The sequence below is a fragment of the Mobula birostris genome, chromosome 12 (assembly GCF_030028105.1).
Source record: "Mobula birostris isolate sMobBir1 chromosome 12, sMobBir1.hap1, whole genome shotgun sequence".
NCBI lineage: Eukaryota > Metazoa > Chordata > Chondrichthyes > Myliobatiformes > Myliobatidae > Mobula > Mobula birostris.
In genome coordinates this window covers 39,797,172-40,857,345 of record NC_092381.1, presented here as the reverse complement: position 1 = coordinate 40,857,345, position 1,060,174 = coordinate 39,797,172, and the positions used below count along the sequence as shown (strand labels likewise).

General features: G+C 39.4%; 4 protein-coding genes across 10 annotated transcripts; 2 read left to right on the top strand and 2 right to left on the bottom strand.

Annotated features, from left to right (window-relative positions):
- Positions 1-10,544: 10,544 nt before the first annotated feature.
- Positions 10,545-41,302, bottom strand: zte38 (zebrafish testis-expressed 38). The gene is made up of 13 exons (XM_072274646.1): positions 41,195-41,302; positions 35,060-35,123; positions 32,903-32,939; positions 32,648-32,668; positions 28,373-28,399; positions 28,207-28,274; positions 23,181-23,332; positions 21,945-22,180; positions 21,629-21,677; positions 20,750-20,811; positions 16,541-16,612; positions 15,776-15,892; positions 10,545-10,949 (listed from the first exon to the last, which is right to left on the bottom strand). Exons 1-13 carry the CDS (start codon positions 41,274-41,276, stop codon positions 10,890-10,892), a joined length of 1,047 nt encoding a protein of 348 aa, XP_072130747.1. The 5' UTR covers positions 41,277-41,302; the 3' UTR covers positions 10,545-10,889.
- A 13,903-nt stretch (positions 41,303-55,205) lies between these two features.
- On the top strand, positions 55,206-167,429 carry dmap1 (DNA methyltransferase 1 associated protein 1). Its single transcript, XM_072273656.1, has 12 exons — positions 55,206-55,308; positions 96,847-96,950; positions 98,768-98,876; positions 106,836-106,927; positions 118,860-119,055; positions 119,430-119,588; positions 133,661-133,828; positions 138,866-139,051; positions 145,681-145,752; positions 152,943-153,015; positions 155,129-155,421; positions 166,877-167,429. The coding sequence occupies exons 3-12, from the start codon at positions 98,778-98,780 to the stop codon at positions 166,934-166,936; spliced, it is 1,398 nt and encodes a 465-aa protein (XP_072129757.1). The 5' UTR covers positions 55,206-55,308; positions 96,847-96,950; positions 98,768-98,777; the 3' UTR covers positions 166,937-167,429.
- Positions 167,430-192,461: 25,032 nt separating this feature from the next.
- Positions 192,462-551,871, bottom strand: LOC140206310 (ERI1 exoribonuclease 3-like). 2 transcript variants are annotated; one of them, XM_072274643.1, is made up of 8 exons: positions 551,805-551,871; positions 513,488-513,770; positions 493,800-493,916; positions 482,506-482,565; positions 478,535-478,626; positions 435,942-436,014; positions 362,980-363,079; positions 192,462-193,675 (listed from the first exon to the last, which is right to left on the bottom strand). In XM_072274643.1, the coding sequence occupies exons 2-8, from the start codon at positions 513,761-513,763 to the stop codon at positions 193,593-193,595; spliced, it is 801 nt and encodes a 266-aa protein (XP_072130744.1). In that variant the 5' UTR covers positions 513,764-513,770; positions 551,805-551,871; the 3' UTR covers positions 192,462-193,592. The 2 variants fall into 2 exon arrangements, with proteins under 2 accessions (XP_072130744.1, XP_072130745.1); XM_072274644.1 differs by having other exon boundaries at positions 551,810-551,870.
- A 2,644-nt stretch (positions 551,872-554,515) lies between these two features.
- On the top strand, positions 554,516-1,032,697 carry rnf220a (ring finger protein 220a). 6 transcript variants are annotated; one of them, XM_072273652.1, is made up of 16 exons: positions 554,516-554,878; positions 555,942-556,681; positions 820,105-820,234; positions 859,027-859,072; positions 870,383-870,457; positions 882,375-882,470; positions 891,510-891,552; positions 929,191-929,237; positions 946,441-946,579; positions 957,410-957,506; positions 959,020-959,106; positions 959,968-960,023; positions 960,802-960,883; positions 988,628-988,736; positions 1,011,383-1,011,457; positions 1,027,508-1,032,697. In XM_072273652.1, the coding sequence occupies exons 2-16, from the start codon at positions 556,054-556,056 to the stop codon at positions 1,027,577-1,027,579; spliced, it is 1,782 nt and encodes a 593-aa protein (XP_072129753.1). In that variant the 5' UTR covers positions 554,516-554,878; positions 555,942-556,053; the 3' UTR covers positions 1,027,580-1,032,697. The 6 variants fall into 6 exon arrangements, with proteins under 6 accessions (XP_072129753.1, XP_072129751.1, XP_072129754.1 ...); XM_072273650.1 differs by having other exon boundaries at positions 554,518-554,878; positions 929,191-929,315; XM_072273653.1 differs by lacking the exon at positions 870,383-870,457 and having other exon boundaries at positions 554,518-554,878.
- Positions 1,032,698-1,060,174: the final 27,477 nt, after the last annotated feature.

Below are 1,060,174 nucleotides of genomic sequence, written 5' to 3'. Positions count from 1 at the left end.
GTAGTAAGGTAGTTACTCATTGCTTGCTGTCTGTAAATAAATAATAGCAGTACTCATGACTTGAAATGATTGAACTTAGTTTTGAATCTACAAGATAGTAAAGTGCTCAAACTAAAGATGAGGCTTTGTTTCTTGATCTGAAATGGAACCTTTTAATTCATATTATACCAAGTCATTTATCAGTTGTACTTTAATTTGAGGAGTTTATTTTTAATGTGGCTATTCTCCACAATTTACACCAAGAAGGAAAAGATGGGGTGTATTGTCATCAGCACTTTATATCTAAACTGCTGGGGTAAACATTTGCTCAGAGCATTACTCTAAGCAATGGCTTTTTTTGCAACCTAATCAAGAACCCATTGCTGAAAGTTACATATAAACATTTTAAAACTTTCAAACCCTAACTTCAGTTTGCACTCTTGATTTTCAATAAAGATTGATGTTATAAACATACATGGGAACAGAAAGAATTACAATTTTGCCAGAAGTGCTGGAGAAATAGGTGAGTGGTCCTTGCCCATGTAATCACTGTTACAGACATCAGCTTGCCGTATGGTAGCAGTAAATAGGCTATAGCCAAGTGCCATTCAAATACTACTCACTCTTTTAAGGGCATTGTAAGTTGATCCTTTTTTCTCTCTAAAAACTGAAAGGTTCGGCACTGATGTGATTTCAGTTCTCCAAAAATAAAAGCACACCACAATGTTAGAATCTCAGTATTAGTTTGATGCCATAACTTTTTTATGATATTACTCTTATTGAAATGTATGTTAAGTACAGCAGCAAAGGGGTGCAGTTCAAAACCAAAGTGGGTTTTCATGGCAGAGGGACAATTTTTTTTGTATATTTGTACGTATATGTGTGTGTGTTTATATTTATTTATTATTTACTACAATTGGTTGTAGTTAAAAATACACCTGTGTCTGGAAGGTCCAACTGCTTGTGAATCAGTACCCTGGTAAAAACTACACAATGAAGACAAAAGAACACTCCAAGTAACTCTGTGAAAAGGTTATTGAAAGGCACAAGTTAGGATACAAGAAGATTTATCAGGTCACTGAATATCCCTTGGAGTACAGTTAAGTCAATCATCAAGAAATGGAAAGAATATGGCACATCTGTAGAGCCTAGAGCAGGCGGTCCTCAGAAACTGAGTGACCGTGCATGAAGGGGACTAGTGAGAGAGGCCACCAAGACACCTATGACAACTTTGGAGGAGTTGCAAACTTCAGTGGCTGAGATGGGAGAGAGTGCACATACAACTGTTGCCCGGGTGCTTCACCAGATGCGACTTTATGGGAAGGTGGCAAAGAAAAAGCCACTGTTGGCGGAGGGGGGGGGAACTTGCATGAAATTTCAGCTAGTGTTTGTCAGAAGGCGTGTGAAAGACTCTGAAGTCAGCTGGAAGAAGGCTGTGTCGAATGATGAGACCAAAATTTGAGCTTTTTGGCCATAAGACTAAACGCTATGTTTGGTGTTTGGCCAAACACCACATATCATCAAAAACACATCATCCCTACCATGAAGCAGGGTGGTGACTGCATCATGCAGTGGGGATGTTTTACTGCAGCAGACCCTGGAAGGCTTGTGAAGGTAGAGGGTAAAATGAGTGCAGCAAAATACAGAGAAATCCTGGAGGAAAATCTGATGCCGTCTGTAAGAGAACTGTAACTTGGGAGATTTGTTTTCCAGCAAGACAATGGCCCTAACATAAAGCCAAAACTACACAGAAATGACTTAAAAACAACAATGTTAATGTTCTGGAGTGGCCAAATCAGAGTCCAGAACTCAATCCGATTGAGAATTTGTGGCTGGACGAGAAAAGAGCTGTTCACTCACAATCCCCGTGCAATCTGACAGAGCTTGAAGAGTTTTGTAAAGAAGCATGGGGAAAAATTGCAGTGTCCAGATGTGCAAAGCTGATAGAGACCTATTCACACTGACTCAAGGGTGTAATTGCTGCCAAAATTGCATTTACTAAATACTTACTTAATGGGGGTCAGTCATAATGCTATAATTATTTTGTGTTTAATAAATGTAATAAATTTTGACTAATCTGTAGAAATTTGTTTTCACTTTGACACAAAAGAGTGTTTACTGTTGATCATTATCAAAAATAGCCAATTTAAATCTGCTGTAATTAAATATTGTAAAACAGGAAAACTTCAAAGGGGGGTTATAATGTTGAATCAGGTTTATAGGTTCAACAAGTAAGACAGGAAATGCACTGACTTTGTAATTAAATGATTATTATACCTATTCAAACAGTAAAAGTTGGACAAAACATTGATGTTTCCCAAGTTACAGACACTGCAAAGGATAAAATTGGTCCCTTAGAGAATCAGAGTAGACAGCTATGCGTGGAGCCAAAAGAGATGGGGGAGATTTTGAACAATTTCTTTTCTTCGGTATTCACTAAGGAGAAGGATATTGAATTGTGTAAGGTAAGGGAAACAAGTAGGGAAGTTATGGAAACTATGATGATTAAAGAAGAGGAAGTACTGGCGCTTTTAAGGAATACAGAAGTGGATAAGACTCCGAGTCCTGACAGGATATTACCTAGGACCTTGAGGAAAGTTAGTGTAGAAATAGCAGGGGCTCTGACAGAAATATTTCAAATGTTATTAGAAACGGGGATGGTGCTGGAGGATTGTGTATTGCTCATGTTGTTCCATTGTTTAAAAAGGGTTCTAAGAGTAAACCTAGCAATTATCGGCCTGTAAGTTTGACGTCAGTGGCGGATAAATTAATGGAAAGTATTCTTAGAGATGGTATATATAATTATCTGGATAGACAGGGTCTGATTAGGAACAGTCAACATGAATTTGTGCGTGGAAGGTCATGTTTGACAAATCTTACTGAATTTTTTGAAGATGTTACTAGGAAAATTGACGAGGGTAAAGCAGTGGATGTTGTCGATATGGACTTCAGTAAGGCCTTTGACAAGGTTCCACATGGAAGGTTAGTTAGGAAGATTCAATCGTGAGGTATTAATATTGAAGTAGTAAAATGGATTCAGCAGTAGCTGGATGGGAGACGCCAGGGAGTGGTGCTGGATAACTGTTTGTCAGGTTGGAGGCCGGTGTCTAGTGGAGTGCCTCAGGGATCTGTACTGGGTCCAATCTTGTTTGTCGTATACATTAATGATCTGGATGATGGGGTGGTAAATTGAATTAGTAAGTATGCAGATGATACTAAGATAGGTGGTGGTGTGGATAATGAAGCAGGTTTTCAAAGCTTGCAGAGAGATTTCGGCCAGTTAGAAGAGTGGGCTGAAAGACAGCAGATGGAGTTTAATGCTGATAAGTGTGAGGTGCTACATTTTGGTAGGACTAATCAAAATAGGACGTACATGGTAAATGGTAGGACATTGAAGAATGCAGTAGAACAGAGTGATCTAGGAATAATGGTGCATAGTTCCCTGAAGGTGGAATCTCATGTGGATAGGGTGGTGAAAGCTTTTGGTATGCTTGCCTTTATAAATCAGAGCATTGAGTATAGGAGTTGGGACGTAATGTTAAAACTGTACAAGGCATTGGTAAGGCCAAATTTGGAGTATTGTGTACAGTTCTGGTCACCGAATTATAGGAAAGATGTCAACAAAATAGAGAGAGTACAGGGAAGGTTTACTAGAATGTTACCTGGGTTTCAGCGCCTGAGTTACAGAGAAAGGTTGAACAAGTTAGGTCTTTATTCTTTGGAGCGTAGAAGGTTGAGGGGGAACTTGATAGAGGTATTTAAAATTATGAGGGGGATAGATAGAGTTGACGTGGATAGGCTTTTTCCATTGAGAATGGGGGAGATTCAAACGAGAACATGAGTTGAGAGTTAAAGGGTAACACAAGGGGGAACTTTACTCAGAGAGTGGTGGTTGTGTGGAACGAACTTCCAGAAGAAGTGGTAGAGACAGGTTGGATATTGTCATTTAAAGAAAAATTGGATAGGTATATGGACAGGAAAGGAATGGAGGGTTATGAGCTGAGTGCAGGTCGGTGGGACTAGGTGAGAGTAAGCGTTCGGCACGGACTAGAAGAGCTGAGATGGCCTATTTCGGTGCTGTAATTGTTATATGGTTATAAAGCTGAATATTCAACAAACATATGTACATACAAGAAACGTACTTAGTTAAAAGTGCATGCAGAGTGTACCTTCCCAATTGTGACATGCATCCTTGCCTTAAACAAAGGAAGAGGAGATCAAGCCCCTTCCACATGTTATCTTATATACCCAGGATATTTGAAACTGGACACCAGATAGCTATCCAGTGGGAAAACTATCTGCAGTCTCTAAACTAACCAATTACAACAGAAATGAATTTTGACATTCAGAATAAGGCACACCCCAGAGGACAGGGGTGAATATATGTAATGCACACATCCACGCGCTTAAATCATATATATGCTAGAAATCCAGAGCAATGGACCCAAAATGCTTTGGAATTCAATCCTAATGAAGGGTATTGGCCTGAAACGTTGACTGTTCATTCCCTTCAGGGATGTGCCAGATCTGCTGAGCTCTTCCAGAATTTTGTGCATGTTACATTTGAGTACTTCCAAAGTTTCTCACTCTGGGAAACTGTACGTCACAGCTTTCTTCCTCAGCCCATCGTTTAACACAAAAATGGAAAAGGTATGTAAATTTTAAAAAATGAGTGTGCAATAAAAACATATTAGTCAAGGCAGGAGAGATGGCTACCCAACACGTAAATATTAGACAGCTTCCATTGTTAACATTTCTAGCCCCATCTAAATTTTTGGTCAGACTAGTTACATACTGCAGCAAAACTTTTCCAATATTTAGGTTACTATCCAGTTTCATGTATATTAAGTATTAACATTGAATTTATGAAAAGAGTTGAACCAAAAATTGCAATGTGCTGGAAATTCACTTGTGAAACCAATCACAATTTCATTATTCTCAAATCTTTGTTCAAGTTAATATCAAGTAAAAAAGGAATTGAATGGTCAGTGATAGCAATAAATTAATAGAACAATGATTGTCATATCAGATATCTGTTCCAGTTAATTTCATTATATCTGCCAAACAACCATTTTCTTTGCAGATATGCCTGTTAACCTTTGGCACTTTGCATATTTTCTTTTTCTAGGTTACTGTAGGAATTTGGATGGAATTCAATGCCAATAGCTGTCTTTTTTTTTAGAATTTTCAAGATGTTTGAGCAGTTCCATCAAACTGTTTCAATACACTGCACATTTATTAAAGCAAAGTAACAAGTAAATGTGACATTATACGCAGGGATAAAATCTGAAACTGAACAAAAATAATGTCATTACAACCATGTGCAAGGCTGAAAATTGGTCTCTATTAGCACAATTCGATTCTGTCTATTCTCATAGACTACATGTAATATTTGAAATAAATTTGATTTCAGGCTCTTCAATTTCATCCATTGCAATCTGTCATGATTGATCTGGAACAATTTAAATTGCAATAAGAAACGTAGGCTTGATAAAATGCCTTTTTATAGATTTTGCATTACAAGAAGCTATATCCATTTTTTAAATCCTAACACATCTCATGTATCACAATAAAACACAGAAACTGTTGCTATAGTTCCTTTTTTATTAACAACACTAGTAAATTTCCATTGGTATTATTCATGGCAAGCTCAAGATTTTGCTCTTTCAGAGCGGCTGATAGAAACCAGGGTGGGAGGGCGCTAGCTGTCTCCTGAGCAGATGTGGACAGAGTGAGCAATATACCAGCAAAGTAAATAATTTTAATGATTTCCTGGAAAATTAATGGTTCTTTTCCTTACACAGAGAGCAAAGTAAAGTGAGAAATTTACACACACCACTGTCAAATAAATTATAAATATATTTTGAAACATGCTGTTACAAAAACACAAATCAGATTTGAGCTGGACACTTCATGAAATACTTTATTATGAGAAGTATAGAATTTTTAAGTACTTTTATATAATCTTTTAAAAGATGGAGAAATGTGAAATAATGAGGATTTTATGATAATTCAGTCTGGTTTAAATACATCAATTCTTATATAGCCAAGGAGTTACTCTGGATAAATTCCAAACCACCCATTTCAAACTTGGAAGATATCCATGGACTACACTTAGACTTCACATGTATTTTAATCTAAATTTAGATTGAAATAAGATTATATTGAACTACCTTAACTTAGAAATCAGAATTTATAGCTTATAAAATGAAATTTCATTCTATAAGGAACTACTTTTGCGCTTTCTTTCGGTCACTATTTTTTTGTCGCCTTACATGGGAATAAAGTTACCTGCTCCTTGTGTATGTCAGTCATGGCTTTCTATAGAACTAGCACACAATGAGTTAAAACACCTTGTGAATAATTGTGAGCTGTGTCTTAGGTTCGAGTGTGGGAGAGGGTACCAACTGGGTAAAGCAAATATATTTTCATGTAAGAAGAGACAAACAACAGATGGAATAGTTCAGCGGGCAATATAACCAAAACGGTAAAATAATTTAATTGGATTCATGTGTAGTATTCTGGTGAAACATCAAGTGTCTTTTGTGACTGGTGAATGCTAATCAAATTCTATGATGCAATCCTGTATGGCAGTACAGAAAGCAGTAACTATAGAGTGCAGTGTCTCAAGTAACCTGATTCTGTGTTGTTAAACATTATTTATCGTTTGATGTTTAAGGTAAAAAGGCAGGCTGTATCACAAGTTACATTACCATGGTTGCTAGCATCTTAAATACATCTTGCAATTGTACATTCTTCACGTGCATGCCTGAATTACTCAGCGTGTTTCAGCTACAAGGGCATTTATTCTTTAAAATGAGAGGTGTACTGTATTTTCAGTCAGGAAAGACCCAGAAGATACTTTTCTCCCTTAGCCTGCCTTTGCAGAGATCCATTAACTAGGATAGATTGATCCTGGGACATTCCATCAGAATCATCTTGGTCCTATTGTCCCCCCCCCCACCCCACCATAATTACCAGAAATGAATGCAGAGGTTTGACCTTTGTTGGATAAACATCGTAGACTGCAAAGGCATGAGGGGCAGCTGAACCTTTTGGCACTGCACTGTAATATCGTTGATGCCTTTAAAAACTGAGGTAGTCTGAGATATTTAAAATTGTTAAAGTTGTAGTAACTAAAATAAACAATCTTGTAGAGTCAGAGTCATACAGCATGGAATCAGACACGTCAGCCCAACTTGTCCATGGTAACCATGTTGCCCAGAGAACTAGTCCCATCTACCTTTGTCTAGCCTATAGCCATCTAAACCTCTCCTACTCAATTTCAAATTAAGAAAAGCTCATATAATTTAAAAACTTTAAACAAGCCAAAATAGCTTGAAAAACTTACCATCCATCTTGCTGCCTTTGGGCTTCTACCATAGAGAAATCACTGCCTTTTTGTACAGCCAAGCAAATTGGTGAAAAAAAAGCTTCCATGACTTCCAAAAGAGATTAGGATCCAGGCAATCTATCAGTGCATGAAGTAGGTGTTGCCAGTTCTGAACATTGGTGTGCACTTGCCATATTGGCAAGTCTGCAGGCTGCATCTATGGTTCATCCAATATCAGACCTCATAGGCAGCCCGCACTATGGGAGTGTTACATTGTTATGAGGGTTCCAACAGAGTGCAAGGATTCTAGCACCGAGGTTCCCAATGCAACAATCTTGTGGGTAATGCAGCAGCAGGCTATAATGATTTTGCAGTAAATCCATTTGGGCTGTTCTTATTGGGAACACATTTAAAGCATTAAATGAAGAACCATCATAGATAAATGTTTACTGTTGATAAATTAGTAAGGAATACAAGATACAGCTGCCCTACTTGTTTTGAAGGTAACATGTGGAAATATTTTCATAAATGTGATACATAAACAATGTGTCTCATATTTACTGCTGTGTTATAAGCGGTACAAAGGGCTATCAGGCCCTTGCAAGATTTGTTTGACATTCACTTTTTGCATTTCTTTCTACCTTTGTTTTGTTTTTCTGTTGCACTTCCCTGGATGATAACCATTAGTATTCTGTATCCTGTAATTTTATGTCGACCTCATCAATTGAAGGAGCTCAGGCTTGAAAATATGAATACTATTTCTATTCCCACAGGTATTACATAGCCTGTGTGCTTCCAGAATTATCTACCTTTTAGTATTTGAAGACATTTTGGCACTGTTTATAATTTTCACCAAGACCTTGATCCCAATCTAGTTTGGGTGTAACTGTTCTGACTCTACTTGCTGATCTAACTCTCTAAGCCTTCCATGAATTTCACACTATTTAAGTGCTCAGTTCATTGAAAGTGCCAGCACACATAGAAAGGGAGATGAAAGAGTTACCTATCATGCTGGCCTTCATAAGTCAGGGCATCAAGATTAGGACTAGGTACATTATGTTACAGTTATACAGGTTGCTGGTGAGGCCACGCATGGAGTATTGTGTGCAGTTTTGGTCACCATGTTATAGGAAATATATTGCCAAGCTAGAGCAGATGCAGAAGAGATTTACAAGGATGCTATCTGGACTAGAAAGCTTGAGTTGTAAGGAAAGGTAGGCTACATTGAATCTTTATTCCTTGGAGTGTAGGAGAACACGGGGCAACCTCAAAGACACTTATAAAATCACGAGGGTTATGGATAAGATGTACAGTCAGAATCTTTTCCCCAGGGTTGGAGTCCAAAACCAGAGGGCACAGATACTGGATAAAAGGGGAAAGTTTTAAGAGACCTGAAATGTAACTCTTCTTTACGCAGAGGGTAGTGAATACCTGCAATGAGCTGTTGGAGGAAATGGTCAAGGCAGGTGCAATTGCAACATGCAAGAGCCACGCATTTGGCTCCCTGATCTAAATAACCTTGGCCAATTTGCACATGGCTCAGCTAACAGTCCAGAGATTATTACCTTTTAGGTTCTGTATTTTAATTTAGTCCCTAGTTGTTCAAATTCCTTCAGCAGAGCCTTTTTCCTTGTTCTGCTTACGTTGCTGGACCTACATGGATCACAACAACCGGATCTTTTTCCTCCCACTCCAAATTCCTCTGCAGGTTGAGTTAGATTCCTGAACCTAGGCATGTGACAGGCAACACAGCCTTCTGGTTTCTTGATCCTTGCAACAGGCAATGTGTCTATTCCCCTGACGATACTAACCCCAATTACAACTACATTTTTCTCTTCCCTCTCTGGAATGGTTCCCTGAACAACGTTGCCATGGTTAGGTTGGTCATCCTTCCTACAGCCACATAGGGAGCAAGAATGTTAGACCAGTTGGACAAACTTCATTACTGAGCCTCATTCAGCAATACCTTTTGGATTCCCCAACCTCCTTCACTCTCAGTCACACCCTCGTCCCTGGCCATAGGACAGATTTAAAGCAGTCAATCTACTCTGACTACATCTAGGTAACTCTACCCCTCCCTGATGTGTCACAGTGTCTGAAACTCAGATTCCAGCTTAATCCTGAATTCCTTAAGCAACCAACACTTGCCACAGATGTGGTCACTGGGAACCACAGTGGGATTCATCAACTTCCACATCATGCAGCTGCAACACATCACCTGATCTGCATCTCTCCTTTATTCACTTAGCTGTATTGTACCTCACTAAGGAGGATACAAAAATTTCTGCCAGGTGCCCCTACAATTTCTTCCTTTGCTTCCCACAAATTAATTGGATACAGTTAGGGATTTATCCCCCTTTAATGCCTCAACACCACCAGTACCTCCACTTTCATAAGGTTGATGTGTTTCAGGACATCACTGTGCTCTTCCTTGAACTTTCTCCAATTCAATACTTTCTGGACAGTAAATACAGATGAGAAGTGTTAATTTAAGGCCTCAGCTATGTCCTGTGGCTCATAGATGACCATGCTGATTCTTAAGGGAATCTATTCTCTCTACTCTTATTACTTCTAATATAGAATCTCTTAAGATACTCTCTTACGTATCTGCCAAGGATATCTCATATCACCCTTTTGCCCTCCTGATTTCTTCATCAGGTTTACTGCAACATCTCTTATACTACTCAAAAAAAAAATTGCTTGATCCCAAAACATATAACTGACAAGTCTCTTTTTTGCTGTCTACCACCTCAATATCTTCTTCAGCCAGGGTTCAAGGAACATTTATTATCGAAGTATGTATACTGTGTACAATCTTGAAATTTGTACAAGCAGCCACTAAAACAAAGAAACCCAATAGAACCCATTAAAAAGACTGTCAAACACCTAATGTGCGAAAGAGGACAGATCATGCAAACCATAAAAAGTAAACAAACAACATTCAGAACTAAAGTTCATGAAAGTGAGTACACAGCCACAAAGCCAGTTCATTGCCTCAGCCAGTCCAGAAGATTGTTAATTGCAGGCCACAGCATCAGCTCAGTGCCATTTCTGATTTGAAACTTGGTGCAGCCATGGTAAAGGTTATATGGTTTCATACCATATTAAGAAACTGTAGCCCATATTTTTAAAAAAAACCCTCAGTGTTTGCTTAAGAAACATACGCAAAGACAAATTGATGCAAATTTTATTCACAAAATTATATTTTTGAAAAAAAAACCTTATCCTTACACATCTTGCTGGACTGAAATAAAATGTGAAATAAAGTAGCTAACTGAGTCCATTTTGAAACCTTGCTTCTTAAGCTAGATAAATTTTCATAAGAGTGTTTATCACAGAGAAAAAATTCTGTAGAAAGCTGGTTTCATGTTATAAGGCACATATAACCAGAAAGTTCTATTTAATTGCAGGTACATCCAAAATATGTATATTTTATACTTTTTCAGACATGTACTAACAATATTTACTGATATTATTTTAAATAATGGTAATGTTGTGTAATCAATTCAAAATATTAATTAAATTAATTAGCTTAATAGTCATAAGATTATCAAATATTATCAAATTTATTTAATCCTCAATTTTTTCTCCTTCTCTTTGTAATCTTCTCTTGAAGCATTGCGGAATTACTTGCTGCCTGTTGGGAAACAGAGAGGAATCACAGAATCAATTGGCTCACAAATGAGCCCCCTGTCCCAAGTTGTCCATGCAAACAAGATGTACAGTAAAGCCAGTCAAATTTGCTTGTTTTTGGCTCATCTTTCTAAAGTTGTCCTACACATGTACCTGTCCAATTGCCTTTCAAAAGTTATTATACCTGCCTCAACCACTTCCTTGAGTAGATCATACCACCTATTTAGACCACACCCTGTTTAAAAATAGCTGCCCCACAAGTTCTTGTTAAGGTTTTCCCTTTTCATCTTAAACTCCTGCCCACTCTAATTCTTGATTTGCAACCATGGGAAAATGACAGTTCATGGACCCTATGCTTTATGCCCCTTATGCTATCCTATGTGTCTAAAAGATTGCCTCTCAGTCTCCTACACTCCCAACAGAAAAAAATCCTAGCCTGTCTAACCTCTCCCTATAACTCAGTCCTTCCAGTCATGGAAACATACTTGTAAATCTTTTCTACACTCATTCTAGTTTAATAATATTTTTCCTAAAGCAGGGTGACCAAAAACTGAACACTGTACTTCAAATATTGGAGTATTAAATTATCACCCCACCAGCATCTTGTACAACTGCACAACAGGAAGTGAAGAGCTCAAGGCCTGGTGCCAGGCAAAAAAAACATTTCCTGAATTTCAACAAGACAAAGAAAATTGTTATCGACTACAGGAGACCTCTCACCACTCATGCCCCTCTTTTAATTGCGAACAGTTTCAAACTCCTGGCAGTGCACAAACAACCTCTCGTGGTTGCAGAACACATTGTACACAAACAGAAAAGCTCACCAATGCCTGTACTTTCTGAAAAGGCTGGAGAGCTAGACTATGCACATCTCTACTCATATCCTTCTACAGATGTGAAGCAGAGAGCATCCCAACATGCTGCATCACTGTGTGTTACGGAAACTGCACTGCGGTGGACAGGAAGGTTCTATGACGGGTAGCCAAAACTGCCAATGCATCACTGACACCAGCCTACCTGCTATAAAAGATGTATGTATAGTATATACAGAAAGGTGCCAAAAAAAAACAGCCTGTAACACCATGAAGGATCCTACCCTCCCTGCTCATGGACTGTTTGTCCCACTTTCATCAGGGAGAAGGATACGTAGCATCCTTACCAGGATCACTAGACTCAAAAACAGTTACTTTCTAAGCAGTATGGTTGATCAACACCTTCATCCACTAATCCACTTCTCCATACCTCACTACTTTATCATTTCCTTTCAGAATCACCTTAAATGCTCCTGTGCCTCATATCATTATATAGATATACAGGTACAATCAATCTTTGTATATAAACTATCTTAAGTATTTATATTTATTGTGTTTTTTTTAAATTGGTGTGTTCTTTATCTTATTGTATTTTTATTTGTGCTGCAACCAATCTGGAGTAATTATCTCATTCTTGTTCATATTTGTGTACTGAAAATGACGTTAAATAACCTTGAATAACCACCCAACTTCAAAACTCAGCATGCCAGTGTGCAAAAAACATTCTTCATCACCAAGACCACCTGCGATTTCACATTCAGGATCTCATGTACCTGATCTCCAAGATGCCCCTCTTCTACAACTCTCCCCCGGGCCCTACCATTTACTGTGAAATCTGACTTTGATACGACTTTCCTAAATCCAACACCATGCTTATTGGAATTAAACTCCATTTGGCATACCTTGGTTCACTAACACAGCTGATCAAGATCCTCCTGTAGTTTTTGATAACCTTCACTGCCAGCGATACTGCCTGCAGTATTTCAAGTCAAGTCAAGTCGCTTTTTAATTGTCATTTCCACCATAAACTGCTGGTACAGTACGCAGTAAGAACGAAACAACATTCCTCCAGGACCATGGTGCTACATGAAACAACACAAAACCACCCTAGACTACAGACCCACACAGGACTGCATAAAGTGCACAAAACAGTGCAGGGCAGTACAATAAATAATAAACAAGACAATAGGCACAGTAGAGGACAAATAACAATATAATAATAAATGATGTCGATGTCAATCTAGACTCTGGGTATTAAGGAGTCTGATGGCTTGGGGGAAGAAACTATTACATAGTCTGGTCATGAGAGCCCAAATGCTTCGGTACCTTTTGCCAGATGGCAGGAGGGAAAAGAGTTTGTATGAGGGGTGCGTGGGGTCCTTCACAATGCTGTTGGCTTTATGGGTGCAGCGTGAAGTGTAAATGTCTGTAAAGGCGGGAAGAGAGACCCCAATGATCTTCTCAGATGACCTCACTATCCGCTGCAGGTTCTTGCAATCTGAGACGGTGCAATTCCCGAACCAGGTAGTGATACAGCTGCTCAGGATGCTCTCGATACATCCTCTGTAGAATGTGGTGAGGATGGGGGGTGGGAGGTGGACTTTTCTCAGCCTTCGCAGAAAGTAGAAACGCTGCTGGGCTTTCTTGGCTATGAAGCTGGTGTTGAGGGACCAGGTGAGATTCTCTGCCAGGTGATCACCAAAAAATTTCGTGCTCTTAGCGATCTCAACGGAGGAGCCGTCAATGTTCAGCGGAGAGCGGTCGCTCCGCATCCTCCTGAAGTCAACAACCATCTCTTTTGTTTTGTTCACATTCAGAGACAGGTTGTTGGCTCTGCACCAGTCCGTTAGCCGCTACACCTCCTCTCTGTATGCTGACTCGTCGTTCTTGCTGATGAGACCCACCACGGTTGTGTCATCGGCGAATTTGATGATGTGATTCGAGCTGTGTATTGCTGCACAGTCGTGGGTCAGCAGAATGAACAGCAGTGGACTGAGCACACAGCCCTGGTGGGCTCCCGTGCTCAGTGTGATGGTGTTGGAGATGCAGCTCCCAATCCGGACTGACTGAGGTCTCCCAGTCAGGAAGCCTAGGATCCAGTTGCAGAGGGAGGTGTTCAGGCCCAGCAGTTTCAGCTTTCGAATCAGGTGCTGAGGAATGATTGTGTTGAATGCTGAAGTCTATGAACAGCATTCGAACATACGTGTTCTTTTTTGTTCAGGTGGGTGAGGGCGTCGTCTGTTGAGTGGTTGGGACAATACACAAACTGCAGGGAGTCCAGTGAGGGGGGCAGCAGGGTCTTGATGTGCCTCATTTAGTGTCATCTACAAACTTACTTAACCATGCCTTGTCCATTCTCGTCCAAATTATTGATATAGGCGACAAACAAAAGTGCATCCAGTACCAACCTCCAAAAAACACAAGTTTCTACCATCATTCTGTGCTTCTCATCATCAAACTAACTGTGTATCAAATTAGTCAGCTCTCCCTGGATTCCATGCAATCTAACTTTACAAAGCAGAGCACAATACTGATTTTGTAATTTCACAATATGTTACATAGAAACATAGAAATTTACAGTACATTAAAGGCTCTTCAGCCCACAATGTTGTGCTAACCATGTAACCTACTCTAGAAACTACCTAGAATTTCCCAGCTGCATAGCCCTCTATTTTTTTAAGCTCCATGTACCTTTCTAAGAATCTCTTAAAAGACCCTATTGTAACCGCCTCTACCACCTTCACTGGCAGTGCATTCCATGCACACACCACTCTGTGTGGAACAACTTACCTCTGACATCACCCTTCTACCTGCTTCCAAGCAGCTTATAACTATACCACCTCGTGTTAGCCGTTTCAGCCCTGGGAAAAAGCCTCAGGCTATTCACACAATCATCTTATACACCTCTGTCAGGTCACTTCTCATCCTCTGTCTCTCCAAGGAGAAAAGGCTAAGTTCACGCAACCTATTCTCATAAGGCATGCTCTTCAATCCAGGCAACATCCTTGCAAATCTCCTCTGCACTCTTTCTATAGTATCCACATCCTTCCTGTAGTGAGGTGACCAGAATTAAACACAGTTCTCCAAGTGGGATCTAACTAAGGTCTTATATAGCTAAAACATTACCTCAGGGCTCTTGAACTCAATCCCACAGTTGATGAAGGCCAACACACCATAAGCCTTCTTAACAACACCGTCAACCTGCGCAGCAGCTTTAAGTGTCCTATGGACACAGACCCCAAGATCTCGCTGATCCTCCACACTGTCAAGAGTCTTACCATTAATATTATATTCTGTCTTCAAATTTGACCTACCAAAATGAACCACTTCACACTTGTCAAGTCTTAGATTTTCAGCAAAATCTTCCCTCCCACTGCCAAATAAGTATAATTCACACTTTTTCTTGTTACAATATTAAAAGATAGCTACATAAAAGATGATAGTGGCAAATTTGGCTGTAGTATAACAAAGTAGGTTTGAAGTGATGGGCAATTAATGTGTGCCCATTCAGTGGAAAAACACAGCAAACCAAACTGGTAAATCTGCAGATGCTGGAATTTTAAGCAACGCACACAAAAAATGCTGGTGAACGCAGCAGGCCAGGCAGCATCTATAGGAAGAGGTACAGTTGACGTTTCGGGCCGAGACCCTTCATCATGACTAACTGAACATTCAGTCATCACATTTTATTGTGGTGATTGCATGCCATTATCTGGAATTGGCAAGAAACTGAATCTCATGCACAACTTCAGTCAGAATTTCCTTTGACTGTCATGTGAAAAGGCAATAAAACAACCACTGCCTATGAAATGGCAGAAAGAGAAGCTGACAGTTAATCTCACCAGGCCTCTTCAGAGTCAACTGGCCAAAGACCATAAAAATTTGTTATGCTCTTGATATTCAGAAGTATTCAAAAACTATCAAAATACATTTGAAAAATGTTAACAATATTCTGACAGCAGAACTGAGGGTGTATATTCTGACCTATTTCATTCAATCATAAAAATAATTCACTTACACAGTTTACTTCAGAGATTGTCTTTTTTGCTCGAACCGCTTTTATTGACTGTGTGGTACTCAACTTCTGTGGTTCCACATGCATTTCTCCATTTTGTCGTAAACCATTCCCTTGTACCTAATAGCAAAAGCCAAATAATTTACACTATAAATATTGCTATTATATACAGAAATTAAAATTTTGTAGGGTTAAATTTTCAGGAGAATGTCCTCTTTCAAGTACAGGTTCAAAGAACCAGGTTAGACTGATGTTCTAAAACAAAATCAGCAAGTTTTACTTCCAATTCTAGAAGTTAAAATTGGCCTTTATATCACCAAGATATATTTGAGATCAAGTATTTACTTCCCTGAATTTGAGTAACTTTCATTGCATTTCTCCAAAATAATATGAACAGATATAACTACTCTCTTAAACAAACTGTTAAAATGTAACAGATGTGAAAATGATTTCACATCTTTATTGCAAAGGAGAGGCACTGTAAACTGTTAAGGTTCTGTCTTGTCAGGCATATAAATCCTCTCAATTTCTGTCTTGGAGAATAGAAGAGATGGCATCCAATGGATTCAAGTGTGAAAGACCAGACAAACATTGTGTAACAATAAAAGTTTTTCATTTGATGAACCAACAGAACATCTCCCTATGAATGAATTCATGATGCTATAATTTTAAGGCTCTAAACTGGACCACAATGCCGAGAAGTAACATAAAACTTAATATGGAAGAGGGGAAATAGATTTTAAAAAATTAGAAATATAACACACTGACCGGCTCTTTTCCAACTTTTGTCCTTTTGTCTGAAACATCCAGCTCTGCTGCCTTTGCTACCAATTGCTTTATCTAAAAGATAAAGAGATCTTTAAGGCAAATGCAAAATTGATATCATTGAATTGAATTGACTTTATTACTTATATCCTTCATATACATGAGCAGTAAAAATCTTTATGTTATGCCTCCGTCTAAATGTGCAATTTATAGTAATTTATAATAAATATGTACAACAGGATAGTCAATATAACATAGAAATACAGTTGCGTCAGCATGAATTAAGCAGTCTGATGGCCTGGTGGAAGAAGCTGTCCCGGAGCCTGTTGGTCCTGGCTTTTGTGCTGCAGTACCGTTTCCTGGATGGTAGCAGCTGGAACAGTTTGTGGTTGGGGTGACTGGGGTCCCCAATGATCCTTCGGGCCCTTTTTACACACCTGTCTTTGTAAATGTCCTGAATAGTGGGAAGTTCACATCTACAGATGCACTGGGGTGTCTGCACCACTCTCTGCAGAGTCCTGCAATTGAGTGAAGTGCAGTTCCCATATCAGGCAGTGATGCAGCCAGTCAGGATGTTCTGAATTGTGCCCCTATTGAAAGTTCTTAGTATTTGGGGGCCCATAGCAAGCTTCTTCAACCGTCTGAGGTGAAAGAGGTATGTAATGGTCTGGTTTTGTTGTAAGGTATGAAGGAATGGATTTCACTGAACATCTAGAATTACCCTAACTTTTCTGGAGGGATCTGTAAGTAAAGACAACACCATGGTTCTTCAACCAATCAAACAAATACGGTGAGAGGAACACAAATGATAAAACAGACTTTAAAAAAAATATTAGATATATTTAAGCCATTCTATAGGAAACTGAATAAAGATCAGAATAAATATGGAAATAAAGAAGAGTTAAAGAACTAAGGACAGTATAGTAATGCAGCTGGCAGAGCTACTGCTTCACAGCTTCAGTGACCAAGGTTCAGTTCTGCTCTACTTGTGACTGCATAGGTTTCCCCTTAATGCTCCAGTTTCCTTCCACACCCCAGAGGAGTATGGCTTGATGAATTAACTGACCATAGTTAATTGTTCCTAATGTGTAAACAAGTGGTAGAATCTATGATGCAGTTGATGGCAATGTAGGGTGATTAGTATAAAAATGCCTCTTTGATCGAGCAGGTTCATTGAGCTGAAGGGCCTGTTTCTGTGCAATTTTCTATGATTCTAGGATACTTTGATAATACACAGCATTGATTTTCTTCAGAGGGAATGAGACTATACAAATGTACAATTATATTTTCAGGACTAGTGAGGTTGTTCGGGGAATAATAATTTATTAGTACTCATCTGCTTCTGAATGAATTACCCTTAACTTTTTTCAGCTGCTTACTTGCGGAAGTACTGCACAAGTACTACACCTTTGTGTTATTACAGTGATACCACTGCATAACATATTGCTCATCATATTTACCCTACAATTAGTATTATCACAGCAAAATCTGGAACACTAACAAAGACTTAACTATTTACTAATCAAATGAAATGTAACAATGTGACAAGAATGAAATTTCACTCCAAATGAAGTTGTCCTATAACAAATTTGCAGTTTTTATTTTGGAGCATCACCAGGTCACAGATAAAATCTACTAATGGCTGTAGATAACTGCCAATTTAAGTACAAAATTATTTAGAGGCTCTCAAAGCATACTCCAATAAATTATATTAAAATGTGTCTGTCATTCTTCAAATTAATACAGTAAGTTATCCTACGATAACTATGTGTCAGTGTTTCAGTGGAGTAAAGGAAATTACAGTGGCACGAGAGAGGAACTGGCCAAAGTTGACTGGAAAGAGACACTGGCAGGAAAGACGGCAGAGCAGCAGTGGCTGGAGTTTATGCGAAAAATGAGGAATGTGCAAGACAGGTATATTCCAAAAAAGAAGAAATTTTCGAGTGGAAAAAGGATGCAACCGTGGTTGACAAGAGAAGTCAAAGCCAAGGTTAAAGCAAAGGAGAGGGCATACAAGGAAGCAAAAATTAGTGGGAAGACAGAGGATTGGGAAGTTTTTAAAACCTTACAAAAGGAAACCAAGAAGGTCATTAAGAGAGAAAAGATTAACTATGAAAGGAAACTAGCAAATAATATCAAAGAGGATACTAAAAGCTTTTTCAAGTATATAAAGGTAAAAGACAGGTGAGAGTAGATATAGGACCGATAGAAAATGATACTGGAGAAATTGTAATGGGAGATGAGGAGATGGCAGAGGAACTGAACAAGTATTTTGCATCAGTCTTCACTGAGGAAGACAGCAGGATACTGGACACTCAAGGGTGGCAGGGAAGAGAAGTGTGCGCAGTCACAATTACGACAGAGAAAGTACTCAGGAAGCTGAATAGGCTAAAGGTTGATAAATCTCCTGGACCAGATGGAATGCACCCTTGTGTTCTGAAGGAAGTAGCTGTGGAGATTGCGGAGGCATTAGCGATGATCTTTCAAAAGTCGATAGATTCTGGCATGGTTCCGGAAGACTGGAAGATTGCAAATGTCACTCCGCTATTTAAGAAGGGGGCAAGGAAGCAAAAAGGAAATTATAGACCTGTTAGCTTGATGTCGGTGGTTGGGAAGTTGTTGGAGTCGATTGTCAAGGATGAGGTTACAGAGTACCTGGAGGCATATGACAAGATAGGCAGAACTCAGCATGGATTCCTTAAAGGAAAATCCTGCCTGACAAACCTATTACAATTTTTTGAGGAAATTACCAGTAGGCTAGACAAGGGAGATGCAGTGGATGTTGTATATTTGGATTTTCAGAAGGCCTTTGACAAGATGCCACACATGAGGCTGCTTAACAAGATAAGAGCCCATGGAATTACAGGAAAGTTACATACGTGGATAGAGCGTTGGCTGATTGGCAGGAAACAGAGAGTGGGAATAAAGGGATCCTATTCTGGTTGGCTGCCGGTTACCAGTGGTGTTCCACAGGGATCAGTGTTGGGGCCGCTTCTTTTTACATTGTACATCAACGATTTGGATTATGGAATAGATGGCTTTGTGGCTAAGTTTGCTGACGATATGAAGATAGGTGGAGGGGACGGTAGTGCTGAGGAAACGGAGAGTCTGCAGAGAGACTTGGATAGATTGGAAGAATGGGCAGAGAAGTGGCAAATGAAGTACAATGTTGGAAAGTGTATGGTTATGCACTTTGGCAGAAAAAATAAACGGGCAGACTATTATTTAAATGGGGAAAGAATTCAAAGTTCTGAGATGCTACGGGACTTGGGAGTCCTCGTACAGGATTCCCTTAAAGTTAACCTCCAGGTTGAGTCAGTAGTGAAGAAGGCGAATGCAATGTTGGCATTCATTTCTAGAGGAATAGAGTATAGGAGCAGGGATGTGATGTTGAAGCTCTATAAGGCGCTGGTGAGACCTCACTTGGAGTACTGTGGGCAGTTTTGGTCTCCTTATTTAAGAAAGGATGTGCTGACGTTGGAGAGGGTACAGAGAAGATTCACTAGAATGATTCCGGGAATGAGAGGGTTAACATATGAGGAATGTTTTTCCGCTCTTGGACTGTATTCCTTGGAGTTTAGAAGAATGAGGGGAGACCTCATAGAAACATTTCGAATATTAAAAGGCATGGACAGAGTGGATGTGGCAAAGTTGTTTCCCATGATGATGGAGTCTAGTACGAGAGGGCATGACTTCAGGATTGAAGGGCACCCTTTCAGAACAGAAATGCGAAAAAATTTTTTTAGTCAGAGGGTGGTGAATCTATGGAATTTGTTGCCACGGACAGCAGTGGAGGCGAAGTCATTGGGTGTATTTAAGGCAGAGATTGATAGGTATCTGAGTAGCCAGGGCATCAAAGGTTATGGTGAGAAGGCGGGGCAGTGGGACTAAATAGGATAAAATGGATCAGCTCATGATAAAATGGCGGAGCAGACTCGATGGGCCGAAGGTCCTACTTCTGCTCCTTTGTCTTATGGTCTTATGATTGTAATGCTTTACAAAGGAACATTAACCATGAGCCTGAAAAATCTCTTCTTTACCTTGGTGTAACTAATCCAGACACAAGTGATAAAACATTTGAAGGCACTCTGATACCTAGTACAGATATCCCCTTAATGGCCACAAAATATGGTCACCATGCACATTATATATTTTACAAATAAGCATAAATATGAAACATTCTTCTTGTTGATTTGTCAAAAGAATTAATACCTCTTTCTCTGAAGGACCAAATGATTGCTCACTAGGCGTGTATTTCTGGAGTATCGGCTGAGCTGTCAGTAATGAAATACACCAAACAGGTTGCTTATTTTCCAACTAAATATGTGTCAATATATAAAATATTTCATGTAACCTTTTAATGTTTATGACACTTAACTCAAAATTAGAAATGAAAGCTTTTTGACCCATATTCCAATTCCCAGTTTTATCACAAAATCTAGATTGTCCTTTTGCTCTGGCAAATTAAGTTTTATAATCATTCCTTTTTGCTGACAAATACATAAATCCACTAATTTGACTTTGCCATAAATTCCTCCATATATTTGCAACATTTCAACATATAGAACACAAAAATTAAGATTTCTTCTGTATGTAAAATTAGAATTATTTCTTAAAAGGTACATTTCTTGCATAGGATGAATATTTTTAATCAAGATCCTGAAGTTCACCATTGATCAAAAAAATAAGTAGACCAGCCACATAAATTAAGTCAGTCAAAGTCTGAGCATTCTCTGGGAAATAGTTTATCTCCCAATTCTGGAAAGTTTTCCAACCATCTGCAAAGCACACTAAAGATAGGAAAAGTCCGTTTGCCTGCATGAATGAAGTTCCAACATGTCCAATAATGGAAGCACTATTGTGGAGAAAGCAATAGACTTAAACGGCATCCCATCGACCACCAAAATAATTATTTACTTGTATGTGTGGCTATAGTGTACAATACATGCAATAAGTGCATTACAGGTATTTGGAATATGGAAATTCACCTTTATGCAATTAAAAATCACTACAAAAATCTAAGATATGGAATAAATATTCTTTCCTATAGACTTTATATGAAAATTTGAAACTTATCAGAAATGTTCATACCAGTAGTATTTTGGTGGTTTGGAATGCCAGCCATTACAGAGTTTCTGCCCTGTACCAAATGAAATTACAGATGATTAACACACTAATTGCAAAAAGAAAATGACAGCATGTACACATGCTTGTGAAATCTTAAACATCCCTGTAAGCCACTAGAAAGTTGCTTCCAATCTCTTATAAGTACTCTTGACAAGCTCTAAATCAACAGCATTTAATGACATTTCTATTCTCATATTTGTTTCTCGTAGAGCTTTTTGGTTTACAGATATCAAACATTCCAAAATAAATTACAAGTAGTTAGTAAGCAAAAAGAACTCACACTTTTGATGGACCTGACTTCTTCAAATTCCTGTTGTGAAGTTTCATTTTCCTCATTTAGCACGTTCTCTTTCTTCAGCTGTTCCATTGTCTCTTTCTCCGTGGTGACCCGCACTTTTATCATATGGAATGGAGTGAGCACATCGCCAACTTTAAAATGGACTGGCGTTCCCTCAAACCACATAGCATCACACTCGCCTTTTTTAAACCCCGGAGGCTGATAGTCAGGAGGAGTCACTGTTATTTAAAAATACATGAATCAGGAAAACTAATCTGAAATAGATTTATTATTAAACTGCTTGGATGATATTTGGTGAGAACGTAAAGAGAATTAGGGTTAATGAGTGTTCCCTGCTAATCTTTATAAACGAGCTGACAATTAGAGGAATACAGGTATTATTAATAAAGAAATCTGAGATAAAACGAACTGCTGAAAATGCACAAGATAAACAATAAAGTGAGGAAACATTATGATGTCTTACTGTAGGCATGTTCATTAAGGAGAACTGAACCACTAATTTGTATCAACTAAACAAGTTAAACAGAAATATTATTATATTATGCTCTGGGGTGTTTTTAGGGATTGAAGTCTCCACTGAGGTGAGCAAAACAACATAATACCTGGCATCAAAATACTTTTACTGCTACTCATTCACTATCATTTACCTCCCTATCCTCTTTTTTCTCTCAGTGCTCGAGCTCTGAAAGCAACTAAAAGTCCATGCACACATTCTTTATTCAAAACCACTATTTCCTTGTCAACTACTAGTTTTCAGGTGCACCCCTTTTAGAAAGAACAATGCATCTTCACCTCTCCTCATCATGATGCGTTTTTGTTTTTTTTAAAATGGTTTCCATGATGGCTTGAAGTCTGATGCCATACACAGCTCCTCAGAAATGAAGTTACCCTTGCCTAATGCAGCAACGTTCAGGCATAAGCTAATAAGTTCTGCTGTAGGTTATCTATTTGTAATATTAACAATTTTTTTTCTGTACACTATCATTATCTTATCTGCTAGGCATATCCTACAGATATGATTTGCATTTCACAGCTTTTATATGTTCCTTTGTTTGCAACTGGGTCAAGTTGCCATGCGATGTGTGCAAAAAAACACCCACAAAGTATTGTAAATCTCCTTACAGAAACACAGTTACATACTGTATGAATATGAAGCTGTCAATATATAGAAAATAAATAGGAATAAAACAACTCTGAAACCAGTAAATTTGAACTTACCTTCATCATAATAGAAGAGTTTCATTGTCAAAGACACATCATTAGGAAGTATCTCCAGGCTCTGCATCAAGACAAATAGCTTACGGATGAGCAGTATGGAGGCTTTCTTTGTATCTTGAAAGCTTACTTCTGTTCCAATATGTTTGTTTTGGCTGTATAAATTCAAGAAAATGTGAAGAATTTTCTTGCTACCTATGGCATATTTCTTGTACTAATCCCAGCAATTAACATTTTGTGGCAGAAAAAAAACATTCAGAAACCATTACCTAATATTTCTTGCTATTAATGCAACTATTAAAGATCACTTCCCAAAAAATTACATTACACTTTTGGACTTTAATGAAAAATCATGAATCAGGGGGCCGGCTGGTGGCACAATGACATCGGCGCCGGACCTGGGAGAAGAGGTTCCCGGGTTTGAAACCAGTCCGGTCCACTCCCAAGTACGCTTTCCATCGATGCCGGGTTGAGTGTTGAGATCGCAACTCGACCTCGTAAAATAAAGGGAAAAATACTGTGAAAATGTCTGTGTGGGGAGTGGAGCGCCACGCAGTCTCTCTCTTGCTCCGTGCCTTGTAAAAGCCACGAAAAAGACATCATCACAAACGCACACGTATACACACGCAGATGCACAGAGTTGCACGCACACGCCAAAAAAAAAAATCATGTATCACATCATTTAACCACACAGATCTAGAGTTTAGATCATATTTTTACATAAAGACAGCAAGGTCAGAGAACCTTGGATATCAGGATCAGAATCAGGTTTATTTATCACGGGCATGAGACGTGAAATTTGTTAACTGAGCAGCAGCAGTTCAATGCAATACATAATCTAGCAGAGAGAGAAAAGAATAATAATAATAAATGAAAGAAAACATAATAAACAAGTAAATCAATCATGTTTATTGAATAAAAACAATGTTTAAAAACAGAAATACTGTATATTTTAAAAAGTGAGGTAGTGTCCAAAGCTTCAATGTCCATTTAGGAATCGGATGGCAGAGGGGAAGAAGCTGTTCCTGAATCACTGAGTGTGTGCCTTCAGGCTTCTTTATACTCTATACATTATTGTCGCCAAACAATTGATACTAGAACATACAATCATCACAGCGATATTTCATTCTGCGCTTCCTGCTCCCTGGATTACAAATATCAAGTATTAAAAATATTTAAAATAGTAAAAATTAGTAAATATTAAAAAGTTAAATTATAAATCATAAATAGAAAATAGAAAAATGGAAAGTAAGGTAGTGCAAAAAAACCGAGAGGCAGGTCTGGATATTTGGAGGGTACGGCCCAGATCCAGGTCCGGATCCGTTCAGCAGTCTTATCACAGTTGGAAAGAAGCTGTTCCCATATCTGGCCATACAAGTCTTCAAGCTCCTGAGCCTTCTCCCGGAGGGAAGAGGGACGAAAAGTGTGTTGGCTGGGTGGGTCGTGTCCTTGATTATCCTGGCAGCACTGCTCCGATAGCGTGCGGTGTAAAGTGAGTCCAAGGATGGAAGAGTGGTTTGTGTGATGTGCTGTGCCATGTTCACGATCTTCTGCAGCTTCTTTCGGTCTTGGACAGGACAACTTCCATACCAGGTTGTGATGCACCCTAGAAGAATGCTTTCTACAGTGCATCTATAAAAATTAGTGAGGGTTTTAGGGGACAGGCCAAGTTTCTTTAGTTTTCTCAGGAAGTAAAGGCGCTGGTGGGCCTTCTTGGCAGTGAACCTTCTGTACCTCCTACCTGATGGTAACAATGAGAAAAGGGCATGCCCTGGGTGCTGGAGGTCCTTAATAATGGACGCTGCCTTTCTGAGACACCGCTCCCTAAAGATGTCCTGGGTACGTTGTAGGCTAGTGCCCAAGATGGAGCTGACTAGACTTGCAACCTTCTGTAGTTCCTTTCGGTCCTGTGCAGTAGCCCCTCCATACCACACAGTGATGCAGCCTATCAGAATGCTCTCCTCGGTACAACTATAGAAGTTTTTGAGTGTATTTGTTGACATGCCAAATCTCTTCAAACTCCTAATAAAGTATAGCCATGGTCTTGCCTTCTTTATGACTACATCAATATGTTGGGACCAGGTTAGATCCTCAGAGATCTTGATGCCCAGGAACTTACGTTGAGTGCCAGGTTGCTGCTGCGGCACCATTCCACTAGTTGGCATATCTCACTCCTGTACGCCCTTTCGTCACCACCTGAGATTCTACCAACAATGGTTGTATCGTCAGCAAATTTGTAGATGGTACTTGAGCCATGCCTAGCCACATAGTCATGTGCATACAGAGAGTAGAGCGGTGGGCTAAGCACACACACCTGAAGTGCGTCAGTGTTGATTGTCAGCGAGGAGGATATGTTATCACCAATCCGCACAGACTATGGTCTTCCGGTTAGGAAGCTGAGGATCCAATTGCAGAGGGAGGTACAGAGGCCCAGGTTCTGCAACTTCTCAATCAGGATTGTGGGAATGATGTCAAAAGAGTTGGTGAATTTAGCCAAGAAGGTAAAAGAAATGTATTTAAGATTTAGGAAGTTAACATTAGAATTCTTGAGCATTATAAAGAAGCCAGAAAAGAACTCAAGGGAATCAGGAAAGCTAGGGCAGTGGACCCCAGCCTCCGGGCTGCGGACCGATACATTGCCGCGAAGAATGCAGTGGTGCGGCGGTAGTTGGAACGCACCCAGCACATCTTTAAGAAAAAAGCCGAAATAAACAAGCTAACTAATTAGGTGCTGCCTGGTACGTAATTAGTTAGCTTGTTTATTTCAGCTTTTTTCTTAAAGATGTGCTGGGTGCGTTCCGACTACCGCCGCACCACTGCATTCTTCGCGGCAATGTATCGGTCCGTGGCCCAGAGGTTGGGGACCACTAAGCTAGGGGGTGGGTGTGTGGCACCTAAAAGCCCTTGGCAAGCAGGATTAAAGAGAATCCCAAGGCAATCAACACATACATCAACAACAAGAACTAGGGAACAAGTAGGACCATTCAAGGATAAAAGGTGGGAACGTGTGTTTCAAGGTGGAACATGTGGGTGAGGTCTTGAATGAGTATTTTGCATTCGTATTTCCCAAGGAAAAAGACATGGAGGATAGGGAGATCAGTGTGGAGCATACTAATTTTCTTGAGAATTTTAAAATAACGTGAAATAGTGTGAGGTATCCTAAAGAGCAAGATCTGATGGGATATAGACCCCAGGTTATTAAGAGAGGCAAGAGATGAAATTGCTGGGGACTTGTCGTCTCTTCCCATACGAGAGGTCCCGGAAGAATAGCAAGTAGATAATGTTGTTCCATTATTCAAGAAGGGAAGCAGGAATAGTCCTGGAAACTATAGACCAATAAGTTTCACCTCAGTGGTAGGGTAGTTAGAAGAGAGGGTTTCTAGGAGTAGGACATGAGAAATTGGAAAAAACATGGCCTAATTAGAGCCAGACAGCATACAGTTCTGCAGGGCAAGCCATGTCTTACTAACTTGATTAAGTTTTTTGAGGAGTTGACAAAAGTGGATGTTGTCTACATGAATTTTAGTAAGACGTTTGATAAGATCCCGCATGGGAAGTTCAATAGAAGATTAAAATGCATGGGATACACAGTAAACTGGCCACTTCAATTTAGAATTGGTTTGCATGTAGAAGACAGAGAATAGTGCTCAATAGGATTTATTCTGACAGGATGTTTGTAACTGGTGGTGTTCCACAGGAACTGTACTCAAACCAATGCTGTTTTTGATATACTGTATATAAATGACCTGGATGAAAATGTGGTTGGATGTATGAGTAAGTTTGTAGATGAAAGCTGGTGGAGTTGTGGATAGCATAAAAGACAAGCAAAAGATTAAGCAGGATAAAGATTAGTTGGAAATATAGGCAGTAAATTGGCAGATGAAGTTTAACCTCGCCAAATGTGAAAGGCTGCATCTTGGGAGATGAAATGTACAGAGACATACACTATTAATGGCAAGACCCTTAACAGAGTGATGACCAGAGGGATATTGGGGTCCAAGGTCATAGCTCCCTGAAAGGGGCTACATGAGTTGATAAAGTGGTAAACAAGGCATACTACATGCATTCCTTTTTAAGTAGATGAAATGAGTTCAAGAGTTGGGAAGTTGCAGCTTTATAAAACTATAGGCAGACAGCATCTGGAGTATTGCATTCAGTTCTGGCAGCCTCATTATAGGAAGGATGTCGAGGTTTTGGAAATGGGGTAGAAGTAATTTACCTGGTTGCTATCTGGGTTAGAGAACGTGTTATAAGGAGAGGTTGGACAAACCTGGGTTATTTTCTCCGTAGCAGTGGAGGATGAAGGGAGATCTGATAGAAGTTTATAAGATTATGAGAGGCATAGATAGACAGCCAGGATTGAAATGCCTATTCCTAGAGGACTTGCATTTAAGATGGGGGGGGGGGGTTAAGTTCAAAAGGAGAAGTGTGGGCAGTTTTTTAAAAAACATAGAGTGGAAACATAGAGTGGCTTGGAATGAACTGCCTTGGGTGGTGGTAAGAGCAAATACAATAGGGCTTTTAGATAGGTACATGAATGTACAGGGAATAAAAGGATATGGGCATTGTGAGGGCAAAAGGGATTAGTTTTGTTGGACCTTTGATTACTAATTTAATTAGTTTAGTATAGCATTGTGGCTGAAGGGCCTATTCCTATGTTATACTATTCTTCCTCTTTATTCTATATTCAAATCTATGCTACAAAATTAGTTCTATTTCAGATTCTCAAATGTGAATGCTGAATTGGGTGGACACAGTGAGAGGGAGAAAAAGGTGTGATTACCACTATTCAACTGGGTAGAAAGTTGTGTTTACCTTGAGCAAGGCATTTTGAAGAATATATATTGGCTATGATGTGGGAATGGTGCATATTCGCCAGAATATCAGAGTTAAGGTTGTAATTTACACAGAAGAGGCTCATGCTCCATCAAGTATTGATGAAGGATTGATCTCATAGAAAGATCATAACAATTAAACAAAGAGCAGGTTACAGGGAGACCATCTCCTCTGATAATGCATAGTTTATTACCTTAAGATATCCAGCTTTGGTCCATCTGCAGTGTACTTGAATTTAAACTGGTAAGACTCTATTATACTCTGTAAGTACATATATGATTAAGTTGAGGTATAGGCAAATTTCATTCATATTTATAAAATTGTATTACATAAATATTTTACTGGGTATAAATCCTTACATTTGGATCCTCCGGATCTCTATGAACCTATAAAAATATCAAATTTACAATATTTATAACATACTCATTTTCATTCAGCATGCAAGCATTTTTTCCCTACTGAACTAGCACAGACTCTCCTATTTTATAATTCACCTCCCTCTCTCCAGAACGTAGTGACATAAGCCAAAGTGTAAATCTCTCTACTCCTTACGCAAATGATCATTCTCCCTGAAAGAGCTCAAGTGCTGGTCAACCATTATTGGTAACTCCTGACAATCACACTTATCCACCAGAAATAAGCAAGGATGGAAGTTCCAAGTTTGTTAACTGATTCCAGTTTCATTACTTCCAATGTTCATAGTTTTGTCTTTGACTGCAATGATATTGATCAGCCAATCAATTGGGAAGACAATGGCAAATATAATTTGACTCCAATAAGAATGAGGTGACACATTTTGTGGAATCAAGTATGGTAGATTATATACTATGAAACCATGGTAGGGCACCAGGATATACTGAGGAACAAAGCAACCTTGGTGTACAAGTCCAAAGGATTCCTAAAAGTGACAGCAGAGATAGATAGGGTGATGGATAGGATGCTTGCCTTCATTAGCTTGGGTTTAGAGAATAAAACAGGAATGTCTTGATACAACTTCATAACACAATGGTTAGGCCACAGCTGGAATATTGTGTGTACTTAAGTTGCCGCACTATGTGATGCACTGGAGAGCATGCTGAAAAGATTTGCCAGGAAGTTGTTTGGGATGGTTCAGTTAAAAAGAAAAAGTGGCTGGGTTTATTTCCTTTGGAGCAAAGGCTGTTTGTGGAGAACCTGATAGAGATATACAGAATTATGGCAGGCATGGATAGGGTAGGTAGTAAGAAACTTTTTTTTCCTTATTCCTCAAAACATTTAAAAAATACCTGGATGAGTATTTGAATTGTGAAAGCATAGTACGATGTGGGCCAAATACTGCCAAGTGAGAGTGCTATAAATTAGCACTAGATATTCAACATATGCATGAGCTACAGGACCTGTTTGTGTTCTGTATGATTCATAACTATTGGAAACTTAATGTGGTGTAATTTCTCATGCTATGGAATCTGCTCATAATTCTTGTGTGCAATTAAGACAAACATTATGTTGATCTTTATTGCAAGAGGATTTGAGTACAGGGGTAGAGACATCTCGCTCCTGAAATTCTGGTGAAATAGATCAAGAATATTTTGTACAGGACTAGTCCCCCTATCCAAGGAAAAATATACTTGCAATAGAGGAAGTACAAGGATTCACCAGATTGATTTCTGGGGAAGGGATTTATCACACGAGGACAGGTTAAGTGGACCTGGCCTGCACTGTATTGTCACAAATTAAGGAGAACATCTGATATTCTTGTAGAATCTGAAGGATGGCTGCAAAATTGACATTGCATCAGGATGGAGTGTCAAGAGCCAGGAGTTAATGTTTCAGGACAGAGATAAGTAGCAGTTTCTTCTCCTAGAGTGTAATGAACCTTTGGAAATCACAGAGTATTTTCAGTACTGAGATCAATTGATTTCTAGATATAAAGGAATCAAGAGATATGGAGTTGGTGCAAGAAAGGGCATTGAAGTAAAAGTCACAATTTTATTGAATAGTGGAGCAAGGATGAGGGAATTAAATGTCCTACTTCTGCTTCCATTTCTTACATTCTTAAGGTTATATCTGGTGCATGATCAATGAGCCCATTCACTTCATAGTATCTTTACAAATGTTAATAGGAAATATTAAAAAGTCATATGATTTAAATTTAATATTTTTGCAATTATATTTTAATTAAGTTTTTTTTGGTAATTTCATTTTTTCTTCTTCAAAGGAACTAACTTTGATTTTCAAAAGTTTCTGAATGTTCCTGAAGTTCAGGGAAATACATATATATTTCATATTTATCACTTTTATAGATAACAAAGCTAGAAGCATGTTTGGTTTTTGCAAAAGGCTTTTTTCAGTGGATTCACATTAAAGCCTTTACTCAATTGCTCAAATGATTTGGTCATAATATCCGTGGTCCTGGTTCCATGCAGGATCTTGCCGATTTGGTCTAGAATATTCTCAGCCAGCCAACTCTGTTTTCTAGATCCATACGAGGTAGATTCTAAACTGTGGAGATTCTGAAAAGAGTGTGGGTGATGGAGCCTACTCAATAAAATCAAATCTGCTAACTCTGACAATACACTCAAAAGAAAGGTGATTTTGGATTTTTCCTGTTGGTGATTTTAATATATTTTCTGCATACTTTCAGTTTTGCCCCACCTAGTACGCAGCAGATGTAAGAACATATACATGGTTGGGATGTGTATAGTGGGAACAGGATGCGATATGGATGGGAGCACAAGATAATTAAGAGGTACAGTATGGTCTAGAATGTTCCAAGAGTGAGAACTTTGGTCAAGGTATATGGGTGTTGGAAAAGTATGGGAGGGGGAATACAGTAGAGCAATTGGTGGTGACAAGAGTTTGGGGGCAGCAAGAAGAACTGAGGAGATTTACAGGATAGCTTCCTGGGCTGAAGAAACATATTTGTTTTTGTGGTCTACAAGTAGTATAAGTTTTTGCTCAAAATGTCCAGAGAAGCCCAACTCTGCAGATTAAGGTTCAAGGAAAGCCTATTTAAAGGGAGGTATGCAGCCACTTGACAAGTTTTCAATTATTATACTATCTCCTCACAACAAACTGAATGGCTGTGAATTTGAAGTATGTTAAGCTTAGTTTTGAAATGTTAACATCCCACATAACCGAAACCCTTTTTTTTTCTGGTGGTGGTGGGGTGGTAGTTGAGTGAGGAGGTTAAAGTTACATTCAGTACTTCATGGATAATCTCTAGTTTAGCTTTGTTTTTGAACAAACAGCTTTCTTATGCAGACCACCATGGTCACAGCCCCACTTGGAAGTTAAAGATCTCATTTGGTGTGAAGTATGATCTTCATGTTGTTCTTGTGTATGCTGCTTATATGATGCTACATGCCCATGATGCTGCTGCAAGTAGGTTTTTCATTCCACCCATATATACAAGTACTTGTACATATGACAATAAACTTGACCTTGAATTGGTACTGAGAAAGGCCTCCATGGTCTTGGTTTACATGTTGTGGGAGATAGGTGTGGTGGGATTATTACCCATGGCTGTCAGTAGGGATTAGTCTCCACTGGAAGTGCTTTCAATAGAAGTGAGAGAGAGAAATTAGCATGCTCAATTTCATTTCACACATTAAGAATGACTACGTAGGTAACAAAACAAGAAATCAATATCTTCAAGGGGAAGGTGTATATAGAGAAAGTAAAAAAAAAGACTTTATACAAAACCTGAAAAACTAATCTAAATTGCAATGGATCACCCTTTCTCAAAAGATGGGAACATGAATATGAAGTTACAATCAGATCGGCCTGATCTTATTAAAAGGTTAAACATGCCAAGTGGCCGAGTCCTAATTCATGTATTAGTGGGTTTATGCAGAGCAGTTTTGAGAGGAAAACATTGGTCATACACAATGCCACAATGGAATAAATATTCTGAAAGTGGACTATTTGTTCTTACATATGGACTATTTGTCTGAAGCAAGTACTTTTTTTGTTTAAAAACCTTCACTCCATTTAAAATTTTGCACTATTGTGAATAAAAGCCTAACATTTCTGGTTAAAAAATGATAGCTTATCACATTCATAAAGAAATTAAAAGCTTGCATGCATATAAAATTTCTCATTGGTTTCAAAGCACATTATAGCTAATGTTTTTTATTTTTAATTAGCATATTTTTCTTTTGTAGGGAAATGCAGCAGCAAGTTTGAGCATGGGATAATCAGGCACGATCTTACATAAATATACTGTATATGAGGGAACCAGAATGTACTCAACACCCAATGATTTATCTAAGCTGTAGGTGTTGGCTAAAATAACAGAACTGCACTTTTGAAAAAATATCATTGGAATTTTAAGTCCATTTGAGAGGAGAGATGAGGGTTTTGGTCACCAACTCGGATGAAAGATTTATTAATGTTTTGAAAGTTTAAGCTATCTTTAGTTTTTACAATAATTAGCAATCCTCCTATACATTTTCAACCATTTCGATTCATACTTCATTTACAAAATGTTCATTTTCATGATTGTGGCCTTTTGAAGAATTACAAGAGTATAATATCTTTATTGTAAGCTCAATAATCTGTCATGAAATCACACATCTATGAAATCATAAATTCCTGACTTCAAAAATCTTGCATCCAAAAATAAATATGTAAATTTTTAAAAATGTACTTACTCCAAGAATAATTGTTCGTAGCTATTGATATAAAAAGGACACAGTTTGTAAATAATACAAGACAGCATACTTAATGTGCAAGGAAATACAAGGATTTAAAATTATCTTTTACGATCTGAAGTACATATAAAAATGTATATATCTTTATCATAGCTTTATTCTCCAAAACCAAAACATTAATTGGAATACACAAGCTTGTAAAGTATAATTAAGAACATTAGAAGATAATCTTTTATTTGACACAAATGGACTTACAAATCTTTTCTCCAAAGCATCAAAACAGCCCAGCATCCTGGAAAATAGAACATTGAAAGATCTGTATACAGCATAGTGGGTGAGGAAATTAATAAGATAAGAATATATCAGGTCAATGTTCCACAAATACAGAAAGTTTGCTTGCCAGTTGTTTCAATAAATACATTTAAATCTTTTTTAAAATTAAAATTACTGAATCTGTTTAAGTGCCTTAAAGTACTCATAATTAATTAAAAACAAAGAAAAATAATCAAACCACTTACTTGCAGTTAACTTTTTAATTAAAAGTTCACTAAACATCTAGCACAAAACTAATTGCCAGATCCAAAGTACATCCACACCTTCAGATCAGGGTGTTTATAGAAACCATACAAAAACTACAGCACAGAAACAGGCCTTTTGGCCCTTCTTGGCTGTGCCAAACCATTTTCTGCCTAGTCCCACTGACCTGCACACGGACCATATCCCTCCATACACCTCCCATCCATGTATCTGTCCAATTTATTCTTAAATGTTAAAAAAGAACCCACATTTACCACCTCATCTGGCAGCTTATTCCATACTCCCACCACTCTCTGAGTGAAGAAGACCCCCCCTAATGTTCCCTTTAAACTTTTCCCCCCTCACCCTTAACCCATGTCCTCTGGTTTTTTTTCTCCCCTTGCCTCAGTGGAAAAAGCCTGCTTGCATTCACTCTGTCTATACCCATCATAATTTTATATACCTCTATCAAATCTCCCCTCATTCTTCTACGCTCCAGGGAATAAAGTCCTAACCTATTCAACCTTCCTCTGTAACTGAGCTTCTCAAGTCCCGGCAACATCCTTGTAAACCTTCTCCGTACTCTTTCAACCTTATTTATATCCTTCCTGTAATTTGGTGACCAAAACTGAACTCCAGATTCGGCCTCACCAATGCCTTATACAACCTCATCATAACATTCCAGCTCTTATACTCAATACTTTGATTAATAAAGACCAATGTACCAAAAGCTCTCTTTACGACCCTATCTACCTGTGACACCACTTTTAGGGAATTTTGTATCTGTATTCCCAGATCCCTCTGTTCTACTGCACTCCTCAGTGCCTTACCATTAACCCTGTATGTTCTACCTTGGTTTGTCCTTCCAAAGTGCAACACCTCACACTTGTCTGTATTAAATGCCATCTGCCATTTTTCAGCCCATTTTTCCAGCTGGTCCAAGTCCCTCTGCAGGCTCTGAAAACCTTCCTCACTGTCTACTACACCTCCAATCTTTGTATCATCAGCACATTTACTGATCCAATTTACCACATTATCATCCAGATCATTGATATAGATGACAAATAACAATGGACCCAGCACTGATCCCTGTGGCACACCACTAGTCACAGGCCTCCACTCGGAGAAGCAATTCTCTACTACCACTCTTTGGCTTCTACCATCGAGCCAATGTCTAATCCAATTTACCACTTCTCCATGTATACCAAGCAACTGAATTTTCCTAACTAACTTCCCATGCGGGACCTTGTCAAAGGCCTTACTGAAGTCCATGTAGACAATATCCACTGCCTTCCCTTCATCCACTTTCCTGGTAACCTTGTCGAAAAACTCCAATAGATTGGTCAAACATGACCTACCACGCACAAAGCCATGTTGACTCTCCCTAATAAGTCCCTGTCTATCCAAATGCTTGTAGATTCTGTCTCTTAGTACTCCCTCCAATAACTTACCTACTACCGACGTTAAACTTACCAGCCTATAATTTCCTGGGTTACTTTTCGATCCTTTTTTATGTTACAGTCCTGAACAATGCTGAGACTAATGGTAAAATGGGAAGTTAGGTACTTCCCCTTATTAGGTAGGTACTCAGGCTTATTTCCAACTTCCATATTACAACATGCAGATACGAAAGTAAGAGATGAGCCAAACCATTAGGAGGATGTCATCAGTGTAGCTACTTTGCACTTGAACCACCAACACAAGATAACTACATTTACACCCAGAAACATGATATACATGAGATACTCCACAATGCATTTCCTGTAGATACTATGCTGGTTTAATTTGAAAAACTTGCAGTGAAAGGTTCTGTCCCCTTAACATTTTATATAGACTTTGTTTTATGAACATCATCACTCTGCTTGCAGTACAATTACTCAAAAATGTCATACTTACCATTTTATTACTTTGCTTGCTCCAGGAAACCTACTGTCCTCACGCAATATTTTTACACACATGCCTGAAAAATTATGGTTACATTTATCATCACTTTAAAGTTTTAAGAAAATGCTAACAACATTATGAAACAGAAAAATTATGACTTTTTTTAACATGCTGGCATTGGAATAATTTCAAAAATAAATCTCTGTAATTCACATTCACAATAGCCAATTGTTCACAATGTCAAAATAAATTAATTGCAAATCCTAGAAATGTTAAACCTACTAATTCAAAGATTCAAAGTATATTTATTAACAAAGTATGTATGCAGTATACAACCCTGAGATTAATCTTCCCCACCAACATTAAAATTGCATGCTGGTCACATAAGGATCAAACACTTGAGCTGTGAGGTTCACAGAACAGCTTGGTAGTTTCAATAGTTTGGCTTTTGTTTCATGCTCTCAGTGACCCACGTTTAGCTCAGCAGCTACAATCCTCACTCGAAGGTTTTAAAAGGCACACTACGTAAGCAGACCTTTCCCAGTCCATAAATATTGCTACTTACTGAATGGATATAACAATGATGGGTGAAGAGAGAGAAAAGTGTTTAGTGGACCTGGAGAAATTGGTGATCAACAGTCCCTGTAGAGGATTTGTCCTTGTGCACAGAAACCAAGGACTGCAGCCCAACATTTTTGGAAAGAAGCAGCTGTGAAAAATAATACTGCATTTGTTCTGTCAATATCTGCCTGTATTTTGGGGATTCAGCAATGTAGATGAATTCTGTGCCTACTTTGGCTAGTCTGGGAACTGGAGTCTAGATGAGGTATCCTTTGTTGAGCAACACACATCAAAGTTGCTGGTGAACGCAGCAGGCCAGGCAGCATCTGTAGGAAGAGGTGCAGTCGACGTTTCAGGCCGAGACCCTTCGTCAGGACTAACTGAAGGAAGAGTGAGTAAGGGATTTGAAAGTTGGAGGGGGAAGGGGAGACCCAAATTGATAGGAGAAGACAGGAGGGGGAGGGATGGAGCCAAGAGCTGGATAGGTGATTGGCAAAAGGGGATACGAGAGGATCATGGGACAGGAGGTCCAGGAAGAAAGACAAGGGGGCGGGACCCAGAGGATGGGCAAGAGGTATATTCAGAGGGACAGAGGGAGAAAAAGGAGAGTGAGAGAAAGAATGTGTGCATAAAAATAAGTAACAGATGGGGTACGAGGGGGAGGTGGGGCCTAGTGGAAGTTAGAGAAGTCGATGTTCATGCCATCAGGTTGGAGGCTACCCAGACGGAATATAAGGTGTTGTTCCTCCAACCTGAGTATGGCTTCATCTTTACAGTAGAGGAGGCCGTGGATAGACATGTCAGAATGGGAATAGGATGTGGAATTAAAATGTGTGGCCACTGGGAGATCCTGCTTTCTCTGGCGGACAGAGCGTAGACGTTCAGCAAAGCGGTCTCCCAGTCTGCGTCGGGTCTCGCCAATATATAAAAGGCCACATCGGGAGCACTGGATGCAGTATATCACCCCAGTCGACTCACAGGTGAAGTGTTGCCTCACCTGGAAGGACTGTTTGGGGCCCTGAATGGTGGAAAGGGAGGAAGTGTAAGGGCATGTGTAGCACTTGTTCCGCTTACACGGATAAGTGCCAGGAGGGAGATCAGTGGGGAGGGATGGGGGGGACGAATGGACAAGGGAGTTGTGTAGGGAGCGATCCCTGTGGAATGCAGGGGGGGGGGGGAGGGAAAGATGTGCTTAGTGGTGGGATCCCGTTGGAGGTGGCGGAAGTTACGGAGAATAATATGTTGGACCCGGAAGCTGGTGGGGTGGTGAGGACCAGGGGAACCCTATTCCTAGTGGGGTGGCGGGAGGATGGAGTGAGAGCAGATGTACGTGAAATGGGGGAGATGCGTTTAAGAGCAGAGTTGATAGTGAAGGAAGGAATGGACCCTGTGGAACACCACTGGTAATCGGCAGCCAGCCAGAATAGGATCCCTTTATTCCCACACTCCGTTTCCTGCCAATTAGCCAATGCCCTATCCACGTATGTAACTTTCCCATAATTTAATGGGCTCTTATCTTGTTAAGCAGCCTCATGTGTGGCACCTTGTCAAAGGCCTTCTGAAAATCCAAATATACAACATCCACTGCATCTCCCTTGTCTTTCCTCAAAAAATTGTAATAGGTTTGTCAGGCAGGATTTTCCTTTAAGGAAACCATGCTGAGTTCTGCCCATCTTGTCATATGCCTCCAAGTATTCCGTAATCTCATCCTTGACAATCGACTCCAACAACTTCCCAACCACTGATGTCAAGCTAACAGGTCTATAATTTCCTTTTTGCTTCCTTGCCCCCTTCTTAAATAGTGGAGTGACATTTGCAATCTTCCAATCCTCCGGAACCATGCCAGAACCTATCGACTTTTGAAAGTAGTCATAGTCATAGTCATACTTTATTGATCCCGGGGGAAATTGGTTTTTATTACAGTTGCACCATAAATAACTAAATAGTAATATAAGCATAAATAATTAAATAGTAATATGTAAATTATGCCCGGAAATAAGTCCAGGACCAGCCTATTGGCTCAGTGTGTCTGACCCTCCAAGGGAGGAGTTATAAAGTTTGATGGCCACAGGCAGGAATGACTTCCTATGACGCACTGTGTTGCATCTCGGTGGAATGAGTCTCTGGCTGAATGTATTCCTGTGCCCAACCAGTATATTATGTAGTGGATGGGAGACATTGTCCAAGATGGCATGCAACTTGGACAACATCCTCTTTTCACACACCACCGTTAGAGAGTCCAGTTCCATCCCCACAACATCACTGGCCTTACGATTGAGTTTGTTGATTCTGTTGGTGTCTACTACCCTCAGCTTGCTGCCCCAGCACACAACAGCAAACATGATAGCACTGGCCACCACAGACTCGTAGAACATCCTCAGCATCGTCCGGCAGATGTTAAAGGACCTCAGTCTTCTCAGGAAATAGAGACGGCTCTGACCCTTCTTGCAGACAGCCTCAGTGTTCTTTGACCAGTCCAGTTTATTGTCAATTCGTATCCCAGGTATTTGTAATCCTCCACCATGTCCACACTGACCCCCTGGATGGAAACAGGGGTCACCGGTGCCTTAGCTCTCCCCAGGTCTACCACCAGCTCCTTATTCTTTTTCACATTAAGCTGCAGATAATTCTGCTCACACCATGTGACAAAGTTTCCTACCGTAGCCCTGTACTCAGCCTCATCGCCCTTGCTGATGCATCCAACTATGGCAGAGTCATCCAAAAACTTCTGAAGATGACAAGACTCCGTGCAGTAGTTGAAGTCCGAGGTGTAAATGGTGAAGAGAAAGGGAGACAAGGCAGTCCCCTGTGGAGCCCCAGTGCTGCTGATCACTCTGTCGGACACACAGTGTTGCAAGCACACGTACTGTGGTCTGCCAGTCAGGTAATCAAGAATCCATGACACCAGGAAAGCATCCACCTGCATCGCTGTCAGCTTCTCCCCCAGCAGAGCAGGGTGGATGGTGTTGAACGCACTGGAGAAGTCAAAGAACATGACCCTCACAGTGCTCGCTCATTTCTAACGCCTCCGTAATCTCCACAGCTAGTTCCTTCAAAACACGAGGGTGCATTCCATCTGGTCCGGGAGATTTATCTACCCTTAGACTATTCAGTTTCTTGAGTACTTTCTCTGTCATGATTGTGACTGCACACACTTCTCTTCCCTGACACCCTTGAGTGTCCACTATACTGCTGATGTCTTCCTCAGTGAAGACTGATGCAAAATACTCGTTTAGTTCCTCCGCCATCCCCTTATCTCCCATTACAATTTCTCCAGCATCATTTTTTATCGGTCTTCTATCTACTCTCACCTGTCTTTTACTCTTTATATACTTGAAAAAGCTTTTAGTATCCTCTTTGATATTATTTGCTAGCTTCCTTTCATAGTTCATCTTTTCCCTCTTAATGACCTTCTTAGTTTCCTTTTGTAAGCTTTTAAAAACTTCCCAATCCTCTGTCTTCCCACTAATTTTTGCTTCCTTGTTTGCTTTAACTTTGGCTTTGACTTCTCGTCAGCCACGGTTGCATCCTTTTTCCATTCGAAAATCTCTTCTTTTTTGGAATATATCTGTCTTGCACCTTCCTCACTTCTCGCATAAACTCCAGCCACTGCTGCTCTGCTGTCCTTCTCGCTAGTGTCCCTTTCCAGTTGGCTTTGGCCAGTTCCTCTCTCATGGCACTGTAATTTCCTTTACTCCACTGAAATACTGACACATCGGATTTTGGCTTCTGTTTCTCAAATTTCACAGTGAACTCAGTCATGTTATGATCACTGCCTCCTAAGGGTTTCTTCACCTCAATCTCTCTAATCACCTCTGGTTCATTACACAGTACCCAATCCAGCACAGCCGATCCCCTAGTGGGCTCAACAACAAGCTGTTCTAAAAAGCCATCTTGCAGACATTCTACAAATTCTTTCTTGAGATCCAGTGCCGACCTGATTTTCCCAATCCACTCGCATGTTAAAATCCCCCACAATTATCATAACACTGCCCTTCTGACAAGCCTTTTCTATTTCCTGTTGTAATTTGTAGTCCACATCACTGCAGCTGTTTGGAGGCCTGTATGTAACTGCCATCAGGGTCCTTTTACCCCTGCAATTTCTTAGCTCAACCCATAAAGATTCTGCACCTCCAGATCCAATGTCACTTCTTTCTAATGATTTGATATCATTTCTTACCAATAAAGCCACGCCACCCCCTCTGCCTAACTGCCTATTCTTCCGATACACTGTGTATCCTTGGACATTCAGCTCCCAGAGATATGCATCCTTTAGCCACGTCTCAGTGATGGCTACAATATCATACCTGCCAATCTGTAGCTGTACAACAAGATCATCCACCTTATTCCTTATGCTGCGTGCATTTAAGTTTAGCACCTTAAGACCAGTATTTGGTACTGTTTGCTTTGATTGCACTGCAACTCATCCCAATGGCTGCAAACTTGCCCCATCACCTGCCTGTCTTTCCTGACATCTTTACAGCTCACTATCTTAAATTTATTTCTGTTTTCCCCTTCCTCCGTTCTATCATTTCGGTTCCCATCCCCCCTGCCAAATTAGTTTAAAACCTCCCTAACAACTCTATTAAACCTTCCTGCCAGGATATTGGTCCCCTTCAGGTTCAAGTGTAACCCGTCCATTTTGAACAGGTCATACTTCCCCCAGAAGAGATCCCAATGATCCAAGAATCTGAAGCCCTGCCCCCTGCACCAGTCTCTAAGCCACACATTCATCTGCCTGATCCTGCTATTCTTGCCCTCGCTAGCACGTGGCACAGGTAGCAATCCCGAGATTACTACCCTGGAGGTCCTGCTTCTCAGCTTCCTTCCTAACTCCCGGAAATCTCTCTTCAGGAAATCCCTTTTCCTATCTACGTCATTGGTACCAGCATGTACCAAGACAACTGGCTGCTCGCCCTCTCCCTTCAGAATATTCTGGACCCAATCTGAGACATCCCGTACCCTGGCACCTGGGAGGCAACACACCATGAGGGTATCTCTATCAGGCTCATAGAATCTCCTGTCTGTTCCCCTGACTATGCTGCAAATAAAGTAGGATCCTGATCCAATAACAAACAAGAGAAAATCTGCAGATGCTGGAAATCTGAGCAACACACACAAAGTGCTGGAGGAACTCAGCAAGCCAGGCAGTATCTATGGGAAAAAGTATAATCGACATTTAGGTCCGAAACACTGACTGTACTTTTTCTCCCCCCATAGATGCTGCCTGGCCTGCTGAGTTCATCCAGCATTTTGTTTGTGTTGCAACTGATCCACTAAGGAGAGGAGGGTCTATGGGCAACTTGTGGAATTTGAACAATATATCTTTTCTAAAAAAAAATAAAGCTGCTGATAAGTTAAACTAATTCAGTGCTATAGAATTAGTTAGAAAATAAACCTCTGGTTTGCCAGCAAGAAACTATCTAATTTCTTTTTAATGTATAGGTCAGCATGTCCAATATATGTAAATATACTGTAAGTTTAGTTATTTAAAGTAAAATAAAGCAGTGACTGTATAATCATGACTAGGTTTTGGTGTGACCTCTCCAAGAAAGCTGTACTACATGTCAAAATAGATTGGTTTACCTTCCAAGTATCGAGTTCTATAGGCATCTTCCGGAAATATCCCACGTAGATATGTGATACATGATACTCCCAAAGCCATCATTCTTTTTGTGAATACAAGGGATTGGTGTTCTGTTGCTACATCATTGGGAAATATTGCAGTCCACTAGCAAGCAGTGCAGGAAAGACAATGAGAAAGTAAAGTGAACATTTTGGAATCGTAGCACATGAGAAAGTCCTCACGAACATAAGCTTCACAAATGAAATAAATCAGGCATTCATTTTCAGCTTTATATTTACTGTAATCCAGAATACATTCTCCTCATGGATATGAGAGTGGAACACCCCAAAATTAAAAGAAAACAGATTAATATCATTTTTTCTTCAAAGTAATACTTCTAAATTCCAAAGGATTGGTTGGGGAAAATGGAATACTTCATCATAATTCCAGACTGTTTATCAATATTTTGAAGATTGCCACAAAAATCCTACTAAGTACATTACCAAAAGAGATTGTAACACTCTCCACTTGCAGAAAACAAGTGTTTATGCTTTACTGAGCTCAAAAATGCTTGGTTGTCATTTGATATTGAATCAATTGTGAAATAATTTTAACAGACCAAAGCATATTTTGACCTATTGGTCTGCAGCTTTCCTAGTTTACTATTGGGGTGTACCAACTATTGTTGTAGTAGATAATTCTGTTATGTTGTTAGTTGCAAGGAATTTGCACTTAACTACACAGGGTCATTCTAAAATATCTGCCAACACAAAAAATCTATGCTCCTCTGCTGTTCACCTACATAATAAATGAATGGCAGAACTGACTGAGTTGAGGTATTCATTGAAAATTACTAAATTTTTTTTTGCTTTAATCTCCACTGTTGGTTCTGTGAGAATGTTACAGGAGAGAATCTGAGAATATATTAGTAAACTCAAGGCACTATGTCTGTGCATGAGAAACTGAACAAGCTTTAAGCTGCAGTTACAGAAAGGATATTAGGAATATGGCATAAGCCTAATCTTAATAATGATTTACTGAGGGACAGCAGTAGACCATCAGCCTCTCAATTCCATTTGCTCATTCAATGAGCTCCTATCTAAGATTATTACCTTTCTTGGTTCCATATCTTTTCATTCTTTGCCTTGCCAAAATTTACTGGTCTCCTCATTAAAATTATTCAACAGCATTCACTTTTTTTGAGTACACCTTCCACACGTCCACCATATTTTGTGTGAAGGTGTATTTCAAAACTTCTTCAATGAAAGGCTATACAAGTAAGTTTGAGGTATTCTTACAGCCAAAGCACCTACAAGGCATTGGCCAGAAAGTGACTCGTGTAGGCACATTCTGGAGGTATGTTATTGCAATTTCTTTTCAATAGAATTGTGCATTTTCTCATCAAGAACACTGTATATAGTAACATACCCAATATCTTTGCAATAATGATAAAGAAAAAGGTAACCATGTAGCAACTCAGTAGCAAGAATATACAATTAATTGCAAGTAAGAACAAAATCACAATTTACACACGTGACAAGGATAGCCAAATTGAAATGCAGTTGCTGTAAGTTTAATCATTTAGTGCATGTAAGTATCATCCAAATTAACTTTGTTGTTGATATTTTAGTCATAAGGATTTTTCACAGCACTATTTGAGTTACAGACGTCAAAATCAGTTAAATTTATTGTCATCAACAGAAGCACATGCATGCACAGATGCAATCACGAAAATTTACCCGCCGCAGCATCAAAGGCACACATCCATAAAAAAAACAAATTAAATATAAGGGTGGGTAGTTCGATCTTGAATCAGTGTGTTCCACTCTTCACACTGGGTTTCTGTGCACTTCTGGTGCATGTAAATCAAGTTTTTAATATCACCCAAATGTTCCCCCACTTTCAGCAGTCATGGTCTAGCAATTTTTAGAATTATGACAGTATGCTGCATTTTTGCAATGCTGTTTCGAGCATATCCTTCAATCATTTCCATGTTCCTTAGTAACCCCTTCCTGTGACAGTTGGGAAAATAGTGTCTGCTTCTGGAATCTACTGTTGAGTATGCAAGTAACAATGGAGCAAATTAAGTGTTGCTGGATCTTTAATGCTGGAGAAGGATCTTCTCTTGACAGAGAACATTGACATTAGTTTGCTTACACTTCCAGAGGTTTTATGGAGATGACAGTGGTGCCCTAAGGTGCTTGCTGTCATCAGATGTTCGAAGCATATTGGATAGCAGGGATTACTGCTACCTGTCATGGCATTCTTAAATGGGATAGGAGGCTTGAAGAGCCAAATGGTTAATTCCTGCTTTTATTTCTTGTGTTCTTAGGTAATTCAGTCACAAAGGTAAAAATACATCATGGAAATTCTGTCCTGAGTTCCATCATTTGACCTTGTGTGTGTAATCACTGGATATACCATAAGAAACACAACACTTCTAGAAGGTGACTCTCTATCTTCTCCAAAGCAATTAAGTTGGGCATTATATGCAGGCCTAATCAGCAATGCTTATATCTTGTAAATGAATAAAAGGTTGACAGGGAAGTTGCAGAGGAGAACCAGGATGTGGCAGCAATACTTACAAGTTTGAACATGTATCACTGGGGTCACAAGAGATTTTGCAGATACTGGACAAAATGCTGGATGAACTCAGGAAGTCAGGCAGCACCTACTGAGGGAAATAAACAGTTGATGTTTTGGGCTGAGATTCTTCAACAAGACTGGAAAGGAGAGGAGCAGAAGCTAGAATGAGAAGGTGGGGGAGGAATACAAGTTGGCATGTCACAGATAGATAAGTCCAGATGAGAGTGAAGGTGTGTAGGTGAGTAGGATGGACAGGAATCATGCGAGAAGCTGGGAGGTGATAGATAGAAGAGGTAAAAGGATGAAGAACAAGGAATCTGATAGGAGAGGACTATGGAATAAAGGGAAGGAGGTGATGGGGAGGTCATGAGGGCAGGTGAGGAGGATAGAAGGGGTGAGAGAGCCACTAGAATGGGGAAAAAGGTGGTGGGGGTGTGGGAAACAGAAGGGAGTTGTTACCAGAAATTAGAGAAATCAATGTTCATGTGTGGGTCGGATGTGTGGCCAGAGCTAGAGCTGAGATTTGAAAAAAACCCTTACAAGCTTAAACATACAAGATCCTAAGGATACTTGATGCAGGTAGATGCTGAAATGTTTCCTGTAAGGGAGGGGGGAAGTCACAGACAATGGGATATATACACACAAGGGGCTAGTTATTTAAATTGAGGTGCAAATTTTTATCTACTACATTGACAATGACATTGGTGCTGCTTCCTATTCCCATGCAGAGTTCATCAATGTCATCAACTTTGCCATCAGCTTCCACCCAATGCTTAAATTCACTTGGTTCAATACCAACACCTCACTCCCTTTTCTTGATTCCTTTGACTCCATCTTTGGAATCAGGTCATTGGTCAACATCTTTTACAAACCTAATGACTCCAACAGTTAACTTGACCACACCTTTCCCACCCTGTTATTGTAAGGATATGCTAATCCCTATTCTCAGTTCTTCTGTCTCCGCCATATCTGTTCTCATGATGAAGCTTTCCAGATGTCCTCTTTTATTCAAAAACTGTGGCTTCACCTCCATTGCTATCATTGCAGCCCCCACTGGCACGTCTCCCCTCACACCATCCTCCCTCTGATACAAGGTTCTATTTGAATCCATCCCATGACCCGTTGCAATTTGCCCCATCTCCAATAGGATCCCACCACTAGGCACATATTCCCCTTCCTTCCCCTGTCCACTTTACGGGCATCACTTTCTCCATGATTCCCTTGTATGCTCATTCTCCCAACCAATACCCCTCGAGTCAGTTAATCATGCCAAGTGTTACACCTGCCTTACGTCTCCTTCCTCACCACCATTCAAACCCTAAACAGTCTTTCCAAGTGAGATAACACTTTACATGTGAATTCATTGGTGTCATTTATTGCAACCAGAGTGGCCGCCTCTACATTGGAGACACAAGACAGGTTGGAGGAATCACTTTGTCAAAGGTGTTTGCTTTATGCATTGTAACAGCGAAAATATCTCATGGTCAGCTATTTTAGTTCCACTTCCAAATCCAACACTGTCTGTTCATAGCTTCCTCTACTGCCTCTACAGAGTGGAGGAACAATAACTCATATATTGCCTTAGTATCAACATCTACATTATTTCTCTAACTTCCAGTAACCACTCCCATGTATCTCATCCCCCCCCCGTTTTGTTCTCCTGGCCCCTTTACCTCTTCTCTTTACCCTCACCCCCCCCATAACCTGTCTATCACCTACAATTTCCTCCCTTGTTCCCCACTTCCTTTCCTTTATTCCATAATATCCCCCCATCAGATTCCACCTTGTTCAACGCTTTGCCCCTTCCACTTATCAACTCCCAGCTTCTCATATAATTCTCCACCTATCTAGTCCCCCCCCCCACCTGGATTCACCCATCACCCATTAGTTTGTGTTCTCCCACCACCACTCTTTTATTCTGGCTTCTGGCCTTTCTTTTTTTCTAGCCCTCATGAAAGGTTTCAGCCCTAAATACTGATTGTTCATTTTCCTCCATAGATGCTGCCTGACCTGCTGAGTTCCACTAGCATTTTGTGTGTGTTGCTTCAGATTTCCAGCATCTCGTGTGTCTCCTACGTGCATTGAAATTTCTTTTCTCAGAGGGTAGTGAGTCTCTAGAATTCTCTGACCCTGCATGTAGTGAAAAATTGAGGAACAGAGTTATGAACAGAAGAGGGACAAAGTCTGTGGATTAGCCATAATCATACTGAATGGCAAGGTAGGCTTGAGGGGACAAGTGGCCTACCCCTGCTCCTATTTTCTTGTGTTATTGAAATTCATTGTGTTCATTCATTCATTTTGAATCCCACAATCCCTTTATATTCATTGCTGCTTGGTTTCCTGTTTCCTTTAAATTTATTGGAAAAGTTATTGTACTGTACATAACATGTAAAAGAAAGCAAAATAATTGCATGTTGGAGTAACATTTATTACTCTGGAAAATCTGCTCATTCTCAATAGTAACTGTGTGCAGTTTCTTAGTTTTATAGGGAACATGATCTTTAATATTCACAATTGTTTGGTAGCGATATTAAATTAACTTGCATTGATATCTAAGAAATTATAGAGGTATTCAGGAAAAAAAACACTGTGGCGGCTTGCCCACGCAACAAGCGAACTGGCTCCAACAGTCACAGGCGAGTCCGTAGCCAGTGGCAACTGAGAGGGCTCTGAGTGTGGGGCAGACCTCGGCCCAGAAGCTGACGTCACTTCCGCTCTGCAAAGAGCGGGGGATGCTGGGAGCGGGCATTTAAGCGCGCGCGGATTGAAAGCGCAACTACAACACCTTATTAGATTCAACTCAGGAAAAACATGAAAAAAATCAATTTCTTCTATATGGTCTGGGCTCCAAATGCACTATTTTAAGATAACTATATAATACTGTAATTATATTATCTTAAATATAACTATTTTATATATTATGTTGTAATATATACTGTATAAACCCAAATAAGATTCTATGTCTTCAGAATATACGATTATTTTTCCCCATCTGTAAAACATGAGGTCAAACAGGATCAGATAGTAATGTGGAGTCACATACCAGAGACAAACAAACAGTTATGCTTAACAGAGCTACCAAAAGATGTACCACTAATCTTCAAAATAAAAACATGAAAGCTCATTGGCAGGCCCCAGAACAATCAAAATTATTTATGACCAGTTCTGAAGGACATTGTGACAAATCAAAGCACAAAAGGATTGGACAAGCAAACTTTTTTCTTTTTGTTTCTTTTTATTTTGTTTTTGTTTCTCCACCGATTTTAGAGGGACATGATTACAAGTGAGTTATGTAATATAAGGTGTATATTTCTTTAAGAATTGTAGCTTATGACCAATTATTCTGTTTTCTATAATATTGTACATGCTTTTCTAAAAGTTAGGAATAGCCAGAAAGTTTTGCATCCGCGAAACTAAACACAGCAGTAATGCTCTTGTTTCTCTCAAGTTATTTGGTTTAATGAATTTACACTTCATTATCCTAAAAAATATGGAGACCAAAACAAAACATCAACCACAGTAGCAGTGTTGTTAATATATATTCATGTGATTTACTTTCAATGTCTAATACCCTGCAATTGATGTAGAAAAACTTCATTGCAAAATCTATTCATGCACTGAAAGAAAATATTACCCCAGATATTTGATTTTCAGACACTCGCATTTGTTGTGCCGTTGCCATGGAAACTGGTTGGTTTTGATGGTGTTTCTAATGAATTGTAACCCTATAGCAGATGGATATATAAGATTCAAAGTCAGAATTCAAAATAAGCAACATTTTCCTTATGGCTATAAAGAAAATCTAGCATGAACAAATAGATACAGTACGTCTGCACTAATTATACTCTTATACTTCCACATTTTACTAGCTGCATTCAAAAATGGCAAAAAATAAAATTACTACATAGAAATTTGGGTGAATTAATGCTTATTGTTCAGATTAGTTGGCATCTGCTGAAGAAACAAAAAATGTTTTCCAATGCTTCATTCCATACATGCTGATGTTTAGTTTCAGATCTGTTTCCACATGTGTAATATTTTTGCATCGCTTTTTCATAATTTAATTTTTTAAAAATCATTCTTAAGTGCTGGTATAGTCTCTAATTCAGCAGCTCATTCAGCAAATGCAAGGCACATCTTCATAACATTGTAATGAAGGATTTATTGCCATCTTAAATACTTCAGAATTAAATTTTATCTAATATTCGGATGAAATATTGCTTACTTTCAAAATTTTGTATTTGTACTTTGTATGCATATATAAAATAGCTGAAATTAATGAGAAATGTTTGATAGTGCAATATTTTAAATTATAGAGATTAACTTAGTTGGTATTTCTTTCTTCTTACTTGCTGACCTTTTTCCCTTCTTCTTATTTTCTTATGCTATCCTATTTACATCTATTTTAGTATTGGTATTGGTTTATTATCGACATATGTACCAAGATACAGTGTAAAACTTGTCTTGCATAATATTTATACAAATCAAATCATTACACTATGCATTGAACTAGGACACGGTAAAATAATAACAATACAGAATAAAGTGTAAAAGCTTCCAAAAGGATGCAGTGCAAGTCAACGATAAAGTGCAAGATCATAACAAGGTAAATTGTGAGGCCAAAAGTCTATTTTATCATATAAGAGGTCCGTTCAAGAATCTGAAAAGGAAGGGATAGAAGCTGTCCTTGAGCCTGATGGTACATGCTTTCAGGCTTTTGTATCTTCTGCCTGATGGGAGAGGGGAGAGCAAAGAATGTCTGGGGTAGGTGGGGACTTTGATTATGCTGGCTGCTTTACTGAGGAAGCGAGATGTATAGACAGAATCCACAGAGGGGAGACTGGTTACTGTGATGTATTGAGCTGTGTCCAGAACTCTGCAGTTTCTTGCAGTCATGTGAAGGGCCATTTCAAGCCGAATGCATCCAGCCATAATGCTTTATATGGTGCATCAATAAAATTTGTTCAGTCAACAAGAACATACTAAATTTCTTTAGCCTCTTGAGGATGTCAGGTTTTCCCAGCTTTACAATTTGTACTTTTCAGTCAATTCAAGTTTAATTGTCATTTAACCATATATGAATACAGCCAAACGAAACGGCATTACTATGGGGTCAAGCTGCAAGGACACATTACCAACAGTCATACACAAGATCACAATCAGGTAATAAGAGTCCTGAGGCCCACCTCCCCCCCCCCCCACACACCACAGCCTGATGCAAACAAGTCAACAAACCAAATAGAATATCAGTGAAAATACAACAACGCAGAATAGATAGAGAGATAGAGAGTCAGTCAGTCCAGGCCACCCTCAGCCCACCGATATCATCTGTCAACTGACCCCCAACACCCACTAGGCGACACCGTGGCTTTCAGGCCCTGTCCTTGCATATACAAGCACATATAGAATATTAGTAAAAACACAACCAGACATATAAATATATATAGTCCAGACCCCCTCCGTCTATTTCAAATCTTCATTCGCCATAACTGCTCTATGCCTCCTTCATGGAGCGCAACAGCTCGGATGCCTCTGTGGTGGCAAGCAACCCTGCACTCACGTTTATGGTTTACATCATTCTTTCAATCCTACTGTGGTAAACCATATATATGTTGTAACTGGGTTAACTGTCTGGACACGTCCCTCTGCTGACTGCCCCTGTGGCTCCTCCCACATATTCCTGTGTAAAGGTGTTTCGCCTTGCCCCTCCCCCTCAGTCCGGGGGCAGACACTCACCAGGGAGGTCGTATTGTACAGCAAATAAAAGCCTTTCAGTATTTTACCAAACCTCAGTCTTTTGGAGTTATTGAAGGTGCTTCACCTACACCTTATCTTTTCACTTTTGTAACACTGCAAAGTTCTTTACTTTGCAGGATTTGCATTGTCGAATAGTCTTTCTTAACCTAATCATGAGACAATTTACAATGACCAATTAAACTACCCGACACAACTTTGAACTGTGGGAGGAAATTGGAGCACTCAGGAAAACCTGTGCATTTCACAGGGAGGAAATACACACTCCTTACAGACCAAAATGAGTTATTGTGTTTAATAGGAAGTGGCAGCATTTGATACAGCATGGCATCAAAGAGCTCTAGTAAAACTGACCAGTGCAGAAATTCCCATCAACATCAGTCGTACATTGCAGGATTCCTCTTAACAGTGTCCTGTGTTGAATCATTTTCAACGACTTCACCAAAGGCATCCTTTCCATCATTGTTTTTCTTGCGAGCATACTATTAACTCATTCACAGCAATATTATCTGGCACTCACATTACATTAACTGTTCACTGACTCAAATGATTGTCATACAATGATACTCATATAAAGCCAGGTGTTTTGTTTTAAATAAATGAAGACAATACTATAAACATTCACCACATTACTCTGTAAAGGTAACAGCAATATTGGGTTTCAGCGTATCTGCTCGTGAACATGAAAATGTTGATGTTGCTTTCATCAATTTGTGGTGCACTCCAATACTGGAGCTCATGGAGCTCAAAGGGAGATTGAAACTGGGGCTAAATACCTAGCAATTAAACTACAAATATATCAGATAATTCTCAATCAGGTTGTGAAAGGATAATTGATGGAAGGACGTGGCTGTATAAGGCCCATCTGTTTGTTAATTTTACAATATTTTAGATATCTATTAATTTTAAATACTCTTAATTGTATTTTCAATTTTCTAATGGCTTGTTAATTCAGATTTTTTGAAGTTTTATGAATGTAAGAGTTTGAGGATTTTTAAGTTATTTTAATTGTTTTATTTTTTAAAAGAAGTTTTTGAAACTTCTTTAATGTCTTAAACAATCAGACGGCTTTAAAATATTAAGCTTTTGAAAGTTCTTGGTGCATTTGGGGATGTAGCTCAGATGAAGCTGTATCTTTTTGTAGGATTTGATTTGGCTGCCCCATCTGATGATCCTTTTATTGCCTTAGGCTCATGATCAGCAAGAGCTTGCCATAGTGAATCATCTTAGCACTTTGTAAAAATTTGAATTGGGTCGATGATAACGTATAATTTTGTTTTGAACCAAGCCACTATTTCAAAATAGATTACGTGAGTGAATGCTAGGTGTAGCTAGAAATGAAGTGCTACGCCAGTGGAGTGGCAACTGAAGAATATACTGTATGTGTTTAAATGGTAAAAATATCATGCAAGAGACCGAACTAAACAATACCATAATCAACCAATCAGATTAGAGCTCTGCCATCCTGCAAAGAGTGAAAAATGAAGGTAAAGATTTCAATAGCTAAACAGATGATGAGACTCCAAGAACACCCGAATTCTCAGGGATAGCATGTGAGTACTAAAGGAAAATTTGACACATCCACAACCATGTTCAGCCAGAAGTGCAGAGTGGATTATTCTTCTGTGTTGTCCGAAGATTCCCTTTAGAAGAATATAAGAAATAGAAACAGGAGTAAACTGTTTAGCCCCTTATGCCTCCTCCACTCAATATGATCAGCACCAATCTATTAATCTCTACCTGGCATCACAACCACCTTGGGCAGAAAATTCCGAAGACAGACAAACCTCTGAGTCAAAAAAATTCTCATCCCTGTCCTGAATATCCTTTTCCTTGTTTAGAGACTATAATTACTGGTTCCAGATACCCCAGCTAGGATAAACAATAACTTTGCAACTATCCTGTCAAGCCCCATTAGGATTCTGCATGTTTCAATGAGAGCAGAAACACAGATGACATGTGAAGATAACTTACTTCAATACTGATTTTGTTGGTTCTACAGTGTCCAAGAGGACCAAAATAGGACCCCTTCCACTGATGTGGTACAAGGCGCTTCAGCAATTTGTGAAGGTGTACTCCTTCTGAAGGATTAATACAGGGTTTCAGTATGTATTTGGTGCATGAATTTGAGGTTCATAAAACCATCCTGAATTTTTATTTTCTACTGGGAGGCCATCTCGGGGAATCTCAAATCAGTGATGGTTTTCAATATTATCTCTTCCTAGAGATGCTGCATGGCCTGCTGCATTCACCAGAAACTTTGATGTGTTGTTTCAAAATTGATGTTTGCTTTCGCTAAAAGATGGCCCTCAAGTAATCCATGTTTTCTAGAGTCTTGCAGGGCCTTATTGTCATAGACTGGTGTAGAGGAACACAATGCTTGCACAGATGAGTGCAACTACAATAAGATTCACATCATCTAGGACAAAGCAACTCTCTTGATTAGCACCTCATCCACTACTTGCACTCAAAAGATTGCCTCTGAAATTTTGTCATGTGGCCAACTTCTCTTTGGATTGCAATAAGGTTCCAAAGAGGAAATGAGTAAGACTATCTGAATATAGGATTAATTTGAGCTCTGTATGTTTCTCTTAGATTTGTCTGCAGAATAAGCAAATGGACTTCATTGCATCTTAGGAATGTATCCTACAAAACCTGTAATAATTTTACAGAAGAATTGTGTATAGATTAACAAGATGAACAATTAGACTTGTAATGATTTAACAAAAATTTAAGTAAAAATTTGAAAATGCATACCTTATAGTAGCCCAGGAACACATTACAAAATTGAAGTCATGGAGATAAATAGTAGGTGAGAATTTAAGCAATAGACAAATTTAGAAGGGGCCAGAGACAGGTAATATAACAAAAATGGAAAAAAGACCGTTTTAGTGATGAGAATCAACTCAGGTAAAATTTCTGACAGCTTCAAACAGATGGCGATGAGGAAGCATACTTGAGGTTGATTGGGTGCTTGAGTGGTATCGCTCCAACAACCTCGACTCAACATCAGCAAGACCAAAGATTTGATTGTGGACTTCAGGAATGGGTGGTCAGGAGAACATGCAGCAGTCCTCATTGAGAGGTCAGTAGTTCTTAGATGCCAACATCTCCAAGGATATATCCTAAGCCTGAGATGTGGATGCAATCATGAAGGGATGCCAGCACATTGTTAGAACTTGCATATTTCTTAAGATATACTGTGGTGAGCATTCTGACTGGTTGTATCATAGCCTGGTATGGAGGCTGCAATCCTGTCAGCCCAAAAGGCTGTAGACTCACGAGCACTATCCTCCCTGCCATTGAGGACATCTTCTGAAGGCAGTGCCTCAAGATGGCAGCATCCATTATTAAGACCTTTACATCTGGGACATTCCCTGAAGGCAGTGGTATAAGAGCCTGAAGATCCACACTAAATGATTCAGAAACTGCTTCTTCTCTTCCACCATCAGATTTCTAAATGATCCATGAATATTACCTTATTTCCTTTTTGCACAATGTATTTATATTGTAACTTATAGTAATTTTATGTCTTTGCACTGTACTGCTACTACAAAACAAATTTCATATAGAACAGCAATAATAAACCTGATTCTGAAGTCCTTGACCACAGTGGCAGGTTCGCTATAGCTGTAAAATTTCTGCCTTAAAATGTTGGATTACCTATTACATATACCCAGAATGCTCACAGCACTGCTTTTTCTCTGAATGATTAGCTGCCTTAGTTTATGTTTATTACTTTGTTTTAAATCATGTCTTGGGAACCTGGTCATCTAACCTCATTCCAACCCCTCTCATGGACTCAGTTACCTTTTTCCACATTGCAACCCATTCCCCAACGTACTATTATTTCCTTCACACCAATCTGTTCACCTACACCATTGCCACTTCTTACATCACCAGCTCCCTTCAGTCTGTTATAACTACTGCACCCAGTATAGTCAGTTCAGTCCATTACCTCTATTCTAGTCTGTCCTTTACTTCTTAAAACTGCTCACTCCTTGTGCATTAGTGCCTATTCACTAATTTCACTAGACAAAGATTTTACTTCCTGGATACTTTTGGGTGCATCTTATGGATTTTGGTCTGCTGCTGATAAAAATCACCATGAAATTTCCCTATCACACACCATTTTTTAAAAAATTACCTATATTTGTTATTTCAATTCAAAATTCAACTCAGTAAAACTGATGCCAAGATTAAGGAAAACATTTTTGCTGGCCCAGAGATTAAACGGGTCATCAATGACAGGCATTTCGAAGAAATTCCAGTGGAACCGGAGAAAATCCGATGGAAGGCATTCAAGGATGTTGTGGAAAAATTTCTTGGCAACTACAGAGCACCAAACTATGTGAAGCTGGTTGACAACATGCTTCAAGCATACAAAATCGTGAAATGCAAAATGTCACTCAAGGTTTATTTTCTGCTTCCCAGTTAGATTTATTCCCTACAAATCTTGGCGCTGTCAGTGACAAGCGGGTCATTGCAGTCATGGAGAAACGGTTATCAGGACAATTGGAATCCATTAATGCTGGCTGATTATTGTTGGACACTTAAGCGAGAAACCTCAGACAATGAGTACAAACGAAAACAATTTTAGCTTAGTTAAACTATTGCAAAGTGTCAGCACTATTATGCAATTCAACGCATTATATTCAATAAAAGTCAACTTCTTGTTTTTCCAAATTCTTACGTGATACAAGTAGCCTGAAATTATGTGTTCAGCTTCAAGCGGTCTATTATAAACAAACAAAAAAAATCTGAGGAAACAACACTTTCTAAAAAAAAAATTGCTGTCCTGTGTAATTTGCTCAGGGCTCTCTCGCACGATTGCCCTTATAAGCCCACTCCGCGTTCTCTTCCATAGTTATTCCACAGGAGAGACTCCCTCTCACAGGGTTAGTTCTTTCCCCCATTACCTGGGCTCTATCATACAGTCACTCCACGTTACAGACTTTCCTCTCTCCCCCCTCTCATTACCTGTCCTCTTTACTACACGTCTTCTCACGCCCTCACTTTCCCGCGCTCCCTCCACGAACGCGAGAACTCCCTCCTTCACCTGCTCATGTCTCGCGCCCTTTTAAACGGAACGTCCCTTGCGCGCGCCTTCGTTTGCACTCGAGGCTCGAGCTCCCTCATGCCTTCACCCACTCGGCAGCTTAGACACAACACACCGCGGATGCTGGAATCTGAAGCAGATGAGGGGTCTCGAACCAAAGACGTGGACTGTCCATTTCCCTCCCTCCATAAATGTTGCTCGACCCGCTGAGTTGCTCCAGCGTTTGGTGTGATGCTCTTCATCGAAACATCTCGGTGTAAGTTTGGTCGCTGCTTTCAAAAGCAGTTTACACAGACACCATGCGGCATTTTTTTTTAGCATTTAATGACAAATAATCACTCTATTCGTACCTTCCTGCCTTGAAGCTGAAAATTAATCTTAAAAATATTGCGGATACTGGAAACTTGAAATAAAAACAAATCGCTGTAAACACCCAAAGGAACAGGCGGCATCCAGTGGAAAAGAAACAGAGTAGAGGTTTCAGGATCATTCATTTGATGAATGGTCTTAAACTGGAAATATTAACTCTTTTCTGTTTCCACTGACAGGGCCTGAACTGTTAGTTTCCCGGAAAAATTAATTCACACTCCAAACTACAAGTCCCGTAGGGCCATGCAATTTGTACATGCGCAGAATGACGAACTGGATCTCCCACAATGCAGCTCGGCCGATACCAGTGTTATGCGGAAAGCGCTGTCGGAAGATTAAAAGAGAAAAACTGTGCTAGTTTTGGGGGTGAGTAGTAGAATCGTGTGTTTTTGTGCTTATAATAGGAGAGCATCGTCTTTGTAATTATGCATTGATCATGTTTATTACCATTGCAGATGTTAGAATGAAGTGATTGGGCCTAGGAGTGAAGCCTTGTGTAATGACAGATTCGCGCTAGCTGCCCTGCCTCTGGTATTGATATGTCCAGCAGGTGGAAGCAGATTTCAATTCCAAACTATTGGCTTATGTTGAGAAATTTATCTTTTTTTCGTTGTAATGTGTACATAATAAGAAAAACTGCCAACGTAATCAGTGAAAATGTATAGGGCGAAGTGCATGACATTTGAAAACTTACGTGTAATTGAGTTCCACGTGGTTGCTGTTTTGACTATCGCTTTTTGAAACTTTCCCCTATTACAGCCGAATAATTAGAACGTGTGAATTGGAAATGGGCCACTCCGTTCCTCACACCTTATTTCGCCATTCAGTATGTCGCACTTAATAGGATAAACAATAGATGTTGTTTATCCCCTGTGGAAAGATGGTTGCAAATATCTGTTTAATTCAAATTTTATTCCTAGCTTTACAATTTTAAATACTCAAACTCAATTTGTATAGCACTAACACTCCGTTAACTTCTTAAAGCATGTCTTGCAACTGTTTTGTGCCAAACCCCTATTTTAAAAAGCCAAACCTTGATAGTGAAGTACTAGCTAATGCCAGCGTATATCAAATCTCTCCCTTCTTGGGCAAGATTCTTGAAAAAGTCATTTTCAACCAACTCAACTTTCTGAATGAGAACAAAATTCTGGAAAAGTTTCTGTCAGGTTTTAGAGCAAACTTCAGCATGGAGTTAGGTCCTTACCAAAATTGTCAGTGACAATTTTAGCTTAGCACTGATGCCAACAGGATCTCAGTTCCAATTTTCCTAGATCTAAGTGCTGCCTTTGACACAATTGACTAGAACATTCTCCTTGATTGCCTTGAGAACTGGGTTGGCATTTCTGGTAGTTACCTTGGTTGGGTTCGCTCGTATCTCAGAGATAACTTTTGTCTGTTTCGGAGACCATTTTTCTAAGAGGTATAATGTTACGTTTGGTGTCGTTCACGGAAACTGTCTTGGTTCCCTACTCTTCTTTTGGAGACATCATTAAAGAGCATAAACTTGATATCCACAGACATGCAGATAGCATACAATTGTATATCTCAGCTGAGCCTGATGATGATAACACCCTATTTACTCTGACTTCTGATAGAGCGGTAAGAAACAAATAGATGAGCAGTAATTTTCTCAAACTAAATTAAGATGAAACTGTGAAATGCTCTTAGTTGGTCCCAAAGAGGAAAAAGAGATAAACTATTTGATAAACTTGGAAATGGCTTCCCTTGTAAAATCAGAAGTAACAACCCTGGGTGTTGTCCTTGATTCAGAAATGAGTTTTAAATACCACATAAAGAAGGTAACCAGAGAGGCATTTCTGTTCTTAAGAAATATTGTGAAAGTATATCCTCCATTACTGTCACGTGATGATGCTGAAAAACCAATTCACGCCTTGAGTCAGATAGACTAATTATTGCAATGCACTTGTTACTGTCCTTCCAAAGTAATCTATTCACAAATTTCAACTCAAGTCAAGTCAATTCATGTCACTTTTTAATTGTCATTTCAACCATAACTGCTAGTAGAGTACACAGTAAAAACAAGACAACGCTTTTCAGGACCATGGTGCTACATGAACAATACAAAAACTACACTGAACTACGTAAAACAACACAAAACTACACTAGACTGCAGACCTATCCAGGACTGCATAAAGTGCACAAAACAGTGCAGGCGCTACAATAAATAATAGACAAGACAATATGCACAGTAGAGGGCAGTAGGTTGGTTTCAGTCCAGGCTCTGGGTATTGAGGAGTCTGATGGCTTGGGGGAAGAAACTGTTACATAGTCTGGTCGTGAGAGCCCAAATACTTCAGTGCCTTTTGCCAGATGGCAGGAGGGAGAAGAGTTTGTATGAGGGGTGCATGGGGTCCTTCATAATGCTGTTTGCTTTACGGATGCAGCATGTGGTGTAAATGTCTGTAATGGTGGGAAGAGAGGCCCTGATGATCTTCTCAGCTGTCCTCACTATCCGCTGCAGGGTCTTGCGATCCGAGATGGTGCAATTTCCGAACCAGGCAGTGATGCAGCTTCTCAGGATGCTCTCAATACAACCTCTGTAGAATGTGGTGAGGATGGGGGTTGGGAGATGGACTTTTCTCAGTCTTCGCAGAAAGTAGAGATGCTGCTGGGCTTTCTTTGCTATGGAGCTGGTGTTGAGGGACCAGGTGAGATTCTCTGCCAGGTGAACACCAAGAAATTTGGTGCTCTTAACGATCTCTACAGAGGGGTCATTGATGTTCAGCGGAGAGTGGTTGTTCCGTATCCTCCTGAAGTCAACAACCATCTCTTTTGTTTTGTTCACATTCAGAGACAGGTTGTTGGCTCTGCACCAGTCCGTCAGCCGCTGCACCTCCTCTCTGTATGCTGACTCATCGTTCTTGCTGATGAGACCCACCACACTCATGTCATCGGCGAACTTGATGCTGTGTTTCGAGCTGTGTTTTGCAGCACAGTCATGGGTCAGTAGAGTGAACAGCAGGGGACTGACCACACAGCCCTTAGGGGCCCCCGTGCTCAGTGTGATGGTATTGGAGATACTGCCTCCAATCTGGACTGACTGAGGTCTCCCAGTCAGGAAGTCTAGGATCCAGTTGCAGAGGGAGATGTTCAGGCCCAGTAGGCTCAGCTTTCCAATCAGTTTCTGAGGAATGATTGTGTTGAATGCTGAACTGAAGTCTATGAACAGCATTCGAACGTATGTGTCTTTTTTGTCCAGGTGGGTTAGGGCCACGTAGAGGGTGAGGGCAATGGCGTCATCTGTTGAACGATTGGGATGGTATGCGAACTGCAGGGGGTCCAGTGAGAGGGGCAGCAGGGTCTTGATGTGCCTCATGACGAGCGTCTCGAAATGCTTCATGATGATGGATGTGAGTGCGACAGGACGGTAGTTGTTGAGGCAGGACACTGAAGCCTTCTTTGGCACGGGGACGATGGTGGCGGCCTTGAAGCACGTAGGAACGACGGCGCTGCTGAGGGAGATGTTGAAGATATCAATGAGAATCTCAGCTAGCTGGTCTGCACATCCTCTAAGCACTCTGCCAGGAATATTGTCTGGTCCAGCAGCCTTCCGTGGGTTGACCCTTCACAGGGTTCTCCTCACATTGGCCATGGTAAGACACAGCACCTGGTCGCTTGGAGAAAGGGTGGTCTTCCTTGCCGCCATGTCATTTTCCGCCTCAAAATGAGCGTAGAAGTTAGTCAACGCATCTGGGAAGGAAGCATCACCAGCACAGGCAGGTGGTGTTGTCTTGTAGTTGGTGATGTCCTGAATGCCCTTCTGCGTGTTGCCACTGTTCTAGAAGTAGCTGTGGATTCGCTGGGCATGTGCACACTTTGCCTCTCTGATGGCCCGGGACAGTTTGGCCCTTGCTGTTGTTAGGACTACCTTGTCGCCTGCTCTGAAGGCGGTCTCATGGGTCCTCAGCAGTGCACGCACCTCTGCGGTCATCCATGTCTTCTGGTTTTTTTATTTCAATATATAATTTATTCAAAAATAAAATTATGTACAATAAACCATTAAATGACTCTCAATCCTTTACAGATGTTTCCATTACGGGCTTTACATTTCTACACTTTTAGCCACCCACGTGGCACTCTGTTGTTTCATCTTTCCACACCATTGTTGAGGGGTATACTCCCCACCACCCAACCCCTCCCACTCCCGCGGGAGAAGAACCCTAAACAGTGGTCCTTCCCCACCGGGCCCTTGCGGTGGCTGCACCAAGTTTCAGTGCGTCTCTCAGCATGTGTTCCTGCAGCCGAGAATGTGCCAGTCTGCAGCATTCTCCCACGGACATCTCCATGTGCTGGTAGATCATCAAATTTCGGGCCGACCGAAGAGTGTTTTTCACCAAGTTGATGATCTGCCAGCAGCACCGGATCTGTTTTTTTTTATTTCAAAATATACTTTATTCAAAAATAAATATATACAATAAACCATTCAATAACTTTTCCTCCTTTACATACGTTTCCATTATACTCAGTAAAATATCCGTATTAATAGCCACCCACGTGGCACTCCAGTAGTTCAGCTTAGCATATCATTGTTGAGGGGTATACTCCCCGCCCACCGACCCCTCCCACTCCCACGGGTGGAGAAACCTATACTGTGGTCCTTCCCCACCGGGCCCTTGCGGTGGCTGCACCAAGTTTCAGTGCGTCCCTCAGCACGTACTCCTGCAGCCGAGAGTGTGCCAGTCGGCAGCATTCTCCCACGGACATCTCCATGTGCTGGCAGATCATCAAGTTTCGGGCTGACCAAAGGGCGCCTTTCACCGAGTTGATGATCTGCCAGCAGCACCGGATGTTGGTCTCTGTGTGCGTCCCCGGGAACAGCCCGTAGATCAGAGAGTCCTCTGTTACGCAGCTGCTGGGGATAAAACGTGACACTAGCCCGACCATCCTCCTCCACACCCTCTTTGCGAACTGGCAGTGTGCAAAGAGGTGGGTCACAGACTCCTCCTCACTGCAGTCCTCCCGTGGGCAGTGGGGTGCGGGGACGACATTCTGGGCGTACAGGAGGGCTCTGACTGGGAGGGCCCCTCTCACCGCCAGCCAGGCGAGGTCTTGGTGCCTGTTGGTGAGATCTGGCGATGAGGCATTTTGCCAGATGAACTGGACAGTCTGCTCAGGGAACCACCCACTGTGTCCATCACGTCCTTCTCCTGCAGTGCCTGCAGGACACTTCGTGCCGACCACTGCTTGATGGCCCTGTGGTCAAAGGCGTTCTCCTGGAAGAACTTTGCTACGTAGGACAGGTATGCCGGCAACGACCAGCTGACTGGGGCGTTGCGCGGGAGTGGGGCCAGACTCATCCTTCTTAGCCAGGGCGACAAGTAGAACCTGGGCACATAGTGGTACTTGGTGCTCACATACCTGGGCTCTACACACAACCTGATGCAGCCACATACGAAGCTGGCCATCAGGGTGAGGGCGACATTGGGGACGTTCTGGTTAGCACCGGATCTGGTTAGCACGTGTAGTGATGGTCTTGGCCACAGTGACGTCATCAATGCACTTGCTCATGTGGCTAGTCACTGATGCCGTGTACTCCTCTAGGTTGGTAGAGTCGCTATTGGTTGCAGCCTCCCTGAACATGTGCCAGTCAGTGTGCTCAAAGCAGTCTTGAAGAGCAGAGATGGCTCCTGCTGGCCAGGTTTTCACCTGCTTTTGAACTGGTCTGGAGCGTCTGACGAGCAGTCTGTATGCTGGGATTAGCATAACAGAGATGTGGTCTGAGTAGCCGAGGTGGGGGCGGCGCTCTGCCCGGTATGCGCCAGGAATTGCCACTGTAGGCTTTTAACTAAAACTAAGGTGCTCTCCATGCTTAAAGCTCTCAATGGTCTAGAACCAAATTATATCGCAGAATCACTTTTGTTTTATAATCCTGCTCGAGCTCTCAGGTTTTCTTCTGCTGGTTTCTTAAACATTATTATTATCCATTTTTGTTTGTTGGATCTCCCCCCCCCTCCCCCCCCTTCCGTGCGCGCGCTCTCACTCTCTCCCATCCCCCCCCCTTTCTTGATCTCCCTGTCTCCATCTCTGGAGACAGACTGTCTGCTGATGGCTTTTATAAACCTGCTGACTTTTTACAGCTGTCGTGACTCTACCTCTTCCCACCCTGTCACTTGTAAAAATATTCTCTTCTTTTGGTTCCTCCATCTCAAGTTCAAGATCATTGTCATTCAACCGTACACATGCATATTGCCAAATGTGACTATGTTCCACCAGACCAAGGTGCACAACACAGTACGTACAACTCACGCACATAACACAAAGTAATATTACGACAAATAATTTAAAACATAATGAGGTGCATATATGATATAAGTTAAAACATGAATGGTATAATGTTACTGATGCTTCATACTGGATGCTGGCAGGGTGTTCAGTAATCTGAATCTGTCCACAACTTTTCTCAGGATGAGGCTTTCCATTCCAGAACATCTGAGACGTCCTCCTTCCAGGAATGGGGTTTTCTGTCCTCTGCCATCCATGCTGCCCTCACTTGCATCACTTCCATTTCCTGGACACCTTTCTTCATCCCATCACCCTACTGCCATAACAAGGTTAGAATTCCGCTTGTCCTTGCCTGCCATCCCACAAGCCTTCATATCTGGCATAACACTCTGTAACTTCCACCATCTTCAATGGGATCTTACCACTAAATGCATCTGTCCTTCCTTCTCCCACTCTGCTCTCTGCAGAGATTGTGCTCGATGCAACTCCCTTGTCCACTTGTCCCTCTCCATTTATTACCCTCCTGGCATTTATCCATGCAAGTAGGACAACTGCTACGCCTGCCCTTACTCCTTCTCCCTCACCACCATTCAGGGCTCCAAGCAGTCCTTCCAGCTGAAGCAACACTTCACCTGCGGAGTCTGTGAGGATCCCAGTGTGGCCTCCACCTTTGAGACCTGATATTGATTAGGGGACTGCTTCATTGAACCCCTTTGCTCCATCTTCCACAAAAGGACTTGTCTAGTGACTTACCTTTTTAATTTTACTTCACATTCCGACATGTCAGTCCATCGTCACCTCTCAAGTCAAGTCAAGTCAAGTTTATTGTCATTTAACTATAAACATGTATACCATCAAACGATACAGTCCTTTAGACCAGGATGTAAAACACAGTAGTACACAAAAAACACAATAACTTAGGAAAGTAAGTATAAAATCTAGGCATAAAGGAAGTGCATAAATTATATATTGTAAGGTACAGAACAGATTGCAATGCAATCCTTTGAATGGAATCCAGCAGGAAGTTCAGAAGTCTAATAGCCTGAGGGAAGAAATGGTTTTGCATCCTGACCATTCTTGTTTTTATGCATTGGAATCTCCTGTCTGATGGTAGAAAGTCAAAGAAGATGCTGGATGGATGGGTGGCATCCGATACTAAGGGCCCTGCGTATGCAGTGCTTCTGAGAAATTTCGCTGAAGGATGGGAGAGAGACCCCTATGATGCACTTGGCCGGTCTCACAGTGCTTTGTAGGGACATCCAGTCCAATGCTTGGCTGCTCCCTAACCAGATGGAGGTGCAGCTTGTCAACTACTGAAATGGTGAGGCCACTCTCAGGTTGGAGGAGTGATACCTCATATTCCATTTCCGGCAACACTTTTGGCAAGATGGCAGCTCTTATGGGGTCAACAAAAGGTGCTACTGTTCTATCTTCTCAAGACCCTGCTATACATTAAGAACTTAAAGGTACTGTAGGTCTACACCATCAACAAGTTGCTAGCTGGCTGAGATAATGAAGGAGCTGCACAATGTGTTGTTGCCTGAGTTGATGGAAACTTACAGTCAAATAGCAAGTGGCCATCATAATTGTTTTTCTTGTGATTGCAAGACCTCTTTGGACATTGTTAATCTAGTGTGCTGCAAGTTCGATTTGCTTATTTATTGGATGAGAGTAGGAGCAAATGGAGGGGGGAGCTCCTCGGTCATAGCAAGGACTAGGCCTGAAGCCTTGGTGCCAGCTGTTTGCAGCAGCCTGGAGTGAGGGGATGAAACCATTGGCGCTTCACTGGGGGTGGTGTGGTGCGGCATCGCTGCCCTTCCAAAATTTTGCTGGGCAGAAGACAAGCTCTGTTGTGGCCAACTGCAGATTTTTTTTATTTGGATGCATTCAATGAACTCGGGACCTCAAGCTGCGGAGGGCGCATAACACAGTTGTGGCAACTGAAGATCTCAAATGGACTAAGGCAAGGGTCCCCAACCTTTTTTGCACTGTGGACCGGTTTAATATTGACAATATTCTTGCGGACTGGCAGTCAAATACGTTGTGTTTACCCAGATATAGACTACAATGACCATGAAGCCTTGCGCACGCACCAGTGCGCATGCGCGTCGTAACCTGCCGATTTTTTTTTTCCCCTGCAAATCCTTTTTGGCGATTCTGTACTGGTGTGGGGGGGGGGTGGAGGAGGTGTTAATCACAACCGGAATATAGGTGATAAGTGGCTAATACACTCAATTTCATTTCTAAAAGGGTTTAACTAATGAATTTAATATTAAACACAGTGCATATTTTCCTCGCATGAATATAGTGATGTTAATTATCAGGGGAACTTGAAGTAAGTGTTGAACAAACTTCCAGTAGAAGTGGCAGAAGCAGGTTCGATATTATCATTTAAAGTAAAATTGGATAGCTATATGGACAGGAAAGGAATGGACGGTTATGGGCTGAGTGCAGGTCAGTAGGACTCAGTGCGAGTAAGAGTTCGGCACAGACTAGAAGGGCCGAGATGGCCTGTTTCCGTGCTGTAATTGTTATATGGTTATATAAGTAAGTCAATAGTATCATAACATTTTAAGTAACGTTTGGATATTAAACACACAGCACATATTTTCCCCGTATGAACATATAAAATCATTGCAACACACCAATATCGCTGATTCAGTGGGAGCCCTGGGCTTGTTTCCCTGCAACAAGACGGTCCCATCGAGGGGTGATGGGAGACAGCGATACTCGAAGGGGGTTCCTTATGTCCAGTCTATTCTGCAATTTAGTTTTCGTTGCATTCATTGCAGAGATACATTGGAAATGGAAGCAACGTTTTCAGTGCTTTCGTGGCTATCTCAGGATATTTAGCCTTGACTTTGATCCAGAATGCCGGCAGAAATGTTATATCAAACATACTTTTCAGCCCGTCGTCATTTGCAAACTCGAGGAGTTGATCTCCTTCCTGTGCTGACACGGATGACGCGAGGGTAATGACCTCGCGTGTGTTCGAGCTCAACAGTGGGTGGGCGTGACAGGGAATGAGGAAAGGTGCAGCTGGCTCATATCGCCAAATCATATTGTTTCCTCGCGGCCCGGTAGCAAATGCTTTGTGGCCCGGTGGTTGGGGACCGCTGGACTAAGGGGTCTGTACTATATACATATATATTTGTGTAGTTTCTGTTTTTGCTAATATTCTATTTTATATGACCATAAGGCATAAGAGCAGAATTAGGCCATTTGGCCCATCGAGTCTGCTCTGCCATTTAATCATGGCTGATTTAATCATCCTTTTTTCTCCCTCCTCAGCCCCACTCCCCAACCTTCTCGCTGTAACCTTAGATGCAGTGTCCAGTCAAGAACCTGTCAAGCTCTGCCTTAAATACCCTTGATGACCTGGCCTCCACAGCTGCCTGTGGTAATAAATTCCGCAAATTCACCACTCTCTGGCTAAAGAAATTTCTCCACATCTCTGCTTTAAACGTTGCCCCTCTATCCTGAAACTGTACCCTCTTGTCCTTGACTCCCCTATGGAAACATTCCTTCCATATCTACTCTGCCTAGGCCTTTCAGCATTCGAAAAGTTTCCGTGAAATGTCCCTTCATTCTTCTAAATTCCAGTAAGTTCAGATCCAGAGCTATCAAACACTCCCCATATGTTAACCCTTTCATTTCTAGAATCATCCCTGTGAACATCCTCTTGACCCTCTCCAATGCTAGCACATCTTTTCTAAGATGAGGGGCCTAAAACTGTTCACAATACTCAAAGTGAGGCCTCACTATTACCTTATAAGGCGTCAGCATCACCTCCTTGCTCTTGTGTTCTAGACCTCTTGAAATAAATGGCATTTGCCTTCCTCACCATCGACTCAACCTGCAAGTTAACCTTCAGGGTGTTCTGCACAAGGACTCCCAAGTCCCTCTGCATCTCAGATTCTTGGATTTTCTCCCCGTTTAGAAAATACTCCACACATTTATTTCTACTACCAAAGTGCTTGACCATGTATTTTTCTACTTTATATTTCATTTTCCTTTCTCTTGCCCATTCTCCTAATCTAAGTCCTTCTGCATCCTACCTGTTTCCTCAAGACAACCTGCCCCTCCACCAATCTTCATATCATCTGCAAACTTTGCAACAAAGCCATCTATTCCATCACCTAAGTCATTTATATACAGCATAAAAAGAAGTAGTCCCAACAGTGACCCCTGCAGAACACCACGTCACTGGCAGCCAAACAGAAAAGGATCCTTTTATTCCCACTTGCTGCCTCCTGCCAATCAGCCAATGCTCTTAACCATGTTAGTAACTTTCCTGTAATACCATGGGCTCTTAACTTGGTTAGCAGCCTCATATGTGCACCTTGTCAAAGGCCTTCTGAAAGTCCAAATATACCACATCCACTGCATCCCCTTTATCTATCCTACTTGTAATCTCAAAGAATTCCAACAGGTTCGTCTGGCAAGATTTTCCCTTAAGGAAACCATGCTGACTTTTCCTATCTTGTCCTGTGTCACCAAGTACTCCATAAACTCATCCATAACGATTGACTCCAGTGTCTTCCTAACCACTGAGGTCAGGCTAATTGGTCTATAATTTCCTTTCTGCTGCCTTCCTCCTTAAGGAATGGAGTGACGTTTGCAATTTTCCGGTCCTCTGGCATCATGAGTCTAATGATTTTTGAAAAATAATTTCTAATGGCACCACAATCTCTATTGCTACATTTTTCAGAATCCTAGGGTGCAGTTCATCTGGTTTGGGTGACTTGTGTACCCTTAGGTCTTTCAGCTTTTTGAGCATCTTCTCCCTTGTAATAGTAACTGCACTCACTTCTCTTCCCTCACACCCTTCAATAACTGGCACACTCCTAGTGTCTTCTACAGTGCAGACTGATGCAAAACACTCCTTTGGTTCATCTGCATCTTCTCGTCCCCTGCTATTATTTCTCTAGCCTCATTTTCTAGTGGTCATATATCCACTATCATCTCTCTTTTTATTTTTTACATACTTGGAAAAAGCTTTTACATACCATCCACTTTGATATTGTTTGCTAGCTTGCTTTCATATTTCATCTTTTCCCTCCTAATGATTCTTTTAGTTGCTCTCTGTTGGGTTTTAAAAGCTTCCCAATTCTCTGCCTTCCCACTCATTTTTGCTTTGTTGTATGCCCTCCCTTTTGCTTTTACATTAGCTTTGACATCCCTTGTCAGTCATGGTTGAACTATTTTGCCATTTTGGGTATTTCTGTGTTTTTGAAACACATCTCTCCTGCACTTTCCTCATTTTTCCCAGAAACTCATGCCATTGCTGCTCTGCTGTCATCCCTGCCAGCATAGAACCATAGAAACTACAGCACAGAAACAGGCCCTTTGGCCCTTCTTGGCTGTGCCGAACCATTTTCTGCCTAGTCCTACTGACCTGCACACGGACCATATCCCTCCATACACCTCCCATCCATGTATCTGTCCAATTTATTCTTAAATGTTAAAAAAGAACCCGCATTTACCACCTCGTCTGGCAGCTCATTCCATACTCCCACCACTCTCTGTGTGAAGAAGCCCCCCCAATGTTCCCTTTAAACTTTTCCCCCCTCACCCTTAACCCATGTCCTCTAGTTTTTTTCTCCCCTTGCCTCAGTGGAAAAAGCCTGCTTGCATTCACTCTATCTATACCCATCATAATTTTATATACCTCTATCAAATCTTCCAATTTACTTTGGCCAACTCCTGTCTCATACCACTGTAATTTCTTTTACATCACTGAAATACTGCTATGTCAGAGTTCACTTTCTCCCTATCAGATTTCAAGTTGAACTGAATCATATTGTGATCACTGCCTCCTAAGGGTTCTTTTACTTTCAGCTGCCTAATCACCTCTGGTTCATTACATAACACCCTATCCAGTATAGCTGAACCCCAAGTAGGCTCAATGACAAACTGCCCAAAAATACCATCTCATAGGCATTCAACAAACTCACTCACTTGGAATCCATTTCCAACCTGATTTTCCCAATTGACCTGCATTTGAAATCTCCCATGACTATCATAACATTGCCCTTTTAACACATCTTTTTTATTTCCTGTTGCAATCTGTGGTCCACATCCCAGCTACTATTTGGAGGACTGTATATAACTGCCATCTGGGTCCTTTTACCCTAGCAGTTTCTTAACTCAACCCACAAGAATTCAGCATCTTCCAATCCTGTGTCACATCTTTCTACTGATTTGATGCCATTCTTTACCAGCAGAGGCACGCTACTCCCTCTGCTGACCTTATGCCTCCGATACAACATGTAACCTTGGACATTCACCTCTCAACTACAACCATTCTTCAGCCATGATTCAGTGATGGCCACTACATCATACCTGATAATCTGTAAAAGTGCAACAAGATCATCCACCTTATTTTTTGTACTCTATGCATTGAGATATAACACTTTGCTGCATTTGCTACCTTGTTTTGATTCTGCATCCCTAATGCACTGATAGCCATCCTGCTGGCTGCAATTATGTCCTATCATCTGCCTACTCTTCCTGATGGTCTGATTGCACACTATCTTTGCTTTTTTACCATCCATTCTATCCTGTGTCCCTTCACTCTGGTTCCCACACCCCTGCCAAATTAATTTAAACCCTCCCCAACAGCTCTAACAAACCTGCCTGCGAGAATATTGGTTCCTCTCAGGTTCAGGTGCAACCCGTCACTTTTGAACAGGTCATACCTTCCCCAAGAAGAGATCCCAATGATCTAAGAGTCTGAAGACCTGCCCCCTACAGCAGCTTCTCGGCCACGCATTAGTTTGCCAGATCAACCTGTTTCTAACTTCACTGGCGTGTGCCACAGGCAGCAATACAGAAGTTACTACCTGGGAGGTCCTGCTTCTCAGGTTTATATCTAGCTCTCTAAATTCTCTTTTTGGGACCTCTTTGCTTTTCTTTCCTCTGTCATTAGTACCAATATGTACCATGACATCTGGCTGCTCCCCTTCCCTCTCCAAAATGTTGTTGATGCGATCCGAGGCATCCCTGACCTTGGCACCTGGGAGGTAACATACCATCTGGGTGTCCCATTCACATCCACAGAATCTCCTGTCTGTTCTCCTGACTATTTGAGTCCCCTAAAACTACTGCTCCCTTCCTCTCCCTCTTTCCCTTCTGCACCACGGACCTATGCTTAGTGCCAGTAAACCAGTCTCCGTGGCATTCCCTTGGAAGGTTATCCCCCACAACAGTATCCAAAGTGGTATACTTAATTTTTGAGGGGAATGACCATGAGGGCACTCTGTGCTAACTGCTTGTTCACACTTTCATTTCTCCTGACAGTCACCTACCTGTTTGCATCTTCCAGCTTCATGGTGACTACTTCCCCGTAACTCTGATCGATTATCTCTTCACTCTCCCATATAAGCCGAAAGTCATCTAGTTGCTGTTTCAGATCCCTAACACGGTATTCGAGGAGGTGCAGCGAGGTTTAGGTGTCAAAACCGTGACACCTAGCAGGAGTCAGGTGTTAGGACAAGGACTGGCCCTCAAAGCCTTGGTGTCACCTAGCGAGCATGGGCTCCAGTCAACAGATGATGTTGGTGGGCTGGGAAGTCTGAATTATATACATGCATATTGTGTGTCATTGTATTTTACTGATATTCTAATCACAAACAAGGGAAAATCTGTAGATGCTGGAAATCCAGGCAATACACCCAAAATGCTAGAGGAATCAGCAGGCCAGGTAACATCTATGGAAAAGAGTACAGTTGACGTTTCAGGCCAAGGCACTTCAGCAGACCCTTCCTGAGTTCTTCAGCATTTTGTATGTATGTTACTGATATGACTTGTATGTGCGAGGACTGGGCATCAAGCCCCAGTGTCGCAGGGGCAGGGGGACTCTTATTAGGTGATTCTCAATATATCTATGGTTCAAGAGCATAATGGTTGAGGGGTAATAACTGTTCTTGAATCTGTGGATGTGAGTTCAGAGGCTCCTATACCGCGCACCCAAATTGCTTCTCAGGCAGGAGTTATGTTTCATCACCCTCTCAACGCACTTCATTACTCTGGATGTAAGTACTCCTGGATGATAGTCAACGAGGAAGGTTTCCATGTTCTTATACACTGGTGTAAGTGAAGTCTGCTTGAAGACCATAAGGCTATAAGACACAGGAGAAGAATTAGGCCATTCGGCTCATTGAGTCTTCTCCGCCATTCCATCATGGCTGATTTATTAACCCTCTTACCCCTTTCTCCTGCCTTCACTCTGTAAGCTTTGACATCCTGATTAATCACGAACTTAACAACCTCTGCCTTAAATATGCCCAGTGATTTGGCTGGCTCAGCAATCTGTGGCAATGAATTCCACAGACTCGCTACTCTCTGGCTAAAGAAATTTTTCCTCATCTCTTTTCTAAATGGATGTCCCTCTGTTCTGAGGCTGTGCCCTCTGGTCCTAGACTTCCCCACTATAGGGAACATCCTTTCCACATACACTATCTAGGTCTTTCAGTATAGTCATAGTCATATTCATACTTTATTGATCCCGAGGGAAATTGGTTTTCGTTACAGTTGCACCATAAATAAATAGTAATAAAACCATAAATAATTAAATAGTAATATGTAAATTATGCCCGGAAATAAGTCCAGGACCAGCCTATTGGCTCAGGGTGTCTGACTCTCCAAGGGAGGAGTTGTAAAGTTTGATGGCCACAGACAGGAATGACTTCCTGTGGCGCTCAGTGTTGCATCTCGGTGGAATGAGTCTCTGGCTGAATGTACTCCTGTGCCCGACCAGTACATTATGTAGTGGATGGGAGACATTGTCCAAGATGGCATGCAACTTGGACAGCATCCTCTTTTCAGACACCACCGTCTGAGAGTCCAGTTCCATCCCCACAACATCACTGGCCTTACGAATGAGTTTGTTGATTCTGTTGGTGTCTGCTACCCTCAGCCTGCTGCCCCAGCACACAACAGCAAACATGATAGCACTGACCACCACAGACTCGTAGAGCATCCTCAGCATCGTCCGACAGATGCTAAAGGACCTCAGTCTCCTCAGGAAATAGAGACGGCTCTGACCCTTCTTGTAGACAGCCTCGGTGTTCTTTGACCAGTCCAGTTTATTGTCAATTCGTATCCCCAGGTATTTGTAATCCTCCACCATGTCCACACTGACCCCCTGGATGGAAACAGGGGTCACCGGTACCTTAGCTCTCCTCAGGTCTACCACCAGCTCTTTAGTCTTTTTCACATTAAGCTGCAGATAATTCTGCTCACACCATGTGACAAAGTTTCCTACCGTAGCCCTGTACTCAGCTTCATTTGATAGGTTTCAATGAGATCCCCCCTCATTTTTCTAAACTTCTGCATGTAGAGGCCCAGAACCATCAAACGCTTCTCATATGTTAACCTTTCATTCCTGGAATCATTCTTGTGAACCTCCTCTGGACCATCTCTAATGCTAGTACATCTTTTCTTAGATAAGGGGCCCAGTACCGCTCACAATATTCCAAGTGTGGTCTTACCAATGTCTTATAAAGCCTCAGCATTATGTCCTTGTTTTGTATTTATAGTCCTCTTGAAATAAATGCTAATGTTGCATTTGCCTTCCTCACCACAACTCAACCTGAAAGTTAACTGTTAGGGTATCCTGCACACCTCAGATTTTTGAATTTTCTCCCTATTTAGAAAATAGTTCATGCCTTTATTCTTCCTACTGAAGTGCAAGACCATGCACTTCCCTGAACTATATTCCATCTGCCACTTTACCCATTTTCCCAATCTGCCCTTCTGCAGATCCCCTGCTTCCTCAACACTACCTCCCCCTCTACTTATCTTTGTATTTTCTACACACTTGGCCACAAAGCCACAAATTCCTTCATCCAAATCATTGACATATAACATAAAAAGAAGCTGTCCCAACACTGACCCCTTTGGCACACCACTATTCACCAGTATCCAACCACCAAAGGCTCCCTTCATTCCGATTCTTTGCCTCCTGTCTTAAATAATTTTCTATCCATGCTAGTATCTTTCCTGTAATACCATGGGCCCAGGTCCTTGCTGAGATAAGCGTTAATTCTAGCCATAACCAACCTCTTCATCACCGTAGACGTGAGTGCTACTGGATGATAATCATTAACGTACCTCACCCTGTTCTTCTTGGGCATTGGTATAATTGTTCCTCTGCCACTTCTTTGTCCCCCATTACTACCTCTTTATTTTCCAGTGGTCTAATATTCACTCTTGTCTCCCTTTTATTTTTTACATAATCTAAAAAAAAACTTTTTATGTCCTCTTTTATATTATTGGTTAACTTGCCTTCATGTTTCTTCTTTTCTCTCTTTATGGCTTTTTTAGTTGCCTTTTGTTGGTTTTTAAAAGCTTCCCAATCCTCTACAGTACATCCCCACTAATTTTTGCTATATTATATGCTGTCTCTTTTTACTTTAGTGCTGTCTTTGACTTCCCTTGTCAGCCTCAGTTGGTTCATGCTCTATTTAGAATACTTCTTCATCTTTGGGATGTACCTTTCCTGCTTCTTCTGAATTGCTCCCAGAAACTCCAGCCATTGCTGCTCTGCCATCATCCATGCTGTTCTCCTCTTCCAATGAATTTTGGTCAGCTTCTCTAACATACCTCTGTAATTCCCTTTACTCCACTGTAATACTGATACATTTGATTTCAGCTTTTCCTTCTCAAAATGCAGGGTGAATTTTATCATATTATGATCATTGCCTCTTAAGGCAACCTTTACCTTAAGCTCTCTAATTAAATCTGGGTCATTACATAACACTCAAACCAGAATTGCTGGTTCTCAACCACAAGCTGCTATAAAAAGTCATCTCATATGCATTCTACAAATTTTCTCTCTTGGGATCCTGATTTTCCCAATCCACCTACATATTGAAATCCCCCATGATTATTGCAACATTGCCCTTTTTGACATGCCTTTTATATTTCCCATTGTAATTTGTAGCCCACATCCTGGTTACTGTTCTGAGGCCTGTATATAACTCCCATCAGGATCTTTTTACACTTGAATTTTCTTAACTCTACTGCAGGGATTCTACCTCTATGTCATCCGTTTCTAAGGGTTTGATTTTTTTTTTACCAACAGAGCCATCCCATGCTCTCTGCCTACCCGTCTATCCTTTTGATACAATGTGTATTCTTGAATATTAATCTCCCAACTATGATCTTCTTTCAGCCATGACTCAGCGATGCCCACAACATCATACCTGCTAATCTCTAACTGTGCTAAAAGATAATTTACTTTATTCCATATACTGTGTGCATTGAAATATAACACCTTCAGTCCTGTGTTCAACACCCTTTTCAATTTTGGCCCCATTACGCTTAACTCCTTCCACTGACAGCAATTTTGCCCTATCACCTGCCTGTCCTTCCTCATAATGTTACTACACAATGCGTCTAGTTGTGTACCAAATGACCCATCCTCAATTGTATCACTCTTGTTCCCATACCCCTGACAAATTATTTTAACCTTCCCTGACACCTCTAGCAAACCTACCCACAAGGATCTTGGACCCTCTCGGGATCAGGTATAACCTGTTCTTTTTGTACAGGGCATACCTTCCCCAGAAGAGATCCCAATCATCCAGAAATCTGAAATCTGCCCTCTGTACCAATTCTTCAGCCACAGATGCATCTGCCAAATATTCCTTCAAGGCTGATGCTATTCATAACTTTATTTATCCAACTAGTGGATTCTGTACTTGGAGTTTTTAAGCAACACACATAAAAGTTGCTGGTGAACGCAGCAGGCCAGGCAGCATCTCTACGAAGAGGTGCAGTCGACGTTTCAGGCCGAGACCCTTCGTCAGGACTAACTGAAGGAAAAGTGAGTAAGGGATTTGAAAGTTGGAGGGGGAGGGGGAGATCCAAAATGATAGGAGAAGACAGGAGGGGGAGGGATGGAGCCAAGAGCTGGACAGGTGATAGGCAAAAGGGGATACGAGAGGATCATGGGACAGGAGGTCCGGGAAGAAAGACAAGGAAGGGGGGGGAACCCAGAGGATGGGCAAGGGGTATATTCAGAGGGACAGAGGGAGAAAAAGGAGAGTGAGAGAAAGAATGTGTGTGTAAAAAATAAATAACAGATGGGGTACGAGGGGGAGGTGGGACATCAGCAGAAGTTAGAGAAGTTGATGTTCATGCCATCAGGTTGGAGGCTACCCAGACGGAATATAAGGTGTTGTTCCTCCAACCTGAGTGTGGTTTCATCTTTACAGTAGAGGAGGCCGTGGATAGACATGTCAGAATGGGAATGGGATGTGGAATTAAAATGTGTGGCCACTGGGAGATCCTGCTTTCTCTGGCGGACAGAGTGTAGATGTTCAGCAAAGCAGTCTCCCAGTCTGCGTTGGGTCTCGCCAATATATAAAAGGCCACACAGGGAGCACCGGACGCAGTATACCACCCCAGCCGACTCACAGGTGAAGTGTTGCCTCACCTGGAAGGACTGTTTGGGGCCCTGAATGGTGGTAAGGGAGGAAGTGTAAGGGCATGTGTAGCACTTGTTCCGCTTACACGGATAAGTGCCAGGAGGGAGATCAGTGGGGAGGGATGGGGGGGGACGAATGGACAAGGGAGTTGTGTAGGGAGCGATCCCTGCGGAATGCAGGGGGGGGGGAGAGGGAAAGATGTGCTTAGTGGTGGGATCCCGTTGGAGGTGGCGGAAGTTACGGAGAATAATATGTTGGACCTGGAAGCTGGTGGGGTGGTAGGTGAGGACCAGGGGAACCCTATTCCTAGTGGGGTGGCGGGAGGATGGAGTGAGAGCAGATGTACGTGAAATGGGGGAGATGCGTTTAAGAGCAGAGTTGATAGTGGAGGAAGGGAAGCCCCTTTCTTTAAAAAAGGAAGACATCTCCCTCGTCCTAGAATGAAAAGCTTCATCCTGAGAGCAGATGCGGTGGAGACGGAGGAATTGCGAGAAGGGGATGGCGTTTTTGCAAGAGACAGGGTGAGAAGAGGAATAGTCGAGATAGCTGTGAAAGTCAGTAGGCTTATAGTAGACATCAGTGGATAAGCTGTCTCCAGAGACAGAGACAGAAAGATCTAGAAAGGGGAGGGAGGTGTCGGAAATGGACCAGGTAAACTTGAGGGCAGGGTGAAAGTTGGAGGCAAAGTTAATAAAGTCAACGAGTTCTGCATGCGTGCAGGAAGCAGCGCAATGCAGTCGTCGATGTAGCGAAGGAAAAGTGGGGGACAGATACCAGAATAGGCACGGAACATAGATTGTTCCACAAAGCCAACAAAAAGGCAGGCATATCTAGGACCCATACGGGTGCCCATAGCTACACCTTTAGTTTGAAGGAAGTGGGAGGAGCCAAAGGAGAAATTATTAAGAGTAAGGACTAATTCCACTAGACGGAGCAGAGTGGTGGTAGAGGGGAACTGATTAGGTCTGGAATCCAAAAAGAAGCGTAGAGCTTTGAGACCTTCCTGATGGGGGATGGAAGTATATAGGGACTGGACATCCATGGTGAAAATCAAGCGGTGGGGGCCAGGGAATCATCGGAAAGTTTAAGAGCATGAGAAGTGTCACGAACATAGGTCGGAAGGGATTGAACAAGGGGGGATAAAACCGTGTCGAGGTATGCAGAAACGAGTTTGGTGGGGCAGGAGCAAGCTGAGATAATAGGTCGGCCAGGACAGGCAGGTTTGTGGATCTTGGGTAGGAGGTAGAAACGGGAAGTGCGAGGTGCGGGAACTATAAGGTTGGTAGCAGTGGATGGGAGATCCCCTGAGCGGATAAAGTCGGTGATGGTGTGGGAGACAATGGCCTGGTGCTTCTTAGTGGGGTCACGATCGAGGGGTAAATAAGAGGAAGTATCCGCGAGTTGTCGCTGTGCCTCGGCAAGGTAGAGGTCAGTACACCAGACTACAACAGCACCCCCCTTATCGGCGGGTTTAATAATAAGGTTAGGATTAGTGCGGAGGGAGTGGAGAGCAGAGCGTTCCGAAGGAGTGTGGTTGGAATGGGGACAAGGTGCGGTGAAGTCGAGACGATTGATATCCCGTCGGCAGTTAGCGATAAAGAGATCCAGAGCAGGCAGAAGACCAGAGCGGGGTGTCCGTGAAGAGGAGGGTTGAAGACGGGAGAAGGGGTCATCGGTGGGGGTGGAAGAGTCCTTGCCAAAGAAGTAGGCTCGGAGACGGCGGAAGAAAAGTTCCGCATCATGGCGAACACGGAACTCGCTGAGGTGTGGGCGAAGGGGGACAAAGGTGAGGCCCTTACTGAGGACAGAGAGTTCTGCCTCCGACAGTTGAAGGTCGGAGGGGATGGTAAAGACCCGGCACGGATGAGAGCTGGGATCAGAGGGGGGAGGGGGGAGGCTGGGGGTGTCAATGGAGAGGAAATGGTTGGGGTGAGGAAGATGGAGCCTCTGAGGGCCCAGGAGCTGACGGTGGGATCTGAGGGAGACCGGATTGCAGAGTATTGGTGGGGGAAGGGGAGACGGGAGTCACAATAGCAGCACATAAAGACCCGGCCTGGAGTTCAAGGCTGGAGTCTTGAGAGTTGGGATCAGAGGCGGGAGGGGGGAGGCTGGGGGTGTCAGTGGAGAGGGTATGGTTGGGGTGAGAAGAAGATGGAGCCTCTGAGGGCCCAGGAGCTGACAGTGGGATCTGAGGGAGACGGGGTTGCAGAGTGGTGGTGGGGGAAGGGGAGACAGGAGTCACAACAGCAGCACGTGAAGACCTCGCCTGGAGTTCAAGGCTGGAGTCACAGTTGGTGGTTGCGCAATCACTTTGAATGTCTCCATGGTCGTTGCTGGAGTTTTTAACTCCTGTTGGAATGTAGGCATTTTGTGATTTTTGACATAAATGTTGATTTATTGTTGTTACATTTACTGAGGTACAGTGAAAAGTTTGTCTTGCAAACTATTCAAATAGAATAAATCATTACACAGTGCATTGAGGTAATACAAGGTGGAAAAAAAACCACTAGATCATTGGGTATATTTACAGAAGCAGTTGATGTTCTTGATAAGGGTATCAAAAGTTATGGGGAGAAGACAGGAGAATGGGGTTGAGGGGTGGTTACAAGTCAGCCAGGTGGATTTGACTTGATGGGCCGAATGCCCTAATTCCGTTCCCATGTCTTATGGTCCAAAATGTTTGCCAATGTATCTTAATTGACCAATTCCTTAACCTAACTTGCCAGCTTGATTTATCTTACTCGGCTTTCAAGTCCTCAAAATTGTTGTGATTGAAGCTTAAAGACCTGGTTTTAAACCCATTCTTCTCTCCCTCAAACTTAATGCATCCTAAGGGTGTCTAGGAGTTTGTTAGTCCGACTTTATTATAGAATACCAGGTATAGTGTGGCCGGCAGCCTGGCTGGCTCCAGAATTTGTTAATCTAAGAAACTATCCTGAAAACACTGGAAATCCTTATATAGACTTAGAGTCATAGAGCATAGAAACAAATCCTTTGGCCCATCGAGTTTGTGCTGAACTGTTATTCTGCCTAGTGCCAATGACATGGAATTGGACCAAAGCTCTCTGTACCTCTCCCATCTATGTACTTATCCAAACTTCTCTTAAATGTTGAAATCGAACTCGCATCCACTACTTCCTCTGGCAGCTCATTCTACACTTAAACCACCCTCTAAGTGAAGAAGTTCCACTTCAGGTGCACTGTTCTCCATAGCAAAAATCTCACGCCAGCGCCGTCGGCAGAAAACCTCACGGAAGCACTGTTGGCAAAAACTCGGCGCAAGCGCTCTCCAGTAACCTTTAAGCTATGAAGCTGCCAAATCATACCAAATAACACGTAAAAATACACAGCCTATATAAAGTAGAAATAATGTATGTATAGTGTAGTATCACTTACCGGAATTGGTTCAGCGCCGAGCACACTGATGATGGTGTGTTAGGCTGAGTCGTTGCAGGTTTGGGTGGTGCAGTGGCCCCCACCCTCCAGGCCACCAATTGATACATTGCCGCGAAGCATGCAGGGGTGCAGTGGTAGCCGGGAGGCACACAGCACATCTTTAAGAAAAAAGCCGAAATAAACATGCTAATTAATTAGGTGCCACCCAGCACGTAATTGTCGGCCAGATCAGTGCCGATTTCCGATTGCGTCGTCTCTGATCTGGGCCGACATTTATGTGTCGGGCAGCACCTAATTAATTAGCTTGTTTATTTCAGCTTTTTTCTTAAAGATGTGCTGTGTGCCTCCCGGCTACTACTGCATTCTCCGCGAATCGCGGGGTGGTGGGACACTGGGCTGTCATCTCATTGTCTGTTTCCATTAGAGCAGGCAGCTCATGTTCTGTTATGACTGCCTGCCTCGATGTCGAAGGTCGAGGTTCGTTGTCTGCTGTGGCTGATGTGGAAGGCTTGCTTGACTGCTGAGCCTCGCACATTTTTCTATCATACAGTTCTTTGTAAGGACTCAAACCATCCTGCAAATATCCCCTAAACCTAAGTACCCTTTCAAAATTGAAATCGTACTTTATCACTGCAGCAAAAATCTCATGCAGTTGCTTCACGTTCAGTTCCTGGACGACTTCACTTTCGGTCCGTTCGCTACTGCATTCAGTTTCAATTGTTATTCTTTCCTCTTCCAATTGCATCAGCTCTTCATCTATCAGTTCTTGGTCATGGGATGCCAAAACCTCTTCAACATCATGTTCGTCAGCTTCCACAACCCAAACTCACTTAGTCCTTACTTTGTTCACCACGATCGAAATGCTTAATTATTTCTAGTTTTACGCTAAGTGTAACACCCTAACGAGCTCTTTTAGGCTTTTCCAATACCTTAGAATTCATCTTGCAAATGGCTGCTCACAGGCACGTGGTTTAAGCAATGCCAGCGAAAATGCCGTTCGGAATTCGGGGGAGAGCGGCTGCTCGGGTCGCGCGCTGCTTTTTCTTTGTAACAGTGAAAACACCTTCTGAAAGCAAAAACGGTACTACTGTAGGTCTTTTGTAACCGTGAGGTTTCGTAAAGCGAACATTCGAAAAGCGGGGGACACCTATATTTAAAAACGTAAACACAAGGAATTCTGCAGATGCTGAAAATTCAAGCAACACACATCAAAGTTGCTGGTGAACGCAGCAGGCCAGGCAGCATCTCTAGGAAGAGGTACAAGAGGTCCTGATGAAGGGTCTCAGCCCGAAACGTCGACTCTACCTCTTCCTAGAGATGCTGCCTGGCTTGCTGCGTTCACCAGCAACTTTGATGTGTGTTGCTGGACACCTGTATTTGTAACTTCGAGGAATAAAGTTCCAACCTATTCAACCTTTCTCTGCAACTCAGGTCCTCAAGCCCCGGTACCATCCCTGCAAATTTTCCTTGTAGCCTTTCAACCTTACTGATGTCTATTCTGCAGGTAGGTGACCAGAACTGCACACATTACTCCAAATTTGACATTACCTTTACATTATAAAACTGTAACATAACATCCCAACTCCTGTATTCAAATATGAAGGCCAGTGTGCCAAAAGCTCTTTTTAATAACCTTGTCTACCTGTTACACCACTTTTAAGGGATTATGGATTTGTATCCCTAGATCCCTGTTCTACCACTCTCCACAGCACTGTCTATGCCTATCTGATTTTTCCAGTCTCTAAATAGATTAAAATTGTCCATGATAATCACAGCACTCTTTTAGCGAGCTACAATTGTTTACTCTTTTATACTCTGTTCAAATGTATGGTCACAGATAAGAGGCCTGTATGCTGTTCCCACAAGTGACTTCTTACCTCTATTTTGTCTTAACTCCATCCGAATTGCTTCTGCATCCTAATTTCCAAATTTAGAACATCCCATGTTAGTTACCATTAACTATGATGCTTTCAGTAGCCTTCAATATTTGGATTCCATTGGATGACATCTTGCAGCCATATGTTTATAATGGTTTCAAGTCATAATTAGTTATTAAATCATACAGTTATTCACAATTAATCCACTTTACTTTATTTCAGATTCTTTGTCCATTCAATGCGGTGCAGAGCTTTTAATCTTATTCTTTTTTTCTGTATCCTTTAGCCTTATCTTCTGCTGTGATGTTAGATTCGTATTCCACATCCCTTTCACAGTCTGTCATTATCAAAATTTATCTCCATATCTCCATATGAAGAAATGCAGGGAGCTATCCCTGATATCCAAAATATATTCAAATATATTTATCCCTCAATCAACACAGGACAAAATTACTGGATTACATTTTGTGAGGAAATGTCAGCATTTGATAAATAAATTAGTTAATTAAAGTTCGGAATGTTGAATGTTTCTGAATATTTCTGAAATGCTGGATATTTGAAAAATGTCATTGTTACTAACTGAAGATATCTGGCTTTTGCGGATGTCTGAGTCTTTTCAGCAGCTTGGTCATAGAGGCTTTTTCTTGGCTTCCCTATGTGATGGGATTCATGTGGTGGAATTTGTGTGTCTCTGTGGAATTTGGGGCTGAGATTATCCTACTACTTTACAGTTGTGGGGAGGGGAATACCAAAAAGAAGCAAAATTAGCCCAGCTCATTGTCTTGTTTGGGAATTTATTTATGTGCTGATTGATTAGCATTTTTCACATTGTTGTGGGGGGTGGGGGGAGAGTGCAGTGTAAGAAGTTGTCAAGTGCTTTCACACATTCTGAAGTGGTGAATGCAGATATACAATTGCAAATCTGCAATTCAGATTGTATGGTCAATTAAGATAATTAAGTGATAGAATTTTTGCTCCCAACATGAAACTGAGGCTACATCCACACTACGCCGGATAATTTTGAAAATGCCGGTTTCGAGTAAAAACGACAGGCGTCCACACTAGCGTTTTTCAAAATATCTCCGTCCACATTAGGCGGATATTTGGGCATGCGTAGGACACACACAGAAAACAAGCGAAGAGGAAACGATATACTTCGTGCGAGTTTGTCCAGTTACAGAGTAGAAAAACTTTAAAGGAATTGCTCTTGGCTCTCACACAGGAGGACTTAAAACTTAAAAAAAACAAATACTGGAGCGTATGGAGGCAACTGACAGGGAGTTCACGGACGGTATGACCCAGCTGATGACGAACATTGGAAAACTAACTCTGTTACATTAATAAAGCACCTTGTTAAATGTATAAAATGCCTGCATCAGCGTTATCTTGTATTTCCATACAATGTTACATTAGGCTGTTACACATCTATTGTCAGAGAAGTACTTGCATAAGTAGGTAAACCACCTTCATACAAGCAAGGACAGAAAACAGGGCGAAGTGAGTATACTTATTTATTCAGTAAGCTATGGGTCAACTGGCTTCAGTCTCGTCCGTCTGTTCTGAAATTGTTAGGTGGTGGCGTTCAAGAAAACAACGAACATCTGTTCCAGCACGTCATGACAGCGTTTTTAAATAGTCAAAAAAACTCACTTTATAATTTAACTCTCACGCCGTTCACACCGACTGTGCGTTATAACAGCTTGCGCAGTACCAAGCAGAAGCAGAAAAAAGCATTGGTGTTGTGGTGCTGTCATGACAGCGTTTTAAAATCTCTCCGGTTACCCTGTACACACTACGCCTGATATTAAGCGTTTTCAGATTTATTCACTCTGGAGAGTGTTTTCGAAAATCTCCGTTTTCGGGGGCTGAAAACGCCGGCTCAGTGTGGACGGGAGGGCAAAACGAAGAGGAAAAAAGCTTCGTTTTCAAAATTATCCGGCGTAGTGTGGACGTACTCTGATTGAAACGTTGTATTTTTGGTGTGTTCTTAGTGAAGAGTTTATTCCTCAATTATTAGTGATTTGAGGTCCAATGTACTATATTTATCAAATTTAGTTCCACTTGGAAAGTGGGTACTCAACTTGTTTTTGGATATGTGAATGATTTATTGTATAAATGGAAACTAAGAATTGAATTGAGATGCTGTAAAATGGGAAAATTATATACCTTACTAAGGTTTCATAAAAAGCAAAAATCGCATAGGTCACTAGATTCTAAAAGGACAATGAGTGTAAGGGCACTTTAAATGCCTGTAGTATTAGAAACAAGGTTAGTGAACTTGTGGCACAGATCAGTACCAAGGCATATGATTTAGTAGCCATTACGGAAACCTGATTGTAAGGTGGAGATGACTGGGAATTAAATATCCAAGAGTATCAGGTAATACGGAAAGATAGGCAGGAAGGTAGAGGAGGTGGGATGGCGCTCTTGATTAGAGATGAGATCAGGGCGATTGTGAGTGACGATATTAGATCTACGGAGCAGAATGTTGAGTCCATCTGGGTAGAGATTAAGAATAGTAAAGGAAAGAAAATCACTGGTGGATGTTGTCTATAGGCTACCGAATAAAAATATTGCAGTGGCAGAGGAGGTTAACCAAGAAATAACTGAGGCTTGTAAGAACAGTTGTCATGGGGGATTTTAACTTCCACATTGGGTGAATCAGGTTGGCCAAGGAAGTCTTGAGGAGGACTTCTTAGAATGCATCCGTGATGGCTTTCTTGAGTAGCATGTTAGTGAACCTACAAAGGGAAAATACTATCTTAGATCTAGTCCTGTGCAATGAGCAGGTAAGATTAACAATCTTATAGTCAGGGATCTTCTTGGAAAGAGTGTTCATAGTATGATTGAATTTCGCTACAGATGGAGGATGAAATAGTTAGATCTAGAACTAGTGTATTATGCTTGAACAAGGGAGACTACAACAGGATGAGGGAGGAGTTGGCTAATGTGGATTGGGAGCACAGGCTATTTGGTAGGACAGTTGAGGGAACAGTGGAATACTTTCAAAGATTTTTCACAGTACTCAACAAAAGTATATTCCTGTCAAAAGTAAGGACAGTAAGAGTGGGGAGAGCCAGCCTTGGATAATTAAGGAAATAAAAGATAGTATCAAATTAAAAACTCGTGTACAAAGTTGCAAAGAGTAGTAGGAGACTGGAGGTTTGGGAAAACTTTAAAAAGCAACAGAGAACAACTAAACAAGAAATAAGGAAAGGGAAGATAGAGTATGAAAGTAAATTAGCACAAAATATAAAAACAGATGGCAAAAGTTTCTATAAATACATAAAGCGGAAGAGGATGGCTAAAGTCAACGTAGGTCCCTTGGAAGACGAGAAGAGGAAATCAATATTAGGTGATAAGGAAATGGCTGAGGGGTTGAATGACTATTTTGTGTCGGTCTTCACGGTGGAGGGCATGTCTAATATGCCAAAGGATGTTATGGATGAAATGGGAGGTGAGGACCTCTGTAAAATCACTGTCACTAAAGAGATAGTGATGAGCAAACTAGAGGACCTGAAGGTAGATAAGTCCCCTGGTCCTGATGGGATGCATCCCAGGGTACTAAGGGAATTGGTGGAGGTTATAGTAGATGCGTTGGTAATCATTTATCAAAACTCTCTAGGACTTTGGGCAGGTCCCAGTACATTGGAAGACAGCAAATGTCACGACACTTTTTAAAAAAGGATGTAGGCAAAAGACGGACAACTATAGGCCAGTTAGCTTAACATCTGTAGTTGGGGAAAATGCTTGAAGCTGTCATTAAGAAATAGCGAAATATTTAGAAAGGAGTGGTTCCATTAGATAGAAGCAGCATGGATTCAGAAAGGGCAGGTCCTGTTTGACAAACTTACTGGAGTTCTTTGAGGACATAATAATTGCAGTAGATAGAGGGGAACAGGTGGATGTCGTATACTTGGATTTCTAGAAGGCGTTCTATAAGGTGCCACTCAAGAGACTTATAAATTAGATATGGATGCATTGCGTCAGAGGAAGTGTATTGGCATGGATCGTGGATTGGTTAACCAATAGAATGCAGAGAGTTGGTATAAATGGGTGTCTCTCCAGTTGGCAATCAGTGGTGAGTGGGGTGCCGCAGGGTTCGGTGCTGGGCCCGCAGCTGTTTACCATTTACATTGATGATTTGGTAGAGGGGGCTGAGTGTAGCATAGCAAAATTTGCTGATGAGACTAAACTGAGTGGACAAGCAAATTGTATAGAGAGTGTGGAGAGTCTGCAGAGAGATATAGATAGATTAAGTGAATGGGCCAAGGTCTGGCAGATGGAATACAACGTTGGTAAATGCGAGATCGTTCATTTGGAAAGAATAATAGAAAGGCAGATTATTATTTAAATGGTGAAAGATTGCAGCATGCTATTGTGCAGAGGGACTTGTTCATGAATCGCAAAAAAGTTGGCTTGCGGGTACAACAGGTTATTAAGAAGGCAAACGAAATGTTGACCTTGATTGCTAGAGGGATTGAATTCAAGAGCAGGGAGGTCATGCTGCAACTATACAGGGTACTGGTGAGGCCACACCTGGAGTACTGTGTGCAGTTCTGGTCTCCATACTTGAGGAAAGATATACTGGCTTTGGAGGCAGTGCAGAGGAGGTTCACCAGATGAGTCCAGGGATGAAGGGGTTAGCCTGTGAGGAGAGATTGAGTCTCCTGGGACTATACTGTCTGGAATTCAGAAGAATGAGAGGAGATCTTATAGAAAAGTACAAAATTTTGAAAGGGATAGATAAGATAGAAGTAGGAAAGTTGTTTCCATTGGTAGGTGAGACTAGAACTGGGGGACATTGCCTCAAGATTCAGGGGAGTAGATATAGGAGGGAGATTAGGAGAAACTGTTTTTCCCAGAGAGTGGTGAATCTGTGGAATTCTCTGCCCAGGAAAGCAGTTGAGGCTTCTTCATTAAATATATTTAAGATATGGTTAGATAGGTTTTTACATAGTAGTAGGGGAATTAAGGGTTATGGGGGTAAACTCAGATGGAGCTGAGTTTACGGATAGATAAGCCATGATTTTATTGAATGGCGGGGCAGGCTCGATGGGCCAGATGGCCTACCCCTGCTCCTATTTTTTTTTTTTGGCATGTGCATGCGTGCATGTGCGTCTGTGCGTGTGCGTACGTCGGTGATGTTGTCTTTTTCTTTGCTTTTACAAGGCACAGAGCGAGAGAGACTATGTGGCGCGCCACTCCTCACACAGACATTTTTGCAGTATTTTTCCCTCTTTATTTTACGCTTTGAGGTTGAGTTGGGATCTCGACACTCAACCCGGCACGGTTGGAAAGCGTACTCTGCTCCCGGGTCCGGTGCCGATGTTGTTGTGCCACCAGCTGGCCCCTGCTCCTATTTCTTATGTTCTTATGTTCATAAGTAATGTTACATCAAATAGTGGTATGCACCTTCCAAAGTTTTGTATAATGTTCCACCAAAACTGAATTATTTCTGAACGTCTATATAACATTAATAAGAACTACACAATGCCTCTGAAAGGGAGAGATCCTTTTTAACAATAAAAGCACCTTGACTTCTTTTAAAGACAATATAGATTAAAAACTAGCACTTGAAAGCTTAGTTCCACATGAAAGACTTCTAATTAAACTAAGCTTTACACAAATCTGGTTTTGAAAAGAGGAAATGGAATACCTTTGTAGCTTACTTACAATAACCACCTCTAATGGTTCTGCAATCCCAAAATCCACGAACTGTGAAAACTAAGTCCAAGTACTTAGAAACATGTCAATTCTTCAAAATACCCTGTAAGCGTGTCTCCTTAATCTCTTGGCTGTCCTATCCTCTTATTACAAATGTATTTATAATATCCTGAATGTTTGTACCAAACAATATTGAAAGAAAATTAAATATCAGAAGGATTGCAACAGTTCAAGGAGACGGCCCAACACCATATCCTCAGGGAAAATGGGTCTTAAATAAAGAGATAAAACATACATTTAAAAATTTCCTCAGTTTTGCTAATTGTATCACTTACTACTTAATATTTTTAATCTTTTTTGAATCTTTTTTTTAAATCTAATGTGATTCTTTTTAATGAGAAGATTGTAGTAGGTTTGAAATAAGTAGTCACGAGGCAAGACAAACTAAATAAAGAGGCAAAACATTAAAGGGGTGCAGGAACAAGATCCCCCAAGCTGTTTGTACATAAGTAATTGAAAATGAGAGTTCAGTTGATAAAGCTATTAAAAGATCAGACAAAATTATAAGCTTCACACATAAGCATAGATTACGAAAACAAGAAGGTAATACAAAACCTTCATTTAACAAAACAGGTGTTTGGATCTTAATTAATGAATTGTGCCCAATTATGAGCACAAGACTTTACTACTACTGAAAGCACCAAAAAGATATGTTGGAACTAAGTCAGAGATCTATGACTTCAACTTGGAAAGAGGTCATTAGATGTGAGACATATCCTCATTACATGAATCTACAGTGCCTGTAAAAAGTATTCACCACACCCCCCCCCCAAGAAGTTTTCATATTTTATTATTTTACAACATTGAATCACGGTGTATTTAATTTGGCTTTTTTTTAACACTGATCAGTAGAAAAAGGCTCTTGTGTCAAAGTGAAAACAGATCTCTGTAAGGTGACCCAAATAATTACAAATATAAATCACAAAATAATTGGTTGCATAAGGATTTACCTTTGTATTTGGAGTCTGACTCCTGATCCTTTTTTTCTCCAGTCCTGCTGAAGGAACTCAGTCCGAAATGGGGACTGTACTCTTTTCCATGGATGCTGCTTGGCCTACTGTGTTCTTCCAGCATTTTGTGTGTGTTGCTCTTCTCCAAAGTTGCAGTTATCTTGCAGACTGCATCAGGTTTTCCTTCAGGATTTCCCTGCATTTTGCTGTGTTCATTTTATCCTCTATCTCAGCATTTCTCAACCTTTGGGAACCCTTGAAATAATTTTCAGGTCTCGGGGAACCGGTGTAGAATTTATTATATTTATAGCTCACAGTACTTTAGCGTATCAGTAACTAGTAGATATAATAATCCAAAAATAATTGTTAATGCTCTTTTGAGTAGGGAATGATTTTTTAGCCAACCTTTCTTGAAAGCTCATAAGGCAATTATAGCAAATTTCTGTTAAATAACAGAATTATGGCTTAAGCCAAAATGGGATTTAATTTTTTTAAAGGTAGGCTTGGTAGATTTAATTTGAATAAAGGTTGTTAACTGATTTTAATTAATATTAATTACAACACGAAAATTTATTTGCAATGTTGAAGCAGTGTGTTGTGACTTCAGATTTCCTTTTTTTTTTACAAGAGAAATGAAACCTCTCATGGAGCCAGTCGTTGATGGCGCACCATCAGTACAGATGTCGAAACAGTTCCTCCAAGACAGACCTTTTGTTTCCAGATATGAAGCTCAAACATTAAATATATCTTGGCCTTTGCTTGTTTTGGGTAGCTCTTTGCAACAGAAAACACTTTCTTGAATTTCACCATCATTAACAAATCGTACAAATGCTACAACATGATGACATTTTCTGGTGAAATCTGTTGACTCATCAACCCAGATAGAGAAGCTGTTGTTTTTCAGTTTATCACATAAAACCTCTTCAGCATCATGTGACATGTCATCAATATGTCAACTGATCATACTGTTTGAGCGTGAAACCTTTTCAATTTCTCATACTACATCTTCTCCATAGGACCATATGATGAAGGAGCAGAATTTAAAAATTTAGCCCACCGTGTCTGCTTCACCATTCCATCATGATCCCAGATCTCACTCAACCCCATACGCCTGCCTTCTCGCCATATCCTTTGATGTCCTGACTGATCAGGAAACTATCAGCTTCCATCTTAAATATACACATGGACTTGCCCTCCTCCACATCCTGTGGCAGAGCATTCCACAGATTACCTACTCTCTGGATAAAAAAAATTACTCCTTACCTCTATTCTGAAAGGTTGCCCCTCAATTTTGAGGCTGTGCCTGCTAGTTCCAGAAATATCCTCTCCACATCCACCCTATCTAATCCTTTCAACATTAGGTAGGTTTCAATGAGATCCCCATGCATTCTTCCAACGAATTATTGACCTTCCCCAGAATTATCACAAAGGCAGGGTCCAAAAAGGTGTACTAGTTTGCAGTAAGAACATTAGATTTGAGGAACTTCAGAGAACTAGAACTGTGGTGTAACTATTCAGGTGGAATCTGTGTTGTCAGAGGTGCCCCTGTGTTCCGCCGAGAGTTCAGAGCACAGGAATCCTCAGCAGGACTGATCAAGAGCGGTGTTAGTCTTGAAGCAGCGAGCACTTCCACAGATTTCATCAACAAGATTTACAGGAAGATGTTTTCTGCTTAGCATTGCTGCTTGCTGCACCTCCAACAATGTCTTTGGGTCAGCTGCAGGGTCATCAGCCAGGGACCATAACCCATTGATGTTTCACTCCCTTAGCCCTGGTACACCTCCAGGTGGCGCGGCAGGCCTACTCCCTGCCACCTGCAGCTTCCATTGGGGTTAGTTGGTCCCCCAGTTTCTTCCTTAACCACAGCCATGAGACCATAGGACATAAGAGCACAATTAGACCATTCTGCCCATCGTGTCTGCTCTGCCATTCCATCATGGCTGATCCCAGCTCCCACTCAAACCCATATACCTACCTTCTCACCATATCCTTTGATGTCCTGACTGATCAGGAAATGATCAACTTCCGTCTTAAATATACCCATGGATTTGGCCTCCACTGCAGTCTGTGGCAGAGCATTCCGCAGATTTACTACTCTCTGGCTAAAAAAAATTACTCCTTACCTCTGTTCTAAAGGTTGGCCTCTCAATTTTGAGGCTAGTTCTAGATACCCCCACCATAAGAAACGTCCTCTCCACATCCACCCTATTTAGTCCTTTCAACATTCAGTAGGTTTAAATGAGTTCCCCCTGCATCCTTCTGAATTCCAGTGAGTACAGCCCCAAAGCTGCCAAATGCTGCTCATATGATATCTGCTTCATTCCCGGAATCTTCCCCATGAACATTCTCTGGACTCTCTCCAATGACAACACATCTTTTCCGAGATGTGAGGCCCAAAAATCAGAATCAGGTTTATTATCACCGGCATGTGTCATGAAAATTTGTTAACTTAGCAGCAGCAGTTCAATGTAATACATAATATAGAAGGAGGAAAATAAAGTAAAATAAAATATAATAATAATAAGTAAATTACAATATGCATATATTGAATAGATTAAAAATCGTGCAAAAACAAATAATATATATTAAAAAGTGAGCTAGTGTTCAGGGGTTCAGCGTCCATTTAGGCAGAGGGGAAGAAGCTGTCTTGAATCACTGAGTGTGTGCCTTCAGGCTTCTGTACCTCCTACCTGATGGTAATAGTGAGAAAAGGGCATGCTATGGGTGCTGGAGCTCCCTAATAATGGATGCTGCCTTGAAGATGTCCTGGGTACTTTGTAGGCTAGTACCCAAGATAGAGCCGACTAAATTTACGACCCTCTGTGGCGTCTTTCAGTCCTGTGCAGAAGTTCCCCCCCCCCGCCATGCCAGACAGTGATGCAGCCTGCCAGAATGCTCTCCACAGTACAACTATAGAAGTGTTTGAGTGTATTTGTTGACATACCAAATCTCTTCAAACTCCGAATGAAGTATTGATAGGTCCTGTGACAGTACTCCAAGTGCTACCTGACGAATGTCTTATAAAGGTTCCGCATTATCTCCTTACTTTTGCAATCTATTCCCCTTGAAATAAATGCCAACATTGCATTTGCCACCTTTGCCACAGATTCAATCTGTAAATTAACCTTCTAGGAGTCTTGCATGAGGACTCCTAATCCCTCTGCACCTCTGATGTTTGAACCTTCTCGCCATGTGGATAATAGTCTGCACTATTGTTCCTTTCCCCCGCTATCCGAAGGTAGAGCGTTCCTATGAAACGGTTCGTAAGCCGGAATGTCGTAAAGTGAATAAGCAATTACCATTTATTAATATGGGAAAAAATTTTGAGCGTTCCCAGACCTAAAAAAAAAGCCCCCAAGATCATGCCAAATAACGCATAAAACCTAAAGTAACAGTAACATATAGTAAAAGCAAGAATGATATGATAAATACACAGCCTATATAAAGTAGAAATACTTTATTGCAGCACTGTCTAGTGCAGCGAAAATCTCGCGGAAGTGCTCTCGGCAGAAACACTCTGTCCAGTAACCTTGAAGCTATGAAGCTGCCAAATCATACCAAATAACACATAAAAATACACAGCCCATATAAAGTAGAAATAATGTATGTACAGTGTAGTTCCACTTACCAGAATCGGGAAGACTCCAATAAATTGCAGTTTCGTCACAGTTAAACACTTATACGAATAAGCACCTGATGCAATTGGCAATCACCTCTGATCTGGGCCGACATTTACGTGCCAGGCGGCACCTAATTAATTAGCTTGTTTATTTAGGCTTTTTTCGTAAAGGTGTGCTGGGTGCGTTCCGACTACCGCTGCACCACTGCATTCTTCACAGCAATGTATCAGTCCACGGCCCAGAGGTTGGGGACCACTGATTAAACTATGAAGCTGCCCTCGCCTCAGAAACCGATCAAACCACCCATGACTACCTTTAAATTCCACTTTCGCAACACTTTCATCACCATCGTCCAGTGCTTTCTGTTTCAGCTTATTAAAAAGACTGACTGATTTCTCCTTAAGTATAAGAAAACTTAACGGAACACCATGCTTTGTACACCCATCAATGCACTCAAGCAATAGACTTTCCATTTTATCCATTATAGGATGCTGACTAAGAGAGACCAGTTTGTTACGAGCAGAACCAACAGTAACATTGGCAGCTTTCAAAATCCTTTCTCTCTGCGGATAAATAGTGTGAATGGTGGATACAGGCAAGATCAACACACGGACAGTGTCCTTACTTCGTTCACTACAATGGAAACGCTTAATTATGTCTAGTTTTACGCTTAGTGCAACACCGTTACAAGCTCTTTTAGGCTTTTCCGATACTTTACAACTCATCTTGCTAACAGATGCACAAAATAAATTGAGATAAAGCATATGTTTAAGCAATGCTGGCTAGAATGCAGTTCTGGGGAAGGAGCTTGGCTGTTCAGGCGCGCGCTGCCTTTTTTCGTAACAGCAAGGTGTCGTAAAGCGAACGTTCGGAAAACGGGCCACCTGCATTATACATTTCCCAACACTGCATTCCGTCTGCCACTTTTTTGCCCACTCTTCCAATTTGTCTTAAGGCATTGCTTCCTCAGCACTATCTACTCCTCCACTTATCTTCGTATCATCCGCAAACATTGCTACAAAGCCATCAATTCCATTATCTAAATTATTGACAAACAATGTGAGAAGTAGTGGTCCTAATACTGCCCCTTGAAGAACACCACTAGTCACCTGCAGCCAACCAGAAAAGACCCCTTTTATTCTCACCCTTTGCTTCCTGCCTGTCAGCCATTCCGCTATCCGTGCCAGTATCTTTCTTGTAACGCCATAGGATTTTATCTTGTTAAGCAGCCTCATGTGTGACACCTTATCAAACGCTTTCTGAAAATCCAAGTAAATGTCATCGACTGCCTCTCATTTGTCCACCCTCCTTGTTACTTCCTCAAAGAACTGTAGCAGATTTGTCAGGCAAGATTTCCCTTTAAGAAACTTTGCTGACATTGTGTTACTTTATCATTAGTCTCCAAGTACCTTGACACCTCATCCTTAATAATAGACTCCAATACTTTCCCAACCACTGTGGTTAGGCTGACTGGCCTGTAATTTCCTTTCTTTCGCCTTCCTCCCTTCTTACAGAGTGGAGTGACATTTGTAATCTTCCAGTCCTCGGGGACCATGCCAAAATCAAGTGATTCTTGAAAGATCATGAGCAATTCATCTGTAATCTCTTCAGCAACCTCTCCGGGACTCTGAGATGTAATCCATCTGGTCCAGGTGACTTATCCATCTTAAGACCTTTGAGTTTGCATCAATCTTCATCGTGGAAGACCCTAGCAGTGTGCCAGAGGTCCAACTCAGGGAGCAGGAGTGAGTGCCATTGTGATTACGTAGGAAAAAGTGCTAGGCAAAGTACCCATTAAGTTCATCTGTTATTTCTTTGTCCCCCATTACTACCACACCAGCATAATTTTCTAGTGGTACAGTATGAACTATCACCTCCATTTTACTCTTTATATAACTGAAAAAACTTTTAATATCCTGCTTTATATTATTAGCTAATCTGCCCTCACATTTCATCTTTACCCTTGTAGCTTTTTTAGTTGAGTTTTGTTGGATTTCAAAAACTTCTCAATCATCCAAATTTCCACTCACTTCTACTACCTTGTATGCCCTTTCCTTGGCTTTCATCCAGTCCTTAACTTCCTTTGTCAGCTGCAGTTGCCTATCCCTGTCATTCGAGAACTTCTTCCTCTGTGGGACGTATTTCTGCTGCACCATGTGAACTATTCCCAGAAACTTCAGCCATCTCTGTTCTGTTGTCATCCCCGCTAGTATCTTCCTCTGATCTGCCTGGACAATCTCCTCTCTCGTGAATCTGTAATTCCCTTTATTCCATTGTGATAGAGATACATGTGAGTTATGCTTCTCCCTCAAATTGCAGTATGAATTCAATCATTTTATGATCACTGTCTCCTAAGGGATCCTTTACTTTTAAGCTCTCTAATAAGATCTGGGTTATTACACAACACCCAATCTAAGATAGCCTTTCCCCAACTATGCTCAACACAAAGTGCTCTAAAAAGCCATCTCGTAGGTATTCAACAAATTCCCTCTCGTGATCCGACACCAACCTGATTTTCCCAATCCTCTTGCATATTGAAGTCCCCCATTACAATTATGTCATTACCCTTATTACATGTCTTTTCCAACTCCCTTTGCAATCTCAACCCCACATCTTGGCTACTATTTGGAAGTCTATAATAGATTCCCATAATGACTATTTTACCCTTGCAGTTTCTTAGCTCCACCCACAAAGATTAAACATTCTCTGACCCTATGTCACCTCTTTCTACAGATGTAATTCCATCTACTACCAACAGAGCCACACCACCACCTATACCTTCCTGCCTGTCCTTTCGATACAAAGTATGTACTTTGATGTTAAGCTCCCAGCTATGGTATTCTTTCAGCCACAACTCAGTGATGCCCACAACATCATACTGACCAATCTAATTGTGCCATGAGTTCATCCACCTTATACCAGATACTGTGCACATTTAAATACATCACCTTCAGTCTGTCCTGCATTCTTTGCCCTTTTGAATTTTGCTTGTGTGGTACAATTTTAATTCTTTAGCCTGATTGCATTTGTACTCTAACTCACAGTTGGAGACTCATTCCACCCAGATGCCAAACGGAGCGCCATAGGAAGTCATTCCTGCCTGTGGCCATCAAACTTTACAACTCCTCCCATGGAGGGTCAGACACCCTGAGCCAATAGGCTGGTCCTGGTCTTATTTCCTGGCATAATTTACATATTACTATTTAAATATTTATGATTTTATTACTATGTAATTATTTATGGTGCAACTGTAGCGAAAACCAATTTCTCCCGGGATCAATCAAGTTTGACTATGACTATGACTATTTGTACTCTAACCTTGTCCTTCCTTACATTCATGTTACACCTATCATTTACTTGTAAGCCTGCTGGCTTATCCTCAGCTCTATCGTACTGTTTCCCATCCCCCTGCCATATTAGTTTAAGCACTTCCAACAGGTCTAGTAAATCTGCCCGCAAGAATATTGGTCCCCTTCAGATTCAAGTACAACCCGTCCCTTTTGTACAGGTCCCATTTGCCCCAGAAGAGGTTCCAATTATCCAGAAATCTGAATCCCTCTCTCCTGCTCCAATTCTTCAACTACACGTTTATCTTGCACCTTATTCTATTCCTATCCTCACTGTCGCATGGCACAGGCAGCAATCCTGAGATTACTACTCGAAGTCCTGCTTCTCAGCTTTCTTCCTAACTACCTGTATTTTTTTCAGGACCTCCTCCCTTTTCCTTCCTATGTCATTGGTACCAATATGTACCACGACTTCTGACGGCTCACCATCCCTTTTCAGGATATTGTGGTCGCTTGGCACCTATGAGATAAACATCTTGGACCCTTGCACCAAGGAGGCAAACTACCATCTGTGTTTCCTTTTTGTCTGCACAGAATCGCTTATCTGACCTCCTGACTGTAGAGTCCCCTATTGCTGCTGCCATCCACTTCAGTTCCTTCCCCTTCTGAGTGGCCAGAGGCACAGCCACTGTTGCTTCCTCCAGGTGGGTTTTCACACCCCCCCCCCCAAAATGGAGTACTTATTGTTGAGGGGGATGGCCACAGAGGTGCTCTCCACTATCTGATGTTCTCCCTTGCCTCTCCTGTCTCCTGTAGCCTTGGGGTTACTGCCTCCCTGTAGCTCCTGGCTATCACTGCTTCACTTTCCCTAACAGGCCAAAGGTCATCAACACAGTCTGTTAAGGAGCTGTATCTCAATGCACCTGGCTCAGATGTGGCCATCGGGGTGGCTGGAAGTCTCCTGGAAATCCCTCATCTCACGTGGACCAGATTACTGGCTCTGTAGACATACCCCCATTCTCTCCAGAGTTGAATAAGAAATAAGGAATGAACTTGCCTACCCCTCCGCCTGATATCATTGAAGCCTTGTTGAGCTAATGCCTTACTACTCTGTCTCAAGACTTCTCCCACGATGACCGCAGTACACCTCTTTTATAGAGACTGGGTTTTTAAAAGCTCTTTGTCGGACCTACATGGGAACGCTCCTGCTGCATCTAGGCGGTACTCCAATCAATGACTCCCATTGAAATACTTGCTGCTAGCACTTTACCTGCTATAATTTTACATGTTGCCGTTATTAGGTTCTCACCAACTGTGTGACTTTTCCTTTTTTGGGTAACAACTTCTACCAAACAACTTGCTTCCTTTTAACCTTTTTACTGTCTTTATTAACAATAGCTTTACTCTGTTTTGAGATTCCAATAACTGTTGAAAATAATCATCACTTTTGCATGTCATATGGGTGTGATTTGTAGTCTTTTCAATTTTATTCGAACCATTACTGCATTTGTAAGTTGTTTGCCACAGACTAGGTGCAATGGAATAGGACAACTTGGATCACCAGTCCATGTAAAACCCAATGATAAGTAGTTTTCATTTGTAAAGACAGACTTTGCTTTTGTGTCCCTTGTTACATAATATGAACGGCATAATAAATAACTAAATGAGAAAACCACAAAAAACACGAAAACTTCACAATGTAATTCGCTTCTAATCTACGCAATCTGCCTTTTGCAATGTTACACAACATCAGCAAAGTGGCAGGCCAGCAACTAAGTTGCAGCGCGTAAAAATTCCTTTACAATGAAAACTTCTCTCCAAATTTCTGCTACACCAGTAAAGTTTGTTCGCTCCCGTAAATCAGCGGTCCCCAACCACCGGGCTGTGGACGGGTACCGGGCCGCAAAGTATGTGCTACTGGGCCGTGAGGAAACGATATGATTTGGCGATATGAGTGAGCTGCACCTTTCTTCATCCCCTGTCACGCACTGTTGAGCTTGAACGCATGCGAGGTCATTACGTACACGTCATCCATGTCAGGGCGGGAAGATCTACTCCTCGAGCTTGCAAATGATGGCGGGCTGAAAAGTATGTTTGACATAACATCTCTGCCGGCATTCTGGATCAAAGTCAAGGCTGAATATCCTGAGATAGCCACAAAAGCACTGAAAACGTTGCTTCCATTTCCAACATATCTCTGCAATGAATGCAGCGAAAACTAAATTGTGGAATAGTCTGGACATAAGGAACCCTCTTCGAGTATTGCTGTCTCCCATCACCCCTCGATGGGACCATCTTGTTGCAGGGAAACAAGCCCAGGGCTCCCACTGATTCAGCGATATTGGTGTGTTGCAATGATTTTGTATGTCCATACGGGGAAAATATGTGCTGTGTGTTTAATATCCAAACGTTATTTAAAATGTTAAGATGCTATTGACTATATAACCATATAACAATTACAGCACGGAAACAGGCGATCTCAGCCCTTCTAGTCCGTGCCGAACGCTACTCTCACCTAGTCCCACTGACCTGCATTCAGCCCATAACCCTCCATTCCTTTCCTGTCCATATACCTATCCAATTTTTCTTCAAATGATAATATTGAACCTGCCTCTACCACTTCTACTGGAAGTTCGTTCAACACTTACTTCAGGCTCCCCTGTCTTCCCCTGATAATTGACTTATCACTATATTCATGCAAGGAAAATATGCGCTGTGTGTTTAATATTAAATTCGTTAGATAAGCCCTTTTAGAAATGAAATTGAGTGTATTAGCCACTTATCACCTATATTCTGGTTGTGATTAACACCCCTCCTCCAAACAAAATCGCCAGAAGCGATTTGTAGAAAAAAATCGACACATACACGCATGCGCACTGGTGCCCGTACAAGGCTTCATGGTCATTATAGTCTTTTCGGGGTAAACACAACGTATTTGACTGCTACTCTTGTCCGTTGGCAAACCTGCACCCCCCCACCCCCCCTCCCCCCCCCCGGGCCGGATCGGCCAGTCCGCAAGAATATTGTCAATAATAAACCAGTCCTCAGTGCAAAAAAGGCTGGGGACCCCTGCCGTAAATTAGTCAGTGGTGCATAAGGAGAAGTTTGGGAAGGTAATTCAGGAGGGAGAGGCTGACATCACAGTTGGACGAGTCCGTTCAATGATCAGAAAACATACCATGCTCCTCATCAGCCTACTGTACTCCCCTCCATGCAATACAGCACTTCTCATTAGCCTGCTGGCCTCCCGTCTGCAATCCAGTGCTCACCAATTATCAGCCGCCACTCCTATCTCGCATCAAAAACTGAGAATGGACTCAAGCAAATAACCACGGTCCTAGTGAGGGGGACTAGTGAGAGAGGCCACCAAGAGACTTGTGACAACTCTGGAGGAGTTGCAAGCTTCAGTGGCTGAGATGGGAAAGATTGCTCATACAGCAAAATACAGGGAAATCCTGGAGGAAAGCCAGGTCATGGCATAAAGACAAAGCTTAAAAACAGGAATGGCTTAAAAACAACAGAATTAATATCTTGGAGTGGCCAAGTCAGGGTCCAGGCCTCAATCCAATTGAGAATTTGTGGCTGGACTTGAAAAGGGCTGTTCACTCTCGATTCCCATGCAATCTGACAAAGCTTGAGCAGTTTTGTAAAGAAGAATGGGGAAAAATTGCAGTGTCTAGGTATGCAAAGCTGATAGAGACCTATCCTCACAGTCTCAAGGCTGTAATTGCTGCCAAGGGTGCACCTACTAAATACTGACTTGAAGGGGGTGAATACTTGTGCAGTCAATTATTATGTGATTTATATTTGTGATTGATTTATATCACTTTGTAGTGATCTGTTTCACTTTGACATGAAAGTGTCTTTTACTGTTGATCAGTGTCAAAAAAGCCAAATTAAATCTATTGTGATTCAATGTTGTAAAACAATAAAACATGAAAGCTTCCAAGGGGGTGAATACCTTTTATGGGCACTGTATATTCAGGCAATAGAGTGATTTGGATTCAGTACAGGCAGAAGAGATTTAGCTCAGTTTGCCATCATGTTCAACTGAACATGGGCCGAAGGCCTGTTACTGCACTGTACTGGTCTAAGCTTAAGTAAAGTTAGCATTTTAGATACAAACTTAAATTAGTAGGGGAATGTTAGTTAGGATTCTCCCTAGTGCATCCCCAGATTTTAGTACAGACTATTTGAATATACTTGATTTTACATTGTATCGTAAAACTATTCTCCTTTTTGAGTGTTTCTCCTTGTGACTTTTAGTCAATTTTTCTTTTCATCGAAATTTGGCTTGGATTTTGAGTATGCAAAAATAAGCTATTTTATTTCCAGTTAAGTACTCTTGTCCTCATTTTCTTTTTCAGTTTCTTCCTTGCATTCAATATTTTGGTGGTGAAAGGTGAAGAATACTTTAAAAATCTAGGGAGTCAAGCCCCATTTGTGGAGAACGAAACAGTTTGCATTTCAGGTCAGTATTCTTTCATCAGTTGGAGAGCATTTTAGATGCATCAGCAGCGTTCTGTTGTGGAGGAGAGTGAACAGAACCTTGGACTAAAAGTTAGCTTTTAGGCTGGAGTATAAACTTGGAAGGACATTAATTGATGGTTAGGAAGGGCATCTGGAGATCAGAGAAGGTAGATTAATATTAACATGGTGTAACAATAATTCTGTTTCTGTTCCCATGGATGTGGCCTGATCAGCTGAGTATTTCCAGCATTTTCTGTTTTTAAATTACTTTGGCATTATTTAGGTGTTGGCGAGGTGCTAGAGCTAGGAACTTGGATGAGTAACTTAGTTACAGAAGAGTTCTCCCAGATTGAAGGTAAACAGACTATCCAAGTAATGCCCAAAAATTAGCATTCTGAGACCAGCAGTGTTGTATGAGGGATACTATCTCTTATGTACCTTTGACTGCCACTAAAATTGATCTGAAGTTGAAAGGAATAAATGAAGAAAGACAGGAGGTGTAGGTGGATCCTGTATTGATTGCAGGTGAAAAGGCTGAGGATTTGAAAAGGAATTTCCTGAGCATTGAGTGGGTGATGTGCAGACCAGAGTCATGGAACAAATAGTTGTGGGAAAATTTAGTTGGAAGAGACTATGATCAGATGGAGTGACAGCAGAAGGTATTCAAATACCAGAGTGAGAATTTTAAACTTGAGACAATGCATGATTGGCTGTCAGTGTGGATGAGCAAAGAAAGATGTATTAAGTAATTAATTTAATTTTGTGGTAGGCTGTAGAATTCTGAAACAGCTGATTATAAAATGTGGAGCATGAGAGAGATTTGTGAGAATTAAATCTTCAGTGTAAATGGATTAACATATTGAAGGAGACAGATGTTAGAAATGTCATCTGGATTTATTTTGAATGCTAAGAATATATCTTAAAACAGATAGTTCAACCTTGCAAAAGAATAAAATTTGTGACAACAAATGTGTGCTTCTGCCAGTGTCCAGTGAAATAGGGTAAGGTTTAGAATAGTGAAATTCAGTGCTTGAATTTCGATCTAGTGTCCTGGTGACAAAATAGTAATTTTTAATGGTTGTTGATTAGTTTTGTTATTTTTCAAACGTAAGGGGAAAGTATACAGTTAATGCAGGACCTTTGACAGCATTGCTGTACAGAAAGATCTTGGAGTCTTAAGTCCCTAGCTCCCTGGAAGTGGCCACACAAGTAGATGGGACACACAAGGCGTATGTCAGGCTTTCCTTCATCGGTTGGGGCGCCGAGTATAAGAGGAAGGAAATCATGCTTACTTATTTTGTTGTTGAGATACAGCACGGAATGGGCTCTTCCAGCTCTTTGAGCTGCGCAACTCAGCAGGTCCCAGTTTAACCCTAGCTTAATCACTGGGCAGTTGCAGCTATATAAAACTTTGTTTAGGCTGCACTTTGAGCATTGTGTGCAATTCTGCTTGCCCCATTACAGGGAGGATGTGGAAGGTTTAGAAAGAGAGTAAGAAAGATTTACCAGGATGCTTCCTGGATTAGCTGACACACAGTAATGTTAATTACTCGGACGTGTACTTAAAGTGACATGAGGAAGGTTAAAAGAGATGCATGAGATAAGTTTTTTATACTGAGAGTGGTGGGTGCTTGGAATGAGCTGCCAAGGGTAATGTCTATGCAGTGAATAGTGAATGTGGATCATGTACAAGCAGAATAGATGTAGTTTAAATTGACATCATGTTCAGTGCAGACATTGTGTTCTGAAAGGCCTGTTCCTGTTCTCTACTGTTTTTTTCGTTCTATCTTCTCAAATTTCTTCTCGCTATTTCTACAGGTACACAAAAATGACTACAGGAGCAGATGTTCGTGATATCCTGGAGCTGGGTGGTGGTGATTCGGAAAACACACCAATCAGTAAAAAAGATATTATCAACTCAGATAAGGTACAACTGGCTTAGTTTAGCATTTAATACTTGTACTATTGATGTTAGTTATCCATATTATCGGTTGCTGATTGCCCAATGACTGACATTCATTTTGATTACATCTTCACTAAGTGTAGATAGCAAGGAGCCAAAATACAAAATGTAAAAATGAGAGGAAGCTGCCAAGAAAATTTGCACTTTTAGCTCCTTTACGATTGAAACAGCCATGTAAGGTTCTGTAATTTAATTGCTGTAGATTGAAGAGTTTCTCAATATTTTTCAAGATCACTGCACTCCCAAGGGAAGCTTGTTAGAGATAAAGGCACAATATTGCAGTGAGGAGCATCAAGAAAAGTTGAGAAGCAATGTTGCAGCCTTATTGATACTGGTCTTTTCTGAGATTGGCTCTTTTGAAGATCCTTTGATTAGGATCATGGTATACATTCTATCGAAATGCAAATATAAAATGGGAAAGAATTACTGCTGACAGTCACTTTGGAGGAGGTTATATTACAGTCCCGAGTAGATGGAGTCAGATGCTCCAAAGAGAAAGTGAACTGGCTGGTACTGCTCTTTGAATCTTTATTTGGAATTATAGTGGTGAAGCTCATGTACACTATTTAAAAGGATAGAATCCATTCTATCATCAGCTACTGGGATGAGACAGCTGGGAGATGAAGAGTTTCTATGTGGCAGATAATTCTTTTGTTACTACAGTTATCTTGCCTCCATTCTTGAGGTTGACTGCGATTATGCCGTTTTTCAGGTGTGCGTGATGAGATAGGATTTGTGACTGAAGTTTTTTGCCTTCAATCTTTAGAACTTCAGTGATGTTACAGATTGCCTCATGGTCCTTGAGGAATCCTTGATCGTTTTTGAATCTCAGTGCAGTAAATTTCATCACCACTGTTTACTTTTGCCAAGACTCCTAAGATAAGGTTTGGGCAAACTTGAATTGTTGTGGAGGTGAGGGGAGATCTGAGAGGTTTACAAGATTGAGAGGTGTAGATAGAATAGACAGCCAGAGTCTTTTATCCCAAGTTTGAAATGTCAAATACGAGGGCATGTGTTTAAGGTAAGAGATATGCGGGGCAAGTTTTTGATACAGAGTGGTGGGCTCCTGAAATGAGCTGCCTGGGGTGGTAGTAGAAGCAAATATGACAGATTCAAAAAGGCTCTTAGATCGGCATATCAGTATGTAGAAAATGGAAGGATGTGGGCAGAAGGGTTTAGTTGGACATTTGCTTAATTAAATTAGGTTTCTGTGAAGGACTTCTGTTCATATAGAACATAGAGTAGTTCTATATGCCCATATAGAGCTGTTCTGCATTCTTTATGAAAAATGGTCCTTGTTTCCCATGATCTTGCCTGTTTGGCCAGAGATGGTTTTGATAGCATGGAAGAACCAGTGCATGTCATGGCTGTCAGTGAGTCACTGAGCCTCCTGCGTTTTCCCCATCTAGGTTAACAATTTTAACTCCTGTGTTTTCAGCTGGACCTCTGTGTTTAGGTGCAAAAGTTCTTTCTTTTCTCTTGAAGACAAGTGAAGCTTTCCTTATGTTTGTGGTTAATTAGCTCTTTGATTTACTATTTACATCAAAGCTTAGTAGGAGAGCCAAATATATTGACTTCAAGGAAACACATAATCAGTGGGCATTCTGGTGTCTGGGCTGGGTCTGAAAAACAATTACCATTGTGGTTTTTACAGCTTTGACATAGATCTTCTGGAATAATACTTGTAATTGAAGCTGCTGTTTTGGGCCATATTGATGGTCACAGTAGGGCAGATTAGACAGCATTCAGTTCAACAGTCACCAATATTTGTTAAGACCAGGATAATGCAAACATTTTTATGATCCTTCACTTGAACAGTGACAAAGGCTAGCAGGCGCCAGAGTTTGAACTGGGGTTGGTACCCTGAGGTTTTGTGCTGGCCCATTGCTAAATCAGGGTTTGCTATGGTTAATTTATCATAAGGATTCCACTGGAGAAAGCCTTCCCTATTTCTTTTTGTCAGAGGGTTGCCTTTGAGGCATTACAGCCTCTCAGGAGGATCAGTTTGTGTGCCTTTTGGAGGAGGATTTAAATTTTCCCCCCAAGTTCAAAGTCCTCCTGAGACTTATCCGAGGCTTCCTGAGTTGGCTCATTGAACTGATGATTGTAGCTGTTGTTTCTGTTTTAGACCAAGCTGAAGGCATCTGGTATTTCTAAAGAAGAATCCTCTGAGATGCTGGAGTAGCTAATTATTGATAGCAAAGCTCACTTTGTGAAGACAGATTTTCATTTCCAGAATGTGTATCTGACTCCTTTGACTCTAGTTTCTCAGTCAGTGTGATGATATCAATAGTGAAGCAGCTTACAGAGAAGAAGTCATCACCCTGACACAGTGGTATCAAGAAAACAACCTCCCTCAATGTTGCAAAAACAAAGGAGCTGGTTGTGGATTACAGGAGGAATGGAGATGATCTAACCCCTGTTGACATCAATGGATCTGGGGTCGAGAGGGTGAACAGCTTTAAATTCCTTGGCATACACATCACTGAGGATCTCACGTGGTCTATACATACTGGCTGTGTGGTGAAAAAGACAGAACATCGCCTCTTTCACCTCAGACAGTTGAAGTTTGGTATTAGCCCCCATATCCTACGAACTTTCTACGGAGCACAATTGAGAGCATCCTGACTTGTTGCATCACTGCTTGGTATGGGAACTGTACTTCCCTTAATTGCAGGACTCTGCAGAGAGTGGTGCAGATAGCCCAGCGCATCTGTGGATGTGAACTTCCCACTACTCAGGTCATTTACAAAGACAGGTGTGTAAACAGGGCCCGAAGGATCACTGGGGACCTGAGTCACCCCAACCACAAATTGTTTCAGCTGCTACCATCCGGGAAATGATACTGTAGCATAAAAGCGAGGACCAACAAGCTCTGGGACAGCTTCTTCCACTGGGCCATCAGACTGATTAATTCATGCTGACACAACTGTATTTCTGAAATATTGTTGTACATACTATTTATTATAAATTGCACATTGCATATTTAGACAGACGTAATGTAAAGTATTTACTCATGTATATGAAGGATGTAAGTAATAAAGTCAGTTCAATTCAATTCAATCAAAAGACCATAGGTTATGATTGCAGGGCATTGTTCGGTTATGCTTGGATTGTTTATAATATTCCTGGAATTCCAGGTCCTAAACATATTGGAAGTATAAGATATTCTTGGATTACTTTTAATGTTGGGGTGTTGTTGCATAGTAGCTATCACTAGGACTTGATAGAGCCAAGGTAATTGGTCCTGTGGCAAAGGAGACCAGGACAGTTAGAGGTCAGACAGTGTTGCATGGGTATTGACACTTAGACATTGTGCTTATTTGCTCAATAATGCAGGGCTTCTCAACCTTGGGTCCATGGTTCTGTCGGTTAATGGTTGGGGTCCATGGCATAAAAAAGGTTGGGAACCCCTGCTCTAATGGAATATCAAAGTCATGTAAAATCTTGTTTTTTGCAAAATTCTTGTGCATGTTTGGGAAACATCAGTGAATAATTATTCACTCCCAGTTCTTAGATTATTAGTGCCATTTATCAATCTCTGATAATTAGTCTGACTCAGGTCAGTTCATTCGACATGGATTTACAATTAAAAGTATGTTGTAGCTAACCAATGTTAAATCCACACAGCCATCAAAAAAGTAATGAAATATTTCTTTAATTGAAACTAAGTAACTCTCAATGTAATTGGAAGAATATTTTTAAATATTTTAGGGTGAAAATAAAGTAAAATCAAAAGTACCTTTTTTCTTTCTTAATCTTTTTATTAGTTTTCAATTTCATAAACATAATAACAATAGTGATACAAAGAGATTGGAATTACATTATTGGTAATAAACATATACAAGAGAAACTACAAATTGTACAAGTGTAATAGACTTTGAAATTCATAATATAATTAATCATGAAGAGAAAAGAAATAAAAAAAAGGATATCACAAAGAAAAACCCCAAAAAACAAAAACAAAACTTTAAAAAAAGCTAAATTACTAAACCCCCCCAAAAAAACCCAAACAGAACAAAACAGGGCTGAACCAATATATTAGATGGAATACGTTCATTAATGTCGTCAACTCCGCTCCTCTATTCATATATTCTAATTTAATAAAAAGGATTCAGAAAAGGTCAAATTACATCATGTGAAAATGTTGAATAAATGGCTTCCAAGTCTCCTCAAATTTAACCGAAGGATCAAAAATGACACTTCTGACTTTTTTCTAAATTTAAACATGATATAGTTTGGGAAAACCATTGAAATGTAGTAGGGGGATTGGTCTCTTTCCAATTCAATAAAATGGATCTTTTGGCCATTAATGTAACAAATGCGATTATCCGACAAGCTGAAGAGGATAAAGCGCTATGTTCCATCATTGGCAAACCAAAAATAGGATGGGGTTGTAAATCAAAGCGCTAAACTGTTGAAATGATATCAAAGATATCTTTCTAAAATTTTTCCAAAAGAGTGCAGGACCAGAACATATGAATCAAAGAAGCCACCTCAGAGTGACATGTATCACAAATAGGATTTGGAAAGGAGTAAAAACGAGCTAGTTTATCTTTAGGTATGTGGGCCCTATGTACTACCTTAAATTGTATCAGCATATGTTTAGCACATATTAGATTATGAGAACACTCACTCCTCGTTTATTGTCATTTAGAAATGCATGCATGCATTAAGAAATGATACAATGTTCCTTCAGCGTGATATCACAGAAAAACAGGACAAACCAAAGACTAACACTGACAGAACCACATAATTATAACATATAGTTACAGCAGTGCAAAACAATACCATAATTTGATGAAGAGCAGACCATGGGCACGGTAAAAAAAAAAATCTCTAAGTCCCGGTCGACTCCCGAGTCCCTGATAGCAGGCGGCAAAAGGGAGAAACTCCCTGCCATAAACCTCGAGGCACCGACAACTGCCGATGCGTTGGAAGCACCCGACAACAGCTGACACTGAGTCCATCCATCCAAAAACTTCGAGCCTCCAACCAGCCCCTCCGATACAGCCTCCCGAGTGCCATCCTCTGCCGAGCGCCTTCTACCTCGCCCTGGCCGCCGAAACAAGCAAAGCCAAGGATTCAGGGCCTTCTCCAGAGATTCCGGACCACACAGTAGCAGCAGCAGTGAAGTGGACATTTCAGAAGTTTCTCCAGTTGTTCCTCCGTACTCTCATGTCTGTCTCCATCAAATCAGAATTGTGCACGGTACCCTAGTTGACAGATTACAGATATCATTCACCGGAGTGGCCGTGGACGCTGCATCGCACCACCATCTTCTCCTCCTCCAACATATAGAGGAAGAGCTAACTAATTGAAAAATTTTCTCCCATTTCTGTATAGGTAAGTGAAGTTGAAGTTCCCTTTCCCATTCATTTTTTATTTTATCAGATATATCTGGCTGTATTTTCATAATTATATCATAAATAGTTGCTATTAATCCCTTCTGATAAGGATTTAAACCTAAAATTTTTTCCATGATATCAGTTGAGTATGAAATCGGAAATGTTGGCAGCATGGTATTTAAAAAGTTTCTTATTTGTAAATATCTTAAAAAAAAAGGGGGATCTGGGCAAGTTATATTTATTAGACAACTGTTCAAAAGACATGAAACAGTTATTCAAAAATAAATCACGAAAACATGTTATACCTTTCATTTTCCATATCAAAAAGGCTTGATCCATAACAGAGGGTTGGAAAAAAAATTAGATATAATAGGGATAATATAAATTTGTTCTAACCAAAAAGTTTACAAAATTGGAACCATATTCGTAACATGTGTTTAATTATTGGTTTAACCATTTGTTTATTCAATTTAGAAAACACAAAGGGGAGTGAAGATCCTAAAATAGAAACTAATGAAAAACCTTGTACAGAATAACTTTCGAGGTTTACCCATTGTGGTCTTGGAATTATATCCCAATCTTGTGTCCAAAATACTAAATATCGGATATTAATTGCCCAGTAATAGAATCTTAAATTCGGTAATGCTAAACCCTCATCTTTCTTGGACTTCTTTAAGTATTATTTACTTAACCTGGGATTTTTATTCTGCCATATGTAAGAGGAAATTTTAAAATCAATAGTATCAAACAAAGGAATAAAAATTGGTACCGATTGAAATAAATATAAAAATTTAGGTAGAATAATCATTTTAATAGCATTGATTCGGCCAATCAGTGATAGAGACAATGGGGACCATTTAGTAAGCAATTGTTTAACCTGACTAATTAACGGTAAAAAATTGAGCTTGAATAAGTCCTTATGCCTCTTAGCAATTTTATCCCCTAAATAAGTAAAATGGTCAGTAATCAATCTAAGTAGTAAACATCTATAAATGGGAGCCTGCATATTTAATGGAAAAAGTTCACTCTTGCTAAGATTCAATTTGTAATCAGAAAAACTACTAAACTGAACAAGCAAAGATAATACTTCCGGAATGAATTTCTCAGGGTTAGAAATATATAATAGTAAATCATCTGCATATGGTGATAATTTATGCATCTCATTCCCACAGGTAATACTAAATATATTAGAGAGTCAGGAATGGCAATAGCTAATGGTTCCAGGGCAATATTGAACAATAATGGACTAAGAGGGCAACCCTGCCTAGTACCACAGAATAACTGAAAAAAGGGAGATCTTTGATTATTAGTAAATACCAAAGCCAAAGGAGTAAGGTATATCAATTTAATCCAAGATATAAATATCAGACTAAAATTGAATTTCTCAAGTGTAGTAAACAAATATGTCCATTCGACTCTATCAAAAGCTTTCTCAGTGTCCAATGAAATTATGTACTCTGGAGTTCTAGGTGAAAAAGTATAAACAATATTCATTAATCTCCTAATATTAAAGAAGGAGTAATGATTTTTAATAAATCCAGTCTGATCAACAGAAATAATTTGAGGCAATACATTCTCCAGTCTCATTGCCAATATTTTAGAAAAAATCTTAGAATCCACATTCAGCAAAGATATAGGCCTGTAAGATGTACACTCGGTAGGATCCTTATCTTTTTTAAGAATTAGGGAAATAGAAACTCGATAAAAAGATTGTGGTAATTTACCTATAGATACTGCATCCTTAAAAATTCTACAAACGTTTTTTACATAACCAAGGAGAAAGTATAGTAGAGAAGGATTTAAAAAATTCTACTGTATAACTGCCTGGACCAGGTGCTTTACCTGAATTTATCGAGGAAATAGCATTCTTTACTACTTCTACCGTAATAGGTACGTCTAGTTTTAAATGTTCATTGGGTGGTAATTTTGGAATATTCAATTTCTTTAAAAATTCATGCATTATAGTGGAATCATCAGGAAATTCTGCTTGGTATATACTTTTTTTATTTGAGGTGGTGAAGGAAGAGATAAACTTCTGCATGCATAAATGTGTGGAAAATGAAAACCAACAAACTGCAGAGGCAGAAGTGTCTGCAGATGTTGGAAACTGAATTTAAAAAAAATACAAAGCAAAATGCTGCAGAAAATAAAACAACTTGTAGAAATGCAGATACTCAGCAGGTGAGGCAGCATCTGTGGAATAGAAGTAAGTATTTGCATTTCAGGTGTTCTGCTGAGTACTTCCAGCATTTTTTGGGGGTTTTTTTTGTGTTGAAAAGTCAGGAGAAGAGTAAGTTAGTAGAATGGACCTTGCCTTTGCACAAAATTGTTGAAAATGATCATTTTAAAGTCCATTATAGATACTAACATACTGAATAAAATGGGCAGCTGGAACTTTACTGCACTTGCACATGAAATAATGTGAATAATTGGTGGTTGTAATTAATATTTATTTATTTCCTACTTTGTGATTAACTTATTTTCTGTACAGTTTTTTTTCCTTTAGCAATCCCCCAGCTGTCACTGCATCCTGTAGTGCTGAAGGTAATTTAGAACAATTTTTTTTTCTGTTTAGAAAAAGTCAAAGAAATCAACAGAAACGCTCACTTTTAAGAGACCAGAGGGAATGCACAGAGAAGTTTATGCTCTCCTATATTCTGACAAAAAGTAAGTAAAAGCAAATGATCTGTAATGGTTTTATCATTGCTCACTTTTTATGGTTATTTAAAGAATGTTGAACTTTAGATTTACAGCAGCCTCCTGTGGCTGAAAAGCAATATTACAGTGCAATCTTATTCCACTGTGCTGGATTCTACTAACAGTTTACGGATCTTTTTGGCTTGGAACATTGGGAAAATCATTCCTTGAAAATTTTTATCAATGCAGATTAGCAGAAGATCACCATCTCATCTTAATGTAGTGGAGTAAATTTTAGATTAGAAATAATGCATAACTGCAATTTGACAGTCAGAAAATGAAAGGTAAAAAATCCTAATTATAGAATTGTATATGTGTTGTAGACTCTTCTTAAACATGCTTAAGAAGATCTATGTAATCAGTCCCATTTACTTTCAACGAAGCTTTATATTTATTCTTTTCAAAAATCATGAAATTATTGGATTCTTTAAAAGCACTATATGTTGCACCACAGCATGCATGTCTGGAGTCTGCTTTGGTGAGTAAGGGAGTTGATAATGCTTCAATTATTTATTTGTTTAATTTAATTTTATATTTAAATTTTCTTAACCCTGCAGTTTGCATTTGCAACTGTAAGCAAGTAATAAAAAGTGGTATATATAGCCTGTCGGTCTTTTGGGTGATTAAATAGTGGCAGCTGATTAACTGCAGTTATTGCGAGCTTACTTGTAACTGGATATACAAATTAATGGGCTTTGCTAAAACACAGAGGGCAATGTCTAAAGAGTGTTGAATTTGGTGAATAAAGGACTATAGTAAAGTAAGTGGAACAGTAGTGTAGGGTGGTACAGCAGCGTTGCGGTTGGTTAGTGCATCACTTTACAGCACCAGTGATTACTTATTGGGGTTCTATTCCCATTGTTTTATACACTTTCCCTGAGATGCGTAGGTTTCCTCTAGGTGCTCTGGTTTCCTCCCACATTCCAAAGATGTACTTGTAGAGTTATTGAGTTGTTGCCATTCTGTGTTCGAGCCGAAAGTGTGCAACACTTGCCTAGCACAATCTTTGCTGATGTCAAATCAAATTGAATTAAGTTTAATTATCCTTCAACCATACAAAAATATAGCCGAATGTAACAGAATTCCAAGACCCTGAGTGATATGTCCCACAGTTAGTGGTATAGTCTCTTGATAATGTACAGACACATGCAATCCAGCCTGTCATCCACCGATTGAACACAAAAGGGCAGCATCAATGGGAGAGACCAGCTCCAAGCCAAGTATGGCTGCCACACTGCACTGTCTCCAGCGTCTCCTCTCCTGGTCAGCAGCATGCAAGCCCGCAACTTGAGGCCTAGTCCTCACTACAACCAGGCTGCACGGCTTCTATGTCATCAGTCGCACCACCAGACAGGGGTAACAGACCTGCGGCAATTTACAGTGTCAATGTCCAAAGAGTCTTGCAATCCCAGGTGAAATGTCAGAGACAAAATCACCCACTGTTATACTGCATGCTGCTTTTGCAGATCAACTTCATTGCCTTAGAGTAGCAAGAAGCAACACTGTCTGCAGCCAGGTCAACTCCTTCCCCGACATCCTGGTCAGCCCCTTCGACAATAGTCCAGCTACTCCGATCAACAAACAGCTCACTGATGGCGTAGCCCTGCATTACCCAAAGTTCTTGCAGTAGAATTGTCTTGTGATCATAAAAAAAGCACCTTTGGTTGGCCCCCAAGAGGCTGCTGTATGCAAGCACCACCATCTTAACAAATAAGACCTGATTTGATTTGACACAAAACAGTACATTTCATTGGATGTTGCACCGTACATGTGACAAAGTTCATCTTTAAAAAAAACATCACTGCAGTTTTATAATTAAAAGATGAAATAAATTATTCTGAATTCTGCTTAGTGAGCTACCTTAAACAGGAACAGAAATGGTTAGTTATCTCAGACTTGTAGAGTGCACAATCTGTGCAAGGCAGAAACTCCAGGCAGTTTCCCATGCCTTAGATAATCTTATTTGCTGGGCATGTCGTCAGTTGGAAAAGCTCAGGTTTGGGTTTTGTTCTTTGAGCAATAGATGGTCCATAGATGGTGCTTTGTAGATAGCAAAATTCAAGAGCTGGTCACCTCACAGCTCAAGAAAGTTGTTAAATGAGTGAATTATGTCTATTCAAAATGTTTTCTCACTTATCTCCTAGTACCAGATAATAGATTGACATTGCAGAAGAGTTGGGGCAGGGTGTAACACCATGCTATGCAATGGCAAGGGGCAATAAATATTCTGCCCTGAAGAAGGGTCTCGGCTCAAAACGTCGACTGTTTATTCATTTCCATAGGTGCTGTCTGATCTGCTGAGTTCCTCCAGCATTTTGTGTGTGTTGCAATAAATATTTGCTCTTTAGTATCAGTGTTCTGTGGAGGATTATACCGTTGCTATTATGTTCAGAAAAAGAAGAAAACCAGATAAATCATCAATCAAGGCATTGAATTTGGAGATGGCAGAGTAATTTGTAGGCCAGATGACCTTGTGACGTTCTTGTCTCAAACATGTGGAGATTGGTATCTAAATTGGCAGAGCTGTCCCACAGATGAATTAAGCAAAAGCCTGTCATTGTCTGTAAGGTACGATAATGCAACACAACTAGGTGTCAGACTCCTCCTTTACAATCCCTCAAAACTGCAATATAGGACCACATTAAGAACACAATGAACAGGAGAAGTAGCCAATCAACTCTTTGTGCCCGCTCAGCCATTCAGGATTGTGCCTGAGGCAAACTGATCTCAATACCATTCTCTTTCCTCATAGCACTTGACTCCTTTGTTGCTGAAGTGTCTGCCACTCGCAACCTTGAATGTAAAATCAAAGTTTATTGCCAAATGCACAAGTACAGATGCAATGAAAATCTTGTAGCTTTATCATTAGCACATGACATCATCGTACAACCAGCATTCGCAAGTAAAACATAAATTACACATTTTCTTTTACAAGATAGAACATAGAACAACAAAAAAGTCAATTTTTGTGCAAAGTAATCCAAGTAATTATAGTTTTGTTAAACTGTACTGATTAGATTTGTGCCGATTGTTTAAGGATAGTAGCTGTTCTTGAATCAACCAGCACAAACCTAGTCACTACAGTTTAACAACCAGTAGTGAGGGACTTCATGCTTCCTACTCAATGGTAGCTGTGAGAAGATAGCATGACTTGGATGGTGGAGATCTTTGAATGGTGCTTTCTTGAGTATAGTGATTCTACCAACATTCCTCTTTGTCTTGGTGCAACTTAATGCCCTCCAGTGCTACGTATCACCAGAAGTAAAAACTTCCAATGTGCCAATCCCCCCTCAGAATTATGTTTCCATAATTAACTGTCATTTTTCTAAACATGGCTCAACCTGCTCAATTTCTCTTTATACTATAACCATTTCATCCTAGAAATCCAGAGAAGCCTCCTCTGCACTTATACCAATAGAGTACTGTACTGTCCTTAAATTTGGAAACAAAACTGTAATCTGTACTCAAACACAAAGAAATCTGCAGATGCTGGAATTTCAAGCAACACACATAAAAGTTGCTGGTGAAAGCAGCAGGCCAGGCAGCATCTCTAGGAAGAGGTATAGTGGGCTTCCTAGATTTTACTAAATCTTGCTAGAGATGCTGCCTGGCCTGCTGCGTTCACCAGCAACTTTTATGCGTGTTGCTTGTAATCAGTACTCCAGGGCTTTCATTAGTTCCCTTTTTAAAAAAAAAATAAATCGCTACTTTTTTATTTCATTATGTTTGCAAAAAAAAAAGGGAAATAGAGGTTTCCCCGCTATCCGAAGCGTTCCTGTGAAACCGTTTGTAAGCGAAAATGGCGTAACACAAAGAAGCAATTACCATGAATTTATATGGAAAAAATTTTTGAGTGTTCCCAGACCCAAAAAATAACCTACCAAATAACACATAAAACCTAAAATAACACTAACATATAGTAAAAGCAGGAATGATATGATAAATACACAGCCTTATATAAAGTAGAAATAATGTATGTACAGTGTAGTTTCACTTAACAGAATCAGGAAGATTTAGCCAAAACTGACTTGTAGAAAAAAATCGGCATGTACACGCATGCACGCACACCTGCCCGCACAAGGCTTCACGGTCATGGTAGTCTTTCTCGGGGTAAACACAAATTTAAAGTGGGCGTCTTTTCTCATAAAAGCGAAAATCCGCTTTCGGTTAGCGAAAACAGGTACTAATGTAGGTCTTCCGTAAAAGCAAAGTGCCTTAAAGCGAACGTTTGTCGGGGGGGGGGGGGGGGCACCTGTATTTATTTAGCCTTCCTGATTACTGGCTGTAGCTGCATGCCAGCACAATGCATTGTGATCCCCTGATACTTTATACAGCAGGATTTTGTTATCTTCATTTAAATATTTTCTGTTCTTTCTAAAGTGGATCACCTCGTCCTTTCCCACAATATGTTTTGCCTGTCAATCTTTTGTTATGCTATCTCTTTACTGTTGCAGCTCCTTGTTTTATTAACAATTTGGTAACTCATCTAATTGTGCAATTTCAGCAAATTTGGCTACAGTACACGCAGTTCCTTCATTTAAGTTAATAAGATGACAAATTGTTGAGATCTGGCATTGATCCCTGCACCCCACTTTTGATCTGAAAATTACCCATTCATCCTGACTTTCTTTCGCTGTTAAGCTTCTCCCCCTCTAACCTTGTGATTGAAGCAATGTCATTATGATTCAGGGGTGCAAAGGGACTTGAGAACACTTGTGCAGGATTCCCTAAAATTGAATGTGCAGTTTGAGTTGGTGATAAAGAAGGCAAATTGAATGTTAACATTAATTTCAGGAGGACTAGAATTTGAAAACAAGGATGTAATGTTGATGCTTTATAAGGCATTGTTCAGACCTTACTTGGAATAGTTTCGGCAGTTTTGGGTCCCTATCTGTGGGAAAAGAATATATTGGCAATGGAGAAGATCCAGAGGAGGTTCTCAAGAATTATTCTGGAAATGAAAGGGTTAAGGTATGAGGAATATTTGATGGCTCTGGGCCTGTACTTGCTAGAGTTTAGTAGGCGGGGGGGGGCGATGGTGGAGGGAATCTCATAGAGTGGATGTGGAGAGGATGTTTCCTATAGTTGGGTTATCGAGGGCACAGCCTCAGATTGAAGGGATGGCAGCTCACATTTGTTAGCAAAGTGATGGAAGGTTCTACCAACCATGTTACTAAGTTTACCCAGCAGTAACTTGATGCCTAATTTGAGTTTTGCTAAGAGGCCTGTGCTTCAGACTTCTTGCCTCCTTGCTCTGAACCTGGAACAAAAGAACTGAACTCTGGGGTGAATAAGAATTACTACAGTTGACATCAAGTTGGTAGTTAACTGATTGTGGGTAGCATTCAGGTTCATTTACTTATCACATGTACATCAAACCATACAGTGAAATGCGTAATTTGTGTTAACAATCAACACATCCTAAAGGTTTTGCTTGGGGCGGCTTGCAAGTGTCACCACACACTCTGGCACCAACATAGCACGCCCACAATGTTCAGTCACAACAACAACACAACAACAGCGAAGCAAGCCTCCTTTCTCCCTCCCACCCACTTGCCTATCCATTCACACACACAGACAGGTCTCCAACCCAAGGACAGGATGCCATTGTATCTCCAACATCCAGTCCCTGGCCTGGACTCTCAGACTCGCAGTCATTGGGCCTCTCGCTTCCAAACCCACTGACGCAGGGGCTTTGATTATTGTGCCGCAACTTCTGGATTTGCTGAATTCATTCTTCTACCTTCGGGTTTCAGCCTTCGATATTGATCCCAGGATTTGCTGTCACAGAATTTTGAACTCCTGGCCTTAAACTCTGGACCTTCACGAGCTTCTGACTTTGGAATTTGCTGATCTGGGGGTCATCCCTGGCCCAAACTCATAAACTTGCAGATCTCAGGCCTCTAACTTCTGGACATGCCAATATTGGGCCTCAACTCTGTCTTTGACCTTTAGGCTTCAACCCTCTGTTAACTCCAGGACTTGCTGATCACGGGACTCCGAACTCTGGACTCATGTAGACCTCCAACCCAGGAATGTGCCTACCAGGTGGTGTCACCGGCCCTCATGCCTCTAATGGTTAGAATCACTCCACTTACAAAGGTAGATGATGTTGTTGCAAGACATCAATCATCCTTGTCCCACTGAACTACTGCAGGAGTTCCTGAAGACTTGAGACCTAACGTCCTCCCCCACCCCCACCAGCTCATTTATCAATAACCGTCCTTCCGTGAGTCCGGAAGTAAGGTTGCTTAGTTGGGAATGTTTACTGATATATGTACATTATTTATTTTCTTGCAGCACTTCAGCAAATGAACCAGTTCATTCCTGAATGCAGCAAGGTTTAGTCATCATATGGATATGGACTGATAGGTGTCAAGTAACGTTTGCACTGTATTTGATACTATTACCATTGTGAAGCTCCCCCCCACCCCCAACCCACTATGATCACATCACAGGCAACTGGAAATTCAAATGGATCAACATCGTAAATACATGTCCCCCGCTTTTCGAACGTTCGTTTTACGAAACCTTGCTGTTACGAAAGACCTACATTAGTTACCTGTTTTCGCTAACGAAGTGTTTTCACTGTTTTGAAAAAAGGCAGCGCACGCCCCGAGCAGCCAAGCTCCTCCCCTGGATTGCTTAAACATGTGCCTGTGAGTAGCCATTAGCAAGATGAGTTCTAAGGTATCAGAAAAGCCTAAAAGAGCTTGTAAGGGTGTTACACTTAGTGTAAAACTACTCATAATTAAGTGTTTCGATCGTGGTGAACGAAGTAAGGACAAAGTGAGTTTGGCTTGTGGAAGTTGACGAAGATGATGTTGAAGAGGTTTTGGCATCCCATGACCAAGGACTGATAGATGAAGAGCTGATGCAATTGGAAGAGGAAAGGATAACAATCGAAAACTGATGCAGTAGTGAACGGACCAAAAGTGAAGTCGTCCAGGAACTGAACATGAAGCAACTGTGTGAGATTTTCGCTGCAATTGACAACAATGATTGCAGAAAAGTACGACTTTAATTTTGAAAGGGTACGTAGGTTTAGGGTATATTTGCAGGATGGTTTGAGTGCTTACAAAGAACTGTGTGATAGAAAAATGTGCGAGGCTAAGCAGTCAAGCATACTGTCGTTTTTCAAGCCTTCCACAGCAGAAGACAAACCTCAACCTTCGACATCGAGGCAGGCAGACATAGAAGAAGATGACTTGCCTGCCCTGATGGAAACAGACAACGATGAGATGACACCCCTGTGTCCCACCACCCCAACCCCCGGGCCGCGGACCGATACATTGCCGCGGAGAATGCAGCGGTAGCCGGGATGCACCCAGCACATCTTTAAGAAAAAAGCCGAAATAAACAAGCTAATTAATTAGGTGTCGCCTGGCACGTAAATGTTGGCCCAGATCAGAGGCGATTGCCGATTGTGTAACACACCATCATCAGTGTGCTCGACGCTGTCTTCCCAATTCCAGTAAGCGATACTACACTGTACATACATTATTTCTATTTTATATATGCTGTGTATTTTTATGCGTTATTTGGTATGACTTGGTAGCTTCATAGCTTAAAGGTTACTGGAGAGAGTGTTTCTGCCGAGAGCGCTTGCGCGAGATTTTCACTACAGAGAACAGAGCGGCAATGATTGTAGAAAAGTATTTCTACTTTATATAGGCTGTGTACTTATCATATCATTCCTGCTTTTACTATATGTTACTGTTATTTTGGTTTTATGTGTTATTTGGCTTGATTTGGTAGGTTATTTTCGGGTCTGCGAACGCTCACAAATTTTTCCCATATAAATAAATGGCAATTGCCTCTTTGCTTTACAACATTCCGGCTTATGAACCATTTCATATGAACGCTGTACCTTTGGATGGTGGGGGAAACCTGTATAAGAGCAAGTCAGAAGCCAGATAATCCTGCAGTGAGAGACTCTCAATGAAGCATTTCTGCTCTCTCTAAGTCACAAATCAGAAAAGTGATGAATAATAATTCTTGCCTGGATGAGTTAGATTTCAAGAAGTTTAACATCGTCCAAGACAAAGTAATCTGATCTCATTATCCTAAATGTTTATTCCCTCAATCACTATCAGAAAATGTCTGCTGTATATTGCCTACAGAATGTTACATGGTCTAACAATGCCTTACAAACCTATGACCACTACCAAGAAGGATCAGGGTGGAAGGTACAACATGCAGGTTTCTTTCTAAGTTGAATGGTTTGGAAATGCATCTTAATTTCTTCATTATTACCTTCATTATTACCATTATTTTTAAACTCTCACCTTAGCGGTACCATGGTGATACTTTCACCAGAAAGTTTGTAGCAGTTCAAGAAGGTGGCTCACGGAGAGTTTGGCATGAGCAATAAATGCTAGCTTTGCCATTGATGTCCGGATTGTGAAAAATGAATTAAATAAAAATAAGTTGCAAATGTAACTTGTATAGTGGCCACAAGATGGTGATACATATTCAGCTGTTCCCCTCATGAAGCATTTGAAAGAATTTCATCCACTTAGTTTGGTTTGTTGTGCATTTATGATTTTCAGTCTGGCAGTTTTTGCAATAATTTATTACGGACTCTCTGTGGTGAGATTATGAGATGTTGGTCCAGAACTTGTGGCAAGTGGTAAATCATTTGTGCTCATTGCTGACCACCAGACAGAATTAAAATTTGTTGTATGTAATTTCTCCAGTAGAAATTTCAGTTCAGAAATTCTTTAAGTTTCCATTCTCTTGGGGAAATCAATGATGCCGCCTTTGAAAGGTAAATTACATGGCTGCAACAAAATCTGCCATCATTAAGGCTGGCAGCTTTAAGCATTTAGTCAGGACTGTTGTCAGTCAGTGATAACTAGAATTTCATTCCTGAATAGCAGTGCTAATACGGTTATTGTATCGGGGGCACATTGGACCCCCATTGTGTTTCCAGAACTCCATTTCATTGATATCCATTCCTGTCTAAGGAGTATTCTCTGTAGCAGGATGCTAGTGAGAATTCATGGAAATACAGAGTTAAAGCTTAGTTGAAAACATCAAATTACTTGCAGGAACTGCTAATATTTGGGTTCTTGTGGAAACCCATGTTACTCATAAGTCCCTACAAAATTCAGGACACTTTTTCAGATGCTTGTACTTTTTTTTGCGCTTTATAATAAAACTATGATAAAATGATGATAAAACTATTAAATTGGTTAAACACGTTTCACTTAATAAATCTCTGTTTGTCTTGATCCAATTTCCTTCTGTTAACCGCTGCTGCTATCACTCACATATCAGTGTTTCTAAAGCTTCCATGCCACTGAGGTTAATCCAACTGACCTGTAGCAGCTAGGCTTATTCTTCCTTCCTTTTTGGAACAAGGGAATAATATTTACTACTTTTCAGTCCTTCAACACCTTGATCCCTACCCTTTGCATTCATAAAACATTGGACGATTATGGTCTGTACCCCTGTAAATCCTCCAATACTTAGCTCAAAATCCTAGGATCTTACTTGAAATTCAACTAACTTTCCTAATACTTCCAGGCTATAAATTTTTATTGTATCCAATCTGTCAGTTATCACCTCCTTGGAAAGGTACATATTCAGTACCTTAACAATAATTGCAGCAATGGTCCCATTTTTTTTGCTCTTAACAGGCATCACTCCTCCAAGTGCCACCATTTGCTTTGTACATGCTAATTGAACACCTGATTCCTAATCTCCTCTCATTCACCCTCTTTGTTCCTTAATTTTGGCTTCTTGTCATTTGTAATCAGCAAGTACTTACAGCCCTGCATTTACCAAATGTGGCCTTTTTTTTTGCTTTACCATTCTCTGTATCTTCAGTCATCCAGGGAGCTCTGGGTTTGTTTGTTCTCCACATGCCAACAATGCTTTAGTCTTTCTTTCTCTCCGTACCCCCTTCCCATATTGTAAAATTCTTTGAACAATGGTTCCACTACCCCTTTATATATTTTTTCAACACATTGGATCCATGGGTACTTTATAATCAGCCTTGTCCTATTTTGAAACAAATTTCTGTTGTTGCAGCTTTCTATATATGGCTATCTGTTTGCAGAATTCATTAGTCTTATTCGCTACACTGCTCATATTCACATACATGCAGAGTAAGGCTACGTCCACACTACGCCGGATAATTTTGAAAAGGCCGGTTTCGAGTAAAAACGACAGGCGTCCACACTAAGCATTTTTCAAAATATCTCTGTCCACATTAGACAGATATTTGGGCGAATCTCCTCCTACTGGGCATGCGCAGGACACACAGAAAACAAGCGAAGAGGAAACGGTATACTTGGTGCGCGTTTGTCCAGTTACAGAGTAGAAAAACTTAAAAGGAATTGCTGTTGGCTCTCGCACAGGAGGACTTAAAACTAAGAAAAAAACAAATACTGAAGCGTATGGAGGCAACCGACAGGGAATTCACGGACAGTGTGACCCGGCTGACAACGAACATTGAAAAACTGACTAACTCTGTTGCATTAATAAAACACCTTGTTAAATGTATGAAACATGACTGCATCAGTGTTATCTTGTATTTCCATACAATGTTACATTAGGCTGTTACACATCTATTGTCAGAGAATTACTTGCATAAATAGGTAAACCACCTTGGTTCTTGGTTCTTGATCCTCCAAAATATGCCGCATGGAATTTTAACTGGAGGTGGCGGAGGGTGTTTTCTGTGCTTACCTTCATACAAGCAAGGACAGAAAATAGGGCAAAGTGCATATACTTATTTATTCAGTAAGCTATGGGCCGAAGTATTTGGTGAGTACATTTCTAACTCTTCTGGCTTCAGTCTCGTTGCCGTCTGTTCTGAAATTGTTAGGTTCTGCGAAACGCAGAATCAAATATCGCTGTGATGATTGTACGCTCTAAACAATAAATTAGTAATAATAATAAGGATAAGAATAATAAGAAGAAAACAATGAAATGCTGCGCTGTCGCCATTTGTTCCAGCACGTCATGACAGCAGTTTTAAGAAGCTTTAGTTACCCCATATACACCGCAACGGATATTAGGTGTTTTCAGATTTATTCACTCTGGAGACCGTTCCTGAAAATCTCCATTTTCGGGGGCTAAAAACGCCGGTTCAGTGTGGATGAAGGGTCAAAACGAAGAGAAAAAGCTTCGTTTTCAAAATTATCTGACATAGTGTGGACATAGCCTGAAAGTAGTTTAGTTGTTATCTCATTTCCATTTTCACTGACACTGGTAAGAATCCTTCAGTAGACCTAATGTAGTGTGAACTGTTTTCTGACCACAAGACAATCTGCAGATGAATAAATAGTTGGCCTTTCAGGCCAAGACCCTTTATCAGGACTAGTGCCTCCTGATGAAGGAACTTGATCCGAAACGTTGACTGTTTATTAATTTCCATAGATACTGCATGACCTTCTGAGTTTCTCCAGCATTTTGTGTGTGTGAACTGTCTTCTGCATATTTCTTCTGTTTTGCTTCTTGGTTTATTTTATTTTTGCTTTACTGTGACTTTACTTGCCAGTGAACAAATGGCGTGTATGTATTTCCCCCTACCAATGCACCCTGGTTATCATTACCTTTATTGATGTTTTATATGGTTGCTTGTTATTTTCCTTCTTTTCGTAAGTACTCCTCGTATAAACCTCGACATTCCATTTCCATATATGTTGATGATGCTATAGCCAGCCTTGACACCTCAAAATTCTGTATTACCATGTTTGATTAAGTTTGTTTGTTCATGAATAAACTATTAAAAACAGATGTGTCAAAATTAAAATTAAAATGTTGATATATTGTTTTGTAGTTGGAAAGTTGATACAAAGGCCTTATTTGTATTGTAAAAAGTAGAAATGATTTTTGTTAACAGGGTGTTGGCATCTTACATGTATCTTTCTGCATTTGTTGTGTACAGGGATGCCCCTCCATTGCTTCCGAGTGACACAACTCAAGGTTACAGAACTGTTAAAGCAAAGCTTGGCTGTAAGAAAGTACGACCATGGAAATGGATGCCTTTTACCAACCCTGCCAGGAAGGATGGTGCAATATTTTATCATTGGAGACGCTTGGCAGATGAAGGCAAAGATTACCCTTTTGCTCGGTTTAATAAGGTAAAGTACAGTCATGTATAAAAAGATCGAAAGAACTTGTTGGATTAACTAGATCTGATGAATGTTAGGAATTTCTGCCTGTTGTGTTCTAGCTTTAGTGTATGCTTAGTCAGATTGTAGTTTTAAACTAAATGAAAATACTTACAAACTTACTCATGCAAGCACGTTTTGTTGTCACATGTTTTATATTTTCTTTCATGACTAAGTGATTACAGGGAAGATCCTCCTATGTTTTTGCTGACAATTGAAAATGGCATGTAAATGAGGCTTCTTTTTATCACGCCATTGGAATGACAATTTAATATAAATTCTACCAATTTATACCCATCTTTTGCTGAAGAAAAGTTCAAAATAAATTTCTTTGCGAACTGTAGACTGTTCAGGTGCCTGTATACTCAGAGCAAGAATATCAGATGTATCTACATGATGATGGATGGACGAAAGCAGAAACAGACCATCTATTTGACCTCTGCAAACGTTTTGATCTCCGTTTCATTGTCATCCACGACCGCTATGACCACCAGCAGTTCAGGGTGAGTAAAGCCAAAATGAATGGAAAGAACCAATGTGAACACTGGAAAATCTAAAGAGCTCTGAGCAATGGAATACATATATTCTTTTTTGTGTGGACGCATTTCTATTTTGTAGACCTTTTATGTTATAATATGTCTAAAGGGTAAATGGTGTCTATTGACCTAAACACGGTGGTGTGGTGGTTAATGCTTTACAGTGCTGGCTGTAAGATTGGGTTTGATTCTCGCCACTGTCTGTAAGGAGTTTGCACGTTCTTCCTGTGACTGCGTTTATTTCCTCCCAGTGTTGTAGTTTCTTCACACATTTCAAAAAATTACGATTAGGTTTAGTGAGTTGTGGGTGTGCTATATGGTGCTGGAGTGTGGATACACTTGTGGGCTGCCCAGTACAATCTTCGCTGACTTGATTGGATGCCAGTGATGCATTTTACTGTGTTTTGATGTACATGTGAAAAATACAGTTAACCTTTATAAAAATCACCATAAACTGACCAATGGTTACCTAGACAATAGTCATGGAATAAACATACGAGGAGTGATTGATAAGTTCATGGCCAAAGATAGAAGGAGTCAATGTTAGAAAACCTCGCACATTTATTTTTCAACATAGTCCCCTCCTACATGTACACACTTAGTCCAGCGGTCGTGGAGTATACGGATGTCTTCTTTGTAGAAGTGGTCCACAGCAGGGGTGATTGATAAGTTTGTGGCCTAAGGTAGAAGGCAGTGAGTTATTAACTTCAAACTTTATGCATTATCACTCGAAGAGTTGAACTGCATGTGCATGTAACAAGAGCGTCTTGGACCTCCAGATGGTCCACAGCAGGGGTGATTGATAAGTTCGTGGCCTAAGGTGGAAGGAGATGAGTTATACAGCTCTCGTTACGTGCATGTGCAGTTCAATTCTTTGAGTGATAATGCAGAAAGTTTGAAGTTAATAACTCATCTCCTTCTACCTTGGGTCACAAACATCAATCACCCCTGCTGTGGACCACTTTCTGGAGGTCCAAGACACCGACTTCTACAAAGAAGGGATCTGTATGCTCCATGACCGCTGGGCTAAGTGTGTAAATGTAGGAAAAATAAATGTGCTGGGTTTTTTAAAATTGACTCCTGCCTTAGAACATAGAACATAGAATAGTACAGCACAGTACAGGCCCTTTGGCCCACAATGTTGTGCCAACCCTCAAACCCTGCCTCCCATATAAGCCCCCACCTTAAATTCCTCCATATACCTGTCTAGTAGTCTCTTAAACTTCACTAGTGTATCTGCCTCCACCACTGACTCAGGCAGTGCATTCCACGCACCAATCACTCTCTGAGTAAAAAACCTTCCTCTAATATCCCCCTTGAAGTTCCCACCCCTTACCTTAAAGCTATGTCCTCTTGTATTGAGCCATGGTGCCCTGGGGAAGAGGTGCTGGCTATCCACTCTATCTATTCCTCTTATTATCTTGTACACCTCTATCATGTCTCCTCTCATCCTCCTCCTCTCCAAAGAGTAAAGCCCTAGCTCCCTTAATCTCTGGACATAATGCATACCCTCTAAACCAGGCAGCATCCTGGTAGTTCTCCTCTGTACCCTTTCCAATGCTTCCACATCCTTCCTATAGTGAGGCAACCAGAACTGGACACAGTACTCCAAGTGTGGCCTAACCAGAGTTTTATAGAGCTGCATCATTACATTGCGACTCTTAAACTCTATCCCTCGACTTATGAAAGCTAACACCCCATAAGCTTTCTTAACTACCCTATCCACCTGTGAGGCAACTTTCAGGGATCTGTGGACATGTACCCCCCAGATCCCTCTGCTCCTCCACACTACCAAGTATCCTGCCATTTACTTTGTACTCTGCCTTGGAGTTTGTCCTTCCAAAGTGTACCATCTCTCACTTCTCTGGGTTGAGCTCCATCTGCCACTTCTCAGCCCACTTCTGCATCCTATCAATGTCTCTCTGCAATCTTTGACAATCCTCTACAGTATCTACAACACCACCAACCTTTGTGTCATCTGCAAACTTGCCAACCCACCCTTCTACCCCAACATCCAGGTCGTTAATAAAAATCACGAAAAGTAGAGGTCCCAGAACAGATCCTTGTGGGACACCACTAGTCACAAACCTCCAATCTGAATGTACTCTCTCCACCATGACCCCCTGCCTTCTGCAGGCAAGCCAATTCTGAATCCACCTGGCCAAACTTCCCTGGATACCATGCCTTCTGACTTTCTGAATAAGCCTACTGTGTGGAACCTTGTCAAATGCCTTACTAAAATCCATGTTGCTCACATCCACTGCACTACCCTCATCTATATGCCTGGTCACCTCCTCAAGGAACTTTATCAGGCTTGTTAGACACGATCTGCCCTTCACAAAGCCATGCTGACTGTCCCTGATCAGACCATGATTCTCTAAATGCTCCTAGATCCTATCTCTAAGAATCTTTTCCAACAGCTTTCCCAACACAGACGTAAGGCTCACTGGTCCATAATTACCCGGACTATCCCTACTACCTTTTTTAAACAAGGGGACAACATTTGCCTCCCTCCGATCCTCCGGTACCATTCCCGTGGACAACGAGGACATAAAGATCCTAGCCAGAGGCTCAGCAATCTCCTCCCTCGCCTCGTGGAGCAACCTGGGGAATATTCCGTCAGGCCCTGGGGACTTATCCGTCCTAATGTATTTTAACAACTCCAACACCTCCTCTCCCTTAATATCAACATGCTCCAGAACATCAACCTCACTCGCATTGTCCTCACCATCATCAAGTTCCCTCTGATTGGTGAATATCGAAGAGAAGTATTCATTGAGGACCTCGCTCACTTCCACAGCCTCCAGGCGCATCTTCCCACCTTTATCTCTAATCAGTCCTACCTTCTCTCCTGTCATCCTTTTTTTCTTCACATAATTGAAGAATGCCTTGGGGTTTTCCTGTACCCTACTCGCCAAGGCCTTCTCATGCCCCATTCTCGCTCTTCTCAGCCCCTTCTGAAGCTCCTTTCTTGCTTCCCTATAATCCTCAATAGACCCATCTGATCCTTGCTTCCTAAACTTCATGTATGCTGCCTTTTTCCACCTGAGTAGATTTTCCACCTCACTTATCACCCACCCATGGTTCCTTCACCCTACCATTCCTTATCTTCCTCACCGGGACAAATTTATCCCTAACATCCCGCAAGAGATCTCTAAACATCGACCACATGTCCATAGTACATTTCCCTGCAAAAACATCATCCCAATTCACACCTGCAATTTCTAGCCTTATAGCCTCATAATTTGCCCTTCCCCAATTAAAAATTTTCCTGTCCTCTCTGATTCTATCCTTTTCCATGATAATGCTAAAGGCCAGGGAGCGGTGGTCACTGTCCCCCAGATGCTCACCCACTGAGAAATCTGTGACCTGACCCGGTTCATTACCTAGTACTAGATCTAGTATGGCATTCCCCCTAGTCAGCCTGTCCACATACTGTGACAGGAATCCGTCACACTTAACAAACTCTGCCCCATTTAAACCCTTGGAACTAATCAGGTGCCAATCAATATTAGGGAAGTTAAAGTCACCCATGATAACAACCCTGTTATTTTTGCACCTTTCCAAAATCTGCCTTCCGATCTGCTCCTCTGTATCTCTGCTGCTACCAGGGGGCCTATAGAATACCCCCAGCAGAGTAACTGCTCCCTTCCTGTTCCTGACTTCCACCCTTACTGACTCAAAAGAGGATCCTGCTACATTACCCACCCTTTCTGTAGCTGTGGTAGTATCCCTGACCAGTAATGCCACCCCTCCTCCCCTTTTCCCGCCCTCTCTATCCCTTTTAAAGCACTGAAATCCAGGAATATTGAGAATCCATTCCTGCCCTGGTGCCAGCCAAGTCTCTGTAATGGCCACTACATCATAATTCGATGTATGTATCCAAGCTCTCAGTTCATCACCTTTGTTCCTGATGCTTCTTGCATTGAGGTACACACATTTTAGCCCTTCTACCTTACTGTCTTTACACTGTTTATTCTGCTTCTCTTTCCTCAAAGCCTCTCTGTATGTTAGATCTGGCTTTACTCCATGCACTTCTTTCACTGCTCTATCGCTCTGGGTCCCAGCCCCCTTGCAAATTAGTTTAAACCCTCCCGAACCATGCTAGCAAACCTACTTGCAAGGATATTGCTCCCCCTCGAGTTCAGGTGCAACCCATCCAATCTGTACAGGTCCCACCTTCCCCAGAAGAGATCCCAATGATCCAAAAATCTAAAACCCTGCTGCCTGCACTAACTCCTCAGCCATGCATTCAACTGCCATCTCCAGTTCTTACCATCACTGTCACGTAGCACTGGCGGCAATCCTGAGAACGCCACCCTTGAGGTCCTGTTCGTCAGCCTTCTGCCTAGTTCCCGAAACTCACTCTTTAGGACCTCATCCCTTTTCCTGCCTATGTCGTTGGTCCCAATATGTATCACGACTTCTGGTTGCTTTCCCTCTCGTACCAGGATGTTGTGCACCTGGTCAGAGACATCCTGGACCCTGGCACCCGGGAGGCAACAAACCATGCGGGTGCCCTTCTCACATCCACAAAATCTCCTGTCTGCTCCCCTGACTATAGAGTCTCCAATGACAACAGCTCTCCTCTTCTCCATCCCACCCTTCTGCACCACCGGGTCAGACTCAGTGCCGGAGGCCCTGCCACCGTGGCTCACACCTGGTCGGTCGTCCCCGCCAACAGTATCCAGGACGGTAAACTTATTATTCAGGGGAATGGCTACAGGGGTGCTCTGTACTACCTGTCTGCTCATCTTCACTTTCCACCCTCTGACTGTCACCCAACGACCTGCTTCCGACAGCCTAGGTGTGACTTACCTCCCTGTAGCTCTCATCTATGACTGCCTCATTCTCCCTTATGAGTCGAAGGTCATCCAGCTGCTGCTCCAGATTCCTTACATAGTCTTCCAGATCACGTAGCTGTATGCGTTTCTGGCAGATGTGACTCTGCGGGAGATGGGTGTTCCCCCACGACTGCCACATCTCACATGAGAGGCACATCACCGTCTCAGGAGGCATTGTAAAGACTAACTGTGAGCAAGCTTGTCCTCTGCCTCTTCTCGTCGAAGCCTCTTGAGTCAAAGCCTCAAAGCTCCACTCCTTCACTGGCTGCTTTCCACAGGCCACAAACTTATCAATCACCCCTCGTACTATTTCCACACAGACAGTGCATGAGATCTAATTGAATCAGGGTCCCTGGAGCTGTGCGAACTGCTGCACTGCCTTCACTTGACCATTTATCTTGTTTAGCACCAATTCCAACAATGGCAAAATACTTCTACATTTCCTTTTTTTTAGATTAGATTATGAGGATACTCAGTCCTCTTTTATTGTCATTTAGTAATGCATGCATTAAGATGCAGACGAGAGAAGGAAGAACTCTCCCTGCCATGCCGACCACAGTCCGACTCTGAGTCATCTGGAAACTTTGAGCTCTGATCAGCTCTCCGACACCGAGTACTGAGCGCCATCTCTGTCTGAACGATTCGACCTCAACCTCGGTCGCCAACAGCAGGCAAAGCCGGGGATTTTGAGGCCTACCCTCTGAAAGATTCCCGACCAGCAGTAACGACAGCAGCAAACGAGCATTTCAGAAATTTCTCCAGACGTTCTTCTGTGCTTTCACATCCCTCTCCATCAAATCAGAATTGTCCACAGCCCCTATTTAACAGATATGATATCATTTTTCACTAGAGGGCTGCGCACGCGCGGTGCGCCGCTGTCTCTCCTCCCGCCATTTACAACAATTTTTAAAAAGTATTGTTGGACATAATGGAAGATCATGAAAGACACTATAGAAATGTAAGTTCTCTTTCTATAACTTAAAGCACTTATTTTTAGATGATTCTTCAAGTTCTGGTTTACTGTTTTTACGATCCTGAATTGACATTAGAGAAACCAGCAGAATATGCAAGATTTTTTAATTTAGCCACAACACTTTTTTTAAGCTACAAATTCAATTCTTTTTTACAATTCCTCCACTGAAACAAATGACAGGATAATATTCAAAGCCACCAGTGTATTTCTGCCAAAACACATTGTTGTAGGTGGAGTAACACATACAAAATGCTTGGAAGAACTCAGCAGGTCAGGCAGCATCTATGAAAAGGAATAAACAGTTAATGTTTCAGGCCGAGACACTTCCAGGACCAGAAAGGCAGGGTGAAGAAACCAAAGAAAGAAGGTGGGGAAGGGGAAGTGTTTTGTGGAAAAGGTAAAGGGTTGATGAAGAAGGAATCAGATTCCATCATGTCCCTTGTTGGCCTGCTCTACTACCATGATGAGGCCACGCTCAAGTTGGAGGAGCAACACCTGATATTCCGTCTGGGTAGCCTCCAAGTTGATGGCATGAACATCAATTTCTTGAATTTTTGGTAATTTTCCCCCTCCCCCTTCCTTTTTTCATTCCTCACTCTGGTTCCTTTCTTACCTCTTCTCTTCACCTGGTTATCACCTCACCTCCTCCTTCCATTTTTCCTATGGACCTCTCTCCTCTCCTATCAGATTCCTTATTCTTTAGCTCTTTACCTTTTCCATCTATCATTTTCCCTTCCCTTCCCCTTCATTCCTTTCCATAGATGCTGCCTAACTTGCAGTGTTACTCTTGATTTCAGCATCTGCAGAATCTCTTCTGTTTGTTGTTGTAGGTGGACCTAGGAATGAACCTGTTTTATCAACTTAGTGTTGTAAGCAATTTATATGGATTAAATTGTTTCTGAGTTCTGGTATAATGATTAGGGACTGCAGCATGGCAAAAGAATTTCATGCTGGATCACCTGAGTAGCAGGATTTATTGTAGAAGAAATTGCTTACATTTATCATAAATTTCGCGTTGGTCCAGTTCATTGGAGCTTGTTTGTAGTAAAGTGGAAATTTAAGATTGAATGCTTGATATATCTGAAGTATAATGTTATCAGTTGTAGCTACATGTGCCTCAAAATGCATCCTGGGCATCAACATTTAGGTTTTTTGAAAATTAATGTTGGAAAAATAATATTAATGTATAAGACTATTGTCAAATTAGAGGAAGTTCCTGAGCTGCCATATTGGATATTCTTTGTTTTACTTAGTAATTATTAGCTACACAGTATGACTCAATAACAATCTTGTTTAGGATCTTTGCATAATATCAACCATAGTAAGGCAGATTGTTTACTATAGCTAGTAACGAGAGCAACTAACTAACAGGATATCAAATATCTCCTTTCTTAACCTAGCAACCGAACATGCATCGATCCAGGATATTGACATAGAGATATGAGAAGCTTGCAAGAAAGCCCAATTTTTTTTCCTTCCTTCCTTGCACAATAAGTGAAACTGTTCATGCATTTCTTAGCAAAAGAGTCTCAAGTAATGGCAAAATCAGGTCCTGCATATTATTCCAATTGGCCTTTTTCAATACATCGTAAAGACTCTTAACAAATTTCAGGTTAGTGATAGATATTCTGAATGAGTAGGTCATCTCAACTGTCATCATCATTTGTCGAACAGCTTCCTGCAGACTTGTATTTCTAATAATCAAGTAACTACTTTCTCAATCAGTAGCTGAACTTGTAGTAATCTGGAAACCAGCAGGTACAGTAATAGGACTGCACCATCACTGGCCTCTGATGCACACCTTGTTATACAAACTGTATGTTGTGATTTTTGTACATTCCCCCACAAACACTACTTCATTGAATTGGTTAACACTGAAATGAGCTGAGACTGTATATATTTATTAATTGTTTATAGGGTAATGAACATAATTTATTTCAACTTAACATTGGTTTCAGTGCAAGTATTATTTGCTTCAACTTAACATAATGTTCTCTTGAAAATGTAGAAAATAACACCATTGTGGTTGATTTAGCATGCTAAGTATGCATATTCATTGGTCAAAGTATGAAATCATAGAATTATTTGAGGCTTGTTTTGTTATTTTTCTAAGATAAACTGCTACTGCCATACTTGTTTATTTCTTGAATGGACTTTGCTAACCGAATTTATACATAAGGGTCCTGTTGTGGGGTGGATGAAATCACGGGAGAGGCAGAGTTACTGGGAGATACAAAGCAGCTTCTTTATTCGACACAACAAGGTACAGCAGGCATCATACGGAAGGAGACGCTTTCGGTAGAAAGGTCTGCTAGCCCAATGTGGGCTCAATATTTATATGCTGAACACAAAGGGCAATCACTATTTACAAAGTTGTAGACAATGCATAGACAGTGCTTCCTTTTGAAGCTACATACAAAACATCACACCTTCTGACTTCATCCTTTCCTCCCGACACCAACATATCTGGGTTGGTACTCACAGCCTTTAGGAGTGCAAGTCAAATCCACAATACATTTATTTGGTATTTTACGTGCTTACATAGAGGACAATTAATATTATAAAGTATAGATAAGGCTGTCTTCGAAACTACCTGTAAACTTACCACTTCCATCTGCAGCACCTGGCTAGTATTCTGATATTCACAGCTTTTAGGAAATGCATTGTTGTGAACTCAATCCACAGTACTTTGTCAAACGGAAGACTGGTGGCCAGAGTCATTTAGTTGTAAATGAATCATCTACCCAAAAACTCAATCTAACAAGTCCCAACCTTGTTGGCAATGCACACCACTGGCAATTACTCATCTAAGTGGAAACAGGGAAAAAGCATGGGAGACCCAAATTCAACTGAAAGATTTAGATGAGTGCCAACAGATTCATTTATCTTCATTGTTAACCTTCCCTGGCATCCAGCTCCTTAAAGGCTCTCTCTTGCTGAGACTTCCACTCTAATACTGCATCAGATTTGATACAAAATCCCACTTTGCATTGGTGATTGTCTGACTGCATATTATCTATTTCAGTCTAAGGGTCTTAATTATTTGTGACTTTTATAATTTTTTAAGTTAACTTTTATATTTTATTTAATTTTTAACTATCACATTAAAAACATTTAAATCCTTCATAGCTTTAACTACTGTCTAAGTTGGGGATGGTGTTTTGCCATCTCTCAAATCTTTTGTGGATATTTTTGTGGACAGTGTTTCCTGTTCCTGAGTAATGTTCCTGTGCTCCTCTGCTTTCAGACTAACTGAATGCAGGAACATCAAGAATCTTCATTTCCCTGTACTTTGGGAGTTAGTGCTAAGAAGATTTGAACCTTTGCTTCCTGGTGGGTGAGAGGGGAAAATGAAGGTTCCAATCTTCCCTGCCTTAGGGATTGAGAACTGTCAATCATGGTAGTTATCAGTTTCCAAGAGTAGATTTTTTTATTGATACGAGTTAACAGTCCACGATGGATAATGTTATCAAAAACATTTCCCCTCCCCTCCCCAAGTAGGCCCTCCCTTTGAGCCATGCAACTCCCCGACAAACACAATTAACCCTAACCTAATCAAGGGTCAATTTGCAATGACCAGTTAACCTACCCAATGCATCATTTGGACTGTGGGAGGAAACTGGAGAAAATGCATGCATTCCACGGGAAGGACATGTATAGACTCCTTACAGAACGGCACCAGAATTGAACTTTAAACACCTTGAGCTATTGCACTAACCACTACTCTTCAGTTTCTTTTGTATTTCTAAGTAATAATAATTATTCTTTACAAGTTAACTATGGTAAACTAATAATATTATTTTAAAATTTTATACTCCTGTTATGTAGCTTCTGGATGATTTGTCATTAATCATGCTTATAGTTTGTTTATCCCAAAAAGGTGAACACTTCCTCCTCCACCCTTCTTCGTTCTCCACAAACTACTCCCTTTCCCACAACAGTTTGCCATTCAACCATGGAGATGAAATTCATGCTTTTTTACCTTGTTCCTTTGACCCATCATTTTAAATGGTTCCTTTTGGTAAAGTAAAATTTGCTTGTGCTTCTTCCAGTCTAGTGCATTACGTTTGGTTTTCACTGTGTTCACTTTTACGTGGAATAAATCAAATGCTAGTTAGGTGACCACTTTACAGAATACTTTTGATCTATCTGTAAGCATGAACTTTAAGCTTCCCATCACGTGCCACTTTAACTCTCCATTAACTCTCACTGTGACTTCTCTACGTTTGGCTGCTTATACTGGTTGAGGAATTGCACTTTATCGTGCTTGTTGCAGCCCTTAGGACTTGCTGTTTAACTAAACTCTTGAGAAAGCAGTTCTTTTTCTTCCTTTCCGTACCACAGATGTTATTGTATATTATAGATCAATTTATTCCTTTAATTCTTTTATGTAATAGAGCATTACAGCAGGGATACAGGCCCTTTGGCCTAACAAAGGGTCTGCAACTACTTGTATATAAAGTAACAGTTATCTTGATAACTTTGATCTGTACCTTTTCTCAAACATTCCTTGTATTTTTGACATCAGTTTCCCTTTCTGCAGCATAACTATCCTTGTTTTTTCACATTTCCGGTTCTGATAAATGTTCCTTAATCTGAAATATTAGCTTTATTTTTCACTATAACAGCTGCCTAAACTGTTGAGTACTTATGGCTTCTTGTACATTTGTTCCACTTATTTTATTGTCTCACCACAGCATTCAAAATATCTGATTCATGAGAAGGAAACCCACAGGAAATCTACAAGTATATACAGTTGAAGTCGGAAGTTTACATACACTTAGGTTGAAGTCAATAAAACTCATTGTTTAACCACGCCACAGATTTCATATTAGCAAACTATAGTTTTGGCAAGACGTTGAGGACATCTACTTTGTGCATGACATGAGTGATTTTTCCAACAGTTGTTTACAGACAGATTATTTCACCTTTAATTGACTATATCACAATTCCAGTGGGCCAGAAGATTACAAACAAAATCAAAAGAAATCAGCCAAGACCTCAGGGGAAAAAAAATTGTGGATCTTACTTTTTGGAGAAATGTTCTCTGGTCTGATGAAACAAAAATTGAACTGTTTGGCCATAATGACCATCGTTATGTTAGGAGGAAAAAGGGTGAAGCTTGCAAGCTGAAGAACGCCATCCCAACTGTAAAGCATGGGGGTGGCAGCATCATGTTGTGGGGGTGCTTTGCTGCAGGAGGGACTGGTGCACTTCACAAAATAGATGGCATCATGAGGAAGGAAAATTATGTGGATATATTGAAGCAACATGTCAAGACATCAGCCAGGAAGTTAAAGCTTGGTCACAAATGGGTCTTCCAGATGGACAGTGACCCCAAGCATACCTCCAAAGTTGTGGCAAAATTGCTTAAGGACAACAAAGTCAAGGTATTGGAGTGGCCATCACAAAGCCCTGACTTCAATCCGATAGAAAATTTGTTGGCAGAACTGAAAAAGCGTGTGCGAGCAAGGAGGCCTACAGACCTGACTCAGTTCCACCAGTTCTGTCTGGAGGAATGGAACAAAATTCCAGCAACTTATTGTGAGAGGCTTGTGGAAGACTACCCAAAATGTTTGACCCAAGTTAAACAATTTAAAGGCAATGCTACCAAATACTAACAAAGTATATGTAAACTTCTAACCCAGTAGGAATGTGATGAAAGAAAGAAAAGCTGAAATAAATCATTCTCTCTACTATTATTCTGACATTTCACATTCTTAAAATAAAGTAGTGATCTTAACTGACCTAAGACGGGGAATGTTTTCTAGGATTAAATGTCAGGAATTGTGAAAAACTGAGTTTAAATGTAAACACGAGGAATTCTGCAGATGCTAGAAATTCAAGCAACACGCATCAAAGTTGCTGGTGAACGCAGCAGTCAAACTTGCTGGCTGCATTTACCAGCAACTTTGATGTGTGAGTTTAAATATATTTGGCTAAGGTGTAAACTTATGACTTCAACTGTAATTCCTGCTTTTGCATTGCTCACTTGCCAATGCAATGTGAATATTTCCCGGGAAAGTTTCTCCTGGAAGTAAGAATGTTGCTACTTCAGACAAGGACCTTCACGCTCTCCAAGCCCTCACTCTGTTAGCAAGAAGTCCTGAATAGAAGGACCCTTTCCACATTCTTCCTGGTATTTTTTATACCTAAAGTAGTGGCCACCAAATTCCAAATCTAACAGCTCCAGGTTTTGTCTAAAAGATACTTGTAATGTTACCATTGCTGTAAGCTCAAATTCCAATATTATCCTCACTCCATACAGCAGCACATATTGTGTACCTAATTTTCCTTCTAGACCGTCATTCAGTAATTGGTCTTCTCATTAAATTGTGTATTTCAGATGCCAGATAACCTCCCATCATCCAACCAATTTGGCAGCATTGATTTCAAGTGAATGTCACATGAATGCAATAATTTGAATAAAAAAGATTGCTGTAAGAACTCAGTAAGTCAAGAAGGCAAAGGGCGTAGATCAGAGTTTCATAGCAAGACCTTGCATAGTCCTGAATCATCAATTTGCACCTTTTGCATCCATGGGTTCTGCTTGACCCACTGAGTTCTTCCTGCATTGTTCCTGTTTTGTAGATTCCAGCATCTACCATCTCTTTCGTCTTCAACACAACTTGGATGACTGTTTTGGAAGTGTATTGTGTGATCCTCTTTTTCTAAATACAGTGGATAACATATGCCCAAATACATATGTATATATTGTACATGAAACTTTAAAACAAATTGGCACCTTTAATACTCAACTAACAGTTACTGCAATGCTTCTTTTTTTGGCCATTCAATCCTGTGGTATGGAAGGAGGCTATTTGGCCCATTGTTTCTGTGTCTAATTTTTGGAAACGTTGTTCAATTAGCCCCACTCTCCAGCTGTTTCCCCACAACCTTGCAAATTTATTGTTTTCAAGTTTTTTTTTAACATTGCTTTTGGGAATTTAAAAAAATATTCTGCTCAACCAAATTTTGGGCAATGTACATGGATGGGTTCTTTTGCAGGTACTTATTTGTGTCCATTGGCTATTGATCCTACTTGTGGAAACTTTCCCTGGAGGCATTCCATGATAACCATTCATAAGTTTTGAACATCTCCACTAAATCTTTCCATAACTTTTGCTTTAATAGGACTAAAGCTAGCATTTTTTGACCTTCAGCATAATTGATATTACTCACCCTGGTGTATTTCAGTAAGTTTGATCTGCTTCCATCATACCTTTGCTCCAATGTTGTGCCTGGTATTAGGCACAAGGTAGAGGCTTAACCAGTGACATAAAGATGTAGGTTAACTTATTTGCTTTTGCACTCATAGCCAAGATGAAGTCAGAATCAGGTTAATATCGCTGGCATATATTGTAAAAATTTCTTGTTATGTGGCATTGGTACATTGCAATACATAATAAAAACTGTAAATTACAGTTAAATAAGTAGTGGAAAAACAGAATAAAATAATGAGGTAGTGTTTATGGGTTCAGTGTCCATTCAGAAATTTGATTGCAGAAGGGCAGAAGCTATTCTTAAATCATTGAGTGTGTGCTTTCAGGCTCATGTACCTTCTCCCTGATGGTAGCATTGAGAAGAGGGCATGTCCTGGATGCTGGGGAGGCTTGTGCCCATGATGGGGCTGACTGAGTTCACAACTTTCTGCAGCCTTTTTTGATCCCGTGCAGACACACATTTCTTAGAGGCCCCGTTATTATTATGTGGTTAGTAAACACTAATGACAGTTGGTTAGATAGACAGACAACAGATTAAATTTTAGAGCCACATTGTTCTCACTGAGCCACAGTACTTGATATAGGGCCAAACTTATGACCAGTTTTGACTGTGTGTTGTAGAAAATTATTTCACCTAGTGGGTCATATTGACAATGGCACAGATCCCTATTAATCTAGGGTTGAGTCACCAGATCAGAAAATATGTGATCACTGAGAGTTGCCATTTATACTTCATAAAAGCACCACACAGATCTGAGAGGATATGTTTAAATATATATTCAATCCTAAAGAAAACAGTCAGTCCCATATGTTAATGACCAGGGTTCCAGGTCCATGTATGATCCATGAAATAGATTCATCTTGTTTTCTGCTCTGTCAATTGCTGGTAACATTAATTTCTGGGCTACTGAAGCACAGCCTGTAAAAAGTATTTCATACATTTTGGCACACGCTTGATTGTCAGGTTATTTATTAAATCCCTAACCTCTTTTTTTACAGAAACGTTCAGTGGAAGATCTGAAAGAGCGATATTATAGCATCTGTGCAAAGTTAACAAAGATCCGAGCCCCACCTGGTTCTGATCCTAAGCTTTCTGTTTTTGATGCTGGACATGAGAGACGGAGAAAAGAGCAGCTTGAGAGATTGTACAACAGAACACCAGAGCAGGTAAAGATTTCTGCTCTGCATATATATAATAAAAGGTGAAACTTTGTTTTGTAGTTGAGATGAAAAAGAAATAAAATACTTAAAATGTGTGGAGACATGAGAGACTGAAGATGTTGGACAAATGGACAGTGACATTTTGGGTCAAGTCCCTTCATCTGGACTGTGAATCTGGTTCCTACAACAATTTTTTTTTAAACTTAAACTATGTATCGGGTCTCCTACCATGTGAACGAAAAGATCAGTTGATTTTTCTGACATCAAATGTAAGGGTAAAGAAAAGTTCTTTATTTCCTTTATGAGAATCATATAAACCTGCTGTCATGTGTACCTAAATGATTTCTATATTTAAAAAAAAATCACATTTCAGTATCATACCAATGGTATGCTGTTTCTTATCGGAGTAACAATTGAGAGGTTGCAGTAATTTTATCATACTTCTTAGAACAAGGGATTATGGATCCAACCAGAGAAATACATATTTTAAATCTATGGGTTGAGGAGAAGGGATTAATTAGTAATCTCATAGTTTAGGACACTGCAGAAGAAAGTGATCATGGTGTAAGATTTTCACATTCAGTACGAGAAGGAGAAATCTGTGTCTGAAACTAGACTTAAAGTCGTTTATCTTGAAATGAGGTGTGAGTTGGCTAGTATAGTTTAGGAAATTAGATTAAAAGGTTCTATGGTAGAAAAGTGATAGACATTTGTGAAATGTGATTTTCTTTTCACAAATTCATGTTTATTCACCCCTGTTAATAATTTTCAAGTATTAATATTGGATTCAAATATTTTCTCTGCCTACTGATTGAGAGGTCTTTGTTTTTAATTTTCTGCTTTCCTAAGTAGTGGGATTATATTTATGATTTTTCAAAATTCCAAGTATTATAGAATCTGGAATTTTGCAATATGACCGCTTGTTCATCCAATATCCGTATCCCCATCTCTTCAAAAACATTGGGAATGCATGTCATCATATCTTGAAGATTTATGAGTCCTATTACTTTTTCCGGTGTTTTATTTTCAGCGAATGCTTATTTCTTTAAGCACCATAGTTCATTATTTTCTAGAGGTTTTCTGTCTTCTGTTAAACTGGCACAGTCTAGATGTGGATTAAAGTCCACCAGGATTTTTGACATTGTCCCGTACATACACTTGTATATTTTTTTAATTCACTCTTGAGATTTGTGTGACTTGAACTACTGAATCAGAGGGCACTACATATTTTCTGGCCCTTGTTGATTCAACTACTTGGTTTCCTGAGATAGGATTCTTCTCTGCTGCTTTTCATCTATCCTATAATATCAGAATAACCTTGCCTGTTTTTATTTCCATTTTGCTTGTTTCTTGTAAATGAGAAGTATCTTGGAATATTAAATTTACAGCTTTGGAGGTCACTTTTTAAGCATGTGTGTCTAAGCTTGCAGATAATAAAGAGAGAAGTGAGAAAATAGTCTGAGACAAACACAAAGTGGGGTAGGTAGTTTAAATGTGTGGACAAAGAGTTAATTGATGGAGTACAGAAAGGAAATTTGAAGTAATTTGTTTTGAATTGGTTATAAAGGAATATGGAGAAACAACTAAAATGTAGTGAAGGTTGGATCAATTATCATATTATTGAATGATGTCAGTTGTTATTGTTGTAATCGCATGGGGCTTGGAGTAGAAGTGTATGGAAGTCTTGCTATCACTATTTCTTGCAAAACAGAAGTATCTTGAAAAAATTAACTTCCAGCCTTGGAGGTCGCTTTTTAAGCAAGTGTATCTAAGTTTGCAGATAATAAAAAGATTGGTGAGAAAATAAAGTCTGATTGCATGAACCATGGGAGGTGCATTCACCACACCAGCATTACTAAGGATTCGTTGCCAGAGCTGAGAAAGAACAGCCAGCATCTTGGTTAGGTTAAGATGGTGGACAAATCGGCCGCTGCTCCCTAGCATACTCCTGGCCAACGTACAGTCTCTGGACCACAAGCTGTGTGAGCTGAGAGCCCGAATCTCCTACCAATGGGAAATAGAGCACTGTAACATATTGTGCTTTACCGAAACCTGGTTGTCGGAGGAGATACCAGACCAAGCCATTGAACCCATCGAGTTCTCTTTGTTCAGAACGGACAGGTCTAAAGACCTCTCTGGGAAAAGTAACGGTGGAGGAGTACGTTTCATAGTGAAGAAAGGTTGGTGCAACCTAGGTAGTGTGCATACCCTCAAATCCTTTTGCTCCCCAGATCTGGAGTACCTTATGCTGCTATGTCGACCTTTCTGGCTGCCGAGCGAATTCACATCTGTTATTATTACAGCTCCCACTACAGGCTGGTATTAACCTGGCTCTCAATGAACTATGCAAAACCATTAATATCCATGAAACCACACATCCAGAGGCTGCTTTCATCATTGCTGGAGACTTTAACCTAGTGTCGCTGACTAGAGCTTACCCGAAGTTCTGCCAATACGTCGAAGTGAGCGCATAGGGAGGAAGCAATGCTACTCTTCCTTCTGCAATGCCTACAGTGCACTTCTCCACTCTCCGTTTGGAAAGCCTGATCATTCCTCCATCTTGCTTCTGCCCGCCTACAGGCAGAAACTGAAACAGGAAGCAGCCATAGTGAAAACCATCCACTGCTAGTCCAACCAATTAAACCCAATGTTAGAAGACTGCTTTGAAAACGTCACCTGGGAGGTATTTCGAGCTGAGATCATCCCTGAATACGTGGAGGCGGTCACAAGCTTCATTCAGAAGTGCATTGAAGTCATTGTTCCCCAAAAATCAGTCCGGCTCTACCCAAACCAGAAGCCTTGGATAAATAGTTCAGTGCGCGTTGTTCTCAGCACAAGGGATAAAGCCTTTGCCTCCGGAGGCCCAACAGGAGCTCAAGAGATGCCACTGTGATTTGCATAGAACCATCAGGTTGGCAAAATGGCAACACAGGGACAAAATCTGTTACAACTACAACAATGACACATGCAGCATATGGCAAGGACTGCACACCATCTTGGACTTCAAGAGGAAACACAGCACTACAACCAATATTGCTGCCTCACTCTGGATGAGCCAACTTTTTTCATGTTCGATTTTAGGTTGATAAGACTGAACCCCTGAGGAGAGCTGCTGACGAAACCTGCTTCTTTGTCATCTTCAAGGCTGAGGTACGTAGAACATTCCTACGTGTCAATAGCTGCAAGGATGGCATCCCAAAACGGGACCTTAAAGTGTGTGCGAAACAGCTGGCTGGTGTGCTTACAGACATTTTTAATCTCTCCCTTTCCCAGTGTGTAGTGCCCTCTTGTTTCAAATCGTCCATCGTTGTCCCTGTACCTCAGGTAGCATCGCTAAATGATAGGCACTCTGTTGAACTCAGCTCAGTTGTAAGCGAATGCTCTCAGAGGCTGGTTAAAGACTTACACCTGCAGCATGCTACCACCCATACTGGACCCCTACAATTTGACTACTGAAGGAGCTAGTCTACCAATGACGCCATAGCCACAGCACTACACACTGTCCTCGCTCACCTGGAGAAAAGGGATGCATACATTAGAATGATGTTCCTGGACTATAGTTCGGTATGAATACCATAATTCCCTCCAGACTTGATAGGACATTGATGGGCCTTATTTCTAGCAATGACAAGACAGCCTACAGAGGAGAGGTTAACACCCTCTCCCTCAATGTCCAAAAAACGAAAAAGCTGATCGTGGATTACAGGAGGAACGGAGACATGCTCACCCCAATCAGCATCAGTGGGACTGCAGTTGATGCTGAGTAGTTTCAAGTTCCTTGGTATACATATCACCGAAGATCTCACCTGGACTGCTGGGCCGTACACACTGGCTGTGTGGCAAAAAAATGCACAACAGCGTCTCTTCCATCTCAGGTGACTGAAGAAGTTCAGCATGAGCCCCCAAATCCTTAAGACCTTCTACAGGGTCACCATTGAGAGCATTCTGACTAGCTGTATCACTTCCTGGTACGGGAACTCCACCAACCTTGATCCTTGATCGCTGGACACCGCAGAGAGTGATATGGACAGCCCAGCGCATCTATGGATGTGAACTTCCCTCCATTCAGGACACTTACAGCAACAGGTGTGTAAAGGAGGCCTGGAAGGTCATCGGGGATACCAGTCATCCCAACCATAAAGTGTTTCAGCTGTTTCCATCTGGCAAATGGTACCGCAGCATTAAAGCCAGGACCAACAGGCTATGGGACAGCTTCTTTCTACAAGCCATTAGACGTATAAATTCACATGTTTGTACATTGTGATAGTGACATAACGCAAAGATTTTTACTCGTCACATAGTGGGACGGATGTAAAATTTAAATAAATTCAAATTCAATTCATTTCTGGGACCATTGGTGAGATCATATTTGTAGTACTGCATACAGTTGTGATCTCCTTACTTAAATAAGGATATACTTGTGTTAAATAGAGCGCAACAAAAGTTCATGTTGTTTAGTGGTCTGAAGTGGTTGCTATGTCTTTTGAATTGTTTATCCATAGAAGTACAGTTTAAAGGTTATTAAGTTTATTCAAGGCTCAGATCATTTGTACTACATAGGAATTAAAGGTTATGGGGATCAGGCAAGAATAAAGCAGAGTTAGGTAAGAGATTAGGTTAATCATGATGTTGAAAGGAAGGCTTGACGAGCTAGATGGTCGACAATTTTTTTTACATTTTATGTTATATGGAGACACAGTTAAAGGTAACCAAGGAAATTAAATTCATTTAATTAAATAAATCAGGAATAAAATCCTCATATCAATAATGGTGTTTGTAAAAATAGCAGATTGTTATGAAACATGTGGTTCCTCAGTTTTTAGGGACAGAATTTAGAATTTTGTCTGAGTGTGACTCCTGATCCACAACAATGTAGTTACTCACATTTAAATGGGAAATTTAAAGAGAGAAACAAATTCCCTGTTGGTTCATCTCCAAAGACTGTGCATTAGCTAAGAAATTGACTTTAGTAAAATTGTTCATCTATTCTACCAGACATCAGAAATATTTTCAATAATGTTTAATTATTTCCTTTAATTGTAGGTGGCTGAAGAAGAGTACTTAATACAGGAATTAAGGAAAATTGAAATGAGGAAAAAAGAGCGAGAGAAGAAAACGCAGGATTTGCAGAAACTCATCACAGCTGCAGACAATACCACAGAAATGCGCAGGGCAGAGCGAAAGGCAGCAAAAAAGAAACTTCCACAGAAAAAGGAAACAGAAAAACCAGTGAGAGTCCATAAGTGCTCCATAAATTCTTTTTTTAAGAAAAAGAATAGAATTTTTAAGATAGTCATTATCTTTCTCCCAGTTGCCCAAAACAGATGTTGATCTATTTCTTCCAGTATCTATTTCATAAAAGTATTCCACTGGCTTTGGTTATAGGTAATTTATTTAATGACTAGATGGAATAGATGCACATGCATTTGTGGTTCATGTCTTTAAAATGACAGATTAACTTTTGATATTATTATTTCATTTTGAAGCAAAAGATTACAAATCCATATCCTAGGATTTTAGGAATGAGAAACAGATTAGCTTCCTCAGCCGAGAATTTTGCTGAATGTCCATCCTAACAGGAACAGGCGTAAACCATTTAACCTCTTGACTCTATCACAAATAAGAGAAAACTTGCAGATGCTGGAAATCCAAGCAACACACACAAGATGCTGGAGGAACTCTGCAGGCCAGGCAGCATCTATGGAAAAGAGTACAGTCGACGTTTTGGGCCAAAATGTTGACTGTACTCCTTATGATAGATGCTGCCTGGCCTGCTGAGTTCCTCCAGCATTTTGTGTGTTAACTTGATTCTGCTTTGTCATTCAATAAAATCAAGCTGACCTATGAGAGCAGAAATGCCCCTTGTATTGAATTGTATTTAAATAAGATATGGTTATACTCTGCTTTAAAGTTAACAATTTACTTAGTTTCAATTAAAGTTTGCAGAACAGTTCCAAGTTTTTACCATTCTTGAAGAGCGATATATTTTCTAAGTTTACTCTTGAAAGAGACTCGGCTGGTGGTGTAGTGGCATCAGTTCCAGACCTTGGAACGAAAGGTCCCGAGTTCGAATCCAGCCGTCTCCCCTGCACGCTGCTCCATCCGTGCTGGATTATGAGCTGGTGATCTCTTTGGAAACTCACCCAGCAGAAGGCAATGGTAAATCACTGCTCGCTGTAACTTGCCTCGTACGCGGTTCCCCACTACGTCAGGTGTAGAGGGAAATCGTCCGCTAACCGGAGAAACTCTGGATGTGACGTACCTTTCCTTCCCTTTACTCTTGAAAGGGCTAGATCTCAGGTAAAAAATAGTAATTGATTATCCTGGATAATAAAAAGTAATTTCTATCTGGTCTTTTGCTTCCCTTAACCTTGAAATTGCATTGAAATTTTCTGCAGTGTTCTTAATTCCAGGAATAAAAATCCTGTATACATCAAGAGTCCAGATATCATTATAACTCTATGCCATATTGTTGTTTAAGCCAGTGTAATCTCTTCAGCAATGGTGCCCAGAACTGCTCAGGTTACTTCAAACTGTGTACTGTAATGACATAATTTTAATTCTCTTGGTAGACCATTATTATACTTTAAGCATGCATATGTGGCAAGTAACATTCACACCACAGACGTGCTAGGCAGTGAAATTTCCAGCAATACCATGTTTAACCACGCAAACACGAGGAATTCTGCAGATGCTGGAAATTCAAGCAACACACATCAAAGTTGCTGGTGAATGCAGCAGGTCAGGCAGCATCTCTAGGAAGATGTACAAGAGGTCCTGACGAAGGGGCTCGGCCCGAAATGTAGACTGTACCTCTTCCTAGAGATGCTGCCTGGCCTGCTGCGTTCACCAGCAACTTTGATGTGTGTTCCATGTTTAACCACCTATTTTTGATTCCTAATACTCTTGGCATTGATGCGACTCCCTCCATAAATGTCCTGGCAATCACTATCGACCTGCCCCATAAAGATTGTGACTGGAAGTGTGAGTTAGAGGTTTGATTTCCTAACTAAGTGACTTGTCTCCTGACATCCATCTATAAGGCACAAGTGATGGAACACACCTCACCTGCCTGAATAAGTGTGGATAAGAAGCTCAGCACCAGAACAAAACAGGCTGCACTTGGAGTATTGTCAAGAGTTTTGGGCCCCATATTTGAGAAAGGATGTGTTGACATTGGAGAAAGTCCAGAGGATTTTAACGAGAATGATTCCTGGAATGAAAGGGTTAACATATGAGGAGCATTTGGCGGCTTTGGGCCTGCACTCATTGGAGTTCTACAGATTGTTGAAAGGACTAGATAGGGTGGATGCGGAGAGGATGTTTCCTATGGTTGGGGTATCCAGAACTAAAGAGCACAGTCTCAAAATTAAGGGTCGACCCTTTAGAACAGAGGTAATGAGGAATTTTTTTAGCCAGTGAGTAGTAAATCTGTGGAATGCTCTGCTACAAACTGCAATGGAGGCCAACTCTGTGGATATTTAAGGCGGAAGTTGATAGTTTCCTGATCGGTCACAGCATCAATGGATATAGCGAGAAGGTAGATGTACGGGGTTGAGTGGGATCTGGGATCAGCCATGATGGAATGTTGGTGCAAACTCGATGGGCTGAATGGCCTAATTCTGCTCCTATGTTTTTTGGTCTTATAGTCCACAAAATCCTGAAAAGGGAGGGTGTGCAACCAGAAGTCTTGGTACATATTGGTACCAATGACTTAAGTAGAGGATGTTCTGAAAACAGAATACATGGAGTTACAAAGAAAGCTGAGAAGCAGGACCCCAAGGGTAATAATCTCAGGATTGCAGCCTGTGCCACGTGACAGTGAGAATAGGAATATAATAAGGTGGCAGCTAAATGCATAGCTGAAGAATTGGAGCAGGGGGCAGGGATTCAGATTTCTGGATAATTGGGACCTCTTCTGGGGTAGATGTGACCTGTACAAAAGGGAAGGGTTGCACTTGAATCCGAGGGGGACCAGTATTCTTTTGGGCAGTTTTATTTGACCTGTTGGGAGTGGTTTAAACTATTATGGCTGGAGGATGGGAACTGGTATGGTAGAGTTGAGGATGAACCAGCAGGTTTACAAGTAGATGATGGGTGTTACATGAATGTAAGGAAGGGAAGCCAATTATTGGGTACAAATGCAGACCGAGCAAAGAGTTAAATTGTACCACAGAGGCAAACTTCAAAACAGCGAAGAATACAGAACTGAAGGTGCTGTATTTAAATGCGTGTAGCATTCGGAATAAGAGGGACAAACTCATGGCGCAATTGGAGATTGGTCAGTATGACATGAAGAAGGCCATAGTTGGGAGCTTAACATCAAAAGATATACTTTGTATTGAAAGGACAGGCAGGAAGGCATTGGCGGTGGTGTGGTTCTGTTGGTAGGAGATGGAATTACATCATTAGAAAGAGGTGCCATAGGGTTATTGAATGTCAAATCTTTATGGGTGGAGCTAAGAAGCTGCCAGAGTTAAAAAAACGTAATGGGAATCATATATAGGCCTCCAAATAGTAACCAAGATGTGGGGTTAAGATTGCAAAGGGAGCTGGCAAAAGCATGTAATAAAGGTAATGTTACAATTGTAATGGGGGACTTCAATATGCAAGGGGATTGGGAAAATTAGGTTGGTGTCAGATCACAAGAGAGGGAATTTGTTGAATGCTTACAAGATGGCTTTTTAGAGCAGCTTGTGCTCGAGCCTAATTGGGGAAAGGCTATCCTAGGTTGGGTGTTGTGTAACAACACAGATCTTATTAGGGAGCTTAATGTAAAGGAACCCTTCGGAATCAGTGTTCATAATATGATTGAATTCATACTGCAATTCAAGATGCAGGATAGATATGACCCACAGAAGAAGTTGTTCTCAAATGGCGGAGGTAGGTAACCGTGGCTGACAAGGGAAGTTAAGGACTGTGTAAAAGCCAAGAAAAGTGCATATAAGGTAGCAAAAGTGAGTGGGAAGTTGGATGATTGGGAAGCTTTTAAAATCCAACAAAAGGCAACCAAAACAAAAGCTATAAGAAGGGTAAAGATGAAATATGAGGCCAGAGTAGCCAATAATATAAAGCAGGAGACTAAAGGTTTTTTTAAATTATATGAAGAGTAAAATGGAGGTGATAGTTCATACTGGACCACTAGAAAATTATGCTGGTGTGGTAGTAATGAGGGACAAAGAAATGCCAGATGAACTTAATGGGTACTTTGCATCAGTCTTCAGTGTGGAAGGCTCTAGCAGTTCCAGAGGTCCATGAGTGTCAGGGAGCAGGAGTGAGTGCTATTACTATTACGAAGGAAAAAGTGCTAGGCAAACTCAAAGGTCTTAAGGTGGATAAGTCACCTGGACCAGATGGACTACATCCCAGTCATGAGAGAGATTGCTGAAGAGATAGCAGATGCATTGCTTATGATCTTATAAGAATCACTTGATTTTGGCATGGTCCTGGAGGACTGGAAGATTGCAAATGTCATTCCACTCTGTGAGAAGGGAGGAAGGCAAAGGAAGGAAATTATACACTGTTAGCTTAACCTCAGTGGTTGGGAACTGTTGGAATCTATTTTTAAGGATGAGATTTTGGAGTACTTGGAGACTAATGATAAAATAAGCTAAAGTCAGCATGATTTCTGTAAAGGGAAGTCTTGCCTGAGAAAGCTGTTAAGAGTTCTTCAAGGAAATAACAAGCAGGGTGGTCAAAGGAAAGGCAGTAGATGTCATTTACTTGGATTTTCAGGAGGCATTTGATAAGGTACCACACATGAGGCTGCTTAAGAAGATAAAATCATATGACGTTACAGGAAAGATACTGTCATGGATTGAGGACTGGCTGACAAGCAGGAGGCAGCGATTGGGAATAAATGGGACCTTTTCTGGTTGGCTGCAAATGACTACTGGTGTTCCTCAGGGGCAGTATTGGGACCGCTACTTTTCACATAGTTGTCAGTGGTTTGGATAATGGAATTGATTGCTTTGTGGCAGATTTTGCGGATGATACAAAGATAAGTGGAGGAGTAGATAGTGTTGAGGAAGCTATGTGATTGCAGCAGGACTTAGACAAATTGGAAGAATGGGCAATAAAAGTGCAAGTGGAATACATTTTGGTAAAAGCAACAAATAGTGCAGAGTATTATTTACATAGGGTGAAGGTTCAAACATCAGAGGTGCAGAGGGACTTGGGAGTCCTTGTGCAAGACTCACAGAACGTTAATTTACGGGTTGGGTTTGTTGTAAAGAAGGCAAATGCAATGTTGGCATTTATTTTAAGGGGAGTAGAATTTAAAGCAAGGAGATGATGCTGAACCTTTATAAGAGACTAGGCCACACTTGGAGTATTGTCAACAGTTTTGGGCTCCATATTTCAAAGGATGTGTTGTCATTGGAGAGAGTCTAGAGTAGGTTCACGAGGATGATTCCGAGAATGAAGGGGTTGACATATGAGAAGCATATGGAAGCTTTGAACCGGTACTCTCTGTAATTTAGACGAACGTGGTGGGGCGGGATCTCAATGAAACCTACCGAATGTTGAAAGGACTAAATTGGGTCGATGTGGAGAGGATGTTTTCTGTGGTGGGGGTATTCAGAACTAGAAGGGTGACCTTTTAGAATGGAGATAAGGAGAAAATTTTTTAGCCAGCGAATGATGAATCCGTGGAATGCTGTGCCACAGACTGCAGTGGAGGCCAAGTCCGTGGGTATATTTAAGGCGGAAGTTAATAGTTTCTTGATTGGTCAGGCCATCAAAGATGTGGCAAAAAGCAGGTGTATGGGGTTGAGTGGGCTCTGAGATCAGCCATGATGGAATGGTGGAGCATAGTCGTGGGCTGAATGGCCTAACTCTGCTCCTGTGTCTTATGGTGTTATGGACTTACAAAAGAAAAACTGAAAATACTGGAATTTGTGGGAGAAGAAAGAGTCAACTAGTTTTGAAGAAATGCTCGACTTGAAGTGTTTTTCTTTCCACAGGTGTTGCCTGACTGTTTGAGTATTTCTATTACAATAATTTCTTGATGTTCAGGGAGTTGCAGTTATATTGCTATTTATTAACTATGAGTGGCTGTAAGTCCTGGAATTCCTTACCCAACAACATTATAATAGAGTATTGAAATAGCTCAAGGAGGTGGCTCATCTTCACCACCTGAAATAATGCTGGCCTTGCTAGTGACACCAACATACCACAAAATTAATACAGTATACAAAACACTTCTGGTGTTTCGTTCTACTTCCATTGCTGATAATGCATACTGGAAACCACCAGCTTAAATTGACGTTTTAAAGCAATTTTATACAAGTATCAACATTTTGCACACAAACATTGTTGCTAATCCCATGTTATCCACTGCAATTTTTAAACTCCTAATCAGATATTCTGGTGCTTTGCCACATTTGACAAAAGTTATAAAAAGTAAATAAAGTTAAACTACATTTGGTCTGCATTTGATGGATTTTTGGTGCTGCTATATAGCACCTGGCCTACCTTAAATCAGTGCAAATTACTGTACTGTATTGTACTGAGTGACAAAGCATAAAAATCAGGTTTGTGTTGCAAGCCTGAGTATGGTTAAATATTTTTGTTCATCAAGTTCCATTCTAGAAAGTTTAAATAATTTTGAGTTGGTCTTAATCAAATGTCTGTTAGCATCATTTGCAATAAAAGTGTAGCAAGTTATTTAAGATTGACTTGTGAACCTCTTAGCATTGATTAGATTTTGGTTGTTGCTTTTTAAGTTCTTTTCCCCCATGTAAAGCTTCTATAGAATTCCTCAGCCAAGATCAAAAATTACAAATGGTGTGGCATTCAGATTTCCAAGAATGTATGTAACTCTGTTCCAACATATTCTGTTTGCTCTTGTTTTATAGACTGTACCAGAGACTGCAGGCATCAAATTTCCAGATTTCAAGTCTGCAGGAGTCACATTACGAAGTCAACGGGTAAGGATTTAAAAATTTTCAGTAAGGTTTAAACTGGGTGGACATTGTATAAATGTGATATTAATGGTATAAATGTGATATTAATGGAGTGTCACTTATCAATTTTTATATGAATCATTTGATTTGAATCGTAGTGCAAAGCTTTCTTGTGAGAGGGTCAAATTCACAATCAGAAACGTACCAATCATGTAGTAACTGTACATTCTTACTATAATCAGCTGAACCTGTTCTGACATTAGCCTGTTGGAATCCATCAGCAGAGCATCAACCTCTTGTAGTTTTTCAGCAGTATGCTGGAAAATCTATACACTGAAGAGATATTAGTATCACTGTTAGCTGTGAGGAGAGGCCAGTCGATCTAATGTTAGTGGTGTGAGGGGATCTACCTGCATTTGGATAGGTAGGCATTGATTGGGAATAGTCAGCATGGTTTTGTGCAATGTAAACTATGTCTCTTAAATTTAAATTGTGATCTTCAAGGAGTTTGCCAAGGGGCGGTGGATGTTGTCTGTGCGGATTTTAGCAAGGCCTTTGACAAGTTCTTGCATAGTAGGTTGGAACTGAAAGTTAGATCACGTGATTGATGGTGGGTTAGCCAGTGGGATATAAAACTGGCATTGTGGTAAGAGTCGGAGGGTGCTGTGGAAGATATTTTTGTTCAGGTTGGAGGCCTGTGGCCGGAGGTGTGCCACCAGGATTGATGCTGGGTCTGCTGGTGTTGGCCACCTATAATAACAATTTGAATGAGAACGTAGGTTGCTTGGTTCATAAAATTGTAGTTGGTGAAATTTGTTGGTGGTATCATAAACAATGAAGAAGGTTACTTAAGATTACAAAAGGATTTAGAGCAATTGGGAAAGTGAGTCAAGGAATGGCAGATGGAATTTAATTTGGGCAAGCGCATGATGTGGCATTTTGGAATTTAAACCGTGACAGATTTTAGACAGTTACAGCATGGCCCTGGAGAGTGCTGTAGAATAGAGAGACCTAGGAGTACAAAAACATAGTCCCCTGAAAGTGGTGACGCAGGTAAATAGGGTGGTGAAGAAGGTATTTGGGATGCTTGTCATCATCAGTCAGGGCATTGAGTATAAGAGTAGGGATGTCAGTTTACAACTTAAACAGGATATTGTTGAGATCACACTTGGAATATTGTGTACAGTTCTGGTAATCTAGCTATGGGAAGGATGTCATTAAGCTGGAAGGTTGTAGAAGAGATTCACAATGTTTCCTACTCCTGAAGTCATTAATCAGCTCTTTGTCTTTGCTGGCGTTGAATGAGGGATTGTAGTTGTGGCACCATTCAGCCAATTTTGCACTCTCCCTCCTGTATGCTGATTCGTCACCACCTTTCGTTCGGTCAGCATAGTGGTGTTGTCAGCACTCAGCCTCACAGTTATAAATAGAAAGTGAGTCGAACAGGCAGCTGAACTCACAGCCGTGTGCTATTCTAACTTAATAAAGATTTTGTATTTTGAGAAGATATTTGAAACTATAAATTTGTTTAGGTTATGACCTGAGCTGTTTGAGGGACTTTACTGAGGACTGAGTTTAATTCTTATGAATGACCAAAGAGCATACGATGACTGTCCTATTCTTCCCTTTCTCCTAAAAAAAACAACAGTGGTAACATTAGCATCTTTAAAGTGCATTACCTAACTTGAAACATAATAGAAGGCTTTTGGCCCAAAATGTTGACTGCACTTTTTTCCATTGATGCTGCCTGGCCTGCTGAGTTCCTCCAGCATTTTGTGTGTGTTGCTTTTGTTTGTGAGAGTTGGGAAGTTGTTAGCAAGATAAACTGGGGATTATCAAAGGCTTGGCCTAGTAGTCAACATTGGGAAGTCTAGATCCAACCTTCTGCATCTGATTCAATCACTGTTGATATAATATGAAAAGGTAGAACTACAGGTTATTCATGCATGTAAAATTACTGAATTATTATGCCAGAAAGCGTGATGTTAGAATTTTTGTAAATTTCTACAATGCAAGATGCATGTAAATTCACTGATTTTGAAAGATCGTCTTGATAATCTGATGAAAAGAAATTCTTAAGCCATATAAGATAAACTTGTTCCATGCTTCAGTAATATGGAGGGCTAATTTATTAAAAGGGTACACAGTGTCAACAGCTAAAGCGTATTTTAATTTACTATCATTACCAACATTTCATGATTTATATCACCAATGTAAAACTCATATCTGAAAACTTAACCATGTCAGTTTATTTGTCTTAAAGACTGATGAGTACAGAGGAATCAGTATGCAAAATTTATTTAATCAAAGCGAGGAGTTTATTACCCAAATACGTTTAATAATGCATTAGCTCCTGTGGATTAACATACTGCAGTTTGTTTATTGGAATGACTGTAAAGAAGTGATCATCCAGTTCAAACATCAAATGTTCCTAGGGACCATTTGCAAAAAGTCTCATTTTTTTTCCCCTGTAGTTTGCAAATTTCCCTACATTTCCTTTAAATTTTTAATCTTTTCAGTTGTGACTTTTATTTTGAGTTTCTGAGCAATAACCTCATTTTTCTTAACTATCAATGATCAAGCCAGCTAATTGCAAGCAATGGAAATGTTGATTTACATGGGCCTCAAAGGTCAAGATTCGTTTGCTAATAAGTGGCACAACAAAATTACCTTTTGTTAATGACTAATGTGTAATTACATTCATAGAATAATTGTTGATGAGTTTTATAATCTTGCCCCTGGTGCTCACATAATATTTACTGATTTTGAATATGTTCTAACATCCAAAGGTGCTCAGAAATATTTGAGATTCACAACAGTTCAATTTTAACTGTCGGAGTAATATCATGACATAATTGTTACCTTCTCCTGGCATTCCCTCCCCTCCCAGCCAGGATTACTATCATCACTAGACTTCCCACTAAACCTTCATTCAACAACTCTGAATGTAGTTAGAGAAATAAAGAATGATTATTCTAGGTAATATAGACGCCAGCTGTGGCATCTCAAAAAAAAAGGGAAAATATCATAATTGTCACGTTAAATGATGCTCTGAATGAGCATTTCATTGTGAATAAAGGAAGACGAAAATAGTTTTTCAATACAAAGATGCACAATAGTGCAGCTAGTGAAAGTCATCATAGTAATGCACTAGTAGAACTACTTCCTCACAGTTCCAACATCCTGGATTTAATATGGGTAGAAGTTTGAGCATTTTTTTTCCTATTATTATGTTCGTTCCCTTTGGGTGTTCTGATTTCTTCCGACATTCCAAATACATGTACTTTGGTAGGTTAATTGGTTAACCTACATCGCCCCCATTGACTAGGTAAGTGGTAGAATCTGGGGAGCAATTGAGTGAAATCTAAGGGAGAACAAATTGGGGACATAGTTTTAAGGTGACAGGTATGAGCTTCAAAGGGGATTTGAGAGGTAATTTTTTACTTGGAGAATAATATCTGGAACACACTGCCAGAGGTGGTTGTGGAATTAGATATAATTATGATGTTTGAACAAAATTGGGATCGTCACTTAAGTAGTAATAGAAATAGCATTGTGGGCATGCTATGTTGGCACTGGAATATACTCCTAATGTGAGTAAAGGCAGAAGGATTGTTATAAATTTTCTGCACAACTCATTGGTGTTAATGTAGAATTAGTGTTCATGTGTGCTAAATGATCAACATGGACTTGGTGGGCCAAAGGGTCTGGTTCTGTGCTGTATGTCTCTGTGACTAAATGAATCTCTAGTGAAATACCACATACTGTTGAAAATGAAATTGGGTCAAATGCAGTTTTACAAGTCTTAGGCATCTATGTCTTGTACTTGGTTTACATTTTAAACTATATCTGATTTAGAAACATAGAAAAACTACAGCACAATACAGGCCCTTTGGCCCACAAAGCTGTGCCAAACATGTCCTTACCTTAGAACTACCTAAGCTTACCCATAGCCCTCTATTTTTCTAAGCTCCATGTATCTATCCAGGAGTCTCTTAAAAGACTCCACCGTTTCCACCGGCAACCCATTCCATGCACTGACCACTCTCTCTGCGTAAAAAAACTTACCCCTGATATCTACTCTGTACCTACTGCCAAGTACCTTAAAACTGTGCCCTCTTGTGCTAGCTATTTCAGCCCTGGGAAGAAGCCTCTGATTATCCACAAGATCAATGCCTCTCATTATCTTGTACACCTCCATCAGGTCACCTCTCATCCTCTGTCGCTCCAAGGAGAAAAGGCTGAGTTCACTCAACCTATTCTCATAAGGCATGCTCCCCAATCCAGGCAACATCCTTGTAAATCTCCTCTGCACCCTTTCTATGGTTTCCGCGTCCTTCCTGTAGTGAGGCGACCAGAAATGAGTACAGTACTCCAAGTGGAGTCTGACCAGGGTCCTATATAGCTGTAACATTACCTCTCGGCTCTTAAACTCAATCCCACGATTGATGAAGGCCAATGCACCGTAAGCCTTCTTAACCATAGAGTCAACCTGCGTAGCAGCTTTGAGTGTCCTATGGACTTGGACCCCAAGATCCCTCTGATCCTCCGCACTGCCAAGAGTCTTGCCATTAATGCTATATTCTGCCATCATATTTGACCTACCAAAATGAACCACCTCACACTTATCTGGGTTGAGCTCCATGTGCCACTTCTCAGCCCAGTTTTGCATCCTATCAAAGTCCCACTGTAATCTCTGACAGCCCTCCACACTATCCATAACACCCCCAACCTTTGTGGCATCAGCAAATTTACTAACCCATCCCTCCACTTCCTCATCCAGGTCATTTATAAAATTTGTGTTTCAAACCTACAATTTGGTACATTTCAAATCTGTAGTAATGACAAATTTATTTGTTGCCTGCACAAATCAAATATATAGTTACATGAAGGAGGCAACATCAAAAGAGAAATTTAAAATACGTAAAATTAAATAAAGTTCACAGCACCTGCCTGTGATAATAAACCTGATTATGATTCTTTGGTCGATTTCAGTTATATTTTGACTGCCGCTTTTAAATGCCAAATTAAAAAACAGGATTAATATTTCTGACCTATTATAGTAATGGAAGACAGTTCCCTTCATTGTATTTATTGTGTATAAAACATAGCCATACATCAATTCATAGAACCTAAAATATGTTACATATTTTGTATACCTAACATTATTATGCATCTTTACTTTGTGTTCCATTGACTGGTTGTGTAGTATAAATTCCAATTCTATAGATCCTAATGTGATTCTTAAAAGTCTGAAATGCCCTGGGCATTGGAATTACTGTTGATAAATCAGGTTTAAATTAAAATAGGGAAAACATAAACACTACCATTTGCAAGTGTGTAATCTTATGTTATGTCATATATTATTAATATATAGATAACATTTTTTTTAGTATAGCATAAAGTAGCTTTGGGGGCTAATGGTGACTGATCATGTTACCCTTTTGTTACTGGACTTGTGTTCCAATTTAAAGATTGATAAAAATGATAATTGTCATCTACCTGAAATTAATTGAAGAAAACGCAGGTCTTAGGAGGCACAACCCAAAGTAAGGTAAAACATCTCATGATCATTCATACATTTGCATTATTAATAATTGTATTTAGAGAAACCACAAAATAGTTGAATACACAAATATGCATCATTACTGCTTGGCCAACCCTTTTTTTGAAGTCTGAGAATCCTGACACTTGGAATTCCAATTAAAAAGTTCCCTACTTATTTCTGGGACCAAGAAGCCCAAGTCAAGATGTCCAAAAGAAAGGTCTTGTATGCTCCTCTGGCCCTACTTATTACAAGACTGCAGAGGGCCTAACATCATACCTGGTTTAGTGCCATTCCTGAAGGCATGCTAGAGCCCAGTATTGTGCTTGCTTGGCGACATGGTCTTAGATAGATTATTGAAAAGGTCTTGCTCCTACAATGCCCTGATAAACTTTTCCAGCAGCATAACCAGGGTAGATCTTTGCTGGCAGAAACATTGCATTTGGTTTTAATGGTTTATAAATGTGACAAATTTTGAAGTTCACAATTAAAACAGAACTAAAGTAAAATAATTAAAAACAAAAACTTAATTAAAGCAGAATGATTAAAATGATCATTTTGCCTTCCCTCTTGTTTCATGTTTCGATGTGATAGCATAATGATACAATGAGCAACTTGTATCAATAATTTAAAAGTGAATCAGAAATCTTTGCATCCTGTCTGTCAGTTTAGATTACATTTTTGAAAAATACAGTACTCTTTTGAGTGGAAGTTGGATAAAGAAATATGCATTTACAAGAACAGTGGGCCTTCCATGTTAGTCTGGATTAATGGGTATATGCAAAGCAGGATACCAAAAGAAATCACAAAGGGAGATTTTGACATCATGTGCTGAAGTTTAGGATTTACTGCATATTCAATAGCTTTCAGAACTGCTGGCAGTAGACAGCACAATATGGCCGTCTTTGTTCCATCTTCCAACAGATTTTGTTCTATCTGTTCATGAAAAAGCACCTATTGGCCTGTGATTTCATGTATGCATGTTTTGTAATAACAATGTAAGTTTCACTTGATTTGAGAATGTGGTAAACAAAACAGTAATCCATATAGAAAATGAAATTTTCACCAATCAGTGTGTAATTATTTGCATGTAATTTTGTTTGAACTCTCTGGGATCTTTCCAAAACACATCTAATACATACGACACAAAAAATGCTGGTGAATGCAGCAGGCCAGGCAGCATCTATAGGAAGAGGAACAGTTGACATTTCGGGCCGAGACCCTTCGTCAGGACTAACTGAAAGAAGAGATACTAAGAGATGTGAAAGTGGGAGGGGGGAGGGGGAGATAGGAAATGTTAGGAGAAGACAGGAGGGGAGGGGTGGATCTAAGAGCTGGAGAAGGGAGAGGATCATGGGACAGGAAGCCTGGGGAGAAAGAAGGGGGAGGGGAGCCCGGAGGGTGGAGAGCAGGCAAGGAGTTGTAGTGAGAGGGACAGAGGGAGAAAAAAGAGAGAGAGAGAGAAAAAAGAGGGGGGAATTAATTTCCAGCATCTGCAGATTTCCTCGTGTAATACATACGATATATTTCTTCCTTTGTATGCTGAATGTTGTGACTGAAAAAAATAATTTCAAAGGAACTGACATTTATTAATGAAGCACTAACTACTTTAGTTTCAATATTTTTGTAAGTCATCTGATTATTGCTTTCTCCTACTTTCTGGATTTAGATGAAACTGCCTAGCTCAGTTGGCCAGAAAAAAATCAAAGCTATTGAACAGATGCTGACAGAATTGGGAGTTGGTAAGCGAAGAATGGATATCCTGATTATGTTATTGATTACTGTATTAAAAATGTGTACATTGATTATGCTATTAATTTTGAAGAATATATTATCAGTGAAATTGCCAGACCAGTTAGTGTATGGAAAAAGGACAATCTGAAACATATTAATGTGCAATGTCATACTTCTAAAACTGTTGCAGCTTCAATCTATTTAACACCAAAAGATTGGTTGAGTTTCTGTTTTGGTTCCAGAATCTGGATTAAAACCAATCCAAGTGGATGGACTGAAACTGCTGTTCTTTTTGTTCAATGTTTAACCATTTGCAGAACAGCATGAATTCAGTTTCTTACAACACAAATAAAGCAACAGCAAAATACTGTCCAGGTGAAGGGTTTAAATACCAAATCTCAACTGTCCATTTCCCTTCACAGTTTATGCCTGACCAGTTCCTTTAGCATTGTGTTTGTTCAGCGCAATACTGTCAGTGACTTTCCAGTAAATAATAAATGCAGGTAATTTAAAAAATTCTAATTGGTTAAAAAAATTTCAATAGGATTAGGTCATGATGCTAGAGGATCAAAAAGAGGTAACCAGTATCTAATGACATTTTTCACATTATCAGGACCCGGGCCAAATGTTACTTTTGAAGCTCAGATTTTTATATATTGGAAAATGCTGTTGTTGCTGTGCGAAATATTTCCACATATAATCTCTTGTCAGTGTTGCTGCTTGAAGAATGGGAAGCGATCATGTTCAGTTGTATTGAATACAAAGATGTTTCAGTTCTATTCAACAATACAACCTTAAGAAAATCAGCACTTCTTTAACATGACATTGAGCTGTTAACATGGATTGTGCATTCATATTTGCTCAATAATGTGTCATACAAAACTTGATAAAAATTGACAAATTAGCTTGAATTTCTAATTCCCTGAATTAAAGGAACACATTCTAATATAATTCCAGTGCCTAATTGTCAACACTATATGCATTAGGTGATTTTGGATTATCTGATGTGAAATTATTTACCAATTATGCATTGTTTATTGCAGAATTACAGTGGACAGCATCATGGCTCATATGTCTTTACAATCAAATATTAGCCGTACTTATTGTATCTATGATATATTCTACAGATAAATTTCCAATTTCCTAAATAAGTTAAGAATGCAACACTATTTTGTAAAGTCAAGAAAATCTTCGCAAACAAATGTGTTGTATGCTTTAATTAAATTGCTTCACCCTGTGACCTCACATTTATCAGCAAAGCAATACTGCTTTCTTCCAAGTCACAATTGTTTATATTTTTAATTTTAGAAATTGACATGAGAAAGATATATGATGGTACCAAAAATCATTAAAAATAACTTTCTTTAAAAGTAAATTTACTGGCTATTCAAACATATTTCTGTTAGTAATGTTGTAGGAAATGCAGACATGCAAGCAATCCATACTCTAGATGTGCTCTGTCATCTTGAGTTGCTGTTCAGAATTATAGAAAGTTGGTAACAAGTCTTTTGAATAGTCCATTGAATTGGACAACAAGTATTCCAGACTTTTATTGTACTTTTCCAGTTGCATCTCCTCAGACTTTAATAATAACCAAGGGTATTTTGTGTAGTACTGTTGTATAATGTGACCATTTCAGTTTGAGTAATGCTATACTTTCAGTGGAAGTTAATCATATGATAGTAAGTTTTTCCTCCCAGAACAAATCTGGCAAGACCAGTAAATCACTGTGGTATTATAAAGAGACCTATATAATACTTCTCTTCAGGTCACTTTGATGTGTCCAGGTCTTGCTTGGTGCCAGTAGTCCTAATATTCCAGTGATTTAAAGGGATTCTCTAATGGTGATATTCATGTTGAAGGTAAACTAATGTATCAACTGCACACAATTGTAAGCAGAATAAGCCAACTTTGGAGGAATGGTTTATATGCTCCCATAGTTCTGAAGTTTGATTTTATCAACCCTGAAGTTATAGTGTATTACATATTTGGACACATTTTGATTGTTTGATCAACCTTCCATTCTTTCTAATATTAAACCACTTATATAGATTAGAAAGTTGTAGTTTACATTTCCTGGAATTTAGGAATGTGTTTACTTTGATTGATCTTGATTTGCAGATCTAAACCCAATGCCCACAGAAGAGATAGTGCACATGTTCAACGAACTTCGCAGTGATCTGGTGCTGTTGTATGAACTCAAGCAGGCATATGCCAATTGTGAATATGAGCTTCAGATGCTACGACATCGATATGAGGCCCTGGCAAAAACAGGGCCAACTAACCTGTCGTCAGAAGGTTTTGGCATAGATGGGCAGATAGGAACTGTGGGACCCAGTTCTGAAGAAATGAAGGGGGAGGGAAAAGATCAGTTCATTGATGTTGTTGGAGCTGCACCTCTTACACCGAACTCGGTAAGCATAAATAACGTGAAAATATCCAACAACTTTGAACACTTTGCCTATATAATTAGTTAGTTTGTAGTGGCTAATTAAATAATCAGCCTGCCAATAAACTGAAATTTTTAATCCATGAATTATGTCTTTTTGTATTGAATTATATAGTTTTCTATTCTTAAACACAGAAGATTCTATAAATGCTGGAAATCCAGTGTAACACACCCAGATTGCTGGAGGATATTTATGTCCTCTGAAGTAGTTAACATTCTGGGCCAAGGCTCTTCATCAGGTCCTGATGAAGGATCTCGACCCAAAATATTGACTTGTTTATTCCTCTCCATAGATGATGTCTGACCTACCGAGTTCCTCCAGCACCTTGTGTGTGTTACTCTAGCTTTCTATTTTGTTAATTTATACATATATATTTAAATGTTGATGTCCATTCCATTTATATAATGACTTTTCTTAATATTATAAATATTTGTACAAAGCTTTTAATATGTTAATAGATATTACCAGTGGGAATCTACCTTTTTAGCCAAACTGGTATCTTTACATTGTAAATAGTGTGTAAATATTTAGCACTGTATTCAATTATCAGTGCCTGCTCAGATTTGGGCAATTAGTGATGGGTAATAAATGTTGACATTGCCAGGAATATCTATATCTGTTATTCCTAAGTTTGTTAAATGTATGTGTAAGTATAATATTGACAAAATATCAAGGTATATGGAACCAAGAATGGCAAATGAAGACAAGATTTTCTCTTGTCTGTAGTCACAAACAAGAGAAAATCTGCAGATGCTGGAAATGCATGCAACACACACAAAATGCTGGAGGAACTCAGCAGGCCAGGCAGCATCTATGGAAAACAGTATAGTCTACGTTTTGGACCAAGACCCTTCATTAGGACTGGAGAAAAAAAAGTGAGTCTGATAGTTCTCTCCTATCAGATTCCCTCGTCTCTCGCCCTGTATCTCTTTCACCAATCAAAATCTCAGCTCTTTACTTCACCCCCTTTCTCCTCCCTCCTCACTTCCAGGTTTCACCTATCATCTTGTGTTTCTTCCTTCCCTCCCCCTACCTTCTAACTCTGACTCCTCATCTTTTTTTCTCCTCCAGTCCTGCTGAAGGATCTTGGCCTGAAACATCAGCTATACTCTTTTCCATAGGTGCTGCCTGACCTGCTGAGTTCCTCCAGCATTTTGTGTGTATTCCTCAGATGTGTAGTGATGGTTATTGTATAGGGAACCTGGTTCTGCTCTGAATAGCCAGCTCCATTTCTCATCTTTCTCTGCCATAAGAATAGATTTAAAAAAACAGCTTCTAAAGTCCAAATAACTTTTCTTTGTAAGATTCAATGATATAGTTACTTAGTGCAGGAACAGAAGTTAAGAAGTAATTGCAAATTGCTGGCAATATTTAAAGAACGTGTCTGTAATATAATTGTTATTTTTCCATGGGGAAATCCAAAATAAGGATGATTTCAGAGAGACCATTGTATTTAAATGCATTTTAATATATTTATTTAAATACTGCCGCGATATAATAAATGATTTATCCCTATAAAAATCTTAAAAATGTTTCTTAAGATCTGAATGGCTTTACAATATTAGAATGTGGTTATGAGATACATGTAAGAGAACCTGAAATCAATTGTTAATTGCTAAGTCGTCACCACAGAGACTTTAGCATAGAAATTCGATCTTGTTGCAGGTTTTTTAAGCAGTACAAGTCTGAAATGCTTCATAAAATCAATTCCAAATTGCATTTGGTCGATTGCAGCAAGCCATGCGCATATTGAAAGACTTCATCAAGTTTTCTATGTATGCCACCCATATTCACATGAAACAGTGTTGAGTGACATCACTATCCTGCAAAGCACATTCAGTGCCTGCCCCAGATGGTTTCATTGGGAAGTTAGTTGGAGTAACGTGGGATCAACTAGGATTATAAGTGGAGCTACAATACTTCTAGAAGTATTCTCTCAATATTAAGGTGTATCCATTTTTAAAATTTTGTTGCTCCAGCATGAATGTGAACAGGACGTGATTAGCTGGAAATAAAAGCTCTGGAGCTTCTGTGTTTCTCTAAAAGCAAATTCCACTCACCCTGCACTCGGATGAGGAACAGTATTTCCAAAAGCTAAAATTTTCTAAGGCAATTGTGACTGAGATCTTCCACTGTCTACAGTAATGCAGCTGGGTCTATGTTCCTGTAGAAGTAAAGTTAAGTGTTGTCCAGGACTAATTGGTTTTCAAATCATTCCACTCAGTGGTGGCTGATGTCTGCTGTGCACATTGCTGTATTCAGTTATGGAGGTCTTAGAGTTCATCATCTCTCTTATTGGAGAGCAATAGGTACAGTGGTGGCATCTGAAGTTCAGAGGAAATAAAATTATGTGCACACATTATATTAAGGGCTATATATGTAAACAAAGGAAAAGCAATTAATCATATAGGCATGTTCAAGATCACAACAATATTCACCCATGGTCAGTGCTATGCACCTGGGATTTTTGAATGCTTCTTCCAGCCTGAAGTTGCTTTTTCTGCATGGCACATTTCTACCCTATGCTGGACATCTAGCTTTTTGAAAACACAGATTTTCTCCATTCTTGAAACCTCACTCCAGTCTGGATTTCCTACGTAGGTGGTAGAATGGCATAGAGCTAGTAGAGCTGCTGCTTCACAGCTTTGGTAACCTGCGTTTATTCTCGACTTCCACCACCAGATTTCCAGTGCTCACATTCTCCATGTATCCATGTGAGTTTGTTGTAGATAATGTACTCCACATTCCAAAGGTTAACTAGACATCATAAATTGCCCCTAGTGGGTGTATGAAGTGTAGAATTGGGAAAGGGAGGAAAATTGATAGGTATGTGGGGAGCATAACTGTGATTAGTGTAAATAGCTTCTTGGAGATCGCACTGGAGTCCAACATGTTTCTGTGCTGTATGACTTCATGAGATCTATGGCATCTTTGAAAATTATATGTTAAAATATAATATATGTAGGCCCACAAATGCCTGTCTGCAGCATAAAGAAAAATTTGCATCAAAAGGACTGACCCATAACATTCAATCATTTCTGTATCTCTAAGGAGATTCCACTACATGGATTTCTGCAATTTTAGAGCTTGTTTTATGTATTTCCAGTTTGCCTGAATGATCAAACTCAGCTGCACATTAGATAACAATGCACAGAATGCAACATGGTCACACAGGTCAACTCTGGTTGCCAAATGACAACTTTTCATTAGAAGGTGGCACAAAGGAAACTGAAGGCTAACAGTCTGTATTGAAGCATTTCACACCGTAAAATTTCAAAATGTTTACATTCACTGCAATTTAAATATATTACCTCATTTAATTTAACTCCAATCAATCTTTTTTTAAAATTTCAAAGTGGATAAAAATCGTCTGCATTTTACCAATTACAATAAAGAGATTGAATATAACTGCATATCTCTGAGTTTCATAGTTTAAACCTATCCTCAAGGTTTGTTTATTTTGGAGTATTTGGGAAAAAAATGAAAGCATTTCCTTTTTGTCCGTCAATTTTTAGGTTGACCATGTTGCCGTGGAAAAGGCTATATATTTAATAATTCATTAGCTAAAATTACCAACCAGGCAGTGGCTTTTTGGAGACAGAAATGGTTAATGTTATAGTTTGATAATCTTTCACCCATACTGGGAAAAGTTATAAATGAAACAAATTTTGGTTTGCAACTGTGGTGTCTGCTGAAAGAGATTGGCAATATTTGTTAGATCTAGTTCGTCTGTTTGGAGGAGGTGAAACTGGAAGGAAATGAATGAAAATAGTGAGGGGAAAAAAAGGATGAAAATGAATAATTCTGGACTGGCGAGGTACAAAATATTGCAGGTGCTAGAAATCTGAATGCTGAAATCTATTAAGTCTTTCTCTTCCCATAGGTGCTGCATGACCTGCAGAGTGTTTCCGGCATGTTCTGATGTATGTGATGTTTCAGGTTGATATTCCTTCAGAACGGACCAGTTTTAACTCAAAGTAGAAAGGCTGGTTATCTAAATTGTTGAATTCAGTGTTGAGTCTTGTGAGCTGTACCAAACCTTGTTGAAAGATGAGCCGTTACTTCTTGAGCTTCATTTGAATTTTGTTGAACAGTGTAAGAGTCCAGGGGAAGAATTCAGAATTGAAGTTACAGGCAGCTGGAAGCTAAGATTCACGCCTATGGACTGAACTAAGTTGTTCTGCAAAGTGTCACTGTGTCCGTTAGAATTCGCCTGTTTGGAGCATGCCATATGATGAGTATAAGATGCTGTGCTCTAACTTGGAGGAGTTTCTGCTTAATTAAGAGGTTAATTTGATATGATCTTTATGTGAAAAGTTTGTTCTAACAAGTGTCTGATTTACACATTTGCATTCCTGATTTGTTCTGTAGTAAAGTTTATGATTTTGGGAAGGATCTGAGTGAAAGCCAAAGGTGAGATCTGGGTGGCACATTTAACAATAGTGTAGAGAGTATGCAGGAGGACTGACTGTATTTTGCACACAGGAATGGGAAACACAAGTTTCAAAATCTCAAGACTAGATCTTTCCAAATAGCTTAAGCGCATAAAATCAACTGAAAGATTGCTGTCATTGCCAGATATTTATTCGTACGAAATTGGACTAGTCTCTATTTCACATAATTGTTTTGCAAGTTATCTTAAAAATGCTTGATTAACTTAATTCTATCTTTGCTCCTAATGTCTGTCCAAGATTATCGGAATGTAGAGAGTATAGAGATGCTCAGTATTAACAGGAAGTTCAGTGGTTTATTTCTTGTTTGGTGGACTTGGCCAAGTACACTAGATAACATTTCCATCAATTAGTTTGCAATCAGTGGAAATCCATCATTCATATCTTCTCAAAATTGCCTTTTTCCTTTAGTGATTTGAACACATCTTCCTTCAGTAAGGCAGTATCTGTCATGAGAGCAAATAGAGAAATCTTGAATTTGAATCAGATACATAGTTGTGGCTTTGGTGTAGTTAATGAATATTAATGGATCCCTCTGATGTTCTTTATATAAATCAGTACAAAATTGAACAGAATGTCAGTTTTGAAAAGTTGGGAATGAAGATTTGCTGCAGGGCATTTTCAGTGGTGTACAAAATAGTTAAAATGTTAAATACAGCTTTGACCTTTACTGGCTGATTAAACAATGAAGATGGCATTAGATTAGAATAAGACTGAAGGTCAAACCAATTCACTGTACAACCATTTTAGAGTGCTTCACATACTGTTTTTACGTCCAACCTACCCCATGACACCTGTTTCCCCCTCCCCCCAAAAAATTCCCTGTACTTGGAAAAAATGAAAAAATAATCTGGTTTTGGTAATTTGGGATTCTTCCAAATTTGAGAATTGAAAATGCTTTTGCAAATTTTTAAATGTTCTATGCAGTTGTAATACTTCTTGATGTGAACCTCTGTTAAGTTTGGATAGTTCTTGGGTGACTGAATTGCAACAGTCTGTCAGAGGAGCCAAGTTTGGATCAACGTCTTCATCGCAATTACACTACTTTGGTGGAAGAAATAAAGATGGTAGTGGCTGATACTAAGGTGCCTAATATGTTTTGAAGATGCTGCTATATGGAATTATGAAGTTATTCAAACCTAACTGTAGTACTAAGCTATTGAATACAGAGTTTTAAATTTCTGAAAAGTTAAACTTGCTATTACCTCCTAGGGAGTTAAAGTTCTCCAATATTAGAGAGTATCTGTTAGGATAATTCGAAAGTTCTGGAAAGAACAATTTTTGTAAGCCTGCAGAAAGTAGTGGATACACCCCAGTCCATGATGGTAAACTCCTCACCGCCACTGAGGAGAGCTGCCACAGGAAAGAAACATCCATCATCAAGGACTTGCACTATCCAGGCCATGCTCTCTTCTCCCTGCTGTCATCAGACAGGAATCACAGGAGTCTCGGGTGCCACACCACCAGGTTCAGGAACAGTTACTTCCCATCAACAGTCAGGCTCTTGAACTAAAGGGAATAACTTCACTCACCCCAAAACTGAATTAGGTCTACAACCTATGGACTCACTTTCAAGGACTAACTCATGTTCTCGATACTTGATGCTTATTTATTATTATTTCGTTTATGTCTCTTTTGTATTTGCACTGTTTGTTATCTTTTGCACATTGATTGTTTGTCCATCTTTGTTGTGTGTGGCTTTTCATTGATTCTAATGTACATCTTCATTACCACTATGTATGTCTGCAAGAAATTGAATCTCAATGTAGTATATGATGACATATATGTACTTTGATAATAAATTTACTTAGAGCTTTACAAAGACAAAAGCATGCTTCATTCTTCCAATTTTTATTTCTCTTCCTAATAACTACCTTCAATTCATTTACATCTTGCCCCCAACTCAATGTCTCAATTATTCATCATTCGTGTACCCTCCACAGCTCTGAGCAACCTTTAACAAAGTCACACATCATATCTTGTGTGACTGTGATCATAGTTAACCATCTCTCAACATTCTTCACATTAGTCTGAAGAGAATTGCCTGCCATGGCTTTACTTCTTTTCCTTTGCTACACTTTTTTTTTCAAACTCTAGCAGTATTATCCGAAAACATTCTGAGGATGGATATGTATGCAGTTGGTACCCAACTGTCTTTTCACAATTGGTCCTTCTATTTCCCATGATTCACTACTTGATGGACATCTACTTCTTGATAAGCAGAAAACGCCTCCAGTTAGATATTGGGAAGAACATAACTATTGTCTTCATTTCTGCTATATTTTCCATTTTCTAATCATTGATTCCTTTACTTTCTGGGTCCTTTCTGATACTGAACCATTTTGATTGTCACAACAATAACTTGTTTAGCCTGAGTGAGCTCTTGACATGTATCCTGTCCATTAATGATGCTTCATCTGTCATTGACAGTTTTCAAGGCTGTCTAGTCTAACCTTTCACAATCTGTAAACTTAAACTCATCCATAACTCTGTTTAATGTAAACTGTAGTGACACTGAAATTTCTAATTAGGCATGACAGAAGAAAGTGAACACAGATTTTGTTGAATATAGAGAGAAGTAATAAGATGGGGTGGGGATATTTTCTATGGAGATGCTTTTTAGGATTTCCCTTGCTCTCCTCACCAATGTCTTTCCAGAAGTAATAAAGGAGTAAGTAACCAAAATTAACATAATCAAAAATTTTAACGCTGAAAATCTTTTAAAGAGTTTGATTAAAATATAGTTTGGAAATTCAATATGGTGACCTAAGGAACTAGTTAAGGAATATTTATAGCCTTACCATGACTACATGTAAGACAATGATTACATCTGTGCAATAGTTAGATTAAAATTATTTTTTTCCTTTTTGTTAAATCTAGGAAAGCTTGGTTCCTGACTGAAAAGTACAAATTTTTTCCTTGGAATTAAACCTTAACGAATTGTGCTAAACTTAATCCTATTAACAGAGTGGATAGTTTTGTGAAGGTGTTGGACTCTGAATTAGTATGATAGTGGTATGAATGGAATTCGTATACTAATGTTTTAGTACCTTTCCTAATTCCTTTATGGTAGATTTGTATAAGCTTTGCTGATTCACACTAATTAAATGATCCCAGATTTTCAATTACAAAACATATATTTATAATAGCAGCTATCTAGTAATTTCTGTTCAGCAATTTTATTAAGCAAAATATTTCTGGTCGGATAATTGCAAGGTATCGTATTTTGGGAAGGCAAATGAAGGTAGGACTTCCGCACTGATGGTAGAACCTTTGCGAAAGTACAGATACATCGTTCTATGAAAGTATCATCACAGGTAGACAACGTGGTTTAGAAGGGTTTTGGTATGCTGGCTTTATCAGTCAGAGCATTAAGTACGAAAATTGGGATGTTATGTTGCAGTTCTACAAGATGTTGGTGAGGCCACATTTGGTAAATTGATTTACTATTGTCACATGTACTGAAGTACAGAGAAAAGCTCGTCTTGCATACCACCCATGCAGATCAATTTATTACAACAGTGCATTGAGATCGTACAAGGAAAAACAATAGTAGAATGCAGAATAAAGTGTATAGTTCTGAGAAAATATAGTGCAGGTAGGTCCTAAGGTGTAAGATCACAACAAGGTAGAACTGGGAAGTCAAGAGTCCATCTTATCTGACTAAAAAAACATTCAGTAGTGTTATAACAGCAGGGTAGAAGCTGTCCTTAAGCCTGCTGTTGCATGCATTTTCAAGCTTTGGTGTCCTGTGCTTGATGGGAGAACTGGATGGGAAGACAAGAAAATGCCCAGAGTGGGCAAGATCTTTGATTCTGCTGACTGTTTTACTGAGGCAACGAAAAGTGGAGACAAAGGCTATTGAGGGGAGGCCGGTTTCTGTGATGTGCTGAGCTGTGTCCACAACTGCATTTTATGTGGTGTTGGGCAGAGGAGTTGCATTACTGAACTCTCCATGCTTTCTATGGTGCATGGATAATAATTAGTAAGGATCAAAGGGAACTTGCCTTTTTTTTTTGTAACTTTGTAAGGAAGTAGAGGTGTCAATGAGCTTTTTTGACAGTGATGTCAGTGTGGCTAGATCAGGACAGCCTATTGGTGATGTTCAATCCTAGGAACTTGAAACTCTGTCAACCTCAGATCTGGACTTTGACTCCCAGAAACTTGAAATTGCTCACTCTCCCATTTCTGATCCCTCTGAGGATTGGTTCATGTTCCTTTGTCTCACCTTTCCTAAAGTCCACAATCATCTTTTTCATCTTGCTGACGTTGAGTGTGAGGTTGTTCTGTGACACCACTCAACTGACTGGTATATCTCGCTCCTCTATGCTCTCTCATCTCCATCTGAGATTCTACCAACAAGGGTTGAGTCATCAGCAAAGTTATAGATGGCATTTGAGCTATACCTATCCACACAGTCATCAAGATAGAAAGGGTGGTAAAAGGTGGGGAGAGGTAAGGTTATTGCAATACTGATCAGCTAGAATCAAAAAGAGCCCTTGAGGATTATAAGGAAGCCAGAAAAGACTTCAAGAAGGGAATTAAGAAAACCAGGAGGGTCCAGGAAAAGTCCTTGACAAGTAGGATTACGGAGGATCCCAGGGCATTCTATACACACATCACGAGCAAAAGGATAGCCAGGAAGAGGGCAAAATAAAAGGGGGAACATTTGCTTGGATGCAGAGCATATGGGTGAGCTCCTTAATGGGTATTTTACATCAGTATTTACCAAGGAGTAGGATGTGGAAGATGGAGAGATCAGTGCCGAACATATTAATATTCCAGAGCATTTTGATGTAAAGAAGGAGGATTTGATGGGTCTTTCAAAGAGTTTCAAGGTGGAATATTGCATACAGTTTTGGTCACCCCATTATGGGAAGGATGTTGAGGCTTTGGAGGGTGGGTGGATGCTGAGGAGATTTACTAGGATGCTGCCTGGATGAAATGGCATGTGCTATAACAAGATGTTGGACAAACTTGGGTTGTTTTCTCTGGAGTGGCGGAGGCATAGATAGAGTAGACAGACAGTATCCTTTCCCCAGGATTGAAATGTCTAATACCAAAGGGCATGCATTTAAGGTGAGAGGTAATTTCAAAGGAGTTGTGAGGGGGAAGTGCTGCCTGGGGTGGTGATAGAGGCAGATACATCAGAGATTTTTAAGAAGTGTGTGGATAGGCACAGGAATCTGAGGAAAATGGAAAGATATGGACATTGTGAAGGCAGAGGGTATTAGATTAGTTGTCAATTTGATTACTAATTTAATTGGTTCAGCACAACATTGTTGGGCGTAGGGCTTGTTTCTCTGTGGCATGTTCATTTCCTCCTTTATTCCTTACATCCTTAAATTTTGTCAGCTTTGCTTCCCATTTCCCATTGTCATTTTACCCTTTCCACTTTCTTGATTTCTTTATCTCTGTTTCTGGTTATAACCTTTCAACTAATAATCTCTGCAAGTGCACATTAGATATTAAATGCAGGTAACTTTGTAAAGGACATAACTCAACCTCTCCCCTCTCCCCTCTCCCCTCTCCCACCTTCTGGCTTTTGGCTCCTTTCCTTCCGGTCCTGATGAAGGGGCTTGGCCTGAATCGTTGACTGACTGTCCATTCTTCACCATAGATGTTGCTTGACTTGCTGAGTTTCTCTAACATTTCGTATATGTTGCTTAGATTTCCAGCATCTACAGAATCTCGTGTTATAACTTTGTAAAACATCTTTGTTCTGTCCACAGGCCTTACCCTGACATTCAATTTGCCTGTTGCTTTAATTTTCGACCCATATCCCACTCTGATTTCTCTGCCTTTATCATTCCTTTAAAAATGTTCCGTTGAATCTCAGAGTAAACTTGTGAACTGCATCTTTTTGCAGGTACAGATTTGATGTGGTGTTCGTTCAATAGTTTCCATCCACAGACCATCTTTAGCTGCTTCTCTGTTCCTCCTTGCATTATTATCCTTCTCTCCATTGAACTTTCTGCAGTCTTACTCCATCAGGGAGCTTTCTTTCTTTCCCACCCTCACTCTTCCTCTGCTTTATTTCGCTTGGAACTTGTAAGTTGCATCTTTTTATAGTCTGGTGGTAGGGTAGTGACTTGAAATTTTGATTCTGTTTTCCCTTCTACAAATCTTGCCTGACACACTAAGTATTTCCAGCGTTTACTGATTTTATATATAGCTTATTCTTAATGTGAGACAGCACTATGGAAGATAATTTTGTTCTGGTACCATTTGATTGTTATTGTTTATTGATTTTGCAGTTATGGGAACTATCTATACTTGAATGATATTATTTTGCAAGCTACATTTATCAATAAGGTCGTCTATTCCCAACACATTTCTATCTCCCATTACATTTGTTTTCCTTTAAGTGGCACATCATTGCTCCCATCTTCACTAGGCACTTTGACTAGTAGGGTCGTTAACACCTTAGGTTTGTATTAGTTTTGTTCCACTGTCTGTGAAAGTCACTTTGAAAGCCTCAGAGAAGAGGCGCTATATGGCCATTGGTATCCTTTCGCTTCCAAAATAACCATGCAGTATGTGCTCTAGTTAGTTACTAGTATTTCCAAGTAGGTAAAGGTCATGAAATCAAAACTTCGTAGAGAAAAAAATATTAATTGATACAGACTCCTGTGATCTTTTTGACTGTTTAAGATGTCAGTGAATGTAATGCTTTAGATGAAACTCAAACAAGCTCATGTTAACTATCGGGCATCCCAGATGAATTGACAGGTGCATTGAGATTTCCTTCAATTATCAATTGAGACAAGTCATTTTTCACCTTTATTGTTTGATTCACACTGGCAATCCAGTTAGTGCATAATCTCAGTTTTGGAAGAAGACCTTTATCTTTTTTGGGAAACAGTAATTGTTATTTTACTTACTACTCAAGCTTTCAGTTATTTAATAATGTTGATATCCTTGTTCATGCAGAAATGTTTCATGCATCCTCATTCTTGTTTTCACAGAGGAAGCGAAGAGAATCTGCTTCAAGCTGTTCTTCTGTAAAGAAATTGAAGAAGCCCTGAACTAATCTTATAGTCTAGAAAAAGGGTGAAATGTGGTTAAGTGAACCATTTACTGCATAACAGTTATGCAGAAAGGCCATCAAAACCCCAGGAAAATTGGGAGCAGTGAGCACCAGTGATAAAATTATAAAACAGTGTTAGAAACCAATGAATATTGAGATCACGACAACAGGAAAAAATACCTGCCAACCTATGTTCGGTAGAAGTTCCATCAAATACCCCAGCTGACCTAGAACTTAATTGACAGCACATTTTTCTTTTTTTCCTGAACTGGATTGCAGTCCTTTGGATATTTATATAAATGTTTCCTCTCTATAGAAGGTTTTGTTCTTTGGGCAATGAATGTCTTCGAGTGAAGAACACTGACATAACCAGAGCTTTGTTACAAATTATCCTCAAAGAAAGAAACTGCTGCAAGTATATACAGAATCGAGTTCCTAGGAATTGTTCAAATTACTTTGTAAACAGCTGTTGTAGTACAGAGATATCAATGTAGAATAAAATATTTTTAAGAAAAAAATATTTGTGGATCATGTGATTTGAAGTTGGTGGTAGAAATTCCTGTCAGGCTTGTGAATAGGGGTAATAATATTACAGACGAACGTACACCTTGTGCACCTAACTTGAAACTTCTGTGAAGATGAGAGATTTGGATCACAATACTGCAATGTCATTGTTTTTCTATTGATTTCATCTTTCAGTTTTGTTTTCAGACAGCAATGCAGTAATTTGTTTCAGAACTTTAAAGCTATTTAAGTTAAAACATTCCTGTTTTTTCTCTATTAATGGGGCTTGTGAGTTATTCTATCACTTCTTAAACTTTATCCCACACTTTTAGTGCCTGTAACAATAACAGTCCCTTTATTTTCAGTTCATTGGTTTCTGGGTCTTTCTCTCTCAGGTTGTGCCTGTTGTGCCTATATTTTCTTTTCCCTTTGTCAAGTGCCTCCTCTGATGAATTCTTGGGAAACTAACACCATAAGAGCACATGCCACGCAGTATATTTTTGCGTCTTTTGAGAAAAGAATAGTGAGATTTAAAGTACATTTATTATCAAAGTATGTGTACAACCCTGAGATTCATCTTCCTGCACACAGCCATGAAACAAAGAAACACCATGGAACCTGTATAAAGAAAACAACAAACACCCAACGCGCAAAAAAAAGTCTCACAAATGGCAAAAAACGAGCAAGTAAGTACACAGAATATTAAACATCAAACTACAGGGTCTTTGAAACAGTCTCGGAAAATTCTGTTGAGTTCAATTTTGTGCCGTGTCATTCGCCGGCTGCAGAGCCAGTCCACCCTGATCAAAATAGCAATAAGGAAAGGACCAACTAGAAACCAGAAACACTTATAACATAAACTAAGGTCCTCTAAAAACAAGTCCAATCCATAAACTGTGCCGATGAAACTTGTCCAAGACCCAAGGCTGCTAAACCTTTCTCTGGCAGCAGTGAGGGAGAGGGAGACCAGTCAAACGCAGGCATACGATGCTGAACACACTCACCTTCCGCTCTTCTCATTAATTTCAATCTTGCTTGATGCGTTAATTGGAGAGTTGGTTGAGAATTGGAGCCAATCATGGGTTCATGCTCCAACATTAGGCTGCATGCTCCATTCCCAACCTTACTCTCAACCGTGCTGAATTCCCTTGAAGACGGCGAAAGTACCAGACCATTTAATTGGCCCAAAAACACATTATGAAAATGTAAATTACAGCCTCCAATTGCAGACAGATTAGTAATAGAAATATGTTTAAAAGAAGTAGTTTCAAGAACTGTCTGCAGGATGTCGCCATTGGTCATTGACACCATCTTACCGTATGGGTGAATATTCAAGATTCGTGATTCAAAGTACATTTATTATCAAAGAATGTATAAATTATACAACGTTGAGATTTGTTTGCTTACAGGTAGCCACAAAGTGTAAAATCCAAAAGAACCCAATTAAGTAAGAAATATAAATATGAAACAGTTATTGGGATGTAGAGGATATTTTTAAAAATGCATTGACAAATACAATGTAAATTGAATGAAGGAGATAAGGCACTAAGTGGAAACTGGAAAACTTAAAATACAGACCATGTGGTCGGTCGGCATGGACACGGTGTAGATATTTATTATCCTATTCTGTATCCCCATAGAGAACATGGAAATGTTCTGTTTTTCTCACTGTTTTGGTGTGCTGTACTTTTGGTCTGGCATCTAAATCAGTCATAAAAGAGAGCTGGATATTCCCAAAATCTTTTGACCCATCCCATCCCATCTCCCATTGTGTATTACCTACCATACCCTACAGAGGCTCATCCTAACCCCATCCACATATATTCATGTTTCACAACAGTTAAATGCAGATGACGAGTCATTTCCTCTGTTTTACATGTCTCTCTTGACCAGTCTAAAACAGTCCTTCAAATTAATATATTTTCTACTACAGTATTTGTGGTCTTTGCTTTACCAAGTAATACATTCTGTGTAATAGGAATACTATCGTGACATTGAGGCCTAAATATATTATTCCTATGTTTTATTTCTTTAAAATAACAATGCCATTTCAAATGTTCAATCAAGATAAATTTGTAGACATTAGTATTTTGTATGTAATGTGAGGTAAAACTGTGTCCTTTGATTTAGTGGGAACAATCCACAGGCAATTTGTTTTAAATAATAGCATAATTACAAACCATTGTATCAGGAGGACTGTTCTTTAGAAGCTGACCTGGATAGTTCTGAGGAACATGAAAGAATTACTGTACTGAGTTATGACCCAAAATTCTAATTCAGCAAGTATTGGTTAACTGTATTCTTTAAAATTTATATATATATTGTGAATATGGTTCCAGGCAATAACAGCAGAGCCTGGGCAGGAGTTGCACAGGTAGAAAAAAATGTGTTAACCTTTGCTTCTGGCAATCTTTGTAGACAGTGTTAAGATCCAGATGCTGCAGCTGCTCATGTTCATGTGCAAAGCTGGAGGCCTTGATTAAAAGTTAGCAACTGTGGAGCTGCTCCAATCATTATCTGCAAATAGCATTTCTGTTTTTATGAAATTTGTATGGTGTTTTACTTGCCAATAAGTGTTCTGTTATATTGCCTTGGAATCTAATTAGGAATTAAGCACAGCACACTTTTAAGTACGTAACGCAGAAGAAATTGAACTGTTAAATAATGGATCTGATGCAGCAAAGGGGCAGAAAAAGAAATAGTGAAGGGTTGATGATAGAGGGACAACAACAGTTGTGTTACAAGTGTGGTTTGCATCTTATTGAAATTGGAAATGAGCCTACTGATGATCTTATCTCTGTAACTAAAAATACAATGCATGTTATTTTTGCTAAATATATAATCCAGCAGTATTCAAGAAAATTTATCTACTTCATTTCTGTTTCTGCTTCAATAATGTGCTTCTGCTCTTTTATTATTTTAATTTAAACCTATTTATAGCTACTATCTGTTCAAACTTTTATAGTGTCATCATCACATTAATGACAACCACCTTTGGCACTTTATCAAATTAGTTGGATCAAACTTGGGGCAACACTTGTGGAGGCTGGGAAGGTAGGGGTGAATTCATTAGTGCAGAGTTGCACTGGAACCAGTGTTGGAATGATGCTAACACTGGTTTCTATAAGCTGAGTAAACAGAATACTGTGCTACTTGGAGATTTTTTTTTAAGTGTATTGTAACGATTTGCTTGACAGATTTGTTTTTGCCTTTAAAAATAAATTGACATTTATTTTTCCTAATTTGTAACTACCTGGTATGGAGGTTCCAATGCACAAGATCGATTTAAAAAAAAGTATCAGGGTTGTAGGCTCAACCAGCACAAGCCTCCCCACCATCAAGGACATCATCAAAAGGCAGTGCTTCAATAGGGTGGCATCTATCATTAGTGACCCTCACCATTCAGGACTTGCCCTTTTCTCATTACCACTATCACTGAGGAGGTACAGGAGCCTGAATAAGTACACTCAATGTTTTAAGAACAGCTTCTTCCCCTCCATCATCAGATTCAGAAAGGATTCAGAAAGGTCTGTGAATCTATGAACCCTGCCTAACTATCTTGCTCTCTTTTTGTCTTTTATATATTTCCAATTATAACTTATAGTTCTTTTGTCTTGTACTACTAAACTACTGAAAAAAGCATGACATGTCAGATAATAAAACTAATTCTGAGTACTTAGGTTCAGGTCCTTTATCTTAACAAATAATTTGTGTGTAGACAGAAGAAACCTTCCAAGTCTTACCACTAGAAGGCATTATAGCACAAGGGTTTGGATTTTATAGTCAGATCTGCAATTGTGAACCAGTCATTTGATTATAGTGTTTTAATTTTATAATGATGCCTAAAGTTTTTAAAGTCTTTTGATATGTTTAAAATGTTCTTGCTAAGAATATTTTCTTCTACAAGTGTCTATGAACTGATGGTTCTGTTGTATTTTCTTTTTATATTATAATCCTCATTTCTGGTCAGCTAATAAATTCAGTGCAAGCAAAAGGAGGAGGAGCACTTGGGCTGAAAACCACTGAGAATTAATTTGCGGTATTGAAATGTATCAATAGTGGCTTGTAATAAAATGTGGATTAGATTTTAGCCATATGTTTTCTTGAGCAGAATATTGATTTGAATTAACCCAGTTATCAAGACAAGAACTTCTATACATGTATAGTCCTATATATGTGTATTTCTATAAGTAACATTAAACTTTGAGTACTTGCTAGGTTCTGATGAAAAGTCATCAAATTGAATCTCTAATGCTATTTCTCTCACCACTGATGCTCCTGACATGTTACGAATTTCCAGCATTTTCTGCTTTCTGGTTTCCAGCAACTGCATTTTTTTTTAGGAAGGTGATCTTAAATATTTTATGATCTCAATCTTTTATGAAAAATCTTACATTTGCGTGGTAGCCTAGTTTACTTACTATAACTGGCCTTTCTGTCATGGACTAGATTTTTAAATTGACATTTGCAATGTTTCTCTTAGGATATTGTCTCAGGTGAAATCACTTATTTTTGTATGTTTTCTGTTGAGTAGTCTTTTCAGGATGAGTTTGAATATTCCAACCAGACACAAGTCCTTCATTTGCCATAATTATGGTTCTCTGTAGTGAATTACTTGTCATGTTCTCTTTGCAAGTCAGTTTGTTTCTAACTTCTGCTGATGCATTTGACCTCCTGTTCTGCCAATGGAATCAGCAAAGGTCCTGAGCTGAGGTCCCAGGTGTGAAGTGCAAGTGAGGCTAAGGGATCAAATAATGAAGGTTTTACAGGAGAAAATATTTGCAAAACTGATACAGGAAGTGGTAATTTTTGTATCAGCAAGCCACCCTACAGTAGGAGCAGAAGTGAAAACTCCATGAACAAAGTTATAAAACTTTGGCTATTTCCAGCATTCTGGTAGATTGCAGCACATTCAAGGGTTTTCCCATTCTTTAGAATATCAGTGATGCAAAACACAATTATTATATCAGACATAACTAAGAATTACTAAAACTTAAAAAAAAAAGTAGTAAAAATATATTTGGGCAACACACACAAAATACTGTCTGGCCTGCTGAGTTCCTCCAGCATTTTGTGTGTGTTGCTTGGATTTCCAGCATTTGCAGATTTTCTCATTTTTAAAAACAGATTTGTCAATAGATTCCATTAAATTAACATTGAATTGGCATCACGTACAAGAAAAGACTCATTTGGGTGTTCTTGCAACTTTCACTACTGAATATCTTGAGTTCACTTCCACAAACAGGATGCTCAGACCACTAGAAACGAATATACATATTTTTGGGGGCAGGGGTGCGGTTCACAGCATTGAACTAACCAAATATTAGGAAGTATCTATTGACTTAATTAGATCTTTCATCATTTGGACAAATTCAAGCATAATAGACTGATGTGGCGTAGAACTAGTTGATGGAAAATGCATAATAATAATTTAATATTGCACTTTTCTTGCTACAGTTAATTATTCAAAAACCAGAGTATTTTAAATCACTGATTTGGACATGTCGTCAATGTGGGGCAATTGGATTTGGCAGCATGTGAGTCATTGCACATGCATAGGCAAGAAATTCTGCATTAATGAACCTTCTTTTAGAAGGTCATATTTTGCAAAGCTATGAACGAAGGTAAAGTGGACCTTTTACCTTTCCACAGTATGCATTTTCACCACTGCTGAATACTATGAATCGCAGGGAACTAAAACTAATTACCCATTTTCATAAACGTTATGACTGATTATCCTGAATCCTTGGATCCAATATACAGAGACTTAACATGTGAGGAATTGGTCTCATAAATTTTTTTCAGAGGAACCACTGTGGAGAAAATAAAGTACTTTTATCCAGGAGTTAACTTAGTACAATTCTATTACAGGGTGTTGGGAGTTTGGAGTTCAGTTCCAGGGTCTTCTGTAAGAAAATTTGTACACATTTCCTACAGTCCAAAGACATACCATTTAGTAGGTTAATTGCCCTGTGATTAGGCTAGATTTTAAATTGGTGGCTTGCTGGGTGGTGTGGCTTGGTGGGCCAGAAGGTCCTGCTCCATGCTGTATCTCTAAATAATAAAATAAAAAATGTTATAAATATGCTACATTAGAACATGCAACAAACTGGGTTCATGGAAGTATATTCCAAATAGTTTTGTCTAGAATCTGTGGGAAACTTTATCAATTTGTATGAATACTGTTGCCCCATATAGTGACTCATTTGTTTATTTTCGCATACATTTCACGTATTTGAGCACTTTTTTGAGTGGCAACTATACTAGCTTCTCATATTTACTTAAAATCACCAATTCTATATATGAAATCAGAGGTTTCCTGGAGCAATTTTGATTGTCAGTGAAACCAAGTACCTTACAAAAATGATGTGATGTAGACAAGTTAGAATTGCAGTTGCAAGCTGTTACTCCATTACAATTAAGAGGTAGCTTAAATTATTAAGTATGGTAAAACAAATCACAATGCTATTTATTATAACATTTGAATAATATTAATTCAATTCTGACCTTAAATCTTATAGAACTTATTGGATATGGTAGAGATCAGAAATAAAAGCAGTAGCTGAAATAATTATGCAATGAATTTAGCCCAGGTAATAGAGCAAGTGAAAATGTAATCTGGGGAGCAGAGATTCATCCATGATTTCAACTTAATTGAAGGCATGATTAAGATAAATTAGTTGGTTTATTATTCTCACATGTACCAAGGTGCAGTGTTTTGTATGACATCTATACAAATCATTTCATTACAACAGTGCATTGAGATATTACAAGAGAAAATGATAATAGAATGCAGAATAAAATGTTATAGAGCAAGTGCAGTGCTGGTAGACAATAAGGCATGTGCCTTGTATTACATGCTTTCATGCTTTTGTATGTTCTGGCTGATGGGAGGAAGGGGAAGAGAATGTCCAGGGTGGGTTGATGTTTTAAAGCAGTTGCATGTGCAGGAAAATATGTGCTGGTTAGACAGTTACACAAGTGGCAAATGGAATTAAATCCAGGGAAATGTGATGCATTTAGGGAGGACAATCACGTAAGACAAATGTATAATACATGGTAGGACAACTGAGAAATGTAATGGAAGAGAGGAAACACGCCTCAGATATTTCTCATGAAGAAATTCAATTACACCATTTATTCATGAGAAGTACCTGGAAAGAGAGCTCTGTGAAACTTGGGAAAGATGTACACACACACACACTTACCTGTTGTTATCAGTTACAGAAATTACATCAGATTTTTAAAGGACTAAGTTGATCACATATTATTTCAACTTTGCCCAGTATCCTCTCTGCTAATTGGAAAAAGGCAACAGCAGATCAATGAATGGGCATTCATAGTAGCTGCATACATTCCAAGAATGCCCACCATGCAGCAAATTGCAAAGCTTACCATCCATACTTATTTATTCTGAAGCTACTCCCCACTATTCATTCCTTTTATAAAGAATATATGATGTCTGTCCATTGGATGAGAACTACAACTGGCACAATTTACAGAATTGATCAAAACAGACTGCACCAGTTTTCCAACTGGACTGTAAATTAAGAACTTTTACATTTAGAATGATTGTTCTCTGGCATAGCTTTCAAAGATCCCAAATTCCATACAGACTTATTTTTATTTTTGCAGAATTTGGCTATATCTATTATATTTATTTGGAGCAGCAATAGGGTTAAATTGTCAATGAATTCCTTTGATTTTTAGCATTTTTATCATATTTATAATTTTTATCAGAACATTGTAAAATGTTTTTATCACCTTACATTGGTTTTTAAATCTAGTTTAATATGATATTTTATGATAGGTAGTTTGAAAGGTGTGAAACTGGGAACATAAAAGGACATGACTATCAGGAAAACTCTTTCCTATTTGAGGAGCATTGCATTAACTTGTTGCTGGGCAGAGGTTTACCCCTCTACTTGCAGCAATTTGAAATGTAGGGAAAGCAGTGTTATTAGTTGGCAGGTTCAACTATCTTAGCAGCAGTAATGCCTGAGGTTTGATCCCTTGCTAGCATGGAAATATCAACAAATGCACAGTATTCCCTGGCTATCGATCAACAGGGGAAGGATGCATCGATCAACATAGCCATACATGTAATGTTTTTGCTTGCTGAATAGTGTGCATTATTTGTTTATAAAGCAGGTTTGCATTATTACCCAGATACCAGCATTCTAGGAATTACTATGACTTGTGTTCCTAAAGGTGGCTGCAAAGGTAGATGGGTGGTGAAGGAGGCAAGTGGGATGCTGGTTGGCATAGCTTGGCCACAATATAAGAGCATAGAAGTCTGGCTACATCGTAATAAAACCTTGGTTAGGCCACAGTTGAAGTATTGTATGCAATTTTGTTTCTCACCCTATGGAAAGAACGTGACTGCACTGAAGTGGGTGCAGAAGAGATTTACTAGGATATTTTCTTGGATGAAATATTTCAGTTCTGAGGAGGATCTGGGCTTTTTCCTTCGTGTGGGGGATATTGACAGTATAGATAGGGTGGATAGTGACAATGGAAATATCTAAAACCAAAGGACATCGGTATAAGATGAAAAGTAAGACGATTAGAGGGGATCTGAGGGAAAATGTTTTCACTCATATTTTGGCTGGAATCCAGAATACATGCTAAGGTAGAACATACTGAAGGAATTTAGTTTAATGTTTAAAAGTATCTGGATTAACACTTGAATTACCAAGGAGTAGAAAGCTTTGGTGAAGTCCTAATAAATGGGATTGGATGGATATTTGATGGTTGGCATATGTATACATGGTGGGGCAAAGAGCCTGACTCTGTGCTGCTGGACTCGATAATTCTACTTCCACTTTTGAAGTCTTTGTTACACTCAGTGGGCTACATTAGGTAAGATCAAGCCATTCATATGCTGCACATCAGCCTCCTAAAGCAGACACTGTATTCCAAATTCTATTGTGGGAAGTGGTTACCAGATCAACAGGGGAAATTTTCAAGGGTATGTTCAAAGCTTCCTTGAAGAAATGCAACATCCCTACTGTTTTCTGGGAGTCTCTGGTCCGTGATTGCTCAAAGTTGGAAAGGAGAACTTTGATGCTGTGAATTGAGAATGTACAAAGGCACTGTGACACAAGGAGCAGGCTATTTCAATAACTTCCTATTTGCCTGCCTAGTAATTTCTACCTGCCTCAGCTGCAGAAGAGTCTGCTGTTCCTACATTAGCCTCATCAGTCAACTCAGAATCCAGAAAGCTGGAGCGGAAGTAAGTCATTAATCCCTGAGGTATGCACGAGAAGGACAAGAAAAGTACAAGAACTTATTTAGTCCACGTACCCATAACTTTGATCTCAGAGATGAAAGAGATTAGCTTTATTTATTGCATATATATCGAAACATAGTGCAGCAGTCCTCAAGTCTCGCCACGCTTCTGGCACCAACTCCAATGACACAATTCACCAAACCTAACTGGACATCTTTGGGATGTAAGAGTATATTGGAGCACCCAGTGGAAATCCACACGGCACAGGGAGAATGTACAAACTTCTTAAAGATAGCACTGATCATTGGCCCTGAAAAGCATTGCATTAATCGCCACATTCCTGATCTGCCCTTACTGATTCAAGCACAACAGGTACTCTGATGCATAGGAACACTGTCACCTTCACGTTCCTCTCAAATCTCAAGTCATTCACTATCCTGACCTGAAAATATCTCAACTGCACTTTGTCACTGGGTCCAGATCTTGACGAACCCCACTCAATAGCTTTGGGGGCATTCCTTTACCAGAAAGAATGCATTGGTTCAAGAGGGTGGCTCACCATCGTTTCAAGGGTTCTAAACTATAGATTGGTACTAAATGCAGGCCTAGCTGTAGTCATTTTTATCATAAAAATACCCAGTTGCTTTAATTGGCCAGGTTTCTAATGCTAGATTAATACACATATTTCATAATGTCATCCAACCACAACTTGATATTAGTGTATGATAACATGGTGTTTTTTTTTAAAGGGATAGTAATTGAGGCACTTAAGCTAATGATCTGGAAACATGAGTTTATATCCACCCAGTTGGCTGCTGAGGTTTCTAAACACAGTAAGTTCTATTTTTCTGATTTTTTGTCTTGTTCTGCTAAATATTATGGACATGCTATTTTAGTGCCAGAATGTGTGACGACACTTGTGGGCTACCCTGACACATTCTTGAGTGTGTTGGTTGTTAGCGCAAACAACACATTTCACTGTGTGTTTCAGTGTACATGTGATAAATCTGCACCTGAAATCAGGAATATAGTGTGAATACTGATATCTGGAAAGGTGTTGGACTGCCATGAAAATTCATTAGGTTCACTATTGTTCTTGAGGGCACAAGAGACTGCAGATGCTGTAATTTGTTGCTATAAACAGTCTGTTGGAGGGTCTCAGCAAGTGGAGCAGCACTTGGCAGGTGAATGGAACTGTTGAAGTTTCAGGTGGAAATCATGTGTGAGGAGTCCTGATGTAGAGTTTTAAGTTGTAATATTAACAGTTTTTTTTACCCCTACAGGTGCTGCTTGATCCGCTGAGTTTCTCCAGCAGACATATTTCTCATTAACGTTTTTAGCTGGTCTGGCCAATATTTGACTGCAAAATCCACAGCAGTGTGTTTGGCTTTTGATTGGTCTCGGGTAACTGGGGATGGACAATAAGAGCTAGTCTTGCCTGCAATGCTTAGACTTATGAAAGAATGGAAAAGGCATTACCTATTCAGTAAAATCAAACATGGAGAGTAATATATTTTAACCAAAACCAAATTACTCAGGATTTAAGTCTTCCCCAAAATGTAATTTTTCTACACAATTAAGTTTAATATTATACAAATTCCTCAAATAGTTGATACCACCATTGCTGTCAACTCTCTGGAGTACAATTGGTATTAGCCAAATTGGTAAAAGCTAACATTGGGTATTTCAATTAGTTTGCTATCAAAAAGCCCACCGGAGGAAAACGAATAGTATATTACAATGATGTGTGCCAAAGGACACATTTCCAACAGTGAAAACTGACTCGGTGTTTCAACATTTCACTCTCAGGGTAATTTTAAGATGGTCTTGAGAGATTAAAGAGAGATTAGCTTTAGTTACCGCATATATATGGAAACATAGTGTGAAATGTGTTGTCTGTGTTGATGACCAACACAATCGATGTACTGTGCTGGGTGTAGCCCGCAAGTCTTGCCACATTTCTGAAAATGGGTAAACAAAAAGTACGGAACTGGATTCTAGCGGACAACACTGTTGGTTCTACTGAGAAGGCCCCAGACCCAAGCTTTGTTTATTTTTCAATGCTATTTGTCAAGCCTCCAGAGGAGAAAATAACAGTATCTGAGCAGAGTAATTGGGACCAGTCAGCTATAAGTGAGCAGAGTGACAAACTGTCCCCTTTTACTATGCAAGTTGTGAAGATGCATTTCTGCAGGAGCTGTAGACTTAAATTCATGATAATGCAACTTTAAGAAGAAATGAATAAGGTTTTAACTAAAAAGCAATGATTACTAATTAACAACTGCTTCAGCAGGCTGAATATCAGAAAAGCTATATATTGTGCCTATTATCCCATGGGTATCCCTATTATTAACCATTACAGATGATGCAGTGCTATTTTTACACTGAAAAAATAATGTTCATGCATTTTATTACCATCCTACCTGTCATCTTACCTTACCCAAGTGTGTCATAAATGATACTAAGTAAACTTTGCAGTATATTCACAAAGCTCATTAGCTTCTTAATGTTTGTAAATTTGTTCAGAGTCGAACTTTCATGAAGTCAACATCTTGTATTTGAACAAAACTGCTTTTGGCCAGGTCAGCAGTTACTACTGTGATTTTTTAAAAAAAATGTGTTATTACAATCAGCTTTTAATTCGGTTAACCATCTGAACCACTTTAAATGGTACAGTTTTGAACATAGAGCATAGAATAGTACAGCACAGTACAGGCCCTTCAGCCCTGAATGTTGTGCTGACCCTCAAACCCTGCCTCCCATATAACCCCCCACCTTAAATTCCTCCATATACCTGTCTAGTAGTCTCTTAAACTTCACTAGTGTATCTGCCTCCACCACTGACTCAGGCAGTGCATTCCACGCACCAACCACTCTCTGAGTAAAAAACCTTCCTCTAATATCCTCCTTGAACTTCCCACCCCTTATCTTAAAGCCATGTCCTCTTGTATTGAGCAGTGGTGACCTGGGGAAGAGGTGCTGGCTATCCATTCAATCTATTCCTCTTATTATCTTGTACACCTCTATCATGTCTCCTCTCACCCTCCTTCTCTCCAAAGAGTAAAGCCCTAGCTCCCTTAATCTCTGATCATAATCCATACTCTCTAACCCTGGTAAATCTCTTCTGTACCCTTTCCAATGCTTCCACATCCTTCCTATAGTGAGGCAACCAGAACTGGACACAGTACTCCAAGTGTGGCCTAACCAGAGTTTCATAGAGCTGCATCATTACATCGCGACTCTTAAACTCTATCCCTCGACTTATGAAAGCTAACATCCCATAAGCTTTCTTAACTACGCTATCTACCTGTGAGGCAACTTTCAGGGATCTGTGGACATGTACCCCCAGATCCCTCTGCTCCTCCACACTACCAAGTATCCTGCCATTTACTTTGTACTCTGCCTTGGAGTTTGTCCTTCCAAAGTGTACCACCTCACACTTCTCCGGGTTGAACTCCATCTGCCATTTCTCAGCCCACTTCCGCATCCTATCAATGTCTCTCTGCAATCTTCGACAATCCTCTACACTATCTACAACACCACCAACCTTTGTGTCGTCTGCAAACTTGCGAACCCACCCTTCTACCCCCGCGTTTGTGTCGTCTGCAAACTTGCCAACCCACCCTTCTACCCCAACATCCAGGTCATCAATAAAAACTACGAAAAGTAGAGGTCCCAGAACAGATCCTTGTGGGACACCACTAGTCACAATCCTCCAATCTGAATGTACTCCCTCCGCCACGGCAAGCCAATTCTGAATCCACCTGGCCAAACTTCCCTGGATCCCATGCCTTCTGACTTTCTGAATAAGACTAGCGTGTGGAACCTTGTCAAATGCCTTACTAAAATCCATATAGATCACATCCACTGCACTACCCTCATCTATATGCCTGGTCACCTCCTCAAAGAACTTTATCAGGCTTGTTAGACATGATCTGCCCTTCACAAAGCCATGCTGATTGTCCCTGATCAGACCACGATTCTCTGAATGCCCATAGATCCTATCTCCAAGAATCTTTTCCAACAGCTTTCCCACCACAGATGTAAGGCTCACTGGTCTATAATTACCCGGACTAACCCTACTACCTTTTTTGAACAAGGGAACAACATTCGCCTCCCTCCAATCCTCCGGTACCATTCCCGTGGACAACGAGGACATAAAGATCCTAGCCAGAGGCTCAGCAATCTCTCCCCTCGCCTCGTGGAGCAGCCTGGGGAATATTCCGTCAGGCCCCGGGGACTTATCTGTCCTAATGTATTTTAACAACTCCAACACCTCCTCTCCCTTAATATCAACATGCTCCAGAACATCAACCTCACTCATATTGTCCTCACCATCATCAAGTTCCCTCTCATTGGTGAATACTAAAGAGAAGTATTCATTGACAACCTCGCTCACTTCCACAGCCTCCAGGAACATCTTCCCACCTTTATCTCTAATTGGTCCTACCTTCACTCCTGTCATCCTTTTTTTTCTTCACATAATTGAAGAATGCCTTGGGGTTTTCCTTTACCCTACTCGCCAAGGCCTTCTCATGCCCCCTTCTTGCTCTTCTCAGCCCCTTCTTCAGCTCCTTTCTTGCTTCCCTATATTCCTCAATAGACCCAGCTGGTCCTTGCTTCCTAAACCTCATGTATGCTGCCTTCTTCCACCTGACTAGATTTTCCACCTCACTTGTCACCCATGGTTCCTTCACCCTACCATTCTTTATCTTCCTCACCAGGAGAAATTTATCCCTAACATCCTGCAAGAGATCTCTAAATATCGAGCACATGTCCATAATACATTTCCCTGCAAAAACATCATCCCAATTCACACCCACAAGTTCTAGCCTTATAGCCTCATAATTTGCCCCTCCCCAATTAAATTTCCCTGTCCTCTCTGCTTCTATCTTTTTCCATGATAATGCTAAAGGCTAGGGAGCGGTGGTCACTGTCCCCAAGATGCTCACCCACTGAGAAATCTGTGACCTGACCCAGTCATTACCTCGTACTAGATCTAGTATGACATGTAGGTAGGATTGATGGCAATCAAAACATGTTGCAGATAATCATAAATAGTAAATCATAGTGAATAGCCAGAGACTTTTTCCTAAGGTGGAAATGGCTAATATGAGGGTAATTTTAAGATGATTGGAGGAAGGTATGGGGGGGGGGGGATGCCAGGGGTAAGTTTTTTTTTACACAGAGCATGGTGACTGCATGGAATGTCCTGCCATGGGTGATGGTAGAATCAGATACCATATAATCATATAACAATTACAGCACAGAAACGGGCCATCTGGGCCCTTCTAGTCCGTGCCGAACTCTTACTGTCACCTAGTCCCACCAACCTGCACTCAGCCCATAACCCTCCATTCCTTTCCTCTCTATATAGCTGTCCAATTTAACTTTAAACGATAACATCGAACCTGCCTCAACCACTTTTGCCAGAAGCTCGTTCCACACAGCTACCACTCTCTGAATAAAGAAGTTCCCCCTCATGTTACCCCTAAACTTTTGCCGCTTAACTCTCAACTCATGTTCTCTTGTTTGAATCTCCCCCACTCTCAATGGAAAAAGCCTATCCACGTCAACTCTATCTATCTCCCTCATAATTTTAAATACCTCTATGAAGTCCCCCCCCCCAACCCAAACTTCTACATTCTAAAGAATAAAGACCCAACTTGTTCAACCTTTCTCTGTAACTTAGGTGACGAAACCCAGGTAACATTCTAGTAAATCTTCTCTGTACTCTCTCTATTTTATTGACGTCTTTCCTATAATTCGGTGACCAAAATTGTACACTATACTCCAAATTTGGCCTCACCAATGCCTTGTACAATTTCAACATTACATCCCAACTCCTATACTCAATGCTCTGATTTATAAAGGCCAGCATACCAAAAGCTTTCTTCACCACCCTATCCACATAAGATTCCACCTTCAGGGGACTATGCACCATTATTCCTAGATCCCTCTGCTCTACTGCATTCTTCAATGCCCTACCATTTACCATGTATGTCCTATTTTGATTAGTCCTACCAAAATGTAGCACCTCACATTTATCAGCATTAAACTCCATCTGCCATCTTTCAGCCCACTCTTCTAAATGGCCTAAATCTCTCTGCAAGCTTTGAAAACCTACTTCATTATCCACAACTCCACATATCTTAGTATCATCTGCATACTTACTCATCCAATTTACCACCCCTTCATCCAGATCATTAATGTATATGACAAACAACATTGGACCCTGTACAGATCCCTGAGGTACACCACTAGTCACCGGCCTCCAATCTGATAAACAGTTATCCACTTCCACTCTCTGGCGTCTCCCATCCAGCCACTGCTGAATCCATTTTACTACTTCAATATCAATACCTAATGATTGAATCTTCCTAACCAACCTTCTGTGTGGAACCTTGTCAAAGGCCTTACTGAAGACAATATAGACAACATCCACCACTTTACCCCCGTCAACTTTCCTAGTAACCTCTTCAAAAAAATTCAGTAACATTTGTCAAACATGACCTTCCACACACAATTCCATGTTGACTGTTCCTAATTACACCCTGTCTATCCAGATAATTATATATACCATCTCTAAGAATACTTTCCATCAATTTACCCACCACTGACGTCAAACTCATAGGCCAATAATTGCTAGGTTTACTCTTAGAACCCTTTTTAAACAATGGAACAACGTGAGCAATACGCCAATCCTCTGGCACCATCCCCGTTTCTAATGACATTTGAAATATTTCTGTCAGAGCCCCTGCTGTTTCCACACTAACTTCCCGCAAGGTCCTAGGGAATATCCTGTCAGGACCCGGAGACTTATCCACTTTTATATTCCTTAAAAGCTCCAGTACTTCCTCTTCTTTAATCATCATAGTTTCCATAACCTCCCTACCTGTTTCCCTTATCTTACACAATTCAAAATCCTTCTCCTTAGTGAATTCCGAAGAAAAGAAATTGTTCAGAATCTCCCCCATCTCTTCTGGCTCCACACATAGCTGTCCACTCTGATTCTCCAAGGGACCAATTTTATCCCTCACTATCCTTTTGCCATCAATATAACGGTAGAAAACCTTGGGATTTATTTTCACCTTACTTGCCACAGCAACCTCATATCTTCTTTTAGCTTGTCTAATTTCTTTCTTAAGATTCTTTTTACATTCTTTATATTCCTCGAGCACCTCATTTACTCCATGCTGCCTATATTTATTGTATATATCTCTCTTTTTCCAAACCAAGTTTCCAATATCCCTTGAAAACCATGGCTCTCTCAAACTTTTAACCTTTCCTAACAGGAACATAAAGATTCTGTACCCTCAAAATTTCACCTTTAAATGACCTCCATTTCTCTATTACATTCTTCCCATAAAACAAATTGTCCCAATCCACTCCTTCTAAATCCTTTTGCATCTCCTCAAAGTTAGCCTTTCTCCAATCAAAAATCTCAACCCTGGGTCCAGACCTATCCTTCTCCATAATTATATTGAAACTAATAGCATTGTGATCACTGGACCTGAAGTCCTCCCCAACACAAACCTCCGTCACCTGACCTATCTCATTCCCTAACAGGAGATCCAACACTGCCCCTTCTCTAGTTGGTACCTCTTTGTATAGCTGCAAAAAACTATCCTGCACACATTTTACAAACTCCAAACCATCCAGCCCTTTTACAGTATGGACTTCCTAGTCTATGTGTGGAAAATTAAAATCTCCCACAATCACAACCTTGTGCTTACTACAAATATCTGCTATCTCCTTACAAATTTGTTCCTCCAATTCTCACTCTCCATTTGGTGGTCTATAATACACCCCCATAAATGTTACTACATCTTTCCCATTCCTCAATTCCACTCAAATAGCCTCCCTAGACGAGCCCTCTAATCTATCCTGCCAGAGTACTGCTGTAATATTTTCTCTGACAAGCAATGCAACACCTCCCCCTCTTGTCCCTCCGATTCTATCGCACCTGAAGCAATTAAATCCAGGAATATTTAGTTGCCAATCACACCCCTCCTGTAACCATGTTTCACTAATAGCTGCCACATCATACTTCCAGGTATCAATCCATGCTTTAAGCTCATCCACCTTTCTTATAATGCTTCTAGCATTAACATAAATGCATTTAAGAAATCTTGCACCTCTTTCTCTCTGTTTATCACTAACGGTGCAAACAACTTCACTATTTTCTTTTTCTTCCTTCTCCCCTACATCTGTTCCTACACTCTGGTTCCCCTCTCCTCTTGTATCTAGTTTAAATCCACTGGAGCCTCTTTAGCAAACCTACCTGCAAGAATATTTGTCCACCTCCAGTTCAGATGTAAACCGCCCCGCTGGAACAGGTCCCACCTTCCCTAGAAAACTGCCCAATTATCTATAAATCTGAAGCCCTCCCTCCCACACCATGTCTTCACCCACGTGTTGATCTGCGCTATCTTACTATTTCTAAACCCGCCTGCATGAGGAACTGGTAGCAATCCTGAGATTGCTATCCTGGAGGTCCTGTCCTTCAGCTTTGCACCTAACTCCCTAAATTCTCTTTGCAGGACCTCCTCCTTCTTCCTATCCACATCATTGGCCCCTACATGGACCACGACATCTGGCTGCTCACCTTCCCTCTTGAGAATACAGAGAACTCGATCCGTGATATCGCGGACCTTGGCACCAGGGAGGCAACAGACCATCCGGGATTCTTGATCTCTTCCACAGAACCTCTTATCTGTCCCCCTAACTATCGAATCCCCTATCATTACTGCTCTCCTCTTTTCCCTCCTTCTTCCGAGTTGAGGGTCTCATCTCGGTGCCAGAGACGCAACCACTGCAACTTGTCCCTGGTAGGTCGTCCACATCAACAGTATCCAAAACGATGTACTTATTATTGGTGGGAACGGCCACAGGGGTGCTCTGCTCATTCTGTCCATTCCCCTGCCCTCTCCTGACAGTCACCCAGCTACCTGGGTTAATTCCTGGGATGCCCGGACTGTCTTACGCAGAGAGGTTAGAGAGACTTGGCTTGTACATGCTGGAATTAAGGAGATTGAGGGTGGATCTTATTAAGACATATAAGATTATTAAGGGATTGGGCAAGATAGAGGCAGGAAATATGTTCCAGATGCTGGGAGAGTCCAGTACCAGAGGGCATGGTTTAAGAATAAGGGATAGGTCATTTAGGACAGAGTTGAGGAGGAACTACTTCTCCCAGAGTGTTGTGGAGGTGTGGAACGCGCTGCCTCAGAAGGCAGTGGAGGCCAATTCTCTGGATGCTTTCAAGAAGGAGCTAGATAGGTATCTTATGGATAGGGGAATCAAGGGTTATGGGGACAAGGCAGGAACCGGGTATTGATAGTAGGTGATCAGCCATGATCTCAGAATGGCGGTGCAGGCTCGAAGGGCCGAATGGTCTACTTCTACACCTATTGTCTATTGTCTATTACCTGTCTCCTGACTCTTAGGGGTGACTATCTCCCTGTAACTCCTCTCTATTTCTGCCTCTGCCTCCCGAATGATCCAAAGTTCATCCAGCTCCAGCCTCAGTTCCCTAACTCGGTTTGTCAGGAGCTGCAGCTGGATGCACCTTTCGCAGGTGTAGTTATCAGGGACAATTGTGCTCACTCTGACTTCCCACATCCTGCAAACAGAGCACTCAACTGCTCTGACTGCTGCCTCCATTACCTACTAAGGTAATTAGATTTATTAAAGGAACTTACCCAACCTTACCTCACTTGGAGTGAAGCTCTTCCTCAGTCTCTACTCGCCGAAGCATCAGAAACATTAGGGGCATTTAGGAAACTCTTAGATATCTACATGGATGGTAGAGAAATGGAGGGCTCTATAGGAGGAAAGAGTTAGGTAGCTGGGCTGAAGGCTTGTACTGTGCTGTAATGTTCTATGTGTTATTAGCATTCTGCAATTTGCTTGCCAGTTCAATTTCTTTCAGTACAGGAAGTAGATTAGGAATACTGTTCCCCTTTTAACTCACTAGTGTTAAGATTTTTTTCTCTTTCAAGAAGTATTTCTAGTAATAAATATTTTCATGTGTCTAGTTTGCCCAAACACATCGAGAAAGTGTGGCTCTGAATAAACAATTTACAAGCAATTAGAAAGCTAATGAGCTTTGTGAATATACTGCAAAGTTTACTTAGTATCATTTATTGCACAGTGGGTAAGGTATGATTACAGTAATAAAACACATAAACAGTCTTGCCAATTAGGGATGAGCAATGATGGAAGCACAAAAACACTGATTGTATCCAACAACAGATAAGATAAAGTATATGCTGAATGGCATAATCAGTAGTTTTATGATTGTCACACACATAGCAGTAAATAAATTACTATCTGGTCACTTGCACCGCTAAGAAGGCAGCTGAATGAATACAAATATAGTATAATGGCCTTAATTGGAGTTTCACAATAGGCAAGTGGCAAGTTTTATGTCACTCTCCCGATTTCAGTTGCTGGAAAAGCTGTGGTGTAGCAGGAAGTGGGCAACTCTTTGTAGAATAGTCAAATTCTAACCACTTTTGTAAGCACAATATTAATGTAGCCGGTTGAGTTGAGTTTCTGCTTAGTGATGGTAGACTTGATAGTATTGCCATGGAATGTCAAAGGTTGGTGGGTTGCTTCTCTCTTGTTGGGCATGATTATTGTCTGGCACTTTTGTAATTTCAATTGTATATTGCCCCTTACTAGTTCTTGTTAGTCTGTTTTTGTTTATGTACAGTTTTTTCATAAATTCTATTATATTTCTTCATTTTCCTGTAAATGCCTGCAAGAAAATGAACCTCAAGATAATATACGGTGACATGTACATACTTTGATAATAAATTTACTTTTGACTTTGATGTCTAATACGAGCATTGAGCACAAGAGTCGGGACATCATGTTATAGCTGCACGAGATGTTGGTGAGACTGTACCTGGGATATTGTATGCAGTTCTGTTCATGATGTGTTTACGCTAAAGAGAGTGCAGAGAAGATTTAAAGAATGTTGCTGAGACTGGAGGACTTGAGTTATAAGGAGAGACTAGATAGGTTAGGGTTTGGACTAGAGCAAAGGAGGTGAGGGGTCATGAGAAGCTTGGATAAAATAGATTGTCACAGTCTTTTTTTTTGGCAGGGTAGGGTGGCCTAAAACTAGAGTGAATAGTTTTAAGGTGGGATGGGAATTATTTAAAGGGGATCTGAGAGGCAAGCATTTCACACAGTTGTTTCCACAAGAGCTGCCAGAGAAAGTTATAGAGGTGGGTAAAATTATGACATTTAAAAGACATTTGGATAGGTACTTGGGTAGGAAAAGTCTCAAGGGATATGGGGCAAATGCAGGCAAATTGAACCAGCTTTGGAAGTCAATTTTGTCAGATTGGACAGGTTGGGCCAAAGGGCCTGTTTCCATAATGTAAAACTCTACTACTCTAATTCCACGACTAATAATGGTTATTTAGTTTGAAACAGCATTTATTTGAGGTTCTGAATTCTTTAATTTGTAGCAGTGTGGAGAAAACTCATGTTGTACAGATATTGTCCAGTCAGTCCCATCTTTACACCTTTTGTCTTTCTTCATATTTGTCAGCCTTGCCACTTCTTGTTGCTGCCCTTGGATTATATTCCCCCCAATTTATTACTACTTTCCTACTCTACTATACCTTACACCTTTGAATTTCTCTTGAGTAAGTCCAGTTGCTTGTGTCTTGCTTGGTATCTTTCAAAGATCCTGGTCAGGCACCTGTGTCCTTACTGCAACTATTCCAGGAACGACTTGAGCTCCCCATTGCCTGCCACTTTAATTCCCTGTCTTACTCACATTTTGATGTTTTCGTCTCACCCTGTTAAAGAGATTCCATTTCCTCTATTTTAATACTGAAAACTAACTTGTTTTCTTTGTTGCCATGTTTTGAATAAGGTTCTCGGTCCTGTAACATGAACTGTTTTACTTTCATGATGCTGCCTATGGTGAAAGAAATAGACAGGTCCTTCCAAGAGTCCAAATATAAGCCTCTTTGGGTATTTTCTGTGGGTACTTACCTAAAAATGATACGTGCACTTTGAGAGGGAAAGTTACTCTTCAATGTTTTAGCAATTAAGTTTAGAAGCTTATGGAGTGATTCAACAGTGAGGTTGAATTGTGAAGGCATACACAATTCTAAATACGTAATGGCCACATAAAGCAAGAGATTTTTAACTGTTCTTTTTTGTGGAGTTGCTTGCATCTGGAATTCTGTCATTTTTGTTTTAAGTAAAATCCATAAATCTTTTTTCAAAAGAAAATCAAACAAAATACTGAATCTATGAGATTGAAGATGCATGTGGTATTGCTTTGGTTGACTTGTGAACTTGCTGCCTGTCTTACTGTGTGTTTAAAATAACTTCAATTTTTAATTGCGGTTTAGCATTTGTAACAGATGTGATATCTCCAGATATTAACATTCATATTGACAATGCAAGTACTGAAGAATTTGAAGATTACTGAGTGATAGGTATGTTGTGCACAAAAATGTCCTCTGAGCTCTGGGCCTGAAGTTGAGTGGAAGTGGTGTGGGGAATACCAGGAAGTTCGAGCAAACATATGGCTAGGTTCTGCCAAAGGATCTCTGACCTAAAATATTAAAACTTTTTCTCTTTCCACAGATGCTACCAAATCTGCTGAATGTTTCTAGTATGGTGCTTTTATTTCAGATTTTCAACGTCTGCAGTGAAATCCCTTTTTACCGGGCGTTTCTAGAGATGCAGCTCTTTAGCCCCCCACTAACAGCCACTGGACTTGGCAGTGAGAAAATCACCTTTCTCAAACTCCCTATGTTTAAAGTCGGTATGACTTGTGTCCCACCAGAACTGGAACGTTGCAGTGTCTCGACCACCCGAACCCCGGTCTGTGAGAATACTGTGTAAATACTGCCCCCGTGTGATTAGCCATCAGCAAGAAATAACAGATTGTATACTGCATACAATTATAAAGAATATTTACAATTGTCAGCTTTATCAAACAGTTAGTAGGAAAAAGAAAAGGAAAAAAAATAAAAGGGCCCATTACAGTTAACCCAGTCCAAATGTGCAGGAGTTGGAGCTTATTTGAACTTCGCGCTGGACCCACGGTCTGTGTGAAAGCACACATTATCTTCTGAATGTCATTCAAATCCATCTCGAGCAAACGGGCCTCCCCACAGGAATATTGGTTCTTCCTCCTTGAAGCCATGCACCTTCTGCAACAGGGATGGCATCCTTGGCCATCTTCCCTCCTGTGTTCTCCCAACGCCGGCCAAAAAGACCTCAGCCCACAACAGTTCCCATCACAAAAACCTCTCCACCCAGCGTTCTCTAGAACCTACTCCCACTTTCACCATCCTGATTGGCTGACACAACATTCCTGTTGAACAATATAGCCCCTTATCTTTAGCTCAAACCCAGACATGCTAAAAGCAGAATAGACTGCTCTTACAGAACTGTTAAGATGAAATACCTACAGCATAGCAGTAAAAATCTTAACCAGGGTGTGGCAGCAGTTTTTGTGATTTTTATATTGTTGGGTGGTTTGGGCATCATGCTGGTCCTTGACTTTAGCTGAGAGGAGTTTATCCCAATCAGTTAATGGATTGGGGAGGCCATTTGTCATTACTAAGGTGCAGGTGGGAGTGGCAATGGCAGTAATATATATTGACTGCACTGGCATTAAGATGAGGGGCATAGAAGTGGCATAACAGTAGAATTGCATGTAGTACAGCGTAGGGGTATGGTGGATGATGATTAGTTCCTGCGAGCAGAGCTATCTATATACTTTTGTCATTTTTTTGGTTTTCTTGAGAGTGATTTAAATGAAATCATCCCATGCTTGCTTTTTGTCAAAATTGGGGTAGGAAGAACCATTCACAACTAAAAGTGCTGATTCAATTTGATGACTGACTTGGTATGACTCCAGAATGAAAAGCAATTGAATCCAATTTGGCTTAACTCAATTTTACATCAATTGATGGTCAGCATGGAGTTAGTAGGCTGAGGACTTGTTTCTGTACAGTATCCCTCTACGAATCGAGGACCTTACCACTGAAGAAAGTCAAAACATTGCATTACAAAACTTTTGTTACACTGAAAATCATGTGGCTTTTCAAATTGATGAGTATATTAATTTAAAATTGAGTAGCTGTTAATTTTCATCAACCTTTAGTAATGTAATGGATTTCAGAGTCTTGCAATATGTAAACTGCAACCTCATTCTCTCTGGTAAGTCCTCTCTCTTTACTGTGTGACTGTGTTGCTATTCAAAGTTGATCAGCGGCTGCATCAATATGCAGGAGGCCTCACTATAACTTTCAGCTGTTTATTTGTAACTTAGTATTTAATGCTAATTTCATAAATCACTGAAACATTTTAGACAATAAACTAGATGATTTTTTGTTCCAGACAAAATATTCTATTTTTATAACCAAGTTGGGTAGAGATTTGGGGTGAATGGCAACAGTGGTAATCTTTCAGCTTTAAATGATCCGTCATTTTAAAAGTGGCAGAAGCATTGATGTCAATTATGCAAATACATCAATGGGGTAATTCATAAGTTAATTAAAGGATGAAGTAAACACAAGTTTTAGTGAATTGGTTACAATTTTTCACCTGACATTAGGATTATTAAATATTTTATGAAGTTCCCTTATGATCTATGAATGTTTTGGTTATTTGTTTTAGAAGGTCAAAAAAGACAGAAATGTTGAAAAGATCCGTTGGGTATCTATCTACTGTTCGTCGATTTCATTGCCTAGACTTAATTATTTTATGATGTAATTTGTATATCATTACTTACTGAACTTTATAAAATCAAGCACTTTCTCACTTGTATAAGAAGAGTGAGCAGCTATTTAAGAGTGCAAACACGAGGAAATCTGCAGATGCTATTCAAGAGTAGCCACTTGGCAAGTACATGGGCTAAATTATTATTGTATCATACTACTAGGTAGGTTGTGCAATCCAGCCATAAGATGTAACCAAAATACTCAAAACAAATCTCTTTTATGTGATATTTTCAGGGAAACACAGATTTTACAGTTGTTGTTTCACTAGGGTTAGTCTTATCCTTTGGGTGTGAGACTCTTACAAGGATCTTTATCAATCAAAATTCCTGACAAAAACCTAGAAATAATAGTGTGGTCAGTAATTTCATTAGACCAGGGTAGGAACTGTGGACACTTTGTTAAGCACCTTCACTCCAGCCACCAAAAGTGGAACTTCCTGGTAGCCAAATTTTAATTCCCATTTCCGTTCCAATGTTTAGGTCTATGCATTAGCGTGTGCCACAATGAGGCCACCCTCAGGGTAGAGGAGCAACAACTTGTATTCCGTCTGGGTAGCCTCTAACTCAATGGCACAAATATTGATTTCTCCTTCCAGCTGGACAACAATCCCACAATTACAGTTCCAGAGAAATGTCATTAGACCCTGATGTGTGGAAATGTTTAATTTGTTTCTGTGTTTGCAACATGAGAAGTACAATCCATTTTGCTTTACAGTCACATCTAAAAGTTCAATAATAGTGAAGGTTAATAATGTGTGAATACATTTGGAATGAGTGGCATTTATATATTTTTTCTAGATTGCTGAAAGTTCTCACACAGGAGATAAAAAATATATTATTCAGTTCGTTTGGCAGGTAAGAGTTCAATTTCTTTGATCAGATGTTGTGCATGTGTTGCCTATACTATAAAATTTCACTGCCTCTGTTACAGAGCAAACTTGACTAGCAAATCATGAAAATGAGATAGTACCCTGGCACACTATTAAACAACAGTATGGAAAGTATACTACGAAATAACTGTACTTCAGACCAACTTTTATTACAAAAGAATTTTACATGATAAGATTTGGTCAACATGTAGTTTTCATGAATGCCTGTTGTAGCAAAGGAATAATTAAATGAGTTAATTAGATTCAGTAAGAGTTACGGAAGAACTAATTACATTGGACTGAAGATAAAGTTTGAACCAAGAATGTTATTCCTTTATTGATAACCAACAATCAACCATCAACTGCTTCAACTGTTTGCTGACATGTTATTCGATCCTTTTTCTTTGCCCCATAAATTCCAAAAAGTTCACTTGAAATGAATTTTCCTCATCAATTTTCAAACATTCCTGTTACGTTAATGTGATAACTGTCAATGCAGGTCTCTCAACTTCCACCTCCACAAAAGAATAACAACTTTTATTTTCCCTCTTTTACTACTTGAAAGCAATTTATGTAACAAAGCAATATAGAAATTTCTGAAAAATATGAGAGCAATCAAACACATTTTGAAACATTTTACTTTAAAGTGAATTCCTCTTAGATTTCTTAGATGATATATAAAGAAAAATGCAAGTATATAATGGAAAATAGGAGAAAATGGAGAATTTTCCATTTGTATAGTGAACACAAATATGAATGTTGCCACAAAGGATAAAAAAAGGCAAAGTATAGCCCCTGTCCAGCATCATTCTCTCTATAGGTGAGTTTCCAGCAGAACTGCAGAGACAGGGCTAATCTGCCACTTCCAGGGAGGATCCAGGAAATCTGCAGAGCGTGGGGTAAAACCCTTCAGAAGTTTATTGCCTGGACACCTATAAACCACAATTCTAAAGAAAAACAGGTTGAGATGTGATTAAAAATAATAATTTTCCTTTTGATATTTTAGGATTATTGATAATTTAGAAAAATAAGCTTGTTTGTTGGGTGAAGGATAAGATGAAGCTTTCAAATAAAAATGGTACGTAATGCTATTCAGTGGCACTGTTGTACACTTTATGAGGCGATGAATATCTTAGTGTGATACTAATGTAATTGATCATTCCTGTATAATGAAACTAGTCCTTGCTTCTGACAACAGGTTACATGCTATATATGATTAAATAACTGTTCCCACTATCTTCATGGGATTTCCAAAGCAGCAAGCCAAGTTGTTTTTTCAGAGGTTAGATCCAGTTTGCTTGAATGTGAACCCCCTTCGTGCTAGTTCCTTCATTATGTTGGCAATATTCTTGCAGTCATCTGTTTGAGGAATAAAAAGTATTGATAGTTTCAGTTTTTGCAGTGTAAAGATAAAACAAGCACAGACTAGAACATTACAGAACAAATGAACCATGCGCTGAAATCCTGAGTGAATTATTTGATCAGAATTAATTACATAATTGCCAACACTGCCTCCAGCTTGCAAGATGGCAGCAGAGGCACTTGCTGCTTCCTGAGCCAGTAACCATCTGTTGAGTGACAAATGGCCTTGGACTGTAGGAAGGAGCAGAGTCTCATTCAGAGCAGGACTGATGAAGAGTCTTGGTCCAATATGTCAATTGTTTACTCCCTTCCCTTGGTACTGCCTGACCTGCTGAATTCCTCCAGCAATTTGTGTGTTGCTCAAGATTTCCAGCATCTGGAGAATCTCTTGTGTCTTTGACGCTAGCGTTTTGGGGTGCTGGTGGAGGATGTGGCAGGAAGAGAATTGAGTCTAATTTCTTTACCCGAAGAACTATGCGTCACCAGGGGTGGGAAAGAAGTAAGGAGTTTATATTGATCATTCAACACTCAGCAGGTAATAAAATGAACCTTGCCTTCCTCTACCCTTTAATTTGATTCTTCTACTTGGTTTATCTTGAGATGGACACTGCCCAAAGCCAGAATCACATCTGGAGGGGAAAAGACTGAAATGTTAATAAAGATTATGTTACCTTTCTTTTCCAACTAGATCCTTCCTAATTCACAAGTGTTGCTTTCTTGAATTATTGTTCAACAGACAGTTTACTCCTTGCCTTAAGCTCCCTGCCTGACAATAATTTCTGCTGTTTTTGTATTGATCTCCTGTAGAGTCGTAAATCCATTCATGGGCTGGCACATTTGATGTATGGGCTGGCACATTTGATGTATTAACTGGTGACATTTACCTGTTCTTCAGCTTGGAAAGCAGCCAGATGGGTGCAACTACTCACTCAGCTGGAGACCTTCATTATGCTATTTGCTGGTTCCACTTTCTGCCACGGAGAGTGAGAAATTTTACTGCCTTGTATCAACAGATGATCTCCAGTGCAGTGATCCAAGCAGTGTAATGGGAGGCTTGCAGTTGAATAAACCCCAGGTAAGCAATGGGGTCCTCAGTTCAGTGTAGGAAATGGAAGAGTGGGGAGGAGAAGGGAATGCACTGAAACAGCTGTAGCTTGTGAAACCTGTTATTGATAAGGTAGCAGTGGATGCAGGAGTTTTTTTTAAAGTCATGAAGTCTTCAAAAAAGAGGGCACTACATTTACAGATTGGGGATAGAATACTTGACCACCCAATGTCTCTGAATAAAGTGAGTACCAATATTCTACCTCCCATTCCTGCAGTAATGTAATACATAGACATGTAGTACATTAAGGTCCACTTCTGCCTAATACTTACATTGAAGATATCAAATATCTTTACTGGGTGAACAATATTTTTTTTATTGTTCCCTACCCTACGCCACCACCAAATTGACCTGCCTTTTGTTCGTGGGATTAATTGTTCAGTAATAGCTTTTCGGGACTCTGCCTTCAGATCCATAGATTTAACATACATACAAATATATATTTTGCATGAGCTAGACAGAAAAAAAGAGCACTGTCAACTTCCATAATAGGGTGGACAGATTAATGATATTAACAAAATAAGAGCTGCCATTGAAAATTTGCTTAAACAAAACTCTATTCAAACCTCATTAAAAAAGGATTTGATTACACAGAGCTTCAGGATACGATCAAAATAAGTTATTGGGTTTAATACTGTAGAATAGCATTACGTGTATTAAGATTCATAACACAGGTTATAAAACATTTTGCTGTGTTCATAAACTGTGCAATGCTAGAATGCAGTGAGGAAATTTTTATTGCTATGTTCCTTATCATTGAAGGAAATTCAAAGGGACCGCTTTGTCCAGCACCTTTGCTCTGTCTGCGTAAAAAGGTGGGATATCCTGGCAACCACCCATTTCAATTCCACTTCCCAATTTCATTCCAACATGTTGGTCTTCAGCTTCTCTACTGCCAGAATGAGGCCACGCTCGGGTTGGAGGAGCAACACCTCATATTCCACCTGGAACTCCAGTATTCTTCTCCCACCACCACCCCCTCCCTGTTTTCTATTCCTCATTCCATTTCCCTCCCCCCCCCAAGCCCTTCTCCTCTTATCCAGTGCCCCTCTCCTATCAGATACCACTGTCTTTAGCTTTTACATCTTCCACCTATCATCTGCTAACTTATTTCATTTCCTCTCCTGCACACATGTACCTTCCCCTTCACCTGATTTCACCTATGACCTGCCAGCTTGTATTCCTCCTCTACCCTCCACCACCTTATCCTGGTTTCTTCCAGCTCTTTTCTAGTCCTGATGAAGGGTCTTGGCCCATTCTTCATAGATGATGCCTGACTTGGAGTTCCTCCAGCATTTTGTGTGTGTTGCCCAAGTATAGTTTGTTGCCTCTTAAGATGAAAAGCAAGTTTTGGGGTGCAGTGTCTTTAATGATGGCATCATCAGCAAATATGTGACTGGCACAGTGGCAGGAGAGACTCAATCTCTATTAATTAATGAGACTTTGTCACTGCACATTTTGTGATCAGCCGTTACTGCTTGGTGGGAAACATGCTAAACCTTTTTGCATATACATTCAGTGGCTACTTTATTAGGTACGGGGAGTACCTAATAAAGTGGGCACTGAGTTGTATTTCTGTATGTTCGTGGTCTTCTGCTGCTGTAGCCCATCCACTTCAAGGTTCAACTTGTGTGTTCAGAGATGCTCTTCTGCACACCCTTGTTGTAACACCAGGTTATTTGAGTTACTGTCACCTTCCTGTAAGCTTGAACCAATCTGGCCATTCTCCTCTGACCTCTCTCTCATTAAAAAGATATTTTTGCTCATAGAACTGCTGTTCACTGTATTTTTATTTGTTTTTCATGCCATTCTCTGTACACACTGGAGCCTGTGGTGCATAAAATTCTCAGGAGATCAGTTTCTGAGATACTTAAAGCACCCTGTCTGGCACCAACAATCATTCCGCAGTCAAAGTCACTTAGATCACATTTCTTCCCCAGTCTGATGTTTCGTCTGAACAACAACTGAACCTCTTTATCATGTCTGCATGCTTGTGTATATTGAAATATGGCCACACGATTGGCTGATTAGGTACTTGCACTAACAAGCAGGAGTACCTACAGAAAGTGGCCACTAAGTGCGTATTTAAACATTTCACCTGTTGTATGCTAGAGTGTGCAGAAAGGCCTACTGAATTAAGATTAATTAGTACCTTGTTTTTTATTTTATGGTTAAATACATGGATGGCTGAAACACAATGTTTAGCAGGTATGGAGGAAAAGTTCATTCATCTTTCAGAACTGAAATGAATCTGCTGCACAAACGTCCACTGAAAAGATTTCTATTAACTGGTGTCCAAGCATGTTAGCTTACAGACTAATTTTAATGTTAATGAGGCATTTAAAAAAAAAGATGCTTCTGGTGATTTACAATTGCATCGAGTCCTGTTTTCAATGTAAAGCTTCATCTAGCAATTGAAAATTACATAACAAAACCTATCCTCATCAACTCTGGTGCAGCGGTTAATGCCCAGCCTCAAAGCTCCAGTGACCTGAGTCTAATCCTGATCTCAGATGCTGTCTGTGCAGCACTTGCAGTACTCTCTTTGTGATCACATTAATTACTCCCCGATGCTCCATGATTCAAAAATGTGTTGGTAGGTTACTTGGCTACTGTAAATGACCCCCCCCCCCTTAGCACAGGTGAATGGCAAAAAAATCAAAGTGAGTTGATGAGCATGTGAGAGAGAATAGAGATAAAAGAAAATAAGATTAAGGGAATTGGTCCCCTAGATCCGGCACAGACTTAATGGGCTGAATGGTCTCCTTTAGCATTGTTACAATCATACAGCAATGATCGTTTCCAAAAGACCTCTGAACATAATAGTTGAAAAATTTCTCCCTAAAACCAGAAGCTCCACTCATGAACCCTGATGTGTTCCCTCATTTAACCATATCAAAATAACCTTTGCCCCCCTTATTTGCTTACCTTACCTCTACTTTAAAATCACTGATACAACTTTCCTCAAGTATAGCACAGAAAATTTTGGAGGAACAAAGCAGGTCAGGCAGCATCTATGAAAATGAATAAACATTTGATGTTTTGGATTGAGACCCTTCATCAGGACTGGACAGGAAAGGGGAAGACACCAGAGTAAACGGGAGGAGGAGGAAGAGGACCACAAGAAGGTGATAGGTGAAGCCAGGTGGAATGGAAAGGGAAAGGGCTGGAGAAAGGGAAGAAGGAGAGGCACCAAGGAGAGGTAACAGGCCGGTGAAGAAAGGGGGTAAGAGGCCAGAGTTGGGAATAGAAGAGGGAAGGGGGAGGGGAAAAGAAAAAAAAAGAGACTTAATTTACTAATCAATTATGTGGTGCCTTCCAGTAATCTGGAAAAATTACATCTCCCAGAACATCTATTTTATTTTTGTTACTGCTTCAAAAAAAAATTGGTCGAGCAAGACTTGCTTCTGAAATTTATGTGAACTAAAGGCAAAAGTAGTGAATGCATGGGATCAATGGTGAATTGGCTGTTTGGATCCAGAACTGGCTTGCCCACAGAAGTCAGAGGGTAGTGGTTGAAGGGACTTATTCTAGCTGGAGGTCTGTGATTAGTGTTGTTCTATAGGTATCTGTACTGGTACCTCTGCTATTTGTGATGCATATAAATGATTTGGATGAAAATGTAGATGGATGGTTTAGTAAGTTTGCAGCTGATATGAAGATTGGTGGTGTTGTAGAAGACTGGCAAAGAATAGAGCGGGGTATAGATCAGTTGCAGATATGGGCAGAAAAATGGCGGATGGAATTAACATGACCAAAGGTGAAGTGTTGCGCCTTGGTAGGTCAAGAGTAAAGAGACACTGTTAAGGGCAAGACTCTTAACAATGTTGAGGAGAAGTGGGATCTTGGGGTCCAAGTTCATAGCTCCCTGAAAGTGGTTACATAGGTTTATTGAAGCTTCAGAAGGCATATGACATTCTTGCCTTTATTTGTCAAGGGACTGAGTCCAAATGTCAGGAAGTTATTTTGCAGCATTATGAAACTCTGGTTAGGGCTCATTTGCAGTACTGCATACAGTTCTGGTTGCCTCATTATAGAAAGAATGTCAAGGCTTCGGAGAGGGTCCATAAGAGGATTACCAGGATGCTTCCTGGATTAGAGGACATTTGCTATAATGAGAGATTGGACAAACTTGGGTTGTTTTCTCTGGAGTGGCTATGGGGAGATCTGATGTAATATTAGGAGAGGTAGAAATAGAGTAGACAGTGTCTTTTACTCAGGGTTGAGATGTCTAAAACCAGAGGTCACGCATTTAAGGTGAGAGGGAGTAATTTCAAAGGAGGTGTGAAGGGTATACACAGAGTAACTGGGTTGGTGGTATTGGTAGATAACAATGGAAACTTTTAAGAGTTGTTTTGATAGGCATAAGAACATGAGGAAAATGGAGGGATATGGACATTGTGTAGGCATAAGAGATTAGTTTAGTTGGCCATTTCATTCATAGTTTATTTGTTTTGGCCCAACATTGTGGGCTGAGGAGCCTGTTCCTGTGCTGTACTATTCTATATTTTATGTTCTAGTCATATGCTGCTATGCTGAATTCTGTGCTGCACCCAAAGTTTGAGATTGGAACTGAATGACTTACAGATGTATATAATATCTTGCATTTCAAAACAGTGAAATATATACAAAGGGAATATTCCAGGTTTTCCATTTGCAAACTTCAGTGTTCAAAATCAGATACAATAGCTAAGAAGGGGAAAATGCCCCCATGTAGATTCCTCCTTTAAATGACAATGTATGGCTAAAAAATGTAAATAAAAAGCTAAAACAACAGGAATTCTGCAGATGCTGGAAATTCAAGCAACAGACATCAAAGTTGCTGGTGAACGCAGCAGGCCAGGCAGCATCTCTAGGAAGAGGTGCAGTTGACGTTTCAGGCCGAGACCCTTCGTCCTGATAAAGGGTCTCGGCCTGAAACGTCGACTGCACCTCTTCCTACAGATGCTGCCTGGCCTGCTGCGTTCACCAGCAACTTTGATGTGTGTTGCTTAAATAAAAAGCTACTTGCCATTGAACCTGTGGCTTGTTAATGCAGCTTTGGAAGAACTAAAGAAAAAAACCTTACCAGCTTACATTTAGTTTAATTTTACTGTGATTACCCAGTCCATTATTGCCTTTGCTTCATTTCATCTGATAAACTATTGAATCAGTGAATCTTTTTGGAGCTACCCTTCCTGACTGGTTCATTGCCTATACCAAAGTTGTAATTTATTCCATTTTAAAGAATGGATTTCTCCTGGTGAAAGATAATACTTTGGAGAGAAATGGAAAGCTAACTTAGGGGACATCAAAAAATTGTCTTGCTCACAAATCAGCAAGCATTACTATTTAAATGCTTTCTACATTACAGTGAGGCAAATCTTTACTTTCAGGATCAGGTTTAGTATCACCAGCGTATGTCGTGAAATATGCAATATATGACAATACAGAATAAAATAAATAAGTAAATCAATTACAGTTAGTATATATGTATATTAAATAGTTAAATTAAAAATAGTGCAAAATAATAAACAAGTGAGGTAGTGTTCAAGAGTTCAATGTCCATTTAGGAATTGAATGGCAGAGGGGAAGAAGCTGTTCCTGAATCACTGAGTGTGTGCCTTCGGGCTTCTGTACTTCATTCATGACAGTAACAATGCGAAGAGGACACGTTCTGGGTGACTGCCAACTAAATTAACCCCTTATGCCTAGACAATGTCCATATTCCTCCATTTTACTCACATTCTCGTGCCTATCAAAACAACTCTTAAAAGTCTCTGAGGTACCACTCCTTAGAGATGTTGGATACTTCGGAGCCTAGTACCCATGATAGAGCTGACTAATTTTACAACTTTCTGTAGCTTCTTTTGATCCTGTGCAGTGTACCCCCCCCCCCCCATACCAGACAGTGATACAGCCTGTCAGAATCCTCTCCACAGTACATCAGTAGGAGTTTGAGTGTTTCAGGTGACAAACCAAATCTGCTCAAACTCCTAATGAAATATAGTCGCTGTCTTGTTTAGAGTTCCATCGATATGTTGAATCCTCAGAGATCTTGACATCCAGGAAATTGGAATTGCTCAGTCTCTCCACTTCTGATCCCTCTACGAGGATTTTTTTTTAATGCCTTATCTATGGAGATTTTCTGTCTCTACTTCTTTAAGCCTTCAAAATTTGCTTAATTCAGTGATTTATTTTTACCTTTACCTCTAAGGATAAAACAAAATGACTTTTACAGAATGGATTCATTTTGCTGAAATGGGAACAAAAGCACGAGGAAATCTGCAGATGCTGGAAATTCAAGCAACACACACAAAATGCTGGTGGAATGCAGTAGGCCAGGCAGCATCTACAGGAAGAGGTACAGTCAACATTTCGGGCCGAGGCCCTTTCTCAGGACTAACTGAAAGAAGAGATAGTAAGAGATTTGAACCCCATCCCTTATTTATTTATTATTTTTCATTTTTTCCCCTTTCTTTCTCTCTTTTTCTCCTTCTGTCCCTCTCACTATATCGTCCTCTGATGCTCCCCTCTCCCTTTCTTTCTCTTTAGGCTTCCTGTCCCATGATCCTCTCCCTTCTCCAGCCTTGTATCCCTTTTGCCAATCAGCTTTCCAGCTCTTAACTCCATCCCTCCCCCTCCTGTCTTCTCCTATCATTTTGGATCTCCCACTTACAAATTTCTTACTATCTCTTCTTTCAGTTAGTCCTGATGAAGGGTCTCGGCTCGAAACGTCGACTGTACCTCTTCCCATGGATGCTGCCTGGCCTGCCGCATTCCACCAGCATTTTGTGTGTGTTGTAGGAACATAAGTGTTCCTTTATCGATAGATACATTTGTTACATTATGTTCAATAACCCCACCCCTTTTACACAGCTGAAGAAATGACAACTACTGAAATTTTATCCATATAACAATAACCATATAACAATTACAGCACAAAAACAGGCCACGTCGGCCCTTCCAGTCCATGCCAAACTCTTAGTTTGCAATTGATATCTTCATGTAAACGAAGTATTTAATTTAAACATTTATTAATTCTCCTTAGATTGTGAAGGACTTCTCTATCACCTCTTGATTCCCAACCTTCAATGCGCTAAAAACAAATTCCAGGTTAATGTCATACTATACAACTGAATAACTAATTTTGGAAAATGCTGAGTAACTCTGCGATCTTATTAAAATGGATACTTGTGTTTCAATAAAGACAAGCAAGAAATGAGTTTCATTGTTTAAACTGTTCAACGAGGTGATCAGCACTGCCATGAAGTTTGAAGGCCAATTGCAAGATTGACTTACAGAGTGGAAAAGAAATATACTTGCAGTTTGCTGAACGATTACAGCTTTGAATCTTATCCTTGACTAACATTTGCTTCACGTTCCTTATAAGTGGCAAATTATCAGAAGCAGCTGAGGTATCAGGTGTAGTATCAAAGGAAAAGGCATGGGGCTAAAAATTAGATCATGTAGTGCTGTTAATTCCAGGACCATGCAATTGCCAGCACAACTTACGATAACAACTATTTACTGGCTGTGTCATGTCATTCCAAAAATTCAATCAGGCACTTTTTGGTGTAAATCATGTGTGTCCATGCATAAATGTTATCATTACCCATTCAAATCTGCTTCTGGAGTGATGCCAGAAAAATTAATCAAAGTAACCATAATAACTTCACAACGAAGTGGCAGACTAAATCGCTCATGGTACTTAATGATCTTCCATTTCCCATCTATCTCCCCCTTCAATCCCAGACACCCATCCAGGCAATAAAACTGCAAGGTCTCTGACAAAGTTTTAGTTCAGCCACAGTGACCATATCAGAACATCATCCCTCGACCCCAATCAGCTCTATAACCTCTGTCCTCTCTCCCCTCATTTGCCTCTTTTCCATGACTTGCTGAGCTGGCCAACACATTTTGATTTGCAAAATTGTGCCACATCAGTTCAGTAGTAGCTGAGTCCTTGTGAGTTATGGAAGGGGTGGGCTTGTGACTGAAATGGCTGTGTGAAAACTACATATTGAAAATGCATCAATACTGAAAGACTATCATTTCTAGAAGATCAAGGGAAGAAGAATTTCCATCTCCTGTTTTAGTCATGAACTGCTGGTCAAATGTTTGATAGTTGGCATGGATGTGGTGAGTTAAAGGGCCTATTTCGGTCCTGCATGACTGTAGGCGCAGCAACAGATGTTAAATCATCCGCTTGTGTGTTGAATAGACTTCAGGTTGTGCCATCTGAGAAAGCTACAAAATGTACATTTTGACACATTTTGATGTTTTTTTTAAATCTGAGAAAACAAATACAGCAAAAATGCATTGCAAAAAAATGCTCTTTACAACTTAATGCTGGGTGGCTGCTTTGTACCCATTTGGAATTAATTTGAATTTTAAGGCAACCTTTTATTCAAAACTGTTTAAGTTCATTAATAAATACTCTAATGGATCAAAAGATGTCAAGTGCTAGGTTAAAGCAAGGCTGTCCAGTTTAGAAGGAAGGAAACAATATTTAAAAATACTTAGAGATGCCTTTAGCAAAGCAACGTGAATTGGGGAATGAAAATAACCTCCTTTACATGAAAAGCAATTTATTAAACTGTAAAATCCCTGAGCAATCCAATTGGAGCAAACCACAGAAATGTAAAAGGTGTAGAATGAACATCATATCCAGAGAAAGAATAGCTTGATTACTATTTTCATCGGTTGCAGTCATTTGTAAGATAAACAACATCAGAGATTGAGATAAAGTTTGGGTATCAAAGAGAACTCTGCCTCTATTCAGATTCAGGTTTACTGTCATCTGACTGTACATATACAACCAAACAATGTTCTTCCAGAGGATAGTGCACACACAAAACACACAAATACAGCACAGTAACCAAAATATTACCATAAATAAGTTAATAAAATATAATTCAAAATGTATGCAGCACAAGTAATCAGTACAGTAAACAGCACACTGACCTAATGAGACCTCAGTGGTGGCAAAGTATTCATTAGTCTCACAGCATGAGGGAAGAAGCTGCTACACAGTCTGGCAGTCATAGTCCTAATGCTACTGCACCTCCTTCCTGATGGTAGTGGCTCAAAGAGATTGTGGTATGGGTGGTGGGGATACTCAACAACACTTTGCGCCCTTCGATGGCAACACTCCTAGTAAATGTTACAAATAGGGGGAGGGAGAACCCGCTGACGGGACACTCTCAGTAGTGTTCCTGTAGAGAGTTATCAGAATGGGGACGGGGAGCTGTGGGTCCAGGTTAGATTGTCCATTATGTGCACACCAAAGAACTTAGTGCTCTTCACTCTCTCCACAGCACAGCTATTGATGTACAATAGAGAGTGGTCAACCTTTGTCTTCCCGAGGTCTACAGTAAATCTCTTTCCTCTTGCCCACATTGAGACTCAGGTTGTTGTTCTCGTAGCATTTGACAATCCTCTCAACCTCATCTCTGTATGCCGACTCATCATTTTGTTGATGAGGCCAACCACTGTAGAATCATCGGCAAATCTGATGATGCGATTTGAGCTGAATCTGGGAGTGCAGAAGTGAGTCAACAGCATGAACAGCAATGGGTTGGGTACACAACCCTGGGGGGGGGCACCAATGCTCAGAGTGATGGAGCTTGAGACTTTGCTGCCACCTTGGACTGATTGGGGTCTGTATGTTAAGAATTTCAAGATTAAGTTCCAGAGAGGGGCGTTGAGTTCCAATGAGGATAATTTATCCACCAGCCTCAGAGGGGTGATCCTGTTAATCACTGAGCTGAAGTCAATGAACGGCATCTTGGCGTACAGGCATCATTTTCTAGTTGGGACCAAGGCTATGGCATCAACGGTACACCTGTTTGAGCGGTAGGCAAACTAGAATAGGTCTAATGGACCTAAAAGTTGGCATTTTATAGGATCCATTACCAGCCGTTCCAAGCACTTCACGATTGTTGAAGTCAGTGCCACTGCACGGTTAATGTTTAGGCTAGTTAGCATTGCTCTCTTGGGCACCGGAATGATGGTGGTGGCCTTGAAGCCTGCAGGGACAGTGGACTGTTTCAAAGAGATGTTACAGATGTCTGTCAAGACCTCCGCTACTTACCTTAGGAAATACTTCATGCAGTTAACTAAACCGTGAATTTACTTGTTTTACTTATTGGTAACTAGGGTTGATTTCTTTTGTTACCTCCCATATTCTGTGTTCAATAATACAAATGTATACTGGGACATCATAATAAACTGCAATATAACTGAAATATCTTTAAAAATCATTGAGAAGCATGTTTATACTTGGTCTTCATACACCATGTTAATATAAAATTGCTACGTTGGATATGGTCTGAAACAAATTTTAGAAATTGATATGCATGCAATTTAATATGAGAATGTTAGTTTTTACATTTCAATGAACAAAAAACCACAATAAGAAAGAGAACAGAGGAAGATCAAAGGAAAATTAAAACCTAACGTCAAAACTGAGAAGCTTTGCATGCTCACTAAAAATATGATCTGTATTTATAAATGGAAGTAACTCAGCTAGATACTAAAATCCATTCTAATAATTTTGAATTAGTAAGAAAATTCATGCTTTAAAAGGCATTTTAATATCTGGTGTAACAATAATCAGAATGGTACAATGTAGCTTTAAGGAGCTGCAAATGCAGAGCGTAATTCTTTTCTTGATGAAGCAGAAAGAGAAGTGATTCTTCTCTTCCATTCAGGACAGTACAATCTTGCTGGATTATGTTTTAGCGTGGAGGCCTGATGTCTCCATTTCATTATGGTGCAGTAATTTATCATGCTGTTACTGTAAGGGTGACTTTGCCCAGCTGTGTGTGGCAGACTATAGCAGTGCCACGCTGAAAAAATCAAAATGAATGGTATGGGGGAAGAGCTTTGCATCACTACTGATCTGAAGATGATAAAGACGCCCCGACATCCATCTCTTCACTGTAAATTCAGAGAGTATTTTATAATCAAGCCCCGGCAATAATAATGTGAAATTAGGTCTCTCTATCAAAGGGGAGGCCTTTTAATCATAGCTTAAAGGGTGCTGCACTGTTTATCATAATTGAACTGTATCTGAGCTAATTGTAGCCATATTTCAATGTCCTGATGCACAAGTGATGCTGTATGTTAGGCTTGTGTTTGATTGAACCAAGCCAAAGTTGAGACAATGAATGCCTTAGGTATAAAGTGGAAGTAGACATGTACTAAGTGATATAGGGGCTTTCGATCTTTCCATTAGTGGCAAGGATTTCTTTCAGAATAATCTTGCTTCTTTTTAACCCTTGAGCAGAGAGTACTTTTCTTTAAATCTGTCTTACAGATAGCTCCCATTCAATGAGAAAGTTCTTGCAGCCAGTGCAGTTCAGGTGCATGGAACACATTACCATGATAGTGCTGAGTGATATTAATTCTTGAATTATGACATTTGGAAGAGAAAGTGGATACAATTACCAGTAATTTTTCTATGTGGAGTGTGAATTGAGAAAAAACAGATGTCAAACCCATCTGATTTTAAAGCTAAATTTTAACTCGAAGCAAAAATCTAAGGGGTGGTGCAGTGGAGCTCAGTGGCAGTTGGAGACTGTAATCATGTAAGACAGAATGTAGAAATAAAAAGGTAAACCAATAAACATTATCAAAATGCCTCCAAATTGATTCCCATGTGAAAACAGCTGGATGATAACTAGGTCAATTTTCAAGACTGGAAAATCTAAGTGGGTGCTGTGGTCAGATTCAAACAGAAGCCCGCGGATGTAGCCCCTGGCAAGTTAACTACTTAATAGTGAAATAGTTAGTCATTCAGTATCTGATCTAGTTTCCTTCTACCCACCTTGGTTCTATAATTCTAATACCTTTGGCAACTAAAAACTATTAATCAAATTTTGATATTTTCAAATCATTTTGGGATCTCGTGGGATGATAATGTTTAAGGTATAGGGTTAAGGATTAGATTAAAGTTAATTGAGATTGTTGGGGGTTGCTGGGATGATATGGCTCGAAGGGCTGTAAGGGCCTACTCAGCGCTGTACTGCTAAAGAAATAAAAATAAATAAAGTATATCCACAGCTGACTTGAATCAGTAACCTTCATCAAAAAAAAAAAGTTCTTTAAAAATCTGCCTTGACCTCTTGGACTTTGCTTTCTGTGAGTGCACTTCAATGTTTGCACTACCTTACTTTCCATTTTTCTATTTATAATTTATAATTTAAATTTTTAATATTTACTATCGATCTGTAATCCAGGGAGTGGGAAGCGCAGAATCAAATATCGCTGTGATGATTGTATGTTCTAGTATCAACTGTTTGGCAACAATAAAGTATAAAGTATGTTATTATATACAGAACAACAAATATTTCTGTATTTTAATTTTGAGCTTCATACTATGCCTAATGCTTTTGTGCTATGGAAGGGGTTATATAATTATTGTCTTGCACTATTGCTTGTGAGTTAAAATTCAGCATAGTGCCATATTGTGTGAAACCAGTGCTGAAACTTGCCTGTTTTTGGCTATCTATAGCAAAAAAAAGGACAATAAACACAATAACATTGAATGTCTATAACATGTTAAATGTGCCACATTAAATGGTGTTAACCAGAATTTAAGCAACATATTGGAATTAAATTATCATATAGAATCATTAATGACAAAGTACTAGAAGCAATGCCAAATTTGGAAGGTGTACTAGCAAAATCGTAGGTGGTTTACATCATAAACAGGAACAGCCATTACTGGCCTAAAAGAATCTATGCAAAAAAGCCAGTAGGAAGTTTGGTTATCAAAATTTCAACTAAAGGATTGCATCAAGAAACATATAACATCTCCTAGGCTGGACAGAAGGAGCTGGGGAAAATTGCAACACTCAATCTAGAAAGTCCCTCAAGGAATTCATTGTACCACAATGATCAGCAGGAGATAATGCAACTTATCTCAACATGTTTTCTCAGCAGCACATGTGGAAAATTATTTCCAGTATCAGCAGTTGTCAGAATCAAATATAAGTTATAGACTTTAGTTCATTTTGTGATCCATCTGAGCTAAATGAACACATTGGCAGGAGTGAGGCCTATAAAAAGCAGCTATGAAAAGGACTTGTACTCTTAAATGTGAAGGAAAACATTCTGCCATATGGAACAAGATGCAGTTGAAAGAGATTTACAGTCTAACAATTATAGAGAAACAATTGCCCTCTAGTTGATCTCTGAATCTATTCGCTCTTAATTCATCTAAGCATGTACCCATGTTCAACATTTAGACCTTGTGGTAGCCTATGATTCAATAAAGTTCATTGTTAACCAGGAGAGTACTGTCATTCCAATCCTAAATTAAGTGCAACTTGTAACCTTCCATAGCTGCAGCAGAATAATACTTATTAGATGGGATGGTGGAATATTTCTATTCTGAGATAACATCACATCCTTGACCAATGGCATGCAAAATGAGTGAATGGTGTTAAAAAATTTACATGTTCCACTTAAAAATACTATCAGATTTTTATCCAAGAACTAATGCCTGGTCAATGGTGAGTTTGAGGAGGTTCACTCCAGCAGTTGCTAACATACTTAACCACAGTGGAATACTGAAACTTATTACAGTACTAAAGAAAGATACAATTTTTCCTTTATCCATGTGCTTCTTGTTACTTTTGATTTGTAATGCGCCTAATTCCTAGAGGTAAATTATTTACCAAAGCAATTTAAAATCAACCCTACATTAATCGTCACAGATTTTACAGAATGAAAAAAAATATTGTGTATTTGTAGGACTAGCAATGACCATAAGTTTATTGGCTAGAATCTGGTGTAAAACCAGCAACAAACCAGATTCTACCAGAGTGTGAAATTGGCTGCATATGAGTATGCATGGGAGCAGTCCCAATTTACTGCAGCTGCAACCACTATGCTGCCTAACAATCTGAGTTTGCCCTAAAGGCAGATTCCCCAAGACAGCTAGTTAGCAACACATATTTAGACTTTCATGGAGGAAAGTGGAGACATGCAAAGAGCACCAAGGTTCTCGAAGTGAAACAATGAATGCTGCTAAATTAGACAGACCCTATCTACATTAGAGCAGAGCCCGAAAAAAGTCATGCCAACACTGCTTACCATCAAGCTGACTTGCACAGTAATTTTTGTGGTTGACACTCAGAGAGAGAGATATATGGTTCATGCACCTCCCATTCCCTGCACACCCTGTCCCTGCCTATTCCTTTTTCATGTATCACCTTACGTATATGCAGCTGTCAATCACAACTCTTTCTCCTTAATATCACACATCATACAAAGATCAAACCATAATTGTCTAATTCAGAAATCATATATTGAGGCAGAAACTGATGGGCATAGAAGGAAGGTTATCTGAACAGACGTGTGAATACCCAGTTACTGTGTCTCTGCAAGACAGTTCATAGCAGGTGTCTATTGGGATACCCATTAATGATTTTCTCAATAGTTAATTTCTGCAAGAAACATTCTTTGCCAATTTGAATGCAGTCTGAATATTTTAGGAGGTGTGTGAGCAGTCTCCAGTGTTGTTTTGGATTTGGACCTACAGACTCAATTTACAACTCGTTCTCAGTATTATTTCTTTTATTTGCATAGTTTGTCTTCCTTTGCACATTGGTTGTTGTCAGTCTTTGTTTAAGTATGTATTTTTTCATAAGTGCTATTGCATTCTTTATTTTCCTGTAAATGCCTGTAAGAAAATGTACCTCAAGGTAACATATACATTGATAATAAATTTACTTTGAACTTTGGATTGTTTGATGCCCTGCCAACCTATGCTGATTAATGGCATCTAAGGGTAGTATTGAATGGGCCACGTTCCTTGTTGTTCTGTGACAGCCAAACAACAATCACTATTTGGATCTGGGAGCTTCAATTCATGTACGAAGCCTTCAAATAAGTGTCAAATGATGACTTACATCATTAGGTGCACGTCTAGGAAAATATCATATTTGGTAGTGTGGATCTCAACCAGAAATGTCTGGTCCAATTGCATGATTGGCATATTCCACCCACAAATATTCAGTGATGTGACATACTCCAGGCTACAATGATTTTGGATCACGTAGCTCTGAAAAAGTCAGTACTATGCAACCTAATTTATATACAATAGTCTGTCAATCTGTGAAACGTAACATATCTAAGCAGGTTATGTTTAAACCACTTGTCATCTGTGCAATTAGAAGAATAATGATCATATGTTATTGCAAAAGATGATACATAATAATCATTATGAATCATATTACTATGTCAGGAGTTTCAAACTGTAAAACTTAAAAACTAAAGACAATACATTTCAAAAGTTAGCATTTCTATTCAACAACTTTGATGTAATTTTCTCCCAAACAGCGGAATTTGGACTAAAGAATAGCACATTTTAATAGAAATTATGTTCATCACCACCTGAACTAGAGATTGGTCTTAGTCTAAAACTAGTTGAGTCCCCACAATGACTTCTTCACATATAGGAATTCCAGTGCTCAATTCTAGGTATTGTGGAGGCTCTGAAAAGTCTGATTCCTTTTTGGATAAGTAAAATGCAAAAAAAAACCTTTTCATAAAATGACTTTAATTTCACTTTGAATGACTTTAATATAACTCTTTATATTTTCATAAAATTACATAAAATAACTTTGAAATAGTTCCATGTATTATTTCAGTATCTTAAAAAATTATTCTTCATCATGATTCAAGATTGTTTAATGTCATTTCCAGTACACAAGTGTAAAGGAAAATTAAATAATTGTAGCTTTTGATCTGATGCAGCACACTCAAGGTCACAATAAAATAAAGAATATAATAATGAAAAAGTAACACAATAAACACAAACACATGAAACAGCATATATAAATAGATTAATTGTATTCCATAAAGTGATGCTGGTCTGAATATAAGGTGACAGTGACTCTGACAGGAAATGATAAAGTAGTGGTGGTGGGGTGGGCTAGTGGGTGGAGGTGTTGATCAGCTTTACAAATTGGGGAAAGGAACTGTTTTTGAGTCTGCTTGTCCTAGCGTGGATACTATGAGCAGGTTGGGTGGTGGCCTTTTTCTGGCGCCTTTACATATATATGTCCTTGATGGTGAGTAGGCTGGTGCTGGTGACTACCTGTTGTAGATCCTTCCTGTCCGCCAGTGCAGTTTCTATACCATGCTTTCTCCATGGATTGTCACCTTGTCGCGGTGGAGAAGCCTGTGTGGTCCTATGATCCCGAGAGCAATGCCGTCTGGAGCTATGCTCCTGGTAGGGTCACCCATGGCGGTAAGGTCGAGGGTGAGGTCCCTGACAAAGAACAATCCAGCCAAGACCTCAACGGTGGAACAGGCAGACGAAGTTACTTCGAACTCAACGGCTGTGAAAGCGGATGAAGGCTGCAACAAATCCATCAGCTCCAATTGACGTGGTTTCCATGCCATTGGAATCAGTTGGTTAGTTTGTGAAGTATCGTATGCTTCCTGGAGTGCAACATCAAGTACACGTTAAACAAATACACGCCCAAGCGTCTTCACTCTGTGGGCCACTTCTTCAGAATGAAGACCATCATTCTCAACCTCGAGGGATAGCCACAATACCATGCAGTGAAGCAATACATTATGATACCCATACTGCACATCTGTAGAAGGTTTAGAGTACTGATGTGTATAGTGCAGCGCCCTTCAGCCTTCTCAAAAAGTAGAGGCATTGGTGAGCTTTCTTGATTGTGCCGAATGTGTTCTGGGACCATGACAGGTTGTGCAAGATGTGTACTCCTTGGAGTTTGAAACTGTTTCCACTACTATGTCGCCAATGTAAAGAAGGGTGTGAGTGTGAGTGGAGTGGTGGATTAGCACTGATTAAGAATGCTTTTTTCAAGAACACAGAATACAACTGACAGTATAGGCCCTTTGGGCCAGGATGTAATGCCGACCGATAACCCTACCCTAAGATCAATCTCATCCCTCCTTTCTACATAACACTCCAGTTTTATTTATTGTCCAGGTGCTTATTTAAGCATTTCTTATATGTCCCTAATGTACCTCTCTTTATCACCACTCCTGGAAGACAGTTCCACACACCCACCACTCTATGTAAAAAAAAAACTTACCTCTGACATATATTTTCCTCCAATCATCTTAAAATTATGCTCCCTTGTATTAGCCATTTCCATCCTGTGAAAAAGTCTCTGGCTGTCCAGTTGAGCTATGCCTCCTGTTATCTTGTACATATCTGTCTATTGGCAGATGGAGTTCAACCCAGACAAGTGTGAGGTGGTTCATTTTGGTAGGCAAATATGACAACAGAATATAGACTCTTGGCAGTGTGGAGGATCAGAAGGATCATGGGGTAAGAGTCCACAGGACACTCAAAGCTGCTGTGCAGGTTAACTCTGCGGTTCAGAAGGCATACGGTGTATTGGCCTTCATCAACCGTGGGATTGAGTTTAAGAGCTGAGAGTTAATGCTGCAGCTATATAGGACCCTGGTCAGACCCCACGGAGTACTCTGCTCAGTTCTGGTCACCTTACTACAAGAAGGATGTGGAAACTACAGAAAGGGTGCAGAGGAGATTTACAAGGATGTTGCCTGGATTGGGGAGCATGCCTTATGAGAATAGGTTCAGTGAACTTGGCCTTGTCTCTTTCGAGAGACAGAGGGTGAGAGGTGACCTGATAGAGGTGTATAAGATGATGAGAGGCATTGATTGTGTGGATAGTCAGAGGCTTTTTCCCAGAGCTAAAATGGCTAACATGAGAGGGCACAGCTTTAAGGTGCTGGAAGTAGGTACAGAGGAGATATCAGGGGTACGTTTTTTACGCAGAGTGGTGAGTGCGTGGAATGGGCTGCCGGTGATGGTGGTGGAGACAGATACGACAGCTTCTTTTAAAAGACTCCTGGATAGGTACATGGAGCTTAGAAAAATAGAGGAAAATGGGTAACCCTAGATAATTTATAAATTAAGTACCTGCTTGGCATAGCACTGTGGGCTAAACGGCCTGTATTGTCCTGTAGGGTTTCTATGTTTGTATCAACTCACCTTTCATCCTCCTACATTACAAAGTTATAAGCCTTAGTTCACTCAACCTCATGTCTCATTAGACATGCTCTCTAATCCAGACAACATCCAGGTAAATCTCCCGCACCTTCTCTAAAGCTTCCATATCCTTCCTATAATGAGGCAATCAGAACAGGACACAATATTTCAAGTGTGGTCTAAGTAGGGTGTTATAGAGTTGCAACATTACCTTGTGGCTCTTGAATTCAATCCCCCATCTAATGAAAACCAACTCATCATACACCTTCTTAATAACCCTGAGGAATCTATGGACGTGGACCCCGAGATCCCTTGGATCTTCCACTCTGCTAAGAATCCTGCTCTTTACCTTATATTTTGCCTTCAAATTGGACCTTCCAAAGTGAATCACTTCACAATTTTCAGGGTTGAACTCTCAGCCCAGCACTGCAGCCCATCACCGTCTCATTGAACCTACGACAATCTTCTACACTATCAACAATAACCACGAACAATGATTTTGCAGTTTTTCAAACCAAACTTTCTACTGTTCTTAATGTGTAAATTACTACCCTGAAATACCCTGAAATTCTTTACAAAAATTCTTGTTTTTTAAAAAAGTGAATCTTCAAGCATTATTTGAACGTCTTGATTCAAGGGAGATTTTGCATCCTGCTATAAGGCAATAAATTTAATGCAAATTCACTTTACATAATTTAGATGAAGGGGCAGATAGCGTTGAGGAAGCAGGGAGTCTGCAGAAGGATTTAGACAGATTATGAGAATGGGCAAAGAAGTGGCAATGGAATATAGTGTAAGGAAGTATGTGGTCATGCACTTTGGTAGAAGAAATAAAGGCATAAACTATTTTCTAAATGGGGAGAAAATTCAGAAACTAGAGGTACAAAGGAACTCAATTTTGTAGGATTCTCTAGAGGTTAACTTGCAGGTTGAGTCAGTACTAAGGAAAGCAAATGCAACATTAGCATTCATTTCAAGAGGACTAGAATAAATAAGCAAGGATTTTATGCTGACATTTTACAAGGCATTGGTCAAACTGCACTTTGAGTATTGTGGCAATACACATCAAAGTTGCTGGTGAACGCAGCAGACCAGGCAGCATCTCTAGAAAGAGGTACAGTCGATGTTTCAGGCCGAGACCCTTCGTCAGGACTAACTGAAGGAAGAGCTAGTAGGAGATTTAAAAGTGGGAGGGGGAGGGGGAGGGGGAAGATCCAAAATGATAGGAGAAGACAGGAGGGGGAGGGATGGAGCCAAGAGCTGAACAGATGATTGGCAAAGGGGATATGAGAGGATCATGGGACAGGAGGTCCGGGGAGAAAGACAAGGGGTGGGTGGGGGGAACCCAGAGGATGGGCAAGGTATAGTCAGAGGGACAGAGGGAGAAAAAGGAGAGAGAGAGAAAGAATGTGTGTATATAAATAACGGATGGGGTACGAGGGGGAGGTGGGGCATTAGCGCAAGTTAGAGAAGTCAATATTCATGCCATCAGATTGGAGGCTACCCAGACGGAATATAAGGTGTTGTTCCTCCAACTTGAGTGTGGCTTCATCTCTACAGTAGAGCAGGCCATGGATAGACATATCAGAATGGGAATGGGATGTGGAATTAAAACGTGTGGCCATTGGGAGATCCTGCTTTCTCTGGCGGACAGACCCCACCTTTTAGCACCTTTTCTGCATGGTCTTCACATCCTTCCTATAATAGGGTGACCAGAACTACATATAATACTCTAAGTCTGGTCTGATTTAAAGTTTTATATAGATGAAATATGACTTCCTTTCTCTCAAACTCAACACTACTACCAATGAAGGTAAGTCCCACCCCCCAAAAAGAGCAATATCTCACATTTGTCCAGATTAAACTCCACCTGCCACTTCTCTGTCCATATCTGCAAATGTTCTATCTGCTGCTGTATTATTTGATAGTCCTTTACACTGTCCAATCTTGGTATCATCTGCAAACTTGATAATTTTCATCTAAATCACTGACACAAACCAACACTTGCAGAAGACTACTGGTCACATATCTCCTGCCAGAATAACAGTCTTCCACCCCTAATCTTTGTCTTCACAGGACAAGCTAGTTCAGAATCGATGACTTTGTTGTAATCGATACAAAACAAACCAAATCACAGGAGAAAACAACAACCCAGGCAGCATCTGCTGCGAGATCTGATGGTTGACCTTTCATCAGAAGTGTAACAGAAATATGGTTGTTTGCCTGGTGTGCTCGTGGAGCAAACCTACCCAGAGTTCTTGCCAGTGAAACACTGGAACTAGTCACAGGGATGCAACGTCACACCATACCCGAGTTGACTGCCTTATGTAATTTCTCCTTTCAATGTCCCAGTAAAATCGACAACTAAGGCAGCTTTCAAGACAAATGCTGTGCCAGTAATATTACAGAACAATATTACCAGATAAATTGGTACATTGGTACACTGTCTGTCCAATGGTATTCTCGTGAGAAGAAAAACATAAAGGACTACATCTCGCAAACACCAGGAATTCTGCAGATGCTGGAAATTCAAGCAACACACATCAAAGTTGCTGGTGAACGCAGCAGTCCAGGCAGCATCTCTAGGAAGAGGTACAGTCGACATTTCAGGCCGAGACCCTTCGTCAGGACTACATCTCATGTGGCTCCAGGTTGTTCTCAATTCAGCATTGGCATAACATCTTGGAGCAAGATACAGCAACCATGTGAAGGTCAAATGATCTGAAAATGGGTGTGTGTGTGTGTGTGTGTGTGTGTGTGAGGGGGGAGAAATGATGGGAAATAATGCGGCACCATGTCTTGGGAAGAAAAAGAATTTTCTCATGTCAGTCAGGTGTACAATTATTCACAGCTCCCTGTCAGTAATCAAAACCTCCATTAAAGTGCAGCAGCAGTCATTGTTTAAAAAGAACTGATTTAATGACATTATTATAAAATGGATTGCTCTGAATGATTCTCTAATGGAAACACCATATCACATTGGAAGGAAAACCTGTTATTGTAACTTGCTGTTTATTATCACCTTGGGAAGTATCATCAAGAGTAAAGGAGTTCAATACTGCTGCGTTCTGTTGAAAAATTCTTTGAAGACTGCATGAGAAGTATTCTGTACTCATTATACTTGCACATTAAATCTGTATAAGCAACATTAATTTTTCAAAGACTGCTATTAGTGTAACTGAAGATATTTTATTATGAATTAACACATAGAAGCATCTCTTTATGACAGTTTTAGAGTCAGCGCTTCAAGTGTAAAAGTCTACTACAGCTCTCCATCAAAAGGTCAGTTTCCTAACCATATCAATGGGCTCTGTGCACTATGGAAAAATCTTGTTCTGGCTACTCAAAAGCTGTTCTTCACATTACACTGAAGAACGAGGGAGGGAATAGATTATCAGGCACTTATCAATTGAGTGTTTCTAGTGTCACTAAAGAAAAATGATTGTGCATTTCTATAGCACCTTTCTGAACCCTAAGATATGCCAAAGCTCTTAGAGTCAATGAAGTTTAATCACTGCTCTAATTCAGGAAATTTGACAGCCAATTAGTGCACAACAAGCACCTGGTAAGAGTAATGTGACTGTGTCCAGATAATCTGCTGATGCTGGTTGAAAGGTAAATGTTCACAAGGGCACAGGGAGAAACTCCCTCATCTTCAAAATGGCTGTTTTAATTCATCTTTCAGCATATGGGCATTGTTGGCAAGGCCAGCATTGACAGCATTTATTACCCTTGAGAGGAGGATGATCAGCTGCTTTCCAGACCTGCTACAGTCCTTCTGTGAAGGTGCAGTGCTGTTGGGTGGATTCAATTACAATGAAGTGACATTGGATATATCACGTTCCAGTAAGTTTCAGTTTAATAAATCATTGAAAAGCAATACTTCTAGAGTAAAAGAGGGGCTGCAAGAAATTAGCATTAATAAAAGAAAATGAATGGGATTGAAAGCCAATTAGTCTCCAGGACCTGAACATTTGTATCTTAAGACTTTGACAGCAGTGACAATGGAAAAGAGTGGACACACTAGTTAAGATCTTACAAAATTCTGCAAGAACACAGAACAGAACAGCACATGAACAGGCTCTACGGCCCCCAGTGTTGTTCCAAAGTAATTAAGTCAGTAATCAAATGAAAATAAATAATAATAATCTCTTCTGCCATTGCTGCATCTTTGAGAAGAGGATGATTGGCTGCCTTCCTGACCTGCTGTATCCTTTTATGTAGGTACAGTGCTGCTGGATGAAGCTCGAGCATTTGGATTCAATAACAATGATGAGTCATTAGCAAGAACTCCAGACTAGCTAGTTCACATCAGCAGCAGGGAAAATGTTTGAATCTATGAAGGAATTGGCTACAGTACATTTAGAAAGTAATAATTGTATTTTCTCTCCATTGAGAAAATAGTCAACACTTCCATTTTTTTCTACCAAAGTGCATGACCATACACTTCCCAACACTGTATTCCGTCTGCCATTTCTTTGCTCATTCTCCCAATCTATGTAAGTCTTTCTGTAAACTTCCTACTTCCTCAAAACTACCTGCCCCTCCACCTATTTTCATATTGTCTGCAAACTTTGCAACAAAGCCATCAATTGCATTATCCAAATCATTGACATATAACGTAAAAAGAATTGGTCCCAACACAGACCCCTGTAGAGCACCACTAGTCACTGGCAACCAGTCAGAAAAGGCTCCCTTTATTTCCACTCTTTGCCTCCTGCCAATCAGCCATTGCTTTAACCATACTAGAATTTTTCCTGTAATAGCATAGGCTTGTAGCCTGTTAAGCAGCCTTATGTGTGGCACCTTGTCAAAGGGCTTCTGGAAATCCAAATATGCAACATCAAGCCATTCTTCTTTGTCTATCCTGTTTGTTATTTCTTCAAAGAATTCCAACAGAATTGTCAGGCATGGTTTTTCCTTAAGGAAACCATGCTGACAATGGCCTATTTTATCATGTGCCTCCAAGTACCTTGAGACCTCATCCTTAATAATCAACTCCAACACCCTCCCAACCACTGAAGTCAGACTAACTGGCCTATAGTTTCCTTTCTTCTGTCTCTCTCCCTTCTTGAAGAGTGAAGTGACATTTTCAATTTTCCAGTCTTCTGGAACCATTCCAGAATCAAGTGATTTTTGAAAGATCAGTACTAATGTCTCCATAATCTCTTCAGCCACCCCTTTCAGAACTCTAGGGTGTACACCATCTGGTCCAGGTGACTTATCTATCTTCAGACCTTTCAGTTTCCAAGAAACTTATATTAGTTATGGTAATTTCACACACTTCATACCCCCAACACCTGGAACTTCCACCATACGGCTAGTGTCTTCCACAGTGAAGACTGATGCAAAATACTTATTCAGTTCATCCACCATTTCATTGACCCCATTACTACCTCTCCTACATCGTTTTCCAGCAGTCCGATACTCTCTTTTATACTTTATGTATCTGAAGAAACTTTTGGTGTCCTCTTGAATATTACTGGCTAGCTTACTTTTGTATTCCATCTTTACCTTTTTAATGATTCTTTAGATTGTCTTCTGTTGGTTTTTAAAAGCTTCCTAATTCTCTAACTTCCCACTAATTTTGGCTCTATTGTATGCCCTCTCTTTGGCTTTTATGTTGGCTTTGACTTCTCTTGTTAGCCATGGTTGTGTCATCTTTCCTTTAGAATACTTCTTCCTCTTTGGAATGTATTCTATCCTATATCTTCTGTAATCTCTGGCTTGTGCTACGCGTCACTGAGGGTAAAAATAGTGTGATTTGGCAGATGAATACATGGCTAAGTGCCTGGTGCAGAGGCCAGGGGTTCAGATTTCTGGTTCATTGGGATCTCACTGGGGAAGGTACAACCTGTACAAATGGGATGGATTACAGCTGAACCTAATATTATGGGCCGGTTTGCTAGCAAAGTTAGGGAGGGTTTAAACTAATTTGGCAGAGGGATGGGAACTAGAGTGATATAGCTGAGGATGCAGTGTACAGTGAGACTGTCAGGAAGGACAAGCAGATGAAAGGGAAAAATTGCAGTCAGAGATGAGTTGCAGTGTAACATGGGGTAAAAGTAGAAAATGGTGACAATTACAGGCCTGAAGGTGTTATATTGATTATCGTGTAGTGCAGTTAGAGATTGCTGGGTGTGGCACTGTGGGCATCACTGAGTCATGGCTGGAAGAAGATCAGTTTGGAGCTTAACATCCAAGGATACACACAGCATCAAAAGGACAGGCAGGTAGGCAGAGGGGGTGGTGTGGCTCTGTTGGTAAAAAAATAGAATTCAAATCCTTAGAAAGAGGTACCATAGCAGTGGAAGATGCAGAAACCTTGGGAGTAGAATTAAGAAACTGCAAGGCTAAAAAGACCCTGATGGAAGTTAAATACAGGCCTCCAAACAGTAGCCAGGATGTGGGCTACAAATTACAATGAGAGATAGAAAACACACGTCAAAAGGGAAAAGTTACTATGGGGATTTCTAGGATGCCTAGGAGATGCTTTTTAGAACAGCTTGTGGCTGAACCCACTAGGGGCACTGCTATTCTGGATTGGGTGTTATATCATTGGGTGATTTAATTAGGGAGTTTAAGGTAAAGGAACCCTTAGGAGACACTGATCATAATATGAGAGAATTCACCCTGCAGTTTCAGAGGGATAAGATAATGTGAGATGTATCAGTATTACAATGGAATAAAGGAAATTATAGAGGCATGACAGAGGAGCTGGCTGAAGTTGGTTGAAAGGGGACACTAACAGGGATGACAGCAGAACAGCAAAGGCTGGAGTTTCTGGGAGAAGTTTGGAAGGTACAAGATAGATACATCTAAAGAATAAGTATTCTAAAGGCAGGATGACACAACCGTGGCTGACAAGGGAAGTCAAAGCCAGCATAAAAGCAAAAGAGAAAGCATATAATCGAACAAAAACTAGTGGGAAGTTAGAGGATTGGCAAGATTTTAAAAAGCAACAGAAGGCCTCAAAAGCCATGAGGAGGGAAAAGATGAAATATGAAGGTAAGCTAGCAAATTATATAGAGGAGCATACAAAAAGTTTTTTTCAGATATATAGAGAGTAAAAGAGGCAAGAGTAGATATTGGACGCCTGGAAAATGACACTGGAGAGGTAATAATGGCAGACATCCCACCCTGCAAAAACTCATTTCAGGGAGGTAGCACCATCAATTTGCGGGAGACTTCCGGGAGAGGTGGGACGTCTGCAATAGAGTAGCTCCTTAGCAGCTTGCCAGCTAGTTTAAATAATGTTAGCTACGCTAATGAATGAATGACACCTGTTAAATTCACCTCAACATGTCTTTTACAGTCTTAACCCACCATGGGCAATAGAAAAGTCACTGTTGCAAACAGTGCAGCAAGCAACACTGTCATTATTTTTGACCCCTATTAGATGGGGTACACTTTAGGGTAGTTTGGGGTGACGTACGTTCTATATTTTCTTTTTTTGGAACACTCTGCCATGGTGCGTGGGCACACTCTCTCTGTCTCACGCTCTCTCTTGCTCTCTTGTGGTTGCTCTGTTGCTCTCGTGCGCTCTCTCTCTCTCTCTCTCTCTCTCTTGCTTGCTCTCAAAAAATTGATTTCTGGGACATTGTATATAATTTGTGGGTATCAGGGAGCCACTATTAATATGCAGGAGACTCCCGGAACTTCCAGGAGAGGTGGGATGTCTGTAATGGGGGAACAAGAAAATGGTGAACTAACTAACTGAGTACTTTGCATCAGTCTTCACTGTGTAAGACACCAGAGGTATGTTGGAAGTTTGAGAGTATCTGGGAGAAGGTGCTTGGAAAGCTGAAAGGTCTGAAGGTAGGTAAGTCACCTGGACCAGATGGACTACACCTCAGGTTTCTGACAGAGTTAGCTGAAGAGATTATGGAGGCATTAGTAATGATCTTTCGAAAATCACTAGATTCTGGCATGGTTCTAGAGGACTGAAGAATTGTAAATGTCATTGCACCTTTAAGAAGGGAGGGAGGCAAAAGAAAAGAAATTATAGGCCAGTTAGCCTGACTTCAGTGGTTGGGAAGAAGTTGGAGTCGATTGTTAAGGATGAGGCCTCAGGGTTCTTAGAGGTGCATGATAAAATAAGCTAAAATCAGCATGATTTCCTTAAGGGGAAAATCTTGCCTGATAAATCTGTTGGAATTCTTTGAGGAAATAACAAGCAGGATAGACAAAGGAGAATTAATGGATGCTGTGTACTTGGATTTTCAGAAGGTGTTTGATGAGGTGCCACACATGAGGCTGCATGATATTGCAGTAAAGAATCCATAATACTGCAGTAAAGATACGAGCATGGATAGAGCATTGGCTGATTGGCTGGAGGCAAAAAGCGGGAATAAAAATTTATTCTGGTTTGCTGTCAATGTCTAATGGTGGTCCACAGAGGTCAGTGTTGGAACTGCTTCTTTTTACATATATGTCAATGATTTAGATAACAGAATTGATGGGTTTGTGGCCAAGATAGTGTATGATACGAAGACAGGTGGAGGGGTAAGTTGTGTTGAGGAAGCAGGGAGGCTGCAGAAGGACTAAGGCAGATTCAGAGAATGGGCAAAGAAGTGGCAGATGGAATACAATGTCGGAAAATGCATGATCATGCACTTTGGTAGACTGTTTTCTAAATGGGCAGAGAATTGAAAAATCCAAGGTGAAAAGGGACTTGGGAGTCCTCATGCAGGATTCCTTAAAGGTTAACTTACAGGTTAAGTCAGCAGTGAGGAAGCCAAATACAATATTAGCATTCATTTCATGAGGGTTAGAATATGAAAGCAAAGATGTAATGATAAGGCACTGGTGAGGCCTCACTTGTAGAGTATTGTGAGCAGTTTTGGGCCTCTTATCTAAGAAAGGATGTGCTGACACTGGAGAGGGTTCAGAGGACGTTCACGAGAATGATTCCAGGAATGAAAGGATTTTCATATGTGCAGTGTTTGATGGCTCCTGGCCTGTACTCGCTGAAATTTAGAAGAGACGAGGAGAAATTTCCTTATCCAGAAGATGGTGAATCTGTGGAATTCGTTGCCACGGGTGGCAGTGGAGACAGGTCATCGGGTGTATTTAAAGCGGAGGTTGATAAGTTCTTGATCAGTCGGGAAGTGAAAGGTTATAGGGAGAAGGCAGAATGGGGTTGAGAGGGAAAATGGATCAGCCACGGTGAAGTGGTGGAGTTCCTATTTCTTATAGTCTTATGGTATATATACTTTGATAATAAATTTGATCTTTGAACATTGAATGGTTTGGATGAGGAGACCAAGTGCAATATATTTAAGTTTGTTGATCATATTAAATTGGAGGTAATTTTGTGAGGAAGATGTAGGGTAGCTTCAAGGGGGATGTGCTCAGGCTAACTCAAGTGGACATGACAAAGTGGAATGTAATGCAACCAAATGTGAGATTACCTGATTTGGTAAGATAGATATCCAAAGACAAAGTACTTCTAGAATAGCTTGAATATGGGAAGTGCTGCTTTTTAGAGGGATCTGGAAGTTAATGTGCAAGTAATTTGAATAATTAGGAATAAAGGCAGTTGGCTTTTCATGCAGAAGAGAACAAGAGTGAATTGTTTATCACTCTGGAGGGACGGTACATGGAATATAATACATGGGTCTGGTCACTCTATGAAAGGAAAGATATACTTATAATTGAGGAACTGTGACTAAGATTCATTAGGCTGATTCCTAGGATGGGAGCAGGGCTGTGGTTTGCTCCGTGAGCAGAGATTAAGCAGACTGGCCTGTATTCTCTCTGGAGTTGAGAAGATTGAGAGGAGATTTCATTGAAGCATACAAAATTCTTCACAGGGTTTGACAAGGTAGATGCAGGGGCGATATTTCCCCTGACTTACAGATTTTTCAATGCTAAGAGATATGGGATTGTGCAATGAAAGTGGGATTGAGGTAAAAGATTTCTGGCTTGACTGGATGGCAGAGCAAGTGTGAAGGATGAAATAACTTACTACTGCTTCCATTTCTACTGTTTTTATGTAATACTGTTAAAATATCAGAAAGGTACTTGTGCTCAAATCTCTGGATAGGGATTGGAATCCAAAAAAAATCTGCTCTTAAATATGAATTTAAAAAAAACAAAAAAACCCTGTATTTACAACTTTTACAACTTCAGAACGTCCCAAAGAACCTTACAATCAATAAAATACATCTGACATGTAGTAGTGTTAGAATGCACTGCTATTAACTAAGCCATGAATGACATTAGGGAGGGAGAAACAGAGTTTTGTTCATAACTTGGAATCAAGAAGTTAAAAGAGTTAATTTGGCCTATTTTGACTATGCAGTTCTATTTCTTCGACTGGACAAATTTATTTGGGATACTTACCCTGTACTGCAGATGTAAATATGTAGGGACATGGGCAGAATTAGTGGAGGACCTGTCTTTAGTCTCTTCCCACACCTTTTCACAGATGAGGTGCACTGAAGGAAGATGATCAGCTGACTATTTGCAAAGGTTCCAACAGGCTAAAATGCTGTGGTTATGGTGGCAATAGCAGCCTCACTAAAAATTTGTTTTTATGTATCTTCTATACAATGGTATTAGCTGCATTTTGGGGATAGATTGCTGCTTTGCATTTTAAGCTGTAACAGTTCTATGTATGGTGAATAACAGAGGGAGGGGGAAATATGCATTAAATTCTAATGTGATTTTAGATAATTATAGACTAATTCTGCTGTTAAGCTCTCCAGTCATGCATACCTTTGCACTGTCACCTGTTTAGAATTATGATGTAGTAAAACATGCCTTTGCAGCTCATCTTAAAACATATTAAACCCTGCGCAACAGTGACAGCTTAGTAATGATAATATTGTAAAGGTTTATCATAGGTACTGTGTCTGGTACTAAGCATCAGCGGCTCATGGATGGGTCTGGTTTAATGTAGTGTGTCACAAGGTGTCCTTCAAGTGCAGTCTAACTCATATCACCAAATGAGTTGTCTCCTGTCGCACCAGGTGATAAAAAATTTCATTCTCACATGTTTAATTTGGGCTTCATGGGACTGCTATTACACTCAAATTACAGTTGCAAACTCATGTCAACAAATTAATTTCCCTTGTGACCATTAATAGCTTTTAATATGAGCTAACCTTTAAAAACTGTCTCTGGCTGGACACTAATAGTATATTTATATTGGATCAAGGAATTTTATGCCTGTATGATTTTGAGGGTGGTGCAGACTGGGAACTCCAAGTTCTACTTCTATGTCTGTAAAGCTCTCAAATGGAGATAAGACACAGGGCTGCAAATACCTTCCTAAATGTGTGCATATTGCTGTTCTTGCCATTGCTTGAATGTTAGAGTACATGTTTAATATTAGATAGATTAGTTGGTCATCCATAAGATATTTTTGAAAAACCTATTTTCTCCAGGAGTATAAGTAAATCACAATTTCACAGGAATTATCGAGGAACCTGGATGGTGAGGAGGGAGAAAGGGACTGTTGCTCTCTAGAATGCCCTGGTTCACTCCTTCATTGCCACTCCTGTCCTTCCACCTCTTCCCTACCAGTCAACAAGGGAATCAAATATACGTCTCCAAGTAAAGCAGCAAGTCACATGTACTTCTTTCAATGCACTATGTTTGCCATTCATGATGTGGTCTTCTTAACATTGGGGAAATGAAAAAATAATTACATCGATGCAGAATATACAGTTCAATCCAAAAGCATGACCCTGAATTTAAGAGTAATCTGTTAGTTTAATTCTGCCTTTTAGTTTGGAATCTGCATAATGAGAAATAGTAGAGGGAAGGGAAAGCCCTGCTGTAAAGAATGTTGCAACAATCTATTTATTTATTTCAAGACCTAGCATGGAACAGGGTCTTCTGGCCCTTCAAGTGGTACTGCCCAGCGAATCACCAATTTAACCCTAGCCTAATCATGGGCGATTTACAATGACCAATTAACCTACTAACCAGCACCCGGAAAGGAATGTCCAAACTCGCTTACAGAGGACACTGGAACTGAACTCTGAACTCCAACGCCCTGAGCTGTAATAACGTTGTGCTAACTGCTATGCTTCTGTGACACCCCCAGTATCTTTAGAATAACCCTGCTGTTGATCACTCAAGTCTTGCATATAGAAGCAACAACACTGGAACAACCTTTTGCCTTGCTGTAAAATGTACTCTGTGGATTATCTTGAAACAGATTTACAACGTGTATAGTGTTTTGCAATTGTATCTTATACAGCATTCTTATGTTTCACATGCTAACAAAATAATACTCTAAGCGATGAGGGAGATTGAAACATCGAGGCAAATGCAGAAAGTGAGTGTTGGGTGCATTTTGATCATTCTGCTGTCAGAGGGAAGACTGCCTTTAGATCACTGGTGGGCTCACTCTGCTACAGAGAGGGAAGACTGCCTTTTGATCACTAGGGGATCACTCTGCTATCGGAAAGGAGAGACAGCCTTCTGATTGCTGGTGGGATCACTCTGCTATCGGAAAGGAGAGACTGCCTTTTGATCGCTGGCGGATCACTCTGCTATCGGAAAGGAGAGACTGCCTTTTGATCGCTGGCAGATCACTCTGCTATCGGAAAGGAGAGAATGCCTTTAGATTGTTGGGGGATCGCTCAGCTGCTGGAGAGGAGAGACCACCTTTTGATCACTGGGGGATTGCTCTGCTATCGGAGAGGGCAGAGGCTGCCGCTGTGCCTGGAGAATGTCACCCAGGTTTTCTGTGTTTTGGACGACAGACTTCCGTTTCAGTCTTACAGTTATTTTAGATTCTGTTTTTTCTTCCATTCACTCCTCCTCCTATTTTGTGTGCGGGGAGGGGGAGGGAGATTTGGGGATCAATATGCCTGTTCAGTTTTTTTTTGTGCGGGGAGGAGGAATATGGGGGTTTTGATGATCATGCTGCTGTTCTTTTCTTTCTGGTTTTGTGGCTATCTGCAGAAAAAGAATTTCAGAGTTGTATACTTTGATAATAAATGAACCTTTGAACCTTTGAAAATAATACAATGGCACATATAACCTACATGTATTATTTCTGTACACCAAACAGTGCATCCTTTACCACGATCCCAGACCCAGACTCAATTTCAAGTGATGGAAACGTATCATCACATTCTACAGCGTGTCCTGTATGATGGCCTTAAGGGGAGATGTGGGGTAGTGGAGAAGGAAGGTCTACATGGTCGCACAGGGTGAAGTATGAATAGAGGTTACTGCATATGTATTTGTGTTAATTAAAAAAATTTTCCCATTTAAATGTGGGTTTTGGATGCATCTACCTATCAGAGATATTTTTAAAAAGACATTTCAAAAGCTGGTACATTCAGGAGACGGTACACCACCGCCAGCCTACTTGCCATGTGACTTTACTATGTGTCTCCAGGATTGACAGGCTGAGGTCCATCCATCTGCACCCATGCCATCAGGAGCCTTATTAATTTAATTGTACACTTTAGAAATAATTGAAATATTGTGTGACCAGTTTTGAGACTAATAACATTTCTGGCTATCCAATGTAACAACTCATTAAAGTGTTCCAGCAGTTAGTTGTTTCATCAGATCATAGACTAATTACATATGTTATTTGAACTCAAAAATCTGATATGAACAAACTATATGTATGTATGGAGTCTCTGGGGGTTAAACTATTCTGACTATTGCCCCCTGAAGGTACTTAAATATCCTAACATTATGGAAAGAATTAACCTCCTTTTTATCTTGGCAAAGTTTAAATGGTTAAATGAATGGAGCACAGACAGTAGGTTTAAAAGAAATAAAACCACTCATCTAACTGTTGGATATGCATTGCAGTGATATGTCATTGGTATAACAGCTTAATGTTGAGCTTAACATATATTTCTGATCAAAGTTTACATTTCTGTTCTGGTAAAAGCATTTCATCAAATTAGTTATTAATTATTCCTTGGATCTCAGATAGGTTTTATTAATTTATAATTTGTTATTTGTGAAATTATATATTTATTCATTAACAACAGTAGATTTATTTTGTGATGCTGCAAATATTTACACTGACAAAATGCATTTTATTGCTAAATGTCAAAACATCAATGATTACTACAAATACTGAAAGTTTTAAAGTGCATTTTAAAATCTTAAAACAGCTTTGCAGCATGCAAATATTGTAACTATCTGAATCTTCCTGGAAACTCATTAGAAAAGAAATGACTTGAAGCTTCTGAAATTTCTGCAGTGTGCTCTGTTATTTACAATACTGAATACAAATTATTAAATAATTTAACCTTCTAGTGCAAACATTGATATTGAAAAATCAGGAGTCAGCTGTATTTCTGTAGATGCTTCAGATTCTATCATTAACAGTCATTGTCATATAAAATATTCGTGAAACTGATTGGTTCATCTGAGATGTTACGTTATGTGCAACATAGAAAATTCAGAATGAAAAACTGTTTACAAGTGATGTTCAGCATTTGAAGGACCATCTGAAGAGCTAAGCAATAAGATGATATAGGGGAAGAAAGTAAGTAAAGCCTGTATTGCCTTTTCCATTGATATTCTCAAAAAACAAATACGATTTCAGTTTGAATTATTGTTGCATATTGAAGACTAATATGTCTACAGTCACTACAAACATGTGAGTGCCAGACAAACAAAATGGACACTTTTTGATAGCTACTGTAATCTGAAATAAATTAAAATTAAAATCTAATTAAAAAATGTAAGGGATTGAAATAGCATTTACTACTACACCAAATGAACCCTCTGAGGTATTTGAATTATTACCTAGATAGCCTGAGAAATAAAAATACAATTTTGAGATCTTACTTCATTTAAAAACCGCATAAATTTCTGATAACTGTAAAAAAACTTTAAGAAAGGTGAAATGCCTTAAAAGCAGTCCCAAAGCGAAATGAAGTTAGTTAAATTTTGAATGTGATAGTACTATACTAGAGTGACTAAGGCCAACTGGGAGAATAAGTAATTTCAGTAAGTTATAGCTCCTGGACAAGGTGACGTCCTCAGCAGCTCAGCATGATTTTGAGCAGTCATCCCAAATGCTTGGTCCAGTCGAATGATGGGTTCATATCCACCATTACCTCCCAGAATACTCCATCAGCAGAATGCCCTGCAGCCATCAGGGGTCAGGGGAGAGATCATCCGTTACTAAAACTGGCAAGTCCAATCCCCTAGACCCGACAGGACACACATCTACTGACAGAAGATTTGATTTGTATTACTTCATTCCTGTAACGTGCTTCTATCTTCATTCCAGCTAATTCTGTTATAGACTATATAGATAAATACAAGTCTATATAACAACGTCTAGATAAATTATTGGCAGTCAGGGGAGCCAGATAACAGGCTGTGTAACATAATGGAGCTAAGACTGCGTGATGGGCTAATAAATTCTGCTAAAGATTGGTCTACAATAGTAGTTTATCTAGCGCCACAGACAGGTTAACCCTCAGAGGCCTATTGAAGATACAATGCCCAATCAACATGCCAAAATCCTGCAATTAGAAGCAGCAATTCCTGTAACTATACAAATAAGTAGGAGTTTTTCAGATTATTACATAAAAGAAAGCTGGATTTTGCAAGAATTATAACATCTAATAAGAATTTAATCATTGTATATGTTTAGAGAAATAATATTAGGTGCCTACATATTTCAACAACTAATTCAACCTATGAGAATATTAGTATGTGAATATTTAAGCAAATTACATGACAAAAACTTAAAGCTACTGAAATTTAAATTTCTTGTATAGCCTTGGCATAACTGTAAGGAAAAGGACGGTATGTTTTTTTCACTTTACCTATTCAAGGAAACTTGCACAATTCATATGAAATGCATCAATCATATTTCCTGCATCTAAGGTGTGTACGTAAAAGCTTGTACTTCCTACGTACATATTTTGCCTAATTGCAGTTGCTCACATTTGTTACTCACTTCTCATTTTTAGGGTTATGCCTGTTAGGGAACTCTGCTATCAACCTTGCCAAAAATTACATGGGTAAAGAGGTTAGCTCCACGCAAGCAAGCCATTTGCAGTAACAGTACATTTGTAGCTATAGGCTTCACAATCTTCATCCAAACATCCCATGCAGTGAAGGTAATATGGCTCGCCTGGATAAGAAGACAGAGGACCCAGAGGTGTGCAACCTATTTGTAGTTACAGAACCATATAGCACAAAAACAGGCCCTTCAGCCCATCATGTCTACACCAACCATCATGTATCTACGTCCACTTTCCAGCACAACTGTGTCTTGTTGATTCAAGTACTCATCCAGATTATCTTAAAATGTTCCAATACTTAGCTGCCTCCACCATCTTCAGTCAAATCTCAGACATAGTGTTCGAGATTGTAATCGCCACTCTGGGTGAAAAGAAATTCTTCCTCATGTTCTCCATGAACTTGGGCCCTCTGTCCTTGGACACCTTTGCCATGGGGAGAGGTTTGTTACTATCCGCCCTTTTCAGTGCAGAGGAGATTCAAAGGTGCGCATTTTAGAGTAATACAATACGGAAACAGACCCTTTGCCACAATTCTTCCAAGATGCCCATGTAGGCTCATTTTATTTAGCTGGCATGTTGAAAACAAAACTCTGCACTGGTATTCTAGTACCCAGGCAATGACCAAAATGGAGGTGAAGGACCTGCCACAGGAACAGGAATTTTGAGAGGCTAAACAGGCTGCTGTCAGTAGAATGGGTCAAGAGTAATCACCAAGCAGAATCTGTCCAAAAATTAATAATAAATATTCTCCAGCTTGATTTTTTCCAAAATTGATTTCCCTTACTGTATAAATAAACAACTTTGATTTTATTTAAAACATTCATAACTTTTAGTTATAAATTCAAAAATTAGCATATTCACACTACATACTTTATAATGTTAAACAATCCAAAGTCTATCTAATTATTCTAGTTATTTTATAAAATTCAAGGTAACACCATCAGCTGGCTTTCCCCCTCCCCTTCAACACCATAGTCATTATAAAACAATTTGATTTGAGTAGTATCAACTTCATGAGCCAGTGCTAAATAAATTTTTTCAATTAAAACATGCTCCTTGCCCTTCATTGTGCCAAATAAGGAAAGTGGTTTTTGTGCTGGGGAGGTGGGTTAGGAAGGTAAAAGGATGACATTTCAATGTGTATCAATTGCTGGTAAAACCCCAACAAAATATTTTATTGAAAATTCCGGTACAACATTATTCCTGCTAATTACTTTGTTGAAAAAAATCTTTACAATTTCATTAGTATTTCCAGTCCTTAATGTCTACACATTCAATCCAATAAAAAACTAAAAACTAGTTTAGTTGACTTCTTGCTGTTGAAAATATTTCTTGTCTGTAACTAAATCACACTCCTGTGAAGCAAAGGTGCATCTTCAGTTAAATAGATATGCAATGCTATAGCTGTAAAACTGAACAAATTTCCTTCCCATGATGATAGTCACCCACCATCATCATGAAACACACCCAGATTTAGGTTTTCATGGCTAAATGTAGAATATGGTTGCTGGTCTGCCGCATAGTGAGTTTAGCAGCAATCTCAAAAGAGCATCTCTACTGAAAGGCGACATTTTCCAGTACCAATCTATCTACATGATGGTTTCTAAGAGGAATTTTCAATTCAGTAGCATTTAATATTAAAATAGGAGTAATCTTTGCTTTACAACAAGGTGCCATTTAATCATTACAAGGCTGGATTTTAACCAAAGGTAAAAAATCCTATCCCTTACCCACAGTATCGCCCATATCACTGCTTAGAATGCCTGCAGACAGTAAGGCTGTATTGCAAATCTCAAGAATGCTTAGATGCTGTATTTCAATTCTAGCATTGACATTATTGGAACTAAAATATATAAGAAAGAGCAAAAATGTAGGTTGAAGTATGTTCAGGTTAGTTATCCAGACCAACCAAGTATATTGAATTGGCTACCCTATGATATGCAAGAATTGGCAACACGGCTCATGAACAGCTTTTCACACATATAAAAGTTGCTGGTGAACGCAGCAGGCCAGGCAGCATCTGTAGGAAGAGGTGCAGTCGACGTTTCAGGCCGAGACCCTTCGTCAGGACTAACTGAAGGAAGAGTGAGTAAGGGATTTGAAAGTTGGAGGGGGAGGGGGAGATCCAAAATGATAGGAGAAGACAGGAGGGGGAGGGATGGAGCCAAGAGCTGGACAGGTGATAGGCAAAAGGGATACGAGAGGATCATGGGACAGGAGGTCTGGGAAGAAAGACAAGGGGGGGGGGACCCAGAGGATGGGCAAGGGGTATATTTAGAGGGACAGAGGGAGAAAAAGGAGAGTGAGAGAAAGAATGTGTGTATAAAAATAAGTAACAGATGGGGTACGAGGGGGAGGTGGGGCATTAGCGGAAGTTAGAGAAGTCAATGTTCATGCCATCAGGTTGGAGGCTACCCAGACGGAATATAAGGTGTTGTTCCTCCAACCTGAGTGTGGCTTCATCTTTACAGTAGAGGAGGCCGTGGATAGACAATTCAGAATGGGAATGGGATGTGGAATTAAAATGAGTGGCCACTGGGAGATCCTGCTTTCTCTGGCGGACAGAGCGTAGGCATTCAGCAAAGCGGTCTCCCAGTCTGCGTCGGGTCTCGCCAATATATACTCTCTGCTCTGCTCTCCACTTCCTCCGCACTAATCCTAACCTTATTATTAAACCCGCCGATAAGGGGGGTGCTGTTGTAGTCTGGCGTACTGAACTCTACCTTGCCGAGGCACAGCGACAACTCGCGGATACCTCTTCTTATTTACCCCTCGATCGTGACCCCACTAAGGAGCACCAGGCCATTGTCTCCCACACCATCACCGGCTTTATCCGCTCAGGGGATCTCCCATCCACTGCTACCAACCTTATAGTTCCCGCACCTCGCACTTCCCGTTTCTACCTCCTACCCAAGATCCACAAACCTGCCTGTCCTGGCCGACCTATTGTCTCAGCTTGCTCCTGCCCCACCGAACTCGTTTCTGCATACCTCGACACAGTTTTATCCCCCCTTGTTCAATCCCTTCCTACATATGTTTGTGACACTTCTCACGTTCTTAAACTTTTCGATGATTTTAAGTTCCCTGGCCCCCACCACTTTATTTTCACCATGGATGTCCAGTTCCTATATACTTCCATCCCACATCAGGAAGGTCTCAAAGCTCTATGCTTCTTTTTGGATTCCAGACCTAATCAGTTCCCCTCTACCACCACTCTGCTCCACCTAGCGAAATTAGTCCTTACTCTTAATAATTTCTCCTTTGGCTCCTCCCACTTCCTCCAAACTAAAGGCGTAGCTGTGGGCACCCGTATGGGTCCTAGCTATGCCTGCCTTTTTGTTGGCTTTGTGGAACAATCTATGTTCCGTGCCTATTCTGGTATCTGTCCCCCACTTTTCCTTCGCTACATCGACAACTGCATTGGCGCTACTTCCTGCACGCATGCAGAGCTCGTTGACTTTATTAACTTTGCCTCCAACTTTCACCCTGCCCTCAAGTTTACCTGGTCCATTTCCGACACCTCCGTCCCCTTTCTAGATCTTTCTGTCTCTGTCTCTGGAGACAGCTTATCTACTGATGTCTACTATAAGCCTACTGACTCTCACAGCTATCTGGACTATTCCTCTTCTCACCCTGTCTCTTGCAAAAACGCCATCCCTTTCTCGCAATTCCTCCGTCTCCACCGCATCTGCTCTCAGGATGAGGCTTTTCATTCTAGGACGAGGGAGATGTCTTCCTTTTTTAAAGAAAGGGGCTTCCCTTCCTCCACTATCAACTCTGCTCTTAAACGCATCTCCCCCATTTCACGTACATCTGCTCTCATTCCATCCTCCTGCCACCCCACTAGGAATAGGGTTCCCCTGGTCCTCACCTACCATCCCACCAGCCTCCGGGTCCAACATATTATTCTCCATAACTTCCGCCACCTCCAACGGGATCCCACCACTAAGCACATCTTTCCCTCCCCCCACCCCCGCATTCCGCAGGGATCGCTCCCTACGCGACTCCCTTGTCCATTCGTCTTCCCCATCCCTCCCCACTGATCTCCTTCCTGGCACTTATCCATATAAGTGGAACAAGTGCTACACATGCCTTTACACTTCCTCCCTTACCACCATTCAGGGCCCCAAACAGTCCTTCCAGGTGAGGCAACACTTCACCTGTGAGTCGGCTGGGGTGATATACTGCATCCTGTGCTCCTGATGTGGCCTTTTATATATTGGCGAGACCCGACGCAGACTGGGAGACCGCTTTGCTGAACACCTACGCTCTGTCCGCCAGAGAACGCAGGATCTCCCAGTGGCCACACATTTTAATTCCACATCCCATTCCCATTCTGACATGTCTATCCACGGCCTCCTCTACTGTAAAGATGAAGCCACACTCAGGTTGGAGGAACAACACCTCATATTCCGTCTGGGTAGCCTCCAACCTGATGGCATGAACATTGACTTCTCTAATTCCGCTAATGCCCCACCTCCCCCTCATACCCCATCTGTTACTTACTTTATACACACATTCTTTCTCTCACTCTCCTTTTTCTCCCTCTGTCCCTCTGAATATATACCCCTCGCCTATCCTCTGGGTCCCCCCCCCCCCCCCGGTCTTTCTTCCCAGACCTCCTGTCCCATAATCCTCTCGTATCCCTTTTGCCTATCACCTGTCCAGCTTTTGGCTCCATCCCTCCCCCTCCTGTCTTCTCCTATCATTTTGGATCTCCCCCTCCCCCTCCAACTTTCAAATCCCTTACTCACTCTTCCTTCAGTTAGTCCTGACGAAGGGTCTCGGCCTGAAACGTCGACTGCACCTCTTCCTAGAGATGCTGCCTGGCCTGCTGCGTTCACCGGCAACTTTTATGTGTGTTGCTTGAATTCCCAGCATCTGCAGAATTCCTGTTGTTTGAGCTTTTCACACATACTCAGTTCAGCAAGTCCACAATGTTGCAAATGTTCAATAAATTGGCATATCTTATATACCTTTTATGAATATAGTTCAACATAGTTCAATGTTTGATGGAATGAAAAAGCCTAATTTATTGACACATGTGTCAAAGAACAAAGGACAACTCCTAGAAGTTACACAAAACACTGGGGCAGTTCTTGCACCACATTACAAAGACTAGAATGGGAGAGATAATCATGGGTATGCCAGATAACAAAGGATCATTAAGAAGCAGAATGGTTTATAAATAGAACTTTTAAAATGTAGGACTAAAGTTATGGGAAACAGTTATATTTGAAAAATTGCCAATGTGATGTAATATCATTACAATATTTACAATTCTATCAAAATAACTTAACTATTGACATAAATATGCAAAACATTGAACGTCTGAGTTCTTCACACAGGGTGTCAAGTGCCAGAAAAAATTCACCTTTGAAGGAAATGGGATACCTTTTGGCTGGCATGGTTTACATCAGAGATTAATGGGTGTAGGTTAGTGAGTTTAAAGATTGGATCAATAAGGAGATAATCTTTTCTGGTCCTGTACAATCCTTTTTCTTTAAGGATATAAGGGGAAGTAGCCCAAGATGGGAGAGCATTAGAGTGGTACTTTAGGAAGTAGTCCTCGGAGCAGAAAAAAGACCAATGATCTATAGTGAAAATTTAAAAACAAAAACTGCTAATACTGGAAATCCAAAACAAAAACAGAAAATGGAGGAAATAATGTGATCATCTATTTTTCATCTGTGGGAAGACAAACAGAGTTGTCACTTCAGGCTAAGGACCTAAACGCCCAATGACAATGAACTATGTCTTCCACCTGAAACGTTAATTTGGTTTCTCTTCACATTGGAAATCTCCAGTACTTCAAGTTTTGTATTAGATTTAAAGTATTCAGCCAGCTTTTTGCTATTTGCAAAAATATGCACAGAGGTTACAAATATCAGTCCATGTGAACTACATTCTCCCAATTTAGAATGATTAGCCAGAGGAAACAAAATTCTGCAGATGGAACTCAGCAGGTTGGGCAGCATCTGTGGAAACGATCAGTCGACGTTTCCACGGATGCTGCCCGACCTGCTGAGTTCCTCCAGCGTGTTGTGAGTGTTGCTTTGATCCTAGCATCTGCAGATTATTTTGTGTTTAAAATTCCGCAGATGTTTACACAAAATGCTATAGATGCTGAACGTCTGAAACAAAACCAGAAAATGTAGGAAAGACTCAGTAGATAAGATAGGAATCTCTGGAAGCTCACTAACTTTTCATCCCTTGTTCTTGTCTTCCTGCCATTTATCAAAAGTAAGCTTTACAAACAGCAGCTCCTCTCCTAACAAGGTACACTATGGCCCTCAAGGCTCAATAATGAATTCAACATTATGAGGATGTCCAGTTACATAACCGTTTCTTCTGGTAATTCCAGGTAATTATTCTGCATTCACACTTTCTCTCAACTTGTACAGTGAACTAATACCCTTTAGGTATTTAGTCCTGCTTATCCTTCCATCTAAGAAAAGCTACTTTTTCCCCTCTACTCCCTGCCACAGCCAAGGATGCTCACCAGCACCCGAGCTTCCTCAGAAAGCTGAAGAAAGTTTGCATGTCCACTTTGTTCCTCACCAATTTTTATCAATGCCTCACAGCTTAGTATAGCAAGTGCTCTGCGCATGACCGCAAGAAACTGCAGAGTAGTGGATGTAGCTCAGTACATCATAGAAACCAACCTCCCCTCCATGGACTCTGTCTACACTTCTTGCTGCCTTGGTAAAGCAGCCAGCACAATCAGACCCCACTCACCCAAGACACTCTCTCTTCTCTCCTCTCCACTGGGCTGAAGATGCAAAAGCCTGAAAGCATGTGGCACAGGGACAGCTTCCACCCCGCTGTAAAGCTACTAGGTTTCCTAGTCTGATAAAATGGGCTCTTGATCTCACAATCTACCTCATTACGACCTTGCGCCTTACTGTTACTTGCACAGCAATAATGGTATTATTATTTTCACTTGCACTACTTCAGTGCACCATTGTTATGAATTAATCTGTATGAATGGTATGCAAGATAAGTTTACACTGTTCTTAAATGTTTACATGGCAACAGAGCTTTTCTAAATAAATAGTTTAACTTTACTTTAATCCCATCCCCTTTTGCTCAATGCAGCAGAGAGGAGAGCTTACTCAATTTTACAAGTCAGAAATTTCCGGACGGATTATCATACACTAGCCCATTCTGAGCAAGAGAATAGGTGAATGAAGTTGATTTCTGATTTCTCCCCCTTCAACTATGTCAAAAATTGGCTTGTGGGGTAGTCAATCACATAGGGAAATGATAACAATGAAATCCTAAAAATCATCCAAATGCTATATACATCATACGACTCAGATGAGCACATTTAAAGATGGCACGGATGCAATAGCTTGTGTGAAGCCCTCAATTTGCCTCTAGAAATGACAATGGATCTGAAAGAGATTTTTTATCTTCAACATCCCTTCTGGTAAAACAAAAATTTGTTCTTTCATTGAAATTTTGAACCTTTTAAAATGAATAGCTTCTCCAATCCTGCAAAGCACTCCAAAAATATTCAATCTCAACACAAGTTAATGCATCATATATTTGCCTTAGGTTATGATAAACTACTTTTAGATTTAAAAGAACATTCGGGTGGGCTATCAAATGATCCAAATAGCAATTATACCAGATAAAACTGTTAACTATTATTCAAGAATACAGTCATCTTGAAAATGGAAAGTAGTTCATCCTCATTTAATCTTAACAGTGCTTTTTCAAGATTACTGCAAGATTAAGGCAGGGTATAAGGACCAGGAATATTCATTTTTGAACTGTCATGTGAAACTTCATAACTCCATTATAATATCCTGAATGCTACTTATGGAAACTGGGAATCACTGCAAGTTTTTTGCAGAAACTAATAATGCAGCATGATATTTTTATTGAAGGGTTCATAATTTTCCCAAAGTTTACACGATCCTCTACAACTGCAGACTTTTTAATTTTTGCAGTTTAAATGATTAACCATTCAGATTTACATTGAACTCAGTCAAAAGAATTCCAAAAATTAATTAACTGAAAACTAATGGTAGATTATTATGTAAGTTCATGAAATTTGATGGGCAACAATTTGAATCATACAATTCCTCTATGATTACAATGTAACCGGTAGATAATCGCTGTACATCAGGTTTAGCAACAGAAAAGATCCAAAAATTCACAGCTGCAGACCACATTTAGCCCATTGGTGGTGACGAGTGCAAGTTTACATTGGATGAGGAAAATACTGGTGACTTTGTGTCTATAGTTGTCCTCAGTGTGGTGGTCTGCATCTTCTTTGAACCACTGCAATCCAAATGCTTCTTAGATGGTGTTGGGCAGCGAATCATTCAATGATCAAGATGAAATAGAAATACATGCCCATGTTAGGATGATAAAGTATGGTTTTCCCATGATCTTATTGTTTCTACCCTTTCAGATGTTAAAGCTATGGCGTTGAGAGATGCGATCAGACTAAGTCATTTGATATGGAAAGTTGATTTGGAAGATAAAGATGCATGGGATCTAGGGTGAATTGCAAGTTTAGATTTGGAACTGGCCCATAGACGATAGAGAATTGAGGTGGAAGGCTGTTATTCTGGCTAATCTTTGGCTTCAGTACCTCCTTATGCAACTGGATCCTTAAGTTCCTCACATTCAGACCCCAGTCAATTCAGATTAGCAACAACATAGAACAGAAATTTACAGCACATTACAATGGTTCACAATGTTGTGCCGACCATGTAACCTACTCTAGAGACTGCCTAGAATATCCCTAGCGCATAGCCCTCTACCTTTTTAAGCTCCATGTACCTATCTAAGAGGCTCTTAAAAGACCCTATTGTACCCGCTTCCACCACCACCACCGGCAGTGCATTCCATGCACCCACCACTCTCTGTGTGAAAAACATACCCCTGACATCCCCTCAGTACCCATTTCCAAGCACCTTAGAACTATGCCCCCTCGTGTTAGCCACTTGAGCCATGGGAAAAAGCCTTCGGCTATCCACATGTTCAATGCCTCTCATCATCTTATACACCTCTATCTGGTCACATCTCATCCTCCATTGCTCCAAGGAGAAAAGGTCAAGTAAACTCATTCCATTCTTATAAAGTACGCCCTCCAATCCAGGCAACATCCTTGTAAATCTCCTCTGCACACTCTATACAGTATCCACAAACATCTCCCAATCTCCATCAGCACAGGTGCCCCACGAGGCTGTATGCTTAGCCGTCAACTCTCCTCGTTTTATTTATTCATTTATTGAGATACAGAGTGGAATAGGACCTTCTGGCCCTTTAAGCCATGCCGTCTGATTTAATCCTAGCCTAATCATGGGACAATGTAAAATGACTAACTAACCTGCCAAGCCATACATCTTTAGCCTGTGGGAGGAAACTGGAAGATCCGGAGGAAATCCATGTGGTCACAGGGAGAACGTACAGACAGCAACAGGACTTTTATACTTATACTTATGACTGTGAGGATAAGCACAGCTTCAATTCCATAATTAAATTTGCTTATGACACCACTGTCTTTGGCCAAATAGGAGGGAAAATGAAAATCTGGCTAAGTGGTGCCACAGCAATAACCTCTGATTCAATGCCAGCAAGACCAAGGACCTGATTATTGACTTCCAAAGGAGGGATGTGGTGTGTTCCCATCGGGTGATCAAAAGTAGACAGGGGCAGGAACTTTAATTTTCTCAGTGTTGTCACATCAGAGGATCTGTCCTTGATCCAGCACATAAGTGCCATTACGGAGAAAGGATGGCAGTGTCTCTACTTTCTTAAAAGTTTGTGAAGTTTCAGCATGTTATCTAAAACTTTGACAAATTCCTATAAACGTGGTAGAGAGTATATTGACTAGTTGCATCACGGCCTGGTATGGAAACACCAATGTCCTTGAATGGAAAAGCCTACAAAAAGTAGTAGATACAGCCCAGTCTATCATGAGTAAACCCCTCCCCATCATTGAGCACATCTACACAAAACATCTACACAAAGCGCCTACAGACAGTGAGGCTAATGATTAGCCTCATTCTCACATGAAAACAGCATTCCATCATCAGGGACCCCCACCACCCAGGACATACTCTCTTCTCGCTGTTGTTACCAGGAAGAAGGCATCAGAACCTCAGACTCACACCACCAGGTTCAGGGACAGTTACTACCCTCAACCATCAGGTTCTTGAACTAAATAGGATAACTTCACTCAATTTCACTTGCCCCATTATTGAAATATTCCCACAATGAATGGATTCACTTTCAAACACTCTTCATCTCAAGTTCTCAATACTTATTGCTTATTTATTTATATTATTGTTTCTTCTTTTTGCATTTTCACAGTTTGTTGTCTTCTACACTCTGGCTGAATACCCTAGTTGGGCAGTCTTTCATTGATTCTGATATGGTTATTATTCTACAGATTTGTTGAGTATGCCCATAAGAAAATGAATCTCAGTGTTGTATATAGTGACATATATGTAATTTGATAATAAATTTTACTTCTAATTTTGAACTTTGATATCACTTACCGATATGGGCAGAGAAGTGGCAGATGGAGTTTAATTTGGGCACCTATGAGGTATTGCACTCTTGGAGGTCAAACGAAATGAGAGTGTATATAGTTAATGGTAGACTCCTTACAGCATTAAAGTACAGAGGGATCTTGGGGTCCATGTCCATAGTTCACTGAATGTGGCTACACAAGTGTGTAGCGTGGTAAAGAAGGTATATGGCATGGTTGGTAGCGTAATCATATAAAGAAGTCATGCTGCAGTTATATCAAACTTTCCTCAGACTGCTCTTGGAGTATTATACAGAGTTCTGTTTGCCCCATTATAGGAAGGATGTAGAGACTGTCAAAAGGAAGGAGAAGAGGGTCATGAGGACATTACCAAAATTATAATGTGTGAGCTGTAAGGATTTGGATTGTTAAGCCTATATATTGAACAGTGTTCTAAAGAAGGTGAGGAGATCTCATAGCAACTAAAAAATTCTAATAGGACGTGGCGGACTAGATATTCCAGATGGCTGGAGAGCCCATAACCAAAGGTCACAGCTGGCCTTGCAATGGAGAAGTCATTATTGTTGCAGAAACTGCAGATGTTGTTTTGCAGACAATAATTGTGGAAATTGAATCTGGGAGCTGTTGAGTAAAATTGTAATGAAATACTCCAATGATCAGTATATTGAAGCCTACCTAATTTAATGAAAGAAATACAAATTTGCAAATTATAATTACCCTTATGTAAAATAATATTAACAAGGGCACTGATAACCTTGCATTGATTTTTCAATGTAATCTGTTCTCATTGATCAGATGCTCCAATTGTAACTGGCTGGCTATAGCCTGAGGATTTCTTAAAGTTATCATGAAAAGAAACCTCTAAATGTCCTCAGCAAAAAAATGAAGCTTATTTTATATTTTTTTCATCCATTTCAAACTATAAAATGTGTTTAATATGATGTGAAGGCAATGGCCTAGTTAGTACAAAGAAGATCAGAACTGCAACCTAAAGTAGGTAATTGCACTAACCCTCTAGGAATGACCTATGGAATTCTGCGTAATAGGCTGCCTGACAGGTGTCTTGCAGGCATATCCTAGAAAAACATGTTGAAAGGTTGCCAATGAACACTTAACTGATAACCTGTGTTTGTCAGGAAAGTTCTGCAATAAAATGGGCTGATTAAGTTGCAACATTGAGGAGTTTAATCAAAAACTCAGGTGCTATTTACTGTCCTAGATATGCCAGTCAAAATGGAGGTCACAGCTAGTTGAGAAATCAAGACAATTTTATGATATTTAAAAGGATGCTTAAAAGTTGTCAATTATCAATTGATAATAATTATTCTACCACTCGTAATTTCAACACTGATCAGGTAATAGTTAACTTATCATGAATTTAAAAGATAAATCACAGTTCTGTTCAAAGTAGTTATAATATTTCATGGTGCAGTACAGTGGAACTACAAATTCTTCTGCTTTGGAACATTAAGTTACATCTATACTCTCTAATCAAAATAATTCCCTATCTTAACCTTGCTTTTGAGGGAGATGCTTGTCAAAATGGGAATATCCTCAAGCAAATGTGAACAGAAAATCAAGGAGTTGTCCAAAGTCTTCTTTCTGCTGACACACAGGTCATTGCAGTACGACACGTAGTTCTGGAATATACGCACTGGTACAGTGGTATTGTAGGTACTGCAGCTGTTTTATTAATTCAGCAATCCAGTTCAATTCTGACTTCTGCTGCCAATGTGTGTGGAGACTGCATATCCTCCCTGTGACCTTGTGGGCTTCCCCCAGCTGTTCTGATTTTGTCCCACAATGGGCTGATCGTTCATTTAATTAGCAAACATAAAACACCCTTTTCACACACAGCCAGTGGGAAAATCAAGAGGTGTTTATAGGCACTTGGGAGAGGACAGGATAGGGTAGTAAGCGGGGAATTTGGATTGGTGGGATTGCTTTGAGAGCTAGCAAAAACTGGATGGATGGGCTGACCTGCCTTCTACATCATATGAAAATATAAAAATGAAAAACAAAATCATTCTCTCAGTTTGGCAATCACTTTGGAAGTTTTAATGAGAAAAAGAGAAGGAAAAAATTATAAAATAGATTAGTATAAACAGATTTGCATAAAAATCTTAACTTGAAATGATCCTTTTTCTTACAGGATTACTTATAATTCCTGTAGGTAATCTCTGATACCTGTACATTCAAGTGCAATGTGTTTATGCTTATCAGTTTTTTTAAACAATGAAATGGGATTTGGTTTTCTGCTTATATCAATAGCTGTACTCATCTGCTTGTTTAAACTGCTGATGTTACACCAGTATCTTTTTCTATGTCATCTACATTCCTTCATATCGTTGACAGAAATTACTATAAATACATTTACTGTAAAGTTTACTACGCTATAAATACATTGCACGCTTGCAGTAGCAAATACAATTATTACTGAATCTTTGTTAGCCGGAAGATTGTTCTCCCCATGGAATTATAATATTGGAGGCAAATTTACAAGAACACTGCATACTTAATTGCAAACTTAGTAAATGATAAAGAAGAGAAACAAAGTCACACCAACGAAACTGCAGATCATCACGTATAAATGGTGTGGTATGATTGGTTTAACTGTCAGCGACATCTTCTGGATTAGCAAACAGATTGTGAAAAATTACTCCGACTCATAACCTAGTAAGTGAGGCATTTGTAACAGCAGAAAAAAAACTAGTTCTGGATTTCTTCTCAAACATGTAACACTTAATATATGGAAGCTAATGGATTTCCTTTAAGCGAATTACAAGGCACTAATCTAATCATGTTTTAGATGACGTAATAAATCACAACTGCAAAACTCATGAGGTTTATGCATTTTTAAATGAATCCTGTGTTAGATTTCTCATCCTGCCCTAAATTTCACTTTTGTGTTTTTATCACTTAGATTTTAACAAAAGATAAGGAGGGTGAATAGTTTGTGATCAGATTTGAATTCAACACACAATCAAGAGATATTCATCACTGCATCTAAGTTTTAAGAGTCCAAATCCTAAGAGTCTTAACTTAGTTCTTGCACATGAACAGTGGGACTCAAAGTGAAGATCCAAGAAACTGCAGATGCTGTAATCTGAAGCAAAAAGCAAATTGTTGGAGGAACTCAGTAGGTCAAGCAGCATCAGTGGAGGGAAAGGAATTAGCAATGTTTCAGTTCAAGACCCTGTATCAGGACCTAAAACCAACAATTCCTTTCCCTTCACAGACACTGCTCGACCTGCTGAGATCCTCCCGCAATTTGTTCAAAAGCAGTAATAACTGGTGCAGTACAAACTAGCGGCCATTTGATGTAAATACCACAACTGGTTAGGATGGCTATCATGCACTTTTGGTTTTCAAAGGACAGAACAACAGAAGTCAAAAAAATAGTAAATTCTAATTGTTGTAAAGGTTTAAAATAAGAACAGAAAGTGTGGATATACTCAGCAGGTCAGGCAGTAACTATGGAAAGAGAAATAGGGTTAATATTTTCAGGTCTGTTTGTGATGCTGAAACAGCTTTCAGAAATGTAGATCTGGGTTCAATTCCCACCACTGTCTGTAAGTTTATACATTCTCCCTGTGACCATGTGGGTTTCCTCTGGGTGCTCCAGTTTACTCCCACATTACAAAGACGTACGGTTAGTTAATGAGTAGTGGTCATCTCAGTGCTGTTGTACTATAATATTTCAAGTTGTTTTGTCTATTAAATGTTATTAGATGTAATGTAAGTACAAAAACATGGAATTTAGGTTAAAAATAACTATAATCAATCACCTTAAATTTTAGGATAGCATGGTAGTGTAGCAGTTAGTGCAACAGTGTCAGCTCAGTTCAGAGTTCAATTTCCACTGCCGTCTGCAAGCAGTTTATCAATTCTCCCAATGACCGTCTGGATTTCCTCCCACATTTCAAAGACGTATGGTTAAGGTAGTGAGTTGTGGGCACACTATGTTGCTATGGGAAGCGTGTTGATACTTGTGGAATGCTCAGCACAATCCTAGCTGATTTGATTTGATACAAGTGACACATTTTACAATATGTTTTATGTATATGCGATAAATGAAGCTAATCTTATTATCTTATAAAAAGCAGCATCATTAACTTCAATAGAATGAATGAGTAGCATGGCAATATTTTATTTGAAGACCAAAAAACTGAATCAAAATGGAGGACAAAGAATTAAGAGTAAGAGCTGGTTGCTTGCTTTGACACCTCAGCCTGAGAAAGAAACAAATCTATTATTCAGATGTAGTACTAAGACCAAGAAGATGTAAATTTCTTCCTGGTTATGAAATAATCATGAATGTATTTACAAAGTATAAAACTAGGTTAAAAAGATACCAAATGGAAAAGAATTGATAAGGAGAAGTAAGTGGCCAAATATGGAATACATCAGGGGTCCCCAACCTTTTTTGCACTGCAGACCGGTTTAATATTGACAATATTCTTGCGGACCGACCGACCCGGTGGGGGGGGAGGGGTGTTCAAGTAGGTTAAACTCACCTCAACATGTCTTTTACAGTTAGGGTTGCCAACTGTCTCACTCCCAAATAAGGGACAAAAGTAGCAGTCAAATCCCAGGACACTTTACCCCAGGAAAGACTACCATGACCATGAAGCCTTGCGCGGTCACCTGTGTGCGCATGCGTGACTGAGCATGTGATGTGCGCATGCACGTACGTACTGATTTTTTCCCCACAATTCGGTTTTGCCTTCATCTTCCTGACTACACTGTACATACATTATTTCTACTTTATATAGGCTGTGTATTTATCATATCATTCCTGCTTTTACTATATGTTAGTGTTATTTTAGGTTTTATGGGTTATTTGGTAGGTGTTTTTTGGGTCTGGGAACACTCAAGAATTTTTCCCATATAAATTAATGGTAGTTGCTTCTTCACTTCACGCCATTTCGGCACGAAAAGTTTCATAGGAAGGCTCTACCTTAGCGGGGGAAATACAGGACAAGGGCGGTCCCGTATGGGACAAACCAATTTAGCCCAATATATGAGATGTCCCGGCAAACACAGGACAGTTGGCAACCCTATGTTCAAGTTCAACAGTGCATGACAGGAATGAGGAAAAGGTGCAGCTGACTCATATTGTTTCCTCACAGTCCAGTTGCACATGCTTTGCAGCTTGGTACCAGTCTGCAGCCCGGTGGTTGGGGACCGCTGGAATACATCACCTGAGCAGAGAGGTTACAGAACTACAAAATAGAATTGTATGACACAAGGAAGATGCATTTAAATATTGGAAAGATAGTTGGTGCTAAAAACAAGGAGAACTGATGTTGTGTATTCAGTCAAGCATGCATCTCAAGGATTTGCACATTGTTGTAGTCTGCAGATCCACATTAAGATTCAGCAAACTGTTCAAAGAGAGCTGTGTACTGCAAAGCTGAAAATATTTAAGCATCCAGCTTCTCTGCAGGTGCAGACCTGAGATTGATGAATCAGAGTAGTCAAGAAGGAGAGCCATGGAAGAAGTTTAAATATGTACACATGTGGCCTCCATAGGGGACATTACCCTCTGATTTACCTTTGCAATTAATGCAGCCATAACCTGCTAAATCCACCACTGGACTGCATAAATGGGTGATGCATGGAAGCTCACCAATAAAATCTGGCGGTCATTCACTTTATTAACACAAAGATCAAGAACATAGTGGCAGGTCCTCTTCCAGTAGATGACAAACTATTGTACCTGCCTAAAAAAAGCCTCCACAAGCATTCTACTTCACAAAGTTGTAAAAACAGTCCTGCTGAGTTAAATTGGCACTTATCTCCTCTGGTCATGTCAGTCCTTGGATCTATCAGAGATCTGCATTCATGTTCCTGTTCAAACCAAAGATAACAACTATAAAGGTATCTCCATCATTCAAGTTTGTCTTACCTCTCAACACTACAGGAGACAGCATTTCTAAATATATTATACTGAAAAATTTATGAAAAAAACAGTGCAAGTTAAACTAGTAAGTTATTAGAGACACAAGAGAGATGCAGATAGTGAAATTTAAGGCATATAACAAACTGCTGGAGGACTTCAATGGCAAACTAGAGAAAATCTGCAGATGCTGAAATGCAAGCAACACAAACAAAATGCTGGAGGAACTCAGCAGGCTAGGCAGCATCTATGGAAAAGAGTACAGTCGACATTTCGGGCTGAGAGTCTTCAGCAGGCTCCATCAACTCCAGCAGAGGAGAAGGCCCTTTTCCTGAAAAAGAATATTACAGGAGTCCTGGAATGGAAAGCCTCAATTTGAGAAATGATGCTGCAGAGATGAAGAAACTGCGAGAAAGAGATAATGTCCTTACAAGAGCCTAGATGGGAGGAGGTGTAGGCGAGGTAGCTGTGAGTCCGTGGGTTAATAGTACAAATAAATGGATCATTTATGTATTAAAGTCTAAACAGAACGAATCAGAAAAGGAAGAGAGGTGTCAGAAATGGTCCAACTGAATTTAAGGCAGGATGAAAATTAGTATTAAATGTGACAAAATCGATGAGTTCTGCATGAGTGCAGGAAGCAGCACCAATGCAGTTGTTGATATAGTTGAGAAAGATTTGAGAAGTGGTCCCAGAGTAGGTCTGGAACAGGATTTGCTTCATATAGGGAACAAAAAGGCAGGTGTGGCCTATGGCTACTCCTCTGATTTGCAGAAAGTGGGAGAAATTCAAAAGAATGTTGCTGAGGGTAAGGACAAGTTCTGCCAGGTCAAAGAGAGTGTTCATGCAGGGAGTTCGTTCTGATTTTTTTTTCGAGAACAATAGAGCCCTAAGATCTTCCTGATGTGAGATGGATATATATACAGTATGTATATATACAGTGGCATGCAAAAGTTTGGGCATCCCTGGTCAAAATTTCTGTTACTGTGAATAGCTAAGCGAGTAAAAGATGACCTGATTTCCAAAAGGCATAAAGTTAAAGATGACACACTTCTTTAATATTTTAAGCAAGATAACATTTTTATTTCCATCTTTTACAGTTTCAAAATAAAAAAGGAAAAGGGCCCGAAGCAAAAGTTTAGGCACCCTGCATGGTCAGTACTTAGTAACACCTCCTTTGGCAAGTATCATAGCTTTTAGATGCTTTCTCTAGCCAGCTAAGAGTCTTTCAATTCTTGTTTGGAAGATTTTCACCCATTCTTCCTTGCATAAGGCTTATAGTTCTGTGAGATTCTTGGGCCGTCTTGCATGCACTGCTCTTTTGAGGTCTATCCACAGATTTTCGATGATGTTTAGGTCAGGGGACTGTGAGGGCCATGGCAAAACCCTCAGCTTGTGCCTCTTGAGGTAGTCCATTGTGGATTTTGAGGTGTGTTTAGGTTCATTATCCTGTTGTAGAAGCCATCTCTTTTCATCTTCAGCTTTTTTACAGATGGTGTGATGTTCACTTCTAGAATTTGCTGGTATTTAATTGAATTCATTCTTCTCTCTACCAGTGAAATGTTCCCCATGCCACTGGCTGCAACACAACTCCACCCTTGTGCTGAACAGTTGGAGAGGTGTTCTTTTCATGAAATTCTGCACCCTTTTTTCTCCAGACATACCTTTGCTCATTGCAGCCAAAAAGTTCTATTTTAACTTCATCAGTCCACAGGACTTGTTTCCAAAATGCATCAGGCTTGTTTAGATGTTCCTTTGCAAACTTCTGACTGAATTTTGTGGTGAGGATGCAGGAAAGGTTTTCTTCTGATGACTCTTCCATGAAGGTCATATTTGTGCAGGTGTCGCTGCACAGCAGAACAGTGCACCACCACTCCAGAGTCTGCTATATCTTCCTGAAGGTCTTTTGCAGTCAAATGGGGGTTTTGATTTGTCTTTCTAGCAATCCTATGAGCAGTTCTCTCGGAAAGTTTTCTTGGTCTTCCAGACCTCAACTTCACCTCCACTGTTCCTGTTAATTGCCATTTCTTAATTACATTACAAACTGAGGAAACGGCTACCTGAAAACACTTTGTTATCTTCTTATAGCCTTCTCCTGCTTTGTGGGCATCATTTATTTTAATTTTCAGAGTGCTAGGCAGCTGCTTAGAAGAGCCCATGGCTGCTGATTGTTGGGACAAGGTTTGAGTGGTCAGGGTATTTATAAAGCTTTGAAATTTGCATCACCTGGCCTTTCCTAACAATGATTGTGAACAAGCCATAGCCCTAACAAGCTATTTAAGGTACCAACTTTTACCTTGGTAAAAGTTATCTGAGAGCTCAAATCTCTCAGGGTGCCCAAACTTTTGCATGGTCCTCCTTTTCTTTTTTCACTCTAAAATTGTACAAGACAAAAATAATACACTAACCTTGCTTAAAATGTTGAAAAGAATGTTTCATCTTTAACTTTATGACTTCTGGAGATCAGTTCATCTTTTACTCACTTAACTATTCACAGTAACAGAAATTTTGACCGGGGTGACTAAACTTTTGCATGTTACTGTAAATTGGTTGTTCATGGTCATAATGATGTGGTTGGGGCCAGGAATTTGCAAGTGTAGGGCAGGAGAGGTGTCCCAGATGTAGTGGGGAAGGAATGAACAAGCATTGGGGTGCTATCAGGCTGAAGGTTGTGCAGGGGAGATCACCTGATGTGATGAAATAGGCATGGAGGTAGAAGGGGTGAAAGAAGATCTCGACATCATGTTCATTCCAAACCACACTGAGGTACTGGGGCAGGCGTACAAAGGTGAGGCCTCTGCAATGACAGACTGCTCAGTGTCAGAGAGGGGAAGATATGGGGGTGGGAGAATGCTAAGACATGGCAGGGGTTGGAACCTGGGAGCAGAAGGGGGTAATGGGATATAGGACTTAAGGGGAACAGAACGTTATGCAACTCCGTAGTTCATTACCATAATATGGATACAAGGGTGTCCAGTTTAGATTTGTGCAGCCAGTATATGACTTAAAATTGGCACAAACCAGGAAACTACGGCAGATTGCTATGACTTTATTAATGCTACAGAAAGTTAGTTTCTGTTTAGTTGTCAGCCCCTACATCAGGTAGAGCACTGTCGACTTCTTCTTAAAGCAAATACTGCAGAAAATTGGGCAACTATACTATGAGACTTAGAAATATAAAGTTAAATTTTCCTGTTGCTCTGCTTGTTACTGGTGTTCAAGGCAGGAAAATTGGCCCTAATGCATGCTAAACTCTGAGGCAAGAATTAAACCTAGAGCACTCTATGTAATTCTCAGCCAATTTTATTGAATTTGTAAAAATTAATCAAAATTATGATGTCAATAATATTAACAGTCTCTGAAAACATTTGCTTTAAGCATTCTCTGGTATATTTAGTCCACACTTTCAATAGAAATATGCAGCGGCACATTGACAATGGGATTCCCAGAATTTGTTGCTAGAATAGTAATTAATCTCTTCACCCAGATTGAATGCTGCAACTTATAAGACTGCATCGAAATATTAAGACCAGAGTTAGAAATTTCAAAATGTATATGAAATTATTCCATACCTTAAATTAATAATGGTCATATTTGACTAAACTACATATTATGTATGCAAACGTAAACAAAAGAACTACTTAGTCCCTATGTGACATTTTTGAATGAATTCTCCTGCAACCCGGTGAAATTACACAGCTAAAATACTTTCAGTAATCACTTTATTAGGTACATCTATACATCTGTTAGTTAATGCAGTATCTAATCAGCCATCATGTTCCAGCAACTCAGTACATAGAAGCATGCAGACATGGTCAGGTGGTTCAGTTGTTGTTCAGACCAAACATTAGAATGGGGAGGAAATGTGATCTACATGACTTTGACCGTGGGATGAATGTTGGTGCCAGACAGGGCAGTTGGAGTATCTCAGAAACTGCCGATCTCCTGGGATTTTCACGCACAAAAGTTTCTAGAGTTTAAAGAGAAAGGTGCGAAAATCAAAAAAAAACAGAACCCAGTGAGCGGCCGTTCTAAGGACAAAAATGCCTTGTTCATGAGAGAGGTCAGAGGAGAGTGGCCAGACTGGTTCAAGCTGATAGGAAGGCTAATGTAACTCAAGTACAACAGTGGTGTGCAGAAGTGAATCTCTGAACATACAACACGTTGAACCGTGAATTGGATGGGATACAGCAGCAGAAGACCACGAACATACAGGAAATACCTAACAAAGTGGCCACTGGTGAAGCATCAGGGATGTTCTGAGGCCATGCATTACCTTGGCACAACACCAATTCTAAAATATACAGTATAATGAAATCACTGACAGACTATTCCAGATCTTTCAATGTATCATTTTCCAATCAATCATTATATATTTCATGCAAACTACTGATGTGAAATATCACTTTTCTACATCAATTTTCTTCTTATAACTATTAGCAGTCTATTAATCCATTGAAACTTTTCAGCACATTTAGGCTATCAAACTACAGAGCTGTCCTTCACAAGTGTGTTGCTTTACATTCAATACAACATAATAATTATAAACTGCCTTACTAAGGAATATAGATTTTTTTTTAGAAAAGAATGCAGATGTCCCATTAAAATTTTGCTCGTACATTTTTGTCTGATCAATCTGTTGCTGAAATTGCAACAATAATATTGCAACATCAATCCTGAGGTCATTCAGGGGTCAGTTTGCAGGTTCATGTTATTTTAAACTTTTTGTGGTGGTTGATATTCACATTATGATACATAATTCCATATTAGTAAATACATATAAGTTTAAGCGTGAACAAAGAAACCAGCATGTTTTACAGTGTTTCAAGCCAATAAACTAATTAAGCATAATTAATGGTGTAATACAGGAAAACACAGGGATAAATATGACTATACAACTGAGCAATTATTCCATGATAGATAGTGATCTTCCTATTCTTTCTTTCTCTGAAACCTGCCTTGAAGTTCTGAACATACCTGAATTTATAAGCTTCTCCCTGGATTATGAAACAAGAATGTTTCAACCAATAATATTTCTTTGTTCCCCAAATGGTCCCCATTTTGCTATTAAACCAGAAATAACAATCTAAATACTGTGGATTCTGGTTAATTGGGACACACTGGGACCAGTACATTTGGTCCCATTAAAAAGCAATTAGCCAAAATTTCATGGAAATAGTTACAAAGGTATAAAAAGGCCAGATTACCATTTAACTGAACGACAAATTATGTACTTAAATGAAAGATAGTGCAAATTAGAATACTACCAATACAACTACAGTACTATAAAACTGTGTATTAGTTCCTAAAAATGGACTGCCTTTATACAATGCTTTTGACCAATGTATCCTCCAAATCTTCATTTTCATTGCAACATTGATTGATGATTATGATAGCTTCATATTCTTCATAGTTCCTAACTGTTGAAGTAGTGAAATAATTTCATTTTCACTCCTGGCAATTTCTGGCTCTCCAAGCCTGAATGTTTGAAGCCAGTGAGCAACTATGGGTGACAAAATCACTGCTTTTTGAATACAAACACGCACAACTGATGCTATTGAAAAAGTGTTTGCTCTAAGCACGGTGCGGTGTCTAATGGCCACACTAGTGCACACGATGACAATGTTATTTTAATTGAAATGGAAACTATGTTTATCATGAAAATGGAACTAAGGAGAGTCAGTATTTGGAATATCTGATGTATTTGGAATTCCAATCAGCATCCAACAAGCTGCCATATAAAATGTTACTGCTCAAGATGACGATTTATAGGTTAAGAATAACTTTTTTGTCTGTCTTATTGGTTTATGTACAGTTTTTCATAAATTCTATTGCATTTCATTTTTTTCCTGTTAATGCCTTCAAGAAAATGAATCTCAATGTAGTATATAGTAACGTATATGTACTTTGATAATAAAATTTACTTTGAACTTTGTTCTTTTGGACAGTGGTTAAAAGTTAGAAAAGATAGGTACAAACATATAATTTTCCAGTTGGCAAACTGTAATTACTGGGAAACCTTATTGAACAGTCTGGTTTCTCAGTTAATTGCGGATTATATTATAACTTAGATAATAGGAGAAACTAATGAATCTAAGTTTGCTGTCAGAACATCATGGGACGTAGAGAGGATAAGGAAGATGCGAAATATTGACAGAAATGTGAGGAGTGCAGCAAAGGTTCACAGTTGACTTCTGGTAGGCAAGGATTGTTTTATAAAGAAAGAATGAGCAGCACATATCTATCTCGTCTGGAGATTATAAAGATGAGAGGTGAACTCACTGAAGCATTTAAGATTCTTATGGAGACAGGCAGGGTAATTGTGAGGGTATTTCCTATGTGGAATAGTTGAAAATTGAGGAGGGTGGTCACAACATCAGGAGAGGGTCAACTATTGAAGATGAGGAAGAATTTCTTCTTGCAGATGATTGTGACTCTTTGGAATTTCTAACCCCAGATGCTGAGCCAATGTGTATTCAAGGTTGAGGCAGATTGCTGGACTACAGGGGATCAAGTCGAAAAATGTTCAGGTCAAAGATTAGATCAGCATCATCTAACTGAATGGCAGAGTGGCTCAAGGGACTTTATGGCCTTTTCCTGTTCACGTGTTCCCAATCATCAACTGAATTAACCATGCTACTGGATCAAATTAATCAACATGGCAAATTTCTAACATTTGTGCCCACTTATTAATCCTGAGCAACCACAAACCTAAAAATCTATTTTCGATTTAAAAGTTCTAATAGACACATTTTAAATGCTTTCAAGTATTTTAATTTCTTAAAAATCTAACAGCAATGCACCAAGTAAGTGAGTTATTGGCTCTGCAGTTTAAAATAATTTTGAGATACATATGTTAGATCATGTAAAGTCATACATTACAGAAATAGGCTCACCACATCCATGTCCACCATTTTACCCATCTACACTAATTGTATTTGTCTGCATTAAGACCACATTCTACTAAATATCTATTTAATGTCTGCTTCCTAAACATAGTAAATAGATCAGTGTCATATAGGTAATAGTCTTCATTAATTCCACATTAAAATTTCTTTCAATAGAAACTTACCTTTGATTCCATGTAGTAAGCATGCATATATTATATAATAATGGCACATTTTAAAATTTGCTTCAGTGAAAGCCAATTTTGGAAACAATACCATACAAAGCTGCTGTTATAAATGCATTCACCATTTAAATGGATTTCTACATCCAATTTCTGTGATAAAACTATCTTCAGGCATGTCAAGAATCACTCTAGAAGACTGCAATTGTGACTGTAAGCAGAAACTTGACTGATAATTTCAGTTCAGAAGACTACCACATTTTTAAGAACAGTTGCTGACTGTGGCCATAACACTAACACTATCTGGTTCTTTATATGCACCTCTTACTGTCACACTTACTCTATGTCACTAGTATTGTTTCATTAACATTATGCCAGGGGAATGCCTAGAAATAATTTTCAAAATAATTCATTCATTTCTTTGCTAGTTTAACAGAAGTTCATTTTATAAAAGTGTTTCCATAACAGTGAAAGACTACTGTCACAACAAATAGAAACCCTAAAGGAGTTGGGAAAAGTTGTTTTCATTCTAATTAATTTACTTTTGCCATTTGGTATTATTAAAGAAAATCCCATTTTAATGAAAAGTCCTCTCTATTTTTAATTAACCTTGATATAGGTTGTGTTGCCTAATATTTATTCAGTTCTACATTGTTCCCAAAAGGAAATACAGTGGATTGTAGTTAATTTGGACATACCGGGACCAGTACATTTTGGCTCAATGAAGCAGTTGCCCCAATTAGCCCAAGTTTCTAGGAAATAGTTAACAAGGTATAAAATAGGCAAACTACCATTTAACTGAATAGCGAATGATGTATTTAAATGAAATACAGAATAAATTAGAGTACTACCAAAACTTCTACAGTACTATAATACTATGTATTAGTTCCTAATAGTTATCAATAGAGAATTCATTCAGTTACGCTGATGTGTTCTTTTGAGTGAATGGAAATGAACAAAATCAGCACAGACATCTAGTGCAGATTGTGGATAGCCTTCAAACTGCTTTCAATGACTGAATCCTCCAAATCTTCACTTTAATTGTAACATTCAAGATGATCGTTGATAACTTCAAATTCTTCATAAATGCTAACTTGTTGAAGAACTGAAATCATTCAACTTCATTCACGACTGTTTCTGGCATCTTCAAGCCTGAATGTTTGAAACTGCTGTAAGCAAAGCAGTTCTGAATTGTCTTACTGCTTATTACTCGCCAACTATCAGTGACAAAATTCACTGTCTTTTGAACACAAACATGCAAGTAACGCTATTTAAAAACTGTTCGCTCTAAACATGGTGTAGAATTTAACAGCCACACGATGCACACGTGGCTGATACTAGTTAGAAACTGTTTGGCAATAGTCTCCTGCTCCATTTAAGCAGTATAGTGTCCCAAAAAACCAAGGAAGTCCCAGCTGTTTTCTTGATTTGGTTTGTTCTTTACGAGTTGTCCCAAATAAGTGAATGCCCCAATTAACCAATAGCCCAATTAACCGGAATCAACTGTATATTATTTTCCATTTTGAACTGTAGTTGATGTTAATATAATTGAATAATCATCAAAAAATTCTACAGTTTAATTTGCTACTTAAAGCAAAGTTAGTACGAGTTTTTATTTCACACTTAATTAATAGAAAAGATTGGATTTTAAATTTGGTAAGATAAGTCCAGAAGCTAAAGGACTTACTGAATGAGCAGCCTTTAATTGCTTTAGTGCTTCTTTTACTGATGATGGAATGGGTAGGGAGAGGGTCGATAATTTGGAGGAACTAAGAGTCTATTATGTTGCAGAAATATAATGGACTAAGCCTGTAGAAATTTGAAATTATTTGAAACTCATTGCTTTGGAATACCAATGAATCAGTGCTGGTCAGCAAAGTCAGTGTGGTTGGGTACACAGGGGTCAATGTAGGATAAGTTGTTCCTGCTAAATTTTGAAGCTCTGGTCACAACCTTAGGAGGGCTAGGCCAACCTAGTGGAATGCAGGAGGTGAGGGGAAGCTAAATTATCCTTTCCTGGTGCAAATTTTTAATGTTAAATTGACCGAAAATCATTTTTATTATCATCATTTCAATAATGGGACAGTGCAGGGTCACAACAATAACTGTTGTTGCCTTAGATTTCCTACAACCTCCGTTTGATCCTGACCTCAGTTCTGTCCATCTGGAGTTTGCATATTCACCCTTGAATTCTGGATTTTTCAAGGTGCCCTGGCTTCTTCCATCATCCCAAACATGTGCAGGTTGCTAAGTTTTGGACATTTTCCCTAGTATAGGTGAGTAGTAGGAGAAACAGAGATAATCCATTTGTGAGGGAGAAGTTGTTACAGGGAGTGAGATTGCTCTGGGATGCAAAGTGTCACATCTTTCCTTTTTCATAAGGAAAGATGAGAAAATATCAGGCCTTCTTGTTATATTACCAGACTCTAGAACTCCTGTGACCATTGCTGCAAATTGATGTACGCTTGTACCAAGATGTTACAGGTGTCCTTTTACACATTTTTTGTAAAGTCTCAAAAATCTGATCATGGCATGTCCCTTACTCACTATTCAACAAGATTTAGCTATCCAGTTCTTATACAACCCAAAGCATGAATTCATCTTGCAGTTATTCAATATCCCATAGATATCATATGATATTTTTTCAATATTCAAATTTTAATGCCCAATATAATTATATTTGTTAACTACAAATCATACGACAGGACTATTTGCAAGTTGGAAAACTGCAGATTCAGGGCAAGTAGTTTTAAATCAGCTTCTATTACAAGAAGAACTTTATGCATTTCCTTCTCCAAAGCATAAGTCAAAGAGATACTGCAGAGGACACTATATGAGCACTTTGTATCAGTATTCACCAAGAAGGACATGGAAGACCGTGAAATCAGTGTGGAACATGCTTATGTGCTAGGGCAGAGGTTCCCAACCTGGGGTCCATGGAACCTTGTCTAATGGTACTGGTCCATGAAACAAAAAAGGTTGGGAACCCCTGTGCTAGGGTGTTTTCAGATAAAGAAAGAGCTGGTGTTGGACCTCTTGAAGACCATGAAAGTGGATAGCTCATAAGATAAATTCCAGGTCATTGAGAAAGGCAAGAGATGAGATTGTTGGGGCCTTGATCAAGATCCTTGTGTTCTCTTCAGCCACGCACTGTTTAAGATCCGAGAGCACTGGCAAGTAGCTAATGCTTTTCCTTTGTTCCAGTAGGAAAACAGGAATAAACCTGGAAATTACAGACCAGTGAGTCTCACATCAGTGGTAGAAAAGATACTGGAGATGATTCTCAGGGACAGAATTGATGAGCATTTTGAAAAGCATGACCACATTAGGAATAGCCAGCATGAATTTATGCAGAAATCATGTCTTACTAATTTGATTGAGGCAGTTATATGGAAAAACACAAGTGACACAGCAGCTGACTCACAATTCTAATTTGACCTTGAGTGCTTTCTTGCGGTCTTTATATATTCTCCTATGACTGTATAGCTTTCCCCAGGTATTCTGATTTCCTCCGTTGTCCCAAGGGCATGAGGGTTGGTAGGTTTATTGGCCACTTAAAATGCCCCAAGTCCAGTTAGGTGATGGTAGTACTGGATGGGGGAAGGAACCACGCAGAAGGACTGGAGTAGGTGGGGCCTTTATGGCTGGAGTAGATGTGGTGGGCCTATTCCATGCAGTGACCATTTCCCACCCCACTTCATCATATTAATTTCCAAACTTAAGTTTCTGTGCAGTAAGATTTGACGGGACGGAGCAGTTCGCTGGGTGATCTGGAGCACAATCCAATTCTGTGGATTGAAAAAAAAAATTCTCTGTGTGAGAGCTCTGCAGAAACTCCAATTCATTACACACGGTAGATCTGCAGGGGAGACTATATTAGAAAGATGTATTTGATAAAGAGCTCCAGTGCACTCAGAAACATTTTAGCAATTCAGTACATAAGACAAACCTGATTGAACACCGTGGTGATGAAATATTGCTTAGGAACAGAAAATACATCAGATTCATTTGGTCTGACCTATGGTTTGCTGAGGGTAGACAGCAAGCAAATATTTTTAGCCCTTAAAGTAACAAAGTGAAAGATTGATCCAACTCATATCAGACTGCCATGAAACACCACTAATACTGTAAATGTGTTCATTCTGAGAGAAATACACTGCCCCTGTGATGCACTGTTCAGAGGTTTGAGAAGACAGATTGCTCAAACTGCTGAGGAGTACAGGTATATATTTAAAATGTCCCTATGCTTTATGGCCTGCACATGAACCAGCATATGGCTGACTGGGGACTATATATCAGCATTAAAATGGCAGATTACTACTAATGAATAATATTTGGCTCCTGTTTCTTACAGTGCGCAATAACTCGAAAACCAATGCCAACAATAATACTACTGCTAGTAAGAATAATAGCGATATTGCTGCAGACTTTTACTTCCTCACCCATCCTATGGCTTGAAACAATTTTTAAAACTTCTCATTGCCTCAACTTTTCTGCATGCTCACTGAATTGTAGGAACTAAAGTCTTCCTGCAAGCCTTGGATGTTAAGCACCTTATTTTTAAGTAATCACACAACTTCCTTCCAATCCGTGAAGAGAACGCAGTTGTATGGTTATGTTTCTAAAAAATTCACAGAAGCCAGTAACGATATGTGGTGACAACTTGATGACGTAGCATATGTACACAGATTATTACTAAAACTAAGCTGTTCAAAAATAACAGGAAACTTTTCCATTAAAAATGTATGCCATATATAGCAGACCTGAAGTTCAAATACAACCTCTGTCTACTGTAATTTACAGTCAGTAGCCACTTTATTAGGTACAACACCATATGATGCAGTGTGGTCATCTGGTGCTGTAATCCATCCACTGCAAGATTCGACGTGATGCTCTTCTGTACACCACTGTTGTAACATGTAGTTATTTGAGTTACTGTTACCTTCAGGTTTAAGTTTAATTGTCATTCAACCATACACGAGTACCCATAAGTACAGCCAAATGAAACAGTGATACTCAGAACCAGAATCAGATTTATTATCACTGGCATGTGTCATGAAATTCGTTAACTTAGCAGCAGTAGTTCCTTATAACCATAACCATATAACACGGAAACAGGCCATCTCGGCTGAACTCTTACTCTCACCTAGTCCCACCGACCTGCACTCAGCCCATAACCCTCCATTCCTTTCTTGTCCATATATCTATCCAATTTAACTTTAAACAACAACATCGAACCTGCCTCAACCACTTCTGCTGGAAGCTTGTTCCACACAGCTACCACTCTCTGAGTAAAGAAGATCCCCCTCATGTTACCCCTAAACTTTTGCCCTTCAACTCTCAACTCATGTCCTCTTTGAATCTCCCCCATTCTCAATGGAAAAAGCCTATCCACGTCAACTCTATCAATCCCCCTCATAATTTTAAACACTTCTATCAAGTCCCCCCTCAACCTTCTACGTTCCAAAGAATAAAGACCTAACTTGTTCAACCAATGTTCAATGCAATACATAAAATAGAAAGAAAAAAAAATAAAAATAAATAAGTAAATCAGTTACAGTATATGTATACAGTATTGAATATGTCAAAAAAATTGCAAAACCAGAAATAATATATATTAAACAAGTGAGATAGTGTTCATAGGTTCAATACCCATTGAGGAATCAGATGGCAGAGGGGAAGAAGCTGTTCCCCTGAATTGCTGAGTGTATGTTTTCAGGCTTCTGTACCTCCTAACTGATGGTAACAATGAGAAAAGAGAATGCCCTGGGTGTTGGGGGTCCTTAATAATGGATGTTGCCTTTCTGAGACACTGCTCCTTAAAGATGTCCTGGGTACTTTGTAGGCTCGTACCCAAGACCCTCTGCAGCTTCTTTCGGTCCTGTGTAGCAGGCCCCACCACACCAGACAGTAATGCAGCCTGACAGAATGCTCCCCATAGTACATCTATAGAAGTTTTTGAGTGCTTTTGTTGACATACCAAATCTCTTCCAGACTGCTAATGAAGTATAGTCGCTGTCTTGCCTTCCTTATAACTGCATCGATATGTTGGGACCAGGTTATGTCCTCAGAGATCTTGACACCCAGGAACTTGAAACTGCTCACTCTCTCCACTTCTGATCCCTTAATGAGGAAGTCCACAATCAGCTCTTTCGTCTTACTGACGTTGAGTGCAAGGTTGTTGCTGAGACATCACTCTACTAGTTGGTACATCTCACTCCTGTACACCCTCTAATCTCCTTCTGAGATTCTACCAACAATGGCTGTATCATCAGCAAATTTATAGATTGTATTTGAGCTATGCCTAGCCACACAGTCATGGGTATAGAGAGAGAGCAGTGGGGTAAGCACACACTCCTGAGGTGCACCAGTGTTGATCGTCAGCGAGGAGGAGATAACCAAAGATACTCAAACCACCCCATCTGGCACCAACAATCATTCCACAGTCAAAGTCACTTAGATCACATTTTTGCTCCATTCTGATATTTGGTCTTTGATATTTGGATAATTGGGACTCTTCTGGGGCAGGTGTGACCTGTACAAAAGACCTTTTTACTCTTTATATAACTATAATGTATCCTGCTTTATATTATTGGCTAGTTTGCCCTCATCTTTCATCTTTACCCTTCTTATAGCTTCTTTAGTTGCCTTTTGTTGTATTTTAACATCCCAACTTCCCACTCACCTATGCCCTTTCCTTGGCTTTTATGCAGTCCTTAACATCCCTTGACAGCCACGGTTACCTACCCCTGCCATTTGAGAACTTCTACAGTGGGACATATCTATCCTGCGCCTTGTGAACTACTCCTAGAAACTTCATACATCTCTGCTCTGTCGTCATCCCCGCCAGTATCCTCCTCCAATCCAAGCTCCTCTCTCATGCCTCTGTAATTCCCTTTATATTCCATTGCAATACTGATACATCTGGCTTGTGCTTCTCCCTCTCAAATTGCAGTACGAATACAATTATATTATGATTACTTCCTCCTAAGGGTTCCTTTACATTAAGCTCCCTATTAAGATTTGGGTTATTACAGAAGACCCAATCTAAGAATGCCTTTCCCCTAGTAAGCTCAAGCACAAACTGCTCTAAAAAGCCATTTTACAGGCATTCAACAAATTCCCTCTCTTGTGATCTGGCACGAACCTGATTTGCCCAAACCCTCTGCATGTTGAAGTCCCCCAATACAATTGTGACATTATCCTTACTACGTGCCTTTTCCAGCTCCCTTTGCAAAGTCAAACCCACATCTTGGCTACTATTTGGAGGCCTATACATATGATCCCAATAATGTTTTATTTTTTACCCCTCAGTTTCTTAACTCCACCCAGAAAGATTCAACATTCTTTGACCCTATGACAAGTTTTTCTAAAGATATAATAGCAACAGAACCACACCACTGCCTATGCCTTCCTGCCTGTCCTTAGCTATAAATTATATGCTTTGATGTTAAGCTCCCAACTATGACCTTCTTTCAGCCACAACTCAGTGCTGCCAACAATGTCATACCGACCAATCTCCAATTGCGCCATGAGTTCATCCACCTTATTCCGAATGCTATGCACATTTAAACACAGCATCTTCAGTCCTGCATTCTTTGCCCTTTTGAATTTTACCTCTGTGATAACAATTTAACTCTTTGCTCGGACTTCATTTGTACCCAATAATTGGCTTATCCTTCCTTACATTCATGTTACACCCATCATCTACTTGTAAACCCGCTGGCTCATCCTCAGCTCCATCATAATGATTCCCATCCCCCACTATATTAGTTTAAACCACTCCCAACAGCTCAGTAAATCTATCCGCAAGAACACTGGTCCCCTTGGATTCAAATGCAACCTGTCCCTTTTGTACAGGTCACAGCTGCCCCAGAAGAGGTCCCAATTATCCAGAAATCTGAATCCCTGCCCCCTGCCCCAATTCTACAGCCACACATTTATCTGCCACCTTATTCTATTCCTATCCTCAATGTTGCGTGGCACAGGCAGTAATTCCGATATTACTACCCTTGAGGTCCTGCTTCTCAGCTTCCTTTCTAACTCCCTGCATTCTGTTTTCAGGACCTTCTCCCATTTTCTACCTATGTCGTTGGTGTCAATATGTACCACAACTTCTGGCTGCTAACACTCCCCTTTCAGGATATTGTGGACGCGTTCAGAAATGTCGTGGACCCTGACACCTGGGAGGCAAATCATCATTGTAGTTTGGTGCTGAATTCCAAGAGACAGAACTTGTAGAGCGCCTACAAGATGGTTTTTTAGAGCAGCTAGTGGTTGAGCCCAGTAGGAGATCAGCTATTTTTGATTGTGTGTTATGCAATGAACTGGATTTGTTTAGGGAGATTAAGGTAAAGGAACACTTAGGAGACAGTGATCATAATTCCTGCAATTTGAGAGGGAGAAACTAAAGTCAAATGCATCAGTATTCCAATGGTGTAAAGGGGATTACATAGGTACGGGAAAGGAGCTGGTCAAAGTTGATTGGAAGGGGACACTAGCAGGAATGATGGCAGAGCAGCAGTGGCTGGAGTTTCTGGAAGTAGTTTGGAAGGCGTGGGATAGATACATCCCAATGACAAAGTAGTATTCTAAAGGCAGCATGACACAACCATGGCTGACAAGGGAAGTCAAAGCTAATATAAAAGCAAAAGAGAGGGCATAAAATTGAGCAAAAATTGGTAGGAAGTTAGAGGATTGGGAAGATTTTTAAAACTAACAGAAGGCAACTAAAAAAGGTAAGGAAGGAAAAGATGGAACATGAAAGTAAGCTAACCAATAATATTAAATTGGATACCAAAAGTTTCTTCAGATATATAAAGTATAAAACAGAGGCAAAGTAGGTATTGGACTGCTGGAAAATGACACTAGGGAGGTAGTATAAGACCATAAGACCATAAGATATAGGTGCAGAAGTAGGCCATTTGGCCCATTGAGTCTGCTCCGCCATTCAATCATGGGCTGATTCAATTTTTCCCGTCATCCCCAGTCCTCTGCTTTCTCCCCCATACCCTTTGATGTCCTGACTAATTAAGAAGCTATCTATCTTTGCTTTAAATGCACCCAATGACTTGGCCTCCACAGCCATTTGTGGCAACAAATTCCACAGATTTACCACCCTCTGACTAAACTAATTTCTCCGCATCTCTATTCTAAATGGACGTCCTTCAATCCTGAAGTCATACACTCTTGTCCTAGACTCCCCTACCCTGGGAAATAACTTTGCCTTATCTCTTCCTTCAGTTAGTCCTGACGAAGGGTCTCGGCCTGAAACGTCGACTGCACCTCTTCCTAGAGATGCTGCCTGGCCTGCTGTGTTCACCAGCAACTTTTATGTGTGTTGCTTGAATTTCCAGCATCTGCAGAGTTCCTGTTGTTTGCCTTATCTAATCTGTTCAGGCCTTTTAACATTTGGGGGACAAGGAAATGGCGGACGAACGGAATAAGTACTTTGCATCAGTCTTCACTGTGAAAGACACGAGTAGTAGTCTTGATGTTTGAGAGTGTCAGGGGGCAGAAGTGGATGCAGTTGCTATAACTAGGGAGATAGTGCTTGGGAAGCTGAAAGATCTGAAGGTAGGCAAGTCATCTGGACCAGATGGACTACACTCCAGGATTCTGAAAGAGGTAGCTAAGGAGATTGTGGAGGCATTAGTAATGATCTTTCAAGAATCAATAGATCCTGGCATGGTTTCGGAGGACTGAAAAATTGCAAATGTCACTCCACTCTTCATGAAGGGGGGGAGGCAGAAGAAAGGAAATTATAAGCCAGTTAGCCCATTCTCTGTGGTTGGGAAGATGTTGGAGTTGACTGTTAAGGACGAGGTTTCGGGGTACTTGGAGGCACTTGATAAAATAGGCCAAAGTCAGCATGGCTCCTTAGGAGAAAATCTTGCCTGACAAATCCGTTAGAATCCTTTGAGGAAATTACAAACAGGATAGACAATTCTGACTGAAAGGTCTCAATCCAAAATATCGACTGTTTACTTTTTCCATAGATGCTGCCTGGCCTGCTGAGTTCCTCCAGCATTTTGTCTGTGTCAATGTAATACTGAGGCTTTAGAAAGCACTAGTGAGGCCTCACTTATAGTACTGTGAGCAGTTTTGGACCCCTTATCTAAAAAAGGATGTGCTGACACTGGAAAGGGTTCAAAGGAGATCCACTAAAATGATTCCAGGAATGAAAGTGTTATCAAATGAGGAGCGTATAATGGCTTTAGGCTTATACTCACTAGAATTTAGTAGAATGAGGGGCTGTTTCTCTTGAAACATTGAATGTTGTAAGGCCTAGTTAGAGTGGATACGGAGAGGATATTTTCTATAGTAGGGGAGTCTAGGATCGAGAACACAACCGAGAAGAGGAAGAAATTTTTTAGCCAGATGGTCATGAATCTGTGGAATTCATTGCCACAGGTGGCTGTGGAAGTCATGTGATTGGGTGTATTTAAGGCGGAAGATGATCGGTTCTTGATTAGTCAGGGCATGAAAGGTTATGGGGAGAAGGTAGGAGAATAGGGTTGAGAGGGAAATGAATCAACCATGATGAAATGGCGAAGCATACCCGATGGGCTGAATGGCCTAATTCTGCTCCTATGTCTTATGGTCTTAAATATTAATCAAACAAGTTGTAAAATGGGTGGCTATCCTATTGTCCATCTGGCAGGAAAATTTAAAACTGACCTTCTTATTGGAAATGTAAAACACAACACAAAATATGTTTCCTTTAGTTAACAACTATCCAATAAATTGTATTCATATCCACAGATTACCAAATATGCCATATTTTAAATTCATGTTTGGTTTTCAGTTTTGCTTTTTATTGTGTTCTTCGTGATGCAATAACCTGGAAATATGTTTTCATGTGCCAAGCCTTCATGGCTTAAAGCCTTGCATTTTTTTCCTGTTTTTAACTACATAAAATCAGTCTTACTAAGCCATCTCAGGCAATATATTTTCATTATGTCATTATTCGATTTCTTATACAGATAAAGCAGGGGACATCTTGTTGGAACAACATTTACTGAATTGACAACAAAGGATCAGAATATTAAGAGTAAGTCATATCATTATCAGGAATTACATTAGCTGCTGCTAGCGTTAATTTCTTTGTGGAAAAGAAAATTGATTTGTATTGACCTCGACTTAGTGGCTTGCCCAACTTTGAAAAGAAATATCTCGTCAGTAAGCGTTGCTGATTGCCAGTGACTTTCTGTCCTCTGAATACAAAATATCTCTTGGTGGTAAAAAGCAGATTTTCTCTCACGTTCAAAACCTCTTGAAAACTGACCGATATCTGATTTTTTTAGAAATAAAATGCCTGAATTGCACCTTCTGAATAGGCCCTTCACACTGATAGAATCTGGGGACAAACTGTAATGCAGAACCTCACCATTTTATAAATCCTGAACTGAGCTATTAACCCAGTGACTAGTGCATTATCTGGTTTTCCTTCTTCCACCTAGAATATTTCCTATACGTAATCACCTCTACTAAGGTGACTCAGGCATATAATTTCATTGCGTATTTACTCACCTTAACTGACAGCCAAAGCCAATATTATTATGTTGGCAACACAATATTAGACTATTAAATGAAAGTGGAGTCATTATCAAGAATTGCGTTACAGAACTGGTTAGCAGTAGGAAGCCATTCCACTTATGTAACTGTGCTGGCCTTTTGAAAGAGCTTTCTGATCAATCATATTCTCTTGTCTTTAATAATCATACCTATTTTTTCCTTTTTCAAATCCTAGCTTAGGTTTTCCTTGAAAAGGCATGTATGAATCTGTTTTCACTATCCATTCGAGTATTGCCTGCTAGCACTAGGAAATGCACCAGTCCTCATTGAGGGGTCAGCAATAGAAAGGGGAGCAGTTTCAAGTTCCTGGCCGTCAACACCTCAGAGGATCCAACCTGGACCCAATATATTGATTCAATTACGATGAAGGCTTTCCAATAACTATAGTTCATTAGGAGTTTGAGGAGATTTGGTGCAAAGACTCTAACAAATTACTACAGATGTACTGTGGAGAACAATCTGACTGGTTGCATCAGCATCTAGTATGGAGGCACCAATGCTCAGGAGCATAAGAGGATGGTAGACTCAGTCAGCTCCATCATAGGCAGAAGCCTCTACATCACTGAAGACATCTTCAAAAGGTGGCATCCATCATTAAGGTCATTCACCATCTGGTCAGGCACTCTTTTCATTACTACCATAAGGGAGGAGGTACAGGAGCCTAAAGACCCACGCTCAATGTTTTAGGAGTAATTTCTTCCCCTCTCCCATTAGATATCTGAATGGTCCATGAATTCATGAGCACTGTCTCCATATTCCTCTTCTGCACAATCTACTGACTTTTTAATTTATTGTAATTTATATTAATTCATTCTACCTGCACTATACTGCTGCCACAACAATTTCGCAACTTATATCAGTGACAATAAACCTGATTTTGAGTTAGACTAAGGCGTCACTATTCTTTAAGTATTTCTGCTATACTCAAAAGCCGCATCAGGAAGGTGGGTATTGAAACAACTGGCAATAGCAAACCATATTTTCTTCTAGATTCCCTTGGACTCGGCATTTCTAACAAATGAGGATACACCAGTTTGAAGAGACTGGTTAACTGCTGACTGATATACTGTAGGAATGTAACAATCCTGAAAAGCATAAATCAAATATTTTGTGATACATTGCTATTGATAGGCAACATTGTTCTGTTTTATTAACGGTAGAAATGAACTGCTAAATGTGTATAAAGAGCATTATTGGCCTAATGCAACACATAGAGGACATTTAAGAGAGCACCAAGCAACTGTGTCGTGCTCTTCACACTTTACAACTATTGTGCCAGACGCAGTTTTCTAAAAGGCCTTAGTGTGTTGATAGGCATTTTGAGGTCCCTGTGCTGCTCTATGCATTGGTATGGATGGAACCTAAAACTGCACTGCATTTAAAATACTAAAGCTTATTCATCTCAATTGTTACCGGGAGGCAGAAAACTAGATTACAGAATCTAGTTATCCTTTGTTCTCAACCTCCTAATTTGATGGCACAGAAAAAAATGCCAATGTAAAAGAATTTTTACAAATAAAAATTTAATTGGAATAAAAAAATCTAATTTGTTTTTGAATGAATATTGTGATATTACTTGAATATCCTGGAACTGGACATGCAATTAGGATACAATTGCTGTATGTTATGAAGCTACCCATAACTTGATTTCTCCAAATCATATTACATTGGTTCCCTCTTCTTAAACAAAATGTATTGATACCACAATCACATTTTTTCACATGCATGTTGCATGGTGTTTCATCCACAGATGGAAGAATGTTTTGTGGCATTCAAAAGACTGGATTTTATCCTATTGGTTGAAGAACTGAGGAAGAGGAATTTCACCAAAGTTACATCCCAGCAATGAAAACTTCGGCTTTTGTTAGGAATGGAAAATGAATAGGTTTGACTTGGAAAGTGGCACACAAAGAGTCCAGGGATGGTTACACAATGTTCTCTTTCTGGTTATGTTTATAATTGAATACGTGCATGGGTGATATCAATTTGAAAATATCACCAAATAAAAGAATATCTGAACTTTATTTTCAAATTGGTAATAACAACAGGGTATCCTAAAACCACACAGCATTCTTCACCACCATTCCATTTGTGTCATAGCCACATGGACAAAAAGTCATCTCATTGACTTTAAGTACAGAGGGAGGTAGATCAATAGGTACCTGAGGTAGATCAAGAAAAAGAATGGAAGACAGTGGATGCAGGTTACTTGAAATGAGAAGATTCACTGTTCATACCATTCCCATGTGGAATATCAGTTACAGTGCTAGTTTGCATTTGGTTTGACCCTGTCAGTGGAGAAGGCTGTGGATGGATAGATAGCTGAGTGTGGAATAGGAAATAAATTTAAAATGGCATGCATCAGGGAGCTCAAGATGGCCATTCTTGATAGAAAGTGTATTCAGCAAAATAACTGCCCAGTTTACAGTTAGCCTCACTGATATAGAGGCAGCCACATTGTCCTTAACACCATAAGACTATAAGACATAATAGCAGAATTAGGCTATTCACCCCACTGAGTCTACATCATGGCTTGTTTCAAAGTTTAAAGTACATTTATTATCGAAGTGTGTATACTGAGATTTGTCTCCTTACAGACAGCCACAAAACAAAGAAACCCAATAAACCCATTTTAAAAAGACCATCAAATACCCAATGTCCAGAATAGAAACAATCATGTAAATAATAAATGTAAACAAATAACATTCAGAACTGAAGTTCAACAAAGTGAGTCCACAGCCATGAAGTCAATCACTCACTCTCAGATCCAGGCCCTGCCGCTTCAATACCCTCTTGGGCCTGGACTGCGCCACCTTGATTCAACCCATACCTGACCTTGCCAATCTGGCCCAGCATTTAAATCGTCCAAACAGCAGACCGTTCCTCACCCTCAGACCTGGAACCTGCAACTTCGATATCCTCCTGGTCCTGGGCCCATACCTAAGCTTTCTAATCTGGCTCGGCACTTAAATCCACCAAACAATGGCTCATTCCCCGCCCGCACTTGGTCCCAGACCCCACTGCCTCAATTCGGCCTGTATGTGTCATGCTGCAACAATCCTACATCTTCAAGACTTCAGTTCAGACCACAAACATGCCAGGTCGTACAGGCAATTCAAAAGCACCACTCCGAAAGGGAAGTTACAGGCCACCGATTACAGTAATTGCTTCCGAGAAAATGCCTGATGAGTAGTTTGTGAGCTGCCAGCAAGTCATCACTGTGCTTCATCAGCGCCATCTTAAAGTGGAAGGTCTTAAATCTTTTACCCTATTCTCCTGCCTTCTCCCCATAACCTTTGACACCCTTACTAATCAAGAACCTATCAACATCTGCTTTAAGTAAATCCAATGACTTGTTCTCTACAGCCATCTGTGACAACGAATTCCACAGATTCACTAACCTTTGGCTAAAGAAGTTCCTCATCCCTGTTCCAAAGGGATGTCTTCTATTCTGAGACTTTGCCCTCTGGTGCAGGCCTAGAGCCATCAAACCTGCCTCACATGTTAACCCTTTCATTCCCAGAATAATTCTCAAGAACCTCTTTTGGACCGTCTCCAATGTAGCACATCCTTTCTTAGCTAAGGGGCCCAACTGTGATCTGACCAATGCCTTACACAGCCTCAGCATTACACCTTTGTTTTTGTATTCTAGTCCGCTCGAAATTAATGCTAATATTGCATTTGCTTTCCTCACCATCATCTCATCCTGAAAATTAACCGTTAGGGAATCTTGCACCAGGACTAAGTCCCTTTGCACCTCTGATTTCTGAATTTGCTCTTTCTTTAGAAAAACTTGACATGGAATGCCATGGACAAGGTTGGAGGAGGTGCCCATAAATCTCTGAATCATGTAAGTTTTTGCAACTATATTCTTTAACAAAATAGCAACTTGTTGATGACTTAATTGATACTTACATAATATAATCAATATATAGTCTAATGTCACATATTTAGTGGTATCCTTTACGTACTAAAATTATCTAAAAGGGGAATGGATAGATCCATGATATGATGTGTAAGAGTGGTGGGAGGTAGGTGCAGAAAAGCAGCCAGGATTCTAGTTACAAACATCCTTTTGGGGAGATTCTTAAGCATAATATTAAAGGGATTTAAATAGTTCCAAAACAAAAAATATGTAATGACTGAAAGAATTATAGCTCAAAACAGACCAGAGTAGGGGATAGATATGTAACATAAGAGTGAAGTATGAAGTGGAAGAACAAATTCCTTCTGTTAGAATGGTCACAAGAGTCACACTCAGTTTTAGAGATCTGCTGTGGCAATCTGGCATTGTAAAAACATAAGAGTTAATATGGACCTTTTGGTAGGGCAAATAATGTATCCCTTCACTTGTAAATGGAACAAATTTGATAAGGATCAAAAGATGATTTAAATTAGTTCAAACTATGTGTTGCATCAACAATGAAGCTAAATCCTTGATGACAGATAAAAAATAGGGTTGAATCTACATAAATAGAATGGAATTGATCAAACTGAAGAATGGCCAGGGTGAACAGATTTCCTAAATTTCATTTTCAAAAGATACAAAATTCAAAAAGGATACAAAAATATTTTGAGGGTGTAGATATTTAACGAGAGACATTTCTAAAGCTCAGGGAATACTTTTTGATGTTTCAAGAATAATTTAATTTCTACTTTGAAGATTTTAATTTATAGAAAACATAGGAAAGCAAGTTTCACAGATATCCTGATTAACAGGAAACATTGGTCATTTATTAGGCAAATAATTAGGTTCAGCATTTTTTATTCTGCCGCAGAAAATGGTATTTTGTACAGGATTAGTCATACACTGCCGAGTGCAGAGTCTTAAGAATGTTTAAAAGAAGGAAAAACAAACTATTGTTGATCTTGTTCTAAAGCATTTCGTATTATCATCTTAAGGAAAGTAAGGATGCTTTAAAAAAATAAATAATCCATTATAAAATGAACAGAGCCTTTATTAAGCAGTACTGAGAAGGGTAATGATGTGTTTGGAAATTAAAGTGATCAAACATTTAATGCAACTCACTCCTGTAGGCAAACAGCAATTTAAATGACTCAATTATGCATCCATTATCGCTCCCTATTAAACAAGTAGCTTTTCCTGCTCAATGCTTCTCCAAGTGTTCTTTAAAAAGAGAAAGAGAGCAAGCTAATAAACCACTAAACTAGTTAACTAAGACTACAAACGAGAGAGAGGAAAAAAAAGATCCAGCAATATCTGCATATGCTTGATCCATAAATCACACTAATTAGTTTAACATGAAAATCAACTCTTCAATATTCTGTTAAATTATGCATTTACATATTAAAACTCAAATGAAGTAAAGATTGGTAGTCTGGGTCACTGCAGCAATAATGGCATGGACAAAAAAACTGATAAAACCATTTATTATGGTATGAATAACTAATTTCAAAATTTATGACATTGGATTTTAGTTCCTCTTGCCTTCATATATGCTAAGAAATTAGCACAGCCATAAATGGAAAGGAAATCAGTCTGTGTTATTTGCTGTCTGCCATTTGCAAATCATTATTAATTGCGCCACATCGCTCTTACATGGACAGTCTGCCTCAGCAGACAGGCATATCTCTTCATCAGGGCTGAGGCGTGAGCCCCGAAGAACCAATTACCCCTCTCTGGGCTGTATCAGATATGGAAGGAATTTTTACAAATTACAGAATAAATAGAATTTTCACACGTCGAATGGGAGAACCACAAACTCGTAATGAAAAACAATACATCACAATCAAGAGGACAATTCCATTCATAGACCAATAGATTATGCTTACTACTCATAATCCTGCACCAGGCAATGACAAAATATGTTTACCTTTCTGAAGTATACTTAGCTACCAATGTATTTTTCTAAATAAAAAAATTATAATATACTTTGCCAAGTAATATTTATTAATTTATTATGCAATTTTGTCATACAATAGTACAGAATTTTTTTTGTTACATCAGATGCATCTGATCAAACTTTGTTTGTGGAGCACTCTTCGTTTATAGACTAAAATAGTTTAACCCTTTAATATGTAAATGAAAATTACACAGAGCTCAGGAAATAGCATTAAGTCTTGATGACATTTTGTTTCCAACAATTCTTGTTTCATGCTAATATTTAGTTAAATGTTCAGTAAATGCTGTGCAAATAAAAAATGTTAGTTGATAAGGAAATTATAATAATTGTATGTGAAGTACGTAATGAGCCATTGCCTTAAATCCTTCAGTACCTAGTACAAATTTACAATAGCACAATGGATTAATTTACAAAAAATAGTAGTGTAAATCTAATACATGTGAATATGAGTTTAGATGGTGTTGAAATAAATAAAAATAATAATAAACCATAAACGAATTATTCTATTATCTGTAAAAATTACAGTCCTACAATCCCTAAATAAAGGCTGCAGAGTTTTACTATTAAAATTGACAAATGATGATACTGTCACCAGTTCTTTCTTTGATTGCTTATTTTCCTTCGTTTTGTAACTTCTGAGCTATTTGATACTGTTCTAAGTTTAATATCTAGAAACTCATCACCTTGGGCTCCAAGCAGCTAATTTCATTTTGATAAATGTGTATTCCAAAATGGTTTGAGTAGCCAAGTAGAAAGGCAAATAATAAATTAGCTAGTAAGTAACATTTGATCCATCAGGTCCCTTCTGAGCCCTTCAGTAGTTGTAGCTACAACAGACTGAACAGAATGTTTTTAATAATCTAATGGCTAGTGACGATAAGGTTTCAAATGTAAAGCCATTAAAATTCATTTGCAGTTTGCTTTAATTGGTCTTCTTTGAACTTTCACAGATGCAAGTAAACATAACTTCTGTAGGCAACATACTAGGATGGATATTTGAAGTCTTGCTTCTGAGAACATGATTCCAGAGGTGAACAAAACGGTGATTTTTCAAACACTAGGTGTCTTTAGAGTGGTTGAAATGTACAAACCAGTAACCTGATTAGCAAATTAGAAGATACCAAATAAACAGTGAGAATATTATTCAATGCTACAAAGGTTTCTTTATGCTGCAGATGTATGATTCATTCACAAGAAGAGTTGAGAAAGCAGTAAACAGTTCTTCATGCCCACAGAGAAACCAGAACTATTACTATCGTTCCCTTGATGTTTAAAAAAAGTCAAGAGAGATGCCAAAGGGCTTTTTAAAAAAGAATCAACATGACTCCCAAACTGAATGTTTCAGCAACATAAGTATATAGAAATAATTCACACTGCTGTGCTTTTGGAAACAGGTCTAGAGTTTAATTGGCAATTTGAGCACCATTACTTTGAATCTAAAGCTTAGTTTCTGTATACCAGTCTGGCCCTAAAATGCACTACTTTTATTTTGACAGGAGAAAAATAAAACATCTAAAATCTTGATTTTAGAATTCTGGTATAAACATGACAAAATAAAACTTCGGTTGTTGCAAACTGCAGCCATGAAACTTAGGCTTATCCTTGCAATTTTCTGGTCAACACTCAAGGTTAATATAATTTAAAAATGGATCCCTATTGATATAAGTTTCCTAAACCTCTTGGAGATTACTTGCTTATGATTCCATATCATTCACTTTCCAGTTTACTTAAATTATAATCTCTAACTGGAACTTATTACATTGGGAATTTTAAAAAATTCTTTATTTCTTCATTAGCAATTCTTCATAATATAGTGGAGGAAAGTAAGGAAAAGGTATAAAGGGATCCCATGAAAATGAGGGTACATCCTCGGTGTGTGGCACCTAAATGCAGGTACCCCATGAGTTAAAATTAATGCACTTTAACCACCCGTGCTTTGGAAAGAGTTGATGTAATGCCATTGTAACACTGAGTTATGACTATGTACCCATTCTTGGCATTTCAATAACATGATTTCTACAGCATTGATCATCTCCAAAAAGGCAGCCCCAATGGTATTGCTTTATTTTGGGAATTTTGATTTTAAATTGTATCAAAAGTAGGTTTTGGAATGGGTTTTGTTTAATTATTGTACAAAATCTGCAGCATAAATACATGTCTGCTACAGAGGTAGATTCGTTCACACAAACCCAGTGACAGTGTCTGCTATGAATATAGAGCGCATAGTTGTTTTGGTTGACAGACCGACTGATGAATCCCCTTCAAAATATTTCACGCATGTAGCTATCCAAGTTATTCATCAGCAGAGTGTCTTTTTGAGGCACAGAAAAATTGTGCATCTCTGACAGCACTTAAAAGGCAGCCAGCAGCTCGTAGAGGAGATGCATTCTGGTGAGAGACAACAAGGGAACTTTTCAGATTGAAGAAAACATTCTGAAGAGGCCCCAAGATTTCTACTGCTGGTAGAGCAAAGCCTTAATCCAAGTGGTGGACAAGTTGTGAAGGATGCCATTCTCCCGGTCGGCAAAACTCAAGCAACACATGCTGCAAATAGGAAGAGTAATGTATCAAATACGAAAAGGAGCAGAGCATTGTTGCTTGAGCCTGCTCCATCAATCCTAGCTGATCTTTCACTTCAGTATCCAATTCTACTTTCTTCCCATATCCATTGATCACTCTTGCATTAGAACACCTTTACCTTCTTCTTGAATGCATTTAATTAATTGATCACTGCCTTCTGTGCATGAGAATTCCATAGGTCCACAGTGGACTATTTGACATCTTGGATTTGTGAACCATGTTTTGGACTGCCCTGATGTTGGGAGCATCCTCCTGGTACTTAGTCAGACTGTTAAAATTTTATTGGTTTCAATGAGATCCATTCTCATTTTTATTATACACAAGTGAATATACCCAATTTCCTCTCTTATCATAGTCCTGCCATCCATGATCAAAGCTGTAAACGTTTATTGCCATCCATCTACAGCAAGAATGCACTTTCTCAGAAAAGGAGACCAAAATCATACATAAAGCTCCATATAAAATCCTAACAGAGTAGCAAGACTAGTTCTTGTACTCGATTTCTCTTTCAAGGAAGCCCAAAATGCTTGAAGCATCCACTACAAAAAGGGTTAGTTGGTCTTTAAACTTTTTCAACAGCTGGTTGAAAACAAATTGGATGTATGGATGAAAGCATGGCAGCTGGAGTGTAACAGGAATAAATGTGAGGTTGTCCATTTGTTTCTAAATATAGATTATCTGAAAGGTGACAAATTGGGAAAAGGGAAGGGGCAACGTAAAGTAATAGCACATGGAAGCATTGACTAAATAAGTCTCAACCATTTTTAATTCACTGCTGATTATCAAGATTTACAATGATCAGCAAATGCTATATGTTACATTATGGATCCATAGATCAAAAAAGTGGAACAGAGATATTGAGACAAAGCACAGCATTAAAACTACTATAATTGCAAGTGTATTTTAACACATTAACACACGTTAAAAGTGTATTCTATAATTGGAAGACACCACAGCTTTAAAGTCTAATGCCTACAGTAGGATTTTATTTCACATCATTAAATATGTATATCCTATTACATGGCTTGTTAGATTATTGAACCCCATTGACTGAGGATAAATTTTCAGTGGTGCTGTATGCAATAAATTCATTCAAAGATAATAAGTCTCAATAATCAAGCCAGCCATGTAATACCATGATATTAAAAGAAATAACTATTAGTATTTTATATATATTAAGCATTTGCACAATTCAATTTTGAAAACAATATACTTTTGCAAATAAAGTGTTCTGATTGTTTCTGTTTTTTATGCTTAACATTTTTCAGCTTTGTTTATAATCTACAGTGAATAGTGAGAACTTCTCAATTTCAAGCAGACATTTTATTTTGTGAAAATGGAAGAAAAAGGGCCAGGTAGAACATTATGTAATGGTATCACTCTAATATTTCACAAATAACTCATGACTGTAAGCACTTCATAATTTAACTGTAAACTGCACAAATAGTATATTCAAAAAATTGTCCTTTCAGCACCTTGTAACTTTTAATGAAAAATGATGTCCCAAAAGATGCTGTCTTTTCTCCTTACCATACCTGCAATGATTTGGAGAGATTTAAGTGAAAAGACACTCTGCAAATATTGTACTCAGCCAACCAGCATACAAATGTAGACTGCTTTTTAATGTGAGCACCTGTAGCAAAACATATGCCCATCGCATGAGAGTTGACAGGACAAAGCATAAGGATAAATGGAAATTATTACAGATAAAGATGCTTCTTGTCCTGAGGTGACCTGTGCAGGTCCAAGAAAAACATCCTGTGGAACTAATGTTGTGGACGCAGATGGTGACCTTTGTGGTCACAGCTGACACAATGCAAATTTCACACTATCCTGGGCATTTTCTTCATTCGGACAGGCACTTCATTCTCATGCCTAGCCTCAGTCTTTCATGCAGAGATGCTTATGATCAAGTTGTAACGAACATGTTGCTTGGAGCAGTACCTGCTGTGAATTGTGTTCAATTCTCCTGCTGTTATGATGTAGGATATCTACCATTATATACTTGCTGAGGGTTAGACAATTTTGCTCTTTTATCAATCCTGTGGTTACACTTGGGAACTTTTAATCATCATTGGCAATTAGACTCAGTTCTGAAATGGAACTAAATAGCCCAGCCAGAAGATACAAAAATTACATACTTGTGTTGAAATCTTAGAACTCACCATCAATTAGTTCTAGAGTATTTTTCTTCAGTCTTCATTGTGGAAGACACTAGCAGTATGCCAGAAGTTCAAGAGTGTCAGTGAGCGAAAGTGAGTGTGGTTGCTATTAAAAGGGAGAAGGTGCTTAGGAAGCTGAAAGATCTGAGGTAGATAAATCACCTGCAACAGATGGTGTACGCCCCAGGGTTCAGAAAGAGGTAACTTAAGAGATTGGGGAAGCATTAGTAATGATCTTTAAAGAATCACTAGATTCTGGCATGGTTCTGAAGAAAATTGTAAATGTCTCTCCACTCTTCAAGAAAGAAGGGAGGCAGAGAAAGGGAATTATAAGCCAGTTAGCCTGACCTCAGTGGTTGTGAAGATGTTGGAGTCAATTGTTAAGGATGAGGTTTTGGGGTACTTGGAGGCACATGATAAAATATGCAAAAGTCAGCAAGGCTTTCTTAAGGAAAAATCTTGCCTGACAAATCCGTTGAAATTCTTTGACGAAATAACAAACAGGATAGACAAAGGAGAATCAGTGGATGCTGTATAATTGGATTTTCAGAAGGTTGCTTAGCAAGTTAAGAGCCCATGGCATTACAGGAGAAGACACTAGCATGAATAAAGCATTGGCTGATTGGCAGGAGGCAATGAGTGGGTATAAAGGAAGCCTTTTCTGATAAGCTGCCGGTGACTAGTGGCGTTCTGCAGGGGATGGTTTTGGGACTGCTTCTTTTTATGCTGTATATCAATAATGTGGATGACAGAATTGATGGCTTTGTGGCCAAGTTTGAAGATGATACAAAGATAAGTGAAAGGGCAGATAGTGTTGAGGAAGCAGGGAAGCTGCAGAAGGACTTAGACAGATTAGGAAAATAGGAAAGAAGTGGCAGATGGAATACAGTGTATGGTTGTGTACTTTGGTAGAAAGAATAACAGTGTAGACTATTTTCTAAATGAGCAGAACATTGAAAAATGCTTGGTGCAAAGGGACTTAGGAGTCCTTGTGCAAGATTCCCTAAAGGTTAACTTGCAGATTGAGTCGGTGGTGAGGAAGACTCCTTTCAAGAGGACTAAAATATAAAAGCAAGGATGTAATGCTGAGGATTTTTAAGCCACTAGTGAGGCCTCATTTGGAATATTGCGAGCATTTTTGGGCCCCTTGGTTCAAAGGCTGATTACAAAAGTGATTCCTGGCTTATCCTATGAGGAGTGATAGGTCTGGGCCTGGACTTTCTGGAATTTATTAGAATGAGGGAGAAACTCATTGAATCCTTTTGAATGTTGGAAGGCCTAGATAGAGTGGATGTGGAGAGGATGTTTCCAATAATGGGGAAAGTAGGATCAGAGGGCACAACCTCAGAGTAGAGAGATATCCATTTAGAACAGAGATGAGGAGGAATTTCCTTCACCAGAGGCTGGTGAATCTTGGAATTCGTTGCCACAGGCAGCAGTGGAGACCAGGTCATTGGGTGTATTTAAGGTGGAGGTTGATAGATTTTTGGTAAGTCAGGGCATGAAAGGTTAAGGTTATGGGGAGAGGCAGGAGAATGGGATTGAGAGGGAAAAGGATCAGCCATGAACAAATGGCGGAACAGACTTGATGGTCTTATATGACCCAAGAATTGCACTGCATGTTTAGATTCCATTCATTTTGTGATTGGTAATCATAATATAGTCAATGATTTGCCATGGACGCATGTTGGGGTTGGCCATTGCTTGGAACATGTGTATTACAAATGTTTCCTGCCATTTATCAGACCATGAACAATGTCAAGATCTGTTGCATGCTGGCATACTTCACTTGCTGATGAACCCTGAATTAAACTGAACATCACCACTTCTGACTTTATGATGAAAGAAACATCATGATTAACCTACTGAAGAGGGTTTGGTCTAGAAAATGTCCTAAGATGATTATGCAACCATTGCAGCATTTCCTTTAGGTGTACAATCCCGCAGCTTTTTTTTGTATCCAGTATTCTCAGTCATTTCTTGATATTATATGGAGTGTGCTAAGTTGGCTGAAGACTGCCTTGTGTGGTGGTCAGGATCTCAAGAGCAGCTAAGGTGGGTATCCTTAACAATTTCATATTACTGCTTTGATCAGAATTATATAAAAATGTTTATGGATTATTTATAAGGATACATTGCAGAGGACTGGTATAGTTTCCAATGAATTCAGAAGGTCAAAGGGTGACAATGAAAATCCACTTGAAGCGGGGAATTCTAGGCCAAAAGAAAACAATCCTAAAATTTGAATAAACAATTTAAGTGCAAGATCATAAAGATTTCATGCAAGGATTAATTGATATTTAGATAGCTTTGCTCTAAAAACTACAGGTATTGAGCTGAGAAAATTTCAAACTCAACAGAGGAAAGTATACAGTAAATGACAGGAGCATTTAGAGTACTGATGTACAGAAAGATTTTGGGGTGCAAGTCCACAGCTCTCTGACAGGGGCAACACAAATTGATATAATGGTAAAGAAGGCATAGAGCATGCTTGCTTTCATTGGAAGAACCATTGAGTAGAAACATTTGGAAGTTATAATACAGTTGTATAACACTTTAGTTAGGCCACATTTGGAGTATTGTGTGTAGTTCTGATCACTGTACTATAGGATATGGAGGCTTTGAAGAGGGTACAGAAGAGGTTCCTCATGATGTTGCTTGAACTGGAGTGTATTAGCTATTAAGAGAGGTTTGACAAGGTTGGATTGTTTTCCATAGAGCACTGGAGGGTGAGAGGTGGCCTGACAGAAGTATACAAAATCTTCAGAGGTAAGATAGAAGATAACCAGAATCTTGTTTCCATACTGGAAATACTCTGTGGCATCAGTTTAAACTGGATGGGGTGGAATTTTAAGAGAGATTTGTGTAGAAAATTTATTACACACAGAGTTCCTGGAATGCACTACAGGGAAGGTGGTAGAAGCAGAAAAAACAGAAATGTTTAAGAGGCATTTAGTCTGTGATGTGTACAGGCGGGGGATAAAAGGACAAGCAGATGGGATTAGTATAACTTGGAGTAATAGTCACTATGTTGTCCAGCCATAAGGTACTGAACCATTAAATTAATAGGCTTGACAGGTTTTGCATGATGGTTCAATTAAAGCATATTTTTAGGTCATATCATGACAGGAAGCAGAGAATGAAAAGTTTTCACCGATTTAATGTTGAAATTAGATCAGTCCCTAACACTGGGGCACTAGCAGAAAATTCTCCATTCTTGTAACTACATATAAGTAAGATTTAATGGGGCTTTGTTCAAAATATTTTACACTTAATCTTGTTTCTTTGTTTCCTTGTTCTTGATTCTTCATGATACAATATCATACAAGCTACATACCAAGGAGAAGAAATGGTTGGCTCTGCCATCCCAATAGAGCTTTTCACAGAAATACAGTGGATTCCAGTTAGTTGGGCCATCAGTTAGTAGGAGCAGCTGCTTATTTGTGATAACATTTAAAGAACAAAAACTAATTGAGAAAATAGCCAGGATTCCCTTTGTTCATTTGGGACAATACGCCATTTAATTGGAACAGGAGACTTGCTGAACAGTTTCTAGCTAGCATCAGTCACATGCACTTGCATGGCTATTAGACACTACACCATGCTTAGAGTGAACGGTTTTTAAATAGAGTCAGTTGTGTGTGCTTGTGTTCAAACAGCAGTGAATTTTGTCACTGATAGTTGGTGAGAAATAGACAGTAAGACAATTCAGAGCTGTTTTGCTCACTGTGGTTTCAAGTATTCAGACTTGGTGATGCCAGAAACAGCTGGGCGTGAACAGGAAACAATTTCACGACTTCAACAAGTTAGAAACTACAAAGAATTCGAAGGTACCGACAATTATCTTGAATATTATAACGAAAATTAAGATTTGGAAGATGTAATCATCGAAAGCATTGTACAAAGGTAGTCCACTAATTGGCTGTGCTGATTTTGTTCATTTATAGTCAATCAAAAGAATATGTCAGAGTACACTGAATGAATTCCTTCATTGAGAACTATTAGGACCCAATGCACAGTTTTATAGTACTGCAGTAGTATTGGTAGTGTTGAAATTTGTTCTGTATTTCATTTAAATATATAATTTCTATTTAGTTTGTCCTTTTTATACCTTTTAACCATTTCCATGAAACTTCAGCGAATTGAGGCAGCTGCTTAATTGGGCGAAAATGTACTGGTCCCGATGCGTCACAATTAACTGGAATTCACTGTACAATATTCTTTCATTGTACCACAAAATCAATATAATATCCGATAGTTGTTGCTCAACATACAGGCAGCAATCTATGTGTGGATTATCACTCAGCAACCCAGCTTTAAAAACAGTGACCAAGGAAATGATTCACTACACAAATTAAAATACTAAAATAGATGAGCTACCTATTCTAGCTTGCATTGTTAAATACTGATATTTATAAGTATACTTTAACTTGCCTCTGGCTTCCTCAGACATGCACTATCATTGGAAAGCATCCAAAGATGAGGCTATAACGTTGCTGATATTCACATTTATGATATAAATAACATTGCACAGACAGAATTATTCTAGGCATTAACTGTTGGGATGAATTAGGGCGAATTAGCATTTCATCCAACATTAATCCTGTAATAAGCATCAGATAGAGTAGTTTTTTTCCCCTCAGAAAAGCAATACAACATGATTTCAATACACTTTCAAGCACCATAATATTTTACTGTTCCCTAATTACATTTTAACTATTATTGGCATCTAAAGATATTTTTCCTGCATTATGGAGTCTTATACAGGGGATATTTTTTAAAGGTTGTGCAAGAAGTGGTTTCTCCTCACTTCTTCATAAATTAGATGCTTAATCCATGTAGTTCAGTAGGGTAGGAAGATCTAGCATCCAGACATTTCATGGTAACTCATTGACAGAACTAGCTAAGAAACATGCTGAAGAAACTGGAAAGTAACATCCCAAAGAAAGGCAAGTTAAGACTGGAAAATTTCCCCTTAGGATAGTGGAGGGAGATTATGTTTTGAACCCTGGTCTCCAATTTAAGAGGATAATGTTTTCAATACTGTACCAGGCTGAGAAAAGTTTATTATCTCAATACTGAAAACATTTTAATTTGTAACACTTCACCTTGTGTAGATTTCATCACATCAAATGCCATCTGTGAACTGAGCATGTGACTTGCTTCCGGGCCCTGATGTTGGTTCACAATAAGATACCAGGAGATAAGTGAAAGCCGCTAAAGATTTACATTTCAAATCTCTCCAGCCTGTGGCAAGGTGTCTTGTCTGTTCACCGATTCTCCTGTGCAGCCGGACTGTTTTAGGGGTAGGTCTGGCTGTGAAGCACTAATTCTTATTTTAGGGTGCCATTGACCTGTGTACAGATGAACATAGTTGGCCCACTTTGCATATGAAACCAGGTTTTCATTAAGAAACTTACTGAATCACTGTAGCACAACTTTTATCTCTCACCTTTATAAGTAAAATGATGCTACCGCCTTGTGGTTCCCTGCATTGGCAACTTGCTTTATGGTTATGGTTCACCAACATATAAAAAACAAATTTCAATCCATTTCCCTAGATTCTAGACAGTTTCTTGAATATCTAATTCCTTCTACAGGATAGTTTCTTCACTTCAAAATAGAACAAATACTTTGGTTTTGAGCAGACACAAGATCCTGATTATAAATCCACTCATGATAATATGGTCCTTGACTTAAATCCACAATGAAAAATTAAAGTAATATTATTCCTCCTCATTAACCAAAACAGTAAAGTCAATTAAGGAAAAGGAAAACTATTCCAATAAAATACAGTTAATGCACAATCTGGGTATAAAACAAAGACAATGATGAAAAATTCATCGTTGAATCTTGGGCTAAAATTGTAACATGAGGGACAGGTGTAGTTTGACAGAGTGCTTTTAGAGGGTGGTTTCAAAAACCACAGTTCATGCAAGTACTTCAATGCTTAAAATTGTAATAATTACATTTTATTACAAAGAATGCACGTATGAGTAATTCCAGTCCTATGCACCATCTGAAACTAAGATCTCAAGCTAACTCATACACTGTTTGCACCTGTAGTTGATAACGGAATCCAACCTGGAAGTCATCATGGAACTTGGTGTAAATTAACAGCACTTGTGGCATGACATTAAATGGGGCCTTGCTTCAAATTCGTGGATCGCAAAATCCCCGGTCCTAATCCGCTTCATCTGAAGCCTGTGGCCCATTCTCTGCGGAATAAGTTAGGAACCCATACTGTACTAAAGAATGAACAATCTTTAGTTCATTCAAGGATCAACTTTATTTACCATATACGTACATTTACATGTATTAGGAATATTAGCAGCCTGTGAAATTATCACCACAGTAACCAGCCTGAACATTAATGCAACGCCTATTGTAATATCTAGATGGCAGTAATTCTGAAAGTTTCCTCTTCATTAAAAGGCAAAAACTTCAACTTGCACGAGGAAGAAAGACAATGGTAGTGGTCATAGAGCTATTGAGCAATTCAGCATGGATACAGGACTTTTAACCCATCCAGTTCATTCTGACCAAAGTGCCTGCCCAGCTAGAACAAATTTGGCCCATATTCCACAAAGCCCCATCACTCTGCACACCTGTCCAAATGCTTCTTAAATGATACTATTGTACCTCCCCCCAACACTTCTTTTGGCAGCTCGTTCCATCATCCTCTGGGCGAAAAAATAACAGCATGCCAACAGTTTTTTTTATTCCATTACAACTTGTTTAAATGAAAGAAGTTAAAATTTCCCTCTTGCACTTACTCTATCCTCCAGAACTGTCTTATCTCAAAAACTGGAAAAGTCTTCCAGCTGGCTTTCTATCCTCTAAATCAGCGGTCCCCAACCACCGGGCCACGGACCAGTACCGGGCCGCAAAGCATGTGCTACTGGGCCATGAGGAAACGATATGAGTCAGCTGCACTTTTCCTCATTCCCTGTCACACACTGTTGAACTTGAACATAGGGTTGCCAACTTTCCCGTATTTGCTGGGACATCCCGTATATTGGGCTAAATTAGTTTCTCCTATACGGGACCGCCCTTGTCCTGCATTTCCCCCGCTAAGGTAGAGCGTTCCTTTGAAACCTTTTGGGCCGAAATGGCATAATGCGAAGAAGCAATTACCATTAATTTATATGGAAAAAATTTTTGAGCGTTCCCAGAATAACCTACCAAATCATACCAAATAACACATGACACCTAAAATAACACTAACATATAGTAAAAGCAGGAATGATATGATAAATACACAGCCTATATAAAGTAGAAATAATGTATGTACAGTGTAGTCGGGAAGATTAAGCCGAAACCGATTTGTGAAGGAAAAAAATCGGCACGTACGCACATGGGCACGTCACACATGCACACACAGGTGCCCGTGCAAGGCTTCATGGTCATGGTAGTCTTTCTCGGGGTAAACACAAGTGTCCCGTCAACACACATAAAAAATGTTGGTGACGCCAGGCAGCATCTATAGGAAGAGGTACAGTCAATGTTTTGGGCCGGGACCCTTCGTCAGGATTTGACTGCTACTTTTGTCCCTTACTTGGGAGTGAGAAAGTTGGCAACCCTAACTGTAAAAGACATGTTGAGGTGAGTTTAACCCTACTTGAACCCCCCCCCCCCCACCGGTTGGCCGATCAGCAAGAATATTGTCAATATTAAACCGGTCCACGGTGCAAAAAAGGTTGGGGACCCCTGCTCTAAATCCTATCTCCTCTAGGGCTCATTTAAAGTATCTCAAAAAAATTCAGCTCTTGTCTTGGTCATATTAAATTTTCATTGAAATTTCATGATTTTTATATGTTTGCAAAAATAGGCTATTCTTTGGATGAGAAAAGAGACAGATAACTTTTCTTTCACACCTTTAACAATGTAAGTTACAAGCTGATCCAAAAATTCACAAGAACAGGAACAGCTTGAGAAAATATGCCTTTTAGTTTTCCATTTGCCCTTGTGGAGAACCACATGGCCTCTGCTCTCTAACCAGCAAAAACAGCAAAGGATTTTTCTCATTAACAAAGCTGATAAAGGCATCGATTGCCAATGATAAAAGGGCACACAGCATCAAAAACAAACATCAAGAAGGTGGAAATTATTGCAAGTATGAGTGTCAAAAGATAATGAAATGTGTTTGCATCAAATTCCTATTTATTATTTTATTGGAGGCATTAACCCATTTAAAATAAACAGGCTAATGTCTCCATTAAACTAGAGGAGAGGAATCTGACATGAGTACATTAAGTATTTGCGCATCAGTATTTCCTAGCAAAATATATACCCTCACATTATTTTAAAGGATTACTTTGTGAAAAGTGTCTTGACAAGACACTATTTGTTCGGAAATGAGGAAAAAAGGCTTAAGCAGTGGAAGCTGTTTCCAGTGTAAAGATACAACAGATAAATAAATAAATAAATGACAGATTTTCTGCAATTAATAATACTCTGCATGTTTGAAAAGAAGAAATGCAAAAGGTTTTTCATGAATTATACACTCTAAGAGCAAAGATTAAGGATGCCATTTAGGCACAAATAATTTTTTTGTTGAAGAAAAGTAGTTTCTGTTCTCTAAAAATTAAGTGTAAAATACAACTGAGCTTTGTATTATGATTACTAAAAACAATGGAAACTCTTTTGAGAATAACTGTAGTATTTTTACAAGATTCCAGATATATATCATGCAGCTTTAAAATGATGTGGATGAAGAAATATTTTAGGGTATATCTTCTTTTACTCTAATCATGAATATTGAAATTTCTCTGGAAAATCTAGTTCTTCAAAAGTAATAAAACACAATTTATTAAATCTGAAAAGGATATGAAGTAGTACACAATGGGTTAAACAATTTTTTGTGTCATCAAAAAATCTACATGATAACATCTCTACTAAAAAAAATTTCTGAGCTTATTATGGTGCAATATCAAATAACAAAAAGGCACATTAGTACATGAGCACCATTAATACTGGGAGGAAAGAAGTGATATGTAGCTTATTTTATTGAAGAAAAAAATCCCTGAAATTTACATATAGAGTATTCCATACTCATTACTTCTCAAAGAAAAAAAATCTGTGGAAAATTAATTTTCACAGATTACTGCTGATGTTGCTGAAAATATTTCAATAATAAATTAACATATATTGGACAGTTTCTTCAATTAAATTCTTTATGTATGCAAACCTTGCTTCTGTCATTATAAATCATATATTTTCTGGCTATCTTGTGGTTCTTTGTTACATACAATTCTATCTAAAAGCTGTATTCATTAGAAAGCTACAAAAATTACTCTTATTACTGATATGTCCTATTTTCAGTCAGATCAAATATTTTATAATGCATAGCTACACTGTGTGGTATGACTTAATACTGTAGTTTGTACAGGGATGTTAGAAAAAGATACAGATTAGAATCTTTAAAGAAGTCTTTATGATGCATTAGAAATTTTAAAAAGCAATACATAACAACTCTAATGCAGAAGCTCAGATCACTTAAATTTTCGTTCTCAACTCCCTCCATTGTGAAACAAATGCATTTTAACAGGTACTATATAAAATAATAAATTAGGAACCTATACTAAATGTATTTCAAAAATCACAAAACACTTTAATGGGATGAAATTCAATAAAAAATAAATTACAAAAAAAAACACTTTAATGTAAATCTACCTCATGCAAAGAAACATAAAAAGTAAATAAAATCAAGATTTTTTAACAGTGGAGAATGGATCAAAATTTGATTTCCTGTACACCATCCCCCACCCCTCAATGCCTTGTCTGTAATATGTCTATCTCTTTCTGTTTACACCAGAAGATCAATGCTATGTATCAAGTTTAAAGTAACTCCAAGGCTGAACACAACAAGGTGACAAACACTGAGGCCATGGATCAATACAGGAACAGAGATCACCTCCAGAAACCAATCGCCTATCAGATTGCAACTGACTGTTCCTCATTTTTCCCCTCCTCAAATCTAACAGCACTTGCCATAATAGATCAGCCAAGAAATCCAACGGAAAGGGGATGTTGGTAGGGCTAATACTTTTACAGCAGCAGTTTAATCTGTGACAGCAGGAGGATTTGGAGAAGCCCATTAACGTGTTCTATCTGATAAGGTTAGGTTTAATCTGTTTGCCTGAGGTATTGAACAAATGCATTAAGGATAGTTTATTCTTTTTTTCTCCCTTAGGGGAGGAGAGGTACTGTACAGAGGTAAAAAAAACAACAGCAAAATATACATAATTGGCATCTGACTGCTGTAAAAACCAGTTTATTGCATACCATTGCATTCACGTCATAAAACAGGCTTCAAACTACATGTGGAATAGGATTATGAAAAGAAAGGAAATGGATCATATTTGAAATATATTTTGATGACATTGCAAATTAATTCAAACACCATGTAAATAAAGATTTTACGTCATAAGATGCTATGGTAAATGGGGTAATCATTTTTTTTCTATTTCAAAACAGGGCCCTTTTGTTGTGTAGTTTTCTTCATAGAAATTTCAAGATAGCCCACTGAAGGAACAATCAGATCGCAACCAATAATATATAAAAACGAAGAATTTTAAAAGCAAGACATCATTCAGCCCTTAGATAAACTTTCAACAACATGTTTATGAATTTATATGGCACAATTAACAAGGCAAAGTATTACAGGGCAATTCCCATTCCAAATGTTGGTCATGCAGGGAAAGGTCAATGGTGACAGTAATACAGCATTTATTGTCGGAAAGAATTTAAATATTTAAAAGTCTGAATAAGTTAGAAGATAAGTAGGACAGGTGAGAGAATCAGTGAAGATAATCAAATTTACCATTGAAAAATATGCAGGTCAAACTTTCTAAGTGAGAAGAATGAGATGAGATGGATTGTTATGATACTTTGAGGTGAAACAGCCAAATTTAGTGGACTAAACTTCAGATTTAACACTCGTTGAACAGGAGAGTGGGGTTATGTGTTGCTAGTTTATTTGGCGCAAACGCCAGAAAGCATGGATTGAATCTTGGGTTTGGATATTTTGCCAGTTGCAGTAAAAGTTGATTTTTATCTTACTAGCATTTAAACATAGAACATAGAAAACTTAAAGCACAATACAGGCCCTTCAGCCCACAAAGCTGTGCCGAACATGTCCTTACCTTAGAAATTACCTAGGGTTACCCATGGCCCTCTATTTTCCCATTTTAACTGTTGCAAATCCAGCTCTTTGTTGAATTGATGTTTGAGCAGATTGATAAATAATATGTAAATATGTGAATTTGAGGACAGTGACAGAGAAGTAAAGCAGAACCCATGTTTACAAAAAATGTAAGGAAAAAACATGCTGGAAATATTCAGATCAAGCAATATTTGTGAAGAGAGAAAATTTTCAAGCTGACAACTTTTCCTCAGAACTCAGTTAGATATGCAATTTAAAGAAAATAGTGGTAGTGGTGGCTGAGACAGGATACTGAAGATTTGTTAATCACAAATAACCTGTCTGGAGGATGTGTGAATAGAAGGAAATGAATGAAAGTAGAGGAGGGAGAAAGAAAATAGTGCTGAAAGACACCATGATTTCTGGATATCTGAAATCAAAGAGAATGCTGTGGATATTCAACTGGCATCTGTTGACATAGAAAAGCAGAGATACCATTACAGGTTGGTGATCATTCATCAGAAATGACACGTTAAGATACACATGGGAAAGGCTTGTTATCTGAAGTTGTTAAATTCATTGTTGAGTCATGAAGGATATATAGTGCTTCTTCACCTGTCTGGCCATTTTCTTATGCTAAACATGACTTCTTTAATTCTGCTCAATTCCTAGAGATCAAGGTATAGCCATGGAAATCCAAAGAGGTCCAAGTTATACCTAACTCTGTTTTTCATAGAACATTCCTTGTTTCAGTCCTATTCAGACACCTTATCTCACCTTTCCTCCCCCCAGTACTTGGATGATTCGATTATTGATATTAATTCTTGCAGGGAAACTCAAAACCATTTACCATTTTGCTGGCAATTTGTCACCTGCTCTCACTTTCAGATGGTCCAAATCCAACTCTTCACTTTTCTTTCTTGACTTCTCTTCTACACTTCAGGGAATAGTTTAGCAAGCAATAACCTATTGCCTGCAAGCTCACAGACTCTCACAGCTACCTCGACCACACTTCCTCCAACCTTGCTAAGTACTGCAATCCATTCTTCCAGTTTATCCATTCTATTGAGATACTTTTTATACCAGAGCTTCAGGGAGGATATTCAGTTTTCCTTAAATGTGGTTTACCCTCCCCCAAAGTCGACAAGATTGTCTCAAACATCAAAGTAAATTTATTATCAAAGTACATCAAAGTATATGTCACTATATACTACCCTGAGATTCATTTTGTTGCAGGCATTCACAGTAGAACAAAGAAATATAATAGAATCAATGAAAAACTACACACAAACAGAGATCCTTTTGTTTCTGTTGCATTTTCGGTATCACCGATTGTATACTCACCAACACCAACAAGCCTCCACTTTCAATGAATCATCCCCTGTAATTTCTATCACATTCCCATTTTTTTTTAATATCCTGAAGGGTCTCTTCCTTCCTCAGCTCTCTGGAACACTCCACTGCCTTCATTAACACTCTCCTTGGTGATTGCAATAGCTTGTCTTCTTACCACTTCCTTTCCCACCATCCAGAAACCCAAAAATCCTTCTCGCGGAACCAAAAGACATAGGAACAGAATTAGGCCATTTGGTCTATCAAGCCTGCTCCCCCATTTCACCATGGATGATCCAGTTTTCTCTCTGACCCAATCTCCTGCCTTTTCCCCCTTACCCGTCATGCCCTGACCAATCAAGACTCTATCAACCTCTGTCTTAAATATACATATAGACTTAGCCTCCAAAACTGACTGGGACAAAGAATTCCACAGATACACCACTCTCTGGCGAAATAAATTCCTCCTCATCTCCATTCTAAAAGGATGCCCCTCTATTCTGAGGCTGTGTCCTCTGATCTTAGATTCTCCCACCAGAGAAAATATCCTCTCCACATTCACTCTATCAAAGCCTTTAACCACTCGAGAGGTTTCAATGAGGTCACCCCTCATTCTTCTGAATTCTAGTGAATACCCCAGAGCCATCAAATGCTCTTCATAAGACAAGTCATTCAATCCTGGAATCATTTTCCTGAACCTCCTTTGAACCCTCTCCAGTTTCAGCAAATCCTTTCTAAGATTAGTGGCCCAAAACTGCTCACCTTTCTCCAAGTGAGGCCTCACCAGTGCCTTATAAAGTCTCAACAGTACATTCTTGTTTTTATATCCAAGTCCTCTTGAAACGAATGCTAACGTCACATTTGCCTTCCTCACCACAGACTCAACTTGCAAATTAATCATTAGGGTATCCTGCACAAGGACTCCGAAGTCCCTTTGCACCTCAGTTTATTGTATTTTCTCTCCATTTAGAAAATAGTCAACCCTTTTCATTTCTTCTACCAAAGTGCATGACCATACACATCCCAACACTATATTCCATCTGCCATTTCTCTGCCTAATCTCCTACTCTGTCTAAATCCTTCTGTAGCCTCTCTACTTCCTCAAAACTACCTGCCCCTCCACCTATCATATCATCTGCAAATTTTGCAACAAAGCCGTCAATTCCATTATCCATATTATTCACATATAATGTAAAAAGAATCGGTCCCAACATAGACCATCACTAGTCCCTGGCAGCCAACCAGAAAAGGCTCCCTTTATTCCCACTCTTTGCTTCCTGCCAATCAGCAACTACTTTATCCATGCTAGAATCTTTCCTGTAACACCATGGGCTCTAGCTTGTTAAACAGCCTTATGTGTGGCACCCTGTCAAACACCTTCTGAAAATCCAAATACACAACATCAAGTGATTCTCCTTTGTCGGTGCTGCTTGGTATTTCTTCAGAGAATTCCAACAGATCTGTCAGGCAAAATTTTCCCTAGAGGAAACTATATTGACTGCAGCCTATTTTATCCTTGTCCTCCAAGTATCCTGAGACTTCATCTTTAATAATCGACTCCAACATCTTCCCAACCACAGAGGCAAGACTAACTGGCCTATAATTTCCTTTCTTCTGCCTCTCTCTCTTCTTAAAGTGGAGTGATATTTCCAATTTTCCAGTGTTCTGGAACCATTCCAGAATCTAGTGATTTCTTAACGATCATTACTAATGCCTCCACAATCTCTTCTGCCACCTCTTTCAAAACCTGGGATCTACACCATCTGGTCCAGCTGACTTATCTACCTTCAGATATTTCAGTTTTCCAAGAACTTCTCTCTAGTAACTTCACACACTTCATGTCCCCTGACAGCTGGAACTTCTACCATAATACTAGTGTCTTCCATAGGGAGGACTGATGCAAAATACTTATTCAGTTCATCCAGCATTTTGTTGTCCCCCATTACTACCTCCCCTGCATCGTTTTCCAACTTCCTGACATCCACTCTTGCCATTCTTTTATACTTTATGTATCTGAAGAAAGTTTTGGTATCCACTTTAACATTATTGGCTAGCTTACTTTCGTATTCCATCTTCACCATCTTAAAGACTTTTTAAGTTCGCTTCTGTTGATCTTTAAAAACTTCCCCTTCCTCTAACTTCCCACTAATTATTGTTCTATTATATGCCCTCTCTTTGGCTTTTATGATGGCTTTGACTTCTCTTGTTAGCCATAGCTGTGTCATTTATTCTTTAAAATACTTCTTCCTCTTTGGGATATATATATCCTGTGCCTTCCGAATTGCTTCCAGAAATTCCATCCAGTGTTCTTTTCCAATCTATTCTGGCCAACACTTCTCTCATCCCTCTGTAATTTCCCTTACTCCACTGTAGTACTGATACCTCTGACTTTAGATTCTCCTTCTCAAATTTCAGGGTGGATTCATCATATTATGATCTCTTACCCCAAGGGTTCTTTTACCTTAACCTCTCAAATCAATTCTGGTTCATTGCGCAACAATCAATCTAGAATAGCTGAACCCTTAGTGGGCTCAACCACAAGCTTCTCTAAAAAGCCATCTTGTAGGTGTTCTAGAAATTCTCTTTCCTGGAATCCAGCACCAACCTGATTTTCCCAATCTACCTGCATATTGAAATCCCCCATGGTTATTGTAACATTGCCCTTTTGGCATGCATTTTCTATCTCCCGCATTGGGAAAAACTGAGTTTCAGGTTGCAGGGAAATAAAAGACAGGTCGGAAGGAAGGACTTCCTCCTGCAATCCAGCATAGACCAATTGAGTAAAATACTGAAGTTTGAATGTATCTTAACCAATCTGACATCATATCATCCGAACATATTTTCAACATTTCTGAAGAATTTGTCTTTATATTGTTGAATAAATTTCTGGAAAATTATAAAGATATATTCAAAGGATTGTTCATGGAAATTTAAGAGCATCAAACTCACATACATTTTTCTATGAAATGCCAAACATCCACTGTTAAAGTAACCAGTAAAAAATGCACTGAAATCTCAGGGAGAACAAAGAAAACTGATAGGGGATTGGGGAATACTAACCACAAACTATTTGGGACTGAAGTCTGTTATTCTCAATATTTTTATATATTTTCTTATTTTATTGAGATACAGTGCAGAACGGGCCCTTCTGGCTCTTCAAGCTGTGCTGCCCAGCGATTCCCGATTTAATTCTAGCCTACTAATTGGTCATTGTAAATTGTCCATTGATTAGCGACCAGTTGGTGTCTTTGGACTGTGGCAGGAAACCAGAACACCCGGAGGAAGCCCATGCAGTCATAGGGTGACTGCATGGGAGCACTGAGAATGAAGAGATGGACCATTTTCCTGTCTTGATGTGACATGGATTGGAGAATATGTAAAGAAAAAAACCAAGAGAAAAACATAAGAAAGAAACAAGTGCTGAGGCAAATGTTTGAACTCATTTTAATTGGATGGACAGATCTGAAGGAAGATATGAAACTATTTCATTGCAAATGCAATGAATTGTTTACCAAACAATTTTATGTAAAATAGATATGGAAGGAATCACAGAGCAAGATTATTCAATACCTTTATGAAGAACAATGAGTTTAATGTGTAGAATAGGAGAGCAGGCTTAATGTTTGTCTACCTGTCAACCATAGACAGTTCAAAGTACAAACGTACAAAGCATGTATACTTCATACAACCTTGCGATTCGTTTTCTTACAGGCAACTACAAAACAAAGAAACCTAATAGAACCCATTTAAAAAAGACCATCAAACACCGAATGTGTGGAAAAAAATACAAAAACCATGCAAACAATAAAAGTAAGCAAATAGCATTCAGAACTGAAGTTCACAAAAGAAGGAGGTACTGAAAACATATTTGTATGTCAGGAATGCACAACACAACCTCCTAAAGCATTATTCCACGTGGCTAAATGTAAAATGACACAATTCCATTGGATCCGCATAGAGTATTACAGAAACTGTATTGATTAGGAATTAATGGATCCCCAACGGGATACACGATACAGGAAATCTTTGGTCATCCAGAAAAAGTTATACTGAATAAAGGCCCAAAGTTTAGATTGTTTCAGTCTGACCAATTCATAAAAAGTGTTAGAATAAAGTACAGGTTTACTTCTCCTCACAGACTCGCTTCAAACAGAGAAGGAGAAAAGCTATCTCTTCATAGCAAAAATGGCATTGATTAAACAGTTCATGGAGGATCAATAGGACATTGCCAAGAAATAGTGACATGCACCATTTTCAAAGGAATAATGCCAAATTTCTCAGCAGGATACACTCCTGTAAAAATACTGAGAAGATTCAGGACTGATAGAGGCTCATTCAGTCCAAGTAATAAAGAAAGGTGGAGGAAAGGCAGATGAAGATAATATTAGCCACAAGGGTGACAGAATTCCTGTGCTAAGGATATTAGGAGATCAGAGATCAAAAGATTAGGTGTTGGTAAATATTAAAGGTATATGACACTTAAGAATTATCTCTCAAAGATTGGCATTAAATCCCATAATGTTCACTGTTTAATCCTAGTGTACAATACCCAGAAGAACAAAGAATATTGTACAATTGAAGATGTTTCTAGAATGCATCTTATAATTCTTCCAGAAGAAACAATAAGTAAAAATTTTCATGTGAGTTGAGGTGAAAAAAGATACATCTCATATTGACAGTACACCAACATTTGATGAATCCAAAAATTCAATTTCAAATCTTTTTATTATTATTATCCAAAATTAACAAGAGCACATCGAAGTAGGCAACACTTACAATGTCTCAAGAAAAAAAACATCGTTTTAAAGATGAAAACATTTTTGGTTTGGTGACAAAAAAAAGAAAAAAACCTACTAAGCAAGAAAAAGTGAGGAAAAAACCCCATTAGGTGTTCAACCCTGGAGCCATGCGTCATACAAAAAGCTTCTAAAGATAAACATCAAACAGCCTGCAAGAAAAAAATACCAAAAATTTACAATTAGATCATGGAGGAAATCTATCAATTATGTTTGTAACGAGCAAATGAACCCCATCTTTTCTCAAAATCAAACATAGGTTCAAAAGTTTGACTAGTTAGCTAGGAGGGCCATTTTGTTGAAGTGGAAGGATACGTCAGCTCCCATTTTTGTCACAATGGTTCTCTCAAGTGATGCTATGTCTTAGTTTGGAGAAAGTTAGAAGTCGAACATAATTATCATTAGCATCACTACAAAGATAGCAGAATACAAAAATCTGTTGCCTGTTTGAATATGCAATCTTCAAAATTACGTTCAATCAGTTTAATGGATGTGTAGCATATGTATGTACATTGCTTGTCATCTAATATGAGCACCTTGCATATGGGCAATCTGTGAAGAATCTTTAACAAAAATACCACATCTGTTTCCTCAACTCTAAGGTAAATCAATATGTACACATGGGGAATGGACTTCATTAAATGTTAAACTTGCTGAGCACATACACCTAGATAGAACTTGAAAGGGACTGCGGCTGTGGATGGATTGTGGTTAAGAAGAAGCCAAAGAGGACAACATTTAACCAAGATTAAACTCAGCATCCGCAGCTTTTGATTTACAGTGACATTATTGATGCCTTTGATGAGGAAAGTAATTTGCGTATACTTTAATTTTTCATCATATCAGTTTGCACAATATTGGTTAGTAAGTCAAAAGAAAAAACATATTTTTCATTGGACCATTCTATTTGTTACACAATGAACCACCGCATATTTTACCATTTAGAGGTTCTTTCTCATAAGCACATCAGCTATCCACCAATTTGCATGTCATATAATTGGAGCAATCTATTGGATTGATATTGTTCATTTATTTATTGAGATACAGCGTGGAACAGCTCTTTGAGCTATGCTGCCCAGCAATCCTTAATTTAATCCTAGCCTAATCATGGGACAATTTATAATGACCAATTAACCTATCAACCAGTACATCTTTTGACTGTGGGAGGAAACAGGAGCACCCAAAGGAAACCCCTGCAGTCACGGGGAGAACATACAAACTCCTTACAGAGAGCAGTGGGAAAGGAATTGTATTGGAAAGGAAGGCATGTAGACAGTAAGCAACAATTTGAGTTGGTAACTGTTTATAATCCAAATTAGGTATATCAAATAAGAAAAAGTAACTGCAAGGGAAAATATGCAACCTCCTTACAAACTTTTTGATTATAAATTTATACCTAGATTTTATTTTTGCTTCATGTAGGACAAAATAGGGCAAAACCCAACATTCATTATCTGTCTTTGTATTTTGTAATTTGAATAACAACCAACATAAGAATGTTAGAAAATTTCATTCATTAATTAACTATCTTTGGCTGAACTTTGAGGTGAGTTGGTGAAAGCAGGAATATAATTGGCTAACATACAAAAACATTGTACGCTTATCCATCCATCTGTGAATTTGCATGTTTTGTTTCTGCTTTTTGCGGTTAGAGATCCTATGTGACCTTTTGCAGCTGTTCCTCAGTTAAATTCGTAATAAACTCATCATCACCAAAGGAGTATTTTACCTATTTTCAATTGAGTTTCCTCTTTTAAACCAAAGTCTTACAAGTACACATTTCAAATTGAGAATCCCATACAGTATTTACTGGAAGTGAATGTAGCAGGATGTATGAAAACATTGGCAGTCAATCAATCCTATATTAAAACTTATTTAAAATGTCAGACTCCTAAATCTACGTACACTTCTAATCATATTATTAAAATTATATTGCCTGCATATTTCCAAATGAACTGTGCTACTGGGTAATATCATATGTTGAACAGACAATATGAGCAGCTTGACTGAGGTATGCTTGTGACCTCATCAGTGGAATAGCCCACTGAGACCAGGACGATCCAAAAATGTGTATGTTAAGGTTCTAACGGTACATCTGTCTGCAGTAATAAAGACATAACATCATTAACTTAGTAAAGGAATAATTTATGGTCATTTTCACCATTTAGCAGAAGAAACATTTCAATGTTAGACTTTTAATTAACACCGCAAAACACTTCTCCATTCCTCTACGTCTGGAGTCTGAAACTTATTAATAGATGGCACACCATGTATGTCAGAGTTTAGTTTTAACAAAGTTATTACCGAAAGATTAATCTTGTACGATTAAGCATGCTGAGCCCTGCAAGTTTAAGAGAGGATGTTAGCTGGAGTGTGAACTCTAGAATGACAGCACTGGCTTTAAATCAGTATTACATGCTGAACAAAATCATGATCTATCTGTTCAGCATTATTTCCAGTGGACATTTGCTGCACAGTAGTGCCCTCACTGGTATGGTAGCTGGGATGATTTGCCCCTCCTATTTGCTACTAAGAGGATTTTGGAGGTCTGAGAGCTTTAGCAATGATATAAAAAAAAGCACTAATTCCATTTCTTGCTGGAGCAGACTTATGGGTTTAAAATATTGCTTTTAAAATATGTGTGTATGTTAAATTTGCAAGACTGCTTCCATTTAATCTTGTTTGGATGACATTCAATGAGAATGTACTCATTTACTCCAGATGTGAAATTGGTTATTCACTGCTTGCCACATAGATTATCAATGATGTGAGCTTAGTGTCTGTGCTGGTCAGTAATAGCAATCAAATATAAGAGCAAGCACTTAATATCTAAATTAAGAGATGTTCTGAATTTGCTTCTCTCACCCTGTTTAAGTAAAACTGTGGAAAACTGCAAGTACTTGTGAAATACAACATTGACATTAAAAGTAACAAAGAATAAAGATTTGCACTTCAGCATGTGTGAGAGAAAAAGAGAAAGGGAGCAGGTCTGGCAAATCTAAGGAACTGTAAAATCCCAACTTTATTCTGATGGAGAGAAAGATACATGAAATATAATGACTGACATGTATTTTAGATATGGATGGATGCAGTCATTGGTTCTGAGACCTGAGTGGAAAACAGGGAACTAAAACCCATTTTGCAGCGAAGGAGGTGAGGCATGGGTTACAAACTGTAATAGGATGCAATAGATAGAATGATTACATTGGTACTATGATAGATTGTGAGGCAGTAAGATCTGTGATAGATTCAGATGTCTTCATTGTAATCAGAGGACTCCTGTTGCGATTTAGAGCTACAGATAACATTCAGGCCACCCAGAGTATAAGTTTGAATTACACTAAGTCAGAAACACATGGATGCATCATGGGATAGTGGTAGGTACAGCTATTCACAAGTGATAATATTTTCATTTTTATGGGAAAGGCAAGTCAAATACCTAAGGCAGCCGGTCTGTATTGTCATCCATCTGTTTGTGCAATAAACTCCTTTGGATCTGACTAATTCTCCGGCAAAATATATTTATAAAAAAGAAAATAAATCCTTTTGCTATCATTATTTTTTCATTGACTTCCAATGAGCTTTTATTGTGGTCATCTGTTTATCTGTTTTTCTAGAATTACATTTATTTATAAGCGATTGACTGAAATGAATGAGCCAGTGACTGTTGGTTTGGAAGGGAATCACCAACATCAGCCACTCCCAGGTCAGTAACTCTGGGAATTACAGCAGATCCATCCAAGAAGCTGGGTTTACGTGGTGGTAGTGCCCCGTGAGATCCGATGCCGAAGTCTTGGCATCCAGGGGAATCCTATTCAATGACCCTACACTGGCCAGACCTGGCATCTGATCAGAATAACCATTCCAATGATTAAACCTTCCCGGACTGCAGATGAGGAGGAAGATGTCAATGTTTTTTAAAGTTATTTGTACTGATGTTCTTTAATGAATTCATAGTGTTCAATGTGTTATTTATTGCTTTCGTTTTAATTTTTTAATTAATCCCAGCAATTTTAAATGTTTTGCTTACTTCTGAATATCAGAAGTGTTTAAAACGGTTTTCAAAAATGTCTCCCAACTTGAGCAGGATTTGTGGCTTTGTCCTCTGGTTTGGGGGGTGGAGTTGGGGAAGGTGGAGATCCAGCTAATCTAACCCGTCTACTTTCATTCCAGGACGAATCCATTCAATTTGGTAAGAATCTCTAAGTTTCTTCCAAATATCCTACTATCTTCAACAATGTGCATAACCACACTTCCTTACAGGCATAACAAAACACTGAAATTCTCTAGCCATCCAACATACAGTAAGTGAAGCTTCACCACAGTATCGAGAATCCTCCTTTGCTTTCTCCCATGGTCCACCATTGAGCACATCTACACAGAGCGCTGTCGCAGGAAAGCAGCATCCATCATCAAGGATCCTCACCATCCAGGCCATGCTCTCTTTTTGCTGCTGCCATCAGGAAGAATGCACAAGAATCTCAGGACCCACACCAACAGGTTCTGCAGCAGTTATTACCCCACGACCATCAGGCTGTTGAACCAGAGGGGATAACTTCACTCACCTTCACTTACCCCATCACTGAACTGTTCCCACAACCTATGGATTTGCTTTCAAGGATTCTTCATCTTATGTTGTCGATATTAATTGTTTATTTATTTATTGTTAGGTTTTTTTTTTCTTTTTGTACTTGCAGTTTGTTGTCTTTTACACATTGGATGGGACTGGTCATTCTTTGATTCTATTGTTTCTTGTAATTACTGTAAATGCCCGCGAGAAATTGAATGTCAGGGTTGTATATGGTGATGTACATGTACTTTGGTAATAAATTTACTTTGTAATTTGAACTGTCCTTTCCTATCACGTTCCTTCTTCTTCAGTTCTTTACCGTTTCCACCCATCATCTTCTAGCTTCTCAGTTCATACTTCTATCTCCACCCACAACCTTCCCCCTCACTGACTTCATCTATCACCTTTTAGCTTATACTTCCTCTCCTCCCCCACCTTCTTAATCTGGCTCCTTCCTCCTTCCTTTCCAGCCCCAATAAAGGTCTTGAACAGACACATCAACCCTTTATTCATTTGCATAGATGTTCCCTGACCTACTGAGTCCCTCCTGCATTTTGTGTGCATTACTCTGGATTTCCAGCATCTGCAGAATCCCTTGTGTGTATCAAGCAGGTGATGCATCATGACATTTAGAGCAATCGGGGATGAGTAATGAGTACTGGTTTACCCAGCACCATCCACATTCCATAATTGTTTAAAAAAATCTATTTTTGTACCAGCCAGAGCTGAATGTCCGCAAGAATCTCAAATACATAATGGAATTCTTACTCATGACAAAATTTAGATTATTTGGAAATTTTCCTTTCAGTATCTGAGATCTATAGTATATTATGTAGTAAAATTCTGTCAACAGGCACAAATATCAGATGTCCCCTTCATGTACTAGAATTAGACATGATCCAAGTTTGTATGGAATGTTAAAAGCAATCCAAATTGGCGTGAAGTGAATAATTTCCAACAAAAACATTAGAGGTGATGCTCCTTATGATCAAGCAAAATGCCTGATAAGCACCGCTGTCAGCTAATTGGAATATTGGAAGTGTTGATATATTTTTGGACAAATCAATCCATTACTCTTTAATATCACAGGGTTACAAAACCAAATTATTATTCTTTATTCCTCACCCAGAGAAATGATTTCATTTACAAGTATAATATTTTTCTCATTTCCAGATAGTTCATGGCTTTCGTTATTTTAAAATGAATTAATATATTTGCTGCAAAATAACCATTAAAGAATTGAATTAAGTTTTGTAATGTTTGATTTGAAAGTGTGCAAATTATTTTAAATTTTATGTGCTGCTTTTTCTCTCCTTTAAATCTCTTTGTGATATGCAACACGCATTGCATCTCTTTTGCAATACGCAAAGGCATGGAAAGAAACAGATAAAGTTGTGATGAAGTCTGCTAAAATCCATCTAATTAAATGAAAATCATGACATTTTTCCAAAGCAAATTAGATAAAATGAGAATTTTTCAGTTCAGACAAGTCTATGCCTCTAATTGCAATAAGCAAAAAGAATAGTTCACATTAATGGTATACCACTGGACGCAAGATTTTTGAAATAATTTGGAGGTTTCATGTATTCTGTGCTAAAGGATTAATTGTAATCCAGAAAACCTAGAATAAATCCTTTCATTGCATTTAGAACCTCATTTTCTTTAACACAGACAAATTTTGGCATTCCTAAATCAGATCAAAGAATTGGTTTGTGACAAAATAATATACAAGAATATCATTTATTCACAAAAATAAGGAAAATAGCAGATAGTAATACAAAAAAACAAAATATGGATGAAAGAAAGTAAGGACTGAGTCAAATTTAAAAAGTGAGAAAAAAAGAAAGAATGTAAAAAACATGAGCAACATGAAATGATGGAGGTCACAATATACTGTCCTCTACATAGGACCATTTGCATTGAAAGATTTAAAATATTACAATAAATTAGAAAATGTGATTTTGCTATACAGGCATGAGATTAATTTCAATTCCTTGAAAGTACCACTAGTTATATAAACAACACACATCAAAGTTGCTGGTGAACGCAGCAGGCCAGGCAGCATCTCTAGGAAGAGGTACAGTCGACGTTTCGGGCTGAAATCTCTTCATTTCATACTCATTAGTATGACGACTATTATACTCAGAGTACACAAAATCAACTTCTACAACTGACAACAGCAGTTCCAGGAGTTAGGACTGATCCAAAAAGAATTATTAAAATTTAAATTATGAGGACCAGGAAATTCTCTTATGTGATGCAGTTATGTTATGGACTACATGAAGGAATTTAATCAAATTGTTTTCTGTGTGCATGTCCTACGTGTCACTAAAGTGGTATGGAACCCTTCAACGTATGCCATGTTAATGCACCAATGTTTCTAGTGCAGCAACGTCAAAAGGCTTTCAATGTATGTTTTGGAGTTGAACAACATGGGTAATACAGCAGCAAGCCTTCACAAATCCATTAAAGCCTGCTTGAACACGAATTAAAAGGAACCAGCCGTATTGAGTCTGCCTCTTGGATTTTTCCACAGGTTGGTCTACTTAAGACTTATACTTGCATTATACTAACTTTACATATTTCTCACCCTTTCACTGGAAGTATGATTTGAAATTTTACCATCAAATCATATGCTAATGATTCCACACACATGCTCGCCAACAATGCTCCTGATCCAATCATATCCTTCACCCTCATGTTGCTACATAGTCCCAAAGTGATAAATACAATGACAAAGCAAGGAGAAGAAAGATCTTGGGCCTCATCCACAATAATACTACAACAACAAACCATGCATTACACATGTATGACCTTGTATCTGAGCTCTGTAAGAATTTATAGCCCAAATTGTTTAGCTGTAATTACTTCACTTACTATTACACCTAATTATATTATAGCTTATTACTTATTATTATACCTAATTCAATTGCACAATTATGTATTGGGATTTAAAAGTTTGGCTTGGATTTATAGTCACTGTCAAAACAAAAGGATTCCTTGTGACTTCAAATTTGCTCATAAAGATCCCTGTAATGTCAGACTCAGATGTGGTATTTCTGATGACAAAGATGTACAATGTTATTAATCACATCAGAGAAATTCTCAGATAGCAAAAATGGGGGAAAAAATTTAGCTGATACTTTAAACGTTTTACAGAGCTGCAAACAAGATTGGAACGCACACAAAGAAAAGCAGAAGCTGTAATATCATAACTTAGTTTTACTTTCAGCAATTTCACTGGCAAATTAGGGACCCTGGAGTCTAATAGTGGGGTAAGAGTTTTCTGGAGTCCCACAACATTTACATTGCTTGAGCAAGATCTGCAAATCCATTTATTGGATGCAAGATTTTACCACTGTGAGTAAGAAAAGAACAAAAGGTCATTTGCATTTTTCAAAATATTTACAGTATAATATTTATTAATTATTTAATGTGTTTTAAAAGCATTTGAGATTTAATTTTAATATATCTTTTATTTTTAAATGTGTTTATTTCATTTATAATTTTTAAGTATTTTTGAATGATGGCGTTGACAGGAGACAAAGCTCTGCCATCTATGTTTTCCTGATGACCTTCATGGATAAGAGTTATACAGTTGCATCACACAAAGCCAACATACTCTGCAGTCTCATTACTTTGCTCCAGGACGGCCTTGGCCAGTTCAGATACATTTGCTGATGGACCAAAGACACTGCGATATTACTTCTGCAAAGAACGTAGAAAATATGGCCCACTCACAATAAACTAGGCCTTTAAAACTTCCATGAGAATTTTGATCCTATTCACAAATGAGAATCTAACTACATTTCCACAAATGCGTCAAAAATGTATTTATCAGCAGTGTGATATAACTAACACCTAATATGAGAAAGATTCCTTTAAACCCAAAGCCAGTAGCTGATATGGCAGCCATATCATCACATGCAGTGAAAATGTTTTTCTTTAAGATTAAATTCTTTATGTCTGTAAGGAATTTGTACATCCTCCCTATGACTACGTGTGTTTCCTCCCACATTCTAAAGATGTACGGGTTAGAGTTAGTAAGCTGTGGGCAAGCTATGTTGGTGCTGGAAATGTGCCGACACCTGCTGACTGCCCCATCACAATCTTGACAGTTTGATGAAAGCAACGTATATTTCGAAGCGCATGTACCAAATAAAGCTAATCTTTCTTTCCTTATCAGCCTTGCAAAAGAACACAGCCATCTACACTGAATTAGATCCTGTTTGTTGACAAGAATGGAACTTAGGAATTTTTGTTGGTTAATCAAATTCAGGTCTTGGGTTGCGTTCAAAACAGATTGTGTTTAAAGAACACGGTCAATTACTGAAACCTGGAATTAGAGTGTCTGAGATAGATCAATTTGCATTGGCACAAAAAGATAAGAATTTCACACATCTAAAATGAAGAGGAAACAAAATATTCTGATATGTCAAGCTATTATTCAAAGAGATCTTGAAGTAATGATGGAACCAAGCTCATTTATAAAGGTTATAATAATCTTTCAAGTGTGGGAAACAACGTTTTCCTCAAATGAGAGGAACAAAATAACTCGTGTTATTGTGTGAAATCTATAACGGTTTGTATCTGACCAAGAGCATGTCTTGCATGATGCTAGTTGTTTTAGCCATAGTATTACGGGTATTGTAGGATAACACCAGTTGTCAGCTAATCTGTATAGTGAATTTGAAGAACTCTGGAAAAATCTGGATTCTTGAGAATAAAAGCAGTTGCAACATCAGCTGGATTTTCTACAATGTAATTTCATCAAACTGCAGTTTGATTCACCAGGTGATACAGCGCAACACAAGGACTCTGAATACTTTATTAATTTTATGAAGACTAATCTCTTGTTTTTTTGATTTAGGAAATAGCTGCCATGCAGCTATTTCATATCAATGTGCTTTCTCCTTACCTTCCATGAGGTTGTAATTGCTTCAGGGTACCAGTTAACCCATTTTGTAGGGTCCTGATGTGAAACGTTAAAAATGTAGCAGCAAATCACGCATCAGAAGGTCTGTGCTAAGCAGTATGTCAAACAGAAGGACATTTTCCTCCTCAGAACCCTTAGGGCATAATCCACCTATGTTCAATTTATATTTCACTACACATATTTCTGTTCAGGCTTGTATTTTTTTATTGTCAAATTATGGGACTGATAACATGGAACTGATGTGATGGTAAACGGCGCCATAACCTCCAGGAAGCCTTCGTCTCCTTTCACACAAAACCTACAACATTTTACTCAAATGTCAACAGGGTGTATAGAAGGCCCTAGGTACAATATTCTGTACCCAAGATGTAATATTGAATGACAGCTAGGGTCAGGCAAAATCAGTGAAGTGGTCAGTCATGGTTTTTATTATAAATCTCCTCTTTTCACTGCGTGCACCTGATATATTATAATGACATGCACCAAACCAGAGTAACCCATCAGTACAGAGATCTAATTAAACACTCCTTCACAAAATTGCAAGAAGTGCAAGTATGAGGCAATGTAAAGTATGGCTTTACTACTCTATGTTAGACAACTGGGAGGAAAGATGGAATAATAATTGAAGGTAAAAAAAATAAAGACTTGTATTTACATAGTGCCTTCTAAGGGCTCACAGCATTCCCATGCACTTTGCAACCCATAAAACATTTTCTAGGCAGTCAGTGGAGTAGAAAATTTTAACACAGCAAGTTCCTGCAAGTCGTATAAGCAAATAATCACTTTAGCTTAAAGTGATGTTGATTGAGGGATAAAAATATTGGCAAGCCACCAGGGATAAATCTTCTTTGAAAACAGTGCTGTATAATCTTTCAAGTTAACTTGTGAGGCCAGCATTTAATATCAGGCTAGTCTTTTGAGATATCTTAAGCAGTGTGACTTCTTCAGGCTGTTGTGTAAACTGCAAACTTGTCTTCTAAAGGGCATATTGATTCAAGGTACGAGTAATGGCTTTGGTTTATCACTGATCTTAACCGATCTTTATCAATCTACCTGTTGCAAATGCATCTACCCCTGAGAGAAGGAGTGACGATGAAAAAATCCTTGTGGAAACAGAACCTCATCTTCACATCAACTACAATACTCATTGTATTGTATGGCAAAAAATAGGTTCAGATTTGATCCTGAGTCTAATGGCAGCAAGGGTACCAATATACAGTACTGTTCAAAGGTCTTTGGCACATACATACCGCTAGGGTGCTGACAATCTTTGCACAGTACTGTAGTAATTTTATGTATTGCACTGTACTGCTGCTGCTAAAAAAAAGAAATTTCATGACATACTGTATGTAAGTGATGATAAACCTGATTCTGATATGGGTTCCTATTGCAGCCTGAGAGTGGGGAGGGGGCAAGGAGAGGGGAATCATGGTTGGGAAAAAGGGAAGAAAGAGGGGAGGGAGCGGGAGGCACCAGAGAGACATTCTGTAGTGATTAATAAACCAATGTTTGGAATCAAAAGATCTTCTCCTGGCTCTCCTTTTCTGCCACCTGTCCTCCTCCCCTCCCACAGTGCTCCACCCTCACCATTCCTAACATCCTCTGCTCCTGCCAGATTTACAAACTTACTCTTCACTCCATGTTGACAAATACATTATTGTGCCACCCTAGCTATACATATGTGCCTAAGACCTTTGCACAGTACCACAGAAAATCTGAATTGAAAATGGATAATGCTTAAACACTCAGCAGGTCAGATGGCATTGATGGTGAGAGAGCCAGAGTGAACATTTCAGATCCATATTCCTTTTTCAGAACTGACAAGTCATTGATCTGAAACGCTAACTCTGGTTTTCTTGTCATGGATGCTGCCTGATCCAGTAAGCATCTCCAGTAATTTAAATTTCCTTTTTTCAAGTTTTCAATATCTACAGTTTTTTTTTTGTTTTTACACTTAGATTCAAAACGGGCATGTTTCAGGTGCCGTGAACCATCAGCACAAGAGATGCACACTCCCACAATTTGACAATTAGTAATCTCATGGCCTGGCATATTACTCACTTTACCGTTACTATCAAGAAAGGGGAATCAACTCTGGCTCAATATACAGTGCAGAAAGGAAAGCTGATGGTAGCACCAGGCATACTTAAAATGAAAAGTCAGCCAAGTGAAGCTACAAAATATGTGTTCCAAATGTCCTTTACTAATCAACCTGGTCTCCATAGCTGTATGTGGCAATGAATTTCATAGATTCGCCACCCTCTGGCTAAAGAAATTCCTCCTCATCTCTGTTATAAAGGGATGTCCTTCTATTCTGGGTCTGTGCCCTCTTGGTCCTAGATTTTCCCACTATAGGAAACATTTTCTCCATATCCACTGTATCTAGGCCTTTCAATATTCAGATCCCCTCCTCATTCTTTCAAATTCTGGTGAGTACAGGGCCAGAGCCATCAAACGCTCCTCATACCCTTTCATTCCCAGGACAATTCTCATAAACTTCCTCTGGACCCTCTCCAACACCAACATATCCTTTCTTAGATATGGGGCCTAAAACTGCTCATGCTACTCCAAGTGATGCCTTATAAAGTCTCCGCGTTACATCCTTGCTCTTATATCCTAGTCCTCTCAAAATTATTGCTAATATTGCATTAATTTTATCTTTTCTCTCCTTACTGCTTTTTAGTTGTCTTCTGTTGATTTTCAATTGTTTCCCAATCTGTTAGCTTCCCATTAATTTTCAGAAGCTCCAACCATTCTCAATAAGGTCAATAATATCTGGTACAGTGCGCTTGATTGGCTCATATACTATCACCCTAAGCATTCATCTCCACCACTACTAGTGCATCATGCCTGTAGTATGTGCCGACTATAAACACTAAAGATGAATCTAAACTGTTATCTGCATGGGGAACATCTTACATTTATTGAATCTTCCCCATTTTTGCAGGATGTCCCGGGATATAGAAGAAGTGGTAGATTTCTTTATGTGAATTCTTTTAACCACTGGCTGGTTTTTGTATACCAGCCACTAAGTTTAAGCAGATTCATTGTCAAGGAGAATCCAAGACCAGGGTCTGCACCAACTTAGCACATGCATCTTGGTGACAAACCATATTCCATCCACACACAAACATTCAGATAAAAGTTTTCTAGTACCTACACACTAAGACCCTTATTATTTTATATTGCTCCATCAACATCCCCCTCCCCACCCCACTGGCCACACCAAGAAAAACAAACACAGCTCTACTCATAACTGAAATGCTCCATCCTGGGAAGATTTTATGAATGTACATTGGGGAGACCAGATTCCACATAGTACACTGGATATGAACAAACCAATAATTGTATAAATAATTGTATTATAACCTCCCAGCTCTTATGTACTTGCTATTGAAGTGAAGTATCCAGTGTGCTTTCTTCCCTATCTTATCTATATCCCCTCTTTTACTGACATTTTGAATCTGCCTTAGAATTCTCCAGCAATACAAGTAATGTTCTATCAATTATATGAAAATATTTCTATAGCTAATGCTCACTTTAAAGCAAAAAAAACTACTTACACTAAATTTTCCTAATAAAATATATGAATTTTCAGACTTGCAGAAAAATTACTTATGTCCACAGGGCAAGGATTGCCTACAATTAAAGTTTTCACTCACTCGTGGGAGTAGTGTGAATTCACATAACAGAACTATAGATGGCACATGCTGGGGGGCAAGACAAGCTACATAAAGGGTGCTGCAAATGGTGGATGAAAACTCTCACAGCCCAGCATCCCTTATGATTTACTGCAATTTCCTGAATTACTTACAATATAGATCTGTAAAAGATAGCGGGTACACAGTAATGGAAAGATTTTTTTAAAAAGTGGAAAAGGCAAATGTAAAAAGTTGGAAGATTTCAAACTAAATTGGGCTATGCTAGACTTTCAGCAATTTTCATCTCTGCAGTAAAAATAAAAGGTGCACTAGATAAAAAGCAAAACTGCAAAAGATTTATCACATTAGGAGTGATAAATGACTACTTAATTTGCTTGCTTACAAATTTTCTGCAAATCATGAAACATAATTTTTTTCCCTGAACATAGAGATCTGTTCTCAGAATGTGTCATCACAATATACTTTTGCATTATCAGACTAATCACTATTAAATTAAGTAGTGCATAGGAGTGAGATCATGCCATTTATTATTTAATACAGTTCTTTATTCATAGCTTACAGGTAGTAAGCAGTATGCTTTCATTGCTAGGCCGGGGCTGTAAATCAAAGAGGCAGGGTTTATGGGATGTGTCAATTACTCTTCTTTGTTCAATTAGTAATGAGGCTTAATATCTGCTGCTCAGGCAGCTGGATGGAAGGAAAGCCCTTAGGTAAAATTAAAAGTACTAAAAGCTCCAGGGAAAGCCATACTTTAAGAGAATAAGAAGACAATCTCCATATTACATTGAGTTCTGTTTTTCATGAGGTATTGAGTGTCATGTCGCTTTATTTATAACTACAGATACTACGTTCCATGCACAATAGATCTATTCAAAGAACCATTGTTGGAAAGACAGAGAGATAACTATATCTAACTGGCATAAGAGAAAAGGCAGTTGTGATTCTCAGGGGATGAAATACATATAAGGAAATATTCTATCAGTTATTTATGTAAATAATTTTTACTAATGTAAGTCTGCATGCTAAATTAATGGGCGTGAGAAGACCAGCTAGCTCAAGGAACATGGTTTCTTAATCATACCACGATGGTTAAATAATTCATCCCAGGATATCTGTTCATACAGTGCCAGGACATTTTACCCCAATTCCACCAACACGTCATCATGGCCACTAGGGGAACAAACCATGTTTATACAAACAGACATGGTACTTCCAAAGCCTCACCAGGTCCTCAGCCTGGCCTCTCTGATGTTAATCCTAGCACACTGACCGCTACAGATAAATAGAGGTACTAGTCAAGATGACCATCATTACACAGACCAACTGGCAGACGTTCAAAGAGGCTGTCACAAATGGGGGTAGACACAGACCTCGAGGAATATGCCTCAACAACCATTGACTATATCAGTAAGTGTGCAGACAATGTTGGTACATCAAGAACGGTCATCTTACGGGCCAACCAGAAGTCCTGGCTGTACGCTGAGTTGCACTCCCTACTAAAAGCCTGGGACGCTGTCTTCAAGTCTAGTGACAGAACAGCTCTCACAGCAACCAGGAGAAACCTCAGCTTAGGCAGCAGGAGGCCAAAGACCACCTATGCACAATAAATTTAGGAACACCTGACAGATAAGGTTCCTCAGCATATGTAGCTGGGCATCAAGGGCGTACTGACAACACAAGAAAAAACAACATCAGCTGTACCAGTGAAGCCTCCCTCCCTGATGCTCTAAACAACTCTTATGCATGCTTCAAGGCATGCGACCCAACAAGCTACTCCCCTCCCAGGTGAGCAGCCACTGTCTGCAACAGCAGCAAACGTGAGCAGAGAAAGACAGTCAACGAGAGAGTCAATCCCCATAAGGCGGCCAGGCCAGACAACATTCCAGACTGAGTACTCAGGGACTGTGCACACCAGCTCACTGACGGCTTCATGGGCATTTTCAACAATTCACTCATCCAGACTGCTGTGCCCACATGCCTCAAATCAGCAATAACCATTCTTGTACCAAAGAACTCTACACCATAAGAAATAAATTTCTACCGCCCAGTGGCACTGACACCAATCATCATGAAGTGCTTTGAACAGCTGATACTGGCACACATTGAAACTCCCTTCCTGCCACGTTAAACACTCATCAATATGCTTGCCGACAGAACCGCTCTGCGACAGATGCCATAGCACCTATCACGGACCTGGCCCTGACACAACTAGAAAACAAGGACACTTCTGTCAGAATGCTGTTTCTGGATTTGAGTTTGGCATTCAACACTACTGTCCCACAAACTCATACTTCTTGGTCTAAATACACCACTGAGTATCTGGGTGTTGGACTTCCTAACGAACAGACCTCAGATAGTCAGGATGCATAACTGCTCCTCCCTCCCCATCATTCTCAACACAAGTGCCAACACCCAACCTCAATAACTATGTTTTGAGCCCACTGCTTACACATGACCGCATGGCCAAACACTTGGGCAATCACATCATCAAATTCGCCGACAAAATGGCAGTGGTGGAGCTCATCACCAACAATGATGAGATGGCCTACAGAAGTGGAGGAGCTGAGGCCTGGTGCCTGGCAAATAATCTCTTCCTTAATGTCAACAAGACAAAGGAGATGCTTAGCGACTTCAGGGGAACTCACACCACTCACACCCCACTTTACATCGGCGGCACAGCAGTGGAAATTGCAAGCAGTTTCAAACTCCTGGGAGTGCACATCACACACAACCCCTCATGGTCCCAGAACACTTTCACAAGCTCACCAACGCCTCTGTTTTCTGAGGAGGCTCAAGACAGCTGGACTTTGCCCATCCATACTCATGTCATTCTACGGATGTGCAGTGGACAGCATCCTAACAAGCTACATCACTGCAGCAGACAGGGAGGCTCTACAAAGGATAGTCAAAACTTCACAAAGCATCATAGGCTCCAGCCTACCCACCATCTTGGACATACAGAACTGTACAAAAGTCTTAGGAACATACATATAGCTATGGTACCTAAGACTTTTGCACAGTACTGTAGTAATTTTATATCTTGCACTGTACTGCTGCCGCAAAAAAAAAACATGACGTTTGCTAGCAATGATAAACTTGATTCTGATATTGGTCTATTGCAGACTGAGAGTGGGAAGAGGACAGAGAGAGGGGAATCATGTTTGGGAAAGGGGGAAGGAGCAGGAAGCCCCAGGAGCACAGTCTGTATTTATTTTTATATTTCTACTTATTGTGTGCTTTTTAAATTTTATTATTATTATTATTGTGTTCTTTATCTTGTGGGCTGCAATAAATCTGGAGTAAAAATTATTTTGTTCTCCTTACACCTTTCTCAGGAAACTTGTTATGATATCCTGATGAAGGGTCTCAGCACAAAACGCCAACTCTTTATTCCTTTCCCTAGATGCTGCCTGACTTACTGAGTTCCTCTATCATTTTATGTGTTGCTCTGGGTTTCCAGCATCTACAGAACCTCTTGTGTGTATGATTTGGTGGTGATGGGTTGTGCTTATGACCAATACCTTTGATACTTTCAGAAGTAAATTGGATTTGTACCAAAGAAAAATACTTCAGAGAAGAGCTGTTGAGCTGAGGTGAGAAAGGTGCAATGACAGAAGAAACACACACTTTATCTATACTGTACAGTTATCTACATCTTGAAAATGCCTATTTTACATTTCAGGGTAGTTATGTGATATGAAGCACTCCTCAGCCTGATCTGACACAGCAAAATGGAGACGGGTATGTAATAGAAGTCTCTAGAGTTTCCAAACAGAGAATTAGGCCTGAGAGGGAGTTTTATAAAAGCATGATGACTAAAGACAACTGCGCTGCTCCAAAGACTGCTATATGAGGTCATTCTTACCCTCTTCCATTAGGCCTTATAATGAGTCAACCTGTAGCGGGGAAGTGATGACCCCCTCCCGTTAGAATGTTTTCGGTAACTTATTTTTTATTCTTTCTTACTTCTCTTCTAATATTTGTATATCTGTGCACTTGTAATGCAACAGTGACATTGTAATTTCCTTTGGGACCAATAAAGTAACTATCTATCTATCTACCTATCTATCTAACCATTCAAATATGGTGAGAAACCATTCTTTAGTTTCAGAAATGCAGAGCCCACAAGAATGGTGAAATCTTCAATAATGCTTCCAATACCTTTCTGTTTGCAATTAGGGTTAAAGACCCTATCCAAAATTGGTTGGAACTGACTGCATTACAGTTGGGTATACTCCAGAGTGATCTTGCAGCAGGGCTGAACTGAGGCAGCCAATGTCTTTTGGATAAAACATTAAATAGAAGCTCCATTTACAGTCGCTCCTGGTCATAATAGGAGTGTGGTGGTGTTACCTACTTTACCCTGGCCAATATCGACTACTCAGTCAACGTCACCATGTAGCTATGATCATCTTGTTTTTTCTTGGGAAGTTGCTGATCTCAAGTTGGCTGATTTCCTATATTACAACAGTGACTACACTTTGGAAGTATTCATTAACTATAAATTGCTTTAGTATGCTCAAAGGTCATGAAAAGTGCAAGTGTTTGAGTATTCTTAAGCAATTAGCAGCTAAAGTAGTAATCCTTTTATTCTGACTCTGGAACATTTTGCTTTAATTAGTTTACTTAACTTGGCGGAGCTGGGTGAAGAAGAGTTCTCTCATTGCATTCATGGAACACTGCCAACTGACCAACTTCTTGGTCTTTATGATCTTTGTGTTGGCATCAGAAGTGGGTAATCCTGGGTCACTCTGCAGGATTGGCAAACTGCTTCTGGGGCTAAAACCGGTGGCTTCATCGCTGACTGTAAGTATTAAGGCTGAAGGACTAGTCTCACATGGTATTAACTGATACATACAACTTCTTGCACAAACTCACAAAAAACATGGACATTTCATCCTAATTTCTAGGCATTAGTTTTTGGAAAGAAAATGCAGCCTAATTTCTTGAAATTTTTATGATCATAAGCATAGGAGCAGATTTAGGCCATTTGACCCATTGAGTCTGCTCCACCATTCTATCGTGGCTGATTTATTATCCCTCTCAACCTCATTCTCCAGCCTTCTCCCCAAAACCCTTGAACACTGACAAACTAAGAACCTACCAATCTCTGCTTTAAATAGTTATATCTAATATCTCCAGAGCTGTCTGTGGCAATGTATTTCATTGGTTAAAGAAATTTCTCTTCCTCTCTGTTCTAAGTGGGAGTGCCTCTATTCTCAAACTGTGCTTTCTGGTCATAGATTCCCCTCCTATAGGAAATATTTTCTCCACGTCCACTCTATCTAGGCCTTTCAATATTCAATAGGTTTCAATGAGATCTTTCCACATACTTCTAAACACCAGTGAGTATAGGCCCAGAGCCACCAAGCACACCTGATACATTAACCAGTTTATTTCTAGAATCATTCTTGTGAAACCCCTCTGGAACTTCTCAATGCCAGCACATCTTTGCAGACTTCCTGCTTCCTCAATACCACCTGTCCCTCCACCTATCCTCACATTGTGGCCACAAAGCCATCAATCCTGTCATCCAAATCATTGACGTATAATGTGAAAAGAAGCAGATCCAACATCAACCCCTATGGAGAACTACTTGTCGCCAGCAGCCAACCAGAAAAGGCCTCCTTCATTCCCATTCTATGCCTCCTGCCAGCTAGCCAATATTCGATCCATGCAAGTATCTTCCCTACAATACCATGGACTCTTTATCTTGTTAAGTAGCCTCACGCACAGCATCTTGTCAAAAGCCTTCTGAAAATCTAAGTAAAGAACATCCACTGACTCAATCCTGCTGGTTATTCCCCTGAAAGAATTCTAATAGATTTGTTCAGCACGATTTTCCCTTAAGGAAACCATGATGACTTTGGCCTATTTTATCATTTGTTTCCAAGTACCCTGGAACCTCCTTCTTATTAATGGATTCCAATGTCTTCCCAACCAGTGAAGTCAGACTAACTAGTCTATAATTTCCCTTCTTCCACCTCCCTCACTTCTTAAAGAGTGGAGAGACATTTGCAATTTTCCAGTCCTCCAGAACCATTCCACAATCTAGTAATTCTTGAAAGATCACTAATAATGCCTCCACTATCTCCTCAGCTCCCTCTTTCAGTACCCTGGGATGTAGTCAATCTGGTCCAGGTGTCTTATCTACCTTCAGACCCTTCAGTTTCTCAAGCACCTTCTGCTTAGTAATAGCACTACACTCACTTCTTCCTCCTGACTCTCGAATTTCTGGCATATTGCTGGTGTCTTCCACATTAAATACTAACGTAAAATACTTATTAAGTTTGTCCCCCATTGTTACTATCTCTCCAGCTGTTCAATATCCACTCTCACCTCTCCTTTACTTTTTAATTACTCTTAATAAATTTGTGGAATTTGTTACCACAGGCAGCTGGGGAGGCCAGGTCATCAGGAGTACTTAAGGCAGAGCTTGATCAGTTCTTGATTGGACATGGCATCAAAGGCTACAGGGAGAAGGCTAGGGAGTGGGGCTGAGAAAGGGAAAAAAGGATCAGCCATGATTGAATGGTGGGGCAGACCCAATGGGCCAAATGGCCTAATTTCTGCCCCTATGTCTTATGGTCTTTATGTATCTGAAAAAAATTCTATCCTCTTTTATATTATTGGTTAGCTTACCTTCTTATTTCATCTCTTCTCTCCTTATAACTTTTTTAGTTGCCTTCTGTTGGTTTTAAGAGCTTCTCAATCCTCTAACTTCCCACTAATCTTTGCTCAATTATATGCCCTCTCCTTTGCTTTTATGCTGTTTTTGACTTCCTTGTCAGCCACAGATGCGTCATCCTCCCCTTGGAATAGTGCTTCCTTTTTGGGAAATGTCTATCTTGTCCCATACGAATTGCTCCCAGAAACTCCAGCAATTGCTGCTCTGCCGTCATCCCTAATGGTGTCCCTTTCCATTCAAATTTCTCTTCTCTCATGCCTCTGTAATTCCCTTTACTCCACGGTAATGCCAATATATCTGACTTTAACTTCTCCCTCTTAAACTGCAGGATGAACTCTGATCACGTATTATGATCACTGCCTCAAAGGGTTCCTTTAGTTTAAGCTCCCTAATCAAATCCGGTTTATTACACTACACCCAATCCAGGATCACCTTTTCCCTAGTGGGCTCAACCACAAGCTGTTCTAAAAAGCCATCTCGTAGGCATTCCACAAATTCTCTCTCTTGGGATCCAGCACCAACCTAACTTTCCCAATCTCCCTGCATATTGATATCCTCCCTGACCATTGTAACATTTCCTTTTTTTACAATCCTTTTCTATCTCCCATTGTAATTTGAACCCCACATCCTGGCTACTGTTCAGGGGCCTATATATAAATCCAATTAAAGTCTTTTTACCCTTACAGTTTATTAACTCTATCGACAAGTACTCTACATCTTCCAATCCTATGTCACCTCTTTCTAAGGATTTGAGTTCTGTTATTTTACCAACAGAGCCACACCAACCCCTCTGCCTACCTGCCTGTCCTTTCAATACAGTGTGTACCCTTGGATATTAAGCTCCCAACTGATCTTCTTTCAGCCACAACTTAGTGATGCCCAAAGCATCATACCTGCCAATTTCTAATTGCACTACAAGCTCGTCTACCTTATTCCGTATACTGTGTGCATTCAAATATAACACCTTCAGTCCTGTTTCCATCACCCTTTTCGATCTTGCCCCCATGATATACTTCAACTTATCCCACTGACAGCAATTCTACCCCCTCCTCTGCCTGTCCTTCCTCACAGTCTCACTACACACTGCAGTTACTTGTATGGCAACTGCCCCATCACTGCGGTTCCCGGTCCCCTGCTGAATTAGTTTAAACCTTCCCCAAGAGCTTTAGCAAACCTGCCCACAAGGTTATTGGTGCCCCTTAAAAAGTGAGAACAAAAATACACTCAAATTAATACTGTTTTACTAGGTGAGTATGTATTGATTTACCTTAGCTCTTTAATTTTCTTATATTGTACAGATTAGTTCAATCCTACATCTAAGAAAATGCTATACTTCTGGACTTCAGTTCCATTCTGGATTTAATTTCAAATGAATATAAAGTTACATGAACTCTTTAAGCAAATGTCATTCCTACTACCTCCAGGAAAACCATAACTAATTGACAAAGTGCACAGGTTGAAACGTCTTGATATTAGATTTTTCCAATTTAGTGACCTGGGACAACTCATATGGGAGAAAAGAAGTAAGAACTTAAAAATGAAATTATTTGAATAAGATTCAAAATTATGATAAAAAAAAGTCACATGGGTGGTGTGGGAAATACAAGAGAGAGAGTGAGACAGCATGCACATGCATTCAAATGCAAGTTGGGATCTGAATTTGGAAATGAGGCACATTGTCAGGGAATAGTTTAAATACCATCCGGCATTCTGTAGCCTCACTTGGAAACACAATTTAACTGGGAACACAGAAGTAGAAAAAAAAGTCTTATATTAACACCTATCACATTAATAGTTATTTTTAAAATTAACACGTCATTTGAAACAAAAAATGTAAGTTGTCCCTTGTGGACTCAAAGATATTTAATAATAGCTAGCCTTTCAAAAATGTATATGAATTTAAGCTTGTAAATCTCTTTTGACCCAGCAGAAGGAAACCACAGATATTCCTCCTGGGTCACACCAATTCTCAAAGTTTACACTTATACTTTATTGTCATCAAACAATTGATACAAGAACGTACAATCATCACAGCGATATTTGATTCTGCGCTTCCCACTCCCTTGATCACAAATATTAAATATTAAAAATATTTTTAAAATAGTAAAAATTAGTAAATATTAAAAATTTAAATTATAAATCATAAATAGAAAAATGGAAAGTAAGGTAGTGCAAAGAAACTGAGAGGCAGGTCCGGATATTTGGAGGGTACAGCCCAGATCCAGGTCAGGATCCGTTCAGCAGTCTTACCACAGTTGGAAAGAAGCTGTTCCCAAATCTGGCTGTACGAGTCTTCAAGCTCCTGAGCTTGATACACATTCATACACAACTGGAATAAAATTCATTTGCAAATGATCTTAAGTTACTTTGCTTTCACAAGGAAGTAGTTTTAAAAATGAATAAATTTTATATGATTCAGGCATGCAATCTCAGTTGGGTAATTTGGGAGAAAGCAATAGGTGAAAAGCACTTCACCTCTGTTCAAATGGGAATAAATTGGAATGAGTTTCTTGATTTGTTCTTCTGTCATTTCCTGTGACTTCCTAATGAGTAGAAGGGGTGTGATAAAGTGGCACTTAAAATGGAATAAAAACTGAGTTCCTATATGGCTGAAGAAAAATTAAAGTGTTCTAAATAAATATGACTCTTAATGTAACTTTCTCCCTTCAGTAAATCTAATGTAAATGCATCTATTCAATATTCCTTAAGTGATGGACTCTTCCAATCAAAATTTTAGGGTTCAAACAGATAAGTATAGAAATATGATAATGAATGATGCTAGGAATACATTTTCAGGACATCATTCTTTGATATTATGAATACTTTAATGGAGGGCTCAATTCCTATATTACATAAAAGAATACTAGCAAAAATTATGATCAATTCACAATAGGCTAGCCATTATAACTATTTATTCAGAGAGATATTCATTGTCAGACTAAAGAGTGAACTTTCTCTATAGACTAGAAGTGATCTTGCATCACCATCCACAAAATCAAGATCTGTCATTACATCAGTTTTTTGCTTGTCAAGTGTGCTGAGGTCAGATTAAACAATAAGTTTGACCCTGGTGATGCCTTACAATTATTTTCCTTCAAGTTTCAGTTTTGCAACCACATTCACCCCTGTAACCCAGAGATTTTTGATTTCCTGGTAACGGCCCTAAAAACCATGGGAATAATAATATCAGATCACCAGACAAAATTGTTTCTGATAGGAATCATGACCACTCTTTACATACCACTCTAACAGGTTGTCTGTCCTTGTAAAGATCAAATGAATTGATAAAATTAACAGATTTGTAAATAATGCCTCAGAATATCAATAAATCTGGTCAAACTAAAATTGATTTTTAGTAGCATTGCCAATATGTATCATTCTTTAAAGTATTTGTAAAACTAAGGTTTGAACTGATTACACAGTTTATCAAATTCACAGAAATCTATTTTTAAAATCAATTGTTTACAGAGATTCCTTGTGAATTATACTTTTCACTCAAGACACTCATCCTTAGATATTAAACAGTAGGTAACAGTATTATAAAAATTCAGTATGCAAAAGCATTTAAATAGTTCTTACCTACAGTACATTAATCTTGAAGTACTGTTTTAAGACTTATAATAACCAGGCAGGGAGATCTTAGACCAATAAAAGTGGCTGTCAAATGACCTTTTTTCTGCTCTGCAGACCATGGATGAATTGAATGCTTAAATAAATGAATGGACAGATTAAAAGACAAATGAATCAGCCAAGAAACAATAAAAAGGGTCCCTGGTATCTTTTAGACAACTAAAACTAACTGCTCTTTAAGAAAAGCACCATCTCATTGAGCTGGTCTAAGTAGGCTATATATCAACATCTACACAGTACCTCCCTTTAAAAAAGGGACATAACGGGCTTTCTTGTAGCATACATTTAAGCAACTATTGAAATAATTCATATCTATTAAAACTCATTTTTAAATCAGAATCCAATTCTGGATAATTGCAACCTTTGGTGATCATGTCCAGAAAATCATGTGCCATAGTTTCAACAACATTGACAGCCTTACAGATGCTGTCAATTGTACAAGCTCCAAAGTCAAGATTCATTACTTTATAACACATCTATACAAGTTTAATATTTTGTGTATTTATTTAGCAACCGTGAACTTGAACAGTCAGATTTCTACCAGCTTTCAGTGCCTCAGTATATTTAAAACAAATTCACATCATTGGATTTAATTTTTTATTGGTCTCAAATCCCTGATTTACTATTACAAAAATCTTAAAAAGCACTTTAGTATTATTGTACTATAGTTCAGGACCATGTATAGGCTTTTGTATTTTAAAATATCTTTAAAATATTCTAACTACTTTGCAATATCTATGGTTAAATGTTGTAAGTAAAAAGTAAAATGGAACATTCTAAAGAATAATACCCATTCATTATGCTGATGCAATTCCTAAAGATTGCTTCAGTCTAACCGCATTCCCTAGTATTTTAACAAACATCTATACAAGAATGGAGAACATGCTGGAGAAATACAAAGTATGACCCATAGTTCTAAACAAGAATAGCACTTATTAGTGACTTGGTGGTATGAGTCTGTATTTCGCTAAGTACATTTTGGAAAACTGTGTCTGGTTTCTGTGGGATAGGATGGGGAGGACTGTGATGTGTGTGGATGCACAGCTGAAATTTAAAAGGTATAATCCTTCTTCAAATTAGCTATTAGATATTCACATACAATCATCTTGTATGATTTCATGCAGGCCACTTTGAACTTAGGCATATATGTATATACAGTACTGTGCAAAGGTCTTGGGAGCATATACTGTATACAGCAAGGGTGCCCAAAACTTTTGCACAGTACTGTATTTGTCAACGTGGAGCGGACATCGAGTTTGTAAATCTGGCAGGAACAAAGGATGCTGGAAACGGCAAGGCTGGAGCGTGGCGGGAGGGGTGTGAGACGAGTGGCAGAAAGGACTGCCAAGGGCAGGGGATGGCGCAGGTGCAGACACACCCAGCCCTAAGTCACCAGGCAAGGTCATTTGATTCCAAACAAATGGCTTATTAATCATTACCCAATGTCTCTTTGGTGCTTTCCACTCTCATCCCTCTCCCTTCCCCTTTTCCCAACCATGATTCCCTTCTCCCCGTCCCCTTCCCATTCTCAGTCCACAGTAGAGACCCGTTTCAGGATCAGATTTAGCATCACTCACATATGTCAAGAAATTCATTTCTTTTGTGACAGCAGTACAGTGCAATACATAAATTTACTACAGTTCTCTTGAAAAGACTTAGGCACCCAGGCCATATATACTGTATGTGCCTAAGACTTTTGCACAGTCATTAAGCAATCTTGCTTTCTTAAAATATGCCATTTATTACTACGATTTTGATTTCATAAGCAGGTGTGATTGACTCATTATATAAAAACTCCACCAAACAAACTGCTAAAAAATTCTGCTGATAGAATGGAAAATAAGTCTGTGTCATTAAATTTAATTTGCCAAGTGATGTCTGCTAAAATTGAGATTCAAACCCTAATATCACTTTTTAAGACAAATATACTGTATAAGAAATCAATTTCTAAATTTGGGCTCTTCAAGGTAAATATAAAAGTTGCCAGTAATGTTAAGATATAAACATGGTGTACTATGCTTTCCACTTAAAATATTTGCAGCTTGTTGCATATGTTCTCAAAAAACAAACTAATTTTGAGGTTCCAGTCATTTAATCAAATGTAAATAGAGCAATAAGGACTGCTGAAATTCAGTTTGAAATGCACAGGCATGAATGTCTGCAAGATGACAAAGGAGATTTGCATTGGTTAGTTCCAGAAGACAACAGATGGAAAAATAAGAAAAAACAACTTTTGCCAATTGGAAGACAGACAATCCTACCACATAAAGCTGGAATTCTTTGAATCAAGTATACTATTTATTATAAAAGTTAATTCATTAAAAAACAATTTAACAGCGTGCACAGATATCAAACAAATTGAAGTAGTTCATGAAACCGAGGACATTAGTTATTTAGATGAATAGACACTGATTTCAAAACTGAGAAGTGACATGATTTAAATAGATCTAAAGTTTGTCACAGTATCAGCTCCATACTTTGAATTCAGCTACACAGAAGATTCCCATCTCTTCCACAACAATGATCTACCATAGGTTGATTACCCTTTAGAAATTCTTTTTGGCTAATTTTCTGGCTCTGAGTCTAAATAAGATGGTCTCCAGTAAGATATTGTTAAGCTAGGAGAATTGAGTTTTTTCCCCATATGTAAAGATGTCATTAACAATTACAACTATCTAGCTCTCACACAGTATGTAGACAGAAAGAAAGTAAGTAGAAGATTCATTCAGAATCATACCTATTTGTCCCTTGGTTTGGCAGAAAATGGTCAGAATGAGCACCTTTGTGGTCTGCACCCTGTGTTAATTTTATACACACACAGCTCTTTCAATAGCTATAATTTCTTTATCTTCGGCAATAAACCAGAGTAGGTCTTTCTCCAGTCTGGTATTATTTCCATGAGTCCTCAGTGACATGCTCTACCAGAATGATATTATTCTTAGTGAACCTCAACAGGTTGGATGTAGAGATATGCCTCCATTTGTAGTGTTCAAATCTGTATAATCTTGAATGTACTGATTTACCTACTGGCACCAAGGAGAGGATGGTGCAGCATTCATTTCCTAGATGACCTATTCTCCTTGAATGTAACATTTTAAATGTCTCCATTACAGCATTAGTGACAATAGCTATATCTTCTTCTAACTCCTGGGACTCTCCTGAAATTGGTAGTAATATTACTATGTTCTCCATAATGCACTGAGAGCATAAAATAATATGCTGAAAGTAAAAAGCCAATGATATGTACTGCACTGTCATCAGAAACTTTTGTTTCATGTACAATGGGCTGAATGGTCTTCTGTATCATAAATTTTCCATGGACATTAAAATATTTTAGATATAATTTTTAGATAACACATCCAAAAGTAGGCTATTATACATTTGGATTATTAGTTAAGGACATTTTAATAAATATTTGCAATTGGCAATAAGTGGCAGAATGTGATACAATTGAAATCTAACTTATGTTTCTCTTGCATTTACCACCCTCCTGTGGTAATTTCTTAACCAATTAAATTCTGAAAGGGTTAAAGGTTTTGTAAATCAATATGTTTATAGTTCTGTGGGAAATTTGTACATTTGTATTATATTGCCTAGCTTATAAAACATACCCTCCTTTTAGAGAAATCACAATTAATCTATCATAGGCTAGAAGGCTTGCTTCATTAGTCAGCAGAGATAAGAATCATCAGCTAGTCTGTATGATTTGTCTAATTAGCTGCAGTTCATTTGTCATTTTCATTTTCTTTGCGCAATGCATAGCTGAATAATCGTTGCCTTCATCAGTTGCTGAACAATGCGCCCCTTTCAAGCCATCACCATCAGTGTTGTCACTTTATCCATTATAAGATTTGGGTTTCATTTAACCAGTAATTAAACATTACAGCCTGCACACTATTACAACAGAGGATAAGGAAGTTACTAATTACATCAGAAATGAGCCAACATTTATCTCTATTTTTTTACATGTTTTTTTTTCCTCTGGTGTGCAAGCACATAGCTAATTTACCATTTTGAAATAATGATGACTTTCCTCCCTTGCATCTAGTACTAGTCATTTAAAATGTGTTGCCACAAAGGTAATGCACCTGAGCTGATTATTTCACTTCACCTAGAGTGAAAGGTCAATTAATTAATTCATTAACAAATACAGTTATGTTGAAAAAGATTTGTATTAATAAACCACAATTTATTTTTATATTAAAAATTAATAAACTTTTAGGTTTCTCATCAAAAATAATGTTTCATAATATTTTCCAAATAAGCATTAATTAATATAGGTATGTGAAAATATCTATTGCTGAATATTAGTGTCTTGAAATCAGCTGCCACAAAACACCAAGTTCATTCTTGGTCTCCTGTGCTCCAGCTGCCATGAATGACTGATGGTCATGTGACAATGTGGTCAGGGCAGGGAGGTGTGCCCCAGTGAAACATTAGTTACCCATGTTTAATCTTCCTTGCCTACAGAGCATAATTTTGAAGCTTTGCATAAAAAAGTACAAGTTTAAAAAAGTACAAGTTTAAAAAATACTCAACGAAGTATTGTGTTAAATCACCTTACTGAAATATTAGGGATTTGTACCTACCTCTCTCTTTAACAGGTTTTAAAAGTGTCCATACAGTGAATGACTTCAAAGTGCAAGGATGTTGCTTTTGGCATGCAATCAGATTTTACAACAGCGATGAAATACATTCCAAGATTTTAAAAGATCTTTTACAGATTCATGTGTAGTTGCATATTTCAAGATAATCTACTTTTTATGTGATAGCTGAGGAAGAATTGTTGGCCACGGCACCAACAAAGCTTCTCAATTTGAACATTTTCTCTAACAAGCAGATGACAACTTAGTTTGACAATACATTGAAAGAACAGAAGCAGAATCAGAATCAGAACTCAATCCCTTTCAATACAATAAGGAAGTGACAACCACAGGAAGAATAGAAAATTAGTCAGCAGTACTAAAGAAAATGAGAAGAACAACTTTGGAATTATTGCCAAAAAACATGTATTCTGGCATGCAGTTAGCACCACATGCTAAAAGATACAACAGACTTAACCCTCTCTTTATGGCCAAACTTTCCAATCTCTAACAACATTAGTAATTATTTCTAAAATGTACTGTTTAAATGGATGGTAGTAATAGATTGTATAATAGCTTTCAAAAAAAAATAATCGAACCTATCCTGGTAAAAATATTGTTTAGAGGTTAGTGAGGAAGAGCAAGGGAGTTGGACCAACTGGATCGCTCTTTCAAAGTTCCAGCACAAGCATGATGAACTGAATGTTCTTCTGTCCTTTTCATGTGCAAAAGAAAGGAATAACAAGGTAGTGTTCATGGGTTCAAGGACCGCCCATAATCAAATTGTGGAGGGAAAGAAATGGTTCCTAAATCACTGAATATGGGCCTTCAGGTTCCTGTACCTCCTCCTTGATGGTAGTAATGAGAAGAGGGCATGTCCTGTAGCATCCACAGTCTTGCGTGTCTTCCGATGCTGGGAGATGATGGGTGGAAACAACAAAGGGCTGCAGATTATGGAATTTGATAAGAAAAGGAGAGGACTGGAACCAGATAAGATTGGGATAAATTGGGATAGTGTGCAGATGGGAACAGAGGGGAGAGGGGAAGGGATAGGGGTCTGATTGTACTAAATATTTCATGCATTTACCAACAAAGTACAAATGTCATTAATGTTTTCACCCCAAACATTGCATCAGTGAAATGTTCGAGAGTGTTTTACATAGGCCAAGCCTCTCAGTGTTCAGTAGAGGCAGCATGTTTCCTCAAAGAGCCTTAATGGTGGTGGCACCTGTTACATACCCCATGGGTATCTTGTGACTGTCTTATGAGCATGATGTAATGGTCTTGCAGAGGTCATGATGTAATTTTCCCTCCGGTGTGAGGTCACATGATGACCTGTTCTCAACAGGTATATAAAGGGAGACCCCTGGTGTGACGCAGTTAGTTTTTCCAGTTCAGTTTTGTGTTACTTCGTCAATTACTCCGTATTGCTGCGTATTCGTTTTATGACACAGTTTCATTTTAAAACGGAGTTTTACTTTCTATTGTAAGGTAAAAAGGTTGTGCTGTCAGTTTCACAAATCGCTGCCAGCTTTGTTGGTATATCTTTGATTTACTTTTTCAGTAGTATTGGAGAGTGAAGGCTTTATTAAAGGACAGGAACCTGAAGGATCCGAATAAAGTTGGAGTCGTTGGGTGGCTTTATCAAGGATCGACCTTATTGAGGATTCGTTTCAGAAATGGTGACCTGTATCTGAGATAACTCAAGCAAGAGCAGGAAAGTTTGAGCAGTGTCTACTTTCCAGCAAAAGGTCAGTTTTATTTTAAGCCGTTTTATTTCCTTCGTCGTGAATCCTTTGGAGAATCAGCAGTAACGTCACGTCTTTGAAGAAATCCGTTTCCAGAGAAGTCTCTCCTTGTTGACTGTGTAAATCACTTGGACTCTCGAATTTACCATTTTAAGACAGGGTTTGAATTTACCACTTTAAGAACTGTTTTCGCATTTACCCTTTTAAGAACTGTTCCAGAGTTGCCGTATAGCAGTTAACTTCCGGTTGAGTTAGTCGCTTGAATACTTTTCACTATTTGTTGAGCAGAGTTTAATAAATGTTTACATTTGTTTATAAAATCTGCCTCAATTCATAATTCATTGTTGCCGATCACGTAACACACTGAACTTCAGTATATCACATTCAACTGTTCTGTGCCTTGGAATGCGAGCATCTCCTTGCACTGGTTGGTAAGAGTTTATCTTTAAAGACTAATACCAAATACGAGCATTTTAATTCACATAATTACCAAGAGTACTAACTGGTGCTCTGTAACTGAAGGGCTATGGAAGATCTGCTGTTCAGTGAATACAAGATAGAAATTGACAGAATTTGAGATATTAACTCAATCAAGGGATATGGGGTCAGGGAAGGAAAAGACTGAGGTACAAGACTGGCATAAGTTTGACAATACCACATGGTATACTCCTGCTCCTAATGCTCATGTTCCTTGATTCTGCTCTAAATCCTAAAATAAAGTTCACGCAAGAAAAGCAAACCCACAAAACCATAAAGCGGCTAATGGACGCGGTGGGACGCGACCTGGACTTTGCATTCAGCTATTTGGATGACATCCTCATAGCCAGCAGTAGTCATCAGGAGCATCTGTCCCACCTCCGCCAGCTCTACTCCCGCCTGAGTGAATTCGGCCTTACAATCAACCCGGCCAAATGCCAGTTCGGACTCAACACCATCGACTTCCTGGGCCACAGGATTACTAAAGACAGGGCAACCCCAAACTGGACTGGTCAAAGAACACTGAGGCTGACTACGAGAAGGGTCAGAGCCTGAGGAGACTGAGGTCCTTTAACATCTGCCGGATGATGCTGAGGATGTTCTACGAGTCTGTGGTGGCCAGTGCTATCATGTTTACTGTTGTGTGCTGGGGCAGCATGCTGAAGGTAGCAGACACCAACAGAATCAACAAACTCATTCGTAAGGCCAGTGATGTTGTGGGGATGGAACTGGACTCTCTCACGGTGCTGTCTGAAAAGAGGATGCTATCTAAGTTGCATCCCATCTTGGTCAATGTCTCCCATCCACTACATAATGTACTGGGCGGGCACAGGAGTACATTCAGCCAGAGACTCATTCCACCGAGATGCAGCACAGAGCGTCATATGAAGTCATTCCTGCCTGTGACCATCAAACTTTACAACTCTTCCCTTGGAGGGTCAGACACCCTGAGCCAATAGGCTGGTCCTGGACTTATTTCATAATTTACTGGCATAATTTACATATTACTATTTAACTATTTATAGTTCTATTACTATTTATTATTTATGGTGCAACTGTAACGTAAACCAATTTCCCCCGGTATCAATAAAGTATGACTATGACTATCTTCAATCCACACTTCACTCTCACCACCATCCCAACCATCATCTGCCCCTACCCCATCCCCACCTGCTAAAATCATTGTAATGGTCTTCAGCACAAGAGACAAGCAGCATACAAAAAGAAAACTGTACACTTTACCAAGAGTTAGCAAAATGAAAACAAGTCAAAAACATATAAAGAACACAAAAGTATGTTCATTATAATAATGTAAAATATGAAGACACTGACATGGCTTCCATTGGGATTTGTATTTGTGAATATATTTCTGCTTGGTCCAATTTGTCTTGTACAGTTTTGATTTCTAGTGCAGCTTAATAAAAACCTTTACAAATATCCAGGCTTCCATTAAGACAAAGAACAACAAACAAAGGCTGAAGGGGAATTGTGATGTGCAAATAATCTGCATGTGTTGATAGCAAAGGAACCAGTGTCAACTTTGTGTGCTCATTATAATAATATCGGCTTTCAGCCAGCAGTAACTGCGCCATTGGTCAGACTCACCAACAAGGGGCCAATGCCATGACAGCAAGTGCACTTGTAAAGTTTATAGGCAGTGCAACTGACATCTTAGTGAAGGACTTGCAAAACAAAACAGATCAATTGCAGTTTTACAGGCTGAGAAGCTCCAGTGAAGCCTACTTCTGTGCTTCACCTATAGCAGCACCAGCAGAAACCTACTTTAACAGGATAGAAGGCTGAATCAGCACTCAACAGTATGCAAGATATGCCAGGAGCTAGCTGAAAATTTGTGTTTTTTGCCTCCAATCACACTTGAAGGGATCGAGAAAATGCTGAATGCAAGCTGTGGACTATGAAAATCAGAACAATGAAGTTACAGTGGGTTTTGCTTTGCAACTATGGCTTTGTGGAATATTTCTACCTCGAAAGAGCTAGTCTTCATATTGATTTTATAGTGACTCACTGAGTCTGAACTATGTCCTGAGAAGGTTGTATATATATATATATATATATATAGATCTGTAAGGATCAAAGGAAATTCTTCAGTTGTTATTGGTTGTAACAGTGAGTTACTGCCTCAGCCACAGAGTTACTATAGTCGGGATAGGCTGCAGTAAGGAGAAGGGGTTAGTCACTACCAAAACACCACCGGAACACAGGCTGTAGTCAAGAAAAGGAGCTAGCTATTCCTTAAGAACCGAAGGACCACCCGGACAGAAGATAATTGAGGTGTAGTCAGGAAAGTGAAATGGCCGTTCATGGAAAGTAATTTCACATGATCGATAGAAAAATCTTGATTTTAGCTCACAGCATAGTGGGGTAAAGAGTCTAAAAGGAAATCCTGGTGTCAGTTGTTTGTTGCTAAGATTGGAACAACCACTCAACCTCAAATAAATGTATTTCTCTGTAGAATAAGGAATTTTGGTTTGTTTTCATTTACTAAAAGATCCCAATCTGAACCTCTGTTTAGCAGATGTTAATTACCAATCTGTTGTAAAATGATTTTAACTTAAAAATACAGCACAATAACAGGACCTTCTAGTCTGGTGCCCAACTACATCAACGTGATCAATTAACCTACTAACACATACGTCTTTGGAATGTGGGAGGAAACTGGAGCACATGGAGGAAACCCACGTGGTCATGGGGAGAATGTACAAACTCCTTACAGACAGCGGTGGAATTGGACTAGGGTTGCAGATGCTGTAATAGTATTACACTAACAGCTATGCTACCATACCGAAAACTTAGGATACAGGTCCCATACAACCTTTGTATAACAAAATCCTGTGCACCATTTGCCTTCTTAAATTGCTTGCTTTAGTAAACTAACATTAGCTTGTTTCTCAACTACTTAAAATGTAAAACGTAAACACAAGAGATTCTGCAGATGCTGAAAATCCAGAGCAACAAACACAAAATGCTGGAGGAATTCAGCAGGTAAGGCAGCATCCATGGAGAGGTTTCATCAGGACATTTAATGCACTTAAAATGAATTTTCCAAGAAAATATTTGACATCTCAAAGCATGAAGGTCGGATGGTTGTGTAAACCAGATGGTGTTGTTCAAGGGTCTGCCACTAAAGCGTGAGAAAACATGGACTTTTGAAAAGATGTTGCAAATGCAAGGTCTTTCCTTTGCAAGATCTTAAGCTGTTGATGAAGTCAGAGCCAAGGTCAGCTCTGAGGAGAGGAAATGTAAGGACAATTCATGAACAAGAAAATGGTCGCATATTCTGAGGGAGGATGAGAGATGGGAATAGTCACACCAAAGGAGTCAGGATGATCAGTAATTAGGGACTTGAGTTTTTGGTTGGCTGAGAGGGGTGGTATGATCTGCAAGTTGGGTTAGGAGGGTGGGGGATGGTGGGAGATAACTGAAGGAGACAAAGGAACATTTCTAATTTTAAAAGGGGAACTCGTTGGGTTTCCAGCATTATTAAGTGAACTGTGCAGCAACACTCCCTCTAAGCTATTTAGAAGCATGATTCACAGGACTGTAGAAAACTACTGCTGCACAGAAACTTGCAGGTTGACTGTGCAAGTGCCATTGTAGGGTTTGGACTTTTGTCCATCTAGGCATATGCTTCAAGCTTTTAAATTCAGTACCATTGCATATGTTTAAGAAACCTAGATAGTAATAGGTAAAACCTGGACATTTATTGTTAAGGAATTTGTTTGTCCATTAAGTAAATAAGATGTACTGAGGACATGCAGAGTCTGAACAATGATACATTTTCCACTCTTTCCTTGATTTCACTGATTCTGGCTGCACTCTTTATAGCACGTCAGCTATTTTATCTTTTGTCACGATTTGCATAACATCTCATTTTCCTCTGAATCAAATACAATAAAGACCTTCACAGCAAATATGAATGAGTCCCTAATGTCTGCAGCAAAACATATCTGAGAGCTGTAACCAGCCATCTTTACCAGTGTAAGGTAAATTCACTGTGTATGCAGTCCCAATGCAAAGTTATCTCCAAAAGGAATGCAACTTACAAAATTGAAGCTCTGGCATTGTATGTGGTAGCAAGAAATTTATTCCATTATTTAAACACCATGAATGTCTAAATCAATTTTAGTTACAAAAGTTTTTCATTTCTTAAATCATGCTGGCTTGCATCAACAACGCTTGCATATATACACGTATAGTGCCTTTTGTATTGTAGTACTGTATATCCAGAGACAATTAAGATCTACTTAATTAGTTAGCATGTTGTATGAATGAGCAAAAAGAGACTTCTGAGCATTTAAGCCACCTAATTCGGTGGTTAGAGGCGCATTCGCATTGCCAACAGCCTGTCATTAAAACTAATTTTTGTTTTCTCCTTTGCTAAGAGAGAATGATAAAATGCCATTCTACCATGTAGATGCAAGTCACATCAAACAAAACACAAACTCTTAAAAGGATTGATTATTTACCAGATGTAGTCATTTTGGTTTGATACCAACTTTGGAAGAAATGGAAAGTACTTGACTAAAGTAATAAGTCTATTTAATTAATGTAACTAGAAATTTAGTCATTATCCTCAGGTGAATTTACAGTTTTTGTTCTGTTGCATGCATATTTTATAGCTTCCCAACTTACTTTTTTCTTCAAAACAATTCCCGATACAATGCCACCAATATTTGTGACTTATACAGTAATAATCACATATCAAGAATATAAATTGTAGTGTACAGGATACTGCTATACTACCATATTGTCAGAGTTTCTGTATTTTAAAAGGTGTCGGGAAACAGAATCCTCTTGTCTTTGGGCTGTGAATTTAAATCCAGTTTGTAATGATGTTATACATGCTGTTTATCATCTGTTGAAGGGTTAAATGAAATGCATTTGGGGAGTTCCTACTGGGTGCAGGTCAGTAGTGCAAACATTCCCATAATTCAAATCCAGCTAGCAAATCCATTGAGAGAGGACTTAAGAAAAATAGAAATTGGCAATAAATAAAATACTTAATACTTAACAATACACAATAATACAAATAAAAACAGACAGAGTTTTAGTGGACAGAATAATGAATTCTTCAAACAAAAACAGGTGGATGAGAAATTTAATGCCATTCTTAACCACTTGTTTGGGCGTAAATTTTTTTTTGTCTTTCAAATTTCAATTTATCATTTTCTTGCAACTGATATTAGAAGCAGGCACCTTTTAGAAGTCAAGGATACCTCAGGGAGATAAGCAAGTTCCTTCTTCCTTACTTTCGTTACAAAGTCTGCATTACACAAGCACAACCTAATAAAAGCAAGTGTTTTAGCTACCAATACTTCAATTAGCTAGTCAAAGTTGCTCACTAAATGAACCCAAAGATTTTTCATATTACATTTCTGTGAAGCAAGGTGGACTATGGATGTTTCTAGATTCTGAAAATACTGAGATATGTCACTGTCTTCACGCACACAATGGCACAGTAGTGTAGCGGTTAGCTTAACACTCCACAATACCTGCTGTAAGATGAGGGTCCAATTCATGCCACTGTCTGTACGGAATTTTCACGTTCTCCCTGTGACCGCATGGATTTCCTCCTGGTTCTCTGGTTTCCTCACTTTCCAAAAACATACTAATTAGGGTTAGTAAATTGCGGTCTTGCTATATTGGTGCTGGAATCATGGGGCAACACTGCGGGATGCCCCAGCACATCTCAGACTGCATTGGTTGTTCACACAAACAGTGCATTTCACTCAATGTTGTGATGCACTTGTAACAAATAAGTCTAATCTTTCTCCCTGCTCTGATCCCCAAGTCTTCCATTCCTCCTCCTCTTTCTACTCTCCATTCCCTATACTCCTCCTATTACCTTAACTCATGCTTCCTTTCCCAAACAGACCTGCTCATTTGTTGCAACTCAATGGACAAGCTGCATCAAAATGCCAGCTTGGAAACTATGGGTTGCTACTGTCACTTAAATGAGGCAAAAGCCTGTCAAGGTTCAGGCCCCTTGTTAGCACACAGACTCTTATTTCCATTTTGTACTCAGTGGCTAATGCAGCTTGAATTTCTGACCTCTATATTCAATATATGACCAAGTAACCACTGATAAATCCAGCTATAACAGTTTTTTAAAAAAATCAACTCACTCAGTTTTTTCCCTGAATCAACCTAAAAATACATTCCAGAATTTAAATACTATTTACATCTCACTTTAGTTATCATAATTTTTAATTGAAGAACAAGAACTGTGATCTGAAATAGCAGATCTAACTCTAAATTTATTCACAGTGCCTAATTGTACTAACCTCTCACCTTCACTTTGATTTAGCTCTAAACATGCATAATAACATTCTCCTTTAAAGGATGAAGACCTCCTTTCCACTAACTAGCAGCCATATTCTACTCATTAAAAACAATGCACTCTATTTTCAAATCCTTCATAAGGTGAGGATTCCAATTTGTACCCAGTATCGCTGCCTTATTATAGAAGCCTTTTTTTTAAACCAATGACATTGCTGCTAACCTTGAACTAGAGTTTAGTGATGAGTTGAGAATATTGATAGTTAAGAACAAAAGGGAGAGTTAAATTTAAATGAATAAACCTAAATGAAGTTCAATTATCTCCCATCTCTGGTTTTGTTCATAATCCGTTGCTTGCCTACTCGCAGGCCACAAATGAATCCTACACATCACCTTATCTCTTCTGTCAATCAGGCCTTAGACCATTATGCCTCAAATCGCACCATCAGATGGAAGCAATTTGCATAATATTGCCTGTGAAGACAGAGGGATCAACAGGGGTCAGAGTCGAACATCACCAGTGCAGTCTATCTCCTCAGCTAATTTGGCCCTTACTGATCTCCCTCTGATTTTTTTTTGTCATTTTGTCTGTAATATGTGATGTCCAAAAAGGAGTGAGATTGCAGGGACCGATGTCTTTAACTAAAGACTAATCCAGGTACTCTGTTCAGGGTCCAAGAACCAAGACATCCTAATTATCTCTTTTTGATGAGCTCCAAGACACAGTAGCAGTAACTTGTAAGAATTTAGTGAGAATAAAAAAGGACTTCTAAAGCATATCCTTCTGTTCCTTTTCCCCTTTCTGACATTGTGCCAGTTGTTAATTAGACCTGTGACACTAACTAAATGTGGCCTGGCTGCTTTGTGACTAATATTGTCAGAAGTTTGCTCCCGAGCACCAAAGTGGAAGCTGAATCACATTAGATGACTGCAATGTCACTGATGACCCATGCAGATACAAGGTCTGTGCAGGCTAAACTTTTTACTTTTAATCAGAGGTTTTGGATAGTGCATTTAAATCAATGTCCAAATATGCCCACTGACAGACCTTGTGCTGTACTGTAAATAGCATCAAATGGAGGGAAACGCCACAAAGAACTGCCACACTTTAGAGTAAACTTCACTAGCAATAGGATCAGAAATGATAAGACAGAGATTTAAAATAATTGGCTAAAGAAGTGGAAGCACCATAAGGAAAAAAATCTGTAGCAGGCTGTTATTATCGGGCATGCACTGCCTGAAACGACAGAAACAGATTCAATGGTGAGTGTTAAAAGATAATTGAATTTATAGTTGAAGGGGAAATATTTCAGGAAAGTGGGACTAATTGGACAGCATGTTCAAAGAGATGACACAGATACAATGTGGCTAAATAGCACCTTCTCCTATAGATAATTTAATGATTCCATTAATTTCCAATTCTGTACAAAAGAATTCATACATCCACATGCTATGGATGTAACATAGGATTACCTTCCAAAATTGGAAAATTACTTAATCTCAATATTAAACCGGCATCCCTTTGTGGTTAACATAACACTTTACAGCACCTGGGTTGATTGTAAATTGTGGGCCTGTGTAAGCTAGGTATAGCATAATAATTCAGGTACACACTTCTCTTCACAAACATTGACTAATCTGATCTCTCATACATGCTGATTGGTCTGTTTAAAAGATATATCAATTATGTTCCACTTCAAATCTTTAGCACTTGCTATGTTTTACACTTTGCTTAATCAATTTCTACAATTTAATCAGAATGTGTTCAGGTATTCTTTTCTTGATGTAATGATGATGAGATGCAACGGGACTTGGGAGTCCTCGTACAGGATTCCCTTAAAGTTAACCTCCAGGTTGAGTCAGTAGTGAAGAAGGCGAATGCAATGTTGGCATTCATTTCTAGAGGAATAGAGTATAGGAGCAGGGATGTGATGTTGAGGCTCTATAAGGCGCTGGTGAGACCTCACTTGGAGTACTGTGGGCAGTTTTGGTCTCCTTATTTAAGAAAGGATGTACTGACGTTGGAGAGGGTACAGAGAAGATTCACGAGAATGATTCCGGGAATGAGAAGGTTAACATATGAGGAACGTTTGTCCGCTCTTGGACTGTATTCCTTGGAGATTAGAAGAATGAGGGGAGACCTCATAGAAACATTTCGAATGTTAAAAGGCATGGACAGAGTGGATGTGGCAAAGTTGTTTCCCATGATGGGGGAGTCTAGTACGAGAGGGCATGACTTCAGGATTGAAGGGCGCCCTTTCAGAACAGAAATGCAAAGAAATTTTTTTAGTCAGAGAGTGGTGAATCTATGGAATTTGTTGCCATGGGCAGCAGTGGAGGCCAAGTCATTGGGCGTATTTAAGGCAGAGATTGATAGGTATCTGAGTAGCCAGGGCATCAAAGGTTATGGTGAAAAGGCGGGGCAGTGGGACTAAATAGGATAAAATGGATCAACTCATGATAAAATGGCGGAGCAGACTCGATGGGCCAAATGGCCTACTTCTGCTCCTTTGTCTTATGGTCTTATGGTCTAAACTAATACAGCACATGTTGATAAGGGTCCTCTACCAATAAAAGCCTGTTTGACATACAAGGCATCACAGAATTAATCAGCCAGAATATGCTAGGAATTAGCAACAAATATGCAAGTTCTAAACAGTGCTGCTCTTTTCTGGAGTTTTGTTATTGTGTCTATGATGCTGAATTCCTTATGACAGCCATGACCTTATTGAATCACAGAGAAGATTTGGTCTTCTCCTGCGCCTGTTCCTTATGTTCTCAATCCTTCACTGTCCTACTCTGCTATTATTCACATTTACTCTTCTGAGGGGCAAGTGGCAAAAGGCAGAGATCCTCATACCATCAATACTTGCTGTTAGATCCCACAAATTGATTGTATATGCTTTTGAATTCAATTTCTTTAAAACAAAGCTATATTAAAATGAAGACAGAAACATCTTTAATACATTTATGTCCATTTTATAACACTAAATAGACTACAAAAAATATTTCATCAGTTGGGAAAAGTCTGTATGTTCTAAGGTAATGAAAGTCTGCCTTTCTCAATTCTCAGCGTTCATTCTTAGTTTTCTCTCAGTGTTTAATTCTGAATCACGGGTGTAAACCAGCTGTATTGGCAGGAAAACACGGATGAGAAATAAGATGGCATCAGAATTCAACTGGAGCTTTAGTTGAAGCTGATTTAATATGAAAGAAGATATACAATCTCTTCCTTCAGTTTCTTACTTTGTCCTTCCTGGTTCATAAGCAGCAACACCTCTGCCTGTCACATTCTAAAGCTAATACTGACACACAAATAAAGGCACTGCATAATAAGAAAGTGGTCAACCGGTTACAGGAAGAAAAAGGAGTGAAGAAAATAACTGTGGAAAAAAAAGCAGCATCTAGATTTGTAGCAATGAAACTTAATGAGATACTTGCAAAAGGATTAATGTTTGTGGCATAATCATTGTAAATTGATGAAGCAGTAGGTTGCATTCATTATGTAAATCTATAATCCATTGCTGCCAGTGTGGAGATTCCATACTGATATCTACCATAATTATACTGACATTGATCCAATATTTTCACACATCTCTAGTAACCACAATTTTGTTTTAAAAATAACTACACTGCTTCACACTTCCAGTGTGGTAATGCAAGTCAAATTAAATTTTCATCTATGCAATAGAGTAAGAAGCTAAATCAGAATGTACCCAACAATAGTTGACCATTATGTACAGGTCAGTGACCCATTATTTCACTTGCTGGTAGGACTTTAATTTGACGCCACCTGCCCTATTTACATGGAAGTCTGAGCAGTCGGCAGTGACTACACTGCTCACTGCCCTATTACTCCAATGGAGAATCAACAATGCAACTGTTAAGCAATCTTTATAGGGAGCCTTTGCAATTTAATGACAACATATTTCTCTTAAAGTGAAGGTGTACTGGCTGTAAGTAAAGCTGACCTTGCAGACCTTCGAGAATTATATAAATGGAGATAAAACAGCTGTATGATTTTCCACTGCTGCACTAGAGATCTTGAGGATGGAGTGTCTCAACTCGACATTCCTATCTTGTGGTAATCTTGCATTCCCCTTATCATCAGGAATCTTAGTACCTGTATGGTGGAGATTCCACAGCTCAGTAATATAGAATGATCCAGTAAATGCTTTACAAAAGGATGGTGTTCAAGTATTTACGAAAACTACCTTTGATTTTAAAATATTAAAAATCTCTACAGGGTTACTACTATGAGAAAGTGGGTTCCAAGGACGGAAAATAAACCTTACCTGCATCTTATTCTTGATCTTTAATTTGTGACTCCTACTCCAAAATTCTCGACAAAAGGAAGTATCCTCTTTGCACTACATTGTAATAAAGACCATCTCACGTTTCTGGTCTAGCCTATTCAATCTTTCCTCATAAAAAAAGCTGACTGTTCCAAGTATGAGAGTAGCAAACTTTCTCTGAACTGTTTCCTATGTATCAATATCCTTCCTTAAATGAGAAAGTCAGTAATGTACACCGTATTCCATGCCCTGGTGTATTTGCAGAACACCCTGATTATCATGCAGCAGGGCACACCGATTTCTCTGTATTTCTCACAATTCAGACTACATACACTTAATGGCCACTTTATTAGATACAACTGTACACCTGCTCATTAATGTTAATCAACCAATTATCATGCAGACATGGTCAAGAGGTTCAATTATTGTTCAGAATGTGGAAGAAATGTGATCTAAGTGATTTTGATTGTGGAATAATTATTGGTGCCAGATAGGGTGGTTAGAGTATCTCAGAAACTTCTGATCTCCTTGGATTTTTACACATAACAGTCTAGTATTTACAGTGAATTCTGCAGGAAACAAAAAGACATCCAGAGAGCAGCAGTCGTGTGGGGAAAAATGCTTTATTAATGAGGGAGGTCAGAGGAGAATGGCCAAACCAGTTCAAGCTTACAGGAAGGTGACCGTTAACTCAAATAATCAAACATTACAATAGTGGCGTGCAGAAGAGCATCTCTGAATGCACAACACATTCAGCTACATGAACTAAAGACCATGAGCATACTCTCAGTGGCCACTTCATTAGGTATAGGAGGTACCCAACAAAGAGGACACTGAGTGTACATACAGAATGCCTGACCTCTCTCTATATAGACATGTCCAGTTATCACCTCCAACTAATTCAGGAATGATGAGAAATTAAAATAAAAGGTATTACACTTACAAGAGAAATCACATCTTTTTGGCATGTTTCAAATTATCTCATGATAATTACTAAATCACAGCTGTTTAGGAACAGCTTCTTCCCCTCCAACATCAGATTTCTAAACCAATAATGAACCCAGGGACACTATCTCAGTAAGTTTGCTTTTTTTTTGCACTACTTAATTATTTTTATATATATTTCTTATTGTAATTTATGATGATATTTTATGTACTGCACTGCTGTTGCAAAGCAACAAATTTTATGACATATGCCAGTAATAACAAACCTGATTCTGATTCTATCAGTGCTCATAGGCATATCGTCCATTTATCTAACAGCAATATGTAAAAGACTCCTCCCAGATTGTGAATAGCTTGGTTTACTTACATGGCTAAAAAAGTTATTGAAGAAGTCAATGCAAATGGTATTCTGGTCTTGAAAAAATTTTATTAAAACTGTGACCCAGGTCAATTCAACTACTGCAGGTAATCAGCTTATCTGATTTGCAAATATAGAGAACTTATCATTGAGGTCATCTTGAGCAATTGAGTAACAGACTGAAATGAACTGACCTTTTTATTAAGGAAGGATACTGTACATCTGGCATCAAGTCTGCAGAATGACACAGACGACTAAAATGAAAGTCCATAAGAATGCTTAGATTTAAATATATCTGGAAGGGGTTTATAAGTTGAACAGATAAGTTCTTCAGAGGAATAAGCAGATATTGGGAAAAAAAGACATTCCTTCATCCCTTGGGCACACATCTATAAATAATATTGCCAGTAATATATGTTAACAAATTTCACGACACATGCTGGTAATAATAAACCTGATTCAGATTCTGATTCTGAATCAATTGCTTCACCTACTCAGCAGGGCGCAAGATTTAAAGTGCAGACAGTCTAGCGCTGAATTTTCACTTATTTAAGTTCAAGATTATTAGGAAGTTGTGCAACTGCTTCTGCCCTCACACTTAATTTCCAATAAGGCAATTTCAACATTGATGAAATTTAGAAAAATAAACAGAACTTGCTTAAGATCACAAGTAAGCACCTTCTGAAAGATCCAATGGATAGGTTCAAGGTGTTGGTCTCCCACACAGATTCCTGCCATCTCTAAATTGGAATTGCACAAATTGTGCAATATGTGGACAAATGAGGTATAAATATAAATGGAAAATATTTCCAATATATGACCGTAAGAGATAGCAGCAGAAATGGACCACTCGGCTCATTGAGTCTACTCCACCAATGCATCACGGCTGATTTATTTTTTCTCTCTCAACCCCATTCTCCTGCCTTCTCCCTGTAACTTTCGACACACTGACCAATCAAGAACATATCAATCTCTGGCTTAAACATACCCAATAACTTTGCCATCACAATCGTCTGTGGCAATGAATTCCACAGATTCACCAATCTCTGGCTAAAAGAAGTTCCTCCTCAGCTCTGTGCTAAAGGAACATCCTTCTATTCTAAAGCTGTGCCCTCTAGTTCTAGACTTCTCCACTTCCAATCCAATCTTCACATCCACCCTATCTAGGTCTTTCATTCTTCTAAACTACAGAGTACAAACCCAGAGCCATCAAACACTCCTCACATGCTAACCCTTTCATTTTGGGATAATTCTTGTGAACCTACTCTGGAACTTCTCCAATGCCAAAACATCCTTCGTTAGATAAGAGTCCAAAACTGCTCACAATACTCCAAGTACAGTCTGACCAATGCCTTATAAAGCCTCAGCATCACATCCTTGCTTTTATATTTCAGTCCCCTCAAAATGAATGTTAACATTTTATTTGCCTTCCTTACCACTGACTCAACCTGCAAATTAATTTTTAGGAAATCCTGCACTAGGACTCCCAAGTCCCTTTGCAGCTCTGAATATGACATTTTCTCCTTGTTTGGAAAATAGTCTATGCCTTTTTCCTTTGACCAAAGTGTATGACCATACACTTCCTTACACTATATTCCATCTGCCTCTTCTTTTGCTCATTCTCCTAATCTGTTTGTCCTTCTGCAGACTACCTGCTACCTCAACACTACCTGCCTCTCCACTTATCTTTATGTTGTCTGCAAACTTGGCCACCAAATCATCAAAATCACCATCAAAATTATTGACAGATAACGTGAAAAGAAGTGGTTCCAACACTGACCCCCGCAGATCACCACTAATCACCAGCAGTCAACCAGAAAAGGCCTCCTTTGCCTCCTGTCAGTCAACCAATCTTCTATCCATGCAAGCATCTTTCCTGTAATACCATGAACTCTCATCTTGTTAAGTAACCTTATGTATGGCACTTTTTCAAAGGCCTTCTTAAAATCCAAGTAAGCAACATCCACTGTCTCTCCTTTGTCTACCTTGCTTGTTATTCCTGCACAGAATTCCAAGAGATTTGCCAGGCAAGATTTCCACCATGCATGAGAAACCATGCTGACTTTAGCCTATTTTATCATGTGCCTCCAAGTACCCTAATACTTCATCCCTAGTAATAGACTTCAACATCATCCCAACCATTGATGACAGGCTAACTGGCCTAAAATTTCAAGTGTTTTGCCTCTCTCCCTTCTTAAAGACTGGAGTGACGTTTGCAAACATGACCATGCAAGCAATGGCAAACTATAGAAACAACAGCAACCCAATGTCCATTCCCCAAAACATGGAGTGGATATTTTGGCAACGCTTCTCCAGATTCAATTATCCACTTTATGCATCTTGGTTATATCAGACAAATACAAACCCTGCATAAACAAGGCTGTGTTCTGAAGATTTCATAAGAACAAGGTAGGAAAAAATTAATTCCTTATTTGTATTGTATTATGTACAGATTGAGGGAAATTAAATAAGAAAGGTTTTGTTGATTGATAAAATTGGTATCAAGAAAGATCAGATTCAATATGTTCATAATAATAATTAATTTCATACAAAGTTTAAAAATTTTCACACAAACTTAACAGGCATGTTTTACCATAGTTGCTATATATTTAGAAAATATGCTTAAAATTGAAAACAGAAAATGCAAGATAACAATACAAGATTAGAATAGACATTTCCAATTTGAATTCTAGTCTAGCACAAAGACAAAGACAAAATAGTTGGTGGCTTTCTTATCATTGCTGTCCTCTGTACCATGTTTTTATTTTTGTCTTTCAAGTATAAAACAATCTATTTTGCGACAACAGAGATTTACAGAAAAAAAGCCAAAAGGATGAAATAATAATTTAGTACCGTATAGCTAAAGTAGTCAGTATTTATATGCATGATGTTGTGTATGTGGCCTGTTTACACAACTATATTATTAATAACAATGCTGGAGATGGGACCTAAGTTTCCATGGTTCTTTACTGGTAGAGTCCGAACTTTAACACACATATATACAGACCCATACGTGCCTAATAGTGCATGCAACGATGTGTTACTACAACATAAAGTAGCCCCTTATTATAATGTAGGCTATATTGTACACTCCTTCCCTTTTATTTTAATAGTGCATCAGCTCTTGTTTTTACTGGGGCACTATGCTAAACAAATATATTTACCCTTAACATACAAACGCCTACCATTTGTTTACAAATTATAACAAACTAACTTGTTAAAATTATAACATTATAACAAAGTAACTTGTTAAATTATAACAAGCCTTTTTTTTACTTTTTATTTTTGGTCTAAGACCCATTTATAACTCAAATCTCTGGGGAGGTCTTCTCTGCCTCTCCAGGTAATGTTTGACCTGAAACGCTTGCTTTGGGGAATGAGTCTCCACAGGTACATCAGCACTGATGACAGGCTTATCTGTAGATGAGGCTGATGTGGTCACATCAGGAGTGTTTGCTTCTATATCCATAAGACCATAAGACAAAGGAGCAGAAGTAGGCCATTCGGCCCATCAAGTCTGCTCCACATTTTATCATGAGCTGATCCATTTTATCCTATTTAGTCCCACTGCCCCGCCTTCTCACCATAACCTTTGATGCCCTGGCTACTCAGATACCTATCAATCACTGCCTTAAATACACCCAATGACTTCACCTCCACTGCTGCCCGTGGCAACAAATTCCATAGATTCACCACTCTCTGACTAAAAAAATTTTTTTGCATTTCTGTTCTGAAAGGGCGCCCTTCAATCCTGAAGTCATGCCCTCTCGTACTAGACTCCCCCATCATGGGAAACAACTTTGCCACATCCACTCTGTCCATGCCTTTTAACATTCGAAATGTTTCTATGAGGTCTCCCCTCATTCTTCTAAACTCCGAGGAATACGGTCCAAGAGCGGACGAATGTTCCTCATATGTTAACCCTCTCATTCCTGGAATCATTCTAGTGAATCTTCTCTGTACCCTCTCCAACGTCAGCACATCCTTTCTTAAATAAGGAGACCAAAACTGCCCACAGTACTCCAAGTGAGGTCTCACCAGCGCCTTATAGAGCCTCAACATCACATCCCTGCTCCTATACTCTATTCTTCTAGAAATGAATGCCAACATTGCATTCGCCTTCTTCACTACTGACTCAACCTGGAGGTTAACTTTAAGGGAATCCTGTATGAGGACTCCCAAGTCCCGTTGCATCTCAGAACTTTGAATTCTTTCCCCATTTAAATAATGGTCTGCCCGTTTATTTTTTCTGCCAAAGTTCATAACCATACACTTTCCAACATTGTACTTCATTTGCCACTTCTCTGCCCATTCTTCCAATCTATCCAAGTCTCTCTGCAGACTCTCCGTTTCCTCAGCACTACCGGCCCCTCCACCTATCTTCGTATCGTCAGCAAACTTAGCCACAAAGCCATCTATTCCATAATCCAAATCGTTGATGTACAATGTAAAAAGAAGCGGCCCCAACACTGATCCCTGTGGAACACCACTGGTAACCGGCAGCCAACCAGAATAGGATCCCTTTATTCCCACTCTCTGTTTCCTGCCAATCAGCCAACGCTCTATCCACGTATGTAACTTTCCTGTAATTCCATGGGCTCTTATCTTGTTAAGCAGCCTCATGTGTGGCACCTTGTCAAAGGCCTTCTGAAAATCCAAATATACAACATCCACTGCATCTCCCTTGTCTAGCCTACTGGTAATTTCCTCAAAAAATTGTAATAGGTTTGTCAGGCAGGATTTTCCTTTAAGGAATCCATGCTGAGTTCTGCCTATCTTGTCATATGCCTCCAGGTACTCTGTAACCTCATCCTTGACAATCGACTCCAACACCTTCCCAACCACCAACGTCAAGCTAACAGGTCTATAATTTCAGGGGAGTCTGGGCAAGGTGTGGTTGTGTTTTTCACCTGAGAATCCAGGATTTGGTCCACATGACGTCTCCATACGTCCTCTCCCACCTTCAATGTATACATCAGTGGCCCGTCTATGGCGGAAGTTGTACCCAGCTGCCACTTTTCAATCCGGTAATCACGTGCAAGAAATGACTGTCCCATACTGAAGCTCCATGCCGACTTAACATTCAAGTGTTTGAACTGTCTGTTTTCCACATCCCACCGTACACCTGGCTTGAGAAGATCCATGTGGGACCTCAGGTTCCTGTTCAGAAACATCATCGCTGGAGTCTGATTAGTGGTTGCATGTTATCATTACATTAGGTAAGGAGGAAGTTGTCTATTTTGTGTTGCAGTGGTTGATTTTCACTGTCCATTGCCTTGATGGCTTTCTTGAATGTCTGTACAAATCTTTCTACCAAGCCATTTGTGGATGGATGGTAAGGGACAGATGTAAAGTGCTTGATTCCATTGTTCTTCACAAAACTTTGGAATTCTTCAGAGACAAATTGTCATCCATTGTCTGTGCAGATTTGTTCTGGTACGCCATTCCTGGCGAACATGGTCCTCAGAACTGTAATGGTCTTTTCCGAAGTGCCTGTCTTCATTTTGATGACCTCTGGCCATTTGGAATGTGCATCGACGACGATTAAAAAGCTAGGGTCCATGAATGGCCCAGCAAAGTCGATGTGTACACGTTGCCATGGTGATGCGGGCCACTCTCATGGACGGAGAGGGGGTTGTGTTGGTGTGTTCTGGATCTTTTGACATCCAGAGCAGTTTTTGGTTAAGTCCTCAATCTGTTTATCGATTCCTGGACACCACACATAGGTGCGGGCAAGACTTCTCATCTCCACTGTACCCCGTGCCCCTCCTGCAGTTCCTCCAGCACTCTGGTGCGTAGCTTGGGAGGAATCACAACTCGTGAACCACACATTAGTGCTCCCCAACACACTGACAACTGCTCCTTCCTCGCTGAGAAGGTTGGAAACAGTGTGTTACCATGTGCTGGCCATCCCTTTACTGTGATGTCATACACTTTTTACAACATAGGGTCATTGTGTGCTTCTCTTTCAATGAGGCTGTTTGTCACTGGTAATTGTTCAACTATTGTTGTGTGAAAGACCTTTGCTGAATCCATTTGTGTAGTTATCTCTGAAGTCAGCAGTGGTAAACATGACAAACCATCTGCGTTGCCATGTTGCTTGGTCCCCTTGTGTTCAATGTCATGCCTGTGACCTCCTAAGAAAAGAGACCATCGCTGCAGCCTTTGTGCTGTCAGCACTGGAACGCCTTTCCTTGGGTTGAAGATTGACACGAGAGGCTGATGGTCAGTCAACAGGGTAAACTTTTGACTATACAGGTAGTGACTGAATTTCTTGACTCCCCACACGAGCCTCTCTGTCAATCTGTGCATGGTTGCGTTCAGCTGAAGTTAGCGTTCTTGAGGCAAAGGCTATTGGTTTTTCTGAGCCATCTGGAAACTCGTGCGATAACACAGCTCCTATCCCATGGGGTGAGGCACCACAAGCCAGTCGGATTGGTAAGGAGGGGTCAAAGTGCGCGAGCACCCTTTCCGAAATTATGAGTTTTTTAGTTTCTTGAAACGCTTTTTCACAGCTCTCAGTCCACTTCCATTGTGTCCCTGTCTGTAATAGTGCATTTAGTGGGTGTAGGACTGTGGATAGGTTAGGCAAGAACTTGTGGTAATAGTTCACTAGTCCAAGATATGCTCTCAGCTGAGACACATTTTCAGGTCATGGTGCCTTAAGCACCGCTTCTATCTTGTCTTGAGACATGTATAAGGCATCCTTGTTGATCACATGCCCACAGTATGGGACTTACTTTTTGAAAAAACTCACATTTCTGTCGATTAGCTCAGAGCCCATATTCTCGTAACCTGGTGAGCACTTGTTCAAGGTTAGAAAGATGTTCGTCGTCATCTTTGCCGATGACAATGATGTCATCCAGGTAACACTGAGTCCCTGGAATCCCCTGCAGGACCTGGTCCATTGCCCTTTGCCAGATTGCAGGAGCTGATGTTATCCCAAACACCAACCTGTTGTACTGGTAAAGTCCTTTGTGTGTATTTATCGTCAGTTATTTCTTGGATGCCTCATCGATTTTCCATTTGGAGATAAGCCTGGGCCAAATCGATTTTTGTGAAATGTTCCCTTCCTGACAGGGAAGCAAAGATGTTCTCAATACGAGGTAGAGGATATTGTACTGTGTGGAGAACTGGGTTGACAGTCACTTTAAAGTCTCCACATATGCGCACCTTGCTTGGTTTACCTGGTTTTGTGCTGGAGGTTTTCTTCATCACTAGAACAATAGGCATGGCCCATTCACTCCAATCCACCTTTGACAGGACCCCAGTCTGCTCCAGATTTTTCAGCTCCGCCTCTACTGTAGGACAGATTGCATATGGCACTGGTCTGGCTTTGTGAAATTTTGGACATGCATTTTCCTCAACCTCAGTCTTTGCCTTCATACCCTGAAGTGTTCCTATTCCTTTCATGAACACTTCCTCAGAGTCAGTAAGTATTTGTGACAGTCTCTCAGATGTAGCCTTGCTGCCCTCCTTTGCTGACACATCTAGTGCCTTGATGGTGTGTCAATCCAACTGGATTTTCCTGAGCCATTCACATCCCAGCAACGGTGGTCCTCCATTTTTCAGTGCATAGAGGTTCAGCTGCTGTGTTTTGTCTCCGTAGGTCACTGTCACTTTAATTTTACCTTTGGGATGCACTCTCTCTGTCTTGTGTAAGTCTTTAGCAGTTGTTTAGTTCGTTTCAGAGGTATGCAAGAAAACAGTCGTTTGTAGTCGTGTACAGAGATCACTGTTAAAGCTAAGCCTGTGTCCAACTCCATTTTCAGTTTCACACCTGCCACTTCTGGAGTGATCTATATTACTCTTCGATCATCTGTCTCTTTCACGCTGGGAAGTTGCAGACAAGACAAATCACTTTTGTCAGCTGGCTTTTCAGGGGTTAACAAGATCCATAGCAGCCCGTATATTTTTGCTCCCATAACACTGAGTAAGACATTGGCTTTCTTTTCAGCATTAACACAATATAACTCCACTCTTTCAATGTATGTTACCCAGTTTTCAATGCTATTATCAAATGCTGTAATGGTTCCAATTATCGCCATCTTCGTTATGTTAATTTAGCCCCGTTTTTCTGTTTTCTTTTCAGCTAGCTCCTTGTAGTCACAGCACGTTTCACTTGACTCATGTGTCCTTTTTGCTAGCACAACGAGCGCACTCCGTCTAGTTGCATGTGTCGCTCCTTTTCATCTCCCTTCTCCCTCTTCTCCTCCAAGTGTCATTATTAACTAAATCACGGCATTCCGATAAGATGTAGGTTCATAATTCTCGTCGCCAATTTGTTGTGTATGTGGCCTGTTTACACAACCATATTATTAATAACAACGCTGGAGACAGAAACTAAGTTTCCATGGTCCTTTACTGGTAGAGTCCGAACTTTAACACACATATATACAGATCCATATGTGCCTAATAGCGCATGCAACGTGTTACTACAATGTAAAGTAGTCCCTTATTATAATGTAGGCTATATGGTACACATGAAAAATGAAAATTTTGAGAAAGGTTATCATTCTTAAATTTTTGTTTCTCTCTCCACAGCATGACCTGTTGTATATCTCCAACATTTCTGTTTTTATGTCAGATTTGCATTATTTACAGTTTTTGATTTTAAAATCAGATAGATAAAATTAATTAACATCTAAAGGTTTTCAACCTATTAATGTTTCAAGTAAAAGCACATAAACAGCAGATACTGAATTAGTCTCTTGCTAAATTGAATATAATAAGCAGGAGCAAGTACTGACATCTCATCTCTTCAACAAAGTTTAATTCTGTAGTTTTAAGTTTGCCAGTTCCAATTAAGTAAACTAGCTTCCCTGTTCTCTTGTGAAATCTCCATTTTCTTCTCCTACTGTCCACCCACTAAAGATACAGGACCTTCCAATGATATGCTCAATACAAAGCTAGCAATTTTGCTTCAGCAAGCTCCTAAACTATGCAGGGACTGTCCTTGAGTAGACTAAGAAGCATATACACGTCTCAGGTTCTGTAACTGAACCTCATTTTCACAATGTCATTTCTCATCTGGCTGCCTTCTAAGTGGTCCATTTCTCCATTGCCTCTGCAGAAACTCACCCAATTTCCCTTGTGCCCGTGCTGACGTCACTATCAACGCCACAAGCAGTGTGCCCATTACCACTCAGAGGGAAAGCCATTTAGTTGATCATATATAATAGTCTCTGCATATTTTGTCAAGGCTTGAAAGACTAGGTCATGAAGAAAGTCTATGCAAATTTGGCTTTAAATTTTCCTATGTTCAGAAATTTGAGTTGATCTAATTTAATTGTGTAACATAGAAAGAAGTTTAGTAGGTACTGATAAAGTAAGGCCACAACCTTAAAATTAGACAGACCATCCAGGAATGAAAATGCTCACAAACGGTGATGGAAATGTAGAATTAATTCCCTGAGTAGATGTGCTTGCTGGATCATTTGAAGTTTTCATAGTTTCGGTCAATAAATTTCTACTAGAGATGATATCAAGAGGTATTGATCTCAGGCAGGTAAATGGAGTTACAGATTGATAAGCTGGTAACTGAATGGTGGAATAGACTTGGAGTTGAATGGACTGTTCCAATTCCTAATTTCAGCGCCATAACAGTTCAGCTTGCATCGCTATTTCACGTAGATCATTTCTATTTCTCCATTTCTACAATTTCATCAGTTTAAATATTCTGTTGCTTCATTGTTCTGTGCTTTGACTGAGTTTTACAACCAATTGGACGCACATAATAATTTCAATATTAGAAAAACTGAAGCCACTTTGAAGTGGCAGAAAGAAAAAGAAATTGACATAGACACAGAAAGATGCTTATTCAGAAGTAATGATGTTTCAGGTCAAAGAGATGGATTATATGAAGAAACAGAAAGATGGTGTATAGGATGGAGAAGCAGCTGAGTGTGGCCTTCTGAAAATCCATATATCCAAAATACATTACTCCATCAATGAACTTCATTATTTCTTCACAGAAATCTTGAGATTTAATGGATGCTAGCTTTTTCACAAATCCTCATTGTCTGCCCTTAATTAACTCAGGCCTTCCTAAGTATATTTTAACGTTATTAAATATTATGCCCTCTACAGATGTACCAACTCTGGATAGTAGGTGACTGGCCTATGGTTAGTTGATTTATCCCTAACTCCTTTTGTGAGATTGATTGGTTTACATTAGCAACCTTCTGGTCTTCTGGCAAAACTTGCTTATCATAAGACGTGTAAAATATTGAGGCCAGAGCTGCTCTCTAAATTCCTTCAACATTTCAGGAGCCATGTCATCATGGAAGCTGCATTTTTCATTTTAAATTCTCCTAATATTTCAGGACTTCTTTCTTCGTTGTAAGCAATTTTGCCTTGTATAATTAATCTTTTTGCGCTCTTCAGTCTCACTGGCATAATATTCTGTGAAAAATACTTAATTCCACCACAGTTTTCACTGCAATTTCATGTCATATATTAGTGATAATAAACATTGATTCCGATTCTGAATGAAGTGAATTTTTTTTTTAATGCAACCTCTCTGTAAACATTTTACAATTTGTCTTAGTTTCTGATATGTCTGTTATTTTAATTTTAATTTATGTGAAATGGACATTCCTGGCAAGATTAGTTTTCACTGTCCATCCTATTTGTGTTTTAGAATGTGGTGGTTAGCTGCTTTGTTGAACATCTGTAGTCTTTGGGAGAGGGATTCTCACAGTGCAAGTAGATGACGAGTTCCAGGATTTGACCCTGTGGTGATGAAGAAATCGCAACATACATCCTTGCCTGGATAATGGTCAAGTGGTGCAAATATTATTTGCCACTCATCAAACGAATCCTGAAAGCTTTCCATATTGCAAGTAAACCTGGCAGTTTTTGCTCTACTCACTTAATTTCTAAAATCATTTGTTTCACAATTAGATTAAATAGTAAACTTCAGAATAGAAAATAAATTGCTCCTTTATTACCCAATTCTCATGGGATACCATGAAAAGCAAAGCTGTACAAATAACATGGGAGACTCACAGGTTTGCCCAATATCATTACATACTTCAGAATTTCCCACATAATGGTCACATATCCACCCCTGCAAGGGCATTAATAAACTAGTTGTGTTACTAGCATAATCTAGTAGCCATTATGAACTTCTATTAAATGCAACTTGGGAATTAGTAGCAGTATTGAATTCAGTATTCTAAAAGGTCATGCTGGGATATGAACTCTCAAGCTCTGGGTTACCATACCTTCTAATAAATTGTAGCTTAGGTGCATTCTTGGCTAGGTAAAACTACTCATCTGCTCGAAGTATTTGATGGTGAAAAACAAATCAAAAGTAGCAGGAGTTTATGTAGCTTCATCGGAATATTAAAAGTAATATGCAGAATATGGATTTAACTTGAATAAACGATTGAATCTCACTGTTATATATGCAGTGACAGATGTACGGTGGAGAATATCCTGACACATTGCATCACGGCCTGGTATGGGAACACCAATGCCCCAGAACAGAAAAAACCTACAAAAAGTAGTGGGTATTGCAAAGACAATTGTCGAAAAAGCCTTCCCCACCACTGAACATGTCTACAAAGGAGCACAGCCACAAGCAAGCAGCATCTCTCACCAAGGTCCCGTACCGTCCAAATTCATGCTCTTTTCTCGCTGATACCATAGGGAAAGAGGTACTGAAACGATAGGTCCTACACCACCAGTTTCAGGAACAGTTATTACTATATCCATCAATTTATTTAATTTATGTATTTGAACAGTTTGTCCTCTTTTGCATATTGGTTGTTTGTCTGTCTTTGTGTGTAATTTTCAATGGATTCCTTCATATTTCTTCGAATCTCAGGGAAGTATATGGTGACATATTGTGTATGTACATTGATAATAATTTACTTTGAACTTTGTTCATGTTAGGAATCTCTTCATAGACCAGCTAATATTTCAGAAACACCTCTTCCAGGTAACACACCAAACTTTCTGCCACTTCTGAACTGCTGGTTGTCTGAAAGCAATAAGAAGAATATCTGCCTATCTTTTAGATGAGAATGGTGTAGAGAAAACAGAGAAACTTCAATAGAGATTAAAATAACACCATAAGTGAGCTTTTTCCGCTAGATCAGTGAACTCATAATTGAATAGTTCATATATAAACTAAGCAGAGTACTTTTCATTCACTTAACTCTCTATTCAGTGACTGGATTTCTGCATCAAATAGCCATCAAAATTGTTTTGATGAAGAAAAATGTGAGGATTAAGAGATAATTGTTTAATGTGACAGGATAATAGTTGGCTAAAGCGATGCAGGGAAATGTACAGTATTTAATAGATGTTAAGTACAACCATCCCAAAGAGAAAGATCAGTTTTAAGTAATCACTTCACAAATGCGTACAAGCAGAGTCATTCCACTTGACTTCATTTGCTTCTCTTTAGCCTTCTTCCTTCAGAGTAATTTTATAGAAAGTCTGATTTGCAAGGGCTTCAGATAATTTTTGCATCATCAGTGGTAGATCTTGAAAGAAATAATAAGTTTAATCCACTACAATGTGAAAACTGATGTACTTCACTGTTGGGAGTAAACTGTACATGCTATGATTTATATTTGTTTTTGTCTGAAAACTAACCTTTTGAGAAGGAGATTTAAGCTGGAGAACTAAGTTTAAAGAAATATACTTCAGTAAATAATTATTTCAAAATGACTGAAATGATACAGGGTATTAGAAAGTAAGCATGATGTTTGAACAGAAGCCTATTGTTCTACAGTAAACAGTCTGATGGCTTACAAATTTTTCAAAATGTGACTGATTCTGAAACTGCATGTGCCATGTAGCTAATATTGGTTGTTTCAGTTAAAAATGATGCAGTAGATTTCCCAGAAAATTGTGTTACCAAAAGGATAATAATTTGCAAAATATGTTTCCTGTGGCAAGGACTTGTCAGATTATACATTCCTCTAAGCGAAGTTACTTGCATGGTCATGACAGACAAATGTTATTAATTTGGACAGGGAACTGAATTAACCCTTTCTATCTTAGGGGGCAGGTCTTTGACACTGCACATAGAAACTGACAGCAATCAAATAAACTGCCTTTAAATATGATTGTTGCTGTACTCTATCACATTGCAAAATATGCACTCTGATCTACTTTATATATTTGTAAAGGAATTACTAACTAACATATTAAGCTAAAGAATTTCTTCTACGGGCTGGCTCAGCAATCTAAGCACAAATTATACTTTCAATTGTGCTGTAATTCCCACGTTTCTATCATAACTCATAGGCACATATGCATAATCTGGAATGTAAGATCATCCACGAACCAGAATAGTCAAGCAGCAAAGTGGAACAAAATTATTGTTTTTCCCCCTTCATGCATTAACAATCACTAACGATTTTATGTACATGACTGCAGTTTTATCAATTCTGTTGAAAGTTGGCTGATAACAAAAGACAACCATTTGTATATCAACACTTGAGTAAAATAAGATTAGATTAATAAATATGATCAAATTACTTAATAGAATCAGGTTTATTATCACTTACATATGATGTGAAACAGAGTAAGAGATAAAAATTATTATTATAGAAATACTAATAAAATAATAACAATAATAAATAAATTATATAAAATGAAATAAAATTAAAGTGAAAAATACTACTTTTATTAGGATATGTTGCACTAATGCAGGTTGAGTACCCCTTATCCGAAATTCCCTGAAATCTGATCTTTTTTAGCGCTGACTTAACGTCACAAATGGAAGATTCCACAAGGCATTGGGAAGGTTCCCAGGCAATGTGTAGGTCTGCACACCACAAACAGTTCTGAGAAGTGACCACACATATGTAATGAACAGAATTAAATGAAAATATAATAACACTGCACAAAGCGAAAAATGAAGATCTCAATCATGTATTGAAATAGTGGATTCATCAGCGTCAGAGTGAACATATGCTGCACTTAACTGTATACTGATCATGAAGCAAGTAAAGATCGATCATGACGAACTGAAAATTGAAGGTAATTGTTTCATGCACAAAGTTATTAAAAAATATTACATAAATCTACCCTCCTCCTGTCGTAGTTGCTGTGAAAATGGCAGCTGTTTAAAATTGATTGGGGATATGGAGCCAATCATAGCACTGGTTGGGGCGGTCGTATAACTTTGACAGTCGGTGGAGGACCCAGCTCCATCACATCAACTGTGGACTATTCACTCTGTGAGATTCACACCAATTGTATATGAAATGTATATGTAAATGGATTTCATGTTTAGACTTGGGTCCCATCCCCATGGTATCTTATTATATACATGCAAATATGCCAAAATCTGAAACACTTCTGGCCCCAAGCATTTTGGATTTACTGTTTAGCAATTATTGCTTAACATTTACTATTGTTTATTTACCTAAAAAGAAGAACATATAATTTTAATTGAATACTCAAATAGCAGAAAACAATTGCATTTGCCACATTTCATAATTTCAGTTTGGAGCATGTATTTTTGTTGATAGGGCAATCTGCCATTACAATGTATTTTAGAACTAGGATAAAAAGTACTGGATTGAGGTCAAACATGCACCAAAAACTCTGCCGCCTTCAAACTTGTTTCGGTCAACTTCAGACATCAAATGCAAATCAGCAGAAACTACTTGATGCAGGTCAGATTTCAAGCAATGGATGGTATTGCAGTGATGAATAATCTTTGTGTAATAAATACTATTCTGAAATGCTGAGCCAAGGTTCCACCTAAACTTTCACATTTACTGGAATATCAATCGTAAACTATTTGCCATATCTCTAAAACTTTGTTTTGCATAGTGAATAGAGGAGCAAGAAGGTAAGAGACATAAAAGAATGACTGCAAGAGGATAAGAACTAGAGAGACTGGAGGGGATGACTAATAATTCAAGTTTACAGCACACCAGTATACTTATACTCTGCGTTTAGATAATTAGCAACATATGAGCCTAATAAAATCCTGGGTTTATCTATTGTGATTTTGATTGGAAAAGCAAATCAAGACAAGTAAGTACTAAATTTTTCAGTAGAGTACATCACAAATCAGACTATAAAGCTTAAACTAACTACGCCATGGCACAAATCTTTCCATTACTTAGTATTAAATTGGCAATCTCACAGTGAGACACTGTAAGAGCAGGTAGTATTCTACTCAGAACCAATCACTAATCTATGCACTTGGAAAACTATTAACTTGGAAGGACTATTTGGGGCCCTGAATGGAGGTGAGGGAAGGGGTGTATGGACAGGTGTAGCACTTAGGTTACTTGCAGGGATGTGCCTGGAGGAAGATTAGTGGGGAGGGATGAATAATCGAGATGACTAAGTCCAGGTGAGAATGACCATTATGTGCTGAGTTCACTGGTGTACACTCTCCTCACACATGACTGCAAGGCCAATTACCCAAGTAATCACATTGTCAAGTTAGTCAATGACACAACAATAGTGGGGCTCATCACGAACAACGATGAGAAGGCCTACTGGGAGGAGGTGGAAGAGCTTGAGGCCTGGTGTAAGGCAAATAACCTCTTCCTCAACAAGAATAACCCGATGGTTATTGACTTCAGAAGAGCTCGCATCACTCCCACCCCTCTTAACATCAACAGCCCAGCAGTGCAAACTGCGAGAGGCTTCAAACTCCCGGGAGTGAACATTTCGCATAACTTCCCATGGTCCCAGAACACATTCTACACAATCTGGAAAGCTCACCAATGCCTCTACTTTCTGAAGAGGCTTAAGAAATCTGGACTATGTGCCACTATATGCATGTCATTCTACAAGTGTGCAGTAGAGAGCACACCAACAAGCTGCATCACTGTGTGGTACAGCATCTGCACTGCAGTGGACAGGAAGGCTCTACAACAGGTAGTCAAAACTGCCCAACAGATCACAAGCACCAGCCTACCTGCCATCAAGGACATATATAGAGAAAGGTGTCAGAAAAGGGCCAGTAACATCATTGAGGATCCCATCCACCTCTGCTCATGGACTGTTTGTCCCACTCCCATCAGGGAGGAAGCTAGGTAGCATCCACAACAGAACCACCAGACTCAAAAACAGTTACTTTCCCCAAGCAGTAAGGCTGATCAACACCTCCACCTACTAACCCACCCCTTCATACCCCCAACCACCACGACTTTATCATTTCTTGTCAGTCACCATATGTACAGACACTTCTGTGCCTAGTGTCACTTTATGGACAAACAATCAATCTATGTACACAAATTATATTACGTATTTATATTACAAACAAGAGATGCTGGAAATCCGAGCAACACACACAAAATGTTGGAGGATCTCACCAGACCAGGCATCATCTATGATAAAAAGTACAATCGATATTTCAGGCTAACATTTTGTGTTACATATTTATATTTATTGTGTTCTTTATCTTATTGTTTTTTTTGTGCTGCATCTGATCAGATTAACAATTATATTGTTCTCCTTTACACTCGTATATTGGAAATGACACTAAACAATCTTGAATCTTGAATCAAGCAGCACTTACTAATAACTGCTCCCTGGTGCTCAGTTTGGGTTTCCCAAGGACCACTGAACTCCAGACTTTCTTTCACATGTTTCAGTGAACAAATTGATGATGACTTGGGGTTTATTCTCTGTACAAGCACATATAGACATGTTGTCTGCATTCTGCAGCCCAATGATTAAATTTGGGATGACATTGGATCTGGAGTGAAAGTGATACAGATTGAACAGCTTCCGGTCTGTTAAATAGAATAGCTCCATCCCAGCAGGAAGCATGCTAGAGGCAAGGTGCAGTGGGAAAGATTGAGAAAAACACTGAGGTAATGATGCAGCTTTACTGAACACTATTCTTCACTGAGGCTGGGTCTGTTTTGGACCCATATCATTATAAAGTAAATGTAAGATGAAAATTAATTTCTGTGGACAAACTCATCTCACAAGCTTTGAGACACCACAATCATCATCACCTTCAAGAAAAGAGACAAATGTAACGACAATAATGGCACAGTGGTACTCTGCTATGTGCCACAGGGAAATTTGTCACATGGGGGCAGGGGGTCTCCTCAAATGGCTCTTCAGAGTGGAAGAAGCCATTTGTCAATGATGATGTGGATTCTGCCCACCTGGAGACACAATAGACATGGTCTTCACTATCTGTCCATGCCAAAATGAATGGCAAGGTGCAATATTAATAGTTAAACATGGCTGTTTTGCTTATCTACCTGTAAGGTGAAAAAATATACAAGACACTTATTAAAGGGATGTAAGGAAATAAATTTTAACCCCAAGTTTTCTACTTCAACTCTTTCAAAGTTATAAATTAGCACAACAGAAGAAATCTGAAAGTTTCATCATTAAGAAACAACAATTGCATTTTCACAGTGATTTTGTCAGGTTAATACATTTACTGATTTACCTCTGGTTATTGGATACTAAAGTATTGAGACTTAACAATATTAACAAAGCAAAAGCAGCCCTTGATTAAGAAGAAGAACTGACTTAATTGTCATGTATGTATGGATTTTTAAAGCAAAAATGCAGCAAATCCACGAGATTCCTAGAGGAAGCAGCTACGGTAACTAGAAAATTTGTGTTGTTCCATTTCTCTACATTGAAAACATTTCAAAAAACAAAGGCATTTAAAGACATCATCATAATGCAGAAATAGAGTCTCAACCCTGATACAGGCAAATCAAAATTCTGGTCCAATAAATTTTGTCAGTAACAAAACAATGACGAAATACACATATAGTTTTGAAGTTTAAATTTGAACCTTGGTTCAAATTTGAGGTTTTACTTCATCATGTATTCATTAAAGAAATTCTGAACATTGGATATCTATTGTATCCCTTTAGGAGGATATTACAGAAGATTTCTTCCAACTACATAAAATATCCACAATGAAAATATTCTTTTAAAATATCACAATATACAGAAAAACTTTGTAGAGTAGGAGCTTAAACAATGAGGTAACTATATTGCTGCACATCAATATTGTAACCAAATCCATTCTTCAGAAATAGCTAACTAATTAAAAGCTGGTGGGTTCTAAATAATTAATCTCCTTAACTTGTATTGATTTGACACTTTTGTGGTGGGGGATTACTGCTACTAAATTAAACAGCTTCCTATAGTCACTGTACTGGAGGCAAATCTGAGACGATTCAGTGAAACAAAATATACTTCAAAACTAAAAATATTGGCACTTTGAACATTTGATTAATTTTATGGTTTTGAAATTCAGGGCTTAAGGTGCCCTTGGAGAGAAGAAAAGGAAACAGCACGAGAGTAGCAATAAGTCTAGAAAAAAACATAGAATGAGTCATGGAAACTTGGACAGATGTATATTGAAGATTGAGATAGCTTTCTTACAACATATTTATTCTGCTCAATATCCATCATCTTTTCCTATTCCTTTCAAACCCTTGTAAAAATGGATCCAATATCTATATAGTATGTTCTCAAACAAGATAGCAGGATACAAGAAAGTGAACCAATTGCTTCTCTAGTACTTTAAGTGTGACAATAATCTGTCTTCATCAAACTGCAACATATTTTCTTCCTAAGTACTTTTTATCTACCATGTGGGCATGGCAGGAATTTGGACGTTGGCTTAAATGGTTTGAAAATCATGGTTAGCGCATCTAAAATTAAGACATCCATATCACTTTTCCTGCTAAGGTAGGCACACTTGAAATTTAATGATTTGAATTGTGTTTTAGAAGCAATGAAAATCAAGAATTATCCAATGAACACTTCTGCTTTTAATATGCAATAAAGGACAGACATATGTCTACATAAACAAAGCTCAGATGAAGCTATAATTTCAAAAAGTGCAGTATTCAGGTGGATATCTGATATGGTTTAATGAAACTTAATATATCAAATGGTTTAATATATCAAATAGATATATTAAATCAAATATTAAATATTTCAGCAGTTCAATAACATCTTTATAAATATCCCTCCAAATTTGAAGGATCAATATATTTCTGAAGCCAACATACTTGAATTAAATATGTCCAAAAAGTAAAAAGTAAACAATTAAAGGTCAATTGAACAGAAAAAAACCAATATGCACAATTCCTGAAGAGAAAGGGCTTACTTAGTGAATACAAAGCAATAACAAAAGAACACAAATGTGCAGTGTACACTGTACTCTAGTTGTGTTTTCTCTTTTACGCTCGTATTTGAAGCAAAGCATCCACATTCTTATGCTCAAGACTTTGGAATTAAAACTATTAAATCATTTTCTGATTGTTTGTTCTCCCTTAATGTTAACGTTCCCTGTGTTGTGTAAAGACACAGAGATTTTGTTAATGCAAATGGTTATGGTTTTCAGAACTTTAAAAACATCCTTACTTCTTCTTGAATCTTACTAAAGAGCATAATTTTATTAATTGCATATTGCATCTGCCACCTTCTGCCCCAAACACTTAACTATTCTGCATCCTTATGCACCACCTTCCTTACACCTTGCTCTTATCCTGCTTTCCATCACCAGCATAGATATATAACATTCCATCACCACATCTATGTTATTAATATAAACTGTAAATACATTCCAAACTCCAATTTCATAGTAATCAGTTGCACCCCAATACGATGATTGTTTATTCTGTTTCGCTGTCCATTAAGCAATCCTTAATCCATGCTATTAAATTATCTCCAATCTTATGAGTTCTACTCTTTTTAAGAAACATGTGATAGTAAATCCCATGAGTCCACATCTCTGAAAGTAAAGTGAAGAAAACTGTAGATATTTGTTAAGAGGATTTATATTGCATAAGGGATGGCTTGGGAGGGTATTGAGTGGACTCAGAAACTCAAAGTGGAAAAGCCTGTAGTGATAGCAAATAAATCAACACTAAAAAGTGAAATTATGGGGTGCAGTAGAAAAAAAATGTAAGTAGTACATTCATAATGTTTGCAATTTAATACAAACTAGTGCAAAATAGTAGATTCAAGTAAGGCAAGTAGAAAACATGGATATTGCATGAATCATCATCAAATAAATATCATAAAAACTAAAAAAACCCAAAAGTCACTCAATATTAAATACTGTAATCAACGCAGGACAATAAATATAAAGCAAAAGGATGTGAAACCACACTGGAAGTGCAATTGAATAAAAGAATAATCTGTTCAAAGGTCACCAGTCTGAAATATTAACTCTGTTTTTCTCTCTCCACAGAAGCTATCTGGTCTGCTGAGTATTTACAGCATTTTCTGTTTTAATTTGAACATTATATGGTGCTCTGGCCAGGCCACAGATTTAATATGTCTGCAGTTCAATTATCCAGATACAAAAGAACTACTGACATGCTAGATACAATGCAGAAAACAGCAATGAAGCTAATTTCAGTTGGCAGTTTGAGTGTTGAGAAAACCCAAGAAAAATGCAAAAAAAAGAAATAGTTTTTAACATGGTCTTCTAAAGTCATAAAAGATCAGCAGCGGTATCAATAATAATTTAAAATGTATGAGTATAACAACAGAAGGTAGGTTCAAATATTTGAAAAGCAATTTAAGAACTAATGTAGAGAAATTATTCTTGATAAAACCTGTGAAGCAGGCTACAGAATAGAGCTATATGGTAATGTATATTATGTTACAGTAGTATAGATTATGTTATAAAACAAGTAATCCAGAATGATCAGGCAGCAATGCAAGCTTAAATTCCACCAGGGTTATATGAATTTTTTTTAAACTTTAATTAAACCTGTTGCAAGTGATAACAAAGCTGTCATACTGTGATTAAAAAAAATCAACTATTTATTACGCTTCTTTACCAGAAAACACTGTTGTCCAATCATATATATTCCACTCTCATGCATCATCGTAGCAGTTAACTCTTAACTTCCCATTAAAGAGCCTGAGCAAGGTACCCAGATGGGCAGTACGGATAATAAACAACACTGCCCCCTTCCCTGAGGATGAATGGAAGTTGCCAAACCATAAATAGTGAAATGGTTTGACAAAACAGCTGGATGCTACAATGGATTGTTTCCAATCATCACTCGGGAAAAGTGAATTGCAAACGAGCATTCCTTTTTATAATAAATTTATGATCTAATGCTACTCATTAACTCTGAGTAAAACAACACTGGCAATTTAAAGAGCGATGGTCATGTCAATCAATAGTTAGGCTCTCCCTCGTTGGACCTGGTCATTCAGTGGCACTTTTGTAAAATTGATTTTACTTCCCAATTTATCAACACATGCCTGACTGTTACCTTGTCTAACTGCACACCGAAATGGATTGTTTCATTTGTTGTTGAGTCAAAAAGGAATTGAATACTGTGCGATTATCTGCAACCATCCTTACTCCTTAACTTAATGGAGCTCTGACAAACAATAATCATCTTTCCTTGTGCAGATATGACTCAAACCATTGGGATGTTTCCCCCTCAAAGACCATTGATGATTATGATGAGAGTTCTCTGATGCCATACTCAGTTAAATATTGTCATGAGTTATTCTCATCTCATTTCTGGAATACAGCACTTTGGTCTACGTTTGGATCAAGAATGTGACGAGGTCTGAAGAAGAGTGGTCTTTGCAAAAACACAAACTAAGGAGTTGGTGAGTAAGTGCCACTTGAATGAACCATTGATGACACCTTCCAGCACATTGTTGATGACCGAAATTAGACTGATCAGGTAGTGATTTACTTCACTGAATTTGAAATGCCCTTTGAATGCAGGACATATCTGGATTATTTCCACGTTTGCTTGGTAGATACCAGTGATGTAATTGTACTGGAACAGCTTGACTAGAGATGCAGCTGGTTTGGGAGCACTGGTTTTCTGTATTAATAGTTATGATAATATCCAGTCTGACACTTCGCCTGTTGGACATACTCGATGTTTATAAGATATTCACATGGAATGAATATTAGATAAACAGAGAGTAAGAGGTGGAGAGGTTCTTAAATGCATCTATTTTAATGCTAAGAGCATTGTAAGAAAGGTGGATGAGCTTAGAGCATGGACTGATACCTGGAAATATGATGTTGTAGCTATTAGTGAAACATGGGTGCAGGAGGGGTGTGATTGTCAACTAAATATTCCAGGATTTCGGTGCTTCAGGTGTGATAGAATAGGAGAGGCAAGACGGGGAGGTGTTGCATTGCTTGTCGGAGAAAATATAACAGCGGTGCTCTGGCAGGATAGATTACTGGACTCGTCCAGGGAGGCTATTTGGGTGGAATTGAGGAATAGGAAAGGTGTAGTGACGCTTATAGGTGTGTATTATAGACCACCTAATGGGGACCGAGAACTGGAGGAGCAAATTTGTAAGGAGATAGCAGATATTTGTGGTAAGCACAAGGTTGTAATTGTGGGAGATTTTAACTTTCCACACATAGACCGGGAAGCCCATTCTGTAAAAGGGCTGATGGTTTGGAGTTGGCCAAATGTGTGCAAGATAGTTTTTTGCAGCAATACATAGAAGTACCAACTAGAGAAGGGGCAGTGTTGGATCTCCTGTTAGGGAATGAGATAGGGCAGGTGACGGAGGTATGTGTTGGGTAGCACTTCGGGTCCAGTGATCACAATGCTATTAGTTTCAATATAATTATGGAGAAGGATAGGACTGGACCCAGGGCTGAGATTTATGATTGGAATAAGGCTAACTTTGAGGAGATGCAAAAGGATTTAGAAGGAGTGGATTGGGACAATTTGTTTTATGGGAAGGATGTAATAGAGAAATGGAGGTCATTTAAAGGTGAAATTTTGAGGGTACAGGATCTTTATGTTCCTGTTAGGTTGAAAGGACAGGTTAAGAGTTTGAGAGAGCCATGGTTTTCAAGGGATAGAGGAAACTTGGTTCAGAAAAAGAGAGAGATCTACAATAAATATAGGCAGCATGGAGTTAATGAGGTGCTCGAGGAATATAAAGAATGTAAAAAGAATCTTAAGAAAGAAATTAGAAAAGCTGAAAGAAGATACAAGGCTGCTTTAGCAAGTAAGGTGAAAATAAATCCAAAGGGTTTCTACAGTTATATTAATAGCAAAAGGATAGTGAGGGATAAAATTGGTCCCTTAGAGAATCAGAGTGGATGGCTATGTGCGGAGCCAAAAGTGATGGGGGAGATTTTGAACAATTTCTTTTCTTCAGTATTCACTAAGGAGAAGGATATCGAATTGTGTAAGGTAAAGGAAACAAGAAGGGTAGTTATGGAAAGTATGATGATTAGAGAAGAGGAAGTACTGCGCTTTTAAGGAATATAAAAGTGGATAAGTCTCCGGGTCCGGACAAGATATTCCCTAGGACCTTGAGGGAAGTTAGTGTGGAAATAGCAGGGGCTCTGACAGAAATATTTCAAATGTCATTAGAAATGGGGATGGTGCCGGAGGATTGGCATATTGCTCATGTGGTTCCATTGTTTAAAAAGGGTTCTACAAGTAAACCTAGCAATTATCGGCCTGTGAGTGGTGTGTAAATTGATGGAAAGTATTCTTAGAGATGGTATATATAATTATCTGGATAGACAGGGTCTGATTAGGAACAGTCAACATGGATTTGTGCATGGAAGGTCATGTTTGACAAATCTTATTGAATTTTTTGATGAGGTTATTAGGAAAGTTGACGAGGGTAAAGCAGTGGATGTTGTCTATATGGACTTCAGTAAGGCTTTTGACAAGGTTCCACATGGAAGGTTAGTTAGGAAGGTTCAATCGTTAGGCATTAATATCGAAGTAGTAAAATGGCTGGATGGGAGACGCCAGAGAGTAGTGGTGGATAACTGTGTGTCAGATTGGAGGACGGTGTGTAGCGGTGTGCCTCAGGGAACTGTACTGGGTCCAATATTGTTTGTCATATATATTAATGATCTGGATGATGGGGTGGTAAATTGGATTAGTAAGTATGCAGATGATATTAAGGTAGGTGGCGTTGTGGATAATGAAATAGGTTTGCAAAGCTCGCAGAGAGATTTCGGCCAGTTAGAAGAGTGGGCTGAAAGATGGCAGATGGAGTTTAATGCTGAAAAATGTGAGGTGCTACATTTTGGTAGGACTAATCAAAATAGGACATACATGGTAAATGGTAGGGCACTGAAGAATGCTGTAGAACAGAGGGATCTGGGAATAATGGTGCATAGTTCCCTGAAGGTGGAATCTCATGTGGATAAGCTGGTGAAGAAAGCTTTTGGTATGCTGGCCTTTATAAATCAGAGCATTGAGTATAGGAGTTGGGATGTAATGTTGAAATTGTATAGGGCATTGGTAAGGCCAAATTTGGAGTATTGTGTACAGTTCTGGTCACCGAATTATAGGAAAGATGTCAATAGAATTGAGAGAGTACAGAGGAGATTTACCAAAATGTTGCCGGGGTTTCATCTCCTAAGTTACAGAGAAAGGTTGAACAAGTTAGGTCTTTATTCTTTGGAGCGTAGAAGATTGAGGGGGCACTTGATAGAAGTGTTTAAAATTATGAGGGGGATTGATAGAGTTGACGTGGATAGGCTGTTTCCATTGAGAATGGGAGAGATTCAAACAAGAGGACATGAGTTGAGAGTTAAAGGGCAAAAGTTTAGGGGTAACATGAGAGGGAACTTCTTTACTCAAAGAGTGGTAGCTGTGTGGAACAAGCTTCCAGCAGAAGTGGTTGAGGCAGGTTCGATGTTGTCCTTTAAATTGGATAGATATATGGACAGGAAAGGAATGGAGGTTTATGGGCCGAGTGCAGGTCGGTGGGACCAGGTGAGAGTAAGAGTTCGGCACGGACTAGAAGGGCCGAGATGGCCTGTTTCCGTGCTGTAATTGTTATATGGTTATATGAATCAAATTGACTGAGAATCTCAAAAGGAAGTTGAAGTGAATTATCAGGTCAGCACTTCAGGATGAATACTTCGGCTTTTGATAAAGTATTTCCTTGCTAGACCCTCTGATTGTTGAGGAAGGGCCATTCATATAGATTAACAGCAAGAATAGACCTTTTGGTCCCTTGGGTCTGCTCCACAAATGAAAAGATTATAGTTAAAATAATTCAAGCCTCAGCTTCACTTTCTCTTTTTCTCTATGGTAACATTTCACCTCCTTTAAAATATCTGTCTAACTCGGACTTAAAAATATTTCAATATTCTATTTTCAACACCCTTCAGGAAAGAGAATTCCAAAGGTCTACATTAATCATATGCTATTACTTTTAAATAATACCCATTTGAAAAAAGAAGAAAAAGAAGAATTGCATTGCCAAAACCAACTTCCAAAAAATGAAACCCATTTTTACCAACAGACACATTTCTATGACAACAAGGCTTACGGTACTAAAATGTTACATCTGGTCAATCTTGCTGTATGCTTCCGAAACATGGACTGTAACACCAGAACTCCAAAGAAACTTAGAAGCAACAGAAATGTGGTTTCTTAGAAGAATGTTGAAAATATCATATAGAGATAGGGTAACTAATGACAGTACTCCAATGTGCCCATACAAAAAGATCTTTAATGAGAACATTAAATGAGAGGAAACTTAAATTCCTGGGCCATGTCATCAGAAAGGGAGAAATAGAATGCCTTCCATTTCAAGGCCGTATGCCTGGGAAATGCAGACGAGGAAGGCAAAGAAGAAAATATACGGACACTATGAAAGAAATATCAGATCTAAGTGTGCGAGATATCATTAATACTGCATGGAATCGTTCGATGTGGAGAGCCATGATCGCCCAAGTGTGTAACGTGCAAGGCACATGAAGAAGAAGACCCATTTGTTCTAGATTTTCTCAAGAAAAAAATTGTTTCAATATCCATTCTCCTAATATCCTAAAAAATCTTATTTGCTTCAATCAAGTTTCTCACTCTTAAAAAATCTCCAATAGAAATGAGCCTTGTCTGTTCAACATTTTTTTCATAAGGCAACTAGACATCAGACTAATAAACCTCTAAATTGCTTCTATCATATTGACTTCCTGCCTTAAAAAATGAGATAATATTCCTGATGTGTTTCAACATCCCATAAAACTGAAGCCAAATATCTCTTTTTATATACTTAGTTCACCACCAATCCACCAATTAACTACATTAGTTTTCCCAAAAACTTGCTGTACCAGCATATTAGCCTTTAGTAAATCATCCACTAGGATTTACCGATGAGATCCTATGCACCTGAGAGATCTGCAATTTCTTGGTTTTTTAACAACATATTTTTACTTCCATTTCTTTTCTATTTTCCTTGCCAAAATAGACATTTTCCCATTTTCCTCTATTATATTCTATCTGCCCGACCTTTGCTCACTCATTGAATCTGCATTCCCTTCTAGCTTCCTTATGCCTGATTCATACCTAGCAACGTAAAACAATGCACTTGAACAAGAGATTCAAATGATGTACACTTGACATTCAATGACATTAATATTGCTTGGGCCCTGGCTGCTAGGTGTCACCATTGGTCAGAAGCTAAATTGGACCAGTCACATGAAATTTATGTCTTTGAATAGTCAGAGGCTGATCATCCTGCGCTAACTGACACACACTCAGATTTTCCAAAGCCTTTCTACCACCTGCCAGTTGCAAGTCAGGAATGTGTTGGACTATTTTCTACTTTCTTAGGGGAGTACAATACTGAAAATGCTTGAGATGTTCAAAACCATTCAAGACAAAGCACCTGCCATCATCCTCTTCACCACTCAAATGCAATGCTACAATGCACATCACAGAATATACTGTAGAGGCTGAATTGTGGCACACCAGCCACAGTAGGTAAATGTCTGAACTGGACTGGATTAAGTGCAAAAACATCAAGATGGTACCAGGACAGATCTAAATTACCTGAGCATAGAGTGAACAGCAGGGGAGCCAAAAACTGAAGTTGAAGTAACAAACCAGATACTAAAATAGAAGCAATATCATTTTGCAAGAATTGATGGGGTTCCCAACAGAAGGGCTCCCAACAGACACAACTTGTTTATTTTTTTTTGGAAAGGAACATTACCGTTCAACAAATGTGAGCAGGAAATATTTTAAAAAGCTGAGAAAGTTATATTCCTAACTTTCAGTCTTAGAACAAGAAGATCGATGTGATAGGAACTCAATGGATTCGAAGAAGCTTTGGAAAGATGTAAGAATTACAGGGATTAAAAAGGAGCAGATAATGATACAACTGTAATAATTTGATTTAATTATAAATTTCAGATCAATATTCCAATAATAAGGCTGCTTTAAAATGATTTCTTACTGGTTTCCACAATGACATATTCAGTTTTTTTTTTGTTTAACATAGCGATTGTGATTGATGGTGATCACTTTCTGCACAAATGAGTTCTTAGTAGAAGTTTGTTTGTTCAAACTCTAATAAACCACCACAAATGCCTGTATATAATGGATGCATTTGAATTAGAAACTGCCAGAGGGTGCCAGGAATAAGCTCCTAATACTTGGTACTGAGTCATGTTTAGCCTGAGGTATGATGAAAAAAATCTTTTTTTCAATCATTGCGAAGACTTTTAAAGCCTTGCCAGTTAAAACCAGGCAAAGAATTAAAGAAAGAGAAAATTAAACCCTTTCAGGCTGTATTACATGCTATGTTAACAAGAGTCATGGATATAACACAAACTGTAAATCTTTCTTGATCTTAAAAGTAAAACATCTGTATTTGTGAGCATTAGTGTATATTTTATAAACGCAGCAGAGAATGAACTACACTAATTTAAACTGAACTTCACCTCTAAAATCAATTAAATGAAAGTTGCAAGAATGTAAGAATTTTATTTGAGAACCTTTTAATTTGTGCTAGATGTTGGTGATCTGCAATCACCTTGGGTCAGGCACACGTTCAATTACAATAATGAGCCCATAACGTAAGACATGGAATGTGCAGCATCAGTGAAAAATAATCAGACGGAATTTGCATGAGGAACAGAAGACAGAATTCAGTATTTAATTGGACTTCCAAAATGAAACTGGCAAGAGGTAAAGACTGCATGTTTATTGCCATTTTGTGAAGGGGCAATTATATAAAGTTTGCTCATTCTTAAAAAATAATTTTACTAGACTACAGAGATTGTTAGTTGCAAACCCTGATAGTAAAAATGCTGCAGAGCAAGAGTGTCAAAAAATAAGCCCTACAGAAACGATACCTCTAATTGATATGTGCTCTCCTTAAATATGAATGTAACTCTCTAAGGAGCTGCACTAACAATCTAAGACAATCACACCTTTTAAATGTTGTGAAAGGAAAATTAGGCAAAGTAAATAACAGGCAGCTGATTCGCTCCTATTGCATCCCTGCTCTAGGTGAATTTTAACCCATTGTTTCTTACCAGAAAGCAGGAAAAGAGAAAAAACCAAGATCATGCAGAAGACACTCCTTTGATTCTTCAGTTCTCAAAGCATGTTACTTTTTTCCCTCACACTGCTACAATAATCAATTTTGAATATTATCAATAGTAATTTTTAGATCAAACCTTAATTTTGCTAAAGTATTATAGCAATAGGTGAACAAAAATAAATGGCTGAACTATAGTTTGTCAATTTGATTCAGACCAACTTCCTATATATCCAGACTGTGCTTAAAGTACAAATAATATAGCATGCCCTCCATGATCCAGAGAGCTTATGTTGGCTGGAGCCAGGGCTCTATGCTTTGGCTCTTGGTAGGGTTACCCTTGCCAAAAAGGTCAAAGGGTAGAGGCCAGATGAAGAGTAGTCCACTGGTCCTCCAGGTTCCAGGGTTCAGTTTAGGGTTAACAACCCTGACTGGTAAAACAAAATTGTTACAGAAACAGCAATGAGGAATCCTTCTATATCTGAGTGCGATGGTATTCCTGAGTCCCTACCCGGGACATGAAAGACTGACAGTAGTGAAAATCAAGAGGAAACTACTGACATGAGAAGGCCGGGAACTGGGGTTAAGGAGAAAGGAAAGGATCAGCCATGATTGAATGGCAGAGCAGAGCAGACTTGATGGGCCAAATGGCCTAACTTTGCTCCTATGTCTTATGATGAAGGAAGCCCTGAACACCACCAGAGATGGAGGATCTTCATTGCTGCCCTAAACACCAGCAGCATAATGGGCAGTAACACACATGCCCCATGCCCATACGGGGTTTCATCCACTTTATCCCACTATTATGCTGATTAATTTACTCACCAATTCCACTATGTAGTTTTCCAATGTGTTGCAAATTCAAACCACTGATCATGAATGGCAGTCCATTCTTTGGATATTTTCCCATAGCAAAGCTGTATGCCTATAAAGGACAAAGGAAATGTGTAGAGTTAAGGAAAAGTGAAAAAAAACACCCATTAGTTCAGACATTATCGAGACAGAGAAATACTGATGAAACATCTCAAATCAATACCCTTCCAAGAATCAGAATCAGGTTTTATCATCATTGTCGTGTATGACATGAAATTTGAATTTTTTTGCAGCAGTACAGTGCAAAGACATAAAATTACTACAAATTACAAAATAAATAAATAGTGGATAAAAATGGAATAATGAAGCAGTGAATTCTGTAGAATTTAGTCCTGACGAAGGGTCTCGGCCCAAAACGTCAACTGTACCTCTTCCTAGAGATGCTGCCTGGCCTGCTGCGTTCACCAGCAACCTTGATGTGTGTTGCTTGAATTTCCAGCATCTGCAGAATTCCTCGTGTTTGCATAATGAAGCAGTGTTTCTGGATTCATGGACTGTTTCAAAATCTGATCGCAGAGGGGAAGAAGCCCCTCTTCAGCTTTTTACTGAATCATTGAGTATGGGCCTTCAGGCTCCTGCACCTCCTCCTCAATGGCAATCACAAGAATACAGCAGCGAAGGACCTTAATGGTTGGTCCAAGTTCAAAGCTCAAACTAAATTTATTATCAAAATACATATATTTAACATATACCTCCTTGAGATGAATGATCTTGCAGGCATTTACAGGAATAAAGAAATACAATAGAATTTTATGAAAAACCATAAACAGATGAAGACTGAAAAATTACCAATATGCAATAGAAAGCAAACTGTGCAAACAAAAATAATACTGAGAAGATGAGCTGAAGAGAATCCTCAGAAAATTGTAGAACCAGTTCAGAGTAGTGGTAAATGAAGTTATCCACACCAATTCAGGAGCCCGATGGTTGTAGGTAATACTGTTCCTGAACTTAATGGTGGGAGACTTAAGACTTCTGTACCTCTTGCCTGATGGTAGTAGTGAGAATAAGGCATGGCCTGGATGGTAGGGGTCTTTGATGATGGATGCAGCTTTTTTGTGACAGCGCTCCATGTAATCTATGATTGGAGGGCTCTGCTTGTGATGGACTGGGCCATCACTTTATGTAGGCTTTTCCATTCCTGAATATACATCATCTGATGGATGTTGTTTTCTTGAGGCATAGCCTCTCGAAGATGTCCTCGGCAGGCAATTAATTGATGAAACCAAAAGTTTTCACAAGATCACAAGACAAAGGAGCAGAAGTAGGCCATTCGGCCCATCGAGTCTGCTCTGCAGCTCCCCCATGAGCTAAACTATTCACCCATCTAGTTCCAATTTCCGGCTTTTTCCCCATATCCCTTGATACCCTGACTAATTAGATACCTGTCAATCTCCTCCTTAAACACCCTCAATGATCGGGCCTCCACAGCTGTATGTGGCAACGAATTCCACAAATCCACAACCCTCTGGCTAAAAAAATTTCTCCTCATCTCTGTTTTAACTGGGTACCCTCTAATTCTAGGACTGTGGCCTCTCGTCCTGGACTCACCCACCAAGGGAAACAGCCTTTCCACATCTACTCTGTCCAACCCTTTCAACATTTGAAATGTTTCTATGAGATCCCCTCTCATTCTTCTATACTCTAATGAATACAATCCAAGAGCTGACAAACGCTCGTCATATGTTAGCCCCTGCATTCCAGGAATCATCCTTGTAAATCTTCTTTGAACTCTCTCCAACATCAGTACATCCTTTCTAAGATAGGGGGCCCAAAACTGCACACAGTGTTCCAAATGAGGTCTCACTAATGCCCCATACAGCCTCATCAACACCTCCTTACTCTTATACACTATTCCTCTTGAAATGAATGCCAACATAGCATTCGCTTTCCTTACCACCGATCCAACTTGGTGGTTAACCTTTAGGGTATCCTGCACAAGGACCCCAAAGTCCCTTTGCACTTCCGATTTTTGAATTTTCTCCCCATCTAAATAATAATCTGCCCGATTATTCCTTCTTCCGAAATGTACAACCGTACATTTGTCAACGTTGTAACTCATCTGCCATTTCTTTGCCCACTCTCCTAAACTGACTAAGTCTCTCTGCAACCTTTCCGTTTCTTCAACATTTCCTGCTCCTCCACCTATCTTGGTGTCATCCGCAAACTTAGCCACAAAACCATTTAATCCATAATCCAAATCATCGATATACATCGTAAAAAAGAGCGGCCCCAACACCAACCCCTGCGGAACACCACTAGTAACCGGCAACCAATCAGAATAAGATCCCTTTATTCCCACCCTTTGCTTTCTGTCTATCAGCCAATGCTCCAACCATTTCAATATCTTTCCTATAATTCCATGGGCTCTCATCTTATTAAGCAGCCTCATATGCGGTACCTTATCGAAGGCCTTTTGAAAATCCAAATACACAACATCCACAGCCTCTCCCTTGTCAATCTTATTCGAGATTACCTCAAAAAATTCCAATAGGTTGGTGAGACAGGATCTTCCCTTCATGAAACCATGCTGGCTTCGGCCTATCTTGTCATGCACCTCGAGGTATTTCATAACCTCGTCCTTGAGGATTGACTCCAATATCTTTCCAACTACCGATGTCAGACTAATAGGTCTGTAATTTTCTTTTTGCTGCCTCCTTCCTTTCTTAAATAACGGAACTACATTTGCGACCTTCCAGTCGTCCGGAACCATGCCAGAGTCCATTGATTCCTGGAAGATCATTTCCAATGCTTCCACAATCTCCAAAGCCACCTCCTTCCGAACCCTTGGGTGCACCTCATCCGGACCGGGAGACTTATCTATTCTTAGTCCACTTAGCTTCCCAAGCACTTTATCTCTAGTAATCTTGACTATACCTAATTCTATTCCCTGATACCTCTGGCTATCAGGTATATTTCTCATGTCTTCCACTGTGAAGACTGATGCAAAATACTCATTCAGTTCCTCTGCCACCTCTTTGTTATCCATTATAATTTCTCCAGCATCATTTTCAATCGGTCCCGTATCTACCCTTGTCACTCTTTTACTCTTCATATATTTAAAAAAACTCTTAGTATCCTTTCTTATGTTAATCGCCAACTTCCTTTCATAATTCATCTTTTCTTTCCTAATGACTTTCTTAGTTTCCTTCCGTAAGTTTTTAAAAGTCTTCCAGTCCTCATTTTTCCCACTAATTTTTGCTTCCTTGTACGCCGTTTCTTTTGCTTTTATTTTTGCCTTAACCTCCCTCATTAGCTACATTTGTACCATTTTTCCATTCATGATTTTCTTTTTTCTTGGAATATATTTTTCCTGCATTTTCCTTATTTCTTGTAGGAACTTCATCCAATTCTGCTCTGCCATCCCTCCATTTAGCTTATTTTTCCAATTGACTTGGGTCAGTTCCTCTCTCATACCACTGTAATTTCCCCTATTCCACTGAAATATCGATATACCTGATACCAGCTTCTCCTCTTCAAATTTGAAACTGAACTCAATCATATTATGATCACTACTTCCAAGGGGTTCCTTTACCTCCAGCTCCCTAATCGCCTCAGGTTCGTTACACAGCACCCAATCCAAAACAGCCAGTCCCCTGGTGGGCTTCTGGACAAGCTGCTTCAAAAAGCCATCCTGTAGGCATTCTACAAACTCCCTCTCCTGAGATCCATTACCTTCCTGACTTTCCCACTCCACTTTCATATTAAAATCCCCCATAATTATCTTGATATTTTCCTTCTGACACGCTTTTTCTATTTCTAGCTGCAAATTGTAGTCCACATCCCGGCTGCTGTTTGGAGGCCTGTATATAACTTTTTACCTTTGCCATTTCTTAATTCTACCCATAAGGATTCTACCTCTTCTGATCCTATGTCCCTTCTTTCTATTGATTTGATACCGTTACTTACCATCAGGGCCACGCCACCCCCTTTACCTACCTTCCTATCTTTCCTATACACTGTGTATCCTTGGATATTCAGCTCCCAATCACATCCATCATTTAGCCATGACTCGGTGATGGCCACAATGTCATATCTTTTAACCTGCAGCTGTGCAGCAAGGTCATCCACTTTATTTCTAATGCTGCATGCATTTAAGTACAGTACATTTAGATCAGTATCTGTTGCTGATTTTGCTATATTTCTATTTTGCAGCAAGTTATCCTGTATATTCACCGGCCTGTCCTTCCTTATAGTTCTGGTTATTCAGCTGTTCTGGGAATGGGTGGAATGGGGAGAGCAGAGATAGGATGTGGGTCCGAGTACAAGATTAATATATGATTAAAGCAATATTAGATAAAACTTAACATATAATCAAGCAATATTATACCAAAGCTGTCAAAACCATATTTGATATGTTATCTAAGTCATTTTAGGTGCAGCAATTTCCTACAGGGATTAACATGTCATATTCACAACTGTGGGTAACACAAAGCCAGCTTTACAAGATTCTCCACTGGGTAGTCATTTCTATCCTATTAGTTCTCTTTAGAAAGATGGTTCAGTGTTTGCCAATGCAAAATCTTGTTTGGTTTCATTCCTAAAAGTTGTAGTTGTGATTATATAGAAAAAAACAGGAGTTGGTCAATCACCCCTTTAAGCCTGTTCTAGCATAGCTGACTTTTTATCTCAAAATCTGTAACATCCTCATATCCATATATTATTTTGTAGGCTTCTATGAGATCACCTCGCATTCCTCCAGAACAGGATATGCCCGTCTAGTTAATCCCGTCTCAAAGGACAAACTCACTATCCCAGGACTGAATTTCCAATCAACCTTCACAGCACTCGTACCAACACAAGCACGCTGGCGGCTCCACTTTCGTATGAATTTGAAGAAATCTGGTATGTCACCAAAGCCTTGCAAATTTCTATAAATGTATGGTGGAGAGCATTGGGACTGGTTGCATCACAGGTTCAAAGTCCAAAATAAATTTGTTATCAAATTTCATAAATATAACCATATACCACCTTGAGATTCATTTTCTTACAGGAATTTATAGGAAAAAAAAACAATAAAAATTACAAAAACTATATATTAACAAAGACTGACAAACAACCAAGGCGCAAAAAATACAAAACTGTAAAAAATACTGAAAACATGAGTTGTAGAGTCATTGAAAGTGTGTCTGTAGGCCATAGTATCACTTTAGAGTAGCGGTGATCAAAATTATCCATGCCAGTTCAGAAGCCAGATAACTGGTCCTGAAACTGGTGGTGTAAGACCTAAGGATCTGTATCTCCTGCCCAATTACAGTAGTGAAAAGAGGGCATGGCCTAGATGGGGGCAAGCTTTGATGATGGATGCAAACACAAGGAAATCTGCAGATGCTGGAAATTCAAGCAACACATGCAAAATACTAGTGGAACGCAGCAGGCCAGACAGCATCCATAGGAAGAAGCACAGTTGACGTTTCAGGCCGAGACCCTTCATCAGGACTAACTGAAAGAAGAGATAGTAAGAGTTTTGAAAGTGGAAGGGGGAGGGGGAGATCCAAAATGATAGGAGAAGACAGGAGGGGGAGGGATGAAGCTAAGAGCTGAACAGTTGATTGGCAAAAGGGATACAAGGCTGGAGAAGGGAGAGGATCATGGGACAGGAGGCCTAGGGAGAAAGAAAAGCGGGGGGGGGGTGGGGAGCACCAGAGGAAGATGGAGAGCAGGCAAGGAGTTATTGTGAGAGGGACAGAGGGAGAGAAAAAAAGGAAAAAAATAATAAACATACAAATAAATAAATAAATAAATAAATAGATAAATAAGGGATGGGGTAAGAATGGGAGGAGGGGCATTAACGGAAGTTAGAGAAGTTGATGTTCATGTCATCAAGTTGGAGGCTACCCAGATGGAATATAAGGTGTTGTTCCTCCAACCTGAGTGTGGCTTCATCTTGACAATAGAGGAGGCCATGGATAGACATATCAGAATGGGAATGGGAATGGGATGTGGAATTAAAATGTGTGACCAGTGGGAGACCCTGCTTACTCTGGCGGACAGGGTGTAGGTGTTCAGCGAAAAGGTCTCCCAGTCTGCGTCGGGTCTCACCAATATATAGAAGGCCGCACCGGGAGCACCGGACGCAGAATATCACACCAGCTGACTCACAGGTGAAGTGTTGCCTCACCTGAAAGGACTGTCTGGAGCTGATGATGGATGCTGCTTTTTTAAAAAATGGTGGGGAAAGGCTTTGCCTGTGATGGACTAGACTGGGTCCACCCTATTCTTCCGCAGCCTTTTCTGTTCCTGAGCCTTGGTATGGAGCTTGGTATAGAGGCTTCAATGTTTGGGAATACAAGAGCTATAGATTGTAAAATCTGGCAACTCCATCACAGGTACAATCCTCCCCACCATTGCAGTGCCTCAAGAAGGCAGAATCACATCACTCAGGACCCTCACCTTCCAGGCCATGCCCTCTTCTCATTACTACCATCAGGGAGGAGGTACAGGAGCCAAAAGACCCACACAACAATGATTCAAAATCGGCTTCTTCCCCTTTCTGAATGGACAATTTATATGATTACATTAATATGTTGGGTGCAGAATAGATTCTTTTGAGATGTTGACACCCAGGAACTTGCTGAAACAGAAAGAATTTTTAAATGGAGACCTGAGCAGGTTATTTTCATGTACTTGGCAGATTGCAGATCTGGTAGTGTTAGAAGAGGTACATATTGAGAGCTGTGACAGAAGCACCAATCAAGTAAATTCTTCTTCTTCTTTTGTTGTTTTATGGCCATGGGCAAACCAGCTTTTACTTTATACTTTATTGTCGCCAAACAATTGATACTAGAATGTACAATCATCACAGCGATATTTGATTCTGCGCTTCGCGCTCCCTGGAGTATAAATCAATAGTAAATATTAAAAGTTTTAATTATAAATCATAAATAGAAAATAGAAAAGGGAAAGTAAGGTATTCCAAAAAAACCGAGAGGCAGGTCCGGATATTTGGAGGGTATGGCCCAGATCTGGGTCAGGATCCGTTCAGCAGTCTTATCACAGTTAGAAAGAAGCTGTTCCCAAATCTGGCTGTACGAGTCTTCAAGCTCCTGAGCCTTCTCCCGGAGGGAAGAGAGACGAAAAGTGTCACTCACAACATGCTGGAGGAACTCAGCAGGTCCGGCATCATCCGTGGAAACGATCAGTCAACGTTTCGGGCCGGAACCCTTCGTCAAGACTGAAGAGGGAAGGTGCAGAGGCCCTATAAAGTAGGTGGGGATTGGTGGGAAGGAGAAGGCTGGCAGGTTCCAGGTGAAAAACCAGTAAGGGGAAAGATAAAGGGGTGGGGGAGGGGAAGCAGGGAGGTGATAGGCAAGAAAGGTGAAGAAGGAATAAGGGAAAACACAATGGGTGGTAGAAGGAGGCGGAACCATGAGGGAGGTGATAGGCAGCTGGGGGAGGGGGCAGAATGAAATAGAGGTAGGGGAAAGGGAGGGGGAGGGAACCACCAGAAGTTGAAGAGTTCTATGTTCATACCAAGGGGCTGGAGACTACCTAGATGGTATATGAGGTGTTGCTCCTCCAACCTGAGTTTAGCCTCATCATGGCAGTAAAGGAGGCCATGTATGGACATATCCGAATGGGAATGGGAAGCAGAGTTGAAGTGAGTGGCTACTGGGAGATCCTGTCTGTTGTGGCAGACGGAGCGGAGGTACGGAGCAGAGGTGCTCAACGAAGTGCTCCCCCAATCTGCGTCGGGTTTCACAGATGTAGAAGAGGCCGCGCTATGAGCACCGGATGCAATAGATGACCCCAAAAGACTCACAAGTGAAGTGTTGCCTCACCTGGAGGGACTGTTTGGGCCCTGAATAGTGGCAAGAGAGGAGGGGTAGGGACAGCTGTAGCACTTACGTTTACAGGAATAAGTGCCGGGTGGGAGATCTGTGGGGAGGGATGTGTGGATCAGGGAGTCGTGGAGGGACCAATCCCTGTGGAAAGCGGACAGCAGTGGAGAGGGAAAGATGTGCTTAGTGGTGGGGTCCTGTTGAAGGTGGCAGAAGTTGCGAAGGATAATGTGTTGGATCCGGAGGCTAATGGGGTGGTAGGTGAGGACAAGGGAAACTCTGTCCCTGTTGTGGAGGTGGGAGGATGGGGTGAGAGCCGAAGTGCGGGAAATGGAGGAGATGCGGGTGAGGGCATCATTGATGACGGCAGAAGGGAAACCACGATCCTTAAAGAAAGAGGACATTTGAGATGTCCTGGAACGGAAAGCCTCATCCTGGGAGCAGATGCGGCGGAGACGGAGGAACTGGGAATAGGGAATGGCATTTTTGCATGTGGCAGGGTGGGAAGATGTATAGTCAAGGTAGTTATGAGAGTCAGTAGGCTTGTAGAAGATGTCAGTGGACAGTCTGTCTCCAGAGATGGAGACCGAGAGATCGAGAAAGGGGAGAGAAGTGTCCGAGATAGACCAAGTGAATTTGAGGGCTGTGTGGAAGTCTGAAGTAAAGTCGATGAAATTGACAAGCTCAGCATGGGTGCAGGAAGCAGAACCAATGTAGTCTTCAATGTACCAAAGGAAAAGTTGGGGAGCAGTACCAGAATAGGTTCAGAGCACAGACCGTTCCACATAACCAAGGAAGAGGCAGGCATAGTTGGGGCCCATGCGAGTTCCCATAGCTACACCCTTAGTCTTAAGAAAGTGGGAAGAGCCAAAAAAGAAGTTATTAAGTGTGAGTACCAGTTCTGCCAACCGGAGGAGGGTAGTGGTGGTGGGGAACTGGTGAGGTCTATAGTCCAGAAAGTAGCGGAGGGTTTTGAGGTCTTCTTGATGGGGAATGGAGGTGTATAAGGATTGGACATCCATAGTGAAAATGAAGCGGTTGGGACTGGGGAACTGGAAGTTATTGAAGAGGTGGAGGGCATGGGATGTATCCCGGATGTAGGTGGGGAGGGACTGAACTATGGGTGACAAAATGGAGTCCAGGTAGGCAGATACAAGTTCAGTGGGACAGGAGCAGGCAGAAACTATGGGTCTACCGGGACAGTCAGGCTTGTGGATCTTGGGGAGGAGGTAAAACAGAGCGGTATAGGGTGTGGAAAAGTGTGTTGGCTGGGTGGGTCGTGTCCTTGATAATCCTGGCAGCACTGCTCAAACAGCGTGCAGTGTAAAGTGAGTCCAAAGACAGAAGATTGGCTTGTGTGATGTGCTGGGCTGCATTCACGATCTTCTGCAGCTTCTTCCGATCTTGGACAGGATAACTTCCATACCAGGTTGTGATGCACCCCAGAAGAATGCTTTCTACGGTGCATCTATAAAAATTAGTGAGGGATTTAGGAGACAAGCCAAATTTCTTCAGCTTTCTCAGGAAGTAAAGGCACTGGTGGGCCTTCTTGGCAGTGGACTCTGCTTGGTTAGACCAAGTCACGTCATTTGTGATATTGACCCCCGAGGAACTTAAAAGCTTTTGACCTGCTCCACTTGCGCACCACCGATGTAAATAGGGTCGTGCGGTCCGCTACTCCTTCTGAAGTCAACAACCAATTCCTTCGTCTTGTTGATGTTGAGGGATAGGTTATAGGTGCATTACCGCCACCTGCTAGACTGGAGTGTGGATCGTTGGATAAACAGGAGAAGGGAAAAGAATTGCATTCCCTATATTCAATATGATAAACCTGAGTCTTTCAGATACTTCATGATATGGATCTGTATTTCTCTTGAATTCTCACTTAAAATGTCTTCTATACCCACATCAGTTTTTTTGTTTATCTTAAATGTTCCTATCATCTTCACTCTTTCCTTTTGATACTTCTTACATTTTATCAATACATGTTCAACTGTTTCTGGTTGATTACAGTACTCACACAACCCAGTTGGATGTTTCCCTATTTTGTGTAACATATAATTAAGATGAGTGTGTCCAGTTCTCAAACGACTGATGATCACTTCTGTCTTTCTACATCCACTTGACAATATCAAGTAAATTCCTTGGAATTCCATGCATTATACTGAAGAATTAATTGGTCAAAAGAGCTAATTGGTGCTACTAATTATGGTAAGCATTCCTCTGTGGCTCTTTCACAAGTAGTTCACACCTGGCTCGAGAAATACTCCAGAAATGGTAAACCTTGAAACCAAGTGTTTCTTGGTATAATTTCTTTGAGTATACCCTTTCCCATCTCCTTCCTCATTTAGCAGGAACGCTTATCAAAGGATAAAGCATATTATTCAGTAATGGGGGTAAAATAAATGGGATTGAAATGAACTGCAAAGTACTAACAGCAATAGCTGCAAATTATGTCATAACTCTCAGATTTACAAACATCAACTGAACTTGAAAATGTATCAGGCTGTGATCAGAAAAGCCCACTTTCGAGTTCTTTTCTTACTGATGACGATTTTTATTTCATTTTCAGCGTGATGTTATCTATTATTTGTAGGCATCGTGAACCGAAATCCTGTTCTAGCGCTTAATACGGATTGCAGTGACATCAAGTTGTATTTCATTGAACGTTACAAAGGAATCAACTACCTTGCAAATAATATAAACCTTTAAACAGGCCAAATTTCATACGATTCTTCAATTTGATAAGGTTCGACTTTGACAGCAGCTGCACAGATACATCAAGGGTGTAATTTTCATGCTTTTAACTGAAATGAGTGCATTTAATTTTTTTAAGAGGCAAAACTGTTGCAGTCATCTGATCACTTCAGGGCTAAAGTTCTGGCAAAGAATCATGGTTATAAGCAGTCAGATAGGCATCTTGTCATTTTGCTCAATGGTCAGAGAACATGTTAGCTCCAGGCATCTCTGTGAATATGACTACTAGTACTCCAGTATAAATGTCAGCAACATGTCCTACTGCATTCGGAGCAGCAGGTAGCCACAGGGTTTGAGAATATAAATCAAGACGGGTGGGGGGAGTGGGGTTGGAGGTGCATCAACATCTAGTTCTTTATTGTGCTAGGATTCAGGGAAAATGATGATGATTTTTAAAACATTCTAAATTCTTAATACTATACCTCAGCTTTTGTTTGATCTTACAGTTGTAGCATTCAGTAATTGATGCCTGTTAATACAGAGGGGACTGTAACTGATGGAGATATTTCTTTATGGGCAAGATTTTCTTAGACACCAATTGATTCCTGAAGTATTTAAATCAGTGCAGATTAGCTTTGTTTAATGGAGATAGCCTGATAAATGAGATGATTCTGTTTCCACCAGTGTATTCTGATTAACCACCTTCAAATGAATCAATCACATCATGGTCGTATAAAGCACATGTTTCAGAATTGCCATGCACACTTTATTGTGATGTGGGAAAGGTAACCTTTGGAAATGTAGGAAGAAAACCTGCATTGTTAGGAACTCTTTTCAGTTCCTGCTGCAACTAATGCACGACAGTAAGATAAATAGGCACTTTTGTTATTTATTTATACGTGTCATTAACCAAAATAATGGCTTGGATTTGGCAGTAGTAATGACAGCTGTCATTACTTCAGGAAACCGCCTGCAACTTCAGAATTCCCATGCATGCATTGTTTAACACACAAATCCTGAGGAAGCTGATTGTGATTCAATTCTTCCCCATAGACGAGGTGATTTCAGCTTTCTTGCAAGTAAATAAATTGAAATAAATTTAAGCTAGTTAAGAACTAGATTTGCTGAAAAGGAACATTAAATCTTGTGTTTTGATCCATGAAAAGCATTGGTTGGCGAACTAACAGGCTCTAACAGCCTCATCTTGTAGACACATTCTAATACCCTCATACAAAAATTTAAAATATTTTGTTTTCATAAGCTCCTTAATTTCTTATATTTTAGTGATATTCCACCTCTGCAATCATATATATTTCTAACTTAGCATTCTGCAGAAAGTAAAAAGTTAACTAAAATAACTGAAAACAATAAAATGTTCCATTTGCTTTCTGGGTTGCTACTTATTCATGAATTTGATTATCTACTGAACCAACTCAAAGCCATCACTGCTGCTGGATGCTTTGGACCCTCCTAAATTGATACCTGATAGTAATAAGCATCAGAAAAGGATTGTTATTATCACAGCAATCATAATAAACACATGGATCAATTCCCACTTAAATGCAAATACAAAAATAGATATTTTTCAAATAAAAGCATTTTATGAGGAACTTATTTCAGTTTTATTAATGTCCAATAATCTTCAGCTCTGGTGAAAGAAGCCTCAAAGTGTAGTAAAGTAACAATGTAAGTAATTGACAGGATTGGAATTTCTCAAATTTACAAATTATGATCTAAAAATCACACCCAAAGACCTACTGGAGAATGTTTTTTTCTTATTTCTTTTTAAAATCAATAGAACTATATATTCACTACATACTTTGCCATATCAACTATGCATTTAGCTTTAAGAATTCAGATTTCAAGAGGCAGATATTGTGCACTAATTACAATGTAACCATAATTATTTGTTAATATATAATAGCTATAACTGGAGTAACTTGAGTAAAAGAAAACACTGGTTGCAATAGATGACTTTAAGTGTTCAGATATTATTCTCAGCACTAACTTATACACAGGAAGTGAAGGCCAGTCTATTTGTTTAACTGAAAAAATACCTCTGAACTGAACAATTAGGGGTGTGTTCTCTTAAAAAATAATTCATTAATAAAGCAACACTAAAACACACCCGTCAAGCTCTAGTTAAAGGTTCTGGTAATCTCCTGTCAAAAATTTAACAAAATTAATGAAATGAAACAAGAAGAGTTATGTATTCCATTAATGGGCTGAGTAATAGGTATTGTGATTTTTTTTGATCCATCAACACTGACTAAAAAAAGCTTAAACAATAATCGGTGGCAGGGCTTCATTGCCAGCAAGACCAGAGCACAAAGTTACTAGTACAGAAAGGGCATTCCAAAATTCAGGCAGGAAGTCAGCCAGTCCTAAAGGCAAACATTCTGCTTCCGTGACTGAAGTAAATGATCCCATAACCTCTTACAATTGAGTTGAATGGAGGGAGCAAGGTTGGGGGGGAGGGGTTTCTGGTGATCATTGAAAGGGTATGGTGAGGCAGATGACAAAATGGCAGGGCAGGATGAATGTGTTGCTCAATAACCTGGAGCTAACTAATAATATATCCTGCATATTTGAAATGCACACTGCGCTAAACATCAGTGCCTGTGATCTAAACAGTCAACACCCCTTGTACTTGTGGCACAAACTGAAATAAGACAGCAATGCTGACCATTCATTCAGCTCCTCAGAAGTTGAGTGGTTTGATGTCGTCATTAATGAGTAAGACGGTTTTGAAAAAAAACTCAATTCTCCTATTGCCCCGCTTTCCAGAATCAATGGAGCAGAAGCCATATTAAAATTATCCCACATAATCAATTGTCAAACACAGAACACTTTGCACACTTATTGATGTTCTTTAATCTCAAATCAATAAAATCACCTGAAAAATCTGGTAAATAAAAAAATGACGCAAGTTCTATAAGGGCAAAAGTATCTATGCTGTGACCATTTATATTTACATGTGTTAATTAAATCCAATTAAAAATCATTAAACCTTCGCAATGTAACAATTAAACCCTTTATGGCTTCATAACATTAAAGCCTACAGTTTATTGGGTAAAGTCTATTTTCAAATTAAAGTAATTTGCATGCAAATTAATTGTAATATGTTATTATCATGAGAAAACAGAATGCTTTGACTGACAAAGATACAAAACAGGTTTTGAGCGTTATTAGCGGGGGGAGGCATATATATTTCTGAAAAGTTTTCTGAAATTACAATATCAAAATTTTAAACAGAATTCAAAGAAGATGCTGGGCTAAAGGATGTGTAGCTTGTGTGATGGAAAGATAGAGCAACATCTTAATTAGGCAGGTGTATTAGCAAGAACACACCAAATCTCCTATGAATGAGATTTCTCACTATCCATCTACATAGTCTGAGAGTTGCACTAGCCATCACAATTCACAATCTGCTATTATGTACTCAAAATAAATCAGTATTTTTGTTTTAAGGAACAGCTGAGTATAATTCCAACACTGATGCTCAGAGATTTTTCACAGTCATCCCAACAACATCCACTTAAGACAGAAACTAAAAATATCCTACAAGTAATCTGTAATAATTCATTTGCTTTTCACAGAACAAAATCATCCGAATATATTGTTCATTTGAAAAGAAAATGCTTCCACAAGTCATAGAGCTAGTAATTATTTTTATCCATCTGGCTAAAGTCACAGAAAGCTGAACCATGTCAAAAGACAAATAGACGTACTGTACATTACAATAATACAGTACTCAAAATCTGTGGAGTAAATTAGACTACAAAATATTACTTTCGATCAGCTGTAATGTAATTTGCATATGCCATTAAGAGCCCAGCACTTTCAAAGTGCTTAACAATTTGTGATAATTCTTAAATAATGACTACAATTAAAGTTGGAGAAAGTCTCCCCATAAATGCACCTACTCATGGCTTTTGATGTGCCTCAGGTGGTCAGAAGAGAACAATGTACAAGATTGTTCAAAACTTATTAAAAAGATCTGACAATAAATAGGTTGGACATGAAGGATAAACGACAGGGCTACAGTTTAATGAAAATAAACTGAGCGATGTCAGATGGCTTAATAGGAAAAATGAGTTCTGCTGGAATTGTCTCACAGGCTGATTTTATTTCCAGTTATTTTCTCTTTTGCTTCTTTTCACAATTTGTTTTGGTAGTGTTGGTTGGACCTATTCTTCAAAAGCTCAGGATGTGCAATGTGTTTTTACTGTAAAATTTGATACTTCTATAAACCATTGTCCTCTATGTAGTATTGGAAGCACACAAGTGAATTTGTACACAGAAAGGTACCACAAACTGCTCATAACGTATTCAATTAATATGTTTTAATGATGTTGGTTAAGTTAAAAAAATGTTGGCTAGAACATTGGAAGAAGTTCTCTGTGACTCTTTATATACTCTATGGGACTTCAGTGATTTCTTGAGGTGATTAAAAAGAAGCACCAGTTTTAAGTGGATCAGATTAAACTCAGGGGGTCACATATAATTCATTTCTGAGGATCAGCAATGACCCAATTGTTCAGTATCCACTGATTCAGATTACAGCTGCTGTACAGCCAGCCAGTGGTTATGCAAAATCATGCTGTTTATGTGCAGCCTAACCCTAATCCAGATAGAGATCTGATCTTTTCATACAGAGCTGGAAGGAATAGCAATATGCCTTAAGGGAGCATCATAATGTTCTCAACAAACGGGGGATGCCGTTCATAAGCAGACAACTCTCCTTTAGAGTGGAGATTTGGGATTAAAGAACTCATCCCTGTACTGCAGGCGCTGTGACATACCAAACACTCCCTAACTACAAACTCATTCAATCTCTACTTAGTCTATCTTCTGAGAAGAATATTGCTCAGATCACATAGAAAAATGACTCAAAGAACTTTGAAGACTGCAGTGAACAGATATCTTTAATTCAGAGTGGGAGCTGGCTCCATTCCAGGTCTGGAGGTTGAAATAATATGGCCAGTCTGGGTGCCAACACTGTTGCATTCCTAGTCTCCTGAGATATCATCTGGTATGCAGCATCAGGAAATTGATGTCCTCCCTTATGAAGAAACCAAGCCATTTCTTACCATATTCCCTTTAGAGGTGACATGCCCATACATAACCCACAGATACCCCTTCCAGATAGCTCCTTTTGCAGTCATGAAACTGGCACATGTAGGACAAGAGCTTTTCCTAGGTCAAAGGCATAAGGTGCACTTTTCTGGAGGCTACAAAAGGAGACACTGTGATAGAACAGGCTATGCCAACAGGCTTAATAAACTAATTAGAAAGGCTGGCTCTGTTATAGGAATTGAACTGAACAGGAGATTGTAAGAACAAAGGACCCTCCAGAAAATCCTGGCAATTCTGGCGATGTTTCTCAACACCTGCATGCCACCTTGGCTGAACAGTGGAGCACTTTCAGTAATAGACTAAGACAACTGTGCTGCTCCAAAGAGCGCTATATGAGGTCATTCTTATCTTTGGCCAACAGGCTATATAATGAGTCAACCTATAGCCAGGGAAGTGATCTTGTAACCTTTGACTTGAAAATCTTGCACATCTTATTTTTAAGGTAACTTATTTTACTCGTTTCTTACTTCTCTTCTAATATTTGTAAATCTGTGCACTTGTAATGCTACTGTGACACTATAAGTTCCTTTGGGATCAATAAAGTCGCTATCTATCTATACTGATAGGACTGCATGTCCCACACACAAAGTAATGAAGTCAGAAAGGCTGTTAAATTTCAGACCCAAATGTAATGATTTTCAATTCTGTTATTATTTGATGTTTTGCTGCTATAAAAAATCTGAGCACATCATTACCTTTGAAATACATCCTCATTTAGGTCAAATCATATGCTTTATTGTGCTGAGGTAGGTGACACAGGTGTAGCTATTGTTTGCCACAAACCCATCCATGGCTCACCTTGAAAGGTTGCTGAAAAAAAGATCATCCTTGAGGCATCCATTAAATGAGTCAGCATCAAAGTACTGGAGAAAGCATCTGCTGTTAGCTTTAGCACAAAAGCTAGTCTTGAAAGTTGACCAAGCAACTCAGCAAGCTTTTAACCTGCTCAGTTGTGTCTCCTGATGTCAACAGTGTCCATTAAATTATGATAAAGGCAAGAAAGTAGCATGATGCGCTCCTAAATGAGATGAGAAAGCTTCAGGTTTAAACTCCAATTTTCATCGGTAAGGAAGAAAATGAACATGGAGTGAACAACGTCAATAAGCATGCAAATATGAATTATACATACATGGAAGAGCTCTGTCCAATTTTGTTATGAGTGCAATTTGACCAGGAAATGACTGTTACCATGACGCACTGGTTTAAACCAGTTTTGCATGATATGAGCATAAAAATGGGTGGCGATTGATCCAAATTTTAGGCAAATACTGCCCATCACAAAGTAGCCTTAAGATTAAGGGTGCAATTCTTGATATGATTTCTTGGGTCAGAAACTGTTCACTAAAATCAACAGTCTCACAGAACACCCTCGTCAAGTCAATCAATCAACTTTCTCTTAATGTTGGGTGGTTCACTTTAACATACACAGCAATCTGCTACAAAAGCATCTAAGTTACATGTAAGCCACCATTATGAAGGAAATATTTCAGGGGACCCTTGGCCTGTTGCAAAAGTCATGGTTTAAATGTTGGATTTTTAAGAACTCTCTGTGAAAATAATTCCAGCATTTGGGCACCAACTATGCATAAGACTGTGCACTTAGTGTTAAAGAGTTTAAGCAGAATTTTTAAAGAGCATCCAGCAATAGAATTCTCCCCCAAAGCTTTGGCAATCCACAGTTAACCTCTTAATACCATACTAACTGCAATCTTTAAACACTGGTGACCAATGATCACAATGTGCTGTGATGAGAAGATCATGAGAATTAGCTTATTGTTAAGTATTCTAAAATTATGTGGAGATAAGCATAACATTATAAGAAGAACAATTCATACTTTTATCCCATCTCAACAAATCATGTTGCTCACCTATGAAGAGATGGTCACCTTTTCTCTTTTACACCAATGGTTTATAAAGCTAATCTTCAAGGAGCAGAGGGCAAAGGAATTGGTGGTGCTAACAAAGCAGCCAATCAGCCGTGATAATGGTTTGTAATGATAAACTACACAGGTATAATAATAGGGATTCAAAATGTAAACAGGCAGGGCTTATTCCACAGCATATGTGGGAAATGATTTCTTGTTCTCTAAAAATCCATTTGGTGAACGGAAAAGTGTGTAGCAAGGATTTACCTGGTCTCAGTTCAGGACTACTTCTGAACTGGCTGAATTCTAAAACAAGTTAGAAAAAATCATCTAATGGGATAAATATGGGACACTGGTTCTGTTTAGTAGTTGAATATAGATTTAACTTAATGACAGATTGGATGTGCATTCACAAAACCATTACTGCACATAGCAGTTTCAGGAATAGATGTGAAAATTCTATTCCAGTATTTAATTTAATACATAAAACAAACACTTTCTCATAATGAAGGATATTGGTTTATGTATAGTTGAGAATAGACCAATTTTGTAAATGTGGAAAATGTGAAAATAAATCCTGTTGAGCAGTAATTCAGGATACATAGTTTACACTCCACTTCCAATCCACATAAGGGAAGGTACTTCTGTGAAAAGATATTTCACAGATTTCAGAAATAATAGGAAAGCATTGGGAAAATTTGAATATAAGAAATCTATGAAAAATAAATACTGAATTTTAAGTTTCTGAAGTTCAAAGTAATTATTTATTATCCAAGTACACACGTTTTCTTGTGGGCATACTCAATAAATCAATAGAATAATAACCATAAGAGTCGATGAAAAACGGCCCAACTAGGGCATTCAACCAGAGTGCAGAAGACAACAAACTGTGCAAACACTAAAACGAGAAATAATTATGATAAATAAATAAGCAATAAATACAGTATTGAGAGCATGAGATGAAGAGTCCTTGGAAGTGAGACCATTAGCTATGGGAACATTTCAATGATAGGGCAAGTGAAGTTATCCCATTTGGTTCAGGAGCCTAACTGTTCCTGAACCTAGTGGGGTGAGTCCTGCGGCTCTTGCACCTTTTTCCTTACGGCAGCAGCAAGAAGAAAACATGGCTGGGTAGCAAGGGTCCCTGATAATGGATGCTGCTTCCCTTCAACAACGCTTCATATAGATGTGCTCAAAGGTTGGGAGGGCTTTACCCGTGATGGACTGGGCCGTATCCACTACATTTGTAAGATTTTCAATTCAAGGCCATTGGTGTTTCCATATCAGGCAGTGATGCAGCCAGTCAACATACTCTCCACTATAGAAGTTTGTCAAAGTTTTAGATGTCATGCCAAATCTCCACAAACTCCTTAGAGGTGCTGCCATGCTTTCTTCATAATTGCACTTACATGTTGGACCCAGGGACAGGTTCTATGAAATAATAACACCTAGGAATTTAATGTTGATAACCCTCTCTACATCGGATCCTCCAATGAGGGCTGACTCATGAACCTCTGGTTTTCCTCCCTGATCTACAATCAGTTCCTTGGTCTTGCTGACATTGAGAAAGATGTTGTTATTATGACACCATTCAGCCAGGTTTTCAATCTCCTCCCTATATGCTGATTTTTTACCATCTTTGATTCGGCCTACGATAGTGGTGTCATCTGCAAACTCGAATATGGCATTGGAGCTGTGCTTAGCCACACAGTCATAAACGTAAAGCAAGTAGAGCAGGGGACTAACCACACAGCCCTGTGGTGCACCTGCGCTGATGGAGATCGTAGAGGAGAGGTTGTTGCCAATTCGAACTGACTGGAGTCTGCAACTGAGGAAATCCAGGATCCAATTGCACAAGGAGGTATTTACGCCAAGATCTTGGAGCTTATTGATTAGTTTTGAGGGGATGATGATATTAAGTGCTGTAGTCAATAAAGACAATCCTAATGGATGCATCTTTGCTGTCCATATGTTCCAGGGTTGAGTGAAGAGCCAATGAAACAGCATCTGCTGTGGACCTGTTGTTCTGATTGCTCTGCCTGTGCAGTGGGCAGCAAAATGTAACAGATCTAAGTTGCTTCTCAGGCAGGAGTTGTTATGTTGCATCACTAACCTCTCAAGACACTTCATCACTGTGCAAATAAGTGCTACTGGGCAATAGTCATTGAGACAGGTCAACATGCTCTTCTTGAGCACTGGTATAATTGAAGCAGGTGGTTAACTCAGACTGTCGAAGTGAGAGATTAAAGATCTCAATGAATACACCAGTCAGTTAATCAGCACAGGTCTTTAGTACTTGGCCAGGTACCCCATCCGGGCCGGATGTTTTTCATGGATTTACCCTCCTGAAGGCTGCTCGCAGATCGGCTTCAGAGACTGAAATCATAGGATCATTGGGAGAGGGAGTTTGTGATGGTTCCTCCATGTATTGACGGTCAAGGCCAGCAGAGAAGGCATTTAGCAATTAATTGCAATGGATGAACAGTCATATATATGTCACAAATGTTAACTTAGTACATAGATCTGTAGCACATGGCCAAGTACCGAGACCCACATTCTCTGACCCATGCAAGAAGCTTGAATTCACATGCTCTGCATTCACTGCTTATTCAGCATTTGTAACTCACATTGAAATAAAATAAGGTATTACTAATGGCACTGAAAAACAAAACAATACTTCACTGAAAATTTTGATGCATGTCAGTTCTGGCATGGAGACAGATGAACAAGAACAGAAAATCACAGCCTAATCTTGCTTTGTATTTAAAAAAGCAGTCTTAAAGTTAAAAAGAGGCTGAAACATATTTTAAACATGTGCTAACCACATGGTGACCTGTTCTAAAGCAGAATTAATTTATATTGGATATCTCTAGCATTTTTTTTTATCAATACTATGAATACAAAATGAAAAAAGTCATACGCAATTGGCCTACAGGGATGCTTCAATCCTTCCTTTTCGCTAAGCAAAGGGAGAACCCTCCCCCATGCACACATGAATAGAGCAACCGTGCCTAAGAAATATATGAAAATAAGATAAATGGCATCACATTCTTCACCTCGCACAATATACAGCTGTACCGTGTCAAATATGCACTGTCACCCACCATGACATAAAGGCTGTCAGCTTGGCTTAAACACCTAAATTACTGCCTCTTGACTGCAGCTGGCTCTGTCTGTGCAATGGGCAGTAAGTGGTGGCAAGCAAAGCTGATGAAAAGTCACAGACTGAGATTGACGCTGACATTCTATGATCGTTAGCAACCAACATTCAACTGTAGGATATGATAATAAAATCAGAATTGATTCAGGGTTCTCATATGTAAAGTTACCTTGAATGAGAGATATATTTTAGTTGCTTGAGTAGATGCAATCTTTTTTGAAAATTACTGAACTGTCATCAGCAAGAGAGGTAAATGCTGCATAAATACAAGTTAAATCAATAATTGATGATTTAGTATCAGTTATGATTTACTCATATACATATATGCTTATAAAAACAGAACACCAAAGAAAATTAAACTAAAAGTTTAAAAATGTTAATGCCTGATAGAGTCATATATAGAATACATGGAGAGAACCGTCAGGTTATAGCTTATAGATAAGAGCTCACCTGCCATCAGTAGTGAAGTCACAAACCAGTTAAGATCAGCACCACAAAAAGGAGGGAATGAAAATAAATTGAAATGAAATGCAACATTTTAAACAGGAACTAAACAAAGATATGAATGGAATAAGGATTTCAATGCTGTCACAGTAAAATGTTTAGTTCCTTTCAATTCTCCTTAGCGAAAAAAAATTAGACTGAATTGGTATTATATTATCACTTAAGTTATTCAAATATTACAATGGATCACTAGTGTGCATGTATGTGTTATTAAACAAATTAGCTATCTTAAAGTAACCACTATGATTTTTGACATTTTTAATATTGATTACTTGGTTGCAGTAAAAATCAAGAGACCGAGGAGGAAAAAGATCAGCTGGTTGGCAAGGACATGCAGGACAAAATGAGGAATAAGATAGCATTCAAATGAAGAATGTATAGAGAGCAAGATTGCTGAACTTAATGAGATATCTTTTTCCTGATAAATCAATAGAATTTTTTACATTGATGTATAGTACCGTAACTCTCAATATTGCACCCTCCACGTACCCCACTAAACCCCGAGGAGGAGGGGTTGACTTGCATGTAAAATCCTCATTGTGCAATGTATAGGAAAGCTAACAGTGCCATTAAATATTAGGTTGTTGCCTGGCACAAGGGCACATAAATACAAATAGGACACCACAGTAGGCCACAGATCAATAGAGGGGTATAATGAGTGGGAAGTGATAAATAGAAACAAATCAGCAGTTGGAGGGTGAAGAATAAGGAGCCATTAAGCAAAATTAAATTCGAAATATTCAAAACATAAGGCAGAATAAACTTCGCATAGAGCTCTAAGGCAATGCGATTCACAAACAGGATTAAAATTACAGACTTAAGTTTTATTTTCACAGACACTGGGAACGAGGGCTCAAGCGATCCAAAAGCATGCAAGGAAATCAGTGTGCCATAGTTGATCTTTTTTTAGTTAGTCACTGCAAAATTAAATAATTTCTTGATTCCTTCTCTCTCCTTCTACATGTAGGAAAAGAGCAAAGACCAGAAGGATGAGGAAAAAGACTGAAGGTAACTCTTCTCCAACTTCTAACTAACAGTTGCGGAGGAGAAGTTGCTGATAGTGTAGACTTAGTAGCAAGAAAGCCTACTTCTCTGACTTTTGATGACTTTAGGATGTTTTTTCTCATTTTTGCAGAATGTGGAATTGCTAGCAGGGCAGTTTTTAACTGTTCATCCCTTAATCCCTTTGAGAAGGCAGTGATGAAACAACTTCTTGAACTTCTGCTAAATTTCCGATACAACAATATTGCTGAGGAAGGATTTACAGGGTTCAAGTACAATGAAATTTGCAGAGATATATTTTCGTGTCAGGATAATGCTTAACTTGAAATGCAATCTGAATGTGATAGTAATGTAATGCTACTGAACGTCTACGATTAGGGACAAGACTCCCTCTTGGTAGAGTTGGTCATTATTCAGAACTTGTATTCTCCAGAAGTTACTTGATAATTAGCCTGGATCTGAATGTTGTCAGGCTTCAAGCTTGCAGGTAAGGTCTATTTCATTTTCTGAAGCGCTGCAAACGCAATTGGCTTACTAGTAGAATATGATTGTTCTACTAAGCTGCGTACAATTCGAACCTGTGATTTCCATGTTGGTGATGTGTTTTGGGGTCGATTGAGCAATCTGATGCTTTGCTATCTCTGAGGGAGTTCGGTGAGGTTTGGCATGGACTGTGCGGCCTCAAGCCTGGAAGCCTGGACCCAGGAGCGAGCCCATGATGGAATCCATTGCTTTTCGATTGGGGTGTCCAGCAAGGCTGAAGATGATAAATATGACAGTGGGGATTGGAGCTGTCTGTGTTTAACCATTCTTTTCTTTCCTTCTCACTGGTTGCTATCAGGAGAAAGTGCAGGAATCTTGGGATCCATTTTATCAGGATTGACTGGCAAAGCTGTGGACTAATTTTGGGGACTTTGAAGTTCATGTTGAAATTGTTCCTGGATTCTGGTTACTATTTGTTTTTGCTGTATTTGAGCAGTTTGATTGAGGCCATCGATGTGGACAGGGGCGCTTCAGCGAAGAATGGCCTTGCAGCCTGCACTAGCTAGCAGAGTAGTGCTGAATTAAACTAAACTGAATACTACACGACTTCTAGTTTAATGTTTGATATTCTACATGTTGTTCGTTTGCTTTTTGCCGTTTGTGCAATTTGTTCCTTTTTATGTGCATTAGGTGTTTGATGTTTTCTTGAGTGGGTTCCATGGTGTTTCTTTGTTCTGTAGCTGGCTTCAGGAGGGCAAATCTCAGAGTTAAATTTTGCATTCATACTTTGATAATAAATGCACCTTGATTTGATTTGACTGAAGGAAGTTCACTGAGGAATCTGTAGAATACATTATTTGGGATTAAAAAATGTGATACAAGGAACTCTTGTTGTCTTAAGATAGAAGTGATTGCACTTCAACACAATATAAGACCGTAAGACCATAAGTTATAGGAGCAGAATTATGCCATTTAGCCCATTAAGTATTGTCCACCATTTCGTCATGGCTGATCCAATTTTCCTCTCAGCCCTAATCTCCTTCCTTCTCCCAGTATCCCTTCAAGTCCTGACCAATCAAGAACCTATCAACCTCTGCCTTAAATATACTTACAGACTTGGTCTTCACAGCTGCCTGTGGCAATGAATTCCACAGATTCACCACTCTCTGGCTGAAGAAATTCTTCCTCACCTCCATTCTAAAAGGACAACCCTCTATCCCGAAGCTGTGTCCTCTGGTCTTAGACTCTCCCACCATATGGAACATCCTCTCCACATCCACTCTATCAAGGCCTTTCACTATCCCATAGGTTTCAATGAGGTCAAACTGTCATCCTTCTGAATTCTAGTGAATAGAGGCCCAGAGTCATCAAACACTCTTCATATGACAAGCCATTCAAGTTCTGGAATGATTGTCATGAACCTCCTTTGAACCTTCTCCAGTTTCAGCATATCCTTTCTAAGATAAGGGGCCCAAAACTGCCCACAATATTCCAAGTGAGGTCTCACTTGTGCATTATAAAGTCTCAACATTATATCCTTGCTTTTATATGTTAGTCCTCTTGAAATGAATGCTAACATGGCATTGCCTTCCTCCCCACAGACTCAACCCACCAATTAAACTTTGGGGAATACTGCACAAGGACGCGCAAGAACCTTTGCACTTCAGTTTCTGTACTTTCTGTTCATTTAGGAAGTAGTCAACCCTTTTATTTCTTCTACTGAAGTACATGACCATACACTTCCCAACACTGTATTCCATCTGCCACTTCATTGCCCATTCTTCTCATCTGTCTAGGTACTTCTGTAGCCTCTCTACTTCTTCACAACTACCTGCTCCTCCATCTCTTCATATTGTCTGCAAACCTTGCAACAAGGCCATCAATTCCATCATCCAAATCACTGACATATATAAAAAAAAAGAATCAGACCACTATGGAACACCACTAGTCACTGACAGCCAACCAGGAAAGGATGCCTGGTTGGCTGTCAGTGCCTGATTTCCTTTTTTTGCCTTCTGCAATCTGTTTTATCCATGCTAGAATCTTACTTGTAATACCATGGGCTCATAGCTTGTTAAGCAGCCTCATGTATGGCATCTTGTCACAGACCTTCTGAAAATCCAAGTACTCAACGTCAACCAATTCTCCTTTGCCTATCCTGCTTGGTATTCCTTCAAAGAATTCCAACAGATTTGTCAGGCAAGATTTTCCCTTGAAAACCATGCTGACTACGGCTCTTTTTTATCATGTGCCTCCAAGTATCCTGAGACCTCATCCTTAACAATTGACTCTAACATCTTCCCAACCACTGAGGTCAGACTAACTGGCCCATATTTTCCTTTCTTCTGCCTCTCTCCCTTCCTGAAGAGTGAAGTGGCATTTTCAATTTTCCCATCTTTTGGAACTATTCCAGAAACTAGTGATTCTTGAGAGATTAGTACTAATGCCTCCACAATCTTTCCAGCCATATCTTTCAGAACCCTGTGGTGTACACCATCTAGTCCAGATGACTTATCTACTCTCAGATTCAAGAACCTGCTCTCTAGTTATGGTAACTTCACACATTCCATGTCCCCTGACACCTGGAACTTCCACAATACTGCTAGTGTCTTCCACAGTGAAGATCGATGCAAAATATTGTTTGTCCGCCATTTCATTGTCTCTCATTACTACCTATGCAGCATTGTTTTCCAGCGGTCCGATATCCACTCTTGCCTCTTTTTTACACTTTATGTATTTGAAGAAACTTTTGGTATCCTCTTTAATATTACTCGGGTTACTTAATTTAATATTCCAGCTTTACATTCTAAATGACTTTTTTAGTTGCCTTCTGAAGGCCTTTTCAAAGCTTCCCAATCCTTTTAATTCCCACTAATTTTTGCTCTATTACATGCCTTCACTTTGGCATTTATGTTGGCTTTGGCTTCTCTTGTTAGCCATGGTTGTGTCATCTCGCTTTTAGAATACTTCTTCTTCTTTGGAATGTTTATTTCCTGTGCCTTCTGAATTGCTTCCAGAAATTCCAGCCATTACTGCTCTGCCATCATCCCTGCTAGTCTTCTTTTCCAATCAATTTTGGCCAACTCCTCTCTCATGCCTCTGTAATTCTCTTTACTCCACTGTAATACTGCTACATCTGACTTTAGCTGCTCCTTCTCAAATTTCTAGGTGAATTTGATCATATTATGATCACTATGATCTCGAATCAATGCTGGTTCATTACACCACACCCAATCCAGAATAGCTGATCCCCTAGTGGGCTCAACCACAAGCTGCTCTAAAAAAGCCATCTCATAGGTACTCTAGATTCCCCCTCCAGATCCCACACCAACCTGATTTTCCCAATCTACCTGCATATTGAAATCTCCCATGACTATTGTAACACTGCCCTTTTGGCAATCATTTTCTATCTTCTGTTGTAAATTGTAGACCACATCGTTACTACAGTTTGGGGTCTGTATACAACTCCCATCAGGATCTTTTACCCTTGCAGTTCGTTAGCTCTATCAACAATGATTCAACACTTTCCGACCCTATGTCACCTTTTTCTAATGACTTGACTTCATTTTTTACCAACAAGGCTGCTCCCTCTGCCTAGCTGTCTGTTCTTTCAATATAAAGTGTATCCTTGGACATTAAGCTCAGCTATAATCTTCTTTCAGCCATGGTTCAGTAATGCTTACAACATCATACATGCCAATCTGCAACTGTGCCACAAGTTCATCTATCTTATTCCATATACTGTGCACATTCAACTATAACACCTTCAGTCCAGTATTCATCCTTTTCGATTTTGTGTCTTTTATATTGCAATTCATCCTGTTGACTGCAATTTTGCCCTATCAATAGCCTCTCTTCACTACACATTGCCTCTGTTTGTAAACCAGCTACCTCATCTTCAGCACTATCATCCGCCTTTCCTATGATACTTCTTGCATTGAAATATAAACAGCTCAGGACACTAGTCACACCATGTTCAACCTTTTGAATACTAACTTTGTCCAAGGTCTTACCAACATCTGCCTCCACAACCTCTCCACTGTCTGTTCTGGTACTCTGGTTTCCATCTCCCTGCAACTCCAGTTCAAACTCCACTGTACAGCATTAACAAACCTTCCTGCTAGGATATTAGTTCCCCTCAAGTTCAGGTACAAACTATCCCTTCTGTATAGGTCCCACCTTCTCTGAAAGAGAGCCCAATAATCTCAAAACCTTATGCCCTCTCTCCTACACCAATTCCTTAACTGCATATTAAACTGTATAATCTTCCTAGTTCTGGCCTCAGTAGCATATGGCACAGGTAGCAGTCCTGAGATCACAACCCTAGAGGTCCTGTTCTTTAATGTAGCACCTAACTCCCTCTGCAGGAACTCATCACTCATCCTACCTATGTCATTGGTATGTACATGATATGCCTGTTGTTGAGGCATACCTTCTTCCTTTGTGTGAGGAGTGTCTGGAACTGGTGAAGAAGTTTTCCCCCCGACACCCATGGATTGCTGGTTTATCAATATTTCTTGATGCCACTGATTGTGGCTGACTTGCTAAATATTTCTAGCATTTTCTGTTTTTATGTCAAATTTCCTGCTTTGATCTTACTGACAAGGTTGATCAAAAGATGCTCTGAATTAAAGTGCAATCATTTCACCTTGCCTCCGAAGTTCAGCTGTTAGGGTCATTCAGTGGTTCAACTTGAAGAGTCTTTGCCACACAGTCCCAGAAACCGGGTTCAATCCTGACCATTCTATTTGTGACCTCTTAGGTGCTCCAGACATACAGGTTAGCAAGTTAATTGTCCACTGTAAATTGCCCCTGGTTTATTGGTGAACGATGGAATCAGTGGAGAGATGATGAAAATATGTGGAGAAACAAAAAATAAATCCAATTAACACAGAATTTAAGTAAAGTGGGTGGTTTAATTAATGGCACATATCTGTTGGGCCAAAGGAACCGTTATCCTGCCGTATCTCTTTATGACTACTGAATATATTTGGACTAGGATGAACTGAGGTGTGCAAAAAGTGGCCATGGCAAAATACAAAGTCAGCATCAATGAATAATTGTTAAGTAAGTATTACTTGACATTGTTGATAATACTATTTTGGTGTCAGTATGTATGGGCATATTTGTCAGCCTTTTCAAGTTTCCTAACTGCATTGCTTTCCCTGGTTAATTCCAGGAAATTTCAAAAATGCATGGACCATAATTAATTTTAAAAAGTCATAATAATATGCTCAATTAATAAATCCAAATGGACCACATTAGTATGCAAATGGATTTGCTCCTATGCTGCTTAATATTCTGGAGTTAACTGTGGAAGTCATCTTCCCCAATTTAAACCCCAACCTGCTTTGAAAACAATGTAGTCCTCTACATCCAAAACTACCAAATTCAAAAAAAAATTTGCATGAATAAAATGCTGGAAAAATTAATGTGAGAAATAGATGTAATCGTACACAGTTTGTGTCAAATATCTTATTGAGCATTGAATTAACTTCGTACTTTGCAAATAGTTAATGAAAATGTTTCATCAGACTTTGTATGACATTTTGCTATTAACGTGCATTGGACCTGATCCACACATTGCACCCTAAGTAACATTAAGGTAGATTTATCCACAAAACAAATTGCATTTGTCTGTCTTCATGGAATTGATCAAAACAAACTAAACCGTAAAGCATGTGTGGTCAGAATTGGTTAACTATCAGACATCAATATTATAGAGTTGTTGAATTTAACTCTTGACTTCTCAAAGCTGAGAAGAAACTGCCAAATCTAAATGGAATTTTAACTGGCAGTGAGCTTTAGATGTTAGGATGCCTGTCCTCCATCATCAATTCAAACCATCTAGACTAGAATCTAATTGAACACTTAAGGCATGAGAAGCCATTGAAGGATCTTGATTTGACTTTAGATAATGAATACAAGAAGATGGAATACAAACTCTCTATCCAATCCTTGAGTACTTGAGCAGTCTTAGGAGGAAAAAAACTATGGAAGAGGTCACTGATTTTCATCAAAATACCAGCTATATAATCAAACGTAGAGAGCAGGATGACTGAATTCTTCATTTATACAACAGCAATAAAGCTGTATTTTAATGAAATAAAAATACTAAAATTTTTACTATTTTTATCTATCAGAGTAATCAATGTGGCTGCTGACATGCAACTTCCAAGAATTATTATAAATATAGTCCAAACTTGCATTTCGAAAGGGTTTTTTATCTGCAGAGGGACTGCTTATTCATTCTTCAAAGCTCTGAACAAAAATCACTCAATTCTCAAGGTCAAATACATACTCATGCATATTCAAACATTTTAAGGAATTGATTTTTAAAATAAAATATTTCCCTTAGTTTTGGAGGAAGTGCCAGGAATATTGATCTGTTTGAGGTGAGGCCACTTATATTTAACTGAGAAACTGTGCTGCACTAATGCTGAAGGTTTGCAAATGAATGTGGACATATTGCAGACACACACAAATGCGCTTGACAATCAAATACCTTCAGCACAATTGTCAGGACCCATTAAAAAAGCTATGCAATCGCAAAGCTTGAAAGAGACTGGGTGCATTTAACATAGTGTTAACCCTTTCCCACTTCCACTCCAAGTGGCTCAAAGCAGTAATCACAAATTTTCACAAGATAATGGCATGTATTTTATAGGAGCCATATAGTTTCAATGTCATTATATTGCTTTCTCTGGCTACTCTGTCTAGAATTATCCCAGAGAAATCACTTTATTATAATTGCCATTAAATTTTAAGAAAGGGGTTTCATCAAATTTTAAACAAGGGTTAATAATGTAAAATGTTGTGGATACTGGAAACTCAAACGTGACAAAAATGATGGACTTAGCAGTTCAATCAAAATCTGTGAGAGGAAAAGAGAGTTTCATTACTAAGGGATTTTACTATATTTTTATAAGAATCTCAAGTAACCTGTTTGAGAAATTTGGTGAAAGCTTACTTAAGTGAGAAATGTATGTCACAGTATTAGGCAGCTGATCAACATCGATGCACTAGAAAGTAATGGATATATATTTAGTGCTCATACATTTAAACTCTTCATCTTTCCTATTAGGCTTGTACATCCTTGTAAAATATGGCTTCACAACAAAATAATAAAGGGACAAATGTCTCTTCCTGGAGAAAAGTGGCTCTGCATCCAGTGCTGCTGGAATGGCAACTCATCAAACTAATGAAGATTACTTAATTTGGTGGGCAAGGAATAAAACACTTTAACTCCATTTCAAGGGCTATTGTACTTGGGAGGGAAACATCAATTTCTCTAAAACATGACTTATCTGCAGAAAAAAAAAACAAATCTTTTTGGAAAGCAGCAAAATGATGCAACAGCATAAGAATAAGAGCAGTTAACATAAGAACAGTTAAAAAATAGAAAATTCAAAAGATGGGTCAAGGTAGAAAAAGATGTCTGCAGGAGCAGTGAGATCCTTTTAGCCTACAGAAGAAAGCTTGGTAGTGATATTCAAGATGGTAGAGCAATTTTTTTTTGGCACTTAGGGGCACTCTTACAATAAAGCTATTAACAAGGAAGCATGGTAGCAAAGGCCAATAGCCACTGGAGTTTGCCATGTCCATTGTCTATTGGAGCAAATAAGAGCATTATCTGGACTAAGGAACAGTGTCAGGATAGGTTGAACATTCTAAATATAACTTTTCTGTGGTGGCATTGGGCTCTAAGTTTATATTATGGTGCATTATCAGCAGTACCAACCACAAATCCCCGACTCAGGATTGCGTTCCAAACTGCTATGTTTGTAAAACTGCAAATTCAAACTTTGTTTTGGTGCAGCCGTCATATAGCTCCAATACAAAGTGACTAAAAGTCAAATGAAAATTAGCTGTATCAACTTAAATCACTTCTGAGAGACAGCGTAAAGTCCAAAGTAGTGTAAGTATGCAAATATTGACCAAAAAGCATTAGGACTGTTATGGTGAGAGTGTGTGGGAAGTATACTATTTATACCAGATTTATAGCTGACCTAAGGGTCCCTTCCATTAGTTTCACAATTTCTTTGATGCCCTACCATCAGACAGGAGACACCGTACCATTAGGACACAAACTGTTAGGACAGAAAACATCACCTTCCCCCAGGCTGTGAGACTACTTAACTTCCTGCCAACACCCAGGTCTCATTACTTATGAAGCATTATGCTGTTTATTTTTTAACTTGCGTTGGATATGTGTCTTATGCTAAATGTCAATCTTCTGGAATATATTTGATAACTTGTTAATCTATATGTACTGTATTGTCCACCTTGGTCCAAAGGAATGGTGTTTCATTTGGTGGTATACATGTAAAGGGCTGAATGACAATGAATTTGAATTTGAACTTAATCTTGTAAAAAAAATAAGGTTGAGCCACTTATATAAATTGTCAGACTAGGAAATGAATATCCATAAACTTTGTCTGAAACACAAATGAAATAAAATGTTGAGAATGAATTCTCCAAGCAAATTTCCTGCAACTTCAGAACTTTTGCTTCCCAGCTTTCTTATATGGGTTTCAGGGGGCATTCCTACCTATATCCTATATTAATGCAGAGGAGAGCAAAGGTGCACCAAAACAAAAACACTACTAATGTTCAGAACCTTTCACCACTCTATAAAGCAGGCCACAGCAAAAAGGCCTCTTCTTGGCAGTCCCTTGGAATTGAAGAAGACTTTGCTGCAACTTTGTTTTTGTGGGTTCTTAAGTTATTCATGAGACTATTACGGGAAACAAAGATTGTACCACAGCATTGGTGGAGATCCAGATTATGTCCCAGTTCTTTTTTATTACTTAGTATAATGAATAAACAAGAAATTGATAAGTATAATAAATCCTCTTTCCAAAACGTTATGAGTGAATTAGTTCCTGGGTTCTTTGATTCAAGAATGTACTTACTTAACTATGTATGATGCAAATATTCTATTTCAAAATAAAACTTTGAGTGCATAAGCAATCTCAGGTTGCATTTCTATTTGCTTATGTTATCAGATACTATGATTAATAGAGAAATGTGCAAAGATGGGTGCTAAAACAAACCTAATTTTCTCTCACTTGACGTGGAATTGCTGGAGTTAACATGAAGAATTTCTTTTATATTAATATATCTATTTAAGTGTGTTTAAATAAGTCTCCTTTGAAGCCAGATGTGTAATTAATCTGGAAATTAGATAGGGGTAAAAAAAAGTCTTACCTTATACCAACTGATGTATTAGTTACCTGGCCCCGCAAAACATCTTAGCGCCTCCTTACCTGCATTAACTGTAATAATTAATTAACTGCATTTGCTGTAATAATTTATAACCACTGTTTTCAGTCATGGGTGTTCTAAAATTTCATGTTCATGGTCATAGTCACAGTCATACTTTATTGATCCCGGGGGAAATTGGTTTTTGTTACAGTTGCACCATAAATAATTAAATAGTAATAAAACCATAAATAGTTAAATAGTAATATGTAAATTATGCCCGGAAATAAGTCCAGGACCAGCCTATTGGCTCAGGGTGCCTGACCCTCCAAGGGATGAGTTGTAAAGTTTGATGGCCACAGGCAGGAATGACCTCCTATAACGTTCTGTGTTGCATCTCGGTGGAATGAGTCTCTGGCTGAATGTACTCCTGTGCCCAACCAGTACATTATGTAGTGGATGGGAGACGTTGTCCAAGATGGCATGCAACTTGGACAGCATCCTCTTTTCACACACCACCGTCAAAGAGTCCAGTTCCATCCCCACAACATCACTGGCCTTACGAATAAGTTTGTTGATTCTGTTGGTGTCTGCTACCCTCAGCCTGCTGCCCCAGCACACAACAGCAAACATGATCGCACTGGCCACCATAGACTCGTAGAACATCCTCAGCATCGTCCGGCAGATGCTAAAGGACCTCAGTCTCCTCAGGAAATAGACACGGCTCTGACCCTTCTTGTAGACAGCCTCAGTGTTCTTTGACCAGTCCAGTTTATTGTCAATTCGTATCCCCAGGTATTTATAATCCTCCACCATGTCCACACTAACCCCCTGGATGGAAACAGGGGTCGCCGGTACCTTAGCTCTCCTCAGGTCTACCACCAGCTCCTTAGTCTTTTTCACATTAAGCTGCAGATAATTCTGCTCACACCATGTGACAAAGATTGCCTTAAATTGGATGTATATTGGGATATTCTCCCAGATTTTGATTTTGCAGGGAAATTTCACATTTGTTGCTTATGTTAATATTAGCTGTGAAAGTTGTGCCAAGAACCATACTTGATTGTTTAAATCATAAGCGTCATTACTTATCAACCTGCCTGTTGTCAGGGAAAGTATAGTAATTAGTAAATGGGGTCATGCATTGTGTTAATGTGGTAACAGGGAACCACAGACAAAGCCTATAAGTGGAGACATGGAATAGAACAAGGATGATGTTCAAGGTTCAGGAGTTTCATTAATTATGTTATAGTATGTACCCACTGTTGTAACAGAAAGTCAGATTTACTCTTAGACCTATGGACAATTATTTTACTCTGTAATCAGGACCTAGACCTGTAATCAGAATCCATGGGGTTACCGTATGAGGAACATCTGGTAGCTCCTGGGCTGTATTCCCTGGAGTTCAGGAGAATGAAGGGGGGATCTCATAGAAACATTCCTAATGTTAAAAGGCCTGAACAGATTAGATACGGCAAAGTTATTTCCCGTGGTAGGGGAGTCTAGGACAAGAGGTCATGACTTCAGGATTGAAGAACGTCCATTTAGAACAGGGATGTTGAGAAATTACTTCAGTCAGAGGGTGGTAAATCTGTGGAATTTGTTGCCACGAACGGCTGTGCAGGCCAAGTCATTGGGCCTATTTAAGGCAGAGATAGATAAGTTCTTAATTAGCCAGGGCATCAAAGGGTATGGGGAGAAGGCAGGGGAGTGGGGATGACTGGAAGAATTGGATCAGCCCATGACTGGATGGCAGAGCAGACTTGGGCCGAATGGCCTACTTCTGCTCCTATATCTTATGGCCTTATAGTCCATTACTTAACTAAATGTTCCTGTAGCTACCATTCTTTTATCAAATGTAGTTTTACTGGTGTAATGCCCTGGTTCATTTTTTTTTGTTACACTGTTCTGTCTTTCATTTTGTGCTGTTTTGTGCGAGCTACTTGTTTTTCTCTTATGTTTGGGATACTGTTGAGATAAGAGATAGGAGAATTGTGTGCCATCCAATTAGGATGGTCGGATTAAGGGGACGTTTCTCTGGTGAGGGACACTAAGGTTGGGCTTGAGGCTTTCATTAGGGAGAGATGAAAAAAGAAGACGCCGGAGAGAAGAGGTCATGGTATTCAACCCGCAGAGGAGCTGTGATTTGATGAAGCCTAGGGGTGATCGAAGGAGGATCGAAGACAAGGAAACCGTGAGCTCCAACTTTTGCACATTAAACTGTTTCATTAAAATAGGTCCTTTTCTTTTTTTTGTTGTTGTTTTTTTACTCACCCTTAGTCAAATTAAGAATTATAAAGCTAAATAAAACTTTTAATTGTATGTGTGTACTGTTTGTTATTTCATGGTACTCATTTGTAACAGGGTAACAAATCACACAGCATCCACACAAACAGGTGGTTTTAGGGTGGCTCGCACCTCAATCTCACCCGTTTAGCCAGGCTGGAGATTGTCTTCCCTAGACTTACGCAGCTGATGAAACCAGAGTGTTTCAGAGTGGGGGTTCATCCGGGATCAGTTTCGTTGGATGCTGTGTGATTGCCCTGAGCACTGATCCAGTGGGTTGTGTATTTAAGTCTGTGCTAAACTATTGTCTGGTAAAGTGATTATGATATGTGGTTATGGATGCTGCAGGGGTGGAGCGGTGGTGCAAATCCATGGGGTTACTGGTAACGAATGCATGTGTGTTGAGTAGGCTAGACATTCGTATTCCTGATGAATTGTTAATTCAAACTTTAAGTACTGTTAAAGCCATAGGAACAGTTCTGATTGTGGAGTGGAAGTTTGATAAAATGGCGGGCAAAGATTTTGTTTTAGTCCAGACTACTGCTGACATTTGGCAGTGGAATTGCCTGGTACTACTGGGGCCCCAAGAGTGGGGAGGGGGGGTGCGTGGGATGCCCATGCTTTCCGGGAGGAGGAAGAGAGTGTAGGAGAGCAGGCCGAATCGCAAGCCAAGTCTCCCGTAGCTGGGGGTGGAGATTTCAAAGCCAGGTTGCTCTCGTTTCTGCGGAGCGAAGGGAAGGAGTGGTCTGATTTGCAATGTCTAATGAGTCCCCCAGTGAAGACTGGGACTTCTGAGTTTGTATCCACCCTGACCTCCCTTGCAAATAAATGACCTAGTGCCCAGGCAGAGGGTCCTAGCAATTGAAAACTGAGAATATTCTCTCGGGTGAAGTATGAGACTTGGGCGGAGCAGACCTCTCAGTTGCTAAATGAGTGGCAGTACTCTGATGATGTAAAAAGACAGCATTGATTGAGAGTTTGAGAGGTCAGGCTGGTGACATAGTGAGAGCCGTAAAGACACAGAACCCCTTTGCTACCTCTGCGGCTTACATGCAAGCACCAGAAAAGGTGTTTGATGTGATGGGAAGCCCAGTGGAGCTCACGCCGGGGTTTCAGAACATGTGTCAGGAGAAGGGTGAGAAGCTTTCGGCCTACATTTTTCAGCTAGAGAGGCAGCTAAATTGCTTGTGGCGTAGAGAGACCATTCAGACAGCTGAGGTGGATCAGTTAAGAATGGACAAAATAGCGAAAGGTGCCCAGTCCCAGGACCTGAGCACTTGGGGTCTCCGACTGTCTTGTAAGACACACCCCCTCCCTCGTTTGTTGAGCTGATCAGGGAAGTACGAGAGGAGGAGACTGCATCGGATGCACGGGGTGGGGGTGGGGGGGCCTCCATCAGCAGGGTACGGTCCTCAGTAGCAGCCTCCTGCATTGAAGTGACCACGGATAGCCCACCCCAGGGAGTGGTAAAGGAGGTTGTGACAGAGTTGAGAACTGAGATGCCCCAATTGTTATCAGCAGGTGTGGCTTTCCTGTACAATGGAACTGAATGGGAGCCAGCGTCCCTAAGGGGATGGACTATGCAGAGGGCTGCTAGTGGCCGGGGTCCCATCAGAAGGGGGGCAGCCGTTATTGTCTGTTATAACTATGATGAAGAGGGACATTTCAGGCGGGAGTGTGAATGACGGGAAACCCCTCGGAGAGTGAGCCCCTGGGTACCTAAACAGAGAGAGAGACGTTGGGAAACTTAGAAGAGACCCAGTGAGGGAACAACCTGGCAATATATCAAGGGACATCCTAAAGCAAAAAACCCTATTCCTGAAGGCTTAGTGGGGCCAAGCTCCAATGTATCGCTACGTATAGAGAGTATTTATGCTAGAGCCATACTTGACACAGGGTCACAGGTCACTTTGCTGTATCATTCGTTTTACAACCAGTATTTGACACATTTACCATTGATGCCACTCAGTGCACTAGGGATCTGGGGTCTTAGTGTGGGTGATTATCCACATGATGGTTATCTTGTCAGTGAAGCTGGAGTTTTCGAAAGCAGGTGTGGAAGTGGCTAAGGTCCTTGATACGTTATCACTGGTTTGTCCAGATCCCATTCAGAAGGGCGGAGTTTCAGTTCTTGTAGGGACAAATACTCCTTTTGTGAGGAGGCCAATAGGAGCCTACAAGGAAAGAGCTGGGGAGAGCTTTCTGAAAGTATTGTCCGTTCACCCAGTATTTCAAGCTGCTTTTGAGGAAGTGCATGGCCACACTGGGCCAGATAATGAGCTTAGACGAGGGACTGTGCGGTTCACCCAGTCAAAACTAATTGTGTTACAGCCTGGGGAAGTAGTGAGAGTGATGGGAAAACCCAAATTTCTCCGAATGCCTGAGGCCGAGGCCCTCTTGGTGGATGTTCCGGAAGACCACGAAGAGGAATCAGGCTTACCTGCTGGGGTATTGGTAAGGCCGGAACTGCAGAAGTCTTCGTTGTACAGGCCAACAGGATGGCAGTGATTGTCAGGAACACTATGAAGAGGAAGGTCACCTTCAAGCGGGGATGCCCCTGGAACACCTCTTCCCGGTGACGGTAATGTCCAGTGCCCCTGTGAGACAAGCCGGGCAGAAACTCGCTTCAAGAAAGGGTAAATTGACTGCTGAGTCATTCAACTTTGGGGACTCCCCAGTACCTGCGGGTTGGAAGAGGAGGTTGATAGAGAAGATGTTGAAACTGGAAAGTGTCTTTTCTACTAACGAGCTTGATGTGGGTTGTTCCAAGAGCACTTGCCACACTATCCGGCTGACCGAGAACACCCCGTTCAGAGAAAGGTCGTGGCAACTGGGCCCTGCAGAGGTGTAAGATACTCGGCAGCATTTGTGGAGTCCAGAAGCCCCTATGCGTCCCCAATTGCAGTGGCCAGGAAGAAGAATGGGGAGGTATGGATGTGTGTGGACTATAGGATTCTGAACAGGCATACTGTCCCCAATCAGCATACGGTCCCAAGGATCCAGGACGCATTGGCTTTCTGAGTGGTATGAAGAGGTTCAGTGTGCTGGATGTGAGGAGTGGATATTACCAGATCACCATGAGTGAGGCTGACAAAGAAAAGACGGCATTTATATGTCTACTGGAATTCTTCCAGTTCGAAAGGATTCCCCAGGGCATATCGGAAGACCCTACAACTTTCCAGCATGCCATGGAGAAAACGGTGGGGAATATGAACTTACTTGACGTATTGGTGTATCTGGATGACCTCAAAGTGTTTGGGTCCACCTTGCAGGAACCTGAAGCGAGGCTACTGAAGGTGCAGGGACGCTTGAAAGCTGAAGGATTAAAACTTTCCCTGGACAAGTGCCAGTTCTGCAAGACGTCTGTCAGCTACGTTGGGCACATAGTCTTACAGAGGGAGTAGCTACAGATCCGACTAAGATAGAGGTGGTGACCACATGGCCAAGGCCCCAGATTGGGAGCACTTTGCACTCATTCTTTGGGTTCTGTGGGTACTATCAGGAGTTCATAAAGGACTACACAAAAGTGATTCACCCTTTAAATCTGCTTCTGTACGGTTACCGTTCCTTGGGGAAGAAAGGGAGGAGGACAAAAGGAGAGGAGGGTAAAGATTTTCTTAGCCCTTCAGAGCCTTTTGGAGCGAGATGGGATGTGAAATGTGAAGAGGCCTTTCAGTCGCTGAAGGAACTGCTGATACAAGTGCCTGTGCTGGCTTCTACAGACCCCCGATTGCCGTATGTACTGCATACGGATGCCAACAGAGAGAGCTTAGGGGGTGTACTGTATCAGGATCAGGGCACAGGGTTGAGACCTGTTGTGTTTGTCAGCTGGAGTCTGTCACCCTCTGAGAAAAACTATCTCATGCACAAGTTGGAGCTCCTGGCATTGAAAATGGCTGCGGTGGCTAACTTGAGTGATTACCTCTATGTTGTCAAATTTGAGGTAAGGACAGACAACAACCCATTAACATATATCCTGACCTCGGCAAAATTGGATGCCACAGGCCATCAATGGTTGGCAGCGTTGTCTGCCTATGATTTCAGCCTGAAGTACCATCCAGGAAGTAGGAACATTGATGTTGATGCACTGTCCTGACGTGCGCACCAAGGGCTTGACAGGGACGAAGAGTGGGAGGGTGTTCTCGCCTGGGGGAGTGAAAGCTTTGTGCCAGTCTTCCCATCACAGTGAAGGCAGGGGGAAGGCAAAGGTGAATCGAGCGGTAAATCAATTGGGAGCTTCTGACGGTGCCATTCCATGAGCTTACTGTAACCTGTCAAACTAGTCGCCAGATTTGAGTCCTGGGGAAGTGGCAGCTGCTCAGCGAGATGACCAGGGCATTGGCACTATTTGGTCAGCGGTCGAAAAGGGAGACATGGCCCAAGAGGAGAAGTCGAAACACGCTGTGGTGCCTCCATTACTGAGAGAATGGCCCAGATTGGAGTTGAAGAACCAGATCCTATACTGGGTCACGTTGCCTCTGGACCGGCCTCGGCATTCCCAGCTGATTCTGCCTGAGAAGTATCAGAGAATTGTGCTGAAGTCACTTCATGATGATTCTGGCCATTTGGGGGTGGAAAAGACCTATGAGTTGCTCAGAGATCAGTTCTACTGGCCCTGAATGAAACAGGAGATCGAAGAGTACTGCAAGTCATGCATTTGATGTATACGGAGGAAGACACTGCCTATGAGGGCCGCTCCATTGTCCCACTTGCAGAGTGCGGGGCCCCTTGATCTGGCGTGTATGGATTTCTCGTCAATAGAGCCAGATGCCAGCAACGTGGCGAATGCCTTGATCATTAAGGATCGCGTAAGCTTTCCCTACCAAGGATCAGAGGGCGTCCACGGTGGCCAAAGTGATATGGGAAAAGTATTTTGTTTATTATGACCTCCCCAGGCAGATACATAGTGATCAGGGACGGGATTTCGAGAGTAGGCTTATAAATGAGTTACTGGGCATGCTTGCAGTCAAGAAGTTGAGGACTACACCTTATCACCTGCAAGGTGATCCCCAGCCCAAGAGGTTTAATCGGACCTTGGAGATCAGCAAAAAGAACAAGTGAAGTCAACATATTGGACATCTAGTCCATTGCTACAACTGTCGACAAAATGAAGCCTCCGGGTACTTGCCATATTATCCGATTTTTGAGCGCGAGGCGAGGTTGCCCATTGACCTTTGTTTTGGTACTAGCAAGGAAGATCTACCACCGAAGACTTACCTGAAGTATGTGTCTGATATGGGAAGGGAGCTGAAAAAGGCTTATGAATTAGCTGAGGTCACGGCTGTCAAGCAGAATCAAGGAAATAAGAGGAGGTATGATCAAAAGGTTAGGTTCTCCCAACTCATGCCGGGAGACCGAGTCCTCATAAGGAATTTGGGGCTACCTGGGAAGCATAAAGCTGGCTGACCACTGGGTGGCTACGCCCTATGTAGTGGACAGTCAGATGCCAAATGTACCAATTATCTGGGTGAAACCAGTGGATGGGAATAGGCCTGTCAAGATTCTACAACGGAACCACCTTCTGCCTCTGGGACAAGAAGTACCCAGAGCCCCACCTAGAGCCTACACCTAGTAAGAGGACTCTGCAGTGACACGGAGAGACTGAAAGACAAACAGCAGGGAAAAGGAGACCAGCCCCATCCTTGAATGTGATATCCACTCGGAGGATGAGGAAGTGGGGGTGTGGTGTATACTGTCTTTTGCTAACTACCCAATGACTGAGGGAGAGATTCCCAACCCTTCTCACACTGAGGCTGATGAAATCAGGGGGAACTATCTGTGGACAGGCTGCGTTTCAGCTGGACCATGAAGGGGATGAAACGGAGCTCAGCCAAGTGGCAGAGGGATACGGAGCCGCAGGAGGGCACATGTGATGGACCAGGGGAGGCCTTGTCATATCGACCAAAAGTATCCCAAGGAATGTTTGAAACTGAAGAAGCAGGTAATGGGGTAAGGAGGTCTCAAAGAATCAGGAGACCCCCAGAAAGGCTGGCCTAAGCAGCACTGGGCGAAAAGAGTGCTACGGCTATCCCCCAGTGAGCTACGTCACTACCCTTTACAAATGGATTGGAGGTTCTGACATCACGAAAGTCCTTTGAAAACATTGTTATTCATGATGGGATGACAATTTATTTCAAAGTCATGAGGACATGACTATTTTGGTAATGCCCTAGTTCATATTTTTTACTGTCATACTGTTCTGTCTTTCATTTTGTGTTGTTCTGTGCGAGCTGCTTGTTTTCCTCTTATGTGTGGGTTACTGTTGAAGATAAGAGATAGGAGAATTATCTGCCATCCAATTAGAATGGTCAGATCAAGGGGAGGTTTCTCTGGTGAGGGACACTAAGGTTGGGCTTGAGGCTTTTGTTAGAGAGAGGTGAAGAGAGACGAGGTCGTAGGATTCAACCAGGAGTGGGGCCGTGATTCAACACCATAGAACCATAGAACATTACAGCACAGAAAAAGGCCTTTTGGCCCTTCTTGGCTGTACCGAACCATTTTTCTGCCTAGTCCTACTGTCCTGCACCTGGACCATATTCCTCCATACACCTCCCATTCATGTACCTGTCCAAGTTTTTCTTAAATGTTAAAAGTGAGCTTGCATCTACCACTTCATCTGGCAGCTTATTCCAGACTCCCACTACTCTCTGTGTGAAGATTTGTGCAGGTCTTCTGCACAAATATAAACACGAGAGTCTTGGAGCAGTATCTATGCACAAAATTGGTGGCAAAAACTTCAACAGCCAACCAAGCTTCATTTTCTATCTTTTACCCAAAGACTAACAAGTGGTTTTGATCGTTGTCTTGCTCCTTGGTGAATGTTTTCGACCATTAAAAAAAATCTAACAACAATTTAAGAAATCAAGGGAAAATATAACTGGAGCAATTAAGATCGTTCAATAAACTCCAACTGTTAAAATATCCAAAACATTTAAATCAATTCTGTGTAGATTTCCTCCAGCATTCAAATCATTGGAGGGTTCCTGATGCAGACACAAGTTCTAAATATGCTAGTGCTGCTAGACTAAAGATACCAAAATCTAGACCGTCACCTTCAGCACTTCATCCAAATCATTATTGAAGGTCTGTAGCCCGTGCTGCATCCAGGATTCTCAGGACTTTTTTTCATACTATATGATGGAACTGAATTTCTTCTCTGCCATCGGGCAGAAGCCTGAGAACACTTACCAGGCTCAAAGACAGCTTGTACCCCACTGTTACCAGACTCTCAAGGACAGGCTCAAGGACAGCTTGTCCTTACCAGGCTCAAGGACAGCTCGTATCCCACTGTTATCAGACTCTGAAGCAGACCTTTTCTAAGATGAGATAGACTCTTGAGCTCACTATCTACCTCATTGTGATCATGCACTTTGTTTGCCTGCACTGCACTTTCTCTTTACCTTTTACACATGATTCTGCATCGTTATTGCTTCACTTGTTCTGCCTCAATGCACTGTGTAATGAATTGATCTGTATGAACAGTATGCAAGACAAATGTTTCACTGTATCTTAACATATGTGACAATAACATACCAATAATTGTGGAGAACTCATGAAGAAGGGAAGATTGATAATCTGCACAATACATTTGGCTGAATATGGTTACTAATGCTAGATTGTTGCCTTTGACACTTCTGATGAAAGCTCCTGGAACCTGTCTCTCACCATTCACAGCAGGATGTAAAGTGAACTACAGGCAGCTTCACTTAGCTCTCCCCATTGCATACTGTTTCCATTGCTTGGAATGGATAGAGGCCCACACTGCAAGTTCACCAAGTTAGCAGCACATTTAGATACCCTGCTTGTGCTCACAGCATACCTTTCTACAATTTTTATTGAACGAGGGTTAGTCCCAGGACTTGAGAGTGATGGTAGACTATCAAAGTTCAAACTTCAAAGTAAATTTATCATCAAAATACATTTACGTCACCATATACTACCCAGCGATTCATTTTCTCGCAGGCATTCACAGTAGATACAAAGGAACACAACAGAATCAATGAAAAACTGTGCACAACAAGGAGAGACAAACAACCAATGTGTTACATCAGCAAACAGTGCAAATACAAAAAAGGAAAAAAAGCAAAATAATAATAATAAATAAATAAATAATAAATATTGAGAACTTGAGTTGTAAACCATACATATACCACTTGGTATATGCAAGTCCTGAAGTTACAAACCATGATGGAACCCAATTCTGCTGCTGCTGCTGGTGAACACTGCCCAGAAGAACCTACTTTGAACTGCCAGTTCTGCGCAGGTCTACCCCATTTAGTGTGGCAGCAGTGCCGAACAATACTGAAGTAGATCCTCAGCGTAAAAGTTCAAACTTCTCCAGACTGCAGGAAGTGTGGTAGTTACCACTACTAATATTGTCATGAATAGATAAATTAGGTTCTCACCAAAGGCTACCAATTAATACTGGTAGTTACGTCCTTAAGGATTTACCAATTTAGGCAAAGCTGCCAAGCCACTGATGGGGCAATGAAATCTTTCAGCTAGTATGTGTTGTGCTCTCACTCATGTCAGTCGTCTTACAAGATTTGTTCAGTATGGAGGTATGCTAAATTATTACTAAAGGGTAGATGGTAGGTGATAACAAGCTCAAGAATTCCTTCACACAACAGATTCTGCAGAATCTAGAAATTAACAGTAATAATACAAAATGTTGCAGGAACTTAGCAGGTCAGAGAGAAGCCTTCTTCCCCCTTCCTTTTCAGTCCTGATGAAGAGTCTCAGCCCGAAACGTTAGATGTTTATTCCTTTCCAATAATGCTGCCTGACCCGATAAGCTCCACCAGCATTGTGTATGTGCTACAAGGTTCCCTTGCCGACATTTGCCCTGATAGCATGAGGCTTCATGTGGCATGAGGTTAATATTAAGAACTTCAAAATCTATTTCTTCCTGCTTGCTTACCACTCTACAGCTTCCTCTTAAGCATGTGTTCCCCTGACTGGAAAGAACATAGCTAGGGATTGTGATGGAGGAGGCTTGGATGGTGGTTATAAGACGTGCAAGTATGACAATGTCAGGCTGGTACCTGGTAAATCTGGATGACGAGAATCTGAATTTTGACACTAATGTCCATATGCACATGAGATGGAGTTCGCAAGGATTTGCAGTATTTTTTCTGTATCCATATGTCATGGTTGATGTCAAATAGTTCATCCAGTTTAATCCTCATTGCATTTTGACAGAGAATTGTTTTAAATATAAATACTTGGCTATTTTAGAGGAAAGTGAAGAGTCAGCCACATTGTTTTGGTCCTGGATTTACGTAAAAAACTAAACCGGGACAGAAAACTGTTATCAACACCTTCAAAAACAAGAGCTCCAAAGACACATAATGTTCTAAGCAAAGAAAAACACCTCAACTTCATTGTAAATGGATAAGCCTTTAGTTTTAAAAATATAACCTCTAGCTTAAGATTCCTCCATAATTTGATTATGGAGCATGTTGATATTAAGGGAGAGGAGGTGTTGGAGTTGTTAAAATACATTAGGACAGATAAGTCCCCGGGGCCTGACAGAATATTCCCCAGGCTGCTCCACAAGGCAAGAGAAGAGATTACTGAGCCTCTGGCTGGGATCTTTATGTCCTCGTTGTCCATGGGAATGGTACCGGAAGATTGGAGGGAGGCGAATGTTGTTCCCTTGTTCAAAAAAGGTACTAGGGATAGTCCGGGTAATTATAGACCAGTGAGCCTTACGTCTATGGTGGGAAAGCTGTTGGAAAAGATTCTTAGAGATAGGATCTATAGGCATTTAGAGAATCATGGTCTGATCAGGGACAGTCAGCATGGCTTTGTGAAGGGCAGATCGTGTCTAACAAGCCTGATAGAGTTCTTTGAGGAGGTGACCAGGCATATAGATGAGGGTAGTGCAGTGGATGTGATCTATATGGATTTTAGTAAGGCATTTGACAAGGTTCCGCACGGTAGGCTTATTCAGAAAGTTAGAAGGCATGGGATGCAGGGAAGTTTGGCCAGGTGGATTCAGAATTGGCTTGCCTGCAGAAGGCAGAGGGTGGTAGTGGAGGAAGTACATTCAGATTGGAGGATTGTGACTAGTGGTGTCCCACAAGGATCTGTTCTGGGACCTCTACTTTTCGTGATTTTTATGAACGACCTGGATGTGGGGGTAGAAGGGTGGGTTGGCAAGTTTACAGATGACACAAAGGTTGGTAGTGTTGTAGATAGTGTAGAGGATTGTCAAAGATTGCAGAGAGACATTGATAGGATGAAGAAGTGGGCAGAGAAGTGGCAGATGGAGTTCAACCCGGAGAAGTGTGAGGTGGTACACTTTGGAAGGACAAACTCCAAAGCAGAGTACAAAGTAAATGGCAGGATACTTGGTAGTGTGGAGGAGCAGAGGGATCTGGGGGTACATGTCCACAGATCCCTGAAAGTTGCCTCACAGGTGGATAGGGTAGTTAAGAAAGCTTATGGGGTGTTAGCTTTCATAAGTCGAGAGATAGAGTTTAAGAGTTGCGATGTAATGATGCAGCTCTGTAAAACTCTGGTTAGGCCACACTTGGAGTATTGTGTCCAGTTCTGGTCACCTCACTATAGGAAGGATGTGGAAGCATTGGAAAGGGTACAGAGGAGATTTACCAGGATGCTGCCTGGTTTAGAAAGTATGCATTATGATCAGAGATTAAGGGAGCTAGGGCTTTACTCTTTGGAGAGAAGGAGGATGAGACGAGACATGATAGAGGTGTACAAGATAATAAGAGGAATAGATAGAGTGGATAGCCAGCGCCTCTTCCCCAGGGCACCACTGCTCAATACAAGAGGACATGGCTTTAAGGTAAGGGGTGGGAAGTTCAAGGGGGATATTAGAGGAAGGTTTTTTACTCAGAGAATGGTTGGTGCGTGGAATGCACTGCCTGAGTCAGTGGTGGAGGCAGATACACTAGTTAAGTTTAAGAGACTACTAGACAGGTATATAGAGGAATCTAAGGTGGGGGCTTATATGGGAGGCAGGGTTTGAGGGTCGGCACAACATTGTGGGCCGAAGGGCCTGTACTGTGCTGTACTATTCTATGTTCTATGTTCTATAATTTCTACATTGACTTTGGAAGACCCCTCAAGATCATATATATTTGAATCAAGCCATCACTGATTTTTCTAAACTCCAGCAGATACAAGGCTATCCTGTCTACCCTTTCCTCATAAGGCAACCTATTCATCCCAGGTATCAGTCTGGTACCCTTCTCTGAACTGCTTGCAAAGCATTCACATCCTTTCCTTAAATATGTAATCCAACACCATACGTAGTATTCCAGATGCTAGATACAACTAAAGCAGAATCTCCACTGTAACAAAGACAGAAAATGCTGCAAATACTCATCTGGTTAAATGACATATCTGAAAAGAAAACAAGAATTGACATTTCTAGTTGAAATTCCAGCACTACTTCTTTTTGTTTTGATTTCCAGCATCTGTAGTTTTCCTCATTGTTGCATAACCTCAGTACTTTCAATTCACTTTGCAACAGACAATATTATTACCTTTTCCAATTACTTGTTATACATGCTTACAAATTCTTTGGAAATCATTTACCAGCACACCCAGATTACTCTGTGTCTTAGACTTGTGCAGTTGCTGTTCTGATAAAATAATTTTTCTCTCCTGCCAAATTTAAAAATTTTCCCACATTATTCCAAAGGACACACCCCACATCATACATAAGGACACACTCTACATTATACATAAGGACATACTTCCTTATGTCTTCTTCATGTCAACTCAACTGAAGTTTATTGTCATTTAGCTACATATATGTATGTAATGTATATAGAAATGAGACAATGTTTGCTTGAACCAGGGTGAAAAGCACGTAACACACATAACACATGATATCTTATGAAGGTATGGATAAGATCTACAGATGAATCACACATAAATAACAAACTAAAGTGCATTAATTAACTGCGCACTGATGATGGCTTCTCAATTGGAGCTGAAACGTCTGCAAACATTTTGCCAAGCTTGGTGATTAACCAAACTTCCAAATAGCCAACCCAAGCTACCAATATTCCACAATATTTCAAACATTAGTTGAAGAAACAGGCCTAGCATCATTGTTCCAGGACAAACAAATGCTGAAAATGTTTACTTACTCACTGCCGATTTCCCAAGAATAAGAATTTTTTTGGAATTCATTAAGTCGCAAAAACAATTATCTCCGAACAGGAACAAAAAAAAAGGATGGAAAGGCTGATCTGCCTGACTGCAATTTCTTAAAGCTTATAATAAACAAGATTCCATGATTGTATTGCTATCAAGCCATAAAGGATAGGAAATAACACAGTTATTGGTAAAATAGGGCATCCTCAAACTCAATCCTCAAAGCCATTATAAAAAAACTGCCAGAAGTGGCCATGTTCCATGGTCGTAGGTACTCTTTCATTCACTCATCAATTCAAAATAATGAGGGGTCGGCACAGTAGCATAGCCGTTAGCGTAACACTATTATAACACTAACGACCTGGGTTCAATTCCTACTGCTCTCTGTAGGTAATTTGTACATTCTCCCCATGACTGCGTGGGCTTCCTTTGGGTGTTCCAGTTTCCTTCCACATTCCAAAGACCTGTGGGTCAGTAGATTAATTGGTCACACAAGTGAAAATGGCGTGGGTTCATTGGGCTGGAAGGTGGCCATACTGTGTCTCAAAAAAAAACTATTGTTCAAAATAATACAATTCATCCACAATCTTAACAGTTCAATTGTTTAAAAATAAAATCCAGAAAATTACTTTCATTTATTTTAGGAGAAACAATGCAAGTAAAATGATTGCTGGGCAACACTCTGAATTTCAACATTTGCTGTAGCAGACAGTCTTCAATACAGCAGTGGATAAGCTGTGTTTACTCAAGCACAGAAAAAAATATCTAACTCAACTGAAAGCCGATTGCAGTAACTAGTCAAGAATAACATCACCCACTTTGCTGTCAAATCACAGAATTCATCCTGTAATAGATTCTTACTTAGGAACTCAATTTGATTCAAAAGAGATCCTATTTATCCCAATACATCAAATATTAAACACTTGTATTACGGAGAATGTCATCAGGGTTCGAAGCTTATATCTCACACAGGCTTCCACCAACAATAACCATCTTAATGTTATCTAAACAAGCCTCATATACCTTTTCCTCTTATCATTTAAAAAAAATTTGAACTGGTATTACTTTTATTCGAGGTCTTTTTCAATTTTATAAGAAAGGCTTAGTAAAGAAAACAGGAGAAAGGAAATACGCAAGGAAGCTCACATTTACCAATACCATTCAACAAGAGCAGCCTAGCTTGTCAAAACAGACGTTCAAAATGAATAGGCATATCTATCCGGCTACTGTTGGATTTTGTGTGATACAGTTTCATATTCTGAGATAAAGCCTGATAAGCAATTGCTATCCTGACACAAGTGGCTTGTAGTATTGTTCATATTCCACATCTGCAGAAAGATCCCAATAAAAGGATTTAATTTTAAATGTGACTTCCAATGGGTACTGTTCATTTCCCTTTTCATTTTCACCCAGCCTCTTTCGCCATGGCTTTGGATTCTGCCCCATTAGTTTAGTGACTAGCCATCTGAAACATCTTGTGAATCTGGGAGCTTTTCCATTAGTGCCTTTAATATTCTGACACATAACATCATGCGAGTCAGCTACTATTACATTCATACACTGAGCACATTCCGAAATTACACTGCAGCGTGTAAGATGGAAACATATAATCAGCTATCTCCATGCACTGTGAGCTCAATCAAGAGCACAAGTAAAATGGTCTCATGGATCAGGTTTTCTTTAAACTTAAAAAAACTGTTTTTTTTTTGCATCAGAGCAAACTCTGCATTATTGTAAGTATCAACTGAGTTGCAGATACCTGCAGTATTCATTTTTTCCCAATACATTTGTATTTGTTTTGCAATATTGAACACCATAATAAAACAAAATATATTGTGATTAGGTGCTAAATAAAAGCAACTATTCAGTATTTAATATCCATCTGAAGAGATAAAGCCATTCATAGTTGCCAATTATATGCCATTTTTATAAAGTTGCCAGTACTTTAAAAGAATCAACCGGTATTCTATGCTGCTGGTGGCAGTAGGATCAGTGTCATTGACACAGCTTTGCTGTTCAAGGAGACAAAACAGTTCAGCTCCAAAGTCAGAAATTCATGAAGAGTACCAAGTCAAACTGAATAGTGTCGTAGCACCAAGCAGTACACATGAAATAGGCTGGTTGGAAAAATTAGGCTGTTCTCTTATAGGCCTTGCTTTGTCCAGCATTCTCCTCCAGCACAATCTAATTTCTCAAGTGCAGAGTTGTTAAATTTACCTGATACTGATTGCTAAATTTTCCCATGAGGTATGTCACTTAAGTAACTGCTTTGGGTGCTGAAGGGAGAAAAGGATGTCCATTTTAAGCAAGACAGAGAAGGATTTGGTGCAGAAGAGTGCACAGTTTTGGAGCTTGTGTTATAGCATAGAGTGAGAGTAGTCTGCATTCAGTTCTAGCTGCCCCACTACAGGAAAGATGTAAAGTCTATGCAAGTTTCTAGTGAGCTGCCTGGCAGGAAAAGCACTACAGAATGTTTTAAGATTATTACAAGTGATTCCTTTGGCTGAGCAACGGCAGCAAGGGGAGAAAGATGATTTAGAAAAGATTGATGAGCTACTAATAAATAAAATTAAGGCATCAATTGATGTATCCCTGCACAACAGCAGGGGTTGCACATGGAAATGCTATCATCTTGTCAGGGTGTTTGGTGGGTGGTGCAGACATCCCACCCTGCAAAAACTCATTTCAGGGAGGTAGCACCATCAATTTGCAGGAGACTTCCGGGAGAGGTGGGATGTCTTAGCAGCTGGCCAGCTAGTTTAAATAACGTTAGCTATGCTAATGAATGAATGACACCTGTTAATCTCACCTCAACATGTCTTTTACAGTCTTAACCCACCATGGGCAATAGAACAGTCATCGTTGCAAACAGTGCCACGAGCAACACTGTCATTATTTTTGACCCCTATTAGGCAGGGGTACACTTTAGCGTAGTCTGGGGTGACGTACGTTTTATTTTTTTGGAACGCTGCCACTCTGACTTTTTTTGGAACTCTCTCGCTCTTGCTCTTGCTCTCTCTCTATCGCGCGCGCTCTGTCACTCGCGGTCGTTCTCACTCGCACTTGCTTTCTCGCTCTTGCTCTCTCTCGCGCTTGCTTTCTCACTCTTGCTCTCGCTGCTCGCGCTTGCTTGCTCGTGCTCTCTCTCTCGCGCTTGCTTTCTCGCTCTTGCTCTCGCTGCTCGTGCTTGCTTGCTCGCGCTCGCTTTCTCACTCTTGCTCTCTCTCTCGCGCTTGCTTTCTCACTCTCTCTCGGTTGCTCTCGCTCGCGCTCTCTCGCTTTCTCTCTTGTGGTCGCTCTCACTTGCGCTCGCTCTCTCGCGCTTGCTTTCTCGCTCTTGTGCTTGCTCTCTCGCTTTCTCTCGTGCGTTCCCTCACACTTGCTCTCAAAAAATTCAATTTCCGGGACATTGTATATAATTTGCGGGCATCAGGAAGCTACTATTAATATGCGGGAGACTCCCGGAACTTCCGGGAGAGGTGGGATGTCTGGTGGTGGGAGCCAGTTCAGAAGAGCAATGTTTGGTCACAGATCAAAAATAAAAACTGTGGTTAAATATTGCTCCTAACTTAGTTGGCTGACAGACCAGCCAACAACTTGGAATGACATTCAGAAATTTTCAACTACCATCAATCAAATGCTTAAACTTTAAAGGATAAAAACACATCCTTAAAAACTCAGATTATGTAAATTACCCCAAAATTTAGCTTTGTTCCTCTCTATTCAAGAATAGGAAGGCATTTTTCTTGAACTATGCCTAACCTTTCACAAAGCTGAAGAAGGATCTCGGACCTGAACCAAACTGTTAGCTGGTTCCTATTCCACATATCCTGACCCACTGAACAATTTCAGCATTTTCTGTTTTAATTTCAGATTTCTAGTGCCTTAGTTCAATGGTAAACTGAGTTTCATTTACTGATGAATTTACTGCCACAATTCTTTCAGGAACACCATCGATGAAGAAGTGATCCTCTGCTCTCAAGCAGGATTTCTATCTGTCCCTTTTACTCTGTTCACGTTTAAGCGTCTCTCTTTCCCTTCCTTTTCCCAGTTCTGATGAAGGTTCCTAGAGCTAAATCAGGAAATTCTGTGAAGGTTCTCAGCCCAAAATGTCAACCGTATATTCCTCTCCATAGATGCCGCCTGGCCTGCTGAGTTTCTCCACCATTTTGTGTGTGTGCTCTGGATTTCCAGAATATGCAGAATCTCTTGTGTGTCTGGATGTTTGTAACTACTATGCTCAATGACAGATTTGCAGGAATAAGAAAATAATGTTAAGAAATATGAGTGAGATTAAGCTTAGGCTCAAGCTCAGATCTACACCTCCATTCAATGGGATCACAACAGAGTGAATCTCTGGCCTCAAATCCATTTTCTTGCTCTAACTTGATGACAATTAAATTGGGAATATAAATAGTCGTACATGGACCTGCCAATATTATGCACAAAATCAGACCAAGTTGCTTGGAAGGAGAATTCAATATGCAGTCAAAGTCAACTACCTGTAAAGATTAGAGCTTGGTAGCAAATCCCTCCAAACAACACAATGTCCATATTTTAATAGTCTATGTTTTTCAGTAATTCGTGAACTCAAATACTTCAAGAAAAATACATTCAAGTACTACTTAAAATAGAAGAGTGGAAAGGTTAGCAAATATGCTACTGAACAGGTTGAACTGAGGTTCTGAACTAATAATTCAGAAATGTGAACTTAAATCCATGTATGACAGATATCAAATTAAAAATGATAGCATCGGTAAAAAGTGATCATGAATAACTAGATTGTTACAAAAAATCCACTTGTATTGCTAATAACCTTTAAAGATGAAAATTGCGTGTTATGCCACTGCACTCAGTGCCCCAAAGTCTGAACCTCAAGAAGTCTTGGAACTCTGCACTTGACTGTGTATGCACAGTAGTCCAACAATTCCTGGGGTGCAAATGCTGGACAATGACCGATTGCTCTGGAATCAGAATCTACCAGCCAGCATGATTAGGCCCATGACATCAGTAACCTCATTGCTAGGAACAGTGATAAGAACAAGGGGATTTGTTTCATTATTTGCTAAAGACATGTTTGTTCTTACTTACATTTACTTCTTTAAGTAATAAAAGACATTCATCCGGGTCCAGAGGTGTTCAGTTAATGGTGGTTCCTGAAATTAGATTTTTTGATAACATGTACAACTGAAGGGCCACCTTTATGTCTCTAAAGTGTAAACTACTTTTATGCATCTGACAGTGATGGCTGCACTTCACAAAAAAATTACTTGTTGCTGCGCATTAGGATGACCCAAGAACAAAGTATTAATTAATTCTTTTGATCTAAATAAATATGATGGGGATGATGGCAGAGCAGGAGTGGCTGAAGTTTCTGGAAATTGTTCACAAGGTGCAGGATAGGTATGATCCAGAGAAGAGGTTGTTCAGGGTTAGGCAACCATGGTTGACAATGGAAGTTAAGGACTTCATAAAAGCCAAGGAAAGAGCGTATAATATAGAAAAAGTGAGTGGGAAGTTGGATGATTGGGAAGCTTTTAAAATCCAACAAAAGGCAATTAAAAAAGCTACAAGAAGGGAAAAGATAAAATATGAGGGCAAACTAGCCAATAATATAAAGCAGGAAACTAAAAGTTTTTTCAGTTATATAATGAGTAAAAGGGAGGTGAGGGTTGATATTGAACCACTGAAAAATGATGCTGGTGAGGTAGTAATGGGGAACAAAGAAATGGCAGATGAACTTAGTGAGTACTTTGCATCAGTCATCACTGTGGAAGCCACTAGCAGTGTGCCAGAGGTTCGTGGGTGTCAGGGAAAAGGAGTGAGTGCCATCGCTCTTACAAAGCAAAAAGTGCTAGGCAAACTCAAAAGTTACCTGGACCAGGTGGACCACATCCCAGAGTCCTAAGAGAGGTTTGCTGAAGAGATAACGGATGCATTGGTCATAGTTATTCAATAATCACTTGATTCTAGCATGGTCCCAGAGGACTGGAAGATTGCAAATGTCACTCCACTCTTTAAGAAGGGAGAAAGGTGCAAAAATAAAGGAAATTATAGGCCAGGTAGCCTAACCTCAGTGATTGGGAAAGTGATGGAGTCTATTAATAAGGATGAGTTTTCGGGGTACTTGAAGACTAAAAAAAAAGTCAAAGTCAGCATGGTTTCTGTAAAGAGAAACCATGCCAACAAATCTGGAACAGTTCTTCAAGGAAGTAACAAGTCGGGTAGCCAAAGGAGAGGCAGTAGATGTCATTTACTTGGACTCTCAGAAGGTATTTGATAAGGTGCCACACATGAGGCTGCATAAAATCCTATGGTGTTTCAGGAAATATACTGGCATGGATAGAGGACTGGCTGACAAGCAGCAGAGAATAATGGGGGCCTTTTCTGGTTGGCAGCCAATGACAAGTAGTGTTCCTCAAGGGTCAGTATTGGGACCGCCACTTTTCACATTGTCTGTCAATGATTTGGATAATGGAATTGATGGCTTCGTGGCAAAGTTTGCAGATGTTACGAACATAGGTGGAGGGGTAGGTAGTGCGGAGGAAGCAATGTGCTTGCAACAGGACCTAGACAAATTGGAAGAATGGGCAAAAACGTGGCAGATGGAATACAGTGTTGGGAAATGTATGATAATGCATTTTGGTAAAAGGAACAATACTGTGGACTATTATCTAAATGAGGAGAAGATTCAAAGATCAGGACTTAGGAGACCTCATGTAAGACTCTCAGAAGGTTAATTTACAGGTTGAGTCTGAGGTAAAGAAGGCAAATGCAATGTTGGCATTTATTTCAAGGGGAACAGAATATAAAAGCAAAGAGATAATGCTGAGCCTTTATAAGACACTAGTCAGGCAGTATTGGCAACAGTTTTAGGGCCCATATCTTTGAAAGGATGCGTTGTCATTGGAGAGAGTCCAGAAGAGGTTCACAAAGATGATTCCAGGAATGAAGGGTTAAGATATGAGGGAGAATTTGGCAGCTTTGACCCTGTACTCACTGCAATTTAGAAGAATGTGGGGGGAACCTCACTGAAACCCACTGAACGTTAGAAAGACTAGATAGGGTGGATGTGGAAAGGATGTTTCCTATGGTGGGGTATCCAGAACTAAAAGGTACAGCCTCAAAATTGAGGGATGATCTTTTAGAACAGAGGTAAGGAGGAAGCGAGTAGTGAATCTGTGGAATACTCTGCCGGAGACTGCAGTGGAGGCCAAGTCTGTGAGTATATTTAAGGCAGAAGTTGATAGTTTCCTGATTGGTCAGGGCATCAAAGGAGATGGTGAGAAGGCAGGTGTATGGGGTTGAGTGGGATCCAGGATCAACCATGATGGAATGCCAGAGCAGACTCAATTGGCTGAATAGCCTAATTCTGCTCCTATGTCTTATGGTCTTATGTATAGTTCCTCCAGAAATAAAATCTTTTGAAGGGAGAAACCTTGTACAGCAAGGTATATGCTGCTGTGGATTTTCCTGCAGCAAACACAATTTCAACATATTTCTTTAACACATCGGTACCAACACATCTTGACCCAATTAATTGGTTGCCCCAATTAGCCAAAGTTTCATGGAAACAGATAAAAAGGTGTAGGAAAGGCAAACTACCATATAATTGAGTAACAAATTATGTTTTTAAATGAAATACAGAACAAATTAGAACTATCAATACTACTAAAGTACTATAATACTGTGCATCAGTTCCTAATAGTTATCAACAGAGGAATTAATCTAGTGTACACCGCCATATTCTTTTGATTGACTGTAAATAAACAAAATCAGTGCAGACACCTAGTGCTTTCACACAATGTTCTTGATGATTGCATCTTTCGAAACTTTACTTTCATTATAATATACAAAATGATTGTTGACACCTTTAAATTCTTTGTAGTTTTTAACTTGTTGAAGTAGAGAAATCTGGCATCTCTGAGCTTAAATACTTGAAACCACAGTGAGCAAAACACTCTGAATTATCTTACTGCTTATTTCTCACCAACTACCAGTGACAAAAATCACCGCTATTTGAACACATACACATACAACTGATGCTACTTAAAAACTGTTCACTTTAAGCATGGTGCAGTGACTAACAGCCATCAAAGTGCACGTGACTGACGCTATTTAGAAACTGTTCAGCAACAGTCTCCTGTCCCAGTTAAGTGGTATAGTATCCCAAATAAACGAAGGAAATCCCACCTATTTTCTCTCAATTAGTTTCTGTTCTTTAAAAGTTGTCCGAAATAATCAGCTGTCCTGATTAACTAATGGCCCAACTAACTGGATTCCATATATCCTTATGATAATCAGTCAGTCAGTCAGTGGGTGCCGTCCCGAATCCGGGGTTGGTGGCTATGCACCTCCATCTTCTTTGATCTTGCGACAGCACCAAGTACAGCCTCTCCTCCAGTTTGTTCTCGCTGGTCGCCTTGGCACCACCAGCCGCCCCCGCCGAACTCGAGCCCGAGGCTGTGTCTGCTTCCAGCCGCAGCCACTTCTTCGAGCTCGGCCCTTCCTTAGGCGGAGGACTTGGGCAGGTCCATGCACACGGTGCAGCACTCAAGTTCATCATGTCTCTTCTAACTAAGCGCATAGCATACAATTCATAGATACATGCTGAGGCTTTAATCTCTTCCACGGAAGATGGCCGTTGGCTCACAAGGAGCTCATCCGCCCTTTGTCAGGTCTTACTTATTTTTAATCCTGATGGGCGTCCTCACACCCTCCTCACCAGACTAAGTCCGGTGGGAGAGCTGGCCCAAGTCGCCAACCACTCAAACACTACGCCCGGCCGAGCGCCGGCCCCCACTGAATCTTATGATAATCACTCGTTTCTTTTTTGGCAATTGGAACTAATTGCTGTGCAGAAGGTTCTACTTGATAAATCCAACTTGTATGATGTTTTGTGTATTATTGGGTTCCAAGATGGAAGTTCAATGTTTTGATGCTACGGCTATGTCATCTGGGACTGACGTTGCCACATTAACAGACACACCTTAAACAGTAATACCAGAATTATGAGAAAATATAGCAATATCAGTCAGCTGGCTGGTGGCGTAGTGGCATCAGCGCTGGACTTTGTGGCGGAAGGTCCCGAGTTCGAATCCAGCTGGCTCCCGTGCACTCTTTCCATCTGTGCTGGGTTGAGCTAGCAACTCGATCTCGTAAAAAAGAAATTGCCTGCTACAGAAACATCAACAGCAAGAAGTTCATGGCCTATGCTCTCTCGTGAGTTTGAAGGCAATTCCTCTCCTTTTTTCTCTCTATACCAATATAACTGGAAAGTAATTTAAATCCCCTCCCTCAAGTAATATTTACACTTGAAAAATCCATGATTAGCTCAATGGAACTATCCTCACAATCCTGATCTCATTGGAGTTTATTTCAAACTTTTACCCCAATGACGATGAATAAAGTAAGTTCTGCTAGCAAATAAAAGTAACAAATTAAATGCATTTTGCTCCTCTAACAGCAGCTGCTAATGAAAGAACACTGGGTTACAACAAAATGCATTAGTATCAAATTTTGAATTTTTTTGCATTGTCGTAAGACAAAGGAATAAAAAGCAAACCAGATTTAATACTGACAGTTCAATATCATTCATAGCCACACCTTAACATTGCAGCCAGAGTATAGCTATTTTAACCAGATATACTGTAAACTCATGTAGATCTGACCTTGAGCAATAAAGCAAAAAAATCACCAACCCAAATTATAATTCTTTATCATTCATTTTACACAGTCACTAAGTTCAAAGCAATCCCAGTCTAGTTCAGAGAGAAAAAGAGAAAAGGAAAAGAGGAAGAGTTCAAAATATGGTCCCATAAAATAATTCAAATCATTAGCTACTCCAGAGAGAAAAAAACAATAAATCTATTCAGCATCACTATTTTTCAGCTTTGCCAGAAATAATGAGGTGGGAGGATGTGCTACAAGCCAGGCAGAAAGGTTGATGAAACACTGGTGACTCTACAGAACAGATTCCAAAACTGCACACTGTATTCTAATTGGGCACTTTTATTTATTTTTCTGTAAAACGATAGGATTACTTCCCTTGATCTAGTCTTCATTCCTCTTCGTTAAACTTCACAAATTCTTTTTTGAATAGCTGCCAGATGCAAGATGATGTCGGCATGATCTATTCACCCTGACCCCAAGATCCTTGGTCAATACTTTTCTATTAATTTTGTAATCCTCTGTCCGTTTCCTATCCCTCAATACATTACTTTGCATTTATTTACATTACACTATGAGTCATTGGCAGCCATGGCTCAAGTACTAAGCCTCCAGTTTTGCTCCCTAAAATATATTTTATCACTTTCTTCTTGCTCCTTCATATTCTATCATTCCTCAATATATTTTTTAACAAAATGTTTGGTCATTGGTGTTATCTTTATAAATGTTACTGCATTAAATTTGATCCAATGACGCTCCTGTGAAGCAACATGTACTGATTTACAACATTAGAAATATTATGTAAATATAAATACAAATTGGTGATCTTGGTGCTAACATGCACGAAAATAGTTCTTCTCTATTCTTCACCATGATAACTGCATCTTCCTATACTACACAATTTTTATTATGGATGTAGATTGGGGGGGGGGGGTGGTTGCTTTTGGTTTATCATTGTCACATGTACTAAGATACAGTGAAAAGGTTGCCTTGCAAACTGTCTGTACAGATAAAATCATTACACAGGAAAAACAATAACAATGCAGAATAAATGTAAAAGCTATCAAAAAAGTGCCATGTAGATACAAGCTCTCCATGAGCTTGTCATACATGTTTTCAGCTTTTTGTGTCTCCTGCCTGATAGGAGAGGGGAGAAGAGAGAATTTTTGGGGCAGATGGTTCTTTGTTTATGCTGGCTGCTTTACTGAGGCAGCAAGATGTACAGATAGAGTCCATAGAGGGGAGGCTAGTTCCTGTGATGTGTTGAGCTCTGTCCACAACTTGCAGTCACATGCAAAGCAGTTGCCATACTAAGACACCACATCCAGACAGAATGTTTTTCATTGTGCATCGATGAAAATTGGTGAAAGTTGATGGGTACATGCTGAATTTCTTTAGCGTCCTGAGGAAGTAGAGGTATTGGTGAGCTTTCTTAGCTGTGACATCAGTGATTAGACCAGGACAAGCTATTGTTCGTATTCACACATCTGTTACTCTTTTCTCATATGAATATGAAACCAACTATTTACACAAAAAGAAAAATGGTCAGACACAGAACTGAGCCCAGCAATGCATGAAAGAACAAAATTCTGCATTGAGAGTACTTTCCATTCATACTGTTCACCCCAACTATCTGTTTCATTCTCAGTGCATCTTTGAAGTAGATCATTGTTGTTGGATGCACCTTAAATTGAGAATAATTGGGCAGCCTACTTCTGATCCAAGGAATAGTGAGATAGAAGTTTATGGCTATAATTCTACACTCACCAATCATTGTGCAGAGAAGACACAATGGTACAATGTCACTTTCCCACAAGGAAAAAGAGAAAATCATCATGAAAATTATTTCTAATCTGATCTCATGAATTTTCCTGCATGTGATCTGTTACGCTGTTGACCTTAAAACAAGGCAGTTGCCTGCGCTATGATCATAAAGCATTACAGGTAATGAACAGATTACAAAAATTTAAGAAGTTCAAAAGTAAATTTATTATCAAAGTATGTATATGTCACCATATACTACCCTGAGATTCATTTTTTTCAGGCATTCGCAATAGATACAGAGAAACAATACAATCAATGAAAAACTACGCACAAGGACAAACAACAAATGTGCATAAGACAAATCGTGCAATTACAAAATGTACAAATAATAATAAATAAGAAATAAATAATCTTGAGAACATGAGCTGTCGAGTCCTTGAAAGTGAGTCCATAGACAGGATGAATGGTGCTAAGGAATTAGCAACTGTTTTACATCACTCTGCTATTGTTATTTTACAGAACTAATCTGATGTAAACCAGCTCAGTCGTTCTTAAGAAATTTTTAGGACATAAATTTTAAATGAATAAAATATTTTTAAAAAATCAGATGGTAAGGAGCTTTTCAAATAATAAAATGGTATCTTTTAAGCAAATATCAGAGTGTTGTGTGAAACAGAAGAGGTTTTATTTTCCTTGAAATTTCTTTTAAAGATGCTGCTTTTTAGTTAGCTACACTCCCTGGAGGTGCTTTCGTTTGAATGAAATCTGGCCTCAGGCTACAATAAGTGTTTTTCAATTAGGACTGTCAAAATATAATGATATGATGATATATCATACAATATTAAGCCTATGATAATCATATCACTCACTTTTTCCATATTGCAGTAATCATGCAATAGCATTATCATAATAGATAAACACGGGGTTTAGAATGCTAAGATTTTTTTCTCCAATAAGCCAAGTTACAATCATGTTCCATCTTTTCCATATTAAAGAATAATTGCATGATTATTGAACGGCATATATTTGCATGATACAAATACATAACCGAAAAAAAGACAAAGAGCTTTCTTCATGAACACTATAGAAGTACAAGTTGGCTTATACAAAACTTCACAGAGTCTTTATTACAATAATGTCAAAGTCAAAGTGACAGATAGATGTCTATGCCACAATAAATAATGAATACATTTTAAAAATTGAAATCAATATTCCTCATTCTACCCTGCATGAACTTGAGATCAGCCAAAACTCTAGTGCATATGCCCCTCACTAATCTCCTCTGCTTTACAACATTGCCTTGCTTGAATCTTACTTCCTTGCTTGCTTACAAATTTAATTGCTTTGCAGCTGGCCAGCATGGCTTGACCTGTCAAGACCTCAAGCTCTGAAATTACATCCCTTAAACTTCTCCACCTCATTCTTCCATTAATACCAACCATTGACCAAGCATCTGAATATTTGCACTAACATGTTTCTAAGTGTCATATATATTGTTGTTATGAAGTACCTTGGGAACTTAAAACATGAACATTTATAGTTTAACCTTCCTAAATGAAAAATTGCCTGTGAAACTTAATACAAACGGTTTGTAAATTTCTGTTCCTATCATCAAATGCTCAAAACATGTTGTTTAAATGTAAAATGTCAAACCAGGTATTTCAAAATTTAAAGATTTAGCAAACCGTTATGCCTGTTAATTTTTCTCAGAAAATCTAATTAATCTGAATTGCAGTCCATTGGACATAAGGGGCTTTATGAGAAGTTGGTGTTTTTCACGTGATTCCTATATAAAAAAAATCCTTAGGCAAGGAATCACATAAATTGCTAATGTTATGAAAAATATTTACTGTATCCACTGTGACTTCAGGTTCTATGGTAATTATTGAAAAATATATCCATTCCTACAAGCTCATTCATTTAATGTCCTCTGTAGGTGTAATCCAAAAATCAAACTTGAAAATGTATCCAGTGTTTCACCCAATTTGAAGATGTCAAGTTGTGCTCAATTATCTCTAACAGATCAGGGAAAAATATGTTTTAAAAAGCCTAAATGAGCATAAATCATCATAATCCTTTGGGGCCCTGGAAACGTCAAAGTCACACTAGTCCATTTCTTCTATCAATCCAAGAATTTAGATTTCAGCTCATTCAACAATCATTTTTGTAATTTAGGCAGTTTATGTTTAAGCATCTGCAATAGGGCAAATTTCTCAATTTGTGATTTAACAAATACTTAGCAATTAAAACCTATTAAAAGGCACTGAAACTACAAAGTAGAATCCATGGGGGTATTTTTGTAAATCAACAAAAAATACAATTAAAATGGTCAGAAAAACAGACGTTCCTTGCTGCATTTAATATTCTTGGTGCATACAGTGTCAGATTCAATGAATGAAGGGCAATTGGAGGACTGGCTGAAGTGTTCACCAATATCTTTAACCTCTTGCATTGGTAGTCTGAGGTACTCACCTGCTTCAAGCATGCTTCATTTATACCAGTGCCTAAGTAAAATGTGGAAGGCTACTTCAATGACTATCATCCAATAGCACTTACATCCACAGTGACGGGGTGCTTTGAAAGATTGGTGATGAAACATATCAACTCCTGCCTGAGAAGCAACTTGGATTGGCTTCAATTTGCCTACTGGCACAACAGGTCAACAGCAGGTGCCATTTCATTGGCTCCTCAGTCAACCCAGGAACATCTAGACAGCAAAGGTACATACATCATGATGCTCTTCATTGACTTTAGCTTGGCATTCACTATCATCCACTCAGAACTCAACAATAAGCTTGAACACCTAGGCCTTAATATCTCCATGTTCAAGTGGACCCTCAATTTCCTCACCTCCAGACTCCAGTCAGTTCAGACTGGCAACAACACCTCTTCCACAATCTCCATCAGCACAGGTGCACAAGACTGTGTGCTTAGCTCCCTACTCTACCTACTTTATACTTATGACCGTGTGGTTAAACACAGCTCCAACGCCATATTTAAGTGTGCTGACAACACCACTCATTTCCTAAATCAAAGGTGGTGATGAATTAACATATAGGAGGGAGACTGAAGATCTGCCTGGGTGATTGCACAACAACCACCTCTCAATCAATATCAGCAAGACCAAGGAGCTGATTATTGGCTTCAGGGTAAGGAAACCGGACGAAAGGTGGAGAGGGTCAGTAACTTTAAGTTCCTCAGTGTTATCATTTCAAAGGATCTGTCCTGGTGTCAGCATGTAAGTGCCATTACGAAGAAAGCATGTTAGCATATCTACTTTCTTATAAATTTGCAAAGATTCAGCATGTGATCTAAAACTCTGATAAACTTCTATAGTTGTGTGGTGCAGAACATACTGACTGAATGCATCACAGCCTGGTTTGGGAACACCAATGCCGTTGAACGGAAAAACCTACAAAAAGTAGTAGATATGGCCCAAACCCCAGCACTGAGCATACCTACACAGTCAGCTGTCGCAGGAAAGCAGGATCCATCAATAAGGACTCGCACCATCCAGGCCATGCTCTCTTCTCACTTCTGCCATTGGGAAGGAGAAGCCTCAGGTCCTGCACCACCAAGTTCAGAAGCAGTTATTACCTCTCATCCATCAGGCTCCTGAACCAGTGGGGATAGCTTCAGTCAACTTCACTCGCCCCATCACTGAACTGCTTCCACAGCCTATAGATTCACTTTCAAGCACTCTTCATCTCATGTTCTTGATATTTATTGCCTTCTTTTCTTTCTTTTCACCTTTTGCACAGTTCATTGTCTTTTGCACAGTGGCGGTTTGTCTGATCTGTTGGGTGTGGTCTATTATTGATTCTATTGTGTTTCTTGTATTTACTGTGAATGCTAGCAAGAGTATGAATCTCAAGGTTGTATATGGTGAGATACATGTACTTTTATAATAAATTTACTTTGAACTTTGAATTCATATTTGAGGTTCTATAAAATTACAACCATTTTCATATAAAGAAATTTGTTAGCAATCATAGGTATAGAATGCATACCTTGTTCCCTCCTACAGAAATTAGAAAATTTAGAACAGTTTCAATTACGTCATAAAACATTTTGTTCTGGTTAAAAACTGCATACTTGCATTGTTTTACTATACATTTTGCTTTCCTGTGAGGCATTCAAAAAAGAAAAGGCAAACCATGAAATTTATTTGAAAATAATTTTTAAAATGTTTCCTCAATTTCACCTTAGGGATGTTTAAAATCACAGTTAAGCACTGAATCTCTATTAAGAAATTGACAAGCCTAATCAATCAATCAAGAATAATGCTATGTTGACCCACAGCCAATCAGACTGATGAGATACAAAATTTATCAGGTGTTTTCCAGATGGCCTCTGCGATTTAAAAAGTTAATGCACACTCATAACACAAACAGAAACGCTTCTAATGCAATTTTCTTTTTCCTTTCACTTTTGTAGAGTTACAAGAGCTTGCTTGTTCCACAGAATGTTTATTTCAAATTTAGTTTATAAAAAGATTTTGTTTTAATAAGTTGAAAGGAGACTGTGCTTTAAATGAAACAGGGCAAATTTGTCCCTTATTTACCCTTGACTTTTGCTCTTGTTCAGAGAAGAATGGTGCTGGTCTCCTGTAAGATCTGAAAGCACCATGCCCCAGCAATCAAAGCACAGCTTTCAGGAGAATATGAGAGTCAGTACCAAACGCTACACATTTATCAAACCCACGAACCTTACTGACGGAGCGAATCCTTCCATCATTACAGCCTTTCAGTATAGGATACATATGACTAAGCCAGCCTTCATTTTTACAGATTAATATTCTCTCTTTCAACCTTCACACTGTGATAAATAGGTAAAAGAGACAAAAGAAGAAAACGATGTGAAAGAAAGAGCAAAGGAGTGAAACACAATTCATAATAATTTAAATAAGGAAGTGTTGTTGAATAATTTAAGGCTAAAATAGGAGTAAGTTAACATTTGGATGCTTTAAGGTGTAATTATTCTGGGCTTTTTTCATGTTTGTTTATGTCCTTGACTAAAGTTGTTTAAGTCCTTGAATAAAGCATGAAAGAGATTGGTTTTTTGTAGATTTCAACTTGATATATCTGGATAAATCAATAAAGAAAATTACAACAAATCATTGTAACATTTGTCTAACATGTCATTATAATTACCTATTAGTAAAATAGTATAAACCATTATTTGTTTCAGAAATATCCATAGTTAGTCCGGTACATCATTGTGTTAGCAGATGATAATCCAAACAAGTAACCTGAAACATGGTATAAAAATGATATTTCGTGTACCACTGATGTCAGAAACATTGATGCGATTAGACACCAATCATTTGCACTACCTTATCCTCAACTGAGTTCCCTGGTCATAATAGGTAAAATCTTATTAAGACATGAGTAAGAGCAAAAAGGTCCTGTAGGAAGAATTTAGGATGCTAGAAGAGGTTAAAAACAGGGCCTCAAAAAAGTAGAAATCTCTGGATTATTACTAGTACCAATGTGCTACCAGTACAGAATTTGTCCGTGCTATTGAGGAGGTTTTAAGATAGTTTAGCACAGGGTGGAAACCCAAGAGTACAATTGAAGGAAAGAAAAGTTAAGCTGAAAATAGTGTAAAGCATTTGATAACCAGAATGTACAAAGAAGGGGCAGGAAATGGGAAGTGGCAGAAATATACAGCAGGAGGAGGAAATATGCACAGAAATTACTGAGAGGTGGAAACAGTACAAAGTAGTTCTGATGAAGGACTTAGTTATCCCAATATAATAATGATAGGAGGAAACATTTCTAAAATGTATCCAGGATAATTGTCTGAAGAGTAACCTGGGTCTGATTGTGGTCAATGACTTGGGTCAAGTGCCTCAAGTTTCAGCAGAGCAACATTTTGGAGATGATGATCATCATGAAATTAGGTTAACTCTAGGAATGAGGGAGGAAGAATCTAGCCTAAAAGTAATTGCAAACTGCAAACCTGCAGGTGGACGTTCATGCCATTCCTCAGGTACTAAATAAATATTTTGCATCTGTTTTCACCAGGCAAAAAGATGTTTCCAAAGTAATAGTGAAGAACAGGATAGCTGGAATTTTGGATACATTAAAAATAGATAGCACAGACCTATTTGAAAAACTTGGCAAAATATAAATCAGGATGTCACCAGGACAAGATAGAGTTCTGAGGGAAGTACAAAAGGAAACTGCAAGAGATTTGATGATAATCTTCCAATGATCATTGGACAGGGGTAGAAGGGTGGATGGTGCCAGAGGACTGGAGAATATTGACTGTTACTCAAAAAAGGGAGTACGGGCAAGTTCAGCGATTGCGGCTAACAGCAACTTCTAAGAAGCTCTAGATCTGACAAAAACTATTTGTCGTATTTTGCTAGTCAAGGAGTGAACCTTTCTTCGTTATTCTGGTTCCTAGCTCACATCCGATTATCAACTTAAAGGATATAGCTATCACCAAAGCACTTATTTTGCTAAATGTGTGTGCATGAAAATTCAGCAATTACTTCCTTTAAATTCCTACGCTCTGTTACTCTGCGCAACTAACCACCTTAAATATCAGCTAGATAAATCAAATATGATATAGGCATCAGATATCCATGCGAACTTTCTTTGGCCAAAATATTATTCAAGTACTAAATTTATTCTATCCCTAATGATAGATCACGGTGATTTCCAATACAGCTGGCAGGCATAACTGCAGTTTCTTCATTTCGTCCTCCTTCATTTCCTAACTGTTGACGTAACATTTGCAATGTACTATTCATTACTTTTGAGGATCATGCTGCTGCGTTTCTAGCTCTTAATTTTCCTTGAACAAAGTGGTTTGCTAGGCTATTTCAGTGAGGATCATTGGTGGATCTGGAGTATAGTAGCACACTGGCCAAACCTAACTCCTCCCCCTGCAGGAAACTAATGAGCCAAAAAGGCTTTCAGCCACAATCTAGTAGTTTTGAGGTCATCATTACTAATGCTAGTTTTTAACTTTAAAATCTGAATTTGAGAATCTGTAGCTAGGGAAGTTAGGATCAGAATGATGCAATTTATAAATCTATATTCTTCATACTTTCAAGATATCAATTGGACATGATATCCCACTGACCAGAAAACCTCCTGAACTCACAGCTTACCTACTTTTGTGGTATACTCTTTCTTGTGTGGTCCTTTGAAGGGAAACCAACTCCTAGTTAATTGGAAAGGCCATGGAGCAAACAGGCTCTGGGCAAGAAGTCCAGACCATACAAATTTCACCCAGGTGGGTAAGAGTCAGCATATCTGAGCAGGTTGCTAGCTCTTGAATAGAGCCATAAAGTCATAGGCCCTTCAGCCCAACTCATTCATGCAGACTACGATGCTGATCAAAGGAAGCCCCATTTGCCTGTGTTTGGCTCACATCCCTCTAAAGTTTTCCTATCCATGTACCAGTCCAAATGCCTTTTAAGCATTGTTATTGTACCTGCCTGAACTCATTTCATATACTTATCACTCTGGCTGAAGAGTTGACCCTTAGGTCCTTTTCAAATCTCTCCCCTCTCACCTTACACCTATCCATTCAGGATTTTATACACCTCGTTAAGATCTTCCTTACATTACAAGGATGTTGCTGGGACTTAAGGACCTGAGTTATAGGGAAAGGTTGAATAGGTTAGAACTTTATTCCCTGGAGGACTGGGATATGAGGGAACTAGAAATCCTGGGTTAAGGATCATGGATGAAATGTTTAAGGGGAACATGAAGGGGAACATCTTCACTCAGAGGGTGGTGAGAGCGTGGAATGAGCAGCCAGTGGAGCGGTGGCTGTGGTTTGATTTCAATATTTAACAGAAATTTGGGTAACCTGCATGGAAGGAGTGTGGAAGGTCTATTCCTGCAGGTCAATGGGACTAGGTAGAATAATAGTTCGGCATATACTAGATAGGCTGAATGGCCTGTTTCTGTGCCCTGACTCTATGACTTTAAAACAATAAAAGATTTACTTTCAAATATTTACATTTTTTTCAAACTATATCTAACTACCATTGCAGTAATTCCACTAATTGCCATAGCTAGACAAGATAGCTAAAAGCCACATTTAAGACAAAAGCAATTGTTTAAACTCAGCACAGCAAAGGGCCTTGTGACTTCTACTAATGTCCTGGTAAACCATGAAAGATTCAATAGCTGCCAAAATACAGAACGTCTTTAGAATTTGAACAGGTCTTCATCTGAAGAGCCGTAGTTGTAAAATTCTGTACCTTTTATTTTGACTCACCACTTACCCCTGTTATGAACCGTTTAATAACCTTTTATAAAATAAATCTGTTATGGCTATAGGACAAAAAAACTAAAGCAGCAGATAATTGCAGAGTCCTTTAACTCAACTTGAAGTCAACCTACTCCAGCATATCACCTTGTGCATCTTTGCAACAGCTATTTATAGAGAATAGTTTTTAAAATAGCTCAGACTTCAATTATTAGATTATAGAATTTTATCATGGGTACGTCCACTTGACTCCTTAGATATCAGGTTGTTATATTATTTATTTTGTTTACATACTGCTATTATATGTAGCACTCTTTGATATATTAGCTATGATATAAAAGTGTTCTAAATCTTAACAATTCATATCAATCACACTATTAGTGAAGAAGATAAGTAGATTATTTTGACATCAAACCATTAATTTTAATATTAAAAATTAGAAAACTAATGTTATCCACTGGAATTATAAAGTATGTAATCACAATTCAGCTCCAGATTGCACACCTTTCAATTCTTATACATCATTAAAAAGATGTCATTCAAGTTCAAATTCAAGCTAGTGGTCAGTAGCAAAAGCACTCCATTACTGTTGATAACACAGTGTTGGGAAAATCTGATGAACGACATTGTTACATTCAATTACTAAGGGTGATGAGAGAATATCCCCAAAATGATCCTCATTATTCTGAAGGGGTTTAAAAATACGGTGTCCAGCCACTTTTAATGATGCATATTGAAATACTGGTAAGTAAATTAAAATTAAAAGATGCAGGCTAGAACGTTGTATCATGGAATGGTTATGAAAAATTGTTCTAGGAATATGTAGGGTGAAACAACGAATGTCAAATGATCATTTCATCAATGGTGGGGAAAAATGTCTGTGTCTTTGATTGAAATTGGCTTGCAGTCTCAGGAGTCAATAACAAAAAAAAGATAACTTTCAGAAAAAGGAAGACTAAATGATATGGGAAATACAAATGAAATAATGGTGCTTTGACAGTGATTTATTTTAAGATTGGAATTAACACAATTGCAACAATTCACCATCGATGCTACAACCTCCAACTGTCCTGATTCATTTTCCTGATATTTTTTCCCAATCTCCCTCCGGTATGATCTTCTTTAAAATCTCCAGAAATACACTTTTGTTCCTATGTGGCAAATAATACTTCTCAAAGACAACCTCTCTTCAGTGAATGTTCCATGATGTATTATAATGCCAAAAATAGTGCATAAAATATAAGGTGTTGCTGTCCCATGATGGGAAGATACTTGTTGTCAGTGCTGAATGCTAAGTGTGAAAAATATTTTCTCCCATGCTGAGAGTTAGCATAGAACAAAACTCTAGATAATAGTTATATTCAAATGGGTAAAAATCTTTGCATTGAGAGAAATAATTAATAATATTGTAATTTGAGCAAATTTTAGATTTTACATGAAAATCACCTTAAACACCTGCTGAAGAGGCAGTAGGTGGCCATTTAAAGTCAATCAGGTTATTTAGACAATAGACAATAGGTTCAGTAGTAGGCCATTCGGCCCTTCGAACCAGCACCGCCATTCACTGTGATCATGGCTGATCATCCACTATCAGTATCCAGTTCTTGCCTTATCCCCATAACCTATGATTCCGCTATCTTTAGGAGCTCTATCCATCTCTTTCTTGAAAACATCCAGAGACTTGGCCTCCACTGCCTTCTGGGGCAGAGCATTCCACAGATCCACCACTCTCTGGGTGAAAAAGGTTTTCCTCAACTCTGTTCTAAATGGCCTAGCCCTTGTTCTTAAACTGTGGCCTCTGGTACTGGACTCACCCATCAGCGGGAACATGCTTCCTGCCTTCAACATGTCCAATCCCTTAATAATCTTATATGTTTCAATCAGATCCCCTCTCATCTTTCTAAATTCCAGCGTATACAAGCCCAGTCGCTCCAATCTTTCAACATATGACAGTCCCGCCATCCCGGGAATTAACCTTGTGAACCTGCGCTGCACTTCCTCAATAGCAAGAATGTCCTTCCTCAAATTTACCTGTAGGAAGGCCACTAACATTAAACTGTTCAGCACTTTAACACACTCCACTGAGCATAGAACAAGAACAAATGTCTAAAGTTGTTTTTGTACATGTATTCTTTCAAATGAAAATGGGATGAGAAGTTGTGTAGCAATTCTGGGTAAAAACTCAAGAGTTCCGGTCCACATTTTCATCAGAGGTGTAAGATTCCAACACCCTTTTTACTCCTCACCTTTTATTCATTTAACGAGAGTAACAGACAAATGTATTTTCTTTTCCTTAAAAAAATACATCCTTAGTACTAGTCATATATTTTTATATAAGTGATTGCATTAATGAACAACAAACTTCTTGTATTCTAAAACAAATACTGAAGGAAAATACTACTCCATTCAGTAAAAGGGACAGAAGCAGTTTTCAGCCAATAGTCAGAATATAAGAACACATACAATCATCTCTGATCTACTAAACTCAGTCCAATATTTAGTCTAACAAAAACAATGACAATGATGATAGGAGACAAATGTTTGGTAGATTTGTCATATAATCTGTTACTTAAAAATGAAGCCTACACAGTCACCTTTATATCATCTTTATATTATATTATATGGTATCTTGTTAGATTTCCAATCTTTTATTATCCTTAAAATTTTACAATATTTAATATGTTACTGATATCTCCATCAGGTACCACTAATCTATCTCTCCTACCCGTGCCAACTTAGAAAGGGATCATTTTCAAAATGCTGGAGGAATTCAGCAGGTCAGGAAGCATCGATGAAAATGAATGGTCAACATTTCAGACCAGGTTCTGAAGAAGGGTCTTGGCCCGAAATGTTGACTGTTTATTCACTTCTAAAGATGCTGCCTAACCTTCTGAGTTCCTCCAGCATTTTGTGTCTGTTGCTCTGGATTTCCAACATCTGCAGAATCTCTTGTGTTTCAAATTTTCAATGTCTTAAAATGGAAAAACTCTCATTATTCTCCAAACTGGCAATCTCCTCTGGACCTATGACACCATCCATATCACTGCTTTCACAATTCACAAACTTTTCATCCTTTGTTCCTCCCTTATTTATGTTTGGGCTCTTTTGATCCACCATTGTTAATCAAATTCATCTTCAATAATATTTCTTCTCAAGAAAACACTATTGAGTGAATATTAATGATTTCATCATGATGGATTAAATCCACATTGACTAGTAGGTAGACGGAGAGGGAAAGCTAGAATGACAAAAGGAAAGCAAGAACAAGTGAGAAAATGAGAGAGGGAGTGTGGGGATAAGATCTCTATAATCTGATGTGGTTAGATAATTATACTTATTCACATTGTATGAATAAAAATGCTGTTCTACATGATTGCCATGCAATTTTTAATGTGAAGTCATTTTAAAAATAAACATGAACTACAACACTTTGATCAGCATTATACACGAAAACAAGCTGTAAGTGATTAACTTGGGATTTATATTGTGTTCTTTCAGGCGAGCTAGCTGTGTATGCAAGGAACATCAGGCTATTGACAAATCCTAGCCCTTGCCTAAGCAATTCCTGGATCTCACCGTTACAAATGTGTAGTCAGAACAGATGCTTGCCATCTGCAAAGTGACACATAAGCTCTTCCCTCTTATCTCCCTTGGCTGTATGTTAATTAGGACTCTGCTCCGTGCCTTCCTCATCTCAACGTTATTATGCAGCAGCTGACCCTTTCCGACAAAGTCAAGCTCCAGTCAATATTCAGGAAAGGTTGATGAGAAAGGACGAACATTGACGGGTTAAGGAGGGGGCACTTACTAATACAAAACACAGATACTTAGTAACAAGATGTGTTAAATACAACTAAATACATAACAATATTTTTGTTTAGAAGTACAAGATGGGAGTTATTCTTTACCAATTTTTAAGCATTCCAGTCTATGAAATCTTCAGCACAGAGATAGTTGGAGATGTTAAAGTGAACAAAAAAATCTCTTCCATGATACAATAGGAACTAACCTAGTTACTTTCAATTGCAGTACCAAAGACATGAAATACTAGAAGGTTTAGCAAAGCTGAAATTCACTTTAAATTTGCACCGGCTTACGAAATATTTTTTGCTCAAGGAAAGCCTAAAAGGACTTTTTCTCTCCTTCATGAATCCTAGACTGCCACCTGGAATTTCAGATCAGAAAATAATACTTCTCAATAAGCTTCTGAGTTGCAAACAAATATCTCGCAGCATGTTATCAATTTCTTTAGTGCCATTAGTTCTACTATCCTGCAGGTCGATTCCCTTGACCAGATATTTTACAGTGATAGTATTGGGGAAGAAAGAAGTACCAATGTTGCTGATTATCTCTCAAAATGACAAACATCTAGATCACCTTGTCAAGCTTCTTCCCAGTTCTGTACATGAACTAAAAGGATACTGGGTCAGTGAGTCTGTGCAGAAAAACTAGAGTTATAGCTGCAATTATTTTATTCCTTGAAGAATTCTGCATTATTTTTGCTTTATTTAAACATTTCAAATAACTTCATTTTTGTGCAAACATTTCAGAAGTAGAACAAATGAATTAAAAAATCAACAAATCGTTTTTGAATTAGATTATATTTTTGAATCAGATGCAGGAACAGAATGAAGCCTTTCAGTCCACTGAGTCCCTCTCAACCCCATTCTTCTGCCTTCTACCCCTAACCTTTGATGCTTTTACTGGTCAAGAACCTGTCAACGTCACCTTAAGTATACCCAATGACTTGGCCCCACCGCCGTCTGTGGCAATGAACTCCACAGATTCGCCCTCTAGCTGAAGAAATTCCTCCTCATCTCTGTACTAACAGGATGCCCTTCTAGTCTGAGACTGTGCCCACTGATCCTAGACTCCCCAACTACAGGAAAGATCTAGGTCTTTCAACATTTATTTATTTGTTTGTTTGTATTCAGTACCTCTTTGGACAGTGGGAGGAAACCACCCTCGCATTCTATGGGGAGGCCATACAGAGGCTCCTTACAGAATGGCACCAGAATTGAACCCCAAACCTTGGAACACCCCGGGCTCTAATAATGTCATGCTAACCACTATGCTACCGTGGTGCCCATTCTGCAGGTTTCAATAAGATCCTCTTTCATTATGCTAAACTCCAGTGAGTTCAGGGCTAAAGCCATCAAACCTCACTTTGCATTAACCCTTTCATTCCTGGGTTCATTTTTGTAAACCTCTTCTGGACCCTCTCCAATGCCAGTACCAGACATCCCACCCTGCAAAAACTCATTTCAGGGAGGTAGCACCATCAATTTGCGGGAGACTCCCAGAACTTCTGGGAGAGGTGGGATGTCTGCAATAGAGTAGCTCCTTAGCAGCTGGCCAGCTAGTTTAAATAATGTTAGCTATGCTAATGAACGAATGACACCTGTTAAACTCAACCCAACATGTCTTTTACAGTCTTAACCCACCATGGGCAATAGAAAAGTCACTGTTGCAAACAGTGCAGTGATCGACACTGTGATTATTTTTGACCCCTATTAGGCAGGGGTACACTTTAGTGTAATCTGGGGTGACGTAAGTTTTATATTTTCTTTTTTTGGAACACTCTCCCATGGCACTCTCGCTCGCTCTCTCTCTCTCTCTCTGTCTCTCACGCTCTCTCTTGCTCATAAAAAAATTGATTTCCGGGATATTGTATATAATTTGCAGGCATCAGGGAGCCACTATTAATGTGCGGGAGACTCCCAGAACTTCCGGGAGAGGTGGGACGTCTGCAGTACCTCCTTTCTTAGATATAGGGCCTAAAACTGTTCACAATACTCCAAATGTGATCTGAGCAATGCCTTTTGTTTTGAAATCTAGTTATGTGATCATCACAATGCTACTGTATGCATTATGGGGCATACATCTAAAAGACTACTTGGACTACCAAATGAAGTAAAAATAATTAGTTTCTCTAATTGAATACAGGTGATTTGTTTCCTAGACTCAGCCGTATAGAATTCTGAACTGAACCAACGTAAGTCTATACATCGATAATAATTTAGTAAACCTTTTATAACAAAGTCTGAAGGAATTAATTTAAAAAGCAAATAAGAACTTAGATCAGATTATAATATTGATCATTCTATGTAAGAACTACTAATTTGTTATTTTGATAAGACTCCACTGCTTCCCTTTTTAAATATGCAAAATGAAAATGTTGTACATTATAAGCAAAAGCAGCAGAGTCAAGTAAAAGGTCAAATGGTTGATATTGTATTATAAGCGCTGCAGTCTTTTCATGTCCTTAGAAACAAAACTGAAAATTGGGGTAAAATGATAGATGAAGAAAAAGAAAGTATTCAAGTTCTGGAGGAAAACTTAACAAAATAAAGTGCAAAAGTAGATAATTTAAGGGTTAATGAAAGACCTATGCCTTTGTCCTCTTACTTTCAAGATTTTTTTTTATATTCCTCCCTGATTTAAGAGCTCTCCTTTCTACACTGACAGTAAGGTATTTCTCGCCAGAAGATTATAAGTCACTCTGGGCTATTATTCAAGTACAAAGTCCTGGCCTCTCTGCATTTAGACCAAATATAATATCCTTCATGCATACATTATCTGTCTTCCTATTATCTGGTATGATTTCTGAATTAAATTTCAGCGATGTAATATTGGCTTGAAGAGAGAATTTCTTTATAGGCTAGTCAAAGGTTAAAATACCAATCAAAATAACACTGCATATGCACCAAGACATTTTAATATTCCTAAACCCTGTGATTGTAAGGACATAATATTTTTTCCTGATTACCCCAAAGGCAACACATGCTTACAAGACAGCTATGAGAGAAACTTCGGAGTTCAGATTGTACATAATATCCTATTTAGCTGTGACACAAAAAGAAGATCCCAATATCAGAATAAAGCCGGGCTTAGAGCCATCAGCTCCTCATTTCAATGTAAATAGGATTGGCTATTAAGCATCTCTAAAACCTCATCCTTGAAAACGATGTCTGCTACTCAAAGTACCTTTTTGAGATTAATCCACTTCTTGAAGTAATCAGGGACTGGCAGACCCAAGTACTGGCATTGTCCTGGCAGCCTAAGAGAAAAAAGGAAAGAGTTTGATTCTATTACAGTACAGGCCTTTTTATTAAGCTCTTATGACAGTGGTTAGATTATGGAGATAAGTTTCAACCAAGCCACCATCCAAACAGCTAAAGATCCACTGAATGGAAAATTGGTAATACTGCTTCCTGTTTTATAATCTTAACAGAGATAAACCTCACACTTCTCTGCAATAAACCATGTTGAGGACTTAAACACCAAGTCCTTCAACAACATTGAATATTTATGTTATCATATATCTTCACAGGCAGACCTCCTCAAAAATCCCTACGTACAGTAACTATTTTTCCAACAATTTAGACCTAGTTATGGGACTCATGCACAATAATTAAATGAACCTTAAGACTTAGCATTTTGTAAAGTTTTGTAGCCTTCAGCTCAACAATGGACATGTATTAAAAATCATTAAAACATAGAACAATTGCAGTAATTTTTAGAACTTTAAATATAACAGGTTTAAAACAGAGATGCAAAAAAGATTGCAGCTGTTGGAAATCTGGAGCGACACAAAATATGTTGATACAAATTTAAGTTATATATATAGATGTCATATATTTTATTTGTTACAGGGTTTTATAAAATGTGCAATAAATATAATCTTACTATTAAACTCAACAAATCTGAATTTCATTCTGTTTGGTAAAAGTTGAAGTAAATTTAGATTATAAACTTGCTGCTGTTGTTAGACAGTATACCAGCAATTGAATTCTGAATCAGTAACATCTGTGTATTCAGCAATTGAACTTTCCCTGTACTACATCAAGGAAATCAATATTTCTTAGAGAAGTTCAAGGCAGTCATCAAATAGGGAGTTCAAATGTTCTAAAATGCGGAACCAACTCATATTCACCGCGTAAAACCAGGTATCAAATAACCATCTTAAATACTGTTTTGCTATGATAAATAGATGATAGCAAATGTATTTTTGAGTTGTTTTTCTAACTGCATCAGTGCAGTATTTATGTTACCAACTGATGTAGAACCAAAGGTATTTTAAACACACAGCATGTCTAGATTATTTGGTTTGAAAGACAAGATTGTCGGAACACACAAGCAGCCAACATATATTTTATATATATATGGAACAAATTCCCCCATTGTTAAAGTTCTACGGAACATTAAAATGAAACAATTTCTTCTACAATGAAAGCTATTAGCTCGGTGTCTCCTTACTTTTAAGATTTGCCAATAAAAATATATTTAGATCCAGATTTCTACAGACCATTTATTAAATGTGATCAATCTGTAATACTTGTAGTATCTCACCTCATTTGGTTATTCATGCTGCAACTGAATCTAAATTAAAACACTTCATTATATGAAATACGATGTTTTACAAGAAGCTGAAACTGAACGAAAGATGACTGACAAAATTCAGTGTGCTGAGAAATGAAAAACATGAATAATTGGCTAGTATTTTATGCTTGGACATCCAAATATTGTCTAGATAATGTGCTGAATGGGAAGTGATCTGGCCCATTTCAATTCTATGCTTGGATTAGGTATGGATTTATCTTGAGAGTGCGCTATGAATAGCGAATTCATTTAGAGGAAAAGATATTTTTTCTCCCAATCTCTATGTTCTATGTTCGATCTCAGTTACATGCACAAAATTGCTCCATTCAAAGCAGCTGATAACACCCAAAGCTGTAAAGAAGCCCGCTTACTAATTGCTAATCAAATAATTTTGCACATATTTTTAAAAAAACATAAGTTTCTTCCCTTTCAATTTGGTTGGCACCAAGTTTGATAACATACTATCAGCAATGCTGCATTTTTTTTAAAACATTCTAGAGGCAAGAAGTAACCAATCATAAAATGGGTGGATTATAAAGTTGATTTAAATTTGGCAAACAAAGGTGGCTAACCACTTTATACATTTTTTTGTAATTGAAAACAATTGAGTATTTCTCACTGAGTTATCCTGTGCTCATGCTGCAGATGGACACCATGCATATAAATATGTAAAGCATAATACATTGTGTTTCCCTTCGAAAAAAACCCAAATCTGGACTGAATCTTGCACAGTTAGTTAGATGACTGCAGAGTGGTGTCATGGTTAGCATGAAGCTTTACAGTAAGATCGAGGTTCAATTCCTGCCATTGTCTGTAGGAGTATGTACATTCTCCCCAACACTGTGCGGGTTTCCTCCAGGTGCACCAGTTATCTCCCACAATCCAGAGATGCACAGTTACTGTTAGTAAGTTGAGGCATGCTATGTTCGCACTGAAAGCATGGCTTACTTGTGGGCTGCCCCCAGCACAGCATTGACACAAATGACACATTTCACTGTTTCAATGTAAATGACAAATAAAGCTAAACTAATCTAATTTGTTTGGAATAGTACAATTTTTATAAAGTTCGAAGATGAGTGTCACTGCCAAGACTACAAAGAAAATGAACCATTGAAAGCAACGTGGCTTCCTTTCCTGAAGTGTTTACATAGGATACTATACTCAAGGGAAGGCAGAGGAAATGATACACAGACTCATTAGCAGCCCTTGAGATGTTGACCATGAAGTTTCCCGCAGGTAAAGAACTGCATTATGGATATCATGCAAACTGACCAAGATGATGATGGTGACATCTGGCTGTCTTGAACGACAAATGATAGTGGCGCTGGAGTGAACTCTCCAGGGCACAAGCCTTGGCAGAAGGTAGAGATATCCTGGGATGCCTAGTCATCAAGGTCCACCCCTCGGTCTCACCAGTGTAGTTCAAAGGAAAGCGAAGCTATACATTTGGCACCAGCTGGTTGCAGGAGTTGCCAAAAGGATGTCAATGAAATCCAGCCACCTTAGGGGCTCCACTCCAAGTTCTCTATCTGGGTTTACTCCCGTAGCCTTCGTCTCTCCCGAGGCAGCGGGGCTATTTACCCATCGCCCCACTGCTTCACGAGCACCATCCAAACTGAGGTCATACAAAACCATGTAAAGTACAAACAAAGCTGCTGAGGTGCAAAAAGTCCTATAGCATGCATTTTACTAATACAAAATACTGAGAGTAAATATCAAAGAATCTGATGCTCAAAACAAAGCTTCAGCATAACGTCACAATGATTCCTACAGTGCCATAAAAATCAATGTCAGAGCTTCCTAAATGAGGGTAATGCCATTTAATGTGATTGCAGTGTCAAGTGACAAGAATGCAAAAAAAGGCCTCGTCCTGCATGCTACCTTATCATGTCCATTGAACACCTTACCTTTTGGTTTGCCTTGTTGTTTTGATAGCCTGGGTTAATTTACAGGCAAAGATACAAAAGACACCTCCCCTCTGATGACAAATAATTTGTCACATTACATCACTTCCGTAAGTTGCTTTCCTATGATCAAAGGGGCAAGAAGAATTCCAGTGATGATAAGAGGGGAAAGAGGAGAATAGTGGAAAGAAATTGTAGAGGAAGCAAGGAACAAGGGACAGGACAGAGATAAAGGAAAGAGAGGGAGATAAGGGACGATAAAGAAAGAAATTCAATGTAAGCACGAAAGCCATCCACCTGCTCTGAAAGTAAGAAGAACTCACGGGGAAAAGACGGATGGAAAGACACAGAGAAATGGTACACTGTGCTTTCTCTACCTCAAGCCTATTGACTGGGAGCCCAGTGCCATTTTTAATGATCAAGTGAAGGAGAAGAGCACTCATGGCATTCTCAGGAGTTGACTGCAACTCCTGAATAATAGAGGGAGCTTGGCACTGTCAAAATTGTCACCTAAATAGGAATCTTTCATGCTGATGGTAAAGGTTCTAAGGCACCATTTGAAAAGTAACTAGGAGTTCTTCCTTGGTATCCTGGCTAATATTTATCCAGCAAACAACAACAAGATAATAGTGAACGACCTAGTTACTGTGGCATTGCTCCACAACAGTTATACTGCTCCATCATATCCTCTTTTGAATAGCTTTTGGGGTTCTGTCACATTTCACATTTATTTAAAATTCCTAGTGTCTGCATTTTATTTTATTTTACACCCATTAAGGTTATTTAGTTATTAATGCATTTATTTTTGTGAGATTTGTTGTTAGAAAAAAATAGCAGGCTCATTTGTTATATCACATATGTAACGAAACAAATACTTATAGAGTATGTTGATGCCTTGAAAGGCATTATATTAATTCAATTTGAACTGGTAAAATTCAAGTACCACTGTCACTTCAACTCCCCCCACTATCCCACCCACCTTCCTTAGCTCCAAGAGTGAGATACTGAAATCCAATTTACGCAAACACAACATTCAGACATTACAATACTGAGACAAGATTATTCTGTGATTAATATTCACTAGGGATACAAATAGTAGCCATAATCCCATGTACCCTACTTTATCCTATTTTATATTAACCACATATGTAACTTATCACTGAAATCATCTCCAGTTCACTGACCGACTACAGTAGTAGATTCCATTGCCTCATAACCCCCTTGAGTAAAAGATTTCTCGTATTCTCTGTTCCCAATCATTTATCCTCCAACATATCTCCTCCATCTCTCCTCCAACAATATATGCCATCCATTTTAATAAACACAACATTACTACATATATTTCCAAGTGCTAATTAATAAATGAAACCCCGTACCCTGATAAAAGTAAATGGAAGAGAGTTTGTGAAAGGAAAGTGGTTGATGGTATGTATCTGTATATTCAAAAAGTGCTTGACAAAGTAAGACCCTAGTGAGGTCTGTTAACAGAATTTAAATGCCCAGAATTAAAATAAAAGTCATTACGGTTACATCAATTGCGACAGAACAAAAAGCAGCAAGGATGAGCTATTTACTAAACAGAACAGGCATACTTTAGTGCCCCTCACTGGATGACCTAAGCTACACTACCATATATACCACAAAGTTCATGAGTGGTATTAAACTCAGAAACATGATTACTTCTGAAGAGAGGCAGGCATCAAGAAAACATGAACAAAAGGACAAAGCAAACTGATAACTAGCAGAGGAAATTGGTGGAATTATTTGATCTAATGAAAATCTTTGAAGTTGCAGGACATTTAAACAGTCCATTTTACTCCAGAATGTCACAATGCATGCATTGAATTACAGCAATTAGACTGATTCAAAAAATCTAGTAATCTATTTTTACAGTAAGACTCCACAAACAGCAAAGCAATAGTGATCAGATCACTTATTTAAGTAACGGTAGCTGAGAAATTAACTTAAACAGAACAGTGCTCTTCTCTAAATTGAAAAAATGGGTTTTTGTTTTGCATCTACCAAAAGAACAGATGAGTCTTGACACAGTATTTAATCTAGAATATTACGACGAAGCCAGAATACCGTGGTCAGTTCTAGGCAGGTCACATTTATGAGAATGTCAAAGCCATGGAGGGATTGTTGATGGGATTTATTACAACGTCACAAGGAATGAAAGAATTCAGTTACTTACAGAGACAAAAGAAGCCAGAGCTGACCTTACTAGGGTTGTTTTTTGGGTTTGAGATAGAAATGATGGAAGGCAGATTTTATAGTGGTGCTTAAAAGCATGCAGACATTTAACAGAATAAAAAAGGACAAAATGTTTTCTGTGCCAACAAGATTGGTTACTACTGATTAAAGCTAATTAACACAAAAGCCAACAGTTATGAAGAAAGAAATATGAAGGAATTTTAACATGGGAGTGCACTACCTGAAATTGAAATTGAAATTGACATTGAATACAATAAAAGGAAATATATACATGGCAACTAGACAAGGTAAAAGATAATTAATTCTTTTACTGGCACAAGAACAATGGGCCGATTGGTCTCTTTCAGTGCTGCACAGTGCTGTCAAAACACTCTGTAATTTCCTCTGCTCATCACTGTATGTTAATGTAATTCCTCAGACATTAACAGGTAATTATGACAGAATAAGCTTATAACAATTATTTCAACATTGTTAATTGTCCGGTATAATCATAATACATGAATCACAAGAGCATCCTTCCAGTACCATCCAACTGCCCCAGAATTACATACTGTACAGCGCATTGTAAAAAGTAACCTGAATTTGTATGTTGAAAAAAATTGCTTAGATACAATCTGGTAATTATTCTGAATTATTCTTTATCTGATACAAACATCTGTTAGCCCCGTCTTTATTAAAACTCTAGTGATCTTTTGTTCTAGTACCAAACATACAGTATATTCTAATATAAATTTACTTTGTGTAATTAATACTCATTATAACTCCTTGACCCATTCATTGCTGAAAATGCATTAGTATCTCCAGCATGTTCCTAAATTTTAGAGATATACTCACTTCCTTCTAGTAAGTACAATCTTTTAAATTCATTGTAGTTAACATCACATAACATGGCCAATATATCCTTTGATTCTGCAAGTGTTTTTGTCCTCAGCTAAATCTAATCTTCTGTTCAATCCATATACAGTGCTCTTCAAAGTTCCTCCTCATTGTCATGTATCTGGATATATAACCAAATACCATATATTCCATGATTTTAAAAATTAAAATTGTCAGTTCAAGTAATTTGCGTATCTAGCTCCCTTAAGAAAGAATTCCCAAATCACCCATTTTTAAATTTTCTTTTGTTGTGTCGCAGTAACTTTACAAGATAAACAGCAGAAACATCAGGTATGGTTACTGCAGAATGTCCAATGGACTTCTCATGCAAACTCTGAAGTTACATGGAATATGAAGTATAAATTACAAATTGTCTTAAACATAATATTAATTCCATCTAGCGGAATTAGTCCTTACTCTTAATAATTTCTCCTTTGGCTCCTCCCACCTCCCTCAAACTAAAGGTGTAGCCATGGGCACCTGTATGGGTCCCAGCTATGCCTGTGTTTCTGTTAGCTTTGTGGAACAATCCATGTTCCAAGCCTATACAAATCTGTCCCCCACTTTTCCTTCACTACATTGACGACTGCATTGGCGCTGCTTCCTGCACGCATGCTGAGCTCGTTGACTTCATTAACTTTGCCTCCAACTTTCACCCTGCCCTCAAGTTTACCTGGTCCATTTCCGACACCTCCCTCCCCCTTCTTGATCTTTCTGTCTCTGTCTCTGGAGACAGCTTATCTACTGATGTCTACTATAAGCCTACGGACTCTCACAGCTACCTGGACTATTCCTCTTCCCACCCTGTCTCTTGCAAAAATGCACCCTTCTCGCAATTCCTCCATCTCCGCCGCAACTGCTCTCAGGATGAGGCTTTTCATTCCAGGACGAAGGAGATGTCTTCCTTTTTTAAAGAAAGGGGCTTCCCTTCCTCCACCATCAACTCTGCTCTCAAACGCATCTCTCCCATTTCTCACACATCTGCTCTCACCCCATCCTCCCGCCAGCCCACTAGGAATAGGGATCCCCTTGTCCTCACCTACCACCCCACCAGCCTCCGGGTCCAACAAATAATTCTCCGTAACTTCCACCATCTCCAACGGGATCCCACCACCAAGCACATCTTTCCCTCCTCCCCTCTTTCTGCTTTCCGCAGGGGTCGCTCCCTATGCGACTCCATTCTCCATTCATCCCCCCCCCCCCCCATCCCTTCCCACCGATCTCCCTCCCGGCACTTATCCTTGTAAGCAGAACAAGTGCTACACATGCCCTTACACTTCCTCCCTCACCACCATTCAGGGCCCCAGACAGTCCTTCCAGGTGAGGCAACACTTCACCTGTGAGTCGGCTGGGGTGATATACTGCGTCCGGTGCTCCCGGTGCGACCTTCTATATATTGGCAAGACCCGACGCAGACTGGGAGACCGCTTTGCTGAACACCTACGCTCTGTCCGCTAGAGAAAGCAGGATCTCCCAGTGGCCACACATTTTAATTCCATGTCCTATTCCCATTCTGATATGTCTATCCACGGCCTCCACTACTGTCAAGATGAAGCCACACTCAGATTGGAGGAACAACACCTTATATTCCGTCTGGGTAGCCTCCAACCTGATGGTATGAACACTGACTTTCTAACTTCCGTTAATGCCCCTCCTCCCCTTCATACCCATCCCTAATTTATTTATTTATTTATCTGTCTCTCCCCCCCCCCCCCCGTCTCTCTTTTTTCTCCCTCTGTCCCTCTCACTATAACTCCTTGCCTACTCTCCATCTTCCTCTGGCACTCCCCTCCCACTTTCTTTCTCCCTAGGCCTCCCGTCCCATGATCCTCTCCCTTTTCCAGCCTTGTATCCATTTTGCCAATCAACTTTCCAGCTCTCAGCTCCATCCCTCCCCCTCCTGTCTTCTCCTATCATTTCGGATCTCCCCCTCCCCCTTTCAAATCTCTTACTATCTCTTCTCTCAGTTAGTCCTGACGAAGGGTCTCAGCCTGAAACATCCACTGTGCCTCTTCCTGTAGATGCTGCCTGGCCTGCTGCGTTCACCAGCATTTTTGTGTGTGTTGCTTAAATTTCCAGCATCTGCAGATTTCCTTGTGTTTGCATTTCTTCAGGCTGATTTGGATGTTACAGTGGCATGCAAAAGTTTAGGCACTCCTGGTCAAAATTTCTGTTACTGTGAATAGCTAAGTGAGTAAAAAAATGAATTGATTTCCAAAAGGCACAAAGTTAAAGATAGCACGTTTCTTTAATATTTTAAGCAAGAAAACATTTTTATTTCTATCTTTTACAGTTTCAAAATAATAAAAAAGAAAAAGGCCCGAAGCAAAAATTTGGGCACCCTGCATGGCAGTACTTAGTAACACCCCCTTTGGCAAGTATCACGGCTTGTAAACACTTTTTGTAGCCAGCTATGAGTCTTTCAATTCATGTTTGGGGGATTTTCGCCCATTCTTCCTTGCAAAAGGCTTCTAGTTCTGTGAGATTTTTGGGCTATTTTGCATGTACTGCTCTTTTGAGGTCTATCCACAGATTTTCAATGATGTTTAGGTCGGGGGACCGTGAGGGCCATGGCAAAACCTTCAGCTTGCGCCTCTTGAGGTAGTCCATGTGGATTTTGAGGTGTGTTTAGGTTCATTATCATGTTGTAGAAGCCATCCTCTTTTCATCTCTGGCTCTTTTACAGATGGTGTCATGTTTGCTTCCAGAATTTGCTGGTATTTAATTGAATTCATTCTCCCCTCTACCAGTAAATGTTCCCCGTGCCACTGGCTGCAACACAAGCTCAAAGCACGATCGATCCACCCCCGTGCTTAACAGTTGGCGAGGGGTTCTTTTCATGAAATTCTGCACTCTCTTTTCTCCAAACATTCCTTCGCTCATTGCAGCCAAAAAGTTCTATTTTAACTTCATCAGTCCACAGGACCTGTTTCCAAAATGCATCAGGCTGGTTTAGATGCTCCTTTGAACCTTTTGGCCGCAATGAGCAAAGGTACATGATTGACTACAGTTGTGGCTATAAGAATGCAGGAACATGGACTGCACCTCATATAGCCACTTGTTCATTGAGCTTACTTATATTACCAGGAGGCTCTCTACTAACCTATTCCATGAGGTTGCAAAAAATCTCAAACTTTTTAGCTTATTGGTGCAAATTAGTTAACCAAAGAATAGTTCAATATAATTACTGAGCACATACAAATCACCAGACAAAATGAGGAGAAAGGGTGAGAAGTGGAGTTCAGACAGATGCTTCTAAAATTGGGCGAGTTATTGATTTGGTAGCTGGCCAACTAGTCAGAGCATCAACTTCAAATGGATATCCAGCTTCCTAACTACAAATGCTGGAACTCTAAAACAAAAGCAGAAAATGCTAGGCAAAGTGACCTGCTAAGAATTTCAACCATTTTCAATTTATGTTCAGCTCCTGAACAGCCTGGGTCTTTATTGTTTACACAAAATAATCTGCAGATGCCGGCGTCTAAGCAAATGAACACTGAATTCTCCAACTTCCAGTAATTCCCTCCCCCTCAGTTCCCTCATCCCAGTTTCACTCTGCCCCTCCCCCAGCTGCCTATCACCTCCCTCATGGCTCTGCCTCCTTCTACTACCCATTGTGCTTTCCCCTATTCCTTCTTCATCTTTCCTGCCTATCCATCCCCTCCCTGCTTCCCCTCCCCCATCCCTTTATCTTTCCCCTTACTGGTTTTTCACCTGGAACCCACCAGCCTTCTCCTTCTCACCCTCCCCCCACCTTCTTTACAGGGCCCCTACCCCCTCCCTCTTCAGTCCTGACGAAGGGTTCCGGCCCGAAATGTTGACTGTTCTTTTCCACGCATGCTGCCCAACCTGCTGAGTTCCTCCAGCGTGTTGTGAGTGTGTCTTTATTGTTTGTTGTCATACAGCTCAGAGTCGGCCCTTCCAGCCCTTCAAGACACGCCGCCCAGCACTCCCCCAATTTACTCCTATTCTAATCACTGGACAATTTACAGTGACCAATTAACCTACTAACCAGTAGGTTGTTGGACTGTGGGAGCACCCAGAGCATCCAGAAGAAACCCACACAGTTACAGGGAGAACGTACAAACTCCTTACAGGCAGCAATGGGAATTGAACCTGGGTCACCTGTACTGTAGACAGCTGTGCTAACCACTACGTTACTGCTTTACTGCCTTTGGTCGAATTGGATAAATGGATTTGAGCTTTTGCCACTTAACCCACTATGAACAAAAGAAGCTTCAAAAATACAGTGCACGTGAAAAGTCAACATGAAGTCTGAAGAGGAATGGCCCATACTTAAACCTAGCAAATCTCTATTGACTCAGGCTCCACCAATTGCAATTAAGGACAGCTCCCTTAGCTAACAAGTCGCATGAAGCAGCCATAATGACCAGCTTCCCAAGTCAATAAAGATTAAGTCTAATTGTCAGTGAATGTCAGTCACAAACCCACTTTGTACTGCATTCTGCCACTGGATCAACATTTAGCTCCACAACACAAAAATCAGGCCAGTGTCTGTGCCAACATTTTTGCCCACTAATCCCACTTGCCCACAAGTCAATATCTATCTGAGTATTGCCTATTCAAGTGCCTGTTTCAATACTTGTTAAACCGACTGGTTTGGATAAAATTCCATCACCTCTCCTGGCAGTGAAATCCAGAGATCAACTATTCCTTGTGCAAAAAAAAAATCCCCTCAAGTCTCTTTTAAATCTCCTTCTTAGTCCTCTTGTTTTAGATATGCTACAATGAGGAAAATTTCAGACCATCTAATCAGACTTTTTTTTTTGTAATTTTATATAGCTCTATCACGTCACCTCACAGAATCAGAATCAGGTTTAATATCACCAGCATGTGTCATGAAATTTGTTGTCTTAGTGGCAGCAGTACAATGCAATACATAATAATAGAGAAAATAAACAAGAATTGCAGTAAGTATGTATATATAAAACAGTTAAATTAAATAAGCAATGAAAAAATTTAAAAAAATAAAAAGTAGTGAGGTAGCGTTCAGGGGTTCAATGTCCATTCAGAAATCAGATGGCAGACGGGAAGAAGCTGTCCCTGAATCGTTGAGTGTGTGCCTTCAGGCTCCTGTACCTCCTCGCTGATGGTAGAACTGAGAGCAGGATATGTCCTGGGTAATAGGAATCCTTAATGATAGATGCTTCCTTTTTGGGGCATCACTCCATGAAGATGTCCTGGATTCTACAAACGCTAGTGCCCATGATGAAGTTAAGTTTACAACTCTCTGTCACTTATTTTAATCCTGTTCAGTAGCCCAGGATAGATCCGCAGAGATACTGACACCCAGGAACTTGAAATTGTTCACTCTTTCCACTTCTGATCCCTCTATGAGGACTGGTGTGTGTTCCCTCGTCCTATCCTTTTTGAAGTTCGCCATCAGTTCTTTGGTCTTACTGATGTTGAGTGCAAGGTTGTTGCTGCAGCACCACTCAACTAGCTGATATGTCTCACTCCTGTATGCCCTCTCATCACCATCTGAAATTCTGCCAACAATAATTGGGTCATCAGCAAATTTATAGATGGCATTTGAGCTGTGCTTAGCCATACATGTGCTTAGTCATGGGTATAGAGACAGTAGAGCAATGGGCTAAGCTGACATCCCTGTGATGCACCAATGTTGATTATCAGTGAGGCGGAGATGTTATTTCCGATCTGCACAGACTGTGGTCTTCCGATGAGGAAGTCAAGCCTCCATTGCTTCCACTACTCCAGGCAAAACAAGACCAACCTATCCAATCTTTCCCCATAACTAAAGTCCTGTAATTCTGACAACATCCTGATCCTCTGATTCTTTACAGCACAATCACATCCTTCCTATGGTGTAGTGACCAGGAATTCACACAATACTCCAAGTGTGGTCTAATCTGTGTTTCATTAAGTTAAAACATAACATTCCAACTTTTATACTCTATACACCAACCTAACTACCCTTCCAAGGAACTATGAACCCCAAAGTCTCCCTGCTCATCAACATTCCCCACCATTTACTGTATAAACGCTGTTTGCAATTAGAAGGGAGAACGCGTTGGACCTTGTTTACACAAACATTCCCAACACGTAACAGGCGAAGCCCAGCCCCCACCTTGCTTACTCAGACCACATCTCTGTTATGCTACTCTCAGCATACAGACTGCTCATCAGGCACTCCAGACCAGTTCAGAAGCAGGTGAAAACCTGGCCAGCAGGAGCCATCTCTGCTCTTCAAGACTGCTTTGAGCACACTGACTGGCACATGTTCAGGGAGGCTGCAACGATGGCGACTCTACCAACTTAGAGGAGTACACAGCCTCAGTGACTAGCCACATGAGCAAGTGCATTGATGACGTCACTGTGGCCAAGACCATCACTACATGCGCTAACCAGAAGCCATGGATTACCGCGGAGGTGCGTGCACTACAGAAGACCTGTGACTCCACCTTCAGAGCAGGTAACAAGGCAGCCCTAACAACAGCGAGTACCAAACTGTCCCGGGCCATCAGAGAGGGAAAGCGTGCACATGCCCAGCGAATCCACAGCCACTTCCAGGACAGCGGCAACATGTGGCGCATGTGGAAGGGCATTCTGGACATCACCAACTACAAGACAACACCACCTGCCTGTGCTGGTGATGCCTCCCTCCCAGATGCATTGAACAACTTCTACGCTCGTTTTGAGGCAGAAAATTATGTGGTGGCGAGGAAGACCACCCCTCCTCCAAATGACCAGATGCTGTGTCTTACTGTGGCCGATGTGAGGAGAACCCGGTGTAGGATCAGCCCACTGAAGGCTGCTGGACCAGACAATATTCCTGGCAGAGTGCTTAGAGGATGTGCAGACCAGCTAGCTGAGATTCTCACTGACATCTTCAACATCTCCCTGAGCAGCGCCGTCGTTCCTACGTGCTTCAAGGCCCCCACCATCGTCCCCGTGCCAAAGAAGTCTTCAGTGTCCTGCCTCAACGACTACCATCCCATCGCACTCACATCCATCATAATGAAGTGTTTCGAGAGGCTCGTCATGAGGCCAAGACCCTGCTGCCCCCCTCACTGGACCCCCTGCAGTTCGTGTACCGTCCCAACCGTTCAACAGATGAAGCCATTGCCATCACCCTCCACCTGGCCCTAACCCACCTGGACAAAAAAGACACGTACATTCGAATGCTGTTCATAGATTTCAGTTCAGCATTCAACACAATCATTCCTCAGAAACTGATTGGAAAGCTGAGCCTAGTGGGCCTGAACACCTCCTTCTGCAACTGGATCCTAGACTTCCTGACTGGGAGACCTCAGTCAGTCCGGATTGGAAGCAGCATCTCCAACACCATCACACTGAGCACGGGGGCCCCCAGGGCTGTGTGCTCAGTCCACTGCTGTTCACTCTGCTGACCCACGACTGTGCAGCAACACACAGCTCGAACCACATCATCAAGTTTGCCGATGACATGACCGTGGTGGGTCTCATCAACAAGAATGATGAGTCAGCATACAGAGCAGTGGCGAATGGACTGGTGCAGAGCCAACAACCTGTGCAGTGGCTAATGGACTGGTGCAGAGCCAACAACCTGCTCTGAATGTGAACAAAATAAAAGAGATGGTTGTTGACTTCAGGAGGATGAGGAGTGACCACTCTCCACTGAACATCGATGACTCCTCCGTAGAGATCGTTAAGAGCACCAAATTTCTTGGTGTTCACCTGGCGGAGAATCTCACCTGGTCCCTCAACACCAGCTCCATAGCAAAGAAAGCCCAGCAGCGTCTCTACTTTCTGAAGGCTGAGAAAAGTCCATCTCCCACCCATCAATCCTCACCACATTCTACAGAGGTTGTATTGAGAGCATCCTGAGCAGCTGCATCACTGCCTAGTTTGGAAATTGCACCATCTCGGATCGCAAGACCCTGCAGTGGATAGTGAGGTCATCTGAGAAGATCATCGGGGTCTCTCTTCCCACCATTACAGACATTTACACCACACGCTGCATCCGTAAAGCAAACAGCATTACGAAGGACCCCACGCACCCCTCATACAAACTCTTCTCCCTCCCGCCATCTGGCAAAAGGCACCAAAGTATTCAGGTTCTCACGACCAGACTATGTAACAGTTTCTTCCCCCAAGCCATCAGACTCCTCAATACCCAGAACCTGAACTGACACCAACCTACTGCCCTCTACTGTGCATATTGTCTTGTTTAGTATTTATCGTAAAGCCTGCACTGTTTTGTGCACTTTATGCAATCCTGGGAACGTCTGTAGTCTAGTGTAGTTTTTGTATTGTTCATGTAGCACCATGGTCCTGAAAAACGTTGTCTCGTTTTTACCAGCAGTTATGGTCGAAATGACAATAAAAATTGACTTGACTTGACTTGACAGGAGGGGAGGAGAAGATGGCGGCACGATGCAGCGCACATGGCTGCTCCGAAATGATATCGTATTTGTTAAATAGGGGCCGTGTACAATCCTGATTTGATGGAGACAGACGTGAGAAGCACGGAGGAACTTCTGGAGAAATTTCTGAAATGCCCGCTTCGCTGCCGCTGCTACTGTGCGATCGAGAATCTCTGGAGGGGAAAGCCCCAAATCTTCCACTTTGCCTATTGTCTGTTGCCGGGGCTGGGGTCAAAGCGCTCGGCAGAGATGGTGCTCGGTGCTGGAGGGCTGGTCGGAGGCTCGAAGTTTTCAGATGGACTCAAGAGTCGGCTGTGGTCGGGTGCTTCCAGGGTGCTGCATCGGCAAGTTTGTGGCGCTGGAGGTTCATGGCAGGAAGAGAGTTTCTCTTCCTTCTACCGTCTGCGTGAGATGATGGGACTTTCGAGAGACCTTGAGACTTTTTTTTTTACTGTGCCCATGGTCTGTTCTTATCAAATTACAGTATTGCTTTGCACTGTTGTAACTACATGTTATAATTATCTGGTCTTTGTCAGTTTTTCAGTCTTGTTTGTCTTGTGTTTCTGTGATATCATTCTGGAGGAACATTGTATCATTTCTTAATGCATGCATTACTAAATGACAATAAAAGACTGTGTGTCCTCATAATCTAATAATCTAAAATTCTGCCTATTTGACTTCCCAAAATGCATTACTTTACATCTGTAGGAAGTAAGTTCCATTGCCAATGCTCTACTCCACTTTTCTATATTCCTATTCTAGTTTTAGATAATCTTCCGTGCTGTACACAATGCCTCCAATTTCTGTATCATCTGCAAACTTACTAACCACACTTCCTACATTCATGCCTATGTTGTTAACATACATCAAGAAAAACAAGGGCCCTAGCACCAATATTTGCAGTACACTAATAGTCACAGACTTCCAATGAGGAAAACGCCCTTATTTTGTTGGAGGAGGCAAGGATCTAATGATCTAATCAACCATCTCACCTTCCATCCAATGCTTAACCTTCTGGATGAGTTCACAATATAGGACCTTGTCAAATGCCTCACTAAACTCCACTGAAGCATCCACTGCCCTATCTTCATCAATCTTTTTAATTATCTCCTCAAAACAAAACTTCACCCATTTAGTGAGGTGGGATTTCCCCTGAACAAAGCCATGATTATCTCTGATCAGCCTCTGCCTTTCCAAATATACACAAATCCTAACCACTAGAATTTTCTCCACTGAGAAGAGACTCGCCAATTTCTTGCTACATTGCTTTTTACTGCTACCCTTCCTAAATACAGGAACAACTTTAGTTATCCTCCAGTCTAATGAAAATGCAAAAATTTCCATCAAGGCCATAGTTATTGCTTCCCTACATATGTAATTTTTAATGTCAAAGAATAATGTTTATATTAAATTGCTAATTGTGTGTGTATAAAAGCATATAAAATACAGTGGATTCCAGTTAACTGGGACACATCAGGATCAGTATATTTTGGCCCAGTTAAACTACAGTTTAACTGAGTAACAAATTATGTATTTAAATGAAATACAGACAAATTATAACAGTAACAAAACTACTACAATACTACAAAAATGTATATTAGCTCCTAATAGTAATTGATAGAGGAATTAATTCAATGTACGCTGCCGCGTTCTTTTGATTGAGTCTCCTGTCCTAATTAAACAGCATAGTGTCCCAAATAAATGAAGGGTATCCTCGTTATTTTCTCGATTTGTCTTTGTTCTTTAATAGATGTCCCAAATAAGTGGCTGTCCTAATTAACCGATGGCCCAGTTAATCAGAACCCACTGTACATACATATGAATAAATAGTTCTGTTTTCATGCTTGCTAGTTTACTGGGCTTTGAGCTTCTAAAGCTTTGCCTTGACAAAACACACACACGCAAGGCGCTTGTCTTAGATTACAGTCATAATCTACTGATGTAACTATTTTATAACTGAAACCCAGCCATAATGGTAGGACAGCACAACAATGCTGCAGATTTAAGGAAAATGGTTGATTTATTGAACTCAGTTTTATAACTTCTGGACCATTTCTCCCAGAAGGAACCTTCAAGTAATGCTGTCCTTTTACCAGTGAGGAAAGATCATCTAATCCTCAATCAAAATCTGTTTCATGATCATCCAGCAAAAACTGTAAATGTGACATCTCAAGTAGGACTCAATCAATAATCCAGATGAAAACATGAAAACTGTTCCTTTTGTTAGCGAAATGATTCCAGTCATAGTTTGTCAATGCACTGAAACTTTCTGCTTCTGACCATTTGTTTACCCTACTTCCTGTATGTCACATGCAATAAGACCCTTTAATTTATTAGAATGTGGCATGCAAAAATAGCCCAAATTAATTTCCATAGTCCCTTATAATGGGATAAAATAACTGAGGTTCCAGTTGCTTGTTGCGTTCATTTTTCATTGCATGTCTCTTCTAACTTTTGTCTTTGACCTTGCACACTTCCAGCTAAGCTTAACACATATACAAGGCACAGCACATCAGCTTCCAAGTCAACATATTTTAAGATGAGCAGTATATTCTACAGATAATCAGCCATTTCAGCAGCTAATCAGTATCGCACAATTCTATCATTCACTGTTCCTCTCACCTCTACCTCTTCTCTCTCTTCTGCAGCCATTTTCACTTTAAACTTTCAGAAGACACAACTGTTGTTCTTCAATAGCCTTTCCCAATCCCTTTCAATAGAACCCACCATCGCATCATCTCCTCCTTCACCACCATTCAGGGCCCCAAACAGTCCTTCAAGGTGAGGCAACACTTCACTATGAGTCTATTGGAGTCACCTATTGTATCTGGTGCTTCCAGTGCAGCCTCCTCTACATCGGTAAGACCTGATATATATATATATACACATACATACATCAGGGTCAGTTGGTCAAGCACCTTTGCTCTGTCAGTCACAAAAGGCAAGATCTCCCAGTTCAATTTCAAATGACTTCCCATTCCCATTATAACACTTCTGCTCATGGCCTCCTGTACTGTCATGATGAGACCAAACTCAAATTGGAGGAGAAACACCTCATACTCTGACTGAGTAGCCTCCAAATCGATGGCATGAACATCAATTTCTTTAACTTCCGGTACCTTCTTGTCCCTCCTTCCTTTTTTCCATTTCCTATTCTAGTTATCCTCTCACTCCTCTTCTTCCATCATGGCCATCATCACTTTCTCTTGTTCTCCTCCTCCTTCCCTTTCCTTCCACGGTCCACTGAAGTTCCAAAAGAAGTTGGAGGCAAAATCAGATGCACGTCAACTCTGGCAGGATTTGCAGGCCATTAATTCCTACAAAGTGAAACTAACACAATGAATGGCAGTAGTGCTTCATTTCCAGATGAGCTCAATGCCTTTATGCTCGCTTTGAAAGGGAGAATAAAACTACAGATATGCGAATCCCTGCAGCACCAGTGACCCTGTGTTCTCTGTCTCAGAGACAGACGTCAGGGTGTCTTTCAATAGGATGAACCATCACAAGGTGACATGCCCCAGTGGAGTACCTGGTAGCATCTTAAAGCCTGTGCCAGTCAACTGGCAAAGGTGTTCAAACACATTTTCAATCTCGACTTGCTACAGCCCGAAGTTCCTACCTGCTTTAAAAGGGCAACAATTATACTATTAGCCATGAAGAGCATGGTGAGCTGCCTTAATGACAACCATCCAGCCATACTTAAAACTACGGTAATGAAGTGCTTTGAGAGATTGTTTATAGCTAGAATTAACACCTATCTCAGCAAGGACCTGGACCCACTGCAATTCAATTGAAAAAGAAGTGAATGCAGTTACTATTACTAGGGGAAAGGTGCTCAAAAAGCTGGAAGACCTAAGGGTACATAAGTCACCCAGACCAGATGAACTGCACCCTAGGATTCTGAAAGAGGTAGTGGTCGAGGTTGTGGAGGCATTAGTAATGAACATTCAAAAATCATTGGACTCTGGCATGGTGCCAGAGAACTCAAACATTGCAAATGTCACTCCACTCTTTAAGAAAGAAGGAAGGCAGCAGAAAGGAAATTATAGACCAGTTAGCCTGCAGAAAGGAAATTAAAGACCAGTTAGCTTGACCTCAGTGGTTGGGAACATGTTGGAGTCAATTGTTAAGGATGAGGTTATGGAGCACTTGATAGGACAAAGTCAGGCAACAGACATCAAAGTTGCTGGTGAACGCAGCAGGCCAGGCAGTGCCTCTAGGAAGAGGTACAGTCGACATTTCGGGCCGAGACCCTTCGTCAGGACTAACTCTTCTTTCAGTTAGTCCTGACGAAGGGTCTCGGCCTGAAACGTTGACTGTACCTCTTCCTAGAGATGCTGCCTGGCCTGCTGCGTTCACCAGTAACTTTGATGTGTGTTGCTTGAATTTCCAGCATCTGCAGAATTCCTTGTGTTTGTGAGGACAAAGTCAGCATGGCTTCTGTAAGGAAAAATCTTGCCTGACAAACCTGTTGGAACTCTTTGAGAAGATTACAAGCAGGTTGGATAAAGGGGATGCAGTGGATATTGTATATTTGGACTTTCAGAAGGCCTTTGACAAGGTGCCACACATGAGGCTACTTCCAAGTTAAGAGCCCATGGTATTACAGGAAAGTTACTAGCATAGTTAGAGTATTGGCTGATTGGTAGAAGACAGCAAGTGGGAATAAAAGCATCCTTGTCTGATTGGCTGCCAGTGACTAGGGGTATTCCGCAGTGATTGGCTTCTTAATATGTTGTGAATCAATGATTTAGATGATGGAATAGATGGCTTTGTTGCCAAGTTTGCAGATGATACAAAGATTAGTGTCGGGGTAGGTAGTGTTGGGGAAACAGGTAGACTGCAGAAAGAGTTAGACAGATTAGGAGAATGGGTAAGAGAGTGCCAAATGAAATACAAGGTGGGAAAATATATGGTCATGCACTTTGGTAGTAGAAATAAATATACAGACTATTTTCTAAACAGTGAGAAAATCCAAAAATCTGAGATGCAAAGGGACTTGGGAGTCCTCATGCCGAACACCCTAAAGATTAACTTGCAGGTTGAGTCAGTGGTAAGGAAGGCTAATGTAATGCTAGCATTCATTTCAACAGGTCTTGAATATTGTGATCTGTTTTTGAGCTCCTCATCTCAAAAAAGATGTGCTGGCATTGGAGAAGGTCCAGAGCTAGTTCACAAGGGTAATTCCAGGAATTGAAGGGTTATCATACGAAGAACATCTGGTGGTTCTGGGTTTGTACTCACTGGAATTTAGAAGGATGAGGGGGGATCTCACTGAAACCTTTTAAATGTTGAAAGGCCTAGACAGAGTAAATGTGGAAACAATCTTTCTGAAGGTAGGGGAGTCTAGGTCAAGAGAGCACAGCCTCAGGATAGAGGGGAGTACATTTAAAACAGAAATGCGGAGAAATTTCTTTAGCCAGAGGGTGATGAATTTCTGGAATTTGTTATCACAGGCAGCTGTGTAGGCCAGGTTGTTTAATGTATTTGAGGCAGAGGTTGATAGGTTCTTGATTGAACAAGCATCAAAGGTTACAGGGAGAAGGCCAAGGAATGGAGTTGAGGAGGGGGATAAAATGAACAGCCATGATTGAATGGCAGAGCAGACTAGATGGGCCAAATGGCCTAATTCTGATCCTGTGTCTTATGGTCTTATGGTCTCAATTTGCCTATCACAGTAGGTCTACAGCAGACGCAATCTCACTAGCTCTTCACATGGCCTTGGATCACCTGGACAATAGAATAACCTATGTTAGGATGCATGTTATTGACTATAACTCAGCATTTAATACAATTATTCCTCTAGTTATGATCAAAAAGCTCCAGACCCTGGGCCTCTGTACCTCCGTCTGCAACTGGATCATTGACTTCCTAACCGGTAGACCTCAATCTGTGAGGATCATAAACAACATCCCACCTTGCTGACAATCAAATCTGGTACACCTCAGGGATGTGTGCTTAGTCCACTGCTCTACTCATTCTACACTCATGACTGTGTGGCTAGGCATAGCTCAAATGCCATCTGTAAATTTGCTGACGATGCAGCCATTGTTGGCAGAATTTCAGACAGTGGCAAGTGGGTGTACAGCAGTGAAATATACCAGATAGTTGAGCGGTGTTGTTGCAACAACCTTGCACTCAATGTCAGCAAGACCAAAGAACTGATTGTAGACTTCAGAAAGGATCAGCTGAGAGAACACACACCAGTCCACATAGAGGGATCAGAAGTGGAAAGACTGATGTATTTCAAAGTCCTGGATGCCAATATCTCTGACGATCTAACCTGGACCCAATATATTGAGGCAGTTACAAAGAAGACACAATAGCACCTATGTTCCATTAGGAGTACGAGAAGTTTTGGTATGTCTCCAAAAACATGTGAAAATTTCTACAGATGTACCATGGACATCTGTACTGGCTGCATCACTGTCTGGTATAGGGTTGGGAGAGAGCTACTGCATAGGATTGAAATACGCTGCAGCGAGTTGTAAATTTAGTCAGCTCCATCATTGACGGCACCAGCCCCTGTGATCCAGGACATTTTCAAGAAGTGATGCCTCAAAAAGGCAGTGTCCATCATTAAGGACCCCCATCACCCAGATAATTTGTTCTCATTGCTACCATCAGGAAGGAGATACAGAAGCATGAAGGCACACACTCAACGATTCCGGAACAGCTTCTTCCCCTCTGCCATCTGATTTCTGAATGAACATTGAACCCACGAACACTACCTCACTACTGTTTTTATATTTTTATTTTTCCATTACTTATTTAATTCAACTTATTTTATATCTATCTAACACCTGCCGCTTGTACCCCTTCTCTTCCTCCCTCATTATTTTACCGGCTTCTGCCCCCTTGCTTTCCAGTGCTGATGAAGAGTTTTCAGCCCAAAATGTTGACTGTTTATTCTCCTCCATAGATGCTGCCTGATCTGCTAAGTTCTTCCAGCATTTTGTGTGCTTTACTCAAGATCTCCAGCATTTACATAATCACTTGTATTTAGTACTTGTCATTTGGTCTTGCTGCTCCCCGATCTGTCATAACCCTTCACCTTCATTCTTTCCATTCCTCCCCAGCACACCTTCCATCATACCTTGCACTTTCCAGGTTTGATCAAGAATCACTGATCTAAAATGTTAAATTGGTTTACCTCCAGGGATACTGTCTGATTCACTAAGTATTTCCAATATGTTATGAGGAAAAGTGTAACCATGTTACCATTACGACTTGTTTTGTTGTTTGGCAAATTGCTTCAGAGTTCAGTATATTTTAATTTTGCCATATTCTGAATAGGAGCACCAATGTATAAACTAAGACCTGAAATACATCAAAAAAAGATTCCACTTATCCTCTAGCTACTTTAAATTCACCTGTTTCAAAGCAACATTAAACACTTTGAGTTATAGAAAATCACAGCTTATAAGAGAAACTATTCCAATAAAAATGCCAACATGATCAATAATGAAAGCAAGAGTGAAATAATCCAAAAATGCAAATATCTCCTGATGATAACTTTGAAGATAAAAAGGAGCAATTAATATCTACAGATGGGTAGTGTCTCTTTATGTTGCAGTGTGCTTGTCTGCACAGCACTACTTCACAGTGTAGCCCCTGAAGCTCTTCATTTAATGTTATTCAGATATTGCAATTTTGGTAATTTTTGAAGACATTTTATGTGCCATCCATTGGCAATAATGAGGGTGATTTTGTGCTATTTTGTCATTGCTCATGGAAACTGGACAGAAGCTGCCAAATATATTTTCATTAGAGCTATCAAGCCAAGAGTAAGGGTGAAGGGTGTGTGGGGGTAGTGGGATCATGTGGTGGTAGGATTTTGTCTGAGACTGCATCATTACATGACTTTTGAGTCTTACTGATCTGAAATTAAAGTTTTAACACTCTGTTTTATCTGCATGATTTAAATGAGCAGATTATTGCTAACCTCTTATAATAATTGTACTTTAGCTACAGCATTGATTTTCTTCATTTCTATTTATAAAAATATGATTGATATTCAGTTGATAAAATATTTGTTACCCCTTTGCTCTTGTCTGAATTTCTACCATTATTTTCATACACTCCAAAGCTAGCCTACTTTCTGTGGAGATGATAATGAAAAAAACAAAAATTTCTAATTTCCATATTCTCACTTCTTTACTTTTTTGATCTACTTAATGACTGGCAAGAGAAAAATTATCAATTTTCTTCTGAAAGTATTTCATATACAATTAGCAAATACATTTTGTAAAACATTTTTAGTTATCCATTCAACTGCAGGAATATCATATCCATATTTGATCTGCCTCATTTAATCTAGAGATATTGCATCTACAAAAGGATTTATAAGCTATTATTTGTTTATAAGACACATTTGATGGTTTCTAAATATCCCAACATGTAAATTTACAATGCTGCAAAATTAAAATACTGTAGATGCTGGATATCTACAATATTCAACTGAGAAGTGGCAGATGGAGTTCAACCCATAGAGTTGAACTCTTTGGTTCATTTTGGTAGGTCAAATATGATGGCAGGATATAGTATTAATGGTAAGACTCTTGGTAGTGTGGAGGATCAGAGGGATCTTAGGTTCCGAGTCCTTAGGACACTCAAAGATGCTGCGCAGGTTGACTCTGTGGTTAAGAAGGCATACGGTACATTGACCTTCATCAACCGTGGGATTGAGTTTAAGAGCCGAGAGGTAATGTTACAGCTATACAGGACCCTGGTCGGACCCCACTTGGAGTACTGTGCTCAGTTCTGGTCACCTCACTACAGGAAGGATGTGGATACTATAGAAAGGGTGCAGAGGAGAGTTACAAGGATGTTGCCTGGATTGGAGAGCATGCCTTATGAGAATAGGTTGAGTGAACTTGGCCTTTTCTCCTTGGAGTGGCAGAGGATGAGAGGTGACCTGATAGAGGTGGAAAAGTTGATGAGAGGCATTGATTGTGTGGATAGTCAGAGGCTTTTTCCCAGGGCTGAAATGGTTAACCTGAGAGGGCATAGTTTTAAGGTGCTTGGAAGCAGATACAGAGGAGATGTCAGGGGTAAGTTTTTTTTATACAGAGTGTGGTGAGTGTGTGGAATGGGCTGCCAGCAATGGTGATGGAGGCAGATACGATAGGGTCTTTTAAGAAACTCCTGGATAGGTACATGGAGCTTAGAAAAATAGAGGGCTATAGGTTACCCTAGGTAATTTCTAAAGTAAGTACATATTCGGCACAGCACTGTGGGCTGAAGGGCCTGTATTGTGCTATAGGTTTTCTATGTTTCTATGTTCCTATGTGAAACATAACAGAAAATGTTAGAAATGCTCAAGAAATCTGCAAGAAAGCAAATATTTCAGATTACTGACATTTTACCTGAAACATTAACATTATGTGGATCTCGGTAAGGATGGTTAGTTTCCAAAGAGCTTCACACAAGTTAAGCTTCAAATATCTGAATGGCTATTGTACAAAATTTAATCCTAATCCCAGAATGAAGTATTACCTGGATTACTGTCACATGTCTATCTTCAAAGTAAATTTAAAAATTCAATCATTGAGTTCAGAAGGTGGTAAACAGAGAAGTACAGATTATTAAGGAGAACCTAATCCATGTCTGTGGATAATACTGCAGAATGACAACATGTTGACAATAAGAAAAAATAATCTTGGTGCTTGTCAAAAGCTACAAGATTTGATGCTTTGGTATACACCAAGCTAATTTATCTTAGCAAATGGCATTTAGCATACTACAATTGATCTTTGTGCCTGAGAGAGACAAAAGCCAAGCAGGTTTCCCAAAATAAATTATAAATCAATTCTATTTACCTTATCAAAGGAACAACACTCAATGTGAGAACTGAAACACATGTATCTAATTGACTGGAAGAGCAGGCTCAAGGGGCTAAATAAGCAACTCCTGTTCTTTTGATGTATTGTGGTGAGCACACTTCCTTCTCTCCCCAATCACATTACACATATGCTGAAACTCAGACTGGTTTGAAATACAACTTCCCAAAATATGACCTTACAGCAAGTTACGTCTCCAAGACAGTTGAAATTCACATCAAGTACCAACAATGTACTCAAGGTGATTGTATAGACGTCTAATGTGAAGCTATTTTTACCTCAAGAAGGTAAAAGCCTTCTTTTGGCCTGTCAAATTTTAGGAAGTTTTAATCAGTCCATATTGATCCAAATGAGCCTTTGGCTGAAAATATACCAGTTGTTACCACAGAGGTCAATAGTGAGCCTTCAAACAGGGTTAATGTCCGTGCAACTTGTCACCTTGTGGCCATTCTGGTTCACACTGATGTCTGAAGCAAAAGATATGACCTTTTTTCAATCTTACATGGAAGAATATAACAACTAGATATTGCCAGCACATTCAAATAACCATTATTTTACAAAATGCATAAATTATAGCCCAAATAACATTCCAGTGGAATGTTTGCTAACACCTTAAGAAAGATTACATGTAATAAGGCCAGGATGGTGAAACTGTGTTTATTTTTCTGTTCAACCACTAGGCTTGCCGTGGATTTCCAGGCTACTAGGAGGGAAAAGGCATTACACTGTATTCATTTTAATTGGAACAAGCAGACCCTCAAAAAAAACTGAAGCAGAGAAAAATATCTAGAATAAATCAACAAAATGTAACATATCCAACCGCACTCCTCTACACTGTAAACATTTCCGATTCATCTGTCTGTCACTTGCATCTAACGCTTGTGTATGCAATTGTTGCTTAAGGTCATTCTCTGTGTGATGACTGAGTGCAGATTTTGTTGTGAAGCACTTATACATTTCTAAACAGTAGAGCATTTTTTTTTGCCATTTCATCTGCAGTGTAACAAGTGTGTGAGCAGCACATCATTGCTAAATGTCAGTGCCCATGAAATGGAATTCTGGCATTAAGGACTCTGAAAATAGAAAATTTGACTCCATGGCAGCTGTCATCATGTGCTAATGAAATCTGGCATCAGGCTCTTTATTTTGAAAGGAGACATTGGTTTGAGCATTTAATGTCGTTTCTAAAGGCACTCTCTCAAAAGCATGTTACTCTGGTTACTAAAGGTGAAAACTGGTCGGACTCCAGTGGTTATAAAGTTGAAATCTCCAGCACACTGGACAAGTGATTCCATTAAAATCCAAGTGTGTGACAGTTAACCAAATGACCCAGGGGTCACATATACAACTTCCAGGCCTCAATAAATATTGTATGAGGCTGTCAACGGTACAGTCACCTCAGAGCTTCTGGGCACAGTTAGCTGTTACATGTGGTAACTTTTATTTACAGAACTGAAATGTAGGAAATTAAGTCTGTGAAATGTAAAGAATGAAATCTCACATTTACTCTCAGAAATATTACAGTTTGACTGAAATGGTTATTAAGATCTAAACATTAGCAGGAGCAAACATAATTTGCTTTTTTTCACTCAGCTTGCTATAAGAATGCAAGAAAGATATGTTTAACTACAGCAAAACGAAGTGCCACTACCAATAATGTTGGGTCAAAGATGGAGTTGGCACAGAGGAAAATAAGTTTTAATGCTAAATAGAACACAGAAGACTTCAAAACATACTTGAAAGATTCCCTGCCAACAACAGTATTTATCCCATCTGTGTCTGTGAGTGAAACACAAACCTAATTACATTTTTGCCTTAGAGGGTTTCAGCCCAATCCACTCATAACAGAAGACCTGATACAGCCCAGGGGAATATTAGGAGGGTATTAAGTTAGAAATGATTGTCAGTAGACTGATGGTCAAAGTTTTTTTTCAGAAAAGTAACCCAAGAAAGTGAATTACTAGTTTTAGTTGAAGTTTAATCCATGACAGAAAATCATTGATCCTCATATATTCGTCCTCACATGCTTGACCTCCCTATTGGTTTGAATCTGTCACATGCTGACAGTTTAGTCACCTTCTTGTGACTGAAAATAAATGTTCCATCATCATTTCTCTATTCCCCCCCCCCCCCATTACATAAGTAGTGTCAATTTTGTTTTGGTCATAATTAAGTCCTGAATTAAATGGTTATTCTGTCCCATTTCAGTTTCCTATCAATATAAATATCACATCATAGTTGAATATACCACATTATTCTTGAATTTTTGGTTTTAGAAGATATTATTTCATGAAACCTATTTTCCAAAGCTTCATTAAACAAATTCAATTTACAGCATCAATGTAGAAATCTTTTTGTAATACCAATACCTACTGAATTAATTTTCACCATTTGTTCTGGTAAGATTTGAGCTCACGTTTACCAGGTTGTTAACTGAGTACAATAACACTAAGGTTAGTAAGCCTATTTGGACTTGTTAGAGTTTGGATCTGAAGTGACACAACTGACCAGAAATTTCAATGTACCAATGAACATGGCAATAAAAGAAGAACAGATGTCATGTAATCTGTGTGATTAACTCATCTCTTGACCAGTCAAAGCAATTACACAACTTGCAATGCCCAAGTTAGGAGTATCATAAAATTCTAGTTAAAATACCCATGAAGCTCAACACAATAAAGGGCCAAGCAGTTAACAATGTCATTCTTGGACCTGAACTAAACAGTGATCTTACAGTGGCTACTTTATGTACCACCTATCATGTAAAATTCATAATAGCAATTCACAAAATCTTCTACAATAATAGACAATAGGTGCAGGAGTAGGCCATTTGACCCTTCGAGCCAGCACCACCATTCACTGTGATCATGGCTGATCATCAACAATCAGTATCCAGTTCCTGCCTTCTCCCCATATCCCTTCACTCAACTATCTTTGAGCTCTACCTAACTCTTTCTTGAAAGCATCCAGAGAATTGGCCTCCACTGCCTTCCGAGGCAGAGCATTTCACAGATCCACAATTCTCTGGGTGGATAAGTTTTTCCTCAGCTCCGTTCTAAATGGCCTACCCCTTATTCTTAAACTATGGCCTTTGGTTCTGGACTTCCCCAACATCGTGAACATGTTTCCTGCCTCTAGTGTGTCCAATCCCTTAATAATCAGATCCCCTCTCATCCTTCTAAATTCCAGTGTATACAAGCCCAGTCGCTCCAATCTTTCAACATATGACAGTCCCGCCATCCTGGGAATTAACCTCATGAACCTATGCTGCACTCCCTCAATAGCAAGAATGTCCTTCCTCAAATTTGGAGACCAAAACTGCACACAAGGTGGGTCTCACCAGGGCCCTGTACAACTGCAGAAGGACCTCTTTGCTCCTATACTCAACTCCCCTTGTTATAAAGGCCAACATGCCATTAGCTTTCTTCACTGCCTGATGTACCTGCATGCTTACTTTTCAGTGACTGATGAACAAGGACACCTAGATCTCATTGTACTTCCCCTTTTCCTAACTTGACACCATTCAGATAGTAATCTGCCTTCCTGTTCTTGCCACCAAAGTGGATAACCTCACATTATCCACATTAACCTGCATCTGCCATGTATCTGCCCACTCACCCAACCTGTCCAAGCCACCCTGCATTCTCATAACATCCTCCTCACATTTCACACTGCCACCCAACTTTGTGCCATCTGCAAATTTGCTAATATTACTTTTAATGCCTTCATCTAAATCATTAACGTACAAGCATTTGTATATGGTAAATACAAACGTAGCTGCGGTCCTAGCACTGAGCCTTGCCGTACCCCACTAGTCACTGCCTGCCATTCTGAAAGGGACCCATTGATCCCTACTCTTTGTTTCCTGTCTGCCAACCAATTTTCCATCCATGTCAGTACCCTATCCCCAACACCATGTGCTCCAATTTTGCCCACTAATCTCCTATGTGGGACCTTTTCAAAGGCTTTCTGAAAGTCCAGGTACACTACATCCACTGGCTCTCCCTTGTCCATTTTCATAGTTACATCCTCAAAAAATTCCAGAAGATTAGTCAAACATGATTTCCCCCTCGTAAATCCATGCTGACTCAGACCGATCCTGTTACTGCTATCCAAATGTGCCGCTATTTCATCTTTTATAATTGACTCCAGCATCTTCCCCACCACTGATGTCAGGCTAACTGGTCTATAATTCCCTGTTTTCTCTCTCCTTCCTTTTTAAAAAGTGGGATAACATTAGCTACCCTCCAATCCGCAGGAACTGATCCTGAATCTATAGAACATCGGAAAATGATTACCAATGCATCCACGATTTCTAAAGCCACCTCCTTAAGTACCCTGCGATGCAGACCATCAGGCCCTGGGGATTTATCAGCCTTCAATCCCATCAGTCTATCCAACACCATTTTCTGTCTAATGTGAATTTCCTTCAGTTCCTCCGTTACCCTAGGTCCTCTGGCCACTATTATATCTGGGAGATTGTTTGTGTCTTCCTTAGTGAAGACAGATCCAAAGTACCTGTTCATCTCGTCTGCCATTTCTTTGTTCCCCATAATAAATTTCTGTCTTCTGTTTCTGTCTTCAAGGGCCCAACTTTGGTCTTAACTAATTTTTTCCTCTTCACATACCTAAAGAAGCTTTTACTATCCTCCTTTATATTCTTGGCTAGCTTACCTTCGTACCTCATCTTTTCTCCCCGTATTGCCTTTTTAGTTATCTTCTGTATCTCTTTAAAAGTTTCCCAATCCTCTGGCTTCCCGCTCATCTTTGTTATGTTATACTTCTTCTCTTTTACTGTCCTTGACTTTCCTTGTCAGCCACAGTCGCCCCTTTCTCCCCTTAGAATCTTTCTTCCTCTTTGGAATGAACTGATAGTCATAGTCATACTTTATTGATCCTGGGGAAATTGGTTTTCGTTACAGTTGCACCATAAATAACTAAATAGTAATAAAACCATAAATAGTTAAATAGTAATATGTAAATTATGCCAGGAGATTCAAAACAGTCACTTCATCTAGCTATGACACTTCCCTGTATGATGAAATTGGGGAATAACCAATCCATACCATTGTGTATAGAGTTTCATACTTCAAGCAGCTGAAAGATTGACCTTTAGAGCCAGTTTGCAATTAGATGTTCTTGATTTCAGTATGATTCATATAGGAACCAGATAATGCATAGGTACTTAAAAATAATAAAACAAAAAGAGAAAAGTGCAAAATGGATATTAAAACATGGTGCTATAGAAAACACATGACTTGATGTGGCATTTGCAGCATAAATTAGGATTGAGATTTATCTTAATCTTCACTGAAATAACTAATCTGGTTGCTATGGCAGAATATTGCAAATGTCCTCAATATCCACAACACATGTCCATGCGTGCACTTCGGTAGGGGTACAGAGGAGGAAAATCATCTCAGGCACTGTTTCCATATGCTGATCTTTTTTTGGAAATTGTGGCTATTGCCCTTGGGACTGTTGTTAATGTCTTCAAGAGGATGCAGATGGGAAAGAGAATGATGACTGGAAGATTATACTAAAAGAAAGTAAAACTTTTTTTAAAAAAAGAGGCAAAAGAACAAGATAAAATTCTAAATTCAATTCTTGAAATAGTTCTCTCACATTTCACTTTCTAAGTTAATGAATCCTCTGGGTTAGTAATTCATTGACAGTTATTAACAATTAGCACATGGTTAAGAGGGTACAATAGTCATAAGAATCATTTACAATAGACAGCCAAATAAAGAGTACTTATGCTGTTAATTTAACTAGTCTGTTTATTAAGGAATTATTCTATAAGTATTGTAAATCAATAAAAATTACAGGGAGGTTAAGAATGAGGTTCTCTTTTTATGACGTTAACAGTGGACTGGTGAAAAGTAGACAGCCATCTAGGTACAAGCGGTACTGCAGATGTTGGAGATCTAGAGCAATACACACAATGTGCTGGAGGAGCTCAGCAGGTCAGGCAGCATCTATGGATGCGAATAAACAGTCGACGATTGGGGCCAAGACCTTTCATCATGCCATCTGAGATGACTTGTAATTCATCGTGCACTTACTATTCCCCAAAGTTGTTGGCCTATTTGAATGTTAATAATGACATATGCAATTCATAAGCCTGTTAATTTTTTTCAGTATAATTTTGGACTATACTGTTATTCTTGGCTATTTATGTCAGTCAAGTCTCTAACAATAACAGGCTTCATTAGAAAGCCAGCGTGTGATCCCAAATTTATAACATTAACACATGCAATCATCCTATTTATTAGTAATACATTGTGAAGCTCTGGGTGAAATGAAGTCTTTAGCCTAAAGTAATGAAACATTAACAAAATTAAGATTTGCATTATTAGAAGTCTAACAGTGTCATATCTCCACCAAATATTTCACCTCAGAAATCTCTTTCAGTAAATTTGTTGTCTTTCAACAATTGCAGTATGGAAAATATATGGACAGCAGCAATTCAAAAGGGCATATAGGGATGGGTAATAAATGCTGGTCTTTTCATCCCTTATATATTAATTTAAAAAACATTTCTTATGTTTAAGTCTAACTTTATCTCAAAAGTGAAACTTCACAGTTATCAAGTGGCAACGATTTGTTTCTAGGAGTTAATTACTTTGGGTTCATATTTATTTCATAAATTTTCCAGCACAAATGAGTGGTGTAGCAGTTAGTGCGATGTGATTACAGCATGGGATATTCTGGAGTTTGGAGTTCAATTCTGGCACTGTTTTATAAGCAGTCTCTGTACGTCCTCCTGTGGAATGCGTGGGTTTTCCTTGGGTGCTCCAGTTTCCTCCCACAGTCCAAAAACATACCGGAAAGATTAATTGTTCAATGTAGATTAATTGTCCCATGATTAGGTTAGGGTGAATCTGGGTTGTGGGGTTGCTGGGTGAGGGTGGCTCGTATGGCTGGAAGAGCCTATACCACGCTGCAGCTGTATACCTAAATAAATTAACAAATAAGTAAATGAAATAGCAAATTCGTGCCAGAAAAGACAATCTTGTGAACCTTCATGTTATGATTGGATATCCATGAATCCATGTTACAGGTGTAAGAAAATCAAAAGCTGTCTTGAAGGCTATAGATTCATCTACTTTTTGGGTTACTCCTACAGCCATGTTAAACTCTGGATCCACTTAAATGTTAAATTTATTGGGAAAGAAAATTGATCCAAGGGTAAAAGGTCCGTTGATCACTTGAAGTCCATTGCTTCTAACTTATAGGGAAAACTCAATTCTGACCCTGGGTACAATTTGGGAAAATCAAATGTGCTACATTGCAAAATTGATACAATTAACCTCAACAAACATAGCTTTTAATATTTTTATAAATGTGTAAATATTTCTGATACTAAAATAGATGCAGCACACAGCCTCATGTCTCACACGTTTTAATAAAGTAAAAGCTGCATGGTAGCTATTTTTACTACAAAACAGATAAAAGGTTTCAAGATAAGGTTGAGAATTTACCAAGAGTTGAAGATTCACCAAGGCTCAATTAGAGCCAATTATTATTCTAACTACATGTCTGTTTTGTTTCTGAAGGGGAACTAAAAATTAATTACACCACCAACAGAATAGCTTGACGATGCAGAATTATTAGTCTTTAATATGTCTATATTATATAATTAGTCAAATCTATGTTAATTTCCCAGTTGAATTATCATAATTTAATTTTTGGTAATTTTTCTTCAGGAATTTATTTATATTGCATTGCAGTAATTTATTTACTAACATCTTAACTTCTAAATAAGAGAAGATATACATGTTCTCTTTTATATTTTACAGGCTAATTCAGTTTTCTCCCCCTTGCTGCATGCAGCTGTTTGCTTTCTAATCTTGTACCAGCCCACCTGATCCACCTCCACAATAGCTGCAACATTTAACAGTTTTTTCCTCCTTCAAATGCATCGTTATTGACACTCTGCAAAGAAGTAAAAATCATTGCAAAGTACTCTCTAACCTCCATTGCAATGGCTTCAAATTTGTTGCAGCCCCTCCAAAGACATGAACATTTTTCATCAAACAACTGATGACATTTCATGCAATCAAGACTCCACCTTGCTTCAGTACACAAATGTTCCAGTACAAATGTTCCAGTACAAATTACTATTGTTATCCTATGTGATTGTGACAGAAGTAGTCTACTGCTTCTCATTTACTTGCCCAGCAGGCTTTGACAAGAGTGTACATCTTCCAAAGTCTTCCCACCATCACCCACTGTACAGGACGAACTGGCTGAGTTTTATTCTTAATTCTCTTTACATTCCTATATAATCACCAGTAATGAATTCTCTTCCTGTCCCATTATTGCTGGGGTATCCTAGTATTTATCCTTATATTTTCACTTGTCCTTCCATTTCTGCCCTTTCCATCATCTACAGACCAAAACAGACCCTCCAGGTGAAGCAACAATTAATTCACTGGCACTTCTTCCTATCTATCAGAATCAGATATCACCGCCATTTGTCTTGACAATCTGTTGTTCTGCGGCAGCAGTACATTGCAATACATAATAATCATTTAAAACTTTAAATTTCAAAAATACATATCTAAGAAAATTAAATTCAGCCGTGCAAAAAGAGAACAAAAAATGAGGTAGTGTTCATGGGTTCATTGTCCATTCAGAAATTTGATGGCAGATGGGAAGAAGCTGTCCCTGAAACACTGAGTGCGTGTCTTCTCCTCCTTGCTGGTAGCAAAGACAGTATGTCCTGGGTGATGGGCAACCATGGTGATTGATGCCACCTTCCTGAGCCATCACCTTTTAAAGATGTTTTTGATGCTAGTGCCCATGATGAAGCTGGCTGTATTTACAACTTTCTGCAGTTTCTTCCAATCCTGTGCAGTGGCCCCTCCATGGTATACCTGTAGAAATTTGCCAGTATCTTCAGTAACATACCAAGGCTCCTCAAACTCCAAGTGAAATATAGCTGCTGTTATGCCTTCTTTATAATTGCACTAATATTTTGGACCCAGGATAGAGCTTCAGTGATGTTGACACCTACGAACTTGAAACTGCTCACCCTATCCACTGCTGTTCCCATGATGAGGACTGGAGTGTGTTCCCTCAATCTCCCCTTCCTGAAGTCCACCATCAATTCCTTGGTCTTGGAGGCATTGCGTGCAAGGTTGTTTTTGTGACACCACTCAACCAGCTGATCTATCTATATGGGGAGCAAGGACATGGCAGACCAATTGAATAATTACTTTGGTTCTGTCTTCACTAAGGAGGACATAAATAATCTTCCAGAAATAGTAGGGGACAGAGGGTCCAGTGAGATGGAGGAACTGAGCGAAATACATGTTAGTAGGGAAGTGGTGTTGGGTAAATTGAAGGGATTAAAGGCAGATAAATCCCCAGGGCCAGATGGTCTGCATCCCAGAGTGCTTAAGGAAGTAGCCCAAGAAATAGTGGATGCATTAGTGATAATTTTTCAAAACTCGTTAGATTCTGGACTAGTTCCTGAGGATTGGAGGGTGGCTAATGTAACCCCACTTTTTAAAAAAGGAGGGAGAGAAAAACCGGGGAATTATAGACCGGTTAGCCTAACGTCGGTGGTGGGGAAACTGCTGGAGTCAGTTATCAAAGATGTGATAACAGCACATTTGGAAAGCAGTGAAATGATCGGACAAAGTCAGCATGGATTTGTGAAAGGAAAATCATGTCTGACGAATCTCACAGAATTTTTTGAGGATGTAGCTAGTAGAGTGGATAGGGGAGAACCAGTGGATGTGGTATATTTAGATTTTCAAAAGGCTTTTGACAAGGTCCCACACAGGAGATTAGTGTGCAAACTTAAAGCACACGGTATTGGAGGTAAGGTATTGATGTGGATAGAGAATTGGTTAGCAGACAGGAAGCAAAGAGTGGGAATAAACAGGACCTTTTCAGAATGGCAGGCAGTGACTAGTGGGGTACCGCAAGGCTCAGTGCTGGGACCCCAGTTGTTTACAATATATATTAATGACTTGGATGAGGGAATGAAATGCAGCATCTCCAAGTTTGCGGATGACACAAAGCTGGGCGGCAGTGTTAGCTATGAGGAGAATGCTAAGAGGATGCAGGGTGACTTGGATAGATTGGGTGAGTGGGCAAATTCATGGCAGATGCAATTTAACGTGGATAAATGTGAAGTTATCCACTTTGGTGGCAAAAATAGGAAAACAGATTATTATCTGAATGGTGGCCGATTAGGAAAAGGGGAGGTGCAACGAGACCTGGGTGTCATTATACACCAGTCATTGAAAGTGGGCATGCAGGTACAGCAGGCGGTGAAAAAGGCGAATGGTATGCTGGCATTTATAGCGAGAGGATTCAAGTACAGGAGCAGGGAGGTACTACTGCAGTTGTACAAGGCCTTGGTGAGACCACACCTGGAGTATTGTGTGCAGTTTTGGTCCCCTAATCTGAGGAAAGACATCCTTGCCATAGAGGGAGTACAAAGAAGGTTCACCGGATTGATTCCTGGGATGGCAGGACTTTCATATGAAGAAAGACTGGATGAACTGGGCTTGTACTCCTTGGAATTTAGAAGATTGAGGGGGGATCTGATTGAAACGTATAAAATCCTAAAGGGATTGGACAGGCTAGATGCAGGAAGATTGTTCCTGATGTTGGGGGAAGTCCAGAACGAGGGGTCACAGTTTGAGGATAAAGGGGAAGCCTTTTAGGACCAAGATTAGGAAAAACTTCTTCACACAGAGAGTGGTGAATCTGTGGAATTCTCTGCCACAGGAAACAGTTGAGGCCAGTTCATTGGCTATATTTAAGAGGGAGTTAGATATGGCCCTTGTGGCTACGGGGATCAGGGGGTATGGAGGGAAGGCTGGTGCAGGGTTCTGAGTTGGATGATCAACCATGATCATAATAAATGGCGGTGTAGGCTCGAAGGGCCGAATGGCCTACTCCTGCACCTATTTTCTATGTTTCTATGTATCTCAATTCTGCACACCTCCTCGTCACCATCTGAAATTCAGCCGACAGTAATTGTGTCACCAGCAAATTTATAGATGGCATTTAAGCTGTGCCTAGCCAAGCAGTCATGGGTGTAGCTGGAGTAGAGCTGTGGGCTAAGCACACATCCTTGAGGTGTTGATTGTCAGCAAGGTGGAGATGTTATTTCCAATCTGCAGTGACTGGGGTCTCCCGATGAGGAAGTCAAAGATCTGGTTGCAGAGGAAGGTACAGAGGCCCAGGTTTTGCAGCTTGTTGATTAAAACAAGGGCCTGATTGTGTTGATTGCTGAGCTGTCATCAATAAACAGCAGCTTGACATAGATATTGCTATTGTCCAGATGATATAAGGCTGAGTAGCCAGCCAGTGAGACTGCATCTGCTACAGACCTACTGTGGCGATAGGCAGATGGCAGTGTGTCCAGGTACTGAACTTGCTTAAGCAGGAGTTGATTCTGACCATGACCAACCTCTCAAATCACTTAGCACAGTAGATGGCAATGCAACTGGGTGATAGTCATTGAGGCAGCTCACCCTGCTCTTCTCGGGCACTGGTATGATTATCATCCTTTTGAAGCAGGTGGGGCCCTCTGACTGGAGCAGTGAAAGATTGAAGATGTCCTTGAACACTCCTGCCAGTTGATTGGCGCAAATTTTCAGTGCACTACCAGGTACACCATTAGGGTCTGACACCTTGTCGTTGGCCTCTGAGACAGAGATCACAAGGTCAACAGATGCTGCAAGGATCTGCCCAGGTCGAGTTTTATTCTCCCTTTCAAAGCATGCATAAAAGGCATTGAGCTCATCTTGGAGTGAAGCATCACAGCCATTGATGATGATCAGTTTCACCTGCAAAGTGATGGTCTATAAATCTTGCCAGAGCTGACTCCCACTACTGCATTTGGTGCTCATGATGTGATCGCTTCCAGTACAACCTGACGTACTGATCCTTAATTTGGGCTAGCAAAGGTTATAGCAATTTGTAGGGAAATCCCTATTCCCTCTCTGTTGCTCATCCATGAAAAATAATGCACAAAAATTCCTGATGAAGGGTCTCAAACCAAAACATCGACTGTTTATTATTCATTTCAATAGATGCCACCTGACCTTCTGAGTTCCTCCAGCATTTTGTGTGTGTTGCTCAGAACTTCCAGCACCTGCAGAGTCTCTTGTGTGCACAAGAAATGATTTTGTTTTTAATTTTAAATGTACAAAAAGAGAAATATTTAAATTATGCTTTTTTTTCTCTAGTCAAGTTTGGTATCAATAGAAAAATGCGGAAAGATATGACACAAAATTGCACAGTCCCTTCCTTCATCATTAAGTTCTTTCAGAATATCCTGCTATCCTTTCTCCCTTATGTCCTTAACAAGTTAAATGCCATTTACTTCATTTCCTCCAAGTGGAAGTAAATTCCCCTTTACTACCAATTTCAGAAAGGTAGTTTCTCATGAATTTTCTATCAATTTGGAAATGACATCAGTTATGGTTCTTGTTCATAACTCCCAAAAAATTGGAAGATTTTCTTTAGATCAGGGGTTTGCAACCCGGGGTCCACGGACCCCTCGATAATGGTAGGGATCAATGGTATAACAAAGGTTGAAAACCCCTGCTCTAAATCTACTCAATCAAGTCACTTCATAACTTTAAATACTAAGAAAACATATGGCTTTAACTGTGAACTGGAAGTTAAAGAGGAGTATTAATAGATAATCTACCTTAAAATTCATAGTGATTTTCTTCCAATGGAATTCATTTCCAGAAAAATGGAACAAAGTTGAACTTTTAAGCAATAGAACATAGTGACTCAGGCTTCAATTCTGCACTGTTGTATGTTTTGTATGGCATCCTATTTAGCTTGTCTGTATTGGATCAGCACAATAGTAAGCAACTCCGAATCCACCCCAACCAGTGGGTACATCCTGGTATGAAGGCTGGGATAAAAGGACTGGGAATCTAGATTAAGATAGACATCAATACTTGTGTGGATTCCAGATGAGCCTTTTGCTATAATAAAAGTATAACCAAAAACATTCTTAAGTGGCTATCCTTTAAGTATGCTGGATTGATTACTTAATGCCAAGAAAAACAAGTATAGATCAACCAGTGCCCCTGAAAATTGTAAGTTCAAAGCAAATTATATTATTAAAGTACATATATGTTACCATATTCAACCCTGAGAATCAATTTCCTGTGGGCATACTCAGCAAATCTATGGAGTAGTAACTATGGCAAGATCAATGAAAGAGCTACGAAAGATCAACTAGAGTGCAGAAGACAGCAAGTTTTGCAAATACCAATATAAATAAATAGCAATAAATAATGAGAACATGAGATAACAAAATAAAGGATCCTTAAAGTGAGATCGTTGTTTGTGGAACATCTCAATGGATGGGTAAGTGAGTGTAGTTATTGACTTTGTTCAAGAGCCTGATGCTTTTGGGATACTAACTGTTCTTGACCTGTTGGTGTGAGTCCTGAGGTTCTTGTACCTTCTACCTGATGGCAGCAGCGAGAAAAGAGCATGGCCTAGTGGTGGTGATCTCTGATTATGGATGCTGCTTTCCTATGACAGCATTGCATGTAGATGTGCTCAAAGGTTTGGAGGGCTTACTGGGACATACTGGGCCAAATCCACCATCATCTGTAAGATTTTCCATTCAAAGGCATTGGTGTTTTCATACCAGGCCTTGATGCAGCCAGTCAATACACTCTCTACTACACATCTATAGAAGCTTGTCAAAGTTTTAGATATCATGCTGAATCTTCACAGACTGCTAAGGAAGCAGAAATGCTGCCATGCTTTCTTCGCAATTGCACTTAGAATTCCTCAGATAGGTCCTCAGAAATAGTAACACCCAAGAATTTAAAGCTACTAACCCTCTCCACCTCTGATCCTCCAATGAGGATTGCTCATGAACCTCCGGTTTCCCTCTCTTGAAGTCTACAATCAGTTCCTTGGTCTTGCTGACATTGAGTAAGAGGTTGTTGTTATGACACTACTCCACCAAATTTTCACTCTCCCTCTGTCTGCTGATTCATCACCACCTTTGATTCGACCCAGAACAACAGTGTTATCAGCAAACTTGAATATGGTATTGGAACTGTGTTTAGCCACACAGTCATGGGAGTAAAGTGGGTAAGGCAGGGGGCTAAGCACACAACCCTGTGGTGCACCTGTGTTGATGGAGATCTGATTCAGGTCTGCATGTAAGGAAATCTGGGATCCAATTGCACAAGGAGGAATTGAGGCCAAGGTCTTGGAGCTTATTGATTAGTTTTAAGGGATAATAACTGTCATCAATAAAGAGCATCTCGATTTATGTATCTTTGCTCTCCAGGTGTTGCAGGATTCAGCGAAGAGCCAGTGAAGTGGCATCTGCTGTGGACCAGTTGCCCCGAAAGGCAAATTGGAGCAGATCCTACATACAATGGAGCAATTCGGTCCTACATACATTTGGAATCAATAACTTGCTCTATCATTAATCAACTACCTAAAATAACTTCTTCAGAGCTATATATCCTCTAAAGTATAGGCAACCTGGGTTCAATTCCCATCACTGCCTGTAAAGAGTTTGTACGATTTCCCCATGACCACTTGGGTTTCCTCTGAGTGCTCCAGTTTCCACCTACAGTCCAAAGATGTACTGGTTGGTAAGTTAATTGGTAAGTGTAAATTGTCCCATGATTAGGCTCAGATTATATCACAGGGAATTGCTGGGCAGCAGAGCTCAAAGGGCCAGAAGGGCTTATTCCACGATGTATCTCAATAAATGAAAATAAATAAATAAAAAGCATGGAGAAAACTGCCAGCAGATGTACAGTAGATGTGTGCTCATTTGTGATACTCAAGCAAAGTTTGTATGTTACATGGATGGAAGAGGTTTGAAGGGATATGACCCAAGTGCAGATAGAGAGGACTTGGCAGAAGATCAGGCTGGCATGGGCTTGATGGGCCAAAGGGCCTGTTTCCATTCTGTAGTACTCTATCACTCTATAAGTAACCATTCTGCTGCCTATTGGAAGGCCTTTTAAAAACCACTGCAGCTAAAACATCACCATGATTATGCTGCTAGGCTTACCAATTGGTGAAGCAATTATCAATAATTAACATCAATATAGTCAATATAACATAAATATAGCTGTATTGCTATTTATCTTCTAAACTTTCACACTAAATTTTGCATCTGCAATTGTTAGGATATTTTAGATAAAGTATTGCAGAACTAACTCAATCCCATATAATGAGCATTTCTTTAAATTTTGCAGTAACTACTTAGAGTTTTTCTATATTATGTATCTCTGATATATCAATTTACTTTAATGAAAAGCAATCGAACGAAATGTTGTACCAAACTGCAAAACGAAAGTATTCAGGCATTAAAAGCTGGGCACACTCACTAGGTCAAGCAACATCCATAGAAAGAGAAATGGCTTCAACAGCAATTGTGTAAAAAAAAATCAACCCAGAGCATAATAACTGACAGCTCCTGGAATCTGGTTTGTAAATTGTATTAAGTAATCTTCAGTAATTAACAGCCAAATCTGGCAAAAATAATTATATATATAGACACACTAGCTGGCATCTTGGCAGTGAGAACTACTCAGTGAAACTTAGGGTCTATGGATCATGGATGCAATTTGCAATACACTAGTACAAATGTAATGTTAATGATTTGCTTGCTGATGCGCAACCGATACAACCCAGTTCCAGTAATCTAAAATTGGAACTACATTATAACATTCTTTCTGGTTTGAATTAGGTCAAGTATGTGTTAATAAAAGGACACTTCATTTGGAGTCCAGGTTTATTCTAATGCTCTCTGTACTAGCTTCCCTACCTGAACTTAACAAAGAAGCAAACATGAAGAGAACTTGTTTGCAAACCATCCACCACTTTTGTCATCCATAGCTTCTATAAGCTCCTTGTACAGAATTTCAAAATTCCTATCCAGTTTTAAATTACTCCAAAGCTTTATTACTCTATTTCAGCAAGCTCTACTTCAGTACTCACACAAGTTCTTTAAGTTTTTGCTCCTTACTTCTCCCATTCAACACTCTGCCTTAAGAAACCTCTACTTTAATAACCAGACACTTCAGCTTTTCATTTAATGCCATTCCACTTTGTAATGTGCTTAGCAAAAGCATTACAAAAATAACAGTTGCATTTGTCAAAATTACAATGTCAAACAGATGGGTAGAATGCAGTGCAGTTAGTCATCAAGGCTAGCTTTGTAGAACTTCCTAAACCCACATGGTCAGCCACCAAGGACAAGTAAAAACCTTGACAGCACCATCACCTACAGAGTTCTTCCAAGTCACACACAATCCTTACTTTGATACGTATGACTATTCCTTAATTATCAAAGGGTCTAAATCCTGGAACTCCCTACGTAGCACTTTTGGAGTCACTTCATCAGAAATATTAAAATGATTCCTAAGTGCATTTAGGGATGGGCAGTAAATGCTGACCTTGCTGGTGAAACTACGACCCATAAATCAATAAAAAAAAAGTAAATTCAATTCAGACAAGATGACCTATTCTTTGCTATTACAATAACAAAGTTTAAAAGACATTTATACCAGGCAGGGAATGGAGGATTGTTTTCCACATGAGGGCAGATATGCAGTACGATTTTGCATTATGGGTAACCAAATAGCCTGTTACAGTGCTCTAATGTTCCATACTCTATATAAGGAGGAACTATATCAAAAATTCCCTATTTTGGTTTACTGAGATTTTCCCTTTCTAGTCCCATTTATTCTAATTTTTTTTAAACCCTCCATGAATGATTTAGTTTTTAAAGAATGGGACAGGTTGGGTATTAAATGATTTTGGGATCTGTTTGTTGGAGGAAATCTTTTTTCATTTAAGCAATTGTCAGCTAAATATAGCCTACCCAAAACTCACTTTTTTAGATATCTACAGATTAGAGACTTTCTAAGATCTCAATTATGCACATTTCCTATAAGCTCAAATAAGAATTTACTAGATGTAAATTTTAATTTGACACCTTTTTATAATTGTTCAATATCTAATATTTATGGCATGTTACTGGAGACGAGGAATATTCCTTTAGACAAAATTAAGAATCTCTGGGAACAAGACTTACAGACATTAACTTGGAAAGAAAATTTTAAACTGGTTAATACGTCATTGCTATGTGCTCGCTATTCCTTCATACAATTTAAGGTGGTACAGAGAGTCCATATGACTAAAGATAAACTATCTCGTTTTTATTCGGATATATCTCCCTACTGTGACAGATGCAATAATGGAGAAGCTTCATTAATTCATATGTTTTGGACTTGTCCATGCCTTGAAAAATATTGGAAGGAAGTTTTTCAAACTTTTTCTTTACTTTTCAAAGTCAATTTTAAACCTAATCCTCTGACGGCCCTATTCGGTATTGTTGCAGGACAAGATATTGAGTTGAAGACATCAGATTTACATATTTTGGCCTTTAGCTCTCTTGTAGCTAGGACGGCGCTTTTTTTTAAATGAGAAGATGTCTCTCCTCCTACTCATGCTCAATGGTTATGCGATGTTATGTCATGCTTAGATTTAGAGAAGATTCGTTGTTCAATTTCTGAATCTCGTCAAGACTTTCAAACATTATAGGGACCCTTTCTGAATTATTTTCAAAACTTTCAAAACCCTCAATTCGTTGTTTAAATTTAGATGTTGGCTATTATTAATTTTTATTGTACGAGAAGGTATTTTACCTTTGTTTTCTCCTTAATAAATAGCTTCGGTCCTGGTAGGGGTTAGATTCTTCTTTTGTAATAAATTAGTATATTTCAATATAACTTTGACTAACCTACGTGAATATGGGGTAATAAGATTGTTATTATGAACAGATATAACGTAATTGGTAGTTGTTTTTTCGACCTTTATATATACTTTATTGTACTCTGTATTCTTCTATGTAGAAACTAATAAAAATATTGAAAAGTAAGATTCCCTTAACAACTCAATATCATCTGTAAATTCCAATTCCTTACATTGTTTTTAAATCCCAATCTCCACACGTCACAAAAATGGAATTAACTTTGGGATCCAGCAATCCATTATCCCTCATCCAGTCATCAACCATCTATGAAATACACAAAAAAAAACAATTAATAAAGAAGACAGAAACAAGTTCCAGGACACAAATAAAATTAAATTATAAACACTACTTTTTTCCAACCATTTATCTATAATTCTATCAAAAACTCATTTTTATCATAAATTGTCTGAAGAATAAAATTAGGTTATTAAGCCTGACAGGTCTATGTCAGTATTACATTCTACAACTACTTCTTACTCTGCACTCATTTCTTCTTAAGTGTGTCAATCATATCATCTTCATACACTCCATGCCCTTTCCATATAAAGAAATTTATCCTAAGTACTTTCCATTTTTTATATTTGTATATATATTTGGCATTTTAAACATTTCTGTTCTTACAAAAGCACAAGGACAAAGAAGAGGTAAATAGATTATTATATCATGAGTAACATCTTCAAGAAAAGAGCAGAAAACAAAGATGAGAAGCAGAAATATTGAAACTGAGAACACCAAAATATGATGTTTGTATGGCTGAAGGCAAAAGTGAGACAGCAAGGGATCAACACATGGAGAAAGACAGAATTTTGAATTTTAGGCTGCAAAGAAAATCCGTAGAACTTCAACAAATATACAAAATGTTACACTCACAACATGCTGGAGGAACTCAGCAGGTTGGGCAGCATCCGTGGAAAAGATCGGTCAACGTTTCGGGCCGGAACCCTTCGTCAGGATGCTGCCACGGATGCTGCCCGACCTGCTGAGTTCCTCCAGCGTGTTGTGAGTGTTGCTTTGACCCCAGCATCCGCAGATTATTTTGTGTATACAAAATGTTGTTGGACTGGAAATCAGTGTGTTAGCTAGTACAAGAGTGGCTTGATGGTGTAGATCTCAAACATTAGCTTCAGAGAATTCCCCTTACTCTCATTGCCCCACACATTTTCTTGTAACTCATTTTCTTCAACATGCTCATCAACTTCCCTCTGATTCTCCAGTCTCCGAGCAATACTATTTTCCCAGAAGCCAATTACCAGCACATCTTTGGGGTTTGTGAGGAAACTAGGATTTCTGAGGGGTATCTGACCACATGCTGATGTGCGGTTTGAATTTGCACCATGGTTGGAACAGACATCATGTGGATACAGAGGGAACATGCAAACTCCATACAGACAGTGCTCAAGGTCAGAACTGAATCCATGTCTGGAGAGCCAGATTGGCATTACTGGAGCTGTGAGTACCTTATTTTTTTAAGTTGGGACAGATGGGGGTGGGGGGCAGCATGAAGTTCAGGAAAGGAAAAGAATAAACAAAAGATGCCTGGGCAGATGTAATGATGCAGAAAGCAAAACAAGATCCCATCACCTGAGAGGCTTAGCTACAGGACAGGTAAAAATGAACAAAAAGGCAACTGGAGAGCAGATTCGAAAAGAAACAAAAATGACAAAGGATAATGTGATCAATCTTATCAAAGGTTACATTGAGGTCAAAGAGGTCAGAAAGAACAAAGTGGAAATCTGTCATAGTCAAAGTCACAATATTCTGTCATCAACCTTTGATACAAAGTTTAATTGCAGAGATTCAACAATGTATTCAAGGGGTCTTTAAAAGTAAATGAGACCACCTGATTTTTCAGCTCGCAACAGCAGAGAAGTTAGGTTGTTTTAGAGGGTTTCACAGAAGGAAAAATCAATTTAGAGCTTCAGATAAAGTGGCTAGAATTTGGATGGTCATCACTGTCAATACAGTGACAATAAAGTTCATGAATTCTTTACTACTATTAAAGGGAAAGAGTACAATGGAGAAAAGATTAAGGAAAAGAAGTACAAATTTTATTTCATTCACATCAGAGCTAAAACAATAGAAAAGTCATGGGAAAATCCCAATTCAGGACAAGGTGGTTGCTGGGCAATAAGGAGAAAGTGGCAGCTGAACAGATGGTGTCAAAATTAGTGACAATAAAGTCCATGAATTCTTTATTATTATTAAAGGGAAATAATACAATGGAGAAAAGATTACGGAAATGATTGGCAAAGAAAAAAAAACAACAAATGCTGTCACTTTCTGGAATATTCATGATGTACTTTTTTTTCCCTCTTTTATGGAACAGAAAGAAATGGTAGTGCTAGATTTGATCAGACCATTAGTGGTGATGGATGACTATTGCAGTTGTATTATAGCTTGGATTGGGGATACAAGAACTGCTACTTAAGAATAGCCCTATCTATCATGCAAGAGAGTCTAAAATCCTTCTCTTGATAGATAATGGTTGGCAATGTTAAAAATTTGTACAAAATTATCACATTGATTTTTGCTTAATCTTGTTGCACCATTCTACACATTGCCTATACAGTAACATGAAAAGTGTCAGTTACATTACATATGTAAAGTCTGAGAACAGCTAAAATAACCTGTTCTGATAACTAAATAGTGGATCCCACAATGGGTTTCCAATACATGTTGTGCTACACCACATTGCCTTAGATAATGCAATTAGATAAGATAAACTTACAATGTGGCTTTTCATTAGTTTTATTTATGTATTTTACAGTTTATAAAGAAATGATTGAATATTAACAAATGAAACTATGGTCCAGATTTTTAATGACTGTGGAACTGTCAGCATTAGCCAATATTACGCTCTGAAACTAACACTGACTTCTGGAGCACACATCTATGATCAGACACAACTTCTTGACAGGTGCAGAATCAGACTTATAATCAGGTTTATTATCATTGCCTTATATCAGGGTGGCCAACCTTTTACATCCCATGCGTCAATTTTTTTCACGCACGAGTTCTATAGTAACATACTTTTACAAGAATTGTGGGGGTACAAGAGTTGTATGGCGCATCTGAACTTGTGCGTGAAAAAATTGACGCATGGAATGTAAAAGGTTGGCCACCCCTTCCTTATATGATGAGAAATTATTTTGGTTTGCAGCAACAACACGGTGCAAAGACACAAAATTATTATAAATTACAAAATATATAAATCTGACCAGAAAAGGAATAATAAAGTAGTGTTCATAGACCATTCGGAAATCTGATGATGGAGGGGAAAAAGGTCCTTAGTGATGGATGCTGCCTTCTTCAGACACTGCCTAGCTTAATCTTTAGAAATTACTGAACTGAGAAAAGAAAGTACCTTTACCGTGGGTGATACTTACAAACTACCCCAATGTAAAAAAAATAGCCTTTAAAATTGTATGCTTTGTTCCACAAATGCATAATTATCAGGAAACAATGCACCTGCAGATTTCAAGAAAGTAACTATACTTGGGCAGATTGTTTTTCCCTCTTAAGTATTTAAAATAAAAATAATTATTTTAATCTTTATAATGTTTGAGTTTCTACCTTTATTTTAAATAATCATTCAAGCCTATAAAATGCTGGTTTAAAAAAAAAATCTTCATTTTTACTTCCTGATTTGGTACATTGAAAAATTCTTCACTGTGACTGGCTCAGGTTATCGACATCATTATTGTTGGATACCGCTGATCTTCTGGAACCGGCGTTGACAGCAATTGACTTTAAGAAAGGCGAAGTTATGCCAGAGATCAGCAGATCTTTACAGGCAGATTTTTTCAAGGTCAGTAGCAAATGCTGCTACTTGGACACTGAATGCAAAATTCAGGCCAAAAGAATCGATACTTGATATGATTTACAATCTTATCAAGACAAAATGGTTAGTCTGCATATTCTAATCTACATTAATATCAGTGAATTACTGAACCTTGTCTTTTCTAATGAGGTTTCCAAATCAATTGGTAACCATATTGAAATGAATGGGGTCTCGTGAAAAAGCAAATGGTTCAATAGTGCCCAACACATTAATTTTGTTAAGAAGCTTGCTCTAATAAGCCAACATTACAGTCAAATTTTCATGCCAAAACAAGATCTGGCACCACATGTCATCTTATTCACCTGAAGGACCTCTGGCAATGTTGGTTTCCCATCTACCATGGACTGCTCAATGCCTGTGAGCTGTTGATGAAAAATAAGGAAGCCAGTTACAAACAGGTAAACTTTCAATGGTATAGCATTATATAATCATGACTATTATTATTACAGAAGAAATCTGAAATAACAAAAGGATATATTAATCAAAATTTTTGTTCTTTGTAGGAAGCCCTTCATAACCCAAGATCACTTGTTTCAACTTGGTTCTTTAAGTTCAGAGGTGTCAGATTATACCAATGTGTAACCCACAGACTTTTCCAGACACAACACAGGAAAAACTTGGCCAGACACACAATTAGGGAGATGTTCTTTCAACCATGTACATTTAGTTTCTATGTGCACCCGACACAGAATGGATAGTGACAGTGTCAATCCAAATGCTACTTCCAGAGCCATGAATTCCCAAGAGTCAATGGGAATATTGCTTACTTTCAAGGATGATTTGAATCCAGGGCTTACTTCCAGTTTTTCCAAGTTCCTCTTGATCTGCAGTGAAATATTCTTTATCTTAGTACTAGATGAGTAATAAACTTTACAAGATTCTCATTCTTGACAACAGAGGATGTTATTTATCTTCCAATGATAACATACTCTATTACCAACAAATTTCCATTCTGCTCTATACTTCTCACATAACCCACAATGCTTTGTTCTGGATTGCAGGTGTCCACTTATAGCTTTTCCTTGTCAACAAAGGTAGTTCTGTGGAACCACCTTCTCAGCTTCCAAAAAACCTGCACAACCTGCCTAGCAGTTACACTCTCTCATTCTGGACCCTGTGATTTCCTATTTTTGAGGTAAAACTGCCTCCCACCTTCAGTGTTGAAGCTCCAACTCATTTTGCCTCTCAGCTATTCTGAAACAGAAGCATTCAAGTTCAAGTTTCATTATCATTCAACCAAACACAAATAGCGCCAAATGAAACAGCATTCCCCTGGGGCCAAGTTGCAAAACACTTTACCAACAGCACATAGCACAAATAGCACATGGTTACAATTTCAGAACAACATAGAGCCACAAAGAAAAACATTAGCTCAAGTCCCTGAGTGCCAAGACGGTAGAATCGATGACAAGTTGACCTGGTCCAATGTGGTCATTATCACACTTGCAAATGCATAGCACTAAACTAAACAGAGCTATGAGGTTGAATTTCCAGGCAATTAGAAATAATGTTAACTGAAACCCATTGACTGGAATATAGACATATTCTATATATTTAATTCGTATTAGTACTTCTGAATTATCTTGTGAAATCTATGAGTGACTCAGCCAAATGCTAGAGTGACTCCAGGCAAAGTATATAGGATCCCAATTTCCTTTCTCTAATATTTCACAAAATTAATCTAACACTTAGTGTCTGTGAGTCAAATCTTTGTATTTGAAATTGTAATTGGTAAAATCACCTAACCACTCACAATTATAGATCTCCATTCAAATGGAAGTTTGCTGTAAAAGGAATGCTTTTGATTTTAAGATAAGAATTCCTTTCTCAAAGGTGAACAGTTTAGTTACCATGCTGCATGCAATTAGTTGCCACATTGCCAAAGTCTTCAAAATTAATCGTTTGTCTAGACGTGGTTTACCTACTTTAAGAACCTGCTGGGAAGCCCCCCAACGATCACGGAAGAGGAAAAGGACATACCCACGATACTAATGCAAGTCAACATCGATGGCAGCCCATTCACCATTGAGGAACTGGAGAAGGCCAAATATGCACTCAAACAGAGCAGGAAAACTGAACCAGATGGGATACCACCAGATGTCCTGAAGAACTGCGACCTGTCGACATCTTGCTGGACATACGTAATGTGGCACTGATGAAAAGCGACAAACCAGAACAGTGGTCACGCTCAAACATTATCCCAGTCCCCAAGTCTGGATCCCTCACGAAGACAGATAACTACCGCGGTGTCAGCTTGACCTGCATCTTAGCAAAGCTAATCAATCGGGTGATCTTGAACAGGACTTGCACCGCCATTGACCCGAAACTAAAATTCAATCAGAATGGTTTTTAGCAGAAGCACACAACAGTAATGCAAGTACTTGCTCTCCGTAGAATCATCGAGGAAATCAAGAAGAACAACCTACCAGCCGTGCTTACTTTCATCAATTTTCGCAAAGCTTTTGACTCCATTCACCGAGGTAAAATGCTGAAGATCCTGAAAGTTTACGGGGTGCCAGACCATCTACTGAGAACAACAGAGTCCAGCTATACCAAAACCATGGCGAAAGTTGTATCGCCAGATGGAGAAACAGCAGTGTTCGAGCTCCTAGCTGGTGTGCTGCAAGGAGACACTCTGGCACACTACATCTTTATAATCGTCCTTGATTACGCTCTGCGTCAAGCTACCAAAGATCATGACAAGCTTGGTTTTACCATAAAACCAGGGCGAACCTAAAGGGTCAGACCAGTTACACTCACAGATCTCGATTTTGCAGATGACATAGTCCTGCTCTCTGACCAGATGGAGGAAGCACAGCAGCTACCGACAAAAGTGGAAATTGAGTGCAATGAAGTTGGACTTCACCTAAATGCTAAAAAGACAGAGTACATGGTGCTTAACTGCGACAAAGGTACTCTCAAGACCATAAAGAATGATACCATTAAGAAAGTCTTTGACTTCAAGTACCTCGGGTCAAGAATGATGAGTTCGGAGAAGGACATAAAGATAGGAAGGCGCTGGTGTGGAAGGCTATGAACGACATGAAGGAACTCTGGAAGTCGAACCTGACCAGAGGGCTTAGAAAGAGGATCTTCATAGCAGTTATAGAGTCCATTCTCACATACGGATGCGAGACGTGGACACTCACCAAGACTATGCGAAAGTCTCTAGGTGGTTGCTATAGACGAATGCTCTGGATGGCTCTTGACGTGAGTTGGCAACAGCACATGACAAACATCGAGCTCTATGACGACCTACCGATGCTCACCACTAAAATCGAGATGAGGAGACTACAACTAGCAGGGCACTGTCTACACCACCCCGAGCTACCGGCCAGCCTAGTCATCGTATAGGAGCCCAAGCATGGGAGGATGAACCCTGAGCACCCTCCCAAGACTATGGTCAACACACTCCTAGGAGACAGCGGCACGGCTAATGTAGATGAACTGAACACACTGATGAGGGAGAGGGAGAAGTGGAGAGTCCCTCATTGTGCCCGACGCCGGCCTCCTAGGCCTGAGTCGATGTCTTAAAATTTCTTGGGCCTTGACTGATAGAATTAAACTCAGGAGAAAGAATGTAAATCTTTTTTCATCAACCCCACTTACAGCAGGGTTCCACTCCTGTGGATTGTTCATTATCTGGCTGCAAACTGGATTCTGTTTATTTCAGTGCTATGCAGTTGAAAGTGCACTTTTCCCAGAGTGAAATGTGATAACGACCACGTTATTTTGTGTTAGTGCAGACATGTGACACAACTTGCTCTGCCATATTTTAGACCTCATTTTTCCCACTGAATAAAGACTTAATTAAGGGGTGGAATTCATTCCTCATTCATCGTCATCAGCAAGCCCTGGGTTGACACCAAGGATTGAAAGCCGAAGGTCGATCAGAAGATACCTTCACCCCCTCAGCAGCTACAAATCCAACCCGCCAGCTCCACATACACACAAACATGCTCGTATTTGTGTATGGGCAGTACACAAGTTAGGCATTCATTAACGACAGAGCACCTGTGAATGTGCTAATCATAAAAAAACTACAAAACTTGCCTTGAATGATTAATGGTACTGAAGTTTGCCCGTTTACAATCTTCGTTCATTTAATACCCAGCCAATTCGCAAGTAATTGGTTTGCAGGATGCCTACATGCTAGCAACTCACTATTTTTTGGTGCCTGCTCAAATATGAATTGTTCTATAGCACTACATGGCAGGAGAAATAATAGATATTCTGTGTTTATGATATAAGGATTGAAAGACTACTCCAGTTAAAATGGCATTACAATTGTTTTTAGTGAGGTTATAAAATTAGCTTGCTCACAAACAGAATGTTCTATGTTGAATATAACTGTATATGATTTTTATTTGCCCAGAAATATTTCTACACTGGCCTTAATTTGTTAGAAAATCATAAATTTTCCTTCTGGAAATAAAAAACATTGCCGAAATAAAAGAAATGCTTAATTTCAGAATGACATATCTGCTCATGTTCTGGGTAGATCTTTTTTTAAATTATTAAACAAGAGATACAACATATTTAAAGAATTAGACAAGACAGCATAATTGAAAAGAAGAATAGAACTAGAAAAACGAGACTCTGAGACTACCTTGTCTCAATCTATGAGCCTAACAATGATATTGTGATTTGATTGATGGGTGCTGAGATACATTCACTGTTGTGAACGATCAGAATGGGGTGGAAGGTCAGTCAGGCAGTAAAGTGGACTTCTATCAAAGCGTGGAGGTTCCTCAATGTGAAGTGTAAATGCTGTTAAATTCTGCCAGATTTTCCTCCCCCAAGAACAGAGCAGAAATTCATCACTTTGAAGCCAATTAGAAATGTCATGACAGGATTTTGCGATGGCCTTAAATAAAAAAAAACAGCAATAGCATTTAGTGAGAATTATAATTTAGCAAAATGCAATTAAGTCTACCTGTTTTATAGAAATATATCTTTCCTAGTAAAGATTCAGCCATGGTATTTTTAGCATACCAAGCATTCATGATTATCAAAATAGAAAAACAAACATGTTTACATATCAGAACTGATTACTGCATCAATTGTTGAGATATTTTATATTAAGTAACTCAGCCACAAAACTACTATTTAGTCGTCAATCTTAAAAAAATCATTTTCTGATTCCTAACACTACAGTCCTTGCAACAAACAGGCAAGCTTAGCAGCTGGACCTAGGAGACTCATAGAGGGCTGCTCACCACTGGATTCACAAATTCCATTCTGATGTGAACACAACAGGTTATCTTTAATAGCAAATTTAGTGCTGAAAACAATCTCATGGAATTTTACAGAAATGCAGATGAACAAAGAGGACATTAAACCATCAATATATAAAAGTAGTGAATAATAGCTTGGGCAAACAGATGGTAAGTAGACAGGTTGTAAAAGGGAAGAGGTTAAAATTGGAGAGTTTCAAGATGGAAATCTGAAGCACACAGCATGAATAGTTTATGGCTGGGACAATGTGGGAAACAATGAGGGGTACAAAAGGATACACAAGAACACAAATTTTTAGAATACACACGAGATTGCAGATGCTGGAATCTGGATCAAAAAGCAAACTACTGGAGGAACTCAGGGAGTTGAGCAACACCCTTGAAGGCAAAGAGAAGGTTGGCAAATTTTAGGGATTTAGACAGCTGGGGAGATTTCAGAGCACAAGTACGGCACAGCCACAAAAGGGAATTAAAACATGAGGATGAGATGTTTTGAGAGTTAATATTAATCTCCATGGATAAAAGGAATGGGCAAGAGGGATATCCAGCCTGAAACAGGCAGCCAGTCTAAATTAAGGGATCTCAGTCTGAAAAGTCAACTGTCCAATTTCTTCCATAGATACTGTCTGACCCGCTGAGTTCCTCCAGCTTTTTGTACATTGATCCAGATTCCATTATCTGCAATCACGTGTTTCCATCTAGCCTGAAGTTAAAAGGTACATGGGAATCAGCATTGCAAGAATGTCTGTTCCATCTCCTGCACTAATAAAGATGCCATTAATGTGTTAACACAGGCACAGAAGATATACATCAGATGGAGAATAATCCAACTTTTGCTCCTCTCCTAGATTCTAAATACTAAACTTGTCTATTTGTGGCAAGGATTGTTTTTAATAGGAATTGGAAAAATAATTGTGTACTTTGAGACAACCACTCTGAATTTAAAAGTGAGATTAGCAACTAAACATACTGACTAAAGGGCCACATGGATCAGTGTGCGGGTGTTAACTTACACAATTTAGATAAATGACTTGGATGAAGGCATTGAAGTCATGGTAGCTAAATTTGCTGAAGATGCAAAAAAAGGGAGAAAATTAAGCTCTTAAGAGCTACTGAAATGTTAGTAGAGTGGTCTAAAATTTGGCAAGTGGAATATAATGTGGGAAATGTGAAATTATTGATTTTTACAAGAAAACATGGAAAATGAATAATGGAAGGAAGCTGACGCATTCAACTGGAAATATATGGTTTTATCTGCTGGAGTTTATAAGAAAGAGAGTGGACATGATTGAAACATACAAGGTCCTGAGGGTTTTAACAAAGTGGATATAGAAAAGACTTTATCACTTTTGGGAGAATATAAAACTAGAGGTCAAAAATAAGGGGACATTCCTTCAAGATAGATATGAAGCCAAATACTTTTTCCAGAAGGCCGTGAGTCTTCGAATATTTTTAAGACAGAGATACTGAATATGGAAAAGGAAAGGGAGGAAAGGGGGTAAATGGGAATGCAAACTTGAGGTAACAATCAGATCAGCCATGATCTAATTAAAATGTATACTTCTGAGGGCCTAATAGCCTACTTCACTGCTAACTCATAATTATATGTACACTTTAATATGACAAAACATTGTTAGCCTTACCACTATTTCTGTTGCAGAATGCACCCCATTGTAAAAGAGAAAGTCAGCAGAATAGAAGCTTACAAGATGGATGAAAGGTAATGAAAGACAAATTCCATTTCTATTATCACATAGAAATGAAAGGTATACCTGCTGCTTGTAATGTGCCTCACATCAATAAGCTTCCCACTGGAGTGAAGCTAATCTGCAGGACAAATGAGAAACTATTCAACCTGTGTCACCTCTACTCCAGAAGCAAGGACAACCCAACTTCAGACATCAAGCTGCAGAATGCAGATGACACATGGATACACACAGACTCAGAGGCAGAGCTCCAAGTTATCATGATTTGTTCACTGAAGCAGATGAGAGAATGAGCCTTAGATTTTACAACATATGACGCTTTACCAACCCACCCCCTCTGTCCAATAAAGGCTCACAATGAGCCTCTGGGAAAAATAGAACTGCTTCTCATATCTCAGGACTACTTCTCAACGAATACAGACACATAATAAAATTCATCATTGCTTTCTGTGCACAAGCACAGTCTTTGGTAATCTGAGGGAAAAAGGTGTTTGAAGATCAATCCTACAAAACTAGCACCAAACTCTGTGCTTCTGAGATGTTGTCGTCCTGAAACTACACTAGAGAGGTGGTACCAATATGTTCCCTGCAAAATTCCTCAAGTCCACAGGCAGGATAAGGAATCAACGTCAGCATCTTTTCTCAGGTCAACATCCAGATGCTGATCACATTTGGTCATTTGCAGCCCCAACACCAGACTTTCTAAACAGATACTCTGTACTGTCTTCCATCATACAAAGAGATTCAGGTGGACAGAAGAAACACCCGAACGCCTTCAAAGGACGTCTTCAAAGCTTTCATGAAAAGGCATAGCGCCTTCACAGACTTGTAGAAATTGTTTTGTTGGTCCAGGGTTGCTCAAATAGACAGGGGCTTATTAGGGAGAGTCAACATGGCTTTGTGTGTGGTAGGTCATGTTTGACCAATCTGTTGGAGTTTTTCGAGGAGGTTACCAGGAAAGTGGATGAAGGGAAGGCAGTGGATATTGTCTACATGGACTTCAGTAAGGCCTTTGACAAGGTCCTGCATGGGAGGTTAGTTAGGAAAATTCAGTCGCTAGGTATACATGGCGAGGTGGTAAATTGGATTAGACATTGGCTCGATGGAAGAAGCCAGAGAGTGGTGGTAGAGAATTGCTTCTCTGAGTGGAGGCCTGTGACTAGTGGTGTGCCACAGGGATCAGTGCTGGGTCCATTGTTATTTGTCATCTATATCAATGATCTGGATGATAATGTGGTAAATTGGATCAGCAAGTTTGCTGATGATACAAAGATTGGAGGTGTAGTAGACAGTGAGGAAGGTTTTCAGAGCCTGCAGAGGGACTTGGACCAGCTGGAAAAATGGGCTGAAAAATGGCAGATGGAGTTTAATACTGACAAGTGTGAGGTATTGCACGTTGGAAGGACAAACCAACGTAGAACATAACAGGGTTAATGGTAAGGCACTGAGGAGTGCAGTGGAACAGAGGGATCTGGGAATACAGATACAAAATTCTGTAAAAGCGTCGTCACAGGTAGATAGGGTCGTAAAGAGAGCTTTTGGTACATTGGCCTTTATTAATCAAAGTATTGAGTATAAGAGCTGGAATGTTATGATGAGGTTGTATAAGGCATTGGTGAGGCCGAATCTGGAGTATTGCGTTCAGTTTTGATCACCAAATTACAGGAAGGATATTAATGAGGTTGAAAGAGTGCAGAGAAGGTTTACAAGGATGTTGCCGGGACTTGAGAAACTCAGTTACAGAGAAAGGTTGAATAGGTTAGGACTGTATTCCCTGGAGCATAGAAGAATGAGGGGAGATTTGATAGAGGTATATAAAATTATGATGGGTATAGATAGAGTGAATGCAAGCAGGCTTTTTCCACTGAGGCAAGGGGAGAAAAAAACCAGAGGACATGGGTTAAGGGTGAGGGGGGAAAAGTTTAAAGGGAACATTAGCGGGGGCTTCTTCACACAGAGAGTGGTGGGAGTATGGAATGAGCTGCCAGACGAGGTGGTAAATGCGGGTTCTTTTTTAACATTTAAGAATAAATTGGACAGATACATGGATGGGAGGTGTATGGAGGGATATGGTCCGTGTGCAGGTCAGTGGGACTAGGCAGAAAATGGTTCGGCACAGCCAAGAAGGGCCAAAGGGCCTGTTTCTGTGCTGTAGTTTCTATGGTTCTATGGTTCTAAATGGAGAAGAAGCCTTCCAGCATAAATGGTAGTAGGGGTGCATCACCAATCGTACTACCCATCTGCTCACCTATGGCAAAGTCTGTGGATGCAATATTGGCCATTTCAACCACTCAGAACTCACAAAATTCAAGTGGAAGAAAATCATCTTCAATCTGAAGGGGCTGCTTCAGAAGATATCAGAATATCAAGAGAAAAATTGCATTGTCTTTATTACTTACATTTTTCATATACATGAGGAGTAAAAATCTTTACGCTACGTCTCTGGCTAAATGTACAATGTACAACATATAGTAATTTATAATAAATAGTATTATGTACAACAGGATAGTCAATATAATATAGAAATACAGTTGTGTCAGCATGAATTAAGCAGTCTGATGGCCTGGTGGAAGAAGCTGTCCCGGAGCCTGCTGGTCCTGGCTTTTATGCTGCGGTACCGTTTCCTGGATGGTAGCAGCTGGAACAGTTTGTGGTTGGGGTGACTTGGGTCCCCAGTGATCCTTTGGGCCCTTTTTACACACCTTGCAAAATTATTGCAAAAAATAGTCTGCATAGCTTTATTAAACCTTAACTGGAATTAAAATATCACTATAGAATATTTTTCTGAAGTGTAAAATAATAGTAAGTTCCATCATAAACAAAGTGACAATTATATAAACTTACAATTATTCAAGAACATTTAATGGATGTTTTCCTGATGCTAGTTTTTCACCTTCACATTTCAGCCCAATGTCCAAACTAGTGAAACAAACCAAGTCATTTAAAACACGGGGATTTACCCAAATCCCACTTGTGCTTTATGTTTAGCAATTTTTAATACTGCTCTAAGGTTTAATTCTTTCAAATGAAATAACATCCACAAGCCATTTTCATTACCTGAAATTGAAAGGTTCCACTAATTACTTTGGTAACAGTAAAATAAGTTCATAATTACCTTCATATCCAAAAATATGTAAATGATAAAAACTACACTAAATGTCACATAAAATAATATTCAGCTATTTTAAGTTGGGTTAATTAATAGTACAGGAATTACTAAAAACATTTATGGTTAGTGCTTACTTTACTTTCATCTGTACTAATAAAATTACACCATCACCATTCTTATATACAAAAGTAATAAAGATACATTCTGTTATGCTGCCAAATTACCTTGGCTTAAATATGTTAAGGTCGCTGTTACATATTTGGTCAGAAATGAACTGAAACCTAACTTATGTAATTTCAAGTATCATTAGCTGAACGCAGAAGAGGTCAGCGATCGCTCCCAGCAGAGGCCGGAGGGTCACTGATCACTCTCAACGGAGGCCACAATTCAGACCAGGTGTGAGTTCTGAGTCAAGGAAGGACTGTTCGATGTTCTGAGATTTATGTGATTGTAATGTACTTCATATTGGTCTCCATTTTTTTGGCATTTACTTTCTTCTGGTCAATTGGTGGGTGGGTGATCTGTTAGTTCTTTGTGTGTGTATGGGGAGGAATCTGGGGTTTTGATGCTAAGGCCACTTTTTTTTGTGAGAGAGGGGGGTCGGTGATTGTTATTGTCAAGGTTTTTTTTCTGCGAGGGGAAGGGGTGGTAATTTATTACTACTGTCACTGTTTTTTTTCCCTGCGGGGGAGAGGTTTTGGATTTGATGTTAGTGTCATTGTTTTTATCTGTGGGGGAGGGGTGGGGTTTTTTGGGGGTTGTGAGTTTTGTTTCTTTTTCATTGTCGCAGGGGGTGGGTTTGATGCATGGTCTTTCTATATATCATGGCTATCTGGAGAAGAGAAATATCAGAGTTGTACTGTACATGCATACTTTAACAATAAGATGAACTTTTGAACAGACTTTGCCCAGAATAAAATTCAAACTCATTTGTCATGTTGTTTAGGATTTAACTACTAGAATGATTTTTGGTAAGGAAGGACCTGCATTTTGGTTCACTGTATCGCTAGTAAACTCCCTAGGGGATAGTTCATCAGTTCTCAGGCTAACCTTACTGATTATTTATCAACTTAACAACAGTCTCTAGAGGAGCAAAGATCCATTGATTCATACATATCAACTGATCAAACAGCCAAACTAAAAATCCAGCAAGATGAATCAAATATTTTATTCTAAAGAGTTATTACAGCAATTAACACGTTGCAACCAGAGATCTCTAAACCATCACTTAAGATCATTTGAATTATCTCGGCCAACACCCTATAATGTATGTCGTAGTTATGGGCAGTTTCTCACCATTCAACTTCCATTTGGAATATTTCACTTAAATGTGAAATATGGTTGACCTCCTCAACCCCAAATTAAATTAGAGAAAATAAATATCCATAAATCAACTGAATGTAGTCATCAAATGCAATATTTGACAAGTACTAAGCTAAATGAAAATTAAAATAGTTTTAAAAATATATTTTAGTATATATTTTACATTAATCTGGATAAAACGCATGCAAGATTGATAAAAACACCTGGTATTTTCTCCATACCTTCGTACAAAAAGATGTCAGCTTTGGATGGACAATTGGTTGAACATATGTATGAAAGGTAGATTCAATTTCCAGTGTCCTACCATGTAACTTGAGGATTGGGAATTCAATAATTTCCTGGAGTGGAGAAGGAAAGAAGTGATATGTAAATAAGATGATTTTCTTCTCTCACAATCGTACAAAAATAACATTTTTATTAGTGTTATGTACATAGGTCCTACTACCATGATAATTATGATTATTCTACTATGAAGAAATCATGTTTAACTTTTTTTACATTCTTTAGAATATTGCAAAGCATTTGGTTAAGATGTGAGAGGCTCTGATAAAGCTGCAGTATTGCTGGTAATTCTCCAGTTCATAAGGTTCCAGCAATGCACAGAAAATTAAAAATGTCCAAGAGTAGGAACTTAATGATTAAAGATTAAAAATTTGTATTATTTGACATACGTACATTGAATTATCAAAACACACAGTGAAACACACATTTGCATCAATGAGCAAGCTAGACAGAGGATGTGCTGGTGGAAGCCCAAAGTGTTGCCACGTTTCCAGTGACAACATAGCATGTCCACAACTTATATTAAGCTATATGTTTTTGGAATGTGAGAGGACCACAGAGAACCCAGAGGAAACCCTGTCGCAGGGAGGATATACAAACTCCTTCCAGAAAGCAATAGAAATTGATTCCCACACTACCATGCCATTATTAACTCAATAAAAGATTTTTAAAAAGGAAACAGCAATAATGAGGTAAATCTCGCAATATTTACACCCTAGAGTACCATATGGCTGAGGAAAGGGTAACAATCATGATTTCTGATATAATTTAATACCATCATCCCCTGAAAACTAATCAGTAAACTCCAAAACCTGGGCCTCAATACCCCCTTGTACAATTGGATCCCAGATTTCTTCACTTGCAGACTCCAGCCAGTTCGGATTGGCAAAAGCATTTCCCCTACAATCTCCAGCAGCACAAGTGCACCACAAGGCTGTGTACTTAGCCCCCTGCACTTCTCACTTTACACCTATGACTGTGTGGCTAAGTACACCTCCAACACCATATTTAAGTTTGCCGATAATACCACTGTTGTGAGCTGTATCAAAAGTGGTGATATATCAGCATCCAGGAATGAGATTAAACATTTGGCTGCGTGGTGTCATAACAACAACCTCTAATTCAATGTCAGCAAGGCCAAAGAAAAAATTGTAGACTTCAGGAAAGGGAAGCCAGAGATCCATGAGCCAGTCTTCATCAGAGAATCAGAGGTGCAGAGGATCAGTAACTTTAAATCTCTGGGTGTCTCTCTCTCAGGGGACTTGTCATGGCCCTATCATATAAACGTAATTGCAAAGAAAGCATGACAGCACCTCTACTTCCTTAGAAATCTGCAGAGATTCTGCATGACATCAAAAACTTTGACAAACTTCTGTAAATGTGTAGTGGGAAGTGTATTGACTGGCTACATAACTGCCTGGTATGAGAACACCAATGCCTTTGAATAGAAATCTTATTAAAGGTAATGGACTCAACCCAGTACGTTACAGGTAAAGCCCTCCCAAACATTGAGCACATCTACATGAAACGCTAATGTAGGAAAGCAGCATCTATCATCAGTGTCTCTCACCACCTAGGACATACTCTCTTCTCACTGTTACCATCAGGAAGAAGGTACAAGAGTCTCAGGACTCACAACACCAGGTTCAGGAACAGTTACTACCCCTCAATCATCAAGCTGTTGAACAGAGGATAACTACACTCATCAATTGAGATGTTCCCACAACCAATGATCTCACTATAAGGACTCCTTATCTTGTTATTTGATGCTCTCGTTATTTATTGCTACTTATTTATATTTGCATCTTCACAGTATGCTGTCTTCTACCTGATCTTTCATTGATCCTGTTTATAGTTAATATTCTATAGATTTGCTGAGTAAGTTCGCAAGGAAAGGAATCTCAGAGGGAGGTACAGAGGCCCAGGTTCTGCAACATCTCAATCAGGATTGTGGGAATAATGGTATTAAATGCTGAGCTATAGTCGATGAACAGCATCCTGACATAGGTGTTTGTGTTGTCCAGGTGGTCTAAAGGCGTGTGAAGAGCCATTGAGATTGCATCTGCCGTTGACCTATTGTGGCAATAGGCAAATTGCAATGGGTCCAGGTCCTTGCTGAGGCAGAAGTTCAGTCTAGACATGACCAACCTTTCAAAGCATTTCATCACTGTCGATGTGAGTGCTACCGGGCGATAGACATTAAGTCACCTCACATTATGCTTGAGATTATGAGACCATGGATTTGCGCCTTGGAAGGTTTCCAGGGCGCAGGCCTGGGCAAAGTTGCCCATGCTGCAAGTCTCCCCTCTCCACGCCACCGATGTTGTCCAAGGAAAGGGCATTAGGACCCATACAGCTTGGCACCAGTGTCGTCGCAGAGCAATGTGTGGTTAACTGCCTTGCTCAAGGACGCAACACACTGCCTCAGCCAAGGCTCGAGCTAGCGACCTTCCGATCACTAGACGAACCCCTTAACCACTTGGCCACGCGCCATTCTTCTTAGGCACTGGTATAATGGTTGCCTTTTTGAAGTGGGAATTTTTGCCCATTGCAGTGACAGGTTAAAAATGTCCTTGAATATTCCCGCTAGTTGGTTGGCAAAGGTTTTCAGAGCCTTACCAGATACTCCATCTGGACCTTCCACCTTGCAAGGGTTCACTCTCTTTAAAGACAGCCCAATATTGGCCTCTGAGACAGAGGTCACAGGATCATCAGGTGCAGTAGGGATCTTCACAGTTGTTGTTGTGTTCTCCCTTTCAAAGTAGCATAGAAGGCGTTGAGTTCATCTGGTAGTGAAGCATCGCTGCCATTCATGCTATTGGGTTTCGCTTTGTAGGAAGTAATGTCTTGCAGACCCTGCCAGAGTTGCCGTGCAACCGATCTCGCCTCCAACCTCATTCGAAAATTGTCTCTTTGCCCTTGAAATAGCCCCCCTCCCCGCAAATTATACCTGGTTTTCTGGTACAGGCCTGGGTCGCCAGACTTGAATGCAACAGATCTAGCCTCAGCAGACGACGTACCTCTTGGTTCATCTACGGCTTGTGGTTTGGGGAGGTACAGTAAAGTCTTTCTGAGCACACACTCATCCACACAGGTTTTAATGAAGTCGGTAACAACTGCAGCATACTCATCTAAGTTTGAAGATGAATCCTTGAATACAGTCCAGTCCACCGATTCAAAGCAGTCCTGTAGACACTCCTGTGCTTCCCTTGTCCATACCTTCTTGGTCCTCACTACTTGGTGCTGCAGTCTTCAGTCTCTGCCTGTACTCAGGGAGTAGAAGTACAGCCAGGTGATCAGACTTCCCGAAGTGAGGGCGTGGAGTAGCATGGTAGGCATTCTTGATGGTAGTGTAGCAACAGTCCAGTGTGTTGTTTCCTCTGGTATTGCAAGTGATCTGTTGATGGTAATTACTTAGTGATTTTTCAGACTGGCCTGGTTAAAATCACCCAAAATGATGGTGAAGGTGTTAGGGTGTGCTGTTCGTACATGTTGATCCCATTGCTCAGATCATCTAAAGCCTGATTGACATTGGCCTGAGATGAAATGTACACTGCTACCAAAATGACCCCGGAAAACTCCCGTGGTAGGTAAAAAGGTCAGCACTTAACTGCTAGATATTCCAGGTCTGCTGAGCAGAATTGGGACAGTGCTGTTATATTTGTGCATCAAGAAGAGTTGATCATGGGGCATACTCTTCATCCTCTGCTTTTGAGAGACTCTATAGATCCATCCCGACGGTGTGTAGTAAACCCGTCGATCTGAATGGCTGCATCTGGTATGGAAGGGGTTAACCAGGATTCCATGAAACAAATGACACACGTGGTCCTAATGTGCCTCTGATTCAGCACCCTAGCTCCAAGATCATCGATCTTATTCACCAGAGACGGCACATTTGCCAGCAAGATAGTCGGTACAGGGAGTTCAAAACCCTGTTTCCTTAAACGCACTTGTAACCCTGCTCTGCACCCACACTTCCTCTATGGTATCCTACGTGGATACCATGGAGGAAGCCTGGAATTGACTTTATTACTTACATCCTTCATATACATGAGGAGTAAAAATCTTTACATCTCCGTCTAAATGTGCAATATGCAATTTATGGTAATTTATAATAAATAGTATGTACAACAGGACAGTCAATATAATACAGAAATACAGTTGTGTCAGCACGAATTAAGCAGTCTGAAGCCCTGGTGGAAGAAGCTGTCCCTGAACCTGTTGGTCCTGGCTTTTATGCTGCAGTACCGTTTCCCAGATGGTAGCAGCTGGAACAGTTTGTGGTTGGGGTGACTTAGATCCCCAACGATCCTTCAGGCCCTTTTAACATACCTGTCTTTGTAAATGTCCTGAATAGTGGGAAGTTCACATCTACAGATGCACTGGGCTGTCCACACCGCTCTCTGCAGAGACCTATGATTGAGGGAAGTTCAGTTCCCATACCAGGCAGTGGTGCAGCCAATCTGGATGCTCTCAGTTGTGCCCCTATAGAAAGTTCTTAGGATTTGAGGGCCCATATCAAACTTCTTCAACCATCTGAGGTGAAAGAAGCGCTGTTATGCCTTTTTCACCACACAGCCAGTATGTACTGACCATGCAAGATCCTCGGTGATGTTTATGCCAAGGAACTTAAAACTGTTCACCCTCTCAACCCCTGATTCATTGATGTCAATAGGGGCTAGCCTGTCTCCATTCCTCCTGTAGTCCACAACCAGCTCCTTTGTTTTTGCAACATTGAGAGAGAAATTGTTTTCTTGGCACCACTGTGTCAGGGTAATGACTTCTCTCTGTAGGCTGCCTCATGTTTGGGAGGTTGGCTAATGAGAGACTGGAGACAGGAATAACTAAATTAATCAGACAAAATTGGTTATCTAATTGTCCCCTTGTGTGGGCTCAACAAGTAAGTAGAGAGAAGAAAATAGCAATTAGGAAAGGCCAGGGTGTAGAAGGAGAGTGTGTTGTAGCAATTGGGATTAGAGGAGGGACAAAACCTAACAGAAGAGCTCACAGAAATGAAGTAGGAATGACTGGCATTATCCCATCATGTCATCAATGTATTTTCTCTGTCTTTTCATTCATGGGAGGTAGTTTTTTATTTGTGGAAACAAACAGGGTTTAAAGGCCAAACTTCTAGTGGTAAGTTGTGGAATCTGATTGTCCCCCATACTCCAATATACCTCTTCCCAGATCTTGTTTCCTTCAGCTTCTCACTCCTGTAGTCTATCCATTCACTTTCCTTTACCTCTTTGTTTTCTTTACGCAGCGAAGGTTAAGTGCACGAAATACACTGCCTAGGGTGGTGATAGAGGCAAATACTTCAGGGACATTTAAGAGACATGGATGAAAAAAAGACTGGAGTGAAGTGTTAGATTGATCTTGGAGTTGTTTAAAGGTCAGCACAACATCATGGGCAGAAGAGCCTGTACTGTTCTATGTTCATCACGCTCTCATTCTCTGTAATGACGATACGTATGCAACTTTCCCCATTTGCCTTTGAATTAATCCATTACGTAGATTAATTTTGTTGCACATGTAATTGTACAAGCAGCATATTTTTTTCAGTTGTAAAGAGGGAATAAAATAGTAAGACATAGCAGCAGATTTAGGCCATTTGGCCCATTGAGTCTGCTCTGCCATTCAATCATAGCTGAATTATTTTCCCTCTCAACCCCATTCCCTGCCATCTTCCCGTAACCCTTGGCATCTTTATTAACCAAGAACCTGTCAACCCCTATCAAGCCTCAAATATATCCAACAATTTACTCTCCACAGCCATCTGTGGCGATGAATTCCACAGATTCACCAGCCCCTGGCTGAAGACTCTCCTCGTCATCGCTGTTCTAAAGGGACATCCTTCTATTCTGAGGCTGTGTCCTTGGTCCTGGACTCTTGCCCCTATTGGAAATATCCTCTCTTTGTCCAATCTATCTCGGCCTTTCAATATTTGGTAGGTATCAATGAGATTCCCACTTATTCATCTAACTCCAGCGAGTACAGGCCCAGAGTTATCAAATGCTTCTGGCACATTAACTCTTTCATTCCCAGGATGATTCTTGTAAATGTCCTCTGTACCCTCTCCATTGCTAACATGTGCACTCTTGGATATGAGGCCCAAAGCTGCTCACAGTACTCCAAATATAGTCTGACCAATACCTATAAAGCCTTAGCATTATATCCTTCCTTTAATATTCTTGTCCTCCTAAGTTAATTTTAGGGAATTCTGCACAAGGACTCCCAAGTCCCATTGAACCTCCGATTTCTGAATTTGCTCCTGTTTAGAAATAGTCTATGCTTTTATTTCTTCTACCAAAGTGCATGACCACGCACTTCTCTACACTGTATTCCATCTGCCACTTCTTTGCTCATTCTCCTAACCTGTCCAAGTCCTCCTGTGCTTCTACAACCCCACCAGTCCCTCTACCTACCTTTGCTGACTTTGGCCTATTTTACTGTGTGCCCCCATGTACCCAAAACCCTATCTTTAATAATGGACTCCAACATCTTGCCAATCACTGAAGTCAGACTAATTGTCCTATAATTTCCTGTCTTTTCTGCCTATCTCTTCTTAAAGTGTAGAGATATATTTTGGAATTTTCCAGTCCTCTACCTTCAAATTAGCAACTTACTCAGCACCTTCTCCTTAGTAATAGCAACTACACTCACTTCTGCCAACATTCTCAAAATTTCTGGCATATTGCTGGTGTCTTCCACAGTGAAGACTGATGCAAAATACTTATTCATTTCATCTGCCATTTTTTTTTCCATTACTACCACTCCAGCATCATATTCCAGCAGGCCGATGTCCACTCTTTATCTCCATTTTATTCTATAGATCTGAAAAAACTTTTGGTATCCTCTTTGATATTAATAGCTAGCTTACCTTCATATCTAATCTTTTCTCTCCTTATTGCTATTTTAGTTGCCTTCTACTGGTTTTCAAAAGCCTCCCAATGCTCTAGTTTGCTATATTGCATGCCCTCTGTTTTGCTTTTATGCTGTCTTTGACTTCCCCTGTCATCCATGGCTGTCTCATCCTTCCTTTAGGATGCTGCTTCTTCTTTGGGATGAACTGATCCTGCATCTTCTGAATTACTTCCAGAAACTCCAGCCAGTGCTATTCTACTGTCATCACTGTTAGTGTCGCCTCCAAATCAACAGTGGCCAACTCCTCTCTCAGGCTTTTGCAGACGTAATAGCAATATATCTGATTTTAGCTTCTCCATCTCAAACTGCAGAGTGAATGCTATCATATTATGATTACTGCCTTCCTAATAGGTTCCTTTACCTTAAGTTCCCAAATCAAATCTGGTCCATTACATAACACCCAATCCAGAATTGCCTTTTCCCTAGTAGAGTCACCACAAGCTACTCTAAAAAAGTATCTTGTAGGAATTCTACAAGTTCAATTCCTTGAGATCCAGCACCAACCAGATCTTCCTAATCTATCCACACATTGAAATCCCCCATGACCATTGTAACATTGCCCTTTTGATTTACCTTTTCTATCTCCTATTGTAATTTGTACTCCACGTCCTGCTCGGAGGACTGGAAATATAACTCCCATCAGGGTCTTTTTACTCTTGCAGTTTCTTAACACTACCCATAAGGATTTCTTCCAATCCTGTGTTACTTCTTTCTAAGGACTTGATTTCATTTTTTTTAAATCAACAAATCCACCCCAACAACTGTCTGTCCTTACAATATGATGTGTATCCATGGATGTTAAACTCCCAGCTGTGATCTTCTTTCCACCACAACTCAGCAACGCCCACAACATCAAACCTGCCAATTTCTAACTGTGCTACAAGATCATGTAACTTATTTTGTATACTGTATGTATTCAAATGTAACAGCTTCAGTCCTGTATTCAGTCCTTTCAATTTTGTTTCCATGTCGCCTGAAGTTAAATTTTTTATCCCTTTCTAAGCTTGTCTTATTCTTTATTCTGGAGACTTCAATAACTTCTCTTGTATTCCTTCCCTTTTACTTCATCCATACATTTCCAAGCTGCTGAATCCACCAATTCCACCCCCCCTCCCCCTTAGCTTAAGGTCTATTCACATTCCTAGCTATTGCGATTAGAATAATAGAATGGGAAATGTGAGGGCCTTACAGTTTAACTGGTTATTAACTTATTTTAATTTTTCCCATCCCTATATATTGTTCTGTCATCTGCTACATACATGAGATATGGAATCTACAATATAGGAAGAGATTGCATGGCCCAATAGTTTACACTGACGTTTATGCTCCTAAAAGGTAGAAGTGTTAACCCCATGTTCCTCCTAACAACAACTACCCATATAAACTCTTCCTTAATGTTGACCTGGTCTCTGCTACGTTCATTCATTCCAACAGTCCATTTCTTAGCACTGTGGATTCAAAAGACCCTTACATTTGCCTACAATTGAACATAATTGTTCCTTAGTAGATTATAAAGAATCATAGAGTTGCTTTATAGTATTTATGCACTTTGCTGTAAAGTCCTACCTATCTGGAACTGGACAGGGCACTTCCTACTATAATTCACCACAATGCAGACTTCAGTTCCACATCATATTTCCTCAGGCAATGACATCGTCAATCTATCCCACTCTAGTTATTTGATAAAAAATGAATTCAATGGTGCAATTTATGATTTTTGTAAATAATGATTATCAAAACCAAGTATGTTTTTTTGCTGCAAGTAGTGAACTGTGCACGAATAAGAGGCTCCCCCACAATCCTTGCCACTGCTTTTATATGTAAAAACAGTGACCATGGAAGTTTTATATTAAAAATTTAGTAATGGCAAGCCTCTGTAAAGATCAAGGTATCTGTGAACTGCTAACTGCAGCTCAAAGACCCCTCAACCTGAGCCTGCTGGCTGTCACTAATCACAATCAGCTGAGTCCTTCTGTCAAGGAGAAGGTGGCCTCCTCTGGGATACCCTTGTTGTCATGGAGAGATCTCTTTAAAAGCAATGACCCACTTCCCTATGGGTCAGCTTGCAAAAGATGTGTCTTGGTATCACAGCTGAAACTAAGGTTTTTTTTTAAATATTCATTTTGAATAAAAATTGTATAGCATCAGCAAAACACAATTTACGTAAGAGATACTGAGGTCAATTGCCATGGACTGAAAAACAGAAATTGAACTTGGAACCTTTGTGGTCTCTCTGGCATACACAAAAAATGCAACTAGTCTGACCTTCATATTTGAAGAGTAGACAGAAAAATACTGTATATTCTAGCCAAGGAGCAAATAACTACTGATAAGTTAATGGTTAATAGCCCAATTAACAATGTTTGGTCATGAAAAAATTGTTATTTACAAGGATCTACACAAAAGAAGAAAAGGAACATGGGAGGTCTAGGCAAATTAAAATGAAATTAATTTTATATAAATTAATATGATTCATGAAATGCTATATTTTCCCTAAAGACGGTCACCACTTTGTGCCTTTCATACCAGTTCATTCCCAAGGCACAAAGGCACTGATCAAATCCATATCAGTTCAATACCTTAGCGAGGAATGGTTAGGAATACACTATCAATAAATAAGTTGTATCCAAACTAAGGAACCTCAGTAACAATTGAAATAAAATGGATTAATTAAGAGATTGTAATCAAATCGAATTACAAAGACCTGAAATATATTTTAAAAATCACAAAGCTGTAAATAAGATTGGGAACAATTATTTTTAAAAAATAAGATATTCAGAACCACTATACTGGAGTGCTGCCATTTCAAAAATATAAAACTGCCATCTACTTGCACTGCAGATCTTTTTAAAACAATATCTCAATGAACATCTGAAATGCTAAGGCACAGAAGGAGGGATTGACATAGATGTGTAGTTAATGGTTGACAAAGACATAATTTGCTACAGAAGTCAATGATCTAGTAAAGATAATATTGGAGGAGAGAAAAGAAGAGAAATAATATCCTTTCAAATCTCTATTTGGGTCCAAGTGTATGTAAAACTTAAGAAACAAAATTTATTTATAAAATTAACAGCAATATATAATGACATCTAGTTCACATTGTAAATCTACCCACAACAGTGATGGTCACTCATATCAAAGGGGTATCTTATAAGTGACCTTCTCTTAATGAGTTATGACATTACTCAGAGTCATCATTTGTACCTAATAGTACTTTTGGTTAAAGTATACCAGATCAGATCCATAGTCTACCTCAATACTTGCCCACCCAAACTTCTACAGCATGGAGATATCTAGCCCTAATCCAACATCTGATAGGTGGCAAGCAGCAGAAATGCTACACCTGCCCATTCACCTTCCTCCAATCAGGGCTCCAAACAGTCCTTCCAGCTGAAGCAACACTTCATTTACAAAAAGAAAGGTTTCCCAATGGTCAATCATTTTAATTCCTATCCCTATTCCCATTCCGATAAGTCAGCTCATGGTCTTCTTATCTGCCACATTGAGGCCACTCTCAGGTTGGAAGAGCAACACTTCATACTCTGTCTAGGTAGCCCCCCAACTTGATGGCATAAACATCAATTTCTCCAACTTCCAGTGATTTTTTTCCTCCTTGCCCCTCCCTCTTTTTCAATTGCTCACCTGCCTGTCCCCTCCCCGGTTCCCCTCCTCCTTCCCTTTCTCCCAAGGTCCACTCTCCTCTCCCATTAGATTCTTTCTTCTCCAGTCTTTTCCAGCTATCACTTCCCAGCTTCTAATTTCATCCCCCCTCCCCACCCACCTGGCTTCACCTTCAAGCTTGTCCTCCTCCTCCTTCCTCTCCCCCCCACCTTCTTATCCTGGCATCTTCCCCTTCCTTTCCAGTCACGATAAAGGGTCGTGACCCAAAACATCGACTGTTTATTCATTTCCACTGATGCTGCTGCTTGACCTGCTGAGTTCCTCAGCACTTTCTATGTTGCTCTGGATTTCCAGCATCTGCAGAATCAAGTCAAGTCAAGTCACTTTTTATTGTCATTTCGACCATAACTGCTGGTACAGTACACAGTAAAAACGAGACAATGTTTTTCAGGACCATGGTGTCACGATCTCTTGTGGCTTTGTATCTGACAGATTTCCTGCAAGTATCAGGCTTTAACCAGTGAGCAGATCTCAGGTAGTATATTTCTGAATCATAGAACGGCTACATACAGAAAGTAACTCATCATGTCCACACCAGCAGAAATGCCTTGGAAATCTCTGAGGCAGCTGAAGGCAATAGACAATAGATGCAGGAGTAGGTCATTCGGCCCTTCGAGCCAGCACCACCATTCACTGTGATCATGGCTGATCATCCACAATCAGTACCCCATTCCTGCCTTCTCCCCCATCCCTTGACTCCGCTATCATGAAGAGCTCTATCTAACTCTTTCTTGAAAGCATCCAGAGAATTGGCCTCCACTGCCTTCTGAGGCAGAGCATTCCACAGATCCACAACTCTCTGGGTGAAAAGGTTTTTCCTCAACTCCATTCTAAATGGCCTACCCCTTACTCTCAAATTGTGGCCTCTGGTTCTGGACTCCCCCAACATAGGAAACATGTTTCCTGCCTCTAGCATGTCCAATCCCTTAATAATCTTATATGTTTCAATCAGATCTCCTCTCATCCTTCTAAATTCCAGTGTTTACAAGCCCAGTCGCTCCAATCTTTCAACATATGACAGTCCCACCATCCTGGGAATTAATCTTGTGAACCTACACTGCACTCCCTCAATAGCAAGAATGACCTTCCTCAAATTTGGAGACCAAAACTGTACACAATACTCCAGGTGTGGTCTCACTAGGGCACTGTACAACTGCAGAAGGACCTCTTTGCTCCTATACTCAACTCTCTTTGTTATGAAGGTCAATATACCATTAGCTTTCTTCATTGCCTGCTGTACCTGCTTGCTTACTGTCAGTGACTGATGAACAAGGACATCTAAAACTTGTTGTACTTCCCCTTTTCCTAACTTGACACCATTCAAATAGTAATCTGCCTTCCTGTTCTTGCTACCAAAGTGGATAACCTCACATTTATCCACATTAAACTGCATCTGCCAACTCACCCAACCTGTCTAAGTCATCCTGCATTATCACAACATCCTCTGCACATTTCACACTGCCACCCAGCTTTGTGTCATCTGCAACTTTGCTGATGTTACTTTTAATCCCTTCATCTAAATTATTAATGTATATTGTAAATAGCTGCGACCCCAGCATCGAGCCCTGCGGTACCCCACCAAGACCTTTCCAAGAACTTCGAAATTATCCATGCAGATAATGTTAAATTTAAATAAATAAAACAAATTATGATAAATTGTTGACAGTTTGCATTTTAGTAATCTCTTTATGACCATTAGAAACACAAGTTAAAGTTTTGATTTTGAATGACACATTATATCTAATTCTGATCAGAATGTGCTTTACCAACAATGAGATGGACAACAGCTGTACTAAAGTGATTACAACATCTCAAAAAGTAAATAAATTTTAAAAATCGTAAACCATATATACAAAACATATTATTTGATTAATATGTTTCAATGAGAAATGTTATCTCCATGAAACTCACATTAATTACTTGGTGTAACATGCAGAAATGTCTGATGAAGTTTCTAATTTTTGTGAACATGTTGTATACATTTTTGTCTTCCATTTACAATACCTGGATTAATCATCCCAGCACATAATAATGATACAAGCCTGATGACCCTACACAAATAAAAAAGCACCTTGAAAGATTTTCAAACATGACCTGGCAGAGATTTCAAACATAACGGTTATTAACATCTAAACTTTAAAGTAAAATCAACTTTAGGAAATGGTACAAAATCATTTCAAAATCTTCTGGATAACAAATTACAAGACAAGCAAAATGGGTGTACAGGAACTTGTCTTTAAATAATACACTTCTGTTTTTGATTTACATTATAGCCTTCTCTAAATAATTTATGGCATGATAAATTTATTGCACAGTGGAAGCTAACTGCAAATAAGAATTGCCAAATAATTAGATTTTAGTGCAATGCTTATAAATTATCCACTGATTTGTCCAGACTTGTTTGTCAGCTCTGCTGTGCTTTAGGTCATCTTTGACATTTTGGTGTTTGTGTTTTAATTGCTGATTTACACTTTGACAGACGAATCTTGATGCCTGGTGTCCAGGCTGTGATGTCTAAAGGGATTCAAGGCAATTAGAAGTGAAATGCTGAACTTAGAAATAATGTTTATTCAGGTTTTTTTTAAGATTTCAGTTCAGAGAACAGCAATATGGACAGCAATTGTCCACAATTTCAAAACAGATACAGGACTAAAATTACAGGAATTTCAAGAAATATATTTTGTGAATAACACATTGGGGAGAAACAAATGTACGTTAGTTATCATTTTTAATTTTATTCAGAAAAATATCTGAGGATCACTGAAATTTGGGTCAACAAAGTGAATTTCAGTCAATGTTCATGCAGATAAAAAAAGAAACAGCTAAATGCTGAATTCCTCATCACTGTTTTTGCTTTGAAGACAATTTTGCATCTACAACCAACAAACATTATTAGAAATTACTTTAATGCTATTCTACCTATCAGCTTTATTCCTAATCCTTTATTATAAGAATGTTAGGCAGCCTTTGCTTGTTGTCATGTCTCAGTTTTGAACAAGCACTGCAGAAACATTGAAAAAGGAGGAATGGAATATTTTCATTCCTTATACAGTAAAATCTTAAAGCATCTAAACAGCTGGATTCAAAAAAACTTAGAAACAATGTCATTTTTAACTATTAGTAGCTTTATTTATTTGTGCACCAATATTAAAGTACAATTGGACAATAGACCATTAAAGAAGAAATCAACAATTTTTAAAAATAATTAATTAAAAAAACTCTGGAAAGGCAGAGGAAATTTAGAGTAAATTTCACATCAAAAGAAAAAATCTGGCTAATATCATGGAATGGCATGAGAGCATTCCATATAAAAGCACGTTGCTGCAAAGTGGTGGGATCCAGGTTTAATCCCATGCTGCCCTATTCCATGAAACTTATAATATTACATGCACTTCAGTGACAATACTCTAGGATAAAGTTAAAAGTAGTGCTATCTTCTGATTATTTTTATACAATTCATTTTAACCCTTCATTGGCCTGCGTACTACATCAGCTTGTAAGTGATTGTGCACTTACAATGGCTACTGAATTCCAAATAATGCCTCAGCAATGATAAAGTCTATGAAGTTCAAACTGCTACCATTCTAGTTGAGTGTCATTCAGGTAAAAATAAAAATATTAGTACCATTTGAGCATCTCTTATCCAAAATGCTTGGGGCTGTAAGTGTTTTGGATTTTGGATATGTTTGGAATTTGGAAAATTTTCATCTATACGAGATACCTTGGGGATGGGACCTAAGCCTAAGTACAAGTCCATTTACATTACATGTACAGCTTACGTATAGCTGGTGTGAAGCTCACAGAGTGAACAGTACACAGTCAGAGCACAGTCTGACATGATGGAGCTGGGTCCTTCATAGACTGTCAGGGGTTGAATGACTGTGTCTATTACCAGGTTCCAGCTCTGCGATTGGCCTCATATCCACCAGCAACTTCAAACAACTGCCCTGCCCATTGGGTGGGGGTGGGGGGGGGGGGAGGAGAATAGGTGTAGTTTTATATAATATTTTAATAATTTTGTGCATGAAACAATTACCTTCAATTTTCAGTTATTATGATGGATCTTTGCTTGTTTCATGATCAGTATACCGTTAAGTAGCATATGTTCACTCCGACACTGCTGAATCCACTCTTTCAGTACACAATCGAGATCTTCATTTTCACTTTATGCAGTGCTTTTCTAATTTCCATTAACTTCTGTTCATTACATATGTGAGGTCACTTCTCAGAACTGTCTATGGTGTGCAGAGACCTGAGCATCAGCTGGGAACTTTCCCAGCACCTTGTGGAATTCTTCATTTTTGTCATGTCAGCATTCAAAAAAATCTTGGATTTTGGAATTTAGAATTTCAGATAAGGGTACTCAACCTGTACACGGAGTAGTCACACTATAGGCTATTCCCTTATGCTTTTATATAAAAAAAAGGAGATTGAACACAAATAAAAATAGGTTAATTAGCAATACTTGCAAACTTGCCTTTTTAATTTTCTGCGATCCCCTGATGCACAATCCTTTAAGGCATTAAATAACTCTCCTCGGGCTTCCTGCCGGGTATAGGTATCAATTTTAACTGACATTTTGATGACAAACTTTGCCATATTCATCAGGGATGATGGCTATGCATGTCTGGTCCAGTAGCATATAAACTCCCACTGTCCGTCCCTCCTGTTGGTTAGTCCTCATTTAATCAGGTTTCTGCTGTCCCACTCCGTTTATAATTGAATTCCAGTTCTTAATTAGACTGGGACCTTCATTTTCGTAAAAATTCTTTCTCTCTAGTTTTATTTCAATGGCTTCCTTCACCAGGTGGTCCCAAAGCCATTTGTTCAGCACAGTAGTTTAGTGCCGTCGAAATCAATCCTATGGTCATCGCGAATGCAATGTTCTGCTACCTCCAATTTCTCTGGGAAACCCAAATGGGTAAATGTCCTGTGTATGTCATATACAACAGGAAAGTACTAGATCCTTTTTCATAAGGGTTTCATTTCCCAATCTGTGTTGTGCTACTTGATCTCAGTCAGGGCACTAATTAAAAAACCGCAGACTAAGAATATCGATCAGGTAAATTATGTATGTTCTCACTTGCAATGAGAAATTGAACAGTGAAATGTCTGCCATTTTAAGGATGGTAGAGAAACTAGGTAGCATGGACCATGAACACATTACAATGATTGGTCAACAACGCTATTTTAATTATACCCTGTAACTCACAAGACATAGAAGTCAAATTAGGAGGTTTGGTCATTTTTTTTATCATCCCATTTTTATGCAGGTGAAAAATCAATGAACTTCTCACTCATTCTCATTAACCAAGTAAGACTGCTGTAATGTAGATATTAGAGACACAAATCAGGTAGCAGTTGTATCAAGCTTATCGATGATGAATTCCAAAGTTGAACAGCCTTGTAAGGTTCACTTTCTAGACTCACACTGGATGAAATGCTTCTTTGACAAAATTCAATCTGAGGAATTTTGCCCCAGTAATAGACATTGCCTTTAGAGTATAAAATCTTCTGATGTGCAATGAGATATTAATCTGATGAGCTAGGATAAATGTCACGTCTACTACACGACTGGTTGAGATGTAGCTTACATTAATTGACAAGATATATTTGGTATTTCAATGGGCCTAAATGCTTTTTAGACACTGAGAAATAAGGTAAGTATCAGAGATGCAAATAAACAAAATGAAGATACTGGAAGTTTTAAATCAAACAGAAAATGATAGAAATATTCAGCAGGTCAAGCTACATTTCTAGGAAGAGAAACTAAGTCACCCATATTTCTGATTCATCATAATTATCCAACTGACAATCAATTGTCACCACAGAAATGTCAGCAACCATCTTGTGGCACAGTTGTCTAGAATGAAAGAACATTTCATCTGCACTATTAGGGTCTATCTCAGTAAATTCTATTCTTGCTTGTTATCTGATGAACATGTTTTTGCTAAAACTCTCTACCAAATCATATTTCGTTTATCATAATTATTCAAATTAGAAGACATCCTTTCTTTGTCATTATTATATCAAACTCTATTTTCACTTCTCCAGTGGTTAAGAAATATTCCAATTGCCATTACAGAAATAATCCAACATGGATAAACTCCTGAAACCGATGCAGTGCTAATTATTTGCCACTAGATGTCACTATTGAAATCAGCACATATTAAAATGATATATTTACAAAGCAAGCTAAGGCCATCTAGAAGCAGAACATGACAGCATCAAACATTCTTAATCTCATAGAACACAATGTTGTGCTCCTGCAACTTGGATGTGGAAATCTTAACAAAGGTCTGACATCCTGAACTCAAGACAAAAGCACATTGTTCTAGATTATTATATAGCTAACACAAATTCCATTGTAAATGTTCATTCTTCAACATTGTCACATACCATGCCTTGTAAAACTATTCACCCCCAACTCTTTGTTCAAATAAAGGAGTGTTACAACCAGGGATTTTGACAATGTAACTCAGAATTTTAATTTATGAATCATATGCTCCTTTATTTACAGTAGAACCCAAAAAACAGGGAAAATTGTAAAGCATCAAAAACTAAAAATTTAAAAACTGAAATGTCAGCAGTTCAAAAGTCGCATAATTTTAGATTTACGCCACAAGTGTCACTTAAAAAAAGCATATTTTTGCCCATAAAGACTGCAACATGTCACTTAGGAGATACTATAAAGGTGTGGAAGAAGGTCTTGTGGTCAAGTGGAATTTTTTGGCCTCAACACTCAAGTGGTAGATGTGGCATGAATCTAATATCGCGCATCCAGCCAGTTAACACCACTTCTACCATAAAGTATGGTGGAGGTAGCATCATGCTATGGGAATGCTTTTCAGCAGCTTGGACTGGAAACCTGAGTCCTGATGAAGGGTCTTGGCCCAAAATGTTGACTGTTTATTCCCATTCATAGATGCTGCCTGACCTGCTGAGCTCCTCCAGCACATTGTGTGTATTGCTCTAGACTTCCAGCATCTGCAGTACCTCTTGTGATTGCAAGTCTGGTTAGGATTGATGGGAATATGAATGCTGCTAAATACAGACAGATCCTGGATAAGATCCTGATCGTCTCTGCCAGAAAGCTTATACTGGGGAGGAAGTTCATCTTTCAGCAGAACAACAACCCAAAGTGACCATGGAATGGCTTCAGTTGAAGAAAACTGATTTTTTTCTGTTTACTGGGTTCTATTGGGGAAAAGAGGAGCATGTACAGGTGTCCCCCGCTTTTTGAACGTTCGCTTTACGAAACCTCACTGTTACGAAAGACCTACATTAGTTACCTGTTTTCGCTAACAAAAGGTGTTTTCACTGTTACGAAAAAAGGCAGCGCACGCCCCAAGCAGCCGCTCCTCCCTCTGAACTGCATTCTCGCCGGCATTGCTTAAACACGTGCCTGTGAGCAGCCATTAGCAAGGTGAGTTCTAAGGTATCGGAAAAGCCTAAAAGAGCTCATAAGGGTGTTACACCTAGCGTAAAACTAGACATAATTAACCATTTCGATCGTGGTGAACGAAGTAAGGACAAAGTGAGTTTGGCTTGTGGAAGCTGATGAAGATGATGTTGAAGAGGTTTTGGCATTCCATGACCAAGAACTGATAGATGAAGAGCTGATGCAATTGGAAGAGAAAAGGATAACAATCGAAACCGAATGCAGTAGCGAATGGACCAAAAGTGAAGTTGGCCAGGAACTGAACGTGAAGCAACTGCATGAGATTTTCGCTGCAATGATAAAAGTACAGCTTTAATTTTGAAAGGGTACGTCAGTTTAGGGCATATTTACAGGATGGTTTGAGTGCTTACAAAGAACTGTATGATAGAAAAATGCGCGAGGCTAAGCAGTCAAGCATACTGTCGTCTCTCAAGCCTTCCACATCAGCCACAGCAGATGGCAAACCTCGACTTTCGACATCAAGGCAGGCAGACATAGAAGAAGATGACCTGCCTGCCCTGATCAATGATGAGATGATACCCCAGTGTCCCAACACCCCAGTGGTCCCAACCTCCAGGCCGCAAACAGATACTGATTCGCAGAGAATGCAGTGGTAGACGGGAGGCACACAGCACATCTTTAAGAAAAAAAGCTGAAATAAACATGCTAATTAATTAGGTGCTACCTGGCACGTAAACGTCGGCCCAGATCAGAGGCGACGCAATCGGCAATTGCCTCTGATCTGGGCCGACATCTACATGCTGGGCAGCACCTAATTAATTAGCTTGTTTATTTTGGCTTTTTTCTTAAAGATGTGCTGTGTGCCTCTCAGCTGCCGCTGTACCACTGCATGCTTCGCGGATCGGTATCGATCGGCAGCCTGGAGGGTGGGGGCCACTGCACCACCCCAACCTCCGACGACTCAGCCTAACACCCCATCATCAGTGTGCTCGGCGCTGTCCCAATTCCGGTAATTGATACTACACTGTACATACATTATTTCTACTTTATATCGGCTGTGTATTTTTACGTGTTATTTGGTATGATTTGACAGCTTCATAGCTTAAAGGTTACTGGAGAGCGCTTGCGCTGTGTTTCTGTCCACAGCGCTTACGTGAGATTTTCTGCCGAGAGCGCTTGCGTGAGATTTTCGCTACGGTGGACAGTGCGGCAATGATTGTGGAAAAGTATTTCTACTTTATATAGGCTGTGTATTTATCATATTATTCCTGCTTTTACTATATGTTACTGTTATTTTAGGTTTTATGTGTTATTTGGCATGATTTGGTAGGTTATTTTTGGGTCTGCGAACGCTCACAAATTTTTCCCATATAAGTAAATGGTAATTGCTTCTTCGTTTTACGACATTTCAGCTTACGAACTGTTTCATAGGAACGCTCTACCTTCGGATGGCGGGGGAAACCTATAATTCACAAATTAAAACTCTCAGTTAAATTGATTAAAATCCTTGGTTGTAATACTCAGTTATGTGAACAAAGAGCTGGGGGCTGAATACTTTTACAGGGTACTGTAAATCCATAGAAAGGACAAGCATAAAATTTATTAGACAAAACATACCTGTGGATTTATCAGTTGCTCATCGCATGTTGCTTCAAAGTCCAAAACCAAAAAGTTGTGGTAAGTTTGAGGATGGAATGAAAACTTGGATGATGGCTGCTGCTGTTCTGAAGCCATGTTGTTAGCAATCAGCAAAGATTGTGATGGAATACTTGAGGATTGTCGATTTGCAACCAGTTTTGTGCTTGTTCTCTTCGAAGATGTTCCCAATCCAGAACCTCTATATAAAATGCGGAAAAACTGGCCACTTCTGTTCCAAGAGACAAACTGCACCATTGGGTTCCTGTAACAAAATCAGAGATAGAAATTCAAAATATGAAGAAAACATAAAATGGCAAAAGATGTGTGACTAACAGTGAGCTGTACACCAGACAAACCTTTGTCTTATTAGAAATAAATCCAAATTACCATGTACTGCAGTTTCACCTGAATTTGGCAATTTTCACCTCTCCCAAAACTCAAAAATAAATTTATTATCCAAGTACCAACACCACCCCCAAACCATGCATCCATTCCATGCTAAATGAATAAAAATAACACTAAAACATGTAAATGTGTGACTATTTTATTAAGTACCAGTTATATTTATTTTGATGAGTAAAACTAGCAACTCTTCAACTATATTAGCAATAATTCACGGTGCAAGATACAAATCCCGTGATATTTTGATTGCAACAACAGAAGCCTAGAGCAGGTTCTGAATTTAACATATTAAACTACTTGATCGTGCTTGGCGATCACACACAAAACAAAAATATGGGGGGAGAAAATGGTGTTTTCACTTCAGAAATGTTACTTTGCATAAACTGAGTGAAAAGTTAACTTCCACAAATAATGATACCAGGAACAGAAAGCATTTTCATTTTCAAAATGAATTAGACCGTGCAAGTCCAGATGTAACTATTACACAGCTTATATTTTGTTTCAAATCAGTGATTTCCTGTTACTGATTAAAGATTTCTCCTTTGGAAATACAAGCATAGATGCACAGTTCCAATATGCTGAACAATCTTATGCTTTCTTGAAATTTCTTTTGCTCTGAAGTTGTAGATCCATCCACGCTATAGTATGAATAAGAGTATAGTCTAACATGAAAGTCGCATTTAACAAGAGATAGAAGTCCAATCAATGTCTTATATGCACAGTAATTTTAAGCACACAAGTTAAGGCACCCGATAGTCTTGCAAGACCATGGATCTGCGCCTGGAAAGTCTTCACTCTCCAGGGCGCAGGCCTGAGCCATACAGCTTGGCACCAGTGTCGTCGCAGAGCAATGTGTGATTAAGTGCCTTGCATAAGGACACAACATGTTGCCTCGGCTGGGGCTCGAACTCACGACCTTCAGGTCACCAGTCCAATGCCTTAACCACTTGGCCACGTGCCCACAAGCACAAGCACACAAGGCACTCTGGATATACAGTGAATTCCAGTTAATTGGGACACATCGGGACCAGTACATTTCGACCCAATTAGCCAAAGTTTCATCAATATAGAGTTATTTTAAAAAGTCAAACTTCCATTTAACTGAGTAACAAATTATGTATTTAAATAATACACAGAACAGATTAAAAACACTACCAATACTACAGCAGTACTATAAAACTGTAGATTAGTTCCTAATAGTTATCGATGGAGGAATTCATCCAGTGTACGCTGCTGTGTTCTTTTGATTGACTGTAAATGAGCAAAATTAGCGCAAGTATCTAGTACAATGCTCTTGATGACTGCATCTGCTACCAGGCCACGCGGAAACGATATGATTTGGCGATATGAAATGGTATGAGTCAGCTGCACCTTTCCTCATTCCCTGTCACGCACTGTTGAACTTGAACACCCGCCGCCCCTGCCCCCCGTCAGCCAGTCCGAAAGAATATTGTCAATATTAAACCGGTCCACGGTGCACAAAAGGTTGGGAGCCCCTGCTATAGGGTATAGGGTTTATGGGGGAGGGGGTCATTGGTGAGGTGTAAGTACCAGGTTAACAATTCTATAATAAATACTGGAAGAAAAGGGAAATATACTGGGAGACATAAACAATTTTAGATTAGATACAAGATAGAAAAATGAATCCAGAGTGAAACCACAATCCACCTCTAGGCTTAATATGAGGTTGTTGTTAAGTTTACTGGAACTACATCAAAGCATTTAGGTGCCTACAACTTTACCTGCATTTAACCTGGAGAAAGCAACTGGTTTGTTCTAGTCTTAATATCAATTAGGCAGCTGGGCAGAAAAGAATATTAATAGTTCTGGTATTGCTGAAGTGGTAGAGAAATTGAGCTATCTATTGTCACTGTTTAGGTGAAAATTGACCCTTCTTTCACATTTTGCTTATATCTAAAAGTGAATGAAACAGGCTCTCTTCCAGAAAAATTGTGATTAAGTAGACACAAGGGGGAAAAAACATTGCTATCTAATTCTGAACAATGTAGCAAGAAGGCAGGATACTGTGAGAAAACAAGAGTTTCGTCTGATAATGCAACAAAATGAAAATTAGAACAAGTAAGCATCTAAGCTATATAAAAAAAATTGCTAAACAGCCAGTCTATCTGCAAAAAGTCAATGCTATATAATGATTTTGTAAGCAGTAAGTATGGAGCAAATTATATTTTGAATTTTATGTAATATAAGCACAATGAGTGACAAAAATGAAAGTTACTTATTTTCTTTTTTGATAACCTGTGCACTGTAGATTTAAATCTATCAAAATTTAAATTCATACAGAATCTCTCACAAAGCTTAGTAAATTCATTAAGTGGTACGTACATTAGCACTTGCATTTGTTAATCTTTTATTTCACTCCAAAAAATATACTGTTTCATTCAGCATCTGAATGGCAAAAGAAAATCTAGGATTTGAAAAATTGATGCTGAAAACTATTCACAGTTGATTACAAAGCTATCTACATTCGAGTGCTGATAGTGGAATCACTAAAAGAAATGGATAGACTGTGTGACACACATTAGTTTTAATATTTATTTAATGCAAAAGGCAAAAATTGATAAATTTTGGAAATTATTTATTGATTTCTAAGCACAAAATGTCACATAAATGTGAATGTGCTACAATAAACTATTTATTATGCTTCGCTGACAAAATTCAAATTAGTAGAAAAAAATCATTATTGACAGAAAATAATAGGACTAATACGTTCTTGTGCCAAATGCTTTCTCTCTCAAGCATAGATTTGAAAGGAAAACAACAGGAATTCTGCAGATGCTGGAAATTCAAGCAACACACATCAAAGTTGCTGGTGAACGCAGCAGACCAGGCAGCATCTGTAGGAAGAGGTGCAGTCGACGTTTCAGGCCGAGACCCTTCGTCAGGACTAACTGAAGGAAGAGTGAGTAAGGGATTTGAAAGTTGGAGGGGGAGGGGGAGATCCAAAATGATAGGAGAAGACAGGAGGGGGAGGGATGGAGCCAAGAGCTGGACAGGTGATAGGCAAAAGGGGATACGAGAGGATCATGGGACAGGAGGTCAGGGAAGAAAGACAAGGGGAGGGGGACCCAGAGGATGGGCAAGAGGTATATTCAGAGGGACAGAGGGAGAAAAAGGAGAGTGAGAGAAAGAATGTGTGCATAAAAATAAGTAACAGATGGGGTACGAGGGGGAGGTGGGGCCTTAGCAGAAGTTAGAGAAGTCGATGTTCATGCCATCAGGTTGGAGGCTACCCAGACGGAATATAAGGTGTTGTTCCTCCAACCTGAGTGTGGCTTCATCTTTACAGTAGAGGAGGCCGTGGATAGACATGTCAGAATGGGAATGGGATGTGGAATTAAAATGTGTGGCCACTGGGAGATCCTGCTTTCTCTGGCGGACAGAGCGTAGATGTTCAGCAAAGCGGTCTCCCAGTCTGCGTCGGGTCTCGCCAATATATAAGAGGCCACATCGGGAGCACCGGACGCAGTATATCACCCCAGTCGACTCACAGGTGAAGTGTTGCCTCACCTGGAAGGACTATTTGGGGCCCTGAATGGTGGTAAGGGAGGAAGTGTAAGGGCATGTGTAGCACTTGTTCCGCTTACACGGATAAGTGCCAGGAGGAAGATCAGTGGGGAGGGATGGGGGGGACGAATGGACAAGGGAGTTGCGTAGGGAGCGATCCCTGCGGAATGCGGGGGGGGGGGGGGGGAAGATGTGCTTAGTGGTGGGATCCCGTTGGAGGTGGCGGAAGTTACGGAGAATAATATGTTGGACCCGGAGGCTGGTGGGGTGGTAGGTGAGGACTAAGGGAACCCTATTCCTAGTGGGGTGGTGGGAGGATGGAGTGAGAGCAGATGGGCGGGAGGATGGAGTGAGAGCAGATGGTGGGAGGATGGAGGATGTCTCTGTCTCTGGAGACAGCTTATCCACTGATGTCTACTATAAGCCTACTGACTCTCACAGCTATCTGGACTATTCCTCTTCTCACCCTGTCTCTTGCAAAAAACGCCATCCCCTTCTCGCAATTCCTCCGTCTCCGCCGCATCTGCTCTCAGGATGAGGCTTTTCATTCTAGGACGAGGGAGATGTCTTCCTTTTTTAAAGAAAGGGGCTTCCCTTCCTCCACTATCAACTCTGCTCTTAAACGCATCTCCCCCATTTCATGTACATCTGCTCTCACTCCATCCTCCCACCACCCCACTAGGAATAGGGTTCCCCTGGTCCTCACCTACCACCCCACCAGCCTCCGGGTCCAACATATTATTCTCCGTAACTTCCGCCACCTCCAACGGGATCCCACCACTAAGCACATCTTTCCCTCCCCCCACCTCTGCATTCCGCAGGGATCGCTCCCTACGCAACTCCCTTGTCCATTCGTCCCCCCCCATCCCACCCCACTGATCTCCCTCCTGGCACTTATCCGTGTGAGCGGAACAAGTGCTACACATGCCCTTACACTTCCTCCCTTACCACCATTCAGGGCCCCAAACAGTCCTTCCAGCTGAGGCAACACTTCACCTGTGAGTCGACTGGGGTGATATACTGCGTCCGGTGCTCCCGATGTGGCCTTTTATATATTGGCGAGACCCGACGCAGACTGGGAGACCGCTTTGCTGAACATCTACACTCTGTCCGCCAGAGAAAGCAGGATCTCCCAGTGGCCACACATTTTAATTCCACATCCCATTCCCATTCTGACATGTCTATCCACGGCCTCCTCTACTGTAAAGATGAAGCCACACTCAGGTTGGAGGAACAACACCTTATATTCCGTCTGGGTAGCCTCCAACCTGATGGCATGAACATCGACTTCTCTAACTTCCGCTAAGGCCCCACCTCCCCCTCGTACCCCATCTGTTACTTATTTTTATGCACACATTCTTTCTCTCACTCTCCTTTTTCTCCTTCTGTCCCTCTGAATATACCTCTTGCTCATCCTCTGGGTTCCCCCCCCCCCTTGTCTTTCTTCCCGGACCTCCTGTCCCATGATCCTCTCGTATCCCCTTTTGCCTATCACCTGTCCAGCTCTTGGCTCTATCCCTCCCCCTCCTGTCTTCTCCTATCATTTTGGATCTCCCCCTCCCCCTCCAACTTTCAAATCCCTTACTCACTCTTCCTTCAGTTAGTCTGACGAAGGGTCTTGGCCTGAAACGTCGACTGCACCTCTTCCTACAGATGCTGCCTGGCCTGCTGCGTTCACCAGCAACTTTGGTGTGTGTTGCTTCAAGTGAAGGCTTGAGGTAGTACATTAACAATATATAAAGGAAATGGAGGAGACAACGGGAAAATACAAATAAAGAACCTTTATCATCTAAATTATTTTTGTTATACCAATAATTGCAGGATGACAGAATACAATACAATTGTAGAGGAGAAACGGTCATTCGGCTTCTGGCCTAATAAAAGTTAGGCAAAATATGTTCATGAACTGTAAATCCAATTAATGGATTTTGATAAAGTCACCAAGTTTTCAACAAAATCTTTCATATCCTGCACCTCAAAATGAATGCCAAAAAAAAGGTCTGGTGGTAAAGAAATTATGCACTCAGTTTTCTTCAGAGAACCATCACACTATCAAACTTTTTTTCCCACAGGGATTCCACATGATAATCCCACTGAACTCTAATAAAAGGAGTGGGTTTCAGTTTTGTATAACTATTCTGACGAAGGTAAAACTAACAGAACAGGAATTAGAACAAAAGCCAAGGGGACACCTGAAGGAAAACCATCAGAACGAATTGAAGAAATGTTTCAGATAAAGTCACATCACCTTGAAATGGTGTGCAGATATGAAAAAAACGAGAAAAGTGCAAGAGGACTGAGAGTTTCAAATGCCTAGAAGTGACCATCACCAACAGCCTCTCTTGGTCAAACCACATAGACGCCATGGCCAAGAAAGCACACTAGCACCTCTATTTCCTCAAGAGACTAAAGAAATTTCTCAGCCCTCAACAGTTTTTATACATAACAGAAAGCATCCTATCTGGGTTTCACAGTTTGTTATGGCTATTGCTCTGCCCAGAACTATGAGAATCAGCAAAGTTGTGGACACAGCTCAGCAGTCGTGAACCTTCCCTTCATGGACTCTGTCTGCGCTTCTCACTGCCTAAGTAAAGCAGCCAGCATAATCAAAGACCCCACCCACCCCAGACACTCTCTCTTCTCCTCTCTCTAATCAAGCACTGGACTTTTTCCTCTAACTGTAAAACCTCATACTGCATTCTATTATTTTTTCATTTGCACGACCTCAATTCACTGATGTATGAATTGTCATTCAAAACAAAGATGTTGACTGTCCTTCAGTACATGTGACAATAATAAACGTATTTCACAATTTACACGAGACTGCAGATTTTAAATCTGGAGTAAAAGCAAACTACTGGAGGAACTCAGTAGGTCAGGCAACTTCTGTGAAGGGAAACAGACAGTTATTGATTTGGGTCAAGACCCTTCATCCGAACTGAGAGAGTAGAGGGGAGATAGCCAGAATAAAAGAGGGGTAGGGGTCGAACAAGAGCTGACAAGTGACAAGTGACAAGTGGATCCAGTTGAGGAGGCGAGATAGAAGGGGAAGCGGGGAAATGGGAATAGGAAGAGGAAGAGGCTGGGAGGTGATAGCTAGAGCCACAAAGAGCTACAGATGATGGAATCTGGCAGCAAATTGGAACATGAAACCAAATAAGGGCCATGGAGTGGGTAGATGGAAACAATGTGGTAAGGGCACCCAGTAGGAGTGCGTGGGTGACAGACAGAGGAGGGGATGAAGCATTGTGACCGGGGGCTAATGGGGTGGGATGCCAAATAGAAGAGGAAAATATGCAGTAAATGGCAGTACCCTTAGAGGGATCGTGGTGTTCAAGTCCATAGCTCTCTAAAGATGACACACAAGTAGATATGGTAGTAAAGAAGGCATACAGCATACTTGCATTCATTAGTTGAGGTATTGTGTATGAATGTGGGGAAGCCATGTATGTACTGCATAAATATTTGGTTCAGCTACATTTGGAGTATTGTGTACAGTTCTAGTTACTGCGTCGCAGGAAATATATGGGGGCTTTGACAGGGTGCAGAAGAGACTCAACAGAACATCATCTGGATTAGAGGGCATTAACTATAAATGGGGGGGGGGGTGTGAAGAAATTTTAATTATTTTCTCTGGAGTGCCAGTGGCTGAGGGATGACCTGATATAAAAAAAAGCATCTGTTAGTCTTGCAAGACTATGGACCTGCGCCTGGAATGTCTTCACTCTCCAGGGCGCAGGCCTGGGCAAGGTCATATGGAAGACCAGCAGTTGCCCATGCTGCAAATCTCCCCTCTCCACGACACCAATGTTGTCCAAAGGAAGGGCATTAAGACCCATACAGCTTGGCACCAGTGTCGTTGCAGAGTAATGTGTGACTAAGTGCCTTGCTCAAGGACACAACATGTTGCCTTGGCTGGGGCTCGAACTCACAACCTTCAGGTTGCTAGTCCAATGCCTTAACCACTTGGCCACATGCCCACAAGGCCAAGTGACCTGATAAGAGGTATAGTATCATATAGAATAGTAAGTCATTTTCCCTTGGTGGGAATGTCAAATACTAATGGGTAAAGCTTTAAGGCAAGAGGGAGAAAGTTTAAAAGAAATTAACAGGCAAGTATTTTTTTAAATACACAGAGAGTGTCAAATGCCTGAAACACACTGCCTAGGAAATAGAGGAAGAAAATGCTTCAAAGGCAGGCCAAATAAAGGTAGAAAAAATAGATCACAAAAAGAAAATCACTTGTTCTTAATGTAGTACACTACGTACAACAAATGAAGACATTGATAAATACGATAAGATACAATATTTTAGCTATTACAGACTATTACAGTAGCTTATAGAGGAATAGAACTGGAAACAATGTTCCTGGGTACTGGGTTTTCTGATAAGATATGAGGACAAAGGCGCAAGCAGCAATGTTGGTTCAAGAAACAATGACACCTACGAGAAGAAATCGGCTCCAACCTGAAACATCAACACTGTTTATCTTCCCACAGCAGAAGTCTGTTCTGCTGAGTAAATCCAGCATTATTATGTTTTTTGAGAAAGAATAACACGATGGGATGATCATCAAATGGGACCATATGAGTTAAACTAAAGAATAAAAGAGAAAATTGCACTGTTGGAAGTGTATATTAGATTTTCAAACCATTGGGTTGATACTTCGGTTCAGCTAGTAAAGTTGCTGCTGCGTCACTAATGACCTGAGTCCAGGCCTGATCTCTGGTGACGCCTGCATGGAGTTTGCATGTTCCCTCTGTGCGTGCATGGGTTTCAACTGAATGTTCTGGTTTTCTCCCTTCTCCCAAACACGTACAGATTGGTAGGTGAATTGGCCACTAGTGTGTAGATGAACAGTAGTGTGTGGGGGTTAAGAACATGGGAATATGGGAGATTAAAATGAGTTGGTAGGGTTTGTGTGAAAATAGTTAAGTGATGGTTGACATGACTTGATAAATCAAAGGGGCTGTGTCAGTGCTATTTCTCTCTATGGCTCTACCTAAAGGAAAACGGAAGAACAGAAAAGGCAAGAAATAATCAAGGTGGTAACAGAGGGAAATTTTACTGACTTAAATATTAACAGGTTTACAGTCAGCATAAAAGAGTTAAAAGGTAGAGAATTCCTAAACCGCATTTCAAGAACTTTTTGTTTAAGCCAGCAGCCTAGGGAGAGAGCAAATTCTGAACTTAGGTTCAGCGAATACAGAAAAGAAAAAGTTAGGTAGATCAGAGAGAACACTGATTGTAAGATTATTCAGTCAAATTTAGCATAGTTATGGGAAAGGATAAATATAGGACAGGATTGTGCGTCTTTTAATAGTAGGAGTATTATCGGTAAATGTGCTAAATTTAGAGCATGGACCAGTACATGGAACCATAATGCTATGGCCCATTACAGATACTTGGTTGAAAGAGGAACAGGAATAGGTGCTTAATGTCCCATAGTTTCTATGTTTTAGCTGAAAAGATACAGAGGGAGGTAAAAATGGGGGGGGGGGGGAGAGAGGATTTGCACAGGTACACTATCATGGCTGCACTCAGATAGGACATAATGGAGGACTCATCCACTGAGTTTATATGGTTAGGACTCAAAAATAGGAAAGGTGCAATCACACTGAACCCTCAATAGCCACCGGGCCATTAAAGAACAGATATGCAGGGACATTAAGGGAAGGCGTAAAAACAATAGGATTGTTGTCATGGGAGATTTCAACTTCTCTAATATAAACTGGGATCTTCTTAATACAAGAGGTTTCGATAGGGCAAAAATTGTTAGATGCATCCAGGAGGGTTTATTTAATGAATACGTACATGGTCCAAAAAGAGGGGCTGTTCTGGGCCTGCTGTTAGGTAATGAGCCTGGCCAGGTGACCAGCCTTTCAGTGGGTAGATAGAGAATGGTGGACCACAGCTCCTCAAATTTCCAGATAGGATAATTATAAACCTTGCAGAAGAGTATTAATACTGAAGCAGGGCAATTTACGAGAGCATTAGGCAGGAACTAGGGAGAGTTAATTGGGAACAGCTGTTTTTGGGCAGGTCCATATCTAACATGTGGAGGGTGCTTAAAGACCAACTGCACAGAGAAAAGGACAGGTATATTCCAGCCAGAGGAAGGAATAAAAGAACCTTGGATGTCAAGGGAGGTGATGAATTTAGTCCAGAAGAACAAGTATGTAAAGCTTAGGAAGCCAGAATCCAAAAGGGCCCTTCAGTATTATAAAGAAGCCAAAAAAGAACTCAAGAAGGGAATTAGGAAAGCCAAGAGGGGTCATGAAAAGTGCTAGGAAAGTAAGATTAAAGAGAATCCCAAGGCGTTCTATACATACATTAAGAGCAAGAGGGTAACTACGGAGAGGGTTAAATCACTCGAGGATATAGGAGGGAATATTCGCTTGGAGGTGAAGGAGGTGGGTGAGGTCTTTAATGAATATTTTACCTCAGTATTTACCAAGGAAAATGATGTGAACAATAGGGAGATCAGTGCTGGTAGTATTAGTATGCTAGAGCATTTCAAAGTAAAGGAGGAAGTGGTGTTGGGTCTTTTAAAGAACATCAGTTTGGATGTCCCCAGTGCCTGATGGAATATACCTCAGGGTTATTGAGAGAGGCACGTGAAGAAATTGCTTGGGCCTTGACCAATTTCTTTGTGTCCTCTCTAACCACAGGCAATATTCTGAGGGACTGGTGAGTAGCCAGTGATGTTTCATTATTCAAGCAGGGAACCAGGGAAATCCTGGAAACTATAGACTGGTGAGTATCATGTCAGTGGTAGGGAAATAACTGGAGAGAATTCCTCCGGATAGGATTTATGAGCATTTGGAAAACCATGGCCTTATTAGGGAGAGACTATGTGCAGGGCAAGTTGTGTCTTACTAACTTGATCATGTTTTTTGACAAGGTGACAAGGGTGTTTGATGAAGGTAGAGCTACAGATTTTGTCTACATGGATTTTAGTAAGTATATGACAAGGTCCATCATGGAGAGCTAATCCAGAAGACTAAGATGCGTAGGATCAATGGTGAATCAGCCGTTTGGATTCAAAACTGGTTTGACCATAAAAGATAGAAGGTAGTGTTTGAAGGGACTTATTCTAGCTAGAGGTCTGTGATTAGCGGTGTTCCACAGGGGTTTTATTGGGACCTCTGCTGTTTGTGATTTATAGAAATGACCTGGATGAAAATGTATAAGGGTGGGTTAGTAAGTTTGCAGATGATACAAAAATTAGTGCTGTCGTGGATGGAGTAAATGATTGGCAAAGAATACAGTGGGAGAGATCAGTTACAGATATGGGCGGAGAAATGGCAGATGGAGTTCAACCTGGCCAAATATGAAGTGTTGCACCTTGGTAGGTAAAACATAAAGACCCTTTACAAGGTTGATGAGCAGAGGGATCTTGGGATCCAAGCTCATAGCTCCCTGAATGTGGCTACACAGATTGATAGGGAGTTTAAAAAGGTATGTGGCATGCTTCCCTTTATTAGTCGAGGAACTGAATTCAAAAGTCAGGAAGTTATGTTGCAGCTTTATAAAACTCTAGTTAGGCTGCATCTGGAGAATTCTATACAGATGCAAAGGGCCAAGATTTTTTTTTCCCATAAAGGTGGTGGGTGGCTGGAATGTGCTGCCTGGGGTGGTGGTAGAGGCAGAAACTTTAGAGATTTAACAGATTTAGATAGGCACATGAATGGGAGGTAATGGAATGATATGAACATTGTGCTGAACTAAGGGATTAATTTAGTAATCAAATAACCAACCTATTTATTTGGTCTGGCACAATATCGTGGGCCCAATGGCCTGTTCCTGTGCTGTACTGTTCTGTGTTCTATAAAAACAGCAGCATTTTTTTTTTGAATTGGCACAAGGCTAGCTTTATTAGACTAAACAGTAATTTGGCAAAAATAAACTTGGAGGCAACCATATGGCAGTAAATTAGCCTCAGAGCAAATGGTAAGCATTTAAGATGGTGATTCAAAAGGTTCAGGATAAGTGTGGGCCCACAACGAAAACTGGCAAAGCTTGTCAGTGCTAAAGGTCCCTGGATGAAAAGGTCCTTTGTGGGTGGAGTAAAGCAAATCCAGGAAAGTTTAAGACATTCCAAGAATTAAACACTGAAGAAAACCTTGAAGAATATGTAAGGTGTAAGGATTAAATTAAAACAGAAATGAGAAAATTAAAGAGAGGGTATGTGGAATTACAGGTAAAAATCAAAGAAAATTCAAGTCACAAGTGAACATAAAAAGTGTAAAAGGGTAACGAAGAGTCTGAGACCAAATAGGTAAGATACATGTGAAGGTATAGAAGCAAGCTCCTGAATGACTATTTTATATTTGTCTTTATAAGTGAGGGATTGATTTCTGATTTGTGGTTAAGGAGGAATTTAGTGAAATATTGGGAGAGATAAGTATAACAAAAGAAGAGGGGTTTAAGCATTTTTGATAGCTGAACCTAATTATATAGCTCCAAAAGCAGCACAGAATCTTCAATGTTCATTTTTCAATCTAAGTGAACATACAATGGCAAGTGTCATCCTATTCAGATGCCTCACAGCTTGATACGCCAACTGCTCTGCCCAAGAAACTGCAGAGTTGTGGATGTGATTCTGTCTAGCACATAAACCAGCCAGAGTCCATCGACTCTGTCTACATTTCCTGCTGCTTCTGAAAAGCAGCCAATATATTCAAAAACCCACCCCACCCCAGTCATTCTCTCTTCTCCCCCCTTCCATTGGGCAGAAGCTACTCAAGCTTGAAAAACACATACTACCAGGCTCAAGGGCTGCTCTACTTTTCTCTGCTATAAGACTCCTAAATGTACCTCTTATACAATAAAGATTAACTCTTGATCTCTCAATCTACTTTATCATGGACCTTGCACCTTATTATCTACCTGCCTTGCACTTTCTCTGCAACTATTAAGATTCAAAGACTCAAAGTACATTTAAGGGGGGGGCTGCATAACAATATTCTCCAGCATTTTATCTTTGCCTTTCCTGGTACTGCCTTAATATACTTAGGTTTTGAATTGATCTGTATGGGTGGGACGCAAGACGAAGTTTTTAAATGGCACTCAGCATATGTGATAATAATAAATGAATTACTTGGCTAATTGAGAACAACTTCTGTGGTCAAGTTTCACTAGTTGAATCTTTCTCCTCATAAATTATTTTGAGTGTTTTAAACTATTATAAAAGGAATTATTCACCTCCAGAAAGTAGTTCTGTCATAACTTTCACAAGTGTGAAATAACTCGTAAGGGGAAACATGAATAAAATATACCCAAATTTATTCCACCTGGCAATGAAGTTAGAAAGAGGCATTTCAGGTGAAATTACTATAAACAGGCTGCCAATTAATAAACTTTCACTTAAGAGCAAACTTTTGAAAATGTATTTAAGTCTTCAAAAAAATTATAAAAGAAATATAAGCTGATGAATCTTCCACTGACTGGAGATTTTCCTCCTGGATTTCTGCATTCTTGTAGGTGATACATTTGACTTGAATAAAATGATAAATCTTTGTGGCTTTAGTAGCTTTTGAAATAAACAGACCCTACAGATTGCCTGTTTCATAAAATTTCAATGATGAAAAACAACAAAAAAATGTAACTTATTGCTTCTAAAATCCAGACTAAGCATCAAGTATATTGTCTTTGTGTACAATATATAAATAAATCCTAAGTAAATACTTCGCTAACAAAAACATTCACTGAATCATAACTTTCCCACACTTCCAAGACAATCATAGTTCCTTGAAAATTTTCAATAGTACTTTTTGTAACCTATTCCAGAATCAATATTACACAGACAGGAGAAAATCTGCAAATGCTGGAATACAAGCAACAGACACAAAATGCTGGAGGAACTCAGTAGGCCAGGCAGCTTCTATGGAAAAGAGTAAACAGTCAATGTTTTGGGCAGAGACCCTTCATCACCTGTCCTGATGAAGGGTCTTGTCCCGAAACATCAACCGTACTTTTTTCTAGATGCTGCCTGGCCTGCTGAGTTCCTCCAGCATTTTGTGTGGGCTGCTCGTTATTACACAGGATGTTATTCTGCCAATCAAATCCATGCTGCCATGTTATACAACAATCCAGTCAGCTTCATTTTCCTTCTCTTTCATTATAGCTCTGCAAATTACTTTCCCTCGTGCCTGCCAAACTTCATTTTGAAAGCCTGCTTCCACCACACTGTTGCAGATCAAATATTTTTGCAAGTTTTTTCCCTCACATTGACATGCCTTTTTTGCCCAGTGTTTTTTTTTAAATCAGAGTACCCAAAATTTTCTGCTCATGTGAATAGTTTTTTCTCTATTTACTCCAATTAATACACCCCCATCATCCAGTCCAAGCTCTCTTTGCTACTACCGTCGGGCAAATTACAGAAGTCTTAAGTCCCACACCACGTGGATCAGGAACAGTTATTAGACTACAACGATCAGGCTCCTGAACCAGTGCAGATAACCTCACTCATGTCATCACTGAACTGACTCTGCAACTTATCAATTAACTTTCAAAGGCTCTACAGCTCATATTTTCAGTTTTATTTATATACTTTTTTATTATTTGTAAGATTTGTCTTCTTTTAGATTAGATTATGAGAACACTCAGTCCTCTTTTATTGTCATTTAGAAATGCATACATGCATTAAGAAATGATACAATGTTTCTCTGGAGTGTTTATCACAGAAAACGGGACAAACCAAAGACTAACACCGACAAAAACACAATTATAACATATAGTTACAGCAGTGCAAAGCAATACCATAATTTGATGAAGAACAAACCATGGGCATAGTAAATAAAGTTTCAAAAATCCCTGAGTCAATCGACTCCCGAGTCCCCGATAGCAGGCGGCAAAAGGGAGAAACTCCCTGCCATAAACCTCCAGGCACCGTCAACTTGCCGATGCCTTGGAAGCAGCCGACCACAGCCAACACTGAGTCCATCTGTCCGAAAACTTCAAGCTTCCGACCAGCCTCTCCAATACAGCCTCCTGAGCACCATCCTCTGCCGAGTGCCTTCGACGTCACCCCGGCCACTGAAACAAGCAAAGCCGAGGATTTCTGGGCCTTCTGCTCTGGAGATTCCGGTTACCACATAGTAGCAGCGGCAGCGAAGCAGGCATTTCAGAAGTTTTCCAGATGTTCCTCCATACTCGCATGTCCGTCTCCATCAAATCAGAATTGTGCACGGTCCCCTACTTGACAGGTAACAGACATCACCACTGAAGTGGCCACGCGCACTGCTGTCGCGCCGCCATCTTCTCCTCCTCCGCCATTTGTCACATTAGCTGTCAGTCTTTACAGTTTTTCATAAATTCTACTGCAATTCTTTATTTTCCTGTAAATGCCTGCAAGAAAATTAATCTCAGGGTAGATTATGGTAGATTATGTAGAGTACATAGGCATCCATTAGTCTTCTGAGACCATGGATTTGCACCTTGGAAGGTTTCCAGGTCGCAGGCTTGGGCAAGGTTGTATGGAAGACAGGCAGTTGCCCATGCTGCAAGTCTCCCTTCTCTGGACGCCACCGATGTTGTCCAAGGGAAGGGCATTAGGACCCATACAGCTTGGCACTGGTGTTGTCACAGAGCAACCTGTGGTTAAGTGCCTTGCTCAAGGACACAACACACTGCCTCAGCTGACGCTCGAACTAGCGACCTTCAGATCACTAGACCGACACCTTAACCACTTGGCCACGTGCCACATAGAGTACATACTTTGATATTAAATAAATTGACTTTGACTTTGCTTTACCCTTTATGATGCTAGACATCCTTTCTACAACATTTCTGGGAATTCAAAGTTCTTTTTAAAATTTGTGACCAAGATTAAACACTGGCCAAGGAATACAGATTCAAAATTTCATCTCTATTATTATATTTTTTCTCTAATCTTTATTTTATCCTTCACACAATTTTTAACCTGCATTAATAATTCTTTAGTTTTACATGGTGGGAAACATACCAATAACTACAAATTAAACAAAATTTCCATTCCATTAGATAAGGTGTATGGTAATAATCTTTTCTTTTTTTCAGGTTAGGGGAGTTCAGAACTAGAAGGCATAGATTTAGGATGAAAGGGAAAGATTTAAAAGGGACCTGAGGAACAACATTTTCCACAGAGGGTGGTGAGTACTTAGAAAGAGCTGCCTGAAGAGGTGGCTGAGGCAAGTAAAATATTATCATCTAAGAAGCACTTGGATAGGTAGAAATGCACACAACTGGGTGGGCACCTGGTTGGCATGGATCTGATGGACCAAAGGGCCTGTATCAATCCACCCACCTTGCTTCATCTATCTCCTTCCCCTCCCCCAACTTCTTATTCTGGCTTCTGCCCCCTTCCTTTCCAGTCCTGATGAAGGGTCTTGGCCTGAAACGTTGACTGTTTATTCCTTTCCATAGATGTTGCCTAACCTGCTGAGTTCCTCCAGCATTTTGTGAGAGTTACTTTGGATTTCCAGCATCTGCAGAATCTCATGTTTGGGCCTGTATCCATGTCATATTGCCCCATGATTCCATATGATTCCGATAGTGTTTACAAAACTGCAGGCTCTCAATTCAAAAAAACTCATCCTGGGCTTAATATACACTTGGGGAGCGGGTGAGGTCTGGGCCTGACATCCCGCTCACCCAGGGAAAGTGTACGCGCAATACATCGCCTCTCCTTTCCCGGTGTAGTGATCGCCACGTGGTCACTGACTGGCCTGCTAGGCAGGAGGCCACTGCAAATGGCCTCTCCTACATTACTGCATCCATAGCAACACCTTCTCATCGGTGCTCCATTTCCACTGAGCTTGCTACGTCATGGCACGATCGAGTGTCTGGTGGTATAACTGGATGGGTAGGCTGGGCTTGTTAGCCTTGGTTGGCAGCCAGCCTAAGAGAAGGACAACCCTGAATCCAAACTCGGGCAGGTGCGGCTCGTTAGCCTTCTCAGGCCATCCACCTAGGAGTAGGGCACTCCGACGTAACTCCTACGATCCAAGGACCTCGCTGTCACTGTCCCAGCTTGCTAGGCTATGGCAGATGAACCCCGGGTGTAAAGGGTGGGGCCAGTACCACGCACACTGCACTCCACCTAAAAGACCATTGCGCAGGCCGAAGGACATGCCCACGTCTATGACCATCCTCCCCGACCATTCATCAAGCCCTGCAGCGATGGGAAAGGGGAAGATGACACTGGAAGTTGCAGTTCCGATCCTGCACGCAAGCAGTTCAGGTGTATGAGTCGTCTGATGTTGACCCCAGAGACGACGATATCATTCAGCAGCACCCTGAACAACCAAGCAGCCTTCTCTAGAGACAGCACTGCTTGTTCCACACGGAGAGGGGCCTAGAAAAGGTGGCCTATCCAAAGCTCGTTTCCATTTCCCCCCCGTTGGTTAGCTGCGGTCAACGGGCATCCTCAAATGTGGTCGAACAACAACAAAAAAGAAAAGGTGCACACCTGCCTCACCAGGAGTATAAGGACTAAAGCTCGCATGCTGGAACATCAGAACCATGCTTGATACAGTAGACAGTGGTCGCCCAGAACGACGATCCACTCTAGTCACACATGAACTTTCAAGACTGAATGTCGACACCACTGCTCTCAGTGAAGTCCACTTCCCAGAGGAAGGCAACCTTCAAGAGCATGGCGCCGGCTACACCCTCTACTGGTCAGGCAAGCCAGAGACTGAGAGACACCTTTCTGGCTTTGGCTTTATGGTCAGCAATTCCATTGCCTCCAAACGTGAAAAATTGCCAACTGGTCACTCCAACCACATCATCTCCATGCGCCTCCCACTTCGAACCAAGCAGCATGCCACACTCTTCAGCATGTACGTCCCCACTCTTCAAGGAGATCCTGCAGAAAAGGACAAGTTCTAAACTGATCTGCATAACCTCGTACAGAACACCCCTGCAGACGACAAGGTCTTCATCCTTGGTGACTTCAATGCCAGAGTAGGCCAAGATTCCGAAGCCTGGAAAGGAGTACTTGGCAAACATGGTGTTGGAAACTCCAACAACAACGGGCGCCTTCTGTTAGAGTTTTGTGTGGAGCAGCAACTCCCCATCACTAACACCATTTTCCAGCAGGAAGACAGTCTGAAGACAACCTGAATGCATCCTCTGTGCAAGCATTGGCACCTCATACTACATCTTGGGGCGTCAAAGAGACATTTGGGACGTCTTACTCACCGAAGTGATGCCCAGCGCAGAGTGTCATATGGATCATCATCTTGTCCGCTGCAAACTCAGTCTCCCTTTCAAACCTAAGCCAAAGAAAGGAGGCGCTCCAAGGAAGAAGTTTCAGGTTGACAACCTCCAGTCAGCTGAAGTGAAAGCTGACTTTCTGACAAATCTTCAGTCAAGGCTTCAGGACCCCAGTTTCCCTAAAGACTCCTCTCCAGAAGTGCTTTGGGAACACCTAAAAACCACCATCCTGCAAACCTCTGAAGAAGTCCTAGGGTTTTCCACAAAGAAGAACAAGGACTGGTTCGATGAAAACAACCAGGAGATCCAAGAATTGCTGGCGAAGAAGAGATCCGCCCACCAGGCACACCTTGCTCAGCCGACTTGTCCTGATAAGAAAGCAGCCTTCCGTCTTGTATGCAGCAACCTTCAGCGCAAGTTGAGAGAGATTCAGAATGTGTGGTGGACCAACCTTGCAAAGAGAACTCAGCTTTGCACAGACACCAGTGACTACGAAGGGTTTTATGAAGCCCTGAGAGCAGTGTACAGCCCTTCGCACCAGGTCCAGAGTCCCTTGCACAGTGCAGATGGTCAGGCATTCTTCACAGACAATGCGTTCACCCTGAACCGGTGGTCGGAACATTTCCAGACTCTCTTCAGCACCAACCGCATGGTCCAAGAATCAGCAATTCATCGCATCCCACAACAGCCAGAGAAAACAGAACTGGACAAGATTCCAACCCTAGAAGAGACAGTCAAGGCCATAGAGCAGCTGAAAAGTGGCAAGGCAGTGGGAATTGATGGAATCCCACCTGAGATTTGGAAGCATGGGGGCCCAGCGTTGCACACCAAACTCCATGAGTTCTTTGTCTGCTGCTGGGAACAAGGTAAACTACCACAGGGCCTCCGTGATGCAGTCATCATCGCCCTGTATAAGAACAAGAGGGAAAAATCCGACTGCTCCAACTACCAGGGGATAACTCTTCTCTCTATTGCAGGAAAAATCCTCACAAGAGTACTCCTGAACAGATTGGTGCCCATCATTGCAAAACAACACCTCCCAGAGAGCCAGTGTGGCTTCAGAGCCAACAGGAGCACCACCGACATGGTTTTTGTTCTCAGGCAGCTCCAAGAGAAATGTAGGGAACAGAACAAGGGATTGTACGTGACATTTGTCGACCTTACTAAAGCGTTCGACACCGTGAGCAAGGAAGATCTGTGGCAAATCATGGAATGACTGGGATGCCCCCTGAAGTTCCTCAGCATGGTCATCCAGCTACATGAAGATCAGAGTGGCCAAGTCAGACACAACAACGACCTCTCAGAACCCTTCCCAATAGGCAACAGAGTAAAGCAAGGCTCTGTCCTCGCGCCGACTCTCTTCACCATCTTCTTCAGCATGATGCTCGAAAGGGCCACAGAAGACCTTGATGATCAGGACGGTGTCTACATCCGATACCGCACTGATGGCAGCCTTTTCAACCTGAGGCGACTACAGTCCCACACCAAGACACTGGAGCAACTCATCCAAGAGCCACTCTTCGCTGACGATGCTGCCCTTGTTGCCCACACAGAGACAGCCCTGCAGCGTATAACATCCTGCTTTGCAGAGGCTGCTGAGCTCTTCGGACTGGAAGTCAGCTTGAAGACAGAAGTTCTCCATCAGCCCGCACCTCAGGAAGATTACCACCCTCCCCGCATCACCATCGGTGAGGTAGAGCTGAAGACAGCCCACCAGTTCAGCTGCCTGGGATGCACCATCTTGTCAGATGCCAAGATCGACAAAGAGATTGACAACAAACTGGAAGAGGCAAACAGCGCATTCGGCAGGCTGTACAAGAGAGTCTGGAACAACAAGCATTTGAAGAAAGGCACAAAGATCAGCGTGTACAGAGCTGTTGTACTGACCACCCTCCTGTACGGCTCCAAGTCGTGGGTCACCTACCGTCTCCAACTACAACTCGAGCATTTCCACCAGCGCTGCCTCCGCACCATCCTCAACATCCACTGGAGTGACTTCGTCACCAACATCGAACAGGCAGAGGTCACCAGCATCGAGGCCACGCTGTTGAAGACTCAGCTGCTCTGGGCAGGGCACATCTCCAGGATGGAGGATCATCGCCTGCCCAAGGTTGTGCTGTATGGCGAACTTCCCACTGGCCACCGTGACAGAGGGGCACCGAAGAGGAGGTGCAAGGACTCTCTGAAGAAACCCCTTGGTGCCTGTCACATTGACCATCGCCAGTGGTCTAATCTATCCTCTGATCGCGAGGCCTGGCAACACACCATTCACCAATCTGTCGTCTCCTTCGAGAATACACGCAGGGCTGGCATTGAGGACAAAAGGTGAAGGAGTTAGAACCGTGACATAGCAGCACCAAACCCAGAACAGAATTTCCCTTGCAGCCGCTGTGGCCAAACCTGCCTGTCCTGTATTGGCCTCGTGAGCCACCAGCGAGCCTGCAGCAGACGTGGGCAGTCCCCTTCCTAAATCTTCATTTGCAAAGCCAAGCCATGATACACATAAACATTTTCTTGAAGTAGTATTGAGATATGTATAGACTCTACCAGAATTAACTTTTATAGAGTCATCAAATTTTCTAAAATTACTGCTTACCTGACATACTGGGATTGCTAATTTTAATATATTTAAGTGTGTATTTCAGTTCAACGACATTTGGCTGAAGTTTGTTGATTACCCTTTTAAAAGTTTTCCAGTTTAAAGTTGCTTTCCTTTAATCTTTGCAATGGTAAGTGAAACCAGTACAGTTACGTCTAACGTGGGTCAAGAGTTGTTTCCTCATTGTAAAATTTTATTCTGAAGTTTCTCATGTATTTGTATATCTACTGTACAAGCATATTGAATGGCTGAATTGGGAAATGAAAATGTCACATTGATGCAATTAAGCATTGAGGAGCCAAGTTTCGGCAACGCAGACAGAGCTATTCCAGTATTTAACATTGCTTAACCTGGGAATGGTTAATGCTGACAAAAGTAATTTAATTCCATTAGAGATAGTTCTCCCTGTGATAAGCATAAGAGAGAAGACATCAGATATTCTTTAATAGTGAATGAAAGTTAATGAAGTCCATGTTACACTCCTCAGGTAACTTGAGGTTATAGAGACCTGCACTTCCAAACTAAACACTGAAACAAAATTGGCAAATTAAAATGTGGGACTAAGTTTCAGTCCAGATTAAATATAAATGAACTTTTCTATACTATCTACTTTTTTATTTCATTAAAACAACTTATCTTGGGCAATACATACAAACTGCTTGAGGAACTCAGCAAGTCAGACAGCATCTGTGGAGAGGAGTTAACAGTTGATGTTTTAGGGCAAACATTCAGAAGCCAGTACAAGAAGATGGTGGGAGGGGTAGGAGTACAAGCTCTCAGGTGATAGATGAGACCAGGTGAAGGTGGGTAAGTGAGGGAGGGGGAATGAAGTAAGAAGCTGGAAGGTGATAGGTAGAAGAGGTAAAAGGCTTGTCAGATTGGGCTCTACTTCATTGAACACCTTTGCTCTGTCCATTGCGAAATAAATAATCTCCCAGTAGCCACCTAGTTCAATTTGACTTTCTATTTCAGGGATTCCCAACCTTTTTATGCCATGGAGCCTTATCATTAACTGAGGGTTCTGTGGATCCCAGGTTGGGAACCCCTGTTCTATTCCCATTCGTCATGTCTATCCATAGCCTGCTCTGTTACCGCAATGAGGCCAGACTCAGGTTGGAGGAACAATACCTTACATTCAATCTGAGAACTTGATGACATGAACATTAATTTCTCTAATGACTGATAATTACTCTCCCCTCCCCCTTCTCTCTTTTTTCCCAATCCTCATTATGTCTACCCGCTCACTCCTTCTCTTCTCCTCACCTGCCCATCATCTCTCTGTAGTTCCCCTTCTCCTTCCCTTTTCTCCCATGGTCTACTGTGCTCCCCGATTAGACTCTTTCTTCTTCAGCCCTTTACCTCTTCCACCTATCACCTCCAAGCTTCTTTCTTTATTTCCCCTTCCCCTCCCCCTCCCCAACCTATCTCTCACCAGATCTCACCTATCACATGCCACATTGTACGTCATACTCTCCACCCACCTTCTTATTCTAGCCTCTCCCACCCCCCATCCTTTTCAGTCCCAGTGAAGGGTCCCAGCCTGAAGCATCAACTGTTTATTCCCCTCCATAGATACTGCCTGACCTACTGAGCTCCCGCTGGATTTTCCGTTGTTTATGGTTGAATACATCTGCAAAACTTCTTGTGCTTATCTCATGCAAGAAATACTAAGGCACAAAATGTTAAAAAAGGAATAAAGTGAATAATTTATCGAATAAACTCTTATTGGGCTTCAGCCGGGTACAGGTATCAATAATAACCAACGTTTCCATGACAAACTCTGCCATCTTCATCAGGGATGATGCCTGGGCATGTCTAGTCTGGTGGTATTTATACCCCCATAGTCCATCCCTCCTGATTGGTTAGTCTTCATCCAATCAGGTGTGGTGATATCACGTGTAATGACGTGTCAGAACGTGATTAGAAAGAGTTCTAAGCATGCACAGAAATGTTAGAATGATCTGGAACATGGCTTGGTAAAAACGTGGTTTGGTTTTGTTGCTGTGAATAAAAGTTCTAATTTTTCCATAATATGATTCTTTATTGTTAACCCACGGTTCGTATAAATAAGAACTCAACAATGGTGTAAGAAGTCGGTCTGGAAGAATAATATGTTCGCTAATACGGAAGAAGCGAAGATAATCGAAGACAAAAAGAGTTCGAACTGTTTTGGTGTTTGCTAACAGTTTTAAAAATGAAAGGTCTGCATCCTCCGCTGACACTTCAGCTGACTGGGAACATAGCTGAGAACTGGAGAAAATTTAAGCAACATTTTGAAATTTATTTATCGGCGATCGAAGCTGATGATAAACTGGGAAAAAAACAAAAGCTGTGCTTCTACTTCACGTAATAGGTGACGACGCAATAGAGGTATATAATCAGTTTATTTTTGAAGATGGAGATCATTTAAAATTAGAATCGACAATGGACAAATTTGAAGCATTTTGTATACCGAAGCGTAATGTGACGTATGAAAGGCACAAATTTTTTACACGTGCACAGAGAGCTGATGAAACAATTGATCAATATGTTACTGAATTGAGACATCGGAGCGAAACATGCGAGTTTGCAGAATTGACAGACTCTCTCATTAAAGACAGAGAGAGCAAGAGAGAACAGAATTTGACTCCCAATGCGGCAAAAGTAAAAGTCATAAAGAAAGCTCCCAGACCCATCCCTTTGTTACCAGCATCTGACAAAGCAATGCCACCAAAAAAAGGAGTTGTAATTCTGCCCTCTGGAAGTAATGCACATGCATCAATGGGCCATACATTCCATCACAATCTCACCTCTGCAGGAGGACAGAGGCCAAACTTGCCGGTGCAGACAATACTGATCTGAAGCCAAAGGGTGACAAGATTCTGGATCCAATTGAAGAAGTGAAAGCACAAGTGAAGGAATTGAGAAGTTTTATTGAAATGATGAAGTCTCAGCATAAAAAAAGAGATTACACAGTTAATGAATGAATTAGATGAAGAAGATTCGTATTCATTACAAATGGAAGTGGAAGGAATTAAGAAAGCTACAGTACTTGAAGTACAACCCAGATCATACATGGTCCAAACAGAAGAAGGAGCAGTGTTAAGCAGAAATCGTGAAGACCTTAAGAAAGAGCCAACTTCAGAGTTTCACTTGACTGATGCAGACCAGACAAGACATGGAAATAACAATGAAACACAAGAACTGTGTGAACCACTTGGAAGGTCTACTTCTGTTCGTAAACCCCCAGAGAGACTGACAGAAACATATTAAATCATGAATTTGTACTGAATGTTGCTAATTGTTTTTCTTTTTAAAGAAAGGAAGGTGTGGTGATATCACACGTAATGATATGTCAGAACGTGATTGGAAAGAGCTCTGAGCAAGCGCAGAAATGTTAGAATGATCTGGAACTTGGCTTGGTAAAAACGTGGTTTGGTTTTGTTGCTGTAAATAAAAGTTCCAGTTCTTCCAGAATATGATTCTTTATTGTTAACCCACGGTATAAGAACACAACATCAGGTTTCCACTCTCCCACCTTGTTTACAATCAAATTCCAGCTCTTACTTAGAACAAGACCTTCATCTTTGTTAACATCTTTTTCCTCTAGTTGTATTTCAATGGTTTCCTTTACTAGGCAGTCCCAAAACCCATTGCTGCAGCACAGTAGTTTTGTGCCATCGATATCAATCCTATGGCCATTGTGAATACTGTACAGTGTTCTGGTACCTCCGGTTTCTCCGAGTAACCCAAATGGATACACCACCTGTGCTCTTTCATACAGGTTTCCACCATGCGTCCTGTCTGGTTGATATACACTGCTCCACATTCACAGGGAATCCAGTAAACACCAGCTGACCTGAGTCCCAGGTCATCTTTGACTCACATAAGCTGTGATTTGAGCTTCCTTATGGGTTTGTGAATAGTATTAATTCAGTATTTCTTTAGGATCTTGGCAAATCTTGCAGAAACCGCAGAAATATAGGGAAGACAGGCAGTAGTGACAGGTTCCTCCTCGTTGTTAGGTTTCCTGGTTCTTCCGTCAGCCCTCATAAGGGCGTGGTTGATTTCCTTCATCTTGTAGCCATTCTGTAGGAACCTCGTACATAATCATCTTATTTCCTCATAGAGATTCTACAGGTCCGAAACAGTTTTCGCAGGGTTAATGAAAGTAGAAAGAACTGCTCTACGGAGGCATGATGGTGGCTGTTATTGTTGACGTACACGTCTGTGCGAGTAGGTTTCTGACAGACACCATGTCCGAGGCTACTGTCCAGTTTCCATCATATTAGAATGTCCAGGAACAGGAGGCAAACATTGTTCTCCATCTCCATCATAAATTGAATGTTTGGATGTGTACTGTTCAGATGGTCGTGGAACTGTTGGAGTGCCTGGAGTCCATGAGGCCAGACTGTGAAGGTGTCATCAACATATCTGAAGAAGCATTTTGGGCGTAAGGGGTGATGAACTCAGAGCCCTCTCCTCAAAGTCCTCCACGTAGAAATTAGCAATAGCCAGCAATAAAGACAATCCCACGGCCACTACGTCCATTTATTCATAGTCATTCCCCTTATAGAGGAAGTACATCGATGTCAGGGTGCCTTCTAAAAGGTCAATGACACCCTCATCAAACCTTGATCACAAGAGGTCTAAGCTGTCCTTAATGGGAATTCTTGTGAACAGGGACACCACGTTGAAACTGACCATTAATATCCTCAGCTGGCTGTTGGATACTGTTTTAATGAAGTTGGTCAAATTTGTGATGTGATGCTCACAACTCCCAACAAACGGAGATAACATGGTCATTAAATGCTTAGCAAGGTAGTAAGTCATAGAATCTATCCTGCTGATGATAGACCTCAATGGCAATCTTCTCTGTGTATCTTAGGGAACCTGTGAAGTCTTGCTGGTACCAGCGCCTGAGGCATAAGTGTCTACATCTGCAATGGCCATAGGATTGACTTCGATGGCACAAAACAACTGTCCTGCGCCAATGGCTTTTGGGACTGCCTGGTGAAGGAAATCATTGAAATAAAACTAGATGAAAAGAATCTTAACAAAGACGAAAGTCTCACCCTAAGTAAGGATTGGAATTTAATTGTAAACAAGGTGGGAGAGTGGAAACTTGATTGGATGTGGACTACGGGGGGGGGGGGGGGGGGGTTTACAAACACCACCCGACTAGACATACCCTGGTATCATCAAAATGTTGGTTATAATCGATAACTGCATCCAGCTGGAAGCCCAAGAAGTGCTTATTCGTCTTATATGCCAGGAAAGCACTAGATTTTTTTTTTAAATTATTTATGTCTGACAAAAGATATTAAAGACCAGTTTCAATCAAAGGAAGATAATACAATGGCCAGAAAAAGTAGGTCTTAAGATTGGCAGCATATAGAACTGAAAGGGCCAAGAAATAGACAAAACAATAAAAAGCAAGATAGAAAATGCAAGTAGATGGCAAGAAACAAAAACACATTGCCAAAGCTTTTATGGTACGTAACAAGGAAAAGATTAGCAAGGGCTCTTCACAGAAGAAGACAGGAAAATATATGACTGGAAAAGACTGAAACTGGAAGAGAACCAACAATTAGTCAAAACACAGTACTGGAGAAATTGAGCTTGAAAGCTCATAGATTCCATGAATCTGATCATCTGCGTCACTGAGATTTGGGGAGAAGATTGTAGAGATAATTAATGCTCTGCTCCTCAACATCCAGACTTCCTTTGATCCTGGAATTGTTCCTGTAAATTAAAGAGTAGTAAATGAGACCCCACTATTTAAGAAGAGTGGGAGGAAACGGAGTAACTGCGCTAGCTGAAAAACAGTAACAGGTAAAGAGCTGGAATTTACAATGAAAGGTGCAATCACAGAATATCTTGAAAATGACAATAAGATTGGGCCAAGTTGACACTGATTTATGAAAAGTAAATTGTGTTTGACTAATCACAGGAGTTCTTGGAGGATACAACACACAGAATAAATAATGGGGAACCAGTGGATGCAGTATATTTGGATTTTCAGAAGGCTTTCAATAAAAGTCCACACAGAAGATAAGTCAACAATGTTGGAGTACATGAAATCAAAGGGCAGCATGCTGACAAGTATAGAAAGCAGAGAAGAAATAAACTACTGCTTCTCAAATCTGGCAGGTTGTAACTAATGGGGCACTGCAGGTGCTTGGCCCCAAACTGATCACAATCCAGATCAGCAATTTGCCAGAGAAGAGCAAATGTCACAAGTTCAATAATGAACCAGGTGAGTGGGAATGGGGATGCAAAGATATCTCAAAGAGAAATGGACAAACTTACTAAGTGAGCAAAAATATGACAGAAAAATATAATTTCAAAGTATACGATGTAAATCACTTTGCAGAGTGTTTGTCAAATAATTGACAACGTTGGCGTTCAAATAATGTGTTTGTCAGAAGTTCAGTTGGAAAATGATATGTTGGTCATCATGAGAGTTTTCAATTACAAGAATTAGGTAGTCTTATTGGAATTATATAGGGCCTTTATAAGATCACCCCTAGATTTATGTACACAATTTCAGTCTTCTTACTTCAGAATGGGTATACCTGCCATAAAGAGATGCCAGTGAAGATTCACTAGATGGATTTATGATTCAGCAGATTTGCCATAAAAGGGGAGATTGAGTAGACTGAAATGATAATCTCCACAGTTCAAGAGAATGTCGGAAAATTGTTAAAGAGCTTAGACTGAATACAGGGAGGATGCTAAAAGTCTCGAACTAGGGGGCACGTCTGAGAATGAAGGATAGCATAGCTGTTTAGAAATGAGACCATGGAAAATTTCTTCACTCGGGGGTGGGGGGAGGGGGGTTAGGATGGGATGACTGAACTTATGGAATTCTGAAGGACAATGCAAGTTCAGTCACTATTTTCTTTTAAAACAGACATCAATATATTTCTAGATATTCAAGGAATCAAGTGCAGAAAAACGGTACTGAGACAGAAGACAGCAAAGATGATGAAGGGCCTGATAGAATATGCCTGCTCTGTATTATTATGTTTTCATTTCCTTAACTTATCCCTCATAAATTCTATCATTCAACTTTACAATTTTTTTCAATGTACATGATTTGCCTTAAAGCATAATACAAACCAAAACTAAGCAGAGTTGAAGAAAAATTCGAAGTTTTTTTTTCCATAACTTGGATACTGAGTAAAAAAGCTCCAGCTTAAACCATGGAACAAATTAGAGTAGTATCATGCAGTTGTAACTGAGCCTTCCCTTTAATATATGTGAAGGACAACACCAGCACCTTTCTCAATGAGAATGGCAAAATAAGGAAATCAAAAGGCATTAGGTCCTGTTGTCCTCTCTATAACATTACTTCAAACTTGAAGGAACTTGAAACAGAAACATTAATTCTGTTTCTCTTTCCACATGTCCAGGCTGATCTGCTGAGTGCTTCCACCATTTTGCGTTTTTATTTCAGACTTCTAATAACTACAATTTCTTTTTTGCTTTTCCGTTCACAGGCATGAACCAAATTTACAATTCCTTTCTTTGCCAATATTAGCTGGATTATTTGCAAAATATATTGGCTTATTTCTACAAATCCAAAGCATCTAAATTCATCAACTAGATGTTAATTATACAATATGACTGCAAGAACCCAGGATTAAGTCACCCAAATGACAAAAAGGACTAAATATAAGATGAAAGTACCAAATACTAGAAATGTGCATCATGTCAACTACCAATTGAAAGGGCAAATTAACATTTCAAGTATGAAGATCTCTTTAAAGATACTTAAAGTGTAAAGAGAGGTGAGAGTGGATATTGGACTGCTAAAAAATGATGCTGGAGAGGTAGTAATGGGGGACAACGAAATAGCAGATGAACTGAATAAGTATTTTGCACCAGTCTTCATTGTGGAATACACTAGCAGTATGGTGGAAGTTCCAGGTGTCAGGCGACATGAACTGTGTGAAGTTACCATAACTAGAGAGAGGTTCTTGGAAAAATGAAAGGTCTGAAGATAGATAAGTCACCTGGACCAGATGGTGTATACCCCAGGATTCTTAAAGAGATGGCTGAAGAGTTGGCAGAGGCACTAGTAATGATCTTTGAAGAATCACTAGATTCTGGAATGGTTCCAGAAATCTGGAAAATTGCAACTGTCACTCCACTCTTCATGGGAGAGAGGCAGAAGAAAGGAAACTATAGGCCAGTTAGTCTAACCTCAGTGGTTAGAAAAAAGGTGTTGGAGTTGATCATTAAGGATGAAGTCTCAGGGTACTTAAAGGCACACGACAAAATAGGCCATAGTCAGTATGGTTTCCTCAAGGGAAAAGCTTGCCTGACAAATCTGTTGGAATTCTTTGAAGTAACAAACAGGATAGACGAAGGTGAATCACTTGATGCTGTGTACCTGAATTTTCAGAAGGCCTTTAACAAGGCGCCACATGAGGCTGCTTTACAAACTACGAGCTCATGGTATTACAGGAAAGATTTTAGCATGGATAAAGCAGTGGCTGATTGGCAGGGTGCTAAGAGGAGGGAATAAAGGCAGACTTTTCTGACTAGGTGCCACTGACTAGTGGTGTTCCACAGGCATCTGTTTTGGAGCCGATTCTTTTTACGTTATATGTCACCATGATTTGGATGATGGAAATTATGGCTTTGTTCCAAAGTTTGCAGACAATATGAAGATGGGTGGAGAGGCAGTGGAAGTTGAGGAAGTGAAGAGGCTACAGAAGGACTGAGATAGACTGGGAAAGTGGGCAAAGTGGGCAGATGGAATACACTGTTGGGAAGAGTCTGGTCATGCACTTTGGTAGAAGAAATGAAAGGGTTGACTATTTTATATATGGAGAGAAAATACAAAAAACTGAGGTGCAAAGGGACTTAGGAGTCCTTGTGCAGGTTTCCTTGAAGGTTAATTTGCAGTTTGAGTCTGCGGTGAGGAAGACAAATGCAATGTTAGCATTCATTTCAAGAGGACAAGAATATAAAAGTAAGGATGTAATATTGAAACTTTATAAAGCACTGGTGATGCCTCACTTGGAGTATTGCGAGCAGGTTTGGGCCCCTTATCTTAGAAAGGATATGCTGAAACTGTTGAGGGTTCAAAGAAGGTTCACAAAAATAATTCCAGGATTGAATGGTTTGTCACATGCAGCTTCTTTGATGGATATGGGCCTGTATTCACTAGAATTCAGAAGAATGAGGGATAACCTCATTGAAACCTATCAAATGGTGATTGGCCTTGACAGAGTGGATGTGGAGAGGATGTTTCTTATGGCGGGAGAGTCTAAGACCAGAGGACACAGTTTCAGAATAGAGGGGCGTCCTTTTATAACAGAGATGAGGAGGAATTTCTTTTGCCAGAGAGTGGTGAAGCTGTGGAATTCTTTGCCACAAGCAGCTGTGGAGGCCAAGTCTTCATGTACATTTAAGACAGAGGTTGATAGATTCTTGACTGGTCGGGGAATGAAAGGATACAAGGAGAAGGCAAGAGATTGGGGCTGAGAGAAAACTTGGATCAGCCATAATGAAATGGCAGAGAAGACTCGATGGGCCAAATGGCATAATTCTGCTTCTATATATTATGGTCTTGAAAATAAACCCCGTTGAATGGTTTGTGTCCAAAATGTTAATAGATTTTTTTTTCTCCGTGCTGATGTACTTCCAGGGCTGTTGTTTCAATCCTAAAAGAAAGTAAAAGTGCCCCAAAAACTTCCAACCATCAAAAGGCCGAGACTAAAACAGTTAAGTTTCCATGCTCCTCCTGCTCTCTCATCCCATTAACGAAATTAAAAGCTAAAGTCAAATGGATTGACCCCCAGCACTCACTGCACAATCTCAGTTTATCTCAGGGTGACCTTAGACCAAACATTCTTATGCAAGAAACACATTAACAAGATGGAAAATAAGGTCAGTTCTGAGAAGCTTGCAGATTTGGAAGGTTGGGGAGGGATGGAGGGGTGGGGAAGGTATTCATCCACAATTACAACGTCTCTGTTCACCTATATTATCCCTATTCTAAGTCTGCTGGCCTAGTCTAGGCCCGCCATGTTAAATGACAACTGGAGAATCGTCACTGGCTACCATAAGCCAATAAACGTCTATAACTTGTACATCCTCAACAGAATACCAGTGTTAAACAACCAAAGAGCTGTACTCAACCAAGGAGATCAGAAGTCTCAAGCAGGATTACAGATACCATCTACACATCTACAACATTTCAATGCTGCAGAAAATACCAAAGATATCCCAACAACATAAGTAGCCATCAGTACTGGTACAACCATCACCAACATGTTACAGCTGATACAACTGGCAAAACACATGGGGTAAGCATGGGTAAGCAATTGTGACAGAAGGAATCTGTGCGTCCTATTTATTTGAAGTTAACTTATGTTATCCACAACTTATAGACTTATTTTCAAGAACTCTACAACTCATGCATTCAATATTATTTATTTATTTTTACTATTTTGTTTTTATTTTTGTATTTGCAGAGTTTGTTGTATCTTACCCATTGGTTGTTTGTCCATCTTTGTTTGTGTGTAGATTTTCATTGATTCTATTGTGTTTCTCTGTGTTTATTGTGAATGCCCACAATAAAATGAATCTCAGGGTAGTAGATGGTTGACATACATGTACTTTGATAACAAACTTACTATTGTCAAATTTCTGCCAGCTCAGGATTCTTTCATGGTCTACTCATGAGTCTTGCATTAGGACTTGGCACAAGAAAAAAAATCAAGTTAGTTTAAGCAACACATACGAATTGCTGGAGGAACTCAGCAGCCAGACAGCTTCCATGGAAAAGAGTAAACAGTTGACATTTCATTTCAAGACCCTTCTTCAGGACTGGTTTGTTCATGTGGTTAAGGCTACTTGAATTTTGGCATCAAATTATTGCACAACACTTTTCTACATTACCTTCAATAGTGCTTTTCTATCATTTGCAACAGCAAAATTATCACCAACATTTTAAATTATTTTGTTTCTCCAGTGCAAGAATGCAACATACATTATTCAAATTTTATAACCTTTTCATGTACTTCATGTGGCTTCCAACTGCCATTTACAACACACAAGATGGTGGGTCAGATAAATATGTTGAATTATAAAGTTTTCTGAAACTCATCGACAGAAAATGAGTAGTCAGGTACCTGAAATAATCATTGCTGGGTTCACTCTTAATCCATGCATTCCAAATTTCAAATCGAGATACCATAAGACCATTAGAAAGAGCTGTAGGTCTGACTAGCCTGATCTTGTGGCTGATCAAATTGACTTTGAGACTTGAAAATTTACTGAGCAGCCCAGAATATTCACAACTATTGTGTATCATTCTAACAACACTTTGCATTTACCCCATTAATCTGGTGTGTATCAATGGGACAGAGAACAAAGACTGAATATCAAAGTTTCTCATTTTCCAATGTGAACTAACAACTATCACAAAGTTAGAAGAAGGCACAATAGGTTGAACAAATATTGAACATAGCAGTGGAAAACAAGACCATAAGATGAAGGAGCAGAATTATGCCATTCAGCCCATCAGGTCTGCTCCGTCATTCCATCATGGCTGATCCTGGATCCCATTCAACCCCCACACACCTGCCTTCTCACCACATCCTTTGATACTCAGACCGATTAGGAAACGATCAACTTCAACTTCGGCCTTAAATATACCTACGGACTTGAGCGTTATAGGATATGGTGTAGGCCATCTCAGGGATAGAACATAGAACATATAGTACAGCACAGTACAGGCCCTTCGGCCCACAATGTTGTGCCGACCCTCAAACCCTGCCTCCCATATAAGCCCCCACCTTAGATTCCTCCATATACCTGTCCAGTAGTCTCTTAAACTTCACTAGTGTATCTGCCTCCACCACTGACTCAGGCAGTGCATTCCACGCACCAACCACTCTCTGAGTAAAAAACCTTCCTCTAATATCCCCCTTGAACTTCCCACCCCTTACCTTAAAGCCATGTCCTCTTGTATTGAGCAGTGGTGTCCTGGGGAAGAGGCGCTGGCTATCCACTCTATCTATTCCTCTTATTATCTTGTCCACTTCTATCATGACTCCTCTCATCCTCCTTCTCTCCAAAGAGTAAAGCCCTAGCTCCTTTAATCTCTGATCATAATGCATACTTTCTAAACCAGGCAGTATTCCGGTAAATCTCCTCTGTACCCTTTCCAATGCTTCCACATCCTTCCTATAGTGAGGTGACCAGAACTGGACACAATACTCCAAGTGTGGCCTAACCAGAGTTTTACAGAGCTGCATCATTACATCGCGACTCTTAAACTCTATCTCTCGACTTACAAAAGTTAACACCCCATAAGCTTTCTTAACTACCCTACCCACCTGTGAGGCAACTTTCAGGGATCTGTGGACATGTACCCCGAGATCCCTCTGCTCCTCCACACTACCAAGTATCCTGCCATTTACTTTGTACTCTGCCTTGGAGTTTGTCCTTCCAAAGTGCACCACCTCACACTTCTCCGGGTTGAATTCCATCTGCCACTTCTCAGCCCACTTCTTCATCCTATCAATGTCTCTCTGCAATCTTTGACAATCCTCTACACTATCTACAACACCACCAACCATTGTGTCGTCTGCAAACTTGCCAACCCACCCTACTACCCCCACATCCAGGTCATTCATAAAAATCACGAAAAGTAGAGGTCCCAGAACAGATCCTTGTGGGACACCACTAGTCACAATCCTCCAATCTGAATGTACTCCCTCCACCACCACCCTCTGCCTTCTGCAGGCAAGCCAATTCTGAATCCACCTGGCCAAACTTCCCTGGATCCCATGCCTTCTAACTTTCTGAATAAGCCTACCGTGTGGAACCTTGTCAAATGCCTTACTAAAATCCATTTAGATCACATCCACTGCACTACCCTCATCTATATGCCTGGTCACCTCCTCAAAGAACTCTATCAGGCTTGCTAGACACAATCTGCCCTTCACAAAGCCATGCTGACTGTCCCTGATCAGACCATGATTCTCTAAATGCCTATAGATCCTATCTCTAAGAATCTTTTCCAACAGCTTTCCCACCACAGACGTAAGGCTCACTGGTCTATAATTACCCAGACTATCCCTACTACCTGTTTTGAACAAGGGAACAACATTCGCCTCCCTCCAATTCTCCGGTACCATTCCCGTGGACAACAAGGACATAAAGATCCTAGCCAGAGGCTCAGCAATCTCTTCTCTCGCCTCGTGGAGCAGCCTGGGGAATATTCCGTCAGGCCCCGGGGACTTATCTGTCCTAATGTATTTTAACAACTCCAACACCTCCTCTCCCTTAATATCAGCATGCTCCAGAACATCAACCTCACTCATATTGTCCTCACCATCATCAAGTTCCCTCTCATTGGTGAATACCGAAGAGAAGTATTCATTGAGGACCTCGCTCACTTCCACAGCCTCCAGGCACATCTTCCCACCTTTATCTCTAATCGGTCCTACCTTCACTCCTGTCATCCTTTTTTTCTTCACATAATTGAAGAATGCCTTGGGGTTTTCCTTTACCCTACTCACCAAGGCCTTCTCAGCCCCTTCTTAAGCTCCTTTCTTGCTTCCCTATATTCCTCAATAGACCCAGCTGACCCTTGCTTCCTAAACCTCATGTATGCTGCCTTCTTCCTCCTGACTAGATTTTCCACCTCACTTGTCACCCATGGTTCTCTTCACCCTACCATTCTTTATCTTCCTCACCAGGACAAATTTATCCCTTACATCCCGCAAGAGATCTCTAAACATCGACCACATGTCCATAGTACATTTCCCTGCAAAAACATCATCCCAATTCACACCCGCAAGTTCTAGCCTTATAGCCTCATAATTTGCCTTTCCCCAATTAAAAATTTTCCTGTCCTCTTTGATTCTATCCTTTTCCATGATAATTATAAAGGCCAGGGAGCGGTGGTCACTGTCCCCCAGATGCTCACCCACTGAGAGATCTGTGACCTGACCCGGTTCATTACCTAGTACTAGATCTAGTATGGCATTCCCCCTGGTCGGCCTGTCCACATACTGTGACAGGAATCCATCCTGGACACACTTAACAAATTCTGCCCCATCTAAACCCTTGGAACTAATCAGGTGCCAATCAATATTAGGGAAGTTAAAGTCACCCATGATAACAACCCTGTTATTTTTGCACCTTTCCAAAATCTGCCTCCCAATCTACTCCTCTGTACCTCTGCTGCTACCAGGGGGCCTATAGAATACCCCCAGTAGAGTAACTGCTCCCTTCCTGTTCCTGACTTCCACCCATATTGACTCAAAAGAGGATCCTGCTACACTACCCACCCTTTCTGTAGCTGTAATAGTATCCCTGACCAGTAATGCCACCCCTCCCCTTCTTCCACCCTCTCTATCCCTTTTAAAGCACTGAAATCCAGGAATATTGAGAATCCATTCCTGCCCTGGTGCCAGCCAAGTCTCTGTAATGGCCACTACATCATAATTCCATGTATGTATCCAAGCTCTCAGTTCATCACCTTTGTTCCTGATGCTTCTTGCATTGAGGTACACACATTTCAGCCCTTCTACCTTACTGTCTTTACACCGTTTATTCTGCTTCTCTTTCCTCAAAGCCTCTCTGTATGTTAGATCTGGCTTTACTCCATGCACTTCTTTCACTGCTCTATCGCTCTGGGTCCCATCCCCCTCGCAAATTAGTTTAAACCCTCCCGAACCATGCTAGCAAACCTACCTGCAAGGGTATTGCTCCCCCTCGAGTTCAGGTGCAACCCATCCAATCTGTACAGGTCCCACCTTCCCCAGAAGAGATCCCAATGATCTAAAAATCTAAAACCCTGCTCCCTGCACCAACTCCTCAGTCACGCATTCAACCGCCATCTCCTCCAATTTTTACCATCTCTGTCACATAGCACTGTCAGCAATCCTGAGAACGTCACCCTTGAGGTCCTGTTCTTCAGCCTTCTGCCTAATTCCCGAAACTCACACTTCATGACCTCATCCCTCTTCCCGCCTATGTCGTTGGTCCCAACATGTATCACGACTTCTGGTTGCTTTCCCTCTCGTACCAGGATGTCGTGCACCCGGTCAGAGACATCCCGGACCCTGGCACCCGGGAGGCAACAAACCATGCGGGTGTCCTTCTCATGTCCACAAAATCTCCTGTCTGCTCCCCTGACTATACAGTCTCCAATGACGACAGCTCTCCTCTTCTCCGTCCCACCCTTCTGCACCACAGGGTCAGACTCAGTACTGGAGGCCCTGCCACCGTGGCTCACACCTGGTCGGTCGTCCCCGCCAATAGTATCCAGGACGGATGAATACGCAAGTTAAACAGTTAATTTGTAAGGGGAAACAGAGAGAAATGGCGCTGCTTTACATCTAAATACAGGTGCCTTAGATCAACTTATCAGAAAAAGATAGTACAGATATTTACAATAAAGTGTATGCATTAATCGGGGACTGAATACAAGAGTAAAATGGCCACAATGGCTATTCTCAAAGCTGTGTTGAGATTATATTTGTTACATCTGAATATACTTTGTTACCAAAGGAATAAAATGGGGAATGGGCAATGCAAAATAACAGAGTCACATGGCACCAGACTGACAATTGGACAGGTTATAAAGAAATGGGGAGCTTTGATTAAAGTATTCAAATAAAGGAATTGAAAAGATTGATAGATAATTTCTAGTAGCAGGTAAATCAAAGGTAAGAGGTCATTATAAAGACTGATAAGAACAGATTCATATAATTTTTTTCTTGCAGAATTGTTAAAATGCATAATGCTTTATCGGAGGGGTGATCACTAACAAGTCAACTACAACATTCAAAATGATACTACATAATTACTTAAACACATAAAAAGATATGCAAATAGCCTGAAAGTAACCTCACAAAAGTGGTTTAATTTCTGTGCAAGCCTTTTCACATATAAATATTCTGTAAATATACTGGCAAATTTCCACACACCATGCTCAAAAGGGATGTCGTGTTGTTACATTTACTACCATGAAAGCTCTGGAATTAAGTATTTAAAAGATGTATGTGCGATTTTTAAAATCATTATCAGATCAGAATGGATTGGACATCTGAAAGAGCATAGAGTAAACTAGAATGATTTGTCCCAGGAATTCAGACATCAATAGTTAATGCTAATATTGTCAGTGTACTGGAGATTTAAAAAATCAAGTGTTTTATGGCAATTCAGTTGGATTCAAATATCTCAGAACTTAAGTAATAATGGTGAGGTTATTTAAGAACAAGGTGTTGAGTTTCTGGAGTACACAGATAAAAGAAGAAACTGCACCTTAGAATCAGAAAACAGAGTATATATCTACAGTGTATCACAAAGGAGACTGAGACATGGCTGCCTTGAACGTAGAAAAAATAAGGAAGGTGTGTTATACCTCTTGAAGCTAAAGGTTTTGGGAATTGGTAGAGAAGAATTATTTACCCTTGTCAAAATATTAATTTACTGTGACATGTTTCCAAAGGCAAATTAGAAAACACAAGAAGCTGTCTATACACTCATACTGGATGACTAGAATTATGAGCTTTGCCCAATTTATTACAATTTTTTTTAAAAAGCCTGCAAGAGTCCAAATTTTGAAACAAATTACAACTTTCTAGGCAGTTTCTAGAGTAGGTTGCATGGTCGGCACAACATTGTGGACCAAAGGGCCTGTAATGTGCTGTCGATTTCTATGTTCAATGTTAAAGCCACTGACAGCAACAAAAGACAATTCTCAATTGTGTTTCATACACAGGAGATTATGCAAATGCTGGAAATCCAAAGTAACACACACACAGTACTGGTGGAACTCAACAGGTCACCCATACGGAGAGAAATAAAATCAACACTTTGGACTGAGACCTTTCATCAGCCTGAGGCATTGACTATTCCTCTCCGTAGATGCTGCCTGACCTGCGGCGTTCCACCAGCATTTTGTGTGTGTTGCTTGATATTATTTACATTGACATACTTGATCACTGTAAAGCCTATTAAACTTTTGCCTCAAAAAATAGAATATACTTACATTCCATAAGTAAATTTAACACCGCAATTAGAAATTTACATTTCACAAACAAATATAAAGAACACATACTGTAAAACACAAATTAGATCATGCTTGCCACACCGCCACTTCACCTTCCAAAAAAATGACGCATTACTTGTTTAAGCATTGATTTATTAACTTGAGCTTTAAGTTATTATAACTTTCGTTTTACAGGTAGAGACGTCACGAGGCAGAACCGAAATTTCGCAAACGCACAATTTGCCTTCCCAGGAATATTTTGTATTGAATCAAAGCAAGGCAGAGCTTCAAAGAATGAAGCTTTAACGATAGACCGAACAAAACCATTTATGAGAAAGGCCACTGCCTAACGGCCTCGCACCCGCTCACTTACAAAGTGCAGCTTTCAAGCACTTCTAATCGAAAGTTTATTTTTGTTGTCAGAGTTTGCACTCTGTTGAAAGATGCAAAGCCCCCTTGTTTATCCCTTTGCCTGCCGATGCAGAAACACCATAAGTTTTCCGACAATAAACCCAAACCAGTCACTTTCAATCATCGGCCTTGGCCTTACTCACCCTACCTATCCTGCTTGGTGAACCTTTCGTTTGACACGAGTTATTATTGACACCACTACTGGCCACTCCGAACCCAAAATTTGTGCGGAAGACCGGAATGAAAACCAATAGGTTTGGAAGAGAGGCGGGCCGACTGCTCGGGAAACTGTCGTCATCAGGTTTGGTTGAGACAACAACATAGCGGCGCTTCTCCCCGGAACATGGTGGGATTCTGGGGGTTGTAGTTTTATCGTTGCCGGGCGATCCGCCTCCCGAGGTCAGAACACTACAGCACACTTCCAACCCTTTCATCAAAAGTTCTTGACTGGGCCAAGCCGCACTATGTAGTGCCAGGTAGTTTTATTTAACCAGTCCGTTAGATCATTTTTATTATTTTTAACCTGTTACCAACTTTTGTTTTACAAATGTCACGGCAAACCTCAAATGACTGAGCAAGGCGTTCAGCGGCCAGTATAAATACTGCCCCGAAAATAGTTGGCGTTCTACTAATAAACTCATCATAAAAGAAAATAGCATGCAATAATAAATGGTAACATGCTATTTCACATCTTTCAGTTGTGAGCGTGCGATAAGGGCATCCCGTTTCCCACTGCTGTGATGGACTTCAGATGTCTTGCTTACTGAAGACTTCAGTGTCTTTAGTTTCTTGAGTTAAGGATGCTGGGAATTGTAGTTTAATATCATTCCATTCAACAGGCTTGCGAATGCAGTGAATTGCAACGCAAGGCATTTTAGATTTGCTATCAAGTGCCGCGAATTTTCAATTAATTTTAATCTCATTGCCATTTTACAATTCTGAATTAAGTTTTGTCTATGATTAAATGTAAATTTAGATCATGTTTCATCCCTCCAACAGTAACATTAGTTAAAAGATGTGAAACCATTATCACAATATGAAATTTTTATGCGGTTATTTATGCTGTTGTAGTTCGAACTAATCCTGCCATATTATTGGCATTATCTTGTTTGGTTTTGACTGAATCCTTTGTAGTGCCCATATTATATGGTCAGAATATACAATGTATACAGTGATGAGGTGTAAAATAATCTGGAAAAACTATATATTAAAAGTACTCCTTTGCTGGTTGTAATACCGCTGATGATAGAATACCGCTTCACCGATATTAACACGGATTATTTTGCATTTTCGTGCAATTGCGAGTTTGTGCGTCGACCTTTTAATTTGTTAGGGTAAATCTTAGTGAGTATTTTGTTGTAGATTGCAACATATTTGTAGTGTTAACAAGTTCTTTATCCGAGCTGTTTGGTCCGTTAAACTGTTTACGTTCAATGGGAAAAAAAAGATAATTATTAATATTAGGTATTGATTTTGGGAGAGGGTTTCGTTGAAATGCGGGCTTATGTAGGCTGTTCAAATGGGTTGGTGTACTAGTAGGTACCACAACGACTCAAGTTTATCAGTCTCGGCATGACAATATTTTACCTATGTTTTGTCCATAACTGGCTCCGGAAACCATGTTTCTCATTGTGTTTTTAGGCCCAGGAATCTTCCGATGAGCACCCTAGTCGGTACTTAGAGGGATAACTTCGATCACGAAACTTTAAAAATATGTAACTGCGTTCTTGTTGGATACTTGCTCCCCATCCTTTCCCAATCGACATTATGAATTTTGGACCTGTTATCGTACCTTGAAGACGCGATCCGAATATGACATGGGAATACTACGTTCTCGAAAGACGATGGCAAGAATTTAAAACGGAAATTTGTTAAATGATAAAAAGAAACGAATCGGTAAACAGACCTAAAGGAATGCACGAAGGCATTCGAAAAGGCAAATCATCAAGAGAGTGAGCAGCAAGAAAATAACAAGAAACCGAGTACGCTCAAAATGTTTCGAGTAAGTGCTCTGAGTATAGCTATGCGAAGAGATTTGGCGGATCCGGGGAAGTTGAAGAGACAAGGAAAATAAATACCGCGGCAGATGATGCCTAAACTATTGCACCCGCGGTAACGGAACCAGAACGGTTTTATGTAGGGGACGTGGGGTGTGGTGTGGGTAGGGGTGGAGGAATGTAGTGGGGGGGCGGTAGGGAGGGAGGTGGGTTCATGAAGCAGAAAGAGATCAAGTGGAGAATCAAAAAGGCAAAAGGTCAACAGTTCCATGTAAAAAGCGGAGATACTTAAGGAAAGTAAGCAAATGATCCCAATTATAAAGCAGAAAAAGAATGTAGATGAAGAGAACGCAAAAAAAACAACGTTTAAGAGCGCAAATAAAAACTGTGGAATGATAAAATAATGAAAAGACATTCCAAAAGAAGTTTCTATTATAAAGGGCAATTGCAAAGTAAGAATTGAAAAAAAACACTTCGGAGGATCTATGCACTTTTGTGCGTAAAAACACATTTTAGGAGTTATATATTTTCACACGCGAACAAAAGAAAGGAATAAACAAGAATTAAGCGAGTATAAAGACAGATACATACGAATAGTATCTCAAATGAAAAAGATTGAATCGATAAAGCAGAAACATGAAAAGGGAGGAAACAGAAATTACAGCCAGCTAAATAATTAAGATAAGCAAAAAGAGAGACAAGGAAGAAGTCGCAAGAGAGGTAAAAGGAAGAGCAGGAGATGAAACGACGAGTGTCCGGACTACAATTCCCAGATGCCAGTGTGGAGCTAATGCGGCTGCGCAGTAGGCTGTTGGGACTGCGTTGGTATATTGCTGTCCCGGTGAGTGAGTTCTGAAATTGACGCACATACACACACACACACACACATACACACACACACACACACACACACACACACACATACACACACACACACACACACACACACACATACACACACACACTGACTGAGCCAAGCGGCAGCAGCGGAGCAGCAGCACAACATTCCTTCTCTGATCGGACTCGGGATAGGGATCCCTCTGTGCATGTAATCAACACCCTTCTACAACAGCAGACTTCATTCACACACACCCGGTATTCCAGACTTCCACTCCACAGTCCATATATACTGAAGGAGAGTTTTGCCAAAAGAAATAAACCTTTTATTTTCGCGTATATATGTTCTATTATAATAAGTGAAAACATCCTTGGGAATTAAAGTAAGTACAGTAATAAGAATGTATCTGTGATGTGTTGTCTCCAACTTTGTCCGGAAGTCATTGTTTACATACTTCACGGTCTGTGTGTGCCGGTGCGTGCACCTTGCAATTAAAAATACTGTAGTGGTTAGCCCAGACAATCCGTGTTCATTGCTTATCGCCTGAACTATTTAAACCCTTATTTAGAATAAATTGTACCGTGATTATTAGATGTGAGAATTGTATTCATAGTGACTTACAACGTGTTTCTACATAGTTCTTGTTAATTCTATACGGCACAATCGCTTTACTTTTCGTCCTATTCTCTATTTTATTCCTTGATAATCGCTACTTAGCATCATTAAATTAGCTGTTTAATTGACCTCAGTTTCAAAGTTGCACTGAATTATAGGGCACTGGATCTTATTAATCTTGATAGTTGTAACAAAAGTAGCAACTGGGTTTTTCTGGTGTCTTGATGTCTGACTGGAAAAGTATGAGCTGATTTAATGCTGGTACGTTTCGATTTTTGGCTGGAGTCCTGCTTTCTCTCCTTTTTACCAGCTCTGTCATTCGTTATTAGTTACTATTGATCGCTTCGCAAAGTGATAACTGAACTAAAATTAATGTCAATTCTACCGCGTAAATCAATACCGTTAAGTTATTTTAATCTTTATTTTTAACCATGTGCCAAATTAAAAATCAGAAAAGTAAACATATTTGTATGAAAAACAGTGAAGTGTTACCTTTATTTCTTTGGTGAGCAGGATTTTAAGGGGAAAGAATGCTTAATCAGTAACCACCTCCTGTGATTTCGGAGCAATAAATGCATTTTTGATCACAGGGCTATAGAGGCTCTGTTATTTGGGGTCAGTCTTTAAGCCGGTGACTTTTTGACATCAGAGTGTATTAAGTATAGATTTTCATAATTACTGTGGTCAAATAGAACCTAATCTATACAAACGTCAGAATCCCTGTAATAGGATGCAATATATATGGGTGTGTATTTTATATATATATATGTAAGCAAAAGGAGATGAGATTGTGTGTGCGAATATTTATTTTGTTCTCTTTATTAATATAGGGTCTATCAAGCTGTGGTGTTAATGATGTCACACTGCTCTTTATAAAGCCAGCCTTGCCTGCATTTGAGAAGGTCATATATAAGTCTGGTATCAGCGAGCAAAGAGTTTCCAATGGACTTGCATAGAACAGCTTTCAAGATGGAGAATTCTTCCTACCTCCCTAATCCCCTAGCATCTCCAGCTTTGATGGTCCTTGCCTCCACAGCAGAGGCTAGCCGAGATGCTTCTATCTCTTGCCAGCAGCCTAGACCTTTTGGAGTACCCGTCTCAGTGGACAAAGACGTCCACATCCCCTTCACCAATGGTTCATACACCTTTGCTTCAATGTACCATCGTCAGGGTGGGGTGCCAGGGGCCTTCCCGAACCGAGATTTCCCCCCTCAGCTGTTGCATCTGCATCATCAATTTGCACCTCCAAACCTGGACTGTACCCCCATCAGCATGTTGAACCATAGTGGTGTTGGGGCTTTCCGGCCTTTTGCCTCCGCTGAAGACAGAGACAGCTATCAGTCTGCCTTTACACCTGCCAAAAGACTAAAGAACTGTCATGAAACCGAATCCCCCCATCTGAGGTTTTCAGACTCTGAGGGCAAGGAATATGAGTTCACAGCCCAGCTCCCATCCAGTTCCCCCAGCTCTCTAAAGCTAGATGACTCTGGAAAAAAGGTCTTTGCTGTGTCAGGTCTCATCTCTGACCGAGAAAATTCTGCAAGCCCTGAAGAAAGTCGAAACGAAAGATGTAAGTGTTATTTACTTACTTTAACTTATTTTTAAATTTTTATTTGCAGATTCAAATGTTCCAATTAATGTATCACAAGCTTTTTGGTAACTGCATTTGACATAAACTGTGCTTGACATAAAATAAGTTATCTTTCTGAAGTTGCTACTTTAAAATTCAAGCTATTTGAACTCAGAATTATTCCATTTTTCAAATAAAAACTCAAATATATGTAGACATCCAGAGTAAATATTCTTGTCAGTATATCACTTTTCAAAATCTGTATTTTAATTTCAGTTATGGGAGTTTGTTTGCTTGTGAGCAAGGTTTTTAATGGTCTGCTTTTAAAATAAAGCCAAGTAAAGCAAGTACAACTGTATCTTCTAATGATTAAAATTCTTTAAAGGAATTTATTGAAAATCAGGTTCAGTGGAAAGCTAATGATATGAATATTCTTATAAAGAAAGGCTTACCACTAGCACTACTCAACAGCACCCTACTTCCATCACCATCCCCCCCAACACTAGCACAATCAACCAGGCAACTTCTGGGAAAAAAGAGAGTAAAGAACCCATAACAGGGAGGAAGCCAATTCCCGCATCGGTATTGTGATGTTTGTTGAGTGAAATTGCAATCCCAGAAGTTTGTGGGGCCCGTCAGTGTTTTGAGAAGAAAGGTGGGACTTGGAAGATGAGGTGATAATGGGTGATAAGCTAACAATCCTCAACTGTGGGAAGCTACTGACTTTTGTTGCTGTTTGTTTTGGTTGAAGAAAAGAAGTAAGAGGCGGCAAGGGGCAAAAGTGAGAAGAATAACGGAGCTGAAAGAGTGAGGGAGAAAGTGAAAGCAAAGGGAGGTAAAAACCAAGTGGGTGATAAAAAGTAGCATCAAAAAACAAGCGGCGAAGTAGAAAGGCGTGAAAAATGTAGAGGACAAGTAAAGATTTTTTTTTCAAAAGTTTGATTGCAGTAGGGAACACAGATGGGCTATATTATGTTAAGAATGAGTAATTAATCAGCAATTGTTGAGTCAGAATCCAGGCCCCTATCTTCCTTCCTGTGCCGTTAACAAAAAAAATTAAAACAACAAAACGTGGATGTCTTTGCTTCCTTCCTGACAAGACCAACCTGGTTGCTTTTCTTCTTCATAAATGTCTTCTGATTTATTAAGCAAACAATTTGGAGCAGTGTTGGTGGAATGGTAACGATAGGGGAAGTAGTACAAATTGAAACCTATATGAATACTTTATTCCTTTCCCTGCAAGTAAACTTTGCATGGGTGTTCTTACGGCTGTGTTTTGTAGTGCTTAACCAGATGTGAAAACACTGATCTTTTCAGTTCTTCCTACTGGATTTCAACTGGCATCCTTTTCACATTTCTTTTAGTGCTTCCCTCCCCTCTTTTCCTCTGCCCTCTTCTTATGGTAATGATAGGCACTAATATGGAAAAATCGAGAGGAAGGCAGCAGTGGATCGGCGTTGAGCTCTTGCTGAGAGCTGGTATTATGCAGCCTCAGTCTTTAAGCCTGCGGTGTAGCAAAAAGGATTTGAGAGTTGTAGGAATGAATATTGAGGTGCGAAGGAGACAAGACAAAGGACAATTGGTCTTTAACACAATGCCATTTGTTATAAGGCTGAGGTGTGAGTTGCCGCAGTTTAAAAAATACCTTGGCTTATATTCGTATTAGTCATAGAGCTGGGGACTAAATTTCTTTAGCTGATAAATATGCAATGGCAGCTTTTTAGAAATGTAAGTGCACATGCTAAGGAAAAGCTGATGGGATGGAAAACCATTGAAATAGTCTGCAATTAGTCAAAATATGTTTTAAGCTGTTTTATGAATGACGATTTGTTAAACATTAACATTTAATTTTAATAAAGCTACGTTAAAAGCCTCCTCTTCAATATCCCAGGCCATCTGTTTATATTTTAGGAATTCTTCATACCCTCTGGTTAACCATCTCCATTTTTTGAATGATGACAAAATCAAACACATTCAAATATGAATTTGATTTGTTATAAATAACTTTCCACTTGATTTTGAGCATCGCTTTAAATTAAAAATTAAATTTCACTAGACATTCCTCTACTTAATATCTAATTTTTATCTAGCAATGGATAATAAAGTATTCAGTTTTTTAAAATGACAGTGTGGTACATTGAGTGCCTAATGTGGATCATTTATAGATGTTCTTTTGAAAATGGTATGTAATATTTAAAAATTGATAGTAATGTGCCATTTCTTCAGATATATTTATTAGCAAAATTGTTATGATGTCAGTTAAACAATCTATACATTTATGGCTTTATCTATTGGTCTGTCTACATCTTACTATTTATTGCTTTAGCTACTTTTAGTTAACACTGATTGCATTGCACTAGCATGTAGAATAAATGGTTGATTTACAAAGTGGAGTTTCATTACAAAGGCTGTAGCTTGAAATATTGCAGCTAAATGGTAATATGTATGGAATTTTTGGGGCTGCCAGAGGCTTAGTACACAGATCTGTCACTTTCCCTGAGCAACAACCCTGACGACCTCTATTCAAAGTGCCATCGATTTCCTTTCTTTATTTCTTCCCAAAAAATCTGTTACAAGACTTCTACCAAGGGAGTACCTGCTCGGTTGCGGCATAGCAGTTCTTTGCTTTTAAACACTGTTCTCTTAGAAATAAAAATGAACCTATATATTAAAACTTCAAAAAATTTCCTTCAAAATGAGAAAACAAAATATATGATGCTGTGGTACAGATATTCTAGTCCCTGTTATTTTAAATGATTTGGATATTGCACGTCTAAAAAATAGAGGTCTGAGTTAAAGGAGTTTATCTATTAATGTGAGCACTGTACTTCACGATTGGCAAAATGTAGCAAGGCAAATATTCAGAGTTGTTTCACTGTTAGAATTTCCATTTGTTAAAAATGTATTGTGTGTGATTCGAGTCTTGAGTAAATGATTCAGAAAGAGGCTCGTGACTACCAGTGTACAGCCAATTTCCTGCTTGATTTCAATATTTTATTTTGAATTAATAGAGTTTAGCAAAATACTTGCCTTTACTGTTCAAGTACAACTTTTGAAGTACAAAGAGATGAATAAAGTAGTTACAAGTTACTAGTAAGAGAAATAATACTTAAGATAGGTTTTAAAAATGAACGTTTCAAGGAGAGAGGATCATTATGATCTAATTAGAAAAATCTGAAGATCTTTTGTCTTGGTGGCTTAGCATAAGATTATTTTTATCTTCCGTGCAATCATTTTACATGCAGCTTGCACTCTCTCTGAAACGTAGAAAAGAAACTTTATGTACTCTTGCATCTAACTAATGGTTCTTGAACACAGACTCAGCAGCATGTGGACACATCCAACAGTTGTTTAACTAAAAGTTGGGGTGCAGGGATTTCAGGGTTTGTAGCATTTCAGAATGATCACTGGTCGCTGTTGGAAAATGTGGTATGGAGTGAGGTTGGGGGTGGGGTGCACAGTGCTTGACAGATAGCTTCTCAAACCCATAATCTGTGTAAGGCTTTTCATATAAAGTCTTGGCTTTGGGTTAAAAACAAACAGCTCCTCAGATGCTAACAATCAATGGCAATGCTGCTTGTACTACATTTTGCTAGTCCCTGTGCAACATTTTTTCATGTTAGACCTTCTTTCTTTATTTTTCATTTCAAAGTCTTCTGTTCACAGTTAGTGGCCCAATTTAAATTTTTGTCGTAGAATCCATAGCAAAGTGAGGCATCTGTCTTGTCTATCCTTGTTTTATTTGTAAATGCCTCATTTCTCTGTAGGGGTACTATCTCTGTCTGGCAAAACATCTTTATTCTCATCAATTACTGCTCATTTGCCCTCTGTCTACATTTGTGCAATGTGTCTGGTCTACAGAGGCTGAAGGGGAGCTTGATGTTCAGTCAGTAAACCCACCAGGGAGACTCGGTCAGTATCCTCAGCTCTCTCCGACAGCAGGATAGCACATACAACAAAGCAGACTACTGTCAGAAAGCAAGCTAGCATTATACTACATGTCTATAACCAATTTTTACTTTTAAATATAAAGAATATTAATCATCATAATTTGTTGTTTTCACAATTATATGTTGATACGTAATCATTGTTAGAAACTCTTCACTTATTACAGCATACATTTTACATTTTTGAAATAATGGCCAGGATTATTATTAGTCAACAGTTTTTAATAGCAATATGATCATTTTTAATGGTTTTCAAAATAAAAATAAATGAATGAAGTAAATTTGCACCAAATAATGGATAAGCCTGTTTTACCATTTTTATTTTGTGAATTCTCAGTTGCATGATCTATCTTTATACCAGGTAGGAGAACGAAAAAGATGGTAAAGGGTGCAAGCTGAAAATCTTTAATCTCTCAGTATGATTTTCTACTGTTGTTCAATAAATTGGTAACATTCAAGTAAATTTTAAAACATATCTTGTTGTATTTTTCCATTTTGCAAATAAGTCATTGATTTTGTTGCCATTATAGATTTTCACACAAATGTTCAGCCACTGCAATATTAGTAAAAGTTGTCACACCTTTCCAAAAAGAACGTGTAACGGCAGCATTTCTGAGCTAATAACCGATAATCCTTTTAAGTGTTTTAAATCATTTCCACACAGAAAGTATGAGTTGTTGTGGAACAAATATTACACAGGTAAAGAGAAACATGCCAAATCTGACCAGTAACTGAGGAGATGGGAGAAAGTAGCAGAGAGGGTTCATCAATGAACAGAAAATATAATTATCTTAGCCCTTAAAGAGGAACAAAATAAGGAAGGAGAAATGTAAGTTTTTAAGGGTTAATAAATGTAGCATTAAAAGAGCCACAGATCCTTGCAACAGGTTTGCCTGTTGCTTTCCAGCTACTTTTCTTTATTCAGCAAGTATCTTGTCCTTTTTTTGTGTGAAAAATGGGTAGCAGCTGCTCTGGTGGGCTGTGTACCGTAAGTATAATTCAGTGTCTCAATTGTGTCTTCCTGCTTGTGTGCGAGAGGGAGAGAAAGAGCCATCCCTTTGTTTCCTTTGTGAGAGCCAGGTGACAGAGCCAGTGTTGAGAGGGCAGAAAAATAGCAACCGGCAGTTCTCTGGCAGCCGAGATCAAAGAAGAAGGCAGGAGGTCTTTTCAAATTGGGGGCCCTGGTGTTGAAGCTGTAATCACAGCTTACAGCCAACCAGTTTCTGAAAGATACTAGCCTGGAAAGGGGGGGAAAACTTTCCAGGAGTTAAGATAGTTAATTAAAACCAGCAAACAGGTGCCCTAACAGCAGCAGTGAATCAAATCATAAAGTTTTACAATGGAACGGTTTCTTTAAAGGCATAGGCAGGGGAAAAAAGAGCAAAAGAATTGGCTTCACCTAGCATGTGGCACATGCCATTTACAAGCTCAGAAGCTTTTTGGAAGAATATAAACACTTACAGTTTGTTCACAGAGTCTTGCAGATTTAATATATTAAAATGTCCCTTTCGCTTCTGGTGCAAGTCAAACAGCTGTTTTAGTTTATTCAAAAAAAAAGGCTGTGGTTAATGCAAAATCAGCAGTGGCACAGGGCTTATAAGAAAAAGATCAATCATGGAGTGGGGTGATAAATTAGACACATCAGCGAAAGAGAACACCTTAAATCGAGCTGGCTTGGTGACGGGGGAATGTGTGTTGAAGGATGGTGGCTGCTTGTGTTTTTCAATAAATGGAAACATCACAATGAATGGAGCAAAGCAGACATTTGAGTTCAGAATGTGGTAAATCTCTTCAAAGCCATGTTTTAATGTTATTTTGTACAACTTTATATCACTGTGAATTAATAACAGAAAGTGCCACATCATTCCTTTTTTTAGCTTGACAATAGTAAAGTCCCGCTATTGAGTGAAAAATATAAATATTTTGACCTAGATCATTATTTTAAGATTTTTGAAATAATTTAGGGAATTTTATATTGGATTTTATCCCATCATATTTATATTTTGTTCAGAGCTTCTGATTTAAGGAGTTAGTTTTTAAAATTCTTCTTGATGATAATTATGTAAAGTGCAAATTTAAAAGTAATTAGACCAAGGACAACAGGTCGGCACCGAGTTGTTAATCACACAAGAAACCCAGTGAATTCACCCTAGCTAAAATGCAGTCATCCATTTCCCTCAGGAAGACAGCTCATCATTTACATTTCTGATAGACAAGATTTTCCATCCTCTTCAACCCAACTGTGGAACAAGCATAAGAAAAGTTGGCATCCATATTAACCAGGCTGTCTGTTCACCCCCTAACAGATTGCCATTTGGAATATTGATTGAGAAAGTGAGAGAGCATTGGGTTTTAAACAGAAAAGAGAGATCTGTGGACAGGGCCTGATGTTGGGGTGGGGGTTCTGGTGGTGCAGGGTAGGACTGAAGAAATAAAACTGAAACAGTTTTGCAAAAATACTTATTTTTTGCTTCTCAGTGCAATCAATAAAAGAAAATAATAGGTCAATCCATTGTAGCAAAGGCTGAACACTTCTTATTTTTCCTAGAAATTAAGAAAATTATTTATTAATGACTCTTTATGCTCAAATAGCTAAACAAATCATTCCCCAGTTTTTTTTCCTACAGCCTTCATAGTTCTAATTATTGAACTGTCCTTATGACCAGGAATTAATTTTTGTATGGCCTAAAGTATTCTTTAAATTTATTTCCATAGCAATTTAAAATAGGAAATAAATCTGTAAGGAGAAGGTGATAAGGGATTACCAGTCTCGGATATCAGGGTATTAATCCCAATAGTTGTGCTCTTGTCAAATTAATGGATTATATTTTCTCCCTGTGACAAATTAATTTTAATGATGACTAGTTTTATTATAAGGTCCATGTTATTGCTTGTAATCTGTGCAACAGTTTTAGGTGTTTTTTTCTATTTCGTTTTCTTTGTTTAATTTAAAGTGTCCTGTAATTACAGGGGTGTTAGCATATGTGGAGAAGATGATATGATTTATCCTGCACAAACAGCCATGACACAGCTGTTTGGAAGATAAAATAGTACAACTGTGTAGCTACAAAATGCTCTCCTTATTATACCTCATTAAAAGCAGGCTGTGATAAGTCAGCCAGGCAATGAATAAAATCTATTGCCTGTGTAGAAAATAGGTATATAAGTACCTTCAGTTGGGGGGGGGGAAGGGATTAAATGAAGGTGGGGGCAGGCTGTTCTGTGTGTGTGTTTATTTATGACAAAGCTAGGAAGAGAAATAATAACTTCTTCTTCTCTTTTCAGTCTGCCTGTCAGTAGAAGCAAAGAGACTATAATGTTTCGAAGTAATTAGTAAACCTTCCAGGTGCAACCGAAAGAAATAAATATTTGATTTCAAATATTTTGTTCTTGGTCTTATCGTGTGTTAATTTGACCTTTAGTTATCTGACTACCTGAAATCATAATGTCTTTGATCACATCTTTCCATTATCATCAATTGATCACCGTGAAATCTGAAACAGAGGAAAAGTTATTTGTCATTGATTGCTTCTTGTGTCATCATTTTACCATTATTATTATTATTATTCCTGCTTGAATATTAGAATATTCAAGCCTGAGGGACAGCCTACTCTGCTCTGTTTGAAAATTGGGAAACTTGTCTGAATTTCTCATATAGAATCACAGGGATGTTAAGAATTTGAAAAATCTTGCATCTTTTCTTTCACCATTTTATGTGGTATCTTATGAATTTCCAGTTCCTTGTTGTTTGAATAAACACTGTAAATGATGGCTCTGGAGTATTATCTAAGTAGCTTGCTGTGATATTATGAAATCTGCTCCATGTGAGAATGCACCTTCTCGATACTGTTATTTTGCTAAAGTGTAGGGCCTTTGAAAATCTTACATCAATTTAATACAAGGAAAGAAGGATCTTTTCCTGCTACATTTTATGTTTCTTTTTCTCTAAAATGTTTATCAATGAACAGACACATTAAATGAAAATCAGAAATAAAAAGAGCATCAAAAGGAATGTATAAAATATTGTTAAAGTTGTATAGAACGATAATCAGCATGAATAAGGATGCAAAAAGGGAAAGAGAAAATTTTCGGTGAATAAGAATGGGAAAGGAGCCTGTGCTCAGTAGATGCTGGGAATGGTAAGATAGAGAGTATGGTAATATAAATTAGAGAATATGGAATAGAGTTATATAAAATAAGTGTACATACACTGAAATGCAAGGTGTGAATTCATACAGTAAGAAAAGTGCACTCAGTGTTGTAGTGTAGATAAGATTATAACTGTGAAGTAGGCACAAGTATATAAGTGCATAAAAGTTGCAACGGAGAAATGGGCCATTCAGCCCAATTAGTTTGTCTCATGATTAACACACCTGGAAGCAAATATTTCTAATAATATTTACCCACCCTGTTCCATTATCCCTTTATCCTCTTTTTGTTCATCTATCTATCTAACTCAGTCTCAAATGTTGACATAGTTTCTGTCTTAACCACTAACCCTGAAAGTGAATTCCACAGCCTTACAACTCTCTGTGTAAAGAAGTTTCTACTGGTCTTTGTTCTTAATCTTGTATCAATGGTCCTTCACGGTTGACCCCTCAACTGTTGGAAGCAGTGTATTCTGTCTGTCCTTAAAGATATTTTTATAATTTTAGGCAGCATGATCCTATATATGTACAATTTGTATTCCAGTCAAATTGATAATATTTTTAAAATCTTTCTTCACGTCAAAATTTTTCTTATCAGATCCCATCTGATTCTGTATTTTAGCTAACGATGAAAGCTTTAATATCCTGCTTATAGTTGCAGCCCAGTACTTTACACAGTCATCTAATTTGGATCTTATTAAGTTTTTAAATAGGTTATCATTATCTCTTGTCTTTTATATTCCATACTTCTTGTGATAAAATCTAAAATTGCATTAGCATTTTTTTTACAGCCTCATCAACCTGAGATACTGCCTAATTCATCTTTTGAACCTGTTTTCCACCCCCACTCCAACTCCACCAAATGTCTCTGCTGTTCCACAGTTCTGAACCTACTTCCACTCAGGTTATAATTACTGGTGTTACTCACTTTTTTCCACACTGCATTTCCTCAGACTTTGTGACATTGAATTCTACCTCCTACACCTTAGCTATTGTTTTATTTTATCATCATTCTTTAGAGTTTCATTTGTCTTCTTTTGAATTAACAATATGTCCTATTTTGATATCCTGTGAAAGTGTTAATGTCTTATTGGGCTCTATTTTAAATTAATACTGTAAATAATGAACAAGTATGGCCCAAGAACTAAAGCCTGCAAGGTAACCGTGATAATTTAAACCTATTCTGAAGAACTGTGGCTGAGGAAATATGAAAAATCATGAAAAAATAATAATAAAAAGAAGAAGAAATATCATATCATAGGCTTTATAGAGTATATAAATATGAGGACAGATTATTTACAGATCAATGCAATAAGTACAATTAGGAAATCATGTTTGGCATGTATTAAGAATACTTGAATAGAAGTATGCATAGAGTATATGTGAATGGAATGGAATATAGGTATTCAAAGATTATTTTCTCTTATTATAAAACCACTTCATGAAAAATATGATCAATCAGTGTTTCATTGTCCTGGGTTATCCAACATTTTTAGGATAGTGTGGTGGACCTTCTTAAAGATGTCAGTGAATGTCAAAATACAGGAGTTATCGAAGTTTCACACCAAATCTCTTCAGGAAATAATATCTAAGGCTGATGGTCAGGATTGTTAGCTACAAACCAATCAGTCACTGTATGAAGAAAAAGGAAAATTCAAAACCTTGACTCCATCAAGTTACTAGGTGCACTTTGACTAAAAGCGTGTAGAGTAAAAGTGAACATGGTTGCTTCTTACACTTTGCATTATGAATCAGTTTGCTTTGGCTCCAGATTTTCATTAACCAGTTTGCTGGTTTTAACCCTCCTTTGAGATGAACCATATCCAAAATACTATTGGTTGTGGACTTTTTTCTTGCCACAAATTCCATACATGCTTTTTCTAACTCTTTCTCAACACACCCAAAATAACGTAACAAAAGAAAAGAGTAAATGAGTCCATAGGCTTTATAAATAAAGTCATGGAATACAAAAACAAGGAAGTCATAATGAATCTTTTTGAAACACTGGTTCAAACAACAGATCTGGGCAGTATATTTGTGAAAGGATGTGAAAGACTCTGAGAAATTGTATGATTATGAAGACATGTAGTCCTCTTTTATTGTCATTTAGTAATGCATGCATTAAGAAATGATACATTATTTCCTCCGGTGTGATATCACAAAACACAGGATAGACCAAGACTGAAAAAACTGACAAAACCACATAATTATAACATATAGTTACAACAGTGCACAATACCATAACTTGATGAAGAAGTCCATGAGCATAGTAAAGTTCAAAGTTTCTCAAATGTCCCACATCTCACGCAGACGGGAGAAGGAAGAAAAACTCTCCCTGCCATGCCGACCACAATCCGACTCTGAGTCATCCGAAAACTTCGAGCTCTGATCAGCTCTCCGACACCGAGTACTGAGCGCCATCTCTGTCTGAACGATTCGACCTCCTTCTTGGTCGCCAAAAGCAGACAAGGCCGGGGATTTTGAGGCCTACCCTCAGAAAGATTCTCGACCACACAGTAACGACAGCAGGGAACGGGCGTTTCAGAAATTTCTCCAGATGTTCCTCTGTGCTTTCAAGTCCATTCTCCATCAAATCAGAATTGTCCACGGCTCCTATTTAACAGATACGATATCATTTTTCACCGGAGGGCTGCGCACACACAGGCGTGCCAACATCTTCTCCTCCCAAATTGTAGAGCAATTTGCTAGAATTATCCCAGGATTGAACGATTGTTGAGTTACATACATAAACTGGAGAAGCTGGGATTGCTGTCCTTGGTACAGAGGAAATCGAGAGGGGGATCTTACCAATGTGTTTAAGATCATGAAGAATCTAGACAGAGAAGACTGAGGGAAATTTTTCCTATTGACAAGAAATATCAACAACCAGGGTCTGTAGGATGAAGGTGAATGGCAAAAGAATAAAAAATGAGATGAGAAAAGAAATCCTTGTGCAGCTAGTGGTTAGAATCTGGAATGTACTGCCTGAGGTAATACTGGAAACACACTCATCAAAGAAATAAATTGTAAAATGTAAATACAGTGCCACTTGAGGAGGGCAAATGAATGGGGGACTGACTGGATTGCACTTGCACAGAGCCAATACAGACTCAGTAGCTTGAGTGGTATCCTTCTATACTGTAGACATCCTGTGTTCTCTGATTAAATTACACTCTTTCATCACCGGTGGCCTCACTAGCCTTCATTGGCTGTTTGCCTTCACCTAGAATTCAGAACCACTTTTAGCTACAAATCGCTCATAGAGCATTATCTTCAGCACACCACTGGAATTTTCAAGTGCATTATGATCCAATTCTTCAAAGTAAGTTTATTATTGAAGTACATATGTGTCACCATATACAACACTGAGATTCATTTTCTTGTGGGCGTACTCAATAAACGTATAGAATAACCATAACAGAACTGCACCAACTTGGGTATTCAACCAGTAGGGCAAACAACAACAAACTGTGCAAATACAAAAAGAAAGAAGAAATAATAAATAAATAAATAAATAAACAAACAAAGAAACAATAAATATCTACAGCATGAGATGAAGAGTCCTTGAAAGTGAATCCATTGGTTGTGGGAGCACTTGTTGGGGCAAGTGAAGCTGAGTGAAGTTAACCCCTTTGGTTCAAGAGCCTGATGGTTGAGGGGTAGTAACTGTTTCTGAACCTGTTGGTGTGGGCCCTTCAGTACTGTGCTTCATTTTTGGTGTTCAGTACATGCCCTTCTCTCCTTATTATCTGTCAAATGGTGTTATTTTAAATGTAATACCTTGCTGCCCCCAATGTTATGACTTGACGTTCTGTATTTGTACTCTGTTGTCTAGTTTAAGCCCTCTTCTCTTTGTTTTCCTGAGTCTCCAGCACTTAGGCCTATTCCCTGGAAATTCATCGCTTCACCATCGATAAAAATCTTATTCATACCTGAGTGCACTTTCAGTAATTCCATTGTGCGTCTACAGCCATTCAGTAACTTTAGACCAGCATTAAAAATTTTGGTGTGTTTTCCACGAAACTGCTACATAGATGTGTGATGACATTCCTAAATAACGGCATGTAATGGAATCACAGATAAGACAATATAATATTCACATTCAATTTATTGCGACAATTTGCAATTTACTTCTGAGGGAAAAGCAACTCAAAGTGCATAAGCCTTTTTTTTTAATGCGATAAGCATTTTGTACAAGTTGATCATGTTGTGGCTTTCATTGATGTCCAACTGATGTTCCTTGTCAGCTGTCGGTATCATTTTTCAGTAAGCATCAGTGTAGAAGTTGGGGTGACATCTGATGCTAATAGCCCAGAGGTTGTGATTGGAAAGGGTTATCAGTTTTCTTGATCTCAGATTTGGACTGCACAAAGCATGGCACAAACACTCAGCCCAGACTTGCCCATGAAACTAATCCAGCCTGGCCTATCAATTGTCCTGAGAGGCAGAACTAAATGACGTCCTGAAATGAAAATGAAAAGGCTGCAGACGGTGGAAATCTGAAATAAAAACAAAAAATGCTTGAAACACTCAGCAGGTTAGGCAGCACCTATGGAAAGAGAAACATAGTAAGTGTTTCAGATCCAAGACTTTTCATCAGAACATTCTGCTGAGTGTGAATTTCAGAAACACTTACATGTAGCCTATCACTTTGCTTCCTCTCTGTCAGTCACAGACCAGGGCCTTTTTCTTACTGATCACTCCGTATGTTCTTCCTTTACTCCATTGCCACTGTCTGTTTATTTTCTCTCTCCTTCCTTTCCAAATCAAACAATCATAATCACTAAGGGCCGTGAGAGAATCAGTGTGTGAGAGAGGAAGGTTCAGTGTGTGAGGGAGAGTGTGTCCGGAGCAGAACTCTGTGACATTGCAGAATTTACTTTCTGCTAAATTGGAGTTTAGGTGTGGCATTAATTATATGTAGATCAAGCTGTGCACAATGAAAGTTATGGCGCAACAAAAACAATAAAGGAAGACGAATGTATGGAGGGTCATTAGGTCCAAGGAATCTGTAGAAAATGGATATGTTTAATAGTGGGGATTTTAAATCAATGCTGCACAGCATTATTTATGTACTTATTTAGAAATACAGCACAGAAAAGCTCCTTCCGGCCAATCAACCGCACTGCCCAGCCACCTGCCTATTTAACCCTAACCTAATCATGGGACATTTTACAATGATCAATTAACCTGCTACCCAGTTACCCAGTACACCTTTGGACTGCGGGAGGCAACCAGAGCATCCGAAGGGAACCCACATGCTCGAGGGAAGGTCAGACACATTTCTTACAGATAGTGTCGAAATTGAACTCTGAACTCTGATGCCCACTACGCTGCCTGGACACCTTTATAGCATCTTCAATATACATATAGTACATTATTATAATCAAGCAGCTCACTTCTTTCATTCAAAGTTGATCAGTTCCAACAAAGAAACAGAATCCATCACATACAGTAAATTGTAAAATATCTCGGTATCACAAACTGTTAACTAGGATTTTATTAAAATTCATTTTTGTACTTTTTAAACTTGTTTTCCTTTAATGGGTGTTCAGATAATTGCTTTATATTTTGCTGGTTATTTATTCAATCTCACAATTTGACTTCCTTTTAAATTATAAAATGACCTTGTTATTCAACATTACCGAGGAGGGAGAAATGAAATCTGTAAAACTAAATGACCTAAGCAGTGACAAAGGGCCTTGGAGGGTTAAACTGTTCATATTTGTGTTTGGTGATTCATAGGAGTAATAAAACAAATCATATGTTGACTGAAAATTCACCTTTGTTCAGTAGATTAGCGCACGGGAAATCACTAAGAAATGAATGGTTCCGGTTCCAAATAAATGCAACTTTGTTCAGTGGATGGTTAGCTATGTACATTCTCTGAGATTGACAATTTGCTGAAATTAAAACTTAACCAAGCATGATTGTGTTCTGTCTTTGAATAATTTAAAAATCAATTGTTTTCTTAAAAGTGTAGACTTGCAATGTTGATGTTGATTTAGCCAATCATTTTAAATCTTGACTTCATCAGGTACGTTTGTTTAAATTTATAATATATTAAGAACTATTTTAAGATGTTTGGTCCAAGGTTCGCCAATCAGAAAAGCATTTTGGAATGAGATTTAAATAGACAAAACGCAGCTTTTTCAAGGAGCTGCATCAAGTTACTTTGAATACACCCTCTGTAGTTGGAATTAATCTGCAGTGGCGTTCAAACCTTTGTCCCTAGCTGTAAGTCTGTGGTTTTATTAACTCTGTTTGGAGAGTGTCAAAAGAGTTTTAAAGACATTCCACTGAATTTAAATTAGCTTTAACACCACAAGTCATACAGTAGCAACATTACAATGCACTGTGAGTATAATATAGTAGATTGAGTTAACAACTTTAAATTTGAAGAAAACTTTCAACAAAGAAAGAAACAAACTTGAAGGTAAAGTTTAAAATTTGTCCATAGTTTCCTCTTTGAATTGTTAATAGTAAATATGCTTAGTGTCCTAATTAATATGCTGAGCATTCAGTGCTACTAGTATGTCGAATAGGAGAAACCCCAAAAGTTTAGTACTTGAATGCTAAGTACTGCATTTTCACAGGCAGTTACATTTGCATTGCTTTCAATACAATTAATACTTTTACATCTACAGGTATGGTTTTAACATGCTGCACTTTCAAAATAAGTTATTTACAGCTAGCTCTTAATGAAATCATTTTCAAATTGTTTTTTAGTTCCTTACATGCCACAAGGGGTTGCATGACCTCTTCCTTTGGTATTTTAAACATGTATAATTCTATGCATTTTAATCAAGGTATGCATTAAATACCATGCTTTCTAATCCCCTGGCCCTTAGGTAATTAGTTTTCTTTAAATATGCTCCAAAATTTAGTTATTAAATACTCACAAGTATTAAATTCATTTTGTTTCCTAATTACTTCTTTTTTTCCTAAATGCATTGAAGTTCAGGCAAAGAAATTATGTAAATTGTTTAAGGAATGCTTTGTTATTTTTTCTGCATAACTTAGTGTGTTACTTCACTTGGCCACTAATGATGATATTTAAGAGTGCATTATCTAAAAAGATTACTAATAAAGATATTTTTGGGAAGTTGTCCAGTTTACCAAAATGTTGAGCTTATATTTTAATTAACAGATCATCAGACTAAATATAAGATGAATATATTTCACGATCATTATCAGCTCTGCCTTCTCCACATATAACGTTAGTTTCCGATAAAACCTGCTTGAGAGAAATTATACAAACTGAGGTGATTACAATTTTTCGTCCAAAAATCAAGCAGTACCTCCTTTTACACAAAATTCAGCACCATGCAATTGAAAATGTACTTACGTTAGAGCAAAACACAATAACAATCATTTCCAGGTCATTTTGCATTACACTGGGTAGTTAGTTGATTTGGTCTTCCTGATGTGCGTCGTGCTTGCTCACCCAATGGGATTTTGCATCAGGTGTTCATCATAGTCATATCATTCACCACGCTCTACTCTGGCTCCTGGTTGAGCATTGGAGGCTAAATTAAACCAAGATATCCTTCAAGTGACCAACCCTTTACAGTACCACTCTTAACCCATGCTGATCAGTCTCTCTAATTCCTGATCAACAACAGGACCGTTAGATAATTCCGTATCTCCAAACTTTCAATTTTCCCTAACGGATCTCTCAATCTCGACTGCTTACGGCCATTTATCTGACAATTGTTCTTAAAGCACCCACTGATCTCTTCTTTCCTGCCTCCAGTCACAAGCCCAAACTCTTATCTGCCTACAGGTGTCGTCACCCTTTCCTGGCATTAGTCCAAGGTGGCAGATTTTAGTTCCAAAAAAAAAATCATTAGATAGCAACTGAGGTCTTGGTGCTTCACTGTTAGACGATCTAGTACAATCACTATGATATATTGACATTTCTAGGGCCACTCTGCTTTCGAGGAGAAGTGACCAAACCAAATATAAATTGTTATTTGAAAACTTGGAGTAATAATTGTAAAAAAATCCTCATGTGTAACATTTAACTAAAAACTTACAGTAAGTTATTTGACGAACCTCTGGAGTTACAGCTCAACCTTCCTTAGTTACAGCTCAACCTTCCTTTCAAGTCCACCATCTTGGGCATGCCTCTAAAAGAGCATTGAACGTTGAGGTGCCTTCAGTTGGCTCTGGGCTCACAACATTTCCTACTGTTTATTGTAAGTGTGGATACAATTAAAGAGGTTGAAGCAAGACAAGATGAAATATAATCCAAGATCTACAGAAGATTCAAATTCCAGTGAGGTTGTTTGACATGAAAGCCTGTCACATTTGGATAAGTCATAGTTTTTGTCAAATAGAACATTTAGGAGAGTCGTTTCTGTAGAAAAAGAAATTGAATAATAAGTATACTTTGTATAAAATTAACTAATGTTCATTTTTGCTTGTTAGTTATGGACAGTGTTAGTTGGTTAATCCAAAGTATAATTACAGTTCTAGAGGGGATATAAATAAGATGCATGACTGGTCTGGAAGAATTATGAGAATAATGAATTAGGAGTTTTTCTTGAATTTGAGCCACAGTTGTATGTTAAAAATCACAAGCCTTTTGATAGCTGATATTTGGTTTGTAAATTGCAGAAGGATTCAAGAGTTAAAAGTGACATGTTGATCTGTGCTGTGAATCTGAGATGTTGGCTTATGAAGCCCAGCTCCCATCTCTTTGAAGAAAGAGAGAAATCCTGAAGTTCTACTAATTTCTTGCTCATTTGACAGATTGCAGAGCAGTGAAATGCTGGGATGGACTCCCACCGAGACAACACAGCTATAACCAGAGGATAGTTTGTGTAGCAATTGTTTGAGCTGACCCTCAAAAGCTCCTGATCTGTAACCGTGAAATCTCTAATCTCATGGTGGCAGGAGGGAGGAGTAGAATTCATACATGCCCCCGACTAAAAAAATTATTAGAATCATGGCTTATCTTGTCTAATCATATGCCTTCATCTGGAGCAGATATTTAGAGTATCATGGATTTATTCTTTGTTTAATTTTAGCCTATTCTGTGAACAGACTCAAAATTCAATACGTTAAGTAGATTAGAGTTTACTAAAAGCTTATGTTTATCTTTAAAGAAAAGTTTCAGATGAGAACATTGCCATTCAAAATATGTTCAATGTGCAAGCATGGAACAGAAATTTAAAATGATCAGATTCAAGTCATTCAGAAACAAAATAATAAATAATTTATTTACATTTCTTTATGTTTGAATGCATTTTGATCATACATAAAGTAACAGGTACTTCATAATTCGTTTAGTAATGAATCATTGGTTAAAGTAACTTTATAAGGTTGTTAAAAATTATCCAGGATTAATATTTTCATCCTAGAAACCTTGCAAATTCTGGTCATTTTATCTTTCACCGTTGTCAGCTGTTGGCATTGTATCTAAATATTAAAATCTTGTTGTCTATATATTTTTTTCTGTTGAACCATTTTACATAAAAGATCTCCCTCCTCTGTTGTGTGAACAACTGTTTGAATTGTTGGATATAAAAAGGAAAAGAAGAAAATAAAGCTGACTGCAGATGGTGTGGTGTATTTGATGGCCTTCATGCAATAAGGGGTATTTTCCCTTCCCTTCCTCTATTATGCCGAAGTTTCTTGAGTGGGTGTGAACGTTCTCCCCTCTGTCTCACTTTGTCTTTTTCTCCTCAATGCACACTTTCAAGCCTTTCCCCTTGTTAAATCCAGTGTGCAGTGCCGTGAATTAAAAATGAGTAGGGAGAGACGCTATAAAATAAACTCCCTGGAATTGTGGGTGGCCATCAATAACTGAGACAAAGCTAAACCTGAAAAAGCAAGATGCAGGGGGGAGAAAAAACACAATTTATAAGAAGGAAAAGGATATGCTTGAAATGCATTTTGTTTTTTAACTGGAATTTTCTTTCGAGGATGTTTCAATCTTGGTCAGGCATTAACATGCAATATGCCGTGGATTGAGCATCAAAAGGTTTTTAAGCACAGAATTTCAGTGGGTGTTTTGTGTGTGTCTGCAGCATAAATAATGGTAACTTTATGGTTATTAGGTGCAAGTGAAGACACAGTGGCATACAAGCGAAGAACACCAGCTCGCCTTCAAAAGAAACAGCCTGGCATAAAATGTTCTGATAATTGCATTACTGTGGGGTTTAGTCTTTTTTTGTGTCTGATTTGTCCCTTAAGCCAGCGTAACGCTTCTGCTGCTGAAGGAGAATGTGAACTGCAAATCGTAGGCAGAGCGTGAATGACACTACATGGTACACTGCTGCTTTCTTTTTTAAAAAATCTTTCTCTCCGATTCCTCAGCCACCGCCACTCAGCTTCAACTGCTTCTCTTTTTACTTCCCAATTCTTTCTTGCTATTCCCCCACATGCAAGTGTACACAAACATTAAATGTAAGAAGCTTTGCAAACTGAGTGTGTGTGATTCAGTGTCAAGTTGAACTTGCATATATTGCAGTTGGCAGCTATCTCAGCCTCATAACAAGGAGTGATTGCATCTCTCATGTGAAGAGGTTCCTTGCATGTGAAGTGTTGGTTTTGGGTCAGGTTAAGAGGGGCCACAACAACATGAGGATTTCAAGCCACACATCCATCTATAAAGTGACAAGTTGTTGCTTTTTATTCAATAAGGCTTTTCCCAAATCTTTTCAATCCAGAAAACAAGTATTTAAATTTTTGCAAAGTTTGTAATGTGGCAAATTATATATCGGAAGGTTGCTATTCGTAATAATTGTGAGACTGTTAGTATGAAAATTTTTGTCTGTTAATAGGGTAGTGAAATTGATACTTCCGTCTAAGTATTGCTATTAATTTTAATTAGTTGGCTTCATGCTTCCCAAAATGATGAAAGGAAAAATAAAATATGATGAATGTTAAATATTAATTATTTAACATAAGACAAAATATAAGAAATGCTGTACATTATTACTTAACAATTTGATTATTAAACTTTATTCCCTTGTTTTCTTTTTCCCCCACAATTATTACTGCAGCTTTCAGGATGGTTCCAATCAATGCAGAATAGTGAAGATCCAAAATGAAACCAGAAAGTATGAAACTATCTGATTTCAATATGGATAATTAAGAGGGTGGTTTTAGTTTGATGGTCATATTTGGTTAGCTTGGCATCTTCACCATTAGGCATCACAAATAGTGAATCACCAATCTGTATGGTACCAGAATTCATCCAAGGAAACACAGCACAATATGAGTAGATGTTTTTAGACCTGAAGGGAAGAACAGATGAAAAAGCTGCATATATCAATATGAATATTTTTGCTGTCAGTAGATCATGCCATCCTTGCAGAACATATATTTCACATTTTCTGTAACTATTTCAGATGCATACTTTTTACTCATGTACAGGATGTATCACCACCAGCAGGGCTCCCGGTTATTGCCCATCCTTAATCACCCTTGAGGAGATTGTGCTGAGCTATCTTCTTGAATTATTCCATTTCTTACACTGAAGGAACTCCCACATTCTCAATGGGAGAATTGTTGGTTTGAAAAGCAAAGGACACTGTAATATTCTCAGTTGTTTGGAGCTTCAAAATTGGAAGGGCATTTTTGCATTTCATGAGACTGATTAAAACTCCTCAAGCATTTAGACACATTTCCCTTTTGCTCTTCTTGTGACTCCTTGCTGGTACATCAGATTTGCTTTATCTTCAGCCACTGATTTCTGCAGGTTAACATGCTGACGTAAACTGTTACACAGACATTGCCCGCCACTCAACCAGCACCACCACAGAGATGCACGAGTAGTAATGTTTCATTCATTCCATTTAAATGTATTTCACGCCTCTATGATTTGCAAAATGTGGTGGATTACTTCCAGATGCTAGCCAGATTCTGAGAGTACTGTTAATATTTTTACTGATTTATAAAAAAACTGAATAACCACAAACCATACTGATGCCACTAATGATAGAATATAAATCCTTAAAAATTGCCCTTTCTTTATCAATTGGCCAGGCAGCATAACTCGCTCTATTCCTAACCCACTAATGTTATGCCCACTAAAATAATTTAGCAGTGAGAATAATAAATGATAAACACAAAGAAGATGTGGAATATTTGTGAGTGTGTTGGCTATGCTTTTCTGCTGTAATTAGTCTAGTTCATGAAGCAGGCCATCATTTTATTTTTTATTAAAATAGTTTTGGAAAAATAATGGGGCAAGGTATCACATTTATGTGTTAAAGGTCTATAATCAGAGTGGATTTAAGCTTATCAAGGCCGAGAGTGCCGAAATGCCACCAAAGTTTTCTGCCAAAGTGGCCATCACGCCTTGACAGTCATAATGTGGCCTGTCTTCTGACCCTTAAATGCACTCAAAAGGATCAGGTTTTCTGTATTATCCAAGAGCTTGAAAAGGACCAAGTAAAATGGGGCTTTTGTTAATTCTCTCGCTTTCTCTCTTTTTTTTAAAACATCTAGTGATGACTGCTGTTTTTTATTGGTACGGAGACAGTAGTGACTGACTGTTAGCAAGCCATCTGTGCCAGCATTTAGGTCAGTGCATGTAAAAACTACAGTGCTTGGAAAAGAAATCTTTTTAACCACCAAAATTCACTGCATTAACTCTTTTGTTAACTCACTGCATTTCGTGGGCAAAGTACTAAATCTGAGCTTGTCAAAAGATGTTTTTAATTAATTTGCATTTGCTTATACTTTCAGTTTTGTTAATTGTTTCATTTCTCTGCCCTCTCATCTATTTTAATTGATCTTGCAGACAGTTCAGTACAAAATATGCTCTTCCAACAGGCAGTGCTGGATGATTTGGGAATGTTAAGTAACAATACTCGCCTTCATTGAATAGCTTAAGGGATGGACAGACAATCTTACTTTCTGGTTTTTCTTTTGCTAAAACTGAATGTCTTGGCCTCAAAGTGCCAGTGTACCTTAAAAGGTACACCATATGGTTATAGCAGCATCTCACCAGTGTACTTTCCTGTCTTGAGTCTACAAGAACTGATTTCAACCTCAGATGACCTGAATGGGCATTACATTTTCTCACATTCAAAAATTTATTGCCTTGGGAGTGTGAATTATATGCTGAGGGTCAAAGCCTTTTATTCTAGGAATCACTTTGTAAAAAAAGCACGGTAGCCTCTCAGGCAAAATTATATCCTTCTGTTAGGATAGAGATCAAAACTGGATGTGGTGCCATGAATGTGATCACCCTAAAGTCCAATAATATTGCAACAAGATTACTATATTCTAGCATTTCAACTCCCTCAGGTCTAAAGATCAATATTTAACTTGTCTTCCTAGTTTCTTGATGTACCTGTACACATTCTGTGTTTCCTGGGGCTGGGCACCCGAATTACTCTGAGCACTGACATTTAAAGTTCCTCACCATTTAATACAAACATAGAAAACCTACAGCACAATACAGGCCCTTCGGCCCACAAAGTTGTGCCAAACATGTCCCTACCTTAGAAATTATTAGACTTCCCTGTAACCCTCTAATTTTCTAAGCTCCATGTACCTATCCAAAAGTCTCTTAAAAGACCCTATCGTATCCGCCTCCACCACCGTTGCCGGCAGCCCATTCCACGCACTCACCACTCTCTGAGTAAAAAAACTTACCCCTGACATCTCCTCTGTACCTACTCCCCAGCACCTTAAACCTGTGTCCTCTTGTGGCAACCATTTCAGCCCTGGGAAAAAGCCTCTGACTATCCACACGATCAATGCCTCTTATCATCTTATACACCTCTATCAGGTCACCTCTCATCCTCCATCGCTCCAAGGAGAAAAGGCCGAGTTCACTCAACCTGTTTTCATAAGGCATGCTCTGTTTTATAAGGTGTTCTGTTCCTTTAGTTGTTGTTCTTCTTCTTTGGTTGTCCATCGAAATCCGATGACGACGTCCACTCCTTTAACGGTGAGATCTTTGATGACTATGCAGTCCTATCCTGGACCTACAAGCTCCATTGCAGGTGGGACATGTATTTGTGGTAGTGGTGGCAACCATGGCTGCATTTCTCCTGGCTCTCTTCTGCTGTCTTCTGGTTGTTCTTTCCATCTCCAGAATACGAACCCCGTCCCTACACAGCTGTCGTCAAGTGGTACGGTCAGCAGCAACATCTTCTAGGTCCTCGGGTCTAATCTTGCACTTCCTTAAAACATTCTTCATCTGATCCTTATAGCGCTTCTTTGGCCCTCCATCTGAGCGTCGACCATGATGTAGCTGGCTGTATAACGCTCTGCGGGGTAGCCGACATGGGGGCATCCCTGTCACATGCCCCAGCCACTACAGCTGGCGCTGGGTGATCATGGCCTCAATACTTCTTCAGTCGGTCTTTACAAGTATTTCAGTGTGTTTCACAGTTCTTACAAACAAAATGACTAACCACATTGTGTATCTGCAAACTTGAATGCATTAACGATTTACTAGAAAAGGTGACATGCAATGAAGTTTGTGAATATCCACTACCAGCATTGACCCTTCTCGCACCCTGCTCATGACCATCTGGCAAACTGAGAATGACCACATTTCTCTCTTCTGTTTTCTGTCCCTTAAACAAAACCCTACCAACACTCATGTGTATTTTCTTAGTCCTGCAACTTCATAAATTGCATAAATAGCTTTGCATGTGGCACTTCATTAAATGTCTTTCGTAAATCTTGATCTACTAGATTCATGCTGTAATCTCCTCAGGAAACATTACTTTGTCAAACTGAGTTATCTCTTCAGAGAACCACGTTGACTCTGTCTAATCAAATTATGATTTACTAAGTGTGTTGATTCCACTGCTTTAACAATGGTTAATTGATTCCCTATTTTCTTTTCCTCTCTTTTATGGATTAGTGGTGCTGCATTTATTACTTTTAAATACGCAGATTGGATCGGAATCTGATGAATTCTGGAACATTAGTAATAATATGTCCAATCTCTCTGCAACCACCTTTTTTAAAATCCTGGGGTGTGGACCACAAGGTCCAATGGAATTGCTGACTTCTCTACAATTTTTTGACTAATATTTATTCCCTTAATTGCCTGATTCTTGGCTTACTGGTTATTCAATATTACTGTAATGTTACTTGTCTTTGTGAAAATATGCAAATATTTACAAACACTTTGTATTTAAAGTCTCAGTCATTTTCTTATTTCCCTTTAACATTTCTCCTCTCTCAAATACCATGTTTGTTCTGTTTTCACTATCTTAAAACCTGTTTTCTTTTGGAAGCTTACTTTTATATTTCCTTATAAAAGAACCACAATGGTCCTTATTGTGAAGATACCTCAACATAGGGAGTTCCAGGATTTAGGCCCAAGCATAATGATGTAATGACATTATGTGTCTAATTTGGGATGATTTTGGACTAGGGTTGTGGAACCTGTAGGTGTTGGTATTGATATGCGCCTGCTGCCTTGTCTCTTTGATTCTAGAAGTTATTGTTTTGGAAGGTGATGTGTGGTAAACCAAGGCAAATGGTTACAGTGTATTTTGTATATGTAAATACTGACACCATCAGCACACCATCTACCACTGTATCACTTTCTCCATTTCTGGACATCAGAAGTGGAGAAAGTGACACGGTGGTAAACGGTGTGCTGATCAAGTGGGCTGCTTTGTCCTGGATGGTGTTGACTTTCTTGAGTACTGTTGAAACTTCATGAATTGGGCTGTTGATTTCTGCCTTTTGGAAGGTGGAAAAGCTTTGGGATATCAGGAGATGCAGCATTCCCAGAATCTCACTTGCCCTTGCAGACACTCATGTCCATTTGAAGTTCTGGGCAAAGGTCAATCCACTGGATATTCATGGTCATGCTATTAAATATCACAACTAGGTGATTAAAGATGGTCATTACCTGACAGTTTATTGGCACAAATACTATTTTCGCTTGTCTGTCCATGCCTAAATGTTGTCTGGGTCTTTCAGCAAATCTGATTGGGCTGCTTACTTTGTTGTGAAATTGTGAGTGGAATTTAACATTGTGTAAACATCAGGAAAACATCCCTGTTTCTTGTGATAAAGGGAAGGTCACTGATGAAGCAGCTGAGATGGCTGGGCTCAGAAGGCTATCCTGACAAACCTTTGCAGTGATGTTCTGGAACTTGGATGACTGAACTTCAAAAACCCCAACCAGATAACTTGGTGCAAGGCAGGACTCTGAACATTAGAGTCTTTCCTTCTTCATGTCCATTGACATCCATTTTACTTGTGTTTCTCAATGCCACATTCAGTCTAATGGTCTCTTGATGTCAAGGGCAGTTACTCTCACCTCACGTTCTAAGGCCTTATTGATTATTATTGATGAGAAATTGCTTCTTGACCACCATTTATTCCAACATTACCATCAACAACAAAGAAAAAGCTTGACACCGTCCGGTACAAAGGAGTCTTATTGATTGGTATCCCCATCTGCTCTCCTTAATATTCATTCCCTCCCCCATTGGCACATAGCAGTTGCAGAATGTGTATCTCCAAAATGCACTTTGCTATTTATTTCAAAGCCTATGACTTCTAAAATGAGGGCTTCAGGCATGTAGGACCACCATAACCTGCATATTCCCCTCTATGTCACACACCATCCTGACTGAGAAATATATTGATGCTCCATGATCATTACTGGATCCAAATCCTGCAACCTCATATCCAACGCAATTGAAAGTGTACTGCAGCGCTTCAGAAAGATGGCCAGGCACCACTGTCTCAGTGATATTTATGGATAGGCAATAAATGCAATGCTCCGGTCCCAGTGGATGGAAACAGATTAAATGGAAAATGTGCAGTCAGTTTAAAGTTCTTATTGTGGGCACAATATTTCTGGTAATTATCCACACTCTAGGCTGGTTACCATTGCTGTATCTCTGTTGGAATAGTTTGGCTGGAGGCATGAATAGTTTTCAAATTTAAGTCTTCATTGCTAAAACCTGGATATTGCTTGGTACTGTTCGTATGCTCATCCGCCTCTTTGGTTTGCATAGAGTGAATACTAATCTCTTTGGTGGTAGGAATCCAAGATAAACAATTCATCTGACATATCTGGTTGACTGTGTCATGACTGCTTAAGTGTTGCCTTTGGGCCTCACATGCTGGGTCCTGCCATTATTGAGGACAGAGATGTTCTTGGCATGCCCTGTTCCCATTAACAGCTTAATTGTTCGTCATCATTTATGACTGGGGCTGCTGCGATTTGATCTGATTGGTTGTTGAAGGATTGCCTAGCTCAACATATTGTGCACTGTTTTTGTTGTTGAGCACACAAGTGACCTTCTTTTGCAGCTTTGACAAGTTGAATCCTTGTTAAGTATCCCTGCTGCTGCTCTCAGCATATCTTTCTGCACTCTAGTTGAATCTCAGCAGAGTGAGGGATGTGCTGCGCCATGAGGAAACGGAGTATGGTGATATATGTTTCTGCTGTGATGGCTAAAGATCTTAGAACTTGACAGTTGCCAGGATTTGAGCTTCCCACTTGGCACAGTGATAAAGCCACACAGCAAGATGCCAAGTGTCCTTAATGTGAGGAAGTGACTTTATCTCAAGAACAATTGTGTAGTGACCTCCCCTGCCAATGCTGTCATTGACAGGTGCACCTGCAGCAAGTGCAGTGGTGAGGACAGGGTCAAAGTTGGTAGCGTAGTGGTTGGTGAAACACCTTATTGCACCAGTTGTAAAATCTGGTTTCAATTCCTGTTGCTGTCTGTAAGAAATTTGTACGTTCTTCCCGTGACCATGTGGGTTTCCTCTGGGTGCTTCAGTTTCCTCCCACATTCCAAAGTGGTACAGTTAGGTTTATTGAGTTGTGGGCATGCTTGGATGGTGCCGGAAGCATGGCGACACTTCCAGGCTGCCGAGTACAATCCTCATTGACTGGATTTGACGCAAATGACCATTTCACTATATGTTTCACATATTTTGTAGATATTAGAAGTAGAGCTGATCTTTAAAGATCATCCTATGTATGATGAGATTATTTACTTTTCACTTCTTTCTTGAGGTGGTGACTAATTTGTGAACATTGTGTCACAGTTGATTATCAGTTTCTTGCCCACATTGCCATTTTTCATGTACAGGCTATTCAACCATATGATGTGTTACAGCTGAGCCTCATTCTCAGTCAGTAACCACTTCCCAGCTGTAATGGAATACCCCAGCCTAGATTACTAACTGCTTTTCATGAAACCCCATGCTCCTCTCAAGTACAGTTTAGTTAACTTACCTTTGATCAATAATCAAAACTGAAACATTCTTTTAGTATTGTACTGGATCATGCCATTAACCCTTAGGCCACCGGAGGAGAATCTTATAAAAATTTCCAAGGATTATTTGTCCATGCTTGAAGCAAATTCTGAGAGTCAGCACAAGGTGCTAACATATGACATAGTAGATCGCAGATATGGATAGTTTTAATCTGCATCCTATGTCATGTTTCTAGACGACAATATTATAGTGATTGAAACCTTAGTCATTCAGTTAAGAGGTTCATACATAAGCAAAGTTGGTGCAGTTTATGAACATAAATCAAACTATTGAAATTGAATTACAGACTCCTTATATTCACTTATTGCGACATATAACATTAAATGCATATGGTATATGTTTAAGAGTGACTAACCTACCAAAGAGAACTGAGGGATTGCTGTGTGCAATGTCAGACCGAATTGTGGCTTACATCTGCTCCACCTGGCAATACCCTACTACCTGGGGGCTTCTCAATTCATTGGATGGACTGCATGGCATCCTTGGGCAAAGTTAGGGATGAATGGGGTCTGCTTCCTAATTAACACCTCATAGTTCCTGATGTGATGTTCCTGCTAACCCGACCTGGAATATCTAATGGTGAAGTGTCATCTATACTACCTGCCACAGGAGTTCACTTCAGCTATCCTGACGGCTGTTTCCATCTCATCCCAGGCAGACATGAAGCTAGCTCTCAATGATCTATGCTCCTTGAAACAGGACAGCCTGAAGCTCTCCTCATCATTGCCCATTGACTTCAACCTGGGCAGTTTCCAAAATACTACCAGCATGTCTCCTGTCCCACTAGGAGCCCAAACAAGGTCAAGTTTAACTTCAGTTTATTGTCTTTCAACTGTACACATATATACCACCAAAAAAAACAACATTCCTCTGGTCCAAGGTGCACAATGCAGTACATATAACTCCTACACATAACACCTCAAGTAATATTACCACAAATAAATTAACAAGTAATAAGACGCATATATGACACAAGTTAAAAAGTGGACTGTATAACACTACAGGAGCTTCATACGTAATGAGACCTGGGTCTCATGAAGCATGTATGAAACACCCTTCACCATTACTATACAGCTATCAAAGATGACCTGCGAGGCACTCCTGGTTTACGCTCTAGTAAATCAGACCACCAGGCTGTGCTCCTTCTCCCTGCATACAAACAGGAGCATCCAGCACAGAAAACTGGTGTGAGGAAACAGATAAGCTAATACGCGACTGCTTTGATTCTGTAGACTGGTCCATGTTCAAAGACTCAGCAGTCAGCCTAGTGATTATGTCACCACCATCATGGACTTTATTAGCAGGTATATTGGGGACTGTCTACCAAAGAGGACAATCCAGGTGTTAGCAAACTAGAAATCTTTGATGATCTGCAAGATCCACTCATCTTCCGAAGTGTGGGGCAGCAGCATTAAATTCAGATGATCCTAACCTTACAGATACAACTTCCATACAGGCATCAGGAATACCAAGGGACAATACCAGTGCAAGACAGAGTACCACACCAGTAGTCACTTATGGCAGAGTTTACATAACAAAGTCAGGTAGCATCAGTGATACAACACATCCCTTCACAATGCATATTTTGAACAAAAGAGGACTGGAATGTCACCACCCACTCTGACAGACTTCAATGAACCCACAGTTACTGCTGCTGATGTAAATTCAGTCTTATAGAGAGTGAACCCATGGAAAGCAACCTGGCCCATATGTTGTCCATCGCCTTATCTTTAGATCCTGTGTAAACCAGATGATGGGGAGTTATTGTAGACATTTTTAACCTATCCCTGCTTCCATCTGAATACCTGTGTTAAGAAGACCACTATCATCCTGGTATGTCAGAAAACAGGATGATGTGCCTTAATGTCAACTGGCTGGTGGCTCTAACATCCACAATCATGGTGCTTCGAAGGTTGATCATTAACTCCAGTGTCCCAGATAACCTTGACCCAGTGCAATTCATCCACAGCCAGAAGAGATGCCTCCTCCCTGCCCCTACACTCATATCTGAAGTATCAGGACAGTAAAAGACACCTACATTAGCCTAGTCCTAGATAACCTTGACCCAATGCAATTCATGCACAACCAGAAGAGACGCCTCCTCCCTGGGCCTATGCTCATATCTAGAGTATTGGGACGGTAAAGACACCTACGTTAGACTAGTTTTATTGGCTACAGCTCTACCTTCAATAATATAGTTCCAAGCAAACTAATTTCCAAACTCAACACCTGCCTTTGCAACTGGATCCTTGACTTCCTGGCCAACAGACTGCAATCAGTAAGGATAAGCAGCAACACTTCCCCATGATTAATCTCAACACTGGTACCCCACAAGACTACGTCCTCAGTTCCCTATTCTACTCCCTATGCATTCAAAACTGCACGGCTAGATACTGTTCTAAATCTATCGACAAGTTTGCAGATGACACCAATGTAGCGGGCCATATCTCAAATAACAATGAATCAGAGAACAGGAAGGAGATGGAGCGCCATATGACAACAACCTCAGTATCATCAAAACAAAAGAGCTGGGCAGTTACTTAAGGAAGTGGGGTGGTGCACAAGCTCTGTTCACATCAACATAAGCTGAGGTCAAGAGGGTTGAGAGTTTCAGGTTACTAGGAGTGAACGTCACTAGGAGCCTGTTGTGGCCCAATCACACTGACACCAAAGAAAACAACCTATCCAGATGCACCAGGGCTTGGTATGGTAGCTGTTCTGCCGGTGACACTAAGAAACTGCAGAGAGTTGTGTACACAGCTTATCAGAATCGGAATCAGGTTTATTATCACCGGCATGTGACGTGAAATTTGTTAACTTAGCAGCAGCAGTTCAATGCAATACATAATCTAGCAGAGAAAAGAAAAAATTTAAAAAAATAAAATAAATATAATAATATTAAATAAACAAGTAAATCAATTACATATATTCAATAGATTTAAAAAACGTGCAAAGACAGAAATACTGTATATTAAAAAATAAAGTGAGGTAAAGATTCAATGTCTATTAAGGAATTGGATGGTAGAGGGGAAGAAGCTGTTCCTGAATCGCTGAGTATGTGCCTTCAGGCTTCTGCACCTCCTGCCTGATGGTAACAGTGAGAAAAGGGCATGCCCTGGGTGCTGGAGGTCCTTAATAATGGACGCTGCCTTTCTGAGATACCGCTCCCTGAAGATGTCCTGGGTACTCTGTAGGCTAGTACCCAAGATCGAGCTGACTGGATTTACAATCTTCTGCAGCTTCTTTCGGTCACATAACATCACATAAGCCAGCCTTCTCCCTCTATGGACTCTGTCTACACTTCTCACTGCCTACATAAAGTAGCCAGCATAATCAAAGATCCGGGATACTGTGGGTATTTGCTCTTTTCCCCTCAGCCCCCAGTCACCCTGCCCATACAAAAGCCTGAAAACACGTACCACCAGGCTCAAGCACAGCTTCTATCCCACTACTATAAGACCTAGTACATTAAGATGAACTCTTGACCTCACTATTCATTGTGACCTTGTGCCTTACTGTCTCTCTGTACTGTAACACTTTATTCTGCATTCTCTTATTGTCTTACCTTCTACTGCCTTAATGCACTGTGGTGATGAACTAATTTGTATGGTCAGTATGCAAGTCAAATTTTTCATTTTACCTCGGCACATGTGATAATAATAAACCAATTTACCAATTTTAGGATTCCTGTTTCTTCAAAAGCACCATGTGTGCCTGATTCACAGGACACTTGAATTTTTGATGGATAATTAAAATAATCTGAAAGCTGTTTTATTAATAGTGCACTGCTCAATCTCACAATTTCAGTAAAGCTGTGACTAAATTATGATACAAGCCAATTTCATTGTAATTTAGTTTTCTGTTGAGGTTAATTCAAAAGAAAATTCCATGAAGTATAAATTAAACTAACAATGTACTGGCATTTTATTTTGTGTTCCTGGTGGCGATAATTTTTAATTGTTATGCTTGTCTTTTGACCTACTGACACAGATATACAACTCCATGGGGAAAAACAATTCAATTTTTTGCATATAAAATATTGCATCATAAAGTATGTAATGTAGTGTACATTATGAATTATAAGTGTATAAAGTACTGAATTATTCAAATAAGTGATATTTTACATTTGAATATGTCATATATAGTGGATCAGTTAACTAAAATTTTTTTATACAGTATGCGCAGTGGTGTCAAAATTAAATTCACAAAATATCTTTATTTAAGTTATTTTACACAACGTACCACAAAAAACCATACTAATTTGGGGTAAAAATATGCTGCACAAGATATTTTTAGTGTAGTTTATGAAACACTTTTCAAGCATGGTATCCTATTCATAGATGATTCAGTTAGTAACTATTATTTTCCTCTAATTCAAAACTGGTTAAACTAGCAAATGAAATTCACATTTTAAGCCAAAACCTAAAATCTTTAACATTTTAATATGCTTACATAATTTATAAAATTTTAATCAATAAATAATGACAAATTGCATTTACTAAATCCCAAAATTGTAAATTGATTGTAAATAATTTGTATTGAACATTGAGTCATGGAAATAGATTTCACTGAAGGACTAGAGTGATTTGACCAAAGCTCAGGAATGTGGAATTACTACGAACTGTCTTCAGGGTTCCTTCATTACTTCTTTTGTTTGTTTCCCAAGCCTTGGTAAGAAGAGAGACTAGTGAGCTATCTTGTGAACCAGCATGGAAACAAAAGAGGTTGAAGTACAATATTCAGACAACATTAAAATATGGATTGATAGTTACTTTTCAAATAATACTCTGATGAGTAGCCTACCTCCTTCAATATTTATTTTCTGCCTGGCATCAAGATAAAGGTAGCTCCTTTTCTGAAAATCTTCTGTAGGATTCTCAAATCAAAAGCTGAATTTTATGGAAGGAATTGGGAATATTAGAGAAGTTGTTATGAGGAATTTTGAAATAAAATTGTTGAGCTTCACTAACCTATTTCTGGAATAATGATAAATGCTATAAGCAAGCTTTGTATAAATGCAAGACTGAATGTGAAATGACACATTGTGATTTAGTAATTGCTTTTCAGTTTTGATTTCAGCATTTTATGAATAGTAGGACAATGTTGTATTGTCAAATAATAATGCATTTACTGTGATTGTGTAGCATTGAATTTTTTTCTTGTTGTTAAGAAAAACATCTTTTATACGCACTTGATTAAAGACAAAAATAATTACAGAAGTTTCTTATCTGCATGCTGATTTTATTAAATGTCTTTGAAAAACAAACAAAAGCATCTTAATGACATTCATTTTTTTTCAAAGAAAAACACATGCCATGAATGAGTCAGCAACAATACGTTTTTGAGTTCTTATGGCCTTTCAAAAAGTTTCTTTAAAAATAAATTAAGAAATTGCATCCTGCTGATCCAAAGAGAATGCCAGCATATAGAGGGTTAATTCTTTGCTAAAAAATGATTTCTTCCTTTTAGTATTCTGAGTCATTCGTTTGCATTTGATGGCACCAGCCTTAAGTTTTACAATTCAGCTGTTTTTTAACATGATGGACTGAAAGTGGGTGTAGATTATAGCTCTCTCACTTCTGCTGGCTATCAGGCAGTCAGTAATGAAAGCCTAGCCACTGGCATGATGTGAAACTAATGGTCATAATTGCCCTCAGTGTTTGACAGGGCCGCTATCACAGCTCTTGAAAACTCTGTGTTTAAAGTAAAATTTACAGTAAATTACACCATAATGGTGCAAGGAGCAGTGAATCCACACACATATACAAACAGTATTCCTGCTTCACTCTAATCGTATCTATCTACTGCAGATTTTGGCTATATATCTAACTGATATGTGGGTATAATGTTTGACAGTTATTAGATTGTTAAATCCTGGAGTGCATTTACACTTCTTGTAGTGCAGAAAGGTAGCTGATCGGGCAATCGGACTGGTCTCCTGAAGTTAAGAAAGTAAAATCATACCACAAGCTTAATATAACCTTATTTGAAAACCACCCAGAGAAAAGTCCCAAGTGCCTGGAAAATGATTGACAATAAATAAACTTGTAAAACAAAGAGTCGACTATGGACCCATTAGTCTTGCTTCCACTCTATGTAAAATACTGGAGTCAATTATCAGGAGTAAACTTAAGTACTGTCCGTACAACCATAATATAGTTAACAGCAGTCAACATGGATCCAGATGGGGATGATTCTGGCTAACCATCCTTCCTAAGGAATTAACAAATGAGTGATTTGTTGTAAGTATTTGAACATGTTTTACAATGTCTTGCAAAATGTTTTGCTAAAGTTCCACAGAACTACCTTTTAATTGAACTCAATACTGTGAAAATTTAAGGTCATTTTAGGGAGTAAATTAGAAACTTGCTGCTGCAGAAGAAACAAACTTTTTAATGAGTTCAGTCGAAGGCTGGAGAAATATCAAATGATTTGGCCCAGCAGTGGAACCACTGGTTATTTCCAATTTACAGAATGTGGCATGAATTCAGAAACTCATTTCCCAGTCATGAATCATGATCACCTTGGAAAGGTATTAGAATCAGCTCAAGAATCACTTGAATTGGACAGTGCATGTAAGCAAGCAGGACAATGACAGAGTAAATTCATTACAGAAACAAGTCAGGTCCTGCAGATAGGAAGAAGAAATACAGAAGATACTCACCCCTCCACGTTTGGTTTTAAAAGAGCTAAGGATGGCAAAGACCAAATTAAGACTGAAGACTAGCAATTAACAAAGATAGTAATGTGTATAACAATATATACTCAAAACAGTAAAAGAATCCACTCTTACTATCCATCTGTTCTGATCATAAAAAATCAAGTAAAGCATTCAAGCTCTGGATGGAATATAGGCAAACATAACATCATGAGAGTGACTGCAAGGGTAGAGTGCCCAACTGTTGAAGAGAGACAGGAGAAATATGTTGCTTTAGATTAGAAAGGTGTTGCAGAGGCCACCTTGTGAAGAGTACGAAACTGCTAATAACATAATATTTTAAAATATGTTTATTACTTTGACTATGTTGACCCAATATAGTCAGGGATCCCTCCCAACCTGATCATTCTCTCTTTTCTTCACCCCACGCCTGCCCCTGGATTCTGTTGAGGGAAGATACAAAGTATTGAAAAGATATGTCACCAGGCTTCAGGTCACAGTCTATCCTGACGATATAAGAGCTTGAACAGACCTTTCGTACAATAAAGCTAAACTCTGGATCGCTCAATCTGCATCGTTATGACTTTTGCAGCTTTTTTGCCTGCCTGCACTGCACTTTCTCTGCAACTGTAACTCAGTCTTCAGCTTTCTAATATTTCATTCCATTTGATGTTCTCGTGTTTGTGAATGATCAGTCTGAATGGCATGCAAACCAAAAGGGTAAAAGAGAGTTGAGGGTAGATATAGAACCAATACTAAATGGCACTGGAGGTATTGTAATGAGAGACGCAGAGATGACAGAGGAACTGAATGTGTATTTTGCATCAGTCTTCACAGTGGAAGATGTCTGCAGTATACCGGACATTCTAGATTGTCAGGGAAGTGAAGTTTATGCAGTGAAAGTTATGAGTGAGAAGGTGCTCAGGAAACTTAATGGTCTGAGGGTGAATAAATCTCCTGGACCTGATGGAATTCACCCTTAGGTTCTAAAGGAATTAGCTGGAGAGTTGCAGAGGCATTAACAATGATCTTTCAAGAATTGACAGATCCTGGCATTGGACCGGATGACTGGAAAATTGCAAATGTTACTCCTCTATTTAAGAAGGGTGGGAGGCAGCAGAAAGGAAACTATAGACCTGTTAGCCTGACATCAGTGGTTGGGGAATTGTTGGAATCGATTTTTAGGAATGCGATTACGGAGCACCTGGAGGCACAAGACAAGATAGGCCAAAGCCAGCATGGTTTCCTGAAAGGAAAATCCTGCCTGCCAAACCTATTGCAATTCTTTGAGGAAATTACAAGCTGACAAAGGAGGTGCAGTAGATGTGGTGTACTTGGATTTTCAGAAGGCCTTTGACAAGGTGCCGCACATTAGGCTGCTTAGCAGGATAAGAGCCCATGGAATTACAGGGAAGTTACTAGCATGGGTGGAGCATTGGCTGGTTGTCACAAAACAGACAGTGGGAATAAAGGGATCCTATTCTGGCTAGCTGCTGGTTACCAGTGGAGTTCTACAGGGGTCGGTGTTGGGACCGCTGCTTTTTACGGTGTATGCCAATGATTTGGATGACTGTATTAATGAATTTGTGGCTAAATTTGACGATGATATAAAGATAGGTGGAGGAATGGGTACTGTTGAGGAAACAGAGAGACTTAGATAGTTTACGGGAATGGGCAAAGAAGTGGCAAATGAAATACAATGTTGGAAAGTGTATAGTCATGCATTTTGGTGGAAGAAGTAAATGGGCAGACTATTATTTAGATGGGGAGAGAATTCAAAATGCAGAGGTGCAAAGAGACTTGGGAGTCCTTGTGCAGGATACCCTAAAGGTTAACCTCCAGGTCGAGTCGGTTGTGAAGAAGGCAAATGCAATGTTGGCGTTCAGTTTTAGAGGTATAGAATATAAGAGCAGGGATATGATGTTGAGGTTCTATAAGGCACTCGTGAGACTGCACTTGGAGTATTGTGTGCAGTTTTGGGCTCCTTATTTTAGAAAAGATATACAGTACTGACATTGGAGAGGGTTCAGAGAAGATTCACGAGAATGATTCCAGTAATAAAAGGGTTACTGTATGAGGAACGTCTGGCAGCTCTTGGGCTGTATTCCCTGGAGTTCAGGAGAATGAGTGGGATCTCATAGAAACATTCCGAATGCTAAAAGGCCTGAACAGATTAGATATGGCAAAGTTATGTCCCATGGTAGGGGATTCTAGGACAAGAGGGCACGATTTCAGGATTGAAGGACATCCTTTTAGAACTGAGATGCGGAGAAATTACTTTAGTTGGAGGGTGGTAAATCTATGGAATTTGTTGCCATGAGCGGCTGTGGAGGCCAAGTCATTGGGTGTATTTAAGGCAGAGGTAGATAGGTTCTTGATTAGCCAGTGCATTGAGGGGTATGGGGTGAAAGCAGGGGAGTGGGGATGACTGGAAGAATTGGATCAACCCATGATTGAATGGCGGAGCAGACTTGATGGGCCGAATGGTAAAAACCTTTCCCAGTATCTTGGGATTTGATTTGCATTCCATTCATCCCGGTCATTCCAATTGCCAATTACCAATTAATTATGAGTCTGATTTTACGAATTATTCTGTACCCAACTTGTGATCAAGCTATTGACTTCTTGATGGAGTGGTAGAAGCAAATACTTAGATTTATTTGACACTGTAAGTGCAAAATATTTGGCTTTCTAGGTGAATGAGTTATGTTGGGTCAAATGGCCTTCAGATCTTTACTTATTTTGTACTATTATGGCAAAAAAAAACAAGAAAATATAAAAACTCGAGTAAATGCCTTCCTATTTCTTCTTAATTTATCTTTCAATTACTTAAAATTCTAAACCCAAACTCTATAATAAAACCTAAAGTTGAACGTTATGGCAATAGATCATGCATTAGAGTAAGTTTGTTGTACTCCTGCAAACAATGCAGAGGTTGGCTCTCTACAGCAGTGAAACTCTCAGTTGGAGACCATCTTGAAAATGTACAATACCAAAGCGTAGCTTGCTCTGGCATCAGGTTCACGCAGATAAAATGCACAAAGTGGTTGCCTTGCTTACTTTGTGCAGGTTTCAAGTATGTATTGCTTCTGCTGCAGTGATTCCATTTAAGGGGTACATCTATTTGGTCATGAAGGGCAAAAAGACATGTGGAGAGATGACTGCTTCAAAATATGAACATATTGCCTGCCTAAATTTGCAATTCACAACAGAAAAATAGTCAATATTGTCCGGCCTAGCATTAAGCTGAACAGAAAACAAATATAATTTAAATCACAGAACTGTGTGCCTATGGACATTGTGTCAAACTAATGCCATTTCAGTAAGCTGGCAAATGCACTGTGTTTCTAAGTAATCAGTCTCATATGTTCAGGACCACTTGATACAATATAGGTCATGAAAGGATCTAAATTCTTGAACTTTCAAGGATATCAGACCAAAAATAGCACACACTGTCTGGGCAGAGTGTGACCGGTTGGTCATCATTTCATACAGCAGACCGGCAGCTTTGTTTGGCTAATGCAGCTCTCTGGCCCATGAGAATGTTTAGTCTGGATGGCTTCAATGACTCTGACATCCTGCGCATCATGAACATCTGCAAAACTCATTTCTTCTTTCAAAGGCCCAGGATTCTTGTAACCAAAAGAAAGTCTTGGCGCAACATAGAGTATGGCTTGGTAATGTCCGTAAACGCTATGACAAAGAATGTTAAGTGGGTTAAGAGTCAGAGGTGCAGAACAAAATGTACTTAATGTATTTATGACAGGTAAATTTCATGTTTGTTTTTCAATTTTTCTGTCTGTTATATTAAAAGTAGCCTATTGTTTCTGAAGATTAAATCTAACCAGTTTCTTTTTTACGAAAAGAAAGATTGCTTTGAAATACCACTCAGAATTTAAAGGTTTTGATTTTTTTGTGTACTTTGGGCAGCAGAAAACTTTTTTCACATCTTTCTCCTGCCCTTTCTTCTGCCCCAGACCACAAACATGTAGTGAATTTTATCCTCTCCTCGAAAATGCATGTTGACTTTAAAAATAATCATTAAAATATGCAGTATTGAAGGAGATCCTTTGGGCCATTTTGCTGAGGCAAGCTCTTTGCGAGACCAATCCAAAATTACTCCCACTCCCCTCATCTTTACCCCTAACCTTGGAGAAACGCTTAAAACTCCCATGACATATATATTTGGAATATTTTGAATCCTATTCCTTCTGTGCCTCATCATTGAAGTTCAAATGAAGTTACTTTCAATGTTGACTGATTTGATGCAGAATTTTAAGTTAAAATTATGAAAGCTTTACTCCTATCCCTTCTGAAAGTTGGAGCTGCTTTAAAGAAATTTCCTCAAGTGTGTAACATAATTTCAAATCTGGCTACAAATGTCCTTCCAGTCACTAGGACACTGTTCCTTCCTGCAATTGAACAGTTTTTAGAGTTAATTTGTAAGTTTTCCTTGCACTCCTTGTTATTTTATTTTTCTAATTAGTTTGCCATGTGGAACTTTCAAAAGCCTGGGAGAGGGACAAAAGCTGATAGGTGATTGGTGGAACTAGATGGGGAGGAGCTGAGGGGTAAATGGGACCAGGTGGGGGAGGGGTTGGAGAGAGACGAATAAAGGGAGAAGAAAGCTAGGTGTGTAGTTGAGTGGATATGGGAGGAGAACAAATAACCACTTCTCCTCCCATAGACACTCATTCAACCAATTTGTTTTCTTCACTCTTTGTTCACCTCTCCCATCCTCCCCATCCCCCACCTGCCAATCATCCTCTCCCCCACCCACTTGCACCTCTATCCCACTCTTTTTACTATACTGCTATATACTAACAACATTTTGCCTTTCAGTGTCTCAACCTGACACCTCAACTTGAAACACATTTTGCCTCCTCAGATGCTGCATGACCTTTTTACCTTTTATACATTTTTAGGTCTTCCTTTTTCTTGGATACCAATATTTCTTTATGCACTCTTTTTGCCTTTCTAATTATATCCATTGCACTTTCTATATTCATTTATCTTTTTATTACACCGAATTCCAGTTTAAAGTGAGAAGCAGAAGGAAATATTGGATGAATCAGGCAGAGATTTATTACAAAGGGCCAAATATTAGTTATGATGAAAGGAGAAAGGGAGGAAATATTAAGGGATTGTTATCTTTATATCTAAATGAATAGCCCAATCTGTTAAGAAGATATTTTTAAACCAAGAACGTGAAGAAACTCAACATTTAAGAAACTCTTAGAAAGGCACATGGGTGATAGAAAAATAGAGGGAAGGATTAGATTGATCTTAGAGTAGGTTGAAAGGTCAGCACAACATCGTAGGTCAAAGGACCTTTACTGTGCTGCAAAGTTCTATGTTCTAACAAATAGCAGGTGATCTTCTGTTTTGTCCACAGCATCAGTACAGAGTAGAAAAAACCCTAAAGGGAAGTATATGTTGTTGTAGGAGACTGTGCACCATGTGATTTTACAGCGACATCAAGACCTTTATCCTATTTGTAAACTATTAGTTTGTGTAATGATCTCACTATTCCGTGCTGCTAAAGAGCAGCTTCCCAAAGAGTTTTCAATATAGTTAGGCCTCTAGCTATTTGATGGCAACACCATGGGACAGTACCCTTGGTGAGGACAGTGCAGCCTAGTCAACTTTGACCAATGTTCAAGCAGGGAAGCAAGGCAAAGAGAAAAGATTACCATGAAGATATTCACAGATTGGAAGCATTTTAAAAGCCCTGACAGCTTTCTAGAGTGGTATTGGATCAAGTAGTGTCTCACTGAACTGATAACCCTAAGTCTGGGTTATGATTAGCAGTTCCTTAAATATCAAATACCTCTTGAATCTTATCAATATATTTTTTAAAAAAGAATGTCATGCCCAGTTATCTAAGTTTAGAATACTTATCAATTATTTTCATTCGTTTTATGGACGTGTTCTTCATGAAGAGTGTGGTGATAGATGTGATTTGTCGTGCGCTATAGGTGCTGAATAGATAGTTACACTACCTGCACACCAGATGGTGCCATTTTGGGAATGTTACTTGCATATTTAAATTAGAAGTCAACAGTTTTAGGAGAGTAACTCACTTTTCTGCAGGAATCACTTCTATCCTATGTTTGAATGTTCCGTTTTTACTTCACAGCCAATCCACAGGTACTATCAACCTGTTTCTTTCTTACGCCAAAGTTCTAAAATTCGATCAGTATCCTTATTTTTCTTCTGTGAATGACCCACTCAAATCTTCTATTTGTTATTTCTCATTTTTGAAGACTTTCCACCTGGGACTCTTTCACTCAGATAACTGACAGTGCCCTGTAAGACTAATAACTTGCTGTTTTTGATACTGCTATCCGACTTAATGTATTCTTGTTTTCATTTTGGGGCTGTTATGAACCCATCTTATGCGAATATTAGACCATGCCCAAATTTCTTTCAGTTTAATATAGGAAACACCTTTCTAATTTCTGCTAAATGCCAAGTAAATGCCCTTATGCATTTACTTATCTTTCATCAACTTCCTCAAACTGCTTGGGTGATCCTCGTCTTTACATCCCTTCCCTATGAAATTCTTTTCCAAGTCAATTGTTTACACAGCTTTCTTTTCATGCTTTAATGACAATTTGGTATCTCCACAACTATTTCTGTTTCTGATGTCCTCCTTACCATTTAAACAGAGCAGAGTCATTCCCTTGTTGGTTATGGTGTGCAAGTTTGCGGTAAGCAAATTTGGTTGAATTGATTGCACACAAAATGAATCATTTTACTTCTTCCTGCTTGCTTGAACTGTACTAAAGTGGACATTCCCCTCTTTTCAGACTAGTGGCCAAAACAGCCTCTGCTGTCACTCTATTCCACCTAGGGAAGTTCTAGTTGCCTTCCTCATTTGTCCCACCTTTCATTTACCAGCCTATAACCCACCCACCGAAGTACTGCTGCACATTCTAAATCTTTCCTGTTCCCTCTCAATCCTGAAGCACGGTCTTGATCCAAAATGGCTTCTTACACCTTTTGGCTCCACAAATGCTGCTTGACCTGCTGAGATTTTCCAGGGTTCCTTTTATCCCCCCTATAAAGATTGATAAGGATCATTGCCAACCCAAACTCAACAACACTGTAAATACATCATCTGCCCACCCCGCCCCCTCCCAAGATGCACACATACACTTTGTTGGTAAGTGGGTTGGATAAGTGGTGTATTTACAGTGTTGGTGAGGCTGTTCCATATTACATTAATCTTAAGTGACAAGCAACAGTGGGAACGTTTGACATGCTCTGACCAGTTGCGTGGTCTTGAAATGAGTCAAGCCAGTCAGTGGCTGTCTCAAGCAGCTAATCAGCATGCTTCATTAATTGGCCACTTTAGTTTATACTCTTGACAAAGTGTTCTCACTTAATTGGACCCTCTATGCCATTTTCAACTCGTGCCTTTGTGTAGTCTTGAGAGCATCATACATTACATTACATGTTCTTAGGCTGAGAAAGTAAACCTAAGGTCTTGTCTGCTAATTTCTGTGCTTTAGGTGTTATTGCATAATTACAAAAGCAATAATAATCACTCCCAATGACCTGGCTGACATTGCTCCCCCAAACAACCCCCACCCCCACCCCCTACCCCTTGATCAACATCCCTACAATCAGATTAACTGGTCATTCAACTCATTACTCCTTATGTAATCATTATTGTGACCTCCTTTTCCTATAACAAAGGTACCTATGACAACTGTAACTGCAATAAACCCTGTTAATCTCATACGCCATTTGACCTATTGATTATTTCCAGCGTTTCTTGCTTTTATTTCAGATTTTCAGCATCCCCGGAGAATTACTTAGCAACTGCATTCAAAGTCATTAATTCTTTGTTAAGCACTTTGAGACAATTAAGAGGGACACGATTAACAAAAAAAAATCATACCTTTCTGTTATATGAATGCCTGTTCTGATGTTTGATCCTTAGCAAGTACTACATTAATTGATCTTGCCTAAGTGAGAGAGGCATTTTACACTGTTCATCAACAGTTCCTGCTGGAGTGGGAGGGAACTTAAAATGGTATCTTGTTTCTATGTCCCACTGTAAAACAATAACTTCTGCTGGGAAGGTGCAAGGTGAAAGGAGGGATTAGACTCAATTTCTATTAGCTCCATAGGTGAATAGCTTCCTAACATTCAGGATTTGATTTTCCAGTTGCTGATCTTTATTGATGCAACACTTTATTCAATATCGAGTACCAAATGACTGTATTTTCTGTCTCTGGTAAATGTAGCAATGGTAAGATGCTACAGTGGAAGAAAAATATGGAAAGAAAGAAGTAAGTTCTTAGAAAAGCTAGTCTCTGACCTTAAAAATTTTGTCCAGAAAATATTTAGTGAACTGCACATTATTAATATACTTATTTACTGTGACTTTGAATCTGATTTTGTCTATGTCTGATCCCTCATGTCTTACAACATTGGAGCCTTCAAGTGGCTGATCAGCCAATCACATTAAAGTATTTTTATCGGCAGAAAACTTGTAAACTAAAAGAATGTGCTATAGTTTAGAATATAGAATAGTACAACATGGGATCAGGCTCTTTAGTCCACAACGTCTGCATCAAACAGGAAGCCGAATTAAACAAAAATTTCTTACAGTATATCTGTACCTTGCTTGCTGAATATTCATGTGACTCTTACACGCTGCTTTTGTATCTGCTTCCATCATCGCCCCTGGTAGATTGTTCCAGGGCCGTTCCATTCTCAGTTTGACAAAACCTGCCCTGTGTATCTCCTTTCAACTTTCCTCCTCTCATTGTAAATCCATGCCCTCTAGTATTTGACATTTGTATCCTGGGGTAAAGATTTTGACTGTTTACCCTATCTATGCCTATCTTAATTTTATAAACTTCCCTCAGGTTTCCCTTCAGCCACCGATGCTCATGAGAAATCATCCAAGGTTTGTCCATCTTCTTCTCATAGCTCAGACTTTCTAATCCCTTTTGCACTCTTCCTAAAGCCTACACATTCTTGCTTCCTGTAATAGGGTGATCAGAACTGCACACAGTACTCCAAGTGCAGCCTAACCCAGTATTTTTTAACTGCAACTTGACTTCTATTCTCTTATACCTAATGCCCCAGCCAATGATGCCAATCACGCCATATTCCTTCTTTACCACCCTATCTGCTTGAGTGGCACTGCAGACACACCACTTGTCATGGGCTTCCAGGCAGAATAACACTGTAAAAGGATCTAGCACTTTCCTGGTGTATATGACGAATAAACTCATCTCAGGCTTCTAGCCGGGTACAGGTACAGATTACAACTGACATTTCAATGACAAGCTCCGCCATCTTCTGAAGATGGCAGAGATGGTCATCAGAATGTTGGTTATAATCGATATCTGTACCCAGCTGGAAGCCTAAGAAGAGTTTATTTATTAGAATAACATTCTTTTATCACAATGCTCCGTCTTTTATGGATGAACCAATTCTGAATCCAAACTACCAAGTCATCTTGAATCCCATGCAGATTAATATCTGGATCAGCCCACCATGGGGGATTTACTTTTAGTGATTTTGCATAAGGCAAAAAAAAGATGGGACATACCGAAATGATTAAAGTAAAAGCTGAATATCACAGAAAAGCCATAAAATTGTGGAATCATTAGAGCACAGATGGAACTAATCAAATAATTGCTGTGTCTTCATAGAGCAATCCAGTCATCCTTTCTCTTGTTACTTCTCTACAACTCTTTAACTTCTTTACTTTCTAATATTTCTCCAGTTTGATTATGAAAGCTACACTTGATTTGAATCCACCATATTTTCAGATGGAACATCTCACATGGTAACTACTTTTCCTCAAGTTCATTCAGAACTTACTTACTTACCTATTATGAGCAGTCGTCCTGGAATCTCTTTCTTATTAGTCTTTGCTCCATCTCTTATCGCCATTACCTATTCTTTTGTTGAGACTTGGAAGTATCCTCTTAAAAGCATAGAACTTTTAAAACTGTGATGCTGAGGAATTTATATTTTATTGTTCTAAAGCTGGTCCATAATAATTAGACCAGAGAAGTTGGTCCATAATAATTAGACCATTACCATAAGACCATAAGACACAGGAGCAGCCTTAGGCCATTCGGTCCTTCAAGTCCGCTGTGAAATTCAACCACGAGTGATTTATTTTCCCTCTCAACCCCATTCTCCTGCCTTCTCCCTATAACATTTGACACCCTTACTAATCAAGAACCTATCAACCTCCTCTTTAAGTATACCCAATGATTTGGCCTCCACAGCCATCTGTGAGAAATGAATTCCCTAGATTCACCACCCTCTGGCTAAAGAAATTTTTCCTCATCTCTGTTCTAAAGATTTGTCCTTCTAGTCTGAGGCAGTGCCTTCTGGCCCGAGATTCCTCCACTATAGAAAATATCCTCTCCACATCCATTCTATCTAGACCTTTCAATATTTGATAGGTTTCTATGAGATCACCCTTTATTCTTCTAAACTCCTGTGACTACAAGCCACAGCCATCAAATGCTCCTCATACATTAACCCTGGATTGAATGGACCAATAAGAACTCAGTTACACTTCATTCAACAATGCTTAATTTCTTCAATCGATTCTGCAATGCAAATAGTGCTAAAAAAAAATGAAAATTTGCATTGTTATTAATTCTCCGTTTGTTGGACTTGTACAGACTGGAGTGTTGCACCCAATGGAGGAGCAAGGCATCACTAATAGTAGTTTTGGATTTCTATGTTTAACTGTGATGTGTGGGGGCTGGATCTGCCGTCAAATTTGCACAGTAAGTACTGACAGTTTTGCTGTCATTGCGACTGCAAATTCCGGCTTCTCTGTTTATATTTTGGTCAGATTTGGTTTCAGTTATGTTTGGCAAATTAATCCTTAAGCTGCCTTGTTATACAAACCCTAACCCTGTTCTCCACCTGTGCTTAGCCTAGGGACGACATATTAATTACATTTGTAAAATTCCCAAGAATGTGCTCTAAAAATATATCTTCCCTAAGTAGGGGGCTGCTTGAATTTAGGGCACAGTTTTAAACTTGTGGCCTTATTTTATATGCATATAATGCCTGAATGCACATCCACACAATTTACAGAAAAGCAAGGATTTATTAAAGAATTTGTTCAGTGTGAACCCAAAAGCATTTTTTTACAAATTGCGTAGGCAAAGGAACTTGAGCAGTTTAACCTGCTCTTCCTTTTCCTACAGCTCGAGGGCCATCTGTTTTATATCTGTGATGAAGACAGTCAGCCTTTCAAAACACTGAATGGCGAAGTTACTCTCGTTACTCTGGAATGGGAAATGAAATACTGCAGATGCTGGAATCCTGAAATAAAAGCAGAAGCGTTGGAAATGCTGAGCACGTCAAGCAGCATAAGTGGAAGTGGAACAGTTAATGTTTCAGTGCAATGGTCCTTCATCAAAGCTGAAAAATTAACCCTGTTTCTTCTTCCATGAACATGGTCTGATGAATGCTTCCAACATTTTCTGCTGTTCTATGAAGTGTGTTTGCTTAAGACCTCCATGAATGGTAAATCACTCAACTGTTTTAATAATAAAAGATATTCTATGTATACCAGTACAAATCTTTTAGTTTTTGTAACAAAATAAGAAAAAAATCAACATAGGGTTCTCTTCTTGTATCTAGACGTATATGCCTGAAAATAGATCTTGCAAATTTACTAAGCCAGCCAGTGGTGCAGCGGCATCTGCAATGGACTTTGAGGTGAGTGATCCTGGGTCCGAATCCAGCTGGCTCCTTGGTCAGGCCCGAAACCTCGACTGTACCTCTTCCTAGAGATGCTGCCTGGCCTGCTGCGTTCACCAGCAACTTTTATGTGGGTCCTGACGAAGGGTCTCGGCCCGAAACATCGACTGTACCTCTTCCTAGAGATGCTGCTTGGCCTGCTGCGTTCACCAGCAACTTTTATGTCTGTGACTCCTTGTAGGGTTGGGTGCTGGGTTGAACTTCAAGCTAGCAACTCGGTATCGTAAAAAGCAGACAAAAATCTAAAGAGGTATCAGGGTTGCTACCCAATGTGCCACATGGCGTGGAAAGGAACAACAACAGGATTTACTAAGTTTCACTCAGGTATTATAGTTTTTGGGTTACTCTCACTAAACCTTTCCCTTGTTTGGAAATGCAGTAAAAATATGACAGTGTAATAGTATATAACCATATAAAAATAAGAAGCCCGTGTAAGCAAATATGTCAATCATATTTTTAGATTGCATTACAACTTGATGCACAAAAGTCTTTTGAATATGAAGACTTATTCTCCTCTTGCCTTTGAGTGATTCTGGGCTCAAGTAATATATTATTCACTCTTTTCTGAAGTTTTCAAGCAATTAGTCTACAACATCACTTTCTCAAGACAATAATATCAAAAGCAATGACACCCAATTTCTAAGGATAAATAAGAAAGAAAGGCTGTGATGCCACTTTTGAGAAGTACTTTTTTTTTGATCACCTACCATCAAAATTCATGATTTTGTTTGATGTGTGCTTGTGGCTGAACTATTTTCTGGGAATTTCTGCGCAGCTTTTCCAGTTCCATTACCTTCGCTTTGGTGAGAGTTTAGTACGTGCTTTCAAGCTTTTGTATCTTCAGCCCGTCAGGAAAGGGGAGAAAAGTGGATGACCTGGGGAAGAGTTAAAAGCTTTGAAACATTTTTCATTCGAACAAATGTGATCATTGGATGATTTGTGAGAGTTGCATTATGAAGGCAATGAAACAGACCAGATAAAAGCAGACTGTTTTCAGTAGTTGAGGTGTATAGAAGAAGGAGATATAGATGTAATACAGAGGATAGAACTTTTTCCACACGAGATGGTGGAGCTTTACATTTCAGTGCTAGATTTGGAAGCAGAAACCATATTGTTTTTAAGAGTAGATTATATAGGTATTAAGGGAATGTGTGGGTAGCTGCTGCTAATATGGAGGATAAGTAACAACATGACCGGTTGACCTGAAAGACCTATTTCAAGTTCATAATTTCACTCTAATTTATTACATGAAAATAGTTCAAACAGGTCTATTGTTATCAACTACATCACTCTAGTCAGCAAGTTATTTGTCTTCATTGACTTCATGGACAGAATCAAGTGCAAAGTTACTTGTTGCAGTGCAAACTCTCCCAAACAGCAACGTTTAAACTGATTTTACTTTTACAGTTGGATATTCCAGGGACCACCTCAGTAACTTTCTGGCAATGACCCTGAAAAAGTCTAAACATCTTGAGCGTGTCACCAGCAATGCTTTCCTGAAACGGGGCAGGAAGCAAGATTGTTCTGAAAAATGCAGAACAACGTTCTTATCTGATTTGAAGTTTCTCTTTTCGAAACACTACTTAGCTAAAATTGGTAAGATTTTACCTTCTCCCAACTTTTGTAGGATAGCATTATGGTTAGTCAGTAGGAGAATGCAGAGGCAGAGTGCCTGGTGATGACCTTTATAGACCTCCCGCTTCTGCAATGCCTAGTCCTATTTGTTCCATACAAAGCCAAAGTGAAGAGATGGTACTCACAGATTAAAAGATTGCAGGGTGAACATCCATCCCACAACCTATGATGCAGTTGAGCATTCATTTGATTTATTGCAGCTGCATTAGTGTAGTTGGCGCCGCAGTAGCGTAGCGGTTAGGGCGACACTATTACAGCTCAGAGCATTCCGGAGTGTGGAGTTCAGTTCCGGCGCCATCTGTGAGGAGTCTCTACGTCTTCCCTGTAGATGCAAGGGTTTTCCCCGGTGTTCTGGTTTCCTTCCACCGTCCAAAGATGTACCGGTAGGTTAATTGGTCATTGTAAATTGAGCCATGATTAGGTTAGGGTTAATTAGGGCCATCCCCACACTGTATCCCTAAATAAATAAATAACTTGCTGATCAGTGCAATTTTTGTTCAATGACGATATAATCTTTTTAAAGAATAACCACTTTTATGTGGCATTTTCAACAGCAATAACTCCTGTTGACTCCATTCAACTTTGTGCCCAGTGACAGCTGGCTAAAACATATGCTGTAATATCGAAAAATTTGCAAGAAAATTTAAAGAGGTGAAGTTACAAATGAGCTTGAAGAGGGGAACAGATGAAGATTCTTGATAGTTGTGACAAACTGCCTGAACATAAAAGGTAAAAGGGTGGTGCAGCTTTAAAAGATTACCCAGACACTTGGTTGAAAGGTTACTATGTGTTAAGGGGAGGTGGAGGGAGAGAAGGAGGCGGCATTTTGCTATCAAGAAAAGTGGGTGCTGAAGTGTTAAGCCTCAGATGTTTGCTGAGTGTTGACATTTATGAACAGCAAGAGGGCTGTCCTGTGGCGCTTTTGGCTTTCTGTCTGATTTTTAAGACCAGGGTGGATGCTTTCACAGAGACATAATTGGATTTGTCTGTTTCTATCAGCTTCTTAGATCAAGTGATGGTAAATTGAAAGTCCTTCAGCAAATTACACCACTTTAAATACACTGAAAACATTTTGCATAGGTAAACAATACACCTTTTCAAAAAGTAATAATGATATTTTGTTTATACTTACTTTAAAGCAACAAGTATTTTCCCCTTTGAACATCTTGTATTAATAGGTGATTCTAATCTTTTATATGGGCTAATTATTTACATTGTTTCAAACTTTGTAGGCTGTCAGTTATTTACTTCAGCCTCATTCAAGTCAGATATACTGATCTCATCAGACGTTGGAGCATTTAATGTCATCAGAGCTGATTCATGTTATGGCACCAATGAAATGTTTTAATGTGTTAATAGATAACAAGTTGAACACCAGCATGCAGCAGAGGATCATATCACATAAGAATATATCACAGGAATGGGTTATAGAATGCTTTGATAGTTCTCCAGCTTTCTCCAGATCATGACAGGTCTTTGACCTGAATTCTTTTTGCCTATCTTGAACGTCTATCTTCAGTGTACTCAACCACAGGCCTCTGGAGCAGGTCATTCTGAAGATTCACAACCTTGCACGTGGACAAATTGCTTCTCATGCTAATCCTAATTTCAGGATCGCGACTTCAGGTATGAGGCTGGTGTGCAACCTCACTGTTGGACAAGCTGACATTTGTGCCATCCATTCACTCTTCCCAACCACAGTGATGACTTCCCACTTGGCTAATTGGATGGGCGGCAGGGTAGTGTAAGCAGTTAGCACAACGCTTTACAGTACCAGTGACCCGGGTTCAATTCCCGCCGCATCCGTAAGGAGTTTGAATGTTCTCCCTGTGACCGCGTGTGTTTCCTGCCACAGTCCAAAGATGTGTCAGTTTGTAGGTAAATCGTCCTATGACTAGGCTAGGATTAAATCGGGGGCGGCTGGCTGGCATGGCTCAAAGGGCTGGAAGGGCCCGTCCCGTGCTGCATTCCATAAATAAACAAACAAACAAACAATCTATTGAATGTAGTAGAACTTAACTTTAAACTTAGCTTGGAAAAATAATTCGATCATGGTTATTTTTGCATTACAGTGGAGCTGTACTTGTGGTAATCAGTGATAGAACGTGAAGCAAAAGTTTGATAGCAAATGGTGAGTTCCTTGTGGGTAGGTCAGGCAGAAAGGAGCTATTCACGTGGCTTCCTACTTCCTCTCTTCATTTATTTGCCTTTTTCCCTTTTGCAGCTCATCAAATTGCTGGGATGATGAGGTTCTGTGGTATTCAGGAGGCTCCCACAATCGAAAGAGGTAGTGGAAGCATTGTTTGAGCATGTTAATGCCCTGCTCTGTGCCATGACTTTTATTATATATATGCCACTGGCTGAACTGTTCTACACCTGGGTCATAAACAATGTTTCAATGGACAGCGTATTCAGTTTTGCTATGGTGGATCAAATTGGCTGGCAGTGGACTCCTACAAACAGAGATCATGACAAAAACAGCATTGACCTGTACAATTCACTTCCCATTTTCACATGTCAACTCGGCTTTGAGGAAGCAGCATCCCTGTAAGCATTGTTTAGGGCGGAATTGTCATGGGGTGACTAAAAAAGTACACCCTGCAGTCTTGGTGAAGCCACGTGTTCTCCTTCCCTGTGAGCTTCTGGCATGAGAGAAGAAAGCGCTGTCTTTCAATGTCCTGCCAGTGGTCTCCTTTGCACAACGGTGAAAGCCAAACTGTACGGCCTTGCAGACATCTCCAACTCCAGCCTGGGAAGAGGCAAGTCCATAAGTGTTCATTGCTCTGTCACATTGATGGCCATTGACGATGCTGTCTGAGGTGGTCAGGTTGGAGTTATAGCTGGACCGGGCAGCAGATATTAGTGAGGAAATCTGTACTGAAACACAATTGGTTTCCATGCGGTTTCTGGATAAGTTTAAGGTTGGGAAATCACTGTCCGGACATTGTAGGCATATTTGGTCATATGCTGAAAGCTCTCTTTCCATTATCCTCTTGTACTGCTGTCTGTACCCTCTGCTCATTCTCCCAGTCACACTGGTTTCCAAAAGAACACCTATTTGTGCATCCACAGCCTGGAAAAATTAGCTTGAGCACAAGGCCTGAACTTTCCAAACCTGCTACTAGATTTCTTATAAATCTAGAAAGCACTGAACATGTGATCTGCTGAGTTCCTCCAGCATTTTCTGTTTCACTGTGTTGACCGGCAACTGACCTGCAACTGATAAGCGAGGGGTGGGGGGGGGGAGCTTGTGTGTTCTTCATTATTTATGAACTTAAGAGAGGGCAGTCACTGAAACACTAACCTCCAAAATGACACCACTGACATCACATTGTGTTTTGTGTGGCATGCATTAATAGTGAGCCCTTCGGACCTTTTACTTGTGGTTTTCCAAGTATATCATGGGAGTATATACAGTGAGAGGGACCATTTTCAAACCAAAATGGCATCCTTAGCAAACAAGCAACCTGTACCGATTGATGAATTTCTGAATATTATGTAATGAATAAACATTTCTTTTGCAATAATTATCACAGAAAGTAGTAGTCTAAGACTTCATACAGAACTTATAGGGTTGATTATCACACCTGGACCTAAATTACAAAATTGCCAGGCTACTCCCTTCTACCTATTGATTATCACTGCACTTATGGTCAATAAGATGTGATTTTATTTTTAAAGATGCTCTTGAAATTACTGGCATATACAAAAAGAAAAGGAAATGTTCTTATTTTAGGTTTTGTTTTTAACTCTTTAGTATGTTCTGCTTGAACAGCACCCATGCAAAAAGCATGTTCGCACACAGTAAGTTGCAGATTTTAGCCAGTATATTTAGGTGCATCCTTGTAGGAAGATGATTATTTCGTCATGATACCCCCTTCTCATTTCTGTTCTCCACAAAGTAGCAGATTAATGATAATTGTAATTTAGTAGGGTCCTTACTGCTCACTATTTCTGACTGCTTCTTACAAAGATACAGAAGTACAACACTTCAACACTGTCTTTCATAACTGGTTCTAACTGGATCTGTTCTTAACAAAACACGCAGCTGACCTATTTAGCAGCTGGACAGAATATAACAATCCTGGTACATAATGATCTCTGTTCTTTGCTTTACACAAATATTGTTACAGTTACAGAGATCTCTGAAATGGATGCCTCCACTGATTCTTTCCCTTGACTGGGAAATGGTGCATGGCACAGGAGAGCCAAATGGGGGCACTAAACGGGGGAAGAGGGAGAAGCCACAAATTAAAATAGGGAGCACAAGAAAGAGGAAAAAAGTTGAGAAGCAAGTGTGAGTGAAAAAGAAGTCTAAATTACAACACAATACACTTGACCAAATTAACTTCTGTAGGTGTTAAAATATTACTGTGAATTACTTATTTTAAAATTTTACCTCATCACCTAAACTTTAATTATATGTAAAAGACATCCATGTGAACAGAAGGACAGTAACACTTTGAGTGTATCCAGCTGGGTAAGAGTTATTAACATTTAGCTTGTAGAGTGCTATTTGCAGTTTTATTTACAAAACAAAAGCATTTAAAGTAAGTGTCAAGAACAGGATTCTTTTTTCACTGAGGCCCACCATGAGTCCAGAGGTTTGTATTTGACTTCCTGAAAATTGTGAGCTTAAGGGGAGTGGAAGTCCATCCCACTGTCTCCTTAGTTACCAACAGCTATTTTGCTGTGTTATTCAAGTCATTTGTAGAGTGAGAATCTATTCACCTCACAAATGTGGGAAATAAAAACAGGCCCAAGTTTTATTGTGAGTTTATGACCATCCCGGCTGCTTTCAACATTGATTTCCTTTGACAGAAACCTCTGTATCCTCATTCAACCAAAGCAGCAATGTTCAATATTTCGTTTGAGGGTGTTAATCACATTACTATCATTGACATTTTGCTGATATTATATTATAGGCTCAAATTTGGCAAATTATTGCTGGCATAATATATAGCTTGTCATCAACATTTACAATCCAGGAATTACTGGCTTATCGGGGAAAGCAGTGGCTGGATTGCTTTTCAGATGTGTGGAGGGTTGTAAAGATGCCCGTGACTGGCTTTCCATCAAGATGTTGTTTTATCTATCAGCGAAGTGCAGCGCTGATAAAAAGTTATAATATCCTGATTTGCCTTTTGTCTGAGCAAGAGGTCAGGAAACAGGCAAACAGTGTTTCAGATTAAAATTAAAGATGGGATTTAAATTAGGCCTATTTTTGTAAGAGCAAACAAAAGTGATTCTGTGTTGTTCAAACTACAAAACCTGAAATTTAAGAACCTTGAAAAACTACTTCTTAAAATATAAAGTGCAGAGTTTTGTTTGAGAACGTTAATTTGTAGCTCTGGTTCTGAAATAACTCACTTAAATGAAATTGTGTCATTGTATTTATAGTGTTTACATTTCAGTGGTTCCACTGTATTTCTAGAGCATGTGCTCAAATGAATCCCGTCTTCAATACAGTTAGTTTGTAAGAACACTTATGATCTGTTTGCCTAACAATGTTATGTTTCACACAATGTTCATATAGTGCTCATTTTCTACTTCCATTTGGCAATGGTGATTGTATGATGCAACTGTTAAGTGTGGCAGCTTCTCAGTTCCATAGGAGCCAGGTTCGATCCTGACCTTGACTACAGTCCGTATGGAGTTTCCAAGTACACCTGAACTATGCCGGGTTCCTCAATGTGCTTCACTTTCCTTCCACATCCCAAACACAACTTCTCATAAGTTGTCCTTATGCCAGCTGGTGGCATAGTGGCATCCGCACCAGACTTTGAGGTGAGTGGCCCTGGGTTCGAATCCAGCTGGCTGCTTGCGGGCTTTCCACTCATGCTGGGTTGAATGTCGAGTGAGCAACTCGGCCTCGTAAAAAAACAGAAAAAATATTGAAGATATGGCAAGGTTGCCGCCCAGTGCTCCGCAAGGCGGGGAGGGGAACAACATCAAGTTGTCCTTTATTGTAGTTAAGTTCTAAAGGAAAGTAGAATGTGTGTGTGAGAGAGTAAGTGGTACAGTTGCAGGAAAATGAGTGGAAAATGCATGGAACAGATGTGATTACTCTGCTGGGAGTTGGAATGGTCCTGATGAGCTGAATTGCCTGCTGCATTGTAAAAGATAATTGATAGTATGTTGAAAATGCTAAGAGAATAGTATATTGAAAATAGTAAGAAATTAGTAACACAGAATGCTCACACTCCTACTTTGTAAAGTTATTAAAAGTTCATATACCCATTGTTTTCATGCATTCTTATATTTTGAACATCCCATCTCCATTTGGGATGGGGGTGAAGGAGCAGAAACCAAATAAAGTGTGGAAGTAGAAAAAGTAAAAAAAACAACATACTGGCATTATCTTTATCCAATTACTGTCAGGCAATTTTTATCCATTATTGACTTTTGGTAGATCCTACCTGTGCACTATAACTCAGCAAGGGTATTTGGAGTTAGGGCGCTGTTCAGTGATGGTATTGAACAGAGGATCAGGCTCAAGTGGCCAGGTTGCCTACTTTTTTTCTAAGATAATATGGCATTGGGGAGAGAAAAACAGAGATTGATCAGGATGATATTAAGACCTAAGAGGCAACAGATAGATAAATCTAGTTTAAGTGAACGTAAGTTCACTGAAGAACTCTAGTTGGTTAGTGGTTGAAGAGTGAAATATGTAAAGTGGTGGAGGGATCTGATAACTAAACAATTTCCTCTGGTGGAAGTATCCTTGCACAGAGATAGAATCTGTAAATTTGAATGCAATCAAGAAACACAATTTTACACAGGAGCTAGTAGAAATGTTGAACTTTTTTTCCTCACAAGGCTGCAATTGATGGAATGATGCTATGTGAAGGAGATGGATGAGAGGAATATTGAGTTGTTATGCACATTGGTCATGATTGAACAAGTGACAGAACGAGCTCAAAGGGCTGAATGACTTAGTCATGTTCCTTCAATGAGAAGTAGTTAGGACATGGAGCTATAAGCTGAAGAAGAGGAATAACATAAAGAACATGAAATACTTGAAGGAGGGCAAACATAAAATGGCTTACCCTTTCCTAATATGTACAGTAGACATGTTGCAGTGACTTGACACAGCTGTTGCATGAGGAAGTCCCGGCAGGAATGTGACCCTGAAAAGTGATCAAAGTTTAGTGACGAACAGGTTATTCTCCCAGCAGGAAATGATTGAGGATGTTTTTGGTCAGGAAACATCTGACTTAAGAGACACTATCTTCATTCTGATTTCTTTCTAATTTAACAGGCTGTTGTTGACCCAGTTTGGAAAAAGGAAGAGCTGCCCTAATTACTGACAATAACAGCTGCAATTAACATGCTGCTGGACCTCAAGCACTTTACTATCTTTTAAAGTGATTCTGTTTTAAGGAAATTTGAACAATCTGATCCTTATTCAATAGGACACACTACTTGAACGTGTCAGAGGCACTGTAACTGTGAAAGCAATTTAACTACTTTAATTCGCTTTCACCAGACTGTTCATTGGTACAGCTTCCATCTTGTCAGTATTGTGAGCATTTTGTTTTACATTATGGATGCACATGTAAAAGTGAAAAACATTTAATTACTGAAGTAATAAGTAATAGGACCCCAATTGAAATTAAATTATCCTATGTCTGCACTTACAATGTTAGAGTAGCTGAATCAGCATTCAGATAGGTGTGCAGTAGATCATTAAAGGACTTCAAATGTGCCCCTTGTTTAGAATCAGAATCGTGTTGGAAATATCATTGAGATGTTTAGCACTGGCATTACAGAGCAATACATAAAAATACTGTAAATTACGATAAGGCACAGTATATATATAAATTAAATTGAAATTAAATAAGTCATGCAAAAAATGAAAAAAGTAACACAGAAACATAAGTATATTGGTTCTTAACATAATCAACATAATTTTATAACTTCAGAGACTGTGCAGATACCGGTATTCTGTTGTTGACTGTTCACTTCCTTTTATTCACTGTGAAATAGAACACTAATGACATAAAACGATGGGCCAGGGAGCGGGTCGATCAGCGGTGTTAGGAGCCTGAGTAAGTCAACCTAGGTAATTCTGGTGCATCTCCTGATAGCAAATTAGAGGAGTCATGGGATCAGGATGCATCACTGTTCTCTCACCTAAGGAGCAGCATCTAATATTTGGGAAATGAATATGAAGAAAGGGGGAAAAAAAGGGTAAGGTATAATTAGCAATTTAAAAAAATGCCAAGTGATTTTGGATATACTTTAAGATAAGTAAATCATTTTGATACAACATTGAGTTGAGACTTAGAAATCCCACTATTGTCTTTTTTAATCGGTTACAAAAGATCTAATATTGTTCCACACCCAAGTCGGAGACTGCATATGCCCTCTGATCCATTTTAATCCCTCTGTTTGAAAGCTGTATATTAGAATGGTTTTAAGATCAATTGAACCCACAAGGATTTAAAATCTTTCCTCTAAGTAGTTGGCAAAGTAGTGTTTGCTTCTTTTCATTTTCATGAAAATGTGCCTGCAGTTTGTAAACGATGAACTATTCAGTGAGTGAGTGAGCGAGAGAGAGGATTGTGTAAGTTGAATTCGCTCCCTGCTGATCGGAGAATTGATATCATACCTTTCATTATATTGTTAGGCAGAGGAGAGCTCCCGCTGTGCATCGTCAATTGCGACAGCTGAGATCAGTGGAATCCATAAAACCTGACTCCAAATTTTCCTTTTGACGAGTTCTACTTGACAGGCTAGAAGCTGCAAGTCTCTTCCCCTTTCCTGCACCACTCCCCCCCTCCTCCCTATAACCCCAAAGCAACACAGGGGGGCATGTAGTCACTTCAGTAATAAATATGCCTTGAGATAATTGGTATGAAAACAACACTTGTGCAGTATATAACGTTTTATGGCTGTTTCATGTACTTTATTATAATACTAATGAGAGGTTGTATATCAAAGTTAACTACATGCAAGATTAGCTTGTTAGAGGGATCAAGCTCTGTATGTCGATAGACAGCTTTCCCTTCATTTGCACTTGGTAATTAGTATGCAAATTACACAGAAGACCACACAAGTTCTAGTATATTACAACAGCTTTATTATGCTTTTGTGACGAGGAGACGCAAACAAGCTATGACAGCATTTAAGTGCACACTCTTCCCACAGTAAATGCTAGTATGTTGGAGGTGTGCTGAACAGAAGCTTTTCTTTGAAAAGGCTCTTGAAATACTTTAATAAAAACATGATCCACCTAGGCACCAGAACTCATTCTATAGGCTCCAATGGATACATTTTTACATTCTTCCTTCTCCTCGCTCCCTCTACTCCCATTAGTAAAATAGATGGGAAGTGTACCCATTTGTAAAGCAAATATGAAAAAAAATTCTTTTAGTTCTCAGTGTGACAATTTGAAATCATTATTAACTAAATATTTATGTTTTGTTAAGAAACATAATATAATATTTTGTAACTACAAATGTTCCCATTTTTAAAAAATATAAATAATTTTAAAGGAAATCATCATTTGAATTTGATTATGTTCCAAGTATGTTACTTTGACCCCCATTAATAGATTACCTTTTGTTCATCTTTTATTTCTTCTTACTCATATACTGATTTTGTTTAATTTTTGTGTGACTTTGTAAAAGCAAAAACAAGGGAAAATTCAGAATTGATCTGACAAAACTGGAATAAACTGCATTAAAAATAACGGAGTGCGAGGCAGTTTTCGTAAAGTGTTCCTCACTGCTACAGATCACTGCATCACAAGCCCGGTGTAAGCTCCAAAATGCACCACAGGAGGCTCATTATGAAAACCAAATATTATTTCACAGTGAAATGATTTATAGTAAAGAATTTTCTTCTGCTTTTTGTATGAGTGTTCTTTACTGTCTGGGCTTTCGGCAAGTCGTGCAGTGAAGTATAGCCACGAGGCTCTTGATCTCGTCCCTGTACTTCTCCGCCTTTTTCTTGTCAGAAGAATGAATACAGTATGGCTAAGTCCTTGTATGTAATGGAAAACTATAGGAGAAAAACTGCTAAAGTGAACAGTCGTCCGGGACATGCACTCTTCTCATTACTACCATCAGGGAAGAGGTACAGGAGCCTGAGGATGCATACTCAACATTTCAGGAACAGCTTCTACCCTTCCGCCATCAGATTTCGGATCTGTCAATCAATCATAAGCACTACCTCACTGTTTTGCACTATTTATTTACTATTTATATACTTCTCGTTGTAACATAGTAATTTTTTATGCATTGTAACCTGCTGCTGCCCTAAAACAACAAATTTCATGACCTATGTCAGTGACAATAAACCTGAACTGATTCTGATTTATTTTGTGCCTGCATCACAATGTGTTAGAATCCTGTAAGACCCACTACATCTCGCTGTCCTATCACAACTTTCCATGCCAGTGCATTGAATTCAGACACTTTGTATTAGTTGCCAAATTTCTCCATCTTTTTTTTTAACTGGTCTCCGCCTCAGCAGTCTCCTTCAGCCTGTATGCTAGCATGATGACCAGCTCTTCTCATCATGACCCCTTGACACTTTTACATCTACCAACAATGGCAGAGTAGTTAGACTTCTGAATTCTAACTCTGTGATTTTCCTTCCCTCGACCTTACTGGAAAAGTCCTAAACAATCTTTATGTATCAAAAAGTGCATTAAACCACCCTTTGGCTGAGTGTCAGGGAGGTAGATTGGTTATTGGGTCAGTGCATTTTTTTCCGCGGGTACTCCTTTTGCAATGTTTTAGTCATGCACAATGGAATAAGCTTTGCACAATTGAACACACATGAATACAATTTGTGCCTTGTGGGGGTGAGCTGGGAGCATGGTTGCAGTGACAGAGGCCCTGGCTGGAGAAGGAGGGTCAGGGTTCCTTTCAGGAATTGAACCAGGCATAAGAATTGGGAGGGAATGTGATTAGTGATTGGATTGTGTTGAGGTTTGGTGAGTGTTGCTTGGGGAAGGAATTGGGTTGAATATAGTAAAATTCTCTAGTAGGACATTGCAGAAAGTTTGACCATGGGTTAAATGTGGGAGCATAACTTATAATCACAAAAAAACTTACAAGAAAGTCCAAATATTGAACTTTATGGTGGCTTGAGAAGGGAGCCAGTCAAATATCTGTATTCATGGTGCAACACAGAAAGTGCTGGAGGAATTCAATGTGTCTGGCAGCAACTTTGGAGGGAAATGAACAGTTGACATTTCAGATCGATTAGCTTCATCTGGCCATCCAGTTGAAGAGTCTCGACTCTAAACATTCACTGTCCGTTTCCCTCCGTGAAGGCTGCCTGACCTGCTGAGCTCCTCCAGCACTTTGTGAGTTACCACAGATTCGAACATCTGCAGTCTGCTGTTTCTCCTTTGTATTGAAGGGGCTGGTCTTTGAAGAAGGCTGGAGAGGCCAGTGGGGGTTTCTGCTTGGACTGGCAGATCAGCGGGTTAAGGCATCTCAGACAAAGGCCAGCATTGTGGAGGGAGGGTGGTGGGGTAGCCTCTCAATGAGGATCAGGTGGGAGGGAAGTGGGGTAGTTGCAAATGAGAGCCAAGCATGGTCCTCAAAAGGGAACCCGCGGAAACCAAATTACCAGTCATCAGCCCATTGAAGTCACATGAATACAAGCCTCATTAGTGCTATGAAAGCCAGTACCTACATGTGTCCATGGATTTTTCAAAGTTGAAGGTTCAAAAGTTCAAAAGTAAATTCATTATCAATGTAAAGAGCATTGGTGTTTCCGTACTAGGTCATGATGCAACCAGTCAGTATACACTCCATCTACAGAAGTTTGTCAAAGCTTTAGATGACATGCCATATCTTCGCAAGCTTCTAAGGAAGTAGAGGTGCTGCCTTGCCTTCTTTGTGATGGCACTTGCGTACTGGGCCCAGGACAGATCCTCTGAAATGATAACACTGAGGAATTTAAAGTTGCTGACCCTCTCCACCTCTGATCCCCTGATGAAGACTGGCTCATGGACCTCTGGTTTCCTCCTCTTGTAGTCAATAAACTCTTTGGTTTACTGACATTTAGTGAGAAGTTCATCACCACCTTTGATTCATGGTGTTGTCAGCAAACTTAAACCTATGAGGTAGCCATATGCAGTTGACGGTTTGAAAGGGTGTCACATGGCATCTGATATCATTGCATACACTTATCCACCCCCCACCATTGTATCTGTGTTTGTGTGTGAAAACCTGGCTTGAAAATCACACACTTTGTGTAATCTTCAAATGCTGTTCATTTTTCATGGAAACTGGATCATGATTCAATTCCACAATCATACAAAGTACAATAAAATTAGATCTAACATGCCCATAAATCAAGCACATATAGCAATGTATTCTTGCTTCCTCATACTGCCAAAGTTATCTTCTCCCCCATGCCCACCAACACCCTGCTCCCCACCGTCCTATAATAAGGGCCTTCTGAATGCCAGGGACAGTAAATGGCCATTAAAGATTGAGGGAGAGAAAAGATTTAGCTTGAATTATTTTTATATTGCTTGCTTTAGCTAAAACGGTTTGGGAGATCTGATGAGATGGCACATCTGACCACCCCGGTCTTAGTTCCTTTCTGAAGGTTAGGGGCTGCTCACATTGCAGTCCTGCCCAAGTTTCTATGGAGCTCGTATTTAAGCATGGGTTAATGTCCTGTGACACCTGCAGTGTGGATCATTGCTGGTGCTATTGTCAGCTTTCCACGGGACTAGTGTGCTCTTTGTGCAGCTAGCAAATAAATGAAGAAGGGAAAGTGGTTCTTCCCTATCAGTTACGGCAGGAGGGTTAACATCTGTACATGACATGACAAATTGGGTCTCTTTGGAAATAATGGTGAAAGAGAACAGCTGAGGGGATGGGGGAGTGGTGGGGGAAGGTGGTGGAAAGGAAATTGGGGTGGGGGAAGGTGAATGGAGGCAGAGAGAAAACAGAACCATTGATGCATTATTTGCACTGTACAACTGACTAGAAAGAACGTAACCAGGATAGTTTCTGCCCAGTTTCTAAGGGGACAATGAAACTTATTGCTTTTACTTGTGTGTGTTTTGTGTGTGCGTGTGTGTGTGTGTGCTTGTGTGTGTGTGTGAGAGAGAGAGAGAGAGAGAGAGAGAGAGAGAAAGAGAGAGAGAGAGAGAGAGAGAGAAAGAGAGAAAAAGAGGAGCCTAAACCGTTTTCTCTGTGTCCCTGAAAGCATGCTTGCTGTAGCTCTCTAATTTTGGCCATTATTTACCCAAAAATAATTGGTGATCTAGTGCTTTTTACCCCATTGGCCTGTCAAAACAAAGATTTTATGCACTTCTCATCCCATGAAAAATTGGTGGAGACATATTGATTTTTGTCAGCCCACCTCTTGAATCCAAGCTGATGACCTGACAGCTGACTTAATGCTTAAACAGACTACCTCAGGAGTCGCAGTCGCTGACTGGCAGAGCATGACGCCTTGCTGAGAGGCAGATTCTGGCTCCTTACGCACTGCCATCACTGAAGTGCAGTTTACAGCTACTTTCTGACACTGTAAATTAGCTGCGAGTTCCAATTTGCTGTCTGATCTATAACGTGCTGTCGAGAAAAATCCAAAAGGCAGCTACTCAGGCTCTGGGTTTTTTTTATTGCCTGAGTGTTTTTTTTCTTGCTTCTGCTACTGGAAAGGACTAAAGATTCTTCGCCTGCCTCATTCAGTTATCTATTTACTCAGCTTGAGCAGCCTGCATATTGTCATTTTTGTATCACTCAGGGAGCTATAAACTTAGCTGAGAATATTTTCTTCATGCTGAAACCTTTCATCTGTCTGTCCTTGCTTAACTTGCCAACCATAAGCAAAGAGAACATGAAGATGAAAAGGAAAGTTTATTTGCAAATTGGTATTTTAAAAATAATATTTTTACCTTATTCCTTCCCAAACTTTTGATTCTTAAAAACTATGTTATTTCCTGTGACTGGAAATTTAAATGAACAATCTATAGGCATTCCAGAAATTTTGGAAGTGTTTCTGTTCTCTGTAAAAAAATGAAATGTTTATTTTTCTAAGGAAGAATGATCTCAACCCTGTACTGCTGTTTTATTTTTGCAGTTTTCTGAGCCTAACCACCAAATGTTTTGATGCTGGTTGGACTATACTTCTTGTAGCAGGCAACTAACTGGCCATTTTCACAAATGAATTCAGCCAATGAATCTTGAGAGAACTTTCCACTGTATGGGACATCACAAACATCACAGACAAGTCTAATCAGTCAGTCAGATGAGCATGTGAGTTGAGAGGTGCTGGAACAATATTGTAATTGGCACTTTGTTACTTAGGGAAGGAAGGTGGCTGAAGACATACTGGGATTCAGTTGGACGTGCTTGCACAAGTCTGATTTGAATTGATTTGCTGTGGAGACAGTTTTAAATCAACTTCACATTTTCGCATTTTAAATTCAGGCAAAATAAAAATGCATTGGATCTTTTGATGGCTCAGCTGCCAAAGACAATCAGGAGTGCAGTTGTATACAGTGGGAAAGACCTTGGTTCTATCCGCAGTCTATTAGATCTGAGAAGCACCACCCATTGACTGTCCCTGAAAGTGTGCTGGCAGATGGGTGTTGGACAAGCTCAATGTTCAAATCCAATGGAATTGCAGGACTGAAATCCTGATAATATACTGTATATCGTCTGAGTTCAGATATAGAAAGTAGTCCATTATGTGATGTTCCCCGCTGCCTGCTTTGACACTCCTTTTGAAAGAAGGAAACATTAGTTGTGAGTGAAATGTCATTATTTTATGGTATATTAAAAGCAGAGATTATTTGATGGTGACTTTTCATGTTGTGCTTATAGCATTGATAGCTGGTATCTTCACCCTTTCTTATTATGAAACAAGAAAACCTGATTTGAAGTACCCTCCACATACATCTTATCCCCAACCACTATCCCTGAGACAGAGGGGCACTGTTAAAGGATGAATATTGTGGGACCTACATTTTTATTTCCAGCATGATCATCTGGTTTCATCAGGGTGGTCTCAGAGTTCATTCTGTGGTTATAGCCATGAACTAAGGAAAGGAAGACGATAATGCAGCTATAATCTAGTCATTTTTTTTCCAAATGGCATTATTGTAAAACAAAGTATCAATTGACTAACATGACGCAAATGGTGCATATTGGTTACAGGGTAACCAGTAAAGCACTCTCCCATGTGTTTTTCCCCTTGGAGCTTTGTTTTCTCTTTAAAGGAAAATCTTTTGAACATTTTTTTTGCATATGGGGGAACTATGAGTAAATAAATTCAAGAAGGAAAAATAAACACTCCAACGCAGCTTGATGTAGGAAATGTTTTTAAATGGAGCGAGCGTATAGATGATGTTTTGGCAGGTTTGCCTGTTTTTGCGATGAGCATTATCACCTATTTTGGGACTGTATTTTTCTAACCTGGTGAGCACATGGGACTTGGGTAGCACTGTTTGGTTTACATTGGAATCTTGCAGTATACCTTGCTGGAAATCCTTTTCAATGTCTCGTTGTTGGTCTTCAAGCCTTCAGGTCTTTCATCATCCACTCTGTTTCACTTTGGTCCTTTTTATAACTTTTCCACCATTACAACATGAACCTTATCTGGTGGCTGCATCAGTAACAGGGGGTGAGAATTTAGTTCAGGGTGTTAATTTTTTAGCTTGAATTTTGTATGGTAAACGAGCTTTCTGTGCTTCAGGGTTCTGGTTTACTATTCTGGCACTATGGATTAATTTGGAGTATGGATGAAAATGCAGATGGAGCCTTATATTTCTTATGATTTTGATGATAATTGTTCAAGGGGAAATAAATATTCTAACAAAACAAAAAAAACCAGAGAATGACATTGAGAAACATCAACGAAGAAGTCACTTCCTTTCTTTAACGTGCACGTTCTACATCTCGGAAACTGACTGCTCCATACCTGCCTTTTGGACTAAATAACTGAGGCTTAGCATGGGGAGAGGTAATGATCAAAGTTAAAACAGCAGTACATAAATTCCATCTGTTGTTCATTATAAGTGGAAATATGTCAGCACTAAGTGGTGTTTCCACAGGCGATACACCTTCAGAAATTTGTGGTGACACACTATATGGAAGAGTAGCAGCTGGATATGGGAAAAGGGGAATGTGAACCTAAAACTTGAAGAGTTTTGAAAGGCTTTTGCTCAGAAAACTGTTGGTAAATGGAGACTGGTGAATGTTGGTGTAATAGGAGGTTTGGAGACCAGAGTAACCGAGATCAATTTTTCGTGCACTGAAGCAATGTTAATTGATAGCATAATTCTAACAGTTAATGTCCTCTTTTTTTTGCTATTTACCAGTCAAGTTAAATGGCCAAATTATATTGCGCAATCTCATTAATGGGCTTTAAGTTTCCCATTACAGTGTATTTTTGATTCATTTAATTTCTTCCCAACATACAACTAAATTAAATTGATGCTCACTTTATTCTGAACTTAACAATATGATAAAAATACAAGTAGACAAAACATTTTTATGGTATATTTTTTTAAATCACTCACTTGAAAATGTATGATATAATCATGACACAAATAAAGTCCTTTCAGAAAGTGAAGAATGCTGATCGATTCAGCGGTTGAGTCTTGACAGATAAAAGTTGTATCTGAATCTGGTTTGGATTGGAGAGGAGGCTACAACATCAAAGCATTAATTGAGTGAGCTGTATTGTCTTAGAGCACATATCCTACCAGAAATGCACTTTCTTTACAAAGGCAAAGGTACTGTAATTATACTGTGAAATAGTACCTTATAAACTCACAGCATTCTGTTTAGAATTTACTTTCTGCTGTTCAGCATTGGGGTAAAGCTATCTGCAATGGTTAGTGAGTCAACTGAAATAGCTGGACAATTATTTTGAACAAATGAATCGCATACTGTATATTTGCACGTAAGCACAAGGGATATTGAAGATGCTGGAAATCCTGATGAGGGGTCTCAGCTGGAAATATTGACTGTTTAGTCCCTTCCATAGATGTTGTCTGACCTGTTGAGTTTCTCCAGCATTTTGTATGTGTTACATATATTTACATCTCTTTAGGTGCCATATCATAGCAAACTGTTGTTTTAGAAACCATGTATTGTAACTCTTAATTTTAAAAAAACACATAGTGTACTAGGTTCTTATTTTAAGTTTTGTATCATCAATTATTTGTATAAACTTTTTAAATATAAAGTACCATCATTACAAATATTGCTTTGCAACAATCAATTTCATAGCATTTGTTTTTTTTTGTTTTTGTTATATTGTCTCTGCTATTATACACCTTGTGAAACAATGAGTGAGAGGAAAGAAAAATAAACCATTTTCATAAAACTGAGACTTCAAGTTTGTTGTTGCCACTTATATTTATAGGAGACACCTGCAGATAAGTCTGCAGAGGACAGCACATGCATTGAAAAAGTTTAGTTAGAATGCAAAATTCTTATGCTGTCCAGAGAACCCGTTCACATTGGTGGGTGGGAAATTTAATTTCAAATCATTTTGTGAGACAGACACATTAGGAAGAGTTTGATGTGCTGCACAGTAAGTTCTGCACAGAATTATTACCAATTTTATTTAAATTTAGTCAAGTTTATTGTCAAATGCACCAGTGAGGGACAGACACAAAGAAAAGCTTGCTTGCTGCAGCACTGCAGGCACAAAGGTACAGATAACACAGGATATAAATTATACGTGTCATTTAATTAGAATGGTGCAATTACTTTGGTCCCAGGAAGGAGATGGGCAAAAGTGAGGTTATAGAATGCATTAGTAATCAAAGATCAAGGAATGTTAAAGCAAAAAGTTGCTAGTTTGGTGGACAAATAAAAACACAAATAAGTGCAATACAGCAGAGGTACAAGAAATGTAAAATGTAACATGAAGTATCTTCATCATCTTTTGAGGGGGTACATAGTATAAATATTTCTGCAGTAGGAGAAATCTTTGGATAAGTCTAATATAAACAGAGATGAATGTCTGAAATATTTCCAAACCCCTTTGATTTTTTTTTGCTTTTCCAAAGTTATGTCTGAAATAAAGGAAACAGACTAGTCAGGATTACTTGTCTGTTTTGTAGAGGAGATTTCAAAATAAGAGCTTTTATTGTAGTTATAACAGCGGTTATAAGACATAAAACACTGGAGCAGAAATGGGCCATTCCATCCATCCAGTGTGCTCTGCCATTCCATCTCAATCCCATTCTCCTGCCTTCTCCCTTTGATGCCATGACTAATCAAGAATCTGTCAACCTCCATTTTAAATATACTTAATGATTTGGCCTCCACAGCTATCTGTGGCAAAGAATTCTATAGATTCACTACCCCCGCTGAAGAAATTCTTTCTCATCTCTCTTCTGAATGGACGTCCCTCTATTCTGAGTCTGTGCCCTCTGGTCCTAGACTTACCCATTGAAGGAAACATCCTTTCCACGTCCACTTTATCTAAGCTTTTTATTATTCAATATGTTTCAGTGAGATTCCCCCTCATTCTACAAAACTCCAGCAAGTACAGGCCCAGAGTCATCAAATCCTCCTCATATGTTAACCTTTTCATTCCTGGAATCATTCTCGTGAACTTCATCTGGACGCTCTCCAATGCCAGCGCACCTTTTCTTAGATAAAAGAGCCCAAAACTGCTCACAATACTCCAAGTGTAGTCTGACCTCAGTATAACATTCTTGCTCTTATATTCTAGTCCCCTTGAAATGAACACTTACATTGCATTTGCCTTCCTTATCATCAACTCAATCTGAAAGTTAACCTTTATTGAATCTTGCACAAGGCTCCCGAGTCCCTTTGCACTTCTCATTTTTGAATTTTCTCCCTATTTAGAAAATATTATACACCTTTATTCCTTCTACCAAAGTGCATAACCGTACACTTCCCTACACTATATTAAGCCTGTCACTTCTTTGCCCATTCTGCTAATCTGTCTGAGCCCTTCGGCAGACTCCCTGCTTCCTCCACTTATTTTTGTGTCATCTACAAACTTGGCCACAAAGCCATCAATTCCGTCATCCAAATCATTGATATATAACATGAGAAGAAGCAGTCCAATCACCAGCCGCTGCGGACCACCACCAATCACCAGCAGCCAACCAATAAAGGCCCCCTTTACCCTCACTCTTTGCCTTCCATCAGATAGCCAATCCATTCTCGTATCTTTTCTGTAATACCATGGGCTGTCATCTTGTTAAACAGGCTCATGGGTGCAACGTTGTCAAAGGCCTTCTGACAATCCAACTACACATCCTTTGTCTATCCTGCTTGTTATTTCTTCAAAGAATTCCAACATACAGTGCCTATAAAAAGTATTCACCCTCCCCCCGGAAGTTTTCATATTTTATTGTTTTACAACATTGAATCACAATGGATTTAATTTGGCTTTTTTTGGAGACCTGTGTGCAGTCAAGGTGCTTCAGTTGATAGTAGTAAAAATACACCTGTATCTCGAAGGTCCAACTGCTGGTGAGTCAGTACCCTGGCAAAAACTACACCATGAAGACAAAAGAACACTCCAAGCAACTCTGTGAAAAGGTTATTGAAAAGCCCAAGTCAGGAGATGGATACAAGAAAATTTCCAGGTCACTAAATATCCCTTGGAGTACAGTTACGTCAATCATCAAGAAATAGAACAAATATGGCACAGCTGTAAATCTGCCTACAGCAGGCCATCCTCGAAGACTGAGTGACCATGCAAGAAGGGGACTAGTGAGGGAGGCCACTCAGAGACTTATGACAATTCTGGAGGAGTTACAGGCTTCAGTGGCTGAGATGGGAGAGACTGCACATACAACAACTGTTGCCTGGGTGCTTCATCAGTCACAGCTTTATGGGAGAGTGGTTAAGAGAAAGCCACTGTTGAAAAAAACTCACATGAAATCTCAACTAGAGTTTGCCAGAAGGCATCAGGGAGACTCTGAAGTCAGCTGGAAGAAGGTTCTATGGTCTGATTAAACCAAAATTGAGCTTTTTGGCCATCAGACTAAATGCTATGTTTGGCGCAAGCCAAATTCCATGCATACTCAAAAACACACCATCCCTACTGTGAAGCATGGTGGTGGCTGCATCATGCTGTGGGGATGCTTCACTGCAACAGGCCCTGGAAGTCTTGTGAAGGTAGAGGGTAAAATGAATACAGGGAAATCCTGGAGGAAAACCTGATGCAGTCTGCAAGAGAACTGCAACTTAGGAGAAGATTTGTTTTTCAGCAAGGTAATGACCCCAAGCGTAAAGACAAGGTTAAAAACAACAAAGTTAATGTCCTGGAGTGGTCAATTCACTCCAGACTTGAATCTAATTGAGAATTTGTGGTTGGATTTGAAAAGGGCTGTTCACTCATGATCCCCATGCAATCTGACAGAGCTTGAGCAGTTCTGTAAAGAAGAATGGGGAAAAATTGTAGTGTTCAGATGTGCAAAGCTGGTAGAGACCTAGCCGCACAGACTCAAGGCTATAATTGCTGCCAAGGGTGCATCTACTAAATACTGACTTGAAGGGGATGAATACTTATGCAATCAATTATTTTGTATTTTATATTTATAATTAATTTTGACCACTTTATAGAGATCTGTTTTCACTTTGACACATAAGAGTCTTTTTCCGTTGATCAGTGTCAAAAAGACCAAGTTAATTCCGCTATGATTCAATGTTGTAAAATAATAAAACATTAAAACTTCTGGGGGGGTGGTGAATTCTTTTTATAGATACTGTATACGTTAGTCAAGATTTTTCCCTGAGGAAACTATGCTGACTATGGCCTATTTTATTATGTGCCTCCAAGTACCCCGAAACCACATCCTTAACAATTGACTCCAACCACTGAAGTCTGACTCACCGGTGTATAATTTCTTTTCATCTGCCTCTTTCCCTTCTTGAAGAGTGGAGTGACATTTGCAATTTTCCAGTCCTCTGGAACCATTCCAGAATCTAGTGATTCTTGAAGGATTATTACTAATGCCTCCAAAATTTCTTCAGGTACCTCCTTCAGAACCCTGGGGTGTGGTCTATCTGGTCCAGGTGACTTAAAGCATGTACCATCAGACCTTTCCACTCCCAAGCATTTCTCCTTAGTAATAGCAACTATGCTCACTTTTGTTATCCTCTTTAATTTTATTGACTAGCTTTCCTTCATATTTCATCTTTATCTCCGTTTGGCATTTTGGTTGCCTTCTGTTGGCTTTTAAAAAGCTTCCCAATCCCCTAACTTCCCACTACTTTTTGCTATATTATATGCCTTCTCTTTTCTTTTTATGCTGTCTTTGACTTCCCTTGACAGCCACCTGTCCAGCTCTTGGCTCCATCCCTCCCCCTCCTATCTTCTCCTATCATTTTGGATCTCCCCCTCCCCCTCCCAATTTCAAATCTCTTACTAGCTCTTCCTTCCATTAGTCCTGACGAAGGGCCTCGGCCTGAAACGTCAACTGTACCTCTTCCTGGAGATGCTGCCTGGCCTGCTGCGTTCACCAGCAAATTTGATGTGTGTTGCTTGAATTTCCAGCATCTGCAGAATTCCTCGTGTTACTGTTGTGTCATCCTCCCTTTAAAATACTTCTTCTTTGGGATGTATCTATCCTGCATCTTCCGAAATCCTCCCTGAAACACTAGCCATCATCACTGCTAGTATCCCCTAACAATCAACTTTGGCCAGCTCCTCTCTCATGCCTCTGTAATTCCCTTTACTGCACTGTAATATTGATACATCTGACTTTATCTTCTCTCTCTCAAACTGCAGGGTAAACTCTATCATATTATGATCACTGTTTCCTAAGTGTTCCTTTACCTTAAGCTCCCTAATGAAATCTGGTTCATAACACAGCGCCCAATCCAGAATTGCCTTTACCCTCCTGGACTCAACTACAAGCTGTTCTAAAAAGCCATCTTGTAGGCATTCTACCAAGTCCCTTTCTTGGATTCAGCACCAACCTGATTTGCCCAATATATCTGCATATTAAAATCCCCCATGACTATTGTAACTTTGCATTTTTATGTGCCTTTTCTATCTCCCATTGTGTATCCCACATTCTAGCTACTGTTCAGAAGCCTGTGTATTACTCCCACCAGGGTTTTTTATCTTGCGGTTTCTTAACTCTACACACAAGGATTCTACATCTTTTGATCCTATGCCACCTCTTTCAAAGGGTTTGATTTCATTTTTTACTAACAGAGCCACCCCACCCCCCTTGCTTATCTGCCAGTTATTTTGACGCAATACAATGTGTATCCTTGGATGTTAAGCTCACCACTTTGATCTTCTTTCAGCCACGACTCAGTGATGACCGCAATGTTGTACCTGCCAATCTCTAACAGTGCTACAAGATCATCTACTTTATCCTGTATACTGTGTGCATTCAAATAGAACGCATCCAGTCCTGTATTCATCACTCTTTTCAATTTTGCCACCGTATTGCACTCCCACTGAATGCAATTTTGCCCTGTCATCTGTCTGTCCTTCCTCTAAGTCTCACTACACTCTGGATCTACTTGTACTGTATATCAACTGCTGAATCCTCAGCCTTATAACTCCAGTTCCCATTCCCCTGCCAAATTAGTTCAAACCCTCCCCAACAACCCCAGCAAACCTGCCCATAAGGATCTTGGTCACCCTCATGTTCAGGTGTAACCTGTCCTTTTGCATACCTTCCCCAGAAGAGATCTCAATGATCCAGAAATCGGAAACCCTGTAACAATTCTTCAATTTTCAGCCATTCATTCATTTTATCCTCATTGGGGCAGGTAGCAATCCAAAGGTTGCCGCCCTGGTGGTCCAGCTTTCCAGTTTTCCACCTAACTCCCTATATTTTTCTTTAGGAGCTGGGCTAATTAAGAGTGTTGAGGAAATGATAGGAATATGGGTGGCCAGCCCTTTAAGTCACCTGTGTCTGCTATGTTCCTGAAATAAATCATGCAAACATCAAGTCCTTGACAATAACAGTTGGAATAATAAAACTTGGATGGTAGAAACCAGTCTCAATATTGGATTTGTCAATGACCAAACCACACCTCACCCAGTCAATTAAGAAACATTCTCCTCACTTATACCTGGTGTGCACCAAAGTTGGGAGAGCTGTTCTACAAGTTACACCTTCAGCCAATTCCCTAGACTTCACAAAGGAGATTCTAGGGTAAGCTGTGTCCCACCAGAAGAACACATTAAACAATTGTGGTAGCATAGTGGAATACAGTCAGCAAGGATGCAAATTAAGTATGAAACTTCAACAATTAGAGATCCTTCTTTTTTGTTGTTGTATCAAAATCATGTAACTGCTTATGTACTTTCATCAGACCACCACTTTCTCCACAGTAATAACCAGTGAGTTATAAATACAGGTCTAGCTAATGATATCTAAAGTTTACAGAAAATCTTACAAATAATTACAGTTCTATGGCCAATAGTTGTATTCCTTTCAATATTGAGGATTCTTAATATGAATAGGTTTGAGGAATCCTTCATGAACCAAAGTGAATTTATAGCATTTAATATGTGTCTGCAATGTATGTTGTTCAATTTGATATCAATTTATAAAGTCCAGGTATATAATGATCTATAAGGTTGTGAAATGGCTTGGTTCTATGACAGTTCATTATCGCGTTTTATTAGAGTGCATGTAATAAAAGCAACTTGCAATCTGTGTTGAGCTTTATACACTAAAATGCCAAGTAATCCCCGGACTCTCACAGCTACCTGGACTATACCTCTTCTCACCCTGTTACTTGTAAAAACACCATCTGCTTCTCTCAATTCCTCCGTCTCTACTGCATCTGCTCTCAGGATGGGGCTTTTCATTCCAGAACGGAGTAGATGTCCTCCTTTTCAAAGAAAGGGGTTTCCCTTCCTCCACCATCAATGCTGCCCACAACTTCATCTTTTTCATTTTGTGCACATCTGACGAGAGATAGGGTTCCTCTCGCCACCTGACCAGAGATTGGGTTCCTCTTGACCTCACCTACCACCCCACCATCCTCCGCATCCAGCACATAATTCTTCGTAACTTCCACCATATCCAGTGAGAACCCCCCCACCAAGCATACCTTTCCCTCTCCCCTACTTTCTGCTTTCCGCAGGGAGCGCTGCCTGTGTGACTCCCATGTCCATTTGAACCTGCCCACTAATCTCCCTCCCAGCGCTTATCCTTGCAAGCAGAACAAGTGCTACACCTGCCCCTACACCTCCTCCCTCACTACCATTCAGGGCCCCAAATAGTCTTTTCAGGTGAGGTGACACTTCACCTGTGAGTCTGTTGGGGTCATCTACTGTGTTTGGTGCTCCTGGTGTGGCCTCCTGTATATCGGTGAGACCCGACGTAGGTTGGGAGACCACTTCCCCCAAGCACCTGCGCTCTGTCCACCACAAAAAATGGGATCTCCCAGTAGCCACCCATTTTAGTTCCACTTCCCATTCCCCTTCCAACATGTCAGTGTACGGCCTCCTCTACTGCTGCAGTGAGGCCATCCTCAGGCTGGAGGAGTATATTCTGGCTGGGTAGCCTCCCACCTGATGCCATGAACATTGATTTGTTGAACATCTGCTAATACCTCGCCCCCTCACCATTCCCCATTCCCCATTCCCCATTCCCATTTCCCTCTCTCACCTTATCTCCTTACCTGCCCGTCACCCTCTGATGTTCCTCTCCCTTCCCTTTCTTCCATGGCCTTCTGTCCTCTCCTATTGGATTTTCCCTTCTCCAGCTCTTTAATTCCTTCACCAATCGACTTCCCAGCCCCTTACTTCACCCCTCCCCCTCTCCCCTTTCACCTATCACCTACGACATTGTATTTCTTCTTCCCCTCCCCTACCTTCTTACTCTGACTTCTCATCCTTTTTCTCCTGTTCTGATGAACAGACTCAGACCTTCCTCTTTTCCATAGAAGCCACCTGGCCTGCTGAGTTCCTCCAGCATTTCGTGTGTGTTGAAAGTGAAAGGTAATCATGCTTCATCAGTGGAACATCAGCTCTGAATGATTTTGGCGCATTTTTACTCATGGGAAGGTTTAAATATCAAAGGAACGGAAATAATCTGAGGTACCTGCAATTGAAGGGCAACCACTACAGAATGTTAAAGTATTTCCTCTAATAATAAATGCACTGTTTAATAACACCATCTACCCCCACCCCACCCCTAGCCAATAATAACACCTCAACCAAAAATAGCGCCTTTCACTGCCCATGTACGGTATTTCAACTGCCCTTCACTGCCATACCATACACTCTATAGAAGCACTGCTGTCAAACAGATTTGTGTGTGTATATTCATTTTAAGGATGTCTGCTTTCTTTCGAAACCAAAGAGTTATTTTTCAATCAACTATTTCTGAGAGTAATAAAACATAATTCCTTGGTAACTACAAATTGAATGTTCTTAATTAACTTAATTCCCTTTAGAATTAATTATTGGGTACTGACTACCTTTAATTTTGTAAAGCATTTATATTTGGCATTGTATGTGACCAGTGCATTTATTGTGTTACTTCTATTAGCTTCTGCGGTGGGCCTTTGGTATCATTGGAAATATGCAGGCCTGTTTGAAATAATTTATTTTTACTTGAAGTCTTTCCTTGTTGGGGTCAACAGGGAGGCTGTGTTTTGATTACAGGTCCTATCAGTAGTGTTAGGCTTATCCAGCTGACTGCTCTCTCAGCATCATGTGGCAGGCTCCCACATCTGCTGTTCAATGATACAGATATTGTTTTTCTCTCCATGGTGGTTACTCTTGAGATAATGACTATTGACCCTTGACCTCTCAAGTCGAGCTCTAATCTTGTTGTGACTATGTAGCAGGTGCCTAAAGGGATGGTTGGGGGGGGGGTGGTAGGAAGTGCATGTTAGGGATTAGTGGGACGAGGTTTTTGGCATGGTGGAGACATGTGTGCACATGTTTACATATATATGCGGGGGAGTACAGGAGGTTGGGATGCTCATCCTGCAAGAACAATGGTTGCTACTTTTCTGAAGCTGTCATTTCATGAAGGATTTTCCCAGTCAGGCAGAAAGAAGCTTAGTAACATCAAGGCTTGGTATGTCAAATAATCAAAAAAAAAACCATTTCTTCTTTTTTTTCTGCACTAAAAACAAGCTGTGTTCAGTCAGCAGTAAGGAAAGAGGTTTTCATTTAAGCCAGTGACACGGAATAATAAATAATTTGAATAGCTCTCTGCTTCTGTTCTTTCTTTTAGCTCCCACCACAGTTTCCAAGTTCAGTATATTGCAAATAACCCTGCTAGCATTAGTCTGCTGTTAAGGAGGCTGCGGTCTGAGGTTTTATTCTCGTCCAGTAAGACTGGAATTCTATCATTGCAAATCAATGGGCAATGAAGAGAGGCTAAAAGTGCTCAATCTGTTTTCATTGTGCTAAATGTTGGTGGTTGAGAGTTAAAGGGTGGGGTTTTGGTGGTTGGTCTTTGGAGTGATTTCTCATTCCTCATTTGCCTCATCTCCGGTGATGAAAGCCTCAACATTTTAGGCTAGCTTTCCAAGAGATGCTGCTTGCTTGCTAATAACATACCATTTTATTCACAAGCTATCCAACAATGTAGGCACCTGAACCAAGGTTGAAACTAACTCACCAAAAGATCCTTAACATATCCTGTTTTCATTAAATCCCCAGATAGTGGATAATCATCAGGGAGGGGAAGTTTTGACTTCAGATATACTAAATTCAATTACAATGGCTTTACAGCTGGCATTGCTGAGATCAGCATGCTTAGAATTCCACTTCACAATGGCAAACTATAACCTGAAACATTAACAGGAGAAAGTCTGCAGATGCTGGAAATCCAAAGCAACACACACACAAAATTATGGGGGAACTCAGCAGGCCAGGCAGCATCTATGGAAATGAATAGATGGTCGACGTTTCTGGCTGAGACCCTTCTTCAGGACCGGGGGCCTGAAACATTCTCTGTTTCTCTCGCTCTAAGGATATTCTACATTTTCTGTTTTTATTTTGGGATCTTCCTGGCTCACATGGGTATGTTCCATTCTTTACACCATGTTTTCCATTTCAGCTGTTGCAATAGGAACTACAGGTGTCCCCCACTTTACGAACGTTTGCTTTACGCCACTTCGCTTTTATGAAAGACCTACATTAGTACCTGTTTTCGCTAACCAAAAGAGGATTATCACTTTCACGAAAAAGGACACCTGCTTTAACCTTGTGTTTACCCCGAGAAAGACTACCATGACCGTGAAGCCTTGTGCGGGCAGGTGTGTGCGCATGCGTGTACCCAAATCTTCCGGATTCTGTTAAGTGAAACTACACTGTACATACATTATTTCTATTTTATATAGGCTGTGTATTTATCATATCATTCCTGCTTTTACTATATGTTAGTGTTATTTTAGGTTTTATGTGCTATTTGGTATGATTTGGAAGGTTATTTTTTGGGTCTGGGACCGCTAAAAAAATTTTCCCATATAAATTAATGGTAATTGCTTCTTCGCTTTATGCCATTTCGGCTTATGAACAGTTTCATAGGAACGCTCTACCTTCGGATAGCGGGGGAAACCTGCAGTTACATTGCATGTTCAGGTGCCTACATTTGCAGTTTGTTGTTCATTGATCCTGTTTACAGTTACTGTTCTATAGATTTGTGAAGTATGCCCACAGGAAAAAGAATCTCAGTATTGTATGTGGTGACATGTATGCACTCATATAATAAACTTTACTTTGAACTTAGAACTTTAATGTTTTGTTTGTAAATTAGTTATCACAATGTAAATTTATAAAATGTATATCACTAAAGGACTTAATTTGCTCATGTTGCCATTATTGATATTACCTCATCAAATCATATCCTTTCATGTATTTTCTATTCAGTTATTTATCTAATTTCCTTTAAAATGTGGTAATGATGACTTTTGAACCTTTTACGGTTCAACAATTCTCGACAAGAATAATGAGCATTTATAGGAAACAAATGCAGGTCACTTGAAGAGAACGTAACAGGAGATTCTGAGCCATCGTGAAATACTGGAATATCATTTTGGTGCCAGGACGGATAGTGGATATAACGTAAGTTCTTCACAAGAAGTAGACAGAAACTTGAGCTAGTTCGGGCAAAGGTCCTTTTCTAAGTTCTGTTTTAATATTGTACAAATGTCATAAAATTAAAAAAAAACTGTTTTCATTTAATATCAGCAACATTTTTGCTGTCCATAAGGTTTCAAATTTATTTTTCCGTCACAACTGAAATTCTGCCAGATTCAATAAAGAAATAACAAAGATAACAAAACTGCATTTTAGCTCTTCCTAACAACCAAACCTTAGGCTAACAGTTCTCTAAGTTCTTAAGTATGTGACATTCTCCACATTACCACAGTGATTACACCTTAAAATAGTTCATTTGCTTTGACCTGGTTTGGGACATTCTGAGGTCATGAGGGGTGCGATATATACGTGTAGACTAATTAAAAATTCTACACGTGTAACGAAAGTGGATGCCTGTTCTGAAGAATTCTGATAAAGCCTGCACAGTGTTAGCATTATTATCTTGCTGGTTAGTGATGTTTTTACAGCACTTTTTCTCCCCATGTTGCAGGTGTATCAGTTGCATTTTTATATAATAAATAATTCTGCAAAAGAAATACAACATTAATGCGAGAGAATTTTGTGATAGTAATGCCAAAAGGAATTGATAGTGAATTAATCTTATGTTTTACATTACACTCAATATGTTTTTCCCAAGTGCAAGGCAATTGAAAAAAAATGGTTTACCAATTCATTTCATTTCTTTATGTACTGCCATTAGCTTTTTTTCACCACAATGTTTTCCTCCAACTCAGTTATGACTGTGTTCTTAAAGTAACTGGCAACAAATATGCTGAAAGAACTTTATTAAAGGTTTCTTCTGTTGGATTCCTAATCAAATGCACTTTCAGGGCATCCAGAGCACATCAGCTTTTTTTTTCTCAATTATTACTCTCTGTTTTGTGGTTTTATTTCCTCGTCTAGCAGGAACAGTGAGTGCTCGGCCTTTGAGTGAGAAATTTGTGGTTTCAGGCCCCTTTCTAGGGAGGTAGATTGCTTAGTCCAGTATGGTGTTTCAGTGCTCTTTTCTTGGAGTTACTGTGCTCATTGACTGCAAACTGCTTTGGAGTGCTCTTTGGTTGCAAATGGCATGAAACAACTCCAAGCCTTTTTACTTGGCTGTGTATTGTTATCCCACTGCTGTGGTACCAATATTAATCCCTTAATCAACACTAGGTAAAAGGAATGAACTGGCTAACAGATTTATCTCATTCATGTTTTAAAAAAAAGTTGTAGCGTTCAAATTGGCTCTCAGATAGGTCAACAAAACAATATCCAAATTGGCTGTTGCTCATGTTTACAAAGCAGCATTGATTTCACTAAAAAAAATCATAAACACTACAAATTCTGCAGATGCTGGAAATCCAAAGCAACACACACAAAATGCTGAAGGATCTCAGCAGGTAAAACAGCATCTATGGAGATGAATAAACAGTTGACGTTTTGGGCCCAGACCCTTCTTCAGGCATATTTCAAAGTGCGTTTTACATTTATTTGCCCGACACAGTAGACTGTTTATTCATTTCCATAGGTTTCCCTGACCTGCTGAGTTCCTCCAGAACTTTGTGTGTGTTGTTTCACATCATTCAATTGTTCTGAGGTGCATGAAAGTTGCCATGAAAATGAAAAATGATTTCCTTATTTCATTCTCTCTTTAAATAATTTTATTACTCTCTTGAGGAGCTTCGCTGTATGTTTCCATAAACAACTACTGCCCACCTAAAGAATTAGTGAGTTGGTGACCTGATCCATGTCGGACTGTATAGACAGTCATTAGATGATATGGATATCATGCAATCATAATCTTTATTTCCTTCATATGGAAAGTGTGCATCAATTTGATATTTGTCCCTCCCTGTCATAGATCCAACTGAAACTGGACATTTACAGTGTGGAAATTCTGCAAGTAAGCCTGTGGCTCCACCATACACCCCTTTAAATAGATACTAGATTAAAAAAAAGAAAGCTGGTTTAACGCTTGAATTGGTTTGAGTTTACACTAGTTGCATGAAAACTAATGAGTGATAATGACCAGGGATATGAGTTAACACCCAACAATTTATACATATTGGCAAAGGTTATACCGCATGCTATTGAACGAGTTTTGGGTATTTTGCTTTTTAGGAATTTTATATTTTGGGAAGCTTTTTCTCAGACGTAACTCAAAGTACCCGCATTAAGCTACCAGGTAACTGAAAAAAAATCCAAAATATTCTTCATGCTGATCTTTCTTTATGTTTATCAGCCTTTTTACCTGCCTACCTAATGATTCAGCACCCGCATGGAAATATCTTAGAAATGTTTCATCTCTTGTTAAGTCTATACCTGTATATTTTTGTGTGAATCCTTGCCGGCTCTTTGGCATTTTGTTCACATCGAGATGTCAAGATTACTTTACCAGGTTTATTAGGTGTCTGCTGTCACACCATTTGCTTTCCACTTCATTAAACCTGTAGCAGAGCCTGATAAAGTTGTTGCAGGTGGGATAGGGAGCTGTGCACTCTGCAGGATATCAGCTCAACAGTTGAACACATTGTACGTGTCCCACTTTCAAGTCAGTGTTCGTGTTATCTAAAGGGTTTAACTCTTCAGTGGGCCATGTCGGTGGCAGCCATTTTGTCTATTCCAAAGTATCTTATACCATGTATTTGTCAGATAAGTGTTCTTAACCTACTGAATAGCTGCACACATGTTTAGATTTTAGTATTTACTTGTTAATGTCATTTTAAAATAATATTTTTGAATTGAATTCTCTGCTTTATCTGCAAGGGAATTGGAGGTGTCTGAGAAAATCTTAATGGCCATTTGGAAGGAATATTCAGTTTATCTGATTACTATGGGCCCTTACTTAAGATCACCCCTTGCGTAGGCTTTACATTCATTGACACTGCTTTGAGCCAGTCATTTAGACAACGTATTAGAGGTTGTAGGTACAATTTGGTATTTCCTCTTCTCATCTGCCCTGGCGTCAGGGTATACTTGAAAGATTCAAATCTCGTTTTAAACCTCAGAATGAAAACTTGAGTGGTTTTTACTTGTGTTCTAGACCACTATCTTACTTACTGATCTTTCTCTCAATTAAAAATACAAGTAGGTTGTTTCTTTTTGGAGATCATTTTGTTTGAGGTGATTGGAGTGCCATGGACAAGCATGTGCTGGCTTAATTGTTTTTTTTTGCATGTACCAATCATGATATTAAATGTACATCATATCAGTGAAAGATATCAATGAGAATTATTGTGCAGTGGTCTACCTGTATTTAGCCTACTTGGCGTATTGTAGAATGGAAAAACAAGAATTGTTTAGTCTTGAGGTTGCAGCTTTAAAGTCATAATACTTGGTTCATGCTGCAAAGATCTGTAATGGGATAAGCAGACGTAAGTGCTTTAAAAAACACAGTAGATAATTTGCAAGTAGTTATCCAATCCTGTGAACCCCTGAGATGGAGGCTGGTTAGAATTTCTGGAAACAAATGAAGTGTAACCTGTATAAACATAATTGTTTTGTATAATTGCTCAGCTATTGATAGTTGACTTAGCTGGAAGGATTTATTAAGTCGGTTTCCTGACTTCCTAAAGTAGATTGTGGTTGGAACTTGGTTTCTGAATTTGGTTTTCAAGGTATGTTAAATAAATTGAAGGGACAACAACAGCTGATAAAAATAATGGTATCAAAATGCTCCATTCTGAAATTGCATGGAACCACAGAATATTTTCATTGAACACTTGTTTTTCATTTTACTCTGTGTTTTTATATAAATAATGATGGTGGATGCGTAAATCAGCTGAGAGTAGGATAAGCAGACAGCAAAATCCATGAACTATTATTGGTTATCTAACACACCACCACTTTTTCATTCCTGGTGGGTTGATAGTTATTTCAAAGTCAAAATTGAGTTCATTGTCAAATGGTCCAGTACTTACAGCAGCATCGCAGAGCAGAGCTTTATATAAAACAGCATTCTCAAGAGAATTGTAAATATGCATACATTGTACGTATGCAACAAATCTAAGGGCTGATGTAACTCAAACTGTAAATACACCACCATCTTCTCAGGATAATGAAGGACTGACAATAAATGGACCTTTAGCAGTGCCAATCACATCCCAGGTAAATTGAAGTTTAAAGGTAGCCCTTTCTAAAGGATACTTGAGAACACTGAACTGCTCTCTCTGGGGAAACCTGCCTACACCTCCTTTATTAATCCTTCATGAGTGACTATGTGAGTTTCTTTTTGGTATTCCAGTTACCCCACCCTTGTCCCAAAGATGCAGTATGTAGGTCTGTAGGGTTAATTGGCCTCAGAAAATATAGTATGTAGCTGAATGGTAGAATATGGAAGGACTTGAGGAGAATAAAATGGAATTGACTGGGGATTATTGTTAATAGATGCTTAATGGTTGGCACAGATTCAGTGAGATAAAGGGCCTGTTTATGATCTTTGTGATGATTTTCATTTTCATCGTAAGCTCAAAAGTCTTCACCTGGACCTTCTGCCTATTTTGGTGTGTAGATGTTCTAAATAAATCCAATAAATCAACATGGATGCACACCACTTGAACCCAAATAAAGAAAGCCTCCTTTTGAGCCAAGAAGGATAATTGGAATCAGAATAAAAGTTTTCTGCACAGGTACTTTTGTACTCAAACTTAGACATTTGGGTCTGACTTTGATCCTTGGTTTTGAAGAATAATATTATGCTTAACTGGAGTGTCCTTAATCATAAAATATATTTTTTACATACATCATGAAAGCTTATATATATAATAAGGTTATATACTTCTTTTCTGAAGTTAACTTCATTTTGAGCTTAGACTTTTAAAGAAATTCTTAGCTGGTTTGAATGCCCATTTTTTTTAAAGAAAATGTTCTGTCTCTCTTCCCTTCATAAAACCCCACAGCTTCTCCCCTCCATGCACTTTCTTATCTCCTTGCCTCCAAAACATTTTAAGAATGCTCATCCAAGTGACTCCTCTGAGTTATTAATCTTTATTTGTGAAGCTAAGTCATGTACCTTGATCAAAATTACAGACAGGTAAGTCCTCAGAGCTAAACTCTCCTAGATGCCCACCCCCATCCTAGAATTGAAGCCAAAAAGCTGTTTATATGTGCAAACAAATATTTTTACCAAAGCAATGCTCTGGAGTGATTTCTCCTCTGAGGAATTTTATTTTGTTTATACAGTACATTAATATTTTGAAAGTATTGGTATAATATATATAATAAGATATTTAAAAATATATGTAATGCAGAAGGGTTATTGAAAGTGGTACTGATATAATGCCAGATTAATTACATTGCATGTTTCTTACCAATATGATGTTTTTTATATAGTGTCTTATGGGCAATACATGGACTGTTAATTACATGCATTGATTTTGTCATCTTTCAAGTTAAAAGTTTTGCTGTTCTGCAGTTCTTTTTCTATATTGCAGTGGTATTTTGATATCTTGATAAATGAGTAAATTGTATATGAAAAATCCCTGATAATTCTAGGGCATTCTTCATTGTATTCATTTTAAATCTTGACGCCTAGTGATAGTCATAGTACAGCAGATCAGGCTTGAAATTAACACTAATCTCCTTGACTGAGACCAGCATGTTTATCATTGGACCACTGCAATTACCCTGCTGGATCAGTAATTCCATTCCAACAGTAACACAAGTAGAGAAAGCACTTTATACTTGTATTTTACATATCACTTTCAGCAGATCTTTGTGTTACAGTCAGTGCCTTTCTTGTTTCCAGTATGTTGGTGGACCATATTTTTTTATCTGCTAATCCTGATATCTCCCGGTTCTGCAATCTGAAGTTTCAAGAGTACAAGACCAAAATTATGGTGGAAATTAAGTGTTAATACATCTTCATCTACATTACTAAACAATTGCTGGATGTTTTTTTTGCATTTTATCTTGTTTCAATGATGAATCTTCAAAGAGTTAATCTGAGAAAAATTTCCTGAAAGGGCTGTCAGCATAGTCATTCAGAATAAAGTTACTAAGATGCTTTTAGCAAGCTATTTGTAATGGTAAGCTCAGCAATTCTTCCCACCATTGGTGCGATCGATTAAGCTAAACCTATTGGCTGAAACGTTCCTGTAACCAGCAGCGTAGGTATTCAAGAAATAAAAGTATGTTAAAACTGAATGCTATTTATTGTAGCTATTTGATTTTCTTTTCTTAAATAGCTGCTGATCAATGCTAACTTCTCTTGTTTTGAGCTTTTTCCTTGTTTCTTTCAGATCATAATAGTGCTATGTATTTTAACAGTTCTTCAGTACCTTATTCATGTGATTATTCTTTGCACATGAATTAGACAGAAAAATCTAGTTTCCTGTTCCATCTGGGGTAACACACCAAAGTCCAATCAATTACCAGCTAATGTTCTAAGTATATTTTTAAAAGTCCTTAGCAGGAACTGCATTGTAATTGGCAATGGCATCTTTGGATATTCTTTCACATTTCTGGCTTGAATGCTATTCTATTTCACGAATACCGTCATAGCGAACTCAAAACAGACTGAAGACTGAATGTAAGGAATTTAGGGTTTGTTTCTCTGGTAATTTTTACTGAAATTGCTTGGTTTCTCATGGGAGCCTTGAGGAAGTAACTTGAAACCTGGGAACCTCGCCATCCAGACCATGTTCTTTTTCTGCTGCTGCCATCAGGTAGAAGGTACAAGAGCCTCAGGACTTGCATCACCAGGTTCAAGAACAGTCACTACCCCTCAACAAACAGGCTCTTGAACAAAGGAGGATAGCTCTACTCATCTATTGAGATGTTCCCAAAACAAATGATCTCTCTTTAAGAACTTTTTATTTTGTTATTTCATGCTCTTGTTACTTACTGCTATTTATTTATATTTGCATCAGCACAGTTTGTTGATTTCTATGTCCTCTTGATCTTTCATTGATCCTGTTCATAGTTTCGATTCTATAAATTTGCTAAGTATGCCCACAGGAAAAAGAATCTCAGGGTTGTATGTACATATATGTACTCTGATAATAGATTTTACTTTGAACTTTGAAGTTTGAAAGCCTTCTTATGTTTGACCTTCCAAAACACATTACATTGCACTTGCTTGAATTAAAATTCATCAGCTATTTCTTCACCTGTATTTCCAAATACAGGAAAGGATACAGTAAATGGCAAAATCCTTAGGAGCATTGGTTTGGAGGGGGATCTTAGAATGCAAGAGCATTGATTCCTGAAAGCAGCAACCCAAGTAGATAGGACAGTAAAGAAAGTGTAGTTTTCATTGGATGAGGCATCGAATATAAAAGTTGAGAAGTCATGTTACTGCTGCATAATGCTTTAGTAGGACCATATTTGGAGATTTCTGTGCAGTTTTGATTGCCACAGTATAAGGTGGATGTGGAGTCTTTGCAGAGGGACTTTCACCAGGATGTTGCCTGGATTGGAGTGAATAAATTATCAGGAGAGGCTGGACAAACTCGGATAATTCTCTCTAGAGCATCAGAAGCTGAATGGCAACCTATAGAAGAATAAAAAATTGTGCATTGTATAGATATGGTAGATAGTCTTTGTCGCAAGACCTCAGGGTGGAAATATGTTTAAGATGAAAGGAACAAAGTTAAAGGAGATGTGTGAGGCAAGTATTTTACACAGAGGGTTGCCGGTGCCTGCAAAACATTGTCAGGAGAAGTGGTAGAAGTAGATACATTAGCATCAATTAAGAGGCATTCAAATAGATACATGAACAGATAGGAGAATAGAAGGATTTAGACCAGGGGTAGGCAACCTACGGCCCGCGGGCCAAATCCGGTCTGTGAAGTTATTTTGACCGGCCCGCGAGCAAATATTGGGATGCTATGCTCACCCGGCCTGCGTGTGATTTTTCCTTATTCTGAGTGTTTCACACGACCACACTGATGGACATGCATGGCGTCTTGTTACACTGGCCCAGGTTCCGTTTTGTTTCAAACCAAACACTGGTCTATACAAATGACGGGAAGGCAGACTACCTTAAATATATATTAAATACTGTCCATACAGGTTTTCAGATGGGATCGTTCAAATTTGTAAACAGAAACAGCATCACTGTGTTTTAACAAGAAATCCATGCTAAATATCCAGATATTTACATGTGCTATGATACTTGTTGAATAACTCCCGTTTCGAAATAAAATCGAACAAAAAAATTCCAATGGCAATGAATGCAAAACACAGGAAGGTAGACACTGAGTGCAGAAATTTCCGAGACACTTGGACACAAGATTAATTCTTCATTGAGCAAGCTGGGAAACCAGTTTGTCTAATTTGCCTAGAAAATGTTGCTGTGAAGAAGGTGGCAAATATCAGGCGACATTACCAGACCCGCCGTAGTGGAAATTTTAACAAGTTTATTGGGCAAGCAAGGAAAGGTGAAGTTGAGCGAATGAAGGCTAGTTTCGGAAAACAAAACGTCTTTTTTTGCCAAGGGAAGCAGTGAAAATGAAGGAAATGCCCGCGTCAGCTACGAAGTCTCAAAACGTATTGTCTAAAAAAGTGGACACTGCATCAGAAATTTTTCAAATGGAATTGATTGAGATGCAGTGTGACGACATATTGAGATTGAAACTTCATTCTGAAGATGTGTCAGTGCTTGACTTCTATAGAAAATATATTCACCCAAGTGGGAAGTATCCTAACTTAGTGGACCATGCAAAAATGATGGCATCATTGTTTGGCAGTACTTATCTGTGTGAGCAATTATTTTCAAAAATGAAGCACACCAAGAACCATTTGAGAACAAGATTGACCAGTGCCCATCTGGATAATGTCTTGCTCTTGGCATCAACAAGTTTGACACCCAACATTGAGAAGCTTTCAAGCAACAAGCAGCATCAAGTTTCACATTGATTTAGTGACTGTTTGCATTAAATTTTCCTCATTCAATGCATCATGTTCATACGTTTTATGTTTAAAGATGCTTTGTGTCCTTTTAATAGATTCAAAAGATGCCTTGATTGAAATAAATTGCAGCTAAACTGAGTTCTTTGATTACTAATTGGCATCCTTGGTTAAGCACAAATGATTTTCTAGCATGTGTTATTCATTAATTTGTGGGAAAACATAACTAGATGTTTTTAAATGGATAATTCCCAAATTTCAAGTTTTTTATGGCATTTATCTGGCCTACCGTCCGCTCATTAATACGCGATCCGGCCCACAGAGGCAAAAAGGTAGCCGACCCCTGATTTAGACAATGAGACTGGTGAGATTAGTCGAGATTGGCATTGATGGGCTAAAGAGCCTGCTGCTGTAGTTTGTGTTCTCCTTTGATTGCCCTTAGTGTTATGATCATATAGTTATCAGAGGGTTCTAAAGATTGTAAATTAATGAGAAGAACTCATTCTTTCCATAATAAATATATGTTCAGCAATGTTATTAACCATGTTTTGTATGTAGATTTGTTTTAGTCCAGTACAAAAATATTTTAGGAAGTATTTTTGCTGCAGTCTATTTTCTATAGCTGTTCCAATGTATTTCTATTTAATTTTAATTTATGGATACAGCACGGTAACAGGCCCTTCTGGCCCAACGAGCCCACGCTGCTTAATTGTACCCATGTGACCAATTAACCCACTAGCCGATGCATCGCTGAATGTGGGAGGAAAGTGGAGCACCCAGAAGAAACTCATATGGTCACAGGGAGAACGTACTCTACAAACTCCTCACAGACGGCAGCAGTTTTGTTTGGATCCCTAACAGTCTACTTTTAATAATATGCAATCCTTTAGGTCAATAAAATATCTTATTAAATCTATATTTTAATTCCTTTGCATCAGCCATTTACTTATCTAAATTTGCTGACGTTCAGTGAAGGCGTTGGAAGACATGTTGTGACTCATGACAATTCTTCCAATTTGCTCCATTTGTTGAGAAGCTGAGAAGCATTGATATTTCTTCCTTTAAATTATTGAACCCACGATCTTCAATTACGCTGTCAGAGGACCGCCTCTGATGCTGAGTGTAACAGTCATTGACTGCTGATGCTAAAAATGTGAAGTGGTAATTGATCAACCTTCTCATATTTAACATGGTTACTGAATAATATTTTTACATTGGTTTCTCACAATTTTTTTAAATCCAAGCTCAGATCATTGATTTGCTTACTGAAAATGGAGGAAGCAGTAACATGTTACTCTCTCTCTGGATCAGATACATTCCATTAAATTGATCAATACAAAAAACACGAAACCCTGAGTGTTGACAAAACTAAATAAATATAGATGAGCGACAGAAAGGAAATTAGATTTATGTCAAAGAATCCTGGCAAAATACATTTAACCCTTTCACCTTCATAAAACATAAAGGTGTTTATGTAATATGTGGAAAGAGGTGAAGGTTGGGTTGGAGGTAAGAGAGGTATCGACATGGAGAAATTATTATAACTTTTTATACCCACAAGCAGTTCTTTGAGTAAACCACAGAATACATTTCGCTGGATGAATGGTATTTGACTTTAAACAAATATCAGTGTGGAATCTAAAGTGGTCAGACAACAGCAGTAAAAATGTGAAATGCTATAGATGTTGGAAATCTGAATTAAAACAGAAATGCTCAGCAAGTCAGGTAGCATCTGTGTTATTATGTGTGGACATACTAAAGAACTTTAGTTCCCGGTGGACAATGTGGGCAGTTCATCTGGAACCAGAAGAGTTGTTGGTGAGCTGGTTGCTCGCGCTCAAGTTGAGCTGAAACCATGACTGGAGTGTCCTGTAAATAAATATGTTTTAGTTTTTGCCCATGCTGTTTGTCTTTATAAGAACAAATATAACAGCATCTATGAAAAGACAAACAGTTTTTATTCAACAGTAATATTGGACTTTCAATCTCCAAACTGCCTTTAGCCTTTCTCACTGCATGGCCCGGCAGCCATCAATCTGTTTAACCGTGTCCTCAACTGCACCTTGAACTGAGTTCTGAGTTTTTTCTTGTGATCAGCGGCAGCTTGTCCAAAGGGGCCAGATTGAAGGTATCTTGTTTATAATCTCTTCATCCTATGTAGAGATCCTATAAGGGTCTGCTGGATGGCAGCATTCCTGAGGCAACCATTGAACTGTGTCTAAAATCCACAACCACATTCCACACAACTCCATGATTTAGCTTCTACATTTAAATTGCCACCCCACCACACAGAGGAGACCTCTTTAACTGTGATCTCCTTCTATTCTATTTTATTCCAAAATTTAATATACAAATATACTTGACCACAGTATCTTCACCTAACAGCTTGGCTCTGTTCATGAGTGGGCTGGCATCATTGCTGAGTTCCATTTTTGTTCAACCAATTATAGCACAAACAGTCCCTGTGGACATTTTTCTTCCCATCCTGCAGAGTTATCTCCAGGTTCCATCTTCATCTACACTTATTTTATCCTGAAAATGTGAGACCAGCTTCCTTTTATAAGCCATCATCTTTTTCCACAGTTCCATTGTTTCCCTGCCAAAAAGCTGCTTTAGTCATAGGATATCTGTTATTTACCATAGTTAACTTCAGGATTATTGACCCTACCAGCCTTGACTCACACTGTAAATTCTTTGATCTTGCGAATTATTCCATCCCTCTCCTTGGCCATTGTTCTAGATTTAACAAGTGTTTACAGCTCATATCCTTTTCCACTTCTTCCCCCACTTCAGCCCATCTGCTGCTCAATTTCTATCGGTCTTTGAGCCCCTTAGATTCAACTACTTTAATTCTCTCCTGTCCAGCTTCTGATTTTCAACTACTCATCTCTTCAGCTCATCCGAAATACAAGAGCCTGGAACTTATTCTGTGCCAAGTCCTGCTGGAGCTCAATGTTCTTGAGAAAATAAGCTGTGGGTTGAGTTCATCTCCACACATAGATTTGCCTTGGCCCATAGATCAAGATGTGAGGACAGCCAGCAGCTATTATCTTGCATCCATTATGTATTAGTGACCAAATATAGATTATCATCTTGCCGTGCACCTCCATATCTCCACAGAGATCTGCTTAAACCCATCTCCCTCCTCACAATTCTTTCCTACTAACCAGGTGGGGTACCTAAAACATCAGGTTACAGGTATAATGTGAGAGAGAGCTGGGATGTGATGACGAATATTTTCATACTGGTTGGAATCTAGAGTGCGCTGCCTGATGGTGGAGGCTGGCTGTTGCACAACTCTTAGGATGCATCTGGGCAATAACAAGACCAGATCTGCCGATACCAGAGGATTTCCTGTTAAGGTGAGTGGAGGAAATGTTTAAGGGTGATATCAGAGGTAGGGATTTTACAAAGAGCGGGGTAATTGCTTGGATTGCACTGCCAGGAATATTGGTACAGTAGAGGTAGATACCTTAGGGATATTTTAGAGACTCTTAGCTAGGCACACTGATGAAAGAAACATGAAGGGTTGGGGCTATGTAAGAGGGAGGGATTAGATAGATCATGGAGTGGGTTAAAAGGCTGGCACACCATTACGGACAGAGGGGCCTATTCTGTGCTTACGGTTCTATGTTCAGGATCTTTATCTAAGAAAGGATGTGCTGCCATTGGAGAGGATCCAGAGGAAGTTCATGGGAATGATTCCAGGAATGAAAGGGGTTAACAGATGAGGAGCATTTGATAGCTCTGGGCCTGTACTTGCTGAAGTTTAGAAGAATGAGGGGGAGAGCTCATTGAAATCTATCAAATATTGAAAAGCCTAGATAGAGTGGATGTGGAGAGGGTGTTTCCTATCGTGGGGGAGTCTAGGGCCAGAGGGCACAGCCTCAAAATAGAGGGTCATCCACTTAGAACAGAGATGAGGACATTTTTCTATAGCCAGAGGGTGGGGAATCTGTGGAATTCATTGCTGCAGATGGTGTGGAGGTCAAGTCATTGAGTATATTTAAAGTGGTTGTTGATAGGGTCTTGATTAGTAAGGCCATCAAAGGTTATAGGGAGAGAACAGGAGGATGAGATGATTAATATATTAGCCATAATGAAATGCCAGAGTAGACTCAATGGGCCAAATGGCCTAATTCTGCTCCTATGTCTTATGGTCTTATGGTTCTAACCTGCATGCTTCCTTCCTGCAAAGCTCTGAATTTGATATTTTTTTATTTTTCCCTCACCTCCTGTCCCCACTCTCTTCACTCTATCATTGTTAGTGGTTCCTTCAGCTTTCTAGAAAATATTTTTTCATCTATTTGTACTTTAAGATTGACTATAAACCCTATCCCTCTGGCCACTTATTATTTCCATATTTGGTAGAACACCCACTTTCAGTCTGACCATGGTGTCTGTGACGTCATTATTAAAGGAACCATATAAATGCAAGTTGTTAAATTGACCTGATTTGGTCCAATTTCTTTGGGAATGTTTACATTTACTTTACCATGCAGATTCAATTCACCTGTTTCAGTTTTCATTGTAATTAAAAATCTTGCTGTGTCCTTAGCATTTATGGATTCCAAAGGGTAATTACTCTAAGTTGTCCTGGAAAAGTAGCAGACACTCTTGTTGATGGCTCTCATATTATGGATATACTTACCATTTCTTATACGGTACTATACATTTTTATGATACTCTTTCCATTTTGAACTAGCTTTGAAGTGAATATGTTATGCAGAGTGGTATATTTTAAAGAACTAAGTTAAATACTTTTTCTTTTCTAAGTGCCACTGTATATATTTTTATGAAACATACATCTATATTGTATTTTTGTTATGAGCTTAATGGCTCTGTTTGCTTTAACATTTGCTTCACTATAGCTTGAAAAATATATGGGCATTTATCCAGGTGCCGTGCCCAGAAGTAAAAACTCTTAGTATCATTTTGTCCCTTTTGGTTGGCTAATTGGGTTAAGCTGTAAATTTATCTTGGAGTAATGTATATATGCTAATAGATGGCTGACATTAAATTGCAAATTATTTATTCAAATCAATGGTTCTGACAACTTCAAAAAACATGAGCTTGCCTTTTGTGGTTTACAGATGCCAACAAAACCAAGACATTGAATCAATATGTTGAACTCAATGTGCTTATAATATTTCTTATTATTTGCATTTTATTGTCTGAAGTTCAAGCTGATAAAGCAATGTAATTTTTTTAGTTCTCAATTGGAATCATGTGAACAAAGAAATGACTGTTAGATGATAAAAGCACGAAATGACAAGTAGTAAGGTATAAAAGAAAAATGCTTTAAAAGGTATACTGAATCTAAAAACAGGAGTCTTTATTTTTTGAGAGAGGGAGAATTTGGACCATTATAGACAGATACCAGTGAGTGCATAATGTATAATAAGGACCTAACAAAAATGTTCAAGCTGCATACAATGTCTATTTTGGAAAGAATAAAACTGCAACTCAAAAGAAAATAAGAGAAAAGCAAAACATCAGTGCATTTAAAAAGAAAAATAGTAGAGCATAATATATTTGGAGTGAAAATAGTGGAATCCCATGGATATAGTTTGTACTAAAAGAACAACACTAAGAAAAATAATGAGGAAATTGCAGAAATGCTACAAATGATTTTCCAAAATACTTTAGATTCAGTAATATGCTTTATGCATTAAAATATTTTTTTACAAGATGAAAATTGAGCCCTCATCATTAAAGCCACTCACATAGGGAAGGAATGAGGGGCAGTCAATGGACAGCAGGATCTTGTTCACCCTTTAGCCCCATAAATGTTTAAACAATATCTCTGTGTTGGTTGTTGTTTGTTAGGCTGCTTTTATGCCATGATATCCTGAGGAGAACAGATCTGAAATCAGTCCCGCATCCTTACAGGATCCCAAACAAGTGTTGGGCTCCACATTTCAAAAGATCCAAGTGCCTATTTAGGGTGGGTGTTAGCGTTGCTTTAAAAATCCATCAACTCAGTACATACTTGAAGAGAAATTGGTGTTTTTGATACCAATTGATTGTGTAGCCAAGTTTCCATCGAACTCAATATATAAGTTTGCTGATGACACAACAATTGTAGGCTGTATCTCGGGTAATGATGAGTTTGAGTACAGAGAGGAAATTAAGAATCTGGTGGCATGGTGCGAAGACAATAACCTATCCCTCAACGTCAACAAGACAAAGGAATTGGTTGTTGACTTCAGAAGGAGTAGCGGACCGCACGACCCCATTTACATTGGTGGTGCGCAAGTGGAACAGGTCAAAAGCTTTAAATTCTTCGGGGGTCAATATCACAAATGACCTGACTTGGTCCAACCAAGCAGAGTCCACTGCCAAGAAGGCCCACCAGCGTCTTTACTTCCTCAGAAAACTAAAGAAATTTGGCCTGTCCCCTAAAACCATCACTAATTTTTATAGATGCACCATAGAAAGCATTCTTCTAGGGTGCATCACAACCTGATAAGGAAGTTGTCCTGTCCAAGACCGGAAGAAGTTGCAGAAGATCGTGAACATGGTGCAGCACATCACACAAATCAATCTTCCGTCCTTGGACTCACTTTACACCGCACGCTGTCGGAGCAGTGCTGCCAGGATAATCAAGGACACGACCCACCCAGCCAACACACTTTTCGTCCCTCTTCCCTCCGGGAGAAGGCTCAGGAGCTTGAAGACTCATGTGGCCAGATTTGGGAATAGCTTCTTTCCAACCGTGATAAGACTGCTGAACGGATCCTGACCCGGATCTGGGCCGTACCCTCCAAATATCCGGACCTGCCTCTCGGTTTTTTTTGCACTACCTTACTTTCTATTTTTCTATTTACGATTTATAATTTAAATTTTTAATAATTATTATCCATTTGTAATCCAGGGAGCGGGAAGCGCAGAATCAAATATCGCTGTGATGATTGAACGTTCTAGTATCAATTGTTTGGCGACAATAAAGTATGAAGTATAAAGTATTTTTGCACCTGATAAAAGACGAGAACAAGATTTAATTTTCATTGAAAGTGTGCCAAAAAATTCCAGGCAAGAAACACCCTTCACAGAAAAGTGAAAAGGGACTCAAATGCTGCACTATATGTAGAGAATTGTGATGGTATGACTAAGAACCACAAAGGAATAGACTTAATGATAATCTCAAATATGATGGAAAAATAGAAACATAGAAGGATTTGAAATGAAAATTGCAGGTTGTGGGACTTTGGTAGCTGTAAGTGCGGTAAAAGGAAGTTTGATGAACAAGATACCAAAGTCAAGGATTTTGGTTCAAGGAGAGAAGAGATGTTTAGGCTTTAGGTTGTAAAGATGAACTTTACAGAGGGTAGAAAGATGAAGCCATACACACCAAACATACGTTAATGAGAAATTAACATATAAGATTAATAAGGTGCAGTAAAGGACATGCATTTCGAATGAGAGCCCATTGAAATAATCAATTCATTTATGTCAGGCAGTGTGATGGGGAAGGTCTGGTTAATCAGACATGGGATTTGGATAGAAACAATGGATTATCTTTATAAAGAAGAAATACATTATCCCTCTCACTTTCAGTTGTTTTGAAGATGGAGATGACAGATTTAAAGAGATGTTAAGGTAGAGACAGGGAGCTTGGCATTAATTGTCTCATGTACTTGTAATGGCAAATCTATTAAACTAATATAATTAATGATAGTGCATCCAATGAAAACACTGGAAAGTTACAAGAGCAAAACAGCATCAAGCATTGTTGCCAGTGACCTACTGATAAAGGACTCAGGGAAGATACTGTGGTTGCGCAAGCAATATTTTGAGGCTGATACTTTATTCAGTGGGAAGCTCAATGCATTGGTTTCTTCAGGCTTATGCTCTGGTTGAGTAGGTGTGGGAAAGGAGTCTTAGAGTGGTCAGGAAGAGATCCAGGAGCCAGAGACTGATAAAGGAGAAAGACCAGAATTGGAGAGCTGGAGACTGATTATGGATGGATGAGGCAGAGAAACGTTGTGGCCTCAGGATCACAGGGTCGATAGGATCGAGGCAGACTGATATTGGTGGAAAAGAGATCAGGAGATGGTCCGGGGTAAGTAATAGAAAGTAAGCAATTTGTTTGCATATCAGATATCCCAATCTGGTGCTGTGCTGGGAATTCATATCATCTTGTAAGTCCAAGTTCCCCTGAATCATGTGGGACATGGAAACGATTCACCAAATTTCTAGAGTGACACAGAAATTACCTACAAATGGTTCTTGTAGCCTTTCACTCCAGAATAAGAATTGATTTTTATTTGCATAATTCTGAAAATCCCACTTTAGATGATTATATTCCCAGACAGTATTATTTTGTTTGGTCTTATTGGGAATACAGATCCTGGTGTATCGACAAACAGACGAATCACACTTTCTTTCCGTTTCAAAAGGACCACTGTACCTTGTACCTTTCTGGCTTCATCCTGCTTTATTAAAATGTCACATTAACCAGCTATTTTTGTTTTTAAATATTTTCCTTGCTATTAGAAAAGAAACCCTTAGAATTTGCTATCAAACACATATGTCAATCCCTCTGAAGTATATCTTCTTCATAATTAGATATAGTTTTTTGGTAAACAACCTATTTAATTAGAAAGAATCAATGCTACCTTCCCTTTTAGAAGCCTATAAAAATCTTGACCAACCATTGCAATTTTTATTATTATTATGTGGAGACTGATATTAAGAACCTCATCAATGTGTCCAAGTTCTGACTAGAACTGAGCACCATTTGGATTGGCTGAGAAAATGAACACTCTTTTTCACTTTTGTAAAGTCTTTTCCCGATTTTCTTGTTTAAGGATATAGAAGTTAGCTTGAAGCTGATGAAACAGAGACTGGGATGTTGATGTTTTTGAGTGGAACTTGGCTGCAGACTCCAACGTCTGTTGCACACATGGCTGTCTCAACACGGCAGGCGGCTCACTACAAATGCCTCATGGACTGGGTACTACTAACTAGGCTTCTGTCTCTGAGGATCTAAAGAAGATTAACCCTTTCATATCCTCTTCTTCTATTATTGAGTAAAATATTAACATTGAACAATATATCGACACCTCATCAGTCTGCCCACTGGTATCTTAGGCTATGAATCGTTTGACTGAAACAGAATTAAAGATCACAAAAGATTCTGCAGTTGCTGGAAGTTTTGAGCAACGCACACAAAGTGCTGGACAAACTTAGCAAGTCAGGCAGCATCTATGGAGGGGAATAAACAGTCGACATTTCAAGCCAAGAGCCTTCATCAGGACTGAAATGAAGGGGGCAGAAAGCAAGAAAAGGAGTTGGTGGGAGGGAGTGGAAGGAGCACACACTGGCATATTGTAGGTGTGACTGGTGAAGGACAAGATGGGTGGGTGGGAAAGGGGGGAATGAAGTAAGAATTGGGAGGTGACTGGTGGAAATGGTAAAAGGCTAAAGAAGTAACCTAATAAGAAAAGACAGTGGGCCATAGAAGAAAGGAAAGGAGGAGGGGAACCAGAGGAGGGCTGTTTGAAGTAACGTGAGAGAGTGACCTCTTGCAGGGCAGGATCCATTTGAAATCTGCAAGTCTCGTTGGAAGTGAATCTTACTTGAGCCAACTAAAAGAAAGGAGGTGAAAATGGAGTAGCCATTGTTGGAGTGAGGCAGTGTAAGAGCAGCCCATCTTTGGCTCAACAAGTTTGGGCAAACACAGGTGGAGCTTCCAAGTAAGTTCCTAGTAAGCTTTATTTTTTGTTAATACATAGATAGTGCGCTGAGAATGTGTCCAGAGTTAGTGGTATGTTCCTTGTGTGAGATGTGGGAACTTTCTCCGGTCTCCCTGATAATTACATCTGCATGAAGTGTGCATCAAGCAGCAGCTCCTTAGAAACCATGCTAAGGAACTGCAGCTGTAGGTCAATGACCATTGGCTTAAATGGGAGGATGGCGAGGTGACAGATAGGAGCTACAGGGAGATAGTCACCCGTAAGTTGCAGGAGGCAGGCACCAGGGTGAGTGTCAGGAGAGGAAAAGGGAATAGACAGCCAGTGCAGAGTACCCCTCAGCCATTCCTCTCAATAATATGTTTTGGATACAGCTGGGGGGGTTGACCTATCAGGGAGTCACTGCAACAAACAGGTCTCTGGCACTGAGCCTGGCTTTGTGGCTCAGAAGGGAAGTGGGGAGAAGTGCGGTAGTGATACTGGATTCCATAATTAGAGGAGCAGAGCGGAGATTCTGTGGATCTGATAAAGACACTGCAATGGTAATTTGCCTCCCAGGTGGCAGGCTCAAGGATATCTTGGATCAGGTCCAAGGCATTCGAATGGGGAGGATAACCATCTGGATGTCATAGTACATATTGGTACCAATGACATAGGTAAGAAATGAGAGGAGGTCCTGAAGAAAGAATATAGGGAGATAGGTAGAAAGTTAAAAAGCAGGACCTCCAGGGTAGCAATATCTGGATTGCTGCCTGTGCTACGCACCAGTTATGTTAAGAACAGGATGATCTGACAGATGAATGCATGACTGAGGAATTGGTGCAGGGGCAAGATTTTGGATTTCTGGATCATTAGGATCTCTTCTGGAGAAAGAACGACCTGCAGAAAAGGAACGGGTTATAGCTGAACCTGAGAGGGACCAATATCCTTGCAGGCAGGTTTACTAGAGCTGTTGGTAGGGCTTAAACTAATTTGGCAGGGAGATGCAAACCATAAAGATAGGGCTGAGGATGAGGCAGTTGGTATTTAAGTAGATTCAGTGTGTAGTGAACTGTGAAAAAAGACAGACAAATGATAGGGCAAAATTGCAGTCAGTGGGATGAGTTGAAGTGTAACATGGGGGCAAAATAAAAAGAGTGATGAATACAGGACTGAAGGTGGTATATTGGAATGCACGCAGTATACAGAATAAGGTAGATGATCTTATAACTCAGAAAGAGATTGGCAGGTACAACACATTGTATTGAAAGGACAGGCAGATAGGCAGAGGGGATGGGTGACTCTATTGGAAAAAAATTAACTAAATCCTTAGAAAGAGGTGACATAGGATCAGAAGATGTAGAATCTGTAGGTTGAATTAAGAAACTGCAAGATAAAAAGTCCCTGATGGGAGTTACATACAAGCCTCCAAATAGTAGCCGGGATGTGAGATACAAATTACAACAGGAGATAGCAAAGGCAGTTAAAATGGCAATATTGCAATGGTCATGGAGGATTTCAATATGAAGTTAGATTGAGAAAATCAGGTTGGTGCTGGATCCCAGGAGGGGGAATTTGTAGAATGCCTATGAGATGGCTTTTAAGAGCAGCTTATGGTTGAGCCCACTAGAGGAAAGGCAGTTCTAGGTTCGGTGTTGTATAATGAACCAAATTTGATTGAGGGAGTTTAAGGTAAAGGAACCCTGAGGAAGCAGTGATCATAGTATGACAGAATTCACCCTACAGTTTGAGAGGGAGAAGATAAAGTCAGATGTATCAGTATTACATAAGAGTAAAGGGAATTACAGAGGTATGAGAGAGGAATTGGCCAAAATTGATTGGAAGGGGACGTTAACAGGAATGATGGGAGAAAAACAATGGTTGTAGTTTCTGGGGACAATTTGGAAAGCACAGGATAGATAAAGATAACAAAGATGAAGTATTCTAAAGGGAGATTGAGACACCGTGGCTAACAAGGGAAGTCAAAAACAGCATAAAAGCAAAGGAGAGGGCATACAATATAGCAAAAATTAGTGGGAAGTTAAAGGATTCGGAATTTTTTTAAAACAAAAGAAGGCAAATTAAAAATCCATAAGGAGAAAAATGATGAAGTATGAAGGGAAGCTTGCCAATAATATAAAAGACGATATGAAAAATGTTTTTCAGATATATAAGGAGTAATAGAAAGGTGAGAGTGGATATCAGACAACTGGAAAATGACACTAGAGAGGTAGTAATGGGGACAAAGAAGTAGTGGAGAACACATCAAGCATTTTGCATCTGTCTTCACTATGGAAGACACCAGCTATGTCGACCAAATGGTCCCTCAGTCTTCACCAGGTCACATTGATGTAGAGGAGGCAGCACCAGGTGTACTGGATACAGTCAGTAAAATTAATGAGTAACTTTCTTTGAAATGCAAAGCTTAAAGACAATGTGTGAAAAATATTTATCAAAAATATATTTTTTAAATTTAGTTTTGGCTGCATTTTAATTTGCCCTGATATAAAACCATCTTAATATAATTCTGTCTTTCTGTCTGCTGTTCTGAGGAATAGTCATCAGCATGAAATATTAACAGAACATCTTCCATCCACATATTCCCTGCATTTTCTATTCTTGTTTTCTTGTGTCTTCCTTTGTTTTGAACTTTTTTTTTATCACAATTGGAGATGAACTTTTTGCTGTTAGATGTATCACATAATTCATTTTCCTCATCCTACTTGGCTAACAATCACACACAACTTTTCATAGAAGTCTGTTGAGCTCCACTTAAGTAGTTTATGACTGGACTGAAATAAGGCAAAAGATTTTGCTGATGTGTCATTAAGTTTGGACCACTTCAGTTCATGGTTGCTGTAAGTCCTGAGTCTGGAATTTCCTTTAATTTGGCACATTTAGGTTCGAGTGTTAGAGAGCCACACTGTATAACTTTGAAACAGGCCTTTTGCCTCACTGATCCCACACTGAATGTCAACCACCCACTTACACTAACCCTTCAGAAATCCCCTTTAAATTCTGTCACATTGCCTTCAATTCTCTCTAAATTCCACTGTTTGCCTACACGCTCATGACAAGTTATAGCAGCCATTTAATCTACCAACCTGCATATATTTGGGATGTGTGAAGGAAAATGGCAGTCTTAAGAAGAACATGCTAACTCCACATGGACAGTGCTAGTGGTGAGGATTGAACTATGAGATAGTACAGTATCTGTACAAGTTGCTCCATCGTACCTCCCAGACATGCAGTTGCCATCCAGAAAATGGGTATAAGAGATAGAAATGACATCTGGTGCAGAAGAGAACACTGTGAGAAGGTTAAAGAGTCCCATGGTACCAGGAAAAGTAATTACGTCATACATTAGTGATAAATTATGTAAAAGTGATTTAAAGTCACATAATTGTAAACTATTGGTCATTAAAAGTTGAAGTGTTCCATTCACTAGCTATGAAATCTCTTAGTTTGATGAGCAAAGAATTTTGAAAATAGATTTCTACTACAGCTATAATGAAGGGTGATAGTAAGATCACCCTGGGGGTGTGGTGCTACGGTATCGTAGCAGTTAGTGCTATGTTATTACAGCTCAGGGCATTGGAGTTCAGAGTTCAATTCTGGCATCCCCTGCAAGATGTTTTGCACGTTCTTCTCATGAGCACGTGGGTTTCCTTCAGGTGCTCCTGTTTCCTCTCACAATCCAAAGACGTACCAGTTGCTAGGTTAATGGGTCATTGCAAACTGTTCTGTGGTTAGGCTGGGGTTAAATAGGTGGGTTGCTAGGCAGTGTGGCTCATTGTGCTGGAAGAGCATGTTCTGCACTGTATCTCTGAATAAATAAAATAAATGAAAATGATGAAGAAAAATGCATTTCTTGTATTTTTCTAGTCAGTCAGTATTTCATTGGCAAGAATGAGGAATGACTTTGCAGCGATTTTGAAGTTATTTGGTATTGGCATGTTGAATGAGATGAAATGATGGAGAAAAAGATCATTTCATATTTGAAAATGAGGGCAAATGGAATTAATTGGAACTGCTACTGAAAGAGTCTAATGACACAAGAAGGGCCAAATGGCCCCCATCTGTGCTATAACTTTCAGTGGCTGGAGAGCTGTTTATATAAAGTTCAAAATAGAGAGAGAAGGCATGATGAAAGACGAACTGTGCATTCATCCCTGCAGCAGTATTAGGAAGATGTGAAGAAGAATGACCTTTGCTAGTTTCTTTACTCCAATGCCCAACAGCTAAACTAATGGCTTTATACTCCTTAGAGGAACCCAACAAATTGAATTATTTTATAAGAGAAATATTTTCTCCATGATTTATTTTTTAATCTGAACTCATGATGGAAGAATACATTCCATGTACTGTGGAAGGGTACTTTACAATTCATGTACACAACCTTGCTAGGTCTCAAGAACCTACCATTTCTTGTATTTACATACCAATTAACGGGGTGACTTTCATCCCAGAGTGATATCCAAGAGAGGAAGTTGCCCAGCCAGCAGTCCCACTGGGTAGCCACTTTCATTTTGAGAATGAAGTGTCATTTGCAGGAATCTATCAGGATGCAGTAGAAAGCAAGGAGTACAACACATTGCTCCAGCTCCAGGCCACGACAATAGTTGTCACCCTGGATGACCTTCAGTCTGGAAAGAGGTACAGATAAGTGAATACTCAATAGAGTGGATCTTGACTTTTGTGCGTTAGTGTAACAAGAGCAATAGTGAGTCGACAGCCCGTTTTACATCTCCCCAAGCAACTGGAAGTCCATCAAATTGCAGATGGCATTTTTTGTGAGTGAAGTAAGAATTAACTCTTTCTGCACTGTAGAAAAATAAAAGAAGCTGTGCTGATAAAACTGAAGTTTTTTCACTTATAATTTCCTGAAATAGGAATATGTTCTTTGGTATCATTCACAGAACAAACAATATTCCTCAGAAATGAGTGGGGTACATTTTTCCAAGCTTTATTTTAGAAAGGAAATTGTGGAAGGTCAATGGGCAATTCAGTGCAACATCAATCAGGGCTGCTGCCTCACAGCTCTTAGGAGCTGATACAATCCTAACCGTTAGGTGCATTCAGGGTGGAATTTGCATTTTCCCTATGACCACATGGAGTTTTGCTTTCCTGTCACATCCCACACCATGTATTGGCTGCCGTAAATTACCCCCTTAGTTTTAACAAGTGGCAAAAAGAATTAAAGCGGAGTTGATCAGCATGTGAGGGATGCAGGCAAATAAGGGAAATAGAATGCGACTGATGGACTTGCTGTGCTCGGAGCTGGCAGTGACCCAATGGGTTGAATGGCCTCTTTCTGTATTGTCACTGTAAGATTTTTCACATATTGCTTGATTTCTTTCAAAATCAATAAAAAAAATTGCAGCATTTTTGCGAAAAATGCAGTATATAGAACCTTCCAATGTAAAGCAGGGAAAATAGACGACTTGCACAGGAGTATGATAAATGCACATGATTTAATAGGGAATTTGTCCTGTTTTCAATCGCTTTGATCAATATATCTTTATATTTGTCACATCCTGCGAATAAATTGCCCATTCAAATGCAATTCAATAAAATGGTTATCATTGTACCAAATATGCAGTCTGAACTATGAATGCCAGTTTCAGCTCTGGGGAAGCCGGGATGCTCCTATTGAAATATCTACCCATTGCTTATTATTACTGGATTGCTCCAGTATTGTTGTATAGTATGCGAGCAAGGGTTTTTTGATAGCCAACATATTTTCCTTTCAAAAGTTGTGGACTGCCAAAGGTAGAAATTGAAAACAAAAACAATGCTGGATCTATTCAATGAGTAGCTTCTGTGGGGTGAGTGAGAAGCAGGGGCAGAATTAATTTTATTATTACTGATATTTGTCATGACCTTTGTTCTATTATTGCAGCAGTACAGTGCAATACATGAAATATATTATAAATTATATATTATATATATGTGTGTGTGTGTCATGAAAAAGAGAGCAAAAATAACGATGTAGTGTTCATGGCTTCATTTTCCATTCGGAATTCTGATGGTGGAAAGGAAGAAGTTATTCATAAAACATAGAGTGTGTGTCTTCAGACTCCTGTACTTCCTTTCTGATGGTAGTAATGAGAAGCAGCCAAGTCCTGGATGTTGGGATGCCTTAATGATGAATGCTGCCTTTTTGGGGGATCATCTTTTGAAGATGTTCTTGATGGTGGTAAGGCTAGTGCCCATGGTGGAGTTGGCTGAGTTTACAACCCTCTGCAGTTTTTTCTGATCCTGTGCAGTGGCCCCCCTGCATCAGACGGAGATGCAACCAGTTAGAATGCTCTCCGTGGTACATCTGTAGAAATTTGCTAGAGTCTTTGGTGATCTCTTGGATAATTTCTTCCCATTTCAACAGCTGACCCTTATTTTGATCCCTGATTGCCAGGGATACATTATCTCTATATCTACCCAGTCAACCCCCATTGAGTATTGTAGTGCAATCACCTTTCATTCCTCTAAACTACTGGGAGGATATGCCCAGTCCACTTAATGTCTTAAGATAGGAGAAACCCCAACCCACCCTCCCCCCACATTCTCCACACCTCACCTCACTATTTGAGGAATCAGCCTGGTGAACATTTATTTCATTCTACCTACTGCAAGGAAGGGAAACCGCACCCGTACAAAATATTCCACTCACAGATGTGCTGCTTCAGTTACGTGGCTATCAAGCCTCTTTGCTTTTGCGGTTGGATTTTCTTACAATAAAGACTAACATTTGTTTGCCTTCCAATTGCTTGCTGTACTTACCTGTTAATTTTTGGTGATTCATAGGCAAGGACTCCCAGATCCCTCTAAACACTAATGCCCTTTGGTCTCTGTCTATTTAAAACAGTCATTTTCTAACATTCTCTGCCATTTGCAATGTCCTCAATTATTTACTTAACCTGCCCTTATCCCTTTAGAGTCTACCTGCATCCTCTTCACGCCGACTGTGGGCATTCAGCTTTATCTCATTTGCATACTGGCATTGCATTTGTGCCATCACCCAAATCATTTCCCTTGACAATGAACAGCTTCAGCTCCAGCAGTGATCCCTGCAGCAACTCACTAGTCCCAACCTCCCAACCCAAAAATTGTTCATTTATTCCGATTCTTTGTTTTCAGCCCACTAACCATATTTAAATATGTGCCAATACAGTATGTGATCTCCAATGCCATGCACTCTAATCCTCTTTAATTATCTCTTGTATGTCACTCTATCAAAGACTTTCTGAAAGATTCCAAATGCACCAGTTTGTCCTTATCTGTTCCTCTAATTTTATCCTCATGTATTCTAACAAACTCGTTGAATGTGATTTCGCTTTAGAAATACATTTGATTCTGCTCAATCCTTTTATTATTTTCTGAGTGCCCTGTTCGGTAATAGATTCTAGCACTTTCCCAGCTCCTGATTATAAACTATAAGACCATAAGACATGGGAGCAGAATTAGGTCATTTGGCCCATCAAGTCTGCTCCATTTTTCAATCACAGCTGATCCTTTTTTTCCCTCCTCAGCCCCACGCCCTGTAACCTTTGATAGAGTGCTGTGTTTAATCTCTGCCTTAAATACACCCAATGACCTGGCCTCCATGGCTGCCTGTGGTAACAAATTCAACAAATTCACCACCATCTGGCTAAAGAAATTTCTCCACACCTCTGTGTTAAATGGGTGCCCCTCTATCCTGAGGCTGTGCCCTCTTGTCCTAGACTCCACCCCCATGGGAAACATTTTTTCCGCATCTACTCTTTCAACATTTGAAAGGTTTCATTGAGATCCCCCCTCATCCTTTTAAATTCCAGCAAGTACAGACCCAGAGCCACAAATGTTCCTCGCATGATAACCCTTTCATTTCTGGAATCATCCTCGTGAACCTCCTCTGAACCCTCTCCAATGCCAGCACATCTTTTCTGAGATGGAAGCCCAAAACTGATCAGAACACTCAAGGTGAGGCCTCACCAGTGCCTTATAAAGCCTCAACATCACATCCCTGCTCTTCTATTCTAGACCTTTTGAAATGAATGCTAACATTACATTTGTCTTCTTCACCACTGACTCATCCTGCAAGTTGACCTTTAGGGTGTTCTGCACAAGGACTCCCAAGTCCCTTTACATCTCAGGTTTTTGGATTTTCTCTCTAGAAAATAGTCTGCACATTTATTTCTACTACCAAAGTGGACAACTGTGCATTTTCCAACATTGTATTTCACTTGCCACTTTCTTGCCTTTTCTCCTAATCTGTCTAAGTCCTTCTGCATCCTACCTGTTTCCTCAACACTACCTGCCCCTCCACCAATCTTCGTATCATCTGCAAACTTGACAACAAAGCCATCTATTCCATCACCTAAATCATTGAGAAACAGAAAAATAAGAAGCGGTCCCAACACCAACCCCTGCACTGGCAGCCAACCAGAAAAAGGATCCTTTTATTCCCAGTCATTGCCTTCTACCAATCAGACAATGTTCTAACCATGTCAGTAACTTACATGAAATACTATGGGTTCGTAACTTGGTAAGCAACCTTATGTGAGGCGCCTTGTCAAAGGCCTTCGAAAGTCCAAATATACAATATCCACCGCACCCCTTTTACCTATCCTACTTGTAATCTCCTCAAAGATTTCCAACAGGTTCATCAGGCAGGATTTTCCCTTAAGGAAACCATGCTGACTTTGTCCTATCTTGTCCTGTGTCACCAGGTACTCCATTACCTCATCCTTAGCAATTGACTCTTAACATTTTCCCAACCACTGAGGTCAGGCTAACTGGTCTATAACTTCCTTTGTGCTGCCTTCCTCCTTTCTTAAAGAGCGGAGTGACATTTATAATTTTCCAGTCCTCTGGCACCATGCGGTGTCCAATGATTTTTGAAAGATCATTTCTAATGCCACCACAGTCTCTAACACCACCTCTTTCAGAACCCTGGCGTGCAGTTCCTCTGGTCTGGGTGACTTATGTACCCTTAGGATTTTCAGCATTTTGTGCACCTTCTCCCTTACAATAATAACTGCACTCACTTCTCTTCCCTCACACCCTTCGACATCTGGCACAATGCTACTGTCTTCCACAGTGGAGGCTGATGCAAAATACTCATTTAGTTCATCCAGCATCTCCTTGTCCCTTGTTATTATTTCTCTGGCCTCATTTTCTTGCGGTCATATATCCAGTCTCATCTCGTCAGGCAGGTATATTTTACATACTTGAAGAAGCTTTTATTATCCACTTTGATGTTGTTTGCTAGCTTGCTTTCATATTTCATCTTTTCTTTCCTAATAACTGTTTTAGTTTATCTCTGTAGGTTTTTAAAAGCTTCCCAACCCTCTATCTTCCCACTAATTTTTGCTTTGTTGTATGCCCTCTCTTTTGCTTTTACTTTACCTTTGACTTCCTTTGTCAGCCACTGTTGTACCATTTTGCCATTTGAGTATTTCTTCATTATCACAATACATGTACCCTGCACCTTCCTCATTTTTCCCAGAAACTCACACCATTGCTGCTCTGCTGTCATCCCTACCAGCATCTCCTTCCAATTTACTTTGACTAGCTTTTATCTCATGCCACTGTAATTTCCTTTATTCCACTGAAATACTGCTACGTCAGACTTTACTTTCTCCCTACCAAATTTCAAGTTGATCTCAATCATATTGTGATCACTACCTCCTCAGTGTTCTTTTATCTTAAGCTCCCTAATCACCTCATTACATAACACCCAATTCAGTGTAGCTATTCCCCTAGTGGGCTCATTGACAAACTGCTCTAAAAAGCCATCTCTTACACATTTAACAAGTTCACTCTCTCGAGATCCATTACCAACCTGATTTTCCCAATTGACCTGCATTTTGAAATCTCCCATGACTGTCATAGCATTGTCCTTTTGACACATCTTTTCTATTTCCTGCTGTAATCTGCAGTCCACATCCCAGTGACTGTTGGGAGGCCTGTAAATAACTGCCTTCAGGGTCCTTTTACCCTTACAGTTTCTTAACTCAGTGCACAAGGTTTCAACATCTTCTGATCCTATGTCACATCTTTCTACCGCTTTGATGCCATTCTTTACCAACAGAGCCACACCACCCCCTCTGCTTACCTTCCTATCCCTCCAATTCAGTTTGTAACCTTGGACATTCAGCTCCCAACTATAACTATCCTTCAGCCACAATTCAGTGATGGCCAAAACATCATACCTGACAATCTGTAATAGTGCAACAAGATCATCCACCTTATTTCTTATACTCTGTGCATTGAGATATAACTTTTTGAGTATTGTATTTGCTACCCTTTTTGATTCTGCATTGCTAATGCACTGATACTCACCCTGCTGGCTGCAATTTTGTCCTATTATCTGCCTGCCCTTCCTGACAGTCTGATTGCACGCTATCTTTGCTTTTTTACCATCCGTCCTATCCTGAGTCCCTTCACTCTGGTTCTCACCCCCTGCCAAATTAGTTTAAACCCTCCCCAACAGCTCTAACAAACCTTCCCCGGGAGAATATTGGTCCCCCTCAGGTTCAGTTGCAATCAATCCCTTTTGTATGGGTCATACCTCTACCAGTGGAGATCCAATGATTCAAGAACCTGAAGCCCTGCCCCGGCACCAGCTTCTCAAACCATTTAGCAAGCCATTTGGTCTGCTGTTCATTGTTTTTTTCTCTCTAGCCTTTCTGAAAATAGTGTGTTACATTTGTTACCTTCTAACTTAATGGAACCGTATTAGAATCTGCAGAACTTTGGAAAGCATCCATGGTCCCATAGCTACTCATTCAAATCTATGGATTGGAGATCATCAGGTGCTGGAAATCAGGTTCAGGAACATTTGTTCCTCCACTTTTTTTTACTAATACTAACTTTTTTTCAACTTCTCCTTTGTATTTGCTGTTCTCCACTATTTCTGAAGGGATTATCTTCTGCCATGAATATTTGTTTATAAGATTTGCAAGGCAAGTTTTTTTTTACACAGAGAGTGGTAGGTGCCTAGAGCACATTGTTTGGGGAGATGGTGGAAGCAGATATGATTGCAATGTTTAAGAAGCATTTATCACGGGAGCAGGTGGGGAACAGATGGGGTTAGTTTGCTTTGACATCATTATTGGGACAAACATGGCACACCAAAGGGCCCGTTCCTGTGCTGTACTTCTCTGTGTTCAATGTCCCACATCACTTTAATTCATGTATTAATCTTAACATGTTCATCCTTGATATAAAATTCTGAAAAGTTATGATTATGCTTCCCTAAAGGCTCTTTAATTACCAGATTCTTATTTAATTACTTCTCATTGCACAATACAAGATCCAAGCTACTCTCTTCTCTCAATGGTTTCTTTGTATAAATGGTGAAAACTATCTTTATACAGGCCGTGAATATATCTTCTGTCTTATTACTGCTATTTTGCTTTACCCAGTCTATACACATATAGAACTGCCCATGATTATTGTATCACTCTCGTTACATGTGCCTTTGATTTCCTGATTTATATCTTACCCAATATTGCTTTAAGGTCTACAAGCAGTTCCTACAAATACTTTCTCTACCTTGATATAATTTAGCTGTATCCAAACTCATTCCATTTCTTGCTTTTCTGAGCTAATATCTGTTATTTCCACTGTCTTTATCCTATATTTTCTTAGTGTTATGGTCAAATGAAAAAAAAATTAAAAGAATCTAGAAGAGGTATGAATGAGGATAGCAAAATCATTACCAATGCTTGCTGTCTAAAAGAAAAGCAGTGTTTAGAATCTCAAACTCCCGAACTTAGTGTTGAGTCCTGAAGGATGTGCTGTGGTTTTAACAAAAGGTGAAGCACTGTTCTTCAAAAATATGTTGTGCTTCATAGGAACAATGTAGGCGGGAGGGCCAAGGGTCCAGAGTGAGAATCTGCAAGAGAGTTAATATAAGGTACTAGAAGTTTAAATTTTACAGTGTGACACCCAATTTGTATTTGGTCCTGGAAGGAATATTCTGGGGGCCTGGATGTTGGAAAGATGGTAGAAAAGTGATCTATATCACAGAGGGAACAGTCACATTGAAGTGTTGAAAGGAGGAAAAGAGAAGGTGTGTTAGGTCGTGAATCCTCACTGAACGTGATAGAAATAGCAAAGGATGATCCATTGATGTGAAGGTTGTTGGTTGTAAGACAAGGGTTCTGGGAGGCAGGAGATGAGATATGTACAGTAGTGTGGGAAGAGACTGAGATACTTCCGAAGGACTTGGCAAGAACAGTGACACTTCAGAAGAGGAAAGTCATGTTGAAAGCACTGGTATGGAAGAAGGCATTATCAGAATATAAAGGGGACAGATGAACTGAAAAAAAAAGCATTCTAGCAAGGGTGGAATGTAACCTTATCAGAGTGTCAGTGGAATCCCAGATTTGAGTAGATATTGATCAATTAGCTTCTGCTAGAAATAGATATAGAGAAATCATGAAAGGGATGGGTGAGTTTATTGCTGGCTCTTATGGAAATAAGGGTAAAGTAAAAAATTGAAAACGTCTTGTTGAAAGTACTACTACTGCTACGTCAACTCAGGCCTAGGGGGCTGGCATTGGGCACGATGACGGACTCTCCACTTCTCCCTCTCCCTCATCAGTGTGTTCAGTTCATCTACATTAGCTGCACCGCTGTCTTGTAGGAGCATGTTGACCCTAGCCTTGGGAGGGCGCCCAGGGTTCATCCTCCCATGCTTGGGCTCCCATAAGATGACTAGGTTGGCAGGTGGCTCGGGGTGGCATAGACAGTGCCCTGCTAGTTGCAGTCTTCTCACCTCAATTTTAATTTCGATCAAAAGTAAGAGCAGGATATAGCTATATATTTGATGGAAAACAGTGATGGGACCTGAGGAGAATTTTCCAAGATAAGTCAGACATGTCCAGGACTCATAAAGACTCATATCCCATAGCAACACTTTTTATTTGGAAGAAGTGATTAGAGCAGCGGAAAGATTGTTTAAAGCTAGAATGTTCAGTCAGATCGACCAATGTCATGTTGAATTGAGCATGTTTTAAGAGAAAAAGGGAGAGGCTTTATATATTCCTGGTAGATGAAGGGGTTGTAGAGGATTGACTGCTCATTGACGTGTTTTCAGTCTGTTACTTCAATATTTAACAGCATGATTGTCCATTGTGCTTTTAGGAGACCTTTAGCATGGACTCATACTGCTTCCTTTCTCCATTTTAATGGTTATCAGCTTTGAATTAAACTAATGAGAGTTTTCTGGAACCTGGAAAATGCAGAGTAAGTTTTTTTAAGGGAAAAATGAAAGCATTCCTTTGCTTTTCACTTAATCTGAGCCCTTGTAAATTGGTGATTTTGAAAGGATATAAAATGCGCAGTTGAGTGCTTTTTGGAAATATTTTACAACAGAGAATAAGATACACTATGTTACAGATGTTATGGGCTACTGGAGGAGTAAGTTTAACAGTGCATCTGAGGGTCTTAACAATTTTACAGAGTCCTTTTTACTTACTAAGTATAATGTGCCTTTGTAAATTTTCTTACGTATTTGTATAGGTCCATGTAGTTGTTACATCCATTGTTTTTAAATTCTTTTTTAAAGAATTTCTACGTAGTGAGTGTTACATTGGGTAACTCACCACTTTGCAGATTCTTCTATCTAAAAAGGGATTCTTTCTGAATGCCACTTGATTGATTAAAATAAACACCACTTACTGTGATGAAGCTGAGTGTGTCAGTTTTTCTGCTCATTCCACTCTAAGATCACCAACCAGAAAAAGTCACCAGTGCTCCTATACTCCCTGATAAAACTTACTCTCAAAATCTACCATGCAACCTTGAATATCAGGAAGTAGTGGACTCAAGGTCATGTCTGATTGTTGAAAATTTAAATTATCTACTGGCAAACTTCAGTGTCTTGCTGATTTCTCAGAATTCAGTGGCTGGGAGAATCTGAGAATGTAAGACCATTCCAACATTCCAAGTCTAGTAAATGTGTGCTTAACTTCATAATGAATCATTAAGTTATGGCACTGGTAGTCTGTCTACTGTCAGTTGCACTGGAAGTTAATCCTTTGTAATCTTCCATATCGCTTTTGAAAGGAAACTAATTATTTTGCTAATGTTTCAGGACGATGTTGGGCTCAGTTGCCAGATCCAGGTCTATTGCCTCAAGATACATTTCCCCTTATTCATATGAAAGTGACAGTTATTAAGATTCTGTGTCATGTTTTAATAGAGAAAATTTTACATGTTTTTCCTTTAAAGTCAGGTGTTGGGGGGGGGGTGGTTGATTCAAGTCACAGAAGAACAATGTTTTATTGACTTATCTGTCTTATCCTCCTGACATTGTCTATCTGTCATTTGGTACTTCTTTCTGTTATAGAAATTATTTTCAGAGAGAACCCCTGATTAATAATCAGTAAGGTCCAAGACTTTGGCCTCAATGCCTCCTTGTGCAATTAGATCATGGTTTTTCTCACTTGTAGACCCCAGTCAGTTCGGATTGGCAACAGCATCTCCTTCACAATCACCATCGACACAGGTGCACCACAAGGCCGTGTCTTTAGCCCCCTGCACTACTCGCATTACACTTACGACTGTGTAGCTAAGCACAGCTCCAATGCCATATTTAAGTTTGCTGACAACGCCACTGTCCTTCGCCATATCAAACATATAGGAGGGAGATTGAAAATCTGGCTGAGTGGTGCCATAACAACAACCCTTACTCAATGTCAGCAAGACCAAGGAGCTAATTATTGACTTCAGAAGTAGGAAGCCAGAAATCTATGAGGCAGCCCTCACTGGAGGATCGGAGGTGGAGAGGACCAGCAACTTTAAGTTCCTCGGTGTTATTACTTCGAAGGACCTGTTCTGGGCCCAGCATGTAAATAGAATGATGAAGAAAGCAAGGCAGTGCCTTTACTTCCTTAAGAGTCTGCAAATAATTGGCATGACATCTAAAACTTTGACAAACTTCCATAAATATGTGGTGGAGAGTATATTGACTGGCTGTATCACAGTCTGGTATGGAAACATCAATGACCTTGAATAGAAAATCCTATAAAAAATACAGCCCAGCCCACCACGGGTAAAGCCCTTCCCACCATTGAGCACATCTACACAAAATGCTGTCATAGGCAAGTAGCATCCATCGTCCAGGGCATGACCCCCGCCACCTGGGACATGTTCTCCTCTCGCTGCTGCCATCAGGAAGAAGGTACAGAAACATCTGGACTCACTCTACCAGGTTCATGAATAGTTACTACCCCTTAACCATCAGCATCTTGAACCAAGGGGGAGAACTTCACTCAACTTCACAAGCCCTATCATTGAAATGTTCCCACAACCAATGGACTCAGTTTCAAGGACTCTTCATCTCATGTTCTCAATATTTATTGCTTATTATTATTTATTATTATCTCTTTCTTTCTTTTTGTATTTGGACGCTTTGTTGTCTTTTGCACACAGGTTAAGCACCCAAGTTGGTGTGGTCTTTTATTAATTCTGTTATTTCAGCATGTGAGGTTGCTCAACCTATCAGGTTTCCCCTAGAGTACCCAAATATGGGCATTGCTATGTATGTCAGTAGCATTAATCATGCTGGTTCATGTGGGTGCGTTATCTTGTATTCCTTAATTGAATTGATCCACAGTTTGGTTCTAAATGAATTTGAGTTGGAGCAAGATATAAGATTTATACATAAGGCTGGTATTTATGTAAATACTTTACTGTTCTAATAAATTACATTAACTCTCAGGAGTTTATTGTTAAGCTGGTGCTTGTTTGGTTCACATTCAAGAATATTGGCTGCTTATTTGCTGAAATGGCTTCTCACTTCCGTATCTCCAAAAGCGCTAGAATTCTGGGTGAATATTAACATGAATTAATGTGTGATGCCAAATTGAGCTGGATATAGCCAGCCACCTTGATTTGGCACCCATCACCCCTGTCCATTGTCAGGAACAGGGGGTGGACGCAGAGGGCTGATCAAGCTGACGGTCCACACGCAGAAAGAATCTGATGAGGGGTGTTGAATGGCTCAGCAAGCATGCTACTGAGGCCCTTTGAGAGGAAACCAAGCTAGAGAAGAGCTCTTAGGAGCAATCAATAATTCTGAAACAATCAGAAAAAGATAAAACATGAAATAATTATGGGAATCCCTGTTCAAAGATTGGTCAGTTGACCATATTGCAGGTCATGTTGGTTTTGGATCGGTATGGCAAAGTCACCAGCGTAATGCTGGGAAGTCCTAGCAGAGAAAAGCTTTGCGCTGGACTCCACATGACAGCCATAGCAGAGATTGGCATCTGCCTCTCAGCACATTCTGCAAACAGTAGGGTCTGAACAAATCCAAGGGGTCTGAAGTCTGCCTGGTTCCATTCTAAACCGTGGGCCACAGCGAGCTTGATTAAGCCCAATGGTCTGGGTACAGATGGGGCAGATACAACACAAAGAGCAGGAACGGTTGTACTAGTGACACTACCATATTAACAAACGTTCAGCTACTCTGGACAAAGAAAGAGCTCAATGGAGGCCAGAGGATTAGTTCCTTTGCCATGGATAAACAGAGTTTCAGTAGTCTTAGTGTGATCTGGCCCAAGAACATAGAACATTACAGGCCCTTCAACCCATCATGTTGTGCTGACCTATATAATCCTACTCCATGATCGAACTAACCCTTCCCTCCTGTACAATCCATAACCCTCCATTTTTTTACATCTACTGTAGGTGCCTACCTAAGAGATGGTGACATGCTTTGTTATTGGCTGTCAAAGCCACCATTGCTCTCAACTTTTTACTTCGGGGTCTTTCCATTAATTACTAGGCAACATTGGTAGGATCTCTTAGCTGGTATCACATAAATATGTAAATTAGGTGAGTGATTTCTAATTTCATAGGCATGATGGCAACATAGTGGTTAGCATGGGGCATTAGACTTCAAAGTTCAATCCCAGCATCCTCTGTACGGAGTTTGTATGTCCTCCCCGTAAAATGCATGGGTTTCCTCTGGGTGCTCCAAATTCCTTCCACAGTCCAAAGTCAGACCAGTTAGTTGGTTAATTGGCTATTGTAAGTTGTCCCACGATGAGGCTAAGATTAAATTGCTGGGTTGCAGGCAGCACTGCTCAAAGGGCCAGAAGGGCCTGTCCCACACTGTATCTCTAAATGAATAAAATAAAATCATTTTGCAATGGTCAGTAATGATACCGGTTTCATTTGTGAAAATGTCATTAAGAAAGAGCAGGCAGACATGTCTGTTACTCTGACAGGCTTGCCACATGTGCAGAACATTACTGTCTGGAATAATTTGACAATAATCCCATTTTTGGTCACCTAAAAGTGTTTGACAACAGCAAAGTCTTTCACAGCACCGATGCGGTATCACTCACCTGCTGTTCACCTTCTTCACTGCCTCCAAATACATTTACTTGGTGTCCTCAGTAGGCTCCTTTCCCCTAGCACTTCTTAGCTCCAACGCCACGTTCAGTAATGCACTAATGAACCAAGGAACAGACTTTGATGGGATTGATTCCATTTCATTCCTGCTTCCCATATCAAACTTGTTCACTTCATTTCTTTATTCAGAAAAGTACAGATTGATGTTCTGCACCATTTTCTGTTCATTGCTTCTAGCTAATCACCCCAGAATCAAGCTTCTCTCATTAATTATGTTTTGTCGCGTTCTGGAAACCCTTAGACGATATTATTGAATATCTCTTTTTCGGTGCAAACAACTAGATGTGAGTTCAAGCTTGAAGAGTCAGTGCTTCCAACAATATCTAATTCCAGTGTTTATCATCTTCAGAGAACATATTGTGATGTTGTACACATGATAGGTTTCAAAGGAAACTCAAAGGAGATGTGTTACAAGTTGACTTTGGTCTAGGATAACTAGGAAACCCAATAAAACCGTTATGTCCTTGTGATCACATAATAGCACTTGCAGATCATTTGGACATCTATACATTTAAAAATGGTTTGGGTGTCTTTTCTGATGATTAACTCCACAAAATATTGAACCCTTGGTTAAGTGGCACCATGGATGGTGTGCATGCAGCTCTCCTGAAATTCTGATGTCGACCACCAACTCTAGAAGAAACTTGTTAACCTGAACTGATATTGCTGCTTGTTAAACTGAACTTTAATATGTGCCAAATCTAGCATTTGTAATGCTGATCAACAAAATGGTCAATTCTTCGTTTAGAAGAGGACTTTACAAACAAGTTGTGTGTCATCATTAACAGAGCAGTCACATGATTATGACATATTTTGTGTATAGCACCTTTTCTGAAGTTCAGCAACCTTGTATTAGCTGTTTAGTGAAGTCAAGATCATCCTGCTGCCACTGACAACCTAATGGTGGATTCAGGCCATCCTCTTACAATGACCAGGAGTTTCCATGTCATGCCACGCTGCTTACACCATGTATATTTGATTATCTTTTACTAGACTGTTGGTCTCATCTGAATCATTTTACAAAACAGCCCACAACAGTGGTGTGTCGATGGTGTCAGTGTTGGGAACTTATTTGTTAATTATATAAATAATTTGCATTGGAAAGTGCAAAGTAAGTTTGTGGATGACAAGAAACTAGGAGTGCTGTTGATAGTGAAGAAGGTTATTGTAGATTACAGGAGGACCCTGATCAGTTAGGGAAGTGGGCCATGGAGAGGCAAATAGATTTCAATACAGTTAAGGACTGAGGTGGTGTAGTTTGGAAAGTCAGTCCAGTGTAGGACTTATCCCATGAATGGTAGGGCACTGGGGAATGTAATGGATCAGAGGGATGAATGCATATTCCATTGAAAGCATCTTCACAGGTAGATGGGGTGGTGAAAAAGGCATTTAGCAAGCTGGCAATCTTCAGTCAGGGCACTGAGTATGGAGGCTGTGACATTATGGTGCAGTTGTGTATGTTGTTGGTGATGCCACACTTGGAGTACTTTCCAGTAACAGGTTTAGGTCACCTGTTATAGGAACAATATGGTTAAACTGGAGCAAACTTCTAGAAAAGTTTAAGATCATAAGAGGCACAGATAAGGTGGGTGGTGGCAGTCAATTCCCGAGAGTAAAGGAGTCCCAATTAAGGGGGACAGATTGAGGGTGGGAGGGGAATGCTTTAAAAGGAACCTGAGGGGCAACTTTTTCACACAAGCTGAGTTTATGGAATGAGCTGCTAGAGGCAGGTTGTGGCTGGTACAATAGTATCATTTCAGAAGCACTTAGATGGGTACATGAATCAGAATCGGAATCAGGTTTATTATCACCTGCATGTTACGTGAACTTTGTTAACTTAGCAGCAGCAGTTCAATGCAATATATAATCTAGCAGGAAAAAGAAAAATAATAATAAGTAAAATAAAAAAAATAAATGAACAAGTAAATCAATTATGTATATTGAATAGATTTTTAAAATGTGCAAAAACAGAAATACTGTATATTAAAAAAAAGTGAGGTAGTGTCCAAAACTTCAAAGTCCATTTAGGAATCGGATGGCAGAGGGGAAGAAGCTGTTCCTGAGTCACTGAGTGTGTGCCTTCAGGCTTCTGTACCCCCTACCTGATGGTAACAGTGAGAAAAGGGCATCCCCCGGGTGCTGGAAGTCCTTACTCGGATGCATATTGGCTGAATGCAGGAAATTGGGACTAGCTGGATTGGCACCTGGTCATCATTGACAAGAAGGGCTGAAAAGCCTCACTGTATTGCTCTATAACCCTCAACTGTATATTGTATCCAGATACAGTGGAAAGTTTATCTTACATACTGGTATATTGTATCTTTCCCAGTGAGGTTCTTAGCCTTTGGGTCTTGTCAAAACCAGAGATGGAGAATATTAAGAATATGACCTCGAGACTAGATTCCCCAGTACTTGATATTTGTGTTGAGGAATAGACCCCATTGCCTTTGCTAGAATTCTGTATATAAGGAATAATTCCAGAATGGGAGAGCACTATATGAACTGGTAACAGCACATGTTACAGTCAGTTTTTGTTGACGTAATTCTTCAAACTGCGGGAGGCCCCATTAAAAATTGCAGGTTATTTTGCAGGAGATAGAGCCAGGAGAAGCAGGAATGCAAATGTAAATTGTGGCAAACCCCTCTTGTGTTTCTAATAATGCCCATCCCATTCCACCTCCTAACTCTACCTCCCACACATCTGGGTATTTGTAATGCATTTTCCTCTATTTTATCCATCCATCATTCAATTCACATCTGTATGACTGAACAGGATTAATTTGTATGGAGCTGTTGTGTATAATGAGGCGTGATGACATTGCTTTTACCAAATTTGTGCTTGAAATTTCTTGCCTGTAGTATCTGGGTTCTTTGGGAATGTACCGTTTCTGATTGTGCAAACACCCTCCTTGTGTGTTTGAGAACTTTTGGCTGTAAAGTAAAATAATTCCAATCCAAATACAATTCATGTGGTTGTGGGTGCATATTAGAGACAGATGGTTGTGCGCAGATTGTGAAACAGGAGGGTCTACACGTACAACCGTATAGCTTTTGAACCTGAAATGTTTACTTTAGAACCACACATATTCAGGCTTGGGGGAAGGCAAAATGAAAATAATCCCTTCACTATGCGTTAACAGCATTAAAATAATACAGGGTTTTATTATCATCTGAGGGCCTTCATGTTGTATTAATGTACATCAGCAGTAATACCTTGTTAGCAAGCCAAGAATTCCTGACAACACAGAAGCTTTAAATGGGTACTCATGTTGCTGCATGGTGTAATCCAAATGAATTTTACACTGTCAATAGTCTGGAGGTTAACTTCCAGAAACCCTGACATCTAATCCTGCAAAGTGGCTGACACCAAGGAAATTCTGAAACAAGCACAATTTGCTGTAGGGGAAATATTTGAATTTCAAGCAGTGTGCAATCAGGTTCCAACTTTCTCACTAACCAGAATGCTTAAGAAGGTACACTCTTGCAAGCTTTTCCCTTTGGCAAGAGGAATCGTGACAGCTGAAATACTGAAGGAATAAAGTTTAATGTTGTGTGGAAGGGGTTTTCTTTGGCGGTAATACACAAAAGGTAATTGAGAGCGGCTGTTCTGGTGTAATGTACAGCTCGGGGCTGCAGGGGTTGTGTCTCCACAAAGGGTCTCCATTGTACTCCGTCTGCAGTTGCTCAGGTTACTGGCTGTATTGTTCCTGCAATTTGTTCAAACAGTGTCTTAAAGGAATCTGATAGACCGAGTCATGACACCACACTTAGGAAAGCTGTCAGCTGCCAGAAAGGAGTGATGATTTACTGGCTGTGAGGAGGACCATTCATAGTACTGACTCACACTGATTGCACATTGTGACTGGGAAACAAAACCAGGAGAAAGAGAGTTTTAGAAAGGGAGAGGGAGAGAGAGAGAGGGAGAGAGAATGAATGACTATGAATGACAGGCAGAACCAGAGAAATGCAAAAAGGTGAGGGTATTAGGATAATATTCTATGCAACAGGAAAATGTGATGATCAGTAGAGAAATGGAAATCTATGCAGTGCCTCAGAGTTTTTGGGAAAGCACCGTGGGTTCTTTCAAGCAGCTGAATGGACCAAAATATAGTGAAATAAAACATTTAACATGTAATCTAAAGAAACATATGAGAAGATAAAATGAAAATGATTAAGATAAATAAAGAGGAAGTTATCTATGAATTTTACCCATCAGATGTGTGCTTATGTATTCGTTGGAGCTCAACACAGTCCAGCACATAATCTGCTTGTAGCAAATATTTCAACGATCAAGATAAAATGTAGTTATGTATTTGTGACGTCACTAGTGTATAGGTATGAAAAATATCCCTTTAGGTCACAGATTAAACATCTGTTAAATAGACTGTCTAACAATAATGGCAAGAGGCTGTTATGTGAGTGCTTCTGCGTGATGCATGTGAGATATGATGTGTAGTTGTTCACTTACCCAAGAGGAGAGTAAAAGAGGAAGAATCATTCTCTTCCCACTAAGTCATGTAACTTTGTTAAATTCAGAGTGTCATGACATAGGCTGAGAAACAGATTAGTGTTCTGTGTTCTTTGGTAAAAATGGCACATAAAATAACCAAAAGAAAAATAAAATGAATCAAACATAAGAAGCGGAAAATATTAAAATTGTGAGGGAAAAAACCCAAAAGTTTAAGATATGTTAATTATCATATATTTCATGTTGCTGCTGAGTAAGTATCAAATGCAATCCAACATAGTAAAAATGGAATGGTTCATGGGCTTCTCTGTATGTTATAATTTTTATCTCCACAGTGAAGTGGTCATATAACTAACGAGGGAACAGGCTGAGAGTGAGTTATGGTCAGCCTCAAGAGTGGAAATAAAAAATAAGATATCAAGTAGTCGGCTTCATGAAGTATTCTATGCATAATGCTGGTGCTATGCATTTCGCTAAAAATGAAAAATTATTTTAATGCTTTTTTACAGTTATTTTAATCTAGGAAATAGGGAGTAAACTGCAACTTTATAATATCATTGGGGATGATTTCCTCTGTGTGCTGTGTTTATGAAATCATTAATGTGTTTATAAAGCACAGGTTAATAATTTAGCTACACATAGCTCACAGAGGAAATCAGCCCACCATAAGTAGTGGAATATGATTTTTGTTTTTACAGTTTCAGAGCTGCAGACATGTTGTAAATAGATGAAATATAACAGCCAGTAGTATGATAAATCACCACAAATAAGGTGACCAAATAATTCGGGAGCAACAATGTGACAAGTGGATTACAGTTAGTCTCACAAGTGAGGTTATTTATCATATGACACTGACACGTTCTATTTATAACACTTTCTGTGCACTTTCAAATGGAAAATAGAAATTCGTTTTAATGAGTGTTTTGCCCATGTTGATTAAGCTAAGAAAATTGCCTGTTGATATTATTTTGCCAGTGAAATCCAAGTTCTGTGGATTGATGGAGTCTGCAAGTCCCATTATAGGTAAAAAGATAAATAGAGAGGAACCGAAAAAGATGTAACAAATGACTAGTTCATGCACAAAGTCTTAAGGAAAAGTAATCTGAGAAGAGGGCAAAAGAAAACAATTCAGGAAGAAAGACTTTGATATATGGCATTCTGCAAAAGAAGGTTTACAGAAAGAAAGAAATAGACAAGCTAGGATCTTTTGAAGGGCAAAGAAAGGCAAGGAAAAGCTCCAGTGTGGTCCTATATTCAAATCAATTGAAAGTACCCAGGTTAGGGTGAAACTTGACCTCAGTTGCATTAATATGCATTCAGTAAGTTTCTGGTCACATACTCCAGATCACTTATTTAACAAAATTAATATTCCCAGTGGTTCTGCTGGGAACAGATTGCAGATATGTTATTGGTCCGAAGTGGCTGGAGTAACATTTGGGCTTGAGGGTTTGGCAGCCATTTGAATATTGTGCAGATTGGAGGAACTATTTTGGTTTTTACCAGCTTCTTGGCAATATTTGATACTTAAATTAAAATGTATCTATTGGTAACAGTAGTCTCCCAAAGAGACAGAACGGAGCAGGTCCAGCTTCCGTTCCACCCTGTAATAGCAGGTGCATCCAAGATGGTGTCAAATTGGCATTTGGCTCTGCATTTGGTTGTCTAATTTGTCTACTCTCTGCCATTTGGACAACTGGCAGTGACTTTTGAAAGATTTCATGAACCAAATTTGGGCTTGGTGGACATATTCTGCACATCCTTTGGAGGCAGAGCATTAATCCATGCGATTTGTTTACATTGTGCACATTTTATACCTGTTCTAATGTATGCCGTTATATTTCCACCTGTGTGAAAAAGAAACACCTAAAAGAACTCAAAGGAAAGCTGTTTATTTTAAAAAGCCCTAAACATTAAATGGATGATTAGTTTTTTAAGTAAAGACAGAATACAATGAGTCTTATGTAGCCAGTGATTTTATTGTTAATTGGTAGCAAAGCAGCTGAGAAAAATGCTATTAATGTTCAGTAATCACTGGGCCAAGTAATAGTAATCACTGTTCAGGGGCAATCTTATTACTATGTAACTGAGGGCCTGATTACTCTATTAGCCTCTTCTACCCATTCTCCTAAAGCTTGCACAAAAATCAAATTATGACATGAATGACAATGTAAATCATTCGCCTCTACCATAATGGACATAAAAAATTTGCCAAAGGGTCATGCAAAGTTCACACCAGTTAATGAAAGTGGCACTGAGGTAATAGCTTCAACAGGGGGGTGCGATTGGAGCCCAGTGTCTCAGCATCTGTGCTTGTTAAGGCCTCAGCTGTCTAGTCAGTTGATTGACTGCATATTCAATATCTACTCATCTTTATGTGTCATACTGCAGATTCACCAAATAATGTATCTCATAAAAGAAGGTGAATGCTTCCCCAAACCTACGGAAGAGACAGGGGAAAGATTTTAATCAGTGTCACTCCTTTGATGACAGTATCTCTCTCAGTTGGCTCTTGCAAGGCCGTCGTGCATAGTGTATTAAGTAGCAAGGAAAGGAGCATTTCTTTTTTACTTTTTTTATTTTTCCAATTCAGAATTTCATTTATTTAGTTCCCTTTGCATTTTCATCTTTTGGCTCAGACAGAGGAAGACCTGCTCAAAGATGTAGATAGCTCTAGGCAGCTCACTCTGTCCTGTTTTTAGCATGACAAATTACCTCAGGAGAAAATTCAACAAGCTTTATTCCTTGCTCTCTACCATCACCATCAACCACCCCCACCCCCAACACCTCCATTCCTTCCATAAATTTGATTTTTGATTTGTTTTCTCTCCTCTTTTGTCAATGCAAATTTCCATTACTGTTTCTTATGCTGCGCCAGAACTGAATTCCCAAGCAGGGTAAGGTTTACATATTATATGTAACAGGGTGAAATATCAATAAAGAGGTTGTTTAAACAAATGTCAACTGCATGTAAACACAATTTCATCATAGCTCAATTAATATTCCACAGTCTGCAATGGACTTCAAGCCCTTTTGTGATGCTAAGGAGAGAAGATGCACTTTGTTCATGCATGAAAAAGGATCAGGCTTCCTGTCTCAGATATCCACAGTTGGTCACCTTTTACGGAGTCTGAAGATTGTTTTGTACTCATTAAAAGCAAGACAGAACTGATTACGAAGGGATTACTGAGTACCAGCCTGCTTGACACTGGCGCTGGTGGTCACCAAGTTCTTTATTTAGAATTGTGAATTTCTGATGGATTGCTATTGCACATAGACAGGGAATCCACAGCCTAGAATATTCAAAATCCTAAATTAACTTAATATGACTTATAAAAATACAATTTAAATAAAATGCCTCTGATGATTACTGATGTTTTTCAAAATGGAACCTTGAGGTTGCTTAATTCATGCATGTGGAAAATTTCATGAATGAATCAAATCTCATTTGTTAATTTATAAACATTAAGTGTGTGATGTGTTTCAGAGCAGTTGAGCTCAGTTTTGAGTAAATCCCATAACATCAGTGCAATATTCTAAACACTGAGTCACTACTAAATAAAGCACAATAACTTACTGAATCTGCTCTGGAAAACAAGGTATGAAAGAAGATTGAGGGACAATGTTAATCTGACCATCTACTGAAATGCTGTTGCAATTGGGCACAGTGCAGATTTCGAACCCGTCTGATTTCGCTTTCCAATTAAGCCACTGGAGACTATAATTCCGTCAAATGAAAACTAGCATTTTCTAAACTTTGTAGCTTTCCTGGGTTGTATGATTTGATATTGTGTAAAGTTTTCTTACTTTGCATGTAGAATAAACACAGAAAGCCAAAGATATTTTAAATAGCATGGCATCATGTAACTTGTAGGTTGTCACACTGGCTGAATTCTTTTGTCAGAAAATTATGCATTCAAGGTCCATCCAAGAACAGAGCATATACTCTCGGCTGTACTTTAATTCAATCTACAAATCTGGATTACAGTGCTTAAATTGATGTTCTGCTTGCCTGGACAGATATATAGAATAGATACGATTTTAATATTTCAAGATCGATGGGGAAGCAACTTACTATTCTACCTGTGATTCTTCCCTCATCACTGTGATCAGAATAGATTAAGTAATCATTTACTGCATGTTATTTGCATCTTAGTAAACCATGCATTGTAAAGGACTTAATTTCATCATTAGCAACACACAAAATGCCAGAAGAACTCAGCAGGTCAGACAGCATCTATGGAGGGGAAAAACAGTTAATATTTCTGGCTGAGACCCTTCATCAGGCCAGTCCTGATGAAGGGTCTGGGCCTGAAATGTCGACTGTTTATTCCTCTCCATAGATGCTGCCTGACCTGTCCAGTTCCTCCAGCATTTTCAAGAATCAAGATTCAAGATTGTTTAACATAATTTCCAATACACATGTGTAAAGGAGAACAAAATAATTGTTACTCCAGATCTGATGCAGCCCAGAAAAAATCCCCACAATTTTGGGTGCTGCTCTGGATTTCGAACAGCTGCAGAATCTCTTGTGTTGATAGTTTCATCATTAACTGCTTTTGAGTGCATTACAATGCAAGTTACTATATGAAAAAGTATAATGTATGTGCACTTCAGTAACGTGAGTTTTAAAGCAGATTCTAATAAAATACACATTATTAAAAATTTACAGCTTCCATATATTGAATGCATTAAAGACGTTGCTGAAAATATAGGCTTTATAATAAGGTAACTAAAACTCTGTTTGAGGCATCTAGACAGGCACATGAATAGGCTGGGAATAGAGGGATATAGACCATGTACAGGCAGGTGATATAGACAGGCACATGAATAGGCTGGGAATAGGAGATATAGACCACATTCATCAGTTAGACAGGCATCAGGATCGGCGCAGAGCTGCTGGGGTAAAGGGCCTGTTCCTGTACTACACTGTTTTGGGGTTATTTCTCTCAGTAAAAGTCAAAGTAATTGCAACAGATATAAGCAATAGGCTTAAAGTCCTCACATGTGCTCAAGAGTACTGTTTAATCAGCATGGCATGCCTTCCATTAAATTGTTATTTTGCATTGACAACTCATTTTCACCTTTTGTGTACAGTTAGGTGGCTAGCTTGTGACCCCCAAACCTTTCAGGATATACCTCTACTCGAGGCTGCTAGGCTTCTTCCGGGAGGTCTGCCGGTTTTCTGCTTGGGTGCAGTGTGATATGAATGTTTTTGTCTCTTTGACCCTGCCGAGCTTCACTTCAGCATTTCAGAGATGAGGGAAGTTACCGGCTGGGCCAAACTCTTGATAGCTGGCCGCCAGGAAGTGGCAGTTTCATTCAAATCAACTTTTACAGGGGAAAAAAACAGGTTCTTTTTTTGAAGGAGAACACCACAGAAGCTGATCAGGTGATTAGCAATAAAAAATTTAACAGGGATTCGTATGTGCATATTTCTGTCATATTTATGAGGTCATTTACTCAAGTAGACACTGAAAGCCTCAGTAAATCCTCTGGGGCATGCAGTCATTTTTTTTTGCACCCAATCTTCTAGAGATTTGATGATAAGCTATATTTTAGCCTTACTGTAGTAAAAGCCTACCCCTTATTGTTCAATAGTAATGGAAAGTGCACCAATGATGAATTTTGAAATCGCTAGATTCAGAGTCATTTAAACTCCCGATAATAATTTGAGGTAGCCTCATTTGGACATAGGAATTTACTTTTGCCGGTGTCTTAGTCTTTATCGGGTACCCTCTTCATGCTTTCTTAGGTTGTTTTAAATTTCAATGTAATGTTGGGAAATACCATACGCAATTTACACACTGCAAGACTTCATAAACAAGCAAGTCATTAGTTTATTGTCTCAAGCTGCATTCCTTGTGCAATATTGTAACAAATTAAATTGCTGGAAAGGGGCTTTAACCTACTCTTTCATTCGAAACAAGAGTTCAAGTTCTCATTCTGAGTGAAATCTCCAATCTATAGAATATAAAAATAGCTGGAGTGAAGGTGGAGCATGGTATCAAGTAGAACTGAACAAAAGAACAGCTTTGTTTGTAATAATGAATTTGCACAGTACTTTAAAAAGCTACAAAACATCTAATCTGTTCTTCCAATACTTTTAAGACAGGAGCACTGGTGAACTTAGAGAAGATACTCACTCCATCAGGATTTCAGCTTCTTCAGTTAAGTTATCTTACCTGTGACCAGGAGTACTTTGATTCTTCACCCATCTGTTGCTCTTTAAATCCTTCCTCAGTAGCTTCCAAAACCACAGCACCAGTTAAGACACATAGATTAATGACACCCAATTCTACCTTACCACCACCTTGTTCAACCCCAGTACTTTCTGTAATTTGTCACAATACCTATATGGCATCCAGTAATGAATAGGCAGAGATTTCCTTTGGCAGAAAATTGGGAAACTCCTGCTAGAAATTCCATTTCCAGGTCATTGATACCCTTCCAGTCATTGACAATTACGGGACTGTTGGCAGTCGTGGTACCCTATTTGAAATGAGTGAAGTGGTTTACACTTACCGTCAAAATGGTTGCTCACCTCTGCTTTCACAACAGCATGTGACTCCAGCTGACCTGCTAAATCTCATCCATCTCTTCTTTCTTTCAGGACTTTACTTTTCAAACGTACCCCAAAGCACGTTCTCAAAGCTCCTTGACTACGTCCTAATTTGCACCAAATCCTGCCCGCGCTGCTCCACTGTGCTCAGGAACTGACGCTGTTTCCTGGTGATGCATTGCAGGGTTAAGAATTTAAAGTTCTTGTCCATGTTTCCACCTTGCCTCCATGACCATACCCATCCCTATTCCATAATATTTCACAGTTCTAAGAGCTGCCAAAGAATTGGCATAACAATGACCTGTAAATGTAATTTAGTTATATTTATTTAGAGATAAAATGTAGAATAGGCTTTTCTAGCTCTTTGAGCCTAGTACCAGCTATCCACCCATTTAACCCTAGCCAAATTGCGGGACAATTTACAATGACTAATTATCCTACTAACCGGTAGGTCTTTGGACTGTGGGAAGAAACTGGAGCACCCAAGGAAACCCATGTGTTCCATGGGGAGGACGTACAAACTCTTTGCTGAGGATGCTGGGACTGAACTGTGAATTCCTACGCCCCACTCTGCACGTGTTATTGGAGGAGTTCGCTTGTGCAGTGCCGATCTTTGTTTCTTTTTTTTGAAGCAAAACACTTCAATACAAATTCAGCTTCTTAATCTGCAATTTTAAAATATGATCCTTTAAATTTATATGACAGAGGGATAGATGATGTATGAACTGCAGTACAAATGTCATTTTGACATACATATATTTTAAAAAAAATACTCCCATCTGTGAAAATTCTAATTAAAGCCAGAGAAAGATTCTTTAAAGCACAGCATGAAATTTGCTATGATGGAATCCATTGTTTGAGTGGCAAAATGATACCTGCATGTGGTATAAGTTGTTTTAAATACCCCATCTGACAATGAGTTAGCCCCGAGCTGTAAGAGTGTTGTACTAACTGCTATGCAACTAGGGCACCTTCATAAGCTTTGCAATTCCAACTCTTTCCTTATTTCCTTCATTTCGAGGCATCTACCCTACACTTTGACATAGTCGCCGCCAACTGTTTCTTGTTTGGCTCTGTGTCAGATTTGATTCAAGGTTCAAGATTGTTTAATGCCATTTCCTGTACGCAAGTGTGATGGGGAACAAAATAATTGTTACTCTGGCTTCGATGAAGTACAAAAACAAAAGATACAGAACACAATAATAATAAAATGCACAATAAATATAAATACATAAGAAAGCTTCTATATGTGGATTGATTGTATGTCCATAAAGTGACACGAGGCACAAGAGTATTGGTATATAAGGTGACTCTGACAGGAATTGATAAAGTAGTGGTGGTTGAGGCGGGGTTGTGGAGGGGTGGGTTAGTATGTGGAGGTGTTGATCAGCTTTACTGCTCAGGGAAAGGAACTGCTTTTGAGTCTGGTGATCCTGGTGTGGATGCTGTGTATCCTCCTCCCTGATGAGATTGGAACAAACCGTCCATGAGCAGGATAGGTGGGATCTGGTGATTTTCTGGTACCTTTCTGTATGTATGTCTTTGATGGTGGGTAGGCTGGTGCCAGTGACGCATTGAGCAGTTTCAACTACCTGTTGTACAGCCTTCCTGCTTTCATACTATGCAGTCATGCAGTTTGTTAGGATGCTTTCCACTGCACCTCTGTAGAATGACATGGGTATAGACGTACACAGTCCAGCTTTCTGTTGCCTCCTAAGAAAGCAGAGGTGTTGCTGTGCTTTCCTGATTGTGTAGAATGTGTTTTGGGACCATGACAGATTGTGCAAGATATGCATTCCCAGGAGTTTGAAACTACTTACAGTCTGTGCTGCTGTTGTAAGGAGGGATGTGAGCAGTGCACGTTCTCCTGTAGCCAATAACCACCTCCTTTGTCTTGTTGACATTGAGGAAGAGGCTATTTGCCTGGCACCAGGCCTCAAGTTCTTCCACCTGTCTTTATTGGTGATGAGCCAACACACTGTCGTATCATTGGCAAACTTGACAATGTAAAGGTGTTTGGCCGTGCAGTCGCGTGTGAGCTGACCTGGGGGGCACCCATGTTGACGACGATGGGGTGGAAGGAGCAGTTGTGCATCCTGACTACCTGAGGTGTGTGTTTAGGAAGCCCAACATCCAGTTGCCCAGTGGTGTGAATAGACCGAGGAGTAGGAGGACTTTGTTCACCAAGGTCTGTGGGACAGTAGTGTTAGATGCCAAACTGAAATCCAAAGACATTTGACATAAATGTCCTTGCTTTCAGAAATCCAGAGATTTCTGACATAGATGTCCTTGTTTTCTAGGTGTGTCAGGGCAGGTGCATGACAGATGCTATGGGATCTGTCGTAGAGCTGTTCTGTTAGTAAGCATACTGGTGATAATGCTTCTATGCAACACACAAACTGCTGGAGGAACTCAGCAGGCCAGGCAGCATCTATGGAAAAAAGTAAACAGTTGACATTTCGGGCCGGGATCCTTTGTCGGGACTCATGGCCCTGATGAAGGGCCACGAACCGAAACGTCGGCTATACTCTTTTCCATAGATGCTGCCTGGCCTGCTGAGTTCCTCCTGCACTTTGTGTGAGTTGCTTGGATTTCTGGCATCTGCAGATCTTCTCTTGTTTGTGCTAATGCTTCTATGAAGTGCTTTAAGATGTTAGTTTGTTTTATTTTCACTTTACTTTTAAAATATCTTCCAGAAATGTACCACATGTATTCACAAGTGGTTTCTCCAAATTCCAGTGGTTTACGAGAACCAAAACATCTCTTCCAAATACAATTTACCAGAAGAATTTACATGGCATTCAAGATGACATGCATAAGTTTGATTCTAGTAGAGTGAGTGACAAGCTATACTTTTTGTATGTTTTTTCTAGCCTGATTCTGATGCATCACATTAATGTGACTTCTTCCAACAAATAGTTCTGTGATTACATTCAGATTCAGATTTATTTATCACATGTACATGTCAACATAAAGTGAAGTGCTTTGCTTGTGTTAACAACCAACACACTTAGAGATGTGCTGTGGGCAGCCCACGTTCTGCCACTAACATTACATGCCCACAATGCTCAGTGGAAAAGCACAGAACACAACAAGCAACAAAGAGCAAAAGCAAAACCACTTCTCCCTCCCATCCAGCCGCACACAAGGACAGTCATCTGTCCCTAGACTTTGGCCGTCCGGTTTTACCTTCAGCTTTCAAGCTTCAATCTTTGGTATCGACCCCCAAAAAAGAGGATGATGGGACTCTAAACTCCACTTGGACGAGTTGTCTGATCATGACCCCACATCCCCCCCCCATCCAAGACTCCTTGTGCCTCCCGCTTGCATAGACATCCAATCCTGGGGCCCACCGACTTGGGACAGCCTGACGTCTACGGACGTCCACTGTCATCCATCCGCATCGTTGGCCTTCAAGCATGGAGTTGAGGCCCGAACTCTGGATGACCTCCATCCCATTTCTACATTGTCGGACGTTGGGCGTGGCAAGAAGCAGCAATACCCACATGACTGGCCTTCGAGTGCAGATCAGAGCCCTAGACTGTGGATGTTCTTCTTCATCCGTCTACATCGGTGGACTTCAAACCCGGAGTGGAGGTCTGATTTCTAACTCCCCGACGGCATTATCCCTAAACCCTAACTGATCCCCAGCTGCCCTCTCGATCCCCCAGACCATTCCTATGAACTATTAGCTTTTATCATTACTTTATTCATTGTGTGGTCTTAGTTATCAAAAATGTGATATTATACATTATTACTTTCTGTAGAGCTTCATGATATTATTTTCATGTAAAGATGCATTACGGCGTTTAAGAAACTCTTAGATCGGCACATAGATGACAGAAAAATGAGGGCTATATGGGAAGGGTTAGATTGATCGTAGAGTAGGTTAAAAGGTTGGCACAACATTGTGTACCAAAGGGTCTGTACTGGGTTCTATGTTCTATGTTCTTTTCTACATTAATCTTCAGATTTAAATCCAGTCAAAAAATATAGTCGAAATTTTCAGAGATGAAGTGCTTGAGTAGATAACTTTATTCCATTTATACATCTGTAAAGTAGTTGTAAACCTTTTGAATTTCTTTGTTCCCGTGTTTGGTTTGTTTTTGACCAATCAGTTATTAAAAAATGACTTGTGAGTCCCATTTTCAATCATAAAGCAACTTTCCACTTGTTTACTTTCAAGCTTCTTCCCCAGGATTCATCAAGGAAACTTCAGAAATTCCTCCCTCACTCACTTACCTTTCCCTTCATCTGGCTTCACCTCTCACCTACCAGCTTGTACTCCTTCCCATCCCCCGACCTTCTTATTCTGGATTCCTCCCCCTTCCTTTCCAGTCCCGATGAAGAGTCTTGGCCCACAGCATTGACTGCTCTTTCCCTCCATAGATGCCACCTGACCTGCTGAGTTCCTCCAGTACTTTGTGTGTGCATTGCTCTGGATTTCCAGCATCTGCAGAAATTTTGTGTTACAGAAGTTCCTTCTGTCTTCATGGGCTTATTATTCAGTGCCTTCTCCAAAAATAGAAGGAACATCTGCAAAGTCATCAGCTTCCCAGCAGAGCTTCAACAATTTAAAACTTGTATTAGAAGCCTTCCAATTAACAATCACACATCAACTTTAGGGCAATTCCATTTAGTGTCGTTACTAATATAATCCAAGTGAAAAAGTACTTCATACTTTATACTTTATTGTCGAGAAACAATTGGTACTAGAACGTACAATCATCACAGCAATATTTGTTTCTGCGCTTCCCACTCCCTGGATTACAAATATTAAATATTAAAAATAGTAAAAATTAGTAAATATTAAACATTTAAATTATAAATCATAAATAGAAAATAGAAAAATGGAAAGTAAGGTAGTGCAAAAAAACCGAGAGGCAGGTCTGGATATTTGGAGGGTACAGCCCAGATCCGGGTCAGGATCCGTTCAGCAGTCTTATCACAGTTGGAAAGAAGCTATTCCCAAATCTGGTGGTACGGGTCTTCAAGCTCCTGAGCCTTCTCCAGGAGGGAAGAGGGACGAAAGGTGTGTTGGCTGGGTGGGTCGTGTCCTTGATTATCCTGGCAGCACTGCTCCGACAGCGTGCGGTGTAAAGTGAGTCCACGGACAGAAGGTTGGTTTGTGTGATGTGCTGCGCCGTGTTCACGATCTTCTGCAGCTTCTTTCGGTCTTGGACAGGACAACTTCCATACCAGGTTGTGATGCACCCTAGACAAATGCTCCCTAGAAGAAGTAGGGGCTTAGTCCAGTTTAAGTTTCTGATATCAGTTATCATGAAGAATATCTTGTTTTGCTGACATTTGTGGCAATATCTCATTAATAATATAAAGAAAGATGAAATGTGAAGTAACACTATATGGACAGAGTCATTTATTTCCTATCGCTATCTCATACTTGGCAGCAAAGTTAATTTACCACTCAGAATATTTCTCTAGAACTTCTGGAATTTTGTTCTTTTGCTTCCATTGTTTCATTCCATAATCATTTCATCAGTAATAATCATTGGCCGTTTAGCTGCTGTGATTCCTATCAGGTAATTTTTTTCAACATTTTCTATTGGATAAACTGCAAAGATAACCTCATCATTATTGTGGACGGCCACCTGTGTTAGAGTTTATCTGCTGTTATGATCATGCTTACAGCTTTGATGCTGTTTTTTCTTTAAAATCTTTTCTCTCACCATTGTGCAAGTTATTCTATAATGAATCTCAGATTCCTTCAGTTCACCAAGTCTGCGTGTGTCTACAAGGCTCTTGACACATTATTTCTTGAGCAGATACCAGCTTAGCCACTGTTTCACTCAAACATCTCTGTAGCGGTCTATACTTTCTTCACATGACTTACATATAAGCGTATTTTCCTACCAAGCTTCATTAGGGTTCATGATAAGAACCACTGCACTCCTTAAGTGTCCTTCCTTTCTAACTTCTGTATCTATCTCCTAATTCGTTTAACTTTCCTTAGTCATTCCCACTCAGCAGCTGCTGTTATTCAGGCAGAGATAATCCTCTCATAGCCACCTTGACATACTTGTATCTTATAAGAAGCTTAGTCAGCAGGACATATAAGCATTTCTGGCAGCATGCAATGATGCATGTACTGTACATTATTCTCAGTGCACTTGTTTATATTTGTTTTTGGAGAAAAACAATAATCTCAATAATTGTCTATTGTCTATTGTCATGTTCTGATATCTGGTTTAATTCAATTGCATATATAATTATAATTAGTGGTCTCCTTGAGTTTTAATAAGTTGAAGGAATATAATGTTAACAGCTGTCAGTCTACTGTAGTTTTTGCATTGTGCAAACATAATTACATTTGCTCACAATGTTACTAAACTATTAGAAGTGCTAGAATTATATATTATATTGTTATCATTATTGTACTTTTTATATAAATACAAGACCGAAACAATCTTCCCAGCATTGAGGACATCTTCAAAAGACGAAGCCTCAAATAGGTGGCATAATAGGTGGCATCTCCCTCTCCCTTTCTCTTCACCATTTACACCTCGGACTTCAACTACTGCACAGAGTCTTGTCATCTTCAGAAGTTTTCGGATGACTCTGCCATAGTTGGATGCATCAGCAAGGGAGATGAGATTGAGTACAGGGCTACGGTAGGAAACTTTGTCACATGGTGTGAGCAGAATTATCTGCAGCTTAATGTGAAGAAGTCTAAGGAGCTGGTGGTAGACCTGAGGAGAACTAAGGTACCGGTGACCCCTGTTTCCATCCAGGGGGTCGGTGTGGACATGGTGGAGGATTACAAATACCTGGGGATATGAATTGACAATAAACTGGACCAGTCTAAGAACACTAAGGCTGTCTACAAGAAGGGTCAGAGCCGTCTCTATTTCCTGAGGAGACTGAGGTCCTTTAACATCTGCCGGATGATGCTGAGGATGTTCTACGAGTCTGTGGTGGCCAGTGCGATCATGTTTGCTGTTGTGTGCTGGGGCAGCAGGCTGAGGGTAGCAGACACCAACAGAATCAACAAACTCATTCATAAGGCCAGTGATGTTGTGGGGATGGAACTGCACTCTCTCACGGTGGTGTCTGAAAAGAGGATGCTGTCTAAGTTGCATGCCATCTTGGTCAATGTCTCCCATCCACTGCATAATGTACTGGGTGGGCACAGGAGTACATTCAGCCAGAGACTCATTCCTCCGAGATGCACCGCAGAACATCATAGGAAGTCATTCCTGCCTGTGGAGATCAAACTTTACAACTCCTCCCTTGGAGGGTCAGACACCCTGAGCCGATAGGCTGGTCCTGGACTTATTTCATAATTTATTGGCATAATTTACATATTACTATTTAACTATTTATTACTATTTTCTATTACTATTCTATTACTATTTATTATTTCTATGACTTTTACTATTTACTAATAGTAATATTACTATTACTATTTCTATTACTATTTATTATTTATGGTGCAACTGTAACGAAAACCAATTTCCCCCGGGATCAATAAAGTATGACTATGACAATGACTATGACTATAACACAGGCCATGCCCTGTTCTCATTGCTAGCATCAGGGAGGAGGTACAGAGACCTGAAGACACATGCCCAATATTTTAGGATCATCTTCTTCCTCTGTACCATTAGATTTCTGAATGGACATTGAACCAACCCATGAACACTAGCTCACTATTTTTGCTCTTCTTTTACACTGATTTAATTATTTTTAAAGCTATATTTCTATTGTTATTTATAGTTTTTTTTAATGTATTGCTCTGTACCGTTGTTGCAAAACAGCAAATTCCATGACATATATCAGTGATACTAAACATGATGCTTATTCTGATCTCCGTACGTTAATACTTTCTTGGCACCAATAATAGAATTTGTACCACGTCTCATAGCAGTGGATCATGAATAACACTCTAAAATTAAACATTGCCAGAAAACTCAGACACTTTGATTAAGTAATGCATCTATGGTTCACGAAATGTGGAAGTGTAATACGCTGTGGCGGTTTCAGGTGTACTGGAAGAAAGTGCACTGTAAGTAAAATGCTGAAATCTGATTTCTCCCTCAGAAGATAGTCATGAATTATTACAAATTACATGTCTGACCTTTATTTTATTAACAAATGTGTCTCAAGCTTAGTATTATGTATAAAGTTCAATATCTGTTGCCATGTTTAATGACATCTGTTTTATTATACAGTAACTCTGCTAATAATTATCGTAAGTATGTGAAATCAATGGTAAGCCTTAAAGGATTATAACGTTGAACTAGGGAAATCTGATAGTGATGATTCAGAAAATGACTTGAGGATTATGTCGTATATAAAAAATGCTACTGTTAAATTGGCCACAACTGATGTATTTAGTAATTTAATACCATTTATTTTCCTGTTTATTGCTAAATATTTGAACAGGCTACAGAAGCATCGTGAAACATACTACTTGCTTATATTTTGGAAATGCTATATATTTTTCTCCAATGCACTGTGCGGTATATGTAATAGAGGTCAAAAAGGCAAAGTTTCACCAAAGGGTGAATTAGCACTGGGACCAATATCTTAGGGTCAAATCTCTAACAACTAAAGTAACAGAGTTAGTGTCTTGCTCAGAGGTCTGTGCAAACAGCGCTAACTAAACCAATTAATGCCACCTAATCATCTCTGATAGACGGTGGCAAGTCCTTAATATTTTGTCAGGCCATGTGGCCTTGCCAGTAGGTTATTCTTCAAATGGCTAATGCTATAGCCCTAACTAAATTAACCTCTACTTGAATGGGGTGAAAGGGAGGTTGTTTGCTGGGTGACTGCACCTTAGGCCGAAGAAGAGAAAATAACATTGGGCTCAAATTTGATCAGGGACCGTTGTGTGTGCATGCGCAGTCACATTTACACCAAATGTTGTCAATCACTTCAGTGCAAGTTGGTACATTGGCTCTTTAGAAACAAATAAGCCTATGCTATCTTGCTTCATAATCTATATAGAAAAAAATGAATTATTAGCAATTCTTTGATGAAGAAGAAATTTATTTTGGTACATTGTGGGAATTAAGCCAATGGACACATCTGACAGAGCATAGGTCTGTTTGGGTTTCCAGGGAGAAGCCTTGCAGAATGTAATGATGAGATCCCATTTCACTGGTGACAAAGCCAGGCTCTTTGAGAAGCCATCCTCAGTTAATTTGACGGGCAAACTGCAGGCCACTAATATGGCTTTCTGAATAGAAATGTAAAAATCAGGGTGGAATTGCCTGTAAGTTGAAGATAATGATGGTGAGGTTCTCAAAATACAGCAGCCTAGATTATTTTTGTGGATTCAAGTGGGATTGCTCTGAGGAATACAAATATAATTCAAGTCTTCCTCTTACTGGTCTTCCTTCTGCCCTCACCAGTGGAACTTGTTGGAACCTGGCATTTCCAACAATGATTGCCCTTCCTCCACACTTACCTTTTTGACGTCTGTGTTTAAGCCACTTCTGCTGATGAGTTTATCCATTGCTTTCTGCCTCAATGCTGAAGAGACTTGAGACACAACATTATGTGTGCCTCGGCAACCATTCATGAGCATAGTAGACTACTCCTTTTGACACAGCTTGCCGGTATTTAGGCATACTTGAATTTCTAGACTAGTTATTGTTCAAAGTTAAGACTTTTTGTATGCAGTTTTTCTGTATAATGGTAAAGTATGCTCTCACCTTTTTGACTCCTGGCTATCGAACAACTTGTAGGATTGATAGTTTTGAGGAGAACCATTCTTCAGTACAAGAAAGATGATATACAGTATCTATGCATAAGGTTAACTTATTGGGCTGAAGAAGCAAACGCTATAATAATTGAGCATGTGGACAATATTAATAGGCGTTTCTCAATTGATAGTCTTTGAGAATCATGTAATGTTTAGAAAATTTTGCTTTTGAAGGCCACATCCATCAAATGAATTTACTTTGCTTTTAAATAGAAAATTGCTCTGTGATTTTATAGATAAATTAACTCATACCTTTTCAACTGCAGACCACCGACATTGCTTAATAGTCTGTGGGAAGTTCTCTTGGTATTTGCACTACATATATACTGTATTCTTAATTCACCCCCTCCCCGCCCTTTCCAAATCAGTATGATTCACATGATTGCACTTATGTCTTAATTTAATTTTGATTTTTTTTGTTTCTGATTCCCATGTGGAGGTCAAGTTATCAGTTTGAAATTAAGCAGTTTTCAATAGAAAATGAGGACTAAATAGGAAGAAGCAATTCAACAGAACAATTCAAATTGATTCAAGATGAAAGATCACAACAGACCATATGTTTTATGTTTGTTTTGTCAGGGACTAAGAAGCATTATTCTTGATGCTGTAATTAAGTGAACATCAAACGTGTATTTTGGTTGTGTTACTCTGGATTTCCAGCATCTGCAGAATATCTTGTGTTTAAGATTGAGATCTAATATGTCTGATTGTGTGTGAAGACCAAACAATTTTTAATTTGATGAGAAGATGCTTATAATTGCCTCAACGTGTTACTCTTGTTAGAAGTATGTAATAAAAGAAATAGTAACTTTTTCTCGGTGACCAGAGAAATTGCTGAGAAGAACCAGACCTTAAATAACCCAAACAAGTCAAAGTTATTTCAGCTAATTTGCACTGATATTCTTTGTGAGTTCCATGTCTACTGTTCTCACCTTAGCAACTCCTCATACCTGCCACAAGATATCTGTGTAATTATATGATATTAAGTTTTGCCAGAATATTCAAGTTTTGTGATATGACTTTGTTCATTCTTGTACAAATTATGTGTAATTGATGTTTAATTCATGTTGTTCTTGCGAACACTGTGTGCCTGTGATACTGCTGCAAGTACATGTTCTGTTACACCTGTCACAGATTGACTTGAGAATATTACAATAAACTTGGACGATGACATTCCCCACTTTAGAGTAAAGAATCTTGTCTCTAATTTTTAAGTATCTCTACATGCCATTGAAAGTCGCATCCAATAGACATTGCTTTATCCTGAGTATGTCTGCAAAATTGCAGAAAGTAATATGTGATTCATTTACTGAACAATACAATTCTTATTGGTCATGAAACCTCTCATATTACAAAGGGCACGGGTCATACACAGAGCTGCTAGAACGTAGTGTTACAATGAGCCGAACACTGCGTAAGCTGTTCACATCAATCAGAATCAGAATCAGAATCCTTTATTATCACCAAGTATGTGGACACATACAGGGAATTTGATGTCGGTTTCCCTGAGCTCTCGCTGTACAGAATCAAAAAGCAAGCAAAACAATAGTGCAAATAATCGTGAACTATATACAATGAGGTATACCTGTGTATGTACAGGTGGACTTGGTTTATAATAAACTAAAATTCAAGTGTTCATAAGACTGATGGCATACGGGAAGAAACTGTTCTTGTACCTATTTGTCCTGGCATACAGTGATCTAAAGTGCCTACCAGAAGGAAGGAGTTGGAACAGGTGATGTCCAGGGTGTGATGGGTCTACAATGATGCTGCTTGCTCGCTTCCTGACTCTAGATGCATATAAGTCCTGGATCGAGGGCAGCTTCACACCAACAATCCTTTCCACAGCTCTGATGGTTCTTTGGAGTCTATTCTTGTCTTGTTTGGTAGCTGATCCAAACCAGACAGTGATGGACCAACAGAGGACAGACTGTTATCAATGGCATAATCAAATGGCAGATCTTTGCCTCACTTCCAGCACATTATTTATATGAGAACTGTATACTTTGTTTAATTTGGAGATACAAAAGTACAACTTTTGCTATTAGTGAATCTAAAAAACTGGAACTAATAATCCTATCAAATTTTTATCTTACATTGATGATCCTAGTTATCCTAGCTGGAATTGTCTATTGTGTCCAGTGCTTCAGATGTGGCCCCTCTACATTGGTGAGCCCCTTTGTAAATTGGAGGAAGGCTTTGACGAGCATCTCCACGCCATCCGCCAAAAGCGGAACTTCCCAGTGGCCAAACGTTTTAATTCTGATCCCCATTCCCATTCCGACGTGTTGGTCCATGCATCCTCTTCAGGCCACCCTCAGGATGAAGGAGCAACACCTTATATTCTGTCTGGGTAGTCTCCAACCTGATGGCATGAACATCAATTTCTCCTTCTGGTTAAAAATAAATCCCACCCCATCGCCTCTTCCTCTACTCTCCACTCTGGCTTCTTACGTCTTCTTACCTGCCTATCATCTTCTCCTAGATCCTCACCTCCTTCCCTTTCTCCCATGATCCACTCTCCTCTCCTATCAGATCTTTCTTCTCCAGCCCTTTATCTTTTCAAACCTCCTGTCTTCACTTATCACCTTCTAGCTGTCCTCCTTCCCCTCTCCCCACTTCTATATTCTGGCATCTTCTCCGTCCTTTTCAGTTCTGTAGAAGAGCCTTGGCCCAAAACGTTGACTGTTTATTCATTTCCATAAATGCTGCCCAACCTGCTGAGTTCCTCTAGCATTTTGTATGTTTTGCTTTGGATTTCCAGCATCTGCCGACTTTCTCGTGCTGTTTGTGTTTTAAAAATGGTTTCCTTTGTAGCGTCAATAAAGGCTGATTCTGTTTTATTAAAAATGTGCAAACTTTACAGATAATCATGTGTTATTGTGTCATGAGCTACATGTGACCTGAATTCATAGCTGAATAATGTAATATAAGAAACTTTGGATGGAAAGAAAAATCTGTTTTGCTCATAGATCACTTATAAATATCCTGCTGTCTTATACACCTTCTGTGGTTTCTTTTGCCGTCTTGTCTTTGATAAGGTATTTCTAATTTCTGGCAGTTGTAATTTAATATTTTTGTGGACTACCGTGGCTGTGGAGGGTGGAGTAAGCACTGGACTGTTAGATTTTAGATTGTCTTCACAGCACCCCACTGCACTGAAAATGAACAGTTGCCTTCTTACTTTCCAGGGTAAATGTACCCTGAGGAGAAGCAGGTTGAGGGTCCAAAATAAATTTTGGGGTGTTAATCATCTGCATGCTTCACAGAACAAAGCTACATTGTCAGAGTTGACAGTGATACGTTTAACTGATTTGTCATCAGTGTCCTCATTTTAAGCCTTATATCTATGCTGTTCAACACAGTTTCTTAATATCAGCCTCAAAAGAGCTGTATTGACATGGCCTAACACCTTGTAACATGATAAAGCAGATCTGGGTGTGTTCCATGGCGTGTACTGTCGGCTTCAAATAGTTACTTCATTTACCTAATGTAAAGCTATGTGTGGAACAAACCCTTACTTGGTAAACAAATATTGTGCTGGCAGAACTAAGCATTGTATTATGAAATGTTCTGATAGCAGAACTGAAATAGGTTATGAACTTATTATCAGACAAAGTAATTTTATAGCAATTGATCAAAAGTACAATGAAATCACATAATATATCATAAATGTTCCAACATGGACCTTTCTCTGACTGCCTTAAAAACAGAATTGTTTCTTAAGTGTAAACTCTGATTAGGGACCCACATTATGGTTATGGTCCTAATAGAGTCATATAGTCATAGAGCGGTACAGCACAGAAACAGGTCCTTTGGCCTTGAGATCTGTACCAAACTGTTTTTCTGCCCAGTCCTACCTGTATCATAGCCCTCCTATCCATATACTTATCTAAACAACACTCACAAAATGCTGGAGGAGTTCAGCAGGCCAGGCAGCATCTATGAAAAAAGAGTAAACTGTCAACATTTTTGGCCAAGACCCATCATCAAGACTGGCTTCTCTTAAATGTTGCAATTGAACCTGCATCCACCACTTCTGCTGGAAGCTTGTTTCACACTCACACCATTGTCCAATCAAGGGAATTAGCTTTATCCATTCCGCGCAGGTAGACCTATATAATACTCCTGAATGGATGATGTTCTTACTGGACAATAACTACTAGTGCAATCTTGATCTATAAACAGCAGCAACTATATAAGTAGCTTTACTATAGGAAAATGACCCAAGTTATAATCGAACAAAGTTTGACAATGAACCATATTAGGAAAGGTGATGAAAAACCTGTTTGAAGAATTAGCTTAAAAGAGGAAGTTATACTTCCTTTACTTCCAATAATGTTTGTTCTCTCTTGCCCCTCAGTTTGTCACCTCAAGTGGCAGGTAGTCCACAAATTGATTAAAACACAGAAGGAGGCCTTTCAGCCCAGCTGTCCATGCTAGCACCCTGCAAAGCAAATAGGATCAGACATTTCCACTCACTTTTCTTTCTATCCTGTAGTTCATTCTCTCTGAAATGGCATCCCATTTGATTTTTTTTACCATTTACTTACATGAAGGTATAATTTACTCTAAGTTACAGGGCATCTTTAAAAGGTGGGGTGGGGAGAGGGGGTCGGGTAACCAGAGCACCCAATTGAAATGGATGCTGGCAATGTGAGAGCATGCAAGTTCCACATAGCATGCGAGATAGGCATTAAGCTTAGATCTCTGAGTCTGTGAATGAGCAGTGCTTGCATCACTCTAGCTTGCCAACCTTTTCCTGAAACAGCGAAACTTGCTAATAATCATGAAGTTTCTTTGGAGGTCCAAGGACAGAATGCATCGCATTTTCTGGAGTCGAGGTTTTGATAATAAAATCCGAAATGATTATTTGTTTCCACCCTGCTTTCCAAAACTTATGTCTTTACTCCTTAATTGGTGGTTTTCCATAAAATGCGTGTACCTCAAATTTTCTAGACTATTTCTGAATCTATGCCTGTAACATGGAGATGCAGCAGGCTGGTGACAGCTGCTATGAAATATATTGGCTGAAAAAAAAATGAACAAAAACGGAATAAATGGTCACCATAATAATAAATTAGTGAACAATTCAACTTCCATTGTCAGCATCTAATATTCAATTTTATGTGACAAATAGAGATACATGCACTGGATTATTACATACCATCCGAACATCAGTTTCCTCTTTTCTGGAACAAATCATTCTCAGTTAAATAGAGATAAAATTTGGTTAATGTCATTTGTATTGTACTTGCCTCGCTTCCATTCCCAAGTAAATGCCATATTGTCCTTTGTGATACCAAAATTTGGGGCACTTGCGATTATTTGCCAATTTCCATTATCCGCCAGGGGGCCTCTTCCATTATGGTGGATAATGGAGGTTCCAGGGTTATAAATAATAACAAATACCAAGGGAGCAGTTTAAAGCCAGTAATCTAATCCCGGATATTTGGATAACAGTTAGAAACCTCTTGAGCTTCACTCACATAGCTGATGACATCATCCAAACCTAGCGATTAGATTACTGCCTTTTATAATCACTCCTAGTTACCCATTATTCTCTGTATATTGTGATAATTTAAAAATGATAATGGCATCAGAAAACATGCATTGCGTAACCTCCTGCGGATTAATGCAGCCAGCAGATATTAGTTGTGAGTCCTCTCATGACATGACTGTACTCTCTGGTTACGGTTGCCAGTTTGCTTTCCCTGGCAGCCACAACTTAAGTGAAAAAAAAAACAAAGTTGTTATTTGTGCTCTTAGCTTGATTCAATTATGGCAAATATTTATATGGTCAGGTTACTACACCACACTGCCATTATAACAGGACAAGGTAAAAATTATGAAGAAAAATGTGAATGTTGGCTCCAGTCGGGTGCTGATAACAATCACTGATGTGGGGATAAATTGTTTCTGAGGTATTTGATTACAAAATGATGCACCCATTTACTTATCTCTTCATCTCTGGTCAACCACATTACACATCACGGGTAGGAAGACAGATGCCTTCTTCAGGGTCTATGCTTATTTCATATCATTTCCCAGGAATTTTATTTCTTGGCTACTCAATTCTTCTTAGATTCTTAAATGTTTTGAAACGGAATCAGGTAATATTGGAAATGTTCACATTGAAAGGTTAAAATTCTATGTTGTATTATATTTGAAGCAAAGTCAGGGAGACTGAAGTTTGTGCAACACCAGGAAAATTATTTTTAAAGATTTTTGTTTTTATAAGACAAAAGGGACAGAAGGCACTGAAATCTGGAAGAACTCAATGGGTCAAGCAGCATCTATGGAGGGAAAAGGTGTAAGTGGGTGTTTTGGGACGTACAGAAAATTGTATGGACAGCACAGAAGGTCACTTGACCCGTTGCATCTGTGGTAGCTGTCTACTCAAGTAATGTACAGGTTGAACTCCTAGCATCCTCTAATCAGATTTGCATAATTTTACTCCTCAAAATTGTATCCATTTCTCTTTTATGCATTCCCAATCCCAACCTCTGGCTGTGAAATAAAGGTTTCTTTTATTTTATACCCAAGGCTCTTTCTAGTGCTAGACCTCTCCACCTTTGGAACAGGTCCTTCCTATCCATTCCATCCAGATCCCTCATCATTTTATATACTTCCACTGAATGTCCCTTAGCCTTGTCTTCTAAGACATCAGTTCTAGCTTCTCCATTCTTTCTTTGTAACTGTTGTCCCTTGGTCCAGGAACCATTGTTATAAACTTCTTCTGGACCTTCTCCAAAGCCTTAACCTCCTTTTTGCAATGAGGCAAGCAGAATTGAGCACAGTGTTCCAGCTGAAGCTAAAACAAGTTTTTTTTTAAAGGTTCAGCATAATTTAACCTTCTTTTATACTCAGAGGATGGGTATGGGCAGATGTGCAGTCGTGCATGGGCCTTCCTAGGAAAGATTAAAAGATTTATGGAGAACTACTATTTCTTGGTATGTTAATCCTGTTAATCCACTGGAGGAAATATTGCCAGACTGCTGTGAGACCTTGCAAGCCTCTTGGTGCACAGTAATTTCCAACCATGACCACAATATCCAGAACTTACATGGCAGCAAGCAGAGCTTAAGTGACAGAGGTTGAGTTTTTACTGTGGTACCCAGATGTTCGGTGGGACTGTTTGATCTGCACTGAGAGATACGACATACATCATCATGGTTGGGTTCTCAAGCACGCAAATGTTGTTGGCTGCAACTGCCATCCTGAAAAGGAAATGCTCTAAGCTTTATGCAAAACCTTGTTCTAAGCTGGATCAGATCCCTCCATTTCCCTTGATAACGGATAACTGGTTTTCTGACAGATCTCCCAGTGCACTAGGCAACTCAAAGTCCCGAAGGTGCAGGATGGTCGCGGCCTAGCGGACACAGGCTGAGTTGAGATGGCAGGGCCCAGGCCTGGGAGTGACGAACAGCCCACTGTTTGGCCGATTTAAGCACCAGGGCAGATTGGAAAGGTCGGATATGGGCCAAATTGAAGTGGTGGGGCCTAGGCCCAAGAGCGTATCAAAGCGGCACAGCCCAGGTCTGAGAGCAAGGAATGGGCCAAAGTTTGACCGATTTAAGTGTCGGGCTAAATTGGCGGAGAGGGACAGAGAGAGGTTTACTCATTTCTGCACTGAACTGAGGCTGTGGCCTGCAACCAATGTGCTCCTGGATCGGCTCTGGTTTTGTGGCTGTGGACTTACTCTTGTGAACTTCAATTCTGAATGTTCTTTGCATAGCTATTGTTTGCATGATTTGCTTTTTTTTAATCTACATGTCGTGGGCTTGACAGTTTTTTTTTAATAGGTTCTATTGGGTTTCTTTATTCCGTGGCTACCTGTCAGGACACAAATCTCAAGGTTGTATATATTACATATACTTTGATAATACATGTACTTTGAACTTTGATTTCAGTGTGCATGGTCTCCAGCCTCATCTGTGGTCTTTCCCATTGAAGCCCGTGTCTGAGTCTTTCGCTGCAGAACCTGGCGGCACTGCAGTCTTTCTGAGGCTGCAGATTACAGGCAACCGGTTTGCACCACTGGCTGCAAAAGCAAAATCAGATTATGGCATGTTGTAGTCACTACTGCCTTCTTACTGTTCTTCCAGGATGCAGCTTGTGAGTATCTGAATTGGTAAAAGTTCCAAAGTTATGTTGTGTTTTGGGGCGTGGGAGATGTACACTTCCACCATTTGCAACTTGTTGCTCAGTGAGCATTGTGGTATGAAGCGGATGATGGAATAGGAGAAGAAGAATTCGATATGGGAATGCCGTAATCTCCAGTGGATGTAGTCCAAACATCTGGCTATACTAAAGGCAGCCCCACTCATGCTCTACACTTCTGTTAGATCATTTAAACATGCATATTCTTTCCAGTTATCTGCTGTTGCATTAGTTGTGCAGCATCCCACCCTACAAGCAGGGGAAGTGTTTCACCAGTTTCCTGCAATGTGTTTGGGCAAAATGGCTGCTCTGGGATGTGGGTGCAAAGCTTATGCACCGCTGATTGCCTGAGGTAAAGTGAAATATCCTTTGATATGAGTCCTGACTGATCCAGAATGTTGGTAGGTGTTTTGTGGCTAAGCAACATCTGCAGTTAGTGTGATGGTACTATTTGAAAATGCATTCACTGACCTTGCCCTCAGTGTTCATTGAACTTCATGCAACAAGGCATTGGGGTTCTGAGACATTTATTTCTGCTATTCATTCCCAGAGCTATCTGGTCCTGGTACCTTCTGTGCATACATCTAATGGCCCCCTGGTCCTGTCACGATATAGGGCATGTATTCTACTCAATACATCTTCCACTAGCATACCTGATGTTCTTCAGGAGATGTACATCTGCTTGACGCAAAACTGATTCATTTTAATTGGAGTTGGCCATACCCAGAATTAGTCAGCTCTGCTGATACATCCATCCAACAAACAGTGTACTTAGCAGAGGCTGAATGCTGAAATGATTTAAACAGACGTACTGCAGGAAGTTGGTTTGCACCTTGCATTGGATTCAATGCACATAGATTATTCGTTGATCACAATCCCTGTGCTTAATGTGGGAGCAATCAAATTTAGCCATCTGATTAGCTCTGCTCTCTGGTCATAGATGTGGAGAGCTATTTAATTAAAATGAAGATCATTTGATTATGGAGACTGTAAATAATTTTTCTTCCAGGTGCTATCATTTCCAGGACTTGATACTTGGTCCACTCCAGAACATTAATACATTATTGAAAATTAAACTTGCAGAAGGAGTACAGTGAGAATGCAAATTAGATGGTATGGGCATAGCAAAAGAGAGGGAATATGGAGGATTGTTACATGTCAAACTGGAACAAAGAGTATAATGTGTAATAACAGAAAGCTAATTGGGCCTTGAGATAAATATGGTTATAAGGAAAGTGTACCAAATCAGCAAGAGATAATGAAACTGTACATATTTTTCCATCCCTAATGAAGGATCCCAGCCCGAAACGTTGACTGTTTCCTCTTTTCCATAGTTGCTGCCTGGCTTGCTGAGTTCCTCCAGCAGTTTGTGTGGGTTGCTTGGATTTCCAGTACTGCAGATTTTCTCAACATTGTGAGGTGTCGGGTTTATCTCAGTGGTCATCTACATCTTTTCGGAGTTTATGTCCTCCTTCAGAAAGTTTTGAGCACATAACCTAGACTGACTTCTGTGTAGTTGTCCAATACATTATTTATTCCTTAGTCAGCAGCATTAAATTAAATACGCTTGGTGACTCCTAGTTATATGCTTGTTAGCTGTCATTACAAGCTTAATTGAATTTTATGATTGTGAATAACTTTTGGCTGTCTCATTGTTATAAGGTCTAGAATACAAGAGCAGGGATGTAATGCTGAGGTTTTATAAAGTGCTGGTGAGGCCTCACTTTGAGTATTATGAACAGTTTTTTTCTCCTCTTCTCAGAAAAGATGTGCTGGCAATGGAGAGGGTTCAGAGGAGGTTCACAAGAATAATGCTGGGAATGAAAGGGTTATCATATGAGGAACATTTGATGGCTCTGGGTCTGTACTCATTGGAATTCAGAAAGGGAGATCTCACTGAAACCTATCGAAAGTTGAAAGGCCTGGACAGAGAAGATGCGGTAAGGATGTTCCTTTTGGTGGGGGGGTCTAGGACAAGAGGGCATAGCCTCGGGATAGAGGGGTGTCCATTTAAAACAGAGATGCAGGGAAATTTCTTTCGCCAGAAGGTGGTGAATTTGTGGAATTTATTATTACAGGCAGCTGTGGAGGCCAGGTTGTTGAGTGCATTTAAGGCAGAGCTTGATAGGTTCTTGATTGGACATGGCTACAGTGAGAAGGCCAGGAAATTGGACTGAGGAGGGGATAAAAGGATCAGCCAAGACTGAATGACAGAGCAGACCTGATGGGCCAAATAGCCTAATTCTGCTCCTATGTCTTATGGTCTTTTGGTAAAAGGTCCTTTATAAATTCAGTTTTCTCTTGCTTATAGCAAAATATTTGTATATCTGTGGTAAAGAATAAAATTCTGTTTAAAATTATAGATCTTCTGGCAGTGGAGGAATCATGGGAATGAGAAACCAGGGCCTTAGAGCTATGAGAAGACAAGAAAAACCTGTGCCTGTTTTTCTTCAGATGAATGGTTGACTCAGAGGAGGACAATGATGACATAGTTACTGCTTCTCAGAGTATGGGTGAATTGAATCCAGACAATACATTTATGATTACCAAACCTATAGAATCAGGAAAACAAGCTCAGTTTAGAAGAAGAAATTTACACCATCAATGTACATGAAGTTACTTCGTGCAGAAACAGGGTCAATAAAATAGAAATGAAAAACAAAATCTGAAATAAATGCGAAGAAAATGGAGAAACACTCAGCAGGTCAGGAAGCATCTAATGGAAAGAGAATTAGGCAATTTTTCAGGTTTAAGATCTTTCATCAGAGTATAGAATCTTCAGGCATGAAAAGATTTGACCGAGGAGGTGGCATTGGACTATTAATTAAGAAGTCCATTACTCCAATGAGGAGGAAAGATAGCCCAGAAAATGCTTCAAGTGAGGCCATATTGGTAGAGCTAAGAGACAAAAAGGGAGTGGAATAAAGGCCGCCAAACAGCCGATGGGTGATAGAAAAGCAGATTGGGCCCCAGTGCCATATTTGGACTGAACTGGTTAGAAGCTGCATCATATACACAGCAGACAGTAGGTATGCTGCACTCTGGAAAAGTCAGGGGATATATCAGCCCTAATTGGAACCCCATTTATCTTCTGCTCATATTCATGCGCAAGCTGGCTGCTCTTGTTCCCATCTGGGTAGTGATCTGCCATGGTTTGTGAAGCAGGGTAGCAGGCAGAAGAGATAAATAACTCAAACTGAATGTAGGAAAATCAAGGATTATCTATGTCTGCAAACACGAGGAAACCTGCAGATGCTGGAATTTCAAGCAACATACATAAAAGTTGCTGGTGAACGCAGCCGGCTAGGCAGCATCTCTAGGAAGAGGTACAGTCCACGTTTCGGGCCGAGACTCTTTGTCAGGACTAATTGAAAGAAGAACTAGTAAGAGATTTGAAAGTGGGAGGTGAAGATCTCCTAGAGATGCTGCCTGGCCTGCTGCGTTCACCAGCAACTTTTATGTGTGTTGCTTATCTATGTCCGAATGGTTATGCTTCCTCTTAGCAAGTGAACTTGGCGCAGTGGAGATGGTGTCCACGGAAGTGGGTCTCGTAAACTTGGGAGACCATCTGAATGCTGAAGAAACATCCGGGTGTAGAAAAGAGAATGAAAAAAACAGCTGTGAAAATATGTAAGCATTAAGAGAGAAGGAACCATTTTGTGACAATATGACATATTTTTTCCAACAGGAGCTATTCTCATAACCACATCAGATACTTATCAACTGTCTGAATTTATTTATTGCAGTGTCACATCCTGCAACAACAAAAATTAACGGCTTATCCCAGTGGCTGATGTAACTGTCTTTAGGTGCAATTCAGAATCTCAGATTGAATCTGCTACAAAGCAATAAGAACACTATAAATAAAACAAACAAAAAAAATTTTTGGAATGTTGATGGTTACACAGAAATATTACTGAACCCACTGTCGACATCTACAATGAGACAATCCTTGCCTTTAATGGGACCTATGAGATAAAAGGAATATATTTCCTACTGTGGACTTGCTCCCATTAGAAACTATCTTCTGTGCTTGTTCAATAAATGGAGGCACTTTGAGACATTGCATTAAAACAATAAATGACTGAAAGGAAGTACTATTGACAAACAATGCATTTCAGAATTTAATTAGAGCCAACCATTTTCCCCAAACTGTTATCTTGTTGTTTTCTAGATTAAGGCAGAAAAAGTAAGCATTGATAGAATGTTATTTTTAATTTTTTTTCTTCTGTCTCATTTTCAAGCAAGCTGCTATTATTATTAATGCAGATTAATAAAAAAATACATCCTCACTTTAATTGACATAAATAAAGAGCAGGACCCCAACCTCAACAGCCTCCCCCGCCCCACCCCCCACACACACACCTTAGTTACTGGGTATTGTGCTTTGTGTCCCAGCCAGTTCAATCCATTACCAAATTACTCTCCAATTATTCTGATAAAAGATAAATCACAACATGGGCTTTTTTTATATAAGCACTCTAAAGAAATTGGCTTCTTCTTCAGGACCTGTTTTCAGATGGTTATAGAGAATCATGATTAATGCTGAGATATTTTTCTGTATTTTTGTTTAAATGGTGAATGGAACTGTATTGAAGAAAGCCACTAAACCCACAAATGAAAGGAAGTTGAATTGCAGTCCGCCATGTGCATGTTAATCATTTTTGCCTTCCACTGTCAAGCACAGTATCATCTTTCATTCCAGCCTTCTAGCATTAGCCCTGTCTTTAACGTGCTTTTAATTTTGCCACTACAAGGTGTATAAAAGCAATATGTGATTGACTGGCGTGCTGAATTTTTCAGTCTAGCTCTGTTACAGATCAGAAACTTGTTACTTCACTACATGGCAAATCACCCACTGGGAGGAAGGCCAGGGAGATTCTGCTTGTGACTACTCTTAGCATGGTGCATTTATGATTCAGCACAGGATATGGTGAATGATGTGTCATTAGATTGTCTTGGTTCATCAAATACAACATGAATATTTGTAGGTCGACTACTACTTAGAGAAAGGATGGACCAAAAAGCTTCAGGCACTTTTATTTCAAGAGCAAGGATGGTCCCTCAGTATTCTGCTGCCACTTCAGGAGGATATTTTCAATATAGTATCATTATAATGTAATCTATTGCATGGTTCTGCCTCTACCATTTTAGATGCAAGCCTTCAAATGAATGAACATGAATGTAAATTTTAACTTATTGCAGAGTGCTCTTCGTGCAATCTTTCTCACTGATAAAACATAATAATACAGATTATGCTGCCCTGATATGTGATTTTCCGTCCACAAAGAATATAATTGGCATATTGTGTATGAGACGCCGGGCTATCTGAAGGATAAATTGCTTTATTGAATATTTGAGAGATAAGACTTCATATCGAAAATACCAGACAGATAAGCACTTTAAGCCAAGACTAATTAAAGCAAATTACTGATGGGGGTGGGGTGGTGGTGCAGTGATGTGGTATTTGGCAGTGGAAGGCCACTGGTGGTATATTGAACTGATATATATGGCAGCTGTCAATGATGACTATATAAATGCTTCTGCTTACTTGGAGCAGTAAGGGTCATTAAAGTTTAGAATGTGATGAGGCACAGTTCCGAGGGCAGAATTGCTTAATGTAAAACACTATAACAATAAGTTGGAATGATCTCTGGTGATTAAAAACCATTGCAACGTTCCAGTTGCCATGCGCAGCATTAGGTGTATCATTCGACGTTATCACCAAATGGATCCCGTTCCTATCTTCCACCCTCAGAACTTTCCTTGTATGTTGCGAGTATTCCATTGCAAAGAAAGTGAACAAGCTCAGCCAGTTACTGGTATGGGTTGTATAACTTTATTAATAAAAAAAAACAATGATTAGCAAAAAGGTACCTGGTAAAAGCCACAGACTATGAAATCTGGCTGGCCTCTAAATGAAAGCAGTTGGATTCAGCAGGGAGCTGTCTCTCACATGCAGTGGAGCAAAAGGATAAAACGTACGGCTGTTAAAAAAAACACGCTAATGATTAAATTTTTTTTCCTTGCTGAGGAAAAAATTATTAGAAAGAATTATTACCATCAAGGATACTTTTCCAATAAAAAGAAGAAGACCATTCATTCATAATTTATATCCTCAATTACTATTAATAAAAAAAATTCAATGGGGTATCGTCTGGAATTACATATAACATTGCATTAACTTTTGGTTTAACATTTTCTTCCCACATTATAAAATTAATAGAGATATGTTGTAGTGACTTTTTCATGACAATATGATATGAATATAATATTCTACTTGTATATTCTGCATATTATTATCATATGCAAGTCAGGATGTCGATATAATAAGATTAGAATTTATTTGAGAGAGTAATACTGAATAAGAAATATGTTCTAGTATGCCTGCTTCTATAGTTCCTGAGCACTCAACTCTGCAATCTGCAGAGTAACATAGAATGGGGAGGGTGGGAGGAGAACATAAATACTCCATAGAGACTGGCTTCACTGCTGACCAGCAGGTCAGGCAATAGGAGTCAGGGTTTCATTCAATGGCAAATGAAAATGTCGCATGGCTTTGGAGAATCATAGCTTTGTGATGCTTTTAGTGGAGAAGCAAATTACATGCTACCCTACGTTTAAAGGAACCACCTGCACTAGTGTGCAGCTGGCATCTGTATGGAGCCCAATGGGTATGTAGTGCTATAATCACATGGTAACACACCTGTGTGCCCAATGTCACACTCTCTTTGACAATATTTGTAGATGCTCCTCTTTTTCTTACCTAATTGCTTTATGCACCTATTTTGTCCCAATTCTACCTCTGATGGCAAAAAATATCTTCCAATTTAAAACTGCCCTCTAATATTCATTCATCACTGACAAATAATGCGAAGGATACTTCACACGATGTGCATCATCTGATTTAAATGTCTGTGGCAAAATCCATATTCTCCACAAGGCTCCTGCCATTCCATTATACCCAACCTATTTTAAACAATAATAATCATACTGAAGAAGGAAACACATCATATTTATTTCCATAGACTAACACAAAATAAAATTACTCTTTTCAAGCTGGGACATACACACTCAGTGGCTACTTTATTAGGTACCTTCTGTATCTAATAAAATGACCACTAAGTGGATGTTTGTGATCTTCTGCTGCTGTAAGCCATCCACTTTAATGTTTGATGCACTGTGTGTTCAGAGATGCTGTTCTGCACACCACTGTTGTAATGCATGGTTACTTGAGTTACTGTCACTTTCCTATCAGCTTGAACAAGTCTGGCCATTCTCCTCCGAACTCTCTCATTAACAAGGCATTTTTACACACAGAACTGCCACTCCCCAGATGTGTTTTTTTTTTGTTTCTTGCACCAGTCCCTGTAAATGCTAGAGACTGCTGTGTATGAAAATCCCAGGAGATCTGCATTTTCTAAGATACTCAAACCATCCCATCTGGCACCAACAATCATGGCCAAAGTCACTTGGATCGTTATTTCTTCCCCATTCTGATGTTAGATCTGAACAGCAATTGAACCTCTCAACTATGTCTGTGTGCTTTTATGCTTTGAGTTGCTACCATATACTGAGTGCATGTTAAGCAGAACATTGCATTGGTAGCAACAGATCCCTGGCAAGAGCTATTCTATGAAAAAAACAGTATTTGTTTCTGTAAAAATCTGAGAGCATAGCTCTAGGGAACAAGCATTAACCAGCCAGATGCAGTTAAAAAATGAGATAGAACTTGAAGCTAATATACTGTATGGTCAACTGAGTCAACCCCAAACGACGCTGGTCAGTCTACAGAAACATAGGGTGGTTGCAAGATCTCAAAAACACTCTGGTTTTAGATTTAAACAACACCTCATTTGTTGGATTTTCAATTATTGAGAGGGTTCACAGAAGGCATACAAGTCGCCAGGATGCAATGTCATTATAACAGTTTGAATGTTTTTGCAGAGTGACCAGACCTACAATAATTTTTATCCAAGAAAAGTGATGATAAGTGGCAGGATTTTCATTGTGTATTATCAATTTCTGTTGCATCCTTAATACAACTGCTTTCAAGTGCTGAAGCTTACTGATGAATGACAACTTAGTAATACAATTTTGAGCATGAATAATTGAATCAAAATTGTAATATATTAAGCCAAACTGCTTTAACTGAAGGCTCTCCTGACATTTCATGTTAAAACTGTCTTTGATGGCACATATGGAAACACAAGAGATTCTGCAGATGCTGGAAATCTTGAGCAACTCACACAAGTTGCTGGAGGATCTCAGCAGCTCAGGCAGCATCTATGGAGGGAATTGATCAGTAGGTGTGTTTCAGGCCTGAAGGGTCTTTGCTTGAAACATGTCCCTCCATAGATGCTGCCTGACCTGCTGAGTTCTTCCAGCATTTTGCTTCTGTTGTTGTTCCATGGTAGTTTTAATGTTTCATGCCAAGACCCTTCAGAGCTAAAATTTTATGTTCCTCTGTTTGGAATGATCAAAATGTTTAGTGGGACAGACCAACAGCGACATTCAGAATGTAAAATGGGGCTCATACTGCCACAATCTCTAATGTCCTTGCACTTCCTGCTACTGCTAAGCTGGAAGTCTAATCATGGTTTCAAGCAAAAATGCAAAAGAGTGGTGAGGTTACTTCACAGGGCTAGCTATATCTTAAATACCTATACAACACCAGGCATCTTGTATTTCTATGAACGCGTAGCATCACAATTCTTTACAGAAATACAATCACGCAATAACAGTGGCTTCTAGTAACAAATACTGTCTAAAGTTACTGTTCTTTCTCAGCATTAGTAAACTGTACACTTCGTCAGTCACTCAGCATTCTGATAATTCCACCATTCATTTCTCAGTTTTACGATAAAGATAGGAGTCATCCTCAGCATTATTCTTGAAACAACAGTTCACTGTCTGCTAAGAAAACTTCCCCAGACTTGCAAATCGTAAACACGAGAAAGTCTGCGAATGCTGGAAATCCAAAGCAACTTGCACAAAATGCTGGAGGAACCTAGAAGATCAGGCAGCATCCATGGAAATGAATTGATAGTTGACATCTCGGCCTGAAATGTCGACAATCTATTCATTTCCATAGATGCTACCTGACCTGTTGAGTTCCTCCAGCATTTTGTGTGTGTTGCCCGCCTTGCAAACCAGCTTCCTTTACACCTTGTAAGAAGTTCTCCTGTAATATCTATTTTTGTTGAGATGTCCATTTATGACTTTAGTTACCAGCCTTTAGATGAGCTTCCACTGAACCTTTGTCTGTGAAGAGGAACCATTTCATGTTGTATACTGTACACATTCTCTGATATTAAACTGAACCATTTGAACTACTTTAGCAACATTATCCAATTTGCATCTGTTTTAAATTTTGAGAAAATCCTATTATTTCTGAGCAGTTCTCTCTATTTGCACTGCTTATTTATTTTTTATATTTCTTATTGTAACTTATATTTATTTTTTATATGAACTGCAGTTACTGTTGCGGCAAAACAGCAAATTTCTTGATGCATGTCAGTGACAATGAACCTGATTTCAGTTATGATTCTGATTCACTTCATGGGATTTTACATGGTTTAATTTGTCATGTGATTGACGTATGTATAAATTTATGTAGCACCCAAGAAGCATTTTGGATTGGAAGTAGAAGTAACTAAGATTCTGCTACATGTTTCTGTAAACTGGAAAAGAAATTAAACATTTGGATAGCAAAGCCAAATTAAAGCATACCTTTGAAAAGACTATCCGTTACTTCTGGAGTTGAAACCATTCAACATGTCAAGCTAATACAGTATATTGTCAAATCAATATTGACAATGCATTTCACATTTTTTGTTTCATTGGTTCCTACATATAACTCAGCATATAATTATACCAGCACCGTTACTCAGTAATGACTAAAGAAGTAAGCAAGGCAAGCTAACCAAAGTCTCTTAAAAGGCTTTAAAGGTCAGTGATATCCTTACTAAGCATGGCATTAATTGGTTAAGAAATTAAATATATTTTGAAGGAAAATTAAGTAACCACATCAAACAGGACAGAGGTAAATCAGGATAAATGTTTTTCATGGATTCTATTGTTTTTCTTTATTTCCTTGGGGGTGCTGACAAAAAAATGAATCTCAAGGTTGTATAAGTGTACATACTTTGATAATAAATTTTCTTTGAACTTAGAAGTCAATTTATTAGATTTTGTTTTGCTATTCTAAATAATTTCTTGCTGCAGAATTGCTGTATCACTTTTTATTGCTGAAATTTTTTTAACATTTTTATTTTTTCTGAGTTAACAAGTACATTTTTAATTATTTTTATTAGATTCAGAAGGGCAGTTTTATCACCTCTCTGTTTTGGCCCCAAGATTGTAGAAGGCAGGAACCACAGCCATGAGTCTGACCAGCAAACATTTGGATTCACCCCATTTGTTATGTATCCAGAACTTTAAAGATTCTGATCTTCAGGAATGATGGTAGTGTTACAATTTATTAACTAGCAAGCAACATCCATAAATACTCAGAACACAGGTTTTGGTTTTATTTTTTGGAGGCAACACTTACTCAGTTATTGCCTGTTACACCACTGGCGTTTAGGGCAGCAATGAAGTTCCTCCATCTCTGGCGGGTTCAGGGCTTCCTTCATCATGTCAGTAGCTTCCTCTTGTTTTACACTACTGTAAGTCATGCAAGTCCCGGGTGGAGACTCAGGAATATCATCGCACTCAGATACTGTATAGAAGGATTCTTCATTGCTGTTTCCATAACAATTTTGTTTTATCAGTCAGGGTCGTTAGTCCTGAACCTGGAGGACCAGGTAGAGTCTGGCCTCTACCTTTGACCTGTTTGGCATGGGTGACCCTACCAAGTGCCAAAGCATAAAGTCCTGACTCCTGCCAACATAGCTCTCCAGGTTATTGAGACACGCAAGTCTTCAACCACAAGAAAGTTGTGGTCCTCTTGGTGGGAGGTAACATATGAAGCTATATAATCGACAGCAATGAGACTTTTATCAATTTCTATAATGTATCCATCTCCATTAAAACCATCAGTTTATAATTACCCAGTGTTACAGCAGATACAGTATATGATCAAATTGCCCCTAAGTGGTATCATGAGTGACTGATACCAAGCACCCCAGCTGCTTAGAGGATTGCAAAGGAGTGAAACATCATCTGATGCTTTCTTGGGAATTCGGGTCATCATAATTTCCTTTTCTACTTGGTTACTCCTTGATATTTAAACACATTACTTACCAAAGTCCCTGCTGAAACTACCCAATTATTTCCCTCCATGTTTAATGTAATATGATTCTAAAGCAAGTAAAATAAGCTTTTATTTGTTTTCATATGCTTGTTACTGGAGTTTGAAGGAAATTATTTGGCAGAGAATTCCTCTTGGCTTCATCCACTCATCTGTTTTAACTTTATACGATGTTTGGCACAAATCTGATTAGATTTTAGATTTGGACATCTAGTTCTTATTGTGGCAGCATGTAATGATTTGAGTTGCTAACTCACTATCAAGAAAAACATATTCACTAAAGGAAATTGTAGAATGATACTGCTCTGTAGGATCTCATTTGGTCTATTGTGCCAGTAGTGGGCTTCTCCTGTTAGTCTCATTTTCCTGCTCTTTACCCATAGGGCTTTCTCTATAAACCTCCCTGAAAATCGCCACCGAGAAAAAAGGGCCGTGTCAAATTGGAAGGAAATAGTGGAAGAGATCTGTGCAGAGTAATGTCAACTACTCTGCTATACGCTTTCCCCTCTAATCAAAGTGGTTGCAATGATTAAAATAGAAAGGAGTCTGCCTTTCACACAAATTAATGGGGCACAACGCTTCCCAGTACCAGCAACTTGGGTTCAATTCCTGCCACTGCCTGTAAGAAGTTTGTATGTTCTCCCCGTGAGCATGTGGGTTTCCTCCAGGTGCTCCTGTTTCCTCCCACAGTCCAAAGACGTGCTGATTGCTGGGTTATTTCGTCATTGTAAATTGTTAGGATTAACTTGGTAGATTGCTGGGCGGTGTAGCTCGAAAAATTGGAAGGACCTACTGTGTGCTATATGTCAATTTTTAAAAATATCAAATTTACCTAAGTTCAATAAAATCTTAAACGTGCATAACTGTTAGCATCATTGACACTTAGACAGAAGTCTAATCTTTCCAAATCTGATCTGCTTGTGTGTTTCATTCTGTTTTCTTGTCCCATCTCAAGCAACTTCTTTACCGATACAGCTTAATGCCTGTTATTCACTCTGGTGTTTAGGACATGTTTAGAAGACTAATTTTAATAGAAAATACCCCAGAATATATTCTCAGCCACCTGTGTTACTTAACTTGGGTCAAATACACAACCACAACAATGATTATTATCTGGGTGAATATTTTCTTTGTAAGTTTTACATTAGCTTGAACATTCAATATTTGCTAGTAGTTGCAAAATCCATAAAGGAGTGTTTAGTAGTGCAAAATTCTCGTGGGAATGTATTTAAATCCCTAATTATACTGGCTTTTTTAGTGAGCACAGCTATGAGCATAGTCAGTCATCCAAGGATGAGGTCTGTGGTTAGAATAATATTTTCAGCCACAGATTAAAAAAAGGAGAAAGAGTCATGTTTGTTTATTCAGCTTTGGCTGAATTTTCTGTCCTGGAACCCCACAGAGCCTTGGTTCTAAATTTATTCCATGTGTGGCATGTTTACAAGTCGTATCCTGTTGACACTAGAAGTCTACACTTGAACATCCGGGCACTACCTCTCATCCTAACTTATCTCAGATGCACTTGACATTAAACGGAAATTCTGGCATTCATGGGATTTCTGAACCGTGCTCTGAATTCTTTGATTTCAAGAACCAATTAGGTAGATGTCCAAAGCCACCATTATCACTAGCCTACAGGAGAAAATATGAGTGAGGCAACTGTGTTTGAGGAACTGGACATGAATTAGGAAAGAAGCAAAGAATCTCTAATAACTTTTAAAATGGGATTGTTAACCTTTCTGATCTCGAATGCAGAATAGCTATTTATTTCAACACACTTACATCCAGACTTTATCCGTGTTTTCAAAAATATGGGCACAACTAGAAGCTTAATATTTGTGCCATTCCTGAACAAAGTAGGGCCATGCTTTCATTTAATGTGACAGACCAAGTAAAATCCAGTGCCATCTTAGAAGCTGAACACCACAAGTACAGTCCAGAATCAAATTACAGATGAGCAGTTAATAGGAAGGAAAGTATAATCTTCATACAGGAGATATCTGTTTCATTGCTTCAAGCATGGGTATGCATGTCAAACAGAACTAAGCTGTGTCTGAAAGCACATGATCCTTCAGTGTCCATGCTGCTACACAGTTCAGGGGATAAATGCTGATCATGGTTAATTGCATTTTTTGAATCAAGTTCAGAAAGTTCAAAGTAAATTTATTATCAAGGAACATATAGGTCACCATATACTACCCTGAGATTCGTTTTCTTGTGGGCATACACAGTAAATCCAAGAAACATAATAGAATCAGTAAAAGAATGCACCAACTTGGGCATTCAACCGGTGCAGAAGACAACTGAGCAAATACAAAAAGAAAGAAAGAATAATAATAAATAAGCAATAAATATGAAGAACATTAATTGAAGAGTCCCTGAAATGAGTCCCTAGGTGTGGGAACAGTTCAGTGACGTTGAATGAAGTTATCCCCACTGGTTCAAGAGCTTGATGGTTTGGGGGCAGTACTGTTCCTGAACTTGGCAGTGTGGGTCCCGAGGCTCCTGTGCCTTCTTCCTGATGGCTGCGGTGAGACGAGAGCATGGACTGAGTGGTGGTGATCATTGATGATGTATGCAGCTTTGCTCTATGCAACAGTGCTCCATGTAGATGTGCTCATTGGTGGGGAGGGCTTTACCCATGGTGCACTGGAAATAGATCACATTGCAAATATAAAACAGACACCCGAGGTCTGAAGATGCCCACATGCTCATTGCATGATGGATGTTAGGGCTTTTCAGAAGACATCCAGTCATCAGCTCAAATCTGTAAATGCCTATTCAAGGCACCCATGCCATATTGGAGCTCCGGTTAGATTCTTTCAGATGTTCAGCAACCATTCCATTGGATCTTTAAGAAATCTACTGGATGGAGTCTTACTTAATGGGAGACAGGAAGAGTGCACTGTTGTCAGGAAATACTTGCACTTTGGACTCTTCTGAGAATCTGTGAGTTGACTGCCTCAGTGACCTGCACCTTGCCACTAGGAATCCAAATGACATCTGGTGAGAAGCAGCTGACTAATTTGCCTAGCTGTGCACTGCGGAATACCCAGCCCCTGACATGACTTTTTTTAGTCATGGCATTTATGTGGCTGCCCCAGTTAAGTTAGGGCCAATGATAACCACCATCTTCCCATCCCAATCAGTTTCCTGCTATTGACTATCAAGTCTATGTGTTTAGACTCTCTCTTGTTGAAGCCGGTTGTTGTCTGACGCTAATGTGCACTGAATGCCACTTGTTATTTATCAGTTTAATCCTGGCTGTTGCCCAGATCTCATTATTTATAGGCACAGCTTTCTTCATTACCAAAGGATTTGCAGATAGGACTGAATACTGCAGTCATCACTGAATATTTTTATTTGCTTTCTTATGACAGAAGGGTGGTCATTGGTAAGGCTGATGAAGATGGTAGGGCCTAGGACATTCCAGCCATCACCTCCTCCTTAGAATGTTCTTTGCAGGATTTTCTCAGGTTAATATCCTAGCATCATCTGAATGGGAGTCACAGAGAAAACTGTCTATTAAGGAGAGTTATACTTCGCCTGAACTAAATAGTTCGTGATTGTTTCTAATGCCATTTAAAAGGTGCTTCGGTATGAATAGTATTCACTTTCACCTCATCTCTGGATTCACTCTTTACAAACCAAAACTGTAAGGTTGGGGATCTCATGAAGCTGAGATGGTTTACTTATTCACCACTTCTGCTTCAGATCAGTTATCATGTTTTGGCTGAGCTTTGTTAGCTTACACGCTGAGCTTGATATTCTCGAAGGCTTCTCCTACCAGCTCTTGTTTGGTTGTCCACAGCATTTACATTGCATGTGACAGGACTGTCATCCTGTGATCCAGTCAACTCATCAAGGGGGTTAACTGACACTGTGTAAAACAAGTTGCTGCAGTTTGTGCTGTGTTTTAACTGAAAACTTTTGCAGTGAAAATTTGAGAAAAAGAGATAAAGGAGTTTCCCATTAAAATGATCAATTTTACCACCATTACCCCTTTCTAAAATACGACATGATAATTTGCATGCTTTGACCCTAATCTTTTGTACTGTAGATTGTAACCTTAAATAACATATATAATTTCTTCTCTGTGTGCTAGGAGGAATAGTTGCAGAGAAAATTATGTTAAGCTGCTCTCCTGTGTTTTTATTATTGAGAGCATTTATAAACTGCTGGATCAAATATCTTAATCCTTTAACAAAGGACAATAGAGTGGGTAACATAAACAAGATAAAAATGTTAATAGTTTGCATATGTATTACAGCAGCCTTCTGAAAAGGAGATTCCCCAAGATGTGATGCAAATTTTTTTTGTGATATGCTCTATGCTTTAAGTTATTAAAAAAACAAATAATACTCTACCATTGATGGTTACAGCTGCTATGAAAGGATACATAATAATCTGTGTCAGTATGTGGGAAATTTTGATTTACAGCAGACATAACTAACAGGGGACAATGGTTTCCGAGGCTTTAACGGCTGAAATTCAGAGGAAATAGTGGCATGCTTTTGAAGTATTTGGAAGGTATGATGCATAACCAACTTCCATTTTAGTGTTTGTATTTGAACTGTAAAACTAAACTTTGGCAGGAGATACAAACTCTCAACATGTCTAGTGAATGGAGTCACAGTACAATAGTAGTTTCCATAAAGTTTTTGTTAGCCACAGCACTGTTGGTTTGACTGATGCTCAACTTGTTCAAAAGACTATTCAAAGGTGCTACCCATATTGTTTTGGCTGTGCACTGGTTTATCACATAACCACAATAATATGGGAGAGTGACTAGGTATCCACCAATTTATTATTGAATCCAGTTCATATCTGTGCCGTACACTGACTTGGATTATCTACTTATTTATGCTGTCTCAAGCACTTCCCTGGAACATGACTTAATCATATTCAAACACCTAATTCTTTGTTCATACATAGATTGTGTTATCAATTTAGCCCCACAGTTTCATGTACCATATTTTGTTTTCTTTTTCTAAATCTGAAAGTCTTTTGCCCCATTCTCCAGTTTTATAATAACCGTACAATGTGTTTATTTAGAATGTGTCTTTTTAAGACGTAAAGGTGATAGAGGTGACCAATGCATTTTTAAATGGTGCAAATGGTCCTCTCTGGGACTTTGCCTATGATTGAAAGAGGATAACACAATGATGTGTGTCAAAACCCAGCAATCTCCACTTCTGCTGAAAGGTTTTGGCCCGAAACGTCGACTGTACTATTTTCCATAGACGCTGCCTGGCTTGCTGAGTTCCTCCAGCATTTTGTGTGTGTTGCTCCGATTTCCAGCATCTGTAGATTTTCTCTTGTTTGTGATTTGAATCTCCACTCCTGGTTTTCTCAATAATATGGGATCGATCTCATCAGGCCTGGAGACTTAACCACTTTAATGTTCTTCAGGAGCACCAATGCCTTCTTCTTCTTCTTGATGCCAACATACCCTAGAATGATCTTCCTGACCTTCATGTCCTTTTTCTTAGTAAATTTCAAAGCAATACCTTGCCTCCTTCCTCTGGCTCCAGGCATAAATACTCTCTTATGTCTTTGAATGGTCAAACCCTTTTGTTTTTAATGTCTGTGAACACCATGAATCCAGACCATTATTTGAAATCCAGGCCATTATTTCATAATAACAAACTTGACGTAGGCCACATACACCATCAGAGCTACAGCAAAGAGTTTGGGTCATAAAATGATAGTAATACCGAAGGAGGCCATTTAATCCATGAGAAGCCATGCCAGCTGTTTATGGAGCACCCCAATATGTCTCTTCACTCTTCTCTACCTCCATGGCCTAGATCAGGGGTTCCAAACCATTTTTGTGCCATGGACTAATACCATTGTCGTGGCTATCCCTTGAGGTCGAGGATGATGGTCTTCATTCTGAAGAAGTGGCCCACAGAGCGAAGATGCCTGTGCGTGTATTTCTTTCACGTGTACTTGATGTTGCACTCCAAGAAGCACACGGTACTTCACAAATCAACCAACTGATTCCAATGACATGGAAACCACGACGATTGGAGCTGATGGATTTGTTGCAGCCTTCATCCGCTTTCACAGCCGTTGAGTTCGAAGTAACTTCATCCGCCTGTTCCACCGTTGAGGTCTTGGTTGGATTGTTCTTTGTCTGGGACCTCACCCTCAACCTTACCGCCATGGGTGACCCTACCAGGAGCATAGCTTCAGATGGCATTGCTCTCGGAATCACAGGATCACACAAGCTTCTCCACCACGACAAAGTGACAATCTACGGAGAAGACCAGTACCATTAAGCAAGAAGTCTGTAGACTCCCAGTTGGGAACCATTGGCTGAGAGGATTTATTTTCTCAATTTCCTTTCAAAATCATTCATTGTTTCTGTTTCCATCATATTTCTGGCAGCAAGTTCCAGGTCATTAGCAGTCACTGTGTAAAGAAGTCCTTTCCCAGACACTCATAATATTTCTACTTTGTTTGTTGAACCAATTCAAGACAAGCTGAAATCTGCAAAATATCATTGTTCAACTGGCTGCCTTGCCGTATCAACAGAATGTCAACATTGGCCAGTTCCAATTAAAACACAATGTTGTTTCCATTGGACTAGTTGATTTGTGCATTGTGCTTTATTTGCATTGCAAACTAAAGACCATCAGTCAACGGTACATTATAAATTACAGCACCTAGCTATGTGCAAAAAGGGATCTGTTATGATTTCAATAAGTACCTCTGTCCTTCCCTTGGACTGTTGAGTGGTACAAGATTTTCTGCCGTTTGCACAAGATGATTCATTGACCTGTGATTTTAAATGCTAAATTGTCGTGAATCTACACATCACTGGAAGCTGCTGACTGAAATGGTTAACCTCTCCTGCCATTAGGGAGCTGTCAGTGTTAACAACCCTTCTTTTCAAGATGAGCTGTGTTATGCTTATTTCATGATAAAAAAACCAACGTGCATTGCAAAGCTGGGAGCACTTGATACAACAACTGATAACCGCCACAGCCCATTGTAGTGCCTGAGAACTGTTATCATATACCTCTTGATTCCTGTTTTCATCCACTGTTTGGGAATTAGTAAACCACTCAAATACATTTCATGTCAAAGTCATTTTTATCAGGAAACTGTGGCTAGGCTAACCTCACACAGTATTTCATGAGAGTACTACCTTGCGAGAGTGAACATGTCTGCAGGGATAAACAGAAGTTAGTTCGTGACATGTTGTAGAATCTTAGATTTAAGTGCAGGAATAGGTAAAGCAGTAATTAAAATATTTAAAAATTTCATCCACTTTTTTAGGTTATTTCCTCTTTGTATTTATATTATACTTCCTTTGAGACATAACATGAATCTTTGCTCAGACGAGATAAGTAACAACTTGCTCATAGACCATAACACCATAGGACGTAGGAGCAGAATTAAGCCACTCGGCCCATTGAGTCTGCTTCGCCATTCCATCATGGGCAATTTGTTATCCCTCTCAACCCCATTCTCCTGCTTTCTCCCTGTAACCTTCGAGGCCCTGACTAATCAAGAACCTATCAAACTCCGTTTTACATATATGTTCAATAACTTGGCCTTCACAGCCATCTGTGGTATTGAATTCCACAGATTCACCAACTTCTGGCGAAAGAAATTCCTCCTCATCTAAATGGACATCCCTCTATTCTGAGGCTGTGCCTTCTGGTCCTACACTCACCTACTACAGGAAACATCATATCCACATCCAGGCCTTTCAATATTCGGTAGGTTTCAATGAGCTTCCCCCCTTATTTTTCTAAACTCCAGCAAATACACACCCACAGTCATCAAATGCTCCTCATATGTTAACCCATTCATTCCTGGGATTATTCACATCAACCTCCTCTGGACTCTCTCCAATGCCAGCACGTCTTCTCTTGGATGTGGGACGCAAAACGGCTCTCAATCCTCCAAGTGCGATCTGACCAACACCTTATAAAGCCTCAGCATCACATCCTTGCTCTTATATTCTCATCCTCTCGAAATGAATGATAATGTTAGATTTGTCTTCCTTAGCACTGACTCAACCTGCAAGTTAACCTTCAGTGAATCCTGCACGAGGACACCCAAGTCCCTTTCTCTGATTTTTAATTTTCTCCCCCTTCAGAAAATAGCCTATGCCTTCATTCCTTCTACCAAAGTGCATGAACATACACTTCCCCACAAAGCCATCATTCCATCATCCAAATCATTGACACATTAAGTTCCCAATACCAGCTCCTGCAGAACACCATGAGTCATTGGCAGCCAACCAGAATAGGGCCACTTTATTCCCACTCTTTACCTCCAGCCAGTCAGCCTTCTAAAAATCAAAGTAATCAACATCCACTAACTCTCCTTTGTCTATCCTGACTGTTACTTCCTCAAAGAATTCCAAAAGATTTGTCAGGCAAGATTTCTCCTTTAGGAAACCTGACTCTGACCTGCTTTATCATGCGCCTTCAAGTATCCTGAAACCTCATCCTTAGTAATGGACTCCAAATTCTTCCCAAAAGAAGTCAAACTTTCTTTTGCTTCCCTCCATTCTTAAAAAGCGGAGTGACATTTGCAATTTTTCTGTCCTCCAGAACTGTTCCAGATTCTACTGATTCTTAATGATCATTACTAATGCTTTCACAATCTCTTCTGCTACTTCTTTCAGAACCCTGGGGCGTAGCTCATCTTGTCCAGGTGACTTACCCACCTTCAGACGTTTCAGCTTCCCAAGCACCTTCTCCTTAGTAATAGCAACTATTCTCACTTCTGCCCCAGACACTCTCAAATTTCTGGCATACTGGTAGTGTCTTCCATAGTGAAGATGTACATAAAGTACTGATTAAGTTCATCTGTATTTCTTTATCTCCCATTATTAGCTCTCCAGTGTCATTTTCCAGCAGTACAATATCCACACTCACCTCTCTTTTACTCTTCATAAGTCCAAAAATACTTTTGGTATCCCCTTTTATATTATCGGCTAGCTTCATATTCCATCTTTCTCTCCTTATGTTTTTTTTAAGTTGCCTTCCTACGGTTTTTAAAAGCTTTCCCATCCTCTAATTTCCCACTAATATTTGCAATATTATATGCCTTTTCTTATGCTTTTTGCTGTCTTTGACTTCTTTGTCAGGCATAGTTGTGTCATCCTTTCTTTAGAATACTTCGTTCTTTTTGGGATGTATTTGTTCTGCTCCTTCCAAATTGCCCTAGAAACTCCAGCCACTGCTGTTCTGCCATCATCCTTGATAGTATCCCCTTGCAATAGGCTTATGCTATTGCGAAAAAAATACCCAACCAAAATAAAATGGAGAAGGAGCAAAGGTAATCTGATTTCTGCTTCCCACAACCATCCCAGTCCTTCTCCAACTTCCTCCCTACCACTTTACGTGTGTTTGACGCTCACTCAGCAAATTCCTAACACATCAATTGGGACATGAGCACTCATTACATGCAAACATAACTTAGCATCTTCTGGCTTGAATTTCATTTTTGTATTTTGTTCATGCTTATGATTATTGTAGAAGGTTTTGAGTCAGGTCATGCTGGCGGAATAAGAGCTGACAAGAGAAATCTCAGTCTTCTCCAAGGAGGTGGGAGCATACACAGTTGTGTCAACCCCTAAAATCTCAGTTGCGTAGGTTTCTTAATAGAATCACATCATAGATATTTATAGCACAGAAAGAGGCCACATGTTGATGGCCTCCTCAAAACTCTTGCAGCACAAGTTAGGCTTCAGGTTCAGATTAATTGGAATCTGAATGGCCTGCCCAAAACATTTGCAGTGGAGGTCTGGGTGCACGTTGCTTTATACTTCCTTCCAGAAAGAGGGTCAAAGAAAGGAAAAGAAAATAGTTGGAGGAATGAAAAATTAAATTGCACTGAATCTGGCTGCAACATATTCTAACCAGAACCAAATGGAAATTGGTGCTTAAGTGTGACTAGAATGGTTAGCTAAATTACTCTCAGCACCAAATTACCAGACAGATATGTATTTTCAGAGATATCCTTGTTTTATTGTGATCCAGAAAAATACAACAGCAATTACAAAGAATCAACAAATGCTTATTGCTTTGTCAACCCAGATCAGCCTGATATCCTGTTAGTACTTTGTTGTCCTACATGAAAGCAGCCGAAGTACTTGTTGAGTGCCAATAAAGAATGCTGCAGACATGAAAGGAAAGGAACTATACCACAGTTTAAGAAAATGCTGTGCAAGATAAAACCACAGTAGCTGTCATTTATTTAAGACCTTGTTTTGTTGCTCGGTGCTATTTTTATTTGAGTTGCTATAAGTATTTTTGAGAACTGTCCCAGTACTTTAAGGGTTAATCATAAACAGTTCACTGCATGAACCAGGGTGACAGGACAGTGGGTGACTCTTACCAGTTAATAACATTATGGTTTAAAAGCAAGTCATTCATCATTATGAAGTTTGTTTATCCAGTAGTAATGTTGGATAGTACCAGGCATAAGTTAATTTGATGAATTGTAGTTGTCAAGGTAGGCTGGTAGAGCAACTATCTGAGCCTAAAAGTAGCTTTCCTCAATCCAGGCGATGTAAGTCATGGCTATTTTTTCAAGAGCTGTGACAGGAAAGGTATTAAAACTGTAGGTTTTACTGTTGGCTTTTTCCACCCGAGCGCTTTATGTGACAAGGGTAACTTTTTATCTTATAGGAAATTATTAACCTTCTGAATCTAAATGCTGTCTCAACATTCAGTTCCTGAAGAGGATGCAATTAAAGATACGAAACTGGGAATTCCTGTTCACACTCAAATCAGGAGCAAACATTGCGATACGAGCTTTTCCATTCACTGCACTCCCTGAGTTATTCGCCCTCCAATGTGTAGAATTAGCATACTTTATCTATTCATTGTGAATTCTTGATCATCTAACGAACTGCGTAATTGAGTGCTTACATGTGGGTAGTGGCTGAAGCTCATTTAAAGGGCTTCACCAGCCACTTAAACAGCCACAAAATCACCTGGAAGACAAGGGAAGCTTTTGGAGCTGCAGAATGTTTGGGCAACAGAGGCTTCTGCACACAGTTTACAGACGCTGAGGTAGAACATGCAGCAGGAAATGAGAGAAAGGGGAACAGGGGTGGGAGGGATCTATGTTCTTTGTCCTTCAAGGGGTGTCTCCACAGAAGTAGTTGGTTGAACAATCTTGGCAGTAAATTCATTGATAAAATAAACAGTACCCCAAACATCTGAAGGAACTGCTTCAGAAGGTACAATAAGGTGGAGGGTGGCAAATGGAGGCTGCCAGGACAAGCCAGGGAATTACAGGCCAGTGAGCCTGACATCAGTGGTGGAGAAAGCTGCTGAAAATTACTGGAACAGGATCTACCTTCATTTGGAAGGGCAAGGACTGATTAGGGGTAGTCAGTATAACATTGTGCATTGAAAATCGTGTCTCCTGGATTTTAGCTTTTTGAAGAGGAGGCCAAGAGGATTGATGAGGGCAGGACAGTAGAAGTTGCCTACATGGACTTCATCAAGGCCTTTGAGAAGATCAGTCATGGTCCAGAAGGTGAGATCACATGGGATCCACAGTGAGTTAGCTAATAGGATTGGTTGAAGGAATCAAAGGGTGGTAGTAGAGGGCTACCAGAGAGGAATCCTGTCAGTAATGTTATGCTGCAGAGATTGGTGCTGGGACCCCTGTTTGTCATATGCATTAATGATTTGGATGAAACTGTAAGTGGCATGATTAATAATTTTGTGGATGGCACTAAAATTGGTGGTACAGTGGACAGTGAAGAAGTTGTCTCAGGTTATAACAGGATCTAGATCAGGGGTTCTGCATGGACCAAAGGGTCCATGAACCCTGGATTGGGAACCCCTGATCTAGATCACCAGGCTGGAGCTGGAGACATCCTCAACATCCATCAACTTGCCATCTCTGTGGAACAAGACAACTTACAGTCTCTATTCTAAAAGAGTAGAAACAACAAAGAAAGCAAAAAGCACATGGCTTTGCTTGGCTTGTGGATTTCCTCCAGGTATTATGTGCCATTGCTCTGAGGGTGCTGCATATTATTTTGAATCCAAATGATGGTTACTGGTTGACAAATACCTTCTAGCTTTTGGGCTGCCTCCTTGCAGACAAGTCATGCTGTCACTCAGAATGCCACAGTAAAAACCGATGACTTTTTCAAAAGAAATTCTGCTTGGGTTGCTCTATAAAACTATTGTACTATTCTCCAGAGCAACTCTTGAACCATAACACACCTCTTCTTCAGACTTTCGCCATCTCAAACTATCAACTTATGCAGACAGTCCCAAGATTGGGCCTCCCTGATGAGATACTATTTAATGTAATTGCATGGTGAATGGTGACTGGATGCTGTAATCAAGTTACTGAGCAGAGTTTGCCTGTTTCTTGTCCTGGATAAAACAGGTGCTAGTTAATCATAACAGATCTTCTTGCCAGTTTACCAGTGCTTCTGAGCACATGGCCAGATCTCCTGTGGTACACGGAATCTGTCTCTGTACCTTCTCTAGTTTACTCTTCAAGATAATAGAGGAGAGCTGATAGCTTAAACTATCAAGGCACCTCATTCATAATAGAACTTAACGTTATGCAAGGTAACATCTCTTATCAAGGTTTTTCCTCTCTACAGAACAAGACAGCCTGTGCAATGAAGTATGTAGCAGTTCACAACACAGCAGGGCATGTGGCACAATTCTTAAAGTGGTACTAAATAAAAAATACAAACAAGAGAAAATCTGCAGATGCTGGAAATCCAAGCAACACTCACACGCATATGCACGCACATGCACACGCACACGCGTGCGCGCATGTACACACACACACACACACACACACACACACACACACACACACACACAATGCTGGAGGAACTCAGCAGGCCAGCCAGCATCTATGGAAGAGAGTTAAGTCGATGTTTTGGGCCGAAGCCCTTCGGCAGGACTGGAGAAAAAAAAGCTGGGGAGTAGATTTAAAAGTTGGGGGGAGGGGAGAGAGAAACACCAGGTGACAGGTGAAACTTGGAGGGGGAGGGATGAAGCAAAGAGCTAGGAAGTTGATTGGTGGAAGAGACAGAAGGCCATGGAAGAAAGAAGAAAGGTGAGGTAGAGAGGAGCACCAGAGGGAGGTGATGATCAGACAAGGAGATAAGGTGAGAGAGGGAAACGGGGATGGGATATGGTGAAGAAGAGGTATAAACATGGTATAAAAATCAATACCATGTTCCTCCTTTAAAAATAAAAAAAAATCACATGCCAACTACCTGTCCAGTCTTGGTGCCCTCAACTTTAGCAAATGGTCTTTCAATTTCCAGATGTGATGTGACATGATTTCCTCCAAAATCAGACGTTGTTCACTATTAGATCTTTAAGTGATCTAAGATGTGTTGGGTTACCATCACCTTCTTCCACACCTGACGCCAGTCTAATGTGACCTAGTAGTAGCACTTCTTGCCAAATTATGCCTTTCTTCTTCAGGACATGATTATTTGTCAGGACATGATTATTTGTCAGCCCATGCTTCATCTTCTTCCACCTTCCCCACTCTGTGCAAAGCTATTTGTAATCGTGCAGCTGAAGTAATTTCTTGCAAGGAGTGGGAAGTGGGGAACTGATAACTGCCTTATCAGTTCTATCTGCTGGACTGTATAGTTGAAACAACTTTCTGGTGTACTGTATCATAGCTTTCTTAATTACTTCAGAGAATATCTGCCAGCAAGATTCAATGCTGCCTTCTTACTCATCAGCAAAACCTGGCGTTAATGTTGGTGGCTTCCTTCATATTATACTTTGCTCCAGAAACAATTTGAAATGTTATTGGTTTCCATTGCATCTACATCTCAGCAGTGATACATTTATTGACTTTGCTTGGCAGTGACAGTTGGTGCTCTGAATCTGACACAGCTTCTGTCCATGCATGGTCCATATTGTCCATTCTATGACTTACGATGTGCAGCGTGTAGAGATGATTTGGCAGGCCACATCATACACATTTTGTCCTGTCACAGGCACTCAGGCTGCTGACCTCCACACATGTAACATCCTGGTCACTCTGACTGTCATCTCCTTGCTCTGTCTTTTGTCTCTTGTTTCAACACATGAATGTCCTTCAGCTGACTCTAACCGTTCTAGGCAGGCTTGAAATAGATCTTTAACCTTGGACTTTTCCAGAGTCAAAACTGTTTCACACTGCTGCTATTCCCTCAGGTGAAACTCCAGTATTCCAGGTGTAGTTCAATTTTTGATGAGCCTGTTCTTCAAAACCGCGGTTATCTGCCAACAATCTTAACTGTGTAAAGGAACTATCTAAAGATTCTCTAAGCTCTTGATTGCATACAAGGAATCAGAGATGCTCAAATGTTTCATTTCTAAATTCTTGTAAAGTATCTCATGCATTCTCCAGAGTCTCATATGAGAGTTTTATGGAATAGTACAAGATTCTCCCCTTGTGACCAATAAGATACAATAATGCCTTTACTTTTGTCAGGTCTGGTTTATCCACCGTTACCGGCTCAATACTGCCTGTAACTGTTTCTTGCATTGTTCTCATTCTTTAAACAGATTACTTACCTGGAAATTGAGAGGCTCCTCAACTATAGATAAAGTAAAGAATACTACAGCACAATACCAACCATTCAGCCCACAATGTATTGAACTTTAAACCTACTCCAAGGTCAATCTAACCCTTTCCTTCCACATCTTAGTGTTTCTGTAGTATCTCAGTTTAGTCACACAGCTTTCTGATTTCAGGCACATATTTATGCATCATCTGAGGTGGGAGGCATCACACCTGAAATTCAACCATTAAAGTTCGAGTACAGAATGTTAAACCTTTTAGTTTCTTCAGCAAGGACTTCTGATACCATGCCCTTGGTATCTTCTTTCATTCATTCTCATCAGGCACTGGGGCAGCGATTTAAACCAATGAGCAAAGATCCTTATTTATAAAATAATTCACATTATGCAAAACAGTATTTCTTACAGCAGGTTTTACTACAGAGGAGGACAACTTTTGGTCACTTTTCCGCTGACTCAACAGTGGAGAGCAGTTGGTCACATGCCAAAATTCTTACAGTGGGACCAACCAAAATTGTATATATCTCAGAACATAATTATTTTACTATGCTATTGCATTGTGCTATATGTAATTGTGCTTTTGTTTCTTGTGAAAATTGTGTATAATTTATGTTTTTTTTCTTGTGAATGCTGCTTATGTGATGCTCCGTGCCTATGAAGCTGCTGCAATATGTTTTTCACTACACTTGTGCAAGCGTGTACTGGCACATATGACAATAAACTCGACTTCGACTGAGTGCAGTTAGCGTTTAGTGGGAAAGGAAATTAATACGTTGATGCGACTAACCAAGGAATCATAGAATTGATATTGCACAGGTGGAGGTCATTGGCCAAACAAGCCCACATTAGATGTCCATAAGGCAATTCAGGAATTTTCATTCCCATACATTTTCCTTGAAGCCCTGCAAATTATTCTTCTTCAAGTGTCTGTTCTCAAATGGCTAAATGGCTACACTGCTGATGTCCATTCTGCTGTGCCGGAAGGGGTGAGGGCCTGAAACTTGTGGTCATGATGACTTTGACTGGCAGGCAGGTCTTTTGGAAGTGGGGTCCTCCTTCAGGCTCATGTTAAACTCAGTCAGCCATGTCTGGCTGTCCATTTTTCCAGTATGCCCAGAACCACACTCCCAAAATAGACTTTTGGGTTCATTCATTGGGAGTTCATTCATTGCCCTTTCAAGCACTGTTTTGCTCCACTTGTGGGACATGGGTCTCAGTAGCCTCTTCAGAGCCCACAGACCTGGGATGTAAATAAGTAATCACTGGTTCTGAGGGACTGCCTGAGAAGAAGTAGAGGAAGCTATAACCCTCAAGCTGACTTCCTGCTAAACCTATAAGGGAGGACTACTCATATATTACTAGGCTGGCTGGTGGCGTAGTGGCATCAGCGCCGGACTTTGGAACGAAGGCTCCTGAGTTCAAATCCAGCCGGCTCCCTTGCACACTTTCCATCCGTGCTGGGTTGAGTGTCAAGCTAGCAACTCGGCCTCATAAAAATAAGAAAGCCTGCTAAAAAAATGCCGTTATGGCGGTGTCCTGATGACTCCACTTGGAGATAAGGGCTTTCTTCTTCTTCTTCACTCATATATTTCTGCACTATATCTGGGGCTATAGAAATATCTGGAGACACAGGGAGTGCCATATCAGGGCATGTGAGGGCACTAGTACTGTATAAAACTTTAGGAATCCCTTATCACTTCCTCATTTGTTTCCTTCCATGAGCTTAGTAAAAGGTTGCATTGAAATTCATCTCCATAGTTTATCATTTCAGCACCAAAAAGTGAATGAATAGAGTTGGAATTAATGTTTCAATTCCTGACATGTGTAAACTTGGGTCCTTATCTCTCAGTGGGGCATTTGCCATTGATGACCTCCTGTCTCCGTCTTCTGAAGTCGCTGGAGTTCATCAATGTTTCTGTAATCCGTTACATCTGCTGTGCAAGGGAATGGCCAATATAGCTTCACCAGAGCCCAGTTGGTCAGTTACCCATTTTGACCTCTCACGACAGGGACGTAGGATTGGACTTCAAGAGGCACGTGTAAACAAGCTGATTTATACTTCTGCGTTAACTCGTCACCGTAACCGACGCAAGTGGCCTACACACGTTGTCAGCATTTATACTTGTGCATTGGTGTGTCTGCGTCGCTCTGCAATTCAGGCACGTCACGCATGCGCACACACCTGCCTGTGCAAGGATTAATGGTCATGGTAGTCTTTCTCGGGGTAAACAAGCTTAAAGCAAGCGTCTTTTTTCGTAAAAGCGAAATGTGTCCTCCATAATTTCGGAGGTCTGTAAAGCTTTATGGAAAGCATTGCAGCCAGAGTTCCTTCCCTGCCCTTCAGTCGGCCAATGGGAAGCTATTGCAACGTAGGAGGGAATGCGATGCTACCAAGCAGACCAATCACACTTGTTTGGTCTGCATTGCTGCGACGCGCAGTTACATTTTGGGAGAGGTGTGCGTCAGGCTACGGCGTAGGGATCCGCGTAGGCTCTGCGTAGGGTTCGCGGCGACGCCGTCGAGTTGACACAGAAGTACAAATCAGCCTTTAGTTGGTGTTTAAAGCCCAAGATTTGCATTGCTTGCATTCCATATGAAAACAGGAAAATCATGGACTCTCCCTTAATAAATATTCAGCAACTGATTTGCATTTCTGATGAGAGTGTAACACATTCGCGTGAGAGTGTATACTTGCTGGAGAAGCAAAAAAAATTCAAGAACAGAATTCAGTGGGTGGGTAGGAAGGCATCAAATTGAAAAGCATTCTGACACTTGCACCATCCCATTAACAGGAATTTCCAGAGAATAGTTACAGCCTTCACTGTAATATGTGAGGCATTCAACAATAGCATTGATATAGACTGACTCTTTGGTTTTGGATATTGTTTAATAATATGGTTACCAGGAAGATGATAAAAATACCAAATTAAAAATCATAATTTATATTTACATAGGATAATTTCCCCCTTAAATTGCAGGATGAAAACTATATTCCCCAAAATGGAAGCGAAATATTGTTGGAAAAGAGTACTGTCGAATTTTCGGGCTGAAGGCCCTTCATCAGTGTCTTGGCTGAAACGTCGGCTGTAGTCTTTTCCATAGATGCTGCCCGACCTGCTGAGTTCCTCCAGCATTTCGTGTGTGTTGCCTGGATTTCCAGCATCTGCAGATTTTCTCTTGTTTGCAAAATATTGTTGTCAGATTGCAAGAAGCCATTAAATAAGGTGTGATGGTAGCATTTCCTTTGTGTCATTTTCCCACAGCAATCTGATTAAACTGTGGAATTTACCACAGGGAAATTAGTGAATGCCGCTTGGGGAGGAAGATGTGTGTAAGTAAAAGGACAAAATGTGAAGAATGCTACAGTTGCTCAAATAATCCAGATAGATCACCTATGACTCTAGTGTGCTACCTAATAAATATTTTTCACTGAAATTGCAGCTTTCATACTATCTGTTCTAGGAATGGCATCCAGCCAAAAACTCGGTGGTATTTGATAATGATGCTATGGACAAAACCTGAGGTGTTTTCATTATTGTTCCTTACTGCTGACTGCTACTGAAGTGCTTACTCCCTTGGCCCACTGTTGAACCTGGTTAAAGGGTAGAGTCACTCGATAAAAAACTAGATTGTGGGGTTTTGTTTGTTTCATCATGAAGCAATGAAAAATATGATTTACCCAGGTACCCACTTCAGACATTAAACTGGCATTCCCAGCACATGTTACCCTCATATGTCTGACAAGACTAACACAGCAAAATGTCTCATTCTGTATTAGAAGTTGAGACATATGGGTACAAGTAGACCAAGTCAATCCACGTTAACTACGGTTGAGTATTTGCAGGAAACTAGCCCTTCTAGTTCTTCGTGGTGAAGACCAGATTGGAATCCAGCATCTGTAATTCCCATGACATATTTCAGTCTTTACAGCCCATTGTTCCCCCATTGTATAGACTCATCATATTCCTATCCCCATCCCTGACCCCTCAAGTCCTCGATGATCCACTAAACTCCCATTCCAGGTTACTGATGGATCCAACCCCAATTCTCTTGTCCTGCCCAATTGATTTTCCAGGGCTTCCAGTGGAGACCCCAATCTCATCCATACTCCTCCCTAACTCCATCAAATTACTTCAGGCAGGCCTCTGATACCAGCTTCTCTCATCCCACCCTCAGCCTCAGGGCCTCTATTTTTGTCCAATGCCCATTCATTTGTGGTGTTATTTGGCAGGAATAACAGAAATTATCTTTGGCAACCGTTCCTGTGACCTTTCAGAATTTTGAGGCCATCATGTCAGATGAATTTTAGGGAACAGCCATTTCCAAAACACGTTTCCTCTATTTACTTTACTTTATACTTTATTGTCGTCAAACAGTTGATACTAGAGCGTACAATCATCACAGCGATATTTGATTCTGCTCTTTGTGCTCCCTGGAGTACAAATCGATAGTAAATATTAAAAATTTAAATTATAAGTCATAAATAGAAAATAGAAAAGGGAAAGTAAGGTAGTGCAAAAAAAACTGAGAGGCAGGTCCGGATATTTGGAGGGTGTGGCCCAGATCCGGGTCAGGATCCGTCAGCAGTCTTATCACAGTTGGAAAGGAGCTGTTCCCAAATCTGGCCGTATGAGTCTTCCATCAATTAACATGATAGCCCACAGATTTAAGTGCTGATCGCTCTGCCTCGGCATGTTGTGAGGTAGTGACTCTTGTAGATTTGAATTAATATGTATATATAAAGTTTTCCAAAAAAGTAGTTGTGCATTGGATTAACAAAAAAATAATTTGTATTAGTATTGCTTCCTGACCAAATGACTTGGACAAATAATTTGATGAATGTTGCTGATTGTTACAGGATACCTGTGAGCTATATTTCTTTATAAGTTCCAATTAGTTTCCATTTCATTGAAGAATTTATTTTTATTAATTAGATAGATGTAATAGTAATGTGCTGTTTCAGCCCACCTGATAATGAAGAGATTTTCCACTGCTTCCGACACCAGCTGGCTATTAAGTTGACAAGTCCTCAGCTTCTCAGCGCTGTTTAAAATTGGAATTTGTATCGGCATCTCAGAAAGCAGAGAACAGCTGACTCTAGGAACAGCTATTACATTAGTTTGGGTTTTCTAAGATGGGCAATCCAGCATTTTAAGATCTGTATTACCGATTAAAACTGAAGTACTAGGGAAACTGATTGTGAAGGTTGTGTTGTTCGATGGAAATTGCAAGATTTGTCATAAATGTAGTCTGATGTATAAAGAAATAAGAGGGCCAGAAAATGATATGGTCTTTAGAAACGAAAGGATGCTTATTGAGTAACTTGCATTATAATGACTCCTTTTTAAAAAAATGAAACAGACATAAAGGAACGCCATTAACTTTCATTCTGGTGTCTTCCATGCTGTTTACAAAATTGATTAGGCAATGAGTGCTGACAGCATCATAGAGTTATGAAACTTGATGTGTGACAGAGTTAAACTAACATGTACAATTGAAATTGAAGCCGTTCCAATTTGTTTTCTTGGCAATTCTCTCCCCAGTCATGCCATCCATACACAATACTCAGTGTATATGCAAGCAATGATATAAAATAGCAGTCATTAATGGTAATTTTTCAGAACCAGAGTTTTCAAAGGGTGGCTCTAGTGTTAAAGCTGAACTGCAGTATCCAGTATTGAATGCAGTGACAATTGCTGCTAATTCAATTAAAGGAGCCTGTATGAAACAGTGGCTGGGACCTGGCTGGTGGGAGACAACCTTTCTTAAATGACGTGCAGTTGTACAGCTAATCCTCTCTCTAATAGATGGAGCAGGGAATTGCTATGCTCTGTAATTGTTGAACGGTATCGGAAAAATAAAACTGTAAACTCAGTCAGGAGTCAGAGGTTTGAAAAGTTTATTGCTCAAGGTCACCTCCATAAATCATGGTTAGGAGGCAGGCACTCCAGTGATACCCTTTTGCTCAGGCTCTGAACGCATTCAGGTGTGGCTCTGCAGGCAGCTAAAGGAGGTTAACCCTCAGAGGCCTGGAGTAGCATTTTCACATGTTTTTAAATTCCTGCCTTCCAAAGGGAGTGAGGTTCCTCCCTACAGATTTATTGTTTCCTAATGCGGTTCGAAAATAGCTTAATGCAGGTCTCTGAGCTGCAAGGCAAGTGTGGGAGGGTTGGTCGTGCACATCTTTAAACATTCTCCAAAGGGTGTAAGTATTACATCAACGTTAGGGGAAGATGGATGAAAGAGTGAACTAAATATGTTTTTTAAAAGCTCCTGTGATTGGGTGAGAATGGGGAAGTGGGCTTGGGAGAAAAGGTGGGGGTGGGGGTCAGGGTGGGAGTGGAAAGTGAGAAAAAATACCATTGAGATGCTTTTACAAAAAGTTAAAAGTAGTAAATGAGCTATTCAGTGTATAGCTGGAAAGACTGTACTTCCTAGTTAGCACCCAGTTCAACTTGCTAAGCTGGTATTTATTACTGGGTGAGGAGAGAAAACATTTACATTTCTATGCAGTCAAAATATATTGTTAACTATTTTAAAATCTACATTTCTTGAACTTGCTGCATACTTTTACTCTTTCAGCATTTTGTACTTTCCTATATCTTTCTGACAGCTTCAGACAGGATTTCCATTTGCCAAATTTTGACTGCTTGCAAAGTTTCAAATGATTGATTGTTCCACAGGTCATAACCTTTTTAAGATAGGTCATTATACCAAAACTTTGCCAATGAGAAGTTCTAGCTTTACATATAGTAATCCAGATAACATGTTTCTACCTTTCCTTCAAGACAACAACTAGTATATAAACACAAGAGATTCTCAGATGCTGGAAATCTAGAACAACACACACAAAATGCTGGAGGAACTCAGCAGGTCAGGCAACATCAATGGAAGTGAATAAGCAGTCAATATTTTGGGCCAAGACCCTTTATCAGGATTGGAATGGAAGGGGAAGATGCCGGAATAAGAAGGTGAAGGGGGGGGGGGTGCAGAAGGAGGACAAGCTGGAAAATGATAGCTGAAACCAGGTGGAGTGGTGAGAATGAAGTATGAAGCTGGGAGGTGATTGGTGGAAAATGCAAAAGGCTGGAGAAGAAGGAATCTGATAAGAGAGGACAGTGGACCATGGGAGAAAGGGGAAGAGGAGGTGATAGGCACGTGAGGAGAAGAGGCAGGAGGCCAGAGTGAAGAACAGAAAATTATTAGGAGTTAGAGAAATCAATGTTCATGCCATCCAGTTGGAGTCTACCTAGGTGGAATATGTGGTGTTGCCCATCCAACCTGAGAGTGGCCTCATCCAGGCAGAAGAGGAGGCCATTTACCGATGTGTCAGAACAGGAAAGGGGATAGGATTTAAAATGGTCAGCCACTGGCAAATTCAGCTTTTTACAGATGATACATTTCATGGACAAAGGCACCTTAAATGTAGTTTAAATCCATACTCCTCAATCCTCATCTGGGAGAATGCAAATGAATGTAAACGCTGCTGCTGATAATAATGTACAAGCTTCCATTAGGAGTCATTTGATAAGGACTGGTAGTTAGAACCTTAGTTACTTTCTCAGTGGATTTGCCCAGGTTCAGAGATTTGAAGGATGATTTATTCAATGTGGTCAGCGTTTACTTCAGGTAAGTTAAATTTGTTTTCTCTTGCTCGATATCAAGGGCCCAAATTTTAGAAGGAGTGAAGCTTGTTAAGGTGAACCATTTGCCTTACTCTAAACAAATCTTTTAACTTCAACAAGAATTTTTTATTTTGGCTGAATGGTAAAGAGAAAGTGAGCCTTGAATCAAGCTCAAAAACCTTCGCTAACTCATTCAGTATGAGGAAAATGCAACGGGCAAATTTCTGCCAAGGATCTGAGAAACCACTCAAAACGTGAATGGGGTAGACAGAGTTTGTAGGGAATCTACTTAGACTGGGAACTTGCTGAGATTGAGTTCCATGTTAAATTCCAAATTCTGCCTGAATCCAATCCTTCATTTAAGTGGATTCAAGTTGCTTCAAAAGGGGGAAAAAATCTGAAAGATGGCTAAACGGAAATGAGACAAATCCTTGACAAATCATAGTCTATATTTGATATATGTTGGGATATAACATGATGGAAATAATGTAGAAACCTGTTTACTGGCACTGAAATTCTAATTTTTGATTGGACTTTGATTAAAGCTGCAAACACAGCAACTTTAACACAATCTTCCGAGTGCTGAATTAGGTTCATCTAACTATATTCATGTTATTCCACCTTACTACCACTGAATACTCTGTCTACCTGCAAACTATGGCTTGTCCAGGTCAGGAGTCAACCATTTATGATGTAGTTTAAGGGGAATACTTAGCAGCAGTCAGAGAAAGCTGGAGCAGGTATGGCACTCATATTTCCATCATTCCTTCGGGAGCTTTGAGCTTTAAATGCTTCCTTAACTCTAACTCCTTGCTGCAGGGCATGCTTGTTAATTTCCCTGATGCTGAAATCTGCTGCTGAATTTAACCCCCAAAGTTTCCAGCCTTCCCCTTTAAATGGTTGCTACAGGGCCACTATGAGCAGATGTTTGACCGTATTTCCTGCTGCCCAAATGCTGAGCTTTCCTGTGACGGTGGAATTAGTGCTAGCAATTTGTGGTGAGGCCATTGTGTGGAGAGAGTGGTCATCTCACACGTCCAGTGTGAAACTCAATCAGAATAGATACCTATGGTTCTTTGTGAATTTCAATTACAGTTAATTCTAATGAAAGGTCATCAGTTTAAAGTACTAGTGCTGTTTCTTTCCCAACTGATAGCATTTGACCTGTTCAGTATTTCCAACGTATTCTATTTTTACTTTGGATTTTCAGTATCTGCACTTTTTTGCTTTTTATTTAAACTTCCTTTCTTGCTTCTGCCCTGAATGTCCATTTGGTTTCTGTAAAGAGAAATGTTTCTTAAAGTCTACTCACATAAAGATGCCACTTCAAGTAGATTTCTCATTTATTATGAAAATCGCTGAGGGTTCTCAGTTTGCAGAGTGAGATCAGAGTGACCTTACCATTCATAGAGGACCTGGCAGAGAGAAAAGTGTATTATAGAATGCATATGGAGAGTTGCCTCAGCTGCAAACGAAAGACAGTGCCAGGACCACTGCTTTTTTATAGAGATACAAGAGACTGCAGATACTAGAATCTGGAACAATAAACAATCAGCTGCATTAACTCATCAGGTCAAGCAGCATCTGATGAGGGAAAAGAATTGTAAACCTTCAGGATGAAACTCTGCATTAAGTCTATTGTTTGTTGCCTGCTGCCTTTTTTGAGGCATATTAATGACTTGGATATGTTTGGGCAGGATAAAGTTTCAAGCTATATTTCCGATCCAGTGAAAACTGTACCAGGATAATAAATTACAAGAGGTCTTGGGCAAACCGAAAGAGCAGGCAAGAGGCAGATGAAATTAAATGCAGAGAAGTGTGGTGAAAAACATTCCATATAGCATAAATAATTCATTACTGAAGGAGGTATAAAGAACCTGTGATAGTGTCCATAAATCTTTGAAAACGGCGAGACATGTTGAGAGAGCAGTTGGTAAATCAAATGGGATCTGGGCTTCATATATAGGGGTAAAATTAAAGAACTTATGTTGAACTTCTCTGAAACATCGGTTAGCCACATTTGGAGTATTGAGACCAATTCACTTTATGTAAGATGTGAAGATCTTAAACAAGGTGCAGAAAAGATTAATTGCAATCATTGCAAAAGTAAGGGGTTTCAGCTCTCATGTTCGACTGGAGATGGTGGATGCATTTCTAAAATAAAGAAGGTTGAGAGAAGATCTGATAGAAGTGTACAAAGCCATGATTGATCTGAATATGTCATACACATAGAGATTATTCACATTAACAATAGACCAGAGGATACATACACAAAAGTGTTGGGTAAAAGGGGAATGTGAGGTAAAATACATCTATACAAAGGGTGGTTCTGATCTAGAGCTCCCTGCTTATAATAGCGCTGCAAACAGTGTCAATCAAAGCCATCAGAAGGGAATTTATAACATACTTGAGGCAAAGTAAATTAAAATGGCAGAGGTTCAATGGGCCAGATGCCCTCTTCTGTGATTCCATGGTTCTAGGATTCTATTCAGATGTAACACTTGTATTGGGAATATAATAAAAATATATGGACTGCTTGGAGTCAAACTCAGAAGTAATTGTAATAAATGGTTTTTATTACTGTCCTGATTATTACAAATATTTGGCAGCAAGCAATTAATTTTATATGTATTGCGTTTAGTCATACAGTGTATTGCTTTGCTGTTTGCTTTTTTGTAATTCTGAATTTTGAGGCAAAGTTCCTCAGTCACCTCTCTAATAGGATAAGACATCTGTTACGAGACGATAAAGTTTCAAAATGGATTCATCAGATTCCTGTTCGGAGTCTGGTCTTTCCCACAAAGTTACACTTACAGAATTTCTATTGCAATACTCTGTAAATAAAGGATTCCCCTTATTCCCTGACTCCAGTTCATATGCTGTTGTTTATGGTGCTCAGCTTAAGTCATGAGTACAGCTGGTAATTTGCATTCTTTAGCCACATACCTCACACATTAGTGGTATTATTTTTTTCTAACTTGGTTAGATCGAAGACTAAATACATCTCAGTAGAAAGAGAATAAGCAAACCTTTTTCTATAAGCTGATATTTGCATTCCTTATCTAGTTTATGAATCCTTAGTGGATTGGAAAGTTTCAAACAGTTCTAACAGTACGCTGTCAAACTGCTCAAAGAACTTAGGAATCATTCCAGAGTGGTTGAGTCTGACAATGTGAGTGTGCTATGCTGCTGCTGGATGTGTGGTGACACTCACAGGGTGCCCCAGCACTTTTTAGGTTGTGTTGGTTTTCGATACAAATGACGTATTTCACTGTATGTTTCGACGTACTGTACACGTGATAAATAAACCTGCATCTGAATTTAAAACCAGTTACAGATAGGCATTCTGTGATAGATTTTTTAATATAGATTTAAGTATGTATATGTATCTATATGTGAGCAAGTCGTAGTTACTTCTGAATGAAAGTGTGTGGCAGTGTATGTAAATTTGTGTGCTTAGATATGATGTGTATATGTATGTATATATGTGTGTATATGTATATATAATGTGTGTGTGTGTATGAATTCTATACATGGTTGTGGTATGTATTCATGTGAGATGTGTATTTTAAATATATACATATATGTATGTATTTACGTAGATACTCAACGTACATGTTTGATTATCAATACTAAGGGGTCAGACATTGAGAAGAAAATCTCTTCAATAAAAGTCAATACTCTATTTAAAGAGTTTAGTTTTATTTCAGAATTTATTCCATTTTCAAAAGTGAGAACTATTTGAAGGCAACCAAGACTATTTATTACTCCCCAGGGAATCAATTTGAGGAAGGAAGCTGATTCTTTGCAAAACGAAGCACAAAAAATTCTTTAATAAAGAAAAAAAAGGTAAAAAGATACTATTGCAAGGCACTGAATATTTAACGACCGAAGCACTCACAGCGTTCTCCAGTGGTGTATAAATGCCTGACTGTTTTTTGTTTAGGCAACAGTCGTTGTAATTGGAAGCCTGAGCTTTGTGCTTTGTACTGTGTTACATTCTCTAATAGAGTGAAAAGAACACAACTGCAAGCATCTGCTGAATGAAACAGTATCCAGCATGTCTCACAGCATGCAAGCAGAGAAATAACAAATAATATAAGTGCTACCACTTTGTGCCAAGACCTGGGTACAATAAGAACGAGGCTTCTGTTTCACTTTACAGTGTTTACTGATTCAGCTTGGGTCTTAGTCTTTCTTCTTCACACTCTCTTTCTTATCAATCAATAAAGATCAGCTGGACGACATTCCGTACCAGTAAAAATAAGCCACTTAGTAAAAGGACTAATACAATCCTCATGTTATCACCATAGCTAGATTAATAGTGTTGCTATTATTTGCTTCAATAACTTATCACTACAGCAGGCTGTAAAACAGTATTTAACACTTTGATACAAAAACTCATCGTGGGTTTCATTTTGCATTGTACCAACAGATCCTTAGGGTAACTTTTTATTTTGAAGAACTGCAAGAACAATTAAAGGAATATTATAACCTTTTATTCAGATGAAGAGGCTATGCCATAATTGACATTTTTTTAATTTTAAAAAATTATACTTGAATAATATGCTTCAAATTAGGAAATCCCTTCATGGACAGATATGTGACACTTCCATTCAAAAGTATATTTAATGGTCAGGAAAAAAAGTGAGAGGTTCGTAGTGTATCACAAAAACATGACACCTTAGAAATAATTCTCACATCTCCATTTCCTAGTTCCTAAGATCTTTTCCTCCATGATATTTTGCACTATTTTACTGAGTGCTCCAAGGTTGTGACTCAAAATAATTCTTTATTACTTTCCCATTGGAGGGATTGAGTGTTAGCCTGTGCATTCTGCCAGCCATTTAATTGTTAAACTTATCCACAAGGTTTAGATTATGAAGACATGCAGTCCTCTTTTATTGTCATTTAGTAATGCATGCATTAAGAAATGATACAATATTTCCTCTGGTGTGATATCACAAAACACATAAGACTGAAAAAAGACTGAAAAAAAACTAACAAAACCACATAATTATAACACATAGTTACAACAGTGCAACAATACCATAACTTGATGAAGAAGTCCATGAGCACAGTAAAAGTTCAAAGACTCTCAAATTGTTCACATCTCACGCAGACGGGAGAAGGAAGAAAAACTCTCCTTGCCATGCCGACCACAGTCTGACTCTGAGTCATCCGAAAGCTTCGAGCCTCCGATCAGCTCTCTGACACCGAGTAGTGAGCGCCATCTCTATCTGAACGATTCGACCACCATCTTGGTCACCAATAGCAGGCAAAGCCGGGGATTTTGAGGCCTTCCCTCCGAAAGGCTCCCGACCGAGCAGTAATGACAGCAGCGAACAGCGTTTCAGAAATTTTTCCAGATGTTCCTCTGTGCTTTCACGTCTATCTCCATCAAATCAGAATTGTCCACGGCCCCTATTTAACGGATACGATATCATTTTTCACCGGAGGGCTGCGCACGCGTGGCATGCTGCTTCTCTCTCCTCCCGCCGAGAGAGAAGGTTTTATAAAACAGTTGCTTTATTCTGTAGTCCTTTTGTAAGTTTTGAGTGGAAATATTATTTATATATGTTCTCCTGCTTGCATTAGTACCTTGAGCCCCTTACCAAATGATACTAGTAAAATTTTAGTCATTTTGGATGTGTGTAAGTGAAATCTAAGGGCAAAAATATAATAATGTTGATTTTTTATTGACTTTGTATATACTCTTCCAATAGAGGTGAAAGTAAAGCAGTATTTTAGAGTTACTGCACTGCTGGATATTTCAGCAAATATATAAATGTTACAGACCATCACAAGTAGTTTGCAAACGGCATGACCTACAAACTCCTGCAGGGCTCAAAAGGTGTGGCTTTCTGCATGGTTCCTAGCGGCAGCAATATTCTATCTCACTCAAAGCCCAGGTTTTGTGATAATAAGCAGGATTTAGAGAAGCTTTCCTCTGTCCACTTACTATTGTAATGTTCATAGAAGAAATCGGGTAGATTGCAGGGGATGGAGTCAGGGATGGTGTTGAGGTTACAGAGTGTTTTGTCAGTACAAATGCAGTGGAGGGATTGTCGAAAAAGTGGGAAGTCAGTACTTAGGGGTCAAGCTGAGAGAATGAGCTCCGAGGAAAGATTTCTGGAAACAATGTAGCTGGGAAGACAATCAGGGCTGGTTGAGAATCTGGTAGTCGGGCATGATCCGATGGTGGGAGAGGTGATCGATACTACTCGGTACATGGGCATCTGGGAACATTTCTAAGCAGGACTGAGGCTGAGGGGGTGGTTGGTGTTAATTAAATGATCAGGTTGAAGTCTGGTGATGGTGAGTGTCTTAGAAAGACTAAAACCAGGGTCAAGAACTGGGAGCTGGGGAGTACTGAAGAAGTGGAAAGTTCTAGCATCTGGTAATGGTTGAGTAAGTGATTTCGGGAAACTTATACAATGCAGTGAACAGAATGAAACAGTTTTAAAACAGGACCTAACTGAAAGAGGATCAATCCCTCAGATTCAATGGCCAGGATCCAGGTAAAGCTGGAACCTCTTTATTAATGAAGAAGTGGGTTTTAGTTACGACCAGCTTATGAGTAAGTGGTACCACACTTCACAACCTTGGCTGCACGGATTAACTTGGAGCAAGTGATGTCAAAATATGCTTTGCTTGTCACTGTGCATGCTATAGACATGCCTGGAACACATTTAGCAAACTTTGCAACCCAGCTGCAGAGATTAAATACATTTACATCGTGTGTAAAAGCAGGGAAAGTGCCTGGAAACAGAGCCCTGGTCACAGAAAAAAGTGCAGGATAAAGGCTCCCAGTGACTATAAAATAAGTGTGGGAAACAGGCTCTGTAAGCTTAAATGAGCAGTTAGTTTAAACAAAGAGCAGAGAAATAAAAGTTTCTATAGATTAGGTAAAGCTGTATGTAATCTAATAGTAAAAATACTTAAAATATATTGGATTAGATTAGATTATGAGGACATACAGTCCTCTTTTATTGTCATTTAGTAATGCATGCATTAAGAAATGATACAATGTTCCTCCAGAAAGATATCACAGAAACACAAGACAAACCAAGACTAAAAAAACTGACAAAAACCACATAATTATAACATATAGTTACAACAGTGCAAAGCAATACCATAATTTGATGAAGAACAAACCATGGGCACGGTAAAAAAAAGTTTCAAAATCTCTCAAAAGTCCCATCATCTCACACAGACAGTAGAAGGAAGAGAAACTCTCTTCCTGCCATGAGCTTCCAGCGCCGCAAACTTGCTGATTCAGCACCCTGGAAGCACCCGACCACAGCTGACTCTTGAGTCCATCTGAAAACTTCAAGCCTCCAACCAACCCTCTGACACCAAGCACCATCTCTGCCGAGCGCTTCGACCCTGGCCCCAGCAACAGGCAATAGGCAAAGCCGAGGATCTGGGGCTTTCCCCTCTGGAGATTCTCAATCGCACAGTAGCAGTGGCAGCGAAGCAGGCATTTCAAAAGTTTCTCCAGATGTTCCTCCATGCTTCTCACGTCCATCTCCATCAAATCAGGATTGTGCATGGTACCTATTTAACAAATACAATATCATTTTGGAGTGGCTGCGCACGCTGTGTCGCGCCGCCATCTTCTTCTCCCCTCTATTTTCTATTAACAGAGACATGGTAAGTGGTTTGCACTTGCTGGCTGTTGTGGCAGCTCTGGGATGATCCTGTGTATTGGATAACCATAGATTCAGGGACTCTTGTTTGCTGGGGGAGCTCAGGCTCTGGGTTTTGGAAGCTGAGTAAAAACTGACATGACTACAGCCCATCATGTTACCTTATGATTCATGGATGTTACGTTTCAGGGGGTAGTCATATCAAAGCTCAAGAGAGTGCAGGCTGAGTAGAGCTAGTTGATAGACAACGAGACAGAAAAAGAAGTGGGCAGGTAGTTCAGCATACCCCAGAGAGCATCTTGTTCTTTAACCAGGCTCAATTCTGAGCACTGACTGGGGAGAGGTTCCCTTTGAGGAGACAGACAGATCCACAGCCAAAACCAAGTCTAGCACTGCTGCCTTCTTCATTGCACCAGCAAAGTATGAACTCCGGAAGCTCTGAGTAGCTGGACTCTTCAGGGAAGGAGTAGAAAGTAATAGCTAGAGGGATTTCTGCAGTTAGAGGAGCATACATGCATTTTTATGACTTTATGGGATGGTAGGTTGCGTCACTTTTGCTTGTGCTGAATTGTAAAGCCTCAGGAAATCCTTACTGAGGACTATGAACAGTACAATCCATACCTGCAACACTCTCTTGAGCTTTGACCTGACTGCAACAGATTTTAGTGAGTTAAGGTATGGATTAGAAAACAAAATCTCAAAGATGGTAATCTCTGAATCACTCATCAGATATGCACCAGTGAGGATAGACCAGGAGGATGCTACAGGGAAAAATGTGCCTATAGTGAGAGAGCAAGACAGAGGACTTTGGATTCCTAGGGGGATTGGCACCAGTTCTGGGAGAGATAGGACCTCTATAATACTGAATGGACTGCACCTTGACAGAGCAGGGTCTTAGAGCTAGCCAGCGTCCTCTTGAGAAGGTTCTCTTGTCCTTTGGAGGGAGATTTAAAATAATCTGACAGGAAGGAAAGCAGTGGATGGACAGCACTGAGCAGAGGTGCAAAAAGAATTGCACGGGACCAAGAAGTAGAAGGTTTTAGACAAAACTAGGCTAAGAGAGACTACAAATTTTGTAGAATAGGTTCACTGTGCATATACTTAAAGGTAAGATACCACAACACAAATACAACTAAACTCACGGAATTACGACGTCAATACAGTAACAAAGATATAGCTAAAAAGGACAGGAACGGCCATTAAATTTCCATATACAAGGTTTCCTGAAAAGAGCAAGAATAGAAAGGAAGGAGTTGCAGTACCAGTATTGATTAAGAAGAATATTTATGTGCTGGAAGGAGATTGTTCTGGAATTTATCGGTTTTGACTTAAGAAATATCAGAAGTGTGATACACTGCCTGGATTGTTTTATTAGGCACCAAGGATAATGAACTAATTTGTGGAGAAATAACAGAGATGTGCAAAAGCCATAGAATAGTGATAAAGGAGGCTTTCATTATGCAAGTATAGATTGGAGTAGAAACAAATAAGCTCTAAAAAGGATGGTAAGTTTCTGTATTTAGCAGAACTTTCTTGATTAATATGTTTCAGATGCAACAAAAAAGAAGTAGCATTATCTGACTTGGTTCTGGAAAATAAGATGACTCAAATGAGGCAGGTAGCAATGGGGAACACCTAGGAAACAGCAATCATAATAACACATAGTTAAGGAAAAACCACAATGTAAAAATATCCATTTACCAGTCTCAATGAGATAAGAGCAGATTTAATTCAGGTGAAAATCCAAGTTTGGCAGGCAAACATTACTTAAACAATCAGAAGCTTTTTAGGTGGAGATATAGTATGTCAACCCCAGTTTAGGTTTATTCCCATGAGGGAAAAAGAGTTGGGAAATGAAAGTCAGAGTTTCATGGATGATCAAAAATATGGAGTGTGAAATGGATTTAAAGGAAGAGCTTAGCAATAAGAACAAAGCTGATTATCAAAAGTTCAGGGAAGAAATCGCGATGTAAGTCAACAGCATGAGCAAAGACAGGCAGCAAATGAAAATGGGAAGGCAAGAAATAATTCTACAGACATGTGAACAAGTGAAGGACTGGAAGAGGAGAAATTGGTCAATCAGAGATCTAAGAAAGTTTGCAAAGATCTAAACCTTTAACAAGCTTCTATAGATATGTAGTGGAGAGTATATTGACTGCAAACAAGAGAAAATCTGCATTTTTTCATCTTTTTTCCAGTACTGATGAGGGGGTCTCAGCCCAAAACATCGACTGTACTTTTTTTCCATAGATGCTGAGTTCCTCCAGCATTTTGAGTATATTGACTGGTTGCATCATGGCCTTGTGTGGAAACACTAATCCCCTTGTATGGAAAAGCTTAAAGTAGTGGATGTGGCCCAATCCATCACGGGTAAAGCCCTCCTTACCAATGAGCACATCTACACGGAGTGATGTTGCAGGAAAGTAGCATCCATCATCAAGGACCCCCACCATCCAGGCCATGTTTTTTTCTTGCTGCTGCCGTCAGGCAGAACATACAGGGGCCTCAGGACCTACACCGCCAGGTTCAAGAATAGTTATTACCCCTCAACGATCAGGCTCTTGAATCAGAAGGGATAACTTCACTCACCCCATCACTGAAGTGTTCCCATAATCAATGAGCTCACTTTCAAGGAACCTTCATTTCATGTTCTTGATATTTATTGCTTATTTATTTCTTCTTATTTTTTTGTCTGTTTGTTTTTGTATTTGTGCAGTTTGTTGTGTTTTTGGGCATTGGTTCTTTGTCCTTCCTGATGGGTGTGGTCTTTCATTGATTCTATTGTGTTTCTTGTATTTACTGTGAATGCCTGCAAGAAAATGATTCTCGGGGTGTATGTGGTGACATATATGCACTTTGATAATAATTTACTTTTGAACTTTGAACTTTTCTGCCTAAAATAACTTGGATTTAACAGTGCAGGGCATAATTTACAAATTCACTAAACTTGGAGTTATAGAGAATTGTGAAGAGGAAGGTGATAGACTTCAAGCAGATATATAGACAGGCTGGTAGAAAAGGCAGATGCCTGGCTTGATGAAATTTAATGCTGATGTAAATGTATGGTTCATTAAAAGTGGCAGGCCGGGTTGAGAAATGGGTTGAAAAAAAAACATGAAGGAATTCTCAGTTTTGTAAACAGAGGTTCAGAGCATAAGAGCAAGGAGGTAATGATGAATCCTTACTTAGCCACAGCTGCAGTTTTATGTCTAATTCTGGTCATCACACTTTATAAAAATGACCAGATTTAGACATAATTCTAATTATGTTTAATTCTGGAAAGGTTTATCATGGTAATTCTGAGGGTGAGTAATAGTCTTATGCGGATAGGTTGGTGAAGCTAAGTTATTCCCTTAGAAATAGAGAGGGTTGAGAGAAGATAATCATGACAGTGTGAACAGAGTAACTAGAGCAAAAATATACCATTTGGGGAAAGGGTCAGGAACTAAGGTAAGATAACAAAAAGGGACATGAGGAAAAATATTGTCTTGAGTAGTTATCACCTGTCAAGTGTAGACAAGAAAGCAGAATCTGATTATGCAGGGTGGACTGTGGAACTAGCTGGTGCAAATTAGACAACAGCGATGTAACCATTCTGTGAATAGCAAGGCAAGGGAAAAGAGTTTTCACAGAGTTCAAAGTAAATTCCAGTGTCAAAGTACGTGTATGTCACCATATACAACCCTGAGATTCACTTTCTTGTTGGCATACCTTATAAATTGATGGAATATTAACCATAATAGAATTAATGAAAGACTGCCCAACTGGGGTATGCAACCAGGGTGCAGAAGGCAGTAAGCTGTGCAAATGCAAAAAGGAGAGACAATAATAATAAATAAGCAATAATATCGAGAACATGAAGAGAAGAGTCCTTAAAAGTGAGTCCATTAGTTGTGGGAACAGTTCAATGACGGATCCAGTTATCCCCTTTGGTTCAAGAGCCTAATGATTGAGAGGTAGTAATTGTTCCTGAACCTGGTGGTGTGAGTCCTGAGGCTCCTGATGGCAGTGCTGGGAAAAATGCACATTCTGGTGGTGAGTGTCCTTGATGATGGATGCTGCTTTCCTGTGACAGTGTTTCATGTAGATGTGCTCAGTGGTTGGGAGGGTTTTACCCATGATGGACTGAACCGTATTCACTACCTTTTGTAGGATTTTCCTTTCAAGGGTATTGAGCTTCCATACCAGGCTGTGATGCAGCCAGTCAGTATACTCTCCACCACACATCTAAAGAAATTTGTGGAAGTTTTACAAACCATCATGGCTGATCCCAGATCCCACTCAACCCATACTCCTGCCTTTTCGCCATAACCTTTGATGCCCTAACTAATCAGGAAACTATTAATTTTCACTTTACAGTTGTCTATGGCACAGCATTCCACAGATTCACTATTCTCTGGCTAAAATAGTTCCTCCTTACCTCTGTTCTAAAGGGTCGCCCCTCAATTTCTTCTCTGGGTCATATCTATCCTGTGTCTTGTGAACTATTTCTAGAAACCTCAGTCACCTCTGCTCTGCTGTCATCCCCACCAGTATCCCCCTCCATCTGGGCATGCTCCTCTTTCATGCCTCCAAATTCCCTTTATTCCATTGTGATAGTGAGACTTGTGTTTCTCTCTCTCAAATTGCAGTATGCATTCAATCATATTATGATCACTGTGTTCTAAGGGTTCCTTTATCTTAAGCTCCCCAACAAAATCTAGATTATTACACAATACCTGAGCTAAGATAGCCTTTATCTTAGTAGGCTCAAGCACAAGCTGCTTTAAAAAGCCATCTTATAGGCATTCAACAAATTCCCTCTCTTGCGATCCGATACCAACCTGATTTTCCCAATCTCCTTGCAGATTGAAGTCCCCCATTACACTTGTAACATTACCCTTATTACATGCCCCCTCCAGCTCCCTTTGCAATCTCAACCCTACATCTTGATTACTATTTGGAGGCCTATATATGATTCCCATAATGGCTTTTATTACCCTTGCAGTTTCTTAACTCCACCCACAAAGATTTGACATTCTCTGGCCCTATGTCACCTCTTTCTAATTCCATCTCTTATCAACAGAGCCACACCACCGCCTCTGCCTACCTGCCTGTCCTTTTGATACAAAGTAGATCCTTGATATTAAGCTCCCAACTATGACCTTCTTTCAGCCATGACTCAGTGATGCCCGCAACGTCATACCAACCAATCTCTAATTGCGCCTGGAGTTCCTCTACCTTATTCCAAATATTATGTGCATTTAAATACAGCGCCTTCAGTCCTGCAGTCATTGTCCTTTTGAATTTTTACAATTGAATTCTTTGCCCTGTCTGCATTTGCTCCCAGTCTTTGGCTTGCCCTTCCTTACATTCAGATTGTACCCATCGTCTACTTGTAAACCTGCTGGCTCATCCTACTGGTTTCCACCCCCCTGCCATATTAGTTTAAATCACTCCCAACAGCTCTAGCAAACCGGCCTGCAAGGATATTGGTCCCTCTCGGATACAAGTATAATCCGCCCCTTTTGTACAGGTCCCATCTACCTCAGAAGAGCTCCCAATGATCCAGAAATCCGAATCCCTGCTCCCTGCTCCAGTTCTTCAACGACACATTTATCTACTACTTCATTCTATTCCTATCCTCACTGTTGCGTGGCACAGGCAGCAATCACGGGATTACTACCCTTGTGGCCTGCTTCTCAACTTCCTTCCTAACTCCCTGTATTCTGTTTTCAGGACTGCTCCCTTTTTCTACCTAAGTCGTTGGTGCCAATATGTCCCACGATTTCTGGCTGCTCACCCTCCCTTTTCAGGATTTTGTGGACACGTTCAGAAACATCGCAGACCCTGGCACCTAGGAGGCAAACTGCCATCTGTGTTTCTTTTTCATGTCCACAGAATCACCTATCTGTCCACCTAACTATAGAGTCCCCTATTACTGCTGCCCTCCTCTTCAGTTCCCTTATCTTCTGAGCCACAGGACCAGACTCAGTGCCAGAGGCATGGCTGCTGTTGCTTCCTCCAGGTAAGTCCCCGCTCCCAACAGTACCCAAAATGGAGTACTTACTGTTGAGGGGGATGGCTACAGGGGTACTCTCCACTATCTGGTGTTTTCTCTTCCCTCTCTGGACAGTCACCCATTTATCTGTCTCCTGTAGCCTCCCTGTAGCTCCTGTCTGTCACTCCCTCACTTTCCCTAACAAGCCGAAGGTCAGCGAGCTGCAGCTCCAGTTCTCTAATATGGTCTCTGAGTAGCTGCATCTCAATCCACCCCTGGTGCAGATGTGGCCATCGAGGAGGCTGGAAGTCTTCTGGAAATCCCACATTTGACACCCAGAAGAGAACACTGGATCTGCAGACATACCCTATTCTTCCAAGAGTTAAATAAGAAAAATAAATAAGAAATCAACTTACCTACTTACCTCACCCCCACCTATGGAGCCAAAGCCTTACCACTGACTCAGACCACTCCACTAGACAGTACCTCTCTTTTATGGAGACTGGGTTTTTCAAGCTCCGCTCTGAACCTGCGCAGGAATGCTTCTACTGCATCTGCGCCGCTGTACAATCAAAGACTCCGCTGAAGACTGGCAGTTTTTTCAAATTCCGCTCCGGACCTGCACGGGAACATTTCTACTGCCTCTAAGCTGCTGTCCAATCGTTAATGCTGACTCCCTCTGAAAACTGGCTGTTTTTCGAGCTCTGAATCTCCACAATATCCTAAGGAAATAGAGGTGCTGTTGTGCTTCCTTTGTAATTGCACTTGCATGCTGGGCCCAGGACAGCTCTTCTGGAATAATAACACCTAGGAATTTAAAGTTGCTAGCCCTCTCCACATCTCTGATGAGGACTGGCTCATGGATCTCTGTTTTCCTTCTCTTGAAGTCTATAATCAGTTCCTTGGAGATCATGGAGAAGATGTTATTGACAATCCAAACTGACTGGGTCTGCGAATGAGGAAATCCAGGATCCAATTGCACGAGAAGGTATTGAGGCCAAGGACTTGGAGCTTATTGATTACCTTTGAGGGAATGATGGTATTGAATGCTGAACTGTAGTTGATAAAGAACATCCTGATGTTTGCATCTTTGCTGTCCAGATGTTCCAGGGTTGAGTGAAGAGTCAATGAGATGGCATCTGCTATGGACCTGTTGCTCTGCTAGGCAAATTGGAGTTGATCTAAGTTGCCTCTCAAGCAGGAGTTGATCTGTTTCATCAGCAGTCTCTCAACACACTTAATCACTGTGGATATAAGTGCTACTGAGTGATAGCCGTTGAGGCAGATCACCACACTCTTCTTGGGCACTAGTGTAATTGAAGCCTGCTTGAAGCAGGTGGGTACCGCACACTGCCAAAGTGAGAGGTTAAAGATTATTGATAACTCTTAATTATTGATAACTAACTATGGCTGAATCATCTCAAATGCCTGTCATCAATCAAAACATATTGTTATTGTGTCTAGCAGTAATGTGTTGACAAAAAGAAAGAAAGATATACGTTTATTTTTATGTTAAGTAGCAGTGAGACTTTAGATCACTTGAATGGTGGGTGGGTTGAATTTAAATATGTTTGAAATGCATTTTGACTTCTGTACTTTTTAAATTTGCTTTGACTTCAAATGACATGCAGTGACTCAATCAGATGAGTACAGCTACAGATATTGTTCAGTACAGCTGCTGCAGTTTTTCCCAGCTCAAGACAAGCTGTTTAAAATGAGACTGGATCTTAGTAACTTGGTCACAGGCGGTCTTAAATCTAGGTGTTCACTGCAAAATATCATCAACAAAAGAGTGGCAATGTTGGGTGCATTTAAATATATGGTGGATATGGTATACACAGGAATGAATCAGTGGAATTAACGATCGATTTTGCCACTTAAAGTTGAGATACAGATTAGTAGGCTGACAACACAATTTTAATGTTTACTGGAAACTGTAAATGAAGTGTGCCATTATGGAGTGAACTGAACTCCAATATGGTGTACTACATGCTATCAAGAGACTGCAATCATTCTCACATATTGATAACCCACCTCCAGTAAACTCTTATGGAATGACAGGAAGATCTCAGCACAGGATATGTCTATCATATCCTCACTAGCTTTCTTGTGCTGTTGTCTTGCAAATTTTCTTCACCATTTATCCTGCCCTACTTTGAAGGTCACAATGGAACCAACACAGCTGCAGGTAGTCAGGCTCCAGGCTGCATAAAAAAAGCAGCCTTGTCAGTCTTAATTCTCTTCCTTTTTAAAGAATATCTGTGACCTCTGGCCCTTGAACCCTCCACCAATAAGAGCAGCCTCCCACTAACCACTCCTTTCAGACACCTCATCATTTTATATACTTAGATCAGATCTGTCTTCAGCATTCTTTTCTCCAAAGAAAATAAGTCCACCCTTTCTATTCTGTCCAAATAGTTGCAGTCTGTCATCCTAGGAACCATATTAGTTCATCCTTTGCTGTCCATCCCCAAGGCTTCTGATTAGAATTGAACATAATATGGTCAGAGGCATTGAATGGGAAATCATGGAGCATCTTTGGGTTGTAAAAACCTCCTGATATGTAGAACGTATTTTTCCTTGTATTCTGGAAAAGCAGGAGAATTGGTGCAAGTAGAAGCGGAAGAGATCTGGAGTGGGTTGCATCTCTGATCTCCCTGCCATAGTTAATTCTCAAAACGGGGAATGGGAAGTGAAAACTGCTTTGAAAATGAGAATGCCATTCCCTCAGGTGAATCAAAGGTATTCTTGACATTATAGAATGAATGACATGTTTACTTATTTCTTATTCAATAGAAAGTGTTTTGTTTTTGATTTTTTTCAATGGAAAAGTCACCATTTCGTGCATCAAATCACAAAGGTACACTGGTGCATTACAGGACCCTAGTGACTCTATCAGTTATTAATTATTATTTAGGAGGGTGAAGTAAGACTTAAACACGTGAAACAAGCAAATCTCAAAAGGTTATTTATTGCACAAACTGTTAAATGTTTCAAGTACATCAGGAAAATCACCATGGTCAAAAAAGTGTGGAAAAAGAATAGTCAAACTACAGGTAGTGAATAGAGTGATAAACTATGACCTGTAACAAAGCTCGGTGGCATGGCTCTTTGGCTAATCTATTTTATATTAATAAGTTTAACATAACTCCAGAATGTGAGGTACTGATAATTTTGTTATTTCTGGGTAATGCAATTTCCAATTAACTGCCCTTGAACTGGCTAATTTGGTGGGCATTTTAAAGTTGATACAAGTGGGTCTTGATTCACATATTGGTCACACTGGCTATGGACAGTAGTTATCTTTCCAAAGTGGACATTAGTGAATTAGATGGAGTTTTACAATATCATTTCATGTTCAGCATTTTGAGTATTAGATTTTAATTCCAGATATATTTACTTTGATTTGAATTCCTCAGCTGTTGTGGGGCGATTCAGACAAACCTCTACATCAATACTGTAAGGCACTAATCTAATAAGGTAACCATACTTCCATTGACCCATCCAGCCAACACACTTTTCGTCCCTCTTCCCTCCGAGAGAAAGCTCAGGAGCTTGAAGACTCGTACAGCCAGATCTGGGAACAGCTTCTTTCCAATTGTGATAAGACTGCTGAACAGATCCTGACCCGGATCTGGGCTGTACCCTCCAAATATCCGATCCTGCCTCTCGGTTTTTTTGCACGACCTTACTTTCCATTTTTCTATTTTCTGTTTATGATTTATAATTTAAATTTTATATATTTACTATCTTTTTTACTATTTTTAATATTTAATATTTGTAAACCAGGGAGCGGAAAGCACAGAATCAAATATCGCTGTGATGATTGTACTTTCTAGTATCAAGTGATTCTTCAGTTTCACTGCTATCAACCCATGGTAAGACTGAGCTGTGATGCCTTGATGGTTGAATATCCTGCTTACTCTTACTATCAAGGCTCAAGAACAATTGCCACATGGGCTAGACACCAGGAGCAAGCCAAAGGTTGTGCTGACATACATCTTGAAAACATCAACACTTAAAACAGGAAGGAAAAAAAATCAATTAGGAAATAAAAATTCAACCAGCTCTCATATCAGTTAAACAGATTTCATATTAGTTTGAAATATCTCAAATCTTAGTTCTAAATATCTCAAAACGGTGTTTTTCCTCTAGCTTTATTATCCCTCTTGTAGTATATGAAGACACAGAAAAATAAAGACATAAGAGGGCAGGGAGTTATAAGTTAATAAAACAGTCCCTATGTTCAGATGACATAAACCATATTTGATTCACAATCTTTGTCCAAATGTCATCAAACCCCCGAAACTGTTGCAGCACCTTTAATTGTGCCTGAGTCTATTAGTGTTTTAATACTGAATGTAAAGAACTGATTTTGAATCAAAGATCCACTGAAGTTTTAGTAACTCACTCATATTATTTGCCCTTTTTTAACATCAGTCTGATTATATGTACTTACAAGTAAGTGACTACTTCAGCAATTGTACAATTTGACAAATATATTGAGTGGGTAGTATTTTCTCAGAGAAATACTCAGGCATTTATATTAAAACAAATGTCATGGTATTTCTTTCTGACAAGAGAAAAACCTAATCTCTATTGGATATCTATTTCTCTGCTCTCTTTTTTTGTAGTGGAAAAACATCTACCACATGTTTTATGATCAAAGAGAGGGGAAAAAAGTCTGAAAACACCATCACTTTCCCTGACCCTTGTCCTCTATCCCATAAGCCCACACAGTTGAGCGCCAAGTCTTTTAATCAATCTCAGCCGAGAATGATAAGTGTCTCTTATCTCCATTGTCATTGTAATAGCTTCCAACATTTTAAGATTGAAATACGAAGCCAGGCAAACCTCAGTTATCAGCAGATGGGACTACAGCACATCAAACGGCACTGGCAATAAAGTCAAGTATAAATTGCTCTGAGACTTGGGTCTCTAGCTGCACAGGCAGCCTGAAAATCCTATCTCTTTCTTGCTTCTGATTTTCTCCACTGCTCACTCTCCACTGCCAACCTGGGTCTCACGGCTTCTGTAACTGCCCCTAATAACTTTGCTGTTCATGTATTCTGGTTGTATTTACAAACCTGAGGACGTCTTGTATACTGCCTGAGGGATATATATATATCCTTTCAGTATCTCTGCAAAGAGACACCCTCGCTGAAATCTGTCATCGGATGGTTTTATTAATTTTTATTTCCTTCTGACTTTGACAGCTGCTCTGTTAATACCCTGGCAAGTGTGAATTGTGTCACTGCAGCAGAGAGCTTAGGTTTTAAATGGTAAGAGCAGGGAAGGTGACAACACTATCAACAGTGAGAGCCCTAAAGCAGCTGAAAAGCAAACAAGTCTTGGGGTTGGGTGGAAGAAAGAGAAATTTTATTTGAAGTAAATATGCAGACCAGGGGAACCAATCTCACAAGAAGTATAAGATACATTTTTATTTAATTAAATAAATGTATGTAAGTACAAGTTGATATCATTATACTCTCAGAAAGAGAGCAGAAATACAATGGCAAACAACAGGAATTCTGCAGATGCTGGCCTGCTGTGTTCACGAGAAATACAGTGGCTGAACATTTTGCAGGGTATGAAGGATTGAGTACGTTATGTATAATTCTTCATTTTGAACCAAACTGGTGACAGACATCAACATTATCCTTCTCGATTTTTTTTTGATAATTAGTTCATACATCTGGCAGATTGTACTTTGCTCACATTTTTACTTCTTCTGTATGTCTCTTTTAATTAATATGTCTATAAGAGGAAAACATGGAGACAAATTGCACATTGATTAGTCAGTATTTCTGTAGAACTGCGTGGTATTTGGAAATAATTTGGCAGAGTCCCAGGGTTTAGTTTTGGTTAGAGGCATTGGACACCTTAGATAGGGGCAGAGGCTTTAAACACTGCGTCGAGCAATAGGAAGACGTTTTGGATTGTGGTTTTCACCTTTCTTAGGGGTGGTTTTGTGTCTGTGTAGGTGGACTTTGGATTTTATGGACTTCAAGGAATGGCTTCTAGAGATACTGACTTCTCTTGATTTCCAGGACGAGTCCATATATTATCCTCTCTAACAAGCATGTGTCCCACACATGCATCATTCACACGTTCCTCTGTAGTGTGAGTATGAATCACTCTGTAGCCAGCAGTGACAGTTGTGTGAGATGGACGTTTTAAATTGCCACCAATCATTAAACAAGACGTTGCTAGAAAATTGCATTAATTTCTATAAGAAGTAATTAAAGCACTGAATAGAAAACATTTGAAGGGATATTGAATAGACATTTGAAAAAAGAGACAAGATAATGGGAAGAGTGCAAGAATAAGCAATAAGTTTTGGACTGCTCTAAAATCAACGAACCCTAAGTTTGATTGGCTGATCGTTTCCTTAGATGCAGTAAATGTCTCTATTTTTTTTCTTCCTCTCATATGATAGATACTATTCTCATTGAGTTCACGCTGAGCAGAATTTTGTTCAGTTGTATGAATTGTGCATGAAACTCATAGAAACTATACAGACTGTGAGACTTAATCATTGTTATTTTATTTTACCAAAGTGGAAGTGTGTCTGTCCTGTTCCATATTGCTTCATTCCACTTTCATTATTCTGTTTAACATTCTTTGAATGTTTTCTACTCTTTGCTTTTGACACTGATTATAACAATATATTACATGACCTCAAAACAACTAAAGAAGGATTCGATGTACTAAGGAGTTTACCTTTAATCTTTCATTTAAATCCCTCATTCTTGACTTCCAGTAATTGGAAGCAGCGTTTTTTAATCTGCTCTGTTTTGCCCCTTTGTTATTTTAAACTCTTCCATGAAATCATCCTTTAATTTCCTCTTTGAATGAAAACAATGTGACTTTCAATGCTTTTTACTGTATTTTGTGGGCTTGAATTTGTGCTCCGTCCTTTATATTACCTCAAAAATCTTTCTATAGAACTGACCATGAAACTACATGCAGGGGTTAGTTAAGGCTTAATATAATTTCACTATTATATCTCAACTTTTATGTTTTATACTGTTTGCTATAAAATTCAGTATTCTATTAGCTTTCTTATCCATCTGAATTAGCACATTTAATGTAATGTAGATCTCATCCCTACATCGTATGCTCACCTACATCATGCAGATTACAATTTTTGATGAAACAATAAAACGTACCATCTCACACTTGTTGGCACTGTATTCCACCGGCCACTATTTTGCTACGAACTTCTTGCAGCTGGCTTATTTATTTCCATTCTGACGTTGATTTCAAATTTGGTAGGTCTCCCTCTAGCCCTGTATCCTAACTATCGATGTATGGAATGAACACAAAGCAGTCTGACAGACACATGAAGATTTTGAAAGATGAGATATTTATTGCCATGAAGGAACACAAGTAAATGCTTTGCCGTGAATAAGACATGTTCAGAAATTGATGAACAAGATATCTGCATCGCACATTATTACAGATGTCATATGATTTGTCATTCCTATCAGCTAGCTGCTGGTTTGAAATCACAGGCCCGCCCCATACATTTACCTAACACTAATGAGACTTATTGATTGGAAGTATGGGATTTGTAAAGGTTACAGGGTTAAAGTACGTAAAACTGCTGTTCCTACCGCAGCAGATTTTTTGCAATATTGGGTTGGATTGGTCAGTAGGGAGATATTAATAGGTTCCAAGCAGGAAGACGTAGACAAAGCACAGTGTGATTTCGACAGTTAATAGTTCGCCTACCCTGCAGGACCACAGTTTCCTTGGTATACAAGGTTTTTACTACAGGGTGACATGCAATTAAATACTATTTTGCTAACACAAGAAAATCTGCAGATGCTGGAAATGCAAAGCAAAACACACAACGTGCTGGAAGATCTCAGCAGGCCAAGCAGCATCTATGGAAAAGAGTAAATGATCGATGTTTCAGGCTGAGACATCTTGGCCTCAAATGTCGACTGTTTACAATTTTGCTAATGCAGAGGAACACATAGCAGAATGGTATGTGAATGGTATGTTAGATTTTAAATGACTTATTTAGATTTTCATGTGTATGGGCACAGATTGATGGAAAGGATACACTCTACAGTTGAATAGCCACTGACACTTGCTCTCTCTGCTGATTCCAAACTAATAATCAGTTGGGCAAGATGATGGCAAGGATCCAGTTGTTTACATTTTACTTCTGAAAGCCAGAAATTTCAAGCACCAAAAAAGTGTGAAAAACAGTCAATCATGTTTTCCTAACAGATGGTTATGTTTATCCTGAATATTGATGAATCACAGAAACTACTCACTGTCAAAACTATTTTTTGATTGTGGAGTTAGTAGCACTAAGATGTTAAATATTTTTACATATCAATAATTCCATAGCTCCAAAATGTTCTAAAGACTAAAGAGTTTAGAACTAATCATTCTGTTTAGGTTTTTCCACTGTCTTCTCACAGATAAGAACGTAATGCAAAAAGAAGATCTTATTTTATTTTTCATCATTGTTTTTCCATCTTTTTGTTTCAAATCTATTTGCACTACATTTATCTTTTAGTTGTATTAATGCTGGCAAGGATTGACTATTCTTCTCCAACGCTCTAAATTTACAATGATGAAATCAAGACTCATTCCCCAGTCTGCTCCTTAATTTTTTTTGTATTGAAAATTGGAGAACTACTTCCTTCCCCAGACCTCTAATCATATCTATCTTCTCAAATTCCGACCATGGCATTACCTAATTTATCCTTTTGATTTTCCCCCTTTTGATTTTTCTCCTTCTCTTTTTCACGTTATTCTTCATTTTTAAATTAAAACAAATGCATTCCAAAGCCCAAGGTGGAATCTGTAGTAGGCAAATCCTTGAAGTATCAGGAAGTGAGTCACCTTCTACAGGATATCTTCCCTCTGAGCAGCTCTTAGAGCTGCAGTATGTATGTGGCTGGTCCAGCTGAGTTTATAGACATTGACATTGGGAAAGCTATGTCGTTGAGTGTCAAATGAAAGTGGGTTGATTCTTTCTTGTTGGAGATGGCCTGGCAGTTTCATGGCATGAATGTTACTTGAAAAATATCGGTCCGGGCCTGAGGAACTCCTGGAATGATGTCTCACCTCTGAGACCTTTAATCTCAGACAACCACAGCCATCTTGCTCTGACTCCAACTTGGAGTGCTTTCCGTCTCAAGCCGGTTGAATTCAATTTTGTCAGGGCAACTTGCTGCCACAGTTCAATGACAAGGGCAGTAATTCTCACTTAACCACAAGGTCTGTGTTTGGTGAGTAAGTGTCAATGGTGGCTTCCAGCCTTTTGTTGATGATTGAGCTTCAACTGATTGGACAGTAATTAGCCAAATTGAATTTTTTTCTGCTTTTATTAAATGAACAGAACATACTGTCAGTGGCCCTTTAATAGTTTTCTGCTATACTAATAAAGTGGCCACAGAGTGTGAGTTTGTGGTCTTCTGCGGCTGTAGTCCATCCACTTCAAGGTTCAACATGTTGTGCATTTAGACAACTCTTCTGCAAGCACTGTTGTAACACCTGGTTATCTGAGTTATTGTCATCATCCTGTCAGCTTGATCCAGTCTGGTCACCTTCCTCTGACCACTCTCATTAACAAGGCATTTTTGCCCACAGAACTGTCACTCGCTGGATTTTTTTTTTGTTTTACGCACCATTCTCTGTAAACTCTAGAGACCGTTGTGCATGAAAATCCCAGGAGATCTGCAGTTTCTGAGATACTCCAACCACTCCTTCTAGCGCCAATAGTCATTCCACGGTCAAAGTCAGTCAGATCACATTTCTTCCCCATTCTGATGTTTGGTGTGAACAACAATTGAACCTCTTGACCACAGTTTTATGCATTGAGTTGCTGCCACATGATTGGCTAATTAAATGTTTGCATTTATGAGCAGGTGTACAGCTGTACCTAATGAAATGGCCACTGAGTATTTCTATGCAATTATTCACACTGTTAGGGTGATGCCAATATTATAATTACACTAAAACAGCTTGACTGGAGGCACACTTAGTTCTGAATTGCTGTTCCTTAGTACTATTGCTGTGATGTTGTCTGGTCCTGTAACCTTTGATGTGGGATCAGATGATGTTGGCCTGGGCTGTATTGTGATTAAATGCTCCCTAACCAAACAATGTATTGTCATAGCCTATTCTCCACAACAGACATGTTTATAAGTTTAGCTGATTATCACAACCACCTCATGTAGTCTTTGATGCAACAAATGATTATTCACAAAGATAAGATTTCATTCTGCACTTTGCTTCATCCTGGAAAAACAATTAATCAATCTGTTGTTTTTCTATTTTTTTCCAGCTGACTTGCTGTCAGAATTCGTGTAATATTGATGGGGGTGCTATTGTGAGATATCTCAATGGAGTTTTGCATTTTTGCTTCACTTCACATGTACTATCAGCAGAGCTGCTACTTTTGCATGTTGACCCATGTCTTGCTGTAATAATCCCCATATGATGAAAATTGATGAGGACTGACATTGATTATCGTGAACTAATTAATGGGCTGAACTTTATCCTGGCTGCTTTACATTGGAGCTACACTTTATATTTGCATTGCACCTTTTATGTAATAAAATGCCTCAGGACACTTTACTACAGCATCATCAAATTAAATTTGACACCAGGCCTCAGATTGCAAACCTAAAGGGGATTTCTGCAAAGAGAGGGAAGGGTGAAGCCATGGAAAGATTTGAAAATATGGATGAGAATTTAAAATTGAGGCATTTAGTTAAATTTTAACATGAACAAAAATCAACAGATTGTGGTGTATGGAATCATAAGAACTGGAAGAACAGGTCAGACAGCATTGGTGCAGAAAACAAGACCAGTTAACTTCTACTTTGTGATCTATTAATTTGTCTGTTAATCCTCCAGTTAATATGTGATCTACTACAAGTTTCACTGAAGTTACTATGCTTGGCAAATTGAGTGGAAACATTTGTGTGTGTACAGCTTCAAACAATGTTCAATCCCTTTATATTCCTTGTAAAGTTTTGAAATTACAATTATTTGTGCATTTTACCTTGACTTACTTCATGCTATTACCTTTTTAATAATTTCTTTTGAATCTTTTCCATTCTATTCATGCTTCTTCTACAATGTTGATTGTTCCCCAAGTTGTGCTTAAGCTTTCAGCATCAGGCCAGGCTTCTCGCAAGACACCTTGCAAGCTAATTGGTGTTCCTGGTCAAAAACAAATAAAGCTGAGTGTTCTGGAATCTGGAACAAATAGAGAAATGTTGCCAGTATTCAGCCAGTCAAGCAGCATCTATGGAAAAAGAAACCAGTCAATGTTTTGGGTCAGTAGCTCTTCCCTGGAATGCTGCTAAACTAAAAGTTGGCTGATATATCCATGTGCGCATGCGCCGGTCGTGCATGCAGCCTGGTACAGCCGTTCCGATCTATTCTTACTTTCTTCTTCTTACTTTTTAATTTACGTTATTTTTTGTATTTTTTTCTCTCACGGTAACACGTCGAAGCTGCACCCTCTCTAACATGCTGGTAGAGAGAGTTATATTTGGGTTTTCTTTAGCGCTGGAAATGGTTAAATCCCGACACACGGGACAGAAGCAAGGTCGCATTGTGTATTCCACGGACCAGCAAATACCGGCCGGCTTAGCGAACGGAGCAGCGGACACCCCTGCTGAGATCCGGAGGAAAACACACAGAGGGGGATCACAAAGCCGAGGAAAGAGGACCGGGTCGATACAACAGAGACTTTTGGAGAAGAGGAGTTTGGTGGGTAACACCGCTCCAGCTGACCGGAAGTGCACTGAGAGCGGTAAGCGTAAAGAAGTCGGGTGCTTACTGTTCTGGCTAACAACGGATGGTGCAATCCGGGGCATATTACGATCGAGGAACGTGTCTGCAGACTGGATATTGAACTTTTCACTGTTGGACTTCGGCCACATTCCACCGTGATATAACACTTGGTGGCACGGGAGGTCGTTCCTGCCTGGGGCCGTCGAACGTGCATCTCCTGCCGTGGAGGGTCAGACACCTTGAGCCAAATAGACTGGTCCTGGACTTATTTTCCATCTGGCATAGTTTGCATTTTGTTGTTTGATTGTTGGGGTTTTTTTGTATTGCTATATTTACGCTCTATTCTTGGTTGGTGCAGCTGAAATGAAACTAAATTTCCCTCGGGATTAATAAAGTATATCTATCTATCTATCTATCTATTTCATTTTGCACTGGTGCAGCTTGATTGACAGAGTTCTTCAAGCCCTTTATAGTCATTGAAAGGAAAGGTTCTGACCATGTCCACGGCACTGTAACTAATTTGAATTTGTTTTCAGGGAGATTCATGCAATGTTCCACCCGTTATCGAGCACTAATGTTAATTTGGTGCCACCAGATTAAGCAGTAACTTCTGTTTAATCTCCTGTTTTAACGGACTCCATATTCAGAACTCTCAGTCCTCTTCAACTCAGAAATGCTGACACACAAACAAGAACCGGTGGAATTATTATAACTTCTCCTCCAAAGCAGTGGATAGGTTGTGGTGAACATAGGGAGATGAAGAAGTGGAAAAAAAAAGTTGTTTTTAAGCAAAAAAACTTAGCAAAGTAGAATATGTTTCACTACTTATTTCTTCCACAAGTGATCAGTGTGTCTATTCAATCATGAAAAGCTTGAAGTATCAGAGCTGTAATGCAGGGTGAGCAGTATGCAGTGCATTTGACAGTGTGTTACAGGAGTAAGCCCTCAGTACTTCACAACATATCCAATAATCAAAGGGTGAGGATTAGGCTGATACCAGCATGAGCTTCCCAATGCTTGGCAGACGTTAGTGAGAAACCTGTCAATTAGGACCTGTTCTACTTTAAGGGACTGAAAGGATTCTATAGGTAGCCTCAATCATTTAAAAAGATCTAAACATGCTGTGCTTTTACAATCTTTTACTTTTTTCTTCTTTAAAATCATTATGATTAAAATAAATAACACTTACAATATTCTTTGGAATTTGTAGAAGTATCCAATAATGCTAATTTTTTAAAAATCTAGTTTCCATAGGCTATGCTTTCTATTATATGAAAGTATATTTTCAATTGACTAAATTCAATTCTTCTAGTACTTCTAATGATGTTATTTTACATGATTTTATCTTGTGTAAAAGTAGTCCGTTAGGATTTTAGCAGTTGGATAAATTGCATCAGTAATTTCTACTGCTGTTCATCTGCTTTCTTCGTGCTGTGTTTACCACAATGCTGTGAAACAGAACCGACCTGCCAGAAACTTATAAAATATTTTAATTGAGTGGTAATGATATCATCACATCATCAACATTTGACACAGCAAGTGCTCAGCTGAGATAAAATGAAGTGGAAATGCAGCTGCTGTAGTGTTAGTGTAAGCAGAATAGCTTAATTATCGATGCTCTTATGATCCAAAGTGAATCTATTAGCTGATTTCAGTCATGTATATTTGTTTCATTGTTTTCTTGGGTAAATATATATAGTGAGAGAATTTCAAAGGCTTAAAAAGCACACACATATCCACATAACTCGTATACAGACATCCATTACATGCTCAATGATTATAATTTATGCCTCTGCTGTCCCTCATTGCTCTGTCCCCTGTATTTTTCCCAATAACTCTGCAATCAATTGCACTTTCTGGCATTATGTATTCTCCTGATTGCCATTTCCCTCAATTTATTTCACTTCTGCGTATCCAGTATTTGTCAGAACATCTCCAGTAATGTCCTCTCTTCCCATCACTACAATGTTACTTCTGAAGGCTCCTCCCTCTCTATCAAACTCCACAAACATTTCAACTTCCTCCATGTCAACCACTGAACACAACTACATCCATCACCAGGGACCCCCACTACCAAGGTCATGCTTTTTTCTCGATGCTGCCATCAGGAAGAAGGTAGAAGAGCCAGAGGACTTTCACCACCAGGTTCAGGAACAGCTATTACCCTCAACTATCAGGCTGTTGAACCAAGAGGGTACCTTTACTCAACTTCACTTGCCCCAACATTGAAATTATTCCCTCAACTAATGGACTCACTTTCAAGGACTCTTCATCTCTTGTTCTCAATATTTATTGCTTATTTATTTATGATTATTATTTCTTTATTTTTGCATTTGCACAGTTGTCTTTTCCAGTTGTTGTGGTCTTTCATTGATTTTATTATGGTTAATATTCTATAAATTTATTGAGTATGCCTGCAAGAAAATGAATCTCAGGGTTGTAGATTGTGACATATATATTCTTTGATAATAAATTTACTTTGAATTTTAAAGTATCAGGATCTATTTTCCCCTTGCAGTTTCTTAACTCTACCAACAAGAATCCTACATCTTCCAATCCTATGACACCTTTTTCTAAGGATTTGCTTTCATTTTTTACCAACAGAGCCACCCCACCCCCTCTGCCTACCTGCCTATCCTTTCAATACAATGTGTATCCTTGGATATAAAGCTCCCGTCTATGATCTTCTTTCAGACTTTATTCAGTGATGCCTACAACATCGTACCTGCCAATCTGTAACAGTGTTAGACGATTATCTATCTTATTCTCTGTACTTTGTGCATTTAAATATAACACCTTCAATCCTGTATTCATCACCCTTTTGGTTGCTACCCCTATGTTATACTGCTGCTCACCGCACTGACAGCAACGACTTGTATACCATTGCCCCATTCTCAGCCTTATCCATTCCAGTTCCCATCCCTTACCAAATTAAATTAAACCTTTCCTGACAGCTCGAGCAAATCTGCCCATGAGTGCCTTGGATCCCCTTGGGTTCAGGTGTAACCTGTCCTTTTTGTACAGGTCACACCTTCCCCAGAAGAGATTACAATGATACAGAAATCTGAAACCCTGCCCCCAGCACCACTTCCTCAGCCACTCATTCATCTGTACCACCATCCTATTCCTGCCCCGACTAGCACGTGGCACTGGTAGCAGTCCGGGGGTAGGTATTAGATCACAGAGGAAATAAATAAATGCACCAATTTTCAAAATTCTCTTCATATTGTGACCAATATTGGAAAATTCCTTTAGCACCTATGGAGGTAGCTACTGACCTCTTTTACATCAGTGAGTGTTAATTAAGCACAACTGCATCTATTGTTCTATTTAATCTCAATTAATATCATCAATAATAGCTATTCCTAACTCAGTATTAAAATGACTGAAAGATAATTATAATGAATTAGAGTTTAAATTGTTACTTTTCTTGTAGTTTAACCTCCTTTAAACTTGTATGTTTATATAATCATCTGTTTATGCATGCATTTGTTAACTGGATTTTCAGTAGTTGTAGTACGGCATATTCTGTACTTTTCCAGTAGTTTCTATATAGCCTGTGTCACACCATTGTATCTGGTTACATCATGGGTTGCTCCTTATCATTGGAATGTCTCTTAACTGTCTAGCTTGCCGAGGGCAATCACCACTTCTACTTTTTTTGTGTTTTCGTGCTTTCTCACTCTTCCTTTGTTCTCTCACTTCACTCACTCCCTACAGTGAATTGGTTATTGTTATTTCCTTGTTATAGACACCTAATGAAACAGCAGTTAGCATAAGTTTTATGCCTCATTCCTGACCTCTGAAGAACCTGATGTATCAACGAAAATACAAGAAGTTTCTCATTCAATTTCTTATAATTTTAATCGAAATTCCTACTGATCTGTTCAACCATTACCTCAGCTTTTGAAATAAATTCTCACTATCATCTTCTACAATCCATATCTTGCTCCTATAAACGAGCTTGAATGGATATGATGGTCTTCATTCATTTTGAGAACTGGTTGGACAAGAAAAAGGGTTATTGAAGCAAACTTTTCCTCCAGCTAATGATTGGGAAATCTGGTGCCATTTTCTTTGGGTTTTCTTCATAAGATTCATTCCATAACCACTAATTCAATCCCTTTCCCTGGCAACCCACTGATGCTGTGTGGGGGGCAGCTGAGCCATCAGAGTCACTGTCCTTTGGAACAAAATGGTGAGGTGTGTCCTTGTCTAGTTTCTCACATGGAAAGGAAGTATTTCAGAGAAGTGCATGTGGATCTTTCCCTTGTGTCTTGTGAAATATTTGTCTGTCAATCATCATTAATACAATAGCTAGATAGATACTTTATTGATCCCAAAGGAAATTACAGTGTCACAGTAGCATTACAAGTGCACAAATATACAAATATTGGAAGAGAAGTAAAAAAGAATAAAAAATAACTTACCTCAACCAGTCTAATAGGAGGGGGTCATCACTCCTCTGCCTATAGATTGACTCATTATAGAGCCTAATGGCCAAGGGTAAGAATAACTTCATATAGCGCACTTTGGAACTGTGCAATTGTCTTAGTCTATTACTAAAAGTTATTATTAGATTACGAAGACACGCAGTCCTCTTTTATTGTCATTTAGTAATGCATGCATTAAGAAATGATACAATATTTCCTCCGGTGTGATATCACAAAGCACAGGACAGACCAAGACTGAAAAAAAACTGACAAAACCACATAATTATAACATATAGTTACAACAGTGCAACAATACCATAGCTTGGTGAAGAAGTCCATAAGCACAGTAAAAGTTCAAAGTCTCTGAAATGTCCCACATCTCACGCAGATGGGAGAAGGAAGAAAAACTCTCCCTGCCATGCCCGACCACAATCTGTCTCTGAGTCATCCGAAAACTTCGAGCCTCCGAATCAGCTCTCCGACACCGAGTACTGAGCGCCATCTCTGTCTGATCGATTCAACCTCAATCTCGGTCGCCAACAGCAGGCAAAGCTGGGGATTTTGAGACCTTTCCTCCGGAAGATTCCCGACCACGCAGTAACGACAGCAGCGAACGAGTGTTTCAGAAATTTCTCCAGATGTTCCTCTGTGCTTTCACGTCCATCTCCATCAAATCAGAATTGTCCACGGCCCCTATTTAACGGATACGATATCATTTTTCACCGGAGGGCTGTGCACGTGCGGCGCGCTTCTGTCTCTCCTCCCACTCCTCTGTTCAGCTAAGGTGGCATGCAGATGGTGAGAAACATTGTCCAGAATTGCCAGACTTTTCCATAGGGTCCTTTGTTCTACCACAGCCTCCAGTGTGTCCAGTTTGACTCCTTTAACAGAACCTTCCTTTCTAATCAGTTATTGAACCTATTGGCATCATCTGTGTTGATGCCATTGCCCCAGCACACCACCACATAGAAGATTGTACTGGTGACAACCGACTGCTAGAATATGTGAAGGAGAGGCCTGCATACTCCAAAGAACCTCAGTCTCCTCAGGAAGTAGGGATGACTCTGGCCCTTCTTGTTCACAGCTTCTGTGTTGGTGCTCCACTCAAGTCTGTCATCCAAGTGCACCCCCAGGTACTTGTAGGTCCTCACCACATCCACGTCCTCACCATCAATAGTAACAGGGAGCAATGCAGGCTCAGTCTTCCTAGAGTCCATCACCAATTCCTTTGTCCTTAATGACGTTGAGCTGCAGATAATTCAGCTTACACTATTTGATGAAGTCCTCCACCGGTCCCCTGTATTCATCATCCTGTCCTCCCTTTATACACCCAATTATTGCTGAGTCATCAGAAAATTTCTGCAGATGATGTGACTCAGTGTTGTATCTAAAGGCCAAGGTATACAGGGTAAACAGAAGGGAGCCAATACAGTCCCATGTGGGGCCCCAGTGATGCGTATAGCCACGTCTGACATACAGCTCTTAAGCCGCACTAACTGTGGTCTGCCAGTCAGGTAGTCCTTTATCCAGGATATGATGGAAGTGCCAACCTGCATTGAACAGAGCTCCTCCCCCAGAAAACAGGGATGTATTGTATTGAAGACACTTGAGAAATCAAAACCATAATCATCACAGTGCTGCCCTGCTTATCCAAATGGGAGTAGGCTCTTTTCAGCACGTAGATGACATCATTGCCGACTCCATTGTGCTCCTGGTAGGCAAACTGTAGGGGATCGAGGGCTGATCTGACCAGGGGTCAGGTGTGAACCAGGACCAGTCCCTCTAGGGTCTTCATGATGTGTGAGGTCAGGGCCACTGGACGGTAGTCACTCAAGACCTTTAGTTGGCCCTTCCTGGATACTGGGACCAGACATGATGTTTTCCATACGGTCAGGTCCTTTTCCAGGCTGAGACTCAGACTGAACTGCACTGGAGAACTCCACACAGCTGCTCAGCACACTCCTTCAGGACCTTGGGGTTCACACCATCCAGTCCCAATGCTTTGCTGTGTCTGGGTTTCCCCAGAGCCTTTCTCCGCTGCTCAGTAGTGAAGGTGAGTCCATGATGACTGGGGAGTTGGTGGAAGGTGGGGGCAGGGGGAGGTGAAGATCAGTACGATAGCAAGTTGGTATGTGGAGGTGTGGACGATAGGTGCAGGGCAAGGAAGGGATGTAGACAGCGGTAGCCTGTGTTGCTCATCCACGTGTTGAACTAGAGGGGGTAGGGGGAGGCATTGGTGCTGAGGGAGCATTGAGTGCCTCAGCACCTGGACTGGTGTGAGGGGGCTGTGAACAGAAGAGCAATTGTCAAACCTGTTGAAGACTTGGTTAACTCATTAGCCCATTCACGGCTGCACTCTGAGGCTCTACAGCTGGGCTGTTTGAAGCCAATGATGTTCTTCATGCCTCTCCACAACTCCCATATGCTACTCTGCCCAAGCATGTTCTCCAGCTATCTCCTGTATTCTTCTTCAGCCACCTTGATCTTCTCCTTTAGCTCCCTCTACACGTTTCAATTCTTCCATCTCCTGATCGAAAGGCTGTCTTTTTGTGGTTGAGAAGAGCCTTTTGATCACTGGTGACCCATGGTTTGTTGTTAGGGAAGCAGCGAACAGTCCCTTGATGGTATTACAGTGGCCACACAGAAGTTGTTATAGCCAGTAATGCAATCAGTAAGTCTGTTAATGTCCTCCCCATATGGTTCACAAAGCACATTCCAGTCAGTAGCCTCAAAGCAGCCCTTCGAGGCCTTGATGGCCTCTGGAGACCATTTCCTTACTGTCTTGGTGGTAGTTCGCTGTTGCTGTGCTTTGCTAGACAAGGACATGAGGTGAACCAGGTTACGATCTGATCTTCCAAGTAGGGGGAGAGCTGTGGAGCTGTATGCATCTTTAACATTTGCATACAAGAGATCCAAAATTTTACTTTCTCTTGTATGACACTTGACAAACTGATCAAAGGCGGGTGGGGTTGTTGAGCGAGAAACACGGTTGAAGTCTCCTGATACTACAATGAAGGCATTGGGGTGTTGAGTCTGGAGCCTCGCGATGGTAGTGTGTAGTACCAGGTCATTATTACACTTGTGCCTCCAGGAGCTTGCGGTGCACAGTGGTTTCGTTACTATTTTCCACATCACAGCAGTGTCTATGCCTAAAAAATCACTTGTTTGCCTGTAAGCTGCTTTTATAGTGAAAGAGCAATATAAATGCAACTATTTTGTCATATAGGTATCACCTATATTTCTTGGTTTAACGCAGGGCACAGCTACCACTATTATCACTTTCTAATGATCCATTAAAAAAACATTCGGCTGAGGACTACGCACTGAAACCTACTGGTAAACTCCCACTGAACTTAATGAGGTTGTTGTAGGAATTAAATTAACAAGATTAGGCACTGTTGCCTGCATTTAGAGGTCATTAGTTAAAACATTGCAGTATAAACATCACATTGACCCTGGTAATTAATCTTACCACGCAAGCATGAGAGAGAATAAAAGGCAAAAATGGCCTCTCTTTAAAAAAAACTCAACCTTCTCTCATGTTGCACTCTTATTGATTCCTTCTTTGCTTGTCTTTTTTTAAAAAGACAACTGTTTATACAATGTTTAAAGGAAACCTTTTGAACTATGAATTAATTATTTTAATGAATCAAAACCAGCTAATGGTGTGGTGATTCTGTGGGTATACGTGCAGCAATGTGTGCAAGCTGTGCATGTATGTCTTAGTTACGTGCTTGTGTCATCTGCCATGCTTTCAGCAGATAACTTGCATCATCCTTCAGCAGATAATTTGCATTAGTTTGCTGGGGCACCTCAAATGCTGTGTGTGCTGGAAACAGTCCAAAAAAGTCACTGTGACTGCTTTCAGGATATAAGGCATGCTTCGGGCAACCAGCATATTTCTTTTATTATTAAAGGCAAATCATGTTTAACTTATTTGATAAAGTTTTTTTGATGAGGTAATTGCAAGGGTCAATGAGGGACATTTGCTTGATGTGGTGTATATGTATTTTCAAATGACTTGTGATGAAGTGCTCTGTTGTAGCCTCTGATCTGACGGTATATACATCGATTTCTCTGATTTGCATTAATTTCTCCCCCTCCCCCTTCTTTTTCCATTCCCAATTCTGGCTCCCCTTAACCCTTCTCTTCTTCTCACCCTCCCTCTGGTGCCCGTCATCCTTCCCTTTCTTCCATGGTCCACTTACCACTTCCACCCATCACCTTGCAGCTTCTCATGTCATCCATCTACTTCCCCCCTCACCTTGTTTCACCTATCACTTGAGAGTTTCCACCCATTGCCCTCTCCCAGGGTTTTTATTCTCGTTTCTTCCCACTTCCTTTCCAGTCTTGATGAAGAGTCTCAGCCCAAAACACTGATTGTTTATTCCTCTCCATAGATGCTGCCTGACCTGCTGAGTTTCCCTAGCATTTTGAGTGTGGTGCTACATTGTAGACTTCTCATCAAGACTGAAGTTAATAGAATAAAAAGGACATTAGCAGAATGAAGAGAAAGTAAGCTAAGTGATAGGAATCAGGGGAATAGAAGTGAATAGTGGTTTTCAGACTGAAGATGGTGCACAGAGATGATAGGCAGGGTCGGTCCGCTGCTTTTCTTAATGAATATATTAATGACTTGATTTCTCTATAAAGAACACAATTTCCAAATATGCGGATAACACATAGCATATGGATAGCAGAACCATAGCGAGTTGTGAGAAGGTAGTAATTTACTTCAAGGGGATGTAGACAGTCTGATCACACCACAAATTAGATGTAATGCAGAGGAATGCCGTTGTTATATTTTGATAGGAAAAACTGAGGAGAGGCAAAATACTTTCTGGAATATAATTCTATACATACTTCTAGATCAATTCTTTGGACACATCCAGAGTCTTGTGTCCAGTTCTAGGCACCACACTTTAGGAATGATGTGAAGGGCTTACAGAGATTATGGGACTGAGGAAAATGTTTCCAGAGATTGGGGACTTTACTTGTGTGAACGGAGTGGAGAAACTACAGTTGTTCTTTTTGGAAAAGAGGAAGTTGAAATGGAATCTGATGGTAGTATTTAAAATCATAAGGATTGGATAGAGAGTGCCTGTTCCCACTGGGGTAGGTTCACAAAAGAATCAAAAGCTCCATGACTTTCTGATGCAATGAATAGTTAGCATTTTGGAATGCATTGCATGAAGAATAGTGGAGGCGGATTCAATTGTAGTATTCAAAGAGATATTGGATGCGTTAGAAAAGACAGTAACTAAGGATGTAAGGAAGAGCTAGCACAATCTGATGGGCTGAATAGCTTATGCTATTACCTTTCAGTGATTTTGTTAAAGGATAGCAAAAGTATGGAAATCTCTTCCTGAGATGGTCCACTGAACAATTTAAGTGTAAGGACAGTACAGGAAATAAACCCAAAACAGGTAAGTGGAGCAGAAATATAAACTAAGTATTATCTAATTAATTGCACAAAATGCTTGAGGGGCCCAAATGGTCTACTGCTATTTTCATGATCCTCCCTATGGAGAGAACAAGTAATCTACTGAATGAAGGAGCTCTCACTCTAGAAACAGTTCTCTGTTCATAGAGTAGTACAGGCCCTTTGGCCCACAGTTTTGTGCCGACCTTTTGACCTACTCAAAGATCATTTAAACCTTCCCTCCTGCATGGCTTACCATGAGCCATATTCCTTGTAAAGATGAACCAAATCTGTTTGTACATTAGTATTTTATTTTTGTGCTGATTTCTATAATCTGCAATTGTTCAAAGTTCAAAGTAAATTTATCATCAAAGTACGTATATACCAGCCGGAGATCAATTTTTTGTGGACTTTCACTGTTAATACTAAGAAACACAATGGAATCAATGAAAACTGCTTGCTAAGACAGACTAATAACAATAGTTAGTTACTTATAGAGGTTTAACGTACAAAACCTTATGAAGTATAATTTAAATGCCTTTAGCTTAAGTAGCATTTCATAGTAGCCCATCATGTGAGGTGAAACATTAAGGATAAGATATTCTGTTATGCAACTTCCTTTTAAAGAAGTCCCACTTCAACTATAATCATAGAGCTTGTTGTCTGTGTAAATGCCCATCTGTTGCTGAACCTATTAAAATTTGTGAGTTTGGGGAAAAGCCACCTACTTAAATATGCTGAGTGTTTGGCCAGTCCATTTTTTTGGAATTTATTCAAGGAATGAGCAAAATTGAGCCATGCAGCTAGCTGCATTTCTGATCTTGCCTCCAGATGGTTCAAGTATCCGCATTTCAACATCATTTAGACATTCCCTATTGTGTGACATACCAGTCCATCAAAGTCCTGCCAGTCTGAGGCCATGGGATCATTTCGCCGAGGAGTTTAAACCCTAGCCTTGGGCCTCTGATATTTACAATTGGAGAAGAATGGATTAGATTAGCTTTATTTGTCACATACACGATGAAATGCATCATTTGTGTCAAAGACCAATACAGTCCAAGGATTTGCTGGTGGTAGCCCGCAAGTGTTGTCATGCTTCTAGTGCCAACGTAGCACGTCCGCAACATTAGCATAAATTGGGAATGGGTATATCCAAGTTTGAACTCTTTGGATCCCATAGATCTATGTCCTTAAACCCTAGAAAGGCACTAAACCTTCTGCCAATTGCAAGGCTAGGAAGAAAGCTCTTTCCTTTACTAAGCTGGCTGTGATTATGAACACGTGTGAAGCTCTTTGCTTCAGCCAGCCTACTCATTATCCTTTTATTCTCAAGTTCTATGGACTTCTATGAGTTAGTCTGTGGGGGTTCAGAAATCACCAAGATAATAACTGTGAATTATATTGGTATATTCATATTCAATATTTGTTTAATAAATATAATTTTGTGGCACCACAGGTAGCAGTTTATTATGAAGCATATTGAGTTGCCTAGGACATAAAAGTAAAGGACTTAGTAAATATTGAAAAATCATTATGTTAATCGCAATTCTCAATTTTTAAACATATATTCCTGATAATAAAAATGCTATGATATAATAACAGAATAAGTTTATCAGCCAGTCTTTGGATAACTCTTGTTGCTGTTAATAACACTTAGGTAATTATTATTTTAACTATATCCAGCTAAAATATGTGCGCATTATGGTCATACATCCAAAGGAAATAAACACAGCTTTTGTGATTCACTTTTAACTTTGTTTTTATTAGCTCAATAAAAGCATTTCTATTTTGTCAGTGCATTTGAGTTAAAATTCCTAGCTATGAGTGAATAACAAGTATTTCTATGTTGTCTGCAGGCACTAAATTGTACAGTAAAGGGAGAATTCTGTGCTATATTTTCAAGCTATATTTAGACCCTGTGAGTCTAATGACGAAATAAGAACTTCTGCACTGCCTTGGATTTGGAGGGGATTTGAAGTCAGTGCCCGTATGTATTACTTAAAAATCTTAAAAGTGAGCAGAGTTTTATTCCTTTGAATGAGTGTGGCTGGTTTTTGCCTCATAAAACTGTGTTTTTGGCAAGTGTCTGACCTTGGCCAATGCAAGCCTCTACAAAAGAGTGGATAAAGTTTTAGCGCTGTACAGATGTAATTCTTTCAAAGTATTATCAGAGCACATGTTGTTCAAATAAAATATTTCGGCTGCATTCAACTAGTCTGTTCTTTGCACAAACCTGAGTCATATCAGCATCTCAAGACACTGTTTGGGGTTTAGCTAAAGTGGATAATGGGACAAAAGTTATTTGGAGAGCATAATTATTACCAGAGAGTGATACAATGATGAATGTGCATTGAGGATAGTGAAACTGTATGTAATTTAGAAATCAGTAATACAATTTTCCCTTTTGGGATGTTTTAAAACTATAATAGTTTCTATCTTTAGAAGAAACAATTAGGTTTATCCTCTGCTTGTTTTCCTATCCTGACCATCTGAAAACATCATACTTATCACAAACTATAATTAGTTGTCAATAGTGATACTTGAACAGTGAGGTGCCATAATCCTCACACACTGCCACCTCAAAGTTGAATATTGCAGCCAGACATATTAAACAATGTTGATGAAATATGCATTGAATAATGTGGCATCAGTGATTTGCATGTTGGTGTCAAACTTCAATTTCTTTAGCTTCTTTTGTGAACATAGAACATAGAGAACCTACAGCACAATACAGACATCCCACCTCTCCCGGAAGTTCCAGGAGTCTCCCACATATTGATAGCAGCTCCCTGACGCCCGCAAATTATATACAATATCCCGGAAATCGATTTTTTTGAGAGGGAGAGGGAGAGCGAGAGAGAGAGAGCGCGAGTGACAGACATAGCGAGAGAGTGACAGAGAGAGCATCCTGATTGGTCTCTCTTTGTGCTAAGTAGACCTATCAGTTTTCTCTGTGGGCGGGCTTTACAGTCAACCTCTCTCTCTCTCTTTCATTGTCCATCAGTTCAGTTTAGTGTCCTGCAGCGCCATGGCAGAGTGTCCAAAAAAACAAAATATAAAATGTACTTCATTCCAGGCTACACTAAAGTGTACCCCTGCCTAATAGGGGTCAAAAATAATGACAGTGTTGCAAATAAATTGTTGTGTTCTTTCATAATCAAATGTCCTTTATACATACACCCTTGGAGGGTGACTGGAGGAAGGGGCTATGGGGTTGTAGGGGGCGGGGGTGGTGGTGCTACCTCCCTGAAATGTGTTTTTGCAGGGTGGGAAGTCTGACAGTACAGGCCCTTTGACCCACAAAACTGTGCCGAAAATGTCCTTACCTTAGAGCTACCTAGGCTTATCCATAGCCCTCTATTTTTCTAAGCTCCATGTACCTATCCAGGAGTCTCTTAAAAGACCCTATCGTTCCTGCCTCCACCACTGCTGCCGGCTGCCCATTCTGTACACTCACCACTCTCTGTGTTAAAAAACTTACCCCTGACATCTCCCCTGTACCTACTTCCAAGCACTTAAAAACTATGCCCTCTCATGCTAGCCATTTCAGCCCTGGGAAAAAAGCCTCTGACTATCCACATGATCAATGCCTCTCATTATCTTGTACCCCTCTATCAGATCACCTGTCATCCTCCATTGCTCCAAGGAGAAGAGGCCGAGTTCACTCAACCTATTCTCATAAGTCATGCTCCCCAATCCAGGCAACATCCTTGTAAATCTCCTCTGCACCCTTTCTATGGAGATTTGTGCTTCTGGATGACACTAGGATAACGTTTATCATATGAGATGTCAGTCTATATTATCCTCACACTAAGCAGAATCTTGTTGAACAATTAAGAAATGGTGTTTGGTTAAGAGTATAATTTGCAATAGTTAACTTACCAGCAAGCACATCTTTGGGATATACTAGACCATCCAGATTCCGTACAAGAGTTTCAAAGAGGACACACATGCTCTACACGAACATCACCTGAAGTCAGGATTGAATCTGGGCTGCTGGAGTTGTGTGATAGCAGTGCTTACAGCAGAACCACGGTGCCACCATTTCATAACTTTCCAATGTTGAAAAGAAAGTATCCAGGATTACAGCATGGAAAAAAAGCTCTGCCTTTATGTCAAACATTAGAAAAGAAAGTATTTGACAACATACAGCTGAGGATTGTATTTCTAAATGAACTTCTGATACTTAGCACTCTTTTGAAGTAACGCAGAAGAAGTCCCTCTAAGGATTTCCTTGTTAATTTTCTGTTACCTGCCAGTATAAGGTAAGGACAAAATCCTCTTTTGTTATCAAGTCTGCTCAAGAGGAGCTTTGGCAGTGGCTTTGTAGCAAAATATCTGCCTGCTGGAAAATGTAAAACTAATAGTATAAATGTTCCTTCAATTATAACATTCAAAAAATCTTTAATTAAAGTATTTATTGAAGTGCATCTATTTCAGTAGCAGAGTATGACACAGTTACAACTATTCATTTCAACTCAAGGATAAAGATAGTAGCATACATAAACATCATATCTAAATACAGTGTGTAGATAATTCAGTCTTCATAGCTGGTGGAAGTTAGTATATCTTTCTGTAGGACAGTTTCTGATTTGAAGAGCTGTGTGACAAAACCACGTGGTTTTCAAAGTTTCAATAGACCTGGACTATGCTACTTCAGCCCTGCCTTCAGAGTCGGAAGATTTCGGAAGTTTGTTGAACATTTCTAAAGTGTAGTTTGTTCCAGGATTATTCTCCATTTTTACTACCTTTCATCTTGACTGTTTCTGAAAGATATTATTTTTAAACTTCATCCAAGCTGCACAGTATCATTGCAGGTCCCTTGTGTCTGAAATAAAACACCAGATGTATCTCCCATTAAAAGAAAAACAATGACTTCACTCTTTGTAGACTGTTACTACCAACTGACCTCTTATTTCTTAAACACCATACAGTATATAAATATAGGGTTTTTAGAAAAATAAATGATTGTATTTTATCAATTTCTGTTTTATGTTCCATTGCTCCAAATGTTGAATAATTTTGAAGCCCAGTGTTAAAATTCTTACTTCTATTTGCCTTTTAAATATATAATCTAATGTTAAGGAATCTCAGTAAGTGATCACTGTTGTTGCAAAAAGAGTTTCATAGAACTTTGTCTAAAAGAGATCTTAATATATGAAATCTATCCCCTAAACCATAATCTCAATTTAGGTACCCACTCAGAGCATCAAAATCATTGGCTAAGTAATGCAATGAATTAGGGCAGTTAGACCGTTATATATTCATAATGATCTGTAGCATTTAAAAAATATTATCGGTAGAACATGAAACATAGAACAGTCCTGCACAGTAACTTTTATACTCATTGTCTTAACAGATGATAACATTAGTGAGGGAGCTGTCATGGACTGACATATATCCAACTGAAAGAGTGAACTAATAAAAAAGGATCCAGTGCTTTCCTGGTGTATATGATGAATAAACTGTTCTCGGGCTTCTTGATGGGTATAGGTATCGATTTTAACCGGCATTTCAATGACAAGCTCCGCCATCTTCATCAGGGATGCTGCTTGGGCATATCTCATCTGGTGGCATTTATACCTCGGTCGTCTATCCCTTCTGATTGGTTAGTCCTCATCCAGTCAGGTTACTGCTATCCAACCTTGTTTACAATTGAATTCAGTTTTTACTTAGAGCGAGACTTTTGCCTTTGTTAAAATTCTTTTCCTCTAGATGTATTTCAAAGGCTTCCTTCACCAGGCGGTCCCTAAAGCCGTTGGTGTGGCACAGTAGTTTTGTGCTATCAAAGTCAATCCTATGGCCATAGTGAATGCAATGTTCTGCTTCCGCCAATTAATCATTTGAAAATTTATTTCAGGAGGGAGTTACAACAGGTAACAGATACCTTAGGTGTCAGCAAAAACATCAATCTCTATTTGCTGATGTTCAGGAAGAAATTACTTGTTGATGAAAGCCACGTTATGTAATGCTGTTTCATTTTCACTTTTTATAACTAATCCAAGCAGTTAAGCCACACAACTTCATTGAAATATATCCATTTGTCTCAAGGCAGAACTCAATTTACATACTGAGTGAGAGTAAACGAAATATGAAGAAAATCACCACTAGATTAAATAATTCCTTTCAATTGTCCTTGTGCTACTCTCCAGTTAATCCAGCTTCAATTGATTCTGTGATGTTAAAAAATAAAATGTAGTTTTCAACCTCAGTCTTGAAATGGTTGCAGCAGTTTTCAAACTCAGCCACTTGTTACACCATATAACCACAAAATTAATTAATAAGGCATGAAGCTCCTTAGAGTGTTTCAATATGATACTAGCACCATGTAAATACAAGTAGTATCATGCCATTTGATAAACTGAGCTTGGGTTTTCTCTTTTCATAAGAACATAATCAGAAATACGCCATTAAGCCCTTCATAAGCTGCACCATTGTTCTTTAAGATCACAACTGGTCTTTTACCTCAGCTCTGCCTTCCATCACCGACCTCACTAATCCTATACCCCTTGATTTCCTTATATAAAATTATTTATTATATTAACTACCAATTGCAGATAATGCACAGAATTTTACTAATGATTTCTTAATATCTTATTTTTCTAGTTATTTTCTATTGAGGGAATTGTGGGAAAAGAGAAAAAAACACGTTGAAGTGCTTTTTTGGATTGCAGTTTCTATGCTCATGTATCTGATAAGCAAATTGAAAAAAATTGCGGTACTTTGACGCCTTTCTGATACTTGAAATTTCAAACTTTAATGACGACAGAAACACCATTCCCACAGGCCAACCTGTTTGCAATAAACTTAACCTGTTTTCACCAAATGCACTGATTTAATTCACAATACCCGGTGGGATTTTTGCAGTTTGCTTTCCAACATCAGATTTTCATGCTTTCACATCGTATGAAAACTCTCCATACTGACGCATTTTGTTGAGTAACCGTGGGTTACCAAGGTACGGCACAACATAGAGCTAACAGATATTCTTCAGTTCCAATCTCCTAACAATGGAGAAGCACGAGTGCAATCTATGCATGAAAATACACAATGTGGCATCACAAAACCTGATACACTATTTCATATTTGTTACCACACACCCTAGAGTGCACGTCAGTAATTGAATTCTGCTCTATTCTATTGTCCTGCAGTGAGTGTCTGAAGGGGTCCACAGTGACATGTATCTACAGTCTGACTACAAGGTTTTCCTAGTAACATCTAGTACAGGGTGTAAGTATACTTGGCTCATGGCCAGATTTGTCACAGTACTTGACCCAAGGAAGGAACACTACGGACTTGGGTAGGATTGGCCAGATTACCATTGTGATTGTGAAGTTTCCCAAGTTTATTCCTTTTTTTTTCAATTTAAAGAGAATTAAAGGTACATTGAAGGAATAGAATTGGTGGCCACTAAATCATGCCTGCTTCTACATTTGGTGGCACTTGTATACTTAGATGCAGTGTAAAGCCCATCCATTGCTCCACTAGGAGGTGAGTAGGGGGAGCAAACAGAACACCAGTCACCTTGTCCTGCCTACTGATTAGTACAACAGTTGATTCTAAGATGATACTGACAGGAGCTTGGGACCATAGTGTGCTGCTGGCCACCTCGCCAGAAATGGTGCAATTGGGCCAGAGAGACCTAAGAGGAGGAAATGGAAAAAACATATCACAAAGCATGGTAAAATTCTTCAACAGAGATAAGAAGAGCCATTGTCTTGCTTTTTAAAAAAAATAGAGACAGCATCGGAATCTATAAATGATCTGGCATGTTGTCTTATCCCAAAAACAGGCTCTAATTAAGGCTGCTTTATCTCTTTAGAAGGGGGTGGTGGTGGTGGTAGTGATGGGGGGGGGGGGATGAGGATGTGGTGACTTAATTCTCTTCCCCGCAGCTACTGGTTAAGGTGAATATGTGAATAGCTAACCCAGCTCGGCACCTTCATTTTGTGGGTCACTGCTTGGGTAATGCTCTATTAATTTGCTCCATTTTCCCATGTGAGACAAACTCAATTTCTTGGGTGGATTGTGAGCTAACTGTTGACACTGTGATTGATTGGTTGAACAGATGTTCCAGCCCACCTCCCCCCACCCACCTCCAGGAAAAAACTTACAGGCAGTATTTACTACATGCTATAGTAAATGCCTCTCGCGTCATGAAAAATGACAAAAATATTGAACAATAAATAGGGTTTACAAACCCAATTTAAAATTATTATGGTAGGCTGTCTTACAGATGGGGCTGCTTGATACTCATCTCAAACAAAATAGAATTTCCTTATCACTATTATTTTAAATCGCTATCAAATGAGGAAATGCAATGATAAATTCAGTTTCTACTGATGGATTCTGCTGTTTGCAGTTGAATGTGGGATGACAGTGTAAACACTTGAATGCCTGTCACACCAATAATTTCCTACACTTGGGCACAGAATCCGATCTGAATTTGTCAAGGGCAAATGAAGTCACTGTGTTTCAAGTCTGGTGGTGTATCCACACACAAACATGAAACTTTTCTTCTTAATTTATTCTCATCATTTTACCATCCTTTGAATTTTCAAAAGTTTGTTTCAGATTCCTTTGCCTTTTTACTGAGGAAGCTTGCTCCCAGACCTCTTCAAATATTCTACTGGTTTAGGTAACATTACACAAGTGAACGGCCTTTAATTTTCTAGCTGCAAGAGTAGATAATAGGGTCCAGAGAAAAAGGCAGAAAGTGGAAATATGTGAATGATTATGTGGTTGGAAATATTTTAAGCTCCTGATAACAATTTCTCACTTTCTTTCAAAAATTCTCTGAAGTTTAAAGACCACAGTTGTTGGGAGCAGTAGCAGATAGTGTAACTTATCCCAGATTTCTTATTCTTGTGCTAATCCTTTATAATGATCGCCTCCAAGAATAAAACTCAAAAGGTGGAAAAAGTAGTCAGCTTGTACATTTTTATTAATCAGATGAATTCAGGACATTCTATAATGCCATACAGTCAATGTAATAGCGTAAGATTTTTATAAGATAATGGTAGGGAAATATTTGATAAACAAGTGAATGGTATGGTTAGACTAGAATGTGGATTTACAATCAGATCATCACTGATCTTTTTAAATGTTAGAATAGGTTTGAGGGGCCAAATGGCCTACACCTTCTAACTCATGATTTTGTCCACAAAGAATGTGGCAGCCAGTTAGCGCACAGCAAAGTTGAGAAACTCAGTTGAATTAATCACCAATTTCCTTTTTCAGAGATGCTAATTGAGAGATAAATAGTGGCTAGGGTGTGGGAGAGAACACTCTCAATCCTGCTTCTGCTCGTGTTGTGTCATGGGAAATTTTACCTCCACCTGAAAGGATATTCAGGGCTTCAATTTTAAATCTTATCTTAAATGTGGCATCTTTACGAGTGAGATGGTCAAAAACCTCTTCACACAGGGAGTGGTGAACCCTTGGAATTGTTTACCCAGAGACCTGTGGAGGCTTAGTAGTTGAGTCCTTTCAAAACAGAGATTGATAGATTTCAGATAACAAGGATGTCAACGGATATGTGGATAATGCAGGAATGTGGCTCTGAGGAAAAGATCAGCCATGATTTTGATGAATGGTGGAGCGGGTTTAGAGGGCCAAATGGCCAATTCTGCACCTATTACAATCTTATCTGATACCACACCCTCTGGATCATCTGCTCAGGCTCTGGACTGAGTCTCAAATCCACAAGGTTTTTGACTCAGAGTCAAAAATGCTGTCGCTGAGCCAAGACTGACAATAATAAAACTCAGTTAATCAGTGTGAATTACTCTTTGTTATTTACCAAGATATTTAAAAAAAAGTAGGTAAACCCAACAATTTTTGTGAGTTATATTTAAAGAAAACTTTTAGCTATATGAGGGACCTGAGCCTCTTTTAATTGATGTTTTAGCAGTCTAGGTGAGGCTCCTCTCGAGATATACCAGGCTACATCTTGTTATCATATTGCTCATTCCCAGGTAACTCAATCAAGCAGTGCCCAAAAGCTTTGCACCCAAACAGACAGCTTTTTAAAATCTAAGCATTAGAATATGTCACTTTACATGTGTCAGTTTAAGGATGTTTTGTTGACGTATAATCAGATACAGAATCAAGTTAGGGGGCTGGAGACAGAGAAAGGAGTGCCTAGATAATCTCATTTTGACATGGTTTTTAAGTTATTTTTAAAAGACAATGTCCAAATCTCTCTGCTGAGGAGAAGTTCAAGGGCTCCCATTAATTCAAAATGAAAATGACAAATTCATCTTCTGATGACAATTAAATGAAGTATATTGTAATTGATACTAATTGAGCCACTGAGAGCTATTTCTTACATTGCAGCCTGCACTAAAAACTGCCAACACAGCATATTTTTTTGACGTTTTTTGGTCAGCAGTGAGATTTGTTCAGTCAAGCAGCTAAAGGTTTATGGGACACAGCAGTTCTTAAAAAAAATGCGACACGTGTATGATTAGTTAAAAATTTATATCAATGCCAGTCCCCGACATGAGCTCGCCTGCTGAGCTTTTCTGATCTCTACGGGTACTTGTTTCCACATCAAAAGGGGACCCCCCTTTAAATCAGCTCCTTTATAAATTTCATTTGGAATACAGGTAACTGACAATTTACATTTGTAACCAAAAATTTACTGCCTTCATCTGGTTATGTTTTTCTCCACATATTTTCCAGTCAGACATCAACCACTTGGTGCTAAAATACAGCCATCTTTCTAACTATGACAATGTTAGCACATTTAGTTGATTTAAGAAGTTTTTTTTTCCTAATGAGCTGCTTTGTTCCTACGCCATGCTTTGTTATTTGAAGGGCAGACATGTACAGTATACTGCTCAATAATAAAGCTAATGGCATTAGACATTTGTGCCACTTTGGGGAAGAATAAAAGAAACAGGCATTAACTTCCTTAAAAATCGTTTGAAATGCTGAAGTTATTTTGATTTACTTTGGCCTGTCTCCAATTACTTCTATCAGCTAGGTTTTTCCGTTATGGCAAGAAAAGCGTCTGGTGCTGGGGACATGAAGTGAATATTTCATATATATATATATATATACACACACACACACTTTTTCAGTGGAATAAATGGCAATTTTTGTAAAACAAAAGAGGCATGAAAATGTTGCCATATTAATTCAGTAGTATGGATTCGTATAAGGCATGTTAACAAGGTTATTTCAACATTCTGATTTCTCATAAAGATGAAACATCTGTGAAAAATTGGTTTTAACAGCATTTTGTTTTTCTTTGAAAATATAAACATTGGTTGCTAGATACAGCAAGAGAGAAACCAGATTTGGAAAATTATTCAGCCAGTGTTAATGTAAGTTAACATGACTGAAAAGATGTGAGTATAAACTGTGAATTACTTCAGTATCTGTACCTTATTAATGCTGAAGGCTCATTAATGGGTACATTTTTCTATCTATCTATCAGAATAAGCCCTTCTTGTGCTTCAAGCTGCACCACCCAGCAACCCCCGGTCTAACCCTACCTTAATCACAGGACAATTTACAGTGACCAATTAACCTAACAACCGATACGTTTTTGAAAAGTGGATGGAAACCCACATGGCCATGGGGGGAACATACAAAGTCCTCAGAGACAGCGTCAGGAATTGAACCTGTGTCGCAGGTTCTGTAAAGCGCTGTGCTAAACACTATGCTATGGTACCGCCTGTTAGCTCCTTGTAAGAGGAAACTTTCTATTTCTGTAGGGGCCATTCAGTAATTGTGATATCTTCCAGATTTAAACATGCAGCCAAAGGAACAACATCAGGACTGCAGTGAAGTTTCCTCTCTGATTTTATGTCCCAGCCTCCTGTACTTCCTATGCATTAGCCAGGGGCCACACAAGGTATAGGTTTGCAGCTTGCCAATGTGTTATTGAGACAACATATGCTTGTGACTTCATCACAAGGTATTGGCAGCACCCATGTTGCTCTCAAGCACGCCAGACCTATTGCATCAGCGGAAGAGGATCTATTTTCAGGAGATTCCAACGCTCGGTGAAACTCCAGTGTTCAACAAACACTCTTTCTGTTGTCTGGTGCATTACCCTGTTAGCAGCATCTTTCTTGAGGGATGTGAGATATCTAATGAAGAAAGCTTGAACTTGAGGAAGCTGAAATTTAATTTGCAAGGCTTCTTGATTAGAAATAGACTTCAGGAATACATTTGCAATTCACTGGTGAGCTCCATTGTCATTTGGTTGTTTCAATTAAACTGTTGTAGAAGGACATACCTGTAATTGGAAGGGACTGTGGCTAGCAGAATTTTAGTAAGACTAGAAGAAGCATTCCAGGGGCAATGATTTTGAATTATTTTGCTAATATTCTAACTATTGAGCAAAGATGGACCTTATTATTCCAGGACATTGTTAATGAATGACACCCAAACTTGTTGAGTCATAGTACCTGAAGGATGGCGCTGAAATCCTCTGGTCTAAATTCCAGATGGCTGTGAAACCATATTCCAAATGTAAATATGTTCATGTTTGTCAATGCAGGAACCTTGTCTGAGTTCTACCCAAGTAGGGTTGTGTGGCTTTAACTTTTTCAGGCATCGGCAGGACTCCAGAGCAAATACTTTAATTCTAAAGCTATGGTATTGCTGTCAGTGCTCTTGGTTTGGACAAATAGAATTATCCTGGTGAAAGGTGATGTATATACCTCTCGCACAAGGAAAAATTATTAAATAGAGGCACAGTTTTCATGAGCTTTAATTTCTGCCTATGCCATACATTTCATTTCCCCTCCAAAAAAGGGATCTCCTTTAGAAGACAATAAAAGTGCTTGAAGAATCGGCAATCTTCCCTTGACTAGTTTGCACATTTGGAAGGAGACAAATGGATGATTCGCCTGGCCACAGAGTATACTTAATGCTGGCTTCCCGTGAGACCAAATCAGCAAATGTTATGTATGTTAAATCTCCTCAGAATCAGAATCAGGTTTATTATCACTGACATATCACTGAAGTTTGCAAAATAGCAGTCATTCTTTCTTCACACATCATGCCTACTTCTTTCGCCCCGATGATAAGTGTCTCTCGCTCTGTATTCTTTCCTGTAAGTTGTTCTAACTATCGGATCTGTTCACATCTTCTTCATGTAAGTGGGTGATAACATGCAATATTGAAACAAAGCTGTTAGCAGATCTGCAGGAACATTATTTGGCATATTCAGACAGATGCCTTGAACACACAAAGTGCTGGAGGAACTCCATGGAGGGAAATAAGCAGTCGATGTTTTGGATGGAGACCCTTCATCAGGACTGGAAGGAAAGAGGGAAGATAGCCAATACAAAAATCAACCTCATTTGCAAAATCAAAGGATATGAAAAAAAGAATGACTTGTATTTATTCAGTATCACTGATGTCCCTATCAGGACATTCCACAGTGTCTTACAACTAAGGGTATACTCTTGAACTTCAAACATGAGGAAATCTGCAGATGCTGGAAATTCAAGCTACACACACAAAATGCTGGTGGAACGCAGCAGGCCGGACAGCATCCATAGCAAGAAGCACAGTCAACGTTTCGGGCCGAGACCCTTCATCAGGACTAACTGAGAGAAGAGATAGTAAGAGATTTGAAAGTGGGAGGGGGAGGGGGAGATCCGAAATGATAGGAGAAGACAGGAGGGGGAGGGATAGAGCTAAGAGCTGGAAAGTTGATTGGCAAAAGGGATACAAGGCTGGAGAAGGGAGAGGATCATGGGACGGGAGGCCTAGGGAGAAAGTAATGGGGAGGGGAGCGCCAGAGGAAGATGGAGAGCAGGCAAGGAGTTATTGTGAGAGGGACAGAGAGAGAGAAAAAAAGGGATAAATAAATAAATGAGGGATGGGGTAAGAATGGGAGGAGGGGCATTAACGGAAGTTAGAGAAGTCAATGTTCATGCCATCAGGTTGGAGGCTACTCAGACGGAATATAGGGTGTTGTTTCTCCAACCTGAGTGTGACTTCATCTTTACAGTAGAGGAGGCCGTGGATAGACATATCAGAATAGGAATGGGACGAGGAATTAAAATGTGTGGCCACTGGGAGATCCTATTCTGATATGTCTATCCACGGCCTCCTCTACCGTCAAGATGAAGCCACACTCAGGTTGGAGGGACAACACCTTATATTCCGTCTGGGTAGCCTCCAACCTGATGGCATGAACATCGACTTCTCTAACTTCCATTAATGCCCCCCCTCCCATTCTTACCCCATCCCTCATTTATTTATTTATTTATTTATTTATTTCTCTCTCTCTCTCTCTCTCTCTCTCTCCCCCTCCTTCCCCTCTTTCTCTTTTTTCTCTCTCCGTCCCTCTCACAATAACTCCTTGCCTGCTGTCCATTTTCCTCTGGTGCTTCCCTCCCCATTTCTTTCTCCCTAGTCCTCCCGTCCCATGATCCCCTCCCTTCTCCAGCCTTGTATCCCTTTTGCCAATCAACTTTCCAGCTCTTAGCTCTATCCTTCCCCCTCCTGTCTTCTCCTATCATTTTGGATCTCCCCCTCCTCCTCCCACATTCAAATCTCTTACTATCTCTTCTTTCAGTTAGTCCTGATGAAGGGTCTCAGCCCGAAGCATCAACTGTGCTTCTTGCTATGGATGTTGTCTGGCCTGTTGCGTTCCACCTGCATTTTGTGTGTGCCTCTTGAACTTCGGTCACTGTTGAAATGCAGCAATGCAGCAGCCAGATTGTGCAGAGCAAGTTCGCACAACAATCGTACAATAAAAGACTGATAAAATATTTTTAGTCAAATCTAAAGGGTTATGAAATTAAGACTAGATCCTTCCCTTCTCTTAGTAGAGGCACCTTTGTCATTTCTGTCTTCATTTGAAAGGGTAGATAAGGCCTTGGTTTAACATTTCATCTTCAAGTTAACATCACTGACAGTGCAGAACAACATCAGTGTCACCAAATTGTCATTGGAGTGTCCAGCCTAGATTGTAGTCTCAAGGCTATAGAGCATTAACCTGAAAATACAGCCTTATGACCAAGAGGCACGAGTTTAACCAAATGAATCACAGCTGGCTTAACTTATAAAGGTAACATGGGTAAACTGTGATAAATTAAGGAGGAAATTAGTCACCATTTCATTTAAGAGAAACGTATTTTGTTCTTATATTTAATTTTGAGAAATCGTTGAATATTTGAAATGACTCTTATGATTCAGAGCCTAAGACCCGAATTTTCCTGAGTGTGGCCTGCCTGCAGCACTCACCGCATGTCTCCTATAGGTCTGAATTTGCCTCTTTTAGTTCTGTATAGTTGAACTCTATGTCTGAGATCAACATTACACATGAGCAGCAAGGCACTGAGCAATGTCTAAGGCTGCAGCAAGATAATCAGGTGACATGGGCAGGTCAGATCAAAATTGCTCTGGACACCTTTATAGTGAAGGCAAAACTCTGACCTCAGCTTTGCCATCTTTTAAAGTAGTCATGGATAATTAATGTTCCTGAAAGTCCCTCTCCTTAAGACTAGAAGACATAGGAGCAGAGTTAGGCTGTTTGGTCCATTAAGTCTGCTCCACCATTCTACCATGGCTGATTTCTTCTTCCTCTCATCCCCATTCTCTTGCCTTCTCCCTATAATCTTTGGCATCCTTACTAATCAAGAACTTAAGATACATTAAAAAAATCTATCAGAAATGAAATAAAACATGTGATTCTTCATAAGTCTTTCCTTTAAAAATATTAACTAAAGCACTTTTGAAAAGTTAAAAAGATTAAAGCAAACATAAATAACAAAAAATATATAAGTTAGCTTATTCTCACTTTTTCTCCTTGCAACCTTACAATTGAAATGATTAGGCTTGAGGATCCGAGCTCAAGTTCAGCAGCATAAACTCTGAGTGATGTCAGCTTGCTCCTGAATTCAGCACAGAGCCCAGTGGCAGAGTGCAGCTGGGAAATCCCCAGCCAACTCAGCCAGCAGGGTCAAGAGTTCTACATTTATGTGTAAGTCATGACATTATGGGCACATATATGGTTAAATGCCAGCAGCGTGGAACTATCTGACAAAAGCTGAGCAATATACTTTTCAACAACGAATATTTTTTTAAAAAATAAATGCATAAGGAAGTGATGTGACAGTGGCAGGGGAAATTTATCCCCCCCCCCCCAAAAAAAGTTTTAGTTATATTACATGATATTCCTTTGGAGTGATTAGGGTGGGACTGAATGCAGCTGAGTTGCAGTTTTGATTCTACAGATATCACAGGATTTGAGATCAACAAAAGCATCAGCGATGATCCCTAGTTTTCCTTGGGTAAAATGGGTATATAGCCACACATGAAGTCAATATTTATACAGTGTTTAAAATTCATTGGAGCACCTGTGCTGCAGATCCAATAAGTACTTCCATCTGGGTCTGTGTGTGTAGTTAGAACCTTACCAACTCTTTATCCTGACAAATCATGACGCACAGATATGTAGTAAAACTAATTTATCATATGCGAACATTGCACTACGGAACCATAACAGAAGAACTAGACTTTGGCAAGTGTATTACACGGATAATGTATTTGACATTAATAAACTGGTGTATAGCTCAATATCACAGATGTGGGATGCCGATAAAGTGTGACAGATTGCTTATTGATGAAATACATATGTTTGGAGTCATCAGCATAGGTTTCCCGTGCAGAATAAGGTAGATCGTTACATAGTTTAGTGAAGTGGGACTAAAATCTTTTGCATGCTGTGATGAAAGAAAGAGCCTGTGTTCTGGGATATAAAGTAGTGGAAACTCAAAAGGAACAAAAGGACTTCAAGATGTTAATGGGTGAAGATTCTGTTCACAGTGAACCGGTCAGGTTAACAGCTTGATCATGACGCAGCTGGTAATATGGGGAAGGCATTATGTCAAAGTTATGTCTACTGCAATTAATTTATATGTTGTTTATTTTAATAAAATGCAGCCATTTTAAAGAAAAAAGCAGTACAATTTCTCATACTGTGAAAAATCAAACTGACATAGTAACTGCAGCAAAATGTTCTGAATCTGTTTGTTACTGATGTGATACCGTCTGTTTTAGTATGGCAGAGGAATACAAGAACATTGATTAGTTTCAGTTATTTTGGATCAACTCCAAGTGAGACTCTACCTTTTTGTGATCTATAAGACAATGGAGTTGGATTCTTCCATTAATAACTCTTTGGATAAATATATTTGAACCCGAAGAATTATTTTGTAAATGAGATTTTTGACTGGCTGTAGATGGCTCATCTTCATGTACTTGCTAAAGGAGCTTTCTGTTCAAGTTAACAAGTTATACAATTAGAAGGGCTCATTGCAAAGAGTTCTACATGAATTGAGTATTTTGTTTGTTTTATTTTTGGTTGCTTATGTTGTTCAAAATTTCCTGAACTATTTAGACCTCAGGAACTATAAATTTTGATAGAGTTCAGTAACATTTAATTCAAAGTCAATGAATTCTGTAATAATAAACGGGGAATTAAATTTATGCTTCACACATGTCACTTGGAAAAAATCTCTAGTGTCAAATGTTCCAGTGATTCTTGGGCTTCTTTTTAATAATACATGGAAGCTAAGGATGACCCATTATTTGGTTCTTCTTTTCTATTATACGCGGCACTGGTTATCCCAATCCTATTGTTGACAATTCTGTTAGATCTGTGAACGTTGGAAGTGCCTGTTAACAACACCAGCTGCATTCTCATCCTCTTCCTTGTCTGAAGCTGTTGGCTTGATTATGACTTGATAATGATATCTAAGTACATGTCCTCTCCATCAGTCATGGCTTCAAACTTCTCTTTCCTGTTTCTGCAAGCAATGGTGATGCCCAAAATCAAGACAGAGGTGTCCAGACAACACCAATATTGCATATTTACTTGACATCTGCACACGGAGACATTGAAGATTGCTTTGACTGGTCAAATTTGACAAAGATTCTTATCAGCTTCTTGTTTTCTGGGTAAGTAATTGCTCAGTATGTACTTACCTGAGTCATCCACTGTCCACTGCATCCCTCAGGAGTTTATTTTATTTTGGTATAAGGAACATTTTTGCAGAACAATAGCAGAGGAGGGAACTCAGGTGATTTGCATCTTAAGATGTCATAGTCTATGGTCACATTTGCAATTCTTTGTTAAGCAATGAAGGAAAATAACAGTTGGTATGCTATGACTGCACCCATAGTTTATGCCCAATCCTGTAAACCGCAGGTCACTGTCCTTTGAAATTCCCCAAAACCTAACTACTCAATAGAATTCTGAGCAGTTTGATCTTCATTTTCCCTCCCAAAAGAGGACTCTCAGGAACTACCTGGAATGTAGTTACAGGTAGGTAATGATGAAAGGGGGATTTCAGGATTGTGTCATATTTGTCTTAGAAAATGTTTTATTTTGAGAAGACGTTAAAATTTTCACTTTGTTTATGAGTCTTATCTGGTTTAAGGACTACAGTGCTTTACTAACAACTTCAAAGGCTTTACATATAACTTTTATACGTTAAGTTCACAATATATTTAGACTTTCTGACTAGCAGAGAAAGAATCAGTTTTGAATGCATGATTTTTGCCTTAAGCTCTTATGTACAAACCTTTGTACTTGCTGCCTCTGTATTTCAGGCTGAGAAGTTAAATTTTAAGAAATATTCATAGAATCATATGGTTATGAAGTATAGGATTGGGTCTGCTTGATCCACCACCTCCATGCCTACCTATGCAAATCCCACATATCCACATTAGGGTTGTATCCCTCTACTTTCTTGTCCAAGTATCTAAACGACAATGTTCATGCTATTTTTCTGATAAGTCATTCTGATGAACGCCAGTGATTGGGATGCAATATCGTGTGGGAAAGTGGGAGGAAAACATAGAGGGTTGGAAGTACTTCAGCCCTTTTGTGTGTGTTGCTAGTGGTTTGGAACTTTTTGCTGGCTTGGACTCAGTGGGCCAAAGGGCCTGTTCTCATGCTGCATTGCCCTATGAAAATGGTTCAAATGTGGGGAGGAACACGTACAGCCTTCTCTCAAAATAATTCTAAACATTGTACCTTTTAATCAAATTGTTCACATGAAATTAATCTGTAATTGCTCCTCCCACCCCCCCCCCACCCCCACAAGTGTCTCATTTCATTTGCTGGAAATCCATGTCCATCAGGCTAGCAGTTTGCTTATATGCCGTCTATTGTATTTGTACAGTTATTACTGTTATTGGGCAGCATTGCTGGAAACTCAGTCGTCACATTGAACAGGTGTTGTGTCTATTAAGCAAAGCCCTCCACCACTGACACCAATCCTGACAATCAATTGATGCCTGAAAAACGGAGGAAGGCCTCAATTAACTGGCATTGATGATATTTTGAGCACGCAGGTTTCCAGTGCAGGACTGTGAGACGATTACAGTCTTGATGGAAAGCAGCTTCCCGCCAGGGGTATATGCCCAGCTTTATGGCTGTTTACCTGGTTTCTAACTTCTACCAAGCTGCAATATGATAATTGTACTGAAAGCATTAGCTTTTGCAATTAAAATTTCCTCAGGGTCTCATACTGAGCTGCAGGAACTGATGGATATCTACCAGCTCCGCCAGTGTGTTGTGAATTTTGAAAGCAGATCCACAACTTTCACACTATCTGCACTTTGTTCCCGGACTTGCCATTGCAGTTTGCTGTATCCAGTCTATTCTCACTCTCAGTGGCGAAAAAAAAGTTGGCGAGTAAAATGTCCATCCTCTTAGACGCAACTGAAACGTTGTTCTTTTCCCATGAAAATCAATTTTGACTTGGAGCTGTCAAGTCAATCTATTAGCGATTCATTTGCTAACTCACAATAGTGCAACTACACCTGATAGGTATAAGTATGTATACGCGTTTTATGTATGAAAGAGAAGCTTGTCGGTTTCAGGTATCAGGCATAGCCTGCGATCTATAAGGTCTCATATAGGTTGCACTCTTGTTTGGGCTGATCTGAGCTGCCTCTCTCCTCCAGGGGAAACTCATGTCACTTTATGTTAGCCCATACAGCTGCTGGCTGTTAACTCAAACTGCACTTAGCAGAAACAGACCGAGAAATTGAAACACGGAGCGTTCCTAAGTGTGCTGCCCAAGAGGTGGAGGCAGAGAGGAGGGCGAGCATTTTTGGCAGCCTGTGTTCAAATGAGCAGAAATTACTGAAATGATAATAAATGTAGATGGTCTGGACAAAATGAAATGATCCATCTCGGTGCATAAGCAGCACTTGAGCCGCATTCAATCAGCCTGTCAAACTTATTGCCTGGCATTTTTGTGAAGAATCTGTCCACTAAAATTTTTTGTCATTCCTATTTCCTTGTTATCAGTCCGCTCCTCAATGGCGACCAGAGATTAACAACAATTCATAGAGCACATCCATTCCTGATAAACCTTATCCATTACTTCACGATCCGCGGGTCCATCCCATTTCACCTCAACCATTTATCATCTTTAACGCTGACAGCTAAACAGAGTGCTTTAAAATTTATCTCGGTGTGTCGACAGGGCGGATCTATTCGTCAACCTGTAGAGGTGCAGTTTAGCCTCTTCCTCTTCTTATCAGGATTCCACAGTAAAAGATTTGGCAGAGATGCCCGATTAATCATTGGCCGCATCAATTTGCTTGATTTACTCTCTTGTGGGAAAAGGGTGTAAACATAGCGTACTGAGGCAGCGCGAAACATAATGTGTCTGTCTATAGGAAAAACATTAGCAGATCATCCTGTCTTGTGATTGATGGAGAAGTGAAAGGCACAACTCTGGCGGGTTTGAATCTTACAAAGGACAATAAAAAGGTGAAGGTGTTTCTTTAAAAAAAGATAATCAGAAGACCAATTTAAGACATAACATCTCAACAAGAACTTTGATGTTTTAATTTATGTTTGCAAATATAAAATCGTTTATAGTTAAGGGGAAAATCGTCCAAGTGGAAAAATGGATACTTACCATTGCATTTAACAGTAAGATATTTGTAGTTAATTATTTTTCTTGGCATCTTCATGCAAAAACTCTCTAAGTTTTTGTAGTGTCCAGCAATACTAGGGTTAAGCAGAAAATAACATATACAGTTTCAGCAGTGGGTCAATACTGCCTTGAACAAAGGTTTCATCAAGATTTAATTCTTTTCTCTTTGGCTTTCACAGTGTGTCTTTGGGTGTCTCTCTCACTCTGTCTCTCCCCCGCACTCAATGTCCTCTTAACTGAAGTTTTTCCAGCAAAAACTAAAATGTAAAAAAAGGAAATGTATTCCAGTATAAATCTATCATCTATCAAGGCAGTGACAGATGGCTTGCTGGATTGTGTTTCATTATAAAACATTGCAGGAGTCACTCAGATTCATACTGACACACTCTGAAAAATTCTGCGAGAATTGGCAGCCAACCTGTTAGGGAGGAGACCAGATTAGAAATTACAGTCGAACATGCACAGCTTTTTAATGCTTGAATAATGCCATTCATAATCAACTATTTGTACATAATGGGATTACCTTCTTATCTTTAGCTGGTTTGCTTTTCTTTTCTACCAATCTACCTGACGGTTCTGATTTCACATGCTAACGTGTTATTATCTATGCTTCAGTTTAGCACTTGCTATTGTGCAATTATGATGTTAATTAGTGATACTATTTGTAAAACATTGATATTTTTGTTTTAGTTTGATCCATTGCCAGGAGTCAGCTGGGTTATTTCCTGAAAAATTGTTCTCTTCATCTTCATAGAATGATGCTGCACTAGGTTTTAGGAAGACAGAAAGGACGCTCGCTCTAACCAGTTCGAGCAATCTGAATGAGTTGAGAGTGAAGGAATGATGAATGTCTCAGTGTTTGCCCTCAGATCCCAATTAAAATGGAATTACATCAATGCACCAAGGCTGCTTTGATAGTGTTGCGACTTGTTGCCAGTAAAAGGGAAGTTCGTTAAAGGATGTGCTAATTGCAACATTAGTAATCCAGGATCAACACTGTAGGATCTTTAATGAATACCTGCTTTCGCTAGTATATCACAGAGCTGACCAATTTTCCAGTGGATTGTAGGAGTAGATACAAATGGCCTTGGAAAACCAATGAGCAGCTGGGGGCCTCAAATATCTAGTCAGCTGCCTCCTTTGCATGTGCAAGTATTTATTGCTTGTTTCTGCATGAGCACTTAGGATAATATTTTGGCCTTTACCTATGTAGCTGCAGGCACACATTAGGCTAGCTATAAGTATGCTCTTCATTATCACTGTAGGAGTTTTAAGAGATCAAAGAAAGGTGATGACCGGCCAAATTTCTAGGATAGTTAGTTCTAACAGGCCACTCACCTGAGAGGAGGACATCATGATCTCTCCTATATCTTGCTGTACAGATTCCTGTGGTACTAAAGGGATGTTGATAGCATTTGTGGTTCATTAGTGCTGTCAATACCAGATAAACTCTTTGCAAATCTTCGAAGGACCTTACCACTACTGATATGAAGATAAAGGTGAAATTCCCTGAAGCTGCTACTACCGAAGCTTTCAAAGCAGTTCATAAAAACTATTCTGTAAGGCTGAACATCAGAGAGAAGTACGAGAGGATCCCTTGGGAATGTTGACTTTGTATCATAGCTGTTATGGTTTGGACTTCCATCGAGTGCACCAAAAGAATGTATAACTCGCCTAAAATCTAGCAAAATGATAACATTTCAAGTATAAATTATTTCTATTAGATTTTCGTTTACGTTAATTTAGAAAACATTGCACATATCATTTTGCAACCATAAAATGGCAAACCCTCAGACTGAAATTTGTTTTTTGGAGAGCTAATGTGACCAGCATTTATTCTCCACCTTAAAATGAGTCAAGCAGGATGGTTTTGGAAGCTATCCTTACCGTGATTTGGGATTGTACATGGGCCAGGCTAGGTAAGTATGGTCAATTTCTTCTGCCAAAGGACCAGGGTAAAATGAGTTTTTAGAATAATCCAGTTGTTTTATGATTATCAAGACTGAGATTTTATTTCGATTCCAGAATTGAAAATCTACAACTACCATGATGAGATTTGAATTTAGGTTTTTGGATTGTTGGTCAGACCCCTGAGTTAGTTACTCAGTATTTTAAATACTGCGCCATCGTACTCAATCATTGCAATCTCTTTTGCTGGTTTATGCTAATTGTATTAGTTTGTATGCCTTGTACATGGTTCATAAATTAAGGTGACCAATTTTAAAAAAAGAAAGACTGCATTTATTTATATGACCTCTTTGTAAGTCTACTGTGCTTTCTGCACAAAATCTTGTAGTTATCAAGTATTTCTGAAAAGTAGGCACTAATGTACGGTAGGAAATGGAACTCCAATTTTCAAAAGTTTACAAAGCTGTTGAACACACTGATTAGTGTTTATCAATATGATCTTAAGCTCATATATTTAAAATTTTATTATTGATAGTAAGTTGAACTTAGATTAAAATTGCTTCTCTTCTGCAATAAAATTCATTTGGTTGTCATGTTAATTAAACTGCATCTTGTTAGTTCTCAAGTTTAAAAGATTTTTTTCAGCAAAGATTTGTTAGTCCATTTAAAATTCTAAAATTCTTGTCAATTATCTTGGTTCATGGCAAATTTTAATTAGTTGTTTTGTAAATAAATTGCAATAAATATTGGCAAAGAAAATATTCAATGTTGATGCAATTTGTACCCACATCGCAGATTGTGCCCAATAAATTTGATCTCTCTATATTGTCTAAAAGAGAAGGTGTAATGGTATCTGTGAACAAAGCTAGCTTTTCTTCTTTATTTAAATGGTTAAATCCTTCTGAAAATTCATTAAAATATATAGTTGTCTGACCATTTCTCACTGTGAAGGCATACAGTGTATAAAACCATGGAGTTTTGGAGTAACAAATCTCTGGTATTGAAACCACTGTAATTCCTCAATTAAGGAAAAGAAATATCAGTAGTGTAGAAATCATATTGCACTTAAAACATGAGATAATATGTTCTGCTAATTGTTTTTCATATATATAAAGTAACATGAATAGTACAGTTATTCATAATAAATATGCATAATATTAGGAGTTTTCTGTAAAGTGTGAAGCATGCTAGTTAGGTTAGGAACAAACTTTGCAGAGTATGCTCGTAGTCCAAAGAAAGATCTTAATTGACTTAAATTTGGTGGTGATGGAGCCTCCACAATTCTCTTCACCTTTGGTGCCTTGTGAAGCACTGAGTTGTCAATCACTTGGCCCAAATATTCAACCGAAGGTCGAAGGAGCTCACACTTGTCCTTCCGGACACTTAGCCCATATTCCTTGAGTCTTTGTAGTGTACCATCCAAGTTTTGTAGGTGTTCATGCTCATTTTTCCCAGTAATGAGTAAGTCACCGAAGCAGCATTGCACCTCTGTCAAACCATTTAGGATCTGGCCCATTGCTCACTGAAAAAGTGCGGGGAGCTGAGGTGATGCCACACGGAATCCCCCAGTACCTGAACATTCTTTTGTGAGTCACTATGCTCAACAGTTCCTGTGACTCTGGCTCCACGTGCCTCTGTAAGTACGCCTGACAGAAGTTAATTTTGCTAAATGTCTGTCCTCCAGCCAATACTGCAAAAAGGTCATCAATGAGGGGAAGAGGATATTGTTCAGCTGTAAGAACTGGGTTAATGGTTACCTTGAAGTCTTTAAGAAGCCTAGAATACCCATCCTTTTTTTAGGATAAGAACCACCGGGGTTGCATATTTACTGACACACAGTGGTTCCAACATCTTACTCTGGACCAGTCTTTCCAATTCGGCCTCTACCTTTGGTTTAAGGGCTTACGGTCTTGGGTGTTATGTTAGGCTTAACAGCCAGCTTAACAGTGATTCGCTTCCTACTGCCCAATTCTCTGTTGAATACTTCTGCTTCTTTCTTCAATATCTCTTGTAGATCAGGATTTCCACCAATCAATTGCATTTTGTTTGAGCTGGTCCAATCACAACACCCCAAAAATGCTTGATCACTACCTTTAACAATGTACAGTGGAGATTTCTTTCTCTGTTCATTATTCTCTACTGTAACTTGTCCTACTCCCCCTCACTGGAACAATCTCACCAATGTAGGTCTTTAAAGCCAACCCTTCCCCCCTCTGGAGTAAGATGCCGTAATTTCTCCTTGTAACCTGTCCCTGACATCAGTGATACTGCAGCACCTGTGTCCACCTGCATCCTCTCTGAGGCCCCATCCAACCACGCGGTCACTCAATAGCTGTCTTTGTGTCATGAAACAGATAAAACTTGCAATGCTTTTTCAACTACATGTACAGAGCAAAAGTCACTCATTCCATCCTCAGTATGCTCCATTTTGTTCATGTTTCTTTTTATTTTTCCAAAAGTCATTTGTCTTTATTACAATGTTGTTGGTTGACAAAGTATTTTTACTTTTACAGGCATATTCATTATGTCCCTTTTTGCCACTGCTTCAGAAATCTAAATCCTTACACCAGCTTTCTTCTGCTAAACACTCAGTTTTGCCACAATGGTAACTTTGGCTGCAAATAGGTGTCTTGTTCTTAAAGTCAGTAGAAACTTTATGAACTTAGGAAGCTGCACTTAATAGCTGTGCTTCTTTAGCTGTCATCTCCACAGGTATACTAATCTCAATTGCCTTCTGTAATGTCAGTCCATCTTCAGTAAGCAAACGTTTCTGAATTGCCTCATTATGCAGACTGTATATGAGTCTATCACAGAACGTGTCATTCAGTGACTGCCCAAAATCACCGTGTACAGACAATTACTTCAGCACCACCACAAACTGTGAAATAGATTCGCCTTCCTCTTGATTCCTTTTATGAAATCTAAACCTCTTAGCAATAATCAAAGGTTTAAGTGAATAGTGGTCTTTTATGACTTTAACTATGTCCTCATAAGGCTTATCGCCAGGCCTAGCAGGTTGCACTAGGGTGTGTTTTTGCATCCATCACAGCCAGAAATGTTGGAACATGAATATCATCTGAAATTTGATTTTTCAGTGCAAAATATTCAAATCTTTCAGTATATGAACTCCATTGCTCTGATGTTTTGTCACACAGCCCCATACTTCCAGATATTGTCACCATTTTCAAACACAATCACGTTTCAGAAAAGTTAGCTAGACTTATCAGAAGGCCTTTGACAAGGTGTCACACATGAGGCTGCTTAACAAGATAAGAGCCCATGGTATTACAGGGCTCTTGCTGATCAACAGAAAGCAGGGAGTGGGAATAAAGGGATCCTATTCTGGCTGGCTGCTGGTTACCAGTGGAGTTCCACAAAGGTCAGTGTTGGGATCGCTGCTTTTTATGATGTATGTCAATGATTTGGACTATGGGATTCATGGATTTGTGGCTAAATTTGCCGATGACACAAAGATAGGTGGAGGAGCGGGTAGTGTTGAGGAAACAGAGAGCCTGCAGAGAGACTTAGATCGTTTACGGAGTGGACGAAGAAGTGGCAAATGAAATACAATATTGGAAAGTGTATAGTCATGCACTTTGGTGGGAGAAATAAATAGGTAGACTATTATTTAGATGGGGAGAGAATTCAAAATGCAGAGGTGCAAAGGGACTTGTGAGTCCTTGTGCAGGATACCCTAAAGGTTAATCTCCAGGTTGAGTCGGTGGTGAAGAAGGCGAATGCAATGTTGTCATTCATTTCTAGAGGTATAGAATATAAGAGCAAGGATGTGATGTTGAGGCTCTATAAGGCACTCATGAGACCACACTTGGAATATTGTGTGCAGTTTTGGGCTCCTTATTTTAGAAAAGATATACTAACATTGGAGAGGGTTACCGTATAAGGAACGTCTGGCAGCTTTTGGGTTATATTCCCTTGTGTTCAAGCGAATGAAGGGAGATCTCATAGAAGCATTCCAAATACTAAAAACCTGAACAGATTAGATATGGTAAAGTTATTTCCCATGGTAGGGGAGTCTAGGACAAAAGGGCATGACTTCAGGATTGAAGAACATCCATTTAGAACAGAGATGCGGAGAAATTACTTTAGTCAGAGGGCAGTAAATCTGTGGGCTTGTTGCCACGAATGGCTGTGGAGGCCAAGTCACTGGATGTATTTAAGGCAGAGATAGATCACAGTCATAGTCATAGTTATACTTTATTGATCCCGAGGGAAATTGGTTTTCGTTACAGTCGCACCATAAATAATTAAATAGTAATAAAACCATAAATAATTAAATAGTAATGTGTAAATTATGCCAGGAAATAAGTCCAGGACCAGCCTATTGGCTCAGGGTGTTTGACTCTCCAAGGGAGGAGTTGTAAAGTTTGATGGCCACAGGCAGGAATGACTTCCTATGACACTCTGTGTTGCATCTCGGTGGAATGAGTCTCTGGCTGAATGTACTCCTGTGCCCACCCAGTCCATTATGTAGTGGATGGGAGACATTGTCCAAGATGGCATGCAACTTGGACAGCATCCTCTTTTCAGACACCACCATCAGAGAGTCCAGTTCCATCCCCACAACATCACTGGCCTTACGAATGAGTTTGTTGATTCTGTTGGTGTCTGCTACCCTCAGCCTGCTGCCCCAGCACACAACAGCAAACATGATAGCACTGGCCACCACAGACTCATAGAACATCCTCAGCATCGTCCGACAGATGTTAAAGGACCTCAGTCTCCTCAGGAAATAGAGACAGCTCTGACCCTTCTTGTAGACAGCCTCAGTGTTCTTTGACCAGTCCAGTTTATTGTCAATTCATATCCCCAGGTATTTGTAATCCTCCACCATGTCCACACTGATCCTTTGGATGGAAACAGGGGTCACCAGTGCCTTAGCTCTCCTCAGGTCTACCACCAGCTCCTTAGACTTTTTCACATTAAGCTGCAGATAATTCTGCTCACACCATGTGACAAAGTTTCCTACCGTAGCCCTGTACTCAGCCTCATCTCCCTTGCTGATGCATCCAACTATGGCAGAGTCATCAGAAAACTTCTGAAGATGACAAGACTCTATGCAGTAGTTGAAGTCCGAGGTGTAAATGGTGAAGAGAAAGAGAGACAAGACAGTCCCCTGTGGAGCCCCAGTGCTGCTGATCACTCTGTCAGACACACAGTGTTGCAAGCACACGTACTGTGGTCTGCCAATCAGGTAATCAAGAATCCATGACACCAGGAAAGCATCCACCTGCATCGCTGTCAGCTTCTCCCCCAGCAGAGCAGGGTGGATGGTGTTGAATGCACTGGAGAAGTCAAAAAGCATGACCCTCACAGTGTTCGCTGGCTTGTCCAGGTGGGTGTAGACATGGTTCAGCAGGTAGACGATGGCATCCTCAACTCCTAGTCGGGGCTGGTAGGCGAACTGGAGGGGATCTAAGTGTGGCCTAACCATAGGCTGGAGCAGCTCCAGAACAAGTCTCTCCAGGGTCTTCATGATGTGGGAGGTCAATGCCACCGGTCTGTGGTCATTGAGGCCGCTGGGGCGCGGCGTCTCCGGCATGTCTTCCAGAACACAGGAACCCTCTGGAGACTCTCTGGAGATAGGTTCTTGATTAGCCAGGGCATCAAAGGGTATGGGGAGCAGGCAGGGGAGTGGGGTTGACTGGAAGAATTGGATCAGCCTTGATTGAATGGTGGAGCAGAATCGATGGGCTGAATGACCTACATCTGCTCCTTTATCTTATGGTCTTCTGGTCTTATCCGTTTCCCTTTCCCTCTCTTATTTGTTTTACTTAATCGTCCCATTCGCATTCTCTCCCCTCAGATCCTTCGCTCACCACACTTCCTGCAACTATTTTCTCAAGGCACGCATATCTTCTTTTTGCTCGCCCACATTACACAGTGGTACACAGCCCGCAATGCTCACGGACCTTTCCTGCTGAAGGGAACAAAACAATAAATATCACGTGAGGACTTATCACCTGGTCACCAGTTATGTTTGTGGCACTGGGAAGCCGGGTGGCTGTGAACAACACGCACGAGAGACGGAGGGATGAGGAACAAATGTGCTGCTGTTTATTTTGCTTGCCAGCCATCTACCCAGAATGCCCTCTCACACTACATTCAGTATGTAACCCACTGGGAAGCTTGACAGCAACCAATAAGGGTCAAAATATACCTGAATACATAACGTGCATAGTGCCTTACTTTGGCTGGAGGTCTTAAAGAGATGATTCTTCATAGAATCATAGGCAGCACTTGGCTGAAACAGTAAAAGTGACGGGAAGAATGTAGGTATGTCACTTGTTTACACATTTTGATGTGGGGAGATGGAGATGAAGCAAGAATTATTGTTGTCTCAATGTTCTACACCAAGGAAAGTAAATCAGAAGTGATCTGATCTGTTTGGGCATCAAAGAAGTATATATCATTATATTCTATGGTATATTCAACAATACTTCACATAGAGAAGAGGGTTCCAGCAGATCTCCTTTCCTATAAAAGGGCTTCCTTTCCTGATTGAGACTATGCTGTTTCTTCATTACACATCCATGGTTCACTGTTGCAACAAGAATGTCAACCATGCAATGCATAATAATTGAGCTCACTGCTGCATGCTTGCCAGTTGTCATGCTTAGGTGCACCATGTACAAAAAGTACTTTATTCTTATTGCTGTTATGGGCTCTGCATGTTAGGAAGAGTTGATAGCATTCAATCAGAAAGCGCGTAAAAACATGTTCCACACAATTTAATTTCTGGACCCATGAGTTTAAAAATGTGTATTTCATATTGTAATATTAATGTAAATTACTATTAGATTTCATACCACGTTATACCTAAAAGTAACATTCACGTTTCATGGATTATTCAGAAGGTACTAAAGTAATCCTTCAGGCATATTTTTCAAAACTGGAACAGTCTCTAGTTTTCTCAGTAAGAGTGCAGCATCCATTGGGAAGTTTGATAGCCCGAATCCACGCCTGTAAGTATTATTACAGAAATTAAAGCGTTCATGGAAGCTTTATTCAGTACAATGTTAACTCTAATAGAATAGTGAAAGAAGCAGCTTTTATGAAGATGGACTTTGGGGATGTACATGGAGATAGCAAAATGGGATGCATTTTGGCTGTTGCTTGAGATAGCAAAAATGCATTATTTGCCATAAACTAAGGAACAAACAAAGGCACAACTGATATTCAGTGATGTTATCATTCATAGAAAAATCCAAAATGGAGTCCAGAATAACATGTCAAAAAAAACAAAATTTAGATTATTAAGTTTTTGGCCCTATTGATTATAAATTGGCAAGAGACCTTTCATCTATCAGATTTGTTATTTTGGAACTGTTATTCTCAGACTGGGATCTTAAATTAATAATAAAGCACTTCATGTCATCGTCTGTATTTCCATCTCCTCTCCCTTTATAACATTCTGCATTGTAATTTAATCTAAAACCAATTATGACAGTGTCTGTGTACATGGATGTGTTAGAAAATGACTTCAGTCATATTGAATTGATTACTGCATAATTTACCTGATTCAGGTGATTAATTTGCAGATACTGTTTATGATAGTGCCAAGAATGGTGGAATTATTCGTAAGTTATCTGGCAAAGGTGATAAATTATGGAACATTGTTCAACCTTAGGCGATTTCATCTCAAATTAATTAAGTAAAAAATTAGACCCTCTCCCACAAAAAATTGTAAAAGAGTATACATGCTATGGGGTGATGGGGTTCGTCTGAGCCATTCTCAACTGCAATAATAGGCATGATGTGGGATTTTTAATATTATTCAGTTTATCAACTGACCATTATTTTATGTAAACAATTGAGAAAATGATGGGAAATTTTGACAGGGAAAATTTTTCATCAATAAAGGATGGGCCATTAAGAGGAAGGAATTGTGTCCTGACATTACATCACCAATTGTGTTGGCCATTACTAATCTTTTGATTTCAATTTTTTAAAATAATAAAGATTTAAAAGGAACACCAAAATAAACCTGGCACTGCGACAAGTGTGGCTTTTCGGGAACATTCAGGAAGAGGCAACCTAAAAGGGCTTTGACTGTGGCAATATCAGTAATACCATATAGGGGTATAGCTAGGGTAAATGCAAGCAGGCTTTTTCCACTGAGGTTGGGTGGGACTACAACCAGAGGTCATGGGATAAGGGTGAAAAATGAAAAGTTTAAGGGGAACATGAGGGGAAACCTCTTCACTCAGAGGATGGTGAGAATGTGGAATGGGCTGCCAGCACAAGTGGTGCATGCAAGCTCGATTTCAACGTTTAAGCGAAGTTTGGATAGGTACGTGGATGGTAGGGGTATGGAGGGCTATGGCCCGGGCATAGGTTGATGGGAGTAGACAGTTTAAATGGACTAGATGGGATGAAGGGCTATTTCTATGCTATGTCTATATCACTATTAATATTAAATTAGTAAGTAATATTATATATAAATTAAGCAAATTAGTAATATTGTGTCATAACAGCAATAATATTAATAATAATTTATTAAGGGAAATCCCTTAATAGATTGTTTCTTGAGATGGTGAAACAATGTAGGTAACTTTTGATGCATTTATTACTAGAATGTTTCCCCTAAGGAAACGATGGGTTGTGAAGGTTAAAGAACAGTTGTGTAACAGATTGCCACTACAGCTTTCATGAACATAAAGCAGTGTTTGTTTGTTTAGAACTTCCAGCAGCCTGTACACCTGTAAGAGGCTCTGTCATTTACATTTTGCTTTGGATCACGTTCAAATTAGACCAGATTTTTCCATTTACATCAGATTTCCTATATTTGAAAGTGGATTTGGAGAAGCATATTCTCAGCGGGGAAATGGTGAAACTGAATCACCAAATTGTACATGCAAACTGGGACAGCTGTCTTAAAGGGACAAGCCATTGTTTTTGGCTAGTGGAAATCACTTAGTTTAAAATTATTTTTTTGATCTTGTTCCTACATGATGACATATAGTCATGTTATACTTGTCACAGAAGTAAACCAAACCCTAATTTTTAATTGTTCCACAACACTTACTTTCCCATGTTTCTCATGTGGCCTGTGGAACAGTCAGACTGGAAGATTCCATGCAGGGTGTGAAGATGAGAGGCTGACAATAGACCTCTTTATGCAAGGATTTAGTACCTATCTCATTATTTGTCTCTTAAAACGGCAAGATAAATGTAAAAATAAAAAATAACACTAATATAAGGAGTGAATTGAGAAAACACACTGTTCTTTCAGGGTTTAAGATGGACAAAATTGAAAACTTTGCAAATTAAAAATCAAATCTCTAATTAATTGAAATGGAAACTGGAGGTGTGGGCTGTTGGTGTGTGTGTGTGTAGATAGAAATTTGCCAGGAATCTATTCCCCATTTAAAAATAATTCCCTTTTTAAATTAAACTTTGCATGGAAGTTCAGATATTCTCGGGGGGGGGGGGTGAATAGAGCAAATCACATTAAAATAAAACAGCAGTGCATTAATTTTGTTTAATTTCAGCACGATTTTCAGCATTTCCTTATTGTCTGATATTCTGAGGACCTGAGGGGAAGGTCACACGTCACCAAGGTACTCCTGAGCAACCTCAAGGTTGTGGTTTTAGAAGGTGTTGTTAAAAACCTTTATCAACAGTGCCTCAAGTGGAATCATCTGGGCCCTGCCTGTTCATTAGTGGTCACAGCTGTGCAGCCGTTCAATTACTTGAAAATAATAAGTACATTTAGTAGTGAATTAAATATTAATTAGTCTTCAGCGAGTTCCTTTTTAGCATTGGGAGTCAGAAATGGGATGTCTGGAGCATGGGTTCGTGGTGCCAGAATGAGGAGAGACAGAGAAGTGTGCAAATATCTTTATTTGTTCTTACTCTTTCCCTGCTTCTCCTTTTATATTCTATCTCTCACACTCATCCCAAGGTGAAATGATGGCAGGCTCAAGAAGAGAGGACTGGCATGATCTTGTGATTAAACAAAAGGATTCAGCCAACATGTGTAAAATTAAGTGATCAAGAGTTGATTACAGAGTATATTGATTGTGTACTGATGGATTAAATAGAGTCGTGATCTGGGTGAGATTCGAGCAAGGGAGAATTTACTAGTTAGCCAGGAGCTGCCGGCTCAGCCGCAGCTCTTCATACATTTTTGGAATAAATCTGTGGAGAATGCACAGAATTATAATCGATTATACATTTCTCAAAGTCACTTAAGGGGCCAGAGCAACGAGCTAAGTGCGTGGGGCGACAATTCCTAGTCCATATGCATCGTCATGTGTGTGTGCTGGAGGGGTGGAAACAGCACTGACCCTGCGTGCTGCAAGCTGATGAATCCATTTTCTTGTAGGAAATAGTTTTGACAATCCAATATCTGTGTTTCGATATGTGCCCTCCAGGGAAAAGACACTGCCCCAGTCGCCCTTTCAAATTATAGGCATATCAGTATATCACTATCCTAACAGGCTGCCCTCCAAGTCAAGGACATAGGCGCTTAACAGTGGTGTGAATAATTTTTTTTATTATTTTTTTAAAGAGATTTTCTCTTAGCAAAACATCTCACAAGATTTTGAAATTGCCCTACGGGATCAAATTAGATCTTGTAAGACATTGCAGGAAAACTACTGCAAGATTTACAGTTTGCCTTATGGAACCCAACAGGATTTATCCTGCAGAATGAGAGTTTTGTACAGGATTTTGAATTGTGTTCAGTATTGCATTATTTGTAAGTGTTATCTATTTTCCCAACATATCTTCATGATTTAAATAGGGCAAATTGTCATTTGAAATTTCAAGCTTTCAAGCAATAGTTTCTGTGAGAAAGATACTGAATTTTTTCAAGAGCATGACAGGTATTTCAGAAATAATATTTTATTTTGTAACGGTGACAGTTTTCATTGCTTGGATGTAGAATTAGAGTAGCCCTTTCTTTCCACTGGCCTTGGGTGAGCGGGTGCATTTTAATGATACTCTAGGTTATGAACTGTTTGGAATGCAGGCTACCTTTGTGATCTTCCCCAACTCAATGCCTGTTTAATTTAACTGTTATTTGTACCTGGCCTCAGCTGCTGTGACTTGTGAGGAAACCTCTTTCCCCAGAGAACGGGAAGAAGTCTGGTGTTACTAGTGGCTGCCCTTGCTAACATTCTTAAGGTAGACTGAGAACAGCTATGGTAGATGCTTGAGCGCAAACGTCCGCTCCGGTATAAAACTAAAACCTGATTCAACCCTGGTTATTCTGAACCCAGCTCAAGTGTACGGATTTACAATATTTTTTATGCCACAATTGGAGTCTAGCACACATTAGTGTGATCTGTCAGGGCTGAGTCAAGACAATCTCTACAGTGAAACCATACATTGAGAGGTAGAGACCTCTTATCATGCTACTGGCAGTTCCTAAGCTCTTTGTGGGTAGTCAGCCCTATCATGTCCCACAATCCTGCTGAGCCTTACCTTTTACTTATGAGGAGCTGTACAGACCAGTTCAACTTGAGCCCTATTGTTTTGGTACTTAACCGAGCATGAAGCTGACACAGACACTCAATGCATGCATCTGTACACCTCGTTAATAAAAATATCTAACCAGGCAATCATGCAGCAGCAACTCAATGCTTAAAAGCATATAGAGATGGTCAGGACTTTCAGTTGTTGTTCAGACCAAATTTCAGAACGAGGAAGAAATGTGATCTAAGTGACTTTGATCGTGGAATGGGGAGGTTGAGTATCTCAGAAACTGCTGATTCCCTGGGATTTTCACTCACAACAGTCTCTAGGGTTTACGGAGAATGGTACCAAAAAAGAAAAACATCCAGTGAGCGGCAGTTCTGTGGGCAAAAACACCTTGTTAATGAGAGCAGTCGGAGAAGAGTGGTCACACTGGTTCAAACTGACAGGAAGGCGACAATAACTCAAATAACCATGCATTGCCACAGTGGCGTGCAGAAGAGCATTTCTGAAAACATAGCACATCAAACCTTGTGGTGAATAGGCTATGGCAGCAGAAACCCATGAAGATACCCTCAATGGCCAGTTTATTGGGTACAGGAAATACACTGAGCGTATATTCAGGTGCAACCAGGTCCCACTTCAGATTTCCATCCTCTTGGATAACATTGTTTGGCCTGGGTGGATAAAGCCTTCAACAGAATGAAAAATTAATTTCTAAATTATTTGGAATCACTCAAAAATAACTACAAAGCAGATGGCTTATTTAATCATACAATGATAATAATACCATGGTGCGGCTCACCTGTAGGGTGGAAAACGGGGACTTAGGATACTCCTGACATTGACAGCATCTCTTAGAAGTAAGGTAATGGTCCGATATGTAAAAGGAACCAACTTACATAATTTAGTTGCAAGTTCATTGGTAAGTATTATGAACCTTTATTATAAAAAAATAGAATGAGTGGAGAAATAATATTTCCATTCAAAGAAATCCCTGGGATGAATCAGTCAATGGCTAATATTTTGAGCCTTAATGTGGAATGTGTGCTGTACAGAAGAGTTTTAGCTATATATAGATAACGTTTACCTTTGACATTATGCAGTATCAAAATCACAAGTAATGAAATCAAATTATTGCTTTAGGACATCAAGACTATTATCTACTTATCAGAACAGTTACTGGATACATTCACAGGAAAGGAAGGTGGGGTATTCTCTGATGAAAGTACACTTAATCATAGGATCCTGAGACAGGAAGGGAAGATTTTAAAGGGATAAAATGAATTGTAAAACAATGAGAAATTTCCTTTGAAAGAAGTATAGATTCACACTGTGATTATTATAACTTTGCATTATTATGTCATTCAACTGATCTTCATTTTAGTTCACTATTTAAAAGAAAAATCATCATTATTAATTATTTTTTCTCTATTGTTGTTGGTCTACATTTAATTTTCTTCTGCAAAAATACAATCTCCCATTGACTGTAAAGTTTGTGCTGTTTATCCAGATAGAGGCCAATACAGCTTTTGTCTGATGCCTTTGCTTTATAACTGAAGTTAAACTGGGATCCCAAATTCATATCAAACATTAACCATATTTCCAGTTTAATTTTATTTGGAAAGTTCAGACATGTGTGTTCATTGAAAATGTACACATTCGAAGACAGAGGGGTGAACAAGAGAGAAGTCAGAATCGCGGTAACACTACATATTTCTAATCGAGAGCCAAAGTTTCTGTGTATGAAAGATTCATGTCAGTGTCAGACTTTAGCCAGATGCACATGCGATTCCGCGTTTCCCTTCATAAATTATAGTGCTGCCATTCTATACTTCAGTAAAGACAAAAAATTGCACTCCATCACCGTCTTGCCTGGCTTTTAGCGGTATTGATCACGCTGGTACCTAGTTTACTGAGGCAGTTAAGTGTGGCATCTTATTTTGCGCTGGGATAAATGAAAAGAATATTAGTACGCTGACTTTTCATCCAGTTTTATTGAATCTTTTGAGCAGCTGCCCTTTCGTGTAATGACATCGCTGACAGGGTCCTCATTAAGGCCCAGACAGTAATTGTGATGCATCTACTGTCCGACATTTTCATTGAGTTTTAGATCTATGGAGCGGTAGGATGTATGGATTCGCTCAGTTTCTCAAATTAATACACAACTCGATCCATCAGAGCCCCTTCCATGCTCTTTCATCTTCCCTGTCCCCAGAGGTCCATACGCGGTAATGTGGAGCATCATTCTCCCAGACAACTACACAATGTCTCTTTTCTCCTGCTCCTTATTTATTCAATGTTTCTGAGCAAACACGCCAGATAAAGTTGTCAGGCTTTATTAAAGAGGCCCCTGATGAAGTATTTATGAAAATCTTAATCAGCTAGCGCCAGTCCAAGGGGAAAAAAGGCAATGGGAGTGAGCTTTGAAAAGAGGAACTAAAAGGCAACATAACATTAATATACGATTGCATTGATTTCTAAGATTAAAAAAAAATCTGTTCATCCGCTGGTTAGAATTTCAGTGCTTTAAAAAAAACATTCAACTTGTTTTTTTCCTGTAATGTGAACCTGTACCTGGGTTAACATGTTCAAATTTTAATATCTAAAACTACGAAAAATCTTAAGAATTATAAGGATTTTAATACCTCTAAATTAATTAATTGTAAATCATTAAATCGAAAGCTTCATTTTTGTCAGTCACAATCTTAGACAATGGTTTCTGTCTACACTAATCTTTAAAGATGAAATTTAACCATCAAAGTGCCTATGCTAAATCTAATATGTAACAATTATCATTGGTAACATGATTCTGCTTTTAACAGTTGCTTTACTTTGGATAATAGAATATTTATAATTTGATTGATAACAGCGATATTGACAAGATCAGGGATAATGTTTGGAAGGAGTTACTTAGCTTGACATTAGTGCGGATAAAAAGTGAACAAGCATATGCACCACTGACACGAAATTGCTCCTGGCTTTGTGGCCACCTCTTCTGAGGTAGATTCAGCTACTTTATGACTACTAACTCTTGTAAGAAAATTCCATCATGTAATGCCTCGATGTAGCAGTTCCACTCATGGGTGATCTTTGTGTATCTGGTACTCTGGAAAAAATAAGCTGGTCAAGGTTTTTGCAAATATGCTTACGCGTGGCGACCAGTGGAAATCTGATGATTCTTTCAGTTACAAGGATATAAATTAAATCTTGCATTGTCTCTGGGATCTCTGTGGATTTTTTGGTACCAATGGGATAAATATAAGTTTTTCCCAAAAACAGGGCGAACCTTGACTTTATTGTAGACGTTTTTGGGGTCAGAAGGATCAAATACGCTTGTTCTATAATCCGGAGTCAGTTTCCTCACTCTTCCATCTCCAGTCTCATCTCCTGCCACTTAAATTTAACTATTCAGCTACCAGCTCAGTTTAGTGAGAGGTTCATTAGGTTCTTAGAACCATCAATCAGCAAGTTGTCTGTAGGGTCACAAAACAAATTTAGTTGTGACCGAACTTTGAAAATAGTTCAAGCCTGTCACTGGTGTCTTTAGGTAGGTGATGTAATCATACAACTCACTGTATGCCCAATGAAATAGAAAATACTTAGAAAACGGTCTGGTTATGTTTAATAATCAACAGCATCATGACGTGTTCTTGATAAGGATGATGATGCTTTCTGCAGGACACTATTGTAGAAAGGTTAGAAACAACATTAACCTGTTAATTTCAAAAAAGAGAGACATTTCTGACAAGTGCATTAAATGTGCGAGTGTCACTACATTCTAAAACAATTTCAAAATGCATGTCCTTTTAAGTATATTTTGAAATGGTTCCAGCTCTTATAACTTTCAGCTTTAATAAAATGCTAAGAGCTGAAAGTGTAAGTCACTTGAGATTTTACTGGCTTTAATTTAAAGAAGAATTATAGAGATGCTAGTGACAGAGCTGAAACTAGGATAGTTGTCCTGATTTAAAGGACAGCCCTCCCAAGTATGATTACTTTTTTGTAATTTAACATGAGTCTATATTTATTAAACTAATAATCAAAGGTTAAAATATGAGGCATACAAAATTGCTACCATGTGCTCATATTGATATGGTTTGATTCAGTGCTATATGTATGTACACATAGAGAAGTGTAGAGTGTGTACAGCCTGTTCAAAAGTGCATGCACACCCACACATCATGTATGTTTATATAGTTATATTATATACATATATGTGCACATACATATAGTAACTACTGATGCAGTTACACAAATACAGTCAATGCTGTTATTCAATCTCATGCACATACATAGGCACATCTCAAAGCATACAAATAAGATTATAATGTAACAAGCATTTTAAAACAGCTGAATCCACAACGTTCACAGTCTTCTCAATTCTTGATACATCTTTCACTATTTGCTCCTGCCGATTCACTGACCAGACCACATTTAAGGCTAACGTGACTAAAGAAGATTTGCCAGCAAAGAAGAAAGGATGAAAATAACAATGCTATTGATACAAAATGTAAAGGGAGTCAAGCAATGAAGAAAAGTTAGAGAATTTGATGACCAGGAAAAGGATTGTTAAGGAAATTACCTCACTAAAATATGTATCATAAGTAAAATGCTTTTTAATTATTACTTTACATTATAACTCATAAAATAACATGAGAAAGAATACAGTTAAAACACACCAGTGTAATGCCAGTGAAGAAGCTAAATCTGAACTCTGGAATATATCAAAATACTGCACATTGTTTTTGTTTTGAATGCTATGATTTTAGAGGCCCAAATATTCTTTTTGTGATGCAGACCTTCCTTGCATTCTGGGATACATTTTTGACTTTTATCCCTAGAATAGCCCTGTCTATCATACATTTGTTTTATCTCCCTTGTTCAAGGTTCAGTTCCGATAAAGGGTCATTAATTTGAAATAATTTATCAGAACTGAAGCTTTCTCTCTCCATAGATGCTACATGAGTATTTAGATTTTTTTGGTTTGGTTTTAAATTTCCACCATATGCAGTTTATTTTGAATCTTAATTGTATTGCTGCTCAATCTTGTCAAAACAGGGATCAGACAACAGAGTACTTCAAACCAAAACTTAAAATGCTGAATATCCAATGTAAAGTAAGAAGACAGTAGTTAGCCTATGCATGAAGAAAGGATGAGTGAATGTATGGAGTGGAAGATTGCTTTGGAACTATGAAGCAAAAGCTAAAGAAGCAAATTAATTGAACTGTAATTCTGAGAGAGCAATGGTAATCTCAGTATGAAAGAAGAAAGACCCAAAAATGCTTAGTTGTGTCATGCAATAAAGTTTTGAGACAAATCTTCTGCCCAAAACCCATGCTTATGCCTTAGCTCACCACCTTTTAAGTAAGATTCCTGAGATCCAACACTGGCATGGATGTAAAGTGGTAGTTGTTACTTCTAACCTGTTGCTTCTGCATTGCTCCAGTTGTCTCCTCATAGAGTCTAATATAGAAGAGCTAACTTCCACTCTTAGCTCTTCAGATCTAAGGTGTATTGTTTGACTTCTGAGCATGCCCAGGTTAAACCCAGTAGAAGAAAAAGACAATCATCCATTTAAATGCAAGAGGGGATTTTGCTGCCAGGTGAAAAGTGGAGAGATTTTGTTTGATTTAATTAAGCTTGAATGTTTTTGTTTGATTTTCAATGTATATGTGCTTTTATCTATTTGAATATATAAAAGAAAGAAAGATGCCTTTATTTTTGTAACATTGTTCTGTTCAGGTGATTTTAAATGTTTGTTGTTGCCAAAGGCATTCACAAAGGCTCCATGGCTGTCACAAAATGAGGACTGGCGAGCAACAGGTGAGGCACTGCCAGTTGCCAAAGCCTTTCTGTAACTGCAGACAGGCAATTTTACAGGGAAGACCCATGATGCACTACACCACCCCAATGTGCTAGTCCCACTGAAAGCAAGTGCAGAATAAGTTCATAAGAAATTCATTTATGTGGTTGTGGGTTTTGGCAACTTGTAATAGATAATGCCATAGAGATAAAGAGAAAAGTTTAGAAAAATGTTAACAAGAGATCAGCACTAGTGAAACTTGGGAGGAAATTAGATTCAGAGTGAATAAGATTCTGAGTGAGAGCAGAAAGCAGTGCCAATCTAATTGTCAGCATAGCGGAAGAATATGTTATAAAAGATCAGGTATACAAGGTTGTAATATATCGAATATTTCAGTAATATTTGAGTAATATTGTAAATATATTATCTGATTAAGCATTCTTTGTTTACTTAATTCATTATAGGTCAAATGTAAGAAGTAACATGAGTAGCATATGTCATTATGCCACCACATCACACATGACACCTCGTTAAAAGAAAACTCAATTATCCCCAGCTCCTGTGTTTTTCTTTCAATTAGTTTCTGGAGTTATAAAACATAACAGTAGTGATGAGGAGGTTTTAAAACAAACTTGAGATGACTATCTACAGTACCCATTGAAGTGCAGCGAGAGGTACGAGTTCATAAAGAAGTGCAGCATGTCTTCCTTCAGAAGGGGGAAAGAGAGAGACCTTTGAATTAAAAAAAGAGTGCAGCATGTGCTTCTCTGGTAGGGGAGAGAGACATTTGGGTTTAAGAAGAGGCAGTAAATGGACAAAATTAAGAAGCAACAAGAATGACCAAAGGTTCATAAACATTAAGTACTGGGTGATAATAATAATAAGTTTAAAGAAGCAGAAATGGCTGGCTACATCTGAAAGATAGATGTGTTCAATTGCACAATAGATAACTGGATTATGTATACTGAATGAATTGAGCAGTATCTTAAAGCAAATGAAATAGACAATGAAAAGTGAGTGCCAATGTTACTGAGTGCAATCGGCGAAAAAGCATACAGTTTATTTAGATGTTTAACTGCGCCAACCAAACCAGCCGAAATGAGTTTCGCTGATATCATGAATGTAATGCAGGAATATTTAGATATTTAAAATGGCTCCTAACAGAAGTACAATTCACTTTTAAAAGAGCAGTTGAAATCATTGTATCAATAGAAACAATGTCCAGCGATACAATGGAGTTGCAGTATGGAATGAAAGTGAGCGTGAACAAAATTGCAACATTTTTCACCAGAAGAAGCAGGATCTCCCAGTTGCCAACCATTTTAATTCCACTTCCCATCCTCATTCTGATACTTCTATCCATGGCGTCCTCTACTGTTGTGATGAAGCCACACTCAGGTTGGAGGAACAACACCTTATATTCTGTCTGGGTAGCCTCCAACCTGATGGCATGAACATCGATTTCTCGAACTTCTGATATTGCCCCCGCCTTTCACCATTCCCCGTCCCCTTTTTCCTCTCTCAGCTTGTCCCTTTTCCTGCCAATTGCCTCCCTCTGGTGCTTCTCCCCCTTTTTCTTTCTTCCATGGCATTCTGTCCTCTCTGACTATATTCCCCTTCTCCAGCCCCATATCTCTTTCACCAATCAACCTTCCAGCTCTTTACTTCACCCCTCCCCCTCCCGGTTTCACCTGTTGCTGTGTTTCTCCCTTCCCTCTCTCCTCCTTTTAAATCTACTCATTTTTTTCCTCCAGTCCTGCTGCAGGGGTTGAGTCCGAAATGGAGATTGTATTCTTTCCCATAGATGATGCCTGCCCTGCAGGGTTCCTCCAGCATTTTGTGTGTGTTATATCTAAACAAAAACCTGCCTGGATAAACAATTTGTGTTACTGTTGCGGTAAGGACTTACAAACATCAGACCAAATCATGTTTAAAGGTGAATCACAGAAAATGCAACAAGTAGGATACATACAAAGAGCATGTTGGTGAGGCAAAAATAAATGGACTGCATAGGGAAGAGAAAAAAGATAAAAAATCAAGTTGCAGTTTCAAAAGGAGCACTAATCTGCATACTGTTGATGAAAAATCTGATAATGATGAGAGTGACACAGGACTGAGTAACCTTGAGATTTATATTGTGAAAACTAACAAGAGACAAATAATATGGCTTATACCAGAAGTGGACAGCAAATTAATTAAAAGGAAATTGGGCACGCGTGATTGTTTCAGTGATTCCACAAAATGAGTTTTGACGGCATTTCAAAGATACTGAACTGAAGCCTGCAGATATCTAACTAAGAACATAAATAGGAGAAAAGATAACTCCTGTGGGAATGACACTCATAACAGTGAAATCCAATGAGCCACAAGCCACATTAGGTTTGTATGTGGCAAAAACAGGAGTGTCAGCATTGTGGGACTGCGATTGGCTGAGGCACTACTTGGTTGGAGATTCATCCACCAATTGCATGCCACATCTACCGCAATAGGTTCAACTGAAAATGAATTCAGAAAGGTGCTAGGTAATACCACAGCTGCATTCAAGGATGGTATTGCAAAACTCAAAAAACATAACAAAAGTAAAAGTCCTGATGAAGGGTCTCGGCCTGAAACGTCGACTGCACCTCTTCCTAGGGATGCTGCTTGGCCTGCTGCGTTCACCAGCAACTTTGATGTGTGTTGCTTGAATTTCCAGCATCTGCAGAATTCCTGTGTTTGCGTAACAAAAGTAAAATAGTATTAAATGAAAATGCCACAAAGCCCATCTAGTTCCTTATACCATCTGTGATAAAGTAGTCGGTGAGCTAGATCACACGGAGGCTGAAGGAATTCTTACCAAGGCCAAAGGATGTGTTACAATTGCTGTCCTTTTTAGGGTTTGTCAATTACCTTAATAGGTTCTTGCCAAACGTGGCTACTGTGCTCCACCCCATGAACTCTCTGACAGCAGTGTCTGAAAAGAGGATGCTGTCCAAGTTGCATGACATCTTGAACAATGTCTCCCATCCACTACATAATGTACTGGTTGGGCACAGGAGTACATTCAGCCAGAGACTCATTCCACTGAGATGCAACACAGAGCGTCATAGGAAGTCATTCCTGCCTGTGGCCATCAAACTTTACAACTCCTCCCTTGGAGTGTCAGACACCCTGAGCCAATACGCTGGTCCTGGACTTATTTCCTGGCATAACTTACATATTACAATTTAACTATTTATGGTTTTATTACTATTTAATTATTAATGGTGCAACTGTAACGAAAACCAATTTCCCCCAGGATCAATAAAGTATGACTATGACTATGACTAACTCATTACTACAGATCGGGAAGAAATGCCAATAGACAAAGCAGTGTGAAGTGGCTTTTCAAAAGGTAACGCCAGACACTATACTCACACATTATGATTCTCATAGTCCAGTGAAGCTTGCCTGTGTCACTTTGCCTATGGTATCGGTGTAGTCATGTCACATGGTATGAGTGATAGAAATGAACACCCTGTAGCCTTTGTATCACATTCCCTTACTGTCGCAGAGAAAAATTATGCACCGATTGACAGTGAGACCTTGAGTCTGGTTTGAGGTGTCATGCAGTACTTGCAGTATGGGAGAGTGCTTACCCTCTTTACTGATCATCAGCCATGAGTGTCCATTGAAGGGTGTTCTACTAACAGCAGCAGCACAAATGCAGAGATGTGCCCTGATCCTTGGAAGACACAATTACAAGTTTGAATTTAAGAGGACAACTAATCATGGAAATACTGATGGATTGTCTCCGTTTACACTTAGAAAAGGAAATACATGAAAAATTTACGAAAGAGAACACTCCTCTTGACATATTCTCCCTAATGCAAATAGAAAGTCTCCCTATTACAGCAGAGATGATCTAAAGGGAAACTAGAAAAGACCCTACACTGTCCTAGGTCTAGATGGCAACCCAAAATGGCTGGAATGTGCAGCAGAATTTCAACTTCCCCATTTTTACCAGCGCTGGGATGAACTTACCCTTGACAGGGGTTGACTTATGTGAGAATTGAGAGTTGTTATGCAAGTTGAGTTGAGAACTAAATTGTTGGTGGAGCTACATGCCGGTCATGTAGGCGTGGTCATAATGGATACTTTGTCTGGTGGCTAGGATAGAGCAGCTTGCCGTGCACCATTTGGGATGCCAATAGGTCCAGAAGAAAGGTATCCAGAGCCGTCAGAACTACTTTATACAGTCCCAGAGTCAACTTCTACAGCCACCACAGAGGAGGCCCAGAACCTGAGATTGTTTCACAGCCACAAGTCTCACTTGCCAAGCAGAGTGATGTTACCGCACAAGAATATAAAATTCTCCACAGCGATTAAATCTTCAGGCCTGAAAGGGACAATTTAAAATTTACTATGCTGTGGATGTCTATATAGTGGTTATATTACATAGTATACTGTATGTATGTATATATATATATAGATGACTAGAGAGCAACACATTACATATTAGAGTTAAGGTGCATTCTATATTGACTTGGAGTTTATAGCTCAGCATGGAGGAGTAAGTATTCTTTGTTTGTTTACACAACTCAATATGGGTTATTCTGTATGTAAGAAGTATGGGAATGCCAAATGCCATTACGCCAACATGTCGTATGTGAGTGCCTCCCTAAAGGAAAACTTGGCATACGTGTATCCCCGGCTCCTGTGTTTTTCTTTCGATGACTTTCTGGTGACACAAAACATAGCAAAGGTGAGAACAAGTTAAGACAGAGAGAGGATCAGAGTCAGAATCAGAATCAAGTTTATTATCACTGACGTATGTCATGAAGTTTGTTGTTTTGTGACAGCATTACAGTGCAATACAAAATAGGTTAATAAAAAGTAAATGAATCGTGTAAAAGAGGAATAATAATACAGTATTTATGGATCAATTGGGAATCTGATGGTGGAGGGGAAGAAGGAGAAGATGATGAAGCTGATTGCTTGAGCCATGGAATGGAGGAGCAGACTCAATGGGCTGAACAGCCGGATTCTGTTTCTGTTTTATGGTCTTCTTGGAAGCCACCATTGTCATGGGACTGAGATGTAGACTGGGTCTCTTTCTCCATGGCAGAAAGAATATGTTTTGGGGGCATTCGTTGAAGATGCTAAAGTGGCTATGAATATCAGATAAGTCTTCAGAGAACTGAACAATAAGAGAAAAAGAAAAAGAAGTGAAAAGTGAGTCAGTGGACAGGAATGAAATCATTATAATAAAGGTCTCTGAGTTATACATCAGTGAGGTACTGATATAACCCACATGTCAGTAACGTCACTCAACTCACCTTAGTTTTAAAGCAAGTTTCTTTGATTTGTGGATCAATCTTTCTACGTACATTTTCCGTGCTACTATATCAAATTTATATTTGTATAATGCATTGCAATGTCTCCTCATAGTTTATTCTTCTGTGAAAATGATATTTGTAGATTTCAGCACCATGGAATCATCCCAGATAATGTTATTCTCAGAGCAGAAATTCCCCCCTGTATGAGCCCATTGTACTAACGTTGGCAACTCAATGATCAAATGCTAAATAATCTGTTTCAGATTTTACTCAGGATGCATTAAGGAATTGGAAACAATCTATGTCTGAACTTCGCGATTGCTGTTGAATTTTAAAGAAACCTGATTTAAAACATTACCTTGAAGTGCCAGCTTGTCTTCTCCTTTATCCATCTGACTTGCTCAGTGGCAATTGCATTGACCATTTCCATTAACCAGACCTGTGCAATTCATTGTACTGTGCTGTCCTCAATACCCTAGAACAATTCCATAGCACCAGTATAGGGAAGGGAAGAGGAAGGAGAGAAAATGTAAGAGAATGGTTAAATATACTGTTGACAACTGAGGAAATTATTTTTTCAGATTAACTGAGGGTTGATCATCAATCATTTGACTGAGAATTTTCCAGGATTTAAAACATGGAATAAAATTTTGGAACAAAATATTGCCTTTTCAGTTTCATGAAAAAAAATGATATAAGAGTTTGTGCTGGGAATGGGCATTAAGGATTAAATAGTTTTTATGCATGGTGAATGTGGCTACAGATACTCTGCAGGGATATTTGCACATTTGATTAAATGTCCAGAAATAGACTTAACTCTTTTTCAACCAGTACAGTATGAATGAATGAAAATAACGCCTCCGTGGTGATGTCTGCAGAGTCTCCTCTCCTCGATTTAAGCTGCTTTCCTGGTGATAGACAAAAGAGAATATGATTTTCTGAATTTTGGTTTATTCACATCACAAGCTTGGCAGAGATCATGGTAGACTAATCAATGATTATTTATCATAGCAGACTTGATTGATTTGTGGTTATCCATACAAAAATGTGAATTATAAATTCAGCTGCCATGTGTGAACATAAAAAACATGGCCTTCCTCTTTCAAAATCATTCAGACAAAAAGGCAATGTAAGGCCTCTGAAGTAATGCATCAACTTGCCAGTTATGGAAAACTGACAGTAAGCAAGAATATTATGAGACTATGAGTTCTCTTGATAGAAATTTCCCAATTTACAGAGAGGACTTGACATTTTCAAGTATTTTGAGAAATATAATTTAAAGGGAAACTGAGGGGAAACTTCTTCAGTGAGAGGGTGGTGTGAGTGTGGAACACGCTGCCTGTGAGAGTGGTGCATGTGGGTTCATTTTCAACATTTAAGATAAATTTGGATAAGTACATGGATGAGAGGGGTATGAAAAACTGTATTCCAGGTTCATATGACTAGGCAGAATAACTGTTCAGTATGGACTTGATGGGCCAAAGGACCTGTTTCTGTACTGTAGTACTCTAAGACTTTACAATACACATAGCTGCCAATGTTCCCCCCCCTTTTGTCTCTGCTCTTCCCATAGACAGTGACCTCTGGTTCCAAGGGTTTTGTCATCCTATAGTTTTGTAGCTTATGTTACAGGTAAGTGATTTTAATTTGCTGGTCACAAAGAGTGTCAGTAGATCTATGTAGGGGTCCGAACTTCTGTTCTTTATTCCAAACTCACGAAAGGATAGTGTCCCCATTCCAGCACACCTGATGGCAGTATGGACAAGTAATTAATTGACAATATGCCAAGTACAAAACCTAAGATTTTATGTGCCTTTATTATTCATGGTTGATGGGCAATGCGGCAGTTATCTCACCATCAACCCCCTCCTCCACCTCCCCAATTAACCCAGTGTAGTTTCTTCTGCATAGGATTCTTTGTAAAGATAATTGCAGCCTCTAAATCACATTGAGCTTACTACAGTTATCTCCCTCTGCAGTCAATAAAGTGGCACCTGGTATTTGATAAATGAGCTACATTTCCACCCAGAAGATAAGTAAATAACAAACATGTCTATCTGAATAATGATTCACTCATTCTTGACGACCCATTCTACACTTACGCCAGCTGATAAAACTGAAAACCTGAATTAGAAATGATAGGTTATGGCAGATAGATCCCAGTTCTTATATAGACTGGAGTTGGGGGGGGGGTGGGTAAAGAGTTGAAGGGAAGCCTTTAAGGATTTCTTGGAATGACATGAACCCTTTTTAACTTCTGGGACTCAGTTCTTCATTCAGATCAAAACCGGTGGAAGTGAAGTGCCAAGGATTGGCTATGTCAGTGGAAAGGGTTTGAGTAGGCCTGAGTTTCACAAAGTAGATTTCTTGGCAAGACAAATCAATCAGGAACTGGTAGAAGGAAGAGAATGTGGATAGGGAACATTCGGGATCGATGCTTTGGCCCAGCTAGCTCCAGTTTCCCTGCTGAGCCAGGGATAGTGTTGTTGCTCCTGCCAAAAATAAATATTTCAAAAATGTATTATGTAAACACTTATATGTGTCTCAAACAAGAGAAAATCCGCAATGCTGGAAATCAGAGTAGTGCACACAAAATGCTGAAAGAACTCAGCAGGCTGGGCAGCATCTATGGAAAACAGTATACAGTCACCGTTACAGCCCAAGACCCTTAGTCATTTCTGGAGAGAAAGAGATAAGAAGTCAGACTAAGAAGGTGGAGGAAGGGAAGGAAGAAGTACAAGGTGGTAGGTGATAGGTGAAACCAGGAGGGGGGACGGGTGAAGTAAAGAGCTGGGAAGTTTTGTGGTGAAAGAGATAAATGGTTAGAGAAAGGGAAATCTGATAGAAGAAGATATAAGGCCATGGAAGAAAGGGAAGGGGGAGGAGCACCAGAGGAGGGTGGTGAATAGGTAAGGAGATAAGGTGAGGGGGGAAATTGGAATGGGGAATGGTGAAGGAGGGTGGGGGGGCAATTACCTGAAGTTCGAGAAATTGATTTTCGTGCCATCAGATTGAAGGCTACCCAGATGGAATCTAAGGTGTTACTTCTCCATCCCGAGTGTGGCCTCATCGTGGCAGTAGTGAGGCTATGGACTGCCATGTTGGAATAGGAATGGGAAGGAGAATTGAAATGGGCGGCCCCTGGGAGGTCCCACTTTTATTGGTGGATGGAGCATACGAGCTTGGTGAAGGAGTTTCCCAATCTATGTCAAGTCTCACCGATGTCTCCTGTCCCAAGCCTGAAGCATCTGGCAGATGGTAAAGGCTGCCTCAAACTGAAGGGAATCGAATGATTTCCTGCTCTTTTGAGTAGAGTGTTTGAAGAGTTATTAACTATTTTATCATTCCAAAAAAAAGCTTTGTAAACTTTAAAATTGTTGAGGCTTTATCCCATTAGTTTTATCGGTGGTTATTGCTATAATCCAATGCTGGAACTGTGAAGGTTATCCTCCAGTTTATGAAATATGTAATTCAAATTAATAAGACCATAGGATATAGAATCAGAATTAGGGCATTCGGCCGATTGAGTCTGCTCTGCCATTCCATCATGGCTGATTTATTCTCCTTCAAGCTCTCCTGCCTTTTCGCCATAACTTTTGATGCCCTTACTAATCAAGAACTTATCAACCTCTGCTTTACGTATATCCAGTTACTTGGCCTCCACAGCCCATGTGGAACACCACTCTTCCAATACCTGAAAAAATTGTATTGTAATGAAATCTAAGAAAGCATTTTTAGTCTGAATGAATTGAATTGGATACTGAATCAGGGGTTTAAATTAAACTGTGCATTTGTCCAAGTCACCAAAAAGTAATTGTTGAATTTCATGCCTGTTGTTCGGAATTTCATGCAAGACATTTGATTTTCCCCCTTGCCATCACACCTCCCAATACCACAAAATATTCTATTGGCTAAAGTGGCAGTCAACCACTTCTCAGACCTGACGTTGCTATTCTTGGCACAAGGCTTATGTTGACTCACTTGCTGATTTTTCCTCCTTCCCACTTATGGGAAGCATCTGGCTTCTGCTCAGTGCCTTTACTTGGATGCGATGGCCAGGCTCAGGAACTCGCCATGTGGAAAATCTCAGAAATGAATCTGTATCCCTGTTTATCATATTGAACAGTTCTCCAGCTGCTCTCCTCTCATATATTTCTGATCATGTTCCTATTAATCACTGAACTGGCCTAAATTGTGGTTCGGAACAATTCGAAAGCAGCGTTAAACCAAAGCCTGTCTCTGGAAGGACAAAGATTTTTTTAATTTTATTTGCGTATCTGGTGATTAGAAGAAATCTTTTGTCAATAAACGCCAGTGTTCAGCCAAACTGCAGTGAACATAAGTGCTTGCCATGTGTTCAGTAGGTGTCAGGATGCTTAGCTTGTTAATTGCTGACCTATTAATAAATGAGTCTTTAATACAGTACAGCTAGAGGCAGGGGATGAGGCCAAGGGTGGAGGCAGCTGTTTACATGACATCTGTTTGTGCCGGTGCATGGCTGTAACAGGATTTCCCTGCTGGAAGCAAGTGTGCTTTTTTTGGGAGACAGTCACAGCAATTTGCATTGTTTGTGCAAGGTCTGGGGACAAAAATAGAACCCAAAGTAATTTCTGGCTGAGATCTGTTTTCATTTCCCTCTAATCTTTTCTTTAAAGATTAGAGGAAATGGTTTTCGACTGTAAATATTGTCAGTTATTTTTATCACAGCAAACTTATCATTATTGTCTGCAAATTCTTTGGTAGTGTCTTATGTTTTCAATGGGAGAAAAAGAGACAGAAGCGTGATCAGGCTATAGTTTCCTTCCCCTCTCCTTTTAAACAAAATCTGAAAGAACCGTATTCTCCAACATTCCTACCCAGCTACTCGCAATTTCACTGATTGTGTCAGTAATGGAGAAAGCATGCAACTATTGATAATTGGTGATTTGTTAGATAAAGAAAGTTAGATTTCAAAATTGGGGAACTATTAGAATAAACTTCTGAAAGCTCATCGGCTAAACATCATAGAATAGATTTATCACAATGTGACAGTCAACTTAGATGCAGATCTTTGTTGTTTGTCACTTTATTTCTTCTGTTGTGATGTTAGCTCATCTATTAGGCATCCTCCTTCAGCTGGTTCGACACATAAAAGAAGCTTTTAGATTCCTTTATGTCATGCAATCCTATGTGTGCTGGGAGGAAACTTTCCTCTTGAAATTGATGCCATTCTTTTTTCTGACTTTGACTTCCTTTGCTTCCTGCACCGCCTAACAGAAGCCTGTCAGATCTATGTGCCTTTCTCAGTCAGAAGAATAGGATAACCAGGTTTGCAACCCAGAGATCCTAGTTAAAATCCGCAAACATAATTCAATCAGTTGTACTGTGGAGCTGAGGTAAATTGCTTTGAAATGGTGTCATTTGGAATTAGGAACAAGGCATTAGAACATGATCTTGCAGCTGCAGCAAAAGACAGTTTGAGAATTTGTTTTGCAAATTGATAAGACCTTCCCTCATTCCAAATGCTGCATGACTTTATGAGTTTCTGATATATCTGGCAACTGCAGTAACTAATCATTTTGATGACCCTGATCAGCTTTGTACTTTTGAGATTCCACTCTTAGGATGTAGAGGCAAAACTGAGCTCCATAACATCTTTTCTTTGGGTGCCACATGTGACGAATATATTCTATTTGGGAGAGTGATGCGTGTAAGCATATTTATGATGTTTGTCACACCAGCTGTTGTGTTGGTAATGACTTAACGTGTGCATGGATAACACCAGCTGAAAGTGCTCAAAGTAAGTAGATCATGATGTCAATTAGCATGCAATGTTGATTTGATGTCAGTGCTGCCAAATTGAAGCTAAACGTTCCAGCTTATGCACTTTCTTAACTCGGCACAGCTGCAAACATATTCAGGTTGAGGAAGAGAGCCCCAAAAGTACGGTTTAAAGGGATCATAAACTGATTGATTTCAACTGGGTGTTCCCATAATTCTATAATTGATCGCTCCTTCTACATGTTATTGAACTCACTAATGTCTACGGGGAATGATATTCCAGATACAGGGGTATTTAACTTTGACTCCAAGGCTCCAGAACAAAACAATTGTTTCCAAAGATGGGTTCCTTATTCCTGGTGTACAGTATGACTGCATGATCGAACTGTGGACACACAGGGCGGAACATGCTGCTAGAAGAGGGAGGAACAGAAGGGAAAGAAGGGGATCTCAGAGGAAGCCATTTCTGTTACTTTATTCAGGCATGAGGCATTCTGCCAGAGTCTCAGTGAGTAGCAGAGCACAAGGCAATCAATCTTTAGTGAGATCATCCTCGGTGAGCTATGTCAGTAGATCCAGCCACAAGGCAAGCTCAGACATAGAACACAGAACATAGAACAATGCAGCACTATGGCTACACCATGATCAATCTAACTAGTCCTTCCTTCCTACATAGACCATAACCTTCCATTTTCTTACATCCACCTACATAACTGAGTCCTTTCAATGTCTTCATTGTATCAGCTTCTACCATCGCCACAAGCAGTGTGTTTCAGGCTTCCAACACTCTGCATAAAAAAACCCTGCCTCTGACATCTCCTCTGTGAGGAAACTGCATTACCACTGGCTATTGAGGCCTCTAGCCAAGGCCTAATTTTTATGTGTATGAGTTGGATTTGCAGATATCTGCAATATCCACTGTTTCCCAGCAATGCCTCACATTTTCCCATCCACTGGTACATAAGGGAGGACAGTAATATCTCTTCTGACATGCCTGCCAATGCACCCATTCATTAATTCTGCATCCCAAAATCCCAGAACAGAGAGATGTCTAATATACATCTTACAATATCCTTAATCAAGATGTTTCTGGAGATTCACCACAGGCCGGTCCCACCCTTTGGCAAAGCTCTAATTGATTCTGCATTGTATCTGAGTTGGTAGCTGGGTGTGTTAAATGAAGAGAGCATGAGAGCATCATTATCATTCTTTTCTTGATCTTCTACTTACCCGACCAAATTGTGGGTCATCAGGAGAAAGCAACATGTAAGGAGTTGTGGTGTATTGAGGTTAGTTGGAAGTATGAGGTACGTCTGCATCTTGTAAATCAGGATATATTGTTGGATGAAGGGAAATGGGATGTGAATTAACAGAGATTATCAGAAAGTAGTAAGGATGCAGTGAGAAGTGTCTAAAATGACTGAGGAGCTTAGCGGTGGCATTGTGGCACCGCTGCCTGTAAGGAGCTTGTCTGTTCTCCCTGTGACTGTGTGGGTTTCCTCGCACAGTCCAAAGATGTACTGGTTGGTAGGTTAATTGATCATCGTAAATTGTCCCCGTGGTTTGGCTGGAATTAACTTGGGGGGTTGCTAAGCAGTGTGGCTTAAAGGGATGGAAGGGCCTATTTTGCACTGCATCTCAATAAATAAATTTGCATGCTGGCAGTAGTTTCCAGGAGCTTGATTTGTGTCTTTGACTGCCTTAGCTATCTTCTCAAACAGATTCTGTGACGTGTCTCTCAAAATCTTCCTGGCTCCTGAGGAACCAAACACTTTCTACTGCTTTGCATTTTCTCCATTAGCTTTCATTAGTAGCCACAAGTTGTCGATATTCCTCACTTCCTTCCACTCTAGCAGATACAAATTTGGTTTGTCAAACCTTTCTACGTAAGACAGTTCTCTCCTTCTGGGATAAATCAAGTGAATTTTTACTGAACTGCCTCCATTGCCTTTACATCCTTTGCGAAATAAGTAGACCAATGGCTGACATAATATTGCAGATATGGTCTCATCAATGCCCTGCACCAATAAAGAGTATCCTCCCTATGGTTATTCATTCCCCTATAAGTAACAACAACATTCTGTTAATTTTCCTCATAGTTGTACCTGATTCCTGAACTTTATTGAAGCACACACCTGGACACCCAGATCCCCTCAGTACCTTGGGGCCCTGCACTCTCTCTGGTCATTCAGATAATACATTACTTTTTGCCAAAATGGACAATTTCAGATTTTCTGACCTTTGGCAGAATTTTTTCTACTGCCTATTTTCTTTGTAGTCTCCTTATCTCCTCTTCACAATTTCTCCCGTCTTTGCATCATCAGCATATCTAGCAAACATACCTTTGGTGTTTTCATCCAAGTTATTTGCATAATTTATTAAAAAAAGGTTACAGCCCAAAGGCACTGACCCCCTTGTCACACCACTCATTATATCTTGTTGACAAGAAAAGGAAATATTTATCCCTACTCTCTGTTTCAGCCAACCTTCTATCCATGTTACCTTATTTCATTTTATGTAGCACCAAAATGAAATTTAATTAATTACAGCAGATCTGTGCCTTTTTCAATAGATGTAATCTGAAAAGGTACACTGAAAGTTTATGTGTAATTGCCGTCATTGCTGTTCTGTCGCACTTTGTTGCCAGACACTTTTGTCTGAATCTGCTGATTACAGAGTGTATTTTCTGTGGAATTTTATTGAGAAGCTAGGCAGTGCCAGTTCTAATTTATCATCTCCACTCATGATCTTTCTGCAAAATCTCTTGTTGTCCCATCGCAGGAAGTTAGAAACATAGACCTGAGCTCTGCTCTTTCCACAAGAGTTCTGCCAACCTGTTGGTCTTTGAACTAGAGAGTCATGTGCTTAAGTATGGACCGACCAATACTTCAGTGCAATATTAAAGGAGTGCTGAGCTGTTCAAGATGCAATCCCTTGACTGAAATTTTATGCTTTGTGATCTTCTTTGTCAAGTGAGTGCAATATGTTGTGATACTACTTCAAAGAAGAGCAATAAAGCTATCCCCACTATCCTGATCAGCTCTCCCAACAACACATCAGATTATCTAAATTAAATTTTTGCAATTAATGGACAAGTGCACTTCATTGATAGCAATGTGCTTTGATATTTAATGGTGGTGAATTGTGCCATTTAAGTGGAAGCATTTCTATTTAGTCCCTCAGTCTCACAGAAACCATCCTTGATTCCTCTCAGAGGCCATTTTGCAAGGACAGCAGGTTTCTTGTTGGTGAGTGGGAACTTAGTGCTATACCTCAAGTCACAAAATTGTTTCAACACCTCATATACTGTCTGGGTAGTCTTCAGCCCCTTGGTATGAACATTGAATTCTCCAACTTCCAGTAATTCCCTCCCCCTCCCGTCCCCCATCCCAGTTTCACTCTGCCCCCTCCCCCAGCTGCCTATCACCTCCCTCATGGTTCTGCCTCCTTCTACTACCCATTGTGCTTTCCTCTATTCCCTTGTCACCTTTCCTGCCTATCCCCTCCCTGTTTCTCCTCCCCCACCCCTTTATCTTTCCCCTTACTGGTTTTTCACCTGGCACTTACCAGCCTTCTCCTTCCCACCCTCCCCCCGCCTTCTTTATAGGGCCTCTGCCCCTTCCCTCTTCAGTCCTGACGAAGGGTTCCGGCCCAAAACATTGACTGATGGTTTCCACGGATGCTGCCCGACCTGCTGAGTTCCTCCAGTGTGTTGTGAGTGTTGCTTTGACCCCAGCATCTGCAGATTATTTTGTGTTTACAAAATTGTTGCAACATGGCCAGAAAAAGATGGGGAAAGAATAAAAGACCAATAGCAGCCCCAGATATTTAACGTCTTTTGTTTTGGCCAGGAATGGAGATTTTTGTCAGGCACAAATGATTTGAGGTGCAGGCAGTGCTGTACCAGAGACTTTGCCATCATACCAGGATGGCTTATGCTTACTTTTTGCCAGTAGCGTGCTTGCTGTCTTGACGTTCATAGATTTGGGATAATGAAGAAAATCTAAACCAAGATAACCATTACAGATGGTTATATTAATTTACAGATTAAAAACTAACTAGGAACATTAGAAAGATCCATGTATAGATACTATTCTTTATAAAAAATTAGAATGATGGACTGTTTATATAATGATAGCTTATGTGCGATAATATGCTCAGCAAGTAAACTGGTCTGGCAATTATTTTCTGAAGGACAACAAATTGAGAAATGCTTAATTTTTCAGTGAAGGACTATTACTATAGTACTTTCATAATAATTTTTACATTTTTCTTTAAATCAGGCAAGAAGAAGGCAACTCTGTACGATACTCAAGCTCCAATATGCCCCATCTGTCAGGTACTGCTCCGTCCAAGTGAACTACAAGACCATATGGAACAAGAGCTGGAAAAGCTCACTCAAAGCAACTTATGGTATGGTACCCTCACTTTTTTAAAAATTATTCTTATCAGGGTCACAGCACTGAAGAATTTGCAGATGTACATTGACACACTCATAGACAAATGCACGTGTGTGTGTGGGAAAAGTTATAGTGAACTATCATGGAAGCAAGCAAGCTGATAAGATTTACACACAGATTATCGGTGTTGTCGCTGGTGATGGACTGCACATGCACCCAGTCACTCAGGCTGGTTTGGGATTGGAATGAACATCTATTACAGATGAGTTAAAGACTCGGCTACAGTGTGTCCCTTGTAGTGTTGCATTTTTTATAACTTGGTTCATTTGTTTTGTTTTGTATTTTCTTGCTGATTTGTTTGGGTTAAATAAAATTAATAATCGGAGAATTCCTTATCTTCTATTTTGCAGGAGACAGGAATGTTATACTGTATCAAACACTAACCAGTAATTTGCGTGAAATGACTGGTGTGAAGTTTGCTAATGGATAGTTCCAGTGTTTAAACTCATCGATTGTTGTAGAGAGCAGAGTGACACTAAGTGATATATTTACCATTTAGCTTGAGAATTGGCTGCTGATTCTGAATATGAGCCAATAACATAATTGTTCAGATTTGTTTTCAAAGGATACTTGTGTTTACATTGAGGTTTGACAGTTTGAGAATATAGCCTTTAAATTGATCAACAAATTCTGCCTGCTAGAGACATAAATTGTAAAAATCTGGACATCCAATGGACTACCTTAAATCCACGTATGCAATGAAACTGTCCAACCAAACATGTCTCTATTGCCTGGGCAATCTGGTGCAAGATATAAATTTTATTTATTATGTACCTATTAAAAAAAACAGCTGCATTGAATCAGAACAGCCCAATATCTTTTATTGCATTATGTAAGAACTAATGCTGCATTTAACTCACAGCTAACTATCTCAAACTAGTATTGGTTGAATGCAGTCTAACCAGTACATTGTTTGGGTCAAAACTCCTGTCGCAATGTCCTGAAGAGAGATTTATGCTCAGGTGCCGAGTTACTTGCATGGTGTCCATCACCCAGCAGTTAAAACATATATGTTTGGAAAACATGTCTTGATTGACCAAGCATTTAAATTAATGTCAAATAGGTTTACAGAATGTTCAACCGATCCAAGGGACCCCTCTCAGGCATTTTAAAACCTAATTTGACATCTTGCTGGATTTAGATTTCCCTTGATAATCAAACTAAATCCATGAGCGATTATCTCCTGCTGAAGGTCTCACCAGACTTCTTTCAGGCCTGGACCCCAGATCTACACTGGATATTTAGTGTTGCTTCAAAGTTGCGAGGTTTTTATTATTCTAACAATGCAAGTGTATATATATAAGAAAGAAAGGTGAAGCAATTTTTAAAACAGGTTTTCACAGTGTCATGCAATTTTAGAAATCATGCCTGTCAGAAAATATCTATTTAGTTAGAACATAAGAACATAAGAAATGGGACCAGTAGACCATTTGTCTCATTGAGCCTGCTCCACCATTCAATAAGATCATGGCAGATATGGCCATGGACTCAGCTCCACCTACGTCCCTTTTCCAAATAACCCTTAATTCCACTGCTATGCAAAAATCTATCTAACTGTGGCTTAACTATATTTAATGAGGTAACCTCTACTGTTGCCCTGGGCAGAGAATTCCACAGATTTACTACTCCCTTGGGAAAGCAGTTTCTCCTCATTTCTGTCCTTAACCTATTCCCCTGAATTTGAGGCTGTGTCCCTTAGTTCTAGTCTTACTTCCCAGTGGAAACAACTTCCTGTCTCTATCTTATTGCCCTTTCACGATTTTATATGATTCTGTAAAATACCCTCTCATTGTTCTGAATTCCAACATGTATAGTCTTGGGTGACTCAATCTCTCCTCATGGGCAAACACCCTCATCTCCGGAATCAACTTGGTGAACCTTCTCTGCACCACCTACAAAACTAGTATATTCTTCCTCAAATAAGGAGATCAGAACTGCATGTCTCACCAGTACCCTGTGCAGCATAACCACCTGCTCTCAAATGTAAACCCTCCAGTAATGAAAGCCAATATTCCATTTGCCTTCTTGATAACCTGAGGTTACGATTAAGATTAACATTATTTTAAAAAGATAATTTGTTAAAATGCATCAATAGAAAGTCTGTCAATAACGTAGGATACTGTAAGGGCTTTCTTGGGGGTATATAATTTCTAATTACCCTCAATTGTTTCAGCTCTCCCATCTTTGATCTGTTTCTCAAGTTCCACACACAAGATGTTATTAATGTAACACATTTGATATTCTTTGGCCATCCCAAATCCCCTCACAGGCAATGAATTTTGATCTGAAGCTGCTTTAACGACATAAGCAACTGTGGCAGCCAGCAAATGCCCATCGTCTCTCTCATCACCATCATCTACATTCTTTGTAAAAATTTCAAAGAACAATGGTCTAACACATCACATCACTCCTCTGTTATTCTGTCTGCATACCCATTATTGTAGATAATAACCCTCTGCCTATGAGAAGACAATCAATTCTTTATATTAATGCTACTCCTGCTGGACTCGGTCTAATTATGTATTGTGTAGCATTTTATAGAAATCAGCCCACTCCAGTCATGTGGCCATTACAAAGTTCGCAGAAATATATCATTTCCAGGATGTGAAGATCCACAGATGTGGAACCAATTCAGCAAAGTTGGTATAGTGTAACCTTATCTTAGAAACCAAATTGAGTGTCTTTAAGAATCCATACATGCAGAATATCTCCTGCTTGTCGCCACTCTCAAGATAAATAATTTCCTGATTCTGCCTGGATATTAGCAACACATGGGCCTCTTCTTGTCTATGGGAAGAACTCCTAGAACTTGTTAAATAGATGAGATTATAGTGATAATTAATCAGAAGCTTTCTATATTTTGAGATCATTTATTATATCCATTATTATTTTGCATCCATTGGAGTCAACTGTACGTAGATTATTGAGAACTGGTCATTGTTTTTTGGAGTGGAGGCAAAATAGCTTTCAGAAACCACTGCCATATTGTACACTTTCCAGAATCAGCTCGGAAGAATCATTTAGCATTCCTCTGACACTGAAGAGTCAAATGTTTTGAGATGCTGTATCCAACCTGCAGTGCTGGGTTGAAAGCCTTCTTTCCTTGCCAGCTGTAAGTGAAAAGGGGTTGGCAAGTCTTAACCTGCAGCACGAAATGGTTTATAACTCAACACTAATTTGCACTTAATCATCATTTTCACTCAGAGAGGCCATGAGGATGGCAACTTAGGGAAGCAGAAATATTCGCACAGGTGCAATGGTCAAAGTGATGAGAGAGATACAATTGCAGCAGAATAGGAGGAACTTTATTCTACATCTAACCTGACATCAATGTATTTGAAACTGATTGATATTACAATTTCACAGTACATTAAGTTACATTACATTACAGAACATGTACATTACATTATACTTCGGCATGTGCATAGTACATTATGCTACAGAACATGTTCATTACTTTTTATTACTGTACTTATCAAATATGTAACTCGGCATTATACAATGAAGTGAAAAGCTTCATGAATATAATGGTTCCAAATGTATGTAACTGTACTGACAGACACTCTGGTATGAGTTTTGTAGAATGATAATGTGAAGGCTGCAAACTGTAACTACCAAGACTGTACCCCAGTGGTGTTCTTAGGTCTATGATTATAGCTGGTGTCAATCCAATTTCAGTTGGGTACCAGATTACCGATGTTATATTTACCCTTTCTCAAAACGTGGACATGAATCTTGCTGTATAGTCATGGAAATTACAGAATAGAAGTTCATTCAGTTCATTGTGCTCCTGCTAATGCTACTTTCACTGTCCGCTCCCCCTATCCCACCACCACAACAAGCACACATACACGCATACTTACGTGTTTCAATGTATTGATATAAAGAAGAGGAAGGCAGAAAATCATATGATACTAATCCACAATATGGCATGGTAGCGTAATAGTGCAGTGCTTTACAGTGCTAGCTGTAAGATCAGGGTTCGATTTGCACTGCTGTCTGCAAGGAGTTTGTACAATCTCCCTGTGACCTGATGAGTTTCCTTCAGGTCCTCAGGTTTGCACTCACATTCCAAAGACACATTGTTAAGGTTAGTGAGTTGTGGACATGCTGTGTTGATGCTGGAAGCATGGTGACACTGACAGGCTGACCAGCACAATCTTCGCTGATTTCATTGGACACAAATGATGCATTTTAATAGACAATCTGATGTACATGTGCCAAATAAAGCTAGTCTTTATTTTTAAATGTCTTACTAACTCTAGATGCCGAAGAGAATCTTGTTCCCGTTTTGACACATTTTATTTTACTATATCTCCTTGGAAGCACCAATCTTAGTGAAGGTGATTGAGGTATAAATAATCTATCTGGCATACTGTTTTAAGTGAGGGGGTGTCCATTCCCAAGGAAAGACTGACAAGGCTGTGTGTTTTCTCTCAAGGGTGACTGGGCGAAATGTTATTCATGTGTATAAGTTAAAAACGGCCTAGCAGGGTGAATAGAAAAGACCTGTTTCCCTTGGCTCTTGGATCATTTTGAAATTTCCGTACCCAGTATTGCAATTCCAAGCAAAACAGCAGCATGTGGTCCTCTGGTAAATTCATCAGAGATTTTTTTTTCCAAGCAACACGTGCATGTGTGGTCAATTGTGGCTAATTCACTAATGGCAGTAAGGTCCACCATCTTAGCCCCAGTGCCTTGCTGCAGGAGATCATCAGGTTATTGTCCAAGAACCAACCATCTTCAGCTGCTCCATCAATCAGCAGGAGCCTGAGGGAACTTTTCTAAAGGAGTGCACTTTCTACTTTACTTATGAAGCTCAATACCATTCAGGAGAAAGCAATCTGTTTGAGTGGTACTCGTGTACCACCTTATATCTTTACTTCACCTACTGTGGCCATTACTTGACCAGTACCTACTAAGCCTGTGATCTCCACCATCAAGAAGGACGAGGGCAATACGTATAAAGGAACGCCACTACCTGCAGGTTTCCCTCTAAGGCACACAATGTCCTGACTTGGAAGAATATCCTTCATTCTTGCTGTGTCTGAATCCTGGACTCTAAATCCTTTCAGTAGTTCAAAAATCTGACTCGCCAACGCCTTCTCCAGGGCAATGAATGTTGGGCAATAAATGTCAGCTTTGCCTGCAGTAATTGCATCTCAGATAAATGAATTACAAAACACGATCAGCTAAAATGATATTTTCCCCAGTTTCTTGTAGTGACCAACAACACAGTTTCATGTGCTGGTCAAAGTGAAGCACAATCAATAACACTCCAACCAGTTGCGCTCATAGTCCACCATGCACTTTTTATTGTGCTTTGATTTTCAGATAACTAGAATGTAAATGAATTCCAAATGCAATCACTTCATAGCTCACATAACCTATCCATTCATGATGTTCCCTACCCTGTGGGCATTATCGATTTATACTGGTTCCTTGTCCATATACACTAACTAATCCCTCTAATGATCTTCACAGCTTCCAATCCTCCAAACCAACATGAGCCCTCTACTTTTCCAACTCATGTTGACTTTTCAGCCTCCTAAATCAGTTAATAGTCTGGGTTTGCTGCAACAAACAGAAAGGAGAATGTTTGGGAAGTGAATGCCTTGACTTCAACCCTCATTTCTTGGGGATCATTTGAGGAACTATGGGTGCTTCCGATGCACCTGCAGTTCCACAGAGGATGCCCAGGAAATAACTAGATGTTACAGAAAGATTGCATGACTAAGTGGGCTACAAAATAACAAGAGAAAGGAGCAGTTGTAGATCATTTTGTCCCTTGTGCCTATTCTTCCATTTAATTAGATAATGGCTTGTATTTCTTCTTACATCAGCTTCCTATTCCCACACTAACTCAATTCCCTTAATATCTGAAAAATTCATGGAGTCATACAGCACAAAAGTAGGCCCTTCAGCCCATCACTTGTATGACAGCCATCAGGTATCCAAGTATATACTAATCCCATTTACCTGCACTTCATCCATAACCTCTGTGTCTTGGTGATTCAAGTATTCATTCTTAAATTCATCTAGATACTTCTTGGGGCAGCACAGTAGTGTGGTGGTTAGCATAGCACTATTGCAGTACTAGCGACTTGGTTTCAATTCTCACTACTGTCTGCAAGGAGTTTGTATATTCTCCAAATTACCACATGTGTTTCCTCTGTGTGCTCTGGTTTCTTCCCACATTCCAAAGACATACGGGTAATTAGTTAACTGGACACATGGATATAATTGGGTGACATGGGTTCATTGGGCTGGAAGACTCTGTTACTGTGCTGTAGATCAAAGTTCAAAATAAATTTATTATCAAAGTACATATATGTCACCATATACAACCCTGAGATTCATTTTCTTGCAGGCATACTCAGTAAATCCTTGATAGAATAATAACCATAATAGAATCAATGAAAGACCGCACCAACTTGGGCATTCAACCAGCATGCAAAAGACAACAAACTGTGCAAATACAAAAATAAAGAAATCACAACAATAAAAAAGTGTGTATGAAATATCGAGAACATGAGATGAAGATTTCTTGAAAGTGAGTCCATAGGTTGTGGGAACATTTCAGTGCTGGGGCAAGTGAAGTTGAGTAACCCCCTTTGGTTCAAGAGTCTGATGGCTGAGGGGTAATAACTGTTCCTGAACAGTTTCGTGCTGTGAGTCCTGAGGCTCCTGTACCTTCTTCCTGATGGCAGCAGCGAGAAGAGAGTATATTCTGAGTGGTGGGGGGCCCTGATGATGGATGCTGCTTTTTTGTGATAACACTCCGTGTAGATGTGCTCAATGGTGGGGAGGGCTTCACCTATGATGGACTAAGCCATATCAACTACTTCTTATAGGATTCTCCATTCAAGGGCATTGGTGTTTCTATACCAGGCTGTGATGCAGCCGGTCAATATACTCACCACCACACATCTATAGAAGTTGGTCAAAGTTTTAGATGACATGTCAAATCTTCACAAACTTCTAAAGAAGAAAAGGTGCTGCTGTACTTTCTTTGTAATTGTACTTGTATGCTGGGGCCAGGACATGTCCTCTGAAATGATAACACTGAGGAATTTAAATCTGTAAATAAATAAATGTAGTGAGAATCTCTGCCCTCACTACCTCCTCCATCTTGAATATACCCAGTGGTTGCATCTCCAAAGCTACCCTGGGTGGAAATTTCCAAACATCTATGACTCACTGAGTGAAATATTTTCCTCTTGTTGCTGTCCTCAATGTCCATTACTTATTTGGACCCTATGACCCTTGGTTCTAGAAACCCCTGCCAGGAGAAACCTAGACTTTGCTTTTACACTATCTATCATCCATTATATAACCAAATTTACTGATAGTGCAGCAGTTGGCAGAAAAGCGAGTTGTGAGGAGGGCAGAAGGAGTCTGCAAAGGTATGTAGACAGGTTAAACAAGAAAACATACACTTGGATTACAATGTGAGGTTACTCACTTGTTAGAAAGAATAGGAAAGCAGAATATTCTTTGGACAAAGAAGTGCCATTGAATAAAAGATATGCTTTATTTGTCACATGTACATCGAAACACACTGTGATTTGCGTCACTTGCACCAAATCAAATCAGCAAGAATTATGGGGGCAGCCTGCAAGTGTCATCACATTTCCAGTGTCAACATAGCATTCCCACAACTTACCAACCCTAAATGTACATCAATGGAATGTGGGAGGAAACTGGAGCACCTGGAGGAAACCCATGCGGTCATGAGGAGAACATACAAACTCCTAACAGAGGGCGGTGGGAGTTGAACCCCTATCAGAGATTGCTGGTGCTGTAAAGCAATTGTGTTAGCCACGATGCCACCATCCTCCCTGATGCTGTGGTCCAGAGGGATCTGGGTGTCTTATGCATGAAAGACGTAAAGTTAAAAAGCAGGCACAGTAAGTAATTAGGAAAGCAACTGAAGTATTGGCCTTTAATCCAAAAGGGATTAAGTACACATGAGGTAGATGTTGCCTCACTGTTCAGAGCATCAGTGAGGCCATATCTGGAATGCTGAGTACAGTTTTGTTCACTTTACTGAAGGAGAGATGTTGTATTGGAGCAATAAGAGCAGGCTTTTGAAGGTTATTCCTGGGATGAGAGATGATTTATAGGAAACTTTGTGGAGAGTGGACCTATCTGCATAAACACTTTGAAGAATAAGAACTGATCACATTGAAACATATGATTCAAAAGGGGGCTTCTCAGGGTAGATGTCAAGTGAATATTTCCTCTTATGGAGCAGTCAAGAGCTGGGGATGTAGCTTCAGAATAAGGAGTTGCCTAATTATGACAGTGATGGAGAGGAATTTCTTCTGTCTGAGAGAAGTGAATCTCTGGATTCCCCAAAGAGCTGTGGAGGTTAAATAACTGAATATATTCAGAGGTGAGTTAAATAGAATTTTGTGCTGCAAGGGAGTCAAGGGTTGGAGGGAATAGACAGAAAAATATTAAATCAACCATGATCTTATTGAATGTCAGATCAGCTGGAGGAGCCACATAATCTGCCCTTGCTCCTTGTTCTTAAGCACTTTGAGATCCAGCCACCCAAGTTCAGGTGCCTGGAAAAGGAAATCCTGAGATATGTAAAACTAAGGATGTAAAGCAGTAAATACTTATGTTACCACAAGCATAAGTTTATGAATCTAAAGGCTGATTCTCAATCCTGTGTGCTTCCACAGGCTGGGCAGATGATAAAGATGCTGAGATGAAATTAACTCACAACAAGAACATACAGTAGCTAATACCAATTTGCAATTGTATTTTAGCCCCTTTATCTGCTTGCTCACTGGCAATACACAATGGGTTACTAAGTAATAGGTTACATAATAGCTTTCAAACACCATCAATATTTGTATAATATGGATTAGGTCAATAGAAAGCTAGAAGCTCTTTTAATCTACTGAACCATTTTGCACCATTTACATCATGAGTCTTTTAAAAAAAGTTTGGAAAGTTCAGTTCAATAGGTAAGTGTGCATTGAAACAAATCAATTGGCAGTATCTTAATCAATGTATAGATTTGAAAATACAAGAATTAAGAAGGGTTAGGGAGGGAAGGGAACAGAGATCGTGTTTAGGGAGCCATTGTGCTAAAGATTAGGCAGTATTGCCTAAATAACTGGATGGATTGAATGTTATCCATCACGACACAAAGAGCACCATTATTTAATAATTAATACTGTGGCCTTATTGTTCTGTTACTTGCATAAGGATGAGTGTATTAGCAGATGAGAATTGTCTTTTATTCGATAGTAACTAATATTTAGGCAAAAGCATCATTCCTTTTCATTTGTCACAAGTAGATAACACTGTCAGAAGAGTTTATGATATAGCTTTTTCCTCCAGATGATCAGTGTAGCTTTAACTCCTTGCAGCCCGTGGCTCTACATGTGCTCTGAATGACGAAAAGGAAAGAGAGGAATATTAATTCTTCACACAGGGAAAGAGATTAGTGAATAGCAATTGCAAATGACATTCCCAATGGTCTTACCCTCCCAAACACTCTCCCTGCTCCCCTCTCTGTGTGGTTAAATCTGGCTTCCATTTGTTTCCCTGATGACCTGACTGAGATTGGAAAAGTCATAGTACAGAGAAAAGCAGAGAAAATGAGAGAAAAACAACAAATGAAAAATGTAAAATGTCATTAGCTATTTTTTCCCCATACACTGCATGCTCCATGTTAAAATGCTCCTGTGCTTACAAAGCTGTATGTCCTCTAGTCCACCATCTCAAGGGAGATGCAGTGCTGTCACAAAAAAGCACTGAATGATTCGGACCCTTATGGCTACAGATGTAATAAAAGCTGAGGTCGTGGGCTGAGCTGAGCTTGGCTGAGCTGTCTGCAGTGGCTATGCTGGATGCATGCACGAGAAGTTTTTTTTGAGAGTAATGAGATAGGGTTTGAATTGCTTTACAATGTTTTATTCTACACAGTAGTATCACGTGGTCAGTTGCCAGCAAAATAAAACTAAGAAATTATACACTGTTTTACTACCACATTACTATACAAAGAGAAGTGATGCATCAAATGATGTTACATTTCATGGGTTTGTGCCATTTACCTGATCCCCTTCCTAGAATGCTACAGAATGATGGTTTTGTAAAATAATACGTGCTATGAAACTCATGAAGGTCTTTTGTTCCATCCTGTTTGCCGATGGCAGAGTTCTGAGTAGCTGCTGTATAACTGCGTATGGATGATAGAATTCATATGAAGATAAATGAATGTGATAATTGCTGGACAATTATTGTGACAGTGAAAATCAAACCTTGATTATTGGAAAACAAATCAGGAAATTATTGTATATAACAAGTTAGTACATTTAGGAATGCTTCACAACTCCAAATAAGCTTTACTCAACGAGTATGGATGAGAATTCTACCACTCAACGACGTGAAATTTCAATACATCGAAATCAATCACAGTAACTCTTGCTGTGATGATAATTTAGCAAATCGACTCCACAATGAATTAAAACTTAAAAGCAAATCAATCATGGAATAGACTACTGTACCAGGGAAGATGTGTTGCTGACTTTGTAACTTATTGCCAACTTAAGGAACTAGGTAGTCATTGACCAAACAAACTTTCAGCAGAGAAACTGGGACCGTCTTCTACCATTGCTCTGGACTGTGCCCTTTCCAAAATATTGCTAAATAGGAAGATAGACGGCCCATTTCAACAATCCATCCTTAATCTTCTCTTCATCTAGGAGAGGTGTCCACAGCAAAAAGATATAAAACAAGAGAGCTCTGCTTTTAAAGAAAAAGAAGTCATTCAGAAATATTGCTATGAAGTGTTTATTTCTGAACACAAGAGATTCTGCAGATGCTGGAAACCCAGAGCAGCACACTCAGAGTGCTGGAGCAACTATGGAGAGGAATGAACAGTCAAGATTTAGGGCTGAGACCCTTCAGCAGGATGAAGATTCTCAGCCTAAATGTCGATTGTTTATTCCTCTCCATAGAAGTGCCTGACATGCTGAGCTCCTCCAGCATTTTGTGAGTGATTATTTCTGTTGTTTTGTTAGTTTTGTTTTGAAAAACAATTTTGGTGCTTAAATATTTATGAGATAATCAGGAGATCTATCTTTGAGCAACTAGCAGATCTGATGCTGTGACAGAGCTGAAGTAACTCAACAGGGAAGATTAAATACACTGTATAATTTTACTTCTTTCTACCAGCTAAAATAACTTGTGACAATATGTCATATTAAATTTTGGCAAGAGCTCAAAATTTGATTTATCATTTTGTGCTCATCCCAACTAAAAATATCAAAGGGAGGAATTTTCTACCCCACTGTTTTAACAGAAACTGCTTAATGTCAGTTTTTCTTATTTCGTAGCTTCTTAACACCAAGATAAAGATCTGGGTTCAGAATACTCTTAAGGACATGAATACGTTATCTGGGTAGATACCGCAGTACAGTAGTCAAGGAGCACTTGACTGTTAGATTCACAATTTACTGAACTAATTTGGATGTCAATAATAGTAACTTCAATCAACATCACCTTGCCAGGCTTGGCCCCTCTTGGTCTGCTATCTGACACCAGTAAACGAGACGATCTTGTTGTGTTGGGCTGTCATCAACAATATTGATGTCCTCGGCTGGATGGGTGGACAACTTTCATGGGAGTCAAAAGCCTCCCACACATGGGGAGGAAATTGATGCCACCCGTTCACTCTACGCAGAGTATCACCTATGATGCAAGTTAATCAACTTGTTGCTCAGCTCAACTCAAATTACCACACCGTAACAACTGTAGAATCTCAATACTTCTTTGTCTAAATATAACTGGAACATCTAGCAAAATGATTTAAAAAAAATAAGGTGTACTCAACTAATGTTAACAAGGAATAATTAACCAGTCATTTACTTTTTTGTTGTTCACGGGATTTTGAGGTGGCTTCACTTTGCTTTCTGGTTATGGATGGCTGCTGATTTCTTGGAAGCTCATCCATTCTCCTCACTTAAAGCTGGCCCAGTTGAAGACAACAGTTTTGTTGACAACTCAATGCAACAAAATGTACATGTTTACATGCAGCTACAATCACTTATTTCTACAGTGGTCCATAATATAGAAACTGATAAAGTTTTATGCTAAGGAGTAACATGAATGAAAATCGTTCTGGCCATAACTATACAGTATGATTTGCTGCAGTTCATAGTGTTAAATTAACCCCAGTCCTATAATGTAAACCTTGACTGCTACTGCGCCATGAGTAGATTTACCGACTGATGTTGATAGGCTGGCCCATATGGAAACTGACATGGAAAAAGACCAGCAATATCATGAAGAGTCCCACCCACTTTGCTTATGGACTTTTAGTGCCACTATGCAGCACCCATTGCTAGACTCAAAAACATTTACTTCCTCCAATCCGTCAAGATGATCAACATGTCCACCCAGCATGTTAATACCCAGCATACCACCCCCAGCACCACTACGTACATGTCATCTAGTGTCACTTCATGTACATACAATCAGTCTATGTACAAAACAGCTACTAATACATCGTGTTTTACAGGATTGCATTTATATTTATGGCGATTTTTGTTATTTTATTGTGTTCTTTATGCTTATTGTGTACATTTTTTTATGCTGCATCAGATCTGAAGTAACAATCATTTTGTCGTCCTTTACACTTGTGTACTGAAGAATGACAATAAACAATGTTGAATCTTGTGCCTTGAATCATTTCCTTTTAAGTGAAATGAATAATTAACTTTTTAGATGATGGCTGGCTGATCCACAGCACCAGGGCAGCAAGTTAAAAATCACTCAATAAATGACCATTGCTGTGTTATGAAATGACTCCTCATGGTGGCTTCAGATCTATACTTGCATGATTAAAGTCCCTCTCAGTTTTGGTTGTGTGAAGCCAGTGGGGGACAAACAAATTATGTTTTAAAAAAATGAGGCATTGGCTGAGGTAAATAATGAACCTTAAGTTGTAACATAGATTAAATAAGGCATCAGATATTTACATAGCAAAAGAGCTAATAGTTCTTAAGTACATGTTATTCATTCAGTTTTGTTATTTGTGCAATTAGTCAAATGAGATGTGTTTCCTATACACTGGTAATACCAGAGAAATATTATCTGGTCGCTTATGAACTCCTTAAATATATGGGGTGAGAAGCAATTCTGAATGTATTATTTTTAGCACTGCATATTGCTTGGTAACATTTAGTATAATTCCTGCTCTTGCACTTAGCAAGTAAATTTGACAAACCTGAGAAGTGCCCAGGGGTTGCCAGAGTAAAGAACAGTGAAGAAATCCATGCAATCATTTCTTGTGAGTACCAGTATGAATTTTAAGAATTCGGACAAAATTGAAATTCTAATAGTGGTGAGGAATGTCCTGGTACTGTTGCCTTTAAAAAAAATTGATAGAAATTAAGGCTAACAAATGGAAGGAGAAGATGGTAATTTCTAATTGAATAAACAACTGTTTTGTATCAGATACTGAACTAATTTCCTAAAAAAGACAAGTTCTGTGTAACCAATCTGATGTTTTGTTCAGACTTTGTTTTTTTTTTGTTCTGATTTAGGATGTTGGATAGAAGTAGGATTGAGGCCAGTCCTCCATTGTCTTACCACTGTTTCAACGGTGTTTTTCTTTGCATTCCATATTTTAATCACTTGAGGCTTGCCAGATATTCCTTCATCTGGAATTTCTGCCCTCACTCTCTCCACTAGTCTGCATCTCTTTCACATGCTTCTCCTTAATCCCTACCTAATCAATCAGGCTTTTGGTCATCTGTTGATAAAGCTTCTTGTATGTCTCGATATCAATTTTTTTAGTAATATTTCTATGAAATGCTTTAAGTTACTTGCCATGTTGAGTGTGCTATTTAAGTACGTTTAGTTGTTGTTACTGCTGATAATATTCATGTTTCTATTAAATAAGGCAGATTGCAAGAGATGGAAAAGTTAACAGGATCTATTGCAGGTGATTGTTAGTAACAGCTAGTTTACAACCTGCTGAAAATTTTTGGTGAGAACCTCCAGTCAAATTGCTCAAACTTGGAGCCATTTTCACATCTCTTGATTAATTTTTTAACTGAAGGAATGGATTGCTCTTACATTTTAGAATTTACTATTTCAGGCAAATGTTCTATAACTGACACCTAAACTGGTGGAATAACTAGAAGGAAATTTCATCCAAAGAGTCTTGGATGTCTGGTGTTCACAGCCTAAAAGGATGTTAAAGGCAGAGATGATAAAGATGGCATTTATTAATGATTGCAATCAGTGTTTGAAATACCATCAACCACCTGGCTGCAAACTGATAGCTGAGGTGAAAGAACACCCCAAATATACCCAATTTACCTGGCATGTATGCCGTTCCAAATGTTCTCCTTCTCCACTGTAAGATTCAAAGGTCCCTCCTTCCCTTCCAAACAGCAATGGTGAAGATACCCTTTGCTTCAAACCCTGCACCCAAATCGTTTTACACAGTTTAGATTCAGACCTGACCTAATGTGAATTTGAGAACACGTTTGTTCAGATTTACGATATACACAAAGAGCACTGCATTCTAGCTGCTCAATTTATTGTTAATGTGCTGGTGAGCAAAGGAAGAGGAAGAGACTATTGAGTGCTGTGAGCTGGCTCCAAAAGGAGATGGCGCTTTTCCTCTGCTGATGCAATATTTGTAAATTTTACAACATTAGAGTCCTTGGAAGTCTCAGCAAGGCAGAGGAGAGAGGGAGGACAAGCCACCAATCTCTTTATTTATTTGAATTTCAAATTGTAAGGAAACAGATTCTGGCACTTGAGAGGCCAGATTCTCATCGCACTCCCCGAGTTATACATTAAGCACATTCTTCAATGTGGTACTCATATGATACACATTCATAAATCATTCTTTGTAATTCCAAATAAAGTCGGTCCAGCAGCATGCAGTGCATGTAAATTTTTAAAGAGTTTCATTGAAGATGACATTTTAAATTTGACCAATTTCTATAAAATCTTGACTTAATGATAATGTGTCATTTTGGCAAAATAAGAGCAGAATGAATGTGAAATAGGGAAAAAATTGAAGCAGTCTGTTTGAAACGAAACACTGGGCTTCATTTCCTTTGTGATAAAGTTTAATGAAAAAGTACATGTGAATAAGGAGGTGAGCAAGACTAGCAATGCAATTTAATTTCTAATATCCCCACTAAGGTTCTGTCAATGTTAAACTGAGTTTCTGTGAAGCAGTCTATGAAAATACAAATTTCTTGTTAAGGAATTCTTCGTTGCAAGGCAATCTTAAACAATTTTGCTGGGAGTGAGCTAAATACATAGATTGGTTAGACTCATTACTCACAGTTATGCATGTTTTGTTAATGAGTGGGAATTTAGAAGTTCACCACAGGAAGAACAGATGTGATTAATGCACGGTTTCTACCTTTCCATATTGAGTATGATGGTTGTCAGTTATGCAAAAAAGGTTCCAGGAGGGAATTGCAAGAAAGGCAGAGAGAAATTGGAATTCACTACCTCCTGATTTTTGGGAACTGTACAGTATGTTGTTCGCAGCGTTCGGCACACCTTTGAGGGTATTATGTTGGATGAGGTACTGTTGAAGGCTTGAATCCATGTGTCACATCTCCCACAATTTGCTAGGTAGATACTCTGATCTGATTTTATCAATGTCACTGTGAGCTCAACACTTCAGCCATTACTTTAACCTTCTTTAGTGCTCAGTAGCAGGGACATCTGTCACCAGTGCAATTTAGAGGGATCATCTATTGCTTGCTGTTTTGTTGCTGATGGATTACTTCTGGTTATGGTTTCAGTCCATGATAAAACAGGCATGGTAGGACTTTAACCTCCTGTACAAATCAGCAAGTAAGTATTAGGCATTCCTGATGGTGTACTGAATTACTGGAAAAGTGAATGCAAGTTGGGTAAGAAGAAGAGAGTGAAATTGAATTACTTCCTTTGGTGTTCAAAAAGCAATTCTTCCATCTAAATCTAACATATCTAAATCCAATAGCATGGACCCTTACCAATCCCACAAATGGAGGAGAGATCACTGCACTGCAGTAACACAATGCAAGCTGCTTTTCATGCTAGAACTCACAGCTTTGATGGTAGGAATCTGTACCTTTGTGGCAGTAAGGTGACTGTGCTTGAGCTTTTCCTGTAGTGCTCAGACATCAGGTGCCTGTTGCTTTTTAGCATCATCTCCAAAATATACAAATAGAATTGGCCTTCTCTTCCATGTTAGCAATGATAGGCTTCAAGCCTTGCACGAAGTCATGTACCAAGTTTCTGCCATACACGTCCATCATAACACTTGACAATACCCCCAGTTTTCTGCAAGACTCTGTAATGGATTGTCTATTTCATTGTATGTACATCTGAACCACTTGTGTAAACTGCCCCTTCAGAGAACTTATTTGAGTCCAATTTCATCATTCAGGAAGCTGGCATCAATGCTACGTATGTCCTGTCCGAGCTGCTGGCCCTTCATCCCTGGCACCCTACCACATGTCAATCTCAGCTCAGTACTATCCTCCAAATCATGCGCAAGTTGAGTATCTCAGATGGCAGCTGCAAACCTGCAATCGGTTGACAATATGATACGTTGATCATCAGTACTACTTATTGTCCATTCATGTTTGGCCATGTCCCATTTGTTGGGTATCTGAAAGGAGAAAGGCACTTAGTGCAACAAGATGTGTGAGGAAGTTTTGCTTGTTTATATTATCTTCTGGTTTTAAGTTGGAAAGGATCGTGAGAAGGTGAGAGAACTGAAATGTGAAATGTAGCTTGCTACCCTGTTTTTGAAAAAGCAGGAATCAAATATAACTGATATTAGAATATTGAGCAGAGACAACATGGATTTATGGATGGAAAATCATGTTTAGGTGCCACAGTAGTGTAGCAATTAGCGCAACAATATCACAGCTTGGGCGTCGGAATTTGGAGTTCAATCCCAGTGTCCTCCGAGATCAAAGTACATGTATGTTACCATATACAACCCTGAGGTTCATTTTCTTGTGGGCATACGCAATAAATCCCTAATAGAATACTAACCATAATAGGATCAATGAAAGACCACACCCACTGGACGTTCAACCAGTGTGCAAAAGACAACAAACTGTACAAATATAAAAGAAAGAAATGATAATAAATAAATAAATAAGCAATAAATATCAAGAACATGTGATGAAGATTCCCTCAAAGTGACTCCTTGAGTCCCTAAATTGAGGAGTTTTTACATCTTCCCCATAAAATATGTGGGTTTTCTCCGGGTGCTCCGGTTTCCTCAAAGGAGTCCAAAGAAGTACTGGTACATTTGGATAGTTGAAGTTTTTCAATAAAGAGCCGAGCAGGAGGTTGGAACTGGAAGTAATACATGTGCATGCATTGAGAGTTGCTTAATCCATAGACAACGGAGAGCCAAGGTAAATGGATCCACTCCTCAGATTCCCAGGCTGTGACTGGGGAATTACAGCAGAGGTTGGTGCTTGGCTTTCAACTTTTCATAACCTTCATTGATGATTAGGCTAAGCAGGCCAAGTGTAATATTTTTAAATTCATTGTTTGCAGGATTGTGAGAGCTGAGGAGAATCCAAAGGGATATAGACAAACTGAATGCGTGGATAACAACATGACAAATGGAGGAAAGTCTGGATAATTGACTGATCATTCACTTTGGTAGCAAAAATGCAAACACGCTGAGTATATTTTAAATGGTGAATGATCTGGTAAGGTTGATGTTAATAGCTGTTTGGACTCAAGGTTCTGAAGGCTAACATGCAGGTAGAGCGGGCAATTAGGAAGACAAATGGTTTACATGTGCAGTTTTGATCTACTTATTTAACAAATGAGGTATTTGCTGTTGGAGGAGAACAGCAAAAGTTTACCAGACTGCTTCTTAAAATGGTTGGTTTGTCATATGAGAAGAGATTAAGTAGACTAGCATTTATTCTCTACAGAGAAGGATGAGGGGTGACATTGAGACATATGAAATACTTAAAAGGGTACATGAAGAGAAGATCTGACGAAGGAATCTAAACCTGGATGGGTTATTTATGACTTAATGAGAAGAAGTTTCTTCACTCAGAGGGTGATTGATCGATGGAAATTGCTCCCAAGAGGACTGTGGAAGCTTAGCAATTGAAACAGATTTCGATAGATTTCAAGATATGAAAGGAAACAAGGGAAATCGAGGTAGGGCAGGAAATGGTGCTCGGGTAGAAGATTAGTGATGATTTTGTTGAATAACAGAGAAAGCTTGAGGGGTTGATGGCTTATTGCTGCTCTTATTTCCCAGCTTCTTACTGTATATTAAAGAAGACTAGATACGAGAATTTCACTATTTTAAATGTTTTCATCCCTGCTGCTACTGTGAAAAATAAGAGCTTAAGGTAAGATTGGTCTAGTTAAAAGATTGGCTGGCTAACAGGAAACTGACAATAGGCATAGATTGCTCTTCTTATGGTTATCAAGATCTGTGATGGGGTGGGTCTCAAGTTTTTAACAATGCATAGAAATGACTTGGAAGAAGACACCAAAGCTATAGATGCTAATTATTTTGATGACACAAAGATAGGTGGGAAAAAACATAGTACCTCAAAGTTAATTTATTATCGAAGTATGTATATTGTATACAACCTTGAGATTCATCTTCTCGCACGCAGCCACAAAACAAAGGAACACAATAGAAACTATTAAAAAATCCCACACAACAAAGACTGTTAAACACCCAATGTACGAAAAAAAGAACAAATCAGGCAAGCAACAAAAACAAAAGCAATTAACACACACAAAGAACATTAACTGCAGAGTGAGTTCACAGCTACGGAGCCAATTCAACTTACGTTGCATCTAAGTGGTAAGAGATGGCAGAGCTCTGAAATAAGAAGGAACTGAGTCTCAAAGTGCAAGATCAGCAAAAGTTATCCTGCAAGTAGAGCGAGTACTTAGAAATGATAATGGAATGATGGCCTTTTTCAAAGGTCTTGAAGTATAGAACTAGGGAAGTTTTGATGCAACTTTACAAGATACTGGTGAGAACGAACATGGTGTACTCTGTAGATTGTTTAAGGAAATGTCTATAATCCAATCAGACATGATATATAAAAACTGCAGAGATACCTTATTTCTGCTCCTATCCTTCTTGCGTAATAGGACATGCACCTATTTTCTACCAGCTAGCTTCTCTGGTTAGGCGCCACTTTGCTATTTGGGGGAGGGATTTCTCAGTGAATATTTAAGATGTTCACAGATGATATGACTGCCATGGTTGAATGGTTGAAAATATATGCAAGCTTTCAGTCGTGGGAGTGAGCTTTAGAACATAGAACATAGAATAGTACAGCACAGTACAGGCCCTTCGGCCCACAATGTTGTGCCGACCCTTGAACTCTGCCTCCCATATAACCCCCCCACCTTAAATTCCTCCATATACCTGTCTAGTAGCTTCTTAAATTTCAGTAGTGTATCTGCTTCCACCACTGACTCAGACAGTGCATTCCACGCACCAACTACTCTCTGAGTAAAAAACCTTCCTCTAATATCCCCCTTGAACTTCCCACCCCTTACCTTAAAGCCATATCCTCTTGTACTGAGCAGTGGTGCCCTGGGGAAGAGGTACTGGCTGTCCACTCCATCTATTCCTCTTATATCTTGTATACCTCTATCATGTCTCCTCTCATCCTCCTTCTCTCCAAAGAGTAAAGCCCTAGCTCCCTTAATCTCTGATCATAATGCATACTCTCTAAACCAGGCAGCATCCTGGTAAATCTCCTCTGTACCCTTTCCGATGCTTCCACATCCTTCCTATAGTGAGGCGACCAGAACTGGACACAGTACTCCAAGTGTGGCCTAACTAGAGTTTTATAGAGCTGCATCATTACCTCGCGACTCTTAAACTCTATCCCTCGACTTATGAAATCTAACACCACATAAGCTTTCTTAACTACCCTATCTACCTGTGAGGCAACTTTCAGGGATCTGTGGACATGTACCCCCAGATCCCTCTGCTCCTCCACACTACCAAGTATCCTGCCATTTACTTTGTACTCTGCCTTGGAGTTTGTCCTTCCAAAGTGTACCACCTCACACTTCTCCGGGTTGAACTCCATCTGCCACTTCTCAGCCCACTTCTGCATCCTATCAATGTCTCTCTGCAATCTTCGACAATCCTCTACACTATCCACAACACTACCAACCTTTGTGTCGTCTGCAAACTTGCCAACCCACCCTTCTACCCTCACATCCAGGTTGTTAATAAAAATCACGAAATGTAGAAGTTCCAGAACAGATCCTTGTGGGACACCACTATTCACAATCCTCCAAGCTGAATGTACTTCCTCTACCACGACCCTCTGCTTTCTGCAGGCAAGCCAATTCTGAACCCACCTGGCCAAACTTCCCAGGATCCCCTGCCTTCTGACTTTCTGAATAAGTGTACCGTGTGGAACCTTGTCAAATGCCTTACTAAAATCTATGTAAATCACATCCACTGCACTACCCTCATCTATATGCCTGGTCATCTCCTCAAAGAACCCTATCAGGCTCGTTAGACATGATCTGCCCTTCACAAAGCCATGCTGACTGTCCCTGATCAGACCATGATCTCTAAATGCCCCTAGATCCTATCTCTAAGAATTTTTTCCAACAGCTTTCCCACCACAGATGTAAGGCTCACTGGTCTATAATTACCCGGACTATCCCTACTACCTTTTTTGAACAAGGGGACAACATTCACCTCCCTCCAATCCTCCGGTACCATTCCCGTGGATAACGAGGACATAAAGATCCTAGCCAGAGGCTCAGCAATCTCTTCCCTCGCCTCGTGGAGCACCCTGGGGAATATTCCGTCAGGCCCCGGGGAGTTATTCGTCCTAATGTATTTTAACAACTCCAACACCTCCTCTCCCTTAATATCAACATGCTCCAGAACATCAACCTCACTCATATTGTCCTCACTGTCATCAAGTTCCCTCTCATAGGTGAATACTGAAGAGAAGTATTCATTGAGGAATACTTCGCAGAACACAGCTGTCACACTCTAATAATTGTGCGGCAGTAATATGTAGTAGGTGGGTTATTGCTATGCATTCATTTAACATTATTTGAAAAAATGAAGGATGTACAGTACTCCATAATAAGTGACACAGATAGCATGTCTCCAATTGACACCAGAGATGAGCCTGGTTTATTCTTTCCTTTCCCTTCCACTGAACATTGGGGGCAAAAAGGGAGCTTTGCAAACAAATTCAGCTTCATGTAGATGGCCTTGTTGTACCATTTCATTAGTGACATGCCCCTCAGTCTTTCCATTTAGTACTTATGCAGGTAAGTGATTAAGAAAAAAAAATATAATGCTGAATAGTTTCTAACTAGAATCAGGCACATGCACTTGTTTGGCCGTTCAACACTACACCGTGCTTAGAGCAAACGGTTTGTAAATAGCATCAGTAACATGCGCTTGTGTTAAAAAAGCAGTGATTTTTCTCATTCATAGGTGGCGGGCAATGAGCAGTAAGACAATTCAGAACTGTTTTGCTCACCACGGTTTCAGTCATTGAGGCCTGGAGATGCCAGGAACAGCCGAGGGTGAAAATGAAATGATTTCACTACTTCAACAAGTCAGGAACTATGAAAAATTTGAAGGTATCAACATGTTACCTTTGGTCCCCACTGGACACTCAACTCCCACCTGTAGTTCTAATCAGCTGTTTGCCTCTGGACAGCGGCCACAGTCAGGTGAGGATAGATAGCAGGTCTACCCTGGTGAGATAGGGACATGCCTCTGCTAGCATGCCAGATCAGCTCTGGTGGACTGGGTGGATGAGATCTACAGTGAGATCCGACAGCCATGAAGGCGATTCTGCAACACCCTGTGGAGAGTGAAGGACATGACAAGGCACGGAAGAAGCTATGGTCCCAGTTGTGACGTCTACTCGTACCAGTGAACCCAGACTTTCAAGGTCAAGAGAGTGGAACTGCCCGAATGCAACAGCTTTTCCACTTTTAAAAACTCTCCTGCACAGCTTTCCTGTCATTATTGGATACCACGGACAGCCAGTAGTATTGGTAGTGTTCTAATTTGTTCTGTATTTCATTTCAGTGCATAATTTGTTACTCAGTTAAATACTAGTTTGTCTTTTTTATACATTTTTAATAATTTCCATGAAGCCTCGGCTAATTAGTGCAGCCACATGATTTGGGGCTAAATGTACTGTCCTGATGTGTCCCAATTAACCAGAATCCACTGTATTTTGGAGCCTCCATTGTGCACCAGTGAAAATGTTAATATTCAACAATTATGAAGTATAATAAATTATACTTCCTTGCAAACACATTATTAGATACATCTCATGGACATGGATACGTCAGAACTTCCAGTCAACCAGAAAGAGGCCTTGAAATTGCCACCTGTAACAAAAGCCACTCCGTTACCATCACGGGCCATCTTTTGTTACACTGAGGTGTGAACGCTATGGACTCGCGAGTGAATCCAGTGTGAATGGCTGCAGAAAGACAAGGACAGATTGTCCAGTTTGTTGTATTTCTGCTGCTGTGCTTTTCGCTTGTCATCTTGGCAGCCAGCTCATTTCAATTTGCCCCATGGCCTTGCTGACACTGTGTGTATGCACAGAAAGTTAAATTCTCCTCTGATCAATAAAGAAGAAGTGTTCCTCCTGCCCAGTCGATATTTTTTTTATCTGTCTTCAACCCCGTTCTGCTGATGGCAGCTTTTGTGAGGAAAGTCAGTCAAGGGCACCAGGCAAGGCTCAGCTACTTTTTTTTCCCCTGCTAAAAGTTAACAGATTTGGCCTTTTGCTAATAACAGCTTTATGATTTATCTCTATTTTAATTGGAAAATTTGTGAATTAATTGATTTTTCTTACTTTCCAATTAACATTGTAATTGGCTGTGTAATAAATTCTTCGGCACCCTACAAATGAGGGTTGACATGAAGATTGAGGGGGACATTGGAAGGCTGCATGGCACACCCTGTGATCTAAAAACACTAATAAACTATGTTATTTTAGCATATCCCTGGGTGAGCTTTCAGGCATAAATTTACAGCTGTGAGGTTTCAGGAACTGACACTATTAAGCGCTTTGACAGAAACTTCTGACAAACCTCCTCATGGGCTGACCTGATTGATCTATAGCTCTGTCCACTGACAGCCTCAGGAAAGCCAAGCCATGAGGGAGAAGTGATCAGCTTCCTGGTACAGGAACTGAAGCTGCAAGGACTTGGGCACTGTAAACAAGTGGCAGGGCAGAACAGGGGTACACTGTGTGGATGATGTTAGGGTCTATGCATGTCCTTAACTATCACGTTAAAATTATTTATTCTGAAATTGTCAGAGCTCAGGTTAAGTGACTCGTATTCTGGTGATTTAAAATAAGCACATCCTCTATCCCTAGTTTTATTATTAATATTTATTTTTTTAAATCTAGTGTTATCATTTAACCATATCGGAACAGAATCAAGAGTCTCAAAAAGGCCAATTGCTATAAATTAAATAAAAGTGAAATACGGATGAAATATTAAATCATCCAATACATTGAGCACACCAAGTATTATGCAGTATATGCTGGATGTGTTTTATTCAGGTTCATTTTAAAAGTCATAATGCTTCTGAGAATCATTTTATTTTTTCAGAAGATATTCTTTGCTTTTGCACAACGCTGATAAAGAATATTTCTAGTTCTGCTTGCACAGAGTTAATAAAAACATATCTGAGGCATGAAGGTATATTTTGTGCTAAGCATTTTAAGTGTGGGAATTATGAAAAGTATTTTTTCATGCTATCATTTGAAGGTTGTAGAAATTTTCAAATGACAGTGAGAAGTATTTCTGGCATTTCTATTATTATGGCGGGCTACACAAAAACTCTTGAATCAGGCATTGGATGAGTATTAATTATAAACTGAAAAAAAATGTTCCTCATATCTGAATTCGCTTTTGCAGACAAGAATTTACATAATTTCTTATTTTAGTACGATATGATGTTTTTACAAATTATCATTTTCTAATTGAAATATTATAAGCAAACAAAATTGAGACATTAATTATATTAACAGCTACTTTTTTGAGTGATACTGTATATTTTAATGGCTTTATGTTCTAAGACTTATCTCAGGCTAAAGATAAGGTATTCTCACTTTGGTCATGTATAGTACATAGTGAGTTATGATTTGGCATTTATAAAAGAACCAAACAAACTATGAAAACCTAATTGCAATTTGACACCATTAGCTTTTTTAAAAAAATGGCCTCAACTGCAATTACCTTCCAATATGAAATGTAGTGCCCCCGATGCATGTGCCAGTGAGAAAGGTTAGAGTTTCTAACACATTCTTCTCTCCTCACAATATTCCCTTGGCCAACAAGTAGTGACAGAAAATACAACTAGGTAGCTGGATGATTTTTTTCCCACCACGTTTCAAATGATCTATAGTTTTTTTTCCCCAAAAAATCTCTTGGTATTCAAAAAGAAGTATGATACCAGTGCCTGATAGTTAATTCAGTTTGATCAGCACTGCATCTTAGAACCTATCCTGAAAAGGAGCAGTCATCATGTTTCAGTTTTAATTGAAATAGCCTAAATAAAAAATGATCAGTAAAATAATAATTGATTATTGGCTAGGATGTAATATTGAATTTAAGGCCAGATGCAGACTTTCAGTAGGTCCTAAGCTTCTGGCAATTGTACCTTGGTTAACACAATACAGTGTATACAGTTCCTCTTGTTCCCTGTTACCAAGATTAGGAAGAATTATTTGCATGGGTCAGAATTTTGACTATGCGGGCAGAATTCCACATCATTTGGTACGTGGAATTTGAGTGGAAGTTTGAATATCCACAAAGGCTTTTTTTTCCTATACTCCTTCTACATTTTAATTAATGGCAGCAAAGATTGCTTATTCTGTTGTCATAGAAAAGTCAAGTATCAAAACAGAAACAGTCAATTATTGAGTAGACAAATTGGGATCTCTAAAGCCAACTCTTCACTGATGAAGAAAGTCTGGTCACAAACACAGTTCACTTTATACCAATGATCCATCCCCTGCTGCATCTGTTGGTCACGTCATTCAGGGGTGGCAAGTGCATGATATCAGAGAGTGAGTAAACACACCCATGTAAAACTGCATTGAATGAGCATGTAGTAGTGGCAGGTATTGCTAACATGTTAACTCGATCATCTTAAATTGAACAAGCTAAAATCAATCCAAAAAATTCAAAAAGCTACCATGTATTGATAAAGGTAGTCAGACATGTCCCCATAAACTTGAGTCAAGCATCCAAGGGAATGGACAGAGAGCAAGGACTTAATATTTTGTGGCAGAAGCAGTGAGAGTTATCCAAGCTACTTCTGCCCCCTAAAACAAGAAATATGGATTAATTTAAATGACTTTACTCATTTATTTCTCTCTGTTAAGGATTAACCAATCTAATACAAAAACTATCTCAAAACATGATTCAGTTGTGGGACGTTACAGTAAACTTTGTGGGACACCAGATTAATGTAATGGTTAGCACAATGTTATTACAATTCAGGGCGCTGGTGTTCAGAGTTAATTTCCAGTGGCTTCTGTAAAGATTTTGTCCGTTCTCCTCCTAACCATGTGGGTTTGCTCCGGGTACTCTGGTTTCCTCTCACAGCAACTTTTACATGGTTCTTTTATTTTGAGGAGAAAACAAAACATGCAAAGTCAACACCACTCATGCCTGTGTTTGTGTGTGTGAATGAGAAAAAAGGTATTGTTGCAGTTCTTAACTCTGTAAGTCTGTTTTAAGTGTTTCATTATTGAACATTCAATTTTGAGCATCCCCTTCTCTATAGCGCTCTAACACTTTTAGATCTATCATGACCTCTGTTATAACACACATTGATTTGATGAAACCTTTACCGTGAAGGAACAACATTATATTTGTTAATAATAAAATTAAATACGGAGGAGTATCAATAGACAAGTGAATATGAAAGGTTCATTCTGCCCCTTCTATGTTTTAAATAGGTTCATGCCATGGCTTAAGTAATGGAAAATACATCTAATCATTTATAGTTGTATTTTGAGAACATTATTTCTTGTTCTTAACATGCTCTTATAAAAGTAACTCTGATTTAATATACTACTTCTGAACACTTATATATGTTACCAAATTGCCTTTTCTTTAACATATAGGCGACTGTAACTTAAAATCCCAAATGACGTTCCAAGATTAAATTACTGAAACATGAAAAAGAGGCCTTTCTGCCTTCAGGTATATGCTGGCATTTTGTAAGAGTATTCCAGGTAGCTCTACACCTTGCATTTTCCTCATAGTTCTGCATTTTCTTCTCCTTCAAATATCCAACTAACTTGTTTTTGGAAGCCTCTGTTTTCTATATTTCCACCAGCATTTCAAGTGGTCAGTTCTAAACTATGCATTAAAGAAGTTTTCTCTTCTGTCACTTGAGGTTTTTTTTTGGTCATCAAAAATCTGTGACCAATATGATACCTCGCGCTTTCAGCAATTTAAACAGTTTCCTCTCATTCACTTTGTAAAGACACTGCATGAATTGAATACTTGGATCAAATCACGTCTGAAACTTTTCTGCATCAACTCCAGTTGTTCTGGTCCACCTACTGTATTTAAGTAAACTCCTACAGTGGCATACAAAAGTTTGGGCACCCCTGTTGAAATTTCTGTTACTGTGAATAGCTAAGCGAGTAAAAGATGATCTGATTTCTAAAAGGCATAAAGTTAAAGATGACACATTTCTTTAATATTTTCAGCAAGATTACTTTTTTATTTCCATCTTTTACAGTTTCAAAATAAAAAAGGAAAAGGGCCCGAAGCAAATGTTTGGGCACCCTGCATGGCAGTACTTAGTAACACCCCCTTTAACAAGTATCACAGCTTGCAAACGCTTTCTGTAGCCAGCTAAGAGTCTTTCAATTCTTGTTTGAGGGATTTTCACCCATTCTTTCTTGCAAAAAAGGCTTCTAGTTCTGTGAGATTCTCGGGCCTTCTTGCATGCACTGCTCTTTTAAGGTCTATCCACAGATTCTCAATGATGTTTAGGTCGGGGGACCATGAGGGCCATGGCAAAACCTTCAGCTTGCGCCTCTTGAGGTGTCCATTGTGGATTTTGAGGTGAGTTTAAGATCATTATCCCTTTTTCATTTTCAGCTTTTTTACAGATGATGTGATGTTTGCTTCCAGAATTTGCTGGTATTTAATTGAATTCATTCTTCCCTCTACCAGTGAAATGTTCCCCGTGCCACTGGCTGCAACACAAGCCCAAAGCATGATCGATCCACCCCCATGCTTAACAGTTGGAGAGGTGTTCTTTTCATGAAATTCTGCATCCTTTTTTCTCCAAACATACCTTTGCTCATTGCAGCCAAAAAGTTCTATTTTAACTTCATTAGTCCACAGGACTTGTTTCCAAAATGCATCAGGCTTGTTTAGATGTTCCTTTGCAAACTTCTGACGCTGAATTTTGTGGTGAGGACGCAGGAAAGGTTTTCTTCTGATGACGCTTCCATGAAGGTCATATTTGTGCAGGTGTCGCTGCACAGTAGAACAGTGCTCCACCACTCCAGAATCTGCTAAATCTTCCTGAAGGTCTTTTGCAGTCAAACGGGGGTTTTGGTTTGCCTTTCTAGCAATCCTATTAGCAGTTCTCTCGGAAAGTTTTCTTGGTCTTCCAGACTTCAACTTGACCTCCACCCTTCCTGTTAACTGCCATTTCTTATTTACATTACAAACTGAGGAAATGGTTACCTGAGAACGCTTTGCTATCTTCTTGTAGCCTTCTCCTGCTTTGTGGGCATCTTTTATTTTAATTTTCAGAGTGCTAGGCAGCTGCTTAGAGGAGCCCATGGCTTCTGATTGTTGGGACGAGGTTTGAGAGGTCAGGGTATTTATAAAGCTTTGACATTTGCATCACCTAGCCTTTCCTAACAATGACTGTGAACAAGCCATAGCCCTAACAAGTCCGAGACCTTGGTAAAAGTTATCTGAGAGCTCAAATCCCTTGGGGTGCCCAAACTTTTGCATGGTGCTCCTTTCCTTTTTTTTCACTCTAAAACTGTACAGAACAAAAATAATACACTAATCTAGCTTAAAATGTTGAAAAGAATTTTTCATCTTTATGATTTTTGGAGTTCAGTTCACCTTCTACTCACTTAACTATTCACAGTAACAGAAATTTTGACCAGGGGTGCCCAAACTTTTGCATGCCACTGTATGTCCCTGGAAGAACCTAGGAAGTCCTTTTATCTAAAACATTCACAGGTTTCCTAAAGTGTAACACTACTTTCAAACCAGTGTTTAAAGTGGCACTCCTTCTGTGCCACAAAAGCATAAATTTCCTTTGCCTTTTTGACTTTTCAACTATTTTCTCACCTTTCTTGCCATCTTCAAAAATATATTGTATATACAGGCCGTATTGTTCCTGGGTTTGTTTAGCATTATACATTTCAGATTATATTGCCTCTCTATTCTTACTACTGAAATGCAAACAGTTTTCCACAATAATAAACACAAGATATTCTACAGATGCTTAAACTCCACAGCAACATAACACACAAAATGTTGGAGAAACTCAGTAGGTCACACAACATCAATGGAGAGGAATAAACAGTCTACATTTCAGAACAAGGCCCTTTATAAGGACTGGAAATCTTCTGCTTGTCTGTTAATTCTATGAGCATACCTTGGCCCACTTAAAGTTTATCACCTTTCTCACTTGCCATCAGCTGCAATTTCCATTTTTTAATGTTATCTATATGTTTTGGAAAGTTGCCCCATACGTTTAAGCACACACCAAATTACATCAAGAGAAGCATAGGCTTTTGTAACCAATTCCTGAAGAATGCCATTGTATATGGTCCTGTAAATAAAGATATTAAGAATTTAGATAACTTTGTTAAATGTTCTAAAATTATATTATTATAAGCACAAGTTTGATCGAGAATCACAAATGATTGCTGCCTTCTTTGTGTCATTGAAAGATGGAGAAAGCAGCCAACTCTTGTATTTGAGACACGACAAACTTTGGGACAATTGAAGAAGACAAAAATACAGGTGTTATGGTTAAGCAGCTATCCAGCTTGCTTTTCATGCCACATGTTGGATGGCTAAAAAGTGAAAAATTAGGAAGGCCAATATGTTGTCTCAGGTAGAAAGATTGTTATTGCTAAGACATTAGAGAGAGCTTTAGAACATGCAAAGTTTATAGTGAAGGGGATATAATCAAAATATTGCCTATATTTTTGCAGTTAGCACAATGTGTTATAGTACAGGAGGCCCAGGTTCAATTCCCGCGCTCCCTGTAAGGAGTTTGTATGTTCTCCCTGTGACCACATGGGTTTCCTCCGGGTGCTCTGGTTTTCTCCGGGTGCTCCAGTTTCCTCCCATCGTCCAAAGACGCATTGGTTGGTAGGTTAATTGGTCACCGTAAATTGTCCTGTAATTAGGCTAGGATTAATTTGGGATTGCTGGGTGGCATGTCTCAAAGAGCTGACACGTCTACTCCGTGCTGTATCTCAATAAATTAAAACCCTTGGTAGAGGATTTAAGCTTTTTCTCCAAAAAAGTGGAGGAAGTGTGATAGTAGAAAGGAACGCCGAGATTATTAAAACTTCTGGAATAAGGGCAAAATTGAAATAATTAATGAGAAAGTCAGTTGAAATGCATGGTTAATTGGTAAATTCAGTTCAAATTTGGCCTAGGGTAGTGATTGAGCGGTGTTTCCTTTTGATTGGAGGTTTTTGACCAATGGTACTTCAGAAGGTGCTGGGAGCTCTGCTGTTAGCAATACATATTTATGATCTGAATGAAAATGCAGGAGGTGTAATTAATTCATTTTCAGGTGAGACAAAAATTGGTGGAATTTGAATAGAGTAAAGATTGTCAGAGGACAGATCAGCATATAGGTCATTTGGAAATTTGGACAGAGAAATGGCTGAGGAAATTTTATATTGACATGTATGAATTGTTACCTTCCTGGAGGTCAATTGTAAGAGGAATGTGTACAGCAAATGGCAGGATCTTTAGGAGCATTGATGTACAGAGGAATGTTGATGTGCATGTCCGCAACTTCCTGAAAGTTGAATGCATATAGATAGGGTGATAAAGAAAGCATAGAACATGTTTACTTTTATCTGTCAAGGCACTGAGTGAAAAAATCAATTAGTCGTGTTGCAGCTATAGAAAACATTACTTAGGCTCTATTTGCAGTGTGGAATTGCAGTTAGCAAATTACAGGAAGAATGTGGGTTTTGGAGAGGTGCAGAAGAGGTTTACCATTATGTTTCCTGGACTGGAGTGTATTAGCTACAAGGTGAGATTTGACTAACTTGAATTGTTTTCTGTGGAGTGCCAGTGGCTGAACAATGACCGAAAATTGTGAGAGGCTATCTATAGATAGTCTGAGTCTTTTTCCAGGGATGATAATGTCAAATACTAGATGGCATAAATTAAAGGAGGAAGTTTAAAGGAGATATGTAAAGGAGAAGGGCAACATGGTAATGTAGCTATTAGCATGATGCTATTACAGCACCAGCATTCAGTGATTGAGGTTCAATCCCCACCACAGTCTGTAAGGAGTGTGTACGTTCTCCCTGTGGTTTCATGGGTTTCCATTGGGTGCTCCATTTTCCACTCACATTTCAAGGCTGTATGGGTTAGGGTTATTAAGCTGTAGGCATGCTAAGCTGGTGCCAGAAACTTGGCAGCACTTGCGGACTGCTCCCAGCACATATTCGGATTGTGTTGGTCATTGACGTAAATGACACATTTCACTGCATATTTCCATGTGGACCAAACGCAGATGGATAAGATTAGTTTAATTTGGCATCGTGGTTGGTGCAAACATGGTGCACTGTACTTTTCTATGTTTCTATATAATTGCAATATTTGAGGGAGGATAAGAATACAGGGTTTTAAGCTCTGTTGTAGAATGAGCAAGAGAGATGAAATGGGGCAAAAAGCTACATGTTAGTGTACCACAACCTTTTGTGGTAGGATTGTAAATGCCAAAATAATTTTTAACAATTGGAGTTTGAACCAGTAATAATGACAAAGAGATGTGTATTGTAGCCACAACAAAGGCAAAATGGAAATTTTATTTTGGTTGCATTCATACTACTCTCTAGATCATGATAATTTTGTCCGGCAAAAAAAGTGAAGTAAATAATTAATGTGACTATTGAAGAATGACTGCTAAGCAAAGGCTGTAACATATTCATAACTGGTTGTTGTTAAAACAGAAGAAAATGATCAATTTTGAAGGTATTAGCATGAAACAAGATGATAAAGTCACTTGGCCCTAACTCCATGTTATCATGAGACAAGTAAGAAATTGATCAGGGGATCTAACCACATTTTTTCAATTTTTTAAAAAAATATAAAAATGTTGTTTTGACATGGAAAAGTTACTGATATATTGTCTTTATGGATGGAAAAAAGAACATGCATGAATCAGTTAGTCTAATATTAGTTCACAGTCCATTCTTTGAGATCAAAGTTAGTAAGAAATACCAGATTTAATCTAAGATAACCAACAAAAATCTGTTAACACCAAGTGATTTCACAAATTTGATAAAGGTGACAGAAAACTGTTATTGATTGAATAGTTAAAGAGACTACAGTAAATGTAAACATAAGAATTTTTAGGAGGTATTGCTAATGTAACTCAAAAGAGTCTTATTGGAAAAAATTGAGAAGCAGAATAAGATAAAATACAGCAATCTGAAAGCTTGTTGTTCAATAGACTGGAAACAAAATTTGGGGGTCGCAGGAGACTGATGAAAGCCATATTCCTCTTCGGCAGTCCTTTGTGATTGAGAATGACTTGCCTCCACTGAGATGTTTGATGAGGCCAATGAGTAATTCAAACTCTTCAACAGAAGGAGTAGGAGGTACCTGACAGGGTGAGTGAATGAGTAGTTTAGGTCACGTTTCTGGATGCACCTGATGCATAGACTCTTTGTTCGCCATATTTTTCTGAATGCTCCATCTCTACTTTGAGCATTCAGAGGCCAGAGATTCCAAGAGTCAATGGAGCTATTGGACTTTTTCAAGGAGGCTTTGAGAGTGTTCTTCAAAATTTTGCTGTTTGCCTGCCAATCTTTTCCTGTGACAGAGTTTGAAACTCATTGGCTGTTTTCAGGAGGCAGGTAGATGGGCAAATGATTGATGTAGCCTATTTGATGGAGCCAACTGAGTGTAATTCGGACCACAAAACTAGGAGAAAGCATTGATGTTAGTTTGCTATCCATCCAATGAAGTTGAAAGATTTGGAAGAGAGACCATTGGGTAGTTTATTTCCTGAGCATGCTGGAGATGGTCCAAATCTTCGAAGCACATAGGAGGTTAGGGAGCCTTGCAAACCATAACCAGATTTGAGACTGTGATCATCAGAAACATAATTCCTCAATAGGTCAAAAATTGTGCTTGCCATGAACATTTATATTATTGGAGGGCAGTTTTGTGCAGCAGGAGCCAGTTGGTAAATTACCTTTGCCTTGTGAATGTTGAGAATATAAAATGAACTTTCATATGCTTTATTGAACAAATGAATAATGACTGGGAACTTAGCCTCTGGGCATAAACAAACACAAGCAATATCTGAAAATTCTATCATGGTTGTTTAGTTTGGGGAGGTCTTGATTCTAGATTAGAGTTGTTATTGGCTGAATAATTTCCCATTCATTCTAAAAATGATCTTACTCTTGTAGTAATTTCATAGAAGATGAGGTGCAGTATTGTGATGTGAAAGATTGAAATATTTGGGTGATGACATAGCCTTGACTGGCAAGTGTCTTCACTGAGTTTGTCTGTGATGTAATAAGAAGGTATAAGAGGTTATAAACTTGATATTTACTGATGACAATTCAGCAGGATATCTGTGTAGTTGAACAAAAACTTCAGGAAGTTACAATTTGGTGGATTAGACAGACAAATGGAGAGAGAGAGGAGCAGCAGTGGAATTGATTTTGAATTACTTTTGGGAAGTGTCAGCCCTGAATCAGAGAGCTAACTTGAATGCTTCCATAGAGAAGTGCAGCATAGAAACTGTAGAAGTATTTAGTTCTGTGCCTTGGAAGGTAGGTGCAATAACAGGCTGCACTGTTGTCATTCTGTTAATATTGGGGCAGCACAGTAGGGTAGTGGTTAGCACAAAGCTTTGCAGCACAGGTGACCTGGGTTCAATTCTCAGCGCTGCCTGTAAGGCATTTGTACATTCTTCCCATGACCCGGTATTCCTCCCATAGTCCAAAGACATACTAGTTGGTGGGTTAAATGGTCATTGTAAATTGTCCCGTGATGAGGCTAGGATTAAATCTGGAGATTGCTGGGTGGTGTGGCTCAAAGCGCCAGAAGGGCCAGTTCCATACTGTATCTCAATAAAAAAAATGATGGCATGTGCATACATTCTAGATCTACGGGATCTCTTAGCTACAGAGATCCCAGGGTGGCTTACTCTGAATGCATAAAATTGACTGGAAAGTTAATTATATTGATCATCAGAAATGGGACACTGCAGTATTGTTATACAACAAAAGTGGGCCTGAAGCTTGTTGAATACAACAGGGACTTAAAACACTTGAAATCGAGCTATGTTTCTGGGGCTGTGGCCTCACTTCACCCTAAGAGAAAAGGACAACAATACAGAAAATAGTGGCTGAAAGTGGTGCTGTTCATTTCCACTCTTATAAGGTGGAGAATTGCTGAATATGAAACCTTAAGTTCAAAATCCAATTATTCAATTGGTTACGCATTGAACATTTGCGGTTTTCAATTAATCATTTCTTCTTCACTCAGCTGTGCTTAAAGTAAGTCAATAATTTCCCTGATAAAATAGAAACAGAAAATTTAAGTGCAGGATTTTTCTCATTTTCCTAAAATTCATTGACTTTGGTGAATGTGAATTTGTGAAGGCTGATCAGCTCCCAAAATGTTGAAGAAATCCATTATCATTTTTAATTGGGTTACCTCTTGTACACAGAGTATTATTGACATTATTAGACAAAAACACATAACAGGCTTTTACAGACATTTGCAAAAAGCTGAATTCTAACTATCAGTACAATCTGTCCCTCTGCTTCCAACAGATTAATTATCAGAAGAGTTACATCACCTCCCATATAGTGTAGAATGCTCTTTTTATTCTGCTATTCAATTGCACAGTTTTCGGGATTCACAACAACACCATAGAAAAAAAAGATAATCTGCACTTTCTGTTTTCTCTGCTTATCTTTTCTTTTCCTTTTTTTCCCCTCAAACTGTTACTCTCTTTTTGACTTTTAATTGTTACTGGGAGGTCATAGACCCTCCGCTCCTTTAGAGGTAGTGGATTGGGGATTTTATTTTCCTAAAACCAGCAAACTGGATTAAAAGAAAGACAAAAAAAGATCCACATGGGCTGCATCATATACTGTATATGGGTTTAAAAAGAAACAAGAAGTATTAATGTGTAGTTGGGATAAGGGAATTCCAAGTGCATTTTATATCAGGGAACACTCCTCCTTCCCTCTTTCTCTCTTCCTCCAACTCAATTACACGTTCCACTTCCATAATCCACTTATTATATTAGGCTAGCTTTATATTAGCAACTTCTTTCTGTCCCTTTGGTTTGAATGCTGCTTTAAAGCATAATGTCCTAGAGGAGCTTAGCACTGCATGTCTTCAAGAAACACCTTCAGTGCTCATTTCAAGGCATCCGGCCATCTGCCAATGAAGGTGGATTTAATCTTGTAAAATTAAATTTTGCTCCGCTGACATACTCTTAGGCGTCTGCGGCTGAGCGCTGTGGACAAACTGAACATGACAGGAGCATTGTTTTTTGTCACATCTACTGTGTTGATCTTTTCAAAGTCTCATAAAAATTTATTGATGTCCCTGTTTGCAGCCTAGGATATTAGTGTCTGCAGCACAGATATGATTTGATCTGTCTTCCCTTATTGGCGACCAGCGCTTAGCAATGCTTTTTAATACTTGCTGTCTTATAATCAGTCATTCCCAAACTTGCAAGGCGGATGCAGTTAAGATCTGGCCTTTATAGTAAGCTGCTTTGCCCCTAAGGCTGATGGCTTTGGCACTATAAGTATGTAATTTTTGTATAATATATTCACAAGTTGATAGATGTACATACCAGCATCTACATCTTTGAACAGTTAAGTGCTGTAATGAGAAAAGAAAAACAGTTACAAATTTGATGTGACAAAAAAATCATTACATCTCATTGGTCTGTTTTCATTTGTTAAAAAATGATCTACATCTGCTATTGTATAATTACTTTAATAAAAAATTTATTTTCAACTCATTTTCTAAAGCCGTATAATTGTTTCAAATTGAACTTGTCTAAAAGGAGAAATTTCATAAGAGATTAGATTGAAACTTCAATAATTTAAATGTATAATTGAAGAGTTTTACTCAGGGTAATTAATAAGAAATTCTTCACAGCTACAATGTAGATGAATACATCCTATCTGTTTTATAGAAAACTAATAAAAACGCACTGAACACCTTCCAAATAGGCAATGTCACAATCTATCATAAATTCTGTCTTTTTGTCATTATTATTGCTTTTTGTATATAAGTCTATGGAGTTTGTTGATTGCACGGTACTTTGCTGTCTGTAAAATCTTAAACTATGTGCATTCATGAAATTCAGGCTATGTTAATGAGAAGGATGGTAATCTTACTGGGAATGGCATTTTTGGGAGAGAATGAATACTGTTGTCCTACTAATACCCCCATCCTCAAAAATTCGTCCATAATTTCTCCAGAGAAGTAAAGTAATTCTTGGGGAATACTAGTGAAGTCAATGCATTATTACTGAGGACACAAATGCTTACCTTGCTGTCATCTTCTGTGAGCTGCAGTGATGGAGTACTTCAGTGAACATGCAAGTAGTAAGCCATAAGGTTGGTGCCTGTGAATTCCTAATCCCAGTTATTTTTATGCAAGGAAGGACTACAAAGACTGGTTAGTGCTTAAAATAATATTAGGCATTTCTCTTGCAAATTTGATGGTAATCTCTTACAGAAGATGATTAGCAAATGTCTCCTGCATAGTTGTTTAGAGGTACATTTACTGAATGGAGATATTTAGAGATGAATACAGTTCAAATTTTCTACAAGGAAATGCTGTCCCATGTCCATATGCAGCTTGTGCCAGCACGACCAGGCTTCACATATCCTTCCCACCATGGCATTCCCCTACCGCATATTTAGCCTCGCTGCATCATAGAGAAGCTAAGATAAAAGTAAATGCTGTTCCCATGTGGAAAAGCCGAAGTCACATTCATTGGGGAGCTTGGAAGCAAATAGCATAAGTTTCCTTTTAACAGTATTGATTTACGGAATGTTGAGAAGAAAATAAATCCCTTTAAAAGTCGAGTCTTGATATTTATGAGAATTGAATTTTGAAAATGTTGGAATTGAGAGGAAGTATTATTTTTGGAGATGGCACTATACTTCATAATGAAGTATAATCATCAAAAATGGGTAGTAATTGACTATAGTATATTCTATAATTATTATTACTGTAATGATATATATGAACTCTTGATCAATTAATACTGCTTTTGTTCTTTATGAAAAATAATTAATATCTCTTTACATCCTGTCCGATGAATTACTTCACCTGTTTATTACTGTTGATTGAATGTTTTGACAAATTATACGTTTTAACTGGCCAAATTACAGTACAATGGATAAAAATATCATCACTTTGATTGTTTGTGTGATCCCTCTAACAGCTGTAAATTATCTGTGATAATGGAGTATGGTGTGTTTGTAGAGCCTGGCCATGCTCTGTCAAAGTGCTGTACCATGGAATGATAAGAAAAGGTTTTACACTATTAATTCCCGAAAAGATTACATTCCTGTCTTTGGCCTGTCATCAGGTGCCCAAAGGAGTGAAGGAAGGAAATTCAGTTAATCTTGGGGTCTCCCAGCAGCTGGCTTAAAAATAAAGCCTGTGGAGTGTTGTTTATGGATACCAGATCAAAGTCAGAGCTCAGAAAGTTCAAACTTCAAAGTAAATTTATTATTGAAGTACATGTATGTCACCATATACAACCCTGAGATTCATTTTCTTGTGGGTGATCGCAGTAATTACAAGAAACACAATGGAATCAATGAAAGACCACATCCACCAGGATGGACAAACAATCAATTTGTAAAAGATAACAAAATGTGCAAATACAAAAGAAAAAAACTAATAATAATAATAAATAGTTAGATGGATAGATAAGCAATAAGTATCGAGAACATGAGATGAAGAGCCCTTGAAAGTGAGTCCGTAACTAATGGGAACAGTTTAGTGATGAGGTGAGATCTGCTCCAGTTACAGCCTTGGGATAGAAAAGACAGTATGAGCATAGATGAAATCAAATACACCTTGGAAAAAAAAAATTAAATAATGGAAATATATAATATTCAAAAATTTTCAGTATGTAAATCTCACATAGTGAGTGTATTTGGGAAACAGTTTGGAAAAGAACAACATGCGTACTATAATCCTCCAGATGAGGCAAAATAATTTTTAACATATAGTTGCCTTTAACTCCATGATCTTTCTGGAGGTGATCCTATTCCCTTACCAGTATTCTTTCTACTGCTGCACTGCATGCTCCCCAGGAAAATGGGGATTAAACTACAAATAAATAAAAGCAAACAGTTACTATTTGCACAACCAGTCAATCGAAGGAACTTTGTAGTAGACTTTTTGAGGTGGTGGGAGGTAGGGCTCAAGTAGAGATGGCAGCAGCTAGAGAATGAGATGGCGATGGTGACTTGAATAATCACAATTTTTGTTCGACATATAAATCTTCATTTAACTTTGTTTTATTTTTATTTGATTATTCCAGCAATTTTCAAAGGCTACTGAAATCCTCATTAATGATCACAAGGATAAATTAAGGGTATAATGACAGACAGTCGCATCGGTTTGAAGAGGGGCAGAATGAATGATCTGCTGCCCCATTGGTGAAAAAAGTTGCACTCTGTTACTGAGCGATATGTGCCTGTGGGGAGGTGTCAAAGCAAGTGTCCTTTTCAAGTGAAAAGACTACTGACGCTTCCTTGCATCTCCGGCAGCTTGGTAATTCTTCTTGTGGAGAATCATAGGCCCAAACCATTTATGTTAAGCAGATTATATACTTTCTCTTGAATTGCTTTTAGTTAGATCCCAGAGGTGGTAATAGAAAGGATGCTATCTCTTTTAATGTGCTATCAAATGACTCAAAGTAATATTGCGCAGACCTCTAAATCAATGTGATAACTGACCTTTATAATGCAATTCTTAACTTTGTCTGCTAAATCTATTTTAAATACCCTGGAATTTTGATACTTTTGTAAAAATGTTGCACAGCTCTAGATGCCGATAATCTTGAGTTCCAATTTGGTTCTTTCCTTCTGCTAAACAGAAGTAATATCAGTTTGACAAGTATGCTATTGGACAGCTGATGTGCTTTCAGATGAGATGCAATTTATTGTGTGATGTGTTATACAGAATCTGCCAAAACACATATTTGATTATTTTGCACAACATGCAAATAATTACAGTGTACTTTGCAACAGTTTGCACCTAAGGGAGATTTAAAAATGATAATGCCAGGTAATGTAATGAATAACAAAATCTGTTAGCATGTTGTAATATTACTCATGCAGAAAATTAACTGGAACTATGTGCAAGACATAGACTGCAATAAAGTGAAATAATTATTTCCTGTTTCTTCAACAGTAAGCACTCCATGTTGAAGGACAGCACACTCCAAGGGACTGTGAAGGTAAGTGAGCCTAAGCAAATGTTAAAATGGAAGTCATAGAAAAAATGGATGAAGTGAATGAAGTAACAAAAAGGAGAATAAAATGAAGAATAGAGAGAACAGAAATTGAAAAAAAAGGATGGCGAATAAAGTGCAAGAAATGAGCAAAGTGCAAATGTAAAAGGCAGCTGGAAATCTAAGAATTATATAATATTTCAAGAAAGGAGATGAAAGAAATAAGTCATGGGATATATAAATAGCAATAGCTCAAGGAAAGGGAGAAGACAAGAAAAAATTTGAGGAAAAGAGCCTTTTAACGGACATGAGAACAGTCGGACCCTGAAGTGCTTCATTTCTAGTTAAGTTAGAATTAATTCCTTGTTAAACAAGCACTCTTAAAGGACTTTCAGCTGCCTCAGAGTGGGATTAAGAATCAGAAAATAATCGCAGGCCATCATCAATCCTGTATAAGAACGGAGTGTTAAAATGCAGCACCATGAGACAGCTAACTTTTGGCAGCTACTGTAACCTTTATTGCAGAAATCTTTTCTTGAATTTGGTGCTGCTTTGAGAATATTCAAGTCAAGGGCCTTTAAAAGGAGAACTAAAAGCACTTACTGTTTTTACAAGAATAGCCTTCTATCCTCTGGAGCTGAGGCTTTTCCTTGCTTGTAACACATGAACTAGTTTAAGCTTAACTAAGTGAAATTACATATAAAACAATTAAAATGTCAATTCCTTTTTTCAAAAAAAGTAATGTATTAAATGTATCCATTTGTAATTAACCAATTGCTTTATAAGAAAGAATTAATAGCATGGAGAATATTTAACATAATTTTGTTACATGGCACCAAAACTTTATGAAAGTATGCCTTGATGGTAAGCGCTGCTTAAAATTTATTATGGTAATATATTTTAATTTTCCATTTTCCTCAAAAAAACTCTGCCTATTTCTTCTTTCTCTTACTCCTCTATGAATCCTATTTCTTTAGAAGGTAGCATTCCTCAGGCAGTAAAATGGACACACAATGCATTTGCTCCTAGTGTTTACAAAAGCTTTGATGCTGAGCATCTGAAGGTAAGTTAACAGCAGGGCACATCACCTGGCTTTTTTAATAACATGCTTCCAGTTTTGCTGGAAAGCTAACATGAACAGGAAATCTGACCATTAATGCAGGTATGCTCAGTATCAGTTGGAGGACTTCAGCTGCATCCTCTATAGGACCAGGCAGCCAGTCAACTTCTATGACTGTAGCCCACAGCTGGACCCTGGGCAGTTCTTCAAAGGGTATTCTTTCTCCACGGATAAAACTCAGCAAGATAAAATAATGTTGCACAGAATCAAAATACGGTTTTCAAATGCAGCACAACTGAATCTGGCTCACTTCAGTCCACGTGAACTTCATGGTCTGCCCTCAGACCCAAAATCACTTGCTTTAATAAATTGCTGTTTTAACACCGTGTATTCCTATTTGTCCACCCTTGCTGAGAATAGTTCACATTTATGTAGAGTTAAGGCATGCAGGTATTCTTAAAGAACATTTTTATTTTGGACATCTGCCTCGGAGTTTTCAAGTTCCTGAGATGAAAATGTTATGTTAACAGGTTTCACTGCTCTACGGTGAGCTATGGAATCGAAGAGCTAGTTGACTAAGAAATGTTAACACTTGAATACGGATTTCTACAAATTATGAATGAAAGGTAGTGATGGGCAGCTTTTAATCATTCAGCCACAGGGCTCTACTAAATATGAGAATGAGGAGATTTTTTTTCCCTGTTTCTTTTCATCCTTAAAAACATTAGGAATTAGCTTTTGGCAGGTTGTCAACCTCAAGCAAATGATTTGTTACCACAAATTTTAATAGTTGAATATTCTGGGAAGTTTCCAAAAGTGAGTTCCCAATGAGCACAAGAAAATTTCCTTAGGTTTTATTTTAGAAAAGTCAGAGTTGTTTTGTTACCCAATCGAGAAAGCCTGGGGTTCCCATGGAATTTGGGCTTGTTACCATATATTACGTATCAAGAGAAAAAGACCAGAAAGCTATGTAACGATGATGCCCTGATAAAAGGCTTATACATGGCATAAGATAAGCACAATAAATGGCTTCAGAATTTTCTAGCTGATAGAGAAAGTATATTGGCTACATATTTGAAAATACAGTATTAACAAACAGAGGCATATTGCAAACTGTAGACATTAAGGAAGTCTTGCTGCAATAATAAAAGGCCCCTGGTGGGTCTGCATTTGGAACATTATGTACAGTTCTCTAAGGAAGGATACATTTACAATAAAAGGAGTGCAATGAAGGTTCACCAGACTGATTTCTGCAAATGGGAAATGACCTGTGAGGATAAACTAGTCAGGCTGGGCTTTTATTTTCCAGAGCTTAGAAGAAGGAGATATAATTTAACTGAAGCATACAAAGTTCTTACAGTTCCAATAAAAGGATGGTATTTCCCTTGACTAGAGTGTCTCAGAAAAGAGATTATGGATTCAGTATTTTCAAAAAGCTGGTACATGCACAATGCGTTGAATACCTGCCTTCTGTGCTGTATTATTGTCGATTCCAAAAAGCAGAGAAACAGAAATTAATGCGAAATCTTAAGTTGTCTACCGCTTTGTCCCGATCCTTTTATAGGCTTCAAATAATTTGTTGAGCTTCATCTCATAGGAGATAAGATTCAACTTGGAAGATTTCAAAAGGTTATAATGTGATGTTTTGTGTAATGAAATTTAATTTGTCAAGTTGAGATGAACAATATCCAAATTGTAGCATGCAGTCCATAGATTATGTTTATATTATATTTAGTTACATGCAACTAAACAATTATTATTGTAAATATGAAGCAAATCAGGCAGAGAGGTAAACAGTTAATATATCAATTTGATGATTTTCGTTGGGTCTGGGATAAACTTCTCTTTCCACAGCGGTCTAATTGCGGAATACTTTCAGCATTTTCTGTTTTATTTCAGATTTCCAGCATTGTAGTATTTTGCTTTAGATTAACTACATCTAATTAGAAATTAGGACCTGTTTGCAGATAAAAGACTTTAATGTTTACATAGCAGAAGGACAATTTAGTTCTATGAGATTTGGAATTCCTTTCAGTGAACTGAAAGGCTTGTGTTTTTACATATCAAAATGCTACATTTGAATCAAATATTATTTTACTGGAATCTTTTGTACTCAAATAGTTGCAGTTTTGCAGTTTAAATTTAATATAGACAGCAGACATCCACTATGTTCTGAATTTATGTCTGCCATAGATAAATTGCTTTAATGACTTAATCGATCTACATCAACAGTCATCACCCATCTAGTCCGATACAAGCTTATGTGGCCTCTGGGTTTCTGCAGCTCTACTCCTAAAAGATCAGTGCTGTTTGATTTGTGACTTACCTCACTGCATTTAAAACATCTGAATTAATTTCTTGGATTTCTGAGGTCTGCTTGGTTAACCTCTGCTCCAGTCCTGGGAGAGCTAAATAGTTGAGTTACTGAATGGCTGGTCCATGGGGCAGTGTTAGGCCTCCCACCAGAGTTTGCAGACTTAAAGCATCCTGCCTTGTTAGATACTTGCCACTTTTCACAGTGGTCAAAAAACTCCCATCCTTGAATCACAAACAGGAGAAAATCTGCCGATGCTGGAAATCCAAGCAACACACACAAAGTGCTGGAGGAACTCAGCAGGCCAGGCAGCATCTATGGAAAAGAGTAACCAGTCGACATTTTGGGCCAAGACCCTTCAGCAGGATTGGGAAAAAAAGATGAGAAGTCAGAGTAGGAAAGTGAGGTGAGGGAAGGAAGAAATACAAGTCCCCCCCGCCACCACTTTCTTACTCTGTCTTCTCATCTTTTTTCTCCAGTCCCGATGAAGGGTCTCGACTGAAAGCATTGACTGTTTACTCTTTTCCACAGATGCTGCCTGGCCTGCTGAGTTCCTCCAGCATTTTGTGTGTGTTGCTAAGACTCCTAAAAGCCTTTGTTTTCCAGTCTACTGTGCCCTGTATCTTCAGTTTAGAAAACCATTACCTCATACCTACATTTTTGATAATCATATCTTTTGCCTCCATTTTGACTTACTTCACCATTGGGGAACATAATCGCAGCAACCCTAAATTGGATTGATGTTTGTATAGGACTTTTCACAGAACATAAAACACTATGGCACAGGAAAAGGTCCCTCAATCCATGATGTTGTGCTGAACTAATGAGACTAATCATGCCTAATTAGACAAATTCCTTCTGGTCGTACATGGTCCATGTCCCTGTACTCTCTGCATTTTCATATGTCTACCTAAGAACCTCTTAAATGCTTCTATTATATCTACCTCCACCATCACCTCTGGCAGCAGATTCCAGGCATTTACCCCCCCCCCCCCACCCGCCCTGGGCAGAAGATGCAAAAGCCTAATAACATATACCACTAGGTTCAAAGACAGACCTCTTGATCTCTTAATCTACTTTGTCATGGCCTGTGAACTTTATTTGCACTGCACTTCCTCTGTAGCTGTAACATTATATTCTGCATCCCTTTTCCCCCTCTTTTGTATTATCTCGTGGCACTTATATATGGAATGATCCATCTGGATGGCTTGCAAACAGAAGTTCTTCACCGTATCTTGTGGGTGTGACAATACAAAACACAAATCAAGTCTGATGAATGTGTGATTCAAATCTGCTAATGATCTTCATTCTGCTAAGAAACAATAAGAAATTATATTGTTAGAAAGTCAGTATCTGGGTAATTCTGTCTCTAAATAGCCACAATACCATCTTTTGTCTCTTCTGTCACATTTATGTGCCAAATAAGAGGCTGTCCTTGGGTACTAAACAGGTTCCAGACATCCAGAAGTCAATTTTGTCTCTAAATTGGAAAATATACTTATATCCCTGGATATGGTTTCCATACCTCCACAGTGTTAAGTCGTAAACACATGAGACTGAATAGAGAAAAAAAACAATTTCTAAAAGTGGAGCGAGAGAGGAAAACAGCTCTGCCATTTTTATGAATGAATGTGAACATAAACAGTAGACATTTGAATTTCATATTATTACGAGTCCTTAATCATATGTAGGGAGCATCCATAATTCAGGCATTTGCAATGCAAGGATGGCCTAGAAAGTATAAACTCTTCCTACCACTTTCTCCATACTTGTCTTATTTGGAATTCAAGAGGCTTGGCAGCTTTAATTGCTTTTACTCATGAGCGCTGCCTCTTGGTACATGTCCAGCGTTATCTCAGTTAAGAAACATCTTGACCCCCTGTTTAGGCATAATGTTTAAGTTCATCAACCAGGACTTCTTACACCATGACTAAGCATCTCATTTACACATTCTGTAAGGTACTGGAAATAGTTAGTATTTTAAGTGATCAACAATTCTTTAACAACATACCTTAATTCCCAGTTTCTAAGGAGCACAAAAACAGAAACCTTTATTGATGAGTTCATTACTACACTCATTGCTCTTTATTGTTGAATTACTGACAAGGACACGTGTGAAGGCACAGCAAATGCAATCATGCCTGCACATTCACAAGAAATGATATTGGCCAACCAAACTCATTGTAGTCTGCTTTGGTTCTTGTATCTCCTGTGTTATACCTTCAAATTCTCTAAGTCTAACTCTGTCTGTATGCCTGCCAATCCCTCGTCTACTGCAAACCTACTCCAATTTATCCGTAAAAGTAAAATAAAGTTAATGCTGGCAATTTGAAATAAAACCAGAAGATGCTAGGAGCTGCTGAAATCAGTTTGATCAGGACTTCTAAAAGGTAATTTTGTAAAAAGTTCACTCTATTTCTCTCTGTACAGATTTTGCCTCAAATGCTAACTTTTTCCAGCATTTTCTGTTTTTATTTCAATCCACACTAAGTTGGAAATCTTACAATGATGTGGTGCAATGGATATACAAAGCTAATTGTACAGACCTGTGTACCCAATAAAAATCCTGAACCACCTTTGTCTCTTGCTAATTTACTCTACTTCATTTTAACCAATTCTGCCTTCATAGGTTTTCGTTTATTTATGTTTAATATCCTGATTCAGATTTAAGTTTCTCACTTGCAAACTGAATGATGTGAAATTCTACGTGCCTTTAACATTCTTCCTTAGAGAGTCCACTGTTATTAATTATCCTGTCTCATTTACACATGATTCAAGCAGCTTGCCCCCTCATTGGTTCCATAAAGTATCGCAGCTTTATAAAAATCAAGTTAGACCATATATGGAGCATTGCATTCGATACCGGTTGCCCCATTATAGGAGAGATGCTGAGGCTATAGACAGGGTGCAGAAGTTGTTTGCTAGGATACTGAGTGGTTTATAGGTCATGTGATATATGGACAAACTTGGGTTGTTTTCTTCGGAGTGGCAAAGGCTGAGGGGAGATCTGATTTTTATAAGATTATGAGGGGCAGGGACAGCCAGTATCTTTTCTCAAGATTGCAATGTCTAATACCAGAGGGCATGAATTTAAGATGACAAAGGGCACGTTCAACTGAGATGTGCAGGGAAAGTTCTTTTGCACAAAGAGTGATAGATGACTGGAATGAGCTGCCTACAGTGGTTGTGGATTCAAATACAATGGGGCAATTTAAGAGACATTGAGTAGGGAGAAGGGATTAGTTTAGTTGGACATTTGATTACTAATTTAATTAGTTCAGCCTAACACCATTATGAACATAACGCCATTAGTTTCAAGGTAAACATGGAAAAGGTAGGTCTAGTCTCTGTAAATCAGATCATTGAGTATAGGAGTTGGGATGTAATGTTGAAATTGTATAAGGCATTGTTGAGACCAAATTTAGAGTATTGTGTACAGTTCTGGTCACCGAATTATAGGAAAGTTGTCAATAAAATTGAGGGAGTACAGAGGAGATTTATTAAAATGTTGCTTGGGTTTCATCTCCCAAGTTACAGAGAAAGGTTGAACAAGTTAGGTCTTTATTCTTTGGAGCGTAGAAGGTTGAGGGGGGACTTGATAGAGGTATTGAAAATTATGAGGGGGGTAGATAGAGTTGATGTGGATAGGCTATTTCCATTGAGAGTGGGGGAGATTCAAACAAGAGAACATGAATTGAGAGTTAAAGGTGAAAAGTTTAGGGGTAACATGAGGGCGAACTTCTTTACTCAGAGAGTGGTAGCTGTGTGGAACGAGCTTCCAGCAGAAGTGGTTGAGGCAGGTTCGATGTTGTCATTTAAAATTAAATTGGATAGATATATGGACAGGAAAGGAATGGAGGGTTATGGGCTGAGTGCAGGTTGGTGGGCCTAGGTGAGAATAAGAGTTCGGCACGGACTAGAAGGGCCGAGATGGCCTGTTTCCGTGCTGTAATTGTTATATGTTATATTGTATATGGTCCTCGAGTTGAGATTCTAAATTTGGGTAAAGCCAATTTTGATGGTATCAGAAAGGAACCGGCGAGTGTGAATATTTATTTATTTATTGGAATACAGTGCAGAATAGGTTGTTCCGGCCTTTTAAGCCACACTGGCCAGCAATACCCTGATTTAATCCTAACCAAATCATGGGACAATTTACAATTAACCTACCAATTGGTAAGACTTTAGACTGTAAATGACTTTGGAGCACCCGGAGGAAATCCATGTAGTTACGGGGACAACGTACAAAGTTCTTATCGGCAGTGCAGGAATCGGACCCCTGCCACCTGTACTGTAAAGTGGTGTGCTCCCATGATTGGAATAGGTTGTTTTCTGGCGATGGTGTACATGGTAAGTGGGAGGCTTTCAAAGGTGAGATTTTGAGAGTACAGGGTTTGTATGTTCCTGTTGGAAGAAAGGCAAGGATAGCAAGTTTAGGGAACCTTAACTTCCAAGAGATAATGAGGCCCTGATTTTGAAGAGGAAGGAGATGCATTGCAGATATAGACAGGAAGAAACAAATACCCTTATTTCCTCAGAGTATAAAAATGCAAGAGAACACTTAAGTAGGAAATCAGGGGGGCTAAAAGAAGACATGAGGTTTCTCTAGCAGACAAGGTGAAGAAGAATTCCAGGTGCTTCTACAAGTATACTAAGAGCAAAAGGATACCAAGAGACAAAATTGGTTATCTTGAAGATCAGAGTGGTTATCTATGTGCGGAGCTGAAAGAGATGGGGGAGGTCTTAAGTTGATTGTTCTTTGTATCTGTATTTACTTGGGAGATGTACACAGACTTTGTAAGTCCAAGGAAATGCAGCAGTGAGGTCATGGACCCTGTACAAATTACAGTGGAGGAAGAGGTGTGTGCTGTCTTAAGGCAAATTAGGGTGGATAGATCCCCAGGGTCTGACAAGGTGTTTCCTTTTACCCTATGGGAGGCTGGTGCAGACATTGTAAGAGCCCTATCAGATATTTCAAACATCTTTAGCCTGGAGTTAGGTGCTGTAGAATTAGAGGATAGCTAATGTTCAGTTGTTTAAGAAAGAGTGTAAGAACAAGCCAAGAAATTTTGAGCTGGTGTACCTGACATCAGTAATGGGAAAGTTATTGGAAGGTACTCTAAGAGACCAGATATATAAGTATTTGGAAAGTCAGGGACTGGTTAGGGATAGTCAACAAGGCTTTGTGTGTGGTAAGTCATGTATAACCAATCTTATAGAGTTTTGGGAGGAAATTACCGGGAAAGTTGATGAAGGTAAAGCAGTGGATGTTGTCTACTTTGAGTTTAACAAGGCCTTTCACAAGATCCCACATGGGAGGTTGGTCATGAAGTTTCAGTGGCCTGGCATTCAAGATGAGGTCATAAATTGGATTAGACATTGGCTTTGCGGAAGAAGCCAGAGAGTGATTGTAGTTGGTTGCCTCTCTGACTGAAGGCCTGTGACCAGTGGAGTGTATCAGGGATCGGTACTGGGTCCATTGTTGTTTGTCATCAATATCTGGATGATAATGTGGTAAACAGGATCAGCAAATTTGCAATGACACCAAGATTGAGGTGCAGTGAACAGCAAGGAAGACTATAAAAGCTTGTAGCAGGATCTGGACCAGTCGGTAAAATGGCTTGAAAAATGGCAAATGGAATTTAATGCAGACAAGTGTGAAGTGTTGCACTTTGGGAGGGCTAACTAGGGTAGGTCTTACACAGTGAGAGGTAGGGCACTGAGGAGTGCGGTGGAACAGAGGGATCTGGGAAGACAGATCCATTATTCCTTGAAGGTGGCATCACAGGTGGATAGTTTCGTGAAGAAAGCTTTTGGCACATTGGCCTTCGTAAATCAATGTATTGATACAGCAGTTGGGATGTTATGTTGAAGTTGTATAAGACGTTGGTGAGGCCTGCTTTGGAGTATTTTATGCAGTTTTGGTCACCTAACTAAAGGCAAGATGTAAATAGATTGAAGGAGTGCAGAGAAAATTTCCAAGGATGTTACCGGGACTTATGGACCTGAGTTATAGGGAAAAGTTGAATAGGTTAAGACTTTATTCTGAAGAATGTAGATTGAGGGGAGATTTGATAGAGGTATACAAAATTATGAGGGGTATAGATAGGGGAAATGCAAGCAGGCTTTTTCCACTGAGGTTGGGTGGAAGACGAAATGTTTAAGGGGAACATGAGGGGGATCTTCTTCATTCAGATGGTGGTGAGAGTGTGGAATGAGCTGCCAGTGCAAGTGGTGAATGTGGGGTCAATTTCAACATTTAAGAGAAACTAGGGTAGGTAGATGGATGAGAGAGGTATGGAAGGTTTCAGTCTGAGTGCAGGTCGATAGGACTGAGCAGATTAATGAGTTGGCTCAGAATAGATAGTCTGAAGGTTCAGCTTCTGTGCTGTAGTGTTCTATGACTCTGGTTCTTTAATACTGTGGACTGAAGGGTCTGGTCTTGTGCTGTACTTGTCTTTGTTCTATTGTTTTATGTAATGCAATAAACTCTTCCTCAGTGCTAAGTGTGCTGATTTAATTTGCCCTGTCCATATGAAGATTAAAGTTGCCTTTGATTACAGTGCCTTTGTTGCAAGACCCCATTATTTCTTTATTTACACTCTGCTCTAGAATATAACTACAGTTGGGGAGTGGCCTGTAGACCATTTTCTTTCAGTGACTTCTTCCCTTTATTTATTAATATCTCCACCAAACTAATTTTACATCTTCATCTTCTGACCTAAAACTATTTCTCAGTACCACATTGATCTCACTTTCATAAACAAAACCATTGAACTTCTTTTCCCTTGTTCCCTACCCTTCTGAAATTAAAGTACCTTAGAATTTTAGTTTTAACATTGTAACCTTATTGCTACATCTCCATGGTGCTATAAGGTAATATAATTTACTTCTATTTGTGCTATGGATTTGGACAAGGACAGCAGGCCCATGAAAGTAATGAAAATTAAATATATATTGCAGACTCTTAATTGTTGCTGGACATTATCTTGGTGTTTCTACCTAATAATACTCTGGAAGTCCCTTCCCAGCAAGAAGTTCATTAAGGTAGTTTACTACCACCATTTTGAATACATTGTAGAGGATCCTGCCAGCATTTTTCACATCCTGTAAATGAATTAATAGTTTTTTCTTAAATTATTGTGCAGTACATTGTTATGAGGATTTAGTGGGATCCTTAACTGTGCAGCCATTCAATACTAGAAAGGACACTTAATACACATGCTATAAGATTAGAGATTTTGGCCACTGAATAATGACCACTTTGAGGGAAAAGTACCGAAGAATTTGTCTAGGCAATGATAGAAGAAATAGAAATGGAGAATAAGTTTTTATTGGAGCTGAGCTTTTCTTTCATTTAATATACTGACAACCTGGTAGACACAGAAAAAAAGATAGGGAGAGAGAAAGACTTCTTTCAGCCGTCCATAAATGAGGGGATAGCATTTAATAGTCTCAAATGGCTGCCTTAAAGGGAATTCAGTTAACAAAATGTCAGAGGGAAATGCACTTCCATTCACTTTATGACACATGATCCTGCACACGAAGGGAAACAATATTTACAATATGCTAGCAATTTCAATTCATTTTAGAGATGTACGACAAAGATTAATTTGTGGGATAGAAAATGGCAAGGGAAAGATGTCTAATGCTTCTCTTTAAAAAGGAGCTGTCTTGAAGTCAGAGGTGTTGCAGCCACCAGGCTTGCAAAGATTAATTGCCTCTCTGCCATTAAGCCTAAAATTAGCTGGTGGGGAACATCATGTAAAAGGTTGAAAAGCCATGAATTATTATTTTTAAGCTCCTACCTTTAGAAGATACTTTTCCCTCTTGCAAATGTCACTTCTGCTGAGCTAGCTGGTTGTGTAAAAGTTATGTTTTTTAATCATGCTGCGCAAATTATTTTTTTGATTAATTTTTCCTCGCTTTTATCGTTTCTCAGCCTCTTAGCACAATTGCTGACCTGCACAACACCCTTTCTTCAAGTACAGAAAGAAGAAAAGGAGGGAGAAAACAGGTGATGACTCAATGAGGGTCCCTGATTTTCCACTTCTATAGATCCCAGTGTGGCAGAGACATGTCAAAGATATTGAGTGTTCTGGTGATACTGCAAAAGACTTTGTCCTTCACTGTCTTCTGGTGCTGTATCATTATAAGTATCTTCCATCAAAATGCTTTTAACATTTGCTTTCCCTTCAAACAGTGTGAGCACTATAACTGAGATTTTTTTTCCCCTCTGCTGATTTTTACAGGGAGAACTTGAGCTTTGAAGTGTCTGTTTTTGAGGTGATCCTACCATCCTTCCTGCCCTAAAATGACATATGTGGTGCCTCAGTATTTTTATGGGGTAAATGACATCAGAGGGTACCCACATGCATGCAATGAATGTCCATTGCAAATATACATGACACTAATGCTCCTACCTTGGAGCACCATGCTGTAGTTCATGCCCTTTTAATATCAGATGGCTGGGCTTGTGTTCCATAGCAAGCCTGAATCCACCCTCACTTGAGATCTTGTTCTTTTTTACCTTCTGGCTGCTGCTATGATCTCCAAGTGTTTTGCGACTTCAGAATTTTTTTCAGGTTTCTATAGGAGGTGGTGTGGTTTGTACCAAAGAACTTTTCACCAAAATGCTTCGTTGGAACTTGCCACCCGCTATAGTCACAAATAGAGTAGGCCTTTATTACCAGATGCCGTGAAAGTGCTGTAAGAATGAGCTTCTATGTGCCTAGCTCCTTCTTGGTTGAAATATTTGTGACATCTCACTTTACATTCTGCTGTTTACACAAATATGATTGTAACCCCCCTGGCCAGCCTCAGGGTCGCTCAGCTCACTGTCATCTAGGGAAACAGCCCTCGGCCCTGACAAACTGGGTAATAGTTTGTGTGGATGCTGTGTGATGTACCTCACCCCGCCCAAATAACAGACAATACACCAGATATGATTAAATGATTTACAGTTTATAGATCGTACTGGAACTATATTATAGTCATAGTCGTAGTCATAGTCATACTTTATTGATCCTGGGGGAAATTAGTTTTCATTACAGTTGCACCATAAATAATAAATAGTAATAAAACCATAAATAGTTAAACAGTAATATGTAAATTATGCTGGGAAATAAGTCCAGAACCAGCTTATTGTCTCAGGGTGTCTGACCTTCCAAGGGAGGAGTTGTAAAGTTTGATGGCCGCAGGCAGGAATGACTTCCTATGACGCTTTGTGTTGCATCTTGGTGGAATGAGTCTCTGGCTGAATGTACTCCTGTGCCAACCAGTACATTATGTAGTGGATGGGAGACATTGTCCAAGATGGCATGCAACTTGGACAGCATCCTCTTTTCAGACACTGCTGTCAGAGAGTCCAGTTCCATCCCCACAACATCACTGGCCTTATGAATGAAATATAAAAGGAAAATAAAAGGCGCCACACTTATCAAAGTTCAATTTCTTCGTGCACAAACAGTTGGAGTTCAGGACCCTCCTTCTTCAACCTGCGTTTCCCCTCAGACCACCTCAATCTGCCGCCTGGGACCAACAACGGTGGTCGACCAGACACTCCACACGAGTCTGTCTCCATCTCCTCTCCTCGCCGAACACCCTGGACCTCGGACTCCTGCTCAGGGTCTGACCCCGTTAGCGGACTCACAGCACCTGGCCCATCCTCTGTCTCTCTCCCCCGCCTTCTGCCCAAAAACCCGCGCATCACAATATCTTACAGACACACAGAAAGCATAACAACTATCCCAATTGGTTCTCTTATCAGTAACGTAATCCAAACAAATTGCTAGCGGGAGGACTTTCTCAGCAGTTAACATAACAAAGAAGTCGTTTCAATTATAACATAACAAAGAAGCCATTTTAATTAGACTACGCAGTAATATAAAAGAGAAGAAACCCCTTACATGATTATTTAAAGAAAACTAGTCATATCTTATTCCCTTGGGTGGGGAAAACATGAGATAAGACAGTATCAAGCTTCCCCAGTGATACTCATTGCATGCACATAACTTGCAGGGTGTACGTCCTATACAAAACTAAATTGGATTCCATTCCTTCAGCATCCTTATGGTATGTCAACATAGTGATCAGTGTCTGGCAGCTATGAAGATGCTTCATTCTGTAGCAGTCTATTGCAATGTGCTTTAGCAAGCACAGTGTACCAAAATGTGATGGCTATTGTGTAACAAGGGCTTTCTACTGACGATATGTCTGATAATTCTGATACGTAACCCCACACTAGCAATCTTATATTTGGTGTTATGAAGGCCATCAGGCTACATGATATGCCTTACAAAAGGACATTGGCAGGCTGAAATAGCACTTACTGCTTGGATCATTTTGGAGCAGCTCTGCAACTCTCAGCAGGGTAGATGTTAAGATTTGTGACCGAACAACAGTAAACAAAGGTTCAGTAGCTTTGTAGGGGATGGAAAAAGAGGGAAAGAATCAATCCAGTTAGCCTCCTTCTGCCTGTGCAATCTATGAAGAACTGATTTGAGATCTCTGTTGCTAGTTGTAACTCCAGCACCCAAAGCACTATTGTTCCTTCTATTGCTCAACAACATAGCTTCCATTTGGCCACAATGCTAAATATAAGCTACTAGAGACTCAACAGACAACATCATGGCATGTTGCATAGCAAAATGAACAAGTCATTTGTCCTGTTCCTTTGGTGCCTGTCCTTTCTTGTTCGAGTTCTGCTTTGCCAAGCTCCCTCAGTGGTCTGCTGGGAGGTGGGGGATGGTGGCGGATATCCTACAGGAAGCTCATAGACAAGTGTGGGGTCCTGCCGATTGTGGTTTGGCACTAAGTCAACCTGCAAGAGAAAGGGAAGCATGGGTGAGTGATGGATTTGAGTAACGTGGCTATCATGGTGATAAACCCTGGATATAAGTCATAGCAGTGTTAACTAAGCATTGGAACATATGAACTTAAGTGCAGGTCTTGACTGACAGTGGTAGGTGAGTGATGGGGCTATTTTCTGAGTCCAGTGGCAAAAGTGAAGTAGATAGGAAATGACACATTAGAAAATGCATTCATTGACCTCAGCTGCTCGTATGAGGTCACTGAACTTCTTTCAGCAGTGCACACAGGGACTCAGTGCGTGACTCTTGATATTAATCAAGATGGCTTTCTGCTCCTACTGTTAATGCATTGTTTTTTAAGGGCCACCTACATATTCTACCCTGTGTTCTCTTCTCTGCCCTCAGCAATTTCATGTTTCCTCCTCCAAGGCCCTCAGTAGATCATCTGTAAAGCTCGGAGGCTGCTCCCTCCTATATTGTTTCATTTATTACAATTTCTCGGGTCAAATTCTGTTGTAGAATGACTCCAGTACCTGCTGCACCCAAAACGCTCCTTCCCTTTAAGGGCCAGAGGCTAGCTGAAAGCAATGCAAAAGAGCTTTAAATGTGCAGTTGTGAAACCTACTGTGCAGCTATTACAGGCTGGATGCTGAAATCATTATACCCAGCAAGCAGCATTGCTGTCAGTGGTTGTGAGTGAAATGCATTTCAGGATTCTGATTAGGAGTCATAGACCTGTATGTTGACTCTCCCCCTTCCCACAGATGCGGCCTGACCTGCTGAATATTTCCGCATTTTCTGTTTTGGTTTTAAATTCCAGCATCTACAGATTTTTTTGATTATGTTCAACAGGATCCTCATGTTTTCAGTCATTACCCCATTTATTTTGAAATATATTTTTCAAAAGATCTTTCCTTAGCCCTCTTCCGAACTTATGACTATTATTGGGTCCTCCCAACCTCTCCAAATCAGTGAAACAGTCACATTTTGGAAAGTCATAAACTTGGTGGCCACTTTGTTAGGTATAGGAGTGGAACCAGGAGTGGTTTTCTGCTGCTGTAGCCCATCCACTTCAAAATTCAATGTGTTGTGCAGTCAAAGGTGCACTTCTGCACACCACTGTTGTAACGCATGGTTAGTCATAGTCATACTTTATTAATCCCGGGGGAAATTGGTTTTCGTTACAGTTGCTCCATAAATAATAAATAGTAATAGAACCATGAATAGTTAAATAGTAATATGTAAATTATGCCAGTAAATTATGAAATAAGTCCAGGACCAGCCTATTGGCTCAGGGTGTCTGACCCTCCAAGGGAGGAGTTGTAAAGTTTGATGGCCACAGGCAGGAATGACTTCCTATAACACTCAGTGCTGCATCTTGGAGGAATGAGTCTCTGGCTGAATGTACTCCTGTGCCCACCCAGTACATTATGTAGTGGATGGGAGACATTGACCAAGATGGCATGCAACTTAGACAGCATCCTCTTTTCAGACACCACCGTGAGAGAATGCAGTTCCATCCCCACAACATCACTGGCCTTACGAATGAGTTTGTTGATTCTGTTGGTGTCTGCCACCCTCAGCCTGCTTCCCCAGCACACAACAGCAAACATGATAGCACTGGCCACCACAGACTCGTAGAACATCCTCAGCATCATCCGGCAGATGTTAAAGGACCTCAGTCTCCTCAGGAAATAGAGACGGCTCTGACCCTTCTTGTAGACAGCCTCAGTGTTCTTTGACCAGTCCAGTTTATTGTCAATTCGTATCCCCGGGTATTTGTAATCCTCCACCATGTCCACACTGACCCCCTGGATGGAAACAGGGGTCACCTGTACCTTAGCTCTCCTCAGGTCTACCACCAGCTCCTTAGTCTTTTTCACAGTAAGCTGCAGATAATTCTGCTCACACCATGTGACAAAGTTTCCTACCGTAGCCCTGTACTCAGCCTCATCTCCCTTGCTGATGCATCCAACTATGGCAGAGTCATCTGAAAACTTCTGAAGATGACAAGACTCTGTGCAGTAGTTGAAGTCCGAGGTGTAAATGGTGAAGAGAAAGGGAGACAAGACAGTCCCCTGTGGAGCCCCAGTGCTGCTGATCACTCTGTCAGACACACAGTGTTGCAAGCACATGTACTGTGGTCTGCCATGTGAGTTACTACCACCCTCCTGGCAAATTAAACTTAAGTGTGGACATTCTCCTCTGACCTCTCTCATTAACAAGGTGTTAATGCTCACAGAACTACTGCTTACTGGACTATTATTTTGTTTATCGCACTATTCTCTGTAAACTCTAGAGACTGTTGTGTGTGAAAATATCAGGAGATCTGCAGTTTCTGAGATACTCAAACCACCCTATCTGGCGCTCGCAATCATTCCACAGTTAAAGTCACTTAGATCATATTTATTCCCCATTCTGATCTTTGGCCTGAGTAATAACTGAACCTCTTGACCACGTCTGCATGCTTTTATGTATTGAGCTTCTGCCACATGATGGCTGATTGGATATTTGTATTAACAAGCAGGTGTACATGTGTACCTAATAAAGTCTAAACTGTGTGTATTTTTGTTGCTTCCCTCCAGGAATGCTGAAAATTTGAATGTAATCCTAAATCATGTTATTCAATTTTAATCCTTAAGCTTAAAATAGTTTAAGATCTGCTAGTTTCTTAAAATAAAAAAAAGCCTTGATGATTCAGATCACTGTAAAGGGGAAAGCAAAGAGCTGAACCCATGGCAATTTGCGTAGCATCACAATAGGTCTACAACAGAGGTAATTTCACTAGCTGTCCACTCGTCCTTGGACCACGTGGACAATAGAAATACCTACAGATATACATGCCTGAACAATAGCCATACCTACATCAAAAGAAAGTGGGAACATACAGGTACACTGAATGAATTTCACCATTGATAACAATTAGGAACTAATACATAGTTTTATTGTAATGTAGTTGTCTTGATAGCATCTTAATTTGTTCTGTATTTCATTTAAATACATAATTGTTACTCAATTAAACTATAGTTTGTTTTTTTGATTTCTTTTCAGCTATTTCTATGAAACTTCAGCTAATTGGAGCAGCCACCTAATTGGACCAAAATGTATTGGTCCCGATGTGTCCCAATTAACTGGAATCCACTCTATATATTTCTTACTGTGATTTATATAGCTTTTAAAGTCACATTTTGCACTGTACTGCTGTCACAAAACCACAAATTTCATGACACATGCCAGTGATATTGGTCCCAATTCTGATTCTGAGTGTCATGTTGATTAGTTATTGGAAATCTAAGGTGACAGTTTGTGGAACTCTTGGATTCATGAATTTTCAGCAGTTCGGAGTTGTGTTTCTATTTTCTGCATCTATGTGAATTTTGACATTGTTCGGCTTGGAAGGTATTCTGATTCCCATTCTGTGGTTTGCAGCTGCATAGCAATCATGACCACATTTTACAACAGCTTAACTAACAATCATTACTATAAAGCCAAATAAAAAGTCTCTCAGAAACCACAGCTCCAAACTGTGGAATTGAAGAACATAAGCAAATGTCATAAATTCAGTTCTGGCAATCATTTGTTCTTCACAAGTACTTTAATCAGCTTAAATGAAGCTTAAACAAAGGCTTATGGAAATATTCTGACAAAGGTTGGTAATAATATATTTACAACACATCCCTAGATTTGCAAGGACTCCAGCATCAATTGAGCTTCCTCTTAAATATAACTTCCATCTTCTTCATTTGTGGGCAATTCAATTATGGCTGTTTTCCTTCAGTTGGGTGTTACTACTTCTGATGCTACTAATACACTTTGCATCATCAATGGGTTTGTGATTAAATGGTCAGAACTTGCCAGGTGAAAACATTTGGTCTTGCTGCACACTCCGCATGGCTGAGCAACGAAGGGGCAAATGACAGGGCCAACACCTGGGACTTAACATATTGGGAGCTACAGAACCAAATATTTATTTACGAGGACCAATTATGATTGAACAAAGCAGCCTGTGCCATCATTAAAATAGCTGCTTCTGCAGTGTTGAATTTGAGTACATATATCCAATGAACAGCCAATATGGGATTTGATAGAAAGGGCCAAACTAGTTTCCAATGATTTTAATAATATTTTGCAGTCCAGGTCACTGTAAACCAAGAAATCTTTAAAATCAATGCAGTATTAATCTCTTTCCACTAGATGCCCCCATCAGTAAATGCCTCTGCAAAAGATATCAGTGACAGTGGTTAAAATCATGTTGACCTTTCCTTCATGTTACTCCTTCTGTCCGGTTTTGGCCTGCTGAATATTTTACACTCAGGTCTGAGTGAATGCTGTTAATTCCAGCAATACTCTGATGCTAACATCATCTAACCGCCACATCCTTATTGAGTCGAGTGCCACAACGGGCAACTGCAACCATTGGTCCTCATGAAAAATGGAATATGCTTTATGGCATTGGATGATTGATAGTGCCCCATTTCTGCACTGCAGTTCAAAATAACAATATTTATTGTTAAAAAAATAAAATGCTAAAATTGTAACAACTGCCCTATGTCTCTTTTTGTCATCAGAGAATAATCGATTATTCACCCAGACAACCTGCAACTGTTTGGCATTAAAAGATCTATTATTTGTGACACTCATATAATGCACACAGCCACAGAAAGACAGTATTATTTGGTATCAGTGGCTCTTGCACTTCCACTTCGCATGCAAGGGAGGTATTTGGAAGCGAGCAGCTCCACAGTATTTAAGAATAGTTTATTAAGCCGTGCTGTAGCTGTATGTAGAAAAGGGCTTGAGATTGACATGTTTGGGATTAGTTCGGCCCTACATTTTTCAGAGGTCGTCTCCATGGATCTCGGAGGCTGTGAAATAAATGGGCCTTGCTTTAGCAGCTGGCCAAAAGTATGAAACCAATACATAACATTTAATTCCACTGTCTGCATAGGGAGAATACCGATTATTCAGTTATTTGATTAATACAGGAATGAGCTTCTACTTGACTAAAACTATGGTGGACTATTAATCATTTGACCTCTATTTTAAGTAAAAAGGCTTTGGAAAAGAAAGGAATTAATTTATATTGCTAAAATACTACTATGGCGCATTCGGGACATCACTCCAGTCGCATGACTGAAGAAGAGGGATTCTATATCAGTGGTTAAAGTCAAAGTCTTACCATCAAGTCTTCTTTTTACAAGTTATAAGTACTTTCACTTCATTTTCTGTTGATTAAAAATATCTGATATTCTGCTAAATAAACTGCTCATCTCACTGGGAGAGAGGGATCCACAAAGAACAACTGTTTGGCTGTGACCTCTCAAGAAATTACCGAATACTCATTGTGAGTTGATATAATTCATAAAACATCCAAGGCTACTAACTTCACTAATTCAGCTCTCATATATCATACCGTCTCTGCTTGTTTCCCTTATGATATCATTAACATTTATTATTTAAAACTGAAGTTGATTAATCGGCATCAAAGATAAAAAAATAAACTATTTCTTATTCTTAAAATATTTTTAAAATAGATTGGGACTATAAACTTTTTAATTACTGTAGGTAGTATGGCGCAATTCTTGTTTCCCATGTGTAATGACAATGTATTTAGTTAGAACATTAATAATAAAAGTAATGATTTATTAAAATGTTGGGAAATATACAACTGTGTGCCCAGAGGACACGTATAAGTTACAGGCTGTCTGACATCAGAATGATTTTATTTGAATGATTGGGAGCAGAGTGACAAGGATGCTTCTAACACTTACTGCAATGTTATGAAGATAGGCTGACAGAATTTGACGTTCTCATTGAATAAAAAAAAGATATGGCGTGAATCAGGTCTTTAAAATGCCGTGAGGCAGGGATAACGTGGATATAAGCAGGTTATTTAACTTAAAATTTGATTGTACGTCTAGAGCACACAAGTACAAAATTGACACGCCTCAAGCAAGACTAGAGATTAGAAGAAATTGTTTTTCCCCTCCACACAATTGTAGATATGTAGAACAGATTCCTATCAAAAACAGTTAATGTTACATTGATTAAATCCTTGAAAAATACCAGGATGATATATCTGACTGTGAAAGGGATTGAAGATTATAGGAATAAGATGTGCTTAGATAATAATTCTAAGAAGTCAAATAGGACAAGTCTTCTTGAAACCAATAGGACTGGTGTGGCTATAAGATATTTTAGATGGATATCCCGTATTTTTAGGCAAACAGTCTTTGGCCCCAGGAAAAGATTATACAATAAGTTTTCTTTTCATGGAAATAATTATTTACCCCTCTCAGCACATAGAAAAGCTCAAAAGAAAGGAATTTGATTTTTCATGGTTTTGGGCCCTTCAGAAAGGATAGACTTAATTGAGCAAGTTGGCTTTCCTTGTTTCATTTTGACTCTATATGTTATGACTATCATCATACATTATTGATGTACAATAGATTAAAAAATTATCACTTTGTATATATTAGTATATTTTGCACACTGGAAACTCCAAGTAAATGCGTATTTGTTTCAGATTTAATTTTGGTTGAGGTTTTCAGAGTTACCACATTATTTCCCAGAACACACACTTAGAACTGTTAGCTAAAGCTCATGTATCTGAAGACAAATCAAAAGCTGGGAAACTGGCTGAGCAGCAGAAAGCAGAGGGATAAGTGAAGATACTCAAATGGGTATCTGACTAATAGGGTCCGGTGAGGATATGCATTAGGGCAACAACTATTTATGGTATTTATAAATAACTAGGTTATTGAAATAGAAAGCTGATGACATAAAGATAAGGAGCACTGTAAGTGCTGTGGATGGAAGTATAAAATGATATGAAGAGATGGAATAGATTCAGTAAATGAGCTAAATAGTAGCTATATGGATATCAACATAAGACAAGTTTGAGGTCATCCAGTTTGGACCTAAAAAAGCTGGATTACAACACTGGCTAAATGGTGAAAAACTAAAAGCTGTGATTGTCCAAAAATCCATAATGTCAGGTACAGGAAATAATGGAAAAAAAACTAATGGCTTACTGACCTTTAGATATGGTGGAACAGAATACAAGAAGGTTTTGTCAGAGTTATGAAAAAAAAAACACACCTTAAATATTGTGAACTGTTTTGGTCACCACATTTTAGGAATGGTTTCTTAGTCTGATAAAGAAGTGCCGAATAAACTTAGCGATGATACTGTTGTTGCGTGAATGAAGTCACCGGAGAAAAGATATGAAGCAGCCCCTTTATTCGACAAAACAAGGTACAGCAGGCATCAGATTGAGACCTTGTTGGTGGAAAGATCTGCTTGGCCTAGCCCTACATAACATTATGTGCTAAAGATCAAAGAAAAATTCAGGACAATTCAAACAAATCCATATTAATAATGCTTTTTCATAACCGCCCTCCTTCGCACCCATATTATAGACACCAAATACACAGAAATAACAAATTTAAATCAGCATTGTCTACCCATTTTTCAGAGTTGAATTTTAGATTTAATCTTCAATGCATATTCAGATCTGAAGGTTGCTCCCTGAAGTCAGTATTCGCTTTATGTTGTAACCCTAAAAACACCCTATCAATGCCTTGACACAGGGTTAAAATATGAGAGAGATTACACAAGTTAAAGTTGTATTCGCTGAAACTTCAAAGCTAAAGTAGGAGCTAGTCAATGTTTTCAAGGTATTAAGGGATAAAGAGAGAAATAATATCTGTTGGCCGAGGAATTGAGGACTTGGGGCCACATTCTAAAAACTGGGAGAGATCTTCCAGGATGAAGTTAAGAAACATTTATGCAAAGTATGGTCAGCTACTGGTCGCAATTCATACCCAGTTAGATTTTAAATTTTAAATCTAAGATTGGTTAACAAAAATCCAGAGAAGATAGTAAAGGTTATAGGGTTGCATAAGGTTTGATCACAGATCAATATTGTTAGCTGTATTTTCTAGCTCTCCAGCTCTAGCTCTCCATTTTCACCTGAATTAATAGATGTATGTGGTGCTCTTGTTCCAGAATAATTTTAGAAAACACAGAAAGCAAATGTCCCTGCTTTAAAAACTCTCAAATTAACTCTAGAGAGATTTAAATTGTATCCTGTCTGTTCAATCAACCTTTTCGAACCACTTTAATACCACACTTAAGTTATGCTTTAATTTTGGCTGCTTATGAATCCCGGCTTTTAATTAGCACTAGATCCTTTTTCCAGCTTTAAATTGTTCAACCAGTTTTGCATGTTCCAGCTACATAGGCTCTGATCTCTGGCATTCTACCCCTCTTTCTCACCTCCAAAATCACAACAGAGCTTTCAGTCATCTTTTCTACCGACTCCAAATGAAACTTGGTATCTAATTTTATTTTACAACTCTCCTATAAAGTGCCTCACAAATGTTATGTAAATAGAAAATTACTCTATAAATGAAAGTTGTTGTTAAACTCCAGATAGTGTTTTGCAAAAGAAATCTTTGTGAAGCCATCTTTGTAAAACTTCACATTGGCTTTCATGGGATTAACATCATCTTCTGATTCCCAAGCTGTGATTCACAATTTTATCCACTGCAAGCAGAAACTGAGCTATAGCAGTTTCCAGGCTTGCTGCATAAATTCACATAAACAAGCTTTTTTTTTAATACATTCAAAGCCTTAGAAATACTTTTACAGCCTGTTATCTGCCTTTGTCTCAGTACATAGATGGTCCTTGTAAACTTTTAATCTTGCTGGCACGTTGGTAAGAATACATGGGTAAACAGGAAGGAAAATCAGTAGAGGACACCAGAAAGTGCATATATCATAAGCGATAATTTGAATGTAAAAGTTGATATCTATCTTTTTCATTGAGAAATTATGAAGTTTTATAATATAACAAGAGTAACAACACAAAACTCTGGGTATTTCCTTCTGAGGAAGAGAAGTAAGTGCCAGTAAGACATTGTGAGTGATGAGAAGAGCCTGCCCTGAGACATTGCCAGAATCATTTACACACTGGTGCTGTGCATTCTTATCAACATTTTATTTATAATATTAAGCATTTCTAAAATCTGCATGTTTTGTTTTTCATTTGCAGGGAAGACATGAGTGTTGCATTGTAAGTGTTGTGTTTTTAACAAATATTCTTTCCTTTTTCTACAGTCAGTTTTGCTATCAGCACCAATTAAAAGGGAAGGGGAATCACCTACAGCATCACCTCTCTCTGCAGACGATACTCATCACTCAGACAGATACCAGGTGGGAAAAGGCAAGGAATGGCATCCATTGATGGTTGTAAGGACCCAGGTGCAAAGTGACTCATGCATATCTGGACAATGATCCAACTATTTGATTTCTTTTAAAGAGGAGAGATATAAGAATCAGGAAACCCTTTTCAAAAAGGATCTCATCCATTTGATTTATATAAAGAATATTATATATAATATAGAGAATGTTACATGTTAATAGGACTTACTTTTCAATCAGGACATCATTTACATGGGAAATCTCATCAGCAGGGGCCATTTTAAATAGGAATTCTCACAGCTGAATTCATTAATAAAAAATCAAAATCTTACAAGGAGTAAATGACAAAAGGAGAAAGTGAATCTGAGGTCAGTTCTATGAATTCTGGGCAAAATTTCAAGTAATCAACAATTATGATTATCCTCAAAATAATAAAAAAATCAATAGAATGCTAATTCATCCTGAAAAGTTGCATAACCTCGATCACGTTAGTCAAAGAGGGTCATTGAAGCGAGTTGATTCCATCGTTTGCAATGAATAATTTTTCTTTTATTAGTCATATTAAAGATTCTGATATCCAGCTGCCTTTGACCTGAATGTAGTAGCCACTGAAAAATATCATTTCAGTGGTAGGAATAAATAAATATACAGCAGCAAAAGCAGTGTGTAACACTGTTCGTCGTGTCAACTGGAAAACTAAAAAGCAATTTTCATGGCATGTGAGTTTTAGGAAAAGGACGTTGGCCTAGAAATTCAATCACATAGTGCCTGCTTTTTTTTTGTATTGAAATGTGATGCAAAATTGTGATAGCATGCATAATGCAATATATCATCACTTTCAATCATAAGGTTCCATGCATGTGGTAGGCACATGCACAAAACACATGGAGGATGCAGGGGTGATGTCAGGAGTTGTGCAATGCATCATTGAAACCTCCTATTCCTTATTGATTTATGCATATCCAATTAACAAACAGCTTAGCCACACATAAGAAATCAGGCCTAAACAATGGCCAACACTTAAACTCATTCTCTTTAAAGGGATTTCCAGTTATTTGCTAGTTTTCTGAGCAGTCAGTCAAAGCAGAGCTTATCGAAATCTCAAGATGCCATGCCTCTAGCGATTTGGAGGTGAAACCACATTCTCTCCAGGGTGAAAGTACAGGTAATATGTTTGAGGCCCTGCTGGGCCTCCATTGTGACCAGGAGCAAGATGAGAGAAGAACCTCTTGTTCTATTTTTTTTCCAGAAGTCAGCATTGAACCTCAATCTGTCCAAACTGCAAAGCACATGGAAGCTAAGAGTGGTGACAGAGATCTGTTACCTGCTCCAGGCAAAACCTCAGTCATACACACATGTGTGGATTGCTCTACCTGCATATACAAAGAATACTAATGCCCTGTTTTTACAGCCCCTAAATCTTTCTATTCACAGTTTACTTCTCTTCTGCTCCTTCTGACTAATGTTTCAGTAATGGAAGCATATGCAACTGATATTACTAGGGCATCTGAAAAGAGACAGGCACAAGATGTGGTCATGGTTAGAGAAGAAGACATATAATAAGACATTTGTTTGAACCACTTGATCCTTAAGATTATAGGGGGTGAGTAGGAAGTGTGATGTGAAAAGCAGGAATGGAAATAAATTCACCATCATCCTGAGTGAAATGTAATCCTTCACCAGACACTGTCTTAAGTACTGGTAGCACCCACTCCTCCAAATGGCTCAGGCCGTGAGCTTCATTTTGCTGACAGAGTCTGTGATTGTTACCCCATTCTGCACGAGAGAGCTACCTAGTGTTAATGAAGGTGTCATCAAGTCATAGAGCGAGGCAGTATGGAACAGGCCCTTTGCCCTCCTCCCTCATGTTCATGCTGACTATCAAACACTCAGGTTTACATCAATCCTACCCCCACCCATTTTATTCTTGCAGAGTTCCTATTCATTCTTTCCCCAATCAGATTTACCACCCAGCTACACACTACGGCAATGTGCAGTGGCAACTTAACCTACCAACCCACACACATTTGGAATATGCGTGAGGAAACCAGAGCACAGCGAGGAAGCCCGCACAGTATCTGAGGAAAGAAAACATGTAAGCTGCCTACAGACAGTGTATGAGGTCAGGATTGAACCTGCAGCACAGAAACTGAAAGCCAGCAGCTCTGCTGGCTGAGCCAGTGTGCTGCCTTGCATGCACTGTTGTATGCCATCACCGAATCGTGTGTGAAACAAAGGAAGTGTGGAGCAGTGAGTGCATTGGATGTTGGGAGATGGGGTTTGTTGTACTTTACACTTGAACGCACTTGAGGCCACTAATCTTTCTTCTGGCACCTGCTCCTCAGGACATGACATGTGGTAATCTCACATTGCACCTCCTGCTGCTTTCTTACCTTCACTGGTACTTGTTGCGGACCGAACATGAACGACCACTCTCCAAATGAAGAAGGTGCCTGTGTCCCAAATTTCAGCAGCGATTGAATTCAGTACTCAAGAGGCAAAGGCTTGGTGTAAGGTAGTGCAAAATGGCTTTAGTGCAGGATAGCTCTAGCTGGTGCACAGGACACCCAAAATTGTTCACCAGTAATGTACACCAACATGCAAAACCTTGCGATTGATGCCTCCTAAAACAAGTTGTTGTGTTAGGTATACAGTTGAAGATTATGCACTAATTGAACAAACCCTGATTCCCCCATAGAGCAGTCTGCAAGAGAGGTATCTGCAAGAGCAACGGTGCAGGGGATCTTAGATTGCTGAATTCTTCTGAGAAAATTAGCTGAATAAAAATCAGATAACTCCAAGGCAGCCTCAACAAGAATTGCAGTGGTATGCTGGATCTGATTCCACTTGCTCTGTGATTATCAGTGAGCCCATGCCCATTATTCAGTCTGTTCCATTAATCATTCTGCGCTGGCTTGATGTGTTTTCTAAGAATCAACTTGACTGCAACATTGAGAACTTGGGAATGGGTTTCCTGGCTGTACCCAAGGTACGCAGGAAAACAGAGAAAGTTTCACCGAATAATGAAAATCCTTTATAATTAAAGGGATTGCTGAAGTACAGGCAACATCTTTCCTTCATTTGTTGCAAACTTGTCTATTTACATGATGAGATGAGATAAAAGTTTAAAAGGTAAGAAAAGAAGGCCATTAAGAAGATGACTTATAATTAAAACAAACTATTTTAATTTTTACATGTTCTGGACAAAATCTAAGTTTTTATGGTTTGAAATATGGAAAATAGCTGGCTTAAGAACAAATGAAAAATAATATATGAACATTTTTCTAAAAAAATTTGCTTAAAAACGAACAAAAATAAATATTTAAACATGATCCTTTGAATCAAAATTTTGAGCTGCAGCATTGATGCTCAAGCATCAGAGCTCTCCACCTACCCCGCACAACCAACCGTCTGTTTTGTATCTTGGATGGTGAGTTTTAGCAAAGCTATTCCATCTTAGACACTGTGATAGTCAAAGCTGATATGTTCTCAGCTGGAGTTTACACTCTCACTTTCAAGACACTGGATAATGATCAAGATTGGAAACCCGAGTTGATTTACCTTTCCATAGCTCAAGAGTTCCGAGACCAATTACGGTGCACCTACTGTTGCTGTGGCTCATGTCAGTTAACTCAGTTCAAACCATGTTCTGTATGGCCAGCTACCATTCCCAATGGTACTTTTGTCAGGTCAGTCGTCAGAGGAACAGCAGAGCTGCAAAATCAAGTAAAAAAAAATCAGCACAAATAATGACTATATGGTATACTTTTTTGGTGAGAGTTCAAGCTGTTCTACTTGTACAACATTAGCATTTTCATGGAATGTGTAAACTTCATGCAGAAGCATCACATTTTTTTTAGCTGTCAAATTAACGTGTGGAAATAAAACACCATCCAATGCTAATTTATTTGTTTGATTGAAAAATGTATTATTTTAATAAGACTGGCATATCTTGCCCTTCTTCGCAATTAAGGTTTTGTGTAAATATTTTGTCTTAAATACAAATTTAGTCTTCCCCATTAAATATAAATATCGTAAAAAGGAACTTACTTTTTCTAGGCAGTATTCTTCCATATTGTAATGCAAATATTTGCCCCCATTTTTAAAAGTCTCCTACACACAGTACTAGGAAATGCACTCAGATATGGATTCTGTTTTCCATGAGCAGGGTGCACAAACCTGATTTACTTAAACTCAAGTATTTTAGGCAAATTTGGAAACTGAGCCACCTGTATGTGTGCACAGGGGTAACTTGCTGGAGCTTATTCAATAAAATCTCCAGCACCAGACACAGTGAGCTTCCTGCTACATCACCATTTGGTATTACCTTGAAAAGTTTACCTGTAAAGATCTGAATGAGAGGAATGCCAAGCCCAGTGACAGATCTACCCTCCAAGATGAACTAATGAGCTGGACTGGCTGGTCAATTATCAGCTGCCCCATGCTAGTCTGTCTGACCTACTGTTGAGTATCTGATGTACTCCTGTGGTTTAATTTGGTTCCAAATTTCTATTGCTGTGCATATTATCTGGGTTACACCTCAAAACCTGAGGGATCCTATTATGCAACCACCTTGACACCAAGGTAACCTTGCCTAGTGACATCAACCCTATTTTGTCCCAATATGAGAATCGTTTGACTACGGAGTCTCGTCCTGTATTATTTTACCAAGTAAAAAAAATTCAGAAGTTGTGTGATTTTGCGAAAATGTGTTTTGTTTATTTATGTGTTACTGAATTTTGATTCTTTATGTTTCTAAGTTCTGTAAAACGTCAGCCCCTTAATGTGGAATTCTGTGCTCTGTTTTCATTGATGAAAGTGATGTTATGTATAGCAGGAAACGTGTTTTGGAATGTTATGTAAACGTACAACAGAGGATTCAGTTAATTACGATCAACACTATAATTCATTCATGAAAGCACAGCTTTAAGGAGAAATTACCTCTGTCAATGTTCTTCATGTTGTGTCACAAAGAAGACAAAATGAGAACATGATATCCTTCTTGAGCTGCTTAATTTACAGTAAGATCAAAGTCACTAGGAAGGATCTGGGGAGGACACCAAGGGTTATACATGGCTGTATTTTAAAACATTGGATCAGGTAAAGGAAATTAACACTGGATTCTGGTTAATTGGGGCAGCAACTTACTTAGTGTAACAAAAACTGTTCGAGAAAGTAGCTGGGATACCCTTCATTTATTTGGGATACCATGTTGCTTAATTGGGGAGACAGTTGCCAAACAGTTCCTGGCTAGCGTGCACTTGCATGGCCATTAGCCGTTACACTGTGCTTAGAGCGAACAGTTATAAATAACATCAGTTGCATGTGCTTGTGTTCATAAAGCAGGGATTCTTGTCACTGAAAGTTGGCGAGAAATAAGCAGCAAGACAACTCGGAACTCTTTTGCTCACTGTGGTTTCAAATATTAAGGCCTGGATATTCCAGAAATGGCTGTAACGAAAACAAAGCCATTTCTCTACTTCAATAAGATAGGATCTACGAAGAATTTGAAGGTATCGACAATCATGGTAAATGTTACAACGGGAATGAAATTTGGAGGATGCAATCATCGATAGCCTTGTATGAATGCAGTCCATTATCAGCACCAGATGGCTGCACTGATTTTGTTCATTTACAGTCAATCAAAAGAACAACTAGAAACTAATTCACAGTTTTATAGTACTGTAGTAGTATTATTGATTGTGTTCTCATTTGTTCTGTATTTTATTTAAATACATAATTTATCACTCAGTTAAACAATAGTTTGACTTTTTCATAGCTTTCTAACTATTTCCATGAAACTTTGGCTTATTGGGCAAAATGTTCTGGTGTTGATGCATCCCAATTAACCGGAATCCACTGTATATTATTGGGTAAAAATGAAGAAGGTGAAAGGAAGAGGCCATTGCCAACACATTAAATTGATGAAGGGAACAAAGGGGTTAATTTTGAGAAGCAATTTTTATTGAATCAGAATTGAAGCACAAGATTGAATGCAAGCAAATGTAGCTGAAATCTGCATGTAAATTAAGCAATAGCCAATTTATTAACAAATGCAACTCTATGATTGAAACAAATGGAAAGTTTATTATGGTGAAATATTTTTTTAAAAATGACCCACTCCATTAATCCAAAGATATAAGAAAGGTTACTGAGATGCTAAATTAAATAGTAAACTAGATGGGCTTTCCCCTACCTTCCTGTGTACTTTAGGCTTATTGTTCACAGCACAGAATCAGAACTTTGAACAACTGTTTTATTTAGTAAAATACAGCTTACTTTCAATACATGTACAAATGGGAAACTTCCCACTCCATTACATTTGTGGTTGTTATCACTTCTCCAACAGTACTGCTAATGTTGTTGTACTTTTGTTAAGTAAATGGAAATTTATCAAAATTTCTAACTCAATGGCATTGCGGAGCAGCAATTTTATTCTAAAACAATCAGGCATACAGAGAATATTACCACTGTCTTCAGCTCATATAATTTTGAATCATTTATGTCAATAGACAGAGATATGATTGCTCATGAATCTGAGTTCAAGAAAAGGTACTCTTGAGAGTTACCATTCAGAATTTTCTAGGACATAGACTGCAAGGATCTTTGATAAAAGTAATTGTTAAATTACAGTAAAATGTACATTAGAAATGGTGCAGAGGAGTCATAACAGAACAATATCTGAAATGAGGGATTTTGAATTTATATAAAGTCAAGAAAATCCATGGAAAATCTATGATTGTTGAGAGAAGATTAACGGGGATCGAACAACCTAAGTTACGAATGCTTCACTAAACTAAATACGAGTGTCTTTCAGGAACCTCAAAAAAGTAGAGGGCTCAGATTTGAGAACGAGAGTAAGAAACAGGTTTAATATCACCAGTGTACGTCATGAAATTTGTTGTCTTTGCGGCAGCGGTACAATGCAATGCATAATGATAGAGGAAAAAAACTGAACTACGGTAAGTATACATATTTAATAGTTAAATAAGTAGGGCAAAAATAAAAAAAAGTGGTGAGGTAGTGTTGATGGGTTCAATGTGTATTCAGAAATCAGATGGCAGAGGACTAGATATTTGGCAAAAGAAACAGAGGAGCTCAATTTTTAGTGTAACATGATATGCATGGAGTGGCAGTAAGAAAATCAATAATAAATCTCAAAAGGGAATTGGAGAAATAAATAAATAAATAAATAAATATAACATAACATATATATCCAATTCCCTTTAGAGATTTATTTATATATATATATATTTATATTTATATGAACAATAATATAGGGCCATTGGAAAAGAGCAGGAGTGCAGGACAAATTGGAGAATGCTTTCATATTGCTGATGTAAATGTGATAGCCTAATGGTCTACTGTTCTTTATGATTACATAATACTAACACGGTGAGTGAACAAGAAAACTTTGTGCATGTGGCCTAATTAGTATTTGAGTATCTCAGTAAGTGAATTATTAGATGCTCACCACTTCTAATTATAAATAGTTTGGATAATTGATGCTCTCTTGTTGTTGATGAAAATGTGTGTTTTACTGTGTTGTGCTATCATTAATCTCTCACATGTGGAAGGAATACAGTGCCTGAGAATCTTCTCTCTATGAGGAACATTTATCTCCGTAACAACCCCATCAGTTGTCTGTAATCTTATGTTTGCATGATATTCTCCCTTTAACCATTTCTTTCAGGCTATAACTCATGAGTATACTTAATAGAATTATGATCTGAAAATAATAACTCATTCTTTTTACCTTCTTTCATATTTTACTTCAGGGCTCTGTATATTGAAATGCCACCTAGTTCACCATCAGGGAAAATAATAAGTGTGTATTTCGGAGACCCTTTTCAGTGGGTGGTTTGTTAACTGAAGAAGAAATCAAAAGACATTGACACTTGGGCCTGTCACATTGGAAACGTTACTGCTAAATTTGTGATTATATGGATATGCTTGCAAAACAATTGGGACAATATTTGCAATTTAAAAGTGGTTCAGAATCAAAACACATATGAGTTTCGTTGATGGACAAGAATGAAGAAGAGGATACTAGACATATTAAACTAAATGGCATTCACTCTCTTGTCTGTCGTTGATGATAAATGACTGGTATTCTTCAGATCATACTGAATAGTTGCTCAACGTCATGCTAAAGTCATCTCACCACAAAATATTTAATAAAATAATATATTCTAGTTTTTTAGTGGATTAATTTTTTGCAGTGCAAACTATATGCACTCTACCAACTTAATCTTGTAATTTACTTGGTGTGATATTAGTCTGGATGTAAACGACAGAAAAACAGTTGTCTCTTTCTTCTATTTGAAACTATTGGCATGTTATTTGTAAAGTTACTTATCATTTAATGAAAAAATGTAGCTATTCTTCCGCAATTTTAACAAGCACTATCAATTCAAAGTGGATCTTTCTGTTCATGACATTCGCTTAAAAAGTTGAGGCAATTTTTCCAATTGTTTCCAATGTTGATAATAACAAGTTTATTTTCTGCCCGAAATACATAAAAATATTTTAATACGTAATTTACAAATGCACGACTTGCTGCGAAGTGGGTAGCACAGCTGTAGGATGCTGGTTTGCTGCCACCTATCGACCGGTCGCGGCCCGTGCGCTTTGTGCTTTGCACTTTCACCTTTCGCTGGCGGTCACGTGACCCTGCGTTCTCCGAGGCCTGGTGTATGCTGAGCAAGATGTAGCCTCTTGGTTTGAATCTAATGACATCCTCTCTGTTTCTGTGAACTGCACGGAACGGATTATAACGGTGTACAGCGTCCAGGTGCTACATTCATGCCAAGTAATATTGACAGGTTATCCCATTTCAATCCTGCCATGGACCCAGCAGGAGTGGAGGATCCAGAACACACCAATGGCAAGGAGGAAGTAGGTTTTGTTTACATCCTGTGTAGTTGAGCAATGAGAGAATCCACTGCAATCCATCTGATTCAGGCATATATTTCACTTATATTCAGATAGCATCTTACAGTTGAAGTGCTTCCTGTTTATTTTTCACCTTTCTTTTCTGTTTTTCTTTAGACATTTTTGCGAGTAAGGTCCAACAGGCAAGCAAGGCTGAATGGTAAGGTTATGTTGTAATGCAACTTTTTAAATACTGATCTGGGGGAAATTTTCTTTTTTGGAAGATGGAGGGAGGTATTTTAATTAAAGCAACATTCTTTGATTAAAAAACTTATTGTCATCAAGCTGTAAGTTTTCACTGTTTGCTATGATCTTGAATATTCCATTTGACGTTGTAGTAAGCATACTTTATATTGAGTAACTTTTTTACCTTCTATTTTGAATGCGAGAAATTAATGCACAAGGATTTCAACAGTGTTTATTTTCAACATCAACCCTTTTTGGGGTTAATTCATCCTTAGTTTTAAGTGATCTCGCACTTGATTCCCATAGCATTCTGTTGACTTTGTCTTTCTCCAACATCTGATTGAAACAGAAATAAAACTGATGACAGCATTAACGTGTCACGTGAGAGCATTGTTTAAGAATAAAAATTAAATTCTACCTGGCTTGACGCAACTCTTGACGCAATCTAGGATTCCTTTCATGGCTGAGCTAATCCAAACACCACTGTAATTATGTGGATCTTAATGAAGCATTTGAACATAAGTACAGAAAAGATACACCTGAAAATCTCAACTTTTAAAAAGTTGATTTGTCATTAAGCTAATCAATCTGGTGTAGGTAATGTATTGAGTTAGGCTGGTATGGCATATTTTTGATCAAAACTCTTAGTATCCTAACAAATTTCTTGTAACTGATCCACCTCAAATCAAACTTGACATATACAATGTTGAATTCTTGGGGTTTGGGTTAACTAGCTAGATTTAAATCTGAACACCAGAAATTCTGCAGACGTTGGAAATCTGAAGCAACACACAAAATGCTGGAGGAACTCAGCAGGTCAGGCAGCATCTATGAAATGAATAAATAGTTGACATTTCAGGCCGAGACCCTTTTTCATGACCTGCATTTGTGCGTGTTACTTTAGATTTGAATCTCTACAATCGCTGACACTACCAATTTCTACCCTTACGACGTGTGATCACTGTTCTTACTGCACCTGCTTCAGCTCATCTGTTCATGAAACTCTGATCAATACTTCTGATATTTTGGGGTGACTAACTTTTTTTGTGACATGGAAAATGGTCTTGTATAGTGTGATTAGGATCTGCACAAAACTATCTTGCGCAGAGTGTGGATAAGGTCTGGAGTGACTGCTAGGCATAATTGTTGAAGTAGATTCCTTTTTAACATTTGGAGGGAATTTCGGTAAGGGTATGAAACGAAAGGATGTGAGAGTTTATAGAAGACAGAAAAAGGAGACGGTTTAGAATGGGTACGGACATAATTGGCTGAATGACAGTTTTCTGTGCTGCAAGCATTATGTGATCTAGTGGATTACCTCATCATAACCTTAAAGGGCTGTGACCTAGAGATGCACTTCAGAAGCTTGAACGTAAGAAATCTTATTTGACAGTCCAGTGGATTTCTATCCAACTACTGTGATCTGGGTTGTACCACCTTAATACAAAGTTTTAAAACGAAACCTCAGCTGCCTTCTTGGGTGAAATATTATCCCTTCCATCTTGGCAAATGTTTATCCCCTCAATCTTGATGACTAAAACTGACCTTGGGTCATCATCTCAGTGAGTTTTCTGAAAAAACATGCCTCTGTCACCTGTGTTGACCACCATCATTCTGTCTTCTAGAATTGTGAGGTCATTCAAAATTCTGCTAATGTTCTAGATCGTAGTGAATTCTATGAAAGAAAATGGACAGTCAGTGTTTCAGATCGAGACCCTTGGTCCCGGCCTGAAAAGCTAATGGTCTATTTCCCTCCATTGAAGCTTCTGGACCCTCAGAGTTTTTCCAGTGCCATTTGTGTTGCTACATTTTCTCGCATCTGCAATCTCTTGCATCCTCATACCAAATATTTTTAAGTGGTATGATCCAATGAGATGCCTTGGAACAACTTGCTGGGTGGGTGGGTGTGTGTGTGTGTGTGTGTGTGTGTGTGTGTGTGTGTGTGTGTGTGTGTGTGTGTGTGTGTGTGTGTGTGTGTATGTATTCATTTAATGTAAACGTTTCCTTACACTAATTCTGGCTATTGTTATCTACACTATTAACCAAGGTTTTCCTAAAAAGATGACATCAAATTCAAGATGCAACTTTGTATGAAAAGGAAAGAACCTCTATAACTGTTAAAGAATTTGAGTGGAATCTCCTATCAGAGTTCAGATGGCATATATCAGCTAGCTGGGCTGTGCTCTTCCAGAACATAACATCATATGATCTATTAATTAGATCATTAGTGTTTATGCAGCCACATGGAGTCTTTTTGTTGTAAACATTTGCATTGGGTTCATAGACTGTGAATTAATTGTAGTTATCTTCTATCATTAATGGGCAGTTTTTTTTTGCGGTTGTCCGTGCTTCAATGAGGCTAAGTCACTGCACTCATTACCTCACTAAAATGATCATCCCTGAGAAATGAAAACCTGAGCCTGTGTCCCCAACACAGAAAATCTCGGCCCCATTCATATTCTCTGCATGCAGAATGTCCTGATTTAAAAAAATATAGTTTTAACTATCTTCTGGTAGTAGAAAAAATACTGAAAAATTTTCAATGTTCTAGATCATTTCTCGGATGATAGCATTAGTAATAAAACAAACTTGAACAAACTTAATGGGCTATCTTAATTGATACAAGATAAACTAATTAAAATTTTAATCATGGGATTAATTGCAGTTTTTTTTGAAACAGGCTAGCAGGTGCAATTCTGTATGTGTAGACATATGGTGAAATATTTCAAATTTTGCTTTATTTCTTTAATTATTATGTTCTCCACTTTGAAATTCTTTATCTTCATTATTAAGAAGAGTTGTGACAAAAATAACCTGCGTGAGAAATTACTAGTAGGCAGAATTTCATTGAAAAGTGTAAGCAGCTTTATTGGAATCCCATATTAATAATGGTGAAAAGTACCTGCAATTTATTGTCGGTGTTTAACTGTTGAAGTGGAATGGGTCTCAGTAGTCCTGCTCACTGGACTTCTCATTTGTTATTGAGAAATGGAGGTGATGAGCCACATGGAGTGATGAGGGCAATATCTAATTATCCTGCCAGCTGGAATAACATCAGTGCTTCCACCAGCACAAGTGGTAGCAAAAGGGTAAAATAAGCAGTTGAATTGATGGAATTGCCCCAGTGGCTGGCTTTTTTTAGTTGTAAGCAATATGGTCTGAATTGCACAGAATGGTGGTGTATGGATTTTTAATACGTTTTTGAGTGTCCTTTTGTTCCTGCCCATATTAAAGAATTATATACAATTATTTGCATGGCTATTTGGGTAATAACCTGTGGTTGGCTTTTTGGGAATTCTTGCTGTCCATCTCTCATAATTTAATTGACACTTATTTCCATTGTTAACTTATGTCAGTGTTATAAAATAGTCACATTTTGAACCTGCAAAGTGAATAGAAAAGGAAGTTGAACTCTATATCTAAAGTAATTGCAGAGATATTCTATATTTTTATTAGTCCTGCCGAAGTGTTTCGGCCCAAAACGTTGACTGCACTTTTTTCCATAGATGCTACCTGGCCTGCTGAGTTCCTCCAGCATTTTGTGTGTTGCTTGGATTTCCAGCATCTACAGATTTTCTCTTGTTTGCCCATATTTTTAGTTGTCATTTTATCTGTATGTATCAATAGTCCCACAATTCCTCATCCCTTTTTGGGCAGCTACTTCATTAAGATCAGGACAACTTTCATTGCTTCATTACTACAATACTGTATAATAGGAACATCCTGTGCTGAATAGACATGACTGAGATCTTAAAGGAGTGTAGGAAATTAGCAAAGACTTCTGTAGGGTACCTTTGGCTTGTTGGTGCAGAGAATAAGTATATGCTTGTCAGGTCATTTGCATGTTCTTCAGACCATTCCGAGTTTTTAATGCACCCATGTTCCTTCATTACCAAAACGCCTGCTTATAAATGGAGGAATAACGTGGAATAGAGATGTTCTTTTCTCTATATGAGAAAGGCTTCTGTTCTCTATATAAGTAGGGGTTAGATTGATCTTAGAGTAGGTTAAAAGTACAGCACAATATCGTGGGCCGAAGGGTCTGTACTGTCTCTTATGTTCTAATAATAATATATTATCTGAATTATATTTTTAGTGGCTTTTCACAGTGCATTTTTGCTTGCATGTTGAAATTAAAAGTAAGATCTCACGAGTATCGAACTTGAGCTCAGATCTATTTTGATCTTATATTTCCTAGGTATTACTTTTGACTTTCATTTCCAACTTGTAGTTTTGAAAAATGGTACATATTCTGGATTACATCTATGATAAGAAAGTTGGCTAAGAGTATTATGAGACTTATATAATCAAGTGCATAAATAAGTTCAAGAAAATAATGCCTGTATGGTTTGTTATTGTCATTTTTTAATAAAACATCAGAATAATTGTACATGCTGGGAATTTAGATTAAAGGAACAACAGATGCTATAGATGAGGTAACACCTGTGGTGAAAAGAAGATAATTACTGCAGAAAGTTCAATGAAAGTTCAATATGTTAACCATGTCATCCTCCCTTCACAGATGCTGCTTAATTTTGATAGCACTTTTTGTGTTGTCTTCTCCGTAGGAACAATCACAGTTTAAAGAAGGGATGATGAGTTAGAAGTATTATCCATTATAAACTGAAGACACAATTCTAAAGATGTACAAGGACAGGAATCTGAGGATATATGAGCATAGGTCGTTGGAAATAGCAGGGCAGCTTGAGAAAATAGTTAAACAGGCCTGATATCCAGGGTTATATAAATGGAGGCATTGAATAAAAGAGCAAGGAGGTCTTGAGCCTTCATAAAGTGAGAACTGAGCCAATGGCCTCCTTTGCTGCAAGTAGTTCTGTGAAATGAGACTATTTAAGTTGAATTAAAGAATAAAAATGGGATAGAAACACTTGGGAATGTAATTGAAGATGGGTGAGAGAGAAAGAGTGAGAGAAGTGCTGGAGCAGTTATGATGGGGTATTTTAGTTCTATTAACTATGAGAGAGTCAGTATAAATATGACAGAAGGCATAGCCTTCCTAAATTGTACTCAACAAAAGTTCAAAGTAAATTTATTATCAAAGTACATATATGTCATCATATACAATCCTGAAATTCATTTTACTTGTGGGCATACTCAATAAATCCAATAACCATAATAGGATCAATGGAAAACCACACCAACAGGGCAGACAACCAGTGTGCAAAAGACAGCAAACTGTACAAATACAAAAAGAAAGGGAAAAAAACAACCAACCAAACAAATAATAGTCCTTGAAAGTGAGTTCATAGGTTGTGGGAACAATTCAGTGATGGGATAATTGAAGTTACCCTTCTGGTTCAATAACCTGATGGTTGAGGGGCAGTAACCGTTCCTGCACCTGGTGGTGGGAAAGGCTTTACCCACGATGGACTGGGCTGTATCCACTACTTTTTGGAGGATTTTCTGTTCAAGGGCTTTGGTGTTTCCGTACCAAGCAGAAATGCAGCTAGTCAATATACTCTCCTCCACGCATCTGTGGAAGTTAATCAAAGTTATAGATATCATTCTGAATCTTTGCAAACTCTTAAAGAAGTCAAGGCGCTGTCATGCTTTCTTCGTAACTGCTCTTGTTTGCGGGGCCCAGGACAGGCCTTCTGAAGTGATGACACTGAGGAATTTAAAGTTTCTGACCCCTTCTACCTCTGATCTCCGGATGAGGATTGGCTCATGGACCTCTGGTTTTCTCCTCCTGAAGTCAATAATCAACTCCTTGGTCTTGCTGACATTAAATAAGAAGTTGTTGTGGAACCACAAATTTTCAATCTCTCTCCTGCATGCTGATTGGTCACAACTTTTGATTCGACCTACAACAGTTGTGTCATTAGCAAACTTAAATATGCCATTAGAGCTGTGCTTAGCCTCACAGTCATGTGTAAAAGTGAGTAGAGCAGGGGCTAGGCACACAGCCTTGTGCTGCACCTGTGCTGATGGCGATTGTGGAGATGTTGCCAATCTAAACTGGGGTCTGCAAACGAGGAAATCGAGCATCCGATTGCACAAGGAGGTATCGAGGCCAAGGTCTTGAACTTTATTGATTAGTTTTGAGGGGGTGATGGGATTGAGTGCCAAGCTGTAGTCAATAAGGAGCATCCTGATGAATGCACTTTTGCTGTCCAGATGTTCCAGGGTTGAGTGAAGAGCCAATGAGATGGCATCTGCTGTGGATCTGTTGTGCTGGTAGGCAAATTGGAGCGGATCCAAATTGGTTCTCAGGCAGAAATTGGTATGTTTCATCACCAACCTTTCAATTCATTTCATCACTGTGGATGTAAGTGGTACTGGATGATAGTCATTGAGACAGATTACCCCGTGCTTCGGCACTGGTATAATTGAAGCTTGCTTTAAGCAGGTGGGTACCTCAGAATACTGAAGTGAGAAGTTAAAGATCTCAGTGAACACTCCAGCCAGCTGATCAGCATGGGTCTTTAGTACTTGGTCAGGTACCCTACCTGGGCCGGATGCTTTCCATAGGTTCACCCTCCTGAAGGATGCTCTCACACTGGCCTCAGAGACTGAAATCACAGGATTATCAGAGGCTGTGGGAATTGTTGATGGTTTTTCCATGTCTTGATGGTCAAAGAGAGCATAGAAGGCATTGAGCTCATCTGGAAGCGAAGCCCTTTTGTCACCTATGTCACTTGATTTCACTTTGTCACAGGTAATAGCATTCAACCTTGCCACACCTGTCAACTATCCTTCATTGATTCAAATTTAGTCCGGAATTGCAACTTTACCTATGAGATGGCTTAACGGAGATCGTGGCTGGTCCACTTGTAACTTTCTTGATTGCCAGATTTGAATATCTTTAATCTGGCCCTCAGCAGGTTGTGGAATTTATGGTTCATTCAGGGCTTCTGGTTGGAGACACACTCATTTACGACTTTTTATAAAGTACCTGACAACCGTGCTGTTTTCATTCAGATCCACAGAAGAGTTCTTGCACATGGCCCTGTCCACCGACTCAAAACAATACCTTAGCCACTCCTCTGCCTCCTGCAACTACCCCTTTATTGTCCTAATATCTGGAGCCTTGATCTTTAGCCTCTGCCTGAATGCAGGACAGCCAAATGATCCAATTTCCCAAAGCGTGGTCTGGGCATGGAATGGTAGGCATTCCTTATCTTAGTATAGCAGTGGTCTAGTGTGTTGGGACCTTTGGTGCTGCAGGTTATATGCTGATTTCTTCTAAAAAGCATAATTGAAATCCCTAATTATGATTTGAAATATGTCAGGGTGGACTGTTTCTTTGGTGATGGCATCATCTGGTGCAGTATCTCAAGTGCCTGATTACAGTCAGCTGTTGGTGCTGTGTAAACTGCAGTCAGGATCACAGAGGAGACGTACCTTGATAAATAGAATAGTCAGCATTTAATAATTAGGTGTTCAAGGTTGAATCGCTAAGAAAATCGCCACATTGGAGCACTACAAAAAGTTTATCATGAAACACACACCTCCATCTCTTGCCTCTTCTGAATCAGCAGTTTGGTCCATCCTGTGTATAGAGAGCTTCAGGTATGATCGCTGTATCTGGCATACTGTGAATAAGCCATGTCTTGGTAAAACACAGAACTCAATAATTTCTCATTTCCCTTCAATACAGCAATTTTGCCTGTCAGGTCTTCAGTTTTGTTCTCTAGTGACTGCACATTTGCTAACAAGATGCTTGGTAGAGGGGGCCTCATTCCTCTGCATTTCAATCTGGCTTAGAGTCCCTCCCCGCCTGCCCCCCTCCCCCTGCCTCGCTTCTGGCCATGGCGATGCACCTTTTTCCTTTAAAGGTGCCATTCTACAGAGGATGTATGGAGAGCATCTTGAGCAACTGCATCACTGCCTGGTCTGGAAATTGCACCGTCTCGGATCGCAAGACCCTGCAGCAGATAGTGAGGTCAGCTGAGAAGATCAGCGGGGTCTCTCTTCTTGCCATTACAGACATTTACACCACATGCTGCACCCGTAAAGCCAACAGCATTGTGAAGGACCCCATGCACCCCTCATACAAACTCTTCTCCCTCCTGTCATCTGGCAAAAGGCACCGAAGCATTCGAACTCTCACGACCAGACTATGCAACAGTTTCTTCCCCCAAGCCATCAGACTCCTTTATACCCAGAGTCTAGACTGACATCTACTTCATTTATTATTATATTGTAATTTGTCCTCTACTGTGCCTATTTTCTTGTTTATGATTTATTGTACTGCCCTGCACTGTTTTGTGCACTTTATGTAGTCCTGTTTAGGTCTGTAGTCAGGTGTTGTTTTTGTGTTGTCTTACATAGTCTAGTGTAGTCTTGTGTTGTCTCACTTAGTCTAGTGTAGTTTTGTGCTGTTTCATGTAGCACCATGGTCCTGGAGGAACGTTGTTTCATTTTTACTGTGCACTGTACCAGCAGTTTATGGTCGAAATGACTGTACAAGCAGTTTATGGTCAAAATGACAGTACAAAGCAAATATTAAAAAAACCTGCTTGCTTGAGAGTTAAGTCTGCTGAGTCCTTTACAAGATCATGAAATCTGTAGTTCATAGGGTCGATTGAAAAGTATGTTGCTTAAAGGGTAATTACATGCTGCAGATTGCAGTGAGTGAGAATAATTCAAAAGAGGTATATTTAGAAGTATTGCATGTAGCCTGCAGAAATCACCGTGTTCACCGACACCATACTTGGTTTGTAGGTAAACCAACAATTGGTGGGGTTGGGTTATTGGGAATTGATTTGGTTTTATCAAATATAAAATGCCAGAACTACTTGACAGGTCAAACAACATCTTGTAGAGAGAATAGAGTTAGTGTAATCAACCTGAAACACTGACATTTTTTCCCCTTTCTACACACATTGTGTGACCCACCATTTATTCCAGCATTTCCTGTTTCCAGAATCTGGCGATTTTGTTTTTCTTTAGGGAATGAAACTGAGCAGTTGAAAGAAGCATCAGTGGAAGATTGTTTTTATTGTTGTGATCATAATTCAGTTAGGTTTAACATAGTTATAGAAAAGGACGAAGGTAAAATAGGGTTAAAGGTTCAATATTGGGATAAGGTCAACTTAATTGGGCTGAGAAATGATTTACTAAAAGTGCACCAGAAATAGCTGCTTGAAGGTAAATCAGTCTAGGAGCAATTGCAGGCATTTTAGAAGGATATTTTAGGGCTTCAAGTAAACGTATTCCTGCAAAGAAAAGCATGTGATGCCAAACCTGGAGTCCCTGGATGACCAGGTGCATAGAGGATAAGGTCAGGCAAGAAAGGGAGGTTTATATGAGACACCAAGAAATGAATACCACAGAAAACCTGGAAGTATATGGAGAGTTTTGAAGTGAAATTTGAACGGAAAATTAAAAGGCCATATAATAGCAACACAGGATTTATTATAAATCAGGAAATTTATGGTGCATGTTAAAAAGGTTATATAGTAATTATGGAAGACGTATAGACTGGACCAACCAAATAGGTAATAATAGCTCAGAAGACAAATTCATAGACTTTATGCCTTTCTTGATTAGCATTTTGAGGAACATACATCTTACTGTAGATAAAAGTATTTTGCATCAAGATGGATTAACTAAAATTCCAATAAGAGGGCTTTTAGAGAAAAATATTAAGGTTGAGTTTGTCACATGTATAAGATAATGTATATATGTGCATAGGTACGATGATAAACTTACTTGCAACAGCATTACAGGCACACAGCATCATATAAGCAGCAATCACAAGAAAAACATAAAACATTTTTAACAGGAAGGAACACAATTACAACTAAAACAAGTGCAAAAAGTAGTTCAAGTGGTCACAAACTGTAGTGATTAGGGTTGTGCCAGTTAGTTCATGAACCATATGATTGAAGGGAAACAGCTGTTCTTTATGAACCTGTTGGTGTGAAATTTCGGTACCTTCTGCCCATCGGTAGCTGTGAGAAGATAGCATGGCCCAGATGTTGTGATTGCATAAAATCAGCCAATGGGGGGAAGCGATGTGCTCATGGTATTGGGCAGAGTCTGCTACTCTATACAGTTTTTTATGTTCCTACACTTTTGAATTGCTGTACCCAGGACCTGATGTTCTGTATTGCAAGTTTTGAACGAGCTGACTGTGGAGATGATAGATGTACTAGTTGTTATCTTTAACATTCCATAGAGTTTAGAATGTTTGTAACAAATTGGAAGGGAATAAATGTAACCTCAGTTTAAAAAAAGGTTGAAGAGAGAAAATGATGAACTATAGACTGGTGAACAGGTGATGGGAGTTAAAAAAAAAAGCTAGAATCTATTAATTAGAAAGTTTACACCACACTTGGAGAGGAGGGAGTGGGAGGAGCAGTGAATGGATTGGGTGGGTTAGCCTTGGATCAGAATCAGAAGCAAGTTTAATATCACCAGTATTTGTCGTGAAATGTATTAACTTAGTGACAGCAGTACAATACATTACAGTAAGGAAAAAATAAGTTGTGTGTGTATGTATATGTGTGTGTGTGTGTGTATATATATATATATATATATATACACACACACTATTTATAATAGTTCAATTAAATGCAGTGCAAAAGTGAGGTAGTGTTCATGGGTTCCATGCCCATTTAGGAATCAGATGGCAGAGGAGAAGCAATTTTTCCTGAATTGCTGAGTGGGGTGGGGGTTGTGTAGGGAAGTCCTTAATAATGGACGGTGCCTTTCTGAGGCACCACTTCTTGAAGGTGTCTTGGATACTACGGAGGCTCGTACCCAAGATGGAGCTGACTAATATTGCAGCTTTTTTGCGAAAGAGAAATTAAGTTTGCCATATAACATACTGATATATTAAGATTTAACATACTGCTACATGCAAAGGGCTAGTTAACAGGCAGATAGTAAGAATAAATGGATGGCTTTCAAGTTGGGAGGCTGTAACTAGTGGGAAACTGCAGTGATCAGTGCCTGGACACTAGTTATTCACAGTTTATGTCAATGATTTGGATTAGGAGACTATGTGTAATCTAGGTTTGCTGATGATTTTATGCTGGCAGGTATTGTTGCTTATGCTTTGGATTTGGCAAGAGTTTAAGGGATATGGGTAAACTATAACTTACAAGCATGCAGGAGCCCATTAGCCCAATTTCCTTATTTCCCTGCATCTCTCACTCCTCATATAGGAGCATCCAGGAGCTCCCATCTGTTAAATGGAGAGAACATGCTCACTTTACTCAGACAGCAATCTGGATTGAACCTGGCTTCCTAAAACTTTGAGGCTTAGAAATTGAGTCTTAGAATGTAAGATTGGGAGGTTTTCCTGGAACTGCTTATAATGCTAATTAGGCCATGGCTGAGTCAATCCTCCACATTGTAGGAGAGATGAGATGGCATTTAAGAGGATATAGAGAAGATTTATGCGAATGTTGCCAGGACTGAAAATTGTAACACTGAAGAAAGGATGGGTAAAATTGAGTTATTTTCCATGGAACTTTTTTCAACTGGCACCAAATGGCTTCTCTTGTATCATCAATTCTCAATGGTTCTTTCTATGATTCTGATTTGTTTACCTGCAATCATTTGAGTATTCTGCCAGGAAGTTGGGGATTTTTGATACTATTTGACATTATTTAGTATAAATTGAGATATGGATTTACAGCAAGTTCATTTGATTAACTCTTGAAGTGAAATTAGAGTGCCTTTGCACTGCTTTATTTTTTATAGTGAAATCAGTGTTTATAGTTTTTGAGAGAGAGAGAGCGACTGAGACTCTCATTCTACAGGTGCTGACTGACATGTATTTAAGTTTCCCCTGAATTCAAGTTAAGTTTCATTTTAAAATTGTCCTGTAAAATTCTGGGACTGTTAATGTGGAGTGCATTTTCTTTTTATTCTTGCACCCTACTTTATATTCACTGGATGCTGTGATCTCTTAAAGTTTATGCCAAATGGAAAGCCACTTGGAGGTGGCCAGCAAGGAGTGTGATATACGTTGTACAAATAATAATTTGATGTTGGTGTTTTGATGATTTCCATTCAATACATAAAATTTCTTGCCACATTATTATGTTTAAGTATAGGATGTGTGTTTCTTAGGTCTTCACTACAGCTAGATTTTCTTCTCTACTATTGTGCGAAGTAGTTACAGAATCGGGTAACTGCAGCATTCCACTTGCATCTCTGCATAGTATGGAGCAGCTTTTGCCTGCCTTCAGTAAGGAATGAACTGCATTTAAATAGTGGCAGATAAGTGCAAGTTACAGTTGCATTTAAGAAGTGTTAGGGAATTAATACCCTTTAGTACCTGCCAACATTCAACAGGATTTCCATTCTAGCATTCTTTAGGTCACCATCGACCAAAAACAGTCATAGAGAGATAAGCGTGGAAACAGGCTCTTATTTCTGTTATGTAGTCCACTGAGTTTACATTAATCTTACAATAACTTGATTTTTTATTATTCTCTCTGCATTCTCAGTAACTCTGTCCAGATTTAACCATTCACCAGGGCACAAGGGCAATTTACACAGGCCAATTAACCTACCAAACCACAACTCTTTGACACGTGGGAGGAAACCAGAGCTCTAGAAGATACCTACTTGGTTACAGATAGAGTATACAAACACTCTACACACAACTCTTGAGTTTAGGATTGAACACAGCTCTCCGGAACTGTGAAACATTGGCTCTACTAGCGGCACCAACAGGACGTGTCAGCTAAATGCCAAACCTGCAGTAGGCATTCATAGGAATTCTGGCAAGTGACTCATCTCTTGGCTCTCCAAAGTCTTTCCACAGTCTACAAGGCACAAGTCAGCTCAATGTCCTCCATGTGCTTACTGTGTGTAGCTTCAATAGCATCCAAGCCTAGGGCTGTGCAGAATATCTGTTCAGTCTGTGTTCATCCCACTTTCATTCTGTTTCTGGCTTTATTCTGTCATTGCTCCAACAATGCCCAATGCAACTTAGTGATACAGCACGTCGTTTTCTAATGGGCATATTATAGTTCTCAGGACTCGCTGTTGAATTTCACAAAATCACCCTTTTATGTTTCTGTTTCTAACCATTTTTAAAGTAATTGTTACTCTTAACAATTCTGTTTTGCACCGTATCACAATCATTCTCTCTATCCTTGCATCCTTTCCCCACTCAAACTTAAAATGCTTGATTTTTCAGTTTTCTAGTTCTGATGAAGAGGTCTCCCTGTGGAATCTGCTGTACCTGTTGAGAGCCTCCAGCTTTTTCAGTTTTGGCTTGGGTTCCCAACATCTGCTTTGGTAAAGATGATTGCAGGTTTGCTGTTTTTGCTGCAGTTATCTTGGCCAAAGCAGTCTGCTTGATTGGCATTCAATCACATTCTAAGCATCCCCACTATCTACTAACTGCATGCACACAACTCAGATCAGGACAGTAGGCACAAAGGAGTGTCATCACCAGCAATCTTCTCCCCAAGTGTTGAATTTAAAATATAGTGCAATCCCTTCCTCATTATGGGATCAAAATCCTGTAGTTTCCGAATTGGAAATATGACTGCAGTTAGAAATTGGCATTGCCATTAATACATATTTCCATGCATGGATTAAAGCATTGCTGGTACCATAAATTAATGGTAATTGTAGCCGATTGATCCTTCTGATGTTAATGCACTGTTAGCAGTTTTTGAATTTTAAAATGATTTTTCTCTCTTTATTTCTCATCACACACATACACAAATATTTAGCAACTGTGTTATATAAAGTTGTACCTACTTCTTACCTTCACAATCATAAATGGTGAAAAAAATTAAAGCGATATTAGTAAGTTATTCTATTAGCTTACATGTTTACAGTGTACAAAAATATATATTTTTTGTAAATTTGGCTGGCTATATAAATTCATCACCATCTTCTGTTTGTTTCTTGATGGCATGCAAAATATGATCTTAATCTCAGCTTCCTGTGTTGTGGAATTAATGGGAAATTGTTCAAACCATGTTGCCTCCATGCCAGCACAAAGGTCACCCCCAGTTTCACGAGGTGCACTACATGGATGCTGTTTACTATTCATACATTCAAAGGTACTTTAGAAGTATAAAAGATACTGGCTCTTACTCTTAACATCTGCAAAAGAAAAGTACACCCCTCAGAATATGGCCCTACTAAATATGGCAGCCTCCTTTATCAAGAAGCCATGACTCAATGAAAGCCTTTATCGAAGATGAGGCTGTCAGAATTTTAATGTATAAGCATGGTTTTGGCCATGTGAAGAAAAACCTCTTTGACGATTACTTCAGAAGGACACATCTGAGACACGAGCTACCTACAGAAGGCTCCTCAAAGCATCGGGGGAAATAACACCAATGCTGTCCGTGGTGAATCCTCCAAATCCATGGGCAGGATGACCAAATAATGGCAGTAATCTCCGCCAGCCTTCTCAGCACTGAGGTCTAATGAAACCTGGTTGGCTTCAGTGGTCTGTATCCATTGTTTGCATATCTGATCTCAGATTATAGAGGCACTCTGAGCCTTTTCATGGTATGAAATTGCATATTATGAACAGAGGAAAGGATTTATGTAAGCCTGCCTGTAAAAGTAATATCTGCATTGACAGGTGGGAATGCTAGGCCTATGACTACACGAAATGGCATAGGAAAATTTGGAATGGCATTGATAATCTTGAATCCATGTCTTGGAGTATACTGAAAGCCATAATAAGCAGTGGAAAGAAGGCACCATCTTGATAGTGAGAGACTTTAGTCATACTGAAATCTATCTGGCTGTGCCAGTATTCTGATTCCAAATTGGTCTCACCAGCCTGGAAGCTCAGCAGGTTGAGTGGTAGCAAGTCATCTTCGATCCCAAGAGGAAGAAGACAAAAATGAAAGCCACAGTGTTGCTATCCTAATTTGCCTTTCGAGTTTGAAGTTTAGACAAATCCAAATTTTGAAGATTTCTTGTCTTCATAGCAATTATTGTTTCTGAACTTTATATATTAACATCAGTACAATTTTGTAAATTCAGAGCTGTACAATTGCTTGTTACTGAATTGTGAGCAATATTATGGACCCTGTTGAGGTCTCTTGCCTAGCAGTTATAAGAGTAGTGTTGGCAAACTGTTGGAAAGAGTCGTAACAGTTTATTGCTGCTGACCTTTGACTTTTTTTGTGAAATAACAAATCTACACACTTATAGTCATTAAGTTTTGAGAGTCTTATGGACAAAAACCTGCAGACGTCTTTCCTTTTCCTATTTTTGTCCCCTTAGAGTTGGGTTGAAAAGACGGAAGGCCTTGTATTTATATTGAATCTTTTCCTACATCCTATAACTGAAGAAGTACTTTTGAAGTGCTTTCAGTGTTGTATTGCAGTAAAAATAGCCAGATTGTTTTAAATTTAACGTAAATTTACAGAGCAAATTGATATCATGGTGATTGCAATTGATGTAATGCTTGGATGTGAGAATCCTAATACAGAACCGTAGATGACTTTATTTTGACTTTTTTTTCCATGGTGTTAAGACAGAGTGCATTACCAATTTGGTTTGGTTCTGTTGTTTGTTTGTGCCCTCCATTATATTGTAGTGGAAATGTCCTTGGCCCAAGCCTGATGGTTCTTCAGAGAAAGAGGAGAAAATGACTCTTCCTTAGTTCATGCCACAGAATTTTTGTAATTGATCTACATTGTGAAGGTGGAATTCAGACATCTGAGTATCTAGGCACTATCTTGACTGTGTACAATGTGTCAACTGATAAATCTTCAGTGCCTTTCAGCATTTTATAGCCACTTTTCCTAATTTGACTCACCCCAATTATATCTTGTGACTCAAGGGCTACAAGGTTGATGAGGGCAACCTTCTTACCATCTACGATATGTCAATTGACAAGCTTCTGTCTGCATCTTGTCACTCCTTTGGGTTCACGTCAATAACAGATTTCCTAATTAACCACAAAGGGTATGTCAGTTTGCTTGTGCAGATATCCCTTGGGATCAGTGGATACTCTAAATGTTTAGCAAATATGAAACTGTGTTGCTGTTCCCCTGGATAACACTGGGGAGGGTCAGTGGGGTAGTAAGGTTGTTGGCAGGTGGGGAATGACATGGAGCTGGTGGGGCTGGCATACAGCTGAGAGTAAAGCAATCTGAACTATCAGTTGTATTGTAAACTATTTGAAAGAACCGATGTGCAGCAGGCATTTGCCGTTTTGTTAGTACATTTATAACTTGTTGCTTCCCATACTTGCATTAGCGTAAGTAATGCAGAGGTGTTGATTATATTAAATAGAAGTATCTCTAAGCATGGTACTTCCTTGGTATATGAAGTAGTGGCTCTTCAATGGGTACTCTTGTTGCTGCACTGGAGATTGTGTTATAGTTTCACTTGGAATTGATCTGTTTCAGTGTGGGAGTGAAAATCTGGATTTCTTTTCAGAATTAAAAAAGAATCCTGTTTGTTACTGTACCTTTGTGTTTCCTTCTGCCTATTGGTTTTTGTTTGAAGTTCTTTGTTGTTTTAGCGGTGATCACTGATGAAAATATAAGTGAATTGTATTTGAAGAGTTTGCAAGAGAAGCACAGCCACTAGAAAATGACAAAAACAATGCATTTGAGCTGTATATGTAAGTTATAATGTTAGCTCAAATTCTGATCAATAGCATGGTTGATAATATCTGTATAATTTACAACAAGCTCTTGATTCGTTCTTTCTTATAGTTAATGAACATGTCCCTGTTTTGAATTACCCACATTTCCCTCCTTGGGGATGCTGGGAACTGTTAGCTTATTTTAGTACCCCTCCCTTTCCCAGGAACAAATTTAACAATATCCTTTTGGTGCTCTCAGTGGCAAAATAATACCCATCTGAAGGGTTTGTAGTTTTTTGCTCAAACTGAAAATAAAGCACACAGTATTGATTTAAGAGCAAAAACTAAGAAATGTAGGGATGTAATTGGCAGAATAGGTTTTTGATATGAAAATTTCAGAGTTGAAGCTCTTTACAACAGTCCCACCTTTCCACATTACCAGAGAGCAATATATGGAGGGTCTTTGATTAGGCAGTTTATTTGAGAGATAAATAAACTCTCAAATAAATAAACTCTCACAAAGATGTTGCCCTTGATCATGCACATATCCGTAAACGCCTCAAGCTTCAGACTGCAGGAAGAGATATAATTACCAGCCATATCCACAAACATTTTGGATAGTTTTCTTTGTTTTAGTTAATATTTATCTGCAAACTAACATTCTTTTAAAAAACTATGGAATTATGTATTTCAACAGGAATTCTGCAGATGCTGGAAATTCAAGCAACACACATCAAAGTTGCTGGTGAACGCAGCAGGCCAGGCAGCATCTGTAGGAAGGGTCTCGGCCTGAAACGTCGACTGCACCTCTTCCTACAGATGCTGCCTGGCCTGCTGCGTTCACCAGCAACTTTGATGAATTATGTATTTCATTACATTTGGTTGGACCACAGGGTTGTGAAAATCAATCACCACGTCTTCCAACATCACGACAATAATGGCACGGTAGAAGCACAAGAGGCAAAAACTACCAATGGTGCTTATGCAAAATTTTCTATATTCATCGTGAGGAAAAACAAATCGATGTCAGTGCTCTCTCTGAGGCTCTACTTCACTGGAGAGTGTTGGGAATCAGGTGCAGCATTGCAGTAAAAAAACGGCTGAGAAGAGTGTTGGAATGATGATACAGCAGTAATTGACACCAGTATACACTGAGACTGGGCCCTTTGTTTATCCACTGGTTAAGGTTACATTTTTCATGCCTTCATGCTTCCAGGCAGCCACATGCCCAAAATGTTACTTTTGAACACTGCACATGAGGTGATCTTCATTTACTAATGGCACTGGAGAAAGCCAAACCTTTCTTTGGTTTATACTGGCTGAAGATAGGCTCCGGACATCATAGGACCTACCAACCCTTTTTTTTAAGACTATGGACAGATCCTTGTACAATATAGCACTTTAAATGTAAATCTAAGTATATTTTAAATGTAGTAGGTGTTTATGCTGGAGTTTTTTTTAAGATTCCTGAATCTGAAGTGTAGATAATATATGAGGAGTGATTGATAAGTTCATGGTGCAAGGTAGAACTTCGCGTCAATTTTAGAAAACCTAACACATTTATTTTTCCTACATTTACACACTTAGTCCAACGGTCATGGAGCATATGGATCCCTTCTTTGTAAAAGTCGGCATCTTGGACCTCCAGAAAGTAGTCCATAGCAGGAGTGATTGAGAAGTTCGTGGCCTGAAGTAGAAGGAGATGAGGAGAAACGTCAAACTTTCTGCATTTTCACTCAGAGTTGAACTGCACGTGCATGTAACGAGAGCTGTAGAACTCATCTCCCTCTACCTTCGGCCACGAACTTATCAATCACTCCTGCTGTGGACCACCTGGAGGTCCAAGATGCTGTTGTTACATGCACGTGCAGTTCAACTCTTTGAGTGATAGTGCAGAAAGTTTGATGTTAATAACTCATCGCCTTCTACCTTAGGCCACAAACTTATCAATCACCCCTGCTGTGGAACACTTCTACAAAGAAGGGATCCGTATGCTCCACGACCGCTGGAGTAAGTGTGTACATGTAGGAGGGGACTATGTTGAAAAATAAATGTGCTAGGTTTTCTAACATTGACTCCTTCTACCTTAGGTCACAAACTTATCAATCACCCCTTGTATCTAAAGTAGGCAGGACTGTAGCATATAAGTATGGTGCAGTCTGAGAGTTGATGTGATGCTTATGAGATGATCTTCCTTCTCTATAGTCCATGTGTTACATGTGTTCCTGGAACTGAAATTTCCTTTTATGTTTTTATAACTAAACACGGTATGTAGTTGATCTTATTAAAGCTTTTTTTTCTTTGAATGCTCAGTAGCTAATTGCATCCACGGAGAGCTGCTTGCAAATAAATCTCTGACAAGTGTGGCCACTTGCGTAGATGACTGCTCTGCACCCTACTAACGGCAGTTGTTTCTCCAAACATGTGGTGTTAACTTCACTCAGTTGTTCCAAGGAGATTAACAGATGAGATTTCTTATCCTTCATCTGAAGGCAAAGTGACTTTGTCATTCTGTATATTTTGCATATTAAAAGGCTATTTTCTGTGTTCAGTCAGGTGTGTCAATATGGAATCTCTGTTGTGGCCATTAACTTGACCCTAATCAGAATTTATCCAATTAAATGCAACAGTATCTTTCACATGGGATTGCTGAGCATTGTCTCCAAAACCTTAAAGTGCTTACATACATGTTGTTTAGAAATTGATGAGCTGCTTCATTTTGGTAGTATATATTAGTTTTTATCCTCTTGAAATCACTTAGAACATGCATTGTTCCTAGAGCAGATACTGACTTTCTAATTTAAGATGATGAAGCCCCAGAATAAATATATTACCATTTCAGTTTAATTTTGATGTTTTAAAATTCATTTATCATTTAAAATAAGTAAAGTTCACTCCATTTGAATTTTACTAATAAAACTTAATATGCTTTGTAATGTGTGTAGCATTTGTGTTCAGCTGAAAGCCCAATGCACATGTAGTGCAAACTTTTCCGGTAAGGCCCACATAGTTTCTTGAACGGAATAAAGTTCACTGTGGCAATCCCATAATAAAAATGTAAACGTAGCATAACTGGACTTGACTCTGATCTCTTTTCATTTGGGTAAACAAGGCTGACTCAAGGAGATGACTGCACATTGTGAACAATAGTTAATTAATGATCTTAATTTAATAACATTTCACCAACATCTTTAGAGCCTGATATCTTTGTGAAATTCTTCCACCCACCATCAAGTTTGCATTTTACAGGTTTGATGTTACATTTTACAGGTTAGATAGAGGTATTTAAAATTATGAGAGGGATTGGTAGAGTTGGTGTGGATAGGCTTTTTCCATTGAGAGTGGGGAGAGATTCAAACAAGAGGACGTGAGTTGAGAGTTAAAGGACAAAAGTTTAGGGGTAACATGAAGGGGAACTTCTTTACTCAGAGAGTGGTAGCTGTGTGGAACGAGCTTCCAGCAGAAGTGGTTGAGGCAGGTTCAATGTTGTCATTTAAAGTTAAATTATGTTTGTAGATAGATATATGGATAGGAAAGGAATGGAGGGTTATGGGCTGAGTGCAGGTCAGTGGGACTAGGTGAGAGTAAGAGTTCGACAGGGATTAGAAGGACCGAGATGGCCTGTTTCCGTGCTGTAATTGTTATATGGTTATATATTCACAACACCCTTCTTTATTTGAAACTGTGAAGTCTTCCATTTAGGTCATAAGATCCCAGATGAGTTTGGAAATACGTTTTATATTATCTCTCAGTACAGCTTAGACATACAGACTGCAGAAGATACTGAAAATCTACAGGTAATATATCCAATTATATTTATTGTTGGTCCACTTCATACCATAGATTCATTAGTTGCAATTTACATCCTGATGTTAATTTTTAACTTTCTTAACTTGGGCTGAAGTGTTGCTGAAATGTTCTTACCTACAAAATAGCCCATACTTGTGAAATTTTTGTGACCGAATAAAAAAAGGAGTGTCTAGAGCTTTGATGCAGATCTGCACCAATTCCAATCAACAAAAATATGATTACTGCCTGCTGACAGTGTCGACTCCTGAAATATTCCATTTGACTCCTGGATGTCTGAGAGTATAGGTCAAGATTTTATTTTTGCAAAATTAGTAGTTACCAGGGTGAAGTTAAATCATAATTGTCTTTTTAGTTTGAGCCACGCTGCCCAGCAATCCCCTGATTTAATGTGAGCCTAATCATGGGACAACTTACAATGACCAATTAACCCATCAACCGGTACGTCTTTGTACTGTGAACCAGAGAACCCAGAAGAAACCCATGTTTTAAAATGAGCACCAGAACATCCTGTAAAGCCTGTGGCCCATCTATTTTGTAGTGAGTGGTTAAGTAACATGCTGTATTCTGTTAGGCTGAAATATCAGCTATTATGGAAATTCTCTAAACGGTACTGTGGAAGGTTTCAGCCTATTTTCTGGCACTTCGGTGATTTGCAGTAGTGCTTCTTTTCCAGCTTCCTTTGTACTCTGCAGTACAATAGATTTGAAGGATCGTACAAGCAGGATCATTCAGTCCATCATAGCTGTCTCAATCTTTGTAGAAAATTTCAAAACATTTCTATTCTCTCACTTTTTTTTCTGTTGCCCATCTTGTTTTCCTCAAGTACTTAACCAGGTCCCTTTCAAAACTCCTGATTTTTTACTTTTGTTTCCACCACCTAGACAGACATTGAATTGCAAATCATAACTTTGAAGTTACTTGAGTCAGAGGGTGGTAAATCTGTGGAATTTGTTGCCACAAACAGCTGTGGATGCCAAGTCATTGGGTGTATTTAAGCAGAGATAGATAGGTTCTTGATTAGCCACGGCATCAAAGAGTATGGGTTGAAGGCAGGGGAGTGGGGAGGACTGGAAGAATTGGATCAGCCCATGATTGAATGGCGGAGCAGACTCAATGGGCCGAATGACCTACTTCTGCTCTTGTACCTTATGGTCTTATAATCACCCTGTGCACATAAACAATCACTTGAATTCCAAACCCTTCCCCATGTCTTTACCTACCGGCCATCCCTGGGTTACAAACACCCAACTTCTAGGTATCTGTACATACAAACGAGCTGTGTGATATTAATAAATTCAGAACTCCCATGTGCGTACATACATATGGTCATTCCTATGATTGGTAGAATTAATTTCCTCCCTCTCTTCACTTCTAGTAATTGTTCTTATGTGTTTCTGATGCCATTCATTACAATATTTTGGAGGTATGGTATGGAGGGATGTATATGTATTTTCTGATTAATGGAAAAAATTTGACTGAAGGATGCCTATAAAATGGAACCCATTAATTGCCTGGATTAATTTAAATCTGTGTCCCTTAAACATTGAATTATCCATAATTGGAACAGCATTTCTCTCTTTGCCCCTATTGCAGTTTTGTATATCTGTTACATCTCCTTTTGACACATTTACAGGTTCCCCCCGCCATCCGAAGGTACAGCATTCCTATGAAACGGTTCGTAAGCCGGAATGTCGTAAAGCGAAAAAGCAATTACCATTTATTTATATGGGAAAAATTTGTGAGCGTTTGCAGACCCAAAAAAAATCTACCAAATCATGTCAAATAACACACTAAACCTAAAATAACAGTAACGTAGTAAAAGCAGGAATAATATGATAAACACACAGCCTATATAAAGTAGAAATACTTTTCCACAATCATTGCCGCACTGTTCTCTGTAGTGAAAATCTCATGCAAGCACTTTCAGCAGAAACATGGCGCAAGCGCTCTCGGCGGAAAATCTCACGCAAGCGCTCTTGGCAGAAACACTCTCTCCAGTAACCTTTATGCTATGAAGCTGCCAAATCATACCAAATAACACATAAAAAGACACAGCTTACATAAAGTAGAAATAATGTATCACTTACAGGAATCAGGAAGACATTGAGCACACTGATGATGGTGTGTTAGGCTGAGTAGTCGGAGGTTGGGGCGGTGCAGTGGTCCCCACCCTCTGGGCAGCGAACTGATACCGATCCATGGAAAATGCAGCGGTAGCCGGGACGCACCCAGTGTATCCTTAAGAAAAAAGCTGAAATAAACAAGCTAATTAATTAGGTGCCGCCAGGCATGTAAATGTCGGCCCAGATCAGAGGCGACGCACTCGGCAATCACCTCTGATCTGGGCCGACATTTACGTGCCGGGTGGCACCTAATCACTTAGCTTGTTTATTTTGTTTTTTTTCTTAAAGATGTGCTGGGAGCGTCCCGACTACTGCTGCATTCTCCGCGGATTGGTATCTGTCTGCGGCCTGGGGGTTGGGGTGGTAGGACACTAGGGTGTTATCTCGTCGTCTGTTTCCATCGGGGCAGGCAGGTCATCTTCTTCACGTTCGATTCCTGGACGACTTCACTTTCGGTCCGTTCATTACTGCATTCGGTTTCAATTGTTATCCTTTCCTCTTCCACTTGCATCAGCTCTTCATCTATCAGTTCTGAGTCATGGGATGCCAAAACCTCTTCGATATCATCTTCTTCATCTTCCACAAGCCAAACTCACTTTGTCCTTACTTTGTTCACCATGATTGAAACGCTTAATTATGTCTAGTTTTACGCTAAGTGTAACACCCTTACGAGCTCTTTTAGGCTTTTCCGATACCTTAGAACTCATCTTGCTAACGGCTGCTCACAGGCATGTGTTTAAGCAATGCCGGCGAGAATGCCGTTCCAAATCCGGGGGAGAGTGGCTGCTTGGGGCACCCGCTGCTTTTTTTATCACGTGCTGATTTTTTTTCGTGTGCTGCCTTTTTTCATAACAGTGAAAACACCTTCTGTTCGTGAAAACAGGTACTAGTGTGGGTCTTTCGTAACAGCAAGGTGTCGTAAAGCAAACGCTCGAAAAGCGGGCGACACCTGTACTCCAAGAAGTAGGTTTGTGGACTCCAGGAAGACAGCTTCTCCATTCTAGTCTTAAAGTTGAAATTCCACATCTCTGAAAACTTCCTGAGCTGTCTTTTCAGCATCAACATTCTGTTCATCTTTCACTAACCATTGTTAGGTACTTTCTAAAAACTCCTTTTATTTTGCTGTTTTCCATTCATTTGACCTTGCCCCAATTTAGATATGATTGAAAGAAAGAGACAAGCACATATGCTTTTTTTGCATCTTTACTTCCTGATGGGAAAGCTACAGAACCTAGGCCTCTGTACTTCCCTCTGCAGCTGGATTCTCAGCTTCCTAACCAGAAGACCATAATCTGTGTGGATTGGAAATAACATCTCCACCTCATTGACAATTAATAATGGTGCTTCACAGGAATGTGTGCTTAGTCCACTGCTCTATTCTCTCTATGCCTATGACTATGCGGCTAGGCATAGTTCAACCAGCATCTATAAATTTACTGATGTTGACAGTATTTAAGATGGTGATGAAAGGGCGTATAAAAGCGAGGTATATCAGTTAGTTGCGTAGTGTTGCAGCAGCAACCTTGCACTCAACATCAGCAAGACCAAAGAGCTGACAGTGGATTTCAGAAAGGGTAAGACAAAGGAACACAAGCTAATCCTCATAGAGGGATCAGAAGTGGAGAGAGTGAGCAGCTTCAAGTCCCTGGGTGTCTATCTCTGGGGACCTATCATGTCACAACATATTGATGCAGCTATACTTCATTAGGAGTGTGGGGAGATTTGGCCTGTCAATTAAAACAATCGAAAACTTCTATAAATGTACTGTGGAGAGCATTCTGACTGGCTGCTTCATCATCTGGTATGGGGGGGGGCGCTACTCTACAAAATCAAAGTAAGTTGCATAAACTTGTAAAATTAGTCAACTCTATCATGGGTACCAGCCTCAGTCGTATCCAAGACATCTTCAAGGAGCAGTGCCCTAGGAAAGCAGCGTCCATCATTAGGGATCCTCACCACCTAGGACATGCTCTCTTCACATTGTTACCGTCGGGAAATAGGTACAGAAGTGTGGTAAACGATGTATATATGTTGTAACTGGGTTACCTGTCTGGACACACCCCTCTGCTGACTGCCCCTGTGGCTCCTCCCACAGAATCCTGTATAAAGGTGTTCGCCTTGCCCCTCCCCCTCAGTCCGGGGGCAGACACTCACTGTGGAGGTCGTATTGTACAGCGAATAAAAGCCTTTCAGTATTTTACCAAACCTCAGTCTTTTGGAGTAATTGAAGGTGCTTCAAGAAGCCTAAAGGCACGCACTCAGCGATTCAGGAGCAGCTTCTAACCCCCTGCCATCCAATTTCTAAATGGACATTGAACCCATGAACACTGCCTTATTACTTTTTTAATTTATGTTATTTTGCACCACTTATCTTGATTTTACTATTGATATATACACTTAACGTAGCTCAGTTTTTTCCCTTTATATTTATCATGTATTTCATTGTATTGCTGCCCTGAAGTTAATGAATTTCATGACATATGCCAGTGATATTTAATCTGATTCTGATTTTGACCTCCCTTATCAAGCTGCTATGCTTCCCATCTTGACCAGGTGACTTGTTGCTTTAAGCATAGTCAATCTGTCTAATTTCTGATACTTTTCATCCTATTTATTATGCCTGCTGGCCTCCTATCTAATTTGTTTTTTTTTGCTGTTTTGTGTTTGAAAACTTCCTGAGTTCCCTCTCTCCTCTCAACATTGTGGCGGTATAAAATCACTCTTCCTCTGTGCTTATTTTGTTTATGTGTCCTTGGTGTCTCGAAGGCACTGAGGCTTGTATTCTTTGGGGTCAGGGAATTCTTGCTTCTACCCATGTAGGCCCAAAGGCTGCTTGGGATCTTGTGTGTTCCTCCTGCTATTTTTCTTGGATTGTTGTAGACCTGAGGTGCAACAGTAGTTTCTCAAATGCAATTTCTCCACTTTGAGTGGTCAAAAGCTAGGAATTCCCATGGATGTTACACTTTTTTAAAGGAGTCCTTGATCTTTTTTCTCTCTTGGAGATCTCTGGCTGTTTGGAGCTTAGGATTGTTTTGGGAATCTGCTGTCAAGCATATGGTCAATGTAGAAAGCCTATCGGAACTGGCTGAGGGTGATCAGAGTCCCTCTGCTGGTCTGGATGATGATGCTGACATAGGTTTCCCTATCTTTCCAATGAATTTTGAAGTACTTTTTGAGGCTGTGTTATGTACATGATATTCATTGCTTCACAGCAGAACTAAATTAAAGTTTCTATGGGAGTATGAGGACATGATGGTTGTTAACGTCACCCATTGTCTGAATTCTGTTTGTGAGCCAAATGGCGGTTCCGTAATTGACCTGATGGACAGTAATGTGAGAGCCTTTTTCAGAATTATAATTTACTTCCAGGAATTTCTTTTAATTAAAAATCTTGGTCTTCAGATAGCCAAATGTAGTTTGAATAAAGTGGTTAGTTTGGTATCAAATTGTTACTTCAGTTGTAATTAATGCGCTAACCAATCTTGGCTCCCTTCCGAAATTATCATCATAAAGCTGACATTAAATGTTAACTTTATAAGTGCAATGGAGCCTACCTGATTTATTATTGCCATACCCTATTGCAGGATCTAGAAGGATAATTCATCAGATTTATTAGTAAACTGCATTGGTTCTGAAGGAAGATAACAGTCATAAAATATAATCTGAAAGAAGAAGTCTGTCTGGCACTACCTCTTGTTTTTAAAAGAAGTCTTTAAGAAGAATTATGATTAAATTTGGGATAGCATGGGTATTTTACTGCAGTAGCATTTTGTCCTTTATATTGGCAGGTTGTAGTTCCATGCTGAAAATCGCAGCTCTTTTCTTGGATTTAGTTTTTATGTTGGTGATTTATATTTATATAGATTCTAAATATTTTAGTAAAAAAGGTTAATTTAAAAATTGAAAACCTGCTACAGAATAGTTCTTAAATTATCCATGTGATGGTTTGGCATGATGCTCTTCATTGAGGAAGTAATCAGGCTGTGACAATCAGAATTTAAATTTTCTGCTCTTCTGAATATATTAAAACTAGAATGTGAATTGGTTGGCATTTGGCATGCTGCTTTGGTTCCCTAAAAGTCACGCTGTTGTCCTTTTACTATTAATTTGTATCAGTTTGCTGCCACTTCTGGAAGACCTGGATTTTGAAAATTTTAAATTAAAGGGATTCTGTGATACTCACCATTATTAAGGCTAAATTAATAGATTCTGGCAACTGCATTTGAGCAGTTAAATATTGAAATTAGGAATTTCTCCTACTCCAGCAGAAACAGTGCCATAAGCCAAGCTAAAAGTCACCGTCAAACTACATGAAATAATGTGAATTTTCTTGGCTCTGTGATGGTGTTCATTGTAAAAAATAGAGCTTATTGATTAGGATTAGCATGAGAAGTTTTGAGATGCACCTGACACCACAGGTTTTGCTGGCACTAAATGACTTTGCAGCTTTTATTTATTAATTTTTATTTAGCGCTGTTAAATTTTAGATAATTCTCTTCTGTATTTTAACTTGTCCTCAGTGAGGAAGGATAACCAGATTCATATAAAAGGTTTAGAATATTGGTTAAGTATGAAAGATGAGAAACTACAGATTAGATGCAAAACAAAACTGTACTTTTGAAATAGTGGTAACTATGAGAAAGTTTAATTTATGTGCTACTGGTATGTTTTTGACTCATTGTCACCCCCTAAAAAGTCACTGCACCAAGATGGATAAATACTGCTCCTTATCTTCTGTAAGAATCAAATTCCAACCAGAAAGAAAAATGTATGGTAGAGGAATAATCAGTATTCAGGATTTCCCCTGTTTGTTGATAGTGAGGTTTGCTACGGAGAATAATATAGGGAAATTTGGAAAGATAATCTGTATCAATAACATGCAATGAGGTCACTGTTTGAAGAAAAAATGGTGTTTGTTCATACCACATACTGCAGGGAAAATGAAACTGTCCTTTTCTTTTGTTATCTTTGGCAGTGTTGGTCATGTGCCTTCATAGACTTCTGGAGGGGTTAATATTGTGGTATTTTGATATCGTTTAGATTCAAGCTGTAGTTTACAATATTATGTGAACCAGAAACATCACGATGAATCAGTTTGAATGAATAGCCTACCTCACCGACAGGCACTGATTGGGGCTAGGTCCTGTCAGTGCCACCGAGATCTTAAAGTACACAGGAGTGTGATTACCAGATAATTAATTAATGATGATAGTGTAATCACTTCTAATTAATTCAGTCTTAACTGTTTTGGACACAGCATTCCTGGAAATACTATACACTAAGGGTGTCAGATAAGTAAAGTTTAACCTGCTTTTATTAGTTCCCCGTTGGCTTAATCCTGGGGCTGGCAATTTCATCCTTATTGCCATTGGGATGAAGGTAATCTTACAAATAGCTATTTGGCTATGGTAAAAGCATTTTACTTATAAGGAAAGTATATCTGACCATCGATGAGTTGGTAAATAATGATTCCAATAATATTGAAAATTTAGGAGAGTTGAATGTTTGGTGGTGTTGCCTGAAACTTAATTCAGACTTGGCAGCTTCGTATTGTTAGAATTATGTTTGGATAATTAAATATTGTTATTAATCAGCATCATTAGGTTTATGGTATATGATTCATTTATTTGTTCAAATAAAATGAGTTGAAAGATGTATCTATAGAATAGCTTTCTAATTTTCATTCTGGTGAAGAGGGTGGGATAACAAGAGACTCTGTTATCTTGCAAGATTCTCTCTCACTGAGTCCCAAAGAGGTAGTTGAAATGTCAGGCTGGAGCTTATCTGCCATTAGGAACCTTATGTCTGGTAGCACTCTTCAAGTGCAAAACAGTTTTACTATTATTGACTACAGAGGTTCTATTCATTGATCTTAAAAAGAATAAGATCAAGAATTGAACACTTCCCCTTAATGCAGACTGAATATGGCAATGAAATCTGTCTCAATAATATTTGGGTTGTTTTGGTGTCTATTACATATCAGTGTCTCCTAGGACTGCTCTGGGAAATCATAAGTGCAGTGAGTAAATCAGTCCCCTTCCACAGTCAAGCTTCACTAGACCTGCAATCTGTGATCATCAGTTTTTTTTTTAAATGCCTTTTTTTCGAAACCATATCTCCCTTTTAATTGTTCCATTTAAATCAGAAGAGTTGAGTGAGACTAAAATATATCCTGAGTGCTGTTTCTGATGAGGCCTTCCTTCTGGTGTTACACTAAACAAGAATCATCAGGGAGATCATATTAGGGGAATTTTCAATGTTGAATTTAAATTTCAGATTTCACGGCAGGATAGTTACGGGCACAGTAGAAATGGGTGGCACTGGGGTGTAGCAACTTGTGTAATGGTTTATAGGACCAGTGATTGGGGTCCAATTCCTGCTGTTGTTTGTAAGGAGTTTTGTATATTCTCTCCATGACCACGTGGTTCTCTGGTTTCCTCCTGCATTCCAATGACGTAGGAATTAGTAAGGGTTAGTAAGTATGGGCATGCTACGTTGGTGCTGGAAGTATGGTGCAAATGTGGGCTTCCTTCGGCATATCATCAGACTCTGTTGGTCATTGCTGCAAATGATACATTTCACTGTATGCTTTGATGTACATATGACAAATAAAGCTATTCTTTATCTTTGAATTAGAATCAGAATTGGGGTTATTACCCCTTCCATATGTTTTGAAATCGGTTGCGCTGTGGCAGCGGTATAGTCCAAGACATAAAAGTCACTCTAGGTTGCAGAATATAAATAATAGCACAAGGGAGGAATAGTGGGTGAGGTAGTGTTCATGGGTTAATAGACATTTCAAAAATCTGATGGTGGAGAGGATGAAAAATGTCTGGGACTTCAGACTCCTCTATTTCCTCCTCAATGGTAGTAATGAAAAGATGCCATATCTGGATGGTGAGAGTACTTCATGATGGATGCTGCCTTCCTTAGGCTCTGTCTTTTGGAAATGTGCATGATGGAGGGGTGACTTGTGCCCTTGATGGAGCTTGCTGAGTCTACAACCCTCTCTAGCCTCTTTTGTTCATTGGAGCCACTTTGGAGCCTTCATACCAGGCAGTAATGCATCCAGTTAGAATGCTCTCCATAGTACATCTGAAGAAATTTGCTGAAGTCTTTGGAGATATACCAGATCTCCTTCAGCTCCTGATGAAGTGCTGTTACTAACATGCTTCCTTCATGATTGCATCAGTGTTTTGGGCCCAGCTTTGATCTTCTGAGATGTTGACATACAGGAACTTGAAGCTGCTCACCCTTTTCACTGCTGATTCCTCAATGAAGACTGGTGTTTGCCCCCCAACTACCACTAATTTCTCTTTGTTTAAAAAAAATATATACTTTGAAAGTATTCAAATCGTTTTGTTTTTAGTTTTTTTCTCCTCAATAATCCTGTCATCATTAATTCAAAGCTGATCCAAGATCATAGTAACTTTTTGTTTTGGAAATGTGATTTCAGGTTTTCATTCCATAGAATACAATGTAAGAATTGTATTTCTCTAGAGCCTGGAGTACTATGAATTCAGTGGAGTTAAAACAGTAGGTCTTGTGTGATTGAGCTGGGTTTTTCTATTCAGCAGAGCCTTTCAAGAGGACATTATCAATTAGACCAGAGATCTTCCATTCAGTATTTAGTCAGAGACAGCTGAATAATCTGCATATAGCCATAGATGGCTTTCTCACTTCCTCCACCCCTCCTTTTACTCTTGATATCACTTGTACCTAAAAATTAATGTAGCATCACTCAATTTGCAGTTAAGGAGAACAAAGAATTACAGTAAAATAGGCAGTGTTCTGCGGTGTTAAATTTCTAATTATGTGCAGGACAGTTTTTAAAGAACAGAGTAAGGGAAGATAAAATTTATAAATTTGTACAATGGGCACTGGGGATTGAATGGATAATTTTGGAATGAGCCTGTCAAGTGAAACCGTTTCAAGAAATAATCTGGTTTTCTTACTGTGACACATTTAATCTGCTCTCTGATTACTATTTAAATTAACACCCTAATTGCCATGATAGATTATTTCCTTCATAAATTGAAAGGAAATTTTCAGACAGGCAAGAGCAGACACATTGAGATTTTTAAAAAATGACAGCACCTTTTGTCAAACCTTAATCTAAAGAAGGTGTATGAATTTTACAAGGAATGAGCAATATATATATTCTAGTAGAAGGCTTCCATCAAAGGCAGTCAAAATATAAGTATTACTTCATTTGTGAAAGGTTACATTTGTACAAAATGTTTTGTTGAGCTAAAAAAAAATTGAAACCATTCAGTACAGTGCATTGATAAGGGAAGGTAAGTGATTCATTGTTATACCAAAAAATTAGATCTGTAAGTCAAAAACTCATGTACCTACCAAAGAATCAGTGGCATTATAGTGTCAATTTGTAAATAAAATGTTCTGAAATCAAGGATGAGTGTTTGTCTGGAGTCAGGCCTCAATTATTCATAAAATCAGTATAGTTCACAACAGATCCCTTATACACATTTTTACTCCTAATTTTTAAAACATTTTGAATGTAAATGTTTCAATGGCCAGGATTTTTAAAATTTATGTATTCATTAACCACAGAATTTTCAAACAGTTGGAAAAAGGTTTCTGTCATACAGATACTCCCATTGAAATTTAAAGTTCAAACTTGGTGTAGGCAACGAACACAGTGTCAACTAGGTTCTTCCATCTGGAGTCTGAACTGCACTTTTGTCCTAACAAAACTGATGTGTTATGTCAAGGAAAGCTCAATCATTTGAAGCAACCAGAATTACCCAAAGCTCCAGCTTTTCTATAGCTTTCCTATTAATGCATGTGAGCTTTCTCTTTGACTTATAGTTATGAAGTAAAGGTTCAGATGCCACAACTTAACTATCCCTGGACATCCAATTCTTTTTAAAGTTTATAATTTTGTATTACCCAGGTGATAAAATATTTTGTATTTGATTCAAGTTTTTTAACTGGATTTTTAAAATGAAAGCGTTGCCTTTGTTTTCTTGCTGAGAGTTAACACATACGTCACAAAGTGGTATATATCAGTAAAGTCATTATTCTAATACAGTAGAGTATGATAAACAGAAAATATTCATCAAATAATTGGTTCAGTGACATTTATTAGGTGACTAACAATCTGATCATCCCAAAATAATAGTACTATAAGAAGTTTGCATCTACATGAGAAAGAAGGTGAAGCCTTGATTTTTAAAGCTTAACTGAAAGATGGTATCTCTGACATTGCACTGCTCAGTAAATAAACATTTGCAGGAGAACATGAACCCAAAACTTTGACTTCCTGATGGGGATGCTGCTATTGATCATTCATTGATGATATTTGAATTTATGAGCTACAACCTCTTGCTACCTGAGTAAAGCCAGTTCAATAATCCCTTAAATAAAAACTAGCTTTTCAGTTTTCCCCAGGGGGAAATACCAGGAAACCCAAACCTATTAATTATTTTCCAAAATAATTAGTTTTATGTCCATATCATGTGACCACTGTTTCATCTTGTAGACTATATTGAAGATTTATTTGAAGAATGGTGACATCGAGTGTCCTTTGACAGAATGATTAGCCTTTTAAGAAATGTAAAGCTTTGTGAAGGTTTTTGTGAGATTGGTCTTTGAGAGAACATGACTATTTTGTGATTGTACTTCAATCATTTCATGTTTTATTCAGATTGTGCATTGTTTAAGTTCCTCCATTATCACTTTGTCCAATATGAACTCGGGTCATGAAAACATCAGCTAATTTAGTGTCTTTGTTGGGCTTAATTGCTAAGCATAGCCTTCTGAAACTACCTTTCGAAGACACAGAGATGTTCCATGTATTGCTATAACGGCATGGGAGTAGAACTTCTCTTGAAACAATATATGAAGTTTCTCTAATATATAAGGATTCAGTAAAATAATTTTGATAAATGAATGAGATAATATGTATTATACAGCTGTGAAACTGTAATCTAAGTTAATTAAATTTTATGTAATTGTGATAATATTTCATGTTAGTTTTTTTCCTGCACTATTTATTTTGAACCATTCTTCTTCTTCATGTGCCTTGCACGTTACACGCTTGGGCGATCATGGCTCTCCACATCGAACAATCCCTCACAGCGTCAATGATACCTTGCACACTTAGATCTGTTAGTTTTTTCACAGTGTCCTTATATTTTCTTCTTTGCTTTCCTCTTCCACATTTCCCAGGCATATGGCCTTGTAATGTAAGGCATTCTGTTTCTCCCTTTCTGATGACATGGCCCAGGAATTTAAGTTTCCTCTCATTTAATATTCTCATTAAGGATCTTTTTGTATGGGCACATTGGAGTACTGTCATTAGTTACCCTATCTCTATATGATATTTTCAGCATTCTTCTAAGAAACCACATTTCTGTTGCTTCTAAGTTTCTTTGGAGTTCTGGTGTTATAGTCCATGTTTTGGAAGCATACAGCAAGATTGACCAGATGTAACATTTTAGTAGCCTAAGCCCTGTTGTCATAGAAATATGTCTGTTGGTAAAAATGGGATTCATTTTTTGGAAGTTGGTTTTGGCAATGGCAGTTCTTCTTTTTATTTCTACTTTACTTCTAGCATGTTGTGATATAAAGCTACCAAGGTAATTAAAGCTGGTCTTTTGTTCAATCTCTTGGTTACCGATATACAATTGGCAGTTGGGAGTATCCTGCTGTTTTGATATTACCATACATTTGTTTTTTTTTACAGTTGATCATTAGACCAAAATCTGTACTTGTTTGTACTACTTTGTATAGGAGGATTTGTAGGTCTTCTGCAGCACTTGCTATTAGGTGGTATCGTCTGCATATCTTATATTGTTGATGTTAACACCTCCAATTTTTATCCCATCTAGGTATTCTATTTCTCTGAGACTCATTTCACTGTAGGTATTAAATAATTCCGGTGAGGCAACGCATCCTTGTCTAACTCCTCTTTGAATTTTAGTCCAACTGCTTATCATCAATTTTTACCGCTGCTGTTTGATTCCAATATAAATTTTGAAGCAGTTGTTGGTCCCTTCCGGCAATGTTTAGTTTAGCGAGAATTTGAAATAATTTTTCATGTTGCACTTTGTCAAATGCTTTAGTGAAATCAATAAAACATAAAAAGACATCATTTTGATATTCAGTTGCCCTTTCTGAAAGCATTCGTAGTATGAAAATTATGTTCCTAGTTCCTCTATCCTCAATAAACCCATATTGCAGTTTAGAAATTTCTGGCGTTAACTTGTTTTTAATTCGACTCAGAACAATTCTCAGCAAAATCTTTATTATGTGACTCATAAGACTGATTGTTCTATAATTTTCACAGTCAATAGTTCCAGGAATTTTTGGCAGAGTTATAAATACTGATTTCAAGAGATCGTCAGGCAATACACCAGACTCATATATGCCATTAAACAGTTCAAAAAGAATACCTGTGCCCAGATCTTCTAGGGCTTGTATCATTTCCACTGAAGTTTCATCAGGTCCAGTGGCTTTACCATGTTTCACGCTTTTCATTGCTTTAGTTATTTCTTCTTTGGTAATAGGTGGGCCAGAATTAGGGTGTTAATATCTGGGGGTTCCCCTCTATTATCTTCAAAAAGCTGCTCTATATACTGAATCCACCTCTCACATACTTTATCTGGATCTGTTAGCATGGATCCGTCTGCTGATCTTATGCATCCTGTAGAGGAGGTTTTCTTAATTCCAGTAATTTCCTTAATTTTCTTGTGCATTTCTTTGCTGTTGTTAATATGGCCTCTACTTCATTGCATTTTTGAGTCAGCCACTCTTCCTTTGCAATATTGCACAATTGTCTGATCTGTCTGTCTAGCTCTCTGTATTGCACTTCATTATTCTTCACTAACCTTCTTTGTTCCATCAGATCTAGAATTTCTTTGGTTATCCACCCCTTGTTGGTGTGTTGAATTTCTTGTACTGGGATTATCTCCTCTGCTGATTGCTGTATAGCGTATTTAAATCTGTCCCAAATAGGTGCTGATTCATTTTTGTTGAGGTGTTCTTCTACAGCTGTTTTGAATTGTTGCTTAAGTATGCTATCATTTTTAAGTTCTCCCAACATATATTTCTTTCTCTTTTTTCCACATTTGTTTCTTCAATTTTGTTTTGATGGTAGCTATTACTGGATGGTGATCTGAACCACATTCTGTTCCTGGGTAGGCTTTAGAATTTGTGATATTATTTCTAAGGTGTTCATCGATGATAATGAAGTCTATTTGATTCCTTGTTCTATCTCCAGGGCTAATCCAAGTACACAATCTATGTGGATGGTTTTTATACCAAGTACTGGTGATCACTTGGTTGTTTCTGACACACCAATCAGTAAACCTTTCTCCATTTTTATTTTTCTCCCCTAATCCAAAAGGTCCTATTTGCTGAACCCTTTTTTTCCTAAACCCTTTCCTGTCCAACTTTGGAGTTAAAATCTCCCATGACTAGTTTTATATCTTGAGATTTACATTGCTCATAAGCACTGTTGAGATCTTCATAAAACTGGTTGATATCCTCTTCATCCGCATCATTTGTTGGTGCATAGGCTTGGATTATGCTAATGTTAAAAGGGGTCGCCCTTAATTTAACTAAAAGCAGCCGGTCAGATATCGCCCAAAATCCCATAAGACATTTTGATACTTGTTTGTTTAAAATAATTCCAACTCCATACATATGCTGTTGACCTCCAGAATGCATTATCAGAGAACTATTCTTCGTGAATTTGCCACTGTCGGTCCATCTAATTTCTGACAGGCCTAAGATATCAACTTCCAACCTTTTCATTTCATTTAATGTGTTGTCCAACTTTCCTTTCTGGTAAAGTATACGGATGTTCCATGTTGCTATCCTTAGCCTTTCCCTATTGCTTACAGTCTCTGGATGACAGTCTGGAGTCACCTGCAGCACATGACTATCCCTACCGAGCGAGGTGTTGTTCTGTTGATTAGAGTCAACCCCATTCACGCTGTTGTCTGGTTTCCTTCTTCTGTTTCTTTCCATGATTCACTAGGCAGAAATTCCAACAGTGGTTTGCCGTTGCCTTCTGTTGCCGTAGTGCTCATCTATCTAGAGTATTTGACCTCTACTGGTGTTCCCAATTGGAAATCCTACAGTAGACGTTGCCCAACCTTTGCTGTTGTTGTACAAAGACAATCCTCCACCAAAGCTTGGAATCCACCTCCCTGCTGCCGAAGACTTCAGTGATTTTAGGTGACACCACCATCATTGGTCTGGTTATTTTTCTGGTGCCAAACACTCGCATAGACAGAGCTTCTTCAGCAAGACAGGGTGCACCAGGACCTAAGTCCTATGTGAAACCAGAGTTGTCTTGGGTGGGAGAAGCTATATAATCGCTATTGGCACTTCCTGATATTTAGTCAGGACCAACCACCCCATACACCCCTTTGAACCATTATTCACCTGCAAATGATGACAGGAAAGGGAAATTCTACATAAATTGAACCTTACCAATGTGCATACACACTGTTTAAAAAAATATTTTGGTGTCTAGACACGAGAGTCTAATGCCATATTGTCCCCACAATTTGTTAGGCCAGGCAGCAATATATTACTAACTGTACAATGTAATTGTGTTTCTCTGTTCAACTGCTCTTGGTCCCTTGATTTAGAAGACAGGAGATTGTGCTGTTATGGGGATGCTGACAATTTGCTGCCATTAAAATTTTGTTCTAGTATGTTCCTTTTGATCTTTTTGTTAAATACTAATGAAAGTCAAATTTCCTTTTAATCTTTGCTGAACTGTTGATTGGATTGATTTGGCTCAGAATATTTGACATTTTCAACTCCTGTATATCCATGATGTGTAAAATCTTAAAAAAGAAGTTAAGACATGATTTTGTTTGCATTTCACCATACTCTCCAGATGCTTCAAAGTTCTTCTGCAAATGCAGATTTCTTTTTTTTTGAAATGCAATTCTCATTACTTTACCATTCTAATATATGAGCAGCAAGCTTAAGTGAATTACAAAATAAATGATGTTGTTTTATAAAGAATTGTTTTCCAGAAATCTGAAGTATCAGTATTCTGTTTTTTTTTGAACCACCTCTTGGAATCTTCTGCATGCAAGTCAATTGGCAGTTATGTTAAATCTCTCATCCAAAGGCTAGCACCCTAAAGGTTCATACTTGGAGCCAAAGTGTACAATGACTTCAGTAGCCTTTAGCCTAGTGGCTAAAGAAGTCTGTATTTTTGGTGAGGAAAGGCAATAGAGCTGGCTTTGATTTCTTTTTAACTTCTCAGCAGGCGCTGAGCTAGGCTTTTATATTTTATTGACCTTTTCCATGAACAATATGAAATGAAAATCTTTTGGGGGAAAAACTCACTTGAGCCATGGAACCTGAATAAAACATTGTATATGTCAGCTAAAATTCAGTTGCCACATTAGGAGTCTTGCTGCTGTGTAGAGGATTACACAGTATATTTGTCCTTTAACCAACATTATCATTGCTGAAACATTACCGTTACCTTCAGATAGCAGATCTGTGCATGGTACATTGTTGGAGATTTATTAGAAACATTTGGTACATGGGCGGTACAGTTCACTGTGAGGATGTACTGTACTGAAGATTTTTGGTGGGTTATACATTAACCACTTCCTTAAGTACTGGCCAACCAACAGGTTACAGGCTGTACCGTGTTAGAACCGCTGACATAGGGCAATATATGAACCCATTTCTGTAACGTTAAATCCCAAAGTCCCATGTACCTTCATGCATTTGTTCCAATAAAGAGCAGAACTAGTTTCCTCACTTTTTTTCCATTTCTAGTAATTGTTCCTTATTATTGGGTACTTTTGATGCTGTTTATTATATTACTGTGGAGGTTTGGTTACCATATTGAGAGCTTTCGTGTATTTTCTGATTTATGGACAAAATTGACTTATGGACGTTTGTAAATAGGGAACATGAGCATTACCCAGGGATAGTTTGTAGTTGGGTTTGCTGAAGTTTATTTGTCCTCTTCCAAAGATAATTCTAACCTAATGAAGCAGAGCTAATATCAAAGCCTATCAGATCAGTTTTGTAAGCGTATTGTTTACAAATCAGCCCCTGTAAAGTTTTATGCATATTTGAATTATATTTGGGTTTTGAAAATATATTTCCTGAAAGAACATTGATAGTAAACCCTTGTTTGTTTCTTGTCTTTTAGCACGGATAGGGAAAAACAAGAGGAAGAAGGCCTCAGAGGATGGCCAGGTATGTCCACTATGCAATGAGACGCTTTCTGGATCTATGGAGGACATGAGTAGACATGTGGAAGCCTGCCTGGACAAGGTAGTTGATGGGCATGTTGAAACATCAACAAGTCTTTTTTTTTCTTTGAACCATATCAGAAGGCTCGTTTATAACATTTGTAGATGTTTTATTAGCCTATGAATATATTTCTATTCTTGTAGTTCCTTCACAGTGCTGCCAGTATCACCCCTCTTCCCAGTAGTAATATCCCCAGTAAATGGCACCGAATCTCTTTGCTGCTTTGGAACCGAAGACCGTACTTGCACCACTGCTGCACCTCGCCTTTCCAGCTAACATCTTGACTCCCTCAAATTCAGCATGCCTGTTCCACATCCTTCCATCTTTATTTGTTACTTAAGCTCTTGCTGCCATCGCAGAAGTTCTTTGCTTCCTTCCTTCATCATTTGTCACCAAGTAATGAAAACATATAATATGGTTAAATTCCAGCTCTTACCGTCCTCTCAAAAAATTGCTATCTAGTTCATCTTCCAAGTATCCATCCTCCAAGGTTTCTAATCTTCCGAGTGCTTGTGAGCCATTTGTAAACCAGAGCCCTCTGCTTTACTGGCCTTGAAAAATGCATTGTTTAAATTACCCCAGATCCTCCCATTATCATCTTCTATGCCCTCAAAGGATAATACTGCATCTTAAGTTAGCACTGTTGTTTTCACATACATATCTTTCTGCATGTCCCCAGACTCCTTGCATGACCTTACTTTCTTTTTACTTCTTTCCCAATTCAATATTAGAACAAAGCATTGGCTGTTTGATGCCACCCAACCCCTTGATTTCATCCCACCTTCCACTTATTCCATTTCGTGCTGCTACCTACCTGCTGTAACACAATCAACACACATGAAATCTGGAGAAACATCGATGCCACCTGGCCTGCTGAGTACCTCCAGCATTTTGTGTGTGTTGCTTGGATATCCAACATCTGCAGATTTTTTCTTATTTGCTGCAACACTGTTTTTTCTAATTTCTTCGTGTATATCCTGGGCTTCAATATAAGGTAAGAATTAAAACTTAACACAAGCTAAAAGGATGTAATAATCAACTTCGTTATTGCAGTTTCTAAAAAAAATGCATATAATTTGAAGAAGAGAAGACCATTTGTGTTTTCATAATATTATGTGATACCAATGATTTAATTTATCTGATAACTAGAAAAAAAAAGTGACCTGATATGCCAGAGTATATCTTTGTAGCTGTTGTGAACTAATGTTATCAACTGGTGGTATAAATTATTTCCATAGTTAAGTATTCATCACCCTAAAAGTACTGGATCGTGTCTAATGTCAATTTCTGTTTGGCAGTTCAAATATCTGCAAAAAAGTAATATTGTGCGCCAGCATATTACAAAATCTTAATTGGTACTCCTATCGAGACAGAGTTGTCTTTAATATGGGTAGCTATTAACTTTTATTTGAACTTGCTCATTACTTAATTGACTTTAATTGGACTTAAAGAAACAAACATGCATTTCATCTGATAAATACAATATTGTTTTTATGTGGCATAGTATTCCATTATATAAGAACAACATTTGATTTGGTTTTAAACAGTGCAGTAGAGGGCATTAAACAGTGCAGTAGTGGGCTGAAGATGGAACAATTAGAAAGGAGGATATATGACTCTTACAACTTCTGCTAATGGAAATTCCCATTTGTACCAGTTAATCTATGGCCAGACAAATATCATGATGCTGACTTAAAGTGGGGTCAGAGCAGAGCATATGGATCTTGGGTAGTAGACTGGTAGTCCAAGGATGTGGAGGCTTATCTTAATGCTGGACTCTCTCCTGGAGTCTGGATTGGATTCATTGTCTGAATTGTGCATTGCATTGGGAGTCCCTTGACAGCAGATGTAGTCTGTTCATTGAGAAGTAGTTCTGGCTGTGGTTATTCTGATTGCAGTGATAGCAGGGATGGGAATATCAAAGGGTAACATAAGAAAAAGTAAAAGAGTAGGGGCTCTTATGGCTGCTCTACTGTATTACTGTGTTAAGGAACTGGAGCTGAAGCTAGATGATCTACGGATCATTCGGGAAGCTGAGGAGTTAATAAACAGGAGCTAAAGAGAGGCAGTCACACCAAACTTGCAAGGGTCAGAGAACTGGGTGACTATCAGGGGAGGGAAAGGGAATAGGCAGAAAATGTATTGTGGCCATTCTCCTCAATAACAAGCATACCACTTTGGAATCTGTTGGTGGGAAGACCTACTGGGAGAAAGCCGCAGCGACTGGGTCTCTGGTACTGAATTTGGCTTTGTGGCTCAGTAGGGAAGGGCGGAAAAGGGCAGGAGTGATAGAGAATTCGAAGATTTAAGAGAAATAGGAGCTTCTGTGGACATGAAAGACTCCGGGATGAAATGTTGTTTTCCAGGCGTCAGGATCAGAGACACAGCTCAGGCTTCACAAGTCAAGTCAAGTCACTTTTTATTGTCATTTCAACCATAACTGCTGGTACAGAACATAGTAAAAATGAGGCAGTATTTTCCAGGACCATGGTGCTACATGACACAATGCAAAAACTACACTGAACTACGTAAGAAAAAAAAACTACACTAGACTACAGTCCTTTCCAGGACTGCATAAAGTGTACAAAACAGTGCAGGCACTACAATAAATAATAAACAAGACAGTAGGCACAGTAGAGGGTATAGTAGGTTGGTGTCAAGCCAGGCTCTGGATATTGAGGAGTCTGATGGCTTGGGGGAAGAAACTGTTAAATAGTCTGGTAGTGAGAGCCCGAATGCTTGGGTGCCTTTTTCCAGATGGCAGGAGGGAGAAGAGTTTATATGAGGGGTGTGTGGGGTCCTTCATAATGCTGTTTGCTTTGCGGATGCAGCATGTGGTATAAATGTCTGTGATGGCGGGAAGAGAGACCCTGATGATCTTCTCAGCTGTCCTCACTATCCACTGCAGGGTCTAGTGATCTGAGATGGTGCAATTTCCGAACCAGGCAGTGATGCAGCTGTTCAGGATGCTCTCAATACAGCCTCTGTAGAATGTGGTGAGGATGGGAGGTGGGAGATGGACTTTTCTCAGCCTTCGCAGAAAGTAGAGACGCTGCTGGGCTTTCTTTGCTATGGAGCTGGTGTTGAGGGACCAGGTGAGATTCTCCGCCAGGTGAACACCAAGAAATTTGGTGCTCTTAATGATCTCTGCGGAGGAGTCGTCGATGTTCAGCGGAGAGTGGTCGCTTAAGGGATTGGGGTTGGTGGACGGTAAGCATCCAGAAGTCATGATAGGTATTGGTAACAACGACATAACTAGGAAAAGGGATGTAGAAAGCTGAAAAACAGGACCTCAAGGATAGTGATCTCTGGATTACTACCAGCGAGCTAAGAATAGAATAATATGACAGATGAATGTGTGTCTGAAGAATTGGTGCAGGGCTAGGGTTTCAGGTGTATGGATCATTACGATCTCTTCTGGCGAAGGTAAAACCTGTACGAAAGGAACAGGTTATATTTGAATTCAAGAGGAACCAATATCCTTGTGGGCAGGGTTACGAGAGCTGTTAGGGTGCATTTAAACTAGTTCAGCAGGAGGATGGGAACCAGTGATAGATGATGGAGCAGTCGGTTAAAGGTAGAGACTGTGAGGAAGGCTAGGCAGTGGATAGGGTACAATTAGTTGAATGGTTTGAAATGCACAAAATGTCAAGAACAAGGGTGATTGACATAGTGCATAGATCAGTATGTGGACATTACAGAGACTTGGCTGACAGAAGGGCAGGAATAGCTGCTGGTTGTCCTGGGGTTTAGAAGTTTCAAAGAGGATAAGGAGTGAGGTAAAAGAAGTGGGGAAGTGGCATTGCTATCAAACATAGTATCACAGCTGTAGAAAGGGGAGACATTGTGGAGAGATTGTTTACTGAGTCATTGTGAGTGGAAGTCAGAAACAGCAAGGGAGCAATCATACTACTTGGAGCATTCTATTAAAATTATTCGCTATATTTGTGGAATGAACATCAAAACATCGAAAAATACTCTGAAATTCATAATTTTGCACGAGCAACCAACACAGCATGAGGATTGTGCTGGGGGAAGCCCGCAAGTGTGGCAGACTTCTGCTTGCAACGTAGTATGCAACAACTCACTAACCATATGTCTTTTTGGAATATGGGAAAAAATCCGAGTACCTGGAGGAAACCCACACAGTCACAGGGAGAACGTACAAACTCCTTATAAACAGTGATGGGAATTGAACCCTGATTGGTGATTGCCTATTGAGCAGAGAACTGAGGAGCAGATCAGTAGACAGAGTTTGGAAATGTGAAAAAATAACAGGGTTGTTGTCATGGGTGACTTCAACTTCCTTGATATTGATTAGCACCTTCTTAGTGCTAGAGCATAAGTGGGATATGTTTAGGAAGTAAAGATTAGACAGGGATCTTGAGGTTTATAAGATTGCCAGGAAGGAACTTAAGAGTAGATTTAGGAGAGCTAGAAGAGGGCATGAGAAGGTCTTAGCAATTAGGATTAAGGAAAACTCCAAGACATTCTACATGTACTTGAGGAACAGGAGGATGACAAGAGTGAGGTTAGCACTGACCAGGGATAAAAGAGAAACATGCTTTGGAGTCAGGAGAAGTAGGGAGGTCCTGTGAATGCTTCAGTATTCACAGAAGAGGGGGACTTTGACAAATGTGAGGTCACCGTAGAACAGGCTAATATGTATGAGCATATTGAAGTTAAGAAAGAGGATGCAACTATTGAAAAACGTTAGGGCTGAGCAGAGTATATACACAAGAGATTCTGCAGGTGCTGGAAAGCCACAAATGCTGTAGGAACTCAACCGGTCAGGCAGAATCTATGGAAAGCAATAAACAGTTGATGTTGTAAGCCAAGATCCTTCATCAGGGCTGGAAAGTAAGAGGTAAGAAGCCAGAATTAGAAGGTGGGGGAGGGGAAGCTAGAAGGTGATAGGTGAAGTCAGGTGGGGAGAGGGGAGGAGCAGTGAAGTGAGATTCTGGGAGGTTGATGGGTGGAAAAAGTAAAGGGTTGAAGAAGAAAGAATCTTCTTCACATCTGGCAGGCAATCTACTGGAGAGAATTCTTAGTGACAGAATTTATGAGCATTTGGAGAAGCATATTAGGGATTAGGGAGAGTCAGTATGGTTTTGTGAGAGGCAGGTCATACGTCATGAGCTGGATTGAGTTTTTGAGGGGGTTACAAAACAAGTTGATGAAGGTAGAGCAGTGGATATGGTGTATGTGTGGACTTTAGTAAGGCATTCAACAATGTTCCCCATGGTAGGTTCATTCAGAAAGTCAGGAGACATGGGATTCAGGGAACCTTGACTGCACGAACTCAGAACTACAGAAGACAGAGGGTGGTAGTAGATGGAATGCATTTTGCCTGGAGGTCAGTGACCAGTGGTGTTCTACAGGACTCTGTTCTAGGACCCCTTTTCTTTATGGTTTTTGTAATAACTTGGATGAGGAAGTGGAAGGGTAGGTTACTATGTTTGTAGTTGATAAGAGGTTGGTTGGGGGTGATGTAGAAAGTTGTCATAGGTTATAACAGGACATTGATCGGATACAGAGCACAAGATCAAGTTTAATTATCATTCAACCTTGCATTAATATAGCCAAACAAAACAGCGTTCCTCCAGGACCGAGATGAAAAACAAATTACCAACAGCACAAAGCACCAGCACAAATAGCACATACACTTACAGTGGCATGCAAAAGTTTGGGCACCCTGGTCAAAATTTCTGTTACTGTGAATAGTTAAGTGAGTAGAAGTTCAACTGATCTCCAAAAGTCATAAAGTTAAGATGAAACATTCTTTTCAACATTTTAAGCAAGATTAGTGTATTATTTTTGTTTTGTACAGTTTTAGAGTGAAAAAAAGGAAGGGAGCACCATGCAAAAGTTTGGGCACCCCAAGAGATTTGAGCTCTCAGATAACTTTTACCAACATCTTAGACCTTCATTAGCGTGTTAAGGCTATGGCTTGTTCACAGTCATCGTTAGGAAAGGCCAGGTGATGCAAATTTCAAAGCTTTATAAATACCCTGACTCCTCAAACCTTGTCCCAACAATCACCAGCCATGGGCTCCTCTAAACAGCTGCCTAGCACTCTGAAAATTAAAATAAATGATGCCCACAAAGCAGGAGAAGGCTACAGGAAGATAGCAAAGAGTTTTCAGGTAGTCATTTCCTCAGTTCGTAATGTACGCCCTATCCTCGTTATATGCTTCTTCAGACAATGCGGATTCACGGTTATGCGAGGAACCTATTTCTACCAACTTCTCGTCATATGCATCCAAAACTCACAGTTATGTGAGGAGCTCTGCTTTCCCACCAATACAAGTCACGTGTGCACGCATCACAGTCTCACTCCCGCCATTCTCGCATTGGTTTTGGCAGCGTATGGATGTGCGATCTTGTGCTCTTAAACTTTTGTGTTTTTACCTACGGTGCAGTGATTTTGTGCTTGAAATATTTAATTATGCCTCCTAAGTGTTTGATGTCAAGTCCTGGGCCATCAGCCAAGCGGCTGAGAACCGCTTTAACACTTGGAAAAAAAGTTGGAAATTATGAACAGGGCGGCATCAGGTGAAGGTAACGCAGCTCTGGGACTCTACCCTGTGCACTTGTGGGCTATGATAGCTGAGGTAGGCATCACACTGAAGCAGGTGTTTAATGCAGACGAGTCCGGGCTTTTTTGGAAGTGTATGCTGAAGCACACTTACATAAGTAAGGATGAAAAAACTGCAACACATATTAAAGTTGCTGGTGAACGCAGCAGGCTAGGCAGCATCTCTAGGGAGAGGTACAGTCAACGTTTCAGGCCGAGACCCTTCGTCAGGAGTAACTGAAGGAAGAGTAAGTAAGAGATTTGAAAATGGGAGGGGTGAGGGGGAGATCCAAAATGATAGGAGAAGACAGGAGGTGGAGGGATGGAGCCAAGAGCTGGACAGGTGATTGGCAAAGGGGATATGAGAGGATCATGGGACAGGAGGCCTGGGGAGAAAGACAAGGGGTGGGCGGGGGGGGAACCAGAGGATGGGCAAGGGGTATAGTCAGAGGGACAGAGGGAGAAAAAGGGGAGTGAGAGAAAGAATGTGTGTATAAAAATAAATAACGGATGGGGTACGAGGGGGAGGTGGGGCATTAGCCGAAATTAGAGAAGTCGATGTTCATGCCATCAGGTTGGAGGCTACCCAGACGGAATATAAGGTGTTGTTCCTCCAACCTGAGTGTGGCTTCGTCTTTACAGTGGAGGAGGCTGTGGATAGACATGTCAGAATGGGAATGGGATGTCTAGTCCCTATATACTTCCATCCCCCATCAGGAAGGTCTCAAAGCTCTCTGCTTCTTTTTGGATTCCAGACCTAATCAGTTCCCCTCTACCACCACTCTGCTCCGTCTAGCGGAATTAGTCCTTACTCTTAATAATTTCTCCTTTAGCTCCTCCCACTTCCTCCAAACTAAAGGTGTAGCTATGGGTACCCGTATGGGTCCTAGCTATGCCTGCCTTTTTGTTGACCTTGTGAAACAATCTATGTTCCGTACCTATTCTGGTATCTGACCCCACTTTTCCTTCGCTACGTCGACGATTGTATTGGCGCTGCTTCCTGCACGCATGCTAAGCTTGTTGACTTTATTAACTTTGCCTCCAACTTTCACCCTGCCCTCAAGTTTACCTGCTCCATTTTCGACACCTCCCTCCCCTTTCTAGATCTTTCTGTCTCTATCTCTGGAGACAGCTTATCCACTGATGTCTACTATAAGCCTACTGACTCTCACAGCTATCTGGACTATTCCTCTTCTCACCCTGTCTCTTGCAAAAACGCCATCCCCTTCTCGCAATTCCTCCGCCTCCGCCGCATCTGCTCTCAGGATGAGGCTTTTCATTCCAGGACGAGGGAGATGTCCTCCTTTTTTAAAGAATGGGGCTTCCCTTCCTCCACCATCAACTCTGCTCTCAAATGCATCTCCCCCATTTCACGCACATCTGCTCTCACTCTATCCTCCCGCCACCCCACTAGGAATAGGGTTCCCCTGGTCCTCACCTACCACCCCACCAGCCTCCGGGTCCAACATATTATTCTCTGTAACTTCCACCACCTCCAACGAGATCTAACCACGAAGCACATCTTTCCCTCCCCCCCACCCCCACTTTCCGCAGGGATCGCTCCCTATGCGACTCCCTTGTCCGTTCGTCCCCCCCATCCCTCCCCACTGATCTCCCTCCTGGCACTTATCCTTGTAAGCAGAACAAGTGCTACACGTGCCCTTACACTTCGTCCCTTACCACCATTCAGGACCCCAGATAGTCTTTCCAGGTGAGGCGACACTTCACCTGTGAGTTGGCTGGGGTGATATACTGCGTCCGGTGCTCCTGATGTGGCCTTCTATGTATTGGCGAGACCCGACGCAGACTGAGAGACCGCTTTGCTGAACACCTACGCTCTGTCCGCCAGAGAAAGCAGGATCTCCCAGAGGCCACACATTTTAATTCCACACCCCACTCCCATTCTGACATGTCTATCCACGGCCTCCTCTACTGTAAAGATGAAACCACACTCAGGTTGGAGGAACAACACCTTATATTCCGTCTGGGTAGCCTCCAACCTGATGGCATGAACATCGACTTCTCTAACTTACGCTAATGCCCCACCTCCCCCTTGTACCCCATCCGTTATTTATTTTTATACTCACATTCTTTCTCTCACTCTCCTTTTTCTCCCTCTGTCCCTCTCACTATACCCCTTGCCCATCCTCTGGGTTCCCCCCGCCCACCCCTTGTCTTTCTCCCCAGGCCTCTTGTCCCATGATCCTCTCATATCCCCTTTGCCAATCACTTGACCAGCTCTTGGCTCCATCCCTCCCCCTCCTGTCTTCTCCTATCATTTTGGATCTCCCCCTCCCCCTCTCACTTGCAAATCTCTTACTAACTCTTCCTTCAGTTAGTCCTGATGAAGGGTCTCGGCCTAAAACGTCGACTGTACCTCTCCCTAGAGATGCTGCCTGGCCTGCTGCGTTCACCAGCAACTTTGATGTGTGTTGCTTGAGTTTCCAGCATCTGCGGAATTCCTGTTGTTTGCGTGAAAAAACTGCATCAAGTTTCAAGGCAGCAAAGGATAGATTGACTTTGCTTATGTGCTCCAATGCCGAAGGAGATTGCCAGATGAAGCCTCTCTTAGTTTAGCATTCACTAAACCCCCGCGCTCTTAAGGGTTTGAGTAAGAATATGCTTCCTGTCCACTGGGCAGCTAACAAGAAAGCATAGGTCACTGGTCAAATCTTTGAAGATTGGTCTGCTAATCATTTTGCTATTGATGCTGAACGCTACTGCCGGAAACAGAATCTTGCCTTTAAAGTTCTTCTGTTGCTTGACAATGCGCCAGCCCATCCTAAACATTTGGACAGTATTCATCGTAACATAACAGTGCGTTTCCTGCCACCTAACACAACATCGCTGATTCAACCACTCGACCAAGGTGTGATAACCACATTCAAGGTGTATTACGGCAAACTGTCGCTCAGATGCTGCAAGCAACAGACGATTTTGAAAATCCCGGGAGTTTACCAACGGTGAGGGAATGGTGGAAATCCTTCAACATCAGACATGCCATCAACAACATTGATGAACCCTGGAAAGAGGTCAGGTCTTCCACTTTGAAGCAACTGACCGAATTTTTTAAGGCTGCGGAACACTTGGCACAAATGGCGATGGATGTGGACCCAAGTTTAGAACGGAATCAGCATTTCAGTCATTCCCTACAGTTAAGCCTTCTTCCCTACAAGCAAATTTATGCTGAAAAACAAAATGCTGCTAAGGAAACAATCCTCACCACTTTCTTCAAACTGGTGTCATCTCCTGCTGCCGGTGAGAGTTTTGTGAACCTTCCTGCCGGCGAGAGTTTTGTGAGTCTTCCAAACCCCTTGCTGTCCTTGATGATCCTGACGACACACAACCATCCACCTCATCCATGTAAAGCTGCCCGACACCACAACAACCACTCATCTCCCGGAGCCAACACACCTGCCACTGTTGGTGAGTACTGTACAACCTAGTATGTTAACTTTCTTATAATTTATTATGTTGAATATTACCTTAAATTGATGAAATATAATACGAATGTTGCCTTGTGGTACTGCTTTTGTGTCGTATTGGTGTAAAAATGTGAATAAGTTACAGATAAAACATATTTAGGAAGCCCTCAAGAATGCAATCCTATTTTCTCCATTTAAATAATTATTCACATTATACGTCAACTTCGAGGAACGTATCCCATTCATATAACGAGGATAGGGTGTAATTAAGAAATGGCAGTTAACAGGAACAGTGGAGGTCAAGTTGAGGTTTTGAAGACCAAGAAAACTTTCCGAGAGAACTGCTCATAGGATTGCTAGAAAGGCAAATCAAAGCCCGTTTGACTGCAAGAGACTTTCAGGAAGATTTAGCAGACTCTGGAGTGGTGGTGCATTGTTCTACTGTGCAGCGACACCTGTACAAATATGACCTTCATGGAAGAGTCATCAGAAGAAAACCTTTCCTGCGTCCTCACCACAAAATTCAGCGTCAGAAGTTTGCAAAGGAACATCTAAACAAGCCTGATGCATTTTGGAAACAAGTCCTGTGGACTGATGAAGTTAAAATAGAACTTATTGGCTGCAATGAGCAAAAGTATGTTTGGAGAAAAAAGGGTGCAGAATTTCATGAAAAGAACACCTCTCCAGCTGTTAAGCATGGGGGTAGATCGATCATGCTTTGGGCTTGTGTTGCAGACTGTGGCACGGGGAACATTTCACTGGTAGAGGGAAGAATGAATTCAATTAAATACCTGCAAATTCTGGAAGCAAACATCACACTGTCTATAAAAAAGCTGAAGGTGAAAAGAGGATGGCTTCTACAACAGGATAATGATCCTAAACACACCTCAAAATCCACAGTGGGCTACCTCAAGAGGCGCAAGCTGAAGGTTTTGCCATGACCCTCACAGTCACCCGACTTAAACATCATCGAAAACCTGTGGATAGACCTCAAAAGAGCAGTGCATGCAAGACGGCCCAAGAATCTCACAGAACTAGAAGCCTTTTGCAAGGAAGAATTGGCGAAAATCCCCCAAACAAGAATTGAAAGACTCTTAGTTGGCTATAGAAAGTGTTTTCAAGCTGTGATACTTGCCAAAGGGGATGTTACTAAGTACTGACCATGCAGGGTGCCCAAACTTTTGCTTCGGGCCCTTTTCCTTTTTTATTTTGAAACTGTAAAAGATGGAAATAAAAAAAGTAATCTTGCTTAAAATATTAAAGAAATGTGTTATCTTTAACTTTATGCCTTTTGGAAATCTGGTCATCTTTTACTCACTTGGCTATTCACAGTTAACAGGAATTTGGACTAGGAGTGTCCAAACTTTTGCATGCCACTGTATGTTTTCAGAAAAACATACAGTCACAAAGAACAAAGAAAATAATGTAGCACAAGAAATTCGGCTGATTCCGGAAATCCAAAGCAATACACACAAAGGCTAGAGGAGATGAGAGGGAGGTCAGCAGGCCAGGCCGCATCTATGGAAAAGAGTAAACAGTTGACTTTTCAGGCCAAGACTCTTCATCAGGTCTGGAAAAAAAGATGAGGTTAGATCAGAAAGGTGGGTGGAGAGGAGGAAGAAGTACAAGGGAGGTGGGTGATAGGTGATACTGGGAGAAGGAGAGGGGTGAAGTAAAGGGCTGGGAAGCTGATATGTGAAAGAAATAAAGGGCTGGAGAAGGGGGAATCTGATAGAAGAAGGTGGAAGACCATGGAAGAAAGGGAAAGGGGAGGAGCACCAAAGGGAGGTGATGAGATAAGATGAGAGAGGGGTATGGGAATGGTGAAGGTGGGGATGGGTAACTACCAGAAATTCAAGAAATTGACGTTCATGCCATTAAGTTGGAGGCCACCCAGATGAAATATAAGGTGTTGTTCCTCCAAGCTGAGTGTGGCCTCATCGCAACAGTAAAGGAGGCCATGGACTGACATGTCAAAATAGGAAGTAGAGTTGAAGAGGGTGGCCACCAGGAGATCCAGCTTTTTCTGGTGGATGGAGTGTAGATGCTCAGCGAAATGGTCTCCCAATCTATGTCAGGCCTCACTGATATACAGGAAGCCACATTGGATACACCAGATACAGTAGGTGACCCCCAACAGACTCATATGTGAAGTGTTGCCTCACCTGGAATGACTGTTTGGGGTCCTGAATGGTAGTGAGGGAGGTGGTGTCGGGCCGGGTATGGCACTTGTTCAGCTTGCAAGGATAAGTACCAGGAGGAAGACTGCTGGAGGAAAAACAGCAGGTCAGGCACCAGTAAAAAATATTCTTCTACCTAGTGAACACTGGATGGTCCAGCCCACAGGGGTCCTCCCACATGACCTCGGTATCTCTAGTTCCTGGTCGACTGCACAGGTAACCCCGTAGCATTGATCTAGATCGCGCCACAACTGAGGCAACGCAGCTCCCCCAGCAGTGAACCAGTGAACTGGATTTGAAGTATTCGACATTACCAATGCCCAGCAGGGTTTTGTGATCACAATAAAAACGGTCGAGACAATCACTCGCACTGCGCACCATGTAACAATACACGACAAGTCCAGGCGACAACACGGCAACAGTATACAATAAGTCCAACTCTGTCACTATTGAGCAACTCATTGATGGGATAGTCCTGTAATAGTGGATGTTCTTAGTATCTAGCAGTGACTTGCGATCATACAAGACGAACAAATACACCTTTGATTGAATCTGGAGTGCCCACTGCGTCCAAGTGAACCGCTGTTTTCCCAACCCCTTCCTTCCTGGAGCTGAATTGAAAGGTAGATGGAGTTCAGTCCAGAAAAGTATGAAGTGATCCTTTGGAAGTTTGAACTTGAGGGCACAGTACAAAGTTAATGGCAGGAACCTTAGCAGTGTGGAACAACTGAGGGATCTTGAAATCCACATCCAGAGATCACTCAGAGTTATTACACAGGTTGATAGGGTTGCTAACAACTTGTATGGTGTTCTAGCCTTCTTGCAGAGAAATCTGAATGGTTGCGTTAAATACCCTGCTTCAACTAGATATTGCCCTATATCTCCCTGTATGTTTATTTAAATATATTGTTGGACAGACACATTTCTGACTTATAAACTGATCAGGTTACAAACAGTTCTCTGGAAAAGAACCCTGTCATTAACATGGGGACCATTTGTTTACTATTTGGCCTTGTCCTTTTTGACTGTGAAGGTTGTGGGATGGGTGGATAGACTGGATGAATAACTGCAGTGCAATTTGCAGATATTACACTCTGAAGCCACAGTGCATTGTGGTTAATAGGGTGTTGCATGGGTTACTAGTCAAACTGGCTACTTTGTCCTGGGTAGTGTTTAGCTTTATGGTCTGGAATATAGTTATTACCTGTGAGGATCCATTAGTAACTTTAGTAGTGTTGCTGAATCAGATGAGTGTCCCATCAGATTTCTGACTTGTGCCTGGTAAATAGTGAAAATGCTACTGACTGTCAGGCTGTGAGTTACTCACCATAGAATACCCAGTCTCTGAGCTGATCTTTCAGCCTCTGTTTTCCTATGGCTTGTCCATTTTCCTGTCAGTCTGTGGGAGCTTAGTAGTGATAATGCCATTAAATGCCAGGCTCTGTTGGTTAGATTCTCTTGTTGGAAGTGATCATCGCATAGTATTTATGTGCATTACTATTACTGACTATAACTTGCCACTTATTAGCCCATGTCTGAATGTTAGGCTGACCTTGATTTGTGCAAGCTTGGACTACTTCATTTTCTGAGGAGCTGAATGTCATGCAATCATCAGCAAACATTTCTTCCTCTGACCTTATGATAGAGTAAGAATCATTGATGAAGGCTCTTACAAACTTTTTAATACATGGGCAAAGGACATGTATTCAGTGTTGGTTTAAGGACTCTAATGAATAGCAGCTGAGCTGATATTTTCCTTATTTCTATTTCCTGCGGTTAACGTACTGCAGACTTCACCTTTATCTCTCAGAATAAAAACTGCTGTAATCATTGCCTATTACTGCCACTCACTGAGAGTTCCTTCTAATCTGTCCTGTAAATCATTTGTCAAGACCTCTAGTTTCTGTAGAATATGAGATTGCACTGCTGGTCTTGTAGTCATAGTAAGTAAAAACACAGATTTTAAATTCTGCTGCAAAATATCACACAAGTAGTATGTTAAGTGAGATTTTGTTTGAAGCAATAAGTTGTTATCTGGAAGAGGATTCAGGAATGATTTTTAAAAGTTTCATGGATAAATACTTCAACTCCAGTTTTAAGGGAAAAATCTATTGGAAGTGGATTTAAAGTGAAACAGCTATTTCAAAGAACCAAACTGGCCTCATGGACCAAATGACTTCTTCCAAAGCTGTAAATGTCTTTGATCTTACTTCTAGGTCTAAAATTATTATACTTATTGAAATTAATGCTCTCATCCATAATTTTATTAACTAAAGGTTGTTTTGAAGATTGCCTGAATTTTCTCTTTGTGATTAGTAATTATAGATGTTCATTCCTTATCAACATTATCTGTTTGGATAAATTTTGTTCCACTGTATCGTAGTTATCAAATGAAACTTACATGCTAAATATTTGAAAACAGTCAAAATTTAAGTAAAATAATTATGGAGAGGGCAAATAGATGCTTTTTTTTTTTGAATATACAAAGTTCTTTGCTTCTCTTCTGCACAACTTAGGCTAGGCATACCTTGATTGCTGTGTCCCTTTCAGTTCCTCCTAATAATTTGCATTGATAAATTTAGAAGCTGCTATATAGACCCTATTACATTCTTGCATAAGACATCAACATATTGAAAGATGTATAGTCAAAAAAGTCAATACATTCATAGGAAAAAGATAATTTTGACAAATCATCTTGTTAACTTTTGTACAATATGATCTATAATTTAAATTCAGTAGAGTTTTTTGAAGAGGTGACAAATAGAATTGATGAGGACAGGGTGGTAGTTGTGGTTCATGTGGAATTTAGCAAGGCTTTTGAATTGGTCCACATGGTAGGCTAGTCTGGAAAGTGGGATCCAGAGTGAACTAGCCAATTGGATACAAAATTGCCTCAGTGGAAGTAGTCAGTGGGTGATAGTGGAGAGTTATTGAAAATGAAGGTCTGTGACCAATGCTGGGTGATGTAGTGAACAGGAAGAAGGTTATCTAAAATTACAACCTGAATTAAATGTACTGGGAAAGTGGAACAAGGAATTTTGTTGTAACATGTAACAAGGAATTGGCCATGCGCCACACATATTGCATTTTGGCAACTTAAATTAGGGCAGGACTTGGGAGGGCCTGGACAATGTTGTAAAATAGAATACGCAGGGGTAAAGACCTGGTAACACCCATAGATGGGGTGCTAAAGAAAGTGTTTGGTGTGCTTTCCTTCAGTTTTATTATCACTGACATATTGTATGTCATGAACTTTGTTTTGTGTATTGCGTACAGGAGTTAGGACATCATGTTACACTTAAACAAGTCATTGGTGAGATCACATTTGGAGCATTGTGCCCAGTTCTTGTCACCCATCCAGGAAGGATGTCACTTAGCTGGAGAAGGTACAGAAAAGATTCACAAGGATGGCATTGGTACTAGAGTGCTTGCGTTACAACGGGAACCTCAATAGTCTGAAACACTTATCCTGGAGCGCAAATGGCTGAGGGGAATGATCATATAAATTACAATGTTTCAGAGACATTTGGTCAGGTTCATGTATAGAAAAAGCCTTGAGAGATTTGGGCCAACTGCAGGTAAATGGGTGTGGCTTAGATAGACATTATAGTTGCCATGGACAAGTTGGGCCGAAGGGCCTGTTTCTGTACTCAGCACGACTCTCTTTATCGCGGTATAATAATTTTTCCCAATTGCAGACCAGTTAAATCAATCTACTTAAGTCTAATACGTGCTTTGGATAAACTTACAATTAAATATGTTTCATAAGCTTTAATTTCATTTGTGTTTTAGGAGATACCTCGATATTCCCAATGTATGCAGTCCTACATTAACATGTTCTCTATTTTTCTAATGAACCACAAGGAAACAGGAAAATGCAGCTAGTCCATACAATTATCTTCCAAGAAGTGCAGATTCCTATGTAAATTATTACTGCCAAGAGCGTAGCTTTTTGATTAAACCGACTGGGAAGGAAACCACAGAAAAAGAAGTGAAAATAAGAGTAGAAGATTTTTATTTGGTGTGGGGGCAGGAGAAATTTTTTAAAAAATTTAGTTGTATTTCATATGAAAGCAGAACAAGCTGCTTTATTAGAAAGGAAATATTTATTGAGTAGTAAATGTAAGAAGTGACAAACTGGAATTTTCATTTGGGAAACCCTGTTTGAGGAAATTATAGTCTTGCACAAGTGGATAAATTACATATTGAACTGAGTCCAGTTGTTTCTGTAAAGAGCAGAAAGTAAGTAAATTGAATTCAACTCAATGGACTGAACTCTGATCGTAGCTTGAGCGTACAGCCCTATTCTCATTAGCCCTGCAGCCAAACAAATTTTCGTGGCAGCATGGCCCTAACTTACTGCCATTGTCACTTCTGCAGCCCTTCCATAAAATGCAGCAGACTACAAGCATTTCTTGATCTGCAGGCAGTGGGAACAAAAGCCTTGCCTACAGTCAGCTCACAGATGGATTCAGTAGCCTTCTGTCAACTTATGCTATAAGGAAGCCTTTTCACTGATTATCAAATTTATCTGAAAACATTAAGTTAAAAAAAAGTAAATTAATCTTATTTTTCAATAATAATAAATGTATTTAAAACACATTAAATGGCAATTAATTAAAACATAAATATAAATTGAAGTAAATCCATCTTGAATGAAGTAACAGTAAATGTATCTACTCTATGGCTGTGGTAGAGCTGAAGGATCAGCTATGAAGCATATTGAATTTCTAATTTCAACAACTAGTGAGTCCACGGACACAGTGAGGGTCAGATGGGGATGCATCTGATGTCCATCACGTTCCCAGTTCCATGCTCTAGTTTTCAGACCTGAAAGTCAAGAATGCATTGCTACACACATTGTAGTTAGCCATTGTGGACCTGCCAACTAGTAACAGCAAAATTCCAGCCCAGTTAAACTAGCTAAAGCATGAATTATTAAAATGGTTTATTTTATTTTACAGAGAGATGGTTCTTACACAAATGATGATGACTCTGTGGACATAGAAAATGAGAGTGCAAGTGGGAACAGATTTGAAGAATATGAATGGTGTGGGCAGAAGAGAATACGTGCTACAACCTTATTAGAAGGTGGTTTTCGAGGTATGCAAAATTTTCAAGATTTTATTTTGTGACTAATCACACTTTTATAATTATTAACTAAAATTGAATTTAAACTGAATTCTTTTTGGAAGTTGTTTCTTGAACTTTTAAAGAATGTAAATGCTCATTGCTATCTATGTAGCCTATGTCTAGGATTTCTACATTTGGCCAGGTCCAAAGCTAGATTGATGAATGGTTTGGATGAAGACACGATGTTCTGGAATTTAAATAAAAATCTTGTTTTTTCCAGTAAAATGTTGGTCAAAAATGGTGAGGGTCTAGTTAGCTGTGGTGGGAAGTAAAAATAAAGTTAAAGCATATTGTTTTTATTGATCATCTTCCCAGAACATCTTTGGGAGGTGGGTTGCTGTTTACAGACTTGACATTGCTTTTGAGCTATAATAACATCTAATCTAGTTTATTGATATTGTTGTTTCAGAGATTGTTGTTTCCACACAATAGATGTCTCTGCCTTGTTATGTTTATGTTTTTAAGTTTTTAAAAATCATTTCTTAAAACCCTTACTCCTAATTTTGGTATCTGGACATTTTTATCTAAGTGTGTTTAAGGCAATATTTAATCCTCTGGATTGATCTACTGAATTCATTTGTAAGTTTTTTTTTATAATAACTTAGCTCAATTCTATTGACAACTCCTCAGCAAATGAATCAGTTCATGCCTGAATGAAGCAAGAACTAAAAAAAAGTAGCATCATTAAATTGCCAGACAGTGATTGTCTCTAACCAGAAGGAGGAGTCTTTACAACCTGTCCTTGATATTCTGTAGCCCAACCAATAAGCCCCTTTCATCAATATTTGGTTTATAACTGTCACATGTACTAAGATACAGTAAACTTGTCATGCAGATCAGATCATTACACAGTGCATTGAACAATGTAAAACAATAGCAATGCACAATAAAGTGTAACAGCAATGAGAGTGCAGTGTGTATGTATCTGTGTGTGTATACACACACACACACACACGCGCGCGTGTGTGCGCGAACGATCGGGATCCAACATCAAGTAATTCACTTCCTGATCCTTTCCACCCACTGAAAGGGATTTGGTGAAATAGTCTCCCAATTTCCTACAGACTCCTAGTGGAGTTCTACAATACTCAAGAAGCAGTGCACCACCCTGGACAAAGCAGCTGACTTGATTGGCATCTTGTCCAACATCCTAAATGTTCATTCCCTTTGCTGGCACATAGTGGCAACTTTGTCTACTTCTACAGAACGCCTAGGTTATTCTGAGCATTCTGTAGCATTTCCTATACTGCCAACTCTTGCACCAAAAAGAACAAGACTTGAAGAAAATGGGAACACCAAATATTCCTTTTTAAGTAAGAACTTTTTAAGTATATCAATGTAACTTCATTGTTACTCAGTTCCAGGTCCTGCCATCTACGCAGCATCATTGTAGTAGTATCTTCAGCAGAAGGACTATAATATTTCAAGATGTGAGCTCAGTTACTCGGTGATAGGCAATAAATGCTGTCGTCCCTGCAGTGCTAGGTTTTAGCAAAGTTAATATATAAAGAAAAATTGACTTACCTTTTAGGCACATGGTTTGGGATTTGAATACATTTTAATTTCTATGAGCTGAAACAAGCCTTACCTAAGAAGGGTGACATGGTGACAGTGCATTTAAAGCACACTAAATGGCAGTTTCAATGGCAGTAGATGTTTCACAACTCCAGAAAACTGCAATTGATTCAGATTCTCTGGTGCTGTCCGTGAAGTTGGCATGTTCTCCTGTAATTGCATAGTTCCATCCTGTTAGTCTGATTTTCTCCCTCAGGCATATTAGTGTAGTACTGGTGGCTGACGGAAGAATTGGGGTGACTGTGGGCATGTGTGAGAGAATGGGTTGCAGCAAAATAATCAGGGCAATGGAATTGAAGAAATTCTCTGAGGCATTGGCTCTATGGGTTGAAAGGAAACATGAAAACTTACTTTGAGAGAGCTAACAAGATGCCAATCAGGGCAGCTGCTTGGCATGCAAAACTTAATTAATAGAATAATTCAAGGTGATTTTATTTGAGTGTTACCTGTTACAGAATTTGTTTGGAAACTTGAAATTCAAAGCTTGTTGTCATAATTCGTAACTTTAAAGAGATGTATTATGGGTCAGAAGCTCAGAATTCTTCTGACTTTACTAAGTATTTCCATTGTCAAGGAGACACAAAGATAGAATGCTTTCCACATGCTTCATCATTTGAATCAGGATAAAACAGCCTATTTTATCGACACTCATTTTGAGCATCCACTTCTTCCATTATTGGAATACTGTTGTTCCAAATTCTATTATCTCTTGGATGTTCAGTTGCAACTAAGCTTCATGAACAACACCATCCAGCACTGACAAAGCTTTATTAACAGCACTTCCCAGTACAGTCCTCTGACTAGAAAAACCAGGGTAACGGGTGTTTGACCTGTTATTGAATGTTCCTTTTCAAGTCATATACTGTCATGAATTGGAATAATTTTGCCACTTGATAGATTTTGCTGGGCAAAAGTCTTAGAATATGATCCCTTTATCTAAATAGTAGTGTGGATGTACTACACCACTAGTCTGAGAGGAAATTAAAATCAGAAGCCTGCAAATGCTGGAAATCTGCAATGAAAACTGGAGGCCCTCAACAGACCCTCATTTTTGGATAGAGAAACAGTTAAGGTTCCATACCTATAATAGATATTGTCATCTCTATTTATGCCACTCTCCACCTTCTTTGGAACTGGAATCTGACTTGTTTTCTCTCTTTCCAAATTCTGTAAAGGGTCTTCATACTGAAACATTGATCTGCTGAATGTAATCTTTTAATTACATAACATCTCTTCAAGGGGAGTATGAAGGGTTATAGTTACTAGAACAGACATTCTGTGTTGGAATTTAAAAAAAATTCTTACTTATATATTTATTTTTTATCAGAAGTTAATACAGATTTTGTCAAAACATTAATGAATATCTTCTATAGTTACTGAGGATTGGCAAAGTCTTATTCTGCAGAAAACTGTGAGAAAGACCAAAATTCTGTCGGTAAATTTCCTTTAAAGAAATCTCTGAAATTGAGCCATTTGCTCATTCCTAATATCTGACCTTAACTTGACCAGTCCTGGGAATGTAATTTTAGTGAGGCTCTGCTTTTGGATCACTGAGGGCAGAATAGCTGAGAAATGAGAGCTTGTCAAACAAAATTCCCTGTTATCTCCCTTGTTTTACCTAAATGAGCTAGGGCAAGGAGCACAGTGTCTCATTTCAAAAGTTATAAAATATTAAAAAAGCTGTGTCTAGTGGGAGCTGCCAGGGGGATTGCAGGTACAAGGTCTGCGATCAATTTGTACCGTTTTTCTAATGAAAGCTACAGAGTTTGTGTCAGATGCGCTTCACGGCTGGGCCAGTCATGTCGGCCAAAGAACAAGTCTGTATTCTCAACTAGCCTGAAGGAAAAGGTGTATATACTTGGCAACATTTTCAAGAAACCACATCATGGTCTTCCTATTGGACCTTATTGTGTTGTTTCAAAATGTAGAAATTAATGTGGGAGCAGGAAAACTTAAGCTCCTCAAATTTGAAGTATGAGCAGTGTTTGCTGGCTGTTCTGGACGGGTAAAAAAAACTTAAGCACATTTTTCAAAGAAAGTAATATACAGCCTCTATGGGTGGAGTATTTGATTGGTGCCCCTGATTGCTATGTTTGAAATTTGACTGTATGGTTCTGGTTTTCTCATAAGCTTTCCTTTTTGAGGGCTTTTCATAGGGAGCATTCATAAGGATTTTTGATGCTTCATGTTTGTCATCTGCTATACAGCATCAATGCCCAAGTTCCAAAATGGACCTGTGTAGCTATCCCAAGTTTTTAATTGATGTGGAGTAGTAATTATGACTTTTATTCCCTCAACTCTTTTTCAGCTCCTTGAATTGGTTTCACACACATTAATAGCTATTAAGTGGTTACTTTTCATGTGAGGATGGATAGTTTATGCCACAAAAGAAGTACTAAAATGGTGTGCAGAGAGAATGCTGTGTATTTATTCATTTAGGAATTGGCTAGATGGGCTTTCATGATGTTTCTTGTTGATACACCAAGATGATAAACATGGCAAACAACAACAGCTTAAATAAAAGAAGTCATAATATTTAAAGTTTCATTTGCACTTACGTCATGGTAATTTTTTTATTCAATATATCATATAATAATAAACCCATTTACCCAAAAATTGAATTGATACAGTCTAAACCAGGCTATCATCTTTAAATGATTCACTGCAGTTTAAAGAAAGTGACTGAACTGTAACTAACTGAGGTTATTTACAGTTAGCAAACTATTGACACTGTGGATGAAACTATAGTAACTGTGGAATGAACAAGGTGATAAGAAAGTAATGATGGCATCAGAAAATGTTTGACGCTGTGCTTTCATACCTGCTTTGTAATGTGACTTCAAAGCTGATGGGGGGTGGGGTTGTTCTGCCTGAGCAAGTCCCCACTCACTGCAAACCACTGACTGAGGAAATCTTTGGTTGTTATTTCGGCCTGAGCAGATGGGACTAAGTAGATTAGGTAGCGATAGGTCAGAGGCGGCCAGTTGTTCCCTTCTGTTCAGTTCCATTTAGGGATTTCGGGTCGATTGGCATCATGTGTCATTCCTCCAGTGATATCGCTCAGGTATTGATCCAGTCTAGACAAGAGCTGGAGGCATCGCAGAGAACGTGTGCTGCACCATGCATAATGTGATTGAAAGGCAGTTAAAATGGCACTGACCTTTTCAGGGAGGATTAGATTGCCTGCCAAGTCTGTTTAAAGCAAGTGATAACGCGTGGTAAGGAAAACTGTCCGGACAACTTCAGAGAGACAGCGAGAGAGGGAGGGAGGTTGAGCAAAAATGTTTTACAGACCTCTGCTGGGCTTTTTGAAACAGCACTATATTTTATGTTGTACAGATTTAAAGAGGATTGAAATTTACAAAAGTATTTACTTCAGGTTTTGGCCTCAGAAAGATGGGAGAACTTGCTGAATACAACAGTGTCTTGTAGTACTTATAATGTTCATTTCTAAATGTAGGGTATTAGCTATTTTAATAGTTAATGTTTGAGAAAACCCGTGCTTTTATTAATACTAGCTCTAAAACTGAGGATAGTTTCGATTCTGCTTCGTTTTCTTCCCTCTAAGTGGTGTGTAACAGTGTAAAATACAGATTATTATGATGTTCTGTAGCTGATTTGTTAAAATCCTTTGTGAAATTCTGAGTTAAGGTTTCCCATATTTGAAATTTATTGAACTTTAGTTTTTAAATTCGTTTAGTTTATGTGTGAAGAAAAAGATATTGAGCTAAAATCCCATTTTTGCTGTTTCTGTCAAGAATATAATTTTATGATTTTATCCAGGAATAGCAAATGGGGGAGACCTTGTGATATATTTTTGATGCTAACAAACAGTGATCAGATTAAATTTTCCTTAGTGAGGTGGATCGATTCTTGTGTCCTACCAGGTGAGATGACCTAATGTAGATTTATTTAGTAGAGGAGAAAGCTGACACATTGTATATCAGTATATAGCTATGACAGAGGTCATAGTCAGCACATTATATGGATAACCAATATTGAAATCTTAACAAGAGTTGCATTAGTTTTTGTTGCAGTGCATACAGTTGTTGGATTTGAAGTGTGCAGCTCAGTATGGACTAATACCGGATCAGTACTGAATTGTTGAGTGATGCATGCACAGAGGGAAATAAACAGGAATTTTCAGAAAATCATTGAAATTTCCAGCTGTCTGTGAAAGGGATTTCACAGATCCCTAAAAGGTGCATTTTGTACGATTGTCAACATTTTCCTCAATGACAAAACCCAAAAATACACTAAAAGTTTCCATCTCCTACCCCCAACTTTTGCAGTGGCTTCCTGTTGGTTGAATTGCGCTTTGTGCAAAATAGCTGCTTCATTTCATTTATTTGTTCATTTAACAATCATTGCATTTTGGGGTAATTTCACTTGACATGAGGTGCTTTGTCAGGAAAAAATGAAAAGATGTCCTTGACTTGCAGGTCTGATAATTATATGGTAGCAGGACATTGGATATTAGCTTTTCTAATTTAGAACTAAATTCAGACGCAGCACAATGAAATAATGTCATCATACTAACCATGCTTTGAGTGTGTTCCACATTCATTTGAGCATTGTTGATATATGTCTACCCACTTTGATTCTGTAATAGATACAGTACTTTGCAAAAGTCTCAGGCACATATATAGCTAGGATGCCTAAGACTTTTGCACAGTACTATAGTAATTTTATGTATTGCTTTGTACTGTTGCTGGAAAAAAAACTAATTTCATGACGTATGATTGATGATAAACCTGATTCTGATATGGGTCTCTATTGTGGACTGAGAGTGGAAAGGACACAGGGAGAGGGGAATAGTGATTGGAAAACGGGGTATGGAGGAGGGAGGGAGCGGGAAGCAGCAGAGGGACATTCTGTAATAATCAATAGACCAGTTGTTTGGCATCAAATGACTTTGCTTGGTGTCTCAGGGTTGGGTGTGTCTGCAACTGCGCTATACCCCGCCTGTGGCACTCCTTCTCTGTCACCTGTTCTACCCCCTTTTGTGGTGCTTCTCCCTCACCATTCCCATCCTTTGTTTACGCCAGAATTACAAACTCTCTCTTCTCCACATTGACAAATACAGAACTTTGTACTTAGGCACCCTAAGATTTTTGAACAGTACTCTATGTGGATGATTGACAAATAATTTTCTTTCCATGAATGATGCTCCCAAAGAGGGCCTTGCAAAGATATTTAATTTGAGAGTTGGTTGGGGTGTGTGGTTTTGGTCAGCAGTTGATAGGACAGGTGGATAGGTTAGCAGGAGTATTGAGTGGAAGATTAGTCACAGTGCAAAGTTCAAGAATGTACCCACCTGCACTGGGAAGGGCTCCTCAGAATTTCCAATAGTGATCCAGATAGGATGATAACCTGGATGATTACCTAACTGAGCGTTGCTTTTTTTTTACTCATTGCTTTAATACTTATTTTCCAAAATTACTTGGTGAAAACAGATAATTTTGTAATGTAATGAAATGCTGGTGACTGGTATAGATTTTAACTGAGGCTGATAGCCATTTTTAAAAGTCAGTGTTCTTTCATTATGGCTAAATAAAAATGTAGCTCTGTTTGTTTTTAAAAGTAATCTCAATTGAAGGGGGTCATTGTTATGCACATTTGTAACCATTTCTTAAATGCCTTGACAACTAAACAATTTACCAGACCTCTTTGGAAGACATATAGAGGGAATGATCTAGTGTGGGACTAAATCACAAATAAGAGAGGCAAATTCCTTTCAAGAAGTGCATTAAGTAAATGAGTTGAGTTTCTGAGTTAAAAACAGCTTTCACTTTTTGCTTTTCCTCCATGACTTAAACAGCTTTAAAAATTTATTTTTACATAATGCCATGATGATGTTTAGGTTTCACAATCCAATAATTTAAAGAAATATGTCCTGATATACTCTTACAAACCTGCTCTTCAAGAAATAGTAATTCAACCAAAGTGCATAATGGATACTTGGGAGTCTATTGCCATAATATTAATAAATGTTGAAATTTCTTCTTTACACATATGTGATGTGATTGACAATGATTTGATGCCATCTTATTTTGATTTCATATACATATATCCTCAGCAAACCTGACCAAACAATCTTCTGAAATCGTCTCTTTCACGCATCTCTCTCTATCCAAGTTTGAAAGTAATTGGCATGTTGTACGTCTTGCTAAACACACAGCTTATGTGCATATAAGAACACACACAGTTTGTAGGCCTTTTGAGCAGCTTCTGATGGGGGCTAACTATATTTGACACACGGCAACTTCTTACCTCTACACCAGATAATTGCATTGTCAACTATTCAGCAAAGTGGCAGGTGACATCTGAGGCGATTGACTAGCAGAGTTGTTCTGTGTAGGACTGTCAGCTGTTCAATCAATAGAGTTTACAGAAGACACCCTGATTGCATCTGTAACTAATTTAACTTTGAAACCCCTAGCTCCCCTTTGCACAAAGTTGCAATTCTATTCAGGATGTGCACTGAATGGCAGGTGAAAAAAATCAATGACAGCTTTCTGCGGTCGTGCAGTCGTGGGTTTTTGCTCTGCATGGTTAACAAGCAGTCATGACTTCAAATCAATGAACTGATCAATTGATTAAATTAACAGTGATTTTCTTTTGGGTTAGCAGCCAGGGTCCTTGGATTATTAGTTGTGTTGTCTTTTGAGGTAACTTGCATTTATAAAATTTAAGGCTTATTAACAACTCAGCACTTGGAAATTCCACTTTCTCCTCTCTTTCAACATGTAATGTTAATTAGTTGGGCAGAAGCCTTGGCCTATTGGGATTTGGGATGTATTTGACAGGATTGGATTGGGTTACTGCAGCACAAGCCCTTCGCTTCCTCTCTCAGCAGTTCAGAAGCTAGTTAAGTAGTTCTGATAGGTAGAGCGTGATTGATGGGGAAGTTTGTCTCCGGTAGTGTCAGGGACTTATAGAGGTGTCATTCAAGATTGGCGCCTGAATTACTTGTCACATTCTGTCAAAGAATGTCGAAGAAACAAGGAACTGCTGCATTACTTTGTTTTTCTCTGTTAAATGACCCATGTCTTATCTGCTTGCTATTTGTATTGGTTGAAGGTTAAAAAGAGAGCTTTAAATAGGCAGCATTTTAAAAAGTCAGAAATTAAAGCTCTAAGAATTTTATTCCAGTTGAATATCTGAACAATATATAAAAAAAACATTGTATTCAACAGAGTTTGATAAGATTCTCCTGTCTAGTGAAGTAGTTTGTCTGTTCATCCACCTCATAGCAAGAACTAAACCTACACATATCGATACATACCCTGGAATATTGCAGAAACCTCGAAAGCAAATTAAAATAGAATTTAGACTCTTGACAACTTCAATGAGACTAATGCAGAATTTTGAGGATTAGCTGCACATCAGTGAAAAACATGAAATCCAGATCAGTTGTGAGTGAAGTATAACTTACCTCCCCAGTAAAAGCAAGCTAACAAACTGTACAGCTGAATTCCTGGTATTGCAGTAACATGACTAGTTTCTGCAGTCCTTTTCTGATCATTTTGCTGTCCCTCATAGCACCTCTTTATTCATCACATTTCCTGCTGCTTCTGTTCCTGGTAATTTGCTTTAACAAGTAAGCAGCAGAAAAATATATTTGTTCTTGATTTCCCTTTGTTTTAAAAATTGAATAAAAATGGGCTAAGTTGAGGGTGAAACTTGTAATACTCTCTCCTTTGTCCACCAATTTATAAAATTGTTCCAAGTGAATGAACAGTGATTGAAGATCACTGGGATTCTTACCCCTTCACCACATATGACTGCTGATTCCTGATGTACAATAAACTTTCTCATATTCTACAAATGTAGATATTTGGTATTTCTTGACCCAAATTACAGTTACAACTGCAGATGAATTTCTGTTTCGTTATTTACTCCAGAGAATGGTGGCATTGCTGAATGACTGCTTTTATTGTCCCACCCTAATTTCATTGAGGTAATGGGGTTGCATGTTTGAACTAACCAGCTGGAATAAAATAGGTGAGATGTGGGCCTTGATTAAGCAAATATCTTTATTCGGCAGAAATTAGCTCACCTAAATTCTGGAGCATTTTCAGTGGCAAGAGTGAGCATTGTAAGAAAGCTGCTGTGGAAGAGGACCTCAAGAAATTTAACATTTTTGTTACCAGTGTTTGACTGGTCCCTGAAGGCATTACCAAGTCCTAAGGTGCTTACTTCATTCCTGACAAGGAATAAGATTGGCTGCCGGGACCAGGTATGAGGCTCATGTTAAGATGGTGAATGGAGGTTCTAGAAGGTCCATTATTTTTTGATTCCACTTTCAATTAAGTAACATGTTACCTATTTGGTAGCAACCCCTTTATGAACAACAAACAATCTCTTGGAGCAATTCAGCGGGTCAAGCAGTATCTGTGGCAGGAAAGGAATTATCAACATTTCAGGTTGAAACCCTGCATCTGCTTTTTTTTTAACTTGTGTGTCATATGGACTTTGCCATCATTCCAGGCAGGTGCCAGCGACTGTTAAGTGTTGTCCTGAATGACTTTGTGACTGATGCGCACCTTGTTTGCTGTGATCATTTGCAGATGTCAACAAGAATTGATTTTTTTGTGGTTCCTGCTTTGTGTCTAAGTGATATGCAAAATATTATTCAGTTTTGTTCCATACCTGTTTTGAGATTTGTATAAAGTAGTTTTATTCTCCCTGTCCTTCCTCTATTTCCAGTGCAGCTAGACAATGGAAGGAATTTAATGTTTTTGTATTTGTTTATGACTCTGTTTCAGACCGTTAGCTATATTCTCCAAATGTGCGTATTGCCACTTGCCTTATATCAAAAATGATGTAAAGTGCACCATTTCCCAATGTGTAGATTGGCTTTCAAAAAGTAATTATTTGGTGTCTTTTGTTTAGTTTGAACTTGGCATTGAAAATTCAGAGGCTTACATAGAAACTAAGGAGATATTAAATATGACTTTATTTATAAAATGAATGGTTTCTGCTTGGTGAAGCAGGTAGCATTGAGCACATAATGGAACGATAAAGTATATTTTATGTTATAGTGTAGATTTGTCCAAAATATGTAAATTGGCATGTTCTCCAAAGTATGTAAAGTGTTATTTTGCCAAATATATAGAGAGAATTTTCTATTCTGATTTTAAACTTTGGTGTTATATGTACTGTGCAGAAGCAGTCTTGTTTTCACCTCATTTTACATCTTTGTTTTTGTTTTCAACATAGGATCTGGGTTTGTCACCTGCAGCAGTAAAGAGAATCATGACAGTGATGCAGATCTTGATGTGGATGGAGATGACACTTTGGAGTATGGGAAACCACAGCATCCCTTTTGTAAATAAATGCAGAATTGGCTTGTATTGATTTAAAAGGTTCTTCTTTGAGGAGCCTCCTATCTTTTTTTAATATAAATAATTGTATTTGCATTTCCCCTGCAGTGGCTTAATAAATTAAAGAAAAATAATTCATATTTTCAAAAATAACATCTTCACTGGATGCCAAGCCTGGTGGTTTCCTGCTCAGACCACGGTGTTTCATCCATTGTCTCCCAGGTGCAACCTTTCGTTGGTTAGTCGGTTCTTGGCTGATCAGGAAGTCAGTGCAGTTTAATACAGTGCAAAACCTTTCTGTTCATAATTGCCCTATTGACTCCCAGAATAGCTATGACTGTCACCCTGAAGTTTGGTTGTCATAGTGGTTACTGACATTGAAAGCCTATGGGGCTCTTAAAAAATGAATATTGTCTTCTAAGTAAGTGGATGTTTTATAATTTCAATACAGGTAAATATTTTGAAACTCTATAGCTAAAATAAAATAAGAGTTCTACTCCCCTTTATACTCACAGTCAATTGATTCGACAATTAAAAACTAGATTTACAGTTACAAAGCCTCAGAACGGGAAAACCTGTGGAAGTTAGTCCCACCCAGTAGGATTCTAACGAGAGTCCATAAGTGCAGTGCAGGTGACCTGGGAACAGTGCTGTGAGTTGGTTGCTCCACTTCAGCCATGTAGCTGGGAGTACAGCTTTCCACTCACCAGGGCATTCCCTGGATATCTGTGAGAGGCACTACTCACATCCAGAATTTAACTGTCTGCTAATTCTTAAGATGGAGATCATTACCATTTGTTTAATTGTGTGCTGAACCAACATAATAATTACATAATAGATAATATTGAAATTAAACTAAAGAAGATGACCAGTCAACCATTTTGTTTATTTACTGACCAAATAAATAATCTATATCCTGCAGTAATACCAAAGAAGAAGACTTTTAAACTTACAATTCTTTTGTTCTGTGACTGAAAGAGACAATGATTTGAGTAAGAAGGATATAAATCCCCTATGTGAAAATATTCAATTTTTTTTTGTAGTATTTAGCCACTGGAGTGCCCCTTTTACCAGATGAAAAATAAATATTGGTGCCAGGAGATGTAAATAGTGATGCAACTGTAGTTGCAACAGTAGATAATATAGTGATATAGAAAGATCTGCTTGAAGGCTGAAACTTCAAATGTTGATGGGTGAATGCCAACATAATCTAATAAACTATCTGTTGTAGTTGGCATTGTAAAGATAGATCTAAAGATTATTTCATGGTCAACTGAAATGTTGCCTGTCCAAGTTACTATCAATCTTACCTTTGCGGCTGTAGCTGTTTGTACTATGATCATAACTCAAACAGCATTGACACAAAATATATTTCTCACGAATAGAACCAGATATAAACCAGTTTATACAAGGATGGTTTTTGAGGTTAGTGGGAAAGTTTCACAGTATAAGGGTGAAGTCTCTGAAATTCTTTTGTAGTGGGCCATTTCTTTAACTACTAAACAGATACACAGAAGCAGATATTATACCATGCACTGGAGAAGAACCAGGGGAGGCCAAAGAGAGGGAGGCACTACGTGGTGCTGTGCTAAAGTAAGTAGAAACACCAGTACTATTTCATTCCAGTAGAAATATGGTCATGATGCACTGTTGGGGGCTTTTTAGTAGTTTTCTTTAGCTACATTTGCCTTTTTCCTAATTTTTAAATTGCATCATGTGACTCACGAAATGAGCACTTAGTTGCAGAGTTGTTTCACAGAACGAGTTAGTATGTGAAATTAAAACATCACATTGCCTAATATATCTGTTGAGATTCAAATTTATGAAAAAGGATGTTATTTATAAATGTCCATAAAAGACTATTGTGCAAGTCAAGCAACATCTGTGGAAGATAATAGACAGTGGATGTTACAGGCCTTGGCCTTTCATCAGAACTGGAAAGGGGCCAGAATCAAGAAAAAGAATGTGGAGAGAGTGGAAGGGGTACAAGCTGGCAGATGATAGGTGAGACCAAGGACAAGGTGGGTCACCTGCCAACTTGATTTCCTTACCCTCCCCCCACTATCTCGTTCTATCATTTATTTCCTTCCCTTCCAGTCCTGATGTTGACTGTCTATTCTGTCTGATTTGCTGACTTCCTTCTCCAGCATGTGTGTGTTGCATTTCTCTATTTTGAGTACTGAAATTGAAACATGTCTGCTAAGTCACCATTTGTTTTAAATTAATTTATGCTTTACTGATTTTTTTTGCGAATTAAAATATTTATTACAGGGATGGAGATTGTTCATATCCAGTGATAGTTCCTTCTTTTGTTATATTGGTCTGAAAAAACTGTAACCCTCTAACAAACACTCATAGCAAAAAAAAAAGCATTACCTTACATTGCTGTTTCTGTCAATTATTTCATTTGTTTTTAATAAGTATGATATTTATCACAGTATATTATTATTACAGTGGTGGAACTCCAAGCAATAGAATAACACCAGAATTTTCCAAATGGGCCAGTGATGGTAGGATGAAGCTTTGACTTTAATAGGATTTGATTTTAATACTTCCTCTGTTAGCTGTGTTTATAATGATCCACTAAATTGCTTTGAACTTTTATAGCATCCTGAATTTTAAAATCAATCTAGAAATTGACTGAGTTTAAATGATCGCCTATGAGAAATTGCTCTATTTATGGTGAATAAGGGTTGAGAAAAAGGAAAACGCTCAGCATGTCAGGCAGCATACATGGAAAAAGAAAGAGTGAACACTTAAGGTCAAAAACTCTGTAAAGCAGGATAGTGGGATCCGGAAAGAGCGTGGGAAACAGAGAAGAGCTGGGGACTTTCTAATGAGATCCAGTAGAGAGAGAGAGAGTGTCTAGTGAGAGCCGATGCTGAGAGGAAGAATGGGGTCCAGCAAGTGGCAGAGAGGAGAGGGAGATTCACCAAGGACATTGAGGAGGGGATTTTGATGAAGAGAGGGAGATGTCTTTTATGTTTGATGAATATTGTGAAGAGTACAATATTTTAAGCTTTAATTTCTAATAAAATATTTCGGGTTAATAAGTAATGATTTTTGTATGTGTTTAACTAATTAGTTCTTGAGCACTGCAATGCAATCCGTGTTTAGCAGTAAAATTAATGGCAAAACTTTTTGATTTCTGAGTTTTCACTTACTCAATGTGTATTCCAGTGCACAAAACCTTGATCACATTGAACACCACATCTCTGGTGTACAAATTTGTATTTTTGAGAAATAGTGATATAGTTCTCAGACTTTTTACTTCTGATTTCTTTACAGAAATGCCCTCAACAAGTAATGGAGAGAGTGGTAAACTAGAAATGCAGACACAGAAGACATGTAAAAACAGTGAGATTGAAAAGTAAGTGCTTATGTATTAACTGAGTGGATCAAGACAGTTTCTGAACTTATTGACTCAAATCAGGAAGAATGCATTTCTGTTACCTGCAGAAACAGCTTCTAAATTGGTTTGTATCAGTGCATTTTGAGGGGTGAGTGGATAAATTGCATGGGAATTTCCATTAATCTATTGTATACTTCTGCCCTAGATTCCTGTTTTATAGGAGAGCACTTTATTTACCTGGAAACTATTTTTCCAGCCCTAGATTCCTGTTTTACAGAAAGGCAATTTATTTACCTGGAAATTCATGGATACTGCTTTTCTTTCAGCAAATGGCATGAAGCAGTTATTTGTGTGTCATTTCAGGTGGAAATTTGAAGAGTCACCTTCAGACATGAATCACGTTGGGGTTCCCAATACAATTTCTGGAATTCCCCCAGAATACTTTGGGTCTCCTAGTGCCATGTGCCAGGTTGAATTGGGATGGCTGTCATTTATATCACTTTCTTCCCTTTAATCCCAAGAAATTCTTCCCTCTTTAATCTCCTACAATGCATAGACCATCAGCTCTGCCAGAGTACTGCAATTAACTGATCTGTTGGTATAACACACACGTTTCTGCAGACTTTTAAGTGTTTTCTGTCCCAAGTTACCCCAATTGTTTATCACTAATGTGATCTGATTTCATCTCCCATTTTTTGGCCTCTTCCCACTACTACTACTGGAATATCCTTGGCTTCTTCTCTTGGGTATGGAGGGTCAGTCAGATTTCCTGATTTTAGAATTTGAAATATAGCCAAACGAGCCCAAGCTGCCCAATTTACACCCATGTGAACTACTAACCTACTAACCCATACATCTTTGGAATATTGGAGGAAACTGGAGCACCCGACGGAAGCCCACGTAGTCACGGGGAGAGCTAACAAACTCCTTACAAACAGTGGCGGGAATTGAATCTGGGTTACTGGCACTGGTATAGCATTATGCTAACCACTTTGCTGCTGTGCCACTCCAGATGTACAGAGATGACGGACTAAATGCAACATAACCCGGTGTACTGTTTGTTTGGGGAGGAGAGACCTGTACAGGCCAAGTGATAGCACAGTAGAACTGGGTGCAGTGTCTTTTAGGAAGTTTCTGTGCAGCAGTGGGAGAAATATGAACTAATTTAGCATAGGCTTGTATATAGTCCATAAGGCATTCCCATGACATATAGGATAGTACCCAAGATGGTATGCGTGAGGAAGAAGTTGCAGAAATAAATAGCGTCATAGCAGACATTTTTAGACAGGACCGGACAGTTTTATGATGCAGGTTTGTAAATCCAAGAAGCACATGAAACAAAAGTGGAAGGCTGAAGGTGAGATTAACCAAGTACATTTGCAATGTTGTGGCAATAGCAGAAATAATGTAGGAATAGGAAAGATATGGAAAGGAAGAAAAGGGGTGAAGTAGCAGTATCGATAGAGGGGAATATTGCATTGTTGAAGAGGATATCATGCAGTCATCAAACACAAAATCTGTCTAGAATTCAGGGAAAATAAAACTGTGATTATACACTGAAATTTTCATATTAGATAATAGGCAGCAAATTTGCAGGTAAATTGAAGAGATATGCAAAAGCCTAATAGTAATGATAATCAGGGAACTCAAGTGTTTTAGTTTAGATTGAGATAGCAATAGCAAAAGAGTCAAAGATGAAAGGAGTTTCTGAACATTTTGATTGATCCTTTTATAGACTCCACTCATGGCTGTCTGTGAAATAGGGCCTTAGTGGTTAGGCTTCTGATATTTCTGATGAATATATGAGTGTCTTGGCTGTGAGTGAGTTGATGGGTCTCTTGCGAGGCTTCCCTTCATTTAGATAATGGGTTTTCTATTTGACTTCATTCTTCAGTTGGTCCTTCAGTTGCTTATAGTGCATTTTCCATGGTGGAACCTCCTAATCAGGAATCCTTAGCATTTGTAATTAGCTACAATGTATATAAAAGTGATTTAAAATGTTCCCATGCTACAAAAGTTTTGGAAAGTTTTACGTAAGAAAGTTTTAAAGCAGTCTTTTACCTATCATACATCAACCAACTTGTGTTTGGTCATGAATGGTATTGCACAGCATGTGAGAAGCAGAGCTAAAATGAATTAGCATAATTTACGTATGAAAGTCCAGTAAATCTTGGCAATTGAGTGAAAGGTATTAAATTAAATTACTGTAATCATTTTATTTCTTTTTAATTTATCAAAGATGATTTTAATAATTGGAAGCATTGTATACAAGGAGAAGTTTCTTGCCAAAAACATCAGTTTAAGAGTATAGAGAAAGTTTACAAGGATGTTGCCGGGGCTAAGGACCTGAGTTATAAGGAAAGATTGAATAGGTAAGGACTTTATTCCTTGGACCGTGGAGGATTGAGGGGAGATTTGATAGAAGTATAAAAAATTATATATAGGGTAAATGCAAGCAGACTTTTTCCATTGGGGTTGGGTGGAACTACAACTAGAGGTCATGGGTTATGGGTGAAAGGTGAAAAGTTGAAGGGGGAACATGAGGGGAAACTTCTTCACCAGGAGGGTCGTGAGTATGTGGAACGAGCTGCCAGTGCAAGTGGTGTATATGAGCTTGATTTAAATGTTTAGGAGGTTTGGATAGGTATGGAGGTCTATGGTCTATGTGCTGGTCAATGGGACTAGGCCACTTAAATGACTAGATGGGCCAATGGTCTAGGTTCTGTACTGCACTTTACTCTGACTCTGTTCTGATTGGCAGCATTTGCGAATGCACTTCCAGTACTGATCTTGCAAGTCCCTGAAAACAGTGACTGTGTTGCTAAAGGGTGGCAGTCAATAGATCAATTATCAGGGTATGAAGTGTAAATTAGGCATTTTTATTTTATTATTTCAGTCAGTCATTTCTAAAATGGATTTTGTTTTTGTCTTTGAAAGTGCCTGGTTATTATCTTATGCAAGTATTACTGAATGAAATAATAATTGTCATACTGTTTTAAAGGTTCTCAAAAATATTCCATCACTTGAATGTGCTTTTAATGCAAATATTTAAATGTTTAATTTCGCTTTGTTGGTTTTATTAGCATCAGAATTGATATTTTGGTGTAGTACGATATTGATATTGACTGTTGTAACTGGAGTATTTATTGAGCAACTTTGACAAAATTTAATCGAAATTTGACTTTCTAGTTTAGTGATGGGGGAGAGACCACATTATTTTATTCAGCTGTCTGGTGAATTAGTGCATTTGTGTTAACTTTAATAACCGAAAGTGTTATGTAATGACGGCAGTATGTGGGAAATGGCTGGTGGAGTAGGAAGTGAAAATGAGGCGGTAGTCAAGTAACCATAAGGATGCTGAGCAGAAACAGTCAAGTGTCCATAAATAGTTAAATGGTAATATGTAAATTATGCCAGGAAATAAATCCAGGACCAGCCTATTGGCTCAGGGTGTCTGACCCTCCAAGGGAGGAGTTGTAAAGTTTGATAGCCACAGGCAGGAATGACTTCCTGTGACGCTCTGTGTTGCATCTCGGTGGAATGAGTCCCTGGCTGAATGTACTCCTGTGCCCAACCAGTACATTATGTAGTGGATGGGAGACATTGTCCAAGATTGCATGCAACTTGGACAGCATCCTCTTTTCAGACACCACCATCAGAGAGTCCAGTTCCATCCCCACAACATCACTGGCCTTACGAATGAGTTTGTTGATTCTGTTGGTGTCTGCTACCCTCAGCCTGCTGCCCCAGCACACAACAGCAAACATGATAGCACTGGCCACCACAGACTCGTAGAACATCCTCAGCATCGTCCGACAGATGTTAAAGGACCTCAGTCTCCTCAGGAAATAGAGACGGCTCTGACCCTTCTTGTAGACAGCCTCAGTGTTCTTTGATCAGTCCAGTTTATTGTCAATTCATATTCCCAGGTATTTGTAATCCTCCACCATGTCTTATTTTATCTTATTTACTTCATCTTATTTACAGTTGTCACTTATTTTTCCAGAGGAAATTAGCTTTTAAATTTATTTTAAGTTAATGAAATCAAGTTTTCTATTATAAGACTAATTGGGAAAATTCTAACTGTTAAAGTATTGTGGATCGAACATTCTATCTAGCTGGTTTGATATATTTTCACTCTGATGTTAGAATATTATTGACTTATTGATAGCTACTTGCGGCTAATTCAGGAACTTAATACTCTATTTAATACGCAGTGGATTCTGGTTAATTGGGACGTATTGGGATCAATACATTTTGGCCCAATTAGCTGAAGTTTCATAGAAATAGTTAAAAAGGTACTTTAAAAAAAGACAAATTACCATTTAACTGAGTAACAAATTATAAATTTAAATGAAATACCAAATTAGAACACTACCAATACGACTCAACACTATAAAATTGTGTATTAGTATATAATAGCTATCAACAGAGGAATTCATCCAGTGTACGCTGCCATGTTCTTTTAATTGATCATAAGTTAACAAAATCAGCACAGATACCTAGGGTAATTTTTTTGGCAAATGCAAATTTTTTTGTAGCATCTTGGCAAGGGTCTGAATTTCTTTCAAGTCGAAATAAAAAACAAAATTTATCAAAAATCACTGCTTTTGGAATTGATGACTGTCGGCCCAAATGGATAACATAATACAAGCACACGTAACTAACACTATTTAAAAACTGTTTGCTCTAAGCCCGGCGTAGTGTCTAAGGGCCACACAGTTGCACATGACTGATGCTAATTAGAAACTGTTTGGCATCAGTCTCCTGTCCCAAATGACTGAAGGGAATCCTGGCTATTTTCTCGATTAATTTTTGTTCTTTAAGAGTTGTCCAAGTAAGTGGCTGCCCTGATTAACCGATGGCCCAATTAATGGAATCCACTGTATATGGTTTTCCATTTACTGATATGCATAATTTTGTTTCCTGTTAAAGTGAAAAGGTGTTTGTAGGTGTACTAAATGGCTAAGATTGATTATTTAGTTTATTTTCAAACTGGCTTCAAGGTGGAAGTGCCTCTGTCTTCTATCACTTTGCAATTGAAAGTAAGTTTGCTGTTTAGGTAAGTTACAAGTATAGCTCATTCACTCACATTCTATAGGTTCTGTATCTGTACTCAGTCCATTCTCATTCCAATGCATCCACTTCTTTGCTATACCCACCTGCCCCTCCTCTTTGTACTTCCTCCACAATCTATCCATAAATCATTTGTCTGGATAATTATATTCACTTAACAGTAATTTGTACAAAAAGGGAAATTGCATTGTGAGTTTCATAATGTATGAATGGCCTGTGGCACATTATGCTGGTGAAATTTTATTTGTGTTCAAGAAAACATATAAATTAAATACAGAATGTTTTCAGCTTTTGACTTGCTGTGTTTAAAGTCAAATGTTAATAGATGAATCAGTTCAATCTGTACTATGTAGAAAGTGCAATCTATGAAATACATCACTTGTAATAGGAATTTACAGCTGTAAATTTTTTGAAGTTAACCTGAGTAAACACAGATTTTTTTGCCATTTCTGTTCACAGAACAGAGGCATTAATCAGTAAACTCAAGTGGAATCAACTGTATAATTAATATGAACACCAATCTGTCAGGGTTTGATACATTCACCTAAAACAAGAGTATTTTCCACTTCTGAGTAATACTATCAAGGGAACCTTAAAAAATACACAGTTGTGGATTCTGGTTAATTAGGCCATCGGTTAGTCGGGCAGCTGATTATTTGGGACAACTCTTAAAGAACAGAATTAATCAAGAAAATTCCTGGGATTCCCTATGGGCAGGAGATTGTTGCTGAACAGGTTCCAACTGACGTCAGTTGCGTGCACTTGTGTGGCCATTAGACGCTGTACTTTGCTTAGAGCAAGTAGTTTTTAAATAGCATCAGTTGCGTGTGTTTGTATTCAAAAATCAGTGATTGTTCTCACTGATAATTGATGAGAAATAAGCAGTAAATCAATTCCAAACTGTTTTGCTCACTGCAGTTTCAGGCATTCAGGCTTGGAGATGCCAGAAATGGCTGGAAGTGAAAATGAAACTATTTTACTACTATGAAGATTTGGAGGGTGCAGTCGTGAAGAGCATTCTGTGAAAGCAGTTCATTATTTGCACTAGGTGCCTGCACTGATTTTGTACTCTGGATTAATTTGTCCATCAATAACTATTAGGAACTAATACACAGTTTTATAGAACTGTAGTACTATTGGTAGTATTCTAATTTGTTCTGTATTTCATTTAAATGCATAATTTGTTACTCAGTTTCTCTTTTTTTATATACCTTTTGAATTATCTCCATGGAACTTCGGCGAATTGGGGTAGCTGCTTAATTGGGCCAAAAAGGTACTGATTGCTGATGTGCCCCACTGGAATCCACTGTTAGGATTTTATCTGCATTGACAGTTTTCTCTCTGTACTATTTCATCTCCCCTTTCCCTCGAACATGCATGCAGGTGCACACACAGATGAGTGGGTCTGTTAGTTTGTCAAAGCCTACAAAAGTTTGGACTGACTGTTGACTTGGGACTGGTTTGAACTGCCTAAATTAATATTGGGGTCATACTTTAAAGGCCATGGCTCTGGGACCAATGGCACCTGACCTGGGGGAGAAAAAGTGGGTGATGATATATGCCTAATGTGGCAGCAAGAGACCTTCAGTCAAGATTGATTCATCCTGGGCCAGTATAGACACTCTGCAAACTGGGAGACTACTGCTGGCATGATGTATGATACTAAGTGTTTTAGCAAGTCAAGGCATGAATCATTCAAGATGCTGCGTGTCAGAGTTAAAGCAAACAGTTCCTGGCGCTTGAATTCCTGTTGGAGTCAGTTGCATTATGAGGAGTGTATGAAACAGACATGACGTATGAATGTTTATTTAATAATTCTCTAATATTTCCAGTGTGGCTAAGGCTTGTCCAGCGGGGAGTTATAAATCAGGAATAGGAGGCCATTAATCAGGGGGAATAAAATGGAGCGACACGCTTGCAGCTGCTACGAATGCAGGGGTTTTAATATTCATCTCCCAGCCCTCAGTGAGGCTGGCTTATGTACCCCTGGCAAGATAAATGGGACCTACAAAGCCGCCAATCTGATTGTTGCCAAATTTCATGCTTGCTTGAAACAATAGAAATTTCAGTGTAGTTGTGGTAATTGAATCTGTCTCCATTGCATGGTCTCTGGAATTTGCAGCATGCCTTTTTTAATGTGCTCTTCTTTACTAAATTTAAGGCAAGGGATAATATCTTTTTTATTTTACTTATGTTTCCATATATCATTTGTAACTTATAAATGGCAGAAACTCAAGGCAACAAAGTATCATTTGATCGCTGCAGCAAATTTTAAACCTCGTGTTTCTAAAATGTTTACTGCAATACTTGCTTGCTTTCAGGATTATTGAAAGCCCTCTGAATATTTATCTCACTTCAAATGTATCTAGAATTGACTACTTAATATATAGTTTTATTCTCTGAAATTTGTGATTAATTTTATATTGTAATACTGTCATTGTTAATGAAACCTCGCAATATTCCAAATATTTTGTGTGGGATTTGTAGAGCTACATTTCTAAAACAAACTAATAATTTCATTTGTCACTAGAGATACTGCACATGCTGGAAATCTAGAGCAAAACACACAATGTGCTGGAGGAGCTCAGCAGGTCAGGCAGCATCTGTGGATGGGAATAAACATTCAACATTTCGGTCCTGGTGAAGGATCTCGGCCCAAAACATTGACTGTTTATTCCTGTCCATAGATGCTGCCTGACCTGCTGAGCTCCTCCAACACATTGTGTGTATCACTAATAACTTCAGTTAACTTTATACCCAGTTAACTTTATATCTTCAAAACCCAGCATTCATAGTGGCATCTTCTACTTTTCCAAAATTAATTTCATTGAGGATAAGCCACAAGAGATTTCAGGATCAAAATCAGCTTTATTATCACTGACACATTATGAAATTTGTTGTTTGGAAGCTACAGTACAGTACAAGACAAAACAATGATTATAAGTTACAAAATAAATAAATAGTGCAGAAGAACAATAATGTCATGGGTTTGTGGACTATTCATGAATGTGATGGCAGAGGGAACCTGAAGGTAACACCACCAAGGGGGTATGTCCCAGTTGGTGAGGGTCTTTAACAATGGGTTCCACCTTGGGGTATTGCCTCTTGAAGATGCCCTTGATGATGGGGAGGGTTGTGCTAGTTACGGGATTTGCTGAGTCTAAAATCCTCTTTGGTTTCTTGCAGTCCTGTGCATTGAAGGCTCCGTACCAGTCAGAATGCTCTTCACAGTACTCCTTTGGTGAGGTACCAAACCTCATCAAACTCCCAATGAAGTATGGGCAGTGGTATGCCTTCTTCATGATTCCATCAACATGTTAGGCCCAGGAGAGGTCCTGTGATATGTTGATTTACCAGGATATCATTAAGCTGCTCACCCTGTCCATCCCTGGCCCTTCTGTGAGGACTGGTATGTGTTCTCAGAACTTCCTCTTCCTGAAGTCTACAATCAGTCCCTTGGTTTTATTGACATTGAGCGCGAGGCTGTACTGTAACACAACTCAACCATCAGATTCTGCCAAAGGAAGTGGTGTTATTGGAAAATATATAGATGCCGTTTGAGCTGCGCCTATCCTCACAATCATGACTGTGGAGAGAGTAGAGTAGTGGGCTAAGCATGCATAGTTGAGATGTGCTTTTCTGATTATCATTGAGGAGGTGTTATTACTAATCAACATTGACTGTGGCCCCCTGATAAGGAAGTCGAGGATCCAGTTGCAGGGGGAGGTACAGAGCCCCAGGTTTTGAAACTTGTTATTAATTATCACATGTACTGATTGCACCAGGATTGGGGCTTAGTGGACAGTAAGGAAAGGTATCAAAGCTTGCTGCCAGATCTAGACCAGCTGGAAAGATGGGCTGAAAAGTGCCAGATGGAATTTAATGCAGACAAGTGTGAAGTGTTGCATTTTGGGAGGATAAACCAGGATAGAACTTGCATGCTGAACAACAGGGCGCTGAGGGGTGTGGTAGAACAGAAGGATCTGGGAATATAGATCCATAATTCCTTGAAAATGGCGTTACCGGTAGATAGGGTTGTAAAGAGAGCTTTTGACACCTTTATAGATCAAAGTACAGGTGTCCCCTGCTTTTTGAAAGTTCGCTTTACGGAACCTCACTGTTAGGAAAGATCTACATTAGTACCCTGTTTTTGCTTTCAGAAGATGTTTTCACTGTTACGAAGAAAGGCAGCGTGCGATTAAAAAATCAGCGCGCGATAAAAGGCAGCGCACACCCCGAGCAGCCACTCGCCCCCAGATTTGGAACGGCATTGCTTAAACACGAGCCTGTGAGCAGCCGTTTGCAAGATGAGCTCTAAGGTGTCGGAAAAGCCTGAAGGAGCTCGTAAGGGTGTTACACTTAGCGTAAAACTAGACATAATTAAGCGTTTTGATCGTGGTGAACGAAGCAAGGACAAAGTGAGTTTCGCTTGTGGAAGCTGACGAAGATGATGTTGAAGAGGTTTTGGCATCCCATGACCAAGAACTGGTAGAAGAAGAGCTGATGCAATTGGAAGAGGAAAGGATAACAATTGAAACCAAATTCAACCGAATGCAGAAAGTGAAGCAACTGCGTGAGACTTTCGCTGCAATTATAAAATACGATTTTAATTTTGAAAGGGTACATAGGTTTAGGGGATATTTGGAGGATGTCTTGAGTCCTTACAAACAACTGCGTGATATAAAAATGCTCGAGGCTCAGCAGTCAAGCAAGCCTTCCTCATCAGCCACAGCAGACGACGAACCTCGATCTTCGACATCGAGGCAGGCAGTTATAGGAGAAGATGAGCTGCCTGCCCTGATCGACGATGAGATGACACCCCCGTGTCCCACCACCCCAACACCTGGGCCCCGGACAGATACTGTACCGATTCGCGGAGAATGCAGGGGTAGCCGGGAGGCACACAGCACATCTTTAAGAAAAAAGCCGAAATAAACATGGTAATTAATTAAGTGCTGCCTAGCACGTAATTGTCGGCCCAGATTAGTGCCGATGCAATCGGCAATCGCCTCTGATCTGCGCCGACATTTACGTGCTGGGCAGCACCTAATTAATTAGCATGTTTATTTCGGCTTTTTTCTTAACGATGTGCTGTGTGCCTCCTGGCTACCCCTGCGTGCTTTGCGGCAATGTATCCGGTCGGCGGCCCGGAGGGTGGGGGCCACTGCATCACCCAGCCTGCGACGACTCAGTCTAACACACCATCATCAGTGTGCTCGGTGTCTTCCCAATTCCCGTAAGTGATACTACACTGTACATACATTATTTCTACTTTATATATGCTGTGTATTTTAACGTGTTATTTGGTAGATTTGGCAGCTTCATAGTTTAAAGGTTACTGGAGAGCGCGTTTATGCCAACAGCGCTTGTGTGAGATTTTCTGCCGAGAGTGCTTGCGTGAGATTTTCGCTACAGAGATCTCTGCAGGCAATGGTAGTAGAGAAGTATTTCTACTTTATATAGGCTGTGTATTTATCATATCATTCCTGCTTTTACTATATGTTACTGTTATTTTAAGTTTTATGTGTTATTTGGCATGATTTGGTAGGTTATTTTTGGGTCTGCGAACGCTCACAAAATTTTCCCATATAAATAAATGGTAATTGCTTCTTCGCTTTATGACATTTCGGCTTACGAACCGTTTCATAGGAACGCTCTACCTTCGGATGGCGGGGGAAACCTGTATTGAGTACAGGAGTTGGGATGTTATGTTGAAATTGTATAAGACGTTGGTGAGGCCTAATTTGGAGTGTTGTGACCAGAACTGCACACCTACCTACAGGAAATATTTCAATAAGATTGAAAGAGTATAGAAAAGTTACAAGGATTTTGCTGGGACTTGATGACCTGAGTTATAGTGAGAGGTTGAAACGGTTAGGGCTTTATTCCCTGGAGCATTGGAGAGTGATTTGATAGAGGTATACAAAATTATGAGGAGCATAGATAGGGTAAATGCAAGCAGGGTTTTTCCACTGAGGTTGAGTGAGACTAGAACTAAAGGTCATGGGTTAAGGATGGAAGGTGAAATGCTTAAGGACGGAAGGTGAAATGCTTAAGGGCAACCTGAGGGGGAACCTCTTTACTCTGAGAGCAGTGAGATATGGAGCAAGCTTCCAGCGGAAGTAGTGGATGCAGGTTTGATTTCAACATTTAAGAGAATTTTGGATAGTTATGTGGATAGGAGGTGTATGGAGGACTATGGTCCAGGTGCAGGTCAGTGGGACTAGGCAGAGTAATAATTTAACATGGACTAGATGGGCCAAAGGACCTGTTTGTGCTCTAGTACTGAAGGTTATGTACATCAAAGCATATACAGTAATTTCTGGTTAATTGGGCCATCAGTTAATCAGAGCAGTTGCTTCAATGGGGCGGGAGATTTGCTGAACAGCATCAGATGTATGCATTTGTGTGATTGTTGGACAGTACAGTGTGATTAGGGTGAACAGTTTTTAAATAGTGTCAGTTGCATGCACTTGTGTTTTAAAAAGTGATTTTTGTCATTGATAGTTGATGAGAAATAAGCAGTAAGATAATTCAAAACTGGGCTCACTACAAAGAATTTGAAGTTATTGACAATTATCATGAATGTTACAATGGAAATGGAGACTTGGAGGATGCAGTCATTGATAGCATTGTATGAAGGCAGTACATTATCTGCACTAGGTGTCTGCCCAGATTTTGTTCATTTACAGTCACTCAAAACAAAGAAAGTGGCAGGGTACAGGTACACTGGATGAATTCCTCCATCGGTAACAATTAGGAACTAATACACAGTTTTACAGTAATATAGTAGTTTTGATAGTGATCTAATATGTTCTGTAATTCATTTAAATGCATAATTTGTTACTCAGTTAAATAGTGGTTTATCTTTTTTTTGTATACCTTTTTAAAGATTTCCATGAAATTTTGGCTAATTGGGGCAGCCATAATTGTACCGATATGTACTGGTCCTGATGTGTTTCAATTAACTGGAATCCACTGTAGTGAAATGCATCATTTGTGTTAACAATCAGCATAGTCCAAAGATGTTCTGAGGGTGGCCTGCAAATGTTGCCATGCTTCTGGCACCAACATAACATGTCCATGATTTACCAACCTTTATGTCTTTAGAATGTGGGAAGAAACTGGAGCACCCAGATGAAGCCCATGTGGTCATGGGAGTACATCCAAACTCCTTACCCACTTGCTGCTGCTGTAAAGCCTTACACTCCCGCATCACCTGTGAGAGGATGATCTTTGACATCCATCAATTGAATCTTTGACATCCCTCCAATGGGTTAAATTATGTAACAGTAAATTTTGTTGATGAGATCACATTGTCAGTCATCTGAGAAGGAAAAAGTTTTCAATTTTTAACTAGCTCTTTTTTTAACATTTTACAAGTAGTGATATAAAACTTTAGACATGTACACTACTGCAAGTTGTGAGGTGTTAGAACATGAGAGAAGATCTGACAGAGGTTTATAAGATATTGAGAAGCATCGATAAAATAGACAGACAGTATCTTTTTCCCAGGTTTGAAATGTCTAATACCAGAGGGCATTGGTTTAAGGTGAGAGGGGGTAATCTCAAAGGAGATGTAAGGGGCAAGTATTTTTACACAGAGGGTGGTAGGGCTTGGAATATGCTGCCTGGGTTGTTGGTAGAGGCAGATACATTAAGAGACTTTTCAGAGATAGGCACGTGAATGTGAGGAAAATGGAAGGATTGTGTTGACAGAAGAGATTAGATTAGTTGGCCATTTGATTACTAATTTGCTTGGTTCTTCACACTTTGCGAGCTGAAGGGCTTGGTCTTGTGCTGATCTGTTCTTTGTTCCATGTTTAAAATAAATAAACATTTGAAGTAACTGTTGTGAGAGAATGGATTAGGCACAGTTAATATTGTAAGTGTGCTTTTCAATGAACATTATGACTTAGTATGCCATTATGAAATCAGTTGTTCAATATCTTTTTAAACGCAAACAACAGGAATTCTGCAGATGCTGGAAATTCAAGCAACACACATCAAAGTTGCTGGTGAACGCAGCAGGCCAGGCAGCATCTCTAGGAAGAGGTGCAGTCGACGTTTCAGGCCGAGACCCTTCGTCAGGACCCTTCGGCAACTTTGATGTGTGTTGTTCAATATCTGACTATTTTCAAGGCTTTATTATCACAAACATTTATAAAAAGTTGAAGTTCTTGTCAGATTAGCAATTTTAAAGGTCTTCCTTCTTTTTGAACTTTTTCCACAGAATGTGATGCTGAAGTATGTTATCACCAGCAGTGGGTTATGGATTTTCACATCTAAATACACGTCTAACTTTTCCACCACTGGTCATTGTGTTTTATGCTGGTGCTTATATTTGGTACTCGTTCCTTTTCTCCTTTTGTACTTTGAAGGCATGATAGATTTGAAAGGAAGCAGTCACAATGGATCAGATATGAGTCATGGTGGATGAGATAACTACTTGCTTAGTAATTTTGGGGAGAATATTTCAATCATTTTAGAACAATAATAATTAGGGGTTTTCTGATCGCTCAGCTGTACAACCCCAGAAAAGGAAGCCCATGTCCAAAACGTATTGTAAAATATACAGTATTCAGTAATATGTTTTTGGATGTCTTAATGTGTCAAAAGCACAACATTAATGAAAATTGTTTTTGAGCACATATATCATGTGCCTTTGAAGTGATTTTTTTTAAGAGTTGCACAGAGTTTTATCTTGTACCATTGAATCAAGAAATGATTGTAGCAAGATAATGGACAACTGTTGAAAGGTTTTGAAGGTTGTAATTGTAGGCATCTCAAAATTATCATGTATGCCTTTTTGCTAAAGTATGAAATATGAATGGAACTAAAGTCAATTAACTGAGGTGAATAAATATTCAAACATAGAAACATAAAAAACCTGCAACACAATACAGGCCCTTCGGCCCACGATGCCATGCTGAACATGTATTTATTTTAGAAATTACCTAGAGTTGCCCATAGCCCTCTATTTTTCTAAGCTCCATTCACCACCTAAATTAGATTTATAAATATGAATCTTGGCTATTCTTTTATAGTTATTGACCTGGAATGGTGTATTTTATTTTCAGTTATTGATTGAAATATAGCATAGACCATGAGAAAAATGTTCTGATTTGTATTTCAGTATGTTTATGTTTTAATTGCTTAAGCTATAAGCTAGATCAAGGATTTAAAGGGGGATGAGAAAACTGCAATGACAGCTCATGATAAATGAATACTCTGGAAATGCAGGATTCTACTAATTTCAATTTATTCAGTGGATTCTTGTTAAGAAAATTGGCTAATCCCTATAATTGATATGTCCTCCCAGGTGGAATATGTCATTTATTTCAGTTAATTTCCTAAAGTGTAGTTCAATGGGAAGAAATCACCAGTTTGTGGTACTAACCTGGCTGAGATCTGAGGTAGAGAGACAAAAGAACCCAGCAGACTTGCATTGTTCACCTGTGACTAGCATTGAAAATATTTGTAAATATTTGCTTCTTTTCAGTTAGAGAGACTTAGAAATGAAAAAAATGCATATATGGGTGAGGCTGTTATTACCAAGGCAACAATATACCAGCTTGAGTTTTCACTTTTGAAAGGAAGAGAAGAAAAAAATGAGTGCAGAAACTTGATATCTAATCTCAATGTTATTTTAATTTATTACGTCCTCTATCCTGTTAGATCACATGCATTTTTTATATTTTGGATAGAAATGTCCTATGAAATTTGGTCCTGGCATTATGAAGTGCTTTGAACACATTTCTCTGATCCAAAGTAGGTCCAAAGGTGAAACATGAGTTCTATTGATTTCTTGTGCAGAACAGTTCCCTTATACCCTCATTGGCCCTGCCATACTAATGTTTGTTTTAGCAGGAAGTAAATTTAGTAATTCTGACCAATGTACATCCTTTTCCGGTGATTATGACCATTACTATAGAACTACATTTCAAGTTTTAACACAATAGAAGCAGCCATTCAAATATTTCAGGTTTCTGGGGGTGTGTAAACTAATATGATTTAATTAATGGATTGCATAGTGAAACCATCTGAGATGTTAATTTGGGAATTCCACTGTTTAATTTGAGGAGCAAAGAGCACACGTGTGCACTAATGTTTGACAAATGACCTGTTCTATCTGATAGACCCAGTTGGGTCCATTGAGACTTTCCATCGTGATCATTATTTGCTAATGAAGTTAATGGATTCTGTTAGAGGCTGTATTGTTGCCTAGGCAGACACGATATAAGATAATTAATTCAGCATGAGTTACTAGCGCTAGTGGGAAAACACACCATTGAGCAGGTTTAATTCAGATATTTTTTTTAAGTACAAGCATAATGACTAATAGTTATACTCCTTCTGGCTTAGGTTATACTAGCCAACTATTTCAGAAGTTGCATGTAAAAACTGAATCTACTGGAAAGATTTGATGCAAAGTCATTTAAAGTCACAGATTATAAGTTATGTTTTAAAATTTAGGAATTAAAGTTTTGACCATCTAAAAGATCAAGGGTTCCTACAAAAAACAAGTACTAAAACAATTCTTAAAAGCTTACTGTTGTTTGGATCATTCATTTAAATAATATTCCTCCTCACAAGTAGTGGAACCTATACAGATTAAAGAGGAGGAGGTACTTGCTATCTTGAGGCAAATCAGAGTAGATAAATCCCCAGGACCTGACAGGGTATTTATTCCCTCAGATCTTGAAGGAGACTAGTGTTGAAATTGCAGAGGTCCTGGCAGATATATTTAAAATGTCGGTATCTACGGGTGAGGTGCCGGAGGATTGGAGGATAGCTCATGTTGTTCCATTGTTTAAAAAAGGCTCTAAAAGTAATCTGGGAAATTATAGGCCGGTAAGTTTGATGTCGGTAGTAGGTAAATTATTGGAAGGAGTACTAAGAGATAGGATCTACAAGTATCTGGATAGACAGAGACTTATTAGGGAGAGTCAACATGGCTTTGTGCATGGTAGGTCATGTTTAACCAATCTGTTAGAGTTTTTCGAGGAGGTTACCAGGAAAGTGGATGAAGGGAAGGCAGTGGATGTTGTCTACATGGACTTCAGTAAGGCCTTTGACAAGGTCCCGCATGAGAGGTTAGTTATGAAGATTCAGTCGCTAGGTATACACGGAGAGGTAGTAAATTGGATTAGACATTGGCTCAATGGAAGAAGCCAAAGAGTGGTAGTGGAGGATTGCTTCTCTGAGTGGAGGCCTGTGACTAGTGGTGTGCCACAGGGATCAGTGCTGGGTCCGTTGTTACTTGTCATCTATATCAATGATCTGGATGATAATGTGGTAAATTGGATCAGCAAATTTGCTGATGATACAAAAATTGGAGGTGTAGTGGATAGTGAGGAAGGTTTTCAAAGCTTGCAGAGGGATTTGGACCAGCTGGAAAAATGGGCTGAAAAATAGCAGATGGAGTTTAATACAGACAAGTGTGTGTGAGGTATTGCACTTTGGAAGGACAAACCAAGGTAGAACATACAAGGTAAGTGGTAGGGCACTGAGGAGTGCAGTAGAACAGAGGGATCTGGGAATACAAAATTCCCTAGAAGTGGTGTCACAGGTAGATAGGGTCGTAAAGAGTGCTTTTGGTACATTGGCCTTTATAAATCAAAGTACTGAGTATAAGAGTTGGAGTGTTATGGTGAAGTTGTATAAGGCATTGGTGAGGCCGAATTTGGAGTATTGTGTGCAGTTTTGGTCACCAAATTACAGGAAGGATATTAAGGTAGAATGAATGCAGAGAAGGTTTACAAGGATGTTGCTGGGACTTGAGAAATTGAGTTACAGAGAAGGGTTGAGTAGGTTAGGACTTTATTCCCTGGAGCATAGAAGAATGAGGGGAGATTTGATTGAGGTATATAAAATTATGATGGGTATAGATAGAGTGAATGCAAGCAGGCTTTTTCCACTGAGGCAAGGGGAGAAAACCAGAGGACATGGGTTAAGGGTGAAGGGGGAAAAGTTTAAAGGGAACACTAGTGGGGGGCTTCTTCACACAGAGAGTGGTGGGATTGTGGAATGAGCTGCCAGATGAAGTGGTAGATGTGGGCTCACTTTTAACATTTAAGAAAAACTTGGACAGGTACATGGATGAGAGGTGTATTGGGGTTATGGTCCAGGTGCAGGTTAGTGAGACTAGGCAGAAAAATGGTTCGGCACTGCCAAGAAGGGCCAAAAGGCCTGTTTCTGTGCTGTAATGTTCTACGGTTCTGTGTTTCTCCCATTTTCTTTATTGAGTGATGACCAATTCAAAGAAGGGGGAAAATTGATCTTTGTAAATTGGCCCGTGATTAGGCTAGGATTAAATTGGGAGTTGCTGGGCTGTATGACTCAAAGGGGCAGAAAGGCCTATTCTGTGCTGTATCTCTAAATAAAATAAAAAATGCACTTAGACCCCGCTTAACACTGAGGATATGTTAGAAACATAGAAACATAGAAAACCTACAGCACAATACAGGCCCTTCCGTCCACAGATTTGTGCCGAACATATCCCTACCTTAGAAATTTCTAGGCTTACCTATAGCCCTCTATTTTACTAAGCTCCATGTACCTATCTAAAAGTCTCTTAAGAGACCCTATTGTATCCGCCTCCACCACTGTTGCCGGCAGCCCATTCCACGCACTCACCACTCAATGAGTAAAAATCTTACCCCTGACATCTCCTCTGTACCTACTCCCCAGCACTTTAAACTTGTATCCTCTTGTGGCAAACACTTCAGCCCTGGGAAAAAGCCTCTGACTATCCACACAATCAATGCCTCTCATCATTTTATACACCTCTATCAGGTCACCTCTCATCCTCCACCGCTCCAAGGAGAAAAGGCCAAGTTCACTTAACCTATTCTCATAAGGCATGCTCCCCAATCCAGGCAACATCCTTGTAAATCTCCTCTGCACCCTTTCTATGGCTTCCACATCCTTCTTGTAGTGAGGCGACCAGAACTGAGCACAGTACTCCAAATGTGGTCTGACCAGAGTCCTATATAGCTACGACATTATGTCTCGGCTCCTAAATTCAGTTCCACGATTGATGAAGGCCAATACACTGTACGCCTTCTTAACTGCATAGTCAACCTGTGCAGCTGCTTTTATTGTCCTATGGACTTGGACCCCAAGATCCCTCTGATCCTCCACACTGCCAAGAGTCTTACCATTAATACTATATTCTGTCATCATATTTGACCTACCAAAATGAACCACTTCACACTTATCTGGGTTGAACTCCATCTGCCACTTCTCAGCCCAATTTTGCATCCTATAAATGTCCCACTGTAACCTCTGACAGCCCTCCACACTATCCAGAACACCTCCAACCTTTGTGTCATCAGCAAACTTACTAACCCATTCCTCCACTTCCTCATCCAGATTATTTATAAAAATCACGAAGAGTAATGGTCCCAGAACAGATCCCTGAGGCACTCCACTGGTGACCGACCTCCATGCAGAATATGACCAGTCTACAACCAATCTTTGCCTTCTGTGGGCAAGCCAGTTCTAGATCCACAAAGCAATGTTCCCTTGGATCCCATGCCTCCTTACTTTCTCAATAAGCCTTGCATGGGGTATCTTATCAAATGCCTTGCTGAAATCCATATACACTACATCTACTGTTCTTCCTTCATCAATGTGTTTAGTCACATCCTCAAAAAATTCAATCAGGCTCGTAAGGCACGACCTGCCTTTGACTAAGCCATGCTGACTACTCCTAATCATATTATACCTCTCCAAATGTTCATAAATGCTGCCTCTCAGGACCTTCTCCATCAACTTATCAACCGCTGAGGTAAGACTCACTGGTCTATAATTTCCTGGGTTATCTCTACTCCCTTTCTTGAATAAAGGAACAACATCCGCAACCCACCAATCTTCCGGAACCTCTCGCGTTCCCATTGATGATGCAAAGATTGTCGTCAGAGGCTCAGCAATCTCCTCCCTCGCCTCCCACAGTATCTCATCCAGTCCTGGCGACTTATCCAACTTGATGTTTTCCAAAAGCTCCAGCACATCCTCTTTCTTAATATCTACATGCTCAAGCTTTTCAGTCTGCTACAAGTCATCACTACAATCACCAAGATCCTTTTCCATAGTGAATATTGAAATAAAGTATTCATTAAGTACCTCTGCTATTTCCTCCGGTTCCATACACACTTTCCCACTGTCACACTTGATAGGTCCTATTCTTTCACGTCTTATCCTCTTGCTCTTCACATACTTGTAGAATGCCTTGGGGTTTTCCTTAATCCTACCTGCCAAGGCCTTCTCATGGCCCCTTCTGGCTCTCCTAATTTCCTTCTTAAGGTCCTTCTTATTAGCCTTATAATCCTCCAGATCTCTAACATTACCTCACTCTCTGAACCTTTTGTAAGTTTTTCTTTTCTTCTTGACTAGATTTATTACAGCCTTTGTACACCACGGTTCCTGTACCCTACCATAACTTCCCTGTCTCATTGGAATGTACCGATGCAGAACTCCACGCAAATATCCCCTGAATATTTGCCACATTTCTTCCTGAGAACATATGTTTCCAATTTAAGCCTCCAATTTCCTGCCTGATAGCCTCATAATTCCCCTTACTCCAATTAAACGCTTTTCTAACTTGTCTGTTCCTATCTTTCTCTAATGCTATTGTAAAGGAGATAAAATTATGATCACTATCTCCAAAATGCTCTCCCACTGAGAGATCTGACACCTGACCAGGTTCATTTCCCAATACCATATCAAGTACAGCCTCTCCTCTTGTAGGCTTAGCTGCATATTGTGTCAAGAAACCTTCCAGAACACACCTGACAAACTCCACCCCATCTAAACCCCTTGCTCTAGGGAGATGCCAATTCAATATTTGGGAAATTAAAATCTCCCATCATGACAACTTTGTTATTATTACACCTTTCCAGGATATGTTTCCCTGTCTGCTCCTCGATATCCCTGTTACTATTGGGCAGCCTGTAAGAAACACCCAGTAAAGTTATTGACCCCTTCCTGTTTCTAACCTCCACCCACAGAGACTCCGTAGACAATCCCTCCATGGTGTCCACCTTTTCTGCAGCCGTGACACTATCCCTGATCAACAGTGCCATGCCCCCACCTCTTTTGCCTCCCTCCTTGTCCTTTCTGAAACATCTAAAACCCAGCACTTGAAGTAACCATTCCTGTCCCTGAGCCATCCAAGTCTCTGGAATGGCCACCACATCATATCTCCAAGTACTGATCCGTGCTCTAAGCTCATCTACTTTGTTCACAACACTCCCCATGTTAAAATAGATACATCTCAAACCTTTAGTCTGAGTGAGTCCCTTCTCTATCACCTGCCTATCCTCCTTCTTGCACTGTCTACAAGCTTTCTCTATTTGTGAGCCAACCTCCTCTTCCCCAGTCCCTTCAGTTCGGTTCCCACCCCCCAACAATTCTAGTTTAAATTCTCCCCAGTTGCCTTAGCAAAGCTCCCCGCCAGGATATTGGTCCCCCTGGGATTCAAGTGCAACCCGTCAAATGTTCCTCAGAAGTGGAGCGCTATGTAAATCAGTGCTATGTGAGGTCATTATAACATTACATAAATGGATGTGTGTCTGATTTAAAAACAATCAAACTTGAAGTCTATGCTATTTTATGTTCCACAGTAATTCATGGAGTAACAAACACACAAATAGGCCTAACCTGTATAGCAGTGGAGCAGCAACACATTGTAGCAGCAATGTAGGGAAGTGGGTGTTGGTTACATCTTAGAGGGGGGACCGGGCTGTGGGGTTTCATCTAACTTTGGCTTCTCAAGTAGGCATCGAGATTTGACAGCCTTTTCTTAAGTTTCCTCTCATGAAGCAGTTCTTGGTAGCAGGAAATCATATCAAGAGCATCTCTCTTTGCCTTATTGCTTTACTCCCAGTCAGGGTCATTATTGATGAACATGGCAAATTTCAAAGAAGTGCCAACATCAACCCCTGATGCTCACCAGCTTCCAAATGCCGTATCACTTGCAGTTTCACATCCATGCTAATGCTTTTCCTAGACATAGATTTACTACCCTCACTGGAAGTTGCAGGCCGTTTTTCAGACATTATTGGAGAAAAAAATGGAATAAATTGCTGATGGAGCAAGAACATTTACACACGCGGGGGAGGCATAGCGTGAACTAATACGTGATTGGTTGTAAGTGGCTCAGAGTGTATGTAAAGTGCTCTCATTGGCTGATTAAATGCTTACTGTAATGGTGGCTGCTCTTGAGAAGTTTTAAGTGTTGTTTAGAATGAATTTTTGTCATTTAAAAATTTTCAGTAAAGTATTGAATAACCATGTTGTAACAAATCAGCACTATGCGGGGTAGTGTTATGTGGGGTCTGACTGTATGTTATTATTTAACATCTTTCATAGCTCCTTTACAGCGAATTAAATACTTTCTGAGGTAAAGCCACTCCTGTAATATAAGCAGTTTGCCCATGACAGACTTTCACAAGTTTGATAATAACCAGATAGTCTCAAAACACTGATCTCAAAATCTTGCCCAGTACACAAGAAAGAACTCACATACTCTTTAAAAATAGTGCCATGGGATAGTGTGTATCTATGTGATAGTGCATATTAAACTGACTTTGTTTAATGTCTCTTCTGAAAGATGACACCTTCAGTAGTACAGCAGTCCCTTGATATTGAACTGTAGTGTCAACGTACATTTTGTGTTCAAGTCTCTGGAGTACTAATTGAATCCACATTCTTGTGAGTCAGGCAACTTTGTTAGCACAGAAGCTGTAGCTGATACTATGCAGGGATATTTTCACAAAATAAAATTGCCATTTGTCCAGCAATTTAAGCTAGTTTTCATGTGAATATGGTGACTACTTGACTGGCCTTTCAGATGCTTAGTGCTCATTAGCAAGTCTAATTCTCTTTATTCAAATTCTAAAAGTGCGCAAGTTCCATCGGCAGCTAATATACAGATATGGAGGCATACTCATCTTGTTCTCTATGCATCTTAGCCAATGTAGTCAAATGTATATACCCTTTTATTAATTACTTTGTGAGGAGTTTTAAAGTGTTCGATTTACTGTCAGTAGGATTGGATTCATTTATCACTTTTGTTCTATTCCCCCATAATTGAACATGTAATATTTTCAGTCAAAATGAATCAATTGCATATTTAAAGTAACTGGCCCTCGTAAACTCAAATGAAACCAAAATTAAATGGTTAATGAGCAGAGTCCAGTTAATAAATGTGATTTTAACAAGGTCTGGACCATATGAACCTACAATAACTAAATCAATATTCTCTCTATTGATTGTGCAGTAATCACATATTGCACTGATCTTTGGATAGTGTAGCAATTTTTTACAACTAAATCAGGACTTGATGTGGCCTACTCATTGATTATGGGCTGCACCACACCTGCTATTTGGCTTCTTCTTGACTCAGTTCAAAGAACTGCTCTTTCTAACCATTTGTTACCTAAATCAAACACTGTGTGTTCTTTGACTAGGAAGGTGATCTTGTAAGCATTCTTTTGGCCTGTGATATTGCTGCTGTAATCAGCTATGAAAGAGAGCACCAAATTAATGAAGATTGTGCATTTTCAAAAACGTGCCTGCAAAATAAATTGATGATAAAAATACCGCTATTCTTTCTGTACAATGCAAAATAAAGATACTCTTTTTTTCATTATACGATGGATATACAACTTTATTTGTGCACCCTAAACTAAAGAAGTACCTTCAAAAAGATGAATTAATTGGACACTTGTCCAATTAATGCACAGTGATCAGTTAATATGCAACTTGGGACAATGGGAGGAAACAGGAGCACCTGTGAAAAATCCTTGTGACCACAAGGGAGAGTGGGGATGAACTCTATCGAAAGCTTTTACCTGCTGTGCTTTTGTGCTGTCCACTTGCTGCTAGCTGAGTGAGATCTGATATTGGACTCTTGAACTCCAACATACCAATTTCATGCAATTTCCCAACAGTCCTGTTCTTAAATAGCCTTTTAAACTGTTTTAAGTACATTTATGTTTATATAGGTTTTGAATATCTCTGAATATTTGTGAATATCTAAGATAGTCCAACCATTTGACAGCTTGGGGCATAACTTAGCTGGCTGTCAATGCTTTTCTAAAGGAAGCAGTGATCAGAGCGACCTGCCTGCCAGGATGTTTTCAGGAGTTCTTGCCTTGGGATCCCTTCAAAGTAAATGTTTGAAAGCAACACATGCAAAGTACTGGAGGAACTCAGCAGGCCAGGCAGCATCTATGGAAAAGAGTAAACAGTCGAAGTTTCGAGCCAAGACCCTTCATCCGGTCCTGATGAACGGTCTTGGCCTGAAGCACTGACTATTCACTCCTTTCCATAGATGCTACCTGGCCTGCTGAGTTCATCCAACGTTTTGTGTGTGTTGCTTGGATTTCCAGCATCTGCCTATTTTTTTCAAAAATTTTAAGCAAGTAGGTGAGTGGGAGCTGGCTTACCATTCCCAAGATATTCAGACTACCTCCAGACCATTCTTTTCCAGTGTAACTTGCAGCATTTCTATAATTAGTAAATGGCTATTAAAGTGTTTTATAATACATACTTTGTATTCGCCCTCATCCACAACTAAGTGTTAATTTTATTTTTAATGCATATTTATTTTAGATAAAAATGCAACTGTCCTTCAAAGATTTGAGTTTCTGTTGCAAGCTTTTTAAATTGCAAAATCAATTTGTGCCTGCCAGTGTGCAAAATTGGCCCAGACCTCTGAGTGCAGTGAATAAATCTACCCAGGCTAATTTGTACAGCACTAAATTTTCAGGAACCTAATGCCTTTTCAATGCTTGACACTAAGACTTGCTTACTTGCACGATGGATGTGGTTTATAGGGCCCTTGTGCAAGTGATAAATGGTTGTTGGTTACACTGTTGCATAAAGTGCTCATTTTGGTCCTTTGAAGGTTCATGTTGTGATTTGAGGATGTTTATCAAATGTGAAGTATTTCTTGGATGTTTTCAAACCATGAATTAGTAAGTATGCTGAAAGAAGATTTGCGTCATGCACTGCTGTTTATTGTTAAAAAGCTGTCGACTGTTTGATTCAAAGCTTTAGCTTTTAGCCTCTCCCTTTATCTCCCCATTCCCTCTACTGTATAATTTTATTGCTTCTTATGAATCTCTTCTGGTTTTAGAAAGTGGGGAGGGAATAATGGTGAAGTGGGTGAGATGGTGGCAGGGGAAAGAAAAGACCATCTGCTGTGTAGTTCTGTGTTCATGATTGGTCTGTTGGGAGTGCAACTTATCTATGGATGCCAGAATTTCACCTTTATCATCCACTGCACATTATCTGCCAGTGGGGCTAGTATAGTACTACCATTGCATTCTCTTTTTCTTTGCTTGCACACCGGATTGATGGAATGCATTATTGTATGTATTTTTAGAGATTTTGTTGATGTGTGAAATGCTGGAACTGGGATCCAATGTAATTTAGTCTGTAAAACAAAGGTTGGTGTTCTGGTGCTGTCTGCCTTAGTGCAGTAAATCAAGACCTTTCTACAATTACCACCACCTGCCTGTGGCTACCATTGGCTTCACTGCCAAGTCCTTTTGACTGTTTGTAAGCAAGCTGCCAGTAGATATCACATCAATCAAATTGTTTAAGCATTGATTCCTGTCTGGAATATCATGAATCTGTTAAGAAAGTTATATTTTCAAAATAATTTAGACACTATTCTTTAATTCAAATTGAACTTTTTTTCATGACATTACTTAACACCATTGACAAATCATAAACTGTATCAATAGACTGATATATTGTTGCTTTGTTTACTTCAGAGTGCACCAATGTACTGCCTGTTTGGTAGCTCTTCTGTGAGGTCTGCCTTCTTTGCATGTCAATAAAGTTACTTAGGAACACAGAGGAAAAACAATATTTTGTTGACAATTACTTTTTATGAGAATAGGATTAGGTCATTCAGTCCTTCAAGCATGTTCTGCCAATCATCTGTACTTCTGTTCTGCCTTTTCTTCCTGTACCTTGCTTTAAAAAAAACAAACTTTCAGTTAAGTTGGGGTCAAAATCTTTTGGTAGAAAGAATTACAGATTTTCACAATCCTTTCCATATGAAAGCTGCTGGTTTAGCTCTGTTTTTAAGATTGTGCCACTTTGTTCTTGATTCGCCATTTTGAGGATAATGTTTTCCTTCATGGAACCCAGCTTATTGATAAAAACATCTTTATTGATTTAGATGTCATCCTTCTAAACATGAAGCTTAGGAGCCATCTACATGCAATCAGTTTATATGCTTGAGAAGTAAGCAGTGCTAACACTCAGATACATCTGTATTGTTCCTTGTATTGCTTTTACATTTCACCATCCAAACCTAAATGCAGCCCTTTAGAAGGGGTTGATAAATACTCCGTTGAGTAGAATCACCAGTCCTTATTTTCATAAATGAGACCGATGCAGTAACCATCAGGATTTTATTGGCTTCATTGATTGCATTTTAAATAAAATCTCTTTGCTTCCATGATTTGTTTCAATATTCTGATTAAAAGAGAGTTTGAGATTTTTGTTCTTGAATCCTGGCTGGATGACCTCAATTCCCCATTTCAAGTGGTGTCTACCAATGATTTGACTATTCAATCTTTGTTCCTTTCCTTACTCCTAGCTATTTAGTCATGGGCCATTTTGGATGTATGATTCTCTATTCCTCCTTTCAAGTTGTTTGGTTAAAACTTGTTGACCATTGACCACTGTCAAGTGTCTGCTTTTGTAGATCAACGATCATGTTGACTTGCTGGGAAGTTTTGCCTTGATCTTAATTGGCATGATACAGTGCCATGCTAGGGCATCTTGTAGTGGGGTGGAGTGGTCTTGTACTACTCAGAATAAGCCTTGAAACAATAAAAAAAGTAAAATCTTTTGACAGCTGACCAAGCCATACCATCTGCCATGACCAGCTGATGAAAAATTTTTTAACAATTATGAACATTTCAGACATTTGGTAACATTCAAAGTTATTTAACAAAAGAAATAAAAGACATTTGAAAGCATTATAAAACTTGGCATATGCTATGCACTCTGAGCACGTAGCTGCAGTGCCCCTTAACATTCAGTACATGCCTGGCTGTGTTATCATCACTGAATAATAAGAAGCAGGAATACATAGCTAGTTTTGATGTATTTAAGCAGTCTTTGGGGTTAAAAGTGATCCTGTTTGCTGGAAGCTGAAATCCGAAGTAGATTGTTCAAGTTTATTGTCCATGTCTACACAGGGTAGAAATGCCATGGAAATTAGCTTTTTGCCACAGAAGCACAATTTGTTACAGGATGAAGATAAATATTAGAGATTGTTTGAGAATTTTTCAGAGAATGTATTTTGAATTTCAGAGGTAGCAACTTTTGATTTCAGCTGTTGGCCTGCCATTGAATCCTAATTCTGGCTGCTGTTTAGAACTTGCTCAGGGTCTGCATGTATGCTTCCTAAAGCTTCTCACTTTGATCAATCTATTGCCTGCAGAAACCCATGCACCCATTTTCCTAATGTGTTTCATGAACAGAAATTAAAAGTGTAACAGAAGTGTACTAAGTGCTTAGTTTGCAAGGTGGGTGCATTTTTATTTGTACAGAAGAGATGACCAGTCGTATATCACTATACCATGGTAATCTTACAGAAATCTATAATTTACTCAGAGAGATAGTTCTGCGCTCTTTCAGTATCTAAACTTTTAGTGAGAATTTTTGAGGTGTGTAATGTGTGGATAAGTGTATTGTCTCACGAATGGATATCTGAATGGAAAAATGTTGCTATTACATGTTAATTGGATGTGTGTTAAAAATTTTTTATTGTGTACAAAATTGTTTATGGTTTATAGGCAAGGCTAGCTTACTGTTACCATGGACCAACTGACCAGTGTTTCTTCTGCACTAAAGAGAAGGTATTAAAATGAAAAAGGTTTGGGCTTTTATTCCCAGGCATGATTATAACTTTTTGCTCTCTTTATGAATTGAGACATATTCCATTCAGGTGTTGGAGTTAAATGGCTTACTCCATACCTGTGGAAGCCTCTATTAATCATCATGTATTAGGAAACCATAATAGTATTCTTTCCAGAGAAGTATTGTCTTCTTATGTGTCCATATAATTACCTGTCATTTTATATTAGCACCATTACAATTAACAGTAACTCCCTTGCAGCTCCTAGTTAAATGTATTTCTGTGTCATGCCATTTTGTGGTTTGTTTGGCAGAAAATGAAGTAGATTTGGTTGAATGCATACAGGCTCTTAAGTGCTTTCTTTGATTCCTCTGATGCATACATGTCTCTGGCTAGCACAACAACGTAATTATTCTTAATTTGATTCTCTGTTTGACATTTTCTCATTGGTATATTGCTATTTATTGACTTGATAAGTGGCAGTCTTAACGATGTGGCTGTCATTTGGCAGAGTAGCATTGAAACTTGGGTGCTTTCCAGAGGTACTTTAAAACTGCAGTCTACTTTTTCAGATATGCACATGATAATCATAGATCATTTTATGAAAGGAAAATCCTGCTGTGTTAATACTTTCAATTTTTAATCTCCTTCACAAATCTTTGTATAGCTATGTGTCTTTCTTTTTTAAATCAAATTTTAATTATTTCTTATTTTATTTAATCGTGTCAAATGTATTGAAATTGTCCTGTTTATATCAAACCAATGATTTGTTTTTCTTGTAATTACAGGATATCAGAAGATGCAACTGTAACGACAATTGAAGCACTGAAAGCCCGCATCCGTGAATTGGAACGACAACTGTCCCGTGGGGATAGATATAAATGTCTTATTTGTATGGTAGGCAATATTTATTTTATGACTGTCTTGTAAAACCCTTATTTTCCATGTACAAACCAGAGGATCTAATTTTTTTGATAGAGATTTTTGTAAGTAACATTTTAAATTGAAGTCAGTGGCATTGAACATCCTACTGCCCCTGTACTTTGGTGAATTATTTTAATAATCTGGTCTTTAATTACTGCAAAAACGCTTTACACTTATGACTGTGAGGCTAAGCACAGCTCCAATGCCGTGTTTATGTTTGCTGATGATATTGGCAGAATCAAAAGTGGTGACTCCAAAGCATAAGACAAATTGAAAGGAAAAGATGGGAGCCTGGGAGAACATTCATGTTTTGTTTTTACTTTTAGCAAGACATGCATATATGACATAGTGGTGTAATGACGTATGCCGTTCACATACTTTTACATATAATCTGTAATGAAGTATGTAAATAACAAAGAGTGCTTAACCGAACAATATATTTACAATATTACTCAAATTTTACTGAAATATTAAGTACACAGTGCTCCTCCCATTTCACGCACATCTGCTGTCACCCCATCCTCCCGCCACCCCACTAGGGATAGGGTTCCCCTTGTCCTCACCTACCACCCCACCAGCCTCCGGGTCCAACATATAATTCTCCGTAACTTCCGCCACCTCCAACGGGATCCCACCACCAAGCACATCTTTCCCTCCCCACCCCCGCTTCTGCTTTCCGCAGGGATAGCTCCCTACGCGACTCCCTTGTCCATTCGTTCCCCCCCCCCCATCCCTTCCCACCAATCTCCCTCCCGGCACTTATCCTTGTAAGCGGAACAAGTGCTACACGTGCCCTTACACCTCCTCCCTCACCACCATTCACCCAGACAGTCCTTCCAGGTGAGGCGACACTTCACCTGTGAGTTGGCTAGTGTGATATACTGCATCCGGTGCTCCCAATGTGGCCTTCTATATATTGGTGAGACCCGATGCAGACTGGGAGACCATTTCGCTGAACACCTACGCTCTGTCCGCCAGAGAAAGCAGGATCTCCCAGTGGCCACACATTTTAATTCCACGTCCCATTCCCATTCTGGTATGTCTATCCATGGCTCCTCTACTGTCAAAATGAGGCCACACTAATGTTGGAGGAACAACACCTTATATTCCGTCTGGGTAGCCTCCAACCTGGTGGCATGAACATTGACTTCTCTAACTTCCATTAATGCCCCTCCTCCTGTTCTTACCCCATCCCTTTATTTATTTTTTATTTTTTCCTTTTTTTCTCTCTCTCTCCCTCTCACAATAACTCCTTGCCTGCTCTCCATCTTCTTCTGGCACTCCCCTCCCCTTTCTTTCTCCCTAGGCCTCCCGTCCCATGATCCTCTCCCTTCTCCAGCCTTGTATCCCTTTTGCCAATCAACTTTCCAGCTCTTAGCTCCATCCCTCCCCCTCCTGTCTCCTCCTATCATTTCGGATCTCCCCCTCCCCCTCCCACTTTCAAATTTCTTACTATCTCTTCTTTCATTTAGTCCTGACAAAGGGTCTCGGCCTGAAAAATTGACTGTGCTTCTTCCTATGGATGCTGTCTGGCCTGCTGCGTTTTAACAGCATTTTGTGTGTGTTGCTTGAATTTCCAGCATCTGCAGATTCCCTTGCGATGCTCCTCCCTGCTATAAACTCCAACTCAATATAGAATACATCTCAACTTAGATTCATACCTATAAACAGACAGACACACACACACACACACACACACACACACACACACACACACACACACACACACACACACACACACACACACACACACTTACTTACTCTGTTGGGATAATGTCTTTCCTGACCGGTGGGTGGATCACTGCTTGGCAGGTGAGACTTGTGGCTGTGAAACAATCTCAGGTTCTGGGGTCTCCTTGGTGGTTGTAGGAGTTGACTCTACGACTGCAGGAAGTGGCTTCGACAGCTCTGGACACCTTTCTTCTTCTCTAAGAATTGATTCTGCTGTTATCAACTGATCGATGTGTTGTCTCCAGATACAACAATACAATCTCCACTGTGTAGGAAAGTGGTCCAGTTCTGTCTTAAATCTTGCCAAATACCCACTTTTGATCACCTTTGTAGTCCCCTGCCAGGACTACTTGTTTAGGTTTGAAATTTCAAACCTCCTTGTTTTGAGGAGCTTTCAATTTGTCTCAGCTGTTTATCCTGCATACTTCTTCTGAGATTGGGTTTGAGGAGATCCAACCATAAATACAAGGGATAACCCTTGGTAAGTTGTTGGTTGTGAAGCATGCTGCATTAAGATTTGCAAGGTAGAAATCGACGCGCTTCTGATTCGGTGTTAGTGTAGTGTGTTCTACTGACATTGCTTGCACTGTGTTTTTTAGACTATGGACAAACCTTTCTGCTAAGCTAATTGTAGCTGGGTGGTACGATGCAGATGTCTTATTCTTATTCCAATAGAACATGACTTATTCCATTCATTTCAGGAATGACTGAAAATGTTCTGCAACAAATTGTGGTCCATTGTCACTGAATAAGTGTTCTGGAACATCAGTCCTTGAAAAAAGGCTTCTCAATTCATCAATACTGTGTGAGGCAGTAGTGGAAGCTATAGGGAACATTTCTGGCCATTTTGTAGTTGCATCCACTGCTACCATAAAATTTGTGCCCATGAATGGTCCGGCAGGGGATACTGGTCATTCCCAGAGATGTAGAGGCTCTGCTCTTTGATATCTTCAGAGAAAGCTGCTCAACCTGCTGATCTTTCCCAGGCCACCAGACAAAGCGCTTTAACCACGCTTAGATGACCAGCATGTAGCTCCTTCAATACTACAACTCTTAGTCCCTTTGTAAAGCAACCCCCGTCAAGAGCAAGTTCATTCTGGCACTGGTAAAAATGGGGGAACTGGAGTTTCAGCTGCACATTCCAGCCATTTTGGGTGGATATGTAGACCTAGGACAGTGTAGGGTCTTTTCTGGTTTCCCTTTGGATCATCTCTGCTGTAATAGGGAGACTTTTGATATGCGTTAGGGAGAGTGTCCTCTTTTATAAATTTTTCAGGTATTTCTTTTTCCAAGGGTAAATGGGACAATTCCTCAGCATTTTCATGATTAGTCATCCTCTTGAATTTGATCTTATAATTGTATCCTCCCAAGAAATATGAGGGGGTGATTGATAAGTTTGTGGCCTAAGGTAGAAGGAGTCAATTTTAGAAAACCTAGCACATTTATTTTTCAATGTAGTCCCCTCCTACATCTACACACTTAGTCCAGCGGTCATGGAGCATACGGATCTTGGACCTCCAGAAAGTGTCCACAGCAGGGGTGATTGATACGTTCGTGGCCTAAGGTAGAAAGAGATGAGTTATACAGCTGCCATTACATGCACATGCAGGTCAACTCTTTGAGTGATTATGCAGAAAGTTTGAGGTTAATAACTCATCGTCGAGTGTAGGCCACGAACTTATCAATCACCCCTGATGAGTTATTAACTTCAAACTTTCTGCATAATCAGTCAAAGAGTTGAACTGCATGTGCATGTAATGAGAGCTATATAACTCATCTCCTTCTGCCCTAGGCCACGAACTTATCAATCACCCCTGCTGTGGACACTTTCTGGAGGTCCAAGATCCGTATGCTCCACGACCTCTGGACTAAGTGTGTAGATGTAGGAGGGGACTACGTTGAAAAATAAATGTGCTAGGTTTTCTAAAATTGACTCCTTCTACCTTGGGCCATGAACTGATCAATCACCCCTCGTAGAGCCCACCTCTGCATTGGTACTGTTGCTGTTAGTGGAACACCTTTCTGTGGATTGAAAATGGATACTAGTGGTTGATGATCTGTAGCGAAGGCAAACTCTTTCCCATACAAGTACTGGTTGGAGCGTTTTATATCCCAAACCAGACTGAAGACCTCTCTGTCAACTTGTGAGTAATTTTTCTCTGTAGTAGTAAGGGAACATGGTGAAAAGGCTATGGATGTTCATTTCCATCACTGATAACATGTGATATGACTGTACCTGTATCATTAGGCCAGGCATTACAGGCAAGTTTCACTGGACAATATGGATCATAATGTCTGAGTATAATGTCTGCTGTCGCAATTTCTTCTGCCTTTTGGAAAGCAACCTCACATTGCTTTGTCCATTGCCATTTCTTCCTAATCTGTAGTAATAGGTTCAAGGAATGGAACACAGTAACCAGGTTTGGCAGGAACCTGTTATAGTATTTGACAGATATTAGAAAGGACCGCAACTGTGACACGTCCTTTAGCCATGGGGTATTCACCACTGCTTGAATTTTCTCACACACTTGTGTAATCCTTGTGTGTCAATGGTGTGACTACAGTAAGGGATGCTTGGTTTAAAGAATTCATACTTGTTGCATCATGCTCTGAGTCTATTACCTTTTAATCTTTTTAACACTTGTGAAATTTTGAAGATGTTTCTCATCCTTTCCAGTAATAATGATGTCATCCAGGTAACATCGAGTGTGTGGGCAGCCTTACAGCATCTGGTCCATAGTTTTCTGCCAGAGTGCAGGTGCAGATGCTACTCCAAAAATAAGCCCATTATAGCCCTTTGTGTGTTTGTATAGTGAGATACATTTTGAACTCTTCTTCCATCTCCATCTGTAGGTAGGCCTCAACTATGTCATCTTTGCGGAAATATTTCCCTCCAGAGAGGTTTGCAAAGATATCCCTTTCAGGGCAGAAGATATTGATCAACTTTCTGTACTGAGTTGATGGTGACCTTAAAAATCATCACAGATCCTGACGGACACATTCTCTTGGCTCTGTGACTACCGGTGTTGACCATGGGCACCACTCAACCTTGGAAAGAATTCCTTCAGTCTCCGTACAATCTAGTACCCTGGCTACTCTATCACAAAGGTATAAGGAACCGGACAGCCTTTGTAAAACTTGGGTGTGCCATTTTCATTTAACATTATCTTACCCTTGATATATTTGAGTTTTCTAATGCTATCCTTGAACACTGCTGTGGCATCATTTAAAACCTTCCTTAATTCGTTTTCAGTTGACTCTTGCAGGAGATGTGACACGAAACTGGTGGATGGATCTCCACTTAGAAATTGTAGTTGTTTCAGGCACTCACATCCCCACAATGCTGGCCCTCCTGTTTTCATCACATACAAGCCAAAGTGGCTTATTGGATGTTGTATTTCACTGTTACGGAATCTTTCCCACAGGAGTTATCTATTCTCCAGTAAAAGTTCTTACTTGGGTATCTGCAGGCTTCAGTTCAATATCTTTGAAATGCAGTTCAAACGCATTTTGTGGAAACTGAATCAGCTGATTCAGTTTCCAATTGCATTTTAATTAATTTGCTGTTCACTACAGGTGTAAGCCATATTGCTTGTCTCTCATTAGTGTTCACATTGTAAATCTTAAGGCTGTGTAGTCCTGTGTCATTCTCATCATTATCAGATTTGTCATCAATAGCATGCAGATTAGTGCTCTTTCTGAAAATGCAATTTGACTTTTAAAAATCTTTTTTATCTTCCCTGTGCAGCCATCTATTTTTGTCTGCCCAACATGCTGCTTGTCTATGTCCTACTTTGTTGCAATTTCTGCAAGAAGCCTGCATTGGTCTGGTGTATGTGAACCACTGCCACGATGGTAACACAATTTGTTTAGCCAGGCCTGATGTGTACAATTTCGTTCACGCTCACTTTCATTCCTAACTGTAGCTCAATTGCATTTCTGTCTGTTGTTTTCATTGATACAGCAATTTCAACTGCTCTTCTAACTACGAGTTGTGCTTCAGTTAGGAGTAATTTTTAATGCTTTTTTTGTAAGATTCCACAAACTAAGCGATCTTTCAGTGCATCATTAAGCTCATCACTGAACTGACAATGCTCAGACAACTTTTCAATTCAGCCATGTATGCTAAAATGGACTCACCTTCCTTTTGATTCCTGTTATGAAACCTAAAGCATTCTGCAAACAACAGTGGTTTTGGTTCTAAATGTTTCTGAATTACTTTCATGATATCAGCAAAGCTCATTTTGGCTGGTTTGGTTGGGGCAGTTAAACTTCTAAGCAAACTGTCTGCTTTTCCACATATTACTTGCGGAAGTAGCACTTACTTTGCATTAGCTATTTCATTTGCTTCAAAATACTGCTCAGCTCGCTCACTGTAGATATTCCAGTCATTTTTTGTGCAATAGAATGCACCTCTCTGTCCAATATAGTCAGCCATTTCTGCTCTTTTAAAAAAAATTATGATTATTATCACCCAGTACTCACTTTATGAACCTGTGAATTCACTCATTTTCTGCCTTTTTTTTAAAAAACTTGAATGTCTTTCCCCTCATGCGAAGAAAAAATGAGCCTCAATTTTTTTTTATCTTGAACATCTCACTGCGCTTTTTTAAAAACTGGAATGTATCGCTGCACTTCAACAGGTAGGTTGTCATCTCAGTTTCATTTAAAGTTTCCTCATCATGTCTGTTATGTTTCGTAACACCAAAAGATACAACTAAGTGAAAGAAAAAGGCAGGAGCCCGGGAGAACGTGTACATTTTAATTTTAGTGAGGCATGCACATGTGACAGTGGCTTAATGAAGTATGTAAACAACAAAGAATACTTAACTAAACAATGTATTAACAATATTACTCAAGTATTACTGAAATAATAAATACACAACAGCGATTAAACAGCATATAGGGGGGAGATTGAAAATCTGGCTTAGTGGTACCACAACAACAACCTCTCACTCGGTGTCAGCAAGACCAAGGAGCAGACTGTTGACTTCAGGAAGAGGAAACTGGAGGTCCATAAGCCAGGCCTCATCATGGGATCAGAGGTGGAGGGTCAGCAACTTTAAATTCCTCGGTGTTATTTTAGAGCATCTGTCCTGGGCCTAGCACGGCAGACATAGAAAAGAAAGCACGGCACCACCTCAACTTCCTTAGAAGTTTGCCAAGACTCAGCAAGGCATCTAAAACTTTAACTAACTTTTGGACAGTATATTGACTGGTTGCATCATGGCCTGGTATGGAAGCATCAATACCCTTGAATGGAAAATCTTACAAAAAGTAGTGGATATGGCCCAGTCTATCATGGGTAAAACCCTCCCCACCATTGAGCATATCTACATAGGGCAATGTTGTAAGAAAGCAGCATCAATCATCAACGACCCCCCACCACCCAGGCATGCTCTCTTCTCGTTACTGACATCAGCAAGAAGACACTGGAGCCTCATGACCCCACCATCAGTTTTTGGAACAGTTATGACCCCTCAACCATCAGGTTCCTCAAACAGAAGGGATAACTTCACTTGCACCATCACTGAACTGTTCCCACAACCTGTGGACTAATTTTCAGCAGCTTTTCATCTCATGTTCTTGATAGTTATTGCTTATTTATCTATTATTTAATTTTCTGTTTTGTATTTGCATAGCTTGTTGTATTTAGCAGATTGGTTGTTTGTCCGTCCTGTTAAGGTGGTCTTTCATTGATTCTATTGTGTTTCTTCGATTTACTGTGTATGCCCTCAGCAAAGCGATTTCAGGGTTGTATATGGTAAACTATATGTACTTTGATAATAAATTTACTTACTTTGTTTGTTGAGAGCTATAAAAATTCAGGAAGTACAAGGATAAGATATGGAGCTTACAATAACTGAAATATTGAATGAAAGAACTCTAATACTTTGAAACTTAGTCCTGATTGTTATCCTTAATCTTCTGCTGATTTTAATTATATTGCAATTAACCTTCTTCTCTCATTATTTAAATGATTGACTTTTAACTATGGCATCTTCCTTCTGATTATAGACTACATCTGGATTTCTGAAAGAAATGCATTTAGATTTATTTCTGTTTTGATGCACAACTGCCAGTGCTCATATGGATGAAAAAAGAACATGAAGCGTTATGTGGAAGGGAAGGGTTGGATTGATCTTGGAGTAGGCTGAAAGGTCAGCACAACATCATGAACCAAAGGGCCTGTACTGTGTTGTACTCTCCTATATTCTATGCATGAGTGAGGCTGGTAATTTGCTTACAGGACTTCACTGAAATTTAGAAGCCTAGCAAAATGTGTGTTGTATTTTCAATTTTGCAGGTAAGCTTTAGTAATTTCTAGTTCAAAAAAAATAAATTGCATGTGAGCTGTGATACTTGCTGCCATGGCATCAGTAATCCATTTCTGCATCTCAGTGATTTTATCACTTGACACCTGCTGTTTCTGTAGGTGAATGGGGGAAATACTGTTTAAGTTGATTTGGTGTGATTTGATTTTTCCACAAATATGTAACTTCTCATAGTTTCAGGTATTTCTGTTTTCTGTCTCTGTCCCAATGCTAATTATTTTCTACTATTCTCTGCAGCTTGTCTTGCTCAGTTCCATAATACCAAATTGAGTGCAGCATTTCATTTTCAACTTGACATGTGTATTGAACTGGATCACCAACAAATGAGCAGTACTTCCATTACATTGAACTTACACTTCCCTGAAGACTTCATGTGGCTTGATTGTCTGATTGAATGTTTGCCCATGACTTGCCTTCAGTTCGATGGGTTGAGCCAAGGACAAATTCTACACCATCTGTCCATCATTGCACAGAGGGAGGCTACGTGACTCAGCCTTACTTGTTTTGATAATGTGCAATACCTGGCCCTTCCAGGCGATTGCTGGGCACAACCTTAGAGATATTTCTCCGTTGTTTCCTGTTTTGGTGACGCAGGGAGTGGCTTCGTAACCAGCCCGAGTCCAAATAAGGACGTAGCTGAACAACATTACTAAGAGTTTCCATATCAGTCACATGAGAAGAAATATATATTAATTAACCTCTATTATCTACTTTACTGTTTACTAGTCCAAAAAAATACAATGGCATTCAATATTCCTCACCATGAAACTATATGCTACATTCCTTCCCAAGTATCTGCTGTATTCTGTCCTGTTATTGCCATATTGTTCCTCAAATATCTGCAATATTCTGCCTCCACAAAGTCCTTTGAGTGCCATATCCTCCCAGAACCATCTGGTCACAGACCCCCACACTTCCTCCTTCGTAAAAAGTGAACCATTGATTAGTCTTCATTGCATTTTAGTGTTCTAGCTAACTTCAACTGGTGGGTAGAAAGTGTAACATCAGCAGTTGGCATTTCTGCAGCTTCAAAAGATCCAGGAATCAGTGTGCTTCACACTCTAGTATGCAGTAATTAAGATTCAAGCCATCTGGTACACTTTAATGTGTGTGTGGATTTGTGGGAACAGAAAAATCATGGCATTTCTCTTCGATCTGTCATATAGTTTTAACCAATCAAACCTCAAAGATTGTCTACAAAGTTTACATATAGAACATAGAATAGTACAGCACATTACAGGCCCTTCGGCCCACAATGTTGTGCTGACCCTCAAACCCTGCCTCCCATATAATCCCCCACCTTAAATTCCTCCACATACCTGTCTAATAGTCTCTTAAATTTCACGAGTGTACCTGCCTCCACCACTGACTCAGGCAGTGTATTCCACGCCCCAACCACTCTCTGAGTAAAAAACCTTCCTCTAATATCCCCCTTGAACTTCCCACCCCTTACCTTAAAGCCATGTCCTGTGCTGGCTATACACTCTACCTATTCCTCTTATTATCTTGTACACCTCGGGTATCATGTCTCCTCTCATCCTCCTTTTCTCCAAAGGGTAAAGCCCTAGCTCCCTTAATCTCTGATCATAATACATACTCTCTAAACCAGGCAGCTTCCTGGTAAATCTCCTCTGTACCCTTTCCGATGCTTCCACATCCTTCCTATAGTGAGGCGACCAGAACTGGACACAGTACTCCAATTGTGGCCTAACCAGAGTTTTATAGAGCTGCATCATTACATCACGACTCTTAAACTCTATCTCTCGACTTATGAAAGCTAACACCCCATAAGCTTTCTTAACTACCCTATCTACCTGTGAGGCAACTTTCAGGGATCTGTGGACATGTACCTCCAGATCCCTCTGCTCCTCCACACTTCCAAGTATCCTGCCATTTACTTTGTACTCTGCTTTGGAGTTTGTCCTTCCAAAGTGTACCACCTCACACTTCTCTGGGTTGAACTCCATCTGCCACTTCTCAGCCCACTTCTGCATCCTATCAATGTCTCTCCGCAATCTTCAACAATCCTCTACTCTATCTACAACACCACCAACCTTTGTGTCGTCTGCAAACTTGCCAACCCACCCCTCTACCCCCACATCCATGTCGTTAATAAAAATCACGAAAAGTAGAGGTCCCAGAACCGATCCTTGTGGGACACCACTAGTCACAACCCTCCAATCCGAATGTACTCCCTCCACCAATCTTAACTCAATCTTAAGCAATATATAGTGAACAAAATGTTCTGAAAAATTGATTTGAGATGGGATGATGCAGTAGAATTTTTAAAATTATCATCGTCAATGTTAAAGTTTGAAGGAATAACACTTGCAAAACTAAATTTTCAATAATAGAACAGCTGTTTGGCAGCAGTTATGACCTATCATACCATTAAACTCTAGAAATAATAAACCCTATTTTTTTCCTATTATATATGTCTCATGAGTAAGTGCCAAAACTTCACAAAGTTATGTGACTATCAAGTCAGCCTATGATCTTTCAGTATACTGGTACTTGTGGAGGAGGTGAAGAATTTGTACAGCATCTTCCTGGTTTCCTCGTTAATCCGAGTTGTTGTTAGGTTACAAAATGCAGACCTTTGCAAACTACATTGACTTGGCACTGACATTAGTGGTGTCCATATGAAAGATCATTACAGGTAATCTCTAGGTAACGAATGAGTTCCGTTAACCATATTTCCATTATATTGAATTGAATGGCGGCTAAAGCATATAAGACAGAAAAGAACAATTAATAAATACGAGAGGTTCTGCAGATGTTGGAAATCCAGAGTAATCCACAAGATCCTGGAGCAGCTCAGCTGGCCGGCAGCATCTATGGAGAAGAATAAACAGTTGATGTTTCAGGCTGAGCCCCTTCATCAGAAAGAACAATTACTAAACTTGGAGAAACAGAGGAAGCTACTTCTGCTATTTGTAGGAATGACTGTATGTACTTAATCAGACTTTTGAATTTAATAATATGGGAGTTTGTATTCTTTATGCATTGTTCATAAATCAGGCTTTCTTCACTCAGGAACAATTGCTTAAGAAAATTATACTGTAAGGTTGTAGAAGGTGATCAACTCCCAAGTTGACACCTATAGTTTGTTGGGCTAGAAATAGCCTTTCACTGTACAGTTCATATTTGGGAGCAGCCCTTATTTGGGACAGATTTTAAGAAAACAAATCAAGAAAATAGCTGGGATTACCTTCGTTTATTTGGGACACTATGCTTAACAGGTAGGAGACTGCTGCTGAACATTTTATAAGTAGTGTCACATGTGTGTGTGTTCAAAAAAACACTGACATTTGTCACTGATAACTGGTGAGTACCAAGCAGTAAGACAATTTGGAACTTTTTCTCTCTGCAGTTTCAAGATTCGAGCTTGGTGATGCCAGAAATGGCTAGGTGTGAAAATGTAACGATTTCATTACTTCAGCAAGTTAGGAACTATAAAGTATTTAAAGTTATCGGCAATCATCCTGAATATCTATATACTACTAAAACTCTTATGCTCTGTCTGTCTGTTTGTGATCTCCAGTTGGTGCTAACGGTGCATTACAGCAGCACTTTTTTGGCTAAATCGAATTAAAATGCGCTAACTTTCAGATGCAGGCAAAGTTCAGGGTTATATATTCGTATAAAATTGCTCATTTGCCAAAATAAATAGGCTCTCTTTTAACCCGAGACCCGATCGGCCATCGTGGAAATCGGGACACGACAGCCTGACACATGCGCACGGCCAGCCTCAGCAGTGACACCTACCGGAGCAAAAGGACAGGGCAGCTCTATTTCGAGGGGTCACATTCTGCTAGTCACCATCAGCATGTGCAGGATTGGGAAAGATCTAACTGCACCCATCAATAAGAGATAATTAAATCTTATTGTAATGACATACTTCGAGACACCCATAAAACTCTTTGCTGCAGTCAAAAGACAGCGGTGACTATATCACGTCCATTTAGGAGAGCACCAACCACATCATCGAGAATAATCAGCATCCTTTGGTGTTACTGCTTCGTATCTTCTATCCAGCATTAGGGTGTAAAAAAGGTCAGCCTAATTATGCCACATGGAAAGGGAAGGGGGACATTATGGTCAAGAGATGATGCCAAACGTCGTTGGGAAGTGGCAGGGAGAGGGAGAGAACAAGAATTGGATAAGGCCAGGGCTGCAAGACTCCAGGATCAAAGAGTCAGGACAAAAAAAGATGAGAGAGGAAGAGACAGAGGAGGAGAGGCATGCACGTCTCCAGGATCAGAGACAAACAACAAGCAGCTGAAGAGACGGGGGATGAATGGGCTGCATGTCTCCAGAATGTCTGCGCAAGGGTGGCAGATAAATCAGAAATGATGCCATCAAAAGTGTCCTTTGTTAAATGAGGAGCAGCTGTATTTGCTTTGCTATGTGTCATTGTTTAATAAACTGAGGTTTTCTACTCAGTTTCCAAAGCAAAGCGATACCAATAGCATTCAGGAAAATTTAATGTTCATTCTGGTCACATCAGACTACACTACCCTTCTCTCAAAGGGTACCGCGTTGGGGTACGGGTCACCCCGTTGCCTAGTTACAAATAAAAATGAAGATTTGAATGATGCAGTCATCGAACACATTGTATGAAAGCAGTTCATTATCTGTACTAGGTGTCTATGCTGATTTTGTTCATTTACAGTCAATCAAAAGAACTTAGCAGTGTACACTGGATTAATTCCTCCGTCGATAGCTATTTGGAACTAGTACACAGTTTTATAGTACTGTAGGAGTTTTGGTAGTGTTCTGATTTGTTCTGTATTTTATTCAAATACACAATTTGTTACACAGTTAAGCTGTAGTTTGGCTTTTTTTAAAACATATTTTAACTATTTCCATGAAACAAGCTAATTGTGGCAGCCACTTAATTGGGCCAAAATGTACTGGACCTGATGTGTCCCAATTAATTGGAATCCACTGTATTTTGTTTGCAGCTATGAGTCTCAGTTCAATAACTACGATTTATTCTCAACAATCTATCTTGCCTGGAAGTGGATTTTAACACCTATTTTATTCCATTTACAAAATGAGCTGCTTTAAAAAAAATTAAATGCATCTGCTAGTCATGAACATTTAAATTATTTGCAGAAAGTTAAATGGCCAGAAGGTCCAGAAAAATGCCTCTCAATCATTTTTAGACACAACATTAAAATTTCATTTGAGCTGAGAGGTGTGATAATACTCTGTCTTCTCTTCAGTGCTAGGAAGAGACTTGGCAATGGGCTTGCATGCTTATTTACAGAAGCATACATCATTCTGCCTTGCACCATTACTACAAACGGATCTCTGTGACATATCCTTAATTTGTTTCTTCTGTTATCAATAGATAATCATCGTTAGTAGTGCAATAAAGACTCTAAGGAATATTCCACAGAAAGAAATAGTAAATAATTCAAGTTTTTTGGTATATTTTTGTGTACCAGAAGACATAATCATTTTGTGGTCATCCTAGTACTTGCATTATTATGTAGTAAAGCATCCAGTAATTGCACTACTTTTCCAAGTTGGGGCAGTGCAAGAGCTTAGACTTGGATAAATTTGTAGTTCTTGAAGATGAGGCCTAAGAAGGAATTTTGTGATTGAGAGAACTTTAAGAATAAAGCTAAGAATTTTTAAAACAGCAAGTCAATGTAGGTGATGGACACAGTGATTGTATATGTATGTGATTATATAAGTGATTGTTTACGTGATTGTTTGGCTGCAGTTGAAAGAAGTTATGATTCCAACTAGTTGTCTAATGCAGATCCATTTGAATATTACTTCTGAATGGTATAACCTTCATTTGCACAAATTATGTCTTAAACTTGCTCTGATTACTAGAGTCTTTATACCATGTCTCTTCTGACCTTATGGGTAAGATTTTAAAAAGTGCTTTATAAATTCAGTATCCTCCTTTATTCCCACTTTAAACATTTAACATCTTGGTTGTGACATAAAATGGCGTTCATGAGATTCAGGAAACTCACACAACACATATTGAATCTGTTTTGATATGGCAGTGAATTTGTGTTCCTTGACAAATTTAAACAGGATGTAAAACTTCCCTTGGCAAAGTGTTGGAATTAGTTGAAAGAAGATGGTCAATACAGGGAGGCTGATGAAGTTCTCTTTGCTGTTATCTGGGATTATGAGATAGACTCGCAATTATCTTGTGTTATAATTGTTGTAAAGTGAAATTGAGTCATATTGATGTAAAAGAAACAGGAATAGATGCTGAGAGCTATTATGAACTGGGCTTTTAAGTCTGGAAATGAGACTAGGACTTTACAAGATTATTTAAGGGAATGAAAACAGAATAACAGCTGAGAAAATGTTTTCAACTAGTCACTGATAACTTAGTGGGAAGTTCCAAAGAAAGTTCTTTACTCAAAGATGTGGAACTCAATTCCTCCCTGCTTGGGTAGAATAGATATATTTAACTGTAATTCATATTTATAATTTAACTGTACATTGGCAAAGTTCTGAAGGGAAAACAGAATGGAAAGAAATAAATTTGTTAAATGAAACCAACCTAACCACTTGTTAGTTAAGAGTATAATTGGCTGTAAAATGTGTTAATTTTTTAGAGCACAAGAGGATGTGGTTATTTAAAACCACGAATAATACATAAGGAAATAGTTCTTATTGGTGGAGGGATCAAGAATTGAGTCATAGTGGGTGACACTGGATGAAACTGATTGGCAAAGTGATCTGTGGGAGATATTGTTTTTATGCAGTAAGTGGTTCAGATCTGGAAAGCACTGTCAGACAACTAGTGGAGGCTGATTCAATTGCATCAAAAAGGTATTGCATAAACAGCTGAAGGGGGGGTACTTTCAGGACTGTGGCTAGAGGACTTGAATTAAGAGTATGCCAAGTTGGGTTGCCCTTATATAGAGTTGGTTGGCAAATGACCTTCTACCACACTAAGGACTTTGAATATTGTGGCTTCCTTGAATTACCAAGATGCAAAGTATGAAGTGTAAGGAAAGACTTCAAAATTTTGACTCTACGTTCTTGAATGAAAGTAAATGGAAGGAGCCCATATACAAGTATACAAATGACAAGAAACAGGAAAGTAAGATCTCATTTCGAATTAAATCTCAATTTCTGGACTGGGCGACATCCATAAACTGGTAATAGGAAAACTCAAGACTGATGGCCGGACATTAGGAGTAGTATAAATAACGGGAATAGGCTTCTACACAGGATAATGGAGGGAAAATCTTGTTATCCAGAAGATTGATACTGTAATGAAAGAGACCATGTATTTCTAAGACTGAAAGTCTACCTATCACTATATAACTTAGTGATCTTTGATTAGAGATATTGTTTTTTAATATTATTTGGTACAATTAATTGACTATTACTGTACTTCTGAATGCTCAAATGTAGGTGAGGTACGTAGAATCACAAATTTGTCATAATCATGAAGTACAGAATGTTAGTGAATACTTCTCAAAATGTCATGAAACCCACTAGGATCAATTGGCATCAGGGTCAAGTTTACAGATATCAAAACACATGCACATTATTGTAACAGTGAAGCCTTTGGGAACTAGTAATCACAATATAATTAGGTTTTGGTTTATTTGGCAGCAGGGCAATGAAACTTCAGCTATTTCTAAATATATTTCAGAGGGACAAAAAATGTGAAGAGAAGCTAAACTGGGTTATTTTGTCAAAACATAGTTAGAAGCAGCACAGTTTTAAATCTATAATGTTTGACCCTAAAAGATAAAAGTAAGTAAAAGCAAACCAAATATAAACTAAATAGATAGACAGCAAATGAATGAGTCAGGCAAAAAATGGGAATAAACAAAAACATCCCACAGTAATTTACAGAAACAAAATGAAGAATAGGAAAAGAATGATCCTAATCAAAGGCAACTGACAGTCACCAAGATTTGTTATCCTTTCTTGTCCTTTCCAGTTTTGTTGCTGTATTTAATATGAAATGATCACATCATCCTCTTCTAACAGCTCTTCTCTGTTGTCTATTTGAAGATGAATGCCTCGCTTGATCCCACTTATGTCTAAGTGATTGCATTTCTTCCTACTCCTACAGTGTTCTCTGTGGGATATCCTTTGAGCATCTTGGCAAAATTATTTAACAATATGGCCTCTTAAAATCAAAGACAATATGAGATTTCATTTGAATTTACTTGTTAATAAAGACCATGCAATCCTTGTGAGAGGAATTTTGGGTTAGTGGGGCATAATGTCCCTTGGATCGTTGCAAACATATTGATCAGAAATTTATAGAGTATATTAATGTTCAAAATTAAATATGAGTTTCTTCATTACACCAAAAAAAATTAGAATATGGGAACAGGAGCCCTTCATTTCTGCCCTGGAGCCTCTTCTGACGTTCATTGCGAGAATGGCTGACAAGTGCCTAACTCCACATGCTCAATTGCCCCAGTCACCCTAATGCCTTTGGGTAATGAAGGTCAGCCAGTCTCTGCTTTAATATTAATAGTTGACCTATTTTAATTTTCCAGTTGACAAATAAGAGATTCATCTTGTTGCCACTCTTTTCCTTTAGAAGTATTTTAATGAAGCGCTTGGCTTCAAGTTTTGGACCATCATACTTAATCATCAGTTCTCTCAGTCAGTCAGTGTAAGTAGATTTTCTAAATATTTTGAAAACAGTCAATTTGCCCCCTAGTTTCTAAATTTTAGCAATGCAGCCCTCATTAGACAAATTTGGGGTCATGTTATTCTGGTTAATCTGAGCAGCACTCCCTTCCTAATTACATATCCACCTAAGATGCCAAGAAATCTCACTCATCCAGGTGTGTCTAAACTGGAGTTTAAATGACCCACGCGAGACTGATATCATTTTTTTCTTCTGTGATTTAAGTACTCTCTGCAATTGTGAAAAAGGTAAGAAAGAAAGTCTAGTTTGTATTGATTCTGGGAATAAACATAATTAGTATATGATGAATTGAATAGGCAGAGGAATAATTAATGAGATCTGCTTTAATGTTAACATTGGTGAATCAGAGTACTACAGTACAAATCCCAGGGAACTTTGGTAAATGATTAACACACTATTGGTTAGCCATAATTTGGAGTATTATATTCAGTTCTGCTTGCCACAATGCATATACATACAGCACTGTGCAAATATCTAAGACACATATATATATATTGCTAGGGTGTCTAAGATTTTTGCATAGTACTGTAGTAATTTTATGTATTGCTGCTGCAAAAAAAACTAACTTATTGACATATGTGAGTGATGATAAACCTGATTTTGATATGGGACTCTATTGTGGACTGAAAATGGAAGGGGGCAAGGAGAGAAAATCATGGTTGGGAAAAGGGGAAGGGAGAGGGGAGGGTGTGGGATACTCCAAAGATACGTTCTGTAATGATCAATAAACCAATTGTTTGGAATCAAATAACCTTTTCTGGTGTCTCGGCACTGGATGTGTCTGTACCTGAGGCACCCCACACCCTGGCACTCCACCCTCACCTTTCCTAACATCCTTTGCTTCTGCCAGATTTACAGCCTCGCTCTGCGCTCCACGTTGGCAAATACAGTACTGTGCAAAAATCTTAGGCACCCTAGCTATATATATCAAGTATTTGAAGAGAGATCAAAAGCCACAAAATGTTGGGGCTGCACGGTAGAATAATGGTTAGCATAATGCTATTACAGCACCAGTGACCCGGCTTCAGTTCTGCTGTTATCCGTAGGAGTCTGTGTGTTCACACTGTGACCGTATGGGTTTCCCCCCACATTACAAAGATGTAGAAGTTAGTAGGCTAATTGGTCACATGGTGAAATTGGGCTGTGCGGGCTTGTTGGGCCAGGAGGGCCTGATACTGTGCAGCATCCCTAAGTACATTAAATAAAAATAAAGAAGCTTCAGCTTTCTGGTCTAGATGAAATGAGGTGGAGAGAAGGATAAATATTGTTTTAAACAGGTCTCCAAGTGAGCATCAAAAGACATACAAGCTTGGTGCAATTATTGTAAAGAAATCTTGCAGAAAAAATAACAGATATTTTGACAATGTAACAATCAGTGTACTCTGATCAGACACAAGAAGTTCAAAAGGAGGCTGTACCCAAACTGGAGATCAGTCAGAGAAACCATAATCAATTATTCTTTTATTTTAAATCTAACAATGATAATAAATGAACCTTTAAACCTTTAACAATCAAATAAAAGATGAAATTTCCCAGAAAACAGTCGTAAGTAGCAGGCACATTATTGTGATACCCAACCAGCAACCATTTCTCTGACTGGGTTCCAATGTTGTATTTTGCACATCTAACAGTCTTCAGGTAGTTGGTCATTTCCTTCTGTTCCATGGAATAAAAGAAGAGTTAAATACTGACTACAACATCAAATTATAGAAAAACAACATTGTTCAAGTTGTGGCCTATTCATTAAATTTTATTTTCCACTGTTGTAATAAAAATGGGGAATGGGAAGCAGCAGTTATTTTTTTAACATACATCCCAACATTTTAATCCATTAAGAATGTTTTTTTTTACCAAACATGCACACAGGTTTGACTTCTTATTAATGAGAGCATAGATTCTATTTCTCATCTAAATTCACCAAAGGTTTTGGGAATGTTATTTACTGCAAACTCAATTAAACCAACGTACTGCAGCGTGGCGTAATGTTACTTAAGGAAATTTAATTCGCAATTGTGCTGTTTGTTGAGTTATTAGACTGATAGAACTATTTCCTTCTGATACCAAATGCCTTTGGAAATCTGTATAAATATGGATTACAGTTAAAAAGAACTTTTAAAAAAAAAGTTTAATATAGCAAGATCGGCACTACTCGGTTGGGGTAAAGAGATCCCTTACATTGCTTCTGGTTAATTTGTTCAGCAAACTAAAGATTAATAATGAATAGTCATCACATATCTTCCATTAAGAGGTATTTTTCATTCTGATTTTAGGAAAGAATTTCATAGTTCAAAATCTGATTGAAATTCAGTACGTTCATTTAGAGGAGCATTAGGGCCACTCTGAGTTTCATAGAGACATAGATTTGTACAGCGTGGAAACAAACCCTTTGACCAGCCACATCTATATTGACCATTGTGCCTATCCGTGCCTGCATTAACTCCATGTTTCTCTGTGCCTTGCTCATTCAAGAATCTGTCGAGATGCCTCTTAAATGTTATTAGTTTTCCAACTTATACCATCTATTCTGGTAGCTCATTCCAGTTACCACTAGTCTGTGAAAACTGTAGCCCTTGAATCCTGCCTCGCACCTAAAACAGTCTAGTTCTAGATACTTTAGCATATGAAAATAAAAAAATTATCTGTGATGGAAACATTTGTTTAATCAGTCTTATTATAGCTATGTAGATAAAATAATGTCTCTTCCATGGGGATATCTTTTGGAAAGTCAGCTTGTAGAAAACTATTAACTTTAGCTCCACCTTGTGGTAAAGAATTAATGTGTATTGTGATTATTGAAATGAAATTACAATAAGATCTAAGACTTTAGCCTTTATTTTCAATTTTTATTGGAAACGAATCCTCAGTGTGTCATTTTGTTGTTTTTGCATGTTTGTGGCAAAGACACTGGAACTGAAGCTACAATTCCTTTTCAATATGTCTTGATATTTGTGCACATTTCAAAGCCATTGTGCCAAAGTGATGCTGGTTGTAGCAGTTGTAGAGAAAGCTACATAGAGCTTTTTTAAAAAGAATACTGTTGGTGTTTTCCTTCTCTTGGTTTCCTCTTAAAGATGTTGTATTGTTGCTGCAGTGGTTATATTTCAAAGGCATCCAAACATACCATTCATGTTTGATTATAGGCCCATGAATGTCAGTTTGATTTTGCTGAGTTTTGCATGTAGTGCTGCATGGAACTGCTGGCATTTCTCAACGGAAGTGCCAGTATGTCTCCAATTTCTTATAGGAATTCTGAACTTTGTGATAAAGTGCATCTGGGCATTCTCCAAGCATGGAGCAGTAGCTTGCTGAGATGCTGAGGAATCTGCTATTGAGTCTGGCACAGTGTTGGACCTTGCGCAGGATCTGAATGTTCATTCATTTAAATGCAGATTGCAATAAAGATAAAGGAGGATTATATTAACATTTTTGTATTGTATTTATGAATTTTAATTATTTTAAAATGAATAATTGTTTAATAACTATGTATTTCTAACAATTTTTCTGAAAATCAGAGGTTTTCAACCAGTAAAGTAGGTCTTATGGGGAGTTTGTTCTGACCTACTTGTCCTTACTGTGTTGTTCAGGTCCTGCTATTGCTTGCCTCTAATACTATGCATACCAGTGAGGTCACCTTCCAGATCAGGTGAAGGGTAATTTAAGGAAATGTGGAAGGCGGGAGCACAAGCACTAAGGGATATGGGGATGGAGCTGGAAAATGTTGCTGAGGGAGAAGATTTGCTATGATCTTGATGAATGGTGGGGCAAACTTGAAAGGACAAATGGCCTGCCCCTGCTCCTGTTTCTTATGTTCCTAAGACCCACTTGGGAAAATCTGTACCTTAACAAATTTTATGTTTTAAATACTCAATGTTGCTTGTTAAGTAGATGATTAGGCTTTTTAAACCTCTGGGATTCATAGTTTATGTATTGTGCCACATGCTTCTGCAGTAACTTATAAATCAGACCTTGGGAAATCTCCAAATGATTTCTTTTGCCTAGTATTCTTAAAATCATCAATGCTGCATAAATACTTAGCTACTCAGGCAAAAAGTCGAACTTTTCAAGTCAATCTGAAATGTTAACTCTTGTTTTATTTTCCACATGTGCTGTCTGACCTGCTGCATGTTTCCAGCAAGTTTATAAAAAATATTTTGGACTTCTGGCCTCTGCAGTTTTTGAATTTTATTTGCTGCAGAATGTTCATATGATAACATGCACATATATACAGTGGGATACATAGGGTTTCACTTCCATATGAAATATATTTCCAACCGGGGGTATGTCGCATAGATGTTCTTTCTTCAGGACTGATAACTTACCCCTTGATGAGGAAAGCACATATGACATTACTAAAATCATTTTTTGTCTTTTTAACAATCATTTCTTGGACATTTTTCTTCAAAGTTTCTGTTCAATCACTTATTTTGAGAGTGATGATATGGTATTGATTGCTAAATGATCTTTGTTTGCAAATGTGTGGTAATAAAATGAAGTAGATGAATATGATTATATGTGCATGTTCATTTTGGTATTGAAAGATGAGTGATTTTACTAAAATAATTATTTCTTCTTTAAATGTTTCTGAAATGAGGGAAACATGCCAAAATTCCATATACTTAATTGACAAGAAAGATATTGATTACCCTTAAAAATGCTAGCAATGAAGAGGATATGTAAACCAACGTCAGCATTTCCTCCGCTGCCCATTTCTCAAGTATTGCGGTCCTAAATGTACTCGGTTATCTCCAATAGGTTGGCTATGTCATTTGCATGCCTGACACCAGATTAGCAGGCAATATATTTTCATTCAGCATAGCAAGAGATTACCAAGTGAACTGAGGAAATAATTAAATGATATTCTCAAAGCCTCCTGGAAGATACTAACATTGTCATTGATTCATGGGAATCTCAAGCCAGTATCTTCTCAAAATAAAGATGGGGCATTTTCTGTGCCATTGACAAATCCTTTCATTAGTAACAGACAGACACACATAATAAATGGCAGAGGAAGAGCAACAGCTCCCAAATTACCCCCACATTATTGCCTTCCCATCCGCAGAACTGAAGTGAAAGCAAGTTATCTTCAAGAGAAACACAAGGAACTGCAGGTTCTAGGATCAGAAGCAACAAAGAAACTGCTTGAGCAACTTGGTGGATTGAACAGTTTGATTTAGGGTATCAATCCAAAATATCAGCAGTTCTTCCCCTTCCCCCTGATGCTACTCAGCATCTACCGGCAAATTTTGCTCAAAGCATCTTCTATTCTGAGGACTACCTAAGAGAAATAGAAAAGTAGGCAAAGCAAGTTGTAGTCAATGCAGAAAAGCTTCACCCACCAAATCATTTAATATTGCTTTATTATGAACAAGGTTTGGCTGTACACAAAACATTGTTGATACAGAGACAATTGATAGGTCAGAGACCATTGCCACTTTTGAAGATAACTAATTGAAGCAGAGAACAATGCTAGGCAATGGAGTGAGAGCAAGTTATTGGGATTCAGGATGGATTGCTCTAGTAAGCAGACAGTCAGAAAAAGCATGAGCCAAAAGATGCTCTCCGATTTTGTAAGGTATCATTTCTATATTTCTCAGCAGAATCGGCAGTAAGGATAGAAATGAAGGTTATTGAATGACAATTAACATAGCACTTAATAAAAGACTATTATTGTTTTGCGCACTTTTCTTATTCTTTGCATAATTATTTATTACAGTAAAATTTTTTGGTGAGCTTGTTTGATCATAGAAAGCAACAGCATCCCAAATTCATAAACAATTTGTCACTTACCTAAAATGACATATGAGCTGTATATAGTTTCTCTTTAATTTTTTCATACAGCACTCTTCAAATTAGTAAGTTTATCTTTTTATTTTGTTCAGGACTCCTACTCGATGCCCCTTACATCAATCCAGTGCTGGCACGTTCATTGTGAGGAATGCTGGCTCAGAACATTGGTAAGAAACTCCTTTCATTTTCCCAAGTTTTTCCTTTCCTTTCTGTCATTCTGCCCTTGTGCCTTCAGGGAAGAGTGTTATAATCTGTTCAAACATTGGACTACAGAAGGAAGCAATTAATAAGAAAATGCTCATCTGTTTCGCAGCCAGCATTTTCCAATACACAATTTATTATATAAACACTTTCACGACGTCCTTTAAAATTTGCTTGCTGTGGCGGCTTGTTACTAATGTTACCATTAAACCATACCCTGAAGACAGCAATAAAGTTGGAATGCTGGGCCCTTGCATCTTTAATCAAAGTGAATGCATGTAATCTTGTTACTGCTGTCTTTTTTTTATGAAACTGGGCAGTGCATGGCAACTGTGTATGTATGTATGTGACTATGTAATGCTCATTGATTATTCTCATTAACCTGGTTCTATTTAAACTAAATCTTCTTTATAATAAGGAAAAGAAAGGAGAATTTTAATGATTGTGCTGCATAGATCATATATAAAACAAATGAAAACAACCAGTACCACAACTAGTGCTGTAAAAATTTAGAAGAAAGGAGTCTTTTCACACAGTTTTAAAGAGTGTTTGAAGTATAAAAAGAACTAATGAACTAAAAAGCATACATTTATTGCTGAGCTTAATACACTAGGGTTGAAGTAAGTTCATTATAACAATTAAGATACTGCTTTAGACTATGATTAAATGTTCCTTAACATATATAATCATTTTTGAAAGCCTGATGTTTCTTTATTCATCCTATTCCTACAATATCAGAGACATAGGGTAGGGTGAGGTAGCTGGGCAGTGAGTGATGTTCTTATATTAAATTGCCCCAATCCAATATGCTAGATTTGATTAATGTTACATTGATCAATTTTCATATCTGTTATGTGCCTCCACTTTTCACCATTAGCTAAGAAGCTAGTAGGTTTAGTTTACACTCTGCTTTGTGATTAGTGGTTAACACCTCACTTTAATCTTCTGGTCATTGGGAAATATTGATTGTCGGTATAAGAGTACAATGAATTGACTACTGGGTTTCATGCTAACGTAACGTATGTTCAGTATCAGGTATTGTTCACATTAATTCCAACAGTTTTGTCTCCATTGCAGATTGCTTAGTAGCAGAGATACCAACAGTGGAACTGTAGACAGGGGTATTGTGACACTACAACTGTTTTGTACAGGCAATGGTATAGAACCAGATTGATTTGGTATTGTGTACATATGACAAAAATGAAATATTAATTTCCATTGTTATCTTAGGGAATTTAAATTAGAGTTGGTCTAATCACACTCAGAGTGAAATGGGAACAGGTTTCCACAAAGAGATTATTGTGCATGGGTGTAATTGTTTTTATTGTATGTTTGCCTTTGTTTTTAAAGAATAATGCTGGATCAAAAACATGTACAGCAGATTTTAGAAAAAATATCTCAACACATTACACAAAGGTGTAATCATTCAGAAATGGACTTTGAACCGAGAAAAAATGGAGATATCAGAAAAGATGTCCAAAAATATGATTAGATTAGGAGGATTTTAACCAGTTGCATAGATGGGTGAAGACTTGCCCACCAATGGTGAGATGAAGAGAGAGAATTTAAGTGGAAGTGCTAAAGGAATAGAGGGTTACTTAGGTTTTGGATTAGAATTAAGCAAATGTGAGTGGTAAACCATGAAGGAATTAAAAATCAGGCTGAGGTATAGATTGCAAGCCAATGGGCAGACAGATACGATAGATGGGTAGACTGGTATGGTGGCTGCTGAGATATGGCACCGGAATTTTGAATGAGCAAGAGGCAGAATGATTTGGAAGGACAAAGTAGCTGAACCTGCCTTGAAAAGTTGAAGTTTAGCAAGTAGAGAGCCTGACTCCTACAGGAAACCCTCATCACATAAATAGTAAATTCTCATTTTCAAGATTTAATGTATGTTGATTGCTTAAGGGGAAGCCTCTTTATTATTCTGATATATTGTGGAAAGTAATAATGTCTGTAAATTATGATAAATTTACTCTTTTGTAGTGAATGCAGCATTCATTTATCTGGTCATGTTAAATAAAACATCAGTTGGTTTATAGCCTCAATCTCGGCCTAGCTGACTAAAAGTTCAATCTTTTTCTGTCCTTTTTTGAGTGTTTATAATCAATCTAACATAGACAAAGGGAATCACGTAGTGACATATGAAACAGGCTAGTTCACAGTGGCAGTACTCTTTATTCAACTTTTAAATCTTGCAAACAATTACTGAGGTATTGAAAACTTTTGTTCTTCCAGGTGTCATGAATAGCCAGTTGTTTGGTATTTCAGTGGTCTTAGTTGTTATGGTGTAATCTTAGGCCCTTTTAAAGCAACCGTCATAATAGAGCATTTAGATAGTGACACACACAAAAAATGCTGGTGAACACAGCAGGCCAGGCAGCATCTATAGGAAGAGGTACAGTTGACATTTCAGGCCGTGACCCTTCATCAGGACCTGGCCCGAAATGTCGTCTGTACCTCTTCCTATAGATGCTACCTGGCCTGCTGCGTTCACCAGCATGTTTTGTGTGTGTTGCTTGAATTTCCAGCATCTGCAGATTTCCTCGTGTTTGCATATAGATAGTATTTGAGTTGTGTGTGAGATGGAGGATAGCATGATATACGGTACTTAAAAACTGAAAGAATTAGCCCTAGAATGTGTAACCAAATTAATAATGTGTATTTACATAGTAGATCTGTAAAATTTAATCCATTTTGAAATCTGACCATAATCTGCGATTTCACCACAAACATCAACCATATTTTCATTGTGGATAATTACTTTGAAGCTATTTTGGATAATTATTCTTCTAGACGATTTTAAATTACACTCTTAGATTGATGGAGAAGGCATCACAAAAATTCTTTTTTTCAGTTTCCTTATAAAATGAAGTAATTGAACATGTAAATTGACATAAGTATGTATTGTAGAATTGAGTCTTTGAACAGTATACAAGTGCAAGGAGCACTTGCAGACAGATCAAGAAACAAGCCAATTCCTCTCAGCATTTTCAGGTTGTTGGTCCTTTGTGACCTCCTCATTGAAAAACCATGTGTAACATTCGTATTGACTTTTATTCAATATCTTAACGCATGACTGAAAACTGAACAACAAACAGTGTCCACCTCATGATGCCATGACAGCAAATGTTAATTTGAGACAATCAAATTCCAATAATTCTAACTGGTTTTCAATTTAAAACAAAAACTACTAGCAGGTCATTTAGCATGTGTAGAAAGAGGCACCATTTAAAATTACAAGCCCTAGACTTCAGCTTTTTCAATTTACCCTGAAGCTACAACATAGAACAGCTCTGGAACAGGCCTTTCGGCCCATGATGTCTCAGCCAACTAGGATCCCAGTTTAAACTGCACAAACCGGGGTAACTTAACAAAAGGGTTGATGTGTGAGATGACTAGTAAGTGTATTGAGCTAACTTATGCTGGTATTCCGTGGATCACCAGGAGCAGGGAAAATCTGTTAATTTAAGGGATGGGCAGATCCATTGAAGCAGTGAAATCTGAGGAATTCAGCTGATCAACAGAGGCTTGTACCTCTGTTGAATTTCTAACCTTCTGGCATAAAGCACAGTTAAGTCCCACAGCAAGCTGGATGATGTGTTAGAAGCAGGCCTTGCCACCATATCCCACCACATCACCACATCATTTGGTGTTTCAAAGTTCAAAGTAAATTTATTATCAAAGTACATATGTGTCACCATATACAAACCTGAGATTCATTTTCTTCATTTTCTTTTGGGTATTGTAGATACAGAGAAACACAATAGAATCAATAAAAAACTGCACACAACAAAGACAAACAACCAATGTGAAAAGTTGACAAACTGTGCAAATACAAGTAAAGGAATAAATAAATAAATAAACAAACAAACAAACGAACGAATATTGAGAACACAAATTGTAGGGAGCTTAAGAGTGGGTCCATAGATTGTGCGGTGAGTGAAGTTATCCCCTCTGGTTCAAGAGCCAGATTCTGCTCAGTCTGATTTCTGCTAATTCTTTCACTTTCAGACCCTGGGGGATCTGGAATTAAACAAACTTTTTTTCATTCAAACACTTTTAAGTATGGTTTGAAAGCTCCTCAGGGATGTGTTTTAATTTGCTAAGGAATTGACTAACCCGCTAACTAGAAAATTGCTGAGGATATTTAATTTTCAGTATTTTGAATTCTGATTACTATCTGATACTTTGACAAAATAATTAAAAATGTTTTTTGGTGGATGAAACCATTTTCAGTTCTGTTATTAACAGCACATCAGTCCATAAAAAATGTGCATTTTCAACATCCTGTCAATAAGTTATTCTCAGATTGTGGATCTCTCTCTCTCCCTCTCCCTCTCCCTCTCCCTCTCCCTCTCCCTCTCCCTCTCCCTCTCCCTCTCCCTCTCCCTCTCCCTCTCCCTCTCCCTCTCCCTCTCCCTCTCCCTCTCCCTCTCCCTCTCCCTCTCCCCCTCCCTCTCCCCCTCCCTCTCCCCCTCCCCCTCCCCCTCTCTCCCCCTCTCTCCCCCTCTCTCCCCCTCTCTCCCCCTCTCTCCCCCTCTCTCCCCCTCTCTCCCCCTCTCTCCCCCTCTCTCCCCCTCTCTCCCCCTCTCCCTCTCGTTCAAATTTCTCATTCAACTATTGATGGGTATAGCCAAATGAAACAGTTTTCCTCCAGGGCCAAGGTGCAAAACACAGTACCAACAGCACATAGCATATAACACCTATAGTTATGTTAGCAGAAAAATATAGTCACAAGAAACATTACAGCTTAAGTCCCTGGGTGTCTTGGCTTGTAGATTGATGCTGCATGGGATGGTGTCCTGTTCCAGCTTGTCTTCCACTGAACAAGCCCTCTAGGGCAGCACAAATGGGAGGGGCAGTACCCAAGCCAGTACAGATTCCAGCGTGTCCACTTGAGGCCCTGGTCCGTTTAGCAACCGAAGCAATGCAGCTCCCCCACTATCGGTCTTTCCAATGAGCAAGTGAACCTTACTTGCGGTATTCTGAATTGAAATGAATTGACTTTATTTCTTACATCCTTCATATACATGATGAGTAAAAATCTTTGTGTTACGTCTCTCTAAATGTGAAATTATAGTAATTTATAATAAACGGTATGTAGAACAGGACAGTGAATATAACATAGAAACACAATTGTATCAGCATGAATTAAGCAGTCTGATTGTCTGCTGGAAGAAGCTGTCCTGGAACCTGTTGGTCCTGGCTTTTATGCTGCGGTACCATTTCCTGGATGGTAGCAGCTGGAACAGTTTGTGGTTGGGGTGACTTGGGTTTCTAATGATCCTTCGGGCCCTTTTAACACACCTGCCTTTGTAAATGTCCTGAATAGTGGGAAGTTCACACCTACAGATGCACTGGGCTGTCTGCACCACTCTGCAGAGTCCTGCGATTCAGGGAAGTACGGTTCCCATACCAGGCAGTGAATGAAGTCCCACCCAACCTCAGTGGAAAAGGCTTGCTTACATTTACCCTATCTGTACCCCTCATAATTTTGTATACCTCTATCAAATTTCCTCTCAATCTTTTACGTTCTAAGGAATAAAGTCCTAACCTATTCAATCTTTCCTTATAACTCAGGTTCTCCAGACCCGGCAACATCCTTGTAAATTTTTTCCATACTCTTTCAATCTTTTTTACATCTTTACTGTAGGTAGGTGACCAAAACTGTATATAATACTCCAAATTAGGCCATACCAACATCTTATACAGCTTCAACATAACATTCTATCTTCTGTACTTAGTACATTGATCTGTGAAGACCAACATGCCAGAAGCTTTCTTTACGACTCTATCTGCATATGACGCCACTTGCAATGAATTATGGACCTATATTCCGAGATCTCTTTGTTCTACTACACTCCTCATTACCCTACTGTTCACTGTGTAAGACCTACCCTGGTTGGTCTTACTGAAGTGTAACACCTCGCACTTGACTGCATTAAATTCTTCCTGCCATTTTTCAGCCCATTTTTCCAACTGGTCCTGATCCCGCTGCAAGCTCTGATAGTCTCTGTTCACTACACCTCCAGTCTTGGGGTCATCCACACATTTGCTGATTCAGTTAACTATATTATCATCCAGTTTGTTGATATAGGTGACAAACAACACCAACCCTGCAGCACATCACTAGTCACAGGCCTCCAGTCAGAGAGGCAACCATCTACTACGTCTCTCTGGCTTCTCCACAAAGCCAATGTCTATTCCAACTTGCTACCTCATCTTGAATCCCGAGCAACTGAACTTCCTTGACCAACCTCCCATGTGGAACCTTGTCAAATGCCTTGCTAAGGTCCATGTAGACAACATTAACTGCCTTGCCTTCATTCACTTTCCTGATAACTTCCTTGAAAAACTCTTATTAGATTAATTAGATATTTGTCCTGCCATGCTGACAATCCTTAAGCAGTCCATGTCTATCCAAATACTTATATATCCAATCCTTTTAAAATACCTTCCAATAACTTTTCCACAATTGATTTCAGCCTCACTGGCATATAATTTCCTGACTTATGTTTAGAGCTTTTCTTAAACAGCAGAACAACATTGGCTATCCTCCAATCCTCTGGTACCTCTCCTTAAGTTATTTCGTCCATCTTTTGCAGCCAAGATGCCAAGCACTGGATTTCCCTCCCTAAACATCTTCAGCTTTTCACGTATCTTTCTAATTTTATGATACTTCTTAAATCTTGATTCTTTGATCAACTTTTGGCCATCTGCCTTGAAACATTGAACATTGCAGCACAGGTACATGCCCCTTCACCCGTGGTGTCTACGTTGAACATGATGCTAAATTAAGCTAATCTCTTCTGCTTGCAAACAATCCATATCCCACCATGTCCTGCATTTTTATGAGCTTATCTGAAAGGCTCTTAAACACAGCTATCATATTTGCAAACACAAGGAAATCTGCAACTTTTATGTGTGTTGCTATCTTATTTGCAGATCACCAATTCCCCTGGGAGCACATTCCAGGCACCTACCTCCCTTGGTGTTAAGAAAATAAAATTTTAAAATACTTGCCCCTGATATCTTCTGTAAACTTTCCCCCTCTCACCTTAAAGTTATGCCCTCTATTTGACATTTCTAACCTGGGAAAATGACTCTTGACTGTCCTAATTATTTATCCCTCTCATAATTTTATAAACTTCTGTCAGGTGTCCCCTCAGTCCTCAAACTCCAGAGAAAACAATCCATGTTTGTCCAATCACTGGTTATAACTAAAACCCGCTAGTCCAGGCAGCATCCTGGTAAACCTCTTCTGCACCCTGTTTACACTTCACATCCTTCCTGTAATGGGGCGACCAGACCTAATGACTCCTTACTTGGATAACTTCAGTTTTTGCTAGCAGGAATTTCTGTGGAGCTTTATATGATGTTAAAGGTGCTAGAGAAGCTATTAATATTGTAGCATTATGCTCTCTAGAAATTAAGAGCACTAAGCCATATTTGGGATTTATCCAGAGTGGGATTTTATTTTGAAAATTTGCATGTATTTCTTAAATTCGGTATTCGGTATGTTAAGAAACAGTTTATTTCTGCACCTGGTATGGTAATGAACTTGTATCTGTTAAATAAATGAACCACACTGGTGTATAGCAGGTAAATGGTAAATGTGACTTGTTTTTGTATACTGTTAGTTCATGCTACAGAGTCAAATGTAATTAAGTAGAGACAGTGAAAAAGTTGAAAGGCTTATTTAAGTGAAGTTAGATCAGCAGTTTATTGTTTATTGCTGTACTGTTACTTCTTTCCATGTATTACATGTTTATTTTGCATACAGATTTTTACAGTCTGTGTAATTGTTCCTTTGACGTTTCAGCAGGGCACTCTTTTAAAAAAAGCTTGCTCCAAGTTCAAAAGAAGAATGCTATAGCATAATATTCATAATCATCTTTGATGGTGGTTACCGTCTAATCAGGAATTTACAGTTTACAGTGATCTAGACAGTTTCTCAGCTGGACTAGGTGCAGATACTGATGTTGGATTTTTATATTAGAAGGCATTCCATTATTCAGTTTACCTTATACTTATAGTTTATTGTCGCCAAACAATTGATACTAGAACGTACGATCATCACAGCGATATTTGATTCTGGCGCTTCCCACTCCCTGGATTACAAATATTAAATATTAAAAATATTTAAAATAGTAAAAATTAGTAAATATTAAACATTTAAATTATGAATTATAAATAGAAAATAGAAAAATGGAAAGTAAGGTAGTGCAAAAAAACCGAGAGGCAGGTCCGGATATTTGGAGGGTACGGCCCAGATCCGGGTCAGGATCTGTTCAGTAGTCTTATCACAGTTGGGAAGAAGCTATTTCCCAAATCTGGCTGTACGAGTCTTCAAGCTTCTGAGCCTTCTCCCGGAGGGAAGAGGGACGAAAAGTGTGTTGGCTGGGTGGGTCATGTCCTTGATTATCCTGGCAGCACTGCTCCGACAGCGTGCGATGTAAGGTGATTTGCAAAGTGGAATTCTTTCCTGTAGTTCAAAATGTTAAAGGAAAACTGTCAGTTTCAAATATATTCCATTACTGACCTTTTGATAAAATACTTATGACTAAATAAATTCAGACTATAAATCTATCTAGCCTGTTAGTAAAACTTGATTCATGTCTTGTAGAAAGTATGTCCAAAAAGAAAGCATGTTTGCTTTACAGAAGTTGTATTTTGTGAACTTGTGATTTATTGGAAAATGAATAGCCATGTTTTCCCCAGTGAGCCCTTCTGTACTGCGTATTGGAAGCCCAGTGAGTGGCTAATCTGCTTCCCTGCAATAACTCGTTTAACATTGCTGTGTACAGAGCAACACAACAGTAATAGTTTAAGTTACAAATGGCAGAATTGAAGCCACACAGCTTGAAGCTATAGTCTTCTGGCTGTACTCTTTCTGTTTACTCTGAAGTAGACACCTAGAGTTTCATAGCATTTGAAATGAATTGGTATATTTACCTCTTCAAAATATTTTTGAAGATGCGTAGACATTTTTCTCAGGATGCTTTGACCAACAGTATATTTTTCTCCTTGATTTATCTCGTCATACTATGCTTTGCGGATTTCTAGGTATCTATTTATAGGCTCTTATCAATGCAAATCTTAATCTAAGTGTTCTGAGATATGCAACAGAACACTTATGCTTTTCGGGGAAAGTGGGTTAACTCACTACACAAGCACGCAAGGATTTAAAGCTATCTTACTTATTCCCAATTTCCGTTTCTTTGCCTGCTACTTGTGTAGCTGATGTCCGATTGACCAAAATGTACCATGGCCTTCCTGCAAGATGATATTGGAGGCCTGTCACCTCAGATGTTCAATTGAAGAGAATAGTTTAGGAAGTCTGGGCAAGAGATGCTAGGAAGCAATGCTTCGTTGACCTTGTGGTTTTAATGTCAACCTTCCGTGGCAAATGTTTGCACAGTTCATACAAATTTATATTGACACACAAAGAAAACTGCCCATCTGTTAATCAGAACAGTGTAACTAAGACTGCTCTTACTATCAAGGCTGTTGAGAGCAAACAGGATTAACAAACTCGGTTGTCAAGTGAACTCAACCCTTTCAGGTTGCTTTACTGATTACTCTGTTAATATTGAGCTTTGGCATTGCAGTTAGTGGCTATTGTTCTTGCATTATCTCCTTTTGGCACTTCAGCTTCTGATAGTAGTTAGAGGTAACCACTCATTCTAATGTCTGTTCACACCTTTTTGCTGTCACTTTCTTTGATAGATGAGCTAATGGTAGTAGATCATTTACTTGCTTTTTCAGACTCACTTGTCATTGTTATGAGAAGGAGCAAGGGCTGTGTGGGTCATTGAATTCCTCTTCACTACAATAATTACTTGGTGTATAATATTTTTGAGTTCTGTATATTAACCCCTAGGAATCTGTCACAGGACTGCATGAGTTTGCACAATAGCCGCAAATTATGGCTTCGTCCCAGTTTGTATTTGCGTTTGAAGATGCACTATAAGCCTTCCCTGGCTCTGAGTTGCTGGGGTAAGCTGTAACACAGATAAGGTGAACTCAAGATATAGGAAGTGGTAAGGAAAAGAAGAGAGTAGAACACAAACCAGCAAATCAAGCCTTGAAAACATGGAGCTTGCTTAATTATTTGAACAGGGTCTATTGAAGGAAGGGAAATACCTCAAATTTTACATTTAGATTTTTAAATTTTAAAAATCAAAACAAAAGATGAGAAATCCCTGCAGTTCTAGTAATGTGATCCTGACCTAAGGGAAGAAGACCTGCAGTCTCTCTGTTGAGTAGTACAAGAGGCGGGGGGAGTGGGGGTGGAGAGAGAGAGTAAAATCTTGAAAGGGTAATGGAATGGGCAGATATGAGCCAAATCCAGTTATATATAGATAAAATGAAGAAAAAACATTTGGCATAAGAAGTGGCAAAAGAAATTGTAAAGTACTGGATTCCGGTATTTAAAGATGATTCAGAAACACCGAGGAAATAGAAGCTGGAGTAGGCCATATGATTTCTCAAATCTACTCCACCATTCAATAAGGTAATGTCCATTTTCTTGCCTAATCCACATATCTGCTGAACTTCCTGGGGATGTTCAACTATTTTATCAATCTCAGCTTTCAATATACTCAATTATCGATCTCTAAGGTGAGACAACAGCTTTTCACCAACCATTTTACCAATCCCTGTCATCTACCCTTCTGTGAGATTATCAGTCATTCATTTATACTCCAATGCAAATGAGCTTGTCTTTAATCATTAAACAACACTTTCATCATGGGAATGAAATTAACATGTATATAATTTCTTAGATAAAAAGAAATGCACTGTTTGTTTTTACTAAAACTCAAAAACTTGAGGAAGTTTAATCTTAAATGTGGCCTTAAATATATAAAGACCAAGCATTCAAAGGGCACACCGCAATTAACAGCGCACTGATGATGACTCCTTGTATGGTGATGAAACGTTTGCAAGTAAATTGCCAAGATCTGAGAACCACTCAATCCAACCAGTTGTATATCTCTTTGCATCTTCTGTAGGTGATTTTCCAACCTGGCTTTATAAGATCAATGCACATAAGTCGCAATTTCCCATGTTATCTATCATGAATGGAAGTTCTAAATAGCAAATATCCTTGAAATAATACTTGTAGCCGCCTTTGAGTAGCAGTCATCCTGCCTAAAATGATGCATTTATTCTGTCCTTTCAGATAGTCTTTCATGCTGGTTAATATCTAAACTCCATACTTTCCCAACCATGTAAGCTCCTTTAGTTTATATAAAGCACTTGTTTGGCACCCTGCACAGATTCATTTTGATGTACTAAACAGTGCCTTGAAAAAGTAATACACATCATAGTTGCTGGTGGACGCAGCAGGCCAGGCAGCATTTCTAGGAAGAGGTACAGTCGACGTTTCAGGCCGAGACCCTTCGTCAGGACTAACTGAAGGAAAAGTTAGTAAGAGATTTGAAAGTGGGAGGGGGAGGGGGAAGGGGAGATCCAAAATGATAGGAGAAGACAGGAGGGGGAGGGATGGAGCCAAGAGCTGGACAGGTGATTGGCAAAGGGGATATGAGAGGATCATGGGACAGGAGGTTCAGGGAGAAAGACAAGGGGGGGAACCCAGAGGATGGGCAAGGGGTATAGTCAGAGGGACAGAAGGAGAAAAAGGAGAGTGAGAGAAAGAATGTGTGTATATAAATAAATAACAGGTGGGGTATGAGGGGGAAGTGGAGTGTTAGCGGAAGTTAGAGAAGTCAGTGTTCATGCCATCAGGTTGGAGGCTACTCAGACAGAATATAAGGTGTTGTTCCTCCAACCTGAGTGTGGCTTCATCTTTACAGTAGAGGAGGCTGTGGATAGACATACCAGAATGGGAATGGGATGTGGAATTAAAATGTGTGGCCACTGAGAGATCCTGCTTTCTCTGGTGGACAGAGCATAGGTGTTCAGCAAAGCGGTCTCCCAGTCTGCGTCGGGTCTCGCCAATATATAGAAGGCCACATCGGGAGCACCGGACGCAGTATATCACCCCAGCCGACTCAGGTGAAGTGTCGCCTCACCTGGAAGGACTGTCTGGGGACCTGATTGGTGGCAAGGGAGGAAGTGTAAGGGCATGTGTAGCACTTGTTCCGCTTACAAGGATAAGTGCCAGGAAGAGATCAGTGGGGAGGGATGGGGGGGACGAATGGACAAGGGAGTTGCATAGGGAGCGATCCTTGCGGAAAGCGGGGGGGGGGGTGAGGGAAAGATGTGCTTAGTGGTGGGATCCCGTTGGAGGTGGCAGAAGTTACGGAGAATATTATGTTGGACCCGGAGGCTGGTGGGGTGGTAGGTGAGGACCAGGGGAACCCTATTCCTAGTGGGGTGGCGGGAGGATGGAGTGAGAGCAGGTGTGCGTGAAATGGGGGAGATGCGTTTGAGAGCAGAGTTGATGGTGGAGGAAGGGAAGCCCCTTTCTTTAAAAAAGGAGGACATCTCCCTCGTCCTGGAATGAAAAGCCTCATCCTGAGAGCAGATGCGGCGAAGACGGAGGAATTGTGAGAAGGGGATGGCATTTTTGCAAGAGACAGGGTGAGAAGAGGAATAGTCCAGATAGCTGTGAGAGTCAGTAGGCTTATAGTAGACATCAGTGAATAACCTGTCTCCAGAGATAGAGACGGAAAGATCTAGAAAAGGGAGGGAGGTGTCGGAAATCGACCAGGTAAACTTGAGGGCAGGGTGAAAGTTGGAGGCAAAGTTAATAAAGTCAACGAGCTCAGCATGTGTGCAGGAAGCAGCGCCAATGCAGTTGTCGATGTTGAGGGCAGGGTGAAAGTTGGAGGCAAAGTTAATAAAGTCAACGAGCTCAGCATGTGTGCAGGAAGCAGCGCCAATGCAGTTGTCGATGTAGCGAAGGAAAAGTGAGGGACAGATACCAGAATAGGTACGGAACATAGATTGTTCCACAAAGCCAACAAAAAGGCAGGCATAGCTAGGACCCATACGGGTGCCCATAGCTACACCTTTAGTTTGGAGGAAGTGGGAGGAGCCAAAGGAGAAATTATTAAGAGTAAGGACTAATTCCGCTAGACGGAGCAGAGTGGTGGTAGAGGGGAACTGATTAGGTCTGGAATCCAAAAAGAAGCGGAGAGCTTTGAGACCTTCCTGATGGGGGATGGAAGTATATAGGGACCGGACATCCTTGAAAAAGAACTTAGCTCCCACAACTATTTTCCCATTTTCTAAATTTAAAATATATTAAAGTATGATTATTTTGAGCTAATCTACAAAACATTTGATTTGGTATGATGCATAAAGGGAAATTCCAAAGCTTGTCAACAATCTTCTAAGAATTAAAAGCCAAAATTCTGAGGCTGAAAAAGTATTAATTTGCTTTGCTATACTAATTTTCCTCAGGTACAATATTGTATATTACCTTACCAACTCAACCAATTTGTTGAATTAGAAAACAGGAGGATGACCTGAGTAAGTACCCCCTCTCTCTGTAAGGTCCAATAGTATGGTAGATTTTGAACAGATCAAACCAAAATGAAGACAAAAGAACATTCAAGGCACGTCAGGGAAATGATAATAGAGAAGCACAGTTCTGGGGAAGTGTACAAGACTATCTCAAAGGCACTGAGTGTACGTTGGAGCTCAGTGCAGTCCATCATGAAAAGGTGTGAAACCACAGCCACTCTAACCCATGCTAGGTTGAGCATCAAGCTAGCAACTTGGTCTCGTAAAACACTCAAACGCTAAAGAAACAGGAAGGTTGCCACCTGATGCGCCTGAAGGCATGGGGAAGAACTATGAACACAGCCACGCTGCCTAGGTCAGGCCACCCCTCTAAACATAGTTGCTGGAGAAGAGTGGCATATGTAAGGGAGGCTACTGTGACAGCAGCAGTCACTCCGAGTGAGCAGCAGATGCCAATGGCTGCAACTGGAGATGAAGTTCAAGACCTCAGAATCTCTTAAGGCCTTGCACAAATAGGGTATTTATGAAAGAATGGCAAGGAAGAAGACTGAGCTAAAAAAGAAAGCATATCCTTGCCTGTAAAGACTTTGCCAAGTGTCTCTTAGAAGAGATTGTAAAGATGTGGAAGAAGGTCTTGTGGTTGGATGAGACTTTTTGGCCTCAACGCTACGTGGTACGTGTGTCGTAAATCTAACACTGCGCAACCACTAGGTAATACCATCCGTATGGTGGAGGTTGCACCATGCTATAGGGAGGCTTTTCAGCATCAGGGACTGGAAATCTGGTTGATTTCCATCATCAGATGAATGCTGCTAAATAGAGAGAGATCCTGGATTAAATAAAACCTGCTAGCCTCTGCCAGAAAGTTTAAACTGAGGAGGAAGTTAGTTTTTCAGCAGGACGATGACTCAAAGCACACTGGGAGAGCAACCATGGAGTGGCTTCAAATGAAGAAAATTGATGTCCTTGAATGGCCCAGTCAGAGTCCTGACTTTAACCTGATGGAACATCCCTGGCAAGACCTCAAAATTGCTGTCTACTGCCACTCCCCAACTAACCTGGCATAGCTTGAGCAGTTTTGCAAGGAGGAATTGGCAAATCTTGCTCCATCATGTTCTGCAAAGCTAATAGATACATCCAAAAAAAAACTATAATAGTAACTGCAAGAGGTTGTTCAACTAATTACTGAGCAAAGGGGGATGAGTAGTTTTGAACTGCTGACATTTCAGGTTTTGAATTTTTAGTTTTTCATGCTTTACAATTTCCAGTTTTTTTGGTTCTACTGTATGTGGGGGGGCGGGAGAGGAGCATGTAATTCACAAAGAAAAGTTCAGTGAAATGAATCAGAATCCCTGGTTGTAATACTCATTTATGTGAACCAAAAGTTGGAGGCTGAATACTTTTACAAGGCACTGTATGCTCAAGTTCTCTCTTGTCTGCCCCGTAATTAGATCCTTACTGCAGAGAGAAAAATATCACAGGTATGTTTCTGGGATGGGAGCCTAAGTTATAAGTTATATGAAAAGACTGGATAGGCTAGGGTTTTTCCCCCTCAAAGCATAAGAGGCTGGTGGGTGATTTTTTTAAGACCTTATAAAATCATGAGGGGTGTAGATAAAGTGAATAGTCACAGTCCTTTTCCCAGAGTAGGGGATTCTAAAACCAGATGGCATAGATTTTAGTCTGAGAGAGGAAAGATTTAAAGGAGATGTGAGGTGCATCTTTTTTACACAGAGGGTCGTGGGTATATGAAATGAGGTGCCAGAGGAAATAGTGACGGGTGCAGTTACCACATTTAAATAAAACATTTGGACCGGTACATGGATAGGAAACACCTTCTGATGATGTTAATGGTCGAACTATTTGTAGAAATTATTTGTAGTACATGCAAATAATTTCTAGATTTTCTTGGAATATGAAAGATCATACATCTTTGCCTTAAATCCAGTAGTCTCTAAGAAAACACTAAATTGGAAGAAAACAATACTAATGCAAAGTACTATACAGCTCCACCCCTCCCCCCCCCCCCCCCCCCCATTTTGTGTGTTTAATGTGATTTGGTAGCAAGGTTTATCATAACAGATCTCTTTTTGTTCTGTCAACTCCAGTGATAGCAATGGCTGGGAGGAAACATGCATTCTGAACTAATTTAATTGAAAGCAGCGAAGGATGACAGTTTAGGCTGTGAACCGGCATGAAAACCAAAGCATATCCTGAAATAATTTGTTTCTTTTTCAAATTATCATGATATGAAAATGTATACTGACAATTATTTACAGAAAAGAACTCAAAATGCCTCTTGCTTGAAGTGATAATGTGCAGGAGAATGATCAGAAGGAGAAATGAAAAAAATCCGGTTTTGTTCTTTCCTAAGTGTTGTAACCTGGAGAAAATTTGAAATTATGGCATTTTTCACCATTCTAGGAGTTAAAACAAATGTAAAAACTCAGTGGTGATGTCTAAGGATTCAATGGCCAATAACCATATTTCAAATCAATGTCAAAGGAGGAGAAGTAAGAAATTATTAATAGTTGATATTCAATGTTTAATTCTAAGTACTTCTTTTATTGCAGGGTGCCAAAAAGCTGTGTCCACAGTGCAACACAATCACATCCCCTGGAGATCTCAGGCGTGTCTATTTGTGAAGAAGTAGGATATGGAAGAGAGGCCACAGTTATCCTGAGGTCTAGTTAGACACAATGCCTCGCAGCAGGAAGAGGACCATGGACATTTGTGGGGTAGCACCAAAAATAGTGTACAAATATTCCATTTTTGTTTTTCTCTTAAATGTTTGGAAGAAGAGAGGCAACCCATCCAGGAGGAAAACTTGGTAATCCTGTTAGTTGTACTTTATATAAAAAAAAGGATCCCCAATACCCATCCGAGTTTTATCAGATGATTGATGCTCTGTACTTATACACAAGCTCCTCCCTAATTCTGGTTCTGGAAGCTACGTCTGCTAGAAGACATTCTGGGCTGTACATTGTGAATGGACCTGTACTGTGTTCTATTGTGGTGTTATAGTGACAAAAAAAGATGAAGCACATGTAATATAAATTATGTATGTTTACACCATTGATTGTGTATAAATGGAATAGACTTATGAACAGTGCATACTAATAAGTCCTTAATCATTTTGAGAGAAAAAAAGAGAAGCGATACGCATTAAACTTTCAGTAATTTTTACCCGACTGCCTAAGATTGAAGTATCTGGAGCTGTTGGTTAAAAATGAATCTAGTTTAATGAATAATTTGTGGTGTATATTTCTCATTCAGAGTAAAGGAACAGCTTTGGTAATGGCTGTAATAATACCCATAACTTAAATGCTAAATGATGTAGGCAAGTTGGCTTGTCTTAGTTGTAACAAATGGGCTGCTTGTACTAGAAGCCTGACCCATTTTAAATATCAGGCGGCCGCAGCAACAGTCCACTGAGGGAAAAATAGGCTGAGCCCCATGTAGCGGCCACAGTCCACTCCCTGAACTGTAAGCTGTGTTTGTTCTTGTGGACCAGCGTTGTGCTGTGTGTCTCAGTTGTACCAGAATATGTAACCAGTTATAATGTTTGTTCTTCATGTGAAAATTCCTGGAATATACTCAAGAATTTGAAGGTAGATTTTGAAAGGGATGCAGAGCTTTTGTGATTCGTGGTTGCCTGCAACAATTTGGCATCACTGCCCCTCTCAAACATGGTAACTGAATTGGCTTCATCCACTGTTTCTGAAAATCTTTCCAGTGTTACCAATTGTTAAAGTTTGTACAGCCCATCATTATACGTCTCCCAGTTTTAGTGTTGTGTCTTGTTAATAAGGTGGTTAGACTTTGGTTCCTGATTCTCTTCTGTATAACATTTATGCTACATTCTGGGACGATCACAAAAACGTGCAGCTTGTAATTTCATATAAAATGCTTGGCTCCTAAGGAACCAATCATAAAACAATTGGAGCCATTAAAATCCACTCAATTCTTTACAGAAACACTTGTGGGCTATGACAACCCACAGGTCTAAAAAGAGACAAAAATATTACTGATTTATTGTAGAAAATGACCTTTGATGTAAAAGGAATCTCCTGGCCAGAGAGGGCTATATGATAAAATTTAAATGTAACAACCGTTTTGACGTTGGTTGGACATAGTTGCAATTCCTTACAATTTTAGTTCCTTTTTTTTTCCTCTTTAATGACCAGTTGCTGATTTGATGTTTCCAGACATCCCATAAATGCGGGACTTTTTTTTTAAACAACTATTGCCACAGTTCATGTAATATGGCTTTAATGAACAAAGCTTGAAATATCCATTAACACACTGGCATTTGCTAATAAAATATTCAGAGTCCTTGCAAAATAAATTGTGGTTGTCTGTGCCAGTACAGAAGCAAATTATTTAATTATAAGGTATTTTCTGCTTTGCACTCTGTGTTGTTTATTCTGAGGAATTAAAAATCATGGGGTCTATTTTAAACAATTACAAACAGATATTAGACTATTGTTTGCCTAAAAATACTAACAAGTGTCAAATCTGGACATTCCATGGCATAGAATTGTAAATAACCATTTAAATTTGGGTGGTATTTTGATCAATCAAACAAGATAAAATTCTCTTTGATTGTTAAATGCTGAGGGTATGAAGTTAAATAACAGCAGTAGTGTTGAGCTAGAAACTCCATGTGAAACTGCTGTTAAAACTGATAGCAATGTACAACCTACCAGACAACCCACCTGATCCTCATTGATGGCATTATCAAGGTTTGTGAATGCAAATACTGAAGAAGAAAGAAGTGCAATCTTCACAATGGGTTTGTGATGCCATTTATTTTGTGAAACACATAGATTATGCCTAGTTTTATTCATTGTCATTGTTTCTCCTTACTATAGCCCAAAATAGTGAGCTTTATCGGGGGAAGCAGCAAATGGGTTATTCGAGTAGTTTAAGAATAATAGAAGTAGCATTCTTGGAATGGCAGTGATGACTTGGAAAGAAGAACAATTCATAACTACCCATGAATGAGCTAAATTAACAACAATAAATTGGCAGCATCGTCAAGTAATTTTCATTTAGGTTTTTTGACAAGTGTTTGGGCCTTTAGGCTCATAACATTTGCTGTTTGTTTTTGCTAAATGAAAATGCTGCCTCATAAGTTTCTTTCATTCCGTTTCATAAGGTACTACAAATGAAGATATTCATGAGGCAAAATAAATAACAGTAAGAAATGCTGCTTTTCATGTCCTCCATTGAGTTCCTTTCATGCAAAACCTTGTCCTTTTATTATTTCCATAATCTGTTTTGCACAGATTTTTGTGAATGATTCACTAATGAGAATTATGGCCAGATGTTTGAATACTCTTTCCAATGATACTTGAGAATCGGGTGTCTGCCCACAGATTTTTATTTTCTTTTACCTTTCTGCACTATTCCTTTGAAACTATTGATGAGGAGCTATGTGAAAGTAACATTGCAACTAGTCCTAAGATTTCTCCTCCATCCGTGCAATGAATCTTGCACTATTTTTCAGTCCCTGTTCTAGCCAGAGCCAATATGAAAGCAAGAACTTATCAAGTAAAGAAAGTCATCCTTATCATCCAGTTTTCTTTTAATCCCTGTTTTAGACAGGTAAAGCAGAAGTGTTGCTTTGTCATTTTTCAAATTTGTTGAGGATGGAATACAAGTTGACAGAATGAAAATGGTTATATAATTTTCTGTACGTAACTTTCTAGTTTCAGAATATGTGTTGTGAACATCCACAAGTTAATTTAATCATCTGGTGTTTGTTGCATATAAGTTGGTTATTGTACTCAATTCTTACAGACTATGCTGATTTTGTTTACCACCTTGATTGAACTTCTCAGTGTTAGTAAGGGGCTGAAAGTTGGATGAAGTTGAAAGGAGCTGATATACTAAGAAAAGATATATTAGTTGGAGCTTTTTTTCCTTCCTTGTTTGGTTTTCTTTATTGAAACTCTTCTCTGCAAGTGTTTCTTTCCATCTTTTATGATGGTGCATCTGTTTGTGGTGTCACTGCTAACAAAATCGCATTAAGCTTTCTGCTATTTAAGGTAGAATTGTCCTTTACAATTTAAGACACTTATGTATAACATCCAATTCAGGCTGCAGATCTAATGGCACTGCTAAATTCCATTGCGTTTCAAAAATCTTTTCTAGCCAGGCGTGTTATGATGCTTGTCGAATCTGTCAAAATGCTTTCTTCATTGGTCTGCAATCAGCATTCAGAAGACTTGATTCCAGTGATCATGAAGAAGGATTTAACTGTATTAATTCCTCATTAGCACCATATTTCTGAAGAACTGCAAAACTTCCCAATCCATTCAGTACCAGACTGGTAAACAATCAGGCGAAGTGAGTCATTTTAAGAGGCAGATGTCCCTTGGAGAAGCATTGGCAAACCTGATATGGAGGTACTTGTCAAGATACTGATATACCTTAATCTGCACTTGCAGCTATTTCCTCCCTTCTCTTTAACAATCCCCCATCCCAAAAAAGTGGGCAAAGTGAAATAAATTCAATCCCACTTTTGTGCCAACTACTCAAGAGCATGACTGAATCAAAATGCCAGGTTATACGGATGCAGAATAAGACAGTTCCCACACTACCTCTCATCGTTTGCTCTTCCCTGGATGTACATGACATTTAATAAAGGTACATTCATGTGGGGCTATGTTTCATAACAAGCATCTTCTGCAGTTCTTCTAACAGTGAAATGAACTGGTGACATTAGTGTGTGTAGACAATAATTATTTTCCATAAAGTTGATTTAATAATTCTTATGTCCAGAATAATGGCAAAAGAACTTCAATCAGAATATGGCATGGTATGTTGAGTTTGGATTGAGATGAGATGGTTCTACCACAAGAGTAATATTCTCTGCCGAGATGTGATCTCTACTCCTCTGTCCCATTTTGTTTTGGATCCACAGGCAACATCACATGACAAAAGTCAAGTATCCATTAACTATAATTTGGTTTGCTAACACAATTTGGAAAATATGTATTTTTTCCTATCTTGTCACATCACCCTGAAGCAAATGGTTCATGGCGTGGGAATTTGGTTACTATGGGGAGGTTTAGGGTGGAAGCTGGGATTGCTGAACTAATTATGTGCTCAGGTTGGGGTTTCATACATTTTTCTAATGACATACAAGGTCATTCAGTCCTTTGAATCTATGCCAGCTTTTTGAGCAATTCCATCACTCCCACTCCCCCACTTTCCTGCAGCTCAGATTGCCTCCCCATATTAATGCATTGATTTTCCAGTGCACCAACAATAATATCTTTACTTTGATTCCTGTTTAACATTGAAATTCTGCTTGAGTCCTAATTAAATGCTGGAACCTTAGCGAGAGGTGACTTCATGAAGCTCAGGATATAACAGCATGTGCGAGGATTCTGAAGATCTAACAACAGAAATGAACTGTGGAATGAGCAAAATAAGGCCAAAGATGTAACAAGTTAGAACTGCATTTTTATGAGTGCTTCCTTCCTTCCCGCCTCCCCCACTGAACATTTAAACAGCAGGACTGCATTGTGGGTAGAAAAGGATACTGTAAGGTTGAGTGATTTAACCACCTTCTGTCTGGTTTGCAAATGTAAAATTGATGCATTCTGTGCTTGACGTTGGCATAGACCAAAAGCCTTTTATTGTAGAATTTGCGCTTTGTGTCTCCGTGTGAAGCCTGTACCTTAAAGTATTGGATTTCTGAGTCTTGCTGTTGAAATACTTGTAAAGAAAATAATAAATTTTTTGTAACTCACCATATATAAAGGAGTAATGAGAGATTCTTTGTATGGTTGAAGACCCATTGCAAAACATTTTTGTTTACTGTCAGCAGAAACAAGTGAATTTGGAGTTACAGTACTTCTCATTTATAGGTAATGTACACTTCTGTTTATTTATCATAGCGAAATGTCAGTTCACTTCACAACAGTACATAGTCAAAATCGACTCTGAATTAGAAACAGTCATTTCAAGGAAGGCAACCAACAGTGTAGTAAAAACAAGTTTCAAAAAGTACCTTAATGGTGGATAGGGGCACACAAAAGGGTTTAGGGAGGAATCTCCAGAGCGTAGTCCTTTATACACCGTAGAGGAAAGCAGGGTATGAAATGGCAAAATTTGACATCAGAAATGAGTATTTTAACACTTGTGGGTTTGCATTAAGGAGAAAATGAAATTTGTCCTGTTAGAAGCTATAACTGAAATGCGTAAATACAACAAACCAATCGTTATGAAATTGCTCTGAAATGATCCACGACCTGTGTATTGGATGGTGCTGTCAGCTGCTAATTCACTCGTGATGTGAGCTTCAGTATTCAGCTCTTAACAGGCCACCTGTTTACTGAATGAATAGGCTTGGCCGACTGCCCATTTAATTCTGTAAAAAAAATGGTAATCAGCCCGAACACAAATGCAGCCCTGGTACAGAATTTAGGGGTAAAACAATACACCAGTTTCACTTCACTCTTCCAGACTGCCATTATAAGATAGAGCTGGATATTCAATGGAAAAAAAATGCATAATTATTATTCAATCTGCTAAGAGTGTTCAAAATAGAACTCCTGTAACATATGTGATTCGAAGATTATGCTGTTAAATAGTGAGCACCTCTGATTAACAATGGATTTCAAGTAATGGCCCCTTTGTCATTCTGCAATTTTCTTTTCCAGATTGTATGATGACTCAGTTTTCTTCTGATCTTGGATACCGATATTGTGATGTTTTTGTTGGTGCTGATGTTTTGGGTACAAATTGATGAAAATACAGTGGATTAGGTAGAGGCCAGTCCAGTAGTTGTTACTGCTCATCGGAGTCATTAGTAATGTAGTCCTTTGCTCAGACAATGATATATTTCAATAAACCCTAATGCTTGGACAAAGAATTCTGTGTCTCCCTGAGCCAACAGGAGGTTCAAGTAAGACAATACTTCAAGTGTTTTTGTTAAAAAATAAGGTTTGTGTGACCCTACCAGGGATAGGGTTCCTCTTGTCCTCACCTACCACCCTACCAGCCTCCGTGTCCAGCAGATAGTTCTCCGCAACTTCTGCCATCTCAAATAGGATCCCACCACCAAGCACATCTTTCCCTCACCCACTTTCTGTTCCCTACACGACTCCTTTTCCCTTTCATCCCTCACCACTGATCTCCCTCCTGGCATTTATCCTTCCAAGTGGAACAAGTGCTACACCTGTCCGGACACCTCATCCCTCACTACCATTCAGGGCCCCAAACAGTCTTTCCAGGTGAGGTGACACCTGGAAAGACTGTAAGCAATTTTGGACCTGGGGAATGAAAGGGTTAAAGTATTTGGAGCAATATGTACAAACTGCTGGAGTAACTCAAAGGCCAGGGAGCATCTATGGTAAAGGGTAAACAGTCGACGTTTTGGGCTGAGACCCTTCACCAGTCCCGATGAAGGGTCTCAGCTTGAAATGGCTACTGTTTACTCTTTTACATAGATGCTCCCTGATTTGCTGAGTTTCTCAGCATTTTGTGTGTATTGTTTTGACTACCAGCATCTTCAATTCTTTTGTTTGTAACGTATGAGGAGCGTTTGATGGCTCTGAAACTGTACTTTCAGGAGTTTAGAAGACAGGAGGAATCTCATCCCATAGAAACCTACTAAATATTGATAGGTCTAGATAGAGTGGATGTGAAGAGGTGCTTCCTGTAGTGAGGGAATCTAGAACCAGACACACAGACTCAGAGTACAAAGGCTTCCCTTTAGAACAGAGATGAAGAGGAGGGTATTTCTTTAGCCAAAGGATGGTGAATCTATTGAATTCATTGCCACAGATGGCTGTGGAGGCTGAGTCATTGGATATATTTAAAACAGAGTTGATAGCTCTTGAACAGTAAGGTCATCAAAAGTTACAGAGAAAAGGCAGGAGGATGGGGTTGAGAGGGATAATAAATCAGCCATGGTGAAATCGTGAATAAGATTCAATGAGCCAAATTGCCTAATTCTGTTCCAGTACCTTATGGTCTTATGTTACGGTGAACTGAAGGATCATAAGGCATCCACTAATTCCACAGCAGTTGCCAGACTAGCTAACTCTCAGTGGCGATGTTCACTGCATGGAGATGGAATTCCTCTTTTGCATTGCTGTTCCAGAGGAGTTCACAGCTACATTCTTGTTCTTTAAACTGAAGTGTCTCACTCAGCGCAGCAATATTGACGTCTGGGTTCCTAAGTAATGAATACGGAGCAGCATACCAGTCTGTTGGTATTGTCCGAGGGAGTCCTCACATTCTAGGTCTCAAATTTCATAATGTGCAGAGGAAGTTGCCCATGCATGGTTTCTTTATATGTGGGGTAAACATTGCACATGAGCTAACACACAGTGTTCACAGATCAAGGTTTTGACCCAATAGTAAGGAGGCCCATGATGGCAGGAGACCAGGCATGGTTATTACTCATACATAAAGGTGGGATCACATCCCAGGCACCTTCCCTATGTATGCACTCATTTCTTCATATTCGGCTTGGGGCACAGGAACTTTTACCTCTTGCCTCCATTCCTGTTTCTCATCTGGTTACCAATTCCTGACCCCAGAACATACCAGGTCCCTATGCTAGTCTTTATGTACAGCTGCACACTTGTTTTATGTTTCCCATCTCCCCATCTCTGATACTAGCTGCATCTAAAACTTATGGTGTTCTGGACACCAATAATGCCTTCTATGTTTCTGAGACATGGACTACTTACAGAAGTACCTCAATGCATTGGTGGGGGGGTGGAGACACAAATTCTGTCTCCACAAATGCTCCAAGGAGGGATAAGCAAAACCATTCTTGACCCCCTCCCAGATCAACATCCACAGAATTGAGGCCTAAGCACTCTCAGTCAGCTATGTTGGGCAGGTCACATTATTCAAATACCTAACATCAACCTCCCAAAACAGACACTCTATTAAAAGGTGAGATTGCTAAGTGGATAGATAAAGAGGTTCAAGAATGTGTTAAATCTTACTTGAAAATGTGCAACATTTCCAATAACCCCAAAGGACCACTGGCCTATGTTCACTCAAGTGGAGAAAGGACAATCGGGGCTTTGAGAAAGATTATTGAGGACTTCAAGACCATGTATTGGGAACAAACTGATGCTTTGCATTGGTGGCAGAAGGAATAAATAACCTCACAAATGGTCCACCCTTGTCCCACTAGCTTCATCTGTGGAAAATAAGACCTTAAGATATTGGAGCAGAATTAAGCCATTTGGCCCATTGAGTCTGCTCTGCCATTTCATCATGGCTGATCCAATTTTCCTCTCAGCCCCAATTTCATGCCTTCTTCCTGTATCCCTTCATGCCCTGACCAATCAAGAATCTATCAACTTCTGCCTAAAATATACATAAAGACTTGGCCCCCACAGTTGCCTGTAGCAAAGAGCTCCACAGATTCACCACTGACTGGCTAAAGAAATTCCTTCTCATCTTCATTCTAAATAGATGCCCCTCTATTCTGAGACTGCGTCTCTGGTATTAGACTCTCCCACTTCTCCACATCCACTCTATTGAGGCCTTTCACCATTTGATAGGTTTCAATGAGGTCACCCCTCATTCATCTGAATTCCAGTGAATATAGGCCTAGAGCCATCAAACGCTCTTCATATGACAGGCTATTCAATCCTGGAATAATTTTTGTGAACCTCTTTTGAACCCTCTCCAGTTTCAGCACATCCTTTTGAAGATAAGGGGCCAAAATCTGCTCAGAATACTTCAAGTGAGGCCTCACCAGTGCTTTATAAAGTCTCAACTTTACATCCTTGCTTTTACATATATTCCAGCTCTTTTGAAATGAATGCTAACATTTCATTTGCCTTCCTCACCATAGACTCAACCCGCAAATTAACCTTTAGAGTATCCTGCCACAAGGACTCCCAAGTCCCTTTGCACCTTAGTTTTTTTTTGCATTTTCGCTCCATTTGGAAAATAGTCAACCCTTTCATTTCTTTTACCAAAGTGTATGTCTATACACTTCCCAACACTGTATTCCATCTGCTGCTTCTTTGCCCATTCTTCTAATCTGTCTAAGTTCTTCCGTAGCCTCTCTACTTTCTCAAAAATACCTGCCCCTCCACCTATCTTCATATCATCTGCAAACTTTTCAACAAAGCCATCAATTCCATCATCAAATTCATTGACATGTAACATAAAAAGAATCAGTCCCAACACAGACCCCTGTAGAACAGCACGAGTCATCAGCAGCCAACCAGAAAAGGCTCCCTTTATTCCCACTCTTTGCCTCCTGCCAATCAACTACATAAGCCCTGATGAAGAGTCTGAACCCGAAACGTCGACTGTGGTCTTTTCCATAAATGCTGCCTGGCCTGATGAGTTCCTCCAGCATTTTGTGTGTGTGGTGCTTGGTCTATAGTTTCCTTTCTTCTGCCTTTCTCCCTTCTTGAAGAGTGGAGTGACATTTGCAATTTTCCAGTCTTCCAGAACCATTCCTGAATCTAGTGATTCATGAAAGATCATTACTAATGCCTCCGCATCTCTTCAGTCACCCTGCTTCAGAACTCTGGGGTGTACACCATCTGGTCCAAGTAACTTATCTACCTTCAGGCCTTTCCGTTTCCCAAGAACCTTCTCTCTAGTTATGGCAACTTCACACACTTAATGACCCCTGACACCTGGAACTTCTACCATTCTGCTAGTGTCTTCCACCATGAAGACTGATGCAATATACTTATTCAATTTGTCTGCCATTTCATTGTTCCCCACTACTCCCTCTCCAGCATTGTTTTCCTGTGGTCCGATATCCAATCTCACCTCTCTTTCACACTTTATGTAACCAAAGAAACTTGTAGATACATAAAGTCTAAAAGAGAGGTAAAAGTGAATGTCAAGCCATTGGAAAATGATACTGGAGAGGTAGTAATGTGTGACAATGAAATGTGCTACCTTTGTTCGTCGGTGGCAAGGATAAGCCGATTACAGTTAAGACTCACTTACAGGGATCATATCACATAAGGGCTGCTGAGTCTAACATCAAAGGCAGGAAAGATATTGGAAAAAATTGTGAAAGACAGGGATATTTAATTTACCTTTGTTAGAAGGAGTGTCCAAAAGGCAGTACTTACATGGACTTGAGTAAGGAATTTGATGTCCCACAGAGGAGACTGGTCCAAGAAGTTAAAGCTGATAGCATCCAAAAATGACAAATTAGTTCTAAGATTGGCTTATTAATAGGAGGCACAGTTACATCACTCCCCACCGAGAAGGACATCTCCAAGAAGCAGTGCCTCAAGAAGGAGGTATTTTTTATTGAGGACCATCACCATCTGGGACATGGCCTCTTCTTGTTACCAGTATCTCCTGAAGGTCCACACTCAATAATTTAGGAATAGCTTCTTCCCCTCTGCCATCAGATTTCTAAATGGTCTATGAATGCATGAACACTACCTCATTATTCCTCTTTTACACTATTTATTTTTGTAACTTAGAGTGTTTTAATGTCTCACACTGTACTGTTGCTGCAAAAAAACACATTTCATACCATACATCAGTGTAATTAAAACTGATTGAGATTCTGTTCTGTTTTAGTGATTGAAAGCTGGGGCCAGTGGTGATAGATTCTTACCAGTTATTATATACATGCATTAATGATATGGATGCGAATGTGGGAGTATAATTAGTAACTTTAGAAGTGGCACAAAAATTCATGGTATGATTATCAACAGGGTAGACTTAGGCCAACTTATGTACGGGAAGGAGATGGAGAGCTTATAAACATGGTGTCATGACAACAACCTTTTCCTCAATTTCAGCAAAACACAAGAACTCGTCATTGACTTCAGAGAGTGGAGCAATGTCTCCATCAACAGCGTTGAGCCTCCGGTTCGTAGGTGTGAACATCATCAACAGCCTTTCCTGGTCCAACACTTTGATGTCAGGGCCAAGAAATCTCACCATTGCTCGACTTCCTCAAAAGGCTAAAGAAATTCAGCATATCCTCCTTTTCTCTTAGCAATTGTTACTGATGCACCACAGAAAATATCCTGTTTGGGTGCTTAATGGTTTGACATAGCAACTGCTCTGCATGTGACCACAAGAAACTGTAGAGAGTTGTGGACACAGCTCAGCACATCGCAAGAATCAGCATGTCCTCTACAGACTCTGTCTATACTTTCACTGCCTCAGTAAAGCAGCCAGCATAATCAAAGATCCCACTCAACCTGATATTCTTTCTTCTCCCCTCTCCCATAGGGCAGAAGATACAAAATTCAGAAAGCACGTACCACTAGGCTCAAGGACAGATGCTATCCTGTGTTATCAGACTCTTCTTCAGACCACATGGATGACAAGGTGGACTCTTGGCCTCACAATTAACCTCATTATAATCTTGCACTTTGTCATTTCCCTGCACTGCACTCTTTCAGTAAATTTTATACTTCAATCTGCATTGTAATTGTTTTACACTTTTCTAACTCAATGCACTGTGTAATGATTTGTTCTGTAGAAACAGTATGCAACACAAGCTTCCCGCTGTATCTTGATACACCATGACAATAATAAACCAATACCAATACATAGGTAAATTGGTAAAATGGGTAGTGCACTTGTTGGTGTTATTTAATCCAGGTAAGTTTGGGGTCATGCACGTTGGGAAGGCTAACAAACTTGGATTGAAGTGATGGGGTAATAGGAATATTGAAGAACAAAAGGTCCTTGTTTAACAAGTCCTAGGATTTACAAAACAGGGAGACAAAATGGAGAAGGAAATAAACAGGCTATTCGCCTTCATTAGATAGGGCATAGAATGGTACTTCATAAAACATTATTCAGGCCACAGCTAGAGAAATTCTGTCAGCACAGCTAAAGAAAGGATGTGATTTCTCCAGAGAGGGAGCTGAGAAAATAAACCAGGGACGATGTGATTAAACTGAAAAGGGTGAAAAGGAGATTTACAAGGATGTTGCCAGGACTCTGGGGACTGAGTTATAAGGAGACATTGGACAGACTGGGCTTTTACTCCATGGAATATAGGAGACTGATGGGGAATCTTATCAAAGGATATAAAATCATGCCGGGCATAGGTAGGGCAAGCAACCTTTTTTTTTCCCCAGAGGACATATATTTAAGGTTAGAGGTGAAAGGGTTTAATGAAGAGCCTGGGGAGCAACATCTTACACAGCAGGTAGCAGTTGTATGGAATCACAGGAGGTGCTTGAGACAGGTGCACGTGATACATTAAAGTATGTGGACAGGCATGGATTACAAGAGTTTGCAGCGGTGATCCCCAGTGGGGTGGTTCCGTGTCCTAAAGGGGAGTTAGGGGAAATAGAAGTCGTCAGGACGCGTTCAAGGTTCTTACGAGAAGCAGCACATTAACTTGAGGCATGAGACCTGACCGTTACTACAGCAGGTACTTGCAAAAAAAAAGGATGAGGCACTGGAACACAGAAAGAACTATAGCTCTACAGGCAGTGAGCACTCATCGTCACAACGCATCTGAAACTCGACAGTCTCATCCGAACCTTACCAACCAAACAGACATTATTGAGATACATAAATCGGCAACCAGGGCCCCCTTGACTCATGGCACGGAACAAGTTCATGCAATTTAACAAATGGTAAGTCAAGTACACCCTCTCAGCTGTCTCTACAGATCTACAGAAAACAGGTCACAGAACGATACAGTGCTGGCTGGAACCGAAAGATGAAATAGAGCCAATCAGGGAAATTGCTGACCCCTAGGATTCCTCTTGAGGTGTTCAAAGTGACCTCGGCTTCATATGCACGGTTAAGAATCATCTTTGGGAATTATGAGACCTACGTGAGTGGTCAATTGCGCTAGCTGGAATAGTATAAAGATAGCTTGCTGACCACCAGCTCTATCCCGACTAACACTCAGGTTTCAGTCTGAATCCTTGTCAACGTAATTTTCACAGTTGTGATCGTCTTCATCTTTGCCTCGCTGTTCCCTTGCATGCCGCTACCATCGTTCCATCCGTGTCAATACGCTGCCATCGTCAACATCTGATCGGCATTCCCAGCTTGTGTTTTTTTAAAATTTTAATTTAGTTCCCTTAATAATGGATAAATATGTAGGGTGTGATCTCTATGAGTCCGAAGGCGGTGAAGCCTTGAATTCTAATCCTGCTAAGAAACAAAACTACAGAAAGTGCCTCAATACAATGTTACTTACCTGGAGTATGGTTTTATTCCGTTCCCGTCAGATCAGCGACGCCTCATGTTTCTTATTTGTAATACTGTACTGTCTAATGAAGCCACGAAACCATCAAGGTTGCGGGAACACTTCCGTAAAAGATTCCCTGAAAAGACCACTTATGGTATTGCTCAGTTCCAGATGAAAGAAGCATTTGAAAAGCGTTGCACACTCGTCATTTGCCAAGAAAGCTAAAAATGACCTTGATAGCGGTCTCATTGCTTCTTATAGCATTTCCAAAATCATAACAAAGTGTGGAAAATCTCATACAACTGGTGAAAGATTAATAATGCCTGCTGTATCAGAAGTGCTCACCACCGTTCTCAAAATGGACACCAGTATTTTATAATCAATTCCTCCGAGTAATAAACTCTGTAGCTCATCATATTGACGAAATGAGTGAAGACATTAAGTATGTCTATTCACAGAGCTACAAAAAACAGAATTTGGGATACAATTCGATGAGTCAACTGTGCCAGACAACAAGGCATTGCTAATGGCATATGTACAGTTTATCAAAAATGGAAAAGTTTATGAAGAGATTCACTTTTGTAAAAAGTTAAAAACAAATATCAATGGAGAATCAATCTATGATGAACTCAAAATGTATATTGAGGATAAAATTATTCCAAATAGGAACATGATTTCTTGTGCAACAGATGGAGCACCAAGGTTACCATGCTGGTTTAGTGGCATTTATGAAAAAAGAAATTCCAAGTCTGTTTGTAATTGTGTGATTTATCATCAACATCTCACAGCCAAAAACCTTAGTGACTTTTTTCAAGTGTGACTCTTGTAATATCTGTTATCAACAAAATTAAAGCTCATCCATTAAATAGTAGAATATTTTCCCAGTTATGCCTAGATAATGATGAAGAGTTTGAACACTTGCTTCTTCACACTGAAGTGTGATGGCTGTCAAAAGTCATAGTCATAGTCATAGTCATACTTTATTGATCCCGGGGGAAATTGGTTTTCGTTACAGTTGCACCATAAATAATTAAATAGTAATAAAAGCATAAATAATTAAATAGTAATATGTAAATTATGCCAGGAAATAAGTCCAGGACCAGCCTATTGGCTCAGGATGACTGACCCTCCAAGGGACGAGTTGTAAAGTTTGATGGCCACAGGCAGGAATGACTTAACACATTTCTTCGATCTTTGTGACACTGTGGTTGAATTTTTACTCAAAGTCCACAAGAGTTTGGGAAACATGATTGAATTTCTATCTGGAGGTGTGGCACACCTAGTCAATCTGTATGAATAAAGAGAATACTCTAGATGTGAAACTATAAGGTGAAAATTTCAATTTAATCCAGGCAAAAAGTGTAGTGTCCAGTTTTATTGAAAAATTGGAAATGTGTAAGCAAAACATTTGGAGAAGAATGTTCTCACAATTACCCTGCAGGTAAAGTATGGCACTCTCGTTCACAGATGGTGATTTGCAAGAGTACTGCTTACACCTACAGTCCCTGAAGAAGGATTTTCAGAATCGATTAAGGACTTGAACGATCTAGAAATTCTGCACTTCTTTGCAAGGTGGAAGAACAGGAACAGAGCTTGCAAGAAGAAATGATCAAAATTCAGAATAATGAAGAAGCAAAAATGCTTTTCAAGATTGTTGGCTTTTGTGGTATGTGGCTGCGCTGTCATATGAGGTTTTCTGGTCTTTGGAGAAGAGCCAAACTGCTCTTCATTGCATTTCCATCCTCCTACCTTATTGAAAGAGGCTTTAGTGCAGTGAAACACATACTCACAAAAAACAAAAACCACTTGGACATTGTTACACATGGGGACTTATGTCTTTTGCTGTCACTAAAAGTGGCGTCACAGGTAGATAGGGTCATAAAGAGAGCTTTTGGTACATTGGCCTTTATTAATCGAAGTATTGAGTATAAGAGCTGGAATGTTATGATGAGGTTATATAAGGCATTGGTGAGGCCGAATCTGGAGTATTGTGTTCAGTTTTGGTCACCAAATTACAGGAAGGATATAAATAAGGTTGAAAGGGTACAGAGAAGTTTTACAAAGTTGTTGCCGGGACTTGAGAAACTCAGTTACAGAGAAAGGTTGAATAGGTTAGGACTTTATTCCCTGGAGCATAGAAGAATGAGGGGAGATTTGATAGAGGTATATAAAATTATGACCGGTATAGATAGAGTGAATGCAAGCAGGCTTTTTCCACTGAGGCAAGGGGAGAAAAAAACCAGAGGACATGGGTTAAGGGTGAGGGGGGAAAAGTTTAAAGGGAACATTAGGGGGGGGGCTTCTTCACACAGAGAGTGGTGGGAGAATGGAATGAGCTGCCAGATGAGGTGGTAAACGTGGGTTCTTTTTTAAAATTTAAGAATAAATTGGACAGATACATGGATGGGAGGTGTATGGAGGGATATGGTCTGTGTGCAGGTCAGTGGGACTAGGCAGAAAATGGTTCGGCACAGCCAAGAAGGGCCAAAAGGCCTGTTTCTGTGCTGTAGTTTCTATGGTTCTATGGTCACAACTTGAACTCTTGCTAAAACCCATCAAGCTCAAGGATCACATTGATATCAAAGCTGCTGTACAGTGCACAGGTACTGTTTTTTTCTATGCTTAAAGACAAATCAGAATTTAAAGCAGAATCATTTTTCTCATGTTAGCATATGGAAGACATACATTTACACTATGGGGGGTGCCAGAAAGTATATTGTGTCTAAGAGGGGTGTTGGCAAGTGTAAGGATGGTTTAGGGGGGCATTGGCAAATATTAAAGTGCTTTATGGGGGTGTTGGGCTAAAAAAGGGGTTGGGAAACACTCGAAACGTCGACTCATCGTTTCCACTGATGCTGCCCGACCTGCTGAGTTCATCCAGTGTACTGTAAGGGAAATACTGGTGTAGAGAAATGTGGACTGAGTCCTGAGAAGTAGGATTAACTTAAATATACTCCTGGGTTGACATGGACCACAATAGGTCAAAGGGTCTTTATCCATGTTCTACAATTCTATGATTCTTTGTGGCCTGGGATGGTGAAACTTGAGTCCAATGCAGAGGTGCCTCAAATCATAAGGCATAGGTTTAAGGTAAAGAGTGCGAAGGCTGGGGAAGGGAAGGGGAAGGAAATCTGAGGAAGCCTCCCGCCCCCACCACTATACCAGACAGTGATGCATCCAGTTAGAATGCTCTCCACAAAACACCTGTTTTGAGTGGATAAACTTTATAGAATTTGGGCACCCTGTTTAAAGAGCTGGTGGAGGCAGAGACGCTGACAACATTTAAGAAGTATCTGAACAAGCACTTGAATTGCCAAGGCATTCAGTATAAAAGCTATGGGGCCACTGCTACTACATGGGAAGGTTATAATTGTGTACTTGATGATCAAGAGTCTGTTTCTCTAAGACGCTGTGACTCTGTGGTTCCCACCATGGCTGCATTAGCCACACATCCTGAGTGGAAGCACATCATTCTAGATCTCAAGAGGTTTCGTAAGACTATCCTTCCATCCTTCTTTCTGTGTTATACCAATATAGGAAAGGCCGCCATTTTAATTCTTGATCAATATGAAAACTGGTGATCTTTATTATCAGTTGTGCACTGCTTATCTGAAATTCCAAAATCTGAAAACCTCCGACATCCGAAATTTTTTTGAGTGCTGACATAATGTCACAAATGGAAAATTGCCCAAGGTACTGGGAAGGTTCCCAGGTGTTGTGCTGGTCTCTGCACACCACAGACAGTCTATGTTATAAACAGAAGTTGATGAAAAACAGAGAAACACTGCATAAAGTGAACAATGAAAATCTCCATTCTGTATTGAAAGCTGATCATGAAACAAGTTAAGGTCTATCTCGATGTACTAAAAATCAAAGGTAATTGTGATAATTCAGCAGAAATTTAAGAAAAGGTATGGTATTAAATTTTTAAAGATTTATGGTGATAACACATCTGCTGTTTGCGAACAGAACAGAAATTCATTGATGAATAGGCCAAGATCGTCACCGATGAAAATCTAACATGCTGAATTGCTGCATCAGTACATATGTGTGACAAACAAGTGTTAGACTAAGACTGCTTACCGGTAGCACATAAATTCAGAGTCAGGAATGACAGCAATACCAAACAGCCACTGATTGTCTACCTGGGCGGATGAGGTAGTGATAGCTATTAAAATTATTTATAGAACTACCTTCAGGTTATATGTATATATAACATAAATAGTTTTCATGTTTAGTTTTGTGTCCCACCCCAGTTATCTCACTATATAGATGCAAATATTCCAAAATCTAAAGACATCCAAAATGCGAAACACTTCCAGCCCCAAGCATTTCAGACAATGGATGCTCAGTCTATATTTGCATGCGGCTAGTTTTACGCTGATCACTTGGAAACTGATATTTTTTGCTGGGACTTCCATTGCAGGCAACAAAGCAAGTCCCTCAAGTCTAGAATAAAGATGGAGAAAGTTGCTCCTTTTCTCTAGGGATGGGAAAAAAATCTATTTGTATATTTTGACAGTAAAGGAAAGAAGGACAAGCCTTTCTTGCCACCTGTTGGCAATAGGAGACATAACAAACACATTGCACCAGTACTGAAATACTTGCTCTCAGAACTAAAAATATAATATTGGAAAATAAAATTTTATGAGGAATGCTTTGGATAAAATGTATTATTATTGTGGCGCATATTAGAAATGAAAGTTTCCAAATATACCACTTGTGAATGCAGTCTAACAGGAGTATGTTTTCAGTATGACAATATGCTAACATTATGGGTACTTGTTTCAATGATTAGGGATATTCCTTAAATAGTTGCGTACAGCACAAGAGTAGACAATTTAGTCTATTGTGTCTATGCCAGCCAAAGAGGAGTTATTGAAACTAACCCTCAACAGATATACCTCTGGGTTTTCTGGTTCTCTTCGCCTTTTGGGTAGTAATTTCCAGCAGGGACTAAGAAAAATAACCCTCATCTTCACCTCTGTAAACCTAAAATCAATTATCCTTGAATTAGACTTTTTGTTAAGGAAACAAGGTTCTGCTATTCTTATTATCTGGAGCTCAGACTTTTATCCAGATATCATTGATAGTGTTGCTGTGCTGAACTTGGATTAAAACCCCTCGAGGTCTGTCAACAACTTCCATTTTCAATACAGACTACAAGGCTATTTATCTTTCCCAGCGGTGTGTCATTTAGTATTTTCAGTACAACAAAGATCATACACTTGAATTTGTGCTTCTACTTCGACATTGTAAACTACTGTTACTTTCTCTTCAGGCATTGTGGTCCATCTAAAATAATTAAGTTAAACAGAGTGACAACAGGCCAGATGTGCTGAATGCCAGTAATCTCACTACACTTGCTGTGCTACTTCAGGTGATAAACAAGTTGTGTGATTTACTCCGATGGTTGTCACCCCCTTTTAAGAACCATCACATGGAAACTGTTCAACGAATATTAAAAACAGGAGTCCGATGTCAGTAGTATGCAGCAATGGGAACCTCTTCATTGAAGCATTATTTCTTCAGCAGATTTTCCCCTCTTTCTCCCCTTTATTATTCCCTTCTCACTAAAACATAGGGGGCTGAGTAGTGAGCCTATAGAAAGTAATAATGTCATTGTAGACATAGTCAGGAAAGATTGTCAGAGTCTTTACCCCACTCTAGGGAAGTCTAGATCTCTAGGGAACAGGTTTAAGGTGAGAGGAGAGAAATTTAAAGAAGACTTGAGGAAGAAGTTTTTCCACACAGAGGATGGAGTGAGCTGCAGTAGGTGTGGATACTATTACAATATTTAAAAAGCATTTGGACAGGCACTTAACCAAAAATCACATAAAGGGAAATGACCATAACGCTGGAAAATGGATGTGTAGATAGGCACCATGGATGAGGTGGGATGAAAGGACCTGTTTTTGTGCTTTATAATGCTATGAAAATCACTCTCAGATCATCATCGTGAATACAACTCCCACATTCATAGCTCTTTAAATACAACAGAAGCACCAAAATACTTTGCTAACCTAAGAGAGAATACGGTAATAGTATTGAGACTTGATAGGATTTACCATGCTTGTACAGAATTTCCATTAATGACTAAATCAGCTGCAGTCAAGACTGAAATTTTTGAATGAAATTGTTTTGGGAACTCGATCAGAGAAATAAAAATAAGTAAACATTGGCAAGAGATGTCCCAGAAACAAGTTCAGAAGGCAACCAAACAGGCTAATTGGAGTTAGTAAGATTAATAATTGTTAAAAAGGCTACTAGCAATGGGATGCAGAGCTGGAGGATACGCAATGTGGAACTGAATTTTGTTAGGAAGGATAGATGTGAGTTTTCTGTAAGTGGTCATGAAGGCAGAAAGCAGAAGGACTCTGTAGACTAAGATTAATAAAACCATAGACTTCTGAAGGAGATCATACTAGAAATAACTTCTTTGATAAGGTCTTGATAGTGGGGTATTATTGGGAGATGTTAACTGAAGGTAGATTGATTGGGAAAAATCAAGTTTATCCAATAAGTAATCCAAAAGGTTTATGTGACTGTGATACTGCTCTTTCCATTGAACCTGAGCATACATATACTTGTGCACATGACAATAAACTCAACTTTGACTTTTGACTTTGATATAGAAGTGTTAGTTAGGCCCTAAATTAGCAATTTCTTACCTCAGTACTTTCTCTTAATTTATAGTTGTACTGCTATAAAAATAGGGCAAAATCAAATATAAAGCATTGTCTTCTTACTTTTTATGTGTTTATCCATATTAAATTGGAACCATAACAATCAAGAAGTGTTTACCTATTTCCCGGATAAGTACTTGCATAGATGCCTGCATTTTGCAGTTGTTGAGCATGAAAAAGGCAGAACTACTAATTCTTAAAGTAAATGGTAAAAATAAATTGTAAGGATGATAACCACTGTTTTATAGGAGCAAGATGTTGCTTGTGAATATATTTATGGAAGAATTTCAGCAAAAGTTGTGATCATAGAACAAACTTCATATTTACTTTCCAAGCACAAAAGGGAGGAATTTACTTATTGAATATTTAACTAAGTGGATTTCACAATTATACAGTTAATAAACTGAAGAATTTGATTGAAAGTACAAATGAATATTTAGATAAAATTGCCTTCTTTATAATTGTATGCTGGAGAAGCATAGTGGCTGGTATTGTTCACCAGTAGTAGCTGTTCAAGCAGTAGTAAAAGGGCTGAGGGTCAAATAAAGGGTGGTATGACTGTCGGTAAAACATGGGGAGTTGGGATTAGGAAACAGGCTGAAGAGAAAAAAATTAATGCGTGCAGCAGTATATAATCGGAGCTCCCAGAAAGAAAGTAAAGATGATTATATAGGGATTTGAACAGAGAACAATGATACTGTGAATGACCTATTAGAATAAAAGTGTTTGGCAAAAATGGGTGTTATGATGCAGTGGGATTTTATTCTGGAAAGGACGTGGAATATGATAACCTAGACAAACTCATCATTTTCAGAGAATGGGATAAAAGTTTCGTTATGATTAAGTGATGGATTTTTCTTGTGGAAGTAACAGGAAATATTTTTGAGGAAAATAACAGTCTTGGTTTCTGCTATTGATATATATGAATGTACAGTAATTGAACAGTACTGAAAGTATTGACTTGGAATGCAAAGAATGAAAAGGCATTGCATAGTTTATTCTTGTAAGTATTTTTAATTATGAGTAGAGTTTATTTGGATTAAAAAACAATATTGGTTACAGAAACATCAGTGAGAGGGGAGTTTAATCTCTGTGAAAGGAGGATGCTGAATGCTCTGAGGCCATTTTGATTTATACCACTTGAGCCTGAAGCAACAATGTTGGTTTTGCCTAAGTTATTCAACTTGCTATGTATGTGTGAGGCTTGTTATTTTAACATATTTAAGGGTTAATGAAATTGACAAAAATAATTAGTTTTGTAACCTATCTGCTTTTATCTTTCTATAAAATCAATGGTAACTTACATTGGACAAATATAGAACTAGTTTTTCACTTGAAGTCTATCCTGATGAGTTAGGTTAGCACTGTTTTATTCTACTTTAAAGCCTTGTACAAGTTATAGCTTTGACAAGTTGAACAGTATACTGTGCCAAAGGTTTTTCTCTCTTTATCTCTGTCCATGCCATTTTATTGAGGTGCCAACTGTCCTGCTGAGTAAATGCAGGATTTCTTGTTTTTAGTTCAGATTTACAGCATCTGCAGTAGTTTGCTTTTAGGAAATGATTTGGAGTTCACCACGATGGTCAATGGTTTATTTCTTCAGAAACATTAACAGGTCGTTGTTAACCAAATGCATAACAGCATATGGGCCAACGGCAGATATATAGGCATAGATCAGTTAAATCTGTGAATGATAGACCAATTTTGAAGGGTCACTTTTGATTCCTATGTTTTTATGTTCCTCTATGGTTCATTTTGAGACCAATTTAATGAAACCTATTGAGAAATGTATCAATATCTTTGTGTTATTTTGGAGGAAACAGTTTTATATTATTCTCTGATAATAGTCCTCTGGACAAGGTCCCAATAGACTTGAACCTGCTCCAGAGATCTATTGTCAATGTAATGATGTAAAGCTTTGACGAAGTCTCCATTCTGAATGTTTATGGTATTGATCATAAACACAGATAGACTGAATTTATTAAAATTTATGTTCTCTTGTTCCTTTTTTATTACAAATTTCCATCTGTCTTTTTTTTCATTCCAATCTTGCTTCTGCCAGAAAAATGCAGCTTGTTATTAATTCACTAAAATCCTTAATTTCATTTTAGTGCAGACCCAGCCTGTCAGTCTCAGTCTGCTAAAAGCATTCATGCTGGGGAATGTCTGTGTGGTAGCTCTAAATCATGGATAAATGCTGTCTCAATAGAATATTTCCCTTACACTCTGAAATACATTATATATCAGGGCTCTGTATTTATGATATGAGCTAAGTTACTCCTGTCAGTGGGGAGGGGGTTAGTCGGTAGAGTACAGGGCAGGAGATTTTTAACAGGGTAGCTTTTGGGATATTTTCACCAGTGGGAGAGTCACGAGATGGATAGAAAATAAGGGACCCGTCATTTAAAGTTCGGGTGTATAGAAATTTCTTCTCTCAGCAGTAAGCGAATCTCTGGAATTCTCTGTCCCTGAGGGTGGTGACAACCAGATTATTAGATATATTTAGGGTGGAGGGAGATGAATATTTAAGATTTCATGAATTGAGGGTTATGGGCAACCAGCACAGATGAGGAATTGAAGTTTCATAGATCAGTCAGGATCATATTGAATGGCAGGCCAAGTTTGAGGGTCCTGGTGCACTATTCCTGCTCTTATTATCTTGTGTTTCATTGGAACCTTACAGAGGAATAACATCAAATCTGATCAGTGTATCATTACCCTTGGTATCTTTACAGTGGAGGGTGTTACTTTACAATTGGTTATTAAGCTATCACATATGCAAGGTGATAAATTTATCTGTAATTCACAGTACAAAAATAATCTCTTGGTACCAAGAGTCGTACATTACCAATTCATTATGCCTTTCCAAGTCCCACTTCAGAGATTTAAATTTCCTTCAGGTCTTACTTCACAGATTCAATATGCTTAAAGGTTCCATGTCACAAAACCTTCAAAGCCTGCATCATAAAATCAATAGACTTTCAAGTATTTTGCCAAAGGGAACATTTATTACAAAGAAAATGAATTGAAAAGAAAATACACTGCAGTGAGCGCAGACACAAGATTAGATACCTTCCTGGAAGTTAAAGCAATAAGCTATTACTTTGTTCTGACATTTGATTACTGTTTTGTAACTCATCAAGTGACATTTTCTTCCACCAAAGATTTCCAGTTATCAACCTTTCTTTATGAATTTGCTAACTACATATCTGTTTATTCCTTTCTCTCACTACGTATTCTAAAGAATTCTTTCAATGCCATTGATCTCCCAGTAACCCTTATCAGATATTGACCTGGTTCCTTTTTAAAAGTGACAAATGTCTAAGAATCAGTGATCTTTCCTGGTGAGTTTGTTTCAGAGGTTTAGTCACCTCATTTCAGATTCCCGAATTCTGCCCTCTCTATATATTTGCAAATGACCTGATTTTATTATGGGTGTGAGCCCAGGACACCTCTTCTGATGCCTGTACTGTTACAGTAGGTTAATTACTACCAGCCCAGAATATGCACCTTCACCCCTTCTGGCAATATGGTTACTTTGGCACCATATAGACTTTGTTAAATGCCCTGGCCAATTTTCTGAGCCAAACTACATGAAAAAAACGCTTAGTCACTCAAGTTATGAGCAAACACCTCCCAGTGACAGCTGTTCTATGATATTTGCCAAAGCCTAGCGACAGAGCTCCAATCTCTTATTGGCTAAGGATTATCTGTTGCACAGGAATAACAAGAGGAAGGAGAGGAGATGAAAGTATCCTGCTTGAGCACCTCCATCTCCTCCATTCTCACCTCCTCACTTCCCTCATTCCCTTCCCAATCAAGGATGTTGACACTTTTGTTTGAATCATGTAACATAACTTTGATTCTTAGCTTTTGTGAGCCATTTTGTGGGTGGGACTGCTGCCTCACAGTTCCAGCAGTTTCTGCTTGGTCCCGACCTTTGGTTCTACATGTGTGGAGTATGCACTTCTCCCTTTGACTGTATGGGTTCCTTCATGTGCTCCTATTTCCTCCCACATGTCAAAAACACGCAGTTTGGTAGGTTAATTATCTGCTATGAATTACTTGAAGAGGAGCTGGTTGGTGGATGACTTAGAGTGGATTTGAATGCCATGCATGAGAGGAGAGGCTATTGGGAAGATAAGTGACAGGCTGAGACAAATCTGGGAGCTACCATGGATTCAGTAGTCAAATGCCCGCTTTCTCTGTCATAAGGAAATATTAAACTGTTAATCGCCCTTCAAGTCTGCTCCACCACTCAGGGCTGATCTGATATTCTCTTCTGGACCATTCCCCATATCTTCAATTCTCTGATGTTTCAAACATTTATCTATATCCTCATTAAAAGCCCCCAGTGATCTAGCCACCACTGTATCCACAACGAAATATATACTCTTGTATTTAATAAGATCCATCTCAATGAAACATCTCCTCCTCTAATGTTTCTGTCACTGCCCCATGATTTGAAACCCATCTCTCCCACACTATTCTCTCTGAGTTAATTGACCCTGTGCAATTGCCGTGTAGTTCAGGAAATATACCAGAATCCTTACACTGCTGTTTAACTTGGACTCTGGTTGCAGGTGCTCTTCAGCAGAACTATCTTCTTTGTCCTGCCTTGATACTGGTCCCCTCACACTCCAAATTCCTCTCCAGCCCTGGAGAGATGTCCTTAACTCTGGCGGCAGACAGATTACATATCTGTTAGAATTATACTTGTTTATAGGGAGAAGGCTAACCCTGCATCTCTATAAATACACTGCCTCCTATCACCACCGTGTTCCTTCTCACTCTTCAACCATGGCTGGCTCATGAGTGGTACCATACTACTGTAGATAGTTTGCCCATGCTTTTGTCCATGTAGGCTATAAAATCTCTGCATTTGTTGAAAAAGAGCAGGGGCTGAGGCTATTCCAGTGCTGTCTTCCGGCTAGCTAGCTGACTCGTGGTCATATGTTGTCATTCTTCTCGAATGATCAGTTCTGGTCAAATGACCGTGGTTCCTATTCTAAGAGATATGATAGTCTTTTGGAATGGGATGCCAGGAAACTTGAAGACTCCAGCTCATCAGCTCTGAGTGGGAAGTTCCTCAGATTCAGCCTCATGTTGGAAATGTGGTTGTTATGGATTTCAATGCTCTCTATCAACCACCAGTTAATACTATTAACCCTGTCTCAATCAATTTATTTATTTATATTTATTTATTTAACTTATTTAATAATACAGGCGCACAAGATCAATATTCTGATTTTATTATATGTACACGTATCTGTAACTGCAAAGGGATTTATTAGTATTAGTGGCTGATAGAGTGATATTGTGGGCAATCATTTATTTAACTATTACAGGAATAATTGATCTGAAACAAAATTAAACATTAGCAGAATCTCTGTAGTATAACATCTATTAGAAAATACATTTCTTGGTCCACAAGCATGGTTAAAATAGAGTGAAGTTCTCATTGCTTTAATGAGATTCCACTCATGTGCATATTATGGGGTGCTTGCACTTTGACACCACTCATTAAGATGTGAAAACCACTCTAACCAGCTTCCATCCAACATGGTCAAAGTATAAGAGGTATGTGTAAATGTTTTACAGCTTTGGAGATCTTGCAGAATCCCAAGTGTGATATGAAAAACCCATTTAAAATTGACTGGTGTGTGATTTCCACATTTGTATGCCCTTTATTTAGTCTCTGTGGCTTTGAACAGGTCAAAGGGTTAAAGTCACATGAAGAGTGAGGGTGGTGTCTGCTTTGTAAATCAAACACTAATGAAGTAGAAGCTACATTATTCTGCAATCATCTCTGAGTTTTTTTTTGTGTGTGTGGAGCCAAACTGGATCTATAAATTGCACATTAATGGGACGTGTTTTAGTTCATTATCAGTGTCAAGTTACACCTAAATCAAGGCTTTGAGTATTTTTGCACCTGAGATAGTGTTAGAAGCAGGTGCAGATCCATACAAATTGCCTTTAAAGGTCAGTGGCTTTACTGAAAGGGAAGTGGAGAGTGCCGGTGCCATTATTGCCAGTTTACAAACATTTGTAGACCAATCAATAGGAGAACCTTTCTGCTTTGTGTGGTCTAATTCCCCTATTACATTTTCTGTCTGTTAGTATGGTAATTCACACCTAGTGTGGGAATTTCTGTTTTGTTTTTAAAGAGCATGTCTGACTGCACCCCAACCTCCATAGTCTGGACCCTCCATTTGCAAGGTGCAGCATTAGGATTCTTTCCTCATGCTGTAACTGTAGTCAGATTGCAAGCACATGAGTAGTCAGATTGCAAGCACATTTAGTAACCTATCCATGTCACCTACTTTGAAAGATGGAGTAAAATTACTTAATCATTAATAAAATACATATTGTTGATAGATTTTTCGGAAGTTATTAGAGCTAAGGAATGCTTTGCAGGAATATTTGGTAATCTTATAAATTTTTTCATTGTATTTGTCTGTAATGGTTATTTCCTCAAGTATTTATATTCTTCTATTACAATATATAAATAACTTGCGCACAGTATATAAAGGTAAATATGTCCCAGTGGCAGAATATTCACTGAGTGAATTGACCCAAGCTTGGGGAATCACTGACATAATGGACTGCCATGCTTTTTTACATCAGGAGCCTTTGTTAAGTCCCAGCTCAACCTGATTTCTTAGCCTAATATTGGACTAATTACTGGATTGAGTGTTATTCAGTTCACAATGAAAATCATAGAAAATATATAGGAACAATAGCATAATATGTACAATACATATTGTGAAGAGAATATTGTGTATGGAATAATAGCAGCAGAAAATACAAGAGGGAACTGTGGTGCATTAAAAGTACAGCACATGGCCTTGGTTACTGTGTGTTTCTTCCACTCATGCCTAACGCAAACTTAAAAGTCAATAAGTAATCCTGTGAATAAACTTTGAGAAGAACATCATATTCATATGCTATCAAGTAACTGTACTCCATCTCATTCTTCAACATTGCAGCAATGTTCATTGTTTAAGATCCAATTTGATGAGAGTGAACATCTTTAGAATTCTCAAATCATACAGGGATTCACAAACACATAAAACTTTTAGTGGAGGAGGAAGACCATTGTACCTGCAGTGGGATAATCCATTGTTCCATGAGTGGGGTTCAAAGCACAGAACTAAATCCAAAATATTAGGTAAAATGTCACCTACTTTTGGTCAAGTTGCCCCAAGTTGTTAATCTGTTCTTTTATTTTCTTTTCAGTCCTTGTTATTTTGTCTTTAAGTAGCTGCCATTAGTGGTTGACAGTAGTCAGTCTCTGTACATTAAAGAGTTAAGCAACATAAAATAAGTGGAACCAAGTTCAATTTTATATGAAGAAATATGTTTTGGAAATTATTTATTTGGAAGTGCTAGATTATAATTCTATGGAATTATATCTATACCTAAAATTCAAGTACATGTAGTTCAAACATTCAATTTTTGTTCTTTGAAAACCCTCTTTAAAGGTATGTGCAACTATGGCCTCCACAGGTCATTAATAAACCAGTTGGTATAGCTGATGGATAACAAAGCATTCAAACACTCTTATCATCATGAAACTTAAGGAGACCATAAAACCATAAGATATAGGAGCAGAATTAGGCCATTTGGCCCATTGAGTCTGCTCCATCATTTCATCATGGCTGCGATGTCGCAGGCATCAGCACACCCGAAATACAATGGGGTAGCCTCGTCCTGGGATAACCGCCTTAATAATCACAGTGTCTCCCCTGCCAGGTAAATATGAAGGATTTTTAACTCAAGCAAATTTTTAGAAGTAAAAAGTTTGCTTAATTTATCTCAGCAAAATCATGAGCAATTTACATTCATTGGATGCTCCATTCAACTGTGTATTCTTTGGTAAAGAGAGACCTATCAATTTTATTTACCATCTGTCATTCTGGATGAACACAGTTGCATCCTAATGAATAGTTAACTAGTTCGCCAAGGAATGATGTGTTTCAGTCTAGATTAAATTTGGATTTTAGCTGTGAATAAAATGGTTTATTAGAAACCTTTTTCATCATGGTCTATGTAATAATTAGTGAAAAACTCTTTAGTAAAAGAAATACAGAATGAGCTCATTAAAACTCTGCAAAATTATTGATTGGAGATCCATGATTTTGAAGATAGAGCATGGCTCCATGCAGTTTGGACCAGAGGATAGGAAACCCATAAAAAATATCAAAAATTACAATATACAGTGCCATATAATTTCTCAGTAAGGGACATATCACTACATAAGGAAGAAAACCCATAAATGGTCTCAAATGTGCATCCATCTAGAGGAGGAGATGGCACAGTGCAAGCAGTGCTCAGCTGTGCATGAGATCTGGCAAAAATTTACTAGAACATTTCCCAATTGAAAGGCAATATCCCATCACCCATTTCCAGGCTACAATGTTCGTATATTCAAATAAATCAAATCTGTTATACAATCCCGTTCTTTCAGCAAAAGGAGACATGTAAACCTTAATTGCTAAAGCATGGGTAATAACAAAACTCTTAACAAATCCATTACCAAATATCTCCATGTTTACTTATAGTTTCTTTATTTGTTTATCACCATTCTTATTCTTGTGCTAGAACTTTTCATTGAATGTAGATATATTTTCTAACTTGTAAATCTGTGCCCCAAAATGGTTGCAAAGTTGAGATAATACATCCAGGAGCACTGGCTATGTGAGGTGGGACTTGCCTCAGTGATGCTCTGTTTGGGTCCTGCTCCCAATTTCCATCTCCCTTGAGCAGTATGACCATACGTAGACGAGGCAGGAAGTTCCCTTTTGTACTGAAACTAGAAGTTTGGAATGAAACAATCACTGTTGATAGAAATGGCTGTGTTTGTCCTTCTTTCACAGTTGAAATCCAGTTGTGCTAATGATCTCCTTCAGCAATGGAAATCCTAAACTTGAGGGATTTGAGTGAATCTAAGCATAAGGCTATGACTCCTAACTCCTCACTGTGCAAAAATCTGCAGCATTATCCTTAGTAGTTCATCCTGAATACCTTCTTGTGCCATTTATTGATTGTTTATCATTGAGTTTCCTTTCGCTACTGAGGCTGGTGATGACTTTGGCACTCACTGCCTGTCTCATTCGTTTTGTTAGACTTGCAGATGCATAGCATTGAAGTGAGTTATACTTTCAGTTTTGAAAAAGGGTCTTGGACCCAAAGTATCTATTTCCCTTTCCATTCATGGTATCTAAACCTGCTAAAAATTTTCAGTGTTTTCTGTTTTTATTTATGCTTTAGTATTTGTCCTTTAAAGTCATTAATTATTTCCTGGCTATTCACTGAGCACGTATTAGGAAGCCACCCCAACTATCAGCGCAACCTCCCTTTGTTTATCTGTAGTGCCTTTCACGGTATTTTCATTTCAATTGATTGCTCTTTTCAACCTTACCTCTGCCAACACCTTCTCCTAATTTTTAGAGAACCCTTGGACGTTGGTCTCAGTGGATGCACATTCCTTCACCTTCTCTTCTCATTGTCTTCTTCCTTTGTCACTTTGTCATACTAGGATTATTTGTGAACATCCAAGATCCATTAGTTTTTGATCCAGGTAGCAAGGGCAGACTTCTCTCTCTCCCAACAGAAGGGAACCATTCAAAGTTCAAAGTAAATTTACAAACGTTTGTATTATCCAAGTATGTATATGTCGCTATATACTACCCTGAGATTCATTTTCTTGTAGGCTTTAAGAGTAGAGAGATTCCCCAATATACATGCTAAATTAAGAGTTTACCTTGACATATGGATGTTGACATATGAAATATCTAAGCAGGCAACATACTACTTTATCTTAAATCCTATTTTGATATAAAATCTATTTATATCTAAAATGTCAAGAAAAATCCTCAACAATTTTTGAATGTTGCACTGATAAAATGGAAGAGTATATTGTCCCACCACCCCCGATATTAGATGGTGATGCAGCCAGTCAGAATGTTCTCCATGGTACATCCGTAGAAATTTTCAAGTGTTTTAGGTGATATAACAAATCTCCTCAAACTCCTGATGAAATATAGCCGCTGTTTTGCCTTCTTTATAGCTGCATCAATATGTTGGGACCAAGTTAGGTCCTCAGAGATATTAACACCCAGGAACTTGAAGCTGCTCACTCTCTCCGCTTCTGATCCCCCTATGAGGATTGGTTTGTGTTCCTTCGTCATACCCTTACTGAAGTCCACAATCAGCTCTTTGGTCTTACTGACGTTGAATGCAAGGCTGTTGCTCTGACACCATTCAACTAGCTGGTATATCTCGCTCCAGTATGCTCTTTCGTCAGCATCTGAGGTTCTGCCATCAATGTCCCAACTACTTAGTCTCTTCTATGCTATCCAATCCTACCACACAATTACTTAATTTATCCACTTTCTGGCCCTGAAATATTACATTGGTCTTGAGCAGTGTGCCAATAGGCTTAGAACAAAGTCAAGTGGCACAATGTCACTGCAGTAGAGTTGTTGCCTCATAGCTCCAGTGACCCGTATTCAGTCCTGGCTTATGGTGCTGAGTTTATATATTCCCCCTGTGACTGAGTGGGTTTAATTCCAGAGGTTCTGGTCCAAGGATGTGCAGGTAGCAAAGTTAGTTGGCCACTGTAAGTTGTCTTTAGTGTTTATGTGTGCGGCAGAATCTGAGGAGTTGATGGAATTTTGGGAGAATGAATTAGGATTAGAGTAAATGGGTGTTTGTGTTTGGTGATTGGTGTGGTCTTGGCAGCTCAAGATCCTGATTCCATGCTGAATGGTTCTTTGGCGCATTATTAATACAGAAATACAGAAGTTTTCTGTCACATCCAGTTTGCATTTGATTCAGTGTGCCTGCTTGAAAGAAAGTTTACAGTCATTGACCATTATGGATAAATCAACACAGTCACTTTCCAAAATAAACATAATAGTTTTCAATAATCAATTTTAAATGTTCCAATGTGATGAAAAAAATCTTGAAATTTTGCTGGGAAAAAGAGAAGAAAATTAACTATTGAATGTATTGAAAAAATGCTAATGTGTAATTGTTAGCCTTATGGGGCTCATTTGTCAAAGCAAATGTAGTTGTTTAGTAATCCATATCCAATTAAGCAATAATGTACGAGTCGGTGTACATTAGGTCAGAGTGGGTCTTAGTTATTGAAATGAGTATGAGCCACCAGGCAGACACTTAATTAAAAGGAACTTTAGTGAAAAAAAAACGAGTAATGAAAAGTGTTTTAAGAGTTGTGTCACTGACCTCAGTGTATGGAAACACAGAGAATTATGGGAATCCAACCATGTTTGCCATCTCCTGCATTACTTCAATCATTAAAGGATCTTTACTGTGTTCTCACAAATTTTACCCTAAGTTCCTCTTATCCTCATTTCTCTTTTGTTTTATAATGACTTTTCATCTTCATAAATGAGTTCCAAGTCTCATGCAAAAGCCATAAGGCTGGCTTAAAGGTGAGGGATATTGAAATGATCATTCTCCATCTGACAGCTTTCATAAGATGGTTTTCTTTCTAGATCTCTGGTCACAAGCTTTTGCATCAGCAGTGCTGCTGGAGGCAGTGCTAGACAGTCCTAATCATCAACTCATCAAGGAGAGAATTGCAGATCAGGAATGGCATGCTGAAAACCATAACCAGACCACTTCTCGCACTGTCACTGATCCTATGCTGTCTCTTGCCTGTCACATCTGTTTCTTTCCTTGTTTTCTTGTCAATTTTATATCTCATTCCATGTTACTAGTTGCTTCTTTCAGACGGGGCTCAAATTTCCTTTTTGTGACAGTGAAATTTCCTTGCTAATGGTGTTACTTTAAAAGCCAAGTCAATCTCAAAATACAAGCGGGAATTAGATAAATACTTTAAAAAGAAAAATATTGAAAAGTGCAGGGAAATTCAAGTGCCCAGGATTAGTGTAAGTAGTCCTGATCTGGAGATAGTGCTGGCACAGGCATAATTAGCTTTCCTCTGCTTTGAAATTTCAAAATAGGTCTATCTTCATTTGCTGAAAGCAATGCTTGGCAAACCTTCCTGGCTGACAGCTGCCTAGAAATCTGCACTGTCTGCATAATCATACAAACTTCAGATAAATGATTGAAACCCTTTTGCCTTAGAGCAAGCAGACCCACTCATCTGCCATCTTCACACCGGCCCAACTGCTGCTCCTCCTGGCAAAACCGCTGCCACTGGTGTTATCTCTGTTGCTCTGCTTTCTCCTTCCCTTTTTATATCCAGGGTAACTCAGCAAGACTGATTGCTATCATGAGCGTTCATACAAAGACTGAATAAATGAACGGAAGTACAAAATGGCATTGTTCAATGTGTCAAATGTTCAAAGGCAAAAATTAGGAGCAGGGGTAAGCCACACAGTCCATCTGCTATGCTGCCATGT

Excerpts from the sequence above, each read along its gene's own strand:
- zte38 (XM_072274646.1), bottom strand. The coding sequence starts at position 41,276 with ATGATGGCTTTGGGAGTATCATGTATCACATATCTACGTGGGATATTT. Across the intron at positions 32,940-35,059 it reads GCAAGCAAAGTAATAAAATG|GATGCTGGGCTGTTTTGATG; the intron begins GTAAGTATGACA and ends TCTATTTTCCAG. Across the intron at positions 28,400-32,647 it reads TACGAACAATTATTCTTGGA|GTTCATAGAGATCCGGAGGA; the intron begins GTAAGTACATTT and ends ATATTTTTATAG.
- dmap1 (XM_072273656.1), top strand. The coding sequence starts at position 98,778 with ATGACTACAGGAGCAGATGTTCGTGATATCCTGGAGCTGGGTGGTGGT. Across the intron at positions 98,877-106,835 it reads ATATTATCAACTCAGATAAG|AAAAAGTCAAAGAAATCAAC; the intron begins GTACAACTGGCT and ends TTTTCTGTTTAG. Across the intron at positions 145,753-152,942 it reads TCACATTACGAAGTCAACGG|ATGAAACTGCCTAGCTCAGT; the intron begins GTAAGGATTTAA and ends TTCTGGATTTAG.
- LOC140206310 (XM_072274643.1), bottom strand. The coding sequence starts at position 513,763 with ATGGTGCAGTTTGTCTCTTGGAACAGAAGTGGCCAGTTTTTCCGCATT. Across the intron at positions 493,917-513,487 it reads AGCAACTGATAAATCCACAG|GAAATTATTGAATTCCCAAT; the intron begins GTATGTTTTGTC and ends TCTCCACTCCAG. Across the intron at positions 363,080-435,941 it reads AGTGGATTAATCTCAAAAAG|GCATACAGCTTTGCTATGGG; the intron begins GTACTTTGAGTA and ends TGTCCTTTATAG.
- rnf220a (XM_072273650.1), top strand. The coding sequence starts at position 556,054 with ATGGACTTGCATAGAACAGCTTTCAAGATGGAGAATTCTTCCTACCTC. Across the intron at positions 988,737-1,011,382 it reads ATAAATGTCTTATTTGTATG|GACTCCTACTCGATGCCCCT; the intron begins GTAGGCAATATT and ends TATTTTGTTCAG. Across the intron at positions 1,011,458-1,027,507 it reads AATGCTGGCTCAGAACATTG|GGTGCCAAAAAGCTGTGTCC; the intron begins GTAAGAAACTCC and ends CTTTTATTGCAG.